The sequence below is a fragment of the Penicillium brevicompactum genome, assembly GCF_028827555.1.
Source record: "Penicillium brevicompactum strain IBT 35665 chromosome Unknown utg000001l_segment0_segment0, whole genome shotgun sequence".
In the NCBI taxonomy this organism is placed as follows: Eukaryota; Fungi; Ascomycota; class Eurotiomycetes; order Eurotiales; family Aspergillaceae; genus Penicillium; species Penicillium brevicompactum.
In genome coordinates this window covers 1,399,925-2,239,330 of record NW_026623203.1, presented here as the reverse complement: position 1 = coordinate 2,239,330, position 839,406 = coordinate 1,399,925, and the positions used below count along the sequence as shown (strand labels likewise).

Below are 839,406 nucleotides of genomic sequence, written 5' to 3'. Positions count from 1 at the left end.
TACCATGCATCGTCCTGCATGCCATTCGGAAGATCTCGGCTCGATCTGGGGCTTCGGGCAGGCGCAGCTCGCTAGATCTCGGCAACATGCGATGAACGCGAATTATTGAAATCTTGTCAATTATTTTATGTGAATGTACATCTACAGAGTAGTAGATTTTGTGTGGGTTGGACTATATTCAATTTCAAATTTTTGTTCGATGCTATACAGGTGCAAGCTACGGAGTAACTCCGTACCGACACAAAGGATACTTTGAGCACTAAATTACTCCGTACTCCGTACTACCCACTCTAATATGCGCGGGAGAAAAGAAAAGAAAATACAACGTGGGAGCCTGAGACGAAAATGGAATAGCAAAATCAATAGCGTCCCAACAAGACGGTAATTTGAGACCCCACACAATTGGCCCACTCAGCTCAGATAGACTTTGCACCAGAAAAAGCATCGAAGATCGAATTTCGATTCGAGAGGACTCAAAGTGGAAAGACCCTCAGCCGCCGCTAAATTCTCGTCGGGCCGACCGAATTGTTGGAAACCTTGGAGGGAATCAGAGTAAGGTATAAGCGATTCATCTACCCCACGCACCCAATGATCGTGCGTGCGGGTAGACGATCTGTGGTTCGATCGTCTTTCCCAGCCAATAGTTTGGTTTACTCCGTCCAGTGAAGAAAATCATCACGGCCGGTTCGTAAACTAGTCACGTTATACAACCTTCGAAAATACCGAGTGCAGTGGACTTGGGATGTTTCGGATAGATCCGCTGTAGTTGGCCATGCAATGCTAGAGATATTAAAAAGGAATGCAATATGTACTGCAAGTACGTTTCTGTTTCACTAACCTCCGCTAGGTTCGCGCATATACTACCCAAGCAATAGTATATGCTACCTTATACTACAAACGGTTACATACCAAACTCAAAAATTTCCAGAACCAAAACTCTACGCTCCACTTCGGCCAGTGTCATTTACACCGATTCGGTTAGCGACCTTCCTGCCGAGAGAGAAGAGAGAGAGAGAGAGAGAGAGAAATATTGTTCTCCGCCAATGGAAACAAGTGTGATCTTGCGTGGACCAGTGATATTCCAGTGTACGGGGGTACTCCGTACATAGTCCATACGTGTATGGAGTACTGGCAGAAGCACGTTAGCCACAACGGACGAACCGCAGTTTGATCGCGCTATTGAATGCAATCTACTGTATGGAGTATCTCAAACCCTGTCTCGAAGATAGAGTTTGGGTCGCGCATCAGTTCAAGGTTTGTGTGCCGCACGGTACAAATGGGCGATCGCGACAATGACATAGCGTCTATTGCTTGATAGATGCGAGTGGAAGATCGCGGCACGTCCGCACAAACTCTTCGCTTTGTGGAGTTGCCCCGTACGCACGGAGTACGGGGGAACTGAGAGGTGATATAGATACATACCTTGGAAGTATTGAACCATTATTACACACGCAAGTGCTCCGTACTTACATCGAAAGTGACACATTTCAAGTATTTGCCCAGGTGCTTTTCTCTTTTTGCCGAAATATCGACTCGGCAACCTTGGAAGGTCCAAGCCACTTGCGAGTTTCTTGCCACAAAATCATGGCTTGATCATATGTATGTACATAGCATACCATCCATGGACGCTTAACAAAGAGTCCAAGTTTGCCACCAAGACGGAGTAACTAGATATTCATCTGCCTAGCTGATCTCCGCGGGCGGAGGCCGCCTGCATACGGAACAGAATATACCCTTCCTTACTGCACATGCCGCATTTTCCGGGGGGGCACTCGGATCTCGGAACGAACCATGGTGACCATTGGAAAAGAACTCCTTCGTTGAACTATCATTCTCATTGGAAATCTGCGGTAACATTGGAATTAGCAGCGGTGAACCTTGGGAGAAGGCCCAGTGACGTAATTCGCTGTGTTGTCTACTCCGTAAACGAGTAAATACATCCCAGCGTCAGAAGAGCGAGAGCGAAAAGATCAGAGCCCACAGGTGCTATGATAAGCACATCCTATTTGCATGCAATTATTGACGCATTGCTCGTAAGCGCATGATCATCTAAAGGAGACCAGTTAAAAGGTAAAAGACGGGACAAAGATCTCCACAGGGATGAGGGAACGTGGGATCAGATCTTGATCGATTGAATTCCACTATCCCTGCTAGCCCAGCCCCTCTGAGGAATGTCCAAGTACGGAGTACATGGGTCATCAATTTCGAATGTCACAGTCCAATAACGTCGCCCAAGTACGGAGTAGACAAATAGAGGATGACTGAAGCAAAAGAAAAGCAAATATCCCAATCGTGTCGGTGTCAGGGCACTATACAAACTCTCCAGTCCATCAGATTGGCGTCGGACCAAACACCACTTGCAGTCCGATAGATCGATCCCTCCGAACAGGGGTTCCCTGTGAGTGGACCTCAAACTGCCAATGCTTCAATGACAAATCTTGATACGCGGACTTTATCCGCCCATCGCCGTGGAATGTGGCGGTCTGTAACGGTCACTGGGCGTTTGGGCCATTCTGAATACGGTCATATTTCGGTCATATCATATTCTACTAACTCCGTGTTCCATACGGAGTACCGAGTACTCCGCTAACTATGTACAATGTAAGCTCAACCAAGTTTTCTAGCGAACTCGATCTTACGTTCCCCGATCCCAGATCCGATCTGATGAACACAAATACTGGCAGCGAATGATCGTGCTACATTCTCACTAGTTAGGTTAGACCCGCTGATCTCGACGATCTCGATGATCTCTCCTCTTTCTTCGCGTTTAGCGGTTAAGAGGAGGGGATTTTCTTTGCCGATCTAATATTGAGGGGTACTGAATCAGTCGCCTAAGTAGAAGTATACGGAGTACGGAGTAATGACCTCGTACCTAGGTTTGAGTGTTCAACAAAAAGTTAACATGTACGAATACCAAATCGGGCCGCCCGCCTTAGGGCGAAAAAAGATCATGCCACTCTTATCGCCGAAGTTGGCGAATTGAAAATTCAGACTCTTGGCATATCAAATGCGATTGCTAACGTTCAAATATACATGACTTGACATGTGCTCTGTACAGAACGGAGAACATGGTTGAATATTGTGGAACTCCCGCTGGTCCAGATGAAATGCTCGGGTCCGATACCAAGATGCTCACGGCCGACACTACGCCTTGTAGCCACACACTTTGATAACACTTTCATACCTAGGTAACTGAGGAAAATTCGTCGCATTTCGACATTGCTGCCAAGATGGAGTACATTTACAATTAATCATATCAGGATGCTCAGGTTCCACCCGGGGAATGTCTCCCCAGCAATCATATATTCACACAAAGAAAAGAACAGTGAAATGTCATAAAGCCTTGAATATCGACTAGAACATAATGTAAGAGACGCTGAATAAGACACGATCGTACACACATCATATCAGGGACATACTCGAACAGAGACGCATGACCGGCCTCGAAATGGCTCGAACAAAACCAAAATGCAGGGTATAAACCAATAACAACAGTCTTGACAGATGAGCGAAGCAAGCACTTGTGTGAGCTTAACAAAGAAACCAGATTTCAAAAGCCAATGGCTAAATCAGAAGGGGGGAATCTATGCCGTTTTCTCCCAGACCTCGGGGGAGGGTATTATGTAAGGGCCGAGTAGGGAAGAAAAAGGAAACAGAAAAAAACCAAAAAAGAGATGATCGAAAAGAAAAAAAAAAAAAGATGAAAGGGGGATTCAATCCCAGCCGAACTCCGAATCTATGTCCCACCATTTTCAACGCCGAAAAGAAGCTTAATGACTGGTTGGAGAGGCGGAGTCGAGGGCCGACTTTGGCTTCAGATTGGAACCCAAACCTGCGGCCTTGTTCGCGCCCATTTTCCGAGTCAGCTTGGCGTAGTGTAGACCGCAGGCGTTACACAGCGTTCGGGCACCATCTGGACCCCGACGCCATTCTGGCGTTTCGGCTCGGTTACAACTGTGGCAACGACCAGGAGGGGCGGCCTTCTGGGAATGGTTAGCCACACAAATCTTGTGGGGTGGATACGTCAGGGGGATAAACGGTGAAGGAAACGTCCAGAACTTACTCCACGCCTTTTCTTTGGATCAGCACCTGCGAAACCGCCCGTGCCCTTGTAATCTTCGGGGTACATTGCCATGTGGTCATCCTCGGTTTTGAACGCCTTCCGCTGGGCCATTTGCTCGGCGAGCGCCTGTTCCTGGTTCACGACGGCTGTGCGTATCCGAACCAAGGCATCTTGGTTCCGCCGTTGCATATGGAGCATGTCCTCCACTTCATTTAGCGAAGGGAGGGACCCTATTATGGTTCCAGACCGTTGGGTTTGGTGCGCACGAGCAGCGTAGTGTCGCGAAAAATCTAGAGTCCGTGTGCTCATTTCGGCAATCTGAAAATAGATGAGATTAGCTCTTTAATCTCGGGGACCATAGATTTTCAGCCGCCAAAGTGGCGGTTCCGTCGTTCTCGAACAGATCTGCGTAGGGGGGGAGAAAAATCATACCTCGTTCAAAGACTGCTCCACATCATAGACGTCTAGATGCCGCTTGACGGTGTCGCTGTGAGGAGGAATTGGGCGGCCCACATACCCGCTCTTGGGTTCCTCCACGCGCGCGCCCATGTAAGGGCGGTTGTCATAGGGTGCTGGTTGGTATGAATGGCCATGACCGGGGATCGACTGGAAGGAGTAGTTTGGTGGGAAGTGATTGTAGCCATTAGGGGGAAGCGACGCTACCGGCGGAAGTTGGCGCGCTGTATTCGTAGGTGGAGTGTTGCGACCCGACGGAGGTGATTCCTGTTTTGGCGCTCTGTGTTGGAGACTTGCCAGTGCTAAGGGAGTGGAGGGAGGCGCGGGAGTCTTGGGTGTTGACGGAGGTGAGGCTGGAGTGCGAGTCTTGCAATGGGTGCGGATGGTAGCCAGGTTCCCGCATCACCGGATTGAAGGGGTTTGGCGGACCGGACGGCCCTTCGGTGCTTGGTCGACCGGCGATGTGTGATGGCGCAGGGTGTGATTGTGGGGGAGGAGCTGAGGTGGGCGCAGGGTAGGGAAGAGAGTCGTTGCCGAGGGCTTCGTGGATGGAGGGGAGAGATTGTCTCGGTGTGTGCTTGTCCTTTTCATCTTCAATGTCGCGACGCGCTTCGGACGGCGAGATGTAACCTGGCTGTGGGTTGGGCGCGTAGGCGTAGGATAACGGCTGACCGGCGTACATGACGTTGGGGCTCATGAGAGGGGTGGGGGATCCGGTCGCGCTCGAGGAGCACTTGGAAACGAAAGGCGAGTCCTTCAAGAAACCTATAGCAGGCAAAGGGTCTCTGGTTGGGGGGGTTAGTGTGAAGTTTGTGGAAGTAGATACAATACCAACCTGTGCCTAGGTGCGGCTTCCAAAGACCCCATCACGTTTCTGGAAAGGATCTGGGGAGAATAATCATCCAAGAAGGATCGAGCAAGATCAATATATAAGAGAGATCCGGCCGAGTCAATTTCGAGTTGAAAGGCGAGAAGTCGTACGACCAAAAAATCAAATCGACTCCCAAGGGTCCCAGGTCCAGGGTGGCGTAAGAGAGGAAGTTCACAAGTGGCGTTGAAATTGAGTAATGCAAATCATGTCCTTCGAGCCAAAATCGAAACCCCTCCTAGAAAAAAAAAAGAACCAGAGTGATAGTATATCAAATCCCCAAAAAGCGATATAATAAAAAAGGTGTGAGATCGATCGGGGGAGACTGGGGGGGCCGAGCGGTATATACGCAAGGGATATAAGCGTGGAGGAATGTCAATCCAAAAATGAAGGGAAAGAGAAGAAGAGACCTTATTAGGGGATCGAGGCTACTTTAGATTGGAAACGGGATAGCAGAAGACAGAGGTTTATTGGATTTATTTAGAAATATTAATAAGGTATTTAGTTATTTAGTATTTAGTATTTAAGTATTTACTATTTTTCTATTTACCTCTTTTCAATTAAAAAAGATCGCGATCGTAGCCAAAATTACCAGGAAATTGCTAGATCGTCATGACCTGGTTTTACGCAAATTTACACGAACTGCGGATCATCGTACCTATCACTAGTGACCGTCTCGGTGGAGTTCTGCCTTTCTTTTCTTTTTTCCTTTTCCTTTTCCTTTTTTTTTTTTTTGTTTTCTTTGCCTTTTTTGATTTCTTTTTGATTTTGTTTTTTTCCCCCTCTCCTTTGGTCTTTCATCGACATTGTAAGTTGTACGGTGCAACTCTCGACCTGAGCATCTTATGAAGTAACCGTCTACCATACTGTACGGGGTATCACTCTCAAATTGACGAAACAGCATTACCTCTCTATGTCCTCTACTCACCCCTACACTCTAAATGTGTTCACCCATCTACTCCGTAAGATCTAAATATAAATATAAATTAAACAATAAAAAAGCACTCTAAACTAGTTCCATCATACATCGATGCTCGATCTAGAGAAACGGCCGCTTCTCAACGTGCTAACGGACGGTCTACTACCCGAGACGCCGGGTCAACAAGCCCAAGACTATACAATTACTCCGTAGTCTGTACTCCGTCACAATATTGCCTTATAGCTCCCGGTGATATACCTCGAAAGTCTTCTGGAATTAATCTATTCCGATATTACTCGTTCAATCCGGGACAATGCAATGGGACCATTCCCAACCTACATAAATTAATTCGGCCTTGACTCAATCGAGGTTACTCCCCATATGTAGGAAGCCCTATGCATCTGTGTCACATGAGAGAGATCTCCGATTCAGGGTGGATCAAACGTCGACCAAAGACGTTCAGACCGCGAGGGCTGATTAATAACTTAATACGGAGTAGCCACGGACATGATGTCAGGATACGATCCGAGATCTCAGAGCGCTAAGGATCGAGTCCAAGGACGTGCAACCCCTGGGGCGACACAAAAGCACGAGGGGGTTGGACGAGAGATCTTCGAAGGTTACACGGTCAGATCTGAAAGTGCCTGACGTGGCCCGTTCCATGGTTCGGTCTTGAAGTTTGGATGCCTGGAATCGGTGATTTTGTCACTATTTTCAAGTCTCAAGCTAAAATGTGTTTATATGTGTCCATGGATATTCACCTGGGCAGGTCCACGGGTGTGTGTTATTTTTTTTTTAGCTAGGAAGGATCCGGACCTCCGCTCTGTTAGACGATCTGTTCCAACAGGCTACGTCACGACGCCGTTTCAAGCCAAGATCGGGCGTAAGTCAAGAAAATAAAAACATGCCAAAAGCGAGACACCGAAACGTAAAAAAAAAAGACCGTTAAACCCTACCCCCAAAAAGCAAAATAACGAAACTCCCGAATCCTTCGAGATCCAGAAAAAACAAATAAAATCATCAGTTTCGGAGCACGCTACCCCCTTAGTACCTGCCGAGGATCGGGTCGCAAGGGTGTTGTCACACACGTTGCTTAAGCTTTGGATCGAGATCGGACGCGGGACGTTTATTGGCAAGATCGCATGTGTGCTCTCCATCTCTGCCTTGTATTCTGCAGACCCTCTGAATTACGGAGCACAGGAAATCCACGTTAACCATTGTGTTTATTGGGGTGACGCAAAAGAGGGATACGGCGTATAACGTCGTACTCGCAGAAAACCAAAATCACCTTGCCCAAACAGGCATCCTGCACAAGTTGCCGGATTAAAGAGTCAGATTATTCCGTGTTTCCTCGTGCTCTTGGCTTTTGTACCTCTTCGCACTAGCCTCTCGAGCAAATCCCTTGTATCTCATTTCATCTTAATGCTCAGAGTGATCGACCCCAGCCGTACCAGATTGGAGAGCTGTTGAATCCATTTTCTGGATCTTTGAGTTCGCTGGTCTCGGACCCACGCTTTTTGGATCTCATTTTTGTTTTTGTTTTTGTTTTTGTTTTTGTTTTTTGTTTTTTTACGCTCCAGTTTTCTTTCTTACCTCGAGGTGCTATATGGTACAGATGTTTGTCAATTCCAGTTTCGACGAGATTCCACGCCTCTTGAGCCTTATCTCGTGGGGGATGTTGACCTTTTGACGGAGCGCACAGACACCAGGACCCATAAATGATGTACTCCGTATATGGTTCAACGGTCGGCTTAAACTGTCGGTGATCACGAAACGGCCGACCCTACTCCGTACAATCGCCTCAAGATTTATCTCTCCCTGTACTCTGTACTGATCATTGCTTGCCGGTATGGCCGACTGCTGGAATTTCCCTGACCGTTTGTGACAGCACTGCAGTTGATATGCAAAGGGGCATCCAGGCACCAAGTCCGCTTACAGGTTTCATACACTTTGAACCACAATGCATGCATGCACGGAGCTCAAATCCAAGTCCATCCGGAGAAAAACCCCGGGCTATTTCGCACAATGGATTTGTCGATGGGTCTGAAAATCCTACGCTGGTATCGATCTACATGAAAGTCGCTGCATCACGCAGCCGAGCATGCACCAGACGGATCGTAGCATTTCAGCCACTCTACGATGCGTTCCGTGCGCACTTGAGATTTAGTGCATGCATGGGAGGTCACCTACCTGCCGGGCATGAATGCAGTAAGGATCTTTGCGATTGATTTTTCTTCCCCACTTGTGAAGGACAGTACATAACTAGGTCATTGTGAGCCCCGAAGCCATTCCATCATATTTTCCCGATCGAGGCATCGAGGCTGAAAAACAGTCATCCAGGTTTTGACAGCGCCAATAATGCCTGGGGCACCAGGGGAACAAAATTGGCTTTCCCCGCGACATTTCGATCTGAACTATCAGAATCGTAACTGGTCACACTGGCCCGGTCGCAGTCCACTGTGATCGATCAGAGGAGATCGGGGTATGATTGGCCAGCTGACCCAGTTGTATTGAATACGGAAAGGGCCCAAAAAAATGGTCTGTTATGGAGTCTATTCTGGTTGCCTTGTTGCGGCAACTAGGAGTGCATCGATTACTCCGTACGGAGTACTCCGTACAGCCGGCTTGAGAACGGGGGATTACGGACCATGTCTGAGAGCATGCATAGTACAGTATGAATGAGGGCCAGTAATCAAACATTTAGCGATTTGACAAGAGACCGGTGGGGAGTAAGGCAAACCCTGAAAAATGGCTAAGGTGGCTTTCGGCAATGAAGACATTCACGTGCCCCTTGGCATGGGAACAGCTGAGTGGTGAGGTCTTTTGACCCTCAGCGACCAATGGCACAATTTTGCTAGGGGATTTATATTTGCTCTCAAGCTCCCCGAGTCAAGCAGCTGATGGAGACGACGATCTCTCCATCTATTTCCCATGAACCGTTAGCAACTTCTCGTACTACTCGTACACATACTCAATTACTCGATATTCCGTACAAAATAATTACGATCCTCAGCTAAAGGCGAAGGTGAATATCATTACCTAACGAGAGGAAAAGAAAAGAAAATCGGTGCAGAATAACTGGAGACAACTGGAGACATGATCTCAACATGAGCAATTTGATCGACAAACCGTTAAAAACCGTTTTGTCCCCTGATGACATGATTCTGACCAAGCCAGGAAAGCAGTTTTTATTTACACGAGTAATTTCCTTTTTTTAGAGACTAAGAGCTGCTCGGTGGAGAACATACGATCGCTAGACAGACGATCAGAGCATTCTAACCACAAAGGAAAATGAGCGACAACGCTTTTCTCAAGCGGGCAAGAGAGGAAAATCTGATCCCAATTTCAATACGCATCGGCCGTTGGCTATCCTTTTTCAATATGCTGTTGACATGCAGATGAAGCTAAAAGAAATTCCTGTACGGAGTAAGGTCGATGAGTTCCGCATATAGAATAAAGGGACATATACAAAAACCCACGCGTACCACAAGTCGACTCTGCCGCAAATTTTTTTTTAAAAAAACACATCACTGCGATGCGGTGCAAAAAGCATTCGGCCGACTATCTCACAAAACAATAGCACCGGGGCAAAAAAAGCCCCAAGCCCCACCGATATAATAACTCAACACAGCACGGTTCACACCTCTATAAAGTAAAATCTCCGGCAATCTATTCAGCCAAACCATAATAAACAAGCAGACAATCGTGCCCCGAAACTTCGAAATGTGGCGCGGCTCAGGGGGTGTTAAAATTCATCCGACACTGTGGAGACTCCCGGAAATCTCTCCGATCTTCTGAAAGGAGTAATCTGACAGCTTGAAGAGAAAGAAGCGAGTGGATAATCCTTTCCTCCAAAATAAAGGACCTGCAGGATCGTATCAGTGACAGGCCGGTTCTTGTGACTAGGCAAGGATTTGAATGTACGGCGCCAAATTAGGAATGGGAGGTACCAATATTCAGATTCGAATCATGCAAGAATCTGTTTGACCAACGCCCCGAACTCCTCATCGGGTCCAAGTATGTGTCAGATCTACGATAGATTTTCTGTTGATACCGGGACAGATGGAACTATTGTCAACGGCTCCGCCCTATCTCATCAATGTGCCGTGATATTGATTAAGCATGGATACCAATACCACATGAAGCCCTATTAGTACTCCCCAGCAGTGTCGTACTAAGACATGGGGGTTTGTATGGACGGAATGAAAAACCTTGTCTTTAATTTCTTTCATTATGCTTACTCCGTACACTGTGTTCTCTCCTTTTTTTTGCTTTTTGATTTTTTTTAAAAAAAAAGAATTCTCCCTTGAAATTGCCACAGTTAAACACTGCACGTTCCAACAGTCCAAGCACACGGGAAAACTCTCTTGAGCATCGTCCATTTTCCCGGTTAGGTACGGAGTATTGTCACGGCAAGTACAGGTTGATTCTCGTCCACCTCCAAGTTGTCGTATTCCCATCGAATCAGGTGGATTCGACACTTGTTACAGACTAGGGATCAGTGGAATATCTTGACCAAGCTAAGTAGATACATATCCACGACAGAAGACGACAGGGGGAAAAAACGAAGGGAAAAAAACGGGAAACAGCCGGACCGTTCCCAGCCCCACAGTGCTGTTAGACCGCCTCAATCGGCGGGGAACAATTTTGTCTCTGTTGGGGGATTTTCTCATCTGGCTTCATTTAGCAAAGTGACTCCATACTCAAAAGGAGGGGCTAGCTTAGGTTGAGGGCAGTTCCCCTGAGATAATGTGAGATTAGCGAAGCCGAGATTTCCCTGAAGTGGGTTGGCCGTTTTTTTTAACTCCACGCCATCTTAGGCAATGGACCGAAAGGGCGTCCTTCCCTCGACCCACTGGCGTTGCAGGAGGTTCATTTCCTACGCAAATCCCGAATTGACCGGAGAATCACCGTGTGGCTCCGTGATCGCCTTTGGGGAAAACTCTCCGATTATGGAGCGCCGGATAATAAATAGAGTATGAAGTATATGATATTGATATTGATATTGATATCGATGTGGACATTGCGGTGTCTAGGGGAAGCCTCGGTCCAGATCCCAGAAGAGCATCAATTCATGATCTGCTTGACGCTAAGCTGACAGCGAAGCTCTCCATCTCCTTGACCAAACTATTAAAATGAAGCATGAACACTTGGACACTTTTGCCACTGGGCGCTGGGATGTACCATTTCCCATCTCAGTGCCCTTCGAGTCGATCTGCGGAGATAAGAAGCGGAAGCCGAGGGAAATGTGGCAGCCGAGATTGCCTTCATGGCCACGCGACGAAAACCACAAAATGACTTGACGGTTGAGATCCGCCCGGTGGAGACGGTGGAGGCGACTATCGCTCCAGGTTTCCATGGCTCCATTTCCAGAATATCAACGATATTATTCAGGTTGATAATAAGCTGCTGGACACAGTGAGGCGGTTTTTACCGCCGATTGGGAATAGTTACAAGTATTTCCCGTTTGGCCTGTGCTGTTGCTCACCACATATCCCTGTAGGCTGTACAGCTGTGGTAATGATCCATTGCGGGTCGAGACGGCTGGGCAAACGGGCGCTGAGCTCGTCTCGAGCTCGTCTTTTGTCAATGCTGGACCCGACGTTGTGGTTGAATGATTCATACACAATGACCTCCTAGGACTCGATATTTAGTATGCCCATATCGAGAGATCGCTGATTCAATGCCCTATCGAGCAATGTCTTACAAGTGCAGGTCCCGGTTCATCCGGCGTCTGTAAGTCCTTGCTTACAATTGAGGCGTAACTCATCATATGGCGAATGCACTACGCTTTTCAAGGTAACGGCGATCCTTCAGAAACGCGCTTGCTGACTCGGTCGAGAGACGTGCATATGTAGTGCCTATACGGAGTAGAAAGTATGGAGACAAGTCATACTGAGATTGTCTCGCTTTCCTACTTTTTTCTACATCGAGGGGATACAAATCACTACATGTTCCCACAACGCCGCTCGAAAGGTGTTATGACATTCTCAAGGATCTAACCAGGGAATAACATGGCCAATGAAGAAACGTTGGTTCAGACGATCAGACAAGAACGCGAATGTATGTATAACATAACCTTGTTTTCGAAAGAGGAACAGCTAACGCAGTCATGAAGTGATCTGCGTTGAGCGTTTGGCCTGGTAGAGTCCAGACCACGACAACGTCAGGGCTCATTCCTTCTTCCCGCATTCAGCATGTACGCAGCGGAAATCTCATGCAACGGAATCTGTCCGATCTCGATTTTAGAGCCGGCCGTTCGGCGACATCTCGGTCGAGCTGGGACGAAGCTCCATTGGATTAGTTGGCAGACGATCATTTCGGTGTGTCACTCAACGTTTCGATAAAAGACTAGGGCCTCTCATGATGTTCGAGGTGGCTGAGTAGATATCCTAGCGTGGTAATGCATGTTTAAGATTCAAGCTGTTTGGCAGCGGACATATACCCCAAAGTCTAGGGGAAACAAGCCGTTGCCAAGAGCAGGCGTTCACTTAAGCCGGTAGAGTGAGAGTGGACAAGTGGAGTTGACCTGTCGCGCTCGCCAGACCAGGGTTGATTCCAAATCATAACGGGGATCTAGCATGAGCATGAGCATAATCTTACAAGTATAATCGAACAGGGGACCTTGCTATTCCGTAGTCCGTACACAAGACTAAGCCTGCGCGCTTGGTCAAAGGCTAAGTGGCTAAATGACATTGATCAAGGGTCTTGCGGAGAGTGTGTACAAGCCGCAGGTGCAAGGTCCGTTTCAGTATTTGACATCCTTGGATGTACTTATGCACCCAAGACTTTTGACGTATGCATCAACAACGAGTCTAGCCTATATTGATATTTGCAGCATGCATCGACCGAATCAGAGTAGACTTTCTTTCGTTTTTTCTTTTCTTTTTTTTTTCCCTTCTCTGAACATCTGGCCAGGGCGACTCACGTGGATGGCTGGTTGACTTGGATATGACAGCTGCAAAGTTCCATTGAAGACAGAGCTACATAGTAAACACTGCGTGTTCTTGATATCCCAGATATCAAATCTGCCAGTCGGAAGCTCTGCAGGTCGTGGATCCAGCTTTTTTGGGCAATAGTGTGACTTTTGCTTTATTTGACTTTGCCTTCAGAAGGCCAGAAAATGACAGCTAGCTGGACAAAAGTACGACCTCCGCTCTTCTCTTTCCTACTGATCCAATGATCATGCTTGCTGTGTCCACTCCATTTCTGCCCCTAAATTACAACGTACAGCGTACTCAAACAGTTGGACATCTGAGAGAACAGGTTCGGTCTAACTGTCCTAGTGATCCCAGTCACCTGGGAATTGCCGGAGTGGAGCCATCCAGAAATTTTCGTTTCAGTGCTGGTCTTTTTTTCCACCAAAACCAGCCAATGGGGTAATTACAAGCTATTTTTGTCACTTCAAGGGGAAGGTGACTGGGTGGGTAGGGGGGATATCTTGGGAGGAGACAGATCCGTGCGATTGGCAAGACGGCGCTACACCTGAAGGATCGGCATTTGTCAATCAAAGTAACCACGACTATCGATACACGGACTAGGTCCCCACAGATCCGTTTCTTAACGGTCAGGAGACTGACGTGAAAACGGTTGTGATTCTGACAGATTCTGACACTGGGGTGTGGGCCAATGAACCCACTGTGGCTCACGAATGGTCGATGATCCCCGTAATTTGATCCCCGACACTGTGTCGAGAAATGTTTTATGTCGAAGTCCACACTTCGGACTCCTGCCCAGGATAGAAGGTTGGTATCTTGAGAAAGCAAGAAAGATGAGGATCTCGACCCCTCAACCTCCCCCGGTGGCCAAGGTACCTCCCTAATCCCAACGGAGTCAGGGCGCCGGAGATCTGGATGAGCGGGCAGTCTAGCCGCAAATGAGTGCTACTAACTCCAGGTCTCTCTTAGGGCAATCAGGATTTGGATCGCATCGTACGATATCGGTTTTGGCGTGCATCTTACAGGTACACGCTGTATTTGAGTTCTGATCCTGACTCGAGTACTCCGTACTCCGTACGGAGTACCATTGCTCCTGAACGCACAACCCCCAAGAACGGTGACATGACCCTAAGGCCCACGAGAGGAGATCCCGATGCCAATCATATGTCACCGAGGTCCTTTGATCCATGCTTTTCCTGCGCTGATTCATGCATCCGCTGGTAACCCTATCCACTCCCATCTCAAATCCCGGGCTTGGCTCTCATCCTGTATGTACAAGCACGCTAGTGAGCTGCACCCTATCCTCGCCGGGTTCTCCGGGGCCAATGGAAAAGTTTCGATGACCTCGAACACTAGGATTGAGCGGCAGAGAAGGCGGTTTTTTTGTCTGCGCGCAGGCGGCTATGCAATGCAGCTTGCCGTATGGAGTACGTTGGAACCGGATCGAGAACATTGTCCATCTGTTTCCGGTATGTCAGTAAAACCCTAATTGAAGAGGCTGGAGAAGTTGATGAGTATCGTGCATCTGGACTCGTGTCATGTCAGTCCAGGCTCTTGGTGTCCATCGGACTTGATACTTGTCACACTGAGGTAACCCCGGACAATTTTATTTCAAAGTAGAAGAGAGACATGGAGAATTATACTCAAACTTGATCAATGTTCTTTCAGCGAGGTCTTACATACATAATTTCCACTGTTTTATTTTGAGGTTTGAGACATATCTCGGATGGTCCCAGCAACTTTTTGAACATACAGCTGCATATTTCTTTCTTGATAGCAATATTTTGTTGCTTTCCAAGACATAGAAGCTGCATCGTACATAGCAATGTATTATCCTAGAAAATTTATGCCACTCAAGTATCCGGTATTCAAGACCGAGGTGTGTGCGTGCGCGTGTGTTGGGAGGGTGATTCCGCTCGGAGTCCAGCCCCGTCATTTGTGCTTAGAAAGATAGATCTCAATAGCCTTTTCTCTTCCCCTCACGCACCATTTTACTTACTTCCCCTCTCTTTTGCATTCAAATCGACATCGCCCGCGCATCTCGTTTGGTCGAGCAAGAGCAATCACGTGACTTCCATGAAGATACGGTCCGTGCACAAAGCTTGAGATTCCCCACTTGAGCTCTGAGGCCATTGTTCTGTTGTCGCGACTTAACTTTTCTGCGCTGCATCATGGCTTCGTATCTGTCTCTTGCAGAGATACCCACAGTGGGACGCCTGTATCAAACGAAGAAACTTACTCCCGGAGTCTCACAGCTTGCGCCATCAAAGACCCTCAACAGCACCATTTCCATCATTCGCAATGATATCACCAAGCTCCGAGTTGACTGCATCGTGAATGCTGCAAACAAGTCTCTCCTCGGCGGCGGGGGCGTGGATGGGGCAATTCATCGCGCTGCAGGACCGAAATTGGTCGAAGAATGCCGTGGACTTGGCAGATGCGACACCGGCGATGCCAGAATCACTCGGGGATACGATCTGCCTTGCATTAAGGTCATACACACCGTTGGGCCGATCTATGACATCGAGATGAGCGACGAAGATCCCCTTCGCCCAGAGCGGCTACTTCGCTCCTGCTATCGACGCAGCTTGAAGCTGGCTGTCGAGAACGATATGAAGAGCATCGCATTTGCCGCCATCAGTACTGGTGTCTACGGCTTTCCGAGTGATGAGGCCGCGGAAGCTGTTCTAGATGAGACGCGAAAATTTCTCGAGAAGCCCGCCAACATCGGAAAGCTGGAACGTGTGATTTTCTGCAACTTCGAGCGGAAGGATGTGGTATCATACAGAGATTCCATCCCGTGAGTTAATCCTTCAGCGAGACTGAGTTGGTCAGGACTGACGAAGTTAGTAAATACTTTCCTCCCACAGCAGAAGATTCGGCGGAGCTAGAGAACAGCGACGTTTGAATATCCCCATAAACCTGCAAATCCCCCATGGGTTCCCAGGCGCGATGATTACAATGCCCGAAATGAAATTCATGAACCAACGAAACCCGACTCAATTGCCTCGCCTTCCATATGACCATACCTACCATGCGATATCAAAGTCAAATCCACGTGCCAAATTTTTCGTTCCGTGTCATCGATGAGAGACGGCGAAATGATTCCTTTGGACATGTTGCTGCGGGCTTTGAGTGATTTGAAAGAGCACGCAGGGAAAGGAGTACCGACTGAACATCGACCATGGCGTCAGGAGTCAACAGAGTGAATCTCCTAGATTAGTACGAAGAATAATTTAAGAAAGTCTTGTTCTCAAAAGATATAGCTAGTATGGTCAATAGATTCCGTGGTCGCTTGTGACAGGCATTGTTGATTGTTCCTTTCAATTTCACCTGTGGATATTGTCATGCAAACAGTGCAAACTTCCTATCAGATTGCATTTGACATGATTCTTGCCAAGGACCACCCCAGCGTCGATTCTAAAAGAAAACCCTCGAGAACCAATTTTGTGAATAATTTTTGCCATGCTATATTGAGAAAATCGATCTCGACTCAATTGTGTCCACTCTCCCTCCTTCATACCACTGATCTCCTCAAAATGTCGAAGCCGCGTGCGTCACCGACACCCAATGCGCGATATCGAGTGAAAGCGCCGGAGGTACCGATTCCGAAACGCCAGGTCCCCCTTTCACAGCAACAAGCACAGGCACCATCAGGGCCATCCCTCTCCCGACAAAGGCGTCTTCCGTTCTCACACCTCTTGACGAGCCTCCGCCAACGCTTCAGCGCACTCCCCACACCCATCCGACGCGCCGGCCGCACTCTTCGCTGGCTGACCCCACTGGTCCCAATTGCCCTCTATTTTCCCGAACATGTCATGCAAGTGATGTGGGTGCGCGGCCCATCAATGACACCTTGCTTAAATGAAGACTACGAACAATCCCAAACGAAGAGCGACATAGTACTGGTCAGCATGTGGCCATGGGGATCTATAATCCCATTCCTTAAAGAGCCGAGGCTTGAGCGTGGAATGATCGTTACTTTCCGGTAAGTGGACTTTGATTCGGAGAACCAAATGTCGGGGTACTAAGATATCACAGCTCCCCTGCGAACCCCTCTCATATTGCGATCAAGCGCATTGTCGGACTACCCGGTGATCGTGTTACGACGCGAGAGCCATGCATGCGTCCGACGCAGATTGTCCCTTGGAATCATGTCTGGTTGGAGGGTGATGCTGAGAACCCGCGCAAGACGATGGATAGCAATACATATGGGCCTGTCAGTCTAAGTCTTGTGACTGGGCGGGTATGGGCAGTTTTGGGGCCGCGTATGCGTTGGCTGGATTGGAAGGATTGGGAAAGCGAAACGGGGGACGCTATCGATATACACCGAAGGAGCGTAAGAGACCGTGTGGTTAAAGATGCTGTTCAGCTGGAGCAGCCTTTTTTGAATTGATATTTGGGATGGGTGTGCTGCATAAACCTTGAAAATTCCTGACATTTTCTTTGTTGATAGATTCGAGTCCAGCGTCTTATTTGAGCTCAGCATGTACATATATTGAGCATAGCTATTTGGATATCATTGTATTACTATTATGAGTAACAATGTCGTGGTGCGATATGTGCATGTAGGGAACAACGCTCCTAAAGAGCATTGGAAAACAAGATGGAAAACGAGCGGTATATCTCAAGTTGCACAAGCAACTCAATAATGGTCGTAAATGCAAATAACGCCAACCAGAACAAAAGAGGAATATATGACCAATTAGAGAGAAACAAGCCGTATATCTTCATGTTTCTCTTCCTGAAGACGATCAATCTCCGAAGAAATGCTCATCACCCAACGATCCTTCTCGACACGACTACGCGCCTTGAAAACGATAGTGCGGCCATGCTTGCCCAGCGTGGACACATGGCGCAGAGAGCGTTTGGCTTTGCCTTGCGCTCCCACTTCTTGGGCTCGGAAGTAACTCTTGCTCAAGGGCTGCCACACTACAAAGGTAATGGCAGTATCCTCATCGCGACTGGTAAAATTATCCGAATCAAGATACACTCGAGGAAGAGCATGGAGACCGGGATTGTTGCTGTCAAAGGTTTGGTTTGCATACAGCAGGTCGTTCTCGGTAAGTAAACCGGAATATATGTAGCAGTCCTCCAGCTCGATGGTTGTCTCAAGTTCTTGATGGATGTGTGGGATTTCGACGCCGCTGCGCTTGCGCAGTGTGCTACGGAAGATGAGCAGCTTTCCCGCGGTAAGTATCACATGGCTCTGCTTGAATGTGGCGTGTCGACGAGGTTTGCGGAATAGTTGGCCAGACATCTACCGAGTGTTATTAGTAACAGTGTTCTAGCATTCATGAAGGGGCACCTTACCTTGATCGTTCGGCAGCCCGCTAGCGAGCACATGTTGTGCAAGTGCGGCGAAGCCTCAGCCTTGGTTACTTCCCACTTCTTTGCAAATTGCCCGACAACCGACTCCATTGCTTCGTCAATGTCTAAAAGCTTCAGATTGCGCTGTCGCAGGAGCCGGTGTTCTTTCGCATCATCCGCACAGCGTGTGTGCCAGTACTTCACCAAAACATCGAGTCGTTTGACCCACTCATCTCTCGTAGCAGTGTCATAGGCCTGAAGACGGATAACGAGGCCATTGTCTAGAGCCAGTTCGAAAGTGCGATCATCATCCATATCCTGTGTAGCACCATCATCCTGACGAGAGTCCCTAGGTTCACGGCCGAAGTCCACAGAAGGGCCTTCTTGAATGTTGGGATCTGCAGGGGAGCTGCCACGATGGATGTTGCGAACTTCCTGCACCCTACACAGATCAACGTACCCGTCGGAATTACTGATGTTGTGCACGTTCCTCTGCACATGAGCGTATGCATCCTCATCGTGTCGCTTCACATAGTCCTTGTTTCCATTTGAGAGCCATGCGATCTCACCATCTTGCAAGGGGTATGGATCAACTTCCCAAGATAGTGGCATGGCATCCAAGATCTCACGGGCAGATGGCACACTTTCGTCTGGTCTCGGTGCACATTTCGGTGGTGCCGGTGGCAAAGCCTTGGCTGGTCGGCAGAAGAACAAGTAATGATCGTGACTATAGAAATAAAGCCTTTTGAAAAACATCCTGTTCATCCGTTGATGCGCACCCCTTTGAGATGTCAAGCGGACCAGGAACCCCTCAACCGGGGCAGGTTCCTCTTCTTTACCACCGCAGTGGCGAATTGCAGTTGAATAGTGATGCCTTGGTCGCAGCTCAAGCTCATGGGATGATTGCATTGCGATGGTGCCGTACATCTTTTCTTCGTTGACCCCAAAGACCCATTCCAGTCGGTCATACCTTTTCCAAGCCAGTCCCATCTTCTCGGTCTTAGACCATGCCTTGAGCACCTCAGCCCACTCGGCACGACCTTCAAGCATTTCCATGCACCCTCGAATGATGTTTGCAGCGGCGAATCTGACATCGACTTCGGGACGATCCAAAGCTGCTGTGGCTTGGTCACTATCAGAGTTGTCTGTCTTAAGTCCTGTGTTGAATTGGCTAAAGGGGTTCTTGAAGACGAGCGAAACACCAAGGTCAGGAACATGAATTGGAAGCGAGGTGGGACGGCGCCATCCTAGGACCTGTCGAATGAAGGTATACCATTCTGCTGAGTGGGCTGCAGACTTGGGCCGGAGAATGAATATCTTCGTCCCACGTCTCCGGGGATACCAAATCACAATGGTCTTGTCGAGAGGAGAATATAGGTTGACGTGCGTAGTTTTGTGATTCAGTCGTACCTCATAATAAGGCGGGGTTTTGCTGTTCGGGCGCTGCACATCAGGAATCACGCGGGTACGATACATCTGAATCGCAAATGGAGTATGCTCTGCGGAGCTTTTCCGACATACGACAAGAAACTCTCTCCATTTATCCACGCTTCGTGTTTCCATGCGGAGACTGTCGTTTTCGTTATAGTCAGCGGGAAGTGTATTCTGCATAGTTTCTTCGACGCAGACCAGCATCTTCTCTGCTTTGACGATCTCCCCATCTTGCACCTTGCGCCGGCGCGGCCGATTAGCAGAGATAGTGCCCTGAGTCTTGGCAATTCGAGTGCGGAGCCGTTGCTGCTTGTGTTTGATATTATCGTCGATGTTAAGCTTCGCCATTTTCCTGGTGAGTCTTCGTTGTATTTGCGGATCGCCAGTTCCTTCATCGTCTTCATCTTGTGGCTCATGGTGCTGTAGAGTCGCCCGGGAAACGCCAGATGCCTTGCTCCTCTGTTTTCCCTTATCCTTGAACTGGGTCCGTAGCAGCTGTGTAGTTGAATCTGCCTCGCTTGGGACCATGGAAGGGTTGGGAGTCAGCGGCGTGTGAGAAGTCTCCCCAGCCACAGTCGTCTCGTACGAGCCTTGCGACTTTGGACGCACATCAGGTGGCTCCAATCTTTGAGCTCGCAGGGTAGCCATCGATTCGCCGGTGTCTGCAGAGCTGGAAACATCTTCTCTGGCCGTGACAAAGGAAGATGAGGCAAGATCATTGTCATACACATCGTCTTGTGTCCTTGATCTCGCCTTGACGGTACTGTCTGTGTCCTCTCCACTATCTTCTTCGTTTCCTTCATCCTCCCAAGCGCCCTCTGCAGTCTCCGTGTGCTCTTCTGGTGATTGATCTTCGCCACTGGTCTCTGCCTCGGGATGGGTGAGGGTCCTGAGTTCACCCACAGGCTCAGATTCAGATTCTTCCTGTTCCTGCTCTTCCTGGACTTCAATCTCGCCCTCCTCGGTGCTCGGGTTATTTGTGTCAGTGAGCGTCAGGGCGACTTCTTCATCCAAATCTGGCACTGAAGGTCCGGGCTGGTTGTCTTGCTCACTGTAATGAGTCGCGACAGGGCCCGCCGAAAAGGAAATGGCTTGGGATGTGTAATTCCTTAGCCTCAATCGAGATCTATACCAGGACTTTCGGTGACCTTGCAACCAACCCTCTGGGATTGGTCCGACGAAGAATCGCCGGTTTGTCATATGCAGATGGTTGGCAGAAGCATGGCGCTAACAAAACGGACGGTATTAGTTCCAATCGAGTTTCCAGTCAGGCTGCATACATACCAGCTGGTGATCAGTATATGAGCCAGTCTGCAAGCCAAGATAATGCTCATGGTACGAGCGTGGGTCGAGCTCTGGGGACGACCCGGCAGGCTGGTCTGGTGGAGTGCTCATGGCAGATTGTTACCCGCGTGGGCCAAGATGGGCGCCAGGCATGTGCAAGAGCATCGAGAGCATAGAGACAAGCAACAATGCGGGCGCAGGTAGATCATTCAGGCACGAAGGGGGCCCCTCAAGCTAAGTTTCGTAGTGCGATCGCCAAATCTCGATGCAACCTGAACCGATGACGTCGCCGAGTATATTTCGCAAACAGTGCAAACAGTGTTTACACTTCACCGTATTGGCACTGTTTGCATTGTTTGCACCATATGCATCCCTGTCCTTTGCCCCGCCATTGGCTTGCGTGGCACCAGCGGTGAAGCTGTCATTTCCCTCAACGGTGCTCTTAGTCCCCTGTTTAAGCTATTCGTTTCTGCAATTGCTCATTCTAAATCCTTTGAAATCGCAAATATGGCCACTACCACTGATAAACCCACTTTCCCCCTTGTGAGCTCCTTCGCCGATATCCCCATCATTGCTGAGGATGGCGTCGACACCACCAAGTTTCTCGAGGCCGTCGAGGCCCTATTGGCTATGTTCGGTACGTGATCTTTGATTCCAGTGTAAGAAACTGGGCTAATTCCGGAATTCCATAGCCACCTTCAAATTCAAAGCTTTCGACAAGGTCAATGATGACATGAAAGGAAACGTCGATGTCTGTACTGTCCGCTCTCGCATAGTTGTCACCACATCCTAATGACATCACAGAAAATCCGCAATCGCCAGCTCGCAGCACCCTCTGAGTCTGAGACTCTTCAGTCCCTTGTGCTGAACGAGTTGAAGACCAAGAAGCACGTTGCCACTGAAGGTTTGGTCTGGCTGGTCCGGTAAGTAATCACTCCTCAATCGCGCCTGCAAAATATAAATGGAAGGATAATGGCTGAATTTCTTGTGTCCCAATAGGAGCCTTGACTTCATTTTGAACGCGCTCGGTCACACCAACAAGAACCCAGACCAAGAACTCGCTGACTCCTTCCGCGACGCCTATGGCAAGACCCTGAGTAAACACCACAGCTGGGTGGTCAAGCCTGTCTTCTCCGCGGCTATGACCTTCACCCCATACCGAAAAGACTTCTACTCGAAGCTCGGTTCGGACGAGGTCGAGGTCTCCGCCGAATTGGAGAAGGAACTCGCTGCGCTGGAGAGGGTAGTCAATATCCTCAAGACGTTCCAGGACACCAAGGAGGCAAAATGGTAGTGGATCCCTTCCCAAGGCCTTTTCGCTTGTCTAGGCATGCCGCAGCATACAACTTGATCTGTACATATTCGATCTATTTTCGTTCGAGTCTGTGACTTGGATGCAGCAGATTTTAATTGCATAAATTGCTGGATACCCAGAGATATCAGCACTTCGCTTTGGACACCAAAGGGATGGAAATAGAATATGGCAAAGGTCGTAATCTGGCTTTCTTGGGTATAAAGACCCATTGTTAATGAAAGCTCCCTCTAGTGTGACTAGACCACGGAGTCAAGGCGCAGGCCGTTCTACTATCTTTGTTGGCACTGGTACTTTTTTACTGGTGCTGTTATCATGCGAGTCCTTTCCTAGTATGTTTGTATGTTTCACAAAAGCGAGGGACAGTCCATGGGTGTAATTTCTTGGCCAGCTCCTTCGCAATGTGCATGTCTGTTCGTCGTAGGAGTTTTTGGTCACCAAACCCAAACTGTCCCATCTTCGATGTTCCATGGCCTGGGTTCAGCCTCAATTTTAGACGACCCATCAGACTACAGAGTAAGAAATGGGATAGCCGACCTTATATTGCAATTAATTTCAATCGACCCGTTGCCGTCCCGGGGGTCCGGGGGTCTGTTAATTACGTTTTGCAAGGAACATATTTGTACTCCGTACCAGTCCGCCACCTGCGGACACGGGAAAAAAAGGAGTACTCTGTATAAAGTTAAGAGAGCCAAATACTCAATTTTCAGTGAAGGTAAAGACTAATCAATGGACTATCAAACATATCATGCAATATGTATGCAGCCAAAGCATAGTCTCCTGCCAGAAGCACAAGACCAACACGTTGCCGAGTCTATTGCGCACCTAGCCGGTAGTGTGGGTACACAAGCCTGCTAATTTCCGACAACACCCACTGCACATTGCAGATCTAATGTCCCGCTGATCGCTTTTCACACCTCCTCCAGGGCTCTAGAGTGCGATTGCCCAGATCTTGATATCGATCGGATTTGGATTCCACTTGTGATCAGTGCATTCGATTCTATTCTTATATCCCCTTGGCTACAATGGCTTCGTTAACTCGTGGAAATTCTACTTTCGTGGATGGCAAAAGGTGACCGGAGATCGCCTGCAAGAGTGAAACTAAGCATGTCGGGCCAAGCGGCTTGAAACCCCTGAAAGCCCAAAGGCGCTGTCACTATTGTACTGCGTTGGTCCATGGAATAATCCAGGCAAACATCCTGGTGATTGACAGCAACGGTCTCCCAATCCGCCTTAGTCCACAACGCTAGTACCACGGAGTTTGATTCTGTTCAAGACACCGACTCCACCGCATCGGAGATGATTCGCGGCAATCGCTTGGCAGGTGGAGCGGGATCATTTAGCACAACCTGTAGTCAGTCAAATCTGCTCCCGGTGCTCTTGCGGCTGGTTCGAACATGTTCTAGCGAGAGGGACTGAGCGGCGGCACATGCAACTCCAGGAACGCATGGGACCTCGTATTCCAACTCGTGGTATTCCACATGGCAATTCCATGGTTCTGGTTGGACTTGTATAGTTCTGGTTGGTCACTGTCTATACCCAGGGTTCGTGAGCGGGTAGTACTTTCGATATATGGCTGGACTAGGAGCTTGCAGGCTTTTTAGCTTTCTTCCCCACAGTGGATGAAGCGAAGATGAAACCCAAGACATGCCCGGACTTCCCACTCCACCGTCACGGACTGGTCTCGATACCACATTGGTAGACCCCACAAGGCTCGACGAAAAGCCTGGCGGTACGGAGTAGACTATGCCATTGTTACAATAGGTGCGACCACTAGCCTTATTCTTGCAAGGGTGTGTATCACCTGCGGACCCGTAGGAAAGGTTCTCGTCGCCCAAACGGACACCACGGAGATCAAGGCCGCGATGGTCTTAGCCCGCTCTCTCTCTTGGCAGGCCCCTGCTCGCCACTGACAACTTTCCTGGTAATGCTTGGTCTTCGGCAGTGGGTTTTTCATTTTTTTAACCTTTTCCCTCCCCTGATCCTGGCTCCTTCTTCTCTTTGACATCCTAGGTGTGGGGGAATCGCTATATCACTATATGCAGGTCATGCATTGGTGACACTCACATTCGGACTGACAACATGTTGCCCCTCGAAGGCCGCTCCGAGTCGATCTTCATCATCACCACTGTTTTCCTTGGTATCTCATTCATTGCTGTTTGTTTGCGATGCTTCGTGCGACTACGCATTGTGAAGGCCTTTGGGTGGGACGATGCATTCATGGTGTGCGCAATGGTATGTATCATGTTAATCCCAAACGGAATTGATCACTGATAGTCTCAAAAGGTGCTTAACACTTTGTTCGCGTTATGCGGCATCACTGGAGCCTTGTATGGCATTGGACAAAAGTCTCAAGTGCTTCTTGTAAGGGGCACCATGGAGACTGCGATGTTTGTATGTTGGATACCAAATTACGAAACTGTAATCACATGCTAACAATATCAAAGTGGTGGTGGCTCGGTCAAACGAGCTATGTCTGGACATGCGCGCTGGCCAAGATCTCAATCGCATTGGCCCTTCTCCGCCTGACGGTCGCCAAGATTCATAGACTCATTCTCTACTCAGTCATCGGCGTGACATGTGTCATTGGCCTTGTGTTCTGGTTTATGTTGACTCTTCAATGCCAACCGGTCTCGTTCTTCTGGCAACGAGTTCGCCTTGAGTTGGATCCGAAAGCTGGCATTTCTGGAACCTGCATGAATCTCGACAGTATCATTGCCATTGCATACGTCTACAGTGTCACTGCTACATGTTGTGATTTGACTCTGGGTCTTCTGCCCGTCTTCCTGGTGTGGAACTTGCAGATGAACACAAGAACCAAGGCTGCCTTGGCCGCAATTTTGGGAATGGGATGCGTGTATGTTTCCTGTTCATTTCCCGATATAGCCCACAATTCTAACATGGTTACAGTGCAAGTGCAGCGGTCATTATCCGTATACCCTTCCTTCATGATTACAAGGATAAAGACTTCCTATGTGAGTCTCCGGTTTCCGATTTACTACAACCATCCAGACTATAGACCTATTGCTAACATCCCTCTCAATAGACGCAACCTCCAACATCTCAATCTGGTCCAACGTCGAAGCAAGTCTAGGAATTGCAGCAGGTAGTCTGGTCACGCTCCGGCCTCTTTTCCGCTGGTTCCGTGACCCCAGCTCAGGCGGCGATAGCAAAAGCAGAAGTAAAAGCAAGCGCACTGGAGGGAGCGTTCCTCTGTCCAGTGTCAACGCAGTGAGATCTAATACATCCGGTACACAGTACTGGCGACCTGACTTGGAGGATGAATCGCATACGCATATCACGACGGTCCATACCTCCAACCATGCTAGTCGGACAAGTAGCCAGGAAGAGCTGCACCCCAAGCACAGTGGCACCTTCTTTCAGGGTGTGAACGTGCAAAAGACATTTTATGTCTCGGCAGATCAAGCATCCTAGGCAACTAACTCCTACCTATGCTGGCTAGATAGTGTCAAATATCACAAAACAGTATCCTAATGTTTATTCCATCCTTGCATCATCCACCTCTCTTTGACAGTCCCTACCCGTGGGCATCCTTCCATGTTGCTTCTCATAAAACCTTGCAACACACCAGGAAGTCTGAATCCTATCTCACTTTCAATATCTCGCAAATTTCCAGATTTTCACAGAGCCTGCAAACCCCCGAGGCCCCACCTGGGCAAGCTTTAACATAGGTAGAGCTAGCTGCTATAATTAGACTGCATGCCGTAATAACGGGCAGACACGACAGTCGGCAGGCACCTGGGCAATGATTGACATGCGTTTTGAGAACGATACCTAGGTATTGAAATCAAGGCCTCTCTTCCAAGCTTCCAAGGTTCTCCCGAGGCCGGTTAAGTTAGAGGTAAGGTCTGTGAGAAACCGTTTGGAATTATTGTTGTGGAATTTGAATGATATCCTGAGTAAACAACGCCCGATGCTATGCACATATCATCGTAAGGTAAGATCCATGCCAGGTGCCCAGCCTTTCAGGGCTTGAGGTGGATGCCAAAACACGAGGACAAAGGTGTAAACCACAGTCTGGACGTCTCGGTTCAGTACAAGGAAGGTCTAGCTAGAGCCATTTGGAATCAAGTGCTTTGCAAATTACCGGTATACACACCCTCAAAATCCAGACCCGCAAGCATGCCACTAACACGGTCGATTTCACGGCTCAGGTCCTCCACATTCATCGCTAGGCTGCTGACTTCATCAAACTTACGTCGTCGGTTGGCATCGGCAATCATCTCGGAAACAAAAAATTTCTGCTCCTCCAACACTATTAATCGATCTCGCAGAGATTTCTCTTCTGCTTCCAGGGCCGAGACGGCGCTGCTGGTATCGCTGGCTAGACTGGTGTTGCTGCCACTAGCAGCGATGCTGTTGTATTTTATCGACGAGAGAGCAGGCTCGGGAGATCGGAGAGTTGAAGTTGAGCCATTGGTTGAGGTATTCGGGGTATTCGCACGGCTTGGAATTCTCTCTGAGGCAGGGGTGGAATGCTTGAGAACCTTGGGTAGAGTTTTCAGCGGCAGCATGTGGAGATGGAGAAAGTTGCTAGCTTGCTGATATATAGCTTTCTGTAGCCGCTGTTGGGTGGGAGATTCGGTAGGCATGTCACGAATCCTTCTAGCAGCAACATCATACTGTGCGAAGGAATCAATCAGTCGCTTGCGGACCTTAGAAGCGTCCGCAATTTGGTTGGATGATGGAGGCCGCCTGGGGTCTCTTAAATTATTGTTAGTACTTGGCCTTGACTAAAGACATTGGGAATATGGGCATACTGTAGAGCTGTCAACAGCTTTTGGAATCGAGGTAGATGTAGGCGGATTCCCCTTTCGAACTGGATGAGGTTCTCATAGGCTCTGAGCTCCAGTGGTTTTCGGGTAATATCCATTTTGAAGTCTCGACGATCGAAGAGTGTCGATTTGCACTCCTTGCATAATCTTATGTCCACGTTGACGAGGTTCTCTGTGTTGGTTTTTTCCGTATTGGCTGGCGCAACTGTCAAGGATTAGCCCAAGTCATGACCAAGATGTATTTCCAAACCCACAAGGAGCAATGCTTAGCCCGACCTCGCCGGAGCATTCTGTATCAGGATCACCACAAACGACTCGCCCACAGGTCCTGCAGTGGTGTCGGCGGAATGTATAGCCTGAGAAATCCTGCTGGCAAAAGGGACACCGTGAAACGCTAGCATCATCTTGCCAGCTAACGATTGTTTGTTCTAGCTCTTTGCGTTGATCACTCTGCCATGCAAGAGACCATAGTTTGGTTGCACTGGGGTGTATTTGATCGGGAGGCAGACTGGCCAACAGTTGGGTTAGACGGGTCAGACGTTTCTCGAGTCGGGATATTTCCAAAAAGTCCTTATCAACAGTCTGTTTCCTGATTGACTTAAATGTATCCGTCTGGTTGCGAATGGTTCCTGCTGCTTGTTAATCTTGTCAACGACCGAAAGTCTGGGAGCCTCACCAGTATGATCATTGTATCCCTCTCTTGACTTGTAGCAAGTTTCACACACCCGGGCCCATATCCCTCGTACCGGTTCGTGATGTGCCGCTCGCGAGAGCTTCATCTGGTACATAGTGTGCTCCTCACAGAATAACTTTCCACAGCTCCGACAATTCACGCAACCATTGGTGGCATTCAATCGCTTTCCGCATGAAGGCTCCAAACATTCATCGTAAAGATAGCTTGTTTGCCAGTGTTCTTTTGTAATCAGATCCTCAGGGTCAAGGGGTCTTGGAGGTTCGGGGGTCTCTGCGTGGGTTGCGAGCGGCCGACTGAGGACAGGCGCACCCTGATTCTCATTTGATTCGAACACATCCAGGCCCTTCAACTTCTGGTTCAAAACTGCGAGGGGTTGGAATTTTCGGGCCTTTTCCATCTGTGATTTGAACCAATCTTTGACTTCATCCTGTCGGTCGTCTTCGAGATTCTGGTGGATATCGTCGAGATGTCTGGGTTAGATTGTTAACACGAGATTGTGTTGAAAGGGGAGATGGAGATCGGTACCGGTTCAACTGGAGTAAAGTCATCTATAAAGAGTCAATACAAGGTCCTTCAAAGAAACAAACGGGCTAGGGTGTGTGCATACCATCTCCTCACTGCAGATCGGACAGGAGAGCTGGGCCCCCGGAGCAGCCGGAGCGGCAGATATAGAAGTACCGCCATTCTCTAGAGATATTCTTGAGGTGAGATCCTGGGTCTCTGAGGATATTTGTGATGCGGACGTCTGCGAGTTGATGGAAACGCTGCTAGCAGCTGGCGAGAGCACCCTCTTCGGCTGCGGGGACGGAGCTGCTGCGAGAGCGCTCGGGTTTCCCAGAACACGACCTCCGCCCAGCGTCCTCCGCGACATTATCAGGGCATGGGAAGCTGGAAGAAAAGCTGTTTCAGCACAACATTCGTTGGCTGTACAGAATAAAGTTAGGGGACAGATAAAGGGAAGTGCCAGTTATGATGCGGTGGAGTCAGCCTTGTTTGGGCCTGAGGCATCACGCCAAGAAAAGTGGATTGGCCGATCCCATCTATAGACCAACAAACAAGTACGAAGTATCGTCGTAAATTGAAAGAAAACGCCGAATTATTCATGAGCCTTGACTCACAATAGACTAATATTCCAAGATTTTTTTTTCTTCTTTCTTTCTCCTTACGCCGTAATGCTCGACAAGCTGTCTTTGATGCTTGCGCATCAAAGACAGGAAGCATTTGTACCGAGGCTTCAAATAGATGTGCGGAGTACTCTGTACTAGTTCATATATCAGGCTTGATTTGAAATTTCGTAACTAATACTGTGCTAGCAATAGAAATAAGCGAGCACTCAAAGAACTGTCACTGCTATGTTCCAAACCAGCCCAATGCAGCATGTTTTCGTTTTTTTCTTCCCCGATGTTATTGAACTTTGTCTTTCCCTTGTTTTCAAGCTTCTCGGGACTGCCAGAACTGCATGAATACAAGGTAAGCTCTAATGATGTTTGGCTTTTTACCTGTTTTTTGCGTTTCGTGTCCATCATGGCATCGTCTCTTATATACAAGCTTGGGTCAATGCCCAGCGCACCTCCTCCCACCGGCCCCTATCGCTCATAGTCGCGATGGTAGCTAGTACCGGTGTTTGGATTGTCGTATTCTCTGTGGACCCGAGTGGATCCATCGTCATACCGGTCAACGTCGCGATGGCGATAGGTGCCACTCTGATCAACTCGCTCGCGGTGGTGTCGGCGGCCGGTTGGAGTGCGGTAGTCGAGATGTTGGTCGTAGGCACCGCTGCGGGGATCATATGTTGTGGTACCGTAGCCGGTGTCGTATGTGGTGTCGTATGTTGTGCCAGTCGGGTCTGTGCCGTAGCCCACCGCGCCGTAGTCGGTTGCGCCGTAGGTGCCGTAGCCCGACGGGTCGTAGGTTGAGCCCAGTGAATCATAGGTCGCACCTGCGGGATCTCTTGTTGATCCTTGTGTATCGTATGTGTCGTAAGTGGTCGACCACTCGTCTCCAGGATAGTCAGTCATTTTTCAGATGATGATAGCAGCGGTACCATAGAGTGTTCAGAGCCGATTGTGTGCTTTTATAACGAATCTTGCATGGCAGGTGGCGGTGGCAGGTACGCCACCCCATTTTTTAGTCGTGGGCATAGCCTCCGAGTTAGATCATCATTACTCGCGAATGATATTAGCATTACGTTCCTTGTCTCTATGTCGGTAGAGGCTCGCACCGCAGTTTACCATACCATGTCTTCTTCTTTGCCATAAGCCAGACTCTGTTGGGATTGGAAATCCAGAGTATGGACCTCGGGAGTGCCCACATACCATTCGGACCTTGCCAATGGGGTATAATTTCAAAACAACGAAGCTGTCCAGGTCATAAGGTTGGGTGTGAGATAGTCCCACGACTCACGAGTATACACTTCATACATTTCAGGATACTGACAGCTACTTGCTCTTATATACTGCGCTGCCGTCCTAACGCTGGAATTGATGTAGTGCGGTGAGCATCGGACGGGGTCGCCTTGAAAGATCTTTTCAATTTCGCATTGTATCAATCACTCGGCCTTGAGATATACGGGGTACTCAAAACAACGGGGAAAACTTTTCATGTGTGGTGTTCTTCATTCTGTTATGCTGCATGCAGCCTTCGCGGGGTACATTTCCTTCATTTAAGCAACCCGATGAGCATAGTGAAAAGACGATACCGTCATTCCGTGGAAACTCGCTAAGAACCTTGGAAGACAGTCAGTCAGTCCCTTTCTTGAAATTCGCCCCACAACCTTAAAATTTCCCCCACAGGACCCAAGTCTTGAAGAGGATGGATTCATATTTGTTTAGAATCACCAAATTACATCATCATCGCCCGGATGGGCTAGTGGTATGATTCGCACTTTTCTCACATTTGTTTTTTGTGCGAGTTTTTATGAACAATGTTGAAATCCTTGGCTATAAAATATTCCCTAAGTTTACGCTATGGTCAGATAGATACTCAAAAGGAGGGCTTCATGGATTTTCTTGAGATGTGGAGCGAGGGAGCTCTGTAGATTCTGAAAAGAAAGACGCAAGCTTCATATTCAAGTGAATCAAATTCTCTACCTGTCACCTGGGCATGTTTGCGAGCATCACATGATATCCATGGATATATATACACCTAGGTATAACTCTCTCCCTCTCGTCATACGCATACGCTGCTTGCCTGCTTCCAAGGTTCCTTTGCTATCTATCAATGCCTGCTTGGCCCATGACTTCTTGCTTCTTCTCCTTATCCCCTTCATATTAGTTTCTTCATTAGATTGGACCTTCTCATATTCATGAAGCTTTGCCAGCCTCGCACTACCCAGGTACTACAGTGGTATTTGAAATCAGTTATACCTCTGCACTCTTGCAATTTGGCTCCCGGATAATGAATTTGGTGGCTGTGAGTCCTGACAGGACAAGCCTGGAAGCTTCGCGTCTCAGCCCGTTTCTATATTGGTAGGTATGTCTTGCAATATAGTAGTAAGACACCAGAGGACCTATTTTATGCGAAAGTGCTATTCGCATGCTACCGTGTGTCTCTCCTCAATCCATGGCAGGTGCCAGATTTTCGATTTTGAACCATCCAAGCGCCCCCAGCCCAAATCGGCCGGAAATGAACCGTGCCACCGCTGATGATAAAAGCTCTATTGGTCAAGTCTTTACCCGGCTGATGCCAAGACCTGCAGCTCGCGCCGAAAACCAGCTCATGTTATGCAACAGCACCCAATTCGAGTCTAGCCACTGTGGCAACCCCAAGAAGCATCACTGTCACCATCTCAATCAGATAGTAAGCAGCCTCTCCCCCGTTTATATCTCTACTTCCCGTCAACCACTGTTCGCTTTTCCGAGGCCCTACCTTTAAACCCCATATTCACAATCTCCAGCGAACATCATACAATGGTCCATTTCTCCACCTGGCATCAGCTTCTATTTTGATTCTATAGGCTAATAAACCTCTCAGAGTCATGTTTCCAATGCTGGATCCTGCCACGTCCATAACAGAATGCGACTGAGGAAGCCTCACCTTAAAGACACCCTCCCAACCCAGCTATGTCTTCTATGCAATCGGGCTTTCTGCATCGACCACAAGGGAAAGGAGGATGGCGTCTGTGAGATCAATCATGAGACATACTACCGTAACCACCCGGCGGCCCAGGGGTACTTGTATCGGACGTATAAGGACTGGAAGAAAGATCATGAGCAGATAATAATTGATGAGATGTCAGGGAATGAGGGGGACGTGGTTGTGGGGAGAAACGAAAGCGATTCACTACAGTAGGCAGACACCCCACATGTGGGTCTTCCAACAAGATATGAATGCGACAGCATTCCATGTCTCTCTGCTTTTCCCCAGCCATTAGAAAGCCGCCGGCATTACGGAAAACCATATGCCTTGATCGGAATGTAAAAATGTAAATGGACTTCTGCGGTGATGGATGTATGTACGTACCGTACATACGTACATCTGATCTTGATAGCTTAGCAAGCAGTCCTATCAATGACCGGGAAACAGGAACTTGCGTAGAAGAAAACGAGATGCCCCATACAGAGAAAGTACTATGATTTCAAGCGTGGGAGAAACTCGAATACCTAATGCAGGAGACCAGGGATTCAGACGAATCTCAGGAGTCAGGAAACACATCACACTATTAGGTAGTAACTCGATTGAAAAGCAAGTCAGATGCAGAATTATGGACTAGATAGTCTTCTAATACCATTGCCCCTTTTCTTCTCTTCCTCTTCTTCTTCATCTTTCTCTCGTCAGTCTAGAATTCCGTACAATATACTCGATTTCCATCTGTCGTAGAGGCTGGTAGGTGGAGGTCACATACTCCTTTGTCTTTGGGCTTGCCCCTTCTCTTCAGTCCATACTTCTTCAAATCTCCCCCTTCTCTCTTTTCCTTTCCTCGCGCACGCACTTCCATAGTCATCAATGCATCTGTTAATCTCCCTTCCTCTGCCCCCTGACAGGCCACGGGCCCTGTGCTCTACCTGCCATCTGAAACTGTTAGCCTGTCCAAGTACAATTAATATAGGGGTATATATAGTAGGATTCATGATAAATTTGCCCCTAAAGCTATAGGGGGAGGAAAAGAGTGGGCCTAAACAGGGACATCGAAAAGACCAAAAGAGAATTTACACCTGCAGTTCAAACTTCAGAGAAGTAATCATTGAATGTAATCCATGGATAGCAAGCCGACGACCATGAAACTTTAGAAGTTATACACTGTAGTAGTTGCAGCAGTTGTAGAGCTAATTACTGTTCCTCAGTACATTAGGTAGTTACCATGTCTCAGAGGACCACGCCCTGGCAAAACAGGGATTAATATACACAGAACAAGAAAATATACAACATGTATAATATGTGGAGTTTTAGATTAATTTGTACTCCGCGGTCATCCATGGGTGTATGCTATGATTTCTTCGATTTGTACTCCGTATACAACTCGATCACATTGTGTTCATTGAATCACAATCCAGAACAACATACGGAGTACCGTAAATTACAGTTGTTATTACTAGCCTCATACAAGCAAGCTTTTCTCTGTAACCTTATTCTAGCCCTAACAATCTGAACTTCGCTACTTTACAAAGATCATATCCGCTTTGAAGAGTGTAGAAAAAACACAAAAAAGAAGTAGGCCCGAGCCCGGGATTGACGGGGACCTCGCGCATTTATGCTTTGGGTGAACCCCTACAGATTTGGTTAGGATCGGAAATTTCGGGCAGTCGAGAAAGTGGAACGTACTAAGCGCGAATCATACTGAGAAATTGTTAGATGATGTTTTATTATAGTGGAGATGTCAGAATCTCTTACCCACTAGACCACCCGGGCGGTGATAAAGGAGTATAACGCCAAATAATAATAAGACCAAAATAAGAGCAAACACGTTTTGGACCGCTATCTTGTATATGTAGCTTGTTCTCATTTGCACTGGGCAAGTGAGGCATCCTGTTCAATAAGCAGTATTTGTTATTATTGAGGGCCAATTCTGTTATCTCAGAATTTGCGGCTTGGGGTTACTGCAAGCTACTGAGGTTGGGGTTCGAATGAGAAAGAAGAGTTCGTGGAGATAATTCTCATCGTGTACCTAGTATCTACAAAAAAAAAAAAAAAACATAGAAACCCCCACTGGGCTTAGATGCTCCGCCGAGAAACCCCAAAGAAACTGATAGAGAGTTCAACCTAAGTGGATCAACATCAGTAGACTCTATTAGCCATATCTATGGTGACAGAGCACGTGTCTTGTCTGGTTTGTAGATTCCGAGACTGCTCTCATTTCTTCTGGAGGCGTTGACCCACCTAAGGAACAAATGTAAGTGTCTGACCATGATCTAATTCCACCGTGCTAGGACGTCACTTACTAAGAAAGCTACTCCACCATCCTCGGTTTCGAATGTGACTATTTGATCATAGATTAGCTCTATACGATGACCTATAAGGCCGGACGGAACTTACTGGTGGCCCCCTTGGGGAAATACAAGACGTCCCCTTCCACAGCTCTGACCTTTTGGCCTGTTGTATCGGAGTCAATTAGCACCCTTTCAACAACCACCTTGACTTCAAAGTATGTGTATGGTGCTGTAGCTTTTCCCCCTTTATCGACGCGGAAAACCCCACTCGCTATCGGCTTTTCGTTATCATCCTGGGTTATTGTTTCCAATGTTCTGTTTCAGCCTTTGTATGGTCTCGAGTGGCGATGCTGTTACAGGGTTTGGCTTGACTCGACACAATCTCACCAATGAAGATGTCCTGATACGATCCATAATGAGGGAGTGGTACGGATTGTGCTCCGACAAAGCGTTGTAGCTTGTGATCAGACATGGTAGTATATCAGAAGTGGTCTCCCAAGAAAATAACAAACAGCGGAGAAAGGAGGGCCCAAAGATGGATGTCATTAAAATCAATGGGAATGATACTGCCTTTTATGATTTATCACAATTAGACTGTTGCAAAAATTCCACCAGGATGGGGGCCATTGACTTGAATTGCGCTTGGACTAACGAAAGTGTAATCGCTGAGGCCCGCCTTTTCTCCCCTTTTAGTTGTTGAATGGATTATATGTTCATGGGTGAAGTAAGAAAGTCCGAAAAAAGAATTCTCGAATGCGACCAAGTCGGATAGCCTTGACTATGATACCCCTATAGATACTGGCTGATTTGATGTTTTGGATTGGCTAGTTTCACCGAGTTAATTGGCACTCTCTGGTAAAATGCTCATATAACCTTCCTTAAACGGTGTAACCTGCGGATGACTTTGTGTATATCCGTGAAATGCATGATGACGATTTCCAGGGCTCACAGTACCCCGCATGAACTAGTCTATAGGTGCTCATTTATCATGTCTGTTTAGTATATCCCCAGTCCCCAAAACATTTGTGTCAGCATAGATAATCCCAAAAATATTGCCCAGCTGATTTGACCGAGTGATGTACTCCGTAGACATTTATTTCATGCTAGGATTTGTTCTACTAACAAGAAGCTACTTGATATCCATCTTAGATACCCAAGGAGCCTCCAAGGTTACTAGGCTCCCCGCAGGTAGATAGCATAAATCAAGAGAGAGAGAGAGAGAGCGAGAGAGAGACTCGCTCTCGCTCTCTCTTTCTCCTTCCTCTCCTCGTCTCATAATGCGCTACATTATCAGACTTGCCTTATTTCCTCGATACAAGGGCTTCCAGGGTTTGATCCATGATAACTTTTAGATGCAGGCTTCCCTCGATGAACGATCAAACACCCAATGTGAAGACCGGGTATCTGTCTGTACACAGGACATATAACCCCAACATCATAGAGTGAGACAGCAAAAGCTATACCGCCTGGACACAGTGTACGATCATGTTTGTTGGCGATGATCGACCTTTAGTCGCACGAACAGAACTTGAGACTTCTCCATCTGCGATATTAAAGATAGGCATTTGCGCGTTCTAGCACACAGCCATTGATGTTTTGCTGATATGTACATAGTGATATGCGAGAATCTTCCTTGGGTTGCAATAGTTGTTCATGTGCGAGTCGTAGTCTTGGCTATTGCCCCAAGTTAAGAGCCCTAGGGTTCAAACTGATTTCAGACTCTAAAATAAGAAAATGGCCTCAAAACAACTCGGGCTTTGGCGGGGAATTTTCGGGATCGGCAACTGCCCCTGGGGCTGACTCATTTTGCCTCCTGACCGGGACGCCGATTCATCCCGAGGTCACCTGCCAGCCTCGCATACACAGGCTTTTGTATACTGAGATAATGGGAAGCCGAGTGGTTCTAATTTTTGTTCAGGGAGACTGCCATTGAGAGAGCGTCGGCGCATAGGTCATGCAATGGTCAATCGATGGAGCCGCCGATCGTGGGGGAACAAGGATGTATAGGTTGGGCCAATGAATCGGATACGGAATGTCATCATTTTGTGCTCAAACCGGGCTTTGTTTGTATACGGAGTAGAATTTTCTCCTTACTCTCCCGCGTACCTGAGCTTTAGGTTTTCAAGTAGATATTTAAAGGAACAGCCTGGTTTGTCTAAGACCCAAAATCATAAACGACCGCATTCCACTTCTTCACTCCTCGCCACCTTCATATCTTCATATGATGACTTCTCTATCAGCAACTGTCCGGCGGACTGCAATAAGACCACAATACTTGCATCTGGCTTTACGGGCATCCTCGGGCGTTGCATGCATAGTATGCAGCCCAGGATACCAAGCCAACAAATCTTATACCCTCACATCAAAGCGTCCCATCTCATCAACACATCAAAACCAAACCAAGGAGTATTTCCCACCACCAAAGACACCGAATGTCAAGGAGGTACAAACAGCATGGGCACACCCAGTGTATGTGTTCCCTCGCTCTCAATGTGACTCTCAATCTGGCTGGATAAAGAGGCTGACACAGTTCTAGCTACACCGAATCTCAGATGCGAGACATCAATATTGCACACCGAAGAGCTTCAAATTGGTCTGACTGGGTTGCTCTGGGGACTGTGCGCGTCTTCCGCTGGGGCATGGACTTGGCGACCGGCTACAAGCACCCCAAACCAGGACAAGACCTTCCAGCCATGTTCAAAATGACAGAGAAAAAATGGCTAGCTCGATTTGTCTTCTTGGAGAGTGTCGCTGGTGTACCTGGTATGGTTGGCGGTATGCTGCGTCATTTGCGAAGCCTTCGGAAAATGAAGCGGGATAATGGATGGTGCGTGAGCGAGAGATCTAAATCCAATGTGGCTTTGACGCTAACTCTCAGTCACTAGGATCGAAACCCTCCTGGAAGAAGCGTTCAACGAACGTATGCACCTCCTCACATTCCTAAAGCTTGCTGAACCCGGATGGTTCATGCGTGTCATGGTCCTTGGAGCACAGGGTGTGTTTTTCAACGGCTTTTTCCTTGCCTACCTTGTGTCTCCACGCATCTGCCACCGATTCGTCGGATACCTCGAGGAGGAGGCTGTCATTACCTACACCCGTGCTATCGAGGAAATGGAGGCCGGCAAATTACCTCAGTGGAACACCCTCGACGCGCCCGAGATTGCAGTCCAATATTGGAAGATGCCAGAGGGACAGCGTAAGATGAAAGATCTGCTGATGTACGTTCGCGCCGACGAAGCCAAGCACCGTGAGGTCAATCACACACTCGGAAACCTCAACCAGACCCTGGACCCAAACCCTTATCAAACGGAATACACTGATCCCACGGGTGAGCATCCAACCAAGGGTATTGACACCCTTAGGGCAACTGGGTGGGAGCGGAAGGACATCTTTCCGGCGCAATCCAAGAATTGAGGCAATATTGGGGCGTTAAGAGTGTTGAACTTAGCGAAATAACGTTATGCATAGATCTCCTCTCAAGACAATAATTAATCTTATCTATCGAATATCCCGAGGTCAAAAGATGCGTTGCCTATTTTCAAAGCCCTAGAGGTTGTGCTGAATTCAAGCAATATCTCAGGTGCCATGGATGTACGTGTATCACCCAGTGAATATGTATAGGTACAAGTCTCTCGATATTTTCTCTGCGGCAAGGAAGCAAACACTTCAGCTCCATCTCAAAAAAAAAAAAAAAAAAAAAAAAAATATTAAATGGAAAAAAAAATCAACATCGACGAGGTAAGTTCTGATGCACTGAATGAACTCTTCTTACATTCACATCATCCGTGGATGTCCTTGTTGTATACACCCAATGTAATGAATGGTTCCAAATTTGATGAAACAGACAAAAAAAAGACAAAGGCCCGAGCCCGGGATTGAACCGGAGACCTCGCGCACCCGAAGCGCGAATTATACTGATAATCAGTCAGATTGTGTTGTTTTGGGTGGTGGAAATGTCAGAAACTCTTACCCGCTAGACCACCCGGGCGGTTTCAAAAAATATCTACGTTCACGTGATATGTTAAACAGCCACAAACACAGCCACATACTCCGTACCTACACAATTTGCACTCTCAACCACGGGACGCGGGACACAAGCTAAACCCAACCAGGCAATCTGTTGGGAGTCCTCAGCAGTGGAAAATTAGGAGAACTGCGGTATCTTGAGACCTTCTTTTTCAGACATCTAACTTGTTCTTTCATCTCCATGTCACGGCGCGGTAGTTGACCCGCTCCCCCCCTATTAGCCCCGGTTGGCCAAAGGACCCCCTTTTGACCCAATGCAGTTTCTCGTCCGTCGATCCTGCAGGTCTCATTAAACCTCCGTCCTTTCATTTACGCGATTATATAAAACCATTACTTGCCGAGGATCGGCCTAGCCTCCACTGCCAACGTCGCAAACCTCCCCGCAGGAATCTTCTGTGAGCATTCCAGTGATCGATCTTCGCGCGACCCAGGTCCACTTTGACCAGGTGTCGAATTAGCCCCTCACGTAACATTACTGCACAATGGATGAGCCCCGGCAGTCAATGGAATCCAAGACTGGAATGGTGCCAATGCGAGCTTCCTCGCCGTCACCATCTATACCAGCAACACCAGCTATTTCCGCATACTCCTCCCCGGACCGCACGTTCTCCTCCGAGTCATCCCGCTCCACATCCTCCGCCACCTCCGCAGATGCCAGATCATCTGTCTCGACTTCGTCGCGCCGTCATGGATACACGCGGGCATTGGGCGCCGAGTTCGCGGAATCCGCCCGCCATCGCGATAGTGTCATGAGCCTTGGCAGCATTGCCCACCTTCAATACTACTTTGCTCGGACGGGTCTACTGGACGGGAAGAGTGGGCGTGGTAAGGAGTGGGACAAGGACAAGAAAAATAAGGACAATGTGCCTCGAGTTCTGATCACTCCCAACCAGCGGCACATGGATGACGACCTGGTCGCGAGCCCCTCGGACATGACGGATCCAGTGGAAGGCGAGTTCGAGGGCGAGGAGGGAGAGGTGATGCTGCCGCCCACAGTTAGCACGTACAGCATCAAAACGCACCATATCCCCCCTCCGCCAGACATGATCTCCTTGCGCCGGAAACTCATGCTGGCGCTAGACAAGGCGGAAACTAACATCGAAGCAATTGAAAATGGCGCGGAGCCTCCTCCTCGCGAACCTATCCGGTCGAGCCTCGCTCCTGGTGACATCCCCGAGTCACAAGAGGATGATCAATCTGGACAGGTTCCGACCCCAATGAACAAGGAAGAAGCACAAGGGATGTGCATTTTGGACGATGTGACAAACGCAATTCGAGCAGCCAAGATTTATTACACAACCCACGAGAACTCAGAGCGCCTGGCCTCAATAAAGAGCGAACGCGAGATTCGCAAAGAGCTTTTTGACGTCCTCGAAGTCCTGAAGAGGTGGGCTGCCCGGCATTTTGCCAGTGGTTTGCGCGATGAAGAGCGCGAGCGGATTAAGGGATGGATTTGTGGCGTGCGTACCATGATAATCCGCGAGAAAGCACTTGAAGACCTCGAGGCCCAGGAGAGACAAAATTGGGACTGGGCCGCCGGGGATTGGAGGGGTCGGGAGCGTTCACGCGAGGAGTCCTTTTTGCGCAGCCTCATGCCTGGCGGTGACTCCTTGCCGTCCTGGGCCCCCATTGGAGAGGCTGGGGACGACTCTCTACCAACCGCATTTCTTGAACGTTTCCGAGACGGCCGCGTTTTGATTCAGTTACACAACCTTGCCATCAAGAAGTCGAAACGCCAATTCGGCGAGATTAAGGCATACCATTTGGACATTGCCAAGCCGTACCGGCAGGCTGAAAATCTTCGGTTCTGGGTGAAAGCTGCAGAGCTCCGTTGGGAGCTTCGCTTGGAGGTTGATGTAATGGGTGTTGTACAGAATACCGGCACTGCTACTTGGGAGCAGTTTGATGCTGCTCTGTTGTCTTGGTGCAAGACGGTCCGTGAAGAGTTGGTGCGAGACTGGCAAGAAGCCAATCCTGGACGACCACCAAGTGCTGGGCTGATTTGAAGGGCATGCTTGAATTGAGCCTCGTCATTGCATTTCGGATTTTTCTCGTTCCTCGCTTCCCCTTTTTCCTGTTTGATCCCTTTATGGGAATTTGATACGATACCCCTGAATTGTCGCCGACTGTTCTGCCCGTCTCCGTGTATTTTAGTTTCCCCCGACTTGTGGTTTCTTTTGCAATTATCTCAACTGAACATTCAATGATAATGGTTTCATGTTGTGGATGTTAATATGTGCCGATTCTCTCCTATCTGATTGTACAGCCTTTGCCCGAACTCCAAGCCGAGGAGTACACAGCAGCTGGGTAGTTAACATTGGGTCTAGGCGAGGCACATGTATGCTGATCAACATTTGTTCCAAATAAAGCTAACTGTTCTAGGTAGGTGTCAGAATCATATGTTCAATGAAGGCCAACAGAGTTCAAATGAATTAGACGGCAAGGTCTAGACTGAGATGTAGAGCTCATGAGTATACACCTAGAACCGAGACACCATAAAGACAAGAAACAAAAGAAATAAAAAACAAAGGGCTCATTTGATCGCCGCTAATCCCTTGACTTACATACCGAGGAGGTACATCAGGTCCCATAGTTAGTAGTACGGGGCTGAAGGTACCCCATTCTGCGGAGCCAACGGCCATACTGGCTGGCCACTTTCATCCCTCTTTTTTGTCTCAACAGTTGCTGCCCGATCTTTCGTTCAACTTCACCATACAGCTTTGATCACATTGTTGTCATGTAGTATTCTTCTTTCGACCCTCCGAAAAAGCCACCCGTTTCAACTAGACGGGGCTCTTGACTTTACCGAACGCCCGAATCAAACGAAACATTCCTTGTCTATCCCTGCAACCGCATCCTTAGGTCCTTTTGCTTGCTCATTCCCCCCAGGGTCTGTCTCCATGCATGCCACAACTAACGGCCCAGCTATTGCGACCGACACCGTGCCGCATCCCTCCAGCGCCTCCGCAACGACCACATCACCCTCATCGCTCACCCCCACACTCTCAGTGTCTCCGAATGACACCGGCACCTCCACGCTCCATCGTCTGAAATCCAAATCGTCTTTGTGGTCCCTCGGGAGCAGTAATAACGACGAAGAGCCCCCTACGCCCGAACCCCCCAGCGCCGGCCGGGCATCCATTCTCCGCCGGCTGTCTCCCGCTCTTGCAGCTCGGGTAAAGCTGTTGGATGGAAGCAACAAAACCGCATCGCAAGGTCGGAACTTCAATGCTGTCGGTCGAATTCCCGAAGAGCACCTGAAGGAGCTCGACAGTCTTCACCAAGATCTGTCAATCAAGGTAGAGAGGAGGGGTCAGGCGTGGAATGGAAGAGACGAATCGCCTGGGCAGATCCAGAAAGTCAGACGCAGCGCGTCAAATCATCTCGAGCTACCCCACCAAGATATCTTCCAGGAAATTACCGACGCGCAAAAACTGGACCCGGGATCAGCAGAAGCCATCGCCGAGGGCCCCGAGCTGCGCATCCCAAGTGCGACTACCGGACCATTCACTGTTCAAACTCCAGAACGCAGCGCCAGTCCACACACATCCACGCCAATGTCTGTCGCAGAGCCGGTCCTCGCGCAGCCGGGTGTGAATCCCATGCAAAGCTCTATACCTAGAAAGGCGGTTCCGGACACTCGGACAGACTTCGAGAAGTATGTCGACGACACTGCGCGGAAAGAAGAGCGATCCACAGAAGAGGAGTCCGCTGCTCCTCCTCCACCACCACCGAAAGACTCTCCTCCCGCAAATGCCGGCCACTCGCGCTCCTCTTCCACGAATTCGCAATCATACTTCAACCCCATGGGTCTCCAGCGGGCAGACTCAATATACTCTTTCTCTCGCGCATCATTTAGCAATCAGCTCTCTCAGTTGACCTCCATACCCCTTCCGCAACCAGCGTCACTTGAAGCAAGCATCGAGAATATCTCCACAGCTCTCACGGCAGTCCGAGCCCTCAACGGTGCCGCAGAACAGATTCAAATCTGGATCAAGAAGGCCTCAGATGTGCTGAGTGGCTTGGACTCTGAAGATGACGTGGAATGGGCCGCAGCCGGTGGCCGGGAGGGGCTAGATGAGGTCGACAAGGCCATCACGCGGTTCGAGTCCTTGGTTGATATATATGTAAGAGCCATTGAAAAGGTGCAACTACGAGGTGACATTGCCAGCGTCGACGCAGAGAACCTGAAGACCATCGTCAGTCAGATGGAGAGCATTTTACAAAATTGGAGTCAAATAAAGAAAAAGCTGAAGGGCGTCAAAGAGCAGGTCGAGTTGGCTATGGAGTGGGAAGAGCTCTGGTCCAATGTCCTGGGTGATGTTGGAATGGAGGTTGACAATCTCAGCGGTCTAATTTTTGAAATGGAAGAGAAACGGCACCAAGCATTGATGAGCACAGGCGAGACCACTGGTGGTCTTGACATCAATGAGTTGGAGACTATCGTGGAAGAATCTCCCTCCAAGGGTCGTTCACATGCCCATAATCGTTTGAGTATTGGACCCATGCTGGCCACTGCGTCCGGTACTCCTGTCATCAAGACCCCACAAGACGATACGAGCCACTCTAATCTGATGGCCATCTTTGCCCGAATGCAACCATTGCGCGCGTCCTTGGACTTTTTGCCTATGCGACTCTCAATGTTCCAATCACGAGCTGAGAACATATTTCCAAGTGCGTGCGAAGAGATTGAAGAACGTCGCAATCGGCTGGAAAGCAGCTACAAGGTTCTTGAGACAGACGCTGAGGCACTTCGGAAAGAACTCGGAGAAGACAAGTGGATTCTGGTTTTCCGCAACGCCGGTGCTCAGGCCCACAAGATGTTTGAATCCGTCGAACGGAGCATTGGTAAACTACAAGAAGGTCTGGAAAGCGGTATGCAGGTGCATAACACTTCAACGATCACTAAGCGTGTCGAGAATTATGAAGCGAAAAAGATGCACTATATTCCCGCCATAGAGCGCGTTGTGTCTATCATTCAAAAAGGTGTGAATGATCGGCTGACCGTCAATGGAGAAATCCTGCGGCTGCTGTCTGATATGACGACCCGAACGGATGCTTTGAAAGCTAGTACCAAGGTGATGGATGCATCCCTTGAAGATGTTCAATTCCTGAAGGGCCAGCAGCTCCGAGATTCAATATCCAGTATACTTACCATGGATAGCCCTGCTCCAGGCAGTGCTGCAGAGACCCCAGGAAGCTCCCCTGCGTCGTCGGTCATCATGAATGGGAGCGGCTACAAGGGTGCCTTGACTCCAATGGGTGGCTCGAGCCGTCGTGAAAGCTCAGTCAGCATTACTGCTGCCCGTTCTGCGCTGGCCCCCAATCGCCGTTATTCCAGCCTGCCACAGCCCACCGGGACTTACACAGGCAGAAAGTCTGCGATTCCTCACCCGTCCGGCTTCATATCTCCCACGCCCTCATACAAATCTTCCAACCTCTACACTCCAACCCCAGCTGCTCGCTCTCGTACGCCCGCACCAACGTCCACAATCCCTAATCGCCCTCGTTGGAACGGGAGCGCGAACCTGAACGACATGAACAAAAATTGGACAGACCAACAGCGACGAATGTCATCAGCGCCAACAGCCCGCACGCCCCGACCTGCATCGGCAATTCCATTCCCGAACCCAAGCCGACGAGACCTATCTGCATCCCCAAATCCAAGTGGCCACAGGGCAAACAGCCGCGTTTCCAGCCGCCTCGGGTCTCGAAGTCCTAACCGAAATGCATCCTCCCCTACGCCAATACGGTCCTCGCTCCTCGACCCGCCTCCCTACAGTCGGCTGCGTCGACAGTCAGGGTTTCCCAACACTCCTCGAAATCGTCAAAGTTACGCCGGAACCAATCCCATATTCGCGCGCAGTGTGTCAGGCACCACGGATGTTTCCGAGTCTCCGAGCAAATCGTCACGGCCGGGCACAGCACTCGGTCATTCTACAAACAGAAGGATCAGTCTCCTCCCCTTACCCACGCGAACGGACGCTCCTAGTCCACAGAAGAATGTGGACAATCGCCCCCGGTGGCGTTAGTCACCACACGGATCACGTTTCAATTCGAGCAATATGCTACTGTGCATGTTCAGTACTATTATTTAAGATCCATTCGCTCCTCACTACTGCATGATTACCTTACTTGTGCAGTTCCGTCATTTCCTCTTATTCATGTTCCCTGCATGTACATCAGGTCTCTCCTCTGTGCCATTTCATTATTCCACAAGCATTCAATATAGCGCGAGAGATCTCATTATCCCGACTGTCGAGTTTTGCGTGATATCCCTATTTTTTGCATTGTCTGGTCTGAGCGTTGGGTATCATTGATGTTTACCTGTTTGCCGGTTTGATTGAACTGCCGTTGATTATCACTCCATTTTCCTTCCCCAATGTAAATATCACGTTTTGTAGTTTTATACGGCCTTGGTTTGGGCCCTGGTAACAGCGTTGGATTGTCTGCTTTCGAACAGCATTGAAACTATGCATGTCTTGTTTCAGGTATTCCCAGGCTCCTTATTCATAAATACGAATCTATTCGTTATCTGAGTGCCTGTTCACGCACCACGTGAAACAGATAGAATCCACACCTATACTATATTTTCATTTTCCAAGCTCCCGGCCGATAATCAATGCGTCAACCAGTTCCTCACTATTGGCCAATCGGGCAGCTTTGGGGACCCGCCCAATAACGCTGAAGCCGAGCTTCTCCCAAATACGGATGGAGGCTGGGTTGTTGGCGAACACCAAATTGAAGACAGAGTATGTGTATCCCTGCAAGTTGATGGTTAAACATATACGTTGATTATGTGCAAAGCTCCAGCAGCTAGGTCTTACCAGTCTTGGGGCAAATTCCAGGTAGGCTTCGCCCATAGCTTGCCCGACACCGCGGCCACGAGCGGCGGTTGTAGTCACGAAGCCTGCGTTGCAGATATGAGAGCAGCGGCCTATGGGAAGTTAGTACATTTTCTCACGTAGGTATTTTCGAGCTGAACTGGGTGTCAAGTAAATCCATGGATCTAGGCAAAAGACAGATCCATGTGATCTAGTGATAAATGCACACCTACCGGGATAATTGGGCTTGATATAGAAGGTCCCCAAGCAAACGTTCTCCCAGTCCCTACCCTCCCGCAGGCCATCGCCTTCATCGTCCAATATAGCTAGAACGGTAAAGGTTCCAAACCAGTAGTCGGCAAATTGATCAAATTCCATTGGCTGTTCCATAGGATATGTGCCGCCGCGGAGAATCTCCGCGCTGAATTCCTCATGAAGGAACTTGACTAGGTCCTTGGGGACACTTTGCGGTCCTCCGGTAATGGGGTACAAAGTCATTGGGGCATTAGCAGACTTGGCTAACGTTGTCCGCCGCGCCGATAGGCTCGGTGCGGCATCAACATGTGCTTGTGGTGGGGGGATGCGGGTAGAAGGGTCTTCCAGCAGAGCAGGCATTGTGACGATTTGTGGGTCAATGCTTGAGATCTGAGGGGTAGGAAATGAGCTCGAAGAAGACAGCAGGTGTTTTGCTCGATTGAACAGATGTTTGAAAGGAAATTGGGGATGCTGGTACCGAGTACACTTCGGATCGGCGCCTGAGCCGACCTTATATGAGTCAGCTTGTCATCTATAGGGCGGTCTCCACTTGGATTGGGGTTCGCTTTCTCCAGCGATCAGTGACACTCATCTTCTTCGTGGATCAACTATCACAGGTCAGAGTAAGCCAGCGCCCACAAGAACGTCAATGACTCCAAGGTTCGTAATTGGATATGTGAACAATTACGGATGAGCAAACTCGATACGCAAACCTTGGAAGATAAGACCACCTGGGCAGAGACCCTGTCTCTCTAGTACCTAGGTAGGAAAGTAATCGAGAATTTGAGCGGAAAAAGAATACTTACCCCGGTACGAACTTGAAAACCTCCTTGCTCCTGGCTGTGGCCAATCTCTTTATTCTTACACCTAGAAAGTACATGCAGACTCACGAGGGAGCGAGATGCCCGCATCTCTAAGACCCCTACCAGACATATATACACAGCCCTATCGCTAGGAGGTCTGACTTAATGCAACGAGCTCACAATGATTGATTTCTCATCGCGGGTCTTTGCCCCGAAAAGCCAGCGTTGTCCCCAACCCAATGCGAGTGATGAAGGTTTATTTCTCCTCTTCCTTGTTCTTCAGGGCTTCCATGAGTTCAAGCAGTTGACCGAGTTGTTGATCTGAAGCAGAATTTACATAATTAGCGTTCTGGCAAGCTGTCCAGGCCAGAATGACATACCACTCATTTTATCCAACTTGGACTTGTCCAACTTTTCTCCTTTCCACTGAGAGCCCTCAAGCTTCTGTGCATAAAGCTGCCATTCGGTCAAAAATCCGATCTGTGAGTCTCAAAGTTAGCCAGAGCTCTGCATATCTCATTGCCTTCCCCTCCGATGTGCCTCGCTCGACTTGTATCCCCGCTCCCGCACAACCACCCCAGCCATAGTAGAGGACATACAATGTGTAAAGGGTTTTCGACACTTCGGTGGGCGCGGAATTCATTTTTGACATACGAGTCGCCCAAAACGCGCATCTCTGGGTCGAGCTTGCGGTGGACGCGTAGAATCCGTCGGTACAGCTGCAAAGGCGGGAGAAGGGCGAGTGCCTCACTGAGACTTGACTTGGAGCCGATTGAGGCCGGCGTGGCCATGAGCAAACGTTGAGCAACCCGCATGTTGTATCTGAAGAACTTCAAGGTCGGAGAGATGCAAATGACATAATTTCCTGGGGATTGAGCCGAAAGGCGGCGAACGGAACGCACGAATCAGCGCGTCGGGACGTTTCGGGATTTGAGATTTAGCCTCAATTGGCCTTGGTTAAGCATCATTTACTGACATCGGCTGGAAATTTTCATTCCCAGTGACTCAATTCAATAGCTCGGGATCTTGCCGATCCGAAGGCTCTCTACGACGTTGTAGGGTGCGCAACACCAAATATTGTCATAACCCCACCACAACGACTTGATATCCAAAATCCCACGATATACGATTTATCCACCATTCACCATGCTTCCCACGCCAGACACCTCACACGTGTCTTTTGACACTATTTATGAGCCATCGGAAGATTCATATCTCTTCTTAGATACACTGGCATCAGAATCAGAATCCAAATGGCTCTCTGAAAGATTTCCCTCAAACCAGAGCACATCGCCTTTAGTTGTTGAAGTAGGAACAGGCTCTGGCGTGGTCCTTGCCTTCACAGCTGCACAGTCTCAGCAAATTTTCGGCCGGCGCGATATCTTGACGCTAGGCACAGATGTGAATCGAAATGCCTGCATCGCCACGCGGCAGACTGCAACGACGGCCATTAAAGCAGAGCAGCAGCCATCTCCTCAATCGATTCACATATCCTCATTGACAGCTGATCTATGTGCACCTCTACGACCTGGCAGCGTCGATGTTCTTCTTTTCAACCCACCTTATGTTCCTACTGAGGATCTTCCGCGCCTGCCCTCTGCAGTGGAAAATGATCCCGCTACCGTGGAGGCCATGACTCGCTCTGATAGATTTGATAATGACTCTTACTTTCTGTCATTGACCTATGCGGGTGGTACAGATGGTATGGAGACCACAGACCGATTGCTCGACGCCATCCCTGGCGTACTTTCGGTGCGTGGTGTCGCATATGTTCTGCTGTGCAAGCAAAATAAACCCGATGAGGTCAAGGATCGCGTTCGTGCCTGGGATGGCTGGCAGGCTGAGACTGTTGGATCCAGTGGAATGCAAGCTGGGTGGGAGAAATTGGTCATCGTGAGAATCTGGAAGGAAGAGCGCTCATGAAGAATGCATGTACAAAAAATACGGTCGTGTTGATTGATAAAGCAGCGATCATACCCCAAAAAAGTTTTATTCAAAAAGATCACTCTTATGCTAGCGAGTTGACTTCTGAGGCTGACCACCATTGGACAAATGCTTGGCCAGGGTTCTGGATCTCAGCCTTATGTCTGGTTTAAAGCGCCCACGCGACGGCAGGAATGTTCCCATAAAACTGTGCCTCTGCCAGGAGCTTCCCAGGGCGTCCCGTAGCTTTGTTCCACTGCGCAACAGCCACTCTTTGGCTCTTCTCCAGAGCAAGAGCAACCAACCCCAGATGACCACTAATATCAAAGCCCCGAACAGAAGATCCGTATGCTGGGTATAATCCGAGGAAACGAGGCTCACTAGCGAACCTGCCGCTGGCATCGGCACATGAGAACACGGCTAGGGAGTCATTATTCGGGCCGAAGGTATTGTCAAGTCGATTGCTAACAAGAATGTGATTATTCTCAGGCTGTGATTCGTGTCAGTATGGAATAATCAAGATAGGGACAAGACTGCAGAAGATGACCTACCGAGATTGCAATTTCGGCAACCTTAGAACCGTTTGGAGCAGTTCTATTTCCAAACGAGCTCTCCTCGAAGAATTTGGAGAAATGGATTCCCCGCTCCGAATAAGAAACACGGAAGCCATTCAAGAGGTTGCTCAGCTCGTGCACCAGATAGAAATAGACATTTTGATCTGCGCCACGGGATCCCTTGGGAGTCCAAAAAGTCCCATGTCTAGGTCCCGACCCAGGAGCTGCAACATATGGATCTATTGGCTCGAGATAACCAGTGACTTGGTTAATGTGGAAGATACGCACTAGATCGGCTCCCAGGTCAGGCACCAGGACGAATCGTCCAGTGGGGTCCACCGTCACTCCATGGGGATGTGGCGAATCTTGGCGAGAAGCGTTTGGGCCAGGAGCTGACATGTCGTATGTGAAGGTTTGTAGGAGTTGGAAGTGACCTCGGGTTGGGTCTACGGAGTATGTTGTGACAGTCGATGTCTCGCTGGAGGCGAAGTAAAACGTTAACAACCGACAGGCCAAAAAGAGTCGATGAGATCTCACTAGTGGGCAACCGCAAAAAATTCATGGCCATGAACCCCAGGTACAGAGTACATGGCAGACATCACGGGGCCAGCGGGGACAGTCAAGGTATTGACGACATCAAGCGACCCATTACCATGAGTGTTGAAAGATGTGATGCTACCGTTAGATGCCCCAATAGCTTCGTTGAGACAGTACAGGATGTTGTTGGTACCATCCAACATGAGCCAAGAAGGACTTGTTCCACATTCCTTGGACTGGGAACTTGTAGACAGTTCAAGTGTTCCGTTTGATCTGCCAAGGGAAAGCGAGTAGACCGAACCTGCATAGGATGCCGCATATAGGGCTTGGGCGGCACCCCGGGCAACAAGAAGAGTTGCAACTCCGAGTGAGGTAATCTTCATAGCGATGATGATTTCGGGTACTTTCTCTGGATACAGAGATCCCACAATGTCTTTATAGTGTTCTACTCCGTACATGTACATGTCTTGCAAGGCACGGGTGTGGAACAACTGAGCCAATCGGACCAGAAACTCAATTCAAGAATACAATGGCGTCAATACGAACAGTGGCCTCCAATGAGAATGATATTCATATCGGAAATGATGTCGGGTCCATCTCTTCGTGAACGGAACCCATGCACAAGGTACCATGAAGGCACAAGTGTGGGTCGACTTTAACCAAAAAAGGATACAAAGGGCGAGACCATCTCGGAAGCAGTGGGGGTAGAGACCAATACAAGCAAAATGAGAATGTATGGACTAGTTGGAGTGAAAGAGGACATAGAAAAGAAGAAGAAAAAAAAGAAATTGTAAGTGGCGATACCCGGATTCGAACCGGGGCCAACACAGCATTGTAGGCCGAGTTGATCAGGAATCAACTGCGACTAGCCACAATGTGGTATCCTACCCCTAGACCATATCACCTATTGAATGGAAAATTTTGTCTTATTTGGGATTCTGATTCTATCTGCTCTGTACTTCACTTTCGCTGTGTGAGTATTTGCCGTGAACTTGTCAACTTGAACTTGATTAGACTTCGCTGAAGACATTTTGAAAGTTTACCTATTTTTATGTTCACCGGTATCTATATTCAATTAAATACACATTACAAGTCCACCCGACGTCAGAGTTTCTTTTCTCTCGGCATCCGAAGATGACGAGTAGGTCGCTTGGCGCCAACGTGCCTAGGTGGACTGACGCTCGTCCCACCAATCCCGTCTTATCTTCTCGGCATGCCGAAGACAGCAGATCGGGTTGCCTTGGTCTTCATGCCCCTTTGCCCGAGACCCACCCATTCGATTATGAAGAACTTGTGGCCGAGACCTTGGAAGCTAGATTTAACATCAACGCTCACATCAATCACCCACCCACCGTTCACACCCTGAGTCTAGCCCCGCCCGCTTATAGATCACTCACCCGATGAACTGCAAATGACAAGCTCAAAGCTTACTGCATGCCCGCCAAGAACTTCTGGCAGATTTGACTCTAGCCAAGATGATACCGGTCTACGCATTGGGTGGCGGAGCCCTATGGCCAGATGGGGTCAGTTATGTGCGTTTACTGTCATCCAGAATGGAGGAAAGACGATTGAGACTATGATTTTCAATCTACGGAGGTACCTTGGAGGCCCTCACCCAGGTGGATATACAGCATGTATTATGTCAAGGAACAAATGGGCGGTGTATTGTGCTCTCTCCATACTCTACCTCGTGCTATCATGATTCTGAGTAAAGTCTGCCATGGCTCAGTATTGAATTATACTTTTCTTGGTCTTGATTGTGATCTTTTTCCTGTTCAAGAATCTACAATCGATGATCACGAACCAAAGACTACCTATCCTAGGTAGGCCCAGATTGACCGGACTTAGGTACCCACTGTGCATTCACTTGACATTGAGGGCTGTGCTACACAGCAATCGTCCAACTTGATCATCCATGTACGATACATCGGTAGCGGAAAGTTGTAGTCCCGACAAACGGAATGGTCACACTTCGGCGCTGCTCGTCGAACGCCCCATTCACATCCGCTTGACAACTCACCCTATACTACTAGTTTTGATAGTGATCTTCAAATCCCAGACCATATACGGCGAAGCGACATCGCTATCAGAGCACTAGAGAGAGATAGGCCGGCTCTCAAGGTCTCCAGGGCTGCATGATCCTTCAGCTAACGTCTTTTCTCGGCGAAATTTGCTTTAGCTGATTCTCAATGGCTATACATCATAGATGACCATCTTGCCCACGAATGTCTTTCGGTGTAGCCCCGGAAGCTGGGATCCTAGGTCACTCTCCTCTATCTCATGAAATTTGATCGTATCATGGAACCCACCAACCTATCATCCCATGGCATCAATGAAGAACACAGGGGTATTAGATTTGGGTCAAGTCTTAGGTTAACCTGTGCGTTGTTAACCAGGTGAAGAGGACCCATTTACTACCTGCGCCCCACGTGCCTGGCGCAATATAACCTTTTTCCTTCGTTATTATTGGTTCTGATGAATGCCTTTGCCTAGAATACGAGAATCAAGATATTCCTTGTGCTAGCAAGATAGTCTGAGACAACCTTGGAACACTAGCGTATCATGTATTCAACTGGGTGTGTATCTTCTTGACGAGCAGTATAGCTCCACGTGGGTGGGTACATGTCTTCAGGTCAGCCTTGCCATGTTGATATTGGTAAACAGGTCCATCTAGCTCTGCGAGGTTGTCTTCCCTAGCCAAGACTCACCGGCTGAGTGTCGGACTTTCAGACTATAAATCCGGCTTGAAGACCGCCTGTGAGAGTAGGTTCATGCTACCGTCCCAGCTTCTTCTCTCTCCTTGTCTTTCTATTTCCAATATGAAGTCCGATATGTGGAAGCTCACGATCTTTTTCTCGTTGGCAGCCCATGCCTTTGTGCCAGGAAACCCAATTGATGTCCAATCCCACCTTTTATCAGACCCCCTTCAGGTTTCCGGCAAGCAGTACGACTACATCATTGCTGGTGGTGGATTGACTGGTCTTACGGTTGCCGAGCAACTCAGCTCCAATCCAAACATCAGTGTCCTTGTTATCGAGAAAGGCTTTTACGAGTCCAACAATGGCCCTATCATCGAGGATCCCAACACCTATGGTCAAATCTTTGAGACCACTGTTGATCAGCAGTTCTCCACCTCAGAGCTTGCTATCAACAACAAGACTATGTCCATCAAGTCTGGCAAGGGACTAGGTGGCTCAACTTTGATCAACGGGGGTTCCTGGACTCGTCCGGATAAAGTACAAATTGACTCGTGGGAGAAGGTGTTCGGCATGGAAGGATGGAACTGGGACACTGTGTTTGAAGCTATGAACAAGATCGAGCGTGCTCGCCCTCCCACCGCAGACCAGATCCTTGCAGGGCATTCCTTCGACCCCTCCTGTCATGGGTTTAACGGAACCGTCCACGTCGGTCCTCGTGATGATGGCCAGCCATTCTCACCCATTATGCGAGCCCTGATCAACACTACGTCCGAATCTGGCATCCCTACTCAGGGTGACTTCCTCTGTGGCCATCCTCGTGGAGTCTCTATGATCTACAACAATCTCGATGAGGACCAAGTCCGCGCTGATGCTGCCCGCGCTTGGCTTCTTCCCAACTACAAGCGGGAGAACCTTCATATCTTGACCGGCCAGATGGTTGGGAAAGTTCTATTTGATGACTCTGGTCTCAAGGCTACTGGTGTCAACTTCGGCGTGAATAAGGCAGTCAATTTCAACGTGTACGCGAAGCATGAGGTCTTGTTGGCTGCGGGCTCCGCTATCTCCCCTCTCATTCTTGAGTACTCTGGCATTGGCCTCAATTCCGTCCTTACCAAAGCTGGTATTGAACAACGTTTGGAATTGCCCGTTGGTCTCAACATGCAAGACCAGACGACCACAACTGTTCACTCCCGTGCCAACGCACAAGGCCAAGGCCAGGCAGTGTACTTCGCCAATTTTACGGAGGTCTTTGGCGACCGCAGCTCGTATGCTATTGATCTTCTAAACAACAGCCTTGACCAATGGGCTGAAGAGACTGTTGCCCGCGGTGGTTTCCACAATGTGACTGCTCTGAAGATCCAGTACTCGACTTATCGTGACTGGCTTCTTGAGGATGACGTTGCTTTTGCGGAGCTCTTCCTGGACACCCTGGGTAATATCAACTTCGATGTCTGGGATCTCATCCCTTTCACCCGTGGATCAACCCATGTGCTAAGCAGCGATCCCTATCTACTTCAATATGCCAACGATCCCATGTACTTCTTGAATGAGCTTGATCTTCTTGGGCAAGCTGCTGCCACTAAGCTTGCTCGCGAAATTTCATCGAAAGGCGCAATGAAAGGGTACTTCGATGGTGAAACCCTTCCTGGGAACCACCTGGATCAAGATGCCAACCTGGACCAGTGGGTGACGTACGTACAGCAAAACTTCAGACCCAACTACCACGCTATTGGAACATGTTCAATGATGTCACAGGAACTTGGAGGTGTTGTCGATGCCAGCGCCAAGGTGTACGGCACTCAGGGCCTTCGAGTCATTGATGGATCCATTCCGCCCACCCAGGTCTCTGCTCATGTTATGTCAGTTTTCTATGGTATGGCAATGAAGATAGCCGAGTCTATACTGGCTGATCACGCGCGGTCCTAAACATCAGGGCCGGGGTGTAGGTGGTGACTCACTTGGCGCGTCGCTCAGGAAAGGCCTAGGTAGTAACTTTAGTTGCCATACATCCATACAACCTTGGAATGATAGATTGACTCGGATGACTCCGGTCAACATAGTATCATTTGCCTGAGTTTCTTGCTATCACGGATATCTAGAAAATGTCAGTCAATAATGGAGCACTGGAGGTACCTACATCCAGTTACTAAGTTGCACTCCTGATATCAGAAAAGCATAGCATGGCAACTCTCCACTTTATATGCACCAATTGCCATCCCATGATTCCCATATTCACTCTCCTAGAAATCCACAGCCCTTGGGTTTGAGGCCATTTGCATCGTACATCATTAGCCAACTGTGTGATGGACTAGGCCTCATAGCGAACGCAGTTCCAAAGAGCGACTTCAATCCTAGTATTTCCAATTTTTGTTCCTGTGATCAGGTTCCCGGTGCACTCCGACACTGAGGCCAGACGATGGATGTATGGTCTTAGATTGATGGCAATTGGTCAAAAAAATCATAAAAAGATAGGCCCGAGCCCGGGATTGACGGGGACCTCGCGCATTTATGCTTTGGGTGAACCCTAAGCGCGAATCATACTGTTAACTCGTTAGATTGTGATTTTTGATAATAGGCATTTCAGAATCTCTTACCCACTAGACCACCCGGGCGGTGATGGAAAGTTGGCCAAAACTTTGGCTAAGTAAAAGAAAGCAACCTGGGATCAAACACATTGACATATCAAGTAGCCCTTCTTGAGGTCGTTCCAACAATGTACTAATATGTATATAGTGGGGAAGTTACTATTCAAACAAATAGACTCAAAGCTAAAACTACCTAATGGCTTCGCTAATCTCGGAAACCTCACGCCGTGAAATGGAGCAAAAAGTCCCGGTCACTATGTAGGCTCCTCTGAGTCCTCTCCCATGAGATCCAAGCCTATGCCCCGGCAATAGGAGGCACTTATGTGGTGAACCTGTTCTAGATCCCTAGAGCATGGATCATTTTGTTGATATGGTCCGGTGATGACTTGTTCCAGAGGCTCTTGGGATCGAGCGTGGACTTTGGCAGCTGTAGCGAGCTTTAAAATACCTACAGCTTATCAATGCCCATGACCTCGAGAGCCCTGCCGTAGCTAGCTACTGCTACGCATTGGATGTCTGGATGTAAATTGTTGGTTGAGCTTCGAGAGCATGTAAACTATGATTCACGCGCGATGGTACTCTCGTAGGCTGATGAATTTCAGTGTCCAGATTCAAATGTGGACGCTGCCGTCCGCATCACCGAAAAATGGTCCTCGCCATCTCGAGGCTCGAGGTCCTGCTTCTCAAGCTTCACGACGTGCGCCATTCGTGGGCCTTTGCTAACCTGCTGGAAGAATTTCTGCATAATGTCATCGGGACCTTGAGCCTCGCCCTCGACCTGGGGGAAATATTTTCAGTAGGCTATAGTGACAGGTGGGTAGTATACCTACTCTGCCACATGTAGTATTTCTCACCCAGCCTCTCAGATCATAGCTGGTAGCACACTTTTGGGTGAAGTCTCTGTGGTGGTGGTTAAGTGGAATCGCACGATGTGATGTCATCGGTTTTTTGGAAGGTCTCTCTTACCGGAAACCAACACCTGAGAGGATTGTGAAAATTAGACCAATGATAGGCTCGGCTTCAGGTAAATGTGACTACCAACCTTGAACGGTGCCATGAACCTTGAACGAAACCTGGAGTATGGTGTTAGCTTTGCGCATCGATTCGGGTTTCAGCTGTGGCCGGTGGTCAGGCGGGGCAGCAACCTTGGAACCTTCCAGGGTTGCCAGTCATTTTGTTGGACGTGGACTCACTCGAATAATTGACATGGGGACGTGTGGGGGTGGTATGAACTGAGTAGCGTGGGAAATGGTTGGTGGTTGGGTTGAGTTCAAAACCAAGTACGGAGTATGGCACTGAGATATACATTATCGTCTCAGCAACGGCCAGGCATGGAAGTTGAGATCAAGCGATGTTCACACATTAAACACACCTCTCACATCAGAAAAAGGCTTACAAAGGAGTCCACCAATATTACAGGGAGCCCTGGAGCTCCTGCTTTTCTTGATTCATCTGGAACGTGATCTTCACCTAAATTGCACTCGTACTACAGCGATATTGGCGGATCTGCAGATTCCCAAGTTTCCAGGGATCGTCTTCCACACAAGTTTCTGTGGTCAAAATAATATGATAGAGGAACAACCGGAGGAATTAAAGATATGAAGCTATTATCATCTTATAGACCGGTATAGAATCCCCTAGCTATGTTTTGTTCGGGGCGAAGTATATAGGAAATCAAAGGCCACCTATTGGCGGTGCCCAGGTGCCTCGGTCCCCTGAGTAAACATTGGAACCTCAGACAAACCCAACCCTTACCACCTCACACCCGTGACAGTCATGCCACTGCGATAAAATGCCCTCCATATTCGCCTGGCTCCGGCGGGTTTACTCACTTGATACCCTCGACACCCGCTTTACCTCCACCGCAATCACCCCTAACGCTGACACGCGACGTCCCGCAAAAGATGCCCGCGCCAATGCAATCGCCCAGGGCGCCTCGCCTTCGCTCTGGCGCACACCGGAGTTTTTCATCTACTATGTCTTCTTCATTGTTCTTGTTCCATTGATGTTCAAGACCGTCGTTGATGCGTCCAAGGGTGAGTTCAGAGAGACGAGGCGATGATCACATTATTGACCGAAGGCCCTCAATGCCCAGAAACCCACCCCATCTACTCGAAATATTCAAACCTTCTATCCCCCGGTTGGATTCCCGGCCGCCTGGTTGTAAGTGGAAAATCCATGTGCACTGCCCACAACCATGAAGTCGGATTCGACTGACCGTGGCCATGCTTGCAGGACAACTCCGACACACAATATGCGAGTTTTCGCGATAATATACCGCCCCTTCTTCTACTCCTCATCGCACACCCTCTAGTTCGCCGCGCCTACCAATGGTACACGAACCGATCGAAAACCGAAACAAGGCCATCGACCCATGCCGTAGTTGGTGCGGGCGAAGCACAACTCGAACAGCGGATGCGCTTTGATGTATGGTTTGGACTGGTGTTCATCACTGTCTTGCACGGAGTGTCAGCCCTGAAGGTGCTGTTTATTATCTATATCAACTTCCGAATTGGCAAAGATGTTCCTCGCCCCTACGTCCCCGCTGCCACCTGGGGTTTCAACCTTTGCATTTTGTTTGCCAATGAACTATGCGGCGGCTACCCACTTGAAAAGGCAGTCAAAATTCTTGTGCCAGGCTCTGGCTCTACAGTCGAGGAGGCCAGCGGACTTGTTCAATGGGCTCAGACCGTGGATGACCTCGGAGGCCTCATGCCGCGATGGGAAGTCCTCTTCAAAGTTACTGTGCTGCGTCTTATCAGTTTCAACATGGATAACTACTGGAGTGTAGACTACCCCGCGGCGAGCCCGATTGAAGTGAGTGACATTCAAGGAACCCTGTATCTCGATAGGACAGCGCAACTGACCGTTTTCCACAAGAAGAAGCAACTTGACCCTGCATCCCTTTCTGATCGTGACCGAGTCAAGATCCCCGCAGGACCAGCTGCTTTCACTTTGCGCAATTACATTGCATACGTGCTCTACTCCCCATTATATCTAGCTGGTCCGATCCTGACATTCAATGACTATGTATCGCAGCAGCGATATACAGCCGCATCAGTCAGCCGTGCCCGCACTGTGATGTACGGCATTCGTTTCGGACTCACTCTCCTCTGCATGGAGTTGATACTTCACTACATTTATGCCGTGGCAATCTCCAAAGCGGACCCCGACTGGTCGGTTTTCACACCAGGTCAACTCAGCATGCTGGCCTTCTTCAATCTGCACATCATCTGGTTGAAGCTTCTCATTCCATGGCGTTTCTTCCGTCTCTGGGCTCTAGTTGATGGTATTGATCCGCCCGAGAACATGGTACGCTGCATGTCAAACAATTATTCTGCCTTCGCCTTCTGGCGAGGTTGGCACCGCTCCTACAACCGATGGATCGTGCGCTATATCTACGTCCCACTGGGCGGAGGCGGAGGTGGCCAGCGGTCAACCGGAGCGCCCAAGCCAGCATCACCACCGAAGTCGAACTTTATGAACAAATTCATGCAAATTCGCAACTTCCTTATGGTGTTCACATTCGTCGCCCTGTGGCACGACATCAACCTCCGGCTTCTCATGTGGGGTTGGCTAGTGACACTCTTCGTTCTACCTGAAGTGCTGGGGGGTATGTTCTTCCCCGCTCACCGATGGCGCTCGCGTCCAACCACGTATCGTGTTCTCTGTGGCATCGGCTCTGTTGGAAATGTCCTCATGATGATGGTCGCAAACTTGGTTGGCTTTGCATTGGGCCTGGACGGACTGAAGGATCTCCTTACTAGTTTAACTGGCTCCTACTCAGGTCTGGCATATATGGTTTCCTGTTGCGTGGTGCTTTTCGTCGGCGTTCAGGTTATGTTTGAAGTTCGCGAGGATGAGCTCCGCGCGGGCATCAATCTGAAGTGCTGACCAGCGTATTCCTATTTGCATTTCCGGAGCTTTGGATTTGGTGGTATTATAGTAACCATGAATGATTATACAAGTCTCGCTATACCCGCCACATCATTATAAATTAACTGTTATACATTTTTTGGTATCAAATCATTAAGTCGTAAATGGAGGGTCCATCCCCCTCCCCAGATAGTAAGACAAGCGCACCAAAGTCACCTAGAAGAAAGCACCACACCTCGAGTCCTCATGAACCTTGTAGCAATCTAGGCTACAAGTTCTCAAATGACAACTCTTGCAGCGAATCTTCCCCCAATATCCGCACATGCAGCAGAAATGGCGTCCAGGCCGCGAAGAAGAAGGCGGCTTCACACGTGAAGCATTATAAGAAAGCGGTGGCTCAGCCAAAAGCCGCTGCATAAGACCCTCCGACGGCATAAGAGGCGCATACGAGCGCAGAAGAGGATCATTATCGTGTTCAGATTTGATGAGTTTCGGCTTCCGCTCCATCTCCTCGTCCGCATCTGTCTCGGCATCCGTCGTTTCAGCCGGTGTAGAGGCCCCAGTGTTCGTAGCGGTCACCGCAGCAGAAGGGCGCTTCCGTCCTGCCACGCTGGCTGGCGTTGAGCTGCGGCGCGCGGCTGCCGAAGCAGCGGCTCTGGGTCCCTTGGCGGCAAGATTCGCACCTGGGTTCTGCGTACCACCTCCGCCGCCGGTACCCAGGGCAATGGCTGCTTCTTCATCGTCGAGGTGGTTCCGAAAGGTTTTCTGGGACTGGAGAATGCGGCGTACGGCGGAGGTAGTTTTTGCGCGGGTGCCGCGTGCACCGGCTTCTTTCGCTTGTCTCACGGGTACTGAGATTGCGACATCGCGCTGGTTTTCACGGTCGAGTTCAGCAATGTGGCGAGCGATCGCGTTCGCTTGTCGTGAGGAGATGTCCCCGCCCTTGCCGGCGTCGCGGATGTTGCGTTTGCGGCCGAGGGTTGGTGCCATCGCCTGCGTGGGGTCAAAGCCCCGCGTTGGGGCATAGGACCAACCTGGTGTGGCCACAGATTTGTCCTGGAGTAGTTCGACGCGGAACATTTTGAGGGGTTGTTGTTGGTTGGAGATGCGCAAGTGTCGGGAGACGGAGATGGGAGATGCAAGCGTTTGCTTTGTTTGCACCACAGCTGTGGAATCTTAGCATCGAGATATGCCAATTTAAAATTATACAAGACAAGTGATTAGTATTCAGAAGCTAACTAGATTCATGCAAAACAACAGAGAAAGACCTTCCAACGGTTCGCGTAGACCAGTGGCTTCAGTTTGAGATTGGCAAACTTCAATGCATAGGAACAAGCACACCCAACACCTTCCAACAATAATAGATACAAATTCAAGAAAAGCGACCAAAGACTTATTTCTTTTTGTGCAGCTGGTCAACCTTTGACTCCAGTTCTGTAATGTATGACTGGAGCTTGATTGTGGCCATTTGCAGTGCCTGGATTAGAAATCATATGATCAGTCCCGAGGGTGAAGAAGAAAAGGGGGGCTCTTTGTGAGAAAAGAAGCGCATTTGGAGCTGTAGACATACCGAAATGTCATCAGAGAGCATCTCATTGGCGATCTTGTATTCTCCTAGGACGTAATAGTACACCGACGCGCCGGCGGCGACAGACCCAGCCAGGAACCCGAAAATACTGACGTAGTTAGCACCAGAACAAGCAGAGGATGAACAGCTTCTGAAATTGACCGGCTCGACCGGCTCGACCGGCCAAAGGAAGGAATTAGGATGTCAAGTGGACTAGGAAGAAAGCAAAGCAAAAACAACAACAAAGAGATATCCGAACATACCCTCCTCGGAAAGCTCCAACGGGCTTGCTTGACGGTAGTGGCGCAGCGGCCTGCGAGCGCGAGCAGGATGACGAGAAAGACCGGACACCGACGCGTGCGCGCATAGGGAGCAGAATTTTAGTAGAGATAGGCATATTGACAGGATTGTTCCAAAAATGTTTTTTATGGAGGGAGTATGTAGGAGGGTTGGAAGTGACGTTGATGAATTGCGGAGGTCCGGGCGGTTCGGAAGTTGGGGTAACCTTTTTGTATACGGGAAGAGACTATAGCCGCGAACTTGATATATTGATTATTCACTACTTTATTTCCTCTGTTCTTCTCTGCTGTTCTTTTCTCTCGGCTTTAATTGGCCATCGTGCTCTCATTGAACAGATCAGCCAAAAGATCTTCTCTGCACACTGTGAAGTCTATGCTCCCCATGCCATACGTACTCTCAAATACGTAGATACTCAGCCGATCGAAGAATGGTCGCAAGACGCGCTCGACAATTTCATCCTTGGCAGTCTCCCGGATCCAGTCAGAGAGAAGCCACGGTCGCTTCAGGCCACTGCGGGCCTGGGGCTCGTTAGTCTCTGGCACAGTGGGTGATGCTGCAATACGGGGACCGAAGCTCTGAGAAACCTCATCTGCTAGTGCAATCGGTTCCCATCGATCCGGCGGGTATACGGCATCAATAGTGTCGGTGACGAAAAGCCATTCGAGAAGTTGGAAATCGTCGGGGCCAAGGACCAGCAGAACGTCGAGGAGCTTACATGCCTGGAGCAATGAGTAGGAGTTGTAGCGTTCTGCCTGAGATCCTCGAGGAACGGCAGAGATCGCTTCTTGTAGCTCCGTGTTGATCAAAGGCCAAAATGGTGCCATTGCTGAGGCAGAGGTCTTGAGTGCGACAGCACGTAGGACCATGAACACTTCTGCCCGGGTAGCGGCGGATGGTGAGGAAGAGCTAGTTGCACCAAGAAGATCTTCCAGTTTTTGGAGCAAGGCTGGCAGCTCTCCGACAAAGTAATCTTCACTAGCAGACAGGAGGAGAAGTGCAATGCGCCGGAGGTTGAGTTGCGCTTTACGATCGGCTTCCAAGCGGGCGGCAGAAGCTCCCACGCCAAACATAATACCGGCTGTGCTTGGTGGCGGGAGACGTACAAGCAGCTCAGAGAGCCTCTCCTTGTCGGCAAGAACCCATTGTCGTAAGAGGTCCATCCAGCTGTTCTTCACCAAATCCAATTGTAAACCGAAGAATCGAGGGTCATTGAATGCGTCGGATATGTCTTTCTTCCACAATTTTGCTGCGGCCGGAACTTTGGCCATCTGTTGCAACAAGACCATGACATTGCGGTTGAGGTTGTTGGGGAATAAACGGGATCGGATAAGCGGGCCGATCACGTTGGTCGAGACACCGGTAATGGCAGTGTTGATACGATCCGAATCGCCTAGGGTGGTGATGAATGATGGCATAGAGACCGCGAGAATACTCAGCATATCATCGGGACCAGTGTGTGAGACAGAAGTCCGGTCATAATCCACAGAAGATCTCGCCAAAGGCCCATTGTCTTGGCTGAGGCCCAGAGGCTTGCTAGTAAAGACAGCTGTGAGCAGCCGCAGGAGTACATCCTAAACCAGTCAGTTAGCAAGAAGAAGTATAATGACGAACAGTGCATGTACGTACCCCGAGTTCCTTTCGCATACGGCGGTCCTCGCCAAAGGTTGTATTTTCCAGTTTCACACCTAATATAGCAGCGAATTCAATCAAACGTGGAAGGATTTGCCGATGTGGGAACGGATTACTCAGTACATCACGCAAGAATGTGGTACAGTCTGTCCAAATCTCATCTAGGACATCGTCATCCAATGACCGAGCATAGGTTACCAAGAAACTGGCAAGCTCAGACTCCGAAAGGCTAGATGTTAAAGACGACTTGCGGCTCGGTTCCAGCGCACTTGGATTAGTGCGCGTGTAAATCGCATTGAAGATGGCCGGAATCGTTATCTTCGGACTCGACCCATCGAGTGTATGGAGAAGGTTAAAGATCAGTGACGCCGTCTCCGAGTCGGATTTGGACCACATCTCCACCAATGTCTCCAAGCATTCAAGCGCCTCGGCGGTGAAGAAGTGCTCTAAAATCCGCCGTGATCGGTTTCTCATTCGCAGCGAAGTATACTGGAACGAAGCCAAGGAAACAGAGTCGATGGCAGTGCCACTGTGATCCCCTGCGCCCCATGACCAAATGGAGAAACATAAGCGAACGGCATCTTGGAAACAAAGAAGAACGGTCAATCGATCATTAGCGGTGTTGGGACGACCTTGCCCGCCTTCTGAGTGGAAAACCCCGGAAACCATGTTACCGAAGAACCCTTGGGCTTGATCAGGGCTCTTGACAGATGGAACATTAGCCTCCTCGACAATGAGACGCTCGTGTGCATTTGCGATACAGGTCTCAAGCCCAGAAAGAAGCGCGATTGTAACATGCTCAGAACGGTCTTGCGGCCAATCCTCTGTTTGATGGAATGATAGCTGGAGTCTGCCGTAAGAAGCTCGAATTTCTCGGCAGAAACATTCCGACAGCATGAGAAGGATCTGGAATATGGAACCCGAATACAGCGGAAGAACCTCGCAGAGTAGGAATATCCACTTCTCAACAATTTCCCGAGACTTGGGCGAGCTAATACCCTTGAGCAGACAGTCCAGCAGTCGGTCTGGTGGTTGTGGAATTGGAGGCATGGACAGCCTTCTGTCGCCTTTGTCACTGGTGAATGACAGAAGTGAAGGACTGGTCAAGCGATCCCTGGAGCTTGCCCGCAAATGTTTCTGTCGAGGTGGGGGTGGGGGAAGATAGGCCTGTGCAAATCGCACCTTCAATGCAGCTAGGAGAGCATCAATCAGTGCGCCCTGGACCACAATGCTACCGCCCTCAGAGGATACAAGCAGGCGTTCGACCAAGAAATCGTCGATACCGGACTCAACCAATTCTTCCGCCCCTGGACCAAGAAGAAGTTGCCGCATAAGTTGGAGAGCGTCCTTTTGTAGGCGTTCTCCTTCCAGGCAGACTTCTGTAGGGGTCGACTTTTGCGAGCTCACGACACGCAAAGAAGCCTCGAATATGGCCGCATGAAGACTTTTTGAATCGGAAATTTCTATTCAAAAGCAACCGTTAGCATATGTCATTCATCCTCGCTTTTTCACGTACCTTCGGAGTTGGATGCCTCGGGGCGCTTCTCATTGCCGAGAACGTGAGTGAGGAGGGTGATCCATCCGTTCTGTGATAGCGCGGCAATGATATTTGAAGCCGTTTGTAAAAGATAGTCACACTCCTTGTAGTCGTCAGGAGAGATCAACTGACTATCGACGTTTTTCTCAGCGGGGTCATCGTGCTCTGAGAGCTCGTCAAGCTTGGAGATGATGACATGGAACACCCTAGACTATCGTTAAAACCATATATCTTTCTGATGGGGGAAACGGAAAAGAAAACGAAAAAAAAAACCACTGTACTCACTTGTGGATAGTTGGTAGGTCCTGAAGCCAGAGCTGAACACTCTGAAAGCTATCGCTAGACTCCTGAGAGAGAAGATCGAGAGCGATAAAAAGCGGGCGCTCAAGCATCGAGCACTGGTAAGAGAACAAAGTTCCCCCAACATCGAGAACTTGTTTCGGGGGTTGCTCATGTGTGTTGTGGTGACTGTGATTCCAAAGAACATAGAATCGCTCAGCCTGCTGCTCGGATGAAAGATGACGGGAGCCCGTTGCTGAAGAGTCAATCATCAATGATGTTAAAGACGCCTCGACAAGATGGTCAACCCAAGAAATGGAGTGCAAAAGCCAGAGACAGCGAACCGCCTCCACGTGGAACTTTGGGCTGAGTGGTGAGAGATACCACCAGAGTTGATTAACGAGTGGAGTTATCAAATCACAAGCATCTTCATAGCTGACATAGAAGCCTGGAGTGTGGATGAAAAATATACTGGTTACCGTGGAGGCAATGGTGGAAATGACCGAAAAGGAGGCCGTAGTAGGCTTGTCTTTCCCAACATCCAGTCTTTGGGAGAGTGCTTCGTAAAGCTTGCGATCTCGCAGAACGCGCGATTTTGGAAGTTTCTTGAGCAAAGCCACAAGGACTTCCAAGCTCTCGTGGACGCATACGGTATCGTCACGAGCTCCCAGCGCTGCGATAGCCAACTCATAAGCCTCGCGGATGATCATCTCGCATAGAGTCTTTGGGGCATAAGGGAGAGGTGGAAGCTCCAAGCTGTTTTTACTTTGTTCATAGAAGCCGTGAACAGTTCTCAACACATCTGTGCCCCGGCTCTTCGTGTCCGTGCTGATGTATTTATCTGAGCCGGTCTTCTTTGAGAAGCCTCGTTCTGTAAGCAAGCCAATCAATGACTTGAGAACTTTGTTCAGGGCCGCGGAAATGACCTTTTTGTTGACTGTGCTTTGAATCGAAGAAAGGTTCCTTAGCTTCACGAGAACCGACAATGCCAACAAAGGAACGTGGATCTGAACCATGTCCTCCTCGCGGACATTGAAATTCTCAATGATAAATTGCGCAAGGCTCAGATCACTCAAGACCTGATTGGCATTCCTGTCCACATCGGCAGGTCGGTAATCAACCAACCCCAATAGCTCGGAGAATATGACACCGCTTTCAACCCCATCAAAGAAGGCGCTTGCACTGCGGAACACCTCTTCGAAATGGCTTTTGGAAGCTTCGATTTCAAAGGCCTTAACACTGCGTACAGTGGGTAAGAATACTGCGGGGACAATATACCCGCCAATCTCCCAGCGATCCATTAGTGACAAAGCTATCCGGAAAGGCTTGGTTCTTTCGGATGGAAGACTGGGTGCCTGGCTAATCATTTCCAAGAGGCCGGTAACTAACGGCTGCAGGCCCACACGGCTAAAGTACTGTGATTGCGTAAGTTCCTTGCCATCGACAGACGCTGACCGGACGGTTTCCGATGAGATCTTCCGGTCGTCAATTGAGGTGTTATCATTCGGGGAGTCTGGTCCCAAGAACCAAGCCCAAAGTCGGCGGTTTAAGCCCATTTCTCGCCGAGTGACCACCCCGACTGCTGCAATCACCAATGTCCGTAGATCGCTTGCGGCAATCCTCTTCTGCAAGATCGGGGAGCTCAGGGGCAGATGTGTCACAAGAAGATCGAGGAAATTGCGCTGCACAAGAAGCTGATCGTCAGACAAACCCGATGCAATGCAACGAATCAAAAGACCCGGCTCTGGAAGAATGACTGAGTCTGCTGCAGCGAGCATCTCAGGTGGGGTATCAAGAATGTCATTGCCACCAGCGATGCTTGGCCGGCGATCTGATATGCCTAGCTTTGGTAGGTAACGATTGAGATATGCGAGAACACCAAGGCGCCGACTAGGATTGGTTATAGACGCCAGAAACAGGCACTGCCAGAAGTACTGCCCAGATGCCCCTGCTTCGGATGTTCTTTGTGTCTCAAGGCGCCCAGCCGCGTCACGCAGTTTGTTGATAGTACGCAATGTCGGCTCAAAGTCATCACTGGTTTCCTCTTCAAGGCCCGGGAGTAGTGCAAGAATAATGGCCTTCAGGGCGGGTCGAATGGCCCACGGCTCCAGATCAACAATGTAGCCCTCGACCAGAGATAGGAATAGTGGTCGAACCGTCAAGGAAGCAAATGTCAAGGTTGGCGAAAGACCGGGGAAATACAGAGGTAGGTCGTGCGACAGTCCCTCGAGCTAAGAATGACCCCATGCATCAGTAAGCCCTAGCAACCTTTCGTGTCATGATACACACCTTGATCAGTCCAAATATGTACGTGTAGACTTCGAGAGCCTTCTGGTGAACACCTGAAGGCAGTGATGGATTCAGACACTGCGCAAGACGTTTGGAGACCTGCACTTTATGGGGGACGATTGGTTGATCCGGTGGGTGTGTTTGGAGCGCCTAGCGGTCTAATGTCAATGAAAGTGCACAGCCGTCGCTAAGTGAAAGCCTCACCTTTAGCAGGCGACTGAGAAAAGAGATGTAGTCTGCCCATTCTTGGAGAGCATTGTCGAATAGGGAGAGTGCTCGTTCGACGCTGGATGCGTATCGGCGGTAGTTTTTGTCTTTCTTGAGGGTTCCTGTCGAGCGCAGAGGCGTGTCAGATATGGATATTGCACAATTGAAGATCTTCAGTCATGCGCATACCTTCCTTGCCTTGTAGCCTGGAGCGCGTCAAGGAGCTCTCGGAGCTTGCGGGGGAGTCCGCCCTCGGGAAAGCACTCGGATCAAGGCTCATGATGCCAATGACGGACGTGGAATTCGTGTGAAAGATGTGAAATACCCTCCGTCATGTTTAGGACATCGAGGATAGCCCTTGAGGTAAGGGTGGTGGTGGTTAAATGAAGCCTAGAAGCCACGCAGGCGGCCACGTTCGATTGTTTTGTTCCGCCCTGGAGCTCCGACTTGGGCGACGTCAGCGTTCAACCTCTCTCGAAACAGCAGCTTAGAGACTCTGAATATCCAAAATCAACGATGCAAATTTGATAACCCAAATTACCCGCGACGAGCGACCGCGTTCAAAAGCGCATGCCCGCAGCGGGCATGAATACACATATTAGCAGTGAAGGCCACCAGGAGCCTCATGATGTCTCCGAGCAACCCGATTTCTCCAACCCACCAAACCCCGACGGTGATGCGCAAAGTGTGACCTCGGAAGAGGAGCGACCACCTTTACCCCCACGCCCAAATACGCTGAGTCTGTTAAATGATGAAACGGGCTCTCGTGCGACCTTGCAGGCGGAGGCGACGACTGCGATTTCACGAGCCGAAATTGGGACACAATCGCCAGCAAAAGGGGGAGCGCCTACTCGACGTTGGCTTCTCGTGGTTCTTCCAATGGTCCCAAGGCCAAGGCGAGCCTAAGTCAGCTAGCGAGTCCCCGGGACAGTGAAGCTGGTGATTCAGCTAGCATTCGAAGTTCGATCCCAAATGCTGATGCTGGGGACGTGGAAGCGCTATTCTTGGACTTCGCTGCTATAGCCCCCGAAGGCCAAGAACAGCATGCCACTGGCTTACTTGAGTTCCCCGAATTTGCAGCCGACAATATAGACGATGATGGCATTTTAAGTGAATTTGAGGCGGTCGGGGAGTTGAACGAAGAAGGCGACAATGAAGGTACAGTAAACATATTTGAACGATCGCATCCCCTTATTCAAACTTCTAACGCGTATTAGAGCTGTTACTTGAGAGGTGGAAGGCGAAGCGAAAGCACTATGTCATTCTTTCTGCGGCCGGTAAGCCGATTTGGACGAGACATGGTGACAGTGGATTGATATCTGGCTATGTTGGAGTCATTCAAACTATCATATCATTCTACGAAGATGCAGACGACCATCTGCGAAGCTTCACGGCTGGTGATACCAGGTTCGTGGTCTTAACTCGAGGTTCATTGCACCTGGTAGCTATCAGCCGCATGATGGAAAGCGAAACCCAGCTTCGGCTTCAGCTGGAAGCGTTATACATGCAGATCTTGTCTACCCTTACACTCCCTTCTATCACTCATCTGTTCTCTGTACGACCTTCCACCGATTTATCACGGCCTCTTCAAGGCTCGGAGTCCCTCCTATCATCTTTAGCGGACAGCTTTACCCGAGGATCTCCATCAACATTGCTGTCGGCTTTGGAATGCTTGAAGATCCGCAAACAGCACCGCCAAAGTATCAGCAACGCCCTCTTGAAGACCAAAGCTAGCAGTTTGCTGTATGGGCTGGTCGTGGCTGGTGGACGGCTTGTCAGTGTCATTCGACCCAAGAAGCATTCTCTCCATCCCGGTGATCTACAACTGCTCTTCAACATGGTATTTGAAGCAGATGGAGTTAAGGCCGGCGGCGGAGAGAACTGGATTCCTGTCTGTTTGCCCGGATTCAACAGCAGCGGTTATCTTTACATGTATGTCAGCTTCCTGGATATTCGCGACGATATCGAGAATAGCGCAGAAATTACGAAAGACGAGTCTGTCGCCATAGTACTCATCAGTCCGGACAAAGAAGCTTTCTATGATATGCAAGGAATGCGTGACGCTCTTGTGGAGGTAAGATCGAGAATTTTTCCGCATTCGAGCGTGAGCTATGAATCTGACGATACAATAGCAAATGGAGAAGAACGGCAGCCTGAAAGAAATTAAGATTGCAATCGATAATGGCCGACCCGCAACTACTGATATAGTTCCTGGCACGGTTCTCCACCATTTCCTATATAAATCGCGTGCGAATGTGCAATTTACCATGTCATCGTATGCACCCGAGTTCTCTTCTTTGACTAGACGACGAAGGTAAGTTGATATATTCCGCTCTTCGTGTCTTAAGCCGCCCTAAATTGTGAGCTCTTACAATAGGTTGATGTCGATGTACAACAATCTGCACGCCAGCATCCATAGCAAAAACACCCACGTGAAGGTTCATCACTGTGTTTCACGTTCAGCAAGCTCCTTTGGGTGGGTCACTCCGATATTCGAGCTTTATTGTATCGCAGAGCCGAACACAAATCGAAACGCGCTCGCACAAAGTGCAAGTAAGATCGCTCAGTGGGTGCAGCGCGAGGAAGAGAGACTCTTCATCATCGGAGGTGCTGTATGTATTTGGCCTATCATGTCAGCGCCAAAAACAAGCATACTAACTTCAACAGGTTTTCTGATCAACCTATACATGACCTTCGAGTGAGCGCGATGTCTGTACATATATTGACATTTGTTATACCCAATATGACGCAGTGCCATAAGCAAAACTCCCTAGGTAGGCTGTTTTCAGTGCCGAGGTCTCAATCCACTTTACGACATCACCGCTTCTCTTACACGTGAATGCTTCCAAGGTTTTGCAAAAGATTGACCCTGCATCTCAGAGCCTTGGTGCCTTCCAAGCTTTGAGCCATCTGGGCATGTGTTTGATTACTATATAATCATGGTGACATGAGATTAAAAGTAGATCTAGTCAACCGAGTCCTCCCGAAGGTTGAAGAGTTGACGCATTATTTCGCTAGACTTGCTGCGCAGCCCATCATGGTAGATGGTGTTGGTGATGAACTGCTTACTGTTCTTGATCTTGGAAGCAGTGGCAGTAGCCAGATCGAAGTGGACATACATATCCTCGATATAGGTTGCAGCATACACCGGAACCGTGTTGCTGGCTAGCTGGGCCTCATCATAGAGCGCAGGCCATTCGTCAGTGGTAGCCAGTATTTGGGCCACATCTTTGAGCTCCTCGAGTTCCGAGTAGGATTCAAACATATCCTTGAAGACCTGACGAAGGTGTATTAATTTAAACTCATTTGCTCGAGCTATTATTGTGAACAGGAATAGACTTCTTACCATCTCGCCAGTGAAGTAAATCGCAGGAACCGAGTCGGAAATTGTGAACTGTGGGTCGCTGGAGCGCAGCCGGTCTGCCGACCAGAGCGAGGATTTTCTATCGATGTGAGAAACGTGCGTAGCATCCACAGACCTGAAGCCTGTGAGGGGTCTTTTCTCACCCTTGACAATAGATTGACTCATGGAGGATAGCATAGATGACATTTTTGTCCATGCCTCCGTTGCCATCAATGGCAGAGAGAGTAGGCAGGGTGAGGAAACCGAAGATATCTAAATCGTTACAGACCCTCACAACGATGTCTAAGCAAAGGTCAGCACTTCACCCCGGGTTTTCTGGTGTAGATGGTTTACCATGCAAAGTATCCAAGCCACCTAGACCACATTAGCTCTTTCAATCATCGTTTCACAGGCAAACCTACCGTGGAAACCAAACAAAATGCCTAATTGCTGGAAGCGGGCTGGAGTAAGCTTGCCAGAGGGAAGCTTGATGTTGTTCTGCTGGAGATACAGCATGACCCTTTTGACACGCTCTACGTCCTCAGGGTACTTCTCGTAGTAAGCTTCATTTCTCAGCTTTACCTTTTCTGTGTGCTCGTTAGTATTTAGAGAATAATTCTAGAGATGATTTAAACGGAACTGGGAAGGTAAACATACCATAGGTCTTCGCATACACAGGATCCGGTCCATTGGTTAGAGGAGGAAGACCGCCAGTGAGAAAAGCCTCTCTCAAACCCTCTGGGCTGTCATCATAAAAGCATTAGCACGATATTCAACAAAGTCATGGTGTCTTTTAAGTGCCTCGCAACATACAACTTCGAGAGATACGTCACTGCACAAAAGCCACCAAAGCTCTGCCCAAGAATACTCCACTTGCGCTGATCTTCTGGGTAGTCTTTTGTCAGGATATTACGAATTGCCTCACAATCCCGGACAATGTTGTCCGCGCGAAAGTTTTTCAGATACTCTGCTTGCTTGATAGCATCACCCTGGCGCGCCAGCGTCCCAGCGGTGATGGTCGAGCTAAGACCAGTGCCTCGTTGATCGAGGAACAACACCTGTTGAAGGGATCAGAATCCAAACATAGTGAGCTCAGTCGCAAGGCCATACCTGATAACCTTTGCTGAGGATAAAGTCCACCCAGGGGTAAGATTGCGGGGTACCGCATCCAAACCCAGGGCCACCTTGCAAATAAACCAACCAAGGAAGCTTTCCTGCTTTGCTGTCTTCCTGAGCGGGCTCAATGGGTGTGTTTTTACGGGCAATGCTGCGCGCAAAGAGTCTCAGGGTGTCCCCGGCGGGCTTGCTGTAATCCACCGGGACATCAAAGAAAAGCTCGGATATCCGAAGCTTGCCTAGGCAGTAATTAGCTTAATAGCTTTGCAGATGTGACGAATAATGACCTGGGACATTGTGGAATCTGCGGTCAATCAGTTTTGCAGTCATGATCGCGGTGTTGACAAAACTCGGAGGCGCTCGGTGGACAAGCCGCCGTATCACTGTTTTGGCCATGGACTCCGGGTTCTCGACCCCGACTTCTTCTTGGTTTGGCTTTCTCGGGGAAAGAGAGACTTCTGGGCAAATTATTGACACACGCGTTATATACGACCATAAAAACCGTGAGAACTTCTTTTTACCAACCTTGGAAGGCTTTGGACTGAAAATCAACAACGCCCCATCAGAGTATTATCGGAAGATGGGGCACACACAGGCAGCGAACATTCCCCGACACTAGCAGGTATAGAACAAAACAAAATCATTTATACTACGTTTTTAATCGACTGTTCACTGAATTATTTAGGCCACAATAGATATCTAGCTACCGGGGCTCAGAGCCTAGTCCCATGTGGTGTACGATGATACCAATGTTGTAGCTTGTACGGAGTACAGGAAGCTCATGCCACTCACTCCGAAGGATATGACCTCAGGACTAATCTCAGCCTCCAACTGATATTTATTTATTGTTGAAATAGCACTCATTGAGATTTCCAGTTTTTACATGATTGAGTCCGCTGCCCTAGGTACCCCAGCCCTCGAGAAAACCTCGCCATGTTCGATGCCGATTCCGATCTAGAAACCTTGCAACTTAAGTGAGGACATCAACAATACAACGCAGCTAAGATTTGAACTAGTCCATGCATAAAAAATGGAAATGGAAATTGGAACAAACAAATAATTTAAAACAAGATCGAAATTAGAACAATTTGTGTACATCTTTCATTAGAAGCCTTGGATTATTCTCCTTCTTCGCTTGGATGCTTCTTAGCTGTAAGCTGCCGACCAGATTTTAGGAGAAGTAGGGTTGCAGGTAACTGGGCAGCTGCAAACCCAATCATAACTCTCAGCTGAGTAGTATAACTACTAGCAAACACATCCTTGATGCGCTCTTGCAATTGCGGGGAAAGGTCTTGTGTCAACTTCACATTCTCAAGAAAGAAGTGCAACCTATGCGAAGTGAGAACCCCATGCAAAGAGCTTGCGAGTTGGCCATTTTGGATGTTGGATGCAATAGCCAGACCGATCGCCCCGCCGAGGAACCGGAACTGGACGACAGCACCAGTGCCAATTGCTGCCAGAAAGGTGATAAGTTAGCCAACGCCTTCGAAGATTGAGCGCAATGAAGTATTCGGGAGTATACATACCCAGATCTCTGTCTTCGACTATATATGGGGTAGATAACACCAAGATTCCAAGTGTTAGACCCATGCCTGCACCAGCGATGACCTCATATACGATGTCTGTTGCATGGAATCCCTTCGAAGAGGCGATGGTCGAGAGAAGGCCGACACCCACAGTATGGATGACACAACCAACAAGTAGTGTATAGATAAAGGGTATACGCCCTCTAGAGCTTGCGATGTTGATGAGACCAGCAGCGACCATGGCAATGGCAGAATATCCAATCAGATAGATACCGGCATCAAACGGCGATTTTCCGAGCAGCAACTCAGCTTGCTGTGGAACATAAACCAAAACAACGTTGAACGGGGCACCGATGACAAAAGAAGAACTAATAAACCGTCAGAAAATACAGGTGCAATTAAAGTCTTCGGATGACTCACATGAGAATGCCCATCCAAGGTCGATCAAACAGCCATCGCTTGGGGAAAATTGGATCTTTGCCTGGTATTCCTGATATGTACCACTCCCAGGCAAAGAATGCGATCCACGAGACTCCTGTAAGCACGAGCAGCGCAATTGCGTCTCGAGACGACCAGGAAAATGCGAGATTGGTTTCGTTCAGGACAGCGACGATCAAAAAAGAGCTTGCCATCATCAATACCGAGCCAACAATGTCAAGATTAGCAAATGAGCGATATGAAGCTCGTGTCCTAAACGATGGGGTGTGTTGATCAAGACCAAAGTTGACGGGCATTGCGACAAGAATGATCACTATCGCAAGAGCACATAGGGGAGCGCTAGTAGAAGAGTCAGTGAGTGTTCAATGGAGCTGTCACTCAATCACCTACTTTATAAAAAAGGTCCACCGCCATGCAGAGTTCTGAGCAAAGGCACCTCCGATGATTGGGCCTATCAAGGATGCGAGAACTAGACAAATGGACATGAGAGCACTGTAAGTGGGAAGCTTGGCCTTGGGAGTTATTTCATAGACGCAGAGTATTGTCAGTGCGTATGCACCGGCGCCACCTATTCCTTGAAAGGCTCGAAAGATGATCCTGTGCCAGCAAAGTTAGGTTTCAAGCTAAGAACGCATGTAGAGTTTAATGGGACCTCACAGTTGGTTCACTGTCTGAGCGCACCCGCACCCAATCGAGAAAGCAAGCAGTATGACCAATGCAGCGATTGTTGTAGATTTCCTTCCCACTATATCGCTCACCTTGGTCCATATTGCCATGGAACCTGGAGATATCGTCCATTAGACAAATGTTACGACGGGAAGATATGGCGTAGATGGGTCTGAAACTCAATTGAAGACAATGGCCTCAACTCAAGAAATGGAACTGAATGAATGGAGCTGTTTACCTGTGTATGTAGCCAGATATCCCGTGACGATCCAGCTTCTCTTCTCGAACCCGTTCAAGCTGTCGGTGATACTTGTGAGAGCCGAGCTAACTATGGTCACATCCAGATTTGAGAGGAAAAAGGAGAGCAAAAGCCTGTTGATAATCAGCCATCTCGATACAGCAGTCCCAAGAGACCCAGTTGAATGTGTCCGTACCCTATGGTGGTCAGTACGAGTCTCCATCCTGTCGGGTACACGATTTCAGTTCCGGGGGAGGGTGCTCGTTGTGCAGACCCCTTTTCCTGAGTATCGGACCTGGAGCGCCCGATGTTTGATTTCTTCGAGATCGGCTCAGCAAACTTGATATGGCCAGACATGGCTGTCGAACCTCTCAAGTGCGGAGGTGATGAGGACATCCATTGCAAGAAAGTTTTGAAAGGAACCGCGTAGGACCAAGCCCCGCGTATCTTCACAGGGGCTTCATGTGGAACGTAGGAGACGCACAATGACAGAATGTGGAATATTTACCTGTATGAAGGTGATCATCGCCGATCATTGAACCTAGATAGTGGGACTGAACATATGGCTTGGCTAGTATTTGCTTTTTGGGCACGATGCGTGACTCAATTTGTCATTTATGTCTGTAACTCCTCAGTGAAGCGTCTCCTGACTGGCTATTTCTCTTAATTCTGCGGTGTCTGCAGCCTGATAAGGACTCATTCTTTTGAGGGGCCTAAGCCGCTTTGGATTCACGCGTCTGATTTTCGTGTCAGTGTCTCCTTGCCTAGGGATGCCCCTAGCCTCGCCAAACATGGCTTCAGCTTGTTTCTCAAACGCAGTACGGAGTAAATTGTCTCATGTCATTCAGTAAGGATGTTGCTTATCTACCATAAGCTGCAAGTCACATTTTGGGATAGATGTTGATCGTTGTCCTAGCAAAAGGTGGTGAGACAGCTTGGAAACATGCTGCGCCTGCAGAAGGCATAGGTCGCGTTGTATTCTGACCGACACACCAAGCGAACGTGTTAAATCAAGAAAACTCAGACGTGTACAACAACAACGGCAGGATATGCTCGGGTGGCAGTTGAGGTGGAAAAGGAGGGTTAACAGATCGCATCGCACCTTCCCGAGAACCTCACGATCGCACCTTGCAACTTCAACCATTGGGCATCCGACTGCAATGGTCAAGTGGCAGCGTGTAAAGTCATCTCGTTACCGCCACAGTTCAGCTTTTGATTTTATTCATGGATGTTACTCAAATTGACCATTTAGGCCGCGTTACTAGTCTGATTAGGGAGACTCCGCCAAAAGATATGGAGTCAAACACACCACAGCAGAACATAATCCATGACCAGGTGTCAGAATTGACGTGCCCAATCACCATTCAAGGTCTAGATTATCCGTGAAGGAGTCGTCGAGGTACGATCTGGAGATACCCACAACTGCTACTTTAGGGAGGTACAGCCGAAGCTTATTGCGAGCCTTGCCACGTTCCAAACCCCGAGGATCCCGCCATCCTCATAAAGCAACACCGTTGGCCATCTCGTTCGATACAAACAATGCAGAGTCAACTTCAAAATTTGTGGAGGGTCGCCCAAGGGCCGTGGGAATCCGGAGTTCTCCCTACCGCTGAAGACTTGGCGCGAGCGAGAGCCTCCCTCCCCGCGACATTGCCGGATACCGGCTCCAGTCTTGAGTTGATACAGCGCCACATTTTGGATGACATTGCGCCGGCATTCAACGGTGGCAGCATCAGTCCAAACTATTACGGGTTCATCACGGGCGGGACTACGCCTGCTGCGCTCTTCGCGGACAACGTCGTCTCTGCCTACGACCAAAATGTCCAAGTTCATCTTCCAAACCACTCCATCGTCACCGATGTGGAGTACAATGCGATTGGCTTGCTTCTAGATCTCTTCCGATTGGACCGCTCGGCTTGGTATAACGGAACTTTCACCACTGGCGCCACTGCTAGCAACGTCCTTGGTCTGGCGTGTGGACGCGAGTATGTCCTGCAAAAGGCTGCACAGAAAAAGGGCAGTCAACTGCAGAGTGTCGGTGAAGAGGGACTGTTTGAAGTGATGAGTGCTCTAGGCCTGTCGGGCATACAAGTGCTGTCAACACTGCCTCATTCATCTGTTGTGAAGGCTGCGGGCATTTTGGGCATCGGTCGGTCCAACGTGCATAACATTTGTCGCGCTGACGATCCGCTCCACTTTGACCTGGAACGGCTTGAAAAAGAGCTCGCACGAACTGACAAAGTCAGCATTGTCGCCATATCCTGTGGCGAGGTAAATACCGGCCGTTTTGCGACAAACGGTACGGATTTGAGAGACATCCGCCACCTGTGCGACAAGTACGGAGCATGGTTGCATGCCGATGGAGCCTTCGGAATATTCGGCCGGATTCTCGATGAGAGTGCCGAGTTTGCAACTGTCAGGAAAGGCTCGGACGGAATAGAATTGGCTGACTCGATCACCGGTGACGGCCACAAGCTTCTCAACGTTCCCTACGACTGTGGCTTCTTCTTCACTCGACACCCACATGTGGCGTCCCAGGTATTCCAAAATGCCAATGCGGCTTATTTGACGGCAGGAAACTCAGATGGACCTTCCATTCCTTCACCTCTGAATATTGGAATTGAGAATTCTCGTCGCTTCAGGGCACTCCCCGTGTATGCCTCCCTGTTGTCATATGGAAAGTCTGGGTACCAGGAAATGCTTGGTCGTCAGATCAAACTTGCCCGCAAACTATATGACTGGATATTCGACCATCCTGAGTACACAGCTTTGCCGCAATCCTCATCCAAGGCAGAGCTGCTTGATCAAACGTTTATGGGCGTCCTTTTCCGGGCAAACGACCCGGAATTGAACCAAAATCTGGGGATCAGAATCAATGATAGCTCTCGCATGTTCGTCTCTGGTACTAGCTGGGATGGTAACCCTGCTTGTCGCATTGCAATCTCCAATTGGCGGGTTGACGTGGAGCGAGATTCAGCGCTCGTTATCGACGTACTGGCCAAGATTGCCGAGAAAAAATGAGCTACCAAATGAACTCTCATTGTAAAATCTCGAGTTCATCTTGTATATGATAGTAATACGCACATATGGAAATTGATAATCTTAATTAGCATTGAGAAACATCACATTTTGAATTTTTGTTGGTATTAACGACGGCGACCAGCTCCTCCCATGTTCTCGGTTCGGTCAGCCATGCTGACGACCTCACCAATACCAGCAGCCTCCTGTTCATCCTCCAGAGCCATGATCTCCTCACGGCTGTCCCACCATCTTTCTTCAGCAACAGAGAATGCGGCCTTGCGAAGTTCCTTGACTGTCTTTTCGCTGGCGTTCTCTCTCTCCCTGGCGATATCCATCATGATGTTCTGCCATTCTTCAGATGTGCGACTGAAGAACTCTCTCAGACTCTCGAAAGGTCTAGGAAGGGGTCTGCTGTCATTCACATTCTGCTCCTCGGGCTCCTCAACCTCAAGCTGCTCCATGTCCTTGGTCACAGATGGCACGTTGGGGTCTGTGGGAGCAGGCGAAGCGGCATCAACGGACATGGCCTCTGCATCAGCCTCATCCTCATCTTCATCCATTTCATCTTCCTCGTCATCTTCCATATCTTCGTCACTGTCGTCGGCCTCGTTGAGCAGGTTCCAATTCTCGGGCTCGCGGTAGAAGATCTCTTTGACGCCGTCCATCTTGACCAGATCGATAGAGTACATGTCGTCAAAGGTGAACTCTCGGTCACCCTTTTCAAATGTACCGCCAAAGATAAAAAGTGTATCATCTTGTACTGCAAGTTGAGCGTTGAAACGTCGGTGGGGCATCTCGAACCGAACAACCGAGGGCTTCTCAGGCTCAGCCGGCTCTTCAGGTTGAGGTGTGCTCTGCATTTCCTCGTCATCATCCTCACCCCGAATGCCGACCTTAGCCTCCAAAGCCTTGAGATTGGCCAGAAGCTCTTCCTCGTCTGCTTTGCCTCTGTTCTTCGCCTTGACGTTCTGGTTTGCCTGCTGTTTCTTGCCCGGGGCGCGAGGGCGTCGCAGTGTCAACGGGAAGAATCTGTTCCTGTCGGTGTTCCAAGCAAACAGCGTATCAAAGAACTCGCTGTCGATTCCTTCTTCCGTCAACTCCACGTCATGGACACCACCAAACATGATACCACGACCCTTGTGGTATGCCATGGTAGTGCCGACACGCGGCGGGTTGGGTGTGTTAGCGGGCTTCTTTCGACGCTCCCATCGAATGACGGGACCCGCTGAAGATGGCGCTTCGGTTGCTGGAGGTGTGATTCTCAGGAACCATGTATCTTGGTGAACCATAGGCCGGAGAGCCATCTTTTGCGGGCCACTTTTGCCTTGCTTGCCGCCACCACCACCGCCGGTGGAGGCTTTCACTCGAGAGTACCCACCGTAGATCACGGCACCGGTCTCATGTGGGAGGAATGAGAATGAAGAACGGGGATCGGGCTTCTGAGAAGAAAGAGCTGGCATGGGGTTTGTCCATGTATACTGATTGCAATCGTAGATCCACAGATCTTGCAGGTACTTGGTCTGCTGGGAAGTATCTTGGAAGCCACCAAATAGGATGATGTAGTTCTGTTCTCGGTCATTATGGATTCGCCAAATGCTGAATCAAAAGCATAGGGTCACTTACTTTGAAATAGGTCATGCGGTGGCCACTTCGAGCAGGAGGGCCTTTGCCCTTGGACTCGAGTCGGGTCCACTCTCTCGTGGTTGTGTCCAGGTGCCAGAAATCGTTGTAGTGGTAGAATGTACCTTGCTTTGGCGAAGAGAACTCTCCTGTTTACGATCAACATCTGCACAAAAGAATTTTACTATGAAATTCCGTGAAATATCTTACCTCCAAACATGTAAATACCTCCGGTGTTTCCACCACGGCACCATGCATGTCCACTTCGAGGAAGAGGACTATTCGGACTGGTCACCTCTCTCCATTCGCCGCGATCAATCAAATAGACGAAAAGGTTGTTGAAGAAAGTGGCGTGTGTCCCATCGAAGTATTCACCACCGTAAAGCAACAGTTCATTGCGGTTCGACGGAGAGGCCAGCACAGTCGCAGATGATCGTGGGACCGGTGGCTCAGAGGTGACTTCAGTGACCTTCAAGAACTTGGCCTGTTCTTCGGCATATTGGGCTAGGATGGCATCCAGATCGGCATCTTCTGCGTCGCTGTCTGCATCTTTACCCTTGGCTTTTGATCTTTTCTCCTTCTGGGCAGTCTTCTTCGTCTGCTTGGCTGCAACACGCGCCTTGTGTTCGTCTGTTTTCTTGCCCTTTTTACCCATTTTGGCTCAATTGTCCAGAATGAGAGTTTTGTCTTCTTTTCGTGGGGCAAATTTTATGCCTTCCCCACACTGACGCCCCTCCAGATCTACACAGATTGGACTGCTTGTTGAGTTGTGAATATGGAATAGAATCTACAGACTATGTAAGCTGACGATAATTATAAGTTAACGATCTATTTCAATATTATCATAGCCATGCTTTCTTCTTAGTAGATAATCATCCCACTTGGAAGTCGCGAATGTCAATCGTGCCTGACCGCTCACGTGCAGACGCGTTCGATATTGGCGCGATTGCGTCGATTATTTCCAAACACCAACGGCCATGAGAGCAGCACGCCCCCATGACGAAGAATAACTTGGCTGTTCATCTCAAATGGCTGGAAACCCAAGGGAAGCCTTCATACCCTCAAATAGCGCAGTCTAGCTCGCCGCGACGCGAAAATCACGAACCGCAGCAACCGACTCCCCCAATTGACGAGAGTGCGATACTTGATGATATTCCCGAAGACGTGGAGAATGAGACGGACGAAGAAATGGCAAGACTGCTATATGCGCCCCAATCGGCGAGAAAGCCTCGACTCTTGAGCAGACCCGACACGCTCCCCGCCAATACACCCTCAACTTCAAAGAAACGCAGCGAGCACAAGCAGTCAAGCGTGGTACGAGGTATGGAATCAAATACACCAACATTTGATAGTATGGCCAACCCGACTGACTTGAAGCGCTTGCTGAGCAGATTCTTTCCACGAACCACCGGCTTCATCCCACAAGGCCGCTCGAGTAAAGTCTACCCCGTCACGACCGGATAATCCGAGAGCCTCCGATTACGATGACATTGAATCCATTGATCTGACTGGAGAATTCGATCCGTCCTTACTGTCCTCTGGTGCCACCCAAGCAGCCAAGTCACGCGGTCTACGGCCAGATCAGACCACACCTTGCGAAACGATTAAAGAGAAACGCGGAAAGAAGCGAAAGAGCGATGAGTATACTTCAGATCTTCATTCGCCCTCGAAACACTCGACCAAAGTGCGCACCCTGTCGGGTACGCCCCGGGCTATGGGTGCGAGGGGCAAGATAACAAGCGAATCCACAATTCCTCGCCAGACAGCCCCGATGAATCCTCCAAGCGTGGTGAAGCGACCCGTGAAAACATTGCCCTCATTCGAGAATCCTCGGAAACAAGTGATTGCTGATTCCGACGATGAGGAGGAAGACGAGGGTCTTTTCGATGACTGGCCAGACAATGATGACCATGGCAATATGATGTTGGATACAGAGGAGAGCCTCTACCCCATTCTTCCTGAAATGAGTCCAGCCGGCGATGAAACATCCGAGACAAAATCCGGCATCAAACAGTCGCACGATAAAGAAAAATCCACGCCCAAGGTGTCTTTCCCACCTGCGCAACTATCCACTCAGACTGCACGAAAAACAGAACCAAAAGATACCATTCTATCAACCCCGTCGTCAAAGCCATCAGGGACGCAGGAGAAGGACCCGGCGGTTGTGGATTTTCTGGCACTGGGGAGAAATGCCTTTGGACATGCAATCGCCAAACTGAAGGCTATCTTGCAAAAGAATTCCGAGATTGTATACCAGCAGGCAATGGAAGGCCAGCCAGTCCCAGAGTTGATCGCCGAAAACAAGAGTCTTGTCGCCCAGATTGATACAATCGAGTTGTTGAAAGAACAGCAAAACACCCACAAAGACTGTCTGGCTCGTAAACAGAAGTTCAAGCAGAATCTGATGCGCGTGATTTCTCAAGGCCTTGATCCAACGAGTATGCCAGATGAGCTTGCAAAAAGCCGAGCTGTCGAGATAGAGTTGGAACAACTCGAAGGACACATATCACAGCTTCTTTGTCGAGTGAACCTCTTGGAGCTCGCGCAGGACAGCCCGTTGGACACGCTCCCTGCGGAACGTACAGAGCCAACAACTGCAATAAACCTACTCGCACGTGAATCAGATCCATTTACATCATCACGAACTGAGTTCAAACCCAAGGTCAACAACCAAGAGCGCCCAACTTTCACAATTCCCCCAAACCGAAAAATGCGAACGAGTGGAGCGGTGGTGGAAATCATATTGCCCGGAACATGGGCTCACCGCAGCTCGATTCGATGGACCTTGATGAGTTTGATTGGAATGCGAGTGACGACGAAATACTCGAGGCAGCTGGAGGCTTCAACGGTGGTGATCAATTACCTATTCGCGACTCTGGCAGCCAAAATCGCAAGGTCTTTGCAGAGACCTCTGGAAACACCCAAAAGGCTGCTGCTCCGAAGAAGTCGCCCGGCCATAGCGCTTTTTGGTCTAATCATCCTTGGTCCCAAGAAGTCCGAAAGGTCCTAAAGGATCGATTTCATCTCCGTGGGTTTCGACCAAATCAGCTCGAGGCCATTGATGCAACCCTTGCCGGCAAAGACACCTTCATACTCATGCCCACCGGAGGAGGGAAGTCTCTCTGCTACCAATTACCCTCCATTGTGACAACTGGACGCACCAGGGGAGTGACAATAGTGATATCTCCATTGCTCAGTTTGATGGAGGACCAAGTATCGCATCTGCGAAAATTGAACGTGAAGGCGTATCTCATCAATGGTGAGACCGAAAAAGAGGAAAAATCATGGATTACGAACCAACTCTCAAGTGCGGAAGGACAGGCCCTAGAGGTTCTGTACATTACCCCCGAAATGATCAACAAGAACCAATCATTGGTCCGAGCCCTAGAAAGGCTTAATGGGAGGAACAGGTTGGCCCGTCTGGTCATTGACGAAGCACACTGCGTCAGCCAATGGGGACACGATTTCCGACCAGACTACAAAGAGCTCGGAGAAGTTCGCTCCAAATTTCCTGGTGTACCAGTGATGGCTCTAACGGCTACTGCCACTGAAAATGTCAAAGTCGATGTCATGCACAACTTGAAGATGGATGGATGTGAGGTGTTCCTGCAGAGCTTTAACCGTCCTAATCTCACATACGAGGTGCGGCCTAAGGGAAAGAATGACGAAGTCTTGAACAGCATGGCGGAGATCATCACAAGCCATTATCGTAACCAATGCGGAATTATCTACTGCCTCTCGCGCAGAACATGTGAGACTGTTGCAGAAGACCTGGAAAAGAAATTCCGCCTCAAGGCGAAACATTACCATGCAGCTATGCCCACCCATGAAAAATCAGCAGTGCAGAGTGCGTGGCAGGCGGGCAAAGTGCACATCATTGTTGCCACTATTGCTTTCGGGATGGGAATCGACAAGCCCGATGTTCGATTCGTCATGCATCACAGTATCCCAAAGAGTCTTGAGGGTTACTACCAGGAAACGGGTCGTGCTGGGCGAGATGGCAGACGCTCCGGATGCTATCTTTACTATGGTTACAAAGACACCGCAACTTTGAAGCGCATGATTGACTCTGGAGATGGGAGTGGTCAACAGAAAGCCCGCCAAAAGCAAATGTTGCGCAATGTTGTTCAATATTGCGAGAACCGCAGTGACTGCAGACGTGTGCAAGTTCTCGCCTATTTCGCTGAGAATTTCCGCCGGGAGGATTGCAGCAACACATGCGATAACTGCAAGTCTGATTTGGTGTTTGAGGTTCATGATTTCACCGAACAGGCGTCCTGGGCTATCAAGATCGTGCGGCAATTCCAGATGTCAAAGGAGAAAGTGACTGTGATCTATTGCGCTGATCTCCTTCGTGGAGATAGCAAGCGACCTAAAGACCCATCACACCGCAAAATGGCAGGTTATGGAAAGGGCGCTGACCTCGACCGTGGAGCAGCAGAGCGACTGTTTTACAGACTGCTGGGTGAAGATGCTCTCGCCGAAGACAACGTGATCAACAAGAGTAACTTCGCCGTTCAGTACATCGTCCTTGGTCGCCGTGCAGCGGAGTACGAGAGTGGTAAGCGCCAGATGAAGCTGGAGGTACGCGCCTCACCAAATAGCAAGGGCAAGGTCCAAGCCAAACCCAAGCCCTCCGCAGCTGGAAAGAAAGGCAAATCCGGTTCTTCGGGCTATCCTCAGTCGACCATGGTCTCCTCTCCCGTTCAATCAGCACAAGATCGCCGCCTCGAACGCTTCCAACACGCCGAACCCTCGGAACAACAGTTCTCGGGTGGCGATGACAGTGACGGGTTTGAGCCGGTTCGGGTTACTGGGAAGTCTAGCCGTGCGAAACCGCGTGAGATGGGCCCTCCCATAACCAGTGATCGAAAATTGGATCAACTCGATCACATGCATCGGGTGGTCGTGGAAGATTTCCAAGAACATGCCAAAATCATGCTTCAAGATGTAAGCTCACCGTTTGGAGTGCCATATTCTTGAGATGCTAACTGTTTACATAGCTTGTTGTTAAAAAGGGCCTCCGCTGTCAGCCTTTCTCGGACCAGTCCCTCCGCGAGATGGCCATATACTTCCCCAAAAGTGATTATTGCTCCTCCTATTGAAGTGAAGTCTAGACTAATGACCAGCCAGACCTCTCTGAACTGTCTCAAATTCCCGAAATCGATCAGGACAAAGTGAAACGATATGGCCGGCAGATCCTGGAACTGGTTGGCAACGCAAAGAGGCGCTACGAAGAGATGACGCAAGAAGCCGAGACAAACGGTGTTGTCGCGGACCCCAATCACCACAATGTGATCAATCTCAGCAGCAGCGACGAGTACAGTGACGACGATCTGTTCATGGACGAGGGGACCTTCAATCTGGATAACCCTGTAGATCCACCAAACAACACGGCCGAAGATATCACAAGTCGCTACTTCCCCCACCACTTTCTCCGGGTTATGACTCCGGTGACGACTTTGAATCTGGCCCAGCAGCTTCTAGCTCCAAGGGTCGCAAACGCGCACCCGGAAAACGCGCACCACGACGGAAGTATGGCTCTACTGGCAGCTGGAAGGGCAAAGGCTCGCGATCAAAACCCAAGTCAGATCGACCGGCAAGCCAGTCCGCGCCCCGAAGGGGTGCTAAAAGCAAGACCCCAAAGTCCACGATTGGAATGATGCCCCTTTGAGATGCTATTTCTTTCCCCCTTCCCTCTTTTCTTGTTAAGATGTCATGATCAATATTGCACATGCAGCATTCATAGGCGTTGTTGATTTTAATGTTGTCCACTCACTATTCATAGCGTGGGTTTCAGGCTAGGCCTCATATTTGACATGATCACATAAGATTAGGATATACAAGATACCACCAATAATACCACTTTGTCACTGCATCGCGTTTTGAGTCCCTCTGGGTTCAATTCCCTAGCGAGCGACCAAAATCAATCAGCCGGAGTCGGCGTGCATCCCGAGGATGGAACTGGGCGACCTTTGCTCTCACAAGGAACCTGGATGACGCCGAATCCCGCTCAAGGTCAATGTAAGATCCAGTCTCCAACATGGCCTCGAGCAAAGTATGCATCTCTTTCGCCGCGGTCTCTCTTTTGTTTGCAGGGGCTTCATCTGCATTGCGCTGCAAAAATTGATCAATCCGTTGCTGTGACCCACCTTCCGCATCAACTGGGTCCTTTTGTTTCTTGGGCTTGCCGCTTGCCGTATAGCCCGCCTTCAGCGTGGAATCCGACACCTCGAGAGCATCACCAACGGTCGGGCCACCCATATCCTCAGCAGCGAGCATAGGTGCAAGGGTGTCATCTATAAAAGTATCTAGAGACACCTTGAGGCTAGCAGAAGAACGGTCCAGATCTTTGTTTTGCTTCTTTTGCTGAGCGAGGTGTTCGCGCGCTATTTGTGAGGGCGTCTGCTCTTCTTTCCTTGCGCTTTCATTGCGAATTTTCTCAATGCGCTCTCGGAGTCCATTTGCGATTGATTGCGAGTCACGCAGATTAGCGTCTTCGACTCGAAGGCGCTCTCGGTTGACAGACAGCTGCTCAGCGGCCAATCTCACAGATACCTTTGTCTCTTGGACAAGGTGTGATGTTTCCTCAAGAGCTAGTAGCGATGGTAGCACGGAGTCTGTTGATGGAAGCTCATCATCGGACTTCATAAGCGAGTCGTATGCTTTCTTGGCCCTTCTTGCTTGAGATATGCGGACCCAAGGGTCATTGCTCGCCTCTGAGAGATCGATTGAATTGATCTCACGCAGCTTGATAACAAAGTCAGTCCAAGTTCAATCATCAAGGCATTTCGCGAACCTTGTTCAATTCATCCTGTTGGCGTTTGATTTGCTCTTGAAATCCTTGCAAGGTTGCATCTAACCGTCGCGTATATGCATGCAGGGCAGTACCGCTGAGAGGCTCCTTTGCATATTCATGCTCCGCTTCTTGGCGTTGTTCTGCGAAGCTTTGGATCCTCTGCACGGTCTGGTCGGAGATATCCATGTTTAGTTGATGTGACATAAAATCCACGCGAGCTCTTTCCAGAGGCGACAGAGCCCTTGTTATTTTCTTTCTTTTTCTTCAAGGCGAGTTCAATTGGAATTCGGACTTGCAGTAGAATGTTTGCTCAGGTAAAGACAATCAGAAGTAGCGCGACACGAAAGGAGATACATCACACTGCACATTCGCGCCGACGTCATGTGACCGAACTTCCTCGACCTCTCTCATCTTCTTCATCATCACCTTCCTCCCCTTAATCACCGTGGTCTACATTTCATCACTGTCACCCAGTTTCTTGATTTCTTTTTGAATTTACAATCACTTCAGAACTTTGTATCTGAAGTCCCTCAATTCGTCGATTGCGAATTTTATCCACCCTCTCGACCTCAGATTGGACGTTATCGGAGGCTACAGCGTGGTACAGCAGGCAACGGTTTCTAGCGCTTGATATCTTTCTTGCCTGATCTTCTACTTCCCATCGTCTCTACCCAAGGACCCCATCCTCACATTTCCCGATTCGTCTTTTTCGAGCGTCTCGGCACCCCCCGTGAAGCTCCCCCGGTCGTGCCTCCCTCTCACACCACCTCAAACTCCACTTCCTCCCATCTTGCGGAACTTCCTCACCACCTTTCCTCCACAACCTTTACCATTCTCTCAAAAGCACCAGTCTCCCCTTTCGATCGTCAGCACCAGCACCTTCCGTGGGAATCCCTGGTGTACATAGCCGATCTTAAAAGAAGAAAGCAGACTTCATCCTTGACACCTTTCGATATTTCACTCGTAAGTGAAAAGAGACAGCAGCACACATAATTCACAATGTCTGCTTCACCTTCCAACCTTCAGTCCGCCAAGCGTCCTCTCGAGGACCCCTCCTCCCCCTTCCGGTCCCAATGACCAACCCGAGGCCAAGCGCCCAGCGCTGGACAAAGTAGTCAAGAGCGACGATGCCGAAGCCGAGGCAGATATCTCCAGCGAACAAGTCCAGAGTGCTGATGTCACCAAGGACACCCAGGGAGATACTGTGGTTCCGGACGCTCCCAATGGCAAGGGTCTCCCTGCTGACACCCACCCCATCCAATCAACAGCTTCCCAGGCCGACCGAACGGCTTCTGACCAGCCTCCCGTCGATGAGTCGAGCTGGGTTCACATCCGTGCAGTGATCTCTAGCCCCGAGGCAGCTACCGTTATTGGAAAGGGAGGTGAGAACGTGTCTCAGATCCGTCAGTTGTCCGGCGCCAAGTGCACTGTCAGTGACTATGCTCGGGGCGCCATTGAGCGTATCCTGACCGTTAGCGGACCCCAGGATGCTGCTGCTAAGGTGAGTTGTCTTAACCCTGCGCAGTGTTTGCCTGTACTGTGCACTTACTAATGTCAAACAACAGGCTTTCGGCCTCATCATTCGTACCCTTAACAATGAACCTCTTGAGGCTGCGTCAACTGCCCAGTCAAAGACATACCCTCTCCGTTTGCTAATTCCTCATATTCTGATCGGCTCCATCATTGGAAAGGGTGGAAGTCGCATTCGTGAGATCCAGGAAGCCTCCGGCGCTCGTCTGAATGCCTCCGATGCCTGTCTGCCCCTCTCTACCGAACGTTCCCTTGTCATTCTCGGTGTTGCGGATGCCGTGCACATTGCTACCTACTACGTTGCTTCAACCTTGGTTGAACAGTTGACCGAGCGCTACGGTGGTCCCGCCGCCTCAGCCTATGCCACTCGAAGTGGCGGTCCCGCCGGCGCTGTCCCTGGCGGCATGCAAGTCGTACCTTACGTTCCCCAGCCAGCTGGTGGCCAGTACGGTCACCCTGATACCTTCAAACGTCATCCCCACCCCAACCGTGCCGGCGGTGGTGCTTACGGAGTTCCCTATCTCCATGGCCAACCTGCACCCGCTCCAGTTCCCCAAACACCCATGCACTTTGCACCCGCCCCTCAGGCCCCCTATGGCGGTGTCGGACCCCACCAGCCTGCTCCCTACGCCGGCGGACCCCACCAGCCTACCCCTGGCCGAGGTCCCCCAACTGCCCCTGCCCCTGTGGGTGGCGCCGCACAGAGCCAGCAGCCACTGACCCAGCAGATTTTCATCCCCAACGACATGGTCGGTGCCATCATCGGAAAGGGCGGTGCTAAGATTAACGAAATACGCCACCTGAGCGGTAGCGTCATCAAGATTAACGAGCCCCAAGAGAGCAGCAACGAGCGTCTTGTCACCATCACCGGTGCCGCTGAGTGCAATCAAATGGCTCTCTACATGCTCTATTCCCGACTCGGTTTGTCCCTCCTTAATCACCTTTTGTGTCTCTTCTCTAACATGTTCACACAGAAAGCGAAAAGCACCGGATTTAAACCTAACAGATCCCAAACTTGCGGGATCACGGTATATGGCCGATCTCATAACATTTATGTTGTTCTGCTCAAAAGTCCACGGTGGTTTATGACGTTTCTTTTTCATTTGCTCTCAATTTCTTCCTAGGAGTTTCTTTCTTTTTTCCATTCCTTTCTTACATTCTCGTTGTATCTTATTCGACGGCGTGTGATTTGATTTTCTGCCTTCCTAATAACAATTCCCACGATTTTCCCTTGATTCAAGTAGCCCCTATCCCTTCCCGCATCCGCCCTTAATTATCACCGGCATTTCACGCTCGCAACACCGACAGAACTACATCCACAGCCCAAGCATTAATTCATTGAAGCCCTTTACGTCTTTTTCTTCTCCTTATCATGGCATATTGACCGCCTAGACTTTTTGGAAACTGACATGATTCATCTCTAACCCTGGAATAGGTGCCAACATCTTCTCCATGAGAGGCGCAACACCCTCAGAAAACTTGGCGGTCTCCTTTGCGCTCAGATGCGCATCCACGCTGTCCCAGCCAACCGCCAAGAAATGCACGGTGGCTTTTCCACTTGGACTGTGTGCATGGTCCAGTTTGCAGGGTCGGTCAAGCTGCCCCATCGCCCATGACCGCGGGCTCGCCACCTGCGGCATTTGCTCCATCAACGCAGTGCGGAAACTAATCAGATCTGCATTTAACTGCTTCGCCTCTAGCACAGAAAGAGTGCTTGCATATGGCAGCGTGCATAGCTCCGTCACTGGATTTTGGGTGAGGGTTGCCGTTGCAGAGATGGGCGGGCTGAGTGTGACGTAGACTGAGGTCGGCGGTTGCGCGTTGTCTACGGCGAGGAATTGATCCAGAAGATTCAAATCTGTCGAGCTGCGTGGGTCGTTCCAGTCTATTCGGTTTGTTAGCTCTTGTCTACGGGACTGGTGCTTGTGGGTTGGACGAGCAAAAGCAATGGTGAGATCAGCTATCAGACAAGAGACAACAGCACTCACCCAAAACCCAAACAATGATGTCTTGATCTTCGGATGTGCGACCCCAGGCTGAGCTCTGATGGCCACTCTGATGTTTCGTCATGCGAAAGACGTCCAGTAGAGCCTGGCCTTCTTCGCTTGACACATCCTCGGGTTTGACGGAAGACTTGACGCGGAAATAGATGAACTGACAGCTTGATTGAGACATGCTGGATGATGGTAGATGCTCGGCTCCCAAAGCGCATTCGATGTTATCAAGATGGAAAGGTGATGTCACTGTCATGTCAGTGATCCCAATTGGGAACTATGAGCCCTTTGCTTCGGATAGATACTGCCTGCCCCTAACGTACGATATAGTACTCCATGCATGAACTCTCGACTTCTTGCGTATTTTTTCTTGGTTGTAACAATGTCTACTAAACCTGGCTTAGATGAAACAAAGTGTCTTTCAGCTGAGCGCGACAATGCCCCTTCAAAGAGAAGTGTCCACCAAGATACCTTGAGAACGAGGCCGGTGACAAAACCCTATTGGCCCCCCACTGTACAAAGACAGTGCAGTAAACAAAGGACCATTGTCTCCCAGTTCTCACAAACTCATTATAAAGTTGCACCGATGTCCTCGAGATTGCCCTCACAATCCATACACTGTCGGCTCAAACAGTCGATACTCCAAGCAACTTGGAACTTACACAATGGCAGATGGCAAACCCAGCGTATTCATGATCAATTCCCGTACCTTACCAGAGCCCCTTGACTCCGAGCCAGCCTGTTGGGTAACTGTATATTTCCACGAAAAGATGGCCGAAACCCATTGGGATGAAGATCTTGCTCAGTATGTTTTCATGGAAATTCAAAGTGGACGTGCGGAAATTGGCCACAAGTCGAGACATGGCCTTTCTTGCAAGTGCATCTCGCTTCCGGTGACTGGAGTTTCGCTTCGTCGGAAGGCCGAAGTTTACAAACGTGCTGCGTACATTGCACAAGGATGGCATCAGCGCATCCTTGCCAAGCAGGTTCAGTTGGACCGGCAGCGTATCTTCTTCAAGTCCGGTGTTTCAGTGGTTGCTCCGCCTAAAATATTGGAAGAGGGGGCACCTTTCTAGAGAGTAGCATATCAAGCAGAGTAAAGCATCACTTTAGAAACTTGGAATTACATGCGAGGTCTAGTGTGTAGCTATCAAAACACTAGTTATCGTTGAGAGAGAATCAAGAAATTCAACGTTCATCTAGCTAAAGATACTGTAGCAAAGGCATGGCTGTGATAGCTGACTTCATCGCGCTGAAAGAACCCGCTACATTATGTGCATACCGTAAGACTCCCCCGGTCAAATAACGACCATCCAGATACCAGTACACGCCAAGAACATCCCCCCAATCTGGGTCAAAATGTTCACAATTAAAGCAAATATCAGATATCAGTTACCAATCATCCACACTGCGCACCTTTGCCTGCTTGTCTTCAAATGCCTGCTTCAGGTTGGAGTTCAACTGCTGACGACGGGACTTTTTCGTCTTGTAAGCAATTGTATCTTCCTGTGGGAACTCGAGCTCTTCTGCGCCCTCCACGCTGCGGAGGCGACTCTTTCGCACAGAGCCATTGACACTAGCGCGGAAGTTGATACCACGGGAGCCAGACTCAGGGGTATGATAAGAGCTACTGTCAACTGACCCAGGGGTCATGGGAATGCGACCAGCAGCACCCTTGCGGGGGAGTGTTGAAGGGTGAGCCCTCGCGGCTGGAGGAGCCGGCGACTGAAACATCCACACCCAGCCTGCGCATCTGGGCTTCAAGGACATCAATGTCGGTGCGCTTTCCTTCGACCATGCTCATCATGGTTGCGATAGTCTTCGTGACAGCCTCAACGGTTGGCCGGTTACGGTTTGTACCCTTGACCTGGGAAACATCGGCGAGTTTGGCACGGAGCAAGGAGACTGCTTGCTCAAGATCAACTGTCTGAGCTTGGAGGTTGGTGAAAGTTGTGCGGAGGTCGTGCTGGAGTGCGCCCTGCTCAGCAGAGAGGGGAGCTTGAAGAATAGCAACGCGATCGGTGTGCGCGTCCAGAATTTTGCGGATGCTGGCAAATTGAGAGAGCAGTGTGACAATTTGCTTGGTGAGCAGGTCACGACAGGCACTCAGTTTCTCATCTACACCTTGCACGCGTTGGTCATTCAGTGTTTTTTCAACAGATGCGATGATCTCTTCAAATCTCTCAATATCCTTGAAAGTCATTTTGGTATCAAGGATATCGGCTGGTTGGTCACCGTTCAGGACCATGACCCATTCATCGACATTGGATTCTTCCTTCGGTTGCTGGTGCATAAGGAACCCAGCCAGTGATCTAGCATTGATTCCCAAAGTGTCGACCATTGAGTTGATATCACGATAGAGTCGTTCAACCTGACCTGCGATTCCTGGCTTCGTGGTCTCGCTCATATAATTTTGGTGAGGCAAGAATGGATCCAGTGTATCAACCGGCTCAATAGGCTGGGTTAAGTCATCACGCAGTCTGTCGTCCTCGTCATCGTCTGACAAAGACAGCACATCGTCTTCCTGTGCCTGGGCCGCAGCATGAGCCCGCTCTTGTGCTTCTTGTTGCTCCCGAGCGATATCGCTGGCCTTCTTCAAACGCCCATCACGCTCTGCAAGGTGAGTCAGAGATTCTTTACGAGAGTGCAAGGCACTTGTGGATCCTTTGCGACTGTGAGGCTCTGGAGAAAACAAGACGTTCTTCTTCAATCCACCTTGACGAACAGGGCTCGGTGAGCGGTAAGGTTCGCGATTGTTTTGTGCGACAGGGCCAGGGGGAGGGAGCAGTGGTTGCTTGGGAACCTCTCCGAACAGCTGTCGCGGAAGACGACCTTTATCCTCAGCAGGCTTAGAAGGGCCGCTGAAGAACCCTCCCGTGGAGCTTTTATCGGAAAGTCCACCAAATGAACTGTTTGCCGATGGTTTAGGCTTAGCAGTCTTTGCTTCGTCGTGGGTGATTTCTTCTCCGCTGTCGTTGAAGTCTGACTCATCCCCAACGTCTGATTCTGCCCCGGAGCCTTCAGAGCCTTCAGAGCCTTCCGAGTCATCGGGAATTGGAACCGCCTCCTCTGACAACTTGGATTTGGGCTTCGCGGTGAAGTCAGGGGGCAGCGGTGCATCTTCGGGAACAGCCGGCGCATCTGACTTCTTGGGCTTGGTCATGAAGTCTGGAGGGAGAGGAGCGTCGTCTGTCGGTGGAGCAGGCTTCTTTTTGGTGATGAAGTCAGGGGGCAGAGGAGCATCGTCTGTCTTGGGTGCGGACTTGGGTCGTGAAAGGAAATCAGGGGGTAGAGGGGCGTCGTTTGCAGGCTGAGCCGAAGGCTTGCTCGGTTTGATGAAATCCGGAGGAAGTGGAGCATCGTCAGTAGAGCTCTTTGAGACATTGGAAGAAGCAGATGTATCTCCAGCCGCATAGCTATCCCGGCTCGTGGAATCCGGTGGCAAAGGCGTTTCCGCATCGGTACCAGAGGCAGAGAAATTCTTCTTGGGTGTCTCCGTCTTGTCTGATTGCGCTGACAAAGGACTAGTCAGTCGTTCTTGTCCAGCGTTGCCAAACATGGAGAAAGATGTCTTTTTCTCGGCTGAAGTTGTAGTCTTCGAGCTAAACATTGAGGTAGGAGTTTGTGAGTCTGGTTTCTTCACTCCGCCAAAAATTGAGAATGTACTCTTGTCGACGGGAGCCACGTCGTCGGTGTCATCCATCGACTCACTAGGCGACACGCTCCCCTTGCGTGGAGTCGATACCATGTCATCAAAGGAGCTTCCAAATGAAAATGCTCCTCCCGAGGACTTTTCTGCCTTCGTGTCGATATTAGAAGCCGATCCATCACCCTTGAAGCTGGACTTGAGCTGAAAGTCGCCTGAGCCAAAGGGATTCTGCGGCGCTTTGCCCGCAGGAGCAGAGAAGAGGGTTTCAGGCTTCTTCGACCCAGCTCCAAAGGGCGTGTTCGAGCCTTGGCCGAAAGTGCTACCACCGGTGGGTTTTGAGAACGGCGACTCGGCTGCTGGTTGTTTCGCGCCGAATGGTGACTCAACTGCCGGCTTCGCGGTGGCTGATGCATCGTCGCGTGTTGGCTTTGTGGAAAATGATGACTCGCTAGGCTTGGCTGACGCAAAACTTCCGAAACCGCCTCCACCCGAGAAGGAGCTAAAGCCTCCTCCGGAAGCCGGGGTACCGTTAGCACCAAATGGATTCGCCGGAGTACTGGACTTTCCAAATGCGGGCCCAGGTGTCCCGAAGCCGGACTTTCCGAACTGGGCCCCTGGAGTGCTTGGGGTACCAAATGAAGGGGCACCCGGCTGAGATGGGGTTCCAAATGCAGCGCCTGGGGGGGGTTGGTTTTCCAAATGCCGGTGAAGAGTTTCCACCGAGGGGAGATGGGCTGCCGAATCCTGGGGCACTTTGTTTTCCGAAGGCAGTCGCACCCATGGTTGAGGCACCCATGGCAGGCGAGCCACCAAAGCCAGACTGCCCAAATGAAGGGGCCCCGAAAGACGACTGCCCAAATGCAGGTTGTTGTGTAGGGGCCGTGGTCGGGACTGGGGCTGGCACAGGGGCTGGGGTGATAGCTGCAACTGGAGCCTGGGGTGCCTGACCGGACGAAACAAGCCCAGAGTATGGGACATTCTGGCGGATAGATTCGGCATAAATGAGCCACCAGGATGTGAGGATGCCCTCATTGTTCAAAAGGAATATGCCAGGCAGGGGCGTTGAGCTCTCCATAATATCAGAACCAGGCATCGGCGCAATGACGTTCGTTGTGGATGACAGGTTGGGTACCAGACCAATCACTGATGTTTCATCGCCGGATTCCTTGAGTGGGACACTAGCTCGTTTTGTATCATCATTCACTTCAGTGGTCATGAACTGGCCAACGTGAAGCTTCGTTCTTTCGTCATTAGCTAGGGCTTGGTCAGATCGTGTGATGAGCCCGAGATCAGTGGACGCAGTGGACGAAACAATCAATACATCTTTCAAGTGTGGCTTGTAGTCTCTGAGTCGGGTAATGAATTGGAAGGCAGGAGCGCGCTTCAGCATAAATCCCATGGTTGAACAAACTTCAGGCAATTTTTGGATCAGGAATGGCTGCTGCTTGCGACGGGTGATGATGTAGTAAGAAGAAGGAGGGTTCATTCCCATATCATCCTCCAAAGCGTTGGGAGTGTATGCCATGAGAAAGATGTCATTTTCGAGCCATGCGACGGAAGAGACTATATCTTATCAGCAAAGGGCATTTGAGATCTAGAATTAGTTTGACTGACCGTGGCAATCTCCCTCCAAATCCGAAGGTTTGGGGATTTCAGCTTTCTTTGCTCCATCTGGAGACATCTGGTATCCAGTACCATCGGCCAATCCAGCCACTAGCTGCTTTCCTTTGTTGCTCCATGACACACAGCTCACGCCATTCTTGAGGACGGGGCCGTTGGGGCCAGGAAGAAGGTTGCCAGCTTTGAGGTCGGCAATCAAAAGGTCACCATTTACGGTGACAAGCGCAACAAGTGTCGAGGTTGGGTCGGGATTAGGCGCAAGAGCACGAAGGGAAACCCCGTTTGTTGGGATTGAGATTGCCGGTTGCGCGTTTCCTTGCGCCAGAGTATTTGTGTCGAATACGGAAAGAGAGGCGCCATTTTCCGTTGCCAGAATCAATCCGTCGTCAGCCGGAGTAAATGCCACATGAGTAGGACGAGAAGGAAGTGGTATTGTGGCCAGAGGTTGGAATGCCTTGGTCTTTTCCATTTCCTCTCCAGCCGGTGCCTCAATCGAAGTGCGGATGGTTTCGGTATTGCCCACTACTAGCGCATCGGGCCCGGCACCAACAACGAGGCCTTTGGTATGCGCGACAGCTAGAAGAGACGAAGTAGGAGCCGGAAGCGCGTCGTCCGGCCAGGCGGTAGGGAGGAATCGAATATTGGCATCACCAGATACGCCTTTGAAGCCGATTTCCTAAAACCATGTTAATATGAGTGACCACGGCAGGTCCAGTTGTTGAGGGAGTGGGACATACATCTGTAAAAACATCGGGGAGCTCTGGACCAAGCTCCGCAGAGGCAGTTGCCCCGGCGGGGTTGGACGCGCCGAAGCTGAAAGCCATCCTGAATTTATCTGAATGGATGGTGCCAGAAAAAGACCGTGTGCTTTCGCTTAGTGGTGAGCTTGTTCTCAAAGCATTGGGCGAAGGCGAGGTTGGGGGAGTTGAAAGTGAGCGACGGTGGAGTGACTGAGGACTCCGGGAGAAGAGGTTGAGAGTATGCGCGAAAATCTTGGAATCGCGCTGCTTCCCATATATGAGAAGACTAGTGGAGGGTGTAGATAGACGCAACGACAACCACCGATGCGCAAAGATTGGAGAGGATACGGAAGAGTCCAAAGATCATTGAAGGCCCGAAAATAATGTCCGGCAAAAACACCTTGTTGGTGCCTGGGAATTAAGGCCACAACAACCAGGCTGCGGGAGCTTCGTCACTCCAAACAGCTCACTTCACTCTTCACATCCATCTTCAGCTACCCCATCTGTCCACCACCTTTCTCAGTCTCGATACCCAAACCATACATCCTCTTCGCTCATACTGCTATTATCAGCTTTGATAAATTGTCTATCTGGTCGCGAATACCAGCGTGATCACAATGCCGGGCTTTGACTTCTCCAACTACAACCGCAACGCGGCACTTCACGCCAGGGGCGTTCCCCTCCCCAAAGCCACCAGCACCGGTACAACAATTGTGGGATGTGTCTATGATAAGGGTGTTGTGGTACGTTCGATGATGATATGAGAAGTTTCCAAGAAACTAGGTTGCAAGTGCTGACTTATATTGCCATTACAGATTGCAGCAGATACTCGTGCCACCAGCGGTCCTATAGTAGCAGACAAGGTAAGAGGAAGAGATCATTGCGGTACACATTTCTGGAGTCTGACCTTTCTTTTGTTGTGATAGAACTGTGAGAAGCTACACTACATCGCGCCGAAGATCTGGTGTGCTGGAGCCGGTACCGCCGCCGACACCGAGTTCACAACAGCACTCATCAGTTCCAATGTCGAATTGCACTCTCTATCAACGGGCCGCGACCCTCGTGTCATCACCTGCATGACCATGCTCAAGCAGCACCTCTTCCGCTACCAAGGTCACATTGGAGCCTACCTTGTGGTTGCAGGTGTTGACCCGACCGGCACAGGACTGTACACTGTGCACGCACACGGTTCTACAGACAAGCTCCCCTACGTGACTATGGGATCTGGATCTCTGGCAGCTATGTCTGTATTCGAGTCGACCTGGCAACCAAACCTTGACCGCCAGGGTGCCATCGACATCTGCGCCGAAGCTATCAAGGCCGGTATCTTCAACGATCTGGGTTCCGGAAGCAATGTCGATGTGTGCGTTATCGAGAAGGACCAGCCTACACAGTTGCTCCGCAACTACATGAAGCCCAACGACCGCCCACAGAAGGAGCGCAACTACCGCTTCCAGCGCGGTACGACTGCTTACCTCGACCAGCGGGTCATCAGCAAGGAGGACATGAAGAAATATGTTACGATTGAAACTCTGTCGGGCGATGACAACCTCGCTGCTGGCGACAACATGGAGGTTGATTCTTAGATATTTGAGGAACTCAGGCCAATGGTCTCCTTGGATTAACTTAATGCACGCACGGGTTTTATCTGTCTCAAAATCATATCTGGTCATATTACCATGTAATGCTTTAGACTTCAAGAATGACTGCAAGCTTATTTACAGACTACAAACAAGTAAGCTCGAAATACTGCAGTTCTCGCAACTTGGTCCATTCAAATATGCAACTCAGCGCCCTGTGGGCAAACTAACTATGGGTATCACGCTATATTACAAAGTGCCTTATGCACAAATGTAGACCTCCTTCCTTGATCAAGTTGCCAAAAGATCCACACAGATGTGATCACTGGCTGTTGATGTTCGATTCACCAACTTCAGGGGGAGCTGTGAGCTGTTGAACAACTGCACGTCCCTCGAATTTTTCAACAATCCAAAGAATGTATTGATATTGGGTTGCCGGTATGCTGAGACCATCACGGCGTCTGCGTACAATGCCGGCATGATACATAGCTCGTACAAAGTCTGGATCGACGGGTCCACCGTGTCTGCGCAAAAACCCGTAGAGCCAGTGGACCATATGGAAGGACTGAGACGGAGTCAGGTTTCTGCAGCAGGAGATTGCGATTGCCAGCTGGTTGATCAGACCAATGGCAGCATGCGGGTCGGGACACCGGCTGGTGCGTGGACCAGCATGGTAACGCACGAGTGCCATTTCATCGGGGTGTGGAATATCCTGATAAGCCTTGTGAAGGCTGATCTTGAACGGAGTGTTGTTATTAAGAAGTCTGAGGATAGATCGAGTGCTGTTTGAATCTCCTGATCGCGCAATGTGCACTAACTCCTCTGCTGTCGCGCGGTTGGTGAGATCCATGCGATGGTACATTTCTTCGAATGAAGCGTGGAAAATGTTCCGGATGCCCTTGTGCAGAGACGGGGTCTTCCACACATCTGTGAGCGAAAGACAGGAGGTTTCCAACTGCTCGAGGGTTTGGCGGACTGTTTTTGTGATAGACTTCTGGGATTTTCTGTCGAGAGCAAGAATGAGGAGCCTGTTGTAAGGAAGATCGAGTTCTTGAATCTCGCGCAAAAGGCCGGGGAAAAAATGACCATCGGTTTCCTTGACTACGAGGTCGTAGAGATTGAGGAGAAGGTGGATCGGCCGGTCTGTCGGTTTCGAGTTCTGGTTATACATGTACCCAGTGGTCCGACAAAGGGTGCGCAAAAGCCATAGTCGCAGCACGATTTGGCTTTGGGTCGAATGCTTTCCAGAAGCAGTCTCTTGGTTTTCAATGCAGGGAAGGGGGAAGTCACACCAAACGTGTGATTTTGCGACGGTGGAGATTATATCGGCATTTGCCAGGCAATCCCGCCATCGGTGGAGCAGCTGGTTTCTGAGGTCTTTGTCGTTTGAGACAGATATTAATTCTGTCACCCGAATGACGCAATCCGCGGCAGAGTCCACGTCCAGTTGGCTGAAGATCTTGTTTGGAAATGGGGCCTTGGTCTCCAAATCGGTCTCTGTAGCTTGAAGCCAGTTTTGAACCAAGATGGAAGGCCACTGATTGCGATTGCTTGCATCGTGCGTTTCGATGATGATTTCCTCCGCGAAACGAAAGCTGTGAATCTTCAGAAGCTCCCCGAGCCAAGCATCCACAATTTTCTTGTCCAGATCATGGTATCCCAAGATATTGCAGCGACCAATGGCTCGCCACATAGCCCGATAATGTTTCAACAGCGCGTAGTGATCCCATGAGCCCAGAGTCTTCTTGTTCTCAACGAGGATATTGGGCAGAGTGCGGATGATCAAACAAATATCCTCCGTAGGAATCAAGCCCAGTTCTAGTCCGCGTTTTATTGAATCCAAGACAGCTGTTCGTCTAGCGCGTTTCGCTTTCGTCCGGACAAAGAGTTCAATGGCTGCGATGTAGTTCCCTGAGCCTCGGGTGTTGAGAAATGGGTCGTCCAGAAAGGTGATGGCTTCCTCGAAGTTTTGTCCCGATCGAGCAAGTAGTTGGTCAAAAATCTGCCGGCTGTAACGGGGGTCTCGGTGGAGATCAATTCTCATCTGGCGAGTGAATTCCCTGGCATCTTCGATGCCCCAGTCAGAGCCACTAAGAAACTCTTCCAATATTTGCTCAGGTATTTGCGGATCGATTGTGACGGCGTCAGGCGCGTGATCTGGAAATTGGATGTGTTCTGACCCGGGGCTTAAATCTGAGGAAGTGACAGGATCTTCGGAATAACCTAGGGCATGGTCTGCGGAGCCTGGGAAAGACGGTCAGAATAAAGACTCAAGCGATTAACTCGCCTCCGGCCAACACGTACCTTGACTTTCAAATGGCATACCCTGCCATGAATGGTCACCCCATTTCATATGTTCCCTCCCATTGCGGCCAAACAGACACGAGATGTCCTCCAGCGGCCCCCCGCCAATACTGGCTAGTGCTGTGTTTCTTCGCTTTGCAAGACGTCGCCGTGCTTCGAGGGGCCCAGGGACACAGCTCCCATGGCGTCGTTGGCCATTGGCAAATCGACGGAACGTGGCTGCCAGTAAGTCGTCGCTGACCCACAGGTAATCGAGTGTCGGAGTCGCAGGGGGTTTGAGAGCATGCCTATAGGCATGTCTACCGAAAGACATGGGTTTAGCTATGTCATGTGTGAGCCAATTGGGAGGAAGGCTCGCGAGCACCGCGGATCAACTTTCGCATGGCAGCTTTCCAATGACTTCTTGGCATGCTGACTAACCATCTCGCGGCACCCAATTCGGACCAATCAGTGGATTTTCTTTACCAGCTTTCCCTCCCATCGAACTTGATGGCCTACAACCTTGCAATGAACACATCCCTATGCCTTTTAGATAATGTAATAAATCACACAATTCTATCGTGACTTATCATTTCTCATCCAGCCAATACCTATCGAAGCTACATTGGAACCGAAGGCTGGACCTCGGGACGCTTTGGGAATAGTTATCTGTTGCATGCTTTGTACATAGTAAGAGCATTTTTGTGTCCTGCTCGTGCACTTAATTGGCAGGGGAGGATTCCAAGACCGAGTTCACTGTAGCTCTGTTTGATTGAATGGATATGTATAGAATAGCTGGAGAACCTTCCAAGGTTGTAGGTAGGTAAAAAAACAAAGCAAAAGGGGAAGACACAACGCCAATATAATGCAAAAAAAATGCAAAAAAATGCCCACCAATGGTATCACATGCTGATCATCTCGGAGAAGACATAACGGAACAAGTTGGTAAAACGTAAGATGGTCATGACAAAAGCGGAGGATAGAGTAGATATTCAGGGGGTTCCACCTTCATTGGGAAAGGGTTTCCTCCCTGTCACCACATAAAAGTCCGTATATGAATGGACATTTCGATCTTGGATACTTTTCCTCACGTCGACAAGAAAAACTTCGATCTCGGCCTTAGACCAACCGAGGGCAAGGAATGGCTTATAAGACCACCCGGATAAAGCTTCGAGCCAATTGCTTTCGCTCCAAGCGCCGATGGTTTTTAGCCTTTCTTCTTGTGGCCAGGTATTTGTAGGGATCTTTGACACTCGTTGTTCAACATCAACAAACCCTACATCTTTCATCCACTGTTCGATCCGATGTGCGATTCGAAACTGCCTTGGTGGATCGGCATCGCGACTTGATCGCATATTCAGATCGAACCAATCATGCATAGCGAAAGCGCTATATCCTCCATCTGGATTTTCGGGAGGCATGGTTTTGTCATCACATCGGGGTTTTGGGTCTAACTCATGGCATTCCAGGTAGGCTCCTGGCTTAAGGTGTTTGAATGCTTGTCGTAAAATGCGTTTGAATGAAGGCATAGCTCCTGTCATGTGGCCGATGTGAATGAGATCAAAATGGTTCGCATCCCACAACCACTCATCTTCGGTGGCGTCATCAACTAGAAAATGAACATTCGGTGGGACTTCTGTCGGCTGCACTGGGGACAGGTCGGTCCCTGTAATCTCGGTGTTTGGAAACAAGGCCGCTATAGGGAGACAATTCGACATGGTGAGACAAGACTTTGCACAGCTGGACCGGGTATACATACCCATCTCTATTGGCCAAATCCCTGACCCGGTTCCGATATCGAGGATCTTTTTGGGGCTCATGAGAGGCACATGGAACAGTTTGTCCCCCATGACCATTTTGAATAAATGGTGCTGCATGTCTAGACGATCCAGTTCCTGTTCGTCATTGGGATATACATAGGCTGTACATCCGGGAATCGGGTGAGCATACGTCGTGTGAGGTGTGACTGAGCCGGGAGTGCAAACATACCTCCTTCATGGTACCTATGATACCGTCTTCCATTCTCGAAGGGATAATCGGTTACACTGGCAGTCAGTGACTGCGTGTCACTTTTTCTCGAGTTAGTCAAGAGCCCAACTAGCATGATGAAAACAACCGTGGTTGAGAGAAGGGAAGAATTGGTAGGTTTGGGGCATTACCATTCAACGCGAGGTACCTGTGTGAACAATTAGTATGAAGACATTGAAAATCCGCTGCCCGGGATATCGATATAATTAGGAATAAAAAAAGTGATACGTCAAATATCAAATTGGCGAGCTTCAGATTGACAAGCTTACCGGTGGTCTTGCACCCATGATCGATGCTCTTGTGCGGTCAAAAAACAGCAGCGGAAGTACTGTATATCAACCCTTATGGGGGGAGACAGACACACTTGACCAGTACCGAATCGGAATAAATTTCGGACTTGGACACGACAATGTCGAGAAATGTCAGACAGTCTTCTTATGAGAGGGCCGTAGAGCAACGGCGGGGGGCGTGCTCTGCAGGATTGGATGGCGGGGGGGTTATGGGGTGGGAAAGAATAATTTCACTATACTCCATCTCATATCCCACTGTGAACCGAGAAGGTACCCCTTAGACTGATGTAATACCAGACATGACGAAAAACAAAAAAGTAGCCCGACAGCTTGGGTTAAGTTATAATCTGGCAGGGCGGGAGGACGATCCGGGCAACTATAAACCAGCGTGCGGGATCGACATTTGAAATACTTGATAATTCAAGAGTAAAACGAAGTGGAGCAGTTCGTGTACTAAAGGTGTTGTAAAGCAAAGTGTAAAGAAAGAAAGACATGGGCGCTTCGGGCGTGGAGGTACATATGTAATGTCCCTAATTTTCACTGGGGAAGATCAAGTTTTCTCGGGGAAATGATTGGATGAGACCTATGTCACCTTTTTTTTTCTGTCGATTTCCTGACGAGTTGTTCTTTTCTTTCTTTTCTTTTCCCCCCATAATGGAATTGCCAGGTTTTCATTCCTTACTCCGTACATTAGCGGAATTAGAATACGTTCCCAAGCGGGAGTCGGGGTCTCCGGAATTTCAAATTAATGGACTCTTTCTCCGGTCCCTTTGCTGGATTGGGTTTTATTCGAATATCCATTCCCTCGGAATTTCTGCCAGACACCTGGGCAGCATCCCGATTCTCACGATCGCAGCCCTTTGACTGCATGGGCTCGATCAGCCAATAGTGAACGGTCCCATCTGGCTGGGAATTTGCAACCGGCCCAGCCACGGGCCGTCTTTACCCTTTCTCCTGGGATTCTTGAGCTTCGGATCAAAATTCACCTACAATCTATTTATGAGATCGGCGCTGTCAATATTTCCGATTTGATTTCACATTGCTTTTGCTTCGATCTGGTACTTCATTTTGGCAAAAGCTGGAAGAAAAAGGTAGAATAAACACAGGAGTTCGGTTAAGTGATGGATTATCGAACTCTCGGCCCCGCAGAGGCGTGGAGCTGACATTGATGTCCTAGCCTGGAATTGATAACTACGTACGGAGTAGTAATCATTCAACGCGAATAACCCACAGCTAGCTTTAGAGCTACTGTTGCCAAGACACGGTTTGTGACTGTCAGCAATTCCTGGAGCTTCGGCGCGGAGGTCGAATTTTGAATCTCAAAACGTGGACATGCTTCCGAAAGCTTTGCAAAACTGCGCCGTGCAGAGAGATTATTTAAGTTTGCGGTGATCTTAGTCTTGTGGTTTTCCCTGTGATGCCATTCCCCTAGTCCGTATGGAGTAGACACCTACCATATTAAGGCTTAGTGGTGGAAAAGAGATGATCTGTCAGAAGTAGTGTCATTAGGGGAAACTCAGGCTCGCTCCCTTAAATGTGTCCAGGCCCAATATCATCCAAATCAATAGCTCTCATTGGTCAGAAATCCCTGCCCCAGTTCCTCCAATTCTCCAATTCCCCAATTCCACCTCTTTGGGAATAGTGTCAAACACTCCTGTAGGTTACGTCCACAAGGGGATCTCCGAAAGGAGGGGCACATGATGTCTAGAATTTCGGAACATGCACAGTAGTTTCCGGCTTTCTGGGTCATCTTACGGAGTTCTTGGACTGCCATGTCTTTCAAGAGTGTCCATTAAGAACTCTCGATGATTCTATGGCGCATATGTACGTGTGTGGAGGATGGTAGCTACAGATGCGGCTACGGTATTTCGCCGGTAAGGGGATGATGGGCTTAGGCATATCCAACTGTCACCTGCCGTCATCTCACTCACCCACTTTCCGATGTTCCTACTCCGTATGGACCTTAAAGCATGTCAATCATTTGTAAAATGTACCTGTCCTTTTTATTCCCTGTCTCGCCATACCACGGCAAATTTGGCTTGGGCTCTTACCACCTAAATATTGGGATTTACTCCGCACATCTGATGGGTTGGCACAATATGATATATGCTGTATAATCAGGCTTGATAAGATATTTGGTTATGGTCAGGTTGACAAAAGTACAAGAACCAGACTGGCGGGAACATGTGGGACCCACCCTGAAAGGCTGGGTGAGACGAGCACTCGGGGCCGGGGTGTACTCCGTACCGTACGGGGTACGTTCACAGATCTTGATCGTACACGCGACTTTTCTTAAGCCCTTGGAATTTACGAAGTATAAGTACTCTGTACTCCGTACAGAGAAAATACTCTGAGGCGGGTGATCTATTGCACAGAGTACTCGATTCCGTTATCAATGAAAACACTGTAGTTCTGGCATTCGGTGTTTTGTGTTCTTCATCATTCCTAGGGAACTAAGCTCCACCATTCATATGGTGTATTTTACTTTAGGGAATTCACCCGTGTCCTCGGGGTAAACCGAGTTCAAGAAAGGGGAAACGAAATACGGAGTACGTGTCTTCTGGCTATTTCCATGCGACCAAGCGGGGAGAAGAAATTGAAAAAAAAAAAAAAAAAGAGACAACAACATGTCAGAAGGACCGCCTTGCGCATTGAAACCCAGGCGCAGCACCCCTGCAGCGGTACCAAGCCAAACGCCGTTGCTGCCATGGAGCCGGGTTCCATCCATAGAAAGTCCTCGGGGCTTTATTGGAAATCCGACGAGTCATAGCAATCCATCCGGACCCAGCAAATGGGAAACTTATTTTGGATCCAGCCTTTCGGTAACCCTGGAGCTAAATATCCAACCATTTCGAGGCTCTCCGGCTCAGACGTCTCTTTCTTTTTTATTTTCGCCTCACGGGTCGCTTGCTTCGGTATGTCGACGGGTGATGTGGCACTGATACCACCTACGTAGTGAATCGACAAACGTCATGCCATACTTTCACCAAATCATCGCGTGGCTGTTTCTCTGCGTCGGAGATTCTCGGTGTGGAGAGTTCCTTGTACAAGGTATTTTTGTTGGGCGCCAGCTTCCTGTAAACTACCGTCTATGCACGGAGTACCCTGTAGCTAAATTTGTTGTACGGAGCACCTCCTACGCAATATTTCATACAAGAAGCCAACTGGGGTGGCTGATAAGTCATAGATGTGACCTCGGAACCCTCTGCTTTCACTTTGGGAGTTGAGCTCGCCGCCAAATGCTTGCAGGCACCAAGCCGATTCGAGGCACATCACACGAAAAAGCAACAAGGTTCTGACGATCAGATCTTTTTCTTTCCGGGTTCGAACCCAACAGTCGGGTTGGTATGGATTGACAACGTGCTATCTTTATATTGACCGCTACAAAGAGAGAAACTACGAGTTACTCGTACTGGCATGAGGAGTGGGGCCATTCCCAGAGATTTCGCCTATCCGTCTTAACTCCGTATTCGGATCATACTCTGCGACCAAGGGTTCAGTGATGACAGGTGGGCTAGGCTAGCCCGTGCAGCGATACCTTGTTCCCCGAGCCGCACTTTGCTGTCGCCCCGACAGCTCAGTACACACACAGGTTACACCCGTGGAAGTGCTTTTAGGTACGTTAACCAGTACATAATCCACTTCATTATCACCTCACCGACGTTTGCTCAGTTGGAGTTCTCGAATGTCTCATGCTGTAGTCTGTACAAAAAGTCTCCGCACATGGACAGTAGTCAAAATCTTCATCTAGCTCAACCTTTCTACTTCTTCATCACATGCAGAACTTATCGATATTGACAAATTAAGACATGAACTCTTGATGTCAGCGACTATATGAATTTTAGCCAATGTCCAACTTGGGATTGTGTATCAAGTGGTGGGTGCCTCGCATGGATTTTCAAAAAATATATCAACACCCCCTTGATAAAACTCCATGGGTGATAACCTAGGTGAACAATTGATTTGACTAATAGGAACTACCTATGAAGTGCAGATGCCAATGATGCCTATTCGCTGCGGATGTGAAGAGCCCGTCTATCCAAATCATTGATCACTCTAAACCCCCAGAAGCTTGGGATTGCGCTAAAGCAGGACAAACATGGACTGGAATTAACTGGAAGCGACTGCATACCACCTGTGCATACTCCGTACTAAACTTCCCGACTGCCATTTCCAAGATGCTCATTAATATTTCATGCTACGTGGAAGTGCGGGGTGAGGTACACACAGAAATGATCGACTGGCCCACGCGGTTCGGTTCACAAAAAAATTGGGACTTTCTAACCTTTCGAGCGGGACAAAAAAAAAAAACTTGGTAGTGCCCATTGATCGCTTAACAAAGGTGAAAAGATTTGGAATTGTGCATCGCTTGCCAGGATCTGGATTTTACTGGCTGGGTGGACGCGCCAGCTGTGGTCAATGAGGGCCACACAACGCCTGACAGAAGCAGGCAAATCATGCATGTCTAGTATTAGTCTGAGGCGAAAGATCACCAATACTACATCCCTGCCCAATGAGATTCGTACGCTACTTTCCACGGGTCAGCCAGCCCGAGAAGGTCGAGAAGGTCGCCTGAAAATTACCCTCGCGGGCCAATCACAAGAGTTCGAGGGACCTTTATAGCGGAATCATGTGCTTAGGGTAAGGAAATTGAAGTATTTAGGGTGAAAATCTTGGATAGTATTTGTCATTGCAAGTATTAACCGTGGTTTCGTAGAGTTCGTCTAATCCCCAACCCCCTTCGTACTACGAGTGTACCCACTGAGTCATGACAAGACCATGCACAAACACATATACAGTACTCCGTTTTTGTATTTCTGTTTTTGCCTGGACACGCTAAATGACATTGTAGTAAGGAAACATCTCGGCTGAGGTAGCGGCAAGCTCCATTGGTCGGAATCTGTCCGTCCTCTAGAACCCTGTAGTTGCAACAAACCACTGCCCAGCGATGTTGTGATAAAGTCACCGACATCAGCAGATACACTTCTTAGTCTTTGACCGAATTCCAGATGCGTCTTACTACAGTACATCCTTAGATGCACCACAAACAATGATACTCCAAAGGCCCTTGATAACTTAAAAAGATAGGAAAGAAAATTATGGCCAAACCAAAGGGTGAATGTGCTCCAATACTTCTGGGTGATTGGGCGAGTGGGAAGCACAGAAGTTTTGGATGTATAGATAGCAACAGCTATATGATCTTTCTGTGGTAGGATATAGTAGTTTTTATGTGCTTGGCAGCCCTTGCTTATCAACAAAGTCGAAATAATCATTTTTAAAACCCCCGGGCATACAGATCGGGGTCTCCTTGGTTATAGTACTATGAATTTCCATGACAGCTGCTCGGGTGATTTCCGATGTCAAAAGCCATGAACCTCCAGCTCTGGAGGGCTTGGGGCGTACTATCACTAGTGCCCTGCCCAGGTGGTGCATCCATGGATCAAGGCTCTCTGGAATGTTCTGTCGTGGAAGATATAAATACACGTCAAAGCCGCGAGTCTAATCGGAGCCTATTATTTCAACTCGAGGAGGCTTATTGAATCAAATGCACTTGTAATTTACGATTGATATAAATTAAACCTTAACTAGTGTATAGTTAGCACATAGATAACTTATTTCATTCCAAGGGTTTTTTTGAATGACTGGTATATCTAATCTGGTCCACGGGTGCTGCCTAGGTGTGACTGTGAAGTTCTGAATTCCCAACGAAAATTGGTCATTGTGTTCAGTGCAGCTTGCTTTTATCTTGGTTTCAAGGTTGAATTCTTATCCATGGACATTTGTATTATCAGCTTGATAATTACCTGGGCATGGTTGGTTCTTTATTATCTCTTGCCTCTATCTGTCTCTATCTGTATCTGTATTTACCTAGGTATTCCCGACAACTTTCAAGATTTGGAATCAACGGCTCATATATTATGACCGAGAAAGTTAACCGGAACTCATGAATAATCACAGTCCAAAACTCCAAGGTATGTAAGCAGCAGACTTCCGAATCGGGTTATATGGTGTATCACGGAGAAACCATTTCCCGAGAATGACGCAGCCAAGGTTTCCAGAGCACGGCCTGGGAGATTAACAGAACATCACGGGGAGCTAAGTCTACAGCTTGGAAGAGCAAGTCGAAACCTTGTCAGTTGAAAGGTGCACCATTGCGCTCCATGGGCCTTTCTGGCACCCATCAACTAGAGGCGGGGTACTGAACCTCAAGACTAGCGCTGACGCGCGACGCGTAGAACCTCACCAGCCAACAACCCCGAATAGCCAGCTCACGATCCTCTAATCCGCAGACTCCATCCTGCATGGCGCGCCAAAATCCATCTCGCCCCACGAGGGCTCGAGCTTCCCGTGATAACCAAAATAAGAGAGGCCATCAGACAGATGCTCGTATCCCAAACGTCTATCAAGAAATGTTAGAGGAGGCCGAAGCTCGCGATCCTGGACAATTTGCTTCAGACCGGCCAACTAAGAGGCGCAAGGTTGGTGATCTGAAGGCCATTCCTGTGGATTCGCAGCCGCCGAGCCAGCCACACCGAGACACAGAAGCGAGCAATGATGAATCCCCGCAAATCCAAACTGTTTATGATTCATCTGCGTCTGAAGAAGAATCAGATATTGAATGGGAAGATGTCGATATAGCGCAAGCCCAACCCTTCTTCCCTCAAGATTCTTCTGCGCCCAAAGACGATGATGATATGCTCCAGATCACGCTCGAACAAGAACCCGAGAAGCGACGAAAAGTCATTCAAAAGAGAAAACCTTTGACTGGCGCAGAGAGGAAACTTCGATTAGATGTGCATAAATCTCACCTTCTTTGTCTCCTTGGGCATGTTCATTTGCGCAACTTGTGGTGTAATGACAATGAACTTCAGGTCAGTATCAATGTACCAGATAATTTGGCCGGGGCTTTCAACTAAAGTTCCTTTAGGAATTTGTGAAAAAGATACTACCCAAGAAAGTCATCACTCTTTTGCACCCAGATGAACACAAACCGCACTATACCAGGTCTACCACATTTGTGGACGGTCTGAACCAGGCTGGTGACGCCTTTGCGCGTAGATTCCGGGTCACAAAGCCGGGAATGAAAAGAGCTCACTGGGCCGAAGATGAGACTCGTTTGAAGGAGAGCCTGGTATCAATGACAAGTTGCCTCGCCGACTAGAATCCTTGCTGACAACTATCCAGGAATCGGTCATGTTGGGCGCAGAGGTGTTGGTATCCAGAAAAGACTTTCGAGCACAGGCAAAAACAATGCAGGGCTCTCGAGATTTTGGGGCACAACTTTTCTGTGCCTTACTGCGTGCTGTGGCTGTAGAAGCAAGACTCGTATGCTCATTGCAACCGCTTCCATTTTCTGGCACCGTCAAAAACAGAACGCCATCTAAACCAAAGCCCCAATACATAGTAATATCTTCAGACGACCCTGGATCCTCAACAGATGAGCACCAGAAGTCCGAAACGTCGCCCACAGCCCCAAGGACTCGGCGGATCGGGCAACCAAAGTTCGCTCCTTCGCGTCCTCCAAAGCCTCAATCACACTCCGGTAAGCAGAAGTGGTCAACAATCAATTTTCTGAGCTGACTAGCAATCTCACAGTCCCCTACCAAGCAGTCAAAGAATCGCCTTTCCCAGTGTTTTGGGTGGAAGCGTTCAACGAAGCTACCAAAAAATGGATAACGATTGATCCCGTCGTGACCAAATCCCTGGCGAAGCCCTCCAAATTCGAGCCGCCTGCGAGTGACCCTCACAACCTGATGAACTATGTGGTTGGGTTCGAAGACGATGCTTCCGTCCGAGATGTCACCCGTCGTTATGTGAAAGCATACAACGCGAAGACTCGAAAGCTCCGAGTCGAAAACACACCACACGGGGAAGAGTGGTGGGACAAAGTTTTGAAGACATATGAAAAGCCTTTCTTCGAGGACCGCGACGAGGCAGAGATCAGTGAACTGACCTCCAAAGCTGCGGCAGAGCCGATGCCCCGCAGTATACAAGACTTCAAAGATCATCCGGTCTATGCACTTGAGCGACACGTCCGTCGTAACGAAGTCATTCATCCGAAAAGAGTTATTGGGCATGTTAGTTTGGGAAACTCCACTACAAGGAGTGAGAAATCAGAGCCCGTCTACCGCCGTGCTGATCTTCACGTTGTGCGAAGTTCTGATAGGTGGTATCGTATGGGTCGAGATGTGAAAGTCGGCGAGCAGCCTCTCAAGCGTGTCCCGGCGGTTCGGACTCAAGGCGGGGGAATAAGCGAAGATGAAGACGATGAGCCTGCTGAAACCACCCTGTATGCGGAATCTCAGACCCAGGTATATGTGCCGCCTCCCGTGATCAACGGCAGGATTCCAAAGAATGCATACGGAAACCTGGATATCTATGTTCCCAGCATGGTTCCACCTGGTGGAGTTCACATCAGGCGACCTGAGGCGGTAAAAGCTGCTCGAATACTCGGGATTGACTATGCTGATGCAGTCACTGGGTTTGACTTCAAGGGCCGTCGCGGCACAGCTGTACTTGGGGGCATCGTTATTGCACTTGAGTATCAGGAAGCACTGGAGGATGTGATCGAGGGACTTGAAGATGAGAGACGACTTGCTGCCCTTGAGGCTCGATCTGCAGAGGCTCTCCAGTTGTGGCGATTGTTCTTGGTGAAGCTCAGGATTGCAGAAAGGGTCAAAGAATATGCTGGCGACGACGAGGAAAAGGAAATTGAGGAGATCGAAGAAGAAATGGAGGTTGAAGACTCTGGTGGTGGTTTCTTTCCCGAAGCAGGCGAACAAACGAACAGCCCACCTCCAAGCTTCGTCGGCAATGATAGATTGGCACAAAGTCAACAATATTTAGAAGACCACACACACAGTGAGCAGGTATCATCTGATCATGGCGATGATGCCGGGGGAGGATTTTTCCCTGACGACGATGACGGGGATGACAAATTGGCACATGAACCAGTCAAAGCCCCCACGGAGCCACCGAGGCCTACACACTCTGTCATATCCCCAGCGAGATATCGTCAGAACTTCTCCAACCCAAGGACAACCAACAGTCAGCAGTACTCCCTCGTCGTTGTTCCGAACAACCCTACAAGCTCAGAGTCCCGAGACCGCCAGCTACCCTCGGAAACACAAGAAGAGATACCAGGATCATCTCACAATGATCCGATTGCATTAGACTCATCCACAAATGCTGGGTCAAAGTCTGCTAGTGTAGTCACCATTTCGGGGCCCCCGACCCCATCAAAAGATCAAACGCATCCATCAGCCCCGAACTATGACTCCGACAGTGAAATTGAGAAGGGATCATTACTTTCTGAAGATCCAGATGATGAGGATGCGATTCCGGAATGGCTCGTGTCCGATGAAGAATGATTTATGTACCAATACACCTTTGGTGGCTATTCTGCATCGGAAGTCATGGATATTATTTGGAGATCATTGTACTATATTCAAAGTCAACAAGAAACCCAGGTTTCAACAATTTAGCCTCACCGTGTGATAATTCAAAGTGCACTACTCACTACGCATAATGAGACAAAGCATTCACTTTGTTCAAGTACCCCAAGTACCCCAGTTGTTTCTTTGGGCGCCTCCCATTACGAGCAATGCAACGAATGTTGTCGGAGGGAAGAGTGAATTCCCCCACAACCCGCCGTTCATTTCGGTTCTGGTCAATGAGCCCCTGCCATGAAAAACCTTGGAACCCTACATGCAAATACTCTGGGAGGCTAGATTGAGTTCGACATAAGCACGGAGTATTCCAAACTCGATATGGAGTAGTTTAAAGATATGTAATGACTCGACGCAACGAAGATCCCACACCGCATCCCTACCTGCTTAAAGGGTTAGACTTGATCAAACCTTGGAAACCACCACATAGGTATTGGATAGCGAATGTGTCAAAAGCCTGAGTGCATCCGTGGATTAATCCTTGTATTCTCACACTAAGCACGTGTACTCCGCACTGGCTTGCCCTAATGCCTCAACCCGATGGTTGATGATCTGGATAGTGCAGGAAAACGGTTGGCGACCACTTTATGGCACTATGAGACGCCACAATACGATATATTGGCTCTAATAAACCCAGAATTGTGTGTTACAAGAGGAGTATTTGTTTGAAAAGAGGTCCTGGTTTATATAGCACAAACTTTTCGAAGTTTTCAACCAACAGCCTTTCGCCGGGCTAGCTCAATCGGTAGAGCGTAAGACTCTTAATCTTAAGGCTGCGGGTTCGACCCCCGCGTTCGGCTCTTCCTAAAATACCAACATGGTCTTTAAGATTATCTTTTTTGTTTCGTCTTTTTCTTTTGCAGCACTGGGATGCATTGTATTTTGTTTTCTCAAAAGGATATATACACGTAGACAAGTTCCAAGTGATGCCCACGTACGCATTAAGAGTACGGAGTAATCATCGTGGTATCGGCACCTGTTGCCTTCAGAACTCGAATCCACGCACGGACCAACCCGATATTGGAGACGCGTCGACGCGCGAAGTTGCCTAACGTCATGAGCTTTGCTTCTTCAATATTTTTAACCTTTGTGCGATGAAAGAACCGCAGGGAGCTAGAAACACAGAACACCGTCAAGATCAATTCCACACCCCACGAAGGCCAAACCAACAGCTTCCAGCAACTGCAAGGGTCACCGAGAACAACCGGTCACCAGAGCCAACATTAGCAAGCAACCGCAAAAGGGCCTCGGTGCCACGCGCCCAATCAACGCTCACACAGATCGACTTCGTCACTCAACCTACCGCGTCGAATGATGAGCAACTGGAGTATATTCACGAACAGGGTCGCGGGAACACCCACACCACCGAAACATCCAGAGCCAACGATGGCACCGACAGAGACTCAAATTATCTTCCACCCCCTCCAACACGTCCAACTCGCATGGCAAAGATGAAGGCGAAAGACCAGGAGTACGGCTCGAGTGAACGACCACCGAAACGGAGGAACTCAGCGTTTAGTGATACAGACCGAGGCCACCGGCCGCGCAAGAGTGAGACCCCGAGGCCGACTGGCCGTTCTAAGGGTATTCGAAAATCTTTGGAGAAGTCAACAACGAAACGCGACAAGACGTTGACCCAGATGGACTTTGTACGACGTTACATTACCATCGCCGATGATGACGACGACGTGAACATGGGATATATCCAGCCAACACCACACAAGAACAACGTCAAAAGTGAACAAAAAACACCCCTTCCAAGCTTGAGCAATTTACGACACGCCAAGAGTACCACCCCCACGAAAAGGAACCGCAGAGCATTCGAAGAAGAGCTGGACCTGTCGACGGGAGACCCAATTCCACAGCCAATGAATAGCCATGGAACCGAGAGCCAGGCACAACGAGCACCCAAAGCACCAGTGACGCCACAGAAACCTCGAATGCGCGAGATACCTTCATCCCAGACACCTGAAAGTCCCGGCATCGCTATCATAACATCATCACAGTTCAGGAGTGCTACTCGCTCCCCTTCGAAGACAAAGCCGTCAAAACCAACTGAAACTTCCGTGCAGTCTATCAAACAAGAATCTCAACAGAATCGAAGAGCGGAGGAGGATTCACAAGACTTTGAAAATATACCCTTGGTGTGGGGAACAACAACACACTTACCAGACATGCCTGACTATCTGAATATGCCCCCACCGAATAATACCGAGCATTTCTCTTCATCAGCACCTCAACCAGATGTGGATTCCCAAGAACTCCCCGGAGTGACCAATCAAATATCTAGGAATAAGAGGGAGAGAACAGTAGTCTATGAGACGGATGCAGACTCTGACTATGACGAACCCGAAGAAAGCCACAGCAGAAGCTCCGTGACACCATCTCCAAAAAAGCCACATCAAGTGATTCATGAGCAGGCAGGCTCACATGCAACTCAAACTGAGAACGCGTCTCCTAAGGATGATTCACCAGATCTTCCTCTGCCGGCGGCTCCATCAAGCCCCAACTGGGGCGATGCTCCCCCATCCGAACCTCCAATGTCCGATGCCTCCGTCTGCTATCAAAGGATGCATGCAGCTACACAATTTCCCCATGAACCGATCCCAGCTTTGAATACACAGAGAATGGCGGAGCTTTTCCCATCTGAAGGCAACACCCAGATCCCGAGACCAGGTCCATCGAAGCCCGTTCAAAACCAGACCGGGCCGTTCTCGCAATCACAATCGCAGAGCCAAGGAGCGAAAGATCCCACAGAGATGGTTCCCGAATCCTCACCAATTCGAGAGAATGAGAACGAAGCCGATGATACGACGTTCCAAAGACCCAAGGCTCCTCAATCAGTGGTACAGGTCGAGTCTTCACAGGCGGTGGACCGAGATGGTCAATGGCGGGGACAAGTTCTCTCTCGAAGCCAAGTGTTAACATCAAGCGTCATGGAGAGCATTCCAATGCCCAACTTCTGGATGGGGAGTCAGGATAGTGTAGGTGAACCCTACAGTTTACCTGAAGGATAGCATTGTTCAGTCAGTGGCTCATGATTTATGAATTTGTATCTCAAATACCAATATTAGACGCATTTTTCTGTACAAATAAATATCAAAACATCAGAAACAAAGTACAAAATAAAATCAAGCAACGCTAAGAGATGCATAAACAGCATAGAGTAGAAATTAGCAAAGGTTTGTTTGGTGATCGTCACAAGCGGGGCGGTCGGGCCGTGGACGAACGCGGAGATACTGCAACCCTGTGCTTGGCCTTTAACCTCTTTTCTCCCCCTCGCAACTCCCCACTCAACCATGGATATTGCATATGATCATATCCAGGAGGAAGCTTTCTCTAACAAAGAAGAAGCTCCTTCTGAAGCCAAAGCTCAAGAATCCAACAGCCTCAATGACGAGCTACAAGAAACCTTCCGTGCCTTCTCCGCCAGCCCGTGGGGTTCCCGAATCGGAGGATTATGGGACAACGTGCGCAAGCAGGGAGAAACCTACTATGAAGGCGCTCGCCAGGAGTACGCAGCTGCGAGCGAAGAAGCCGTGAAGGGGTTCTCAGACCTGAAGGACACACTTGCCGATCGAACAAAGGGGCTTTCTCTCAGCACCGTTGCTCTAGCGAGCAGTGGCGAAGGACAAAGTGACGAGACCACCACACCTAAGGCATCTGCAGATGGAGAGTCCCTGGAGAAGGGAGAAGGCGCTGGCGCCGACGGAGAGAGCTTTATTTCTCGGTTGAAGGCGGAAGCTGCCCGGCGGCTAAAGGAAATCGAGAAGGCCGAGGAGGCCGCAGACGAAGCGATCATGAGATTCGGAATGAATATCAGCCAGAAGCTGCGCGAAGCTGTCAGCATTGTACCTCCGGAGACCGACGAATCTGGCAAGCTTCTTTTCGAGAGCAAGGACGCCGAAGGCAAGCGGGTCATTCACGCCACACGATTTGAGGCTCAGCTCCACGTTATCCACTCGAACCTCGAAAGCTTCACCAAGGATCCCATCAGTGACGAGTGGGCCGCATTCAAGAAGGAATTCAATGTTGAGAGCAAGACAGATGAAATTGCTGCCGACCTGGAGAAGTACCCCGAGCTTCGGTCGGCCATGGAGAAGCTCGTGCCGGAGCAGGTGGAATACACCCAATTTTGGACTCGCTACTACTTCCTGCGTCTTGTCGTGGAGACTGAGGAGAAGAAGCGTAAGGAACTACTGAAGGGTATGCCAAGTCTTAATTTTGAATATGAATTTCCTGTTACATTTCATACTAACTACACTTCGCCACACAGGCGCCAACGCCGAAGACGAAGAAGAGGTGGGATGGGATGACGACTCTGACTCCGAGTCCCAATCCCCATCCACTCCTCAGGTTCGCTCTGGCAACCAGACTCTTGCTCCCACCACAGAGACCCCGAAAGCCGAGCCCCGTCGGTCAAATGACCAGCAGTCCCAAGCCGACAGCGAGTCCAGCTACGATGTTGTGAGCGGTGCCGCTAGCAAGACACCCGGAAGCCCCAAGGAGAAGGAGTCTGCCTCCAAGGCCGATGACAGTGACGAGGACTGGGAGTAGATAGCTCTGCTCACTTCTGGCACCTATCAGCAAGGGAACCAATGACCGTGTTATTTTCGGGGCATCTGTCTATACCCATGACTTCCCGTGTCGAGTGTTACTTGCTACAGTGCCGGTTGAGCCATTCGACCGCTCACTAGAGAATTGTTTTGCCTGGAGTTTCGGAATGTCGGTTTGTTATTTGGCGTTTCGGACCCATCTTGTCCTTTTCTATTCCCAGCCCCGTTTTGTCACAGCCTTACCTTCAGCGATCGATGTTCCATAGGTTTGATAACGGATCCGCACGTCATTCCTTCTGTCTACATATCGGGACCACGGAGCTTTGGCTGCTGGCCTGCCCAATTTAGCTCCACCCACCCTACCTACCCAACATATTGTTGCTTTTCAATGATATACTTGAAGCCTATTCGGACCCTGTGTAGCCAACTTCGAAAGAATGAAGCATTTGTTCTCGTGTTTGCATCTACTTCGTACATACTCACGAGTATGGCCACCTGTACGTGCACCACACTCATTCACATCATTCCGCAGTTCTGGTCTCTTCATCTCTGAGGTTTGAATACCCCTTTTTGGAAAGAGGAGAGTCGCCATACGCCGGAGTCATACCACGTAGACCGCTGGGACGGACATTGGGTGAACCCTTGCGCACCGGAGTTTCGGGTGTGTTCTCCCTAGAACGAAGATGGAAGCCCTGCGCGCGTCCGCTGGGGGAGTAGGGATCTCCGCTGTGTTGATAAGGGCTGCTACCAGGCTCCCAGCCGTATTGATAGTCCTCACCACGATGTTTGACGGGGCTTTCATTGTAAGGGTCCCAGCCAACACGGCGACGGGCATCGGAACGGAGCCGTTGGCGGTGTTGTTCGTCGCCGCCAGCACCGGTGGTAGAGGATTCTTCTAAGAAGAAGTTCAGGAGTTCGTCACTGATAGACAGATGGGATTGTTGTTGGAATTGTTGCAGGGACGTCAAGCGGAGGAGTGTCTCAAGTTGGGAGAGTGAGGTACGGACGTTGTTGAAGAGGGGGTTCGAGACAGTTGTTGTGGCAGCTGATTGAGTCGATTTTTTGCCACGAGGTGATGAGGGTGATGAAAGCGAAGAATGGCCTTTTTCTTCTATGGATAGGTTGGCGATTAGTGTTGGGTCAATTGAAGTTTCGGCTGTTGAAGAATCGCCAGCTTCGGTGTCGGAGTCTGTATCAGACGTTTCGTCTTCGTTAAAAACTTCAAATGCAATCCATTCGGGATCCAGTCCAGATGGCAGGCGCCATTCTTCTGGTATGGAGTCTTGGTGGAGCGAGCTGAAACTTTCATTCGTTGAATGCTCGTTTCCATTCAGCTGTGCGTCGAGCTGGGCTTGCTCTTCGTCTTCTGGTTCATCTTCCGACTCCTCCGGGGAAAAGTTGTCTACCTCATCGCTTTCCATCATCCGCCGAGGAGGAAGAGCATTCACATCTCGCTTCAAGAGAAGTATCGGATTGTTCGTTTCTCCTTCTGTACTTATGTTGAGAATCTTCCCCGTATCGGCATAAAAGATCTTGGAAATCTGGTGAATGGGTAGGATTTCCCGTATGCCTGCACTGGGTACACCCTCGTAGCTTGAGGGCTGTGGTTCATTCTCGTCAAAAGTATGAACGCGCCCATCGTCCAGGTCTTCAATCAGCAAAACTTGGTATGCATATTCATCAGCTCCAGCTGGCCCTGGAAGCCCGCCTTTTGGATGCTGATCTGGAGACTGCAGCGAGCGTATTGGAACACGTCGTAGCTTCAAACGCGCCTTGTGCATGACTTCCTTCCATGTCGCTTCCCGCACAGATTCCTCATCATGGGGTCGCAAATGGCTAGCGAACAGCATGTACATTGATAGCGTGAATGTGGGCCCCACTTGAGCGGCCTGGGACGGGGACATGGAGTACAGCGAGTCACCTGCGTTAAGGAATGCACTAGCCTGGAGAAGCCGTGACGGCGAAACTGTTGCTGGTAGATTCGTGGAAAGTTTGGCACCAGAAGTAGTGATAGCCAAATTCATAAGTGGCACGGCATCTTCGATTCGTACTAACAGCTTTTTGATGTCTTTGATGATGAGCTTGAGCTCTGCTGCGGCATGCGGCAGGTCTTTGGATGATTTAGCCCCTTTTCGCCTCAACTCTTCAGAGGAGGCAGCCTTGGCTAACCGCTGCCCTAAGGCTTGGATATCCCACCTCAGAGACTTGGTGAGACTGACAGCGGATTCCAATGACGTATTGCCCCGCGCAGCACTGGAATAGAGAGTGAGTTTGCTGATCATCTGTTGTTGTCAATGTAATATGACTCACATTAATTCGATCATATCAATCGAGGGAGCAATAACTTGGATCTTGCTTTCCAGTCGTTGCTGCAATGCAAGTAGCTCATCGCGATCTTCGCTTTCAACATTCTATATGCACGATAGATGTCAGCACTGGTGTGTTGAGTCGGAGATTGCGACATTACTTTGAGAAGGCGAGATGACTGGCGCATAGCATAGCTCGCAGTGATTGTGATTCCCGAGCTGCATAAGATTTAGCAGTTGTGTCTCAAAGGTTGGCTAACGCGGACACATACCGTATAGCATAGTTCATCGCCTGGCGGGTAAGCTGTTGCATGCATTAGCTCGGTTCCTGACAGGTCGCATGTGAGACATACCCCGGTCAGGAAGGTATCCATCTCGATTTATTCTAAAGACCAATGGTCTTTGAAGGTTGTGTAGATCGGGATATAAAAGAATGACGAAGGGGGCTTATCGATAAGAGTTGGAAGCCCAACTCAGGTAGGTATGAAACAATGAAGAGCCCAACGATGGGGGTCTGTCCCGTTCAACGGGTCATGGTGGCAATATTGGGCAGTGAGGGCACCACGAGATGAATTGAAAAGAACAATTGCAGGACTTTCAAGAGCCTTCCTGTGTTTTTCTCATTACACTCAGGGTCACGTGTTGTTATCGCGGGGTCTTAGTCATCCGTGCAAAATCAAAAGGCGGACCCCTCGTTCTTATTGACACAACCGGTGTCCAAATCTATTTTTGTTTAGATTCGATATTGAAGGTTTCAAAGCACCATGTCGAACCAAGTTCCCGAATCTTGGGAAGATGAGCTTTCCCAACAGGCCCAGGGCGTCAACCTGAACGCACAGTCTCGCCCTCAAGCCCAGGCGCCCACATTCACACCTGGAGCCGCCTCTTTCACCCCCGGAGCCTCCTCCTTCGTTCCAGGACAGCAATACCAGCAGTACTCTGGATACCCCCAGCAGGGCTACCCCCAGTACGGCCAGCAACAGGCTTACGGCGGATACCAACAGCAGGCTTACGGCCAGTACAACGCATACGCCCAGCAGCCCGGTGGCTTCAACCAGTACAACAATGGACAGCAGCAATACGGCGCTTACCAACAGCAGCAACCCCAGAATGCGCCTGTAGCCGCGCAGCAACCCGCCGCATCTGCCCCCAAGCCCGCATCGAGCGCCGCCCCGCCCAAGGCCAAGGTTCTGTCCATCGGTGCTACCTCATCCACCGCCGCCCCCAAGACCAAGGTTCTCTCGATTGGCACCCCTACCCCCGCTGCGAAGCCTGCTGAAGCCAAGGAGTCCAAGGGTGACACCAAGGGCCCTGCTGCTGCCGAGGCTGGTGCCAAGGCCGTGGCCACCAAGGGTCTTGATAAGTCAGAGAAGGCTGCTGCCAGCGGCAAGTCTTCTCCCACACCATCCTCTGGCCGCTCCAGCCCCGGGCGGTCTAGCCCTGCTCGCGGTGAATCTGCCAAGCAAGCTCGCGAGGCCAATGCTGTCGCGAAGTCTCAACAGGCCGATGTCGATGACGCAACCTTGAAGGAAATCTACGGTGAGAGGAGAGAACACGTCAACGTTGTGTTCATCGGTCACGTCGATGCTGGAAAGTCTACCCTTGGTGGCTCTCTCTTGCATGCCACTGGTATGGTTGATGAGCGCACTCTCGATAAATACAAGAAGGAGGCTAAGGAGGCCGGTCGTGAAACTTGGTACCTCTCGTGGGCCCTGGATCTGACCCAAGAGGAGCGTTCCAAGGGTAAGACTGTCGAGGTTGGCCGTGCTTTCTTCAAGGTTACCGTTCCCCACCCTGACGGTCCCATTGAGCGTCAATTCTCCATTCTGGACGCCCCTGGTCACAAGTCCTATGTTCCCCACATGATCGGCGGTGCTTCTCAAGCAGACCTCGGTTGTCTGGTCATCTCCGCCCGTAAGGGTGAGTACGAGACCGGATTCGAGAAGGGTGGTCAGACTCGTGAGCACGCACTTCTTGCCCGTAACACTGGTGTCTCCAAGCTGGTGCTTGTTGTCAACAAGATGGACGACCCCACAGTTGAATGGAGCAAGGAGCGTTTCGACGAATGTACCATCAAGGTCATGAAGTTCCTGGAAGCACTTGGCTACAAGAAGGCAGACATCTTCTGCATGCCCATCTCCGCTCAGCGCACCATTGGTATCAAGGACCGTGTTCCCAAGGACATGTGCCCCTGGTACGATGGTCCCTCGCTGCTCGAATTCTTGACTGATTTCGAGCTTCCCGAGCGCAAGGTTAACGCACCTTTCATGATGCCCATCAGCGCCAAGTACAAGGACATGGGTACCATGGCCGAGGGTCGTATTGAGTCTGGTGTTATTAAGAAGAACGGAAACTACCTCATGATGCCCAACCGCGAGGAAGTCTCCATCTCTGCCCTCTACGGTGAGACTGAGGAGGAAATTGCAATGGCCAAGGTTGGTGACCAGGTTCGCCTGCGCCTCCGTGGTATCGAGGAAGAAGACTTCTTCCCTGGATTTGTGCTCTGCTCTCCTAAGCGCCCCGTCCACTGTGTCTCTGCTTTCGAGGCCAAGATTCGTATCTTGGACCTGAAGAGCATTCTTACTGCTGGTTTCAACTGTGTGCTCCACGTTCACTCCGCAGTCGAGGAGGTTACATTCGCCTCCCTTCTGCACAAGCTCGAGCCCGGCACTGGTCGCAAGAGCAAGCGTCCCCCTCAGTTTGCCAACAAGGGCCAGACCATCATTGCCCGTCTCGAGATTACCAGCACAGCCGGTGCCGTCTGTGTCGAGAAATTCTCAGACTACGAGCAGCTTGGTCGTTTCACTTTGCGTGACCAGGTAAGTTATTTAATGTTTATTATGATCGTTGTGACTGGAGCTATTGCTAACAAAACGTTCAGGGTCAAACCATTGCTATTGGTATGATCACCAAGCTCATCACCCCTGAGACTGAGGCTGAGTAAAGGGTTTCCTCTGCCGAGGACATCTCGATGTCTATATCTTCAAAAGTGCAATGAACAAACAAAAGAAAAAAGAAAAGCCATGTCAGCGCTGTGCTTGCAAGAACTCCGAAGGGAGGTCTGGATGGGCAGAGGTTGCTTAATGATACCACAGACAGTCCACCTTAACTGACGATGATGAATATTTCCTTTCCATATTTTACATAGACTTTGCTCTCAGCATGAATCTAAGCGGTTGAACCGCGCTCGGTTCTTGGATTTGTATCTCTAGTAATGCTTATATGTAGTCGTAACTCGTGGCCACAGTGCTTATCACCAGCCATGGATGGATGTACAAGAAAAGAAAAAGCAAAATTGAATCATAAGTACAGGGCTCGTTCGGTCGCCAGCACAAGCATAGTCACGAACATGCTCGGCACCACTCCGATTGCATCTAGCGCTTCTTTCCAACGACCTTGGTGAATCCATCGTCATCAATCTCGGGCTCGGCGCGCTCACGCGGCGCACGAACCAAAGTAGGCGCATCGCCCATCTCTTCATCATCCACCTCGTCATCGGTCTCCTGATCATCATCCGCAGCCTCGACCCTCTGGAATTGTCCGGCAGCAGAGCGGTTCTGGCTCTTCTTCTGGTATGTCTCCCACATCTCTTGGACAATGCCAAACTCGCCGCGATCTGTCTGGACCTTGAGCTCCATGATCATGTCCGCGGCGTCCGCGGCGCTCTCATCATCCACCGCCACGTCAAACTCGTCGTTCATCACTTGGATCAAGACTTCCTCCAAATCTTCGGCATCGGTCTCGGGTCTCTCGCGAATCATATCGGAAATTGCACCGCATAGCCAGTCGCGCTTGTCGCTGGAGGTTGGACCACCCCAGTTTGATTGCACGGCTAGTGAGAGCGCCGGCCAGTTGTTGAGTGTGAGGGTGATAGCAAGGTCGAGGTATGAGGCGGCATCGGTGGCCGGGGCGGATGTGGTTGCCATTGTGGGAATGACTTTGTAATGTCTGATAAAGCGTGGGCCTTGTTGCTTGTTTGCTTGCTTCTTGTTTTTTTTTCTTGGCTGAGCTTTTGCAGTACCCCGCGCTAGGTAGGATAAGAGGGACCCGGGGGAGATAGCAGAAGTGTTCGCTCAACTTCAGTCAAACAATGGAGAAATTGTAGAATTGTCTGCCTCCAGGAGGTGGTTCTGTGCGAAAAGGGAAAATGTGTACAATTGATCTTTCACTCTTGGAATTCTAGTGCCCAGATCTGAAGGGGGATTTTTTTAAAAAAAAAATCCCGATTAGATACGATAAGGTCATGTGATACGGAGTATCGGTATCAAAATGAGCCCCGGAGACCTTCGAAGGTTCGCCGGCAAAAACTACTATATTTCAAGTACTTGGTGTGATTCCTCAAAGCTAGGAGAAAATAGACGAAACTGGCCATGTTCACAATACCCAAAATTGCAATTGACCTGCAACTAGAGCGAGAACCAAGTTGACTTGACAGAACGGCCCGCAACAAAAATTGAACTCCGATAGGGGGAATCGAACCCCCGGCTGTCGTGTGAGAGACGACGATGTTAGCCACTACACCATATCGGATAAGCTATGTGGAAATGGAACAGATTGTGCATTATAAAGGCTTAGCGCTACCGTCGCTGTTTGTGCCGCGTGGTTCTATAAAGACCCCTCCATCGCCCCAGTTGACTTCTATTTAGTTTTCACCCGCCCGCTTCTCAGCTCGCCCGTCTTCGTCCGTGCTCTGCTGATGAGGCATTTCTGCCATTGATCCGGATCGCCAACTCCGTAACCCCTGGTGTCCTTTGTTCGACCCCTCAACTGCAAACTGCGCTGCTTTCGCTCATCTGGCCCCATTCTCTCAGCTCCCACCATTACAATCGACATGAGGCAATTTCGCCCTTGGTCTGCTGTGCCGACCTGTGGATCTGTTACCTCACATGCCCATTGGCTAGCCAATCGTTGACCTTCCGTGCATCTACGAACACGCCCGACGCCCGTTTTAGATAATCGCCTTTGCGGAGCGGGACTCCAAATCTGCCTCGCGGATGCGAAGGCCGCGCGGGACACTTGTCAGCCTGGTCTGATAGCGTTCGCATCATTTCGGGATTCAGGGAAGGACTAATCAGGCTGATTCGGCGGCCATTCGCGAAGTCTGGTAGTTGCCGAGTTCGTGGCAGTCTACAGGGCGAAAAAGCAGCATCCCGTATATACGTTGCGTTTACAAGATCTTACGGCCGCAATCACCTGGCCGGAGGCGGACACTCCATTGCCGCCAGACGGTGCCCGGGATACGCGGATGGTTGTGTTTCGTTCCACGCTGGTTCACTCTTGCGCGTTTCGTTTTCTGTCTCGAACCAGGGAACGACTGGCGAGCAGAGCTTAATCAATCCAGTGATCATGACATTGGGCGATGATGCGCAGACTTGCAGTTCTCCAGGAATAGCAGCATCATTGCGGTATGATCTCGGGAACGTGGCTGTCCAAATTCCGGGGATCTACACAGTCCCGACCCCTGTCACCAAACGCGCTCTGTGACCGAAATCCTCGTTAGCTTCACGATTGATTGGTATAGAGGACGAGATGGACGGATGAGGAAACGGCTGCTTGGTGGCCGGAGGGATAGTCGAGAAGGCATAAAGCTGGCTTCCGTAGGAGGTTAGATTAGAGGGTGGAGGGTTCGAACGAGACACTAGAAATCGTCAAACAAACAGTACACATAGCTGAAAGATAAAAGGTTGATATAGGAGAGAAATTCTGCCGCAGAACCGGTGAAATTAAACTTTCTTGGTCAACATGCGATCACTATCAAGTTACCCTTCTACCCTCACATTTCTTTTACCCTTTGTCCCCATCTCCAAGCTACCTGCCATGGATTCATCAATGGAATATCTCACCGATCTTGAAGGAACACAGGTCACGTTTGATGCCGTTGCGGAACCACCGTTCAACTTCCCCGCCCAGAAATGGATAATACTTGAGAAGCTCGGGGAAGAGTCGAATCGCCTGACAAAGGAAGACATTGCCGCGGAGCTCGGACCGTCAGACACCACCGGGAAGTTCCTATGCCGACCTGCTAGTGAGGTAGACGATAACAGGCGCGCATTTTTACGCATTTACCAACAAGTTCCTATAGCTGGAACTGAAACCAAGAAAGCCACCGTACGGGCTAGCCAGGCTGTCGACACCCCTCCTGACCATCCAGAACTGATCGCTTTCCGGACATTCATGAAGCTAGACTGTGACGTTGTCCCTCGACTACTAGGCTATCAACAGCGCCAGCAAGACCACGACGAGGGTGTTCCCGGGGGATATATCACATACATTCTATGGGAAAAAGTCGCCGGCGAGTCTCTTAATTTGACTGAATTCTGGAGGCTCCCCTTTGCCGATCGCCAGGCCATCCGTGATCAGTTTCGCCAAGTCTATACGTAGGATTATCCAGTGACCACAGCAAAACAGTGGGCTAACAGAAAGCAGAAGGTTTTTACCATGCGGTTACATGCCATGCATGACTGGTCCATCGAAGATCATTTATGACAAGTCTAGTGGCCAAATGTGTGTCTATGCGAGATTATCCATGTGGAATATTATAATCTAACTATCTCTAGGCACATATGCGGTTTCAAAATCGCATCTCCGTTTGACGAACCTCAACAGTGGGATGATATTAACTACTTCCAATACGGACTCATCCAAGCCTCCCGTAGCCGATACTACTGGGAAGGAACACCACCTGAAACGGCGGATTGGATCAAAGATGTCAACGGCTGGACGTGGTGAATATGGAAACAACCACAGCGGGATACAGTGTGAAGTATGATCCGCCATCTTGTTCCTTCCTGGCTGGCTTAGTAGAAAAATATGAACCAAGGGATTGCTGCAGGTGCAATAAAGGCGTACTATGTCAGATGTTACTTGCAGTTTATTGAAGTCTATCTTCATTGTCTCAGGTTCTTGCTTGCATGACTGTATTTGCTATACACGAAAGTATTTGGGCAGCATACTATGATTAACGCCGTCTGATCCATTGACCACGAGGAGTGGGATTGGAAATCGGCCCCTGGGCTTCAGCAATGGTAGCAAGATACAGAAAACATTGATTGAAGGACAACACAGGCCCGGTAGACTGATTTGCGGGGTCTAGAGGCGCATATCTGACGGATGATTCGATCACGGGGGAATGCTCAATTCTCCAAGTTGATCCGACCTGAATTTGTCGTAAGAATATGGTCTGGTCGTAATTGGTCAATTAATTTTGGCCCATGACAAAGCCGCCCTGATTAGATCTATGAATTATCGCCCACAATACCACTCCCCTAACGATGTAACGAGGTGCGAGTATCTCTGAAGACAAAACTCATTATGCGAGTGGATCCCTTTCTTTTGTCGAATGTGTGATCAAGTGCCTAGATACCTTGACTTAGCGCTTCATCTAGTCTCCAATGAAACCTGTCGGCCTACATCCTGTACTATTTTGGGAAAATCGCCGTTGTGCACCGAGTAGCGGGGCTGCGGGGGGGCCCGCGGGGACCCACCATGGGCTATGTGCCGGGATCGCTATAGGCAGTAGGGCCCATCACCCGTTGATGGCTGGGCTTTGGGCTTGAAATTCGGGCCCAATCTGGCCTATTAAAGAGGTATAAACTCCGTAGATGAAATTGTCTTCTCGAACTACATCTATCACATTGTGACTGGAAGAGACGAAAGTGGGAAGACGGTGAAGGGTGTCTTCTTTCAAAGGGGGAAAGCTTCAGGAGATACGGAAGTCCGTACTTCAAACACCACGACCATATTAGCCAAGCACTATCGAGAGTTACAAACTTGTTGATCGGAGTTTCGCTTGGATGGAACAGTAAACTGTTATAATGACTTGTCATAGGCCCACCCTGCCACTCCTCCGGGGCAACACAACTTTAGAGTCAGCGCTAGAGCAAGAAGACGACATCATCCTTGAATTGGGATTTTCAGAACAGCGGATCGAGTTATTTTTGTCACTATACAGCAATAGGGACGATATTGAGAACATTGCTGCATACCATCTCGGTCTCGTCCACTCTACATCTGTGAACGAGATTAACAGCCGGAGAAGCGAGCTATCATTAGATTCCATCTACCCTACAAAGTTGGAGAAGCCAGAAATCCTGGCAATGTCGACGAAAAACTTCGTTGCGAAGCTGCAACGTTTATCTGGATACATGAAAATTGTCCGGAGATCCCTATTCCAAATTTATGGGGCTTTGGACTTGTTGATGGCCAAAGTGTAAGAAATCTCAATCGTCTTTGATCATGATGTCTAATCTGTGGTTTCTGTAGTTCACGAAACCACAAAATTGCCCTGCAGGATCCAGATTCTTTTGGATGATCCAAAGATCTTTCATGTGGCTCTTGGGATATAGCCTTCCTTGTCCCTATATTTGCCATCAACTTTCGACTATTCTAGAAAGTGGATACCTGGTCATGGAATACGTTGGCAACTCAGATACACAAATGCTCTCAGAGACTTGGGATAGGCACCGTCGTCACCAAGACAAGAGAAAGAACCTTTACAAGGGACTTTCTCCCATAATGCTTTCTCTCAGTCGAGTGCCACTACCTTATGTAGGCTCTTGGACTTTAGATCCGAATGGTGTTTTGCAACTTTCTAATCGCCCTCTCACTCTTCGACTCCATCAATTAGAGAATGGAGGGATTCCGACCAACATAGCCGGAATTCGACTTTTTCCACAGCGCAAGCATATTATCTTGATCTTCTGTCTTGTCATGATAGTCGCATACTAAACCAGCCAAACTCCATCAGCGATGCTGATGATGGGCGGGCCCAGATGGCAAGATTGACTATGATGAAAGCCCTCCTACTGCATTTCTCTGATAGAGAACACCGAGAGGGGCCTTTTCTTTACAGGCTCACAGATCTCCATCCTAGCAATATTTTCGTTGACAGCGAATGGAACGTCAAGTTTGTGATTGATCTAGAGTGGGCCTGTTCCCTACCGGCGGAAACCTTCCGTCCTCCATACTGGTTGACAGGTCGTACAGTTGACGACCTAACAGGAGAGCATCTCGAACCCTTCAGAGAGGCGTACGAAGAATTTGTGAAGATTTTCGAGGAGGAAGAAAAAAGGTTTCCTGTTATCAGCACTTTGAATTGTTACAGGACAACACTTATGAGAAATGGTTGGAAGACTGGAAGCTTTTGGTATTTTCATGCCTTGGAAAGCCCGAAAGGCTTATTCAACCTCTTTCGCCAACATGTCTATCCCGCTTTTGTACCTTCGCGTCAGGTTGCTTCTGACTTTTCCGAGGTTGTTTCAGACTTTTGGGCTCCTAATGTTGAAGAAGTCATACTTGCCAAGCTCCGAGATAAGGCGGAGTATGATAACTCGGTTTGTCAATCATTTGATGATGCTTCAGGCGATGCTCGGGACGGAGCTTTGAAGGAATGAAGTCATGGAACATTCTGAGAATACATAAAGATGAAGCGATGTGCATAATACATAGTCTGCATGATATGTAAAGAGAAGCAGAAGCAGAAGCAGAAGCAGAAGTAGAAGTAGGAGGGAGAGCGTTTCTCGGATTCCGGAGCAGAGTCACAGCACAATGGAGATGATAAGAAGGTGTGGTTCCGGTCAGCTTTACAGCACGTGAGTTCAATAGAGCAAGTGATCGAGTTGATTCAGAGTGCGTTCATGGAGAAACTATCACAGCTGGAACTAATCCCGTTAGAAGATGTGAGAGCGACTTCCCCATTGACAGACTATGGGGTAGATTCTATCGGTGGCATCGATCTTCGAAACTATATCACGAGCGAAATGGCGGCAACATTGGGGTTGCAGGACTTGTTAACCAGTCCAAGTATTGCCGAACTATCAGAGCACATCGCCAACTTGTAAAGTATCGTCCCGTTGAGCTGCAAGCGGGCTGAGATCTGAACTTCTCACACAGCTCTGTTGCGCGCGCGCAGATTTTTGTGTGTGCGGGCTTTATAATCGAGTATTCTGAAATGGAGAAACAGTTGTCTCTACTAAGATTTGATCAAACACAAAGAAAGATATTGTCAGCCACATTTAAATCCACCATAGATAGAGATTAGACCTCAGTAAACATGTTCTTTCAGCCATTCAAAGGAGAGCCTCACTGCCACTGTGATCCTTTCGTCGAACCTCAAACATTGCAAAGGGGTCAGCCAATGTGGCAGTTCCCATAACGATAGTCTGGACGGGTTTGGTATCGGCATGTCGGAAGTCATAGCGTAGCAGAATATGACAGAGGACGATCTTTAGCTCGTGTATAGCCAGAAATCGTCCAGGACACGCGTGCTTGCCCAGCCCCCAGCCAATGTGTTCAGCGGAAGGAGAAACTGCCAGCGCTGTTGTTTCATTTGCGGGGCTTTCATCTCGCATCTTGACAAACCGATAGGGATCGAAGAAATTGGGAGAGGTATATACTTCGGCGTCCCACATTCGCTCGGCTGACAAGATGATCGGGGTGTTTTTGGAAATACGCGTCCCGTCAGACAAGTCAAAGTCCTTTATCGCGATACGTTGTAATGCAACGCCTTGGACTGGCTTGAGCCTCTGACTCTCTTTAAGACAGCTATCCATTAGCCGCATCTTGTTGAGTGCAGACAGCGTCAAGCCATCCTGCTTGACCACCCTCACTATCTCGTCTCGAAGGGAATCGGCCAGCCCCTCCTTTTCAACGATATCATATAAGAATTGAGTAAGCATGTCGGTAGTTGTGTGGATGCCTGTCACAGCAAGTGCCAGCTGCACCATGACGGGATCGCACGGCACGTTCATTTCCGAATAGTGCTCGGCCACCCACTCAAACGCATCCATGTATCTCTGTGGCACCTTGCCATTCTGTAGCGCAGTCTCCTTCTCGACATGTCGTTGTTGCAGAACGGCGTCAATGAGACTCGTTGCTTCATCCAACTCGGCCTTCAACTTGCGACAAACCGGAAGAATGTGGATCATGATAGGGCGTAGGGCAGCAGGCCACCTGCGAAGGGCCTCTGAGGCCTGGATGGAGTCGACCGTATACTCGACCGTAATCTGTAGCCAGCGAGCATTGTGACACAGTGGTTCTCCGACGAAGGCCTTGGCGAGAAGCTGAGCGATAACCGTGGAAAGACTCGACTTAAGCCCTAGCTTGTGCCATGCTGAGAGGTCGAAAGTTAGCCTTTTTGACTAACACATCGCTCCGGTTATACCCACTGGGGTTGTCAGTCCATTCCCCACGAAGAGCGCTGGTGGCCGTTTCAGACAACGGATTCACGAGATCAGCTAAAAAGGAGGCGTCAGTAAAGCTTGTCCGAATTCATGCCTCTGTTTCGCTGCTCGCTCGCCGACTTACCAAGGGGAGCCACTAGCTTCTTGCGGATGAATTTAACAAACGCCTCATCTTTCTCAGCAAATGCGAGGTACGGGCGGAAGGGGTATAAGTTAGCATGAAAGCGCTGGTGCATGAATTCTCCAAAGCTCAAGGAGTTATGATTGCGGATCTCCTTGGTATACTCGTGGGACAAGAACACCTGGATTCCATCATTTGTGAGGAACTGGAACACCTTCCACTTAGCCAGACCTTGCTTGATCAACGTGGGAGCGCATAGCATAAACTCCCCAGGGGTTTTGTTTGCCAAGGGAAAGCGCGGTGAGCAATCGGTGAGCTTCCACAGGAAGAAAGCTGCTGGAAATATTAGACATAGAAGGACGACAAGGGAGTCATTTGGGAGAAGCATGGTTTGTGGTAGGCCAGTCAGCGCCGGGAAATATTTACCAGTGGGTGTAGTCCACTAAACCCTTTAAATAAGTGCTCCATACTCCGTAGGGAAGAAGGGATCTGCAGTGCCCAGGTGGGCTGAAAGAGAGCTCGTTTCTGAGGCGAGCTTGGGTACGGCGCAGTGGGTCTAGGAAGGACGTTCAGGGCCAGTGCTCGGCTGGGGAACCTGACCTGATAACGGTAATTTACGAAGATATTACGAACGTAAAACAGAGCTCTAAGCGAATGCAGAAGGTCTCCAGTATGTCATGTAATAATACCATACACGCCCCGTACAAGTATAGTAGATCGCGCCCAGACCCTTGCCGATCCAGAGACTAGCGGGCACTCACATCCGATATATCAACTTGGCGTGCTCCCTACCATACGGAGTAGTTGAATTAGTTAATCACCTGCTAGCTGAATTAAATACAAAAAGCCCTACGCAGTACAGACTACTCCGTACATCAGTTGCCCAGGGGGAAGCCTCCAGCTGGAGGGACTAATTTGTGACATTTGTGAAAGCTGTGGGCTGTACGGAGTATCACTGGGAGTGGCGCATGTTCATTCCTTTCGAGCAAATAAAGCCAAGATCCCCGTCTTTTCTTGAGTGGCGGCAATGTCCAAAGAGGTTTGACCGTCATTGTTTTCTTGCCAAGGATCGATACCTAAATCGACAAGTGCCTTGAACAACAAGCTTTCGTGGTCATCTGAATCGCAGTGAGCCTTCTCACGACGGGCGATAGTATGCAAAAGCGTATCCCCGACCAGGTTGGTTCTGCCAATCTCATGCGTTGCAAACATATGAGCGTAATCCTTTGGATTGGAGTTCCGTTCACAGGGATCCTCCGAAATCCCGTTCACGTTCCATGATTTCGGTGCCCTCACATAATGGAAAATAGGAGTGTCGCCATTGTGATCAGCCAAATTGAGGTCACAGCCTGCAGCCAAGAATCGTTGGTATAGTAAAGTTGCGTCTGTGAAACGATCTTCATCTTCATCAAGTTCGATCTGGCTCTGACGAGACAAGTCGCTGGAGTCCATCAGGGCTGTTGCGATGCAGTGCATGGCTGTTCTGCCATCGGGTAAGATGCTCAGGGGATCTGCACCCCCTTCTAAAAGGGCATTTATCGTTATTGCGTCAGCCGAAGTGCATTCATCGGCATACGCTGCAAGAGCCCGAGTCAAGGGAGTGAACCCATCATTGCTACGCGAGTTCACTGCAACTGATCGCTTCAAGAGCTCGGTAACAATCTCTCCACTCGCTATTTGAGCTGCCCAGTGCAGTGGGGTTTTGCCGCTCAAATCGGCAGCGTGAATGTCTGCGCCAGCATCCATCAGCTCGAGAGTCATGGCAAGATTTCCTCTCTCGCAGCTGTTCATAAGTGGAGTGCTACCCATATCGTCCCTGACATCAATATCGAAGCCCATCGCAATGATCGGCCCAATGGGATGATCAATATAAGCTGAACATAGCTTGTGAAGAACAGTGGATCCGTTTTTGATAATTCTCAGTGGATTGGCACCATGCCGAAGAAGAAGCGACATCGCAGCCTCACGCGTGCTTCGGGGTTCTCCTCCCAGTTTTGAACAATAAATCCTTTGCAAGAGAGGAATGTTTCGATCATCATCTGCGCCATTTACATCCGCACCGGCCTTCAACAAAAGCTCGACCATTGCTAGGTTGCGAGACTGAATTGCAGAATTGAGTAGGCCTGAATCTCTCGCGTCAACTGAAGCCCCGTACTTGAGAAGAAGATCAACTGTCTCCAGACTAGCACCATCCCTGACAGCGATGTACAGAGATGGCCAGCCAGGCTCACTTCGCACGGCGTTGGGATCTGCGCCATGGTTGAGTAGGATTCGTAGAGTTTCCCCATTCCATTTGCAACGACAGGATGGAGATGAACTGAATAAAGCGCTCTGGATAGCATCGTGAGAGGCCACAGCCGACTGGACGTCGACGATGCCCGCTTCAAGAAACAAAGCAAGGGCTTTAGGGTGCCACCAACGTCGACCCGCGGAAAGTGTTATGAGCGAGGTCACCAAGACGGATTTCTCTGCTGGCAGCAACTGCTGCACTGGGGGCAACTTTCGGATGAGCAGTTTGAACATTGTCAAGTTACAAAGAGACCGATGAGTAGCACGTTCCAGTAAGAAAGGAATTATACTGGGAGTCGCCTCTCCAATATATGGCAGTAGGCGTTCCAACATTGAGGTTAAGCCGAAACGGGGAAGGAGAAAAATTCCAGACTGAAGGGAATTGTCGTTGTCCTTGTCCATCAATTTCAGCTCCTTGGCGCGGACAAACTCTTCGACTAATCTCTCATTTCCCGTTGCAAAAAGCTGTGCCAGGAACCGAGCGTGGTCTTCAGGGACCTCCGTTGAGTCCACAATCTGCTTTATTTGATTATTACTCATTGTCAAAGGTGACACGCGGATATAATCAAATGATTGCACCCGAGGTTCCGCCATGTGATCCCTCAGTATTTCAACAACAGAGGCACAGCCAAGCAAAATAGCCACGTCCAATGGACGAAGACCATTCTTATCAGGCCAATTTGGATCTGCTCCCGCAGCCAAAAGCAACCGTACCACCTCTCCGATGCATCTGGCATCGTCACCCGAAGAACAAATTTCACGGGACACCAATGATATAAAGTCATTTTTCCTCTTCCGTCCCTGGAGGGTAGACCGCGAGTCTGCTGATGATGCAGGCTGTGAGTGATAAACAGGTTCCATCTTTTGCGCCTCGGAAATTTTCTTGAATCCGGCAGCAGCATGTAGAGCGGTTCGGCCTCGCTCGTCGGTCAGGGACAGGTCTGCACCTCCGTTGAGTAGAAGACTCACGCATTCCGGGCTGCCAGAGCGGGATGCCTCATGTAGAGCAGATCGTCTGTTGGAACATTGGTGATTGATGAACATGAGATTGGGCTCATGCGTCTCCAAAAGAAGGCCAACAACATTGCTCTGCCCTCCTATCGCAGCAAAATGAAGAGGAGTGCGCCCCAATCTGTCTCTGAGATAAAGGTCGGCACCATTCTGAATCAAAGTCAACGTGTTGATGTCAGAGACAGCTGACGCCAGATGTAAAGCAGTGACTCCATCTTTGTCCTTGGAATTGATATCGAACTGCATGGATGGCTGAAGAAGAAACTCCAACCAGGTTCTTTGATCACTACCGGCGCGAAATTCGTCCTCAATAGTAGCAGCAGCATGTAGAGCTGTTCTTCCCTCATGATTAGCTTGATGGTAGGGTGCGCCGAGTTCGATGATCATCTCAGCCCGAGGCTCACGGTCGGACCAACTCGCAGGCTCTTCTTTCACGAAGTGATGAAAAATGTTATTTCCTTTGAAATCGATAGCTTCAATGTCTGCACCGGCAGTTATTAGACACTGAGCTACCTCTCGCATGAAACGTTCACTTTCACTGCCTCGGCGGTATTCCCTGAAAGCCCCAAAAGCGTAGTGGAAAGCCATCGAACGTCGGCAAAGAGTTTATGTATACGTAATATAGCGATGAAAACCCACCAGATTTGCCCTCAAAGTCCTTTGCTTTTGTAATGGCCCCCATTCGAAGTAGTTCCCGTACAAACTCGAAAGAATCGTTCTTGTCGGCCGTTAATGCGATAAGCAGGGCCGATCTCCCGAGTCCATCTTGGGTTTCCAGTGATGCACCATGATTTAGCATTTTTTGGAAGGCTTCAAAACGTTCAATTTGACACTTTTCCTCATCGTATGGATCCCGAGTAAATTTCAGCTCTCGGTAAAAAAGCTCGTGAAGGGGCGTTCTGCCGAGATAATTTTGTGTGTGCAAGGCTTTTGGACTGGATAACAGCCAATCATCAATATCTTCCATGTGACCTACCGGATAGGTTTTGCAGTAGTGATGGAGAGCTGTATTCCCCTGCCAATCCTGTAGGTCAAAATCTGCCTCTAGCTTGTGAAACTCTGCGGGGCTGGGGGAATTTTGCTCGCTTGCATTGCACATCAGAACTGTCATGCCATCGGTGTTTCTTTGCACGTTGATCCCACAACCGGCCTCTGTCAAGATCTTCGCAACGTCCGGATAGACCCGTCTCAAAGAATTGTGAAGAGGAGTTTGCCCGTCAAAGTCAAGGAGGATGGCGGCAGCACCCCGAGAAAGAAGAGCGAAGAGGAAATTCTTAATTGACATGCTCGCCCAGTGAAGGCTTGGCCATTCAAAGAGTGCTGTACGGCCTCTGTGGTCTCTCGCATTGATATCGCAACCTGCGTTGAGCAAAAGATCTAGGCAAGCTTCCATGCCATCACTGTCTTGTGTTGAAGAATCTCCCAGTGGGATACCGAGCCCCCACGCATGAAGAGGGGTGTAGCTCGGAGGTGGCAGAGGATGAGCTGTGCTTTCGTCTTGAGTGGGCGGCTCAGGTGGAAAGTTTCTGTTCATCGAAAGAATGCTGACATCGGCTCCATGATCGAGCAGAATCCGTACCGTGGCTGCGTTGCGATTTCGAGCCGCTAGATACAGTGGAGTATCGCCATACTCGTCATGTTTGTCAATTGAGCGCTTGCAAGTATCGTTCTCGAGTAATTCTGAGAGAATCTCATCATCCCCTCTCTCCGCAGCAAGATGCACAAGGTTGTCTGGGCAGAGACTTTCAAGATCCACAAGGCGTATAAGCTCGAGAACAGCTTCTACAGAACCAACTTCAATGGCGGATGCGAGAGCGGTGGATTCCTTCGTGGACTTCCAATAATGTGGCTCTCCCTGGGGATCCAAGAGGCCAGGGGTCAATCTTCTAGCAGTTCCAATACCAATAGACACTTTCGTCATTGGATCCACACCTGCTTGTACGAGTGAGCGAACAACCTCCACCTTGTTCAACTTGCACGCATATGGGATGATGTGTGACCTTGAGGTGTAGTCGTGTTTAAATTTGGTACCATGAGAAGCACCGTGCTTCAATAGCAAGCTAACAATTTCATGCTGGCCACTCACGATCGCATAAACCAAGGGTGTATGCTTGTCCGCGTCTGTGATGTCAGGGGTCGAGCCCCGAGAAAGGAGGTGGGCAGCAAGCGGAACCAGTCCAGAGTAGGCGGCAACATGCAAGACTGAGCAGCAACTGGGTAAACCGTCCTGATAGGCTATCCAAATTTGATTCCAAGCCTGGTAATCATGACTGGAATCCTGACAGAAGGCATCCAAGTGTCTGATGAGGTCATTTCCGAGATTCCCTGATTGGAGGACGTGAAATTGCCATTCCTGGATGGCATATCGGAGGAAGTAAAACTTCAAAAAGAGCGACTTTCTATCGCTTGATGGATTTTCACGTTCCTTGGTGATATCCCATTCCCGCAATGGGCCATTCATGAGATACCGAAGACATGTTTGCGCCATCATTGTATGAACAGCCTTTGAATCGACTGTATGATATTCACGGGCTCCAGATGTCGTTCGAGTGTGCTCAACTTCTCGACTGAGAAGATATTCCGTCAGCGAGTGATGGATGACCTGAACAACACCATCCTCACAAATCTCAAGGAGAGGCCCGCAAGCCGTCCGAACAGCATCCTTTACATTGGAAGCTATTTGAAGCCCCGCGCGGTCAGGTAGTGACTCAACCATAGCCGTCAGCTCCAGAATGCGCATCGGACGGGCTGAATGCGTCACCCATTCAAGAATGAGCCTCTGCAGACGCGTGGAAGTTCCCGATCGCGTTACAGATTCACGCAGTAGATCAGTGTATAGATCTCCAAGGCCATCGGGGAGATTGTGAACGCGGGTTCTTATGTTTTGAGGGCTGAGCAGTAACTCGTCAATCATCAGTCTCGCGTATAAGAATAAGCCTTTTCCCTTCTCACAAAACGCATCCTTCATTTCCTTAATTTCTGTCACTGTCAATTCCAGATTAGAGTTTTCAAGGTGCCGTGTCACGAATATGGATATATCCTGATCCACATGTAGACGGTCGAGGCGTAAGTCGACGACGCACGAGCGGTGCAAGTGTTTCTCCACTTCCGGGACCTGACGACTTGTGGTGATGATTTTCACCGTGCGCGAAAATTCGTGGCCCAGGCGAAGGAAGTCCTCGAGCCATTTGTCGTGTCCAACCTCCATTTCATCCAAAGCGTCAACGACACAGTAGACCCTTTTCATCAATTTTAGGGCTGTTGCCAGACACCCCCAAAGCTGGTCGAAAGGAACAGACTCGACTGCTGGGAAGTCATTTCGTAGCTTCTTCAATGCTGCTTGGAGATGAGGCGAGCTGGGAATCAGCTTATGACAAAAGTCTCGTAGTAATGACTGCGGTGATCGATTGTTCTAGATGATCTCTCTGAAGAAAAATTACAAGACAGGGCCATCCTCGAGCTTGTGAAGTCTAGCAATGGTATGTGCTGCAACGACCGACTTTCCTGATCCGGGGATGCCCCTGATCCAGAGATTCTTCACTGAATTTGACTCAGCTGTACCCCAGTCGCGATATTGATCGGTCTCAAATATCCATTCACAGGTCCCTTTGACATGTGAGTTCAGATGTTTCCTGTATTCGCTTGCAGGGGAAGTTGAATCTGTCGGCTTCAACCACTCATTGAGCCTTCGTATGTTCTTGAGTATTTCCCTCTGATTGTTCTCTGCTATGCTGGTCAGTTACGCTTTTTGGCATCAAAAGAGAACTCACCGACGCCGACTTCAGCGTCTTCCGCCTCTTTGGTAATGATTTCCATGACTTGAGAAGATTGCTCGAGTTGTATCCGTTCAGGTTGGTTCAAAGCAACCCTCACTCAGCTGAAATGTTTCCTGTCGGGGGCCACGATGGGAATGGCGTCGGTGCCATATTTCTCAGGCAAAATTTGAGCTTTGATGCTGAATCACAACGGGCTGCCAAAAAGCACAACGAGAAAGACCATCTAAAATACCCCAAGAAAGTGAGAGCGGAGGATGTACAAACGACGTGATCAAAACTGCATACAACCGCAGAGACTTGGCGGAAACTCTCGCCCTTCCAAGCAAGTTCTTTGGCTCCCCCTCCCACCTCCCTTGATCGTACTTGATCTTGGCGTGTTGACACGACGGTCCCTTTGGTTCAGAATTCATGAAATACAGTGCAATACACCAAAGAAACAATGGCATGAAACAAGCATTGCTGAAATCACAACGTCCTGGCTGGGCTGCGACCGCATCGTGAGATCAATGACTCAAAGTCCCAGCTGCAGGCTTGCTCACTATCTTGCCACTTCAATTAAGGCACCCATCCTCTACTATCATATCCGCAGCTTTCTCGGCTACAGCATATACACTGCTCAAGATATTCCCACTTACGTTGTTCGGGAAAACAGAGGCATCCGCTACCCTCAGGCCATCCACACCCTTGACCCGCAGACGCGAATCCAAGGCATCGCCCATCGCTACCGAGCCACAAATATGGTACTCTCCCATGATCAAATCATGAACTGCTTCTTTGGCTGTTTCTAAATCCTGCAAATCTTTGGTAGGTTCCGGAAAATAGCGATGTATGATTGATGGCTGAAGGTGCTCTGAGCTGGCGACTTTGTCAGTCCAACGAAGCGCGGCTGCGAGCAACGCGATGTCAGCCTCATGGCCTCCATAATTCGGCTGGATCATCGGTTGTACGGTAGGATCTAGTTAGGTAACTTAGTACATCGATTGTTTTATGAACCTACCTTTCGGCAGACTGATTGAGTGACTCACCTGAGCTTTGGATGTGAACGTATCCACGCGCGACAGGGTATTGTGCACAAAGCAGCAATGTAAACCCAGCCGGGTCCTCTGCTGATGGTGGCTGAATGAGTTCACTCTGATGCTCAACTCCCCTTGCACTGGCAGTTGCAGATATGAGCACAACTTGGATATTGGCCGAATTCTCACTCTGCAGGTGAGATATAATCAAGGAGAGCTGTTTCTCGTGAAACTCGCTATTCGGTTGAATTTCTCGGATACCTTGCACAATTTGCTCCAATTCTGCCCCGGAACTAATACTCTTCGCTGGGAAAAAGCCCTGTACACTGAGAATACAGCTGAGCGGACCGGATCCAGATTCTCGATATTGGTCGATAACGGCCTGAAGCTTTTCCGGTCCACCGTTCAAGCTTTCATTGACTGCGACTTCTGGTTTCACCACGAACGTCACGAAAGTCATGGAATGATCTTGCAAGTTCGCGCCAATACTGCGATTGGGAATTTTGCATTCGACTCCCGCAGCGCACAGGATGTCAGGGTCGCCAATTCCGGATAACTCTAGGATTTGCGGAGAGTTAATCGCGCCACCACTGACAATGATTTCCCGTCTAGCAAGAATCGTGAACTCCCTGTCCCCATGTGTGATACTGACTCCCGTGGCTCTGTTGCCTTCTAAGATGATTTTATTGACAAGTGATTCGCACAAAATTTTGAGGTTTGGTCGTTGTCGGTTCTCCTCATAATAACCCCGCGCGGCATAGCTGCGTTTGCCCTTATCTGGCCCTGTCCGGATCACAGAGCCGAGTGTATGGTAGAAGCCGATGTGGTCGCCACTCCAAGGATCAGTGGGCTTGCTGACTATGTTCGTGGCCTCGTCGCATGCATCAATGATATTTTTCTCGATCGGCGTGATTGTGTCATTAAAGCTGGTGCGGATCGGCCCGTCGGTACCGTGGAACCCATCCACAAATGGCATCGTTTCCGAAACAACCGAACTAGTGGGCTCGAGTGTCTGCCAAATTTTTGTGATCAGTAAATCGCGACCAAGACGAAGGAAAAGCAATACAGATCGTACCTGATGCTTTTTCATGTAATGTTGCATGTTCTTGGCGGACCAGCCCTCATCGCCTGTCAAGACCGCCCAATCATCGTAGTCCTGCGAGGAGCCCCGAACATACATCATTGCGTTCATGCCACTGGAGCCACCGAGGAGCTTCCCGCGTGGAATGTGGTGAGACTTCCCACGATTCCCATACTAAAAAGAGAATGAATTTCAAAACTCAAATGTCTTGTCTCTGCGAGGGGGATAGCGGGTACCTGTGGCTCGGTGTACATGCACCAGTCATACTCAGGATCCTCAAGCATTTGCGTAAATAATGCTGGGGTATCAACGGTTGGATCTCCAATTCGGTCCTTTCCTGCCTCGATCACGCCGACCAAGACATTTGGGTTTTCGCTGAGACGAGCAGCGATCGTGCATCCTGCTGTACCCCCTCCGCAAATCAAATAGTCGAATTCAGTCTGGACAAATTCGTCAACCGGTGTTGGAATTTTGGGGTGTAGGGAACTCATCGTGTCTTTGGGTATTGTGTGTTCTAGCAAACTTGAAATGAAAGCAATCGGAAACACCAGAAGCGCGACCACAGAGCTCTACAAGTTTGCCTGCAAGTTGGACTAGCAAGGTGATCCAGTGGTCGAGCGGGGAAAATGTTTGGTTTACTTGGCTTTTTTCCCCTTTTTCTGATCAGTCCACACCCGCATGCAGGTGGAGAGACTAGATAACCTCCAAATCTCTCTGGATTTTTGTGAAAGAGAACTCAGCTATCAGAAATGTGCTAAAAATCGATTCTGGAGAAAGGAATACACGCGACATTAAGTACAATACCTAGGCGTGTGCTTTCCGTGGGTTGACGCGGCATACACAGTGTTATCGGCATACTCGGTGCTATCGTCAGACGCGGTAACTTCGGCAGAAACGCTAGCGTCGGCGGACTTTCACCCACTCTCAACTCGTGAAATCTGTCGCTGCTCTCCAGGACGTTGACCTTCCAAGGTTAGGGGTGAGTATTCTGATTGAATTTCCAGCCCCCTATTGGGATTTGTTTTTTTGAATGGAATTAGTAACCTTGGAAGTCCATAGGGCTGCCTACTGTAACGGGGAAACCGCGCTACGTCCTTATTTGCGCCACTCTGTCCGAAATGGTAGGTTTAGCTCTCGATCGCATAGCATAGAAATCCAGCATCCTACACACCTCTGAAATCCCTATTGGCTCAGGGGGCATGTTTCCATCCCCGTAGCCCCCGTCGAGCGCACCCCCGTAGTCTTGTCTGCGGTGTCAGACCGCCAGCTCGCTCTTCCCACCTCACCACCTACTTTACTCAGATGTTACTTCAACTGTAAAATACGATCAGGCAGGTAAGCCCTAGAACCAAATGATATAATATTTGGGTATGGGTAATTGAACATATGTTCCAAGTTTCCTGCCATGCCCCAGAGAAATGGCTCAAAGTTCTCCCGCACGATTGAAGGACAACTCAAGCTTCATCCATTTTTTGAATATGATCAAGGGTATACTGATCAGGATCCCACGCTAAAGCCCTTGTCTCCGTTTGACTCAGCTTTAACTCGACGTATTCCTCCATTGTTTGTAACTCGGCATTTAGAAGATGAAGTCTTTCTTTCCAGGTGGCACAGATGTCCTTTGTACAGACAGGCCCGAAAAAGCGCTCGTCAATCCTTGACCAGTATATAGCATCAAAGGCAAAGCTATGCGTTGCTGCATATACGATCCAGAAATCCCCAGTTTTCCAGCTCTGCTCCATTTGATCTGACAGACGCTGGTTTTCTGAGAGTCGCCCCTTCTGGATTGCCTCATTTTCGCAGTCCGTCATCGCTTTCAAAAAGATTGGAAGCTGCCTCTCAAATTCTTGAGACCATCCCGTAATATTTGTTGAAGCATACTCAGGCTTTGCCAAAATGAGCCACCAAGGGGGTGCGTGAGTAAATTCGACAGGCGCTGCATATGCAAACTCCCAGTCCACCACGCCTGCAATACCGAGGTCGTCATGAAGAAGGACATTCCCTGGGCGGAAATCGTCACACCATACAGGAAAAGGTCCATTCTCATGTTTAATCCATCGGAATCTTAGGTCCGGATCACGAGTGAGTTTCCGGAACAAGAATCTGGCGACGAATTTGCTCCGGCAGTCATCTGCTGAGTTTATGGCATCGTTTCTCTGGCTCATCAGGTGTGAAATTTGCAGTTATGCGAGGGACTCGAAATACGAAGAGGCGGTATCAAATGTTGTAGTTGGTATTTGCGATCGGGGCAGCGTCCCTACTCGGACGAGTTCATTCATCTGGATGGTGACAGGTCTGGCCCCGACTACCCACGTGAAACCATCAACTTGAACGAGAGATCCGATCTTGTTTTGGCCAGTTCTCGATAACGAGAGGCATACACCGGCTAGTTCTTTGTAAAGGGCCTCAAATTTGGTTGGTGGGATGCTGGGATCGAGTGCTAGTGGCGCATTTGGTGGGCGATCTGGGTCGAGGAGGACTTCCAGCATATTTGAAGTATGGTTGATTTTCTCCACGATTATGAAGGGGCCTAGTTCCATCGGACTCTCCTTCTTGGTCCCAGACTGAATAACCAGAGGGACGGGTATCGACGTTTGGTCTCCAATGAATCGCATGGCAGCGACTTCAGTGCGAACCTTTTCTTCTGGAAACATAACAGCCCCAGGAAGTGGAAACCTTATAATGGCGTGGGGGAGCGTGCAAACTCCATTTGCCATACAGTGTTGAAACCTCCGGTTTTCAAAAGTGTGAAAAAGATTCCGCCTTTTTCCGTAAACTCAAGAATAAATTGTCCAATTGTGCGGCAAACAACTGGGTCAAGAAGTTGGAGGGGCCAGGAATCGATCTACTTGTCGGAAGCGACCCGGGCGCAATCATCAAAATTCATACGGACTTCCATGATGAAAAAGAATATAGGCTCATCTGGGGATCAAGCCACAAGGGAGCCAGATGAAACTCAAGGGCCGTGATGGAGATGCTCAAAGGAGATATGCGGGAGAGAGAGGGGGAGGAAAGATGTGTATATCAAAAGTCAGGGGAATTGTGAGCCACCTCTCGACTGTTGATACACGCAGGAATAACAGGTGGACCGTGCGGTACCAGGCCTAACGCCACAGCTGAGCTTCACCTGGGCACTGACCCGAGGACTGGGGGATCTCAGAGAGTCTCCGCCGTCGGGTGACCCGACTGGGGTATCTAGGGCAGGGGGCTGGCAAGTTACTCTGTACATAGTACGGAGTATCCAAGTTCGTCGTCTCGGTACGGAGTCCCGGATCCACGGTGGGCCTGGTGGGTCATTGATCGTTCTTTTGTTTCGCAAGAAATGGTTCTTTGCTTAAGGGGTACCCAAACATGACCTGGACATGCGATATGCTGCTTCCACCTCAAAACAAGCACAGCTCATTCGGACCCTTGGGATTTTCATGACTTCAGACAATGGTAGACCCCTGATCACACAAGAGATACACAAAATCTGTAAAAGATCAACGAAGCCCTGAGTGATTGACTTGCAGACCTCGTGAAATCAGACCCACCACCAGTACTCCGTATCAAAATCCCTTCTTTTTTTGCAGTGAATTTTGTTACTACTGTATTCCACATTTCTTTCTCAAATGGACGTTACATGGCTTCATGGGGCCACCTGTCTTTTCAACATTAGAGAACAAGGATGCATGATACATCATTAAATTTGTGGTGGAAAGAGGTATTTTTCTCTGAGCTGCCTTGACAAGCTTGCTCTCTGGAGTTGGTCACTCCCAGTTTCTAGCCGAAATTTTTGGCGGGCCCGGCCCGGGTACGGTCCACCCGGGCATGATGGTCCCCGAAGTACAAGGGGTCACCTGATCTAACAACACAAACAAAGGTCACAAACGGCCTTGACCGCTGTTTATGGACCTGAATAGGGGCGGTGCAAGTCTAATACCAAATTCGGCATCGGAAATGTTTTTTCACATATTGATCAGAGGGAAATTACACGATAGGCAGGACCCATGTCCTTATTGACGATGTGCGAGTGGTATTGGTTTCTTTTGTCCGTGCAAATCTTCTTTTTGTGTTTCTTTGGAATCCATGGGCCATCATTAAATCCGCCCGTGGAGCTTCATCGGTGATTCATGAACTATGCCCCGGTGTGAGCCACAGGCCAATGGATCCAACACCTGTTGTATATGATGGGGGAACATGAACATGGTGTACTTCAGCTGAATTGGAGTTATTTCCCCAAGAATGTTAGCGCCGCGAGGCATAGAGCGTCCACACCGGACCTCATAGTTGGCTTGATCTGAGGTGCAAAAAGTGCTGAATGATTCCCGGGTATTTCAACACTGCTGTCCCTTTGTGCTTCGTCCCAAAGCTCGGTATCAATCCCTCCAATAAACCAGAAGCAGGAAGGAATGTCCTCAGCTAGCCTGCAAAAGTCTTCGCTGACATTGACTGTTGGAGTGTCTCCATCGAAATCTTGGAAATGCCCTCCAAAGGAGGTGACCAACTCGGAAGCAACTTGATCGTCATTTACAATTGGCCAGAACCTCCTTGTGGGTGTGAATATAGGAGGCTTGGGCGAGCCACTAGCCATGCATTCAGCCTCGACAATCCGCTTAATAGCGCTGATGATTTTATCACGCGTCTCCAACTTCAATGTGCGATAGTCCAGACCAATGTGCGCTCTGTCTGAAATGATGTTTTCAACTGTACCTGCTTGTAGACTGCCAACAGTTACAACTGCAAGGTCACTGGGGTCGATCTCACGGCTGACGATGGTCTGCAACCTGATAACAATATGTGCAGCTAGAACAGCAGGATCCACAGTCTGATGCGGCAACGACCCATGCCCACCTCGTCCAAACACGGTTATCTTGAGACTATCAGCAGCAGCCATTATGGTACCAGGTCTCATGCCGACACTCCCAGCACGCAAACGCATGACATGCTGGCCGAATGCGTAGTCTGGCTTCGGGACCTTGGAGTATAGACCATCATCCACCATTGCTTGAGCGCCTCCGCCGCGCTCTTCGTCGGGCTGGAATAACACAATCAAGGTACCGCTCCACGCGTCCCGTATCTTGACAAGCATTTGCGCCGCAGCAAGCAGACAGGTGATGTGCATATCGTGGCCACAAGCATGCATGACTGGTCGTTCAATGTCATTGGCATCTCGCATAGTCTTGGAACTGGCATACGGCAAGGAGGTCAGCTCCTGGACCGGTAGGGCGTCGATATCGGCGCGCAGGAGTATCTTTTTGCCCGGGCCATTTCGCAACACTCCTACAACTCCATAGCCACCGATATGGGTGTGTAGCTCAAATGCATTCAGTTGAGAAAGATGTTCTGCAATTTTCTCCGATGTCTCCTTTTCTCGGAGAGAGAGTTCTGGATTGGCATGGAAGTGTCTATACAGAGCCTCATAGGGCGCCAGATCGAGGGAGTTATCTCTCAAAATTGCGGAAAGGATGTTGGACATTTTTGAGCAGGGGGTGTGAGGGAAAGCAAGAAGTGCCGAAGCTCTTGGGGTAAAAGACGTCCAAAGGATCGGTTCTCCGAGCTCTCGGAGTGCTCGTACCTGGGGCCCCGCCGTCCGGTCCCGGCGTGTGAGTCATCGGGGCCCACCTACCCGCGCGGGCCACGAGCTTGAGAGGGGCGCGGAGAGCTTCCGACGCGAATTGGTGACAAAGCGTAGAATGCTTAATCGCCTAACTTGGACGTTGATCTAAGCTCTAACCATCAAGGTCTATCTCACAAAGACACAATCTATATCAGCCACCAAAGCAATTTGATCTAATTTGTCGGCGGTGGAACACGCACACACAGCGCAATTGCACCATCGACCTCGCGTTTGGAATTGCCTGGTAGTAAGTTTACTCTTGCTTTGGTCGTTCATCAAATCGCATGGCTTTTCTAATTATCCCAAATATCCATGTTTGGCAGGTTTATCCGAATATTATCGCTACATCCTCTGGGTCATGAGCCTCGAAATTGCCTTATACTCTGCTTGGACACCTGAGCAAGGCCCGAAGAGTCTCTGATCTCATAAGATCTGGCCACTGCGTAAATAGATGAGAGACTCTTTATGCTTCCAACTTTGCTCCCACGGGTCTCCGATTTTTAAAATTGTAGGTCCAACTCACATCGGCGCTAAGAGTCCTCCAATGCTCTCGATATGGTAAGGGCTCTTCTTGTCGTCAATTTGATTCGAGCCCTAGCCATAGTTATAGCTTTCCAAGTCTGTGAGTGGAGACAAAATCCAAATTATTGTTATTTGAAAAGGATTTGGTCTTAGGGCTGTGCTGCGGTGGAATTCCAAACCGGTTACACTCCGCCATCGTTGGAGAGCACGAACTGCCTACAGTAGGTTGTTCTAGACTCCTCAGTATCACCCTTGTTTTATTATTCCAAGACAGAGAAAATAACCTTGGAATATAACGATCGTGTACTCTAACAGATCTTCCAAGGTTTCCACTGAGGCAGACGATAGTCCAAATAATCTCAATACTTTTTGTTTTACTTCTTCCAAGGTTGGATTCCAGGTTCTACCCGCTGGGAGAACCAGATATGTTTCCATGACCTCATGACGATTGGAAAGAATATCTTTCAAGATTGCAACCCTCTACTTTCATACACAATTTTATTAAATCTCAAGCTCAAGAAAGGCCTGCACCCTCTACACACTCAGGCAAAATATTTGCATCTGAACCCTTGTACTTGTGTGTCCTTCCAGGGCTTCCGGATACTGAGATTTTATGACGTCATTGATATAGCGACGGCAAACCTTTTGTTTTTCGGACCTTTGATTTTCACCAACCTTGGAAGGTGATACGGTGATGTTGCATGTGATATAGACCTTTGAGTTCTATTTATGCAGCGAGCGTCAGCACTCACTGCATTCTCAGTCATCGCGAGGGTCTATCCACGTCCGCGGGTGTAGAGTGCACAACGTAAACACGGTATCCCCATTCCCAAATTTAAGGAATGATTCGATCGCTCTACATATTTTCAATCTGATTTGAGAGATTCAAGCGAAATGTCCCACGACAGCGCCTCTTCCGCCAACTCTCTGCCGGGCAGTCACAAGTCACAACAATCCTTTGCTCCAATCCGCAGTGGATCCACACCCTCGGATCATCATCCCTCGGAGGATGGATTGAGCGATGCAGCAACGGCTCGAATCACTTCCAGCCGAAAGAGTTATGCTTCTGGCCATGAGGGACAGGACTGGGCTCAAATCCAGAAGCTCATATCAAGAATGTTTGGAGAGGAGCGCAAGGCAAACTCAGAAGAAGAAAAGACAAGACACGCTGGAGTCATTTGGAAAGGTCTCACCGTCAAAGGCGCGGGCCTCGGGGCTGCTCTACAGCCTACCAACGGGGACATCTTTCTTGGGCTACCACGCCTCATCAAGCGACTTCTGACACGAGGAAGGAACGGAACCAGTGTCGCAAAGCCACCAATTCGAACAATCTTGAATGATTTCACGGTGAGAATTAACATACCTCGTAAGAATGCCACTGGCTAACAAGTTTAAAAGGGCTGCGTCCGCCCAGGGGAGATGCTGCTCGTTCTCGGGCGCCCTGGATCTGGTTGCTCTACTTTCTTGAAAGTTCTCGGAAATCAGAGAGCTGGCTATGAAGCTATTGATGGTATTGTTGAATATGGTGGGACAGACTCAGAGACCATGGCAAAGCAGTATAGGTCGGAAGGTAAGTGTTCTCTGCCCATACAGTGACTAGTCACTGAGAATGTTAGTTTCCTACAACCCCGAGGATGACCTCCACTATGCAACTTTGACCGTGCGAGATACTTTACTGTTTGCCCTTAAATCTCGCACCCCCGATAAAGCCTCACGGATTCCGGGTGAAAGTCGAACAGATTATCAGCAGACATTTCTCTCCGCCATCGCAAAGTTGTTCTGGATTGAACACGCTCTTGACACTAGAGTCGGCAATGAACTAATCCGAGGAATCTCTGGGGGCGAGAAGAAGCGAACATCAATAGCTGAAGCCATGATCACAAAGGCTAGCACTCAGTGCTGGGACAACTCAACCAAGGGCTTGGATGCCAGTACTGCACTCGAATATGCCCAAAGTCTACGCAGCTTGACGAACACTGCCAATGTCGCCACCGTGGTAGCCCTCTACCAGGCATCAGAAAACCTGTTCAATCTTTTCGACAAAGTGATAATGATTGAAGATGGAAAATGCTGCTTCTTTGGTCCTGGCGACAAAGCAAAAGCCTACTTCGAAACCCTGGGCTTTGAATGCCCTCCGCGTTGGACGACTCCCGATTTTTTAACTTCTGTCTGCGATCCACACGCAAGACGCGCCCGACCAGGTTCAGAGAATCAGATTCCCCGCACAGCAGAAGAATTTGAAGTCGCATACCGCAAAAGTGAGATATACAAAGCCAATCTTGCAGATATCGAAAGCTTTGAGAGGGAGGTTGAAACTCAAAAGCATGAGAAGGAGAAAGTCAGGGGCCAGATGAAGAATAAAAACTTCACAATCCCCTTTTATAAGCAGGTTGCACTTCTCACGCATCGTCAACTTTTGATAATGGTTGGCGATCGAGCAACCGTGATTGGTAAATGGAGTATCATCACCTTCCAAGCCTTGATTGTCGGATCACTTTTTTATGCACTACCTGATACGAGGTCAGTCTTTACTTCTAAACCATTTTGTGATAGCATTGCTGACTCGAAGATGAAGCGGTGGCGTGTTCACGAGGGGAGGTGTCATGTTCTTTATTCTCCTGTTCAACGCATTACTTGCAATGGCTGAGTTGACGGCCGCGTTCGAAAGTCGACCGATATTGATGAAGCACAAGAGCTTGTGAGTCCTCAATGACGTTTGCGCAATGCCAGTCTAACGAGATCGCTAGCTCTTTCTATCGCCCTGCAGCCTATGCGCTCGCGCAGGTTGTAGTGGACGTCCCACTTGTGTTTGTCCAAGTTGTTCTTTTTGACATCGTTGTGTATTTGTGAGTTTCACTAGCTGTCCAGACTAGGTACGAGCTAAAGTCATCTAGCATGGCAAACCTTTCCCGAACACCGTCGCAATTCTTCATCAATCTTCTGTTCATCTTCACACTTACAATGACCATGTACTCATTTTTCCGATCCCTCGGAGCTCTTTGTGCATCATTGGATGTTGGTATGTTAACAAGGAGAAGGCATTTGGAAAATTTACTAACATTGTACAAGCTACACGTATCACGGGTGTTGCCATCCAGGCTTTGATTGTGTATACAGGTAAAACCAGACATATCACTGTCATTGATATGACGCCGTGTACTAAACATAAGCAGGATATCTGATTCCACCGTGGAAGATGCACCCATGGCTCAAATGGCTCATATGGATTAACCCAGTCCAGTATGCATTCGAAGGACTCATGGCAAACGAATTTGCTGGCCTCGCGATCAAGTGTGAGCCTCCATATGTTTTTCCTGATGGCCCAAATGCATCTCCTGGGCATCAAAGTTGTGCAATCCAAGGCTCCTCCCCCGACTCATTGGTTGTTGACGGTTCCAACTATATCTTCACGGCTTTTACCTACACAAGGGCCCATCTGTGGCGTAACTTCGGGATCATCATTGGATGGTTCATATTTTTCGTTGTTTTGACGATGCTGGGTATGGAAATGCAAAGGCCTAACAAAGGAGGAAGCTCGGTGACGGTTTTCAAAAGAAACGAAGCTCCTCAGGGGGTTCGAGATGCAATTATAAACCCGGGGAAATCCGAAGACGAGGAGTCTAAAGTCAATAACAGCGACCAAGACCACACCCAGGAAAAAGACTCTGACGAATCTCCGAACATGAGTTCATCCATCTCCAACACAGCAATCTTCACTTGGCAAGATGTGAATTATATCATCCCATATAGGGGCGGACAGAAAAAGTTGTTGCAAAATGTTCAAGGATACGTCAAACCGGGCCGACTTACCGCGCTGATGGGTGCTTCTGGTGCAGGGTGAGAGGACATGTTCCAATCTGTTGAATATCGCTAAGGCTGAAGCAGGAAAACGACTCTTCTGAATGCGCTCGCCCAGCGAATCAATTTTGGAGTTGTTACTGGTAGCTTTTTGGTTGATGGGAGGTAAGATTGCAAGATTACACGCCCTACCACATGATCGCTTAGAGGATGGCTGCTGATGGTTAAAGACCTCTCCCGAAGAGCTTCCAAAGGGCGACTGGTTTTGCCGAGCAGATGGATATTCATGAGCCAACTGCTACTGTGCGCGAGTCCCTCCGTTTTTCTGCTCTACTGCGCCAGCCCAAAGAGGTTCCATTGCAGGAAAAGTACGACTATTGTGAGAAGATAATTGATCTTCTGGAGATGCGATCCATTGCAGGCGCCACAGTTGGATCTGCGGGATCGGGACTTAATCAAGAGCAACGAAAACGCCTGACCATTGCAGTGGAACTTGCAAGCAAACCCGAACTACTCTTGTTTCTTGATGAGCCAACATCGGGCCTAGATTCGCTTGCCGCGTTCAACATTGTGCGTTTCCTGAGGCGGCTAACTGATGCCGGACAGGCAGTCCTTTGTACCATTCATCAGCCATCGGCTGTTTTGTTTGAGCATTTTGACGACTTGGTGCTGCTTCAGAGCGGTGGGCAAGCTGTTTACAATGGACCCCTTGGGAACGATTCGAAAACGCTGATCGAATTCTTCGAACGAAATGGCGGGAGAAGATGCTCTCCACACGAAAATCCAGCAGAGGTATTTTTTGGTTTGGTGCTCGTTTCAAGTGAGATGCTAATGTCATACAGTATATGCTGGAAGTCATTGGCGCTGGCGATCCCGACTATGATGGACAGGATTGGGCCGAAGTGTGGGCCAATTCCCCAGAGTCAAAGCAGCTCCAGGAAAATATCGAAAATGTTGTCAGCTCACGCCGGAACACTCAAAATGAGAAGATCAATGATGACCGGGAGTACGCCATGCCGCTATGGACCCAAATCACCAGAGTTACAGAGCGGAGCTTTGTTTCATATTGGAGATCAAGGGACTATATCATTGTGAGTGACTTGGATTGCTCAAAGTCTATCTCTACTAAACGTCAATTCAATTGTAGGGCAAGATGATGCTTCATATCTTCACCGGTTTGTTCAATACATTCACGTTCTGGCATCTTGGAAACAGCTACATCGACATGCAGTCAAGGCTGTTCTCTGTATTCATGACTCTGACAATTTGCCCACCTTTGATTCAACAATTACAGCCGAGATTTCTACATCTGAGGAATCTCTATCAATCCCGGGAGTCCAAGTCAAAGATTTACTCTTGGCCTGCTTTTGTCACGAGCGCGATACTTCCGGAGCTTCCATATTCAATCGTGGCTGGTTCAATCTATTTCAACTGCTGGTGAGTCAATTTCAAATCAGACAGCTTTGTCAATCATCTGACATGCAAAAGGTACTGGGGAGTATGGTTCCCAAGAGACTCTTTCCGCAGTGCGTATGTTTGGATGCTTCTCATGCAATTTGAAGTGTACTACATTGGGTTCGGCCAATTCATAGCAGCACTTGCGCCCAATGAGCTGTTTGCCAGTTTACTTGTTCCGACCTTTTTCACGTTCATCGTTGCATTCTGCGGCGTTGTCGTGCCTTACGCCGCCCTCCCACACTTCTGGCAGTCTTGGATGTACTGGCTGACGCCGTTCCATTATTTGCTGGAAGGGTTTGTCAGTGCAGTGACGCACGACGTTGCAGTAGATTGTCTCGACAAAGAGCAATCTTACTTCAGCGCTCCAGCCGGCATGACATGCGAAGAATATGCAGGACCATATACTCGGCAGGCTGGAGGTTATGTCCAAGATGCTGGTGATGGATTGTGCTCTTACTGCCAATATTCCACTGGAGATCAATTTGTGAGTTTCGTGTTTCGCTCCCACTTTACAGAGATGACAACATTCAACTTACTGACTGGGGTGGTTACACTGATAGTCCCGAGGAATCAATATCTTCTATGCCCATAAATGGCGAAACTACGTGAGTGCCTGGGTCCCTTCCAAGTTTGCTGCCCAATTTGGACTAACCATCTCAGGGCATCTTCTGGGGATACATCATCTTCAACTTCGCTCTGGTGTTTTTCATCTCATGGTTACATTTGCACGGCATCGCTGGAATGAAGCGTTGGTTGAGTAGGCGGAAGACAAGGAACAAAGAAACAACGCAGTAGTTAGTTAGTAGGTTTAGGTACTTCGCTTCTTAGAGACACGGTCAGGGCGACAGACTTCCACCTTAATCATTCCTAATGTTCTGATGTTCCTGCATTTTTTTCCAGGTTTCAGTTGAGAAAGAAGGTAAAAGTCAATATGCATGTTTCAAAGTTCTGCTTCACTTTCAAATCGAGTTCACGGCACCAGGGCTTGACTAGCTTGACTAGACAGATCCTTGACAGGCGAGCGAAAGTCTTTCGACGTCCATTTTGAGGCTGGTGTGATATGTGCAAATAATGTTGAAGCCCTGACTTGATTCACAATAACTGATTGTCGCCATATGTTTATCTCAAAACCGCCCCGATCATTAACCCCAGGGGGCACGAGGTGACTAGTGGAGGTAGTGGAGGTACGGAGTACGGAGTAGTGCAGGCAGTGCTTACAAGTGGCGGTAGAATTGGCGGTCAGACGTCTAGTATGGGCAGAACTTGATTCGTGGGTCGATCACTACCAACTGCCACTGGATCCTGGATCTTGACATTTTGGGCGCGCATCTTTTTTTGCTATGCTCTAGTCCCAATCTTTCAAGTCTTGCCAATCTAGCTGCTACTGTGAGCGCCATGAAGGAGGAACCCGCTCGGGAAGGCTCGATTGCCGACGACTCGAAGGCCAACCTTGCAGCGAAAGACCGCAAATGTCAATACTGCTCTCAAGCTTTTACCTCCTCCTCCCTGGGCCGACACCTCGACCAATTTTTATTTAAGAAGAAACCGGACGGCGTACACGACGTGGAGGAAATTCGGCGACTTCGAAGTGGCATTACTAGGCGGCAGGCCAGGACGTCTGCGGGGAAGACAGAAGGGAGTCCGGAACGAAGCCAGAAAAGGGATTCTGTGGACCCCTCTGCAGCTGCAGACTCGGCCTCGAAGTCGCGCGATGCTCCAGTGCGCATGATGTTCAACACGCCCACCTGGCACGCCACGGGGGTGATCAATGATATCCCGAACCCAAATCGCGTGCCAGATGGGCCTCGCATCACGCCTTCACAGTCTCGCAATGTTTCGCTGCAACTTCCTGATTATGCGAGTCGAGGGGCCAGCGCAAACAACCCGGATACCATGCGTGCATTGGAACTGGCCTTGCGCGAAGTGCTTGACAACATCAAGGCAGCAACGTGCGTCCACCACTCGCCATCGCTTATCTTCAGAAACCGGCTGACTCAATTTTAGTGTACGATCAAGACCTCGGCTATCTCCCTTTGACTTCGATATACAATCCCAGACCTTCCCCTCTCTGTGCTTGCAGTTGCTGCCTCCCCCGCCGAGCCTGTTCGCGACAAGCCCCTTTCCTTCGTCCTCTTCGTTCCCTTTACAGCCGCCGGGTGTCGAATACGTCGACATAGTCCGACAGAAACTGCGATCCCAGGTCGCACAGTGGCAAGAGGACCAGATAAGAGCTGACCAGACTTCAGCGCCTCACACGAGGCACGGAAATAATGGGGTAGACGCTAGCTTGATTTATCGCAGTGCGCAGCAGCATGAAGACATCAGTCTTCGGCATCTGGATCTTGCCTTTAACCACTGGAACTCCCTCCCACGAGATACTCGTAGCGAGGCGTGGCAGCTAGAAATCATGCGCGCGTTTGCACGCGAGGCTGAGAAGCGCAAGTCCTCGGACGAGCAACTTGCCAGGGTACAACAAGAAGCCAACCAACTCCGGGCGCAAGTCGAGCGCCTCGGGTCGTGCCAATGGCCCCGCGAGTTCGCCCTCTTTCCGCCAGATACATTACCCCTGCCCCGGCAGGTGGCGCGCGAACTTGATGCGCAGGACAGCCATATAAACCCCACCTCATCACGATGGGACTATGATAATGTGGTCGCCAAATGGAAGCGCGTCGTGATGCACGATAAGGGCATGGGTCGGATCGGAGTTGGCTATGGAGGAAATCCCAGCCCATTGGGGGATTCAGATCATGGTCTTCCCCAGCAGAGCCCTGATATCCGTCCGCCGCGGCCGGGTGAAGACACAACCTCTCACCCGAACCGTCTGCGGCCTCTACAATCTGCGGCCACTAGAAGTCCAGATGTAGGTGCTGCATCTACTCCTGCGTCCTCCACCCACTATGCTTCGCCCCACTCTTATGCAGATCCACGCAGCCCGCCTGGCGCCCTGCCCTCAGTAAGTGGGTTGCCACCAGCCAAACGCCCTAGGCTCATGAATGGTTCAGAGGATGTCCCTGAGTCCGGACCCCCTCATGCAGTCACCAAGCCATGGGGTTCCTCCACTCCACACCTATCCAACCTTGCTGCTCCTTCGGGACAGACGCCTCCATCTCGGGGCTAGGGGCATGGAATGTAATTTTAGATCGCGCGTGTTTGTCAAGGCGTCTGTGTGCTATGATATCCCGTTTTTTATTTGTTCTGTCGATTATTGATTTTCTTGTCTCACACTATATCATTGTCCTCGTTACAAAACTTGGAAGATATCCATCCTTCATTCATTCAGTGTTACCGTCCAGGAACAGCTGACTATATATATATATTTTTTATTCTCTCTTTTGAATGGGCTTTCAAGTTGAGGTTCATCATTGAATCGCTGTCATATGCTGTGTGTACAAGTTACCGGCTCAATTCCCATATCGAGCAATCTCTCCACCCAGATACTCGGCCAATGTCAATATCTTCTCCTCTGAGAACCGTCTTCCTACTAACTGAATTCCCACCGGGGCACCATCGTACGTCTCAGCGTCATCTACTCAATCATCAGTACCGAATCAACACAGCGGTGGCAAATTCAACTTACAATCCCACTGGATGTTTCCAGTATCGTCACTCTGACAATCAGCAGGACGCACATCAATCTTCTTGTCCGCGAAAGTGACCGGCAGCGAGATACTGGTGTAGTCCAGCAAATTGACAAAAGCACTGTACCCAACGTACTTGTACTGAGTCGGGATCACTGCCGCGTGTGGTGCTGCTGGGCAGAGGAATGCATCGACAGGACGGCTAGTGCCTGTCAGCTCGGCGGTGCTGCTCCAGTAATCGATATACTCTTTCTGATATTCGCGCTTGGCGACGTTGAGTGCGGCAATTTCCGATGCTTTAAGCTCGGTGCCATTTTCGGGTACAATCACTTGCGCAGCTTGACTTTCACCGGAAAGACCAAATTGATATTTGAAGTCAAGTCCGCCATCCATCTCATATATCACACGCTGTTGCTTGTCAGTATGTTTACTCTGCGGAGTCATGCGATCACTTACGGCCAGTTCCACTGCCTTTGAGTGCGCCGGCGGCTTCCATTCAATCACCCGACAGCCCAGTCGCTGGAGGGTTTTCTCTACGATGTCCAAACCGCGAGCAATCGGGGGATGGATAGGGCAAACGCCGTCATACTTCATAAGACCGAAGGATAATGTTGACGGATCGGTCTGAGACTTGGCAATCAACGCCTTGGTATTCTCAACGATCTCATCCCGCCAGGGAAGCTCAAATGCAAGGGGATCATGGAGCCAAGGCTGCTGCTGAAGAACCGCCTTGAATAACAGCGTCAATGACCTCGCCGTTGGGGCAAGTGGTCCAATGACTGACAGGATGGTTCCCTGGCCATCCATTGAATTGGCCGCTCCTTGATATGGGATCCGACCCGCCGAGGGCCGGAGCCCATATAAACCATTGAAAGCGGCAGGGATACGCACACTGCCTCCAATGTCGGTCCCAAAGCCGCCGGGGGAGCCACGCAGTGCAATCAAAGCACCCTCACCGCCTGAGCTGCCGCCAGAGGACAGGAGCCGGTTCTTGGGGTTCCATGTGTAGCCAATTATATTGTTAACGGTCTCGCCAGACATGAGGGTGCTGGGCACACTGGTCTTGCAGTAGAGAACTGCGCCTAGAGACCGCAGCTCACGCACCAGCTCACTCTCCTCGGTCTTGCTGCGGGGATCGTTCGGTCTGCCTTCAAAGGTATTGACCCAACCAACATAGCCCATGGTGGTCTCAACGCCTTTGATGTGGAATTGGTCTTTAAGGCTGACTGGCAGGCCATGCAGTGGACCGATCGGGGCTTTGTGCTTTGCGAAGTGTTCGTCTTGCCGTTTGGCATCTTCAATGGCTGCGTCAAAGAAGATCTCGTGAAGACAGCTGACCTGGAATATAAAGGTCAGATCGGGTTTCCTGATGTGGGGCATTTTGTTTAGAGTGCGGGCTGTTGGATCGTACGAGTTGATGAGCAAGAGCGGCTCTGTGGCAGAAGGCCTCTGTGACCTCAAGAGATGTCCAGGTACCGGTGGTAGTGCGACTGCTTATATCCACTGCGTCTGTCTCTGTGATCTCGATCTCACGCGCGGTGAGGAACCGTCGAATATAATCTCCAGTCACATCGCGCAGCTCTGTAGCTGGAGGGATGGGATCTTCCAATCGCCATTTGGAGGGGATCAATTTCAAGGTTGACTGGCGCTTAGCTTCACCTTGCTCTCGCCAGGTTCCAGTCATTGTGAATTGATTTACTTTGAAAAAAGGGTGGCACAAAACGTATACTTCCGAGGTAGTTATATTCCCGAAGTGCTTATCAAGGTGTGCGGGGTCGCATGGGTGGTCGTTGGGGTCGTTGGGGGTCAATTGGAGACAGGCTTATCGACGGCTTCTTACACGAAGGAATTCACGTTTGATTTGGGATGCAATCTTCCTTTCGGCTCTGGGTTGTTTATCTGCTGGCCGGGTGTTTACTCCGGTGGGGTTTACAGTGCGGAACCCCAATCCGCGGACGGTATGTATAGGATATGCCGCAGGACTGACCCGCCCATTTCGAGGGTATGCGTGCGCCAGGCTTGAGGGCTCCATCGAGAGCTATACACGAGTGGACTGGGTTTAATGTTACTAATTTTATTATGCCATCTGGAGCGCTACGTTCAGACGGGTTCTGTTTCAGCTGCAGGTTCCTCAGGGTTCGACATCTGTCGAACATTTAGGTTTATCCGTTTGCTAGACATCCACCCCTTCCACATCTCGTAGGGACCTGGCGGCATGCCGGGGCCTGAATCCCCCGAGGATGGCCAGTCGGCCAGCCAGGCAGGGCAGGTCGAAGGCAAGATCTTGGGTACCCCGTGCCAGGCGAAACGCGAGGCACCGCTCATGTAGACCGTATCGCCGGACCGCAGCCGAATGATCTCGCAGCCATTCCCATCATCATGGCTAGCCAAGAACAGCCCGTCGCAGCCAAAGCTCACACTGATAAGTCCTACGTCACAGTCCTCGCTCACGTCACGATGCACGCTGAGCGTATCGCCAGCTGAGTACAGATTCAAGATGGCAGCCTGTGCTGTGGTGTTAGGGAACGCGGCATGGAGGAGCTTGGCAATGTCCGGGGGAAATTCAGGCGGAGGTCCGGATGGGTAGACCTTGGCTGTCCAGTCATACTGCCCTCCCAGTGTCACCCAGCGCAGTTTCTTCTCCAACAGACTCTGAACTGACACGGGCTTGTGTACCTCTGGATCTTTGGGTTCGAATGTTCGAGTAGGATCATCTCCAAAGAAAGACTTGGGCATCTGTGTTTCTTCCGCATTCTCGGGGTACGTCACATCGTAGTGGAGGTGGAGGTTTGTCTGATGCTCAGGGCGGGGCAGGTCTCGGTGGAAGAGGCGTGAGAGCAATTCAATCTGAACGGTGGGAGGAAACAAAGCAGGGATCATCAAGAGACCTGGCAGTAAGTCAGGAACGGGCTTGTCCTGTGGGGGTCAGTTCTAACCCAGGCAAATAATGCTAACCGGATATTGAATTGTGAGCATAGACCGGGATGTTCTCAGCAAGGGGAGCATGCTCATCTGCCGTCTGATGACCTCCACGGATGAAATCATCGAATGCGAGCCGCAGATCCTGGCTTGACATCGACTGCGCAACCGTCACTCCATGCGGTAGTCGGTCACGATCTAGTCGTTGGAGGTCGAGGATTTCCGGATCATCGTCAACGTCAGACACGGCAATCTTGGAATACTTCTTATAACAAAGCCTCACGGGATCAGGAGGGCGATCATACGCACTCAATCCTTTGATTTGAGCCATTGTGAATAGATGGAGCTGTGGAAGAGGGCCGTACCAAAGAGTGAACGCGTTCACCTCACCGCCCGGTGATAGACGCGGGGTCTTTTGTCAACAAACAGAGCAATTTTGTCTCCCCACCGTCCAATTTTTGCGTCATCCTCTCAACAGGTCTCGTTCTTTGATCCTTGGGTGGAAATTGAAGAGCCTGTTGCTCTAGTTGTTTTCAGAGACCTGAATTGGAGTTGTAAGTCTACCGACTCCTCCTCGCTTCCCCTACAAAATCTTCTTGGCGGACATTTTTCGATCTGCATTTCGACACCCGTTTTCTTTTTCGTGGTTTCTAATTATCAGAAGGGTCCGGATATTAGCAATTATGGATAATTACCAGAAGATTGAGAAGATTGGTGAAGGTATGTGCTGTCGTCGCGGGTTGTTTACTTGTGCGCTTCCACAGGCCAACTAACGCGTTGGTACTTCCTAGGCACCTACGGCGTGGTGTACAAAGCCAAGGAGCTTACCCATCCCAATCGGATTGTCGCCTTAAAGAAGATCCGCCTCGAAGCAGAAGATGAAGGTGTTCCCAGCACCGCTATTCGCGAGATCTCCCTCCTTAAAGAAATGCACGATCCCAACATTGTGCAATTGCTGAACATCGTTCACGCCGACGGTCACAAACTTTACCTCGTCTTCGAATTCCTCGATCTCGATCTTAAGAAATACATGGAAGCGCTGCCAGTCAGTGATGGTGGACGTGGAAAGCCTTTGCCCGATGGCTTCAAGGCCGGTGCCACGCTCGGCCTCGGAGATGCTATGGTCAAGAAGTTCATGGCTCAGTTGGTGGAGGGAATCCGTTACTGCCACAGTCACCGTATCCTTCACCGTGATCTGAAGCCTCAGAACCTGTTGATCGACCGTGAGGGCAACCTCAAATTGGCCGATTTCGGACTGGCAAGAGCATTCGGCGTTCCCCTTCGCACATATACTCATGAGGTAGGCATCGAGGATCAATCTTTTCTGTTGCGTTGCTAATTTGTGATCAGGTCGTCACATTGTGGTACCGCTCCCCCGAGATTCTCTTGGGTGGACGCCAGTACTCTACCGGTGTTGATATGTGGTCTGTGGGTGCTATTTTCGCCGAAATGTGCACGCGCAAGCCTCTATTCCCCGGTGACTCTGAAATTGATGAGATTTTCAAGATTTTCCGGTAAGTGGAATGGAACCATTCCGTGGAAAGATTGAATTTAACAAGATGACAGCATCCTGGGTACCCCCGGCGAAGACATCTGGCCCGGCGTGACCTCCTTCCCTGACTACAAAGCCACGTTCCCCAAGTGGAAGCGCCCCAACGTCGAGATTGTTCCTGGGCTGGAAGAGGCCGGTTGTCAGCTCTTGGAGTCTCTGCTCGAGTATGACCCTGCACACAGACTCTCAGCCAAGCAGGCCTGTTCCCACCCGTATTTCCGCAACGGCAGCGCGTACTACTCTGGCCGTACCCCAAACAGCGGCTACAACTAAAGTGATGGTTTCATCCTTTTTTCTCTGTAATCTTGTTGATTGGGAATTTCTTCGAAGCTATTTTCTTATGTACGGCGTTCAATGGGGATAGGGCGGGTTTACTCCAGGGCCGGATACGAAGTGCTTTAGTCATGAATTTCAGGCGTACATACCCATTTCTAGCATATGCTAGCTCTGTATGGATACTTCAAAGTGGTACGACTGTGTCATTCAGCCTCAGCCCAGAAATGATAATGAAAGTTATGAATCGCCGATGAAACCCAAGACCGATGTCAGAGCTGAGCTGCGCCTCACGGAGTCTAAGCTAATAAATGTTTCGACGCCTTTTCCCTGATTCCGCCCTTCGGCATTTGCATGCTTATTCTATTCTCAGACTAGGAATACGGCACAGCTGCAGAATGCACGTCCGTGGGGGCCGTTGAGGGGGCTGACAACCTTGGAAGTATTGGGGGCCGAAGCGCTCTTTGCGCTGAGCGTCCTCATTCGCCCATTTCGAGGCTAGTCCACTGCACTATGCAGCCTTATAATGAACCCCCCTATGGGGATCAATACGAGGCCAATCAGTGCACGAATCTGACAGCTGAGGCTATGTTTCGGCTCGGCCACGCCGTGTAGAAAGAGGGGGATTTGGCGAATGTCCTCAGGCTTCTTATAACCATCGCATTCCCATTTCCTGTTCTATTTTCAAACGCGATCGTCAAACTTGTCCTGGCTAGTGTGATTTCAAGCAGAATAGCCGCCGACACCCCCCACCTCCGCGCTTACAGAAAAATATAAAGATCACGGAGGCACTGAGCTCAGAGCCACAAAACCTATCAACCATGGAGTTTGACGATGAGATGCGCTACGCTGTAGCCCCTGGCTCATCGCGGTCCAACAGCCGGCCGCCACGCAATCAACCACCCCAGGAATCTGTCCAACAGTTCTGGAAGCAGTTCAATTCAAAGTATCCTGGAAAGATCAACACGATCCTTCCAGACAACCTATATGCAAAGACAAGGGCCAAGCGTGTTCCAAGTGGCCCGATCCACGGACACGAGGCTGCCAAATCATATGAGCAAGCGCGGCGCGAGTGCATCAAATCCGTTGATCGGATTGTGAAGGAGTGCGAGCGCGTGAATCAGAAATACACCGATCCACACTTTGACATTGAATTCGACTTGAAGTCAGGTCGGAGACATTATCTCGATGGATTGGACAACCCAAATGAGGAGATGAGGCCTCGGGGTGTCAAACGTGTTACGGTTAGTGCATCATGCTAGAGTAAGGAAGTAGGTATACAATGGACAAGAGCTCACATTTCTTCAGGAGATCTTTGATAACCCACAATTCTTTGTCAATGGACCGACAGCATCGGATGTGCGTCAAGGATACGACGGTGATTGCTGGCTCATGGCTGCATTGTGTACTATGGGCAACAAAGAAGAGTTAATCGAGAAGATCTGCGTTGCGCGCAATGAAGACGTGGGAATTTATGGATTTGTCTTCCATCGAGGTAAGCAGCTACTTCTGCCTTGCAAAAAATATGATATTGACCTTATCAGACGGCGAGTGGCAACAGTGCATGGTTGATGACAAGCTCTACCTTCGCGCTGCAGACTACGATGAATCAGTGGACGAGCGACCACTCTGGGACGATATCAATCATACGGAAGAGGAGTATCAACGCGTTCTGCAAACGGGCTCCAGGGCCTTGTATTTCGCGCAATGCGTCGACGAGAATGAAACATGGCTGCCACTACTAGAGAAGGCGTTTGCCAAAGCCCATGGCGACTATTCCGCCATCGAAGGTGGCTTTGTTGGCGAGGCGATCGAGGATCTCACTGGCGGAGTTACCTCTGAGATCCTGTCCAGCAACATTCTGAACAAAAATCGATTCTGGACTGAGGAGCTTATGAAAGTGAACAAGGAGTTCCTGTTTGGCTGTGGTACCGGTTTGTTCTCCAACTGGCTAGACCCTCATTACAGAGGACCCCCGAGAGATCGCAAGGGCATCTCAGAACAACATTCATATTCAATCATGGAAGCTCGGGAAATTGATGGACATCGTCTATTGAGACTCAGGTAAGCCCTCTCCTCTGTGATTTATTTAATCATACTAACAGAAACTAGAAACCCATGGGGTCGGAAAGAGTGGCATGGTGCCTGGGGTGATGGATCCAAGGAATGGACACCAGAGTGGATGGAGCGTCTAGGTCACAAGTTTGGTAACGATGGCGTGAGTATCTCTCTTCATCCACTGGGAACGGGTTACTGACACCCAACAGTTCTTTTGGATCAACTATCAAGACCTTCTGCGAAAATACCAGCACCTGGACCGTACTCGCCTCTTTGGACCTGAGTGGATCATCGCCCAGCAATGGACGACATTAAATGTTCCCTGGTCTGCGGACTACCACAGCACGAAGTTCATGATGGATGTCACCCGAAGCGGTCCAGTTGTGATTGTCTTGTCGCAGGTTCGTCTTGTCCACCTTCCTTGGTACAAATCCTAGCTAACAAGTTTAGCTTGACACGCGGTACTTCAAGGGACTGGCAGGTGAATACAGCTTCGTGCTGAAGTTCCGCCTGCAAAAGGAAGGCGAAGAAGATTATTTAGTGCGCAGCCACAGCAGCCACTTCATGGGCCGATCCGTGAATGCGGAGATCAATCTTGACCCGGGTCACTACCACGTCCTCATGAAAATCACAGCTTTCCGTCACGAAAGTGTGGAGTCAACCGAAGACACCGTCCGCCGAGTCGCCTCTACCCGAAGAGAGAAGCTCGTGCAAGTCGGGCTTTCATACGATCTCGCACATGCCAAGGGGCTGGTTGGGGAGACTGAGCAAGAAAAATGCGAAAATGAGATGTTCAAGAGAGCGCAGCGTAAGAAGCTGCGTGAAGAGACCAAGAAAGATATGCAGAAAGAGTGGATTCGTCAACGAAAGCTGTCTGCCCGACGAGAGCGCATGGACGCTGCTCGCCCGGGCGATTCCCCGTACACCCCAAGCAGCAGTACCTTTGGACGAGGCTCTGAGCGCGACAGCGTGCCTAGCCAGATCCTTGCAGACGGACTTGTCCAGGAATCACCAATCGATCTCACCAGTGTTCCGAGTGACAACAGTGATAACCGAGTGCAGAATGCAAGCGGTTCCGTGCCGACGATCCACGTCAATGGCGGCGAGGGACTCCACGCAGAGCACGCGAGCAACGGATGGAAACGGGGTGTCGAGTCTCCGCGGCCTAGCTTGGACGCTCGTATTGCCACTGATGGGTTGAACGCCAGTGATTTGGAATTGTTGGAAGGATTTGAGTTTGACAGCGACGTTGATATGCCTCCAGAGGAGTCGGAGGTCAAGGTCCAGCCCTCGATGGAAGAAGAGGACTTGGCTGTTGACCCTTGGAATGCTGTCTGTGTCGTTGGTCTGCGAGTCTACTCCAAGGATCCAACATTGAGCTTGCAGGTCATCAGACCAGTGCTAGAGAAAACTCCTGAAGCTGCTCTTGATCGGGATGACCCTGCAGCGTCAGCTACTGCTCATCAAAAGGATTCGTACTCGTCGAAAAACTGAAGTAGTACCTAGTCAGTGCCGAGGTTGTCGTTCTCATTGTATTTATCTGGGAGGTTTTGTGAATTCACGTTTGTCCTATATATATTGAACTTTAGATTCTCCCGATTTCAAAATGCTTACCAAGAGAGTAGAAAGATAGGCGACAAGTCCAACCTTGGAATGAGTAGATCAGTGTCTGCTGAATTGCAGTTTTCCCTCCAGGTCTTGAATCCAAATTCTAGGGATTAATCGACCCATGGAACTTGAAAGAAGTCGTGTTTCCAGGAAAGTCTTCCAAACCGTTTTCCCCCGACCTCGGGGGTTCTAGCACCTGGGCACGGTGATAAACTTATGATATTCCAAGATTATCAGAACTCTCGATACGACACGCGATGCTATATTTACAGTATACTCTCATCTGATGCAAGTATAGTAAAATAGAAGAACTTTCGACGGAAATGTGGTTGACGGTACATATACAACCTGATTTCTAAGGCGCTGATCAGTCACGGATAACCTCACGCATAACAACGCGAACTCCTAACGACCTTGAGAAAGTTCTGTTTTACCTCACGTATATCCTACCAAAGCCCGAATGGTGCTATGCGAGTTGCGCTCTATCCCACACGCGGCATAGCCCTCTTTTCAAATCGCTGCAGAGCAAGTCGGCTTGTCGTCGCGTGTTTTCAACGCGCGAGCCATTCCACATTCTCATCCAACTGCACTGATGAGACTGTTTCCCTCCCTATTGGGAACAACGGATCTATATCACTCCGGTAATTAACAAATTCCGAAGATTTGTTTTGGAGTTAAAGTCTACACATACTTACTGATCCAGAATTACGCGGCCGAGCGCGCTGAGCAAGCCGGACCATGGACTGTCCGAGAAACCTAATGTAATTCTTTATCTTCCGCCGGGACCTTTGTTTCGTGGATCTGATCTCAGGATCACCCAACACGATGTATCTCTGATGCCGTATGCTGATGGTCGGGCAATTGGAGAATTGGGCTCCTTGACCAGCACAGGCGAATCGCCCCAGCATCTACTGGCATCTACGGCCTCCGCCATAGTGGTTACAGTCAATTATCGGCTTGGAGAGATGAGAAAACGCTCCCAGTCACATCGAAAGATAGACCCGGGGTCACAAGAGTCAGACGACGTCTCGGATCAAGTTACGAACTCATCCAGCTCCGAACCACATTCATACAAGTACCCAACACCTGTGCACGACACGCTAGCTGGATTTGACTGGATCCAGACAAACCTCCAACCAGCCCAGCTAGCAGTCTTCGGTACTCACATTGGCGGCTCTCTAGCTTTGATGCTAGCTCTAACAGAAGCCCGATGTATCAAATCTGTCGGCGCTCTAGACCCTGTCTGTGACTGGCCCAGTCTGGACGAATACTGCGTTCGCGAAAATGCGAATATCAATACAAATGCAGACACGGCCGAAAGCACAGAGACAATACCCAAACCCAAGCGACAGCGAAGAAAGGCTGCGCCCCGTGACCTGGTCCCACTGCTTGAAGCTCGTTCCCGCTTCTTCGCGACGCCAGAGCGCTGTTTTGACTCGTTCGCTTCCCCGATTCTATTCCTTCGCTCTGCCGGTCGGGACGTGCCGCGCGCTTTCCCTCAGTACCTGACAGGACCGGAGTATCCGGTTCCGGTGCTGCAGTATACACCGACGACGACGGAAACTGCATCCGATGGTCTGATATGGGACCAAGATGAGTACCCCGATGCGGATGGCGAGGAGGTAGATGAGCTTGCTGCGACTGCTACTCGTCGCCGGAAGGCGCTTTCTCGGTGGCCGCCTTACGGACTCGATTATGGACTTAGTGGGGATACATGGTCTGGCCCTGACGAGGGTATTGGGCGATTAGAGTTGACGTTGCCCTGGGTTAGGGTTTTTGCAAGCGGCTATGGAAACGTGTCTGCTGTGGAGAGGGAGCCGTCGGTAAAGCCGGTGACGAGAGCGAAGGAGTCGGGTACAGGGTCTACTGTTCTTGCTAGACAGGCTGATGAGATGGTATCTGCAATGCGAAGAGCTTGTTTCTGGGGTCGAGAGAAAGGATTTGCCGAGCGCAAGGTCAACTTGTCGAAGGTTGATGGGTTTGACAATGTCGAAGCGGGCAAATGGTTTGATGATGTCTTCAAAGGAACCATGGAAGAAGTGGATTAAAAATTGATGGAACATAATAAGGAAAACCTTGAAATACAATCAAGAAGTGAACTGTAGGCCGAAATACCCAAATCTAGTTTATCCAGACTCCATCGCTCCCACTTTTACAATGATCCACCCATACCCGGGGCATCATTAGGTGAGTCCCACCATGCATCAATATCGCCCAGTTCAGCGAGCATCTTCGAGTCCTCCTGGAACTGTGGCGAAGGTATCTGACCCATTCCATTGACAGGATCGGCGTTTTGAGCCTCGGACAGGAGGCTAATATCCGAATTCCGTATCCAATCCAAATCACCTAGCTGAGAGTTTGAAACAGGGAACGGCTGTTGCTGATAAGATGGCTGCTGCTGGTACTGAGGCAATGGATTGTGTCCCAGAGGTGGTTGCGTCGGCTGCACCCCAGAAGGCATGTGAGACGGGATCTCAGAGACAGACAAGCGGGACTTCTTCCTAGAAACATCCACGCCTTGTGCAGTAACAGCACGACCGTGTTGCACGGGAGGTTGCTGCGACATGGAGATCGAGCTTGTGCCGTTGATCTGGCGTTTTGAAGAGCCTGAGCGGCGCATGTGCGCCTGCCAGCGTCGCTGGAGTGTAACGAGGTAGTCACGGGTTCGCTTGGCGTTCTCGAAAGATTGCCCTAGCTCGTCGAGCGCACGGAAACACAGATTGAGATATGCAACCATCTCGGTGCTGCGTGGGTAGGTTGAGCTGTCGCCCTGTTTTCCTGGACTCATTGGGGAGCCTGATACTGTGACAAAGAGAAGCATGAGAGCAGCACTGAAGATGATTGCGACAACTTGGTTGTTCATTCGTCGGAAGGTGTAATGCTTTTCGTAGAGGTGGAGAAGGCGGGCGACGGCGGTGGCAGACTCAACGCACATACGCCGCGCATGGTGATATCCTGGGCCTTGGCGAGGGCTTCGGGGTTGGATGTAGCTCTTTGAGAGCCATGGGCGGTGGAAGAAAATGATGATTTGGTGGTATTGCATACTGTTGGAGGTCAGGGTATGCTTTGCATGCTGATTGGCAGTGCGGACTTACTGTAGCATCATCAGGTGTGGTAATATTGGGATCGTGTCATCGTCCAAGTCAATTTGGAGACTAGAAGGCAGATTTGCTTTCCAAGCAAATAGATCTTCAGTCACTTGGTACGTTATTCGTTGCAGGTCGTGTCGAGAAATATCAGAGCACCCGTATCTAGGGCAAGTCAGTTTAGTGCATAAAATTTGGACTGGAACACCCACAGAATATGTCCAACTGGAGAGATCATTTCCCACAAGACAACAAATTGTCTACAGATCAACTCAGTGGGATTCTTCAGCCCGTTCTGAAGAATTTCGTGGGAAGCTTGCTGGCCATATGGACGCCAATTGTCTTCCTTTTCAGGACCCAAAGATGAGGCAGGCTTGGGAACGCTAACGTCCCCAGCATTCATTCGGAATGGACGTCCCAAGTAAAAGCCCCAGAAGCTGAGTTTGTTAGTGGTACTCCGGTACGCAGGCTTCGAGACTCACTGATCGGCCACATAGCTTCCCCAAAATGCTGCACGGCGCACGTCAGCTTCAGCTTGAGTGATCTCGCCCCTATTGACATAATTTGTCATATCCAAATGTAAACCAAGATCAAAGGCAAGTCGCATCGACATTCCTGGATTCCGTTAGAAAATGAGAGTTGGTGCTTTCTTGTGACATTAACCTACCGCTGTATAGCCAACCGCGTGCATCACGGTTTGACGCGCCCTCGTGGCAACTCATGATAACCAGGGCCTGCACTGTGGCCACGCAAGGTGAGTCGAGTTCAATTTCCAATAGAGCCTTGGCTCGGTCTGCAAAGAACTCAGACAGAGACTTTGGGAATGTGATGAAAGTGGGATGGTATCGTGCCTCAAAGGCACTGCCGATCGCGCACCTGTAACAGATTAGCTAGCTGAACCGTGACTCGTGGTAGGAAGGGCTCACATTGCATTAGTGAGAACCTCTGAGTAAAAAGCAGTGTCATCAAATTCGTTGCGCCATTTCGTTCGTGCAGTCATAAACATGTCTTTGTCAACAATATATGTACTAGGGTTTTGCCAGGTGAAATATAGCTCCACGAGATGATCCTCGAGAGCTTGATCAACTGGCTGGCCTACCCGGAGGTGATTGAGGATATCTTGGCCATCGTGGCGCACCGTGCGTGCATCCGGTCGTTGCCTTTGCTGCGTGGCGGATACATCCACTAGATTGAGATTAGAGGTTGCACCGTAGAACCGCAGATGACCATCGCCCGCGATCTTCAAGGTGCCGATTCGGTTAGACAATTGCTCGATGACATCGTTCTCAGCCTCATCTTCTTCTCCACTGTCTGAATCATGGTCCCCTATGTGCGGAACCCCGCCCATCGAAACACCCAATTGCTGCGACATGTCCATCCCAAGCTGGTAGCTGTCAGGGCTTAGGTCTGTGTTTACAGGCATACCAGCCATGACAGGTGCACCAGGCCCTCCTGGCCCGCCATTGAGATTGGCGTAGATGGTGTCCAAGCTCTCAGCTGTGGGCAGTGTGAAACCCCAGTGGACAAAGTTCTGGTTGTCGGACGCTCCCCGGACCATGCCAAACGGGTTCCAGCCCTCTGGCGAAGGAAACTGTCCGCTAGAAGCAGTATCCTGGGCCGGGGAGGGGCCCGATGCAACCATGTCGGTCGGATTTGGTCCCTTGGGGCTAATGGCAGGTGGGCTTTGGGATGGAGATTGGCCAGAGGCCACAGGGCCTTTAGGCTCGGCGGAAGACTGCTTCTCGCCATTTTCTGTGGGCTGGGCGAACCCGCGCGGGATCTGAAGAGTGTCCAGAACCCTGTTCATGCCAGCTTCATCTTCTGGCTTCATGGACGGAGGCTCTAGCCCCTGGTCCTTAATGAAGTGACATAGCTGGTCGATCCTGGCCGAGAACAACTCTGTTGCTGCTCGGAGTGACACCCTGATTGACCGATTAGCTCTCGGAACATTATCACGATGCCGCATTGCCATTTTCGCCACTTGAATTGACACCTCAACAGGAAGTACTTACTTCCGCTTGTCATCGCCATGTTGGTACTTGCACTCTTTGCCCTTGCGCTGGCAATTTTGACAATTTGGAGTGGCGCCGTCACACTGGCTGAGTTAGATCTCTCATTGTCTTCCCCGCGTTCGGGTAATCGCATACCCTGATCTTGCTCTCGCGACATGGCACACAGGCGGTGGTGACATGCTTTCGCGGCGCTTTTTTCATTTTCTCGTCAGGTGACATCACGAATTACAAGTTGCGATGGAAACCCCGCAATTGCGCCAGGAACTAATTCATCGTCAAAATTGACATTGTCCAGGAAGAAAGCAAAGATGAGAATGTCCTGAGAATGACCCGGGGGCGGGGAGAGGGTCCACAGGAACCTTTGAATTCCCCCGGGGCTCATCACTTGACCATTTTGCTTATCCCCCACCTTTTCATAGGTCGCTGGCTGTGGAGAAAATGGCAAAAAGGAATAATGGCCTCTATACATGTCGTTCTCGATCATGCGAATGAAAGGGATGAAATTATTGGAAAGCAGGTGTAAATGAAAATATGTATTTTCTACAAATTTAGAGAAAGACCATCAATAAAGCCTCGAGTCACACACTCTCCGGTACACTACACCCAAGAGAGTATCGCGACGTCCAAGATAATTTTGAAGTCTCGCCCGGGAGACCGGCAGAAAAGGCTATTCGCGAGCGGTGAGACTCATATTGTGGGTAACTGTGATCACCTGACCAGTTCATTTTGTATAACAGATCCATCCATGGATCTTCTTCCAGCCTGCTGCCTATGTGATAATGACTTAAAGGTTCAACGTCGGCTTGATACGCTCGTTCTGAACGACCTCGATCCAGTAGTTGTCGGGGTCCAGAATGAACGCGAGATATTTCATCCGCCCGTCAGTCAGGCGCTTCTTAAAGTTCACATTAAGAGTCTCGAAACGGTCGCACGCGGCCTGGAGATCGTCGGTAGAGATGCAGATGTGCCCAAATCCTTGCGGCTCGGTGTTACCATTGTGGTAAACCTGTCCCTCCTGCTTCTCGGTGCCATAGTTCCAGGTCAATTCGAGAAGACCTTCCCACTCCGCCACGCTGTTCTTGGACCCCTCTTTGATCTCCGGGTTGGAGGCAGGGTATCCCAGGAAGTACAGATTGAACTGGTTCTCCGGGTTCTCAATGGTGCGGACAAGCGTCATGCCCATGGACTCCTGGTAGAACTTCAAACTGGCCTCGGCATCTTTGACGCGCAGCATGGTGTGGTTCAGGCGATAGCTGCTGGGGTCGGTGGTGGTGCTCAAATTCTCATCACCGCGGCGAATAATCTCAACCCAGTATCCATCGGGATCCTTGGCGAAGGCAATGTGGCGCATGCGACCCTCAGTGAGCTTCTTCTGGAAGGTATAACCGGCGTTCTCAATGCGCTCGCACGCAGCTTCGATGTTGTCGACACTGATCGCGATGTGTCCGAATCCGCGATGAGGCTCCGTGTTGCCGTTGACAACGCTGTAGTTGGGGTCATTCTCGGTGCCGTAGTTATGGGTGAGCTCCAGGACGGCGTTGCGATCGGTCCAGTGACGATCACCCTGGAGGGAGTTGGGGCCGTCGTAGGCTAGGAAGTAGTTGCAGAACTTCCATTCGGGCATGTCAATGGTGTTTACCAAACTCATGCCAAGGAACTTATAGAATTCCACCGATCGCTTTGGGTCTTTGACCCGCATCATCGTGTCTGTGTTCCATGTTAGTATTGGTTGAGGGTGTGCATTCGGAACAACGAACGGTTGAGCTTATAGGCGGAGGTATCGGTAGCCATGGTTGCGAGAGACCCTGCGACATAGTTAGTGATTGGCCGGTGCAGAAAGACGCGGAACATACTGATTGGCAGAAATGATCTTTGCTTGGGGACCCTTGTAAACAGGCGAGAGAACATGTCCAAGAAGTGGTGGAGGGGAAGCTTTTGTCAGCGGAGGCGAGTGCCCGCCCAAAGTGTGGGGCCTATGACGGTGGGAAGCTGATCGTTTGGCATCGCAAATCTTGATGCGATCTTGACTAGATACAAATATCACATTGATTATATCTCACCTATCACTACGGAGTAACAATCTGCTCATTGCGCTGGGCTGGAGAGAAGTTGGAGACCACCTGGGAAAACACATCGTTCGCCTTTCGTGGCTCGCATTATGCGAGCAGTAACATACAATGTAGACATGAAATTGACTTGACAACTCGATCTCAAGTGCATAAATATGTCGAACTTGCCTGACGCGGGCAGTTTCATCTGCGTTGATGTACATGCGGGCGTTTAAGCGGACGTCATCAAATCAACGGGCAGATTGCTTTATCGTCGGGCATTCACACTTCACCTCAACAACACCTCAATCCCACACCTCCTCGAAGGCAATCCGATCTTCAATCCCTCAAAGGTTTGTGGCTCTCTTCTGCATTCTCCTCCACACTCTTGTCCCCGCCTTCGGTTGATCCCTTCCCTGCGATTGGCTTCCATCCTTCCCCGGCGTCGTGTCGCATGCTCGGAACGGTCTTTGGCCTCTTTTCTCTGATTTGGAACTTTGTTATGCTGCCGCGCTTAGCCCTCACCTGCCAATCACTGCCCCCTCTTCAAATGACATGTCTGCCCATAGACACGTTTCCCCGGCCATTGCGGAGCCTCCCACATCTCATGATCCATGCCCGGGGGTTTCATAAAAGCCCTCTGCGACTGCCCCATTCCTCCTGGTACCACCGGCCGTGATTAAAATCGTTGCAACTTGCTATTTGGACCAAGAATTCCATATGCGCATTGAGTCAACGGTTCCGGACCGCTTCGTGCTTCCCCCTCCCCTGTCATCTGCCTAAATCTCCGATATGAGAACGCTGCCTGCTGCCCTCGTGTTCTCCGTACATTGATCTCCGGTTCATAGAGGAGTCCCTCTATCCTCTCTTTGCTTGGGGCTTCAATCTATGGGTTTGAAGATGGCTGAATACGAACCTCTTCCAGTCCTAGACTACTGCTCTTCGGTATCCGAAACCTCCTCGACAACTCTCTCCTCCTCCCACACCTCACAAGACTCCCTCGAACCCACCTTCCTACCCTACTGGGCCCGATACGAGACAAAGTGCGCCCAGAACCTATTGGACTGCTCCGACGAGCCGATCGAGTACGACCACGACGACGAGGACTATCGCGACAACTGCTTCTTCTTCCCAGAAGACTGCTCGTGGACACCACCGAAAGCCTGGGAGGAATATCCTATCCCAGAACGCCCCGAAACTCAGACTCAGGTGGACTGTACACCCTTGGCACAAACAACCGACACCATGATCCCCGGCCTTCCAGATATCAAGATGCTAGACGCCGAGGCGCTCAGCGACCTCCTAGAAGACAATCTCTCTCCACCAGAGATAACAACCATAATGTACGTCCCGCGCCCATCCCCCCAAAGGACCAGCTGACCAAACCAGCGTCTTCGCAACCAACGGCGCCGTCTTCGCCCACGGCTCCACCCTCTCCTCCCGCCAACTCCGCAACCTCAGCGCCACATACGGCGCCGCATACACCTGCTACGCGAAAAACGCCTCTAGCGGCAATCTCACCGGCGTCAACCCTGCCAGCCACCCCTCATCCTACGTAACCGCCAAGTCCATGTCACTGGGCGACGTAGGCTCCATCGTCTTCGAGCTAAACGACTCCGTAGCCGTCGTAACCCGCATCGCAGACAAAGTGCTCGTCGCAGCAGTCGGCCCCTCCAAACTCGACGACCCAGAGACTCCAAACGACTACCTGACCGCCGGCACAGAAGGCGGTGCCCCAGTCACACCAGAAGGATCACAAGGGGAAGGACAGCGAGCGTCGGCGCCTGCAGCGCCCTCGCCGCACTCGACTCCGAACGGCCATGATGGAAATGAGATCGATCGCAGCGCGGACTTAGCGCGTCTCGCGAGTCTGAATCTCTCTGCTTCACCGGCTGTGCTCCTAGCGCTGGAATCGAAATGCGCGGCGCTGGGTCGGTTCCTGGGTCAGAAGTTGGATGATCTGGAGAGTCCGGAGGATTTCTGATTCTGCGTTGGGGGGTTGGGTCGGGCTCGCTGCAAAGCCCAGCCCTGGAGGTGCTGGACTGGAGGCGGTTATAAACATCAGTTATAGCCCTATTACACAGATATGATTCGATGACACAGGCAATTCTTGCACATTTGATCTTTTTAACTTCTGATGTTTTTTATATTCAATGAGCGTTTCGCGGTACCGCGATATCTTGCATTGCTATTTCTTATTTTTGATATTCCAATGGCATGGTGAATTTGAATTGAGAAAGTGAAAGGAAATTCATTAAGTGGTATATATCAGGACCTGTGGACACACGAGCCGTAGGGCGACATGCACACACGGTATAAAATGTTATGTGAGTAATGCAGGAGGTACCAAAAAGCATTAAGAAAAGGGGGTGTGCGAGAACGAAACGCAGCTATATGGGTGGGACACCAGTCTATTCCTAAGACTTTTCGTTCTTCTCCAAGGCTGCGCCGGTGGGACCGCCGTGGAAGCTGGTAGCGGAGCTAGCGGTGCGACTGATTCCAGGTGCGGGAGTGGCGGCGACGGGGCTGGTAGCAGCGGGACTGGCAGCAGCAGCATCCTTGGTGTCAGTACCCGCAGGCTGCGAAGTCGGTTGGGCCTTCTCCATCTCCTTCTCAGCGTAGGTGGGAGGTTGACTCTGGCCGGAGACGTTGCGAGAAGGACTAGTCGAGGCAACGGGTGAAGTGGCCGCGGGAGAAGCGACAGTCGGCGAAGCAGCTGCGGGCGAAGCGAGAGTCGAGGCTGCTGCAGGGACAGGGCTGCGCGTGGCGTCCTTGATGACGGTCCACCACTTCTCGGCGTCGGCGGATGTGTGAGCCTTGAAGCTAAGCTCGGTATTGGTGTGGAAGGCGTTGCCGATCTTGCCGGAGGAGACGTCCTTGCCCTTGACATTGAACTTGACACCGTCGATGGCACCGACGATACAGTCGGGCAGGTAGAGGGAGAGCTCGGGGGGTGGGGTCCTTGCGGAAGTCGTCGTTGTCCTTGAACTCGTGCAGGTAGCGAGCTGCGCTGACGACGTAGTAGCCGGTGGAGTAGCCCTTGACGATAGCACGAGAGCGACGCTCGAGGGAGCCCTCGATCAAAGGCTGCGTGGAACGGTGGTCCATGTTCGGGAAAGTGATGCTGGAGAAAGAGCGCGGGGGAGAGTCTGGGTTGACGAGGGTTGCGTCGTTGCGGACGCAGAAGTTCACCCATTCGAAGTCGGGGGGGATGCGCTGCGCGGTGCCGAGGATATCGGCGTACATAGCGCGCTGGCGCTCAATCTGGCCGCCCATCTGCTGGTGGAATTGCTCGAGGGCTCCCTGTACGGTTTGCAGGAGGTGGGCCTCGAATTGCTGGAAGGAGTTCTGGACGGCGAGGATGTCCTGTCGGTGGTTGTTCTCCTCATTGACCTGGTTGTTCAGGCGGTGGTTGATACCGCGCTTGATGATGTACGGGTCATGCTGCTGGTCGAGCTTGTTGGAGGCGGCCGCGTCGAACGACGCGGAGTTCTGGCCCAAGAGCTCGATGTGCTTCTGCGTGAGGGCGCGGGCCTTCTCGACGGACTTGGCGCCCTTGGATGCGCCGGAGCTCAGCTCCTTGGACTTGTTCTTGATTTCCTTGTGCAGGCGCTCAAGGGTCGGGAGCACGCCGTTCTTGATGTTCTTTTCGCCGTCGAGGTACATGTTGACAATGCCCTGGGTGTTGTTGCGCACGTTCTCAAACAGCCCGGTGATTCCGCCAGCGCTGGAGCTGAAGTGGTGGCCTTCTTTGAGAGGCTCGTTCACGGTCTATATCCAATTCTCGGCGTCAGTCGGGCACATTGCGTTGTTCCATGACAATATCTCACCTTCAAGATCTTCTCATAATCTTTGGATTGGGACTTCTGCACCTTGGCGGTCACAGAGAAGTAGTCCTCAAGATATCCGCACATGTGCTTCCATGCACGAAGACGCTCGAGCAGGAGCTTAGTAGTCTGCAATGCAATCAGTACAAGCTGGTCATCGATTCCCTTGAGAACCCATTGACACCCATGGACCTACCTCACTGCTATCGGTATCGGGAATGGCTTCGTCATCACTCATAGAGGTGCGACGAGTGAAGCCGCTGCTCACAGTACCCGAGCGCTGCGGCAGCTTTACATCCGCGGGGCTGGTGGGGGTAGACATTGTCGAGATGGCTTCAAAAGCGATATGGAGAGAGGGGTTGAACTATGAACAATACTCCAGCTCCCAGGAATAAAAGTAAAGGGAGGTTGCAAGACGGATGGGGGAAACGCTAGTCCGTCTGCGGACTAGTTAGTATAAGACTAGATCCATTAATGGAGACAACAAGTAGCACTTACACGTAAGAGAAATGAGGTGGGATGGAAAAAAGTGAGGCACAGAGTGCATTTTTGACCTTCTTAAACGATCGTCAACGCCAATGAGGTCACCGTGCCCCTCAACAGCCACTGTAACCCAATTTTGAGCTGTGGCTTTGCGCAGATCGGGCTTCGTTTGTTGTGGCCAATGGGGTGTCGAAATGGGCTCCTTTTGGGCTTGGACCATCGGCTTGGACTAGATTTGTCTGATTTGCTTACAGATTGTCGGCCCAAGGACTTGGTAACTACGGAGTATACACTTGGGTGTTCAACTCTAACCTGACCTATACTCCGTTGCCTTGACCTAAATCGGACTTCTGTATTTGTTGTCACATCCAGCCATGTGTTTCCTGGTTATATTTGTACCGGAAAGTGAACAAAGCCATTGACGCAAGCAGTCAACCTTGGAAGGTCAGTCCGGGTCAGTCCGCGGGTGCCAGGCCCTGATTACCAAGGATGATCTACAGCAGAGTTACTAAATCGAGAAATGATGTCATTAGAAGCACGACCTTGGGTGAAATCGTGCTGGTGTCACATTCGTCAATACCCGTCTATGGAAAATAATCCAGTCTATAAACGCCAAAAAAATAACATCTGCGCTGAAACAATGCGTGGGGTGTCAAAGTATACCATGGCTCGTAGGGGATCGTAGGGGATAAGAATAAACCTGAAAGAAAGAAAAAAAGAAAAAAACAAAAACAAAAACAGACAATGGGGAATAGGGCGAAGAGAGGCGATCTGGGAGTTCCAGTGTCCAGCACTGGTAGAGAAAGTGGGGAACTTTTGTCGTAAAAAGGCGAGGTGTGGGGTGAAATGAAACATCGGATGAAAGAGAACATCGGACGAAACATATTCACATATCACGCTCTAGCGCGAGCTTGCACAAGTCTAAGTCTGCGATCCTCGTCGTCAGCTTGGGTGCCGGAGTTGAAGTAACCGGGGCGATTCTGCACCTCTAAAGGAGTCGCAACCCCGCTTGTCCGGCCACTGCGGATGTAGGCTTGTTGGGGGGACTGGGGAACCGAAATGGTAGGTAGACTGCTGGCGATCACCGCGTTGTAGTCCGGAAGCCCAGAGTCGCGGGGTCGAACGGCGCACCGCACTGCGGTCGAGTAACTGGGCACCCGGCTCAGAGTTTCCACCTCGGCGTACTGGGGGTGGAATGGGGTGGCCATGCCTGAGGGCAGGGCTTCGTGATCCACTTCATCGGAGGGCCGGCGGGATAATTCGGGGCTACCGTGGCTGTGCGAGTTGGATCCGGACGAGGGACCGAAGTAGTCATTCGGGACACCCAACTGGCGATGGATGGTGTGACCGTCGGTCGGGGATTGGGACCCAATGAATCCATCGCTCGGGGTCATCATACCCCCGGGGGTCGCTGCACCGGGGGTTGCGGGGTGGTGTCGGGAGGCAGCGTTGAGATTTGTGAGACGGTGGTGCAGCGCTGAAGCTGAGATATCGGTGTTGGTCAGGGCGTTCATGGAGGCCAGGTTCTCAGAAGACATGTTGCGACTAAGGGGAGTGAAAGGAGTGCCTGGACCACTGCCTGGACCTGGTGTGCGGTAGCCATTGGGGTCCAACTCGCCATATAGCTGGTCAAACGTGTGCTCGCCGTAAAGAGGAGGGGCTTGGTGGGCGAACTCATCCACTGCAATCCGGGTCGATTGGGGGGTTTGTCCGCGGAGATGATTGTTTTCATCAATCGCGAGATGCGGGGAGATAAATATCGAGACCGGGAGTGTAGCTCGGAGCTGTATCATGGTTAGCCTGGTCGGATGCCGCAGCGCGGGTCTGGCAAAACTCACCTCACTGACATGCCCATCCGGGTTGTGCAGCTGGATTCGGAACTTGAGCTTGTGGCGAACTTTGATGCCCTTAGTGTCGGTGTCTTGCAGACAGCGGGTCAAGGTTTGCGGCATGTCCAGCACACGCGAGCAATGGTAGCCCTCTGCGGCTTCGTCGATAATTTCGATATTGTCCTCATCCAACTCGTGTTCGTCAGTCAGAATGGTTCTCGTTATTTTATAGGTGTTGCGAATGGAGTCTGGATCCTCTGGGTTGAGCGTGAGATCATGACTTTCGATCAATTGTGACGTAATTTGACCGATTCGTAGGCCCTTCAATAGAGGGATCAATTTGAAGTCGACGTGAATGGCGGTTCCGAAGACGATCGCTTTAGTTGGGGTGCTGATGGAATATTCGATCTTGTTTGGCCAAATGTTGTCCACCGACTGCGGGGCGTTAGTAAAAATGAGTCAACCCGAATCGCCTCCCCACGTACCATTGCATGTGAAAGCTCGAGGGCACTGGGGTCGAGAGTGCGAATAATGCGCAGAGGCTTGCGAGCGACAATGTCTTTGGCGTACTTGCGACCAATTTCGGCCTTGAAGCGGTACATCACCCAAGTCTCCGACAGACCCTCCACGCTCTCAGGCATGGAGCCCTCCAATACCACATCGAACGGGTATTCATAGTTGCCCGCCGGAAGAATCTCGGTCTTTCCCTTACCCGGGTCCCGGAATCGCCATGTCTTATCGTAGAAGACCCGCTCTCGCCACGATTTGCGGCCACCAGAGGCTGAAGTGGATGGTAGTTGCCAACTGTAGGATGTTAAGATATTGTGGAAGGCAAAAAGCGCCAGGGGAGCATGCGACACATACCACACGCGGGACATGCCCGTCAGCTGGAGTCGGAGGTGTTTGATGGTCAGCGGCTCGGACAGGCAGAGAATCAAAGTGCCCCGAAGGTGGGCGCTGGCGGCTTCATGTTCACCACCGCGAAACACGATATATTCGTCGTTCAATCTGTAGAGCGTCAGATGCGTCCACATGCAGGGTGCAGGGTTGACCCACCTAATGTCGAAATACTTGGCGCTACTTGAGCTCCCGCCGCTACTGAAGAAGCTGAGGGCCATGGCTGTGAAGCGCAGAAGATGCAAGTGAGAAGTAACGATATGGGAGGAAGAAAGAGAAGAAGAAGAGAACGAGAAAGTAATTTTCCCGTTTTTTCTCTATCGCAGATCTACCGGAACTTGACCAGATACGCAAACCTGGTCCGACCAACGGGTCCCGCTGGAGTGGAGTGTGCCGTTTCCGGTCTCTCTCGCTTTTTTTCTTCTTTTTTCTTTTCTGTTTTTCCCTCTCTTTTGCCTTTCTTTTTGGGAAAATTGTCTCTTCCTCTTTGGGCTCTTTTAAGTGGCAAGGACGTACGGAGTACTTCGTACTTGTGAGGGTTTTAGTGTTGTCATCGTCTATACGCGCATACTTACTCGTACTCCGTACTACCCAATGTCACTATTTCACTCAAAACTCAAGTACATCCAAAATTGGTCTTTTACGTCAGCGTTACCATAGCTCTGAGGACTCTTATTTATCCTATTAGCCATGGATGTGACCAACTTGCTGCGCCTTATGGGGATGTGCATTTGATCTTCTTTTGGCTCCATCACGCCATCACTTCGATCGACACCTCCCGCTTTAGTTGGATGCACAACATCCTGTTGTTACACTGCTGATTATGCGTACAATCCCCTCTTTACACGGAGTACACCTACAGTATACTCCGTAGCTAGTCCGACTCATATTGAATTCTTTCCCTCCCATATTGAAATCTACCATGTGTTCCAAGGTTAGTTATCAGATCAGGCAATACCAAGGATTGACCTTATCTATACACGATGGCGCCACAATGTGATGTTGGTTGCCTTTTGCTTACAGAGTACTTCCCCTGTGATAAGTGATGGGAGTTTCCGAAACCTAGGCGCGATGTACCATGCCAGGAGGGCCGTGTGTTCCTGCAGGTCGCCCTGAATATCTAAACCAAATTACCCGCTGATCCAGATCCATACTTGCACAGCAACTTGCACGGCAGACCTCGTGGAACAGACTCGACTTAACTACGCGGAGACTTCGGAAATATCCGCCCCTAAACTGATCACAGCAACTCTACGCTGACACGTCCCTGAGCAGTGCGGTAAGAGCGGGTGAGATCATGGGTCCACCCCAGCTGTCACTCGGCGTGCCACCGTGATAGGGCAACAAGGCCCCATGTGCCCACGGAAGATAAGGTCCCTTGCGATACACAACTGTGGCGCCTGCGAACATGTTTCGAGAACCGGCACTCGGCCTGGCCCCGATCAAGCCGACTTACGGACCCAGTCGGGATCCCTTCGGGCATTTCCGCTTCACCGGTTCGGAATCCCGACCGGCTTTGCCTGCCCGAGTGTCTGTGCTGGCCCGCGTTGCTGAGTGTAGGCGTCCGGTGTGCCAGAACTCGTGTCTTGATACTTTGGCTCGACAAGCGTGCAGCATATCGTATATAAATATACATTCCATGGCGCCACTAAGCTTCCTTTCCGTTTAGGTCCACAAGCTTTAAGAACCAGTCTAGAACGTTAGGTCTTACTGTTTTGGGGAACAGGTGGACGTATTGTACGAGTCAGAAGTAATATACGTCGACCTGATAATTGAGTGAAAGGAAGGGATTTCATCACACCAATCAGCCCTCTAACAGATAGTGTAATATCAACACTAAAACAAATGTACCGTGAAGTGAAGGACCTTTGAAGATTTGCGTAGATCAATGGAAATTTTTACAATCGGGGCTCCACTCTCAGGACTTCTGAGCTCCATCTAGCATTCCGGTGTGAGTTCCAGAACATCGAATCTTATCCACATTGCATCATTGCGATTGAAGTCAATACTGTGGGACTTTCCCATTGCGCGTATAGCCGTCAATATCACTCAGAAAAGCCTTGATTGTTTGGCATGTCGTCACGATTATTGACATATCTCAAGTCATGACCTACTTGCACATGCAAGCTGCATGTCAAGATAACTGACTTTTCCAAGGTTCGAGACGTCAACAGGTGGACCCAATCACATTGTGTGTCACACTAGATGCCTGACACCAGTGGGCCATGTTTTTTGGTGCCCCAAACCACATCTCAAGCGGTTAAATGATTAGGAAAAACATCTAATATGAGAACCGGAGAAATCGCGAAAATTGCGCTGTCAAAGCGCAGGTAAAATTCTTTCTCCCGGTGGTTTTAGTGCCGAGTATAGGACAATCGTAACCTCCGATGATCGCCAGGGGCGAGGTTACAATGTCTGCGGGAACTAAAAAGAGATCGCGTGGATCGACGGCTTGCCAAGAGCCGTGGAAAAGAATTCTCGCGCTCTGAGCTACTATCATCTGATCCAATCACGGTGAACTATTGCGAAACATGGGCTTGCGTCGTCAGGGTCTTTGCTTGGGGGGTTTCCCGGTCTAGATATGGGTGGTTTGACATGTACATGTGCAGATCGGGAACACAAGCTCGCCTCCAACCACTTGGCTTTCTCACGCACAATCAATATTCTTCCTCAATGGCCCTAATGCGAATTCAAGTCACCATTATACATGTGCCGCGATCAATGTCTTCAGCCATGAAGTCTGCCCCAGTGCGATCGTGTCGAAAGGACCTCTGCGTTGGACATGGGTCATGATAGCAGTTACCCTAGCCAACCCGGTTCTGATAAGGCACTGTGCTAATACCAACTGCCGGTCCTCATTAAGCATAAAGAGACTAACTTGCATGTGGCAGCGCCACGTCGCGCCAGCATACTGATCACGCTCAATGGGCCCAGCCCAATGTCTCCTGGATAATCAAAGAACAGATCGCTGCAGAAAGCCTCGCCACGGACTTTTGATCAGCTAGGTCTAGACATGCATGAATCATGTGTTGGTCCTTCTCCCTCGGTTTCATAAAGCTCATATGATGGGTGTTGGCGTTGGCGATTGAATCGTCCGCGCTGATTATTGGTCGAGATCCTGAGCCCTTGAGTACTCTGTATTCACAATGAATGTTTTTCCCAACATACGCGACAAGTCCGATTCACGTTGTAGGCTCTGTAGAGGTGGGAACTTGAGGCTCGAGACTCGGGTCTTCCGATTCGGGCTGGTGGCTTGCTGGGGGCGTGTCGGGAAGGTCATACTGAGGCGCCGACGGTAGGTTTCCACGAAAGACAGATATTCCACGATCGGCGCGCCAACTCTGCGGTATGTCACAGAATTGCTTGACGAGGATCCATGTTCCCAAGAGAATCACTGTTGCCACGGCGAGGGCATGACAGGCCCTGTATGCAGTCACGGTCATGGAGATGATGGCGCTTGATGCACTCCGCTGAGCAATAGAAACTTCAAGAGCCTGCTTTGCTAACCTCGGGATTGATGTTGCTCTCGCTTCAGGACTGTTGTTGGGTTTTCAAAGTGCCGGAGATGGAAAGAACGGCACGGATGTGCCAGAAAAAGTAAAATACTCTTCACCAACCCAAACACTCCTTCAACCTCAAAAATGAGCACCCAAAACAAACGAAGAAAGAAAACTGCCAATTTTGAATTGCAATTCTGGAGGGACGGTAGCTTTTGGGTGGATTGACATTCCAGAGCATGGTGGCCGAAAACAGAATCGTGGTATCGGCAGTCAACAAATGGCACACGACACCAATGGAAAGACTGGGGTAACCCACGTTTCCGGCCACTGCACGTGGCTGGGAAACCATGTTAACCCAACGAGGAAATTATGTGGCTTTGTGAGTAACCATCGCATGCTACTTGACATTGATCCAGAAGTATATGCCGCATCTATGAATGAGACTGAGCTAAAATCTGGCGACGGGCTTGCGGAGTACTCCGTAACCACAAATAAATTACCCGCTGGAACTCTACATAGAATCAGGTGCGAAATAGAATAAGAGTGGGCAGTATGTCGACTGTAAACAAACTAAGTAGGCAGCGTGCCGGTCTTTTGTGTCTTCGACAACATCTTCTCCCGATCTAAAAAACAAGAACTAAAGATTTGAGGATTCCAAGGTTCGCTATAGACAAAGAAATTAAACAAGCCTCAGGCTGAGCAAAGTATCCACTGAAGGCCGCTGTAGTAGTAACACAAATTGAGCGACAAGAGGAATATCTCAGGTCGCAATGCAAGGTAGAGCTCCGGGTGAGCAGCTCGCTGAGCCGAGTTGCCCCAATCAAAAGAACGTCAATGATGATTAGAGCACATGGGCAGATATCAATTAATTGCATTGCCGAGGGTCATCGGTTCCAAAGATTAGACCAGATGTCGCACATGGAATCAACAGGATAATGGAGGCGCCGACCGGTCCCTATACGGGATTCTGGGGCGAATATTACTATCCAACACCATGAATTCTTGTGACAGTCGTAAAATCGAAAAAAATCAAATCAACTCTTGGTCCAGCAAGAGTGTCGTGTCGGGGGAGAGGGTGGCGGGTAGGGTACAGGCGCATCGAAGCAAACATCTTAACATTATTCTTCAGAAGATCCACCCGAGAATGATATAGAGCAGGAAGCCTGCAGCGATGCAAATTCCCGCGATCTTCAACACCGCAACCGTGTCGCCTTGCTTCGCCATGCGCGTGAGTCGAGATGCGCTGCCTTTCAGGTTCGTGGAGAATGAAGAGAACACGTCGCTCTAATACATCGGAGATCAGCGGTCTATCCGTTGGAGTCCAAAATAAAGAAAGCATCTCGACGAAATGTTTCATTCGAGATGCGGGACCAAGCAAGACATACCGTGTGGTCAAGAGTATCCTGGTCGCGCGCATTGTCATGAATATCGATCGTCACGGAGCGGAGGGCGGAAACTTTGGAGGATAGAGAGTTGAGAAGAGCATTGTTCTGCCTATTTTGAATGAATGTCAGCGACCAAATCAAAGATACATAAGCCATCAGAGCAACATGGTTCGATAAGGTGGATCGGAGATAGGGGACGTACTGCTCGCGCTCGTATGCGTCACTCATTTTGCAGACTTTTGAATTTCTCACGAGCCTGACACTTGAAGTAGATCACAAGACTCGGAGAGCTGAGACGTTTGTACAGAAGTGAAGTGGCGGTCGGTGGCTAGAACTTGGGGAAATCGGAGGCGACGTCAGTCTAGTGATGGACCACGTGATCTGTATCCACTTTCAAGTAGCTAAATTGTTGTTTCCATGAAATGATTCTCATGAATGAAAAATCATAATCAATTGCCGAAGAGCGTATTATCATGAACAAAGCCTCATCACCAGATCAGAAACATGGCAAGTATTCTGCTGGCTCTCGGGAAGTCCACAGTAGAAAGCAACCTGTGTCTATTTAATTTTATTATTAATTTTTTTTTTTTTTTTTTTTTTGAGCACATTATACAAACTTGCAGCGTCAAAAACTTGAGCCAAGTTTCCATTCTCAAAACAATATGATTGATAAATGTTTCTCCATGGCTATACGGCGTACGACGTAGAGCACAAAACACCTGTGGACGGGGAACTCGGGCTTTTTCTTCCCGCCTTCCCGGGCCGCCTCCGATTTCTACTCCGGACCTCAGATCAACTATCACTCTAATACAGGGGATCAAGTAACACGTGATGGGATCAACAGAAGACGAGAGGCCTTCAAAGCGGGCTCGTCAAGCCTGTGAACCATGTCGGCAAGTTTGTGCGTTCGTGGTAGCCGGCATATGATTCTGATATTTTCGCAGCCGGAAAAAGTCCCGTTGCCCTGGAGAAAAGCCCAGCTGCTCTTATTGTGAGCGGTTGGGTCAAACTTGTGTATATGCAGGTGCTGAAGTTTTGGAAGAAGGATCTGGGAGTTCAAAGAAAGCCTTGGTAAGTGCATTTCAAGCTCACAGGTGTTGCACAAAAGCACGATCCAACACATAGTGGCTGTAGGAACAACGGATATCTGGAATCGAGGGCAAGATCGAACAAATGATGGACTATATCACGTATGCTATCTCATATGCTCCTTTTTTCAAATTTCAAGATGCTGACTACCACTCCAGGCGGTCTTCCTCGGCAACACCTCTTTCCCCGACTGCTCCAAGAAATATCCCTACTGTTCCGGAGAGTGTTTTGCACGAAGGGGTCTCCCTGTATGTATCTTTGAAAATGTGGATGGGATGTTTGGACTAACTCTTCTTCAGGAGTGAATCATCCACAGCCCAAGACTCTGAGCTTTACTTAAAGTATTGTAACTCACAGCCTTTGCTTTTATTCCCTTGCCGATCTTCTTTGGTTTCTTTAGGAACAAGGGAGCCTGAAGTTTTGCTGGCCATGGAAGCTATGGGCGCCCGTTTCCGAGGCCAAGGGGTTCAAGACAGGGAAATTCAAACCGAGATCAAAAGAAAAACCGAAAGAGCTTGTCAAATGGTGATGATGAGACTAGCATCGGGTACAGTGGAACTCTCAACCATACAGACCTTGTGCATTCTCAGCATGCTCGAATTCACAGGTGAGATGATTGCCGGTCAGGTCTCCCTGCTTTCTGCTGACAATGGGCCTTCGTCAAAATAGCTGGTCATATCATTCGTGCTGGATCTTATACAGGACTTGTCACACATTTTATGCGAAACCTGAAGATAGGTGGCATTGAGTCTCTGAGTAATCTTGAAACTGAACGCGACGAGCGCAAGCTGTGTTACCTGAGTCTGATCATGCTGCAAAATCTTCAGGGGTCCTTACATCCACCAGAAGGAGGTGGTTGTTTAGACTCGCTTGCAATCTCAGGTGGGTCAGATTCTCTGTTGAGATCGAGATTGACCAACAAGGGAATCTCATGGGGTAGTAACGGTGACAACAAGCTTGACATCGGGATCAGTGGCACCAACATCCACACAAGCGAGCTTTGGGCCATGGCATGCAATTATGCGAGCAGCCATGTGGGTGTGGACGCTCATTCACCCTGGTCCCCAAGGTCAGACTACGCCATCATAAACTTTCACCACTGCGAGCATGAGAGCTTGATGCCGCTGCGATTCCGACTCCATGCGAGCCGTTTTCAAGACCACCCACCGGCTGAACTCCAGGCTCACCGTGACTACTGGGGTCCTTGGTTCTTCTTTCAAGTCCTGTGGCATGCAGTCCCTTGTCTCATCAACCATCCATTTCTTCTCTCCATGCGACTGCGGAAGTTTCGCAGGACAATGCCCCAATACTTTCTTCGTAACTCATTTGAGCAGCTGACCTTCCACTCGGGCTGGGTGATTCATTTTATTGAACTAGCAAACTCGAAAAATTTCGAGGTTTCGGACCCCACCATCGGACATTGTGTTGCTATTGTGGCCACCATCTATCTTCAACACAGCTTTGTTGAAGATGAAGCCTTTAACAAAAAAGCTCAAGCAGGATTTGAAAAATGTCTCGCATTTCTACGAAACATGGGTCGCCGATGGCCACACATTGACCGACAGGTGAGCCATATTTCTCACCCTAACGGGATGTTAAGCTGAACAATTCACAGGTTAAACAACTGGAGCAGCTTCGGGACAGTGTTGCTCCTGGGGGGTTGATGACAGACAGCGGCGCATTCACAGGCTCCCATTCTCGTCAAAAATGGTCTGTCAACTTGCAAGTCTTGTGGAAGATCTTAGTTTATGCGCACGCAAGCAACACTTCGGACCCCAGCGCAGACATATTCGGCCCGGAACTTGCTAAGGACAGCATTGGTCACTCAGGGGACCCATCGGCTGGTGCTATCAAAGAACGAGATTTCTCGCTCATTGGGTCTGCAGGGATCTCTGGTCACAAGACGGTAGCATCTGAGTGTGTGACTTATCCGCCGGAGCAGATGGAAGATCCGACACAGGCGGCAAGCCAAATTCCGCCGCCTATCGATCTTTCTGGGCTTCCGGGTGATCATAATGTGGAGTTAGCAGGCAGTGATACATTATTTCTACAGCTTCAGGATTATGGGAGAGCATTTGAAGATTGGCTGAGTATCAATCCCTCATGAAGCTATCGATCACGCCATATCTTTCTTTGTGTCGCCCGGAGTGGACGGGCCGGACCCGCCTTTTCCCACTGCCAAGAGCCGGGATGGAGCCGGATTTTGCCTCTATATCCCCCACATTTTTAAACCTCGACTTCCTCTGCCATTTCCGAGAATCCCGACAGATATTTTTGAATGATCAATATTTCTATCATTCAATATGACTGATGCTAAAACCGACTCGATTCTCATCGTTGGCGCTGGCGTCTTCGGTCTTTCTACCGCTCTCGAACTGAACAAGCGCGGATATACTGATATTACCGTTGTCGATCGCTTTGTACCCCCTTCAGCAGATGGAAGCAGCGTCGACATCTCACGCATCATTCGTTCTGACTATGCGGATCCAATTTACTCGCAGATGGCCCGTGAAGCCTATAACGGATGGACCACCGAGTATAAAGACCAATTTTTCGAATCTGGATTCGCGCTGTTCTCTGAAACACCCAAGAACACTTATATGGAAGGATCCAAGGCAGTCATCCGTGCGGCGGGTGGAAAGCTAGACGACCTCCATGATGCCATGGATATCCGCAAACTTTACCCGAGTGTCCAAGCCGAATTGTCTGGCATGAGCGGCTACCACAACCCCAAAGGTGGCTGGGCCGATGCTGCGGGCAGCATCCAAAAGCTGGCTTCAAAGTGTACTGTGGCTGGTGTCTCGATAATTGCAGGTCCCCGGGGAACCGTGGTGTCCTTGCGCCGGGCAGACTCCCAAGTCGTCGGTGTCAACCTTGTTGGAGGTCAAGTCCTGCTTGCTTCAAAGGTCATTCTCAGCACAGGCGCATGGACCAATCGTTTGCTAAACATTGGCCACGCCGCATCTTCTTCCGGTCAGCCTGTTGGATTCATCCAATTAACCGAAGAGGAAGCCATTGAGATGAGAAAAATCCCAGTGATGATTAACATGAGCTCCGGTGTCTTCTCGTTCCCACCCACGCCAGACACCCACGTGCTCAAGTTGGCGCGTCACGGATACGGGTACGCTACCGATATTCAGGTTGAAGTAGACGGCGTCAAGAAATCTGTCTCATCTCCAAAGTTCGACACCAGCAATGCGGCTACCGGATACCTGCCTGACGACGCAGATGAGTCGCTTCGCAAAGGTCTGCGTCAATTCTTCCCGAAGTTGGGTGATCGCCCGTGGATGAACCGCCGTCTGTGCTGGTACACGGATACTCCCAAGGGCGACTTTATCATCGATCACCACCCTACTATCAAGGGTCTGTTCATGGCGACTGGAGGTGCAGGACAGTAAGCATATACTTTGATTGTGGGACTTTGATGATGATCATACTGACTCACTCACAGTGGTTTCAAATTCCTTCCCATCCTTGGCAAATACATTGCGGACTGCTTTGAAAACAAGGCCCCAGAGAATTTGCGACAAAAATGGCGGATGAACCCCCCGCCCGAGAGCGATGCAAAGGGAGGCATGTTGGGCGATGGCAAAGGCGACGGAAGCAGAGGTGGCCCGCCGCTGAGAAGACTGAGTCCATTTGAACAAGCAAAGCTGTAAATATGCATTTACGAGGATGAATTCAAATGTCTTATTACCTATGAACGAAGATTCAATCAACATCCTACGCTGTTACAAGACTGCAATAACCTTGGGAGAGTCTCAAAGAAATTTCAATGTTCACAATCACAACATGAGATCTCTATGTACAAACTTGAAACATGATGAGCATAAAAGGCATCAAACATCAATTGATGAAATTAGCTTTTCAACCTGCGCATTATTAGACCTAGTGTTGGTTGCCGTTCCAATAGCAAAGCTACCATCCCTGCAGACAGGCCACTGTGCCTCTCGCAACCAATATTCTTCATGAGAGGGGGTTCCCTTGATAACACCCTTCAGATCCAGAGGATCGGCGAATGTCTCCCATTGAGACCGTCGATCAGTCCAACCAGGACCCATGCGCTCAGTGCGACCATCAGGACACAAATAGCGCAACTTCTGTCGAGGCAGGAGTCTGCCAGGATGCATCAAGTTCATCAACCACGTAAAGATGAGCATGGGACCCAATTCAAAGGCATAAAGGTACCACTCGTTACTGAGAATCGGTCCACAATTCACCCGGCAGCCGAGCTTGCTGAACATGTCGAAGGACTCCACAGCTCGGAAGATGCATCGCAACAGGACAAAGGTAGATGTGCCGTATAACGTGAAGCAAATCAGACGCACATTCGGTGATAGCATTCGAGCCCGAGAGCAGCGTCTGTGAACTGTTGCGACGATTGCGACGACCACTAGCTCAACGACGGCTTGGAGAATCAGACCTGCGGCTACGAGAGTACCACCGGACTTGTACTTCTCCAAGTTTGAGCCTGCTGAGGCATTCTTGGCTGCGCCTGCCACCGTGATTCCTTCAACGGCAGCGCCCACATAAACGAAGAAGATGAGGACGCGGTTAGGATTGAGGACTGCATGCATAGGCAGATAGTTCATGAGACGACCGACAAGGTTGTATGCCGAGGCTGAATATACGGGTGGACCGATATATATGAATACCTGGGAGGCAATATAGATGTCCACATTCGTCGGGTGATAGCTTGAGACGCATCGTAGAATCCAGCCGATGGTGAATAGGGTTCCACCCCAACAGAGGAAGAAAGTAACGCGCCAGAATCGGTAACGACTGTCTAGGTTAGCAACTTCTATGACATAGTATTGTGGACAAACTCACTAATTTTGGTAAATATGCAACAATAATGACAAGCCAACAATTCCTGCAAACACTGCAGGTAAAACGTGACTTGGTTTGTACAAGTAGAGACTTTCTCCTTTTTCTGTGGTATGAGGGATCATTGTGAAAGATTATCGAAAGAGCCTTGATTGAATCTACAATGTTGGATGGGAACCACGATTCTATAAGTATACAAAGGGTTCGTATGAAGCGCTACATGCGTCCAAATGAGGCCTAGCTGTAGTTGGGCGTTAGTGGCGCAATGATCACGGATAAGCTTGAAATCTTTTGGGGCTTTTTAGCACTGCCACTTGCAGTATGTAAAAGAAAGTCAAAAGCCCCTTCCAGGGTTTGAGAAAAGAAAGCGAATCGAAGAACGCTGGAGATCGTCTAAATAATCGGCCAATGAGGTAAGGCGCACTCAGCCTTGCACAGCGGCACATGAAACCCAAAACGGTTAGACTCCACGGGGCATCAGCCGCGAATTGACCTCAGATCACTTTCCTTTGCTACCTTGAGGAAATACGGAGCATCTGCCGTTAAAATATACTACTGTGCAGAGCAGAGCTTGGCCCCCTGCAGTCGACCTCTTTCAGATCTAAGCTCCGCTCCCCCCCCACATCTGACTCCACAATGCCCGGGGTGCCCAAAGGACGGGCCTGTGATGGGTGTCGCAAACAAAAGAAGAAGGTAGGTACCAGTTGGATTTTGAAAGGCTTGAGACTCATCACATGATAAGTGCGACGAGAAACAACCTACCTGCGGCCGATGCCTTCGCCTCAAGTTGACCTGTGTGGGGTCTGGTCAGCAACGATATAAATTCAAGCAGGACCACCGATTCATGCCAGATTCCAACCAAAGTCAGATCATCTCTTTCGACTCGTCAAGTTCAAGTTCAAGTGGAAGTGAAACTCCACCATTTAATATCCCTCCGATTTGCCCCGGTAATAATATTACATTCCTAACGGGTTTGTTTGTCGGAGCCATCAAACGGACCAATGATCTGCGATACAACTTATGGTGGTCGTTTGGTTTCTTTCTGGAGGAAATTCCCCGGCGCATCGGCACCAATGAAGCACTTGACCGCGCAGTAAGTGCTTTGACCACTGCGCATGCTAGCTTTTGTGCCGGTCAAGCAATTTCGGTAGACGCCCTATTCAAGTACTCTTCTGCTCTGCGAACTCTGAGGGTTTATTTGGACGACCCTACCCAAGCAACCTCTTCCAGCACACTATGCGCAGTCATGATTCTGTTACTTTGCCAGTCATTTCATGGACCCAGCGGACGGACGGTGACAGGCCACGCTCAGGGCGCGTCCAATATTTTGCGAGCTCGAAAGCATTTTGGGCCACGCGATGAATTTGAGAAGAAACTGTTTCTCTCCCTTAGAGGGAGTGTTGTATGTCATGCACATTGAAATCTACGCGACAAGTTCTAACCACAGCCGCAGCTATTCGAGGGATTATACAACGATGCCATCGACCTAAGTCCAGAAGAGTGGGAATCCTTGGTCACGAATGACTTTGACCAAGACTACCCCGAAGGACGTATCCTAAAATGTCTAGCCAAAGCCCCGTTTCTCATCAAACGTGGGAAGCAGGCTAAGCTCAACATGGAAGATTTGGGGCCCCTAGCAGAGGAAGTCCGATCAATATATGGTAACTGCAAGCTGATTTTGGAGGAGCTGAAAGCAAGAAAAGGGGACTGTGAATCATCAGACCTCGGTGATGCACGCACATTCCTACCCCGATTACTGCAAGCTCATTATCTGCGTACATATGGCATTGGTCTTGCTATCACTATCTTCTTCAACTGCATGCTCCAGGCACTGGGATCCAAGGACCCCATATACAGCGAAGAGTCAACATATCTGGTCGAGGAGACTCTTTTACATGCCAAAGAGGGTAACATGTTCAGGCCTGTTGGAGCAGGCTACATCATTATGTGTTTGGCATCGGCATGGGCTGCTACCACGGATCCCCAACTAAGACTAAAGGTCGAGGCCTGTCTGCTTGACTACTACGGAGACTTCTCGATGCTCCGTGAGCCTCAACTTTACCAGCACTTGGAATGGTCAAGAGACAATCTTTGGCTTGATACTTCCGGAAAGAATGTAGATTAAATTTAGGTATAAGGTTATCTATACCAGAAAGTATCACGATACCCATGCACTCAAGTAACGTGACAGGCGGCTCAATACATTTGTGATACTGCAAACACTACCTACTGGTTAAATCCCTACACCCTTTCAAAGTTCAGAGTTTTCATTGTGTCGATGAACGTTTTTTATTCTTCTCTCGAAGTCATACATAAGATCAAAAGTTGATGACCAGAGCCCTGAAAAGATTTCACATCGCCATCAACGTCACATCAGAATTTAACAGATATGTCATCTCAAGCGTCATATACTCTGTTTACGAGCGGCAACCAAGTATTTTGTTGATCTTTGCTTTGTATTGACGTTGAGTTCTTGGATGTTTGCTTGCTTTATGAATATTGGAAGGGCTAAACGCACTGAAATATGAAGCCAGCCTCAACTACTCACACCTCTCTCCCTCCCTCTCCTTCCCTCTTCCTTTCTACCTTTCCACATTTTTACTCCTCTGCTTCTCTACCTTTCTCCCTCTCTACCCCCGTCTCTCTCTCTTTCTCGACCTTTGGCGAGTTTCAAAGATTTTCCTATTCATGACTGTATCCCACCTTGTGCCAACAACGATAGTCCAAATTTCTCAACGGCAAGATGAGTTTCAATGGAGTGCTACGCCTGGGCACACCAGAGGCTCAAGATCATTTGAAGCTGGCTAAGGGAGATGTCGATGTCTCTTCAACCTCACGGGAGAAAGCAAAAGCCTTGAGAGAGGAGTTGATTACAGCGCCACTTTTTACTTTAGGGGCCTGCGAAAGTCTTGAAAGCACAGCTGAAGATGACGGCGAGAATCAACAGTCCGTTCAATATGGACTCCTTGGGTTGCGGCTTCATGGTGTCAACAACCTCTCGGAGCAAGATGATCTTGTTTACGCCAATGTGTCAGCACCATGGTCTGCCTTCATTTGCGGTAGCCAGGGATCCGGAAAAAGCCATACTCTGTCCTGCCTCCTCGAGAATGCGCTCATCACTCCCCCGCCGGCTGGAAATTTGGCTTCTCCTCTTGCTGGCATGGTCATGCATTACGACAAGTTTACCGCATTTTCCAGCACGCAGCTGTGCGAAGCGGCGCATCTTTGCTCTTCGGGTATCCCAGTCAGGGTTCTCGTCTCGCCAACAAATTATCTCACCATGAAGGCCGCATATGAAGGGCTTGCAGGCCAGTCGGATATGTTGACGGTTGAGCCGTTGTATCTTCCGCAAAAGGATCTTAACATCGGGATGATGAAATCTTTGATGGGGGTAAACAACTTGGCAGCACAGCCACTCTATCTCGAGGTTCGTGTTGTTCAACCCCAGGCCATATGCGATAGAAGACAAAAAGGCTAATAGATACTATGCAGGTGGTGATGAAAATCCTTCGTGGGATGGCCATTGCAAACCAAGGACGTTCGGGCTTCGACTACCCTCAATTCAAATTCTTGCTTCAGTCAGAGCCATTTATCCAAGGCCAGATGGTTCCACTTAACATGCGCTTGCAAGTTCTGGAATCTTTCTTCGAGCCAGGTTCGGTTCCAGGTGCTGCAACCACAAGCATACTGAAGGAGAATGCCAAGGGATTGGGGAGTTTTCCTCCTGGAACCCTAACAATTATTGATCTCAGCTGTCCATTCGTTGGTTCTGAGGACGCTTGTGCTCTCTTCAACATAGCGCTGTCACTATTCTTGAAAAAGCGTCACGAAGCTGGTCGAGTGATCGCCATGGATGAGGCCCACAAGGTAAGTGGCCACTCTCCAATATTGTGGTCTGGTTTCATTGCAAGACTGACTTGCATATTCTTTTAGTTCATGGAGTCCACCTCTCCAGAAGCTCTAGAGCTGACCGAAACCCTGCTGTCCGTCGTTCGCCAACAGCGCCACCTTGGCAGCCGAGTCCTGATTGCAACACAGGAACCAACACTTGCCCCGTCCCTACTCGAGCTCTGCAACGTCACCATAATCCATCGTTTCTCCTCCCCTGCATGGTATAAGACCATCAAGTCCCATATCGCAGGTGCTGCTGAGAATGCCCATCATGAACTCGGCTGCGGCCCTCGCGACGATGTCTTTCACAAGATTATTCGACTGGCAACCGGTGAAGCTTTGGTTTTCTGTCCGACCGCTCTGTTGGGTGTTGATAAGATTGAAGACGATGTGAATGACAAGTCATCCAATGACTCTTTTCAGGAGCTTACCCTGAAGGCTCGTTTGAATAAATCAGACACGCCAAGCAATGCTGGCTCTCTGGGCAGCACCGGAAAAAGCACTAGCCCGATTATTCCCTCTCGACGGGCTATTCAACTTGGTCCTGCTCATGCTCACATTCGGGTACGCCAGAGAATTACGGTTGACGGTGGCCGCAGTGTGCTTCAATTCTGAGCGGATTATTTCATAAAGTTGGATAAGACAGATTTGGATCTCATACAAAGCTTGTCAATATGTCTGGTACAAATACTTAAGCTTCAAACCTTGCTTGTCCTGGAAGAAATTTATCGTGGTTTTGATAAGATCTGTGAATAAGGATATGTAGTTCGATTAATCCAAAGGGTAGGTCACCGTTTACTCGCCATAAGTCTTCATTTAAGCTCATAGAAATGAAGATAACACTGATCTTGAGAAACCTGGGAGCTACCCATCATTCCCGGGGTCTCTCATCGACCCGTGGACCCGTGGACTAACCTTTGGAACTTTAGCATCCATTGATGGGATCCATGACTAGATGGGGTTCCAAGGTTTCCAGCGACTTGTAACTATTACCTTCTAATGTGTCATAGTTGAATTCCAGACATCAGCCCCCTCCAGTGCTGCCTGATATTCTTCCTTCTGTAATCAATCAACTGCTTTTCTTGAGCTCTTTCACTTTCAATGACCTCAAACAATATTTGTACACACCTCCAACTCAGCCACTTACCTCGGTGTGTAATCTTCGCAGTCCCCCCTCACAAGCAAGCTGCATATGCCAAGCATCATGGGCATGCTGCACCTCTTCTTTCACTCCTCTTTCTTGTTATCCCGATTTCTGGGCCCTAAACGCAATTCATTACCCGGACTTCCGGTCCAGGTCTTATTCCGAATAACGGAGTTTCTCTCTCGTGACGATATAACATGCACCTCACTCTGCAATCATCGACTATTTGCTCTTTTAAAAACCAGGGAACCTCCTTCGTTGCGAACAAGACGAGACCAGCTAGCCCTTTTGACTCGCCTGGGGCGAGATCTCCCAAAGTTCTTCGCTTGTCATGCCTGTCATGTTCTCCATAGGCACGATACTTCATTCGACTTTCTTCCTGGGCCTCGAAGCATGATTTTCTTGCGCTGTCCTAGAGAATTAGCACAACTTTACCTTCCTCCGCATCAGCTATGGTATTCCGGTCACCATTGCGCTTATTATTTTCACTTCACACACCTGCAACTTCTTATGATGAGGCTCTATCTTGGCCCAGAATATGGGATCGGCACCGAGGGGACATTTTCTACACAGAAGTCCAACTTCACAGTCTCCAGCCTGGCACTCAGGTGTCCCTTATCTCTTCCGTTGACGCAGACATATGTTCAACGAATCCTAATCTCATTCTGAGAGTCCAACAGATCATTTCAGTTGATCGTCACAAGCGATACCTATTATATCGATGTCCACGGCCATCAGCCGAAAGATCTATGATTCCTCCGCACAGCATCATCATCTGCAGTCATGAGAGCAACCGAGACATTGATGCCTGGGTTAATCAGGTTGTGAGCGCCCATCGTGCTGGAGCAAAATCCCCGTCCGTCTCTTTTGCTTGTCGCCATTGTGGCACCGAGGCCCTCCTCGAAATGATTGAATTCGAACATCAATTGGCTCTGGTCATTACAAAGTGGATATGCCTAGGCGCTGGATTAACCCCGGAAGATCCTCAATGGCGGAGCCATCAAAAACCGGGGTTCTCACCCATGAGGTCCACAGAAGGGGAATACACTAAAAATTCTGCGAAAGCAAGCGCTCGAGCCTGTTTCGAACGTGCGTCGACGGAAAGCTTACGGTCTCGCAACATGGCGTACCTCAAAGACCAGCGGTTCAAAAAATGCATGATCTACAAACCCTTGTCATCGTTTGGGGGTTATGATCCTGATACATGGTATCTATGGGGCAACCATTTTAAAGCTGCAAGACCAGCCACCCACTGACCACCTGGGCAGCTCTCTGCTCTTTCTGCACCTACCATGATAGGTGATTATTTCTTTGCTATCTACTTTAATCGAGCTATATTGAGTACAATGGACTTGTGAGGCTTGAGCCGAAACTCATTCGACTTCAGCTCCATTCTAAGCATTCATATTTTGCTCCTTAGTTATACCCGATGGAAGATTTCAAATTCGTATCTTCAACTGCATCGATAACTACAGGACCGAGTAGACGCTGGTGCGAGGAAAGACATGCCAGCGCATCGGCTTTGCCCTCTAACTTCAATACTTAATGTCTCGCGGGCGGAAGAACTGGGCTGCTTCATGTTCGATGCCCACTTACATATGCGGGTGGCCTAGCGAGATTCCAGGGTTTTCAACATTCGGACTATGGTAATGAGGGATTTCTGTTCTTTCTTTTCAGCAAAGCATGCATAATTTTACGCGAGTTCTTAATGGAACAAACCTCCAGGGCTTGGAAGCAGAGTTCCAGCGAGATATTTGAGCTCGGGAGAATAATCTAGGTGGTATGTACCAAGATTGCACCCAGCGAGGTGTCAATCTAACTTCCAAGGTTGCAACATTGGAATGCACGCCTGCGCACTATCTTGCATGGATACTTGTATATATCCTCACCATCTCCCCATTCACCATGTATTCTCGCAGCTTCCAAGGTTCCTATGTGTTATCCGAAGCCTCACTTCCAGGGCTAGATGGAGGTAAATTCAACACCATTCATAGTCATGTCTCAATTGTGCACAATCCGCACAATATGAGCACCAACCTTGCAAGGCTCCTAACTTGGTCGATGATCTCGCCTTCGAAATCGACGTCATGTCTGAGGATTGATAGAATGCTTACGACGACTATCAACTAATTTTGAATCAAAGGGTGGCCATGGAGATATATAGGTCAGACAAGTGATAAGTTCGAGCCAAAGGAAGCTTGAAGCAAGAATGGAAATGTCGGAAGACACCCACACGCGGTCACGGCCGAATGTAGACTTTCTGCTACGACAGTTGAGACAAGGGTAACTCCTAGCACACAACCCGGTGATGGATTAGGTAGAACATTTGAGTTTCCTCCAGAGACTGGCGAATGATTACTGTTCCGAGGCTGTGTTCATGCTTTGTGATACTCACTGTTTTCATAGATAGCGCCCAGGCAGCTGATTTGTAATTTCCCAGAGAGCCTTAGCGAGAGGCGATTGCATTTTGCTAGGACATCAAAATAGCGGATGTATGTCCACGTCGGCTATTTGGTCTCGTTTGTGGTGATTGCAAACGTGGGATATGTTTTTCTTGGCCTTTTGTCCTACCTTTGGGTGGCCAAGAATCCCCAAGGAGCCCAATGTTTCCGGTGCGCTAAGACCTCTCGGAGACGCTGTCCCACATCATTCAACTGGTGTCTGAACTGATTAAGGCCATATTTGAAGTAATGATGATCTGAAGTATGTCCACGGGTTCAGGGCTTTGAAATAGTTTAGGGACACGGGAACCGTAACAGAGATGCATGATCTAAGGTCAGTTTTCAGGGTCTTTCCGAACTTTAATTTGCTTTGATAGGTAGCTTCAATCTGAACTGTCCGATCCTCCAGTCTCAACTTTATCCCTGGTAACTGGCATTGAAGCTAAATAGGCTGCAGCGGTGATCCTAGAGAACCCGTACCCTGAACAATGGACTCAAGTTTGCTATGATAGATCTCATATTGCGATACAGACAGCAGCTATGACGCGCGGCCAGTCGACTTTATAGATGCTGTACGTCATGAATTCGCCGATTAGGAATTTCAGTCTGAGCCGAAAATGAAGTTGCAGTACAAGTTGGGTTGGCATTCCTTTCGGACCTTTTGGGCGCCTCAATGTGACAGATTGACATCACGGGGACTGGAAAATGCAGTCTTCGTCTGGTTGCTTTGTACCCCAATAGACCTGGAAGCACGGCGTACGATGGATCAAGGCACCACGGATAATCAGTCCAAAAATAAAGATCGAGATAGCATTCAGCCAGACCCTGTGAGATGCACAGCTGGAATTATGAGATATAAAGAATGGCATGCCCATCGTTTGTTTCAAATTTTGCTTCCTCTAAGCTCTTCGATACCTACTTCGCCTTGTTGTGACCCATCTTCTTGTAAATTGACTAATTCCAAACGAAGCTTCGGTTAAGTTCACTTCTGCTATTCTGTCAATATGCAAATCAACATCATAACTCTGGTGGCTCTAGCTGCTACGGCAGCAGGTAAGAGCTTTTTTTGGACGTCGCAGCATATCCTCATACTAATCCGAACAGGTCTTACCGTCACGTCGCCACGCATGGGCGAGAAGATTGACCCGGATCAGCCATTGACCATTAAATGGCAGTCTGTGGAGTAAGTGGCTGGCTTTTGCAAAGGCTCAGGGGTTCAATGAGCACTTGCTGACTGAAAGTGAACACTAGGACCGATCCCGAGACCTTCGATATCCAGTTGGTCAACCAGAATGTCTATCCCCCCACTACTGAGGTCGTGGCCTCCGAGGTCGATTCTTCTGCGGGCTCCTACACAGTGAAGTCCAAGACCTTCAACGGTGTTGACACAGGGTAGGCAGAAAAAGCCATGTCCTCGACTGCTGTGCTAATAATTACTGACACAAACATACAGAAAGGGATATCAAATCAACTTTCTCTCCCCCGCCAACGGCATTTTGGCTCAGTCACAGCAGTTCCGAGTGACTGAGCCTGGTGCGCTGTCTAGCTTGAGCTCTGGTAAGGAAACCAGTACTGCCAGTGAAACTTCGTCCGTTGCGTCGTCCACGTTGCTTTCTACGGCGTCGACAAGTGAAGTCACTTCTTCAAGTGTCTCCTCTTCTCCGTCGTCGACTGCTACTTACTCCTCCACCAGTGCGTCTACCCCTACCTTGTCCTCTTCGTCTGCTGCTTCCTCTTCTGTTTCTACACCTACATCGTCTTCTTTGATGACTAGCTCTTCTCAAAGTGCGTCTACGTCTTTCATTGTGACTTCTTCGTCCTCTTCCCTTTCTACCTATACGCCCACCCCTACAAGCTCGGGAACTTCATCAGCGACAGATTCTTCTACATCCAAGCTTACCACTTCCACCTATTCCTCAGTCTCTTCAACTTTAACACCCTCAACCTCTTTGATCACGTCAACATCTGCCAGTTCCTCTGTCTCCACAACCCCGGCTACATCTTCTACCCCGACTACTTCCAGTTCTATCACCACTTCAACTCCCCAGACTACTTCTTCATCTACCTCATTCACTACATCCACTTCTACTTCCAAAAGCACTTCTTCTACTACCTCTTCTTCCTCCACCCTTGGTTAGTAAAGGCGGAAAGCATGGCTTCCAAGATCACAACTTACACACATCACTGATATATGAGAGACTCGTACTGACATTGTAATTTATAGTCACGACTGAGACATCAACTACGACTTCCACTTCCTTGTCTACTTCCACCCATTCAACCACGACTTCGACCACGACTCGCCGCACTACCTCCACTTCCACCTCGACTGCCACTGAGTCGGCAACTACAACTGCCAATGCTGGAGCTGTGCTGATGCCTCCGGCTGGCAGCCTTCTATTGGGTCTGTTTGCATTGGCCCTCTAGATAATGAGCTAGGTGATTTGCCGTCAATAATGAGCACGGCCTTTTGGTCACGAGTTGGGAACTAAATTTCTGTCTGCTTGTTTGTGGTTTGTGGTTTTGGTAGAGCCTGTCTCTCTCTGACTTGAGTGAAAGTTGGTGAGGGCAGTGCTTTGGTCCTATATGAATTCTTGGATGTTGATGTTGATTATTTGGTTTATGAACCCATGATATGCCCTTACATTAATGAGATACGTGATCGTTACGCACATTTCATTAGACTAGCGCTACAAAGTAATCGCTAGTCTCTCTCTAGTCTCCAAATGAATCACATTGAACTGGTCACAGGCTAGTTTTAGTTGGCGCGAGAAGAGGCAAATCGAGAGAGATATGATAAAAAATATGTACGAGGGAACGATGATATGTACAAATGTATGAACATGGAAGTGATGGGGTATCTGGCAATAAGAGCATTCAGCAACGCTTGAAAGCCGCGCAGGCGTATCACTATTTGCCGATGCTTTCGTTGGGTCGGTCCCAAGTTCGAATGTGGCCTAATGAATAGGTTAGCGTAAAACATCAACATTGACTAGCTTTATCACATACCTTCAAGAGAGGAGGTCATGATACAGTCCTTCTGGAAGCCAAGCCAGCAGATAGGGTCCTCGCCGACGATTTTGGACTGATGTTACATTAGTTTCAAGTTCAGCCGTAGAAGGCAACAAGTCATTGGCGGCTTACCATGATCGGAGGCAGCATGGCTGTACGCGACCGAGGTTCCACAGGGTGACTGGTGGTCTGGTCAATGTCCTCGTTGTAATTCTCTGTTCCGTTAGAGTCCGAGCGCACACGGCCGTCGCCACTGTCTGAGCGATGGCGAGTGGCGGTCTGTGGACTTGGTGCTATGATGCTCGTTCGATTGCGGGTTGAGGCGTGGTGTGCCCTGGGACGGTGGAGCATGCCGACACTGAAATCCCACAAGAGCAGGCGGCAGTCATCGCCCACACTGCCCAGCCGGTAGGTTTTCTGGTCACAGCGCCATGGGTCGAATGCCACTGACGACACCCAGGAGTTGTGGCCTTGGCACCGTGCGACGATTTTACGCTCGGGGAACGACCAAATAGTCAAGAGATCATCTTGACCGCCTGTCACGATGTACTTGCCGTCTGGAGACCAACAAACACAAATCAGACCACCATAGTAGCTTCGGAAGATGTCCAAGACCCTGAATCATGTTAGCATGTCACTATTTTGTGCCAGTAGACCGGGACAAAGCTCACTCTTCCTTAAGATAATCCATCAGTCGCAGTGATCCATCCTCGAGGACCACAGCTAGATGTCTTTGGTCAGGAGAGAAGGAAAAGCTGGAGACCTTCTGGTTTGCCAGCTTCCAAAATGCTACTGGGTTTGTCTTTTGGTTCTTTGAATTCACGGATTTGAGGATTTCCAAAGGCAGCCTCCCAGGTTCTTTCTCGTAATGCACATTGGGCTCGGGCGTGAACAACGCGTCCTCTTTCTCTTTATCATAAACAACCAATACGCCATTCGCATGAGATGCCAAGAAGAGATTTTCGGAACCAGGGAGCCACTTGAGATGGGTAACTGGCGAGTTGTTGATCACACCGTTTTTGTTGATCCGAGCATACTTTTGCGACATGGGCTCATACCAGATAATATCACCCGCGGAGGAGCCCATCACAATATCCAGATGAGAAGATGTCTTGGTGAGCTCATTGATATCGTGGCAGAGCATGTGCGCCTTGGTGAAAAGCACCTTCGTCAGATGCTCTTCCTTCGTCGGCGAACTCAGGTCCAGCCATTGGAAGGCTCGGTTGATATTTGCAAACGCGAAGACACCGTTCGAGTCGCGGTCACTCAGCCTTTTCGCAGACGTCTCGTGCGTGATGACTCTTGACACAAATGAAGAGCTGCTCTTGATGATGTTGTTCTTGGGCTTCCTTCTCTTCAAAGCGTCCTTCGATGCGACAGGTGGCGCAGAAAGTGCCGAGTTTCCATCACCAAATTGAGGCGCTGTCACAGCGGATTTCAAGAATGTAGGAGGCTTCTTCCGCGGGTCGAGGCTGACCAGCGATAATTTCACGCCGCAGGTCGGTGGTGCTGGCACCGTTGTCAGAGGGTTCGGATTGACGATGGGTGCTTCGGAGGGATGAGGAGGTGGTGTCGCAAGTAAAAGATCATCTTGGAGGACGTATGTGCCTATCGCGCAAGTATATAAGCGTTGTCCTTCAAAGGGAACGGGATGCCATGACCCGCGAGTGTCATTTGTAACACTTACCCTCGCCTACTTGCAGCGGACACCCACGCTCTGGGTGGGTGATAGTGTTATTCGTTTCGACAACAGGAACTGCCATGCCATTTGCCGCCCCCGCCGCATACGCGACAGGGATGGTATAGCGTGGAGGTGGAGGCGGAAGAACACTGCTGGTGTGTGAGCGGAAGTGGCAATGCGAAATCGCGTTTTGTCTACTAGTATGTCGCAAAGCATAGAGAGACAGGAGAGTGAAATTCGATATATGAGGCGCAAAAAATGATAGAGAGAGGGAGAGCGAGAGGGAGATGGGAGAGAGGGCAAGCCTTACAACATGATCCAACGTCACTCGTACAGGCTCGAATTGAGCTTAGGATGTGATGCTGTGCGACCACAATATCCAAACCAATAAGCTACACGGACTTTGTACCGCACCAATTATATAGCTTTATCTTTCAGAACGTTTATGAACGATATCAAGACGGTGTCTCATGGGCCGGAGGGTTCGGTGGCTGACGGGCTGCAGATAAGGTGAGAATTTGAGGGGATAATCGCGCAATGATTCGATGGTAGGGTTTGTATAGATGATGGGTGTAGAATGACAAGGTCGTATATATAAAGAAAATAGTTAATATGAACACACTGTCGGAGATGAGGAGGGAGAGAGGGGGTCGAACAGGGATCAGCGACAGAAGTGATGTCCGGGGTAAAGTTGGAGCGGAGAAGAAACCGCGTGCCTGGCGGGGCCCTAACCCCGGCCGGGCCGGACATGCCTTTTGTACGAACATCCAAAGTTACGATCAGCAGGACTACGTAGAATTTACACTCATTGAACATTAAAGGGGGTATGAAATTGATTGATGAACTAATTTCCAGTGCCAACTCGTCGCCAGATCATCACCGCTGCAGCGCCTGCGCAAACCACCGCTCCGAGGGCAATTCCCCATGACATCCATTTGCCCTCCACGTCTTCTTCACTACGCGGGAAAGCGGTGCTTGGTTCCATGGCGGCTTCTGCAATGTGGACAAATACTTCCTGGATGGAATTCCAGGTCACACTAACGTGGAGAGGTGGGCTTGGCATGTTCAACATAGCCGTGTATTCATGGGGCTGGTGCTCCGCTCGTTGAGTGGTCCGGTCCAAGTCCGCTTTGAGGGCAACGAAAACACTCGGAAGTTCTTCCAAGTGGGGGTACTTTGCCCACAAGGCAGGAATGTAAGCAAATGAGTCAGGGTCCGAGGAGTCGTATGTGTATGCAATCACGTCGCATTGATCCAGTAGTTTTGCCTGATTCTCAAGAAGAGCAGGCTCAAGCTCACCAAGTTCATCTAGAATCAGATAGCATTGCTTGCCGCCAGGAAGTTCGACAGTGTTGACGGCAGTGCGGGGCTGAATGGTGGGATGATAGGTTGTATTAAAACCGCGCGAGAGTAGCGCATCAAGCAAGGCCGATTTTCCAGAACCGGGAGCCCCCACAACGTGACATTGAACGACGTTACGTCCTACACGACCAGGGCGCCGGCGCCTTTTGCGTGGCCGTGTGACTTTAAGTGCCACCGTGATAGATTGATCACTTTGGTCGGATGGCTCAAAGCCTAGGTATGCCAGATATTCAAGGGTGGTCTTCGGGGATAGGAAGGTCGTCATACTCCATTGAGCAAGCCAACCCTGTAGTGTCACATGCCCTGCTTCATTGCGGACAGTAGATGATGGGAACGAACCGTCGGCCCATGATACAGGCAATCCGGGGGTGGGAGCGAATAGTGATTCAAGCTCTGCTTCGTTCAATCCGCCGTCATTGTCCTTGTCGGATAACAGGAAAAGATTCACAAAGAAGCGATATCCTTCTGGTGAGAGCTCGGCGGAGGCGAACGGTGGAACTTCAAATTTGGGGTGCAAAAACTTCTCTTGTAAGGAAAGGTTGTCGGTGTACTGGAAGGCTCGTAAGATGATCCAGACTGTTTCATGGCGTCCTTTCTCTGCATATAGCTTGTTGAGATGAATGAAGCCTTGGCAGTCAATTCCAGACTCTGTCACTGATTCCATGAAGGTCTTTTGAATGGTGTCCTTGATATGAACAAGGTCCTCCTCATTCAGGGGCTTTCCAAAGCAGCGTGTTTGGAAGTCCTTAATTTCCTTATCCGAGAGATATCCGTCTCGATCTTTATCACAGAGATAAAAGATACGTTGAAGGGCCGCCACTGCAGCGGGTTTCAGGGCTGATTCCTTCGAGTCAAACAGCGGTGCGATTGGATGTGTCACAGCTTTCTGGCAGACGAAGAAAGCTTCGTTCACATTGCGATGTTCACGCGCGCTGGTTCGGATACAAGAATCGATCTCTTTGAACTCCGCTATGAGCGGCAACATCTCTTCTTCGACCACTTGTGTATGACTCGTTCCAAGATCGGACTTGTTTGCGCACAATATCACCGGGACATTGACGCCCAATGACCGGAAGTACGGGAGCCAGAACAAAGCCACCCGCTCATAGCTGTAGTGGTCGGAGTACACCAGAAGAATCACGTTCGATTTCCGTATCTCTCGCGCGAGGTTGTTGCGCTCCTGTGGCAGAGCAGACGTATCGACAACGGTCGTGGTGGTGACATTTTCAGGGGTTCCGAGGGTAGGAGGGATTGTGATCTGAGGAAGCACTGGTTGGATCTTATTCGTGACAAAAACACCCTTGACGAGGGAGGTGATGAGGCTGGATTTGCCAGTCCCTTCGTCTCCGCAGACGCAAATCCGAACTGGCTATGTCAGCGGTGATCTTGTAGAGATGGGATATATGAAGTACCTGTAGCCATTCTCGCGTTTAGCGAATCAGCAATGGATCAAACAACAATCATAGCTCCACGGTCAAGGGAAGCATGCGTGGATTCGGAGGTGCCCAGGTGGATTCGGAGACAATCGCGATATGATAACAGATGGTCTTGGCGCCTGATCTCCATCTGGCACGTGCCGGCGACTCTATAGAATGGTCTTTTACTATTTTATAGCTCTAGGTGTGCAGAAGACATACAGATATCCTCACTTCTAGCTATCATACACACCAGTGATTGATTCCCTTTTTTTCTCCAAGAAAAAACAGAGAAGATAAAACTTCCTAAAGTGCCAAGCTGTCTTTATTGCCCAGGTGTGCTCCGCCACTGACAAATGTGAGTAGAAGTGGAACAACCATTTCAACTTCAATTAAATTCCGACTCGAAACTAAATACTTCAAATTACAAGGTAAATATATCATCAAGACATACCCATTGAGTGTGAATTTGAGCTGCAACTCTACGAACTCCTCTCGCGCCTCCCACGAACCGGCGTCGTCCCGTGCCAGCCGTCATACGGCCCACACCCCACTGACTAACCGCTACCTTAGGGAACCCGATCAACAGCCTCCTCATTCCTCAACGTAACTCTCTTGCTGTCCCTCGAGTTCTCGTTCATTCTACCAAACCTCCGCCATGCCTCTGGGGATCAACAATCCGCTCCCGTCTTCGATGGGCAGTAAGTGCCTACCAATTCCAGTAGCCCGCTTCCCCGCAGTCGTGTGCGGCATCTCCGGCTGATACTGACCGCACTCTGAACAGGCGAATGCAAGAAGGCCGCAAAGATTCTCACCTCATTCGTCGATCCTAAGCAATCTTTCGGTCCTGATAAAGTCATCCCCCCAGAGATTCTGGCTGGCGCAAAGGTATGAACCTCGTTTTCTTGAGTTAGAGAGTGAGTCGTTGATCTGTTCGCTCGCATAGGGTCTTGCAATTCTCACCGTCCTGAAGGCCGGCTTCCTGGGATCTGGTCGATTCGGCTCTGGTATTGTCGTTGCTCGCCTGGCTGATGGCACTTGGTCGGCTCCTTCGGCCATTGCGACTGCAGGTGCTGGAATTGGAGGACAGATTGGATTCGAGTTGACCGATTTTGTTTTCATTCTCAACGACGCTGCTGCTGTCCGCACATTCTCACAATTTGGAACTCTGACTTTGGGTGGTAATGTCTCACTTGCTGCTGGTCCCGTCGGCCGAAATGCCGAGGCCGCCGGCGCAGCCAGCACCAAGGGCGTTGCCGCTGTCTTCTCTTACTCGAAGACCAAGGGTCTTTTCGCCGGTGTCAGTTTGGAAGGCAGTATGCTGGTGGAGCGCAAGGATGCCAACGAGAAATTGTACCGCAGTCGCGTCTCTGCCAACCAGTTGCTCACTGGAAGCGTCCGCCCACCCCCCCGCATCTGAGGCGCTCATGCGCGTCCTAAACTCCCGCGCTTTCCAGGGAAACTCGAGAGCTTACGGAGACGCCATGTATAACGACATTCCTGTCTACGACGAAAGCCATGACGATGTGGTCTGGGAAGGTCGGAAGGGCGATGCCTACGGCCAAGGAAGCCGACGAGAACGATCCAACACCCAGGACGATCCCTACGAATACCGCGACAAGCCACGCCGTGCGAACACTTGGGCCGACGATGTTTACGATCGATCTCCTGGAGGCCTTAGTCGCTCCTCGACCGGCCGGGCTCCTGCTGGTGACTCCTACGACAATGTGGGGCGCAACCGAAGCAATACTGCGCCATTTGATGAGGACTACGTCTACTCGGACCGTCGACCTACCCGCCCGACAGCTCCCAAGCCTGTTTTCGGGCAGAAGACCGGTGCGGCTCAGCTGCGCTCCGACCAAGTCGTCGCTCTCTACACATTCGACGCCGACCAGGACGGAGATCTTGGGTTCAAGAAGGGTGAGATTATCACGATTATCAAGCGGACAGATAAGGCAGAAGACTGGTGGACCGGTCGCGTTGGAGACCGTGTGGGTATCTTCCCAAGGTGTGTAATTTCTCTCAACATGCTTCTCATGGCAATGGCTAATCTCGGTGTAGCAACTACGTTGATACCTCTTAAGACTGTGTCTGTCTGCTGGTCCATGCAGCACAATCTGTGAAAACTCAATGCACATTTCTCTGGGTTTTGGTGGAGACACACACCTCCAATACTCCAAATATATCCTGGCGTCTGCGGATTTGCCGTTTTGTTTTTCGTACCAAGTCCTGCCATTCACATTCTTCAGCGCGGAGTTTCTCGTTCTCATGCTTGGGGGTAACTTTTCTTTTTTCATGATCTTTCTGGGTTTCATGGCAATACATTCCCCAATCTGGTCACGATCATGCTCCTATAGTTTGTTATATCCGTGCTTTTTAAGCTTTTCAGGCTGAATACACCTTCCGAGATGCCTGTTATGCAGCCATAACCTGATTCCTTTTTCCGGTTCTCTGAATGTAGTCACAGGTGCTCACATGCATATCTTGGTCATCTGTAGCCCGACCCAGGTGGCAGGGCGCTTGAGGTTCTAGCCCCCGTATTTAAACCTATCACCTGAATCCATTTGAACCAGCCAAATCGGTCAAACCCATGTATGATCTTGAGGCGCAATAGATGCCCAACTGTCTTCACTGCACGCGAAAACCAGGCGAGGTCACACGACTCTTTAGGTAGAGTGTGGTACCAAGACTTCCAGGAGTACAAAGACGCGTCAAAATACCCTGATCCCATTCTGATGCCCCCATGTCCTTGAGTTACCCAACAGTACCGGTTTTGAGTGAATGGCAAGTCTCTGGTGTCGTTGGTGGGGTTTGAAATTTCCCCAAAGGTATTGGGCTTGACAGACTGAGAGCCCAAGAGTCCGGAGGGGAGTCCGGAGGGGAGTGTTCAGTGCCACTCATAGGTGTAGTCCGTTAGACCCGAACCAAAGATATACTCCAGTAGGAAGTATACAAAGAAAAAAGTCGGTAACCCCATACCGAAATACTAAGCCAGAGTGTAGATCATCGTTCTAAGTGGACCCGAAAATGAATAAAAGGCCGAAAATCGAAGCAGACAAGGAACTAAATCGGAGAACTAAAGCGAAACCAAGAACTAAAGAACAAAATAAGTTCAGGAAGGTTGTCAGAAGTTAAGACAACCCAACGACTGCGACGAAACGAAGGCATATTAATTTGTGTGTCAGGTGCCGGGGTCAGCTCTCCGCCTTACACCCTTCTTTCCTCTTTGGAAACCCACTCGAGACGAATGTGTCTTTCCGCTTCAATGACTGTTCGTCCCTATCTTCAGACTGTCTTCTCTTGAGTTCTCGCCCTTTGGGCTCTAGGGTCTTTGGTACCTGTACGATTGGCTCCCATGCAGGTGTGTTGCTTGTCCTTGCTTCTGATAAAGCCCCCTCATCTTTGGGGCCCCTCCCTCTCCCCCTTGGCTTGAGATTAGCCTTTTCGATGTGACTTGTCAGCCACTAACATCCTCGGCTTTAGACCTCAACGGGTGCCCATGAGGCCGGACACGCGACGCGGCGAGGGCATGCCACCCACTTGTCGATTAGCGATCCGAACCATCATGTGACGGAAGTGATTGGGCGTATGTACGACGACGACTACTACGATGATAATGATCCGAGACGCCTGAGCTATATATCCTCCCCAGTCGGCGGCGAGTCAATAACCACCATCCCGCGGACGGCCGCAGGCGCCGAGTCTCTTTCCCCATCCTCACCACTGCAGAGCTCGTTCTCGAACAGGCAACCGCCAACTGGAAATGGACAACAGCGACCACCGCTTGTCGGAAACCACTCGTTCGAGAAGGGTGCTGATTCCGGAACCCCCGATGGCACGCGGCCGCCCTCCGAGACCGCAACCTCCTCCTTCCCTCTAAACGATATCGACTATGAGTCGAATCCCGCGGCTGTTGCTCAGGAATTGAACAATCTCGCTGCAATTCGACGCATGTCTATGGATGTGGCCGCCGCCGGTGACCCCGACCTCCCAGGTTTTTCCCCGCCCCCCAAGTCCCTCGGCTGACGAGGACGATGCTTCCCGTTTATTCTGGGTGCCCGCGCGATTACACCCCGAGCTTGCCCCCAAAGAATTCAAATCGTTCCTCGATACCAAAGCGGATCACATAAAGCGCAGGTCCGGTGACTATTCTGCGGAGCGCAAAGGGTCGGCAGGGGGTCTCCAGCGCAAGAAGTCTATGTTATCGAGGCAAATCGACAATTCCTCGGGTTACACGGATGGCGCGGATCGGCTTGAACGCCAGCGCTCGCAATCAAGCAAACGGGATGGCATGCTTAGTCCTAACCTACAACAATTGGAAACCTTGGTGGACGACTCGAATCCGGTGGACAAGGACGCGCTTCTGCGGGGCATGCAGAACGCCAGCATCAAGGATGAGGACAGACCGATTTTACCGCCAGCGCCCCCGGGAAACAGCCTTCGCCGGTCCACTCGAACACAATACATCAAAGCCGGCAGTGTGAAAAAAGGAGAAAAATTACCCTACTCAAAACGTGTTGGGCGGGGGGCCTCTGAATCCGCAGGGAGTGACACAGGTTCCAAGACTCTTCCACAACATGAAGATCAGACCATTCCGGGATCGACGCGTGTGTCAACTGATCATGCAACCAAAGCTGCGGCGCGAACCTCGTCTGCATCATCTCGCAGTGGGGCTTATTCCCCCGCACTTTCTGCAAGTTCGACATTTGAATCGATTGCCGATCAACCCGAGGCGGAGCAAGAAGAGTCTTCTACGACCGGGGGACATGGAGATGATACCGCGGACCGACCAGAGTCTACAGACTCAGACACATCACGGCAATGGCAATCTCGCATCAGTTCACATGGACGCTCCACCGTCAACACTGCGCCCGCGGAACAGAAGATTCCCGCAATCATCGAAACACCACCCGCTCCTGAATCAAACCGCACACCCAGCGCGCCTTCGCAGAGTAGCCGTTCCTCGGATCGCGCAGTTACATCGGCACCAGTCCACAAGGCTACACATGAAACATCACAAAAACGGACGAAGAACTCTCGGCAGGCTCATGAACCTGCGTCCTCGCTCGAAGACTTGTCCAATAACCCTCAGATGGTACCCGGCAATAGTACTCGCACTGACAGTCTTTCATTCATACCCACTCTTCCCGAGACAAAAACCGAAGAACGAAAACCAGAAACCAAGAAATCAAAGGACAAGAAAGACTCGGAAGGCAGCCGCAAGTCCAGTTGGCATTGGTTGCTAGGCAGTGAAGAAAAGGACAAAAAGAAGGAAAAAGACAGTGACTCCAAAAAGAGCAAATCCAAGGCTACCGACAAGTCCCACGACAGCACGCGATTGGATGTGCTCCAGTCTTCTATTGAGAGCACCCCTCGCGCGCGCGAAAGTCTAGTTTTGGACCGTCTTGATCCGAAGTTGGAGGAAGAACGCCGCAAGGACAGTGTGCGGCGGACATCAGGAGACTCGAAGAAAGAGAAAGATGGCATCTTCTCTTCCATCTTTGGCGGTGGCCGGAAAAAGCACAGTAGTGAGGGCCACCACCGCAAACATTCATCCCGGAACCTGTCTCCCGAACCCCCAGTGCGGATCCTTCGCGCTGACCTCGATTACCCTTGGACTCGCTTCTCTATCTTGGAGGAGAGGGCTATTTATCGCATGGCACATATCAAACTTGCAAATCCCAAACGAGCCCTGTACTCCCAGGTATTGCTGAGTAACTTTATGTACTCATACCTGGCCAAGGTCCAACAAATGCACCCGCAAATGTCGGTCGCCTCATCTGGATCTTCCCAGAGATCATCTTCGAAGTCCAGAGACCAGCCAGATGAGTATACGCAATACCAGCGATACCAAGAGGTAAGAAAGAAGATTGCCCCATCTCTCTGAACCAGAAGCAATCGGTTTACTAACAAGCAACGCACAACAGACTCAGGACCAACATTATGGGGAAAGCGGATATGATGACTCCTCTGCGTACGACTATGACGACGACCCACACGATCGCTATGGTGCCCAGTCAAGAGGCAGCAAGCAGGGTTATGAAAATGGCAACGCTTACGGTCCAGGGCACTACCAGTACGGACACTCGTCCTTTGGCGATGACGTCCAACTAGATGACGACGACGACGATGATATGTGGTGAACTTAGATCCAGCGTCCGCACTCGTTTTCTTTCTGTATCTTTCTTCCGAAATCCTGCTCCCCCGTCTTTAGCAGTTCACAGAAATACCCATGCTTATTGTCGGCTCTAGATGTTCCCAGAACATGTACATTCAAGCCGCGTTCTCGCATTTTCATACTCCACTGTGTATCAATCCTCCGCTCGGGCTCGTATCTTTGTTTACGAACGTCAGACTCTTTATCGGGGTTGTTTCCTCGATAAAGTGGTTTCGCCTTGGCCGCAGAGTGGGGTTGAAGCTCTGTCCTTTTTGTTCTCCATGTCCCGGTGTCGTGGCCCTCTCCAGCCTCGTGCTTTGCAATATATCCTGTCTGTGCACCTGCTCTGATTTCTCTGTTCGCATAGCGCCTGGGGTCTCATTCTCGTTCACGTTTTTCTTTTAGTGTTCACCTGATCCTGGTGTTTACCTTGAGCTTCTTCATTCTTCGGCGTACAGTCGATCTTGAGCCAATTGCACATTCATCGCACCATCTCAGTGCATTTTATTCGTTGATTGAAACAACAATAGGGCCTTGTAGTTTGAAACCCACCGCTGGTCATCCACATGAGATTGGGAGATATATCTCGCAGGCGATGGAGCCACACTCGATCGGCAATTATGCATGTCAAACGCAGTTCCGAGGTTGAACATGGTCCTTCTAAGGTTTTGGTGCATCATTTGGCATCTGGACCGACGAATTGAATTTGCACCAAGTCAATATTGGATTCATCGCAGCCTCCAAATTTCGGCAGTTCCCAAGGTCCGAGTTTCGTGTGCATTTCAAGTTAGGGCTCAGCTGCTCCGCGTTACCCGCAGTACCCGTATACCCTTCCGCAGAGGCAAAGTTGGCCAACAATCTTCGAGCTACTTGGGCAGAGATATAAAAAGGGGTTGCCATACAAAAGGAAAAATATGAAGGCTCAACCCTGGAAGCTTTTGAACATCAATCCTTGTCTTTCCCCAAATTCAACTCCACCATGGCCTTGCAAAAGATTGCTCTGGTGACCTGCAGCACTCGGGAGCCACGACTCAATCCATTCATCACACAATATGTCAAGAAAATCCTCTCAAATGAAAAATGGGAGGGAAAGCTTGAAATAATCGACTTGGAGGCACACTCACTGCCTCTCTACAACGAGCCCGCCATCCCATCGCATCTGCCCTCAACCAACCCTACACCACACTACGTCCATGAGCACACACGTGCATGGTCCAAGACCGTCCGACAATACGACGGCTTTATATTCGTGACACCACAGTATAACTGGAGTATTCCAGCAAGTCTGAAAAACGCACTGGACTATCTATATTGGGAGTGGAACGGCAAACCCGCCGGGATTGTCACATATGGAGGCAAAGGAGGAGGCAAAGCAGGAGATCACCTACAACAAATCCTCACCGGGTTGCGAATGAAAACCGTGTCGATTATTCCAGGTTTTCCCGTTGGAAGTCACACAATGGATTCTTGTCTGAAGGAGAATGGTATCAACAAGGATGATCATGAGGTCTGGCAAAGCCGCGGAGTTGAAGAGAAGGTTCGTTTGATGTTCCAGGGGCTGATTGAGAACTCGAGTTTCCAGTAGAATAGGTGATTGGCTTTGGCTTTATCCATGGATGTTACTTGCTAAGAATCTAATCCCTGTTATCTTCTTATGTTGTGATTAGATGAGATCGAGCTTTGCTCACAGCCAACCTTGGAAGCGACCAAAATCAGCCGCAGCTCCAGAAATGTACCTAGAGCAGACAAGCCTGAAAACCTCAAAATAATTTCAAAATCATCAAGAACATTCAGACCACTTTTTTAGACTGCAAGATTTCCAACGACGTGTGATTACATAACCCAGATGCTCGACCTCGTGCCCTGTGGCTGGATTGATGTTACATCCATCCAAGAAGGGGGAGCCTGACTTTTGTGATGTCTGGGGTGATCAAGAATGCCCAAACGAAGGGTTCGAGACATCGAAGAGGATAACACTTATCTAAGAGTACGATCAATTCGTGCGTGTGGCGAGTGTCGTCGACGAAAACGAAAATGTGATGGCAATGCGCCTTGCTCATCATGTGCAGGCTACGGATATAGCTGTTCATACGAACCAACATCTGCCTCAAACAATACAACCAACGTGACCGAGGAAAATGATTCCCGTGGTTACTCTCTGCACAAGGGCAAATTGACATCCGCTGAAACCAATCCACCAAAGCATCTGGGAAGTGACGTTCTACCAACACGCAAGCCACTTGAGGGCAGCCAGTATGACCGAATGCTCACTGTAGGCAGTGCTTTTGCTCTGCCGCGCAATTTGGGAACTGAATTGAATGATCCTACCCCGCCACGTTTGCATTCCTTCGGATATAGCTTAGGACTTCGCCCAGAGCGGCGAAACAAGTTCGTTTCCAAGATTGCGTCTTTCCTATCTGAGAAGAAGTGTCATGACTTGGTTTCAGTCTACTTTGTTGAAGTCCATCCGACCTTTGCGTTTTTACACCAAGATACTTTCTTTCGCCAAGTACAGTCACTATGGAGAGATTCGACAGAAAATCCTGGCTTGGAGGCACTGACATGCGCAGTATGTGTACTGGGCTCTTTCTTTTCAAATCCACCGAATGAATACGAGGAAGAGATTTTCAGCCACTGTCTGTCAATATTGGATATGGCAAATGCAGAGCCTGTCGCCCGACCTGATGAGAAGATGTTGGGAGCTTGGATTCTTCGTACCATCTATTCTCGACTGACTACTCGACCACGCATTGCTTGCATGGCCAGTCATACTGCGATGCAAATTGCAGAGGTCCTTGGACTACATCGAAGCCCAGAGCCCAGAGCCGAGGATAGTTCAGATCAGCCATACTTGGATATGTTCCTAGGTGACTGTCGCCGTCGACTTTTCTGGCTTACTTGGTCGCTGAATTATCTCCTGTCTACGGAGTATGGCTTGACGCCGGTAATATTGGCGTCGGTGACATGTGGTCTGTTTGATGATGGCCATGAGACGCATAGCGCGAGATTGGTGTCCTTGATTCATATACTGAAGGACGGGTTCGAAGGATCCCTGAGCGCAGTCAAACCGGGAGAGGTTGAGCGGCAAATTCATCAAATCCAAGATCTGGGAACCGGGCCAGCAATCTTCACTCTGTTTCAAGCTGAAGTATGCCTTTCTCTGATGCGAAGGATTCTGTCAGTGACTCGGGTCATCAGTAACCCTTGCCAAACAATCGCCGTCTCTATCATCAAGGCAGCTTTGAGCGAGATGCCAAACATCCTGACCAAGCATCAACCCTGGTGGAATGTTCTCAGCGTGCCGTTCCAAACAGTATGTGTGTCATTAGCACTCGATAACATTCTGATCCTCCCTCTGCTTCCAGATGCAATGGAGCGTCTCCAATCTATCACACTTGCATACGATTCGAAACTGGCCAAAGAAGCATTGTCAACGGCACATCACCTGATCATTGCATCGCGACAATACGAAGAGTCAAAAACAAAATTCAAGGACTTGGCTGTGGCATCTACAGATTTGGACTTTGCGCAATCTGGGATAGATTTTGACTTGTTGTGTCAAAATCCAGCTTTAGAATCACTTGAAGAGTGGTTCCAGTTTACAATGTAAAAAATACCAGGGTTGCAAACGATTCTTCTATATTTCAATCGAGCTAATCAAGAACCATGGTAAAATTTATCCCCTACCAGTGCTGCACTTCACCGACATTCAATGTTCGAGTTTGGAAGTCCACGGGTGCCCAAGGTTTATAGAGTGAACCAATCGCAAATGATCATGCAATATTATTCTACGAGAAAGTATAGTTAGCACCACTAGTACAAGAAACAGACAGCCTCTGACCATAGTTTAATTTGTGTAGTCACTGCTGATATGCTTGTCAAAAAGGACATGGCATAGCAATAAAATTTATGCCGACCAACCAACCCCAAAACAATGGTAGGCTGCAAACTGGGTACTTCCGCTGCGCATGTGGTGACCTTGAGCCACAGATCCATGACATCATTGAGTCTGTAATGCAGGGTCATGTGATAATACCACGTGACAGTACCCCAAAGTTGGCTTATCTTATCGCGGGTTATCAGATCCCTCAATGAAAAAGCCACTTTCCCACCCCTCCCGACGCCAGATCAGAGGGTCCAAAATAATTTCTTACCAGCCTAAGGGCATGAGTCACGTGGGGCGACTCAGATTTATCCAGATTTGTTACATGAAAAATGGGGGACTCGGGTGACAGGCTTGCGCAGGTACGTCACACTGCTTCCACACCCTAGGCCCAGCTATCACTGGGCCTACCGCATGTTGCAATTTGGACTGACTGTTGTTATTTTCTGTACTCACAGGAGCTCGCAAGTACTTACTGCCCACAGATTGACCCGGCACTTTTCCAGGCGATCGCCTTAGACTATGATCTAGCAATTCCAGACCAGGTCGAGCAGTTACGTCAAACTTTGGACGTGCTGAAATTATCGGCAGCTGAACAAGAAGACCTGCCATTCGACCCGACAGGAACAACAAATCTTAGGAACTGTGAAAGCTTAGGTTCACCATACGCGGAAACGTCCGGCAGCGCAACAAACTCAGATCCCACCACTTGGACATCGCTTGAGCATCTTGGTTCGGAAAATGGCGACATCAACAGTGAAAGCTTTGCAGCCAATTTCAGCAAGGACTCTCAGCGTTCGCAAAGGTTTGCGAGCACAATCAGTGCCGAGAATGCCCAGACCTTGATTGGCATGTTCCCCAGTATCACTCGTCTGGAGGCAGAGGGCATCCTCGAAGACTGTAACGATGACCTGAGTCGCGCAATGGATGTTCTGCTGAATCTCGCTTTCATTGAAGAGACTCAAATTGCTGGGGATGTATCCCTGCAAACCGAGATCGCTCAAGGATTCGGTCAGTCTGGCGCTTTGAAATCGATCGACGGCTTCCAAGCCGCCGAGAATCAGACGAGCAACAAGAAGTCCCGCCGAAAGAAGAACAAGCAACAGAAGCAGAAGGTTGTGGACTTGTCTGCCAGGCCTACCGTAGCCCCCACCACCAACAAATGGGAAACAGGCAAGAACGATATCGATTTCATGGCAACGCGAGCTAGCGCGTTGCAAAGGGAAAAGATTGCTTCAGCGTATCATCTGAACTCCATGTCGCTCTGTGCGACGCTCAGAGACTTGGCGCATGCTCAGGCGCCCGCGGACACCAACGAGATAGAAGAAGATCCTGTCCTTGTTACACAAGTAGGGGACCTCGTCCACAAATACCCCGGTGTCCATCCCACCACTATAGCTGGCCTGATCAAAATTGCCAATGATGACATCTCTGCGGCGGACGAGTTGGCTGAAACTCTGTCTCGCCGGCCTGCCTTGAGCTCAGTCTCTAACATAATCACCTTCGTTTCAGCGCCCCCTGTAATAGAAGAGGACGACGAGAACGCTGTACCTACCAGAGAAGAGGACAGCCATGTGGACTCCATGGACTTCAGCCAGGCTTCCGCGGCTGCTTCATCCCACTTCGCAGCTCGTTCCGCTGCCTTGGCTCAAGCATCACAATCAGCGCGTCGTGCGCGGTCGAATCCTCTGTATGGCGGTGCATCTGCCTATTACCGAGATGTTGGAAACGAACAACGCCTGCTAGCCATGCGCCATCTGGCAACTGCTTCTGATAGGCTCGTGGCCCAGCAATCGACCAATTGTGACTTGGATCTGCATGGTGTAAATGTTGCCAATGCCGTCAGAATCTCTCGTCGCAGTGTTTCAAATTGGTGGGCGGGATTGGGCGACCAGAAACACGTTCGCGGTGGAGGTAGAGACGTGCATGGCGGGTTCAAGATTATTTGTGGCGTTGGCAATCACTCCCAGGACCGCAAGTCCCACCTGGGGCCTGCTGTCTGGAACATGTTGCGCAGTGAGGGATGGCGTGTAGAGCTTGATCGCGGCTCCATGTTGGTCATTGGGAGGGAGCGTCGTTAGGTAGCAGTGTTTGTTCATGTCTTGCTTTCTTCAGCGGTATAGCTTCAAGATACCCCAGCATAAGTGGAGTTTTTTTCAGGGGCATATAGCTTTTTACAATTGATTTTGGACAACTTGGACAAATTTATTGCCCCAGGAATGACCAGATGTATTTGTGGGATAATTACCGTGCCGGAAGATAGCAGCCTTTGGGTGCATACTTGTCAGTCTAGGCCTTAAGCAGTCCCCGACGGGCGCCCCCGCATGATGACGCAAAGACCAATCCGGGATTAGCTTCACTCCACTCAACTTTTTGTCTTGCATCTGCATCATATTCGAACTTAACAACCAACTTCACGTGTCGATACACTCCATGCGATCTCAAGCTTGTCGCATTCTGATCTCTCCTCTCAGACCTCAAATCATATCTCTCCGCGCTACGCCGGCCACTCGGCTTCTGTCCAGTTCGTCACGCAAGTCTCCCACAGCCGGTCTCAAGGCCCTCAGAGCGGCGCCAACTATCCCGTTCATCGGCGCCTTCTTCAGCTCCAATCGAAATACCGAATCATCAGAGGCCATGTCATACCCCGACCAGCGAAGCGAAGACCAGTGGAGGGCGGTCCTCAACCCAGGTTCGTCCAGGACACTACAATGCTCGAATCTAAAACACTACATCACAATGGAAGCTAATCGCCGTTGAAAATAGAGCAGTTCCGTATTCTCCGCGAAAAGGGAACCGAGCGCGCCGGTACTGGTGAATACGATTCCCACCACCCGTCGAAGGGTGTTTACAACTGCGCAGGCTGCGATGCGCCGCTCTATACCGCTGATCACAAATTCAAGTCTGGTTGTGGCTGGCCCGCATACTTTGACTCAATTCCCGGCGCTGTGACCAGACATGTCGACAGCACCTTCGGCATGAAGCGGACGGAGATTGTTTGTTCCAACTGCGGGGGTCATCTCGGACATGTGTTCGAGGGCGAAGGATACAAAACCCCCACAGATGAGCGTCACTGTGTCAACAGTGTCAGTCTGCGCTTCACCGAAGATGCTGGTTCCAAAGAGCCCAAGGCGAAGGCTTGAGTAGGTGATTGCTTTCAAATCTAGGTGTTGCGGGGGGCACGGCTGCATAATGGCCGGCATGCATGAGAGGAGGCGTCGTTGGGAGTAGATTCAACCGTAGTATTTTAAAATTTCAACTACATAGTAGTCATTCTTTCAATCAAATTCAAGTATTCTAACATTCTTTCCATCTTGTATCTTTGGCCCATGACTTCATATCAAACTGCGGGAGTGGCATTTTCGCCCATCCGTATGAACCCTGACGCCTAAGGCCGCCACGGTGCCGACCGCCACCTAAGATTAATTAGGTAGCGTTTCATTGTTTCTCCCTTTCACCATTCCTAAGTCGCTGCATAGAATTATGTCTCGACGTCCGACTCCCGGGCAAGCTGCCCAAAATTCGCAGACCATCAAAAGTTTGTTGAAACTTGAGCACAACAAGATATGTGCCGATTGCAAACGGAACAAGCGTGAGTCCCGATCCCGTCAAGTTGCGCCCACGTTGGCCTCATTCTCGTGCTCTGGTCTTGGCGCTAACAAACTGAACTATCATACAGATCCGCGATGGGCTTCCTGGAACCTAGGTGTCTTTGTCTGTATCCGCTGCTCGGGAATCCATAGGGGTATGGGCACGCATATCAGCCGAGTCAAGTCCGTGGATCTCGATGCGTGGACCGATGAACAACTCCAAAGTGTGATCAAATGGGGAAATTCAAGAGCAAACAAGTTCGTCGCAACCAATTGACCCCGTGAGCGACCCAGGCACTAACCGGACATAGGTATTGGGAGGCGAAACTGGCCCCCGGCCATGCCCCCTCGGAAGCGTGAGTACATTTGAGATCAATCGTTGCACGACAATGTGCTGACAGTGAGCGCCAACAGAAAAATCGAGAACTTCATCCGGACCAAGTACGAGAGCAAGCGATGGGTAATGGATGGCGAGATCCCCGATCCATCCACCTTGGACGACGGCGACGACGACGTTGTGAGTGATCGCGTGATGGACCCCGTACCGGGCAGCATTTACTGACTAAATAGCCTCTCGCCGTTGTACAAGAGAAAGCCAAGATCGAACGTTCTGCTTCCCAGCGAATCGCCGCTCCCAGCCAACCCCCGGTACACCGGCAACAAGCCTCGATTGATCTGTTCGGCGATGATATCTCCCCTCCAGCGCGCCCCAGCACAACCGATCCTACTCTGCGTGCGCCGCCTAGACAAGCACAGCCCGCACCTGTCAAGACTCACAAGCCAAATGATTCCCTTTTGGGTCTCGACTTCTTCGGCAGCACTCAACCAGCCGCTGCCAGTCGCCCGGCTAGCACCGCATCCACGCCAGCGGCACCAACAGGAATGTCTCGCCCAGACCTCAAACAATCCATTTTGTCTTTGTACTCGAAGCCGCAGCCCGCACCGCCCGCGCAGCACCAGCGGGGTAACTCGTTCGGCGACATGGCCTCTCCCGCGCCTCCGTCGGCTTCATCGAACATGGGTGGTCTGACGGATGCCTTTAGTGGACTGAGTTTCCCTTCCACGACTTCTCCTCCGCCGGCCAAGCCCGTCGAGAAGCCCTCTGCATTCTCCAACCTCGCATCTTTCGGCGCTGCCAAATCCACACCTGCCGCCCCGCGAGTCACATCGCCGTCGGGGTCTGCCAGCGGTGACCTGTTTGAAAGTTTCGCCTCTCCTACCATGTCTGCACCTAAGCCTCAGTCCCGTACCACTTCTGTGTCCTCGGGCGGGCAAGACTTTGGATTCGGAGGATTTACTTCACCCACTGCTAAGCCTAACCCTCCTTCGTCGTCTCTTTCCAATGACCTGTTCGGACTTTCCTCGCCTCCTGCCGCATCAACATCAACGGTCTCGCCACCCAAGTCTACTGCCACTTCACCCCAGCAAGAGATGAAATCCGCATTCAACATTTCTGCTCCGCCAATTCAGCCCCCCGCCCCCAAGGTTCCAGCTCCCAGCGCTGCGACTGCCGCGGCAGCCAACATGATGTCTGGCAGCCTTGACCCGTGGGGAGGTAACGCCTGGAGTACGCCCGACCGCGCCCCTTCACCTGCCGCCCCTGCTCCCTCCACTGCATCCATGATGAAGGTCCCTGATACCCTGACTCCAAACGACATGGGTAATGGCTGGGGTGCCCCTAGCCCTGCTTCCAAGGCCCCAACCACAGTAGCAGCTGACGAGGACTTTGGTGGCTGGGCCAGTGCCGCCCCAGTGTCCAACCCTACTCCCTCGGTTAACACCAGCAAGCCATCCGGTGGGTTTGGTGGCTCCGACGATCTCTTTTCCAACGTCTGGGAGTAGAGTCATCTAACTGAGCCATGACGGGCCAGTAGAGCCTTTGAGATTTGCACGAATGGTAATATTCAAACATCGAGTATCTCGAGCTTGTTTATAACGAAGTCCATCTCTTGGGATCTCCGTGCATTGGATGAACAGCTGCTCATTCTAATATTCCTACATGTTTCTGTAACGAGTCTTATTTCTTCACGTGGGCAGCTTCCGGATTTACGATGGGCAGGTCTCATGCATATTGGAAGATTAGCTTGTTCTCTTCGCTTTGGCATATTTGTACGTTTTTACAATGCATTCATAATACCCTAGACTTTCTTTACAGTGTACTTTTTGTGGATGGGATTTCAGTATCTCTGAATAACGGGTTCCGCGCAGTCATGACCACGCGTTATTCTGACAAGCCTCAGTGCCGTGCGTGAGGCCAAAAAGGCGATGATAGTTTCTTATAAACAGGACTTCGGGAGTAGTCGTGTATTGGCTTAATCTCATATTTCGATTGGAAAAGGAGGAGAGCTGTTCATCAATTCGGGACCTCTTTTTAACAGTCTTTTTGGCTGTCCCTCCAAGGTTCCAAATAATTGTCGAGTCATCATGATTGATCAAGAAAAGGAATTCTTGGCTAAGCCGTGAACAGAGAATTAGGGATTGAGGACTTGAAGGTCCCATCCTCGGGTTTTGTTTCAGATATGATTCGAACTTTAGCCTATTGTGATTCTGTTCGCCTTGGCCATGTTCATGAGGCATAGCTGAGTTTATATTAGAAAGTAATGGCCCTGGCGGTTATGCCAGCCTCGTCTGTGTAGTTGGGTATAAGTACATCATCACCATGGAAAAGAAAAGACAAAGGACGTGAGCATAGGACAACCGGACGTGGCAGCGGGGATGGTAAATATAGCGAGAGAAAAAGAAGACCACCGGAAAAGGAAACAGTAAAACATAAAGGATGAGTCCGTGAAAGTTGATTCTTGTATGATCTTCATACCAACTCTTTCGTGCTCTCCTTGTCGTCTGTAACAGAAATCTTCGGATGAGACATGGTCTGTTGTGTCACATCGGTAGTGACCTTGATACCACTGAAATCCTCTTTATAGCCCTTCGAATAACTGTTCATGGACGAACCAGATGGTGATAGGGCTTCTAGATCGTTGTCGTAACCCGGATCACGGCCACCGACAACAGAGGCAAGGACTTGCGTATTTCCATGGCTAGTGAGAACGCTGCGGCCAGTACGTGTTGGCCGTGTAGTTCTGCTGCGGTAGCCATTGCTACGGGTCGAGAAGATGTGAGGCAGAAGTTGAGAGAGGAATGCCCGGGTCCCTGGTAGACAGGCACAGATGATCGCCACATTGCATTCGACGGCAGACCAGGCTGCTGCGCCGACATTGTCATCTGTAAGGAATAATTAGATATCTGTTTCATGTCCATCTGAGGGGAAATTCTTGAAACATACAAGTCGCGTCACTGGAATTGGAAATGACCAACAAGGATTGAAGACGAAGAATTGTTGTGACCAAGACGCTATAAATCGTTAGTATGAGCATTAGGAAATCATCTCGATATCCACAATGATAAACTCACATCGCGCCCAGTGCGAATACAGCCATGAGAGCAATCTTCTGCTTCTTGGGCAGCTGCAACGACTTGAGTACCGGCATGGGGTAGATTAGAATAATAACATCAGTCAAAATGTGAATACCCGAGTTGGAAAACCATAGAGCCTTCTTGTCTAGGCAGAAGCCTGGAACGGTTGGATCCCAAAATTTGGCCAGAGGAACACAATTAGCCCACGCACTGACAATAGTCCACGTTCCGTAGAGACCAAGGAAGCCGATCAATATCCAGCAGGCTAGACGCATTCGTGGTGTGGAGAAGACTCGTTTGTATTGGAGAAGGATTGACATCTTTGTGCTGATGAGACTCGTTTGGTAAATGGGAACGGAAGCCCAGAAGCACTGCAGCATATTGATGTCAGCGAGGGGCGTCCTGAAGTCTTAGAAGTTGTGTGTGATGTAGACATACAATCATTTGAGTTTTATAGATCGCTGCGGGAATCATGGCGTAATGTTCTCCCATGCCGTGGTATACCTCTGAAGGACTGTTAGACGCTTCTGGTTCCATAAGAGCCCAGATTGAGACTCACCACCGACCAGCAGGCCAAAGAAAATCCACGAGAAGGCTAAAGAGACAAGGATCACATAGTCATCGGCTCCCATCTGTTTCACAAGAAATGCGCGCGTATATATTCGAGCAGCTGTAATGAATGTGGCAAGCGTGGTAAAGACAATGCTAACGGCAAGGGCCTGGCGGCCGCGGGGTGTCGAAAGGGTAGTCATTGTGTCATAAATTGCGTATTTAAAAGAGTGACAGGCGAGATGAGGAAAATGACAGTCGGTAGGATATGCAATGCGTCGAAAGAGTGAAATCGCAATGCCTCCTGGCACACGGAGTAGAGTGTATGAGCCAGGGCCACTTGATCAGTGCTCTGGTGAAAAGATCCCGAAAATCCGGTGCTCGTGGGGTGGCCCGCTTCTTAATACAAACGAGAGACAAGAGGGCACAGAGAAGAAAACATTAGACGGATAGACAGGAACAAGGCTAGGGGCTCTGCGCTAATATACGCCAGCCTGATTTGACAGTCTTCCAGCCACCAGAGGGTCTTTGAGTTAAGTTCCTAATTGGACAATTGAACTATTACATTGTTTGGGAGGGATGTGTTTGTCCCGCGAAGCTGGTTGACGAAGCCACGAAACGTTAGCGGGCCCCATATCGAGCCCACCCACAACCACATGGGTTCTGATGCGAGGACAGATTTGACACAAGGCAGTAAGTATTTGTCTGTCATGACGCGGATACTTACGGATATGGCCCGCTATCTGTTGATCATTGGCCACAATGTGACATCAGCCTATAGGAAAATCACCATCGTTCGCCAGTCTTGGGGGAAACCGGAAAGGACTTTACATCTGCTGTTTGTATTTCTGCCATCAAGTCTTTGAAAGAGATGCGATCAAGAACTGTGGCACTCCATACGTTGTCGTCTACAGAGTCTAGTGCGATGTACGAAGTAACTAGACATTGAAGATTTTGTCAACAACTAGCCTCTTTCTGTATTGGAAACCGGGCTTAAAGGCTGAACTCTAATTCGTTTATGCTCTTCTCGTTCCATGGTACGGATCTCTTGGTTACACTGTATTAGGAAGCTTCCCCTTTGGTGCTTACAACTACACACAGTTGTCCACGGGTCTGTGATGATGCAAAAAATCTGATCGTAGAGTGCTAGACAAACGAGAGAGATATGTATTTTGCTGTAAAATATTCCAACTCTCGATTTGTCAAAGGACCATTGGAACCCAAAGACAAGGCCTGCATGAACACCGGGTAAAGTGGAAAGCCTGGTGCACTAGTCCCCAAAACCCACTTTTGCCCCCCCTTTTGCCCCCCTTTTGCCTGTCAATTGTCATTCTTCTGTAATCCATGGCTCGATCGCAATGTGGCTGACCATTGAATCAATAGTCGCAATGATTCGATCGACAAAACAGTTGCAATCGAAACTGTCAAATGATCGATAATCCTATTGGCCCTGTTGCAGCGATCCCTGCACCTACAGTAAGATCTGCTGCAGCATTGAATTTGCAAAACGTGCATGCATGCAAAATTCGGAACTCGATACGGAGTCCTCCGTATCGTTTACTCCGTACGGAGTATTTGCGCACCCTAATAAAAACAAGGCAATGCCCCCGAAGGCGTTATGTCCGAAGAAAGCAAGCGTGAAGATCAAACGCCGATCCAAATCACAAATGTTCATTAGTGAACGGTTGTGCAATCGCTAGCCGAGGAAGATAAACCCGCGCACGGTGCCTACAGAATTCCGCTAAATCGGACGATGAAAAGCATTGACATTCATGGCGTGCTTAGAGGTACGGAGTATAAACATGACTATCGAGGAGTGCTAGTATTTTACAAGATATCAATTTACCCCCTGACCCCATAGGCGTCCCACTGATGAGCCCCGGAACTCTCCCCCCAAGGTTTTGCACGAACGATTCCTATCTCGGGGTTATCTCGGCAGGAGATCTTCAGGAAATGGGTCTCCAAAGCAGTTCTTATTGCCCGCCTCGGCGGCCCTTAGCGCGAAATTCTAATTGTACCATCTACGGATTTGGAAAGGTCCTGGCGATCCCTCTGCCGTCGCGGAGAAAGACGCCCGCACATTGTACGTGTTCGCTTGGATATTTGCTGTGACTGGCCATCGGTGATGACCCGCCTGGTCTTCATGAATGCAAAATTGAGCTGCCATGTCAGTCCCTGTCACCTTGGAACCTTGGAACCAGATGAACGTTGACTCCAGGGACCTTCGAAGTCTGTTTCAGGTGTGTTCTCGCGAGTCAGATCAATCCTCTTAGCACTGCTCATTGTTCTGGATTTTGAATCCTCTTCGATCGATACGCTTTGTCGTATCCCCACTCATCAGGATAATCAGGGCATGTTCTGCTGAGTGGGTCCTCGCAACACATGTTTCTGCGCGTATGGAATACGAACCCTGGAATTACTGCAGCGTAGTTGACTTCGATGCAGACGTACAGTCGCGGTATACAAATGCCATGTGTGTTCTGACATCCGATCTTCTTTCTGTATATAGCTTTTGGAAGCATAGAGTCTGGCCCCAGGTATGCTGTATGTAATCAAAACTTCAGTCTCGCTGCTCCCTTGGACCTTCGCAATTACATAGAAAGAGCTATGTAGCAATTGGACTTGGCAACTGCAGTCCTATGTCATGCCGGGGGATTAACAGGCACCCGTCGGTAAAGGTCCGCCTGCAGCACATACGGAGTATGTCCACATACTTTATCTTTCCATGGGTACTCCATATCATCAGTGGGGATGAGGAACAAGCGCACGGGTACAACATTCTGAGATGATTACGTCTTCGACTAAAATCTTACAATGAGAGTTGTATGAATCCAACGGCGATAACTCGGTGTACATTGACACGTTATGGAGAGGAGTCCATGAATACAACGAAAGTGTCTTTTGCCTGTGTATTGTGCAGATCGCATTTTTGGACCCTGATAAGCGTACGGGGATACTCCGTACTTCGATCGCTGTATGTAGAATGCACATCTTTTGTGCATCGTGCTAATAATTCCACTCCAGAAGTATGAATACGAGAATATTTTCCGAATCTGATAAAGGCGATGTCCCAAAGATGAGACGGTTACACTTTCGGCTATTTGATTGGCTCAAGTCAAAGTGGGTCAAACGATCGCGGGGTCCAGAACAGAACCTCGTCTTTTCCATGCTCGGGCTTACAACCGCAAATCACCATTGAATCGCGTTTGAGCTCCCCGTAGTTTTATTTGGCATGGCTGATCCAGCCGGTCAAGCCGCTCGGTCATCTGCACCACGAGTCCGGCTCACCTGCGAGGCATGTCGTCAGCGCAAGGTAAAATGTGATAAGCTCAGTCCATGCACCAGTTGTCAGCGACTTGGCCTTGTTTGCGTTCCTGTGGAGCGTGCCCGCTTGCCCAGAGGGCGCACACGAAAGCCCACGGAGCGAATTGTGGGCTCTGACAAGGAGCTATCCGAGCGGGTAGCCAAGCTCGAGAAGCTCCTCAAAAAAGTCGCGAATGAGCGTGGCACCGAAGAGCAAAGAACTCCAACACCAGCTCCGCCTACAGTGAATATCGATACGCCTCCTGTTTCAGCGAAGCACGAACCGGCCGGGGAAGCCGTTAATGTGGAAGCCGAGAGTTGGCAGGAGCAGAATGACTTAGTCCCCACAAATGTTCCTCGTCCCGGAAATGCTTACATGGGTGTCTCCTTCTGGGAGGACATCATGCAGCAGGTAAGACCATCAAGCTCCGACGCTTGCGTTCATGTGTGATTAACGTATGATGCACGGCTAGACCCAAGAACTGCGGAACGTATTAGATGGTCGTCTAGAAAGCGAACAACCTGAATCAAAAGACCCAGCTGTTGTTTTTGGAACATCGATTGTCAGCTCGGAGAGTCCAGAAAGCTCAACGGCTTCAATACAATCAAGGAGAGGGATCGCCCTTCAACCTCATATCCGACACAAATTATGTGATATCTTCTTCCATAATGTCGATCCTCTCTTCAAAATTCTGCACCGGCCATCAATGCAAGCATTCCTCAAGGAGGGAAAGCCTTATCTCAATTATGAGCGGGACCACCAAGCACCAGCTACTCTCGCATCTGCCGTATATCTTGCGGCTGTTTGTACTCTTGACACCAAAGATTGTCAAGCATTGTTCAATACGGACAAAAAGTCCATTGTTGCGGAGTTCCAAAAGGAGAGCGAAATTGCACTCGCCAAAGCTGACTTTGTCACAACCAATGATGTCACTGTTCTGCAGGCGTACATTATCTCTCTTGTGAGCATCACCATAATCTCGTGGCCCTACTGTGTTTTGATGAAAACTAATTGTCTTTCAGCTCGCTGCGCGATCCCAGGACCAAAGCCGGAGAGTATGGACGATGTTGGCCATGGCCTTGCGAGTAGGTCAAGCATTATCCCTCCACATGCCTGAGCCACCCTTCAGTGTACGACCCTTCGAGCACGAAATGCGTAGGCGTGCATGGCTAGGAATTGGTCTTCTTGACGTGGCAGCCTCCCTGGACAGAGCGTCTGAGCCTATGATGCAAGCAGCCTGGCTCGACTACAACCCACCATCAAATATCAATGACGAAGACATCTGGTTTGAGATGACAGGGCCCATCCCCACGCACCCAGAGGGAACATTTACAGACATGACACACACATTGGTAATAGCCGCATCCTCCTCTGTGACCCGCTCCCTTGCGTTTGCGGACTTCATTGAGCCTACTGTCAAGATCATGAGCTTGCGGCAGCAGATCGTGCACGACTTCCAACAAAAGGCTTCCGATTTACTTAGTGGATGCAGACCCGATTTGTCAGATTTCCAATGGTATGCGCAGAAGAATGCTGGTGTCATGGGCAGTTGGCTTCAACTGGCCTGTCTCCGACCATTGCAACGAAACAAAAACTTCACGCCTCCAAAGGTTCACGGCGACGCCCTTCTCAAAATCGCAGCTGACAATCTCCAATGGACACAAGAGGCTTATGATTACCCTGGCGCCGGAAAATGGCGTTGGTATGCATCCATGTGGGTTCCGTGGCATGCGCTGGCTGTCGCCATAGCTGAGCTGTGCGTGTGCAAAAGTCTCACTATCATGTCAAAGTATTGGAGTGTCGTGGACAATGTTTATCAAAGATCGCGACTCGTCATTGCGGACTCGCAACAGGGGATGCTTTGGAAGCCTATGGATAGGCTTATGACGCAAGCTTTAGCTCGGAGAAAGGAGCTCGTTGAATCCGATGCCGCTCAAGGTGTGGCCCAGCAACCTCAGTATGCCTACACCAATATGAACACCGGTTACGACCTGCAACAACCACAACCGCCATTCGCTGGATTTTCACTCGAGCTGGGAGATGCTATCAACCAACCACGCAACACGCATATTGCGGAGGTCCCGACGTCTTTTGCGCCAGTGCCATGGCCTAATGTGTGGGATGCGATGGATCTCAGCGACCCTACTCTGCAGGGAAGCTCCGATGATACTGCCTGGCTGAGCTACGAGAACTTCATTGAGAATGTTTACGACAGTGTGGACTCTATATTCTTGCCTCGGTAAACGACTATCGGTTCAAAATTCCAGAAGATCACCGGAGAAACGCCTCCAAGATCTAGCTGTGAACAAGACAGCACTGGCGGACGTGCTGTCAAAAATGTCTTACTTTTTTATATTTTTATCTCTACTCATCTCCTTCTGAACGACCCGTTCAATATACCCGTGAAATGAAATCAATTGACACATATCCATGGATCGCGCTACCGCCCGTACGTGGCCACACCTGGGAAGGCGGTGAAAGAAAACTAGATATGGCCCCTAGCACTCCAGGGCTGGGTATCGAGATCTTACCCGTAGGCAATATTGGAGTAGCCCTGCCCAGGTGGAGGATACATATCATCCCCGTCGAGTAAGAGAAATGCCCTCCTGGAAATGTTTCAAAAATCTACCTGAAATCACCCTGCCCTCCAATTCACCAATCGCAATAGGCCACAAAACCCTCGCAGCACCATCCTCAAACCCAATCGGACAGCCCTCAGCCCGTTGGCACTCTGGTGCAGCACTCATATAGCCTGGATCAACTGAATTCATAGCAACGCGACGTTCCTTCCACGCGTCCTGTGCCTCCGTCTCGGTAATCATATTGATAGCTGCCTTTGACATGTTCGTGTGGACATGATGACCGGCTTTACTCCGGGAGCCGGGTATGTCCTCGAGGATGCCTTCACGAGACGAGACATTCACTATGTATCCGCTTGGTGACAGGGTTCGATGTGGTCGGTCTGAGCCCATGCTTTTAAGAAGTTCACGACATAGAATCAAAGGGACGAATGCGTTGACGGAATGTGCGCTTATCAAGTCTTCGTATGGGATTTCGTAGAGAGACTGGACCCAGGAGGACTTCGAAGAGTCTGTATCGTCGATTGTTCGGAGACCTTTTTGTGTGGTTCCGTTCTCGTTGTCGTCATGCGGTTCCACGTTTTCAATGTAAAGCTGTGACTTGTTGCTTTCGATGCTGGGGACCCAGGAGGCTTGAGCACCTCCTCGAACTCTCGGTCGGTACTCTTCGCTTGTGGTTGCAAGTAAATACCGTGTTTCGGGACGGTCTCGGAGCTGCTCCTCTTTTGCGATCGCTTTGATCTCTGCTTTGATCGGATCTGTCAAAGTTTGGGCGGCATTGTTGATCAGAATATCCAGGTATTGAGGAGTCTTGGTCTCTTTTTCACATTCCCAGTCACGAAGTAATTGCTTTACTATGTGGACAAGACGAAAAGCATCCTTTGCAGCTCTGAAATCGGCCCCAACAACCTTCAACCTCGAGTTCCATTTGGCATAATCGACCTCGTTTGCGTACCGCGCGGCTGCATCGGCAGGATACCGAGACGAAACAATAACATTGGCACCACAACGGAGTAATCTCAACGCAGTGGCGTAACCAAGATGAATTCTTCCACCGGTAACAAGAGCGAATTTCCCTGTGAGGCTCAACTTATCAGGCAATGAAAGCTCTGAGCATCCGACATTGAACATGCCGCACTGACGACACAGTGAGGGATATAATTCGTGGGCATCTCTGGTAGAGAATTTATAACGACAGATATAGCAACGTGATTTTTCATTAGCCTTCCGACTCTGTTCCTCCCCTCGGAGTTTTCTGTGTTGTGCAGTTCGAATGATGTCATCCATAGAGCGTTGCGCCTTCACAGTAAGAATCACATCCGATAATGGATCTGTCGCAGAGCTCTGCGACACCAACTTGTGTTTTTGAAGATAGTCAAGCACCTTCAGCGTTGTTTCCAACTCGCTGTCTGTGGGGATGTGAAAAGTATCCTTGATTGCATCCTCTTCCCCTGATTTGCTCTCCAGTTGATTCAGGTATGATTTGATGCCTTTGATGATTCCGTTGCACCTGGTCATCCGCAAAGCTTTTGATACCTGGTCGTGTGGCGTGATATGCCATGCTACCAGGTCAAGTAGCGTGCTTGGGGCGAAGCATAGCTGTATAGCAAGGTTGCTGGGAAGTCTGTTGTTTTTGCAAAGCTCTTGGTCTGTTCTCAGGCGTTGTGCAATCGCCTCAGCATCTTGCCGATCTATCAGTTCTTGGTAGCCGTTCATCTTTGGTCGGCTTGGGCAACAAACACAACAGGGAAGTAATTATGCAAATTTGACATGTTGTCTCCGAGTGACTCAGTGCAAAGTTTGGCCCCCGGGCCAAAAAGAATATTCTAGAGTGGCGGGGTGGTCTAACTAGTGTCTCACCATGTGAGTCAACCATCAACTGTCAACTACAATAGTTTGGAAGAAATAACCAGAATTCCTTCCTCCGTGAGCCAAGACAATGAATTTTGAACTGAAAACATTCAACTCGACTGCGAGATGCCTTTCGACCCTGCCGACCGAACTTGCGCATCAGATCATCGATGATCTGCGAGTCAAAGATGTTTTGAAACTGCTTATCTATGACCACGATCGTGTCAGTGCGCTCGTCGTATCACATCCAGTCTGTCGTGCTATGTTCAATTTGACTAGCGATCAAAACATTGCGAAGGTCCAATTTGCCTCTCAGTTATATCACGACATATTCCGTGAAGTGCACCCGGCGCTCAGCGCCGATGGTTGGTTAAGACATGCGTGGCTTCCGCTGAATATCCACTGTGTGAATCTGAGAGACCGAGATTTGATCATGACTGAAATGAGAGACCACATCCACTGCGAGCTTTACCTACAATGGCGAAAAGCAGATCTGACTCGACACGGCGCCCCTGAATATCGCGACTTGGATGAGCAGCGCGCTCCTCCTCCTTACAACAAGTTGGACTTCGAGGCCATGAGGGAGCGATGGGAGGCGATTAAGACGGCAAAGGCCAGTCTGTTCGGGAAAATGTCCGCTGAACTTGATTGGGCTGCAGATATCTTGAAATCGAATCCAGATATTCTCAAACGCACGCTTGATCCGCACCAACTACGACGGTCTAACACCAATCATATCACATCCAGAATGCAAAACGATGCAGGGAAGATCTTACGGGCCTCGGGTCAAAAATTCATAGTGTGCGAGCACTTCAAATACGCATTCTTTGAAGTTATTCCCTTTGACTTCGCGCTGGTTGAATTGTTGGGTTTGATGAAGAAGCACGGTCTGGTCACTGATGATCAGTTGAGGATCGATGGTACGCCTAGCTCAGATATCGATGTGTCACATCCATCTTCGATCCGTGAGTCAGCGCAAGCCCTTGTCAATGGAATGGCTCATTTCGATGTATCACCCGAGTTAAATACCGAAATGAGGAAGACTTTGCGAGAGATGGCAAACAACTTCGGAACCGAAAATTCCGAAGGAATCCTGGTCCCCCGGACGGGCAATACCCCTTGGTCGGGAGAGGAAGCTTTGGTGGACGGTGTCGATATGGAGGGACCTTTTTTCACACCAGGCAAAACCATGCCCACCAACAAATTCATACGACCTGGTCGTAGCCGCTGGGACCCTCACGGCGAGGGAGAAAGGAAATGGCTGGAGGCGTTTGTGAACTTGTATCGGTACTTGAAAGGGCTGTGATCGGTTTATCGTAAAGTCTCGCTCTCGAATAGCCTTCCATAATATCAGTGGCTCACCCCTGGCTGATCGATGAAATTAGTGTCATTCCACCTTCAATGTGTCTCTCGCAGTTTGTAGGCCCCAATAGCGATTTTTGGATTGATTGCATAGCTGGCCAGATCAAACCAAAGTGTTTGGGATGCTTTGGTGAGATCAAGCGTGAAACAATGACGCGCCGGCGCTGTGCCATTCCGAGCTCACCAATCCAGGATACATGCGCATATATGTCACGCAATGTAGAGAAGCTCCCTCCAGCCTTGGAGAATGATCTCTTTCACCTTCCTGTGGCCTTCATAGAGGGATATAGTGTTGAGATTCCAAGATCCCAGGTGGGCTCGGAGTCCAGGGTTGAACATTCGGCATTAGCGCTCTCGATTGGCACTCGTGCTGATGATGCTACATCCCCAACGAGGCGTTGGTAACTGCACTCCTTATCGCGTTGAATGCATGTGGAGCATGGTAGTTGGCCTGTGCAAGCTTTTCTAAGAACAGCGCAGTTATCGCAAGCGCGTTTGTGTTTCCCTCCACGCTCCGGCGCGGGTATATCATGACCGCTATCTACACGGGCCTTGCATGACTTCCAATGCCGTCGCAATACGTCGCTTGATGGCTTCGTTAGCCTGCCGAGGACGATTTGTCGATAACAAAAATTATTGACATACCGTCTACCAAATGCAGACCCACAAAACAAACAGACATGATGTTGTGCGGTATCATCTGCGGGATTCTGTCAGCATGCCTCTTATTGGCAACCAGCTGCAGCGTACGTGTAGATTCATGGCGTTGGAAATGATCTAATCTTTGGAATGTCGACGAGCATCGGTCACACTTCCAAGGCTTTGGTGCTTGGCGCAGCTCGGGGTTACGTTGTGAGCGTTCGTCCATCCCCGTCAACCTTGAAGCTTTCGGGTTGATAGTGTGCTCCGACGGACCACCAGGCTGAATTCTGTGGGTTCGATAAACGAAGACGATTTGGCTAGAATGGAGGGGCCAGGCATTCACACGCGTCAAGGATCAGTGCTGCCAAGACTAAATTGCCCCGTGCCGAGTCGGGTGAAACTGCAAGGCCGAGATCTTTCGCTTCCAGAAAGTCAGTCTCAGCACTTAGCAGTGGATGAGAGGGAGAATGGAGCAGATCTCGGTAATTTGCGAGTGGCGATTGGTGCGGCGAGAAAAGAACGGGGCCGGAACTCAGCGCGATTCCCCCACACGGGTGGACCTCAGGGATATGCCACTTTAGGAAACTTGATTGGATTCAGAGTACCAGTAGAAACAGTACGGAGGGTTTTTTTTTGTTGGATCTGTTGGTTTATTTAATAAGACGGAATTAGAGCCTCTTGGGTCCTGGTTCCAAAGTGTTTGCAACAAACGAAACCCACCAACTTCCGATTTCTTTCTCCTAATTACTCTCATCTCTATCTCAAATGGATACCATGGAGTTACCAACGCATTACAATGACTGGCCGACCGACAAGGGCGTAAGTAAAGAAGCGTGCCACTTATGTTAGCCACATTCTGACCCCTGCTAGTACGATCCCGAATACGAGCAGCGCGAGCCCGTTGAATTGCCAGTGACAGGGAAGATACCTGCCTACGCTGCCGGTATCGTATACCGCACAGGTCCAGGGAAGAGCCAGGTCAAGGCTGACAATGGAGAAATCCTTCGACTCTCACACTGGTTTGACGGCTTCAGTCAGACGCATCGATTCGAGATCCTCGCTCCGGATGACACCCATCCATCCCCACGAGTGTTTTACAACTCGCGATTTTCGACCGATGATTTGATTCAAAGTGCCATCAAAACAGGGACCTTGGATGGCGTCGGTTTTGGGCAAAAGCGAGATCCCTGCAAGAGCATCTTGGGCAAGACCCAGAGCGAATATGTCCCCAAACCCACTCCCTCGAGCAAGAATATCGGCGTCACACTGTCGATCAACTTTCCAGGTTTGGACAAGGGTCAAAAGGACTCTGTTGAATCCACCTCCCGCTGGAATAACTCACAGGGTGTGCGAACTCTCTATGCGAAGACCGACTACAATGCCCTCAAGAAGATCGACCCGGTGACACTAGAGCCTATCGGTCTTGCCTCGCAGGCAGATCTACACCCAGAATTGTCAGGCCAATTGTCTGCATCTCACTCGCGATCTGATCCCATCACGGGTGATATGTTCAACTTCAACCTCACGCTAGGACCAACCTGTACATATCGCGTTTTCCGAGTCTCAGCGGCAACTGGAGAGACGACAATCTTAGCGGCATTTTCGGCCACACCTGCCTATCTCCATTCGTTGCTTATTACACAGGATCATGTCATCCTCTGCGTCTGGAATGCTCATGTGAATCCACTGGGCATGACTGGATCTTTCTTGGACGCAATTTTACCCACAGACCCCAGCCAACCGGCTGTCTGGTATGTGATTGACCGCAAAGGTGACCAGGGCCTGATCGCAACATATGAAAGTCCCGCGTTTTTCTGCTTCCATACCATCAATGCCTGGCTCGAGCCTTCCGAGAACGGTTCTCAGATGGACATTGTTGCAGACGTTGTGAGGTCTGACAACTGCGATCTGATCAAAACCCTCTACTATGAGAATTTGATATCCTCGCTAGATACAGCCAAGGAGTTTCAAAAGAACAGAGACGACTCTCTTCGTACGTCGATCACCCGCTTCCGTCTGCCTTGTGTGCCACAGACCCCATGTGGAAATGTGAAGAAAGCAACCGTCGAATGGTCTGCGTGCAACTCGCTGTCGCCGGAGCTGCCGACCCTGAATCCAAACAAGGGCACTAGCAAACATCGATATGTTTATGCTGTAACTTTCCGCGGCGAGTCAACTCTCACAGACGGCATAATGAAGTTCGATTGTGATACTCAGGAAGTTCGTCTCTGGGCTTTCCATGGTCACTCGCCCGGTGAAGCCATTTTCGTCGCTGATCCCGAGGGCTCTAACGAGGACGACGGTGTCCTTTTGAGTGTAGTGCTCGATGGGATTTGTGGAAAGAGTTATCTCCTTTGTCTCGATGCCCGAGATTTGTCTGAGCTTGGCCGGGCAAACGTTGACGGCGTCGTTGGGTTCGGATTCCATGGCCAGCATGTTCCAGCTGATGGAGGCATCCCAACTGGCGACTATTAGGGGCCCTGTGAAGATAACCTGCATTAAATAAATTGCAGCTGGAACCGCCATTTCGAATTAGTTTTTATTGCAATCTCATCTCAATCCCTTCGTGGCCTTCCAAAACAATACATCCAATGTTAGCGTTCTCAGCATGACTGATGCTCGTCGTGATAATTTTTCAAGAGGATGTGACGAAAATAAGTGCTTCCGTGAATCCCGCATGTGTAAACTCAGTGATCAGTCTGAAATTAATTCAAAATTGTGTCTAGTTTCCGCTATTTCATCAGAGCATGCTTGATAATTCCACTCAAGTTTCCTGCCAACTCCCCCTTCATCATAGAAAAATGATTGGCGCCACTCACTCGCGCAAAGCGCATGTTTGCCTCCGGAAGCAGTTTCTCCCACCCACAGGGCCCGTAATCTTGTCGAGCCAGGGTCAGGAACTTGAGTCCCTCTGGATCGTTGTCGCGGTGTTCGAACTTGTTTTCCACATGAGCGTCAATGGAGTTACAAGCCCAGATGATGTGTGTCGTGGGGGCCCAATCCTTTGGTTCGAACGGAGAAGCGTGGTAATCGTGGAGACTGTTGATACACGCTTCGAAGTGTGGAATCAACCATGGAGGTGGAGTCTTGCGCTCACCGGTTCCAGAATGAACAACTCCGAGAAGCCCGATCTCTTCGCAATACTCGAAGTATCGCTTGGGGAGGTGATCCAAGCCACGAGGGACAGGACAGTCGAGTAAGACGAGACCAGAGACGGTATCACCCTCCGCGACTAGTAGCTGGGCGCAGTGGTAGGCGAAAATCCCACCGACCGACCAGCCACCCAAGGCATAGGGACCGCGAGGTTGACGGCGCTTGATCTCCGTGATGTAGAGACTCGCGACATGGTCGATGCCTCTTGGATACAGCGATGGATCTTTCATGTATGGACAGTTTAGAGCAACCACTGCAAGAGATGGATCAATGATGGGAAGGGATCCATATGAAGACGCTGACCCCGAGCCATCGGGGAGAAGGAAAAGCGTCTTGCTGGTTCTGGCTGAAGCGGGGTTTCCCTGCAGCAAGAGAGAGCTGGATTTAGCATTAGACTTGCTAGTGGATGTCAAAAGTTCAGTCAATGAGGCATGAACATTTTCCACATCGACTGAAATTCCTGAATCAGATGGACTCCTAGGCAAAGATGGATCTTCCTGGACAGTATCATGGTGGAACATGGAGTTCAGAATAGCATCTTTGCCAGTCACATTGGAAAGGTCCCCCTTGGAGGTAGTTCCTTGCTCCCAGAACACGCGAAGCTCACCCACCGTGGGATAGTCTTCAAAGATAGTGGACTCATGAGCGAGGCCGAGCTCCTCTCTGAATCGACTCGCACAAAGGAGCGATAGGAGCGAGTCCACACCCAGGTCAGCAAAAGCCTTGTCATCTGTCAAATCCGCCACTGGAACAACACTCTCCTCGGAGATTATCTGGAGCGCAGCAGGCCAGGACGAGATATTGGTCTCTTCGACAGGCAGATCTTTTGGATCTACTGCTTCGGGGGCCCCATTTTGAGTGCTGTGCGCCGGTCGTAGCGCGTTAGTAGGCCCGGGCAAGCCGACTTGAGTATTGTCCCTCATACGGACTATGTAGTCCATGAGCCTGCGTGGAACGCCCTGAGCCTTGATCCCGCGGAAGCAGGCAACCACTTGATTCCCTTCAAACACAGTCATATCACCACTGTACATTCCGTCCTCTTTTGGGCCGTGCATCTTGACGTACGAGTGGTAGACCTTGCCGACCGACACTTCCTTGTAAAAGTGAAGCGATGTCCATCCATGGTTGACAAACACCTCTTTATTGAGATCGGCTTGGTCATTTGCATTCATGATAAAGAGTGCAGGCTGGCCAAAGTTATCAACCAGATACGGATTGACCTGGTATGTCCCAGCAGATTTAGCACAAATGGCATCTGGACTGCCACACTGCACCTTCGCGATTGCTTCGAGGTTCTCGCTGTCCATGATCACCTCTGTGACTCCCTTGTAGTCAGCATCATAGGAGGCCAAAGAGGAGACGAGCTGATAGCCCGTGCTACCAGCCATCTTTTGAACCCGATCGTTGTTCTCAATGCCCCGGCGAAGCTTAATCACGTGTTCGCATATTTCCTCAGCAGCAGCCTGGGTTTCGGCTTCGGCTTCGGCAGCAGGGGGGAACATGATTGAACATTCTGCGTGCTTGACCAAGAGTTTTCCCTCAGGGGTAACGCTGTAAAACTGCACTGCTGCATTCTCGGTGGTGACGTTCATAGTCACTCGGCATCGAAGCAGCTGAGGGCCCTTTCCTTTACTCTTGACTGCGAGTGGCCTTTGCACGTCCATGTGTTGAACATCAACCAAACATTCAGCCCATCTGGGACTTGATTTTCGAATGTAGTCACCAATAACCAGTGCCATTTCAGCATAGACCGAAGGCGTGCACAGTGCGACACCATTGACGCGATGTCCTCGCACAAAGGGATCGAGGTCATCTCGTAGGAGGTCGGATTCACCAACGACGGTGATCTCAGAGTCGTCATGCTTTTCCTCAATCAAGCGGTGCACACAGGTCGTGGACAAGGGGGGTGGTCTCGCTCCCGACAAGAAAGCGGCATCACCTTTGTACAGCGACCAGTCGTTCTCATATTGCATCCAGTAATTTTTGAGATCCCAACGATAGTTCGGTAAGCGGAGCACTTTCAATGACTTGCTAAAGTCTCGATGATACTCACCCCAATGTATGACATGGCCGAGTTCATAGAGTGTAGTAATTGTGCTGGTCAAGGTCTTCCATGCATCTCTCTTGCGCTGAAGTGAGGGCAGAACTGTCACAGGCCCCAGGTTGGCCTTGACCAAGCCGACGACGACGGGATGGGGTCCAATCTCTATCCAAACTGATTTATTGGTGACCAGATTGTTGAGTTTGGCGTTTTGCAGGGCATCTGCGAAGTTCACAGGCTCACGAGCGTGACGCGCCAAGTACCGCGCGTTGATGATGTCATCGGTTGTGATAGCATCGCCAAGCAAGGGACTAAGGAGAGGAATCTGAGGCTTGTGGAATTGCACATTGGCAGCCACCGCTCCGAATTCATCCAGAATCGCGTCAACCTGTGTTGAATGGAACGCGTATGGGACACGGAGTCGGGTCATTTTCTTGATACCCGCATGGCTAAGTGTTTTCTCTGCTTGATCAATCCACACGCTTGTTCCACTCAGGACTGTTTCAGTGGGTGCATTTTTGCAGGCAATCTCAACATCCAGCTCTGCGAGCAGAGTTTTAGCATCGTCGGTAGATATGCTAACTGCAAGCATGCTATGGGTATCACGAGAACACTTCTCCTGAAGGAGTTGCGCCCTTTTGCCTGTCAAATAGATGGTGTCCACATCTGACAGTACACCGGCAACGTTCAAAGCTGCGTATTCGCCCAGACTGTGGCCAACGACTGCAGCCGGCTCGATTCCCCACGAGCGCCATAGCTCAGCCATTGCCATCTGGGAACAAGTCGTGGCTAATTGCACGGCCAAAGGCTCGAAGTCGGTAATCTCACCTGTGGTAGCGGTGATAAGAGGCATGATTGATGGGAACCCTTGCTTTTGTGCAATGCGATCGAGCTGTTCCATATTGGCACGGAATTCCCGGACCACAAGTAGCTCTCGAGCCATGCCAGGATACTGGGCTCCTTGCCCTGTGAATGCAAACACCACTGCCGAGGCTACCCTTGGCTTGAGTTGGTCCTCAGATAATACGAGGTGCTTCCCAAGCTGATCGCTGATTTCCTTCAGGCTATCGCCACTCGCCATCGCTCGGTAGCGGTGATGTGTTCTTCTGGCCGTTGTGGTGTAGCTCAAGCTCGGGAGAGAGGGGCTCTCGCGGTCAATGTAGGAGATGAGATCTTTGATCCCAGCAAGAAGAGCTGTCTGGGTCTTTGCTGACACAGCCACCAAGTGGAATGGACGAGGATCATGTTCAATACGCTTCGTCTGATACCAGCTGGGCGCATCTTCCACCAACACTGAGCTGTTTCCCCCTGCAGCTGAAAAGTTGTTCACCATGGCACGTCGAGGTTGCTCCTCAGTGCGTGTCCAAGGAGTGAGTTTATCTGCGATGAATACATTTCGCTCCGCCAAATCCGTAGGGAACTTGTGGTTAATCTTCGTCTTGATGCCACTGTGTGGAGGAATGAAATTCCTTTCCATCATCATCAACACCTTTGTCAAGGCGATGATACCAGAGACGGATTCACCATGACCAACATTAGCCTTGACTGATCCGAGATGTATGGGATTCTCGCGGGGCTGTTTCGCGAACGTTGAAAGCACAGAGTCCATTTCACGAGCGTCTCCAGCCTGAGTGCCAGTTCCATGCATCTCAATGTAACTGACCGTCGCTGGATCAACTGATGCTGTAGTCAATACGCGGTGGAAGATTGCTTTCTGGGCCCCGACATGTGGGCGGGTGATGCTCTCAGCCTCTGCAGAGTGGTTGGTGTATGCACCTAGTATGACGGCATGGATGGGATCATTATCTGCAATCGCATCTTCCAGACGTTTGATTATCATGCTCACAACGCCTTCGCCCCGACAGTATCCGTCGGCATTGTCATCAAAGGTCTTGCAGTTGCCAGTTCGCGAAAGGAAATACCCGCGATCAAGTCCGGCGGTGATATCTGGTATTCAGAAACAACTTATTAGTGAAAAGTAACAAAAAGTATAACCCGAAGAGACTTACCAGGGTTTGTCATAACGTTTGTCCCGCCACTAATTGCAGTGTCAATATCCCCACGCCACAAGGCATTGCATGCGAGGTGCATGGCTGCCAAACTAGACGAGCACGCCGTATCGACACTGTAGCTAGGGCCACTGAACTTGAAAAAATAGTTTTGGCGACCTGGGATGAACGCACGGCATGATCCCGGAATGTAATATGTATCGACATCTTGGGAACTGTTGGTCTCGCCCCAATCGTTACTGGTTGAGCCGACAAACACACCCACTCTGTCCCGCTGGGTCGAAGGTGTTGCGTCAGGTACCATTCCTGCATTTTCCATTGCCTCATACGCAGTCATCAAACTTAGACGCTGGGCTGGATCAACCTGCGGTGCTTCACGAGGGCTCATCCCAAAGAATTTGGCATCAAACATGCCAGGATCGGTCAGCCAACAACCATAGGGAGTACCACTAGTGTTCTTCTTCTTGAGGGTGGGATCGACATGCGTTGTGACGTCCCATCGCTGCTGAGGCGTGATACTGGCCACATCGCGCGCTTCCTCAAGCAGCTGCCAGAAGGCTTCATTGCTGTTGGCATCAGGGTATCGACCGGAGTAGCCGACAATGGCAAGCTTGGAGTTCCCCAGTTGCCCACTATCCGAGACAATGGAGACCTCGGGGACGCTCAGTCGGTTTATGGAACTATCAATCACGGAATCCTGGATGCCAGACTTTTGCACGGCAGTCAGAAATGCTTGACCAGTTGGAGTCGCGACTGGAATGATACTGCATTGTGCAGCTCCTGAGCGAGTAATCTCCTCTGTCAGCCCTTCCAGGATTGTGTCCAAGCGGAGGGGTTGTAGCAGAATCTCCCTGAGAGCAACACGGAGCAAGGAGGCCAAAGTTGTTTGGGTCCCTATACCCGGGGATATCAGGCCACCACTAGCCTGGACTGCAATTTGGCTGAACTGGGTCTTGTTGCGATCTGCAGAGACTTTCTGCAAGATGTCCTCAATGTCGGACTCGTTGTAAAGATGAGGAGCATGGAATGGTGTGTAGATCCGCGTTTTGAGCCCCGAAGCACGTGTCATGTATCCAGACGCTAGGATCTCATCAAGCACGCGAGAGGGTCCGGAGAGGGTAACTCCACTGCGGGCATGCGCGCTGATGTACGGATTGGACGCTAGTGATGTGCCCTGCAAGCCCCGTCAGCCACAAATCTAACCTTTCTTTCTGTCGTCCGCAACGGATGATGCTTGACAATACCTTGTCCGTGATATATCTTTGCAAAGCCTCAGTGGCTGCGTCCTCTTTCAACCCGGGAATGACCACAGACCAACTCCCTCCTAGGCTGGCTGCTGGCTCAATTCTCAACCGGACGTCCTCGGAAAGTAGACCGATTCGAAACCCCACCACCACAGAGTCAACTCCAGAAGGTATCAATTCCGGCAACGAAGAGCAACAACTGATTGTCACCGCGGTCAGGAGGCCAGTGCATAACCCTGTCAAGAGAGTGTCGGCATTGGTGGGGTAAACGTGCCCTGGTTCTGTGAATCGTCTGACAGAAGAGCCAATGTTCAGCTTGGGATTAAGCATTCGGGGGAAATGATAGGTGTGTTACATACCGGATAAAAAGTCCAAATTGCATCACCAATACAAGCGCCTTCTGAAGTGCCGGATGCACCACGTCGGCAACTCGTACTTTGGCATGAAGCTCACTCAAAGTGGTGAATTTGGGAAACAAAGCTCGCTTTGCTGGGGAAAGACTGCCAATTTGAGCACGCAAGGCAAACGCAGTGCGCTCAAAAAAAGATTTGAGTAACGGATTGTCGTGCAATCCGCAGAGGATTCGCAAATTGGTATCAACATCGTGATTCAAGTCACCGAAGACGAGGACTTGGTAAGGAGACATGATTAAGGTAGCTGGTAAGAATAAGAATGGTGAGCGAGGAAGTTTTGCAAGGTGAGCCCAAAGCTGTTTTTATGCTGAATTACTGAGCCCACATCTTGATTTAGGGGCCCAGCTTCAATGTCTGGCATCTAGTCTACCTCTTCACTTCACGGTCATTTGAGGTGTAGCTCGGACCACGAAAAAGATCCAGATTCAGCCATAGATTGCTTTTACTCGTGATCCAATATAAACACTTCTTAACTTAGACTTGTATTCTCCTGCTAATGGCCTCTCATAGCACTCGCCCAGGCTTTTTACATCTCGGTGCTTACCCGGCAAAAGCTCGATGGCCTCGAGTACACTAGCCTCGTATGCATTGATGCTTACAAAGATGTGATACGACCTCATTATATTACCTATGGTAATACTGATTATGCCTCGTTGATGACCTTGTGAACTATTGACTGCGTTCCAGATCTCCGACGTTGTGGGAGGCCGTTTGAAATGCAACTGGAACCAGGCTCAGAGCAAATCTCACGAGATGCAAGGGCTTCCCAAGTCTGAGGTAATTTCCAGTCGGCATGCAGCTTATTCCTAGACAATAAATTAGGGTGGTTACTGATGGCCTTGTTGGCCTGATTCGGGGATTGAAGGACCTTGGGGTAGCACAATCTGATCCGAGACTCGAGATGTTGAAGATTGCCATAGGGCAATACCTCTGTCAATATGCTATACTTGGAAACAAAGCAATTTTCAACAATGCTCTTCAACGTGCTAAGATTTGGAAACAAAGTGATATCTTTTACGCCACGATTTCAACTTTTAAGGCTGATGTTCAATCTTTGGATGTCAATTGCATTTATCTATCTTTTTTTTAGTTATCAGTCAATGGAATCCATTATTGACTGACTTGGATATGTTTATCTATCAAACTATACGTAGTACCTTATGAATCGGGTACTATACATTTCTTTTTCTTCGATGCTACGGCAGGCGATCAGCTTCTAGTTGTTGGCTTGGGCGTAAGTGAGTCACGTAGGCTAGCTGGTCATCATTGACTCCAAGGTAAATTCATGCGGTTAGCCAAGGCTCAAATAGAGAGGTCGCCTTATCAGAAGATGACTCGTATCTCTTGGAAACGTATACAAAGCACGAATCCCGCCGTCAGCACGATGCACGAATTTCAGGTGGCCAGGTGATACATTGTAATTTACCATTTGACACAGTTGTAGTGATAATGATGCTCAGGTGAGGAAGTAGGACCACAAGCAGCGCGGGATTTTGGGATCGATTAGGCCTTAATCCTCCTTACCAGCGCATCGCGATGGGTTAGGTCGACCATCTGACCCGCAAGCTATGTTTGCATGGGGCTTGAGCAGCTAGTTAGTTCTAAGGTTTGATTCAGCGCCCCAGGCGTGCCTGGACCGAGAGCAAATCTCAATCTCGGGTTGAAAAAGGGTCTGGGACCAAGTCCATACTCTGCAGAAAGTTACGCCTAGAACCATGGACATGGATAGGTATACCCTGGGCCTAGGAGTTTCCCGTGAAGCTCCACAATTGAGACACTGTTTCTGCGGCTGATTGAATCATGCAAAGTAATCAATTACCTGAGAGATCTATTGTAGCGATGTATTTGTGCTTGTGGCGAATAGGTCGGTTGCTGCCTATGTCTCTTGACATAGTTGCAACATGTGAAGCAGTAATATAAGGAGAGAACCCGACATGTCACTGTCATACATGGTTCATCCTGGTTGACCTGCAGGTTCTCCGGGTTCAAGTTCTTGCTCTCTTGCTGCTATCACTTGCGCTTTCCCAATCTAAATGTGTGCGCTCTGGAACAGCACCCAAACTCGGAAGGGAACCGAAGTACCCGGTATCAGCAATGAAATTTGGGCACATCGGTTTAGCTCGCGGCATATAGTCCGAGTCTGTTGATATTTCTGTAAAGCTGCTTTTCTCTAGTCATCATTAGTGGGCAGGCAACTGGCTTGGTACCCATTATCCTGTCGTCGCGGTACCTTGATGTAAATAGTTACCTTCCAAGGTTGATGTTGAACCCGATAGCTAGCAATTCAGAACACGTTAACCGTTATCAGCCGCAGTTGAATTCTGAGTCAAGTTGGCGTGGTTGTATAAATTAACAGGCACAAACAGCACCGAGGACTGTTACGCTAGGGGGAGGGAAGCAGGCGAGACTCTTGGTGGTCTTGGTGATTGGAAGTCCGAGTGAGGGAATATGGGTTCTCGTCCTGATTGGCCATACACATACTTCAAGCCATTTGGAACACAGCGTAACCATCCCTGATGTCAAGTTGTGCTGCGTACTTTGGGCGCTGCGCATGGATCACACGAGGTTCGAGGCTTGAGGCATCACTGGGGTCTGGACGTTTCAATATGGGTACTTAGATTGGAATGAACCTGCATGTAGTCACAAAGTGAAAAAAAAGGAAAAGATGACTGAGTTTTTGAGAAATTAATAGTAGCATATACTTGGAAGTAGGAAGAAAATAGAGAAAAGAGACTTAACATCTCGCCCTTGTCGCCAAATCCTAGTTGAGGTCAAGAGAAGGAAGGTACATTTTAGAACCTTCTCTATATAAGCAAGGATGCTTTCCATTCTCTTTTGTTTGTAGCTCGTTTGCGTTAGCTAGCAATCCAGTTACAATGCACCCAATCGTAAGGTAAATTTTAATCGATCCGGCAAACCCGCCATGGCGATCCATGGATGAAATAAGCCCTGGACTTCACTGGTACCATGAAGATCACTACTCTCAAGAGAGACTTTTCTTCCTTCGCCCTCCCCTGAGGCCTCTTCTCTAGTAGATTTCACTCCCTCTCAGCGGGTATATCTGGTTCGTAAACAGTGCCCCCACTTGAGTACCTAGACCTGGGCACCATCTTTGGTGAAAAAAATGGTGAAATCGGTGGAAATAGAAATGAGTAAAAGTCAACAATTCAAAGGGGTAGACCTTGTTAAATACAGCCGCACACTTTCGCAATGCTGGAAATCGTCTTTCTACCGACTCGGGGATTAAGCGGGGCCGGGACCTTGCGTGGCCGGGCTTCGGATTCCGGGGGCGGCTCAACTGGCTCAACTGGCTCCCCGCCAGATCTACCCGCCAGACCCAGAGATCTACCCGTCCCGGAACTACAGGCATGCGAGTATAAGGACATGGCGCTTCTGTCGGGCTTCCCCGCTGCTCTATAGACTTCTGTGTTATTCGTCTAGTGATCGACGGAACAATGAAGATTTTCGTGAAAATGAATGAACAGTCCACTACTCGTGGACGTACCTCAATTCTTTGCATCCATGGATGTAATTTTACTACAATGGCGTAGAGAAAAGCACTGACATTACGGCATGGGTATGGGGCACCTGGGCAGGTTCAAAGAAGACATGCGATGGTCAATCAACTAGAGGAAACGAGTGTCGGACAACAGCCTCGATGCACTCAACACGATTCTGCAGGTTCTATCTTGATTCTCAGCCAACGACGCCAATTAAAAACATCTACCCCCATAGATAAAAAAGCCGTTTAACTCCACTTGCTCGGCATTTTCACGCACCGGTGTAGCCTCAATCAGAAGACTGGGCATTAAACAGAAACATAAAACATAACACACCGCCGATACAGGCCCGGCTCGTCTATATTGTACATTGAAACAAGAGACCGCAACTAGGAGCCAAGGGCAATAGAAACATGAATAATCAGGGTATTAGTCGTACAGAGATGTGGCTTCATGGCGAAAGGAGGGACGAGACATTTGGGGCAAGACTCAGTAGTCGACTTCTTTCTCAATAACCATGATCAACTCAGTCAACTCCTTGCGCAGAGCGCGGTTGCGGTCCCAAAGCTCAACCACCTTGGGACGTTGGCTGGTGAAACAAGCCTTCTTCCAGGGAAGTCCACCGTATTTGGATGTAGTCCGATTCGGAAGGCCACGAGCGATGTTGCGCAGAACTAATGCGGCTTTATAGGCCACGCCAAACGGCTCACCTTTCTCGTTGGTTGGAGTGTCCATGTAATACCACTTGCGGACGATTCGTTCCTGGAGAATTGCCCGCTTGGCGGTTGTGGGTTGTGCGTCCGCATGGCGGTCTTCGGGTAGATGTGAAGAGACATGCCCAGCAACCATCGATGTATTGGCACTGGGGCCTGAGGCGCGGAACCGTGCGCAATGATCCCACTGACAAGTGTGAATGGGTGTCTCGGCCGTGTCGAGGTTGTATTGACCAGGGGAGTCAGGGGAGTCTGTAGGCTCCAAACTCATATGTTCACCGAAGACGTGGTTGCGAAGGTCAGTGGGCGATGTGAATGCACGTTGACACATTTTAGAAGGCTTTGAGTGATCTGCCCACCGACAGTAAGAGTAAGGGAAACCTTCAAAGGTATGAGCAGTCTCCAGAGGCCGGATACCCTTAATAATGAACTTGGTGGCAGCACCCGGCCCATTGATGACTTGGGCTTGTGCGTTGGTGAATGTGTTGCTGACGTTTTTGATGAACTCCGCAGCGGGGAGGACACCTCCACCGGCAATGCGAGAGTCTGCAAACCGACTTTGGTAGGCTTGCCAGAGCGCGATTTGCGTGATCTCGCATTCTGAATCTTCTATGAAGCAGCATCGCAGCCATTGGGAACTCCGCTCCGGTTCCGACAACTCCATGAGCTTTGCCAAGAGTTCGGCAGGCACACGCGGGATCTCGGTGGGCGGAGGAGCAACCTTCTCTTCCTGAAGAACAGTTTCATGCTTGGTGGGTCGTGCCTCATAGGTCAGGAGAGCAACCATGCGTGGAACGAAAACTATTGGGAAGTTGACAACGTCCATCAAAGTCTCGATATTGTCATGGCTAAGAGTGTACTGGTACCAGAAGTCCAGTGCACCGCTCAAGATGTCCTTGTCGAGGTCAAGCAGTGTGTGATAGTACATTTGCTGTAGAGTAGGTTTGGTAAGAGTTTCCAAAGCCCGATTAGCATCTGCATCATCTAGCTCAGTGCCGAAGTGTGTCAAGGCCCACAGAGCCCGCACAACATGCGCACGGTCTGAGGAGTCCAGACACTTAACCAGGGAAATCCACAGTGGGTCGTTGGGGTCAGTTCGCAGGAATTTGGTCACTTCTTCGGCAATATCCAGAGCATCATTTCTGATTTCGTTGAGTCGGGGCTGGTTTGGCGCGTTGATGAGGATGACCAAGAAATCCCGTAATAGACCGTTTGCGTATCGAGACACGTAGAAAGCATTCTCTTTGAGAAGTACCATGTTTCTTAACACGAGTGTTGCCTCCTTGATGTTTCGAAGTTGGTGATTGAATTCGTGGGTTTCCAGGCTGTCGTCTGGGAGGTTGACGGGGATTTTATTGATTTTGTCAAGAATGTCCCTAGTGCCGTGAAGCGAGTTTAAGACGTTGACACGGTCAGTTGGTTGGCGGGGATCATATTGGAACTCCCATTTGACACCTGTGCAAAGCTCCGTGATATCAAGTGCTTTCTGCATGAGAGTTTCCGCGAGTAACGGGAACCCTTCGAATTTGAACTTGTCCCAACGTTGGTTGGAGATTTGAACGAGGTGATAGAGCGCGAAGTCAACCTCGTCCGGGATACCTGACTGCAAGCCATAGTGGGCACGTTTGTAGATGTGATCCGCTGCAGGGGAGAGGGATGTTAGCCTTTTTCCTGGGGTTCTGGGACCATATGGGTGAAACTGACTCCTTGGGACCTCGAGATATCGGAGAGGAAAGTGGGGATCGAAGTAATCCAGCTGCCGGGGCGCTTTTGATGGGTCCCGCAAATGGGCGAAGATTAGGGGACGGTTTCCAGGTGTCGGGACTTCCCTCGTTGACATGGGAAGCTGTCTGTGGTCCTTTCCTTGCCAGCTCTCGACGGCAAACTGTGAGCTGCTGGGGTTTGCGGCGGGATCAAGGGGCACATGGTGGGTGCTTTGGGGCTGTGGTGAAGTTGAAGCGAGGCCTGGGTGAATGTGAGAGCGACGAGCGGGTGTTGTGTCGGGGATGAAGGGTTGGTTGACTTTTGGGGCATGGCGCAGGCCCTCTGTAGATTTCGTTAGTATCGACGCCATGGTCGGATTTTGGGGCATCGGAATCTTACGTCGCAGCGACGTGCGAGGGGTGGACGCAGACATGATGCTGCTGGGAAGAGACAGCACAGCTTTGCGCCGTTCACAGTTTGGGACGCAAGAGTGAGCGCCTGGGATTCTCCAATACCAAGGACAGCAAGATCTTCTCGCTAGACCCTCACGCAAGAACAGGTATGCGTATTTCCGGCGCAAGCTCGAGGGTTTCTGAAACGCAACGAGACGGATACCCTTGATAGACTTTGAACCGACCGTACAGGAAGGGGTGCAGGTTTGTGGGGTTTGTCAATTCGTCGACCCTCGTGGGGTTTGAGGTGAATGGAGGGTATGCGTTTTTGTCGAATTGGGACAATGATTGGCAGCGCGAGAGACTGACCTAGACGGGCAAAAGATTCGCGCGTTTGATCGAGATGCGATGAAAGGAAGTATTCAACTGCGAATCGTGGGGTGCAGCAAGTTTGCGCGGATACAATCGTATTGAGCGACGAGTGTCAAAAGTGGAATATTAATCAATGCCTTGCGGCCCTGTTGGGCTAGAGCTGGGCTTGCGATCAAGGGCGCTGCAGCCAAAAGTTCGCGCCGTGGAGATGGCCGGGCGCGCTTTCGGATTATTTGTTATTCCGTGATGACTGTTGACTCCAAATCTGGAAGCTAATGACACCTCAGGTGTCATTATCCTCGAGCCTCAGCTTTCCTCAACATCTATGTACTCTTCAGCTCGACTGTGTTGAGATTGATGTCTTTTTCATGCATGTCTGTCTTTCTATCAATATAACAAACCTCGTCTACTTGAATTTGGAAAGGCTCCAAATTACGTGCAGCAAATCTGCTATCTGATCAGCCTCGATCACATCGTTGACCCTCAACCCGTAGAGTACCCTGGTAGGGAATTATTATACACCAAGAGTCTATCTGGATGTCATTTACCGACACACATCTTCTAGACCTCTCTAGAAATCTGACCAAATAATGTCAGAAGTTTCTATGACAATGAAGTTCTGAGAAGGCCCTGGACTCTGGAGTAGTCCTAATCTCTCCTCTGTCACCAGGCACTCTTCCTCAACACTCCACACCTGGACATGCACTTGTCCATCCCTGCAACCGTAAAGACTTCGTCACTCTCGGGGGAAAACCTCGATGTCTGAATAAGATGCAGCGTCCCCAGCCTTCATTTCCAGCCCAGGTCCACCACTTCACCATCGCTAAGTTCTCCCATACCACGACTCTCATTGATCATGTTGGTCCCCTCACCTGGAACCATGTCACTGGAAATGGCGAGCTGCACTGTATCTTTGAGAAGATTGCAGATCCCAGTCTGGTATCCTCGAGTCTAATTCAGAAAGTTCTTCGAGGTAATGACATGCTGGTACGTTCACTACCCACAGAGCTTGTCACGATACTGATCGGGTTTCGCTGGTGTAGGAGCAAGTCGACCTTGTTTATCAAACTCGGCTTGCAGCAATGTCTGCTCAGCTAGTCCCCATACCCAAGTCACATTTTGCCGTCGTCGTGAAGTCGCCCTGCATTGCAGTCAAGTATCCTGAGCGTGAAACACATGTAAGCATCTCACCAGTCATCCTACATTTTAGTCACGGTCTCTGATCATCTTCGAACAATCTCAGATTCGTCGTTTCCAAATCAAGTTTAGTACTGAGCATGATTATTTCATGGCTTTAGCTCTTCTGGGTGAGATCAACTGCCCATTGATTGAGGGAAATTCGCCTGTTCCCGCCATCCAACGCTTTCCATCAGTGTCATCATGGACATCAGGTTCTCTGTCCTCGATTGTACCGAGGGGGTTTAATCAAGCAACGATGGCCCATGGAAGTAATGGGATGCAGTTCAATACCGGCATGATTGGATCTGGGGGGACAAGTATATACCTGACTCTTTGACTGCCGCTTCACTAGAAAGCTGACATTCTGACCTCGTAGCTCCCATCCGAGCATCATCTCCAGCAAGCACCGTATCATACTCGCTCCCGGGATTCAGCCACCATCCACCCGCTGTCGTCCAGCCTACACTGGCCAAGGGACCGGAAGTTGTGGACCAGCCACCACATGGGCCTACAACCATCCTAGACGCACCAAGCAGTAGTCTGGAGGCTCCAAATTCCCAACTCTCCTCTGTCTCTGCAATACATGATATGGACCAGTTGAACCAGATGCTGCCGCCCAAAAGGGACCTCCCCTTTTCAAAGCCGGCGGCAAAAAGGGCTAGGACTGCCAATGCAGCTCGAACCACACAGGCAAAGCAAAAAAAGAGTCCATTCAACGAGCCTCACCCACCAAATCCCAGTGATACTCCAAAGCATAAGCCGGTGGATACAACCAAAGGCCTTTATATCGGCCCTGGTGCTTCAGAAACTCAATCTCAAAATCCATCCCAATCGGATTCTTGTCATCCAATGAGTCAACCGCAGATGGTCAATGACGAACCTCCTATGTCATCCCAAATGCCTCCCACCGAAGGAATAGTTGACCACATGCCCCAGGTATCCACAGGTCACCAACTTCTGCCTATGCAGCGTCACACCAGTATTCCAAACACGCCCAGCCAGCCGAATAAGCAAGAACAAGAGCCGGGACCACGTGCAGTTCCAGCTGTGATGGCTGACCAGCTCACAGAGTATCTGGCTCATCCAACCCCTGAGCGAATTGCTTTCCTTGAAAATTGGATGTGTGAGTTGATTGAAGACGACGGTTTTATGACTCTGTGTCAAGATGTGGAAGGAACGTGGAGGCGTTTCGCCTTCGGGCGGAACCAATAAATCTTACTATGCAAGCCATAAGGGCACGGTCGTACCTCCCTATTCGGCGCCAGTTCAGCGGGTTACTTTATATTTTATTGCCGGCCCTATCCTGTCAGAGATTATTGATACCTATATTCTTACTTTGAACGATATCAAATATGCATCCAAAGATATATGGACAGCTAAACTCCATGGATGAGATTCGACAAGTGCGCTGAAAACTCCCCATCAAACATTGGAAGCCCTGGTTGTGCTTTACAATCGAGAGGGGACAGGAACCAGCCGATATAATACATGATACAATTTTTATACTATACTATCTGAGCATCGGAAATCGGAAAGCATGATATGGGGATGAAAAGCTCTAAAGACACCGGATAAGAAGAAGAAAAAAATAGCAAAAGAGTTGAAAAGCCGAGCAGAGAAAGAAGATCCGATTCAACGGGCCCGTCGATAGATCAAACCCGAGAACACGTTCAAGTAGCCCTCCTTGGTGAGCATAGTAAAGTCTACAACAACACGACCAGACCCGTTCTGCGAGTGAGCTAGTTGTGGATTAAGGTTTGGCGACGCTTCGCCGTGCTCATGGGAAAGTCCCGGCGGAGGTGTAGACGCATTCTGACCAACAGATCCCTCGGCACCGACAGCAAGATCGGCGAGATGCTGGAGCGAGCGCTGTTCATTGGGACCCATGACAGGTTGTTGGGACTTGGCGAGGACGCCGATATCTGCTTCCTGGAGCTGGCTTTCCTGGGACTTGATTCGGCGCCACTCGATGAAGATGCGAATTTTCGCATCCCATTCTGGTGTGCTGAAAATATTGTCAAATTCGGCGCCTTCGGTGGCGCGCTTGGAGCGGACATCGAGAATTTTCTCGACCTTTTCTAGGGCAGCCCAGCATTCGTTTGCGTACTCGGGGAGAACAGTAGCCTCAAGAAGGGTCATAGAGGCGAGTGCTAGACTGTGAAGATCGAAGGGCGAGGGAAGCCGGTTTTGGAGAGTGGACTTGTGCATCTCGTTGATAACTTCTTGTGCGCAGAAGATGATCTCGTATGGGCTGTAGACAAAGACATGTCGTTTGATCAGAAGCCGGACAGTCCAGTAGAGCTGGGATTGGAGGCTCTCGTAGAGTGGACGGGTTGAAGTGTTCTCTGGTAGCTCATGGATCTGGAAGATGTCTTCCATTTCTGCTAAACGCTCAAGTGAAGATACCAGATTAGCTCCAATTATGCGCCCAAGCCCTGTGTTAGTTTGGCAAACATTGTGGTCAACATTGGCCAACGTTACCATCTCCGAGAGGAATGTCGAGTATGCTATTGAAACAGTCAGCAGAGTATAAAACCGAGAAATCGGAGGTATGACATACAAGCGATTCCGGTTGTGATTTGACCGACGACTCGTTCGTCTTCGCGGCCACCGATCTCATGACCTCCCAGAACAGTGGCATCCGCTACACTAATAGCGTACCACCGAGCCAAGATGATCAAAGAAACCCAGTTGCGACGAGTAAGGTTTGCGTCCGAGTCCACGTCAGGATCAGCGGTGCGTTTGTTCTTGAGCTGTCCTTGGTTCTTGGCCAAGTCGTATCCCAGCTTGTTGGCTGCTTGAACCAAGCTTTCCTTAGGAACACCGTCCTTGAGGACGAAGTTGTCTGGTCCGCGAGTGTCACAGTCAACAATCATAAGCAGCAGAGACTGAAGCCAGATCAAGTTGACGGCAGTCGAGGTCACGATCAATGGTTGGCGAGTGTGGAAGAGCAAGAGGTCTTGAGCATTGTCGAAGCTGCTGATCTTCTCGAAATTGCCAGCAACACGAGTGAGGTCGGTGCGAGTGACGCTGTACAAGGCGTAACAGAAAATCTCTTGGGCTTCACGGTTACATTGATGCAAAAGCTCCAGTGTTCGCTCCTTGGTATGAGGCAAGATGGGCAGCAAGGTGTGGATTTTGTGATAGTATCTGGGACAAAAATGTTAGATCGGTATGCGACGGCCACTGAGTTCACATTGCACTTACGCATCAAGAGCACCCTCATCCAGGGTCACTGGTGTCATGTCATCGTCGCCATCATGCTTCGGCAAATCGGTCATCTCAAGACCACTTGGCAGATCGTTCTCGTTGCCTGTGAGATTCCAGAACAAGTTCCCAGGCTTCGCTGCAGTGCCGCTAGCCACAGAGGGATTGTACGGGTCCGCCGCTGTCTCGTTCGTGTCAAATGCATTCTGAGAAACTCGAGCGTTGAAGGATGGCTGGGCAAACGAAGAGCTGGGGAGTCCCTCGAAAGCCGAGAATGTCCTCTTGCGATTTCCAGGGTTTGACTCGACCGGCGACGCGAAATCCTGGTATCCTCTCGGGAGTGATACTTCGTTCATCGACTGGTACGGCACGTCGGGTTGAGCAATTCCGGGCTGCATCTGGTTCTCCAAGGTGTGGAGTCGCTCGGCAAGCTCTTTGATATATCTTTGTACTGGTTAGCAGGCGCGATTATCAAACAGGCGCATCGGTCGGGCTTACCCTTTGCTGGGTCCTCGTTTCATTGGAACGCGACTGAATTGACACACGGCACCCAGACGCTGACAATTGGAACATGTCTCGAGGCCAGTCTCAGAGCTAGCATCGCATCGAACCTGTCAAAACAAAACGCGTGTCAGATCTGGCGGCTTTTGGTCGCGTTGTTGGGAGGACATACCTTCTTTCGCCGACACTCGTCGCACGCCCTTGAAATCTTGGATCGCTTGCGCGCGCTTTGTTCGCCATAGCTCAAGTCATGGTTCGGGTCCACGCCTACTTGTTGACTCGGGGGGAACTGCAACATATGCTGGTGTTGGTGTTGATCGTCCGAGGACGTACGGCCCATGTCACCAGCATTGTTCGAGCCCAGGACCATGGGCTGGCCATGATGAACACCATTGTTTGATTCACCTAGGCCGGGGTTGGAAGCTTCGCGCGACAGCTCGGCGGACAGCAATTCGTCGGTGGTCATTTGACGGTTGCTGTAGTACGGCATGGCGCCTTGGGCCATCTGCGCGCCGTTTGGGGAGGGATAAGAAGGCGCCGGAGGCATGTCAGATTGCTCGCGGGAGTTCATCGCGCGATTTAAAGGCGAAAAACACACGAAAAATGATAGGTTGGGAGGGAAGCGGGCTTCCGGGAGATGGGGGAAGAAAGTGTAGGACGCGAGGTGACAGAAGTGAAGTTTTAGGAAAACTGCGCGGGGGCAATTTTCAAGGGGTCTAGCGCGGAGAGCGCCGCATTGAGCAACAACATGTTGACAGGAAATTCATTCATTAGGGATCCTATCTTTTGAAGCTATACACTGTTGTTTACTATCAGTCTTTTTTTGGATGATCCCACGGAGGACGGCCTTTCGTTTCTGCGCGTCGAACGGATTAATACTATTTCCTCCTCGGACCGGATGAACTACAGATCCAACGGTCTGTACTTGGTTGGCCTTTTCGTCCATTCTCGACAGTTCGATGCGACTTTTTTCCCCCTTCTGGTCTTTGTTTGGTGAAATCTGGTGGTGATTATTGAGGTAGAATGAGTAGAATGAGTGGCAAACTGCGATCGCCCCAATCACTACGATGTGCCTCCATTTGGAAGTACAGAACAACACAAACTTGGTGCCAGAGACCCATATCTCTTCTCACGCACTAATTGAGACTCATTCTTTCGCGGGATTATTAGCAAACGCTCGAGAATTACTTAAACGCCTTGGTGTTTCTCAACCCAGAGCCCCAAACGCTGTAATCACCGAATCAAAGGAAAGACTTCAATGTAGAACCGAGCCACTCGAGCAACATTCCATTCGTTAAATCGAGACCTGGATGCCATGTTCATTTGGAACGTTCGTTCGCGTCCAGTTGGTATCGAAAAGCACAAGCAAATTTCTTGAGGTGCTCCTAGTCTTACCCCGCTCACTTGAGGATTTAGAATGATCCCCTACGTTGCTAGAGCTTCTTGGTCAACCGAGATTGTCCCTGCCTATAGAGCTCAAATATTGCAGCTATATAATTTTAACAGCACTGCGCGAATCCTCGAAGTAATTTGTCTAGAGGCACGCTAGAGCATTGGGCAGTTCACATGATCTGAGCAAGTGCACCTAAGGTTGATAGCTGCTGAATGGGCAGTGTCTTTGATCGTCGTCCACTCGGACTCAAATATGCACACTCACACGTCACTCTAGGTGGGCAGTTGAATACTAATGAGCTCACCGAGTTGGTGGACTACACTTTAGATTAATTCTACCGAAAACCTTCGGTCATCTTCCAAGGCATTATAGAAATCGGCATAGCTCCGGCGTCATTTGAAACCCGGCGTTGCCGTCAACGCTCGGAGGCAGTAAAGGTCAGCATACTGACATGATTGGTTGGGTACCGGGAATATCAACTTAGTCGCGTCCTACAAGACCCGAGGAATGATCAGGTGAATCTTACGCATGCGCCACGTGTGTATAGCCTGGAATCGATCGGCAACTGGCAGGTATTGGGGCAAATTCTATCTGAACAACAGATGACGGAGCACAGGTTGACGTAGAGACATGCTTAGAGTCAACCGCGAGATAGGCAAGTGACAGATGATGGGCGAAATGATGAGCGGACGAAGCTTTCGACTCTCTAAGGTTAGGACTAATTTGTGAGGAACCATGGTTCAAGGATGTGTCTAACATGAGCCTCCCCGGACGTCTAGGACCGCGTGCGACCAAGAATACTGAAAGGGAGAATGAAGAAGAAAATTGAAAAGATATTCCTGGCATATGACAACGTGTCGAAGGGGTCCAATCGTACTTCGAAAGTGATGAGCCCTCTGTCCGGTGCGCACTGGACCACTGCTCGTGGCAACCAATTAGTACACTACCACATATTATGCCGGTTGTTTAGTCCTATGGGAAGGGAATTGCTTCCAAAATTTCTCCGATCAGAGGCTCAAGTCATGTTGTCGAGATGTCGAGCAGATTTTTTAGATTTCGAAGGCTCCTAGGCTAGGAAATCGAGTCTGTACCAGGGAGAATAATTTGCATGCTAATAATAGGGGTGGTTCACATCAACACATCAAACACACTGACGACACTGACGACACTGACGCACGATGTCCAACAAGAGGCTGGGGCCCGCATTGAATGAGAGTTGAAACACCAGAATCGACGTTGTGAGGGTGAAGCCCGAGGCTTGACGTAAGATCGGAAGGTGCGCTAAGTGCGGGAAACATGCCACCGATCGCAAGAAAGATGTTTACACCCGATGTGATATGAAGCGCGCTTACGACCTATCGGGAGAAGATTTCCTGACAATCATCAATAGAGAGTCCAAGGCAGAACGGGGCTCTGTTTAATGGATTCTTCGCAAACCGGATTTCACGATATCTGAGCACACTCTCGAATTTGTAGCAATTACGGAGAGACAGCGAGCGAGCCTTCGGAATAAAGTCCTATATTTGTAGATTATCATGCTAGCATAACTGCGCTCGACTCCATAAAAGGCACCTTTACTCCGTACTCTGGTCGGGTTTACATACCCAAAACTCCAATACGGTTCTGTAACCGGAGGGCATACCCACATCGGCCACTATTGGCGGAAATTGGGTCGATCAGGGCCCGCCAGCCGGCCCCAAAAGCCTCTGCAGGCCGCCTGAAGCAGGAACACTGACGACATCGGTCCGCTTTGGCCGCGCTGGCTATGACTTGCATGTATTGTACTGCATTGTAACCTCGACTTGCTCCGTACGTGGGATCTTTCTACTGGTTTCGCCGGGCTCTGAATTTTGAGGCCCATCTTATCAAGTCCCAGTCGCAAATGGCCCGCTTTCGCCAACTGTCAATGAAAGCAGAAAAAACCTTCCAAGGTTTGACAGGGATTATGGAAAGTTCGATCTATGTACCTGGATCGAACTTGAACCCCTGGAAGAAAGAAAAATTTGCAAAATTACATCTTTTTCAGCCCCAGTGACAAGGATGTTGCACGTACAAAGGGTTACAATTATTTACTCCCTACCCACGAATCGTGAATTAGAATGTCGAGGTTGGGGTGTGCGGCCCCAGATTTCGCTAGCGAGATCCATCAGTAGTGGGGAGTTCGTGTGGTTAGGCGCTAAAACTCGTACCAGTAATGGCCGACATTCTATCTTCCCAAACCAATTCTTCCAAGGTTCTGGATGTGTCTGTGTTTGTTTCTATGAGATAATGAGTGTAGGAGAATGGCTTGGAAAGGTCCACGGGTATTCTCATTGCCACCACCATTACGATATACGTATTGGTATGGTTGGGGTTGTCAGGGCATTAAAAAAAAAGTCAAAGTTAAAATTGGAAAACTACCAGAAGTGGTTTCAACCAACATAAGGGCGATTTATGTTATCTAATTATCTTCGGTCTCTAACGATGGTGCGAAAGCAAAACCCTAAGTATAGTTTCTGTGGGACCTGTGGAGTCCAAATACTAGATCAAGGGGGGCCAAGATGGAGAGTTGCACACATACTGAATGTGAAGACAGTAGAGGTGGTAGTGACTGGTTACGGAGTGGCCTGAATAGAGAGAGACATAAGCCGGAATAGAAGGTAGCTAGGGATTCAAAGACAATGCGAATTGGAGTTGGGGTATAGGTAAGGATGAATCAGTGTGTAATCTACGTATAATTGGTGTAATATGACAATACAAGGCAGCGGTACCTGTACCCAGGTACCGGTACGGAGGACTAGAAGGACCACAGACGCAGCGAAAATCCTCGTTCGGATACCCCGTTATTAACGGCCGATGCCCGCCTTCCTTCCTCTCCTCTTTTTCCCTCCCCATATGGTGTCCCAACGGCTCCTCTCCTAGAACGCTTTTCTCTTGGCCGCCACTACCGGTACTTGGTGTCCTGTCTAACGGCCGGCGCCAAACGGTGCGTAGGCTTGGTCCCCCTCTTTCTGTTACTCTCCGAACCCTGACCCTCCGACCTCGCGCCTGATACCCTTTGGATTTTTTATTTTTCGTTAATTCGAGAGCTACTCAGCATTGTCAATTGCTGAGTGCTCAACTGGATCTCCCTGTCGCATTGGGACCTTCGACTATACAATTATACCCTTTTTGTTTTCTATACGGACCTCTTTGAGGCCAAATCGCCTTGACGGCTTGATATCCCTTCGGTCTCTCCGACCGATCTGTTTTCTATACTTCGAATACCCAGTTATTGCCCGCGAATCGTCGCATGTGTACTCTTCAGTAACACCGCAGTGATGCTCGTCGATGGTGAAAAGTGGGCTTGTGAAGCTTGCGTCCGGGGTCATCGGGTTAGCAGCTGTCACCATAGTGGTTTGTCGATCGTGGAGAGGTGCACCAACGTCAATGCTAATTCCTTCCAGACCGCCCCTTGACTCATATTAACAAAAAAGGCCGTCCAGTCTCTCAATGTACACACTGCCGCGGCCTGCGCAAGTCTCGGACAACCCACACAAAGTGTGATTGCGGCGACAAGAAGAAGAAGGATGACTGCCATATCACCGACATCCACAACCGCTGTGGCTGTTGTCATGGCCAGCGCTGCACCTGTGCGCTCAAAAAGGAACACCATCTCGATACTGTACCTGAAACCGGTCTTCCCTTCCCTCCACCGCTTCCAACTGAAACCGCGCGGAAACCTCCTCTTACGTCTACCAAGTCGGAATCGACCCTGACGATCTTCCGCGACGGTCACCATAAACCCGCCCATAAACATAATGATATGGCCCACAAATGTGGATTACCTTACACGATCCCACGGTCACATACTATCCACCACCCTCATGACATACCCCGTCGATCCGTGGACCACTTGCCGCTCGGCCAGTCGGCCTTTATAAAGGAACCTCTTGCTCTGTCAGAACACCCGAGCTCTCAACAGCTGTCGCAGAAGGGTTCTCCCAACAGTGCCCCTGCGTCGGGCACAGAGGACGATGTCAATGCCGCTCCTCTGGATCAGTCATATATCGACCAATTCGCCACACCTACTCGCCGACACTCCTCATTAGACCGGTCCCAGGATGGGACAGTCAATCCAACTTCTGCCCCCTCCACTATGGACAAATACCCACTGGAGCATATCGTCACTAGTGTTCCCCCTCTTGACGTTTCCTCCTTCTCCTCCTTCCCCACCACCAGCACCAATTCCCCGGCTACCTGCATGGCATTCCAAGATCCCTACCAAGAATGCTATTTCACGTCTCCAGATTCCGATTTGCCTCTGGGATCCGCGGGCATTGGTGCACCCTCGGTCGACTGGTCGAGTTTCCCTCTATACTCCGACGTGCCCGCTGCCACCAGCACACAAGCCCCCTCATACGCTAGCTTCGATTACAACGGGTACCCCTCTGGCCTCCCACCGCCATCTTCCTCCGGCGAAATCTCCGAGGCCGACGAGTTCGGACCGCTCCCGGGATTGGGTCATCATGGCAATGACATGCACGATCTGCACAGCGTGAGCGAAGCGTCGGACATGGACCACCTCCGCGCCAGCTCCGCCTCATCATTGGTCGGCCTTCCCCAGACGCGACTCCTCTCATCCAATGACCTGGACTCGATCAACATTGACGACTTCTTGAAGTCTGCCAACGAGTCCACTGCTGCGCTCGAGCACCAGCTGCAGGCCAGTATTGGCATGGAGACCAAACCGGTTCCCGCGCATGATATTTTCTCCATGCCGCAGGCGCCCGAGTACAAACCAATGACGTCTGGTCCGATGACCAGCATCCCCTCGCCGCCGGACTCGGTTCCCATCTGGACGGGAGGTATCTTCGATGCTGGATCCACCCCGCCCATGGATGACCAGTTCTTCCAACAGTCCTGGGCTCAGTAAAAGTTGGTGGTGCCGTTGCTTTTCTTTCCTCTTTCCTTGAATTCTCTTCCTATCCTTCCTTTACCTCCGGGGCTTGCTGTCTTGCGGCAATTCACCACCACCTCCACACCGTCTTCATGACCCTGATGAGAGATGATGATAAATGCCTGATTTGTCCTGTTTCATTAGCCAATCTAGATTCCTTCCTTGATAGTCATTCAATCTAGAGGGGTTTGCAATTTGGACTTCTTTTTTACACCTGTACATTCTTTCTTCCTCTTCCGTACAACCCTGTTTGCTTTGTTCCATCGTTGTCGCACAGAATGCTTATAGAGGTCTCTGTTGATTTTCTGTCCCCCTTGTACAAAGAACCCGGGCGATACCTCCCAATTCCATCGCATCCCCCACCAGGACAGGGCAAAGCACCTCAACCTGCAACCTGCTCCGAACTCGAGATTTGCCTCTATGAAGGGGTGCTTATGAAGATCCCGAAACATCAATATGCACATACAGAACACAACCATTTGCATTATACATACCCAACCTTGGAATTTCAAGGTCAATGAGATCACACCATTTGCCTATGAAAGGAGTCCGTAACCTTCATACAAGTATTCCGTACCAGCTATGGATTCTGTCCACTCCACAGCGCTAGTAATAATAGTGGACCAATTACCGAACGCGATTGTGGATGAGGTTGACGACAAACCGAATGTAGCGGTGAGAAGACCGAGCTATGCCTCCGACAAAGTCAACGCGGCAATCAGCTCCGCTGGGCAGACCGACTTTGCTTGCTTTATGTTATGCATATTCTAAGGCTTTCAGCCCTGGAGTTTCAGATGGATATTCTATCTGCATGTCTGATGTTAAAAACCTTGGAAGGTTGGAAACCTACCCCCATGCGCTTGCGAGACATACGGGACTGGTCGATATAAACTCAAAAGGTCATTACTGACCAGGATCAATAAACGCACTATGTAGAACGGAGGAACGAGCAGTTTGAATACGTTGTCTCAAATGTCAAAGATAATTAGCAACTCTGAGATCCACTTCAGCTGTTCATGTAGCTCCATTTGTATGTACCACACCAACCAAGCTACCCAAGTAGGTATCCCGACGTAGCTTATATGCGAGGTAACCCCTGCAGCTGATCTTCAATACTCCATGCACAGCTAAGCATTAGCCAAGAGGCGCAAGTCAAGGCTTGTATTGCAAAGCAGACGCAGTATTCGTCCAATGTTGCGGTCTGCGGCGCTACCACTGTACGCTGTACGATTAGTTTTTTTGGTGTGGGCGATCAGAGCGCTCATAAGCACCGACTGTTGGGAATGCCGTGAGTGGCTGGGTCTTTTCATGCGCCTTGCATATACTACATGCGTGGTCATGTGGTCGATAGTCAGGGTTTGAGTACGTCATATACAGTATTCCTCCTTCGGTCTGGAGTCCGGGGTTTGCTGGGAAGATCCGAAGTATTATTGGTTGTATTAGGGTTGTGGCATCTCTTGGGTCATCCTTTGTTCTACTTTCAGATCCTTGTCTATGACCTCGCTGACTCTGCGGCGACTCGATCTTGGAAATACTCACCGCTTCTTCAAATATACTGTGTCACCGGACATGTCAGATTGGAGAACAGTGCGAGATGTGTGGTCATATGTCGAGGGGCCTTCATAAGCAACACATCTTACTCTGTAAAGAGAGTGAAGCTAACAGCTGACCTTGTATCAGGCCGTATGGGCATGTAGACACGGTTTTCTTTTGCTTTTTTTGTGTCAAGCATTGCTCCTGCAAGATTTCCTTGTTTGTACGACTCTCGCCTCCAGGGATGTTAATGGAATTGAAATATTTACTATTTCTCTCCTGATCGTTTGTCTTGCTACAACTCGTTGGACATACCCTTCCAGGGTTTAATATGTAATGATGTAATGAAGCATTGAAATTTTTCATTGAGCATGAGTTAAGCCTCGTAATGTTCCAGATCACAAGGTCACCATCCAAGGATACATTGTATGTATGTTACATGCAGAGCGCTCATATTGAAATCCCAAACCAGTTGCGATTCTGATATAGACCTCAGATTCAGGGACCGGCACTGATACAAGAGTATACAAAGATCATCAGTGGCCCTCTAAGTCTTTTTGTTATAACCACTCGACCAGCGAGTGCCTAAGTAACATATATCCCAAGATCAAGCCCTGCGATAAAGCAACGAGCCAAATCCAAGGCCGTCAAATCCACCTGAATTAGGACCGTAGTTTCCACCCCCGCCTTCAACACCGTTTGTGGAGTTCCCATTAACCCAGTCGCGGTAAGAATCCGTCCAGTAAGAGTCGAGACCCTTCACCTGGCCATAATGCGCAGAGAGTAGCTCGAATCCAGGTCGAACAACCCCACGCGAGTTGTTCGAGATGACAGATTGGGGACCCTGATAACTTTCATATAGAGTGTATGGCACATCGTAGCCGACGTTGTATTTAGCAGCATATTCAGCTCTGGTACACGTTGTAAGTATGAACAGAAAACTAAGTACGGGGGATGAACTTACGCGTTGAGAATCTCATTGCCGTACTCAGCAAATAGGTCATCACCTTGATTATACGCCTGCTGCGCCACGATACCGAAAAGCACCATATCCAACGTGGAATGGCCCTGATCCCGACCGGCTTCCTGACCCTGCGTCAAGACCTTATTGGATCCAGACTCCGTGTGATTGGCAATAGCAAAGACGGGAAGAGCACCGTTCGACGGACCCGTGCGAACCCAGCTCAACGCATAGTCGTACATCGTCTGGTTATCAGTGAAGATACCAATAGCGAGAAGCGAAGCAAGATTACACAAGTCCCAATTGGCGTAGTAATGGTAGTAATCTTGACCATTGTGTTCTTCCATGAAACGCGTGTTCATCGCCCCGAAGACATCTGTCAACATTTTTCCCGTGGCGGTCTTTTTGCTACTATCCCAACCGGTGTAGTCTGACATGAGCTCGGCGGCATTGGCCATTTGGTAGCCGTATAGACCAGATGCCAGGTACTTGTCACTGGTTCCTTCGATGGCGACTAGAGATGCAGCCCATGCGTTTAGGATGTTGATTGCGGCATCGGCGTAGCTTGTGTCGTTTGTGATGCGCCAGCGTATGGCGAGCTGGTAGGCTGCTGCAGTGTCTCTGTACAAGGATGGGTAGTTTTCACTGTCTACACCATTGTATCCTCTGTAAACAGTCTCTTTCGGGGTAGGCTGATAGGATGATTGGGCGTAGGTGCTGGCAGATAGAAGTGTCCATGTCGTGTTGTGTGGTTCGACCTGGTTCGCGAGATAGGTGTTGATGCGCGTGAAATCCCGCGCCGTGTGAAGTGCCCCTGGGTGAACGAAGGCTGCCGAAGACACCGAGAAAGCGAGAAGGGACAGTATGTTGCGCATGATAGTCAAGATATATGGGTGACCGGCACCTGGTCAATGGAGATAATCAATTATGGCTTAAAGGCGGCGCCTAGGGAGCACATCGCACATTCCTTAAATGAACATGCTTTGGTTAGCTTGAAACACGCATATTGCAGCCAAGCTTTTCAACACCAGCCTACCGAGTATAGGTAACTACCGAAATCCGCAAGTGATCGGCATGTCATATTGCTGTGGAGTAGTAGCACGTTTCACGTTGAAAAAGGGGCGGGCCGGGGTCCATTGTCTACTCGGTTAGAAGAGCCAAGTCAGCGAGGCCGGGTAAATGCCTCTGTGATATTGAAGTGGTCCATTTTTATTTGCCATAAACGGCTTTGACGTTGGTGGAGTTACCCTCAAGGCAAAATTGTGGATTTGGCTCTATATAAAGGACACCCGAAAGATGAAGCTCCTATGCAAAACACAAAGAAATCATGCAGGTTTTTTGAAGTATGTGAAGCAGATCCAGGACAGAAATGAAATGTCAAAATGCAGTAGATGGGATGAACAAAAGTATAATTGTCAAGGACGAGTCCAAAAATAGAGTCAGTAGTCTATAAGGTATCGAGAACGAGCCGAAATCCACTTCAAGATCAAACAGAGTAAATGTTATCTAGCCCACAAATCTTCGCTTTCAACAATGGCGATGGCTGTGCGGTTCATTTATTCGTATAATTGTTGTTTTCATGTTTGTACAAGTTTAGCGGTACTTGTTCATGAACTCGGAGTGGAACTTGACGATGCGCTCGACCCAGTCGGTACCAGGGGCGAGGAAAGTAGTGCGGAAGTGGAGAGTGCCTTCCTTCTGACCGAATCCTGAGCCAGGAACAACACACACACCAGTGGCGTCAAGGAGAGCCAGGGAGTAGAACTCGTCCGCGGCGCGGCCCTCTGCCTTGGCAGCTTCGATGGCCTTGGCGGGGAGGTTGATGGTGGGGAAAAGGTACATGGCACCCTGGACACAGTTAGTACGAGATCATAAGTTCCGAAATTCAGGGGTTCCATACCTGGGGCTCCTGGACTTCAACGCCTTCCATGCGCTGGAAAGCGTTGAAGAGGGCGAGAGCACGCTTGTGCAGACCCTCGGAGATACCGTTGTACTCCTGGTTGTACAGCTCGAAGCTAGGCTCGCCCTTGAGGGGAGGGTTGACCATGCACTCGAGCAGGCACTGTGCGACGACCGGCGGGCACAGACCAATGCTGACCAGCTTGTAGATCTGCTCCTGAACAAGGGGATCGAAGCCAACAAGCTCGAAGTATCCACCACGGTGGCCACACTCGCCGACCATACCCTTGGAGATACTGTGCAGCGAGACCAGCTCGACATCATCGTACTTGCCGGGCTGCTCCTTCTGGAGCTGGCGCAGGCGCTTCTTGAAAGAGACGAACTCGCCCTTGAAGACGTTGGTCTGGTAGACCTCGTCGGCAATGACAATCAAGCTCTCCTCGGCAGCGACATCAAGAACCTTCTTGATGTCGTCCGCGCTCAGAGAGGCTCCAGTGGGGTTACCGGGGTTGATCACGACAACGGCGCGCACATCGGTACCGGCGGTCTTGGCATCCTCAATAGACTTGAGGATAGCGTTGACGTCGGTACCCCAGGCCTTCTCCTCCTCGAGGAGATAAGGCACGCAGCGAGCGTTCAGCAGCGCCAGAGTCGCGGTGTACAGAGGGTATTGGGGGATGGGGACCAGAACGCCAGCATTCGGGTTGTTGCAGATGACGTTGAGGAGGGTGCTGACACCGGAGGAGGCACCGGCAGTCAGGAAGAGGTCCTGGGGGTTGGCAGAGAAGCCATCACGGTTCTCGATGAACTTCGCAACGCTGTTGCGGATACCCGGGGCACCCTGACTGTGACTGTAGGCACCAACGCTCTGCACATTGGCCAGGAGGGTCTGAGCGCGGTCGATAACGTCCTGCTTGTATCCGAACGAGGTCTTGAGGACCTCGGGGTTCTCCAGCAGCAGGGGGTTCTCAACTAGACTGAGGACCTGGCGGAAGAAGGTGATGGGCTTCTGGTCGAGTTGTTGCGGGTTACCGATGTTGGCGAAGATGACACTCTCGAAGGGCAGGGACTTATCGCCATCAGCCAAGCGCTGGCGGTAGTCCTCGGCCTTGACGGCAATTTCTCCGCGCACGGCGTACTTGGCCTCCCGGACATTCTGGTTGATGTTATCGAGGTTCAGGCACTTGTGAGTCTGGTACGCCGACAGGGTGCGCTTGGCGGTGTAGGAAACAGTGGTCTGAGACATGATGGGCTCTGAATTAACCCGAGGGACGTTAGTGAGGTTCAGAATAAAAGTACTAAAGTATTGGGTTCCCCAGAAATTGGGTGGATCAAATATTTGTGGCGGTTGAGATAACAACCAAAAATGGGGAGATTTGAGAGAGGCACACAATCAATCAGACCACACAATGACGTGAGATCCCAAACGCTGAGCGAGTGCGGAGTACTCAATCTATATAAAGCCGGGGTGATAGTACGTACCTGACCAAGCGGAGAGACTCCCCGCAGCGCCGCGGGCGGCCGGGCGATATAGGAGACCATTCGGCCGGGTCAGTGCCCGTAGCGGAGACGCCCGCGCGCTGGAAGCGAGCTTGAATTGCCAGGACATTTTTGGTGAATGGTCAATCGAAGATCAGATTGATCAATAAAAGTCCCTCAGACTCGAACCCCTGTGTGATTGTCCGTTTCGCAACCGGAAGAAGAAAGAAAAAAACCCTAGGCCTTGGCCATTGGGGCGGTGAGGGCAGTGAGTCAGCATTCTTCCCCACACCGAGGGCCGATTACGATAAGGATGTTCACTTATTTACTTATCAGGGGCTACAGCGCATATTGCGTCTCTCTACTTCAGGGCTTCGGTGAGTTCGGCTTTTCTCCCGATGATAGGAGTCATCTACATCTATATGTAAGATGCTGTACAATCTGACTGTGCATGATAACCGGCATCAGTGGCCGATCAATTTCCCTCGGAAAGGTTGTCGGTTGCCCGATTCGTCACTGTCCGGCGGTACCCGATGCGGGGGCCTGAGGATCGACTTTTAGTCAAGGGTCTAGGCATTAGTCAAGTGATGGATAGTCTCAGGTGATACTGTCCTATTGCGCGAGTTCTGATAGGTAATAGAAACACGCGGCACGTAATATTCTCCATTCAGACATACATAGTTGGTCATGGTTTGTAGTTCTAAGGCTCAGAGTTGTCCCCGTGTCCATACTCGTTGATGTACCATCTCTAACTGCGCTCACTTCCACGAAGACGCACAGCTTGTCCATACTTCTGGATCTTGGTGATCAGAGAATCACCGTGCTTAACCACATCGGCATACTGCTTGTTCTTGTCATCGGGACGATTCGTCTCAATGATACCGTTGACGCGGTCGATAGTGCAGGCAATACGGTTGTTGGAAATGAATTTGGCAAGGTCACTGTGAAAATGTTAGCATCCATATGAGATTCTAAGGGTGAAAAAAAAAGCACATACCGGTCCAAGTAGTCTACCGTCACACCGAAGTCATTGGCCATGCCAGTGAGTCCAACAACGCGGTAACTCTGCAGAAGTTGCTGATAAGCGCGAAGGCGCATCTCGCGAACAAACCATGCCCGGTGTTCGTAAAGGTATCGGTCTTGTGTGAGGAATTGGTCTTCAACAGCGGCAAGTGCCACAAAGAATGATCGGTAATTGCCATTGTAAAGACTGTTAACCAAGTTTGCCAGTGGTGAGAAGTCGACTGGGACCTCGGCATCTACTGGCGCACTAGATCCGGTGGAGAACGAAGTCAAGTTAACAGCGGTAGTAGCACCACCAGCGGGGGTGGACTGAGACGCTGTCGCATCCTTCATCTCCTCGTCCCGAGCACCGGCGCCAGCCGAGATCTCTCCACTCAGGGCAGCCAGTTGTTCTTCTCCAGATCCAAGAATGGCCTTGATCTCTGGTGCATCAACCACCTTAGCCTTGAAGTCCACACGCTTCAGGGACAATGATCCCGCAAGAACCGAGTAGATCACCAACGAAGAGTAACTGCACAGTTCGTAGCTTGTGAATGTAGACAGACTGTCAAGGAGGAGAGGAGCAGCGAGGCTGTAAGCGCGGATGGTGAGGAGGTGCAGTCCCTTGTATGCCTTGAGACGGTTTCTGCGGTCCCAGTCTCCACCGCTCTCGACCAAAGTCTCTGCCCGTTCGATAGTCTTCTTCACAAACAAAAGGTCGCCGAAGAAAAGACCGATTCGAAGCATCGCCATGACCAGATCAATCTTGGTTCCCAGGAAACCGGTCTTTTCCAGGAGAGCTTCGTGCGATTCAATGGCTTTGTCCTATTGAGGCAATATGATTAGACTTGGATATATGGGCCAAAAGAGGTCAATCATTCTCACCTTGTCTCCCACACGAGCCCAGAACTCGGCGCGCTTCCCGCGCGCAGCTTGTACCTCGGTCTCACCAGCAGCCTCCTCTGCCTCATCCTCCTCTTTCTGGAAGGTCTCCAGCTCCTTCTTGTTATCTTCGACTAGAGACTGGTAAAGCTTCTCATCCCATGGGAAATCAAACTTTTGCGGTGTTTTGCGAGAGGCGAGGATGTTGGAGGTGATGAGAGGCTTCGTTGAAGTTCCGCTGTTTTGCGGGTGCTGTGTGACGCCTTCGCCGGCGTTGTTCAGGATACCCTCGGTAGGGTGGGCCAGGTGCCGGTAGAGAGGCGCCATCTTGTGCTCGGAGATAACATCTTGGAGCTTCTTCAATGATGTCTGCTGGACGGATGACGCGCACGCCGGGTTGGAGAGGTTGAAGACATGTTGGGCGAGGGAGAGGTTAGGGAACTTGATGTACTGCGGATCAGACCCCATGATGACAGCTGAATACCAGATATGCTGAATGGACTGCCAGACAAAAGCAAGATTCGATAGAACAGGGAGATGATGGTAGCTGGTGTTTGGGGATGATCAATCAAGCCAGGTGCATCACCGTAGCCGTCTCTTTCACCGCCCAGCGAGGAAGCTCAGCTGGCATAATGTTTCTCCGGCCCGAAGTGAGCTAGCTATATTGCCATTTCTCGGCAACTGGTGTACATACTCCAGAGTACACAGTTTCTTGACAGATGACTTCCAAAGAAAGACTGCAGTTACCAGTCCGAAAACGGGTCTTCTCCAATGCTTTGCCAAAAGCTCGAACTCTTCAGCAAATTAATCTTCTATAACAGCCGATGCCTTGACTTACCTAGCCCTAGGTGCACGAAGACACCTGGGCAGAATCAATTGTGGATTTGATACGGTTGGCCTGTAGGGTCTTTTGCTACCAATTTACAGAACAAGATGGGTTTCAATATATCCCGAAGGTCACTATGGACCGGAGACAGCACTGTAACCTTGGAACGAGACTCGTTGAGAAAATATTTCGAACCTTTTGCTCTTCCCATGGGTTCAAGCTCAAATTCTCGAACCTTTTGAGCGGTCGCGTTTATCACTGGAGGATTCGACTGCCTAACAAACTTGAATACTTATCAATGATGCCTGTCAAGCTCACTACGCAGTGGGTTTACATGGTGCTTTGCCCAGGTGTACGGAGTAGCTTAGTAAAAACAAGATGGATCCATCACCGTGCGTCGCGAGAAGATTTCGCTGGTTACACATGTCATCGATGTATGTCGCGTACTTTCAGCCTTAGAAGCCATTCATATTGGCCCCTCGTTGACCCCGGGGGCTAAAGCGTTGTGTTGAGTTTGTCATTACTCCGAACACTGAGGCTGACCAAGGCCAAGGCCAAGAATACCTGGCCTGAGCGTAGGGCTTATATTCGTAGGGCTGATGAGCTCACATCTTGGAACCTTGGAAGGTACGCGTGTATATGCTCTTTTTAGGAAAATGGGCGCAAGGTTCCATGTTCCAGGTTCCACGAGAAGGTTCGATCCTTCGCGGAAGTGCGCACGTGGCAGCGGGATTAGGATGTCAATCCTCCTTTCTTTTGACTCCGTAGATTAACCACGGGCATCAACATCGCTCTGGAATTAGACTCCGATACCCGTTTTCCACCACTGCTGCCCTTTAATCGGGATGCCGCTGGTCTGTCATACTCCGCACTCGTGGACGCATTGGGAGCTCGGGGTGGCCGAGTTTGAATGCAACGTAGTTTCTGCAACACCATTGGCCGGCAAGTGACCTGCGATATTTCAAGGGTTTTTTATTGGTTCACGCAAGTTAAGAGGCCGGTCATGAAGCTAAACTGATAGCTCGGGGGCCGGGTCCCACCAGGTTCCGTTACCTGGCTAGCCACGGGCCTTTGTACTATATGATAGGTACCTGATACCCCGTTCTACGAGATGCTATCCCCCGAGAGGAAACCGGCTTTAGCGTCACAAGCTTTTTTTTTTTTTTCTCCTTCATTTTTTCTTTCGCTCTCGTTCTGTTCTTTTTCTCTCTAGGCTCCTCTGCTGTTCACTTAATTTCCTTGTCATCTCCTCCGCCTCAAATTCTAGTGCAGTGAACTGCATGTGCGTCTCGTCATTGTGATCGGGTGATACATTAAGTCCCCTCGCGCATTGGCCTCGTCCACATCTCCGATAATCAATTCAATCTGCGGCTCAAAAGTGAGCACACGACCTTGAAAAAGTTCAAGTCTTGCTGATTCCCATCGCCATGGCCGAACCCCAGTATTCCAAGGAAATGTCTGAGAAGGACCAACGCCCCCTCGAGGCTGCCCAGACCGTTGAAATCCACGATCTTGAAAATCCGACCAAGGGTCGCTGGGAGCGCAGCTGGCCCACAATTGCCTGCGGCGCGGGTCTCTTTTCCGATGGCTATCTGAATCAGGTATGTATCTTTAGGTCTCCAGGAAGTCGAGTCCAAAATGCACAAGTACCGAAGTAAATATCACTTTACTGACAAAGCTGAACGCAGATCATTGGCCCTGTCGGCACCATGCTGCAGAAGATCTATGGAGATGCTTACACCAACTCCTCTGCTCAGCAGAACGTCTCTTCCATTGTCTTCGCTGGTACTGTGGTCGGAATGTTGATGTTCGGCTATACCAGTGATCACTGGTCGCGCAAATGGTCTCTGATGATCTCTACTGTGATTCTTTTCGTATTCGCAGCTCTTGGTGCCGGTTCCTATGGTGCCGGTGGAAGCATTGGTGGCATGCTCGCTGCTTTGACTGCTTATCGCTTCTTCCTCGGTATCGGAATTGGTGGTGAGTATCCTGCTGGCTCAGTGGGCGCTGCAGAGAACACCGGAGAACTCAAGGCTGGACACCGCAACCGCTGGTTCATCATGTTCACGAACTTCCAGATCGACTTCGGATTCGTCGTCGCTGCGTTGGTGTCCATGATTCTGGTCCTGATTTTCACCGAGGATCATTTGCGCGCTTGCTGGCGTGTTGCCTTGGGTCTGGGTGTGATCCCTCCGTTGAGTTTGATGTATCTTCGTTTGAAGATGAACGAGCCCGAGGAGTTCAACCGTGAGCGCATGCACAAGTTCCCGATCTGGCTCATCATTAAGTAAGTCCACGCTCTTCTTTTTGTAAAGAGATTGTTTTAACAGCGTTGGCAGGTTCTACTGGAGGCGCTTGGTAAGGTCAATTCTAATTCTGGGTTGTAAGAAGAAACGCTTGGAAATGTCGATCTAACAATCTGTTTAGGCTGTGGTTTCCATCATCTGGTTCCTATACGACTTCTCGGCCTATAGCTTTTCGATCTACTCTTCGGCCTGGTTGAGTATCATCCTAGGCGACAATGCCCCACTGTGGAAAAGCTTTGGCTGGTCCACGGTCGTCAACCTTTTCTACATCCCAGGATCTGCCCTCGGTGCCTTCATGAGTGATTGGATTGGCCCCCGCTATACCCTCGCGCTTGGTGTCGGCCTCCAGGGAATTATTGGCTTTATCATGGCTGGGTGCTACAAGTGGTTGGCGACTCCCGAGAACGTTGCGGGCTTCGTTGTCGTGTTCGGGTAAGATGCCAAAGACAAGATTGTCTGCAAAACTTGATATTAATACACTTTCAGGATCTTCTCTGCTCTTGGTGAGATGGGCCCCGGCGACAACATCGGTCTGTGTGCGGCTAAGACCAGCGCGACTGCCATCCGTGGCCAATACTACTCATACGCTGCCGCGTTCGGCAAAATCGGGGCTTTCGTCGGCACATACGTGATCCCAATTATCCAGAAGAACGCACCCAATGCAGTTCGCAAGGGCCAAGATCCCTTCTGGGTGTCCAGCTCCTTGTGCATTCTCGCAGCCTTCATGGCTATATTTATGCTGCCACAAATCAACCAGGTATGATCCCCTGAAGAGAAGCATTTCGTTGTCAAGCTCAACATTTGTTAGGACACCATCACCCACGAGGACGCCCGGTTCCGCGACTACCTCGAGGCTAATGGCTACGACACCGCAACAATGGGCAACCAAGCCCGCCAGAGCGACACCCGCAACCAAGAGTAACCGCATTACCCGTGATCAGCCCTCTCGCGACACACACTTGCTCACCCATTGGGGCTTTGTGGACCCAAAGGAGAAATTTCCCCCAGCGACCTTAATACCCCATGCGACATTGCGACATCGGTATTCCCAAATCTGCACGAAATGAATAATAAGAAAGCGACCATCAGCCCTGGCGACAACAATTTCCCGAATTGAACCAACCCCTTGCGACATTGTATCTGAAAGTATGAAATCGCGGGCATAAATCATCCGATCTGCTGGTGGTCAGGCTGATTGATGCACCTCCGTGGGAGAAAATGAAGCTCAGTGATCAATTCGCTATTATTGGCACCTAGGTATCTCCGGAGATCTCTAATTCATCTAATGGGACAAATGATACGGTGCAAACTTAGGAGATTCAAGTCTTCATCTTGTAACTTAATAAACCGATAGTGCTCTCCAGGATATGTCGAGCAGACCATCTTGAGTTTAACCGTGACCAAACGAGAGGTATATGACCATAATCTCAAAGAGGTCTTAGTCGCTCGAAGATCCCCAGACCTTGTTTCTCTCCAGGGCTGTTCCATATCATACGTGGAGAAGCAGGCCCACACCCGAGCGGGTCAGCAGCATCAATATAAAGACCCAATTACAAATCAAACACTCGGGAGATTCAAGGCAGATTTGTTTCTTTCCTTCTTTCATACCATTTCCTTCATTCTCTGTAGAATGCCCGCTTCCTCAGCCACCATCATCTTCTCTCCATATCATGTGGGATCACGCGATCACCGCGTCGGGAACGGCCCGCACCGGATTCGCTCGCTGGGCATTATCGAAGCTCTCGAGAAGTTGGGGGTGAGCATCAAACTTGACGAAATCCCCCACGTCGACAATTTCGAAGGCGAGATTGGTCGCAGCTTCGAGCTTCTCCGACGCATCTCCATCGCGGTTTCCGAAGCGGTGGCATCAGATAGCTTCCCCCTCATTCTGTCCGGGAACTGCATGGCTAGCGCTGCAGCTGCCTGTGGTCTACCAGTCAAGGATCTCGGCTTTGTTTACTTCGATGCCCATGATGACTTGGACTCGCCGGACGTCAACGAGAACGGGTATTTCGACGCAATGGGTCTCTCCATGCTCCGCGGAGAGAGCTGGAAGACCCTCATGAAAACCGTCCCGGGCTACTCACCTCGGACATATCGTCGCTTCCTCTACTGTGGTCTGCGCGACCAGTCCTCCTTGCAGCGACAACGTGTCATCGATGCCGGCATGACTGCTGTCTGGGGACGCTCTGATATCAAGGTGGACTTCGTCGCCCAAATGAAGCAAGAGCTATCTGCCCGCTCTTACGGCCCGGCCCTCGTTCACCTTGATCTGGATGTTTTGGATGAGTCTTACGGCAAGGTCAATGACTACCCTTCGCCTGGTGGTATGATGGAGGAAGACCTGATCTCATGTATGGATATGGTTCCCCGTATGGATACGAGCCCGCAGTCGCTCACCGTCTGCTCCTTTGATCCCGATGCCGGGGATGGTGATAAGATTGCTGCCATTGCTATACGCGCTGTCACTGCCTTTTTTCAAGCTCTTTTGGATACCGATGCTTTAACCACAGCTTCAACTTGATGACATTTCTTGAAACAGTGTTTTTCTTGAGAGGAATGTTGCATTCTCAGAAATGGTGGCTGGGCAGGGAAGCTTAGATGGAAACTTTGGGGAAACATTCATTCTCCAATTACCACCACATTTTGATGATTATCAAGCCAGTATGTGAATTGGAGATTGTTCTTCAAGACCCAGGGGCCCAGGAAAGCTATACAGGCCAGGAAGGCCCACTGGTATACTCCACCTTCTTTTCAGCGCCTAGCTGAACTCGCTATACTCGGAAATTCAATGCCAGTGAAGCAAAAGGCATTTAAAAGCTCCACCAATATCCTCATGCTGTGGAAACCTTTGGAGCAAGTAAGTGGCAGAGTTCAAGAGTAAAGTATGGGGCAGCAAATTCCCGAGCTGTTCACTCGCCGATGAAACTAAGACAATTGGCTTTGATGTCTCTGGACTTTGAGGAGTACATGCAATAGCCTACCTAATTAAGTGATAGTGTCCCCTGCATACAATATAGTAGGTGGAATATGCTTGCTCCGTCCTGAGCATGACGAGGACTTGGGTGGTGTTCATCACAAGTATAATTCACCTGGTCGCAGGCATTTTCTTCTATTGACTGTTTGTTTTAAGGCTGAGAACCACGTTCGACTACAGAAAATTGCTACTGGAATGTGTTTAACGGAATAACACTTACTCACATGCCAGCCATCACAGTGCGTGATTAATCAGTGGCCCGGTGGCTAAGACAGTGATGTCTCTTATGGTTATGTCTTAGTAAACATTAAAATCTGTTCTACGGAGTACATCTAACATGAATCTTTTCGAGCAAATGCCGATCGTGTCTGATGAGTACTAAAAAATGTCTACGGTTGATGCATCCGATTACTTAGTGCGGATATTCAATCCCGTACCGAAGTCGGCCGAGAGGACACAGTCTGAAAACACAAGTTGGGAGAAAGCAAAGCAAGCAACAATAGAAAGAGAAAAGAAGTGAGTATAATACACGAAATAGCCGAAAGCGATCTCACGTGTAAAAGAGTGCAAGAGTCGAGTGATGTCAAGCATCTGAGCTGGAGCTAGTACTGTGACGGGTATTGAATACCTCCGGAATCGCCCCCACAGGCCGACACTTCAGCCGAGGTTGGACTTTCCTATTCCTTTGCCGTCCCTCTTGTACTCCAGACTCCCTTTTCGATTCTCTCTCCCTAATACTCCATCCCTCTTCAAAAAACAGAATCATGGTTGCCGACGCCCTCGTTTACCACCCTGCGCTGGCGCACTGGCTGCGCTTCGTCGCGACAACTGGTACGTGATCACACCCCAACATTTTATGCCCGGTCCAGCCCAGACACACCATCCATCTCCATCAATGATATCAAATGCCTCGCCCTACAATTTACCGGCGCCAGCTATATCCCTCCACACACTACGGACACCCTCGGAGCCCTGCTAACGCCAGACAGTCGGCCGCGATAAGATCCTCCGCACCGTGCAATACTTCTCCCGCTTCTACGCGTGGTACCTCTATCGAACCAACAAGCCGCAGGCCTCGATCGACCCCTACAATGCCGTGAAGAAGCAATTCGGCACGACGCGCAAGATCATGCGTATCGGCAAATTCCTCGAGCACCTCAAGGCTGCCGCCGTCGCCTTCGACAACAAGAACCCCGTTGACCCGGTCCTCAAGTACCTGGCCATCGGTCGCCAGCTCGGCTATGCTGGATACCTGACTCTTGACGCAGTCACCATCATCGATGTGATCGGCATTCGGAAGCTGGCTTCCGCAAAGAGACTCCAGGAGTCTGCTTACCGCTCTTGGGCAGCGGGTCTGATCTTCAGTGCCGTGGCTGGTGTCTATACCCTTGTGCGTCTGCAGGAGAAGGAGAAGACCATCGACCGCAAGGAGGGTGAGGGCGTTGTGGAGGCGAAGAAAATTGAAAAGTACGGTTTTGTCCCTGCGGTGAATGGGCGTGATGCTAATTTTTTTAGGGAGCGCTCTGCCGCTCGCGTGCAACTTATCTCCGATGTCTGCGATCTTGCCGCACCCTTGTCCGCTGTCGGTATCCTGAACCTCGACGATGGTATCGTCGGTATTTCTGGTACCGTCAGCAGTTTGATTGGTGTCTGGTCCCAGTGGCGCAAGACCGCTTGAATGCGGTCAGGCTGGGAGTAGATGTTGATTATCTTTGGAGTCGGGGGATCGGGACTTCCTGATCCGGTGTACGCTGGAGACCCGGTGCTGGCTCGGGGATGGGAGACCGGAGGTATTATTTTGACCACGCACTTTATATCCTGTTGATTGCGTTACTTGCCTATGAACAGACTCGTATCTTTTTTTATTTATTCCAGGGAGTGTCTACCTACCATTTCCTATTTTCTGGTACATAACAATCACATTTCTGTTTTTACGCTTCATGTCTTGAACTGGGGGGTTTATTGCCGTGTCATCGTAGCTTGCTATGAAAAAGATCTGAACTAGGCATCCTGGCGTCTTGCTCTTGACAACTCGGCCTTCTCTCGACGTTGACGTTGACTGCGAGGTCTGTCCTATCACCTTGGAATACCCAAATGGTTGTGCACCCCGGCGGTGACTTAGACGGGGCAGGTCTAAAGTCGGTCAGACTTGCTTTGAAGATTTGGAACCAGTCAACGATAACTTACAGCACCGCAGGAGCCACAGCTCTTGCCGGAGCCAGCGGCGGCACCGCACTTGGGGCATGAAGCATGTCCGTTCATTGTGGATGTAGATCGAGTCTGACAGGTCAGCAACCACCCGGGTCCTCATTTCGCAAAGGATATATACTCACAGTATGAACTTGCAGATTGATTTGAAAGTGGGATGAAATGTGAAGTCAACGTTGGGCGCGAAAATTGCTGACTTTTCTACCCCGCCTGACTGGTGCCCCGCTCTGCTCGTGATAGGCCTGGAGCCCTGTGAGATATACTCCGCCAGGCCAATAGTTTTCTTCATATTTGTGGTATATAAGAGCGACTTTAATTGCTGACGTATTTTCTGTCTGCGTGACCTCTACTTCTTGATCACAATCATGACCTCTTCATCACAACGAGAACACCCCAAGCGAGAGATCATCTGGGCCAAATTCCACCGAGTATGGGAAGGCTCTTTGGCCAAATGATCTACAAGATACCCCAAATTCTCTACAGAGAAACCATCGCCCTCTAGGCTACGTAAAGCTGCATCGGGCGAGCGTCAACGAGCAAACAGAATTCGGTTCGCAGAGTGATTAGGTACACAAGCTTGGAAGCTCAGTCGGTCTTCCACATAGCCCCTAATTGCTTGAGAGCATCATCATACACCTTTGCCCTAGCTGGAGCCTTTTTCCAAAACGACGGCATCTTGTCGAACCCATGGACAACGTCTTCGACCACGAACCCACCCACGCTCGTCATCTTGCCATCATTTACAAAACCAGCCAACCTTTCACGAAAGGTATTACCTTCCACAAGCAGCTGGTCCCATGCACAAGTATAAACCGCAACAGCAGGTGCATAAGCCGGAAGCAGAGTCGACTCGGGCGCTATACCGGGCGAAAGATAAGGATGAGACATATCCACCCGGTCTGTACCCGAGAACTTTGGAAGCGCAGCATGAGGAAGGTAAGAATTATCGAAGAACTCAAACAAAGATGGTGAAATCATGGATTTTTCTGAGGAGATGGGATTCGTAGCATCTCGCTCTGCGCGTGTTCGCGTCCAGTCTACGCTTGGATAAAACGCAATCTGTCCAGCCAGTGATATCTTTTTGCTTGATTCCTGGCTTCTTTGGTGCAATATGTCCTGTAGTCGCAATGGTACGCTCAGTGCTAGGTTACCACCTGCACTGAACCCGCTCAAGCAAAAGCGATCTATGTCAAGATTGTATTGGTCGGCTCGCTCCCAGAGCCAGAGGATGGCGTCGGCGCCATCGTCTAATGCTGTTGGGAACGGGTGCTCTGGAGCCAGGCGGTAGTTGACGCTTACCACCACGGCATCTGGATAGGCGTTCAACACGGCTCCTGCCCATCGAGAATCGTCAAGTGCGGTTCCAATGGAAAATCCGCCACCATGGAAATTTATCAGTACTGGACGAGGTGAAGTTGTGTATTGGACTCTCGAAGAAATGCTCTTCGATGGCGCAGTGTAGATTTGTAGATCGATTGAGCCAGGACACTTGCTGACTGTAGAAGGTATTGCTATCTCGATTTTTGGCTTTGGCGGTAGTGGCCACGAGAGGTATCTATCGAGCACAGAGAGAAGGCTTGATAGCATGCGGTAGCGTCCTGCCTTCTTGATGAGAGTGGAACGACATAGGGGCCGTGGAGCTGCCATCCCGAGATCTAGATACGATGGAGATAGAAGTTGGATAAGATCAGAAGAGTAGTAGTGGCGATGATACAGCTGACTGGGTGACGATTGTGTCAAGCATTAAAGTGATGGTCCGGGTCAATGTCATCCCGATTCGGACGAAGTTGACGGAAGGCATGGGCCGGCGCGATCACATCACTAGCCACCCAAATTGTTTATTTTTACAGAAAACATGAGATATACACTTGGTGGAAGACCATCTTAATCTGCTTCACACAAAACACATGGAGCCTTCTCACCGATATGGCTCGCAAAGAAATGCATGAAGACAACTAGATGGTACTGATGACGACATGGGGTAGAAGTGCCCGAACCTTAATATTGGAAGTATACATGGAATCAAAGCTCTGTTCTTATTGTTCCTTGTAGTATCTAAGTACACTGAACACAGATCTGGTACGAAATAAAGCGTATGATTGCAACAGTGGAACTACTCCTGTGGGACCTTCCGACACTAGACCCAAAATCAGCTAGTAACTAGCGGGTGCCACGAGCCGCATCGAGTAGGCCGGACTCCGAGCTTCTAGATAAAAACAGATCGACTGGAACCCATTTTTCAGCACTCCGTCTTCTTCAAACGATCCAATCCAAATTCAAAGGTTACCTTGTCATCTATATCTATTCACAATGTCTCTTCCCCTTCCAATTGTGGTCTGCGCTCTGGATGACCAAATCGGCAAGCCGGTCTCCGAGCTTCTTTTACCCGAGTTCGAAGGTCAGCCAAGCATTCCCATCCCATCCAGCCAATAAGACACTTTGTTATTTTCTACATAGTAGTGTCCCTTGAAATTCTCGATGTGCTAATTTCCTACCAGTCATCCACTTTATTCAAAGCCTTGAAGCCGCCCAATCTGAGATTCCTCATATTCTCGCCGGCCAGGACCCTCAAACTGCGCATCCCAACAATGTCGGCACAAAAGACTACAGTCGCCCGGTGCGGGCAATCATATTTGGTCGGGCATTTGAATTAGAAGATATCGAGGCCTTGAGGGAGAAAGTCGCTGGAACTTCGTCCGACCCTATCGTTTGGATTGTTGGTGACCCGGCTCGCAAACCGCCTGCTGGTGCAGTTCCTCCTCCTAACTACCCCCAGCTGGTCGCTGGTGTTGCGCGGAAACTCCTAGGTGGTTGGCTCGAGGCTGGAGCTGCGAATGACGAGATCATTTTGTATTAAGCTGTCTACTTTCTCGTCTTTTTGCCTCAATATATATCTTGCTCATTTGGAGAATTGATCATAAATCCAAGTCAAAGCAAACCCTGTGGGCCTCTATTAGATCTATGTTGCTGATATGATGATGAAGTTTAATGAGTTCAAAAAGTCAACATTGGAAATACTAGCCCTGAGTGATACCTATTCCCTAACAGTCCACTCCAGGGCTTGATTATAGTCTGTGACACCTGGGCAGGTCACAACTTGGTTACCCAAGACCACCTGGCCGCGAGATATCCTGTATTCATGGATCGAACTTCAAATTTGATAAAATCTTGGAAGTACATCCGGGGTTCTAAGGTTCGAACCTTGAAAATTGCTCCAAGCCTACGTATTTTTGAGTTCTGTCCAGGTGACTGAGGGGTTGTTAGGTAAATTTCTGGGCAATCTGGAAATTGATACCATCTGCATATTTGATTCAGTACATCAAACACGCCAATCGGTTCAAGAAAAACATGAAGTCAACGTAGCTGGCAAACGGAATATGACTCTTCAAAAAGGAGGCTTGGAGCTTCCACCTGGGCATTTCATTAGCGTTAGTCAGTGCCAGACCACAAAATTTCAAAATGGCCCACTAAATAAATAAATGAAGTTTTATTTAGATAATTCAATGCCCAGAAAACTGATCTGAGGCGAGGCTCAGCCCTAAAGAACTGTATACCCCGCATCCGATCAAGCTGGGGAGGCCACGCGACATCTTCCCCAGAAAAAAGCCAAGATGCCAAGAGGCGCAGGTCGACCGAAATGTGCAAGGGCCGGAATAATCTTTCGCATCGATACGAGTCATGGGATCGGCCGGGGTTCCGTAGCGAGATGGGGAAAATGTCAACAATGACGTGCATTCGCGCCTGGAGTCGGCTTCGGGGAAAATAGGAGAGTTGATCTTTGTCCTACCCTTCAAATACATCGGCCCAGGCCGTTTCCAAACCGCAAGTGCTGGTTGGGCAGAAATTTAGATGATAGGTACTCGGATGAGATCCCAGATGGTACATATCACAACGGGTAAAATAGGAAGCTAAGTTTCTCAAATTGATTGGCTGTTATCAGGGGCCGAGATGTACATCTTGAATCTTGACCCGGGTAAGATAGCGGGAAAAAGAAGATAATGCGACGGGTGAAGACGAAAAGGGGCAAAGCGAAGATCCAGACCCATGGAATCTGGAAAAAGTCTGGGAGTATACTTGACGGCTTCAAGATCACGGGGTATGCTTAGCCACATCTATAGATATCCCTCTTTTGCGGAGGAGACCAGGGGCACTTCCCCACTAGCCCTTACTCCTTAGGGAGGAAAAAAGCCTCAACTGTGTATATCCCGTACATACTTCCGGACTGGCATGTCACGCGCAAGGATGGGGGCAAACGAAAATGATCAGCAGGTTACTTGGAAATAGAAGCTACTACGTAATGAGACAAAATCGCGCAAAAATGATGATTTGTTTCACGATACCCTATTACTTGCCTGGACAGAGAAGAACAACAGGTTGGGCTCCCGAGGCCGTAGCCGGCTCGGGATCCGCCGCTAACGGGGAGCAGGATCTGGGGTTGGACTGTGATCGTGCAAGGCAGCGCAATCCCGTGCGATCGCGACCGACCCGACACGAAAACCCAGTCAGAGACAGTAGAATAATCACGGCAGACCGCTCCACGACATGGACTCGGTCGAGGCCGGTTATTCCAACACGTAATTTGGGCCATAGTGCATGGTTCCTCTGGAGCATGCATTTGGAGAGCATGGGACCCAGGTACCACCGCTCGGAGGCTGGCGTTGATCTCATTGCACGAAGACGACGAGCATTATCGTCAACCAGCAAAACAGGGGGCCTTGGACCCAGCGGCAATATCTTCTGCCCACCCGACTAAGCTGGAAGTGGAAATGGCTGACTTCTGATTGGTCCCCGCCGCCGCGATCGATGGAGACGGGTGCATCATCCTCGGCTGGGTTAAACGCCGTTATTTGCTGCTGCGTCCTGCTCTCTCACACCCGACTTTTCAGCCGATTCTTTCGTCATTCGGGCTAGGAAGGGATTGTTGTTTTCCACGGACAACTCTGTGAAGTCGGGTTGATTGAAGCCGAAAATTGAAACACACATGAAAAAAACACAGTCGAAAAAAGAAAAAGAAAAAGAAAATTGATAGCTCGGTTGATCGACGATTATGTCAGCCCCCCGCGATTTGCCCATTTTGTCGTAGTGACATCCTCCCTAGTCTACATGAAGTCATGGTGCGTCATTCCTCTCGTCCGTAGAGGCTATTGTTCTATGATTTCTAGATTTCTAGCTATCTGGTTTTTGAATACTTTGGATACTATGTAGGAAAAAAAGACTATTTGCTTCCAGACCTGTTTGTGAACAAAAAATGTAGTTTGCCGCAAGCGTCATAGATGTCCATAAAAGAGGTCTTCCACAATCCCTAGCTTCTTCACTTCTGAAACTCCCACTACAAGTACGACACTTGAGTTATTTTTGACAATCCACTTCCATTTGCTCCCGCTTTTTGTCTTTCCGAAAAACGAAAGCCCATTCGTTCCGAATCCCTTTCGTGTCCACTAGAACCATTTCGGGTCAAGTCGGACTGCGCCTCGAGGCATTTTGCAACCCACGGCAACGCTCATCCATCACCAACCGCGTGTCCGCTTCAGCTCGGCCTTGACTCTCCGACATCACCCGTGAAACTGTGGAGAAACCAGCGCGGAAACTGCACGAGAACCTCCTTGATACTAGGACCGATCTCGACCATGGCCACTGCCGGAAAGGATTATATACCCCTCGACCGCACCAGCTCTCCAGGTCCTTTGGCTACAGATTTCTCTTCACAACAGATCGCGAAACAACGCAACAATAATTATCATTCTACTTCACTCAGAAACATGGTTGCCACATCAGTAAATCGCACTGCGCTGCACCCCGGTGGTGTTCAGTATGTTGCCGTCTCTCTCTTCCCATCTGATACCTTGTCGCTAACCCTCATATTCTAGGCCTGGCAAGGGTCACACCGAGCTTGAGGAGGAGCTTCACGAGACTGCTCACATTGACTACGACCGTGTTGCTATTGTAAGGACCTACCCCACACTGTTCAGACCTTTCATGGTCTTTACTTTCTTCTACTTCCTGGACTAACATGACCCTAGATTGCCAACCCCTCTGTCCCTGCCCTCTATGAAGATGCTCTCGTTTACGAGACTGGTACCGCTGTCACTTCAAGCGGTGCTCTGAGCGCCTACTCTGGTGCTAAGACTGGTCGTTCCCCCTCCGACAAGCGTATTGTCCAGGAAGCCTCCTCAGAAGGTGATATCTGGTGGGGACCCGTCAACAAGCCCATGACCCTCGATGTGAGTGATTTTTGATTCTTTGAGTGCGCGATTTTACTGCATATCTGCCTTTGTCACTGTTCGAAGTACATGTCCTTGCATATGGGACCGATCCACCTGTATCCCTTGCATATGCATCGGATGGTCAAGCTTTTCTGGCAGTTCGTGCAACCCCTTGAGGGTGCCGTTTCTACCGAAGCATTCTCCATGCCCTTGTGTCTGGATATTTCGTTGCCCCCCTAATTTGCCCCCCAATTTGCCTTCCTAGGCCAAATTTGGTTCTCCCTTCCCCCGCCCTTGGTACCGAGGCTGTCACGTTCATGACGTCATCGATAAGATTGGCTGCTAACATGTTCCGATTAGGTCTGGCGTATCAACCGTGAGCGTGCTGTTGACTACCTTAACACCCGCAACCGCATCTATGTTATCGACGGTTACGCCGGTTGGGATGAGCGCTACCGCATCAGTGTTCGCGTTGTTTGCGCTCGTGCCTACCACGCTCTCTTCATGCGCAACATGCTGATCCGCCCCAAGCAGGAGGAGCTTGACCACTTCCACCCCGACTATGTCATCTACAACGCTGGTTCTTTCCCTGCCAACCGCTTCACTGAGGGCATGACCTCCGCCACCTCCGTTGCCATCAACTTCGCCGACAAGGAGATGGTCATCCTCGGTACTGAGTACGCTGGTGAGATGAAGAAGGGTGTCTTCACCGTTCTGTTCTACGAGATGCCCGTCAAGCACAACGTCCTCACTCTCCACTCCTCTGCCAACGAGGGCGAGAACGGTGATGTCACTGTCTTCTTCGGTCTGTCCGGTACTGGAAAGACCACCCTGTCTGCCGACCCCAAGCGTAAGCTTATTGGTGACGATGAGCACTGCTGGACCGACACCGGTGTCTTCAACATTGAGGGTGGCTGCTACGCCAAGTGCATTGGTCTCTCCGCCGAGAAGGAGCCCGATATTTTCAACGCCATCAAGTTCGGCTCCGTCCTCGAGAACACCGTCTTCGACCCCATCTCCCGTGTTGTCAACTACGACGATGTCACACTCACCGAGAACACCCGTTGCGCCTACCCCATCGAGTACATTGAGAACGCCAAGCTCCCCTGCATCAGCGACAACCACCCCACCAACATCATTCTCCTCACCTGTGATGCCCGCGGTGTCCTGCCCCCCATCTCCAAGCTCACCCCCGAGCAGACCATGTTCCACTTCATCTCCGGTTACACCTCCAAGATGGCCGGTACCGAGGACGGTGTCACCGAGCCCCAGGCTACTTTCTCTTCTTGCTTCGCTCAGCCCTTCCTGGCTCTGCACCCCATGCGCTACGCTCACATGCTCGCCGAGAAGATGAAGCAGCACAAGGTCAACGCCTGGCTCCTCAACACCGGATGGGTCGGCGCTGGCGCTACCACCGGTGGCAAGCGTTGCCCTCTCAAGTACACCCGTGCCATCCTGGACTCCATCCACAACGGCGAGCTCGCCAAGGCCGAGTACGAGACTTACGCTACCTTCAACCTGCCCGTCCCCACCTCTTGTGCCGGTGTCCCCAGCGAGCTCCTCAACCCCGAGAAGAGCTGGACCGCCTCCACCTCCTTCAAGGAAGAGGTCACCAAGCTTGCTGGTCTCTTCAACGAGAACTTCAAGAAGTACTCTGACGAGGCCACCCCTGATGTCCTTGCCGCTGCTCCCCAGGTTTAGAGGGTCTGAGTGGTGTTTCAAAATTTCTTCTTCTCCTTGTTTCTCGTTCTCCTGAACAGGATGAATGAGTCATTTGCATGGCGTGCTGCTTTTACTTGGTAATGGTCTTTTGGATCGCTGCCGACGTCTGCCGCTTGTATCGGGACGAGCGTTGGATATGTCTTGATTTCCCCCGATCTTGGATTGTGCTTTTTAAAACATTAGCCACCGGTCCCGACTGGCTGATTGGAGTTTGTGTCCTTTACGATGAAATTTCTTACATGATAGTCAATGAATGTTATATGTTCAATAAATTTGTCTGCGCCTTGTAGGTACACCTAAGAGTATGGATAGACTTGATAATTCGAAGATCATGCACACCATCATACTACCTAGTAGGTATTCAAGGTTGATCCTCACTCAATTCTGATCACTTTTGGCCCTTGTCGGGCCTTACTCTACCGACAAGTCAAACTGGGTACGCACCTGGATACGCCTCAAGACGCGGACTTAGAAAAAATCCCGATGCATTGTTTTGGACTGCTGCAGGTGTCAATACGATGCCTCTAGGTCATGTATTCCCCGCGTTTTGGTGAATGATATCCGAAGACCGAGGCAGACGCTACTGTCACAAGTCTACTGGAGACCCCCACAACACGGGGCATGAACGCCCCCAACATTTTCTAGACGATTTCTGTCGTCGGGAATCTCATCGTTCATTCGTTGATTCTCTTAAGGTTCTCGCAATGCATGCCACTTAGGTGTTAAGGGCGGCGATCATGACTTCACATGTTATGAAAGCATCAATTGCATCGGAATCATTCTATCCATATAAGAATGCTGAAAGATTTCAGGAATGATTGCTTTTTGAAGTGAATCTCTAGCGACCTTGAAGATGTCTACTGAGACAGTGACTATCAAACGAAATCCAGCGGATTCTATGGTGTCGACCTGGCGCCAGGATCGATCCCAATGGAACTTCTGGCACTGGATGATCGAACTGCTTGGTCTACACCTCGTTGACCTTGACGGAGAGGTGCCGGTATTCTCCAAGAAAGATAAAATCCCCGCCACACGGGAATGGTCCCTTCACCTGTGGATCCTACTCCACGCCGCGATCCCGCTGGTCCTCCACCATGCCTACACGACATATACCGGAAAGAACCTGGGTATTCTGGCGGCGTTTGGACTATACTCCAGTGCTTTCAAGCTGAATGGGATTCATGAAATGCACATCATGCGTAGGCTCGGTCAGCGATACGGCTTCTTGGACGGCGACAAACACCCTCGTGACGAGATTCCAGATGTTGGAGTGGGCAAGGTCATTCGAGAACTTATTTCAACATCATCGGTTCGTATGGTTATGGCCATATATCTGACCTACCGAACGAATGAGACACCCAGTTCGCTTGAATGGAAATGGCTGCCTTTGGAGATCGGTCTCTACAGCATTACTGTTGACTTCTGGTTCTACTGGTATCATCGCATGATGCACTCGACCGGTTCTCTATGGAAGTACCACCGCAGACACCACTTGACCAAGCACCCCAATCCATTGCTGTCGGCCTATGCGGACCACGAGCAAGAGTTCATGGATATCACTGGTATCCCGCTTCTTGCGTACGGAACGTTGAAGGTTCTGGGACTACCCATGGGGTTCTACGGCTGGTGGATTTGTTTCCAGTATATTGCATTCTCTGAGTTCATTGGTCATAGTGGACTTCGACTGCATGGCGGTGCACCCTCGACCGTCAACTGGTTGTTGGAACTATTTGATGCGGAGCTGGTGATTGAAGATCATGATCTCCACCACCGGTATGGATGGAGAAAGAGCCATAATTACGGAAAGCAGACACGTCTCTGGGATAGAATTTTTGGGACTTGTCATGATCGCATTGAAAGTGTCAAAGAGAATGTTGATTACGAGAACCGTGTCACCATGCCTTTGCTTTGAGACTTGGGTGGTGAATGGAACGTTACAATGACCTATGATGATACTACGAAAAACATATCTTAGCAGTGGACTCCTTTCTAGCGTTCTGTGTTGATGATTGATTGAATAATGACATTGATTGCTCCGGTGGGGGAACAACTTGCAATTCTCATCTTCGATATAATTTTGTCATCTGACTTTGTCCAAATTGTCAACGAGATGCCGGTGGAGGTCAGGAGTCCTACCCGGCAAACAATGACGTGTGGAGAAAGGGGAGTTGGATCACTTTACTTGTGAATTGTCAAACTGAAGTGAGAATTGTTTGTGCTAGACGATCATTGCACACGAGAATGGTGGGGCATGTTTGCTACGACGTAATGGGTGTATCTTATATTAACCTCTCAACCTCTCTCCTTCAACAGTCTCCTTGCATACAACTCGCTTTCTATCATCGAATCATCTAACCATGGCTACAAACGTTATCACTCCTCATCAGAAAAATCCTGTTGCCTCGCCCACCACTGTCTCGGATGAAGCTCCGACAGTGTCCTTCTTGAGCAACAGCTCCACAACTGCCTCTGTCAACATCGAAGCCAAGGCACCCATTGAAGCCATCCGAGCTCTTTTTGACCATCTTCACGCTAGCACTGACGATGTTAGCAAGCTCAACGCAACCTACGCCCACCGGGGCGTCATGAAGACCGCTGCTCTGCACAAGACAGAGTCTGACCAGAAGTTTACCATCGACCTCTCGCCTTTGCGCAACAACCGGATCCCACAGGAGCTCCGTGATTCCCTGGATCCCCACGGCCTTGGAGAAGTCCTCAACTTCTTTAACCAGCTTAGTGCTGATTATGTACCCACCATCCTGGATTCTCTCAGCCTTCTCGCTGGCACCGATCTGTCTGCAGCCCACAAGTCATACAACATGAACTACCGCCTGTGTGACTACAATCCCCACACAGCTGACCCGGAATCGTCGAATGGATGCGGAGCCCACACGGACTACGGAACCTTTTCCATCATCTTCCAGGATGGAACTTCCGGACTTGAACTTGAGGAAACTCCCGGGACTTGGATTCCTGTCCCTGGTGATGCTACTGTTGTCTTGACGGGCTGGTGTGCCGTTATCCTGAGTGGTGGACGGGTGTCTGCTGCCAAACACCGGGTTCGCCGTACCCCTGGCGTGCGTCGAATCAGCGCTGTCTTGTTCGTTGCTCCCGACCTTGACGTTAAGCTTCAGCCTTTGGGTGCCGCTCAGCCTGTCAAGTCCTTCTCCGACAGCATCATGCGTGGTGATCTCGACGTCGAGACCTTTAAGGAGGTCATGGGTAAGAGATGGCGATACCGCGAGGGAAACGAAGAGATGGAGAATGGTGATTCGATCTCCCAGGACAATGAGATTGAGAAGATGGTTTGGGGTTAAGCATGGATAATGCCAGTTGGGGATCTTTGGGGATCAGGCCTGTTCGTACTTCTTACGAACATTCCGGGTCATTCCTTGCCCCCAGGCTTCCTGTAGCCCTAATCACTGCTGTTCACAGTCATGCCCCACTTTGCTTATTTTATCATTTTGCTTTGCTTTTTCAGTTGGCGCTCAAAGACAGCAGACCTTTTGCTTGGATAGTCAGGTTCTGTTCAATGGAACTACATTTTATCATATGCACAGATAATATCGATCTCTGGCAGAGAAAGTTTTCAATGTAGCCCGTATCAATTTAGCAGTCATGAAGACTGGTTGGGGCTTCGAATCAGAATTCATGGATTGTATGCCAGTAATATCGGGATAGAAGTAGGAGTAGCACTAGTAGATATTCAAGGTCATGAAAAGTAAGCTTAGAAGATTATCCCCTCCCTCATAGGGCACAGGTGCTCGACTTTGGAGGAAAAAATAAGTATAGTGTCTCATGACTTAGCTTCCAAAGTTGTATGAAGTTTTACAGATAGCGTGGACAACTTAGATGTACAGGGGTCGCTGCAATCGCTGTCCAGCACCCCTCCAGGGCTTGGACAATGGGTTAGTTAACCCCCAGGAACAAAACATAAGCTCCCGGAAGATTAACGTGCACGACATACAGCTTTGGAACCCAACAAGAACCTCTGATGTGAATTTTTGTGTGTTTCTTTTTTTTTTCTAGAGCAGAGCACGACTGTAGTGTTCTGAGAAAAGCGCAATGTCATATTGGAAGCCTCATGTTGGAAGCCTCATGATCACTACCGCTGCTCGTTCCCGCATCCCGGCAATCCACGATTAGCCCCTTTATCCACGGAGCCAAGTCAGTGACTATCCCGAAGACTCATGCCGAGCGGGCAGTGGGTCCGATATGAGGCTTTAGGCCCGTGGGGCCCGACTTGCCGAGAACCCTTTCCGCGGAGCGGAGTGGGGGTGACGATCGTGGCCCTGACTAAATTGACAGATTGGCGTGAAAATCTTGGTCAGCTTTGTTGTCGAAAGCGGGATCATTGGGGTCTAGAGTGGATTGGGCTTGTTTGTCTTGGAAATATCGATCATTTTGCTAACACTTTCACGCTGAGATAGGCGAACGCGGACATGGGCTGCTTTGGCGGCGGCGGCCGATATCAAAATTTTCAAGGGTTATCTGAATATCCTCCAAAATGACCAATATACTGATGGACATCGGAGACGCCCGTACTTCTTCGTACCTAGCTTGACGGGGATGAGGTCCTCTCCGTACTTGAAAGCCTGGGACTCGGTTTACACTGCACGTCTCGGACTTCGATGACACAAAAGCTCAATAGGCGGATTGGTACACCGTTCAATGTATACTGGCTGCGGCCGGTCGAGTCCGATGTGCCTTTCTCATTTGCTTCCTTTGAGTTAGATCGAGCCCGCTTAAACGCGGTTCATGTTTTCCTAGCATAAGCCCACAGACACCGCTTCAACACGCAACATCACTTCCCGCGTCAGAGTCAGCTTCAATGCGCAACGAATCTCGCTCTGGGCGAATCAATGATCACATTTCCCGGAGAACAGTCGTCCGTTCACCTTTACCGAAATGCCCGATCCCCAGTAGATGTTGCAAGTTGATATTTAGATCCGAAATCGTCACGGTCGACCAATACCATGTCTTCAATAAGGCACCAGAAAGAGTGGACTCGCAGAGACCAAAGCTTACTCGACAGCGTTAACGCCGGTTATCGGCGAAAAGAACCAGATCGGAGGAATCCACAGGCTACACAATATAGTGCGAACTAGCATCAAGTATCCACCAATAAAAGGCAGCGCAAGTGTTCAATTTCCATCAGAGTGGCCCATAATCAGGGGTAAGGTCAACGTCAACGTCAGCGCGACCAAGGCCGAATGGACTGCCGTTGATATACCCTCGGGTGAAGACCCGAACGCGGAAGCGGGAGAGGAGTATGGAATAGCCGAATGGAATTATATCCGTATGCATTTTTTTGACGTAGGGCGGGGCCCTCTGGGGCTCGGTATAGATTCTGGCTCATCATTATGGCAGGATAGATCACGTTGGGAGCTGCAGCTTTGTTGAGACGGCCCCATGCAGCGACAGTTGATAAGATTTCCCTCGGGTATCATCGGACATCTGGATTTCAGTTCTCCGCGCAATGACTGTCTAGTATTCCGTTGATGTCTGAGTATTTTGTAGGTATCTTCAGCGACTCACAGGTAGTATCTTCGGACGCCCGGAGGTAACAAGTCAAGCATGTGTCCCCGCATTTCCGACAAGCTCAGAGTGCAGACGTGTCCACGCTCGTGCATAAAGACCGGGTTTATATGCAGCCGATGTGATTGGCCCAACGCAAATATAGTCTGGAGTATCGTCTCTCCACTTTTTATTTTTGTATAGGCAGTTCTCGCGGGAAATCCCCACGGCGCCAACAACTCCCGTAGACTCCACAAGCGGAGAACGTGTGTCGGGCGAGGCATCGGTTGAAGGGGAGGGATCTCCCGGAATGAACATTCGGGCACGGTTTGCATCTCGTATATAGACAGGCTTAGACCCCTCGAGTACTTGACTACATACACCCCGCACCTGACAATTTGTCCTGTGACATCCCCCAGCTTCTGTTCATATTCTTATTTATCTCCGGTTATTTGATTCTTTCAACATTCAGTTGTCAGCCGAGAATCGTGAGTCGTGAGTCGTGAATCGTGGTGAACTCGTGTCGAGTGAACAATTTACGTCATCGGTAAGTATCCATGGGCAAGCACCTTCCTCGTCCCAAATCCACCAAAGAAAACAACGGACCTTTTCTAACTGCCGAAGCTTCTGCCGTATAGCTCTACTCGTCAGTCTGCAAGCTCGCTGTGCTTCTACACGTCTGACCGTGTGATATCTAGATATCCCCAATCTATGGCATCCGCTCCCAAAGACGCCAAAACCACGAGTGCCATCGTGCAAAGCGCAACAATGAGCTCCAATGAAGGTTCCTCGGAGCTCCTGCACCACCCCTGGACCCGTGCCGCCCTCCCCTTCGTCAATGGTGGCCTCGCCGGCATGACCGCCACCGCCGTGATCCAGCCCGTTGACATGGTCAAAGTGCGACTCCAGCTCGCCGGCGAAGGCGCACGTACAGGACCCAAGCCCTCGGCTCTCGGCGTCACTCGCAACATCATCGCCTCGGGAAAAGTCCTCGACCTCTATACTGGACTATCGGCCGGTCTCCTACGTCAGGTCTTCTACACCACCGCCCGTCTGGGCTTCTTCGAGACATTCATGAAGAATCTCAATGCCAAAGCTAAGGCCAAGGACCAGCAGGTGACATTCGCACAGCGCGCCGCCGCAGGGCTGACAGCCGGTGGCATCGCAGCGATGATTGGAAACCCGGCCGACTTGGCGCTCATCCGCATGCAGTCGGACGGTCTCAAGGCCCCCGAGGCTCGCGCGAACTACCGTGGCGCCTTCGATGCGCTGGGCAGGATTGCTCGCGCAGAAGGCGTGGCTGGTCTGTGGGCTGGAGCGACACCGACGGTTGTGCGCGCCATGGCTCTAAATATGGGACAGCTGACTTTCTTCTCTGAGGCGAAGTCGCAGCTTCGGCAGCACACTACTCTGTCTACTACGAGCCAGACTTTTGCTGCTTCCGCGATTGCGGGTTTCTTTGCTAGTTTCCTTTCGCTGCCTTTCGATTTCATCAAGACTCGTCTTCAGAAGCAGCAGAAGGATGCCTCTGGCAAACTGCCTTATAAGGGTTTGTTTGATTGTGCGCGCAAGGTTGCCAAGGAGGAGGGTTGGTTGCGCTTCTACCGGGGCTTCGGCACTTACTACGTGCGGATCGCTCCTCATGCGTTAGTTGCCCCCACTTTCCCCCCGATTTTCCCCACTGACTTTGTGACAGCATGGTGACTCTCATTGTGGCCGACTATTTGAATCTTGTCACCAAGTAATATGGTCCCGATTTTTCCTGTTGGTTCTGAGATTCGACTATTTGCTACATTTGCCCGATCTTGACAACTCCTGTCGCTCAGTCCGTGATTTAATTTTCTAAGCATACCAAGTCTCATGGATAGACCGTTTGCTATAGTTTCACTGATGGTAATTGCGGAAGACAGCCTATCTGAAACACATGTCCAAGTCTCGGCCTGGAATGTGTAAAACACGAGTCTCACTCCCATCATAATTTATGGTACGTGAAGACGCAATCTCACTGCGAAACAACATGACAATCATCTCCCTTGTTCGATCACCCCGTTGCGAATGAAAAAGAGGCGAGAGTTTACCGGAGAGAATAGGAGGCGATGGTTTCCGCGGAAAGCGTCTTCCTACTCACAACCAAAGTGCTTGCTGGATTCCCTTTGCTTTATCGAGTTTTGTTGGTCTGAACATTTTGCTTCCCTCTTTCCGACAAGCGAATACCCTCTTGTCCTGCTTCTAGTCATTGCTAAATCTGGTATCAAGGCGTCCTCTGCAGGGGGCCATATTGTTCCATTGTTACACATTGCTTACATGGACATCATATCATCTTTCCCTTCGTGATAGTCAATCATAATTACCCAAGTGCCCAGGTGTGATTCCTGGATTTTCCTGTGTAGCGTCGCCAGAAGCATGTAGTCTGTTGTATGCTGTTGCAGATAATTAATGGCTGTTAATTTTGCCCATGCCATAGGCCAACGCACATTTGCACCACAGCTCGGATATACAGCGTCCTAGGGACCGAGAAACAAAAGACATATCTTCGTAAATTGATATCATCGCTATTAAAAATGGGTAAGTAGACATGGATTCGCACCAGGGCAGGTTGGGAGCAACTGTGAAGGTCACACAGTCACCCAAACACAACCCCTGATCGAACCAGAATTGAGAGTTGCAGATCCAAAAACAAACCCAGAACAAAACGAGCGCTAGTTGTTCCAAGTGTACAATGGTGAAACCGACACCAAGAAAAAAACCATGCAGGTTAAGTTACAGGTTAGATTAGATCTTCTCATCGCCGGTGCGCCTGGATTCAACAGCACCGGGTGGAAGAACGTCTTCAAGAGTCTCGCCGGTACCAGCGAGCTCTTCTTCGACAGGGACAGAGTCCTTGATCTTGTAGAAGACGACGGGGACAGCGACGAGAATGGAGCCACATAGGAGACCGAAGTTTGAGGCGTATTCGTTCATGTAGGGCAGCTTGTGATCGTCGAGAGACCACATCACGGCTGCGCCGGCTGACTGCAGACCCTTGTAGAAGCCTGCAAGATTAGCCAGCTTGCGGCCTGAGTTACCGAGAGCGCCCATGATCCTAGACACCGTTAGCATGTTTGACAAGCCGATATTGATGAATCGGACTTACCAGTAGACAACACCTTGCCAGATAGCGTCGTACATCCCGTAGAAAAAGTACAAGAACATAGGCCCAACGTATCCCTTAGTCTCCCAATCCCAGCCCTTGAACTCAGGGTGAATCTTAGGATTCACGTCATCACGAGTATACTTCTTCTGCCAAGCATACCCAGAGCCCCAGATGACAACGGTTAAAATGAAGAGAATGACCAGCGCAGCCTTGGCCCTCACAGACCGCCTCACCTTCTCCAAATCAAGAAGCGGACCAATGATGACAGCCGCGACGATCTGCGCGAACCAATACAAGAAACCGTTGAGTGCCTTAGTGCGTGTGTTGAAGTAAGCGCCATTAATGGCGTTTTGCTGATATGTATAGAACCAATTGGAAGACCAGAACATGGGGAAAAGAAGAATAATCCAGGGCTCGGAGCGAATGGTTTCCCAAAGTCCTACAATCTCAGTCTTCCAGCTCGGGTGCTTTCGCAGAATGACACGCGATCCATCAGGGCGCACGATCTTATCCGCATCGCAAAGGAAGAGCGCCAGACAAGCGCCGGAGAACATAAGGACAATAAAGGCGATGTAAGTTCCATCGCCGACGGTCTTGTTCTCTTTGACATTAATGTTTTGGCCGAGCGGGATCTAGATGTAGAAGTAAGATTAATTACCAAGCCAAAAGGAAGGGTAGCAGGTGGGGCGGGGGAAGTGAGAAAGAAAAAAAAAACATACCAAACTGCCGATGCAAGCACCAATGTTGAAAATGGCCCAGAACCAAGCGAAGTAGCGGCCCTTTTGGTGTTCGGAAGGATAGGACATCATAATGGTGCCCTGGGCGGCCCAGAGGAGACCGGCGCAAACACCCAGGAAGGCGCCGGCGAAGATGTTGAAACCGGGGACATACTTATGCTCCGAAACCAAGAGACTAATGGACTAAATGGTGTAGCCGATTCCACCGAAGGAGAGGGCCAGACGGACGCCGAGACGGTTGACGATGGTGCCGGCGAAGAAACCCACGACTGCGAAGGTACTGTACAGTGCGATGTTCTGGAGTTATTGTTAGCGATGCCATCTGAGAGGAGCCGAGGCTAGACGATCCAAAAACTTAAAAAAAGAAAAATAAGAAAATTGGCCCCCACAATATTTCGAGTCTATTTCCCCGGGGACAAAGAGAAATAGGCATAGTGGATGAAAGAAGCAAGAAAGAAAAGAAAGAAAAAAGAAAACATGGCTCATACCATTTTGTCCGCCAAGCTGGGGTCAGATTTACCTCCGCCACCTAGACCACTCAGGGCATTAAACATGCCTGGGCAGAGGAAGCAAACGAAGGCGACCATGCCGAGTTGGATGCGCGGAGAGGCATACCAGCTGGTAGAGAACTTGCCGATGGAGCCCGCCTTGTACATCCATCCTGCGGGTCGAGGGACGGGCTCAGCCGATGCGACTGGTGATTTGTGGTCCATTACAGGTTGTGCGAGTGATGAGTGAGAGAAGTGTGTGAGAGAGAGAGGGAGAGAGATAGAGCTGAGGAGAGATCTTTAAAATAAAGACACTAAAAGATGAGAGGTATCAACGGGAGCTTGCAGGGTAGCATCCAGAGAGATAATGGTCGGAGGTAAATGGCAAATAATAGCAAATAACGGTAGTACGCAGATAATAGGGGAGTTTTATCGCGGCTTATGGGCCTTGTACTAGCCCTGGAGATTAGCGTCCTACCGCTTTGATAGCAGAGTTACATGGTACGATGATACTGTCTCTTGTCGCGTGCCCAAAGCTGGGGTGTAGTATTTTATGGGGTTATTTCAAACGTGTGGCTTACAGAACCTGGAGAGATCAGGTTACATCCCGGACACGAGACAAACGATGGAACAAACGGGGGAAAGAAGACAAGCCGCAAGCGATGCAAAAGGAGATTCGGAAGCCCCAGTGATTGGCCCGAGACCCACGAGCCAATCCTGACACGCGGGGGTGACACCTCGACACCTCGACACCTGGATGCCTTGGTGCCTGGTTAGATATAAGGTTCTCCACAGTTGCTACTATGCCTCGAACTGCCCTCTACAGTCTACACATACTCGTAAACAGCGCCCAGGTAACACTCGCTAAATGGCATTGGCATAAATGGTCTTGGAATTATCACATCAATCCCGATCAATCTCACTGTCACTGCTCTCACTCTTGACAACTGACTCGGTCTCCTCTGAGCCATCGGAGTCGTTTGAACCCTCCTGGTCTGCATCTTGATCGTTCTCACTGGCCACACTGGGTTCTGGCTGAGTCTCTTCGGTGTACTCTTGATCCGGCTGCTCTTCACTTCCATCATCGCTCTGTGCTGCTGATGGGGGATTTGTAGGCGCTGCCTCCTCTTCATCTTCATCTGCCTCCTTGGAGTATTCTTCGTCAGCTTGGCCATTCTCTTCGTCAATTGAGTCGGTGGGCTCTTCGGCGACTTGAGTCTCACTTTGTCCGTCTTCTTCCTCGGCCTCGATGCCTGTTTCGTCTGCATCTTGGTATTCTGCCTCTTCATCTTCCTCCTCCTCTTCATCCCCCTCTCCTTCTTGTTCCTCATTCTCATTCTCATTCTCGTCTTCAGCATCCGCCATCGTAGTGTCAGCGGTTTCTTCTTCTTCTGCTTCATCCTCCTCTTCTTCGTCCTCACCTGCTTGTTTCTCATTATCATTGACAATTTCGTCTTCAGCGTCCGCCATTGTCTCATCGGCGGCTTCTTCCTCCTCCTCCTCCTCCTCCTCCTCCTCCTCCTCCTCCACCTCCTCCTCCTCCTCCTCCTCTTCCACTTCCTCTTCTCCCTCTCCTTCTTCAAGCTCATCCTCATTGTCACCTTTTTGGGGACGAGGAACCTGGCTAAGCGGCTCGGCTTTGATAATCCGCTGCGTGGCAGGCTGAGCATCGACATCCATGGCATCATCACTGCCGTCATCACTATCAAGCTCAATACCATTGCGATCCTTGGTCTTTCGATTCTCCTCAAGGTGATCATCTTCCGCCTCCCGCTTCTCAAGCTCTTCAGCACGACGAACCTTCCGCAGTAGAACAGGATCAGGCCGTAGATCACCCGCCGTCAACGGAGTAGAACAGACAGGACATTTCACAAAGCGAACGCGACTCTGGCCCCCTGCGTGCACCCGGCGGCGCAATAGTCGTCCGGCTACTATGGATCATATTCGTAATAGCCTCACGCTCGAAACTGTGCGGGCATTTGGTGCTTGTCACTGGATCGACAAAGGACATAAGAGTAAGTGGGCATTTGAGGGAGACACGTTCGCGCTGGATGGCGATTTCGTCGTCGTCGTCTGGTGCGCGACCTTGGTTGCGAGAGCGGGTTGATGTCCCGTTTCTTGACTCGTTCGGGTCTTCCATGTGCTGGAACCACGTTGAGGAGTGGGGCAGAGGGGGTACATCATCGCTAGGGAATTTGGAGTCGTGGACCATCTTGTAGAAGCCAATGTAATTGTTGTCTCCGGCGTATCTGGTAATTGTTAGCGGTGGGTCTTATGAAGGCACAGGATAGGATTCATACCTCTCAGTTAGAGAAAGACCATTCCATTTGTTGGTTTCTTCTGCCACCTTCGCCAGAATTCGGCTACTGGGCGGGTTCTGCGCATTGCGCTCCCGGGCTTCCTTCTCTCGGGTATCTTCATAATCATCATCCTGGGGATCTTCGCCTTCGTTCTCATCATCCTCGTTATCCCTCCGCCTTAAGCGCCGAGAACGAGTCTGTCTCTCCCCCATTGCAGTTTCAATATTTTGTCCTTCCTCCTTTTCAACATCCGCGACTGCATCTGTCAGGCCTTGCAATCGGGCTGTAGAATCGATGATGAATCGTGTTTTCTCTTCCAGGCGCGCGGTGATGGCTTCAACTCTGGTCTCCTCTTCGCCAAGACGTTGGTACTCAGCGCTTTCTTCATCTGGAATCTCCTCTTCTCCTCGGCGACGTCTGACTTCTTTGTCTTTCTCGTAGCGACCACGGGCGTCCGCGAGTCGCTCGTTCACCTCGCCGCCGGAGGATGTGAGCTTTTCGATCGCATGGTCAAGATGCTTGCGCAGATCACGCAAGTGGCTCGTAGAGAGAAGAGAGGCGAATTGGCGCTGGTCTTCCAGGGTCAGCGGTGCTTCAGGAGGTTGGTAAGTGTATGAGCGGGCTGGTCGTGGTGCGTGGGAGGGCGCTCCACGTCGGCGGCCTGGAGTCGTGGCCATGGTTGTTGAAGCCAGGTTTGGATGGGAAGAAAAAGGCTTTTAAGTTCGAGTTGGAGGTAAAAGGCACCAATTTTCTTTGAACGGTTTCGCGGCTCGAGACAAAGCGCATCTCGAAATCCCGACGCGAGACGCGATGACGCTAGTCCTGTTTAGGTTATAGCGGGCGATAAGGCTTATCGGCAAACAGAAGTATTAAAATGGGCGGAGCCTCTACGGAGTACTGTTTACATGAGGTTTACCTCGCTGGTCCATGAGTCTCAATGATTTGTTGTGAATTGAGACCTTTGAAATCGAGGGTCTTATTCTTTTGCCTGCTTAATGCCATTTTATACATGTGCACTTTTTCTATGATTCAATTTCCCAATGCTCTACGATAGCCTGTCTAGTATACAAAACTAAGCTACAAAGTGAGAATTGCATTGCTATAGACTCTGGAAAGTCACAAACTATTCTTATATTTCAAGCTGCGTGTTTCACTTCCTGCTGGGCTGCCCCGGTGGCGCCTGATAGCATGCCGAAGATGGGACGCCTGATGTCCCAAACCACCTTCTGCCAAGTTTTCTTTGTCCCCCCATCCAAAGACTGATCCCAGACAAGATTCAATACAGGGATCAAGCCAGCCCAATCACCCCGTACCTCGAAGGTGAAAGGCTTAAAATCTGACGAGGCTTGATCTGCGCCGGAACAGGCCCGAATTGGGCGAATGCACCGCTCTCCAGCATCCGTAGCGGCTGAAGAGCTAGCGCTGCGATAGTGACTGCTCATATGCAGACAGTAGCTTTAAGACACGCGGTGATGCGTGACACTTAAGTGGACAGAATATCCAAGCCAGTGTCTATGTTTTTGACTTGGCATGTCGCCAGGTCCCGGAGGAAGTTAGCTTTGCGAGCTACCCCCACTATGCCGGTAGATCGTTGTCAGATTTGAAATCTATACGAGAATCTCGACCATGAACCTGCGTCCACGGGTATATCCTAAGATTCGGAGATGCAGTTAGGAATATGACATCCTGATTCCTGAGCACTTAGGGCGTAGGATGAGAAAATAGCACCGCCTCGGGGATGGATATAAAAGGTCTCAATCCGCCTCTCAGTCGAGCCTCATTCAGCTGCATCTACATCCATTGAAAATCTGCTCGCAATACACTCTTAACATCGGACCTCGCAAAATGCACCTCCTCAACCCGCTATATTTTGCCGTCTTCATCGTCCAAGCAACAAACGCTTGCAACCCTACTCGCCGCGACATTGAAGGCTCAGATACATTCGTCATAGGCAATGACGGCCCAGCCCCAGCTGCAACCCTTGGGTTCGCGATCAACCACATCGGCCTCGTAACAACCCGCCTCGACGAAATGAAAACCTTCTACAGGGAAGTGCTGGGCATGCGTCTCCTCTTCGACGCCCACATCACCCCCGAATACACAGTAACATATCTCGGATACTCGCAAGGCGGGCGAAACGGAACTGGGTTTCAAAGCGGCGCGGAGCTGGCAGCGGCAAAGAACAATCTTTGGGGACTGCTGGAGTTGCAGCAGTTCAATGTCTCGGATGATAGACTGATTGCGTCGACTGAGAGGACTAATACGTTTGGTCATGTTGGGCTTGTTGTTCCTGATACCCTCAAGGCTGAGGAGTGGTTTAGGTCCAAGGATGTGAATATCTTGAAGAGTGTTACTGAGCCTCTGAAGGATTATACGGGGCCGGTGCCTAATGCTTTTGGACTTGGGGAGTTTGCGGGCTTGCATCTTGCGGCTAAGAAGGCGCTTATTGATGCACAGGGTCTCATTGGGTTGGATCGTTTCTTGATGATTGCTGATCCGGATGGTAATCTGATCGAGATTCAACAGCAAGATGCTTAGAGGTTTCTGAAATGAAGATATGTTGCCGAGTGTGCTTGTGGTTAGTAATGAATGGTATCTAGATATATGTGCAGAATTCCATGCAGCCTGAGAGGCTGGCTTTGTGACGTATTAGGGCTTCATATCAACAAGGTCTGTGAGATACTACACATGCAAAGTCCGGGGGTGGTTCAGGGTACATCCTTGGCTTAGAGCAATACATACAAACGGAAGTACTGAGCAGAAGTGTCAGTCAAATGACCAAATAAGGGCTCCCAGGCATAACAAATACCAGCTGGGTGAGGTGTCGCATGTCCTGATTCCGCGCCAGCTTAATCCCAAAGGGCCCAATCCTCTCCATCTGTTGGGTCAGTTTCCTTCCCGAAGTACTGGGTTCGAATCCTAGTCCCGATGTCCAGCTGAATTTGTTATCACTTTTTTTGGTTCATTTTCTTTCGATTTGCTGCTATTCTGAACCATCTAACTATGGCCTAAACCTTGTAGAAGCAGAATGCATGGTAGAAACCTAGTTGGTTAGTTTTATGACAGTGCACTTGGGCTGATCACAGAGACTACTCACTGACGGCATCCTTCTCTTGCTCGGTCATGTTCAAAGCACCAGTCATGCGGTCTCGCACGCCCATTCGCTCGCTAAGTGGACCCAGCTCTGGGTGGTTCTTCTCATCTTCCCAGATATCCAAGAAAGGCTTGCGGTATTGGAGCTCCAAGTTGTAATCTTCGGTCAATCTGGAGGATATATTAGTTACGAAACAGGCCAAGCCAGAAGACAAAAGACACTCACGCTCGGAAAGCTTCCCAAGGAACCACGTATTCAGGGACTTCCTCAACAGCCTCCTTCATGAAGTAGCTGTATTTCCATCCGAAGGGAGGACGGAAGACTCCATCCTCAGGTGTTGCAGCGGGGAATTTGACGCGGTAGATATCATTGCCCCATTCAGCGCGTGCAACCTCCTCGACCTCTCCATCCTCGGGTGCCTCGGGCTCAGCCGGCTTGACAGCCTCTGTTGCCTTGCGCTGCTTGTGGTATGCGACCACGTGGCTGCTAATCACATCTGAGTTAGGACAAACACCAATGAAACGGCCACCCTTCTTCAGGCAGCCCGCAACATTGCGAAGCATTTGCCGGGTCTTCTCCTCGGTCTCAAAAGCGTAGTGGATGGCGAACATAGATGTAACAACATCAAAGCCTCCACCGCCATAGCGAGAGGCCATAATGTTCCCACCAGGCCCAACATTGGGATCAATACCGACCTGCTGAACGATATCGATATCACCCAAATATTCACCAAAGCAATCCTTCGGCCAGAATTCACCGTGGAAGATAGGAGGGGGTCGACGACCTCGCGGATTGCGACGACCCGAGCGCATTTCATCGTATCGGCCTCGCGCCTGCTCAATCGAGATGTTGGCAGGGTCGAGACCAACGTATAGGTCAACCGCCTGAGGCGCCAGCTGCCACTTGCCCAGATCGCCACCCTTTCCACATCCCAAGTCAAGCACCAAAAGCTTGTTTTCAGGAACAGGTGGTGGACCTTGACCATCATCCGCCCAATCCTTGCTATCATCAAATCCCGTGGCAAAAGATTCATCAGGCGAGAACTTCTGAATCAATGTACTCTTCACCCAGTTGTTGAACGTGCGTAGACCCTTGATCTTACTCTCAGTCTTGCGCCATTCGCGGCCTCGCTCCGGGACCGCGTTGTAATGTTGCCTGACAACGTCATGGACTCCGCGCTGCTGGGAATTGCGCATAGCTTCATCCTGCTCTGCGCGCTCACGCTCCTCCTGTCTGCGTCGTAGTGTTTCACGGTCTGCAATACCCTGTCGTGCACCGCCGCCGGGCCGCTTGCGCGGACGCGGTGCTTCGGGCGAGGGTGAACGTGGCTGTATGGGGGATCGAGATCGACGATCTTCTCGTGGAGCGGCGCCATTGGGGCTGCGAGAACGGTTTCGTCGAGGGAAAACAGAGGGAGGTGTTCGGCCGCGCTTTCGGGCTTGGGCACGCTCTTGCAGTCTTTTGCGCTTGGATGCGGCATGGGATAGGGTCTCTGTTTGGTTGTCTCCTTCGGCGCCCTTTTGTCTCTCACTTTCTGCTGGGGGTTGCGTGTTGTTCGTGCGGCCGGGGGAACGGGGTGTGGATCGACCACCAGCTCCATCCTGGTTTGGGTACTCCATGTTGATGATGGACTGGTCGGTTCAAGATGAAAGGGTCAGGGTTCAAAGGAATTGATGACGGGAGGCGGAGATCCCGGGGGGTCAAGAAAAGCGCACACAGTCAAGTGAGAATCAAAATGATATGTTCTTCCAGTCGAACATGGAAAGTTGAAATCAAGAGGAATGGTCGCTCTGCCGGCTGAGATCCGCGGGATAATTGAGCTCCAAGCCTTGGCCAATCAGAACGTCCCGAGCAGCCCTAACAGTCTAAGGTTGTCAAGAACAACCGTGAGGCCCTTGATCTCACCCAAATAGCAATTTCTTGATGAAGTTTGCCAGTTATGAGCAGCAACGGAGATTCTTGGAAGTAACAGTCATCTATCACCTATCCGAAAGTTCATGCACCCGAATCCAGTGGTTTACATGTCAAGCATTCTAAAATCCATATACCAATTGTGCTAAAACGCTGGTCATACTCTGTCCTGTAATTTTGCAAGTCCAAGAGCTCGAGGTTGAGCCTTTAAAGACCTCCAAGGCTGGTTGTTCATGTATAGCGAAGCCAATGGTTTCAGTAAATCCTCAATATTATTAGAGATAGAGATAAAAGGAGATCCAAAGCCGCTAAATCAAGATGCATGTAAAACAGTATTCATAATCCACACGCCATCGACCAATGCAACATCAACCAAACAATCACGTAGCGGCAGGATTACTGAGGCGCATTCGGCAGAGCTGACTTTCGCTTGGGGGACTTTGTCGTGAGCACTTGTCGCACTCGACGGATCTTCGCCCACCACTCGCGCTCTGCCTTCTTCTTCGCCTCCGGGTTATCTTCTTCCCCCGCAGCCGCACTAGGAGTAGCCGTCTCGGCATTCAAAGTATCCGTAGAGGCCATAGTTCGCAGTGTTCGGCGATGTTTGACCTTCACAGCCTCAGCTACCAACTGCCACCCGGCGCGCAGCTCGGAAATCTTCTCATTCGCTCGACCAGTTCCACTTTGCGCGGACTTGTCAATCCAGGGACAATAGTCCATGTGCTCATCAGCCACGTTCAGGGAAGTGTACACGGTCACGTCTCCGTTGTCTTTGGGTTTGTACATCCATAAGCCCAGGCGGCGGAAGCATGCACTACACCCGACTAAGCCGGCAGCTCCATCAGATGTAGCGTCCCAGCCGAGGAGCGCAAGTGCCAAGGCAGTGCGATTAGCAGACTGCAATTTCGATTGTGTTGAGTGCGTAGAATGTGAGGATCCCTGAATGTCTCCATTTGCCACGGGCTCCTCGTTAGATGAAGAAACATCATCGGCCTTGAACCATTCTTGGGGTAGTTCATTGATGACCGAATTAATATCAAGTCCCTCGGGGGTCTCAATAATATCATTTGCTGGCAATTTGTCGCCCATTTTCGAGATGTTTGTATAGCGAGTATGAAGCCCCGACAGAGCATTCTCATAATTGGTCAAAGGGAGATGTTGAATGGTCGCTGATCCGATGTTAACATTGAGATGACAAGAGCCATAGATAGACGGCAGACTTACCATCGCAGCTTTTGTTTCTCCATGGGCAGCCCTCGCTATGAGAACCGCCTAGCATCTTGGCGTACTCATCCACGAGCCTCGCGCCTGTTCATTGCATATTTGATCAGTTCCGAGTCGCCTCCAGGTAAGAATAGCATTGGCTACTCACGAACTTGGCTTCTCTCCTCAACCTTCTCAATATCAAACCCATCCAGCTCATCAATCTCCTCGGGCAGCTTCACAACGACTGCACCACCACATTCACTAACGCATGTGACCCGCATGGCATCTGTACATACCCATCCGTGTTTTGCCCATTGTACTTCGTTGATCGGTGCCGGCTTAGAAGTCCATCGGTCGACGCGACGGAATGTTTCCAAACGCTCTAGAAAACGTTCACGGTCCCAAGGGACAAAGGTTGGGCGCTTATTCGAGTTTGCGGAGGCTATTCGATGCGCCGGGCGAGAGATTTTGTTTATTGAGTTTTGCACTGCTGGGAGGACTGAGTGGTCGGTGTTGCCCAAGCGGACTTTCTTGATGGAGAGGTTGGCGGAGAGACGGTCTTGCGTCGTTGCGGGCGCTGCTGATGTCTGCTTCGGCGCATTATCGGGAGTGTGAGGTTTGGATAATGATTCTAAAACGCGATGAAACTTCCGTTTCTTTGACTCGACGGCGTAGGACATGTTGGTGCTGCGTTGTGATGCAGACCAGTTGAGGTGGATCAATTCAATGCGGATGGTTCGAGCTGCGGCGATCACCACGCGTCTGCGCCTGAGGCACCAACAATTACATTGGGCTTCAATCGTGATCGATTCGCATGCTACGATAGATCAAGATGGCACATTTCGTTTTCTCCGAATGATCAGAGTCTCATCTCTACTTTTCGTAGTGTTGGCCGTGCTACACGGAGCGACAAATGCTCCGCCGCTGATTGGCCGATCAGCATTCCGCGATATCGTACGATCTCCGAAATCACGACACAATTTCTCTCTCTACTCCTGTCGTCTTCTCAACCATGGCTTCTTTAGGGGGGCTCTCTGCCTCTATGGAGGAGTGTTGCGCCTCGCTTGGCGAAGGACCTCTTCACTTGTCGCCAATGTTTGCGGAATCAAGGATACGCAGCCAAATCTATCCGCCAATTGAGCTCATCCCCGTCTCGCCAACCGAGCAAGATTCAATCGAGCATCTTCACCGATAAAACCCGCCAATTCTTCACCTCCAGTCTCAAGCGTTCGAGCGCCGCGCCGACCGTTACCGAAGCAATCGCAGAGGGTGCCGCGAAGAGCAAGTCTAGCTTCCCTAAGATCAGCGATAAGGCAGTAGCCTACTGGTTGCTTGGTAGCGCGGTTAGTGTTTTTGGAATTGTTGTCTTTGGTGGTTTGACACGTTTGACGGAATCTGGGTAAGTGCTTGGCTCGTTGGTATCTCATGATTGAGCTCCGGATGCTGACGGGATAAATTCTGGTATAGATTGAGTATCACAGAATGGCGACCTGTTACCGGATCTCTGCCTCCGATGAACGCGGAACATTGGGAATCTGAGTTTGCGAAATACCGTGCTTCCCCCGAGTTCCAATTGCTCAACCCGAACATGACCCTGTCCGAATTCAAGTCGATCTACTACATGGAATGGATCCACCGTCTTTGGGGTCGGTTCGTCGGAATGTCATTTGTCCTTCCCGCTGTTTACTTCGTCGCTCGGAAGAAGGTTTCTACGCCCATGGCGTGGCGTCTCTTTGGAATCGCTGGTCTTATCGGTTTCCAGGGTTTCCTGGGATGGTGGATGGTCAAGTCTGGCTTGAAGGATGATCTCTTCGCTCCTGGCAGTCACCCCCGAGTTAGCCAGTACCGCCTGACTGCCCACTTAGCCGCTGCCTTCACTTGCTACGTTGCAATGCTGTGGAATGGTCTGGCTATCCTGCGGTCTCACAGACTGATGGCCGATCCCGTTGCCGGTATGGAACAGCTGAACGCGCTCCGCAACCCGAAGTTGGCTCTCTTCCGCCGCTCCGTTGCTGGTATTGCTCTTCTGGTCTTCACCACCGTCGTTTCTGGTGGTCTTGTCGCTGGTCTTGATGCTGGTCTTATCTACAATGAGTTCCCCTTCATGGGCAACGGGCTTACGCCTCCCAGCTCAGAACTCTTCGATGCCCATTACTCTCGTCACGAGGATCGCTCTGATCTGTGGTGGCGCAACATGCTCGAGAACCCTTCTCTTGTCCAGCTTGATCACCGAATCCTCGCTACAACCACCTTCACCGTGATTTGTGCTTTGATGGCTTACACTCGCGGCTCACCTACCATGAAGCGCTTCCTTCCTGCACCCGCCAGAAAGGGCGTGCACGGCGTCTTCGCTTTTGCTTGCTGCCAGGTCGCCCTTGGTATTTCTACCCTCCTTTATCTTGTCCCCACCCCTCTTGCTTCCGCCCACCAGGCTGGTAGCTTGTTCCTTCTCACCTGGGTCATGATCCTGGGCAGCCGTGTATGGCACCCAACCCGTACAGCCAAGCTTCTGCAGATGGCCATCAAGGCTCGCTCCCAGTACCCTGCCAACACGGCGGCTTCGGCTGTGAAGAGAATCTGAACCAGTCGTAGGTTCAATGTACGATTATGTTGATCGGGGTAAAATTACCCTGGATCGGTGATACCATCTCCATTCACCTGTGCCTCGATCGTTTCTCGGGTCATGTTGTATAAATACTATTGCTACTTGTGTAAAAAAAGACCAAAATGAAAGAAAGGTCCCATGTTTAAAGAAACTTCCATTACTAACACTCATTAGATTGAGATCAGGTTCCAAGGTCGCTCGATAGACATATGTCTAGAAATGGTCAAACTCAGCAGCAAGGACGAGAAATTCCTATCCACACTGTCTCAATGCCCAGGTGCAATCCAACCATCAACAAGCCCATTAAATTTCCCTTTCCTCTTGTTCTTCGCTCACCTCCCGAGTGCAAGAAACTCCGTTCCTAGTCGCTGCTCCAATCTCTCGCCTAATCCCAAGGTGGTTCAATATTTCAGTCAGTCATCTTCGACGAAGGTCTGGCAGCACGGGTAGGGTTACGCCGAGCAATGAAGTACCCAAGCACCAAGCCCTGCTCGTCAACCGCAACCTCAGGAATCCTAGCATCAGGGTCATCATCCATCCTCTCCTCATCTTCGGCAATCGAAATAGTCATCTCGGAATCAGTCAAAGTATCCTCAACCTGCGACTGGGGCTCATGGTCACGCAAAAGGCCCAAGCTCCCATTCAATCGATTCCCGCCTCCAACCCCGTATCTGTTCTGCACCCGAGTAGCTTCAGCTGCAATATCCATTAGGGTCTGTGCAGCCTGCCAGTCAGAATTTTCATACAGGTATCGATCCTGCGATCCATCCAAGGGAACATCGCCTCCAACGTCAGGAACATGAACGGCTCCAAATGAAGCGTGAGACTGATCTCCGGCCCGGTCATTCTTGCACTGGTTGCAGATCTGCCAGCCACAATGCTTGCAGCGCGACATACCACTCTGGTTCCTTTTGTTGCACTCGTCGCATTTGGCCGTGTGGGCTGCTACCTCGGCGAACTGTACGCCTATCTTGCGCAGACGGGTTCGGTCCTTGTGGCCAGACTCCCAGGTGCGGCTGGGTCCCTCGGCCTTGCGCTGGGGGACGTAGTTGTCTCTTGGGGGATTTGGAACACGGCGAGGCGGGACGTGCAGTGCCTCTGTGATCGATGAGGATGGTAACACCGAAGGCTTCACTGTAAGCTTGGGGGTCGACTTCTGCGCCGCTGGGGCTAGTCGTGGGTGAAGGGTCCATTTTGCAGGGCTGATGGGTGGCTGCATGGCAACTTGGGCATCATAATGGCCTTTGGACCGCAAGGGAAGATGGAGAAGAGAATCATCTGTGGGATCTCACAGTCAGCTCCGGTATTCGTTTGGTATGTATATTCTGCCCGGGTGTTACCTTTGAGAGCAGCTTTGTTCACTTTGTTCCAAACTCGCTCGGTATCTTCAACGGCAAAAGTCTTCTCATAGTACTGCGCGTCAGTCAAGTGTACGAACATCGAACTCCGTTGTGTTGCATCATATACATACGTCCTTGGATCTGAATCCGGTATCGCCATATGCCTAGTAATGTTAGGATACTTTCTCATATACGGGGACGACTGATACAAACGTTGTGGCTTGGGTCAGAAGGGACATGGGATCCTTGAATAGGATAAGGTGGAAAAGACGATTCGATGGAGTACAAGTCACCTGGGGTTGGATCTTCTCCACGATTCTGGCGTGCGTCCATTTCCTCGAGAATATTTGCCTCGATCTTAGCTTCAAGCTCACTGAAAGAAGGAATGGTCTGGTCTGGGTCTTTAGGAAAAGGCATGCTAGGCCGAAACATGACAGGCAAATCCTTCCGCGTGAAGGGAAAGAAAAGGAAAGAAAAGGTTGATGTTTGATCTCGAGTTGTGACCTGGATGGTGGAGTCGTAAATGGAGATGAAGATGGAGATGTAGTCCAAAAGGAAGTTGATGAAGGTGGTCAGATGCAAGTTGCAGCTATGGCATTTGTTTTATAACACTGTAGAAAGATCGGACAGCTCCTAGTAAGTTGAAGGCACATGCCATTCCCAGAGCAAACATTCTGTATGTCATGATCTTGTCGAGATTGAAGACAGATCCATGACGGCAAACATCCAAATATCTTGATCCCATACTGCACAATATTCAGTGATCCAAGGAGCTGGCCGAAGTCTACACTAGCTTCGAAGACGTCTTCTTGTTGGGCTGAGGTTGATAGAAACCTACCTTCTCTAGGCTCATGCTCTTTTACCAGGTGGCTGTGTTTCTCTTGCTCTCTGGCTCTTGGTTCTTTTTATCGTCCATTTGTTTTGATCAATTTGCTAATGACGAGTTGAAATTTGACCCATCAAAAGCAAGAGCGAAGAATACTCGATGGCCATGCATTGATGTTGAATTATCTCGAATTGTTCTCAGATCAACGCCCTACTAGGCAGGGCAACGAAGCCTGCGATATTCCCTCATTTTCGCCTATCACTACATCCATCGCCTTGCTCGACGACCTCGGGATACTTGCTCGATGTTTGAAGCACAAAAAGCACACCTGAACTTGTGGTTTTATGTGTTGGTTTTTAAAGTCTCAACCTTGGAAGGTTATGGATTTAGCAGTGTGTTCATCAAGATCTATATCTGCTTCCAACCACATGAAACCAGATTGAACGAAGAAGAATTGGCTGGATATTTTGAAACTATTTTATGTGATGCATTTATCATTGACAGGAAATCCTCATGCCAAAACCTAGGCACATATCAAGCTCGAAATCTTCATGATCGAGGCAAGTCAACATCATGTTATTCATTTGTGGGCTGTAAATTCATAGTCAGTGATATCGGCTCATGAAAATTACAGGATACTAATAACATACGAATTCCTTCCTCGGGCTGAGGCTCGACTCCAGCAACCTCAGCGGCAGGCTTGGAGTCAGCGGCGGTCTTGTCATCCTTCATCATGGGGAAAGCAAGGACCTCCTTGATACTGTAGTTGTTGGTGAGCATCATGACCAGACGGTCGATACCCATACCCCAACCACCAGTGGGAGGGAGACCGTACTCCAGAGATTGACAGAAAGTCTCGTCAATCATCTGGGCCTCGTCGTCTCCCTGGTCCTTCTGGTTGGCCTGCTCTTCGAAACGCATGCGCTGGTCGAAGGGATCGTTCAACTCTGTGTAACTGTTGGCAATCTCGAAGCTGTTTGTCGGCGTTAGCATTGAAATTGCTTGATATGGTATGCATGGATAGGATACTTACCGGGCAGTGAAGACCTCGAAACGCTCGCAAAGACCGGGGTGGTCACGGTGGTACTTGGCAAGAGGGGACATCATCTGGGGGTGGCCACTGATGAAAGTGGGGTTGATGCAGGTCTCCTCAAGGAACTCTCCGACCAGCTTGTCGAGCATACGAGCGTTGGTCTGAGGAGCGGAGCACTCGACATTCATCTTCTTCAGCATGCGCTTGAGGAACTCGTTGGTCTCAGCGGTGTGGAGCTGGTCACCAGGAGGGAACTTCTCGCCACAGGCTTCCTCGAGCGCGGGCATCATTTCGATGCGGCGCCATGGGGCCTTCCAGTTAATGTTGTGGGTCTCTCCGGTCACTGTGGTGAAAGTGGTCTCGTATCCACCAGTGACGTGCTTGACAAGGTTGGAAACGAGGTCCTCAGTCAAGTCCATCAGATCGTAAACATCGGCGTAAGCCTGGTAGAACTCGCAAGTGGTGAACTCGGGGTTGTGAGTCAGATCAATTCCCTCGTTTCTCATCTGCTTGCCAATTTCGTAGACTAGAGAGATTTGCCGTTAGTTTATACCTGTGATTGTTCTAGGGCACTTGGCAATGTATTCGCGCAGAGAACCATATGCCAAGTCCAGTGTGTTTTCAACGTACCACGCTCCATGCCTCCAACAATCAGCTGCTTAAGGTAAAGCTCGGGGGCAATACGCATGAACATATCCATGTTCAGGTCATTGTGGTGAGTGACGAAAGGTCTGGCGGTAGCACCACCAGCAATAGCGTTCATAAGAGGGGTTTCGACCTCGGTGAAGTCACGGCTGTCGAAGTATTGACGAATGAAGCTGATAATCTTAGCACGAGCGCGGAGAGTCTCGCGAGACTTGTCGTTCATAATAAGATCAAGGTAACGCTGGCGGAAGCGCTGCTCCTTGTCCTGGAAACCGTAGTGCTCGGAGGGAATAGCGTGCAGACAGGGGGTCAGGAGAACGACCTCGGAGGCGAAGATGGAAAGTTCACCATCATCACGGTTCTTGGGGTTGGTCTTGCCAATGAAACCGGTCACACCGACGATATCACCACGGCGGAGGAGCTCGTGCTGCTCCTCGAAGGACTTTCCAGTCGCATTCTGGGCGGCGCACATAACCTGGATCTTGACACCCTCAGCGCGGATATCGTAGAAGACCAGCTTGCTACCAGCGGCACGCTTGGTGTAAATACGACCACCGAGGTTGACAATGGCATCGGTCTTCTGCTCGCCCTTCTGGAGACCCTCGTAGTCCTTCAGGATGTTGCGCAGGTCGGTGTCAACCTTGAACTTGTGGGGGTAAGGGTTAGGCTGCTTGGTCTCGCGGAGCTTGTTGATTCTCTTGCTGCGGATCTCGAAGTATTGCTTTAAACACGATGCATTAGCCTCGATCTATTACCCTATTACCCCGCGATGCGCACGGGTAGTCGCGTATGCTGGAAGTGCTCCATTCACTTACGTTGGGGCTCAGGTTAGCCTCATCATCTTCAGCGGAAGTTTGCTTCTCGGCCGTGGGCTTGGGAGGCGCGGCGGCGGCCTTCTCCTTCTTTCCGGCTTCCTTCTCACGCTTCTTCTGGCGTCTCTTCAATTCGGTCTTGGACACCTTCTCGCCGGTGACTTCGTCGAGCAGCAGGTTGGCCATTGAGGCCTCAGCCTCTTGAACATTAGGGTCCGCCATGATGTTGTTATGCTTGGAGCAAAGAACAAAGTGGGATGGTGGGATGAGTGACTTTAAATTTTGGGCGGGATCGGCATGCCACCTGATTGGGCCGTGCTTTATACTCGGCGCCTTAGCGCTATCTGATGTTATGACTCACTTGATGCTATGACTTTGTGTCCGAAGTACGATGACACTGAAAACAGGGATGGTGTCTTGTTATTCTAATTGCAAGGCTTACAACTTGTAAATTAATTGCATAAATCTGGTGTTTTAATAGAGTCTCAATTTGGAAAGTAGGGTTTAGGGCTACCCCGCTCCTGCCATTTTCGGCCGGTGGGTCCGATCTACACTACATCTTGGTGGTCTGCAAGTGTATACCTACTCTACACTTACACTCCGTGTGTTAAGACCTCATTGCACTTTTCAACATATGAAGATTCTGAAATCTCACAAGAGCTACTTGGGAAATCACCTACAGTCTATCGCAACCAATTGTTCAATATGTCATTATGCTTCAATACTTCTGAATCAAACATTTAGCTACCCAGTAGCTCTCTGCTGTTTCTTTCTCATGTCTTCTGTACTTTTTCCACTCACGAATCAAGCTTCCTTTGCTCAGACTTCAATGTTCGGAACATATCGCAGTAACCATCAGTGACCATTGCTTCCTTGGACTCGTTGCCGACAGCCACATTCTACCCACTCAACGGACAGTCAACGAGGAGTCGTCAGACTCAGCCATCACCGTATCTATGCTGTGAAGGGAATTCAATTCATTTTGAGCAATCACAAGCTTCTCGCGTTCCTTTTGCAAGAACGCCCGGCGCTGCTGGCGCTTCGGGTCCTCAGCCATAAGCTCCAGGCAACGAGCCCGGCCTAAAATCTGTCAGTGGTGGCTCACGCAGTACTAATTCACCAGAGTTGTGTCACTCACCGTTCTCTCCGAAGATGCGTAATTCATCTTGGATGGCCTCAATAAGACCGATGCGGCAAGTCTTGAACAATTTCATGGTCGTCGACTGGCACAGTGTGTCCAGGAATCGGGAGGAGGCAATCTCATAGTATGCCCGCGCATTCTATCCACGGGTATGATCATTAGCGGGGTAGTAGTAGTGTTTGCTATCAGACTTACCGCCATCATTTCAATCTCATCCGAGTACTTGTCCTCGCCAAGCGCAGTGTTGGTGCCGGCTTGAATGTTGCCGGCAATCTTTCGGATCTTTTCTTTTGTCCTTTCGTCACTCATATCGTGTCCACGCACGCGAAGATAAGCACTGGCCCGTGAAAAGGCCCGGAGGGCTCGAAGTTCGCTTAGCGATTGCCCCATGATAGTACGGTGGTACTCTTGAGCCATGGTGAAGGGAACTTCGCATTCAGAATGACACTGATCTCTGGCAACTGCAAGATGATTTATGCGAACACTTTGCATGTAAGTGCTAAGGATTTTGTTTAGCTCTTGATAGAGCCGAGTCTGGTGATATTGTGAAAGTTCATTCTCGAATGCCAAAGTCAAAGCATCCTGCACAGTACCATGCGCTGCTTGAATAAAGGCCTCGATTAGAATTTTCCAATGCTCAACCATTTTTTTGTAAAGGGTCTCAATCGCTCGTGGGTCAAGTTGGTTGGGGACGCCAACAGTGTGGGACTTGTTCTTCAATTTTTCGAGCACGTCCAGGTTGCAATGGGCAGGCTTATTGAAATTCTCAAAGTAGCTTGTCTTGTAGGGGCTTTGCTTCGGGCTTGCGGCACGCGGCTCGACAGTTACTTGCTGGGGATCTGCATTTGCCTTGCGCTTTTTTGGTGGCGAGGATTTGTTTTCGATGATCAGCATCTCACAGTCCGCGTCGATGCGTTCGCTTGGATCATCTCTATCCTTCAGTCCAGAAAGGTCCAGAATCGGGCGTGTCTTTTGCAGCACAATCTTGAAGTCTTGTACAAGACTGTTCCACTGTTCCTGGAGTGATTGGTTCCCTGGATCGCGAGCCTGAAAGGAAGGAGGCGTCGTTTCATCGAATACTTCATGAATCCGCCGCTCCAGATCAGTCACTTTCCCCCAAATAGTCCTTTGGACATCCTCGGTGGGTAAGTCAGGCAATTCATTCAACTCTTCGTCGATCTTCTTCAACTTTCCATCGATTTTGTTGGCAATCTCAGGCAGAGAGCCGATAATCTGACGCTTGAGGAGATCCGAGAGGGCTGTCACGAGGTTTTTGACCCCAAAGCGTCCTTCAAGGGCGTTGAGATTCTTCTGCCACGGACCACTTGCAAAGAACTCGGCTTCTTCGCTCCGTGCTTGGTCGTGACTAACACCGGGATCCGAGTTATTGCGGACAACATAATACCCATGGCCAAGGCGAAACTTTTCCCCCTTCAAAATCTGCTCCCATTCGCCGAGAGAGTGTTGCACCGGCCAGCGATCAGGCTTGGTCAAAACACCAAGTGTCCGCTCTTTCGCACCGACAATACCACGGACAAGCCGGGCAGCGCTAGAGTTGGTGGCGTCATCCGTCATAGGCAATGTTAAAAGGACAATTGAGTTCTCTTGCTCAACATAGCTCTTCACGAGGTTCTCAACCAGATCGACCAAGAAGCTTTCATCATCCTGTTCGGCCTGACTGATCACTCCGGGCAAGTCGTAAAAGGAAAGGTTGGGGTAGCTAGGGCCAGAGATATCCAGGCGGACTGCGTTCGGCGAAAACTTGACCTGTAATCCACGAGAGAGATCAGGGTTCTGATAATTGAAGTCGGCGCAGTTAGAGTTGGGGTTCAAGATAGCTAGCTGGGCACACCAGATTGCTTTGGTGACCTCGGCTCGGTCTGTAAGCTCTGCGAATCTGACATTGTCTAGTCCATCCATTGCAATCCACTCGCCCATTGGATTCTTCTTCTTCGGACCCCTTTTTGGGCCCTTCAGGCTCGGGGGATCGTGTGCATATCGGTAGCACAGATAGACGACACACCTCCATGACCCGTCGCTCTGGGACAAGTTGATCTCCAAGGGACATCTTGTACAAGTGCCTTCATTTCTAGGAACCTGGATTTCGGAGATAGCCTCGATGAGAGAGCTTTTTCCGGTGCTTTGATCGCCAACGACGCAGATTTTTGGCAGATGGATCTTTTTATCCTCGATGCCAAGGTGGCTCAGATCTTGAATCTTTTTCATCAAGCTCTTCATATCCGCGGTGAGGGCGTCAAGGGAGCGGTCATTTTGGGCTGATGAACTTGAGACGGGCATCTCAAGCGAGATGGGTACCTTGATGCGTGACCCATCTATGAGGGAAGAAAGGATTAGCAACTTCTTGACGATGGGGGCTTCTGACTTTTTACCAGGAGATGGTGACATTTCCCACTTGGGCACTGGCGAGGAAGCTTTGGGGGTACGCATCTTCGGATCCTGGTATGAAATATCAGCTTCAGAAACACCAGGGCACAGTCTGGGAGTGAGGTGGAGATCTGGTCATCTGAAGCGATGTGGAACAATTCACATACTCAAATCTTGCAGATGATGGTATTGTCAACGTAAAAGATGAGGTATGACTTGGCAATGATGTTGCTACCGTACCTGCTGGGAAGACCGGTGACAAGAGAGGCAAAGAGGCCAGAATCGGAGGTGAATATGATTTCGAGGGAGAGGGAGAGGCACAAATGACAAACAATACGGTCAGACGAAGCTATGGGAGAACCGAATCGAGAAGGTTGCTCTGAATGCCTGTAATGAGCAAAGATATTGAGGGAGGTAGGGAAAGGTTGGAGAAGCCACAAGGTAGAAGAGATGGTGAGAAAGAGGAGAGCGATGAAGGGAAACCGCAAGAAGGTCCTACGGAAGCATCTTTCACTTTTTACTTAGAGACTTGATTCCCCACCGTACCTGGATCATGTGGTTGATACTCGTTGTGAGGCCCAAAATAGCTGGAGATAAATCAATTGCAAGTAGCTAGTGGCCATTCGTTGAATATTCCCATTAGAGATTATCAGTTCCACAGCTTCTACTCCGTACCTAAGCACAAAGTCTCTATTATACCCAACGAAGCCGATTGTCCAATAGGGCAAGCACAGAACGATTATCAGCCAGCTGTTACATATTACATGCCGGTTAGCTGCAGGATTAGGATGAACTTTTGTCTGGGCCCCCGGTTGATCGACAACAAACAAAGAAAACGCCCAGCCTACTCCGTGCTAGCGGATGCACATTTCAAAAAATTCAGATCTTCATTGGACTCATCGCCTGTCAGGACCTGCGTTGCTGCCTGGTAAGGCGCTTCCCCTGGAGAAAAGGAATGTATGTCCCCGCGATCAAGTTGATTCTTGAAACGATTCAAGTCTCTTTGAGACTCGACCATCCATCCCCGAGGTCTTAAATAGTTCATTTCCATGCTTTTGGCCCTTGATACCTGAGGTCCCGTTGAATCATCACTCAGCTTCGTCAGCTTCTAGAATGCACGAACTTCGTGATTCTCTTCTAGGTGCTTATCCTAGGGGCACTCCTTCTGTCACAACAAGCGACCATGGTCGCAGAGACCGGGAAAGTGCTCGTCAATCTATCGCTCGGGGTGAATTCCAAGATATTCGAGATACGGCCTTCAGCAACCGGACCTGGTTTGTCACCAATCGATACTGCTACGTCGGAGATGGAATACAGACCCTCGAGGAATACATCCATAGCTCGTGGCATATGTACTACGAGCTTGGCCGAACCATCCCCTCTGAATCACCTGAGCATGAGGGTGTGGTTCTCGATATCCTCCGCATCCAAGGGATGGGCCCGTTGACTCGACCCGCCCCGGGCCTGTACGGTGTTGATTTTGCAAGGTTTGCCGATGATACACTCTGGAACGACCTTCCTTTTTTTGTTGACGACCTGACCGATCTCTGGGTCAACAACGGTGGTGTGATGTCAGGAAAACACCGTCTGAATTTCTCAACATTCCTGGCAAAGCTTGCATCCACCCGCGTCGACAAGGATAGGCTGTGCCAAATTGCGCTTCTTGTTTTTCGTTATCTCTTTGAAAGCCCTCAAGCACTTCGCAGTGAGAACGAAGAAGACGAGGAAGACCTCGATCGAGGTATGAAACAGCTTGAGATCATTAACCTCTTGCCATCTGCCGTCGCTTGGTTGAAGATAGCAGGTCATAATCTCCTTTTTCTCTCAGAGGTATATTGGAACCAATGCCCCAGCGACGTCAGCAAGGGTGGCGAGACTTTCCTTGAATCAGAGTTCGGACAAAGATCGCCTTCTGGATTCTCGCCATGGAGATACTTATTTTGGCTGAAGCGACTCAATGAGATTCGGGAAGAAGCTAATAATGCCAATGAAAACGCCCTGGAGGAGCTTGCCAGCGATGGTGTCGATTACATGGTCAACACTATGAAGGAAAGAAACTCCGAGGTCATTGAAGCTTTCAGAAATGGCGGAGATCTTCTGCATCAGGACAAGCATCTTGCATGTCTGAAGCACCTCATATGCGACGACATCTATTTTTAGTCAGAATTCGAGTCGAGGAGTCCAGTCTCTCCAGAGCTTTGATGGAAACATTATCTTCATCTTTATCCAAAGATAGAAACATTCTGGAGGAAACCAAGTTTCTTCACAGTTTTCTCAGCAACATCATGCCTTTGTTTTGATCCTTGACAGTTCACTGAAGGATATGTATTAGCCCCTTTGGTGGTTTTTGTTCGGTAGAAATTTGCTTGTGTAAAAGCGATTGTGAGAACAATGCGATTCTTGTGTTTATTATCCTCTACCACCTTTCTTACCGATGGCTTTGTTGTGAACAATGCTCGATATGAGTCTTTCAACCACATCGGCGTGGAGATATCGAGTACCAGAAGTATAAATTGCTCTTGCTTTCCTCGAGATCAACTCCATCATCAACTCCATCAATCATCTGATAAACAAAAACCAGCTATATCCACTCATCTACTCATATATAACACAGAAACTACCATCTTAACCATTGACCAACATGTCAAACAGACCTCGAAATTGTCGCTGTACCGGGCGTGTGTGCACATGCGGCGCAAGTAGCAGGGCCGGAGCAACAGGACCGGCAGCATCGGCGGCACGAACGGCATCAGCAGCACAACCCCAGACACGAGCTCCGGCACGAAACACACCAGCAACAGCGCTAGCAGGATCGGCAGCACGAGCAGCATCAGCAGCACACCCCCAGGCACGAGCTCCGGCACGAAGCACACCAGCAACAGGGCTAGCAGGATCGGCAGCACGAGCGGCAGCGGCAGCACAAGCCCCAGCACGAGGCACGGCAACAAGACCAACAGGATCGACCTCACGAGCGCCAGCACAGAACCCGCTAACAACAGGGATCGCAGGATTAGCAGTATCAGCAGCATCAGCACCACGAACCCCGGCACGAGGCACAACAACGAGAGCACCAGAAACACGAGCCCCGGTATCAAGCGTGCCAACAAGACCAACAGGATCCGCATCACGAGCGCCAGCACAGGACCCGCTAACAACAGGTATAGCAGGGCTAGCGATATCAGCAGCATCAGCAACACGACCTGATTCACGGAGGCCTTCAGCAGCATCAGCAACACGAACCCCAGCACGAGACACGTCAAGAACAGCATCAGGCTCAACACAACCTCAATCACGGAGGACTTCAGCAGGATCAGCAACACGGGCTCCGGTAAATGGCACGCTAACAAATGGGTCGTCAGGGCCAGCACACCCAGCAGCATCAGCAACCCGGACCCCGGCACCATCCACCCCGAATTTGACTACGCGTTTCACTGAACAACGTCAGAATCTTCAATCCCAGCTACGGAGACTTGCGCAAAACATGACCCGAGCTGATCCAGAGACCATCTTCAATCAAGTAGTGGCTATAAACTCTACATTGGAAGGCCTTTCAGATACCGGGGCACAAATGGTCCGTACCTCCATGAGAGAGGAAGTCTCCAGAGCTGGTCCTGTGTGGTTCTTCTACGACGCATTACCGCGTGCTGGCATCCGTGAACCAATGACTGAATTTAACTGGGCTCGTGGCTACACGGTTAATGCGGTGCAATTGCTGGTCAGGCAACTCATGACCGGTCTTCCAGGTACTGGTGCCGCTCGAACCCTTGAAGAGCTAGCTAATCTCTGGAATATACAGCGAGCATTCCCCACCACTCTTGCCGACAGTACCACTTCGCTTGAGTTCCATGTCAGAGGGTTACATCGGGAACCAAGCTATCGGCCTAGGTAGAGAAGAAACCATCAGGTCATGAGGTAAGTTTTATTCTGTCAGCTTGATACTAATTGGAAACAGAAAAGGGGTTCTTTGGAAGCCCCACTAAAAAAAGGATTAAAACAAAGAAAGACCAAAAAAAGGGAGGTTTGTTGCAATTCCAAGTTCAGATGATACTAATTGAAAACAGAAAAGGAGCTTTATGAAAGCACCACCAAAAAAAAGAGATGAAAAAAAAGAAAGACTACAAAAATATGAGATTGTTGCGTTACCGATTTCAAATGCCATAGACCTATAGAGTACAGAGTAGAGTAGTATGCTGTGCTAAACTTTGATGCAAGTGGGTTATCCCGTTGAGTTAGTAGTTGACCAATAACGAATCCTCCCTGTTGTATTTGTCCTTGACCTAATTCCTCGGTCCAAGGACATTCATTTCCCGCGAGATGGATTTTTGCGGAGTTCTCTGATATCTTGCCCCCAATTCAAACCCCCGCCGTAGCAGTGAACCTTTGATACTTGGGCGGCATGGGGGTTCGGGGCTGTAGTTATGAAGTAAAAGAGTGACTGAATCCCACGTATTAACTAGTCTACTTTCTCTATAGTCCCTTACACGAATTGGATGTGGACTGCAGGGCTCTCCTGGCAATTGCACCATTGTAAGGCTGATATGATTCGTAGTTCCCTCGCATAATCGCATAAGCCACCTGATGTTTATCTTTCCCCGCTCGTGATATGGGAACCTTGGGGGCAGTTCACTTCCCATTCAAGCATCTCTTTTACAGATTAATATCTTTGAGGGCTTCGGGATCTTATTCACTTCTTTTCTACAACCCTGATATAAATCCCTTGTTACCGAGTCTCTACACTCAGAATGGGAGCCGCCGCTTCTCAACCCTTGCCGCTCAGCGAGAAACCTTCCCCGATCAAGAGAGAGGCAAGCGAGCCGGACACGAGTGAGAAGTGCTCCAGCGACTCTCGTATGTCAAGATATCGAAACTCATCGTTTCTTTCTCGGAATCAAAGTTGACAATATCACAGCCCTGCCGCTCTACCCAGTTCAAGAACGAGCCATACCTGTGACGACTGATCGCGTCCAAGAATGGAGCGATACTTTGCTAAGCGATCCAAAGGTTTGAGCCACTTGTAGTATCATCGACTCAACTAGCGACATCTACTAATGAGAGCCCTCTCCTGGCGCGCGAGATAGAACCGCCTGGCGATTGCAAGTTTCGCTGGCCACTCTTTTGCAGATATACTCATCAACAATAATGCCCTCAACCGGGACCAACACATCTTTAATCTCACTGTACCAGTGGAAGGCACTCCAATCACGAACCAGAGGTCTTCCGGACGTTGCTGGCTCTTCGCAGCGACAAATATTTTCCGTGTCCCGTTGATCAAAGCCTATCAGCTGAAGGACTTCGAGCTCAGTCAGGCGTATCTGTTTTATTGGGACAAGATCGAGAAAGCAAATTGGTTCTTCGAGCAGATCATCAGTACTGCCCATGAAGATCTTTCCAGCCGGTTGGTACAGAAACTATGCGAAGACCCGGTCACTGATGGTGGTCAATGGGATATGGCAGCCAACCTGGTGCAAAAATACGGATTGGTTCCCCACACAATTTATCCAGATGCATATCATGCGCAGAATAGCGCGAAGATGAACTGGCTTCTCACTGCAAAGCTGCGAGAGCAAGCTTTGGTCCTTCGCCAACAGGCAAATAAAGGCTCGCACTCTCTAGCTGCTACCAAAGAGAAATTTTTGGAAGAGATACATTCTCTAGTGACTCTCCTGTTGGGACCTCCACCAAGCCCTCACAAGAAGTTTGTTTGGCAATTCTCAGACGCCAATGGAACAGCCCGTGAGGTGCAGGTGACCCCTATTGAATTTGCCCAGCAGGCCTTCAAGCCTCGGTCGATCTCTCGGAGTCATCCAAGTGTCAGTACCAGCCGATTGTTCAGTCTGGTGAATGATCCACGGCACGAGTTCAACCGGCTGTTGACGATTGATAGACTGGGGAACGTGGTGGAGGGAAGACCCATCACCTACGTCAACGTAGATACCTATACCCTCAAGGCTGCCATCATTGCAATGCTCAAGGCTGGACATCCAGTCTTTTTCGGCTGTGACGTGGGCAAATCCTACGATCGTGACCGCGGAGTCTTGGATGCCGATCTCACTGATATCGCGCTTGGATTCAATGTCCCGCTGAAAATGAACAAGGCCCAGCGGGTCGCCAGTGGGGAGTCCTCAATGACCCATGCCATGGTCATCACTGGGGTGCATTTGGAGGGCGAGAGGCCGGTCCGGTGGCGCGTGGAGAATTCGTGGGGCGAAGATGTTGGACAGAAGGGATGGTTCGTGATGACCGACCGATGGATGGACGAGTATACTTTCCAGGCTGTCGTTGACTTCAACTTTGTTCCGGCCAATGTGCAGGCTGTCCTTGAGCAAAGCCCGAAGATTTTACCCCGGTGGGATCCCATGGGAGTGCTTGCTTAAGAGCAAGAGGAGCGTTCAAGTGTCTTGGATCCAGACTCCAGATTGGAACAGCATGTCCGAGACTGTCATTTCAGTGTTGTGATGCCAGCGAACTCGCGCTAAATTACCTCCCAGAAGTATTGGAACATACTGGTAGTACAACTTGCGTATCTTTTCACGCCTTTCACGAATCAACTGAGGGGTTTTCAAATATAGTTTTCCATGACCATTTCCAACATGCATTGGCACATTCTAAATCACCCAGGGGAGCGAATAAAGTAGATATTGATCCGCTCATGCTAGTGATTTTGTCCCAAATTTGGGGTGCCCCCATGTAATCTCGCCGTCTCAAAGTCTTGGGATCTAACTGCTTGTCAATAACATCTCGAGGACGAGACTGGAGCAAGTAGTATCGAGTGTTGCGTATAGCTTTAATCAGTTCTTTAATCGGTTGCACGAGAAGTAGAGTTGGGGCGAAGGCAAAAGATCGAAAGGAGTAAGACGTTGTCAGGTGCCCACCGAAAGCGTCGGCTTGGCGCTTGGAGCTCCAATTCTCCCTGCCCTGAAAGATATTCTAAACTCCGCATCCCCTTGCATATTACTCGTCATGCTCCAAGTACCAGTGCGGGAACAATCCCAAGCCTCGACTAAGGCCGTGATCTTGGTAAGTGCGCCAAGTGCGTAGGGTTGACCCCCGCCGTAACAAACTGACACCTTGTCAACAGGTCGGAGGCCCCTCCAGAGGTACTCGGTTCCGCCCATTGTCGCTCGATGTGCCAAAGGTATTCCTCCTTACTTGCATTCAATCGCCCGCGAGCGCAAATTGACACTCACGCAGCCCCTATTCGAAGTCGCCGGCCACCCCATCATCCACCACTGCCTAAAGGCGGTGACCAAGGTCCCCGATGTTCGCGAAGTGATCTTGGTTGGATACTACGATGAGACTGTCTTCAGGGACTTCATCAAGGATGCCTCGAAGGAATACCCCCAGCTCCGCATCGTGTATCTGCGGGAGTACACGGCCCTGGGCACCGCAGGTGGACTGTACCACTTCCGCGATGCGATCCTCAAGGGCAAGCCGGAGCGCCTGCTGGTGCTCAACGCCGATGTTTGCTGCTCTTTCCCCCTGGGTGAGATGATGAAGTTGTTCGAGGAGAAGGACGCCGAGGCTGTGATTCTGGGTACACGGGTTTCCAACGAGACCGCCACGAACTTCGGATGCATTGTTTCGGACTCCCACACCAAGCGTGTTCTGCACTACGTCGAGAAGCCCGAGTCGCACATCTCCAACCTGATCAACTGCGGTGTCTACCTCTTCGCAACCGAGTGCATTTTCCCCGCCATCCGCAGCGCCATCAAGCGCCGTACTACCCGACCCCGCCTCCTTTCCTACCCCTCCTCCGATAATCTGGAGTCTTCCTTCATTGCCGGAGAAGATGAGGATGCCGAGAAGAGCGAGGTGCTTCGTCTCGAGCAGGATATTCTGTCCGATCTCGCTGACAGCAACCGCTTCTTCGTCCACGAAACCAAGGACTTCTGGCGCCAGATCAAGACCGCTGGTTCTGCTGTCCCCGCCAACGCCCTCTACCTCCAGAAGGCGTTCCAGGCCGAGTCCTCTGAACTCACTGCCCCCTCTGCCACCATTGTTCCTCCCGTCTACATCCACCCCACTGCCTCCGTCGACCCCACCGCCAAGCTGGGCCCTAACGTCTCCATTGGACCTCGTGTCGTGATTGGCGCCGGTGCCCGTGTCAAGGACTCCATTGTCCTTGAGGATGCCGAGATCCGTCACGATGCCTGTGTCATGCACTCTATCATCGGCTGGAGCAGCCGTGTCGGTGCCTGGGCTCGTGTCGAGGGTACCCCTATTCCCGTCAGCAGCCACTCTACCAGCATTGTCAAGCAAGGCATCAAGGTGCAGAGCATCACCATTCTGGGCAAGGAGTGCGGTGTCGGTGACGAGGTCCGCGTGCAGAACTGCGTGTGTTTGCCCTACAAGGAGCTCAAGCGGGTATGTCTCAATCCTCTAGTCTGATTTGCTTCCAAAAACTAACATTTTCTCTAGGATGTCGCCAACGAAGTCATCATGTGAACTGATTATTCAATTTTTGGTCTTTGATGTTTAAAAATTACACCCTTGATCTTCTTGTCGATACAGCTCCATTCTCTGGTCGATCTCATCTTATCTACCAGTTGGATGATTGTTTGCTTTATGAGCGCAGCCGATTTACAAGATCCTTTGTTCTAATCTTTGGCCCAATTTAAGAGTCGTTAGAATTCTTCATTGCTATTTTTAAAAAATTCCCCATAAGTTTATCACACAAATTTGAGCCATGGAGCGATGGAATCCCTTTCCAGAACGCCATTATGCAAATCCCGATCGTCAATATAAAGGCACATAGCTCTCTATATGCAACATAGTATGAAACATCAAAAGAATCCCGCTTGCTGTCATCGAGGTATATCAAGAAAATTAAACGATTCCTTAGACTTAACGATACATGGCAGGATCATACCCTGTCTGTGCCGCCGGTCTCTGATATGCTGTCTGGTCATGCGATCCGAATCGCACTCTAGGCCTCTGCTGCGAATCTGCCCCAGGGGCATGATCGTAATATTCCTGCGCATCGCCCGCATAAGCATACTCATTACGACCATAGGCACCGTGCTGCTCATATGGTCCAGAGGGCTCGTATGCGCCATGAGGTGCTTGCGCACCATGCGTCGAAGGCAGATCGTGGAAATCATGCATGGCGGGAGTGGCCTCGCTGCGATCGTCCATCTTGACGTCGAAAGCGCCCGAATCATCCAGGCCGGGCTGGGAGCCCATGGCGCCGTAGTTGCCGAAGCGGGTTTCGCGGCGGCGAACGATGACATCCAGCCAAATGGCTGCGATTTGGGCGATGAGGCCGGTTACGGTGAATGTGAACATGGCCTTGTAGCTTCGGCAGACGGTTATGCCAGCGGAGTTACCCCAGGTGGCTGCTGTGCAGGTTGTTGTTATTGAGCCGGCCATGCTCCAGGCCATTAGACCGAGACTGAGGGCCCAGAGGATTGTGAGGATGATGTTAAGGGCGATGGCGAGTTTGGTGGAGAGGCCGCAGCTGCAGTGGATTATGGAGGTGAGAATGATATTTGCGATGGAGAGAGCTGCTGTGACAAGGAGCTAAATGGTGTTAGTTTTAAGATGTTGTAGTGCGGTGGTGTTTTACTTACCACGATGAACGAGTATGGTAGTTTGAAGCCATCGGCATGGAGGTGGTAGATGAATACGGCGAGGATCACGCCTACCACGATCGAGGATAGGAAGACGAAGAAGCGGATTAGATGGAAGGGCAGAGGCGGATACGCCGATGGCTTGACTGAAGGGGACCGCATGGCTGTGGGGGATGAGGAGGAATGAAATTGTTCAGGCCGCGCCCCTACAATAAAGGGTAAACAGCCCATGATCGTCGGCTCCACTTAACACGTTTGGAGCGTACGTCACCCCTATTTTTATCACTGGGCTGTGCGGACTTGTCGCGGTTTCTTAAGAGTCGTGTTTCACTTTACGGTTGATGTAAAAAGGTAAATGAATTGCCACTATTTAAGAGAGCCTCGGGGATGACTTTCGACCCGTGTACTATATTGATCAAGTATGTTTAGGGGTATGTTCATGAAGAATCCTTGCACTTTCCCTTGAAGTCACCTGACTGCTATGGTCGATAAAGTTCGCCCCACAAAAGATGCCCCAGCAACCTGACAACAACTTACTTTCTAGACCCTTTCGAAGCCGCCTCTCCATATTGATAGTACAAAAAGGTAGTATGGCCAAGTTGAGCTGCCACATACAATGTCTGCCTGTTCAACTTGATTGAAATTTCATTTTGTTCGAATACTAAGCTTGTACCACACTCAGAGTCTGAAGGTCCTGTTCTAGGGCTCTGTTCGTGCTTCCAAGGTTGTTGCTGATGTTATTGATATGAGCTTCTTTACATCGACTTATGCACCTGTGGACTCCACAAGCACACAGCACTCAAGACTTATGCCTTTGAAACAGACGTTAAGCTCAAAGTCCACGCATTCCAAGGTTTCGAAGCATTGATGATTTTAAAGCGGCCCAAAAGCTACCTCGGCCGGACACGGACAGAGTTGCAAAGCTTCATCTGACAGACCTCGTAGACCCGGATTAATGTTGAACCACTAATTTGCGATCGATAATTCCATGCAAGTTCAGAGAAAAAGAGACAATGCAATTCTGCTGGAAAGGGACAATCAGTAATTGAAATCCTCATAGATCACGGTCTTCCCAGCAAGCCAATTCAGCACCATCCGCTTCAGAGCAACACCTGCGCAAAGGTACCAACGATCTGCTAGTGTCAGGTCCAGGTCCTCGGCCTGCATTCGTCGCCGCACTAATTGTGTTTCAGATGGCAACCCGTCCCACACCCGCCGATCGGCCCCGTCAAGCCCCGCACCGGTTATAAACAGAGTCGTTGACATGGGCAACTGAGGCCACCGTTGGAAGGTATCACGCACCAACCCTATGTCTTGAACTGGGACTGACCAGAATAGTCGCAGTCGGGACAAATCCAGATCTGGAAGTTGGGCAAGAAGCGGCGTGATACCGATACCTCCTGCTATGAAGGGGGTGATTCCCTCTGCTGTTGAGATTTGGAAGCTGCCCCCGAATCCCTTGAGTGGAACTTCCAGACCTGCCCGCTCATTTACTTGGAACAAGTATTCGGTCACAGGACCGTTCCGTCGGATCATCATCTCGAATTGGTCTTTGGGGATGTCTTGACCGGGGTAAGAAGATACAGTGAATGTTCGAACGAAATCATCGTTCAGGCTGGTTGGGTCACTGTCCCTCATGTGGCTGTATCCCATGTCCAATTCTTCTTCGAATGAGAGTGTGGCATACTGCCCTGCAGTCCACGACGCCGGCACACGGCTGGATATCCGAAATCTAAATCGTTTGATGGACGGTGTTATGCTCTCTTTCTTTATCATCGTTGCTGTCGCATCTGAGACAGAACCCTCTTGGGCGCTAGGAATCTGCCTTTCGCCGATAAAGTATCGCACACTTGGATTATACGGAGATAATTCTCCAGGTATGCCACGGAACGCGAGCCCATTTTGGACGAAGAGTGCGGCGGCGATGGTGACCCGTATAGCGAGATTGGACCTTGGAAGCACAGCGGAAGCTGCTTTGCCAACCAGCAACTCTGTGCGACCTGTCAGGTAGAGCACATTCCCGTTCTCGAAATCTGGCACAACATAGCCAGCCAGTGGTGTGATTTGGAGATTGCCCAGTGTTTGATACAGTCTGTTTCCCGAATACTCAGGGTATACGAGCACAGCGCCACTGGACTCGTTGGACTGCACACGCACGAATCCAGGTGGACCACCTCGGATATTAGTGTCCATATTGATGGTTCCACGAGACGAGGACACAAACATGGTGTCCGCACGAGCTAGGAGCTCAACTGCGGCGGGAATTAGTTGCGGCAGATCGGATATCAGGACGGGGTCAGGCTTTGCAGGCACAATATGCTTCTTGTTCAGATACTTGGGACAATTCCCCATGCTCTCCTCGATGTGGACGACCAACTGCGCCTGCCCGGGATCTGTGTGAGATATTGAGCCCGATTCCATTCTGCCGTACAGCTTTACTCTCTTGCGGTGCTCCAAGTCAATTGCAAGCCCCGAGACCATCTTCCCCAAATAGTTGTCATGCTGGTCATCCCAGTTACCCAGGAGTGATTGGGCCACCGGATCATATTTGGTGTCTATTTGCGTCCGAAGCCCAATGGAGGACTCCGCGACCGGTGCTGCAAAGCCTTCCGTGCCTCCCCATATGGTTGACCACGGTCGGCCTTCAGAGTCGAGTGTCCCCAAGGCGAGGAGTGGGGCTTGTTGGACTAGAAATCCGGCTCCCGGGCTGAGGTACGGGGTGGTGGGGTTGTCTCGCTCGGGGACTTGGAGCAGTCGCTGGACTTTCTCCTCACCCTCGTGCCAAGGCACAGTTTTCGTTAGTAGTGAAGCCATCATTTTGAAGATCAAGAAGACGAGGGATGAGTGAGATAGTAAATAATAAGTATCGCGTCATCAATGACACATCCCACTGCGGGACATCTTCTGAATTTTCGATTTCTAATCAAAGTCAGCTGTCCCTCGACTTCGGTGGCAGTCAAGCCCTGGAGGTCTGGACCTGTAGAGAGTGGTGAATCCCATATGGGCGTACATGAGACCAATCGAATGGGTGCAATGATCGTATTCGCTGCAACCATTTGTAGCATAACATGTACGGAGTAGATTAAAACACATAGGATCAAACACCCTATCTCGAGGAGGGTCCATGATATTTTCGTCAAAGGGTTCGAGTGAGCAACTCGTGCAAGTTGGCAGCTAACGTGGTGAGATCGACAACCCCATCGCGAGCTGTGAATAGTTACCGCCCACCTAATTGCCGGGCCGCGTCGACTTGGTTGCCTCCAAAGTAATTATTTCCTATTTCAATTCCATTTCGCGTTCGTCTCTGCGTTTCTGCATCTATACATCTCTGCCATTCCCTTACAGGTGCAGACAATTGAGGGTGTCACAAATCGGGCCCCGCCTCAAAAACCACCGAAAGCGTAACACCTTATCCACCATCCACCATGTCGACCTACGAAAGTGAGGACCCTGATGATCCCAGAGCTTACCATCGGCCAAGCTAACCTGCCTTCAGTTGAGCACAACACGTCTGACCCATCAACGGCTCAGACCCCGCGCCGCCGCCGCCCTGACCTCTCCACCTTCTTCTCAGCCCTCTCCGAGATCACCCCAGCTCCCGACCACCGACCCCATGCAGTTCCCGTCCCAGGTGATGTGAGCGCAGCCTTCTACTCCCTTGCCGAGGCATTGGAGATGATGCGCCGTGATACCGACTCCACAACAGAAGCGCCAGAGGCCTCTGACGCGGGCACCGATAATGGACGCGATCTGCTGAGCACAATGATCCAGTCGCTGCTTGCGCAGGCGGATACACCACCGCGTGAGGTGGAGGGTGTTTCGGAGGAATTTTGCGATGGTAAGGAGCTCCCCTGGCCTATCGATATGGTCTTGTGGAAACGACCATCTATATCCAGCTCAGTTCGCTGACCAGTACAGTGCTCGACCGCGTCCCCAAAGCGTCACTTAAGGCCTCTGACACATGTCCTATTTGCAATAATCCATTTTTGGATGATCAATACCCGCTCGTTGTACAGTTGCCCTGCCACCCTACCCACCGCTTTGATATGGAATGCATCCGGCCTTGGCTGCGACTGCGGGGGACGTGCCCGCTTGATCGCGTGGACTTTGCGAAGCAGCAGAGAGAGAAAGCGGAGGCTAAGAAGAAGCTTGTCGAGGAAGATGATGAAGAGGAGTGGGATGGTATGTATGGCTGAATCTGTTTAAGAGAAATATGCATACATGTGGACCAAAAGGCGTCCGCTATGTGACTCATAATGAAGTGAAACATGAAGATAGAACAATCGCTTTCTTTTGACTACCTTGGGACGTAGGAGCGTCGACGTAGCCATATTGGAGAATGGGTTTGTGTCAGAAGTAGCATCCAAGGCTATCGCTGACCCTAGATGAGCCCGCAACCTAGAAAGCTTGATACATCTCTATGTCGATCAGTGGTCTCGGTACTACGATGCCTCTTGGCCCTAAATCTTTACTTTACCCACCTGGGCACCATTGACCTTTGAATCGTTTCGTTATTGTGGGGGCGTAACCTACGATGCAATATCTACGCGCGAAGGATATGGACTACGAAGCGCGAATATACACCTATCACTACGGTTTAGCAAGGTACAACACTGGGAATTCTATATGGAATCGCGACTGGATTCGTTCTTTATGGGTACCTAAGTAGTCGACTACTTGACTATGCTTTAGGTACTCCCGGAGCTAGAGTCTATGTAGCAATGTCTACATTTACCCAGTAGCTCTCAAGACCGTCTTCTTTCCACCGCTGGCTACGCCGGGCATCCAGTTCATTGTGAGTAAAGTGAATACCTAGGTATCTACCTATGACCAAGCCTTGTGGTAGCATTCAAGTCTTTCATAGGCAACTGTGAAGCGATAACCTCACCGTCCCTCTATCCCCCTTGTAAGGGTACCCAACGATCAAGGTGAGCCGCCTCGAAAGATATGGGAAGAAATAGAGAGCCAGAGTGGCTCGCTCCAACCATGACCCATGCACTATCCCTACGCGTAGGAGGCATCCAGTCATGGCTTTTGTGTCTTACATCTATCGTCAGCGCGGTGACATTATGATAAGACGGAGGTTGAGCAAGTTGGTGTTGAGGAGGAAATTAATGTTGAGCCCCTTGGAGTCTCATCATGATACTCGACAAGGTGATCCTTCATATTGAAAGATGCCTCCAACAGCCTCAGACGGTCTGTCAGATCCTCGATTGCGAAGGCGGTTCCCTGGCCCGCCTCGACGTCCATGGTACCGTAAGCTCTTTCAGCACCAGGCAGTTTCGGCCAAAACTGCCTAGCTATGTGCTGGGTCCACTCTTTAACAAGAATGATGAGTATCATGATTGCCAGTCCTAGAATTAGTCCTGTGAGGGCAAGTGCAAACGTCTCTGTAGTCGATGCCATGAGATATTTGGTTCGGTGGTGGCACTTACTACCTCCAAGGAAGTAAGTAACAGGTTTCTGTGGGAGATAGTTTTCCCTTGGGGGCAATTTTGAAGAATGCCCAAGTGGTTTTGACGTTCGGCGTCTATGTTTGGACTGTTGATCCAGTGGATAGATCTAGAAGTGAGTCCAAATCAAAGGACTGAGTGATGAGAAATTGTTGCTCAATATGGACTTGTACTTTGTATTTATATGTGCCGATGGAACGATTTCCTCGAGAGACATAGAAATACAGGTAATAATCCCTTTCTGGTGACCAGTACAATGAGCCATTCAAGCAGCACAACGGATTTCAAGACAGTAGCCGAGTAAAGTGTCCAAGACCCAACAAAGGTCTTTGAGAATATACTGAATGGTATAGTTCTCGATACAAAGAACACGACACACGATATTTAACATGCCTATAATTTTGCAATCTGGTGACTTTGAGGCAGTGACTGGAGAGTTCCAATGGAGTTCGTCTTCTGTGTATTGACATATTTCAACACTTTCAAGATAAGTACAAAGAAATACATCAGCTGGTTCCAAGACCTTACGACGATGTTGTGATCAGACATCACTCCAGGGCTTACAACAAGAAATTGCAATCAGATCATGGGCACGGGCATCACTTTTAGAGCAGCGTGCTGCCCAGGTGTGTGTAAAATCTCTCCACAACACCGAGTTTTAGACGGGATCTAGTAAGAGAGCTGTCTAGAAATAAGCTCTTAGTAGTATATAAATGGGCGGTTTCTCAAGTTGACTCTGTATGAAGAAATCATGAGGGCTTGAATTATCTTTTCTTTTTCTACGACGTTTTCAACGGCCTTTTTGTTTTGTATCTCTAGTTTGTCTGTGGTAATGAAGAGAATGCCCATTCCACCTGCCTCGTTGTATGAGAAACCGCATACATGTGGATCAGCAAGTGATTCAAGACTCAATTTCGCACGAGAGACGTGTGCAAAGGGGAACTAAAAGTATTTTTTAAAAAAAAAAGGACTACAGCAAACAAGCAAAGTGCATAGATCAGAGCGGACGAATGAGCGGCCTCTTACTGCGGGCGGAAAATTTACCTCTCCACCTCCAAATCTTTGATCCTTCCCCCTCTCCCCTCTTTCCCCCGCGCCACTTTTTTTTTCGAGAACGCGTTGGTTAATTTGAACACTGCGCTATGGCGGAGAAGCCTCTCTGCACTCCGGCAGAGCTTATGCTCAAGGTCGTCCTTGCAGGAACCCTGAGCCACTATGAAGTTCGAGGCATGATCGACGAGAAACGCTTGGAGCACATGCTTTCCTGCGGAAAGCAGATCTTGTACAAGACACACCAGGAAAGCGATGTTCGGTGCGGAAATGCCCCATGATCTGCTGTATCTTCCCAAGACTGACGTTTTACTTCTAGTCACAATCTCGGCATGTCGTCAGATATCTGGCAAGGCCTTACAAATGTCCTTACGAAAGCGATCCCCGTCCTCGAGTCCCAATCTTTCGCATGGAAAAGCCCCGCCGCCAGCTACGAGCACTCTTCCTCCAACCTTATCGCCTACAATTACCTCTCTCTTGTCAAGGATATCGAGCGCCTCAATGATCTGTGTACTATTGCCCGCAACCTCCTCGCCACAACCAAGAAGGCGCAAAATCTGGCAGCGGAGACCGGATTTGACCAACGGATCCTTGCGCTCATCGATACTTGTGTTCGGGTCACGGCGCGGGGATTTGATGGCGAAACAAATGCGCGAAATGAGGAGCGATGGCAGAAAGTGGTCAACCTTTACAAGCGGCTCTTGATTACATGCCTTCAGTACCTTCACAACTTCATTATGCACAATGAGCACCGCAAGATGGTTCTCTGGCTGGACCTCTTTGGCTATCATTCAACCGCTGATACAAACATCATCAAGCCAAAGGAGCCCTTGGACGATGCTAGCTCCCGGGAAGGGGTTGCGCCTATTGTTCAGGTTGGAGAGCGTGTCATCAACCCGCCCATTCGTGCGCTTTACGATCAGACTGCGGAAGATCTCTTGCTAGAAACCATTGCCAAGTTCCCCCGGGAACCCGCCACCATCAAAGAGGAAGCCGCGATGCTGCTCTTGGCAAACATTAAGGATCACATGGAGCGAATCTTGGGTCGGGATCTCAGTGCTATTCAAGAAATGGGAAGAGATCCTGATCAGGTAAAGGATATCCGAGCCGCCTTGACCGCGATACTAGGAGCGAAGGTTGATGGGTGGTCTGATCTCCAGGAACGTGCCCGTGAGCTTCCACCTGCGCTTCACGAAGATGAGCACGATGAACCAGAGGAACAAGAAGAGGAGGGACATGTGGACCACAGTGGCCACCAGGAAGAGGAAGAGGAAGAAGACCACGAAGTGACCAAGAAGAAAACCATCTTGACCATCGATCGCAGTCTCACAGCTGGCTTCCCTCGTTTATGCTGGGCCGATCTTCCGGAGATCAACGAATTTGGCGCCGTGGAAGGACCAGTCACCGATGAAGATACCAGCATGCCTCGATCCTCCCAATCTGCAGCGGAAACTTTACAAGAGGCCAAGGATGAGCTTATGGCTCGGCTTCAAGAACCATCACACATTGACGGAGACGAGGAGCATGATTATGACCATGGAGATGCACACACTGTGGGCGACGATGACTCGCGCAGCCTAGAGGCTATGGCCGATGGCAGCGTCGACGGGGACGGCGAGGACGATGTGGATGATGACGGCGAGGGGGATCCAGATGACGACGAAGAGGAGGAAGACGATGAATACCGTGGCCGTCCCGGTGATCAACAGCGGGGACTTTTGACTGATATCCCACTGGTACTCGGACCCGCTGAAATCGAAGCTTTGCCTATGATCGTTCAGGCCGGTATCGTTGACAGCTTTGGCCTTAAGGGCGGAGAACGCACGGGGTCTAGAAACATGCAAGCTCTCCGATGCCATATCTTGCTCACCCAGGAGACAGGGCGCAATCTGCTTCGTGAACTCTTGATCTTCATTGCGGCGTGGGATTTGCCTGACGATGAACTTTATTTCAAGATGATGGTTCAAATTATGGAAGCAGTTCTCAAGAACGGACTCATGTCTCACGCCTACTCCGACTTTGGCCAACCCAAGGACATCATCTCTCCCGCACAGGCTGTGGTTATCAAGATCCTCACTCACATCTTCCGATCCAAGTATTCTCCTGCTTCGGTTACAGGTTCCGCCCAGCCAAACATTCCTCGCAGTCCCAGCTCTCTCAATCGGGTTGATATTCTTACCGTTCGGTACATCTTTACGATCTTCCGTGGCAACATCATTCCCGAAACCTGTGCTCTGATCTACCTCCAAGGCCAGATTCGTGCTGAGCGAGCCTTGTCAGAGGACTTCCCTCTGAATTTGTGGGATATGGAGCGTGTCTATGAGGGTGTTTATCAATTCTTGGAGTTCTTCGCTGTTCTCACTGAAAACAATGACTGGAAGAACCTGCTGGTCAAATGGGAAATTGTCTATGACTTGGTGACCTTGATCAAAGAGCTGGAAGCAAGCATCCCCAAGGGTCAATTGAGCCAGTTGTCCTTCGGCGCTGTGCCACCGCCGCCCCCACCACGCAGCGATACCGCCAATGACGCCTCCAGCTCGTCCCCTGCACCCGTTGCCGTCGAGCGCCCCTACGATCCGAGCGACCCAGATCCTGTCGACAACGGAGCTGGCAGCGTTGACTCACGGCCTGAATCGCCCCCGATCACCGAAGATCCTTCAGAATTCGAATGGCGCAACCTCAAGAAACTGGTCGTGCTTGTACTGTCCTCGCTGGTGTGGAAGTGCCCGGATGTTCAAGAGCAGATCCGCCGCTACGGTGGTGTTGAAGCAATTCTTTGCTGCACTGCATTCGACGCTCACAACCCATACATCAAAGAACATGCCGTCATGTGTCTTAAGTTCTTGCTAGAGGGCAACCGTGAGAACCAGCGTCTGGTGGAAGAACTGGAGGCCCGTGAGGTTGTGAACAAGGATGGTGGCGTGCTGGAGAAGGCTGGTTATGAAGCAATGATCAACCAAGCCGGCAAGTTGGCCATTCGGCCCAAGCCTCGCGCCGAGGAAATCCCATGAAATTACGTGTGAACGCTGTACCGATAACTGTACAGATAACGACCTTTTACCATAGCGAAATCAAATGAATACAAGACTTCTTCTCACGTACCTTGGTTTGCTATTTACCACACAGTAACAAAGGCATTATTTGAACCCTAGCGAAGAGACATGGAGTGAAAGACAATCACCTCTGTGGGTGGAATAGTGACATTCCAGATTTATCCATTATAAGACTGCAGTGGGTTTTGGAATCAAAATCAATTAGATACAGGCCGCCGGACTGAAAGCCCTACTACATCCCGAAGGTTATCCCAAAAGCCGAGGTCATAGATGTTGTCCACATCCTTCATGCTATGGAGACGCTTCCACCGTGGATCGGGTGGCACGTCTGATCCCGGGCGATGCGCGATGCAGTTTGAGTTGGACATCAGCAAGCAACCCTCGGTCGGAGGATCCTCATCGGTGACAAGTATCTGATCTGTGTGCACCGGCCACGTCTGGTCATGAGGATCCGTGGGAAGCGGATTTTCAAAGATCAGACTTCGCTTTGTCTTGAATACCAAGCCATCTTCCACGTCCTCTTTCCAATCAGTCCACTTAGAGCTCTCATTGGTAGTTGTACCAGCCCAGATGAGATATGTATGATACGCCAAAAAGGAGATCGCCAGGGGGCAGTCATCACCATCAGTAGGAACACCGTTCCAATCCTTGGATAAGTGGCGACCAAAACACTCCATGTGTTAATCCACACTGTCCAGCCTTGCATGGCGATTTTGACCTCTGGTGGAGCTAGCTGGTCTAGCGATTCGGATAGCAAGGATTTCCCAAGGTAGGACCCGTAGATCAGCATGACAGAGAGGGAAACCAGCAATGAAATGAAGTACACGCAGTTGTTGGCTCCAACACAGTTCATTAACCAGACACAGTGGTGATCATGTCGAGACACACATGCCTGACAGAAGCTGCAATGTTTGCTGCGCGCTGGTTTCAGAAAGTCACAAGTACTGCAACGATGGCCTGGATGGAAGAGGACTCGATCGTAGGGATAACGCCTCATCTCTTCTTCATGATTCTCATCTGTGATGAAGGATTTGGTCACCACGCATTTGTACAGTAGTACATATGGGAAAGTGATGGCGACAGGCACCCAGAATCGATGAAGGCTCGACAGTCGAGGCCACGCAGCCGGGACGAACACAATTTCTCCAATCACCATTAGAGATGTAAAGAAAATCTGATAATAGTCAGCGTTGGGATAAGGAAATTAGGGGGCTTGTGGTTCGCACCAGGACGAGCGGGTGGTTCTCCTTCAGGATGTAACTGCCAGATCGGTTCCAGCATCGCATCACCCTTCCCCCACACAACCGATCGTCAACAACGGCAATACCATTGGGCAGATATACCCAAAGTACGCGGTGAAGGAAAGCAACCGGTGTTTTCCTTGGTCGGTCAGCAGAAACGTATTGAGAGATTCGCGGTACTCCTTACCTGAAAGCCGGCAACCTGCCAAATAGTGCGATGAACGTGAACAACGAGATCGCCAGGATCACCAACGCCACAGTTCTTAAAGCCCCCATTTCTCAAGAAATTTCCTCGCGAGCCGCAGATGGTCGCTTATTCACTCATTCGGACCTGTGATGCAAGCTTACTTTGAGGGGTTAAGCATTCAACGCGTCCTCACGAGTCGTCGGTTTTGTGTACACCACGTGACCGCGTCTTTCGTTCCGGTGCTGTTCTCTTCGAAGATTCTTCAAAGAGCAAGACTGAATGAGCCCTTTCTGAGGGTTGAAACTTTGATACCACGTCTGGCTACAGCCATTCTACATCAGTGCACGCGAACTTCTTCACGACACGTCAACACGTGATATCGCGTCCAACAGGGGTCTATACTGCGCAACTTTCAGTGTCAAATTTGAATCTTTTCCGTTGAATTGGTGCTTGACCTGCCGAGATGTCTTCAACTGCCAATCAATCTCTATCTGTGAATCCCCCAACGCTCTTTCGGGGGCGCGGTTTTGGCTAGCTCAATCAACTCCACAGAGGCAGAAGTTCATCAATGACATACAGGTACTTCCTAAGTCTCCTTTTGAGCCTCATTGAAATCATACTCTAATGACTATTTAGAAACATGGCGGCGTTGTTGTATTAATGTCAGATGACGCGGACGTCAAGCTTGTGGATCACAAGAAGAAGAACCTCCCTCATGACACGTACAGTCCCTTAATGGTTCAAACTCAGTTTTACATACTGACTGAAGACCAGATTCTCCTATCAATATGTGGAACGATCTATCGCGAAAGGGCGACTTGAAGACCTCGAAGCCCACAGGGCAGGTCCATCTGCACACCGTCCTATGGGTGCATCAAATATCCCGATCAAAGGCAAACGATCATCTTTCACCCAAAGAGATGACCAAATCCTGTATGATTGGATTTACCATTTTGGAAAGAGCCCAGGGGCACCAATTCAAGGAAATAAGTTCTATCAGGACTTGGCTGAATATGTGAGTAAACCCTAATGTCGATGTGTGGCCGCATGTTAACACGCTGGTGATAGTTTCCCAATCACCCATGGCAGTCCTGGCGAAGTAGGTATACAAAGCACCTGGCTCTGAATGCAAACAAACGTCCAGGTGGTGGTGTACCTCAATCCCTTGAAGAGATCATACAGTGTGCGCCGGCCAAAGACAAACACCCCAAGATCTTACCAACCCGTACTTCCGAACCCGTTCCTGTGGTCAAAACCGGAGCAAATGATCTGGAATCCGCACCTGCCTCAGATAAAAACACCATGGGTACCCCAAAACGCAAGCGTGATTCAATTCCAGAGCCGCCCAAACAAATTCGGGTTGAGGTCTCACCTTTCAAGCGACGAGCTATCGAAGCATCCGTGGCCGCAGACTCTCCTTCACTTCCACCTCACCGTGAAACCCAGCGCCGCCATCCACATCCACAACCATCAACGATGACTACACCACCCACCCGCCGCGCTGGTTCACCAAAGGACTCGCCCAGCACCTCCAATTCAAGGTCAAAGCCAATCGAAGGTCTAGGGATTCCAGAACTCTTTCCTCCACAGATCCGGCAAGAACAAGCATCTCCCCCTACCCGCGAACCACATCCGCCCCCAAAGCATGTGACGAAAATCTCAGAACCACTTCCCCGTCCACCGGGGGACAATGCATTTGCAAGGTTTGCGAGGTTCAAAAAGCAAGAAGCACCCCCGAGACCGCCACCAAGCGATCCTTATAAGGATAATTTCGACCCTGGTTTCTTAGAGCTGCCATTCCCCCCGTCCAGCTCGCCACCCGAGCCTACCGAAGACGATGTATCAGAGACGCCCGATATAGACAGCTGGATCGACGCACGACTGGCTCGAGGCGCGGATGAATCACACATCTTCGACGCTCTGCGCTGCACAAGCATGGAAATGGAAATGGCTGACAGAGTACTCAAGCACCTCAGTGCTGGGAAAGGCATCCCGAATAACATGCCTGGTGTCTGGACGACCGAAGACGACGAGTGCTTCCAAGCAGAAGAGCACTCGAAAGTGCAGCGTGCCTTATCAAAGCATGGTGCTGGGGCGTTCAAGGCAAGATGGGAGTATTTCCGCTTAGCTCGGGAAGGGGGGATTAATGAATGACAACCTGACGAATTTGGGGGTCAATGTGGCGTGCACAGGGAGAACGATTGAAACAACATGTGATTGTGATTGTAAAATACACCAGAGTTAGCTTATTGCTAGGCATGAAATACTCCCCGAAAACTCCTGAATTCCAGAACGCAGAGATAATGACACTTCAGCAAGGAACACGAAGATTGGGTATTCATCCCCGAAACATTGATAAAATCACCAGGTCAGCATAAGAACGGTCCACTGACGGGTTTTGGATCCCAGATTGGGTGAGATGTAGAGCCTGGTAGAAGAAATGGCAAGAAGATTTCACAAGAAAGCGGCATCTCGAAGTGAGCTTGAGGCTCCTCCAGATGCTATGCGATATTATCCTTCGGTTTACTCGTCGCCCTCGCCTTTGAACACACTATGAAAATGTTAGAAATGCGTTTCCAACTTAATATGGACAATTAACTCACAGGTGTGATTCGTAGAATTCGAGCATCTTGGTTGAAAGTCAGTTCAGGTCATGTAATGCGCTGTGAAGAAGAACATACCTTCTTGGGACACTTTTCATAGCATGCTCGAACGCTCACGCGGGCAGTCTTTCCGTTGTTGAATAATAGGTATGCGAAGAGGCCCTCGTCCTTCTCCCCTCGCATGATGGTGGAGACCTCTTTGAGTTCCTTGTCCCACTTGCCCTTGGGCAGCCAGTTGCCATCGTCGTCTACAACCTGAACGGAGTTCTCCTTCGCTTTATCGGCCACTTTCTCGAGCTCTTTTGTCGCCGCCGATTTGCGGCCTCTCTTGGCGGCGGGGACTGGAGTCTCATTTAGTGTGGCGGGCTTAGAGCTCGATTCCCCCATGGACTTGCGCTTCCTACCCGGCTTGGGCTTCTCTGTTGTAGGCCGCTCGGGGCGGCCCCCGATCTTGGCGTAGTACTGAGTAAGGATCTCGGATGCGCCTTCCCTGATTGGGTCGGTGAATGTACATGACAATGTTACAGACGGAGAGACCTACATCAGGTTCTCTTCTTCTTCCCACGTATGGTCCTTGATAGCATCATAGCCTTGCCATTTGACGAAGAGCTTAAGGGTACCCTGCGACTCGGTTAATTCACTGAGAATGCGCAACGAGAGTGAGCGTGCGACATACATCATCTAGCCAGTCGTGTCTGACGATCTTTTCAACCACATAGCTGTGACCTGTTAGAGAAAATGTGAGGAATTGGTTGCGTGCGCGGCTCACTTCTCCTCGTCGTCATCGTCATCCTCTTCGTCGCTGTCTTTGTTGTCACCGTCCTTTTGCTTGTCATCAAGATCTTCCGGCGCGTCCCTGAAAGGAATATCACCAGACTCTTCCTCGGACACGTCCTCAACGGGGGCTGGATTGGGAACGAGTCAGCTAAGATGCGATGATCACCGCGCGCGCGCGGAACGTCAACATTCGGGGAAGGCACTCACGAGGCATCGTGTTTTTCGAAGGAGTGATATAGGAAGTTAGTTTGGAAAACAGCTTGGCGAGTGAAAGCAAAGACCCCAATTGCAATAGAGTCGAATCAACCGCTGTCGCATTGGAAGCGCTGGGCAAGAAGCAGAAACGCGTGAAGGCGGACAGAACACGCTATACTCCTTTGGGTAGTCAGAATTTCATTTGTCAAAAGTGCATTTCGGGAAGCTCTCAACCCCTCATACAAACTTGCTGTGTGCTTTTTGTTGTCGCTCACTCTTTCTTTTTATCTTTTGGCTTCCTACTCGGAGCTCTCTTTTAATTCTATCTATTCTCTGCCAGGTGGCAGCCCACCGTCAACATGGCAATGCGTAAGACTCCGTACCCCTCATTCTTGCAATCTACTGTGGCTAACTATGTGGACTGATTAAACAGAGCTTGACATGTCTCAAGGTGATTACCTCCGGAAGAAACGCTTATTTTCGAATCGAGTCTCGGTTGCTGACACTCAGGGGTAGCTTCGGTCCTGAAGGACGAACAGGGACGGCCGTTTATCGTCGTGCGCGAGTATGTTCACCGCTATCTTTACGGCCATTCGCAAATGTGGCTCCCGAATTCGAAATATGAGGCTGACGGGGCTTTTGTGATAATCTAGTCAGGGCAAGAAGAAGAGACAGCACGGCACCGAGGCTGTCAAATCACACATCGTTGCTGCTAAGACAGTTGCCAGCATTGTCAAGTCTTCTCTGGTATGGAACACAACAGGCGTGGGGGGAAACAACTTCTAATCAGTTTGTCTAGGGTCCCCGTGGTCTCGACAAGATTCTGATCTCCGCCGACGGCGATATCACCGTCACCAACGATGGCGCTACCATTCTCGGACAGGTTCGACCCCGATCCCCTATTCCCCCGGAGTGCACAATTGCGGTCTCAGAGACTGACGCTATGGATTTATTCAGATGGATATCACAAACAACGTCGCCAAGCTACTGGTCGAGCTTTCCAGGTCTCAGGATGAGGAGATTGGTGATGGTACAACCGGTGTTGTAGTGCTGGCAGCTGCCATGTTGGAACAAGCCTCGGACCTTATCGACAAGGGTATTCACCCTATTCGGATAGCCGACGGATACGACCAGGCCTGTGAAATTGCTGTTGCGGAGCTCGATAAGATCAGCGACGAGATCAAGTTCAGCCGCGAAGATACCTCCAACCTCCTCAAGGTCGCCAAGACCAGTTTGGGCAGCAAGATGTATGTGGTAACGGCTCATCTGGCTAGCAATTTATTGACAATTATTGCAGTGTCTCCAAGTCCCACGACCAGTTCGCCCAGATCGCCATTGATGCCGTCCTGTCGGTTGCCGACTTCGAGCGCAAGGATGTCGATTTCGAGTTGATCAAGGTCGATGGCAAGGTCGGTGGATCCCTTGAGGATTCTCTGCTTGTTCACGGTGTCATTGTGGACAAGGACTTCTCCCACCCACAGATGCCCGACGAGGTGCGGGATGCCAAGCTGGCTATCCTGACCTGTCCCTTCGAGCCCCCCAAGCCCAAGACCAAGCACAAACTCGATATCACATCGGTTGAGGAATTCAGGAAGCTGCAGGACTACGAGAAGAAGACCTTCACAGAGATGATCCAGAAGCTGAAGGACTCAGGTGCCAACCTGGTCATCTGTCAATGGGGCTTCGACGATGAGGCCAACCACCTTCTCCTCCAGAACGACCTGCCCGCCGTTCGCTGGGTTGGTGGGCCCGAGATTGAGCTGATCGCTATTGCCACAAACGGCCGCATTGTACCACGATTTGAGGATCTGAGTGCCGAGAAGCTCGGTACGGCTGGTAAGGTCCGTGAGATGAGCTTCGGAACCACAAGAGAGAAGATGCTGGTGATTGAGGAGTGCGCCAACAGCCGTGCTGTGACTGTTTTCGTTCGTGGAAGTAACAAGATGGTAAGCGAGTCTCGTGTAAACAAACAGTCATTCAAATTCATTGCTAACACGCTATAGATCATTGATGAGGCCAAGCGATCACTACACGATGCTCTTTGCGTCGTCCGCAACCTTGTCCGTGATAACCGTGTTGTCTACGGTGGCGGTGCTGCTGAAATTGCTTGCTCTCTCGCCGTCGAGGATGCCGCCGCCAAGAGCCCCGGCATTGAGCAATATGCCATGCGCGCCTTCGCTGATGCGCTGGATGCTGTTCCCCTGGCCCTCGCCGAGAACTCTGGTCTGAGCCCCATTGAGACTCTTGCCTCTATCAAGTCTCGCCAGCTCAAGGAGAAGAACACCCGTCTCGGTGTTGACTGCATGATGACCGGCACCAACGGTAAGCCTTCTGAAACCTGCCATGTACCAGTCCCATTCAACTGCTAACTTTCTCTCAGACATGCGTGAGCACTTTGCCATCGACCCCCTGATTGGCAAGCGCCAGCAGCTTCTGCTTGCTACTCAGCTTTGCCGCATGGTTCTTAAGGTAAGAACTTCCTCCCGATCCGCCTCCGTGCTCTCCGCTAACAACATTCAAGATCAACAATGTTATCATCTCTGGTGATGATGAGTCTGAGTTCTAAACTACTCAGGTTAATTCAAATCACGATGATAAAAGAAAAAAATGATGATTCTGGTTTGCTCGCTATGTAAAAACATGGTCCCTTACATAGAACCTTTTTAGTTGCAATGAAAGCAAAAAGGATTGATAATGTCTCATTTTTCACGGCCAACATGTACTACTTGACAATACATCTCGATGATCAATATTGCATTTTCATGAAGCTTGTCCGTGGAACATTCAGTAGGTGTGGATCAACTCGGTGAATCTGCACGCTCGCATCAACCAACACAGCAAATCGATTCGCAGCTTCGACACCATATTCTCAACTCATCAATACATGTAACATCTGCGCGTTTGCAGGTTATGACCCTTTTTGGACGGCACGAGATCGGCTCCCCTCTACATCTCGTTCATCTCACCCATTCCCCGCGGCACCACAAGATAATTCGATCGATTATAACCAAGCAAGCTGAAAGCCGAGACCGAATAATACAATGTGAAAGAGGCCTGGGTATTGGAATGAGCCTATCAACGAAGTTCATATCACCAGGCAGACCATTTTCCGCGGAGATCCGTGCCTCCATTCGGGTTCATCTGGGTTCGTCTGTGTTCACGAGGGTCACCCGATATGCCGAGGAACACTAACTTGCCCAACGTTTTCGTCTTATGAATCCCCATGAAACATATCTAACTTGAACCTCGGTGCGCGCTTGTGGGGTATCTATCATCTTGTTCGTTTCTCAATAACGTTATTCACGCTTATGGGCGAACGCAGGTAGGTAGCCGGTGACCTGTTTACATCATGGGGATCTACACTGCCATGTTACCCAGATACGAGAATCGGCTTTTCACCTTTTCAAGAGGTGTGGATTGGGCGATCGCTGCATATTATGAACACCTGAATCCGCGCATTTGGATTAAGTCATGATGATATATCAAATGGTTGATGTGTTGGCAGTTTGTTTCCGATCACAATATATCCAAATCGGTGCTTGAGATTGTCACATTATCAATTTATACATCGACACCATACCTAGGTAGTGGTTTCAAATAAATCATGCCATCGTGCTTGTATATGTCGAAGTAGACGATACCCGATCGCGATAGTACGGGAGATGGTGGTCATCTGCAACAACCCCTTCTGCAAAGGCGTTTGGCTACAGGTCATACAATACAGAGCGAGAAGCAAGCCTCTACCTAGGTAGGTTATTCAGGTAAGTCTCAATGAGAGTAAGGGAACAGGCTCGTTGTTATCATGTAGTTTACATTTCGACGCATCGAAGTGACCTCGGGACGTGTCGACCTATGGGACACACTGGAGACGAGGCATACGTACCATCACTACAAACACTCAAGAATTATAACAGTTTGTTTTAGTCAACGGCCTGATCAAAATTATGCCGTGGATGGCAGCCGCGTAGCCAGTTTTGATCCGGTCAACTATGTGTACACCTGGTTCCCGTCTAACAATTCGATCGCTGAAAACTCCTAAAATTTGAAGGGTTGTGTTTGACAGCTTTTTTTCCCACCCGGCTACTATCTTGTATAACAATGCCGTTTGATCTTTAGCAAGTCTCTAACTCAAGGATTAAGAGTTTGATTCCCTGGTTTCACAATGCATGGAAGTACCACCCTGGTTCCCCGCGACTCGTGGATCACGAAATTCAGAAAATTCCTATAGCTGGGGCTCGACTGGGGCCGAGAAAGGCCTAGGCTGGCTCTGTTTTGTTCCCGTTTGGCTTTTATTCTTTATTCTGTATTCTTTATTCAAAGCAATAAATTACAACCAGAGTTTCCGGCTTTCTTTTCACGTGCAAATGCCGGGACATTTAGGCATATATCTCAACTCGGACGAACAACTCTTCTCTTGTCTTTGGGATATCATGAATAAGTTTAGTGAATGTCCGTAGGGTTTTCGGTATAGTGTTGGCCAGACCCAGCACATCCAAGGATATGCCACCACTTGTGCGTCGTGGCTTGAGACACTGGCTGCACTACGAAATATCTGACATTGCAGCTTGTAATAACCTGCCGATATTACAAAAGATTATCCGAGTCGCGTCTAGACAGATATGATAGCTCTCTCTCGTGGCATATTGATTCTTCACCTGCATTGACAATCCCTCGTTTTACATAATATCTTGTGTCAAGGTACATGGATTACACCCCGTAGCATAACAATTTCAAGTATTCCGTGGGCTGCAGCAAGTGGATGTAACAGATGTTACTTGTTGGAATATCTGGGGGAAAGGACAGAACCGCGGACACCTTGATAGAATTCAACTTTGACATCACCGTCTGTAGGTACGTCAACAGCCTCCAGGACTATTTACTTTGCTTATCAATGTACCTGGGTGTGTACTTGTGTACAAAAATATGTAGCGCTCTTGTTTGAACTCGTGCGGCGGGCCGAATGCAAACCCGTCGCTGCGGTGTGAGCCGGCTGACAGGTACCATAGAGCTTCAATCTGGCGCCCATTTTCGTCACCGGGGCGATATTGCAATCCGTGAGACCTAGATCTCGACTTGGGTTGTTTCTCTTTCCTTTGTTGGTAAGCTTCGGGTCGAGATATCGAGATTAGCATATCGTTGTTCAGCCGTAGCGGGTTCTATTTGGTGCCATGCCGACTTTTGTCATTTCAAATAGGACTGGAATATATTGCATGGTACAATGCGGAAGAGGCTATGTTTTACTTGGTGCATCTCTTGTGGTAGCTGAGTTAGCCGCGCTATCCTGAGATAAATCTATGCCACACTAGATAGTTTATGTCCGCCGTTCAGATGACCTGAAGTTCGTTCCCGTGTGGGATGGAAATTGAATGCGAGAAGGGGCAGACTCCGGCCAGAATCAACATGCTGGTATTTTTGGCCGTTTTTTTTTTGAGGACCATAAGTCATTAGATTTAGTCTTACTGATCCAAACATCAAGATCGTCGTGTTGTCCCCGTATGCTGTAGTCAATATCATTGACGTGGCCTACATTACCAGAGCAAATTAGGCTTAGAATTTAGAATGAGCCTATTTTTCCTTTCTCTCTCTCTTATTTTCTGGTACTATAGAATAACACATAGTTTGACCACACATAAAAAGGTCGTTGAAACGCTGCTAACGCCTCAGGACTTGGAGTAATCATCATACTTCTGCTATGCATACTGCGCATCTGTTAGCGACCGACACATTTGAGAGCTAATTTGATTCGATAGTCGCAATATTCCTGTCGCTTTGGGTGTCATTGAATCTTCCTCGTCGCCTTTTCCTGATACAACATGCTTCCCGCTTCCAGATGCAAAAAGTATACCTTCGATATGCACCATGTGTTCTCTCAAAACGGCACTGGAGAACCAGGTGCTCCAATTAAGCTGAATAGTGATTGGCGAATTTGTGTAATCTATTTGCGTCGAGTCAAAAAAAAAATGTTCAATTCTCAATACTCTAGTTTCGGTTAAACTTTGATGTTGTGTTGAATCCCTGGCCGGAAGCGGCCGTAGGGGTCTTACTCCCCCGGATTTCGACTGCTTTGATGCGACTTTGAGAACTGATTATGTGATTCCGTATCAATTTTGGTACTCTTGGGATGTATTAGAAAATAACCAGTTTGTAAATGTTTCAATCCAGAATTTTTTCCAACTGCCAAGGTTACTCCGTACGTATATTAACGTCAGGCTGCACAATGACCACCTCGGGAACTTTGGAAGTTTTCAAGAGCTATTTATTCCGATGTGACAAATGGAATGAGTTTTGACACATAAACTGAGCTGATGCTGGGGATTCTTTACTCCGTATGTATACCTTGGAAGACACATCTTCTCATCGAATTTGAGACATCATGGGCCCAGGATCTCGAGAAAAGCCACGGCTGATGAAGAAACAGGAACCTCCATCGAATAGTTTATGACCATGACCACACCATTCGATGCATAGACAAACATATCCTCAGATAGAGATAGTTTCAGGTACTTCCCCGTTTGGCGCCTGGTGCCTTAATCGGCAACAGGGTAACCCTGAAAGACATGCGCGTGGCGCCCCTTCAAAGACCTCGGAAGCTGCGGTGACCATCTGGACACGAAACACCTGGGCATGACGGTAGGATTTGTATTCAACACGAGGGTCTACCTCTTACAGGAAGAGGTCACATGGCTCTTATGGTGCCAGGGATAAGCAGTCAACGACAACATCTAAGACTATCGCGCGCCACAATCACACCGAGAGACACCGAGGTACGATGATTGAATATTGCTTTGTTCACAGCCGCCACAACCGTTCTTGGCAGGAAGAAGGAAAAAGCAAAGCGAGCTGTCAGGAGATAGCCGCCCTAGAGCCACCGGGCGGTGCCTATGGCCAGACGCAGTCATCTTCTGAGCAGGACTCTATTGGCTAGCTCTAGAATCATGCGAACATTCGGCGTCAACTATTTTGAGGGCCGGCAGATAAAAAAAAAAAGTTTAGATCCCGACCTCTTTTATAGGTGGTAAGCTAAAGGATTTGCAGTTGATCTGTAACTACTCCGTATGGCCGTGGGAGTTGGGCTAGTCTTGGATTGTTCGGGTTGGGGTTGTTTTTGAACAAGTTCGTAAGCTATGAACTGTCCCGTGATACTCCGTACGCAGTTCAACAAACAACAAAAAGCAAATTCTTAGTCTTTGAAGCCCTGGACTACATATTTAGCCTTGTGCACCATGGCAAGCGTTAATATCAGCATTACGAGTCATGTCAAGGATGATTGGAGGCACTGGATCAGGGGTCTGGGGAACTGACAAATAGCTAATTCTTTACTTCGTACGGAGTACAAACACATGTAACAAGCCAACTTACTCCATGCTCCGTACGGAGTACGGAGTACGATAACAATAATCAAAAGAGACTGAGTCATAGCTCACATTCAATGTTCAATATGCATCTCTTCTGGGTGATTTGATTTAGTCACCCCGTACCCCCAGAAACCATATATAATGACGAGGTGGCGGATGAAGCCTTTGGGCCAAAATACTTCGTGCTGTACGAAATAGAGAAAAGACCCTTGCACCAGGGCTAAGGTCTAGGAAAGTGGGTCCGCAACGTCGGAATATGGGAAGAAGCATGCCAGGGCTACCAAATACCTGGGAACATGATCTGCAGAAAGCACAGGGCGGACACACTGGGTCACATATCCCAAACAAGGGAGATATTGACGGTCTTGGACCAAGGTCTACGCAGTGAGTCCTAAGGGCTAGACCTGATGCTGGAATGCATAATTGTTTTACAGCTTGAATATATGGTGAAGGTGTGACTTGAAACTACGACTACTCTGGAATTGAGCCTGAAATATTGTGAAATATCCTGTGCGCAACTACGAAACATGACGAGGGATTTAGTGTTTGATGGAAAACAAAGACTTTCAGCAAAGACACAAGTCTAGAACGATCTTCGCCTAGGGCAGGGGTACCTTGGATGTCACCTGTTCCAGCAGAGCTGAATGTTTAGAAGATGACCATGCACTTGCATTAAGAGAAGCATCGAAAATCTAAAGGCATTTGAAGGAAAGTGATCGTCGCGGATATGCAGGTCCTGCTTCCGGCTGGATTGCTCCAGGAACCCACATCCCCCTCATCTTCGTTTAGCCTGGGACTTACCAGCCTCATGGATACAGCAAGTTTGGTTTCGATCTGGAAGATTCCCCGGAGAGATATCCCTTGTTCAAGGTCACATGCATCATTCAGTGGAGATGATCGTTGCGGAGTCGGGAGATAGTACGGAGTCCACGAAACCAGACCTGTGAATAAGACAATCATTACGTGTTCGCTTACCGATTAGACACATATCTCGGTCGCACTTCATTGCGACAGATTTGGGTTTGGTGTTTCAAATTAGGATTCGATCTCGATCCCGGTGTTCACCTGATTTCATGAAAAAAGCGACGTGCGGCGTCAACTTTCGCAGCTCGCGGGCATCCCTTACTCGCAAAAATCAACAATCGCCGCCCATGACCCCAGTCGCGACCTCCTGTAGAGCTTTGCTACCAGGCTCCAAGCTGTTTATGGTCTCTAATATTCGATGCCCCTTTCCCACCCATGTAAGCAATAGATCAGTATCGACAGAAACACTTGATCTGAGCACAGACATTCATGGGGCCGGGGAAGCGGAACACAAACAAAGTAGAAAATCGGAGGAATGTGATTTGCTGCATGATCTTTAGGACACAAAGAGAAATCCCCTTAGGGTGCCTTAGAGTCGCTATGTATCTATCATCACCCAAATTTGGCAATCTAGATCGATCATGATTCATAACTATGATACGGTATTGGTAATTTATGAAAGCCTGGACGGTTGGAACTCAGTAGGTCTAAATTTGTTTACAGGCGGTAATGACTACCCTCTCGGACAATGAAACTATGCCTTGCGTTTGGTTATATCTATACGGATACTGAGTACGGAGAATAGAGTACGGAATACTAAGAGAGGTGGTGGACAATCGCCGGCGTTACCTCATATCCATCACATCGGAAGGGTAACGGTGATGGCTATTGGTTTGTTGACACAACATAGACGAAGTGATAATCTAGGGATAGTCCTACTTTGAAGCACTAGATGTAAATCCCCATTTATACACTCTGTTCTTTGTCATCTGATGTCGAGACACCAAACGAGCCCTTTGTTACCACTGTAGCCTCATTACATTATATGCGGGCCTGGGCAAATTGAAACACTCATCACGAATCTGATCGACATATGTACAGTATGTGTGGTGTTGTAGTATCTGTGTGGGGTCGTAGAATCTTACATGAGCTACAGTGCGGAGTATATGGTGGGAAATGAACGAATATGCTGTATGACGGTGATCACTTGTGAATGGAGTTGCATACCCTGGAGTTTGGAGTTCTCATTGGATAGGGAGATGTAAAGCTGGATCTATCTTCGTGCTACTCCGTACTCCGTACTGGCCTATGTCATTTGGTCTGACGGACCGCTGTCAATTGTCCCGGTTGAATGGTCTTAGTCAAATCGAGGACTTGAGAGATATCAGAAATCTCGCTGTATCACATGGACTCAGGTGATAAGGGTGTCCGTACTTTGTAGTCTGGACTGGGTACGGAGTACTCCGTACTTATTGGGTAGAGCAGAAAGAGAAGAAATGGCCCCTGAAACTTGGAGTCACAAGCCCCTGCCGAGGTGGCGCGCGTTCCTGGTAGAGGACATCATGTGACGAACTGCGCGTGACCATTCGCCACTTTATGAGTTGTCCACTTCTCCCCGTCTCCATCTATGCTAGCTGAAAAATAATACGTGACTGTACAACCCGTTTATCCAGTTCTGGTGTATTATGGGGCCTGAATTTGTCCGATCGGCACTAGGAAATCTATAGTCCGAAGCGCGCTCATCAGCTGTCATCTGAGGCCTTGCTATTTGCCGCCTCGGTCTTCCCGTGGTCATTTGGTGGCAGTTGATTGTACAGCACATAGAACAATGGCCGATTCGAGTCGAAATGCCCAGGTTTTGGTTCATACTTGCACATTCAAGTGCCGTAGATTCTTCAGGTGTTTCCCCAGGCGGAAATCCTTTCTTCCGGGAAAAGGCCTTGGTTACCCCAGCTTTTGCCACCCCATTCGCGCCCCCACAGTCGGGCTGACTATGGGTATGTATCATCTTACCAGGGATTTGCAGCTGCCCCATCCCGATTTGAATGCAGCACGCCTACTCTAATGGAAATATGGTAGCTTATCTGGGGTACATCGCCACCTGTTATCACCTGGGTCTGGGTGAGACCGAAGCTGGTTCTGTAGATGAGTCAATAGAAACGAGCATCATCTTGAATCTCGATCTGGGTCGGAACGCCATATGTCGCGATTACAGTGGTGGCTTCTTCAATAGCAGGTACGGTGTCGTTGGTAACTCTCAAAGCGAGGATGCACAACGGCCAGTATGCTGCACATCCTGTGGGTGTGTGTAGTGTCATACATTCGCAGGAATGCCCTTGTTACCGACGAACTCTTTCGAACGAATCATATTTTTAATCCTTCGGGTCTAAATCCTTTCGTCACGGAATACACACGATGGTTGATTGGTCCTTGCCACTGAGTAGAGTCCGTTTAAGGGAACAGTACACTAAAAGACCCCAGAAACCAGCGCGCCGGATGTCCTGCGTGGAACGGCGTCATGATTTGCAGGCTTGTCTTGTTTAACTGCCTGCCTTCCGGATCCCCGCAAGTTGTGTTTAACTTTCCACGATCACAATTTGTAGACTTTTGACGTCGTTGACAAGGAACAGAACAAGAAACAGAACAAGGGCCTATGTCAGTCTGATTTAAGTTGTCTACACGTTAGTATCTATGACCCAATGTATCCAGGAATCTTATGGTGGAAAATCACACGATAGATGAAACGTGCACCTTGTGTGACTTCTCCCCAGTGGAGGTCATGCCCTGAAGGGCCCTCCCAAGTCCCCGGGTAGAGGTTTGGAATGCTTCGGGTAGGGGAGACAGACCTTTTCCGTCAGTCCGGCTTTGGACTCCACTGCTCTCGGCGCGATTCCCCGTGACGGCGGAAAACCAAACCCCATCTCCAGGGCGGCGACTTCCGGGTAATGGTTGGCCATTCTGTTAGCCGTCATCCGTCGATGTCGCTTCCATTTAGGGGAAATAAGGCAAAAAGGATGAGCACTACCCAAGCAGGTACCTCGATGACAGCTGGCCGACTCGTGACTATGTAGGGTTTGTGACACTTTCGACTGCTGTGTCTTGTCAGGATAGTCAAAGATGGAAAAGCTGGCCAGGATATGCCCGTTCGGAAGATAAGAGCACAGAAATGGCGGTAAGGCTGGTTCAATCCATGCCTTCAGATGAAGCTGCGGTGGCTGACTTTTTTTCTCCATCCACATGATTGAGGCCTAAAGTAAAAATTGTTCCTCAGATCTATGCCTATCCAGGTTGTAATGTAAATAGCCAGAATGAGATCTAAGGGTTGACTCCTTTATTGTTTTGAAACAAGGCCCTGCACCGAAAAGAGAACACGATCTGCTATGGAAGAAGTACGCTGGTTCCCCGGTATGCAGTCGGCCTTGGAATGATCCCTTCACCCGGGCATGAGCTGCTTGCGGGGAAGAGCTGGGGGAGACATTTCAGAATTCAGCCGACAAAAAGAAAAACATAGTCATGGACAAGCCCAAGAGATGAGGCGGCAGGGAAGTTTGCAATAATCTCCACCGGATGATTTTGTGTTTCGACATCTAGAGTCTCATTTGGGCCTCGTATGACAATATCTCCGGGGGCAAGTAAAGCCGAAAGGTGAGGGAGCCCCAAGCTCCCCTATCTGTGATCATATCGTGGCTTGAGATCTCAGACTGATCCCTTCATCTTTTGAATGCGGTGTACCCCCATGGTCCGAGTATAGAGTGTCCGTGACGAAAATAGTTTGTATGCGATGGCAAGTCAGGCGGATTTCTAGGTCTGATAGGACCAATCGCTGGCAGTTCAACAGTTCATCGGTCAGTAGGCCTCTTACATTGTACACATTATACTACTAAGGGAAAGAGGCGGTTGTCCTTATGTCCAAACGACCATTGCGATACATTATGTGCCCAGGTGGCGTGGATCGGAACCCTGGTCTGGACTTTCTGCCGGTAAGTCACTGCAACTACCGCGCCTGGATATTGTCTTTTGATCAGTACACGTTGTCATTGTTTGGCAAACCAATGTGATAATGGCTAATTTTGCTACACTGTATTTCAATTAAATCAGACACACTCATTTCAACATAGATACAATCACAAACACGCAGAAATGTGTTCAGTATGGAGGACAGACATATAGGACAATGTAGAAATGCGATGTGTATTCACGAAGCACGGAAACAGACCGGTAACATTACGTTATTTTCGGGGGAACTTCGGAAGAGGAAAGGAAAGTCTAAAGTACTGGGGAAATACCGTGGGAACCATGGTAGGCGGAATACCGATGGATAACGGTATTGTCACCAGGGCCCCGTGATGCGATTGAATTTTCGCCCTTCACCGACACCCTCGGTCATTATTGTCATTATTCTCAATTATTCGCTTTGGGGGTCTCTTATTGTTTCCCCTTGTATTGTCACGCTCGTACCAAAATCCCACATTTTCTTTTCTGAAAAATGAAAATAAAAAATAAAATAAAAAAAGTCGTAATTCTTTTTCCTTTTTTTCCCTTTTTTAATAATTTATATTACCGTCCCCCTCTCCTTCCACCTCTCCACTCCACCGAAGTGCCGCCCCCGTCATTCTTATTATCGTTCCGACTCCCTTTCCCATTTTTTCCTTCTACTCCAGATATTTCCTAACACCCACCTTCCACCTCCCACCTCCATCTACAACCTCGATCAAAGGATATTCTCAATCCGCCCTTCTCAGCTCCTAGCCGACTCTCCGCACCATTGAACTCTCCGCACTGTGGCGCTGTGAAAACCCGGACCTTTGAATCTCGCCTCAATATCATTTCAAAGCTTCCCGGATCTTCGAATCTGCTTCTCTTTTTCACCTGAGCATTCGATCGAAGCTGAGCCGCCAAGTATCCATTGATCGACCCTCTGCAGCATCGCAAGGCCTAGACTCGAATTTTAAACCGTTCTCCAACACTCAGTTGATTATCACGAACCCTAACCACCGCTTCCCAAGCGCCGTACGACCACTCTCGGGGGAGACGGCGACCCCGGAACACCAATCAACAATCCATAATTATCACAATCGTTACGCTCCGGACTGTGGCGTTGCTACTATGCCTTTAACGACACCGGTGCTCACCGTGGACGCGGACAATATTCACAAGGTGGATACCGCCAACGCTCAAAGTCTCCATGGCATGTGGATGGGTAAGTGGCAATTGTATCTTGAGAGGTCCCTCCTGTGCTAACTCAACTGCAGTTTTCTCCAAATGTGCCGATTACATGGACCAGGGCCGTCGCCTAGAAAACCTTAGCTGGCGTCTGTGGACCCGTGAGACTTTCTGTGTTGAGCCAAAGAAATCCAGCAATACCCCCGCATTGCCCATCCAACGATCCGAGAACGGTGATCTGCCCGAACTCTCTGCCAGCGTCGAATCGGCCGCCTCCGACCAAGCTGAGCGGATCGAAGCTCACATCAAGCGCCCCAAGTTCTCTGATTACCGACCTGCCGTTGTCCGGGAGGATTCCATGGCCAGCCTTGGCCGTGGCAAGGAGAAGCACATCACATCTCTTGACCTGGAACGCATGGTTCTCAACATCAAGGAAAAGAAGCACCTGGAGCCCATGAGCCCTCCCGTCGAGCCTGCTGCGCCCGTCGTCGACATCACTCCCCGTCCTTCAACTCCCACTCCCACTCCTCCCACCGCTCGCCGGGTCCCTCATTTCACTCGACCCACTCCCTACACCCACGAGTCTACCGAGTCTTGCTCCACCACCGCCCCCGAGGGCAATGACAGTGATACCCCCCCAGATGAACCACGCCTCCGACACTAGCGTCTCATCCTCAGGGGTGCTGCCCAGTCGACCCGAGATGATTAAGTCGCCCAGCATCGTCCGCGGATTCTCACCGTCCCACATTTCCTCTTCGTTCCGATCGCAGCCCCGACTATCCATTGACCCGAGTCCTTCCCGCTCTGCAACTCAAATGAAGCCTTCTCCCTTGAAAAAGAAGGGCGGTATGTTCACATTGGGCGGTTCCTCCGGCGATGATGACGAGAGCTCCTTTGAAGAGCGCATGGCGCCTCAGGTGGCTCAGGAGAGCGCGACCGGTGGATTAAAGCCCAAGAACAGCAACCCGAGCTCTACGAAAAAGACCGCTTCATTCAGCAACCAGGTCTCGTCCCACATCATCCCCAACTCCAAGGACATCAGCCGCTCCGACGAGGACGCCATTGAGACCGACGACGAGGTCTCCGAGAGTGCCATCGAGGATGATGAGGACTCCGATTGGGAGGACTCGGTGACTGAGGGCGGCGAATCCAGTGTCGACGAACGTGGCGAGATGTTCCAGCGAGTCGACTCCCGGCCAAATCTTGTTTCCCGCCGGTCCATGCTCACCATGATGATGCACCAGCCAACTCGGATGCAGAGCAATGCCTTCAGGTCGAGTCCCGCGCTCCAGCGATCTCGATTGACCTCACCGAATGGCCCTTCCATTCCTCAATCTTCACCACCCAAGGAAGAGGGAGGATTGACCATGCGTGGACCCGATGTCCCTCGATCAAAGCCCATTGGTATGAAGCCAGCTCCAGGGCAGTCAATGGCCCACTCTCCTCGAACCACCCGCCGCAACATGCTTGCCACTGAATTGACTGAGTCTCTCCGCCGACACCTTCTCTGGGAGCGCCAACAAAAGAGCGCAACTGCCAATGCTTTCCTCAAGCGCCGCCATACCGCCCATGACATGAAGAACCTCCAGGAGTACCCCGGCCCCAAGGGACCCCACAAGGGTGTCGTGTCAAATCAGTCAAGTGCTGAGGCAGATCCAAATGCCACCAACTTTGACGTGGGCAAGAATGGTTCCTGGACCAACTACACTACCGACTACGGTCCTTGGGAATACCACGTGAAGGGGTGGTAGTCGATCCACATGAACGACTCCCTGCTTTCTCGCCTTTCAACCTTCAACGGATTTTGCTTTGAATCACAGTTTAGCCTTTTCTTCTCGACACGTACGATCACGATAATGCATTGCATTTACGGCGCACATTTGGATTTTTCTTTCTTTTCTCTTTCTCGACTTCCAACGGCTCCTGGGATTGGGGTGTTTCATCAGCATCAATCGGGCATTCATCTGGCGTCTGGCTTCTGAAACACCACATTGAGGGCTAATCACCATACGACCATAATATACCTGTACAGTTCATATCCCTCAAACCAATCTCAGGCTGCAAACGGTAGATGAACCGTGGGGTTTATTCTTTTCTCATCTCGCTCTCCAAGATACATCCAGGGGCTATTTTTTATGACCGGAAATGTTCACCAAAAAAAGGGGGTTTGCTTTATCATTTCAGCGCTGCGTCTCTTTACTGCATGGTCACCTGTGACAGCAAAAACGCTCAGCATTTGTCTCACTACTCTCGATTATTATCAGAGAGATTGCTTTGTTTTCTTTCCGTCTCTGTGATACCTGATACCACACGTTTACGTCTTGCGATTCATCCAGCTCAGATCCATGCGATCGGGCCAACCAACTGTACGCTATCTGATGACAGTCAACTAAAAAAAAAACCAGTCAAAATCAAATCCATGAACTCAAGAGAATACCTGTTTCCATGTGCATATCGTATCTGTAGACATAAGTATCAGAAGATGAGGCTTGACGCCATGCATAGGCCTGAACTGGCGGTCTGGGTCAGCATTCTTGGTAGCTACAAAGTACTTCGTACTTGGGTATAGATAGCTCTTGAGAGCTGCAGAGCACGGAGGATCGGAGGTCCGTAGAAGGTTTTCCCGGGCGGCCATCCCTGCGACAACGGCGCCAGAGAAATCATGTGGAAATCCAAGGGTTGACTTTGTGGCGCTGACACGTATCAAAGTGAGGAGTCTATGGCTGATGATACTCCGTACGGAGTACTTGCAGTGTGGATGCAGGTGGTCATGATTCATTATCGAGTTAGCTAGGCACCGGTCTACCCGTCTGGGAAAGAGATGCACCAAAGTATTTCGGGACTTGAGATTCTTAGAACATATGCTTATATCTTAAGTACATCTACCTTGAACTCTATCTGTGCCCAGTCGTAGGGCACTTCCAAGGATGTCGCGATGTAAGTTTATTCTTAAGCATAATCAAAGGAGGAAGCTGTACTCCGAGGCTACTTAGATGTAACCACCTGCCTAGAATGGTATCAAAAGATCTGGCTATGTGGTTATCAGTCCAGGCGATGGACGTTTCAGCGACCTCGCGCAGATCCTTTCCAGGATCTAAAAAAATAAAAAATGGTCATGTGGGATGAAAAAAAAAAAAGATGATACAGGGGGGTCACAAAAAGCCGCCCCAGCTAACACCCCAGTGCCCGTTCGACCCCCAAAGCCTGGGAATTAGTTTAAGTGTCAAAAGTACCAATCTCCCTCGAGAACCCTCGCGTAGATCTAGAACGCAATTAAAATACTCGGTACTTCTAATTATGCAATTGGGCCTAATGCATGTTTCAAACAAGAACTCATATGATTTCGAGGTCACTAAACAACCAAGTCTTCACGACGCGTTGCTCCTCTGTACGAATCCTGCAAAGTAAATGAGGTATATTGAAAGACCGGTCAAATCCTTCAGTGATAATCCCTCGGCGATATTTTCCTTCGTCGTCATCGCATTGGTCGCTTGCACATGCTGGGCAAGCCATGACATCTCTCTACATTAGTTCCTGCGGCCAGAGCTCCCGGGGAACTCGGGAGGAGGAGGTGGGCTTGAAAACGACTTGACTAGATAAGCGCTCAGTCACTGGTGGCTTTTTGCTCTGCATGATTTGCCGGCCAGCTCATCGATCGGGGATCTGGGGTGGATGGGTGAGAATAGATGGAGGGGAACGAGGGGATTGGGCTCGGGCTCTGCTTCGCGCCTTGTGGCTGGCGAGAATTAGATCTAGGCCTGGACTTTGCTTTGTGTGAATTCAAACTTTGTTCATTCGTGATTTTGCGTTCAGCTGATACTTTTTAAATGTCTGTCTATGCTGTCTACGGGACCTTGGAGGTTGGCTTTGTTATGTGTTAGCCGTTTTTGGAGCAGTGGTACGGAGTATAGCAGGGCCTGGTTCCGTTGAATCGCCCATGATGACATTATGGGTCATCCAGTAAATTCATTTTCATCATTCTTCCGTCGCCTTTCGCCTTTCGCCGCTTTGTGCTTAGTATTCAATAATGAATACTTGCCTTGAGTCAGAGCGTGTTGGATTCTTGGTTCATGCGTGTAGATCTGGAAACTATAGGTCTGGGATTCAGGAGATCAAGAACTGATGTCATAAATTGGCATAATTGCGTTTATGCTACCTCGGGTCCCTCGTTTAGGGAAGATATGCTTATTTCCAAGTCTTAAGATGGTTTGTGCCGTAGTTATTGATTGAAGCGTACCTGGTTATTGAAAGCATATCATCCCAATGTATTGATTAACGTGTTATACTTGACAGTCCCACTCATGTGGCAACTGCACATGACCGGCGCACATGATTCCGGGGGTGGAGTCTATGGGTCGCTTTTGAGGGGATTTGCATTTGGGTTACTATTTACATTGCTCGACATCTTTCGTTTTCTTCGTCCTTCTACCATTTCATGATATTATGCCACAAGTTATTGAATGTGTTGTTTGAAGCGACCCCCAGATGTCCCAGCTAGTCATACATCAAAATGGCTCTATTCCACCTCAAACGGGTGTGGGGGTTGATGAAATTTTCTCCTAAAACGCCCGACACCTTTACCTTTCTAGGAACTACTCCAACAACTCCGGTCATTTCCGAAAGGCCGTGGGGCTCCAACCAGAAAATCCTCGAAATATGGAAAGCACGGACAAAAAGATCAAACAAAGACCAATAACATGGTTGTAGCGAACCTGGTGCCAGAAAGAGATTCACCGAGAGGCAGAACATCGCCAGATCCGACCATTAAACCTCTAGCTTCTGCCGAATGAATCGAAATCCTGCGAATTGATCAAGGCGATATGAAGCTTCTATTGGCTAGATTCATCACTGATTTCCATATGCACTTACTCCGGACGGTGCGCGCACATTCAAGCCGCTTCCATCTCCACAATCCACCTGCCCGGTTAGGGCTCAATCTTCCCCTTGCCGGCCAGAAGAGTCTTCTTGATCTCAGCTCAAGCAGTCTCAAAGGTGGGTTTTTTAGTGGGTCAACCACAGATCAGGGACTGGTATCATTCGCAGCCTTCGATTCCGCACGTCCCGTTGGCTCGTCTCACCGGTAACAGAATCTCTCCATTCAGTTTTGTATTGCAGTGACAGCTTGTGTCTCCGCATTGCCTCTTTGAGACTCAATACAGATTCATTACGGGCAACAGAACACGAACTTGCTGAGTGACCCCCACGGACCTCTCCACGATCAACAAAGGAGCTGAATCCTCGATGAAAACCGCGTACAAAACGGTAAAGTGGATATCACCTTCTTCATTCTGCAGGATTGACGCCTAACTGGCTTTTCGGGTTGGTGATGCGCGCCCGACGTGCAATTTCGGCATGCCGATGCAGCTTGCAGAATGTCTGACATGTCTTGGATATGCGAAGTTATCGCATCTACAAGCCTAAAAGGAAGGTTTGCCTTTATATAAACATTGTGGCTGATTACGTGCAGCTTTGGCTTTATTCTATCCCCTCTCTTTGGGGTTTCAAACACATCTCGACGCGCAAGAGTCAACGAGGATTCTTTCGATCGCCATCCACTTTGAAAAGATCGGCTGGCCCTAGGCCATGCAACCCCTGCCTAGGCCTCTTGAGCTCTAGAACAACCTGATCTTCGTACGGAGGACTCCGTACTGATACTAAAGATATCCATTTAGAGTTGAACCATGCAATGCAATATGCTTTCGAGGGCTTCGTTCGCATTGCTGAGAAAGAAAACGCTAAGATACATCATGCGGCGACATGTCCACGGGTGACCCTATGTTCTATAGATAGTAGTAGTGCCCATGGCCGACCGGTCCTTCATGCTACATTTCGCCAGAGTCACGGGGCCGCGGGTTTTGGAATTGACACTGAGGCAAAATCATCACAGTATAACGTACGAGGACGGAGTACAACCTTGGATGTAATAAATATTCGGTGAAGTCCCGAATGAGGCGTCCGGAACTGGCCCTTGCGCGATTGACATACCTGTTCTTGCTGGACATGAAAAAAATAACACAATTGTGCCACCCATGATTGGCGAAACCATTATTCTAGGCCTTGTGCAGTGGAGAGAATCACGTGGGTCCACTGTCTACGGGGAGCTCTGTACTCCGAGACCCCGCAAGATACAGCGATTCATCAAATGTTATACAATTAACTATATCGACTGTGACTTGTTTGTGATTATACACAGCGAGACTTGCTCAGGTAGATCGATATATTCCAAACTGCCGATATTTTGTTGGAAACACAGAACTACAAGCCCAAACCACGGTCAAACGTCTCTAATCCCACGGAAGACCGCTAAATTCTGGAAGCCTTCTGGAAGGATGATCCGGTTGGTCGGTGAGTTCGAGGCTCGATTCACGCCTTTCCTCTTTCGGTGTAAAACGCTTGTAACACACGCTATACCCCATTTGATTATTACCGCGGTACTTTGATACCGGAGCAGAACTCCATACCTTTCTAGTAATTGCCGTATTATAATACAATTGACCGAGCCTTAAACGCGACATACATACATGAAAGCCTTGAGACCCCGGTGCGGAGTGCGTTAAGCTGCATGATCATAGCGGAAGACTTTCAAGAATGTTCTGGGGTCTCGAAGATCAGCAATTCGCATACATTACCTACTGCCAGATTGTGCGAACCAGGCACCCATGTGGATTGTTATATCTAAAACGCAAGTATATCTTGTGACACAAGCCTCACTCCCCGATGGCTTGGGTTGGATACCGCCCAAGTCACTAGCGAAAGCCACAGGCAGGGTTTATGTACATAGTACTCGGTACATGCAAGTGACCCTCAGACAGCCTCGCAAATACTCCGTACTATTTCCTTCAATCACACTCCTGTCCCTTCGAGCAATATACAGCGGTGATGGGAAGTGGCAACATGAGAGCAGCATCGCTATCAAATTGGTTGACCACACATGTTTACTATATGCCTTGTACGTTGTAATCTACCAAGTGCTTTGCTGTAGGTAGTACATACATGTATCTCGTCGCACTGTTCAGGTTTTTTTTTTCCAATTCGCTCCACATGTGTTCGTACTTTTCATACGATGGACCTGTTTACATGCTTTACGACAATCCTAAACATCGGAGTTTGCACGGAGAAACTAATTGTGGGCTTTCATGAAGATTCTGTAATGAAGATTCTGTATACGGAGTAGTTCTGCTCGATATACAAGTTGTGCTAGCATATTATGACTTCATACCAAAAGAGTGTGAAGTCATAGTTGATAATTACTTCAAAATTATTGTGAACAGTGCACGATGAAAGAAAATATATACACGTAGTGAAATTCAGTATATGGCGAATACCAGATGTTGCATCCCAGTTAGACGCGCACCCTAGCGAAGGCGTTCTTGTCGCGCAGGGATGCAGAATTCTCGAAAGCGAACCCCTCACCCTCTCCGCGCATCGCGGACCGACCGGTCCCCGTGACTGGTGGCCGTTGAAGGAGATTGCGGGAACTTGTCTGTCGGGTCGTATTACTCTCGGGGGATGTCCATTTCAATTCTATGTTATCACCACTTTTCTGATCGGAGCGATGTTCCTTTGTTGATAAGGGGTATCCCCCCGTGGAGGTTGGGAGATTCGGTGTGTATGCCGCTAATCCTGCGTAGTATCTGCCAGCGAGGCAGTCAGGATTCCGGAATCCTGTTTCCTTCTGCTTATTGCCTCTTTGGTCCCTCGAGTGAAATGGGTTGTGGTGGCAATGAATCCCTTGTATGCTGTTTCATTTTGGAATACTCGGGGTGCATTTAGTATTCGCAATTCTTATTCTGGATCGGGGCAAACGCCCTGCTTTGGGATATACGGAGTACTAGGGGTTGCAGTTGATGAGCGCGAAAAATTCGCTCATCAGATTCCTTTTAGATCCCTTTTCCATTACTCCGTATACTCCGTAGAGAGCACGAAGATGTGCAGCTGAAGCTGGCCTCGGTTAAATTGTACATAGTAGTCACACTCGTATGTTGTGTCATCGAGCTCGATGAAATGCTGAGGGGCAGTGATTTGTGGACTCCCACTTCAGTATTACCCCAGAAATATCGAATACATTCGCCTCTACTCCGTACCGCAAATCCACATTGTTCAGAATGACTCAGGAAGATAATTTGATGAGTCAAATGAGATCATCGGTTCCGCTAAAGTCTTGGCATCAACAGTTTGTATAACTTCACCCCCACTGTGTGCTGCGGTACTTAGCTGAGAGCTTCAGTCTCTTCTTGTCACGTGGGAATTACTGTACAGAGCTTCCCTTGTCTTATTCCATTTTGCTAAACCCTGTGATTTTTGAAGATCTCTGACGGTCGCACATCTCGGCTTACCTACTGCGCAGATCTGGTCCTGTCGATCTTTTCAAGGTCACCCGATCTCTGCGCTGGCACTCACGTCACCTACAGACCCCAGCAGGTGCCCCCGGTCTGGATCTTCCTTTGCGAAACAGCTCGAGGCTCCGAATCAGCATGGCAGATGGGTCATTTGACGACCATGCGGGTCCAGCACCCCAGGTTCCAGGTGAGTTGAGCACTGTTCTATTATTGGCTTTTCTGTGAAAGCCCAGTCGGAGCCTTTTGTCCCAATCAACTCCAAGAGATCTACTCGAGTTATTCTTCTGGGTCGACCTCCACACAAATGCTTTCGTATTTCAGCCCCTGTTGCATGTCCATGCACCACATGTTGCATCTGCCACCCAGCCCGTCATCCCCGTGCTCTCGGGCGTGTAGCCCCTCGCCAATACGCCTAGATCAAACTCCGCGGCCCGCAACCTTTTTGATCACACGCTCATGCTTTTCATTGAACAGGTACAGAGTTGCCATCTTCATTGACCAACGATGAGTTGTCAGAGGCCCGGTCTCATGGCGTCGCATCCACAAATGAGTCGAGTGCTGCCCGCCAGTCATCGACTAGGCCACAGGGCAAGTGTCGTTTCTTCAAAACGAAAAAGGGTAAGCCTTCACTTTTGAGTTCATGATCTGTAAGGAGTCTTGGCCCCATCTTGTCCCTGCAATGGTGGAATTATCATTGAATACGCGCCGTTGTATCTCGGGTACTACAAGTAAGCCCTTTTGGGAATCTTTTTATACAGTATCTTTCATGTTCGACAAAGAATGATACCGAGGTCATGTCTATCATTGCATGATATAGCTGACCTCTATGTTTGCCTCGCTCCTATTTGACACTCCGATCACCTGCCATCACGACATGTGCCATTCAGATCAAATGCTAACATTGCTCAAGGATGTCGCATGGGTGTAGCTTGCCCATACCTGCACGATGCCTCGGCTCTCGAGCCCAAAGAGGTACAATCGAAACAGCAAGGTCCCACTAAAGCTTCTGATGATACTACTTCGATATCAACCCAAAATCTTGTCGCCGAGACCCGGAACATGTCCCTCAGTGGGTCTCAGTCAGCTAAAAAATCAACTGACACTACTTCTGTCCAACCTCAGAGACCTGTTTCTTCGATGGAACAGTCGAACCCACGAGAGTTCCAAGTCAATCAATTGAGGCGGCGTTATCGCCCGCACGAGACCAATGATGATCAAGGCACTACGCTGACCTTCGGATTGGTCCCCTCGGATCCCGACTTCCCATTCGAGTTGGAAAGGCTTCAATGCATACTCCATGTTCCCAAGTCGTACCCGCAAGCGCGTCCCACGCTTACAGTCAGTAATTCTGAGATGGAATCTGCATACCAAGCAAACGTCGCCCGTGGCTTTGATGATATTGTCGATTTCACTTATCGAACTAATGGCCGAGGAACGCTACTGGGGTGGCTGAACAGTCTAGACAAGAAGCTCGAGCCTCTGCTCACGACCTTGGAGCGAGGGCCGACGCTCAAATTCTTTGCTAATCATGGGGACCCAGCAACGGCCAAAGAGCCCATCAAAGCTCCAGAGAAAGTCACAGGCCAGCCAAGCGTTGCTCAAGCTAAATTGCCAGCCTCGAGTGCTGCTCAGCCCCAACGGAATTTGCAGCCACAGAGAGTGGTACCTAAGCATACCGCTGAGGCCAAAGCTGCAGCTGAAAAACGCCGCGCACTCGAGACAAAGCAATTGGAAGCGCGACTTGGTAGACTTCCTATGTTTCAAAAAGCGCCAGACGGCAAGACATACGTTATACCGATTCAGCCCACCAAGAAGGATCGCTTACCAAGAGCGATTCAGGCATTGAAGACTGTGAAGCTGATTGTGCCCCCCTTGTACCCACTCGAACAAAGTTCAATCAAGCTTCAGGGTGTTGAAGGCAATGAGACCAAGGCTACAGAACTCGGATTTACTCAATGGGTTCAACAGACTTCCCAACTAAGTCTGGTGTCTCAGATCAACTACCTCGCGAGCAATATCCATAAATTTGCCGAGACATCTCTGCCAGATCATGAAGAGTCTACCGACCTTATTCCGCTAGAGGTAGAAGAGGAAGAGACCGAAGACGTTGATCTTTCCACAGCCCCTCCTGAACTGCCAGCGCATGACGACGAAGACCGGCCGCATCTTCACGTCATTCCCCGCCCGCCCGAGTGGTCAGTTCCAGACACCCATAGCGGCGGTGAAGGAATATCAGATGAATCAAGCTACGACGAGGATGAATTTTCAGACGAAGAAGACGAAGAAGGCGGTGCGCCTGTTCCTGTGGCAGTGGACAACAATGCGCCTGGGCGGGGCGTTGCACTGTCTTTCCCGTATCTGGAGCTATATGGAATCGAGCTGCTGGAACTCACTTGCCTCAACATCACTGTGAAATGTGATAGGTGCAAGGTTGCAGTGGATATCAAGAATGTGCCGCAGATCACAGACGAGAAAGGCCAAATGGCGAAGCAGGAGTCTTGCAAAAAGTGTGCTAACAACATGAGTGTTGGTAAGTGGACAAATGAGCTAGTACATTGATTCTAGTGGCATGCTGACACTCGATTTCATAGCCTTCCGCAGGCAGTTGATGCATTCTCATGCTAATCGCGCTGGATATATCGACTTGGATGGCTGTACGATTGGAGATATGCTGCTTAGGTTGGTCTTGGTCTCTATTTTTCATTTTTTTGATTGCTTTGTGCTAACGTCCCTGGCTGTAGCGACTTCATTCCTACCTGTTCAGAGTGTTCGACTGCTCATCCTGCACCTGGTGTCCCTGCTGTTCGTGGTGAAAGCGCAATGGCTATCTGCCGCCAGTGTCATCGTAAAATGGGTAGGTTCTGAGGTGTTCTGGCACCAGCCACAGCTGCTAATATATAAATTTTAGTTTTCAAGGTTCCCGAAGTGAAGTTCTTGTTGGTGGGCAGTGCAGCAAGTGAGTGTTAAACATCAGGAACCCTGGCTGTATGCCCTTGCTTACTGTGATCTCTAGTCTCTGCTCGTGGGGCTCTTCCTCTTAAGAGAAAGGTTTGTCTCGCTTGCCAAATTATTTGAGCAATATGCTAAACTCACATTTAGCCTCAGGAGGTTCTCGGAATTGTGGCAGGACAGGAGCTTCCCCGACGTGGTCGCTGTCAGCATTATGCCAAAAGTCAACGCTGGTTTAGGTATGTTTCCCTCTTGGGCCCAGTATGGCTACGGTCACTAATTTTCCACAGATTCAGCTGCTGTTCTAAAGTCTTCCCGTGTGATAAGTATGTTTTTCTGACACAAGCTCCCTCTTGTTTTTCACGCATGCTGACTTCTTATTTAGATGTCACGATGCGGAGACCGACCACCCAAACGAGCATGCCAACCGTATGATTTGTGGTTATTGTTCACGCGAACAAATCTACAGACCCGAAAATTGTGGTATTTGTAAAGCTGTTCTTATTGGCAAAGCAGGAAGTGGATTCTGGGAAGGCGGAAAGGGAACAAGAAACCGTGCCCTGATGAGCCGAAAAGGTAAGTGCTTTCCTTTGGGTTTAGCTGTGATGGCTATCTAACATGCTGGTAGATCCGAGAAAGTTCAAGAGAGTTGGAGGGAATGCTCCCACGTCGAAGACATCGAAACGCAAATAGACGGACCGATATTAGGAACAGAATCATAACAGTGCCCAATTCTTCATACATTTAGACTCAATGCAGGTGGCCGCAGCGGCTTGGTCCACGGATCCTTCCAAGGTTCAAATTCAGTTGTGGACTGTTTCCAAGGCTGGTCTCTGTACTATATATCTATTGGAAATGATCCCAGCCTCAAAAGCGAACTTGGTTTGATTTACAAGTGAACCTTGAAAAAGTAGAAAAAATATTCATAGAGATATGTTCTTGGAATCGCTAAATACAGAATGCAAGTACTTGAAGACCTGTCTTACCCCCGAGCACATCATTTTTGGCGTTAGATCAAATTGCCACGAAGCTCTTGCTCCCGTTCAATTGCTTCGAACAATGATTTGAAGTTGCCCGCTCCGAAGCCTTCAAAATTGTGCCGCTGAATGATCTCGATGAAGACGGTAGGTCGGTCAAGAATGTGCTATTGCAGAGATTAGTGTCTATAAATAAAGAGCAAATAAAGTATTACATACCTTGGTGAAGAGCTGCAAGAGGTAGCCACCCTCATCGAAGTCGATCAGGATATCCAGACTGCGGATTGTCTCGAAATCCTCCTGTAGCTTCAGGCCAGACTGTTTAAGTCTGACTTGGATATCCGTGTAGTATGTGTCGGGAACCTTGATAAACTCAACACCTCTTGCCTTGAGGTTGGTGATATCACGAATAATATCATCGGTGTGTAGTGCAATGTGCTGCACGCCCGCCCCGTTGTAGAAGTCCACGTATTCCTCGATCTGGGACTGCTTCTTTCCCTTTGCTGGCTCGTTGATGGGCATCTTTACAATCTCGTTTGGCGAAGCCATGACAATACTCTTTAATGCAGAGAATTCACTTATCAGGTCAGCAGACTGCCAAAGGTCACTACCAAAAGCAGAAAGACTCACGTGCAAACTTGGCTATCGTCAACAGACCAGAAGCGGTGGAATCCAAGGGCTTTCTCATAGCTGAATTCAGAGGTCAGTGGTCTGTCATGATTTCCAGCCGCGTTGCTGTCACTTACTACTCGCAGATCTCGTCCATCTCATCCCAGTCTTGGTTTCCAACGCAGTGGTCAATCTTCCCGAGACGAACCTCAGGTAGGAACTTCAAGATTGGGTCCGCATCTCCAGCCTCAGCACGATATCCGGGCATGAACGCGCCACGGTAGTGGTTACGCTCGATGAGAGTATGCGTCGTCTCGCCGTAAGTCTTGATAGTCGCAGTCTTCACATGGCCATCTTTGTCCTCGAGAATTCTGGGCTGCGAAACAGCCTTGGCACCATTCTTCACAGCAGCGAAGAAGACAGCATCAACGTCATCAACCTCGAAAGCAACATCCTTGACTGCGTCACCATGCTTCTCGTAGTGTTCGTGGATCTCCCGTAGCTCTGCTTGTTCCTCGGGCCCGAAACGGTCGATTTGGTCAAGTGACCGCAGAGGAGAACTTAGGATGAAAGTAATGTCGCCGTTTTTGATGACATGAGAGCAAATATTGCGACTGTTGGTCTCCAGGCCCTTGTAGGCAACCCGCTTGAAGCCCATGCGGGTGATGTAGTAGCTGGCGGCTTGCTTTGCATTGCCCACATACCAGTGGACATGGTCATATCCGCGGTAGCTAGACACAGAAGAAGTGTCACCAGCAGTGGAAGGAGGCGGCGTATTGGAAATAGCTGATGGTGCCATTTTGATTTATGTGTTTGAAGGGTCTAAAAGGCTTTGAGGGAGTAAGGAAGAGGTTGAATGATATCTAGCAAATTAAAGCCACGCTTTGCTTTTAAGTGTAAATGGGAACTCTGGAGTACCTCCAGTATCCGTTCTTTCTTTCGGGTATCTTTTAGATCGGCGCCTTGCAACTTTGGAGGCATCTACCTCCCGGCTATTGCAGGACCCTGTAATAGCCGGAAATATCCGCACTGAGATCATTGTCAACATCCGCGCATCAATCATATCTTCTTTTTGTCCAAATTTCTCCTTTCTTTTTTTCACTACGCCCTTCTACTGATTCAATCACCCTGACCATCTCGAAGCACTCTGCTATTTTTTCATCAACATATCCGCGGATCATTGAGCAGAATTCAACATGACTTCCATCACCCCAGCGCGGCCATCATTAACCTCAAATGATTCAGCCGTCCTTCAAGCCCTCTTTGACGCTGAATCCTCCCCCTCGTCAGGGATCACCGTCGACTCTTCTCTTCCAATTTGGCCTTCATCACTAAACATTTCCGAGCCAACCCTGGCTATGCTCAAGGAGCGCGAATCAGACATAATCCGCAAGGTGCAAGGAGAAGAATCACCAAGCCAAGAAGATGTCAAATTTGCATTAAATAAATTCGACGATCTTATTTTGCAGAACCAAACATATCCATCCGCATACATAAACCGAGCCCAAACACTACGGCTGCTGGCCGACTTGATTTACAACAAAGAAACCGGCGGCGGCGGAGACCCCAGTACTGAACTGAGAGATGGTGCTTTGTTTTCTCCACAGACTTCTCAACTATGCTCCCGCATCTTTTCAGATCTAGGTCAAGCCATCAAACTCGCTACGCCCGCCTCTCCTGCCGATCCTGTCTCAGGCGCACAAGCACGTCTTTTGGCTGATGCACACACACATCGAGGCTACCTCCTTTTGAAAGCAGCTCGAGTTAAGAAAAGTTATCCTGAAGACAGTCAGACGGGGCCGGAACGCCTGCGCGACCTTACTTCTGATCAACTGGAGGAAATGGCGAGCCAGGATTTCTTTTTCGGTGGTCGATATGGAAATAAAGTTGCACAGCAGCTTGCTGTTCAGACAAATCCCTATGCAAAGATGTGCGGTGCCATTGTGAAGGAAGCCTTGAAGAAGGAGCTTGAGGGGTGAATAGTGTCTATAAATCTCTCTTCTAATAGAATTTGATACAAAAAACTTCTTCATTAGGTACGTCTCAGCATCTTTAGTGGCCGGCAATTTCACGAGTGAAGTTGGTTTCAAGTATTTCCAAGGCTAGAATAAGATAAATACAAACCGAGATCTACTGAGTATCAAACATTTTACTCGTTGAATTTCAACCGCTCAAGTCTTCTTGAGAGGGTTGACAAAGTGGCGCTTCAAAGGCTTCCAGCTGTGCTCGTTATACTCTGGCTGTACCTTCTGGCACTGCTTCAATCCCCACTCTGAAACACCAACCATGAGAGAACTAAACCCATTGTCAGAAGCTATTTTAGGCGGATGAATGTATAGAACTCACCTTTCAAACATGAAAGCCATGCTTCCATCTCCCACCTTGGTCGGCTTCAATTCTGCATTGCTGGCACCCTCGAAAGCACCCGAGTCTGGACCATGTGCACTCATTACATTATGCAGACTGGCACCCGCCGGTCGGAAGCCACCACCAACCTTCGCGTCATAATCACCAGCGACCAGACCCATGAACTCCGACATGGTGTTGCGGTGGTACCATGGTGGCCGGAAGGTTCCCTCGGCCACCAGCCAACGTGGTGGGAAGATGACGAAATCAGCGATAGCCGTGCCAACATGGTCCGAAGGACCTGTCAACACGGTGAAGATGGAGGGATCGGGATGATCGAACGAGATAGATCCAATGGTGTTGAATCGACCCAGATCATACTTGTAAGGATAGTAGTTTCCATGCCAAGCGACAACATCGAACGGGGTGTGATTCTGCTTGGCGGAGAACAGGGTGTTGTTGAACTTGCTGTAAAGCTTGTATTCGGTTTCGTCTTCGTCGTCGAAATCCGCCACGGGCGCTTGGAAATCACGCGAATTGGCCAAGCAGTTGGAGCCAATGGGGCCTAGCTCGGGAAGCTCATAGTGACCCTGGTATAGTTCACAGATGTAGCCCCGCACAGGGCCATCCGGGAGGGTTACTCGGTATCTGAAAGACCAATGTCAATAAGAAGATAGTTCTGGGGGACGAAGCTTGCACGTACCTCACACCACGCGGAATGACACATATCTCATTCGGTCGGAGAATGATGCGACCGAGCTCGGTTTGAATATCCAGCACACCGTGCTGAGGGACAATCAAGAAATCACCGTCCGCAGAATAAAAGGCCTCTTTGCCCATATCCTTACCAGCCGCATAAAGTAAGATTCCTAGACCTTGCTTCAATGTTGGGTCACCCGATCCTGCGATCAAATGTAATCCATGCACCCAGTCTACCTTTTCGTCAAGGTCGAACGGATTCCACCGCAGCTGGTTCGGAATGTGATGAAGCTTCTGCGTCTCAGTCGTCATGCTGGTGTGATATGAGTCGACATCTTCAGCAATGAAATTCTCGTGAGCTGCAGCTGGTAAGATGCGGTAGACCCATGTTTGTTTGTTCTCGCGGCGGGGTGCGGTGAAGGCAGTGCCCGAGAGCTTCTCGGTATACAGCCCATATGGAGCTTTCTGGGGAGAGTTCTGACCGATTGGAAGGGCCCCTTCGATTGCTTCACTTCTGGTAACTTGTTAAATTTAACTTTTGGAATTGAAGAACAAACACATACTCGTGGTGCGAGTCGAAGCCTGTCTGGTATTTGTAGGGATCGGGGTGTTTGAAGTTTGTGACTGGCATTTTGAGTGATGCTTAATGTGTTATGTGCTTAGTCCTATGTGGAGAGTATTAAATGCGAGCTTTTGGGCTTAAAGACAAGGCCGAGGACGAAGCAAAGCAACAAACGTCACAACCGCGGATGGAAATTCCCGCGATTACCCTCCCCTTCCGCGCCGCTTGGATGCGGGGGAGCGGGACATTTCCGCACTGTTGGCCTGTAAATATTAGACTGTTAGGATCATTCTGGGCTTCTTTCTCACTTTTTCAAATTACTTTCATCATGGCATCCTGGCTCCAAATTCCCAGGAACTCTCCCTTTTCGCTGGCCAACATCCCGTTCGGCATCATCTCGGCGCAGTCTGCATCAAAAGTTGCCGCAATCGCTATCGGTGATCATGCGCTGAACCTGAGCGATTTTGCTTCCTCCGGAGGCTTTTCACAGCTTCCAGCGATCCAACAGCATCTGGCAGTTTTCAGCCAGCCAACACTGAACGACTTCGCTGCGCTCGGTCGTCCTGTGCATCGACAGGTGCGCGAGTACCTACAGAACGTATTCCGCGCGGACACCCAATTCCCTCAGATCCTCAAGGACAATGCGTCTTTGCAGAAGTCGGCGCTTCTGCCATTGTCCCAGGTCACCAACCACGTTCCCATGCAGATCGGCGACTACACTGATTTCTACGCCGGTCTGAACCACGCCTATAACATTGGAGTCCTCTTCCGCGGTCCGGATAATGCTCTCCAGCCTAATTACAAGCATCTGCCTGTAGCATACCACGGCCGTGCCTCTTCGGTGGTTCCTTCAGGCACGTCTTTGCACCGTCCTCAGGGTCAAATCCTCGCCAACCCAGCCGCCGATCCCAAAGTCCCTACCTTCTCCCCCTGCAAGAAGCTTGATATTGAGTTGGAGCTTGCATGCTTTATCAGCAAGCCCAATGATCTCGGCAAGCCTGTCCCAATTGATGAGGCTGAGGACCACATTTTCGGTCTGGTGCTCATGAACGACTGGTCCGCCCGTGATATCCAGGCTTGGGAATACATCCCCCTGGGTCCCTTCAATGCCAAGAACTTCGGTACTACTATCACTCCTTGGGTTGTCTTGATTGATGCCCTTGAGCCCTTCCGCGCGGCTGGTCTCGAGCCTGGCAACCGCGAGTCGCTTCTGCCTTACCTGCGCGAGAAGCGTGCTGAAAGTGCTTACGAAATCCCCCTCGACGTCGAGGTCACGAACCAAGGCGGCCAACCAACCTTGATTTCCAAGAGCAATGCCCGTAACCTACTCTATTCTTTCCCCCAGATGGTCGCTCACCACACAATCACGGGTTGCAATCTGCGCACCGGTGACTTACTCGGATCCGGCACCATCTCTGGCACCGAGGCCAAGTCTCAGGGTAGCTTCCTGGAGCAGACCAACGGAAAGACACCCTTGAAGTTGGCTGATGGTTCCGAGCGCATGTTCTTGGAGGATGGTGATACAGTTACCCTCCGCGGAATGGCGGGCACTGAGGGTAACTATGTCGGCTTTGGCGACTGTGTTGGCACCATCCTGCCTGCTGTCCCTCTGCAGTAATTTTCAAAAATTAGTTATTTATCTAGAATGCTATCATCTTATGTTCAGCCTTATTGAGCAGTCTGTAGAAAGTTTACCATGTCATATAAGTCAAAGCAATCATTGAGATAAGGGCAACCAATTCCCAATCCACAAGAATGGAATTTTGACTAACTAACCCACAACCCGCAATTCCTCTGGTGTATCATCTTGAGTCGTCCAATGACCCAACTTGACAGCCTCCTCTTCTTCCAAGTTCTTCACAATTGAACTTGTCACCGGAAATGTCCTCAAATCAACACCAACTCTCTCAGCGCCCCAAGCAGCAGGAATCAAACACAAATCAGCGATAGTAATCTGATCCCCGACACTGAACTTGCCCGCGGATTTGGCAACAATAGCCTCATAAGCCCTTAATCCATCTTCGATCAAATCCTTGGACCAACCTGCTCGGTCAGCACCCAGGGGCGCAACTCGCTTGAGGATCCTCAAATTTGTGACTGGCTGAATATCACATCCGATGATCTGTGATAGTGTGCGCACAAGTGCGCGACGCTCCGGATCCGAAGTCGGAGGCAACAGAGCTGGGCCCTTGTCTGGGAATGCATCCTCCAGGTATTCCAGGGCCGCAAGTGACTGAGTTATTACGACCGGGTCTTTGGAGTCACGCTGGACGACGAGTGTGGGAACGGTGCCTGATGGGTTGATGGATAGATGGGCTGGGGATGACTGCTCGCCCTTCAACAAGTTCACGTAAACTGGCTTGAAAGGGATCTTCTTGAGATGCAGGGCAATACGCAGCCGTGCGGAGCAGGAGGATCGGAAGTAGGTATGGAGAGTCACTGTCTCTGTCATTTTGTACGATGCGTGGTATACTAAGAGCTGGTCTTCGATACGCTTCAAGCTTTATAAAAGGACAAGGGGTTCTCGGAAGGAAGAAAAACTTTACTATGAAGCTCGCATAATATACACTGTTACATGGATTCAACCCGTGGACAGCGGATCATGTGTCCCGTCAACCTCGCCAGATATAGGAAGACATGCTGTTTGACGGGTATAGTCCAGCGCGGAATGAATTCCGGGGGTTGGACACCCGAGCCCAAGCGCTGCACATTTCCGCTCTGATCCTCAGACACTAGTCTTTTGTCCTTTCGTCGGTGGCTCGGCAGGTTATATGCTCGGATGTTCTGGAATTCGTCATAATATGCACTGTGCCCAGCTGCCAATAGTCAATTAGTCAGTTACTTTGTCTCTGGGTACTCCGTAGTGATGCCATAATCTTCAGGAATCAATTTCACTACTGGCCCGAGGCTCAACCCGAGACTCAATTGACCGGATTGCATTTCAGGGTGGTGTTTAAATCTCTTCTTGCATACTATTCTCAATTGAGATGTGTTGACTAGGTGCAACACATCTCTGAATTGTACTCTTCGTCACCCCACGCAGGGGCACCTAGTGACATGCATGAATTGACCCTAACTTGACGGCGAATAATATAAACTCAATAGCCTAGCCTTGAAGTCGTGCAGAAATCGAACCTTCTCTCCTGTTTATATTAGCAAATTTCCCATTTGTTGAAGGTCCGTTCCTCTCATGGCTGCCGTGAAGGAGCTGACGCGGGGCGGGGCGGCTACCGCCGGCTAATTATCCTTGTCGTCGCATCTCACCTCCATGCCCTGGCAATGTCCATGGTATCATCGCAGAATACCCACAAAGTCCACTTGAAGCCCCTGAGCCCGCTCAGGAACGGTTGACGATGGATGGTGTCAGGCCATCCCGCCCGGACAAGCCGTACCAGCGCACCTACAAGGCATGCATCCCTTGCCGGCAGCGCAAGGCCAAATGCGACCTAGGAACCGATTCAGACGGTCTTCCGATCGGCCCACCATGCGCGCGTTGCCGTAGAGAGCTGAGAGAGTGTGTATTTCCCGAGAAACGGGCCTGGGAGAGGTCCCGCAAACGAGGTAGGTTGGAATACAATGCTGACCATGTCGAAAATTTGTTGATATCTGACTGGTCGGCTCTAGCTCGATCACCTGGGAGCTATGAGCCCGATGAATCACCCCGGCATGTCCGACAGCTGACGGCAACTTCGCCGGAAGACTCGATTCGTTCTCAGGGTCGCACTGACTACTCTCGTCGTGCGAGCGACTTGAGCAACCCTACGCCCGAGGCAAACAACTTCCAGCAATCGCCCAATCTACAATCTGGGTGGTCATATCCAAATGGAATATCGCCCCCAAAAAATGGCGCTTTCACTCACAATGGCGCTGTTGAACCTCTTCAGTCTAATCAAAATTTGTCTCATCCACACGAAACCACCAAGCATCGATCAAACTCTTCGCTGTCCAGCTCTATGATGCGAACTGTTGTTGCTAGTGGGAATGACGCATTGAACATTCTTTTCGAGGCAGCAACTGCCCAAGAGGAGAGTCACACTGATGCCAGTCCTGAGTCAGGCAGCGGTGGTCAATCGACAGGCCCGAGCCAACACCAAACTCCAGGAAATTACGATACTGCATTCGAGCCAGTCACTCGAGTAATTCGTCCAGTTCAGCTATCTAGTGCTGCCCAGGATACCCTCAATGTATGGGAGGCATGTCGGTTCGTCAAAATGGGCTGGTTCACTGCTAGCGAGGCTGTGACCCTTATCGACCTGTCAGTACTCACCGTTCACGATGTTTTTGATTGAAGGCTAACTTAATGACAGGTTCTACAAAAACATGTCTTGTTTATCACCTATTCTCACCGACTTTTACGCTAATCATCGCTATCATTATTGGCTGATCACCCGGGAGCCAGTCCTTTGCTGTACAATTCTAATGATATCGTCTCGCTATCATGTTCTTCCTGGCGCTGGGGGAGAGTCAAGGAATTTCTTCATCCACCACCGCCTCTGGCAACATTGCCAACAACTCACAATGAGGTTGATCTTTGGGCAAGAGAAGTCCACCAAGTCGAAAGTGCGAAGTCTTGGTACCGTGGAAGCACTGCTTCTGATCTCAGAGTGGCATCCTCGCTCACTGCATTTCCCGCCCGAAACCGATGGCTGGGATGACGATCTAATACCATCAGCACCCAAGTATCATGAGAGCAGCGAGTCGAACTCAGCGCCAGCCGGCCGTTGGGTTGAAGACATGATCGAGCCAGCTCGACGATCGGACCAAATGTCTTGGATGCTGCTGGGATGTGCACTATCTCTCGCCCACGAGTTGGGAATATTCGAAACAGAGGAGAGCAGCTCGCCAGCGGAAGAGCCAGAATGGAGAGATCAGATGACTCTCCGTTGGCAGCGTGTACAGCGTCTTCTATACGTGTACATCAACCAACTAGCCTGGCGAATTGGATGCATGTCGCCTATTCCCCAGTCATTGAACCATGCTATTCTTGGTGGGCGAAAGCCACAAGGGCTCAGCCCGCCTGGGAGCACGTGGCTCACATTCATGGACTCGTGGATTGAGCTAACCAAGCTCGCCAAGTCCGTGACTGACATGTTCTTCCCTTCTGCCGCATTCGCACGCCAGCAACTGCACAGTGGTCGCTATGTGGGCCTACTGGAACATTTCCGACCGCTACTCGATCAATGGAAAGACAAGTACCTTCAACCCCAGGTACTTGATAAGGCATTTTTCAATGATCTTTTTATTGAATACCACTTTGTTCGCGTGTACACCCACTCAGTGGGGATGCAGGCCGTTGTAGAACGTGCAGTGGCAGAGAATGATACCAACAACTTCGAGGAGGTACGACCGATGACCATCAACCCAACAGACTATGAATACATTCAAGAAGTGATCGACGGATGTTGTCAAATATTGCAAAAGGTGACCCACCTGGCGGACGCAGACGCGTTGCGATTTTCACCAGTTCGCATCGTGCTTCGCATCACGAGTGCATCGATCTTCTTGATGAAGGCCCTCAGTCTAGGTACCCGGCAAGCAAAACTCCATGACTCACTTGAGATCCTAGAAAAAAGCATCAAGGCACTCAAATCCAATGCACTGGATGATGTCCACCTCAGCACCCGCTATGCCACCTTGCTGGATATGCATGTCTCGCGACTGCGCCGGAACCTGCTTGCTTCTTCCAGAACTGTCAAGAATAGCCGGGGCGCTACGCGCACATCTTCAATGGGACCGCCGCACTGGCCGGACTCTGGGAATCGCTCGCATGCCATGAACACCCCGGTATCACAGGACCTCACGCCAGACCTGGGGCTCATTCCATCCCTAAACGAGATCAGTTCAGATGACTGGCTTTCTCTGCCTTTTGATCCATCCATGGCCCCCTTTGGGATGAGCAACAGTGGCCAGTTCCCCATGTATGAGGGTGGCGCTTTAGATTTCATCTGGAACCTGCCATCATGACGACCACTTATGTTTTGCTCTTGCATGGCCCAACGGCCCAATTGTATTATTTTAAAGCATGATACCCGATGGTCAATCCAAACCTGATGAGTGTAACGAATGATATCGAATCCAGTGAAGATGAAGTAAATTGCGTATTATGACGGTATCTATGCGTTAATGTACAGAATTCTATATGTGCCATATGCTTCTGGCAGGATGAGTAGGAGATTTACTTTTGAAGGGCGAAAGCCCCCAACAGTCGCTCAAAAATGCCCAGAACTGCATGCAGGACAAGCCCGCCATCCAAGCATTATAGTTCCAAGGGCACAATCGGCGGAAGGGCGATGCGAAAGCGCGACAAGAGGGGGAGAGTAAAAGCCGAGAACCTCCGTGCCGTAAAATAATGATCCGGGCCAAACACCTAAACATATGCTCATGTATGATATAAAACGAGGAATCGCGAAATGTGCAGTTATAGGCGACCGTGTAATGAGAACGATCGCATGGTAGTGTGGATGCGAGAGTGAGAGAGGGCGAATTCGGCATCGTTTAAGCGAGTGCCTTTTGCTCGGAGGGAGGAAGAGGAGGAAGCTCGAGCTTTGTGTTGTCGGCCATCATGCGCTGGAAACCGATGCCGACACCTTCAATGACAGCCAGGAAAACAGCACACATGATAGCGGAGTTGCGGGCGGCCTTGACACCACCACGGATAGCGAGAGAGCCACCAGTCAGGAAACCGGCACTGATCGCGTTCCAGGGATCTTCTGTTTTGCGAATGCCCTTGATGGCGCAATCGTACTTGTGGATGTCAGCGATGTCTGCTGACTGCTGAAACAGGTTCAGGAACGACGAGGGTTTGAACGTACTGTGCTGAAGAGACCACCCCAAACACCAAAGTTACCACCCAGAACAGGAGCGCGAGCCTTGATGGCTGTGAGAGCACCTATCCGTCGCTCGCCGTAGGGACTGTTGCGGAACCCCTTGATACCGTGCCAGACTGCACCTCCGATAGCCTGTAGAAAAACGAGGTCAATTCAACTGTTTTTGAGATGGGCATGTGAGAACGATCAGAACATACACCCATACAAAAGGCACCACCGAAATCGCTCAGGGCGACATATGGGCAGGGATCCCGAGAGTGGTCCATAGTAAAGATATTTGGTCGACCGAGGGGGCGGGAGTATAAAAACCGGGTTTAATTGAAGACCGCGGTAGTCGATGGTAGAGGCGAGGATATATGCGACTGGATCGAACAACAACACCCGTGGACGATAAGGGCGAGCGGACTTTTCTTATCTTGAACGGATATGGTCACGTGTCGATATGTTCCCGTTCGCCACCGACATCTCGGGCGCTTCAGGAGATCAACATCCAATTGTATCTGGGGAACGAGCCTGGGTTCTATTTCAAGATTCGGATTAGGAGTGCCGGACAGACTTTTACTGTGCTCAAGCCTCTCCCCAGATATCTATCTGCTCTCCTCACCCGGTCTCAAGATTCTTTGTTCTGGCCATTCATGGATGCATACCTCGGGAATGCGGATCAACACTCCGCGGACCCAGGTACAGCTCTTTTGTTGTAGGAAACCGGACTGCCTGCCCAAGGAATTTCTATACTTGCCTTCCTCGCATACCTAGTTGTTTGTGAAGATAATACATGTTCGCCGTCAAATATTCTATTGCATGTATGCACAAATGTATTTAATAAGTATTGAACCTCCAATACTTTAGAATACACTTTTCAGTCTGCCTGACCTTCATCCAATAATCTTGGGACCTTGAAAACTTTACTGTCTTTTTTACTGTCTTTCGCAATGTTTTTTGAAATATTCCAAGGCTATACCGTACCTGATATCGTAATATATCGAGATAGAGAGTGGCATATCGTTCATCATATCAGAATTCATCACAGAGCTTTCTAACAGTCTGCTTGGAAACCTGAGTCCGAGGCTTATAATGGCTGCGATCGTTATCATAGAGGCCGCAAAATTGACCAGTTGCTCACCTGGGCACATGCAAACCTATGGATGCCGGGATGAAAGATATTCCGATACTTCCAGTGTTGATAGATCACATCTTCGGGCTGGTGTTGCAGTAATCATGAAGAATTGATCTTGATATACTCGATAAATGCAAGTTGCGAAGACTTTGAACGCTTCTGAAAACAAAGTACCCGCTTCAATCACGATCGCCACCTGAACACGGGGCTGAGATCTATGTATGTTGACAGATCTCGAGAATCCACTGTTGACTCCGCTTTGAGTTTCCCCGCACTCTCCACCCAAACCATGGCATTTGCTATTGCCCAGGGATCATCATGTCTGCAACTTTCGAGCCAACTCTGATCATTCACGGTGGTGCAGGCACCTTCTATCGCTCAAAGCTACCACCTGATCTTTATGCCGCCCACCATGCCTCGCTCCAATCCTACCTCCGCTCAACCAACAACCTCCTCAAAAATGGCGCCACAGCCCTAGACGCAGCCGTCCATGCAGTCTCTTTACTAGAAGATGACCCCCTGTTCAACTGCGGTCGAGGTAGCGTCTTTACCACCGAAGGCACGATCGAGATGGAAGCCTCGGTCATGGTTACATCCGTGCAGCCGTACGATGCAGCACAACCAGGTGCAATAAAACGTGGTGTGGGTGTCATGGGTGTTCGCAACGTCCGCCACCCCATCCGCCTTGCCCGTGAATCACTACTGAGATCAGGCATCAACCCAGACGGGACGCCTTCCAATGATGGAGGCAATATGCACTCCCAGCTAGCGGGTCCTCATGTTGAAACTCTTGCCAGGGATTGGGGACTCGAATTCAAACCAGATGAGTGGTTCTGGACGCAAAAAAGGTGGGATGAGCACATACGAGGTCTGAAGGGTGAGGAAGAGCCTGTTTCCTTGAGCCAAGGTACTGTGGGATGTGTTTGTCTGGACCAATGGGGCAATCTTGCCGTTGCGACAAGCACTGGTGGTCTGACCAATAAACTACCCGGGCGCACTGGTGATACACCAACTCTTGGTGCAGGATTCTGGGCTGAGGCGTGGGATGAACTGGTATCAAGTGCTGGTCAAACGGCGACATCAAACCTATCTTCAGTAGGCGACCTCCTACGCGATGCAAGAACATATCTGGGGGATTGCATGTCACAGCTTTTATGGAGTCCAAGCTCCCCTGGTTACTCTTCTCTTCACAGTGCCCAATACTCCGACCGACCGGACTCGGGTTCTGAAAAGACTCCAAATTTCGAATCATCTGCCCAACAGCCCATCAGGAGGCGTGCAATAGCAATCTCTGGAACCGGGAATGGCGATTCGTTCCTTCGCGTCGCGGCTGCACGTACCACTGCCTCAATGCTGAGGTTTTCTCCAAGCAAATTTCAATTGGGCCTAGCGGACGCGGTGAGTGCCGTAGCCGGGCCCGGGGGCGAGCTCCAACGGTCGGCTGGGTCAAGATGGGAATTGACAGGCGAGGGCTCAGGAGGCATGATCGGCATAGAGGCGGAACTTGCAGGACCTGGATCGGCGAACACTAAGCTGCATCATGGGCGGGTCGTTTTTGACTTCAATTGCAGTGGCATGTGGCGGGCCTGGGTTGAGACCAACAATGCTGGCAAGGAAGTTGAAAAAATTATGGTCTTTCGGGAGGACTACTGATTTTGAGAGTAAGTCGCATTGGTCCTTATCGGATCCAAAAACATCAAAAAGTTGACTCCGATAGGGGGAATCGAACCCCCGGCTGTCGTGTGAGAGACGACGATGTTAGCCACTACACCATATCGGATGTTAGATGTAAACGGTGCAAATTAAATGCTTCATTAAATTTGCTGTACGTTGTGGTAAAATTATTCAGGAAGCTACCCCCGATATGGTAACCCAATCAAAGGGAAGGAAGAATTCCCAGATCGGAGCCTAGCGTACCTTCCAGGAATAGACAAACCACCTAGGCAACTTGGAAACTGACGAGGAACATTGTTTCTTCCCACCTTTTCATTTTTTGAGCACACACTTGACTACACAATGCCTTGGTTCAGTGCGAAACCCATAGGAGAGGCGAACTACAACCCATACTTGGTGAATGGGTCAAGTGTGTCGGCCGCAGATTCCTTCTAACGGCGCCTACTGATGCTGGTACATCCAAAGCGAACCCAGAGTGAATCGCCAACCTATTGAAACCACCAAGAGGTCAAATGAAGCGAGCGAACAAGTTCGGAACATTATTGCAGACGCAGTTGCAGAAGCAATGAGCCCAACGAATGACAACTTGCAAGTCAGCATCGATATTACAAATGCAGAAGTGACAACCACACTATTCACAATCGATCGAGACAAAGGAGATGTCGGCTGAGATGAAGGAACAACTTCAGAAGATCATGCCAGGTGCAGTGACAGACAGTGACAAAAGCAACAAGTCCAATCGTCAACAATTTGGAGGCCAGTATCAATGGGATGAAGACAGAAATGGCAGACGTGCATTCACCTGTTGGATCAAGGACAAATCAATGGAGCATGCATTCTATTGAAATGCCTTGTGAACACGAAAGTTCCAATCCCGCTCAAGTCTCTGATCAACATTCACGAAAGCATTGCTCCCATGGAAACATCAATTCTCGAAATCGAAGAGTACACTGCGGGATCGGACGCTACGCAGCCCCCAGTATGGGAGTATTTGGTAATGACAAGGACATGACCCCGGGGATACATGAGGTGCTTGGTACACTGCTGTGATTACTTTCAGAGTTGTTTCAGTCGCTACCGATTTACATGGTACAAGCTCGCAGGTTTCAGATGGAGCCGTGGTCAGGAAAATTATTCCGAAATTGTACTTGGTCAATTCAAATATCTCCGCATATCCGCCTTCAGGGCTGAGTGTTCCGTCTCTCGATGACTATGTACCCTCCAACATTTGAATAAGACGCAATACGAGTGGATTGGTGATTCCGTGAAGGTTAAACATCCTTGGTCTCCGTGAACTTCGATCGAGCACGTAGCTTACCACCGTAGAAGTAGAGTACGACCATTCCGAGCTGTGCATATGTTAGTTTTAACCAGTCCAATCGAAAAGATAAAAGTATGATCAATCGACGAAAGCTGGTGGAGGCTAGCGATCAATGGGCAAACATCGAAACTCACAATCCCAAGGACACTCAAGCCGGCGAGCACTGTAACGCCCTTTCCAATCCCCAAATCGACGAAAATAAACCTGGAGAATAATATGAAGGCAAAGGCAAAGGCAGAGCGTGAGAAGTCATTCCCGGCGAAAAGAGAAGCAGCGTAACGTGGGTACACGAGAGGAATGTAGACAAATATGCACTGGAAGATGATGAACACCGCAGCTGCATATAATAAAATCCCAATAATGCCCACGATCCAATGAATCGATTCTCTAGAAGTCCATGCTGGGTTTAATGCCCATTAGCACATCTCGTCTCAATAAATCATGAGTAGCTTGATTCTTACCGAAGAGAGAGAGTCCAACCGGAGGGAAAAGAGACGCGATCACAGCTGGTATCAAGCGGTGTTCTTGGCTCCGATGACCGTGTTTCTTGAGATCCGGTATCATGTATGTGTACAGGTAGGTAATGTAAGCCACGATTCCAATTCCACATGCAACAGCCAGAGAAACAAAAACTAAACCGGACTGGCCAGGACTGAAGCCATAAATCACTGGATAAACCAGTGGAAAAGACTCAAAAAATGAGTAATATATTCCATACACCAGTGAAGTATAGATGTTGGTGAAAAGTATGGCAGGGTCTTTGAACATGATCTCCATAGGCTTAACAAGTGAGAAACCCATCAGTCCCCAAAAGGTCGAGTGTTCCTGGGAAATTTCGCCGTGAGATCGGATGTTTGGATTATTGGTTGCCCTTCGAATTCGCTGGGCACGACGTAATAAAATGGTATCGGCAGATGTCTCTGGAAGAAAGACTAGCATAATGATAAGGACAGGCCCACTCATCCAAAGGATTTCCCACATGGCCCATCGCCATCTAGTATGGTCAGAAGGTATCACCTATAATGGCGTCGATCAGATATGACAAAACCTACCCTTTTACTGGAACTGAATAAGCGGACAGAAGAGGACCAAGTGCTGGGCCACCGTAGGCCGCAGCCACCCAACCAGTCAAACCCATCGGTATATCAATGTCAGCATACTAACAATTATCAACCAATTAGCTATGGCTCAAAGAGGTATGAAGTGGTGTCATATGCATCGGGCTTACCATATCTGCCATTGAAGCGCCGCCGCTGGCCAAACATGGGCTGCCAAAGAAGCCTTGGAGAAACCTCAAAATCATAAGACCGGGGTAATTTTCCACTAAAGCGGTGGGTACAGATATGATCACAAATACGACAAAAGAACTCAGATAAGGGACATTGCGCCCCAGTGCTGGAATTTCACTCAATGGCGAAAAGAGGAGTGGACCGATTCCATCTATATATTGATCGAGTTAGACTCTGTTGTGTTGTCATATTTGGATACATCACAGTACTTACAGCCCAGAACATATAAGGCCAGTCCCAACGAGGCCTTGGTTTGACTCACGTGGAACTGCTCCATTATTTGACTGAAGTACATGTGAGCCTTTCACGGAAGACTGGAGTCTCACTTAGAGGTGGCTGACTTACGGTTCAGCTGGAACGTAAATTGATGAACCGCAGTACACGACAAATGTATAGAGGCTGGAACAAATAGCTGAGCTCGGAGATTTCTTGATTCGGAATGGAAAGGTGTATTTGAACTCATACCATATTTGCAATGCGACAAGTCTTTTCTTCCATGTGGACCAATTTCTTGGGTAAGATGAGTCGTTGTCCCCATACCAGCCAACCACATGCTTTGATTCTTCCCCTTTCCGAGCGAAGGAATTATGAAGCCCTTCAGAAGACGGACATGGGGAGTTGAGTTGCGAGTTTGATTTTTCGGTGGGAGTTCCTTCTCTGGTTTCTCTCTCCAAGGCAAAGCTCGGATCTTCCTCTGGATAAAGTAAAACTCGATTTCCCGTCACCCATCGCAGCAGCTGCCCAAGGGGCGCATCGCGTATCAGACTCATTTTGATATCTCAGCGGAAAGGGTGGAGGATGGAGAGGGAAGGCTTCTTACCATTTATTAAAAAAAGAAGATACTTCCTTTCCTTAAATATATTTCAAGTGCCCTCCACGCCTCGTTTATCAGAACCCGAATTGAGCACATGCCCAGGTGTGACGAAAGGCAGTTCTTGTTTGGAAAGATGCATCATGCAGTCAAATCTGTGTAACATGTTCTGGGGGTATCTTTCCCGAAAGTCGGATGAGATCGACACGCATGAGCAAATCCCGGACAAACTGTGTTGAGTCCGGGAGTCGGTCAGCGCCAGGGGCAAGGAGTAGAAAGTTGATTCCACAAGTCAATTTGTCAGATCACAAGCCTGACATTCCAAGGTTCAAGACATGGCAGTGGTCTATGCAATGTCCTTCTTTGGGCAACGTGTGAGGAGCTATGCTCCAGGGCTGGGCCTTTTAAATCTCTTTTCTTTCTCTTAAATACCAACTAGATGCCAGGGTTGCACGACACATTCATGATTCCACATCGATGTGGGTTTGTAATCCAAATGCGTTCGATTTAGGGAAGTTCGTTGTTGGTTTCTCCGCAATCCTCATGATTTACCGACGGAGAAATAGGAGGATACGATAAAGTAGTCATTTTTGGGATGAGGAGGGGAAGAAGAAGATAAAGAGAGAAAACATCCCTAGATATGCGACTAATTGCCGACCCCCTTCTATACGGACTCTTTTCAGGAACCCTGCTCGTCCCTGTAGCTCTGCTGTCCAGGTGTTTTCTAGAAAGCAAACTTTGGAACGCTTTGTTTTGACGTTATTCGGATCCCCAATGCGTGTATATGTAGCTACAACATAACGAGCAGTACTCTCCATATCTGTACATTTGATTGCACAGTTTACAGGCGTGAGGCGGGAAGGGAGAGGAGAACAGCCTCCAGTAAGCATGTTCCGCCGTTTCCAGACATCGATTGTTTCTACCAAAGAGCAGCCTTGAAATCTTGGAACATCAATAGAAGGGTCAGGGAAAAAAATGTCTCAATTTTCGAGACTTTTTAGCAAGCGGTTGGGTTGGAGCAGAGTCCACAAAAAAAACTAACCCCAAAAAAATGACTCCGATAGGGGGAATCGAACCCCCGGCTGTCGTGTGAGAGACGACGATGTTAGCCACTACACCATATCGGATGGATGTGGAATTAACTTTTCACAGTGCCACTATGTTCCCATCGGGTTTAGCGCTCTTCATGTACTTGTGCATACCGCCTCGAGTCACCAAGGTTAGTTAGCCCAAGGATGTGATCTTGATAAGTATCCTTATTCGCACCACTAAATACCGTGTGATAGGACAAACAATAACCAAGGGTGGTATACTGTCTCATCATCAACTTTGTCCAGAATAGTAGGCAGGTATTTCGTTCTCCATTCTTCACCCAAATCCTCATCGAAATATTGCGGACGCAACCCGACGCGACGCGCCTTGCAATATTCCCAATAAGCAGGATACCACCCTGACTGACCAAAATCAATGACGGCAGCTACTACTGGATTTGGCCCCGACGATAACATGATATTGGGAGGCACAAGGTCGTCATGCGTAAAAACCACAGGCACGTTCCCGTCGATCTCGATGCCACAGCCATCTTGAAATTTTTGGACAGCGTCTGCACCGTAGAATGGGCCAGCCAAGTCCGGATGACTGGAAAGAAATATATCATTCAGCGGTTGGTTTCCTAGACCACCTAAGAACCACGTGAGTGTAGCTCTGCCCATGGACTGTATCACGGTATCAGTTTACTTACCAACGTAAAGGATGTGGTCGTGGTTGGGGTAATCTAGGGTTTTCCAGATTTTGGCCATGCCGTTGAGCTCCCGACAAACAGCCTCCCTCTCCTCCTCGTTCAAAGCACCCCATCTTTGCTCTAGAGTTTCGCCCTCGATCAAAGACATGTAGATGAATACTTGTCCACTGTCTTCGGTCCACCCAAAAACCTCAGGGACTGGCACTTTGCCCTTCAACTTATTGTGTACCATATGTTGAGTTTCCGCCTCTACGATGGTTGCGTCGGCTCCATATTTGACAATCAGGCCCAGTGATGGAAATTTAACCGGTGGGGGTCGGTTAAAATATATGCCGCGGATGTTTCCTGACTCTTTGTTGATGGCTCTCAGCTCGGTCGGAGTGGGGAGAGTAGTCGCCCGATGCTCTTTGAAAAAGCTAGAGTCGTAAAGAATCCTGGTTTTGTTGTGGCTTGGACTATGGAGGCCGGCTTCGACTCCAACCCCTTCAGACACCGTCATGTAGCAAGCTGACGAAGTGGTGATTGTTCCCAAGGAAAACAAAGGTGATCTTGTATTTGGGGCTAGAGCTATGGCTTAAAGCTAATGGCATCACATGACCGACATCAGATGATGATTCCTTCCAAAAGTTTCTGACAGCACAAGAATTCCCATTTTTGGGACCGCACGACCAAAAGATGACCACGTACTGGCTGTGCCCATAGTAGGTGTATTGTTGCGTATTTCTGGTTTTGACATTTTTTGACATCCAAGATTGCAAAAGTTTCTGATATCCAGGATTCCAAAGGTTTTTTGACCAAATGTATAGCGTGAGGGCCCGAAAATTACTTTGAAAGTTGTCAGAATGCTTCTCTTCCATAGTACTAGTAGCCCTAGAGCTAGATCGGGAAAACATTGTCTTTGGTCGTGCACTGCTTACCTAGACCGGCATTCCCACCTCGCTTCGCGTCGATAGACACGGAGCCATTTTTTCAACTCCTCGAGATCGCTAGAAGATCTTTCTAACCTAAAGTTCTGTTGGTTAAATTGACCATGGCAGCTAGTGGATAATTGAGGAAAGTAATTATACCTTCGCCAATTGTAATCCCACTTTATATCATTAAACGCTCTACCAGCTATCGGTATGCCATGATGGGGACCGTAACACCTGGTGAACTGGATTTTGTAGGTTGTTAAGTCATCGGACAGGGTTGTCTTGGGGGACATAATGCATTGCTTGCACTCCATCGATTCAGAATTGGCACATGATCGACCTTTCGATTGAATTCGCTCAAATACATCTATGTGAGGACAGAGCATTATTCTGTGCTTGACTCCGTGACATTTCAAAGGATCGACGTTTATTGCATAGTGGAAATTGAAGACAACCCAGCCACAAGAATCGAGGGACAAAGATATTTTCAGCTCATATGACAATGTGCCGTCGCGACTGAGGAATTCACAATGATGCCATGTGTCAGGACGCTCGTCAAAAGTTTGAGAGATCTGGATGGCAAGGCCGCCCAAGCTCTTTGATCTGAACTTCAAGCAGGGACAAAGAACAATCATCCCTGGCCATTGGCAGGTACGAAGGGTTGGATCATTGTACCCAGGAGAATCTTGATTGAAGTCACTCAAGGGATGCAGCTTCAAACAAGCAGCACAACATTTCCACTGCTGGGATTCGAGAATCATGAGAAGCTGTATACGACTTGAAGGATCAAGGCCATCGTCGGGCCCGTCAGAATAAGGCCACTTAAGACGGCGATCTGATAACACAAAATTGAATAACCGATAAGATCTCTTGCAACTGAAGACTAGGCAAGCCTGTGAAAATATTAGAAGGTGAATGAGAATTTCATCTATCATCTCTGGTGGGAGTGCAAAGATGAACGGGGGCCTCCTGCTAGGTGGCTGTGTGCCGAGGGGCTGCGGGGCCGGGGGATTCGTGTGGGCTGACTGCATGGTTGATTGCTTCGCGCGAGCTCGTAAAACGATAAATTGATGAAAGTAGTGATCAAAATGAGGAATTTTATAATTCGTAGTTCTCGGTACGTCACAGTGACCACTAGAATGCGACGTTGTTAAAGATCCCCGAGGATCCAAGCCGACTCGCCGAGTCCACAAGAAGTAATTTAGTGCTTGTCTTAGATAGATTCAACCTGTACTTCTAATCGCTGTGGTGGCAGCTTTTTTAATAGTTATACACACTAAGAGCCTCAATCAGTGAACATATTAAAATAATGTAACAAATGTGCCTCGTCGGTTGTGCGAAAAACAAACCAGCATGGCCTTATTTTACAGGCCTATAAACAACCAGAAGAGCGAGAATGTATCGTCCAATGGCCGGGCGCGCGGGTGTGATCATCCATTCTAGCCCCCAGCTAACATGGGATACATACCAGAGGCTTAATGTACCCAGATTAATGGCGTGGCTTGACACGAATACCTCTACATTCGAATAACTTCGTGGCCTTTCACCCTTATTAGGGATGATTTAGCATTGCCAAATTTCTGTATAATAGAAGAGACTCCCAGAATGATGCGCAAGTAACTCACTGAGTATAGTACACTTTATTATCTGAGATGATAATAGTCCTCTACTGTGGAGTATGGGATATGTAAGCTTATGTTTTGAAGGCGCTAAGCTTGGAGTTTGTCTGGTGTTACCTCTCGATTGAATGTCAACAAGTGGTCGCATCAAGAAACGGCGGCTTCTCAAGTGGGGCTCCCTTTCCTTGATCTTAAGCTTGCTGAGTTTGCCAGCAAGGGTATGTCTTGGTCACCACTCGCGACGAGTGAGAAGACTTTCATTATTGTCAAAGTCCTTAATACAGATATGAAGTATTTGCGAGACACCTGGAGCCCGAGTCTGTAGAAGTGAGATTTGAAAAACTGGTGAGTTATGCGCTGGGTTGTACCGGAGTACCGGAGTACCTTATTGATAGAGCGGCAAGCCTTTTCTCCATTGGAGGAGACACGGGATCCGTCCGGGGCCCATGGCGCGGGGTACTAGGCCCGTCCGGGGTAAAACCCGCCGAACCCATTAGCCTGCGGATGAGATGACACCGAGATGTGTCTGATCCTGGAATTCATGCTTTTGAGAAATTTGTAGGATTTATGTCAGATCTTCCACCCAAAATCACCCCTGAGCACAGTATTGTATATAGAGATGTCAAAAACCTTCGAGGATCTGGTTTCACGTTGGAGAGCAATCTTTAAAGAAATTCTGAGTGGGTCAAGTTCGCTGAACATTTGCGCATGGTACCACTCAATCCCGGGGTCAACCACGCGCTAACTATTGATTAGCGCTTATCCTCCACCCCCCGGATTTTCGGTTAAATGTACTCGCTCATTATGATAGGTCGACAGAATAAAACAAAGAACCAGAAGGGTCGATTCTCGGAGTGCATAAAAAGAAAAAAAAAACACTAAAATGGAGTACCGGCATTGTTGTGGGGTTGATTGATGCACCCGAACTATAGATGGTCTCAGTTCTTTCTATCTCTCTCGCTTCCTTTTCTATCTTCTTCTTCTCTGCGCCATCGAATCTTTCCTCCATTTTTCGGAGTTGGATGAGTTCTCTTGTCACGTACATCTCGTGTTGACTGAATAAGGGAGGACTCAGGACTCTTCCATAAGATCCAAAGTAGGAAATTCTCCGGCGAATCGAACGCCACCACCACACGCACACCACCACATCCATACATCAAATTACCGCTTCAGCATACCCCGCAAATCAACCATCACCATTCATTTTCACTAGTACCTATCGGGGCTAGTCCCTATCAGATGACTTGGCTCGACAAGATTCTACCTTAATCAAGTGACGGTGCTACCGTAGTGCCCGGAAAATGGCCCATTTGGAAAGGAGGTGTTCGATTAAGGGGGCCAAAGTCCGGAGAAAGCTTCATTTGACTGAGCTCAGACCAGGATTATTATCTTGTGCGTGTCGTCGCGGGTATAAAGACCTAAACCCCCCAGGCATGCCTGCCTCCCTTTTGTTCACCTGTTTCTCTCAAAATTTTCAACATGAGCAGTGAACTGTCAGAGAAGCAGACCTCAGCCTTGGAGGTTGAGGCGCAGGCCACCACGGGTGGACCTGTATACGATGTCGACGAGAAGGTCGACTACGATAGACAGGGCGCCATCGATGCCGAGGTGCTGGAACACCAAATGACTGTTATCGAGGCTGTGAAGGCCTATCCGGCTGCCAGTTGGTGGGCATTCGTCATGTCATGCACTATTGTAAGCTCTTACCTATGACAGGAAGATGATTCATCTAACGTTGCGATAGATTATGGAGTCATACTGTGTTTTCTTGATGGGACAGTTCATAGCGACGGCACAATTCGCCAAAGACTTCGGCGTAAAGAGTGCACATGCAGATGAGTGGATTATCGAAGCGTCATGGCAGTCGGCATTCCAGTGCAGCGGGCCAATCGGCGCCTTCATCGGCGTGTTTATCGCTGGTCCTATCACCAGTTGGATCGGATACCGATGGGCAACCATTGGTGGTCTTATGTTCCTGAACGGCTTTATCTTCATTTTCTACTTTGGCAACAGCCAGGGTATGTTTTTCGCGTCACAAATCCTGGAAGGCATTCCATGGGGCATCTTTATCGCCAATGCACCCGCTTATTGCGCCGAAATTGTGCCAATGAGATTGAGAGCTCCAGCAACACAGATGTTGCAGATGTTCTGGGCGATCGGGTCAATCATTGTCGGTGGTATCACTTACCATTATCAGTCCAAGAGAGACTCGTCAGCGTACAGGTTCGTTTGCCCCCATGTGTGAGATTAGGTGGCATTTGACTAATTATCGGCACAGAGTTCCCATTGCACTCCAGTGGATCTTCCCCACTCCTCTCGCTATCCTGCTTTTCATCGCTCCTGAATCGCCCTGGTGGCTCGTACGAAAGGGTCGTCTAGCTGAGGCAGAGAAAGCTGTCAAGCGCCTTGGACGCGCCAGTTCAAATGATAATCCCGCTGCTGCAGTGGCAATGATGCGTCGCACCATTGATCTTGAGAAGACCGAGAAGAAGCCCAGTCTCATTGAACTGTGGAAAGGCACTGATCGCTACCGCACATTGATTGTGTGCGGTGTGTACGCATCTCAGAATCTGACGGGTAACCTGATCGCTAACCAAGCTGTTTACTTTTTCAAACGTGAGTCCAAACACCCTCTACTGCCGAATATTAGACTAACGCCAGTTCAGAGGCGGGTATGGTGGATGACACGGCATTTGCACTTGGTCTCATTACTTCGGCCCTACAGTGGCTCATGGTCATGCTCTCTTGGGTCCTCACCACATACCTCGGCCGACGCACCATCTATGTGTACGGTCAATTGATCAACTGTGCATTCTTAGTCGCCCTCGGTATTGCGGCTTCAGTTGGTGACAGTGATGCGGCTAGCAATGCGCAAGCATCACTTGGCTTGATTGTCTCCGTCCTGTTTTGCCTTGGACCTGCCCCTGCCTCATGGGTTATCATTGGTGAGACGTCTTCTGTGCGTCTCAGGCCACTTACAACTGGTATCGGACGAGGTGCCTACTACTTGGTCAATATTCCTTGCATCTTCCTTTCCAGCTACATGCTCAACACTGATAAGTGGGACTTGGGTGGTAAGAGCGGCTATATTTGGGCTGGTACCGCCTTTACCTGCACTGTCATGTCTTGGATCTGGATTCCAGAGATGAAGCACAGGTCTTTCCGTGAGATTGACATTCTGTTCAAGCGTCGCGTTCAGGCCCGGAAATGGGAGAAAACTGTTGTCGATATCCGCGACGATGAGTAGGCAGAAACCGCTGTTTAGGGAAGCTAGAGCTCCCGGGATCCCAACTCTCTTTGTCTCATAATACAATACCATCATAGTAGCTCAGCGTTCATATAACTGCTCACCGAACTTTTACGTATTGGATCGTAAACGAGATTCTCATATGATTTTGGTATAATAACTTAACTCCTCGAGGCAGATATCAAGATATCGAATCATGTATAGGACCCACCCCAATACCTGGAGATCAGCCCTCCAATCTCATTTGATCGTAAACTTTTCACTGTACCCAATCGGTCCTGTGCCATGGCTTGTCCAGGCAACTAGCCAAACATCACTGTATAATAATAGTCAGTATTGATTACATTGAAATTGAGATGACAAGCTCAGGTCCTTATTCTCACCCTGGCTGAAGATTGACATCTTTCGGCAATCGTACAGTAGCTTTCTCCGGATCGGCGTCCACGAGATCAATCCAGTCAAAATTTTTGAAGTCTCGAGTAAGAGTGAGGCCAATTTTTGGCGTGTCTAGTCGCCACGACACGTCCCAAGTCCGACGTGATTTTATAGTGGGCGTATCGACGACAACGGCGATGACTGCCGGCACAAGAGCGAGGATCGAAAAGATTGGAAAATGCATCTTCTTGAAGTAGGAAGTTGTTATATCAAATGAAAATTGATTTCAAACCGAGCTTGGGAGCGGGAGTCAGGGGGAGTCTTATAGTAGTGGCCTTCCGATGACCTCGGGAGCTGCAACTTGCAGATTCGTGACTGGTGTGGAGTGAGTGCATATCATAGGTCAACGCGGGGTGAAGTTATCCAAAGTTCCGGCATGACCTGGTCATCAAATTGCAGCGCACAACCTTGGAAAACGATGAAGAGCAGAGAATCTGTATGTCTGGTGTGATACTGTTTGCATTCCATCTGCATTGACGCCCCCGGTAAGCTAATTTGACCGAAAAATGGCTAGGTGCAGTGCTGCAGGGTCTTGGCCTATCCTGACCAGTGACGTTAAAAATGACTCTAGCTCTAGGTTCTAAATTTACATAGCATCTAAACTGCTTCATAATCTATAATATGAATCGACCAGGACCTCGGGATACTCGCCAAGCGTAGAAATATCCAGAGCTTAGAAGGGATATTCTCTACGGGATAGAAAACTTGAACCCTATCTACAAACAGAGTGTAAAAGTTTCTCCGCACTGCAAAGATCAGATAGACCACCTGGGCTCTCGTGACGTTATGCAGGTGCGATGTGACGACAATGCCTCTTACTGCGTCTTGCTGAAGTCGGTGGAAAAAGAACCGAGAGGATTTGTAGTGCGTCTTGGGTCTCACATATACGAAGCCAAGATCGTATGGCGTTGCTGACCTCGGGAAGAGTCAATCAAACCCCGAACTCCCAGGTCCTGGCCAGTTCGCCAGACGCGAGTGCTCATTTTTTGGAGATTTGATACCATTGTTGTACACACACAAGTCGCCTGTGCTTCTTATTTCTCGAAATGCACTAATTTACTTGTCAACTTCCCACCTGGTCTACTTCAACTCACACCAGTCAAACTGACATCACTCCTCGGTCTGTGGAATTTCCTTGGCTCCATTTAAGTTCAGAAGTTCCCTAGTTGGATGATAGACTGTTTGACTCGATCGGCTTTTCAACAACCCCAGAACCATCCTCTGGAAGCTTAGTCCCAGGTCTTCCCAGAGGAATCCCGGGTTTAAAGTCTTGATGAAGGCGCGCATCGCAGCTTCTGGAATAGCGATAGAGTGGCAGACGTCCACAGGCAAAATGTCCTTCTGCATCGTGGCGATAAAACTGGGCCGCATTAATGATTCGAATTGAGCAAATTCATCTTTGCATTTCGCTTCAACCATAGTTGTCATCCCGCGCTCCGGTCCAATTGAAACAATACCGCTAGATGATTCAGGCCCAGAGCCAGTCAAAAGATATTCGATAAATGTCTCATCGAGGGGCTCCAGCTTTTGAATGTTCTGGATCTTTTTACCGACTTGCCATGGGACACGATGTATCTCAGCATTGCCAAAGACTTTTCGGCTCAATCTCAAATTGGCGCCTTTGACATTCTCATCGGAGCCTTCAAAATCTGCGTTCAAGAGCTTCTTGTACAGAGTCATGTTTTGGAAATCGATTGATTCAGGCTCGATCTGCCAGATGGCAGCAGTTTCAGCGTGCTTCTTCATCTTCTCCTGACAAAGATCCTTCATCTTTGCCCATTCAATGGCCTTGCATGCCTCTGCACTCTCCCTTTGAGTTCAGAGTAGCAGGCTGAATAAGAATGGTAGATTCTCACGGCAGCAAGGTCGTCGCTGTAACGTCGCTGACCCCCCTGAGCCAAATGATCCAGATATTTGATCATAAGGATGTATCCATGGCTGTATGGCTGAGGCTCTTGCGGGAGATGGCCTAACAAACGGTTGGCAGCAGCAGAAACATCGATGTCCGTGTTTGCGAAAATTCGCCCCATCACAGTGATGATTGTGCGATAATGCTTGAGATGAATGTTGCGAAGTTTGCAACCCTTGATCAGATCGTCCCTGCGTGTTGATTTCAAAGCAGCTGCGTCTTCGTTCTTGAGAACAAATTGCATGATGGCGTTGTCAAGAAGCCGTTCCAAGTTCTGGTGGAACTGCTCCAGGGGCCATCCTGTGTAAGGATGCAGATCAGTCATATTTTCGTACCAGACCCAGTCGATCTTGGTGGTTGGAAGCTCATACTTGACATCGAGAACGAACAGCTGCCATACCCTACTGAGAGAACGCAGGCCAGATGCTGCTGTCGTCAACAAATTACCAAACAGGCCTCGCATCAATTTCGTGACGGTGTCACCAGCCTCCGCTGACACAACTGGCGCGGTAGTCCTTCTTGCTGCGAGCTTTGACATCGCGGCCATCAACAGGGCACCCATGAGGTAGCCGATCTCCAGGCTGCTAGGGTCCAGACGCTGCTTTCCAGTAGTCACTGATTGGCTGAGAGTGGATCTCATAATAATCCTCAGTGCCGCAATATGCTTTTCGTTGCACTTTTCTAGCCATTTTACTGCACAGGGATTTTCAAGATTCACGAATTCATCCCAACAGACCCAGGCTAACATCGATCCAGAGTCTGAACTTTGGCCCAAGTATGGTAATGCCAGAATTGGGTGAGCGGGTCCAAGTTGGCTTTTGAGCGGACCATCGTGATGAGCTTGCGACTGCTCTATGATAACCCCGGCGTCAAATCCTTCGAGGTGTAACACTCTCGAATCTAGGTCACAGCAAAAGCTACAAATATTACGTTAGCGCTCCAAATCACAAGCCCTCACAATATATGTTCAAAGATGCATAGGTAGAACGAAGCCTCCGCTTCTGACGAGCTTGGCACATACCTGGGATCGATGGTGCTGTTTTTGAGATCACCCAGAAGTCGATGATATGCCTCTGTATTGATATTCAACAGCGTGACACCCATATTCTCAGCGTACGTTTCAAGATACTCCGCAAGAGTACCAAAAGTCATGGCCTTTGCAGCTTCGACATTGGATTGAATTTGACATTGTCGAAACAGTCTCTGGAGATCGTGTGTTCGCTTTGAAGTTTTTTGGAGTGACAACATCTCAGCCAAGACTGGTATCACTGGCTTGAGAGCGATATGCATCTCTTGGGTAGCTTCTGTCAATTCATGAAGCATCCAATGGTGAGGACGTATCTGCCGAATGAAAACTGGGCGAGCATCGATCTCACGTCGCTCCAAAGATCTGCGCACTGTGGCACCCCTTCAGCGGATTCTCACAAATCAGGGTCAACCAGTGGGGTAGATATAGGCTGGTTCTATAGGACTATGCAACTGGTCAACTTCGGATTCGAATTTGTGCATTGTTTCCTCCGTACTGGCTGATTGAAATCAGGTCGTTTTCAACGAGTGCGCAGTTTGATTCCAAATGAGAAGTTGTCATATGATGCCGTATTTCAGCTGATTACATAACAATTGGTGATATGGTCTAGGGGTAGGATACCACATTGTGGTGAGCCGTGATTCATTCACGACTTCAAACTGTGTTGGCCCCGGTTCGAATCCGGGTATCGCCACTGATAGCAAACTTTTCTTTTTTATGTTCTGCTTGTTTAGTTTGCTAAGTTCTTTTGTTTATGAACCCTTATATTGTCTTCTTTTTTTCTTATGTATCTTGTCGGTTTTAACAGGAGCAAGTTGTTACTCTGTACAGAGTAGGGAGCACTGCCAGGGAACCTACTCTTGCTCATTGATTTGGAGATGGCTTGTACACTGTTCCGGGCTCTTGAGGTGAGGTCTGGATTTCACTACCATGTAGATCAGTGTTCAGAAGTGTCGATTTGGGGGCATACACTTGGAAAGGCAAGATTCGATGAGCTTGGTGATGATGCGACGAAGCTGATAATGGGCCGGCGAGCTTGTTGACGAATTACTGCAATCTTAATCACACTTGCCGTAAATTAAATTTATTCAACCCATCTAGTCTATTAGCTTGCCCAAGATCAATTTTGGAAGGATTGAAGCCATGTCTGCGCTTATTTTTACAGCATAGAACCTATAACTGCCATGATTCGTGGATCATGACCGATGGCTTCTTTCAATGAAACACCTCGAGTATTTTGGCGACGTGGAGCCTCAGTTTGGTGACTAGAGAAGGTCCTGATGCTGAGAAACGGACCAGCAAGGTTATAACAGCGCAATTTCAAGGCTGTTACTTCTAATGCCAGAATGGTCATTGTGTCTGTTTAAACCCCAATTTAAACTGAATGATGACTATTTCGCCAAATAAACCTTGGAATATATTTGCACTCCAAACTATTCTCAAGATTCTAATCTTGTTATCGATGGTACAACAAAGAGTTTTCCAAGCTTGGAAGGAAATGTAGTATGCTCCACCTGGGCAGTGATCCCAAGGTCTTCTACACGGAGCCAGAACCATTACAAGGTCCCAACTAGGCAAGGATGAAGACCTCGGAGAGCCTTGGAAGCCTCCTGAGTAGTATTGCCTGGTACTGAAGATATAAATTTTCAATACTAGGAAAGCCTTTTCATGGCCCAGGGACTATATGGTTACCTAGGTATCACTCCACCCAACAGGCACATACATCGGCTACCTAAAAATGAAAACAATATTGGAAGAGTATAGGAAACAGGTCCACACTCTTAGACGGCAGCACCCCAGCAAGAAAAAGTCACATTCCCCAACTTGCATACAATGTCAGGAGCAGGCTTAGGGCAAAAGATCAGGATTCCAAGACTGGTAACTCGGAACTACGCTCCCTTACATAGGACCAGGTTCGTCACACACAACTATCCAAAGAGTCCAAAAAGTAGAGAAACCTCATATAATAATAGAGGATGAAAGAAACATCACAGCCAAAAAAATAATTCTTAGTGGCGATACCCGGATTCGAACCGGGGCCAACACAGTTTGAAGTCGTGAATGAATCACGGCTCACCACAATGTGGTATCCTACCCCTAGACCATATCACCAATTTATTGAAACGCCGCCGACAACTTCGTTATACAACAGAAGTCTTCCCACCAGAAAGCATTGTGGCCTCCAATAACTATATCTTCTACGCGATGATGCTGTCCTACAAAGGAGCGTCAATCATGCTCGCATGCCTAGGTACCACCTTTGGAAAAACTACCCCACAGTACAATTGACTCTGGCTCTTGTATCACCTTCACCAGTCACCTTTGATGCAAACGCTGTTCATGTTGCATGCACGCCCTACCCCTCCCTAAGAACGTGGGTATTGAGCTGAGATCCGGAGAGAGAAGCGAAGCAGGCCGATAAGCTCGTGTGCTGATGGAAGCCAAAGGTCAATCAATCATCAAAGTTGCGCACACAGATACTCAACAAGTTACCCGCCTCTTCGCCGACCAGACCGATCCCTACAGTGTTTTGAAGATACAGCGGGAGCTTCCCGAAGCCACCCCTTGGGTTTGGCCTGTCGCACGTCGCGGGCTGGGCGCGGGCGCCCAAGTGGGGGCTTGACATTACTGACTCAGCGACGTCCGCGGCCCCGGGGCGGGCGGCTGGGGCCCCGACCTTGGAAGCGGCCAAACGAGCCCCACAAGCAGCTGCAATGAAGAATTTTCAAGGCGGTTTGGACAGCGAGGCTGAACGCTATCACTGTACTCGATGATTCCAAATCGCCCCTTACCCATCTCCGGGGCATGGGAGACACCCGATGCCTACACCGAGGCACTGCTCTCCTTCGCTACCACCTCGGTCCTCTTCATGAATTTGTGTGGAGGCGTGCATATGGTCGATTTTCTCACACGCGAGCCCGATGTCTACACAACAACTCTTCCAGAGGAATGGAGGGAATTTTTCCAACACCATGATGTTCAAGACATCATCCACCTACTTCTACGGGAAGAAATTGGCCCACTACGAGCCGCGACCCAGCCTGTAGAAGGAAGCAGCCGTACTTGGAGAGGAGGGGCATTTCCTCCACAAAGCCTTTTAGACTACATTTTCAATGTGCGCCAACTGGCGCTCCTACGAGATTTGGATACATCATCAGCCAGCCAGACCGAATTGCCATCGCAGGTTGTCATGCGTATGAATCGCAAGAAAGTACATGAAGTTCGCCACTTCTCCCAATATGTCGCATCCCTGTCACAAACTGTTTATGAGCGCCGAGGTGAACCGGTATCTCATATCGTGGACTTCGGCTCTGGACAGAACTATCTTGGACGGACGCTGGTCAGCCCTCCTTACCACAAGCATATCATCGCGATTGAGCGGAAGCATGAGTATATCAGCGGCGCTAGAACGATGGACGTTCGAGCGAAGTTGGCAAAGGACCCCAAAGCTTATGACCGACAAAAGCAGAAAGACTCATGCGATTGCCAAAACGATACACCAGAGCTGATTGCCACCGCAGCGACGAACGTGTCTCCGCCAATTTTGCAGGACTTGCAGATCACAGAAGATGTGTCTAATCTTGAGGTTCTCGGCGATATCAGTCTCAGCCCCGGTGAATTACTTGGACCAACTGTCCAAAGAGGACAGTTGCCGGAGAAAAAGTCCAGTGCACGCGGCACTTTAAGCTATGTTGAACACGAGGTTCAAGATGGCTACCTGGAGCCCGTCATTGAGCATATCATTCATCCAGAATCCAATGACGGTGAAACGAAGAAAGAACGCGATGCTAGATTAATGGTCGTTTCTCTACACTCCTGTGGAAACCTTGTCCATCATGGGATACGCTCATTGATTCTGAACTCTTCCATTGTAGCTGTTGCTATGATTGGCTGTTGTTACAATTTATTGACGGAACGATTGGGTCCCAGCGAGCATGAGCTACCCGTCCTTCAATCCCTCCACCCTCGACTCAAAGAAGCGGGATCTTCATACGACCCACATGGGTTCCCCATGTCTCAATACTATGAGAATTATCGAAGTCCTGGAGCGACAACAGGCATGAAGCTTAACATTACAGCACGTGCGCTTGCCGTACAAGCACCATACAATTGGAGCCAGGAAGATAGTGAAACCTCTTTCACTCGCCATTTCTTCCGCGCTCTTCTTCAGCGCATTCTCGTTGATCGAAACGTCATTCCCAAGCCCTCGGCAGAGAATGATGCCTTATACGAGGCAGCACACCCCAAACATAAGGGCGACTCCATTATCATTGGAGGGGTGTCTAAAGGCGCTTACAAAACTTTCAATGCATATGTTCGTGCAGCCACGATAAAGATGAGCTGTGATCCGAATTATGGCTCGAAGGTGCAGCAGCACATTGCGACCTTGACAGACGAAGAGATCGATGGATATGAAACCAACTACCTCTACGCGAGGAAACATATGAGTATCATGTGGAGTCTGATGGGATTCAGTGCACAGCTTGTTGAGTCCATCATTGTTGTGGATCGGTGGCAATTTCTACGTGAACAAGATTCGGTCAAAGACTGCTGGGTTGAACCAGTGTTCGAATATGGCCAGAGCCCACGAAATCTGGCAGTCATTGGACTCAAGAAATGAGCAAACATAGAATATTAAATCATAAGGGGCTTCCGAGGTTGGAGTTCGAGATCTCGAAGGACTCGATTTTCTTTTTGAAAACCCACAAGCATGAAGAGATAGCCTTTTAACATCCCTCTATCAACCATGATGATCTCCTCAAGGAGCTTGGCTGCTCACAAGATTGCGAGTCTGTACAGTTATGTAAAGCAGACATGGCCACTATAATCCGGGTCCCGAAAGGCTGTTTATCGGTATAACTGAAGGCGACCATTTCAGATATGCAAACGCTATTCTAGGCAAAAGATGACAGTGTCTGTATAACATGGAAACACGCAAAACAAAATCATTGCTCGTGACCTTCATTTCTCTTCGAAAGCGTGCTCGACCTTGCCCTCGTCCGCGATGTGGTTGTAAGGCCGATCATAGCGGTTCATCATGTCTTCGTTGTGTTTTCTCACATCTTCCGGCAAGTCTTCGTGTTTCTTCCCTTCCATGTCGGCCAAATTTGATTGTCTGCCATCTCGAAGGGTCGGGTGGGCGTTATTGGAGGGAAGCGGGTGGTTAGGAGTGCTCTTCAGGTCGCACCCGTGCTGCGAGTCATGCTCATTGGCCTGAGAAAACTTCTGACTGGAATCGTGGACGTTGAAACGTTGGATAGTGGTACCTGCCACGGTGCGACCGGCGTAAATGGAGAAAATGGACTTTCGCAGAAGTGGTGAGACATGCAACATAGAGCTCATTGTGAACGGGGGCGTCGGCGACGGGGAGTAGGATTGTGGGATGGATCTGTACTGAGCCGAGATTGCAATCCTGGAGGTTCTTCAAGCTAATTGCTCATGAAAATATTGTTTGTTTGGAGTTTTTTGTAACAAATCAGGGTTCGGGGTTGGGTATAGTTGGCGGCGATGACGTACCCATGCTAGTATCCATCTGACTCCTGAGTTTGAAGTAGAGGTCTGTAAAATATGGACGGTGCCTACTGCAAAGTCTACCCCTCCGGGAAGACTTTCTACTCCCTACTTGGGCGTGATAGTAATCAAATATAAGAGATACGAAGACCTAAAGAACCTGGACACAATATGTAGGTAATCAAGGCTAACCATAGAAAGACCGAGGAAGTGTTGAAAAGCATTTCAAAATCGAATGCTTTTACTGGTATTCTTGCCGTCTTTTATGCTGTCTTTTTGAACAAAAAGAGTGAATACAAAGGGTGACCGAGGCTTGTGCGGCATTCACAGTCACAGTCATGTATATAACGTATAGACATGGATGACCATTAATAGAAAGCAATGATCTGTGACTTTAAGAATACAAACGTTGCGATTCTCGCCGAAGAAAACCCGGTGTCACAGCATGGAATAACTTTGTGAGGCCACTTCGGTGTGTTGTCCTCAACATCAGCAGGCAGCACAGCCATTTGAATTAAAGGGTATCCGTGACTGAATGGCCCTTTTCTGGCCAGAAGAGAAAAAGGGAAGCGGAGAAGGCAAAGAAAGCAGAGTATTCGGCGGACGCGGCGGAATCGGCAGGGGCGGTGAAAGCGTGAGGGTCAGGATCGGCAGACGCGGAAGAAGATTGGTAGAAATCAGGAAGGCAAAACAGCAGTGATAGATGACGGGGAACACGAAAGTGAAGTAAGAGGTTGAATCGAAGAAGTCCTGAGGATCAGATGGTTAAAATGGTGGGACAGTTGCCATGTGCGGATTGATGTAGAAAGAATTGGCGGCAGACCAGAGGTCATGCCCACTGCGCGCAATATCAACTGGCGTATCAAGTGAAGCGATCAGATCGCGGGAAGCATTCCCCGAGGGTATCACGAGAGACGGGAACCAAGAGGTTGACCGTGACGGGAAAGACACCTGATGTGAGACCACATTACAGGAGCGTTGCCTGCGTCCTCGTATACTTGAGAGCAAATTAGAAGGGAAAGATGGCCTCTGTGGGCGTTGCGCGGTGTGCATTTGAGTTTGGATGGACGGCAGGGTAAGTTTGGTGATCATACCAGGCTTCCGTGTACGAATTGAGGCCATCAGCTTCGCTTACAAGCACCGAGAAGGGGATCTGCAAGCAGAACACAGTAGGGTCTGTGGAATCGATGGGATTATGGCAATTGCTTCTTTGGACAGGTGCGCAGGCTTCGTTGCAGCAGTAGAGACAAGTGCTTTCAACGAGCAAATGTATCCATGGATGTCAGCGCGTATGGCGGGTTGGGCGGCGAATCACGAACAGGCAATCCATCGTGGCAAGATCTCTCATTCGGAGCGTATCTGGCCCAACGGTCTGGCTTCTCGTTAGGAGATGCGGAAAGTTGGTTCGAGGATCAGCAAGGCGTCTGAACCATACGTCCGAGAGTCGTTCCTTTCTGAACCCCATTGTGCCTCCACTTTCATACCAACATCCCCCTGTTCCCACCTCCTTATCGCCGCAGAGGTTTGAATTTGGAAATATTGAGTCGGCGGAGGGCATGACAGTGGAACGGAGGTCTTCGACAGAGAGGCCTGAGCTTTCAGACTTGGTGCAAGTTGCCAAATCCTCGTGGATAGTCAAGATTGGCAAGATTCAACGAAGCAGGGCGCATTGTTGTTGACCTCCATGGAGATTTGGTCACGAATGAGGATCTGCGGAAACAGTCCAGGTGAGTCTGTTGATGACCCTGTGGGTGATTGGGAAGATGAAATAAACCAATGGATACTATGACTGTTGATCAGCATGATGAACCTATTGTAAAGTGCCCCATACTCGATCCGAGAAGAGAGCTGGTATCCTGTAGAAAAGATATCATCTGACTTCTGTTACCCTTCTTGAATGTGATACTCTTTACTTTGAAGTGCTTGGTCGATGTTTGGGTGGTGGACGATAGCCAGCGTTGCTTCCATCTCACCCTCCCTTTCACTTCTCTCTTTCTTTCCTTTCATCTCTTCTTCCTTTCACAACCGCACTGGTACTCAATTGTTCATCAAACACTCCTCATACAATTGATTTAAAATTAATTTTTCAAGATGCAGACCCTTCCCCGTGGTGCCCCTGCGTTTCTCTCGAACTGTGCCGCCTACAGGCGGTACATCCAGGATGTGGCCAACGGCTCCCTGGCCCTCCCTCCATTCCAGCAGGTTTGTCCACGTTCATATTATGAACATCCCGTTCCTATATTCAGTGCAAGAAAGGGAAGCCAACAATTGATCAATATGTAGAATGCTGATGGAGCTACTATCATCGCCTTTGGCGAAGTCTACTGCCGCCTCCCCGACTGCGAGCACCGCAAGGTTAGTCAATATATATGAACCATCTCCCCATGGATCCTCAGAATTAATTTAAAATTGATTTAACAGCGGGCGTTCTCTGCCATCAACAACCTCCGCGCGCACGTCGAGCGCCACGGCGTTGCCGTTGCACCAACCGCCTCTGGGCGCATCACCCAGGCGCAGATGGATGCGGTAATGGAGTTCTACAAGAAGCTGTTTGAGGACAGCGACAGTAGTGAGGAGGTTGAGGATGAGGCCGAGGATGATGAGGAAGAGGAGGAGATCAAGGATGAGGATGAGGACCAGTAACTGTAGCGGATGATAAGCAGCGCAATGAAGCCCATTGGCCATCTATTGCAAAAGACTGGAAGAAAGACAGTAAAAAGGACAGGAAACGATGGTATTAAAAGAGTATGAGAGCGACATGACAACATGATAGATTGTATACTCTGAATTATCTTTAGATAAATAAATTTTTGGTTTTTGAAGCTTGACCATGACTCGAGAATTCCACGCCGAGGTGGATTCCGAGGAAAGTGGTTATGGACCCTTTACATGGCCTGCTTGCCCTGTGTCTCAATTGGTAGGAAACACATAGCCACAAAGGAAGCCAGAATCAGCGCACCCGCAGCGTAGATAGGGGCAATAGGATCAGTACTAGCGTAGATACCAATGATGGGCGCCATGAGACCCGCAATACGGTTCAAGCAGCTAGCAATTCCAGATCCCGTTCCTCTGTTTGGTGCGGGGAAGACCTCAGGTGTGTAGGCGTAGAGCACACCGTACATGATCATCTGGAAGAAGGATTCCAAAGAAGAGCACAGAAGCTGAATGTTTGGGTCCTTGGTGGCAGTGAAGCAGAAGAGCAGGACGCCTGTGATGAGAGTTGACGCAGCCATGGTACCCTTACGGCCAATGTACTTGATGTCAACCATAACCCAACCCAGAAGTGGACCTGGGATACCACAGACTGCTGTGATGGCGTAGTTGCGATAGGTGATGTAGGTGGTAGAGTTGGCACTCAGGTATTGAGGAAGGAAAGCGTTAAACAGGGTGTAACCCATTCCGATGCATGTCCAGCAGAACCAAATCAGGATGGCTTGAATGCTTGTTAGCAAAGTCAATCAAATTGAGAAAGATGGGAACATACTCGAGATGGCAAGGCGTCTGGTTGCGAACAACGGCTTGATCTGTTGAACGGAGAATCTTTCGAGGGATCGTCCGATGATTTCACCGGTTGACAAGGCTTGCTTGTCCTTGATCTCCTCTGGGTATCCACCAATCTCGTTCAAAATGTCCTCGGTGAGCCAAGTGGTAGTCTTGTTCTTGTGAGCGATTCCGTGAACAGCAGCCACAGCCTCGTTTTGGCGACCACGAGATACCAGGAACTTGGGAGACTCATAGAGTGTGAACAGGAAGAATCGACAAAGGAACATAGCAAAGGTGATGGCACCAAGGGTGAGAACCAAGTACCTCCAGCCCCAGTTGTTCGCTTTGGTGCATGTGGCATAGGATTCACAAGAGAATGTAGGGATAAAGGCCCAGGCGAGCATACTGAGTTTAAGGTCAGCGTAAATTCAAGTGAGACACGAAGTGTAGACCAACCTAGCAATCAAGGTACCGACAGACCACCACGTAGCAAGTCCACTCAGAATCTGAGTTGAGTTGGGCGGCAAACATTCGAGGAAGACAGCCGCATCGACGGGCAGGTTTCCACCAACACCCAGACCCAAGCAGGCGTACAAGGCACATGTGCTGTTCTCATCGTTAATAATCGAATGGCCTCCTATGTGTGTTGGGTAGCTCACCCAATCCAATTAGGTCCACCTCCGGCGGCAAGACCAAAGGTACCGCAAATGCAAAGAGTCATGTTGAAAGCCGGACGACGTCCAATGGCGTCGGAGGCAATTCCCCAGAAAGAAGCACCAACAATGAGACCGACAAACAGGGCACATGTAGCAAAGCGAGACTCATTTTCAGAGATTCCAAATTCCATGGCAATGGGGGTAAGCGTGAGGGCAACTCCCTGAATCTGGTTAGCCCTTCGGACTATAATTGAAAAATTCGGCACACAATACCTGTAACCAAAGGCTGCAGAAAATGGAAATTAGTACTCTGATCAGGGCAAAGATGACTCGGAATGTTCTTACTTGTCTGCAACCCAACCCATTCCACAAAGGACAAAGAGACCCCATTGATAGCGTCCCATACCAATGTCCTGGACTGCTCGATTAATCACTTTCGCCTTGCCTGTAAGTTAATGTTAGAATAAATCCCCAAAGCAATATCAGGCGTGAGTGAAATCTCAATCCTCATTTGACAAGGCGTGACCTGCTGGCCATAGGAACGTACGATCGTAAGCAGTGTCATGACCGGAAGCAGAGATATCCGCTTCCACCTCTGCTCGGAGAGCTTCCAGGGTCAGTGTAGTGGTTGTGTGAGAACCAGCGCCCTTCTCCTGGGCAGAAGATGATTTCTCAAGGCCGCTGCTTGAGTCATTGTCCTGGCTGTCATCTGTTTTCGGTGCTGAGCCACGGGCCAAAGGGATCACAACCTCGGGGAACTGGCCCCGCTCACGGTTGGAGAAAAATTCTTTGAAGTTAAACATATTGACGCTAGTTCGGTAGTCGCAACAGGGCAGCTGTTAAATTGAGTCGCTTGGCAAGATGATCGGTTGACGCAACGGATAAGCTTGGTAGATGAATGTCGTTCTTTTGCGGGAGTTAGATTTATCGTTTCGCTTGGGGTATATCGTTCCACGGAATCTAATGGTGAAAATTGGCGCAATGGAATATATATAGTCGAAGTTGCAAGGGCTGATTGAATGTGAATCGCAAGGCAGTTCCGAAATGATGCGCGCTGGACTGAAGGAACTTGGTGAAATCGAAGTTGGCGCAACGGGGTAGAATGCAACTATTGCTGCTACTTCAAAACCTTGAAATGTGCGAAACGAGACTGTTGATATCGAGTTTCTTTGGAGAATCAACTATGTAGTCGCGTGTTGTGGTCAGTCTTTCAGGGCGGTTCGGACAAATTGTCGAGCCGGTTCGAGTAAATGATGTCGCTTGATGCTGAGGTGTGAGAGAAGTGAGAGACGCAATGACGGAAGTTGGACTGTGTCCCAAGGTCGCCCGAAGAGAATCGGAGTGATCGTGGGGTTGCAATAGCTCAGTGACAGGGGAACCCGCAATTTATAAAATGCCGAAAATCTCGCGTTAGATAATATGAAGCCGGCGAGAATGGACTGATGAGTGGAGCGCATACGCATTGAGCCAACCACGTTGTCTCCATGTGGCCCTATGGGTCCCGATCCAGCCTCTGATGTATGTGTGTCAGGAAATTCTTACCCACAAGATCCACCCACACTTTTCCAGATCAGGTAGGACGATTGAGATCCGTCTTCGGAAATGCCAAGACCGGTAAGCGAGAACAGGTTGAAATTCACCGAACGTTTGGGGTCCATAAGATCCGGTTTTCAGTTGCAGCTTCCTCTTGCGTTCCATGATGTCGGACCTTTCGATATGGGACCCTTTGATCTCTCCGTGATTTCGTTCAGGCATCCCGGTGAATATGTGAACTTAAAGGGAGTTAAGAAACGCCTTCCGGCGCCGCAAAATTCCGTGACTAAGCCCAACGCGGCCCATGCATGGGTCCGTGCGCGCGACAGGTCGAGAGTCGGGAGCTTTCCCGGACGTCGGCCGTAGGAAAACCACTGCTTTTTTTCCATATTCTGGATGCTTCGGTTCCTTTGTGCGTTTGGCTACTAAAGATGTGTTTCCAAAGTTGGGACACAACAACAGGATGAATATCGTTGCGTTCCAATGCTGCAGTATATAGTCCGTAGTCGTCAATGACCTCTGCAGGGACTCGGAACCCTTGATGAGATTCAAAGATCATCACGCGACCGGTGAGATTGATTGCCTAATGCAACCCATGCCCTACCCCGGGGCCTGAGTCTGTGGAGGAGGCATTTACGCGGGCGCTGAGTCCATTCATGCTGTCATTTCAAAGTTTCCTTTCTACCTCTTATGGACAAAATCCCTCTTCATAGTATTAAATGCACATATATTCTTGTTTTGGAATTCGGGTTTGAATACCTAAGTAGGCATTGTTTTGCACACATGTGCAGTATTATGACACTGCGATCAGACAATTTTCAGACAATTTTCACAATGATGCATTATATTTTTGTTTTTGTGAAACCTTGGAATCCCAGACTGATCAGATCATTTGATGTCGAAACGACGACCCAGGGAGCTTCCTGTCTCCAAGGTTGCCCATGGAGAAGGCCAAAGCAAAGCTCGGGAGGATACTCCGTACACACATGGCTGATTATATTTGATTTGCGAATGAAATCACATTCATGCACCTTCAATGATCACATCAGTGTGTTCCACTGTAACCAAATCCACTGAGGTGCATGTAGAGACGCTCGTGCGGTCAATCCGTTCCAAAAGCTTCGCTGGATGTGCCTTTGGTAATTTGTACTGTTGTTCATGGCACACCTGGGTAGATCCTTCCGTAAACCTTAAACGACCGACCGCCGCTCAAAAAAAGACTTGCGAGCCAGTCTCCTGTTTGGGAACTTTGATATTTCGCATCATGAGTACCCACACAATGGATAGGCACATGATCCCTGTGGCAGCAATCAGCATGATACGCTGGGTGTACGCGTATGCGTTTTGAATGGCAATCCGGGTGGGCGATCCCAAGGGATAACTCAATTGAGTATCCAGTGACTCGTAGATCTCAGACCAGATCTCCTTGGTTTCTGACGGCAAATACTCTTGGAGTTTGTGAGGGAGTATATTGGTCCAGATAGCACCCGAGACACTGTTCCCCACAGCACCACCCAGATTACCGAATGTGCTCAGCAAAGCAAGCATAGCTGCATATTCCTCATGTGTTGAAGCGGCAAGAACGGAAACTTGCTCGATGAGAATCAGTGTACCTCCACCGACAGCCAGGAAGATCTGACACATGCACATGTATCCGACGCTATGCCCTGGTGAGCGGAAGTATATCATGAGTCCAGACGCCAAGATATACAACGGAACCGCACACATCAATAACCACTTGAAGCGACCGGTCACGCGAATCAGGAAGCCACACCCAATGAGCCAAACCGGGTCCATGAAGTCGAAGATTGCGCTGATGTAGCCGGCTTGAGTGAGACTGGTACCATACACGACTTGCAGAAACGAGGTGAAGTAGGTTGCCCAACAGTAATAAGAGACCTGGTATGTGATATCAAGAAGGCAGGCGCCAATGACAGTGCGGTTGATGAGAAGGTGGGAAGGAATGAAAGGCTTTTTCGCAAACCAGCGCTCGTAGGCTACGAAGGCAAGAATGACGACAAAGCCGACAACCATCATAGTTATGATCTTTGCTGATTTCCATTGATTTTCCGTATTTCCGGCGATGTTGAAGGAGATGAGAAAGAGGATCAAACCGCCGATCATGAGAAAGATCCCAATAACTAGAGGCCAAAATGAACCACGTTAGCCTGAGGAAACATAGAAAAAGGAAGGGACCAGGGTCCGGTTGACCCACCATCAAACTCAATGAAATAGAAGGTGAAACTCTCCCAGAATGTACGAGCAATCTTTGGCTTGTAATGCAGACGACCCTCCTTGTCCGCTTTCCTCTTCGCCAACTCCCAGGTGATGATCAAAGGAAGAGCGATGATCGGGAGAATGATGCAGATTGTTCCATAAGCCCATCGCCAGTTCGTCTCGTGGAACTGATTGGACAACGGGGATCCAGCGAATGCTGTAATCATAGACGGCGAGGATGTGAATGCAAAGGCAATGCCACGGTTGCGTAACGAGGAGGTATCGGAGGTGAGCACGTCGACGCAGAAAATAACACCAGTGAGACCGACTGTGTAGAATGCCTGGAGGCGGGAGCGGTTAGCCGGTGGCTTTGTTGGGGCAGTTTGGAGGAACTTACCTGCGCAGCACAGTAAGTTGCAATGTTTTTGCAACTAGCCATCATGATCAAGCCCGCAATGGCTATCAACACCATGATACCTATGCCAACGCTGCGATCCCAGATATTCAATACTTTGGCAATGGGCATCACGCATGCCGCGCCCATCACACTGGTAACAACACTGATTACCGTAATAAGCGAATGTTCTGAAAATTCACTTGTGATGTACGCCGAAAGATTGGATGTCAAGCTCGATTGGAGGGCATTGACAAAGTAAAGAAGCCACATACTATTAGCGCCAAAAGGCTTGTTAGAGCGATGGGACAAAGCTTCAAGGATATTCTTACCAAGCATAGACAGTGATGAGGGAGCTTCTCGACCATGAGGCGGTAATTGCTTCTGCAACTCGAACACCGTCCTGTTTGTCTGAATTGTCCTCGGATACAGGATCTGATAACTTCGGGACCTCAGAGACCGGGACCTCAGTGGTCTTGGAAGAAGTTGCGTTGAGCATCATGTTCTCAACAAGCAGTGTAGTAGAGATACTTCTTTACCATCCCATAGGATATCTGGGAGAAACGGCTAGCTTAAATACCCACATCGTTGGTCTTGGTGTGGATTTGACTTCGTGGTTGTAGACGCGCGAATGATTAGCCGACCAGGTCAATCAAAAATCCCTGTATTCCACCGACCAGAAACCGATTAGTGGATTCCACATATTGTACCACCCCCGAGGATAGTGGTATTGTCAATATATTTCAAAGGGGAGAAAGAATTGCTTGTTACACCCATAGCTCGGATGAAACACAGCAAATAGCAAAACGGTGACCACTACCTGGGCAGACTACGAGTGAGTACTCACTAGCCCAGTCTCCCGTTTTCACTACTGAGAACCAAACTTATTTCAATGATCCAAAGGGAGATCATGAGCGATGCACGACCGCTTCGAGTTCCAAGGGCCCTACTGGTAACTATGCAACTACGTACAAATTCCCAGATCTTTCAGGGTCTAACCTTGGAAGTAGGATAAAGTTAGCGAGACAAGCTTCCAAAGAAATCTTATCTGATTTGGTAAATACATTACCGAAGCATCCAGCCCCGAGACACTATCAATCTGACCGAATATGGAGCCGAAAGTCGCAAAGATTTTCGTCGTTGCCTAAGCTATGTGGTGAGCTTCATAGACCCTGGATGTACCTTTGACCCATGATTTGTGCTTCAAAAGGTACTGTGGGTCAGACTAGCGAGCTAATGTAGTCGGAGAATAGGAAGAGCGTGGAGGGAAATGAGAATAGGTTGCTGCCTAAGCTCAACCGAAGGTAAATTCCGACATCGATGTACCCGATCAAGAGTTGTCGCCGAAGTCGCGGAGCCCGCGGACGCCGCGAGACCCGTGTAGCCCCTGTAGAATATTTAAGATATTTCCACCATTCTAATAACTTGATGTGAAAGAATAATTTGGGACTCTAATATTGTAATCAGCAAAATATGTACACAATAGGGTTTACACCCCACAAACTGGACAAAATACAATGCGCTCGCATATTGCAAGATAGAATGTCAATAGAAAAAAGCCATGAAATAAATCCATGTCAACATCACCATCCCTCCAACTTCGTCATCAAAGTGATCACGCCGTCCCTAGGACAGACGGTGGCCCCCTCCCGAACTTCCAACTTTGCATTGGGGAACTTCAACTCGATATGATATCTCCCAACCATAGTAGCAACCATACAAGCAAGCTCCGCCTTAGCAAATCCTTGACCAATACAGCTGCGAGGACCATGCAGGAAAGTCAAGAAAGCATAATTGCTTGTTGCTCCACCGGTATTCGCCTTCCCAGGACCCATGAACCGCTCAGGATTGAATTTATCAGCATCCTCACCCCAGAATTCTTCCATTCGATTCAGGATCCGGGGAGCAATGATGAACAACGTGTCTTTGGGAATATGTTTCCCGGCGAGTGATGTGTCTCGGACGGCCTTTCGGATTGTGGCTGGGACAGATGGGTAGTATCGGAGGACTTCGTTGCACACTGCATTCAAATAAGGGAGGTTGTCGATTTGGGCTGCAGTTATGGGAGTGCTGTCATCTGGGGACGGAAGATTCGCGCGAATCTCATCCCTTAGTTTGCTTTGCACATTCGGGTTTTTGCATAGCGCGTAGATAGCCCATTGTAGGGCGGTTGCTGTTGTCTCATGACCTGCACCGAGGAAGGTCATGGATTGGTCAACCAGGTTTTCTTCATCAAAAGTACCGCTCTTCAAAGCGACGGAGATGATGTCAATGCCCGCTTCCGCTGTTGGATCTTCCATTTTCGCTTTCTTCTGTCGAATCATTTGACGAGCGACATTGCGGATTACCTCACCGCTGTCTATAATCTCCTTGTTACGCGCCGTTGGTAATCTGTTGGTCCATGTTGGCTTGCCGAAGAGCATGCCAATGACAAACAGGGTCTTCATGAATGCTGACGGCGGGGACATAATTTGGCGATAAGATTGGTTGAGTTTGTTGTCAGGGTTTCGAAGAGAATCGAAGTCGTTGTCCATACCGGCGACACCAATTATATCCAGGGTTGTGCGACTGGCCCAGGTGTCAATACGGATCGTGTTATCAGACTTGCTCGCTGTTTTTCTGCTGGGATTATTCAGGTCTTCTTGAATCAAGTTGACCATTTCCACACTCTTGGCCCAAAATACTGGGTACAAGTCCTTGATGTGGCGGTAGGCGAAAGCCGGCATCAGATTCTTTCGTTGAATCTAGGTCACGAGTATCAGTAATGGAAGAAGGAAAAGAACAGACTAATGGAACGAGGCTTATATCGAAAGGTGGTGACTGGTATCGTACCTTGTGCTCTTCGCCTTCGGCGAGGAGAATCCCATCTCCCGTAACGCGACGTAAGCTCTCACGGATAATCTCAGGCTTCTCAAAGTCGTAAACTTTGGTGACGAGTAGTTCGCTCAAAGCCTTTGGACTTGTGCACATCACACGCTCCAAATTACCAACAACATAATAGCGCAGGAGATCGTCATTGCGCATTGTCTTGGTCCACTTCTCGAGACCTATATAAGGAGTTTCCAAAAAAAAGCTTTCGGTGTTTCCTCGCAGCCAAGTACGCTCCTAGTTGCCGTCAGACTATGTAGCTGGGGCATGGGAATGAATGATTTGACCTACCGGGGGCGTTTGAATGTGTTTCAATGGGGTGAAATACTCTGGATATAGAGAAAATTGGTAGAGGACTTTGAAAGCGGCAACAATGGCAAGAAGGACCAAGCCAGTCACAATCCTAGAATTGAGTATCGCATACTCTGGGTTGTAATATAGTCCGGTAGCGACAGCGAGATAGAGAACGGGAAGGCCATCGTTGATTCGCCCCATGTCTGAGAGTTCTCAAAGTTGCACGAAGGACGAAAGAAAAACAAATCTTCCTATGCAGATTCTAAGCTCCCGGGTTTAATGGAAACGGTCTGATGTGAGATTACTCTTTAACTGGTGGTGGGCGGAGCCGCGATGACCAATGCTTGGCGCTGGTTGGATGTTGGCTGATCTTCGATCCTCCACGATCTCAAAGTACTTTCACTCGCGTGGAGTGGGACATGAATTCTGGACTCCTTTATGAATGTTGGTATGGAAGAGCCTCGGATATCTGGAAATGAGGAGATATTGTGAAAGTCACAGTACCCGAACCCCGAAACCGCGTAAAGGAATGTGATTTTTAACGAGCGGCACGGGATTGGAGTTGGACCGCTCGCAACTGATGCCACATCGAGCAATGTTGGATAAGCGAACAGACCCCTGAATCCACCACCAACGACAAAAAAGCCTAAGTTTGATATTCAGGCGACAAGTACTGTACCTTTCATGAATATGTACCCATTCGGTCTGGCGTATGCATTGAAATGTCATACGCCATGCAGCTTCCTACGTCACCGTACTACGAATACAGTGCAGTTTCATAAGTATTGGACCTCCATTACTCTAGAATCCACTTTGGAGCCTGACCGATCTGTAGGCAGTGACCATGGATTGTTTGCTGTCTTTTTTGCTATCTTTTTTGCTATCTTTTCTGTCATGGTTTGAAATATTATTCAAGCATTATGGAAAATTGTGTATAACGTACAAATGCCTGAGGTCAAATACCTCAGCTGAACCCTCTGCTCTCTTCCAAAGCGGAAGGCAGCAACATAGGTTTCCTTGAGCATAATCTGCCTTGAAAAACTTTGAATCAAATTGATGTGCAGAAAAAAATGGCCAGAAACCCTTTCGTCTCCAAGTGAGCACAGTGACATTTCCCCCATCCTTCCAGCCGACCAAGTCACATTTGAAACGGAAACAATCTCATACAACGGCGCGAAAGGGCGCTTCACGCCACCTCCGAGCCAGTAATTCGCTTGAACTCACCAACAGTGTGTTCCCAAATCTTCTGAGCCATTCCCTGCCCCCGAAGCCCAGCCAACGTTGCAACACTCTTCGGGCCAGCATGCTCTCCATTCCAATGAATACTGTAGACGCCACTGCCAACCTTACCATCCGTGCCTTGCGCAACATCAACGCCATTCACTAGCGGAACAGCAGCAGCTGTGTCAGCGGCTGCACGAGGGGGATACTTCGCACTGGTCGCGAAGAACAGGTGTCTCTCCCCGGACTCCACGTTGGGAATGAAAAGCAAAGGCCCGATGATCATGAGCACGAAATTCATGATTCGCGCAAAAAGAGTAGTTGGATCACGACCAATCCCCGTCTTCACTGCACCTGGATAGTCGTGGACAAAGCTCACTTCCGGCGCTTGCTCGGCCAGTTTTTCCAACGCCAGATCGGTCAGTGATACACCATGCCCGCGCAGCTTGAGCATCGACATATTCCTTCCTTGGAAATCGGTAGCGTCGACGGGGCCTTCGTGTCCACCGGCTAACACGGTGACGACTCGCCGGAGGCTGGTTGATTGCTTCAGCAAGGGCAAAAGATTCAGAATGAACCTGACGCGAGCATAGTACATGGTCGCGGTCATGAGGTAGATGCCCTCCGATGTATCTGTGATCATCTCATTAGTATGTATGTCTCGGTGATGCTGCTCTGAGGTTGGCAACCACGGCCCCGGGGAGCGAGTGACATACCTTCTCCCGGACGAAGAGTTCCACATGATAAGAACAGCAAATCGATCGCTTTCTCTTTGTTCTTAAGTTCTCGACAAACGTCATCAACATTTCGAATGAGACTGACATCCGCCTTGATGAAGATGAATTCTCCTTCGGGATTCAACTGTCGACATTCTGCTGTGATGCGCGCTGCAGCTTCTTGAGAGCGTCCGATGAAGTATGCACGTGGAGACCGTGCGGACCGGGCGAATTCAATCAATGAAGCTTCACCGATGCCGCTGGTTGCGCCTACGAAGACGGCGACTAGGCCAGACGGGAGAGCGTTTGCGATGTTTGCATTGGAGCGTTGCACGTCTGTCAAGGATACCATTTTCGATGACTTGGTATCACAACGGATGGAAATATTGATTTATGAGATTAAGTATTTATTGCAGCACAGGGATGCACGGCTTTGTATTAAACCGAATCCGCCTTGGTTTGCTTGGGTGAGGGCGCATCTAGAAGGCGTTTGACCGCCGCTCGTATTTCTTCGGACGAAACGGACGGAGTTAAGAGGATCAGACACGAAGGAAACCTAAAGAGGATTCGAAGCAGATCAATTCCAAATTAATTCAATTCCATCGTTTGTATCATGTATAGATCTAGACTAGAAATGTGTCATAGAGTGTCTAGATTTGTCTAGATTTTGTTAGGGCGATTGTGCAGGTAAGGGCCACCACCGGTTCCGCGAGTAGCGAAGCCCCAGCGAATCTGGTTAGCCATGGAAATGTCAACGCCGAGATCTTCCGCCCAAGTCCACACAAGCCCAGGGTTCTTTTGGAAGCCACGCCCGACAAGAACGAAGTCCAAGCCCTCCTTCTCGAGCAACGAGTTGGCCACTTCAGCGGAGCCGATCATGCCGACTGATCCAACCTTGAGCTTATCTCCCACAGCCTTCTTGACGGCAACGGCAAAGGGTGCTTGGAATGCAGACTTCGCGTGGATGTGTTGCTTCTCGTGATTTCCACCACTGCTGATATCCAAGAGATCAACGTCACCGCTATCCGCCAGTGCCTGCGCAAACTTGACGGTGTCCTCGAGTCGCCAGCTTGGCTGGTCGGCCAATGATTCCTCCAACCAGTCGGTCGCGGAGACACGCAGGAAAATGGGCATGTTGTCGGGCACGTTCTCGCGTGTCAGCTTGGCAATTTCCAATGACAGTCTAATGCGGTTCTCGAAGCTGCCTCCGTACTCGTCGGTGCGGTCATTCGTGGCCGGCGACAGGAAGCTCATGAGTAGGTAGCCGTGGGCATTGTGAATTTCGATAAAGTCAACGCCAGCCTTGACAGCACGCTTGACCGCCGCCACCCAGTCCTTCTTGAAGGTCTCAATCTCATCCTTCGTCAATGCCTGGGGTGTGGGGAAGTTGGCATGGAAGGGGACGTTGCTCGGTCCCTTAACATTATCAGGCCATCCACCGAACTCAGCGACCGCAGTATCGGCCTTGCTGAGCCAAGGCGCGACTGTGCTAGCCTTGCGACCGGCATGAGCGAGCTGAATGCCGATGATCTGGCTCTGCGAGTGGACGAACTCGACGACGCGGCGGAGGGGCTCGATCTGCGAATCTTTCCAGAGACCGTGGTCCTCAGGGGTGATACGACCATTGGCTTGCACGGCAGTGGCCTCGACCATGAGAAGACCGGGTCCACGTTGCGCAATTCCTCCCAGGTGTGCCATGTGCCAGTCTGTCATGTGGCCATCTTGGGCGCTGTACTGGCAGAGTGGCGAGAGGCCAATGCGGTTGTGGAATGTGAGGCCTCGTGCGGTGAAGGGCTGGAAAAGCTTGGGTGGTTGTGTGCCGTCGGATTGAGGGATCGCTGCGGATCCGGCGGGGGGAACTTGGGCTGGGGTAAAGTAGGAGATGCCGGCGGCGGGCTTGTTCTCGATGTTCGGCATGCTGGGCAGATGCGGTATGTCTGTAGAATGCGTGAGAGTGAGGCAATTGTGGAAGCTGAAATCTAGTCTTTCGTTCCAGGCTTATATACAGGTAACGGTCGAATGGCAAACTTGACCCGATTATAAATTCAAGTCGAAGTCTCCGAGTTGCAATGCACCGACGACGTCAGCGTTGGAGTAGCATCATATAACCGACCAATGAGAAGTCCCCGGTCGATAAGCCCGTCCAAGCTCAGAAGCAATTCTTTGAGACTGTTTCACCTCCACATTGCCATCTTTCGCGAGACACGGCTATATGAGCCGGTTATGCGCCAAACATGCCATATCTAACTCCACGGGGCGTCTTTGCGAGCGCCTCTTGACTGCAAGAGCCATCAGCATACGAAACCGATTGGTGGTGGCAACGCCCCGTTGAATCTTGGTGGCTCCATTGCTCGAAACAGAATATGGTGTCAGAGGAAAAGCAGTGTCGATTGAGAGAAGAAAAAAAAAAACACGGGTTCGAACCCTGCGGGAATTGAGTCCTGAAGATTGGACTCGAAGAATCACCTTTACCCAAAGTCCTCGCTGTACATCTCGTAAGCTGCAGGTTGTGCAATGTGCAACAGAATTTAGCGCCAGATTATCGGGATTAGCATTGGTCTTTGCTATGTCAGTCTGGCATGCTTGTGGGAATGTTGGAATGTGACAGCTCTTCAAATGTGGTGGTGGATAACAGGCGCTTAAAGCACAGAAACCCCCCGGGCGCGTGCTTGCGAGTTAAATCGCGGGATTTGTGGGGTCCCTTCAGTTTGAATGTCGGTTCATATTGCGATGGGGGAATATGATGGCACTTCCAACAGAGAAATCATCATGTAGCATGCAGTATGCTCCGTATATTGAATAGACTTAAAGTGACCAGTATGAATAGACAATTGACAATAAAAAGAATCGAAACACAACAATAGAGGCTAAGCTTCAATTCAGCCCTAAAACCAAAATGGATCAAAAAGGTACAAAGGGCGTCCCGCGTCTCCACTCCCCCAATGAACTCGTGTTTCAGCTTCTTTTTCCCCTTTCCCTTGTCAAACCTGTCACTCTTTGTCTTTGGCAAGGCTCTCAGGTCTGCATCCCTTGCCTAGTCCAGTCATTTCCACTCATTTCATTGAACCCAACCACACTCCCTCACATTCTTTCCCCACAATCCGTGGATCGCGCTCCTGGCTTGGCGAGATCGGCACGTTCTGCTTGGCCGGCGACTATTCTCGAAGCAACAACGAATGCCAATGCGCCTCTGAAACACCAGCGCTCCATTCTCCGTCCATACATGTGGCTTGCAGCCCTCGATACCTGTCAGCCTCCCCTGGCCTCCGCCAGTTATGCGTAATTCGCGCGCTTAAGACCGTTCCTTCTACTCCTTCAGCCGTCGCTCGTTACGGCCAACCTTCGTTTTACCCTATCTTAAAGGAACCATACACCTGTTCCTACCTTGACATCACGACTTTGCCCGGCTGGCCCGCGGAAGTCGACATTTGAACCGCACGCGATCGCAAACTCGCTCGATACCCTACAATCGCATCTGGCAGGACCAGCTCACCCGACACCATGCTGTGCTCTGGAGATCGGGAGAAGGGCGATGTGGCCATGGAAGAGAAATGGGACTACGTGGTATGTTTGCGCAATTGCGCGCAATCTTCACGAAGGGCGAGACCGTCATTAACACCGCTTAGAACCTAGATGACTTCAAGTCCGAGTCTTGCTGGACTCCCTTCTCATACTTCTTCCTTTGGGTCTTTCTTATTGTCTCCCTCGCAGTCTACGGTGTCGACACATTCACTGCTGTCAACCTTTTGGCGTTCTCTCGTTGGTCCGGTAGAGTTGAACCGGCCATTCCCTTCAACATCTCCCGGTGGATTTTCGCCGCTTGTATCATCGCATCCTTCGTTATTCTCGCATACCGGTGGTTCCATGCAATCCGTGCCATTCGCTCGGGTAGTATTACACGCAGCTTTCTGGACCCTCTCGCTGTGCGCATTCAAAGTATTCGTTTCGGCAAGCAGGGTCGCGGTTACCGGAGGTTCCTGCTTTTTGCCGAATTGACAAAGGACCGCAAGGCTGCTGAATATGTTGCTTTGTACGCCCACTTTTCTTTCCAATGTGAGTACACGATCGCACGCTTGGATAATAGGGCGCGGCTAATAACATCTTAGTTTGGATGAACACAATCTTTGCAGATGGTCCCCGTCAGGTGATTAACGCAATCACCCTTTACTCGGTGATGCAGATGGATTTGATCCCCGGTGGAAAAAATGCGGCTCACGATGATGGCTCTTCTTCGTTCAGCCAGTTCTTCAACAATGTGAAAATCCTTGCCGAGGACAACAACCTCCAAGCCGTGGTGTTGTTTGGTATGCTCTTCACTCTGATCATCTGGGTCTTGTCAGTCCTCAAGTTGATCTCCGCAATCGTCCTCTACTTGATCTTCCTATTCCACCATATTCCAGCTGAGGATGGTACTCTATCGAGGTACTGTCGTCGCAAGGTGGGCCAGCGCTTGAAGCGCATTGTGCACCGCAAGAATAACAAAGCATTGGCGAAGGGGCTGAAGTTGCAGAACCGAGCGCCCACTCAACCCAGCCTGGCAGCCTTCGATACAAAGCCGACACTGCCGACTTTCTCCAGTGATAAAGAACCCGCAGTGACAACCATATCGCGAAGCACCACCCAAACAACACTCCCTACTTACTCACGCTCAAACTCATCCGCCGCACGAGGAAACAATCCAACGCTACCGAATTTGGACTTCGATAGCAAGCCTCCCTTGGCTCGAACTGCGACGTCTTCTTCGGCCATGTCCGAGTCAGCTTCTCTGACTGGGAACGCGGCCGGGATGGGCTACAGCCCGATTGACAGCCAGCACCCGACTCTGCCACCGGTTCCTCCTTTGCCGGCGAATGTTCCCCACCGAATGGCAACACCGCACTCCCGAGCGACTCCTGCGCCACATGGCAACGGACCGAATCACCACGGCGCAGGCGCTGGGTATCGGAGCTTGACTGAAGGCAGCTCAGACTCACAGCCGTACCAGAGCTACACACCGGCCCCTGGGTATGGCTCGTCTGACAGACCGGGCTCTGACGAGTACGATTACTCCGATCGGGCTCACGAGCCAGCGCATTATGACCCATACGCTTCAAGGGCTGCGCCTCACTCCAACCCCCAGCCGGATTACTACCAACACGATCCCTACTCGGCGCGATCTTACACGCCGGCTAGCGCAGGTGCTACACCTGCCCCTTATCGCTCATATACCCCTGCGAGCTACCGGCCCACTCCTCCACCAGCTGCGGTCCAGCAGCCCCAAAGGAGCTTCACGCCCATGACCTCTGCGACGCCTGCACCGCAAACGGGTGGATATGCTGCTTTCAACCCACCGATGCCGTCTCAAGGGACTCAATCTCGTTCTCAAAGACCGCCACCCGCGGAGAGCTACAATCGTGCGAATACCGTATCGCCGTCGGCCATGCACCGCGCCCCACCAGGCCACTCTTTCAATCGTGCCAACACCCATCAATATTGAAATCCTTCTTATGACCTCAGAGAGCAGGCTCTTTGCGTTTGATGCCCGGATTACATGTTTATATTATCACGACTAGCGACCAAGTCTCGCTACACATACCCTATTTGCTTTACTTTGATATCCTTCCTCGAACCTTTTGAATGACATGAATCCATACTCCACATTTGTTCCATTTCGTATGAAAATTGTAGGCGAGCAATAGATTTCGAAGGCTGTAACAAAGCTGTTTTGGTGTTTTTTTTTTTTTTTTTTTTGGTGTTTCTCTTAATATCTTTCCCAATATCTTTCCAGGAGTATCAAAAGATTTGTCTGAAGTCTGACCCCGTACCAAAGGTCGAATACTTATGAAACCTCATTTTATCACGTACCACCGACTGACCCTCCGCGCCTGCCGAACCTACCGCATGGGCCGAGATTATTGCGATTGCCGCGTTCGGAACGCGGTATCTACCCGTCCGCTTGTCGACGCGTCTGCGCATTGCTCTTTGCGAAGTTTCCCGTACTCTGCCGTGCACTCCGCAATATGTTGCTCAATGTGTTGCATAATGAAACGAGAAATATTGCATCTAGCCCGCTCTATATTCTCTAAAATGACGTGTATCATTCGCGTATTTCACGCGCCGTTTGAGCTCACTACCAATCTGCTTCTCCCCGCGATCTTGGCTGCCAAGTCCGAAAGCGATTCAGCAGCCATCAACTCAAAGATTGGAATAACACTCTCCATCTCTTTCGAGATCCAGTTCTTCAACTCCACAGCAGCCAGTGAGTCGATGCCATAGTCCTGCAAGCTCTTCGACGTGCTGACGTTCTCAACAGGAACACCAGTGTGGGACACAATTTGATTGACCAATGCGACAACAATCAAATCAATCGCAGAATTGACATCTTTTGATTGTTTAAGAGCCTGGTGGAGGCTCGCTTCAGCTTTTCCCACCTCCGCAGAGGTCGCAGTCTTCATGCGGAAATGGGAGAACAATGGCGCGTCCAGCGCTGGCAGGGAAGTCTCCGGGTTCCAAGCCCCCAAGCCGGTGATTATATGAGCGCGATCGACATCGCGAGCGGAGTTCCTGATAGAGAACTCGAGAAGTCGCATCAACCCTGCTTCATCTGTGAAGTCGAACCCTTGCCGCTGCATGGCCAATTTCAGCTCTTCGTTCTGCGCCAAATATCCCACCCCGGACACAGCGCCGATGTCGATTGTTGTTGCGGGCAGCCCGTTGGATCTCCTATACCGTGCGAATGCGTCAAGGAAGGTGTTCGCTGCTGCATAAGCAGCTTGCGCTGTGTTGCCTACTATTCCGCTGACCGACGATTCCATGATGAAGAAATCCAAGTTCGTTGATAGCTGGTCGTGCAGGTTCCGTGTGCCGTGGAATTTGGGACGCAGGACAGCCAGGTAATCCTCCAGCGTCATATTGGCCAACATGGAATCACGCAAGACCATGGCACCTTGGATGACACCGCGAATGGGCGGCAGTTGATGGCGCGCCACCTCTAGGGTAGAAGCAAGTTGAGCGGGATCAGCAACATCGCAGGCGAAAACGGTGGCCGTGCACCCCGCAGCCTCGACTGCCCTTACTGTTTCTTGGGCTTGGTGATTACTGAGGCCTGATCGATTGAGGCAAATGATGTGCTTGGCTCCACGCGACGCCATCCATACTGCCGTTGCTCGCCCAATACCCCCGAGACCGCCAATTAACAGGTATGACGCGTCAGAACGGAATAGTGGGCCTTCGGTGGTGGTTGCTATATGCTTGACGAGGTCATCCGGCTTTGCGACTGCCACGAGCTTACCCATGTGGCGGCCAGTTTGCATTTTACGGAACGCCTGCTGGAGCTCAGAGAAAGCATATGTCTCAAGCGGATCAGGGCCGCGCAAGGCTCCGCTCGCGAAGAGGTCCAAAACCTTCATGAGGACGTCCCGTGCCGCTTGGGGATCATTGCGCATGGTGAAAGCCAGGTTGAATGCGGTGAACGAAGCGTTACGTGCGAATGGCGCCATTTCCAACCGCGTGTTGAGAGTAATGTCTCGCTGGCCGAGCTCGACAAACCGTCCGTTTGGCGCAATACATGTCCACGAGTTCCGCAGTGCCTCTCCCGCTAGGGAATTGACGATCACATCAACGCCGCGGCCACCTGTCGAACACATCACGTCATGCGTAAAGCTCATGTCTCGACTGTACAAGATGCGCTCTTCCGCAACCCCAAACCGGTCCATAACCAAAGCCTTCTTCTCTGCGCTACCCACAGTCACAAATACTTCAGCTCCAATCAGTTCGCTCATTTCGACCAAAGCTTGGCCCAAGCCACCCGTGGCAGCGTGTATCAAAATTGTCTCGCCCTTGCGTAGGCGCGCGATGTTGTGCAGAGAGTGGTACGCGGTGACGTGAGTTATGGGAATGGCAGCTGCGGTTTCGAAAGACATTGTGTCCGGAATTCTCTCGGCCAGCTTTGCGTCGAGTCGCAGCTTGGTACAGAAAGAGCCTGAACTCAAACACATTACTCGGTCCCCAACTCGGAGGCCGTGCAGGTCACTCGCGATCTCTTCTCCTATGGCGGAAACCACGCCACTGCACTCGCAACCTAGGTCCTCAACTGGTATCTGGCCCATGGCCATCATGACATCCTTGAAGTTGATGCCTGCTGCTTTCACATCCACTTCCACTTGCTGTTGTGCCAACATACTATTGGTCCGCTCATCAGGCGCGAAGTGCAGGCTGTCCAGCAGTCCGGGTGTTTCCACTAGAAGGCGCGAAGCACCCACTTCACCAAGGGGTCGCAGTGATGGTTTTACCTGAGCAATCTGCCCACTTTCTTCCTGTATCTTTTCGCTAGCTTCGATGTCCTGGACTAGCCGAGGCACGAGCAGAATACCGCCCCGCTCAATAAGCTCATGTTCCATAACTCCCCCGCCGCTCACGAGTATGCGCTGGAAGACATTCGCTATACATTCTGCGGTGTCCTGAGCTGCGAGCGGATGAGTACCGTCCAGATCCAAAGTCACGATCGGGCGGTCTCCTGTTTCTGAGCGGATGGTGCGCGTGAATCCATGCGTGAGCGAAGCTTCCGGGTTTGCACAGATGTCCCCTCCAGAGCCACGAGTAACCCACAAAGCGCCAGCGCCCCCATGAGCAATCCTCTTAAGTGCGCTCCACTCGGCCTCTGTGGGCGCTGTTAACACAGGCTTGGAAAGCTCGGTGAGCATGATGCACGCCTGTGTTGGTGTGGGGTCTGCGTTTTCGAGCAGCACCACATCCGCTGTGACGTTCAGCTTTTGCAACAAACTCTGCAAGTGAGGCAAGTCGGCTTGGGGTGGCATTCCGTCTGCGACCACGATGAGTAGTTCCGATATTGGGTCCTTCTTCGTTGGTCCTTGAGTCGAGTGGAAAGCGACTACGCCCTCCGACCATTTTTGGTAGCCCTTGAACCCTTTGGCTTCAGTATGATTCCCGTTTGTCAGTGGGCTTTCTGTCTCGAATGGTCGATTTCGACTGATGGCCAACCTCGCGAAATATGACTCCATACTTTGATCTACTAGCAGCAATCTTCCTTCGGGTGCTAGCAGTAGTGAAGATGAGGACAGGGCGTCTGAAGAATCTTGATCCGATTTAGAGAGGTTGAAAACCACCACAAGATCATACATGTCTTCAGAACCTATTATTCCGCCCTGAGAGTCGCCGGCACCTGCTGTGATCTCCTTTTGGGAAAGGGAGCTGGACCAGCTGGGCAATCTTGTCTCCCAGTCTTGACGTATAGTGGGATCAGTATCAGTGCAGTGGAATAAAGCAAACGGTGCAACACCATCACAGAGTGCAAAGAGCATAGAAAGAACAGCTGTTGCCCCCGACCCGGTGCAACATCCCATAGCCAGAACCCTTTGACCAGGGCTTTTGTGAGCTAGGAGGTGAATATACTCCGCGGCGAATTGAAAGGCTTTCGACAACTCGTCACTTGTGTCATCATTCTCCACGCCCAGATTGTTGGTTGCTCTCGCGTACATTCGCTGGCGAACAAGGGTTTGGATCTGCGACTCGCTCAATAAATCCACATCGGGTGCCCATTTCATATTGAAGGCACGGGAAAGAGAAAAACCGCTGTTTTCCTCCCTATAATTCCGATCGAGAGCTGCCATTGTCATTTCCTTCACCTGAATCACAGGACGCTTGCCAGTGACATAGGCACCATCGAAGATATCAATCTCCGCCGAGAAGAATCGATTATCCTTGCGAGTGGTCGAGGTGTATGCAGCGAGCACCTCGCCTCCTTTGCTGCAGATATCCTGGGCGATGAACATATCTTCTATCCCAACCGGGACCACTGGACTGTTCAATTGACCCATTTGCTCTGCGAGTGCCGGAAGATATGTCTGGAAGATGCTGTCCAAAGTAGTCGGATGCACAATTGAAGCATGCTCAAACTGCATCGGCATCACTGCTCTCGTATCTGGGATCTGGATTTGGCTCATGCATCGACCTGACGCACAACGGATTCCATGGATGTTTGCGAATGTCGGGCCGTATTGCATTCCGACCTGTGAGAGGTGCCTATACAGGTCTGCAGTATCTACAGGGTTTGTGCAGACAGCGTTGAAATCCGCTACCATGCCTTCAGTAGTGGCCATGACAGATTCCCCATTGGCCAATCCATTGACTGGATTTGTCGCATTGGACACAGCTGATACAGCAATCAATCCACGACAGTGCTCGGTCCATCTGTTTTCAGCTGAAACAGATGAGACGGAAAACTCATCCCATAAGTTTGAAGATGATCGGACACTTTCGGAAAACGCCTTTAGTGTGATGACGATCTCAACCTCACCCGGAGTTTCAGGAATCAACAGTGCGGAGCTGACTGCGACATCGCGGAATTGATAGCCAAAGACACGGGCCCCTGGCGCCACCCAGGATTTTCGTTGTCTAGCAGCCTCGATGGCCATAGTGATGTAGCCCGCGGCTGGATAAACGATAGCAGATTGGATACTATGATCTCTAAGCCATGGCAACTCCGATAGACGAAGGATCTGTCGCCATCGCGGCTCGAGTGGGCTGGAGTGGACATCGAACACTCCAAGAATATCAGTTCTGGGGTTCTCGCGCCGCAGGTGTGCCTTGCTGATTCGCGATTCAGCAGTGTATGACTTGGTGTGGTTCCAGGCATAAGGAGGTAGATCGATGAGTGGTGGAATTACCGAGTTCCAGTTTCTGTTCACCGCTGACAATCGAATCGCATGTCCAGATACAAACAGGCTTGATGCCATCCCCAATGCTGTCACAACAGCATCCTTCTTTCGAGTGAGAACGGAAAGTGTTTCTATCGATGATTTTACCAAACTCTCGTCAGCTTGAAGAATTTGTCTGATCGGTCCTGCGAGTGCTCCATGAGGACCGATCTCAACCAAAGTTTGCACTCGCGACGCGCCGTCGAGGTCATCGTGATTTGCCAGTTGACGCACAGATTGTGAGAACCTCACTTCGTTGACAAGATTGTTGACCCAGTAATCGACTCCTAAGTTCGACGTTCTCACTTGCTTGCCTGTGACAGAGGAGAAGAATCTGGCGCCACATTGCTCTTTTGCTTCGATATTGGAGATGGCGGCCCTGTAGCTGTCTGCGACAAGGTTCATGTGGTGCGAATGATATGCCACTCCAACCACAAGTCTCCTATTATAGACTCCCTGAGCTCGAAGTATTTGCTGTAGCTCGTCTACAGCACTCCTGTCTCCAGAAACCGTGAAACTTGACGGACTGTTTGAGCAGGCTATCACGGCTTTTCCATTGCGCAAGTTCGAAAGGATGGGGCTCAACTCCTCTCGCGTCATGCTGACCGCGGCCATGGCCCCTTCGACTCCTTTATCGGCGAGCTCAACGGTTGCACACCCCCTCTCATATGCGATAAGCATAGCATCTTCCAGGCTGATTGCACCGGCGCAGTATGCCGCCGCAATTTCTCCACTTGAGTGACCAGTAACAGAAACAGGATGAATGTTCCAAGAATCAAGCAGGTTCACTAACGCAATTTGCAGTGCTGTGCATAAAGGCTGGCTATACTGTGCTTTATTGACCTGGGACTCTTCGAAATCTGCTTGGAGTTCACCTGGAAACCGACGGGTTAGTATTCGCGTGTGGTGACTTCGGGAAACTTACCCAGCACATTGAAAGAAGCTCCAAAGCGCAACAATGCGGCTTCACAGTCCTCAAGGCTCTGCCGGAACCGCGGAAAGGCATCAATGAGCTCCTTCCCCATTCCACACCACTGCGCTCCCTGACCTGTGAAGACAAAGCCGAGATTCTTTTTCGGTGGAAAATTGACAAACTGGCAGTCCCTCAATTGTGAGATTAGACTTTTCCGGGAGTCCGCAACTATGGCAGCCTTCCATGAGTGGATCGTTCTTCTGTCGCTCAAAGTAAATGCAAGACCATCCAGTAAATCTGCCTCGTTTACCTCCTGTCTGTCTTGAATATAGTCGGCCAGCTTGTCAGCCCACATTTTTCCAGCCCTTGGATCAAAAGCAGAAAGCGCAAAGAGCTGTTTCTTGGCCTTGATCTGACCATTCACCCGCTCTGTGTGCCCATTGATCTTCCATATGTGGTCACCGTTCCCTTGCTGATCTTGAGCGCTGGTTTCATGATGATTTGAATCGTTGACGACAGATCTAGAGTTGCCAAAACCATTCAAATGCCCATTCGACAGGCCATTCGGGCTTTTGGTGGTGGTGGTGGCTGAGTGTCCATTTGTATGCACCTGACTGAGGGCGTTTTGTATTGCTCCAATAGCAAGTGCAGAGCTTCTGGTGAAAGCATTCGCCTTATAGCCACGAGCTTGCAGATAGTCCTCGGCGCTCTCAATGATTGCATGAACATTTGTTCCGCCGTACCCAAAGCTATTCACGGACGCACGACGAGCCGATGAGCAGCTCCAAGCTTCGACTGTCACCGGAACCTAGATCCCATGCATAAGCATCATGTATCTACGTTCTTGAGGCTTAATTTACTTACGCGAAGTGCCCACTCTTTCAATGGAATTCGTGAATTGGCCGTTACGAAGTTTCGGTGTGGGAGAACGATGCCGTTTTCCAACATCAGAATGGTCTTGATCACTCCGGCAAGGCCACTTGCTCCCTCGAGATGGCCGATATTGGTTTTCACGGACCCTATCATTAGCGGATTTCTCAGCTGACGACCGGAACCAAAGACTGCTTTCAAAGCCCCCGTTTCGGTCGTGTCGCCAGCCTGGGTTCCTGTTCCGTGGCATTCCACAAATGATGTCTCCAGTGGATCAAGGCCAGTTTTAGTATATACTGATCTTATCAAGTCTTCTTGAGACACTCCGTTGGGCATCGTAATACCTGGCGTCTTTCCATCCTGGTTGCAACCTGTGCCCCGAATGATTGCTCGAACAGTGTCACCATCGGCAAGAGCGTCATCGAGTCGCTTTAGAAGCAAAACAGCAACGCCTTCTCCTCGTGCATAGCCGTTTGCCCGTTCGTCGAAAGCATAACATTTTCCATCAGGCGACAAAAAACTTACGACATCAATTAGTACGAGCTAACTTCGAGAAAGGGGATCGGTTGTTCGCTCACTTCATCATGCTCATCGTGAACATGGATTCAGGACCTAGTATTAAACTAGATCCAGCCGCCAAGGCCTGTCTGGAGTCCCCGGATATCAAACTCTGGCACGCAAGATGGAGAGCGGTCAAGCCACCAGAGCACGCAGTGTCGACTGTGACACTTGGTCCTTTAAGATCAAATGAGAATGATATTCGATTTGCCATGTTGGACCGAGAAAATCCGGAGTTTGTGCACTGGTATGCAGGTACAGTCTCAGGGTCTCTCCAGAGCATATCTGTATAGTCCGTCGCAAAGCAAGCCGCGAAGACGGAGGTATCTGTCCCCAGCACCATCGAAATCGGCGTGCCTGAATTTTCGAAAGCTTCGTACGAGCATTCTAATAGCATGCGCTGTTGGGGGTCCAGAGCAATTGCTTCTGATGCCGATATGTTGAAGAACGGCGCATCAAACTCATAGACATCTTGCTGAAACCAATGGCCATACTCGACATTGTGCTTCGATGAATCAGAACTCGCACTTGTTCAAGTTCAAGAATTTTAGTTACTCACAGTACCATGCCGGCTTGCATCGGGATGATAGAATGCGTCGTGGTGCCATTTCTGCTTTGGGACTGGAGACCGACTCTCGCGGCCTTCTGCCACCATTCGCAACAGACCTTCTGAGTCTGTGGCATCTCCCGGACCTCGAAAGCTCAACCCAACCACCGCTATCGGTGTAGTAGCGTCTTTGTGAGTGAATTCTGGCGGCATACTGGCTAAATCTCCGTCGCGAGAATCTGAGCAGGAATGTTCCATCTAGTGTTGATCTATATGGTTGTAACAGCTTTCTTTTGTTTCACCGTGCGATGGATATGTAGATTCAGAGTTACCCGGATCTCGCAAACATGGGAAATGAACGAAATTGCGCTGCGCTCCGGTTCATTCCTCGTGTGATCTTGGCGAAATGAGGAAGGGAAGCTTTTGACTTCAATAGTCACAACTGCGACTCTTCTTTACCTCCCCTTGTTATCGTTAAATTGAAGATATAAGCAACATCATCTCTAAGAACAGGACCCTATTTTGGATTATGAAAAGTACGAAATGTTGAGATGATAATATTCCACCCAAGTGCTCAAAACACCAGCTCTCAAGAGCACATTGTCCCCCATGTAATTTCCTGCTGATATTTGCTTCAACGCAGAAATGTCCATGGATCTCTAGGACGAAGAGTTTTATAAACCGACTTAGGGTGCTTGCGTTCGCTGAGAAAGATGATACGCCTGCAACCTTGGAATCCATGTCTTGCTCTATTTGTTTCGTGCAGTCGATGACGGGGTTGGCTAGATGCCTGACAGATCAGGTGTAATTTGTGCCTGAGGCAGAGACCCCACATTGTCTCTCCTCTCACATCCCCACAAATCCATGTCCCCACGTCCCCACATCTTCTCACAACCTTGGACCTTGGAACCTCGGAAGGTTCTCTCTCCTCGTTCCCTTTCTCCTCTTTGGGGATTTTTGCTAGCTGGACAACCAATTCCTTCCTCCTTGCTTACTCTTTTACCCCGCATGACATTTCCTGAAAACTGCCGAGATGCTCCAATTGCTTCATCATATGTAGGTCTGTCCACGGGTAGCGGCCAGAGCCGTTTTGGGTATTTCAAGTGCCATTCCGGCCTGAGGCATACTGTATTTCCTGGATTTTGGCCAGCAAAAATAAGATACCCGGAACACTACTGAGGGATTACACTTCCTTTGCTCAGTTCCCATATGTGGCTGTCTTGAGTTTTCAGGCTCCAGCGCAGCTAGATAGTCTCAACTAGACTGAGGGCTTCTTCCCCCTCCTGCTCTCGTCTCCCACTTGAGCAATCCACTGGTTTGCCAGTGGCATTAAAAAAATCGGTTCTTGCTCATAAATGTGTGGTCTAAGTGAACGATGGTAGCCTAAAAGATTTGACCACCTGCCCAGGCCAAAGAGTCTGGAATGCCTCAATCTTCTAAAGACCCTGCGGCGTGAGTTTTCGGTTTAATTACGGAATGGTGACAGCTTCACTCCGAATGACTCACTCACTGCTCAGGTTTGCAGCCCCTAACTTAAGTAAATAACTTTCCAAAGTCTTCAAAATAATTCTCACGGTTGCATTACTGGCCAAGGCCTCACGTCGTAACAAATCAAGCCACGATGATGAAATGGGTACAATATCACATTCTGAGGGCAAACATGATCCTATAGCATCGCAAAAACCTTGCATTCAGCCTGAGCTGAGCATCACAGTGTTTCATCACTGGCCAAGACCTCAGGTCGTAACCAGGAAAGATCGCTTGCCTCTATGATGATTTATCAAGGATATACTGAGAGGCGTGGTGGTTCTATCAGTTGAATTGCTCAGCCAAGACTGAGGTTGATTAAGGCCCGTTCTATTTCTTTATTGATCGCGCGAACGCAGCCTATATTGCCCGACGTGACCATTGATCGTCAGGTCAAAGACCTATCCGGGGGTTGAACAGTTGTCGGTGTTATCCTGCCACACCATAGAGGCATAGGTAGGAATTAGATCGAAACTTGTGAAGTTCATCGGAAGATAAAGTCGGGTATCGTTGGCCGTGTAGTTCAATGATTGACTTGTAGAGAGATTCTTAGAATTCAATGCATCAACAATCTCGGGTTGGAGAAAATCAGGGAAGATCACATCCACAGTTTCTGGAACGCCGTCCGATGGAAATCCGGCGGTGACTTGGATTTCGACTGGCACGGAGTACTCTGGAATTTGAGAATGAGGTGTGTCGTCGCCATCACCCCCAAGGTCATCGCATGTTGTGTATCCTGAACTTGGAGTTTCGCCTCCAATCATACGACGGAAGAGAGTTTTTGGCCTGGAAAGCTCGGTCTCATTATGATATGAAGGATTTCCGCACTCATCGTACCCCAGCAACCCACTCGACCAGGTATCTACAGACGTAGAGCGCTTGGTGGATTTTGGCGTGTTTAGGGTCTCGAGAAGTGTCTTTGCCAGTGAATATGGGACATCGGGAACAAATCTGACGGTATTATGGTACGGACAGACGGTATATGAATCATCAACGGTAAGGGGACCTTGGACCACGTCGTAGCGAAACAGTCCCGTGTTAATGATGATCATTCGCGGGTTGGTGGAGCGATCTGGGTTCACCCAAATGGCAGCAGCGGCCGTTTGAACAAGTGCATATACATTGCCGGGGTCATCAATTGGCTTGCAAGTCTGACAGTAAGTTTGTGGCGCACAGCCGTAGACATGTGTCAAATTCAGAAATTTGCGATTTTCTGCAATGCCTTTTGAGATGTCAAGCCCTTCAGATGTATCTATATCTTGTGATCCAGTTGCATGGTACGCAAAGGTAAGTCTGTTCCAGTCCAGATACCGCCGGGTCAATTGCATATCAAAATCATTGGTCTTGCTGCATTGCGCATCGGCCTGTGTGCTCTCGTTCTCCCGGGCACGCTTTTTCTCGGGGATATCACTCCTTTGAGTTTGTCGAGATTTGATGCCACTCAAAGATATCCATCCCACCGTCTCGCAATATTTGCCAGATTCTATGGCCGAAGACATGGAGTCATAAACGCGAAAATCGCGAGTATGTGTATGACCCCCAAAGCCCTGAACGGGAACATCAGGTCGCATTTCCCGGAGCGTCTGCATGATGAATGGAAAGGAACTGACACTCCTGGGGTCTCCGGCTCTCACCGGGTTATGTCCAATGAGTACAAACAAGTCAATATCCTGACGAGCGACTGCGTCCTTGAACCAGTCTTCTTGTATCATTTCTGTGGCTCGCTGAATTCTCGTCATGTCCTTGTTGTTGTTAGTCCCATCCAGTATTACACCAAATGCCATGATTCGGATGCCATTTTCCGTCTCGAAATATCGAGACCTGCTTCCCATCGAAACCCATTCTTTTTCATCAGGTTCACCATCTTGACAGTTCTTGCAGATATCAATGTTGCTTGTCAGGTACTTGTTGCCATATACACCGACAAACTCAGTGAATGTATTGTATGCAACATTAATGGCACCTAGCTCGTGGTTCCCTGGGGTGAGAAGATCGTAGTCGATATTTTCGAAAATAGGATTTGTGATCTTGCCGTTCGGGTCGGTCGCATCGCTGAGCCCATTTCCATCATGCAAATCACCTGCAGTCGAATACAGTGTCAATATTGCCAAAGACCCACAGCATAGAATAGACGAACCTGTATCGATGAGAAGGAGATCCACATTCTTGTTCGCGGCTTGGTCTTTCATGTGTTTTGTGAAAGACACGAAATCACCCCAATCGGCACCGTAATTGCGTTCTTTGATATGCCCTTCCAACCATCCGTGACTGTCAGTCGTGTGGATGAAATTTATCTCTCCCCAATTCAAAGGTCTTTTTGGCTGCGTAAATGCATCTTGAGCCTCAGGCTGCATTCGACGTGTGAGTCTGGGGTACACCGTTGTCTCCTGTTCGCAAGATGAACACGCAGTCACGACTGATATAATGAATGATATCACGAAATAAGAAGCCATAACTGCCACAACCCATCAAAAAAGCAGATCGAAATGGGAGATTAGGTGTGAGTATTAAAATTAAACCTGGAACATCCTTCCAACAATGTTGTTATGTGACTCCAGGGCTTTTGTGTTTGCTTATTTCGATGGTATTGCTTTTTGAACTCCATATTATCTCCCAGCCGCTTGGTTCCTCATGAGGTACGGAGTACTTGTATGTATGACCGAATGATAAGTAAGGGGGTCGAGCATGATCGTCATTTATTTACTTTTTTTTCGCACATCACCCCTGAATATGTGGCACGGGAGCACTAGCATATTCCGGCTCGGATTTCGTGTCTTTCCACACCTTGGCAATATCCATCCTGAACAATCATTTTTTTATTACTCCGTATGCTTCCAAGGTTGTTGCTAATATCTTCGAGCTGGGGGCTAACTTCGGTATAATTCTAGGTCATAATTAAGCGAACCGATGGAAGACTTATCCGCTCATGTACATTTGTCGTGGTTCCGTTCTGGTGATTTTTATACGGCACGGCTCCCGAGTCGCGTCTTTTGATATTTTTCTGATTTTCTGATTTGTTTAACGCGCCCAAAACATAGGCTGAAAGTTCTGGAAGCCCCGTGAAGTAATTACTCTCATGCTTTCGCACCCAGCCCCAGGAGTTAGGATATTTGGACACGAGGATGGAAATGAATCCTGGAAATCGAGCGAATAGCTCTTGGGCTGATACTCGGTTCTACACATTTTAATATACTTCCAAGATTTATCGATGAGAGAGCACCGCAAACAGACATGTATGATAATGTATTGTTGTCTGAGAGGAGAAGGAAGAAGAGGGAGAGAAGAAAGCTCTCGCCATCTGCGCTATCTAGACCTGGAAGGAACCCGACAAATAGGACCAACACCGCCAAACAACCTTGGAAGATTGGATGTCACTGGTGTTGCAACAGAACTGAGAATATACGTGCATGACACTCACTCACTGTCTTCTAAGGTGGGGGGCTCGCACCCGTGGGCTGTGATCCACCCCCGGAGCCATGACTACATATTTTTGCACCGACACCTGGGCAATTCACACAACTGAGAAGCTCTATTTGTCTTTCTACGACCTTACAAGTACAGCGAGATTGGGAAATTCTCCAAGGTTCGAGCCATGGATGACACAAGTCATCTTCCTCGCATTCTTTGTCTTCATGGTAGGCTTCCTCATCTCTCTTCTAGCACCAAACCCACGAACCTTGCAATACGTATGCTTACCTCTTTGTCCCGGTAGGTGTTGGCTCAAATGCGGATATATTGCTCCTTCAGACAAGATCACTTCGTGAGAAGCTGCGCAGCTCATTTCGCTTCGTCTTTGCGAATGGACCTTTCTTCTCCGAAGCTGGGCCAGGAGTACTCCCTACATACGCGGATGCCGATCCCTACCGAAGATGGCTGCGTTGGACTGAATCACACCGGGTACTGAAGCCGAAGTTTCACGTAGAAGCTATTCGAAGGTGTCTTGAAGATGCGATGGTCCAAGACGATGAAGCTGGCGGCTGTGGACCGTGGGTTGGCCTGTTGGGTTTCAGCCAAGGGGCAAGGTTGAGTGCCTCTATCTTGTTTGAATCACAAAGACGCCAGGCAGCCCAAGAAAGAGGAGAGGTTCTCACAGGATACGAGGGGGATTCTGTTTCCACTCTTTGGAGTCAGGATTGGAAGTTTGCAGTGTTGTTTGCAGCTCCTGCGCCGCTGGTGGCACTTTCGCCCGAGATTGGAGACTTACCCTTGCAAAATCCAACGGAACTGGGAATCTCACTTGAGGATTTAGAAAGGATAAGTCCTATTGGCGAGTTGTCAATCGAGAGGCCAACACTACACGTGGTAGGCATTCATGACGAATGGGCTGCTTCGCAGAAGAAGCTTTATGATACATATTGTTCCCCCAAAACAAAGAGCTTGGTGCAGTGGGACGGTGATCACCGAATACCTATCCAAGCTTCAGATGTAGAAATGATTTGCGCGAAGATTCTCGAAATGGCTGGCAAGAATAGTTAATCAATATCATGAAATGGGTGATTGACCAAGTGCTGATAGATGTTATTCCAACATGTTTTCTCTTGTATTCTTTGACAGAGGTCATTTGGCCTGCGGAAGAAATCATAACATGAGCAGACCACCAGTGGCGCTGATAGATTGCCCTGTGATCCACTGGCTTTGCGGGCTAACAAGAAGTGAAACGACACTTGCGATCTCTTCCGCGGAAGCAACTCGACCTTCCATAGGTGTCATCGATGCAACATCACGATGGAATTTGGCTGACTCGTCATCTTCCGTAAGACTCTTCAGCATGTCTGTATCTGTCAGACCCGGCAGAACAGAATTTACGCTGTGGCCGAAAGGGCCAACAGCTGCAGCCAAAGATCGCGTAAATGCCTCCAATCCAGCCTTGGATGCGGTGTAAACTCCGTAAAGGGGGCCTCCGCTGCGTGATACGATGGAGCTGATATTAATGATGCGACCCGGGCGACGAAGATGGGGAACAACGGCCTGCGAGAGGAAAAAGGGACCTCGCAAGTTAACGTTGATACTTTGATCAAAGTCATCCATGGTGGTCTCAAGGAATGGCTTTCTGACGCTTTTGCCGGCATTGTTGATGAGAATGTCAATATTTGGGCCGAATGCCGCTAGTGTTTGTTCAATAATGATGCGCGGCGCGTCGACATGCGCAATGTCCACTTGGATCTTGATTGCGCGTGCCCCATTACTGAAATTATTGATCTGAGACAGAACATCCTCGGCAGCTGGCTCACTTGAAGTCGATACAAATGTGATTGCTATCTGCATTGACTGTTAGCCGGGTGCTTTCAGAAGGTAGGGGTCGGCGTGCCTTAGCGCCCTGCTTAGCGAGATCGAGCGCGATCGCTGCCCCAATACCGCGCGACGCACCGGTGACAATTGCGACCTTCCCTTCAAGGCCGTTCATTGTAAGATAATGCATACACCGACATTGATCAACTGTGGTGCAGCCATGGTGTTTACATACAATAAAAGAGGAAGAAAATTGGAGAAAATGCGTTGGGGTAATTCCACCTCCTGGCACCTGGGGGAGGATCAGCTCCTGGGAGCTGTTCCTCAGGTAGATTTGGTTAGTTGTGGATGGGTGGGCCTGTCCGATTTACAATCTTGGAACCACCTGCGCATGGGGCCAATATAATTCGAGCTGTTGCGCAATATACATGAGTTTAGGGGTTTTGGATAGACAGAACCATGACGTCTTGTGAATAAATAAAGAAAAATGTGAATCAAGTAGAAGCGTTCATAGCCTCCGTTTTTGATATGACACTCTCCACGATCTTCTCCAGTGTGTCGAGTTTGGCGTACTCTTGTACCTTGAACTTGACACGGAATATCCTTCCGATCCACGAGTAAACTTCCATAGCTGTTAAGCTGTCAAGGGCAAGGTCTACAATAGTTTGGTTGTCCAAAATGTCCGATACCGGTATAAGCTGCAATTCAGCAACTTTGTTTCGCACGGCGTTCAAAATTGTGGGGAATGCATCGGGATTGCTATCACTCTGGTCAAGGACAGTCGACAAAGAGTGATCGCTGGAAAGAGGGATCGATCTCAGGTTCACCTCTCTGTCTTTGGCATGAAGTGAAACCAGGGAGGAGAAGCGTGGGTCTTTGGCGTAGCTTGGTAGTTTGCGAGCAGCACCAAAGCCTGCACCAGTGATGCAAAAGCCATCACAAGACGTAGCAGTAGTGCCGGAGACAGAGGCAGAGAGAAGGGCAAGCACATCATGGGTGGTAAGTATCTCTCCTTCATAGTCGTCAATATACTTCAGTTTCTGAAGCTTCTCGGCATTCTCGGCCATGTAGCCAGCGTCCACCACGGCAGTGAGAGCAAGTGAGGTGGCTGGCAATCCTTGTTGGATGCGATATTTTGCGAAAGAGTCCAAAAATGTGTTAGCAGCTGCATATGCTGAATGTCCCGGTGTGCCGACCAAGCCCGCGACCGACGAAATAAGCACGAAAAAGTCTAGAGGTGCATTGCTAAGGGCGTGATGAAGGTTCCATGTTCCATGGACCTTGGGACGAACAACGGCCTGGAAGTCGGCGTGTGACACCGAGCTAAATACGCCGCCCTTTAGGAAACGTCAGGACCAGTACACACCAATAACAAGTCAAGAGGTTAGTCGAACATACCTTGAAGACCATTGCAGCGTTAATGACTCCTCTGATGGTGCCCCTTTCAGTAGCGCACTGATCAACAACTTGCTGCAACTGCAGTTTGTCGGTAACGTCGCACGGCAGCAAGAAGATCTCGGCTCCCAATGCGGCCATATCTTCAGTAAGCACATGAACCTCAGAGGTCATTGAATTGCTACGCGAAAGGAGTCCGATCTTCCTTGCTCCATTGTCCACCATCCATCTGGCAATGACACGCCCCAGACCACCGCCTCCTCCGACAAGTAAGTAAATGGCTTCTGAATCGAGGGCGAGCGAGGGAGGCCGTGCAGGCGTTGTCTAGACAATGATCAGCAATTTTGACTTCAAGATCTAAGAAAAGCATTTTTTTACCTGCAAGACTTCACCCTTGACGGGCACTAGCACTTTTCTCAATTGGTCACTGGGAGCGACAGTAGGAAGTACTGCAGACAAATGATCTAGTCTGACTGTCTGAATCGATGAAAACCCGCTGACAATATCGCCAGCAAAATAGCTTGCAACTGTGTCAAGGACTGCGGCAACACGCGAAGGGGCAGAGTCAGCAACAGAGGACAAAAGAGCGCCAGCGACACTGCAACCGATATCTAAACGTGGTGTTGAGCCTGCGATCAGCTCTCCAATTTGCACGAAGCGCCCAAGTGGTGCCAGTACCCGAGAGACAGATGTATTACACCTGGACCAATGAGTGGGGTTGAGTACGACTTCTGCGGACAGCACCGCGTCGAGGCTGTCAACTATGTGATCAGCCGGTGGGCGAACTGTGAGCAGAACTTCGTGACCAGAGGTGGAATCAATCACAGCGTGAACATTAGCACCAATTGCCTTTGCGATCTGCACCGCTGCCTGGCCCACGGCTGATTCGGCTGCAAGAACAACAACCGTTTCACCTTCACGTACTCTAGCGACTTCAGCGAGGGCGAGTTGTGCTGCTCCGAACGTGGATGGGAGGGCTGCTGCTATCTCTAGTGTCATGCAGGTGGGAACGACAGCAAAGTTCGATTGATGCGTCCGAACGAATGTCCCAAATGCACCCTTGGTATCCGCCAGCCCAAACACTCTGTCACCGACCTGCATGCGCGTGGTCTTCTCGCCACATCGTACCACCGTACCACTGCATTCACGGCCTTGAAGAGATTGAACATCCTCGATTCCAAGTCCAATCGCGGCGACTTGGATTTCCACTTCTTCTTCGGCCAAGTGCGGGACTGTGTCTGCCCGCTGGAGGAAAAGTGTGTCGGCATCTCCGGGGCGTTGCAGCCCATATATGAGTCGTGATTCGGGATCAAATGCCTCATCTTGGGGAGAAGCGATTCCCGTAGCAGCATGTGTAATGCTATCCAGAGCCTCGTCGCGTACGATACGCGAAACAAAGAGTTGAGAATTAATCTCTGTGAACTCCATCTCTGCGTTGGCATCAACCTTCCTGGCTGCGTTGGCAATACTGCCAGCCACACGCTCCACTAGCGCTGCTTGTGTGACCGCATCACTAGTCGTGGATGGGTCAAGGTCCAGGGTCGCAACGGCAACCTGCATCTCGCTGCGGATCGTTCTGAGCAACCCAACAGCCATTCCCGCAGTGGGATTTGTGGCATGGTGGAAAGCACCACGCGTGACCCATATCACAGCTTCGCAACTTGTCAGAGCATGTTTAACGTGGTCGAATGAGGCTTGGTCCACACTTCCCAGCAGACCTTCGCCGATGTCTAAAACAATGCAGAATTTGGCCTCGGCGGGTAGTCCTTGAGAAAGGGGCGACACGGCTATGTCGAACTTTCGGCTAAGAATTCCCCCCAAGTCGCTTTCATCACCAAGGGCTTGCAATAAGTGCCATCTGGTGGCGTCTTTCACTGGAGGTCCAGCGCTTTGCCATTCCACCTTGTAGCATCCGTAATGTGGAGCAGGCCAGCGCGGTATAATGCCTCTCTCGACATCAAAACCTAAGCCCCTGATCCGTATTTTTGAATCAGAGCAGCTTTTCAGAGCAGCATCAATGGCATATGTCCCGCCAAGCTTTTGTGGAGGCTGCTCTGAACGGGCCACAGCATGCAGCACAACGCCCGGCTCAATGGGAATTCCAGGTCCAATGACGACCTCTTCAACAGCATTAGGGACCCAGATATTGCTTGTAGCGCCGATCGGTGCGAAGGAGGGGTCTAGGAAGGGGATGTAGCTCCCACACTGCAGAAGGCCGTCCAGTGTGGTTGGGTGGATCGTGTAGGCAGTTTCGTAGTGGTGCGGCATACCAGCCTCAGTGTCCGAAACTACCACTTCCGCCGCGGTCTTGCCACTGCCATATCGTAAATTGTACACATTGCGGAATGCGCCCGTACGCCGTGGGCCTGTCTTTGCGGAGCCTTGGTAAAGCAGCGGGCTGCCGACGTGGCCGGGACATTGCTCGCGCGCCTCGCCCCATCGCGTTAGCCCCCCTCGGGCGCGTCGTCCAAGTGGAACCGAACAAGGGCGCTGCAGTGAAGAACCCACGCTCGCTGCTCCTCATCCCAGGTCAAAAGTTTGAACTCATCAAATTCGCTTCCATCAATCGGGCGGAGCTTGATGGAAAGTTCGGCGCGCACTCCTTCTTGAAACACCAAGTGATGTTTGACGCGCACGTCGCGCACAGTGAATCCCGCGACCGCGCTCTCCACATCAGTGCTGATCATGGCGCGTTGTTTACTGGCCTCCACTGCAGCACACACATATCCAGCCAGTGGGAAGGTGATCAATGATCCCACTTGGTGATCGCGAAGCCAAGGCATATCCTCGATCTCGAATTTGTTCGACCAGGCCATCTCAGCACCCCTGGAGTGCGCGGTCGCATGCCCCAGAAGATCATGCCGCGGGAATGGCCTAAGAAGTTTATCGTCTCGAACTTTGGAGTCAATCCAATAGCGACTTCGAGACCATGGGTATGGCTTCAGGCCATCTATCGGGCGTGGGCGGGATCCATGGTCCTTGATGTGTCCGAAGTTGACCTGGTCCATGTCGAGCCCTTGACCCAAGCAGAAAAGAGATCCACCTAACTTAAGCATCGCAGCTCGTGCGTTTTTGCCATGATGCAGAGATGGAATGGTGTCAACCGAGGCCGGCGCCTGCTTTCCAAGTGCTTTGAGGATACTTTTCATAGCCCATGCCAGTGTGGGATTTGGCCCGATCTCAACCACGACTTCTGGTGGTGTCTTGTTTTTAAGCAGAGCGTTCACGGCGGATGTGAAGCGAACTCGGAACTTCGCACTGCTAGCCCAATATGAGGGCTTCTTGACGGCAATTGGATCGACCTTCCGTCCAGCCATAGCCGAGAAGAACTCGACGTTATTCGTTTCGGTCCTCACAAAAGTGTCATCCGTGCAGATGTCCTCTTCATACTGATCAATGAATGGCTCGAGGAAGGGGGAGTGGTACGGGAAGTCAACTGCGAGTCGTCTATGGGGTATTCCATCCTCTTCAAGCAATGTCTCCAATTCATCCAATGCTGCGTCATCCCCTGATACTGTGAGCGACTTTGGCGAATTCTCGCATGCGACTACCACAGTCCCGGATATAACGATGTCCAAGAGAGGAGCGACATCCTCCATACCGCCACTCACAGCCATCATACCACCCTTGAAATCCGGTTGGACAGTCTTGATTCTGATGGCCATCTGACCACGGGCATAAGCAATCCGCATAGCACCTCGAAGGGACAGAATGCCTCCGGCATAGGCGGCGGCGACCTCGCCACTGGAGTGTCCGACAACCGCAGCGGGCTCCACTCCCCACGATCGAAGAAGATCCACGAGGGCGATCTGAATGGCTGTTGACGCGGCTTGGCTTACGTCGGCGTCGTTTATCCGTGATGTTGCCTCAGACGCGAACAACTCTTCTTGCAGCGAAAATGTGGCCCCGAACGACTGCACACAAGACGATGACTTCTCGAGGGATTCGGCGAAGACCGGATACTGCAACAATTCACGGCCCATCCCAAAGCCTTGTGCACCCTGTCCAGTGAAAGCGAATGCTATTCTAGGCGGGCGAACAGCACGCCGCTGTGCGACTCGAGGCGCGGCAGTGCTGAGAGCCAAATCATCCAATTCTGTCGCAACAAGAGCAGATCGCCAAGCAAGCTGCGATCGGCGCTGACCCAGTGTGTAGGCCAAATCGCTCATATCAACATTTGCCGACTCGTCTGCTTCAAGGAATCCAACCAGTCGTTCTCTGGTTCGCGCAAGAGCCTGCTCGTCATGTGCAGAGAGAACAAAGAGATATGGCTCTTCTGCTGAAGTACTCTGTTGGCGGGGTATGTCGGTTCCCGGTGCCATTTTAACAATGCAATGGGCATTGGACCCGCCAAACCCGTAGTTGTTGATAGCGACATACGACTTCCCCTTCGGCCAAGTTTGTGTGTTGGTCGGTACCTGATTGCAGTTAGCACTCCAGATCCGTCGCTATCATATAGCCATATCTCTTACTGACCGCCATATTTAATTTCCGCAGCTCGGAGTTCATTCCTTCATCTTTGAAATTAGGGTTGGGAACGACTTGACCCTTCTTCAACATCAAAGCCGCCTTTATCAATGATGGGAAGCCACTCGCCGATTCCAGGTGTCCCACATTCGCCTTGACTGAGCCGAGTAACAGTGGCTCTTCAGGGGTGCGAGCATCGCTGGAGAAAACCTTTTGAATCGCTGAGATCTCGATAGGATCACCCACTCGAGTCCCAGGCGCGTGTGCCTCGACAAATCCAAATTCATCTGGCCGCACATCCAAAGCCTGTTGCAATTCCGTCATCAATCTAGCCTGCATAACAGCATCTGGCATAGTATATCCGTTTGTGTTGCCATTGTGATTGACCCCAATGTGCGACAGGACGCAATGAACTCGATCATTGTCGCGCAGCGCCAAATCAAGTGACTTCAATATTATACAAGCTGCACCCTCTCCGCGCGCATACCCCGACTCTGTTTCTGGATCCAAGGCTCGTGTCTTTCCGTCTGAGTTGAGCATGGTCAAATTGGACAGCATGTTCCATCGCCACGGCGAGAGGTTGAGAGCGCATCCTGATACAATGCACATGTCCGTTTCTCCAGAGCGTATGCTCTGTGCTGCCATTTGCAGAGCATAGAATGCTGATGAACATGCCGTGTCCACACTAACACTCGGACCACTAAGGTCAAATACGTTGGACACTACATTTGAGAGCATGCAACTGTGACCAAGCACTCCGACCTGTGCTGGCACATCGCTAACACTTTCTTTCAGTTCGAGCGTATAGTCAGATGCATTAGATGATGAGAAAACTCCCACTTTTTTCCCAGCGATGCTTTCTTTCGGGATTCCGGCATCCTCCAAAGCTTCATACACGCATTCGAGTAGGATTCGCCCTTGGGGGTCCTGGATGTTGTGTCAATTCGGAAACCATAGGAGCAACAATAGGTCATCATACAAATGAGGTTGCATCTGTTGCATTCATCTTGAAAAACGACGCGTCGAAATTGGCCACATCGTCGTTGAGAAAATAACCATGGCTGACATGAATTGAATCTTTCCGTGATTCATTTGGATGATAAAATGCCTCCCAATTGAATCGCTCGTTTGGAAACTTTCTGTATCCGTCCTTTGCGTTCGTAAGGAGCTCCCAGAAATCATCTAACGAGGCAACATCTCCTGGAAAGCGGCATGACATGCCCACGATGGCTAATGGCCTCGGCCCGGGGGCTAGGTCAGAGACAGTCATTCTATTTGACGGTCTCGGATCTAATGAAGGTGTGTGTTTGGTATGTAAGTTCGCAAATGGTTGCTGAAGGTTTCTTATACCACGAATGTTGCTTCGCAAGGCAAGGAAGACACCTAGCCGTTAATAAAACCTGGGGTGGATTGTGTCCAAGGAAAGATGGAAATCAAAATGATCAAACTGATCAATGGAAATACCGACTAGAATTTTGGGGAGAAATAAGAGGCAACATTACTTGACCGAAGACAAAAAACCTTCCAAAGTCTCCAGCCCAGGAGATGCTCTCGCCCGGTGGTATATTAAAAGAATATTCATTTTCCCAAGCAAGGCCTTTGCTAAATCGAATCTATATTTTACCTAGGTATTTGACAGTTCAATCCATTTCATTCGCATTTCCGCCGCTTCCATGTCCCCTTCTTTCTTCGAAGCAAACATCGGCTCTTCAGAGCTGATCGTAACCTAATTTACACTATCGTGTCCACGCCGCCCAAAGAAAGGGTTCTTGTAATGGGATACAAATATAGTGATAAAAGAAAAGCTATACTTACATGGCGTGTGCTTTTGCTCAAGGCACTTCAGGATTTGGTCAAGCTGGGGTAGTCCTCCAGCACCAGACACTGGGGTGAACCCATTCCCGGAGCTCAAGCGCCAATCATTATGCGCTTGACGAAAGACCATGAAAAAACAAAAATCATAGATCAACCTTGATATTAAATGCTTAGATTTGTACATAGAAATTCACACTAGCCTTGAATTTGTTTTGCTTCTGACTAACTGGCTGCAATTTCCAAGGTTGCGACGCATCATCCTACCATTCAAACTGTATCCCCCAACCGACGATTTTTTTTACTTGATTTGCGCCCTAGTCGGTGATTCTCTCTGCATTGACTCGGCACGTCTTGAAAACAAATCATTGGAATCTAGAATAATCTTGCATGTCGAGTTGATGTTTCCATCATCTTCCTTTTTTTACACTACCCACCTTCCATCTGCTCTGACTATGGAGCAACATCAATCATGGCATGCGCCATCGGATTATAAAGCCCGTCAGATAGCTGTCATTGGAGCTGGTGTACTCGGACGTCGCATAGGTAAGAACTTGCCTTTGTCTTGGGGATTCTGCTCACCATATCAGCAACATGCTGGGCATGCGCCGGATACAACGTCCATATCTGGGATCCTAGCCCCACACAATGCCATGAGGCATTGAAATACTTTCTAGACAACATCAACATCTATCAACAATACGTTTCTGTCAAGCCAGGTGAAGTTACTCTGGCCATAGACCTAAAGCATGCTGTTTCGAATGCCTGGCTCGCGGTTGAATGTGCACCCGAAAATCTTGAAATCAAACAGAATGTGTTCTCGGATCTTGAAGGAGTCTGTGATCCAGACTGTATACTGTCGACGAATTCATCATCGTATAAATCTTCTGCAATCTCTCGGAAGATGAGTGAAGGGATCAAAAATCGAATCTTGAACACACATTATTTTATGCCACCTCATGTGCGAATTGTTGAGCTCATGACTAGTGGCTGTACCGCGTCAGACATATTTCCGTTTCTGAGATCACGGATGCAGGAAGCGGGACTGAGTGTATACGTTGCGAAACAAGAGTCGACAGGATTTATCCACAACAGGGTGTGGGCTGCGATAAAGCGAGAGCTGCTTATGGTTGTTTCGGAGGGGGTAGCGGATCCAAAGACCGCAGATGACATTTTCTTTGAGGCAATCGTAAAGCCAGGAACGAGGCCTTTTGTTGCAATGGACCGTACGAGATTCCCTTGTTCATCCATCAAATCTGGAAGATTTTCAACATGCTAACGGTAGGATAGTTGTCGGACTTGAGACAGTTGCCAATATTGAGCGCAATTTCGCGCAGGAACGAAATCTTCCAACAAAGCACACAGTTGACTATCTAGAAAAAGAATATATGAGCAAAGGTAAACTCGGGCTCCACTGCGAAAATGGCGGGTTCTATCCCAAGGCATCGAGGACTACCGGACCGAGGATTTTCGTGCTGGACAATGGCCTGTCTGGTGAAGTGGAAACCTTGCAAATGGGAAAGGTCCTGGAATATACGTCTGGTGGTCAACAAGTTCGAACCCTATTTGAGAAGCAGTTTCTCCCTGACGGGATTGTCATTCACAAAGAAAAGGAGCGGATTTTCTGGACATGCATGGGTAACCCAGGCCAAAACGACGGTATGATTTGTTCGGCGAGGCTCGACGGAAGTGAATTCAAATCCCTTATCGAAAAGGGAAGCATCAATACTCCAAAGCAGATCACACTCGACCCGGCAACTGGGAAATTGTACTTTGCAGATCGTGAGGGTCTTTGCATCTGGAGTTGCAACCATGACGGCAGCAGCCTGCAACGGGTTGTTACAACTGGTAGCACGTCCGATGACAAAGGTCTGAAAGATGCGCAAAATTGGTGCGTTGGTGTTGCTATATCGCAGACTCTGGGTAAAATCTTTTGGACACAGAAAGGTGGACCGAAGGGATGGCAGGGACGAATTTTCAGTGCAAACCTCGAGATTCCAAAGGGCGAGACTGCCGAAAACAGATCAGACAAAATATGTCTTCTTGAGAATCTTGCTGAACCAATCGATCTTGAGTTCCATGAAGACTTGAAAGCCTTGTACTGGACGGACAGAGGCGAAATGCCGTTTGGAAACACCCTGAACCGTCTTCTTTTTGGGGATGATGGTAAGGCTTTGGAGATCGACAACACACCATTCCTAAAATACCAGATCTTAGCGCGAAAGTTTCACGAAGCAATCGGGTTGAAGATTGATGAAAAAAACAAACATGTCTATGTGGCAGATCTTGGCGGGTCGATTTGCAGATGCAATCTCGACGGCAGCAACAAAACAAGACTGTTGTTTGAAGAGCGACGAGCCTTCACAGGAATTGCGCTAATATAGTTCCCTTAATTTCTGCCCTGTTTTAGTTATTGTGCGCTCCGATGGTCTTCCCCGGACGGGTCATGTCTGAATCTCATCATTTGTCTTTCTTGGGTGTATATTCCTCTATTGTTCACAGCGCTCTTAGAAAATCATCACACCACCCTGCAAAACTGACCATATCTGCACCTGCTAGTTGGTCAAGATGCAACAAGTCCTGTGTGATCAACCTCGTTTAAAATACTCAACCCACCATCCATGCTGAACGGGAAATCAAATTCTAGGTCGTCTATCGTGCTAGGAAAATCAAGCGAAAGAGTGTCATCGCAGGGCGTAACATCATCCAGTGTAGCTGAAAAATCTATTTCATCATCTGCAATTGTCATCGGGGAGTCGAAAATATCGAAAATATTGTGGGATGTTGTCAAGGGGCGCTTTCGCGATTCGCTAGGTCTGGTTTTCTGAACGCACGGAAGTTGGACGTCTGAGAGCCTGTTAATATTTTGGATTCTCGGAAAGTTGAAAAGATTTGAGCCGGACTGACCTGACGTTGTCTTGATTTCTCTGCTTATCTGGCGTGTTTGAGTAATGGGCTGGTATCCGATAGCTTTGCTAATAGCGTCGGTGCTGCGATAGGTGAGAACAAGCACGCGAAAAACATGGGTATAGATAGAACTTGGCCACGACTCACGACAGATTAGGAAGATACTGCTGAATTATACTCTGCACACAAGTGGTTGAAGTCGGATATGATGGAATTGATCCATTTCGAGCAGTTTTGCACATGTGCTCCAATATATTTGATTTCTTTTCATTCCCCAACCTGTTGATCGTCCGAATGAGTTGGTAGTTTGACGGTTCTGTTATGAACCAGCTATTAGTTTTTGTTGCGCCCAATCATTTCACTTCAATGCTTGATCCGCCTACCGAATACGACGTGATATAGAGTTGCGGCTTGTTTAGGACCGCAGCTTTCTTGTATGGACGCGACCATTCTGTTGATGAGAGTTGTCTCGTCGCGCATTGTCTTGAGGCCTCTGGAGTGACCGGTGAAGCCAGCTTCTCGCATTTTGGCGTTTACCTGCAATTTATCAGCATGGATTCACGATTTTACCGAATATCTCGAGCCGGCACAACTATCTCAACACAGATTGGGAATTGTCGAAGCATACCTCACGAGCCGCACTCTTCCCTTGCTTATCGGAGTATCTCTCCCAAATCAAGAAGAAGCAAAGGGACAGGAAACGCAGAAACCGGCCATATTTGAGCTTCTGGCTCGAGCGGCGAGCGAAGCTAATACACATCTCCCATGCGCGGGACACATTCTCGCCCCGCGGAGATAGTGGTTGGCTTTTGACTTTTGTCAGAGCATTGTAGGACGAGATTTCTTCGTCCGGTATACTAGTGGAGCTAAGTCGTTCCAAGAATGCATCTGCCGTCGCAGTCACAGCCTCAACGGAGGTCCCAGACTCGTCATTCCGCTTTCTCTTCAACGATCTTGGGGTATCCGAGGTTGTCTGCTCCGATGAATCGTCCCGAGAACTAGCAGATGTGTCCCAACTCGAGCTTGGTATTTCCTGGATGTCGTTGTTCATCTCCTCCGTGAGTAGAGGTGTCGAGGCGCCAGACTGAAAGCCTCGCGTCTGTTCCATCATATCTGCCAAATGTGTCCTTGAATTCTCTAGGCATGTCTCGGTTTGGGGGCAGATGGGGGGTTCCTTGATGAGCTCGCTCCTGTATCACAGTCTTGGTCAGTATTCTGGGTTGGCATGAGGGGTAGCTCCATTGCAAAACTTTACCAGAAGCCTGGCGCTTGTAAATTCCATTTGTGCCAGGGAACAGATGCTTTATAAATAGCCTCAGTAGACTCGCTAATCAATGGAATAATGTCACTCCCTTGGATCTTGTCGCAACAGGGTGCAAATACTCCTTGTGAGTAGTAAAAGGTCTGGCCTTGAAATCCAGGTAAGGAAAAGGGAATGATAGAGACTTGGACAGTAGCGCGGTGGCAAGATCTAAAAGGCTGCAAAAAGTGCAGGTAGACTGCATGCACAGATGGGGGAATGCGCGTATCAATGCAGTTATCGTGCACATCGTCGAGATTGATGAGAAGTGTTGAGACACCAACACACTGTGTTTCCTGAGGAAGCATTTTCTTTCCAAAAGATTGTGCAAGTAAGGTTGTCTGTATAATTGACTTGGATTATGTATAGTTGCTTGTGAAGAATGATGACCTGGTCCATTAGCCTTGGCCTGTCGCACCAAGAGACCAAATCGAGACGAACTTTTGCAATTATCCACTCAAGCGGTACTTTTTGGCGCATTGAAAATGGCGAATTATTGAAGAAACCGACCAATGGGGCTTTCGAAAGAGATCTTAGCCACTCATTATTCCAGGCATCTCGCTCTCAAATCATCCTGCCAATCCCTTAGAACCTTGGAAATGAGCAAATCCTATTGATTTAATTTATCTTGTCAGAGCATGACGAATGCCCAGATGTAAGCAAGCAACACAACCTCGTATTTAGACCCCCGCAATAGCTAATTATACCGCAATAGGCACGTGGGGAACCGGTGGTGAAGATCCACATCGCATGAGGAACCACTATCGGACACACATACCCCTCCGACAGGCGAGGGCTTGCATTAGCCTGCAAGTCACGTTTCACCCCAAGGCCGGGGCTCATGAATCATGATGGACCCTAAGGTTCGCCCTAACTGTCCCTACAAACTAACGGGGTAAATGGTCCCATATTTCCCCCAGAGCAAAAGCAGTATGCACAGACAACCTCTCTATCCTTCATGTCATATCCTATCGAATACTGCCTCTTCCATCTACCATGAACTAATGCGAGGACGGTGTGATATTTGCATTCAAGCCCAGGAGCACAACAGGGCTTACGGAACGGCCCGCGTTCCGGCCCCCACCTTATGCCTGCATCATGTTTTACAGCATCCATTGCATTCTGCAGTATGCGAAGTCCTTGCCTACAGGAGGAACACAATGATATCAGCGCTAAAGACAGATTGAGACTTATACAGTGGTAGCTTATTCAATGTCTAGAGCCTCGCTCAACGCCTTCACCTCAGCCATTATCCTGGGCCATACGCCACCCGTGAACGCCCGACGCCCCATGCGTGTGTGGCCTTCGTAGGCTTGCTTGTTATCAGATGATGCACTTGATTCAACTAATCAACAAGTGACTGATTGAACGCATTCCAGTTCTAAATCGAGAGTCTGGAAGCTTCTTGCTCGTTTAGGGATAGAACCAACACATCCATGTGTGAAAATCGCGATCTTGATAGGAATCCATGGATTTGTTTGGCTCAATGCTCAAAGATGTGAGGTCCAAATCAAATCTGCGGGCTTTTGTCAAGAAGTCCTGGCGCTAGGCCAGATTGTCAAGTTCTCAGATTGAACGCCAAGTGAAACAATGCTCCACAGGCGTTCTCGATACGAGATGATCGTCAAGCCCGCGGACGGAGGGCGTCAAAGTTCCTTGGTGCAGATGTCCCAACCCTTCGATTGGCCAATTGAATGCTCTCAGATTCTTCTCGGAGAGTTTGAGTGACGATCAAATTCAACCTCGACCAAATCTTTAGGTCATTACTAGAATACTATATTCCCCGCGAATCAACCCACTCTTTTGTCTTTGGGTGAGAATGGCTTGTGCTGCGCGGGGTGAAACACATGAAAGCCGACGGCTCTTGGGATAGAAAGGCGATTCCAGCGGAGTGCCCAGGTGGTATAAATCTTTGTGTTCATTTCATATTACTGGTCATATGATACAAAAGCGATAAATATAGACAAATGTATTCAGCAGGCATGGTTAACTGGCTGAATTGCAGACAAACGCACCGGGGCAATGTGAATGCGCCCAGGAGCAAGTCAGCGTGCCCAACCCTCACCAAATCTTCTTCGCAATCATTTCATACCGCTGTACATGATCAACATTCAACTCCTTGTCCTTGTTTTTATCCTTTTCTTCCTTCTCCTTCACTCTACGTAATCCATCTGGGTCGTCCGCATAGATCAATTTCCTCTTCTCCTCACCAACCTCCACACAGCCCCACCCACCAACACGCTGACTGCCCTCGACATCGAAATCGCGGGCTCGAGGAGCACCACTGTCACCAGAATGGCGGGAGTGAGAATCCCTCTTCTCGGTTTCCAGGCCTTTCATTTTTCTATAGCGCGAGCGAGCAAACGCGAGTAGAACCATTCCAAGCAGGAGTTTGAAAATAAGCAGCACGACGAATCCGGTCAGAAGGAGAATAACGGTGAAGATGTGAACGGACTGTGCAGGAGATGGAATCGCGTTCTCCAACAGGGTGCGGAAAAATGCACTGACACGCGCCGCAGAGGCGGGTATCAGAGTGGCAAGTGTCAAGGGTGGAGCAGATGGCATAGGAGCTGGTGCGTAGTGGTTGTAGATTGATGATAGGGAGGTTGCTTCCATTGCCGTTGAGGATGGATGCTGGGGAACCAGAGCCGCGAGGAACATTTGATATGTTTGAACGGAAACTCTGAAAAACAGACAGGAAAGTGGTATCACAGGGAGACCGATCCGGCGGGTAAGATTTTGTTCACCGAAAGCATTAGTGTAATAGTCCTTTGCTAGAACGTCGAGGAACCGGCCATAAATTGCTGGTCGATTGTTGTTAAACTTGTTGATGTATGCGTGTTTCAACCAGTCAACTAGCATCTCTGAGCCTAGTACAACCAGGAAGGGACCCAAGACTTGGGCAAGTGTTGGAATGAAGGAGTTAACGCTGTTGAAGGAGGACATGATCGACGATGGGAAGAATGTGAACGCTTGGGGCAAAATCGAGGATGCAGTTCGCGGAGGTGTAGAAAGTGGTGTGCTATTCGTACTGGTAGATGATTGACCCGGGATATTCGAGCCCAACCCGAAATTTCCAACAAAGTTGAAGGCGCCTGTCTCGACGATGTTGCGCGAAGCGATGATAGTGAGCATCAGCCATAGTTGGAATCGTTCAACAACGTCAGCGCAGGTAAGCTGGAAGAGGTTCTCCTTTTCAAATTTGCGGAACACCGTGGACTTGATTTCCACAAATTGATTGGAGAGCAGCAGGGTGATCAAAGCATTTGAGTAAGAGTTCACAGCAACGTTTAGAGTCATCACCTGATAGAAAAGGGATGTCGCATGGGATACTGTGTAGGCCAGTGCCAACAAGAACAACCAAAATGGACGGATAATCTTGCTTCGTCCATCAGGACGACGCTCAAGAGCCTCTCGTGAGAAGAGACACTCAAGCACGTCTTGTCCAATGGCAGCCAAAAGCCTGTCGCTGACCTCCAGAACATTGTAGATCACGTATAGCTTAATAGCAGCCTGCCCACGGATCCAGTGATACATCCGACTAGCATCGAAATACATCAAGACACAACAGGTGGCTATCATGAGCAGCCCTGTCAAAATATCGGCTTTGTCATCGGGCAACAGTGCCGAGGGCATTGACTTCTTCCGGCGATGATGATGTCTTCTAGATTCAGAGGACCGATGCTTGGGCCTGGGGGCTTCCGGCTGTGCTTGTCGAAGATCTCTTTCGGTCGTCACAGTTTCTATCCCAGAAAAGGAACCGGACGGAAATCGTGGAGTGGCATCCGATTCGTTCTCGCACTTCTCCCTCTGATCCTCCTTCACACTATGATTCCGTCGACGCCAGACTCGGCCGATTCCAGTCATGACAAATTTCCAGATGAACCGGATTTCCGCGCCCATATTCATGATCCACGACTCAAATAGAATGTACACAGCTTTGATAAATCGCAGGGGCATGATGGTAAATGAATATAGCCATGCATCGAGGCAAGCTAAGCTTCCAAAGCAGAGTACCTGCTCTAGCATTGGTGGAAGCATGAGGAAATTCATCAGTCTTTCTATTTTCACGCGTGATGATTCATACGGAAAGTCGTTCGATGCATCTCGATGGATGTACAGCGGCGAAGGTCTCCCAGACGCAAGTTCAAGCTGTAGATATGTTGGTAGAGATACAGGGGGTAATGGAATGGCCAACGGTAAAGGTGAGGTCAACGGAGCTTCAATGACTTGAGGGGATGCCATGAGATGACTTTTCAGATCACGATCTGGATTCAAACGGTCCTGCTTCCCACGGGACGCCCATGTATGTGCCAACCGGTCATTCAGTGGCGTGGAAGGCAGTTGACGCCGAGTGGAACCAGGGGTAGACACGGTGCGAGAAGGGTGTGGCCGATTACGCAGAGGTGGTTTTTCAGTAGTGCGAGGCAAAGCTGGGCTCGCTGGTGCTGATGCATCACCCAAAGATACCCCTTTGGTAGATCTCAGTTTGGGAAGACTGTCGGCAGCTGATGGTGTCTCACTCAATGGCTGAAGAACAAAATCTGGTATCTCTGGTCGAACGGTGGGAATGTTCTCGTGGGCATTATCCGAGACCGATCGCCTGCCTGTGATCAATTCTGGTTCAGCAGGACGGTAGGGGATTGATTCCGGTGACGATGTGAGTTCTTGGATCTTTTCGGGAGACAGCTTCATGACCTTGTCGTTCTCCTTTTGTGGTAATTGGGAGAGCTCGTCGGACATTTCAGCAAGCGCAGCTTTAGCTCTTCGGCCATCATAGACATCCACCACCGACAGCTGGCCAGTTCTGTTTTCATTGTCCGGCGAGTGCTCCACCAGTATGCCCAGTCCCTGCTCTGGTGATCCGAAGCTTCTTTTGTATCCGCCCGCGGAAGTATGATGTTCTGATGCCACGTCGTTCGTTCGTTGCGGCTGGGGGCCATCATCGGAAGGCATCGAGCGCTGAGTTTGCTCACTGGTGGAAGAAATTCCATAGTTTCTTTCGTTGGTAGGTCCGTCCAGACTCGGAAATGCGGATTGACGCTCGGTATTGGTTGTTCCGTTTGTCGCGTTGGTTTTCCGGTCCTCGGCCAGGACGGGCTGGGACGAAGCCTCGCTGCTGGACGTTGCAGGAGGCATTGTGTTGGCTCAGGTGCCCCACAAGCGGAGTCGGGTATTCAAACTTCTGACAAGTCCAAGCTGTCAGTGATCATGCCAGCCGATAGCGTGAATCTCCGCCAAGCATTGTATAGATGAGCTATGGGGAGAGAGTAATTTGGTTGCGAGTATTTTATTGCAATCAGGACATAGAATCTTGCGTCATGAACCGGCCGCGCGACGGGTGGGAGAAAGTTGAGTCGTGTTCGGAGACGGTGTGTTCTCCGTGTTGGGTGGAGCTCGGGGTAGAGTTGTAGATACGGCAGATCACTTATCGGTGAAGATGACACCTCAGGCATCAGCTCAACAAGATCACGTGCGGAGCGAAGAAAGGGGCGCTCCCGGGAGGGCTTGGCAGTGCACTATTAACGGGTATTGTAGACACCATTGACCACTAAGAGTCAGGATAGAGCAGCCACCTTGAGAGGGAAATAGTTCATCCAGTTGATTGTGTTCACGGGTAGCTCTTTGGTTATCTTACAGTTCGATTCATTGTGCAAACACGTGATCGATAGGAAGGGTTAAAAAGGCATCAGAAATAGACAAATATTCATGTCTAGGACATCTACGAAATCAGCTACCAAAAGCGGAGAGACGAAACCAGCGACGAGGAAAAAATAGAAACCTGGGAAGAAGAAGAAGAGACAAAGGTTTTTTTGAAGCTATCAAACTCTCATTTGCATAACCCAGTTCACATCTCGAGCGTCCAACGGGAGATATTCAATACTTTGGCAACCGAGTTCCAAGGTTGAGTGACGGTTCAAAATTCTGGGAGTGCCATGGCGCTTGAATTTGACCCGATACCACTGACTGGGATTCGCCATTGGTATCCTAGCTGTTGCTATTTTCATACCAAGCTCGGTATTAAATACCCGAGAAACCCGCAGAAGTAAACAATAATAAACAGCAAACGCGCTTTGAAGCCGAGACAGGAGGGATGAGTAACCCCAGACAGGAACCTTGGAACCTTGGAACCTAGCTGGGCCATTCTCAAGGCTGAGTAACCGCCAAGGCGTGTCGGTAACATTGCCTAGACTTGGGAGGTATCCTAAAAAAGGTTGTCAGTTGAATGAGATGAGCGTTGGAAATATGGACAGGGCGATCACTTTCTCATACTGAATATGAGCTCTTTTAGAGGATATGACAGTCAAGGTAGACTGATTTGATCAGTCAGTTCATCCTTTGATCTACCTCATCTCTAGAATTTAAACTGATCGTAAGGGTTGTATGTCAACTTGTTACCTCTGCTACCCAAGTGTCAAATGATGTTAATCCTTGCAGACTTGAAGATTTTTGTAGAAGTGAATTTTAACCAGGTTCATCATCTAATCATGCATATCCCGTAAGTACAATGCAAATATATGTGCCATCTGACGCTCAAATCGCATCATGTCCCGGATCTACCAGTATCCAGGGAAGAGCCAGTCCAGCTTCTGCTTAGCCTCAGCTGACCAGCTAGTCTGGGGAGTAGTGACGCCGAACTTAATGCCACCAGCGAGGTGCTTGGCCTGGACAAGCTCAGTGTGCTCGTCACCAGCCAGAGCATCGAGCACGGCAGTGATGAAGCGACGGGCGTTGTCGGCGTTGGCCTTCATGTGACCCATGACCATCTCGACGGAGACGTCGGCGGTAGACTCGTGCCAGCAGTCATAGTCCGTAGACATGCAAATCATTTGGTATGCGATCTCGGCCTCGCGGGCGAGCTTGGCCTCGGGAAGAACGGACATGTTGATCACGCTACCGCCCCAGGAGCGGTACATCTTGCTCTCGGCGCGGGTGGAGAATTGGGGACCCTCTGTTCAGCAATTTGTCAGTCTACGCTCTGTGTGTATGAGTTAGTGCGGTTATACATACCCATACAGATGATGGTTCCACGGTCGTGGAGGGTGACACCCTCACCCTCGAGACTGTGTCCACACTCGCGCACCACCTTGGCAATACCCTCATCGAAGGGGTCACCGAAGGGAACATGAGCGACAACACCGCTCTCGAAGAAAGTCCATGGGCGCACACCCTTGGTGCGGTCAATGACCTGGTCGGGGATCACGAAGTCGCGGGGCTTGATCTCCTCCTGCAAACTTCCGACGGCAGAGAAAGCGATGATAGAGCGAACACCGATGGAGCGGAGGGCTGCGATGTTGGCGCGAGCAGGAACCTCATGGGGGGCAATCTGGTGGTGGGGGCCGTGACGGCTGAGGAAAGCGATCGCGACAGTCTTGCCGTTGTGCTTGCACTCGTGGTGCAAGATAGTGATGGGGGAGGAAGGAGCGCCCCAGGGGGTTTCGATAGTCAGTGAAGCGACCTGGCTGAAGCCGGGCAGCTCACGCAGACCGGTGCCTCCAATAACAGCAATTGGGACGGACCCTGTCAGATTCACTATCGTCAGTTTTCAAGGTGGGGGCAGTGAGGGGTAGTTGACTTGTAAAGAAAAGGCGTACCGTCATAGGTGGTGGGAAGAGAAGCCATCCTGCGAGCAAGTTGTTTCGGGGATTCGATTCGACGAAACGGTTTGGATATTGAAGAGAAGGATCGACTCAAGATCCAGCGCATGTTGCGCCTTATCAAAAGTCTGATGCTGCGCTGCGGTGCATTCGCCGTCTCCGATTGGTCGTGATTCGACCCACGTGCTTTTTCTTCCTAAGGCCGCCACTTGCCTTTTTGGGAATCTACTTAGATCTAATTTGAGGCCCTACAGCAGAGCAATGGTCTGCCGAACATCACTACTGGTGTCTTTTGAATCAAGTTCCAAGGTTGAAGATTTGGCAATTTCTGATAGTAAACTTGGGAAAAAAACTAGTGCTCAATATAATTAGGCCGGCAGCCACTCGTAATGATGAGGGCCCTTGTGGACAGGACCAGGATCCTCGCCAGGAATACCAGGTTTGTTATAATTGTGAGCACCAAAGTAATCCATCTGCGCCTCCATGAATTTAGTTGGCAATCCTAGCCCGCCTTCATACTTCAGATATTCCAGGGTCGCCGAGAGCGCAGGAATGTATTGATCAGACATTGTGCCCTCCATGACGATCTCCTTGAGACCCTGGAAGCTTTTGTGAAGCTCATGTGCGACCGAGTCAACGAACTTGGCATTGGTAAGCTCGTTGTTAGCAGCGAGTGGTGGCTGCAGGAGATCAGCGATGTGATCCGACTGGATAATGCACCCAGCACGCCAGATCTGCAGACAATCACCCAAGTTGACATTCCAACCTTCGTCTATCGAAGCGCGGGAAATTAGCTCCAATCCCTGACAGAATGATGCAAGGAAAGAGCAGTAGACAGCTTGGCGTAGGCTCTCGATGATTTCCTTGTAATCCCGAGTACCCTCGATGGGTTTTGGCATGGGCATTTCAAGTTTCTTGGCAGCACGCACACGTTCTTGACGGTTTCCGCTCGAAATACGCATGTAATGGGCCGCTGCTAGAGTCGGGCATGAGACATGGCGAGAGGCAGACTCCATGAGGCACCAGAGTGGAGTTCCCTCGGTGTTATCATCATCTTGGACAACCTTGTCAAGCACATCGTCCAGCACATATCCACCGTCTCGGCTGGCTCCCTCGCCCTTATGATCACCCTCTGGTGTTCTCCGCGTGTGAAGGATCTTCTCGCCAATATGGATGAGGAAGTTACTACGTAACTCGCCAGCCTCGTTCCATTTTTGGAAAACGTCGCCGATTTTGGAATGCTCCATGCCCAGGCCATCGTGCATGTATTGCCAGGCTTCGGCAAGAACTGATAGCATTCCACCCTCGATACCATTGTGGACCATTTTGATGAAATGGCCCGAGCCACCTGGTCCCATGCGTTTCACACACGGGGTTCCGCTCTTCGGGTCCTTCGCAGCATATGATTCTAGGAAAGGCATGACAAGCTGCAGGGCTTTGGCGTCACCACCAGGCGACAGACTTGGACCTCGTCGTGCGGATTGATATCCCCCGGAAACACCCATGCCAATCCAACTAACGCCAATGGCAGCGCATTCTTTCTGTCTGCGCTCGGTGTTCCGATAGTTCTCGTTTCCGCCATCAAGAATAATGTCTCCCTTCTTGAGATCGGGTTTGATCATCCGCAGGACTTCGTCCGCGGGCTCGCCGTGTGTGATGGAGAACATGAATAACTTTCGATCAGACTTTCCTTCAAGACTCTTGGCGAAGTCATTGATGTTGTAGAATCCTTGAACTCGGCCTTTGATTCCTTTGTCGTTTGTGGCATGGTCAACAACTTGATCGACATTCTTCTTTTCAATGTCCCAGACAGAGACGGCAAGACCCAGCTCGGCAAAGCGGAGGGTCATCATGGAACCCATGTTGCCGGCTCCGACGACGCCGATGCTTTTGATTGACGACGGCATTGTAGCGAGTTGCGATTGCCTCGGTAAACTATCTCATTCGGATTTCAGGAATATGTCACTAGAAAAACCCGCGAGGAGAAATTGTGCAAGAATTTCAGTGACGATGTCCGCTCTTCTTCAACCAGCTGGTGGCAACCAGACTGGTGGTCTGGGCCATTGTCTACAATCAAGATGCCACATACCCGCAGTTTGATGGCAACTTGCTTTTGTCTGGTGGCACAGCCCAAATGTAGGTGGAGGCAAACTGATTATGCTCATCAGAACTGCGTTGAGTTGAGGTTGCGACTCCTCTTTCAATATGATGTATTTGTGACGAAACTAGCTCGAGGAGGCAAGTCGTCATAATGGACAAAGCAAATGAGGCAAAGACGACACGAATGCGGCTAGACATCTTATTCTATTGATATTGGCAATGTTCTCATGGTAATCCCCCTTTTACAGTCTCTTTTGACTCCTCCAAGTCCTCTTCATTGGAACCGCCCACTTCTGCACGATCTTGATTCCCAAAATGGCAATCTCCCGCGCATTTCTCCAAAACATTCCACTCTCCTACGCCTCATGTTCAATTGGATGTGGCCCCCAGGACACACTTCCTCGCCGTCTTGATGCTATCAGCGCGGCAGGCTTCACCGCAATCGAGCTTTCATTCCCAGATATCTTAGACTATGGCCTTCAGATAACAGGCGAAAACATTGGCCCAATCGACTACCCCAAAATAATTCCTGTCGCAGAGGAAATTCGCAAGTTGTGCGACTCACGTGGACTAAACATCATGATGTTACAGCCGTTCTCTAATTTCGAAGGCTGGGTGAAAGGTTCCATGGATCGAGAAGAAGCATTTGCAAGAGCTCTTGGCTGGATGGAGATAATGAACGTTGTTGGCACAGACTTGTTGCAGGTATGAAACCCTTCGATGAGGAACCACTTGCACAAGAACAATCGTTTAGCTGACAGTATACCTCAGGTAGGAGCTACAGACACGCCCGAGCCGGTCATCTCCTGTGAGCGTGAGAAAATCATTACGGATCTACGCGCCCTATCTGAACTGCTCGCCAAACGCAACTACCGACTCGCCTATGAGAACTGGTGCTGGTCTACGCATGCACCAAGTTGGAAGGCAGTCTGGGACATTGTGAAAGCGGTTGACCGTCCCAACTGTGGGCTGTGCTTAGATACGTTCCAGACTGCAGGGAGTGAATGGGGTGATCCAACCACAAAGTCTGGACTGATCGAGGATGTCTCGCAGAGCGAGTTGCAAAAGCGATTCGATGCTAGTATGACCGAGCTTGCGACAACGGTGCCAGCGGACAAAATTTATCTGCTTCAGATCTCGGATGCGTATAAGGTGTCACCTCCACTGGAAGATAAGGTCATCAATGAGCTGCGGCCTCGGGGCAGGTGGAGCCACGATTATCGGCCCATGCCGTATGACGGGGGATACCTGCCTATCGAGGATGTCGCAAGGGCGGTTCTGAGAACTGGTTTCCGGGGTTGGTTCTCCATGGAGATATTCGATGGTGGGCCCAATGGAGATGGAAAGAAGTATGAGATGGGACGTTTTGCGAAAAAGGCCATGGAAAGTATGCAGAAGTTTTTGACGAGCTGTGCTACTGAGTGAGATAGTCATTACGATGGTTTGAACAGATGATGAAATGGCATATTTGACTTCTTTTTAAAACTCGACTAAATATACATTTGAAGATTCCTTAGAATCGATAGAACAATTTGAACAGAACGCCGGGGTGGGATGCAAGATTGACGCCAACAATATCATAAAGCATAGAATATCATGCGAAAGGATTCATGGATCATTGTCCACACCTTTAGTTGGCGTTGCTGGGGTAGGCAACGGTGTAGGTAGGAACGAACTCCTCCTTGATGGAGCGGAGAGAGACGAAGCGAGTCATCAGGTTAGCGCTACCAGCCTTGTCGTTGGTACCACTGGCACGGGCACCACCGAAGGGCTGCTGGCCGACAACTGCACCAGTGCTCTTGCAGTTGATGTAGAAGTTACCGGCGGCGTTGCGCAGAGCCTCATCCGCAACCTGGACGGCTGCACGGTCCTGAGCAAACACGGAACCAGTCAGTCCGTAAGTGCTGGTGCTGTCGATCTTGTCACAGATCTTGGCGAAGTCGGCCTCGGTGGCGTCGCTGTAGGCGTGGATCACCAGAACGGGACCAAAGAGCTCACGGGAAAGAAGAGGGTGGTCGGGGTTGGTGGTACGGTAAACGGTGGGCTGGATGTACCATCCCTTGGAGGAATCGTAGGATCCACCGGCAAGGAGCTCAAGCTCTGGGTCGTTCTTAGCCTCGTCAATGACACCGGCAAGCTTGTTGAAAGAGCCCTCGTGGATGACGGGACCACAGAAGTTGGTGAACTCAGTGGGCTCACCAACGTTGATCTTCTGGACCTCGGCGACAACCTGCTGGGTGAAGTCTTCGACGATGGAAGAGGCGATGTATGCGCGAGAAGTGGCGCTGCACTTCTGGCCCTGGAACTCGAAAGCACCGCGAACGGTCTGGACCGCGGCGTTGCGGACGTCCGCAGACTTGTGAACCAAGTGGAAGTTTTTGCCACCGGTCTCGCCAACAATGCGAGGGTAGCTACGGTACTTGCCATCCGCCACACCTTGGGAGATCTTGCCGTACAACATGCGGAACACGTCAGTACTTCCGGTGAAGTGAAGAGCAGCGAACTCGCGGCTCTCGAGAACGGTGCTGGTGACCTCCTCGGCATCACCGGGAACGAACTGAATGACATCCTTAGGCAGACCAGCCTCAAGGAGGATCTGGTGCACAAGCCAGTTAGAGGCGATGGCAGCGGGAGAGGGCTTCCAGATGACGACGTTGCCCATCAGGGCAGGAGCACCAGCCAAGTTGCCACCAATGGCAGTGAAGTTAAAGGGACTGATGGCGTACACAAAACCCTCCAGAGGGCGGTACTCAGTGCGGTTCCACACACCAGGGGAGTTGTGGGAAGGCTGCTGGGCGTAAACTTCCTCGGCGTATTTCACGCCGAATCGGAAGAAGTCAACGAGCTCAGCGGCGGAGTCGATCTCAGCCTGCCAGGCGTTCTTGCCCTGGCCGTGCATGGTCAGGGCCATGATGTCGTAGCGGTACTTGGTGGCGATCAAATCAGCGGCCTTGAGGAAGATACTGGCGCGCTCAGCGAAGGGAGTGTCAGCCCAAGACTTGCGAGCCGCAAGAGCTGAGTCGATGGCAGCCTGAACATCGGCCTTGGTGGCATTGGAGTAAGTGGCCACGGGAGCGTGTGATGCGGGGTTGCTCTGAGTGAAGGTTTCATAGCCCTTAAGCTGTAGGAGAGAAAATTAGCAAATGGACCTCCAATACTCTGAAGGATATATTCCTACCTCCTTGCCGGCGACGACCAGAGGCACGTTCAGCGGGGCGCTCTTGTTGTAGCTAGCCAACGCATCCTCCAGTCCTTTGCGGTCTGCGGAACCAGGAATGTAGTGTTTCTGGATAGTTCACAATCAGCATAATGTTTCAAGCATTCAATTTGGACTGACAACTCACGTTGGGTTCGTTGTTGATCTGGGGGACCTTGAAGGTGGCATATGTTCCCATAGCACGGATGTTAGAGCTAGGAATGCGGTATGCAAGGCGCGAGACAGGCGCGCGAACGCGCAGAATAGATGACTGCATGATTCAAGATGTATTCGAATCTTCCAAGTCCAAAGAATTGAAAGAAAGAAGAGAACAAAAAAAGTTGGAGAAGAAAAAGTGTACGCGGGGAAGCATGATGAAATGGCCGGCTACTACCGGTCAGAAGCTCAATCTGTAGCCCGTGAGCAGCCAATCCCCAGCCCGGTTGATCTGGGGCCTCTCAGCCAATAAGCAGTGGCCGGCAAGAATCCCGGGTGGGTCTTACCGGGCCGGGTGGATATCCAGTCAAGATCCGGCTAGCTTGGGTTAGGTTTGCATATCAGATATCGTTAGTCAAGGGCTGAATACTCCAGGGCTGTCCCCGGCTAGTAAAGAGCAATGATAGAACTATCTTCCCCGCAATTCCAGGGAACTCCGGAGGAATAGATATTACTAGTTGTGGAGTTGGTAATGAATCATGTACACACGAAAGGTGAACCAACTGGCATTTGACAGCAGCCATCAGAATCGACAGCGATGTGTGCCTTGGGAGTTGAGGCTTTGTACATGTCGAGGCCAGAGGTTTACATGAGGAATTAAATTAGAGTTTTAAAGATCGGCTTTGGAAGTAGCTACTGCCGATGTCTACACCTGGACAAGTTCAATGAGAATGGGCATCTCTTCCTCATTGTGTGTACAAGTCATACCTACCTAGTATCTATCTTATTTCCATGTCATAGCTGCTTAAATTTGTTGAATGCTTTATAGGTGGTCTTTTTCTTCTTGGCTGTATCTAGAGCGCACTGCTTTAGTCAATTGGTGTTCAACTACAATAGGGAAAACTCATGCTATCCACCACCATACTCGTTCTAACCAGTTCCTTGGATGAGGCTCAATGTCCTCTTCTTCCAGCCTATCGATCTCTTCCTTGCCACTGAAGATATCAATCTCAGACACCTTGACCATCCATGGGGTCTTGTAATAGAACTTGTGGCCAAAGTATAGCAAAAAGAAGATCACAAACACGATGTAGGAGACAAGAAAGTCTGAGGCAGTAAATGAGCCAGGGAAGAATACTGTATAGCCATTGGTGATTGCAAGTAGCGAGATGAAACCCATGGCATAATATGTACCGTAGGGTTGGAAAGGCGTCTTGAAAGGCCTTGATTCGAGTAGCCCGTGAAATTGCAAAGCACCACGGAATCGCTGGTTGTATATGTTAGCACAGAATAAGATGAGGTGGGAGTCACTAAAACAAACCAAATAAGCGACGCCAACAAGTACCCAGGAGATAAATCCTCCGATTGTAGTGATGTTGGTGAACCAGTAAAAGACCGTTGAACCGGACGCAGATAGGTTGAGGAAGGAAAGAAGGCCAATTGACCACGTTATCAGAACTGCATTGTAAGGTACTCCGTTCTTATTGCACCGGGTAAAGAATTTAGGTGCTTGACCCTCACATGCCATGGAGTAGAGAGTACGGGAGCCAGCGTAAACCCAAGAGTTGCCCGACGAGAAAGCAGATATCAATATGGCAGCATTGATAACGTGGTTCAGTCCAGCTATTCCGGCGTTTTGGATTCCAATCACGAAGGGACTGGCACCAGCACCAGAGCTACCACTCGCAACGCCTTGTAGGAGGCTCTTGTCGTTATAAGCAACTGTGACTCCGATAACCAAGCTGCCCAAAACGTAGAACGCGAAGAGGCGGTAGATAAAGCGGTTTGTGGCTTTGGGAATGTTGCGGCGAGGAGCAACAGCTTCACCAGCGGCAGTGGTGATCAATTCTGGAGAGAAAATGAAAGAGAAGCCGGACTTTATGAGGGCCGTCCAAAATGCAAGGAAACGACCAGTGTTGACATTCGGTACCAAATAGGGTTCCACGAATGCGCCTGGATGCTGCCAGTATCGGAAACCAAGACGATCATGGCTGGGGCCTCCGCCGAAAAATAGCACGATGCCCAGGATGATGAGGCCGACGATAGCGATGATCTTGAGCGATGCAAACCAAAACTCTGCCTCGCCGTACCATGAGACTGCAACGATATTGAGGAATAGAATCACTGCGACAATCTAGTAAGAAAAGGTAACCAAAGTATTGGGACTTTGATAATAGCTCTCACCAACAAGAATAATTGCAATCCAAACTCCAACGCTAATTGAAGAGGGCCAATACTCAATCACAAGACCAGCTGCGGTAACTTCAGAAGCAAGTAACATCGAGAAAGAGTACCAGTAATTGTATCCTAGAAAAGCCGTGAGTAAGTACAAGTCTTTACCAACGATTTCATATGAAGTAAACTTACCTACGGCAAATCCAAGGCTAGGCTCCGTGAACCGATTGATGAAATAGGGCACTGAGACGCCGCGGACAGGAAGGTATGTAGTCATTTCTCCCAGCATGTTCATAATGAAATAAACAACAGTGGACATGGCGATGTAGCCCATAAGCAAAGGAGCTGCACCTTGAGTCAACTTATGTGAATTCGTGCGTTATGAGCTCAAATTTACCTGGACCAACAGTCGATAGTGCTGCTCCACTACCAACAAATAAGCCTGTGCCAATACAACCACCAAGCGCAAGAAACTGAATATGACGGGAGCTTAAGCCTCGCTGAGTGTTGGTGTTGTGAGTTCCCAATATCTCTCCCTGTATGGCTTTGGGATCATCGTAGTGAGGCTCGGGATGGAGGCCTTCCTCCATACCCTTGGCAGAGTCTTTCATAGCGGACTGTACACAAGAAGGGGGAAATCTCCAATACACAATATGACTTGAAAAATGATGGCTTGTCTGAAAGGAAGTAAGACGGACTGGTCTAGGGCCTTTTCAATTGATATACTAGAGAATGATAAGTTTATCCCGCAATGTCAAAGGATTCCCGCGCGTTATCTTTACTGTCATCGGAAGGAATTTCCGACGTTGATGGTGTGCTCCGAATGGGAAATAAGGCTATCTGGAGCGAGAAAGTATAATAAATCCATGGAGTATCTTGTTTTATCTATTTATTTTGTGTGGAAATGCGGGGATTCGCCGTATACCAAAGTCGGAGCTCACTGTCTCTTATGGGCTGAAAAAAGGCATGAATGAACTTACAACTTTTTAACGGCTACATGGCCATATTGGACTCGTTCGACAGGCACATAAGAGACCCCTCGATCAGGGACAACGGGAAATGATTGCTGGACGACAGGCTCTATCGGCCCGTTGTGCGCTTTGAGTTTAGTTCCGGCAGGCTTCCTATCGGCACTTGATATGCTATCTCAGGATTCTAATACCATGTTGTAATGCTTATCTGTCTTACTATAGTCGACATGCTCTTTTCAGCCTCTGTTCCAATCAGGGCTTAGCCTGAACTTTAAAATCTAATTGATGTTATGCTTTTTGTTTGACCTGTTTGTTTGATCACGTGGAGTCTGGGGAGAATCCGGGGTAGACCAGCACGGTCTTGCCGATAAACACAAGAAAACTCTCGACAAATCAATGAGTGCTTGCGTGGATTCCATTAGCATCGCAAAATCCATAATGAAATGCTACTAGGCCGGAAGTAACCGGGTTTGGTCACGCGATGTGCAAGATCTGAGGTGCACCGGCCCGGTCATGATCCTTATCAGCTTATCATTGGTTGAATCTATAAACCGGCCCGTGACAATATCCCTGACGAACTGCTGCAATGCTGAACTGTATCTCTGATTGTGCAGGCAAAGGACGAATACGAGTCTCGGGTTACTCGCTCGATCCCATGATCACCAAGATCCTCGTCTAGTAACTTAGGTACTTGTACAGGGTGATCGTGGTGGCAAATACTCTGGTGGACGGCGAAAGAAAGATGATCTCCACAGGTTCCAAGGAAGTACATACGCTTCAATTAGCTTAGCAATTGTAATTCCACAAAACATCAAAATTGGAGGTGGCTCTGCCGGCCCGTCATTTTTTTGACCTGCTGACCGTACCGGTGCCTGGCGGTTGCCACCGGCACTCAAAGAGGTTCCTCTATCTACATAATCCTATCTAAAGCTCGACCGTGGCTCTCCTCCGACGTACAAAGGGCTTTCTGTGACATTCCCAACACTCACTTCTCGCAAACCCTCGACTCCCTCGTACCTACCTCACAAGATCTACACAATGAAGGCTGCACCTTCTGTGCGGATGCCCATCAAGGCGTCTGCCCGCAACGCCCGATTCGTGAGCGGCACCAGCAACTCTCGGTCTTCTGTCGCCTCCCCCACCGCAGCCAACGCATGGCAACAACTCTCGCGGGCACCAGCTGCTCAACCACGAAAGGCCCTGACTGCGCCTTTGGCTAAACTGCCTCTCTCATCTGTTCTGCGTTCGTTGCTTGTGCTTTCCGTCTCATCTTCAACCCTTCTCCTTAAGCCATGCATCTACACACTATCGCTTCTTGCGCACCCGCGCAATGCATTCTGGGACGTCGCCAAGAACCCACTGCTGAACACACTCATTAAGCACACCATCTACAAGCAATTCAACGCCGGTGAAAACAAGCTTGAGGTCCAGGAATCGATCAATAAAATCAAGGATCTCGGATGCCGTGGTGTCCTCCTGGGATACGCGCGTGAGGTCCTGATCGGCGAGAACGACGAGGCTTCGTACGATGCCAAGGCCGCGCTGGCTGATATCCAAATGTGGATCGATGGAACACTCCAGACCGTCGACATGGCTCAACCGGGTGACTTCGTTGCGCTGAAGTTCACTGGAATGGGTATCGATGCCCTCCGTCTTCTGCAATCCCAGACCCTGCCTACCGAATTCATGGACACCTCGATCCAGAAGATTTGCGACCTCGCCATCTCCCGCGGTGTGCGCCTGCTCGTCGATGCCGAGGAGCAAGCCGTGCAGCCCGGCATTGAAGCCTGGATCATGAAGTACCAGAAGTACTGCAACTCTCAAACCCCTGGACGCGCCGTTTTCTACGGTACTTACCAAGCCTACCTGCGCTCTACTCCCGCCACTCTCGCTCGCCACCTTGAGACTGCTCGTGCTGAGGGATACACCCTCGGCGTGAAGATGGTCCGTGGCGCCTACATGAAGACCGATCCTCGTGAGATCTTCTGGGCTCAGAAGGAAGACACCGACAAGTGCTATGACGAAGTCGTTGCCGCTCTCCTCACCCGCAAGTACAACTCTATGCTCCAGGCTCCCACCAAGGAGACCACTGATCTCCCATCCGTCAATGTCATCATCGCCACTCACAACCGCGAGTCTGTCCGCAAGGCTCACGCCATTCGCATGCAACAGGCTACCCGCAACGAGAACTTGGGCGTGGATGTCAGCTACGCTCAGCTCCAGGGTATGGCCGATGAGGTCAGCTGCGAACTTCTGCAAGGTTTCGAGACTGCTGAGAACAGCGTCGGTGCTTCTCCCATTGAGGCTCCCAACGTGTTCAAGCTCTTGACTTGGGGCTCCGTTAAGGAGTGCATGGGCTTCCTGCTCCGTCGTGCCGTCGAGAACACCGAAGCCGTTGGCCGGACCAAGGACTCCCAGATCGCCATGTTCGCCGAGCTGAAGCGTCGCTGTGGCAGTGCTTTCACCAGCAGCAAATAGACTCCTGCTGGAGTCAATTATGCCCGAAAATAGTTTCTTTCATTGTTGTTTTGCTGCACCAGCCTACGGGCTGATTGCTTTTGCATTTGTGTCTAGCTTGGGTGCATAGATGGAGTTTTTTTTTTTTTTTTGGGAGCTTAATGATCAACGAATTTCAAATATAAAATCAGACATTTTTAAAAATCACTTTTCCGTCCCTCAATTAAGCAGGCAACAAACACGGCTGCAAGGCCTCTGTCAACCGGCACACGAGTCCCCGTGTGACCCCCGCCGGCTGGGGTTACCCCTCTGTACCCGTGGACTCCGTATGTGCGGAAGGTCTATCCGACACATTCCCGATTGTTTTTATCTCACGATATCTCCGAGTACTTGAACTCCTCTTTGAGATTAATTTCACTTCGCTTGATTCAACTTTTGAACGACCTGTCCCAGCACCAAACTACAAGTTCAAGATGCATGTACTCTCTGAGCCAGATGTCTCCAGTGTCTTCCGCGGTTTGACTAAGGAGAAATGCCACACCTTTATTGAGGCTCTCGGAGACGCTTTGATTAGTATCTCACGGGAGTCAAAGCCGAGTTTCCCAGCGTCGGACAAGCAAATCCATCAACCTCTCCGCACAGTCTTCACAACCAGCAAAAACAACAGCTGCATCTTCATGCCAATCTCCGATACCGTGTCAACTGGTATCAAAGTTGTGACTGTCGCCGCTGGTGGTATTCAAGGCGTCATCAATGTGTTTAATCCGGAGGGACGCCTCCAAGGCCTCCTCGCCGCCGCCGAGATAACAGCCTTCCGCACCGCCCTGGCAACTATGACACTCCTAGTCCGTGTGACGACCATCCGCAAAGACCATGTTCTTGTTCTCGGCTCTGGTCGTCAGGCAGAGTGGCATGCCCGACTCGCACTACTCCTTTATCCCGAACAAGTGCGTAGGGTTAGCTTTGTGAACCGTGGAGCGAAGAGACTCGCAGATATAGAGCGCGATGTCATCTCCGAGCTGCGGGGCAGTTACCCCAATGTTGTTTTCTCGACACTTGCCAAGGAGGGCACAGATGACTATCAACAGCGACTTGGAGAGGAGCTTGCGCTTGCGGATGTCATTTTCAGTTGCACTCCTTCAATCGAGCCAAACTTCTCATTTGCAGAGTTGCAAAAGGTACCTAAGCAAAGATTTATTTCCCTTATCGGCTCATATAAGCCACCTATGCATGAGATTGACACGGATACACTGCTCTCTGGTGGCAAGGTCTATGTTGATTCTAAGTCTGCTTGCCTTGAGGAATCTGGGGAGTTGATTACAGCTGGGCTTGGGGAGGATGATCTGATTGAGATGGGCGATCTCTTGGGGGATGGGACTATTGTGAATGATACACTTGATGTTCCGAATGGGCACAATGTGGTATATAAATGTGTTGGAATGGGTTTGATGGATCTTGTCATTGGAAAGAAGGTGCTTGATGTCGGGGCTGAAATGGGGCTTGGCACACATGTAGAGGGCTTCTAGGGATCGTCCACGGGCACTCATTCATCTTCCAAGGTTGTGAATTGAATCAATTGTACTTCGGGTCTCTGGGTAGATAGCAGTCACAACCTTCGAACCTTGAAGAGTATTAATGGTTTTATTTGTACTCCGCACTAAGAGGGAGTAGAGATCGAGATGCCCGGGGACGTATTTAGCTCGTTGGACTGGGCCCAAGGGGCAATTGGAGCATAATTAGACAAAAAACTGGATAAAAGATGCTGTCATTGCATGTTGTTAATTCTATTCGAACACCATTCTCACACTAGGATTTCCCCTTAGCTTGTATATATATCCTGTTCATCGAGGACCTCGGGAGGGACTTTCGGACAGGCCTTCCGGGGCATTTGCTTCAGGTCGTGGACCCTCTATCACCGCAGATCCGATACCCTGGATTAAATCAAGATGGTCGACACGAATTTTGCAACCTTTTCTTTCGCAAAAAAGGTTGCCGCCTGAAACAGAGAGGCGAAACAGGTGAAGCACTGACCACAAGGCCGATGAGCGGAGGCTCAGAGTTGTGCGAGCCGGGATGCGGGGATCTTCCGCTTTATCGATAGCAACTTGGAACTTCCTTTTCTCCTCACACCTGTTCGTTCCCCTGACCGCCGCGTGAAACCGCTCTCATTTGTTTCGCTGCAGACTATGCCCTGACCTGCTCTACGTGCCTGCCATGGACGACTCGACCTCGACGCCCTCCCAGCAGCAGAAACGCCCTCGTGTGGCTGAAGAAAATCGAAAGCGAGCTGTCCGAGCGTGAGAAATTCCGTGCGCACCTGTCGCGACACAGTCCCGCTAATACAATTATGTCAATAGATGCGATGGCTGCCGCCGAGTGAAGGAGAAATGTGAAGGTGGCGTGCCCTGTCGGAGATGTTCGCGATATCGCCGCCAATGCAATTTTACCCACATTGACCCTCACGAAAAGGCGCGGTCAACTTCGGTTTCGTGAGTAGAAGCATATACCTCCATGCTGAGCTGAAATTTGTTTTCGGGTCACTAATTGTGCGTCCCCAAACTAGACTCCTGGACCGAGCAGCCGCCCAGAATCGCAATGAAATCGCCGAAGCCGAACGAGTGCGTTTGATGGAACGACTACTCTCCCACTATATGCCCAATACTACTTTTGACATCCAGTCACTGCGCCAGGCTGCGGAAGAGCTAAAAAGCAAACACCGCGATTCTGAATCCGATGCAATCTCCGCCAGGGAGGACCCCAATGAAATGGAGGATCTTGCAATTGACGATGAGCATTTCACTATCAAGGCCATGCCTGATAACACAACCCGTATGTTAAGCTGGACATATGATACCTCAGATTGAACGACTGATCTGACATTTTACAGAATATTCTGGTGAATTTTCATATCTAAATTTTACTATGAAGATTCGCAAAAAGATTGATGAGTGGATGAAGACAGCGGCACCAGATGTGGGTTTCCCGAATTGTCGGTGAAAAACCACCCCCATGCTAATACCCTTCCCGCAGGCAACTTCCGAAGTTGAGCCCTTTGAGGAACGATGGCGAAGTACACAACTTCAGTCTGCGTCCCCTGCTGTATCAGCTTCAATTACATGTCTCCCACCAAGATATGTGGCCGACTTCCTGGTCCAGATTTTCTTTAAATACGCCCAGACCAACAATTTCTATATCGAAGAAGATTGGCTAGTTGAGAAATTGAGCGTATGCTATACGGACCCTGATAGTCTATCATTTGATGATGCAGGGGCGGTCTGCTGTATCCTCATGGTACTCGCTGTGGGTACGCAATTTGCACACATGGAGTCATCAACTCCCATGAATCGCTTGCCTTCTGGTACTACGGCGAACCAGGACCATCATTTCTCGGAGGATGAGGTTGGTCTTACCTTCTACCAATTCGCCTCAAAGCTCTTGCCAGACATCATTGCCACTGCGTCCGTTCGCAGTGTGCAGGCTTGTCTGCTTATTGGAACATATTTGCTCCCATTGGATACATCTGGCTTGTGCTACACGTACTTCGGTCTAGCACTAAAACTAGCCATCCAAAACGGAATGCATCGCAGATACCACGGTGAAGGCCTCTCTCCGCGCATGATTGAGGTGCGGAACCGGGTTTTCTGGACATCTTTTACCATTGAGAAGCGGATCAGCATTCTGCATGGCAGACCTTCGTCCTTGTCGGATCCCGACGTTGATGGGCCTCTGCCTGTCGACTTCCCTGGACTCATGCCCGCATCTCAAATCTCAAATCACACTAATATGGTAGCTTTGATTACATTGACTTTGAAGCTTGGACAGGTTTCTCAGGAGATTACATCTTTGCGAACATATCGTAAAGAAGAACAACAGGACTGTCTTGAACGACTTCTCAATCTGCGGAAACATCTGGTCGATTGGTGGTCCACTCTACCAGAGGAAATCACATGTCGTGATCTGAACCCCAGCGGACCTCTATTCAGGTCCAACGTACATCTCAAGTTGGATTACTGTCTTACAAGGGTGTTTATCGGACGGCCATTCCTTTTCAGCAACATCAAAGGCCTGTCTCAAACTCCTTCTCAGGCTACACCTTTCAAGGGGGCGTCTGGATTGGCGAAGAACCGCGCAACTCTCGTAACAGATTGCGTGGAGGCGGCTTTGGAAATCATTGATTTGTGCCGCTTATTGCGTGATGAGACAGGTCTCGCGAGAGCCTCTTTCACGGAGTTCAGCTCGTGCCGAGCAGCCTTGCTAGTGATCCTGGCACAAGGTCTCACCAAACGGACTGAACGTCTCGGTGCGGCCCTTGAACAGGGTATCTCTTTGATTAAGATCATGTCCATGGGTGTGGGGTCGGCCCGTTCGGCCGTGAGTGTGATTGAAGCACTTGAGCGTGCCATTCGGCGCTTGGAGGCTTGGTCCGAAACACAGCCGGAAATGAGCAACGGGGTAACATTGAATCTGCGTATGACAGATTCAAGAACTGGGAGATGCTATGGAAGGCCGGTCCCATATCTCCCTCCACGCTCGCCTGGCAACAACAGGAAGCCTATTCCAACGAGCAAAAAATGGCATCCGGCATCCCCCTCAACCTCCTGTGGTGCCAGGCCATGCCAATCTCATGCCCGGTACACCTATGACACCCGCCTCAGCAGCAATGCTTCACGCAAGCGGAGCTATGCCGACCCCCGGTGCGCCCGATCATGAGTTGGCCGAAGGGGATGTTCCAGGTAGCGCGCTCTCGGACCCCTTCTCCATGTCTCAGCAATCTCTCTCGCACATGCCACATTTCGGATTCGATCATTTCGTTTCGAACTTCCCTCAAGAGCTTGGCGAATTCACTGCCATTCCTATTTTCGAGCCAGACGCTCAGGGCCAGCCCAATGGAATGGGCGGCCCCGAAATGAGGACACCTGGAAGTGCCTCTGATCCTCATTGGCTGCAATTCATGAGAGAGTGATGAGCTCCTTGAGTTATTTATTTCCTTTCTATCCTCGTGGCACTCTGGCGGCCTGTCTTGTGTGGATTTTTTTTTTTTCCAATGAGGTTCTTCGATTTTCTTGGTATACCACCCTGCGTTGGTTTATGTTTTTGTCATTTGGTGTGAATGGGACAGAAAAATGAAGATTTTTCTCTACAGCTTTTGATTTAATGCCCATTTTTACAGTGCAACGACGTTGGGAACCTGATTATCCCAGCCAGGACGCGTGAGATCAGCAAACAAATATATCATAATCCATGGATATCTTGACAAGGACTTGAAGATTGTAATAGGTATTGATAACGCTGAATGAATCTTATTTTGAATCAAAGACAGCCATCTCCGGACGCTAGTCGAAGGTAACCTTCTTTCCGGAAAATGCAGCTGGAGCCTGCTCCTTGGCCTTCCGCTTTGCCTCCCAAGAGGGATGCAGAGGACCTTCATCCTTGGGCGGTCCGCTGGGTTTGCTAGGCTTCTTGCCGGCAGACTGAGGACCAGAGTTATCATCTCTGTTCGAACGTCCAAAGCCACCGCCGAATCCACCACGCTTGCCGCCTCTCCCTCTGCCACCGTCGGTAGCACCGCGCTTTGAGTCCCATCCATTGTCTCGGCCGCCGTATCCGAACTTGGCAGCCATCTGCTCATTCTTTTGCTCCTGCTTAACGTGGTTTGCGCCAGTACCGAACTTCTTCTCCCAAAGAGCCCGACGGGCCTGTTGACCCATACGGTTCTTGCGCTTGGGCTGGGCCTCGGCTTCCTCGTCAGTGGCTTCTTCAGAGCCAGACCAATAACCGCCAGCCATAAGCGAAGGCAGGAAAGTGGTATTCGTTGCAGGCGCAGTAGACCCCTTGGTGGCCTTTGCCTTCTTTGGTGGTGGAGAGTCCGCGCCCGAAAAGGCGGGTGAGGGAGAGCGGGATATGGAGTCGGAAATTTCATTTGCGTCTTCTTCGTCTTCGTCGCCGGATTCCGAGTCGGCATCGGAGTCTGATCCTGGCGCGAGGCGTGCGTCGAACTGCGATAGTCCCTCGTCTCCGGATTCGTCTGAGCCAGATATTTCCATGTCGTCGGAGCGGGAGACCTGCTCGCCGCGCCGGGTTTTTGTTGTTGTGTTTGCCTCTGACTCGGAGTCATCCGCGTCGTTGGCTGACTTTTTCTTCGATGCCGCCGCCTTCGTGTCGCTTTCCTTCTGTTTTCCAGATGGCGCTTCGTCGATCTTGAGTAGCTTCCGGATTCCGGCCATTATGCCTGGAATTTCCTTTTGTACGGGTGTAGATTTGAACAGTCGCGCAAGGATATTAGCTTCTGCGGTGCTTTTTGGGCCTTCCTGTGACACTTTCTTGACTGCTGAGAATTCACCAAACGTCCGTGTCTCGGCAATCCGTTTCGTCTTGACGAGTTGTTTGAATAAATATCGTTCGGAGACAACTTGATAATCGAGGCCCTGTTGATACCAAATATTAGCCCCAGTAGCTTGAGAGAGCGAGCTCAAACTAGAGCATCTCACCTTTAAAATTTCAATCTCTTCTTTCAGACGTGCCAGAGCCTTATCGTCCTTTTGAGTCTTTGCTGTCTTCTCTCGACGGCTGAGCTTCTGTCGCTCAAAGCCGCGAGAAATTTTGAGACCACGGGAGATCATCTGCACACCATTCTCGTACATTTGTGTGAGTCGAGTACCGTGAATCGACATTTTGCGCGTGTCGCTGGCGCGTGGCCGCGGCGGGGGAGCGCTGAGCTCGTCGAGCTTGCGTTTGGGCATATCGTCGGTGGTTCTAATAGGTTCAGGCGAATATAGGTTTGCGAAGGGAGTTTCAGATTAGGGCTGAATAGAAGAGGACTAAATGTCGGATGTCGCAAATGGTGTTGATTGGCAAAGATCGGAGAAGCTGTAATTTTTTTTTTTTTTTTGGGCGAATCCCGACGCCAAGACATGCGCTTCCGTTTAAGGCAGGCACCAGTTACGGTGGACTCTACGAAGTAGATCCGAACCTGCTCTTTCGATTTTTGCTACATTGCCCGCAAATTACACGGTGCTCGTCATTATTGTCCCTGAAATAAATCCCCATATCTTGTACTTTACGTGTAGCTCTCCAACGCGTGGTACGTAATACGTTCACGGGAATACATCGTAACACCGTGAACCGGAAAGTAAAGCTTCCTCGCAGTACGGAATGCATTTTGAGATATCAGAATCAAGCTCGAGAACTACGGTCGACTTTGCTACCTGAGGCATACATCAAACATGGGAATAGAATCTCATCTTTCTTATCTTCTTCATCCTTTCTGAGTTTCTTCCCATTCTCTCGATCTTCTAACTTGTCTTTTTCCTGACAACTCGAAATATCTTCACGGTTGTGTTTGAAAACAATGTGTCCAAAGTCGATGGGGCTGAGCGAAGCCATACACACACTCTGCTTTGCCAGGGACAAGATTTCGGATTCGCAGTTCTGGCAACTGATGGACCCGGACAACGATGACGAGAAAATCCCATGCGTTCGTCTACCATCATTGAGTGTCTCTGAAGTTGAAAATTTACTAGGCCTCAGGTCTGCCTACCAAAATCGGGGCCTGGGGTCTTTCCCTGACGTACCTCTGCCTGAGTTATTGAGTGAGTACAAGGAACTAGGTATAACCTTGGGAAGATCTGGCTAATTTTATGAAGTCTCAGGCCTCTCTATGATCGACAGTTTCTTGATGACAGAAGCAAGCACCAAAGCGACAATACGCTGGAGGATGTGTAAATTTATTCGACTCGCGTTTGACGAAGCAATGAACTCATCTTCTGAACAGAGAGGACGGTTGGAGATCCACCTTGAACGCAGGTGGTCATTCGGACCCATCAGATACAATGATCAAGTCGTCAAGTTATTAGGATACCCATCTTATGTCCTGTGATACGGGGACGAAGACGATATGGCTTTGAATGTTATGGTGGCTCAGGATGAGAGGTTCGGTGAATCCGACAAGGGAATTGCAGAAGTACTTGGGTATTTGGGTAAGTCTATTGTGCTATACACAATACTATGTGTCCACCAGCTAATTTGGTCAAAGCTTTCGTGTACCATCATCGCAAGAATGCAAAGAAAGAAAATTGTCCATTGTACGGCATTGCAACGGACTCTACAACTTTCCACTTTGTCAGACTGGATAATGACTCCACGGTATACTCACCCAACATATCCTTGCGAGAGAGCTAGCTATATTCTGATGCCTTTTAGTATGTCACCACAACGCTAGATTCTCGAGTGGACCTAGAAAAGACATTCGGTTTATTGGTCCATGTCCTGAAAGAAGCATCAGCCGTTTCATCGACACAACCGACAGCGTCATTTACGCAACCTGATCAAGGTGAAGGATCTACCGAGCCTCTCGTTCCCACTGAGTCTTCCTTGAGACGAAAGGTTGACAAGAGAATGCAATACGAAAGGCTCAAATACGAAACGTCTGAGGATGAGTACTCCGAAGATGGATAGGATTTTGACACTCTTCTTCAAAGTTGTTTCCAAGCCTTCTTTGGACTTTTTGCTATTTACCGAACGAGGCTGACATACAGTTCCGGCACCCACCTTTTCTTCAATCATTCATATCCATTGATGCTTGAATTATTGGCCCGAGGGCCTGATTATGCCATCAGCCTCTGTTTTTGAGAGATTAGTATGCGCAACGCGTGAGTTTTTAGAAACTAATCATCCTTTTCCCTTCAATTCTAATCGAACTGCGCTTCCTGGCTCCCTTCATTTATCATATGCTCCAACAAGGGCATCTCTTTTACCATTTGCAGTAGCTAAATCGACCCGTGGATCTCAGCGTGCACATAAAAGTTCACCTCTTTGCTAGGTTAGGGAGAGCATGCTTCCCACTTACACTAGGTAACTAGAGTTCGCGAATGCGTTTGGACAAAAAAGACCATCGATTAACACTGACGGATATGTACATAGAGACATGGCAAACCTTGGAATAAAATGATACGCATACAGACTCCTTCTATTTCTTTTCCTCTGGCTTCTCTTCCGGCTTGGGAGTAGGAAGCTTGAACTGTGCGCGCTGGTTAGAATTGGCACTAAAGCGAGAGAAACGATTCAACTTACGGATTCGGGAGTACGGTCTTGACCAGCACCCACGGGTTCCCAGGAGGTGGAACCGCTCTCGAAGTTACGGAACGCCTGGGTGAGCTCCAAGGGCTCGATGACAATGCGCTTCTTCTCCTCGTCGTAGCGCAGCTCGGTGTAACCAGTCAAGGGGAAATCCTTGCGCAGAGGGTGGCCATCGAAGCCGTAGTCGGTCATGATGCGGCGCAGATCAGGGTGTCCGGAGAAGAAGACACCGAACATGTCGTAGACCTCACGCTCATACCACAGGGCACCCTCAAAGAGTCCGGTGACACTGGGGACGGGGGTAGCCTCATCCGCATAGGTCTTAACACGGATGCGAGAGTTGTAGCGGACACTGAGAAGGTTGTAAACGACCTCGAAGCGCTGGTCGCGGGTGGGGAAGTCGACACCAGTGATATCGGAGATCTGGGTAAACTCGGCGGCAGTGTGGTTCTTCAAGAAGCTCATCACAGGGACGACACCGGCTGGGGCGGTGTACACGGTGAGTTCGTCCTTCCACACGGTGAACTGCTGGATGTACTTGGGCAGGCAGGACATGATGTATTGCCCGTAGGTGTGGAGGTTATCAGCCATGGGCTGGTACTTGTCAGTAGGGTTGACAACGGGGGCACGCAGGGGTCCCGAGGCTAATTGAGCACAAATCGGTTAGTTCATTCATGGCATCAATGACATTTGGTCTGCGAGACATACGCGGACGCTGCGCTTGGCGCATGTTCTCAGGTTCCGGGCCCGGTGATGTCGAGGCCTTCGGGGCGTACTGAAGGGAGGCCGAAGAAAAGGTGCGGGGGGGCCATGGACCTCGTGGCAGATGCCACAGAGCGGCCAGATGCCAGGCGCATCAGAGAGCGGGCGGAGGCCATTGTGTAGAGGGAGCAATGGCTGTTGCAACTGGTGGAGGGGACGGGAGCACGTCGAAGGAAAACCCGCCTAGCAAATGGTCAGCACTTCGTCACATGACTGGCAGGCTATGCGCTAAACTAAATCGGGTAATGCCAGCAAAATGAAGCGCCAGCAAAATGAAGCCGCGTCTCAATTTCCTCCTCCCCCAGACCCTCGTCCTATCAACCATCTTTCTTTATTTCGCCTTTCCTCCCTTCTTCTTCTAATCAACGTTTCCTTCTTGTCCACTACCGGGCGTGATTCTTTTTCTGTTTTTTTTTGGGTTCCTCATCCAATACCATCGACTGTCGGCATTTGAGATCTTGTGTCCCTCCCCGGTTATCAACGTTTGCTTGGCGACCATGTCCAGCCTTTCGCTGATTGACTCCGTCATTGACGACGACGATGAGTTCTGGTGCGTCAACACTCAGCTAACCCCGCGCGATCTTTGTACTGATCACCCCACAGCCCCCTGTGCATTGAAGAGTTCGACCTTTCCGATAAGAACTTCAAACCCTGCCCATGTGGCTACCAGGTATGAACCAGACGAAATGAAAGCAGTTACCTCTGACCTCGTGCTTGCCCCACAAGATTGAAATCGAGCTAGCTGTTCTACCATGCGGGAGCACCCACTAACGCTTGATCTCTTTATAGATATGTCAATTTTGCTACAACAACATCAAAACCCAAAACGAAGAGGGCAGATGTCCTAACTGTCGACGTGGATATGATGAAAGTACAATTCAGTACAAGATTCCAGACGCCGAAGAGTGAGTTTCCTCGCACGCAGTGCGCATCCTCCACAACTCGCTAATGTTATATACCCCCCCAGGTTCAAGGCAGATTTGGCATTGAAGCACCGCAAAGCAGCTGCAGCGAAGAAAAAGGAAGCCGAACGCCGGGAAATCGAGGCCTCCAGTCGGAAAAACTTAGCTGGTGTGCGTGTGGTCCAAAAGAACTTGGTATACGTTATCGGCTTGAATCCTACGATCCGGGACGAAAATCAACTTCTCCAGACGCTTCGTGGACGGGAATACTTTGGTCAATATGGCGAGATCGAGAAGATTGTGGTCAGCAAGGCTAAGCCCGGTGGCAACCCCAACCAGGGAATTGGTGTTTACGTGACCTTCTCCCGCAAACTCGATGCAGCGACGTGCATCGGGGCCGTGGATGGCTCTGGGAACGGTGATCGTGTCCTTCGAGCGCAATACGGAACCACCAAATATTGCTCGTCCTTCCTGCGCAACGAGCCGTGCAACAATCGCAATTGCACGTTCCTTCACGAGACTGGAGAAGACAGTGATAGCTACAGTCGCCAGGACCTTTCTTCTATGAACACGATATCGACCCCCCCGCCAAAGCCTTCCACCCACTCCTTCCCACGTGCGGACTGTGCAGCCGATATCCCATCCCATGCGCCGGCAACCGAGTAAAGACGAGTCAATCAGCAGCCGCTCCGGTGTACCAGACGGCCCAGCTCTTCCATCATCTGCCAGCTGGGCTAACAAGGATGCTGCGATCCAGCGAACCAGAAGGGCTAGTCTCACTGGAAGCCAAGCGTCTAACAGCCCTCGTCCTGCCAGCGTCAACGTCTCGACACCAGTTGAGGAACCAAAACGTGCGGACAAACCTTCCCCAACCCCATATGAAGCCCACCAGTCGCCCGCCCCAATCGAATCTCGATCTCAATCGCCAGCACCTGCCCCTGCCCCTACCCCTGCTCCGCAGTCACGAACTCGCCGTACACCTCCACGACCGAACCGACCAACCCCCTTCGATGAGCTTTTGAGAGACATAACATCTCCAGAATTCAGGTTCACTTTCAGCACAGCTGAACTTACCCCCGAAGAGGTCAAATTGATCAAAGATTACCCGTCTTTCATCGATCCATTCGGCGGTGTTAAGCGCCGAGCGATGCGCGAGAAGGTGGAGCAAGAGCGTTTCAGCCGTGAGCATGAGTTGTTACGGAATGTCGCAGCTGAGGAGGATAGCCGAGAAGCTGGTAGCCTTCAATTAGGTGGTGAGCCGGAGGATGCGAATATCCCACGCAGTCGGCAGTCGCGCGAATCTCATGGTGCCATCCAGCCCCCTTCACAGCACGATACTGCCGAGAACTCAACTGTTGGTTCCCCTGTATCTGCAACGAGCCATCAGTTCCAAGGATTGAATCTTGCTGGTCGAAGCTTGACCCCTTTGCAGCAACAGCAACTGATGCTACTCAAGTCCGCCGGCAATCAACAAGCTGGGCTAGCTGACCCACTCAGCTCTGCCGCCTTGGACCAGGCAGCCCAAGTACGCCAGGGACTGATTCAAAACCAGATGGCACAATTCAATGCTGCGCAAGCAGCACAAAATCGACAGTCCTCGCGCTTCTCTTTCAACGAGGGTGGATCGAAGAACATGCCCAATGCTCGAATTTTGGGCCAGATGCAGTCAGCATCTCCCAATCCACTTTCGGCACCCAGCCCTCAGCACAGCCTTGCAAGTGGTTTCTATTCTAGTGGTGTCCAGGGCCCCCCACCGGGCTTGAAGACTGCCGGCACTCCCCCAATCAGCGGCGGTGGAATGTTTGCCCAGGGTCACGGGTTCACATCAGGCATCAGCGGCGGTGGAGGGAAGCAGGATGCAACCCCGGAGTTGATGCGAGAGCTACTGCGTGGACGAACTGGTACGAATGTTGGTAATGGAGTTGGCGGTCTACAGGGCCAGGAGGCGGCTAAGCGTGAGTTCATGTTCCCTTTTCTTCAACAGCACAATACCCCACCCCCCATGACTCCTGCCAACGGCCTTCTCGGCTCTTTCTACGGGTCCCAGACAGGCGTAATGCCTGATTCTGGTGGTCAGCAGAAACAGAAGAAGAAGGGAAGGAAGCAGAGACACGCTAACACTTCCTCCGGTGGAGGTGGTGTAGTAGATCTTGCGGACCCGAGCATTTTGCAAGCGAGAATGCACCAGGTCGGTGCCAATGCTAGTGCTGGGCAATCGTTGTACGGGAGTCAGGGTCAAGGTGGGTACAATCCCTCGATGGTTTATGGCGGAGGCATGAGAGGCTGGTGAAACACCATGGTTACTCCTCCACATCTTTGCCCCATTCCATTCCCTTCATCTCCCTCCTTTTTTTTTTACCTGACTCGTTGGTCCCTTGATGGGCCTGGCGTTTGATTTTTGACGACATGACCTCGATCCCCATCCTTGTTTTACGGAATTCTGCATCTTGATGTTTATCTGTTTGCGGTCAGACTTGCGGCTCTGATTTACGCGATGGCCAGGCGTACAAATGGCGCACAGAGGCTTCTTATTTTCCTTCATTGCTATCTGCGATTTTGCATCATGTACCCGGTTATCCCCGTGGTTCATAGGTCTCTGCATTTATCTCATGGACATACCGGCATGTCTCTGGGGCTGTCTTTGTATCCGGCGGCTGTTTATTCCCTTTTGTTATTCCATGTCTTCATGTCTGTTTCTTCTCTTCTTTTCTGCTCCATTTGGACTTCGTTATACCATCTGCTGCGTCTTGAAGACCGTGGTGTCTATCGTCAATTAATGTACGTTAAGATCTCCCTACCCTGATATCACAAGCCGAAACAGGGTCTTATTCGAAATCAGTTTCCTCGCAGCCGCCGATTACATAGACGCCCTTTTGCAATGTTCCTGGCCTCGAGATTCCCACCATGTAATTAGCTGCGCACCCGCCGGTTTTGTATCGTCGATAATTCGTCGATTAGTCGTTGATTGATGTCATGTGTTGGTGTTGAACAGTCGTGCGCCATGCGGGAGATCTTCGTCTCTGCCTCTTTGCCTCTGCCTTTCTCCATCTCCCAGTTTGACTTTTCACACTTCTGTCTGAACTCTGCTAACTGCAATTTCACAGTCGGTGTGGACTTTCCTCCACTCGGGGACCATGACCTTCGCACCGTTGATAGTTTCGGATTCTTGAAATCACAGCTGCCAACCGAATCAGCGGCTCGCGCAGACACTCCGAGCCTGCCACCTGGACTGCCATTACCCCTCGTTCATCCATCTTCGTCCTTCCAGGACCAACTTAACTCCTCTCAACCGTCATCACCCGCTCCACTCCTGCCTCCGGGACTGACCCCCAAATATCTCCCGTCTCAACAGTCCTACCAAGCTCGGGGAAGATGTCCAGTCTCGTCCACTCACACCTGAGTTGACAGTCGGTGGCCCATTGACATCAAGCCGTGTTAAAGATGCCTCTCAGGTCTCGTTAGGGTCTCCCGTGCAAAAAACTGCAAACAAAGCCCGTAATCAGCGCAAGAGTGACTTTACCATCACCACCGATTTGAAGGGACCTGCCCCTCAGGCTATGATCCAGCCGCAGCCAAGTCCTCACGCTGCTAAGGGTGGTGCATTGGCTTTCAGTGCAGCTTTGACTAATTCTCCCAAGTTTGCGCAAGCTCCTGTCTCTGCCCCAACTCCTGCAAGTGCATCTCGGCCAGACACCCCACAGACCATTGCATCTCGGTTGTCCGACTCTCCTGCTCGTCAGCATCGTATCCTTCGAGTCGTTGAAACCCCAAAGGTTGAATCTCCTGTCATCCCAACCGCGCCATCTGTACCTGCGTCTGTCGTTGGAAGCAACAAGCCACGCCACAGGCGACAGAGCATATCTTCCAACAGCATACCTGACACTCCTGCTGACGCCGGCTCTGAAGCTGATTTCTGGCCTTCGACATCCGTTTCGCGTGCCAATTCTCCTCCTGCATCTTCTCGTATTGGCTCCGCTCCTGTCCGTTCAATGACAAAAAGCCAAGTGAAGAAAGAGCGAAAGCAAAAGGCCAAGGAAGCCGAGGCCAAAAAGGCCGAAACTGCCCTTACGAGCGAAGAACCCGTCCAAGCACCCATCATGGGCCGGAAGCGCAAGACTAAGAAAGCTCCAACCCCGACTCCTGTCACGAACACGCCAAAGACCATTCCAGACACCCCTGCACCTGCCTCCAAAGTTGTGGCAGAGCCAGCGAGTCCGGTGAAACCTGTGCCTGCTCCTACCGTCGAAGATGAGCCGAAAGCGGATACATCCAAGAGAGCTGATGTCAATGATGTCAAAGATGTCAAGCCCGTCGAACAACCCTCACCTGCTCCCGTTGACGACCCAGCAATTCCAAATGAGGTACCCGAGGAGGCATGGCGTACCCACAACACCATCGGCCAGTGCATCGCAGACGCAGAAGCCACTGGAAAGAGCATCCAGGATCTTGTGATGGAACGGACCAGGCCTCTGCATGAAATCCTTGCTGATATGCACAGGGATGGGGAAATTGACCTGAACACTTGTGCTCTCTTCAACCCACCAAATCCCTATGAACGCATTGATATGAAGTGCTCTTCGGAAGATTACGATATCAACAGACGGCCTGTCGAGCTGACTGAAGAACATCGTCAAATGCTCCTTCGTGGAGAGCACATTATCATCGGAGACCAGATCAAGAACCAGGTCCTCATCACCCCCAATGGCACATTACTTCGTCATCTTTACCCCGCGGAAATGGAATCGGTCCTCGAAAGAGAGCGCACAGGTGTTTGCCGCGATTACCCACTACTCATCGAGGACTCGGCGCAGAACATTGGCCTAGAAGCGCTCTTTGCAAACTCTGAGAGACTTCGAATTCGCTGGGTTGACGACCTGCCCACTAATCCGAGCGCGACATCCCCTACATCCTCTCCAGAAGTCGATGAATCCGCTCTTCCACCCAACGTGTTCTCTGCCATGGAAGCAGACATAACTCGCAACCATGACTGGGCCGTGACCAACTCTGCCGAGCTACTCAATACCACCCCTGATGCCGTCCGCTCCTTCGCTGCCGCCACTGCTCAGCAAATGCTTGGCAACCACAGCATGCTCGGTACCGACCTCACTCTCGACGACCTCGCAGGCTTGACAAATGAAGAACTAAAGGAGCACGCAGCCCGTTCCAAGAAAGAATTGGAGCTGGCGCGTAAGGACTCCGAGTCACTGGACAAGAAGTTCAATGCCTTGGTTCGACGAAACAGGAAGCTCCAGCACCTGGCCTTGGACTCTCTCGCCAAGCCGCAGGTGTAAACCCCGTCTCTTCCTCCGTCGGAGTTTGGTTTCGGTCCGCATTTTACAGATCGCGCTGGGTTGAGAGTTTGTACCAACGGGAAACAATACCCGGTTCTCTGTACTTCAGTCAAGCGTGTAATATTACTTATGAATGTATGATTAAAACGAGCCGTGTTTTCAACTACATTATTACCCCCCAGTACGGAGTAACTTCCAATAACTTCCAAGGCTTTGAAAACGATTGAGCCCGGATTCCAGTCGTCCACTTGGGCATTTTCTCAATCCTTGGCAATTCGCTCTAATAGAGTCAGGCGTTTCCGGTGCAAGCCAAATGATCCAGATTGCAGACCATTCCATTCCACTTGCGAAACTTCACTTAGCAACTCTATCCAATTGCATCCCAGACATATTGTGGGGATTGCAGAAACCAGTTCCCCCAGATTTGAGGTGTCAGCGGAGATGAGTGCCAGGGGCAGACAGACTCCTTGTGGCGTTCAATCCGACGAGTCCAACTAACTGCGCTTGGCAAATGCGAGTTCAAACTCCAAGCCCAAGTCTCATTTCTGTTTCCCTGTCTGACTTATAAAAAATGTGTCTCACGAACCGCCAATGCATTCCTATAGGCGCTTCGCGTCTCAAGATCACACTCCTTACATTTTCATTTGGACCAGCCATCTGAGTCCTTCCCTCCGACCAGTCCGCCATTGGCTCATGACACACGGCCTAAAATTACGCTTGATTCTTACCGGGTGAGATGTTTGTGGCCTCGGACGTGTGGCTGATTCGATTTGGAGTTCTTCGACCCGGCCTGGACACAGAACGTGAGTGTCCTCGGAGATTCATTCCGTGGGGGTCATGCTCGCAACTATAAAATACTGACATTCTCCTACAATCTTTCGATTCCCGAGGTCAGTGGAACTTGACTTTTGTCGATAATACTTGTTACTTTCCCACCTACTCCTACAACCATGTCTTATATACTATCCATCCTGTGGACCGTGCTGGCACTAGTATCCACGGTCCGATCAACAGGCGTCATCGTGCCACTGTACGCTTGGCCGGGAACAGATGCCTGGGCTGCAGTCTACGAATCAGTCGCCGCGAATCCGTCTGTTCCATTCTACCTAATAGTCAACCCAGACACTGGCCCAGGTACCACTGAGTACCCAGAAGAAGTCTACATCACTGGTATCGCCAAACTGAACAGCTATTCCAACGTTCATGTCCTGGGCTATACGCATACAAACCATGGCACACGTGCTAAATCAGAAGTCGAAAAGGATATCGCCGCATACGCGAAATGGTCCAGCTTTGCGGGAAGAGATATCAGCCTCGCGGGAATCTTCTTTGACCTGACACCCAATGGGCAAGATCAAAGTAAACTTGGCTATTTCCAGGAGCTATCTTCGACGAGCAAGCGGAGTGGTCTAGACATGGTCATTTTCAATCCTGGCGCGAAGATCCTCGCCGACGTTTCAGACTGGTTTGCTGCGGCGGACTTGATCGTCGAATACGAGAATACTTATGCTAATTGGATGGCATTGGCACCGACTGAGCATCTTTCGGCACACGGAAACGACGCCAAGAAAGCTATTATCTTGAATCAAACGCCAGTCGATGCCAGTATTGATACAGTTGTCAGGTTGGCGAGGAATATGCGACTGGGTGCTATCTATCTGGCCTATGATGACAACTACATGGGCCTCAGCTCAGTACCCAAAATTGTGGTTGCTATTTCGGAGAAGCGAAAAGCGAGACGCAATAGCCATAGTGCCCATTGAAAGTTTTGTCATTATTCTAGGCTTGTCTGATTTCAATTTGGTGGTGATTTGGTATTGATTTCATGTTAGGGTTGTCTTGGAATACTCGGCGCGCTGTAGGCACTGAATAGAGAACGCCGGGAGCTTACAGTGTAATATGAGTGATATAAATCTTGAAAAATTTTCTCGTTATATGATAGAACTGATAACCTTGGTATCAGTTCAATGGTAGTCTAAAGTTTCATGACTAGGTTTTGTTCACAAATCTCCTTACTCAAGCCCCTTGGCCCCATCTTGATAATGTCGCAGGTCATACTCATCTGGGTAAGTTTCCAGAATGCGCTTGAGCTCATTCATCTGCTCGCGTTGCTCCTCCGTGATCTCCTCATAGACATCTTTGAAAGCCTCCCGAAGAGGAGGCTTCTTCTCCCTTTCAGCCTCGCCAAACTCCTTCAACACATCTTTCCTCATCTCATCTCTGGTCTGTTTCTCTTGATCTTCACTCCAAAGCCCTTGGTTCTCAAGCCATTTGCGTAATCGTATAATGGGATTGTCTCTGCGTTTCCAGTCCTCAACCTCGACCCGCGCGCGGTATGCAAAGCTGTCGTCGCTTGTACTGTGGTGGGAAACACGGTAGCTCATAGCTTCAATCAGGACAGGTCGCCCTCCTTCGCTGAGAGCGAGACGTCGTGCTTCTTTCATTGCTTCGTTCACAGCAAAAACATCGTTACCATCGACCCGAATTGTGTCAATACCGTAACCGACGCCGCGACTGGCGATGCCGTCGCCGCGGTATTGTTCAAGAGTCGGTGTCGAGATTGCATATCCATTATTGCGACAAAGGAAAACGACTGGACAGGAGCGGGTTGCAGCCATATTGAGTGCGGCGTGGAAGTCTCCTTCACTAGCGGCGCCTTCACCAAAGTAACAGGCCACAATGCGTGGATCGCGACTGGGGTTTTGTTGATCTTGTATCTTCAGTGCATAAGCTGCACCAGCCGCTTGTGGAATCTGCGTGGCTAACGGGGACGATATAGTGTGCTGTTATGGGAATGGATCAGCACCGGGTATCGCAACAATGGTTGGGGGCATACCATGCGAGGGTAATTTTGTCCATAGTGAACTGGCATATTGCGACCTCGACCCGCATCATTCGCATTGGCAAAGAGCTGGCTCATGAAATTCTTCAATGTAAATCCTCGTTGTTGAAAGACGCCTGCTTCGCGATATTGGGCGAATACCACATCATCTGGCGTCAGTGCTGCGGCTGATCCTACAGTAATCCCTTCTTCCCCGGCAGAAACCTGAGTGTATTCAATCAGCTTAACCTCCTCTGAGGATAGATACTTTGTGACGCAGTTCACATACCATGTAGAAGCTGAGACGGCCCTGCCGTTGGGCCTCAAACATCACGACGTCCATAACGCTCACTGGACAACAATTAGCGATGACATACCCTGCGCGATATCTCCAAACTGACCAGACAACATGTTTTTATACCAAGTCAATACCTCCTCGTCTGTAACATCGGGAGCCGGTCGCGTTTTATCGACCAATTCACCGTCGGAGTCGATCACTCGGTAGGTAGGGATGGCGGGTAGGTCAGAGGCTTTGAGAAAGGACATGTCGGTAGTAAACTTGCTATTGACAGCACCTGGAAACCGAACACTATAATAAAAGCCATCTCATTAGCTCTCAAATCTTGATTGTCTGTGAGGGTATTCACCTGTCCGCTCCTGGTCGTTGTGATATTGTGCTACTCCACTGCCGTGCGGGGAAGCTGCGCACTGCCCCAACAAGAGGCCGGCTGTGAAGCCTACTTCTCAGAAAGTTCATTGGCATATTGCAATTTGCCATCGACATTTGCAGAGTAGTTGTAGTAACAAAAAGTCATGGAATTGCGGGATGTCATAAACCTGGGGGAGTGCGGAGAACGGCTGGCCTCGGACCGACCTCCCCGATGCTAGCCGAAGTAGAAGAGTCCGCAACTCAACCCCTTGGACGTTGGAGGTTAAATTCAATTAAAAACGAAAGCTGCTTCGATCTTATTCTCGATTAGATCGTCTCATTTACAGCTACTCCTCTCGCATCCGACTCAAGGTGTCTAGCTAATCAGCAAGCTTGGCAAATGCCTCGAACACTGCATGGCTAGTTATGTGCCTGAGCCTGATGCAGGATCCTTGATCTCGAAAGTCAACGATCAAACACAACAACCGAAGCAACAACAAGCGTTTCTTTTGATTGGTATAATGACAAAACACCTACTAAATTTCTTTGAAGCAATATATAGATTTTTCGACCGTCCACTTCGTGCCCACTATTTGTCACTGTCTCCAATTATCTCGTTATCCAAAACAAACGTCCAGCGCACACCATTAGAAATACCGAATCATAAGATTAAGACTGATTGCATAGGCTAGATGTGCCTTTCGGCTGTCTCTTTTCAATTTGATGAGAATAGGTGTCCTGCTCTCAACTAGTCGTCAAGCTCAAGTAATGAAGGCGATTTTTGTTATCAAAACCACTCACAAGTTCTTTTTTCTCTAAACTCTCCGAAATGTGTTTCACCTCGGATTTGCTCGCTTCGTAGTTGCTGGAAGGCAGGATTTCGTTCTCGGAATCGGATGGCAAAAATCCATCTTTCTCTGTAAGAGACACATATGGCTCCTTCGTCCACTCGAACAAAGGACCTTGCGAAATCTGAATATTCCCGCAAAGCAATGGAGCGATGAAATTCATGATGTTGAGGAGAGTAAGCAGTTTGGTGATCACCTTTACCTAGTCTCGTTCTTGCTGGGTCTGTTCCGGCCTTGGGGGGAATTACCCGGGCTTTTATAGAGCAATCCGTTGTCCAAATTACAATCAAAGCTCTACTAGCTCTTGTACACCATAACTTACTAAACACAAGAATCATTAAACAGCAGACAAGGCTACTCGGGGAGCAGACAAGGTTAGTTTTGGACTACAGTAGGTTATCGGCAATCTGCCAATCATGTCACGCCAAGCCTCAAGCTACAATAGCGCGGAGTTGGGCGACCTGCCTATTTGGGCGCTGCATCCATCAAAACCACCTCCCCCTTGCCATCCGGGGATTTCGGACCCCTACAAACTTTCGAGCTCGTTGTTCTACAAGAAATTTGTTGATTGCCCAGGAGGCCATTACCAGTAGCCACAACATAAGACAGATTCCTTATCCGTAAAGAGCAATAGAGAGCGCAACCTTGATTTGAGCCTTGGAAGTGAACACAAAATCTGACACCCCTGGATTCACTTTTTAATTGTTGGTCAAATGGAGACCAAAAACCCAATCAAAGACACATATTGTCCCCGCATTTCCTTCCAGAAACGATGAAGTGAATTCACAAGCGTAGTTTACTTTTCCGTTGCCCCGGGATGACGCACTTCTCATCCCCAGTCATGCATCCCTGATACCCCGGCTAATTTTGAGCTGGAGGTTTGTCGAGCTTCCCTTTTCAACCAAGATACCTCAATGACTTCCCTCACCATACCCCCATTCGCGTTTGGCCCCCGGAGTGCCTAGTCGCAGCCCCCAAAAGATGTCTCAGCAAGGTACGCGGAGTTTTTATCAAAGCTCTGATCACATGGATTGGCAACCCAAATTGGCTAGAAACTGATGATCTGCAGGGCCAGCATGCGTGACATGTCGAGAGAAGTGCCGGAAATGCGACCGCACCAGGCCTAGCTGTAAAAGATGCTCTTCGAAAGGTCTTGTATGCAAAGGGTATCCAGAAAAGTTTCGGTTTTGTGGTTTAGCTACAAGAGGAAAATGGAAAAACCAAACAGCCCCAACATCGACGAGCGCCGCGCCGCAGAACTTCCCACAAGTGTCCACACAGGTGCCTATCCAGCATGGCCCCTTAGTGGATGATCAAGGGTCCTTTTCCGTTATCACCCCATCGGATCATGCCATGAGCCAAGTTTCATCACCAAGCCCTTCAGCGGCATGGCAGCCGCCGGATCATAAATCTGTAGAGCTCGATGATGTGTTGATGCTCGATCGAACAGAGGTGCTTCTCAGGCATTGTACGTACAGGAAGAAAAACCAATGACCCGTTCCCTGAGACCCACTCACTCACAAACGCTGAGAATCTAGACGACCGTGAGATATGTCCACATCAAATTGCACTGACAGTAGATGGTGCGAGTAATCCGTACCGAAAATTCATTCTGCCATTGGCGTATGAGCAGATCGGTCTGCTATATGCAGTTCTAGCGATTACATCGTTTCATCTGGGGACTGTCAATCAAGATAAGTATCTGCGAGACACACTCGCCGTTGTTTACCGACTTAGGGCTATCCGCTCCCTTGCTGACACCATTCAAGCCGGCATCTCGGGAAACATACATGAAAATGAGCGGGATGCACTATTTGCGACTATCCAACTGCTTCTTCTCCAGGATGTGAGTACAAATCGTAAACCTACACGCTTTTGCTGAGGCACGAGGTGCTGACTGTCGATCTAGATTCATGAATCCGGGGTATCAAGCCATGGTGTCCATATCACCGGAGCGGTGTCGATTTGCAACCAATTGCGATTGTTCGATACTTTGACTCAAAGTGATGAAAGGGCGGTCTTCTTCTTGGGAAATTTGGCATGGTGTGTATACATTTTATGACAAGTCGAACTATGAAACTGATCAAAGTGCTCAGGTTGGATATCATTCGATCATTTGCAAGCCCACGTCGCCTTTGCTTCTCTCAAGACCTGCGGGAAACCATATCATCGCTTAGTGGCATCGAATTCGAGCAAGTCAACGGATGCCCACGTAAATTGTTCCTGCTCATGGGTAGAATTTTGGAGCATGGAAAGGCCCACTCAGAAGGGGGGCTGAATGATTCCCAACTCAGGTGTCTCTTAGAGAGTGCGCGATTTGAGCTTTATACATGGAATGCGAACGATGGAAAATATCCAGATAACGACAAGCGGTGGATGGCCATTGCCGAGGCCTTTCGACATGCCTGTATACTCTACACTTCCCGCCTGATAGACATGGGCCAGCCAGCTGAATCGGCAATCATCCAGATATCAGTCACGGCTATATTGGACCACGTGGCTGAGATTCCAGCAGACTGCTATCTTCTAGAGCTGCTGGTCATGCCTCTTTTCATAGCTGGTGCCGATGCCCTATCTCCTTACACTCGGCATTACGTTATCATGCGACTGGACAACATCAAGGCTATGGCAGGAGTTGGCAATGAGTTGATACGGGTTCTCCTAAAGTCTGTCTGGGATGCTCGGGGGAATCAAAAAAAGCATGATAAGAGCAACATTCCGTGGATGTGGTTTGTATGTTTTTATCGATATTTTCACATCAGAGCCTGTGCTGACTGATTCAGACGCGTGATAATTCATCGGACCGTGAGAATGACTACCTTATTATTTGAGCGAAAGATATTCCTAAAGATACATTGGGGAAGCGGGATTGTAAAACCAAGAGCAAATGAAAACACAATGAAAGAGGGACCAAGTCCCCCCATCAAATCAGCGAAGGGAAGGGAGGGCCAAAGACAGCCCAGAACATAAAACAACGTGTTACACACTAGATTCTGCTTGAAAAACCCTCCAACTTTCTCTCTTCTTCTTCGCCTCGCAGCTACTTCTTTCACCTTTATATTCCAAGGTCCTCATTTCCCTTCCTCAACAACGGTCACAATCTTCCACGTTGCATCGGATCAAATCAGTTATCCACGCCCCAAAAAGCCAATTCTCTTCACGCTGTCTACCTTGACTATCCAATATGCCGTCAATCATCTACAAAAACATGCCAGGCCCCGTGGGGGATAGCCTCAAGTCATTGTCGCTAGCGACCACAGCAACGGTACCCATATCATCAACAACGTCACTTGTCTATACAACCAGCCATCTTGGATTGGACTTGGTCACCGGGAAAGCGATCAACAGTACCATTGAAGCAGAATTTGAAGCAGCTTTTGATTGCTTGGATGCAGCATTAAAGGATGCAGGCATCTCGAGTGGACTCTTTCAAGCATTCAAAATGGTGAGCTATCTCGTGGACCCAGCCCATGAGTCAGTGATGCAGGAAATATTCAAAAGACGATTTCCGGGTCATACCCCGACCTGGACAATGGTGATTGTGAAAGAGATCAATGTGCCAGGAATGAGAGTTGAATTGTCTGCGGAAGCCGCTCTATTCCATGTTTAAATAAAGAGAGATTCTATCTACGCCTTCTTTTTACAGTTTCCAGGGAATCAAATTCATCAAGTTGCTACATAAAAAGGTCGGAGCATGGTTCGATAAGCATGATGTTCTTCTGAGTATACAGGAAAGGTAAACACAAGAGCCCACAAGTGCTTTTTGCAGGACTAACTGCCCTAACCGCTTGTCATAATCTTTTCCCTGTACGGCAATTCAGTTTCTCGATTGATAAAGCCCAGAAAATAGGACAGTAAATATAAATACAAGTTACCTTGGCATGTGGACAATTTCGGTGTGGGCTGGAACGCTGTGGCCCGAGGTTCTGCTAGAAATGCCACTATCAGTTTCGAGCGGAACAAGAAGTCGTTGATAATATTACTAGCAATGGAAGTCGACCCAGCAGAGCCAGAAAAGCTTCATCAAATTCCCCAAGCCTGGAATTCTAACCCCAATTGGGGGGAGTCATATGTTCCCATATTTCTTACATATGCCAAGGGTCGATCCGTGCATAAATTCCTATTGGGGTATGTCAACCAGCTTGTGTGAGGGTGATCTCTTATTTGCAACTCCAACCTCCAAACATGCGCTAGCTCATCCAGCTCTAGAGATTCTTGCAAGCTATATTTGTACCCGGCTGTCTGTTTAATCCCGAGGTCCGCTCCTGTTTCCTGTTTCTCATCATCATTGCTCTTTTTACCTTCCCGGGAATCAAAATGACGTACCAAGCCAAATTATCCAACGAAGGTTACATCTACAATAAAAAAGATGGCTTAGTTGGTGGTCTGCAAACCTACGGTGTTATTGAACCTGAGATCAAGATTCATCAACCAGAACTTGGATATGTCTGGGATGCCATTGTTATCGGCGCTGGGTATGCCGGCTTGATTGCTGCCCGTGACCTTGTCAAGGCTGGTGAGTGAAACAAACATTCGTAGTTATTGATTACTCACATATTTTAGGCAAGAAGACGCTCCTTCTTGAGGCACGCGACCGTGTTGGTGGCCGGACATGGAGTGCTGAGGTTGATGGGACGACTTATGATATGGGAGGAACCTGGGTCTCGCACGTCCATGGCCGCCTTTTTGCAGAGATGCAGCGGTATGGCCTTCAGGACCAAGTGACAATGACGCGCACTGAGAACGGTGGTTGCTCTTACTTCACTCTCGATACTGGATCAGGATCGCGAAAGTTTTCCCTCCAGGAAGCCGGAGAGATGAGCGCCCGAGCCTGGAAGATCTTCATCAACATTGACGGCAATGATTGCCGCGATATCTGCCCTCTTCCATATTCGTCCCTTGGAAATTCTCGTGTCTCTTTTGAGCAGGTCCAGGCCGTTGACCAACTCTCCTGCCGTGACCGCATCGAACAGATCAGACACCTACTTACCCCCGACGAGCTTGCCCTTATTGAGTCGTTGGTCCCCCACTGCGGCGGAGGATCAGTTGAGGATATGGGATTTTTGGAAATGGTTCGCGCTCAGGCTCTTCAAGGATACAATCCGGAAACATTCGAAGAGATATGGACCCTCTACAAAATTCGCGGAGGACAGTCTACCCTTGCACGTCGTATTTTCGATGACGCAGTGCGTCTTGGCCTTCAGTATTCATTCAAGACCCCCATCAAAGCTATCACCGACAGAGGTGGCATTGTCCTCCTTACTCCAGCCACTAGCAATACTCACAATAGGGTCTATCGCACGCGGCGCGTCATCAACACTATCCCTGTGGCCGTCCTCCCTACCATAGAATTTGACCCTCCCCTTTCTCCTCTTCGCCAGGAGGCCCTCAGAATCAACCAGCTCGATTACCTCACCAAAATTCACGCCGAGGTTGAAGGTGATCTACGCGGCCTTAGGGGATGTACATGGCCTGGCGACTTCCTCTATGTATACGGCGACGGGTTCTGTGCTGGTGGCAAATCTACCCGCATTACCTCCTTTGCCGGCGATAACAGAGGCATCCTGGACCCATTGAAAGAGCCGGAAAGACTGGGAGCCGCCTTGAAACGTTTCCATCCTATGGAGATCAGAAAAGTCGTATTCCATGACTGGGTCTCCGATCCTTACGCCAAGGCCGGCGCCGCTTGGTATCCCGCAGGCTTCCTCACTAAGTATCTCGCCGAACTTCAATCCCGCCATGGAAATGTGTTGATGGCAAACTCTGACTGGGCATCGGGGTGGAGAGGATTTATCGAAGGCGCCATGGAGCAAGGGGCTTCGGCAGCGGACACCGTGCTCAACGAGATTGGTGTTCTCGGGGCGAACCCTGGTCTCAAGTCGGCGCCTAGAATCTAGGCGAGTCCGCCATTCACGGGCCCCGGGGGTTAATTTTGGAGCTTCCAGGTAGTCACCAATATATAGTTGCTTAGCCTGCAAGCTCTATTAGCTTGATACAGACCAAGATTGAGAACCTTGAAATATATCTCGTCTATCAATTGTTCGTCACGATGACGCTTTTTTATCTGTTAGTCGGTGCTTTTCCCTTCCAGGTGTGTATAAAGTATAGACAGATAAAGCGTGGACCCTGGCTATGTATACGCTCGCTTGCTGGAGGTCGGACCCGTGAAAGTGGAAAGTGGGTTTGCGGACTCTGAATCTCAACAAACTAGATTTTTGACGACAGGGCTGATCTACTGGGAGCAGCAAAATCGAGGGAAAAGAAGGGAAGAGGGGGCCAAGGGAAAGGGAGAGAGGGAGAGAGAGCTATCTAGCCTGCGTGGTCATCAGGCCTCGCAACATGTTTCACTGGCAAAAGGGAAGCTGGAGCCCCAAATCGTTATCTCTACTTTGCTCGCATATCTCCATTACATTCCACATATTCGGTCTCCTCTTCATTCCAAGGTCACGGTTTGCACTTGGTCGCGATCATTGGTTTGCGCTCTCATCATCTCTTTCGTAAAGCTATGATATGTTATGAGCGACGTTTGTTTTCCGATCACTTCAATGTGCCAAATCAGCATTTATTTAGTGGTCATCCCTCAGCCATTGGACCAGTTCTCCCCAGTGCCTCTATCGGCCTCGCAGCTCATCATCGACATGTTCAACCTCACGCGCGTTAAGCAAAACGTAAAATATCATATCATCCTCCCATTAGCTTTTGTCTACTAACGCGCTTGGACTAAAACATCACTGATCAGAACAACCCGTGTCTTTTCAGCCGAAATGGTACACTCAGAATTAGACCTCCGAAAAAACCCATAAATGGGCCCCCATTGGAACCCAGAGCCCAAAAAACCCAGCCCAAATGCAGTGGGTTTTGGGGGCCCACATGGGCCCCCGTGAGAGCCCATTATTTGGATGAATATGGTCTTGGCATTCATAAATCTCTCGATTAATTTATGTTCTATAGTTACCACTTTCCTGTAAGCCAGATTTTAGTAATATAGTAGATTGACTACTTAGAAATACTAGGAAAATTTACAAGAATTGTGCAACTGCCAAGAGCAAGTTCGTTTGTACTGTTTGGGGCCCAATGGGTTCTATTCTGGGTCCGAAAACCCGTCTCTGGGCCCGCTCTCGGGCCCAAAACCCAGCCCATTAGTGGGTTGGGCTGGGCTGGGTTTTGGGGCTAACGGATTCTGCGGAGGTCTGCTGGCGCAGGTGTTTGCCTTGTTTGCCAGGCTCCCCCCGCAGGTTAGTTAACTAGACGGAGATGAAAAAGCTTCCCTCTCTACCTCCTTCTTCTCTCCTCGTCCCCGAAAATACTTACATTGATGTTACATACTGCTCCTTTGATTCGCTCGATAATGATGTACATCCAATTTTTGGCTACTGAGAGATTGCACTTATGGATTGATCAAGCGCGCTACATGACCAGAAAAAAGCAGTGGCAAGAGTGGTAAAAATCACAGGCACCCAGCTTGACGACCTTGCGCTGAAATCTGAAATTCTGTAATGTGGACCCCGGTGAGCCTAATCTTCAACGGTGAGCATGACATCCCAATCGATGTGCGGTCCTTCGAATCTCTTCCTGCCAGAAATAATCCAAATGAGGTTGATGATGGTAAAAATGCCAACAAGTATGACCGGTGTATAGTTCATCGAGCCAACGAACACAGGGAGATTTGGTGGCATGCAGATCAAGACACCTAAAAGAATTATCCACAAAACAGAGAAGATGTTACAGAAGTACCCCAGCCAGCCAAGCTTTAAATATCTGTCGGGGAGGCGTTCCCGACCGTGGGCAAGCAGTATACCTTGAGGTATAGTGTAGGAGATGTTCAAGAACAAGACCGCAGAAGTGACAATCGAATTGAACGCTGTTGTCGATGCAAGGTAAAGAAGTCCATATAGCCAGGTGAATAGAAAGGCGGCAATAGTTGCGTTGACTGGGAATTTAAGCTTTGGGTGGATTTTGGAGAAGAATTCACCAAAAGGTACACCGCGCTGCTCGTTGAGATATCAGCTTGAGTGAGTCAGTATTGGGGCTCATGTATTGGTAACCCACATCTCTTGCTAACGCCCATGCAATTCGTCCAGATGTCACCCATTGTGCTGGCAATCCCGCTAATTATAATCAGAAGAGTGGGGAGTGAGCTTTCGACCATTTTGGCTTACCGCAGTAAATAAGAAGTATCAAAACGAAAAGACCTAGGGTCACATCACGATTCCCAGTCCTGTCAACAGAAAAATCAGCAATTGATACCTCTTGGATCTTGAACTGAACACCTACACTTGATAGATCAATTCGAGACTCGGCAAAGGTGACATCCGTACAGCATCTATATCCACAACAAAAAGCATCAAAACGATGAATAGCGATAGTGCAGTAAGAAGACCTATAACCATAGTCAAAGCCATGACTTGTGGTATTCGTCTCCGAGGCTTTGGCATTTCTTCCGAGATATGAACGACTATCGACATATATCAGACTATTTTCACAAGATCGTTGGGGGAGACTTACCACCAGCGACACCCCCATATGCATACATAGCATTGCTAATACTCAGCAACCAGCCAGTACCATCGGACCATCCACTGTTTCCGAGGCCCGACTGTATCAGAAATCTAGCAGGCTGACGATGCTGATGCATCACTAGCGCAACAACAAACACGATCAAATATACTGCCAGACTAAGGTATAGAGATGCTTGCGATACGGCGAATACTTTTGAGGAGTAAAATATGGGTAAAACTAAAAAGTTAGGAGAAATGTCAGCAAGTAGATCAAACTAGTCTATTCATAGAGTTCGTTTGCCACAAACTCACTGGTCACAACAGTCACTGCAAGGTAGATCAAGTATGTTTCCCACTGGGTACCAGTATATTGTGGATGGCAGAAGTTCACGATTCCATTCAGGACAACGGCAGCGAGTGAAATTCCCGAGCAGCTGTTCTGGTGTGAGCATGTTGCTTCTAGTCAAATGAGATCCACAGTATGTATACGTACGTGACTATCCACCAAGCAATCATCGTGATCCAGCCAACGATGTATGCAGCGTATCGCCTGGATCCAGGCGGACTCAGTATAAAACAGAAATGATACTGACCACCGCTTGACTAGAAGACTATCAGCAAAGAATGCTTCTGTTAGTTGTATGTGGGGCTGTACAGGATATGCCGATGCCAACTCTGCCAGCCCAAGTGTGACAATTCCTTGTGTCAGAAAGGCAGCCACCAAGCTGAATATACACGTTTGAGCACCTCCGTATTTCAGATTCTGCCCAAAGCAGCTCTATTGATTCAACATTGTGAGTTCAGAATATGAAAATGGACTGTGATCAAGCTTACCAGATATCCAATCCAGGAGTTGACAATTGAAAAGGCAAGTCCAAGTGCAGATATCCAAGTAAATTGGCGAGGCATCGCAGCCTCATGGCCATTTGCACGGAGAATTTCATCGTCCTCATCGCCCTTTGATAATGGGTCGCAACCACCAGTTTCGATACTTGGTTGATAAGAAGTGCCTTTCTTTTTATCTGAAATTACACATTGGTCCGACAACTGTATTGAAGTCATACTCGAGGTACGCGAACGTCGAGATTTGGTAGGGTTGTTGTTGCCCCGGGAAAGGAATATTGAGATGGATTCTAAATTTGACAGTGGCTCGGTGGACTTATTTATACTTAGTTCTATCCCTTCGTGGCACGAATATGGGATGAATCTGGTCAACTTCCCGACTGTTATACACCTATCAACGACCAATGATAAGGATGATACAAAGAATACCGACAATTCGTACAAGTACCGTACACTCGAATCACCCCGCATTTACATCGTGAAGGCGCTGAGTATGCGAGCTCGGACATGCTTAATAGTGGATCGTTTCACTGGGGATTCTTGGTCGCCACGCTTCCAGTGAATGATACTCAGTGTTCTTCATTCGGGAAAGTAGATTCAACTGGTTTTATCTCGAAGCTAGAGGTTTTGGAACACACATTTCTCGAAAGGTCGGCGAGCGAAGAGCATACCTTGATAGTTATGCATTGCTACATTGCCATGCGTCGGCAGTTCCAAATTCGAAGATTTTCACCATGATATTGATACCGGCTGTTCCCCAAACATTTGAAGTTCCCTCCACTCCATGCCTTCGCTCAGGCCCATTCGTCTATATGGATGCTATCTGCGGATATGCAGGTGGTCATACTTCAGCACCATGCCCTGGCTTCTTATCATATCTTCGTTGTGTGCTTGATATATTGATATTTTCTAAGTCATTGGGCGCATTAGATACGTTGCTCGCACTTCAATCTTTACATGTTCACCACTAACTTACAGAAAATTTGCAGACTACGTAACCTTGTACCGTCCATATCAGGACTAAATAGACCAGAATCTCGGGTTCTCCAATGGCAACTTGCGAGTTTAACTATATCAACATTCTAACCTTGGAAGCTTTGAGTTTGACTCTTGTCCTTGAATGCGCCGATCTCGCTAGTCGCGGCCCAAGAAGGCTTTGGACAGTGTAGATCTGCTTTTCTGGCTAGATTTGGTCTTCCAAGACCTTGGGGTGTCGTTTCGGTTACGATAAATCCCCAGATTTGCAATCTGCAATCTCCATGCCAGTAAGCGAAGTACCCCGCAAGGGGGTTTGTAGTTTCTCTCAGCCCTTAATAACGCCACAGAACACTAATGGTTGCTCAGATGTACCCATGGAGCAGTTGGGTGATATACCGATTGCGGAAACACCGCAAGCTCCAAAATTCAAGTTGTTTGAGCCAGCCAGTGGCAATCCTGGAATCAAGCGATTGAGCAGAAGCCACCTTACGTTGTTGGGCAAAGTCTCCCGACAATGTTGCATGTGGATCACGTTCCTGGGCGTGAATGGTTTATCTTGTGGTCGGAAGCAAAGGCCTTGTTGATCACAATAATTGATCCTTTACACTATTTTGTCATTTCGCACTTCTACAGTTCAACATACCAGCAGCATTTCTCTCTTTAAGGTATCGGTATACATGGATATTGATGCCCAGATAATTCCACTGCTGACGAAAAGCTCGGTAACCAAAGATCAGCAAATAACATGGATACGGCAGGGTCAAAGGACTCGACAGAAGGGTCTGATATTGATGAAACACAAGCTTCCTCCTTCAATCAAAGTATCTTTCCACAGCAAGAGCTGACAGGAAGGCATACAATCAGGACTATCCTTCAACGCTTACGGAGGCAAGTTTTGACCTTCAAAAAACCCTCACTTATGTCGATCCGGCCTTGATCTGATCATCACCACAGACTTCTCGAGACCTCTGCAGGGCAGGATTGCGCGTTGGCGAGTCTTGAATATCTGCTCCATGCCCTTCACCATCTCCTTCTATTCCGGCATTGGATAAGAAGATTCATAATCACAAAATTCAATTTTGGAAACCGATTTCGGTCACAAACCTCACACATTCAACCTGCTGATGAGTCCAATTCCTCCATTTTGCTGTCGCTGTCTTCCATGTTTAGTGAGGCACGCTGTACCACACGTCTTTTTGGCCTATTTGCGATTTGGGATCAAAGTATCCATGCATTCCAAAATAATCGAGGAAAGTCGTCACCAAAAGCGATAAGGATCGCTCAAATTCTCACGATCACCTCATATCAACTGCTCGAAAATTATGCATTTCTTGCTTCGAAACGGGTACTACCCAAAACGTTGACACCCAGCACACAAAGGATAGAGAATTGCTTTGCGTGGGGCGCCCGGGCCTTGTTCCTTCATCTTTCGATGGAGCTTGCTAGTATAGGGCAGGAGGCTTTCACTTCCGCGAACCCGCTGACCGCGGAAACATTGATCAATGGCAAAAGAGCACAAGAGAAATCGACGAAGAAGAGCCGGGTCTGGAGAAACAAATTGTTCTCAACATCGATATGGGCAATTCTCTGCTTCCATTGGAGTTGCCCACTCGGTGCCTGGCCCTTAAATGTATCGTCGGGCGCGCTCAGCTTCCTGGCTGATTTCTCCTCATCCAAGTCTTTATGGGAAGCAACAATGCAGAAGTGAGGTTTTTGCGCAAATTTCAGTATTCCTAATACGTTAATTTTGTGTTTTCTCTGGAGTCTTTATCACCGTAAATGGTGGATTGTAGTATAAGGCCCCTGAATGATCGAAGTTTTTCGCGACGGGTGGTACCCCTAGGTGTCGTCTTCCCGGGCTACTGCGCATGCCGACCTCCGGGCTTTCTCGGGGGGCCACACCCCTAGGTTTTAGGCATCTCTAAATGTTTTTTCGGGTATCTTTTGAATTGTCTTTCCAGGTGTCTTTTTAAACATCTTCTTTACTAAGTAAAATGACTGCAATAGTTATCCGGGTATCTTAGTTTTCTACGAGCTAACTCTCGAACAACAATAATTAAATACCTCAGGCCGGAGTGGTGCCTGAGATACTGAGATTAACCCTAGCCGCCACAGACCTGCTTTCCAGCCAAACCGCTGTTTACCCCGCGTCAATTGATTTCGTCATCCCAGAGTCTGGATGTGACTGGAATGTATTATGTTCATTGAGACTTTTAGTGGCAATGCTAGTGGGAAATTTGGGGTGATTCACTGTGGATGAACTATTCAAACAATGCCGGAAAGTGGCTTGGGTTTCCTCATTCGGCAGGTGGGCCAGCAGGAGGGAACTGCATGAAGAGTACCCCTCACAGTCGATATAATTAGCATGCCAGTCACTAGAGAACGGTCATTTCTACAAAATTAATTTCCAATTTGAATCCGCATTTCTTTCTGCTACCGAAACCATGAGTCCGAACCATCCGACAAACCGTCCCCTTGCAGGCAAAACTGCTATCGTTACCGGTGCGTCCAGGTAAGACTCAGTTGTTATAGACAAAAAGGAACTCAATGGATGCTAACCTATTCCGTGTTTTGCATTTCTAGGGGAATTGGTGCCGGCATCGCCCTGGAGCTAGCACAGAAAGGGGCCAACGTGGTAGTCAACTATGTGTCGGATCGCAGCCGTGAAGCAGCCGTCAATGTTGTCGCTCGGATTGAAGAATACGGTTCAAAAGCTCTTCTTTGCCAGGCAAGCATGAGTGTCTTGGATGACTTGCCCAAGCTTGTCAAAGCTGCGGTAGAGTTCAGCACCACCGGAAAAATTGACATTCTAGTTCATAAGTTGGTGCTCCGTTGTTGTCTTTATTACCGTCACTGACATATGCTCAGCGCTGCCCTCGGAGAGGATGCGTTTTTGAAAGATGTCTCGCTTGACTTTTACAACAGACATGTTGATTGCAACTTGCGAGGACCATTCTTCCTGACCCAGCAAGTTCTTCCCTATCTACCAAAGGGTGGTCGGATCGTGCTGGTTTCATCCGTTGCTGCTCGTCTTGGCGTTCCAATGCAGAGTATATACTCAGCAACAAAGGCTAGTAACGAGGCCTTGGCTCGTGTGTGGGCTAAAGAGCTAGGTCAGGACTATGGCGTCACAGTCAATTGTGTCAACCCTGGGCCCGTGGCAACAGGTAGGTGGTCCTAAAAGGCATATGAAAAGGAAAAATTAACAACTTTGGTAATCTAGATCAATGGAGGCAAAGCAACGAAGAGTTCCTGAAGGAAATGCAACCGATTATTGAATCAACTCCCGCTGCGGCCAGAGTGGGGGAGGTTGAAGACATTGCCCCTTTGGTTGCTTTCCTTTGCTCAGAGGAGGCTCGCTGGGTGACTGGATCTGTTCTTTCTGCCAATGGAGGATTGTATAACTAGGTGTGAGAGTAGCTTCAACGGGCTCCCGTCGTGCATTGGAGACCGCAAAGTATTTATGTCTTTCTGATATTTGAAACAATGAAAATGAATTATATCATTATCAATAGCAGCGGAGCATGAACTGCTTTGGGGTGGAAAGTCAAAAGTAGGAGTTAGGGTTGAAGTGATAACACAGGGTTATGTACGGAGTACTGCAGCTGACTCTCTTCCAAACTTCTCCCCCGAGCTGCCGCTACAACCTTTCAATGTCCACTAGTTGCTACCTTTGTCTATTTGTTTTTGTTGTTTTTGTTGTTGTTTTGGGCTTTTGCTTTTGCGTTTTCCATACTCACATGCCATTTCTCAATGTCCAAGCAATCTGCAGGACATCTCATGCCCCGCCATCATGGTTATACGATGCGGGTGGTAACACCGGAAGGGAAATGTTTACGCTGACCGTGCCTAGCCCACCAGAGATGAGTCGGTGAAGAGGCCAGTCAGCACATTAGAGAGCAAAAAAAGCAATTGGGACGGCTCCGCACTTGGAGAACTACAGCCAAAAAGGGTAAACAACTCAACCAGAATCGCCTCTGGGCTCAGAAAGGCTGATGTTGCCGTGACCACCTCGAGAGACGACCACAACTCGAGACGAAGCCCCACATCTACTCTATACACTTGTACGTGTCAATTTTTCTTGTACTGATCACTGCATGAGCTTTATTCTATTAGAGCAGACGCTTTCCCAACTTTTCCCCATTGTCCGCCGGGTTTCTAATGCCCATATCAGCTATGGGGACAGCTACAGTGGTCCAGGCATCCTTGCCATTACCACCTTACGACGCTGAAATTATCACTTTCGAAGATACGCAGCATCGGCCCTTACCATCAAGCTTTGAAGACCTACTTGCTTTGCGGTCTGAAGAGCCGCCTACAGACGAAACCATCGTGCAAGATCCCGCTCTTAAAGTTGAGAACCTTCAGATTCCCACCCCCGACGGGATCATTGATGCTATCGTTCTCTACAAACGTTTTCCAGCCAGCCTCCGAATATCTCGACCGGGTATACTTTTTGTTCACGGAGGTGGGCGCGTGATGGGAAACGTTTACGTTGGCCTCAAAAGCTTGGTGGACACTGTCAAAGACCTCAATGCTGTGGTGATTAGCATCAGCTATCGCCTTTCGCCTGATTATCCAGGTATATGCGCGGTCGAAGACTGTTACAACTCGCTACTTTGGATGTCTACCAATTTCGAGCGATTCAATGTTGACCCCGATCGCTTCATGATTGCGGGAGTATCGGCCGGCGCCGGTTTGGCGGCAGGAACAGCTCTGCTTTCGAGAGATAGATGCGGCCCCAAGCTTTGTGCGCAGCTGCTCATATGTCCCATGCTTGATGATCGTTGCAGCACCATGTCATGTCGTCAATTTGAGAATGGGTATGGATTCTACACAGCGTGGGATCGGTACGCATGGTCTTGCGTACTTGGTGTGCAAGCGGGTACAGATTATGTTAGCTCATATGTAGCACCTGCGCGTGCTACAGACTTGTCGCGTCTTCCATTGGCCTACATTGATGCTGGTTCTGGTGAACCATTCCGGGATGAAGTCATTGCGTATGCAACCACATTATGGAAGAGCGGGGTACAGGCACATTTGCATGTTTGGGGAGGTGGCCCTCACGGCTTTGATCTGTTCTACGAGACCAGTCTCGCATTCCAGGCGACTGCAACCAGAAACAAATGGCTGAAGGATTTCTTGCAAACAAAGTTAGACCCCGCAGGTTGCTAGTGTGGGCCCTTAAGTGAGAGCTACAAACCTGCAAATAATGGCAGATGAGAGAGATCTACCCGGACTGCGTACCTTGTTGATTCAAAGAATAAAATAACTTGTTGCCTTCGTGGTTGAAATCCAATGTGTCGACGCGGGTGTTTGCCTGGTTTGCAGGGTCCCCGCTGATGTAGATGTAGATCTCTCTCTCTCTCTCTCTCTCTCTCTCTCTCTCTCTCCTTCTTTCCTCAGGTCTCACAATACATACGATTTCTGCTCTTTTTCTCGTCACAATGACTCGATTATTCCATCTCTGGTGGATCACGAAAGATGTCCGAGCGTTGACAGATGGATGAGGATTTGGTTGCGGATCGAACATTCGCATAACTAAATCAAGTTAGAGAGTAAAGTTTCGTGGGAGAATACCTCTTCGTATCTCATTTCCTATGGTTAATCTGGGCAATCAGAATGTCAATCCCGATGGGGCTGGTTTTAAGTCACAGACCGAATAGGATTAGTGGCTCCGCAGTTGGTTGTATTACCCCTTTGGGCAATTTGCGGGTCTCAAATGTCCTCCCCCGCAGACCCCGGGGAGTATTCCGTACGGGGTAAACCACCTGGGCAACTCTTTTTGTTGGAACCCGGCTTCACTATCTTTATCCAATGAGAGCTCAGACTTGAACTCTGCCTCGTTGATTCTGCTCCAGGGCTATATCAAAGCCCCTCAATCGAGCTTTGTTGGATACAATCTTGGCAGACCCTGTGATAATCCTAGCGATGATGTGTCGGTTCCTTCCAGCGTTGCTTGCTCCGGGCCCCTTTAGGCTTTGTGTGTATGATATGGGCAAGCTCCATGTGAGTCTGCAGGAAGTCAGAGTGACTGTATGGGACTAATAGATTCCAACGTCGGTAGCACGTGAGAACCATCGGGAAGTCACATGAGGAAGTTGAATGCAAAGCACCAAGAGTTGTGCAGAAATCAAGACGTAGACTTCGAAGGTGGATTCCGTAAGCAAGTCAAAGTCACCTGTTCCAGACCAACCTCCATGTCAACAACTTGCAGCCTCATTCTCGTCATGAAATATTTTAAGGATATTTTAAGGTTGCAAGTACTTCGCAAGTACTTTACCGCACTTCGATACTCAACAGAGTAAAGGTTGCGCCATAAGCAGAATTTGGTCTTGTCTGTCTTCATGTACACGGAGTTTTGGACAATGCGGGCGGTGCTGCCTATTTGAGTAAGAAGCCCAGACATCTTTTATTGGGAAGCCAGATTTCTGATCACTCTATACAGAATCGAAGCATATAAATCTTCATTGGAACCAGATCTTGAGAACCAGAAACGCTCGCGGTATAGTCTTAGGAGCTATTGTTCTGCGCACTATCAGCACATAACAGTCAAGATGTCACTCCATGCCCCCGCCTCAGCCTCCCACCCCCTTGACCCATTGCACGCGGGGAGATCAAGGCTGCCTCGCAACTTTTGCTCCGGCGCTTGGGTTGCAAGTCAAATGAGGTTCGCTTCAAGGTTGTTGATCTTGCTGAACCTCCCAAAGCCTTGACTCTTCCCTACCTTCATCACGGTGGCCTGGCGCCTGACCGCAAATGCAGAGTCTACTATCATCGCCTGAAAAGTCCAGTCCTCTCAATTGCAATCGTCAACATAACCAAAGGAATCGTGGAGCGGACCGATGACGCACCTGACTCTCAAGGGCCAGTAGACTGGGTTGAATATGATTTAGTTCACAAGGCCTGCCTCTCCAACCCCCAAGTCCTTGCTGAAGTGGCAAAGTTGAAGCTCCCTCCAAAGTAAGTTGAGCTATCTTGCTATCGGTTCTTCTGAGCTAATCCTCTCCACAGTGCTAGAATCGAGAACGACCCCTGGAGCTTTGGTACCGATAACCTTCACGAGCGGCGTCGACTCTTCCAGTGCTACATGTATCTGGCCCTCAATGATGACCCAGAGTCAAACCATTACTCGATACCCCTTCCCCTCGCTCCTATATTTGACGGCAACACACTGGAGTTGGTTGACCTACAACGTTTGCCAACTGGCGCAACCGATGAGCTCGACTCTGAGACTCAACCCTGGGACCCAGTCAGTGCGGTCGAGTACAGCGCCGACTTGCTTGGACCTAATGCTTTCCGGAAGGACCTAAAGCCACTCCAAGTCGTTCAGCCCCAAGGACCTTCATTCGCTGTTCAAGGACGTCACATTGAATGGCAAAAGTGGTCCTTTCAGCTTGGATGGAACATGCGCGAGGGACCTGTGCTTCACGATGTTCGATATGATGGACGTTCACTCTTCTACCGAGTCTCAATGAGTGAGATGACGGTTCCCTACGGCGATCCTCGTTCGCCGTACCACCGAAAGCAGGCCTTTGACCTTGGTGATTCCGGATTTGGTCTTACCTCCAACTCTTTGAACCTGGGATGCGACTGTCTCGGTCACATCGCGTACTTCAATGGAATCAGGGTGACAAGTGGTGGTGAGCCTGTCGTCATGCCGAACGTTGTCTGCATGCACGAAGTGGACGATGGCATTGGATGGAAGCACACGAACTTCAGAAATGGCAAGTCGTCTGTTGTGAGAGACCGCCAACTCGTGATCCAGTGCACTGCAACAGTAGCCAATTACGAGTACATCCTCGCATTTGTTCTTGACCAGGCAGCCAATCTCCACATTGACGTCCGTGCAACCGGTATTGTCTCCACAATGCCGATTCGCAAAGGCGTCCAGGTTCCATGGGGTACTGTTGTGGCCCCTGGTGTGCTCGCCGTTAACCATCAACATTTATTCTGTCTACGGGTAGATCCATCTTTGGACGGGCCCAAGAATACCGTTGTCTACGAGGACTGCGTTCCTGTGGAGCATGAACCCAAGCTTAATCCATCGGGATGTGCCTTCAAGGTCCATACGACTCCGATCAACAAGCCCGGCAGCTATGACCTCGACCTTTCTAAGGGTCGAGTATTCAAAATTTTGAACGAGTCTAAGATTAACGCCATCGCAGGGAAGCCTGTTGGCTACAAACTGCATCCTGTGCCCAGCCAAATGCTGATGATGGGACCGGAAACCTTCAACTACCAACGTGGTGTGTTTGGCTCTAAGCCCATTTGGATCACCAAGTACCGCGACGATGAGTTGTGGGCATCGGGTGAGTTCACCAACCAAAGTCGGGAGGATACCGGCTTGGCTAAATGGGCTGTGCGGGACGAAAATGTCCAGGATGAGGATGTCGTTCTCTGGCATAGCTTTGGTACAACCCATGTTACGCGAACTGAAGGTATGTTTTCCTATCATTCTCTGCACTCAGGCATATGGATGGACCAATGAAATTAAGTCTGGCGATCTGACCTATATCTAGATTTCCCCGTCATGCCCAAAGAAAGAATGATGGTTTCGCTGAAGCCCGTCAACTTCTTCAATCTAAACCCCTCCAATGATGTTCCCAGATCTTCCCAGAGCGATAACAAATCTACCCTTTATCAGAACGACTCGATCTGTTGTTCCGCCAAGCCCTCACGGATGTAACAAGCTGCATGGGGATTTTTGTTCGCTCAAATGATGTCTCATGATATCAGAAGTCACTTGAATTTCGATTGTCACTGCTGGATCAGAAAATAATTATCAAGTTCGCACACTCTATAACAAACGTGTCTCTGTGTGGAATTTCAAGGCTCCTCGGTATCATTTTCTCCACATGGACTATGAGGTCATAATCTAACAGTTTTGATGTCCACTGCCCAGATTCGATTTGCGTTTCTCCCTCCAGGGCGAGCTGGGGAAAGCTAGACATTTAACAATGAGATTTTTCTCTGTTTGAGATATTGTGAGCGAGAAGTTCAAGATCAGCCGGGTGGAAAAAATCGTCATATATGATGACATGGTGCCTGCAAGCTCCGGCTCTCGGCCCCCACTATTTTGATGGATACGATGACATAGTTGGAACTGCCAATATCACATTGCTGTTTTCCAGTCTCTCTTCTCTTACCATACCTTTTTGTTCAAGATGCTGGAATCCCAAGAGTACCGTGATGTGTTGCATACCGACATTAGAAGCCCAATCCCCGAGGCTCTAGTGTCCAAAATTACGTCTCTGCCGCCATTCATTCCTATACAAGGCGTATCCAACTTTCGCGACTTGAGCCATGATGACAATAAATTGCGACCGGGCTATGTCTACCGTTCGGGAAATCTGTCTGACGTTATGGAATCCGGAAAAGCGATCATTGCAACCGAATTAGGGATAACTACTATCTTTGACCTCCGGAATGAGGGTGAAAGACAGAAGGCGCCTCCAGCTTCGATTCCAGGAGTTGACACTATATGGATGCCATATGGCTCCTCGCCCGCGACTTTAAATTTGCGAGATTTTGCAGGAGAAGACAAAGGAGCTGCAGGGTTTGTGAAGATGTATTCGGGGATCCTCAGGGCCGCGAAACCGTGCTTTGCTGAGGTATTTACCCACATCAGAGATAGCCCAGATGATCCATTCATCTTCCATTGCTCTGGTGAGTTCATTTGACTCTTCTTCCCTGCGCATCGGACCGCAATTTCATGTTTCGGCGAGGGTGGACTTTCTATACCATTGAAGTCAGTAGACATCGAATGCTGACTATCGATTCACATCTAGCCGGTAAAGATCGCACAGGTGTTCTGGCGGCTCTGATACTTCTCTTGATTGGCCGACCTGGCGATGAGATCATCAATGATTATATCCTCACTCGTGTTGGCCTTGAGAGCGCCAGAGAGAACCTTATGGAGGCGTTTGCTATGAACATGGATTCCGACGAAGTCGATATCAACCAGTTGAGTCCTGAGGCTCTAGGCATGCTCGAGCTATGCGGCGTTCGTGCGACCGCGATGGCAGAGTTTTTGAAATATTTTGCAGGTGCCTATGAAAATGGCATCGAGGGCTATCTGACCAATAATCTTGGGTTTTCGCATAGTCATGTTGACACAATGCGCAAGAACCTCATCTCCTAGGTCATTAGCCGACGAAATATTGTGCACAAGACATATGTATATACTAGATCTGATATGTGGCGTTTCCAAGGTCACAACCTTCAAGGGTTGCAGTGCATATAAATGAGGCTACGAGGTGATGTTCAAATACACTATTTCCAAGATTTGGTTTTCGTCCCAAGGTCGCTCAAAACATTTATTCAGTGGAATCCAGGGCCAATTCTACAGAATTTAGCCTGTTAAATGCGAAGTCCAGACAATTTGAAACAACCTTGGAACCCTTGCATGCAATCATCATTTCCCACCAACGAAGCAAGCATTGTGGCTGCCGTGGCTCGAGCAAAACCCCTCACATCCTCCGCATAGCTCCACTCCCAACACCGCAGATCGTCGCCTTGTTCCGCTCCAGAGTCCCGAATTGAAGGCTCGCAACTTTACTCCCCGGGATCAACACAAGTCCGCTACTCGACGCTGCTACCGTTGCTTTTCCCCGCACAGTGATGGTGCTGGCTCCAGATTTTGACCCCCTGTCATCGACAACCCATGCCGTGTGGTGCCATGATTAATGTATTTAGCCGGTGAAGCAGCTCAATTTGGTACACCTTTTAGTGGGTCTGCCATCTCGATTCGACAAACTACCTAAGCGGGGGTGGATCGAAGGTATTTATTTCGCTGTGTCCTCAGCCAAAGAGACACACCTAAGTTATAACTTTTGCGACACTATGCGTCTCTGGAAGCAGCTTTTTCTGACTGTGCTTTCATCCGCGCTACCAGCAACCCTTGCGCAAAATGTCATCGATCTGAGTGGGGATGGCTGGACAGTCAGTAGTAGCGCGTTGAATATCAGCGTTCCTGGTCGTGTTCCCTCGCAGGCGCATTTGGACCTTCTCGCTGCAGGAATTATTGGTAAGTCAGGGCGCATTCTCGGTGACGTGTTTTGCACATTTATTAACAGAAATAGATGATCCGTCAGTCGCTAACGCCCTTTGCCTCTTGTCCCATGGAGTACTAACTTGATGCTGGTTAGATACCATGGTTTAAATGACTTCAACTTGCGTTGGATTGCCAACAACAATTGGACATACACAAGTAAACCAATCGAGGGCTTGTGCGATCCTCTCATCTCTTTCCTGTGTCATTTTACTCACCCCTTCCAGATCAAGTGATTCGAAAACATCCTGGCTTGTCTTCAACGGACTTGACACGTTCACAACAATCGAATTTTGCGGTCAACACATCGCCTCCACGGAAAACCAGTTCCGACAACACGTCTTCGACATCTCAGATGCGTTGAAAGGTTGCAATGGATTACCAACCGTATCACTCAACTTCGGAAGTTGTCCCAAGATTGCAAATGCAATTGCCGCCGATCCCAAATCACAGAGTTAGTTGGAACCCCCCTCTTAAAAGATATTAATCTAACACTCTCAAGAATGGCCGGCTGGCATTCAAGGAACCTTTGAGTTTCCGAACCGTTGGTATATTCGCAAAGAACAATCCGATTTTGGATGGGACTGGGGTCCAGCCTTCTCCCCCGTTGGTCCTTGGCAGAATGTCTACTTGGTACAGTCTGAGGCTAAGACGAGTGCGTACATTTCAAACACCGGTTTTGACATATACCGGAAAGGCCAAATCAATCATATTGCTCCTGACCAGAACCAACCTTGGGTTTTCAATGCGAGTATCGACTTTGTTGGTTCACTGCCCGAGAAGTCGTCGATGCAAATTGAGATCAAAGATATTGAGTCAGGCAGCATTCTCAAATCTGGAACTCTGGACAATGCTGTTGTGACTGGTCAAACCATCACAGGTCAAACAGTCATTGATGCGGATGCGCCGAGACTTTGGTGGCCCACAGGGATGGGCAAACAAATCTTGTACAACGTCACAGTGACCATTCGGGTTAATGAAGAGGACATCACGAGCGTGACCAAGCGCACCGGCTTCCGTACCATTTATCTCAATCAGTCCAACATCACTGAGGAGCAAAGGTCCCAAGGCATTGCGCCGGGAGCCAACTGGCATTTTGAGGTGAATGGTCAAGAGTTCTATGCCAAGGGTTCAAACATCATTCCACCCGATGCCTTTTGGCCCCGAGTCACAGAAGCCAAGATGAAGCGACTGTTTGATGCCGTTGTCGCCGGAAACCAAAATATGCTCCGAGTCTGGTCCTCTAGCATTTACCTTCCGGACTTCATGTACGATCTTGCTGACGAGCGTGGAGTGTTGCTTTGGAGCGAGTTTCAATTCAGTGATGCATTATACCCCACAGACCAACCGTTCCTCGATAATGTTGCGGCAGAAGTTGTTTATAACGTGAGACGGGTCAACCACCATCCATCACTGGCCCTGTGGGCGGGTGGAAATGAGATTGAAAGTTTAGAACTACCCACGGCAAAAGAAAAGGCACCTGAAGCTTACGATTTCTTGGTTGGGGACTATGAGCACTTGTTCATTACTCTCATTCTGCCCCTGGTTTACGAAAACTCGCGGTCAATCTCGTACATGCCAAGCAGCACAAACAACGGATTTTTAAAAGTTGACCTTTCCGCCCCAGTCCCAATGGTTGAGCGCTATGATAACGGCACGGATCAAGAAGGCTATTACTATGGCGATACTGACTACTACAACTATGATAGTAGGGTGGCATTCAATTTCGAAGGCTACCCAGTCGGTCGTTTTGCGAATGAGTTTGGCTACCACAGCATGCCAAGTCTTCAAACCTGGCAGCAGGCAGTGGATGAGGAAGATCTTCATTTCAACAGTAGCACAATCGTGCTCCGAAATCATCACTATCCTTCGAACGGTCCGGACACCCACAACTACAAGAATGCATCTATGGGAATGGCCGAGATGACCTTGGCAGTCGAAAGGTACTATCCAATTCCAAACAAGGACGACTCTTTAGCGAATTTTAGCACATGGTGCCATGCGACGCAGCTTTTCCAAGCCGACATGTACAAGTACGAAATTCAATTCTACCGCCGTGGCAGCGGAATGCCAGAGCGCCAACTCGGATCTCTATATTGGCAGCTGGAAGATATCTGGCAGGCGCCAACATGGGCTGGTATTGAGTACGATGGCCGCTGGAAGGTGCTTCATTACACAGCACGCGACATTTACCAACCTATTATCGTCTCACCATTCTGGAACTCGTCAACTGGTGACCTGTCAGTCTATGTCACCTCAGACCTTTGGAAAACCGCACAGGGTAATGTGAGCTTTACTTGGTCAGACCTCTCAGGAAAGCCTATTCTAGACAACGCAGGAACCCCAAAGAGCAGAAGCTTCTCGGTCGGTGCTCTGAACACTACCAGAATTTACGACACAAACATCTCAAAGATCTCTCTTCCAAGCATTCGAGACGCAGTTTTGATCATTGATCTGACAGCCCAGGGTTACCTCCCCAATCAAGAGCAAGATTCTGCGACTATATTCACCCATCGGAACCACTTTACGCCAGTTTACCCAAAGGATCTAGAGCTGAAAGATCCCCAGCTACACCTATCACACGATTCAAAAGATAACATATTCACTGTCGAAGCTAGGAGCGCCATTTCATTGTATACTTGGATTGACTACCCTGCCGGGGTGGTGGGCTACTTTGAAGACAACTCTTTCACACTGGCTCCAGGCGAGAAACGCAGTCTCAAGTTTGTTGTGCAAAAAGATGAGACTGGCGGCAAGTGGGTTGACGGTGTCACTGTGCGAAGCTTATGGGATCAGACTACGAAATCTTAAGTCGGTTGCCCGGTTATTTCGTGAAGTCCATGTCGTCGGGAAAACGGCTGACTGGCTTGGTTACCATTCAGGCGTCATTAACCAGAAACCGACTGTATGTCGCTGAACAGAATGAACACCGTTTGGAAATCTTGATTTATTATAATCTTTCTTCTCTAATCTCTAACTTATCTGCTCTCACTACTTTTGATTACATTAGTCTATATCATACGGAGTACTTTTAATACTTCACTCCAACCTTGAACCTTGGAAGGGTTTGACCGACCCCAACCTCTTTTGGCTTTTAAGAGACTCCGAGCCCCCATAGTAGCAGCCCTTGCGGGGGTCTCCACTTTACTCCCGGCTATACTTGGCCCGCAACTTGGCGCCAAACATCCAAAACACATATGGGATCAATACCATGGCGAGACCAATGAAAGCCAGCAACCAAGAGGCCCATTGCAAACCAAGACGGTCATACATCTGTGTAGTAAACAAGGGGAATGCAGCACCACCGCCGGATCGCAGAAAGACCTTGGCCGCCAGCGCAGAAGCCGCGTACTTCTGGTAAGAGTCGATGATGTAATTGTTCACAGCATAATAGCACAGGACCATGCCGAAACCAAACGCAATTCCAGACGAAGCAGGTCCTACCCAGATGATGTGCTTATAAGAAGTAGCACCAAGGATGAAAAATGCGATCGTAATGAAAGGCGCTCCGACGAGTGCCGCAAGAAGTCGATCTTCAGGGGTCGGAGACCTGGCGCTGCAAATTTTTCGGAACTGTTTCTCAAAGACCGGAGTCGCGACAAGGGCGAAAGCAGCGCCAATGAGAATAGGTATGAACATCAGTCCAATCTGACCATCATTGTATCCGTAGAGATCTCCGAAGATGACCGGGTATGCGAAGAAGAAGGCATAAAGCATCGCATAGATGAGCACAATATACATGCACATAAGGTCAAGAACTGGTTCCGTCATGATCATCGTGATGGGCCGAATCAAACTTGTGCGTGCGATATCACGGAAAGTAGGCTTTGTCCTTTCCATCTCGGTGATGATGTTAGGGTTTCCAGTTTCTTTGCGCAAGCGAGCAGCACGACGCTTCAGAATGACAGGTGCATAGGTCTCCGGTACCAGGCCGACGAGAACCATGATTAGGCCGGCGAAAGCAAGGTTCACCCAGAAAAATAGATCCAGACGACCAGATCCGACATTGATCCAGCCAGAAACAATTGGGCCGAGAACTGGGCCACAGTAAGGCGCCGCGGCAAAGTAAGCGATCGCCATACCTCGCTCTTCAATGCTCCAGATATCGGCTATTGTGCCACCTGCTAGGGAAAGTCCCGAGCTCGAGAAAACACCGCACAGAAATCGGCAAACGAGAAGACCACCGATGTTGGGTGAGAGGGCGCAAGGGATGTTGAAGACGGTGTATAGGAACAATGAGATTATGTAGACGGGTCTGCGTCCGATGATTTCAGACAACGGGGACCATAGCAGCGGGCCGACGGCGAAGCCACAGACCATGATCGAACATGTCAGGATCGCGACTTCCAAGGAAACTTTGTATTGGTCCTCAATCAGACCTAGTCCTCCGGTGACGACTGATGAGCCGAATGCGACGCAGACGACTAGAGTAGAAGCGACCATCGTGATGTACCATCGGTACGCGCGAGACCAGTTGTAAGGATGCTCTGGGTCATTGACTGTGAATGTGACAAACTCTATCGGTCCATTTCCTCCCTTTTCAATATCTGCGTCCAGTTCGTTGGCGGGTGTGCCGAGCTGGGTGGATGAAGCCGAGCCATGAGATCGGACCCGGTCAAGGGTTTTTTGAGGGACAAGTCCGGTGTTGGTTTCGATGGTATATTCTTCGGGAAAAACTGGATTTGAATCATGCCCGACGGTTGGGTAGTTATAGTCGAGCGTGTGGCTCTCTGAAATGCCTAGGTTGCGCAGGCTTTCCTCCGTTTCAACACTTGGATGTTGGGGATGGGTAGGCTCGGGCCTTTCTAGGGGGTTTTTTGATATTGGTGGGGACATTGTGGGTATTTGGTAGTATATTCCAAGTTTGAAGACTTTTGAATGTGGGATGATAATGATGTTTGTGTAAACATGGCCTTGTATTTATACTTAAAGAGAGATGGGAGTACTCTTGCTCTACGGTCATGGCCGATCCATCTCCGAGATAGACCAAGCCATCACCGGGAACTCGGCATAGGGAAAATGACGCACTGTTTCACAAAGCACTAGGTGCATGTTTATTTTCACTGCAATCGGTCAAATAATGTACGGGCCCAACCCGTCTGATATCAGCTCGTATCATCTCGGCGATTGTTCGGACCGAGTTAAGGCCGCCAGTTGTATGTTGTACTATCTAGATCTGGACTTTTCTCAGGAAGCACGACATACGAGTACATCCCAATGGGTTTAAGTCTTCCTGCCTAGTCCCAGGACCCCTGGAATTGATCGTGGTTCTTATCGGATACTAGGGGATACTAGTTTGATCGTCGGGTTCTGAGCTTCGCGAGTGACCTGACACCATCCCAGGTTATTCCCGGTCTCAGCCCTTTCTGAAGGTTGTCGGGCCAGTTACGAAATATGTTTGCTCAAGGCTGGAACTCAGATATCTATACCTGAATTCACATACCACAACCTTGGAACCGGTCAAATTGTAAACATGTGTTATACTACCTTGATCACCCTCGGCCGTCGCAAGAAGGGTTTGCCACTCTTCTAGACATCAGCAAGTGACACAAGGATCAAGATTTTTGATGAGTTTTCGCGCACAGTTGGACGAAATAGGAAATCATGTCCTCATATCGCGCCTTCAGCCCTAGCGCCATGCATGGCTTACTTCTAGGTACTTATAATTGGTCTCGACTAGACTGTGGGGGCTTGTCATACAGACTGTTCACAACCTAAGATTTTCACATATCACCCGAAGCCTTGGAATTGGTGCGGTGTCTCCAACTTCTTAGGCGTTTTCATTCATTATTTGTTGATCGTTTTGATCGGCGAAATTAGATCTTGCCTTACATGGGATTTTTGTACCACATCTAACTATATCTTGGAATCAAATCCGCGAATCGTATACTCTTCCTATGGCTGTTTTCAGCATTCCCCGAAAGAGGTAAGTTTCGAGCATCTCCCACCAGACACAGCCTCGGTGGCTAACTAGCGAAAACTTTTACAACTGCATTGCCAGATCAAAATGAGAAGCCTGGAGATCTCGACTTGACTGGAAATTGGTAGCAGTTATTGTTGGCATAATGGGCATAGTAGATGCGGTTTCTCGGGACGCGACAAGTATTCTCCAACCAACGCAATTGATCAATAGCCCACTAGACGTGACAGCATTTGGCGTCCATATTCATTACTGTCGAGAGAACAAATGGGAGCAAAATGGACCTCGGGAGCTCGTTTGCTCACAGTATGAAATCACCAGAGAGAGAAAAAAGAACCCTGAATGCGAATATTGCAGGTGAGGCGCCCGAATCAGGCTACACCGATATCATGTGAGGGAAGGAGAGCTTTGAGGAAATTACATGATCTTGGGCATCAATTGGGATCACATCCATATTGCCTATTGCCCTCCAGGGCTACATGCGTTTGCTGCAATTACTGAGGTCTGTGCTCAGATAGCTTGCATTCGAAGGTTATTGCGGATGTAATTTGAGAGATAATACACAGGCATTCATCATTTCATATATGTATATAGAGCATGTACATGTTTGTTGTAAGCCACGCCAAAGAAACACCGAAATATGCATCCAAAAATCCGTTACGCAGGGGAGTCCAGAAACAGAAGAAGATACTTCACCACTTGTTGTTGAAGACCTTTCCATCAATGTAGTTGACCAATTCCTTGACAGGTGCAAGGTGATCACGACCAGCACCGAAGTTCATGCCCTGGCGCAGGACATTGCGATAGTTCTTGCCAGGCGAGACCTTGCCCAGGACGTACTCTTGGCGAGTCTCAACGCGAGTGGGGACTGGGATAGATCGACCAACCACAGCCTCCATACCCTGCCAAGCAAATGTAATCGCCTCCTTGGCGCCACCAGGGATACCAGCCTCGTCGAGCATCATGATTCGGGTGTTGGGGTAGTTCTTCTGAATGAAAGCCGTGATGTTGGGGTTGTAGGCACCACCGCCGCACATGAAGATCTCCTCGATCTCGAGGCCCTTAGGCGCATAGCGGCGATAGTGGTCGACAATAGCCTGAGCGGTTACGCGGGTAATGGTGGCGACAACATCGTCGGGCTTGAGGCCCTTTGCCTCGGCCTTGACGATGAGATCGTGGGCAAGAGTGTCGCGGAAGACTTCGCGGCCGGTCGTCTTGGGTGGCTCAAGGGCGAAGTAGGAGTGAGTGAGGAATTCGTCGACAAGCTCCTGGTTGACAGTACCGCGGGCTCCCATCACTCCATCCTCGTCATATTCGCGCTCACCCTTGGTGTAGTGGCGGACAACGGCATCGATGAAAACGTTTCCAGGACCGGTGTCGAAATCGTAGCACTCGTCAACACCGCCGTGGCTATCCGGCAGGACGAAGCAGACGTTGGCGATACCACCAATGTTCTGGCATGCGCGGAGCTTGGTGGGGTGGTGCAGCACCAGTGCGTCGAAGAAGGCAATGAGGGGCGCACCCTGGCGACCAGCAGCCTGGTCACTAACGCGGAAATCTGTAACCGAGGTGATGCCTGTGCGCGAGGCTAAGAATGTGCCCTCGGCCATCGTCAGAGCGCTGCGGGTCTCGCCGGCCTCTGGCATGGAGAGGAGCCAAATTGTTTGGCCATGGGATCCGAGTACGTCGATCGAGTTAATGTCTACCTTGTAGTCCTCGCAGAACTTGTGCACGGCGGAGGCGAAGGTCTCGCCCAGGATCACATTGACTTCGGACAGCTCAGACGGAGAGGTCTTATTATGCAGGATCATGTTCATCACCCGCTTCTTGATCACGGGCTCAAGCGGAATTTCGCCATACTGCATTATTGGTCAATACACATTTCTCTGTGGGGCGTCAACGTGTTGATCGGGAACACTTACCTTGAGGAGTTCGAAGTGCATTGGGGACTCTGGGGTCTCCTGGCGGAAGCGGCAAAGGGCGCAGTCAATACCGTCCTATTCACAAATGAGTTTGATGTTCCAGTTTCGTCTTTGTTGCTTCTAGCCGGGGGGGGCACCTACCATAGACGTTCCGCTGTTCAACCCCAGGACAGTGATATCCAGGGCATTGCCAGTGCTATCGTTCCCTGCGTAAGAACCCATATTGAATAATGATAGTTGGACTCTGAGGAAAAATTGAAAACAAAAGAGAAGGCAGAGAGAAGGGAAAAAAACCTTGACACGGACTCTGGACTATATTTAACAGACACTCGGTCCAGAGCGCAGCCGGCAGACTCGAACCAGTGGATACCAATAGCACGCTTTGGCATTCTGATTTCTGATATCTTTAGCCTGAAGCATGGACGCCAGAAGGGATGATCGGTAAAACGCCTATTTGGCGCCTAAATAAAAATCTGAATGCTAAATGGCTACACGGTTGACCCTTGTGGCTGAGCCCCCCCGCGTGAACTGCAGCTCCATTTCACCCCAGCACTGGCCCATACAGAGTCTTCACAACTGCCGGGGGCGGGACCCATAACAAGGATTGCTTCTTTTTTGCTTCAAGATCGGGATCTGGGGATCTAGACATGGGTTACACCACATTTTGGAAGCGGCTTTCGCCACGTCAGCTCAATGTCGCCATTCAGATTTTTTCGCTGGTCTCGATCTTCTTCGAGGGATATGATCAGGGTGTGATGGGAGGTGTCAACAGTGCCCCAACCTATGTCACCGAGGTCGGCATTGGTAAGGCTGATGGCACAGTGACAGACACCACTCACCAGGGAGGAATTGTCAGCATTTACTACCTGGGTGCGATCTTCGGTTGCTTTGCCGGCGGATGGCTTGCAGATCGCGTTGGGCGGATCAACGGTTTGCTGGCAGGATCACTGTTCGCGCTGGTCGGAGGCGCGCTGCAGGCGGCAGCTCAAAATTCGAATTTCATGCTGTGTGCTCGTGTGCTCACTGGTATTGGAACCGGCGGTGAGACCCCAGCTAGCTTTGCTTTAGGTCGATCAAAAGGACATTTCTGACTCGTCTCATCTGACAGCTTTGACTGGAATTACCCCAGTACTGGTCTCGGAGACATCCTCGGCGAAACACCGGGGCGGGTTTTTGGGTTATGTCTTCATTGCAAATTGTGAGCAATCCATTCGTGTTCCCACTGTGGACTGTGCTGTGAGACTGTGGGGGCTAGTGCTGACAATCGTCATTGTGAAGATCTAGGAATCTCCGTCGCGTATTGGATCTCCTTCGGCCTCGCTTTCGTGAATAATGGATACTCGGACGTGCGATGGCGGTTTTTGTTGGCGTTCCAGTGCTTCCCTGCCCTCATTTTGGTGGCTTTCATTAAGATGTTACCGGACAGCCCCCGCTATTTGGCGTCGGTGGGGCGCAATGAGGAGGCGCGCGATCTCTTGAACCGGATTCGCAAAGACCGAGCTTCTCAGGATGAGATCGACCGGGAATATTTGGAGATTGTCACCACTGCAAAGGGTAGCAAGCCTAGCTCGCCTATGGAGTTTGTGAAGATCTTGGTTGGAAAGGGTGGCAAACCAGGCCTCAACCTTGGCCGACGCGCCTGGCTTTGTGTTTGGCTGCAGATCATGGCGTCGTGGACGGGCATTACGGTGAGTGAGTGACCTTCTCGGTGACTTCGGGATTTGCTTCCAACGTTTTTAAGGTTTTCCCGCTCACATCTTACCGCACAGGCCGTCACTGCCTACTCTCCCACCCTCCTCGCTCAGGCGGGCTACAGCGACATCAAACAAAATGGCCTTGCTGGAGGAATCAATACAATTGGAATCATCGGTACTATCATCAGTGCTCAGATCATTGACCGCCTGGGTCGACGTGTTTGCCTAATGGGTGGAGCTGCCGTGTTATTTGCGGTCAACTTGATTGTAAGCCACCCTACCACGCTTCAATTGAATTGAGATTGCTGACTACTGTTCTAGGCTGGAGCCGTTTATGAAGGCTCTCTGAAACATCCCGAAAACGCAGCTCAGTATGCGCCTGGTGCAGTGCTGATGCTGTTTTTGTTTAACTTGGGGTAGGTGGTCTAGCCCCTGGAAGCCGTTTAAGCCGTTTTAAACTAACCAACCACAGATATGCTGCCACCTGGGGCACTGTCGCCTTCCTGGTCCCCACGGAGATCTTCCCGAGTGATCTCCGAGCCCAGGGTAATGGGTTCGGAATCACTGGGTGGGCCATTGGTGTGGGTATGACCACTCTAGTGAACCCTATCATGTTCAATGTCATGACCGTGCGTGGCCCCTTTTCAGCCTCTTACCCCGTGCACTACTTAACCTATTCTCTAGAGCCGTACATATTTCTTATTTGCTGGACTGAACCTGATTTGGATCCCCATTGTCTATCTCTGTAAGGCTCTCTCACCTCACTCTTCACCACACAAGCTAATCCAAGGCTCAATAGTTTACCCCGAGACCCGCAACCGTTCCCTCGAGTCCATCGATGCCCTCTTCTCCGTTTCCAGTCCCTTCTTCTGGAAGATGGAACAAGCCTACAAGGAACACGGTGATGTTCTCGCCGAACACGGTGTTGACGCGGACCAGGCTCTCCGTGAGGTCAAGAGCAGCGCCTCTGCCGAGGTCACCACCGTTTAGAATATACTGTATCCGTTACAAGGATGCAGAGTGTAATGCTTTTGGTTATAATTCCGGATATATCGCACATGTATAAGATCATGTTAGGAAGGGGGTTAGCCCCGCACATAATGTTATATAGAGCTCTAATAGGGAGAGTGGCAGAGAGCCGCATTCTAGAACCACAATTTATCAAGCCTTGTTTCAAGGCGATCTACGTTAGAGCTCTTCATCCTCCCTGTTTTAGTATATTCGAGAATCAAATTGATCGACCGATTCCCCACTGCATTGGATCACCTCCCCCCGGGGCCCAATTGATAGATTAGTCAGCGCTTCCAAATGCAACCTTAATGTCGACTTTTAGCTTCACCCACCAAGTTCCAGCTGTTCAATGGATTGCGCATCGTCATCAGAGAGCTTTATTGGTTGACTTTGTCTGGTTTAAGTTATCGGTAGCTTTTTTTTTGGCACCCTCTCTCGCAGGATCCCCAGCCCACGCGACCCCGTGTCTCCGTGCAGACCCCGAACCCCGTTTTCGACCGGCCCGCTGAACCTCCTCCCGCAGTGGGCTATATCTCTGCCCTTCAGATCAAGCTACTTTGGAATGGTTCAATGAATTGAATGTCGCAAAAACCCCGAAAGCTCCAACGCGTCTCCAAAGCCTGTAAGTCCTCTCTCAATTTTCTATACTCCACTCGCGCTTGGCGGCAGCTGCCCCGGATTGCGACAGCTCAGAGCTCGCGGCTCACGCGGATCTAGGCGACTTCTGCAACAGACGCAGCATCAAATGCGGCAGAAGTGAAGATACGCTAGGCAGGTGTCAGAATTGCGCGGATTTTGACGTCCCGTGTACCTTCGATCGCCCGGCAAAACGACGGGGCGTCAAGGCTGGCACCAGAGCACCGACCCGCGAGACGCCGTTGGTCAGGACCCCTGTCTCGGAAAACGTCCTCCCTGTTCCGCCCACTGCGCCGGCTACAGGGAGGACGTCTAACTCCTCTACTTCGAGGAGCTCATTTTACCCTGACTGGGTTCACCGGCCGTCGTTGACGAACGATCCCTGGTCGACCTTCAACGCCGGCGGTGTCGCAACCGAGGGGTACGATGATGATGGTGCGCTGCGCAACTCATGGAACGCATTCGCCATTGCTAGTGATCGCCAAATACGCAATCTAGTGCAAGTATACTTTGAAATTGTCTATCCCATGTAAGGACACCCCGCCTCATCTCCCCGTCCATTTCGGCTGACCGAACTCTAGCTTCCCCCTCTTCCACAAACAATCATTCATCGAGAGAGTACATAATCAAGAACATCTTCGCAACCCCGGACTTTTTGCATCCACAATGGCCGTCTGTGCGCTGGTCTCAGGCCGGGCGCGGGACGGCGCATTGTTCACCAATCGGTGGCATCGCGACGAGCTTGCAGAACCCCCAATGGAAGCATTTTACGCAGCGGCGAAAGACTCTATTCCTCGAGACCTCGCGGCGGCGAAGGGCACGAATTATATGCGCGCCTGCGCTATCCTCGCCATCGCCAGCATCCAGAACGGCCAGATCAAGAACATGCAAAAATACTTGGGAATGTACCATACACTTACTAGCATGGAGGGGCTACATGATGAGAAGCTTTGGCCGAAGCATCTCAGCCCAATTGAAATCGAGGAGCGACGAAGGCTGGTATGTTGAACATTCTTCCCCGCGTGGTTCCCTCGCCCACCCTCTCTTCCCAGATACTAACATGTTTCCAGTTTTGGTCCATTTATACATTAGACATATACTCCACGATTGTGTGGGGAGGTGTGATTCGGTATCGCGAAGCACACTCTCTCGTGCGATACCCCAGCGAAGTCGACGACGAGTTTATCACGCCGCACGGGTACGGGCTCCCACCCGTATCTCCGGCGTCGAGCGTTCTGAGCCCAGGCGATGTGACTGTTGTATCGAGAGAACCTGTTGCATGGCTTCGGGGGTGGAATTTTACAACAGATCTATATCGGATACTAGAGCACGTCGTTGATGGCAATCGACGTCGCTTCTCATCTGCCAATGGTACTTCACAAGTTTGGTCTCTCTTCAACCCGTCATCAATGTCAGAACCAGCGGTCATGGAAAGGGTTCTGTCGATGTATGCCGCTCTACCAGCACAGTTCAAAGAAACCCCGCCCACGACTGGCGACATGGCCAAGGATCTGTTTGGATTCCAATCAGCCAATATTCAAGCGACGTTACAGCTTCTTCGCATGGTTCTCTTGTCGGCAGAGGAACTCGGAGTAGACCGCAAATGTGACGTGGCTTGGGAATTGCTGAGTGTCTTCAGCAACGTTCCAGTGGAGTATTTGAAGGCTATTAGCTCCCCTCTGGTATGCGCCTTTTCCCCTTTACTTTAGAGTCTCACTTATCTCTTCTAGCTACATCATCTTGGTGGTATCGGTTACATTCTTGGATCTGTCATGGAAGGAAGCTTGTCGGAAGCATCTTATCAACGTGTTCGCACATTACTGTGAGTATAAAACTTCTGAAAACCAAATAAAGAAAGCCAAGAAACAACCCTAACGTTTTTCCAGTCTCGAAATGGCAGATCTCCTCGGCCGTCTCGAAACAGGCCTTCAGCGAGCAGCAGGCGCCAGTGAACGCCTTCGGTCTCAAGTGGACCGAATAGACGGGTACATACGAACATCCCGGCTCTTGAATCTCAGCGCCGGCCATCCCCCTCCGCACCCCAATTCCGTACCCATTGATACAAACCCCGATATGCGAATTCCGCCAGCGACCACCTATATCCCTCCCAGTGGTCCTGCAACTGGGATACACAGTGGACCGAGTCCGGTCGTTGGACCTCCGGTGGATAACCAAATGATGCAGTTCCAATTGCCGCCGGAGCTGTTGTCGGATTGGCCATGGCCGTTGGACGGCGGTGCTCATCCAGAGGGTTTCATGCCTCTGGCGTTTGAATAGATTTCGTGTGGGAGTTGAAGGCGGCGTCCTTTGTTTTTGGAATAGAGTAGAAAAGCCTTGTGTTTTATCATTTGTTTATACTCATTCATGTCAATACGTTAGTTAATTTGATATCACTGGGTGGACGGTTGTGATTTGTGGTTATTGGTCTATTCGCATATCTGGGTCGGCTGGAATGGAACGTGATATTTGAACCTTGTCCACACACTACCCTGATGTCAAATTTTTGCACACTGGGTTGATACCCAGCAATGGGGACATCGAAAATCCAAGTCTGCTTTCGACAAAGCTGGCATTCAATTGCAGACTCAACTTGCTGTAGTTATACCTACCAACGCGGGTGAAGCTGTTAAAACCACACACCGCAGGGTTCGTCATACGCCACCCACATCAACGCAGGAGACCTCCGAGCGTACGACCCCATTGGACCCCATGTCTCCAATGTATCATTGAGATTCAGACGAATTGTTCCGAGGCAATCGATTTAGTCCGCCCCTTTACTTGGAAAACGCGGGGTAGACCTTTCCTGTTTGGGTTAAGCTTTGCATTTGCGCTTTTTGATTTGATTCGAGATACGAGTATCGTGGGACGGCTTGGGCTAAGTGGTGTAGATGTGGAAGGTATACTCCGTGCAGAGTGCCCAGGTGTGTTCTCTGTAGTTGTCAACGATAACCAGATAGTACGAGGGCTTTTGATATCCGGTCAACTTCCGGCATATTTAGCCAATGATAGGCCAAATGACCAGGATTCTCTTATCAGAAGAGCCCTATTTACTTAATCCTCGAAAGAGTTTCTCTCCAAGTCAAAGTCAAGCACTCGATAAGCTTATCACTTGGCAACCTTAGCATCGCCATCTCTTCCCCCTTTAAGACCGACTCCTATGATCCCCTGTCCGGTGTCTCTGCTATGACATTTTTGAGTTATCTGTCATGCACCACCGGCCCGTATCTCTGGCATGTCACTCGCATGCCTCTATCAGGGCCTGCTTGGCGGCCTCTCCGCACCTTCAAAGTCTATACGCTTGACCCCAACATCAGCGCGCATATAAAGAATAATGTTCCCCGCTTCTTTGGATAGAGTAGTATCAGGCTCGCCTAGCGTTTCACAATGGAGAAGAAAGAATCAACAGTGTTAAGTCCTAAGGATGACACCAGTCAAGGCGAGGTGCTGCCTTTCAGACAGACTCAGCGTGGTCTGGCTTCCAGACATGTACAATTGATGGCCATCGGAGGTTCGATTGGTACTGGACTTTTTGTTGGTATTGGATCATATTTGCGTGATGCCGGTCCCCTGTCTCTGTTTCTGGGATATCTTGTTTGGGGATGTCTCTTCATCCTGCCTGTCAATCTGTGTGTCGGAGAAATGGCTGCGTATCTTCCTATCCGTGGATCGATCTTCGAACTTGCTGCACGTTTCATTGACCCGGCATTTGGGTTTGCGATGTGAGTTTTGTGACTTTGGCTGCTGGTATGGCTCCCCTCGTTGCTAACATACCTAGGGGCTGGGTATACTTCTACGGTGGTGTGATGCTAGTATGTACGGAATACTCCGCCGTTGCCACCGTCATGGGCTACTGGAACACGGGCGTCAATCCAGCGGTGTGGGTAGCCATGGCGCTCATTGTGTGCACCATTCTGAATCTCGTTGCCGTGAAGTGGTATGGGGAGAGTGAATTCATCATGGCCTCAACCAAGATCCTCCTGCTCATCGGACTCGTCTTCCTGACATTCATCACAATGGTTGGTGGAAACCCCCGACACGATGTCTACGGCTTCCGGAACTGGACCGACGGCGTGATGTTCGAGTACTATACAGATGGCAACACTGGTCGTTTCCTGGGATTCTTTTCTGTTATGGTGTATGCTGCTTTCTCAGTGGCTGGACCGGATCTGCCTGCCCTGGCTGCCGGAGAGATCCAGAACCCGCGAGTCACCATTCCTCGCGTCGTCAAGATGACCTTCTGGCGCATTGTTGGCTTTTACGTTGTCGGTGTCTTGGCCGTCAGCATCATCTGCAACCCTCGCGATCCTCGTCTCATGTCAGCCATTAGTGATGGCGCATCCGGATCTGCTGCCTCGCCTTGGGTTATTGGCATCCAGAACCTGGGCATCAGCGGTCTTCCAGATCTTATCAACCTGCTCATCCTGCTGTCTGGCTGGTCGTGTGGAAACGCCTATCTCTACAGCTCTAGCCGAACGCTTTACTCCCTTGCCCGCGATGGCCAAGCACCCAAGTTCCTCTTGAAGTGTACTGCCTCTGGTATTCCTATCAATTGTGTGATTGTGGTATCGGTCTTGTCATGCATCACCTTCCTCGTGGCGAGCAATTCTTCCGTTGAAGTGTTCTACTGGTTCGTGGATCTGACCACTATCGCCTTTGTTCTCACATACACTGGTATGCTTTGTGTTTTCATTGCCTGGTATCGTGCTATGAAAGCCCAAGGAATTGACAGAAAGACCTTTGTGCCCTGGGCTGCACCCTTCCAGCCCTACGGCGCCATTCTCGCTATTATCATTGGTTGCCTGACAGCTATCTTCAACGGCTTCTCTGTCTTCAAGCCTTTCAGTGTCCAAGGATTTATCACGTCGTACTTCGGCCTCGCATTCTGGGTCGTCATGTTTGTTTTTTGGAAATTCTATCATCGCTCCTCATTCGTGTCTGTGATCAATGCAGACTTGTACAGTGGGAAGGCGGAAGTTGACGAAGAATGCAAAATTTGGGAGGAGGGTGATTACGAAGAACGCCGAAAGGCTGAGCTGGCGAATATGAATTGGGTACATCGGGCATGGGAGAAGATGTGGTGATAACACTTGTGTATATAATTTGTAATCCTCATGTCTACACTGTCCCTTGGTGCTTGACAATGAATGAATCCCGAATGTTTGAGGACGATTTTCCACGGGTGTGTTGTTTGGGGCCCGTTGGGCTCCCGCTAAAGCCCACAACCCGTTGGTGGGCCTAAGGATCAGGCCCAAATCCCAGCCCATTCGGCTTGAGATGAGATGGGCTTTGGGGCAACGTGGGGCGCGCGGAGGTCACCCTGGATCCTACTGGACTTCAACAATGACCAAAATTCGCTTCTCGGCTATTGTACAAATGCAAACAAGATTTCAGATCAAAGATGCCTCCGCAGTTACTCAATTCCGTTCTACGACCACGAAAGGAAGATCGACGCTCAAGATCATAAACAAGCTATGAAGCCAAAAGCGGCAAGCGACGGAAGTGCAGATCCTCATAACCCTTGGAAGTCAAATTTCAATTCACTTCGGGTGGTCAATATAGAATTTGAAGGACGATGTGCTCGAGGGCATAGGTTCAGATTGGAAATCTGATATAGTTTCTATCTGTATTCATGGATGTATATCGCTGTATATCTATCGGACAAGATAAACTTCATTTTAGGGTATCGAGGAACATTTTGAACCAACTAATAGCCTGGCTGAATGCCTGCTCCTTAGCAAACCTCTGAAGGGGCTCGTCAAGATTGCAACGCACTGCAAAGCCATGTTCAACTTCCGAGAACAAATTAATCTGATAAGGCACATCAAGCTGATCCAAAATTTGCTCGCTCTCGTGCCGTTTAGCAGTTGTAAACACAAAGTCCCGGACTACATCCAGTCTTATAAGCGATAGTCCCACCGTAAGGTTTCAAGGTTATCACAACATACCTGCAGCGGCAATACTCAGTGGGCCCTCAATTCCTCCCAATTCATCTGGCTCAACCATGGTTGGGTGGGCCATGAACCCAACATCTAGTTTCTCTGGCTTCAGATACCGGCAGACATACTTTCCACCAAAGCAATAGCCCACTCCGCCAATGCGCTCGCAGCCGAGATTTTCACGCATCTCTTTCAGCACAGAATTGATGATAGGCTCGGTCTGAGCGGGCAAGTGGTTTTTAACCCAGTCCATGATGTTGAATCCCTCTGGTCTGTTCATTGGAACTACATCGCCATTGAACAGATCTGGCATGACAACGAAGTATCCGTTGGAAGCAAATTGATCGGCCAAAAGCTGGGAATTGAGGAATTTGTGTCCCAGTACATCCGTCAATAACAGAATAGCATGCTTGGTTGAGTTGTCTGCCGGGTAGGCGAAGTAGGTGGAAGCTATGAGATGTTAGTGACTGAAGTGCAGTTGGAAGGGTTGGTTTACTATTCCCAATGCTTTTGATTTCGCCTTTGGCCTGTCCTTCATGTAAAGTGCCTTTGATGCAGCATTCCGAAAGCTGATTTGAAGTCATTTTCAGCTGCAGTGACTCTAGGACTGGTCTGGTTGCACTGTGTGTAGAGCTGAGAGGTATGGCATATCATACGTTGATTTATATGTAGCCACTCAAGCTTGAGCTCGGAGATTATATTTAACTCCATCACTTTGGAATACTATTCCCGTAAAATCCGTAGACGTTTTGATAGAGGATAACTCGAAAATCAAGCAGATATGCAGCTTTCGGAAACTACGCGATGTGATTGGTACATTTGCGGCTAATGGTTATGGGCACGCACCAGTGGGACTCGGCGGAGATTGCTGAAAAGTTGCCCTTTCAAGCTTTCCAACAACACAGCATCATGTCTATGTCCAACTCCGCCTGGCGCGCTTTGCACTACAGTGCAAAGCGTCGTGCTTTCCAGCCTGTTACCCCGTACCGCTGTTTCTCCTGCGCCAGCCGCATCCAGCAGAACAAGTCCGAGAATGACCGCATGACACACTTCGGCTTCACCAATGTCCCAGAGTCAGAGAAGGAGACGCGAGGTAAATAATGCCGCAATCGATCGCGAGTCGATCAATTGGCCCCATTAAAGTTCAGACTGACATCTCCTAGTTGGCGCTGTCTTCAGCTCCGTCGCAGCCTCCTACGACCGCATGAACGATCTCATGTCCCTGGGCATCCACCGCCTCTGGAAAGACCACTTCGTGCGATCCCTAAACCCAGGCTCGTGCCTCCCCGCCCTGACCGCCGACAAACCCGGCTGGAACATCCTTGACATCGCCGGCGGGACCGGCGACATCGCGTTTCGGATGCTTGACCACGCCACGAATATCAACCACGACATGGAGACTCGCGTCACGATCAGTGATATCAACGCTGATATGCTGGCTGAGGGTCGCAAGCGCTCCCTCGATACCCCCTACTACAACACCAAGCGATTGGACTTCATCGAAGCGAACGCCGAACACATGCCGCATATCCCGGACGCCTCGGTGGATCTCTACACTGTTGTTTTCGGTATCCGAAACTTCACGGACAAGCAGGCTGCGTTGAATGAGGCGTACCGTGTTCTCAAGCCCGGTGGTGTCTTTGCCTGCATGGAGTTCAGCAAGGTCGATAACCCTGTGCTGGATGGAATCTACAAGCGCTGGAACTTCAGTGCTATTCCTCTTATTGGACAGGTTGTTGCGGGTGATCGAGACAGCTACCAGTATCTGGTTGAGAGCATTGAGCGCTTCCCCAGCCAGGAGGAGTTCAGGGGCATGATCCAAAAGGCTGGATTCATGATTCCTGGCCAGGGCTTCGAGAACCTTACTGGTGGAATCGCTGCCATTCACAAGGGTATCAAGCCAATTTCCAAGGCTTAAATTGGTGTAGGATTTGTGGAAGATAAGATGGAGTTGTGTACTATAGTGGGTTGCATATGTACTGATTATATCACCATGAGAAATATTATTGGCGTTAGTTTATACAGTGTACTAGAGCCGAAGTCGTGAGCGTGGGCTTGTTCAACGCGAGAAGCCATCTCAGTAGGAGAGACGGGTAAATCACTGTTTGTATATGTGCGGGCATAACATCGTCAATCGATTGTATCGTAACACAAGAGCATAAAAGCCAACAAGATTATGTGAAAAGAATGGAGCTTAGTCGCTGTGCATTCATATCATTCGCCCAAAAGCTCCTCAGCATCTACAACCCCGAAGCAGCTGTTAGGATTGGCCAAGTCCTTCACAAGGCCGATCACCGCAACTGGATTTGACCCTCGTTGATACTCAGACAGGATACCTTGAATCTCAACAAGTGGTGTCGAGTCTGAGACTAACAACCAGTTGCTCCGGGGGACACTGAAAGGAACACCGAGATCGTCGACTGCGACATCAGAAATGCGCATGTCCATGTCTCCGCCCGGTGAAAGAAGAGAGCGAACACGTCGAGGGGGATAATTTCAGTCGGTGACAGAAACACCCAAGATTTCGCATTGGGGCTCTGGATAGCCGTGAGGAGAATGTCCAGGAGTCTGACGTCGCTCACTAAGCCGGACGAAGACGTGGCCGTGGGAATCACTTGGAGGGGTACGATCTTATCTTCGGGGATCAGTTGCTGTGCCGGCGGCGGTTGTAGGGTGAAAGGAGGTATCAACGAGGTGTTGTTATTTTCCTCCCACACAAGAGAGAGGGACATCGGCGAGTCAGAAGTTCTTGCCGACATCCCACTAGACGGCGTCGCCAGCGGAGCTGCCGATGCAGCCCCGATAGCACCACCGGGATGAAAGCCTCGAAAGACTTCCGCAGGGCTTTTGCCCGTGGCCGTGTGTAGTTTGCGAGCAGTCGCGATGGCCAATGCATCACCCAGAGACAAAGCTACTGTGGTTGACGACGTGGGCGCACTCACGCCGAACGAGCACTCTTCATCTTCATGAATCGGCGCTGGCAGAAGAATACCCATGCCAAGAGGAGCATGCAGCGCGAGCAGCGGACATGACGCCGGGTGTGTGTGAGAAGTCAGAGCAATGAGTGGAACAGTGGACGGCAAATGCGGCAGCAAAGAAAGAAGCTCTGGCGAACGGCCAGAGAAGGAAATTAAAAGCACGGTATCATTCTGCGCATCGATTAGCACGAAGTCCCAGTCTCAATTGCGGCACAGCTCAAAGTCAAAGGACAAGACAAAAGCACTCTGCAGGTGGCTTACCGGTCGAACCAATCCAAGGTCTCCATGCAGCGCCTCAGTCGGATGCAGGAACGCACTGTACACACCCAAACTGTTCATCGTGGCCTCGATCTTTCGTCCCACCTTCCCACTCTTGCCCACCCCGCAGACAACCAGCTTTCCGCCCTCGCGCACGCTACGCGTGATGCGATCCACCGCCCGGGCGAGATCCTGCTGCGCTCGCGCATCTGTCTGGTAGATGTGTTCAAGGTGGGCGAGGGCAGCGCGCTCCGTGGCTATGACATGGATTGCCGTGACGACGGACGAGACATCTTTGGTTTGAGGATCGGAAGAACCGGGAGGGGTGAGGGGCCACGAGTCGGCTTCGGACATGGTCATGGTGTGTCAATTGGCTAGAGATCGGGCATACTGGTTTAGAGAGGGAGCTGGGGGAAGATGCCAATTCTCGGTCCCTCGGCCTCAAGACCTCGCCGTTTGTGGAGAGAGTTGGTCAGTCGATAACGGATGATAACAGGGCGGAATGCGGGCGATCGGATCGAGGGTGGTCTTCTAGCGCCTTCGGCCAATTAATCTAGGCATCCCCTAAGCCAACCGATGTCTGCGAGACGCAGCTCCAGGTCGGTTAGATGGTGTCATTTGCCGTGCTGATGGTGCATGTGGGGATTTTCGTGGACATTACTAACTGTAAAGTACGTCGTATTGCGTGCCGCTCCCAAGGATTCTACCTTGGAAGTATCAAATAGGCAATGTACGGATGTACATTTCCATCGAAGTCTATGACATCTTTATATTTACACATAAAAGCAAGGAAAATGAAAGAGAAAAACTGTAACAGAACCGACTTATACGGGATTGCAGCGATAGCACACTGTCCCACTTCGAATGATTTGCTTTCTGCAAATTGAACTCCAAACTCCCCAAAAAAGAAAAAGAAAAATCAACATCTGTCATACACAGCCGGGGGTATCGTATCGGGATCTTGCGTCGCTAGGGTCATTATGGCGCCCGAAGGCAGTATTGGGATCATCCCCGCTCCTTGCCCTTCTCCGTCGTGCCGTCATCCTCATACAAATGGTGTTGCTCAATGTAATGGATGACGGGGACTGGAATGAGATAGCGAACACTCATCTCACGGCGCAAGAAGAGCCGAATCTTGGTGCTGCTGACATCATTTTGAATGAGTTGCTGGATAACATGGATGTTGTCCTTCCAGGGCTGCAAGCTGGCCAGGGCTTCATCGATATCAGTACCACTGCGCTCAACGATGAAAGACTGGGAAGAAGTTAGCCAGACGATCCTGATCCTTTAGATAACCAGAACTTACGCCGTATTTTCCCAGGATATGATCCAGATCTTTCTCACTCCACACACCCGGTGTAGACATTGTGTGGATCAGATCTGCGCCCGCAAGCAAAGCAATGCGAACGGGCTTCCGAGTTCCATCCGCAGCCTCAACGCCGTTCCGGACCACGTTAATTTCATGATCGAAGTGGTCCAGCACCACAGCGGTCGGCTGGTAGGCTTTTTGAGTAGGTTCCCAGGTATCCACCATCAACCAATCGGAGGTTTGGTCAACGGCGAGTTGGCACATCGCGACCCTAACATATTCCCATTAGCCTCGGGGTCACCGGAGCGATGAAAAGCAAATCAATAGATCCTTACCGGTGGTCTGCACTAGCCAAACCGGCCTTGCGATAGGCATCTGACACGGGGGACAGGTAACCTCCGATGAGTTCGTAGTCGGAGCTGAATCTGACGTGATCGGCGGCCATTTCAAACATGCGCAGGTGTAGATAGGTGATTGGGGAAAAGGAGCCACACGCGACCAGCAGGAGGGGGTCTTCTCCGGGTCGTTCATGGTGCGCTTGAGGCGCAACTCCGGGAAGGTGTAGTCGTCCATTGAGGCGGGGGTGATGTTGGCGGGGGCCTGGTGAACGTCGTCGCTCTGGCCTCCAACCATTTCAGCGGCCATGAGGAATAGAGAGTTTTTAAATAGTGTAGGTTGCCAATAGCCGAGATATATCGGGGGATATGTTCAGAAGCGGGGGAAAAGACAAAATCGGAGGGGGCAAACCCGAAGGCGGCAAGGGAATGCGCCGGAGGCGAACAGGGCAAAGATGAGTTTATATCGACTGACGACCAACAAGAGGCAACAGATGATAGATCGCAGAAAAGCAGACAGTAGACAACAGCAGACAGCGCTATAATGTAGGCGAAGAGTCGGTTAATTGAAAGTTGATTATTAAGATCTCGGTGAGTCGAATTAGGTCGGCGTGATCTCCGCGAGTTCATCGTTAGATCTAACAATGCCGGTCGGTGATAGGCCAGGGGATATAGCCGGTAGAATGTAGCATGTATAATCTTGGAAGACAACGGGGTATACTGTGTAGGGGTATGGTACAAAAGTATACAAGAGTCTGTAGTATAGAACACTACTCCGTACTCTGTACTCCGCTCAGGTATAGTATTAATGGAGTAATGGAGTAATAGGGCAAACATTAGGTGCCACCTGCACAGCTCTCGGGCCTTGTGTGCCCAAAGAGAAAGGTCAATTTGAACTATTTATTGGATTTGCTAGAATGTTTCAGTTGAACAAAATGATAGCGAGTTCAGAGAATATTAACAGAGAGAAGATCACGAAATTGAGAAAGTAGCCCCAAGGTACGTACAAGGACGGAGTCCACCTCGGGAAGTAGTAACATCATCGAATGTTGCACTTCCGCCGCCTGACGCTCCCCGAATCTCCATCACAACCAACCCCCTTTCCCCTCTATCTCCCTATCTCACTCTCTTTCTATCTCCATCTCTTGGACTCCTTGCTCCTTACCTTTGAGCTTAATTTATATCCTGCCAGCTCGCGGCTAGCCTGATAGGCGAATGGCGGGACATATCGAGTGAACACTCAATCGAGCTTTCCATACATAACTTATGGCCAGGCAAAGGCCCTCATCCAACCGCCAGGACCCTCTTGAGGAATCTCCTCTTTCCCCAGGCACTTCCACCGCCTCGTCTTCCCTGAGGTAGTTCCCCATCTTCTCTCTCTCTCTCTCTCCCTCCATCCCCCCCGCCTTGCTCGCACCCTGCAACGAGCCCCCCGCGTGAATGCTCACTGAGAGCTGTGTGGACCGGATCGTGCAGCCCTCACAATCTGGCTCGTCAGTGGTGGGTGGCCCGCCATCGGGATTCATCGCTACATTTCTCGATTCGTCATCTTTCTACCCAACTCTTTGCATATCGCTTTGACCGTCTCTGGTCATCGTTTGCTTTCTTTCTTTCTCTCTTCATCCCTCACCTGTCACACATCACAAAAAAAGAAGATCCATTCTCATGTCATCCAGAATTACTCGCTCCTCCGCGAGACTTGCTACAGAACATCCTCCGGCGGAGTCTGATACACCGCTTCCCGCCGGATCGACCTCCTCCCGGAAACGCAAAGCGTCATCTCGTCACGACCGCCCAGCAGACGCTCCGCCCCAACCAGCGGTGTCGTCACCATCAAGGAAAACAAAGCGACCGCGGACTGCAGCGCAGACAGCTCCATCAACCGGTCCTGGTGCAGCTGCACCCCGTCGAGGCGCCCGTAGCCGCCCAGCCATGTCACAACCTGGGTATGTCAGAATTGCTGTTCTTGAAAATCGAAGGAGCTGACTAGTTCATGTTCTTAGGCCTTCGTCACGACCTTCTGAGGAATCGTCCAAATCAACAGTGACTCCGCAGCCGACCCGCCGAAAGTCCAGCCGCAATGGTGAGTTTGGTGCTGGCTGTTGAGATGAGGCGTGAATTGACGTGATCTTTGCTAACGTGGTTCTGCCTTCCCACAGAACGCCCTGGCACGACGGCTCAATCCCCGCCCCCTCGCCGTCAGAAAAAGCGATCCGCAAAACCAAATGCCGATGTCATAATGCGAGACGCGGAGGAGGAAGTTGAGGAAGAAGATCTTGAGGAGGAGGATGACTCTCAAACAGGACAGAGCCATGATGATGCCAACCCGTCGGCATATGACGAAGAAGATGACATGGACCCATTCAGCAGTAGTCTCTTTGGTGGCCGAGCCCCGATGGGACTGCAAAGCACACTCCGGGCGCTCAGTGGGATGATGGCAGGCCCCTCTACTCGGTTCCGGGACATACTCTGCAACCTCAGGGCAAAAGATGACCCATCCCTTCAGCTGTGTGCGCTTCAAGAGCTGTCAGATACCTTGCTTATCTCGAATGAGGATAACCTGGCTGGTCAGTTCTCGCCTGACCCGTACGTGAAGGAGCTTGTGACTCTCATGCAACCAAATCAATTTGGTGAGGAGAACCCCGAGATCATGCTCCTCGCATGTCGGTCTCTTGCAAACTTAATGGAAGCCCTGCGGGGCTCCGTTGCGAATGTTGTTTATGGCGGCGCTGTACCGATCCTGTGCCAAAAACTTCTTGATATCCAGTTCATTGATCTGGCTGAACAGGCCTTGAGTACCCTGGCCAAAATTTCCGTTGACTTCCCTGCCTCTATTGTGCGTGAAGGTGGCTTGACGGCCTGTCTTACCTATCTTGACTTCTTCCCTACCAGCACCCAGCGAACAGCGGTAACGACGGCTGCAAACTGCTGCCGGAACCTGCCCAATGGCTCGTTCCCCGTGGTGCGGGACGTAATGCCCACTCTTTTGAATGTTCTTTCTAGCAATGATCCTAAGGTCGTGGAGCAGGGGTGCCTCTGTGTATCGCGGATCGTTGAAAGTTTCAAGAACCGACCTCAGAACCTCGAGGAACTCATTGAGCCCGCGATGCTCAAAGCCGTTCTCCGGCTCTTGCTGCCGGGGACAACCAACTTGATTGGACCTCATATTCACACTCAATTCCTTAGGGTATTGGCTATCACCTCTAAAACAAGCCCACGGCTGTCCAACGAGCTTCTCAAAATGGACGTGGTCGACACTCTCTATCAGATCTTGACTGGCGTATCTCCCCCACAGGACGTGGACAATACAGCCGTTAAGATGGACAGTGTTCTGGTCATGCAGGCACTGATCCACCGTCCACGGGAGCAGGTTTATGAAACTTTAAATGTTATCTGCGAGCTTCTTCCGGGCGTCCCTAGCCGCGATGCTTCGAAAACGGACAACCTCCTGAGCACTTACTTTGACAGCCATATGTCAATTGGCCTGAGATCACCCAAATCAAAAGAAAATGTGGAAGACAGACGATCATTGCTTGAAGATTGCAAGAACGAATTGAAGCGTTTTGCGATGATCCTGTTTCCCACACTCACTGATGCTTACTCGAGCACGGTCAACTTGCATGTCCGCCAAAAGGTCCTCATTGCACAGTTGAAGATGTTACACATTCTGGAGCCCTCGTTGATTGAGGATGCTCTTCGTACTGTTCCCTATCCATCTTTCTTGGCTTCTATCCTCTCCCAGCAAGATCATCCCTCCCTTGTATCTTTGGCGCTGCGTTGCTCCGAGCTCTTATTCCAGCGACTTGAAAATGTTTACCAGCATCAATTCCATCGTGAAGGTGTCATTTCTGAGATTATAAAATTGTCTGAAGGAACTCTTTCCGAGGGCAGAGAAGCCGATTCATCTGACCCGACAGTCATGGATACCACTGCGGACTCGTCTCACGTAGTTCACAGGGAGTCAGGAACCGAGCGAGACGATGACGACAATGAAGATGAGGATCCCGATGACTTTGATGATGAAGGCGAGGATGACGATGGTGAAGACATGTCGGATTCCGAGGATGATGCGCCGACCCCACGCAATCTGCAAAAACTAGAGACTGCTCTCAATGATGTTGTCATTCGAGATGCTCAAGCTTTCCTTGAGGTCTACGAGGCTAGTCATGGCGAAACCGTTCGCGCAGAAGCCCTACGTATCCTGACTGCGCTCAAGTCCCTTGCCTCTGAAATCCGATCTCGGTACGAGCACGGGGCCGACGGCGGCCTTGCTTTGTTCAAACAACTTGCCTCTTACTTTGACGGAGAGGCTTTGGAGAGTATCACGAGTTCTGAGTTGTTGAACTCTGGCATCATACAGGTTCTTCTTGACGTTCTTGGAAACCACCAAGCTCCCTCCATTCGCGATGCCCGAGCTGCCTTCTTGCAAGCATTCATGGGAGTTTCGATTTCGGATAAAGCCCAGAGCCAAAGCACAGCCACGACTCCCTTCAGTGTTCTTATTCGGAAACTTCAGGATTTACTCAGCAGGACGGAACATTTCGAAGTTCTTACCATCAGCCACAACTCATTGGAAAACACCCGTAACAATGCAGCATACATGCTCTCTAAACAGTTGCGCCTGAAGTTGATTGCCGAAGATGACTCACAGATTCCTCGCCCCTATCGAAACATCATGGTGTCGATCCATGCCATTGCTCCTTTCCATGCTTTGGATGATTTCCTTCACCCACGGATCGCCCTCGCCGAAAAGCCCCGCTCATCTCGCTCCAACCGTGACACCATTCTCTCCCAACTTGCGACGGCTGCCCGACTCCGTGATCAGTTGGCCTCTGGGTCTGGAGCTGTGCCTGGTCGCACAGGCCTACTTGGATCCAATGCCGATCAATCCGGAGACGCACTTCACTCTCCCAGCACACGCCACCGACACCGTCGACAAGCACACACACAGGAAGACGAGGACGAGGACCACGATGATGAGCCGCTTGAATGTGCCGACGAAAGACAATTGACCGACGAAGATGAGGATGGCGGTGAAGATGAAGATGAAGAACTCAACGCCATTGATGACCTTGATGAGGACTTGGAAGTGGACAACGTCTCTGACCCCTCCGCCGTCAACATGGAGGTTGGAACCGAGGGCAAAGTCACTGCTCGCAAGGAGGACGGCACTCGAATTGGAACACCATCTCATACAACAGGTGGACCAAAGCCTTCTTCGTCCGCGCCGACCCCTCATTCTCACAGCCGCAGCAACAGCTCGTTGGCAAATGCTGGGCGTCCCTTCTCATCCTACGCTGCAGCTACGGCCTCGGTTCCCCAGGATTGGCATTTGGAATTCTTTGTGGACGGCAAGAACGTGGATCTCGAGACGACTATCTATAGGGGTGTTCACCACGACCGTGAAGATCTGGACGAGGCTAGCGCTAAGAACGTTTGGTCTTCTGTCCACACCATCACATACAAGCGTGTCCCGGGGCCCCCACCTCCCGAGCCATCCACCCTGCCTTCAACATCCCAAGCCGCCTCTTCTCAAGGAGATTCTCTTGACATCCCGAGCTCCCTAAGCAAAGATGCCACTACCGCATCTATCATTCGTCTTCTTCGCGGGTTGCATGAAATGAATGCCACTATCGATGATATCTTAACGGATGTCAAAGACGTAGCTCCCATCACCTCGGAACCGTTGGCCCAATTTATCAACACCAAGCTCACCGCAAAAATCAACCGACAATTAGAAGAGCCATTGATTGTGGCAAGCGATTGCCTTCCAACTTGGAGTGAGGACCTTGCAAGACTCTTCTCTTTCCTATTCCCATTCGAGACCAGGCATTTGTTCTTGCAGTCCACTGCCTTTGGTTATTCGCGCGCAATGCTCAGGTGGCAAGCCTCTGTGAGTGGTCAGGACAGCCAGCGGGATCTGCGCCGTGACGATCGCCCATTCATGGGCAAATTGCAACGCCAAAAAGTTCGAATCTCTCGTACACGCATCTTGGATTCCGCGCTGAAGGTCATGGAGCTTTACGGGTCTTCACCAAGCATTCTCGAAATTGAATATTTCGAAGAAGTTGGAACTGGATTGGGACCAACTCTTGAGTTTTACTCCACAGTCTCCAAGGAGTTCTCAAGAAAGAAACTCAAAATCTGGCGAGACACTGATGGTAGCTCTGAGGCAGAGTATGCTTTCGGTAAACGCGGCTTATTCCCGGCACCAATGAGTGATCAGCAGGCAAACGAGGACAACGGCAAGAAGCAGTTGAATATCTTCAAGGTCCTTGGAAAATTCGTTGCCCGTTCCATGCTTGATTCCCGAATCATTGATATCTCCTTCAACCCGGCTTTCTTCCGCATCGCAGACACAATGTCCTCTGTCGCCCCCTCTTTGGGAACTGTCAAAGCAGTTGATCAAGACCTTGCAAAGTCTTTGATCATGTTGAAGCAATTTGTCAATGAAAAGAACGCGGTTGAAAATGATGACCGACTCTCGCCTAACCAAAAAGCTGAGGCTCTGCAAGATATCACAGTCCACGGTGTCAAGGTTGATGACCTGAGTTTGGATTTCACACTACCAGGATACCCATCTATTGAGTTGATCCCCGGCGGTACCGATGTTCCACTGTCAATTGAAAACGTGGACACCTACATCGACCGGGTGATCGATATGACCTTGGGCAGTGGTGTGCGTCGCCAGGTCGAGGCTTTCCGCACAGGATTCTCCCAAGTCTTCCCTTACTCTTCTCTCTCGGCATTCACTCCAAGCGAACTTGTCATGTTGTTTGGACAAGCCAAGGAGGACTGGTCTATCGAGACACTCATGGACTCTATCAAGGCCGATCACGGCTTCAATATGGACAGTCGCAGCGTGCGAAACCTGCTCCAGACCATGAGCGAGTTGGATAATCAGGAACGCCGTGACTTCTTGCAATTTGTCACTGGTAGTCCCAAACTTCCCATTGGAGGTAAGTTCCCTCTCCTTATTGTTCTTCGCAAATGGACGAGTATTAACCATATTGCAAACAGGATTCAAGAGTCTCACTCCCATCTTCACCGTTGTGTGTCGCCCAAGCGAACACCCATATACACCCGATGACTATCTCCCCAGTGTGATGACGTGCGTCAACTACCTCAAACTCCCGGACTATAGCGACCTGGAGACCCTCAAGAGACGACTCTCCGTCGCCATCAAGGAGGGCCAAGGCGCCTTCCATCTTTCTTAGTCCCGTCGACCGTCGCCGCTCCCTGATCTCCCTCTCTCTTCTTTATCTCCCCCAGTTACCATCTGTCTTTCTCAGCAAGGATGAGACCCTATTTACGATGCAACGATGTGCGATCCTTGTTCTTTTTGATTTTATCGCCCCTCATTCCCCCCCATTCTTCAGGTTTTCGGACGGACAATCTTGCTTTTCTAGGGTCTGTTTCCCTTCACTTTTCTTGCCCTTTGTCCTTTTTCATATGCCGTCTGGGCTGAAGGGCGTCAAGGTGGGATTCCAACAATAGTGGTATTAGATAGCAATGGTCACCTTTTTTTTCTTCAAACGTACATATCCCTTGCTGGAGCTTTGGTCGGAGGAACCTTGGAGTTCTCTGCCTAGGCAATGCTCTCTGATATCTACTAGATATTGCCGACCTCTAGGGCTTGAAATGTTCAAGGCATGCGGTCATTCTTGTCGATCTCTACGCAATCGTTCTCAGTACAAGGTTCTCCGTCCTGCAGCTTTGTTCTTCCCAGATTTTCTGCAGGTGGGGACGATCTGTGTCACACGAAAACGAATGGGCTATACTGGAAGCAAGACCCCTGCATCTTGGCTCTTTTTGCAGTTCCCAAGGGCGCTCCACTTTACACCGCACGTATGACAAGCCGTCTCCCGCAGCGTATCTCAGAGTTCTTGTGCAAGGGCGTAGAAACTATTTGCCCCGTAACACAGCGCGGCCCTTTTTTGCTTTTTCCGCCGAGCATGACGGCAATCGACGAATCCAAAACTTTCAGGTCATATATTTGCAGAGGGTGATGTCGAATTGACTTGAAGCAACATTTAGCTCCAATCCCAAATTCATTACTCCGTACTCCGTACTGACCACACGATATCTCGACATATCGACATATCAACGCCATGGCTGCATCCCCGGACACCAATATTGAGCGACTCAATGGCAATTGGATCTTGGTAATTGATAATGCCTTCTACTATGAGCTCGACGCCATCGGCGAGATCTATTCTGAGTGACTACTAATTCAGCTGTGTGGAAATCCAGAATAAGGAACTATCAAGCAATTCGTTTGATGCCGCCCTGAAGCTGGTGCGAGATTGATGGCCCAACGCCTTGGCAATGACTGGGCTAACCAATGCATAGCAAAAAATCTCTTGGCTTTTACGGAAGGCTCTTTCGTTCGCGACTATCTATCTCCAGGTTCTACAATACCCAATCAAAGACGGCCAATCCAGCGAACCTTCAATCAAGATCGATTTCATACAAACAGCCACCGGTGGACTGTCTGGAACAAAGGAGGAGCGTTTGCTGGATTGGAAGGAATATGATCACACTGATTATTTCTTTGGGGCAGTCAGGGCTTCTAGTCAATTCGTTTCTGGGGCTCCTGTTAAGGATGGATCCATAAGGCCAGAGTTCGACCTTAAGACAAATACGACGAGTGCGGAGATTAAACAATTTCTGACCGGAGAGATCAATGAGGACTGGACCAAGTCAGCTGGTTTCTTGGTCGAGTCAAAGGACGATGAGGCTGGGGATAAAATCCTGGGCTATTGGGTACACACCTTCGAGCGTAGCGAAAAACTGGACTGGACAGCAGAGCAGGTTTGTTTCCTTCGTTATTATCATTCTTCCAATCCCTGGTATCTTGCAAGTCTGACGTGACTATGAACTGACATTCTCACTGTAGATTTGGGGATTCGAAATGATCGGTGAACTGCGCTACTTCACCCGACGGGTCGTGATTATGACAAGCAAAGGCCAGCACATTTGTCAAAAGCTCGTTTATGATTTTGCCGGCTACTAATAATGAGCTTTGGAAGATGTGCGCTTATAGTTACGTCAATTCCTAGTGTGTGATTTAACTCATCTCGACATCGGGAGTTTGCAAATTTGTCCACAGTGTATCAAACACAAGTAATCAGTGCCACATCTTGACATTAAAAACTATCTATTGATATTAAAAAATGAATATACCGACCATCTGAACAGACTTCACAACCATCGTTTTCGCATAGCACCTCATAAAAAAGTTATAGCCTAGCATATTGGCTGGTCTGGCTGGTCTTCCCAAAACTGAAATAGAAGAGCATCACAAGCAGCCATGCTAACCAACTTTTGCGAGCAAAGTAATCCATCACGTAGCGAATATCTTGGTCTCGGGCAGAGACATGATTCTCGACATCGATGTTCTTGAATAATTGCATACGCATCTTTTCTTTTTCAGACAGCTTCTCATACATCGAAACCGTTTTATCCTCCGCGAAATCAAAGGATGTCCCCATGATTGCGTAAAGTCGACACAATTTGTCTTGCTTCCGTGATTTCCAAGTCTCCTTGACCCAATAAGGCTTCACATCCCAAGGAAGTCTTCGAAGCTTCATCACTGATTGCATATATGTGCTGCCCTTGCATCGAGCCCGAGCTCCACTCACAGCATGAATGCAACCGGTAGTACCGACAGCAAGATGGCACAGGAGACGATCCACGACGACGTCAACGGGAACCTCGTCAAAAGTGACACTCACGTCCGCGTCATCCATCCGTGAAGCAACTCTCATATTGTGGTATGGGAAAAGGAGCAGCGCTGCGGTGAACATTGTTGTTGGAGAAGACATCGGCATATTATATCCTGGGAATGGCAATGATTGAGCAGCACCAATGATGGCGGGACGCACAATGAGAAGCTTCTCGGGCGAACTTTTGAAATGCCGCACCAGAAGTCTTTCGGTGAGGTGTTTAGCGTAGGCATAGGACCAAGGGAAATCCTCTGCTTCGTATGCCGTGCTCGTGCCGTAGTTCCTCACTTCGTCCAGTTCATGTACGGCATCACATCCACTCGGGAGTCTGTACAGCTCCTCCTCAATCCTCAAATCTGTCTCTTCGCTGTGGGGATAAAGGTATGTGTTCGAGTATGCGGTCGAAACGTAAACGAATCGATCTAACATCTTGCACGACTGGGCGATTTTGACCATCATCTCGGTAGCCTCAATGACAGGGCCGTGAAGGCGTTTTAATGGCGTTGCTAGGTTGTTCGAGGAGGCGGCGTGGATAATAATATTGGTGGTATTGCGAACAGCTTCGAGCTCGGGCTCTGAGAGACCCAAGTTGGGACGAAGAATATCGCCATCGAGTACAATCAGACGACTAGGGTCACACATTGCATCGGCGGTGCCTTGAGGCAGCCATTCTCGCCACCTCATGCGAAGCTTTCTTGGGAGAAATAGTTAGTATGCTGCTTCAGGTAAACATCCTGGCTTCGAAGACTCACTCCACACCTCCCCTGCAAATCAAGTAAATTCGAGGAACCGACGTTGTCGTGAGTAGGCGATGAACAACCGCAGTGCCTAGGAACCCTGATCCACCGGTCACAAGGATTGATTTTCCTTCGTAGTAATTCCACATCTTGTGTAGGTGGATTTTGGTGCAGAATGTTTCAATCAATTAGGGGAACGACAGGGTTAACGCACAGATTAAAGCCCAGCAGAAGAAACAATTAAATACTCTTTACCCATCAATACGATCTATCATATATTGTATTCTCTCCTTGCAATAGGGTTGTGATCAGGCGTATCCGATCGGATACTCCGTACTAGCTAGCCTCATTCGGTTTAGTCCGACCTAGTGTCAACTTATAGTACGGAGTACTTCTGTAGATCCCCCTTGTGTTATACTACGATTGCGTTCAAGATCTTCGGCAATTTCAAGGTCAAGACCAATCATGATTGGGTTCTTTACGGAGTAATTTGCGGCTTGATCTTCCGCTAAGTCTCGGAATTGAGAAGTAGACTTAGTATGCAGGGAGTACTCCGTACTCCCTGCTTTAATGGCCGAGTGAAGCCGTGCTTGGATGAATTGGTTCACCAGGTGGATTCACCTTCGGAAGTGCAGCCCCGGAGTATGGCGTACTCTGCACTAATTCCAAGGCTGCAGAGTAATCCCGAAATCAATGCCTCGAGGTTTACTCCGTACGGAGTACCTATGCAACATGATCAGTAACACGTTCCTCTCGGAGTACAAAGTAAGTGGTTCAATGGATGAATACATGGATGTTTTATTAAAATAGTCTATCAGTCATAAGCTCTATAAATCTAACGAACGCACCACAATAAGCCCCTCCAGGGCTCTTCTAAGATTCTAAACACATAATCTAGTTTCGGTAAACAGACACCATAGACTGTAGAGGGGAGTTAGCTTTTATCCTAACGAGAAATGGTTGAATAGGGAATTTTGGACTCACGTCAGCAAATTTAGGCTCCACAAACAATGCCTTCGCTTCAGCAACCATGACCGCCCCCTCATGGTCCTCCTGAAGTAGACTGAGATCAGACATGGCAGATTTGGCATCCGTGGATTGAGCCACCGCTAAGGGAAGATAGGTCATGCGACCCTCAACCCAAGCCTTTCTCCCGTCGACCTTGGTTGTCTTGGTGCGCAACACATATATACGATCCGGCAGAGCGGGTTTGCGGAAATCCACATTGAGATTGGCAGTCATACCCAGACCACTGGGGAACGCAGCAGACACACAGCGCGCGAAGACCTCGTCGAACATCACGGAAAGTAGACCGCCATGAACGAAGCCGGGGTGACCACAAAGGTCTTGGCCGATGTGGAATACTGATACAACACTGCTGGCTCTATCTTTCCTTGCTTGTGATCCGGGCTTGCCAGTGGAAAGCCACATGTAAGGCTGGAATGCAAGTTTTCCAGAGCCAGTCAAGCTGCCGCCAACGAAGTGGTGTTGCCGGATAGCAGGTGGAATGGCAAGATGAGGCCTTGACTCCTTGTATGAACTATGAGCATCACGAAGGGTCTGAACAAGAGGTATATGGGAGACGAGGCTATCGAGGCTGGTAGCTCCACTTTCGGACAATTGTGACGTAGGTGCTTGTGATTTTGATGGAGAGAGAAACGGGGCCCCTTCGCCAGCTGACACATGGTGCTGGTCGTGAGGAATTGCTTGGTCGTGAACAACGGCTGAGCGCGATGGGCCTTGCTGATGCAGACGAGCGATCGACGGCGGGATTGTCCTGGAAGCTAATGCGCTTTGTGGACGCAATAGGCGGCGCGCCATGTGTGAAATGTTGGACATTTTGGGAAGTATGTTTGAAGCCCGATATCGGCCTGCAATGGAACTTTCTTCGCTCGAGTTAGCGCGAGGTATGCAGCTGCAGGTTGGGATGCCTACCTGTTATATAATAAAAGCTTCTTGAAATTCCCAAACAAACTCTTAGCTGGACGCGAGGATCGCCAGAGCTAGCAGGGGTGGGAGGCCGGAGTAGGGTTTGTTTGGATGTAGTATATTCCACACGATGTAGCCACACCACGAAGCCGGATGGTTTGCAGTGAGGATCAAGGTATTTAAAAGTCAGGCCCGGTGCTTTGGAACGCTGCAGCACGTTTTTTGAGCCGCCGATTTTTCATCAGTCGGGTCCAGCAGTGGGGCCCAAAGAGCCGACTATCGGCGGCTCGGTATGCCGAACTTTATCTCGGCATGCCGATGCCCTAAGCATCCCGAGGTTTGAGATAGGCACTTCCATCCCGCCTTCCAGGGTCGGTTTGATGTATTCCACATTTTGAGGAATCTCGAATATACCTCTGCGGGTATTTTGTGAGTCTGAGATTTATCGGGCGCCACAGAAAATCACAACCCAAAGTCAAGTGTGAGTGTCAAAACGGCCAGTCATATTCAAACCCCGACAGAGGCCTGGGGGGAGGGGGCTCTATGGTTTCCATCGGACCAAGACCATCTATCACTTAGATAAAGGCAAAGAAGCAATAAGAATACTAAGGTTGAACCTTTTTCAAACAACAGAAATGCTACCTATGCCAAACCAGGCGTTGGTTCATCTCCTTCCATGGAATGGCGCATGATATAGGTAGGCTATATGGCTATACTAGTATACTAGAACAAAGTTCCATCACCAAAGTTCAAGATGGGACTACACTTAGTATCTGGTCGGTTGGCCGCGGCAAGCTCACGTCCTGCTTTCCATGATCCCGCCTCCAAGACCTGCGGCAAAGACAGCTCAACACCATCCAGGCGCGCGAGGATCTTAGTATGCATCTCATCAAGAAGGGCCACAGTCATTGCTCGCCATTCTACGATCTCATCCGCCCCAGCGGCGAAAGAAGGCAAAGCACCACCGGAGAGACTGAGACCCCGCTGAAGGGCCTCGGGCTTTAGCTCAAGTACCCCCATGTCAACAAGCATTCCTCCGTTCCGGTACTCCGGAAGACCAGTACCCAGGTGGGTATTGGTCCATGAAACTGACAGAAGGCGGGAGAATGGCACTTGCAATGAGTATGCTAGCCACTGGGTCAGTTTGTGGAAGGGTTGGATATTGGAATAAGGCTTGAGCTCAGCTCCAGGCTGCTGTTCAAGGGCGCGCAGGGGCCACGCATCTCCGATGGGATGTCCTTCCAAATGAGTCCGGTCTGATGGCCAAATTGGGAGAAGCAATCGTTGGAGAACGTTCCAAAGATCTTTATAGTCAAGCTTTCCACTCTCACTAGATTGCGCAATGAGATAGTCTTCAACTTGTTAGCAGGGCTCCTGCGAAACTTAGGGTTCCATGAAAGGCTCGTTTGACTTACCCACGAGGTTTCCTGGACGGCCAGTGGAACCGAATATCTCCTTTAGATTTACCAAGGACTCGCCGAGCTTGCGAAGAATATCTGCACGGGCACCAACTCCGACCATGGGGTTTCCTTCGGTAACCTGTAGTCCATGGGATAAGATATCGATGTTGAGATTGCGCAGTGCCTCACCTAGTCTCGGTAAGCAAACAATGTATAAAGATGATCGAAAGAGATATACTCACCATTCGCAGTATGCTTTGATGCCGAGCCTGGGCCTGCAAAGTCGCCATTGAGGAACATGTGTAACGCCGCCACCGCAATGCCCTCACTTCGGTTGAGGGTGTGACCAGTCCCTGGTTCCTGGAAGCGCCAGAAGTCACCAGCACCGGCATCAAGAAGGACTGAGACAAAGAAAAGATCTACCAGACGTCGGGTCTTTTCGAGCGAGTCACATTTCTGCTGGTCCCATTCGGCCAGAAGTTTATCTATGCGGGGAACCCCGCCGACCTCGAAATGTTGCCAACGACCGTGAGGAGGGATGGTATGGTATTTGTCTGGGCCAAAGTCGCGCTATGAGAGATATTAGTCTGCTGTACAGCTAATATCACGGTTGGCAAGTGTATCAGGTCCTACCTGGATGAGTTTCAGGACATAGTCGGTGGCATTTTCCATTCGATCCGCATGGTAGTTAAAGTGATTGAGACGGCCTTGCCTAGCTATTTCGAGAACGGCATGCGCCCTGGAGCGGACAGCCTCTAGGCCAAGCAGTTCTTCAATCTGGGGGTTCATGTTGTTGGAATGTAGGAAGGAGTATGGAGCGGGGAGTTGGAGCAAAGAGTCGCCTTTTAGTGGCAAGGCGGGGAAGCTGTGCAATTAGGTAAATAGCTGCAAGCTGCATGTACCTAATGTAGCTTAGGCAGGGATGCATCCAATGGTCTTTGGGTGTTGTTTGTTATCGTCTGATACGTCTTATCAGTATCGGCCAGGTCCGACGCTCCCGAGGTTGGTTCTGTACAGAGTAACAATGTGTAGAATGTCCAAAGGCTTCATTGTTTTGGTATAAACTATATCACATGCTTTTTACAAACCCCATGCTCCAAAGAAATTTGCGTCACAATTAGAAAGTTAGAGGATCAAGGTGGCCGAGGAAGGCCTTGTTGCCCTCTCCACGAAGGAGAGCATCAATGTCAATGCGACCGGCGGTGAGATATTTCTCACTGACACCAATGTTGATGCGCTGAGAGAGCTGTTGCTTCAACTCCGCACGCAGGCCGGCCATTTCGGACTTGGTCATCTCGCTGGCTTGCTTGTCACGACGCTCGCGACCACCACCACGACCACGGCCCTTGCCCTTGGACTGGTCGAATTCATCGCTATCATACTCAACACCAAGATCATCAGCCGCGGCACGAAGCCAGTTGTCCTCGGTGTTCACCTTCTCCTTAGCAAGGGTGGAGTCGGTGATACGCTTGGCGAGGGTCATGCGGGGGCGGAGACGAGCCACAACCCGACGATCAATATCGAGAGACTCGAGAGGAAGCTTCTTGCTGGGTGCATCATCGGCTTCACCCTTAGTCCTCTTGGCGTGAATCTTTGCAGCGAGGCGGGCAACACCGACAACTTCCTCAGGAGCACAGATCAGAATACTCTTGCCGGACTCACCGGCACGAGCAGTACGACCAGATCGGTGAACGTATGCATCTGCTGCACGCGGAACGTGGTAGTGAATTACACAGTTGATACCCTTGATATCCAAACCACGAGCAGCAACGTCAGTGGCAACGAGAATTGAGCTTGGGTCGGCGGTAGGTGAGGAGAACCGCTCGATGGAGCGTAGTCGGGCCTTTTGGGCCATGTTAGAGTGGAGAGCGAACACTGGGAGCTGAAGTGCTTGCAAGAGCTGAGTGATACGACGGACAGCGGAGATGGAGTTCGTGAACACAATTGTCCGGTGCTTGGGGTAGTAGAGAAGGACAGAATAGAGGTAAAGGTCCTGAGAGTTCAAATTAGCATAGGCCTGGGCGTTACCAGGGTGAATGATGCCTTACCTTTTCCATAGCTGGGCACTCCACAATCCCTTCCTTTAGGCCGGAGGCCATCTGAGACTCAGGGTTCACATCAATGAACCTAGGCTTCTCTTCGCGGAAGTTCAGCTTCTTCAAAAGATACTCCATGGATTCCTTGTTGTCCAACATGTCATTGCCAGTCCAGCGACTCTTGCCTGCAAGCTTTTGTTGAAGGTCCTTGTGGAATGTGGCGGAGAAGACAAGAGTCTGCCTTTGGTTGGGCTCTTCCTCTTTCTCTTCATCCATCTCCTCGATATCACCGGCTTGCTCCTTGTCAAGTGCGCCGAGGATATCTTCCACTTCCTTGAAATTGCCCTGGCTCAGAAGCCTGTCGGCCTCGTCGACCACCAAGAACCGAATCTTCTGCATTTTGCGGATCAATCCTGTTCCTGTACTGAGGATTTCCCACACACGACCAGGTGTTCCAATGACAATGTCAGCAGTGGCAAGCTGTCTTTGTTGCTTTTGAATCGAAAGACCACCAGTCAGAAGAGCAATGCGGGCGTTCGTATCGGGTGAGTTGGCAATAAGTTCCCCAATGTGCTTGGCCAGTTGGTGTGCCAGTTCACGTGTGGGAGATAGTAACAATGCGATGGGAGTTTTGTTCTTCTCCTGTTTATCTTCTTCCTGCTTTCCCCTCATGTCCAGGTAGTGCTCGATGATGGGAATACCGAACGCCAGCGTTTTACCGGATCCTGTAGAAGCCTTACCGACGACATCATGGCCATCGAGAATGGCTGGGATAGCGGCTTTCTGAATGGCTGACGGGGAGCTGAATTTCATTTTGGAAAGAGCAGTGTAAATTTCAGAGGACAGGTTGAGGCTATCCCAAGCTGAAACATCAACCCCATCATCATCTTCAGCCTCCTCGAGAGCCGCGAATGAGAGTCCGCTCTTGATGTTTCGATCCTGGGTAGATTTGGGGTCTTTAGGCTTTTGGTCCTTGGGTTTTTGGTCCTTGGGCTTCGAGTCTTCTTTCTTCGCCTTCTTTTGATCCTTGGCCTTTTCCTTCTTTGATTTCTTGTCCTCCTTGGCTTGGTTCGCTTCCGGCGCAGGTGCAGTCTTTTCGGCGGAGGCCTTCTCAGAAGAGGGAGACTTCTCGGTTGAGTCTTCGTCGCTGAAGCCACCCCACTCCTCGCCGTCATCGTCTTCAGAAGGAGGCTTCACAATCGATTTTCTTGGTTTCCCAGTCTTGGCCTAGCAACAGCGAATATGTTAGCTTCCGCTCGGATATCTCATGTGTGATAGCGTCCTACCTTGAATTGAACCTCTCCGCCGCTCTTGATGATATCAACGCCATCAATTTCTTCGAGTCCAAAGAATCCCTCGGCATCCTCCATCCGGTCTGGCATCGCGACCTCTTTCCAGTTAAGGTCCTCGACTCCGACGGAGCGCTCATCGTCACTGGCGCTGTCAGCTTTGACGGCCTTCTTGCGCTTATTTGCCTGAGCCGCGGGGGGCTTTGGTATCGCGTGCTCTCTTTTGACCCATAATGTAGCAAGATATCTCTGAGTATCACAGAGTGTATAGGTTGGCAAGAGTTACCAGCACCGGAAGATTCGCAAAGAAAAAAAGCGGCAGAAAATTTGGTCCGCCTTGGAATCTTATCTTTTTGTTCCCCACGTCCAATCGCAAATTTAACCCACTTCGACAGACAATTGAGATCCCGCCACGAAAGGCCTGTTTTTGAAATGGGTAAATCCTCGAAAGACAAGCGAGATGCTTACTACCGCCTCGCCAAGGAACAAAATTGGCGCGCCCGCTCCGCCTTTAAGCTTATCCAGATCGACGAGCGATTCGACCTATTCGAGCACGAGAACCCGGACAATGTCACAAGAGTCGTGGACCTGTGCGCTGCACCCGGAAGTTGGAGTCAAGTCCTCAGCCGGGTGTTGATTAAGGGCGAGAGCTTCGGGCGGAGAGCATGGCTCGAGAAAAAGAGCAAAGAACAAGAAGGCTTGGAAAAGATGCAGACAGCCAATGACGATAAAATGGACTGCGATGAGCCTACATCAAGTGCTGAATTGAAACCCCGGAAGAACGTCAAAATTGTCTCGATCGATCTGCAACCTATGGCTCCCCTCGAAGGCATCACAACCCTCAAAGCCGACATCACACACCCTTCTACGATCCCTCTCCTCCTGCGCGCTCTAGACCCCGAAGCATACGAGCAACCCGCTGTTCCCTCCGATTCTCCTTCTCCTGCCCCAGAGGCTATCCGGGAGCCTCACCCTGTTGACTTGGTAATCTCCGACGGTGCCCCGGATGTGACAGGCCTCCACGACCTAGACATCTACATTCAATCACAACTTCTGTACGCCGCGCTCAACTTGGCAATGGGTGTATTGCGCCCGGGTGGCAAGTTTGTCGCTAAGATTTTCCGCGGTCGCGACGTGGATCTCCTATATGCTCAGCTGCGCACTGTCTTCGAGCGCGTCAGCGTCGCAAAGCCACGAAGCAGTCGCGCCAGTAGTCTGGAGGCATTCATTGTCTGCGAGGGCTTCATCCCACCCGTCAGTGACAGTGGGGTCGTTGGCATGGCCGCTTTGAAAAACCCGCTCTTTGGCGGTGCCGCGGCCCCAGTGCCAGTGTCAGAAGATGGCAATGTTGGTGTTGAGGTTCGTGAGGAAATTGATCAGACTTCGGAAGTTCGCACCACCACGACCATTTCAACGGAGAAAACCACGCCCAATCATTCCACTGAAGTTCGTCATCTCCAGACGACGACTTCAACCCAAGACCAGCCGCAAAAATTGACTAACAAATTCGCTGTTGAGAACCGATGGATTCCGTCGTTCATTGCCTGTGGTGATCTTTCGGCTTGGGACTCTGATGCCACGTACACTCTGCCCCCTGACTACGTCAATCTGGATCCCATCCAACCACCCACTGCGCCGCCATATCGGCAAGCATTGGAGCTGAGGAAGCTGAAGGGTGGCGCATACGGAAAGACCAAGTTTGGCCCTCGGCCGTGATTCTTATATTGCATGAATTTTTAAAAGCTGTATGTATATACGACCTAGATACGACATAGCATCTGCACAAACTGTGCAGAGATAGCGATGGTTCTCGAAGCAAATACCCAAATACATATGCTTCAAGACTACTACAATATGCCTACCTTAGCTTATTGTTTCCAGAATTTGCAAAGAGATTTGATCGAATGAGATGAAATGCATTTTGTCTATCGAGTGCGCTGAACTATATTCAAATCAAGGGGTAATAAGTCTTGAAAAGGACGCTCGTGAATATCATGAGATGCAAAGCAAACAGTCTAATAGACCTCAAGAACGTAACGCTCCTCATCCTTGAGCTTCTCGATCTCCTTGCGAGTCTCAACCTTCTTTCCATTGTTGCGGGCCTCGGTGGCAATAGCCTCCTCAAGCACAGCAGTGACATCGGGCACGGGCCAAGTGGGACCACACAGGTAGAATGCACCCTCTTCACGGATGTAAGCCTGGATGATTTCAGGCAAGGTCTGGCGCATACGGTCCTGGATGTAAATCTTCTCAGGCTGGTCACGGGAGAAGGCGGCGCCAAGAAGGGTGATGACACCGGCTTCCTGGTAAGCCTCCCATTCCTCACCGTAGCAGTACTCCTCGCGCTGGTGACGGGAACCCATGTACAGCAGAACAGCACCGATCTCCTTGCCCTGGGCCTTCTCGAGAGCGCGGTGCTGGACGAAGGCACGGAAAGGTGCCAGACCTGTACCCAGACCGGCCATGATGAGGGGCTGGGTGGACTTGGGGGCAGCTTCATCACACTGGACTTGACGCTGACGGTGATGGGAGAACCGACGCGCAGACGGCTGAGGTAGCGGGTGGCCAGACCGAAGCGGTCGCGGCCGTTGGGGGCAGTCCAGTTGACGGCGACGATCATCAGAGCGACCGTGGTGGGGGTAACCTTCTGGCACGAGGCGATGGAGTACTCACGGCGCTTGAGGGGACCAACAATGCGCACAATCTCGTGGAATTCGGGGTGGGCAGAGGGGTACTCAAGCAGGATGTCGGCGAAGGTGACGGTGTCAACCTCGGCGCGGCGCTTGAATTCAGTGGCACCGTCGGGACCACCCAGAGTCTGGAGGTCCTTCTTCTCCTTCTCGTCGGTGGCGAACTCGGCAAGGGCCTCGTAGAAGCGCTTGGGGGGACGACCGTAGATGTCAACATTCTGGATGAGGGCCTGGTACACAGTGCGGTTCTCCAGAACAGCAGGGTCCTCGCGGCTAGGGACCTCGACGATGGCATCAGGGTCCAAGCCGTAGAAGGCGATGAAGGCGTTGATATCCTCGGGGTCGTTCTCAGCGTGAATGCCAAGGGCCTCGCCAATGTCGTACTTGAGGCCAGTGTTACCGAGATCAAACTCGATGTGGAAGATGTTACGGTCGTAAGTGGTAGGGGTGAGGCGGCGGTTTTCCTTGACGTGGACAGTGAAAGTCTTGTGGGCAAGGTCGGGACGAAGGGCATCCTTGGTTCCGTAGGCCTCCTTGAAGGCCAATCCGCGAGCAGCAGTCTCCCAATCCTTGAGAAGAGTAGGGGGCTCAGACTCGTTCTTGTCGAAGGGAACAAAGCTGTTGGTGGTGATGTCCTTGGGAAGCTGCTCAATCTCAGTGACTCCCTCCGGCTCCTTCCAAGACTCAGGAACCTCGATCTGGCGGAGAGCCTTCTCGAGATCCTTGGTCACGGCTTCGAGAGCTTCGGGGTTGCCAGTGATGGCAGACAATTTCTTGGTGGCAACACCCTCCTGCGCAGGGAGAGCGACGCGCACGAACGAAGCCTGCAGAACCAGAGCATCCACGGATGAGCCCTCGATAGCGGATGAGTCGACAATGAAGACAGGGATGCTGCGCTGGGCAACAGCCTGCTTGAAGCTGGCGGGGAGCTTCTTCTCCAAGTCCTCATCCTTGATGCCGGGGGCGTTGATGATGATCTTTCCGGTGTCCTTGACAGAGGCGAGAACATCGATGTCCTTCAGCAGGGCAAGGTTACCGACGTAAGAAACGTCAGCAGCGGTGACGGCGTAGGGGGGGCATCGACAATCTTGGAGCTCTTTCGGATGTCGATGCGAACGGCACCGCCCTGGACCAAGTTGTCATGGGCCTTGCTGGTGGTGACGTTGCTAGCGGAGTCGGCACCAAGGGCCTGGCCCAAGGTCTGGGCAGCCTCCACGGTGACGGAGCTGTCGACGTCCCAGAAAGTGTACTCCTGCACGGAAGCAGGGTCAAGCAACTGCAGGGAAGCGTTGGTCTCGCCATCAATGGTGAGAATGGGCTGGTCGTAGACACGCTGGAATGCAGCAGCGGTCGAGATCAGATCCCAGCGCTGAGAGCGGGGGTACTTGATCTCAACAGCAGCAGGAGTCTGCTCACGGTCTGTAGCGAAAGTCAAAGCGGCGAGAACGTCCTCGTAAAGAGCGGAGTGAACACCCTCTTCTTGGACGGCTTGTGGGGTGGAAACCTGTCCAAGGATACCAACGGTCTGAGTGGACTTGGGAAGAACGCGCAGGAACTCCTCCTCGATGAAGGGGCGGTAGACACGGACATTCACAACACCGACACGGACGCCGTCCTTGGCGAGGGAGCGAGCGATCTGAGCAGTGAGGGCAGCCTCAACAGTGCCAAAGGCGACCAAGACGGAGGTGGGCTCCGAGTGACCGTGGTACTCGAAAGCACCGTACTCGGTACCAAGCTCACCGTTCAGGGACTTCAAGATATCCAAAACCTTGCCTTGGGCGTCAAGGTGACGGTTGCGGGACTCGTCGAGAGTCTTGCGGACGGTCTCATAGGTGCGGGTAAGACCCTCCTTGTCGAGCACATCAATGACACGGGTGGTATCGCGGCCAACGCGGACGCCATCGTAGATGTGAAGAGAAGGAAGAACGGAAGACAGCAGGGTGGTGAAGAGGGCCATGTGCTGGGACTCATGGGCGGATCCGCTGGAAACCAGACCCAGACCGAGATCTTCGGCCAGAGACAAAGCAGAGGCGTAGTCAGAGACCAGACCGTCCTCGCCGGCATAGTCAACGGCAGCAACGTGCGCGGCAACGGGGCTGGCAACGGAGTAAAGCAGAGAGAGCTGCTCCAGGGCGGCGCGCATGTAGGGAAGAGTTGCGGACGAAGCAACGATGCCCTGTGGAATGTGACGCTTCTTCAGGTCAAAGTCCTGGGAGAAGAGGTAACCAAGGGCCAGGTTACCGGCACCCTGACGGGTTTCAAGGGTCTTGACGGCGGGAGACTCGCCGTTGGCGTTGGTCTCGTTCTGGGCAGTCCATTCCTTGAGAGCGGCGTCAAGATCGAAAGTCTCTGGTGAGTAAGAGAAGATCTTGTCAGACAACAAGTAAGCGACTTGCTGAATCAATGTTTGGGCTGTGACATATGTCGGGCCATTCAAGGCCGACAGAGCTGGGACTGATGAACCCATATCCGGATGATATCAGGTATGTGCTGATACCGGAACGACTGGAAGAAGATATCAATTGGAAAAGGAAGATTACAACTCTCCCTTGATACCAGTTTGATATCTTTTAAAAGAAAAGTGAGAAAGATATTGGGGAAACCGAGGACGGCGCCGCGGGGATCAAATATTTAGATCGCCGCAACTGCGATTGGCCACCAGATCGATTGCGTGCTCATCCGTGCGTGTTCAAACAGGGTTTTACGACGTGGCATTAACCGCGGTGAGGGCAGAAGTTTACTAGCCGTGGCAATAAGCCCCCGGAGTTCCCCCGAATGGGCATGGCCGCTTTCGGAGCATCCGTGCCTCGCACGTGACTCGGTCTCTGCTGCGATCCCGAGCTCGGTGGGTCCCACATTGGCCAATGGCGTGAAGGATTATCCTGCATACTTTGAAGTACAACGCAGGTACTCCGTACTTTGTGAAATTTGTACTCCGTACATGCACACAAGAATTTGAACCTTACCATAGAGCAACTGACTATCTGTGTATACAACAGCCACCACAATCAAGAGACATACATAAGTGTGCCTGATACATGGGTTTGTCTGTGTCAACACGACTTTAGTCAACCTAAAATCACACAACACACAAGTCATCTTCCCCACTTCAGACCTCCCCCGGGGCCGGTTATCCAACATCCGTGGTTCCTTTCTTATCTCTGTTAGATCAAACTCCGTTGCCCGATAATCCTGGCTTGGTATATGGACATTGACATTCAGCGGGCACAGCGCACACCCACGGTACAGGCAAACATGCGGCAAAAGTCGTGCACGGCCAATCTTCAGTCGGACTACAAAGTCTGAAAAGATCCAGAGAGACTACAACAATCACTGTGCACAGAATAATAACAGGACCAAATCCGCAAGGTGCGTTGTTTACACCCACAAGAGGATGCACTCAGGATTGTGGGAGTTCAAAGCGCAAAGATGCCTTGCAGGTTTGTATCCATGAAAGCTTTATTCTCTATGGTCAGTGAATACTTCATTCAGGGCATCATGGGAGAATATCGTTTCGGTTTCAAACATAGGGTTTCGACGGTCTCACCAAAAGTGACCTCGGAATTTCGTGGCTTTATACAAAGCCCCTCGATCAAAGGTTGAGCCGAATAGTGCTATGCCTACTCATTCTACTCCGTATTTGCTCTCAAGATGCATAAATCATAACCGACATAGAGCTAGTTATGAAGCTTGTGTAGGTTGACGTCATCGGTCAGAATTGGCAACCAAGTGCGGAGTGATATCTGCTGGGACGCCAGAGGACTAGACACTCTTTTGTTCAATAAATGTAGGCAAGCTTAAACAGCATAAGCCATGTGATTTGTGGATCGGCTCTGCAGTGTGAAAGACACCGAGCCTCGGTCGCGGGGACCCCAGACTGCGGAGAACCTCCCCATTTAATTGCCAGCTGCAAAACAACACCCTTCCCAAACACCACACCAATTTTGCTGTCTACTACAATGGTCGACACATCACCAAATCTGATCCCATTCGCGGAGCCACCATATGTTCGTGGTCTTCCTTCTCCCTATATAACGCCCGCACACCGCCGCTTCCAACAAGCATGTCGGAAATTCGCGACCGAGAACCTGATTCAACATGCCCTTGAGTGGGAGCGCGAGGGAACTGTCCCCGAGCATGTCTTCCACACATTCTGCAAGCATAATATGTTGTTGCCCAATATGCCCGCTCCCTTGCCGGTGGATTGGCTGAAACGTCTGGGCATTAATGACATCCTGGGTGTCAAGGTCGAGGATTGGGACTATATTTACACGGGAATTTATTGCGATGAGGTATGCCACAGAATCCTACGTTTCATAGTTCAATGATTGACCAAAGCATAAATAGATGGGTCGGTCCGGCCTTAGCGGCCCAGGGGGCTCCCTGAATGCCGGGTTCGCATTTGGAATCCCGCCGATTGTTAAATTTGGCAGTCCCCAGCTCCAGGAGCGATTCTTACCCGATCTACTCACGGGTAAGAAACGTGGCTGTATCGCTATCACGGAACCTGAGGCCGGTAGCGATGTCGCCAACATCACTACGACTGCAGTCAAAAGTGCCGATGGCCAACACTACATCCTCAACGGATCCAAGAAATGGTAAATTAAGTCCGAAGTATCGATTTGGATTTGACGCTTATATCGCCCAGGATCACAAATGGTATCTGGTCAGACTATGCTACCATGGCGGTGCGAACAGGTGGTCCCGGAGCCGCAGGCCTCTCGGTGCTAGTGGTTCCCTTGAAGAATCACCCGGGTGTGACCATGCGCCGTCTCAAAGTTTCGGGTCAAAAGGCCGGAGGAACCACTTACATTGAGCTGGACGATGTGAAGGTTCCTGTTTCCAACATCGTGGGTCGCGAAGGTGATGGCATGCGTATAATCATGACCAACTTCAACCATGAACGACTGGTCATCGCTGTTGGAGTCACCCGCCAGGCTCGGGTGGCTCTCTCAGCTGCATTCTCATACTGTCTGAAGCGCGAGGCATTTGGAAAGACTTTGATGGATCAACCCGTGGTTCGCCATCGTCTGGCCAAAGCGGGTGCAGAACTGGAGTCAATGTGGGCGTGGGTTGAGCAGATCTTGTACCAATTGGTTCATCTCAGTAAAGAGGAGGGCGATCGACAGCTGGGTGGCTTGACGGCCTTGGCTAAAGCCAAGTCGGCCATGGTCCTCAATGAGTGTGCCCAAACAGCAGTCTTGCTATTTGGTGGCAACGGTTTCACACAAACTGGACAAGGTGAATTGGTCGAAGGTATGTCCACAAATCTCCTTTCTCAGGCCCTGGTAAAGATCTTATAGGGCTAACAAATTTGTAGCCATTCTTCGCGACGTTCCGGGTGCTCGAATCCCAGGTGGCTCGGAGGATGTCCTTCTCGATCTCTCAGTGCGTCAATTGGTGAAGATCTACAAAGCTGAAGAGAAGAAGCTCTCACAGAGCTCAAAGATCTGATCTTTTCATCTCATCATGAATTCTGGCGGGGCTTGTCATCATTTTATGTTGTGGTTAATTGAAAGGATCAATGTATATCTATAGTTCGTGCAATTCCAAGGTTGCAGAATCTAGTCATAGCTTACACTGAGCGGCTCAGGCAGCTGTCACTAGATAAAACACATCTAATGTTAGTACATATGCAAAGATGCCCGAAGAAAATAGGACAAAGAATCAAAAGAATAGTTTTTTGGCTTCTTCTCTTGAAAATAGGCAAATGTGTTGCTGACGCAGTTCCTCGGTACACCTGGGCAAAATAGAGAGTGGGTCCATGCGCCGTGACTAGCTCCCGCCTCAATGACGAAAGATGTCCTGCACCTATTGGCATCACCAACTACTTATCATCCCTCAGCATGGCGAACGTCGCATTAATCGGTGCCACTGGCATGGTGGTAAGCTTCCATGATCCCACTCAGCATACCAAAAATCACACATAGATCCAATCTAATCTACCACAGGGCTCCCATATCCTCAACAGCCTGATTGCCAACCCTTCTGTAACCCGCGTGGACACCATCTCCCGTCGCACCCCACCCGTCGCCGGCGGTGCACCACCAGCCAAACTCACCAACTTCGTCTCAACAGACACTGAAACCTGGGCGAGCCAGCTTTCCTCCCTAAGCCCGACCCCAAGCATCTTCATATCCGCCTTCGGAACCACAAAAGCAGCAGCCGGCGGCTTCGAAAATCAGCATAAGATCGAGCACGGACTAAACGTTGAGCTTGCTAAGGCCGCGCGCGATGCTGGTACCAAGGTCTACGTGCTCATCTCGTCTAGCGGCGCGAACAAGGACTCCAATATCGCGTACACGCGTATGAAGGGCGAGATCGAGGAGGATATCAAGGCCCTCGGCTTCGAGCGGATGGTCATCCTGCGCCCTGGTTTGATCTCTGGAACCCGCGAAGAGAGCAGACCTCTTGAGGCTGGTATTCGATTCGTCGCTCACTGGGCTGGCAAGGTTCATTCTAGTCTAAAGGATGGATGGGCGCAGGAAGCCAGTGCCATTGGAAGTGCCGCTGTTGTTGCCGGACTTAAGGCCCTAGAGGGCGATGTCCCGGCTGGCAGTGAAAAGGTCTGGACTTTGTTTGGCAGTGACATCATGCAGCTCAGTAAGGAGGGCTCATCTTGATTGCGCGACGCGATTACGCTTGTATTTTTTCCATTGATGACTTTATATTACATTGTTTTAGGACAAACAACATCTGAATATTACTACCAGCTCTATATGCAATTTCCCATTGCGATTTCAGGCCAGTATGCCAGAGCCCCATAACTACACATAGTATCTCGAAACCTTGGAGCAATATTCCAGCCGGCCTTGTCACAGATGCAGTGGATGAGTACACAGAGTCCATGTTGATTAGCTCACTAGTTATATACATTTATCGCCCGATCAAAAAACAAATGAAAGATGTACTCAATCCCGATACGACACATGAGTCCCATCCTCTTTCACATGAATACCACGGTTCTTCTTTGTCGTACCAGGGCGACTAGACGAGTCGCGATCCTCGTTGCGAACAGGGCCCCCTTCCGTCGGCCCTCTCCAGGCGCTGACATCCTTGTTTGCGGGGCTCATGTTTAAAGGATCATCTTTTCCTTGCTGTCTGCTCTCTTCTGCGGTAGCCTCGTGCTCACTTTCCGGTGATGTTTTTGAGGGATCGAAAGCGGCGGGGTGCTCGGCCACTTCGCCATCCGTGCCAGATTTGGCAGTCTCTGATCGCTCTGGGTTGAGTGCCTCGCGGTCCATCAAGGGATCCTTGCCCTTCTTAAAGCTTGGGGTTGTGCTGAAAGGTGCTGCGGTGGCGGATGGAGTAGCCTTTGTGAACTGCAAGCGAGTTGCGCGGGTTGCTTGTTGGCCGGTGGAAATGAGTGATTTCCACATCTTGTAACAGTGGTTTGTATGTGGCTCTTCGTAGGGTTCTCGAGACGCAATTGAGTCGTGTTGGATGTCCACGGGTGATAGTATAGTTCAATGTACTCGGCAATTGGGTTTGTGCAATGACACAAGCCGAAACAGCAACCGAAGAAATTATTCAAAGAAGAAAAAGGTGTGATGAGGTGGATTTTGACTGCGGAGAAGCTTTTAAATATCCTAGACGTCGTTCTGCCTTGTTCGGCCATAGATCGAATCATGTTGACGTCATCTTCGACCTGATGAATGCTTACTAAACATGAGCCCTAAAATAAATAACCAGACTGTCCACTGAAGACAGCTTGGCGATGGTAGTGAATTGCCTTGGTGCTGTCCTAGACATATCCCGAGCTAAGGTCGCATGTAAGGTTCTTACCTAGGTACCTGTAATGATTTAGCCGATATGCTATCCACGAGCGCCGGCTGCATCGAGCCCAAAGACTATTGCGGCGTTTCTCAATGTTTTTAATCGACCAGCGACTACTGTGCCTTAATGGCATATATGACGTGAGCCCCCTCCGTGCGCTAGGAAAAGCATCGAAGGGAATACTGCATCAAAATATTGGCTCTCTGCTATGACCAGCTGTCAATGCATCATGTCAATAAGTGGCAAGGCCTGGAGCAATCCAGAGTTGATCTTGGCACCTTGGTTAATAACTGCATGGGATGTGATGGGAGATTTCATGCAAAATGAGAATTTCTCTCTGCATGCGAGACATGCCACATGATTATGGGGGAACAGACTGCCGACCCAGATGAAAACAGGATGCAAAGATTAGCACCTGGCAGCGTGCGGATGAGCGGCAAAAGGCCCTGGTTAAGGGAGCCACGATCTACCAATAAGAAACGAGGCTCGGTCTTACTCAACGCAAGTGCTGGTGAGATGCACAGGTCTCCGTAGTGCAGGATGGGTGGGGAATTTGTCGCTAGGTGCATATGACTAGGACCCCGGCAAACGACTACGATTGGACACTTCGTCAGACTGCAGATGAGGATAAGTCCCCGGCTAGGTCAATCTCCGTGCGTCGAAGCAAGTGCTAGGCGGTGGCATTTTGGGTTTTCAACGCCGAAGGTAGGGTTACCATCAACGATTTGTTGCAGGCTTAAGGCAGGCGCGTGGAGGGTGCGGGAGCCTCCGTTTACTTTAAGATCACGGGATCACAAGAGCCCGACGCTGTGGGAGGCTGTATGCGGGTCCTGAAATTCAATTTCAACGTTGAAGTACGGCCGTTCCAGGTACAAGACACGCAAAAGTTGCCTGCCGCCCCTTTGACCGAACCAAAATGGCTCCGATATTTCACCCGGCAACTTCGCTTGTTGGGTATCAATCACAGCTACGCTTTTCAGCGCCCTCGGTCTGATCCTTGCCTGGAGAAACTCTGGTACACTAAAGACAAGTGAGGGAATTTCGGTGGTCAGACGAAGCGAGAGGCAAAAAGGCAGGGGGGGGTTCAGATGGTGATTCGAGAGATTTTTGGGTCTGGATGCAACAAGATTGCCGCAGGAATGGAAAGATCCACTGGGTGTGACGGCAATTGAGGCTGTGAGCTATTCCCTTCAGGGATGCCGGTTGCCAACTCAACATCTTGCCATGGATCACTTTTCTGGGTGATGGCTGTAAGCGTGGTAGAGAGGGGTCCCTCGACGATCTCGTGTCCCAATGATGGGTTGACCAAAAGCAGACCACACGAAGCAGCCTGCAGAAAAGCCTGCAGGAAATTCGAGTCCGAATCGGGAATCAGTCATCTTTCGTCAACGTCAATGGCACCTGGAACCCCGGTGGAGCATGCATAGAGTCCCCAAACGGTGACCCACGGCCTTCGATCCAGCCTTCGTTGCCAGGAATCCACGCAGTGAGCCAGAAACAACGTGCCACGTCAGAGTCTCCGAGCTTTGGTGCATCTGCATGTGGTTCAACAGTATGTAGAAGGTGTCACGGTTCGTGTCCGCAGCGAGGACCGTACGGCAATCCGGTCCTATCGTTTCCGCCAAAGGAAGCAAGTGGGTGATGATGAGCACACACATGAGCGGGGCCGACTGCAGGATCCCTCTTTTGCAGGAGTGAAAGATCAGCTGAACGAAAATGGATCTATCTCGCCTGCACCCTAATTTTTGGGGTCAATGACAAGAAAATTCAATTCCGCGGTCCGTGTGCTCGAGCCCAGGTGCCAATGATAGAGCCTCAGTGACCCGAATATTGCCACTCGAAGAGAATCATTGGCTGATAGCCATTGACCGGGAAGTTGCGGCAGGCGTGGAACGAAGACAAGACCAGAATATCGATATGTCTGCGTATACGGCTCGGCGGGAACCACACCAGACGGCAGGGGTTAATGGTTGCAACCACATGTTGAGACCTAAAACCAATGTCTAGGATTTTCCAAATGCAGGAGGCGTAAGAGACATGGGGTATGAAGGCAATAGCTCGGAAAGTGCATGCGTATGCAATCACACAGACAGTAATATCGGATACACACTCCCTTAGAAAGAGTAGGTCGTTGCGTCGGTTTCTTGTGTCAAGGATGATTGGGGGTGAGATATCGAGCCAATCAACAATTGCAGATGCCGACAATTTGCTTCAACATCGAACATCTCACTGCGGTGGATCACAGAGGGGCGTCCACAGTCTCATCACATTCGCGAAGGCAGTAGCTTTTCTCTTGCATGGAGGCATGGTATCCCTGAACACGAAAGCCTGATTATTGCATCAATACGACAGCTGGCGAATGCCGAGACCGACTCGGCCGTGCAGGATCAACCATGCAAATGCAACAGCATCACAAGAGTACGAGCCCATGCGAACAGCATCCACATGAAAGCGGGGGGAGAAAGCCGGCGACGGCATGATTGCAGTAGTCGAATCTGGAAACTGGAGGATTAGAGCCATTGATTGAGGGATTTTCCACCGATAGTACATCATAATGGGGAGAAAGTCGCCACGGCTGAAGGTTGCATGCATCTATGAAGCAACCGGCTGTTCATAGTGGCTCTATTCGAGATACCATGGCCATCATACCGTCTCCACCATTCGGAGAGCTGCTGGCAGCCAACCGGGTGAACCGTCAGGCAGGTGTGATGGGAAATGTGCGGACTGGAGCCCACGGACGATAAGCCATCGGGCACTGACAAACGTCGATCGACAGTGGGACGACACAAACATAGGAGAGTAGAGGCGTAGGAGAGAACCTTCGTCCGAAACATAAATAAGCCTGTCAACGCCCTCAGAAGAGCCCAAAGCTCTCAATCATCCCCCGGTTTCAGCATTCAAGCTAGCAAGATTGAAGCCAGTCCAATAGATATTCTTCACGGAAAAGAACTTCCTTCAAAATCCGTTTCAACTTTTGTGTCGTTTCCCGAACTCCTTGAAAGCTCGAGCAAAGGCCAACCTATCGATTTGTCAAGAGTGGGTGGACTGTCAGGTGCAACCAATAGCAAGCCTGCATTCAAGCTGAAACAAGAACGGAGAATCGTGGACAAGTAAGTTATGTCGTACTTGCATATTATGCAGCACTAACGAGTTTGATAGGCATGTGTTTTTACAACCAGAAGAGATTTGCGTGTGGGGACTGGAGCTGGGGCAGCTTTGCTCACCGATGCAACTATGAATATCGCACCGGCGAAACATGCGGAATGAGACTCGTCAATATGACTGAGGACGAGAAGAGCAATTGCCGGCTCTGTGAGAAAATCGAGACCAAGTTCCGTCGACGAAGCGCTGAAGTCGACCGTTTGGACCGATGGAAACGAGAAGGGGCCACCCTGGTGGCCTCGATGGACCGGTCATACAAACTCATTATGGACCTGGAGAAGGAGATTTGCTCTCTGAAACGGGAACGGGATGACCGAAGAAGCACTCTCCTGAGATAGGATTGGCTTCGATTTTCAAAACGAGTGTTTTCTTTCTTTCTTGTTTTTGGCAGGCGTACAGCGATTGTATTGGCTTGTTTCGGACTATTCTTCTGCCCTTGAGGTTTCGCTGCCTATCGTTTTTTTCGAGTGGGTTCTGCAGCGAGTTTCATGTTTCATTATTTGTTCGTGACATTAGGTCTGAATCGAATTTCTGCAAGGTAATGGGAGAACCACATCTCCTTTGGACAGATTGACGAAAGAATTGATTGGTTTATACCCCGTGACACTCTTTTCATAGGCTCACAGGCTCCCAAAAAATGTCGATGGGGACCAGAAATACCATAAGCGCCGTGTTTTGCTAGGTGAGCGTTTCGCTGAGACAGATCGAGTCTCAAAGGATAAGAGGGGGTTTCTGCTGCGATTGAACATCGTGTCTCGTAGACCACAAGCTGTAGAATCCGAGACATTGGCCACGGGACCATCCCATAGTCACAACATCTGGCATGTTGAAGGCATTGACTTTGGGGAGAGGACGCATACTTAGTGCGAAACACCCCTCACTCCACACGTGATGGTGCTTATATAACCCCAAATAGGATGAGACATGTCAACAAGACCATTCAGAGAAAAGAACTTCTTTGTTGAAATTATGTGCAACCTTGGAAAGGGTCAAATGGTTTCCATGAAGACGAATGCTGGGTGGCTGGTCAGTTTGCGGTGCTTCCGAGGTCCACCCTTTCCAAGGTTGTTCCGTTGCCCGTAGACCTACCTCTCCATGTCTCAAGATACTCTGTTCCAACCTTAGAAGGTATAGACCAAGTCTCAGAGGCTTTTGTCCTAAGTTGAGCAGCTCGATGCAGTGACTCTTTGAAGTGCCCATGTTGTGAATGTTGAGGTGTGTTTGCAAGAGCAAATAACATGGCAGCCCTGGAGGGACACTGAAATCATGGCGGTAACGCCGGGGCATTCCAAGATATATATCGAGGCATGAGCTCGGGCAAATTGCCTGCAGGCTTTCATGGTTTACAACACATCCACGTCTCTCCAGGCTACGTGGAATCATCTATTGGCGCTTCCCCGGGGCAAATATCGTCAAATTGGGATGCAGACCTCACAAATCAGTGGGCACCGTTGAGACTGGGCCGATGTGCATGACACGTCACAAGTAAACAACAGATGGAGCCATAAGCAATCGCACGCTTGAAATATGGCCTAGGCGAACGTTTTGGGGATAAGTATAATAGTAAAGACCTAGGAGCCTTGGAATGGACGATTGGAGTCGAAGTGTTGGATTCAAGTATCTGAAACGGGAAAAAGAGCATGGAAAATTAATCTATTTTATGTCGCCAGCCTCGGGCTCATCATCGACCTTGGCTAGCCCTTGTTCCCGCAGAAGAGCATCAATCTCATCCGCAGTCCATAGGTGGTGATAGATCTTGCCATCCTTGGTCTTGCCCACTGTTGCAAACTCAACTGCGCATAATTGTCAGCATAGAAATGATGAGCACGGACACGGATGAGGGAACTTACTCTTCTCACTGCTCAGCTTCGTTGAGTCCATAGTCTTGCTCAGAACCTTGACAGCCATGGCACAAGCCTCCTTCAGATCACAATCCTCCTTGTAGTCTTGCTTGAGGAGACTCTGTGCACTTGCGTTGTTCGCACCAACACTTGTGGCCTTCCAACCACCGTAGTTACCACTGGGGTTGCTCTGGTACAGCTGGAATTGACGCAAATGATCGTATCCAGCATAGATGAAGGAGACACCGAACGGACGAAGACCACCGTGCTGAGTATATCCTTGCTTGAGATCACACAGTCGACGAACAAGCTGTTCACAGGGGATGTCTTCGTTGTACGTAAGGAGGTAGCGTTGGGCGTTTTGACGGGCATAGTTGATGAGAATGTTGGCATCGGCGTTCATACCCGCAACGGCGCAAATCATGTTACTATCATGCATTAGCTATCGACATGCTCAACAGCATAGCCAAACCTCCATAATAGGTGGTGGCGAGTATGGAGGGGTCGTACTCGTTGATTGTGTAGAGCTTCTCAGCGGAGGTGTCCTGCTCAAGCAGCTTGCTGGTCACCTTTCTCTCAGCAGCAAGAACAATTCCATCCTTGGCTAAGATTCCGAGGGCAGTGCCAGCATGAGAAATAGCCTCAAGCGCATATTCAACCTGATAGAGACGACCTTCGGGGGAGAAGATGGTAGTCTTTGGGACAGCGTCATAGGTTAGTTGGAGCTGCACAAATGGACTGACGGTCTGCACTCACTCGCGAGTCGTATCTCCGAGACATCGTGTATAAATGACAGAAAGCAACTTAAAGTGAAAAAGGGCAAAAGATACGGGGGAATGTGGTAATCGAGGTGGTTCGGGATGGCAAAGGTCGGTGATGAAGACGTAGAAGCTCCAGGCAACTCGCCCTGGCGCGTCCTCTGTCATCCGCCGAGCTCGGACCACCTGACCACACCAAAGCTTCAGTCGCATTCCCATCTACCGTTCCCCCCATTGATTGCAGAGCCAATTCTGCTTTAGATTTGCACTTTGATCTAGCAAATCAAATAGCTGTGATGAGCTCGACACATACTCCTCTTCCCCCGTTGCCTGAGGGGTGGACACAGCATCATGCTCCCACAGGTTGGACTTGCGCTATGATACTGAAAAGTCCGCTATGCTAACATTTTCACAGGCCATCTTTACTACTATAACTCTTCCACCAAACAATCAACATATACTCGCCCGCAAATTCCTGCTCCTGAGCCCGTCCCAACCGCTCCGCCAATCTCGCAACCCACCTACAATCCTGAATTCTTACCACCATTTTCTTCAACACCCTATGGACCGACAGGCTTTGGCCCTGGACCTGCGCAATCTGGTCCGCCATTTAGTTCGCGAGGCAGAGGAGGGTTTCGTGGTGGGAGAGGCTATCATGATAAAGGACGAAGAGGACCCGAAGATCGACCTAAAGCAAAGCATGCCATACCAGATTGCGCTCCGTGGTTATTAGTTCGGACCAAATTGGGAAGGAGATTCGTCCACAATCCGGACACAAATGAGAGTTTTTGGAAATTTCCGGAGGCGGTTTTGAAGGGCGTGGTTGAGTTTGATCGCCTTGAGCGCGAGAAGAAGGCGAGAAAAGAACGAGGCGAGCCCGAAGAGCCACCCAAACGGCAATCACCCAAACCCGAAACTGCACCCGTGGACTCGAATGCCGCAACAGAGCAAACCGAAGAACCCAGGAACCCAGGCTACGACGACGATGAATATGAAGAGGTCGAAGTCACAGACAGCGAGGGAGAAGAAGGTCAACCGTCTAAGCGTACACGCACTGAAAGTGTCGGCGATGAGGACCAACCGCTGGAATTCACCGAAGAAGACATGGAGTACCAACTAGCAGCCATGGGTGAAGACTACGGGTTGGACCCTGGTGAATACGGCGAGGTTGGAGAAGAAGATTGGGAGGAAGGCGCAGCAGGTCTCCCATTGACTGAGGCTGATGCCGAAGCCCTGTTCCGTGACTTACTGGATGATTTCCAAATCAACCCGTTCACGCCATGGGAAAACATCATTGAGGAGGGTCATATCATTAATGACACGCGATATACCGCACCATCAAACATGAAAGCCCGACGAGAAATATTTGCCAATTGGACCAGGGACCGCATTCAACTGGTGAGAGACCAAAAAGCAAAGCAACAAAAGGCCGATCCCCGGATTAAATACTTGGAGTTCCTGCAAGAACACGCCACACCTAAGCTTTACTGGCCGGAGTTCAAACGCAAATACCGGAAGGAGCCTGAAATGAAAGACTCTCAACTTGGAGATAAAGACCGGGAGAAATTTTACCGTGACCACATCTCGCGCTTGAAGCAGCCCGAGAGCACTCGCAAGTCAGACCTCTCAGCCTTACTGAAATCGGTTCCATTGGATTTGTTGCATAAATCTTCGGACCTGGAAACCTTACCCCCAGCTATCATTACCGACATTCGTTACATCGGGCTTGCTCCTAAAGTGCGCAATCCATTGATTGAGGCATATATATCCACTTTGCCTCCACCACCGGAGGTACAAAGATCGGCCGAGGAACTGGCAGAGCTCGACCGAAAGCGCACAGAACGCGAAAAACGCGAGAAGGCGTTGGCAGACAGGGAGAAGCGTGTCGAAGAGGAAAAGCGCAAACAGCGAGGGGATCTGCTGCGTGGCAAGCATCTTCTTCGCGAAGGCGAGGCTGAAGTCGAAGAGGCCATGAGAGTCAACAAGGACGGGCTTAGGAGCTACATGGAGATCGACCAGGCAGGGGGAGAGGAACAGAAGCCAAGTCAGTAGTTGGTCATAGTCACTAAACACTGTAACTTTTGTCATAACATAACCAGCCAAAATCATATCGTACAAAGAACACGCCAACAAGCATTCACCAATGCATATCGGTCATTCGATTCCTGAGGGTATCATTGTAGACGAGGGTAGTATATGCCCTCTGCGTACACGGGTCGTCAATCCACCACCGAAACAATCACTTAAATCTCCAATCATCCCATTCCTCATCGTCACCATCTTCACTCTCGCTCTCGGCATCTTGTTGCTCTGCGTCTGATGTGGCCTCAGTGGCTGTCTGATCCTCTGCGCGAGTCTTCCGCAGTGCCTCGCGTTGTTGTTTGAGTTTTCGTACTCGCTCCTCCAACTGCTCCATCTCATCAAGTTCATCTTCCATCAACCGTGCCGCATCCTCCCGTTCCCCTTCTAGCTCCGCTTCACGGGTATGGGCCGCTGACTGCTTCGCCTTCTTCTGCTGCTCGGCGATTTCCTCGGCTGTGATCGGTGCAGCTGAGATTGTGGCTTCCGCTGCGACGGCAGCCGGTGCATTGGGTACACGTGAGGGCTCGGCAACCTCGCGTTCGAATGCGGCCCATTCATCCTCATCCACCGATGTAGACTGGGGCTGTGGCGAAACTATGGTTGTCTGTTGCTCGGCAAGGTTTGCGACAAAATCAGAGCTCTGCTGATTTGGCTCAGCAGCAGGTGCTGGGCCAGCGGCATCCTCCTCAAGTTGCTCTGAACCTTCATCCGCCGTGGTGTGGTCGGTGCTCGGTGCGTCAGATACAGATTGGAAGGCATCCAATTCAGTTGCGCGTAGCTTCTTCCGAACCACGCCATCTGAGCTGTCAACCTTGCGCTTTTTTGTCACTCGATTCCCTGTTGTGTTTGGTTGGGATGTACCCTTGCGCGAAGCTAATTCATTGCGAAGTAGTGATCTGACGTCGGCCATGATGTATGTTCTGAGTGATGTGGAAAGGTGTGTCGGAGCGTGAATAGCAGTGTCCAGTTTATGCAGGAATATTCAGGGAAGGATGCAAGTAGGACTGGCCTCGGCTTTAAATCAGAGCCTGTGATGACGAGTGGGGAACCTGGAGAAGCTCAATAATTCATACCTTGCGGCGCGAACCTGTGGCTGACGATCGAATCACGTGCTGAGATGACAAATATTGGAACGGGAGCCAAGCCACTTCATCTCGTCTCACACCCCAAGCTCATTCATCTTCCCTTCACCTTTCTTCTCTCGCGCTACGCTCCTTCACCATCTGATACCAGCAAGCGCAGATACTACTTAATTGACATTGCACAACTCAGTTCATCAACTCGCTGTCAAGAGATCGCGACTTGCAGTTGATACATTCACGCGACCCCGCTCACCACCAACTTCTGATTTGACGCGCAGCAAGGGATTGCACAGTCCACTACAACACCACCTTTCGCGCGCCCTTGCCACTGCGTGGTGCTACAAGGAATATTGCGCAAAGTCTGGATCAATTATCATTGCTCAAGTAATACTGTGGGCCAGACCATCGCTATCATTCAGCGTCTTCTTGTGTATTACTTTAGCGCCTTGTGCCTGTAGACTGTCATCCCTGGGTGTTACCCAATTTCACAAGACAGTGAAAGACATATTATCCCACCACGCGCTGTAGTACGCGCCGAACATCTATTATCATGGCTGGTAAGCTTTTGTACATTGTGGTTTCAGTCATTGCGGCCTGATCAATCAGTGGAGGGGTGGCAAGGCCGCCCACCACCTTGATGATGTCGCGCGTCCCAGACAAGAAGCTAACCCCAACATCAGATGAACCCCGACGCTCCGGCCGAGCAACCAAAGGCCAGCACAAGAACCTCGAATTACCTGAAGGCGTCGGCAAGAAAGGCAAGGGAAAAAGCCCGAAGGACAAGAACGCGAAATCCTCCGCCGAACCTACCCCCGGTCCCAGCGAAGGAGGAGAGGAAGATGAAGAAGAGCTCATCCGGTGCATTTGCGGCAAATACGAAGAAGAAGAGGATGTGGAACGCGATATGATCTGTTGCGATAATTGCTCAGCGTGGCAACACAACGACTGCATGGGCCTCACGTTCACCAAAGGCCATGAACCGGATCTTTACTATTGTGAAAAATGTCGACCCGAGAACCACAAAATCTTACTGGCAAAAATCGAAGCTGGGGAGAAACCATGGGAAGAACTTGCCAACAAGCGCCGTCAAGAGGCAGAGGAGAAGAAGTCCAAGCGCAAGAAGGGCAAGAAAGGTGGCCGCAAAGCCAGACCAAGTGAGAGCAGAACAGATGCCAGTACGCCCGTTCACACTGCACCTTCCGCTACCCCAGGTCCCATTGGCTCGCCCGCGCCCGGTGTGTCCGTGTCTGCGTCCGCGGAGCCAGAGAAGAATGACCAGGCTAGTGATTCTCGGCGGTCCAGCACTAATAAGCGCAAGCTTGAAGAATCAGTCGAGGTAGAGAACGTATGCGATACCTTCCTGTCACAACGTTGGTCGAATTATACTAATAGGCTATTCCAACAGGGACCACAAATCAAACAGCAACGGATATCCCCATCCTCAATCCCTGCAGCTATCCCGCAGGCAGCTGATGCTGGCGAGGCACCTGCGATCCCGAGCCTGGATGAGCTGATGCCCTCCCGCAAGAGTGTGGCTACACATCTCATCAAGTTCTTTGTAGACCAGGTCACCGTCGCCCTAAAAGCAGGCTCCCTGACACTGCGCGCAAACCAGTCATCTGAGGACCTGGCACACCAGCTTGGCCTTTCCATTGAAGATGCCATGTATGAGAATATCTGTCAAAGGACAGGTGAGCCCAGTGAACCATATAAGTCACAACTTCGCTCGATTATGTTCAACGTAAAGAAGAACATTTCCTTGCGAGACCGCTTGCTTGTCGGCAGTCTCTCCCCGAAGGTGTTGTCTCAAATGACTTCCGGTGAAATGGCGAGCGAGGAACTGCAGCAGAAGGATGCAGAGATCAAGCGAGAAGCCGAACGTCAACACATGATTATTCAAGAACAAGGCCCCCGCATTCGCCGCACACACAAGGGAGAAGAGTTGATTGAGGATGAGAATCATGGCGCGAACGAGTCCGTATTTTCCAGTGGACCCCGTCGTGCTCCCGGAGAGGCCGAGGGTAGTCCTACAGATGGCGCTCCAACAAGCCCAAAAGGACCTCAACATGCCAACCCCGACGGTTTCGCTCGGGCTCCTTCGCCGGGGGGCAATCACCACGAAGATGTTTTCCCCGAGGTTGCTCCCAATATTCGCGAGCCTGTGCCGCACGGCAAGGTCCAGGCCGATGCCGAGATCGACCAACTCCTGCGAGACGATGAACCCGAATCCCCGCCTTACTCACCCAAGGACTTCAACGACGATGGAATCATCTGGCGTGGCAAGGTCACCATGCCTCCCATCGGAGAATTTTCCTCGGCAGCTAAACATGTCGGAGGCGCCGACTTGAGTGGTCGCATTCCATGGAGTCAACTGGCCCCGTCTACCTTGTTCGTTGATGGTCGCATTGATATCAAACGAGCCACTGAGTACCTCTGTGGCCTTCAGTTCAGCAAATCAACCGATGTCTCGGTGATTGCAGTCACCAGCCCTGACCAGGCTGAGCAGAAAGCTGGTTTCGATAAGATGTTCGACTACTTCCACAGTCGTGGTCGATACGGTGTGATTGGCAAGCACCCCTTGTCCGCCGTCAAGGACACATACCTTGTTCCTATGGAGGTTGGAACCACCGCGATGCCCGAATTTATTGAGCTCCTTGAGAACATTTCCTTGGAGGGACCAATCACCGAGCGCATGCTTCTCACCATCTTCGTAGTTAAGACGGGAGAGTCCAACCCCCCATCTGTGCAACCGCCATCACACCAAGCTAGCCAAGAGCCTGCCGTCTCCGCGAGCCCTCTGACAGCCGTTGCGTCAACACCTCAGCAGCCCCAATTCAGCTCCGCAATGGCTCCTACCCCACCTCACCAATTCGCTGGATACAACCAGAACACCACACAACAGCCCCAAACCTCTAGCTCCCTGACTGGGCTTCCCGCCGCACTTCAAGTGCTGGGCCCACAAAGCGACGCCCCGGCCATTCAGCAGTTGTTGAAGACTGCGCCTAATGTGGATACAACGCAACTCAAAGTTGTCCGTGATATCTTGAACCGACAGCCTAGTGCTGCAGACCACTATGACACGTTGATGCATGCTCTCTTCCAGACTCAGGCAAATGGTGGCCAGGTCCCCCAGTAGAGTCAGTAGAGTCACGTCCAAGATAGCCATATCATGTCCCTGTACAGTTAACGTCATGTTTGTATTGTCTTTTACAAGACTGCCTGCTGGTAGTCTGGTGTTTGGGACTGAAGTTTGGGAAAAATGGGTTGTTTTACGTGGGAATACCCACCATGGAGTGTTTTTGAATGTTATGTCCACCGGTTCTCAGCATCTAAAATGAAGTCCACCGTGTGCAGATTGTCGATTTCTCAGAGTTTTGCTTGCGCTGCCTAGGCTTGGCCGTCATTTATCTTAGTGATGTATCCATTAGTCGATTCAAATATGAACCGTTATCGCCATCCTTTTGCGAGTAGGATAGATAGTAGAACATAATTTGTAAGTGAAGCCCACTTCAGTACATTAGACAACATAGAAACATTAGCCTACGAGGGAGAGATGGAAAGAGACGTAAAGAACATGGATATTGAGCGCAATGACCTGACTTTCCTGACCGTCAACCAAGCATCATATACGGGAAAAAACACAAACGCCTGCGCTATGCAGAGGGACCAGAGCCCCAGACATCGGGAACAAATAGACAAGTGGATCACCATCTTCCACCACCGCGGCGTCTGTATCCTCCACCTCCGCCTCCGCCACCACCGTAGCGAGGACCCCGACCACCGCCGGTACGACCGTTAGATGTGTAAGGGTTATCATCTTCTTCGTTGTGACGCACTGGCGGAGCGCGACCCTTCAGTTCACTGGTGAGCTTCTTACAGTTCTTGCGCATTTCCGAGTATCCCATGTGCATTTTGCCGAAGAAGTGATCCGCCAGTCGGCGATCATTATCCAGACGGGACAAGTAGGCACCGCAAACATCACAAACCTGCAGCTTCTGGTGGCCGGATGGACCAGAGGTATCTTGCAGGTTCTTGAGCTCGCGCTCCACGGTTTCCTTCTGGTGCTTGGCCGTGCGGACCTTGTGCATTTCACTCATAGCCAAAGAAACAGACCCCGTCTCGCCCAGAACGGAGACTTCAAGAAGACCAGAGTTGATCGTGTTCGCGAGATCGGCGATTTGTTTGAGCTATTAAGTGAATTAGTATTGAGATCCAAGATAAACGCTAGAGCCAGATACTAGCAAGTGATATACTTACAAGGTCATTGGTCTGCCGAATCTCATCAGGCGTCTTTTCCAAACGGTGGTGGGCAGTGTTGATACGGCGGTCACAGTCATCGATGTGCTTCTGCATTTCGCGGTGGTAGTCGAACTCGAATCCCCATTTCGCCTTATCCGCAGAGGCTGCAGTATCGTACTCGGTCTTCAGGCCCTCACTATGGACCTTAGGACAGGGTCCGAGGTCTTGCTTGGTGTTGGTGAACAGGTCATGCGGGCAACTGCCAACGAGGTAGGAGCGGCAGACTTTAGGATCCGTGATGGAGAGCTGGGAATTGCGACCCTGTGCGCCAGCCCCAATGAGTTGATCAGCTACAAGAAGACCAATGTTAGCTTGCTTCGGAGACTTGCCCGAGTGGGCTGGAGCTTGGAGATTTGAGGGGTTTCAAGGCGGATACATACCTCCCATAAGCTGCTCGAGCAGCTTTCTTTGTTCTGCCGCCATGCTGATAGCTCTTGCGCCAGTGTAAATAGCAAAGGAGAGGGCAAAATGGTGGGGAGCGAACTGATTGGAGACGAGAAACGAAGTCTTTCGTTTTTGATGCTTTTGGCGCTAAGCCGATCTCACCGCCTCCGCGTCAATCAACGGGACAGATGAGCTGCGCGGCGGACGTGGAGGTTCGGTTCTCGACTTTTATTCAATGTGAAGTTATTTCGTTGACTTGCTGACTTACAAGGTCTCATATTGGGGCTGAATCACATACCGGAGACCCATTGTTTCCCCACTAAACTTCTTGTCCTGTCAATTGAGATCACCCCCAGTACGCAGGCCGAACTGCGGCAAGCATGAAGTCATGAACGTCCTTTCGCTATCCTCGTTACCCTTTGTCGCGCTATTCCTGTCATTGTGGAGCTCCACGGTACTTGCCTCGTCGGACTATCATGAAAACCTCCTACTACACCCTCTACCGCAGTCCTCCCTGCTAGCGTCATTCAACTTCCGTGGCAATACATCGCAAGAATCCTTCGATCAACAGCACTTCAGATACCTGCCTCGCGCACTTGGTCAGATATTACAGCATGCCAGTACCAAAGAGCTGCACCTCCGCTTTACAACTGGAAGGTGGGATGCCGAAAGCTGGGGCCCCCGGCCGTGGAATGGTAGCAAAGAAGGAGGCACAGGCGTGGAGCTTTGGGCATGGATCGATGCGCCAAATGATGATGAGTATGCTTGACCCAGAGTAATTGGACGATATCCCGTACTGACTTTGCAGGGCGTTTGCCAAATGGATTACCCTGACGCAGTCCCTCTCTGGCTTGTTTTGCGCCTCATTGAATTTCGTGGATTCGACCCGGACTACTCGACCCGTCGTCTCGTTTGAGCCATTCGGAGACCATTCGAAAGCTGATCAGCTACACCTTCTACACGGAACGCTTCCCGGAGAGGTGGTCTGTACGGAGAACCTCACGCCTTTCTTGAAATTGCTTCCGTGCAAGGGGAAGGCGGGAATTTCTAGCCTTTTCGATGGACATAAATTGTTTGATGCCGCATGGCAAAGCATGTCAGTCGATATTCAGCCGGTCTGCGCTCCAGAAGGAGAGTGTGTAGTCCAAATCGAGCAAACTGTAGATATGGTTCTGGACATCGACCGGTCTAAGCGCTCTAGATGTACGTTTCAGTTGCTTCCATGCCATTGCCCTGGATCAAACGCTGACATGTTTATAGCAAACCCCATTCCTCGGCCTGTCCCCAATGATCAGCTGGTCTGTGACACATCGAAGCCCTATCACTCTGATGATACCTGCTACCCACTGGAAAAGACCAATGACAAGGCATGGAGTTTGACCGAAATATTTGGCCGAAGCCTCAATGGCATCTGCCCGTTAGGAGAAACCGAAGGGCCAAGCGACCGAAGTGTTTGCCTTCGTGTTCCCCACGAAAGAGGTGTCTTCTCGTCGGGAGGTGCTGAGGAGATCAAAAAGGATGACGGGTTCACCCGTTGTTTCAAGCTAGACCCATCGGCTTCGTTTGATCTTACCATCCCACAACAGCCAGTGAACCTTGTAGTTCCCCTGGATGAGCCTGTCCTTCACGCCGAGCGAACTATTGTTGGAAACGGCCAGGAACGCGGCGGAATGCGCATCATCTTCGGCAACCCCTCTAATGCGAGCGCAGTCGACTTCATCTACTTTGAAACTCTCCCGTGGTTCCTGCGCCCGTACATCCATACTTTGCATGCGACAATTACAGGTCGTGACGGAATTTCGCGCAAGCTTCCGGCATCTGATATCGTGAAAGAGACATATTACCGCCCTGCCATCGACCGTGAGCGTGGAACCCAATTGGAGCTATCTTTGTCCGTGCCTGCTGCATCCACCGTCACCTTGACATATGATTTCGAGAAGGCCATTCTCCGCTACACCGAATATCCGCCAGATGCCAATCGTGGGTTCAATGTTGCACCTGCGGTGATTCGTATTGTGGACAAGGCCCATAATGCGCCGATCTACATACGTTCCACTAGCCTTCTTCTTCAACTCCCGACCCCGGATTTCAGTATGCCATACAATGTGATCATCCTCACTAGTACTGTGATCGCTCTTGCATTTGGCACGATTTTCAACATCCTAGTTCGACGGGTGGTCTCTTTGGAAGAAGCATCCGCCCTCGGGGCTACAACATTAAAGGGTCGGATACTGAGCAAAGTGGTGGCCATTCGAGATCGAGTCCAAGGCAAAGCAACCAAGGTCGAATAATATCATAACAGCACATAATTATAGCAATCAAGCATTCCGAGCCGTTGGCAATCATGGAATTTGTCAGGATCCAACCTAACCCCAGCTCTTGCGAATATGAGAAAACCGTACTTGTTTGACTCTTCCGAGGAATAACCTCGGTTCATGGTATCCCTCGGCCTGTTGCGCAAAGGTGTAACGATCCCCGAGATATAACAGAGCTTGACGCTCTACATAGCCCACTCGTTGAAGATACCTACTTGCGGAATGGAGATTGGCCGAATTCTCGAACAATTCACAGACCCGGATACGGGGTCTCTACATGGCGCGGTCTTCATTGCTGTCGACGATTCAGGTAATGATCACCCTCCCACGGGTTGACAGTATGAGCTCTTCTTCAAGCTGAGACTGACTATGAATGCCAGGAAGGGAGATTTATCATAATGCTGTTGGGAGGGCAACATTTGGCTCAAACACAGAATCGGTAACCGCCGACTCTCTGTGTTGGATCGCATCCATGACAAAACTTGTCACTGCTGTTGCCGTTATGCAGTTGGTCGAGCGGGGCCTCATCTCGCTGGACGATGATGTTCGCGAAGTCATCCCAGAGCTAAAAGATATGAAGGTCTTCGAGAATGGAAGCAAGGGCATGATATTCTCCTACTTCTTGTCTACTCCGTTAATAGTCCTAAGGCTGACAATGATCTAGATACAAACGCATTGAACGCTCCTAGGCTGCAAGATATGAGCGATAGAATCACCGTACGGTGAGTTCTGCGCAAGATCCCACGACATGGTAATGAGGTCGGTCGGACTGACATGGCCACAGTCATTTGATGACCCATAGCTCTGGCTTCGTCTATGATAGTTCGTCGGCGTTGCTTAAAGAATGGTCAAAATCTCAAAGTCGATTAGCCCACACATTCTGTGGAAGCCTGGTAAGTTCCGGCCTCGTAGTCTCATCATAGACGCTCATGATTGCAATTATAGGATGGCTACAATCATCCTCTTCTATTTCGGCCTGGCAATTCGTGGGGGTATGGCGGTGGAATAGATTGGGCTGGTCGAATGGTCAGCTTGGCATAACATAGTTTCAAACTAACATACAGTATGCTGACTACCAAAAGGTTGAGATCAAATCAGGGATGAGCTTGGATCAATTTATGAAGAGCAACATATGGTCAAAGCTCGGCGCGGAATCAACAACATTTCACCCGGATGCTCATCTCGATGCCCTCCCTGCGCCTCTAGAGATGGGAAACCGGCAGAGTGTTGGCGAGGGGAGAAAATCAGTCACACGAGGGAAGATCACTCTGCAGCAACCATCGAGGGATGATTTGGGTGGAATTGGGCTTTTCAGTACGCCCAGCAACTATATGAAGCTGTTGAGCGCACTTCTATGTGGTGGGTATCCATTATTGAATGAGACCAGTGTCGATACATTGTTTCGGCCGCAGCTGAGCGATGCATCCCGTTTGGCCATGCCCAAAGGCCTAGGAACTCAGATGAGGCGCGTCCTTGGGATTCAGTCTTCGGACACCAGTTCCCAGGCAGATCACTGCCTTGCTGGAACCATAGCAATGGAAGATATCCAAGGGCGCAGAAAAGCGGGCACTGTCAATTGGAGTGGATTGCCAAATTTGCATTGGGTAAGACCTCGAGTCACTTGAACTATTTCTCCCTTTCGGCACGACTACCGGCAAGCATCGTGTCGTTCTTTGATCTGTTATGCTAACTACTGAAAGTGGATTGATCGCAAAACAGGCATTGCAGCCGGCCTGTTTACCCAGCTACTGCCACCTGGAGATTCTGCCGTAACCAGTCTGCTGATTGATTTAGAGGTGGCTCTCTATAAATACATTACCAATGGCGAGGCTTCCAAGTTATAGGCAGCAGAGGCCGGCTCACTCAGCTGCCCTTGAAAGCTCAATATGAAGAGAAATACGAAAAGGCTGTCACCCAGCTAGACTTTATGACTTAGTCAAATGGTAGCTTACTTCTCACTAGCCCTTTCTATCTGTACCATCCGAACTACACTCTACTTATGAAGCTGGAATAGAATATTGGAAGAACTTGAAGACTTTGGTTCCTTAACCAATGTCTTGAGAAAACAAGATTGGCATCGCTTCGTTAGATACTATATTTCGAGGGTTTTACTAGTAAGATGTCCCAGCTTTGCGTCGTCCGTACCGTATTTGGAATGGGAACATCAAGCGCCTCCTCTCAGGGGGAAGTTAATGGGATCTGCCATCGGTCAGAAACTGCCACTTTGTGTTCGCGTATATGAAACTCACCCTCCGGCAAACTCTTTGATCTTGTTCCATCCAGGCAAAGTTTCGGAGCCACCCGGCTTTTGACCCATAAAGCTATGGTCTTCACTGGCACATGTCGGATCTCCCGCGGTATTCATGGGATCGTTGCCTTCAGCCATTTCCGCACGCTGGAAATACTTGTTCTCGGCTCGCGACTTCTGGTCTTTCAAGCCAAGGAACTCGCCCATTGTTGATCGGCCTGTAGGTGCCTTTAGATGAAGTAATGGTGGTCAGCGTGTTTTGTCTCCCATGATATTCGAAGTTTGAGTGACGAACATCTACATGACCCAGTCCCTGCTCTTTACCTCCCATCCAGAGTCTATCGCCCCATCCTGTTCCACCACCAACGTTGTTGGCTGGAGTCGGCGTGGCACTGGTGCCTCCGGCGACAGAGGTGGTCTGGTGGTTATGGCTGTTGTCTCCACTCATGTTGGCTTTCGTTTGAGAATGGTCTGGAGCTTATTATTGTCAGCAGAATGTCTAAGTGATATGGTTGAAAGTAGAGCGTGAAGCTATGGCCGCACGCTGTGTGATTTGATGAGGCAGTATGGATGTACTCACAATAGTGTGTTCAATAAGTTAGTTCATGTAAAGTTTTTGTTTTGGGAGTTTCTCAATTCAAATGATATGAGGATTGTTTTAATATTTAAAGTTGTTGTTCGCTAGATCGCTCTTGTAGCATCGAGATGCGGATGTAATCTTCGCCACAAGCTCCGGATGAAGTCATGATGAGACGATAGGTCTACCCTGTATTTGCACTTGACCAAACAACTTGAAAAGTACGTACATCATTGACAAAGTAAATCAGCCTGATTTCTCGCAAATATTCGCTATCTATCCTTGCTTTCTAATCCAAGGTCGTCATGCACCTGGTCCCAACAAGGTAATATGCTTAACATGCTGGAAGCAGAATGTGTTTACTCCGTACACATGGCAGGTTTGATATGTTTGCTGACTCCAACACTCTATATCATTCCATTAAAGCAGTATTGTGGATGATTCATGAAATTTCACTTGAAGTGAGCGTACTGTATTGTGTTTACTTTTTGCGAGGATGTTCTCGATCATACCGCACAACTTTAACAGTTGGCCAAACCTGTAACAAAACAGCCCCAACCATCATGCACCCTGCGAATATTTGCGCTCGCAAGAACTCTGCTGTTTGGAGATTTACCAAGGCGCCTGCAATTGGAGTTCCAGCCAATGCGCCAAATGAAGAGATACCCCACATCATGCCCAGGCGAGTTCCCAAAAAGGTGGAATCAGGACAGAACACTGGATGTGCCACAATGGAAGTAGGCGCAGTGACCAGAACTCCGCTGAGAGCTCCCCAGTAGCATGCCCAAACAATGAACCCAGCACTGTTAGTGGCGGCGATCCAAGTAAACATCGCGATTGCCGAGGCGGCCACGGCAAATATTAGAATTCCAATTGGCTTGATGTAAGCGACGAGTAGGTATGGAACGATGCGCCCGATTACAGATGACCCATTCACAATTGCAACCATGTAGAATCCGAGACTGGTAGTCGTATGCACAACGGTGCGGGCGTATGAAGCAACGTAGAAAATCGGGACGTAATAGGCGAGCATAACACACGTCAAAGAAAGAGAGAACATCATAAATGAAGGCTCACGGAAGGCCTTCCAATCAATGAGACTTCTGGCCCGGGCCTTTTCTCCTGGTTGTCGACACAATATTGTACATGCCACAATAGCAAGGAACAAGCTGATGAAGCCGATAGAGCGGACAGCCCATCCAAATCCTACCTTTGGCTGCAGTTGGCGAAACATCACTGGGAATATAACAGCCCCGACACTTGATCCTATCGACGCACAGCCGATTGCGATTGGGCGCTTCGTGGTAAATCTAGTGGAAATCACGACGAGCGCGGGGATATATGAGATGCCACCTCCCATTCCAACACAAAATCCTTGCGCGAGCAGTATCTACAGAGGTTAGCTGAGATATTGTTTTGCTTGTGATCTCAACTTACCTGATAGTAAGAAGTCGCAAGACTGGTCATCATCATCCCGAATACAGTCAAGAAACTTCCGGCTATGATTAGAGGGCGCAAGTAGCCAACATCGACTAGTGGCCCTGTTGCAAGACCGACCATGGGAATCAAAGTTGCTTGAATACTCCCCACCCAGGAGATGGCCGATGGTGTCTGGTCTGGGAGGAGAACTGTTTGGTAGTACTCTTGGAATGCACCATAAGTAGTCAGAATGCCCCTACCAAATAGATTAGCTCTATGAGAGTAGTGAAAAGATCAGTTTGACACACCAAGAGTTGACAAAAATACAAAATCCCGCGAGAACGCTTAGCCAAGCCTGTAGTCCGCCATTGATTCTCTTCTCAGGGAGCTCATATTCGCTCTCAAGCCCTTGCAACACATTGTCGCCCAGAGTGGCCGCTGGTTGCGTTTGGTCAGGGGAAGTAGCTGTTTTTTCCGCCTCCGGGCTCATCTCGACAGTGGCTTCTCATCTTTGTGCAAAGTACAGGAGACGGTGATTATAAGTAGGGTCCTTTTACCCCGAAGATCCACAGTGGGGAAGCTCTTTGCCCATGGGGTTTCCATTAGTCACGAGCTTTGTCGGTTCGACCGGCACTGCGTAGCCGAGCTCTACCGGCTGGGGTTATGGCTCCTCTGACTTGAATATCTGCCCAACTAAACGTCAGGATTTTACCCCAAACCAGTGGCACGGGCACCTCCGACGGGATCGTGGTTCCGCTAAGATTGATGGACATTGGCGTATTCTGTACATTTTGAAACGAAGGTTCATATCCTGCTCATATTTCATCAGCACAACTAGAAATGATTCGATCATCTCTTTGGGTGTCAGAAATAACCGTTTTCCGGAGAATATTGTTACCCGATTGCATGCATTCTCTCGTTTAGTGCCGATTGACGCAACTCTGCGCCAATCATATACACCGCGAACAGCCCACCCTTTGGCAGCATCAGCTCTGTCCACAGGTAAACTCCGATTATCTATTTTTGATTCTGATGAGCAACCTTGGAATTTGCCTGAATAAAGAGTTGTCTTCAATCTTGGAAGCAAATTGCAAGCCATAGACTCAATGTTGGCCTGGGCAAAGCCTGTGGAACCGCAAGCTTCCAAGGTTTTACCCCGGAATATTTGAGTCGATCAAGCTAAAATCTTCCTCCCTTGTTTTCTCTCTCGCTTTCGATTTCTCTCGTTCTCTCTCTATCTCCCTTTATTTTAATGAATTAATTTTTTTCCCGGCTTTCTTGCTCACAGCCTCTTGGAAACCTATCTCACCATGCAGGCACTGAGTCCAATCCCAGCTTTAGTCCCAGTTCTAATCAATCAAAGCTTGGTCGAGTACTAGGAATTTCCAGGCAAAACCGTTGCATCAGTGAGGTTGAAGGAAACGAGGAAAGAAGAAAGCAAGAAGAGAGAGAGAGAGAAAAGGCAGGCGGCGACGGAGAGAAGGGGGCGAACAGGCGAGCTGCAGCCCAAGAGCCCCGGCGCAGCACCACGTGCTCCCAGTATGACACTGGCCCGAGTCCAAAAGTGACACGACTCAATAGATTGGACCACATTCAAGATGTCCAGGGCCATGGTCATGAAATTGACCACTTCGTTTTATCTCACAGGGTTGGTGAAGCATTCAAGACGATAATCATTTTCGAAACACATTTTGGGGTTGAACTTGATATTATGAGCTAAGTCTTTGTTTCAAGTAGTTAAGAAAATACATGAATAGCCAAAGAACCCCCAACAGAGCTTTTTTTGATGATATTCTCAACCCTAGAGGCCGGAACACTGGAAGCTTCCCGCATAGAAGTCCTTGCTGAACTTCTGCTGCTTTCCTGCCGAACCTGCGGCAGCTTTGATGCTGTAACTATCTCCCTTGCATTCCGCCTCACTGATTGTGTTAGGTATGCTTCGATGTTTGAGAACCGGGCAACGTACGTGTAGATCTGACAGTTGATGTCCGAGAATTGGATAGGATAGAGCTCGATCTCGGTGACCTTGACAGTACTACCGTACTAGTCAGCAAAATTTACGTCCACCATAGGCACTTAACGACTTACGGAGCTTCGGCCTTCACACACTCAAGGTTGCTAGGGTAGTAGCGGTCGGATCTGAGTTCACTCTTGATGTACACCTGTGGTTTTTGTTAGTGGTAATGTCACCTCAAAGGGAAGCTATACATACTTCAGCGATTGCTGAGGCAGCCAAAGCCGGAGTGACTGTGGCGAGCAGAGCAAGAGAAGCGGAGATTGAAAATTTCATATTGAGTAAGTAGATGGATAATGAACGATTATTTTGAGAATCGTCCCCTGCTTTATACCCTAAGCTCTGTTAAAGGGGAGGTACGATACATTTAATTGGAGTTCTAGGCTGATCTCACCGCCACTCTAGGACGAGACCACCAGGAATGAAGTAAAATCGAGCCCACATCCCAGGCACAGAAGACTAGCAGATGAGAACATGCAGGTGGATTTGTAGATCGAGGCATTGGCCAATGGGAATGTCGATATGATGGACATGCGCGCCAATCTCTACCTTATCAGTACAATGCTGTACTACTCCACGTCCCGACCAGCCTTAGCCGCAGTAAAATCAATAGTTGCATGCAATGTACTCCATATATCTTGCATGCTCAGCTACACCGAAAACCTTGGAAGAGTTCATTTGAGGTCGTCATCTTTGTGAAGATGTCGGTGGCCCTGAGGAGCTGATGTTTTGCAGCAGCCCCCTTCCTATCAATACCCAGCTGGCTGTGGGGCTGCTAGTAACTATGGACAGTGATCTCCCCTTTCAAACCAAAGGAAGTCGGCAATCATTACCTCATAGGTTTCATGGGCCAGGCCATTGACCGAAGATTAGATCTACCCCATGTATATGTGTGCATTCTCGTATGTGTCTGCTTTTAGTACTTCGTACCCTGTAAAACATAGAATAGCACCCACGATCCTACATAGCCTGTGTAGTGCTCGTGGGCCAGGTGGGGATAGACAGTACGGAATACGGATTACTTGAACTAAGGTCTCTCGCATACGTGAAAGTTAATCCTTGCTGCAGCAGATGCCACCTTAAAAAATGACTGGGGCAAACATACCCACTCGAATTACTTCAGAAACATGTGAATCTAAAACATTGGTGCAACCAGTGCCACTGAGTCTGCACGCGTTACGGAGTACAAAGATCAATTGAAGTGGAAGTTCCATTGTTCTAGCCGGGCTTTTCAGCTGCTCTTAATAAACAAACCTATTTTGATTCCCGGGTGTTTTGCTGCTCATGTTGCTATCTTACTCCGTTCAAACATAATTTGGAACTCGAAAGTCGTTGAAGATTTTTCCACCTCACTCTCGATTCGGTATCTTTGATCAGCAAGATGCCTTTTTGTTCCGGAGTATCTTTACCTCTAATTCTGGACTATTTTGTACCACAACATTCACTCGCTTTTCGCCAGCTCGTTTCCTTTAGATTCGGATAACACACAACAACATTCATCCGCTGATGGCTAGACATAATCTCATCCAACCGTTCAAAATGAGGCCTGATCACTGAATTGATGTATACAATTCATTGTAAATGATAGAGAAATCAAGAGCGAGCCTCTTGATTGAGGGCACATGACTCGCTTATAGAAACTCCGGGCTTCAAGGTTTGTCCAACGGACTAGGGCGAGGACTTGCAACCCTACGGAGTACAAAGTACACATAGGAAACAGCTTTCTAGGGTCGAAAGAAGATTTGTTATATGAAAGATCATGTACTTGTATGCTACAGCAAATCTCAACATAATTTACTTCGATCAATCACTCGACCTATACTACCATGTTGAACCGCCTTGATAACAGCGGTATCATCAAATTACTTTGCATTCTGCTTTTGATACTACATCCCCTCTGCATTACTTGCTATCCCACGGAAAGCATCAGATGGGATACTTCACGTACTACTTCCTTCCTATATCTCAAAGCTCAACGATTAGCTCACAATTTGCTTCATCTAGCTGCGCCACCCTTTCCGACCCATTCTCCAAAACAATTCTGCGGCAGATTCAATGGCAGAGGACCTGGTCTAGTCGGTGGTGCCAAAGCCTGTATTGCATTTCTGAGGGACAGGGGGTCCCGAAATTGCCATGTTACAAGAGACACCACTCAGATGTGCGGGATCGAGGGAAGCATTAAGATTATTGGGATGGCAAATCCTGCTAAAGGGGAAACTATCTCTCGATGCTCTGATGTAGCTGATGCGGTCCAGTACGTTGTGGATCATTGTTCTACATGTGCTCAGGATAATTGCTCAGTCGAAGGTACGTCGAATCAAAGTCGTCCCTGAGTGATGCTTACTTTGCCTCTTTTAGGTGCAGCAGTTGCGAATGGTAATGGGGATTTCTTGGTGATGGTAACTGGCTAGTCTCATATATCTTGCATCTCGTTCTATCCCCCGGTTAAGTGCAAGTCCCCAAAAAGCTTGACACATACGTTTGCTTCCATTAGTCGAAAAGAATGTGGTGTGGCTTCCAGCCATTCAACTTGACGGATAAACAACCTACAAACCCCTTACTGTTGTAGCATCTTTTTGAAGGACGGGGTTTTGATTCCCCACCAAGCTACCTCTTACTGAGATTGAATACCTGATTGGATGGGCAGTTTTCAATACCATTGCATCTGCTTGTTGTGATTCGGCATCTAGTTCGTCTGTCAAGGTTAAAAATGAGTATATACAAAGTTCAACGTTCACATCGTTCACAGACGAGACAACTCAGTCCGGTTGCCATTTTCATCAAAGAAGATCTTCTGTTGGGTAATCAAAGACTCCTGCAGCGCAGCGCCAATCCTGACAGCCTTGACAGAGCTGTCAAGTTCAATAGGCAATGCAGTATCATCAAGGCAAGCCGCAGAGAACTCATTCGCCTCAGTAACAAAGGCATATTCAAAGCGATCGTAATATGTCTGAGGGATCTCACGACGAATACCAGTCTCATCGTAGATATTAACATGGTTCATCGCAGGCTGTGTGTTAACCGCCAGCTTGCCCTTCGTACCAATGATCTCGGTAACATCTTCCTGACCAGCGGCCATCATACGAGAAGCATAGAAGAAAGCCATGCGGCCATCGTAGAACTCTACCAGGCCAACGGCGTTATCGCGATCATTGTGCTTGCGCAGATCGGGCTCGACAGCTGTGATGCCGACGGCTGAAACGGACTTGACTTTGGTGTCACCGCCGAAGAACCATAGGGTAAGATCGATGTCGTGGATGGAGCAGTCGACGAAGATTCCGCCGGAGAATTCGGCGTAGGCGACGAAGAAACCAGATGGATCTAGCTTGTCGCAGGTTTGGCTGCGAAGCACTGAGGCTGTGCCAATTGAGCCGGATTGCATTTTATTGAAGGCATCTCTGTAGGACTTGTCAAAGCGGCGGGAGAAGCCACACATGACCTTCAGGTGAGGCTTCTTGGCTGCTGCATCGACGACAGATTGGGACTTGGAAGTAAAAAGTGATGTTAGTTCAGATGTTTAGCTCAAGGGTACCGGGGACCCCGCAAACTAGTCTGCAATCGCGATTGGGGTATGACTTACCACCTCGACACTGGTAGAAATAGGCTTTTCGCACAAGACATGCTTGTCTGCTGCGATCGCCTTGATAGTTTGCTCGGCGTGGACAGCGGTCGCAGATGCAACTACCACAGCCACCAATCCTTCTTGCTTGAGCATATCGTCATAGTTCTGGTACAGACGCACACCGAAGGGCTCAAGGTGTGTCTTGGCCCATTCGAGCTCGACGGGGTCTGGGGAGCTGGCGGCCACGAGCTCAGCTCGGGGTGTACGCTCCAAGAAGTTCAGGGCATGACGCTTGCCCATGCGCCCAAGGCCGGCGCAACCAATCTTCAATCTTTGTGCAGACATTGTAAAGAGTATATTTAAGATGAACAGCGACCGAAAAATGTAATTGAAAAGGCCCAACGAAGGGGCCTTTTTAAAGTCGGAACTACAAAATGCGGAGGCCAGTCTCCGAGGATCTACTCCGCAAAACTGTGGGGTCGGAATTCAAATCCCATCGCCAATTTCCAACATTATTCTTAAGACACTTATTCATTACCGGGCTTCTTTTCCCGTCGAGGTTTGCGCTTTACCTCCAGTGGGTCCGCAAACCCATCTCCTCTCAGCCAGGACAGACCCTTGCGCAGACCTCCGCCCTGCACGGCGTTAGGGTTGGCCTCGAGAATCGAGCCCATCATCGCCCACGAAATGACAAACAGCAGCAGCTCACCGCCTCTTCGGCCCTTCCATAGTCCACGCTTGATTCCAGTTTTGTACGCGGAAACAATCGCGGATCGGAAGAAATAAAGGAAGGTGGTGCGGCTGTGGCCCAGGAACATGAATGGGAGACCGCCCAATGCTCCACTGATGAAGAATCGCTTGGTGGGCAAGGTGGATCGTGGAAGATTCTTGTCCAAAAGGCAGACGCTACCCCAGGCAGATCCAATAGCAAGCGACAGGACTGCTGTCATCTTGATGATGCGTTTTGACAGGTCATTGATCGATGACATAGGTTCAAGCATGATGCTCTTGAGTTTGGGCAATGAGAGAGCCAGAGTAATGGTGGTGATGAAACGCGCAAGCATCGGTACGGAGAGCAGGATGTGATGCAGGAATGCCGTACTGCAGTTTGGCAGGTTGGGGTGCAAAAGAGCGCATGATAAGCTCGTTATAGCGGGATGTGCTGGGCCAGTGATTGGCGAAATGGACGACACAGACGCCGGCAAGGTGTTGGGATCGTTTGGGTGGAGGATTGGGGAAACGAATGCCCTGTATGGTGTTAACGGGTGTGCACTTCGAGGCCAAGTTGTCAACTTACGGCCAGCGGAGGCCCGCGATAGAGGCGAGAGAGTCCACGATCTCCTGCTTCTCGGGCCAGGCGACATTATCTGGCAGCGACTCCGGTCGGCTCTGGATATAACTGGGCGAGAGTCTAAGGATCACATTTCCAAACCACTGTATGACATTGATTAGCGACCGCGACAATTAAACATTGCGAAGCACAAACCGTAGGGGTTGTTTCCCGATCGAACACGAATGCGTGGAAAAGCTGCGCAAAGGCAAATGGCATCAGCATCCAGCTGCCGAACCATTCCGGGCGTTTGCCCAGCCATCCTTTGTAATCGATGTAATTAAACAGAAACTCCAAGCTTCGCATGCCCGAGTAAATTGCTGCGGTCAGACGAAGCTGATCCTGCGGAGCAATACCCAGGGCGAATCCGGCTAGACTTGCACCGATGGCTGGGGCACAGCGCGAAGTCAGCGCGCGTGAAATACGCGGATTGCGCTCTCTGAAGGGCTGCGCATCTTCGGTGCGCAGATTCGCTCGCAATCGGACCAGGAAGCGATACAGGAGACGATGGATGAAAAGAAGGAGGGACAAGGAAATTGAGAGGCGGAACTTGGGAGAGCGGAGGAAGGAAGTGCGTGCTTTCTTTCTGCAGTGAGATCGGGCATTAGCATACTAGCTTATTGGAAGGGTCGGTGTGGATCATACTCTGTAGCGCCTTGGACGCGAGCGAGCAGAAGGTCAGCCAACTTCAAAGCGATTCCTGATCCTAGAAATACACGTATCGAGGCGCGAGCTGCAGCTTCGCTATGGCGGTTCTTGGGGCGGACGATGGCATCGAAGCGCGACGGAGATGGGAGCTTGCTTCGGGCTGCAGGGGCGCGTTTCAGGGCTGTCTCGTGGAGGAATCGATATTCTTTGGCGCTTAGACATACGCGAAGAACATCGCGCACTGCTGGAGGCGGAAGTGTCGGATCCACCGAATTGTCAGGCATGATGGCTGTTGATGCCAACTGGGAGGGAGCACCGAAGTCTGGGGATCAGAAGGGGTCTCCGCTCTACGGAGGCGCCCGACCTCGGCAATTCTCAACACATCATATGTCAGTACTTTCTCAGCCTTATGCGCTTCTGTCTCTCGTTTCTCGTTTCTCGGCTCTTTTCTTCCTGTCCCATCTGCATTTCCATCGGTTTGCATTGCACTCTTTTTGCATCATTTGCATCATTTGCATCGATAAGAGTGGATCCTGGGTCCTTCCCACACGTGCACCGCGAAAAGTACCGAAATGGCATGTTTTCGGTCTAGAACGAAGACTCATGAAATTACACTCGACAGCTCGGTGAGACATCATCTTTGCATTCCGGTACTTCCGTATGGGGCACTTGGGGACCTTTCTCGCTGCCTATTCAAATTGAATCCCCCTTAATATACTGGATTGATATCACTTTCTCCCCTGTGAAGATATCCCTGGGGTTACCCGTAAGTCATTATGCACAGTTCTACCCAAGTAACTAAAGCTGAGCATAACTGGAAGTATACAAGTACCAAGCGTACACATTAACTCCAAACTTGATTCATAAGGCCTCATAAGGTATTCTGCAACAATTAATCTATTACGGTGGAGCTGGTAAGGCAGGCTCTGATATTGACCCGAGCCCTAAATCGAACATCGTGAAACACAAGCCTCGAAACGGATCCACTTAGACTTCAACGGGGTGGATTTTAGCGTGCAGACTTCATCAATCGCGATCTCCCATTGGATCATCAGGAGTTCATACGCTGAAACGAGAAGACCCCCGAAAGCCCCGTAGAAGCTTTACCCGACGATATCCCGGGCTTGCCTGGTGGGGACGAATATAGCTTGGTTTCGGAGGATTTCCACTTCCAGCCGAAGTCATTAAAGATTAATCAATTGAACCATCTAGAAGGTCCCTGCATACCGACATACTGGATTAATCCGCCAATCGTCTGGCCCCGTGAAGAACAGGGGTCAACATCCATGGACGGTGGCAGACAGCCACGGCCCCGTTTCATAGTGGTGCTAGCGCAGGGGCAGAGCCCTCGAAGGCAGAGAAGCAGCATTTAAATATCAAGGCCAAGCACCGTGGCATAGCTTATTCCAACCAATTCATTCCTTCTTTACTTTTCCTATCACATTCTATACTTGGGCTAGCCCCGAATCCTTCACTCTTTTACTTGTCTGTTGATCGGACATTTACTTCAAAATGCGTACCTCTATTCTGTCTATGCTGGCTCTCGGCGCCGTTGCCGTCTCTGCCGCCCCTGCTCCTTCGACTGTGTCGGAGCTTGTTGAGCGTTCTTCCTCTACTTGCACCTTCACCTCCGCTGCTAGCGCCAAGGCCAGCAAGAAGTCCTGCTCCAACATTGTCTTGGACAACATCAAGGTCCCCGCCGGTGAGACCCTCGATCTGTCCAACCTGAAGGACGGCACAAAGGTATGCTTCGTTTGCAATAACGGCCATTGTGGAACTAGACAACTAACACCGCTTTTCAGGTCACCTTCAAGGGTGAGACCACCTTCGGTTACAAGGAGTGGAAGGGTCCCCTCATCCGCTTCTCCGGTAAGAACATCGAGGTCAACGGTGCTTCCGGCCATGTCATCAACGGTGGCGGTGCCAGCTGGTGGGACGGCAAGGGAACCAACGGCGGCAAGACCAAGCCCAAGTTCTTCTACGCCCACTCCCTGGATGACTCGACCATCACCGGTCTGAACGTCAAGAACACCCCCGTCCAGGCCTTCAGTGTCCAGGCCGACAACCTTGTTCTCGACCACATCACCATCGACAACTCCGCCGGTGACAGCAACGGCGGCCACAACACCGATGCCTTCGATGTCGGCGAGTCCACCTACATCACCATCAGCAACGCCAACATCAAGAACCAGGATGACTGCCTGGCCATCAACTCTGGCGAGGTAAGCTTCCCCTCGCACTTCAATACAGAACAATATCTAATACACGCTAGAACATCATCTTCACTGGCGGTACCTGCTCCGGCGGCCACGGTCTCTCCATCGGCTCCGTCGGTGGACGTGACAACAACAACGTCAAGAACGTGACTATCTCTGACTCCACTGTGACCAACTCCGACAACGGTATCCGCATCAAGACCATCTACAAGGCCACCGGTGAGGTCGCCGACGTCACCTTCTCCAACATCGAGCTGTCCAACATCGCCAAGTACGGTATCGTCATTGAGCAGGACTACGAGAACGGCAGCCCCACTGGCACTCCTACCACCGGCGTTCCCATCACCGGTCTCACTGTCGAGAAGGTCACTGGTACCGTCAAGAGCAGCGCTACTGATGTCTACATTCTGTGCGGTGACGGCTCTTGCTCTGACTGGACCTGGTCTGGCAACAAGGTCTCCGGCGGTAAGACCAGCAGCAAGTGCAAGAACGTGCCCTCCGGTGCCTCTTGCTAAATGCCTGTTGATCTTGTCTGGGGCTGTGTGATTTGTAGATTGTCAAATTTGCTGCAGATCAGAATGGTTTCAACATTTCTGAGGTTGTAATTTTAAATATAGAGATTGGCCCCAAGGTTCAAGGGCCATCTCAAATAATATATTTTTCCATATCCGCAAAGAAGTTCCTTGTGTAAACAGTAAACCTCCCGAATTCCAGGAGAGTGAATATTGGAACCGTGGGATATCTACGGATGGTGATGTCTATGTAGAAGAGCGCCGTAGCCAGGAGCGGGCCGCAGCATCAACAAGCCGCAGCCATCCGCAAGCCAATCACAGGCCGTTTCATAAGTCAAGAAGTGGGTCAGGACCCAAGCTTGAAGTAAGCATTTGTTGGTCGCTATCGAGTGACGCAATAGTGTCCCCGCACATAAATTCAGCCCTGGAGGCCCCTCGCCTCGAGCATCAAATTTCGTTCATTTGCACATATAACCACATTTCAAAATGCAAGTCCTTCTCCTCGGCGGTCACGGCAAAGTCGCCCTGCACCTTACACCTCTTCTCCTCAAACGCGCTTGGAACGTGACCAGCGTAGTTCGCAACCCCGCCCATGAAAGCGAGATTCTAGCTCTAGGCCAGGGACTCAAGGGAAAACTCAATGTCCTTGTCTCGAGTCTAGAAGATGTAAAGAGCGCCTCGGATGCCCAGAAGATCATTGATACAGTCTCACCTGACTATGTGGTCTGGTCGGCCGGTACGGATTCACCCCCACTTTACCAAAACATGCACACGGGACAGCTTTCGAATCCTAAACTTGAAACGCTAAAGCCTAGATTGCCAATCAAATCCAGACTAACACTTTTTCACAGGCGCCGGAGGCAAGGGTGGACCCTCAAGTACCATTGCCATCGACCAAGAAGCCGCCAAGCACTTCTTGACAGCTTCTTTCGCCTCAACTGGCGTCAGTAAATTCCTCATGGTCTCCTACCTCGGAAGTCGAAAGACCCAGCCGTCATGGATGCCGGATAGTGAGTGGGCGGGTGTTGTAAAGACCAACACCGAAGTTCTCCCCACATACGCCAAAGCCAAACAAGAAGCCGACGAATATATGACTGCGCTGGCGGCGCAGCGAAAGCGGGATCCCGTAGCTTCGAAACGCCCATTCCAGGCTATCAATTTGCGTCCGGGTATTCTGAAGGATGACCCTGCGACGCGGAAGGTTGAGCTGGGCATCACGCCTAAGGGACGCGGTAGCGTTACTAGGGAAGATGTTGCCATTGTTGCGGATCAGTTGCTTGCGCGGGAAGATACGGAAGGCTGGATTGATCTTGTGAATGGGGATGAGCCTGTTGAAGAGGCCGTTGAAAGAGTTGCAAAGGAGAAGGTCGATGCTGTGCAGGGAGAGGATGTTGAGGGCATGGTCAAGAGGTTTTTTCCTTAATGCATTAGATTCGAAATTCTGAGCTCTGCATATTCTATGAAGGTCTGTGGCCTACGGCTGAATACCTTCGATTACTTATTTCGGGATTATAACACATCTATATGAACATATGATCATTATTGACTCTGCGAATATTGCTTTATGTCCAAGCAAAGAGATTTTTACAGCTTGGCCTTGGGTGCCTTGGCCGTCTCCTTGAACTTCTGCTTGAGCAGACGACGTAGGATCTTCCCACTGGGATTCTTAGGAATCTCATCCACAAACTGTACACCGCCACGCAGGCGCTTGTGATGGGCGACCTTGCTATCCAGCCACTTGACAATTTTGTCTGCTTCTTCTTTCTCATTTCTCCCTGAAGACTTGCTCTTAGCACTGCGAACAACACAAGCTAAGGGAACTTCTGAGCCATGCGCATCGCTCTCAATTCCGATCACTGCCACATCATCAATGGCATCGTTGTCAACTAGGAGTCCCTCCAGCTCAGCAGGAGGAACCTGGAAGCCCTTGTACTTGATGAGCTCCTTGACACGATCGGTGATGTAGAAGTGGCCCTTGGCATCCTGGAAACCAACATCGCCAGTCTGGAACCAGCCATCCTCGGAAAGACAACCCTTGGTCGCCTCTGGGTTCTCATGGTAGCCGAGGAAGACATTAGGCCCACTGAGGTAGAGCTCACCGACCTCGCCCACGGCAACCTCCTTTGGCTCGGAGCCGTCCTCGGGCATTGTCATGTACTTGGCTTGCATGTTGGGCATCAAGCGACCAACCGAGCCAATTGCTTCACGCCAATCCTCCCATTGTTGTGAGTGTGTCGTTGGGCTGGTCTCGCTGAGGCCATATCCTTGCTTGATTCCAACCTTGATGCGCGAGTAGACTGCCTCCACTAGCTCTTGTGTGAGAGGAGCGGCGCCGGAGTTCATCATCCGCAAACTCGATAGGTCATACTTGTCCACTACCGGGTGCTTGCCCAATAACAGCACCACGGGAGGGACGATGTAACTGAATGTGCATCGGTAGTTCTGCACATGTGCGCACCACTTTTCAATGTCAAATTTAGACATCACAATTAGGTGGTAGCCCTTGTATAGGGCTTGAGTGATTAAACAAGTCAATCCTGAAAGCATTTTTTGTCAGCATTGTATCGCCTCTGGTGGTAGGGAGAGCATACCATAGATATGATAGAATGGCAAAAATGCCAGAACTCGGTCACCCTTGCCATCGTGACCACCATCCCAACTCAATTTACCACCTTCACCAATGACCTGCTGCATGATATTGGCGACGATATTCCGGTGCGACAGCATAACGCCCTTAGGCACACCAGTGGTTCCAGAAGAGTAAACCAAGAACGCAACGTCCTTCTCCGGGTTCACCTTCTGCTTCCTGTACCGGGTAGCGCCAGAGAGGTTGCGCACGGAGGTAAAATGCTTGACCCGCGCTTCCGGATCGCGCTGGTCACCAATCAAGATGATTCGATCTTCGCTCATGCCGACCTTCTTGGCGGCCTGTTTTGCAACAGACAACACCGAGGCTTGCGTAGCCAACCCCTTTGCGCCTGAGTTCTTAAGCTGGAATGCGAGTTCATCAACCGTATACGCCGGATTGGCTGGCGAGACCACGCCTCCAGCCCATAGAGTCCCCCACATCAGAACGGGGGTGTCGATGCTATTCGGGGTAAACAGAGCGAGAACATCGCCCTTCTTCCAATCGTAGACAGCGCGCAGCCCTTTACCAAAGTCTAGTGAGGCCTCGCGGAGAGCCTTGTATGTGTAGTGGCGCTGGGTTTCGGCATCTTGGTAGAGGACTGTGACAGGGTCAGTATGAGGAACAAAGAACTTGTTGTTGGGAATTGCAAGGAGTCACACGCACTCTTATCATCTGGGTATGCTCTGTCTTTGCGTTCAAAGAGAAATGTCCACAGGTCTTCCGCTGGGATGTGGACGGGGGGATAATTGGAGGGGACGGGCATAATGCGGGGAAAGTAAGACAGGCCGATCCGGGGAAGGTGAGGCTCAAAGGTGAACAAGTAGGCAAAAGGTGATCTTAAATGAAAGAAGAAACAGAATTTGGACTCCAAGGATTTAAATGGACCTTCTCCGCAGTGTCAAATCGCGGCTTGCCTCGGTCCATTGTTGCATCGGTCAGAACCCCAATACCCGAAGGCTTCTACTCCACATCCGGGACTTCGGTGGTGTCTTATCTCCCTCAAGCCTCTTAGGGGACGAACATCTTGTACGCAAGATATCATTGAATCTTTGAGGAAATTAATATCACTGCTATTGGATGTCGCTGTTTTCATATCTACCACTTGTCCTTACGTCTATGGATGGTGTTTCTACGTAGACTTTTCCGGCTCGGCCATCTCGGCGATTTTTTTTCAAAGACCTCGGAGATGATGTAACCCACCCTCGATGCCTAATATTCATGACTTTATGGACTAGGTATTCTTCTGTTCAGTCCCTCCAGGGAATAGGAAATATGTATTGTCAGTCCCGACGTGATTGGAATTGGGTTGTGATCAAGCCTTTGCATATCTGCTTAAATCTCGGGAGGATCTTGTGCCCCAGATATATTTACCTCCAATGTATGACCAATGGATCACTACATATTTCACATCCACCTGAACATGCCTGCACTAATCACTCCTTCATTTCTAAAATATACATACCTAAGAGCATATGATTGAAAAGAGGTAATTCGATCAATGGATGTCCGGACTGGGGACGGGGTAGGCAGAGACCGATTGACTCGCCGTGCATGAAGAACTATCCGTGCCCTCGGGGTATGACGAGTGCTGATCAATGTCCGTGTTGTGATTGTGGGGTATCTCCAACGTTTGAGAACTGTTGGAGGCTAGAAGCAGTATGCAGCACAGGTATGGCTGAGTGGCTAGAGAACTTCGAGGATTGCAAAGTAAGACCTCGGGAGTGTTTACTTGGTGATCGAGAGTCTACGTCCACTCGAAAGTTTGCGACAATGTTCAATGCAGGGATTTACACGTTCACGGGTGGAACGACATGATTCTCGGCGCAGGCAGACATGCAGGTGCAACTGTACACTCTAAAATACTTCTAGTCGGTTGAGTACGAGATGTTCACATCGATGAAGTTGTAGTGTCGTTAGATTATACGCCTTCTCCAGCACCAAAGCAAGGCCGGGGAAAGGGCATGTTTTTTACCTCGTCGCTCTCGACGAGTCGTCTCAAGATCATTGAATGATTTCATGCCGACAAGATCTTAAATTGAGCAGGACACAGCTGACCCGAACTGGAAATACATGCTGAAAAAAAGAGCCCAGTTGCGAATATTGCTGAATTCCATTTTTTGCTTTCCCAGCACCATTTCCTCCACACGCCACTCCAAGGGGAATCGTTTGAAATCGTTTACTTGAGGGGAATGAAACGGGAAGAGTGGGTAGCACCGATACCGGGACGACCGTGCTTGACGGGCTTGCTGGGAGGTTGTTAGAGATATCCAAAGATGCAAACTGGGTATCAGGGAGCACATACTAAGAGATAGAGAACTCAGCCAGGTAGTGGCCAACCATCTCGGGCTTGATCTCAACCTGGTTGAACTCCTTACCGGAGTAGATACCGACGACGGAGCCGATCATCTCGGGGACGACGATCATGTCACGGAGGTGGGTCTTGACGAGGTCGGGCTTCTCGTTGGGCTTGGCCTCCTGCTTGGCCTTGCGGAGCTTCTTGATGAGACCCATGGGCTTGCGCTTCAGACCGCGGTTGAAGCGTCTGCGGGCACGGGCGTGAACGACATCACGGAGCTGCTCGGAGGAGAGGTCGAGGAGCCTGTAAATTTCAGTCAGACTGGGTCCTTGAAAACAAAGATAGCGAAATTTCGATCGAGGCGCGGCACCAGGTGAGCAGAAAACCGGGGTATGATTGGTGATGTACCAACAGGGCTGTTGGAATGGCGAATGTAGACCCTGGATTCATGTCTCACGAGGTGCCGACTGCGAACGACTTTCGATGGGATGGGTGGTTGGTGGTGGAACGTACTGGTCGAGGTCGATACCGCGGTAAGAAAACTTGCGGAACTGTCTTCTCTTCTTGATCTCTGTTTGGCGAAAGTTCAGTCAGCGTCTGCGATCTCGGTGTCGTTTCCATCAATCCTGCGTCTGCCCCGCCAACAAATCGATTCCATTGTTATCCCAAAAGTCGATCAAAAACAAAGTCCCCCTCTTGCTTGGCTGTATCATTCTGTTGACGGGCGATGGGCGTGAATGTGGGTGTGCTTTCATAACGTACCGGCAGCCTCCTCGGCGTTCTAGATGAAAAGTCATGTTAGTATGTCGCAGGCGCTCGCGGGTCGAAGAAAAAAACTCACGTATTCGTGGTCAGCCATTTTTGCAGAAGTTCCTGTTAGCTCGCTTCTCGAACGTACGAAAAGCGAAGGAAGATGGGTTGTCGGAAATTGTCGTGTCGCTAAGCGGTCGGGCTGCTAGCACGCTGGGTTTGGGAGTGGGCGCCGCTCGTTAAGCGACGGGTAGGTTCAAGCCCTATGCACTATACCGCTTTGGGAAACATGTAATTTATGCCGAAACATCTGTATCAAATTGTAATAACTTCGTGTAATTTATATTTCACAAGCATTTTCTTGGCTCATTTCGATTTGTCAATACCCTATCTCCGTAACAGGGTGGTATTATAATTTCTGTATCGCCTTGATATCGAAGAGGCCCTAGGCCCTTCGGAGATGGACATGTCTATGATTCTAGTGGTGGATATGGCTACGCGCTATCCTTTTGGGGTTAATTATGCCCCAGCGATCGTCCGCGAATATTACTTTACAGTTTGAATGTAATGGAAGCCAGATGGAATGTATTGGCTAGGAGCATATTTCAGCTCACGTGAAAATGTTGCAACTGTAATTAAACAGTCTCAACCGTATGAGATTCGGAAGCAAGCCGGCGCAAGACATTGCGGGATTGACGACCCAACCAAACATCTGTTTCCCAGAACCGTATTTTTTGAGACCTTTAAAAGGAATGCGCTTAGTCGAAGAGACCGAAGCCCATGTCCTCATCGGACTCCTCCTTCTCTTCTTCCTTCTCCTCCTTCTTCTCCTCAGCGGGAGCAGCACCGCCGGCGGGAGCGGCGGCAGCGGCAGCACCACCGGAGGGAACGGAGGCGAGCTTGGTGGAACCCTCAGCAATCAGCTGTAATGAAGTATTAGCACATTGTTCAGTCTGTAGGCCAAGATTCTGGAGTATCACTAACCTCGTTGAGGTCCTTGCCCTGGAGCTCGGAGACGACCTTCTCGAGGCGGTCACCCTCAGCGTCGATGCCGACGGAGGAGAGGACGGCCTTGATGTCGGCGGAGGAGGGGGGACTCGTTGCCAGCAAGGGCGAGGAGGAGGTAGGCAGCGAGGTACTTCATTTTGAATTGACTGTTCCAGATTTTTGTCAGTATCGCACACCAAATTGTAGATCAGATGCGACCGCACTTTTGAAAGCGCAATAGTCTGCAGGCAGTGACAGGAAGGATAGAAACATACCGTTGTTGATTAAGTTCTGAACAAGAGAAACAATCGATTTAACCGCAAGTTGGGCGGAGACTGCAACGTCGAGTTCTGGTGGAAGAGGGTTGGTTGACGAAGGATTAACCGAAGCGCCAAAATCTTGAAAAAAGGTGGTGCGAGTGGGTGTGGCTGGTGCCGGCGGGACTTCTAAGCGAGAAACTGTGGCGCAGGGGATTGAAGATCACGTGGTAGCTTTTGCCATACTGGGTCCAGCTTTGATAATTGAATGTTGGCCTATCTAGCACCTCTAACCTTTCCACCATCTTCCTTCCGTGATCGACTGCCAACTACGAAGCTCTGGCCCAAGACGGGAAGTACGTTCTCTTCTGTCGTTATATCCGCAATATAGCAGGAACTCCAGAGTGAACTGGGCCTGAGATCTATTCTCGGTATCAGGCTCGGAGTCATGAAGTTACTTAGTCGTACCAAATATCGACGGTGAGCGTGACTTCTTCTCTGTATCACTTCTCAAAATCATCCCCATCGGGTCATTCTTCTCACATCGATAAAATGAGTGTATGGATATCTTTCTCATCTTTCAGGTCGGTCTTGAGCTAACTTTGACAGTTCCTTGACTCCATCCTCTCGTCTATTCAGACGGGCAAGCCATCTCAACCCCCACTATCCCAGGCGCCTTCCTCACCTGTCCCCTCTGCGGCACCTAAGAAAGAAGAGCGCAAACCGTCCGCTGTACGCCAAGCGCCTCCGACCAGTGGAAATGTTGGGGGAACAAAGAGAAAGGCCGATGAACCGCTCCCTCGCCCACCCAGACCTCAAGCCACCAACATGCCAAATCGGCCTGTGGCATCCAAGCCTACAGTTGGAGTGAAATCGGCTGTTTCCCCTGCGACATCAAGAGTTGTGCCAAAGCCTTCCTCGTCTGCCAACTCCAAGCCTTTACCGCCTAAACCAGCTGCGCCAAACCCCGCAGTCAAAGGCAACTCATCTGCTGCGACAAGAGCAGGTTCAACCCCCAAAGTAGCCGCCAAGCCTACACCCGCAGCTGCCGCTGCGCAGTCGAAACCACCGCCCAAAGGATCTTTTGCAGCGATCATGGCGCAGGCTAAGGCCGCCCAGGACAAAGCGCCCGTCCAGGTAGGCATGTTGAAACACCAGGCTGGACCCAAAGAAAGACTCAGCAAAATCGAGCGCAAAAAAAGGCAAGAGGAGGAACAGGCGAAGGAAAAACAAGCGCGCTCGGGCAAGAAAGCTGTGCCTGGTGTTTCTAGCAAAGACAAGCCTGCCCGGCAGCGCGGTACCGAGGAGCTATCTTACAAGGGTACCGCGAAACCAACGCAGACCCCTGAGCCGCCCACATATCGCGGCACGGCGGGCTTGCCGTCGAAACGCGGTGCTTATGACCGGCGCCATCAATCTAGGAACTCGCGACAGAACGAGTACCTCGCCACCGACGAAGAAGACGAAGGTGATTATGGTGGCTACGGTGGCTATGACGATTACTACTCAGACGCATCATCCGACATGGAAGCTGGAATGGATGACGTGGACCGCGAGGAAGCGGCTGCGCTGAAATTCGCGAAGCGAGAGGATGAGGAAGAACTGCGGCAAGAAATGGCTGCAAAGAAAGAGAAACTTGCACGAATGGCAGAGCTGGCGTCTCGGAGGCGTTGAGTCGTCCACTCGCCTTGGTTGCGTGCACGTTATATTTATTTTTGGTACTGTCATTTCTCTCGATCTCTTTTGTTTTGGTCGGGCTTTTCCTTTTTTGTTTTGTGCCAAACTCCGCATCATGAGCGTTCGGGGGTGTCCATAGAAGGGGTGCCCTAGTTTTTGTTTTGAAGAACCATAGCGGGCGTCATTCCAATACCAACTTGCTTTTCCTATGCAAAGCATCCTGTAACCTTGGAAGTGCTTACAGCGTAGCTTGTATTGAAGTCATTGGAGTATCAGGTTCTCGAGACCCCACTTGGCGGTGACATCACTGTACCTTGTAGCCCTCTTCTTTGCGATCACCCTTCACTCTCCTTCAATTCCGCATATTCATTATGGAGTCCGTTCACCATGTATCGGTATCGTCAAAGATGCTTTTCAGTAAAGTGCGCAAGATCGTACCCCCAATGCTCGAGAAGTTCCATAAAGGTATGTTGATCTTTGGATGATCACCCGTCGGCGACCGCACCTGGGGCCACTACAGAGCGATTTAAACTGACTGCCCAACAGGCCAACTTGGTCGGGTGGCCGTTATTGGAGGCTGCGCAGAGTAGGTGTCTTGTTCGAACAATGCTGCCCGGAAACTCCATCGCTAATCCGCCTAAGCTATACCGGAGCTCCATACTTTTCTGCTATGGCCTCCGCAAGACTCGGTACGTGCTCTACCCCTGTACGCAGTGATTAACCGGTGCTAACTTTAGACTTATAGGATGTGACATGGTGTGTTGAAATGTTCTCAAAATATAGCGCAAGTGACTGACCGCAATAAGAGCCACGTTGTCTGTGAACGATCCGCAGCACCGGTAAGTTTGCTCACGGTCTGGATGATCCACCTGGGCAGGGCTAAATATCGCACGCGTACAGGTCGTTAAGGGATATTCACCTAACTTGATGGTACACCCACTGCTGCCCAGCAGCGAGACCGTTCATGATTTCAATTCAAGTGATGCGCCATCACTGGCAAAACCGATCATCGGGATGCTGTCTCGTCTCCACGCACTCGTGATTGGACCGGGTCTTGGTCGCGACAGTGTGACCCTCCAAGTGGTCACAGAAGTGATCAAAGAAGCGCGGTCCCAATCAATTCCATTTGTGCTCGATGCAGATGGACTCCTTATTGTCACGGAAGACCCGGATTTGGTCAAGGGGTATAAGAACTGTATTCTGACGCCCAACGTCGTCGAATTCGGTCGACTAGCCAAAGCTTTGGGTGTTAAAGTGTCCAGTCCCGCTGAAATTGCACAAGATGGGGGCAGCAACGCTATCAGCAAAGAATCCGAAGCCTGCGAGCAGCTTTCTCAAGCCCTGGGTGGTGTGACCATCGTCCAAAAGGGCCCCCATGATGTGATTTCTAATGGTATCACCAGTATAATTTCTGATGTCAAGGGAGGATTGAAGCGCAGTGGTGGTCAAGGAGACACTCTGACAGGTTCACTGGGAACCTTCCTCGCCTGGCGAGCGGCATATCACGACAAGTTGTGGGACTCGGACGAGATTGACAACCAGAAGGAGGCGCAGAGCAAAGAAGAAGTACAGGCAGAGCTCACTTCTGAGAACAAGCGCATGTCTCCCGCAACAAGTTTGCTGCTGGCCGCTTGGGCAGGCAGTGGAATCACTAGGGAGTGCTCGAGGCGAGCATTTGAAGCAAAAGGACGAAGCATGCAAGCCAGCGATTTAACCGATGAAGTACATGGTGCCTTTTTGCGACTGATTGGCGAGCCAGAGGAGCCCAAGACACACCTTTAGGCAACTATGCCATGATAAATTGAAAGCAATTTGAACTATTGAGCGCAATAGAGCTTGTAGTATTGGGGTCATGGACGGAAGGTTTGGAGTGTCATTTGAAAGCCTGAACAGAAGAAGAGCGAGTTGATTGCGCTGTCTGATTCATGAGTGTCCGGGCATTTACCCCCTCTGCAGCCCATGTTTCACCTCCGAAATCGACTGGAAAGGATCTCGACACCTTCGTCTACTGTTGCCCAATTCCGAGGTCCCCGTTGGATGTGTGATCGTTGGATGTGTGATCCCAATTACACGGTCCAGCCCAGCTTCAGAGTATGGCGTTGGTACTTCGGGCACGATGATTGCAGAGGAATTGATACACCTATGGACCCGGTTTTTATAGAGTGATTGTGCTCATCTTAGAATGAAAACAGTTAATGAACAGTTCAAATACCATGCTGCCAGACTCCCATGATACTCAGCCTTGGAAGCTGTATGCATTCATGAGGTACAGCGGACGGTACAGGTACTTTAGACTAAGACCCCGAAACAGACCACAGAGAGTCACAATCCTACCTGATGCAGGTAATGAGCGCTTCATTTCAGCTTCGTTTTTTCTTCCTACCTTGCGCTATATTCAAAAACCTGCATATTGAAGAACAACCTTTTAAGTCGCCCACAGAAGACCATCCAAATTACTCAGTGGTCAAATCAAAATTCTTGAAGCAATCCATGGATGTGAAACATCTATAAAGATAGGTCACATCTGTCCCCGTATTCTCTTCGGGTATCCGACCAGAACCTTGGAAATCGGTTGTGTGCCAATCAATGGCGTCCAGACGTGGATGAGGTCAGGTAGAGAAAAGCGTAGTCTGAGACATTCAAATTGTTCCAGGCCTTCTAATCCCAAGGTTTTCGTGTGGCCTGGAAGCCATTTGGAGCTCATAAGCCATGAACGTTGTTTTGACCATGAGCATTGGTGGTGTCTCAAGGCATTTCGTTGATCTCGTATTCACAGCTCACTAGACCCCGTGGATTTGATTTCCCCGCCATACCGATGATGAAGACCTAACCTGATTGAACAGATATCGTTGAAACCATAGCACTACCCAAGGTCCACTGTGCTCTGGGGAGCCCAGGCTGAAGATGACCGCGCGATGTGACGCTGGTGGACTTAGCAGGGAGCATGGCGGACATTATCGTGACGGAGCCAGAAAGGAGATACGAGATCAAGGCACTGCCTCGGAAAAGACGATATAAAATGGCAATATCCCCAGGAAATAACGCCATCACAATCCAATCCACGAAAGCAAGCCTGAGCATCTACTTCAAGATCTAAACCCAATATCAACCTTTCAATATGCGATTCTCCGTTCTCACCTTGATCGTTGCCACCACCACTCTGGCGGCTGCGAGCCCCAAACCTAAGCCACCATGCGGCACTTGCAATCCGGTGTCGGGGAAGAACCGGTGCGATGTCAGTACCTCGTGTATTAACACTGGAACATCCTTCCACTGTGCCTGCCGTGCCGGCTACAAGGCATCGCCGAACAACAACAATGTAAACAAGCAGTTCCGCTTGCCGATGCCGAATTATGAGTTCCTCGTCTTCGTTCCGGAGAACACCCCTTGCAACACATTGTGCAGCAACCCCATGGCTCCCCCTTCGGGGCTTTGCAATGAGGTCCCGCTCTACAACCAGTGCCCGGCGTAAAGTAGCGTCGAGCTTCCTAGGTCTTGGGCAAGTGAGTCGTAACGTCCACGGGTATGGCTCGGCGCAAGAGGGGAGGGAGAACCTTGGAAGGCAGCTGGAGCAAATTGTGTCGAATGGGAGATTATGACACCCTTGGAGGGCGGTGATGCACCCCAGCATTGTATCTGCCGATAATTCAATTTTACATGTTTTAATCGTGATTAAGAGACCAGAATCTTGAAAGCGTAAACGAGGATTAAAAAAGTAGATTGGGAAGATCTTTTGATTGACCATGCGAAATCATAACCGGCCCCATATTGCCAGGAATACACCAAAACACCGATCGCCTTAATTCCAGCTTGTTTCACATGCATCTTCAACACGAAAAAGCTCACGCAACATCGCAGAATAGATAAAGCAGATTGAAGAACCTTGAAAGAATTACATATCCATGTCACTGTCAACCTCTGTGAAGAGTAGACGGGTTCCATTGCCAGTAACTTGCCAGAGCTATAAGTATAAATGTCAGTAAACGAACAAAAGTATTAAAAGGTATGGTGAAAACTTACGTTCATGTCAGCATATTCGTCGATAGTCATGGTGAGATTATCCTCAGTGAAGCCTCGGGCCAGGACACGTTCCCGAATACGTCTCATGCTCAGCTCTCCCTGTTCGCCATCTCCGATGGCAGCGGCGCCACTCTCCTTCATGCTGCGAATCAAGTTGTAGATCTTGCTCGAGGGAGTGTTATCCGCTCCTTGCTCGCCATCGTTGTACAGAGAAGCCTTGCTGACTTCAATGAGACGCAGGGCCTCATCAACGTCCTCTCGAACAACCTGGTCACTGAAGCGAAGACGAGCCAGGGCCTGGGACAGACGAACGATACCAAGCAGGGTACGGGGAGTAACGTGGGAGAACTGGCGCTTCTTGGACTCGTCGACCTTCTGTCTCTTACGCATGGCCACGTAGGCACCGACCATGTAGTCAGAGACATTGCTGGGAACGATGGGACGGAATGTGCGGGCCTTGGCAATGTATTGACGGACCTCGTGGGGAGTGAACATCACACCGGCATCTTCGCTCTCCGGGTGCTTGTTGTGCATGTGGACATATGTAACGTGGTTTGCCAGCTCTTCATCGCCCTCGCGAGAAGGAGTATCCAAAAGCAGGAACATAACATCGAAACGGGACAGTAGGGCAGCTGGCAAGTTGATGTTCTCCACTGGGGATACGCGAGGGTTGTAACGGCCATACAACGGATTAGCTGCTGCCAGGATAGAAGTACGTGCGTTGAGGGTAGTAGTGATTCCAGCCTTGGAAATAGAGATGGTCTGCTGTTCCATCACTTCGTGAATGGCAGTGCGGTCTGCATCTTCCATCTTGTCGAATTCATCGATACAGCAGATACCGTTATCAGCCAAGACCAGGGCACCTCCTTCCAGCACCATCTCGTCGGTGACTGGGTCTCTCATGACAGCAGCAGTTAGACCAACACCACTGCTTCCTCGTCCAGTGGTGTAGACACCACGAGGGGCAACCTTCGTGATGTATCGGAGAAGCTGAGATTTGGCCACACCAGGGTCACCCATCAAGCAGATGTTGATGTCACCACGAATGTGCATACCATCACCCATCTCCTTGGTGACACCACCAATCAGAAGGAGAAGCAGTGCTTTCTTCACATCGAGATGTCCATAGATCTCAGGGGCAATCAACCGTGAAAGGTACTCGTACATATTACCAGAGCGCTGGTGCTGCTCGATCTTATGGAGCGTAATGCGATCCATGCCCATGTCATTGTAGGATTTCTTGTGCTGGGTGATGTGGTGAGCTTCGAGGTATGTGTCGGTAAGAAGACCGGCACGAATGGCACGGAAACCAGTGTATGGGGTTGGCAAAAAGATGCCTCCAATGTCAACCACATCACCAGGATTCATTTGACGAGTAAGAGCACCGTGGCAGTTAATGGTGAGGGTCCGTGGGATATGGCCCACGGGGACCTGGTCGGCCATTTCCTGGATCTTGACCTCCTGGAAAGGAGTGAACTTGGATGCGCGAGTGGACAAAAAGAGCTGCCCCTTTGAGTTGTTTTTCTTGCATTCTTCAGAGATACACTCTGTGAAAGGCATGAATTGCTTGGTAGTGACGGGTTGGAAAACTTCGCATCCGCAGCGGTCGCAAGTGTAGGCGTTGATCTGAATGGCGGGCTTGACATCGGAGACACGGGTAGTGATACCACGGACGGTAATGAGGTTACCAAGGTGCTCGCCACGAACGTTGCGAACGGCGAGGGCTTTGGAATCGCGATCGCTGCTGGACCCTGAGGGTGTGACGGGCTTAAAGTTGAGTGTATATCTGCGAGTGAGCTCGGCGGGGAACATAGGGAGACCACCGGCATCAGTCTCCATGTCAGCCTCAAATGCAGCTTCCGTTGCTTCGTTGCGTCTTTCGCGCTGGGACATGATTATATCAAGGACATCATCCTTGTATCTACAAAGTGATTAGCCAAGGCGCATCCCAACAGACAACATCTATGACTTACGTGATATCCTTGGTTGGCCGGGGCATGAGCTCGTCAATTGCTTGCGAAAATAGGTCAACATAGTGGTGTGCGTTCTTTTCGATGGATTGAACGAGCTTGAGGTCATCTCCCTCAGGCCGGGACTGTTCAAACTAGAAACCTGTGAGCAGTGGTCAGAGGGGATCATGCGCCCAGGACTTACAATTTCCAGATCGTCGAGGTCAATTTGAAGATGAGACTTCTCGCGGTTTGCGACATCTTGCAGAATCTGCATGTACTTGAGTTTCGGGATCTGACGTCTGCTTGCTCCTCGGGTATTGGCTCCATCCATCTCATCGGCATCATCCATGAAATCATATTCATCGCTGGTCCGTCCTTCGTCTATGTTCAAGTCCTGCAGAGCTTCGGTCGCTGCTGCTTCCGAGCTTGACTGAATGGTCTTGAAGGTGTTCAAGAAATCCTTGACGGCAATGGTTTGCGCGGCATAATCCACCGGTGGGGAGTATTGAAGGAGGGACATGGTGTGTGGGAAAGAGCGCTCAATTGGAAAGCGGCGCAAAACAAGAGTGGGATCGGAAGGGATAATAAAGAAGAGGGTCTAGTGGCTATCCGCACGCCGCTCTCAAAATCACCGGCAAAACGCGAACGCGACGCAAAGACGCGCAGAGAATGCATCTAACCCGATTAGGAAAAGTGTCAATCAACTCGGAATATAATTTATTCCGCTATCTATGGTTCTATCGAGTCACGTGCCTCATCATCGGGCCGAGGCAGGTATTGTGGAGTCCGGGGTCGTGACTTCTCCGAGTTCACGTTCCCCTCTCCTCGTACTTTCACAGTTCGCAATACTCAGTGCGCAATTATGGCACCCAAGAAGCCCGCTGCGACAGCTGAAGTTGCCCTTGTGCCACTGAAGAACTGCCTTGTGAACCTACCACCATCGCTTGTCTCTCTGCTAGTCAATGCAAACACGGTTAGTATACATTAGCTGTGATGAGCCAACATATGTCTTCTCGGCTAACATACACACATCTATCAGACTGCACAGAATGTGATCATTGAATTGCAGTACAAGTCAACTTCTCCCAATGCCAATGGAGCTTCTCCGCAGCAGTCATGCTTCCTCGGTTGGACGGGTATGCCGAGCAAGCGCAGGCTCGCGCCAGTCGTTGGAAGGGACGGGATTAGCACCGGGTCGTCCAGAGAGCAGGAAATATCTACCGTCGAGCTTGATACCACCTTTGGGCGACTCCTTGGTCTCGCCGATGGCCAGAAGGTATATACCCTCCCCGCGCATCATTATCCACGTGGGGTGCTGACACTTGCAGGTTGGACTTTTCATCCATCTCGACCCGCCAATTGCACATACAATTAACATTGAGCCGTTGACACCGGAAGACTGGGAGAGTAGGTGAAGGCAAACTTGTGGTAGTCTTCACCGCGCTAACTCAATCTTACTACAGTCATCGAACTACACGCCACATTCCTCGAGCTCAATCTCCTATCCCAAATCCGCGCTCTCCCTAATCCGACATATACTGCGGCGCAAACAAGTCACATGCACCCGCTCGCATTACATCTCTCCCCCACATCCACCGCCAATATTGTGGTCACTTCCCTTACCCCCTGCCTTCAAACACGTCCCCATTTGCGAAGATTGCACCGGATGCCGAAGTCATAGTGGCCCCGAAAGTGAGATCAAAGACAGGCAAAAGCTCACGGGGTGATACTCGGAGTGCCTCTGGAAACAGCCGGAAAAGCGCCGGGGGAAGAAGCGGGTCAAGTACAGTTCGCCCCAAAAGTGGCCGATCGGATTCGAGCACACGCGGTTCCGTTTATCTCAGAGGTGTAGACCGCTCGGCAACTACCCAACATTTCGATGCTGAAGTAGAGGACGATGCAAACGAGGGTCTTCGCGTGTGGGTTGATCCTGACTTGCTAGCAAGTCACGAGCTTCGCGGAGCAACTTGGGCCTGTGTCTCAGTTGTTCAACCATCGGGTCTCAAGCCCCCACCAGATCCTCAGCAGCAGCTGGCTCAGGCCGAACAGCAAAAGGCCAATGATGCGGGATCTCCTTCCACCAAGCTCGTTGCAAAATTGCTTCCGTGGGAGGAAGCCCCAGACAACCGGCATGCGGCGATGTCCACCTTGTTGTGCACGGCCCTTGGAGCGGAAAATATGGTTGGTGGAATCATCCGAGTTGAGGCGGCACCCCCACAGCTGCATCGATCGGCAGTCAAGACTCTTAAGGTTTATCCCTTCATTGGGGATGCCTCGAAGAAGAAGGATGGGCTCAAGTTTGGCGCCGATACTGCAGCGTCTCGGGATGCCTTGGCAGAGCGCCTCAAGGTCATCTACGGCAGCACAGGTTCCGATATTGGCTTGTTCTCTGGACCTTTAACTGATGGTATGATCTTACCAAAGGCCGAGTATCATCCTTCGGTTTCTGCATTCGACGGCGCTATCATTCGATTTGATCCCCCCACTGAAAGGGGGCTCAGAAGATACAAAAGCTATCTTTGGCTGGCTACTAGGCTCAGAAGCCAAATTGAACCTTGAAGTGCAAGCTGAAATTCCCAAACCCTTGGACGCTACTTCATCTATTCTACCTTTGGAGGATCCTCTTCCAGAGACAGCCCCCCAAATGGTTGGCATCGATTCCATAATTGAGCAGTCGATGAACAATCTGACCAAGTCCTCCTCTATATTACTCACTGGTGGGCTCGGTGCTGGAAAAACAGCTCTTTCTCAGCTCCTGGCTCATCGCATGAGGCGCGATCATCTTTCTAATGTCAAATATTTCTCGTGTCGCAAGCTTGTTACAGATGAGACCCGGATCTCCAACATCAAAGAAACATTGAGCCGCCTTTTCATGTCCGCAGCATGGTGCGCGCGCCTTGGTGGCCAGTCAGTCGTAATTCTCGACGATCTGGACAAACTTTGCCCCATGGAGACTGAACTGCAAGTAGGTGGAGACAATGGTCGCAGTCGTCAAAACAGTGAGGTCATTTGCTCCATGGTTCGAGAGTTCTGTGCGTTGAATTCGTCTGTGGTTCTACTGGCCACCGCTCAGGCGAAGGAATCACTCAATAACGTCATCATTGGTGGTCATGTCGTTCGTGAGATTATCAACATGAGAGCTCCCGACAAGGAGGGGCGCCGCAAAGTATTGGAGAAGCTTACGAGTCAAGACAAGCCCACAGGGAATGCGAACGGACATGTCCGAGCCGAGAGCTCTTCTACACAGGACTCCTGGCTAGATCCTTCAAACCCCGGTAGCCGCCCAAGCTCTTCAGGGGGCGATGGATTTGTTATCGGAAGGGACGTGGAGTACCTGGAGCTGGCTGGCAAGACTGATGGATACATGCCCGGTGATCTTGTTCTGCTCGTTGCTCGTGCACGCAATGAAGCCCTCATCCGCTCTGTCTCTGATTTGACGTCAACATCAAAGATGATAACCCTTGGGTTAGAGGATTTTGAAAGTGCCCTAAAAGACTTCACTCCGGCGTCTCTTCGCAACGTCACATTGACATCCTCCACCACCACCTTCTCATCTGTTGGTGGTCTATTCGAAACTCGCAAGATGCTCCTGGAAACATTGCAGTATCCCACTAAGTATGCCCCAATCTTCGCCCAGTGTCCATTGCGACTGCGATCTGGCTTGCTTCTCTATGGTTTCCCAGGTTGTGGTAAGACGATGCTCGCCAGTGCAGTCGCTGGTGAGTGTGGCTTGAACTTCATCAGCGTCAAGGGTCCCGAGATTCTGAACAAGTACATCGGAGCTAGTGAAAAGAGCGTTCGCGATCTGTTCGAGCGAGCCCAGGCCGCCCGTCCCTGCGTTCTGTTCTTCGATGAATTTGACAGTATTGCGCCCAAGCGTGGTCATGACTCAACTGGTGTCACGGATCGTGTCGTCAATCAATTGCTGACACAAATGGACGGTGCAGAAGGCTTGTCAGGTGTTTATGTGCTGGCAGCAACATCGCGCCCTGATTTGATTGATCCTGCCCTCCTACGTCCTGGTCGCCTGGACAAGTCGCTACTTTGTGACATGCCAAACCATGAAGACCGTGCTGATATTATTCGCTCGGTGAGCGAGAAGTTGAAGATGAGCGACGAAGTAGCATCGCGTCTAGATGATATCGCTGCCCAGACCGAAGGATTCTCTGGTGCGGACTTGCAGGCAGTTGTCTACAACGCCCACCTAGAGGCAGTCCACGACGCACTGGGCGACCGCACCGCCGACACAGCCAAACCCGGTACCAAATCCTCCGCCAACTCCGCCAATGCTTCCTCCAAATCTTTCATCCAGTTCCTGTACTCTTCATCCGAGGAAGCATCTGGATCAGTATCCATGCCACCTCCTGCAGTAGTCTCTGCTAAATTAGAAGCCATCAAGAACTCACGGCGCCGTCAGCGCCAACTTGAGCAAGGATCTGCAGGCTCGACTGGGCCTGCTCCCGTGGCCAATGGTCCCGAGCCAGCCGCAGATGAGCTGCGTGAAGATATCATTGTTCGATGGGAGCATGTTGAGCGCTCCTTGAACACCACACGCTCATCTCTCAGTGCACCAGAGCGAAGACGTCTGCAGGGGATTTACAGGGAGTTTATCGCCGGCCGAAATGGCGAGATGCCCAATGGAGAGGCTGCTAATGAGATTGGTGGCCGAACTAGTCTGATGTGATTTATTCAGTCCCATGGGCCTAGGGACTTTGTATAACCTTGAAATGTACATATGAAAGCATTCTCAAACGTTCGATCGGTTGATCCCTCGACCTATATCTACCTACTACCTAGTACTATACTCACTAAGACACTTTCTGGCATACCCAATAATTACATTGCTCGCCTTACAAGGTTTATAGCCAGTGAAGAGAGAAGAGCATGCCCAGGTGATGGCGGTCTTAGCGCAGACAGGCCTAAGAAGATGCCATTTTATGATTCATTGACGATCATTCAGTTGCCCAATGGCATCGAAATGAAGTAACGCAGAGCACCCCTCGCGAACTTTGCCTAAAAGAACCATCTTTAGATTTTCTGCCAACTTCGAAGGCTGGTTGGCCTCGAGGTGACCGCAGAATGAATAGCCGGGCGCCATTTCCGGGCGGATACCAATGAAACACGCTAGTTGATCGTGCCTGGGGAGTAGGCGCCCGCTCATTATGGGTCACCTGGGCACCGGTACAACGTACCTTGGATATCAAAGGTTCTGGGATAAATCACAATTATCGACATCAGCGGGAAAGGGCCACTCACTGTACTCAGTATCCCTTCGATCCGAGGCCCCAATACAGTTAGGAGTGGTTTACTATAAAGTGCTCCGTCTAGCACGAGACTCATCTGGTCGGTCCACTTGCATTGTGATGGCAAGCCACATTTGACGTCCGTCAATCGGCGGGCTCCATCAACCTCGGAAACAGTTTGAATTAGCGCCAGGGACTTACTAGCGATAAAGAGATTACGAGTCACAGAAGAGCCTCAGAGGAGTCGATCTACAAAGTGGCGAGTACATGCTTTTAGGTGGTAAGCGCGTGCCATGAGTCGCTAGTCTCGTATCATACTTAACGTCCATGCATGCCGCTCTATGCAGCCATGGCGCCAAAATTGGCCCCATTTTAGGCTGAGGCATCTCAAAATATCTCAGATCAGCGGCTGAAGTCCTCATGCGCGTTGAAAAAAGCTGGACCATTGTTTGATTGAAGGTTGGAGTGCTGCCCAGCAGCCCAGGTGTCGCCGGTTGTTATTGCAGGGGTATTCAGCTGATGGGGGCGTTGATCTGATTGCAGGCTCATACTTACTAGACGGCCACTTTCACCTTCAAGGCTCTGCTATGTTTGACTAACTAAATCAGAATATCACTTTGTACATCATGCATTGCCTTGTCTTGACAGCCTGTATGAACACCATTTACTTTTGTTGATATGAACATCGAGTCGAGAGTAGGCAGAACATGGGTTGTTTGGAAGCTGCATACTTCTTGCTTCGTGGCATGCTTTGAATGACCTAGACCTTCTCAAAAAGAAAGGAAACCACATTGATGGCGGCAGGGTGTGCGAAGAGGGCTTTTCGAGCATTAGATGAAACAACCTCCAGCGCTTAGGGCTTGAATTAGTCGCCTTACCCCGACGATCTGAAGGCCGCGACTGGTCTTCTACTAGCTTGCCAAATGGTTTCATTGAGTCGAGTTTGCCGACGCAAATTCTATCTTGTGGTTCATGATAGTATAAGCTAGGTATAAATAGTGTGTTAAGGTCTTCAACTCACAGGGACACAAATTCAATTCCCGAGGTCGTCTTGAAATATCTCTACCTACAATCACATTTTTCCAATTCACTATGCATGCAACCTTAGACAATGGTGAGCAGAGTCCAGTCAACCAGGCGGGACTTTGCCTGTTATCCCTAGACGGCGGCGGCGTCCGTGGACTATCGACGCTTTTCATACTCAAGAGCATCATGGATGGATTGAACAAGATACGTACACCTGGCTCTCCACGCGTGAAGCCTTGTGATGTCTTTGATCTTATCGGTGGAACAAGTACTGGCGGGTTCGTTTTCCCACACATTTCAAGTTTGCCGACTTGGCTAACACAAGTAGTATCATTGCCATCATGTTGGGCCGACTCGAGATGGACGTCGACGAATGCATCAAGGCATATGTGAAACTCACGGAGCGGGTCTTTAAAGAGAAGAAGCACTGGATCCCCTTGGGATACAACTTTGATATCAAGTCACGATTCAAACAGAGCGAGTTGAAGGCAGCAATTTTGGAGGTTCTTGCCGAACATGGTGCCGATGAGCATACTTTGCTCAATGACGGACGCGATCGCAAATGCAAAGTATAAGGGTTCAATAGTTGAACGATTGTCCAGAACCGTTGTTTACTAACATCAAATAAGCTTTGTCTGTGCCACGGTCCAAGCAACTGCCGGAATAACCCAACTGCGGAGTTATGAGCTCCGCGACAGATCTAACATCTCTGCAACCATCTGCGAGGCTGCACTTGCCACATCTGCTGCCACAAGCTTTTTCGATCCAGTTTCGATTGGACCTTACACATTCGTGGATGGGGCGTTCGGTGCGAACAACCCAGTTGAATATGTGGAAGAAGAGGCTTCGAGCATCTGGTGTCCGGAGACAGAGCTGAAGCCGCTTGTGAAGACATTCATTTCAATCGGCACCGGCGTTCCCAGTACACAGGGTATTGATGGTAATGCACTCAAAATCCATGCGACGCTTGCCAGCATTGTCACCGAGACAGAAAGAACAGAGCAAAAGTTTATCAGGAGATGGGCTGGGCACTTCAATCAACACCGCTACTTCCGCTTCAATGTGCAGCAGGGGCTACAGACGGTTGGTTTGGAGGAGTATGAGCAGCAAGAATTGATTAGGTCGGTAACGGAAGGCTACATTGCGCACTCGGACTGCACATCTCGCAGGAAGAAATGCGTTGAGAATCTTGTTCAGAAGCAAGGTTTGTGTGTCTTTTCTATTGAGTTAGAATTGAAATGCAGTACCTGGTCTGACACTTTTATACAGAGAAGACCCCTCTTAATTTTGCTAAAATACAGGCTGTAAGTTGAAGATTGTGTGATTCACTTAAATCCAAGCTCACGCGTTTTTTAGGATTATGTGGAAGAACTTTATAAAAGAATCCGTAAGAAGTCTGTCTTGCTCGCACCAATATTCCACTAACACAGCGATAGCCTTCAACCACAACATCCCTTTCCAAGCCAATGAAAGATTCGTCGATCGTGAGAACGAGATCAGCCAACTAGAGGAACTCCTGTTTTCAGAATCCCCATGTTACAGGGTCGCAATTACCGGTCTCGGCGGCATTGGGAAAACGCAGATTGCACTTCAACTAGCCCACAGAACGTACAGAGAACGAGAAGGATACGCAGTCTTCTGGATACAAGCGACCAGCATCGAAAGCGTTCAGAAATCATACGCCGAGATAGCCAGAAAGCTAAAACTTCCGGGATGGGACGACGAAAATTCTGATGTCAAAACACTGCTGAAAGACTATTTGAACACAAGGGCCGGAAAGTGGCTACTCATTTTTGACAATGCCGATGATTATCCGATGTGGGATACAAATTCCACAGGTAAAGCCGAGTCAGACCGGTTAAGTGATTTTCTTCCACAGAGCGAACATGGAAGAATACTTTTCACTACACGTTTCAAGCAGGTCGCGAAATGTCTTGCAAAAAGGGTTATCGAGGTTCACGAGCTAGACGAAAAAAGCGCCAAAGACCTGCTTTGCCAACATCTGAATCCATCACTTCTGAAAAATGAGAACGAGATTGTATTTCTTCTCAGACAGCTTGCCTTCCTTCCTCTGGCAATCGTGCAGGCTGCGTCTTTCATCGAAGCAAATGAGTTGAGTTGTATTTCGGAATACAGAAAACTTCTAGATCGACCAGAGCAAGAAGTCATCGATCTTCTGAGCACGGATTTCGAAGCCGATGGTCGGTACAATGGCCTGAAAAACCCCGTGGTGACAACATGGCTGGTCTCATTCGAGCATATCTGCAAAAAGCCATCATCTCTAGCAGCTCAATATCTGTCCTTTGCCGCTTGCGTTGAGCCAAAAGATATTCCTATATCTCTCCTGCCGCCAGCGAAAACTCCAATGGACAAGACTTCAGCCATTGGGACATTGAAATCGTTTTCATTTGTGACTCAGGATATAACGAACAACTCCCTGACTATCCATCGACTTGTTCATCTTGCTACACGAAATTGGCTGCGACAGCACAAATCTCCATCTAAAATGTCCCTCACAAGTTCTTACAAGTCGGCACTGGAAACAATGCACATTGATTTTCCATGTGACGAGCCCGAGAATCGGCAGAAATGGCGGGCATATATGCCCCATGCTCTGCACCTTCTGCAAGCCGATGAAACGCAAGGCATGACCGATCGATACCGAATGCTTGCCCGTGTCGGAGGCTGTCTCCATAAGGATGGTCGGATCAAAGAAGCAGTTAGCTGTCTTGAGGAATTGGTTGAATGGCGGAAACATAATTATGATCAAACCCACCCAATGCGACTAAGCGCTGAGCACCAACTCGCGGGCCTCTATAAAGTGGATGGACAGAATGAAAAAGCGTTAAAACTATTTCAACATGTTGTCGGAGTTGAAAAGAGAATACTTACCAAGGACGATCACGACTTTCTCGTGGCTCAACAAGGACTCGCAAGTGCCTACAAGGCAAATGGGCAGCTTGAATCGGCCTTGCGACTACAGCAACATGTTGTCAAAGTCAGGGAGGAAATATTAGCCGAAGATCATTGGGCTCGGCTAGCCTCGCAGCATGCACTCGCGAACATCTATCATGCGAACAAACAGATCCCGCGAGCCCTGCAGCTATTGGTGCATGTCGTTATGGTCAAAAGTAAATCACTTGCCGAAAACCATCCCTCTCGGCTAGCATCTGAGCACCAACTCGCGCTCTTATATCATGCGGATGAGCAAAGCGATCGGGCCTTCAAGCTACTGCAGCATGTTGTGAGTGAACGGAAGAAATTGTTTTCACAAGAACACCCTTCTCTACTAGCCTCTCAGCACTCACTCGCGATTGTATATTTCAATCAGGAGCAGACCGACCAGGCCTTGAAACTGATGCAACATGTTGTCGCAGTCAGACAGAGAGTACTTTCCGAGAGTCATCCCTCTCGGAAAAAGTCAGAGGGTATATTGGAAAGCTTTAATGACCTCATCAAGGATGGACATACCTGTGGGACCAGATTGCAGCCACTATCAGACATGGATATTGGGGACGAATCATCATGAAGATTAGCGAAAGAAGCAAGCTCCTATAACAGTTTTTAAAATCCTGGATCTTTCTATCATATTCTGTAAAGCAGTCGTAACTGATGCACAAAAAATTGCATAGTTATTTCAGAACTGACTCTCTCGTGCGAAATGGCCGAAGAGGAGAAGATCCATGGGCTTGGAAGATAGCGAGAGTGAGAGTGACGAAGAGCGAAGGGAAGGACTGTGCATACATCACCTGACTTGGTCTCGGGGGATCTTACCGTTGGCAATAGTTTTGTTGGGAGGCAAGATGACCCCCTAGGCTGCATCGCTCTCTCTCCCTCTCTCTCTCTCCCTCTCTCTCTCTCTCGTTTCTTCTTCCTTTTCCCGGGTCAATTTTTTCTGGCTCTGACGGTCTGAGTTTACTGTTCTCTCAGTGATTCCTTGCTTCGCTGAGTAGATCAGCGCTGTTGTCAAGCTTAATGGAATGTATTCTTAGGTTTGCTTTCGGAGAGCCTAGTTTCTTGTAAATGATATTGCTCGTCTCGCTTTGGTATTCGGGCTTGCTTCACGATTCTTCTGTGCAGATATCCATGCACAAACAACTCGCTTTTGGTGTGTACAATCAAAGATCTGAAGAATAGGGATAAAGGCTCTTGTTTAACTGTCCCTGTGCATAGTGCCAGAACTCCTGCAAATCAAGTTCGATTCTATCTGATACGACAAACCCCTTTTGTCGTATCTTGCAGAGAATACTCAACACTCTCTCTTGTGCGTGATTGTCAAAGACATGAACTCCAGCCATTCGGAGAGGGAAAAGCAACAGCACTGCAGGGATATCTGTATCTGAGAGGATACTCTGAGACAGTTTCAAAATTGTGGAAACGTGTTTGTCAACTTCAATCCGGTTTAGCTGGGGGACTGCCCGGGTCATCCAGCATGAATAAAAAGTAAAATTTCGACAATGATATAGAAGAATGGCGCAGTGGACGACAGATGCCAATTGAGCGAAGCAGTCTGCGGGCAGTCTTTCCCAGTTGCTTTCTTCTTGACAATTGCGAAGTCTTTCTTTGATCTTAAGCCCTTCTTGGGCTAGAGCGTCTAACCCGGAATCGAGTGATCTCAGTTCTAGAGGGACGGACTCAATGGTTTCAAAGAGCCTAAGATGGTAAGCATAATTCGCAAATCTGATCATAGAAGCGGACTTGCCTTTTGGCAAATTCGGAGACTTCCACCATGAGCATGAGGATTTTGTTCATAGGTTCCGGCCAACTTTCTCGTGTCAAACCACACTGCCATATGCGTGGAAGAACGGTATTGTTGCCATAAAGTATGGCTCTATTGGCTTCGAGGACACAAAATGCATTGATCAAGCTCTTCGTGGGGACGGAAAGCCGACTCGTAGGCTCCAACAGGAGAAGCATTTTCGATGCACCAAAAACCATGTGGTTTGCGAATGAATTGCCAGAATATTCAGCCAGCAGCTGTTAGAAAAATTAGTGAGACTCGCTATCTTTTGAATATGATCATACCTCAAAAAGGCCATGAAGAAATGTGCTCCAAAACACGTCTTCCTTGAAAACGGATCCTGTCGTCGACAGTGCTGAATAGAGATCTTGTATAGATTTTCCGCAAGCCCGGAAAGCAATTTTCTGAGGAGCCTCAAGCTTGCCAAATGACCTGATAGAGCCCTTTCTACCGGCATCCAAAGCTCCGATCGCGATAGCAATGTTCAAAAGCAGAGGATTTCTGCCAATGACAGTGACTATATCTGCATTCGTGGCAGCAAAGTCTTTGCTGAAGTGGCATCGCTGAATGAAAGATGCAAAATGGTCCAGATATATGGCATTGTCATGTCTCCGCACTGGCACAGGAATCGAAGAAGACAACACATGTCCCGATACATGGACGAACTTCACTTGTGTCTGCTCTGACAGCTGCGGGACACATGGTTTCTTGGTCCGGACGCACCTTTCACAGGGGCGGCCTCCCTCACACTTCGTATCTGTCAGTTTGACTTCTGTCGTTAAAACAAGATGCTTGCTCAAACCTTAATTCGTCGGGTCGCACAAGGCTGACAGCGAGTTGTATTCTTGCGCTTGTCGAGTGGCCCGATGTTACGCTTCATGAGATCGTTGGGCATAGTTCCATTGTATAATTGAATTCATCTTGAATGTTTGACTGTTCAAAAAGATCGGAAAACTCTGGGGTGGCCCTGTCATGTGACGCCCTCCTTTGATGGTACAATACGTTAGACAGCTACTCCGTACCATTGGCTCGTCTAGTTACCACAAATCTATGAATAGTCCCAAAACATCATTAAAAAAATCCGAGTTCCCCGTCGCAATTTATGCCTAACTTAGGAAGGCCCCATTTCAAGCCCATTGGGGCCCACTAGCCCACAGCCGTTCGGCAGTGGGGCAATCATGGACGTGCCCAACAAAAATCTTATTCAATTTCTCGACATCCATAGATAGAGTGGTTTAAAACGACATTTGCGGTGCATTCTGTGATACAGATCTTGAGTTTGAGTAAATCGAACGTGGGACTTGTTACTTGAGCATAGTAAAGTCCAACTATTTTGGCGCAATTGATTCATCCACGGCTCCATGGCGCAGCAGCAGCCTAGGTTTGAATATTGAAGTATTCAGTGATAACTCTGGTACGCAGTCCAGTGGAGAAGTAGTCGTACCCAACCATGACATTGCAATTGCTCACATAGACTGTGACAGGAATCACTCCCTGATACATGATGTTCCACTGTGGTGTGTAAGTTTAGCTTCAGCTCTCTCTTGATATAAACTGGGTTTGGGAGAAATTACTCACAGCTGCAACGAGGTTATCATTGAATTGTCGTCGAACCAGTCCGCCAAAGACAGCACTGTTGTTGACTAGGATATCTTTGGGAAACAAAGGGAAGTTTGAGTTGACAAATCCCCTCCATATAGTCGAGTTGTTTGAATCGTGGTCAAAGGTGGTCAAAGTGTTGTCGACCAAACCTTCCTCGGTAGCATTGGCGTAGTTGAAGAGAGACGATGCCATGCTACCATCATAGGCTTCATCAACACGTACAAATTGCTGAGACGGCGAGTTATAGATGTAGCCAGTGGTGATGTGCGACAGGTTTTGATTCCTGTTAGTCCGTTAGTTTGATATGAGACAAACAGACGAGCATTGTTATCTTTTGCCTACCACTTATGCTGGATGAAGTTAGTCTGGTACTCAGCCTGTATCACAGGAGGGCTTGGTTGTTCGAATCCAGAGGAGAATTCAATCATTGAGGAAGGGAATGGACGGCAGCCAGAACCTCTCACTGGCAGCACGCCGGCGGCAATTGTCACGAAAAGTAATCGAAGGAAATGCATGCTGCGAAAGAGATTCGGGAGAATGTGGGCTCTGATAAGGAGAAAAGGCGTGTTTGTGAAATGCTCTCCCTGGGAATGCCGGTCATCTTATACTTTGATCATGGACATTCATTTGATAGTCATTCTTCTGGAACCAAGCTCGTGTCTGATCTGAGACACGCTCAATAGATACTGCTTTTGGACATCGAATCTCAGGCAGCAACCATTGAGGTGGTATTGTGGTATGCTCAAATTCAGGAGCATCTTTTTTTTTAATCATGGCCAGAACAATGGTAATCGTACCTAGGATGTGAGCGCGTTCGATTATTGCCTAATGTAGTTAGCCCAGTGGAGCCGCAGCTGAAGTGTAGGACCCGAGGTCCACAGCGTCGATGACAAAAAAAGAAATCAAACCACACAAGATCCAAAAGACTTCCAAGGTAATATGAGATTTACCTAATCATAACCCCACTCGTTCCGAAATCCTCAACCTTGCAATAGCTGTTGGAGTAGTGGTAGGGGCTCAGTGAAATCCATGCTACTCCGTACAACCACGGCTGTTGCCGAAGTGGAGTTTGTGGCAAATCAAGTGCTTCCTCGCCTTACTTTATATGCTCTTGGGTTATCTTTCGGAAAGACCTCGTCATTCATCGTTCCAAACAAATGAGCTTTCATATTAAACACAAGGTCTGCTCAAAGTCCAGTGATGGGAGACTGATATAGGAGGAGGAGGAGGAGGAGGAGGAAGAAGAAGAAGAAGCGGAAATCGCTATGAAACAGTACATTCAGGATGTAAAAGCAAAAACAGACGGGGAAGAGAAAAGAAGAGGGAGTAAGAGAGCGAGGGAGTGAGAGCTTGATATTAGCCCTGCCAAACCAGGTCACCTGGCACACCCCCACCCCAAACATACATACACGTTGACCTCTGCGCGGTGGAAACCGGTTTTTTCTCAACAATGTTCGATCAATATGTCGTGGTGCTTGTCAGCACAAATTGACTCTGCAAGAATTTGTCCAATTTGCCGAACATATCGGTCTTCGGAAGCACCCTCCAAAGACTCAGGATACTCGTATAGCGCTGTGGTAAGCTGCGACTTGGTAAAGTCTGCACCTCGGCGAAGGTTGACGCCCTGGCTGCGGTGTCAAAGATGAGGTCGGTGGTGGGAAAGTGCTCGAAGGGAATGATGGGCACGTGGCCTGGGAAACCAGGTGAAGTGAAGAAAGAGGCCGACAGGAGAGGATCCTTGGCGGTAGCGAAGGCCGCTAGACTTTCGTTGGCGAACATTCCTCCCAACGATGTCCGAGCTGTGGTTTTCCAAGCTGCTGGAATTCGCTGCACAGCACCAATTCCCCGCAGTGTCTGGTCACCAGTGTTTATGTCGGGGTTGATGTTTTATTGTTGACGAGGAAGCTTTAGCATCTGGAGAAGGCATCGAGTTGCGGAGAAAGTGTGATTCGGATTCTCTCTCGAGGATTTGATATATGTGGAGCAAAAAGGGTGATCGACAACATGGAGAGCAATGAAAATCTCTGTCACTTTGGAATACGGTCCCGACGCGTGTTTCCCGTGACATCAACCCAGAAGGCAAATTCTGTGCTTCCGCTGGTTACTGCTCCATTCGTTTATGAAAGGTTGAGGGCCGTGTGAGAGAGGTGTCTCTGGCACACCGTTTATGGGCTTTTTAGGAACTCTCCAGTGATCTGGGATCTGGTGTGCATCGTGCTCTGTTGGAAGCTCTTCAACTGCTATCTCCAGGAAGCCTGGTCGGTAGAGTCGTCCGTCTTGCTTCAAATACAGCGCAAGTAGATGAAACATCGTTGTTTCATCTTCGTAGTCAGTGCTGCAATAAAATGACAGCCTTGTCGCTGAAATTTTTGGTCGTCTTGACTGTGAAAGCATCGGTCCGAATCCGGGGTCGTGATGTCTTTGATTTGCATGAAGCGGTCATGCTGGGAATTGCGAGCCAGGGTGGTGAGACTGCCCGCACAACATTTGAGAGGCTGTATAGCTTGAGCACACGCCGGCGTCTTCTTCGGATTCTGTGCGTCCTCCGACCCTTTGGGCTCATGGCTGTGGCCGATAGTCTGCTGGTTCATGTAGACTTGCCACAGGCGATCTGTACTCGGTTAGTGATCGAGAAAATGTACATCGAGGCACTAAGGCTGGCATACTCAAGCCGGTAGCCCTGGAGATAGCTGTCTTTCCCAGGCTGAAGACTCCCACAAGCTTTTCGTTAATGATGTTTTCAACTTTTTTTTTTTTTTTTTTTTTTTTTTTTAATCTCCCTTGCCCGCCTGTTGGTCATGTTAGAATATTTTCTGAAAATGAGGCCTGGAAATGAGGTCATAGACAACTTACGACACTGCTCAGCCGGTTCACGATCCCAACAATCACACTACAGAAACCCCTCGCACCATCATTGCCGAACAAAAGCAGGGGGCTCCCCCAGACGGATCAGAAGTCATCACCGCCAGGTTCGCCAATTGACGGGCTGCTTAGGTTTAGCTCAGGTAAAGGCACTAGCACATACGGCACCGAGGGACCCTGTAAGGAGGAAGTCAGTTGAGATCATGCCAATAGGCCAGTCTACAGTATGAGCCCAGTGTCTCTCAATAACGTCTCAGTAATACAGAATCCAGTGACAACAAAGTGATATGATATCAATTTAAACAAAGTAAGCAAAGTGACTAAAGTGGAAACAAGCCGTAAATAAAAGCCAATTGACACGAAAGCAAGAGGTATGAGACGCAATCGACTTACCATCGCAGACCAACGCTCTTTGCATCACCACCAGTCCAAATTGGGGCGGGGAGAGGCAAGCCCCGGCGCACCGCAATCGGACCGGCGAGTGCTCGAGCCTGTTGTATCAGACGATAGGCTTCGTACCCTGGGATCGGCCGGTAGCCTGGGGGAATCACGGGAGTCCTGTGGTCGGCAAACCCGGAGGATGCAGCTCGACAGCTGACCTCGTAGTGGACGTTATGGTCGTCCGAGCTGATGGCGTCGTAGGTACGCGAACTAAGGGTTTCGAATCCGAAGTCAAAGGCTTCGAAAGTTGCAGTGTCCATTCTCGCGGCTGGTGAATGTTTTTCTAAAAAAGAAACAGAAGAAAAAAAAAACGAAAAACGAACGCGTTGAGAAAGAGAAGTAAACAAGAAGTGAAGCTGGCACCGAAGTGAGAGATATACGGGCTCAAGGCAAGCCGATTTGGAAGGGACGCGCCCCGGGGCGTCGCACCCTCTCTCGGGGGTCGTTCCTTCTCACTTCGTCATGTCTGAAATTTGGTCATATTTGGATCTCGTGGCTGATACATCGAGGAATTCCTCAATTGCTGCTCATAATCTAATAAGCACCTAGAGGTCTAGGGCTAGGTAGCAGTTCGATATCCGAATAATATCACTCACTCTTTTGCCAACGCTTTAGTCACCAGACGTTCCAACTTCTGCCACTCAGAAGCGAGAATGCCCTTAGACTTGCTTGGGTCCAGGTCATTGGCCTTGAACTCATTGTGAACCTGCACGAATTGGTTTCCAACTAGCTTCTTAAAGCTGGGAACAGTGCAGCTCTCTGATTGAGTGCTCGCAAGCTCAGCCAGGATGTACCAAATCAGGTAATGGAAGTTGAGCTTGAAATCATTGATTTGCACAGGATCCTGAGGGTCAGGTGGGAATCCCTCCTGTGAAAGGAAGACTGTCAATCTGACAAGGCTCCATGCGTGAATATGGCGGATGGGATGAGCCTTGTCGTAGACCACAGGGTCAATCCGTACATATCTGATCGCAGCGTGGATGAATGCTCGGGTAAACTTCCCGGCAGATAGTAGCGAAATGATCAATTTGTCACGGAGAGAAGCATAGGGCTGCCGAGTGAGAGGCCAAGCACCGGTTTCATGAAGCTTGTGCATGGCAGCTTCGAGCTTTTCAATGGCCTCTGTGTGCTCCGTGCTAGATCCGGTGGCCGTCTGCAGCAATCCCAGAGCTTCTCTCTCTGCAGTCTCCAAAGGTGCCATGTCTTCCGGGGTTGTGATGAACTGATCCTCAATCGTATCTGTTCCTTTTTGACATTTGGTGCAAAGGCAGTCGAAGAAGTACCTCTCCTTCAACTCGTTGCGCCGAATGTCGTATGGGGTCGTGGTATCAATGTATGAAATGAAGACCTGCTCGTCTTGCTTGATGGGACGTAAAGCTTTGACGTAAAGCTCTGGCCCGTCAAAGCCAACAGTGGCATTGTAGTCGCAGCTATGGTTGATCAAGCCGGCATATGGGTGAAGGTACAGGCCAATACGATCGTACATAGACGTAGTCAGGTTGAATGAGTTGAGATCCAGCTAGGTAAAGATCAGTTCTGGAAAGGCGTTGTCGAAACATCTGATGAAACTAACCTTGGCGGCATATGATGAAACAGTGCCTTCATCTATATCGGTTCCTGAGTAGTTCTTCACGGCCCTAGCAGTTAATGTGATCCTGTCAAGCTGACCCTGGCTCTCTGAGATCTCATTGATGTGGGTCTCAAGGCCTTCAAAGACCTTGAATTCTTCAGCGTCATACTTGTTGCGAGCAGACCGCAACACCATGCGCAGAAGAGCACGCGCATTGTTGGGAAGCACCATCGGCTTGAGATTTTTGAAGATTGGGCATTCAAGAGAATGAGCAAATTTCCAATCTTTAGATTGACATGTCTATGATTCTAGTTAGAATTAAGACAAAATGACAATCAGGAGGAGGGGTGACAAGCAGTGTCAACGTTATTAACGTCGACATTAATTTTGACAATTCGATCGCCCAGACGACTTACCCGATCACAATACTTCACGACACGACACCCTGTACAAGCCTTCAGCTCGCTACCGGTTTCCACCTGTCTTTTCCCGAAACATCCAGCGCAAGTATCCTCCAAACGCGGCGAATCAAGGATTGCCACAAACGGTGCTTCAATATGTAGGACAGTATCACCAGGGTTCATGTCCGTGGTTGCAAATAACCCATTTCCCATGCCATTAGGGGCAGGTCGGGGTACTGTTTTCGTCGTCACCGACGGGAGAGCGGTTCTAGAGGCCATTTTATACAATTTAAATAAATTATAACAAGGACCTTGGGGAATCTGGATATCTTCCATTTCAAGGTAGTTGTTCAATTTGATGTGGATAAATATTAGTCATCGTGGAATCTCTTGGCATTGACAGCCCTAGAGTCAAAGCAGGGCTACTTCGGTCAAGAGGTTCCCATGAATAACCTTAGAAGTGAGCTCTTGTCTAGCATGCAGAATGTAGAGTTGCGACGTAAGCCGTGTAGGTACCTTGCAGAGCCCTGAAGGTATTGTGGACGTAGTATCTATGGATAAGTAAGAGATAGCCTGGATAAACAAACAAACAAACCCCAAAAGTCCCCACCTAAGCCATTGGGCTGCTTCCAAAGTTCCAGTATTAGATCCTACAGCACTCAGGTGAAACTCTTAGATGCAAATGAAAAATTACAAGCAACCTAGTCACAGATCAAATCCAAATTCATATTGTGGCCAAAAGGCATATAAGCGCTACAATACAGTAGCGAGAAAGACAACATTCAATCCAAGAGTACAACAATTAGGAAAACCGGAATCTATCAACAAAATTGCCCTATCCACTATATCAAAGAGGATACAGGCCCTGATAGCGGATCATGGCGGGGGAGGCCTGATGTCATAGGGGATATCGGGGGAAAGAGGTCGGCGCCTCTCTTTACGACATGGGCGTTTTACTTTTTTCTGTCATTTGATGCAGGAAAGCATTTACAGAGCCTTGCCGCCGACGAAGTTGGACCAGGTGCGGACCTCGGAGGGGATCTCGTCACCACGGGGCAACTTCTGGTTCATGCACTGAGCGAAGAGCTGGGCAGTCTGTGGGGCGATTGTTAGCAAGGGGATCTTTGTGGGGGTTTGTAGGGTTGGAAAGGAACTTACCTTGGGCTCCATGAAGAGAGGAACGCTGAAGTCGACAGCGTTGCGGCGCATGACGTAGTCCTCGTCGAGCTGGGTCTTGCCACGGGTCTTGGCAAGGTTGAAGCAGCCACGGATGTCGTACTTCTGGAAAACCTCACGGAGAGCACGCTTGTCCTTCTTGGGGAACTCAATCAGCTGCACATTGACGGAGTCCTTGGCGGTGGACTCGATGTGGGCCTTGACTTCGGGGTTGACGGCAAAGAACTTGTAGCCGAGAGGGTTCAGGTACTCGACGATCTTGGCCAGGTAGGGCTGGGTAATGTCACCGCCGAGGAGGATACCCTCACCGGGCTCGGGCATGCGGAAGTTCATGGTGGACTGGAGGGAAGCCCAGTAGGCCTCGATCAGATCCTTACCGAAGCAGGCGATCTCACCAGTGGAGGACATCTCAACACCGAGGAAGGGGTCGGCACCGGCCAGACGGGTCCAGGAGAACTGGGGAACCTTGGTGGCGAGGTAGTCGCGCTTCTCCTTCATGAGGTCAACGGGCTCGGGGACATCACGACCGACGAGAGCCTTGGTGGCGACGTCGATGAAGTTGGTGCCCAGGACCTTGCTGACGAAGGGGAAAGAGCGAGAAGCACGCAGGTTGCACTCAATGACCTTGAGAGCGGGCTCAGCACCCTCCTGGTCGGCCTTGATGATCTGCATGTTGAAGGGACCGGTGATGTTCCAGGCCTTGGCGACCTTCTCGGCAATCTCCTTCACGCGGGCCATGATAGGCTCGGGGATGTTGGCAGGGGGCAGGACGAGGGTGGCATCACCGGAGTGGACACCAGCGGGCTCGACGTGCTCGGAAACGGCGTGGACCAGAAGCTTACCGTTGGAGGCAACGGCATCGACATCAATCTCCTCGGCACCCTCGATGAACTTGGTGATGACGACGGGGTGGTCGGGGGAAACGGCGGCGGCGTTAAGGAGCTTCTCCTTGAGCTCGTCGACGCTGTAGATGACGTTCATGGCAGCACCAGACAGGACGTAGGAGGGGCGAACCAGGACGGGGTAACCGACAGCCTCGGCGAAGGTCTCGGCCTCACCGACGGAGGTAAGTTCCTTCCAGGCGGGCTGGTCGACACCAATGCTATCGAGGATCTGGGAGAACTTGTGACGGTCCTCGGCCTTGTCGATGTCCTGGGGGTTGGTTCCAAGAATGGTAGCACCACCGCTCTCCTGGAGACGGAGGGCAATGTTCTGGGGAAGCTGACCACCGACGGAGACAACGACACCGCTAGCAGCCTCGAGCTCGTAGATATCCATGACACGCTCGTAGCTGAGCTCCTCGAAGTACAGCTTGTCGGCAGTATCGAAGTCAGTGGAGTAGGTCTCGGGGTTGTAGTTGATCATAACGGTCTTCTTGCCCATCTCACGGAGGGAAAGAGTGGCGTTGACAGCGCACCAATCGAACTCGACGGAGCTACCAATACGGTACACACCGCTACCCAGGATGATGGTTCCGTGGTCATCGAAGGTGACATCGTGGGAGGAGGCGTTGTAAGTGGTGTAGAGGTAGTTGGTGTCGGCAGGGAACTCGGCAGCCAGAGTATCAATCTTCTTCACCCAGGGGGTGATGCCGAAAGACTTACGGCGGGCACGGACGTCGTCTTCGGAGGAACCAACAAGCAGAGAGATCTGCTTGTCAGAGAAGCCAAGCTTCTTGGCCTTCAGGAGGATCTCCTGCTTAAGGCCGAAGAGGCTGCCAATCTCCTTGAGCTCGTTGTTGCAGTCAACAATGTTCTGGATCTTGTACAAGAACCACTTGTCGATCTTGGTCAGCTCGTGGACCTTCTCGACGGAGTAGTTCTCGTGGAGCATAGCCTGGCCAACAGCCAACCAGCGGCGGTCAGTAGGGTTGCGGAGAGTCTCGTCGAGATCCTCGAAGTGATCACCCTGGAGACCAATGTACTTGGGGTCAACCTGGCGGATGGCCTTCTGGAGGGACTCCTCCCAAGTACGGCCAATAGCCATGACCTCACCAACAGACTTCATAGCGGAGCCAATGTCGCGGTTCACGTGCTGGAACTTGCTCAAATCCCAACGGGGAATCTTGGTGACGACGTAGTCCAAGCTAGGCTCGAAGTTGGCAGTGGTGGTCTTGGTAACGGCGTTGGGGAGCTCGGGAAGGGTGTGTCCCAGTCCAATCTTAGCCGCGGTGTAGGCAAGAGGGTAACCAGTGGCCTTGGAAGCCAGAGCGGAAGAACGGGACAGACGAGCGTTCACCTCGATGACACGGTAGTCGAGTCCATCGGGCTGCAGAGCGTACTGAACGTTGCACTCACCAACGACACCCAAGTGGCGGACAATCTTGATGGCAGCAGTGCGGAGCATGTGGTACTCCTCATCAGACAGAGTCTGACTAGGAGCAACGACGATACTGTCACCGGTGTGAATTCCGAGAGGGTCGAAGTTCTCCATGTTGCAAACAGTGATACAGTTGTTGGCAGCATCGCGAACAACCTCGTACTCAACCTCCTTCCAGCCCTTGAGAGACTTCTCCACAAGAATCTGGGGGAGAGGGACAGAGAGCGCGAAGACAGGTCACGGAGCTCGTCAGGGTTGGCAGCGAAGCCAGATCCCAGACCACCGAGAGCGTAGGCGGAACGAACGATGATGGGGTAACCGACCTGCTCGGCGGCCTTGAGAGCATCCTCGACGGTCTCGACAGCAGTCGATTCCGCGATGGGGATGTCAATCTCGTTCAGGGCCTGGGCGAAGAGGTCACGGTCCTCACTGGTCTCCAGGGTCTTGATGCTGGTACCGAGGACCTTGACGCCGTAGCGGTCGAAGATACCCATACGGTTCATCTGGACACCCAGGTTCAGACCGGTCTGACCACCGAAGGTAAGAAGAATACCATCGGGGCGCTCACGCTCAATGACGTGGGTGACATATTCGGGGGTAACGGGAAGGTAGTAAACTTCGTCCGCAAGCTTGTGGTCGGTCTGGATAGTCGCGATGTTGGGGTTGATCAGGACGGAGTGGACACCGGCCTCCTTGAGAGCCTTGAGGGCCTGGGAGCCTATTCAGCGAAACAAATAAAGATTAGTCTCTAGTGTCATCAAAGGGTAGGGATCGAAGGCGTCTTTTCAGCTCTCCACTCCCCGCAGAAAAGTATCGCGTGCACGACCCCCCATGGGGGATCATGGGGACAGCCCACAGCGAGCTCATAACGAGGCAATTGCATCTTGAAATAGTGTATGAACTTACCAGAGTAATCGAACTCTCCAGCCTGGCCAATGCTCAGACCACCGGAGCCAATGACAAGAACCTTCTTGACATCGACGAGACCGCTGCCGGGCTTGACAGCACCGCTGGCGAGGTAAGACTCAGCAGCAGGGGGCTTCTCAGCGGCAAGACGGTTCAGGGTGCTGGAGAAGGAACGGAGCTGCTGGGAGCGAGCCGTGGGGATCTTCTGACGCAAAGCGGAAACCGAACGAACGGGCTGGGAGGAGAAGGCGCGCACGAATGCCGGGCGAGTCTCAGCAAGGCAACGCTGGCGCAGCACGGCGGCGGCCTGCCCACATCGAGCAGCAAGAACCATTGCGCACTACCGCTTGAGCGGGAAATGAGGGTTCAATTGCTTGTTGAGAGGTGTGTGGAGGATGAGTCTACACTTTTCCCGGGAATCTTTCTTTTTTTCCCCCACGGATTCGCTAATTGGTCCGTTGCCCTCACCGTATGCTCCACTCAAGAGGAACTGGCCTGGCAATTCAAAGGGCTTGGGGGTCGAATTGTGCTCTTCGGGGGAAAACCCAGCAGACCAAAAATGCAATTGATCTCAAAAGACCTCGAAGTCAAATTCAAGTCTATTCCAGTATTTAAAGTGATGGTTAGGGCTGGTGGTTTTCTTTCTTTTTTGCAGAATGAGTCAATCTAAAGTGGAGACCGCTCCGGACCACAGCACTTTTTGATATTTGGGGATCTATACGGAGTAGGATCTGTTGGATCTATAATGGTTGAAAATACTTCTTGTTCCTGAAAAATACACAAATTTCCTCACGAGAGTGGCAGATACAATGCATGCCTGCACCTGGAGCGGTAGCCCTACAATTGGGCTGTGTGTGCTATGATCTGCGCCGATGCCGGAATAGGTGTGGATCTCTCTTATCTTTGCTTGGTGAACTTGACGTACAGAAATCTTCTCGACGATATGCATGGGTGCGGACTCGCATTACTCTTGTACAGCTTCCAAGGCGAATTGCTAACCTATCAGGAGATGTTTGGGGTACGAGCTGACCTCGGGATACACGTATGACTCAAACCCTTGGAAGAGACGTTGAAATCTCAAAGTGGAGGACGGATAGATAGTACCTCTATAGTGCAGGTAGATCAATGCGAGAACAATTATATCGCCTTCCAAGGTCGTTGCTATGTCGATAAACTAACAAGCTTTTAGCCGCACATCAGAAAACAGATATCTCCTACGTAAGAGTGCATAAGAGTATTCGTATGTTAAAGTTGCTAGTTGTGATCTTCGTTTCTGCCGGATATCGGGGAAATCTTCAACCATGTACTATACAATATGGCCAGGCACATATAGTGTTGCTTATAGGAACCCGAACCACAACCTTGGAAACCTTGGCCATACAGTGGTATCGTTTGGCCTACTCAACTCCCACCTTCCCATTTAATCTGGACCAGGGACCATTCGGTCGCTTCTCAACCCGGGACCCACCTCTTAACCGAGTGGAGATTGACACATCCCGCTTCTGGCCGTCCATGACCTCATCGAGGTCCTGATTGAGAGTCCCGTAAACATCAATCAGCGTCTGTCGAGCGTCCTGCGCAACTTCGGTGCCTAGCGCCAGTTTTTGCTGTACATACTCACGTCCATTGGCACCAGCAGCGTCAGCAGCAAAGGCCCATGCTTCGGCAAGGTTGACAACTTCATCCGCGCTCTGCTCGGGTTGGACCTGGGATCGGAAATTGTTATTATGTTTGAGACGCGTTTGTTGAGATGAAATGGGGTATTCGGGGAGGAGGTGGGATTCATCGCTGAGGCGATTGAGTGCGCGGAGGGTGGTCGACTTTTCTTTCGAGAGCAGCCCGGATAGATAGGATCGTTGGAGGGATAGCGATTTCTGGCCCTTGGAAAGCGGTACCAGGTTCTCGGTTGCGTATGACAGAACATCCATTGCATTCGGCGGCGGTACCTGCACAGGAACAAGTTCAGCTTTGTTGGGTCGTGTTGATGGCTTCGGTGCCACGTTGACTGGCTGGCAAGCTCTAGAGGCAGCCTCCAGGAGCTCACGCCGGGCTTGGATATACGCAGCGTACTGTTCTGCAATTTGTGCCTTGCAATCCGCTAGCTCTTGTTGAGCTGCTTCAATCTCCTCCGGGGGAAGCTCTTGAAGCAGGCTCTCGTCTGGATCTCCTTGGCCAACCAGCCGTTCTTCCACCCATTGAACCAACTCGTCCCGAGTCTTGTGTAGCGCTTGAGCTTTGGCTTCTGGAGAGGCCTGAACCGGGGAGGTCTCCGAACGAGAGTCATGCTGGGCTTTTGCCTTTTCAAACAATTGCTTCTGGCGATCCAATTGGCTTTTGGCACGGACAACTGCCCTCTCAAGGCTATGCACCAGCTCATCCAAGCTTGTACCATTCCCATCCTGCCCCACCTCTACCTCCGGCAACGAGATTTGCTCTCCTTCATGACCATTCTCCCCCAGTATACTTGTATCCCGCGCTCTGGTTTCCCCCAGATATTGCTGAAACACCTGGAGCTTATTGTGGCGGCGTCGATCACGCAGGAGGGCAAGGTAATCACGGAGGTCGGCGCCGGGTTCTTGAAGATCATCGTCGCAGGGGAGGTTCGGAGAGGTTCTTTGACGCCTCAATGACGCGACATTGTCCGTAGCCGCGGCGAACTCTTTGCGAGCCGTGACGTTGGCCGCCAGCGCCTTCAAGTAGTCCTTTCGCAGCCCAGGAAGATCGGGAGGGATACGGCTGACGTCCGCGACGGCACCGGTCGGGGCACACAAGGAGAGGTGGGATTGAGGATTGTCATTTGACTCGTCGAAGACGATAAAGGAGCGCAGATAAGACGTCAATGCCTGACGGATCTGGAGAACCTCCTGGCGGGACCTGACGTAAGGAGCGAGTTGTTTCACAACTGGAGGAATGTGGGTATTGGAGTCTGCGCGGGCCATCATTGGGGGATGTCAAGAGACAAGCTGAGACCCTGATAAGTGCCCAGGTGAGAGCCGAAGGTGTATTGTTTTGAAGACCCAGTCGCGATCGCGACGAATATAGCTTATGTAACCTGACCGGGTCGTCCAATTGAGGACTGTACTTCGTTGTCCTGCTATGAATACGTCTCCTGTGTGGAAACAGGTGTACACACTCCGCAGGGTAAGCCGATGTACTCCGTATGGTGCACAATGAGAGTGAAGCGATCTTGGGAGTGCCCAACTGACAGCTCTGATTGAGACATCCAATATGTAGCTCACAGGGGCCCAAGCGGAGCACAGTAGATCACCGTAGCTACCTGCTTACAGCGGCCTAAGCGTAATTGCATTTGGAATGTCTACTCCATGGGAGAGCGTGGGTTAAATGTACAAGGGTACCTGTGGCCCCCTAGTATTAAAGCAGTAGGAATACAGTATGACCACGGCCCAATCAAAGAAATAAGTCGAGCCCATACATGTTTCAACTTCAAAAGCTCCCTGTCCTTTCGACTTAATCCCAGTGGCATCTAGGTATGTTTCAAGTCTCCCTGGAATTCCTATCAAGGGATGAGGTGTTTGGGTTGCCCCATCTGACGTCGGCTTGTTTACTCAGAAACGGTTATAGTTCAGCCTCTCAATCCCAGGGAAGCTGTGAACCATTCTACATCTCCGACCCAATGACTGTTCCTGAATTAAACACTTCCACAATGCGGCCCCGTGCTGCGACTGCGACTTTGCCTGCGACATCACAGTCGTCGACCCCCCGCCAGCCGGGTCTCGGTCATACCTCGGTTCTTGCACCGGGGAGTCCACCATTGGGTGCGGGGGAATATGGCATGACAAGCACCGCCCAGGGTAAGTTAATATAGTGGCAGTCGTCGCTTGGAGTATTCCAACTAACAGAGTAAGGACCTTTGCGTCACCCACAACCGCTGACGCCTTCGGACCTTCATCTAGTGCTTGAGAAGGAACAGGAAGCGATGGTAAGTGGGATACTTCATCGTTATAACGCAGGCACATATTGATGCAAGTAATCCCCTGCAGGTGAATCGGTTGACCCGAGAACTTTCCCTCCTCCGCCAGCAAACAGCGTCCGTGGCTTCTACGGCATCTTCTACATCCAACTTCAATGAGCCAGACGGCGCACGAGCATCCCCTACTCTCAGCAACTCAGCCCGCTCTCAGTCCGCGCGACGAAACCGATCAAACTCCAGTCTCAGTTCACACGCCTCAGCATCCCAGGGCCCGCAGGCAGGAAGTGTTACGGGCATCGCACCTTCACGGGAGACAAGCCACCCATCTCGGGCAGATCACTCACGCACCGTGCGCAGCCGCGAGCCATCGCTCACCTCTCGCCGACCTTCAATTGGATCGTTATCAACATTCTCCCATAGCAGCAGCAGTGTGTATCCACACCGCAATTCAGTTTCACAGAGCCATCTGGGCTATTCACCGGGAGCTTCGTTTTCGCGATTTGAGGAGGCAACACATCACCGGTTGGAGCTCGAGCAGACCAAGCGAGAGAACGAACAGCTCAGGAAGCGTGTGCGTGAGCTGGAACAGACCTTGAAGAAGCAAACGGAGGCAGTGCCTTCTCCATCGACCGAGGCTCCTGGCATCGATGTCTGATTCAGCTCCCCATTTCTTTCGCATTGCCACTACGGGCAGTGCTCAACATTCTCGGGTTTGCAGGCAAACATATTTTAGAATGAGACGTTCGCTGGCGCGATCTTTTCCCAGGCAACTTCATTTAAAAAAGAAAAGAAAAGAAAATCGAAACAAGAAATTAGCTTGAGGCGCAGTGCCCCGCTCTACGTCACCTGTGGCGTGGCAGATAAATAGTCGCATCCTCGCCGAATGGTGTGACTTCTACTTCTTTTTGCTCAACCCCTCCCCTATATTCCTCAGAACTCATTCAATACATCACTGTACAATGTCTCACTCTACTGTTCACGTTTCCGGCATCTCGCCCGCAACCTCCGAGAAGGAGGTTCGCGACTTCTTCAGCTTCTGGTATGCACAGGCCGCATCAACCGATTTGACACATGCTAATGCAAAACAGCGGCAAGATTGTCACTCTCTCCATCACACCCGTCTCCGGCGAGGCAGACGCCAACAAGTCCGCAACTGTGACTTTCGAAAAGGAAGCGTAAGCTACCCCGCAGTGCCATCAGCCCATTGGACCAAAGCTCACAGCCATCTAGCGCCGCTAAGACCGCCCTCCTCCTCGACCAGACCCAACTCGGCACTTCTGCCGTGCACGTCGAAGCCGCCTCCAACATCGACGACCTAGCTGGTCCCTCAGCTACAGAAGTCGAAACTAAGGGCGAGGAGCACGAAATCGCCCAGGAAGACAAGCCCCGCTCGCGCATCGTCGCCGAGTACCTTGCTCACGGCTACGTTCTCAGCGATAACGCCATCACCCGCGCGATTGACCTGGACCAGAAGCACGGATTCTCCTCTCGATTCACCACCGCTCTGGGCGACTTCGACAAGAAGTTCAACGCTACCGAGCGTGCAAAGGGTCTCGATAACAACTACCAGATCTCCGAGAAGGCCGCTTCAGGCTGGCGCGGACTGAGCCACTACTTTGAGAAGGCTCTCGAGCACCCCCATGGCCAGAAGCTGCGTGGATTCTACACTCAGACCGATAAGCAGATTCGCGATATCCATAACGAGGCTCGCCGTCTCGCGGACTTGAAGCAGGGTAAGACTGATGCCTCTGCCACTGAGCCTGTCGCTGTTCCGTCCCAGCCTGAGGCTGCTGCTGCCCCTGTTGATCCCAAGGCTTAAAGTTGTGGGTTTTTGATGAATTGCGCTGGACGTAACTCGTGCTTTTTTCTTAAGTTCTCATGATGCCATGAAGTGTCCATAGTTGGTCCCTTTTTCAATGATAACCCTTTTTGACTTTGGCTTTGGATTCAAACTGCCATCAAATGAAGTAAAATCGTATGGTATATACCTTACACAAGCTTGAGGCTAGATCTGTATACCGAGAATCTTTGTTAATTTAGAATAACCTGAGCTATGCGGGGAATAGTGGCCCTCGTGGGCATTTTCCCAAGGTGATTCGAAAATACGCAGTCAATTGGTGCAAAGAACATTGTGGCACGCACTTCCAAGGTTCCTGCAATGCCTACTGAGATGCATGATTGAACAACTCGTCTTCAAGCACACAACCTTGGAAATACTTACTTTCTTCTCCGGTTATTTTCCACGTGGTCCCTCCCCAGTAGCTATACAAACACAATTGGCTTTCCGTCAATACTCTCAAGCTATACCATTTCTAAGGCTACAAAGATGTCAAAATGTACTGTTTCATAGAAACTTTTTTCTATCGAGACTGGTCGACTGGACCCAGGTAGGTATAAACACATGATATCATTATCCCAATCAAATCAAACAATTAAACATCAGAAATACAGAGCTCAATGCTGTTTCCCCTTGGCAAACTTCTCCGCCTCAATCTTCTCTAATGGGTGTTCGGGATTGCTCGGCATGTGCTTCTGCTTGAATTCTTCAGATGCGTGGGATGCGTGCTCGGGCGAAGGGTGGCTTCCGACAGAGGTTCGACCTGTGCCAGGTGTTTCTTGCTGCTGAGAGCCGGATTGGCGCTCAGGTGGGGGAGATTGGCGACCGGCGTTGGGGGCAGACATGATGAAGTTGTGGTTGGTGGTGATTGGATGTACTAGAGGTGTGTTAGTACATGAAGCATAGGAGGAGATGACGGCGAGTAGTACCTTTTGATAAGATCTGGATAGTTTATGATAGAGAAACGTTGAGAGGTGAATTGAGAGTCTTATATTCCACTTGGAGATAGGAACTGACGTTACCAGCTGGAGCTTAAACCGGTCGAGGTTCATCATGATGACGTGTGGGCCCGGTGAGGCGACAAAAGTATACAAGCCTTCTTTGGTCAATTCCAAGGCTTTGTACCTCCACTGATTCCAAGCTAGCTGTATTGAATGCCTGTATCGCATTCAAGTATGGGCCATGGGCCTCACGGTTCTTGCGGTCCCCGTAGATCTTATCAACATCTTGATATCCTTCTTAGTGCTATCCAGGTTCAAGACCCACCTGTCAACAACACCATTGTCAGAGCATAACTCAACTTGATATTCAATACCCCCAAAATCACTGATGTACTAACAATACGTAGTCCGTTTGAAGTTGGACCATCAGGTCAGCAGCCTGTTGGCAATGACCGTTGCTGAAGCTCAAATGAGGTTCGGATTTCACAAAATACCGAAAGCCATGCGTTAGTGGAAGATCATTATGCCTTTCCGTTATTGGTTTTGGTTTTTTTCTTCAAATTCGAGTAAGAGAAGATACTAGTGGTGCTTGTATTTTGATAGGAAGTTCTTAGGTTTTGACCCGGAGCCTCATCTACTCTCTCCCAGTGGACGAACGTAGATACTGCTCATCATCACCACAACCCAACATTGAAACAGATTCACACCATGCGAAATAACTTTGGAATAAGTACACACTCTTCTCTAATAAGCAGTCATACCTATATGTATGTGCAAATAGGCAAATCACCTCAATTTGACCTCAGGATGTTGTGTGCTATTTAGTGACGTCATTTAGCGCGCTAAAAGTGCCGGCTTTACTTTGGACATGACAGGACAATACCATAACTCGGCAAATCCCAGAGCGTCCAGTGAGTCTAAATAAGCATTTACATCCCAGCGAGACATGGCGGATTCAACATTCGGAGCACGGTTGATGTACTATGTCATGAGAGAAAAATGTCGGGGGAATCTGTGCATGGAAGATTATAGGAAAAAGGGGTGTCTCGAGAGAAATGTCCGAACAGGAGGACTTTTAGAGTACATCAGCGAGTGCATGACAGGGAAAATGGAATGGTGACATGAAGGAGACGAAAGGCAGACGGGGCATGATCTAAGGCGGGAAAGACATGAAATGGGCATATGGTCTCGTGAGGATAAGGTGGACAGAGAAACAGAAACCAGATATTGAGACTTTTCAAGAGTTGTTTCACTCCATCTCATCTCTTAGTTGCCGTTAGCCTGCATGCCTGCGGCGGCGGCGGCGGCTTCTGCGTTGGCAGCGGCGACCATGGCCTTGGCGTCAGCCTCGTGGAAGACGCCCTGGATGACCTGTTGCTCATCGGGGCCGAGGACCTTGGTCAAGCTCTCGTACAGCTGGGGCTGTTCTTGTTGAAGGCCTGGAGGTGCTGTTAGCGGGTGATCTTTCGAAAGAGTGAGGGTTTACGTACTCAGCAGAACGTGCTTGAACATGCCGTAGGGCTCCAACTTATCAAGGGGAGTCTCCAGGAGGCTCTCCTCATCCAATTCGTCGTCGTCGTCATCAGCAAATGAACCAAACTTGGAAGCCTCCTGGTTGAGGAAGTCAAGGTAAGCGGCGCTCTCATCAGTGACGTCGTCTTCTTCTCCGAGAGCAGCCTCAACCTCCTTCTCATCCCACTCCACATCTCCATCCCAGTCATTGTCCTCGTCATCCTCATCATCCTCGTCATCGAGAGTGAAGTCAGATTCCTTAGTAGCATCCTCACGTTCTATTTCGCTGGTTAGTACATGGAAACGTTGGATGGTTGTTCGAGTAAACATACGTTTCAAAGCAGCAGGCAGAGTCTGGAAAAGTCTCGTCACACCTTGCAACAGTCTCGGCCATCCTTGCTGGACGCTGACGGGAACATCAGTGGCGTTCAAGGTAAGAAGGGAGCTGATTGCCGCAATAGACAGCTTCTTGTCATGCACGCGACGGAAGTTGTCGATGTTAGCGAACCAAGTGCTGAAGAATTTGTTGGTCCAGCCCTTGGCCTCCATGACCTGCAAGCTGAGGGAAGCATTGTAGTAAATGGCGTTGATGACCATCTCCATCAGGTGGATACGGTAGGACTTGGTAGGCACATTACCAGCGTCAATAACGCGCATGGCCATCTCAATGAACATGGGGATATATTGATCGATGTGGCCCCGAAGGTTGAGCATCAGAGTCTCAGCGAGCTTGCAGCCACAGATGCGGTCAACGCCACCGACCTTATCGTCGGCGAAGATGTCCTGCACCATACCGACCATAGCGTTGAGGTAAGCTGGGTTTTGAACCAGCATATCAGAGCCATATGCAACATAGTTGTCAAGGGCGGGAAGCATGTCCTCAAGGTACAGCTCAGCACCGGCCTTGAAGGTCTTGTGAATGAGCTCGAAAGCTTGCCACATAGAGGGAGAGATGGTCTTGGATGCAAAGGTGCAGCTGTCGATGATTTCGAAAACTTCATTGTAGAGATCGTAAAGCTTGTTCTCCAGAGTAATGCTGATGACAGGCATCAAGATGGTCTCAAGGTGCAAGAGGACATCGGGGGTGCTCTCGAGAGTAAGGATAAGAGTTCCGATGGTCTGCAACACACCAAGGGCGGTGATGCTCTTGTCATCGAGGAAATCACCGTAAGCATCCTCATCACCACCCTTGGCGGCGTTGCGCTCAAGGAGCTCACCAACGATACGCATGTAGGTATCGCGAAGTTGCTCGCTCAGAGCGACAGCGAAGGGAGTAAGCTCGGCAGAGAAGACCTCAACGAAGTCCTCCATGACGTTGGCAAGGGCATCCACGTCAACCTCGTTGGCCAACTTGAGAAGCTGCTGCATGATCTGGGGAATGTTCTGTTGCATCGATGTGCGGATAACATCGTGGCGAATAAGGGGCTGCAGAGCAAGAGCGGCCTCAACACGCACAGGCAGCTCAGAGTCGGTCATAGACTCGAGAATGTTGCGGTAGATGACCATAAGGTTGTTGGGGTCCTTGAAGTCGAGCTGCTCAAATTTCTCCAGGGTATCGCAGGCACGAGCGCGGAGGAATCCATGGGGACTGCGGAATTCAGGGAAAACGTGACGAACGAAGAAGTACTCGACCTGGTCGGCGATAGGGCTCTTCTTGCCCAAAATGACTGATGCAAGCGAGCCAATCATTCTCAAAGCACCCTCCTTCTCCCTGGGCTGCTTCTGGTCGTCCGCTTCAGCTTCGTACTTGCTGACAACGCTGTTGACGAAAGTAAGGATTGAGAAAGTCTGCTTCTTGCGGTTCTTGGTAAGAGAAACCAGGAAGTTTGTAGCAGCAACGTCGGGAGCCGACACTTCCTCGTAGAAGTTGAGCTTACGGTGGAGGTATTCGGAGGGGTCATCTTCAAAGAGCTCGATGTCTTCGTCAGACTGGCACAGGATCGGGAAGACGAAATGGGCGATCAAGTTCTCCATGTGTGGCTTCAGGTGGTCCCACATCGCCTTGGGCTTGACGCACTCCTCCATGAAGACCAGGGTATATGAAAGCGCAGAGTTGCTGAGCCATTGTGTCTTGGAAACCCACTTCTCGATCTCGGCGAGGTATCCCTTAAGAATTTCGGGGGCAAATGTGGTGATGAAGGTCTTGGCGTAAGGCTTATAATCGGGGGTAGAGGAGTTCGTGATAGTAGTGGGGTTGCCGTATCTAATGAAGAGGCGGTTAAGGTTGGCGTATGACCATTTCTTGCACTTCCACCAGTGGTTCATCTCTCTTTCCTCCTTCGAATCTCCCATGGCATTCGCAGGGGGTGTCTTGGAGACAATGCGCAGGAACAGTGTGCACCAGTCCACAGTCGCCTGGTGGGTCTGGAGAGCCGGAGATAGCTCAAACTATATATCGCAACGGGTCAGTATTTGTGGTGCTCCCACTAAAGAGGTCCAGGGTAACCAACGTAAATTGCATGCTTGAAAGCCTTCACCACAATTCGGAGCATCTCCGCGGCTTCCAAACTTTCCTCATCAACGAGGTTTGAGCCGATTCTGAGCAGTTGGGGGAAAGAAACCTCCACGATCTTGTCAAATTCTTCTCTCTTTTCACCAGCCTTGAACCTGTACACCCGACAGATAGCCAAAAGGCACTGCAGACCGGCGTAAACTGTGCTGGCATCGGTGCCACCGAGAAGGCGGAGAGTGAGGTCCATGAACTCGGGCCACTTCTCGGGGAAATCATTTTGAAGGATCTTCTGGAGGAGGGGAACCAGTTGATTGCGGACATTGGGTGGGGTCGAAGCCAGAGCAGGAATAAGTCTCTCTCTGAAGCCGGGCTTCTCAGCTTCGGGAATCGGGGTACGTTGCGGGCTATCTTCAACGGGGGCCCATCCGCGAGTGATGCGGTTCTTCAAGTATACACCAGCTGCAATCAAGAAAGAGTGGGGGTCAACGGACGAGGCTTCGATCGCAAGAATAGACCAAAGGTCAAAGGCCTACCTGAAAGCTGGACGGCATTGTTTTGTTCGCCCTGCAGAATATCCAAAAGTCCATTGATAAATCCGGGCTGAGTCTCGGCCTAGAGGTGGGAACCACATGTGAGTATAACGTTCTGCCCCGCCATTCACCCTGGCACATACATATTTCAGATCAAGCTCTGCTTGCCGGCGAATATCCGCATTCGCGTCCAAGGTAGACTGAATGCGGTCTCGAAGGGCAGTGACGTCCATTGCGCAACAATCCCCCACCACGATAAACAAGAAATCTCAAGCAAAGGAACCCCGGGGGCGCGGACCGGCTAGGAAGGACGAATGAGGCCGGTGGTAAAGAATTCAAATGAGGACGAGACTGTCCAAGTAGATCGGGTGGATCTTGTACAGGGGAGAGAGGGTGGAAGAGGGGAGATGGAGATTCTTTTTTTCGATTTTCTCGGGGCGGTAAATGGAACCCCTCAGCTAATCAGAGAGCACACAAACCCCGATTTTCATATGAACAGTACTCTACTTCAACTGGACTGATATTTATTTTGACATTACCAACGTTGGGTATTCATATTCATTTCTTCGTCTACCTCATACATAACTATCGGTGTTGAGATCTTTGACCTCGGAACGCACGATGCAGGGATTTGAACCCTTAGGTAAAATGATCAGCCTCACATGTACAGAGAAGCTGCAAAGATGACATCGCGCTTGATCAAATCCTGAGCCTGTTGCATCTTGAGGTGGAGTGTAGGGTCGCCGACCAGTTTAGCCGCATTCTTCACTTCGCGGCAAGTCTCGTCCAAGCGGTTGATCACCCGAACAATAGTACCCTCCATAACATCGGTGAGATCTGTGATGCGGTTGAAAGACATGCCCTTTGCCCACTCGTAGACAACTTCGGCAAGGCCAAAGCGTGGCTTACTGGCGAAGTCGTTGGAATCTTCACTGGACTGAATAACCTGGTGCTGGATCTGGAAATTGTTCACCTTCTCGGCGATGGCGATGATCTCCTTCGTACCCTTCTCGAGGCGAGGAGTAAGAGTGGGGACACTCTCAGTCTTTTCTTGGAAGACAAATGCCGAAAGAAGTGCAACGATCTCCTCTGGTTCGTATTCCGCAAGGACATTTTCAAGAACCAGTTCGGTCAGGACCAATTCGTCGGCGGAATGGATCTCGCATGCCACCTTGCCCTTCAATTGAACACGGGATTGATCATCGACGAATCCAAGCTCTTTCAACACCTGGATTCGTTGCTCGTAATCAGGAAGGAGTTGAAGATTTTGGTCGGACATCAATTGTTTCAACTGAGTGATGTTCTCCTTGATTTGCCATTGGTCGTGTTGCATTTCAAACTGTCAGATGTCAGCGTTATATTCGTACACAGAACCGTGTAGACTTACGTGTTTCGCAAAGTTAGGGCACTGCAAGCAGTGAGCCGACTGGACGATGTCTGCCTGGACCTGTCTTTTCTCCATGATTTCACGGACTTGCAGTTCTTTCAGACGCTGCCAGTCCACCTCCTCCCAGATAGGATCAACCCACGACTTGGTGTATTGAGGCAATTCTTTCTCGGCCCACTTGATAGATTCTGTAATAGATTAGATTTTATCGGGCAAAGTTGGAAAAAAAGCCTGGTGATCTTACCTTTCCTGATGTTCAGGTACCAGATAGGTCCGTTGAATCTGACTTGTGTGCCTGTAACGCACTCGATATCGGCCAGCGGGATTTTAACCGAGCGAAGACTCATATCTGTGGCGGTGGTGGGGAGCTGTTGGAACAAAGGTCGCATGTGGGGTAGGAAGGGGAGGATATCAGTTGGGTGACGCTTGTCACTCAATGTACCAATCTCTAGAATGTGAACGGAAGGGGGGAGTCCACCCATGCCGCCAGAGATTCCATCGCGAACAATGATACCTGCCGTGCGAAGGCCATTCTCCTATATCTCATGTTAGACCACGAACACACCAAACTGGCACTAGTTGCATTGACTTACCTGTCGGAAAACAACCAGCCTCTTCATCGTGAACAGGCGCTTGCCAATGGGGGATGACAGAAGCTGAGTATGGAACTCGGTGGTGAGTTTGCGGTACTCCATCGCAGCTTCGAGGCAAGCCTGCAAATCCACATCGCAGATTTCACATGGCTCACGTTTGATTTTGTCCAGACTGGCTTCGGACAACTGAACCTTCATCTCATGCTCTGGCAAGAGAGCTTGTGTAGCGTTCTCGCTGAAACTCCGCTTAATCATTTCTTCGATCTTGAGGGCTTCTACACGCAGCAAGTTCAGGATCATGTTGTACGTGAGTCGGAACTGAGACCTCAACTTGGTTGGGTCACCCAGGATCATCTGTTTCAACGCCCCAGCAGGCGGTGCCTCGTCTTTTCCACTGTTTGATACGATCACATATCCGACCGAGTCGAGACCTCTGCGGCCTGCACGACCAGCCATTTGCGTGTACTCTCCGGGAAGAAGGTCACGGAAGCCCTTTCCGTCGTGCTTCCGGAATCCAGAAAACACAACTGTTCGAGTGGGAAGATTCAGACCCATGGCGAAGGTCTCCGTGGCGAAAAGAACTTTGACCAGGGACCTAGCAAACAAGATTTCCACGACCTCCTTCATAATGGGCAAAAGACCACCATGGTGCACGGCAATACCTCTGCTCAGAAGCTCACGGAGGCGCAAGATCTGCGGAAGAGTGCGGTCTTCAGGCTTCAGTCGAGTGAGGGATTTCTCAATGAACATGTGTGTCAAGCTCTTCTCGGTGGCATTGTTGAAGTCCTGGTTAGATAAGGAATCTGCGTTTTCTTCACATCGCTTCTTGGAGAAGACGAACACACATCCGGGCAACAAGTCTTCTTGGCGAAGATGCGAGACAAGATGCACCCAAGTGTTTTTGTCCTGGGCAGCACTTGTTCTACCACCACCACGACCCGTGCGAGCGATGTTACCGGTTCCCCGATTGGCGTACTGCCCTCCGCGATTGGGTCCTCCGCGATTGGGTCCACCTCCTCGACCTCGCTGAGGGGGTCCTCCACGCTGTGGGCCTCCGCGACCACCCCCACGGCCACGACCTTGAGCTTGAGGGCCTCCTCCTCTAGCCTGTGAAGATTGTGCCTGGGCCTCAGCCTCCTTCTTAGCCATTGCTTTATCTTTGCCGGACAAAATATCGTTTGCCTCCTTCCAACCGCTTTCGAGGAATCGTTTATTGGAGTCGACGATCTTGTGCTTGCTCTTTCCAGCCCAAAGATAGTGTTCTAGAGGCACAGGTCGCTTATGAGTGGAAATCACATATATGTCCTTCTTCTTTGTGCGGCCGACCCACGAGGCAAATTCTTGGGTGTTGGGGACCGTTGCCGAGAGCAGAATCAGTGTCACATGTTCAGGAAGCATGATGATGACTTCCTCCCAAACGACTCCTCTTTCGAGATCGTTGACATAATGGACTTCGTCGAAAATGACGAACTCAACATCTCGGATGAGATCGGCGCCTCGGTACAGCATACTCCGCAGAATCTCAGTGGTCATAATAAGGCAGCTGGCTTCCGGATTGATCTGGACATCACCAGTCAAGATACCAACATCGTCGAATTCGGTTCTGAAATCACGGTATTTCTGGTTGCTCAGCGCCTTGATAGGAGACGTGTAAATTGCCTTTGTCATGTGCTTGGAAGCCAAGGCAATAGCATACTCGGCCACCACAGTTTTACCTGCTGATGTGTGAGCGGCAACAAAGACTGAATCACCACTTTCAAGATGGTACACGGCCTCCTTCTGGAAGGTATCCAGCTCGAAGGGCCATTCTCGGGCCATGTCCGGTACCAACTCATGGAAATTGGTAACTTCCTTATTGACATCAACGACATGGGCCCATTCTCTGCCTTTGTGCTTCTGAACGCCTGCGAGCAACTGGCTGCGTGGTTCAAGCGCTGGGAATTCAACGGGGAGTAAGGCGTCAATATCCTCAATATCTTTTTCATCCTCATCGTCGCTGTCACCAACTTCCACGGCAGCCTTTGCAGCTGACTCTTGATCCGGCTTTTCCTCTGATTGGGCTGCCTTCAGGTCACTTTCCTCCTGGAGGGCTGTCTCGACTTCCTGGTCACCCTGGGTGTCCTTTTGCTTGATCTGGTCGAAATTGAGGCCGCGATCGAAGCCAGGAGGTATCGTCAAGAGGCCTCCTTCAGTTCCAAAGTTGATGATACGGTCGAGTCCTGGTTGCTTGTCATTGCGTGCTTGCTCTGTGTCCTGTTCTTCTGATTCCAGAGCTGCGATGGCATCAACGCCTTCCAGACCTCCTGGCGCAAATGGGAAGAATCCTGCCGCTCCTCTGACAAAGTCGGCGCGGCCAGCAGGACGTCGCAGCAGAGAAGTCGAATTCTTAGCGGTTGCGCTTGCAGCTGGGACCGTGACTTCATGGTAGCCCGTGACACGTCCTTCTAATCCTTCTCGTGTGAATCGAGTGACAGTTCGTGAGCCGGTCGGCGCAATTTCAAAGAGGTCTGTATGGTCTGTGGAAACTTCCCATCGCCTGCAAGAACTGTCAGTTTACCCCACCGTGATAAAGAAATTCTGAATACTCACTTTTGCAATGCATTTAGCCATCTAGTACCGAATTGCTCTGATGGTTCAAGGAATTCCTTTTCCAGCTCGTCGAGGAGCTCCTGTTCGTTTTGTCGAGCTCTTTTGCGAGGTTGGCTGGCGATAGAGCCATTGGCCTCGCCTTCCAACCGGGCTTTATAAGCCGCAGGGTCAATATCGCGAGAGCTCAGGCTTAGCTTTTCCATCGTCGATCCTAGGGAATCCGCCATTTTGATAATGGCAAGGTGCGAACGAGCTAATGGTAAGAGAAGAGGTCTGCCCAGCACAACACACAAATGGAACGGGCGGTATCTTACGGCAAGATTTATGACGTCGAGCTCCCGCAGCTCAATTCACCGCCTCCTATTTGGGCAGTATGCAACGCATTTTACTTCTCGTTCCTAGATTTGTGTTTGTTCTGTATCTATTCGCTCGAAATACTGAATCCCTGGCTAAAAAGTCTTCAGGTTGGCAACATCTACCATTTGATGGTTTAAAATTTAGGCCCAGGGTTCATACACTGTCTATAAGAGGAAATCCATACAAAATCACATTAGTAAAGTAAAGTAGGTTATTCGAACACACTTTTGTACTTCAAATCAGTCATACAAGAAATAAAGTTCGCGGAATGGATGTGACAAGTATGAGATATCAAACACCAAAAGACGTACTCCGTACGCCGCTTTGCGCCAAAAATAGAGATGCGACGCAGAAAAGACTTCCATATTGGGCAGAACGTCGTGAAGGTGTTAGTTAGCATGGGATTCAAGGGTACGGAAGTTAATAATAAAGGCCACTTTTCGTCTCCCCAATTGGAACTCATACTATTCAAGAATGAGGCTGCAAGTTGCAATGTGGGTCCAAAATGGGTTCAGATAAGATTTCAAGGTTGTAGCAACTGCTGGATTCCCAGGGAGGATGGAGACATAAGAAGATCAGTCGAAGGTTATGCCTGAAAAAGAAAATAATAAGAAACTAGGAGGCCAGAAATATCGCGACTTATCGACAAGAGAAAACGGGGAAAGTCTTCCGGTCGTGAATATTAAGCTGGAACTCAAAGATTCCCTCCAGAGTGGCAATGTACCTGTACATAGTTGTAAGCCTAGACCCGCGGAATTTATGCAATCGTACTCACAATGTTCGGCCATCAGCGCCCCAGCCCACTCCAGCAGTAGAGTCTGGTTCTTCGGCACCGGAGCCATGCATGGAACCTCGATCGGGGAGATCATTGATTATATTCCTGATCCAACGAGGAGAGTGTGTCTGTTCAAAACCAAGTAATTGTTGGCGATGCCGTTGTTCCCTCTCAAAGGAGCGATTGTGTACCTCGTTGGCAATCTGACGCTGGCGCCGGAGCCGCTCAGCGGCCACATTTGCGCGTATCTCATACGTAGTCAGACGTGAAGTATCATATCCTCTCTCTGCTCCTGACGACAGGCGCTCAACTCTGCGAGAAAGCTCTGCTGCTCGCAGGGAGCGCCGGTGTGCGCCGTTGACACCAAGACTTGTGTTATTTGGGTCCGTTGCATGTCGACTGTCATCGTCGGGCGCATCGAGACCAGCACCGGCCCGAGCTATAATTTCTGATGTAAGATTGAGATGCTCCGAGGGTGAAGTCGAAAAGCTGAGAGTGATACTCGATGGGTGATCATGGTGAGAAGATGTTCCTTCAGATGAATTTCCTTGAGACAAGATCGCCGAGCCCTGGCGTCTTGGATTGGATACAGCACGGCCCGGATGAAGATCCCGGGAAACATCTGAAGAATCGTAGTGATGCAGGGGTGAAGTAGGACGGTGAGTACGAGTGGCACCATTTGTGGAACCGTGATTTCGGGGACGGCCCACTGGGTCAGTGTGAATATTTGCCCTAATTGATCGTTCTGGCCGCTCAGTAGTTCCCTCCTCCAACCTCGGTGTCCAACGTGCCGTGTTCAAGAATTCCATGATCAGCCGTTCTCTCTCGCTGAGCTCGTGAATCAAAGATTCTCGCATCGAAGAACGGTCTGTATCCTCCCCGTTTCGTCTGGGCGAAGAACCATCGTCAACTCTCGCTTGCACTGCGCCCGCTGGAAGGCCTTCGTCCTGTCGTTGTCGTTCGGGACTTTCTGTCGCAAAGTCTGTGTATACCTCCTCCATTGGCTGGTCGTTGGAATCCAGCCGAATGATCTGTCGACGCAGGAAATTCTGGCGAACATCGGCAATTCCAGCTCTTCCACGGCCCTCCAACCATACCAGGAGGTCCCATGGTTCGGGTGAAAAGGCCATACAGCGCACGGCTCCGCCTTCGGCATAGGATCTTGATGCCGGAAACTGACAGAGAATCGAGGTGTCTGTTTCGTTATTGGTTTTGTAAACGGATGCAACATTAATGATCGTGATGATTCCAGACTGTGAGCCTATGGCGCATAATCGAGTGGAAGGTGAAAAGGCGACGGTGAAACAGCACGCATCATCAGCGCGCAAACCAATGTCCATCTCCACACAATTGATCAGCTCCCACTCCCATCCTGTGAGTTTCTCCCCAGCTTCAGTCGTACCGATAGATTCAAAATCTCGGGTGATCTCATAGAAATAGGCTCGGTTCTCGTCTCCTACCGCTGTGAGCAGTTTGGCGTCTGGAGAAATTGTCGCATAATTCATGCAGTTCGGGTGATGAAGTGCCTTGAGGACTTTCGCCCTTGTGAGTGAGTATACAGTGACTGTCCGGTCATTGTTACTATTTCCAGTGGTTAGTTCGATCGGTGTACATACATCAGGCGAATAACACCAACCTCAGCACCGCGACATCTTCATCCGCCAAGCCTTCGCCGCCACCATAGAGTCGATGGATAGTCACAGAATTGACGATACTCCCCCAAATCTATGCAACTCGACTTCGGGAAGTAGCCTACTGGTCCGGTAGCGAGTCGGTAAGGAGTCACCATTCGAGTCGGGTGATGTCACTCTTGACAGTGGGTCGAGGTCCAGCGGTAGCGCACTGTCCACATCGGTCTGGAATGAGGGCGCATCTCCATGTGTCTGCATACCTCGGTCCCCGATTCGAATGAAAGCGCATTCCCCATTCTCCGGGCCCCCAACCGCGATCCACCCATGTCCAGCAGCAAGACAGCGCGGCTCGAACGGGATCAACGCTATACTGGCACGTGTTTGCGCGGACAGGTGGATAGCGTATACGATCCTCTCGACGACGACATAGATGCGATCGGGATCAGCAGTGCTGATGTAGTTACGAAGCTGGACGTGGCTAAAACATAGCTCTCATAGGTTAGGTTGCGCGCGAGAGATAAGAGGGATCAACGGACAAATTGGGGATCTTGAACGGAAAGAAACGTCGCTTGGTGGGGAGGATGAGAGCTTCGGTCGGGCGATATCTGAGACAGCGTTAGAACTCATCGGACAGTTGGATGCACATAACTGACTGCAGAGTCGAATCCGAGGTCATGATGGAGAACTAAGCCAGAGGTGACATTGTTCGAGCGGGGAAGTTCAAAGGACGAGAGAAACCACCCCCCCGTTGATTGGCGTCCACAGTGCCAGGCAGCGATGCACAGTTCTTTTTCTCGATAATAATTTCTTTTGAAGGATAAGTCTGTGCTCTGCAGTTCAAAGTTGAACAGCGCTTCACTTTGAAAAACGGATGACGTAAGACTTGAAAAAGCCGGGGTGAGTTCCAACGAATGCGGTTGAGTTCCGGAACCGGCGTGATTATTTGGTAGCGATATTGATATTGTTCTTAATTTGGGGGGAATGATCGACTACAGGCTTGTATACATGCAATCTGCATCCTTATAGCGGGGTATTGTTTGGCTGGTACTGAATCATACGGTTCTCGACCTGAAAGTGAGGCTAGGAGGGTGGTGTGCATCATACTATGTGGCCACGGCGTTATTTTGGGGTAGACAGTACGGAACAAACATCCATGAATACATATTTCATATAAACCTTGGAGTTAACCTTTTCTTCCTCATTCAGATGGAAATGATTGTGACACTCGTAGCAGCCAGGGGTGTTTTCCGGGAGGTAGATAGAATTATCTATGCGTGTACGGCATACTCCACGTTAGATAGGACATTTCAAAGTTGGTATCAATCTCGGTGCCGTGGTATTTTGGATTGGATGCTTTATGATGGCCCTGGAGATGTTGGAAACCCTTGCAAAATGCAATACGGCGTAGTATCACTTGGTTTATTGCTCCCGACATCAATATATCGGCACAATATATCGACATGTTGCCACCACAGTTCATCCAAAAACCAAACAAGATATTGATCCCCTCTTCCTTCTTTTACCCCCTCATCCAACCTGAGAATTTTCATCAAGATATAAACCAAAGTCGGTTTCGTTACCAATCGTCTCCCGAGGTCTCAGCTTAGGGGAAATCCATGGATGGCCTCCTAGGGGAGTTTGCCGACCAGTCACACAACATATTATGTAGAAGTATGCCCAGGTGATTGGATCACCCAATGTGTATCACCACTACGGAGTACGGAGAACATAATCAATATGCTCTGCAGTAGGCAATACTTCTGCATGACGGATCTACAATGTACAAGTTCAGTTTTTACTTCCAAGGTTAGGTGCTGTTCATCGGAGTATGCCCCAGCAACGGTCGGGAGCTTCTTCCGGGGTTAATAGTCCGTTGAAGTTTCCCAGCGATGCAGTCAAGACCACAGCTGCTGGCTGGTATATCCATGAATCTAATCTAATACACCTGAACCCCATTGAGAATCCATTGAGAGTGTCTACAAGCTTGTAGAAGCTACCATGGAGAGAGTCCATGTATACCGGCACTGCACCCGAGGCGGTCAGCTCGGTTACCAGGGAAGCGCCCCATCGAAGTTGGTAGAATCACGTAATCTAGCCAATCACCGTCGGGCCGAAGCTCGCCGGTGCAATTTCTATCCCCCTTCTTCTTCATTCTGTTCCCTTTCTCCATCTCCAACTCTTCATCCTTCTTGCCTTTTTCTTATCACTCTGCGATTGAGTCGTTGGAGTATCCGTTTTTCTCTTTATTGTATTAATTAATTCCCTCACAATGCTTCCTCGCACCATCACACGCGCTGTATGTATCCCCCCGAACAGAACTACGTGTCGCATGACTGACCACCGAATAGCTCCCGCGCGCTGCTTTCGCTCGCACTCCTGCCTCCAGACTTCCTTCCACATTCCGCCGATGGAACTCCACGGAAGGTGGTGAGGAGAAGGTGAAGGGCCAGGTCATTGGTATTGATCTTGGTGAGTACCCATCGTCATCGATTTTTCCATCAACGTGCCTCTAACATGCTTTCATCGCAGGTACCACCAACTCTGCTGTCGCTGTTATGGAGGGCAAGACCCCTAAGATCATTGAGAACGCCGAAGGTAGGTGACGAAAAATTTTCAACCCGACATGTGGCCAGAGCTTCGGAGCTTCGATTCAGGAGATTTCTGCCCATGGAATGGTTTTATCCGAATGAACAGGTAAACTAACGAGTTTTTCCCATCCAGGTGCTCGCACTACTCCCTCCGTTGTCGGTTTCGCCCAGGATGGCGAGCGTCTCGTCGGTATTGCCGCTAAGCGTCAGGCCGTTGTCAACCCCGAGAACACTCTCTTCGCTACCAAGCGTCTGATTGGTCGCAAGTACACCGACGCTGAGGTTCAGCGTGATATCAAGGAGGTCCCCTACAAGATCGTCCAGCACAGCAACGGTGACGCTTGGGTTGAGGCCCGTGGCCAGAAGTACTCTCCTTCCCAGGTCGGTGGTTTCGTCCTGAACAAGATGAAGGAGACCGCCGAGGCCTACCTCAGCAAGCCCATTAAGAACGCTGTTGTCACCGTTCCTGCCTACTTCAACGACTCTCAGCGTCAGGCCACCAAGGATGCTGGTCAGATTGCCGGCCTGAACGTCCTCCGTGTCGTCAACGAGCCCACTGCCGCCGCTCTTGCCTACGGTATGGAGAAGGAGGCTGACCGTGTTGTCGCCGTCTACGATCTCGGTGGTGGTACTTTCGATATCTCCGTTCTCGAGATCCAGAAGGGTGTCTTCGAGGTCAAGTCCACCAACGGTGACACTCACCTTGGTGGTGAGGACTTCGATATCCACCTTGTTCGCCACATCGTCAACGAGTTCAAGAAGGAGTCCGGTGTTGATCTGACCGGTGACCGCATGGCCATCCAGCGTGTCCGTGAGGCCGCTGAGAAGGCCAAGATTGAGCTGTCCTCTTCCCTCCAGACCGAGATCAGCTTGCCTTTCATCTCTGCTGGTCCCCAGGGTGCTATGCACGTTGCCAGCAAGCTGACCCGTGCTCAGCTCGAGGCTCTCGTCGACCCCCTTATCTCCCGCACCACTGAGCCCGTCCGCAAGGCCCTGAAGGATGCCAACCTCCAGTCTGGTGACATCCAGGACATCATCCTTGTCGGTGGTATGACCCGTATGCCCAAGGTCACCGAGTCCGTCAAGTCTATCTTCGGCCGTGAGCCCTCCAAGTCCGTCAACCCCGACGAGGCTGTCGCCATTGGTGCCGCCATCCAGGGTGCCGTCCTCGCTGGTGAGGTCACTGACGTCCTTCTGCTCGATGTTACCCCCCTCTCTCTCGGTATCGAGACCCTCGGCGGTGTCTTCACCCGTCTGATCAACCGTAACACCACCATCCCCACCAAGAAGTCCCAGACCTTCTCCACCGCTGCCGACATGCAGACCGCTGTCGAGATCAAGGTCTACCAGGGTGAGCGTGAGCTTGTCCGTGACAACAAGATGCTCGGCAACTTCCAGCTCGTCGGCATTCCCCCTGCCCACCGTGGTGTTCCCCAGATCGAGGTCACCTTCGACATTGACGCTGACTCCATTGTCCACGTCAACGCCAAGGACAAGTCCACCAACAAGGACCAGTCCATCACCATTGCTTCCGGTTCCGGTCTCTCCGATGCCGAGATCCAGTCCATGGTTGAGGACTCCGAGAAGTACGCCGAGGCTGACAAGGAGCGCAAGGCCGCCATTGAGGCCGCCAACCGCGCCGACAGCGTCCTGAACGATACCGAGAAGGCACTCAAGGACTTCGAGGACCGTCTCGACAAGGCCGAGGCTGAGACCATCAAGGAGAAGATCGCTACTCTCCGTGAGTTCGTCGTCAAGAGCCAGTCTGGCGAGACCACCACCACTGCTGAGGAGCTCAAGGAGAAGACCGACGAGCTCCAGACCGCCAGCTTGTCTCTCTTCGACAAGATGCACAAGGCCAACAACGAGCAGCAGCAACAGCAGCAGCAGGGTGGTGAGCAGCAGGGTGAGAACAAGCAGTAAGCTGCTTTCTTCTCTTCCTAGCTCCCCCGCTTGAACCATACGTGGTTCCTGTATTTTCTACAATTTCCTTATGATGCTTCCACCCTTGTGTTAGAACCTCCCTCTTCGCATCTTCTTTTTTTTTTATTCGCATACCTGTACACATACTTTTTAAGGCCCGTTTTTTTACCCCATCTCGTTTTCTGGTGTATCGGTGTTTCACTACCACTCTGTATGATCTATTCTCTTCTTTTTTTGCCCTCGGGCCTTGGATTGGAATTGCCAGTCTAGGGTCCTGTCGGGATTGTCTGCAATTGTATTTAATGACATTACGGCAAGGGCCACAAAAAAAAGGTTGTGGTGGGCTTTGGCTTATGGGGCATGTGACAATAGAAATCGGACAATTCTCCTCTCGCTTGACAATTTGGCAATCATTTTCTTTCCATTGTAGTTGTAAACCTTGCAAGATCTGGATCTCGATCTGTAGCGTTGTTTAATTAATGTGAAAAGCATGTGGACATGTACGCTACTGTATGCTGGTGGCACGGGGAGTTGGTGCGTCTGCCTCCACGGATGCAACTGGAGTGACTTCCGACCTATCAGCTCTCAACTCTACTTGATACAGACCACTCCAGACCACTCAGCCCACAGGCGAATATAGTGAATTGGTCGAATCTGACTGCAATATGATATGCTTTCGTACTCTGCACTCTGTACGGAGTAAGCCGTTTCCGTCCATGGGGCGCTGCAGCTACAGTACAATATCAAGGGATGGGAATAATAAGCAACGCGAAGCAATAGTCTTACCGTCAATCTTGGAAAACTATGCGATACTCCGCATATTGAGCGGCACCACCTGGGCATCATTGGCCGTGGGTTATTTACCGTCCATCTAAATGACGAAGTCTATTCTTGGACTGACCAGGGATCCAAAAAGCGCCAAACCCAATATCTAGAGATTCGACAATGATGATAGGCCAGAAGCTCAGCTGGCGCACGGGTTCTTGAGTCCTTAGTTCCGCCAGAGCACACGTTGAGCCAACCACCTGAAACTGTCAAGAAGGCGTTGGATCGCACCAATCCATTAATCTAATTCTGGCGTCTGCGCCTCCACTCTGCGGCCCTCGTACAGGGATTGAATTGTACTTCGTTGAGTTGGACCAATCGTCTCTATAGTCTCCATATCCTTGCATTACCCGCGACAGGACAGATAATCCCCCCGGTCTGATTAACTCCACTAGCGGGATATACGTCCAGGAGACATCAAGGATAATGGGAGTGTGGATTGAGGGGGATATACGGAGTCAGCCATGACGACTAGTTGGTAGCAGGGTCGGCTATTGTTTGACCCTTGTTTTGAAGGTCTGATAATTCTGGTGGAACGAGGGTTGCGTTCCTAGGCAGGAAACACGATATACATAGCCCTGCAATTTCAAAGGTTTACACGTAGTTCTTTGAGAGCGCTCGTTATCAGGACAATCTGGGCCTCGAAGACAATGCCAAAGGGAAGAGTCGTGCAGACTTCCCTGTGGCGGCGCGCTCAAGGAGCGAATCATCGTTGTACACACCAGTCGGGCTCTAGAAAGGGTGGGTCTTCTGCAATGACGTGAGTAATACGGAGTACGGAGTACGGAGTAGCTACATTGTCAGTCTAGTACGAGTCCGGACTACGGAGTAAAGTACGGAGTACAAGTACAAGTACGAGTCAGAGCGCGTCAGTGGATGTGTTTGTGCCTTGTTCGCTGTGCTTGGAGTTCACCCCCGGCTTGCCGAATGTAGATCGATATCCGACAAGAAATGTTCAAGACGGCACTTGGCAAGATATCAAGGGAAGCTTCAATCCATGGCCGCGGATATGAAAAGAATAAATTTTTTTCCAACGCCCACATTGGTAGCCCCCCTCGCCCATTCGTCGATCACTCGCTGTGTGAGACCATCTGCTTTAGCGCGCCCCTAGTGCGTATGATTGTTTTCTATTTCCCCACTGTCGCTCTTTTTCCCTTTTTGCCCTGTCGAGTTCCGGGTCAGCCCTGGCGTTGGATATTATAGTCAAGCTGGAAAAAAAAAAAAAAATCGGACCCGTAGTTTTCGCGACAGTTCGCACTAAATATGTCAATCCTGTTCTCATTGTTCAGATTCCAAGGTTATTGCCGATTAGGTAATTTGGAGTTTCAGCTCAAGTCTTGGATATTTCGTATTCCGTACGAAGTATGAATTTTGTAGTGAATAATGAGAGGACGGAGCACGAAGTACTCCGTATAGTATTGTGCATAATGTACGGTATACAGAGTACAATATAGAAGAGCAATTGTGAGGCGTCGAACATAAAGTGGATAGTCCAGTACATCATAGAAGTTAAGTGTTAAGATTCTTCCCGCTTCTACGCTCGTACCATGGAACCTCCCAGGAACAAGTTCTATACCAGTTACCTAACGTTGAAGACTTGGCGTGTAATGGGTAGATCTGTTGCTTGTTATTGGCCACCGAGCCCCGGAATTGATTAGCTTCTCACCAGATTCCATCGAGGCTCTGAGTTGCGACTATCCCTTTTAGCTTACTTTGGGGAGTTTTTATTTTCTTCTTTAGACTTCATGGAATTGGATTGACCATGACAACCTTGGAATGTTATATTCGGAGTACATAATATACAATACAGAATACAGAGTATAGGGAGAAAGTATGGAGTCCTCTGGAACATAAAAATCAACAGAAATTTTAGACTTGTCATGCCCCTGAAGGATGTCAAGTGACTTTTTTAGGGATGACGATCATTGGCTCCGTAGATTAAGCCCCGTTTTGAAGGGAAATGAAATCAAACGGGAGCGACTGTTCTGATTTGATTACTTGCTAGCGTCGAGACAATTCCATGGATGCGTTGTTGTTGTCACAAACTGGTTTTGGATCAGGAAATTAAAAAACATTAGTCTCCGACTATTTTTCTTTATACTTGGAAATTGTACTTATTTAGTTGGCTTTTTTTTATTAGGACTAAGTAGATTATTCTCTACGTACGTACTCCGTACATTCTCGACTGTAAAGTTCCTCATAGATTAAATCTGCACTTGTAACACGATCCATCACATTTTGTCTCCCCTGATCCCCTTACGCCGTTACGGGAAATTCTCATAACGGGGGTGCAGGGTCGCGCTAGTGGCATTTATTCTCTTTGGGATTATTCCCAATATTTCTATTTTTCTATTGTAAGGGTAAATCCTGTACGGAGTAGCTGGACACACATCCAGTAGAATCCTTAAATTAATTATTAAAAAAAGTACTGTCTACTCTAAAATTGATGTCTACACTCCAACACAGTTAGCCTGCCTATCGTCGACCCATAGATCGCAGATGGGTCCCTTTCGATCCTTGTCTCATCCTATTTTTCTTTTCTTATTTCTTACTTCTTCTGATTCTTCTTCTCTTCACACCCTTTTCTGCATCCTATCTATCTCAACATGACCACTGCGCCGCCGGTGCATGCTGTCCCAGATAGTGGGATACCCGGCCATCTCGTCAACCTTCCTCGCTACCATCCCATTGCCATGAACCCAAATCCGCCGCCGCATATGCCGCCGCCAGAGATGATGCAGAATCACCACTATCGTCATTTTGCGCCAATGCATGAGCATCATCCCCCAGTCCCCCCGTGCACAGTCCAGCTACCCTCGAACACATCGAAGCTCGTCTCCGGCATTTAGAGCATGAGGAAATGGCCCGAAATGCAACCCGGAGCCGCATTTTGGCAATGCGCAAGCATGAGGACGAGGAATTCCGAGCTATGACCGAGCGGGCCGAGGCCGAGGAAGAGGTAAGACCGGGATTATACATCTCTATAGAAAGAAACCACCCCAAATGCTAATAAACTACCCAGGATCTTCGGAGGCAACGGAAGAAGCTGAAACGCGAGTCTATGGGTCTGGGGCTCAACGCCGCGGCGGATTCGCCGCCTCTACGCCCAACTCCTCCACGCCGACTATCAGAGACCAGTGCTGCCACAACACTGGCATTCTTCAAACAGCAAAGCCCCCCAGAACCCCGCCAGGCACCTCTTCCACCTTCATCTCAGGCACCTCCCATGCCACCACCACACATGCACGCTCAACCTCATCACCAAGCTCCCCCACCACCCCCGCCATCTCACCAAATCGTCTCTCATGACTCATTACATAACGGCTCCATCCGCCGGAAGCAAAAATACACCATCAAAAACGTAGAAGCATGGGGCGAGCGCCACGGCCGCCCCGCAGCACACGATCCCTCCGGACGGGCATTATGGAAAAGACCCTCCGACGGAAGTTTGGTATATCTAACATGTCCCATCCAAGGATGCGGCAAATCCGACTTCGTTACCCTCCACGGCTTCATGTGCCACCTCACCAAGAAACACAAGGACCGCACTCTGGGCAGCCAATCCCGCGCCCTAGAAGTCTGCGGCGTAGTCTTCGACCCCAACGCCCCTCTCCCCCAGTCATGAACCACCGCGGCTCAACAGAAGGAAGCCCCATGGGCTCCAATCCCCTGGACCTCGACGCAGACCAACACGACGATGAAATGGACTCCGACTCAGAGCCCGAGCCCGAATACAACGTCAAGACTGAAGCCATGGACCGTTTCATGCCTGACGCTGAGGGAACACCTACCGAATCCACACCTCCCAAACTCATCAACGGCCCCGGTCCAACACTGGGCTCAACTAAACAATCTATCATGTCGATCATTGATCGAACCCCGGATACTGAGCGCGAGGCACTCTCCGCGCTACCTCCTACAGATGTGCAGAGTGCTTCGCCGGAGTCTTCGGTGCCCTCTAAGCGCAAGTACGAGTACTCGCCCGCTGCAGCGGAAAAAGAAAACGCTGAGCCTAATGAGCGTGCGGAGTAATGTTTATTGCCATCTCCGCTTCGCTATTTACATATATAATTCTGTCTTGGGCGCGGCAGCGTCCAAGATATGATAATCAATTGCATCATGTTACTATTTTATTTTCTGTTCTAGCATGCTGCGTGTGCTTGATTTATCTTCTTAATACCCTGTTGTATCTGGGTGGTCTTGGTGTCGTTTCTATGCGGCTCGATGTCGTGTTTTGGTTCTCACATATTCAAGCATTGTTTATAGCTTATTGCATAGTGGTCGAGTCTATATCAAAATTTGCCACACCAGTTCCAGGGTGTCTAGGTGGTTTCGACTTTATTTATGATATCTTATTCTGCATCTTCGTAACCTTGGAACATCTTGCAGCAGATGACACACCTGGGCAATGCCCCGGGGCCTTTCGTATAGAACTTTTCTCAATATACACCTTCAACCAGTATTCATTTGACCAAAAGGAAATGTACCAAATACCCCGACCCACTCCTCAATCCATCCCCAAGCACCTCATCACTGAGCCTCCAAACTCGGAAGTCTCGCATTGTCTCCCTCAGCCACGTCTCAAACACATCCGGCGATCTTTGCTGCTGCGCAATGATACAAACCGTCGGTTTACGCGAGTCCGTACCCTCAGGATACGTCGGTCTGAGTCGACAAATCTCCGCGCAGGTGCGCACGAACGGCGCAACCAGCGCCTCGTTATAAATACAATCACACGAGAGAATGAGATCAAAGCCCTTGTCTTCATCGATTGAATCCATGCACTCTTCTTTCAACAAGCCAGCTTGATCAGTCTCCCAATCGAGCGTTGTGAAAGAGATGTTAGTCACGGGGGCGGGCTTGGGCTTGGCTTTTGAGCCTTTACTTTTAGATTTCTTAGAGTTAGAGGTTGCGGGGGAAGTAGAAGTGGAGCTGTTGGCGTCGAGATTCGTGCGGAAGAGTTTTTGCACGTATTCTTGGTCAGTTGCGATGTAGTGGTGTACCGCCGGGGCGAGGGTGAGAGCGACCAGCGCTGAGATACCGGTGCCTAGCTCGGTGACAGTTGAGGAGCGGTTGAGGATATCGTGTGTCCAGAGGGGATTTTTGGGACTGGTGATCCATTCTGCGAAGAGGGGGGTGATTTTCCATAGGACTGGGGGTTGGTTAGTGATTTAATCAATATACAATATAGACTCGAGGCTGTGGATTGTGGATTGTGGATGAGGACGGGTCGAGCACCGGGAATCCGGAGTAGCCAAGAGAAAGTGAGACAGGTGTGGACAAAGGACAAAGGCGAAGTCCAGACACAAATGAAAGGGCAGACATTAGCCGAGGCAGAGCTATAGCACGTTGCAGTTCGGAAGTACAGTTTGCGGGGCGGAAGTCCGTGCTTGGGGGAGATGCGAGATGCGAGAGAGCAAATCACGCAGATCTTCATATACGCACCGGCACCTGTGGTTCCTCCCGCTCGATGCGAGGAGAGCAATGAGGGTGATTGATGGATGGTGTATTCCTTGTCATTGATAGAGATCTCCACAGACGGGGCACGAGGATCGATCATGCCCAGATTATTACTTGGGACATCCTGGGCGAAGAGAAGGAATGCTTCTATAGGTGTGTGAGTTCGTATTTAGATCCTTGGTATTGTTGGCGTACCCTCTTCGACATCCAACACCTCCTCGCCAATGTTGGCGAGCAAGTCGGGAAAATGGTTCATACTAATTGCGTTAGTTACGAAATTTCAGATCTACGGGGATCACGGGGACTAAACTCGTAAACGCAGGAGAAAGTTTGTGTAGTTTCTACCAGTTAAAAGCAAAGAAAGATTGGATTACGTTGGGTTTCCCAACAGGAGAGAAAGATGGAGAAACAGGAACTGATCGGATAAACGCAAAGACCGTAAAGGTGTACTCCGTAACAGCCACTCTACACTACAGAGACACTAGATAAATTATGCACAGGCCTGGAAATTAAGCCGCGGTTATGCAAAGTAAAATATGAGAAAAGTAGAAAGAAAAAAAAAACCCAAAAAGACAGGGATACTCGAGCAAAGTGAAGACAGAAAAGCGATCGTGTTCAGTTTCCAAGGTTCCCTGCGTCATCTGCCGGCCCAGCCACATATCTCCGACCTCGAAGCTCAGGCACCGTTTCCCTCTTTCTCTTTCCTCCGTGCTGAGTTCTGAATTGACTGGTAAGCTTCAAAATCTTTACCCCTTGCCTCGTGCAGCTTTAGCGCTTTGGCCGTTGGCACTAACTAGCCGTCTCTTAAAAAGCAGAGCAACTTTTCTTCGACCTTTCCTGTCGATCCACCTCCCGTCTACTCCGTACTGAGAGACCGATCCCATCATGTCGAAGCGCGAACTCCACATGCAACCGCGCATGGTCAAGAAGGGGCCTTTCTCTGTCGAGGCCCCCGGCTATGAACCCGTCGAGGGAGAGACCATCCCCCGTCGGCACCCCGCGGCCAAGGACGGTCTTATCCTGCGCCCCTCAGAGGATGTCACAACCACCTACGAGAACTTCCGCCGCTCCGCCCGTGTCTTCGGGAACTCCAAAGCGGTCGGTAGCCGTCGCTTGATCAAGACCCATGTCGAGAACAAGAAGGTGAAGAAGATCGTGGATGGCGTGGAGAAGGAGGTTGACAAGCAGTGGACCTACTTTGAGATGAGCGGCTATACATACAAGAGCTTCCTCGAGTATGAGAAGCTCTGTCTGGAGCTTGGCTGCGGTCTCCGCAAGCTTGGTTTGGAAAAGGACAGCCGAATTCACTTGTACGGCGCAACAAGGTAAGAAACACACGCGCGCCCTAGATGACTCGGAAAACAAAGAGCTGACTCAACTGTATCTGATAGCGCACACTGGCTGGCGATGTCACACGGTTCGTTCATTCCAATTCCTCGCTCGATGCGCCTCCCGAAACCCGATTTACTGACCGGCCCTAGGTGCTGCCTCCCAGTCCGTGACCATCGTGACCGCGTACGATACCCTCGGAGAAGAGGGTCTGAAGCACTCTCTCGTTCAAACCGGTAGCACTGCTATCTTCCTCGACCCTAGCCTGCTCAAGTCGCTCATCAACATCCTCCGGAGCGTGCCCTCAATCAAGCACATTATTTACAACACCGACAACGAGGTGGACCAGAAGCTGCTTGATCAGCTGCACAGCGAATTCATCCACCTCAATGTGTTGAGCATTGAGGATCTTCGCAAACAGGGCGAAGAGAACAATGTGGAGCCTGTTCCTCCCAAGCCAGAGGACCTCTGCTGCATCATGTACACCTCGGGATCTACAGGCCCACCTAAGGGTGTTCCCCTGACTCACGCCAACGTGATTGCTGCCAGTAAGCTTAAAATGCGCATCCAGGGCCGGAGTAAAAGTATGCTAATCTTCCGCAATAGCCGCGGGTGTCAACGAGATCGTCGGCCCCTACATCAACCACAAGGACTCATTGCTGACCTACCTCCCCCAATCTCACATTTTGGAGTTCATGTTCGAGAACCTTTGCCTCTTCTGGGGTGGTACCATGGGTTACGGTAACCCTCGCACCCTATCCGATGCTTCGATGCGCAACTGCCAGGGTGATATCAAGGAGTTCAAGCCCACCATTCTGGTCGGTGTCCCAGCCGTGTGGGAGTCAGTCAAGAAGGGTGTTTTGAACAACCTGAACAAGGCCAACTTCATCGTCAAGGGCATGTTCTGGGGCGCCATGTCGGCCAAGAACTTCCTGATGACCACTGGTATCCCTGGCTCAGGCATTGGTGCCTCCATTTTGGACGCCGTTGTCTTCAAGAAGCTCAAGGAGGCAACTGGTGGTAACCTCCGTATCGTGATGAACGGTGGTGGCCCAGTCTCCAAGGAGACCCAGAAGTTCCTCTCAATGGCTGTCGCCCCCATGATTAGCGGCTACGGTCTGACCGAGACTTCTGCCATGGGTGCTCTGAATGACCCCATGGCCTGGAACCCCAATGCCCTGGGTGACATCCCCGCTTCCGTGGAGATCAAGCTCGTCGACTTCCCCGATGCCGGGTATCTGACCAAGAACACGCCCCCTCAGGGTGAGATCTTCATCCGCGGTGGCTCTGTGACCTCGGGCTACTACGACAACGAGGAGGAGACCAAGGCTTCTCTCACCGAGGACGGCTGGTTCATGACCGGTGACATTGGTGAGTTCGACAGCAACGGTCATCTCAACATCATCGACCGCAAGAAGAACCTGGTCAAGACCCTGAACGGTGAATACATCGCTCTGGAGAAGCTGGAGTCGGTCTACCGCTCCTCTCCTGTGGTTGGTAACATCTGCGTTTACGCAGCTGAGGACCAGGACAAGCCCATCGCCGTTATCGTTCCTGTTGAGGCGGCATTGAAGAAGGCTGCCAGCGAGAACGGTATTGAGGGTGACTCCCTCGAGACCCTTGTCCACAACGAGAAGCTCAACAAGATCATCCTCCAGCAGCTGCAGGCCGCTGGCCGCGCTGGTGGTCTGAAGGGCATTGAGATCATTAACGGTGTTGTGCTGTCTGACGAGGAGTGGACCCCTCAAAACGTAAGTTGCTCTTCGCCGCTGGACTATGGATTTGGCTAACAATATGATAGGGTTTCATGACTGCTGCCCAGAAGCTTCAGCGCAAGAAGATCCTCAACCACTACCAGGCTGAGATCAACAAGGCTTACGGCAAGAAATAAAAGGAGCGCTCGAAGCTTCATTCGGATGTTTTACCTCTTTCTTATTCCTGCGTTCTTTTTTATTGTACCTTGAGACCCTCTCTGTTATGCTAGTTTTGCTCAATTTATGTTGCGATTCTGACACTTGTTGATATCCGTTTCGCATTTATTCTTGCCCAGGTGCCTCTCTTAGCACAAAATAGGGTGGACAGTGATGAATGCTGCGCAGCAGACTGACATTAGTCGGGGATTTTCATTATATCCAAACTTTTTCCCTCTATACTGCACTTGCTCCCCTTCCCACAAACCTGTAGTATACACAAAAGTACCTGGACAGTGCCTACGCCTAAAGTACCGCAGTACCTCACTGATCAGCCACAGTTACACCACACCCCCATCAAACCACATGTATTCAAGTTGTACATGTACCTGGCAGGGCCTGGCATTAAACAGTAAAGATACACGCTCGAACCCGTCGCACTCGTACAATCGCGGTATAGAGTTTGTTAGCCAGGGACACTTCCCTTGATCGGCGTAATGGGCCACGTGACCTTGACACTAGTTCGAAGTTAGTTACTCCATACGAACTACATTACCCGCAGGTCATCTCCAGCACAATACGTCAACTGTACAATGTCTCTCTGGAGGTAGGTGATACAGCCCTTTACCCAACCCCAATCGCAACCCCGAGTCCACACTACCATCAATTGAAGAAAACCCCAACTGACACACCCATCCTCGCAGCTCCTACCGCGGCCTCACCCCAAAAACCCGGGCCCTGTTCGGCATCGGCGTCATGGCCTGGGCAGGCATTGGACTTTGGACCTCGCCCCAGGTTGAAAATGCATTGGGCATGCAGCCCTCCAAAGAGGAGCAAGAAGCGTTGGATCGGAAGCTGGCGGTGCGGGTGTCGCGCATTGGAGAGGAAGACACCCAGGCGAAATGAATATTGAGTTGTTGACGAAGGGACAAGGCGCAAAGACAATCCATGTGATCCCTCCATTGATCCCCCCAGTGCACAGTCACCACGGAACCGCGGGCGAGAACATGACTGGCCGGGAACTCGAAAAAAAAAAAAAAAGATTTGAGTCAAAGCATATCAGTTCTTTGCGAGGAAAACAAAAATCGTGCTCAGAATAAGGGATACTACCATCGCAGCATCAAAATATGCGTCTTAATTCCGCGCATGCATATGCGTCATGCCCATGACCCTTGCCCCCATGCCCCATGCCAATATCTCAGACTCATATCTGCCCATGCTCATACTCCTACCTATACGCCTTCGGATCCGGGACCGGATTTCGGCATTCAGAAAAAGACCCGGTTTGTCGGGCACGCAAAAGCGGTCATAGCACCCGCATGTGTGGCCAAGCAAACCAGAATCCAAACAAGCAATGGCCAGTTATTGACGCTGACTATGAGAGTCTGGCTGTTGTGTCCCGCCATCGGAACGTTCACGGAGAGTGGCCTGATGCATGCTCTTTTTTTTTTTTTTTTTTTTTTTTTGCTCTGCTCTTGGCTGTCGGTGCGGCGTTTTCGTATTGACCCCGGCCTCAACTGCTGTTCGCAGGGTAAAGGACAGGGGCCAGCGGGCGCCTCCCCCGCCTCTCCGGACGTTATTATCTCATATTTCTTTTAAATTGTATGCGGACTTTTGTTAGGCATTCATGTGGCTCGGAAGAATTGCTGCGGCTGGAGGGTGGAGGTCTTTGCTTAGCCTGGTCTGGTTTGTGAGGTGGTTCTTAGCGGAAGAAGCCAATCAAGCGAGTGATTTAATCTTCCGGCCTTGGTGGGTTTCTTTTGTCCGATTGAGCAAAGGATGCGAGGGGTGCGTGGTTGGGGGCATCCTGTTTGAGTATTTGGAATAGATGTCTTGGTCAGCCCTAATCATCTCCAAGGTTGCTGCCTTCTAAACCACTGGTCTCAGAATTAAGCAACAGCCCCTTCTGGCTAAGAATTAATAACGTTCACATATGTTTTCCAAGTCCATCCTGAGAGGACATCGTCCAGTGGAATTATTGAGGTCATCGAGATCCTAAGATTGGCATGTATCAAGCTGATCTGACCGGCTCACTTACATCGCTGATTGATTGGAGGACCTTTATCTGTTTTTATAATCCATGTTGTAGTACACGGAAGCCTAGGATCTCGAAGAAAGATCATTGTGTGCCCTCGGGATCGGAACATACCATGTGGATTGTTGTAACATTATCCCATGGGCGAACATCTCCTATGGGCAGATAGATGTGGCCCATGATTAAAACACTCTTGGGCTGTGAACATCTACACTATAGAATTGGGGTACCTAGGATGACCTATGAACCATGTCATCAAGATCTACAAGCTGATCATGTGGCATTTCAAGTACGACAAAACTAGCACAGCGCGTAAAAGCCGTTAAGGTGGAATGCAGAGATCCCCCTACTCTCCCAACGTGGCGAATGATCGTCCCCGGGCTGACATTCAAATAGAATACACTCAGATTCATTTGTTGCATGTCCGGTCCACCACGAGTCTGATATCGTCATAAAGATGATTAACGTGCGTAGAGATCGATTTCTCACTCGCACTGCATGAATTGTCATTGTCTGACTCCGATTTTGGTTGCTCTCAAGGCGCACAGCAGAGAGGGGCTGTGATCGAGTAGTTAGGAAAGCGCATTTTGACGAGTGAGAGCTACAGGCTTTGTCGGGTGATCGAGTTTGTCTAGCGTACTCCAAGGTTGGTTCGTCGCTTGGGCCATCTGGAAGACCCTGAAGGCTGACAGACTCTGATATTGGGATACGTATTAAAGGCAGGGCTTGCTCGTGCGCTGTTGAGTTTCCCAATTCGGCTGGCAGACCTGATTAATCAATATCTAAAGATCTTTATTCAAACTCAATGGGTCGCATCTACATATTGGTGGGCAGAAGCTGGAAGGCAAGTATATAAGAACAACAAAAAGCTCAATATTTGGGAAAAGGTAGGTCTCTCAAGACCATGAGCTTTGGGATGCCCGTGGACGTTGAAAAGTACATATGACAGCGATGACGTTTTATAGACGAGACAAAATCCATCGAATTAGGTACGTCCAAGTTCAGACCGACATGAGGCATGATATCATTCGAACTAAAGTAGAACAGAATAGTGACTTTTCATGAACCATCCACGCTTCCACACCATGATTCAAGATTATACCACGAGGGAAAATCATACGGGTGCTGTAGACCTTGTAAACATTGAAAGCAAACTAATCGGAATGGCCAGAGAGACCGAAAAGTCTAATCAAAACAAGTTGAGAATCAATATTAGCCACAATTTTGAAGATTCATGGATGTTGGATAGTCAAGGCCAGGATTGCTCTTTTGCCCAGCATCCCTTGTACGACGTGCAGAAGTACATATCCAACCGGTCATGAAAATTGAAAACCAATCAGTTTTAAGATATCAAAAACGTATTTGAGCAGTTTCAACGTTAGAATACCATGTACTCATTCGCTGAATTTACTTCGGATGTGCCCCGGTGGCAAACGTGCCATACCGTATTGAACCTGAAATGAGTTAAACCGAAGTGTTTCAGGCAAAAGTCAAAACTAGTCTGATCCTATCCCTAGTTCTCTGGCACTTCGACTCTCTTGCCGCATGCAGCACCCCGGTGCTTAGTGTGGACGTTATTAACAAGGACCCAAGTGTTTAAAACACCGGAATATGCCGAGGTGCATGAAGGCTTTGGACAATACGAAGATCGTTGCATAAACTCAGCCAGCTCGGTGGCAAGATTGGATAAACAAATATTGGCCATACTTGTCAAAGCCAAAAGTGTCACACGACCCGTGGTCCCCTCCAAGGTTCTTGCCCAGGTGCTCTACCTAATACTCGCTCCCGAGGTCTACTTCGAGATTGGCCCTTCAAGTCAAAACTGGTAATATAGCCAAGCAGGGCTGAGCTCACATGAAATGGAGCATCACCTGCACATGCAATGTAGATCATGATCTGCGGGTTCAAATTCACCCATAGAGCAATTCCTTAAGTAGAAGCTGACCACCCTTATTATCAGATTATGATTTGACTTGAAAGAGAAAATCCATCCCTGCTGCCTGACAAGGCCTGGAGTTAAACACCAGCCCCCTCATAACTCTACCCAAATAGGCTGCCGCTGGACTCTCTGATTGGCCCTGATCTAACGATCCAGTCTGCATCGTGCCATCTCCCTCTCTACGGAGTACTGCACCCATGTCCCGTTTGGTTTCAAGACCGCGGAGCCTCCGCAAGAACGTATGGAATTTCCTTAGGGGAAAAATAAATATAGATTACACCAATCCTTTAATCCTTACACTAGTTGGTAATGAATTTCGCCCAATCAGCAGATAAGCACCCTGCTTACTTAGAAAGCATGATCCTGTAGTCATCAGATACGATAAAGAGGTAGGCATCACTGAGAGATTTCATGTGTATTGATGTTGGTTGGATAAAACAAGAACAACCAAACATGGACTTTCAGCAAAATAACAAGAGCAGGAACCATAAAACAAAACAAAAGGCAAAAAGGCTGTGAGAAGGCAAGACCGCATAAGCCCATGTCCGTTGCAAACGAAACTGGGGGCCCTGCAAATGAAGACTGGGGCCAGGCGTGCAGCAAATAACGGTTCCTGGCCATAGCCCAGAGCAAATCGGGGAATTAAAATTGACTGGGGGATAGCGAGGGTTAATTTTAGCAGATTTTGAAAGCGCTGCAAGTTTAGCTTTTCATGCCTTGCATTGTTCACAAAACGACTAGGTATCTACTTCCTGTCTCATCTTGATGATCTAGTTATATGGTCTAGTGAATGAAGACCGTTCTGATACTCCGTACAGAACGCGGAGGTGATAGAATTACTTTTCTGCAGGAGCATACAGTGGATCCCTACCACCGTCTAGATACCGTCTAGATTACTATAATCTGGCCAAGTCCAGATCTCAATTCCTCGATCGATTCGACAGACAGGAAATTAGGTCATTCTGTGAGCGCAGTCTTCAATGGCATTCTGTATGCATCTTTTCAAAGACAGAGAACGTAGAGAGACGGTAAGAAATGAGGAAAGGTCCTGAATAATCTGATTTGAAGCAAAGGGCCAGCAATAATAATAGAGTAACAAAGAAGTGAGAAGCAAGAAGAAAGTGTGAAAACGAACTTCGAAGTTAAGTAGCCAAACCACGAATAAAGACGAGACCACGAATAAAAATTGACTAGATCGCCCACGCCGTCCTGCACCAGTGCATAAAGCCATTTCAGTTTGTCATACCAAGCAAGATAAAGAGATAAAACAAGGAGAGAAGGGAAAAAAAGAGGCAGATAGCTAAGTGGTCATATTCCACGGCCTAGGTGCATAGGCTCTGCGAGTTTTGGATGGGATCGTAACGGCTGTAAGTCGTTGAGTAGACAGGGTCATAGCCCCCAGTGCTAGAATGGCGATGCTGGTGGCTGGGAACCTCTGCATAAGGCGCATCCTGATAAGGATTTGACCTGAGGTAGGGATCCGTCTTGAGGTAGGGATCGGTCTTCATGTAAGGATCAGACTTGATGGTATCCATAGGATCCATAGTGTCCATCATGGAATACTCAAATCCAGAGGAGGAGGAGGAAGAGATGAGAGGACTGTCGCTGAGTGGAGAATGATCGTTCATGGTCGTTTGTCGATGATCGGCCCTACCGTAAGAAAGCCCGCTTCGGTGGGAGGCATCGTACATGAGGAGATGTGATCGGGTGGTCTGGCCTAATCCATGAGAGTGGATGCTCCCATTTCCATCACCCCCCGCTCCATCAGGACCCATGCTGCCAGTACTGCCCCGGCGCCCATCTTTGTAGTGGCCCGGCGAGCGCCCACGAACAACCATGGGGTGGGAGTGGCGACGTGCGATCTGTACCCACTGTGTTTCACCTGAGACCGAGCTAGCAATCTCAGCGTAGAGCTCGACGACCAGATTGTAATACTGTTGCTGGGCACGGCGCTTGCCATTGTTGGCGGTAGCCTTCTGGAACTGGATACGCTCGAACATGTGGGTTGTTGGAGGCTGGCATGATTGAGGCGCCCCCGTGAACGCAGCGTTGTAGTCCATAGATTGTGAGCCGATGGGGAAACCAGAAAGGTTTCCATTGACCGCCGAAGTTGATGTGAATGAAGCTGGAGGAGATGGCTGAAGAATGACACGGCCTGGCTTTCTTTCGGACTGCTTGTCGCGTTTTGGTGTGTGCTGAACGAGCTCCCGGGTTTCGTTGTATTGACCATTAACAATTGCTGAGATAGTCATTGCGAAACTGCGAATTGGCTCCAGACCTTGATCGTGATTGCGGATGTAAAGAGGAGCAGTGGGTGGCCAAGGGTGAAGACCAAAGCCACAAGTCACAGCAAAGTAGTTGCGTCGGTAGCAGGTCCATTTGCCATCTGATGGGAAGAACCCGCGGCCCATCTTGGCCTGGATTTCTGGCTTCACTGTTTGATACTGACCACCGAATTCTGCCACGATTGTCTCAAGATAGGTCGTGTCATCGAATGGCGGAACTTCAACCTGTGGCTGTGATCGTGGGGAAGACTCCACCATTGACTGCTGATAGATAGTGCCTCGAGATCGATCAAGGCTACCATCCAGTGCGCGAGGAGTGCCCGAATATCCATGGTTGCGCGATGTATCACCCATGCCCATGAGTGGCAAACTCATGTTTCCAATCCCACGCTGTAGGGCGTATGATCCATAGGGGTTATTGCGGCTCATTAGGGCTGGTATGGAGTTCAAACCGTGCCCTGAGCTCTGCATACCTGCTGGCATGCCAGTAGGCGGTTGACTATATGATTGAGCCCAAGTCAGTACTCGTCAATGTATACAAACTCTTAGTATGACAAAGCTTACAGAGGCGGAACTCGTTGGTAGTCCGTCATCCTATCGAAGGGATGCTGAAGCCGAGTGTTGTGAGGGAAGATAGAACCAGATGTAGGCGAAAAAGAGTCTTCATACCTCAAGCATCAGTCAAGGCCGGTCTTTAGAGGGGTATAAGTAGGAAGTGGGAGCTTACCAGGACAGGAGTCTGGTGGGGTCATTGCAAGGGCGCTTGAGCCGGTATATCTATAACAGGGAGTCATTCAGTAAAGCGCATATACTAGGCTGCCTGGGTTCAAAGCAAAAAGCATCGCGTTGAGTCCGGGCGCAGCATGATGCGTAGGAAGGCAATTGAAACAGGCGCAACAGAGGCAAGGACCTCAAGTCACAGCACGAGCTCAGGTAAAAAAAGGACAAAATATCGGAAGAAAGACATGCAGGCAGCAGATCGATATGGAAGGTACAGAAACAGGCTGGACTGAAGTCCAAGCTGCCCGGACCCGGAGGAAGCGCAGTGACAAGGGGTCGAGAGGCTGACCAAGAGCGCAAGTGCGGTCCATATTGAAAGAGTAGGAATAACTTACTGTAAATCCTGCATGGCGGGCTGCTGTGCGTGGTACCTCACGCCGTTGGTGTCAGGCATAGAGGCGAGACCTCCGACTCGCTGGCTGTTGTCGTCTTCGTCCGTCGCAAAGCCTGTCACATGGGAGCCGATATAATCACCCTCCGAAGTTACAGGATCATTCAATGAGAATGAATCGAGTAAGGCTGATGGATTCACAGGAGGAGATCAGAGGTGGCCTCAAATAAATCATACGGGGAGTCAAAGTGCGCAGAGAAGAAAAGAGAACTTACAGGGATTCATCCTGAGCGTGCTGATGCCAGGTGCCTCGAAGACCCTGACGCTTGGTTTGACTGACGTGACACTGGCGAGACGCCCAAGCCGTCGGCTGGTCCTTGATGTCTGGGGTGGCAAGAATGCGAATGCGATGTCTAGAACAGCAACAAAGTTAGAGAACAGACCCAAAGCCTCTGCGACTGCGTCAAATTCCCTCACAATACTAGATTGATACCTCGTCTTGTGGCGTGCGGGACCGCTCAAAAGGTAAAGTGTGTACTTGGGCCTATGAGAGAAAACAGACTGGGAAAATTGAAGGATGAAACAGAGAGATCCCCCGGGGTCTTGAATAGACAAGAGAGATAGAAAATAAATAGATGTCGCGAACACGACGTCGCGAATAGGTGAACAATATGAACAATATGAAAGATTGTAGTGGAGCGGGAATAGACTGGTGCGAATAAAGAATGAAGTCAATGGAGGCAGAAGAATAACAGGGTTATAAAGGTGAGGAGGGTAATAGCATCCAGAGAATGATGCCTTTCTAGGCCAGACGTTGACAGAAGAGAAGAAGTAGATGTCCGGGAGCCAGAAGAGTGCGTCACCGGGATAGACATAACTTCCTGAATGGGAACCCTGACAAAGACATAGAGACCTCCGACAGAAAAGGGAAGAGGAGGAATAGATCGGACCAGGCTTTACCAGAGGTAGAGGAGGGTAGAGAGGGAATAGGCACAAAAAAAAAAAAAAACCGAAAACAGGCAAAGGCACAGAGAAGAACAATAATACTGGCAATACTGGCAATACTCAAAATTTTAACAATAATAGCAATCACAGCCAACGGGGCCAAAAAAAAAATAATATTTGCAAAAAGATTAAAGATTAAAGATTTAAAAAAAAATTAAAAAAAAATTGACGGTAATAATAGAGCAAAAAGGCTCCAAAAGGGGAAATTCAAAGACTGATGTAATCGAGTGTGACAGTGTGAACAAATAAAAGACCAAGCTTTCTATGTACTATGTAATCTGAGAGGTATCAAGCACACTGTGCTGCAACAATCTTGGAAGATTCCATGACAAAAAGACCAACCCTGGAGCAAAAATACCTGAGAATCAAAATCAACTACCGAACGCACAGTGCACCTGGGTCTAATTTCTTTTGGCAGACAGGGTGCAGAATCTGGTAACTGTGGCTTACCTGAAAGATGGAGGTGACATGTTTACTATGAGCAATATGTATTCAAAGCAGACGGTGTGTATGTAATTGATATTGGGATGTCTGAAGCAGCTAGTAATTCTTATGCAACCGCCGTGGTCTATCTCATACGCTTACTTACCAAGCCAGTGGTGTTCTGTCTAGGGAATAGCATATCCCGTCCGATAATCTATACTCTGTTAAGGTTACCACCTATAGTCTCACCAGTCAGGTTGTAGCCGAGAGGCGACGGGTCCCACGAGGAAGGCACACTGCAAAATACGTTGTATTCGGTAAGGCTATGAGAAATGACTATTAATTGCATAGGGGTCCAACCAAGTTGCGGACAAAGATTTCCGGATCCTGGGTGATTTTACTTTTGCTTTTATTTTTTCCCTTGCCTTTTTGGGAGGTTGAGGATGGGGAATGCATGAATTCCATTTTGAGTTATTGGTATTTTATTTCTTATTTCTGTTTACTCAAAATTTTCGTCCAGCATTGAGGCATCATGGGTGCGGGTCTCCATCGTAACAGCCGGACCATCGAATCACTGACCTTAGCGTCAGACAGTTTGATTGTTCATGGCGTATGGTATTGGTCGGAAGGCCCCCCATACCCCCCCATGTTGCGTGCCCTGGGACCCGACGCCGGCTGCACGGACCGTGATGTAGGGTAGGTCATGATACAGTACTCCCTACTCCATACGCGTCTCTGGAATTTGAGGGATGTATTTTCCATTACATTTGAATTCCCGAGATCAGACACCTCAGCGCGAACACCCGATAGACGGGTCGCTGCAGCAGAACAAAATAAGATGAAACTAAGAAGAATAGAGGAGGTGATCAGCCTCCGGGATAGCCGTGCAGAGACCCCAGTCCCATGACAAAAGTTGTTGATCTATCAAACTTTGGGGATCCGCGGGCCAATGACGAAAAAAACAAACAAACAGAAGGGGAAGAAAACAAATCCAAAGAGATCTTGGACCACGGAGTTGGATCCATGGATCTATTTTTCTTTTCCTGATTTTTTCCCCTTCCAAATGGCCTGTCGGAATAGTCCCAGCCACGTTCATTTTTCGTTGGTCTAATTTCAGAGGCTCGAGGCACGAGAAGCAGCTCTTGCATGAAGAAGAACATCATGCGATCGGCAGTTTGGTTCATTCAGCCATTTGCATCATCCATGTTGGCAGTTGTTCACCGACAAACCGAGAGCGACGAGGCCCTTGGGCACTCCACTTCCACCCGAAGAGAGCTAGACAACCCGAGGTCTCTGTGGAAATAAGGAAACACCCCAAGCACCGCAAACTGGGACAGCAACCCCACTATGAAGCCTAAAATAAGTGTGATGGAGCAAAATGTTGCGTTTCATGCAATGGTGGTGCGGTCCGTACCCGGCAAGTATTTCCAGAACTTAATGAAATGTAGTGCTTATGGAAGTGTAGGTCCACTTAACCGTAGAAGAAGACGGATAGGGCCGTGGATTCATAGATTCAATCCCAGATCCAGATTTCTAGGCCAAAGTGGATCTCGTCCTGATCATCTCGACAGAACCGCATTAGTGGCTCAAAGATCGGCCATCCTGCATGAGGCTGGACAAGTTGGCAAGAAGAAGGCAGGGAAGGCATTTGTTGTGCAATGATTGGTTAGACATGAAGTCAAGTTGAATTCTTCGGCGCCCAGTGAGTGTTTGAGGGTATGTTGTGCAGGCTCTTTGCCCCCCACGAACCACACACCATGACCGTGCTGGTGCCGGAATCGACGCTAGGTGCAGGGCTGATTAGCCGGATTAGGCCTAGAAAGATATGGATCAGCGATACATCTCTACCAAGTCGGGTCCGAACGACATGTAGCAACGATGTTGGCTTCGCGGATCTGCCCCTTGCGGTGTGCCGGCACGTGCGGGGGCGGTGAAGCTATACAATGTCGTCTTTGTACCCTAACTTCGAAGCTCTCAAACCACAGACCGCAGGGAGTATGTGCTTGTCCATGGCCAAATTGTTCGACTGTACAAACACCAAGAGAATTACAGCTTACAGTTCGAATCCAGTTAGGGCTGTATTATAAAATGCAGCTAAGCAGACTATATCAGATCGGGTCCACTTAGTTACCCGCCTCTCCCGCACAACTTTGCGATCTATCACATTGGTAAGTTTTGTGCTTGGGACTATTGAACGGAATACATAAAGAGAACTAGTGCTCAGAAATTGTCCGATACGTGGATACCTTCTTCACTGCAGGTACCTTGCCTTTTGACTTCCAAGTTTCTGACTGGAGTTGCATAAGCTCTAACCATGGATGTGCTTGAAATGGATCCTAGAACCCTGAAATCCGACAAACTTTGAGACGTTGCAATTGTCTCAACTCCCCAAGACCCCCATCGTTATTGGGGGCACGTGTCATGCCCTAGAGATTGACATCCCGACGCGAGAAATACCCTCGTGCGACAATTCGCTCGATGCAAGTCAACAGCAAAATCTGTGGTTAATGTCATGCCATTCTTACTGGTTGCATTCGGCCGCTTCGACCTTCAGGGGTGAGAAAGTTACAATTCGGCAACGGTCGAGATTGAGGCATATTCTGATCCCGATCCCGGGATGGCAGTTTCGACCTTGTCATTAGTGAGTTTTGATTTTCAGATCGACAGGGAGAGCACCCCTCCACACCATTCATTGGCCAGTGCCAGACCTGCAAATTTCGAAAAACCAAACCCCGGTGCTATTCTAGACTGTCTTGTCTGATCCCCCCCGCCAAATGCGCATTGATCTAGGATATCGAATGCGACACGCCCTATAGGATCCATAGTGATCCCCCTCCAATATCAACACACCCTGGTCGATTGGGTCTAGAACCGAGGAAAATCTCACACCTCGGGGAGATATTTCCCAAATCACGACTATCGAGTATGGAAATAGTCGCATAAACAATCAATTTTGGTTTGGTTTCGTTGTATTGAGACTTGTTAAAGTTTTGCGCGCAACGGCCGAGTTTCCCCAATCCCGAGACATCCACCGGACTTGACCGGGCTAATTGATCTGCCTAACTCCGTCTGGCACGTCGAGTCTACATCGGAACAGCACTCGACATGGATCTAGCAATTGATTGCCATTACCTAACCGTGGGAGCAATTTGCCCTACAAACTTGGTCTCCACATCAAATTACATCCAAAAGTGACACTTCAATGTCGGTTGACTTTCGAGTGGGTTGCCTGAACACAAGGTTCTGTGACGGGTTACCTGTGTATCACTTCTTCTGAGATTGAAGGTTAATTCCGTGGCAGTTGAGCCAAGTGCTGGGCCACTGCGATATGAGGTGTCTGTGAGAGATTTCGAGGCAATGGGCTGAGGAATCGCCATTGGCAGTGTTGTCGTACTGTCATCCAAAACCTTGATCACCCTGAATCTACAGCCCGACATCATCGATCGTACGACGAGAATGAAGCTCCCGGTAAAAAGCTCCCTGTTCCAAGTATCCGAGCCTGTCGGCATGGATGGAAAGGTAAGGTTTCAAGACCTGGGCTCCGACAGAGTGAATAGTGCCCTATTGGATCGCCGCCCTCCAAATACTTCGGATGAAGTCTGTCAGGCGGGCAATATGCTTTGGATGGCGTTGGATGCATACCAGTTGTAGAGTCTACTCTACCAAACAGCTTATCTGGCAGCCGGTTTTGCCCCCCGTGGCAATCTCCACCAGCCTCTGTCAACTATACATGTCAACTCCTAGCCAACCCTAAGTCGTGCCAACGTCGCACGGAAGGATCCAGCCAAGGAAAACTTGCTCAGCGGCACGGAGCCGAAACGTTGGCATTGAAGACTTGCCCTTCTAGTCGAACTCCCGTGGCCAATAGCAGTTGGAGCATGGTGTTTGACGCCGATGTTCCCTGCAAGGTTACTAGGACTTCGTGAACTTATGAACTCCTTTCACATGTGTCTTCCTTGTCATACTGGATGCCGCTGCAGCTGAGTAGAAACCAGAACACGGCGGCCTAGCGGGCGTTTCTGGAGAGCAGCCAGAGTGACAGGGAATAATTTGACTGTTCCGTTCCTCCTTGGTCAGATAGATCGTGTGTCGAACAGGGGGTTGGTGAAATGCCGGACTCGGAGGTAAGCTTTTTACCCCGAGCCAAGTCTCTTTCCTAAACAAAAAACACCGATGCGACGTGATGCAACCCAATCCCGTTACCGGGAAAATTGGAAACGACAACTTTTGCCGGTGAAGCTACGTCTGGGTTTGAATCGTTGAGATTCAACGTCGATCTATTGAAAAGTATTTTGATGATCGGGCTCGGGATCTGTCACCCGCGAGCATAGATAGCATGTAGCATGATGTAGCTAGGGCAGAAAATCCCAAAGCATACTGTTGCCTGACCTCAGTTTTCGTTCCGATGTCATATCCACAGTCATGCGAATGGACAGAACCTTCAGTCTCATTGCAATCCTTGAAGCCATTGGAGAACCGAGCAGTCGAGACCGAGATCGACCATTCTCCACTTGCAGATGATAGCTTCATCTTCCATGCCGGAAGGAATTCTTGTCATCCGGACCCGGCACCAGATCTTTGCTATCGGGGAGCGTCCACGGGTTTGGGGATGTATGACCAATTGCGCTTGTTTACCACCAGTTCCGAGATCGACAGCTAGCTACAATACCTAAAACAAGAGTGATCATAGCGCCTGGAGGCTGCCAAGCCATTGTCTCTAGATTCAGGTGAGCTAATTCGAGCTGTTCAGGAGACGAAGGTTGACCACGCCTGAGACATGATCAATGAATCGTGGACGAGGGCACCTGGGCAGGCATCGAGACCTGTTTCTAGACCCACCTGTCAAAAAGGATATACAGGGACTGAGGCAAAAATAGACCAAACCATGGGTTTTGACAGCGCAGACGTTTGGATAAACAGCCACGTGGCTGAGGTCCCATGGGCGCTTGTGAGGTTCCTTCCAAGGTTGGTTGCCGTGAGATAATTTGGGTAATACCAATATCCTGCTTCTACCAAGGATGAGTGCAAGGCGTGTAGGTTAGAACAATGCAAAAGATCTAACATTTCTCTAACCCAGTGCTTTTGTATAGACTGACGAATGCAAGTAAGTGACACGTTGGATGTCTTTTTGGAAATCATCATTATCAACCAGCTCCTACAGTACAAGGAAAAGAGCTTCGGCCTAAAGGTAGGCCCGCCTGAGAAGAAGGAAAAGTTCCATTCAAAAAGTCGTAAGAGAGAACCGGAAAACACATTTAAGTAGAACGCTTGGCGAACTCGACGCGGAGAATGAGGTGGCGGTAACCGACTGTAAAACAGATATGTTAGCACTCCAGAAATGCGGAGAGAGATTGTTGAGTGGAAGAAAAACATACAGCCATCCACCTTCTGGCAAGCAAGTTCTGCGTCGCCACGATCCGCATAGCTGATGAAAGCAAAGCCCTTGGCCCTCTGGGTTTCCCGGTCCCGGGCAAGGAAGACTCTGGTAACGCGACCGAAACGCTCGAAGAGATCCCGCAGCTCGTTCTCCTCTGCCAACTCGCTGACCTGTTCGCGGAGAAAAAATTGATTAGCATCACCCCAAAATAGATATTCGTAGCCCCGATAGACTGAAAGGCGACAAAACATACGTTTGTAACTCGGAGAGTCGCCAAATCGTCCTTCTCGAAACGTCCACCCATCTTCTCGCCGCCACCAGCACCGCCCTTCCGCATATGGGGAGGCACGTAGCTGGAGTTTCCAGCACCGAGACCACCCTTGTCTTCCTCGGCCTCGACGCCAGGAGCACCGGCAGTGCCCTCTTCGACGGGAGCCATGGTGTCTTTGAAGGGACAGCGAGCAGTGAAATGCTCTCCGCTGCAAATACGACACTTGACCTTCTTGTCCTTGAGCTGGTCCTTCATGCTGCCCTTCTCGCCGCCCTCCTTCTCTTCTTCCTTGGCGTTCGCCTTCCAGTTGACGGTGGGACGGAACACAATGTTCTCACCCACGGAGGTGGTATCGAAGGTAGGTCCAGGGGCGTGGCCCTTCTCGAGACCGAACTTCTCCCATTTGCGGCGTTCGGCGACTTGGGGGTTGACGTGTTCGCGGACGACAGTAGTCTTAATTCGGCGGGTGACCTTCACTTTCTTGTTGTCATCGTTGAAACGGTAGGAGATGACGGTCTTGGTGCCGTCCTTGTTCGCGATCACTTGTTGCGCGGGGAGCGCGGAGGGGTCATCGAATTCTTCGTCGTCAGCCCAGTCGGCGCGGCTGAAGAGAAATTCCTGTTAGGTCGTATATTCCTGGAGGTTGAATTTGAGAATACTCACTTCCCGAGTCGAGACATGTTGTGCGTTGTGGTGTTATTGCGGCAGCAGCTGAATTTCTGGATTTCTTTCAAAGGCGAATCCGTTGTGGATTTAATAATTTACTGTGGCGCAGTTGTGGCTGGTGAGACCAATCACGTGGATTGGGCGGTGATGAACCCAATCTTAACTATGCGGAACGCTTCAACTACATACATGTCTGCTCGTTACATTGCACCTCAATATGGAGAATGCTACAAATGTGAATCCCATTTCTTACTCAATGGCTAAAGTGCATGTTATTTTCCCTAAGTGATTGATAAATATGCTAGTATCTCGTTTCTCAAATATTGTTGCAATCTTCCTGATCTCTCTGGCCCATGGTTCCTTCCTTCTCCTTCCCTTTTGATCTCGAATCTGCCTTCTTCATATGTGATAGAATCTCCCTGTCATATTTTCCCGGAATCTTCCAATGGAACCCTCAGACGCGCGCAGAGTTACAAATCGTGTCGAGCTCAGACATAGTCAACTCTGACGGCTCCATGATTCTTACCCGCGAACCAGAGTGAGTATTCGCAATGTGCGGAATAATATACTGCGTGTACTTCGTAAGCAACATCGTAGTACATCTCGTTGTCTGCACCGTGAACACGTGGGATCTGTTGGCACAAGATGCTGTCAAGCTGCGGATGGAGCACCGTGTGGAGTTTCATTGTTTCTAAAGATTTGTCAGTTTGTTGCCTGATAAGATCAATGTCATTGGCACATACCACCACTGAAATACATGGGGGGATCGACTCCGTCAGGAGTTTCTATCTCATAGATTTCTTGCTTGACGTCGGTGAACGTTCCTTTTCGTTTCAACCTTTGTCGACACCATTTCATGACGATTGGCTGAGACTCAAAGATATCATCGCCCTGCATCTCGTCAGTTTGAATACAGGGCCCTCTAGAATTAGACTGGAGATAAGCACGCACCTTTTTGATGATCCAGTGCATAACATCGATGCGATAATGTCCCTCAAAGGCGGACCAATATCTATTAATGTCAGCATAAAGTTGATACTCGAAGATTCCTTACTCACTTTTGCCCATGGTTGTGTTTGCGAGGGTTGAACTTGACACTCTTCGAGTTCCCATAGCTCTTTCTGGCAACACGTGAGTCGATCGCTATCGGAGACACCAAGGAAGAGATTGTTGAAACAACCTTCGATAGCGCTCCTCTGACCACAGCAGTCCATCCATCAACCGGGGCAAGAATCTGGATACTGGGGGGGCAAATGCTCTCGCAGGTATGAACGAAGAAGCGGGCTCTGTCCAAATCCACCAACAAGAAAAATTGACTTCACAGTCTTTCTTGAGATGTCCATCTGATGCTTGACAAGATCAACTACCTTTTCCAGAACCGGCAGGCAAAGTTTGTTGATTTCCTCCCCCGAGACTTGGAGACAGCCTCGTCGGACCCCCAGGGTTTCATTGTTGGCAATTCCAGGAACGGGGAAAGCAAACATCTCTTTGGGGTCCCCATGAAACTGTCTCTTCACAACTGTTTCAAATCTCTGCATGGCATGATCCATTGTGTCGTAACCCCACCCATCGCATAGCCCCAGTTTTTCTTGAAGAAAGCCCTCAAACTTTCTATTCAAAAAAGTGCCTCCGCAAAGTGCTCCGTTCCCTGGGGCCTCTTCCTTCAACCGAAGACTGGGTTCAAACTCAAGGATTGTGAACGTGATCAGGTCAACCGTTCCCCCGCCCGCGTCACAGACCATGATAGTGTCCCCGACACTCATTCCATGGGGATTCGATGCCTTCAAGGTGTGGATGGCTGCGGCCTCAGGCTCTGAGATGATGTGAGATGCACTCATACCAGCCTTGTCTGCACACTCGAGCGTTGTGCGTTTGGCCCGATCCGACCAAATTGCAGGTACCGTGATCACGTAGGTGAGCTTCATCGATTCAAAGGCTGTTCCAACCTGGTCTTTCATTACCTCGGTGATATGATTCAAAAGCGCTTGCAGGTAGTCGATAATGGCACTTTCAGGTGTGGCATGGTATGGATAATCCATGCGCCGAGAATCCTTGCATTCGAGTGACATATTGTTTCTGTGCAAAGATCTCAGATCAATCTTTTGCTCAGACTCGAGCTCAAGTTTGAGGAATTGCAGCCGTGGCATGCTGTCAGGAATCTGAAATCCCCATACGGGCACGGGGGTGGAACCTTCGTATTTGTACGCCAGTTCGGAGGGTACCTTCTCGCTGGTCATTCCACCAATCCCTCCAGATGTGTCGTAAGACCACTGGTTTATAATGTACTGCGCATCTGGCTTGAAATTTTTAGAGTCATGCTTTCTTAAGGAGTCAGACACTTACATTCGATACCTGTGCCCATGCCACACCAGAGAAAGTTGTACCGAAGTCAACTGCCACAATGACCTCCTTGGTTTGTTGAGACATTATGGGCTTGTGTAATCGGTCTGTAGCTAGTAGTAAGTGGTTGACATCAGCCAGTGCAACTTCAAGGCACCATAGAGCGACTCACAAGAAAAAGTAGGAGGAATGTGGGTGACTGATGAACAAAAGAGTGGTAATAAGACCAGATGATAGGAAGTGAGACGAAATAAGAAAAGAGCGAGATAGTATATCTGGGTGTAAATATATCAAGGCTTTGAGGAATGTGAGGTCTAAGAGGAATTGGCAAGATTGAGAGGAGCTTTGGATCCTAGTTGAGCAAGGTTCCTCGTAGATGCCTCGTAGATGAATGATCAAAGAGTGATGACGAAGAGAATGAGTCTAATAAAGGAAGAGAAGAATGAGAAAGCAAGACCGGAAGAGGAAGCATAGAAAGTGGAACGTAGAAAGACAAAGTCGAGAGAGTCAAAGAGGGGAGGTTGTAGCTAGACTCAATATAAAAATCCCACCACTTATTATTTTTGCTCTTCCTGCCTTTTCAATCCTTGCTGGATCACTTCCATCTCGACTCTTTATAGTCGTCAAACATATTACATTCACTTTCGTCCTTTGATCAATCCACCGGGAAGAACAAGCTCTTCGCGGGCACACTGCAAAAATGCCGTCTCCAACTCCTGATTCCTCACACAATGTTCAGTCCCCAACCATAATCTACCATACTGACAACATGAATATCAAGTGGTCACAGTTTCAGAGCCTTTCGCATGAGCTTCAAGCCGAATGGTCACATATGAAGTTCGAGCTTGAGACGATGAAGAGGGCACTTCGCGAACGGGAAACTGAGCTCCGAAAGTGCAGGGAACAAATGTTGCGAACTATCAGCACTTTTCAAGTCAGCGATAGCTCTATCCTCAGTGAACTTGAGAAGATTCGTCACAGCCTCTGCAACTTGATCTCAGTTCTGCCGGAGATCACTGGTTTTGATCAAACATGGCACGGCATTCACTTAACTATGGTGAAAAAGGGCCTTGCATGCCGGATGAAAATTACTTTGAAACCCGAAGAAAGCCTTGATTTTATTGACACAGAGATCATGGAGCATGATGTCTTCTACATCGTGTGGAATACCTTGCTGAGGCCTACATTGGCTGGACTGCCTGATCACCAACAATTACTCTGGACCAAAACCCTGGAACAGATGGAGAAAATTGAGCCCCTCAAAGGTAAGCGGTCTATAATTCAGTCAAAGATATCTTATTTGTGCTAATAAGTTGAATGGCAGACCCCGGAGCGATTGCCACTTGGCGATCGGATACCTTTCGAGCGCTAACGGCGACTACCGAATATCAAGAACAACTTGACAAACGCTGCATTGAGGTTGGCGCATATGTCGTGGATTATCTTCGAGCATTCTCGTTCTCCAGGGATGTCGACTGGAAACATATGTACCAGAATATCCTGGACCAACTGCTGAAGCCGGCGGCAACCCTTGGTACCACGTTAATGTGCTCCCCGGAGGACTACTCATGGAGCCCCAGCTTCTCTTTGCGTTCTAAAGTCGAGGCAACAGACGTTCAAGAGTTTGATTTCATGAACTGCGGAACGCATTTCCCAGCTTCGAAAGCGGATATGTGCGCCATTCAAGACCTCTCGAAATCTGGCCGCCATATCGCACCCATCTTCCCAGGGCTCTATCGTGAAACAAAGGGAGTCACTGTTACCATTCAGAAGCCGTTGGTACTTGTCTCGTTTAAGGATGAGCCACCAACTCCGAGTTCCCCCTCCGAGGCATCGGTCTTGGAGGCGTCCCCTTACAGACCACCGCCAACCAGACGAAGCTCCAGTGGTAGAAACTCTGTGTTTGGGAGATCATCGTCTTTAAATGCGACACGAGCTGCTTGGTTATTATCTCGTGGTAAGAAGGAATCGAGTTGAAAGAAGGCGCAAGAAGGGGTTGTGATCCGCAGTAGGGCTCATGCAGATGATTTTCTTGAGATGTTAGCAATAGTCAGCGAGTTTCCCAAAATGACTGATGCAATTGCTTCAGCACATTATTCTTATCGAATCAAATCAAACTCGTCCTCGAACACGACGGCCATCTGGGCAGTAGTGGGTTGCCATTGGAAGTTTGACCAGACCTGACAGCCTTGGAAGGTCCTGCGAGGTAGTAGCTAAATCCTGCATGATCACAGGCCCATGAGGACATACATCCCCGACGTGGGACCTTTTGTAGACAAATTGCAAGGTTATGACCCAAATCTAACCTACTACTGTACCTATACAACTTCAGATATGATAAGCACTTTGCTAGTTTCTAAGGTTGATCGAGGGCCGATGAAATTGAATACGATGTTCCCAGGGAATAGTTGCATTGAATAATCATCTTGATTAACAATTATTGACTAAGCCCTGTAAGGTGCCCAGGTGCCTAGTTTGTTTGTATAGACAATGTGAAGTAAAGCATTGCTATATGTTTCCAAACTTCTACTTGATATGAAACTTATAGGAATCTTGGAAGCTTTCTGGGCATGAGAAGCATTGTCTCAAAGAGCGAGAACATCAGCCCTGGAGGTTCAAGGGTATAGTATTCTCCCGCGGTCCCATATCAACATTTCAAGGTTGGAAAGAGTTGTATACTCCCCGAGACTAGAATGGAAAAGGTTACGGCCCGTCGCAGCCGAGACTTATGTAAACACCCAGCCCCGAGAAATACTCGTGTGACCTCACGCGCATTCTATCAAACACCTTGTCTTGCGTTGTCTTCATTGGATAATCATGAGTCTCCGCGTATTGCAGAGAGCTGCATCGGCTGCTCCACTCGTCAATCTCCCGCGGCCCGCGAAGTCCTTCGGACGGTTCGTACCAACCGTGTCGGATCAACTGGCAAGGTAAGGCCTGGAACTTAGCAATTGAATGATCAATTGGCTCAAGCAATATGCTCTGGTGAATCTAACGGCTGAAATTAGGAGATGTTTCTCAAGAGAGTGCCCAGGTTCGAGGCCAAGTACGTTCAGCGCCCCTCGCACGCTTATCGGCGTATCACCCCAAAAAGGGAAATCGTTGTCCCGCATTTTTTTTTTTTTTTTTTTTATCTGACGTCTACATATTGAAATTGAAACTAACTGTTCACAAAGCTGTACATACTTCCAAGTCGGCGAGTCTGGCCAGAAATGCTCTGCCACGCCGCCTGCTAAACATACATTTGACCCCGCCTGTGAGGAATTTCTCCGGGCAGCCCGCTCGGCTCGACAAGATGAACCTGAGGTATAGCAGCCCTGGTGTCCACCGGGCATTTATTGCCCTAGGAAGCAATGTTGGCGACCGCGTTGAAATGATCGAGCAAGCTTGTCTTGAAATGGATCGAATTGGCATCAAGGTCAAAAGAACAAGCTCACTATTCGAGACCACGCCGATGTATGTGCTGGATCAAGACACATTCATCAACGGTGTGTGTGAGGTATGATATGATGTTCCAATGTTTCTGGCATATTTCTCTGACCTTAATTAGGTGGAAACGACTCTTGAGCCCCTAGATCTTCTCGATGCTGTTCAATCCATCGAGATTGCGCTGGGTAGAAAGAAGCTCATCGATAAAGGCCCACGCTCTATTGATCTCGACATTCTGTTGTATGATCAAGAGGTCTTTTCACACGAGCGTCTCAACATTCCGCATAATCTCATGCTGGAACGGGACTTTGTTCTACGTCCTCTCAGCCAGTACGCCCCCGATGATCCCAACGGCCTTGTACATCGAACATCAAAACTAACCTACAACCCAGACTCATCCCAAATGAATACCCACCCCTGTCAGGAAAAGAGTCAAAAACATACAGCGCTCATTTAGCAGCTCTCCCACCTCCAGAGCCAACCCCAATGTCAACAACCCCGATCTCACCATCATTCGCCTCCCTCCACTCAAATGACCCCAAGCGTTCCACGCACGTCATGGCAATCCTGAATCTAACACCAGACTCCTTCTCCGACGGCGGCAAGCACTCTCCAACAGACCTTGCCTACCTCACAGAAACAGTGCGCCAGTTCATCGCCTCAGGCGCCACCATCATCGACGTCGGTGGCGAAAGTACCCGCCCAGGCTCCGAACCCGTAGGACCGGCGGAGGAGATCGCACGCGTAGTGCCCGCAATTAAGCACATTCGCTCCATGCCCGAAGCCGCCAACATCGCCATCAGCATCGACACCTACCGCGCCGCCGTGGCAGAGGCCGCTTGTGCTGCCGGCGCAGACATCGTCAACGATGTCTCGGCCGGTCTTCTGGATCCGGATATGCTGTCTACCGTCGCTCGCATCGGCAAGTCCGTTATCCTCATGCATATGCGCGGCACCCCGCAGACCATGACAAGTCTCCACTCCTATCCGGCTGGAGTAATCCCGGAAGTGGCCTGTGAGCTTAGGTCGCGGATCGCTGCGGCCGAGGAGGCTGGTATTCGGCGGTGGAGAATCATTCTCGACCCTGGACTTGGGTTTGCGAAGGTGCAGGAACAAGATCTGGAGATCTTGCGTGATTTGACGCGTCTGCGAACTGAGTTTGGGCTTGAATACTTTCCCTGGTTGATGGGACCGAGTCGCAAGCGGTTCATTGGAAACATCACTGGCGTGAAGACGCCGGCGGAGAGGGTTTGGGGAACTGCTGCGACGGTTTCTGCTAGTGTGAGTGGCGGAGCGGACATTGTGCGTGTGCATGATGTTCGTGAGATGTCGCATGTTGCGAAGGTTTCCGATGCGATCTATCGGGTGTGAGTTGTTTGTCAAATATACCCCTGGCTAGCTGTTGCTGGTCATTCTTGTATTCAACATTTGGGTTTCGTCTGCATACTGTTGTCTCTTCATTCATCATGGGAGTTTTGAGCGGTATTTGGGTTGAGAAATCGGAGTTTAGCATGTACTTTGAATGAAGTTGTGGAAAAAAAGTTGTCTATAATATCAAATCATGAGTTTCTTGATTATCTTAAAGCATAACAACGGAACGAGGAAAGAAAAAGAAGACCAACAATTCCTCCCACTATCCTATGTTGACGCGGAGGAATTTGAAGCACGAGAAAGAAGCGATCACACGCCAGATTGCAACGATATGAAACCCAAGTTTTTTGACCGCAGATCACAATGGAAATCCAGGCGAAGAATATTTGTCAAATGGAGGAGAAAATATACGAGCATCAGGGGGAATGGATATGACTGAGAACGAGGTGGCTAAGGGACTTTGGGGCGAGAGAGGCGCAATATTCGAAGAAATAGGAAAGAATATCACGCCTAGTTGTTCAGGTAAGTGCGGATAGCACCTGTAGGGACACAATTAGCAGGCGCTCCAAGTAGTGGGGGATGGGATGGATGGGATATTCTGCTCACCTTGCAGCTTGGTAGCACCCTCACCGACAAGATGCGAGAGGTTCTCAAGATCGTCTCCGGCAGTGATGCCGAAGCGGCGGATGAAATCCTTGGCCGCAACTTCCATATCGCCGTAACCATCATCAAGTGCATTGATCTCATCCTCGGGCCGGCCGAAGTAGTTGTTGCTGGAGATGGATGTAGCGCTATCGAATTGACGAAGACGTTCCTTGGCCTCTGACTGCGCAGCGGGGTCAAATCGCTCACGCCCGAAGAACTCGTCGGAAGAAATACCCTTCTGGGTACCGAATCGGGTCCTGGTCTGAGCGAGCTCGGCATCTGTGTCTAGTGTCAGTCTGAATATCCACGCAAAATGTAGGGTTGGGTCAAGTACCATCAGCAGGGTTGGGCTTGGCAGGACCGACGGATCCAAAGGTCGGCTTCTTGGGGGCAGCAGGCTTCGACACCTGACCGAAGCCGAGTCTGTTCATGCCCATGCCTAGCCGTTCGACATCGCTCGACTGTCGCTCATGAGACTTGCCAGCGGGGCTGACAGGAGTAGGAGCCGCAATCGGCACGGCAGCGGCAGCGGTCGCAGCCTTCTTGGCCTCGGCCTCTGCTTGTTCGGCCTCGGGGTCGTAGCCAAGCTTTTCAATGCGCTCGGCCTCTTCCTTAGCCTTACGCTCAGCCTCATCGAAATCAATCAGATCAGCCGCAGCGACCTTCTTGGCTCCCAACTTCGGCGCCTTCTTAGCACCGAGCAGGCTGCCCTTCTTGGCGGTGCTAGATGTAGTGGTCTTTCGAGCAGCAGTGGTGGGGCGAATGGCGGTTGGCGCGGGAGAGGCGCTCTTCTCTTCAGATGCAGACAAAGGGGACTTGGAGCGGGACCCATTGGCGTTGGCACCTGCGTTCAGGAAAGGAGAGCCGGTGCGACTGACGACTGGCGGAGTACCGGTGCGCGATGGAGGGTTGCTGGGACGCTTGATCGAGGGCTTGTCCCAGGAGGAAAAGAAGTCGTCATCCGCATCGCCAGCGGGGGTGCTAGATCCATCTTCAGGGGTGCCGGCGGGGAGATCTGTAATGACAACCTCTCCAGGATACCTAAAAGTGGAAACATTGGTCAATGCCGAACTGGGCGAGTTCCACCAAGAAAACAATGTTCCACTCACTGTTGCGCATCAAGCGCAGCGCGCTTCTTGAGCTCTTCCTTATATTTGACAGCCGCGTTGCATGTGTACTTGACTTTGGAATCCTTGCTGGCGAGCGCAGCGGAACCTCCGTGGGTTTGGAAATACTTGGTCGCAGACTCGTTTCCGCCGACTTTCATCACTCGGAGTTGTTCCCATTGCCACTCTACATGTTAATGTCAGCCTCGAGTCTCCAGATCGGGTGAACAGCAGAAGAATTGTGCCGAGGGCTACATACGGTCGAGGTTTGTTGATCGGACGAAGGAGATGTGCACACCGAGGTTACGGTGGTGGGCAGAGCAATCGAGACAAAGGTAGATTCCGAATGGCACCGAGGACCATGTTGGGTTCTTGCTGTTGCAGTCGAAGCATACCTGCGATATGCCAAAACAATATTAGCATGGAGTGCCACAATCACGCAGCGGCTTCCGGGGGTGGGGGTCGCACCTTGTTTGCGGCCTTAAGCTTGATTTTCTCAAAAATCTTTTGAGACTGCGCCTTGGTGGCACTCATGATAGCGCAGTTGAGGGATCAGTCCGAGCGAGGTTAAAGAGAAGGAAAAGGGGGTGTGATTGAGAAGGGAAAACAAAAAGAGGTCATCGGGAACGGCGAACGTGGACTCTCGAGAGGCCTGGTGCCTGTAATCGTCATACAACGCCTCTCATTTGGGCTGGGGCACTGCTGCCACCGGCTGTATTGTGATACCGTATTGTAACATACGCACGTGATGCTCTGATGAAGATCGCCGATAGCAACGGAGATACGTGAGGCACTCGACCTGACGTTATTTCAGAGGACCATCGAAATCGTTTGCAAGATGAATGCTCTACAGCTACGCGCGATCCCTCGCATCTCGCCCGCACCCCTTGGCCTCCGCCCCTCCGCCCCCACTCAGATCACCCGGCTTTACGCCACGCAGAGCGGCTTAGGCACTGGCCAGAGTCCTTTGTCGCCCAGAAAAAAGAGCGTTACAGTTTTGTCAGATGATGGAAGAGTTCAGTGGGGCGACCTGAGCCGTGGTGAGAAGGTTGCGCGAACAACACAGCAATCCTTCAACTTCGTTCTCGTGCTAGCCGGAGCAGTACTCACGGTATGGACCGTGCTATTATTGGCAATACTGCCCAGCAGTTGCTGACAATATGATACCACTAGGGCGGAGTCTTCACACTTTTCTATCTCGAGGTTCTCTCGCCCAACAGTCGAACATGGCAATTCGAGAGAGCTGTGTCGCGCATTAAAGATGACCCCGAGTGCATTAAGCTACTCGGTGATCGGCGAGAGATTCAAGCATACGGCGAGAACACCCGGAGCAGGTGGGCTCGCAACAGACCCATTGCGTGAGTATACAAATTCACCTCGAACAAGCCGAGTCGAGTATTGACAGGGAACAGATCCCGGACCGAAAAAGATCGATTGGGCCGCGAGCACCTTCACTTGCACTTCCACGTATGATATGCTTTCTCCTGATTGAGAAATCTTTTACTGATCTTCATCTACAGGTCGAGGGTCCTCTCAACTCCGGCGTGGTCGTTGTGCACATGATGAAGCCTCTGGACTCGAGCAATCTTGAGTACCAGCTTCTCGCATTGGATGTCAAGGGTCACTCCCGTGTCATCCTTGAAAAGGCATCAGAGAAGCCTAACGTCACCAGTGCCTTGAAGCTCTTTGGTATCCAATGGCGCTGATTGGACACTTTCGCTAACTCCCATTATACCCTTTTGTCTCTGAATGTAGTAGGATTTACATATTCCGAACTACCATGAGCATTAAAGCACCCATAGGTTGGCGGTGCCATTTCATTATCTGGGTTTGTTGAAGACTGGAATACCAATACGGTCAGACAAGCAGGCTCTTTTTGTACTTTTTAGGATTCGGCCTCTCGGCCATCCATTCAGGCTCTGGTGACCTGACAATGTATCATAGTTTTACGAAGTTTCAACTTCAGTCCGAAGGATTCTGCGCTCTCCAAGCCCTGGGGAGTTTCAAAGTTGAATTTTGCATCTTGCCCGGGAGATTTGTACAGATCATACCAATATTGAACCGCGTATGAGACAGCCCTAGAGTCATCAAGATATGCAGAGAATTTTGTAAGCTATTAACATAAATACACATAAAGACATGATCATCTATTCGAAGCCTCAATCTATACAACTCGAGGACCATCGATAATACTCTTCGCCTCCTCAGATCTCCACCAACTCTTCCCTTCCTGACCAGGGAATTCAAAGGCATCCATACTCTCTGCCTTCATCTCAACACTGTAACCAGGCTCCAAAGGTGTGACATAGTAACCATCCTTGACACTTGAAGGGTGCACGAAGTGCTCGTGCAAGTGATCAACATACTCAAGGACACTCTTCTTTCCAGTAACGACAACGTAGTCGATAGTGCTCAGGTGCTGAGTGTATTCGGGCAAGCCGACACCACCAGAGTGAGGCACGATGGGCACACCGAACTTGCGGGCCAGCAGCAAGATAGCGAGCACCTCGTTCACACCACCGACACGGCAAGCGTCAGGTTGCAGGACTGTCAAAGCACCGGCTTGCAAGAGCTGCTTGAAGATCACACGGTTTTGGCACATCTCTCCAGTGGCGACGCCGACTGGGCCGTGGGGGGTGTTGGACAGGGCCTTGCGGATGGCGGCGTGACCGAGAATGTCGTCGGGGGAGGTGGGCTCTTCAATGAACCAGGGCTTGAACTCGGCGAGCTCTTGCATCCAGGTAATAGCCTCGGGGACGGACCAAACCTAAATGGGAAACAACGTTAGCGAGTGTTGCGCATTGCTTGGCGAAGATGCACATACCTGGTTGGCATCAACCATCAAGATATTACCCTGGTCGTAACCGATAGCTTCACGTGCAATGCGCAAGCGAGTCTTGTCATCCTCCAAGTCACCACCGACCTTCAGCTTGAAGTGTCTGTATCCCTGCTCAACACTTTCCTTCAGCAGAAGCTTCAGCTTCTCCTTGCTGTATCCCAACCAGCCAGCACTGGTAGTATAAGCGGGGACGGCCTTACTCTCCTCGGCCTCCTTAATACGCTCCTCCTTTCCAGACTGGACTTCCCGCAGCATGCTGATGGCCTCCTCGGGGGTAATGGCATCAGTAATGTAACGGAAGTCAATGCAACGCACGAACTCCTCGGGGGTCATATCGGCAACAATGCGCCAGACAGGCTTGCCTAGAGTCTTGGCCCAAAGATCCCAGAGGGCATTGACGACAGCACCGAGAGCAAGGTGGATGACACCCTTCTCGGGACCAATCCATCGCAGCTGGCTGTCCGAGACAAGGTACCGCCAGGTCTTTCCCCAGTCTGCGGTGAGCTCATCAAGGTCTTTGCCCACGACCATAGGGGCAAGCAGGGAGATGGCTGCGCAAACGATCTCATTACCGCGGCCGATTGTGAAGGTCTGCATGTGTTGGTTAGTTGGATGTTGCTACTGGTCAATTGACTTTCACGTACCATGCCATGTCCGGAGTGTTCTGAGTCTGTAGTGATGATGCAGTATGCGGATGAGTAGTCACCGGCGGCGTTCATAGCATCTGAACCGGTCTTGTCGAGCGAGGTCTAAAGCACGACTGTTAGTATATCGCAAGATGCTAGTGATAATAGTTGGGAGGTGATTGACGTACCGGGAATCGCACATCGCGTGTGCTAAAGCCAGTGATCTTGACCATTGTGAAAAGTCTCTGCGACAGTAGCGATGAGATAGGCGACTGTCAATTGCTGGCAGTAATTGCTGGCGTGGGTCAACTGTAGAAATGCGGGGTGTAGATTCGGGGTAATATAGTTGATCCAAAGCTCAACACTTTGGGGACACAACGTCACAAGGAGAAGAGAATGTCAGGAAGAAAAGAATACAAGAATCAAGAAGACACGAGGGCGCATATAGAGCAATTATATTCCCCCGCGTCGTCGCCAGGTTATCCCGCGCCCCTCCCCTCGCCCTCAATCATTTGCCGCAGACGCGTTCCTATTGGCGGAGAAATGCGGACGGCGGAAAATTGCGAGGTTCCACCAATCACAGCAAAGGAAGTATAGTCGGAGCTGCTCCGCGATTTGGGGCAAAGCTACTTGAGGTTGCAGAACACCGGAAAAGCGTTTGAATTATCCGAAATAACTTCGACCGCGTCCTATGCACGTTTGTGCGCTGCCTAGATGCTATTTAGGATACCTAGGTACAAGAATAACGACCTTCGAGGCATTAAGCGGACAGGCCACGCTTTTCGCTCTCGGAGAAGAAAATCACCATGCGCCAAAGCTTGCGGACAAGCACTTCCGCTTCTTCGTCCAATGCCTACACGTTCAAGGTTAGTTATTTGTTGGAAAGAGGATAGGACGAAAACTCACTTCTGCCAATTGCTCCACCAATTCCTGGGGAGGGCCCCGTTTCCGCAGGTGTTCCTCCACAACGTCGACCAGCATCTGTTCCTGCACACCGAGATACTCGACAATCTTCTTCTCCACGAACGGCTTCAGCTGATCGCTGAGAACAGCTTCATCCACAAACTCCCACTTGACAGGCCAGTCCCAAAGACCTTGCTTCTCGGTGGGGATCTCTGCTGCAAGCTGGCGGGCAGCCTGGGCACGCTCTTCGTCGGTCAGACCGGCAGCTTCAGCCGCAGAGTCGAACTTGATGGGAATGAGCTGGCGACGGGTAGTGTGTTCGGGTTCTTCCTCGTCCTCAAGCAGACCTTCCACCTCGGCAACAGTGCGGCGAGTGGTCGCAGCCTGGGCCTTCTGGGCAGCGGCTCCGAGGGAGAGCTTGAAGCGCTGGGGTTCACGGGGTGCTTCGACGGGGCGTGTTTGGAGCTCCTCGGCCTGGCGTGCCAGGAAGTCATCAGCCATACCACGGGCCTGCTCCTGCTGCTTGGCGGTTTGCGCGGTTTCGCGATCCTCGGCAATGCGATCAGACTCGTCAATGTTGGCTTCGCGTGAGCGGTATGCGCCACGAGTGCGAAGCCAGGTACCATGGTCCGCGTAGTAATCTGTAGTCTTTCGGCTAGCCTCGGTATCGTCATCCCAGGCACCAAGGCGTGCTTCCATTTCATCGTGGGCAGCCTGTAGCTTTCCATCCTCTTCTTGTTCGCGCTTTTTCTCACGCTCCAGAGCAGCGGTTCGGCTGCGTTCGCGGTTGAGCCAGCGGCGCTCTTGGTCCAAGAAGTGCTTTTCCTGCTCAGACTCTTGTCTTTCCTGCTGGCGGCGGTAGATTTCCTCGTCGCTGGCATCGGAGTCCTCGTCCTCGCGATCAATGGAAATTCCATTGAGCGAGCCACCATTCACGAAAGAGACACCCTTCTGGTAGTCCCTGGGAATCTGCACGCCAAATGCCTTTGGACCAGAAGGTGCGTTGGGCACGTTGCGGTCCCGAGGGCCAAGTGGAATTCCGTTAGTACCGCCTGCAGGGCCACTCGGAGCCGAGGCTGGAGGCGAACCAAGTCGGTTAATACGAGATCCAGAATTGCGCTCCCGCTCCCTCGCCTCGATCTCTTCCTCACGTTTCAGACGCTCGACATCACGGCGGTTGCTGCGCTCACGGAATGCTGCAATTTCCTTGGAGACATTGGCACGCATCTCAGGCGGAATGTCGGCCAGCTCGTCCTCGGCTGTGATAGGAATTGTAACCACTTCTCCATCCTTTGTAACTTGGACATCTCCCATCTCAGTGTCACCTTCCCGGTCAAGAGTGGAAACATCCTCCTTCTGAGTAGGGGTGGATGGATGGAAGAGGTCCTTCAGAGCATTGTCCAGGTTAGTGCGAGCTGCGCTGAACCGAGCCTGGCGATCTTCAGGGTCTTGTTCGGCTCGGCTGGACTCGAATTGCTCCAGGTAGGTGAGGGTACCCTCGTCAACAACGACCTGTAGGAGTTAGTAATAGCATTGGAAGAATTTCAATGTACTACATACCAAAAGTGTGCTTTTCTCAACTTCCTGCTCCTCGGCACCCTCCGCACGAGGAGATTGTCTCTTGACTGGCACCTCCACGTTCTTCAACGTCTCAACGGCAATCTCGAGACTCTCGGGGTCGTCATACTCGGCAAATCCGAATCGACAGGGCTTCTCATCGGCGTCGGTGGCGCGAATCCAGCGGCGTAGGATACCAGCAGATCGAAGGATGCGCTCAATGCCATCGTCACCACCCACGCCCTCGGTGATATTTCCAACGAAGAGCGTGCGCACAATCTCATCGCGAGTAGGAGGATGTAGTGGCATCATCGTGTCACGGCCAGAGTTGCGCTGAGCGTCCATCCCAGTCGATCCAAGACCGCCGCGTCGACCAGGGCCATCTGGTCCCCGCTCTCGGCCCATATCTGGGGCTGCAGCCTTGGCTGGGCCCGATGTTCCTAGACGAATGACCGGCGCGGAGAAATTGATATTGGGCATGTTCGCCGGAGGTTGGAAGCTGGGTGGGTACCCAGGGCGACCAGGCTGTTGGTTGTTGGCTTGCTGCATGCCGGGAGGAGCTGCGGTTCCTGGAGCAGCCATTCCGGGCGGCGCTTGGGGCTGGTTAGAACTGAAAGTGAGATTGGACCAGGAAGTAATGACTTACCCATGCCTGGAGGGGCACCATAGGCACCGTAATCCGGGGCGCCTCCATAGAGACCTGGGGCTAGATGTTGATCAGCATGATTCTTGAGAATTTCCGCGGCGCAAGACTTCGCGCGCATGAGACCTACCTTGATAAGGATTATACATCGGAGCGGTCTGATGAAGAAAGCAAGGTTGATCAAGGCCCAAGTCAAATTGGGAATCCAAGGTTCACAATCCCGAGCTTGTACAGAAGACACTCAGAAATGAACGTGAAGCTTGGATGGACAGGAAGGCGGTGCAGTATGGCAGAATCCGGCTGTTTTATGTAGTTCTTCCTCTTTTAGCCGTGCAGTGACATCTGCATGTCCCTGGCTATGGCTCCCAATAGCCATGCTTCTTCTCTACACGTTTTTCTTCTTCTTTGCTTCTTACTATATGGGTTATCTTCGTTGGTAGTATCATTTTCGGTTCAAGCTTGAGATTGACCTCAGTGATCATGGATCTTCAGAACTGGGCCACCAGGACCGGGGACTCTATAGCCGTTGCTCGTTCGATTTCCAATGCCCCGCAATCGACCTGGAACCACCGAATTGGTCAGACCGGGCCCGGAAGAGTAATAACAATAGCCTACGGAGAGCAGTGAACACATGACGAGTTGAGACTGACTCTTCACCGGGGCAGCATCTTGATTAGGCGGTTTTAGTCATGTTCCAGAACATCCGGTTTACCCTGTGTTGTGCAATGTTGGCCAAAGATTCACAGAAGTTGTATGAACTTGCTATAAACAATCAATTGCATTCTCCGGAGTATGATGTATGATATTAAGACCTTATTAACTCCAAATGCCTCTAGAATGTAGAATTGCCGTACAAATAACCACTGGACGGATAAGCAAAAGAGTCGGGAAAAAACAAGCCGAATGCGGCAATGATGATGTTGCCCCACGACCCCTCGGACCCCAGCGCGCCGGGAGCAACTGACGCCATTAGCTTTCTTGCTTCTACTTTGATTTTTTTCTTTTGCTTCTACACTTCTTCATATATCCCTCTCAAACCTCCAGGTAGCTCACACTCCTCCCTTGTTCTCAAGTTTACCCCGCGCTGACCCTATAGATCCTCATCCGTCATCATGCCCGGTTTCTCACAAGCCAGCGACCTCTCCGCCTGGAAGGAGCTCCAGGAGCACCACAACACTCTGGGTCGCAACATCGTTCTCAAGGAGTACTTCCAGAAGGACCCTAAGCGGTTCGAGAAGTTCAGCCACAAGTTCGCCAACACTGTCGATAACACCGAGATCCTCTTCGATTTCTCCAAGAACTTCCTGACCCAGGAGACTGTGTCCCTGCTTGTCAAGCTCGCCAAGGAGGCCAATGTGGAGGAGCTCCGTGATGCCATGTTCCGTGGTGAGCACATCAACTTCACTGAGGACCGTGCTGTCTACCACGCTGCTCTCCGCAATGTCTCCAACGAGCCCATGGAGGTTGACGGACAGAGCGTTGTGGAGGGTGTCAACTCCGTGCTTGAGCACATGAAGGAGTTCTCCGAGCAGGTTCGCAGTGGTGAGTGGAAGGGTTACACCGGCAAGAAGATTAACACCATCGTCAACATCGGTATCGGTGGTTCTGATCTGTAAGTGTTCATCTATACACACATGAAAAGATATGAAGCTTACCTGTCTATGTAGCGGTCCCGTTATGGTCACTGAGGCCCTCAAGCCCTACGGCCACCCTGACATGAAGCTCCACTTCGTTTCCAACATTGATGGAACTCACATCGCCGAGGCCCTCAAGAACTCTGACCCCGAGACCACTCTCTTCCTGATCGCCTCCAAGACCTTCACCACCGCCGAGACCACCACCAACGCCAACTCTGCTAAGACTTGGTTCCTCGAGTCCGCCAAGGAAGAGTCTCACATTGCTAAGCACTTTGTTGCCCTCTCCACCAATGAGGCCGAGGTCACCAAGTTCGGAATTGACGCTAAGAACATGTTCGGCTTCGACTCTTGGGTTGGTGGACGTTACTCCGTGTGGAGTGCCATTGGTCTGTCCGTCGCTCTCTACATTGGTTACGACAACTTCCACCAGTTCCTGGCCGGTGCCCAGGCCATGGACAAGCACTTCCGGGAGACTCCTCTCGAGCAGAACATCCCCGCCCTTGGTGGTCTTCTGAGTGTCTGGTACAGCGACTTCTTCGGTGCCCAGACCCACCTTGTTGCTCCCTTCGACCAGTACCTGCACCGTTTCCCCGCTTACCTGCAGCAGCTCTCCATGGAGAGCAACGGTAAGGCCATCACCCGCACCGGTGAATACGTCAAGTACACCACTGGCCCCATCCTGTTCGGTGAACCTGCCACCAACGCCCAGCACAGCTTCTTCCAGCTGCTGCACCAGGGCACCAAGCTCATTCCCTCCGACTTCCTGATGGCCGCCGAGTCCCACAACCCCGTCGAGGGTGGCAAGCACCAGCGCATGCTGGCTGCCAACTTCCTTGCTCAGTCCGAGGCCCTCATGGTCGGCAAGACCCCTGAGCAGGTCAAGGCTGAGGGTGCCCCTGAGGACCTTGTTTCTCACAAGACCTTCCTGGGCAACCGCCCCACCACCTCCATCCTGGCTCAGAAGATCACTCCCTCCACTCTGGGTGCTCTGATCACCTACTACGAGCACGTCACCTTCACCGAGGGTGCTATCTGGAACATCAACTCTTTCGACCAGTGGGGTGTCGAGCTGGGCAAGGCTCTGGCCAAGAACATCCAGAGCGAGCTGGAGACCTCTGGCGCTGGTGCTGACCATGACAGCTCCACCAGTGGTCTGCTGCTTGCTTTCAAGCAGAAGGCTAACCTGGCTTAAGTCCTGCACGTGTAAAGTGCAGTACCTTTGAGCTGTTTTGACGAGCAACGATTGATTCTTTTATCACATATTTGCGTTTGGAAAAGAAATGAACATCCTTGAGCTTCCAACAAATCATTCGTACGGAGTATTCATCCAGTAGCTATGCGTAGTATTCTTTGTTTGGCTTGGAAGGTTTCGTTCATTGTACACCTCGTTCAGCCAAGGTTGAGCGCAGGGTATCTAGGGGGACTAGTGCGCTGGAGAATCCGCTGTTACGCCACAGCTTGGGCGCCACATCCCCGACTCCGCAACACCGCGGCAGAACTCCGTCCTGAACCCCTGCGCAACCTTCGATAGACGCTGACGCGGGGTGGCTATCCTACTTCAGCCATTGGAAAAAACAACAATGCCTTTGACATCTCAATTGAGCCCATGCGCTACGGCAGTAGCATTGCTGTCCTTGACAGGCGCGTTGTGGCCAGCCGGAGCACTTGCGGGGAGTAGCAACGTCAACACCGAGGGATACAAGTTCAGAGAGGCCATCCCAGTTTCATGCTTGAATCGAACAGTGTAAGGATACCCTCCAGTATCTGTTTACAACCGCATCGCTAATCATTTGTTGTGTAATAGGGAAGGAGAGCATGTGAGTGCCACCAACCTGCCACGATCATGACACGCAGACCACAACAGCACAACTAACCGCAATCGCGAACAGATCACTGACAGCCAAGGCAAACTTCAATATGTCCCCTTCTATACCTGCAACGAAACCACCCGTCCTCTCTCCTTCCGCTACGGCGTCTCGGAAACAATAACCTGCACCATCCCCTCCCTCTCCGACGAACTCTACCATCTCCTGGAATTCTATGTCCACTCCGATGTCCCAATGACATGCCGCGTGCCAACAGCGCCGCTGACACCCTCCGCTGGGTCACTCGCAGATAAAGACGAGAAGTCCGAAGAAGCGGACACCCTCTCTGCGCTCGCCGACAACGGTCCACCCTTTACGCCGCTCACTATTGCGCTGCAGGGCACGCTGCAGAAAAGCCACCTGCACATCTGGACAGATATGAACGTCGTTATGCACAACATGGCTTCAGACGCAGCTGCAGAGCAGAAGACCAACAATGGCGCGCAATCCGGCCAGCCTGGGTTCGCGGTCGGTGGAACTGCGTACTCCACCCCCGAGTTCGATAACACTGGAAAGGTCACCAAGCTAGACGACGAGGAGGAGCCAGTTGCTCTTGCTCAGGCCGCGCGTGAACCTTGGACTGCTGGACACGGTACCAAAGTTGTGCGCGGGGAGCCACTGACTTTCTCTTTCCATGTTGCGTGGTTGGAGGGCGGTGATAGCATTGGGTGGCCTGTACGACCGGCGACTGACTCCTGGCTGGCTTTGGCTACTGGCACTGGGAAAAGCTCCGGGTCTTTCTTCTCTAAGCTGGTGTTCTTTGTAATGGCGGGGTCTGTTGGCGCGTTGGTTGCGCTGTATTGGGAGCGCAAGGGTGGGCGATCTCGCTCTCCGTGGCATGGGGATGGTCTTCTGGGCGGGACTCCTGTTCGGGGAGGAAAGGGTCCCGGGGTCACCTTTGGCAATGGAGGAAAGGCCAATGGATATGGGGGATATTCTGGCAACGGCAACGGCATTGGCAACGGGGTCGGCGGTGGTGGTGGATACTCTCTGCCTAGTGGGAAGAGAGACTGATTTGTTGGATTCAAAAGGCGTATATCCTTGGTATAGAGTGCTGTCAAGGGCATGTACAGTGTACCTAACGTGTGGCGTGAACTCAAACACCGGTAGAACGGTTCTCGAACTATGTGCTATTTTCACGGCAGTACTCAGCGGACTGAGTGCGAAATTACCCAAGTCATTAATTCTATGCCCAGGTTAGTTTACAACCGATAGTCCAATACCCACCTATCCCAGGAATTCTGGAGGATTGTGTTATCGGTAGATCATCTGCTGGGCAGGCTTTCGAATAACCAGTGTCTGGAGTCAACCAAATCCAATGCATTCCGTATCTAATGCAAGAGCCAAATTCAACAAACAAATCAAGATACCTAGACAATAATTGTACAAGTAAACAAATGAAAACAATTTTCAGGCCGTCACTCTGTCCACCTCAGCCATCACCTGCACCAGCCTCGGTATATACACAGAAGCCGAGTGGACAAGCCCAAAGTAACAACAAAAAAGGGCAGTCGTATCAAACTACCAGCCCTGCGCCTGCATACGCTGGATCTTCTTCACAGTATCCTGGAATGAGACCTTGAAAAGCTTCTGCCAGCGCTGCATCTTCTTCTGCTTGCGCACCATACCCTTGCGAACATGGAAACGCTGCGCAAGAGAGTCCTGACGAATCCTGTTCTGGCCAATTGTCTGACCAAGCTTGCGGAGCGCACTGCCGAGATCAACGCCACGCTCAGGCTCAACTGGAATCTGTCGACCAAGAGTAGGTCCGAGCTTCATCTCGACCTTGCGGACTGGCGGAGCTGCGCGAGACGCGGACCGTAAATTTGGGTTAATTACCCGGTTGAAGGAGGTCATAAAGGAGCTCTGGAGAGCGGCATTTTCACGCGGTCGTTGGTTGAGGTCGAGCCTGTTGAGAATGGCATCGAAGTCCGAGGCCGGCTTGGGTGCCGGGGGTTGGGGTTTGCTTTCGGCGGCTTTAGGGCTTGGTGGGGTGCTTGGTGAGGAGTCGGAGGAGTTGTAGCGCACGTTAAGAAGGGAGAATCGGGGGAGTGCTTGGGTTTGTTGGAGGAATGGGGTTGGCCTGGCGCGGAGGCCGCGGGCCAGCAGGCGGCAGTCCATCGTGGAGGGACACACTCGTGTGGAATTGACAGGTCTTGAATAGTGGATTGCTCTGCCTGTCGTAATTGAGCTCCAGGAATTAGGTTGGCGTATGTGTGCTGGAAATCGGGATGCTCGAAGTTGCCGCGACGGAAAATCAGCGTCCCCCGATTGGAAAGGAATTGAAGATCACGTGAGCCATGCTTCAATGCGCATTTTCTACAGTTCAAGATCAGTACGTAACTCTTTGATTAATCTTTTCAATTACTTCTTGAACTACTCACAAATAATATTCAATCGCGCCTTTGGCTATCTTGACCAAGACGCTCGATGTCTTCTATCTCCATCGCAACTCTCCCCCCGCATGGGCCGCGATGCTCTTGCGGCCCTACTCTCAACTGGCGAGCCATCCGACCTAGCCATCGTTGATGTTAGAGATTCTGGTGAGCATGGCATATCTATAAACAAAATCTGAAACTGGTCCTAAACTTCTGAACAGATCATGTCGGCGGTCACATTCGCTCATCAACTTGGGTCCCCAGCTCAACGCTCGATGTGCGCATGCCCGAACTGATTCGCACCCTCAAGGACAAGAAGATGGTTGTCTTTCACTGTGCACTGAGCCAGCAACGCGGTCCCTCCGCGGCCCTTCGCTATGCACGTGAACGTGAAAGCGCGCTAGGCCAGGACCAACCCCAGCAAGTCTTTGTGCTGGAGGGTGGATTCGTGGAGTGGCAGCAGAAGTATGGCAATGATGCCAAGCTGACCGAGGCATTTGCTGCTGATATCTGGGAAGAATATTGAGTTGATTCGAAGTCAACGGGACTAGGGTCACTTTTGCATCGTGCAGATTTATGTCGTTTATGAATTGTTCTTAGAGAGATACCAATTAGTCGAGCCGCATCGATGGGGCTCATTTCTTGCTCATTTTGCTTGGATTCAGTCCACACACATTCCAAGGCCATCACAATTAAATCTTGTCCGGCAAATTCTTCGCTTGTTGAGTGCGCTATGCTGGATCATATAATGTACAATGACAGATATCTAATCTAATAGAAATACAGCGAGAGAGCTTTACATAGAAATACCCCCGCCAAACCCGACAGGTCGGCGCTTGCCACCATTTTCAGGAAGAATGGCCATGACCTTGTAGATCTGGCCCATGGAGCCGCCATTCTTCTCCACGAGACGCTTCCAGCCAGTCTCTAGCGTCTTTCTGTGCTCGTCGTCGGGCACTTTACGAAGAAGTTGGCGCATGCGCTCCTCGATGCCCATAGCACCGAGGAAATCACCCTGTTCAACGGGTCCATGGACCTCAACGCCATCACTGCCTTCAATGGCTGCTTCAGCCAGCGAGGTGAAATCCACGTCTGCACTGACATCCACGCGCCCAGGCTCTGAAAGAGGGGCCACCTTCTCGTGACTCTTGATTCCTCGGAGCGAGTTGATTGGAATAGTGGACAGGGTTCCGTAGTCCATAATAAGAGCTGCGCCTGAAGGTGTTTTCTTGTTGAATTGAGCAGCCGTGTTGGAAGCCGGGTTCTTCTTCAAGGCGTTTGCGGCGGAGGCACTGCCACCAATCCGACGCGCAAAGTCTGCGGCATAGATTCGACTCTCCGGGCTGATCTCAATAGTTGAGCCCGCCTGAGACTTGAGTGCTCGGTAGCGCTGAGAAATCTCTGGAATAACCAGGGAAGAGGGAGTGGAGGCTTTGGCCTTTGTTAATTGGAACTCGGGCTCTCCTTCTATGTTCTCTTCCACGGCCTTGGGGTTTAATGTCACCATTAGCTCGCGCCACTGCGGGGTGTTCGCAGCCTTAGGTGGGTTATGTAGTTCTGCTGGACCGGTTGGGGTCATGATTTTCCGAGGCTCATATGTCTGCTGGTTCTCTGGGGCTGGCGGAACAGACTCGAATGCATGGATTGGCAGTGCATCAAAGAATTCGTGTGCAAAGATGAAAGGTGTCTTGCCCTCCTCTTTAGGTTGCCGATGTCTCCGGTCAGTACTCAACAAGAAACTACAGAGCGGGTCAATCACTAACCTTGTGGCAAAAGACGAATATCCTCGACCCAGACAATAGGCACATCGAAATACTTGCATTTACTCCGGTGGCCGATATCAGTCTCCTCCATTGCAGCCTCCTCGCCGCAGAGCAGGCGTTTTTGCACCTCACGGAGGGTTCCACTGGCCTCGACCAGATATATGGCTTCAACGCTGGAGGAGAAGCTTTTGAAGTTTCGGAATGTCTATGCGATCGGTCAGCAATAGATCCCCAGACACACGCGTTTAGCTGTAACAACTCACCCGCAGCATGTCGTCCATCAAAGTTCCCTTTCCAGGACCAACCTCCATGAGCTGGACGCCACTTCTTGTACGGCCCTGAGCCATCCACTCCGCCACCGTCCATATACCAATCAGCTCACCAAAGACCTGGGAGATCTCAGGCGAAGTAACGAAATCGCCATTCTTGCCAAAAACACCCCCACCCTCTCCTCGAGTTGTGTAGTATCCGCCATCCGGGGAGGTCAGGACCTGTCGCATGAAAGCTGCAATGGGGACGGGGCCAGTGACCTTGATGAGAGCAATAGTTAGCGAAATTGGGTTCAAGCAGACATGTTCTAGAGCGCAACTACCTTCATGACACTGGCCAATTGTTTGGCCAATGGTGTTGACCATTCTCTCTGTTCAAATGTTGAGTTCCATCGTCTTGTGCATCTTGGAATAGCTGTGGTACGAGGCCTGCGGAAAACATGCGACGCAACGCGCCTGGCGGTTGGGTTCATGTTGGCTCAATCTTGACTTTGCCCTGGGAGCTGAGCTTGTATGTTGTTTGCCAGGATAAACTGAATGACTCGCAGCTCTGAGTTCAGCAGAGACAACAAATGACCTAGGCTCAAGCAAAATTGCAATTATAACGAGTTCAATGGATGTCTTTCCAAATCTCTCCGCAAAACCTCCGTAACACGTGACCTTATCTTATCGTCCTCACACGCTAGTCCAAAAATAGCCATCCGCATACACTGAAGCCCTAAGTAGGACGTGATACTTCCCCTGTCCCCAAAAAGTCTTGGAAGGCCAGTTGAATAACTCAATTTAACATGTATAAGAAAGATAGATCTAGTAGGTTAAAGTCTTAGTCCCTAGACCATACATGGTACTCTTTATTTCTTTTATTGTTTTGCTTGTTTTTTTTGCACAAGGTCTCGGTGCAAATTTATGGGATCGTGATATTTGGACCTTCTTGACAGGCTTTGATTCCCCAATTCTCACATAGCCTTGAGCTTACCTGACCGTAAACGGCAGGAAATGCTTGTAGGGCCTCATTGATCCATGAACAGCCTACACTGCTGGCAATTTGGACTTTCCGGCTTTTCTGCTCGACTCAAGAGCGGCAGACAAGCCAAACTGAGACGCAATTCCATTGACACGGTGCGTGGAGTTCAAATTCTTGACAACAAGAATTTGGAAACAAGTCGCACTGCCTTGGCGGGAGGCAATGACTGACCAGGCAAGAAAGAGCTCCCAGATCTATGAAAAAGTTAGACCAATCCGGCTGAACATGGAAAAAAGACTTACTCTGAACCATCGATCACCATACTTAGCCTTGATTGTATCGGTGTTTCCAAGCCAGTTACGGTACCATCTCCAGAGTGTTCCAGAATAATGGACTCCCACGGTGTCGACACTAGAATATTTTGTTAGACTTATCCAAAATGGGGGTCTTTCAAACACTTGGACAACTTACCCCTTGATCTCGAAGCCGGCGCGCTCCAATGATCGCACGTAGTTCCAAAGAGGAGTCGAGGCATCCGCACCACGGAAGATATACTTGTTCAGATACAAGCCCCAGATAAAGTCCTCATATTGCCAAGCTTGTCTAAGACCAGACAGCTGCACATACATAGCACCATCGTCCTCCAACATGTCATAACACTGGCGGAAGAATCCAGTGAGTTTCCGGATTCCAACGTGTTCACCCATCTCCAGCTGTGTGATCTTATCGTATTTCGTACGAGGAATGTCGCGGTAGTCCATGCACAGAATGCGGCTTTGGGATTCGGGCACACCGGCCTTCTGAAGGGCATCATTTCCCCATGCCGTTTGGTGTTTCGCGATAGTAAGACCGGTAACATTTGCTCCGTAGTTGAGACTCGCGAACTTGGCCAAAGTTCCCCAACCACAGCCGATATCCAGCATGGTCTCGCCTTTCTTGAGTGCGAGCTTTTCGCACACAACTGCCATCTTGTTGTCTTGCATCTCTTCGAGGGTTTCTTCGCGCTCCGTGTCGGAGATGATACCAGATGTGTAGATCATGCGAGGACCGAGGAACCAGGCATAGTGATCATTGCCACGGTCGTAATTTGGGCGGATCTGCTCTTCGTCCTGCGACTTGGTGTGGAAGAGAACGTCTCTCGCAAAGGTCAAGAAGATGAATTTGAATAGATCCCAGGTGAATCCAAAGTGTGCCCAGTCGTGTCGGTATTCCAGCACGTCAAGACAGTCACCATTGAAATCCACTGCGCCATTGAGATACATTTCACAGAAAGTCTGCATAGGAATGCGGTTTCTGCCATGCCATTTAGCACGGTCCGCCTCGTTTTTGAATGTCACATAGTGCTCTACGGGCCGACCGGGCAATTTGACCTTCTCATTGAGGCGGGGGCTGGATGTCGATTTCCAAGCCCAGAACCCGATCAGCACTGGCAGACCGGTGATGAGGCCGAAAAAGATTCTGGTCTTGAAGCCACCGCCCAGAATATATGTGAGCAGGGTCGGGACTCCAACTAGAGCACCAAGCAACAAGCCATTGGAGAAGCTCTCATTGCCAGCACCCTCTGCCGGCAGAGGGGCATTGTGGATAGCTGGTGACTGGGAATATTTAGCAGTTTATTCGGTTGAGTGGGAAAACATGCAAGACTAACGTCTGTTGTGGGAATCCCGCAGCCTTCCGTTGTTGCAAAGTTGGAAGGCTTAGGTTTGGGGGTTTCTATGAAATTGATATCGCTGCGAAGATTGACATCATTATTTTCCGAAGCCATCGTGGCCGTTTGCAGAATTATAGGCTGCTGTCGGCAAATTGGGGATCGAAAGTAGTGCGAAGAGCTGAGACAAGCTTCTCAGGGGTTATTTCGTCATTGGAATCCTGAAACCCCATCAGGACCCTTACTTTGCAGTGAGCGCGTCGGATCCCGCGGGTCCCGAATCCATCGACCGGTCCAGATGATCGGCGAGCCTGTCAGACTGCGAGAAATGCAAATCCCCACAATATCGCATTGTGTTTACCTCGGAGCCCGCGGACACCGCAGAATTACTTTTCGTTATGCGTGTTGTTTGTTGTCTCACTAAACAAAATCTTTCAATTATGATTCGAAGGTTATCCAATTAGAAAGAAAATATCATAATATCAACAAGAGCTTTGGGAAAAGGGGCTCTTTCTGTACAATGTGAAGTGTGATAGGACATAGACTGCCAAGATCATTCATTCATGAAATGGAGGAACCCAATCTACTCTGTTAACTTGGCGCGAACCAAGTGATTACTGAGTGGTCTGATCCGGATAAGGAGGTGATCTGGATCCCTCACAACCTCTCAAATCCACTGAATTTATAATACTTCTATCTTGGGAGCTGCATCTATATCCCCAGATCTATACACTAACACCAGGGCAAGTGTACAAGATGAATTCGACTATCGTTGCCCACGGGTACTACCCACTTTCTATACAGTTGCCTCACTATGTTGCCAATGAGAGCTCGGTACTTTCGCTGATCTCGCAATTTGGTGTCTTGTGGGCAGTTGTTATTGTGGGATCATTTGGCTTGATCACCCGTCTACGACCGGCCCTGAAGACCACAGATCATGTTGCCTTTGTTTGGATGTGCCTGAGTATGTTATACCCTGCTTTTTCAATGTCAGAGTAGAACATGCCTGCTAATTCGAAACAGCGGGATGCATCCACTTGTTCTTCGAAGCCCATTTCGTGGTTTACAATGCAACAATTGCCGGCCGACAAGGACTGTTCGACCAGCTATGGAAAGAATACTCACTCTCTGACTCCCGCTATCTGACCTCAGATGCCTTCTTGATCAGTATGGAGGCTGTCACAGCGGTATGGAATCCCTTTGATGTGATGCAACCTCGCGAGCCACTCTGACAAAGTCGAACAGTTTTGCTGGGGACCTCTGGCCTTTCTCATTGCCTATTGCATTGTGGTACAGCATCCCATGCGACATGCGCTGCAGATTATCCTTTCATTAGGTCAGGTCTATGGCGACGTGCTATACTACGCTACAAGCTTGCTTGAGATCTCTTATTGTCGGCCCGAAGGATATTATTTCTGGTTCTACTATTTCTTCTTCAACTTCATTTGGATTGTGATTGGCTGTTGTATGTATAAGCCCATTCACAAAAGTGTCGACACTAACATTCTCTAGACTACATGAAGCAAAGCTTTACCGAGATTTGGAGAGCCTTCGAAAAGGTTCAGCACATGAAGGCGGATTGATGCATCACCGCTCGATCAGTATTGGGATGTGAACATCCCGAGGTCTGTGTCGGCCAATTTCTCTTTGATATCCGGCCAAAATGTTCTCAATGGTCGCGTTCTGAGGCGGTCGCGACCCTCCAGTGTACTACAAGATTGGTGTGCTAGACTATTGTTTCATCGGAAGAACCGAGAAAGCGTTTAGGAGGTCAGTCTGTAAGCCGTTAGAAGCACCTTTCGAACGTGACTAGTTTCCAATGTGCAATGCTGCTCGGCCATAATCCCAGATGGCAGCTGTATCAATACGTCTCAAAATTACCTAGTATTCAATTGGATCCTGTTCTTATCAACCAGCCGCCCAGAGGCATTTGACGGCGGTTGACAGTCACTGGAAGAGCAAGAGTGAAATGTATGGCGAGTGCTAGTAGTGCTTTCGCCCCTTCTGTGGTGCAATTTCGAGCTACGGCCAAAATTTTGACCGTTATTCCCAAAAAGGGCAGATGATAATTTTTGCATGCAATGCATACTGGAACGGGATCTGAACATTTCCAGCCAAGACGCAAAATGGAAGAAAGAAGAGGATATCGAGGTCTGGTCGCCAAGAACCGCTTGCCTCCAACGTCCCATTCCATTTCATGGGCTGTGGGAGGTGGTGCGTTCACGCGTAGAGAACAATCATGTCACAATGGCACATGGCGCGCAGTCGCACATTCATCCAAACTCAATCCAATTTGTGGATGATCTCAAAGTGGATAAGAAAATAATATTGGGACTTTGTTGGTCGCTATTTGTTGTAAAAATGTGCCCCGAATGATATGCGTAAGGATGTCCATAACCCACTTGCTCAATATCATACAATTCATCACAATTCAAACGGGGCATGATTCTCCTTGGATCTTAGATGGTGAGATCTCGCCTGGAGCCGGTCGTCTCAAAATGACGTTTCGACAAATGAGGCTTCAACGACGCCATCTGCGTTGGTTGTTCTTCCTCTGTGCATTCTCCGCCGGTGCGTCCACCATCATCTCGTCGCTGTACAGACTAGGTCGGGTGTCTTCTTGCGGTGCCATCAGATCATTTTTTGGGCCCGGACCGCGACGAGCCTGGACTCGATCCCGATCAGCTTGTTCCCGGAGCGCAGTGAAGTGATTATTGTTGTTGCCGTGGCTAGTTGCAGGGGTGTTGGCCTTGGCCGACTTGAAGGTGAAACTAAGCAGTCTTCCATCCGCCTATAGTGTAAATGTCAGCATTTGCCTAAATCAACGCTGGGTATCAATCGAGACTTACGCGCTGGTTGTGGAAATTGGCAATGACCAACTCAGCAGCTGGCTTATCCGAGTATGCAAGTTCCGCAACCACACTTGGGCTACTTGCGATGATTCGACAGCTGAGCATTTGTCCCGTAGAGGGTTCGAGGGCAGCCTGGATATCAGCGGCCGTGGTCCCGGGCGCAAAGTTTCGGGCGATCACCACAAACGGACCCGAAGCGCCCTTGATGGACAGGTTGTTGCGGTTGTTGCGAGGCTGGGGGTTCACATTTCCACCATCTGAATCAAATGCTTTCCAGACCTGCTCTGCACTGACGCGATCTTTTCGTCCATTGTTGCCGCGCGATCGACCGTTTAATGGAGATGGGGTGTTGGCAGGCTTTCCGGTGGCAGAGGATGAGCGCTGTGGGATCAGGAAAGAGCGTGAGATTGAATTCTCGAATCAGATAGGAGAAGATTATCCATACCTTAGCCACTCCGATCCTGCTTGCTAGGCTCCCAGGCTTAGCTGCTGGGGTTCTGGCTCCTTTCTTGTTGGCGCCTGAGCCTGAACCAGGCGTGCTAGATCTGCGATTCTTTCCTAGGAGCTGATTTGCGAGGTCCTCTTGCTTCTTCTTCTGACGATCTGTAGAGGAAGGTATTAGAATCGGGTTCGAAGCGTGGAGCGCGCCGTCGTACCAGCCTTGATTATATCGTCGAAGGAGAGGGCTTTTCCGTTGACCATGATGAATGTGTAATTTCAACAAGCTAGGAGGATCAAAGAAACAGAGCAGTAGGGGCGAAGGTGGGACGATTATGAAAAGTGATGAGAGCTGAAAGCTGAAGGGGGCGAAGAAGCTCGGAATCGGAGATTAGCGCAGAACCCGCCGATCTTCTGGACTAGCGCCAATTCTTCCGGCTGTGCTTCGTTGGATCTATACGCTTCAGCCTTCCTCATTTCATCCGGTATACTATTGTTTGACTCTACATTGTGCTATTCTGGGGCTCCAATATTTACTTCATGAATGGTCAAGTTCATTCTTCAATTATTTATTGTTGTCTAGGTATAACTACCACATTTACAGCTGCCATTTGGGGGGAACTATCTGCCTTTTTGTGTACAGATGAAATAGATTGGATTGTGCACCTGGGCAATATCAATTGATGAAGTAAGCGATGACTACAGAGACAATTGGGCATTTTGTAAGAAAGGCGAGAGAGATTTGAGAAAGACATCGAGAGGTGATTTAGAAGAGTGAGAGGCACTGACCCTGACGCTTAAGAGGAAAGCACGACCATGCACCTTCGACTTCAAAGGTCTCAACCTCGTCTTCATCCAACCTCCTTCATATCACTTACTCAGTATCAATCATGGATTCTCCGCAAACCGAAAGCACTCGCAAGCCCTTCTCATTGTCTCTGTTGTTCCAACAGGCCAAGAAGAGGACTAGGTAGCATGTGAATCCAACAAGATGGAGTTTCTGCTAACCCAAGTGAAGCTGTATTCCAGACTCGGATGAGCCAACTTGCCAAGAGAAGGCACATTACCCGGTGTTTAACCCACGAGATCCTCGCCACAACCCAGAGGTATCAGTCTTCCCATGGCGTCGCCAGGAATCTTCTTCTTCCTCCGCAGACTCTCCCCCACATCGACCCATGAAGTGGGCCCATAGCCTTTCGCGACGCTCTTTCTGCCGAGCGAGGTCGGGACTATTGGCGTTGAGGGCAGGTGTCCGTCGCCATTCTACTATGGAGGATGATTTCGAGATCGGCGGCGAGTCGCGAAGCTTTGTTAGCCCTGTTGCTCTGAGACGGGAGAGACAGAGACACATTGACTCCTCCGGGTTACAAACTTCGAGCACCCAAGACGATCCAGAGTTGGGGATTGAGATGTATCGGATGAGCGATCCACCAGTGTCCCCAACAAGCACGACACTTCCAGGGCCAAGACTCCCCGCAGCAGCAGAAAACTTGGTGCGCAGCGCACTGGAGAGTTCAAGTACACTTTCTCTCATTTCCCACGAGCATGGGCCACCGTTGGTACCAATGCCAAAGGCCTCTGGTGTCAATTCTCAGACCGTCCCTGCTCAAACCCACATCCGCGCATTGCCCAACGATGTTCCCGAGATTAGCAGCGAGATCGACGGAATTTCCGAGACTTCTGCCGAATGTCTCTTCGCGTTCCCCGGTATCTATCAAGAAACGCTAGCTCAGTGGTCCAAAGAAGGCAAAGTAAGCCAGTCTAGTGATCATGATCTGCCTTCCAATCAAGAGTTTGAGGATCATTCACGAATCGAGCAAACCAATGACACAATCCGTCCCAGTTCGTCTGGCCTTTTTGCAACTCCGCAGAGTAGCACCTTGGCCCAAGAGGGAGCACAGCTGTTGAGCGGTGATACGTCTTCCGATCTAGAAATTCCTGATGGACCCCCCGAGGAAGGATCTCCCAGCTCTGAGAGATCAACTACATACGAACCAATTTTAGGCGCTGCTCCAATGACAGGAGACTTCCTGCCTTTGCTATCGGTAAGTTTTGGAGACTTGATCTCTTGCCCTGCTAACATTACGCCGTGTAGCCGCAGAGTCATAGTCATATTGCTGGCTATGGCACCTTTCCCTTCGTCCCACCTGCTTCACTGCCCCATGATCTGGGACCCCAAGGTAATGTGCTTGGAGTTCGTTGCAGTGGGTGTGAGAATCCCCTGTTCACACCCGCCAACTCGACCTCGCCCGACTGGACGTCGACAGAAATTACCTCAAGGATGTCGATATCAAGTAACCCGTGGTCAAACCAGTGGTCCCCAATCAACTCAAACCTCTATACCACAAGCCCAACAGCTGATCAGAATGAATTCTTCCTCGTGGATGGAAAGACCAATAGCCACCACCCTGACCGTGGAGACCAGCCAGTGAAGACAACACATCGTATCGGCAAGGATGACAATATGAAAAGCGCAGCATTGGCTCAAAATCAAGATGTCATCTCAGCCCCTCGGAATCCTGTCGGAAGAGATCTTCATGGCCAGATAGACTTCGAGGACGAGTTCACCGACGACGAATTTTACCCCGGGGGCTGTACTCTGCCCACAAAATATTATTGAGTGGAGGCAGTGGTCTTACTTCTTGTTCGTGCTTCATATTCTGGAAACTTTCTCCAGAAGAAACAAACTTTTTGGTCGCTCTCAGGCTTGTCACGCTGGAGTGACTGTATCATTACCATCAACTCCTTGGGTTTGCGGCGTTTAGGGCTTCTAGGACTTCATAGTTAGTACTCATTGAATACACCGTTATCTAATATTGGTTCCAGAGATTCACATTCTCAAGGTTATTGTATCATTGAAACAGGTTAACTCCTCACGTGTATCCAGAATCAAATTAAACATGCCGGTTGTTACCCGCTGATCTTGGTAGTTTGACGCCTTTTTCCTTTACACCCAGGTGCTACATCTTTTTTTTTTTTTTTCGCACATGAGCGTGTACTCGAGCTTGTATAAATGTGATTCCTTTTCTGGACTTGCCTCAAGCCAATGTACTGGGTATTAAATCTCCAACCAAATCATCACACCACCAACCACCAACACCACGCTACTCTTAATCAACATTCAATTAAGCCATACCATTGACAACTTGCTCCTGACGCTCCTGCCAAACGTTCTTACCCGAACATGAGCAGACCATCTTGTCATTATCCCACACACCCGCACTACGAGCAATGACACCAACCAGAGTGTTTTCATCCTGGCGCTGGAATGGACCCTCAATACTCTTGGAGAGAACCATACTGCGTCCAATCAATTCCCAAATCGCCACTGGTTGATCCAAGAACACACTGCCGCGGCCCTTCTCATCAACATCCACCTTGCCAAAGATACCCCGCGACTTCTCGGCCGGACTGGCGCTAGCGCCAGTGACCTTCTCCTTCAATGCCTCCCAGATACCACCGGTGGACTCGGCACCCCGTGAGATATCACCTGTCTGTCTCACTGTAGCCGAGTACTGTCCCGGCGCGAGGCCGTTGACCGTCAGGTCAACTAGAGTCATGCTAGGGGCGACCTGGACCATGCGTGCCAGGCCACGGACTTTATTTGAAACGGTGTTTGAATGTGTCTCGAGAATGCAAACAGCCGAACCTAGACAGATATCAGTACAACCTTGGAAGGAAAGATCGCATAGTCATGCGGGGTGGAGTATGCGCCGGGGATTCCGTACTGTCTGTAGAACCACTACCGCGGAGGATGGCGTCTCTTCCTGTATCTTCAATGGCAGATACGATTGCGCTAGGGGGTGCGACACCCTTCACCCAAACAGTCTGGGCTTTGAGGTCTCCGCGGATCTGTTCGATTCCTATAGTGGGGTTAGTTCGGCTGGTGCGGGAATATCGACCATATATGTACCGTCAAGGGCCTTGACAGCTGCAGAAACAGATGTATTACAGTCCTCGCAATGCATTGGGACCGAGAAGGTCAGCTAAGTAGGTTTGACTCATCAGTATTGAAGCTTCCGGTGTTGCGCGCCACTCCGGTATGCTAACCTCGAATGGTTCGATCATGGTGGGGGACGGAGCGTCAATCGGACGCAGTATGCGGGGTGTACGGGAGGTGAGTGGATGGTCGACGTGCGATATCAAGGCTGAGAGAGTTGGAAAATATATGTACGGTAGAACAAAGATGTGCTATATAGTGAAGTACGATTCGAGAGCGGGGCCTAATTCGGATTTCAAATCGGCGGCGGAACTTGGCTGGTACGGGAGGTTTTAGGGGCCATCACGACATCTGGAGTGCTCCGCTTCTAGATTGCTTTACTCATCATCTTAGCTTTTGATATTCCTTGAACGTAGAGTTGACGCACAGGTCATTTTTGTCAATATTGAGCTGGGCTTGACTTAAAAAAAATTACATCACAAGCATGAAGACAATTGGAGGCTGCCCAATGTGAAGTGGATAACCGCAGATCGCTATGGAGGTACGGAATACTCTGCATGTCATCTGCAGCAAGAAAATAGTTTCAATTCAGAATCCATTTAGGGTGCCGCATAATTACGAGAGTTGATTCCATAAAAAACTTGATCACTTGGCCTCCTTACATGGGTTATCAAGGGTATGGACAGAACTTCTGACAAGACGGATAACTATTTGGTGTGCAATGTACGGAGTAGGTTTGTTTACATTTTCTTAGCAATGTCGAGGCTAGATAGCAATTCCATCAAGAGATCAGATATAAGCCTGTCAGACTGAACCATCTCCTTTTCTCTGTAGGTGGAGGTAGGTGACCAACCGGGCTTTTGGTTATTCTGTTATAGTTCCAATGGACACTAAAAGCGCCTGTACCGCGATAGTTCGGGCATTCCGCCTTTTGTAGGGTGGCAGTATGACGTTGTCTCGGTGGTCACTAAAGCCGCCTGTAGACTGAGCAGCTTTTTGATCCCACGTCATTCCTCACCTCCTCCCCCAACTAACTCCCGAGGAAAATGGCCTCCAAATCCAGATGGGCGGACGATGACCCGGAGACCGAGGCAATAATCGCGCAACAAAAACGCGAAAAGGAAGAAAAACGACGCGCCAAAGCAGAGAAGCAACGACAGGCTGAGGCTAAGGCTCAGCAAGCCCGGCAGGAAGCAAATCGCACACAGGCTCCCAATGACGAGTCAGGACCCCCGACAAAGCGACGGAGATTTTCGAACGAACCCGCTGCGTCGACGGATGACACGATAGCTAGGGTCGAAGCCGAGGAGAAGAAGCAATCCAGTCTGCTTCGTTTTCCGATCGGGGAATGGGGGCCCTGCAGACACGTTGATAATTTCGAAAGGTTGAACCATATCGAAGAAGGCTCGTACGGATGGGTGTCACGCGCGAAAGATATCTCCACAGGAGAAATTGTCGCACTGAAGAAGCTCAAGCTTGAGAACTCGCCGGACGGGTTCCCAGTCACTGGGTTGCGGGAGATTCAGACGCTCATGGAGGCGCGGCACCAGAATGTGGTCTATCTCCGAGAGGTTGTTATGGGTAACAAGATGGACGAGTGAGTACTTCTCCGAGCTGATTTTGAGACCATCGATCATATGCTAATCAATTGGTTATCGCAGCGTGTTCCTCGTGATGGATTTCCACGAGCATGACCTCAAAGCCTTACTCGACGAAATGCGCGAACCTTTCCTCCCCTCGGAAATCAAGACTGTCCTCCTGCAGGTTGTGGGTGGACTCGATTTCCTGCACTCGCAATGGATCATGCACCGGGATCTGAAAACCTCGAACCTCTTGATGAACAACCGCGGTGAACTCAAGATCGCCGACTTTGGCATGGCGCGGTACTACGGTGATCCACCACCCAAGTTGACCCAGCTGGTGGTGACGCTCTGGTACCGATCCCCCGAGCTGCTCCTCGGCGCAGATAAATACGGCACGGAGATCGACATGTGGAGCATTGGATGTATATTCGGCGAGCTTCTTACCAAAGAGCCTCTCCTCCAGGGCAAGAATGAAGTCGATCAGGTGTCCAAGATCTTCGCTCTGACCGGTCCGCCAAATTCACAAACATGGCCTGGCTTCCGGTCATTGCCTAACGCCAAATCCTTACGGCTACCATCCACATCTGCATCTGCATCTGCAGTAAACCCACCCCTACTGCCTCGCTCCCAGTTCCCATACCTCACCAATGCTGGCTTGGGTCTGTTGTCGGGGCTTCTAGCATTGAACCCTGCATCTCGGCCGACAGCAAAGGAATGCCTCGAGCATCCTTACTTCCGGGAAGACCCACGTCCAAAGCCGCGTGAGATGTTCCCTACTTTCCCCTCCAAGGCTGGTATGGAGAAACGCAGACGTCACCACACCCCCGAAGCTCCCAAGCGGGGCCAAGAAGCACCGGAGCTGGACTTTGCGGGCGTTTTTGGAGGTGCCCCTGGTGGAGATGCTGGGGAGGCAGGAGCTGGATTCACACTTCGACTAGGATAGAGAACATCGGCCTTACACTAAATAATGTACATATATGGATATCTCGAGCTGTGAGCTGACCGAGTCCAGCCAAAATGAGTGTAGACTCCGAGGCATGTTTAGAATTTCACAAATCCGCCTGAATGACTTTCTAACCAACCTTTACCGCTCACTCGTAACATCAGCATAATATAACATCCATGGGTTTCTTGGTATCGATTTTTGATGGAGGCGAACCCTCGCAAAGAAAAGTCTGGAATCAACTTCAAACATTTGCCTGAACCTTGCCTTGAACCACCTGGCCTGGGATATGAAGCGGGACCAGTGACCTTTTATGTTCCGAGGGTGGCCAGTGCAACGAGACCGAGAATTTGCAAGCTCTCACCTGGGCAAACCTTATATGTGGACAGGGGCCCCGGGGGTAGGCGAAGAACTTGAATCAGAATAGTGTTTGCAACAGGTCTGTAGGGATTCAAAGACTGGGTTGCGTCTGCTCTGCTAGCTAATATTAATAGATCACCAAGGAGGTTTCATCCTGAGGAGACGTGGAAAGATAGCTCTCGAGACTTTCACCCAAGACGAATGAAAGTTGTCACCATGTGAATAGTGTTAGTCTATTTTTGCTTTGAGTTGTGCACAGATCGGGTTGAATGAGTGTCGCACGCGATTTAAGTTTTAGACACGTCGACCGTAGTGCACCGAAGATGACAACGAGGCAATATCATAGCAAAAGTCCACGGGTCCAAACACGTTGGAGATGGGACAAACAATGCGGGGGGAAATATACCGGGGGATGTGAAGTACAAAAGGAGTCATCATAGCCTACGTGCAGATCAAATAGGCATGCAAGCACCTGCAAGCACCATTGGCACAATCGCCAAGGGATTTGGCATGCTTTGATCTATGATTGAGCTTCAAGAGATGTAGAGGGAGACTGGATGTATGCGTTGGGCACAAGTTAATCACAGATACAATTTGCAATGTGACACATTGGATCAAGTACCCTTAGTAGGGAACACATTGATAGCAATCCTAGATATCCAAACAGGGCATGGTGGCAGAGAACAGGGCACTCCAAAGACAGAAATCCAAATTCAATTTGGCACCGGCCAGTGATAGGCATTAGGAGCTCCAGGTCTAGGAGCTAGCGAAGCCAGCTGCTATCGGGTCTGTCAATAGATCTGGTCCGCACCCGACGCCGTTGCACCAATGAAATCACGAACGGCGATCTCCGCATTTCCATCTCGAGCTGATCAAAGCTATCTAAGTCTGATTGCGAGTAGATGTGAGAGATATGACACGACGGACATGATCAATGTGTCTAGGTAGACATCGAGGCATTGGCCTTGCATAATGAACAATGAATATGCATCGGTTCAACCTGCTGGAATGAGGCTCGTAGGCTATCTGCTTACATGCACTTCGCAGTCAATTGCCTCATGATGGCCAGCATCATACGTCAGGGAGGTGGTGAGGTCATGTCTCCAGCAAATAAACCTGGGCCGTATAGTTCATCCGGAGTCCGGGGAGCAGAAGGTGCATATTTCCCCGCAGTATCTGCAAGTCCAGACCGAGAACCAAGCTTCACAAGCATAAGCGCGTCGGCGTGCTCCGTCAAAGCTTAATCAAAAACGTGGACCTATGCATAAATCAATGGATGGTACTCCGTAATAACATCACACATGACAAGATAAGGTAGTATCAAAGGTAAAACAAAGGGGAACGTGGGCAGATGTACCTCGTGCATAGATAAACAAGGCAAACGGTACAAACGGACCTCTTATCTACTTCCGACGACCTCCGACAACTCCATTTGTACTCCACTCCTGGACCGTTTCACACAGACAACGGCCAATAGTAGCCGATATCAACCAAGCGAACGCAAAATCCTCGGGCTTCCGATAAGCTAGGCCCCTCATGCAATGCTATGATTGGCTCGGTGCCGCCATGAGGGGGCCGTGAAGGCTTGTCATTTGCTTCTTTTTCTGGAAGGGAATTTTGCACGCGAGCAGGGCTATCTTTGCCACGGGTGGGGCCGACGCGCAAAGAATTCTCGCGACTATATTAGGAGCTCTTTCCTCGCGGTGGAGTAAGAAAGAAAAAAAAAGATGTGCACATTCCATCTTGATAACGGATCTCGCTGAGCTTCGCTCTTCGATTCTTCGATTCTTATATACCTTCCCTTTCTCTCCTTGACTGGTGAGGACTAACACGACAATGCTTCCCAAATTCGCAAAAGCATTCCGTGGGGCGGAAGAAGACGTCGAAAAGGCTCCTCACGTGAACAATGGCCTCGCCTCCGAATCCAGCAGCAACGAGCAGTACGATACCTCGAGCGACAACGCTGTGCCTGGCGAGAGCTTCGAATATGGCAATTCAACCTACGCCAAGATCCAGCGATTCGCCGGCAAGTTCCACATTGAACAGCGAGGTGTCGAGCGCGTCCCAGAATCGGAACGGACCGATGACTCGTACCTGAACATTGGCAGCATGGTGTGTTTCTATACCTGGCGTGATGGCCGTGGTCTAAAGGCCTCACACTGACCAATCCCAGTGGCTGGCCGCAAATATGGTCTCTAGTTCCTTTGCGATTGGTGTTCTCGGCAAATCGGCTTTCAGTCTAGGCTTCGTCGATGCTATCTTGGTGTGCCTTTTCTTCAATCTGCTCGGTGTAATGACCGTCTGCTTCTTCTCGTGTTTCGGTCCGGCATTCGGATTGCGCCAGATGGTGCTTTCGCGATTCTGGTTCGGATGGTGGGCTGTGAGATGCAGTAAGTTGATTTTAACCATTCAATTGGTACACCGTGGATGAAGCTGATCAAAGTCTTCCTCAATAGTCGCCGTCCTCAACGTTATCGCCTGCGTGGGTTGGTCCGCCCCCAACGCCATTGTCGGCGCCCAGCTCTTGAACGCCGTGAATAGTAACGTACCAGGATATGCTGGTATCCTGATCATCACCTTCTGCACACTGTTCATCACCTTCGCCGGATATAAAGTCGTCCACGCTTACGAGTACTGGAGTTGGATTCCGACATGTATCGTTTTCTTCATCGTGCTGGGCACTTTCGCTCACTCAGGCGACTTTGTGAACATCCCGATGGGTGTTGGAATGTCCGAACTTGGCTCTTGTCTCTCCTTCGGATCAACCGTGTACGGCTTCGCAACTGGCTGGACCAGCTACGCCGCCGACTACACCGTGTACCAGCCCAAGACTCAGAGCCGCCGTTTGGTTTTCTTCTCTGCCTGGCTCGGTTTGATTGTCCCTCTGATCTTCACTCAATTCCTCGGTATTGCCGTGATGTCCGCTACTGCCATCGGCGACGGTGTGAACAACAAGTACGCAGAGGGCTACGCGGCCTCTCAGAACGGTGGCTTGATCGGAGCTGTGCTCGAGCCTCTTGGTGGTTTCGGCAAGTTCTGTTTGGTCATTCTCGCTTTGTCTATCATTGCCAACAACTGCCCCAACATTTACTCCGTCTCATTGACTCTGCAGGTGTTGGGCAAGTTCACCCAGCGCGTGCCCCGTTTCATCTGGACCTTCTGCGCCTCATGTGTCTCTCTCGCCATCGCCATTCCTGGCTACTCTCACTTCGAGGTTGTCCTTGAAAACTTCATGAACCTCATCGCATACTGGTTGGCCATCTACTCTGGCATTGCCATCTGCGACCACTTTGTGTTCCGACGCGGATTCGCTGGCTACAACCCGGACGATTACGACAAGCCTCACAAGCTGCCCATGGGCATTGCTGCCTCCGTTGCTTTCTGCTTCGGTGTTGCCGGCGTGGTCGTGGGTATGAGTCAAACATGGTGGACGGGCCCCATCGCTCGCCACGCTGGCGACCCAGCATTTGGTGGTGACGTCGGTTTCGAGCTTGGCTTTGCCTTTGCTTCAACAATGTATTGCATCTTGCGTCCGATCGAGAAGCGTTACACTGGTCGGTAGTTTTGATTTTTGTTTATAGTTAAGGGCGTGTTGTACATATTGTTGGGGTTGGACTTGGCACTTTTGCCATTGCATCTTGTTTTTGGATATACTCAGCATCATTAAATAAATCACATGAATTCAACATACATCGATTGACAGATTTGAAGAGTTTAGAGCTACACGCAAAGAAATCCTTCCAAGCTTCCAACTTCGGAAGGTTACCACCTTAGTCATGATTCAACATTGTATTATTCTCCTAATGGAGATTTTGATTCACGATGTCCTTCGTGAGTGTGAATCTTTCCCCGAGCTCCTTACTCGCAGGTATCGACCATGTCGTCAACAGAGTCATCTTGTCTGTTATCTTGGACAAAGATTGCAAAATGCTTGTCATCGAGAACAGGCTTGCCGAAAGTGGCATTGAGGCGGAAGACGCACACTCCGAGTTAAACATGAAGGGAAATGTGTCGTATATACCCTGCAACATGCACGCGTTTGTGGAAATCAAGTCGTCGCAACTTATTTCAACGTCACCACTTATTGTGTCCAGTCCCGAACAGGACGGGATGTCAAGATTGTCAATAATCATGCGATTGGCGAGTATGCGAGCCAAACGATAGTAGTTCCAAATTTGAGCGAACCAGATATTCTCATAAGAATCATATGCGTTGCCCCTGCGCTTCTCGTAATCCCATGAAGCAGGGAGGGAATTGACCCAATCGTGCAGGGCTTGGGTGCTATGCATGGCAAATGAAACTAGTTGACTTTGAAAAAGTGTGCCGTGTTTTCCCAAGTTATGGAAATTCACCAGCGGGCCCATAATGTCGAATAACTTCATTGCGAGTGTCAATGGTCTTTGGTCATTTTCATGAGGGCCAAGACACGGTTCGAATCGATGGGATAATTGCAGCAGATATTCTGGGACAAGCGTGTTGCTGACAAGACATGCAAGTATCTATTGTTTTAAATCATCAGCAAAGAAAGGAAATCATCAGAGGGATGATGACTGACAGTATTAAAGCAAATATCCACGATTTCGGTCACTGGCGACTGGGGCAGGCCATTTGCAGAACACAGATAGCCCAAGAAAGTAGCGGCTCCGAGAACATGCTTTGGCCATGCATCATAATGTGAGGATTTATCACATGTCATCACCTGTGATATCGTTTAGCATAGGGTCTCATACATTGAATTTGGAATCGAACCTCGAATATCGAGAGAATAAAGCTTGACACAATAGATTGCTCTACCCCAGACTCTGCATGACAAGTGATCGCTGTCGTGAGAGACTTGATAGCAGACTGATACCTTCTTCGTGCAAGATCCATCAACTGGGGATCTTTATGGACTAGAGCAAGTGCAGCCAGACCGACTGATGTTAGACTGATAGTAGTGGAGGAAGGTTGCTCCGCTCTAGATTCCATCCAACTCTTGCATCCATCCCCAAGAACAGGAAAATTATCAGTAAAAACTTTCCGAGCGACACCATCCCAATCGAATGATGGCCTCACAGAGGAACACCCGTGAGTGGGAAATTTGACCGCAGAGATTCGTCTCGGCCGCGCCTTTCGAATTGTTAAATTTGTTTGATCTCGGAAAAGAAGTTCCGAATGAGATCTATAGCCTCCGCACTCGAGACCGGCTCGAGCACATTGACTACATCTCGGTTGAAGGAGATTGCACTATCAGAGGTCAGTGTGGCCAAAATCATACCGTTAAGGGGGATTCACTTTGATTCGTCTAGATCTGCAATTCTGACAAGCTGGGCTAGCTCTACTGAGTGCCATAGGGGGCGAGAAAAGTGTTCAGTTCGATCAAGGAGTGTTGTAAACGAAGCGTTGCCACTAACCTACTTGACCCGGAAATCTTGGCACTGGGCGAACTGCAATGGGGCATGTGGTGTTGTATTGCGGCCACTATGACATATCGATGTGCGGGCCCCAATGATACCTCAAAGAAAAAAAAAAAAAAAAAACTCCTGTTAAGAGTTCTGAGGAAAATGCGCCGTAAAGCCCTGGGAAAGAAAGATGATCGAGCCGAGCAATACATGTGTTTCAAAACTTGAAGACCTCCAAGCAGTGATGCATGTCCGTGGTTGAGATGGTAAAAAGCATTGTGGCCGCAATTGCTGTCTGCATAAGAAGTGGAACCCCTCTGGAGCCTCGCGCTAATTCATGACTGACTTTCCTAACGCGGACTAGCGTGCATTACATCTATTGAGCACCAAAGAACTAATTGATGAGCCACTTGCCTTTCGTGGACCTCCGAAAGCCTCCGGTATAATCTTTGGTCATTGATGCTGATGCAAACTTTATTCAACTATCCCACGACTGAGTTTCCTAATGTGGATTCTGGCAGGCTCCGACAATTATGTCTTGCCACGTTGATCAAGCTATAAAGACAGTGAAGAATCCCAGCAAAGGTGTGAATCATTCTCACTCTGTTCAAGACCTTTTATCTGCATAACTCTGGATATCACATTACTTTGGTTCCCTCTTTGGGTCTTTGCATACCTCTCATCAATCCACCCTTTGTCGACCATCTACCATGGAGCCCATAAAGAATGTTGCGCTGCTGGGAGTAAGTCTCATTATGTCCAAGAGAATATGACCAAAATCTGACTAGCTCGGCGCAAACAGAAAGGATGGCTAGGATCTGCAGTACTGGAAGAGCTCTTAAACACCGACTTCCAGGTCACAGTTCTGAGTCGCACTGCAAGCCCAGAGAAGCCCAGAGCAAACTTCAAGTCCTTGCAAGTGGACTACTCCTCCGTGGATAGCCTTGCTGAAGCCTTACAGAACCAGGATGCCGTGGTATCTACTGTTGGCGCCTCCGCAATCAGCGCCCAGAAGACGGTTATCGACGCAAGCATTCGAGCTGGTGTCAGAAGATTCATCCCCTCTGATTTTGGGGCTCTGACCACCCGACCAGGAGCCGAATCTCTCCCGCTGAATGCTATGTGGGTGGAAATTCAGGACTATCTCAAGGAGAAGGCTCTTGTCGGAGAGATCGAGTACACGCTCTTTGCCGTCGGGCCTTTTCTCGAATTTGTCATGTCCATGCCGTTCTTGGTAGATCTTCAAACCCAGGAGGTCACACTTTATGACGGCGGCCAACACCCATTTAGCTCCACCAGCATTGGAAGTGTGGGGAAGGCTGTCTCGGGTGCTCTCAAAAATGCAGAAGCGACCAAGAATTGTTTGGTCGGTGTTCATGACACCGTATTGACTCAAAGCAAAGTGCTGGATCTGGCGAGAAAATACTCTGGGCCTGATACCAAGTGGATAATAAATCCAGCGAATGCTGAAACTGAGCTTGAGTCGGTCCTTGAAGCCATCAAGACAAGCGGTCTGGATCTCTTCAATACTCTCGCCCTACTCAAATCCGCGCTGTTGAGTGGGAAGTACCAAACCAAATTTGATTCCGTGGACAATGAGCTTTTCGGATTACATGTTCTCTCCGATGATCAGCTCGAAGAGAAGTTCGCCACGGGGTTCAAGTCGATGTCTGCTGCCATGCAGGACTTCCAGGGAAAGCACGATGGAATTCAACAAGAGGCCTGAGTACAAGGAGGAATATACAAAATTGAATTTCATGTGCGTTGGAGCTTGTGGTGATCTTAACAGAACATTGAACGAGCTGTACTCCAGGCTGTGGTTATAGAAATAAATCTTTCAATGAAGAATACTAGGTCAAAAGACGGTAGAAAAGACGGTAGAAAAGACAATTATCTCACTGAATCCAGGGAGAGGGGAAGAAAAGAGAGCGGGTGAGCGAGGGGCTGAGCATGTGTAGCCTGCCTTTCCTTCCTCCTTTCCTTCCTCCCAACCAGCCTCTGACACATGCTCATCCCCCACCTGGACATGCCCCAGGTTGCCATACTGCTCAACCCCCCGATTTCGACCATTTGCCTAAACACCTTCAGTTCCTCAAGCAGCCATCGACCCACTTCTTATAGTTCCGATTTCCACCATCTCCGACCCACTTTCATAGGGGAAATCGATCGGATGGACACAATATCGACAACACCGATCTGCCAGTGAACTGTGACAGGGTGGGTCCTACCTTCAGCTGCCATGCCATGAGACAGTCTCTCCATCTTCTCTTCAACCAATGAACATAACATGAAGGCGAAGGACTTATATTTACCCTTAAATCTCGGTACGCAATTCAAGACATTGACCGTGAAGGGTATAAGGCTGACTGGATATAGTTCATACTCGAGTCCTATACAACGGACACTTGGTCACCCCAAAGCCACCGAAACTAGCGTCCGGTGAATTGTCGACACTGTGATCTTCAATGTCCATACAACGGCCACGTCCGATTTCGAAATGCACAGCCACTCAACGTCCAGAGTGAGAGAAATTACAACTTTGGCCCAATCAAGTTGAGCGGGATGATAGCCATGCTCTCTGGGAGACCGGACTACAGTGTATGGTAAAGCCACAACAAGGCTTCATGCCTCAAAGGATCAAGGGCAATGATCCAATTGCCCAGCTGCTGGGTTAAATGGGTACGTGGATTGTACTATGTGGACTTTGTTTTCACGAAACTAATCTATATGATAGGATATTTCCATCAGGAGCGCAAAAAGTAAAAAGAAGTGAATTCCACTGTATATGGAATGGGATACAGTGGGAGTACTTGGCACTTCCTACAGATTGACCACTCTTCAAAGGTCAATTGAGATTGAATTGACTTAGTACACAATGACAAGATATACCTCTAACAATCAATAGTGGTCAGGGCGAGCAGTGCTAGCCCACGACGGGGCACTTCAGCTTCCATTCGCCATCTTGGTCTGGATGCTTGAAAAAGCTGCTGCAATCCCCCAACCCCAAAGAAACTTCGGCAGAGATCTACAGCGGGGAGGGGTCGGGTGACATGGAGATCGACGTTATCGCTGGGTGGGCTAATGTCAACGAGCGGTGCTGAAGAAGAAATATTGATTAGTTGATTTATGTCGCAATATGTTGACCGTTGATTTTTCTTACCCTTTCCTGTCTTTTAGCTTCTACAGAGAGATCGTTATCACGGATTGCTCAATATCTTCATAATTTGGCCTCAAGCGCGCGTCTATTGGTAATGTATTCTCGTGATAAAAGCAATTTGCACACACATTTAATCCGGACCCGAGGAAAATGGCAGTCGATGACTGCGTAAAATTCAGTGTGGCATCAATATGAATGAGACCTCGGGAGATTACTTGTCAATGACTTCCAGAAGGTCATCTGATTTATACCCAATATCCTCTGCAACATGTATAAAATATTGTTAACCAAGCTCTCACGGTGTGTTTTAACGTCACCGTTGATCATCCCAACCTTGGAAGGTTGCATCTCTTTTGACAGTCCAGTAAAGTGGGAAGGGTTAAGATTGTCAATACCTAATCACCTAGAAGCCAAGACCAGTGGAGCTAGCAAGAACAAACAGAAAAATAACTGTAAGAAATATATCAACCTTCTCGAGAAATACATGAGTGAATCTTGATTTGTCTCCAAGAGCTTCTCGCCAGCTGGCAGCTTGCGTCTAATATTGTCGATTGTCTCAACAATCTCTGAGATATACATCCCAGGGACCTATTCGGCAATCAACAGGGCCAAAGATCGGTTCTCCTTTGAGATCCAGCGACCAGAATCTCTTTTGCCCAGATGGTAAAGTTTGCATTGCCCGGATTTCACAAACTCGGCCGCCTTACAGTGATGGTTATCGGCACATTCTTCGATACAGCGAGCGAATGTCTCCGAATTGTAATCCTGGAATGGCTTGAAGTTTCCTCCTATAAGACGTCAGGAAAATCCACTGCGCATATTGATGAGGGGAATCATGCCTTTTCTGCAATCAATCCTGAATCTCTGGTTGTTTTGGGCCGTGAAGATTGTACCATGGCTCATATCGCCTGGAGGTATTGTCAGTCTCATGAAGTTGATCGATTCTTCCCTGTGACACAAAGAGCCCTTACATTCTGGGACGTCAACTTTGGGACTGAGCTCGGCTGACTGCAAGTCGAATACTTGTTGTGCAAGGGTTTCTTGTTCGATGAGGCATTCCGCGAGTTGCTCTTGGTAAATACTCTTCTCTTCTTCGCAATTTTCGAGTTGAGTCTCGCTCTCCTCAAGCTGTTCCTCGCAAATTTCCTCTTCTTCTTCGTCGTCACAGTAGGGGCTGTCCTCTGGGCACTCATCTTGTAGATCGTCCGGGGTGGTCATTATAAGCAACACACTATTTTTGACTTCCCTCTCGGTGAACTTGGAGCCGCTCAAAAGACACTTTTCTCCTAAACCCCAGGATGAATGTGTACAGGTGGGGTCGTCACTGCACAGCTGGACACAGGCAGCAGGAGTCCGGATATCACCAACCCGCGACTTCCTGCCATCATGGGAGCCAACCCAGCCGCATTTGACAAGTACCCACTGTTCAGGCTGGATCTCATGCTTCGTTTCATGCATGCTTGGACATAACTCCTGGTAGTCTGCCAGAGAAGCCCCTGCAGCTATGGCCCAGAGGCAGAATGTCAATTGTCTGAGCTTCATTGCAAAGTCAAAGGCGGGAGGTCTCAATGGGGCTTCAAAGTTGGGAAAAAGAAGTCACAGTTGCAGAAAGTACACTAGGGCTATCGACGTTTTTATAGCTAGATGTATTTTGCACATTACGCAAGACGCAGACCCGTGGGCATATGAGACCCATTATGTAGAGACATTCGGTCAAAGGAGCAACAAGACATGTGCAACTTTGCGTATGCACGCTTCTCCAGAGACATATGATCGATAAGTCATATGCCAAGGATGATGTTCATTCATGTATCTCGCTGTGCATGAGAGCGGCAAGATATGGTGTGGGTGAGTTATCGGCCCCCGAAATGTCTTGCGGGCGCGAATTGACAATTTACGCATGGCTAGCGATGAGTTGATGCTTTCGAGTCCGGTTATCAAAAACTTGCTCCGAGCTTAACCCACTTCATTTTACAAGACTCGATTTTATATTATCTCTCTGGCGCAAGTAGAGCTTGTTGCAAAGCCCAGGCAGCATGATTCTTGGGTCCACATCTTTACATCAATAAGTGTGATTTAGGTGCATATGACTTGGGATGCTGCATAGGGCTGTAGGGCTGTAGGGCTGCAGGGCCGTAAGACTACGCAAACCCAAGCACTCGTACTTCTCAAATGGCGCATAAGCTTTACTTCCAGTGTTCAACTTGCAATTACAAAGGCGATCAAGAACTGCCAAGGTAACCTCTTTTTTCTACGCCTGGCCGGGAGAGAGGGGTGTCAGTTTAGAGAGATGTGGTAGTAGTGGAAGTCAGGCGAAACCCTGGTTCTCAGCTCTCTTGTTTTTGCTGTTCCTCTCTTCAGACTTCATCGTACACAAAGACAGAGGCTACGTTTCCTTGATCTGCCCCAATGGTATATCTACACACCTGAGATAGCAATCTCTTCTCTCAATTATTTCGGTGCATCTCTTGATCATCTTTGGCGGACTCAAGGCGCTTGATCTTGTTGAGCTTGGAGGATGAAATCGAGATCAGATCTCCCCAAGGTGAGTTGAGCCCGGGCGCCCGCCCGGGCGATCATGTGCGCTGAGTCAGCCATCTCCCGGCGGGCTCACCCGCGGGTCCGCCGCCGCAGTTCCGAGCGGTTCGGTCCGTCTCGCAACGGGAATCGCCTCCTGGCTCTTCGATTTGACTATCACAAGTCACTTGATGGCCACAGGGTTGTTTTGGTAATGCTTAATGAATACTCAGTACGGGATATCCAGGGTTACGATTATCCGTTACTAATAACTGACGTGGTGTCTTTGGACGGCCAGGGTTTTTCTTGGAAAAGCCCGCCGACTAAAATGATACTAAAAAATCGACGCAACGGACATAGCCGCCTGAAGTGATTGCATTCTGATATCATATTGACATATTGACCAATTCAATTAAGGTTGATGATACGGAGACTAATTGGCAGATGGATTCGACATATTGAGCTTGGAGTCATGGGTCAGACTGTCTCAGGCTCTCAGCTATGTCTGGAGCCAGCTCTATTCCACGAGGACAAACTGCGGGACTACGGGTTGCAACTATCTTTACCACGGTAGACATCATCACCACCCGAGGTCTTCCCTTGGGTGCGAATCCCTCCCTCTGGTTGGCAAGTCAATTAAGCTCCGTGAGAATGTTAGGATCTCTTTTGAAAAGGCAGCATTGCTTGGGTCCACCCAAGACACCCCGACGCTCAATCAAGTGAAAGAAGCCTTCATTTCCAGCCCCCACTGTCAATCCACTCTCCTCTTCTTCATATCTCTCACACCAGTCAGACAAACACGTTCTTCAAAATAGGGAACTACTTCGGTTTCACACTTAACTCGATTCGGCTATTGCGGTTAGTCAGTGCAGTATCCTACTCTCTCTTTGGTTAGTTTACGCCAGTTCCGCGCATTCCCGTGACTACCTGCATGAACAGAGTTGACCATTATACTAAATAGTACTCACTAAGAATACTCCCTACATTCAATCTTGGAGCAGCAAGCCACAGACACTGTTGGCAACTCGTGCCAGTGGACCCGAGTGCAACCTTACAAAGTACTTGTTTGATTATTGTCTCAGACTCCAGAGCACCTATCTTATAAATCTATTCTCAGCCCCTAAAACACAGCAATCCACAAAACTCGAAATCTCAGACCTGATCTCGAGAGCTGCAACCAGGATGCTCAGCCTTTCTCTCCCAATCGTCCTTTTTGCCCTGGCGGGTACCGCTGTTTCCCAACAGGTGGATGGGGCTCAATTTAACAACCCAACCGCTGGACCTCCTGCCAGTTATTTTGCTGCGGCAAGCACGATTCCCGTCGCTGCCCTTCAGAGTGCGGCGGCCAGGGCTAGCACAGCTGCCGCAAAATCCACTTACGCCATCAACAACAATGGTGGTGCTGAAAAGGTCACTATTCATAGTGACTGGTCTAAGTTCTCCGAGGTACGATCTATCTCTTGTAAATTAACCTTTTTGCTACATACTGATCTGCTGGATAGGGCGCGGCCTTTGTCTTCGTCGCCGATATGGATGTGGACTGTGATGGCTTGAATTACAACTGCAAGGTAAGCATATGAAAGACGCTTCACCGTTGGCGTAAAGAAAATTGACATTCATATTTAGGGTAATCCCGATGGACAAGACCAGACGAACTTTGGTGCTCTGTCGGCATATGAGGTACCATTTATCGTGATTCCTGACAATTTCGCCACTGTTTACTCCAGTGAATTCCCTGGGAATAACCTCGCTGCTGTCATCTGGTAAGTCCATCAATCATTTATAGCACGGCCCGAACTAACCATGACCAAGCGATGGCAAGATGTTCTATGGTATTTACGGTGATAGCAATGGAGATACTCCAGAGGTCATCGGAGAGGCATCTTGGTTGATGGCGCGGACCTGCTTCCCGAATGACAACTTGAATGGAAACGATGGCCACGGTTCTGCCGATGTGACGTGTAAGTTCCAGGGAAATGAGGAGTTGTTGACTTGTGCTAATCGGAGCAGACATTGTTTTCACGGGATCGGAAGCCGTACTTCCCAGCAGTGCTTTGAACAAGAACTATGTCACCAATTTCAGCACTCTGCGCTCCATGGGCGACAGCCTGGTGAACTCTCTAGCAAAGAACCTAGGCCTGGTTGCCGGGGGATCACCAACTACCTTTACCACCACTGCAGTTGCCTCTTTACCGACTAGTGGCTCTTGCTCATGGTCTGGACATTGCGCCGGTGGGACTACTCTTATGATGGTGGCTTCGATAATATTGGCTAATGCGTTGTGAAGGTGCTTCTTGCTCTAGCGAGGATGATTGCTCCGATGATCTTGTCTGCAAGTCTGGAAAGTGTGCTAGCTCGACTTCTTGCTCTTGGTCTGGACATTGTGCTGGTAAGATATGCCTCTGACATCGACTTTGACATTTGCTGATCTGCTTTAAGGTGCTTCTTGCTCTAGTGGTGACGATTGCTCTGATGATCTTATCTGCAAGTCCGGCAAATGTGCCAATCCTTGAATTGCTCAAGCAAATTGACAGTGTGGGTACCATACTATCGACACCTTTGGCTGATTTTTGTCTGCTCGGATGGTTTCCATAGCAAACCACATTTCTACTATTAGCTAAAGTTTCAGGGAAATGTTCTGATATCCCAAAATCGTTCTTGTTGATTTTATCTCTGGCAGAAAGGTCTAGTCGTCAAGTACCTACTTGTATCTCAATACATTCACAGTCTTGCTTTTCATCTTCTTTTAACATTTAGCTTGAGGTTGAATATTGATCCTCCTCCTCTTCCCTTTGAAATCCCGGATTTGGCTACAGTTCTCCCCCGCTCATATGGCTTGGGTTGTGATCGTTTTCAATGAATGGTGCGGAGACGGATAACAAAGAGCACATTATGTTTCGGCGGATCTTACCCAAAGGCAGGGTTGGCAATGGAATAGCTCAAAGTAATTTCTGGGTAAAGTTGGAGTCTGTGCGGAGTACTGACATACTGAAAGTCCACTCTCGAAGACTTGCTGTCTCCACAAATTCTAGGCCGCAGTGTCAGAGAAATGGCCTCTCCAACTTACACCCGGACAAAGGCCGGGGGTTTGCCGAGGCAGTGAAGGGCTTTGATCCTTCGGTAAAGCCATACCAAGGAACAAATAGGGACACTCACTTATGATGTGATATCCCCTGGCTTGCCACCAAAATTCAACGCCTCCGTGGCTATATCAGGTACGCATTGGTTACGGTTGGCGAATTATGAAGACAGAGTAGACTGCCGAACGCTGGATATACAAATTTGGAGTGGCGTAGCCACGTTCCAGAAAGTTCGGGAGATCGCCTCGGTTGCTAAATGCCAAATAACGGCCACTAATCTTGAAATGCCCATCATTTAGACTTTTCTCTGGCAAATCGCCACTGGAAGCTGACGTAGATTGCGCGTGTTTCTAAGCCCCAAAGAAATGATGTCAGGTTGTGGTGGATTTTTATTTCTTCTTTTCTGTGAGCACAAACATAATTCGAGGACCAAACCAAAGATATGAGTGGAACGAACTCTCGAATCGAACTTCTGGAAGGCTCAGTTCCACACGTAAGAGGATGACGAAGTGTTCGAGACCATAGTGGAAATCTCAGCCGCAAGCCTTGATTGGCCGATGGGGTCGGAAGTCAACCTTAAAATGGGGTCCCACATCTATAATTGTAGTTTATCCATTCTTCGCGCCTTTTGGTTCTCTTAGAAGTTTGTTCCCTCTATCCGTGCTCCCCCGGAGAGCATATAAACCCCGGAATCCGCCATGTCTTTTCTTTTCCTCAAACACATTCATTGATTTTCAAGTCACTCTCTTCTTGAAATCTGTTTCATTCTCTTTGAGGTTGATCCTCCATTACTGTCACTTTAGTATCTCTGTTGACCAGGTGAACTTTTGTCTACCAACTCCATTCTCTTCCCACAAATTTCCATCATGACTTTCAACGTCTTCTTTGCCGGCCTCCTCGCAGCCACTGCTGCCGCCCTTCCCCAGCCCATTGCTCGTTCCGAAGGCTCCGCCCTCGAGACTCGCGGCGATGGCGGCGGTATCCAAATCGTCAACAACATGGACACCGACGTCTACCTGTGGACCACCTCGTCCGGCAGCAGCAGCATGAAGACTCTCAGCTCTGGCGGTGGTGACTACAGTGAGGACTGGGACACCAACTCCAACGGTGGTGGCATCTCCATCAAGATGTCCACCACCCAGGACGAGTCCAGCGTTCTGCAGTTCGAATACACCCAGAACGGAGACACTTTGTTCTGGGACATGTCATCCATTGATCTCGACTCCAGCTCCGATTTCATCAAGTCTGGCTTCACCGCTCAGCCCAGTGACTCGAGCTGCCGATCCTCCACCTGTGCCGCTGGCGACGCAGACTGCTCCGAGGCTTACCAGAAGCCTGATGACGTGAACACCTACTCTTGCTCTCTGAGCTCCGGTTTCACTCTCACTCTGGGTTAAATTTTGGGTAACCCCCACTTCATCTTCTTGAATTCGGCAGGGCCGATGGAATTTTGTTTTGTTTAGATTTTTTTGTTTTCCAGAACGATACTACCTCGGGTCGTGTCGAACTTAGCGTTGGATACACTCTTGGGTTGTATATAATGTTCTGTGAAAAGTGTCAATAGTCGCTTTTTACAAATAAAGCATACGCAGTAAAATTGCGTAATGCATAAAATAATGAGAAATGCCAGAATGTGTTTAAAAAAAATTGACCAGATAAATTGACCAGATAAAAATGTGAAACTTGAAACTGCACATGACACTAGACACCTGAGGTGTCCAACCCCGCTGCCAGGTGACATCGTGACTAAGCTCGGCGAAACGACGTGGACCGAGGCTCAACGCGAGTCTGTGAACCACCGAGGTTGGTCTGCTTTATAGAGTGGTCGCCTCCTCCTTTTCCCCAGGTTTTTTCTTTTCCCATAATCTGCAGGCTTCGCTTGACAAAACACATTCATCATGGCTTCCCCTCGTGAGTCTACCCCGGATTTCCCTTAGTCCTTACCCTCCACCCATAGGCCATGTGATCATTCCGATGCAGCCGGTACATGGGCCCACGCCTTTATGCGCAGATGCTAATGACGGACTGCATAGAACGAATCCGCACTCCCATCACCGATCTCTTGAAGATCAACCACCCCATCCTGCTGGCAGGCATGAATGTGGCTGCCGGTCCCAAGCTGGCTGCCGCTGTCACCAACGCTGGTGGCCTCGGTGTGCTCGGTGGCATTGGTTACACCCCGGATATGCTCCGCGAGCAGATCGCTGAGCTCAAGAGCTTCTTGACCGACAAGAAGGCGCCTTTCGGTGTCGACCTGCTCCTTCCTCAGGTTGGCGGCAGCGCTCGCAAGACCAAGTAAGATGATCTGAAATTTTTTTTTCCTGCCATGAACGCATCGCTGACCGTTTGTCCTTTGTTTCGCATAGCTACGACTACACCAAGGGTAAGCTCGGAGAGCTTGTCGATATCATCATCGCGGAGGGCGCCAGCCTTTTCGTCTCTGCCGTCGGTGTTCCTCCCAAGGCCGTCGTCGAGAAGTTCCACAGCGCCGGTATCCTCACCATGAACATGATCGGTCACCCCAAGCACGTTCAGAAGTGCCTCGATGTTGGTATCGATATTATCTGCGCCCAGGGTGGTGAGGGTGGTGGTCACACTGGTGATGTCCCAACCACCGTTCTCATTCCCACGGTTGCCAAGTTGGTCGAGGGCAAGACGAGCCCCCTGACCGGCCAGCCCGTCCAGGTCATTGCTGCCGGTGGTCTGTTCAACGGTAACTCCGTTGCCGCTGCTCTCATGCTCGGTGCTTCCGCCGTCTGGATCGGTACTCGCTTCATTCTGTCTGATGAGGCTGGTGCCCCCAAGGCCCACCAGGAAGCCGTCCGCACCTCTGGCTTCGAGGACAACATCCGTACTATCATCTTCACTGTAAGTTTGACCTTTTGTTTGGGTGTGAGGTTGTTCAAGCCACTAACCAGCTGTATAGGGTCGTCCCCTCCGCGTTCGCAAGAACAACTACATCCTCAACTGGGAAGAGAACCGCCACGAAGAGATCAAGCAGCTCACTTCCAAGGGTATCATCCCCGTTGAGCACGATATGGAGAACCTGCCCGATGACGTCGACGATGAGACCCTGGACAACGCTCGTCCCTACCTGATGGGTAAGGTCGCTGCCGTTGTCAACGAGAAGAAGTCTGCCAAGGCCATCGTTGACGAGCTCGTCACTGATGCCGCAGCTCTCCTCCAGAAGGGCAACAAGATGGTTGCCAAGCTGTAAATCAAGTTAGCTACATTTCTATACCTACATAGTCCTCTTCAGCGTTGAATAATCAAATCCGATGAAATACCGGTTGAAGCACAGGATTCCTGCACACCGTAGCTCTTCATCTTCCATCAGATTGTACCGTGCCGTGTCTACTAGCGCAATGCAAGTGCAATGGCATCACTGCTGCTATTTCTAGAACCAATTTCTCGGGCCAAGGGGCACCCTAGGGCTTAGGCGCTTTGGTGGGTCATAGCTAGTCAAAACCAACAACAACCTTGGAATCCCCACTTGGCCAGCCCACTCGCACCCTGCCAACATGAGCCGGGACATTTCAAGACTTCAAGGTTTTTGATATAAATAGATTTAATTCCATGGCTCCTTGTTCCCGTGGTTCTTATTAGTTCGGGCTTCACCTCTCGAGTCTAGACGTCGGTATCAGCAAGAATCCTATCACGATCACCATGCAGCTCACTCCGCAGTGGGTGAAGAGCCAAGGCCCGGCGGTTGAGATACCCGGTCCTAGTCATGCCATATAACTCCGTACCTATAACTAAATCAGGACTACTCCGTATACTCCGGAGACTTGGCCTTCAAGGTTGTATACAAGGTGCGTCCAAGTCAAAAAAAAAAAAAAAAAACAATATCCCAAACTGATATAGACTAGAACCTTGGGATACCGTAGACATCTATGGATTATGGCACTCCGTAGTTGTTCTGTCAAATGTTATAGTCTACACCCGTTCAGGCATTGCAAGCGAGATAGATACCCACGGGCCTTGTCCAACTCTAAAATAACGCACTGCAAGCGCCGTGGCGGGGATTAAAAGATAGCCAATCAGAGAGTCCAGTCGAACATTATTTACCCTCACCACGCGATAGACCACATTCGCATTCGCATCTCCCCGCTATGAGGTCCGTGTCGCAGGGCCCACCGTACGAGTAGCATCTCTCCGTGGACAGTCTCCAACGCATACGGAGTACGAAAGGTCCAGTCACAGACGCCGCGGTAGTGGGAAATGGGTTCTGTGATCTGATTGATCACATCGTGCATAAATGCTGCAGGTGCAAAGCAGGTTATTTTTGTCCCATCACCTCGGCCTAACTAGCCTTGTCCAGTACGAGTTGTCCTCTCGGGACACAGCAGCCATTTGTTTCTTTTTCCTCCTTTCTTGCTTTTCTTGCTTTTTTGTCCCCTCTGTTTTTTGTCGATCTTCTTTTCTCCGTTATTCTCTTTCTTTTTTCCGCTTACCCGCCAATATCCTGATGTGATCCCAACTGACCGGGTCACCCCTCACCTCCACATCTTTGTGATCGGAGGGCCGTTTTCGACCTTTTGTCAACATCAATTATTTGCATATCGTTGTATCTAAAAATACTTCATTACCAAGAGCTTGAGGGACTGCTATCGGAAGGCCCACGTTGGTTCGGCTTATTCGACGTCCAAGATCACCCCGCTCGTTCCGCCATCAGATTGCTCCCCCTTATTCTAAAGTTTTTTTCTCGTCACACCGACACCTGGTGCCATTGGTGTCGGTTATAATACTGGCTCTCGCCAGGAGTGCAACTTGCTCCGACTTGTGCGCATCTCCAGACACCCGGGTCCTCTGGATTGAATCGCAGGGAAGCAGTGCTTAATTGCATAGTCTCTTCGTATGTCATCTAGCCACAGGTGAACCGCATAGCTCAGTCATTCCTTCATTCCTCCCAGCCTGCATCATGTCGATCAAACAAGTAAGGAGATATCTATCATCTTGGCTGAGAGCTTGCATGCTGACTTTGAACCACAAAAGGAAATTGAAACATGGGTGAGCGCTCTCGATGCCTATGAGAACCAAGACTTCGACGAGGCATTGCGCTATTTCGATCAAATCGCCGACACGTCAAAGATATTATTCAATTGCGGGGTTATTTATGCGACGCTGGGCGAGCATGGTAAAGCGGTAGGTGAACGTCAAATGCACTCCGTAAAGTACCAACTAACCGCGATAAAGGTAGAATGCTATCAACGCGCTACCGGTCTAGACCGGTATCTGGCAATCGCTTATTTTCAACAAGGAGTGTCCAACTTCCTGCTCGGAGACTTTGAGGAAGCATTAGCCAACTTCAATGATACTCTCCTCTATCTGCGCGGAAACACCTCGATTGATTATGAACAGTTGGGGTTGGTCTTCCGACTCTTCTCCTGTGAAGTTCTATTCAACCGAGGTCTCTGCTATATCTATCTTCGGCAGATGAACCCAGGAATCCAAGATCTTGAATATGCAGCCAAAGAAAAAGTCACGCCTGATCACGATGTGATCGACGATGCTATCCGTGAGAATGCAGATGTGCGTGAGACTATACGTATCTGTGATTCCCGCTAACTTCTATGTAGGGATACACCGTCTTCTCAATTCCAGTTGGGGTCCTCTATCGCCCGAACGCAGCCAAAGTCAAGAATCTCAAGACCAAGGACTACCTAGGCAAAGCGCGTCTAGTTGCCGCGTCTGATCGCACCCAAACTTCCGATCACCAGTGGAGGCCAATGCCGGTTGACAAGGGTGCCCTCCAAGGTCGCGCAGGTGTCTCATTTGCCTCGAGCAACTTAGTACGCGACAATCTCAGTAGCCGCACTCGCCAGCAATCCGAACCTCCCCTCAACCGCAATGTATTCCCACCAACGCCACCGCCAGATGATCGATCAGTCAACGCATCAGGAAGCCAATCAACCACTGGACATCAGCGCTCGTCATCTCTACGCCTGGCCCGCCCACCACGCTTGGACCTGGACCGCACAGGAGCCGCTCTAGACCGACGAGTACCAAACCCAAGTCAAGAAAAACCACGCATAGGAACCACGCGCACAGCATCAGAGCCTCGCGGCCCATCCCGATACAGCAACATGCGAGGATTTGCCGAACCAGACCAAATCGAACGGTCAAGCTTACAAGGTCATCGCCGGAATCTCAGCGATACAAACCCGGTCTTTGAGTCAGAATACGGACAAGACTCTCGTGACCCGTACTCACCCCAACGAACCCCGGGCTCAGGATGGGGTCGAGGTTCCCGTCACCAACCACCCCAATTCATAGAGGAAGAGGAAGAGTACGTCGAAGGGGGCCACCCTGCGTCGAATTTGAACGAAAAGTTCGAGCTCGTGGGTGCGGGTCCGAGCCATCGGCGCACACCATCCCCGGTCCGGAATTCTCGTCACACTACGCGACGGTCGGGGATCCAAAAATTCCGCACGAAGGTCCATGCGCCCGATGACACGCGATACATTATGATCGGGCCGACCATCACATTCGCCGAGTTTGAGAGTCGCATACAAGAGAAGTTTGGGTTCAAGTGTCCTCTCAAAATCAGGGTTCAGGATGATGGGGACATGATCACAATGGTTGATCAGGAAGATTTGGATTTATTGGTTAGCTCGGCGAAGGAGGTGGCGAAGAGGGAAGGGAGTGAGATGGGGAAGATGGAGGTGAGTTTTCGTGCCGTGCTTTTTCATTGACATTTTTACTGACTTCAATTTCTAGATCTGGGTTGAGGAACGAGCAATGATTTGAAGTTTGATTTATTAGCATAGTGATTTTGATTATACCCTGACGCATTTAGCTTGAAGAAATACCAATGCATGGAAGATCCAAGGACGCCACATGAGAAGAGGTTTGTCTGCTTGAATCTTTTCTTCTTCTTCTTTTTTTTTTTGTGTGTAAATTGGGAATACCTAGGCCCTAGTCGTGTACTTAGAGTTAATTAGGGTAAGTCCTGGTGGAATTCGAAGATAAGACATTCGTCATTGAACAAAGGCAATCTCATGAACCATTTACGGGCGGGATGGCTCTATCCGAAACTAGTATTTAGAGTCCTGTAAGGATCTGCGCTTTTGACATATGTGTTTGGGTCCATACGGATCAGATGCCGCCAATAAGGTATCGAAAATGATATAATTCCTAGGACTCTCACCGAGAAGCTTGTAAGATTCCTTGCTTTTACCCTAGACTCCCAGGGTTCGTCGATCGGATAGTGACGAAAGAGTGGACCTTTACTTCCAAGGTTCGACGACAAGCTTTGACAGCTCAATTTTTTTCTCTCATTCTTAAATTCCATGTGTCGCACTGATAGATTCATGTCAGACTTTTTTTGGGCAACAAAATGAGTTTAAATAATAGCGCCAACAGCGCCAATGGCCCTGTAAAAGGTACCAACCCTCCCCATCTATGACCCAAGACATCACTGACAGTATTAGATACTACCCAGATCCCCGAATATGAAGCTCGTCGCGGCACCCAAGAAGAAGGAAGCAAGAAAGATCGCCTGGGCACCAACCCAAGCTTCAGCCTTGCGGGCTCCGGCGCCCAGAACCCGAACAATACCAACCAGGGCCCATATATGGATGAAGAATACCAATCCTACAACCCGCAGTATGGACACAACAACGAAGGACCAACATGGAGTTTAGCGCAACCACTCCCGCACATCGTGCGACCGGGCATGCGTCACGGTGCCTTGCCAGAAGACCGAAAAGAGGACAAAGAAGCCATGCAGAACAGCGAGTATGACGAATCGCCCGAAGCTAAGAAACAGCGCTCAGCAGAGGCTCGCACGAATCGGGTCAACGGTCCAAACGATGACGGCTTCTTCAACACCTGGTCAAAAATCAGACATCATCTCCGCGAACCACTAGCCGAATGGCTCGGCGTAAGTTTCACTTTCTTTTTAGCTTGTGGTTCCCGTCCAGTATATTCGATCTAACCACTCCTAGACAACGATGGCAATGACAATCGGTCTCTGCGCAACATTGTCTAACTTCACCTCGTCAGGTCAAGCAGGCTCGTACCCAGCGCAGAGCGCTGCGTGGGGCTTCGGCTTCATGATCGCTATCTATACCACCGGTGGTATATCCGGAGGTCACATGAATCCAGCCATTTCAATCTCTCTCTCTGTTTTCCGAGGATTCCCTGCTCGTCGCTGTGTTGTTTATATTGCTGCGCAATTGCTCGGTGCCATTACCGCGGGTGGATTTGCTTATGCGCTGTATCATGATGCGATTGTGGAAGTTGCGGCTACCGCCAAGCTTCCTCAGAATGCAAGTGCTGCAGCGCAGGCGCTGATCACAATGCCGAAATCGTTCGTGCATCCTGCAACGGCTTTCTTCACTGAATTTGTGGGCAGTGCGCTTCTGGTCGGTACGATTATGGCTTTGGGTGATGACTCGAATGCCCCGCCTGGTGCTGGCATGCAGGCTTTCATTCTGGGCATTCTTATTTCAGTCATCATTCTTGCTCTTGGATATAACACTGGAGGGTGAGTTTTTTTTTTTTTTTTTTGTCTGTCTTGTTGTAATTATTACTAACATTTGCTACTAGCTGCTTCAACTGTGCCCGAGACTTTGGCCCTCGACTCGTTGCTGTCATGGCGGGTTGGGGTGGTCATCTCTTCCGGGAAATGCATGCCTGGTGGGTGTGGGGACCTTGGTGTGCAGATATCAGTGGTGCATTGTTTGGTGCTCTGGTCTACGATATGGCCATCTTCACTGGTGGCGAGAGTCCAGTCAACTATCCTCCTCGACGACGTAAGCGGGCATACCGTGTGCGAGCTTTGAACCTAAAGAAAAAGCTTCGTTTCGGAAAGAAGAAGGTTGAAGATGTCGAAAGGTCTGTTCGGGAGACTGAGGAATGAGTTGGTTTTGAAGGGCCCATAAAAGCATCAGGCAGTCCATTTTTCGTATATTACATTTTTCACAAAAGCATTGTTCGTTTGGCGGTACATGAACTGAGTGATTCCCTTCGTTGCCTTCTCATATCATGCTCATTCTCCAGCAATATTTCCTGGACACAGCGGCTACCGTTGGGGTTGTGTTTGACACGCTCGTCATTGAGGATGTTGGTGAGGGTTGCTTTGACTTGATAATGGTAGTCGCGAAGCTGTGTGTCCATGGCAGCGGTGGAGTTCTCTGAGTCCGGCTGGATAGCGTTTTCTTCACAAGGCGTGGAGTAGGTGGTGGATCGCTTGAGTGATGGGGCAAGTCGTAGAGTTGGCAGCTTTATAGAGGTAGCTGCAGGGTGTATATTTTGAGACGGTCGCTCCATTTTGATGGGAATAGTCATGCTAAGATTGCGAGTTCCAAGGTTGAAGGGAGACCATGAGGAATGTCAGCCCACTTATATACCTCCTGAGCAAACGTGGACGTGTTACTCAGTGACGTCTGACCGGCAGATCTGAAACCTGGCTGGTTCCTTGTCCCATATAACATGTATAACATGTATAACACACTCTCAGGTTATGAGCATGGATTCTCCTTTTTTTGAGTTTACATCCCTGTTTACTCTCGCTATGACCGTTGAGAACATGTGATGTATCTAACTCTAACTGGTCGCCACTGTGGAAACTACAGGGATCAGCTATATCAGTCGGAAGGATGGCTGAAATTCCCCGTGTCTGTTCGTATTTTTCTGGACATCAGGCCCACATGGAGTTAACTCTGAAGTTGGAATTTCGACTTTTGTATTGAATAGACTCTATCGACTCTTCTTGGCGATCTGTGCTATGTTGTCAGATATCAACCGTCTTTCTTTGTCTGGAACATCCCGAATCCTTCGTATATACAGCCATCAACGTCATCACCCAATATCTCGAGAGCGATGATCTTAGCTGGCTTTCCATTTCCAAGTCTCATCTATGATGCAAGAATCTATTGAACAGATGGTCCAACCTCGAGATGAGGGTGCTGGTTCTAAGGTCGCCGCAATATCTGAGATGGGGTGATTGCACATGTCCAAATCAAGGTTTAGCATGGCATACCCCGTACATTTCTAGTGGTCAATTGCCACCACGAAGGGACATTTACCCGACCAATGTTTGGTGCTCGATTGACATTAGAAGTGATTGGACCGGATTCAGCACCTTCAATGTGCTTTCAAGATCTAGAATATGGAGATCAAGGACCATGAGACAGGTCCTCAGGTGACGATGATTTCATGTTCCATATACTTGCGAGTTCATTGGTATTTTCAGTGCCCCTCTGACATTCAGATCATCAGTTCAGTCTCAGATACTCAGTTTCGATGACTGTCTCCACTTCAGCCTGGGGTGCAGGGCTGACATCCATAAAAATCCAATGCTGCAGATGCGGGGAAGACAGAGTCGCTCTGGCCGTGCTTCGTGGCAAGGTCGCTTCTTGGGACATGGCTCGGAGATGAAGCAAAAAGGCTTGCCACTTGGGAGTATACGACGACCTTTTTGTTCTCGTGTGTAGCTGTAGACAAGTGTGATCGAAAAACAATCATCAAATTGAAACCACATGGTCCGTTGTAAACAAGGTGCGGGATGCGGGACGGACCATCCGCGCAGTGACGTTGATCAAATGTACAGAAAACACATCTCCAAACCGTCCATACTAAGTCCAGCCATGACCGATCTAACGCCTACACTCAATGGCCTGCTTTCCAAGCAAGGCTCATCCATCCCAAAGCCCATCTCAAAAACCGCCGACGAGTTTCTGAAAGAAGCCTACCGAATCGTAAGCCAGCCAAACAACCCTCCATAACCCAATCTAACAACCCCAGAACTCACACATCACCTCCCTCCTCAAATACCTCCAATCAATCCGTCACTCCTACCTCTCAACAACCCAACGCCGCCAAAATGCCCAATCCCAATCCCAGACCCAGACTCTCACCGACCCCGAACGCGACGCAGTCGACACCTCAACCGCCCTCCTCCTCCGCGATCTAGCAACCTCAATCGCAAACCTCTCTTCAGCAGAGTCCCTCCGCCAAGAAACAACCTCAACCCTCCTCCGCAAGAAATACGGCCACTCCGCCGCCGGCGCCGCACTATGGCGCTGGGCAGGCGACAGCGGGACCAAGTCCGCCGAACAACTGCGCGCAGAGGAAACAGCCCGCTCAACAACCACCGTCCGTGAAGCCGTACTATGGTACCTGCGACGCGGACTCGAAGGCGCAGCAGGCGCGCAGCGGAGAATGGTCGAAAAGCGAATCGAGCGAGTACGGGAGAAGGAGAAAAGTGTTCTCTACAAGGTTGCCGGGGAGCCGGGCGGAAGGGATCTATATCTAAATCTACGGGGGCGTCGTCGACGTCTACATCTAGTCCCACATATAAGGGGTCAGGATCGGGCGCGGGTCCAGCGCCAGACGCAGCGGTTCTGAGCGAGGCGGATACGGCGCAGATTGAAGCGCAGCTTTCGCCGGAACAGTTGCAGCTTTTTGCGGAGGAGAATGATACTATGCTTAGGCATTATGAGGATACGCTTGGGAAGGTCCAGTATGGTATTCTGCGGATCCGGTTGCTGGTTTGTGCTAACAGGTATGATTTAGAAATGCCGAGAAATCGCTGCTGGAGATTTCGTCGTTGCAGGAAACTTTGGTGACGCATCTTGCTACGCAGGAGGAATATATCTCGCAGCTTGTTTCGGATGTTGATACGACGCAGACGAATGTCGGGCAGGGAAATCGGGAGCTGAAGAGGGCTACCGAGCGGAGGAGTACGGCTCAAGCTGTCTTCTGGGGTACTGTTGGGCTGTGCACTTGGCTTGTGGTTTGGGATTTGGTCTTTTAGGGCTGCTCTTTGTGGTTCGGCTTCCTTGCACATGTGGATAGGCCGAGGGCCTTTCCCTGCTCTTGTTTATTCAATTGTAGCATAGCATTCTTTTGATTGGTAGCATTTCTGTGGTAGTGATATGGTTCTACTACTATATCGTATCAAGGCCATGCAACTGTCTACATCATTCTTTGTGTGTGAAGTGAACCCAATCGAGGTACAAATTTCGATATAACTGTTTAGAAAAAGCATAAAAAAACGCCCAGACACGTCCAGATCTCCTGGATCGTAAGGTATCAAGTAAATTCCTAAGACGACTCGCGCACAACACTATCGACCGCTTCAGCGAAGTAATCGATGTTATTTGTGTTCAAGCCAGCCATTGAGATACGGCCGTTCTTTGTCTACAGAAAAAGTTAGCATAAATCCAGAACCGGAGTGCCCAAGAAGTTAAACTCACCATATAAACATGCCACTTGGAACGAAGAGTCATAACCTGCTCTTCAGACAGACCAGTGAAACTAAACATTCCAATCTGCGAGGTAATATGCTCCCAAGACCCAGGAGTCCCCTTAGCCTCTAATCGCTGACGCAAACCCGTGCGCATCTCCTGGATACGACCACTCATAGTGCGCAAATCCTCCTCCCACTCCTTGAACAGGACGGGGTCATTAAGGACGCGGCTAGCGATTCTCGCACCGTAAGCAGGTGGGTTCGAGATCTCGGAGCGCTGCAGGATAGCGAGCTGGGAAGCGATGTGGGCGGAGGAAGTAGAGGCGTCAGCGCCGGGGGCGGAGACGAAGTGGAAAGCGCCAGTGCGCTCACCGTAGAGACCGAAGTTCTTAGCGAAGGACTGGGCGACGCAGAGCTCGAAGCCCTGCTCGACGAAGTAGCGGATGGCCCATGAGTCGCGGACGAGATCGCCGGATGCGAAGCCTTGGTAGGCTGTGTCGAAGAAGGGGAAGTGGGAGCGTTCGCGCATGAGTGTTGCGATCTGCTTCCATTGTTCCTCTGTGGGGTCGACGCCTGTGGGGTTGTGGGCGCAGGCGTGCAGGAGGATGACGGAACCGTTGGGGGCTGACTGGAGGGCGGCGATCATGCCTTCAAAGTCGAGGCCTTTGGTCTTGGTGGAGAAGTAGGGGTACTTGGCGAGGGAGAGGCCGACATTGGTGAAGATCTGGTTGTGATTGGCCCATGTTGGGTTGGAGAGGTAGATAGCGGGCTTTTGGGGGTGGAATTTGGAGAGGAAGAGGCCACCCAGGTGGACAGCGCCGGTTCCCGAGATGGTTTGCAGTGTACAGATCTGGGGGGGTGGTTGCGTTAGTGGGGGGTTGTTTTGGGAAGGTGGATGCGCCTGTTCTATTTTCTTGGCCGGATACGTACGCGCTTTTCGCGGATGGCTGGGCTGTCCGCGCCGACAATCAGCTTTTGTGCGGCAGAGGTGAAGTCGGCGAGACCGCCAATGGAGAGGTATTCGTGGTTGAGACTGGGGTCGTTGTGGATGGCATCGTCGGCCTGTTTGCGATTAATATGGGCATTACATCATAGTTGGTTTCACAGCGAGGGGTACCTTTTTAACCACGGGCAGAATCCAGGGCTTTGCGTTGTTGTCGCGGTAGGCACCAATTCCCAGGTCAACCTTCTTATCGGAGGGATCTTCGCGGTATGCCTTCATAAGACCGAAGAGAGGGTCTTCGGGGGCAGCAGCCACGGTGGCCGCAGTGAATACGGAGGGAGTAGAGGAGCCCATGATGTGTGACGAAAGGTTGGATAGACGATCTCTGGCAGACATGGCGGGCCTTATATAGGAGTTTAATAATACACTTCCCCGGAAACTGACACCGAAACGGGATTTACCTGCTTGCGTTCACCGGATTGGAGTGAGGGGGAGTAAATTGAGTAACAAAGTAACAAAGTAACAAAGTAATAGATCTGTTTGTACAACTTCTTTTCTATTTTCTGCCTACGTCTACCTTTATATTATATTTTTATCCTCGGCTGAACATACCGAGGGTGCTGATTGTGAAGGGTTCACATGCCGGTAGTAGAAGGTACATCCTTCACTTGCCTTGAGTCTTGACTTGATCTTGTAACTATCGTACACATTTCCTTTCTCTTCTTATTCCCATACTGTACAACTTCCAAGACTGTAATTAATACCTCCGACAGGCCATCCTCGCCGAAGATGTGTCATACAACGCCGGGTAAAAAGACGCATTGTGGAGACAGGCCTAATCGCATGATACTCGGTTATGTGCCTTACTGAAGGTAGTATTCGTACATTGTACCTGTATTGTGTGTTTCTCCAACTGCCAATCATGCGGGGATACCTTCCTCTCTCTCTGCCTCCAGGGTAATTTCCAACGGACTCCAGGAGAATCTCCGAACGAGGATGACCGGGTGTCTACAAACCCCACACGAGGGGGATCGGAATAACGATTAAGGCGGCTTTTCTCCGACGGCTCCACCGTTTTCCAGCCAGAATGCGCCTATTATTAATGTTTTTCCCCGACTCTGGGGTAGTTACCTAAATCGCCTCTCTTTGGTTTCCTGTTCACCTCCGTGATTAGCCCTGGCGACCGGGCATGGAGTCAGGGTTTTTATACCTCATCGCATGGGTAAAATGATAATCCCTCATCGGTATCACAGACATCGTGAAACCGGGTTGGCGTCAGCCGCTGATGCAATAGGTCGATCAGGCTGGACTGTATGGAGTTCACCCCGACTCGGTGTTCCTGGCGATCTTGACCCTGGGAACCTTAGTCTCACCCTTCTTGTGCTGCCCATGCTCCGTAGACACAGAGAGTACTCCGGATCCGTGGACCCTGGTGCTATCTCTGCGTATTTGCGCAGATCCGCCACGGTTGACTACCCTGCTGACCAGCATAGCCTCAGGCCTATATTCTCCGGCGCCCGCAGGCAAATCATCAGGGGCCAACTCTTACCTTTATCAGGTCTAGACCTACCTGTGGACTTCCAATATGAGCGCATGACGTCTCGACCCTCCACCTTCACCTTCAGTTCATTACGAAAACATCTCGATCACGATCTGCGTAGATAGGTAAATATTGACTGGAATATCCACATGTATGAATCTTAGATAGATACAAGTAACAGAAATCCTTTTCCCAACGCCATGCCAGCTTTAAACAAAATATCCTGTAAAGTAAATAACGCCAAAAAAATATTCATAATCGTGTCAAAAAGTATGTGCAAGCGTAAAGGAGTGAATATGTCACAGGGGAGAAGTGTGATGGTGAGATGAGATCATGCAGTGGAAGGAGGCATGTGAGCAGGCGCAGGAGCGGTGGGAACCTCGGCCTCGGCCTCAGCCTCGCCGTGAGCGCGTGTTCGGATACGGAAGCGCTCGCGCAGTCGGGTCGTCAGACGGGTCCGTCGGCCTTCTTCATTTTCGGATTGGTTGGCTTCGCGAACACGACGGAGGGCGGCGAGGCGCTCTTCCACTGTTGCGTCGCGCATACGACGGGCGTTGAGGGGCCCGTGGAGGTAGTTGGTCAGACGGCGGCTGTGTCGGGTTTGAGTGGCTTCAGGTTGCGCGGCTACCTCTGGAGTGCTCGTATTTTCTGTGTTTCCTGTGCTTTCTGTGTTTCCAGCATTCTCACCATTTTCTGTCTGCTCGGTCTCTGCCTGGGGCGGGTTGAGGTCAATACGACTGGAGGAGAGTTAGTTTCTTCTTTTATGTTTTTGGCTGTCTTGGATTCAAACTTACCAGAGAGGGCAAGTGCCAGAAACATTCATCAGCCAGGGGTCAATGCATTCCATGTGGAATTGGTGGTTGCAGGGCAGAACACGTAGGTCTTGGCCCTTAATGAAATCATCCGTGCAAATCGGACATGAGAGATTACCAGCGTCGGGCACCGTTTCACTCTTGGCCTCTGGAGCGGTCGGGGTGGGTCTCTCCTCTCCGTCCGGGGTTGACACTTCAGATACGGGGGTGGTGGGCTCCGTGATGCCGTTTCCTCTCGGGGAGGCATGAGTAGAATCCTCCGGGTTCAATTCGACGTCGCGCTTAGCGGCTTCCACATCGTCCGGCTTGTCATCATATTTGACAACCGGGATGGTATCCAGCATGGCTCGAGCTATACCTCTCGCTCGACTCTGCCGGACTCGCCCGGCAATTCGGCGAGGTCCGTACCGTTCAGGATGGCGATGCGCCCGAACGGCACCTGTGATGATGATACCCAAGAACAATGCTGTAATGATGCCGGTGATACTGTACAAAATGATCATGGCTAGAAGAGTCGGTTAATCGATGAGCGTGGCCGGTGGAAGCGATGGACAAACCTGTGTTGGGGCTGTCACCGGAGCCTCCGGTGTCTCCTCCACCCCCAGAGTCGGTGGGCACATTGAAGGACGACATGGAGACGATGCTGATGAGCGGATGAGATTCGTTCCAGGTACTCTGCAAAGCGGAAGCGATGTCCCGGCTATAGATGGAAAATATATTACGATATCGATTGGCGGTCTCATCGACTGTCAAATTACAAGAGAGCGCGGATTGGCTGTAAAGCACCAGCGCGGCAGCAGATTGAGCAGAGGTGACGTATTCAATGTTGTCGTCAACGCCGAGATTTCCGGTGTAGAAGTCGGAATCGCAGGAGATGAGAGCGATTTCCGATGGTTTTAAATCCAGGGAATTGCCTGAGGTGACTTGGGTGGCAGTGCCCGAGATGTTAAACTGCGGACCTGTCAGCAGCGGCCTAATGGAATTTCGGTTTCAAGGACCGTACGTTCTGATTGCTGCTTTCGGATCTCAGCTCGCTTGTCAATGGAATGAGCCTGGTCCCATTGAGTGGAGACCCGGAGATGCGAAAGGAAGGGTAGTGAGTGAGGTTAGAGGGTGCGGCAACCACATTGGCCTGTACAGAGAGGAAGAAGAAGAAGAAGACGAGCAGCATCTATGCGAGATTGTGTGGGTACATTAGTCAAGAGAAGAGGTGGAAACGTGGAGGTGCAGGGAAACCGGAAAACAGGAAAATGAGGGGAGGATCGGCACTAACGGAGAGGATCACGGATGACGATAAGAGTCGCTTTTTGACTTTGACTTTTCTGTGGTTCTCTTCTTTTTTGTTCGTATATTCTGTTCTTCCATATTGATACATGATACATGAGGCTGAATCTATTCTCGTGATGTTCTCCGTTATGGGTTCATTCTGTCCAGGCTGGACTCGAACGCTCACTGCGTATTCAATTCTCCGTACTCGGTTACGGCTCTACCCCACGCCCAGCCCCAGTCACACCGAAGTCACTGATCGTCGGGGTTTAGCGACTATCCTCCGTCATATCCGCACGTAAAAATTAATGCCAATGCTGAGCCAATGCTGAGCGTATGGGCCAATCCCTCCGGATATCGCTCTCGTATCCGGGCACTCGCTTTACCTGCTCCCGGCTCTTCCGTCTTATATCACTCGGTACCTTCCCCCGACATCTGAGCTTTCGTCAGGATTCATACGGAGTACTTGGTACTTGTATCCAGGGCTGCTTATTTGCTGTATTATTCATCTTTTCTTTGCTTTTCTCCGTACTCGTCCCTCGTCCCGATCGACAGTCCACGCACCACCAAGCGGTCCGTGGGCAGACTTTCACTCAAAAGGCAACAGACGGAAATGAAAAAAAAAAAAAAGGTGATCTTGAACTGAACCAAAACCTTAAGTCTTTTGCTATTCAGCATTTCACAAGGGCAATGCGAACACCCGGGGACATGGTGGAAATCAAATCCCCGCAGAGTTCCCGGAGTCCGGACTTATAGGGTTAATCAGGCGAGAGTGTCTTCCGGAGTTGAGGTACTTAGTACTTCGTACTTTGGTGCCCAGACGCGTTAGTACATGTAATATGATACGGTCAGACGTTAAGATGCTTAGATGGTGAGATGTCAGGAATGTTCCCCAGACTAACTCCGTAAGAGGCCTCGGCTCTGATCGACTGCAAAGGGGGAAATTAAGACTTTAATTCTTTAGACCATTTTAGACCCTAAAACAACTGGGGCTAGGGGTTGGAAAATTTATTGAAACAAAATTAAGAACAAAAGCAAAGAGACAAGCCCAAAAAAAACAAGACAAAGAGGTCGAGAGAGAGAAAGAAAAAAAAAACCTCCAAGACATCTAGAACGCCCCAAAATAGAAAAATCTCATTCTCTCCTTCTCGACAGCCCCTCAGCGGCAAAACCCGCCCTTCTTTTCTTTCCTCCTTTTTGGCTCTCCACATCTCTCCACTCCTTTCTAGGACATGTCGTGAGAGTCTTGTCTTTGTCCCTATCATCTCTTGCGGCAAGATGCCCGACTCTGCCACCCTCTGGGAACACCGCTTTGACGGGAAGCCCATTTCACCGTGAGCCCTTCTTCCAACCCCCCTTGTCAAACCGCATTTTCTTAACGCTCGACAGAAACCCCGCCATCGCCGACCTCGATATTGAACGCAATGAGTTGGCCCATACCTGGAAGCGTTTCGTCGGTCTGCTCCTGCCGCAGGATCAGGTCGAGTGGGACGAGCGGCCACAGACCGTCGACGACGTGAAGTCCCTGCTCGGAAAAATCAAGACCTTTTGGATGTCGAGGCCGCGACAACGAGTCTTCAGTGACTCCATGGATCTGTGCGATAGACTCCTTCCGACCATGGACACCCATGCGACCTTGTTGTCCGCCCTCCCGGACGCCCTGTCATATACCCCTCTTTTCTACGGCGTCCTCCAGTCAGTCATTAAGGTGGGTGCTTCAATCAACAACTTCAACCTTTGGATCTCAGCTGACAACTCAGGCATCCTCGCACTACCCCCGGGTAATGGAAGGCCTGGCTACCGCACTACTAAATATACACGACGCCCTAGGCCTTCCCGCCGACCGTAGCTTGCTCCCGACCGCCGTGAAACACATCACCAGAACCTACGCCCTAATATTTTTCTTCCTTACCGAGTTCATGGACTGGTATGTCCGGAGGTCCACCTGTCAGCTACTCAACATCCACAGTCAGGATGTGTACTCCGAGTTCCGCCATCTCGTCATATATATACAGCGCCAGGCACACGATCTGCCTTGGGAACATTCGAACATGGATATGGACGAGGACTACCTGGACCCGTATAGCCCACGGGCACTGTGGGAGGAGTCTCGACTCAGCCAGGTTGGACAACAGAAGAAAGACCGTCGGATAGCGGCACAGAACACTATCACTCGACGGCTTATCTGGGAGATTCAACAAGATGCGGAGGAGCGGGCTCGGTATAGAGAAGGCCGGGATCGGTTGCTGGCAGAGACGCTCAGCTCTGTGCGTGAGCAACTGCAACCGGTCAGCGAACAGAGTAGTGGCATCGTGTGCATGACTACACCTCCGATTCCTAATATAGGTAGGACTTTCCTCTTTGGGATAGATCTGACAATTAGGCTAATCCGTGACAGATACCTCCTCGTTCGAATGGTCCAGAGGATCTAAACGCCGCCTCGCACGCCTCGAGATTCAGAGCTCATCCAAGCACCTCCAGGACTTTTTCGACAGCGACGATCAGATCTGTGACTACGAGCCAGAAGTCAAGGTCGTTGCCGATAGCAGTGTCGTTGCGTCTCTTCAGCAATGGGCTACCAGCCCACGCTCCCAGGCCCTCGCGGTGGGCGGCACTCAGCCCACTGTTTCGCCCAGCCCCGTAGCTCTTATTTCCGCCTGCTATGCCTCGTTCGCACGCCAGGCTCGACTGCCCGTCGTCTCTCACTTCTGCGTCCTCCCTACAAAAGGGGTCAAGGGACTGACACTCCACGAGCAAGGCCTGATCGCACTGACCTACAGTGTCATCCGACAACTTGTCGACTGGCTTCCACCGGTAGTGGACAGCGACGCCGTGCTCGATCTGAGCGCAGAGCGATTCCGCCAACTCGACGGAACCCTTACCAGCTGGAAAGCCGCCCTCTCGCTAGTCGACACCCTTCTACAATCCGCCCCGCCGCTTATGGTTTTCCTGGTCGACGGCCTAGATGCCATTCACGACGCTTCAACCGACGGCCCCATCCGCGAACTCGTCCGCGTCCTCCTCACCCACACCCGTCGCCAACCACAGGGCGGACTCAACGGCCATGGCCCAACACTCCTGCTGAAGGTTCTCTTCACGGTCATCGGCCGACCCAGTGCCCTTGTCGAAACCATGGCCGAACACCAGCTCGTTCTCGACAATCAAGCTGACCTCCCGCCCTCCGAGCCCGTTCTCAGCTCGGACCTTGGGGTCATGATGAATGCATGAATTGCGGGTGCGCCTTACGCCCGTTTACGACAACAAGGGGAAAAAAGACGTTTTTGACATTGAAGCATACATTTGCGTGGGTTGGGTTTTACTTTTCAAGGCACTGTCCTGGAATTTGGTTCTATCGTGGGCGATATAACTGTCCCGTGGCGTTGCGATGCTGGCGCTCTCAGTTGTTGTTTTTTTTTTCTCTTTTGGATTTTCTTTTCATATCAGTGGCTAGTGGTAGACCTGTACTATACTGCTTGATAGCTGTGATACCCATCTAGGTCTAGAATAATTTGTTCTCTCTTTCTCTCTATCATACTCTCTCATCTCTCACATATTACCCCCGTGGACTCTTTACACATGCTCTCTTTCTCTACGCGACCTAAAAAGTTCATCAACACTTCGAAGATTCTTAATATTCCAAGGCTAGGAAAAGAGTCCTTTAGATATTCCGGTTGTCTATTTATGCCCGCGATAAGTAACCTTTCAAGGGTTCGAGAACCTATGTGGCCTCGACTTAAGGTTTTGTTTATACTACCAACTTCATCTCCGAGCTGTGGACTGATCAGGAATACATAAATATCGGCAAGGACATCTCAAGCATTTCAAAGCGTTTTGCCTTTGTCTTCGCCTATCCGTATTCTAGCTATAGATTTCCATCGGAAACCAATTACCGACAACCAGGATGACCTCCAAAATGAAACGTCACGTCCCCGCGAGTGGTTCGGCAAAACGCGAAAATGCGGGGACCCGATGGACATTGAAATCCGGCCTCAAGATATTTAAGCAGCGCCCAATAGGTCCTTCACCGGGCAATCAATCGGGAACCATCTGCATATTTACGAAATGAACGGACACACAGACGCACCGCAGGTGTCCTCGCGACTCTATTCCCCCGCAACCCCACATCTCCCAGACTTCCAGGCCATCTGCGCGCAAACAACACAGAAAGCAACCTACCCACTCGCAGCCGATATCGAATTAAATATCCCAATCTACGACCTCTCAGCCCTGGAACCAATACTCTCCGCCTCCCTCCTATCATCCCTCCAAGATGAGTGGCATCACATCCTGCATCAGGGTCCAGGCGTCTACGTCCTGCGCTCAATGTATGCGCCCTCGAAATACGGCTCAACACTAGAAGCCACGAATAAAGCATTCAATGCGATCATCGCCCGCGAGCGCGCTTCAAATTCCACAAAGGGTGACCATTTCGCCACGGGCGGCGCCAACGATCGCATCTGGAATGCCTTCTCAAAACACGCCCTGCAGGACCCGGCCTCCTTCACGGACTACTACTCGAACCCGTGGCTAGCAGCCGTTTCGGAAGCTTGGCTGGGCCCGGACTACCGCATCACAGCTCAGGTGAACGCCGTGCACCCCGGCGGAAAGGCTCAGGAGTCCCACCGCGACTACCACCTGGGATTCCAGGAAGAGAGAGCTTGCCAGCGGTATCCGGCGGCCACGCAGCTTACCTCGCAGTTCCTGACATTGCAGGGGGCTGTGGCGCACAGTGATATGCCGGTGGCTAGTGGGCCGACGCGATTCCTGCCTTACAGTCAGACGTACAAGCCTGGGTACCTTGCATGGCGGAAGGCTGAGTTCCGGGAATTTTTCAACGGGTCGTATGTGGCGTTGCCGTTGGAGTTGGGAGATGGTGTTTTCTTTAACCCGGCGCTGTTCCATGCGGCGGGAGCTAATGAGATGGGGGAGGATGGGTTCCGGCGTGTGGCGAACTTGTTACAGGTTAGTAGTGCGTTTGGTAAACCGATGGAGACGGTGGATTCGGTGCCGATTGTTGAGAAGACGTGGGAGTTGATGAAGGGGAGGTTGGTGGCGGCTGGGAAAGTTGCAGATATACTTGATCCAGAGCTGTATAGCTTGGAACAAAGGGAGCTGCGGGCTCTAGTGCAGGCTGTCGCAGAGGGATATCCATTCCCTACGAATTTGGATCAGAGACCACCTGCGCCCAGTGGAATGGCACCGGAGAGTGAGCAGGATATTGTGCTGCGGGGGTTGGCGGAGGATTGGACCACACCGGATATTGTTGCTGCTTTGGAGCAGATGCATCTTGATTCCAAAGCTTAGCTCCAAAACAATAAACAAGATCTCATGTACTCCATATATTTTGCAGGTTGTACGGAGTAGGGAGTACTCCATGACGAGTAAGATGAAGGCACATCATAGTTATGTCAGGATGTCGTCTTAAAATCCAGGGAAAGTAAGACCCCTTTTGATCTCAAGCCACCCGCTGATGACAGTCGATTATTGGCCGATCAGACACATCGCGATGTGGGGGGTCAGTGGACCTGCATGTGCATTCAAAAATGCATGAACAACGGAGTTCTCGTACTGATGCTAGTCTGGAGATCCGACGATGAGGAGACAGGTGGGAAAAAATTGGGTCAGAGGGCACGTCTAGAGACGATCGGTAATAAAGACGTGAGCTAGGAGGAATTGTGCAGCGAATGATGAAGGAGGAAGTGGAATGGAGGATCCCGCTGTTATTATGGCGGTCTCACATTTTTGCTGTTCCCCCCCAACGCGATCTAGTGAAACACGGGCATTTCGATCTATCGTGTCCAGCTCCCCTTCCTTTCTTGCGCTCCGTTTCAGCCCTGTTCTTTTCAGCTCTCTAATTTTTTCCCTCTTCGAATTTGGCGGGACTCGTATGCTGCATCTCGCTGCATTGTTCACTCGTTTAACCAATCTCAGACACCACTAAACTGGTCGATTCGCCGATCCACATCTCCACAACGCTTCGCGAGCCATTGACGTTTCGCGATCGCCTCCCAAAAGTCCACGTACACTGGTCCGGGTGTCTTAGCCACCCATTATTGTGCACTGCGGACGCGAAGAGACGTAACCAGCGGAACATTTTGGGTTCACCCGACGAGGGGGAGGCGAGAAAAAAAAACGGCACTACGGTCCATTGGCTCTGTTACTATTTTTTTTACGTGTCTCCACTACAGACACCGAGGCCCCCCCAATCGAAACCCACACAGGCCTCTAGGGCGGATCGACACACGCAGATAAAGGTCCGTTCTGCTCTTTCCAATGGGTCGGTCGAGTCTTTCCATCAGACGTCTGCCGGGACATCGTTTCGAGCAGCTCCGCGACATGCCTGACTACATGCATAATCCTAACGATGTCACCATTGACATCCCACTGACGGAGACTGTCAGTCGTGGTCAGACAGGTGCGCGCAAATGGGCTTCCAACACGACTCCTGTGGACTCTACCACAAATACCTCGGAAAAGGGGCCCATCATGGGTCACAAGCACCGGGGTCCTGGTCGCAGGCGTCGTACTGATACCGATATCAATGAGATGTCGGGGAAGCCCAATGAGGCTCCCGAAGACGGTACCATCAATCGCATGGGCCGTGTCTATCAAGCTGTCCTGAACTACTCCATCATCACTCGTTATCTCATTTATGTCATTCCCATTGCGATTTTGATCGCTATTCCCATCATTGTTGGTGCTACGGCTGCGCCGAACGCCAAAATCGGTGGTGTCCACCTCTACTGGTTCTTCACTTGGATTGAGATTGTCTGGTTCAGTCTCTGGACATCCAAGATCTTCGCTCGCTATATTCCTTACTTTTTCCAATTCTTGTGCGGTATCGTCAGCTCCGGTACTCGCAAGTATGCGCTCATTCTGCGCGCTCTCGAAACCCCTCTCGCTCTGCTTTTCTGGGCCATCATCTCCCTCGTTACTTTCTTGCCCGTCATGACCTTGACTCCTGGTAAGAAGGAGACCGGTGATACCGACGTGAAGGCGTGGGAGAAGAGTGTCAAGAACATTCTCTTCGCCCTGCTAGTTTGCTCTATTATCTACCTCGCCGAGAAGACACTGGTGCAGCTGATCTCCATCAGCTACCACCGCAAGCAGTTTGATGCCAAGATTCGCGTTTCCAAGCGGAACGTTCACCTGGTCAGTCTGCTCTTCGAGGCTTCTCGTAACATGTTCCCCGTGTACTGCCCGGAGTTCAAGGAGGAGGATTCTCTCATTTTCGACTCCATCCTTGCACAGGCTGGCGTTAAGGGCGGAAAGCGGTCATCTGCCATGCCTCTTCGCATGCTCCGCCAGGTCGGCAAGAACGTCGGCCGTGTCGGTGACAAGGTCACTGCTGCTTTCGGTAATGTTGCTTCCGAACTTACAGGTAAGCAAGTGTTCAACCCGACCGCCACCCACACCATGGTCATTCAGGCTTTGGAGCGCAAGCGCTGTGCTGCTGCGCTGGCCCGTCGTATCTGGATGTCCTTTGTCGTTGAGGGTCGTGAGTCTCTCTACATGGAGGACATAGTTGAGGTACTTGGTGCCGAGCACGAGGCTGAGGCGGAAGAGTGTTTCCACGCCCTCGACAAGGATGGCAATGGCGATATCAGTCTTGACGAGATGGTTCTTACCATTTCCGAGTTCGGTCGTATGCGCAAGGCTCTCAACCACAGCATGCACGACGTTGACCAGGCCATTCGTGTCTTGGACAACCTTCTCATGTGTGTTGCTGGTCTGGTTGGTGTCTTGGTCTTCATCTCTTTCGTCACTACTGGATTCGGTACTGTCATTGCCGCTGGTGCCACCTCCTTGCTCTCCCTTAGTTTCGTCTTCTCCGTCACCGCTCAGGAGGTCCTGGGTTCCTGCATCTTCCTCTTCGTCAAGCATCCCTTCGATATTGGTGATCGTGTGGAGGTCAGTGACAAGCCTTTCATTGTCGATCGTATCTCGCTGCTATTCACTGTCTTCCGCAATGTTACCGATTCGCGTGTTACCCAGGTGCCCAACAACATCCTGAACAGTCTTTGGGTTGATAACTTCACTCGTGCCAATGCCATGCATGAACAACTCACTGTCCCCGTCGCCTTTGATACTAGCTTTGCCGAGGTTCAGCTGCTGCGTCAAGAAATGGAGAACTTTGTCCGTGACAAGGAAAACTACCGTGACTTCCAGCCCGATGTCGACATCGAGCTTGGCGGCGTTGGTGATATGGATAAACTTCAGCTGCGTGTGGATATCCGCCACAAGTCGAACTGGTCTAACGAGACTGTTCGTGCTGCTCGTCGATCCAAGTTCCTGTGTGCTCTCGTCTTGGCTGTCCGTAAGGTCCAAGTCCGCGCCCCTGGCGTTGCGGCCCCCGAGGAAGCTGCCGAAGGTGACGACAAGGGTGATGACGCTGGTGCTGGCGAGGGCAAGCCTGGTCAAGACAACGACCCTAAGCCTGCCGCCGCTGCAGGTGCAGACATCTTGAACTACGAGAACACCGGTCATTCATCTGGCTTTGACCAACAGCGTGGCGGAACCGTCACCAAGCGCGGATCCACACAGACTACCAACGCCGAGCGTGAAGCCGCAATTGTCGACATGCTCAACTCCCGCTCTCCTGCTGTGGATATCGGCCGCGATGACGACAATGCCCTGCATCGCACTGCAACCAACGCCTCCACTCACGGCAACCAGCTGAGCGTGCACAACGGTGTCACGGGCGGTAACATCGCCCGCGGTCTCTCCACTGGTCACCGCAAGGCCGGTGAGCGCGCCTCTTTCAATGACCAAGGCGCGCCTCCAGTTCCCCCCGCCCGCCGCTCTCTCCCCTGTCGCAGCAGGCATGACCCCGTCATCCAGCCAAGTCCCCATCCTGGAAACTCCCAAGCCTGGCTCTCGCGGCAGCGCTCGCTACGAGCCCCGCCCTCACTCCAGCCATGGAAGCCAGGACCAAACGGCCACCGTGCAAGCTGTCGGATCTCCTGACCCGAACGCTTACCAGGGCAGTTACAACCAAAACGCCGGGTACAACCAGGTCTATGGTGCTGACAACCGCGACATCTCCGGTATGACAGCTCACAGCAACTACGAGATCTCAGATCGCTATGATCCGGTCTCTCCTCCTTCTGCCAGCATCTATTCCCCGCCTCAGACCATGCCGCCTTCTGCCACAAACCCTTTCAATCCCAACACTCCGGCACAGGAGCCAGAGACAAGTTCCCGTCGACCTTCATTCTTGTCGAAGACTTTGAAGAAGAACAAGTCTCCTTACGATGATCAATAGACCTGATCGCTCTATACCACTTTCCTTGACTCTCGATAGATCTATTCCGATCTTTGAATCTTTTCTTGGGCTGTTTATATTATGTGCGGCATGTTGATACCTTTCCAATCTCGCGTTCACCAAGCTTTGCATCAAAATTTCCTTCTTCTCTTGTCGTGTACGACTATGATCTACTTATGCCATGTTCCCATTGGATATCTTCCAAATTTGATCACCTTTCTTTCTCTTCATGCTGCTCTATGCACTGAAGCTGAACACAGAGTACCTAATACAATATCAAAAATATCTTCTCATATTCCTTGAACGTTGCTTTGCACTATAGAGACACATCATAGTAGCTCTGTTGATGAATCCTAGGCCGTGAACCCACCAAGTAATAACCCTGGAAAACAAATACTCTGAGAAGAGATAAAAGCTCCATTCATACAATCAACCACACCGAATTAAAGCTATAATACAGGTCCAACGGAGCATCACTGGACTAAGACGATCGAGTCTGTATCTATTTACTCTCCTTCCAAGGGTATCCAACGGGATCATCCTTGCGGGTCCAGATCTTCGACTTCCGCTTGTTAACCACATGTTCAACAAAGACCTCCCGCGTGTACTTGGTTTTATAATTGCGGATCCAGCGCGGATCCCACAACTCACTCGCGATTCCTAGATCCTTGCAGCAGCGCACCAGCGCATTCGACCGACACCCCTCAGTAGCAGTGGGAATACCATCGGGAGAGAAATAATCCTGTTCACCACGGGCAACGGAAACGAGACTGCGGCGCGTTAGCGAGATCAACAATATAAGAGAGAATCAAATCTTACCGTCCATTGCAAACAAGAGCGTATTCTCTCGTCACTGTCTTGGGCGTAACGATACTCTCGCTACGAGGCACAAGACCCCAGCCACCAGGACCGAACGCGCGGTTCAGAATGCGTCGGTATTTGATCTCGGGCAGGTAAAGGATGCCATCAGGCTTGATCTCGACTTCGTTGGGATCGGTCTCGGCGAGGAGGATATCGGCCGCTTCTTTGGGGAAGGGTGCGGCTGATAGACCGTGGAAAGAGCGGGTCCAGTCGATCTTCTCTTCGACAGGGTTCTCGAGCTCGAGGGGCTTGTCGGATAGTCCGCTTTTGGAGATGTTCTCGGTGGTTGTACGTTCTGGGGTGGGGGCTGAGACGCGAGATGCCGAGCTGCTCGCTGTGGATGGGGAGGATTTCGGGGTAGAAGACGCTGGTGACGCTGGCGAGGGCTTGGTTGCCGTTTGGTTGCGGTTTTGACTGTAGGTGATTGTTCGCTTGCTCATGGGGTTATAGAGCTGGCTGATTCGGTGGCTGGCTGCTCTTGGGGCGTATGATGATTGTGTGGCATTTTGGAGAACCCCAATTGCCCTCAAAGGGCGCATTTGGAAAGGTGCAGACATTGTCAGTTGTGATGTTGTAGCTGTAGGGAATGAAGTCACTGGATCGGAGCTAATCGCAAACAGTCACGTGACTCTATATATGGTTTCACTGATACAATCGGCGCCCTCGATGCTGCAATTAAATTGAGTAGAGTAGAATATATTACATATGGTACACGGTAATACAGTATGGATTAAGCATCCTTGGTCTCGGTTCGCTGGTCGTTGCCCTGGCGTTTCCAGCACTCGCGGAAAGCTTCCATCTGCAACAGCTAGTCAGCAATCTCCAGATCGAAGCTTTGGGCTGTCTGTAATAGGGCTTAAGGAAAGTTCCATATAGGGAGCTCCAATTGTGAGCACATCCCTTCCATAGATGTCCTTCAGCAGCATAGATCGTCAGAAACTCGAGCTTACCTCTTGCTTGCATTCGCGCCAATCTTTCTTTGCAAAGTAGCAGTCATTCATCTTGTCTTGTTCGGCTAAGATATCTGTTAATACTGCATCTTAACTTGAATCCATATAGGCGGCTGTGGCTCACAGTGGCAGCCAGTGCTGAAGATCCGCTTGTCCCTGTCACCTAGTCAGCATTAGATCAATTGTAAGCAATTCAAAAATGCGCACCAGTCATCTGGCTCATCATCCTCTTCGGGAACTGCTGTGGGCTTTTCCAAGTTGTTCGACATGATTGATATGTGAAGGAGAGTCGGTTGGCCTCGGCGTCCGCGGCTCAACTCAATATCTTATCGCCCGCGCTGATTCCGCCTCAACAACACAACCATGACAACGCCAACGGGCAACAATGCCAATTTCAGTGGTAAAAGGCTCAATGTTTTAGTATATTCAGGTTTGTCTATTGTCTACATTTCTAGATTGGTGTAGTAACTGTTTTCTGACCGACGCGCTCTCAACAGGAAATGGCACCACCGTTGACTCAGTCCGCCATTGCCTCTACACCCTCCGCCGGCTCCTCGCTCCCCACTATGCCGTCATCCCCGTCACGGGTGATATGATCCTCAAAGAGCCATGGATGACTACGTGTGCGATGCTTGTCATGCCCGGCGGCGCAGACATGGGGTACTGTCGCACGCTTAACGGTGCGGGGAACCGGCGCATTGCGCAGTTCGTGCGCAATGGTGGTAAATACCTCGGTCTCTGTGCGGGTGGGTATTACGGGTGCAAGAGCTGTGAGTTTGAGGTGGGCGATAAGACCATGGAGGTCATTGGGGATCGCGAGTTGGCATTCTTCCCAGGGATTTGTCGGGGCGGGGCATTCCCGGGCTTCGTTTACCACAGCGAGGCAGGCGCGCGCGCAGCTAGCATTGACGTTGTCAAAGAAGCCCTTGGGACTGGGATTGTGCCTGCAACATTCCGGTCATACTATAATGGCGGTGGAGTCTTCGTTGACGCGCCACTGCTTGCGGACAAAGGGGTGGAGGTTCTTGCGAACTATAATGAGACATTGAACGTCGATCCGGGGGAAGGAGCTGCTGCTGTGGTATACTGTAAAGTGGGCAGTGGAGCAGCTGTTTTGACCGGTCCCCACCCTGAGTAGGCAGTGATGTCCTGTTTGGTAGTGGCATTTGCTGACTTGAAACTAGATTTGCTGCTGCTAATCTTGATCCGAAATCTGGTGGTCCCGAATATGCCGAGATGGTGGCCGCTCTCGCTGCTGATGACAAGCAGCGTACCGAGTTTTTGAAGTCGTGTCTGATCAAACTTGAACTTGAAGTCACCCAGGACTCGACTGTGCCTTCTCTTTCGTCATGGCATGTATCAGGTGTCGACGCTGATGGCCCCATGGACATTCTCTCTGGCCTGGGCTCCAAGATCACCAAGGAGGGCGAGACTGAATACCTCAAAGATGAGCATGACAGATTCCGCATCGAGCGCCCTGGAACGTGGAATCTCGGCGATCTAGAGGAATCGCTCCCAACAGAGTCCGAAGGAATCATTGATTACCAGTCAATCACCAAACGTCTTGTGTTCCATGATGATATCCCAGACTCGAAGTTGACCCCATACTTCAACCATCATGCTTTCTATTCAAATCTTCGCAAATATCAAGCTGAATCCAAGGGAGATGCCTCGACATTCGGAAACAATATACTGTATGGAGAGGTTGTGACCAGCACAAACACACTCCTTGAAAAGTGAGAATCTCCAACAGTTGATGTCTTTTTGAGCAGCTCTCACGCGAAATAGGAACACTCAATTCCTCCGCCAATTGCCCCAAGGATTCACAGCGACAGCTACAGCACAGATAGCCGGACGAGGACGCGGATCCAACGTGTGGGTATCACCAGCTGGGGCTCTCATCTTCTCGACCGTTGTGAAGCACCCAATGGACAAAATTCAGTCCGCACCGGTGGTCTTCCTCCAGTATCTCTCAGCAATGGCAGTTGTTCGGGGCATCAAAAACTACGCCAGTGGCTATGAGAAAATCCCAGTCAAGCTCAAATGGCCAAACGACATTTGTAAGCTCACAAATGATGACCTGGGAACGTTCAGCTAACATAAAAAAGATGCCTTAGATCCAGATGACCCAGAGCAGAAGCGCTATACCAAAATCTGCGGCATCCTCATCAACTCCCATTTCATGTCTAACGAATACATCTCGGTGGTCGGCATCGGTCTGAACGCCACCAACGCCTCCCCAACTACGGCGTTGACAACTCTCGCCGCCCGCTACGCAACACCAGGCGCTGCGGCTGCTTCGCCAGTAACTCTCGAGAAACTACTGGCGCGCATCTTGACTACATTCGAGGGCTTGTACACACGATTCTTGCGCACTGGCTTTGATCGAGGCTTCGAGGCTATGTATTACCAGGATTGGTTGCATATGCATCAGATCGTCACGCTAGAGGAAGAGGGCGGTGCCCGCGCTCGCATTCAAGGTATCACACGGGACTATGGTCTCCTACTAGCGGAAGAGCTGGGATTCAATGACCGGCCGACTGGACGGGTTTGGCAGTTGCAAAGTGACAGCAACAGCTTTGACTTCTTCCGTGGATTGGTTAAGCGGAAGGTATAGATCAAAGTGACAGCATGTGTAAATTGCCACTCATAGGTAGTTATACAATTGTGTATGTACAAAAAATGTATATATTCCCTTTAAGAATGGTGCGCCAGGCTTGTGAGGGCTGGTCAAAACAATGTGGTCAATACTACCTCACTATTCACACGTGCAAGATTTCGCGAGCCACTCGAGATCCTGGAGAATAAGCTCATAAGCCACGTGAGCAAAGCGACATCCGCATCCATGGATTGGGATGCTCGTCGGAACTTGGTTAATCATCTCATTGGCGGATCGCTCTAGTCTCAACCTTGGAACTTTAGACCTCCACGTTCTATCACTACCCGGCTAAGTTGACGTCGCGCCAGAGTTTATCAAGTCACCAATAGATTCGATCAATAAGTGCTAATATACAGATACTCACAAGCTATGCAATCTCAAATCGATCAGTGTGACTCTGCCCAAGAAATCCACCGCCGAATGCATTCGTCGACACTACGCAACGATTCCTTCGCAGCCTCAACCTCAAACCACTCCCGATGTTCCTTTCCGCACTCGGGGCATTGTCCCAAGTCCCTGACTCGCAAAGCTGCCAACTCAAGATGAATCAATCGCTCGACCCGATGTACATGCGGAACCTTGCGCCCTGGCACCATACCAGCAAGAGACTGACCCTTTCCATGAGACAGAGGCACTCTCGCGGGAGAGGAAGACGTAGAAGCCGCATGCATATAAGGGTAGTATCGGATCAGAGTCAGATCATATGAGCACTGTTGAGTCCATTCGGCCATTCGACGGTGAATATTATTCGTGCGACCGATCTTCAGTCTGAGGGTTCCCGGTTTGGTGGATGTAGGATTTGAGGTAAGCGCATTGAGATCTTGAGCTGCACGGATGGCCTCGCTGATGCTGCGGGACTGGGGTGGTGGTCGGAGACTTCTGCTGGTTTCCGGTGTTTCAGGAAGTAAAGAAGGGGCTATGTCTCTGGTTGCTGGGCCGTCGATTCCTCGAGTTGTGGTGGTAGTGGGAGGCGTTACCCAAAACATGTAAATATAACCTTCTTCATCTGCATCTGAAATTGGCTTGTTCAACTCTGCACCCACGGTCAACGCTGTTTGGGGCGGAAGTGTGGATGGAAGCCACGAGGTCTGGCCTTTGCCGGGTTTAGGTGGATAGACTGCTTGATTTGATGACGCTTGTCCGTTTTGTGGCTTCCCGGTCGAGGTCGGCACTGGTATCTTCCCATTTGGTCTCTGCGAAGACATGCCGGCCTGCGGACGGTGAGACGCGGGCTTCTGGGCCGGTATTGGTTTTTCGTCATCGCTTTCCTCGAGAATAGTAAAACAGCAGAATGTGCTTTTCTTCTTTGGACGGCGTTTCTCATATAATCCATTTTGGTAAGTTCGCCGCCTCTGATTAGGCTTCGGCTTCGAAGCTGGGTCGTCGTTCAACTCGAGTACACCCAGGCGATCCATCAATGTATCAATACTGGTCCTGGGCTTGCTTGAAGTCACATCCGCAGATGGGTCAGCGGGTAGACTCGAGTTTTCTTGGTCCTTGTGCTGCCAGCAGTACAAGGAAGCATTTTCTACAGCTTCTTGTCGAGAATTTTTTCGAGGTGTAAAAGCAGGGAATGGTTGAGGGGATGCTAGAGCACGACGACAAGGTCGGCCTTGTGTCGTGATTCCTCTACATGTTGTTGCTGGGTTTCGAGAATCCGAGCGAGGAATCAAGTTGCCCGAGGTATTTGATATAGCCATGAACACGCGATCAAGATGGTTTGGGAAGAAAATATCGGCAGAACGAGTAAACCGCATGGACCATAAGGCCACAATGCGGTGAGCCCCAGAATGCAGCCTTACACTCCACTTGTGACGCGCGAGAGTGAAGTTCTATTTTTATCTTCGAGTCTTTGTATTTGAAATCTCAGGCATATAAGGCATCTACACTTAGAAAAAACATGTCCAGAATCCTGATAACCAAGCATGTATTCGCTCTTGGCTCTTCACTCCAAATAAATTAAAAATTTCTCGGTTGTCAAAGACATATTAAAGGGCGTCAAACCCAGCCCCTTGGTCCCTTCTCCAGATCTTTAACGGCATCTGCGCAGGCCAAAGATTGAAAGCCTCTTCCCATTCTAACATCCAGTCCTTAGACGGCAAAGCGAAGTCATAGCGATGGACGAGTGTCGCAACAAGAATCTGCTGTTCGATAAATGTAATGTTGCGCCCGATACATGCCCGAGAGCCGGTACTGAAGGGGATGAAAACAGCCCGCATCTGTTTAACCCTTTCATCGTCTTCAAACCACCTCTCTGGTCGAAAAATCTCAGGATCTGCGAAAGTTTCCGGGTCGCGGTGAGCTGCGTATGTGGGAACGCTAACGGTGACGTTTCCAGGAATGTTCTCTCCAAGAATTCGCATGCCTTCAGGAGGTGTCTTGCGCTCCAGCCCTCGCGAGACCGGTGGCGACAACCGCAGCGACTCATCCAGACAGGCTTTCAGATAAGGCAAATTTCTCACTTCAGCATAAGGGGCAACACCGTTCTTGAATTTGATGTTGGCTACCTCCGTCCTGAGCGTTTGCAAAGATTGCGGGCTCTTGATGAGGTAGGTAGTACAAAACGTTTGTCAAGGCGATCGCCGTTGTATCGGAGCCGGCATCCACTACAAAACGGCGTTAGCATATGCAGATAAAGGGCCACGAGAATGTGCCTGACAAAAGATACTAGTCTCGGCGTCAATTTCGCCTCGGTCTAAGTCACGGGCATTACCTTTTTTATCTTCAATCAAACATGCCAGGAGATCGCTGGATATACCGCTGCTCTCTTGAAGCTGCAACCTTCGACTAGCCAACGTGCGGACTATCTCACCAAATCTCTGTGCGTGCTTCCATTGTGATCGTAGATAAGGGGAAACCGCCGTGGACATGTAACGAAGGACATGAAACCAGTCAGTCGCTCCAATGATGCGAGACGAGAACCGATTGCCACGATGCAGACTTGTGATATATTTGATAGGTCGAGAGGATCCATAGGCTAGAACTTCATCTGATGCCGAATCCAACTGGCCAAGCTTGATGCTCAAAGCAATATCGGCTATGGCATCTATAGTGAAAAGGTTGGACCAGAATCTGAAGTCGACCGTTAGGTCCTCACTGTCGATGTGAGAACTTGTGAGCGACGGTGAGGTACACCGTCGGTCAAATTGCATGAGAAGTCTCTCCACTTTGTCAACAATTTTGAACTCCCATTGTTCCAGGTTGCGGGTTGCAAAGGCATTTGACAACATCCGACGCTTGCGTGCATGGTCGTCACGATCAACCACATTGAGCATGTGCGAATGAGATCCTGCCGTGAGTGCGTACACATCGTCCTTGCGGCAGGGGGTTCCGTGGCCGTAGATATCTTTGATGGCTCTGACATCTGCGAAGGAAAGTGCGCGGGGCCCAAGACGAATGACAGCATGCTTTTGGTGAAGATCATACAGTCGTCTTGTTCGGAAGCTTCGCCTATGCTCCCAGACGTAAGACAAGCTCGTGATGCCAGAGAGGAAATTCAAATTGTGGTACTTTCGAAAGCCTTTTGCATCATAGAAGTATATGGCAAGCGGCTTTGCAGCATAGAGAGCTAACACGAGGAGAAGTAGCAAAGTCGTCATGGTATATTGGCCTAATGCAGATTGATCACAGACTTCGTATAATGTGTTTGGGCCATAGCTCTTGCTTAGTACTTATAAGATGCGACGGGATGTAGCCACAGCTTGTTTCAAAAGTGTTGTCATATGCCGGTCGGGATGCTTTCCGGAATTGGAAAGGCGTCAGCCTCTTGATTGACAACATTTGGCATTTTGTCAAATTTATATCGCTAACAGATTAATGGAGACGATGTTGGTTGGAGTGATCATCTAAAAAAATGACTCGGGTTGTGGCCTTTGGCGGGGGTTATTTCCGAATTGGTAAGATCTTCCCGCATGGGAGTAGTGATCGCATCGGGGGTTGTTCCTCGCCTCGCAATTCTTCCCGACTTCTTGATTCTTTCCTTCTCCCACCAGCTCTGCCTGTTAATCTTCCCCGTCCGTTTTTAGAGAAATGCCCAAGGCTAAACGCGCAAACCGCGATCTCCCCGGTTCCGACATCTTGAGTTTGAAGTCTCCCATCCCACGTCGTGCGTGGTACGTCGCAATGTAATGATAAACAGTGCGCGAAATCATGTTGACACATGGGATTCTATTCTTAGCCATAGATGCCGTGCAATTCACAAAAAATGTGAGTCTTTCCATTACGTGACTTCAGCTACTCTGTGGTGCTTGTATCACTCTTCATTCTGACACTCTTCACCAAATGAGAACGATGTAGCCATGTGCCTGAAGTCGGACAAATGTTAACTGAAAGCAGGTAACATCCGATTGAAAGAGAATACATGTTCAAACTGTGCGAGAGCTGGTGTTCTTTGCGAAGGTGAAGGCAACAGTGAACTTCAGATTCGATTTAGCGAGTTCAGTCACCAACCGCCGACAGAAAAGGAAACTAGTCCTTCGTCGTCGCCCTCAAACGGGTCTCAGTACAGACCGACAGATGAAAGATGTCCAGCGGATCCCCGGACAGGTGAGCCGCACCTTGGCCAAGAACGAACCTCACCCGACGCAGGTGCTACGGCCTTAGAGCCAGGCGATGGAGATATCCCGAGTTTGACGCCTTTGGTGGATTCTTATCAAGACCTACATACATCGCAATCATGGATGCAGCTTCCTGGGATAGCCTCTAGAGAAGTGAACTTGCTTCAACCCGACCCCCTTCAGGCAGATCCGTGCCCCAGTCAGCTCACCAACGATCAATGTAAGATCATAAAGCACTTCTTCACTGTTCTGGTACCCTGGGTAGGGAATATCTCCTCGACTTTTCTCCATAGCCAAAGCTAACATATCAGTTTGACTACTGTTGCGCACAAGCGTATTTCCGATCATACTTTCGAGTTGCAATCGCAAAAGATCCTGGTATCTTGTATGCAATACTGGCAGTGTCTGCCAGACACATTGAAGCAGTACACTCAACATACAACGAATCAGATGAGTATGAACAAAGGTGTCTTGGGGTTCTGATCCCAACGCTCAACAAAAACAACGCCACGCAATCACAAGGTGACTCGGTGCTTGTGTCGGCATTGCTCCTACGGTTGCTTGATGAAATGACAGGTTGACCTATCACTTTCCCATAATACCTTTGATTGGAGAGTGCTAACACATAAAACTTAATAGACCCTGTTGACTCCGATTCCACAATCAGACACGCAGTGTCCGCACCGCTGTTCCTACGGATACGACAGCCCGACACACACCCTTCGGAGCTGAGCAATGCAGCCATGGCTATTGTTCTTAGACAAGAGATTCATGTTGCAAATATGACCAAAAGACCCGTTGAGGTAGGTGGACTGGAATGCGGCATTGAAGATTCTTTGTGGCCTGCATCTGATGTTATGTGGACTTGTCGGATGATGTCGCATGCAGCGCGAGTCACCAATTACGCATACAGCAGTGATCCCCGGAGTGAAGCTCATTGGGATCAATTGTGGGGGTACCTTGAGCGATGGACCCTGAACAAACCCACTTCATTCAAAGCCCTAAACCGATGGAATGACTTAAGCTTACTTCAAAGACCCAACAACCGGCATGGGATCTTCCCTGAGATATACTACATACACGATTGTTCAATCGCTGGCCACCAATATTTGGAGATATGCAAAATAGTGTTGATGGCGCATGATCCGAGAATGCCGGCTTTGGGCTTGGGTCACACAAGCTATAAAAGGGCCCAAGAGACGAGGATCAAAGAAGCAGTTCGAACTGTATGTGGGATTTGGCTATCCAACCCTGATTACGTGCCTGCTCGTGTGTTGGCTGGCCTGGGAATCGCACTGGCTGGCGAACTCTTCACGGATCCCTCCGAAACTGAGTGTCTTCTTGACATTATCTCCGAAGCTGAAATGCATGTTGGATGGCCATGTTTGAAAGTGAGCCCCCAGTTGCGGGAGTTCTGGTCGTTGAATGATGCCAATATCCACCCTCTACCGTGATCATTGATGAGCCCTGTTGTTTTTTTCTACAACTATGTGACTAGACTCGACAGCAGCTTGATCATAGTATCATTGATATGAAATTCCATACTTCCCCCTCAGGAAAACATGAAGTATCGGTAGATGGATGCATCCATCCTGCTCACAAGCTCGGGTGTCTCTCGAACCAATCTAATGCTTGGTTCTCCGCCTCATCGGCCTGTTTGGTTGCATCGCCTAGAACAAAATCGGCGCGAACACAAAACCCATGACCAGCCCCCTCATAAACCCTCACTTCCCCCTTCTCGGACTTATTTTCCATTTCGAAGACTTGTTGAATCTGTTTAATCTGCGGAGGCTTGATGACCATGTCCTTATCACCAAGCGCAAAGCTAATAGGTATCTTGATCTTCTCGATCTCGCTTGGGATCTCGAGAAAGCTCGGATGACCGGTGAATCCAGCGTTAATCAGGGGTTTGCCGTTTGATTCGATATCCTCGAAGCCAAGATTAACAATATGTTTCCCTCCCCAACAGAATCCGGCCCCGTAGATAGGCAGCTCGGAGCCTTCATTCTCTCGAACGGACTTGAAGAAGTCGCTCACGATAGGCCATGATGCTTCGAAGGAGTTGTACATTTTGAAAGGAATGATCTGGGTCATCACTGAAGCTAAGTAATATCTATCGTTTATTTCAGCAAGGGAATTCTGCGGATTCACAGGGTCTTTGCTCTAGTTTGTTGCAGAAGGGAAGTGACTTACGGCTTTGTGAGCCAAGTTGTCAGTCCATCCGTTCGGAGCAGCTCTTTCGTATTGGCTAGCATGCTGACGGGCGCTGCGTGTCCTGGAATTGCAATAGAAATTCAGCGAGTCTTTCTTTTTCGGAGAAGCGATTCTTTAGAAACGTAGGCAGTACGCACCATCCATAAAGTCGGGAAGATAGACAAGATATTTCCCCTTTTCAGCATAACTATCGGCAAGAATGCGATTGTTCACAAATTCCCAACCAAAAGCATCAGGCACTATGATGATGATGCCGCGGTGAGGTGCATCGGACGGCGATGCAGTGTAGGCATTCAACCCGTGCAAGGTGGTGACCTCACCACGGGGGGTCCCTTCGTGCACATGGCCGTTGAAGCAATCGGGACACGACATATTTTCAGATCTGAGCGCAAAGTTCTGGCTGGGCGGTTTCTTGATTCTTATACGTGGAAGCTTGATGTTTTTGAAAGTCTACAATCAGAAGCTGGTCAGCTTGGGTATCATGTGCGGGCGCCAAAAAAGACGGAACTTATCCCCTTTGGGACCCCGTATACGAGGAACACATCAATGATGACCCAAGGATTATCCATGGTGTATATTATGAAATATAGCATGACACATCTGACTTTACTACATGGCTTGTAGTCTCTTGGGAGGCAAAATCGGTATTGGGTCCGTCACAAACCTAAGCAGGTTAATGATTTACCCCTCACACCCAAACTTACGAGGCTACTTCAACAGGAATTGAGCCCCTTCCACCAAGTCCGACCGCCAGCTCTTTGAAACCTCTAGATCTGGGCACGTAGTCCAGAATCCATGAGGCAGACCCGGATAGACATATAGTTTGGTTCCAATCTTCTCTTGCTTGAGAAGCTGTTCAAACAGCAAGGCTTCATCCCGCCGAGGGTCCCATCCACAAACGAAGAATGCCGCCCTCTGTGCCAGACCAGCATGTGACTCAAAGAGCAGGGAAGAAAGTCGTTTATCCTCGGGCGGCGCGCCATATTTTCCTGTATACAAGTCAGTTCAACAGTAATACTTTGCATCATTCTGACCTACCTGCGAAGTAATCAATGGACTTCCTTGTCAATCCTGGCGCGTTATTGATTTCATCAACGCTCAGAATGCGATCTTGATATTTTGCCGGACGTGCATCTGGATGACAGAAGCTCCCAGCTAGAAAGAGAAGACCTGTCAGCGGAGGGTATAGCCCTTCACGGACAGCCAAATGTGAGATCCCGGCTGTGAAGTTGGCACCAGCAGAGGTTCCACCTAGCAAAAACCCTTGTTGAAGGTTGATCGGTAGCTGGGCAGATCCATGAGATGCAACCTGTATTATCCTATGAGCTCCCTATCGCTCCTTGGACTGTGTGTTTGTGACATACCCAGCGTACAACATCAAAGCTGTCTTCAAATCCGACAGGAAACTTGTTCTCGGGTGCCAAGCGATATTCGACATTCAAGACCACCAGGGGCACTTGCGCTGCGAGGTTGCGGCATAAGGCATCATCCGTTTCTAGGCCGCCTGTGACAAATCCTCCACCATGCAGGTATGCCAGAAGCGCTAAGTCCGTGCCGCCAGTTTGTTTGTAGGAGCGTATGCAGATCGAATGGCCATCTCGGGCAGGGATGGTGAATTCGTCGATGTCCAGACCAGTTTGAGGAGTAATTGGAAGATGGTCCCTAGTCATGGGAACTCGGCGGGTGTTTGGGGGAAGATTGTTAGGGAACTTCCTGCAGTCAGCGAAGGGGACACACTTCCACGTGGGGATACTCACATCAACCCACTGTGGGTGGGCATTTGCCAGATGTCTATACTCTGCCATTTCCAAGGTCGGATAGAAAGAATCAAAGCTGAAGAAGTGGGGATAAACCCTGTAACAATCAACGACGAGCGTGCTTCTAGGTTTAGATGTTTGCTGATCAGATTATAATCTAATCAGATCGAAATGCGCGGAACAATCTGACCACTTTCCTAATCGGTGCTGGTGCCGAACGCCAAGAAGCCAAGGTATCATCATCCGAGGGCTAGTGGGGGCCATTTGCTCAGGCTTTCTAATTTGTTGGCTTCTTGTGATCAAAGGAGGTCAAAATGCTAAACGGGGCCGGACCTCGATATCTCTCGCGTCACTTGAGTATTCGGTCATGGTAGTAACACAATATTCATTCAAAGCTCTAATATATTCAAATCATTCTCGAATGTTCTATAGTCTAGTCGTAGCCTACCTTTAGGCATTATCAGCAGTACATGAAAAACTAGCGCTGCCAGTACTGTCATGGATAGCTGATCCTGAAGCATAGAGACCGAGAACACACTGGATTTTGTTAGTCAAAGATCTCTCCAAGGTCGGAAGAATCCCAGCGATATCACTCACCAAAGCGACGCCAACACAGATAGCAAAGACATTGAGTATCGTCAACATGATTTTCTTGGGCGACGAGAACCATAGCCCTTTGTTCATGTGCAGCCAGAACATGCCAGTGAATCCGAAGGTAAACCAGCTGCCAAACAGAGCGGTCTGTTTTCAAGTATCATGGGTCAGTCCTCTATTTACAGACAGGTCTTACGCAGGTAGCACTTACGATCAGGCTAAGAAGATTGTTAAACACAGGAATTGCTTCGGCGATGACCCAGGCGATGACCCAAAGCACGAAGGCAATGGCCACCCAGGAGCCAGTGGAGATCCAATCTCTCTTGTGCATCCGGTCTGTGCCAGCAAACATACGGACGTAGAGCGATTTTGCGGCAACATGGCCGTTGATAACGCCAGCAATTACAATCTGATAGGGTAAGCATTTGAGCATAATTCAGTGAGTGATTTGGCCTTACTGTAGGGAGCGCAATTCCGTAGGCAATCTTCGAAATCAGTGGTCCAGCGGAGCCAAGTGCAGGAGAAGCAACATCGGCACCGGTATAGCGATAAATGACAACCGCGGCGACAATGTACAGTGTCATGTCAATGGATTGCAGAAGTGCCAGAGCTTTGGGGAAATCTCTCGCGTCCTTCAACTCGGCCATGAAGGTAAAGAAAGTGTTGTGACTGACTGTGAATTGTTAGGCTGGGATCTGCAGTCTCATCTTAGGCTGTGCTCACCATATGAGAACGCGATGTTACATGCCGACATAAAGCCCGTCACCAAGTTGGCTTCCGCGACTGCACGGACGGGGGCACCATTATCTTGTATTCCGAGGGCGATCATCGTGACCACGACGGCAATGAAAATACTAATAAAAGCTGTTCCAAGTTAGAATCGAGAAGTTGTGAGGAAAGGCTTCCAAGGTCAGGCTTACAAACAAGTGATAGCCAAGACATCTTTTCAAGAGTTCGAGGAAGGGAAAGGATCAAGGAAAGGATCAAGCCAACAACACCAAACACAATCGAACAGGTGCCATATCCGGTGATCGTATTTAGAGCCACGGTAAAAGTCAAGATGTGGCTAGCCATCAGGAAAATCAAGAATAGGAGTTGACCAGTTCCAAATAGTTCTCGACCAAAGGGACCCATTAGAACCTCCCCGGCATCAGCCATACTCGAAATATGAGGATGTCTCAACTTGAACTGTCCAATCACTAGACCTGTGTATGTGGCAAGTAGTCCAAGGCCGATAAGAATGATGAGTCCTGGAACCAGACCGAGTCCAGCTATAGCAGCTGGCAAAGAAAGGATTCCCAACGAAATTGTCTCGGCGACCATCAGAAGGCCTCCTTGCCTGCAACAGCGAATCAATAAACGAAGGAGAGAGATCACAGGCGCTCAACACATACCACCACTTCAAGACTTTGTACTTGATTTCGGCATTTTCTTCATTTCCAAAAGCATCCTGTCGCTCTTCAGTGGGAGCAGGCTTTTCCAATTCCCCGTGTAAACTTTCTGTGTCTTCAACCGCTGACTCAACATCTTCATTGGAAGTGGGTAAATCAACAATTTCAGACCTCATATTGAAAGATCTCATCATGGATTGAGGTGGAGGATAAGGTAAATGTCTTCTTAAGTGATAATAATACTGCAATGATGAAACAGGGTGAATAGAAGCATAAGAGCCATTGAACCATTGGGAAGGGCATTCCCTTGAAACCCGGGGATTGCGGGGAGCCACTTCTACTCTCCTTCCATTTACAGACAAAAAGATAGCCACTGTTGTCTCGCTAGTAGTCGGGTTGTGGAGGGCCTACTGACCGGTATGGGGTAGTTTGCCATACTATTAAGCATTGCGATTTAGAAAACGCCGAATGGCATCTCAATTGATAGCATAGATAGATTCTATCTCAATGAAACATCCAGGTGTTACTACGGAAATTACAGACAAGATGATTAATATGAAAATGCGTAAAAGGTCTTATCTACAAAGACGGAATCGCCTGCTGGCTCAACTTTAGCGGCCTTTTTTTAGGGCAAAGTTGTATTTTCTGGAGACTAGTGGCGTGAAACAACGTGGTTGGATATAATTGCACAAATTAGTAAAGTAGACCAGGGCGAAACTACTCATGGATATATGATCTCCCCAATCCCCATCATTTACCCCGGGTTTATGGCCTGTCTTTTCGTCAAAAATTCTGGGGTTAACATCGACGGGGTCCCGCAGGTTGATCGTCCGGAGTCGCTTTCCTTTTCCATCCATGACCAACTCCCCCATGTCACTATCTGCCTACTTTACTCCAGAGCAAGAATAAATCACGCAGTTGAATCCACCGGACCCACGAGTAGTGTATGAGGCTACACATCAGTTTAGGGACTCTTTGAGGTATGGCAAGTGATTCCGATGAAGATACCCAGGTTACGACTCCGACATTTCTAAGCTGATGTTGTAATATTTTTGTCGTGTTTATTTGAAATCATTTCTAGCGTGAAAATATGTGCATCAGAATGCTTATTCTATCGTGTAATCAATATCGGCCTTCATAGCTTGGTGCCCATGTTCACATGGACCGCCTTAGTCTGGCTGTAAGCCTCTAGACCAGCCTCTCCCAGCTCACGCCCGATACCACTCTGCTTCACGCCTCCGAATGGAATGCGGGGGTCGCAGTCTTGACTGCTGTTGATCCACACCATACCGGACTCGATCTCCGCAGCGACGCGGTGAGCACGCTCCAGATCGCGCGTGAAGACAGATGCACCAAGACCGTAAGTTGTGTCGTTCGCACGGCGAATTGCCTCTTCCTCGTCGTCGAAGGGGAAGATCACTACGACCGGACCGAAGATCTCTTCACGAGCAATGCGCATAGAATCGCTGGCATTGGTAATCACGGTAGGCTGGATAAAGTATCCGTTTGCGTTCTTCGCATCTGTGGGCTTGTATGCAGCACCGCCAGTGATGATATTGGCACCTTCGCTCTTGGCGATCTCGAAGTAGGAGAGAATGCGATCGTATTGGGCGCGGGTGACCTGTGGGCCCTGGAATACAGCCTCGTCCCATTGGTCACCGATCTTCACGCTCTCAACTGCTTTTTTGTAGCTGGCGGTGAATGAGTCGATAATATCGCGGTGGACATAGATTCTTGAGGTGGCGGTGCAGATCTCGCCCTTGTTGGACATGATTCCGGCATGCGACCACTTGACAGCCTGGTCCAAATCCGCGTCTGGGAACACGACCAGAGGGGACTTGCCACCGGTCTCGAGTGTAATGTTCTTAAGGGTGCCTGCGGCCATCTTCATAATCTCCCGAGCAGTACCCGTGGATCCTGTAAATGCGACCTTATCCACCAGAGGGTGTGAGGCGAGCGCGGCGCCTGCGTCGCGTCCGTAGCCATTGACGATGTTGACGACGCCAGGAGGGAAGCCGGCCTGCTTAATCAGAGTTCCGAGAATAAGAGCACTCAAGGGAGTCTGCTCAGCAGGCTTTAGCACAACTGTGTTTCCACAAGCTAATGCGGGACCAAGCTTCCAGGTGGCCATCGACAGGGGGTAGTTCCAAGGAATGATCTGGGCGACGACACCGATAGGTTGGCGAATTGTGTAAGCGAACTTTTGGGGGGTTGTATTGATGGTTTGACCGAAGGTCTTATCGGCCCATCCACTGTAGTAGCGAATTGTGGTAATTGCCTCGGTGAGGTCTTCATCGACGGCGACATGGTAAGGTTTTCCTGAGGAAAGTGAGTGATTGGCCGCAAGTGATATAAAGTCCATACATACCATTATCCCATGCATCGATAGAAGCGAGCAGCTCTCGGTTCTCTTCCATAAGATCGGCAAGTCGGGCCATCAATTGGCCCCGCTCCGTGGCGGGGAGCTGCTTCCATGAGGGATGCACCAGGGCCGCCTTGGCAGCGTTCACAGCACGATCGACATCTTCGGCACTAGCAGCTTGGACGGTGGCAATGGGCTTGTCGGTTCTATTCGGATGGTTAGTCTCATGAAAGTATTGCAGCTGTTTGTTATGACGTACGCGGGGTCGATAGAGGTGATGGTCTGGCCCCCAGTTGCGGGCACAATCTCGTTGTTGATAAAAAGTCCGGTGGGCTGCTTGTAGCTCCGACCGTTGGGAGTGACGATATCGACGAAGAGATCCATTTTGGTTTCGAAAATTGAGCTGGATTCACTTTGGAGGCGCGTGGTGTTTGATATAAGACGTTTTCCATGTCGCATCGTCCAACCACGTTAAGCCCGATCTGGTAAGTCCTTCCGGCGCATCGGTCAATTCAGAAAGCGACTCCATGCACGCCATTATAGTTGCAGGCTGCAAGTCAAATAATCACATTCCAATTGCTTTTCTTATCCGACTCCAACCGTGCCTTTTCCTCACTTGTATTGTGGGGAAGTCGAAGTCAAGTGCCAAATCGACTTAAGAGACCTCCCGGGTACCTCATGACTCGAGATACATATTCCCCAATATTGTGTCATCATGGTCCATTCCTACGGCTAGCTTCTAGAAGTACTGTCATATTGAACTACTGTGATATTCTGTGCAGCATACTTGCAGCCTTAAAGTAAATAATGTTAGGACACATTTTACTTAGGGCTGCTCCTCAGAGATATTGATTTATTCCTAGCACAATTTATCACAGAAGATCATCAAAGCCCCGGAAGTCTGATGTTTGGAACTAGCTATAGCATCTTCTACCTAGTACCATATACACATGCAGTAATTGCGACAGTCCGAAAAAAATGAAGCGGAGTGGACACGGTGATGCTGGTATTCCCTTTTGGGAAGTGCATCCCGAAGGAGCAAGCGGTTCCTGCATTTGCGACTCGAAGTAAATAGAACCACCAACATCTCCAAATCATGTCGAAATGGAAAGAGACTCCACAAGAGAGTCAACTATATCTAGATCATCATCGCTTCACCCAGCACATACTTCCAATTCAAACTTCAACATCTACCTTCTCCTTTATACCTCCGTATACCTTCAAAATGTCTCTTCACGGAATCCTCGTCGCTCTTATCACCCCATTCAACGATGACCAGACTGCCATCGATGAAGGTCGTCTCCAAGCTCACATTGAGCACCTCATTAAGGCCGGCGTGCACGGTCTCGTCCCCGGTGGCAGCACCGGAGAATTTACCACAATGACAGTCGCCGAGCGAAAGCAGCTGACCGAGCTCTGTGTCAAGTTTGCCGCTGGTCGCGTCCCCGTTGTCGCAGGAACGGGCAGTCTCTCCTCCACCGAGGCCGTTGAGCTCTCCGCACACGCAGCCAAGGCCGGTGCCGCTGCCACTATGGTCGTGCCTCCATTCTACGACCCCGTCACCCTTGAGGAGCTCCACGAGCTTCTCGATGAAGTTCACAAGGCCTCCAACCTGCCTATTGTCTACTATAACATCCCCGGTGCATCGGGCCTCAAGCTCACTCCCACTGAGATTGCCGGACTTTCCAAGGTCGGTGTTAAGTATCTTAAGGATACCTCTGGCGATGCACCTGCACTGACGGAGCTTATCTTCAGTCTGTCTGATCAGATTACCTCTTTCAATGGTTGGGATACTTTGACATTCTACGGCCTTACCGCTGGTGCCCCCGGTGGTGTCTGGGGTGCTGCAAACATCATCCCCGAGTTGGCTGTTGAGCTCTATAATGCAGTTGCAGTGAAGGGTGACTTGAAGCTCGGACGTGAGCTCTGGGCCAAGGCTTTCCCTATCTGCAAGTTCCTAGAGTCACACAGCTACTCCGCGGCTGTCAAGACCGGTGTTGAATTGATTGGCCAGCCTACCGGTGGTCTGCGCAAGCCCTTCGCTCTTCTTAAGCCTGAGTTGCGCGCTGAGTTGAAGCAGCTTTTGGAAAAGGCCGGTGTTAAGACTGTCTAAATTTGCTATGTCATATAATTATATAGAATTTTTGATGCTTGAATGTTGATATGACGTCAGTTTATTGAATATGCTCGTGAATTTCCAAAACGGCTGCGTAGGTAGTACAGGTTCATAAGACATGTTAGAAAGTCAATCGTCACAATCGATCGAGTAATAAACAATCTTGCAAAAATCAACAGAATAACGGCCAAGTTTGCCCTTGCTGCACAATGTCCACCCACGAAGGCATCGATTCCCCTCGATTAGCAGTAAGATGCTCATCCTGTTTGCTCCATACTTCGCAGATAATATTTCTCGCGGCCGAAAAAGCGGCAAATCCACATACCGTACTGGCCTTGTCCAGCAAGGCCATAATTGCCTCACGACGAGGGGCAGAGATCGCTTCGCAACCAGCAATGAACAAAGGCCACGCCGTTCCCGGGCCAGTCGGATCTTCTTCCGTCCTTGTCGCGCTGCATGCTTCGAGTGCTGTAATGACACTATCAACGTGACCTTGTAGAGCCGCTGGATGAGTGTGTCGGATTCTTTTGTAGAAGAATATCACTAGCGCGGCATTTAAAGCTTCAACCATGTGACCATGTGACTTGGAATCGGCATGGAGCTCTAGAACACCGGCTCTTGTGCGACCCAGACTGAAGGAGCAGATCATGTTCTCTAAACGCATGCTGCGCCTTTGGAGTGTTTCCCAAGCTCTCAGGTTCACATTCTTCCCTACCTCTCTGGCAACACAGAATGTTTCCAAGACATTGGCTAGTCTTGTTGTCTGAGACACGAGGCTAAGCCATGTCTCTGGAATCCCGTAGATCTGCTTGTACAATGTTTCTGGGTGGCTTCGCGAGTCTTGGAGATGGATGTCGTAAAGGGCAGAGGCTTGATCTTTGGGTTCATCAATATTGAGATCACTATCTGAGTTTTGTGTTTCGAGGCGAAGAAAATCATCAAGGCGAGGGTTTGGCTCGGAAACTTCCGACTCGGCTGAGCTTCTCAATGACCGAGCTCTGAAACGAGATCCGAGTGCTTCGAGAGATGATGAGGAAAGATTATAGTCATGTAAGACAAAAGTGCTCTCTCCAACTATTCTCAGCCAGGTGTAGACATGATGTAACAGGCGCGCTTTTTTGGATATCTTTGTTTTTGAAAGGCCTCGTAGACGTAATAACCGCTCTGCGTCAATCATAAAGCACCGAGCATGCTGTTGCTGGCCCGACATTATCTGTAAACGTCAGAGCTGCTTGCCATAATCCTGGGGGCAAGCACTTACTGTGTACTGTATAAGAATACATGCAGCCATCAACTGGTCTTTGTATTTTGCCTTTTTCAGACCTTGCGTCTCATAATTCAAGGAAGTTTGCATGTGATCCTTCGCTTCCTGGTATGCTTGGTTCGCCACCTGCCACCAATATTCAGGGGTCTTCGACGAGCTCGCAGAGGGGTTGAGAACAAGATGAATAGCAGAGCAGGCAAGCAAACCAAAAAGGTTTGCCATTCTTGCATGTGTTATTTTCTCGGTGCCAAGGAACGTCGTATCACTGTAAGTAACAACTGCCGCAGGGACGTTCAGTATCTTCCAAGGTGACTTTTGTCGACAAGGAATAGCCATTATATGGGGTATGACGATATCTTGGAAGTGTTTCAGGAGACATGGTGCATCTTTCAATGCATCTATATCAGAGGATATTGGCTCTGCCGGAGTCTGTTGTGGAGTGAGTATCCGAAGGAATTCATCGTTGTGGCCTGATTCAGCTGGCAGCAAGCCCATTTCGTGGCTCATATCAAATGATAGATCATTGGGTATAGTCAGAGCGCTATTTGACGTGAACCCTGATTGGTCTGGACTAAAGCTCAACAAATCGGACCAATGAAGAAAGTCGTCAATATGAGATAGAGAGTCAAGTATCGAAGACGGGCTAGGGTTCTGCACGTCCTCGGGGGCCACAGTTTCCGGGGCTTCGATAGCTGTGGCTAGATTCGGATCAATGAGATCCACATCAGGATCTATTTCTGCCACTTCGAGCTCCGGCTTCTGTGGTGCTGAGGAGAAATCAAGGACCGCAAAAGGGCCAATGACAATGTCACCTTCGGCAACCCGATCCGGGTCTCGCAGTCTCAAGTCGACTTCTGCTAGTGATGCATCAATTGAGCCGGATACCAGGTCGGATCCTAAAGCCGCGCTCATGGAAAGTCTAGATTGCTCTAATTTATATGAGTAAATGGAAAAAATCACAAGTCAACTGAGGGCTCGCTCTCACCTGTGTAAAGATGCCTTCTCGTACCACGCCGAGTGCCTTCAACTTCTTCGTTGCTGTCGGAGCGCATCCAAAGCACTTGATCGGAGTATCCCTCGCATGGCACGCCAAGTGCCCGACATGTTCGGCAAACGGGCCGTTTCTGGTCGCATTTGACATGTCGACGTCTGCAGGTGCTGCAACCTCCGAGCACATGGGATCGACGAGGTCGGGGTCGCTTAGAGCTCACCATAGTGAAAGGATCATAAACGTATGATTTCTGATTTATCAGGAACTTCTTGAACTTGTCAATGCTTCCTATGTCCCAAACACGAAATCTGGAGATGGTCACCCCGCAAAAACTCGGAGTCGCCTCCCCGAAGATAGCCCCGCCACCCTTATCTGCTTATCTGCTCGGAATCGCCTGCTCTTTCCGTCCACTCCCCCAACTTCCACTCAACTCCAACGCCAAAAGCAAACACCATGTAAATAGTGCTTTCACTAAGTGACCACCATGCTCACAAGGGATATGCCTTGGGGCCAATCTCATAGATGAGCACGATTATTTTCAATGCACTTGGAACTGTGAGAGCTAGGGTACGTGCCTTAGGTACACCGAAAATTTACTTGCTCATCAGCGGCACCAGAAGTTGAAATTCTGCTTTCGTGCTGTAAGGTTTGAGGATGGGAAATTTGATAGATGCATTCTCATCCTGTCAATATCAATGGAACATCTGATTGTTTTTACTTGAGCTTGCAAGAGCACCCGTGCTTAGAGTCTTCGCAACACACGGCAAGTTATACTATAGTTTACTTGTAGCCAATCCAAGCTATGGGAGGTAATGTAACACACTTTGCTCAATCAGGATCATACCCGCTCACATGAATGCCCCATTCAACCAAATCGTTCCAATATTATCCTGTGACACTGTCCCAAAATCTCGACGTGGCAAGCGACTCCGGGTAATACTTGCGGGGACTGCCATGATAGGAAGCCAACCCCACAAACCAATGTACAGCAAAGGGAAGGTCATGTTGCATAGCTGAATTCGGTAACAAACTTGCCTCGGGATTGTCCTTTGAGAATTGTTCAAAGATCCTCTTATATGAATCGTATCGTCTTCTTTCCTTGTGCAACCCTTTTTCCACCCATCCCTGTTATCACGAACAAAGAGTATCACAATGGCCCACCGCGGAGAGACTCTTCACAAAGATGTGTGCTGCATTGCCGACCTGAAAAGGCTGGGTAGTAGTCGGCTGGCACCAATGGTGAGAGGTAAAGCTTCATTGCGAATCGACAATTCGTCGGCTTGTGCTGAACTCGACAGATTACTACAATGAAGGAGCTATGGATTTGATCACGTATGTCTTGAAGCTCAATTGAGCCATCCGTATCTCTAACTCTGCTCCCTCAGCCTCAACGAAAACGAAACCGCATATGATCGGTATAAGATCCGCCCTCGAATCCTGAAAAATGTTGACAAGATCGACACAACCACCGAGATCCTTGGAAGCAAGGTACGTGCGACAACGCCAATTGTCGAAACAATCTAACCATCACACCGAAGGTCTCGCTTCCTTTTGGCTTCAGTCCCGCCGCATCTATGAAACTCGCGCACTCCGACGGCGAGCTAGCAACTTCTCGTGCAGCCGCAGAATACGGCCTCTGCATGGGTCTCTCCTCCTACTCAAACTACCCACTTGAGGATGTCGCCGCACAGGGTACTGGAAACCCATACGTGATGCAGATGTGTGTTTTGCGGGATCGATCACTCACAATTCAGCTTTTGGAGCGCGCAGAGAGTATGTTGTCATATTACTCCGGAGAAATCCAACATATAGTTTCGACACAGGCTGACCCGGTTATTCATTTTCCAGAGGCGGGATACAAAGCACTATTCCTATCTGTTGATGTGCCTGTCTTAGGAAAGCGACTGAATGAATATCGCCATGAATACACCATCCCAGAAGATATGGCATGGCCGAATATCCTGAGCCACGGCGCTGACCACTCGGATCGCACCGATTATGGTATGTTGCAAACAATATGACGGGGGTAATTTCAAACTGATAAAATATAGACCCTAGCCTTGATTGGGAAGCCACTATTCCTTGGTTGAGAGAGCACACTTCTTTGCCTATCTGGCTCAAGGGTGGTATGTACTAAACATTGAGGTGATGAAACATGGACTCCACCCGCTAATTGTGTGACATATAGTAACCACCCCCGAGGATATCGAACTCGCTCTCAAATACAACGTTAACGGAGTCGTCATCTCCAACCATGGAGGTCGTCAACTGGATGGGATGCCATCGACACTAGACGCTCTCCGTGTCTGTGCGCCTATCGCCAAGGGACGTATCCCGATCGCTGTGGATGGTGGTATCCGACGAGGTTCCGACATTTTCAAGGCTTTGGCTTTGGGAGCGGACTTCTGTTTCATTGGACGAATTCCATTCTGGGGTCTTGCTGTAAGTGGGCAAATTGTGGCTTTTTTGAACCTTCGCTTACAGGTTTAGTATAACGGACAAGACGGAGTAGAATTGGCGATTCGAATCCTTCGCCAAGAATTGCGCATCACTATGGCCCTTGCTGGGTAAGTTCTTCTTGTTTTCTGGAACCCCAAATAAGTGTTCTAACTGCATTCAGTTGTCGCTCCATCAGCGAAATTCAAAGTTCGTATCTCTCCATTCTGCGACCGGATGGGATATTGTCCAAGCTGTGAGAAATGAGTCTGAGCTTTCCATTGTCGAACCCACAACCCCCTGATTGAAGGATCTAATTTTAGCCGGTTCATCTTGGGTATTAGGCCTGCTTATTATGGAGTAGATTTTATAATAACGGGTCGATGTTTATCTGCTTAATTTCTTTTTATTTGTTTGCCTCTGTAACCCATCCCACAATCCTCCAGGGCCACAGAGTAGATAATCCAACTTATTAGGAGATTACACTTAGCAATCGATCAGTAAAATATACTAGATGCCATATTTCTACTACTCAAAATTAATGAACGAACAAGAACATTCGCATCGCTCTCGTACAAGAACGAGGATCATACGGAGTACCTTGTTTCATCTTCGGCAACTCAGGCCCGGCGACTTTCATTCTCCACGGATGTGCCCTTAAGCCGAAATTTCGAGAAGCTAGACTAATCCAAAGCTTTCCTAACTTATGTTCAAGACTATACATACAAATGAGTGCTCCGTAGTTCTCCATTCTCACAGTGCAGGAAATGAGATCATGGTGAATACCGACTTTCAAAGTTACAGCCGTCGTACGGAGCAACACGGCTTGCTGTTCGGAGTACTACTTGTAGCCAACCATAACCCCTGAATCATTAATTGTGACAATACTCCGTACTCCGTGCGGACTACTTGCATACGCGGCCATTTCTAAGAAAGCTTCTGTTTCTCCCCCGCATAGACATCAGCATACATGTTCGATTGTTGTTCTTAGGGCTTCACCGGTGATTGACCGAACACGAGTGAAGAAATTTTAAGTAGGGCCTGCCGATCGGTCTCCACATCCATGAAGAGTGGATTTAGTCTTTCCAGTATACCCACAATAGGGTAATGTCAAAACTCGGATGGATGGATACCTCGATCCAAGACTCGAATTTCTTAGGGGGTGTTGAAAGGGGAAACCTTGGAACAGGGGCTTGTAGAGCTTGGTTGAACAGTTGTCGTGACCAATTGAGTGGAATCCAATGTCATACGTTGCTCCTCCGTACGGAGTACTCCGTACCTAGCCGAACAATGGGTATTGTATCTGATCTCTCAGCGTTGAACGCTAATTAGATGGATGGAGCACATGCGCAATAACTTAAAAAAACCTAAGTATATTAACAAGCTCGTATATTAAAGACCACATTGGCTCGTATATAGTATGTAGGTAGTGATATATACATGACGATTGATTAGGAAATTTTAGTTGTAAGGAAGGTATCTTATACATGCTCTCGCGCGGTCCAATGAGCCACATCCCCAAAGTCACTGTCTGCGACAGTTCTGGTAACCTCAAATGTCTGATGGATACCCACCTCCATTCTTCCTGGAAGTGGAGGTTGTATGGTCAATCGTTCTTCGCTGCTGCTCGGGCTTGATGGCTGAGGCCAAGAACGCTCCAAATCTCTGTCGCTCTCAATGTTTGTGACCATGACAGCCAGCTTATCGGGTCTCAAATCACCTCGCTCGTTTCCATTCATCGAGCTGAGAGGGACAGGACGACTTTGACTCGCACCAGTGCGACGTCCGTATGTATCTTTGGGGAATCCAGCCGAGTAGGATGGATCTGCGCGTGAGCCAAACCAGTGGCGAAGGAGGGGACGGAGGGTTGCGAGACAGCCAGCTGTTATACCGAGGCCAGCCTCGAGATTCGACCAGTAGGCGATTTGGACGGTGGCGTCTACTTGTGGGTCAGTAACTTGACCAAATGCGATGTGAAGACAGAACTTACACAAAAAGTCGTTCAGATCATCGAACGTTTTAACGAATGGAATACGAACAATCACGGCGGAGGATGCACTGGAGGAGGTTAGCTTGACACCGCAAACGGAGCGCAGGAAGTTGCATACATGCAGGCCATGCTCAAAATTCCAATGACGGCCACTTTTGTTTGCTTCTTCATCTGCAAGTTGTGCACAACGAAGATTGGCAAAATTCCCACGGTGAAATCACACATCGCGGCAAAGGCACTGTAAACGTATGTCATGGCAATGATGATTTCCATATCAATACATTTGCCTTCCCCGGGGATATTTCGGACTGGGTGATAAGCCAATCGAGTCCAGAAAAAGGACAATGGCTTGCATTGCAACAGCATGAGGAACATGAACACCAGTCCAGCAAGGACTGTCAGAACCATGACGGAATAAAGGAGCAGAATATGCGTCCGGTTGATACAAATGCGCATCAAGAAGATACAAATTGAGATCTTGCAGAAAATAGATGCGAAACAGAATCCAATTTCGCAGAGCCACCAGTACTAGCAGAGAGTTAGTCGTGCACTTTGAACAATAATCTAGCCTCTGCTCACCTTCATGGCAATGACTCGATCTTCTGCCGACACACTGTACCAATGTCGCCCATTTCCATGGATTCCTGCTCCAATCATAGACCCGCAAAACATTGCATACCAGGCCTAATTCCAAAATTAGTATGTGATATGATCATAGGCAATTGAGCAGAATTTACCATAGCCATCACCATCGCACCATCATCCCATCCAAATGCTTTCACTAAGAATCCACGAACATAGCATCGTAGTGCCACGGCCACGGCAGCTATAGACATGAACAGGCCCGCGACGACCTTAATGGCCATGTTCCTTGAGTCCTCATCGCTGGCCATGGTGACAGTCGAAATGAGATGTGACAAAAAACGGTTGCATGAGAGTTTGACTCAAAACGAAAATAAGTGGACAGCGGGGAGATCAAGTAAAAGTCTGTCTGTCAGGGGCATTTTAGGTGCGCCGAGGCTACTCTTCAACTGTTGCCACCAGCGAATGGTAGGAAAGGATCAACAAAGCCAACGCTACATAACCCCATTACGAGTCAACGGTCAAGCGGGAGCCGCACCAGGAGATCGTCAGAAACAAATTAAGAAAATGCCGACCTGTGGAGAATTCGAGCTGTCCGGAACTCGTGCCCCGCTCCGCGCGCACGGAAAAAAGCAGGTATCTTCGCCTGCCTAGCCCGGCGTCAAAAGGGTGAATTTTTTTCAGGAGCATTAAGCTAACAAACACCCACTGTCCACAGTAGTGTGATTTGGCGAGACCGGCAATCCACCAGACGCGGGATAGGCGGCGCCCTAAGTGGGCTGCTAGCCAACTTTCCGGGATTCGTGTACGGTTTAGGGACCGCCGAGCCTTTTCCCCCTGCATATGTTTCCGGGCAGTTGGCATAGAATGGTGTTCGAGAACAAAGGCATTCTCTGCTGACGATCCGACTTTTGACAGCGTCCCACTGTTTTAACAGCTTAGGTTGATCCATGGGAATGACTAGTTTGGTCTATCCTTAGCCATCTGGAAAGGAGACGATCTTTCCGCTATGGGGCTAGTGCTGTTTTAATTATCCGCTGCTCCCCGGGGGGGAATCTGACGATTCCTAAGCCGTTCGAGTGGCAGCACGGATTGGAGTGTAATCCGTAGGCGAACACTTTGGTGGGTCGACAAACATGTCACTTTTGATGTGTCTGCTATTCATATTTTGAAGGTTCAACACTCTTGAGAAACTGCATACAGATATCCAGGATACTTCATCCTGTAGCATCTTGTCAATTGTAGAGATTTTATTCGCCGTGAGCCGAGGGGATCTACATTTCCGAACGTGCTCATCCTTGCCGTATATCGATTGCTCCCGATGAGACCGCCTATGGGACAGCGAATGGAAGTATACGACCAATGGATATATGTCTCAGAATACTCGTATAGCCCCATCACTAGACATCGAGAGATCACTATCCGACCCGCGATCGAGTGGGATCGAGTAAGTGACACTGTTCAAAAGCTCCCGCGGGAGGATCCAGGTGATCCGTACTGTCTCACTTTTTACCTATCCCGAGGAGTCTACTCGTGTCCCAACGTAGATCCAAAATTCAACCCAATCACGCTATGAAGGATCTAGCGTCTTGTAGATCTACACAGGCTTCGAGGACACACCTATCACTCCCCCGGGTCGATTTAGTAAATTAGAGTAAATACGCCGGGCCAATTACCCGCATGATAGATCCATACTGTCTCACCTTCTATAATAGTTTAGAGCAGATAGCACTAGAAGATTAGATGAATAGTATTAACTAAAATCGATCACCTCCACTCATGGCTTTATTTGGACGTAAATCTATGAGTATCACGGAGACCCATTCAAATCGGGGAGGACTTCGTGTCGGGGAGTAGTTTAGTGTCTGTTACTCCGTAGATCTACACATACAGACTACAGATCTTTCCCTCAATCGATCGACACATCCGAAACCTTTAAACACCCATTCCAAATATTCCAATGTGATTTACAACTGGTCGGTCACCGCAAATGTGGCTATGTGCAAAGGGGTGACTCCTACCCGTTTAGTCCGAATTACGTCAAGGGGGACAGATTCGACAGTGTGATCGGAGACGAGGTGGCGGATGTCGACACGATCGACAAACCTATTATAAAATCGCCAACCCGAGGCTGAACACAGATTTGCACGAGTGTGGATTGTCCCGACGATGCTGATCCACCAAAGTCCACACATTCCACATGTTGAGCTTAGAGACCGCCATCTCATCTTCCATTGTATGCCGTTCACTCTGCTGCCCGTGTGTTGCGGCTTGTTCAGCCGGACTCAAGTCCCCACATTTTATGTTTGGGCCAGAGGTTGCACTTATATAACCTGCTGTTCGCTCGCTCGACGACACCTTAGGTTTGGGGAGAATGACACGTCTAAAATCAATAGCAAAGAGTGAGATCAAACGATAGTGACATGAATAACAGTATGCAGCAGAGATGGATGAAAGAGTAGAGAGAAAAGAAGCCGTGTACACTGCGGGCCGGAGCTGAGGAGCACACACACCTGAGCGACTCCCTTCCTGCTGCCGCCTCGTGCTTTCATCTTCCCAACCAAGTCCACTTTCACTCTGAATCTGGTCCTACTTTCTGCGCAGGCATTTCAAATCTCGCTTCAACCTCTTTGTGTGTTCCAGCGTTTCTCTTTGACCGGGTCTGGCTGTCCTTCTAATTCCTTCGTTCCCCTTCCTAATCGAGAGCAATACACAACATGTCCAAACTTCCTACAAATTTGACCCACTCGAGCGGTCTATCAGGCGGCGATTCGGTAGGAGATTCTCCATGATCATTTCAAAAGACAGACTGTTGATTCACATTGAAGACTGACTTGATGATTGGTCCTGTCTAGATAGTCCCAACCCAGGGGAAAGATGATGGGCTTACTACGTCCTCATCATCATCGCTCCCATTTCCCAAAAGCAAAACACTCTGCTTCCTTCAAAGCGCAGTTTCATCAACGCAGAGCTGAGGCAGAACCCGAATTCTCCCAGTCCCTCCAACCTCACCAATAGAAGGCTCTCGCGCATCACCTAAGAAGCCAAGGCTCACTCCTCCGCGATTTGCAGATGGCACATATTAGAGTCCACCTCTCCTAACTTGAGACATCTACTGCTCAATAGCTCGCCTGTAATAGCCGATAAACGGTCCGAGGACAGGAAAACGTCAAATATTTCGAGAAACAAAGTCAGGTTATCTGGGCGGGCAGCATGGCTCAAGATTCCATCAGGTCAGACGATCACCAGTGCGCCAGCAGCATCTGTGATACTGCTTGCCACATTTGCAGGTCCTGCGATGTCGTATTGAAGTCGACCGAGCTTGGCCATGCGGTGCCACTGATATCCGCGAGTCAACTTTCAGACTACCAGTGTGAAATCGTGGCGTTTCAGGATGCATGGATCTACGTTCAATAAAACTCCCCACGACAAGCATAAGACTTTCATGGTGACTCTGGTTAAATGGCCTACCAGAACGATGACTGATCATTTTGCTCAGTCATGTCTGGACCGTGATACATACCACATCATGCTACTCCGCACATGCACTCATAACAATGTTGGCAACAATCTGTGTCATGATACTTGTTGATTTATTAGCATTTATGATGGCATGCTTTGGGGTAAAGAAAAGTCTATACTCTCCTGGAAATAACCCGCTGAAAGATATCCTCAAATTCCAAGTAGAACGGAGCCATATCTTTTGCAGCGCGCGCCTAAGGGTTTGCATGACGTTGGCCAAACCAAGGCGAGGTCACTCGTCCAGACCTCGGGAAATTTCTGCTTGGTGTCAAAATGATTCAAAATTCTCAGGCGTGATTGGTCTCGCATGCAGGATATCCAAGGGTCTTGGGATTGATTTGTCGGGGTTCTGGTTCCAAGGTTGTCTGAGTTTGCCAGACTCTACTGTACGCAGCTCATTAGAATATGTCTCGAGAGCCCCTCTTCCAAAGTTTCTCTTTCTCTATCTTCTTTCCTTCCCGAGGCCTTTCTTCAGTCTCACAACCTTGGAATACAACCTTGGAATACCGTATGGTTCATTTATGCTCATTCGCCAGATTATGAGCATTTTGCTCGCTCCAGAGCATAAAGCTTTATTGACTCTCATCGAATTGAAGCACTGGACTAGGAGACCCGCCCACAAGGCCCTCAAATCAGACCAACATCTGATTCAACAGCCCTGGAGGTTAATCAAATCGACGCCCAAGACTACCACGGGGCTGTGACTTGCACACGAGGAGTCAAACCAAAGCAGACGATAGAGATGGATTCTGACCACACAATTCGGATTCAAAGTTCGACGTACGAAGCCACCGAGCTATATGCGTCTAACAAAGTCCACATCAAGCCGCTTTTGGGGCGAAACATCAAAACAAAGCCGACAAAAGACCAGAGTCTGACGTCGCAAACGCAGGTCACCAAAGGGTGTGGTACAGCTTAGCGCAGATTTCTTCAGTTCAATCGACAGCACGATTGACCCTACACAGTCTCAGAACGTGATAATTTCAAATAAGCAATGTCTGCTTTCCCCAAACAAGCACCATATGGGCACTTTTGGGCACAAATTTCTACAAACACACCGAGTGACTAGTATATACGCGTCAATTCCAGCTTATTGACTGTGAATATACATATTATGGGATCTGTAGGCATGCTGCTTGGAGTTGCTTCACTACGACAGATGCTTGGCTGGAATTCAGATCCGAGAATGGCCATTGGAGCCTTTGACTGGCTATTATTGGCCTTTTAACACCATATCAGCCATCTGGTAGGACGAAGATGATCAAGAAGATGACCAAGACGAGGGGAAGAAAGTTGAAAATATGAAGTAATGGGTTTTAGCTTTTCATGATGGCCCTTGAAAGTTCTATTCTGAGCCACAATCGATAGTACTTGTTCGAGAAGCTGAGATGATAGGAAACGGAGTAGGAAGTAATCTATACCTATTTCGAACAGAAGAAATTTCGGGAAGGACCAGCAGTTTGAGCAGAGAGAGCGGTAACTTGAACCAAAAAATTGATAGTAGCATACAAAAGTACGACTATCGGCGCGTAGGATCCACCAACAATCGTTCATCAAAGTTTGATCCCACCCGGGCAAGGTCAGCTGGTCCGCTTACTCATAAGCCTTATCTTAGAAGTGCCGTGGACAGTTGTATCCAGAAGGAGGCTCAGGGGCGATCACTGGTTCCAACGTTGAAGGCTATCTAAAAATAGCGACGCATCAGGCCCTGCCTAGGTGGTAGGGCTACACTAAGCTTTGAGCCAAGACTCACATCGAAATCTATTCGAGCAGCGGCTAAAGACAAAAGCGAGAAGAAATAAAAAGAGATAGTTCCATGGACGCGAGCATAATATCCGTGGATGCCGTAATACCCGGGCCGCAGATTACCCGTGCAATACAAGTGTTTTTGCCAAGGTCTTGGCAATCCGCCCTCACAGGGCTGATCGGAATTTAGGGCTGATCCCTTCTTGCGAACGTGGGCGAGATTGCGTCTGGATAAGAGGCGCAGTAGACGAACAGGTAGCCACTTTTCCCAGATGCAAATAGAAATCACACACTGGGAGATAGAGTACTGTGGTTCTCCGCAGAGTGGAAAGGGAACGCGTTGAGGTGCAAAGCCACAGTAGGCGCAGTAGTACGTAGGCAGCATCGTTCTAATTAGTCGGAAAAACTATACTTAGCAACGCGCAGGGCATCTAACGCCGTAAGAAAGTTAGGAATGTACCCCGTCAGTACGGGACAAACTCGGGACGTGTAACGTAAGTCCCTTATTGTTGAGCGCTAGTTGTTTCAGTAATAATTTCAGCCGATCCTCCACATTATTGGCAAAAGGTACATATAGTCTCCTTTCGCTCGTCTTTGTCTTTTTTTTCCCTTTCTCTCACACACTATACTCAGTACTCAACGCAACCTCCTGCTCTACTCCGTACTCGCCTTCTACTCACCTCACCGCCACAATGTTCAACTTCAACTTCTTCAAGTCTACTCCCACTGAGTCCACCGAGGCCACCTGGAACCCCAGCACTGTCACTATGCAGCCCACCAGCCCCGCTGCCCCTTCAAGCAATCAGAACGTCGTCTCTGAGCAGCCCGTATGTGTTTATCGCGCATGGTATCCGATATCCCGGAAATAAATAACTAACACCCTATCAGTCTTCCCAAGAACAAATGCAGCTGCGCGGTGGTGGCGGCGGCGGTATCTGTTGCGGAGTGTACGTTCTTCCTACATCACAATGTCGCGCACAATAAGCATGAAACTAACTTTGACCAGGTGCGCCGGTATCGCTTGCTTCGAGTGCTGTGAGATTTGCTGCTAGACGATAGCGCTTCCGATTAGATGTTACCACTGATATGCGCGATGGATGTCTACCTTCCGGCACTTGGCTTCGAACTATGAACGACAACCCGCGGTTTCGGTGGTCTTTGATGTGATTTTTTGATGGTTTATTTGTGTTATGTCGGACTTTTCTACGCTATACCCCAGAACAATGCCAGTGATGGAGTTATCCTTTTCAATCTGATCTCGGAAAGTCGAATCGGCTCAAATTAATTTGGTGTCGTTTAGTCATTAGCTGGCCAGCGAGTAAGTACTGCTTGCCTATGTGCAATATATGTAATTCAATCTAGGCAAAGGACCGACGAGAGATAGCTCCCCGTAGTGCAGCATCGACATCGCCTACCCGGAAGCCTGGGGCACGACCAAGGATGCGCATATTGGGGAGTAGCACTGTCGATGTTAGTGAAGTGAAAATCGAAGGAAAAAGGAAAAGGGGAGAGAAAACTCACGATCAAAGAAACACTCGACATCAAGAGTATAAACATCCCATGACTCCACTGGATTGGGGGTCACCATCGGCGAACCATAAAGACTAGACACACTCGACAAAGGCGAGACCCCGCTCAAAACGCCAACTAACGTCTCCGGAACCCTCAATCTAAGCGCCCCGTCAAGCGTAACGCCTCTGTACTCCAGATACCCCTGTACATCATGACAATCGAACCACTCACCGTCGAGATCCAACGAGCGAATCCTCTCCTGGTCATCCATCTCGAGCCCAACAGGATCCCAGTCCCCACTCCAATCTTCGTCCCAATCATGAATTCCACCGCGATCTAGAATCCTCTGCATCCGCCTTAAGATCTTCCCGGGCCTCCGCGTATTTTCCGGTAGCACAGGGCTTCCGTTCCGCACTCGTGGGTAGTGCGTCCCCGCTCCGCCGAGAGTGTAGTACGGCATCTTGACGAACTCTAGTGTACTGCCAATTTCAGATTGCAAAGTACGTCGGAAACTCCTTATAATGCCAGGCATGTCGTGGATGCAAGGTACTAGTCCGAAGACTCGGCTGAGTTGCGCTGGTGTGGTGTTTGAGTCTGTGAGCCAGCGATAGGTGTGCTCGAGAGTGAATCTGTGGAGGCGGCGGCACATGTTGGACTCTTGGTAGCTGTATGTGTAGATTGTAGATGTGGGGAGGATGCGGTTGATTAGTGGGGATGGGGATCTCGGGCGGGTGCGTGATAAAGTGCGGCTCTTTGAAGTATTTCTCAATGTCCTTGATGGCGGCGAGACTCGATAGCCCAATACATCAATGTGATCGGCATGCTGTGTCTGGGGGCTATGGTCGGCAGCAGCAGTAGTAGTATTTGCTAGTTCTGCAAGAATGAGTTCTCGCGTGCGTGCCAGATAGTCGACATTGGATGAATTGCCGCCGGTAGTTTCATGTGCGCCGAGCAGATCTGATACACTTGCTAGCGTTTGCTCCAGCGAATTAACGCGAGATCTAAGGGTCTGGATCGTGGCCTCTTTCTTAGATCGGTACGTGCGTTGTGCACGCCGAATTTGGAGGCGTCGTTCCTGTGGAGCTTGTTAGCTACCCTGTGGCAGCCACAGGTGGATCTTGCGGGATCTACCTCAATAGCTGCGGCATCTTTGACAGTTTCCAATTTCGGCCGGCCTCTTTTGCGGGCGGGACGATCCGGAGTCACCGAGCTCTTGCTCTCGGAGACTTGTTCGGAGGTGCCCGGTGCTTTAGAGGGTATGCGCTTGTCTCGGGATTTCACGCGACGGTCTGGCTCATGGGCCTCGGGGTTCACTTCCTCGAGTGGGTTCAATTTGGGTCTTTGCATGTGAGGCTGCTCCTGTGACAGGTCCAAATAGGACCTGGAAGACAGCATATCTGATAAAACTCCTGTGCCTCTGTCCATCTTTGAAAGTTGAATATGGTCAACGATGTAATCAAAGAATTCCAAAGCGTTGGGGGTTGACTGGATGTCGTAATCATCAAATTCATTGATCACTCATCGCCAATTTCAGCCTCGGCACTATTAGCGGCCACTGCGCACCTGGGCACTAATGCGGGCCAGGGGGCACACACTCTGCAGAATTTTGATGCGTCTGGAAGCCTTGATGTTTTCTTTTTTCCTTTTTTTTTTTTTCTTTAACAAAAAAAGTTCCCCGAAACATGTGTCAGGCTATGCTTTTATGTTTTGACATCATGCATCAGCTGCACTCTTAATATCGAGCTCCACGGTGTTTACAGACTCGTCCTCGGATGCTCGAGCCGCTCGTATGGCTCAGCTCGTACTCCGAACTCTGTGTACAGCCACGGGGCAGGTGATGGATTCGGTTTGTGCCGTGATGTGGACTCGAACAATCTGGGAGACCAAATCGCACAAGTACATTGCACAGTACTACATTCGACGGACGCTCCGAGTTTCCGATCGGACACGGTGAAGCAGATCACCGAACTCACCGGATTTCCATGACGCACCAAGTAAGAGGTCCGAGATTAGATCGGACAAGGACTTGGAAAGGGAGCGTGAACTCCGACGTACGATCGTTTATGACCTCCGTATTGCATTTCATTGGTGCGTTGGGTGACGATCAAGCCACATTTGGACATTGGAATCTTGCTCCAAAAGGTTCGTCTCCACTTGAACCAACCGAGGCCAGTGTTTTTCATATAAGCTAGCTGTGTCTGCTGCTGCCACTGCTGTTCATCACCCTCGAAAATGACCTTGACGTTCATTCTCGGTTTCACGGCCGCAGCCATTGTGCTGCAGGTCGTTCGCATGTTCGTGAACTCATGGCAACACTCGCGTAACGCCAAACGTCTAGGTTGTGGCGGCGTGCCACTGTACCCCTGCAAGGATCCCTTCGGTATCAACAACCTCAAGCAGTCCCTCGCGGCTGACAAGGAGAACCTCGTCCCTGAACTGGCTGAGAATCGTATCAAGGTTATCAGCGAGCAGGAGGACCGTTACGTCACCACCTTTTCTATTCGCAACTTGGGCCGCACCCACCTATTCACCATCGACCCCAAGAACATTCAGGCTGTTCTAGCTACCCAGTTCAAGGACTTTGAGCTTGGCTCCGTTCGTCGTGATAGCATGCACCCCCTGCTTGGCACTGGTATCGTAAGTCACATGCAAGTCATGTTTGCTGTCTCCACATCTGACATTCTCTAGTTCACCGCCGATGGGGAAGAATGGACCCGTTCTCGTGGCCTACTGCGACCTCAGTTCACCCGTGAGCAGATCAGTCAGTTGGATCTAGAAGAGGAGCATGTCCAAAAGGCCATGCAGGCGCTGCCTGTCGCGGCCAATGGCTGGACCGCCACAACCGACATCCAATCCATCTTCTTCCGTTTGACCATCGACTCCGCAACTGAGTTCCTCTTCGGTGAAAGTGTCGAGAGTCAACTCGGTGCCCTCCACAACCGCAACAGACCCGAAGACTCCTTCGCCGCATACTTCGACAAGTCGCAATGGGTTTGCGCGCAGCGCTCCCGTTTCGAGAAACTCGCCTTCCTCGCCGAAAACAAGGAAACCAAGCACTCCGACAAGCAAGTCCACGCCTTCGTCGACAAGGTCGTCTCAAACGCCCTCGCCGCCTCCGCCGAAAAGAAGCCCGAAGACACCTCCTACGTCTTCCTCGAGGCTCTCCTCCAGGTCACCCGCGATCCCATCGAACTCCGCTCCCAACTCCTCAACATCCTCCTCGCAGGTCGCGACACCACCGCCTCCCTGCTCAGCTGGACAACCCTCATGCTAGCCCGCAACCCAGAAGTCTTCGCCAAGCTTCGCGAAACAATCATCACAACCTTCGGCACCTACTCCAACCCTCAAAACATCACCTTCGCAGCCCTCAAATCCTGCCAGTACCTGCAGTACGTCATGAACGAGGTTCTGCGCCTCTACCCCGTCGTGCCATTCAACCGTCGCAACGCAACACGCGACACAACCATTCCCCGTGGTGGAGGTCCTGATGGTCTTGACCCCGTTTACGTGCGCAAGGGACAGTCCGTCATCTACACGACGCATGTGATGCAGCGTCGCAAGGACCTGTGGGGCCCCGACGCAGACCAGTTCAAGCCTGATCGCTGGGCGAATCGTAAGGCTGGCTGGGAATATATTCCCTTCAATGGTGGGCCGCGTATCTGTATTGGACAGCAGTTTGCGCTTACTGAGGCTGGGTATGTGCTTGTGAGACTGTTGCAGCGCTTCGATCGTATCGAGGATGTTTATCCTGATCAGAAGATTCGGTATGGTCTTACTTTGACCAGTGCGCCTGCTGATAAGGTTACTGTGCGGATGCACCAGGCTGAGGATGCCTAAGTGCTTTCCCTTTTTGGTTTATGTGTGACCCTGCATGATGTTGTGGGGTCGGTTGTTCTTGGCTGCGTCCCTGGGCTAGCCGTTTGGCTAGATGGGGCGGTTGTTATAGTATTTATGTACCGTTGGTCTGAGAATCGACCATGGTACCTGAGAGCTGTTTGCTCACGATGATGACGAGAATGATATCTCTTATGATTTTGTTTGTACATTGTTTCTCAGAAGTGTTGGGAAACCTACATCTCCATATTCTTGGTCTTAAATTGTTGCCAACCTTGGAATGCCCTTTAGAATATCTTTGCATGTGCTCTCTACCATGGAACGTGTAGAACAAAGTAAACAAAGTAGATGGTTCCAAGGTTGCATCCCGATGCTGCGCTGGGGTATCCCTAGGACTAGTCTTTCCGGGTTGGAATACTGATAGACTCACCAATTTTCTTCTTGGGTCCACGGGTCTATCCATCTGATTTGGCAAACCCCATCCATGGATGTTTATCAGCCATGGAATCGCGATGTCGTAGTTCCATACTTGGATGCACATGGATCCCCAATGCTGGTTTCGGGCCTGACCTATGGTTTACCAACTCCATTTCCATGGCTAGACAACTAGATCAGAGCATATTGACTTTCCTGAACTATCCATCAATGCATAAAAAAAAAGTTTGAAGAAGGAAAGAGACAAGTCTCTTTATGGATTTATATAATATAATCAAAGTATCAAAAAGAAGACAAAATGTGAAAGTATGTGAAAGAAAACATCAGTCCGAAAGAAAGGCTAACCCCAAACCACCACGTCCAAAACTATCCCCTTTTATGTATGCAAGTTCAAGTCCCGCAGGATGTATTTAAACACACTGGGAGTAGTAAGGGTTCTGCTTGGTGCAGGTGGAGCCAGACTCGCAGGTAGTGGCACCGGTGTAGTTGAGGCCACCGCACTGGTAGTACTTCTTGACGGTTCCGCTAGCAGAGGTGCTGGGGGTGGCGCTGCAGGAAGCAGCCTCGGTGGAGGCCTGGGTGGAAGAAGCGGCGCTGGCGAAGCTGGTAGGGGCAACGGTGGCAGTGGGGACGTCAACGGGGATGGAAGTCACGGTAGTAGGGGCAGCGGCGGGAGCGGAGGATTCAGCGACGGGAGCAGAGGTCTGAACAGCAGGAGTAGAGGAGCTGGAAGTCTCGGTGGCGGCGACTTGGACCTGGCTGTTAGGGGTGCTGGTGACCTCGACGGCGGCAGCAGTGGTGGTAGCCTGAGCGGCGGTCTTGGTGGAGGCGGAAGAGGTGGAAGAAGCGGAGGAGGTACCGTCAACGAAGTACTTCTCGAGGATGGGGAGGTAGGTGGAGTAAGCAGGGCCATCGGTAGGCTCCAAGCTGTACATGTAAGATCCCCACCAGGGACCGGCAGCCCACCACTCGGCACCCATCCAAACATCGCTGTTGTCGGACATGTAGGAGAGCATGCCCTCGACGGCCTCCTCACAGACGCTGTTGACACCACCGGCGAACTCGCCGATGAAACCCTTCAGGTTGTTGGTCTGCAACCAGCTGGTGGCAGACTCAAGGCGCTCCTTTCCGATGGTGCTGCTGACACAGGTCTCGGAGGTACCAGAGCTGTCGGAGTCGAGGTACTGGTGCATCTCGAAGACAATCTTGTCAGCCGAGTCAGTAAGACCCTTCAGGTTGTCGTTGTTGTCAGTCCAGGAGTGGGCTCCGCTCCAGGAGTTACCCTCGACGAAGATGTATTGGGAGGTGGCGCCGGCGGCACGGATACCGTTGATCGCGGCCTGGTTCAGGCTCAGAACGAGGCTCTGGTCCATGTCGTGGTACTCGTTGTCTTTGGGTTGTTAGTGGATACTGATTGTAGGATTGGGTGGCATGACTTACTGGTGTCGAAGATAACCTTCTCGTTGGAAGCGAACTCAGTGGCAACGGTCTTCCAGAAGGCCTTGAAGTTGTCGGTGGAGGAGATGACACTTCCAGAGCTATCGGCAAGTTGTCAGTATTCATTATGATTATGGCCAATTCGATTATGCTGTCACTTACTATCTTCCGTAGTTGTGTGGATCAAGGACCGCGTAGGCACCGCTTTCGGTGACAAAGTTGACGACCTAAACTCGTTAGATATCATTTTGGAGTAGGGTCCGCCATAGTGCGTGGGACATACCTTCTTCAGGGCGGCGAGGTAAGTAGCATCCGGAGTGCTGGTCATGCTGGATGGCACCAGGCGCTCCATCAGGAAAGGAATACGGAAGACGTTCATGCCTGCCTCTCTCAAGACCTGGATCTTGGAGGTTTCGGGCCAGGTGTAGTCGGTGCCGAGGGTACCGGGGATGTTGCCCTCGCCGAACTCAGCACCGGACTCGCTCACACCGACCCAGGTGAATCCGTTGGCGCGCTTGTTGACAGCGGCGCTCTGCTTGGTGTGGACGGCATGGGGAAGAGCACAGGCCACGGAAGCGGCGCTGGCAGCCAGAGCGATGTTGGTGAACTTCATCTTGAGATGTAAAAGAGAGTGACTGTCGAGTTTGACGAAAGAATGTGATAAGAACGAAAAGAACGAAAAATCAAGAAACCAGTTCTTGATGCTTGAATGAAAAGAATGTACTGAACAAAATCAACAGGCAAACCCCCGGGGAGACTTCTGTTATATAGCCATGTCCTGCACGGGGGCCCATCAAACGGCGTCAGTGGATATTAACCAGACCATCTGGGACAAAGTGGATACATCCTTCAGGACCTCTTACAGACCCTGTAGTGTTGGCTTGATGACCGGGAAAACCGTCGCCACTAACCCTGAAAGTCGCAGGAGATGGCTGTTCTAGACGATGAGATTTCCCCACCGGAGAAACCAGACGAATGATCCTATTGCCCAGACACCAATGGTTCCAGAACGGAGCGCCAGGAACGGGCAAGCGTTGTATAGAGGTACTATATTCCATAGTGAACCTCAATCTATCGGAAATTTGCCAGCAAGGCTTGGCCCTGTGGCCTGATGATAGGAGCCAGAGTGGATGTGATATCACTGCAGGGCCTGTCGGCCAGTTCCCACACTGGCTGGGATGAGTCTCGCGGTCAAAGAAAAAATAATCAAAAGGAGATTATTCTGATACACTTCCGGGGTCGCCTATCCCGTCTTGGGGTGGTGGCCGAGAAAGAAGCACCGGGTAAATTGATCCATGCTCAAGGTGAAACACGACGGGGCGTTTAGTATGTTAAACGTTGCGATCCCCGGCACAATTCGCCTAAATGATGCCGGAAGTTCTTTTGCAAACCGGTATGGCAGATTAAAGTTGATATGCAGCGGAGGCATAGTATCGGGCCAGGCAGCGATCATCCTGCTGTTTATTCGTACGCGGAAAGAGACCAGTCTCAGGCTGGATCAATCAAGCAGTGTAGGTTGGATTAAAAATCTGTCAGCAGAATCCACTGACAAGGAAATTCCATTTTTGCCTGAGTCTCGAGGTCACAATTTTCACTGACATGTGGAAAAGCGACGTGGAAATTTGGTGTTTTGATCTTTTGATCAGTTTGGTGAGAAGGGGGCTCTTGCCCAAAGATGCGCTGGTCGGTTTCGAACGCGGGCCGCAGGAGCAACAAGCACGTGACTTCCCTTTCTAATACGGAGTACTCCGTAGTCCACTTAAAGTGTGTATAGAGCGAGTAAAAACAGAAGGACCCTCTCCTGGGGTAAGGAAGCTCCGGTAAGGAATAAAAAAAATTGGTAGCTTCTCTTTGATTGAGCGTGTCATCCTTAGTGCAGGGGCCATGCTAATCTTCTCTGTATATTTTCATTTGACCAAATGCCCCGAAGGGCAAAAGAACTTGCCTTAAACGTCGCTATATCCTCTTTATTTGGCAGAATAATACCGCCTACCTTTTTGGACTCCAGCATAGGAAGACATTGTAGAACGAAATCCAGTGTTTCAGTTTCTTTAAATAAAAGGAAAAAAAAAAAAATCTCAAATTCTTGCATTAATCGATTATAGTTTATCTGAGGCTACAGATTGGGTGATGTTGAACTCAAATGAATGGTCACCATGCCCAACCGGGATAGCCTGTGCGTCATTGTCATACAGCGTCCTCTCAAAATAGCGTACTCGCCCGTCTGGCCGTGCCAGAAGGACAGTTTGTCTCTGTGTCCCATAAGAGCCAGATGTGTAGCTCTGGTCCACAGGGCCGTTTGTCGGTGTGTTAGTGGAATCCTCTACCCGAGCTGCAGCCTTCTCTGCAGCTTGAACACGATCGTTTGCCGCACCGATGACGGGGATAAAGATACTCTTGCGCAAGTGTTGAATATATGTGTCGATGGTAGCCGTCTCTTGGGACAGCTCAGGCAGAGTATCCGTACTGAGAACCCCCAGCAGCCGATCAATCAAGAGGTCTTCATCTTCTCCCTCGCGCGCATGCTCTTCGATAGCAGCTTCCATCAGCCTCTCGCCATCAATGATCTTCGGCCAGCTTCGATCATCTACACTGGTGTTGCTCAGTCCGCGCGTCTGGTTCTTCTCCGTGGCCACCCAGGTGATATGGTCCATGTCAGAGGCTCGGTTTGAGACTATGGCTAGTGGCTCGTTGATGTGCCCACACACCAGACTGAATCCTCCCACTTGCTTTGCTTCTGGGCTGGCCACGATGGCCTGCACAAACTCCCGGGTGGCTTCTTCTTTCTTTGGGGGACCGGTCAGCCAGCTATTCACGATAACGCCGCGACTGAAGACCCCGATGGCTTCGCTGGCTTTATCTTCGCGATAGTTGGTCAACACAGCGACTTTGCCATGCTTGGTGACGCCCATCCAAGTGCCGTGTGTAGATCGCGCGAGGTCGCGTGAGCCGAGGACATGCGAGGAGGGCTCTGGCCACCAGTCTGGCACTGATGTTGGCCGATGAAGAAATTCCTGAGTATATTAGCTTTGAATCCTGGTGAACTTGGGTCTCTGTGATTACATCTCGATTGTCGATGACGATCAAAGAGTATGAAGGGTGGGCTGTTGAGATCAATGCGATGCACATGATTGAGCGTCCACGGTACTGAATCTATGAGCAGAAATAATGCAACACACGCCAAATCGAATGGCGCTTTATATGTGTGGAAGCAACCTTGGAAGGGTGCGGAGGAAAGAGGAGGGGAGAGGGAACGGGCCCATATGTACGGAACGGGCATCGGGTGATTGGGCGGTTCTGTACGGAGTAGTTTTGGAGATTCACTTCAGTCGATATGACAATATCTAATCCGCAGTGGCATTGCCATTCGAACCAGTAAATTAAATTTGTAGAAAAAAATGTGTAAAAACCCTCCCTCGGCCCTGAAGACCTACAGATAAATATCCAAACTCGAACGGAAGTAAGAGTTGCCGTGACGTCAAGAAACCGCTCAGCTGATATCGACTTGTTATTGTGATGTCGCCTGTAGGGCTGTCTATGGTTCCTTTCAGGGTCAGCTATTTGTAGTCCTTTTCTCCTTTTATGGCTTTGTTTCTATTTATTACCCCCTTTTATCTTTGTTGCCTGCTCGGCCCCGTTTTTTTGTTCTCTCGGTGTTCTTCAGACAGCGGGGCTGAATTTGGAGATTAAAAATCACTGTGCCCCGAGACTTTTGACCTCTGTAAACACCGCCTCGAGCGTCACCTCACCATGTTCGGAATCTTCGCGGACGTCCTGTCGTAAGTTTATCTCGAGTTCTTCCGGGCTGGAACGGGGAGGTCCCACAATCAGCTAACGCAGATCTATTCCATAGCTCGGTCATCACGATCTTCTTCCCCGTCTTCGCTTCGTTCAAAGCCCTCCGTTCCTCCGACCCCTCCCAGCTAGCACCATGGCTCATGTACTGGGTGGTCCTCTCGATCATCATTTGGGCGGAATCGTGGACCTACTTTATCATCGGCTGGTATGGTTGGACCGCTCACATATTACCTGATCGCATGCTGACCACTCGAACAATGCAGGTTCCCATTCTATAGCTGGATTCGACTCTTCTTCCTTTCTTATCTCGTTCTTCCCCAGACGCAAGGGGCTCGCCTACTGTACCAAGATTACGTCGATCCATTTCTGGCCCACCATGAGAGAGAGATCGAGGAGTTTATCGGCCAGACCCATGAGCGCCTCAAGGCCATGGGTCTGCAATACTTCTGGCAAGCTATCGATTTGATTCGAGAGAAAGTCCTGGGGCTGCCCCCACAGCGTCCCGAAACCCCTCCCCAACAAGGTGCCTCCTCGTATGCGCAATCGCTCCTCTCGCGCTTCAACCTCCCCGCCGCCGGAGCCGCGGCGGCCTCTAACGATTGGTACTCCGTTCTCAGCTCCGCTGTGGGCGCTGCGACGTCTACTGGAAGATCCCGCCAAGCCCAAGACGAGCACCTGTCGGCCAGTGGTACTCTCCTTCAGCGCCAGATGCAGTCTATGTCCGGTGCCGAAAAGGCGCACTTTATTTCCTCTCAGCGTGAGCTCCTGGATCATCTTCGGTCGACCCTGACCAGCGAGGAGCAGAGCACCCCCGGGAGCATGAGAATGACGACCTGGCCTACGGCATACCGCTACGAAAGAACCGAAGCGAGAACTCCTTCGAGGTCGTCGACGACGAAGACCTGGGCCGTCGCCCGGACCGCAAAACTAGCGGCGGATGGTCTACAGGCTGGTTTAGCAATGAGCAGGATTCGTCTGGGTCGTCTGGCACGGACTTCGCGGCCCGCGCCATTGACGAGATTGCCCGGTCGCGCGCCACCGGGTATGATCGATCTGGAGAGTAGCCGGAGGGATTTGCTATGCAGGGTTTAGGTAGAAACTGGAAGAAAATCACCCACTAAAATAGAATCGCAGCACTGTACTCTCGCTGGGTGAGAGACAGGGAACTGAACCTCGGGAGGTTCATGGCTTTATTTTAACGTGCTGAAGCGATCAAATCAGATCTGAATGAATACTTTGCTTACTCTGTCAAATACCTGTTGGCCGAGGATCTCCGTCCGAATCCCTCCGGTCGGAGGAATAATATGCATAGGAAGATTCGGATGCAGTGGTAATGCAAGGACGGGAGATCGCGAGGACAATGTATTTGATATTCCCTATCTCAGGGGCTATGAAGGAAGTATTTCACACCGTATCGGTGCTATCGAGCCAGGGGGAGAAATATCCCTTTGTACTCCGTAAAGCATTCAATAACCGATAGTCGACTATTCCATACTAGGGGGAGGACAATAGTCCGTATGGAACTAGTCGACGAATAGGTTGGAGTCAATGAAAGGCCGAGTTATCCGGACAGAGAGAAAAGAAATCCCCAGGATATCAGATATACCAAGTACACTAGAGGAAAGACATGTAGGTAGAATATACAGGGGAGTGTGTAGTTAGTAGTAAGTATAGAGCAACAGAGTGGCAAATGGGGAAAATGGGGCACTGGAGGGTCTATCAGGTTCCAGATTGACGAGAGAAGAGGAAAGCAATGAGCAAAGAAGAATATCCTAACGACCAAGAGCTCAAAGAGTCATAACTAGGCAACATAACTAATTTATAGGCTGTTTCGTATAATTCTTAGTTCTTTCGTACTTGCGACTCACTTGTAGATAGACGCACATGTCATGGGTGGCGTCAATAGACATCAAGAAGAAAAATCGAAAATCATGATAAAAAAAAAACCTCTTCAACTTCAGATCACTTCTCCAGAGACTGTAGTTACTCTAGAGAAGTACTCTCATCAGAAATCTCCTTTGTATCGTGGTGAGTTGCTCTCCGTTACGCCCTTTCGTTTTCCACAAACCCCAAAAGTTTTTTCCACCGAAACAACTTTTTTTCTTCGATTTCCTCCCACCAACCTTTAACCATCTTCACACACTCGCAACTGTAGACCAAACGCCGCATCTTTTGCTGCGTACCTGGTCTTCATTGCATCTGGAACTAGTTTCCTTTTTTTTCTCCTTTCTCTTTATCCCTTTTAACCTGCGATAGGTTTGGATGTGGCCCTGTCACGCCTCTACCGCGTCTTGACATCACCTCTCTTTCGATCTATTCTCGCCCTCTTCGCGCGTCCAGACGGAAAACAACCTGTCTAATGACCTCGAACCCTCCTCAGTCGGGCCAACAAGGACAAAGCACCGCTACCTCCGCTTCGACCCAGCCCGCATCTCAGCCCACCCAGGCGACCACCTCCTACGCCAACGCGACCAAGAAGTCCGCGACGGACTCGACCGCCGCCTCCGCCACCGTGAGCGGCTCAGCGCATAATGGGCAGCAGAGTTCTGTATCTTCTGTGAACGGAAAACCCATGCAAAACCAACCTGCCGCTTCGGGCGTCACCATCGTCAATGGGGCTCCCTCTGCTCCAGCTGCTGGCGATCACTCTCGCAAGCCCTCTGTGACCATCACCTCCAGTGGTACCTCCGGATACATTCCCAACGGCGGCGCTCCCGCGAGCCGTCCCAACAGCCTTCAGTTCGGTTTCGCAAACCAGCAGAGTTCTCCCAACATGGGTGCGCCCGCGGTTCCTGCCTCCAACCCGGCTCAGACTGGTCTCGGTGCGCCCTCCACCAACCCCCGTGTGACTTCTCCTCAGACTTCGCCCTCGCCTATTCCTCAGCCCGCTTCCAGCGGCGGTCGTCCTCCCCCATCTACTTACCAGACTCAAGGAAACGTTCCCAACTTCGGTAGCTTTGGAGAATCCGGTGATGCCAACGTAAGTTTTGCGATTTCTTTTTTCCCCCTCTCTACGTCTTGAACAGAAGGTCTCGATGTGCAAGCGCTGTGATTTTTGCGGCAAATTTATGCACCTTGCTATCAAATTTCCATTTTTGGAAGATATGCTGTTCATCCCCGTCCCCCGTCCCCCGTCTACCTTTCGTTTTTCCCCCCTCGTTTTTTTTTTTCTCGTTTTACTCGTTCTCTCTCGTTCTCTCTCGTTCTCTTTCTTTTCCCTCTCCTGTTCATTTTCTCTCCTCTCTTTCGGTTTTCTCTCAATTCATGTGCTAACAAGACGTCTTTCGCACAATCAGGCTCCCCACGGTCCTCCCCACATGCGTCGCGAGTCTTCTCAGTCAACCCACAGCGACAACATGAACGGCCCCGGACGCTCGGGCTACCCCCACCAGGGTGGTCGCGGTCGTGGATACTCTCAGTCCGGTTACCAGGGACAACAGATGCCTTACTCTCCCAACCCCGGTTTCCGCCAGACCCCCAACCAACCCCGCGGAGGTCCCAACATGGCTCCTCAGTTCCACGGTCCCAACCAGGGTCGCCCGTTGGCTCCTTACTCGCCTCACCAAGCCCAACGCAGCCCTGCTTTGGCCAATGTTAACCCTACCACTCCCCAGATGGGCCAGGTCCCCATGGCACACCCCAACATGCCCCCCCAGCCCTACGGTTACGGCCAACACATGGGTCCCCAAGCTGTGAGCAATCCCTCTTCTTTCCCCCCTCATGCTCTTCAGAATTCTCCGCGACGTGAATCCCAAAGGAAGTTCAGCAACCCCAGACATAATGGGAAGCAACAGCAACGCTCGGTTTACCAGAACCAGCTTCCCATGGATCTTGCGCCTGAGAGCCGCCAGTTTGAACAACTTCTGACACTTGTGCACACCAAACAGACTTACCCCGGTGGATACGATCCCAACTACGCCGGTTACTACAACCCGGCCGCTGGTGGCTACTACATGACCCCGCCCTCTCCCCAGCCTCGTGCTGCGGGCATGCCCTACAACAACCAGTACATGGGCCAACAATACCCTGCCCCTATCCCTCAGGCGGCTCCCCTTTCACGTACCCCCTCCCAGGTTTCTACTGATCGTCCAGGCTCAAGCCTCGGCCAGGGACCCGCCCCCACTGGTCCAGCTACCCCCGGTCACACCCACACCGCCAGCCGAACCTCCAACTCTCCCGCTCCCAAGCCGCACTTTGTCATTCCCTCGGCTAAGAAGAGCGCTGCGATTGTCATCAAGGACCCTAACAGCGGCTCGATCAAGACCTTTGAAAACGCTTCTCCCGCACGCGCTTCTCCCTCGCGCGCTTCTCCTTCCCCCGTGAAATTCAGCACTCCCCCCACCTCTACTCCTCCTCCCCGCACAGCCAGCGCCAACGAGCACGCTCGTTCCGACAGCAAGGCCAATGCTGCCAAGACCGACGAGGAGAAGAAGCAGGAGTTGAAGGATGCTGTCCGCTTGAAGATTCAGCAAGACGAGGCTGCCCAGAAGCAGCGTCTCGCTGATGAGGCCTCCAGCAAGACTACCGAAGCCGAGTCTGCCCCTGCCAAGAAGGATGACACCGAAGCTGCTCGTGCTGCCATTGAGGACCTTTCCATCAAGGAGAAGGCTGCCCCTGCCGAAGAGGCCAAGCCTGTCGTCGCTGAGGAGCCCAAGAAGGTTGCTGCTGCTGAAGAGCCCAAGAAGGCCCCTGCTCCCGCCCCTGCTGATGACGATGAGATCGACTTTGATGCCATCGAGCGTGAAATGGCCGAGATCGAAGCTAAGGAGCGTGCTGCCGAAGAGGACTACAACCGCGTCAAGGCTGAGAAGAAGGCCAAGGCCGAGCAGGCCGAGCGTGAGGAGCGTGAGAACTACGAGGCCACTATGAAGAAGGCTGAGGCCGAGGCCGAGGCTCGTGAACTTGCTCGTGAGCAGGCTCGCGCCAACGGCGAAAGCGCCCCCAGTGAGAACAAGGATATGTTCGCTTCTCTCAAGAAGGGTGGATTCGGTGCCACTGAAACTGCCAGTGAGGGTGGTCTTGACACTCCCATCTCCGACATGGGTCCTCCCTCTAAGCCCGCGAGCGCTGATTCCAAGAAGCCTGCTGGTCTCAAGCTTGAGACTTCCAAGCCCACCGAGCCTCTGCAGCCCACTGCGGCCATGAAGTCTCTCGAGAACGCCAAGTACATTGTTGAGCTCAGCAAGATCACATACCCCTCCTCAATCACTCCTCCAAATGCTGTATTGAACGATGCCGCACCCGAAGGCCGCAAGTTCCACTATGACCGCGACTTCCTGATGCAGTTCCAGGCCGCTTTCAGGGAGAAGATTTCCGTTGATTGGGACTCCCGCGTCCGTGAGACTGTTGGTGACCCAACTGACTCTGCCCGTCAAGGCGGTCGCACCCCCAGCATGGGTAGCCGCAACCCCTCTCGCGGTGGTATGAGCGGTAACTTCCCTATGGGTACTTTCGCCGCACCCCGCCCTGGTCAGATGCCTCCTATGGGCGGTAACCCCATGGGCAACCGCACTGCTTCTGGATTCGGATTCGGGCGAGGCGGTTCCCCTGGCATGAACCCCCTCAGCAACATGCGCACCGGTTCCGGTGTTGGACCTCGCACTGGCTCTAAGGGTGGTCGCAACGACAGCAAGGCCGGTGGTCGCAGCAAGGCCGGTGGTCGCAAGGATGAGGAGCAGAACAAGTCTATGCCCCTCACCGCTGGTATGGACCTCAAGGCTATCCAAACCACCGCATCTGGCTGGAAGCCCCGCAGTGTCGGCCAACCTGCCTCTGGCCCTGCCCCTGGTGGTGATACAGGCTACATGGCACCTGACGTCGTGCAGCGTAAGGTCAAGGCTGCTCTTAACAAGATGACTCCCGAGAAGTTCGATCGTATCGCTGGACAGATCCTCGAAATTGTCTCCCAGTCCAAGGATGAGACTGACGGCCGCACCCTGCGCCAGGTCATTCAGCTCACCTTCGAGAAGGCTACTGATGAGGCTCACTGGGCCCCCATGTACGCCAAGTTCTGCAAGAGTATGCTTGAGAGCATGAGCGCCGATATCAAGGATGAGAACATCCGCGATCGCAACGGCACAGTCGTTGCCGGTGGCAGCTTGTTCCGCAAGTACCTGCTCAACCGTTGTCAAGAGGAGTTCGAGCGTGGTTGGAAGGTCAACCTTCCCGAGAAGCCTGAGGGCGTCACTGAAGAGGTATGTTATATTTCAAGGTCCAAGCATATGGTTCGTGTGTACTAACTATCAATAGGTTGCTATGATGTCTGATGAATATTACATTGCTGCTGCCGCTAAGCGTCGTGGTCTCGGTCTCGTCAAGTTCATTGGTGAGCTTTACAAGCTTGGCATGCTTACTGAGCGTATCATGCACGAGTGTGTTAAGAAGCTTGTTGACTACGAGGGCATTCCCGATGAGGCTGAGGTTGAGAGTTTGACCTCTCTTCTCCGCACCATTGGTGCCAGTCTCGATGCCTCCGAGAAGGGACCTGCTATGATGGATGCTTACTTCGCCCGCATTCACCTCATGGTCGAGACCCCCAACCTGCCCAGCCGTCTCCGTTTCATGTTGCTCGTAAGTACCCTTTGGTTCCCCTTTTGAATGAGGAGAATCAGGACACTAACCAATTTATCAGGATATCATTGATCTTCGCGCCGCTCGCTGGAACTCCAAGGAGGGTGACAAGGGTCCTCAGACCATCGTTGAGATTCGTGAGGCTGTAAGTTTTCGCTGTACCATCCAATGCACCCTCTCAATACTAACTTGAATCTAGGCTGCCCGCGCCCAACAAGCCGCTGAGGCTGAGCGTCAGCGCCAAACCAGCAACCGCGGTGGCGGTGGCCGTATGCCCATGGGCCGCGGTGACGCCCGTGGATTCGGATACGGAAACCAGGCTCCTCCCCCTGACTACGCCTCCAGCAAGGTAGGCAGTGACGATCTCCGTCGTCTCCGTGCTACCCGCAACACCAACCAGCCCATGTCCTTCGGACCCTCCAGCCTTCTCGGCTCCCGCACCAACAGTGGCCGCAAGAACCTCGGCCCCGGCGGTAACCTGGTCCGTGGCAGTGACGACAGCGCCGCCAGCTCGCGCACCGGTACCCCTCCCGCCGGCAAGAAGGAAGACAAGGACACTTCCTCCATGAACGCTTTCAGGTACGTGATTCGCGCCCGCGTGGACATCAATTCTCTCCCAAGGACCCCCAGATGCTAATAGCCAGCCAGTGCGCTCGCCGCCCTTGAGGACCGGGATAACATGGCAACCTCGCCCCCCTCAAACCCTACCTCTCCGATGCTCACCAAGTCGCAGCCCGCGGCTGAACGTCGACCCTCAAAAACCCCGTCTGTCAAGGATGGTGAATCCACAGCATAGAAAGTCCTTAGGAGTTAATGATCAACGCTTCTCGTTTCTGGTTCATACAAAAGATTTCATTTTCCGTCATTTTGTTTCAACCCACCTCCTCCCGGAGCTGGGCTTTTTTCTGTTGCGGTTTCCCATGCATTTTTCCGACTGGTCGGTCTGAGGTCTCCGTTTTCATCTTTATCGCGGTTACCCTTTTTTCGAACCGAATCAAATTCCTCTTCATAGTGTACAATCTTCACATCTTCACCTTTCTTTTCTCAACTGTTATTTTCCTACGATGGCTTTGGTTCCCTGTGAGCATTGGGCACTGGGCACGGAGCACTGAGCTTTGAGCGGCGACCACGGCAATGATGAACCGGGTTTAATAGTAGGATTTTTGCTCTTTCAGATTCTGTTTTTCTTTCCCTTTTCCGTTGCTGGGTTTTCTCGGGGTTTTGAGAGGTGGTGATCGGGTTGATCCTCAATCCTGTTCATCGTGAAGAAGGGTTTGCTTTTTCTACTTTCTGTTCCTTTCTACATTTTCTCTTGTCCTTCTTCAATACCCAGAGCATTCTCGGTTACGATGCGATTGAATGATGCTTCGCCTCTTGAATACGATAGTTTCAATGAATTTCTTCGTTTACATTGTGCTTGGGTGCGTAGATTATATTGCTGGATACTCGTGTTGTAGTTTCGAGGTGCTATTCATGGCAAGGATCTCGTCTGTGTTCAGGTTGCATGATGCTTTTATGTTGACTTGAGTTAGATTTATCTACCTCTGTACTCGAGGGACGCTGCAACCACAAGCTACAACTATAATGCGACGCGATGTACCTGTCTTGAAGGTTCAATTCATGTTCTTTTGTAAGTGGCAAGCGCCAGTAATCATCCAAGGCTAGGTAAACCAGATGCTTGGACTTGGTAAATGTTAAATGGGTATTCGGGGTATGGGACCAGTTGCAGGATAGTGGGTGGCCAAGACTGCTGCGCAAATCCCAAATGAGAGGTAATAGAGTGATTCGTATGCATCGTGAATATAGGAAATCCTGATCTTCGAGTCCAAGTCATGACTCAATCATGGTTCAAGATCCGTTCTGATCATTGTCCCCAGACACTTCGATAGAGGGGATTGAAACTGATTTAGTATCCGCGCCGTTGTCCGACTTCTCGCCTTCCGTGGAGGACGAGTCAGATGAGGAGTCATTTTCGGCGCCGCCCGTGGGCTGGGTCTCGGCAACGCTCTCCTGGGAGCTATCTGCCGGACTATCGATAGGGCTCTTCATGACGACAGCATCAAGCGAGTTCCGAGCAGGAGTTGTGGAGTCGGAATCATCGTGGCTGATGCTGCTTCGGTCTGAGACTGACAGTGAGCTGCGCGAGTTCGCGTTTGAGTATGAGGCCGGAAGACCCAAGGCTTCAGCGACTGCGGCCTCTTCGTCTGGCAGCTTGGAGGTGCTGCTATCGTTACTTGAGCTGGCGCCGAATATGCGGCTTCCGCGCTGTTCGCTCAGTTCCAAGATATGGTTATAACTGCGTCGCGTGGGGTCCGCGCGGCGCTTGTTTTTCTTCTTTTCGCGCTTTGGGGATGGGCGTACGACGATAACTGGGATGGGAGATTGTTGAAGACAGTATTTAGACACGGAGCCTGGGAGTAAACTGTGCACGCCTTTCATGTTGCGGCCCCGCGTGCCGACCACGAGCATTGCGGGTTCGTATATGCGGATCTTGGTTATGTTAGACTTGATGTGTTTTACAGTGTCAAGGACGTCAGCTTACCATGCGCTGGATGATGCTTTCAACCTTGCCCACTGCAAGTTCCAGAACCAGACTGATGGCCTTTTCATCCTGGCTGTTTTTCCGTATTACCTGCTCAAATAGCTTCTCGGCTTCCTCGCGGTATTTCCGCTCTTCAATCGCAATATCGGTGGCGATACGCGAATCCTTCTCCACCGCTCGGAGACAGACGATCTCGTCGCCGTCATCCACCAGCTCGTCGATGAGCCATTCGAGGGCAAATTCAGAGTAGTCGTTTTGATCCGTGCCACATAGGAACGTTCTGCTTCGGCGTGTGCTCTGATATCCCTTATGCTTGTAGTTCAGGGTGAGGGAGAAATCGGTGGCGTCGAAATTATCGAAGGTGTCAAAAGATACACCTCTTTCATAGGTCCTGTTCTGTATTAGCATTTTTCTCATGAAGAATGTGGATTTGGGGTATAGCATACTTAGGAGGGGGAGGGGACGGCCCTCTGTTCAGTTGTGCAGCCCTATGTTCCCTCTCTTTTTCTTCCAGATCCCTCGTCGGGGTATCTCCGTATGATAGCCGTTTCTCCTTTACGTTTGATTTGATGCTTGACGACCGAGTTGGTAGCTGAGACTGTGCAGCGCCTACGCTGAATTGGATTGATCTTCGCCGTGGACTTTTGTCTCGAGTAGGAACGTCACCGGAAAGGCTGCGGGTATGACCGGACCCCGCAGCTGGAGTCGTATGATCGCTGGATCTAGGTCGTCCTTGGCTCTCGAACGAGGGTTTGGGGGAGCTTGGTGCAGACATTTCAAGGTAGCTCTGGGACGAAAGTCCAATGCAGGGGAATGTTGCCTAGGTGGTCTGCTGATTTCCCTTCCAAGGTTGGGAGTTAACGCAGTTGGCAGTGGCTAGTAGCGTGTATCAGCGTCCATGGGATTGCTGGGTGTTCCACAGGACCAGACGGTAGGTTGATGTCATGTTTCAAAAGAGCATTTGCAAAAGATCGGAGGAATGTTAATGGTCACGAGGCATATTGCACGAAAGGGGAGGAGTGACGGATGCAGCGAGGGGTCAGGGCGGCGATCACTTATCGATAGGGAGCTTAATTGATTATGTCATCGGTTTTTGACCAACTGTTCCACGTGACATTGACGTACATTTCCAGGCTACGCTCAAGAAAATAGCAAGGCAGTGTATAATACCTTGGTATTCTATCATGTGTGAACTTTTTACCCTAGCAGATGTCTCTTTGCTTCATTCTGTACCTAGGTACCTCCTACACAGTTGGAAGTCTATGGGGTACTCCAGGTAGGTAGGAGTGGGATGTATATTTCTGTGAAATCTCAAGATGGATTGTGTATTTTCAACAGTGGATGACAAGAACAACAATTCAGTATTCATGCCTTGCATACTCCATATTAGTAGCTAACGTTGGAACATGATAAAGTACCTAAGCCCAAAACAGAAACACATCAAACGGAGTCTGAGACCACCACATCCTGTGTGAAACAAGCCTTCTAGAAGGATGACAACATAAACATTCGTATTCGTACTCTGTACTCGGCATTGCTATATAGGCCACCAAAATTTCCGACAAACAAGGTTGGGTTCCATATTTTGTATAACAGCCTAACATGGTGAAGTCATGCATAAAGTCAATCTTGGAAGTTGATATCATTCCCTATGGGCCCATAGAACACGGAGGTACGGAGTACGGAGTACGAAAGATACTCGTTGGTATCTCGGCCAGATCCACCGAGCAAGCCACAGCAAACAGCGCAAGCCACCTGAAACCGAGACAGATGTTTATGCTTACCCATGACTAACTCTATATCTCAGGGTCTCAAGCCCCCCAACTGTCAGATAGTGAATGCAGATAGGAAATAGGGGGATCGTCAACCCAACCCAATAATCAGCCCGACAGAGCCACACATACAGATTAGTCCCTAAAGCCACCAGAAATTTCCCCTCCAGCCCAATCTCTACCCGAACAACACCAGCTGAATCACCACACTAGAAGCAAAAAGAAGCGAGAAAGAAAAAAAGAAAGAAAAAATCACCCTTTCCCGCTCCACCATTCTCCACTTTACGGTAACTCCGAAACTCCAGTTCAAATTAATGACACCAGTACTCCGTACCGTAGTCTCCTAACCAGATGGGGGATGAGTAATAGTCTACGGAGTAGACAGGAAATACGGAGTAGAGATTTACGAACTATCTATGGGGACAGGATCACCACTAGTAAAACCCTTCACGACGCTATCAGTTAGTAGTTTGCACTATGCCGACTTAGCCGCGAAGATCAGACTTGGCTTTGATCAGATCTCTGATCTATCAAGCTTGTCCGGCGGTGAAGCAGAGCGCATGGCGTGCTATCGTGCTGCGCTGCCATTTGGTTGTACCCGCGCTCGGGGCTCCGATCGACGGGTCACATGCGCCGTGGGTTGGATTCTTGACGATTGCTGATTCTGCCGGTTTGGCATTCGCAGAGTCTGGATTGTTTTACATGGGGAATCTTAGAATCTTGATATCTTGGAATGGGTTGAAATATTTTAGAATTTTTATGTATTATTTCCTTTTGACGTGTTTCGTCTATATAATTTCGGATTCCAGATGGTTCCAGATGGAATCGTAATGTCTCCGCATGTTTCAAACATGTTCGAATGCAGTCTCGACCTTTGCAAGGAGAGCTGTTGGGCTGCCATTGCAACCAGAGATGAGAGGGGTATGTATAAAATGAGAAAAAATAGTAGGCAATGGAGACACAGTCTCCATGATGATGCCATCCAAAAACGCCAGTAAACAGAACACGAGATGAGAATAGAATCGCTGAACATTGGCCACAATCGTAAGAGTATGAGGGTATCACGGTGAGAATCGCTGAATGGTACACAAGGCAGAATCGTTATAGAGGGAGAGGGGGGCCTAGTAGGCCTCAATGATCTGCTCTCGTGCACCGAAATACCCTTGCTCGAAAAGTTCGGATGGGTCAGAGCCCGCCAATGCAATAGCAGAGGCAGCCTCCTTCCCATCAAAGGCCTCAAGGGTCGGTTGAGGGGGCGACGGGGGCGTCGCCTCGTCCTCAGATTCACCATCCGAATCAGCAAGGAGTTCGGGTGGTGATTGGCGGGATGGCGAGCGAGTTAAGCTCAAGTCATCCAGGTCCTCTGCATCGTCGTATTCAAAGTCCGAATCGGTATCCTCGCCTTCGTCTTCCTCGAGAAGGTCATCGTGGAAAGGAGCCACGGGAGAGGGAGCGCGACGACGGGGTGTGTTGATGACGAATTCAGATTCGTCAAAGTCGGAGTCGGAATCACTGTCGCTGAGATCCGAGTCCAGGTCGGAGGCATCCTCCTCCCACTCTTCAGGCTCTTCGACGACGGTCGAGGCCCATTGGATGTGTTGGCGGGAGGGAGAGGTCTTGGTGGCACCGCTGACGGTTTGGTTGAACCAGCGTTCTTGCTCGCGTTCGGCATCGGCAAGATCGAACATAAGGGAGTCCAGGAGATTGGCGTGGCCGACGAGGAGACGTAGATCGTGATCGGCCCGGGAAGCTTCACGAGTGAGCTTCTTCCGGGCAGTGTGGGCGAGGTAGTATGTTTGGGTGATGCTCATTTTCTTGGTTTGGCGGCGGCGATGAAGCGAGTCAAAATAGGGACTCGCAGTGGATGCAAAGGAAGTTGCAGAAGAGGAGTCCATGGTGGGCCAGGACTGGGTTTTGAATTAATCGGGGTATGACTCTTGTTGGTGACTCAACCAGTCACGGCGGATCGACGCGGGGGCGGTGTGATCGGAAGGGATGGACTAGTGTGGACGGTACTTTGTGTCGCCCTGTATGATAGATCCAAAGATGTTTCAGGTGAAACGAGTTTGGATAGTATAGTTGTGATGAACAGAAGAAATCAACTCCCAGAGCAGCGACCTGGAGGTTTATTTAATATGACAAGGCAGCGTTATTTTTCTTTTCTTTTTTTTTTTTAGTTCGATCGCCCCGAACCGGAGTTTACTGGAGATCCACCGGAATTAAATTTTTATGAATAATGCAGCTATTACGCCGGATTACCGTCTTTTGATTATTGATGATTCACCGCTACCTTTTCATACTCCGTACGGAGTTCGGAGTGCATGGATTTTCATTGCCTAGATAAATAAGTATTGCTACTTTCTATAAACTATTCATACAATTAGCTAGAAGTTCATACTACAAACTCCGTACAAATTACTCGACTCAATAGCCTGTCAAACGTGAGTCACTGGAACGGGACTCGGATGACCAATACGCCGGTGCCGTGGCCCGAGTCGGTCGCACTTGCTCCCGATTACCAACCTCGTATTCTTCTTCCTTCCTGTCCTTATGTCCTTTATGTCCTAAATCCTAAATTCCCAATCCCCATTGCTCATTGGGTTGCTTAGTGAGATTTCTAATCGAATATTTCCAAATCTGATTTCCAATCTTCCCCATACTTTGTAGTTACTTCGGACGCATTTGGTAATTTCCAATCACCTCATATCCTGCCAAAGCCCGAGCTCAAGCTCAAGCCCAAATAGCCTACCTCTGAAAGCCACGGTATTCTCGTATGATTGACCGCAGATTACCGAAAATTACATGCGGCTGCATCACTTTCCTAATCCGGTCGCCTAGCCTTGGCAACATTCCCCAGATATCAGGGCGATGCTGAGACCAGCGCCAACTAGGCTGTGTAATTCTTCCATAGTGGGGAATCCCTAGTATTTAGTGTTGTTGGCATCGCGGCATAGCACCTCAAAAAAATATGATCCTCAAACGGTCCACGTATCTGGTCTATCTGAGAGCGCCCTGCCCCAGGCAGACTATTTGCTCGCGCATTTGAAAGCTGCAGACCTAATCTTACCCTCCTTGCAGCACGCGGTGTGAGAGGCGTTGGATGTGGGGTCCAATAAAGAGCCGCCAATGTTGCTGGAATGTGTATGTACTGGACCTGCGAGTACCTCCAAGGTCGATACCTTGCTGGCAGCATCATGTACTCTTACTTTACGTCACGCTAGGCCCCCAACCATCGTTCACTTGGCAACCCGTTTTTTTGAGGTCATTTATCAGCTTGGCGGGTTATGTAAGACCAGCTTTCTCCGGGCGAAATGGGACGAGTAAGACTCCGAGATCGTAAGCGGATATGACCGAGCCAAGCATCCGAGCCCCCTTCCAAGGTTGGTTTCGCAGGGTTTTCCCCTTTTGAAACAGCTCCACCCTTCACCAGCCTTATGCCAAAATGGGTACTCTGAATGTTGACTAGTCTGCTTTGGGGCACATCTAACGCTTCGTGACGCTCCAACCTGACGTTTCCATGTGTCCAGGCTGAGATCCAATACGGAGTACTCTGTGATGGGCGCCACGAACCTTGAAAGTCAATAAACAAATCAAGAAGAATCATCGCATCTAGCCCGAGAGTCATATTGCTCATCCTGACTCCAGACTGAGATATGGATTAATCATCGGGCACCAAACCCTGGAATGAAAAGGGTCTCCGTATTAAACGCCCCAATCAATAAAGTGTCGGTGCTCGGCGTTTGTTCGAAAAAAATCCGAGGACCCGCGCTTTCTTGACAGATGACATCAAGGACTTTTTTTTGGGCTTCGGCTATTCGTTACCGTTGCCAGAAATGCCAGATGGCCTAGAAGAATTCAATTGTGCGATTAGCCTATCCGGGCTGTCAATAATGTCATTCAAAGCTACTCCGTATTTCAAAGCTATTAGACTATTGCTCAAGATACGGATTAAAAATCAGTAAGCATTGGTCATGGCTCATAGTCAATACGAGACAGGTATGAAATACTCGTACTGATGAGGCTGAGAGCTGAAACTAGACTTAAGGCCCTAAATGTCAGATGCGAATATCTCAGATACGAACAGTCCAATATTCCATGAATTCTCCGACACTCGGCACTAAGGACGTTGGCAAACTCCGTGTCCGAGGTGGGTCGTGCACAATTTTGCAAGCTCCGTTCGCTCCGTTCTCCGTACTCGTATTTTACTCTCTGCTCACGTGGCTTCCCTCTCGGAGTCCCGTCGCCGAATTGATCGCCCTGCTAGCGCGGACGATGGGTATCCGGCACGGATGAAATCGTCCGTCTTGACTCCATCCGTTCCCGTGAGTCATGCTGAAGCTATCGTGATCTACGCCCTACCCTGTGCACTCCGGTCCACGGCTGATACCTCCGATTTTCGCCAAGAGTCGGATCGAGGCAATATCAGATAGGAACAGGTCTTTGCTTACTCCGTATTGTGCTCCATTGGTCTCGACTACACTGCGGGTCCCGAAGCTATCCGCAATCGATGTTATGATCGGATACATCATACCTCGGAGTCACTCTAATGGCTCCAGACCCAGCTATTGGTTATTGCTATGGCAATTAGAGACCACCAAGCGTCTTACGAGTGCATCGAGCTCTTCCAATTGCAGATGGAGAATGTCTTGGCATTCACACTGCATCCACCACGCGACCAGGGCTGAGAAGCGAGAGCTGCTCACACTCAACCCTTCAAAGGAAGAAGCAATGAGCACCAATGAAGCAATTCAAGCCGTGTTGATGGCATGAAAAAGCCTGGCGCAACGCTACTAATGGAGCTATCAACTTGACCAACACAAGACGGAGACTTCTTCTCCTCAAATTCCAGCTCACCGCCAGAGGACACCGCACAAGCGACGTATTCCGTGCCACTCGGTCCAGCTGAGGCAGAATACCCGAGCTTCTTTCGCTCGCAGCAATATTGCTCGTCACGATACGGAGTATGCTCGACAGGCCAAACCCCTCCACAACCTTAGCAGCACTCCCATGAACCAACTCAGATTTCTGAATGACCCAGCAACAAGTGCCTCAACGCCTCGTTACCACCGTGATATATGATTGTTCTTTTGTCTTACAGAAGGCACCTCGATGGTCAACCCAGGCTCACTGGCTGATTTCAAATTCTCACGATCCTTTACCCGACTGACTGCAGAGACCCGGCCGGCATTTCTCATTGAAGCTCCTCAGAATCCCCATGTCCGTCGCCATGCGCTCCACTCATAATTCCTCTGCGGTTATCTTGGGAATCACAGCGATAAGCAGCTAGGTCGCTTCACAAACACAGGTGGCGGAAACATGGTCGTTACAACGAGTGGGACTTCAAGCCGGCTTGCTGCCTCGGAGCCTAGTGATGAGTGTGCACAGCGCTCCAATGATACAAGCAGCGTCGCGGTCCGGTCTTCTATTCGCGACGTGCTGATTCTCACCTTACCGGTTGGCGCCAACGCCTTGAACGCCTTGATCAAAAGAACCGCCCAGGCTATGAGCGACAACAGTCAGCTTCAACTCCCGCTCCGGCAATTGAGACCATTCTAACTATTGGAAACTGTTATGTCTGCCATTGCGTAGAACCGAGATTCCCCGCAACTAACGCGCCCAGATTATCTCAAGGGATGGACTGGATTCTACCGATCACGGTACAGAGTCCCCATGTGGGCGCTAGAGATGTTGGACAGGGTGGGATCTTGGAAGGCTATCACCCCATACAAGACGTCAACTGTCCCCCAGCCATGAAACAGATACTGTTTACGTGGATCCCTCTTATCACTGACGCCTATAGTGCTTCCTCACTTCGAGCGTTCCAGAATTAAGGATAGTTTCATACTAATCAAACAAAACTCCATTGCCAAATATCCTACATCCCAGTGTGCCATGTCACTCAAATATCATAACAAGTCAATCCCCAGAACCCACCATACACTGCAGATCTCACATCTCGTTCCCCATATGATCAAGCTTGAAAGGCGCACTCGCAGGGTCCGCCATGCGCAAATCGGCATAAGCAAGCGCTCTCGCCATCATCATATCAACACTATCAATATTCGCCGCATGCCCAACCGACCAGAGCATATGCAAAGCTGACTTGGTCCAATCCACACAATTCTGAGGCGGCCAGGCACCCCTGATGGGGAGTTGAACGGACTGGAGCAGAGTTCGGATGGTGTTAGGGTGGACGTCGTGGGGGTCTCCGATCGCGATGCGGATTAAGAGAGAGTCACTCGAGGCCGGGTTCACGTTGCTCTTCACTCGGAATGCCCAGTTGTAGTCGGGGTTCATGTTGACTCTTTGGTGGCTGTGGGGTGAGACGCCGTTGGTGGTGTCGAAGGCATAGCAGCGGTGGTGCTCGGCGTTCTCGGGGGCGAGGAGGATCGCCCAGTGATAGGCTGAGAAGCCTAGGCGTTTTCTGTTGTCACCGAGGGAGAGCTCGCCGCGGTGGTGGACGGATAGGAAGAGCTGGTAGAGCTCTTTGGCGGGAGAGGTCTCGCGGACGACGGGAGCATCGCTGATCTATGCGTGAGGCCTTGTTAGTTGAACTCAATGACGTGGATGCAGAAATGGGACAAACCGGAAGATCCATTGGAGGATATAGTGCGATTGAGAGATGCAGTGTGATGCGAAGGTGGGAAGTTGTTTTCTCACTCGAGCAGCGTCGAGTCGCTCTACACATGGTCGTGAACGTCGTTTTTACCACATTTCCAAATTGTGCCCACCTGGGCATGGATTTCTTGCCAAAGTCAGGTCTGCCTTAAGCACATAGTCAAATGTGTCATTAGATCACGTTCTACAATATACTTAGTCACGAAAATACATACATCGTTGATGGGTTTTGTTTGAATGCAAGGTCTATGAAATGAAAGTAGTTCTTTTGTCTCGTCTCTTCCTTGTCGTCTCTTTCTTCCATACATACTATCATCACTCACGCTACTAGGAGCAGCCAGACTGACACTTTCATGATGACCATGAGTAAAGAGAGGTCAGATTCTCACTCCTACGTGCAATCGTTCTTTTAAAACTTCATTCTGTTTCCTGGCCCTAACCTTGGAACTGACGTAACTATAGTCATGAGCTGACTTTTGAATCACCAACTAGTCAGCATAGCAATCATGCTAATACTGCAAATACTGCAAATATCAACATCTGGAGGGTGCTTGGGTTCGACAATCTGGATAATGCTTTGGTTGGACTCGAGGACTCGAGGGCCCGGGCCCGGCACAATACCACATCTCATTGGCCAGCGCATCGGTGCTTGGCAGAAAATCCGGGCCCGAAGCATACTTATGCTTCGCCATTGGTTGTAGCTTGTATACATGGTTGAACGAAGGTGAGTATATAATTCCAGCCATGCCCAGGCCACATCCTTCATACTGAACTACTCCCGAGGTCAAAGCCAAGGCAAATAAGATGAGCAAGATCAGCAACAAACATTCTAGTGCCTCCGAGGGCGAGAAGGAAGCGAGAGACCTCGAAGCCGGCCCAACAGCGATCAGCCCAGAGCCATCCCTCGACGATGCCAATAGAGATCCAAATCTCATTATTTGGAATGGGCACAAGGATCCAGAGAATCCCACAAATTGGCCAAAAGATCTGAAATGGAAGAACACCTGGACTATTTCACTGTTTGTCTTCATCTCGCCCGTGTCATCATCGATGATTGCTCCTGCCATGAACGACCTCGCCAAGTCCCTGAGGGTTCACACGGAAATTGAAACGGGCAATGAGAATCTACATACCGGGGAGAAGGTTGAGACACTCGGTTACAAGCTTCTTCATGCATTTGAGCGGCCGGTGAAGATGTTCACAACACAACCCATTGTCTTCTTTATGGCCATCTCCATGGCGTACCTCTTCGGAATCACATATCTGATGCGGCGACTGATAGATGCAGTGGAGCTTTGCCTTGCTGCAACTGGCGCACTTTGGTACCCCGCGGTTACAATTGACCTTTTCCCGTACACATGATTGGCAGTTGAAGGACATCGCAGTCGTCACCTCGGTATCAAAGGAGCCATTGGCCGCGTCCTGGGACGGAGTCCTTGCAGGCGCGGGAGCGAGCGAGACAAGATGGGAGCCAACCATGGTTTCCTGCCCAGGGGGTATTATCCTCCATTAGGTGATGCTCCTGCTCTCTCTGGCTCTTACTGTGTTCTTTTCTGGTATCTGTCTATATGTGTACACTATAGCAGCAGCTGGGGGCCGACTCCCAAAGATGACTAAGCGGGAATCGAGCCGGGTGATAAAACAAGATCACGCTTAACCCCATCAAGCTGATCATCGTCCCGATTTAGACAAGCTTAGTATACAACTACATGTATGAATGCGTTCAATTTCAAGAGGAGAATGAGACTAGACAATCATATACCTCAAGAACTTGGGTAGTAAGTAGCGAGTGATATTAAAAACTGATCAAAATGAACAAAACAAGCCCTGGAGGTATGTTTGGATGAGCAGTCCAGCAAACCTCTCCCAGCCCAACTCGGTATCAATAAGATCCTTGGAACGCCAGAAAGGAAGAATCACGGTCATGTAGATTGAGGGCCCCGCAGTGCTTCGGAACCGGCTGATCCATCGTATATCAGCTCGTACTCCAAAGAGTCTAGAGCGGTATCTTGATTCATGATTGATTGCCACGGATCTTTCGTACCTACACTGTTTCTAATGCACCTAAGAAAGCTATGAAGATATTGGGAGTATTGGCAGTTCTTTACAGTATATTACAACAAAATACAAATATAGTCGACACGATCGATTGTTGTGACAAAGTCACTCAGTGGTTCGTTTTCCAAAGCGCCACGTGATCATGGATTTTACGCTCAGCCTCTTATTGAATTGTTATAAAAAGGTGGAAAATACACAATTTATGTCAAACGCTCTGTGATCATTGGGCTGGAAAGTCTGACTGGTATCTTGATCAGATAGCAGCATACCAGCAGGACGAATTTTTGACGTGGACCCAACAAAATCCAGCACCAGGATTCAGTCGTACTTTTGCAAAAAAAAAAAAAAAAGTTTCTTAAGGAAGTTTGTCCGACTGGATTTATTACCTACTTCACTAAAGACAAAACATATCCAGTTGTGCGCAGTTATAATCGTTTCTTACCTTGTTTACGAGAAAGCCCACCTGGGCAACACGGGAACGCTGGGCCAATGAGATGGAGAGTCAGAAGTATATGACTTCATTTGCTATACCACTTTTGTAATTAGAAGTCAGCTGAAGCATACTATCTATGATATTGTGGCGCTGGATAAAGCGAATAACTACAGTCTCAATCCGTTCAAGAGCAGTTATAACTTATCAGTCACTGTGGCCCTGGCCTGTGGGAAAATAGGTTTCACTTGCTATTACATTTTCTACGAAGTGAGCTGTGTAATCCAGCACATATCAGAATAATGGGCACTATACTCGAGAAAACCGGCTCAGTGCATATCAACGATGGGATGCTGAAAGAGTTGGAAGAGCAGCTGTCTGACTCTAGGGTTCTGACGCCCGACTCAGAGGGGTATCATGCTGCAACGGAGCGTTGGTCAAACACAGCGGAGAAGGAGGCGGTATGGCATTCCTTCTCTTTACCTCCATCATGGCATTGTTATCGAAGAAGTCCCACTAAGTAATTGTGCTACCAGAGCCTCGTCGTCGTTCCCGGAAATGAGGAGGATATTTCGAAGACTATTAGTTTCGTCCAAAAATACGGGCTTGACCTTGCAATCGTGGGAGGAGGCCATTCAACTTCTGGGGCGGGATCGACGCAGGGTGGGGTATTGATTAGCCTGTCGAGGATGCGTCGCGTCACGGCAGACCCTGCGAAGCGCACTGTGACCGCTCAAGGTGGCGCTCTGTGGGAGGATGTTGATCGGGAGGCAGCAGCGCACGACTTGGCAACTGTAGGAGGCGTTGTGAATCACACGGGTGTCGGCGGCCTGACCCTAGGTGGGGGTTATGGCTGGCTGAGTGGCCAGTATGGACTGGTGATTGACAACTTGCTCCGTGTCAAGCTGGTTTTGGCGGATAGCCGCATACTGACAGCTTCGGCGGAGGAAAACCCAGAGCTCTTCTGGGCGATCAGGGGCGCAGGGCACAATTTTGGAGTGGTCAGCGAGTTCACATTCAAAGCGTTCGAGCAGAAAAGAGAGGTGTATGCTGGACTTCTTGCATTCACGCCTGATAAGCTCGAGCAGGTCATCGAGTTCGCAAATCACCTCGTGGGAGATGATACTGCCGATGGCCGGTCCGCGATCTACTGCTTTTTGGCTGTGCCACCGGGAAGTTCCGAACCAACAATTGTTTGTTGCGTCGTGTCGAATACTTCCGAGGAAGAAGGGCAAACGCGCTTTGCGGATCTCCTGGCCCTCAATCCAGTCATGAATTCGGTGACAATGATCCCCTATCAAAGGTCAATGCACTGCTGAACGATGTAGCAGTGGCTGGGGATCGGAAAAGCATGAAGGGGTTTTCTTTCGTATTACCGATGCGTCCTGAATTTGTGCGAACGATGTTTGACGAGTATGCCCGCATAATCAAGGAAGAACCAGATTGTATCAAGACCTTTGTTGTCTTTGAGTTTCTTCAAATGGGCAAAGTCGTCAGTCATTCACAGCCAGGGATGGCCTTTGCTAACCGTGGAGGGTTTTTAAATGGAGGCGTATGGATGTGGTGGAAGGATCCAACAATCGATTCCACAGCGCGCGCCGCCGGCAGGTACCTCAAAGGCCTGACCGTGCAAGAGTTGGAAAAGGATCTCAAAAACAATCGACCAGCGTCAGACAAAGTTATGATTTACTCAAACTTTGTTGAGAGTACGCAAAGACCCTACAATTCACATCTGATAAATACTAACATGAAATTAGCTGGAGATAAGAGCTTGGAGGAGCTTTTTGGACCCAACCTGGACCGCCTTAAGAAGCTCAAAAGAAAGTATGATCCGAACAATGTTTTCAATAAGATGCACCCTATCCACACAGAATGAAAACCTACTCCAGTCAATCCTTGAGCTACGACGGCAAATGTTATGGTCTGAAAATGCTCCCAAGAGGTTCCCAGAGAGCCTAATATGTCTTGAAAACTTTAAGTTGGCTAGCAGTCGATGAATTGAATGATTTAAGTCATGCATAGAAGTTACATTCTTTCCCAAAGTATTGACAGAGACCGGAGTCCCCTAAGTATCCCCTAAGTATAATTCTCTGTTCACGGCTTAGCCAAGACTTCCATTTCTCGACCAATCATGATAAGTTGACAATTAGTTGGAACCTTGGATACATTGCATCTATGGCTACCGACTCACTGGTGTTTCCAACGTTGCAGGGTTCTGGGACGATCCTAGGTTAGATGTATAGCCTGCTCCAACTTGGAACATTTTTTGCCGAATATTGCACCATGATCTTCCAAATTTTGAATTCCAGATCATTACAGCAAAGATCTTAAAGCGATAACTTGGAACAATTCCATTAAGCTAGTTAGATCAAGATCGAGACCGCATTCCACTCCGGGCTCAGCACCTCATACGGTATCGTGCCCCAATCATCCGTCGCTTGCCCATAACCCCTGAATTCCTCCTCGCTATCAGCCAGCGCCGTGTAAAACTTGCCTGTCGCTTTTGCGATAGCAACATCCGCTTGAGACGTCTTGTTGCGATATACACGAAACTTTGAAGCAGCATAGACAATAAGGCTTTCTTTATTACCCGGTTTGAAGCTGAGGAGATATGGTGTGTGTGATGCTAGAAGCCATTCTCGAGTGTGATTCATAGGCAGTGCGTCGACAAGATCTTTCTCTGCGTAGTGGAGCAGATCCTGTAGTGAGGAAGGGGGCTCGGTGTACAGACAGGGAGGCTTATTCACAACAAATGACTGATAGTAATTTTGCAGATAGTTCACCGCAGTATGTTGGGGAGAGGCGATGTGAATACACATTGTCACGCAGTCCACGAGTTCGGCGAATGTGCTGATTGTCGGGAAAGAGGGCAGATCTGCACCCGTGGGACTTCGCATCTCGGCAGACCAAGCTTGAATGCGGTCATCGTGTAGGACTTTTTGTTCTGCACCGGGTTGGGGATAGTCTAGCCTGAGCATGTCTTCGACGTATGACCGGATCTTGTGCCACATGCTGTAGATACATCTGGCATAAGCGTAGTTGTGGAATTTTGGTTGGTTGAGTTTCTCAGGAGGGAATCCGCGTTGACTGAGATCTGTTGGCACGTAGCGTTTCTTGAAGTCGAATGTCTTATACGCGTGCTTGATATAATTGTAGGCTTCACTTGGTTGGAACCCAACTAACTCGACAATGATGTGGGGGATCAGAGTGTTTCGGGCTGCGGCGTTGATTGCCAGGGTCTTCTGCCAATGTGGATACAGCAGCTTCATCACTGGGTGATTAGGGTCAAGCTGTCTATTAGAAGCGACGATTGTGGCCTCCTCAATGAGATGAGTGTTTGTGAGGTGCACAGTGACTTCATGTCGAAGCCAGTCGCTGCATTGCACACAAGTTTTCGCTATTTGAATAGCAAAGTCAGCTCATTGCCTCAATAGTGTGATATTCGGGACCTTTACCATATCTCCAAGGCCAGTCATGAGCTTCGTCAATCACTTTCTCTTTAGGGTTTTCCTTGTTGGTCCCTGACCGAATATCCGTCCGCTTGAACAATTCCCGGTTGTAGATCGTCACGGATTGCTCGGGACTGCCCCGCCAGTCAATAACAATAGCCAGAGGGTAAATTTGACCCTTTTCGTTGAGATAAAAAAGACAGACAGATGCACAGCCAAACCGAACGCCTTTTCTGCCTTTGTCCTTTTCATCTGGCTCATCATACGCACACTTGATGAGATCAGTTGGATCCACACCAGCAGCCTCGCGAAAGTAGCTGTAGTCCTGCATATACAAAGACTCTCGGGAGTCGCTATTGAGATCGGTGATGACTATTTTAGCCCCTGTATCTTCTAGTGCCTTTGCACTGTCAATAAAGTGCTTTATCCAGCGATCCGAAGCTAGTTCAATCGTCGTGGGATTTGTCCCCGTGAACTGCTGCTGACAGAATCGGTTATCGCTGTACCAATCTAGCAAGTCGCCCACGTTGGGGAGATCAAAGATATCTTCGCGATGTGACTGTCCACGAGCTTTCCTGTTATACCACTCCACGTCTTCGAGTTTGGTACCTGCGTCAGGCGTGCCCATAGAGCCAAACCAAGCCCATGCCACTGTCTTGGCGGCTCCTCTTATGAATTTGTTAGGCACAACGGCGGGTAAGAGCGAGCTCAACTGAAGTAGACGCATTTTGCTAAACAAATCAGCTGGCTGAAGTGTTGATTTCTCCGTTTTGTTTTTCTCCGCTTCTGCAGCTGGCACATTTCCAGCAAGATTGAGATGGGGCGGGTAACCGTCCGACCCATCTGTGAAAGCGAAGAATTTCTCCCTCTCTTCTCTGCTTAAAGGCGATGGCACCAGCGGTTCAAAGTTGGCAACATCCATGAAAGACATGAAACTGAATAATATGTTAGCCATGGTTAAATAACAAATCGGTCAGATATGTTTACCGCTGCTCTATCAGGTCATAAGCCTTCGTAAGTGCCAGCTTGGTCCCCCGATATGTCCCTTCGGCAATTGGAGACGGTCCTTGTTCATGGGCTTTCCAGTGTAGGTTCTCAGGGTTTTGACCAAAAGAAGTTTTGTCCTTGTCAGTAAGGGATTTGAGCCTCTTCGGCAAAAGATCGATGCTCGCCAGTTCATTGATGAATACACCGCTGTCGATGGCATTCACAGCAAGCTCCTCGGGGTCTCTAGGCCATTTTCCCTGAACATGAGGAAGGCCGAGAACGACACTCGGGGCCATTGGAGTCAGCGTGGTAGGGTTGTCGGCCATGATGTTGGAAATGTTGTTGGATAAACGAAAAAAGTAAAGTCGATGTACACTTGGATTTAGCGTCTATCGAACTGCTTTTGACATATTCCATGTACAATATTCAGAGGATTAAGTATGCAGGGAAGCTTCATGATGTCATGATTTCATATCGACAATGGAAAGACAACCCGAGTACTCCGTATTCGGCTGCCAATAGAATACCAACAAAGACCATGGAATAATAAGACATCCTATCCAAGAGTAGAGAGTCGAATTTGGTATCACCCGGGTTCGGAAATGCAAGGTGGAAACGAGGAGCCCAGAACGCTCTTCCGAGCCGACAGTCACTGAGACAAAAACGATGGAACCATTCTACTACTTGTATGGAGAACGCCGGGAAAAGAATTATTTTTGTCTCTGGATGGAAGTGAACCTTGAAACCTGATCCAATCAATCAAGTTGTATGCGTAGCTTACAGTTTATGTGCGTATTTATTTACCACTGCGATCCATGCAAAGAAATCAATATCTTTGTTATCAGACTCGACGTTGCCCGGAAACTTCAACGAGCAGGATATGAGATGCATCCGATATTTCTCTTTTGGGAAGAAAGAAAGCGAGACCTTAACCAAAAATTACAACAGAGCCGCTAAGGCCACAAAGCCTGGCTGCGCAAAGGGTTGAGCCCACTCCGTGCTGGTTCCAAGGTTACCCGATTAGGCAACCTTGATGTCTTAGCGTGAAGCTCACACTTTAGTGCAGGACACTGTTTCGAGATTATGGTCCTGTTGTCGATTTTCACTATGTATTTTGGTCTTGACCTCGCCGCTGAGTTCCAGGCCGTACTACACCGGTCGAATTGAACCAAAACCCAATCTCGGTGAATGCAAAGATTTCGCCAATGCATGACAGCAGTTGATACCATGCCAGTGATACCCTGGTCTTTTCATCGATGGTATTGCCAATCTACCAGGCATACTCCGTGCTTCATGGTCTCGTCGATCAAAATGAGGGTCAGTGCTGAGGAAAACATCTCTCCGGTCGACAACCCACCACTGCAAGTCAAACTGTTCATATTGTTCTCGAAATTTCCTTGTATTTTCCTCAACTCACCAAAAAAACCACAAATCCAGCCGCTATGCCCATGATCATCACATGCAAGTATCTCATTTATCAGCCACCTCGAGCTCATCCATATCATTGAGCAGTTCATTCATGTCAATTTCCGGCACTTCATCTTCACTGTCGTCGTCTTCATTCACAGCGTCACTCTGTGCCTGAACCTTATAAAGGTCCAAAGTCTGTCGCAGCTCCTCATCCTCCTCAACATCACGCAGGAACATCTCGTAGTCCTGTTCGAGACGGTTGGCATCCTGCTGTTCACGGCGGGACTGCTGGCCAGATCCAGCACCACCAGCGGCTGCGGCAGCAGCCTCAGCCTCGTACTCATTGGCCATGCGCTTGAGGCGCCAGGAGCGAGCCTTGGACTTTTTCTTGCGGGCGTAGGACTTTTTGATTAACACAACGTCTGGGATGGTCGAGCTATACTTGCTGCTCGCTTCAATGGCTTCGAAGTTATCGTCATTGAATCTGGTGCCGGTAAGATGGTATCCTAACACCGCGTCGCCTGCATTCAAAATTCCACCGAGATGTGTCCGAGTGAAGTACGTAGTGTCGTTGGATCCAAGGTCAGAGGAGCGGGCGACGGTTGCCTCGGCGAGTCTGTATTTGCCCTTTGATTTATCAGTGGACTCGATATCCATGATAATGAATTCTTTCAGTTCGGTTACGTCTGCCAGGTTTTTAAACGGAGCCCGCCAGTACGTGCCTGTCGGCACTTCGGCGGTTTGAAGGGTGTTAGGATCCATAAGATTCACGGAATTTCCAACACGGTGACAGATAGTGAGGGGTGAGATGTTGCCTAGCTGGCGGGCTAGCTTGATAGGCAATGCGACGAGATCGTCTTTGCAGATAGGGACAATCTCGACGGAGAATGTAAATTTATAGGAGCTGACGCTTGTGTGAATGTCCTTAGAAATCAGCTCTGCGGATCTCTTCATCTTGCAAGGCACGACGGAAGTAAGGAAATCAACCATCTTTTCGGCGTGATTCCGCGCTGCGAAGTAGAAATCAAGACCATCCTTGGCCTCTTTAATGTTGACCGTATCCTTGTGAGCCCCACTCTTCAGGATAACTTGTTCGAGGTATAGAAATGTACGTTTGTGCGGCACCTTCTGTCGGACTTGAACGGCTGCTCGCCATGTGTTGTGAGTAAATGACTTTTTGCAGTCTGCGCACTGTTGTGATGCAACCACATATTCGACCTCGAAGGTTTGTTGAATAGTTGTGCCTTGCGACGCTTCTTGTTGAATGGTAATCTTGACTTTAATGCGGCGAGAGTGCGGTTCTGTCCAGATGAAGTTGGCGTCGATGATGCGGACTTTCGATAAGCCACGGAGACGGCGGAGACAAACAGAGAGGAGTTCCTTCGATTCCGGAGCTGCAACTACCCAGCTGTTGGGTGGTTGAAGCCATCGCTCGCAGTCTCTGCAGCAGTGGAGAGTTCCGTCACGTTGGATACTGGAAATTGAGATCAGTGGTTGTTTCGTACATGATAATTGCTGACCTACCCGGCAGAGGCATCCACATCCAGTCTCAAGCAATCCGAGCACAGTGCTTCAGCAGCAGTGGTTCCGTCAATGGGGGCACCGCAGTTGCAGCACAGGATACTGTGATACATACATTAGCACTGTGGCCGATAACAAATCGATCGCGATAAGAGACTCACGTCGCGGCGCCTGAATTTTGGTAATCCAGCTTCGAGATAGGAATTCCAGCATCCGTATCTCTCTCCATGTTGAAACTGGGGTATGAAATGAGCTTCAGAAGCAAGACAGTCCCAGACTCCCAGATTTGAAATGCGCACGAGGGTTTGTAATATGTTTTGCCCCGCGGACCCGCTCCGTCATTTTTCATGGAGCTCCCTGTTTGCACTGTTTGGTAATAATCGATGCCTTGCACCTCAGGCGAGAATGCCAAGCCTTTTCACTGGAGAACTGAAACTTTGCCCTATTGCGGACTAGCCTCTTACCTGCTCAGAGTTGAGAGTGGAGTACGGAGTACTCCGTACGAAGTACTGTAGTTGACTTTCCCCTTCCGAATCACTCATTCCGAATCGCCAGTCTACCTCGGCTCATTTCCTCGCTACTGCAGCACATCCCCTGCAACTAGAACAATTACTTCACTCGGGACAATGACCTCAACGTCCCAATTTGGTATTGCTTGCAAGACATGTCGTCGAAGAGGGCGAAAGTGTGATCGAAGCCTGCCCAAGTGCATGAGCTGCCATCGGCGTGGTGTAGAATGCGAGGGTTACGCTCTACGTTGGGTCGGACTGGCAGCCAGGGGAAGCATGGCCGGTCGGACATACCAGCCCGCTACTTATGACACGGCCCCGCGGAAGGAGCAAGCTTCAGTCAGCTTAGTGTCGAAAAACGACGACGCCCACGTCGGATATGTGCTGCCACAGCGGCTGAACACCACTGGAGTACCGGAACAAGACTCTTACGCCCACAAGTACAGCAGTTTAGCAAATTCCACTTCACGCAGCGGTGGAATGAATTTACATCTTGCTGCCTCACCGCGCCGACCGAGATGGACAATGCCCGCCGTCTTACTTACCCCAGATAGTGTGCAGGTGTTCGTTCAATATTGTAAGGAGAACTCTTCATCGCAAAACATGGGCTATTACTCATAGTTTGTAGACGCACGCGAATTAAGTACAGCCTTCTACCTGGGCAATGGTCCTGCGCGAACTCCCTATACGCAGTATATACTACCAATGACCAAGAGCGTTCCCTGCATTCGGTACGCCGTAGGGGCGACGGCGTCATGCCATATTGGCAACAGACTTCAAGACAAAAAGTTGAAAATGCAAAGTCTTCAATTGCGGTTGGATGCCACGCAGGCGCTCAGACAGCAACTAAGAAATGACATCGAGGAAACAGACATTTCTAGTATTGCCTGTATGGTGTTACTTGCCCAGCTCGATGTAGGTGCTCAGATAATTCTTCAAGGCTACTCTGACAGATGTGACAGCTCTGCTCTGGGGACTGCCTGGAATTTGGAACACACTTAAAAGCAGCGAGTGAGATCGTGAAGCGGCATGGTTCGGATGGAACTGAGCAAGGCTTTTTCCAACAACGTCTTGCATGGTAACGTCTTTTTTCCGCAGCTGAATTCTCTACAATGCTTACATCTCGTTAGGCTGGATATCATGGGCTCGACCACATCGTCACGAATGATACAAATGAATCCTGAACATATAAAAGCTGCCTTGAACAAATTCAAAAACCCATCCGGTCGCAGATGGGGATTTGACGTTTTCGATTGCCCCATCGATCTATTTGAGTGTATTGCAGACATTACTGTATTGCATAAGGTATACATGTCTCCAAAAATCTCATCCGATGTGGCCTTGAAAGAGGCCATCATCCTTGGCAATGCTGTGAGGACGTGGACAGGATCTGATATCCTGTCCAATCAACGAGGAGACATGGTCGAGATCTGGAGACGTGGGATCTTACTATATCTTGCTCGCATATTCCAGCTACCTGATGAGACATTTGATACTTCACATTTACTAGAAAGTGTCTTTCGGCGGGCTGAAAGGCTATCTTCCAAGACGAATCGGAAGTTTTCAACGTCATGGCCTTTGTTTCAAGCCGGTTTGTGTCTGGATCAGAAGTCCCATGAACGGAAACAGTGGTTGCGAAAAGAATTCGCAACCCATTTTGCGACACTTGGATGCTGCAATCCAAAACTTGCAATCGATGTATTAGAGCAGTTTTGGCAGACCGGTGATGCGCAGATTCTTGATTCTCAAACGTTACTGTTTTAGTCACATGGGATCAAAATATGACATGTCGACAAAAGTTTCGACTTATACAATGTCCAGATCATAGATCATAAACTTATGAAAGAAAAGAATGATAGTCCTTGGTATTGTAACCCGCCTATACTAACTCTAAACTCTGTGAGAAGGGCTTGCTTGAAGCTCAAAGAATTGAGAATGCAAGACTCACAGACGCAGATTGCCAGCTACTTTAGCCTGGATAGAAGCGTTCATAAACAGCATCGATCTCTTGAAGAATGTTCTCCTTGGTCGACTGTGAAGCCCAGGAGACTGTTACCGCGTTTCGGGCTAACATTGCGATTTCCTTGTCGGTAAAGCCAAAGTGTTTCGTAAGCAACAGATTGTGCAGAATCCAAGCATCGTCCATGAAAGCCGGATCATCACTGTTGATGGTTATCTTGATCCCTGCATCGAAAAGAAGGCGCATCTTCGGCCCGAGCTCGACGTAGGTCTGATATCGCATGTATGCCCACGGGCAGATGGTCATGCCTATATCGCGCTTCAGGATCAGATCCACAAGCTCTGGTTTATCGGCAGCATTGAGGCCATGGTCAATTCTATCAGCCCCGTTCCCGCCAATCTCGGAAGCGACTTGTCGGATATGCTCGTGGGTATTGTCCTGTCCCACATCGCAATGCATCGTGATCCGGAAACCATCCCGACGGGCCAGCGAAAACACTTCTTGAAACAGTAGAGGAGGTCGATGGTACTCGTTAGAATCAAGTCCAATGCCGGTAATCATGTCACGATATGGTAGCGCAGCCTTGTAATGATCCATTGCGTCCTCGGGAGAGAGATCGCGTAGTAAACACATGATCCATGAAGAGCGGACCTGATTGTTTTGTCATTCTTTGGAATTTCTTTTGGTTCATGGCTACATTACTTACGTTGAGCTCATTTTGGGCTTTTTCCTGAGCCTCTTTGAAGCCTCCCATCATAACATCCCAGGCGATACCTCGGCTTGTATGCCCCTGAGGATCAAAGAAGATCTCACAGTACCGAACGTTCATGGTTGCAACATGCTCGAAGTAGTTCATGGCCAGGTCGAAGTAGTCCTGTTTGCTCTTCAATGTGTCAAATGCTCCGTAGTATGACTCGAAGAAAAATTCACGCTCCTCATCTTCGGTTTTAGGTTCCGCGCTGTTCATGGCATATCTCAGCTCCTCCATACTGTGTATTTCTGGGCTCTTGCCAAATTTGACTTTGAGGCCATTTCTTTGCGCGAGCTTCCATCTCAGCTCAGGGGTCAGGGTCCCTTCAATATGCACATGAAGCTCGACTTTAGGAATGTCGCGCACAAACTCGTCATGAGCGGCCACAAAATCTTCTCTAAGCTTTCTGCGAAGCTTTCTGGGAAGCGCATCGGCGATACCCATGGTGATTGTATAGATCGGTGTTGGGATTTCTGGGCGGTCGTGCTGGTCTTGAAAGTTTCGAAATTAGAAGCTGTCTGTTCATTCTACATGTGCGAAAGAATCCATTTAAATAGTACGAAAGTCACATAGTCGACTTTCCGAAACAAGCAAAAATCTCAGTCGCAAGGTGAGAAAGATTATTCCCGGTCATCATTCCTAAACGGGTCACAATTTCAGTTCTCCGCAGACTGAGGGGTCATCTGAGTCAAACTATAACTATATTTGGTTAGCTTTATTTTTGAGAATACCAAGCTATCCAAGAAGGGCATGGCGGCTGTTGAGGTTTGTTGATTGGCATCGACATACCCCGTACTCCGTAGTGCACTGACCCATTCGCCCCTACTCTGATTGCCAACAATCACTCGATATATACTACCTCAAAAATGATTTAAGTACATACGACCACAGGGTGTGGAGAACAGGGCTTCCCGTCCGCTCAGCCGTACTTAAGCCACATATTCTGCACAGTCAATAGTCAATGCGCCCTCAGCACCTAAGCGGCATTTCAGAGTGATTGCAGGTTATATGGGTGAGAAGTCGACTCTGGGGTGAGAGGTAAGAACGGGGTGACAATTCTCACCCTTGGGGTGATAGGGGCCAACTCACTCTAAACCTATGCCTATTCTAAGAAAAAGACATAAACACAAGCCTTGAGGCCCTTCTCTTGCTCTGTTATGATTTTCTTTGATCTTCTTTATCGTTCAAAGTATGTTGTCTGAAAAGAATCTCCAGAAAGTAGTCCCAAAGCGTATCGCACGTATCGCATCACATAGTTTCATACGTGAATATCAAAGGGAGAAGGAAAATAAGAATAATATTATTTCTTATTATAAGCTAACGCCTCCTACACTACGTTGTAGGCCACGTAGCAGATTGCTATTAGATCGGCCCTACCAACTTTTAATAATGGAACTTGGCAATGGATCGGTCCGGAGTACGCGGGTAACAAGCAGCTCTGATTGGAGGCTGATCTCCGCAGCCGCAAATCAAGTCACGGGACCATGCCAAGAGAGGGGAAGAGAAAAGGAGTGGAACAGGTCTAAATAAGGCCAGAATGATAGAATCCCTCTCATACACTCCATATAAATCCTTGCCTAAGGTGAATTCATATGGAAAGATTCCAGACCGCACGAACAACGCATTGTCATTCATATTCAGGTAACCTGACTAGCTTATCGATTTTTTGTATAGAGCTCCTTATACGTAAAGAACACTGGACTGTATAGCGGTCGATGAAATCACGCACCTTTGGCTGACTAAAAGCGACTAAGCTCCAAAGTTGTTTCGCTGCGGGGTTGAATGAGCTGCCAACAGGCCCAACACGCCCCTTTCATGATCATAGCTACGGAGCCAACTCTTTTTCTCTTCCTGTTGTTATATTACTATCCCCTCTTCTCATTCATATTCAAATCGCAATGACCCTCGTGTTTCGAGCTCATGCAGGTTCTCTTCAGCAGGTGCAGGTAGGATTGCCAGACATCATGTCCACCTTATCGTTGGCACAGTCTGCTTGGGGATGGGTTGGCGGTCTCCGTGTTGTGAGCAGTATGCTGAACAACATACATGGAGTTTTCGCGGATGAAGCGGCCAAAAAGCTTGCAGTGCCTATCCAGGTCGGACCAGCTGTATTCCGCCTGTTTACAAGTGACGGTAGCAAAGTGTGCTCGGATGACTCCCACCCACCTTTTGGCGAAGACTTTCCGACACAGCTAATAGGTCTATCTATCTGCGCAATTGCGCATATCTTTGGGGGGAAAATTGCTGTCGAGCTATTCATGAAATTCTTGGCACCTACTCTCTTGACGTTGCCAGAAGCACACGAGAGTTTATATTTGCAATTGATTGACAACCATGCAAAGATTCTGAATGAAGGAGCCACACGAGGCCTAACTACAATCTTCTCAAATGCGGTTGATCAGCTGAATCAACGGTGCTGGAACGCGCTTCGGCGCTGGAATGAAGATGAGACAAGCATAGACGGTGTCGCCATCACCGATATGTTGTATGTAAACAGTTTCTTGCGATGGGTTACTGTTCCCAGAAAAGAAACATACTTTACAAGATGCAATCTGGTTATGCAGCTAGCTGCTTGTATGAGAGCGGTTGGATATTGCATTGGTGAAATTGAAGCCTGGGATGGTACTGGGGATCGACCGCGTGCTTCTGGATCCAACTCTGTCATCTTAGTCACAGGAAGTACTTGGGATACGGATATTTTTCTCGAGGACCAGGACAGCTGTGTCATGCCAACTTATATTCATCATTATCATTTCAGCACAGCAGGTGGAATGTTCTCAAACGCAATGGGAAACAAAGCCAACATCCCCCCAGAAGTGTTTCAGACTCTCTTTGAATACACACATTCTCATGTTAAATCTGAGCTGCGCCTACATTGGAAAGCCGCAACACCATCTGAGGGCCAAAGATTCAGGGAGAATAAAAGCGATGCGGCAATCAAAAATTTATTTGTGGAACCCGAATGGACCTGTGGGGAGACCAAATCGACGCCTATTTCCAAGAGATTGGCCTCACTTTTTTTCCCGAAATCTGCGCCACGCCTTGGCCCTTGCTATGAGCAATTATCAAACCTTGACAGCTTGGAATACATTCTCCAACGAAAATGTGGTTATGACAACAAGCAGCAACAAAGAGACTTGGCAACTTTTAGTGTTATTACAGTATCTATTGTTATTGCTGCCGCTTCAGTCTTGGCTGGCGAAAGCTTCATGAATCTCCGACATTGCATTGACCTTAACCTTGAAGATGGCGATCACTGGCAGCGCGCTCTCTGTCCTATGGTTGATGATATCTTTTCAGGGAGACTAGATCTCAGTCGAGCTGTCTTCCTTTTAGCCGCTGTTCATGCTGGTTGCGAAACTCTGCCAAGTCAAACTCTCAATTTTGAGGATAATCTTGTCGGCTGGAGACATGGAATATATACAGTACAACCTGCTGTTATTGCGGATATGGATCCTGCATCAAATGCACCAGTATTGGGATGCTACCAAGGATTTTGCGCAAATATAGCAGTTCGGCCCAGTGGTGCGATTATCAGCAGCAGTGAGAGCCTCTATATTGACAATATCCGGGGATCAAAAATCGATAAATCCGGCACGTCGGTTCATGATTTGTCATTGTCAACACCACACATCGATTTTCCAGAGATGAGATTTACAGATACTCCGTTATACTTGAGTATTGAGCGCTCTCCATTTGCAGATGAGCCCGAAGTTCTCTTTAATGGGCGTATCGGGGGTCGCTCCATAGGGACCGCTGGAATTAAAGATGCAATGATCACCTTAGTTTTGAGCCAAGGTCAAGAAAATTGTTCTGGCCATCAAAGTATGATCAAGGTGGTAAACATCACCCCTTCCAAATGGGTGGCTAAAAGGCACCACAAACCGGTTGGCCAGTGGGGCAATCTTCATTCTTTTATCTCAGTCAGTGAGAATCCGTCCTGGACGCTATTCTTAGCTGGCCAGTCATTTCATTTCGATGGAAGGGTTGTGCATCATTGCTTCAATTGCGCAGCTAAAGGAATACTTCCCGGGTCGGTGCTCATTGGGATTTAATGGAACATACTCGTTCTTTCTCTCACTGTAAAAAAAGAATCTAAGTATAAAGTTTTTAATTGATTCAACGGTCTATAGCTATTTATCCGAGTTCTAGATCTTAAGTATTCCCTGCTTTATAATACCCCGGTACCTATTTTCTATCGAGGTATCCGCCTTAAGTATATAAGAGTTATATTTATTAATAAAGGATCTAATATTAACTGATCTATATATGCTCTTTCCTTATATATTTATATATAGATCTCCTCGGAGTTTTCCTTTAGTTCCCCTTCGCTTAGTATACCCTACTTATTAAAATAGTAAGTTTACCCCTAATTCTTTGAAGATAGTATTTGTGTTAACTAATCAAAAACTCCTTGCGGCGACGGTGCATATAACCTAGGTGATTGCGATCTAGCGTGCTGTCTAGGCTCTCGGTCGATGGTAGTAGGCCGCCCGCGCAGCGTTGAGAGATGCTGCGCTTGCTGATCTCCTTTAGAAGATTAATAAGGAAAACCGGGTAGGGAGGTTGCTAGACTTCCCCCCTGGATCGCCTTCGGGTCAGAGTGCCTGATCTGCAGTTTATTATTGAGATGGGAGCAATAGTTTGAGAATCGGTGAGTGAGCCCTCCCTACTTGCTATGCTAATTGTATATAGGTCCGAGAAGAGTATTTTTGGCGAGGAGCTTTGTTCTGGAGTTTTGGTAAGTTCCCATTCTCCCTATGGTTAGCAAATAATATTTTTAGGTACTGCGACTATATTCGGCGAAGGGGAATTTTTTATTATTATTCAGGTGAGTCATTCCCCTTCCCCAGTTACTGACGTCTCTTAGGTCGAGGCCTCGGATGCTCAGGCTGCTGAGACTGAAGGATTGGGCTCGTACATAGATTAGATAGCTCGTAGTTATAAAACACCGACGAAGAGCTCACCCTTCTACGCAGGGTCGGTGACTAGTAGCCCCCGGGCGAAGCCAAGATGAGCTCATGTGTATCTATTCTCCTTCATAGCAATACTATCAAGTGGTTCATTTTCTTACTTCCTGTTACTGCATGCTTAATACCGTGAGGGCCGTAAGGGAGTTGCCGTCAAGTGCGTCTCCTTTTCGATTTATTACTGCAGCTACAAAACACGCAAGCAGTCTCTTTGCGAGTCTTTCTGATGAGTAGAACGGACTGGCCAGTTCTTCGGGAAATTTCCAAGATCAGAAGCCGCGAGTATAAGGATTGGATTCTTCACGGAGTATCTGCACCAGTAATATACCATGATATATCTCTCATTCTGAAGCACCGTCTATCAGCCACTTAGGTAGATTATGTCGTGGAGTGCACTTGATCAGATGTGCTCTGATGGTCAGCAGTCTCTGGGTTAGATAGCAGATAGTGAGCTGGGGGACGATCTGGTGAGAAGAAGAAGAAGATCTTCTTCTTCCTCTTCTTCTTCTTCTTTCTCCCCGTCTCATTTTTCTTTTCGATAATTGCACACTATATTTCGATATCATCATCTCTTTTCGTGTACACTTATCTCATGGTTATGCTTTGCTTGACGATTGGCCCGGAGATGCGAATTTCAAGAGTCTTGTGAAGCTATCCGTTCCCTTGTCTATCTTCGCAGATACAGCCTACCATCTTATAGAAGACTATCGCTGGGACCCGGGTGCCGAAAATCCTCGCACATGAGAATGGTGGGTCTGAATTCAACGCGACATATCGTCCTGTATTGGACCGACTCCTTTAAGGACAGAAGGAGATCAAGAGATGCCAGCTTATGCAATGAAACTGTTGGTGTGATTGTCAATAGAGAGCCCTCTCTCTATTCTCTCTCTGTCCAGGCTCCTTCATCTGTCTGAGAAGGAAATTACCCTCAGACTTAACTCCTTTCACTCAGTTCTGAGCTTACCCAGCGATTTAACTTAGCCGGTGCGAGCTTTTAACTATCGCTCTGCGACTTTCTTCTTGGTTCTGAAACGCGTAATTAGACGCCCTTCGGGGTAGTTGAAAGATGGACGCACTCTCATTTAGCCAAAAAAGGCCTATTGCTAATGAGTCAAACATTGCTGAAGGATATATGCAGGCCTCAAGATCATGGAACAGCGAGACGCGGAACCCGCACAAAACAACGCAGTATTGTCGTGTCACCTGCTGCAGGTCATGAAAGATTGGCCTGGATTATGCAAAGCTGGTGCCACCGACCCACATATTGTGCCACCAGAACAATATATGGGTCCTGAGTAAAGGTTTATAGAGTGCGACCTCAGCTTCTGATACCATGACTTAGGAAATCTGCGTATACTCGGCGAGGTTGAATTTATGCAATTGGCACAATATTCCTCGCTTAGACCTCAGAATTTCCCTTAGGCGAAAAAAATAGTTTGACTTCATAAGCCGACCATTTATTCTCCACTGGGTGGAAGCAATGAGCCTACATTCAACGCTCATCTCCACGCGAAGTTTGTGGTTCCTGAACAATAAACGCACTGCTTTGGCCCAAGGCGACATTGAAGTCAGCCTCGCTGTTGATTGAGCCAATGCTGAGTTGGGATTCGATGGCAAGTGCAGGTGCCAAGAGATCGCGGTTTCAGACATATCGAGGTAAACCAATAACGCTGTATCTGCGCTAGTGTGGCGGTAACCCACGACCTGGGGTGATTCTCACCCGCTTTCACCCAAATGGATGTCCCTATTTCTATACGTATCATGTAGTACTTTTCTCCACTTTTTGGGCTTTACAGATGGTCGCACACCAATTGTGGCAGTGTCCTGGCTATGCCCCGACCCTTGCCAGTTCCCTGAATTGTCGCATTTAGCCTTGTGTCCAATCTGAAACTTCTGGATGCCACAAATTTTGGTTTTAGCCAATTATAATTTGACAAGCCGCTCCTTGGCAACAAGGCTCAAATCAATTGATTCAGCTTCAATGCAAGCTCACCCGGAACCAGGCTCAGAGTAGTCGCAACAATAAATTTAAACCGTAGATATCCACTCTCTGGTTCGGTTTTTGGTCTTTAGAGCCCCGCATTCTACTAATCTTGTAGCTAAGCTAAAATTGGGTTCCCTCGCCTTTTCTTTCGAAACCTTTATTGCACCAGCCTCCCTGATGACCCTAAGAACGACCAGGATTTCGGATGAAGAGTGGAGGAAACATCAGGAGGAAATTACAACTCTATACAGAAATAATACCTTGGATCGTGTCATTCAACTTATGCATGAGAAGCACAAATTTCTGACGAGGTATACCTGATTGTTTGTCAACTGTTCACCCCAGGAAGACTCATATAATGCAGCAAGCAAGAGTATGGTGAGTCAAGAAAAATGGCACAAATAGTCAATGGGGGTTTATTGACAGCCAGTGCCGGAAAAGAACGTTGCAAGGAAAAGAAAACGAATTGCTTCTCAATGGGAAGCTTTGTTCACCTAAAAAGGTCAGGAGGGAGATCGCATGACATGTCACTTTTACAAGCACCCTCTTCAGATCAACAAGTGAGTCTCTGTTGCACATGATACCCTAGTCATTACTCGTACGCTGAGAGTCTGATATGGGAAAACTTTTTGTAATAGGTTGTGATCCTCCTACACCAGACGGCGTGGTGATCCGCAGTCCTCAATAATCACCGCCACTTTTAGTTTCTATAAGCAGCCTTCGGATTGAAAATATTCCCTGGAACCTGTTTAAGCATGTGGTTCAATCTCGTGGGATATTGCCGCAAGATATGTCGGTAACTCAGGGTGACAGTTCTGAATTACCAGTCATCCCAATTGGCGAAGGACATTTCAGGCTGTTAAGCTCCTCGCCGACCGACTTTTGCAGTGCTGAAATTCCCAACGCAGCAACGAATTCCGCTCATGATGTGCTCTTTGACCAGATGGACCTTTTCAATCCAACTTTGCACGATTGGGCCTTTGAGAATGACATCACTCGAAGCTTGTTACTGGATATCGCAGTTTCTCGGACTTCCCTAGAGGCAAACCAGACCGAGTTGATAACAAACTCGTCAAGCGACATGAACATTATCCATGAATTCGCGGTATCCTTCCTTTCTGAATTATCATTTATGCGGGACATCCCCCAAGTGAGCGCTGTCAGCGCTGTCAGTGATCTTTCCGCATTTCTCAGACGATATACAGTGGACAACAGCGACGTCGAGCTCACTACATTGTCGGGTACCCTTGGAAAGTCTACACAGTGTATATCCTTGTATCGCCTTTTCAGCTTGTTAATATACCTCATCTCCAACAATTTGGTAACTTTACACGACACCAACAAAATTTTGCTTGGGTAGTGACAAGCAACTGCACCTGGATGATCACAAATATTCTCGAACTCTCTTCCATGACGGTAGACGTTTTTGCAACTAGGATCTTTCCCGCTGCCGTGCAAGCTGGCCAGATAGATCTTGTACGCAAACTCATCTGTCGAGGTATAGATGTCAAAGGTTTTGTTTCAAGTCCATTTTTGAGAAATCAACAGACTGTGGTCCCCCTTGCGGTTGAAAGCCGAGACTTGAGGATGGTCGAGCTCCTTTGTACCTCAGGGGCAACTCCTGAAGTGTCGAGAATTTCCTTGATTCCAACCGACCAGAGTCACGGCTCTATTTGGTCTTCCAGCAATACAAAGATTCTCTCTTTGCTCCTCGAAGTCGGCGCAGACGCAGAATCCTTTGTCACTGACGAAGAAAGAGGCTTCCCGCTTATAAGTGCTTCTTCTGATGGAGGGGTGGAAGCTGTTCGACTTCTTTTAGATGGTCAAGCACAACCGGACTGGGCCATTCGGGAATACGGGACTGCACTACAAGCTGCTGCCGCTCGAGGCCATGAAGATGTCGTTAGGATACTCATTGAACATGGTGCATGTGTCAATACCATCTGGATAGCTCCTAACTGCCATCATCGGATGAGGATGTAATCGAATTATTGCTTCGAAACGGTGCTGATCCAAATTCTTCTGCTGCCACTTATGAATGAATGTGCACCAAGTGCTTTTATTCTGGCCCTCTCTGAAGGCCTCTCAAATAAAGCAACCGAGCTCTTTCTGCAAAATAATGCCGATATTACGCGTGGTTGTGGTACGGAGTCAGCACTTGAGGTTGCAGCTTTAGGCGATGCGGCCGATGTTGTTGAAACTATTATCAACTTGATGTCACAGCTTCCTGGGGACCACTACCAGAATTCGATTAAAAGGTCATTAACCTTTGTAACCGTGGAGTCTGACTGGCCGCCTAATTATGAACTTGTGAAAATGCTGGTTCAGGCTGGTGCTGATACCAATGCGACTTGCTCTGACACCCGGAAGACATTACTTCAAAAGTCTATTGAAGCAAGTGACATTGATGTCATCAAATTTCTGCTTGAACACGGGGCTGAAGTGAAGATACCGGCGACAGAGGAGACAGGGACACCGTTGCAGGTCGCAATATTATATAAGCAAGTGGAAATCGCACAACTTCTTGAGCATGGTGCCGATATCAATGCTCCTCCATGCAAAAAGTGGGGTGCTACAGCGTTTCAGGCAGCTACACTCTATCGGTATTATAGCCTTGTCCTAAGGCTGTTGGAAGACGGTGCTGATGTTGCTGCCGCGCCATCAGCTGTCTCCGGCAGAACAGCAATAGATGGAGCTGCTGAACATGGTCGTCTAGATATACTGCAGCTGCTGTTGAATGCATATGGGGACCGGCCAGATTTGGCACTTGTCTGTAGCCATGCTGCATCTGTCGCAGAACGGGAAGGTCACATAGGGATAGAAAATTTCCTTAGGAGCTACAAAGACTCCTAATACCTGATGAGCTTTTGCATATAAAATCTGATTGCATTTTTTTTTTCCTTTTCCTTTTTTCGGGTCATCTTTCGCAATGATTGTCTATTTTGAAATAACAATATCGATATCTCCATAATAAACATTTAAGCGCCCTTGCAAACTAATGGAGATATAATGTGCCTCATCAAAAGCATAATATATTGCTAGGGGCGCTGATTTGATTCTGTAGCATATTCCACGACAATTATAAATCTAAATCATTATGGCATTATAAACTGATCATAGGGATTGTACTCGGATTTAGGCCTATTGATAGATCAAATTCCGCCTACACTACACTCGTGCCGTCTTTTGCAAACCAATCTATCTCATTGTGCGTCTCTATTGACATGAGACATGTATGAGTGAAGTCTTCTTCGGACATAATCCTATATTTTCACTACTGCAAACTGTCATCTCCTTAAGCTTGTTCCATCATTTCCCTCCATGTGGTGGAGATAGGTTATTGATTACCAACCGACCTATACGACACATGGACTCCCGCAATGGCTCTTCGACAGACGAACCTCTCTACAGAATTCATTTGTTTCTGTCAGTTGCCCAACTATTAACTTCAATTTTGGGCCATGAGCACTTACTAGCTGGAATGCGATAGTCGACAAGACCATCTTCGAGATTGCGCTCATTGTATCCAGAATATTCACTTTCTGACATCCACAGAAGAGTGACAGACTGTTCTCGATCTAATCAGTCGAATTAGATATAGGCAACTTCTCTTTCTTCTCTTTCTCTTTTTCTGGCCAAAAATATAACTTACCAGATGGAGCAGACTCCGTGCGTTCTTGAAAATGAATCCAGAGTAGCACAAGTGGTGGCGGGCCGGTAATCAGTAAAGTAATGAGTGCGATAATTGCCTCCGGTGACCATCCCATTCTTCAAATCATTCAGATGCACGGAAATTATTCTTTCTTGGGATAGAGGAAGTCTTCTACCATCTTATAATTGATCTCAAGGAAGTAGTTTGGCGTATATAGATATACAATGTAATACTTACTATCGATTTTGTTGGTGAAGAAGCCTGCATACTCTCAGCAGGGTACAAATTGTGTCAAGGACCAATCATAGGGCGTAGAGACCAGCGTTTAATCACTTTTCATTTGATGATAACATTTCTGATTTCGAAGCATCCAAGCCAAAATTTGGTTTCTACCAATAAGGCAGGGTTGCAAGCAGACCCACCTTCTTGGAACTAACCAATCTGCGTCGGATTGTCGCGGGCCCAGCAAGTCGGCCCTCAGGAACCGGGCCCGACCCGTACCAACCAAAGTGGGGAATTATAGAAGCCTATCCAGCTGCATAGTTCATTTCGCAGTTGCTGCGTGAGTGCCGTGTCTGTTTATGAAATGGGATGGGAGAAGGCTCGCCATTAGAATAGAGAAAATCGGCCAAACCTACGGGGTTCCCAAAATGTATTTTTGTCACGCACCAATCGGATAGATGTATAATCGAAAAAGATACTAAGAGATGGGGCGGAAAGCATTCAATGAGGGGAAGTGTGCGCGCACATGATAACGGGATTTTTCGCGAAAGCTATTCTGTGTTTTGTCCGTCCTTTGTTGGAACTTTGCAAGGCAGTATTTTCACCGCGATCCTGGATCAAGTCTCTATTTCAACATGGTATGAATATTAGACTGCATTGAGCAGGCTTCTTTTGGTTCTCATTCAGCTGACAAATGTAGTCCCTCCGCGAGTTGGCACCAGGCACAGGACGAAATGGTACACTGAAGCCAGAACTTGAGTACAATTACCAATCTATTTTTTGAAGTTGCTTGTTTTGACCAGAATTTAGCATCATCGCTGTCCATGGTCTGAATCCCTTGGGATCTGCTAATCACGCTTTCAACACTTGGCGGAAACCGGAAGATGACAGCGGTAACCTCTGGTTGAAACACGATTTTCCGAAAGCTCAACCTAACGCGAGGATTTTCATCTATGAATACAACTCAAGTCCCGTATTTGGATCAGGACAAGATAGCTTCGTACGCGAGGCAAATCAATTCTTAGATGAGATTCATGGAGCAAGATGGGAACTTGTGAGTTGCACGTTGACACATTTTCCTAGATGAATTCACTGAACGCAAATTTAGGGTGAAAACATCCCCTTAATTCTTGTCGGACACAGTCTGGGGGAATTCTCATCAAGCAGGTAAGATCAGTGAAATTCCCATATACGATGTATTCTAACCAAGATGGTAGGCACTGGTGAACGCGTGGGCAAATCCAAAGTACAGGGGCATCAAAGAGGCAACGTAAGTTCAATTCTGTGCCCCCCTTCCACCATACATTATCAGCTAAACATAGCTGATAAGTAACTCGCTTGTGTTCTTTGGAACCCCTCATAGTGGGCCGTCAAAGAATCTCCAAGTCGGCCTCGGCATGGCATGTGCTAAGATTGCTCGATCTCTGCCATTCGGGGCTCCTTCAACCTTGATAGAAGTTCTAGAACAAGGAACCCTCTTTTCAGACATTTTGAGTGAGACCTTTCGCCATCAGCTCGAAACGTATAACATACTATCCTGCTACGAGGGGATAGGCGATGTATCTGCCCAGCATCCCAATCTTCTCTGACAGAGGCTAATTTTCGTATTCTAGATTGTTCCATTCAATTCAGCTGTTTTGAACCTTCCAGGAAACCGGGAAACACAATTGCGCATAGATGCCGACCATAGCAATATGTGTCGTTTCAACCTGGATGTCCAATCTGATGTGGATAATTATAGAAAAGTGCAGCGAAATTTGCAAATGCTGTGTGCAGATGCGCTTGTAGGTTCACTGAAGCTTAAGCAAGGTCACGGTAAGCATGGATCCGCTGGACAACGAGGGTTGGTGGGCTCTGATATACATTCAACCACCCTCCCATATGAGAATTTCTGTTACCCTCAGAACCATACCTAGTTTTCTAACCTCCTTGGGCTTTTCTGATCATCTTTCCATTTCAGACGGCCAGAATATCGCCAATGGTGGTATCGACATATCAAGTATTCTTCTGAAACCGATACGCTATATACAAGACAGGCCCAGACCGTCCGTAAAGATGTGTATGACAATCAACTTTTCGAAGCCAAGAGCTCACGGACTAATATATCCATTGCCCGCAGATCTTGCTCAGCTTCCCGATCTGGCCTGGACAGTCTATCGCTCATGTCAGCGCACCTCTTTGCCAGCCTTTCTTCAAGTCGCGCAAGATGTTCTTCAGTTGCATGTCGAACTTCGTATATTCAATGAAAAAGTAAAGAGCGACACTTACTCGACAGATCGTCGACAAGAAATTGAAGATCAACTTTTTGATTGCTGTCAGACTTTAGAAGGGCTGGTGACAATGATTGAAGCCCATGGAAGGGTTTCTCAGATAGGAAGGAAACATTTCATGCAACAAATGCCGGAGTCTTCCGGGCTTGAGAGTTGCAAGTCACAAATTAGATGCACCACCTCAAAAATCAATGGGTTGAATCAGCACTTGGCAAGGTATGTGACTGGCTAGGAAGGAATTTTCAACAATGAATGGTTTACTGACTCTGAGCAAAGTCGGTCCATGAACGACTTGGTTGAGAGATTGGACGGACTTATAGAGTTCATCAATGAGGGAGAAGGGGATGATCGCTCTTTGTCAAGCCGACTTTCTAGGTCCACGATCTCAAGCTTCAAGAAAGATGGTGCCGAATGGCACGATTTGGAAAGAGAGCTGGTCAACTCCGGAATCTCGCCTCAAATCCTCGGCGAGCAGCATCACTTCATTGCTCACTGGCTTGAAAATGCATCCTTATCAGGAAGATTGATCCTTCCAGATGAAGTGCAAGACTTGCCTCTTCGCGCGGACAATGTCTCTCTTTACACGTATAGCGCAGACTTGCAGCAAGTCAACGAAGGCTCTCCACACTGCATACCCCCAGCAACATTCGTTCCTAGTGTGGGCCAGGTTCATGATAGCCCAAATACGAATGGCTCGACCATAAAAAGCACAAAGCAAAAGAATTGGCGCTATTCCTTGGTGCACAAACTCCGATATGGCTCTGCGGATCCATTCATTGCTTTACATAAAGCCGTATCTCGAGATGACTATTCGTCAGTGGCTAAATCGGTACAAGACGCCACGGTATCAGATCAAATTCAGAGTAAAGGCTCTACTCTCATCCGCTGTGCTGTTGAAAAAGGCGATTCAGAAATGCTCAGCATATTAGTAGAGCAGACTTCCTCTGTTGACTGGTCCAAAATGCTTGGGGAACAACTACGCCTAACGCTTCATACTGGGTCTGGACGAGACCTTCTTGATACCTTTATCAGAAATGGTGCATCTTTCGGGTCCCTTGAGCTTGCAAAAACTATGAGTTGGGCTTCGGAGTCCACCGCTTTTCAAATGACGCAACTGGGAAATAACTCTATCGAATATGAAGGGTGGGCTCAAACATTTCTCTATATTGCTGCGAAGCTGGGGTACATTGATCAATTTGAAACTTTCGTGAACCAATACGGTGGAATAAACTCTCTTGTGGAAGGCACAACTCCATTTCATATCGCTTGCAGCTCGGGAAATATCGATGTTGTCCAGAGTGCGTTTGAGATGGGTGGAAACTTCATGACATTGGATGCTCAGGGCGAAACACCATTGCATGCTGTTGTATGGGGGGAGGTTCATGACAATTGGAACATTCGTGCAGTTCTGAGATATCTCATCGGGAAAGGAGCGTCTCTCCTAACAAAAACAATATCCGGAAAGTCACTGCTCCACCTAGCAGCGGAAGTGTCAAATCTCCATGCAATAGAGTCGCTTGTTGGTATTGAGATGCATGGCAATATTCTTGACAATTTTGGAAACACGCCATTACATGCTGCTTCTTACACCAAAGATCTGAAGGGCCCATTGGGACACGAACATCGTCTCGATCCTATGCCATTTTATCACCCGACACTTCGGCATCGAGTAACCCAGTTTGACTTGAGGGATTTGGCGAAGATGTCGAAGGTTTTCCTGAAAGGTTATTATACAGAGATTGATGGTCTCAAATTCTTTAACCGTCAACCTAAACCGGATGAACGGGGCAGCCATGAGGCAGTGCGATTGTTATTGCAATATGGAGCTGCAGTAAATGCGAAGAATAACGATGGTGTGACACCATTACACCTAGCGTCTAGAAGTGGGAATTTGCCTCGAATGGCCGCGCTTTTGAGCAAAGGAGCAGATCCTAATATCAAAGACAATGCAGGGTGGACCGCTATCCGATATGCCATCAGCGCTAATTCGGGTCCTGCGGTGAAGCTCTGTCTAGAACATGGTGCGGACACAAGCGAAAGTGTACCGGTTTCCTTGGGCCAAAACGTTGAGGAAGAATTGTCAATTCTGGAACACATCAAGTTCATGCGTGCTACTGAACTGTTGTACATTTTGCGGAAACACGAAAATCCCGATTGTCCGGATGAAACCATTGAAGGGCTTGAGATTTTGAAAAATTCAAGTGAATATAAGTGGTTACCTGGAAGTGATAGGGAAGGGAGGAAGAGGAGAGAAGACATCGTCATGGCGAATGAGAAACGCAACAGATAGCAAATTTTTTACGAGTGGTCAGTCAAGTCCAGCGGGCAATATAGCAATGATAGAGACAGGTAGCCGCCTTGAGGCGGGCAACCTATTATCCAAAATGCTGACCATACAATGTATTAGCTGATTAATATTTACTCTCCAGGTTTTGCAAATCTTTTATTTGAAAAGAGCAACCTCCCGCGATCGGATCAAGAACCAATTGACTGCACTACCTGTACCGCCACATTCTTCTTGGTGTAATCTAGCATATGAAAAGCTTCCACTGGGAAGATTGATGCTACGTCATCATACATGGAAATGCCTGAGCATTAGAAATCTAGGTATGAAGTGTTCTTGATTATGTGATAGGCTGCTAGGTGATTTTGGTGTCGGGTATCCGAAGGAAGGTACGTCCAGAGCTCTTGTCAAGGTCGTGGGTTCCGCAGAATCATGAGCGCTGGGAGTTTCGGGGACTGAAATCCAGTGGAGGTTTTAAGGCAGATTATGCTCTTGATCTCTAAGCATAATCGTAGTTTCTCTTTTCCCGAATACCTGGGGGTGTCTAGGGTATAGGATGTTGCATGTGATCTTAATACCAGATAAGATAGTTGGCCCTCGGTGGCCCATCAGTAAGTTACGGTCTCCGCAACGATTGGTGACGGGTAGGTCCGTAACATTTAGCTCGATCTAGTAATAGCTTTCTTAGTAGCTTCACTGATTATATATATAATTAGTATACCTAACTCGCCTATTACTTAGTTAGTGGTATCCATTTCTAGTTATATGCAGATACCAAGATTCCGAGTATTTCAAAGGAAACAACACAGTCCAATGATATTCTGCTTTTGTTCAGCTAGAGGGGGTCAATTCGGTGGTTGCGTGACTCGGATGATTCTCACCCCAATTCTTACCCTGTCTATAATACACTTACCCTTGTCACCCCTAGTCACACAACCGTAAAGCGGCGCTCACCCATTTCTCACTCAGGCGACACCCACCTGACTATTGACTGCGTATAAGCCACGTATTCTGCACAGTCAATAGTCAACGTGCCTTTAGCACCTTAGCAACACTCTAGGATGAGTGCGGGTGATATGGGTGAGAAGTCTCGAGACTGGGATAAGAGAGGTAAGAACGGAGTGACAATTCTCACCCTTGAGGTAATAGAAGCTAACTCACTCTAAACCTATACTAATCTTAAGAAAAAGATATAAATATAAAGCTCTAAAATCTTTCTCTTACTTTATTATAATTTCTTTTAAATTTCTTTACTATCTAAAATATATTCTCTAAAAACAATTTATAGAGAACTCTCTAGAAGTATATTATATATACTATATTATATAGTTTTATATATGAATATTAGAATAAAAAGAAAGATAAGGATAATACTATCTACTACTATAAGCTAGCGCTTATTATATTAGAAAAATATAACTATATAGTGTAGTGGGGAAACAGCGCCACTCTCCTACCTACACCACTAGCTACGCCTCAGCAGTAAGAATATTTCTAGCACTCAGTATAATAGCATAGTAACTCAGTATCGTATATATTATAAGAAAGTATCATTTTTCTATCCTTTGTATACGTATTCTTACTAATAACCCCTATCAGAGTAAATACTATTTTTACTAATTCACTATTATTAAAATCATCTTCTCTACTAATCTTTAATTTAATACATTTTCCTAAAGACGCTATATAAAATAAGAAAAACGCGCTAGTGGTTTAATATCGTAGATAAGATAGTAAAAGTGTTTAATATTCTAATAAGGATTATTAGTAGAGATATATATATAAAGGATAGAAGAATGATATTTTCTTATGATATATAGGATACTGAGTTGCTATACTATCATACTAAGTGCTAGAAATACCCTTGCTACTGAGGCGTAGCTAGTGGCGCAGGTAGGAGAGTGGCGCTATTTCCCCACTACAATATCTATATAGAAATCTCTATAGTACTAAAGAAATAAGTATCTGAGAAAGTCTACTTATAGGATATTATATGGATAAGATTAGTATGCTTCTGTGATATTAGTAGACTTCGGCACAACCCACTCTAACCCGGACCCAACCCAACCCAACCCAACCCAAAATGGGTTTTGGGTCCATTGCTTCGACCCAACGATGGGTTTTGGGTTATAGCTCATAACCCAAAACCCATTGGGTAACCCATTGGGGCCCCAATATAGTGTAAACCAGACAAACAGACTTCTAGCGTATAACTGCATAATTAATGCATTTTTTGCTTGTAATATTGAGTATTTTACTTACAGCGCTCTTCTAGAAAAAATGGAGAATAAATCAAATAATTGAACCAGGATGTATTTCTCTAATATTGCTCAAAATCATCATCTGCCCTGCTCTTACGCTTCCTCCCTGAGGCCCGTCTCTGAGTTGCAGTCTCTGGTAACTCTGGCTCTGTCACCTCTATATCTATATCTATTAAATGAGGAGATGTCTCTCGCAGTCTATTATCTACTCCTTCTTCCTCTTCATTATCACTAATCAGGTCAAGCTCAGCATCCTCTATATATTCATCGTTCTGCTCCTTCGCTGACTCAATCTCAGCTAGTGTAAAGAACTGCTCAAGCTGCTTTGCCTCAGCATCCTTAATATTGAATCTTGTTGCACATAGAAACAACATAAGCTCCTCGATTGTTTCGGACTTCAGACGACCACGGCGGTAGTGACAAACATCCCGAGCAGTATTGAAGAGCCGTTCGACACCAGCACCAGTTGCTGGAATAGAGAGAATATCGCGAGCAAGTAACGCGATCGCAGGGAAACGAGATTGGTTCTCACGCCAGAATTGAAGAGGTTCAATATCAATTAGATCTAGTAGTATAAATATATTAGTATTATCCTATATAGGGAAGAAATAGATCATAAACATACCACTATCGAGATATTGAGTCATCTCATCACCAGCTGGTTTTGCGGATATCTTGTTACTCTTTAGCATCATGTTCAGTCTAGAACTAGATGATGCTATTGTTGGAGTATTAGTCGATCCTTGATTTATTGTAAGGCGCTCTTGATACGGAATCAATAATTCCTGGAATGATTTCCGGTAGGTATCACGCCAGTGAGGCTCCCAATTATCAGATTGAAAGAACTGAAATCTGCTGTCAGGTGCCAGCATTGTCCCAACTGCATAGATATGTCCTTTGAGATTGTCGGTTTGAGAGTAGTACTCATCAAGTTTCAAGCGACCAGCTATGAGTGCTTTGAGCATGTCTGATTTCCATGGAACACGCTTGCGTTTAAGCAGCGCCTCTGCTTCAAAAAAGTGATCAAAGAGGGCATTGTAAATCTTAAAGACAAGATGTGTGGTGACCTCCTTTGTCTTCGAGAGCTCTGTTGTGTAGTCAAAGAATGGCCGAGTGATTTGTAGAAGATAGTCAATTTGACGCCATTCTTGAGTATCAAGCAACATCTCCTCACAGTCATACTCCTCACAGAAGGGCTGGAAGAAACTACGTAGTCTCTTTGCACGACGAAGCATCAAGAAGGTAGAATTCCACCGAGTCCTTACGTCCTGGATTGGAACAAGCTGGGATCCCTTTTCTTGAAGTCGGAGAAAGGCCGCCTGGCGTTGCGGACTTGCATGGATATACACAGCAAGATAACGGACCTTGTTTAAGGTGTATGAGATCCTCTGTGTCTGGTGCTGAGCATTTGCCTTTGCTGCAGATGACTTCTGGTCAGTCCACTTTGTTTCTGCATTCTCATTTAGAGGGATGGCCTTTAAACGATCAAGGAGCTGGTTCAAACAAAGCTGGATAACATGGGCAAGACAGGGTATTCGGATTACTGTCACATCGCTAGAGAGCGCCTGCTGAATAGCCTCAACCATTGTCTTGTTGTTGGTTGCATTATCAGTTGTGACTCCAAATACCCGATCCTGGATCTTGTGCTCAACTAGAGTTTCAAGGAGTACACCACTTAAATTTAAACCGGTATGGGAGCCATAAAGTGGTTTAAATCCAAGTAGAACCTCTTGGTATACCCAGTTACTGTCAACAAAATAGCCAGTGATAGCCATGAACGCCTGGTTATATGGAGAAGTCCAGCAATCTAATGCGATCGAGATTTTTGCGTCGTTGGGTAGTGTTTGGAGGATAGATTTCTGTCGTTCTATGATCATATCACGTAAACGACGACGTATTGTGGTAGCAGAGGGTATCGGAGGGAGAGATGGTGCAGAGCGGGCTAATCGGAATAGCTTGTGAAATGTTGGATGTTCGATGAGGTGGAATGGAAGTCGATTGAGGGTGAGAAATTGGAGAAGATGCTCTTCCCATGCCGATTGTGAAAAAGGAGCCTCTGGTAAGCCGTGATCCTATGTATCCAGGAGTGTTAGGGAAATCGGATAACTAAATAAAGAGGTAAGGAGATACTACTTTTTGAAGGAACTGGGTAATTTCTCCTTTACCTCCCTGTTGAGCTTTGCGACAGCCTGCTGTCTTTAAATGCTTCAACATTGTTGATGTACCATGATAGCCCTTTCCGCTAGGTGATGGAGAATGGGGATGCTCTAGGATCTTTGAGCAGCGCTTACACATCACCTTTGGCGCACCATCTTTGGTATAGGCAACTTGGTCGAAGTTGCTCCATATGTTTGAATTGCGATTTGAATCCCAGGAAATCTTGCTTTTCTGCCCATAGTCGGTTTGTAGCCACCACTCAACCCATTCTTCATATGCCATATTGTCATAAAGCACATATGCCTTTCTCCGATCGGGGCCAACGCGAGTAAGAGAGTGTGGAATTGGTAGAAGGTTGGAGGGCCGAAGGAAGTCAGTATCAATAGCATCAAAAGGCTCAATTGTGAGCTGGCTACCAGATGGGGTTGGAACTCGAGAAGAGGGTATAAGATAGCTAAGGTTATCTGTATCCGCATCGTAAAGAGTAGGTAAAAAGTCAGAATGCTGGCTTTGGGACATTGCGACCGAAAAGGGGAATACTATAGAGGTAAGGGGGAAAGGCAGAGAGAGTATATACTTACAAGAGAAGGGTATATGAACAGTAAACACCTTAGTCCTATAGTAAAGTAGATAGATCAAAAGGTATAAGCTATAATGTTGTTTGATTGGCTATATAAGCTCTATTTAAATGGGTCTAACCCAAGAGAACCCAACAGGACCCAACAGGACCCATCAAAACCCAAGAGAACCCATTCATAACCCATCGAAACCCAAGAGAACCCATTCATAACCCATTAAAACCCAAGAGGACCCATTCATAACCCACTCCCCCAGAAGATCCCTCAAAAATGTTTCATTTACCCTCCCAGAAGAACTTTTCTAACCGCGGTCAGAGATAATAATATATACACCTACACCCCCCTAGAAGGGCTTTTCTGACCGCGGTCAGAAATAATGACATATACACCTACCTCCCAGAAGTGATTTTCTGACCGCGGTCAGAAAATATAATTCGGAGCACATATAATAAGTTAAATATAAGAGAAGAGAAATATAGCTTTAATATAATATCAATTGTATATAAAATCAAATAAGAATAAGATATTTCTATTTACATTCATAGTTATCCTATAATATATACATACTCCCCTCTACCACAAATATATATTTTCAACAGTCCACAGTCAATAAATGCTTAAATTAATAGAACACCACTATACTACGATTAATGTGAATTTTTATCAGTAATCAATATAATACAAAGCCTATTAGCTTCAAATTCAGGGTAATTACATAAATTTTCCAACTTAATATTGTGATAATGTAGCAATATTTGATGAACAAACCAGAACAGCTGTAAAAAACAGTAATTTATTTGAATGACTTAGCATTGTTATGAACGCCAAGACCTATCTTTTATGCAAAAATGGGTTCAAATGGGTTATTATTGGGTTATTGGGTTTAACCCATTGGGTTTTGGGTTGGGTTGGGTTATAGAGGGCGGAACCCAAAACCCAATGGGTTGGGTTTTGGGTCGGAGACTCCGACCCAAAATGGGTTCTGCCGAAGTCTAATCGCTATAATAGTCGAAAATTAGTTTTTAAAGTATTTTTAGTCGCTTATCTTATAAGGAGTAAACTATACAATTAATTAACTATACTATTCACGAATTAATATAACCTTATATAAAGCTTTTTATAGCTATAAGCTAGATATCTTTTATCTCTAGATATTAGGTTACTAGATTTAGTATTATATTAATAAAGAATAGTATATTAATAAGCTTGATTCCTATATAAATAAGGGCCGTTTAGTTAGTTATAATATTAGAAATTATTATATGATTTATAATATCTATATAAAAAAGACAACTTATTTTTATAATATTGTTTTTAATAAAATCAAAGAAGCTAGTTTGCCTAAACCCTAATACAATATTAAATTAGATAAATAGATATATAAGGATCGATTTATTTTAGTTTTATCTAAACGCTCCTTTATAAAGATTATAAGGTTTATTCCTATTAATTTTCTAATAGATAGTTAGCTATCTACTAATTCTACAATTCCTAGACTTCTTCTAATTCTTATAAAGCCCAAATTACCTCTAATTCCTTCATATCCTTAATCCCTACTGATTCTTATATACCTATTTTCTCCGTTGATTTAAATGGTTTCAAAGCCTTAAATTTACCCTCTTTATCTAATAATTATAAGCAAAGAGATTTTAAAGAAGGTATAAATAGATAATAGTAATAACGCTAGTCTAGTTTTCTAGCTACACTAATTTAAATAGATCGCGAAGATATAATAGAGATAATATTAAGAGAGAGCTATAGTAGCTACTCTACCTATTTTAACTACACTTACAAATACTAAAACTATATTAAATTACTTATCTATAGTATCTCCGTCTAGTCATAATTTTTTGTAAATCATTATTAATATCTCTAATAGAGAATTAACATATAATATATAGTATCTATCTAAAAAGAAAGTAATATCTATTTTATCAAGATATTATTATTTAACTTCTTTTATTTTAATCTCCTTATATAGAATCCATTATATAATAGTTAATCTATTATCTCTTATAATTTTATAATATCTAAAGGAGTATACAAAGATAGATATTAACATTATCTTTATACTAGCAAATAATCCTAATACTACTAAAAAACTCTATATTTTTATAGTTCTTAATAAGGATAAATCCTTTAAACTAGGGTCTAAAGATCCTAGTTATATTCTATATATCTAGAAATAAGCTATGATTTATCTTGAGCATGATAAATAACTTGTCGTTATAAAAAAGGAGTTAAAATATTATAATAAAAATGGCACCTAGTATATCGTTAGTTGTAAAAAGGATCAGAAATGGTCTTTTACCTTTCGCTAGATTTAGATAATTAAATATAATAGTATCTATAAAGCTTATTTAATTTATCGTAGCTTTAATCAGGTTGAAAATATCAACTTTTATAAATTTTATATTATTATTTTAAAGCCTATATTATTTAAAGTCTTTGTAGCTATTATAATTAAAAATAGATAGCCCTTTTATTATATAGATATCATTATTATATTTTTAAATATGGAAATAAAGGAGTCTATCTATATTAAGCTTTTTAAAAAAGAGTATAAATGATTCTTTAAGATAATAGGCCTATTTCTTTAGAATATAAATAGTCTAAAATAGATACCTCATAAATAATATCTGCTTCTTCGTGATATCTTAATCAAAATAGGATTTACTATACTAGAATTAGATCAGTTTATCTTTATTAAATTTATTAAAGATAGTCCTATTTATATTCTAATCTATATTAATAATCTGCTTATTATTTCTTTAGCTAAATAACTTATTTTGTAATTCAAGACTAAACTTGTAAAATATTTCGATCTTATTAATAAGAAAGAAGTTGAGCGGTTTTTAGAAATAGATATTATTTATTGTCTAGAAGGGATTTATCTCTTTTAAAAGGATTATATTGTTAAAATCTTACTAAAATTTAGTCTATATAAGTTAAATAGTATCTATATATTAATAAATAAAAGGATGATCTTTATTTCAAATCTAGCTGAAGTTTTTACGTTTAAAACTAATATGAAATAGTTCTAGGAATAAATTAACTCTTTTATTTAGCTAATAGTATCTACCCGCTCTAATATCTTATTCCCCATCATCAAATTAGCTTGTTTTGTGACCAATCTAGACAAATAATATTAGGCTATCCTTAAATAGATTTTTCACTATCTTTAAGATTTAAAAGACTTATATATTTTCTTTATAAATAAATGATATTATTTGACTAAGAGTCTCACCGTTTACAACATCAAGAATCGAGTACACGATATACTTAATCTTAAATTAGTAGATCTAGATCCTATTTCTAAATATTAAGATTTAAAGCTTATTAGATACTCTAATATTAACTAGTCTAGCTCTTACTCTAAGAGTATCCTCTCTATATCTAGTTTCATCTTTATATTTAATAAAAGACCTATTTCCTAGATCTCTAAGAAACAACCTTACGTTACAACATCAACCACCGAGTCCAAGTATATCATATAAGCCCTTGCAACCTAAGAAGCTATCTAGCTTATCTATTTACTCACTAAACTTCGTATCTAGGTTTTTAAACCTATTAAAATTATAGCAGACAATAATAGAGCTATCGTACTTACTAAAAACCCTGTTTTTTATACAAATACAAAGTATATCTCTATATAATTTTATAAGATTTAGGAAGAAGTTAAAACTAGCAATATCGTCTTTACTAAGATCCCTATAACAGAAATAGCAGTAGATAGTTTTACTAAACCTCTTATCTATATCCTATTTTAACGTTAGATAACTATATTTAATCTAAAGAAGTTTTCTAACGGTATACTTTATATAGATACAGTCTTCGTAACTCTCTATATTATAGATCCCTATACTAGTAGCTTATTAGCGACTTCTCGTAATAATAGCTCGTCGTTATTAGATCTTTATACTAATACTTTGTTAATAAAAAACACTATTATTTGCATCTTTTCGCTAGATTCCTTACCTATATAAAAAGAAATCGCTTCTTTCTTCTCTTTTTAAAAAAAATTTCTTAACGATTAAACACCTCTTTATAAAACTATCTTTATTTTCTAATTAAGATATCACCTGATATTACGTGCTCTATCTATACAGTCTACTTTACCTTGCTTACTAGACCACTCTTTGCTCGTTCTCTGAACCTTAGATACACCTTTTATTTTATCCCTTTACCTTTTTTTATCTGTAAACTTAGTAATATTGTATTACATTTTTTTACATTATTACTAGTTTTATAGGGGGCTCTTTTTTGAAAAGATAGATGAATGATCTTATAGAAGATATTAGAAGGGAGTTCCTGTTATTAATAGATTATGTGATTATGATCTTTTTACCTATTAGTTCTCACTCCTCCATAGCTTCTCTCTTCTTCTTTCTTCTCTTTAGATACACAAATACTATTCTCCAAATAGCCTCCTTTCTTCCTGCCTACGATCTTGTAGACCTTCTAAGACCTAGTTAATATATTTAGATTTTCTAAATTCTATTTAAAGCTACTATTTAACAAATTCCTTATTTATTATATTATTATATAAGACAAAAAAATTGATATAATTAGGATTAAGTGTTATGATAAAGAGAGATAAAAATAGATATTATAAAGGGTTTAGAGAAGTGAATTGAGAATTGTTATATATCGATATTAAGGTTTATTAACTATTTAATGTATAAAGGGTTGTAAATAGAGTATCGTCTAGAATAAGATATTAAAAAGTGTCTAGTAGTATCCTCTTGTAATTTGAGGAAGTATAAATATTAGAAAATTGTGATATACTTAATATAGATATATGAATAAAAAGATAGTAAGAAGTAGACAATTTATAGTTAATTATTTTTTTAAAGTTAAATATAAAAGACATAAATATATAATTTACTAAGTTAATATATCGTATTCTTAAATAAGCTATTATTATTAGTTAATTTATTATAAGTTATTTATAGTAAACCTCAACGAACTTATGGGTCATCTTTAATAAATTTTATAGATCTTTTATAAACCTTATTTTAATCTTTAACGAATTTTATAAACCCTCTATAACCCTTATTCTAACTTTTAATAAATCTTATAGACCCTCTATAAACCTTATTTTAATCTTTAGTAACCTTTATAAACCCTCTATAAACCTTATTCTAATTTTTAATAAATTTTAGATTCCTAATAAACCTTTTAATTAATATAATATATATTATAGATATATATTTCTACTTTATTATAAACTAATAACTTCTATTATTTATTATATCTCTTTTTTATAATCATATAATATAAAAGAAATATAAAAGTAATAGAACTATTATTAAAAAATAATATTATCGAAAAAATTTAAGACATTCCACAACTTTAATAATCATAAGTTGATGTTTATAGTCTAATAGACAAAACACATATAAATAATAGTATTTTATTAAGATAAGTAAGCAGTTTTATCCACCTATATTAGATTTAGCACTAGAAATTTATATATCCGAGGGTCGCTACAGGTGATTAAGGGTCACCTATATGCGATCCTCATAGAACTAGGGTCAGGGTCAGGGTCGCTCATAAGCGACCCTGAACCTTGGAGAGGCGGGTGGAGGGTCTAAGGTCATGGACCACCTGGAGGGTCACTACCAGGTCTAACCATAGGGTGTGGAGAATAAGACTTCCCATCCGCTTAGCTGTAATTAAGTCAAGTATTCTACATAGTCAATAGTTAATACGTTTTTAGCATCTAAATAGCACTTTAAGATGAGTGTGGGTGATATAGGTAAGAAGTCTCGATACTAGGATAAGAGAGATGAGAACAGGTGACAATTCTCATCCCAAGGATAATAGGGGTTAACTTGTTTTAAACTTATATCTGTCCTAATAAAAAGATATAAATATAGATTTTAAGATCTTTCTTTTGCTTTATTATATTTTTTTTAAAACACTTTATTATTTAATATTTTTTTTGAAAAGAATCTTTAAAAAATGTTCTAAGAATATATTATATATATTGTCAGGAAGTGACAGGACTGTGACTCGAACCCATGACCTTGGGACCAGATCCCTGCACAGGAAGAGACGGGAGCCCAATATATGTCTGCCTCAGGCAGCACCCCTATTTACATAGATCCTGCTAGCTCTCTCTCTCTCCCTCTTCTTTCTTCCTCAGTTCTATTATCGTCGTTTCTTGGACTATAAAAGTGATCTTTTTCTTTTGTGTTTTGCCTATCTAATATAATAATAGAACTTACCTCAACTTTCTATACTTGGTAGCAAGCGTCTACGGACATCTATCTTAGCGCCAACTAAATAACCAATTAGAAGACTTTATTAAAATAGACTAGACCAGACCAGACTAGACTAACCAGAAGTATATCAAATTGACGAGATACTTCTATTAATCTAGTCGAGGAAAAAGATATATAAAAAAAAGAAAACATATATGAAAAGACCCTTCCCGTTTTTAGATTATCTATCTTAGATCTAATCTCTAAACACGAATATATTAAAGATTACTTAGATAGGGATATAAGAAATTATTTGAAAAAGCTTTTAAAAAATAAGTATACTATTAAGTTAGCTAAAATATATATATAGATAATAAACGAATATAAAATTAACTAGATTGTACTATAAAAAGAATAGGATAAAGTAGATAGGCTCTATATTATTATAAATTATATAAATAATATAATTAATAAAAAACAAGTTATTTAATTAACTTATAAAATAGAGATTACTTAATTTTAAGTTAAGATCTAATATCTAGTAAAGTAATAAACTAATAATATATTAATTATAAAAGCTACTTTTTGTAAAACTTAGAAGATATTAGATCTTTCTATACTTAATAATAGAAAGATAATTTATTTTAAATACTAGACTATTAGAATCTACTAGAAACTTAAGGTTAATATTAACTACTATCTAATCTTACTTATCTATAAGATCTATATAATTAACTACTATAAAAGTAAAGCTTATTTTTATTTTAAAAGATAATTAGATCTTAAGTTTAAAAAACTATATATAGATTCTAATAATATAATTATTTATTTAAAGACTACTTTCTATAATCTAAATTATTATATTAAAATTATTATTATTTATTATATTTTATAAATAAAATCTAAAAACTCTTTTATTAATTTTATTATTAATTATC

The 839,406-nt window shown here is 49.6% G+C and overlaps 313 protein-coding genes across 313 annotated transcripts; 154 read left to right on the top strand and 159 right to left on the bottom strand.

Moving 5' to 3' along the window:
• Positions 1 to 3,770: 3,770 nt before the first annotated feature.
• nsdD (GATA-type sexual development transcription factor NsdD) lies at positions 3,771 to 5,386 on the bottom strand (the record flags this gene model as incomplete). The annotated part of the gene is made up of 5 exons (XM_056949903.1): positions 3,771 to 3,983; positions 4,064 to 4,381; positions 4,496 to 4,669; positions 4,722 to 5,304; positions 5,355 to 5,386. The coding sequence occupies 5 exons, from the start codon at positions 5,384 to 5,386 to the stop codon at positions 3,771 to 3,773; spliced, it is 1,320 nt and encodes a 439-aa protein (XP_056815818.1).
• Positions 5,387 to 15,415: 10,029 nt separating this feature from the next.
• Positions 15,416 to 16,152, top strand: N7506_000606 (macro domain-containing protein; the record flags this gene model as incomplete). Its single annotated transcript, XM_056949902.1, has 2 exons — positions 15,416 to 16,044; positions 16,095 to 16,152. The coding sequence occupies 2 exons, from the start codon at positions 15,416 to 15,418 to the stop codon at positions 16,150 to 16,152; spliced, it is 687 nt and encodes a 228-aa protein (XP_056815817.1).
• Positions 16,153 to 16,783: 631 nt separating this feature from the next.
• Positions 16,784 to 17,640, top strand: N7506_000605 (putative mitochondrial inner membrane protease subunit Imp2; the record flags this gene model as incomplete). The annotated part of the gene is made up of 2 exons (XM_056949901.1): positions 16,784 to 17,232; positions 17,286 to 17,640. The coding sequence occupies 2 exons, from the start codon at positions 16,784 to 16,786 to the stop codon at positions 17,638 to 17,640; spliced, it is 804 nt and encodes a 267-aa protein (XP_056815816.1).
• A 309-nt stretch (positions 17,641 to 17,949) lies between these two features.
• Positions 17,950 to 21,380, bottom strand: N7506_000604 (sporulation-specific 71 family protein; the record flags this gene model as incomplete). The annotated part of the gene is made up of 3 exons (XM_056949900.1): positions 17,950 to 18,504; positions 18,558 to 21,212; positions 21,270 to 21,380. The coding sequence occupies 3 exons, from the start codon at positions 21,378 to 21,380 to the stop codon at positions 17,950 to 17,952; spliced, it is 3,321 nt and encodes a 1,106-aa protein (XP_056815815.1).
• A 396-nt stretch (positions 21,381 to 21,776) lies between these two features.
• Positions 21,777 to 22,563, top strand: N7506_000603 (GLTP domain-containing protein; the record flags this gene model as incomplete). Its single annotated transcript, XM_056949899.1, has 4 exons — positions 21,777 to 21,906; positions 21,962 to 22,020; positions 22,074 to 22,192; positions 22,269 to 22,563. The coding sequence occupies 4 exons, from the start codon at positions 21,777 to 21,779 to the stop codon at positions 22,561 to 22,563; spliced, it is 603 nt and encodes a 200-aa protein (XP_056815814.1).
• Positions 22,564 to 24,663: 2,100 nt separating this feature from the next.
• Positions 24,664 to 26,016, top strand: N7506_000602 (uncharacterized protein; the record flags this gene model as incomplete). The annotated part of the gene is made up of 5 exons (XM_056949898.1): positions 24,664 to 24,816; positions 24,868 to 24,975; positions 25,029 to 25,438; positions 25,492 to 25,556; positions 25,628 to 26,016. The coding sequence occupies 5 exons, from the start codon at positions 24,664 to 24,666 to the stop codon at positions 26,014 to 26,016; spliced, it is 1,125 nt and encodes a 374-aa protein (XP_056815813.1).
• Positions 26,017 to 26,669: 653 nt separating this feature from the next.
• Positions 26,670 to 28,942, bottom strand: N7506_000601 (uncharacterized protein; the record flags this gene model as incomplete). Its single annotated transcript, XM_056949897.1, has 6 exons — positions 26,670 to 27,306; positions 27,363 to 27,582; positions 27,632 to 28,006; positions 28,054 to 28,541; positions 28,597 to 28,619; positions 28,679 to 28,942. 6 exons carry the CDS (start codon positions 28,940 to 28,942, stop codon positions 26,670 to 26,672), a joined length of 2,007 nt encoding a protein of 668 aa, XP_056815812.1.
• A 715-nt stretch (positions 28,943 to 29,657) lies between these two features.
• Positions 29,658 to 30,089, bottom strand: N7506_000600 (uncharacterized protein; the record flags this gene model as incomplete). Its single annotated transcript, XM_056949896.1, has 1 exon — positions 29,658 to 30,089. One exon carries the CDS (start codon positions 30,087 to 30,089, stop codon positions 29,658 to 29,660), a length of 432 nt encoding a protein of 143 aa, XP_056815811.1.
• A 6,568-nt stretch (positions 30,090 to 36,657) lies between these two features.
• N7506_000599 (alternative oxidase) lies at positions 36,658 to 37,850 on the top strand (the record flags this gene model as incomplete). Its single annotated transcript, XM_056949895.1, has 3 exons — positions 36,658 to 36,905; positions 36,973 to 37,263; positions 37,322 to 37,850. 3 exons carry the CDS (start codon positions 36,658 to 36,660, stop codon positions 37,848 to 37,850), a joined length of 1,068 nt encoding a protein of 355 aa, XP_056815810.1.
• Positions 37,851 to 38,944: 1,094 nt separating this feature from the next.
• On the top strand, positions 38,945 to 40,468 carry N7506_000598 (uncharacterized protein; the record flags this gene model as incomplete). Its single annotated transcript, XM_056949894.1, has 1 exon — positions 38,945 to 40,468. One exon carries the CDS (start codon positions 38,945 to 38,947, stop codon positions 40,466 to 40,468), a length of 1,524 nt encoding a protein of 507 aa, XP_056815809.1.
• Positions 40,469 to 41,362: 894 nt separating this feature from the next.
• On the top strand, positions 41,363 to 44,494 carry N7506_000597 (KAR9 family protein; the record flags this gene model as incomplete). Its single annotated transcript, XM_056949893.1, has 1 exon — positions 41,363 to 44,494. One exon carries the CDS (start codon positions 41,363 to 41,365, stop codon positions 44,492 to 44,494), a length of 3,132 nt encoding a protein of 1,043 aa, XP_056815808.1.
• Positions 44,495 to 45,055: 561 nt separating this feature from the next.
• N7506_000596 (GNAT family N-acetyltransferase) lies at positions 45,056 to 45,901 on the bottom strand (the record flags this gene model as incomplete). Its single annotated transcript, XM_056949892.1, has 3 exons — positions 45,056 to 45,226; positions 45,290 to 45,399; positions 45,520 to 45,901. 3 exons carry the CDS (start codon positions 45,899 to 45,901, stop codon positions 45,056 to 45,058), a joined length of 663 nt encoding a protein of 220 aa, XP_056815807.1.
• A 699-nt stretch (positions 45,902 to 46,600) lies between these two features.
• N7506_000595 (succinate dehydrogenase assembly factor 3) lies at positions 46,601 to 47,159 on the bottom strand (the record flags this gene model as incomplete). The annotated part of the gene is made up of 3 exons (XM_056949891.1): positions 46,601 to 46,665; positions 46,725 to 46,824; positions 46,944 to 47,159. 3 exons carry the CDS (start codon positions 47,157 to 47,159, stop codon positions 46,601 to 46,603), a joined length of 381 nt encoding a protein of 126 aa, XP_056815806.1.
• Positions 47,160 to 47,490: 331 nt separating this feature from the next.
• Positions 47,491 to 48,267, top strand: N7506_000594 (S-adenosylmethionine-dependent methyltransferase; the record flags this gene model as incomplete). Its single annotated transcript, XM_056949890.1, has 1 exon — positions 47,491 to 48,267. The coding sequence occupies one exon, from the start codon at positions 47,491 to 47,493 to the stop codon at positions 48,265 to 48,267; it is 777 nt and encodes a 258-aa protein (XP_056815805.1).
• Positions 48,268 to 48,436: 169 nt separating this feature from the next.
• N7506_000593 (Cytochrome cd1-nitrite reductase-like C-terminal heme d1) lies at positions 48,437 to 49,741 on the bottom strand (the record flags this gene model as incomplete). The annotated part of the gene is made up of 3 exons (XM_056949889.1): positions 48,437 to 48,757; positions 48,819 to 49,299; positions 49,359 to 49,741. The coding sequence occupies 3 exons, from the start codon at positions 49,739 to 49,741 to the stop codon at positions 48,437 to 48,439; spliced, it is 1,185 nt and encodes a 394-aa protein (XP_056815804.1).
• A 2,436-nt stretch (positions 49,742 to 52,177) lies between these two features.
• Positions 52,178 to 53,983, top strand: N7506_000592 (GMC family oxidoreductase; the record flags this gene model as incomplete). Its single annotated transcript, XM_056949888.1, has 1 exon — positions 52,178 to 53,983. The coding sequence occupies one exon, from the start codon at positions 52,178 to 52,180 to the stop codon at positions 53,981 to 53,983; it is 1,806 nt and encodes a 601-aa protein (XP_056815803.1).
• A 1,257-nt stretch (positions 53,984 to 55,240) lies between these two features.
• Positions 55,241 to 55,742, bottom strand: N7506_000591 (acylphosphatase; the record flags this gene model as incomplete). The annotated part of the gene is made up of 4 exons (XM_056949887.1): positions 55,241 to 55,420; positions 55,497 to 55,542; positions 55,609 to 55,621; positions 55,685 to 55,742. 4 exons carry the CDS (start codon positions 55,740 to 55,742, stop codon positions 55,241 to 55,243), a joined length of 297 nt encoding a protein of 98 aa, XP_056815802.1.
• A 692-nt stretch (positions 55,743 to 56,434) lies between these two features.
• N7506_000590 (putative glycerol:H+ symporter (Gup1)) lies at positions 56,435 to 58,536 on the top strand (the record flags this gene model as incomplete). Its single annotated transcript, XM_056949886.1, has 3 exons — positions 56,435 to 56,678; positions 56,738 to 56,805; positions 56,878 to 58,536. 3 exons carry the CDS (start codon positions 56,435 to 56,437, stop codon positions 58,534 to 58,536), a joined length of 1,971 nt encoding a protein of 656 aa, XP_056815801.1.
• A 198-nt stretch (positions 58,537 to 58,734) lies between these two features.
• N7506_000589 (putative HIT finger domain protein) lies at positions 58,735 to 59,598 on the bottom strand (the record flags this gene model as incomplete). The annotated part of the gene is made up of 1 exon (XM_056949885.1): positions 58,735 to 59,598. The coding sequence occupies one exon, from the start codon at positions 59,596 to 59,598 to the stop codon at positions 58,735 to 58,737; it is 864 nt and encodes a 287-aa protein (XP_056815800.1).
• A 313-nt stretch (positions 59,599 to 59,911) lies between these two features.
• On the bottom strand, positions 59,912 to 60,482 carry N7506_000588 (uncharacterized protein; the record flags this gene model as incomplete). The annotated part of the gene is made up of 3 exons (XM_056949884.1): positions 59,912 to 59,995; positions 60,089 to 60,194; positions 60,349 to 60,482. 3 exons carry the CDS (start codon positions 60,480 to 60,482, stop codon positions 59,912 to 59,914), a joined length of 324 nt encoding a protein of 107 aa, XP_056815799.1.
• Positions 60,483 to 60,690: 208 nt separating this feature from the next.
• N7506_000587 (dopey family protein) lies at positions 60,691 to 66,606 on the bottom strand (the record flags this gene model as incomplete). The annotated part of the gene is made up of 7 exons (XM_056949883.1): positions 60,691 to 61,956; positions 62,012 to 63,477; positions 63,531 to 63,757; positions 63,837 to 66,061; positions 66,120 to 66,269; positions 66,324 to 66,448; positions 66,516 to 66,606. The coding sequence occupies 7 exons, from the start codon at positions 66,604 to 66,606 to the stop codon at positions 60,691 to 60,693; spliced, it is 5,550 nt and encodes a 1,849-aa protein (XP_056815798.1).
• Positions 66,607 to 66,896: 290 nt separating this feature from the next.
• On the top strand, positions 66,897 to 69,002 carry N7506_000586 (guanine nucleotide exchange factor MON1; the record flags this gene model as incomplete). Its single annotated transcript, XM_056949882.1, has 6 exons — positions 66,897 to 67,065; positions 67,107 to 67,484; positions 67,544 to 68,400; positions 68,459 to 68,640; positions 68,704 to 68,938; positions 68,994 to 69,002. The coding sequence occupies 6 exons, from the start codon at positions 66,897 to 66,899 to the stop codon at positions 69,000 to 69,002; spliced, it is 1,830 nt and encodes a 609-aa protein (XP_056815797.1).
• Positions 69,003 to 69,291: 289 nt separating this feature from the next.
• N7506_000585 (proline iminopeptidase) lies at positions 69,292 to 71,115 on the bottom strand (the record flags this gene model as incomplete). Its single annotated transcript, XM_056949881.1, has 9 exons — positions 69,292 to 69,603; positions 69,673 to 69,769; positions 69,834 to 69,972; positions 70,024 to 70,044; positions 70,092 to 70,256; positions 70,327 to 70,412; positions 70,483 to 70,727; positions 70,780 to 71,024; positions 71,073 to 71,115. 9 exons carry the CDS (start codon positions 71,113 to 71,115, stop codon positions 69,292 to 69,294), a joined length of 1,353 nt encoding a protein of 450 aa, XP_056815796.1.
• Positions 71,116 to 71,903: 788 nt separating this feature from the next.
• Positions 71,904 to 74,010, bottom strand: N7506_000584 (uncharacterized protein; the record flags this gene model as incomplete). Its single annotated transcript, XM_056949880.1, has 7 exons — positions 71,904 to 72,238; positions 72,312 to 72,679; positions 72,732 to 73,088; positions 73,140 to 73,346; positions 73,407 to 73,530; positions 73,654 to 73,787; positions 73,850 to 74,010. 7 exons carry the CDS (start codon positions 74,008 to 74,010, stop codon positions 71,904 to 71,906), a joined length of 1,686 nt encoding a protein of 561 aa, XP_056815795.1.
• A 1,182-nt stretch (positions 74,011 to 75,192) lies between these two features.
• N7506_000583 (pyridoxal phosphate-dependent decarboxylase family protein) lies at positions 75,193 to 76,674 on the top strand (the record flags this gene model as incomplete). Its single annotated transcript, XM_056949879.1, has 1 exon — positions 75,193 to 76,674. One exon carries the CDS (start codon positions 75,193 to 75,195, stop codon positions 76,672 to 76,674), a length of 1,482 nt encoding a protein of 493 aa, XP_056815794.1.
• Positions 76,675 to 76,799: 125 nt separating this feature from the next.
• N7506_000582 (putative Kelch repeats protein) lies at positions 76,800 to 78,949 on the bottom strand (the record flags this gene model as incomplete). The annotated part of the gene is made up of 3 exons (XM_056949878.1): positions 76,800 to 78,239; positions 78,298 to 78,443; positions 78,505 to 78,949. 3 exons carry the CDS (start codon positions 78,947 to 78,949, stop codon positions 76,800 to 76,802), a joined length of 2,031 nt encoding a protein of 676 aa, XP_056815793.1.
• A 341-nt stretch (positions 78,950 to 79,290) lies between these two features.
• N7506_000581 (uncharacterized protein) lies at positions 79,291 to 83,957 on the top strand (the record flags this gene model as incomplete). Its single annotated transcript, XM_056949877.1, has 5 exons — positions 79,291 to 79,615; positions 79,686 to 80,909; positions 80,957 to 83,244; positions 83,298 to 83,376; positions 83,428 to 83,957. 5 exons carry the CDS (start codon positions 79,291 to 79,293, stop codon positions 83,955 to 83,957), a joined length of 4,446 nt encoding a protein of 1,481 aa, XP_056815792.1.
• Positions 83,958 to 84,195: 238 nt separating this feature from the next.
• On the bottom strand, positions 84,196 to 85,279 carry N7506_000580 (uncharacterized protein; the record flags this gene model as incomplete). The annotated part of the gene is made up of 2 exons (XM_056949876.1): positions 84,196 to 85,044; positions 85,094 to 85,279. The coding sequence occupies 2 exons, from the start codon at positions 85,277 to 85,279 to the stop codon at positions 84,196 to 84,198; spliced, it is 1,035 nt and encodes a 344-aa protein (XP_056815791.1).
• An 813-nt stretch (positions 85,280 to 86,092) lies between these two features.
• N7506_000579 (telomere maintenance protein PBP2) lies at positions 86,093 to 87,620 on the top strand (the record flags this gene model as incomplete). The annotated part of the gene is made up of 4 exons (XM_056949875.1): positions 86,093 to 86,160; positions 86,216 to 86,594; positions 86,659 to 87,544; positions 87,598 to 87,620. The coding sequence occupies 4 exons, from the start codon at positions 86,093 to 86,095 to the stop codon at positions 87,618 to 87,620; spliced, it is 1,356 nt and encodes a 451-aa protein (XP_056815790.1).
• Positions 87,621 to 88,011: 391 nt separating this feature from the next.
• Positions 88,012 to 88,798, bottom strand: N7506_000578 (uncharacterized protein; the record flags this gene model as incomplete). The annotated part of the gene is made up of 2 exons (XM_056949874.1): positions 88,012 to 88,508; positions 88,612 to 88,798. The coding sequence occupies 2 exons, from the start codon at positions 88,796 to 88,798 to the stop codon at positions 88,012 to 88,014; spliced, it is 684 nt and encodes a 227-aa protein (XP_056815789.1).
• Positions 88,799 to 89,282: 484 nt separating this feature from the next.
• On the top strand, positions 89,283 to 89,693 carry N7506_000577 (uncharacterized protein; the record flags this gene model as incomplete). Its single annotated transcript, XM_056949873.1, has 1 exon — positions 89,283 to 89,693. The coding sequence occupies one exon, from the start codon at positions 89,283 to 89,285 to the stop codon at positions 89,691 to 89,693; it is 411 nt and encodes a 136-aa protein (XP_056815788.1).
• A 316-nt stretch (positions 89,694 to 90,009) lies between these two features.
• On the bottom strand, positions 90,010 to 94,710 carry N7506_000576 (FG-nucleoporin NUP159; the record flags this gene model as incomplete). Its single annotated transcript, XM_056949872.1, has 5 exons — positions 90,010 to 90,247; positions 90,291 to 93,000; positions 93,044 to 93,829; positions 93,881 to 94,562; positions 94,624 to 94,710. The coding sequence occupies 5 exons, from the start codon at positions 94,708 to 94,710 to the stop codon at positions 90,010 to 90,012; spliced, it is 4,503 nt and encodes a 1,500-aa protein (XP_056815787.1).
• A 533-nt stretch (positions 94,711 to 95,243) lies between these two features.
• On the top strand, positions 95,244 to 96,212 carry pup1 (proteasome core particle subunit beta 2; the record flags this gene model as incomplete). The annotated part of the gene is made up of 3 exons (XM_056949871.1): positions 95,244 to 95,369; positions 95,442 to 95,489; positions 95,553 to 96,212. 3 exons carry the CDS (start codon positions 95,244 to 95,246, stop codon positions 96,210 to 96,212), a joined length of 834 nt encoding a protein of 277 aa, XP_056815786.1.
• Positions 96,213 to 96,528: 316 nt separating this feature from the next.
• On the bottom strand, positions 96,529 to 100,345 carry N7506_000574 (uncharacterized protein; the record flags this gene model as incomplete). The annotated part of the gene is made up of 4 exons (XM_056949870.1): positions 96,529 to 98,450; positions 98,511 to 98,831; positions 99,571 to 100,185; positions 100,249 to 100,345. The coding sequence occupies 4 exons, from the start codon at positions 100,343 to 100,345 to the stop codon at positions 96,529 to 96,531; spliced, it is 2,955 nt and encodes a 984-aa protein (XP_056815785.1).
• A 6,764-nt stretch (positions 100,346 to 107,109) lies between these two features.
• Positions 107,110 to 110,178, top strand: N7506_000573 (uncharacterized protein; the record flags this gene model as incomplete). Its single annotated transcript, XM_056949869.1, has 4 exons — positions 107,110 to 107,679; positions 107,736 to 107,939; positions 107,993 to 108,350; positions 108,404 to 110,178. 4 exons carry the CDS (start codon positions 107,110 to 107,112, stop codon positions 110,176 to 110,178), a joined length of 2,907 nt encoding a protein of 968 aa, XP_056815784.1.
• A 1,172-nt stretch (positions 110,179 to 111,350) lies between these two features.
• N7506_000572 (uncharacterized protein) lies at positions 111,351 to 113,273 on the top strand (the record flags this gene model as incomplete). The annotated part of the gene is made up of 1 exon (XM_056949868.1): positions 111,351 to 113,273. One exon carries the CDS (start codon positions 111,351 to 111,353, stop codon positions 113,271 to 113,273), a length of 1,923 nt encoding a protein of 640 aa, XP_056815783.1.
• A 282-nt stretch (positions 113,274 to 113,555) lies between these two features.
• Positions 113,556 to 114,813, top strand: N7506_000571 (BSD domain-containing protein; the record flags this gene model as incomplete). Its single annotated transcript, XM_056949867.1, has 2 exons — positions 113,556 to 114,462; positions 114,533 to 114,813. The coding sequence occupies 2 exons, from the start codon at positions 113,556 to 113,558 to the stop codon at positions 114,811 to 114,813; spliced, it is 1,188 nt and encodes a 395-aa protein (XP_056815782.1).
• A 520-nt stretch (positions 114,814 to 115,333) lies between these two features.
• Positions 115,334 to 117,492, bottom strand: N7506_000570 (RanGTP-binding protein; the record flags this gene model as incomplete). Its single annotated transcript, XM_056949866.1, has 5 exons — positions 115,334 to 117,065; positions 117,123 to 117,223; positions 117,280 to 117,337; positions 117,391 to 117,422; positions 117,472 to 117,492. 5 exons carry the CDS (start codon positions 117,490 to 117,492, stop codon positions 115,334 to 115,336), a joined length of 1,944 nt encoding a protein of 647 aa, XP_056815781.1.
• Positions 117,493 to 117,882: 390 nt separating this feature from the next.
• Positions 117,883 to 120,062, top strand: N7506_000569 (translation termination factor GTPase eRF3; the record flags this gene model as incomplete). Its single annotated transcript, XM_056949865.1, has 2 exons — positions 117,883 to 119,937; positions 120,000 to 120,062. 2 exons carry the CDS (start codon positions 117,883 to 117,885, stop codon positions 120,060 to 120,062), a joined length of 2,118 nt encoding a protein of 705 aa, XP_056815780.1.
• A 430-nt stretch (positions 120,063 to 120,492) lies between these two features.
• N7506_000568 (pre-rRNA-processing TSR2 family protein) lies at positions 120,493 to 121,044 on the bottom strand (the record flags this gene model as incomplete). Its single annotated transcript, XM_056949864.1, has 1 exon — positions 120,493 to 121,044. One exon carries the CDS (start codon positions 121,042 to 121,044, stop codon positions 120,493 to 120,495), a length of 552 nt encoding a protein of 183 aa, XP_056815779.1.
• A 1,891-nt stretch (positions 121,045 to 122,935) lies between these two features.
• Positions 122,936 to 123,847, top strand: N7506_000567 (uncharacterized protein; the record flags this gene model as incomplete). The annotated part of the gene is made up of 3 exons (XM_056949863.1): positions 122,936 to 123,495; positions 123,545 to 123,622; positions 123,676 to 123,847. 3 exons carry the CDS (start codon positions 122,936 to 122,938, stop codon positions 123,845 to 123,847), a joined length of 810 nt encoding a protein of 269 aa, XP_056815778.1.
• A 1,085-nt stretch (positions 123,848 to 124,932) lies between these two features.
• Positions 124,933 to 126,510, top strand: N7506_000566 (uncharacterized protein; the record flags this gene model as incomplete). Its single annotated transcript, XM_056949862.1, is given in 3 exon segments — positions 124,933 to 125,327; positions 125,416 to 125,833; positions 125,851 to 126,510. The coding sequence occupies 3 exon segments, from the start codon at positions 124,933 to 124,935 to the stop codon at positions 126,508 to 126,510; spliced, it is 1,473 nt and encodes a 490-aa protein (XP_056815777.1).
• A 675-nt stretch (positions 126,511 to 127,185) lies between these two features.
• N7506_000565 (cytochrome P450) lies at positions 127,186 to 128,807 on the bottom strand (the record flags this gene model as incomplete). The annotated part of the gene is made up of 3 exons (XM_056949861.1): positions 127,186 to 128,228; positions 128,284 to 128,352; positions 128,423 to 128,807. 3 exons carry the CDS (start codon positions 128,805 to 128,807, stop codon positions 127,186 to 127,188), a joined length of 1,497 nt encoding a protein of 498 aa, XP_056815776.1.
• Positions 128,808 to 129,391: 584 nt separating this feature from the next.
• On the bottom strand, positions 129,392 to 135,535 carry N7506_000564 (ankyrin repeat domain-containing protein; the record flags this gene model as incomplete). Its single annotated transcript, XM_056949860.1, has 4 exons — positions 129,392 to 132,201; positions 132,359 to 135,075; positions 135,160 to 135,442; positions 135,490 to 135,535. The coding sequence occupies 4 exons, from the start codon at positions 135,533 to 135,535 to the stop codon at positions 129,392 to 129,394; spliced, it is 5,856 nt and encodes a 1,951-aa protein (XP_056815775.1).
• Positions 135,536 to 136,046: 511 nt separating this feature from the next.
• Positions 136,047 to 138,080, bottom strand: N7506_000563 (GMC family oxidoreductase; the record flags this gene model as incomplete). Its single annotated transcript, XM_056949859.1, has 3 exons — positions 136,047 to 136,450; positions 136,521 to 137,763; positions 137,826 to 138,080. The coding sequence occupies 3 exons, from the start codon at positions 138,078 to 138,080 to the stop codon at positions 136,047 to 136,049; spliced, it is 1,902 nt and encodes a 633-aa protein (XP_056815774.1).
• Positions 138,081 to 139,043: 963 nt separating this feature from the next.
• Positions 139,044 to 140,243, bottom strand: N7506_000562 (uncharacterized protein; the record flags this gene model as incomplete). The annotated part of the gene is made up of 2 exons (XM_056949858.1): positions 139,044 to 139,743; positions 139,795 to 140,243. 2 exons carry the CDS (start codon positions 140,241 to 140,243, stop codon positions 139,044 to 139,046), a joined length of 1,149 nt encoding a protein of 382 aa, XP_056815773.1.
• Positions 140,244 to 141,799: 1,556 nt separating this feature from the next.
• On the bottom strand, positions 141,800 to 143,047 carry N7506_000561 (M20 family metallopeptidase; the record flags this gene model as incomplete). Its single annotated transcript, XM_056949857.1, has 1 exon — positions 141,800 to 143,047. One exon carries the CDS (start codon positions 143,045 to 143,047, stop codon positions 141,800 to 141,802), a length of 1,248 nt encoding a protein of 415 aa, XP_056815772.1.
• A 1,557-nt stretch (positions 143,048 to 144,604) lies between these two features.
• N7506_000560 (putative ABC transporter) lies at positions 144,605 to 149,761 on the top strand (the record flags this gene model as incomplete). Its single annotated transcript, XM_056949856.1, has 15 exons — positions 144,605 to 145,057; positions 145,109 to 145,280; positions 145,327 to 146,230; positions 146,286 to 146,408; positions 146,458 to 146,556; positions 146,605 to 146,729; positions 146,780 to 146,827; positions 146,884 to 147,547; positions 147,596 to 147,673; positions 147,739 to 148,300; positions 148,351 to 148,599; positions 148,656 to 148,945; positions 148,997 to 149,450; positions 149,527 to 149,571; positions 149,627 to 149,761. The coding sequence occupies 15 exons, from the start codon at positions 144,605 to 144,607 to the stop codon at positions 149,759 to 149,761; spliced, it is 4,401 nt and encodes a 1,466-aa protein (XP_056815771.1).
• Positions 149,762 to 150,361: 600 nt separating this feature from the next.
• On the top strand, positions 150,362 to 152,084 carry N7506_000559 (uncharacterized protein; the record flags this gene model as incomplete). Its single annotated transcript, XM_056949855.1, has 2 exons — positions 150,362 to 150,915; positions 150,971 to 152,084. 2 exons carry the CDS (start codon positions 150,362 to 150,364, stop codon positions 152,082 to 152,084), a joined length of 1,668 nt encoding a protein of 555 aa, XP_056815770.1.
• A 283-nt stretch (positions 152,085 to 152,367) lies between these two features.
• gmdA (putative general amidase GmdA) lies at positions 152,368 to 154,228 on the bottom strand (the record flags this gene model as incomplete). Its single annotated transcript, XM_056949854.1, has 4 exons — positions 152,368 to 152,492; positions 152,544 to 152,952; positions 153,001 to 153,882; positions 153,956 to 154,228. The coding sequence occupies 4 exons, from the start codon at positions 154,226 to 154,228 to the stop codon at positions 152,368 to 152,370; spliced, it is 1,689 nt and encodes a 562-aa protein (XP_056815769.1).
• Positions 154,229 to 154,644: 416 nt separating this feature from the next.
• Positions 154,645 to 155,794, bottom strand: alkB (oxidoreductase, 2OG-Fe(II) oxygenase family; the record flags this gene model as incomplete). Its single annotated transcript, XM_056949853.1, has 2 exons — positions 154,645 to 155,432; positions 155,500 to 155,794. The coding sequence occupies 2 exons, from the start codon at positions 155,792 to 155,794 to the stop codon at positions 154,645 to 154,647; spliced, it is 1,083 nt and encodes a 360-aa protein (XP_056815768.1).
• Positions 155,795 to 156,146: 352 nt separating this feature from the next.
• On the top strand, positions 156,147 to 157,288 carry nimX (cyclin-dependent serine/threonine-protein kinase CDC28; the record flags this gene model as incomplete). The annotated part of the gene is made up of 4 exons (XM_056949852.1): positions 156,147 to 156,183; positions 156,255 to 156,763; positions 156,814 to 156,977; positions 157,030 to 157,288. 4 exons carry the CDS (start codon positions 156,147 to 156,149, stop codon positions 157,286 to 157,288), a joined length of 969 nt encoding a protein of 322 aa, XP_056815767.1.
• Positions 157,289 to 158,109: 821 nt separating this feature from the next.
• N7506_000555 (uncharacterized protein) lies at positions 158,110 to 160,840 on the top strand (the record flags this gene model as incomplete). The annotated part of the gene is made up of 6 exons (XM_056949851.1): positions 158,110 to 158,532; positions 158,597 to 158,783; positions 158,833 to 159,352; positions 159,401 to 159,506; positions 159,556 to 159,747; positions 159,797 to 160,840. 6 exons carry the CDS (start codon positions 158,110 to 158,112, stop codon positions 160,838 to 160,840), a joined length of 2,472 nt encoding a protein of 823 aa, XP_056815766.1.
• Positions 160,841 to 161,422: 582 nt separating this feature from the next.
• On the top strand, positions 161,423 to 163,002 carry N7506_000554 (uncharacterized protein; the record flags this gene model as incomplete). Its single annotated transcript, XM_056949850.1, has 2 exons — positions 161,423 to 161,595; positions 161,658 to 163,002. 2 exons carry the CDS (start codon positions 161,423 to 161,425, stop codon positions 163,000 to 163,002), a joined length of 1,518 nt encoding a protein of 505 aa, XP_056815765.1.
• A 104-nt stretch (positions 163,003 to 163,106) lies between these two features.
• N7506_000553 (transcription factor domain-containing protein) lies at positions 163,107 to 166,271 on the bottom strand (the record flags this gene model as incomplete). The annotated part of the gene is made up of 8 exons (XM_056949849.1): positions 163,107 to 163,998; positions 164,050 to 164,205; positions 164,253 to 164,477; positions 164,523 to 164,655; positions 164,708 to 164,916; positions 164,967 to 165,962; positions 166,053 to 166,135; positions 166,188 to 166,271. The coding sequence occupies 8 exons, from the start codon at positions 166,269 to 166,271 to the stop codon at positions 163,107 to 163,109; spliced, it is 2,778 nt and encodes a 925-aa protein (XP_056815764.1).
• A 565-nt stretch (positions 166,272 to 166,836) lies between these two features.
• Positions 166,837 to 167,960, bottom strand: N7506_000552 (lactoylglutathione lyase GLO1; the record flags this gene model as incomplete). Its single annotated transcript, XM_056949848.1, has 3 exons — positions 166,837 to 167,759; positions 167,810 to 167,857; positions 167,906 to 167,960. 3 exons carry the CDS (start codon positions 167,958 to 167,960, stop codon positions 166,837 to 166,839), a joined length of 1,026 nt encoding a protein of 341 aa, XP_056815763.1.
• Positions 167,961 to 168,988: 1,028 nt separating this feature from the next.
• Positions 168,989 to 170,084, top strand: N7506_000551 (uncharacterized protein; the record flags this gene model as incomplete). The annotated part of the gene is made up of 2 exons (XM_056949847.1): positions 168,989 to 169,443; positions 169,490 to 170,084. 2 exons carry the CDS (start codon positions 168,989 to 168,991, stop codon positions 170,082 to 170,084), a joined length of 1,050 nt encoding a protein of 349 aa, XP_056815762.1.
• A 433-nt stretch (positions 170,085 to 170,517) lies between these two features.
• Positions 170,518 to 172,249, bottom strand: N7506_000550 (PH domain protein; the record flags this gene model as incomplete). The annotated part of the gene is made up of 4 exons (XM_056949846.1): positions 170,518 to 171,061; positions 171,090 to 171,871; positions 171,931 to 172,056; positions 172,124 to 172,249. 4 exons carry the CDS (start codon positions 172,247 to 172,249, stop codon positions 170,518 to 170,520), a joined length of 1,578 nt encoding a protein of 525 aa, XP_056815761.1.
• A 1,054-nt stretch (positions 172,250 to 173,303) lies between these two features.
• N7506_000549 (arrestin family protein) lies at positions 173,304 to 175,357 on the bottom strand (the record flags this gene model as incomplete). The annotated part of the gene is made up of 5 exons (XM_056949845.1): positions 173,304 to 174,194; positions 174,249 to 174,674; positions 174,725 to 175,043; positions 175,104 to 175,247; positions 175,296 to 175,357. 5 exons carry the CDS (start codon positions 175,355 to 175,357, stop codon positions 173,304 to 173,306), a joined length of 1,842 nt encoding a protein of 613 aa, XP_056815760.1.
• Positions 175,358 to 176,387: 1,030 nt separating this feature from the next.
• N7506_000548 (uncharacterized protein) lies at positions 176,388 to 176,753 on the bottom strand (the record flags this gene model as incomplete). Its single annotated transcript, XM_056949844.1, has 2 exons — positions 176,388 to 176,568; positions 176,593 to 176,753. 2 exons carry the CDS (start codon positions 176,751 to 176,753, stop codon positions 176,388 to 176,390), a joined length of 342 nt encoding a protein of 113 aa, XP_056815759.1.
• Positions 176,754 to 178,057: 1,304 nt separating this feature from the next.
• On the bottom strand, positions 178,058 to 178,579 carry N7506_000547 (uncharacterized protein; the record flags this gene model as incomplete). Its single annotated transcript, XM_056949843.1, has 2 exons — positions 178,058 to 178,271; positions 178,323 to 178,579. 2 exons carry the CDS (start codon positions 178,577 to 178,579, stop codon positions 178,058 to 178,060), a joined length of 471 nt encoding a protein of 156 aa, XP_056815758.1.
• Positions 178,580 to 179,761: 1,182 nt separating this feature from the next.
• Positions 179,762 to 180,249, bottom strand: N7506_000546 (SNARE domain- containing protein; the record flags this gene model as incomplete). Its single annotated transcript, XM_056949842.1, has 3 exons — positions 179,762 to 179,920; positions 180,022 to 180,130; positions 180,224 to 180,249. 3 exons carry the CDS (start codon positions 180,247 to 180,249, stop codon positions 179,762 to 179,764), a joined length of 294 nt encoding a protein of 97 aa, XP_056815757.1.
• Positions 180,250 to 181,829: 1,580 nt separating this feature from the next.
• On the top strand, positions 181,830 to 183,217 carry N7506_000545 (fungal specific transcription factor domain-containing protein; the record flags this gene model as incomplete). The annotated part of the gene is made up of 2 exons (XM_056949841.1): positions 181,830 to 182,675; positions 182,726 to 183,217. 2 exons carry the CDS (start codon positions 181,830 to 181,832, stop codon positions 183,215 to 183,217), a joined length of 1,338 nt encoding a protein of 445 aa, XP_056815756.1.
• A 196-nt stretch (positions 183,218 to 183,413) lies between these two features.
• Positions 183,414 to 184,769, top strand: N7506_000544 (NAD(P)/FAD-dependent oxidoreductase; the record flags this gene model as incomplete). The annotated part of the gene is made up of 2 exons (XM_056949840.1): positions 183,414 to 184,504; positions 184,562 to 184,769. The coding sequence occupies 2 exons, from the start codon at positions 183,414 to 183,416 to the stop codon at positions 184,767 to 184,769; spliced, it is 1,299 nt and encodes a 432-aa protein (XP_056815755.1).
• Positions 184,770 to 184,949: 180 nt separating this feature from the next.
• On the bottom strand, positions 184,950 to 186,062 carry N7506_000543 (uncharacterized protein; the record flags this gene model as incomplete). The annotated part of the gene is made up of 2 exons (XM_056949839.1): positions 184,950 to 185,892; positions 185,941 to 186,062. The coding sequence occupies 2 exons, from the start codon at positions 186,060 to 186,062 to the stop codon at positions 184,950 to 184,952; spliced, it is 1,065 nt and encodes a 354-aa protein (XP_056815754.1).
• A 511-nt stretch (positions 186,063 to 186,573) lies between these two features.
• Positions 186,574 to 188,062, top strand: N7506_000542 (Zn(II)2Cys6 transcription factor domain-containing protein; the record flags this gene model as incomplete). Its single annotated transcript, XM_056949838.1, has 3 exons — positions 186,574 to 186,630; positions 186,680 to 187,339; positions 187,391 to 188,062. The coding sequence occupies 3 exons, from the start codon at positions 186,574 to 186,576 to the stop codon at positions 188,060 to 188,062; spliced, it is 1,389 nt and encodes a 462-aa protein (XP_056815753.1).
• Positions 188,063 to 188,680: 618 nt separating this feature from the next.
• N7506_000541 (uncharacterized protein) lies at positions 188,681 to 190,443 on the top strand (the record flags this gene model as incomplete). The annotated part of the gene is made up of 3 exons (XM_056949837.1): positions 188,681 to 189,364; positions 189,430 to 189,804; positions 189,871 to 190,443. The coding sequence occupies 3 exons, from the start codon at positions 188,681 to 188,683 to the stop codon at positions 190,441 to 190,443; spliced, it is 1,632 nt and encodes a 543-aa protein (XP_056815752.1).
• A 3,974-nt stretch (positions 190,444 to 194,417) lies between these two features.
• On the top strand, positions 194,418 to 195,840 carry N7506_000540 (GPI anchored serine-threonine rich family protein; the record flags this gene model as incomplete). The annotated part of the gene is made up of 4 exons (XM_056949836.1): positions 194,418 to 194,596; positions 194,665 to 194,805; positions 194,867 to 195,546; positions 195,638 to 195,840. 4 exons carry the CDS (start codon positions 194,418 to 194,420, stop codon positions 195,838 to 195,840), a joined length of 1,203 nt encoding a protein of 400 aa, XP_056815751.1.
• Positions 195,841 to 196,323: 483 nt separating this feature from the next.
• N7506_000539 (WD40 repeat domain-containing protein) lies at positions 196,324 to 198,188 on the bottom strand (the record flags this gene model as incomplete). The annotated part of the gene is made up of 5 exons (XM_056949835.1): positions 196,324 to 196,370; positions 196,423 to 196,498; positions 196,558 to 197,041; positions 197,097 to 198,060; positions 198,113 to 198,188. 5 exons carry the CDS (start codon positions 198,186 to 198,188, stop codon positions 196,324 to 196,326), a joined length of 1,647 nt encoding a protein of 548 aa, XP_056815750.1.
• A 762-nt stretch (positions 198,189 to 198,950) lies between these two features.
• On the bottom strand, positions 198,951 to 200,890 carry gem1 (ERMES complex Ca(2+)-binding regulatory GTPase GEM1; the record flags this gene model as incomplete). The annotated part of the gene is made up of 2 exons (XM_056949834.1): positions 198,951 to 200,833; positions 200,881 to 200,890. The coding sequence occupies 2 exons, from the start codon at positions 200,888 to 200,890 to the stop codon at positions 198,951 to 198,953; spliced, it is 1,893 nt and encodes a 630-aa protein (XP_056815749.1).
• A 651-nt stretch (positions 200,891 to 201,541) lies between these two features.
• N7506_000537 (SYLF and SH3 domain-containing protein) lies at positions 201,542 to 202,966 on the top strand (the record flags this gene model as incomplete). Its single annotated transcript, XM_056949833.1, has 5 exons — positions 201,542 to 201,584; positions 201,668 to 201,771; positions 201,830 to 202,199; positions 202,246 to 202,891; positions 202,945 to 202,966. 5 exons carry the CDS (start codon positions 201,542 to 201,544, stop codon positions 202,964 to 202,966), a joined length of 1,185 nt encoding a protein of 394 aa, XP_056815748.1.
• Positions 202,967 to 204,238: 1,272 nt separating this feature from the next.
• Positions 204,239 to 207,026, top strand: N7506_000536 (putative telomere silencing protein Zds1; the record flags this gene model as incomplete). The annotated part of the gene is made up of 4 exons (XM_056949832.1): positions 204,239 to 204,244; positions 204,367 to 204,846; positions 204,878 to 206,740; positions 206,811 to 207,026. 4 exons carry the CDS (start codon positions 204,239 to 204,241, stop codon positions 207,024 to 207,026), a joined length of 2,565 nt encoding a protein of 854 aa, XP_056815747.1.
• Positions 207,027 to 208,019: 993 nt separating this feature from the next.
• N7506_000535 (NADPH-dependent FMN reductase) lies at positions 208,020 to 208,625 on the top strand (the record flags this gene model as incomplete). Its single annotated transcript, XM_056949831.1, has 1 exon — positions 208,020 to 208,625. The coding sequence occupies one exon, from the start codon at positions 208,020 to 208,022 to the stop codon at positions 208,623 to 208,625; it is 606 nt and encodes a 201-aa protein (XP_056815746.1).
• Positions 208,626 to 208,976: 351 nt separating this feature from the next.
• On the top strand, positions 208,977 to 210,650 carry N7506_000534 (Zn(II)2Cys6 transcription factor; the record flags this gene model as incomplete). Its single annotated transcript, XM_056949830.1, has 1 exon — positions 208,977 to 210,650. One exon carries the CDS (start codon positions 208,977 to 208,979, stop codon positions 210,648 to 210,650), a length of 1,674 nt encoding a protein of 557 aa, XP_056815745.1.
• Positions 210,651 to 211,255: 605 nt separating this feature from the next.
• N7506_000533 (uncharacterized protein) lies at positions 211,256 to 213,004 on the top strand (the record flags this gene model as incomplete). Its single annotated transcript, XM_056949829.1, has 2 exons — positions 211,256 to 211,285; positions 211,382 to 213,004. 2 exons carry the CDS (start codon positions 211,256 to 211,258, stop codon positions 213,002 to 213,004), a joined length of 1,653 nt encoding a protein of 550 aa, XP_056815744.1.
• Positions 213,005 to 213,356: 352 nt separating this feature from the next.
• Positions 213,357 to 214,066, top strand: N7506_000532 (peptide-methionine (R)-S-oxide reductase; the record flags this gene model as incomplete). The annotated part of the gene is made up of 2 exons (XM_056949828.1): positions 213,357 to 213,615; positions 213,690 to 214,066. 2 exons carry the CDS (start codon positions 213,357 to 213,359, stop codon positions 214,064 to 214,066), a joined length of 636 nt encoding a protein of 211 aa, XP_056815743.1.
• Positions 214,067 to 214,406: 340 nt separating this feature from the next.
• On the top strand, positions 214,407 to 216,355 carry N7506_000531 (uncharacterized protein; the record flags this gene model as incomplete). Its single annotated transcript, XM_056949827.1, has 5 exons — positions 214,407 to 214,515; positions 214,603 to 214,771; positions 214,825 to 214,869; positions 214,928 to 215,030; positions 215,084 to 216,355. The coding sequence occupies 5 exons, from the start codon at positions 214,407 to 214,409 to the stop codon at positions 216,353 to 216,355; spliced, it is 1,698 nt and encodes a 565-aa protein (XP_056815742.1).
• Positions 216,356 to 217,322: 967 nt separating this feature from the next.
• On the bottom strand, positions 217,323 to 218,679 carry N7506_000530 (putative integral membrane protein; the record flags this gene model as incomplete). The annotated part of the gene is made up of 5 exons (XM_056949826.1): positions 217,323 to 217,735; positions 217,797 to 217,864; positions 217,925 to 218,298; positions 218,366 to 218,433; positions 218,487 to 218,679. 5 exons carry the CDS (start codon positions 218,677 to 218,679, stop codon positions 217,323 to 217,325), a joined length of 1,116 nt encoding a protein of 371 aa, XP_056815741.1.
• Positions 218,680 to 221,708: 3,029 nt separating this feature from the next.
• On the top strand, positions 221,709 to 224,023 carry N7506_000529 (putative C6 transcription factor; the record flags this gene model as incomplete). The annotated part of the gene is made up of 3 exons (XM_056949825.1): positions 221,709 to 222,191; positions 222,253 to 222,741; positions 222,803 to 224,023. The coding sequence occupies 3 exons, from the start codon at positions 221,709 to 221,711 to the stop codon at positions 224,021 to 224,023; spliced, it is 2,193 nt and encodes a 730-aa protein (XP_056815740.1).
• Positions 224,024 to 224,356: 333 nt separating this feature from the next.
• Positions 224,357 to 226,075, bottom strand: N7506_000528 (uncharacterized protein; the record flags this gene model as incomplete). The annotated part of the gene is made up of 1 exon (XM_056949824.1): positions 224,357 to 226,075. The coding sequence occupies one exon, from the start codon at positions 226,073 to 226,075 to the stop codon at positions 224,357 to 224,359; it is 1,719 nt and encodes a 572-aa protein (XP_056815739.1).
• A 223-nt stretch (positions 226,076 to 226,298) lies between these two features.
• Positions 226,299 to 227,516, top strand: N7506_000527 (uncharacterized protein; the record flags this gene model as incomplete). Its single annotated transcript, XM_056949823.1, has 1 exon — positions 226,299 to 227,516. One exon carries the CDS (start codon positions 226,299 to 226,301, stop codon positions 227,514 to 227,516), a length of 1,218 nt encoding a protein of 405 aa, XP_056815738.1.
• A 1,463-nt stretch (positions 227,517 to 228,979) lies between these two features.
• N7506_000526 (carotenoid oxygenase family protein) lies at positions 228,980 to 230,689 on the top strand (the record flags this gene model as incomplete). Its single annotated transcript, XM_056949822.1, has 2 exons — positions 228,980 to 229,033; positions 229,085 to 230,689. The coding sequence occupies 2 exons, from the start codon at positions 228,980 to 228,982 to the stop codon at positions 230,687 to 230,689; spliced, it is 1,659 nt and encodes a 552-aa protein (XP_056815737.1).
• Positions 230,690 to 230,946: 257 nt separating this feature from the next.
• N7506_000525 (polyketide synthase) lies at positions 230,947 to 237,307 on the bottom strand (the record flags this gene model as incomplete). The annotated part of the gene is made up of 4 exons (XM_056949821.1): positions 230,947 to 235,355; positions 235,418 to 236,591; positions 236,662 to 236,953; positions 237,021 to 237,307. The coding sequence occupies 4 exons, from the start codon at positions 237,305 to 237,307 to the stop codon at positions 230,947 to 230,949; spliced, it is 6,162 nt and encodes a 2,053-aa protein (XP_056815736.1).
• A 3,756-nt stretch (positions 237,308 to 241,063) lies between these two features.
• Positions 241,064 to 243,424, bottom strand: N7506_000524 (putative chromatin remodeling complex subunit (Rsc9); the record flags this gene model as incomplete). Its single annotated transcript, XM_056949820.1, has 1 exon — positions 241,064 to 243,424. The coding sequence occupies one exon, from the start codon at positions 243,422 to 243,424 to the stop codon at positions 241,064 to 241,066; it is 2,361 nt and encodes a 786-aa protein (XP_056815735.1).
• Positions 243,425 to 244,526: 1,102 nt separating this feature from the next.
• N7506_000523 (uncharacterized protein) lies at positions 244,527 to 246,146 on the top strand (the record flags this gene model as incomplete). The annotated part of the gene is made up of 4 exons (XM_056949819.1): positions 244,527 to 244,742; positions 244,799 to 244,933; positions 244,966 to 245,251; positions 245,335 to 246,146. 4 exons carry the CDS (start codon positions 244,527 to 244,529, stop codon positions 246,144 to 246,146), a joined length of 1,449 nt encoding a protein of 482 aa, XP_056815734.1.
• A 420-nt stretch (positions 246,147 to 246,566) lies between these two features.
• Positions 246,567 to 249,213, bottom strand: N7506_000522 (putative C6 finger domain protein; the record flags this gene model as incomplete). Its single annotated transcript, XM_056949818.1, has 5 exons — positions 246,567 to 247,441; positions 247,495 to 248,084; positions 248,142 to 248,585; positions 248,640 to 248,752; positions 248,815 to 249,213. 5 exons carry the CDS (start codon positions 249,211 to 249,213, stop codon positions 246,567 to 246,569), a joined length of 2,421 nt encoding a protein of 806 aa, XP_056815733.1.
• Positions 249,214 to 253,334: 4,121 nt separating this feature from the next.
• N7506_000521 (copper fist DNA-binding domain-containing protein) lies at positions 253,335 to 254,929 on the top strand (the record flags this gene model as incomplete). The annotated part of the gene is made up of 2 exons (XM_056949817.1): positions 253,335 to 253,410; positions 253,461 to 254,929. 2 exons carry the CDS (start codon positions 253,335 to 253,337, stop codon positions 254,927 to 254,929), a joined length of 1,545 nt encoding a protein of 514 aa, XP_056815732.1.
• Positions 254,930 to 257,093: 2,164 nt separating this feature from the next.
• N7506_000520 (uncharacterized protein) lies at positions 257,094 to 258,322 on the bottom strand (the record flags this gene model as incomplete). Its single annotated transcript, XM_056949816.1, has 2 exons — positions 257,094 to 257,397; positions 257,451 to 258,322. The coding sequence occupies 2 exons, from the start codon at positions 258,320 to 258,322 to the stop codon at positions 257,094 to 257,096; spliced, it is 1,176 nt and encodes a 391-aa protein (XP_056815731.1).
• Positions 258,323 to 259,040: 718 nt separating this feature from the next.
• On the bottom strand, positions 259,041 to 260,955 carry N7506_000519 (putative alanine aminotransferase; the record flags this gene model as incomplete). Its single annotated transcript, XM_056949815.1, has 3 exons — positions 259,041 to 259,295; positions 259,348 to 260,600; positions 260,829 to 260,955. 3 exons carry the CDS (start codon positions 260,953 to 260,955, stop codon positions 259,041 to 259,043), a joined length of 1,635 nt encoding a protein of 544 aa, XP_056815730.1.
• A 618-nt stretch (positions 260,956 to 261,573) lies between these two features.
• N7506_000518 (proteasome regulatory particle lid subunit RPN7) lies at positions 261,574 to 263,177 on the bottom strand (the record flags this gene model as incomplete). Its single annotated transcript, XM_056949814.1, has 3 exons — positions 261,574 to 261,766; positions 261,823 to 262,652; positions 262,713 to 263,177. 3 exons carry the CDS (start codon positions 263,175 to 263,177, stop codon positions 261,574 to 261,576), a joined length of 1,488 nt encoding a protein of 495 aa, XP_056815729.1.
• A 1,785-nt stretch (positions 263,178 to 264,962) lies between these two features.
• N7506_000517 (putative MFS phospholipid transporter (Git1)) lies at positions 264,963 to 266,763 on the top strand (the record flags this gene model as incomplete). Its single annotated transcript, XM_056949813.1, has 6 exons — positions 264,963 to 265,136; positions 265,224 to 265,822; positions 265,875 to 265,893; positions 265,963 to 266,273; positions 266,328 to 266,598; positions 266,650 to 266,763. The coding sequence occupies 6 exons, from the start codon at positions 264,963 to 264,965 to the stop codon at positions 266,761 to 266,763; spliced, it is 1,488 nt and encodes a 495-aa protein (XP_056815728.1).
• Positions 266,764 to 267,471: 708 nt separating this feature from the next.
• N7506_000516 (arginase family protein) lies at positions 267,472 to 268,365 on the top strand (the record flags this gene model as incomplete). The annotated part of the gene is made up of 1 exon (XM_056949812.1): positions 267,472 to 268,365. The coding sequence occupies one exon, from the start codon at positions 267,472 to 267,474 to the stop codon at positions 268,363 to 268,365; it is 894 nt and encodes a 297-aa protein (XP_056815727.1).
• Positions 268,366 to 269,582: 1,217 nt separating this feature from the next.
• On the top strand, positions 269,583 to 270,496 carry N7506_000515 (PEX11 family protein; the record flags this gene model as incomplete). Its single annotated transcript, XM_056949811.1, has 3 exons — positions 269,583 to 269,649; positions 269,808 to 270,285; positions 270,334 to 270,496. 3 exons carry the CDS (start codon positions 269,583 to 269,585, stop codon positions 270,494 to 270,496), a joined length of 708 nt encoding a protein of 235 aa, XP_056815726.1.
• A 1,115-nt stretch (positions 270,497 to 271,611) lies between these two features.
• On the bottom strand, positions 271,612 to 272,673 carry N7506_000514 (alpha/beta hydrolase; the record flags this gene model as incomplete). The annotated part of the gene is made up of 1 exon (XM_056949810.1): positions 271,612 to 272,673. One exon carries the CDS (start codon positions 272,671 to 272,673, stop codon positions 271,612 to 271,614), a length of 1,062 nt encoding a protein of 353 aa, XP_056815725.1.
• Positions 272,674 to 273,336: 663 nt separating this feature from the next.
• Positions 273,337 to 273,883, top strand: N7506_000513 (uncharacterized protein; the record flags this gene model as incomplete). The annotated part of the gene is made up of 2 exons (XM_056949809.1): positions 273,337 to 273,424; positions 273,525 to 273,883. 2 exons carry the CDS (start codon positions 273,337 to 273,339, stop codon positions 273,881 to 273,883), a joined length of 447 nt encoding a protein of 148 aa, XP_056815724.1.
• Positions 273,884 to 276,653: 2,770 nt separating this feature from the next.
• On the top strand, positions 276,654 to 278,930 carry acuF (phosphoenolpyruvate carboxykinase PCK1; the record flags this gene model as incomplete). Its single annotated transcript, XM_056949808.1, has 4 exons — positions 276,654 to 276,835; positions 276,894 to 276,969; positions 277,047 to 277,247; positions 277,590 to 278,930. The coding sequence occupies 4 exons, from the start codon at positions 276,654 to 276,656 to the stop codon at positions 278,928 to 278,930; spliced, it is 1,800 nt and encodes a 599-aa protein (XP_056815723.1).
• An 874-nt stretch (positions 278,931 to 279,804) lies between these two features.
• Positions 279,805 to 280,863, top strand: N7506_000511 (sterol desaturase family protein; the record flags this gene model as incomplete). The annotated part of the gene is made up of 1 exon (XM_056949807.1): positions 279,805 to 280,863. One exon carries the CDS (start codon positions 279,805 to 279,807, stop codon positions 280,861 to 280,863), a length of 1,059 nt encoding a protein of 352 aa, XP_056815722.1.
• A 445-nt stretch (positions 280,864 to 281,308) lies between these two features.
• On the top strand, positions 281,309 to 282,268 carry N7506_000510 (uncharacterized protein; the record flags this gene model as incomplete). The annotated part of the gene is made up of 1 exon (XM_056949806.1): positions 281,309 to 282,268. One exon carries the CDS (start codon positions 281,309 to 281,311, stop codon positions 282,266 to 282,268), a length of 960 nt encoding a protein of 319 aa, XP_056815721.1.
• A 2,911-nt stretch (positions 282,269 to 285,179) lies between these two features.
• On the top strand, positions 285,180 to 286,213 carry N7506_000509 (putative mitochondrial dicarboxylate carrier protein; the record flags this gene model as incomplete). The annotated part of the gene is made up of 2 exons (XM_056949805.1): positions 285,180 to 286,114; positions 286,165 to 286,213. 2 exons carry the CDS (start codon positions 285,180 to 285,182, stop codon positions 286,211 to 286,213), a joined length of 984 nt encoding a protein of 327 aa, XP_056815720.1.
• A 1,027-nt stretch (positions 286,214 to 287,240) lies between these two features.
• Positions 287,241 to 289,051, bottom strand: N7506_000508 (DUF895 domain membrane protein; the record flags this gene model as incomplete). The annotated part of the gene is made up of 5 exons (XM_056949804.1): positions 287,241 to 287,550; positions 287,602 to 288,233; positions 288,321 to 288,521; positions 288,567 to 288,635; positions 288,827 to 289,051. The coding sequence occupies 5 exons, from the start codon at positions 289,049 to 289,051 to the stop codon at positions 287,241 to 287,243; spliced, it is 1,437 nt and encodes a 478-aa protein (XP_056815719.1).
• A 678-nt stretch (positions 289,052 to 289,729) lies between these two features.
• N7506_000507 (SUMO ligase MMS21) lies at positions 289,730 to 291,803 on the bottom strand (the record flags this gene model as incomplete). Its single annotated transcript, XM_056949803.1, has 3 exons — positions 289,730 to 290,721; positions 290,786 to 291,075; positions 291,127 to 291,803. 3 exons carry the CDS (start codon positions 291,801 to 291,803, stop codon positions 289,730 to 289,732), a joined length of 1,959 nt encoding a protein of 652 aa, XP_056815718.1.
• A 1,168-nt stretch (positions 291,804 to 292,971) lies between these two features.
• Positions 292,972 to 293,664, top strand: N7506_000506 (VOC family protein; the record flags this gene model as incomplete). The annotated part of the gene is made up of 1 exon (XM_056949802.1): positions 292,972 to 293,664. The coding sequence occupies one exon, from the start codon at positions 292,972 to 292,974 to the stop codon at positions 293,662 to 293,664; it is 693 nt and encodes a 230-aa protein (XP_056815717.1).
• Positions 293,665 to 294,215: 551 nt separating this feature from the next.
• abd1 (mRNA (guanine-N7)-methyltransferase) lies at positions 294,216 to 295,839 on the bottom strand (the record flags this gene model as incomplete). Its single annotated transcript, XM_056949801.1, has 2 exons — positions 294,216 to 294,390; positions 294,446 to 295,839. The coding sequence occupies 2 exons, from the start codon at positions 295,837 to 295,839 to the stop codon at positions 294,216 to 294,218; spliced, it is 1,569 nt and encodes a 522-aa protein (XP_056815716.1).
• Positions 295,840 to 296,527: 688 nt separating this feature from the next.
• On the bottom strand, positions 296,528 to 298,017 carry N7506_000504 (uncharacterized protein; the record flags this gene model as incomplete). The annotated part of the gene is made up of 3 exons (XM_056949800.1): positions 296,528 to 297,300; positions 297,356 to 297,439; positions 297,504 to 298,017. 3 exons carry the CDS (start codon positions 298,015 to 298,017, stop codon positions 296,528 to 296,530), a joined length of 1,371 nt encoding a protein of 456 aa, XP_056815715.1.
• Positions 298,018 to 298,192: 175 nt separating this feature from the next.
• cox15 (cytochrome c oxidase assembly protein cox15) lies at positions 298,193 to 299,918 on the top strand (the record flags this gene model as incomplete). The annotated part of the gene is made up of 3 exons (XM_056949799.1): positions 298,193 to 298,291; positions 298,363 to 298,736; positions 298,805 to 299,918. The coding sequence occupies 3 exons, from the start codon at positions 298,193 to 298,195 to the stop codon at positions 299,916 to 299,918; spliced, it is 1,587 nt and encodes a 528-aa protein (XP_056815714.1).
• A 433-nt stretch (positions 299,919 to 300,351) lies between these two features.
• Positions 300,352 to 301,699, bottom strand: N7506_000502 (uncharacterized protein; the record flags this gene model as incomplete). Its single annotated transcript, XM_056949798.1, has 4 exons — positions 300,352 to 301,184; positions 301,283 to 301,355; positions 301,414 to 301,446; positions 301,496 to 301,699. The coding sequence occupies 4 exons, from the start codon at positions 301,697 to 301,699 to the stop codon at positions 300,352 to 300,354; spliced, it is 1,143 nt and encodes a 380-aa protein (XP_056815713.1).
• Positions 301,700 to 302,688: 989 nt separating this feature from the next.
• On the bottom strand, positions 302,689 to 304,820 carry N7506_000501 (lysine--tRNA ligase KRS1; the record flags this gene model as incomplete). Its single annotated transcript, XM_056949797.1, has 5 exons — positions 302,689 to 302,699; positions 302,759 to 303,081; positions 303,142 to 303,667; positions 303,772 to 304,507; positions 304,602 to 304,820. 5 exons carry the CDS (start codon positions 304,818 to 304,820, stop codon positions 302,689 to 302,691), a joined length of 1,815 nt encoding a protein of 604 aa, XP_056815712.1.
• Positions 304,821 to 305,505: 685 nt separating this feature from the next.
• N7506_000500 (putative dynamin GTPase) lies at positions 305,506 to 308,187 on the bottom strand (the record flags this gene model as incomplete). The annotated part of the gene is made up of 4 exons (XM_056949796.1): positions 305,506 to 305,678; positions 305,737 to 305,878; positions 305,935 to 308,072; positions 308,130 to 308,187. 4 exons carry the CDS (start codon positions 308,185 to 308,187, stop codon positions 305,506 to 305,508), a joined length of 2,511 nt encoding a protein of 836 aa, XP_056815711.1.
• A 1,050-nt stretch (positions 308,188 to 309,237) lies between these two features.
• On the top strand, positions 309,238 to 310,284 carry N7506_000499 (DUF3632 domain-containing protein; the record flags this gene model as incomplete). The annotated part of the gene is made up of 1 exon (XM_056949795.1): positions 309,238 to 310,284. One exon carries the CDS (start codon positions 309,238 to 309,240, stop codon positions 310,282 to 310,284), a length of 1,047 nt encoding a protein of 348 aa, XP_056815710.1.
• A 465-nt stretch (positions 310,285 to 310,749) lies between these two features.
• Positions 310,750 to 311,504, bottom strand: N7506_000498 (uncharacterized protein; the record flags this gene model as incomplete). Its single annotated transcript, XM_056949794.1, has 2 exons — positions 310,750 to 311,293; positions 311,365 to 311,504. 2 exons carry the CDS (start codon positions 311,502 to 311,504, stop codon positions 310,750 to 310,752), a joined length of 684 nt encoding a protein of 227 aa, XP_056815709.1.
• Positions 311,505 to 311,605: 101 nt separating this feature from the next.
• N7506_000497 (uncharacterized protein) lies at positions 311,606 to 312,013 on the top strand (the record flags this gene model as incomplete). Its single annotated transcript, XM_056949793.1, has 1 exon — positions 311,606 to 312,013. The coding sequence occupies one exon, from the start codon at positions 311,606 to 311,608 to the stop codon at positions 312,011 to 312,013; it is 408 nt and encodes a 135-aa protein (XP_056815708.1).
• Positions 312,014 to 312,866: 853 nt separating this feature from the next.
• N7506_000496 (C1 family peptidase) lies at positions 312,867 to 314,498 on the top strand (the record flags this gene model as incomplete). Its single annotated transcript, XM_056949792.1, has 3 exons — positions 312,867 to 312,972; positions 313,019 to 313,125; positions 313,203 to 314,498. 3 exons carry the CDS (start codon positions 312,867 to 312,869, stop codon positions 314,496 to 314,498), a joined length of 1,509 nt encoding a protein of 502 aa, XP_056815707.1.
• Positions 314,499 to 315,084: 586 nt separating this feature from the next.
• On the top strand, positions 315,085 to 316,569 carry N7506_000495 (mannose-1-phosphate guanylyltransferase; the record flags this gene model as incomplete). The annotated part of the gene is made up of 4 exons (XM_056949791.1): positions 315,085 to 315,141; positions 315,203 to 315,259; positions 315,316 to 316,488; positions 316,543 to 316,569. The coding sequence occupies 4 exons, from the start codon at positions 315,085 to 315,087 to the stop codon at positions 316,567 to 316,569; spliced, it is 1,314 nt and encodes a 437-aa protein (XP_056815706.1).
• Positions 316,570 to 316,968: 399 nt separating this feature from the next.
• N7506_000494 (uncharacterized protein) lies at positions 316,969 to 317,855 on the bottom strand (the record flags this gene model as incomplete). Its single annotated transcript, XM_056949790.1, has 2 exons — positions 316,969 to 317,643; positions 317,694 to 317,855. The coding sequence occupies 2 exons, from the start codon at positions 317,853 to 317,855 to the stop codon at positions 316,969 to 316,971; spliced, it is 837 nt and encodes a 278-aa protein (XP_056815705.1).
• An 876-nt stretch (positions 317,856 to 318,731) lies between these two features.
• On the bottom strand, positions 318,732 to 320,510 carry N7506_000493 (putative oxidoreductase, FAD-binding; the record flags this gene model as incomplete). The annotated part of the gene is made up of 1 exon (XM_056949789.1): positions 318,732 to 320,510. One exon carries the CDS (start codon positions 320,508 to 320,510, stop codon positions 318,732 to 318,734), a length of 1,779 nt encoding a protein of 592 aa, XP_056815704.1.
• Positions 320,511 to 321,118: 608 nt separating this feature from the next.
• N7506_000492 (uncharacterized protein) lies at positions 321,119 to 322,006 on the top strand (the record flags this gene model as incomplete). The annotated part of the gene is made up of 4 exons (XM_056949788.1): positions 321,119 to 321,134; positions 321,190 to 321,531; positions 321,612 to 321,875; positions 321,972 to 322,006. 4 exons carry the CDS (start codon positions 321,119 to 321,121, stop codon positions 322,004 to 322,006), a joined length of 657 nt encoding a protein of 218 aa, XP_056815703.1.
• Positions 322,007 to 324,288: 2,282 nt separating this feature from the next.
• On the top strand, positions 324,289 to 327,207 carry N7506_000491 (Ataxin-10 homo-association domain-containing protein; the record flags this gene model as incomplete). The annotated part of the gene is made up of 2 exons (XM_056949787.1): positions 324,289 to 324,458; positions 324,516 to 327,207. 2 exons carry the CDS (start codon positions 324,289 to 324,291, stop codon positions 327,205 to 327,207), a joined length of 2,862 nt encoding a protein of 953 aa, XP_056815702.1.
• A 239-nt stretch (positions 327,208 to 327,446) lies between these two features.
• Positions 327,447 to 328,766, bottom strand: N7506_000490 (DHHC family palmitoyltransferase; the record flags this gene model as incomplete). The annotated part of the gene is made up of 4 exons (XM_056949786.1): positions 327,447 to 327,920; positions 327,941 to 328,423; positions 328,476 to 328,629; positions 328,678 to 328,766. The coding sequence occupies 4 exons, from the start codon at positions 328,764 to 328,766 to the stop codon at positions 327,447 to 327,449; spliced, it is 1,200 nt and encodes a 399-aa protein (XP_056815701.1).
• A 571-nt stretch (positions 328,767 to 329,337) lies between these two features.
• Positions 329,338 to 330,831, top strand: N7506_000489 (putative transcription factor Rap1; the record flags this gene model as incomplete). The annotated part of the gene is made up of 3 exons (XM_056949785.1): positions 329,338 to 329,399; positions 329,452 to 329,692; positions 329,746 to 330,831. The coding sequence occupies 3 exons, from the start codon at positions 329,338 to 329,340 to the stop codon at positions 330,829 to 330,831; spliced, it is 1,389 nt and encodes a 462-aa protein (XP_056815700.1).
• Positions 330,832 to 331,200: 369 nt separating this feature from the next.
• N7506_000488 (chromo domain-containing protein) lies at positions 331,201 to 332,271 on the bottom strand (the record flags this gene model as incomplete). The annotated part of the gene is made up of 7 exons (XM_056949784.1): positions 331,201 to 331,228; positions 331,281 to 331,306; positions 331,359 to 331,770; positions 331,822 to 331,901; positions 331,957 to 331,999; positions 332,050 to 332,185; positions 332,265 to 332,271. The coding sequence occupies 7 exons, from the start codon at positions 332,269 to 332,271 to the stop codon at positions 331,201 to 331,203; spliced, it is 732 nt and encodes a 243-aa protein (XP_056815699.1).
• A 340-nt stretch (positions 332,272 to 332,611) lies between these two features.
• On the top strand, positions 332,612 to 334,818 carry N7506_000487 (chaperonin-containing T-complex subunit CCT5; the record flags this gene model as incomplete). The annotated part of the gene is made up of 10 exons (XM_056949783.1): positions 332,612 to 332,621; positions 332,686 to 332,703; positions 332,769 to 332,817; positions 332,906 to 332,999; positions 333,052 to 333,135; positions 333,210 to 333,499; positions 333,550 to 334,198; positions 334,256 to 334,574; positions 334,633 to 334,721; positions 334,774 to 334,818. The coding sequence occupies 10 exons, from the start codon at positions 332,612 to 332,614 to the stop codon at positions 334,816 to 334,818; spliced, it is 1,647 nt and encodes a 548-aa protein (XP_056815698.1).
• Positions 334,819 to 345,517: 10,699 nt separating this feature from the next.
• Positions 345,518 to 347,325, top strand: N7506_000486 (uncharacterized protein; the record flags this gene model as incomplete). The annotated part of the gene is made up of 3 exons (XM_056949782.1): positions 345,518 to 345,611; positions 345,664 to 346,200; positions 346,253 to 347,325. The coding sequence occupies 3 exons, from the start codon at positions 345,518 to 345,520 to the stop codon at positions 347,323 to 347,325; spliced, it is 1,704 nt and encodes a 567-aa protein (XP_056815697.1).
• A 6,723-nt stretch (positions 347,326 to 354,048) lies between these two features.
• On the top strand, positions 354,049 to 357,555 carry N7506_000485 (CHY zinc finger protein; the record flags this gene model as incomplete). The annotated part of the gene is made up of 11 exons (XM_056949781.1): positions 354,049 to 354,100; positions 354,388 to 354,531; positions 354,824 to 356,443; positions 356,505 to 356,592; positions 356,655 to 356,767; positions 356,822 to 356,869; positions 356,927 to 356,961; positions 357,013 to 357,101; positions 357,153 to 357,188; positions 357,248 to 357,438; positions 357,491 to 357,555. 11 exons carry the CDS (start codon positions 354,049 to 354,051, stop codon positions 357,553 to 357,555), a joined length of 2,481 nt encoding a protein of 826 aa, XP_056815696.1.
• A 316-nt stretch (positions 357,556 to 357,871) lies between these two features.
• On the bottom strand, positions 357,872 to 359,247 carry N7506_000484 (4-hydroxyphenylpyruvate dioxygenase family protein; the record flags this gene model as incomplete). The annotated part of the gene is made up of 4 exons (XM_056949780.1): positions 357,872 to 358,006; positions 358,059 to 358,416; positions 358,470 to 358,529; positions 358,586 to 359,247. 4 exons carry the CDS (start codon positions 359,245 to 359,247, stop codon positions 357,872 to 357,874), a joined length of 1,215 nt encoding a protein of 404 aa, XP_056815695.1.
• A 397-nt stretch (positions 359,248 to 359,644) lies between these two features.
• On the top strand, positions 359,645 to 360,427 carry hmgX (the record flags this gene model as incomplete). Its single annotated transcript, XM_056949779.1, has 1 exon — positions 359,645 to 360,427. The coding sequence occupies one exon, from the start codon at positions 359,645 to 359,647 to the stop codon at positions 360,425 to 360,427; it is 783 nt and encodes a 260-aa protein (XP_056815694.1).
• Positions 360,428 to 360,619: 192 nt separating this feature from the next.
• hmgA (putative homogentisate 1,2-dioxygenase (HmgA)) lies at positions 360,620 to 362,124 on the bottom strand (the record flags this gene model as incomplete). Its single annotated transcript, XM_056949778.1, has 4 exons — positions 360,620 to 360,743; positions 360,795 to 361,442; positions 361,498 to 362,007; positions 362,057 to 362,124. The coding sequence occupies 4 exons, from the start codon at positions 362,122 to 362,124 to the stop codon at positions 360,620 to 360,622; spliced, it is 1,350 nt and encodes a 449-aa protein (XP_056815693.1).
• A 259-nt stretch (positions 362,125 to 362,383) lies between these two features.
• On the top strand, positions 362,384 to 363,673 carry fahA (fumarylacetoacetate hydrolase FahA; the record flags this gene model as incomplete). The annotated part of the gene is made up of 1 exon (XM_056949777.1): positions 362,384 to 363,673. One exon carries the CDS (start codon positions 362,384 to 362,386, stop codon positions 363,671 to 363,673), a length of 1,290 nt encoding a protein of 429 aa, XP_056815692.1.
• Positions 363,674 to 363,826: 153 nt separating this feature from the next.
• Positions 363,827 to 364,507, bottom strand: maiA (maleylacetoacetate isomerase MaiA; the record flags this gene model as incomplete). The annotated part of the gene is made up of 1 exon (XM_056949776.1): positions 363,827 to 364,507. One exon carries the CDS (start codon positions 364,505 to 364,507, stop codon positions 363,827 to 363,829), a length of 681 nt encoding a protein of 226 aa, XP_056815691.1.
• A 901-nt stretch (positions 364,508 to 365,408) lies between these two features.
• N7506_000479 (uncharacterized protein) lies at positions 365,409 to 368,019 on the top strand (the record flags this gene model as incomplete). Its single annotated transcript, XM_056949775.1, has 3 exons — positions 365,409 to 365,616; positions 365,680 to 366,310; positions 366,363 to 368,019. The coding sequence occupies 3 exons, from the start codon at positions 365,409 to 365,411 to the stop codon at positions 368,017 to 368,019; spliced, it is 2,496 nt and encodes an 831-aa protein (XP_056815690.1).
• Positions 368,020 to 368,550: 531 nt separating this feature from the next.
• On the bottom strand, positions 368,551 to 369,148 carry N7506_000478 (protein transporter TIM17; the record flags this gene model as incomplete). The annotated part of the gene is made up of 3 exons (XM_056949774.1): positions 368,551 to 368,799; positions 368,868 to 369,014; positions 369,080 to 369,148. 3 exons carry the CDS (start codon positions 369,146 to 369,148, stop codon positions 368,551 to 368,553), a joined length of 465 nt encoding a protein of 154 aa, XP_056815689.1.
• Positions 369,149 to 370,317: 1,169 nt separating this feature from the next.
• Positions 370,318 to 371,652, top strand: N7506_000477 (isoaspartyl peptidase/L-asparaginase; the record flags this gene model as incomplete). Its single annotated transcript, XM_056949773.1, has 1 exon — positions 370,318 to 371,652. One exon carries the CDS (start codon positions 370,318 to 370,320, stop codon positions 371,650 to 371,652), a length of 1,335 nt encoding a protein of 444 aa, XP_056815688.1.
• Positions 371,653 to 372,332: 680 nt separating this feature from the next.
• Positions 372,333 to 372,518, top strand: N7506_000476 (uncharacterized protein; the record flags this gene model as incomplete). The annotated part of the gene is made up of 1 exon (XM_056949772.1): positions 372,333 to 372,518. One exon carries the CDS (start codon positions 372,333 to 372,335, stop codon positions 372,516 to 372,518), a length of 186 nt encoding a protein of 61 aa, XP_056815687.1.
• Positions 372,519 to 372,944: 426 nt separating this feature from the next.
• On the bottom strand, positions 372,945 to 375,053 carry N7506_000475 (MFS transporter; the record flags this gene model as incomplete). The annotated part of the gene is made up of 7 exons (XM_056949771.1): positions 372,945 to 373,022; positions 373,129 to 373,394; positions 373,456 to 373,988; positions 374,047 to 374,153; positions 374,223 to 374,434; positions 374,497 to 374,567; positions 374,629 to 375,053. The coding sequence occupies 7 exons, from the start codon at positions 375,051 to 375,053 to the stop codon at positions 372,945 to 372,947; spliced, it is 1,692 nt and encodes a 563-aa protein (XP_056815686.1).
• Positions 375,054 to 376,362: 1,309 nt separating this feature from the next.
• On the bottom strand, positions 376,363 to 377,400 carry N7506_000474 (aminoglycoside phosphotransferase family protein; the record flags this gene model as incomplete). The annotated part of the gene is made up of 2 exons (XM_056949770.1): positions 376,363 to 376,775; positions 376,836 to 377,400. Coding segments are annotated over 2 exons (978 nt in total), but the record flags the coding sequence as incomplete, so codon positions are not given.
• Positions 377,401 to 380,844: 3,444 nt separating this feature from the next.
• On the top strand, positions 380,845 to 382,612 carry N7506_000473 (putative MFS maltose transporter; the record flags this gene model as incomplete). The annotated part of the gene is made up of 4 exons (XM_056949769.1): positions 380,845 to 381,060; positions 381,110 to 381,588; positions 381,644 to 381,981; positions 382,032 to 382,612. 4 exons carry the CDS (start codon positions 380,845 to 380,847, stop codon positions 382,610 to 382,612), a joined length of 1,614 nt encoding a protein of 537 aa, XP_056815684.1.
• A 240-nt stretch (positions 382,613 to 382,852) lies between these two features.
• On the bottom strand, positions 382,853 to 383,231 carry N7506_000472 (uncharacterized protein; the record flags this gene model as incomplete). Its single annotated transcript, XM_056949768.1, has 2 exons — positions 382,853 to 382,928; positions 382,996 to 383,231. The coding sequence occupies 2 exons, from the start codon at positions 383,229 to 383,231 to the stop codon at positions 382,853 to 382,855; spliced, it is 312 nt and encodes a 103-aa protein (XP_056815683.1).
• Positions 383,232 to 384,157: 926 nt separating this feature from the next.
• On the bottom strand, positions 384,158 to 386,279 carry N7506_000471 (uncharacterized protein; the record flags this gene model as incomplete). The annotated part of the gene is made up of 3 exons (XM_056949767.1): positions 384,158 to 384,853; positions 384,904 to 385,873; positions 385,978 to 386,279. The coding sequence occupies 3 exons, from the start codon at positions 386,277 to 386,279 to the stop codon at positions 384,158 to 384,160; spliced, it is 1,968 nt and encodes a 655-aa protein (XP_056815682.1).
• A 2,474-nt stretch (positions 386,280 to 388,753) lies between these two features.
• N7506_000470 (uncharacterized protein) lies at positions 388,754 to 390,604 on the top strand (the record flags this gene model as incomplete). Its single annotated transcript, XM_056949766.1, has 1 exon — positions 388,754 to 390,604. The coding sequence occupies one exon, from the start codon at positions 388,754 to 388,756 to the stop codon at positions 390,602 to 390,604; it is 1,851 nt and encodes a 616-aa protein (XP_056815681.1).
• Positions 390,605 to 390,945: 341 nt separating this feature from the next.
• On the bottom strand, positions 390,946 to 391,326 carry N7506_000469 (uncharacterized protein; the record flags this gene model as incomplete). The annotated part of the gene is made up of 1 exon (XM_056949765.1): positions 390,946 to 391,326. The coding sequence occupies one exon, from the start codon at positions 391,324 to 391,326 to the stop codon at positions 390,946 to 390,948; it is 381 nt and encodes a 126-aa protein (XP_056815680.1).
• Positions 391,327 to 393,585: 2,259 nt separating this feature from the next.
• Positions 393,586 to 394,137, top strand: N7506_000468 (uncharacterized protein; the record flags this gene model as incomplete). Its single annotated transcript, XM_056949764.1, has 3 exons — positions 393,586 to 393,696; positions 393,778 to 393,849; positions 393,916 to 394,137. 3 exons carry the CDS (start codon positions 393,586 to 393,588, stop codon positions 394,135 to 394,137), a joined length of 405 nt encoding a protein of 134 aa, XP_056815679.1.
• Positions 394,138 to 394,379: 242 nt separating this feature from the next.
• Positions 394,380 to 396,436, bottom strand: N7506_000467 (uncharacterized protein; the record flags this gene model as incomplete). The annotated part of the gene is made up of 7 exons (XM_056949763.1): positions 394,380 to 394,927; positions 394,979 to 395,382; positions 395,434 to 395,583; positions 395,637 to 395,854; positions 395,907 to 395,919; positions 395,979 to 396,078; positions 396,181 to 396,436. 7 exons carry the CDS (start codon positions 396,434 to 396,436, stop codon positions 394,380 to 394,382), a joined length of 1,689 nt encoding a protein of 562 aa, XP_056815678.1.
• Positions 396,437 to 398,375: 1,939 nt separating this feature from the next.
• mirD (putative MFS siderophore iron transporter) lies at positions 398,376 to 400,279 on the bottom strand (the record flags this gene model as incomplete). The annotated part of the gene is made up of 4 exons (XM_056949762.1): positions 398,376 to 399,307; positions 399,382 to 399,724; positions 399,781 to 400,051; positions 400,110 to 400,279. The coding sequence occupies 4 exons, from the start codon at positions 400,277 to 400,279 to the stop codon at positions 398,376 to 398,378; spliced, it is 1,716 nt and encodes a 571-aa protein (XP_056815677.1).
• Positions 400,280 to 401,360: 1,081 nt separating this feature from the next.
• Positions 401,361 to 403,140, bottom strand: N7506_000465 (cytochrome P450; the record flags this gene model as incomplete). The annotated part of the gene is made up of 3 exons (XM_056949761.1): positions 401,361 to 402,521; positions 402,610 to 402,882; positions 402,937 to 403,140. 3 exons carry the CDS (start codon positions 403,138 to 403,140, stop codon positions 401,361 to 401,363), a joined length of 1,638 nt encoding a protein of 545 aa, XP_056815676.1.
• Positions 403,141 to 404,125: 985 nt separating this feature from the next.
• N7506_000464 (uncharacterized protein) lies at positions 404,126 to 405,228 on the bottom strand (the record flags this gene model as incomplete). Its single annotated transcript, XM_056949760.1, has 2 exons — positions 404,126 to 404,793; positions 404,877 to 405,228. The coding sequence occupies 2 exons, from the start codon at positions 405,226 to 405,228 to the stop codon at positions 404,126 to 404,128; spliced, it is 1,020 nt and encodes a 339-aa protein (XP_056815675.1).
• Positions 405,229 to 405,536: 308 nt separating this feature from the next.
• Positions 405,537 to 406,793, bottom strand: N7506_000463 (NADH:flavin oxidoreductase/NADH oxidase; the record flags this gene model as incomplete). Its single annotated transcript, XM_056949759.1, has 1 exon — positions 405,537 to 406,793. The coding sequence occupies one exon, from the start codon at positions 406,791 to 406,793 to the stop codon at positions 405,537 to 405,539; it is 1,257 nt and encodes a 418-aa protein (XP_056815674.1).
• Positions 406,794 to 408,377: 1,584 nt separating this feature from the next.
• N7506_000462 (uncharacterized protein) lies at positions 408,378 to 410,352 on the top strand (the record flags this gene model as incomplete). The annotated part of the gene is made up of 3 exons (XM_056949758.1): positions 408,378 to 408,440; positions 408,503 to 408,929; positions 408,983 to 410,352. 3 exons carry the CDS (start codon positions 408,378 to 408,380, stop codon positions 410,350 to 410,352), a joined length of 1,860 nt encoding a protein of 619 aa, XP_056815673.1.
• Positions 410,353 to 410,965: 613 nt separating this feature from the next.
• N7506_000461 (type I polyketide synthase) lies at positions 410,966 to 418,671 on the bottom strand (the record flags this gene model as incomplete). The annotated part of the gene is made up of 5 exons (XM_056949757.1): positions 410,966 to 416,445; positions 416,496 to 417,291; positions 417,348 to 417,873; positions 417,932 to 418,416; positions 418,471 to 418,671. The coding sequence occupies 5 exons, from the start codon at positions 418,669 to 418,671 to the stop codon at positions 410,966 to 410,968; spliced, it is 7,488 nt and encodes a 2,495-aa protein (XP_056815672.1).
• A 1,715-nt stretch (positions 418,672 to 420,386) lies between these two features.
• Positions 420,387 to 422,339, bottom strand: N7506_000460 (Ser/Thr protein phosphatase family protein; the record flags this gene model as incomplete). Its single annotated transcript, XM_056949756.1, has 2 exons — positions 420,387 to 422,065; positions 422,123 to 422,339. 2 exons carry the CDS (start codon positions 422,337 to 422,339, stop codon positions 420,387 to 420,389), a joined length of 1,896 nt encoding a protein of 631 aa, XP_056815671.1.
• A 1,278-nt stretch (positions 422,340 to 423,617) lies between these two features.
• On the top strand, positions 423,618 to 424,461 carry N7506_000459 (uncharacterized protein; the record flags this gene model as incomplete). The annotated part of the gene is made up of 2 exons (XM_056949755.1): positions 423,618 to 423,671; positions 423,733 to 424,461. The coding sequence occupies 2 exons, from the start codon at positions 423,618 to 423,620 to the stop codon at positions 424,459 to 424,461; spliced, it is 783 nt and encodes a 260-aa protein (XP_056815670.1).
• A 102-nt stretch (positions 424,462 to 424,563) lies between these two features.
• N7506_000458 (SDR family NAD(P)-dependent oxidoreductase) lies at positions 424,564 to 425,389 on the bottom strand (the record flags this gene model as incomplete). Its single annotated transcript, XM_056949754.1, has 2 exons — positions 424,564 to 425,244; positions 425,294 to 425,389. 2 exons carry the CDS (start codon positions 425,387 to 425,389, stop codon positions 424,564 to 424,566), a joined length of 777 nt encoding a protein of 258 aa, XP_056815669.1.
• A 319-nt stretch (positions 425,390 to 425,708) lies between these two features.
• N7506_000457 (polyketide synthase-like protein) lies at positions 425,709 to 432,346 on the bottom strand (the record flags this gene model as incomplete). The annotated part of the gene is made up of 6 exons (XM_056949753.1): positions 425,709 to 426,551; positions 426,613 to 426,933; positions 426,988 to 428,923; positions 429,118 to 431,027; positions 431,086 to 432,003; positions 432,056 to 432,346. 6 exons carry the CDS (start codon positions 432,344 to 432,346, stop codon positions 425,709 to 425,711), a joined length of 6,219 nt encoding a protein of 2,072 aa, XP_056815668.1.
• Positions 432,347 to 433,343: 997 nt separating this feature from the next.
• Positions 433,344 to 435,272, top strand: N7506_000456 (uncharacterized protein; the record flags this gene model as incomplete). Its single annotated transcript, XM_056949752.1, has 3 exons — positions 433,344 to 433,434; positions 433,479 to 434,114; positions 434,179 to 435,272. 3 exons carry the CDS (start codon positions 433,344 to 433,346, stop codon positions 435,270 to 435,272), a joined length of 1,821 nt encoding a protein of 606 aa, XP_056815667.1.
• Positions 435,273 to 436,158: 886 nt separating this feature from the next.
• On the bottom strand, positions 436,159 to 436,906 carry N7506_000455 (uncharacterized protein; the record flags this gene model as incomplete). Its single annotated transcript, XM_056949751.1, has 2 exons — positions 436,159 to 436,332; positions 436,424 to 436,906. 2 exons carry the CDS (start codon positions 436,904 to 436,906, stop codon positions 436,159 to 436,161), a joined length of 657 nt encoding a protein of 218 aa, XP_056815666.1.
• A 2,250-nt stretch (positions 436,907 to 439,156) lies between these two features.
• On the bottom strand, positions 439,157 to 442,234 carry N7506_000454 (TAPT1 family protein; the record flags this gene model as incomplete). Its single annotated transcript, XM_056949750.1, has 1 exon — positions 439,157 to 442,234. One exon carries the CDS (start codon positions 442,232 to 442,234, stop codon positions 439,157 to 439,159), a length of 3,078 nt encoding a protein of 1,025 aa, XP_056815665.1.
• Positions 442,235 to 443,652: 1,418 nt separating this feature from the next.
• On the bottom strand, positions 443,653 to 444,802 carry N7506_000453 (S-methyl-5-thioadenosine phosphorylase; the record flags this gene model as incomplete). The annotated part of the gene is made up of 3 exons (XM_056949749.1): positions 443,653 to 444,047; positions 444,107 to 444,616; positions 444,691 to 444,802. The coding sequence occupies 3 exons, from the start codon at positions 444,800 to 444,802 to the stop codon at positions 443,653 to 443,655; spliced, it is 1,017 nt and encodes a 338-aa protein (XP_056815664.1).
• A 259-nt stretch (positions 444,803 to 445,061) lies between these two features.
• On the bottom strand, positions 445,062 to 446,600 carry N7506_000452 (6-phosphogluconate dehydrogenase, decarboxylating; the record flags this gene model as incomplete). The annotated part of the gene is made up of 1 exon (XM_056949748.1): positions 445,062 to 446,600. One exon carries the CDS (start codon positions 446,598 to 446,600, stop codon positions 445,062 to 445,064), a length of 1,539 nt encoding a protein of 512 aa, XP_056815663.1.
• A 508-nt stretch (positions 446,601 to 447,108) lies between these two features.
• N7506_000451 (sugar phosphate isomerase/epimerase family protein) lies at positions 447,109 to 448,218 on the top strand (the record flags this gene model as incomplete). The annotated part of the gene is made up of 2 exons (XM_056949747.1): positions 447,109 to 447,498; positions 447,565 to 448,218. 2 exons carry the CDS (start codon positions 447,109 to 447,111, stop codon positions 448,216 to 448,218), a joined length of 1,044 nt encoding a protein of 347 aa, XP_056815662.1.
• Positions 448,219 to 448,423: 205 nt separating this feature from the next.
• On the bottom strand, positions 448,424 to 450,266 carry prnC (delta-1-pyrroline-5-carboxylate dehydrogenase prnC; the record flags this gene model as incomplete). The annotated part of the gene is made up of 3 exons (XM_056949746.1): positions 448,424 to 449,914; positions 449,972 to 450,079; positions 450,138 to 450,266. The coding sequence occupies 3 exons, from the start codon at positions 450,264 to 450,266 to the stop codon at positions 448,424 to 448,426; spliced, it is 1,728 nt and encodes a 575-aa protein (XP_056815661.1).
• Positions 450,267 to 451,049: 783 nt separating this feature from the next.
• N7506_000449 (uncharacterized protein) lies at positions 451,050 to 452,931 on the bottom strand (the record flags this gene model as incomplete). The annotated part of the gene is made up of 5 exons (XM_056949745.1): positions 451,050 to 451,412; positions 451,467 to 452,269; positions 452,330 to 452,452; positions 452,513 to 452,665; positions 452,718 to 452,931. 5 exons carry the CDS (start codon positions 452,929 to 452,931, stop codon positions 451,050 to 451,052), a joined length of 1,656 nt encoding a protein of 551 aa, XP_056815660.1.
• A 1,398-nt stretch (positions 452,932 to 454,329) lies between these two features.
• N7506_000448 (proline dehydrogenase family protein) lies at positions 454,330 to 455,769 on the top strand (the record flags this gene model as incomplete). The annotated part of the gene is made up of 1 exon (XM_056949744.1): positions 454,330 to 455,769. One exon carries the CDS (start codon positions 454,330 to 454,332, stop codon positions 455,767 to 455,769), a length of 1,440 nt encoding a protein of 479 aa, XP_056815659.1.
• A 452-nt stretch (positions 455,770 to 456,221) lies between these two features.
• On the top strand, positions 456,222 to 457,274 carry N7506_000447 (putative proline utilization protein PrnX; the record flags this gene model as incomplete). The annotated part of the gene is made up of 1 exon (XM_056949743.1): positions 456,222 to 457,274. The coding sequence occupies one exon, from the start codon at positions 456,222 to 456,224 to the stop codon at positions 457,272 to 457,274; it is 1,053 nt and encodes a 350-aa protein (XP_056815658.1).
• Positions 457,275 to 457,962: 688 nt separating this feature from the next.
• On the top strand, positions 457,963 to 460,711 carry N7506_000446 (Zn(II)2Cys6 transcription factor; the record flags this gene model as incomplete). The annotated part of the gene is made up of 6 exons (XM_056949742.1): positions 457,963 to 458,045; positions 458,106 to 458,237; positions 458,312 to 458,577; positions 458,636 to 458,721; positions 458,779 to 460,200; positions 460,226 to 460,711. 6 exons carry the CDS (start codon positions 457,963 to 457,965, stop codon positions 460,709 to 460,711), a joined length of 2,475 nt encoding a protein of 824 aa, XP_056815657.1.
• Positions 460,712 to 461,081: 370 nt separating this feature from the next.
• N7506_000445 (BUD22 family protein) lies at positions 461,082 to 462,488 on the bottom strand (the record flags this gene model as incomplete). The annotated part of the gene is made up of 2 exons (XM_056949741.1): positions 461,082 to 462,173; positions 462,237 to 462,488. 2 exons carry the CDS (start codon positions 462,486 to 462,488, stop codon positions 461,082 to 461,084), a joined length of 1,344 nt encoding a protein of 447 aa, XP_056815656.1.
• Positions 462,489 to 463,642: 1,154 nt separating this feature from the next.
• On the top strand, positions 463,643 to 464,202 carry N7506_000444 (uncharacterized protein; the record flags this gene model as incomplete). The annotated part of the gene is made up of 3 exons (XM_056949740.1): positions 463,643 to 463,724; positions 463,766 to 463,890; positions 463,948 to 464,202. The coding sequence occupies 3 exons, from the start codon at positions 463,643 to 463,645 to the stop codon at positions 464,200 to 464,202; spliced, it is 462 nt and encodes a 153-aa protein (XP_056815655.1).
• A 511-nt stretch (positions 464,203 to 464,713) lies between these two features.
• Positions 464,714 to 465,701, bottom strand: N7506_000443 (complex I 30 kDa subunit family protein; the record flags this gene model as incomplete). Its single annotated transcript, XM_056949739.1, has 4 exons — positions 464,714 to 464,764; positions 464,818 to 465,467; positions 465,532 to 465,598; positions 465,657 to 465,701. 4 exons carry the CDS (start codon positions 465,699 to 465,701, stop codon positions 464,714 to 464,716), a joined length of 813 nt encoding a protein of 270 aa, XP_056815654.1.
• A 381-nt stretch (positions 465,702 to 466,082) lies between these two features.
• On the top strand, positions 466,083 to 471,778 carry N7506_000442 (CCR4-NOT core ubiquitin-protein ligase subunit MOT2; the record flags this gene model as incomplete). Its single annotated transcript, XM_056949738.1, has 7 exons — positions 466,083 to 466,135; positions 466,189 to 466,255; positions 466,375 to 466,490; positions 466,553 to 467,149; positions 467,217 to 468,727; positions 469,592 to 469,778; positions 469,840 to 471,778. 7 exons carry the CDS (start codon positions 466,083 to 466,085, stop codon positions 471,776 to 471,778), a joined length of 4,470 nt encoding a protein of 1,489 aa, XP_056815653.1.
• Positions 471,779 to 472,728: 950 nt separating this feature from the next.
• Positions 472,729 to 473,541, top strand: N7506_000441 (spherulation-specific family 4 protein; the record flags this gene model as incomplete). The annotated part of the gene is made up of 1 exon (XM_056949737.1): positions 472,729 to 473,541. One exon carries the CDS (start codon positions 472,729 to 472,731, stop codon positions 473,539 to 473,541), a length of 813 nt encoding a protein of 270 aa, XP_056815652.1.
• A 249-nt stretch (positions 473,542 to 473,790) lies between these two features.
• N7506_000440 (thiamine pyrophosphate-dependent dehydrogenase E1 component subunit alpha) lies at positions 473,791 to 475,362 on the bottom strand (the record flags this gene model as incomplete). The annotated part of the gene is made up of 5 exons (XM_056949736.1): positions 473,791 to 474,561; positions 474,615 to 474,824; positions 474,889 to 474,950; positions 475,001 to 475,188; positions 475,247 to 475,362. 5 exons carry the CDS (start codon positions 475,360 to 475,362, stop codon positions 473,791 to 473,793), a joined length of 1,347 nt encoding a protein of 448 aa, XP_056815651.1.
• A 1,715-nt stretch (positions 475,363 to 477,077) lies between these two features.
• Positions 477,078 to 478,927, top strand: N7506_000439 (Zn(II)2Cys6 transcription factor; the record flags this gene model as incomplete). Its single annotated transcript, XM_056949735.1, is given in 5 exon segments — positions 477,078 to 477,090; positions 477,166 to 477,365; positions 477,378 to 477,564; positions 478,186 to 478,829; positions 478,880 to 478,927. 5 exon segments carry the CDS (start codon positions 477,078 to 477,080, stop codon positions 478,925 to 478,927), a joined length of 1,092 nt encoding a protein of 363 aa, XP_056815650.1.
• Positions 478,928 to 480,413: 1,486 nt separating this feature from the next.
• Positions 480,414 to 481,993, top strand: N7506_000438 (flavin monoamine oxidase family protein; the record flags this gene model as incomplete). The annotated part of the gene is made up of 2 exons (XM_056949734.1): positions 480,414 to 480,612; positions 480,660 to 481,993. The coding sequence occupies 2 exons, from the start codon at positions 480,414 to 480,416 to the stop codon at positions 481,991 to 481,993; spliced, it is 1,533 nt and encodes a 510-aa protein (XP_056815649.1).
• Positions 481,994 to 488,859: 6,866 nt separating this feature from the next.
• On the top strand, positions 488,860 to 489,823 carry N7506_000437 (SDR family NAD(P)-dependent oxidoreductase; the record flags this gene model as incomplete). Its single annotated transcript, XM_056949733.1, has 4 exons — positions 488,860 to 488,927; positions 488,999 to 489,235; positions 489,284 to 489,582; positions 489,639 to 489,823. 4 exons carry the CDS (start codon positions 488,860 to 488,862, stop codon positions 489,821 to 489,823), a joined length of 789 nt encoding a protein of 262 aa, XP_056815648.1.
• A 768-nt stretch (positions 489,824 to 490,591) lies between these two features.
• N7506_000436 (alpha/beta hydrolase) lies at positions 490,592 to 491,590 on the top strand (the record flags this gene model as incomplete). Its single annotated transcript, XM_056949732.1, has 1 exon — positions 490,592 to 491,590. The coding sequence occupies one exon, from the start codon at positions 490,592 to 490,594 to the stop codon at positions 491,588 to 491,590; it is 999 nt and encodes a 332-aa protein (XP_056815647.1).
• Positions 491,591 to 492,972: 1,382 nt separating this feature from the next.
• On the top strand, positions 492,973 to 495,104 carry N7506_000435 (copper amine oxidase; the record flags this gene model as incomplete). The annotated part of the gene is made up of 4 exons (XM_056949731.1): positions 492,973 to 493,075; positions 493,126 to 493,378; positions 493,430 to 494,856; positions 494,938 to 495,104. 4 exons carry the CDS (start codon positions 492,973 to 492,975, stop codon positions 495,102 to 495,104), a joined length of 1,950 nt encoding a protein of 649 aa, XP_056815646.1.
• A 478-nt stretch (positions 495,105 to 495,582) lies between these two features.
• N7506_000434 (tyrosine-protein phosphatase) lies at positions 495,583 to 496,559 on the top strand (the record flags this gene model as incomplete). The annotated part of the gene is made up of 2 exons (XM_056949730.1): positions 495,583 to 496,084; positions 496,207 to 496,559. 2 exons carry the CDS (start codon positions 495,583 to 495,585, stop codon positions 496,557 to 496,559), a joined length of 855 nt encoding a protein of 284 aa, XP_056815645.1.
• A 701-nt stretch (positions 496,560 to 497,260) lies between these two features.
• On the top strand, positions 497,261 to 500,279 carry N7506_000433 (uncharacterized protein; the record flags this gene model as incomplete). The annotated part of the gene is made up of 5 exons (XM_056949729.1): positions 497,261 to 497,444; positions 497,500 to 497,506; positions 497,566 to 497,646; positions 497,696 to 497,922; positions 497,971 to 500,279. The coding sequence occupies 5 exons, from the start codon at positions 497,261 to 497,263 to the stop codon at positions 500,277 to 500,279; spliced, it is 2,808 nt and encodes a 935-aa protein (XP_056815644.1).
• A 333-nt stretch (positions 500,280 to 500,612) lies between these two features.
• On the bottom strand, positions 500,613 to 502,304 carry N7506_000432 (MFS transporter; the record flags this gene model as incomplete). The annotated part of the gene is made up of 1 exon (XM_056949728.1): positions 500,613 to 502,304. One exon carries the CDS (start codon positions 502,302 to 502,304, stop codon positions 500,613 to 500,615), a length of 1,692 nt encoding a protein of 563 aa, XP_056815643.1.
• A 1,776-nt stretch (positions 502,305 to 504,080) lies between these two features.
• On the bottom strand, positions 504,081 to 505,532 carry N7506_000431 (uncharacterized protein; the record flags this gene model as incomplete). The annotated part of the gene is made up of 3 exons (XM_056949727.1): positions 504,081 to 505,247; positions 505,311 to 505,385; positions 505,452 to 505,532. The coding sequence occupies 3 exons, from the start codon at positions 505,530 to 505,532 to the stop codon at positions 504,081 to 504,083; spliced, it is 1,323 nt and encodes a 440-aa protein (XP_056815642.1).
• A 425-nt stretch (positions 505,533 to 505,957) lies between these two features.
• On the top strand, positions 505,958 to 507,994 carry N7506_000430 (putative MFS sugar transporter; the record flags this gene model as incomplete). Its single annotated transcript, XM_056949726.1, has 7 exons — positions 505,958 to 506,351; positions 506,419 to 506,508; positions 506,589 to 506,998; positions 507,080 to 507,271; positions 507,326 to 507,420; positions 507,477 to 507,633; positions 507,689 to 507,994. 7 exons carry the CDS (start codon positions 505,958 to 505,960, stop codon positions 507,992 to 507,994), a joined length of 1,644 nt encoding a protein of 547 aa, XP_056815641.1.
• A 600-nt stretch (positions 507,995 to 508,594) lies between these two features.
• N7506_000429 (putative C6 transcription factor) lies at positions 508,595 to 510,928 on the top strand (the record flags this gene model as incomplete). Its single annotated transcript, XM_056949725.1, has 6 exons — positions 508,595 to 508,637; positions 508,685 to 509,180; positions 509,233 to 509,650; positions 509,722 to 510,333; positions 510,382 to 510,473; positions 510,538 to 510,928. 6 exons carry the CDS (start codon positions 508,595 to 508,597, stop codon positions 510,926 to 510,928), a joined length of 2,052 nt encoding a protein of 683 aa, XP_056815640.1.
• Positions 510,929 to 512,035: 1,107 nt separating this feature from the next.
• N7506_000428 (putative proline permease) lies at positions 512,036 to 513,732 on the top strand (the record flags this gene model as incomplete). Its single annotated transcript, XM_056949724.1, has 2 exons — positions 512,036 to 512,370; positions 512,427 to 513,732. The coding sequence occupies 2 exons, from the start codon at positions 512,036 to 512,038 to the stop codon at positions 513,730 to 513,732; spliced, it is 1,641 nt and encodes a 546-aa protein (XP_056815639.1).
• A 589-nt stretch (positions 513,733 to 514,321) lies between these two features.
• On the bottom strand, positions 514,322 to 515,171 carry N7506_000427 (dienelactone hydrolase family protein; the record flags this gene model as incomplete). The annotated part of the gene is made up of 3 exons (XM_056949723.1): positions 514,322 to 514,536; positions 514,597 to 515,037; positions 515,084 to 515,171. 3 exons carry the CDS (start codon positions 515,169 to 515,171, stop codon positions 514,322 to 514,324), a joined length of 744 nt encoding a protein of 247 aa, XP_056815638.1.
• Positions 515,172 to 515,496: 325 nt separating this feature from the next.
• Positions 515,497 to 516,505, top strand: N7506_000426 (class I SAM-dependent methyltransferase; the record flags this gene model as incomplete). The annotated part of the gene is made up of 2 exons (XM_056949722.1): positions 515,497 to 515,680; positions 515,751 to 516,505. The coding sequence occupies 2 exons, from the start codon at positions 515,497 to 515,499 to the stop codon at positions 516,503 to 516,505; spliced, it is 939 nt and encodes a 312-aa protein (XP_056815637.1).
• Positions 516,506 to 516,956: 451 nt separating this feature from the next.
• N7506_000425 (uncharacterized protein) lies at positions 516,957 to 518,183 on the bottom strand (the record flags this gene model as incomplete). The annotated part of the gene is made up of 2 exons (XM_056949721.1): positions 516,957 to 517,736; positions 517,827 to 518,183. 2 exons carry the CDS (start codon positions 518,181 to 518,183, stop codon positions 516,957 to 516,959), a joined length of 1,137 nt encoding a protein of 378 aa, XP_056815636.1.
• A 645-nt stretch (positions 518,184 to 518,828) lies between these two features.
• Positions 518,829 to 519,765, bottom strand: N7506_000424 (nicotinate-nucleotide adenylyltransferase; the record flags this gene model as incomplete). The annotated part of the gene is made up of 4 exons (XM_056949720.1): positions 518,829 to 519,077; positions 519,130 to 519,403; positions 519,468 to 519,551; positions 519,632 to 519,765. The coding sequence occupies 4 exons, from the start codon at positions 519,763 to 519,765 to the stop codon at positions 518,829 to 518,831; spliced, it is 741 nt and encodes a 246-aa protein (XP_056815635.1).
• Positions 519,766 to 521,132: 1,367 nt separating this feature from the next.
• Positions 521,133 to 526,684, top strand: N7506_000423 (HECT-type E3 ubiquitin transferase UFD4; the record flags this gene model as incomplete). Its single annotated transcript, XM_056949719.1, has 4 exons — positions 521,133 to 521,413; positions 521,471 to 521,550; positions 521,627 to 526,426; positions 526,488 to 526,684. 4 exons carry the CDS (start codon positions 521,133 to 521,135, stop codon positions 526,682 to 526,684), a joined length of 5,358 nt encoding a protein of 1,785 aa, XP_056815634.1.
• Positions 526,685 to 527,578: 894 nt separating this feature from the next.
• On the top strand, positions 527,579 to 528,483 carry N7506_000422 (uncharacterized protein; the record flags this gene model as incomplete). Its single annotated transcript, XM_056949718.1, is given in 4 exon segments — positions 527,579 to 527,688; positions 527,705 to 527,765; positions 527,820 to 528,281; positions 528,367 to 528,483. 4 exon segments carry the CDS (start codon positions 527,579 to 527,581, stop codon positions 528,481 to 528,483), a joined length of 750 nt encoding a protein of 249 aa, XP_056815633.1.
• Positions 528,484 to 528,709: 226 nt separating this feature from the next.
• On the bottom strand, positions 528,710 to 530,081 carry N7506_000421 (uncharacterized protein; the record flags this gene model as incomplete). The annotated part of the gene is made up of 2 exons (XM_056949717.1): positions 528,710 to 529,889; positions 529,948 to 530,081. The coding sequence occupies 2 exons, from the start codon at positions 530,079 to 530,081 to the stop codon at positions 528,710 to 528,712; spliced, it is 1,314 nt and encodes a 437-aa protein (XP_056815632.1).
• A 745-nt stretch (positions 530,082 to 530,826) lies between these two features.
• On the bottom strand, positions 530,827 to 531,771 carry N7506_000420 (PaaI family thioesterase; the record flags this gene model as incomplete). Its single annotated transcript, XM_056949716.1, has 2 exons — positions 530,827 to 530,853; positions 530,917 to 531,771. The coding sequence occupies 2 exons, from the start codon at positions 531,769 to 531,771 to the stop codon at positions 530,827 to 530,829; spliced, it is 882 nt and encodes a 293-aa protein (XP_056815631.1).
• Positions 531,772 to 532,584: 813 nt separating this feature from the next.
• N7506_000419 (URC4/urg3 family protein) lies at positions 532,585 to 534,050 on the bottom strand (the record flags this gene model as incomplete). The annotated part of the gene is made up of 4 exons (XM_056949715.1): positions 532,585 to 533,213; positions 533,277 to 533,450; positions 533,504 to 533,831; positions 533,895 to 534,050. The coding sequence occupies 4 exons, from the start codon at positions 534,048 to 534,050 to the stop codon at positions 532,585 to 532,587; spliced, it is 1,287 nt and encodes a 428-aa protein (XP_056815630.1).
• A 328-nt stretch (positions 534,051 to 534,378) lies between these two features.
• On the bottom strand, positions 534,379 to 536,835 carry mak5 (ATP-dependent RNA helicase MAK5; the record flags this gene model as incomplete). The annotated part of the gene is made up of 3 exons (XM_056949714.1): positions 534,379 to 535,254; positions 535,310 to 536,524; positions 536,584 to 536,835. Coding segments are annotated over 3 exons (2,343 nt in total), but the record flags the coding sequence as incomplete, so codon positions are not given.
• Positions 536,836 to 537,018: 183 nt separating this feature from the next.
• On the top strand, positions 537,019 to 538,302 carry N7506_000417 (tRNA methyltransferase TRM7; the record flags this gene model as incomplete). The annotated part of the gene is made up of 1 exon (XM_056949713.1): positions 537,019 to 538,302. The coding sequence occupies one exon, from the start codon at positions 537,019 to 537,021 to the stop codon at positions 538,300 to 538,302; it is 1,284 nt and encodes a 427-aa protein (XP_056815628.1).
• Positions 538,303 to 538,601: 299 nt separating this feature from the next.
• Positions 538,602 to 541,743, bottom strand: N7506_000416 (sulfite reductase subunit alpha; the record flags this gene model as incomplete). The annotated part of the gene is given in 3 exon segments (XM_056949712.1): positions 538,602 to 539,090; positions 539,108 to 540,292; positions 540,313 to 541,743. 3 exon segments carry the CDS (start codon positions 541,741 to 541,743, stop codon positions 538,602 to 538,604), a joined length of 3,105 nt encoding a protein of 1,034 aa, XP_056815627.1.
• A 1,492-nt stretch (positions 541,744 to 543,235) lies between these two features.
• On the top strand, positions 543,236 to 544,730 carry N7506_000415 (acyl-CoA dehydrogenase family protein; the record flags this gene model as incomplete). Its single annotated transcript, XM_056949711.1, has 4 exons — positions 543,236 to 543,568; positions 543,624 to 543,874; positions 543,925 to 544,532; positions 544,597 to 544,730. 4 exons carry the CDS (start codon positions 543,236 to 543,238, stop codon positions 544,728 to 544,730), a joined length of 1,326 nt encoding a protein of 441 aa, XP_056815626.1.
• Positions 544,731 to 545,122: 392 nt separating this feature from the next.
• Positions 545,123 to 545,899, top strand: N7506_000414 (uncharacterized protein; the record flags this gene model as incomplete). Its single annotated transcript, XM_056949710.1, has 2 exons — positions 545,123 to 545,161; positions 545,228 to 545,899. 2 exons carry the CDS (start codon positions 545,123 to 545,125, stop codon positions 545,897 to 545,899), a joined length of 711 nt encoding a protein of 236 aa, XP_056815625.1.
• A 288-nt stretch (positions 545,900 to 546,187) lies between these two features.
• On the bottom strand, positions 546,188 to 546,655 carry N7506_000413 (uncharacterized protein; the record flags this gene model as incomplete). The annotated part of the gene is made up of 1 exon (XM_056949709.1): positions 546,188 to 546,655. One exon carries the CDS (start codon positions 546,653 to 546,655, stop codon positions 546,188 to 546,190), a length of 468 nt encoding a protein of 155 aa, XP_056815624.1.
• Positions 546,656 to 548,136: 1,481 nt separating this feature from the next.
• On the bottom strand, positions 548,137 to 548,710 carry N7506_000412 (uncharacterized protein; the record flags this gene model as incomplete). Its single annotated transcript, XM_056949708.1, has 2 exons — positions 548,137 to 548,394; positions 548,501 to 548,710. The coding sequence occupies 2 exons, from the start codon at positions 548,708 to 548,710 to the stop codon at positions 548,137 to 548,139; spliced, it is 468 nt and encodes a 155-aa protein (XP_056815623.1).
• Positions 548,711 to 549,392: 682 nt separating this feature from the next.
• On the bottom strand, positions 549,393 to 549,572 carry N7506_000411 (uncharacterized protein; the record flags this gene model as incomplete). The annotated part of the gene is made up of 1 exon (XM_056949707.1): positions 549,393 to 549,572. The coding sequence occupies one exon, from the start codon at positions 549,570 to 549,572 to the stop codon at positions 549,393 to 549,395; it is 180 nt and encodes a 59-aa protein (XP_056815622.1).
• Positions 549,573 to 550,330: 758 nt separating this feature from the next.
• On the top strand, positions 550,331 to 550,552 carry N7506_000410 (uncharacterized protein; the record flags this gene model as incomplete). The annotated part of the gene is made up of 1 exon (XM_056949706.1): positions 550,331 to 550,552. One exon carries the CDS (start codon positions 550,331 to 550,333, stop codon positions 550,550 to 550,552), a length of 222 nt encoding a protein of 73 aa, XP_056815621.1.
• A 1,315-nt stretch (positions 550,553 to 551,867) lies between these two features.
• Positions 551,868 to 552,835, bottom strand: pre9 (proteasome core particle subunit alpha 3; the record flags this gene model as incomplete). The annotated part of the gene is made up of 4 exons (XM_056949705.1): positions 551,868 to 552,007; positions 552,065 to 552,483; positions 552,566 to 552,750; positions 552,812 to 552,835. The coding sequence occupies 4 exons, from the start codon at positions 552,833 to 552,835 to the stop codon at positions 551,868 to 551,870; spliced, it is 768 nt and encodes a 255-aa protein (XP_056815620.1).
• Positions 552,836 to 553,210: 375 nt separating this feature from the next.
• On the top strand, positions 553,211 to 554,865 carry N7506_000408 (uncharacterized protein; the record flags this gene model as incomplete). Its single annotated transcript, XM_056949704.1, has 2 exons — positions 553,211 to 553,545; positions 553,599 to 554,865. The coding sequence occupies 2 exons, from the start codon at positions 553,211 to 553,213 to the stop codon at positions 554,863 to 554,865; spliced, it is 1,602 nt and encodes a 533-aa protein (XP_056815619.1).
• Positions 554,866 to 555,052: 187 nt separating this feature from the next.
• Positions 555,053 to 555,805, bottom strand: N7506_000407 (uncharacterized protein; the record flags this gene model as incomplete). The annotated part of the gene is made up of 1 exon (XM_056949703.1): positions 555,053 to 555,805. One exon carries the CDS (start codon positions 555,803 to 555,805, stop codon positions 555,053 to 555,055), a length of 753 nt encoding a protein of 250 aa, XP_056815618.1.
• An 812-nt stretch (positions 555,806 to 556,617) lies between these two features.
• Positions 556,618 to 559,113, top strand: N7506_000406 (uncharacterized protein; the record flags this gene model as incomplete). The annotated part of the gene is made up of 1 exon (XM_056949702.1): positions 556,618 to 559,113. One exon carries the CDS (start codon positions 556,618 to 556,620, stop codon positions 559,111 to 559,113), a length of 2,496 nt encoding a protein of 831 aa, XP_056815617.1.
• A 568-nt stretch (positions 559,114 to 559,681) lies between these two features.
• Positions 559,682 to 560,699, bottom strand: N7506_000405 (LUC7 domain-containing protein; the record flags this gene model as incomplete). Its single annotated transcript, XM_056949701.1, has 3 exons — positions 559,682 to 560,164; positions 560,235 to 560,614; positions 560,657 to 560,699. 3 exons carry the CDS (start codon positions 560,697 to 560,699, stop codon positions 559,682 to 559,684), a joined length of 906 nt encoding a protein of 301 aa, XP_056815616.1.
• Positions 560,700 to 561,048: 349 nt separating this feature from the next.
• Positions 561,049 to 562,951, top strand: gpi16 (GPI-anchored transamidase subunit GPI16; the record flags this gene model as incomplete). Its single annotated transcript, XM_056949700.1, has 3 exons — positions 561,049 to 561,419; positions 561,469 to 561,863; positions 561,921 to 562,951. The coding sequence occupies 3 exons, from the start codon at positions 561,049 to 561,051 to the stop codon at positions 562,949 to 562,951; spliced, it is 1,797 nt and encodes a 598-aa protein (XP_056815615.1).
• Positions 562,952 to 565,220: 2,269 nt separating this feature from the next.
• On the bottom strand, positions 565,221 to 565,671 carry N7506_000403 (uncharacterized protein; the record flags this gene model as incomplete). Its single annotated transcript, XM_056949699.1, has 2 exons — positions 565,221 to 565,451; positions 565,519 to 565,671. The coding sequence occupies 2 exons, from the start codon at positions 565,669 to 565,671 to the stop codon at positions 565,221 to 565,223; spliced, it is 384 nt and encodes a 127-aa protein (XP_056815614.1).
• A 610-nt stretch (positions 565,672 to 566,281) lies between these two features.
• On the bottom strand, positions 566,282 to 567,709 carry N7506_000402 (uncharacterized protein; the record flags this gene model as incomplete). The annotated part of the gene is made up of 3 exons (XM_056949698.1): positions 566,282 to 567,190; positions 567,238 to 567,475; positions 567,528 to 567,709. 3 exons carry the CDS (start codon positions 567,707 to 567,709, stop codon positions 566,282 to 566,284), a joined length of 1,329 nt encoding a protein of 442 aa, XP_056815613.1.
• A 1,311-nt stretch (positions 567,710 to 569,020) lies between these two features.
• Positions 569,021 to 569,509, bottom strand: N7506_000401 (uncharacterized protein; the record flags this gene model as incomplete). The annotated part of the gene is made up of 4 exons (XM_056949697.1): positions 569,021 to 569,138; positions 569,186 to 569,254; positions 569,308 to 569,381; positions 569,432 to 569,509. 4 exons carry the CDS (start codon positions 569,507 to 569,509, stop codon positions 569,021 to 569,023), a joined length of 339 nt encoding a protein of 112 aa, XP_056815612.1.
• A 2,467-nt stretch (positions 569,510 to 571,976) lies between these two features.
• On the bottom strand, positions 571,977 to 573,140 carry N7506_000400 (putative NAD binding Rossmann fold oxidoreductase; the record flags this gene model as incomplete). Its single annotated transcript, XM_056949696.1, has 2 exons — positions 571,977 to 572,717; positions 572,814 to 573,140. 2 exons carry the CDS (start codon positions 573,138 to 573,140, stop codon positions 571,977 to 571,979), a joined length of 1,068 nt encoding a protein of 355 aa, XP_056815611.1.
• Positions 573,141 to 573,322: 182 nt separating this feature from the next.
• On the bottom strand, positions 573,323 to 575,057 carry N7506_000399 (uncharacterized protein; the record flags this gene model as incomplete). Its single annotated transcript, XM_056949695.1, has 4 exons — positions 573,323 to 574,043; positions 574,093 to 574,229; positions 574,282 to 574,711; positions 574,771 to 575,057. The coding sequence occupies 4 exons, from the start codon at positions 575,055 to 575,057 to the stop codon at positions 573,323 to 573,325; spliced, it is 1,575 nt and encodes a 524-aa protein (XP_056815610.1).
• A 1,228-nt stretch (positions 575,058 to 576,285) lies between these two features.
• Positions 576,286 to 577,504, top strand: N7506_000398 (glycoside hydrolase family 28 protein; the record flags this gene model as incomplete). Its single annotated transcript, XM_056949694.1, has 3 exons — positions 576,286 to 576,516; positions 576,576 to 576,995; positions 577,046 to 577,504. 3 exons carry the CDS (start codon positions 576,286 to 576,288, stop codon positions 577,502 to 577,504), a joined length of 1,110 nt encoding a protein of 369 aa, XP_056815609.1.
• A 483-nt stretch (positions 577,505 to 577,987) lies between these two features.
• On the top strand, positions 577,988 to 578,924 carry N7506_000397 (uncharacterized protein; the record flags this gene model as incomplete). Its single annotated transcript, XM_056949693.1, has 2 exons — positions 577,988 to 578,237; positions 578,353 to 578,924. 2 exons carry the CDS (start codon positions 577,988 to 577,990, stop codon positions 578,922 to 578,924), a joined length of 822 nt encoding a protein of 273 aa, XP_056815608.1.
• A 161-nt stretch (positions 578,925 to 579,085) lies between these two features.
• On the bottom strand, positions 579,086 to 580,893 carry N7506_000396 (acyl--CoA ligase; the record flags this gene model as incomplete). Its single annotated transcript, XM_056949692.1, has 3 exons — positions 579,086 to 580,038; positions 580,093 to 580,728; positions 580,794 to 580,893. 3 exons carry the CDS (start codon positions 580,891 to 580,893, stop codon positions 579,086 to 579,088), a joined length of 1,689 nt encoding a protein of 562 aa, XP_056815607.1.
• Positions 580,894 to 582,218: 1,325 nt separating this feature from the next.
• N7506_000395 (40S ribosomal protein uS19) lies at positions 582,219 to 583,301 on the bottom strand. The gene is made up of 5 exons (XM_056949691.1): positions 583,268 to 583,301; positions 583,189 to 583,207; positions 582,940 to 582,997; positions 582,433 to 582,729; positions 582,219 to 582,376 (listed from the first exon to the last, which is right to left on the bottom strand). Exons 1-5 carry the CDS (start codon positions 583,283 to 583,285, stop codon positions 582,307 to 582,309), a joined length of 462 nt encoding a protein of 153 aa, XP_056815606.1. The 5' UTR covers positions 583,286 to 583,301; the 3' UTR covers positions 582,219 to 582,306.
• A 633-nt stretch (positions 583,302 to 583,934) lies between these two features.
• On the bottom strand, positions 583,935 to 584,320 carry aspf8 (ribosomal protein P2; the record flags this gene model as incomplete). The annotated part of the gene is made up of 3 exons (XM_056949690.1): positions 583,935 to 584,099; positions 584,161 to 584,272; positions 584,316 to 584,320. 3 exons carry the CDS (start codon positions 584,318 to 584,320, stop codon positions 583,935 to 583,937), a joined length of 282 nt encoding a protein of 93 aa, XP_056815605.1.
• Positions 584,321 to 584,972: 652 nt separating this feature from the next.
• N7506_000393 (uncharacterized protein) lies at positions 584,973 to 586,094 on the top strand (the record flags this gene model as incomplete). The annotated part of the gene is made up of 2 exons (XM_056949689.1): positions 584,973 to 584,978; positions 585,030 to 586,094. 2 exons carry the CDS (start codon positions 584,973 to 584,975, stop codon positions 586,092 to 586,094), a joined length of 1,071 nt encoding a protein of 356 aa, XP_056815604.1.
• Positions 586,095 to 586,468: 374 nt separating this feature from the next.
• Positions 586,469 to 587,879, top strand: N7506_000392 (ATP-dependent (S)-NAD(P)H-hydrate dehydratase; the record flags this gene model as incomplete). The annotated part of the gene is made up of 6 exons (XM_056949688.1): positions 586,469 to 586,562; positions 586,644 to 586,683; positions 586,740 to 586,786; positions 586,843 to 586,853; positions 586,904 to 586,936; positions 586,998 to 587,879. The coding sequence occupies 6 exons, from the start codon at positions 586,469 to 586,471 to the stop codon at positions 587,877 to 587,879; spliced, it is 1,107 nt and encodes a 368-aa protein (XP_056815603.1).
• Positions 587,880 to 589,215: 1,336 nt separating this feature from the next.
• On the top strand, positions 589,216 to 589,569 carry N7506_000391 (putative adhesin; the record flags this gene model as incomplete). Its single annotated transcript, XM_056949687.1, has 1 exon — positions 589,216 to 589,569. One exon carries the CDS (start codon positions 589,216 to 589,218, stop codon positions 589,567 to 589,569), a length of 354 nt encoding a protein of 117 aa, XP_056815602.1.
• Positions 589,570 to 589,989: 420 nt separating this feature from the next.
• N7506_000390 (DNA replication licensing factor MCM7) lies at positions 589,990 to 592,589 on the bottom strand (the record flags this gene model as incomplete). Its single annotated transcript, XM_056949686.1, has 4 exons — positions 589,990 to 590,058; positions 590,118 to 592,038; positions 592,091 to 592,221; positions 592,272 to 592,589. 4 exons carry the CDS (start codon positions 592,587 to 592,589, stop codon positions 589,990 to 589,992), a joined length of 2,439 nt encoding a protein of 812 aa, XP_056815601.1.
• A 342-nt stretch (positions 592,590 to 592,931) lies between these two features.
• pex1 (AAA family ATPase peroxin 1) lies at positions 592,932 to 596,753 on the top strand (the record flags this gene model as incomplete). Its single annotated transcript, XM_056949685.1, has 6 exons — positions 592,932 to 593,042; positions 593,109 to 593,345; positions 593,398 to 593,476; positions 593,533 to 593,678; positions 593,726 to 594,476; positions 594,562 to 596,753. 6 exons carry the CDS (start codon positions 592,932 to 592,934, stop codon positions 596,751 to 596,753), a joined length of 3,516 nt encoding a protein of 1,171 aa, XP_056815600.1.
• Positions 596,754 to 598,404: 1,651 nt separating this feature from the next.
• Positions 598,405 to 601,867, top strand: N7506_000388 (uncharacterized protein; the record flags this gene model as incomplete). The annotated part of the gene is made up of 6 exons (XM_056949684.1): positions 598,405 to 598,616; positions 598,667 to 598,907; positions 599,026 to 599,542; positions 599,608 to 599,642; positions 599,695 to 599,725; positions 599,775 to 601,867. 6 exons carry the CDS (start codon positions 598,405 to 598,407, stop codon positions 601,865 to 601,867), a joined length of 3,129 nt encoding a protein of 1,042 aa, XP_056815599.1.
• A 589-nt stretch (positions 601,868 to 602,456) lies between these two features.
• Positions 602,457 to 603,974, bottom strand: N7506_000387 (uncharacterized protein; the record flags this gene model as incomplete). Its single annotated transcript, XM_056949683.1, has 4 exons — positions 602,457 to 603,035; positions 603,067 to 603,315; positions 603,364 to 603,828; positions 603,882 to 603,974. The coding sequence occupies 4 exons, from the start codon at positions 603,972 to 603,974 to the stop codon at positions 602,457 to 602,459; spliced, it is 1,386 nt and encodes a 461-aa protein (XP_056815598.1).
• Positions 603,975 to 604,456: 482 nt separating this feature from the next.
• Positions 604,457 to 605,109, bottom strand: N7506_000386 (uncharacterized protein; the record flags this gene model as incomplete). The annotated part of the gene is made up of 3 exons (XM_056949682.1): positions 604,457 to 604,591; positions 604,658 to 604,964; positions 605,024 to 605,109. 3 exons carry the CDS (start codon positions 605,107 to 605,109, stop codon positions 604,457 to 604,459), a joined length of 528 nt encoding a protein of 175 aa, XP_056815597.1.
• A 1,030-nt stretch (positions 605,110 to 606,139) lies between these two features.
• Positions 606,140 to 606,460, bottom strand: N7506_000385 (Cwf19-like protein C-terminal domain-2; the record flags this gene model as incomplete). The annotated part of the gene is made up of 1 exon (XM_056949681.1): positions 606,140 to 606,460. The coding sequence occupies one exon, from the start codon at positions 606,458 to 606,460 to the stop codon at positions 606,140 to 606,142; it is 321 nt and encodes a 106-aa protein (XP_056815596.1).
• A 1,472-nt stretch (positions 606,461 to 607,932) lies between these two features.
• N7506_000384 (uncharacterized protein) lies at positions 607,933 to 608,244 on the bottom strand (the record flags this gene model as incomplete). The annotated part of the gene is made up of 1 exon (XM_056949680.1): positions 607,933 to 608,244. The coding sequence occupies one exon, from the start codon at positions 608,242 to 608,244 to the stop codon at positions 607,933 to 607,935; it is 312 nt and encodes a 103-aa protein (XP_056815595.1).
• A 332-nt stretch (positions 608,245 to 608,576) lies between these two features.
• On the bottom strand, positions 608,577 to 610,234 carry N7506_000383 (S-adenosylmethionine-dependent methyltransferase; the record flags this gene model as incomplete). The annotated part of the gene is made up of 3 exons (XM_056949679.1): positions 608,577 to 609,503; positions 609,558 to 609,854; positions 609,971 to 610,234. The coding sequence occupies 3 exons, from the start codon at positions 610,232 to 610,234 to the stop codon at positions 608,577 to 608,579; spliced, it is 1,488 nt and encodes a 495-aa protein (XP_056815594.1).
• A 708-nt stretch (positions 610,235 to 610,942) lies between these two features.
• Positions 610,943 to 614,690, bottom strand: N7506_000382 (carbamoyl-phosphate synthase (glutamine-hydrolyzing) CPA2; the record flags this gene model as incomplete). The annotated part of the gene is made up of 4 exons (XM_056949678.1): positions 610,943 to 611,050; positions 611,114 to 613,654; positions 613,756 to 614,168; positions 614,357 to 614,690. The coding sequence occupies 4 exons, from the start codon at positions 614,688 to 614,690 to the stop codon at positions 610,943 to 610,945; spliced, it is 3,396 nt and encodes a 1,131-aa protein (XP_056815593.1).
• A 1,063-nt stretch (positions 614,691 to 615,753) lies between these two features.
• Positions 615,754 to 617,298, bottom strand: N7506_000381 (uncharacterized protein; the record flags this gene model as incomplete). The annotated part of the gene is made up of 1 exon (XM_056949677.1): positions 615,754 to 617,298. The coding sequence occupies one exon, from the start codon at positions 617,296 to 617,298 to the stop codon at positions 615,754 to 615,756; it is 1,545 nt and encodes a 514-aa protein (XP_056815592.1).
• A 692-nt stretch (positions 617,299 to 617,990) lies between these two features.
• N7506_000380 (uncharacterized protein) lies at positions 617,991 to 618,942 on the top strand (the record flags this gene model as incomplete). The annotated part of the gene is made up of 3 exons (XM_056949676.1): positions 617,991 to 618,168; positions 618,223 to 618,296; positions 618,358 to 618,942. The coding sequence occupies 3 exons, from the start codon at positions 617,991 to 617,993 to the stop codon at positions 618,940 to 618,942; spliced, it is 837 nt and encodes a 278-aa protein (XP_056815591.1).
• A 304-nt stretch (positions 618,943 to 619,246) lies between these two features.
• Positions 619,247 to 620,106, top strand: vip1 (putative actin cytoskeleton protein (VIP1); the record flags this gene model as incomplete). The annotated part of the gene is made up of 3 exons (XM_056949675.1): positions 619,247 to 619,326; positions 619,376 to 619,462; positions 619,518 to 620,106. 3 exons carry the CDS (start codon positions 619,247 to 619,249, stop codon positions 620,104 to 620,106), a joined length of 756 nt encoding a protein of 251 aa, XP_056815590.1.
• A 635-nt stretch (positions 620,107 to 620,741) lies between these two features.
• N7506_000378 (uncharacterized protein) lies at positions 620,742 to 620,969 on the bottom strand (the record flags this gene model as incomplete). Its single annotated transcript, XM_056949674.1, has 1 exon — positions 620,742 to 620,969. One exon carries the CDS (start codon positions 620,967 to 620,969, stop codon positions 620,742 to 620,744), a length of 228 nt encoding a protein of 75 aa, XP_056815589.1.
• Positions 620,970 to 622,331: 1,362 nt separating this feature from the next.
• Positions 622,332 to 625,792, bottom strand: N7506_000377 (putative nonsense-mediated mRNA decay protein (Nmd5); the record flags this gene model as incomplete). Its single annotated transcript, XM_056949673.1, has 5 exons — positions 622,332 to 622,504; positions 622,556 to 624,965; positions 625,028 to 625,488; positions 625,563 to 625,641; positions 625,703 to 625,792. The coding sequence occupies 5 exons, from the start codon at positions 625,790 to 625,792 to the stop codon at positions 622,332 to 622,334; spliced, it is 3,213 nt and encodes a 1,070-aa protein (XP_056815588.1).
• A 425-nt stretch (positions 625,793 to 626,217) lies between these two features.
• On the bottom strand, positions 626,218 to 630,355 carry N7506_000376 (SKI complex RNA helicase subunit SKI2; the record flags this gene model as incomplete). Its single annotated transcript, XM_056949672.1, has 5 exons — positions 626,218 to 626,898; positions 626,947 to 627,134; positions 627,191 to 627,482; positions 627,540 to 630,075; positions 630,129 to 630,355. The coding sequence occupies 5 exons, from the start codon at positions 630,353 to 630,355 to the stop codon at positions 626,218 to 626,220; spliced, it is 3,924 nt and encodes a 1,307-aa protein (XP_056815587.1).
• Positions 630,356 to 631,124: 769 nt separating this feature from the next.
• On the bottom strand, positions 631,125 to 633,567 carry N7506_000375 (uncharacterized protein; the record flags this gene model as incomplete). The annotated part of the gene is made up of 6 exons (XM_056949671.1): positions 631,125 to 631,209; positions 631,261 to 632,841; positions 632,897 to 632,927; positions 633,017 to 633,369; positions 633,428 to 633,496; positions 633,545 to 633,567. 6 exons carry the CDS (start codon positions 633,565 to 633,567, stop codon positions 631,125 to 631,127), a joined length of 2,142 nt encoding a protein of 713 aa, XP_056815586.1.
• A 1,593-nt stretch (positions 633,568 to 635,160) lies between these two features.
• N7506_000374 (Hsp70 family protein) lies at positions 635,161 to 637,402 on the top strand (the record flags this gene model as incomplete). Its single annotated transcript, XM_056949670.1, has 4 exons — positions 635,161 to 635,187; positions 635,240 to 635,360; positions 635,421 to 635,486; positions 635,613 to 637,402. 4 exons carry the CDS (start codon positions 635,161 to 635,163, stop codon positions 637,400 to 637,402), a joined length of 2,004 nt encoding a protein of 667 aa, XP_056815585.1.
• Positions 637,403 to 640,833: 3,431 nt separating this feature from the next.
• N7506_000373 (uncharacterized protein) lies at positions 640,834 to 641,852 on the top strand (the record flags this gene model as incomplete). Its single annotated transcript, XM_056949669.1, has 3 exons — positions 640,834 to 640,981; positions 641,038 to 641,186; positions 641,250 to 641,852. 3 exons carry the CDS (start codon positions 640,834 to 640,836, stop codon positions 641,850 to 641,852), a joined length of 900 nt encoding a protein of 299 aa, XP_056815584.1.
• Positions 641,853 to 641,881: 29 nt separating this feature from the next.
• N7506_000372 (uncharacterized protein) lies at positions 641,882 to 642,259 on the top strand (the record flags this gene model as incomplete). Its single annotated transcript, XM_056949668.1, has 1 exon — positions 641,882 to 642,259. One exon carries the CDS (start codon positions 641,882 to 641,884, stop codon positions 642,257 to 642,259), a length of 378 nt encoding a protein of 125 aa, XP_056815583.1.
• A 431-nt stretch (positions 642,260 to 642,690) lies between these two features.
• Positions 642,691 to 643,943, bottom strand: N7506_000371 (S-adenosylmethionine-dependent methyltransferase; the record flags this gene model as incomplete). The annotated part of the gene is made up of 3 exons (XM_056949667.1): positions 642,691 to 643,379; positions 643,673 to 643,834; positions 643,883 to 643,943. The coding sequence occupies 3 exons, from the start codon at positions 643,941 to 643,943 to the stop codon at positions 642,691 to 642,693; spliced, it is 912 nt and encodes a 303-aa protein (XP_056815582.1).
• A 629-nt stretch (positions 643,944 to 644,572) lies between these two features.
• On the top strand, positions 644,573 to 646,907 carry faa4 (long-chain fatty acid-CoA ligase FAA1; the record flags this gene model as incomplete). Its single annotated transcript, XM_056949666.1, has 5 exons — positions 644,573 to 645,012; positions 645,079 to 645,104; positions 645,169 to 645,564; positions 645,623 to 646,767; positions 646,818 to 646,907. The coding sequence occupies 5 exons, from the start codon at positions 644,573 to 644,575 to the stop codon at positions 646,905 to 646,907; spliced, it is 2,097 nt and encodes a 698-aa protein (XP_056815581.1).
• A 612-nt stretch (positions 646,908 to 647,519) lies between these two features.
• Positions 647,520 to 647,832, top strand: N7506_000369 (uncharacterized protein; the record flags this gene model as incomplete). Its single annotated transcript, XM_056949665.1, has 2 exons — positions 647,520 to 647,533; positions 647,631 to 647,832. The coding sequence occupies 2 exons, from the start codon at positions 647,520 to 647,522 to the stop codon at positions 647,830 to 647,832; spliced, it is 216 nt and encodes a 71-aa protein (XP_056815580.1).
• A 4,390-nt stretch (positions 647,833 to 652,222) lies between these two features.
• Positions 652,223 to 654,581, bottom strand: N7506_000368 (uncharacterized protein; the record flags this gene model as incomplete). The annotated part of the gene is made up of 5 exons (XM_056949664.1): positions 652,223 to 653,684; positions 653,750 to 653,846; positions 653,913 to 653,962; positions 654,301 to 654,484; positions 654,572 to 654,581. 5 exons carry the CDS (start codon positions 654,579 to 654,581, stop codon positions 652,223 to 652,225), a joined length of 1,803 nt encoding a protein of 600 aa, XP_056815579.1.
• A 6,398-nt stretch (positions 654,582 to 660,979) lies between these two features.
• Positions 660,980 to 662,052, bottom strand: tif35 (translation initiation factor eIF3 core subunit g; the record flags this gene model as incomplete). Its single annotated transcript, XM_056949663.1, has 4 exons — positions 660,980 to 661,032; positions 661,100 to 661,271; positions 661,355 to 661,976; positions 662,036 to 662,052. The coding sequence occupies 4 exons, from the start codon at positions 662,050 to 662,052 to the stop codon at positions 660,980 to 660,982; spliced, it is 864 nt and encodes a 287-aa protein (XP_056815578.1).
• Positions 662,053 to 662,526: 474 nt separating this feature from the next.
• On the bottom strand, positions 662,527 to 664,465 carry N7506_000366 (Hsp70 family protein; the record flags this gene model as incomplete). Its single annotated transcript, XM_056949662.1, is given in 6 exon segments — positions 662,527 to 662,729; positions 662,782 to 662,929; positions 662,990 to 663,050; positions 663,097 to 663,322; positions 663,339 to 664,335; positions 664,382 to 664,465. The coding sequence occupies 6 exon segments, from the start codon at positions 664,463 to 664,465 to the stop codon at positions 662,527 to 662,529; spliced, it is 1,719 nt and encodes a 572-aa protein (XP_056815577.1).
• Positions 664,466 to 665,078: 613 nt separating this feature from the next.
• N7506_000365 (uncharacterized protein) lies at positions 665,079 to 666,355 on the top strand (the record flags this gene model as incomplete). The annotated part of the gene is made up of 2 exons (XM_056949661.1): positions 665,079 to 665,643; positions 665,703 to 666,355. The coding sequence occupies 2 exons, from the start codon at positions 665,079 to 665,081 to the stop codon at positions 666,353 to 666,355; spliced, it is 1,218 nt and encodes a 405-aa protein (XP_056815576.1).
• A 1,318-nt stretch (positions 666,356 to 667,673) lies between these two features.
• On the top strand, positions 667,674 to 669,178 carry N7506_000364 (folic acid synthesis protein; the record flags this gene model as incomplete). The annotated part of the gene is made up of 3 exons (XM_056949660.1): positions 667,674 to 667,877; positions 667,929 to 668,137; positions 668,200 to 669,178. 3 exons carry the CDS (start codon positions 667,674 to 667,676, stop codon positions 669,176 to 669,178), a joined length of 1,392 nt encoding a protein of 463 aa, XP_056815575.1.
• A 510-nt stretch (positions 669,179 to 669,688) lies between these two features.
• On the bottom strand, positions 669,689 to 671,463 carry N7506_000363 (ADP-ribosylation factor GTPase-activating protein; the record flags this gene model as incomplete). Its single annotated transcript, XM_056949659.1, has 6 exons — positions 669,689 to 669,717; positions 669,785 to 670,102; positions 670,158 to 670,864; positions 670,933 to 671,116; positions 671,189 to 671,304; positions 671,369 to 671,463. The coding sequence occupies 6 exons, from the start codon at positions 671,461 to 671,463 to the stop codon at positions 669,689 to 669,691; spliced, it is 1,449 nt and encodes a 482-aa protein (XP_056815574.1).
• A 304-nt stretch (positions 671,464 to 671,767) lies between these two features.
• tim21 lies at positions 671,768 to 672,635 on the top strand (the record flags this gene model as incomplete). The annotated part of the gene is made up of 4 exons (XM_056949658.1): positions 671,768 to 672,040; positions 672,103 to 672,287; positions 672,342 to 672,396; positions 672,450 to 672,635. 4 exons carry the CDS (start codon positions 671,768 to 671,770, stop codon positions 672,633 to 672,635), a joined length of 699 nt encoding a protein of 232 aa, XP_056815573.1.
• Positions 672,636 to 673,093: 458 nt separating this feature from the next.
• Positions 673,094 to 674,627, bottom strand: N7506_000361 (Mandelate racemase/muconate lactonizing enzyme family protein; the record flags this gene model as incomplete). The annotated part of the gene is made up of 4 exons (XM_056949657.1): positions 673,094 to 673,696; positions 673,754 to 674,359; positions 674,413 to 674,517; positions 674,583 to 674,627. 4 exons carry the CDS (start codon positions 674,625 to 674,627, stop codon positions 673,094 to 673,096), a joined length of 1,359 nt encoding a protein of 452 aa, XP_056815572.1.
• A 527-nt stretch (positions 674,628 to 675,154) lies between these two features.
• Positions 675,155 to 677,646, bottom strand: N7506_000360 (uncharacterized protein; the record flags this gene model as incomplete). Its single annotated transcript, XM_056949656.1, has 5 exons — positions 675,155 to 675,247; positions 675,301 to 676,809; positions 676,858 to 677,447; positions 677,501 to 677,560; positions 677,628 to 677,646. 5 exons carry the CDS (start codon positions 677,644 to 677,646, stop codon positions 675,155 to 675,157), a joined length of 2,271 nt encoding a protein of 756 aa, XP_056815571.1.
• Positions 677,647 to 678,609: 963 nt separating this feature from the next.
• On the top strand, positions 678,610 to 680,326 carry N7506_000359 (glucose-6-phosphate isomerase; the record flags this gene model as incomplete). The annotated part of the gene is made up of 2 exons (XM_056949655.1): positions 678,610 to 679,109; positions 679,165 to 680,326. 2 exons carry the CDS (start codon positions 678,610 to 678,612, stop codon positions 680,324 to 680,326), a joined length of 1,662 nt encoding a protein of 553 aa, XP_056815570.1.
• A 388-nt stretch (positions 680,327 to 680,714) lies between these two features.
• On the top strand, positions 680,715 to 682,013 carry N7506_000358 (uncharacterized protein; the record flags this gene model as incomplete). The annotated part of the gene is made up of 3 exons (XM_056949654.1): positions 680,715 to 680,878; positions 680,939 to 680,951; positions 681,024 to 682,013. The coding sequence occupies 3 exons, from the start codon at positions 680,715 to 680,717 to the stop codon at positions 682,011 to 682,013; spliced, it is 1,167 nt and encodes a 388-aa protein (XP_056815569.1).
• Positions 682,014 to 682,520: 507 nt separating this feature from the next.
• N7506_000357 (mitochondrial 37S ribosomal protein bS21m) lies at positions 682,521 to 683,120 on the bottom strand (the record flags this gene model as incomplete). Its single annotated transcript, XM_056949653.1, has 1 exon — positions 682,521 to 683,120. The coding sequence occupies one exon, from the start codon at positions 683,118 to 683,120 to the stop codon at positions 682,521 to 682,523; it is 600 nt and encodes a 199-aa protein (XP_056815568.1).
• A 343-nt stretch (positions 683,121 to 683,463) lies between these two features.
• N7506_000356 (phosphatase YCH1) lies at positions 683,464 to 683,903 on the top strand (the record flags this gene model as incomplete). Its single annotated transcript, XM_056949652.1, has 2 exons — positions 683,464 to 683,542; positions 683,599 to 683,903. 2 exons carry the CDS (start codon positions 683,464 to 683,466, stop codon positions 683,901 to 683,903), a joined length of 384 nt encoding a protein of 127 aa, XP_056815567.1.
• A 270-nt stretch (positions 683,904 to 684,173) lies between these two features.
• On the bottom strand, positions 684,174 to 685,882 carry N7506_000355 (uncharacterized protein; the record flags this gene model as incomplete). Its single annotated transcript, XM_056949651.1, has 4 exons — positions 684,174 to 685,075; positions 685,141 to 685,345; positions 685,404 to 685,670; positions 685,733 to 685,882. The coding sequence occupies 4 exons, from the start codon at positions 685,880 to 685,882 to the stop codon at positions 684,174 to 684,176; spliced, it is 1,524 nt and encodes a 507-aa protein (XP_056815566.1).
• A 556-nt stretch (positions 685,883 to 686,438) lies between these two features.
• N7506_000354 (uncharacterized protein) lies at positions 686,439 to 688,138 on the bottom strand (the record flags this gene model as incomplete). The annotated part of the gene is made up of 4 exons (XM_056949650.1): positions 686,439 to 686,627; positions 686,676 to 686,784; positions 686,845 to 687,968; positions 688,022 to 688,138. The coding sequence occupies 4 exons, from the start codon at positions 688,136 to 688,138 to the stop codon at positions 686,439 to 686,441; spliced, it is 1,539 nt and encodes a 512-aa protein (XP_056815565.1).
• Positions 688,139 to 688,777: 639 nt separating this feature from the next.
• Positions 688,778 to 689,604, top strand: N7506_000353 (EXPERA domain-containing protein; the record flags this gene model as incomplete). Its single annotated transcript, XM_056949649.1, has 4 exons — positions 688,778 to 688,985; positions 689,045 to 689,208; positions 689,267 to 689,486; positions 689,534 to 689,604. The coding sequence occupies 4 exons, from the start codon at positions 688,778 to 688,780 to the stop codon at positions 689,602 to 689,604; spliced, it is 663 nt and encodes a 220-aa protein (XP_056815564.1).
• A 938-nt stretch (positions 689,605 to 690,542) lies between these two features.
• Positions 690,543 to 691,575, bottom strand: N7506_000352 (uncharacterized protein; the record flags this gene model as incomplete). The annotated part of the gene is made up of 4 exons (XM_056949648.1): positions 690,543 to 690,812; positions 690,871 to 691,254; positions 691,319 to 691,476; positions 691,530 to 691,575. 4 exons carry the CDS (start codon positions 691,573 to 691,575, stop codon positions 690,543 to 690,545), a joined length of 858 nt encoding a protein of 285 aa, XP_056815563.1.
• Positions 691,576 to 692,579: 1,004 nt separating this feature from the next.
• On the top strand, positions 692,580 to 693,931 carry N7506_000351 (uncharacterized protein; the record flags this gene model as incomplete). Its single annotated transcript, XM_056949647.1, has 2 exons — positions 692,580 to 693,356; positions 693,407 to 693,931. 2 exons carry the CDS (start codon positions 692,580 to 692,582, stop codon positions 693,929 to 693,931), a joined length of 1,302 nt encoding a protein of 433 aa, XP_056815562.1.
• Positions 693,932 to 694,436: 505 nt separating this feature from the next.
• N7506_000350 (copper chaperone CCS1) lies at positions 694,437 to 695,379 on the bottom strand (the record flags this gene model as incomplete). Its single annotated transcript, XM_056949646.1, has 4 exons — positions 694,437 to 694,960; positions 695,040 to 695,174; positions 695,225 to 695,297; positions 695,362 to 695,379. The coding sequence occupies 4 exons, from the start codon at positions 695,377 to 695,379 to the stop codon at positions 694,437 to 694,439; spliced, it is 750 nt and encodes a 249-aa protein (XP_056815561.1).
• Positions 695,380 to 696,297: 918 nt separating this feature from the next.
• N7506_000349 (uncharacterized protein) lies at positions 696,298 to 697,777 on the top strand (the record flags this gene model as incomplete). The annotated part of the gene is made up of 2 exons (XM_056949645.1): positions 696,298 to 696,848; positions 696,913 to 697,777. The coding sequence occupies 2 exons, from the start codon at positions 696,298 to 696,300 to the stop codon at positions 697,775 to 697,777; spliced, it is 1,416 nt and encodes a 471-aa protein (XP_056815560.1).
• A 2,196-nt stretch (positions 697,778 to 699,973) lies between these two features.
• On the top strand, positions 699,974 to 701,699 carry N7506_000348 (cytosine permease; the record flags this gene model as incomplete). The annotated part of the gene is made up of 3 exons (XM_056949644.1): positions 699,974 to 700,249; positions 700,311 to 700,527; positions 700,594 to 701,699. 3 exons carry the CDS (start codon positions 699,974 to 699,976, stop codon positions 701,697 to 701,699), a joined length of 1,599 nt encoding a protein of 532 aa, XP_056815559.1.
• A 238-nt stretch (positions 701,700 to 701,937) lies between these two features.
• N7506_000347 (uncharacterized protein) lies at positions 701,938 to 702,833 on the bottom strand (the record flags this gene model as incomplete). The annotated part of the gene is made up of 2 exons (XM_056949643.1): positions 701,938 to 702,636; positions 702,693 to 702,833. The coding sequence occupies 2 exons, from the start codon at positions 702,831 to 702,833 to the stop codon at positions 701,938 to 701,940; spliced, it is 840 nt and encodes a 279-aa protein (XP_056815558.1).
• Positions 702,834 to 704,228: 1,395 nt separating this feature from the next.
• N7506_000346 (aromatic alcohol reductase) lies at positions 704,229 to 705,244 on the top strand (the record flags this gene model as incomplete). Its single annotated transcript, XM_056949642.1, has 2 exons — positions 704,229 to 704,261; positions 704,321 to 705,244. 2 exons carry the CDS (start codon positions 704,229 to 704,231, stop codon positions 705,242 to 705,244), a joined length of 957 nt encoding a protein of 318 aa, XP_056815557.1.
• A 707-nt stretch (positions 705,245 to 705,951) lies between these two features.
• N7506_000345 (uncharacterized protein) lies at positions 705,952 to 706,281 on the top strand (the record flags this gene model as incomplete). The annotated part of the gene is made up of 2 exons (XM_056949641.1): positions 705,952 to 706,116; positions 706,138 to 706,281. Coding segments are annotated over 2 exons (309 nt in total), but the record flags the coding sequence as incomplete, so codon positions are not given.
• A 27-nt stretch (positions 706,282 to 706,308) lies between these two features.
• N7506_000344 (uncharacterized protein) lies at positions 706,309 to 706,567 on the top strand (the record flags this gene model as incomplete). Its single annotated transcript, XM_056949640.1, has 2 exons — positions 706,309 to 706,362; positions 706,424 to 706,567. 2 exons carry the CDS (start codon positions 706,309 to 706,311, stop codon positions 706,565 to 706,567), a joined length of 198 nt encoding a protein of 65 aa, XP_056815555.1.
• Positions 706,568 to 707,263: 696 nt separating this feature from the next.
• Positions 707,264 to 708,217, bottom strand: N7506_000343 (uncharacterized protein; the record flags this gene model as incomplete). Its single annotated transcript, XM_056949639.1, has 3 exons — positions 707,264 to 707,463; positions 707,569 to 707,583; positions 707,647 to 708,217. The coding sequence occupies 3 exons, from the start codon at positions 708,215 to 708,217 to the stop codon at positions 707,264 to 707,266; spliced, it is 786 nt and encodes a 261-aa protein (XP_056815554.1).
• A 2,157-nt stretch (positions 708,218 to 710,374) lies between these two features.
• Positions 710,375 to 711,705, top strand: N7506_000342 (glycoside hydrolase family 75 protein; the record flags this gene model as incomplete). The annotated part of the gene is made up of 7 exons (XM_056949638.1): positions 710,375 to 710,638; positions 710,695 to 710,760; positions 710,819 to 710,955; positions 711,005 to 711,153; positions 711,203 to 711,424; positions 711,480 to 711,581; positions 711,632 to 711,705. 7 exons carry the CDS (start codon positions 710,375 to 710,377, stop codon positions 711,703 to 711,705), a joined length of 1,014 nt encoding a protein of 337 aa, XP_056815553.1.
• A 1,433-nt stretch (positions 711,706 to 713,138) lies between these two features.
• Positions 713,139 to 713,669, top strand: N7506_000341 (uncharacterized protein; the record flags this gene model as incomplete). Its single annotated transcript, XM_056949637.1, has 1 exon — positions 713,139 to 713,669. One exon carries the CDS (start codon positions 713,139 to 713,141, stop codon positions 713,667 to 713,669), a length of 531 nt encoding a protein of 176 aa, XP_056815552.1.
• Positions 713,670 to 714,170: 501 nt separating this feature from the next.
• N7506_000340 (nitronate monooxygenase) lies at positions 714,171 to 715,489 on the top strand (the record flags this gene model as incomplete). The annotated part of the gene is made up of 4 exons (XM_056949636.1): positions 714,171 to 714,183; positions 714,306 to 714,567; positions 714,639 to 715,140; positions 715,199 to 715,489. 4 exons carry the CDS (start codon positions 714,171 to 714,173, stop codon positions 715,487 to 715,489), a joined length of 1,068 nt encoding a protein of 355 aa, XP_056815551.1.
• Positions 715,490 to 717,193: 1,704 nt separating this feature from the next.
• N7506_000339 (putative PB1 domain protein) lies at positions 717,194 to 719,022 on the top strand (the record flags this gene model as incomplete). Its single annotated transcript, XM_056949635.1, has 5 exons — positions 717,194 to 717,208; positions 717,268 to 717,417; positions 717,469 to 717,804; positions 717,852 to 718,937; positions 718,993 to 719,022. 5 exons carry the CDS (start codon positions 717,194 to 717,196, stop codon positions 719,020 to 719,022), a joined length of 1,617 nt encoding a protein of 538 aa, XP_056815550.1.
• Positions 719,023 to 719,611: 589 nt separating this feature from the next.
• N7506_000338 (uncharacterized protein) lies at positions 719,612 to 721,138 on the top strand (the record flags this gene model as incomplete). The annotated part of the gene is made up of 4 exons (XM_056949634.1): positions 719,612 to 719,657; positions 719,706 to 720,157; positions 720,222 to 720,763; positions 720,826 to 721,138. The coding sequence occupies 4 exons, from the start codon at positions 719,612 to 719,614 to the stop codon at positions 721,136 to 721,138; spliced, it is 1,353 nt and encodes a 450-aa protein (XP_056815549.1).
• A 59-nt stretch (positions 721,139 to 721,197) lies between these two features.
• On the bottom strand, positions 721,198 to 721,548 carry N7506_000337 (uncharacterized protein; the record flags this gene model as incomplete). Its single annotated transcript, XM_056949633.1, has 1 exon — positions 721,198 to 721,548. The coding sequence occupies one exon, from the start codon at positions 721,546 to 721,548 to the stop codon at positions 721,198 to 721,200; it is 351 nt and encodes a 116-aa protein (XP_056815548.1).
• A 1,319-nt stretch (positions 721,549 to 722,867) lies between these two features.
• On the top strand, positions 722,868 to 724,036 carry N7506_000336 (uncharacterized protein; the record flags this gene model as incomplete). The annotated part of the gene is made up of 4 exons (XM_056949632.1): positions 722,868 to 722,978; positions 723,025 to 723,498; positions 723,582 to 723,742; positions 723,796 to 724,036. 4 exons carry the CDS (start codon positions 722,868 to 722,870, stop codon positions 724,034 to 724,036), a joined length of 987 nt encoding a protein of 328 aa, XP_056815547.1.
• Positions 724,037 to 724,326: 290 nt separating this feature from the next.
• On the bottom strand, positions 724,327 to 725,852 carry N7506_000335 (aspartate aminotransferase; the record flags this gene model as incomplete). Its single annotated transcript, XM_056949631.1, has 4 exons — positions 724,327 to 724,422; positions 724,479 to 725,321; positions 725,402 to 725,533; positions 725,589 to 725,852. Coding segments are annotated over 4 exons (1,335 nt in total), but the record flags the coding sequence as incomplete, so codon positions are not given.
• A 1,433-nt stretch (positions 725,853 to 727,285) lies between these two features.
• On the bottom strand, positions 727,286 to 728,937 carry N7506_000334 (RING-H2 finger protein; the record flags this gene model as incomplete). Its single annotated transcript, XM_056949630.1, has 4 exons — positions 727,286 to 727,691; positions 727,749 to 728,271; positions 728,324 to 728,717; positions 728,770 to 728,937. The coding sequence occupies 4 exons, from the start codon at positions 728,935 to 728,937 to the stop codon at positions 727,286 to 727,288; spliced, it is 1,491 nt and encodes a 496-aa protein (XP_056815545.1).
• Positions 728,938 to 730,187: 1,250 nt separating this feature from the next.
• Positions 730,188 to 732,260, top strand: N7506_000333 (uncharacterized protein; the record flags this gene model as incomplete). The annotated part of the gene is made up of 5 exons (XM_056949629.1): positions 730,188 to 730,366; positions 730,422 to 730,740; positions 730,793 to 730,959; positions 731,002 to 731,378; positions 731,431 to 732,260. Coding segments are annotated over 5 exons (1,872 nt in total), but the record flags the coding sequence as incomplete, so codon positions are not given.
• An 834-nt stretch (positions 732,261 to 733,094) lies between these two features.
• Positions 733,095 to 734,336, top strand: N7506_000332 (phytanoyl-CoA dioxygenase family protein; the record flags this gene model as incomplete). The annotated part of the gene is made up of 1 exon (XM_056949628.1): positions 733,095 to 734,336. One exon carries the CDS (start codon positions 733,095 to 733,097, stop codon positions 734,334 to 734,336), a length of 1,242 nt encoding a protein of 413 aa, XP_056815543.1.
• Positions 734,337 to 735,305: 969 nt separating this feature from the next.
• Positions 735,306 to 738,297, top strand: N7506_000331 (serine/threonine protein kinase; the record flags this gene model as incomplete). The annotated part of the gene is made up of 2 exons (XM_056949627.1): positions 735,306 to 737,778; positions 737,852 to 738,297. The coding sequence occupies 2 exons, from the start codon at positions 735,306 to 735,308 to the stop codon at positions 738,295 to 738,297; spliced, it is 2,919 nt and encodes a 972-aa protein (XP_056815542.1).
• A 502-nt stretch (positions 738,298 to 738,799) lies between these two features.
• Positions 738,800 to 739,715, bottom strand: N7506_000330 (putative mitochondrial genome maintenance protein Mgm101; the record flags this gene model as incomplete). Its single annotated transcript, XM_056949626.1, has 2 exons — positions 738,800 to 739,067; positions 739,117 to 739,715. 2 exons carry the CDS (start codon positions 739,713 to 739,715, stop codon positions 738,800 to 738,802), a joined length of 867 nt encoding a protein of 288 aa, XP_056815541.1.
• A 173-nt stretch (positions 739,716 to 739,888) lies between these two features.
• On the bottom strand, positions 739,889 to 740,377 carry N7506_000329 (uncharacterized protein; the record flags this gene model as incomplete). Its single annotated transcript, XM_056949625.1, has 4 exons — positions 739,889 to 739,957; positions 740,109 to 740,173; positions 740,233 to 740,264; positions 740,316 to 740,377. The coding sequence occupies 4 exons, from the start codon at positions 740,375 to 740,377 to the stop codon at positions 739,889 to 739,891; spliced, it is 228 nt and encodes a 75-aa protein (XP_056815540.1).
• Positions 740,378 to 740,471: 94 nt separating this feature from the next.
• On the top strand, positions 740,472 to 742,725 carry N7506_000328 (biotin--[acetyl-CoA-carboxylase] ligase BPL1; the record flags this gene model as incomplete). Its single annotated transcript, XM_056949624.1, has 5 exons — positions 740,472 to 740,508; positions 740,564 to 741,242; positions 741,293 to 741,844; positions 741,897 to 742,168; positions 742,217 to 742,725. The coding sequence occupies 5 exons, from the start codon at positions 740,472 to 740,474 to the stop codon at positions 742,723 to 742,725; spliced, it is 2,049 nt and encodes a 682-aa protein (XP_056815539.1).
• A 428-nt stretch (positions 742,726 to 743,153) lies between these two features.
• N7506_000327 (uncharacterized protein) lies at positions 743,154 to 744,467 on the bottom strand (the record flags this gene model as incomplete). The annotated part of the gene is made up of 1 exon (XM_056949623.1): positions 743,154 to 744,467. One exon carries the CDS (start codon positions 744,465 to 744,467, stop codon positions 743,154 to 743,156), a length of 1,314 nt encoding a protein of 437 aa, XP_056815538.1.
• Positions 744,468 to 744,755: 288 nt separating this feature from the next.
• Positions 744,756 to 746,366, bottom strand: N7506_000326 (cytochrome P450; the record flags this gene model as incomplete). The annotated part of the gene is made up of 3 exons (XM_056949622.1): positions 744,756 to 745,281; positions 745,328 to 745,373; positions 745,436 to 746,366. 3 exons carry the CDS (start codon positions 746,364 to 746,366, stop codon positions 744,756 to 744,758), a joined length of 1,503 nt encoding a protein of 500 aa, XP_056815537.1.
• Positions 746,367 to 748,919: 2,553 nt separating this feature from the next.
• Positions 748,920 to 749,909, bottom strand: N7506_000325 (dienelactone hydrolase family protein; the record flags this gene model as incomplete). The annotated part of the gene is made up of 3 exons (XM_056949621.1): positions 748,920 to 749,436; positions 749,517 to 749,598; positions 749,675 to 749,909. The coding sequence occupies 3 exons, from the start codon at positions 749,907 to 749,909 to the stop codon at positions 748,920 to 748,922; spliced, it is 834 nt and encodes a 277-aa protein (XP_056815536.1).
• A 336-nt stretch (positions 749,910 to 750,245) lies between these two features.
• On the bottom strand, positions 750,246 to 751,342 carry N7506_000324 (alpha/beta hydrolase; the record flags this gene model as incomplete). The annotated part of the gene is made up of 4 exons (XM_056949620.1): positions 750,246 to 750,526; positions 750,576 to 750,846; positions 750,902 to 751,246; positions 751,295 to 751,342. 4 exons carry the CDS (start codon positions 751,340 to 751,342, stop codon positions 750,246 to 750,248), a joined length of 945 nt encoding a protein of 314 aa, XP_056815535.1.
• A 402-nt stretch (positions 751,343 to 751,744) lies between these two features.
• On the bottom strand, positions 751,745 to 753,455 carry N7506_000323 (uncharacterized protein; the record flags this gene model as incomplete). The annotated part of the gene is made up of 7 exons (XM_056949619.1): positions 751,745 to 751,831; positions 751,892 to 752,035; positions 752,100 to 752,297; positions 752,347 to 752,561; positions 752,612 to 752,752; positions 752,809 to 753,227; positions 753,283 to 753,455. The coding sequence occupies 7 exons, from the start codon at positions 753,453 to 753,455 to the stop codon at positions 751,745 to 751,747; spliced, it is 1,377 nt and encodes a 458-aa protein (XP_056815534.1).
• Positions 753,456 to 754,414: 959 nt separating this feature from the next.
• Positions 754,415 to 756,025, bottom strand: N7506_000322 (aldehyde dehydrogenase ALDH; the record flags this gene model as incomplete). The annotated part of the gene is made up of 3 exons (XM_056949618.1): positions 754,415 to 755,598; positions 755,648 to 755,847; positions 755,901 to 756,025. The coding sequence occupies 3 exons, from the start codon at positions 756,023 to 756,025 to the stop codon at positions 754,415 to 754,417; spliced, it is 1,509 nt and encodes a 502-aa protein (XP_056815533.1).
• Positions 756,026 to 756,866: 841 nt separating this feature from the next.
• N7506_000321 (dihydrodipicolinate synthase family protein) lies at positions 756,867 to 757,754 on the top strand (the record flags this gene model as incomplete). Its single annotated transcript, XM_056949617.1, has 1 exon — positions 756,867 to 757,754. The coding sequence occupies one exon, from the start codon at positions 756,867 to 756,869 to the stop codon at positions 757,752 to 757,754; it is 888 nt and encodes a 295-aa protein (XP_056815532.1).
• Positions 757,755 to 757,929: 175 nt separating this feature from the next.
• N7506_000320 (Zn(II)2Cys6 transcription factor) lies at positions 757,930 to 760,235 on the bottom strand (the record flags this gene model as incomplete). The annotated part of the gene is made up of 3 exons (XM_056949616.1): positions 757,930 to 758,970; positions 759,019 to 759,950; positions 760,007 to 760,235. 3 exons carry the CDS (start codon positions 760,233 to 760,235, stop codon positions 757,930 to 757,932), a joined length of 2,202 nt encoding a protein of 733 aa, XP_056815531.1.
• Positions 760,236 to 761,164: 929 nt separating this feature from the next.
• Positions 761,165 to 762,708, top strand: N7506_000319 (alpha-hydroxy acid oxidase; the record flags this gene model as incomplete). Its single annotated transcript, XM_056949615.1, has 9 exons — positions 761,165 to 761,258; positions 761,311 to 761,344; positions 761,398 to 761,500; positions 761,551 to 761,785; positions 761,861 to 762,013; positions 762,064 to 762,138; positions 762,201 to 762,454; positions 762,503 to 762,579; positions 762,633 to 762,708. 9 exons carry the CDS (start codon positions 761,165 to 761,167, stop codon positions 762,706 to 762,708), a joined length of 1,101 nt encoding a protein of 366 aa, XP_056815530.1.
• Positions 762,709 to 763,929: 1,221 nt separating this feature from the next.
• On the bottom strand, positions 763,930 to 765,331 carry N7506_000318 (uncharacterized protein; the record flags this gene model as incomplete). Its single annotated transcript, XM_056949614.1, has 5 exons — positions 763,930 to 764,387; positions 764,439 to 764,506; positions 764,557 to 764,966; positions 765,018 to 765,122; positions 765,176 to 765,331. The coding sequence occupies 5 exons, from the start codon at positions 765,329 to 765,331 to the stop codon at positions 763,930 to 763,932; spliced, it is 1,197 nt and encodes a 398-aa protein (XP_056815529.1).
• A 5,649-nt stretch (positions 765,332 to 770,980) lies between these two features.
• Positions 770,981 to 771,340, top strand: N7506_000317 (uncharacterized protein; the record flags this gene model as incomplete). The annotated part of the gene is made up of 3 exons (XM_056949613.1): positions 770,981 to 771,115; positions 771,177 to 771,235; positions 771,295 to 771,340. 3 exons carry the CDS (start codon positions 770,981 to 770,983, stop codon positions 771,338 to 771,340), a joined length of 240 nt encoding a protein of 79 aa, XP_056815528.1.
• A 306-nt stretch (positions 771,341 to 771,646) lies between these two features.
• Positions 771,647 to 773,225, bottom strand: N7506_000316 (bZIP transcription factor; the record flags this gene model as incomplete). Its single annotated transcript, XM_056949612.1, has 3 exons — positions 771,647 to 771,750; positions 771,810 to 772,875; positions 772,932 to 773,225. 3 exons carry the CDS (start codon positions 773,223 to 773,225, stop codon positions 771,647 to 771,649), a joined length of 1,464 nt encoding a protein of 487 aa, XP_056815527.1.
• Positions 773,226 to 774,032: 807 nt separating this feature from the next.
• On the top strand, positions 774,033 to 775,637 carry N7506_000315 (cytochrome P450; the record flags this gene model as incomplete). The annotated part of the gene is made up of 2 exons (XM_056949611.1): positions 774,033 to 774,437; positions 774,489 to 775,637. 2 exons carry the CDS (start codon positions 774,033 to 774,035, stop codon positions 775,635 to 775,637), a joined length of 1,554 nt encoding a protein of 517 aa, XP_056815526.1.
• Positions 775,638 to 776,479: 842 nt separating this feature from the next.
• egl3 (putative extracellular endoglucanase/cellulase) lies at positions 776,480 to 778,119 on the bottom strand (the record flags this gene model as incomplete). Its single annotated transcript, XM_056949610.1, has 4 exons — positions 776,480 to 777,459; positions 777,510 to 777,607; positions 777,669 to 777,733; positions 777,790 to 778,119. 4 exons carry the CDS (start codon positions 778,117 to 778,119, stop codon positions 776,480 to 776,482), a joined length of 1,473 nt encoding a protein of 490 aa, XP_056815525.1.
• Positions 778,120 to 779,605: 1,486 nt separating this feature from the next.
• Positions 779,606 to 780,635, bottom strand: N7506_000313 (NRDE family protein; the record flags this gene model as incomplete). The annotated part of the gene is made up of 2 exons (XM_056949609.1): positions 779,606 to 780,520; positions 780,570 to 780,635. The coding sequence occupies 2 exons, from the start codon at positions 780,633 to 780,635 to the stop codon at positions 779,606 to 779,608; spliced, it is 981 nt and encodes a 326-aa protein (XP_056815524.1).
• A 621-nt stretch (positions 780,636 to 781,256) lies between these two features.
• On the top strand, positions 781,257 to 782,368 carry N7506_000312 (HVA22/TB2/DP1 family protein; the record flags this gene model as incomplete). The annotated part of the gene is made up of 4 exons (XM_056949608.1): positions 781,257 to 781,285; positions 781,360 to 781,509; positions 781,568 to 782,061; positions 782,109 to 782,368. The coding sequence occupies 4 exons, from the start codon at positions 781,257 to 781,259 to the stop codon at positions 782,366 to 782,368; spliced, it is 933 nt and encodes a 310-aa protein (XP_056815523.1).
• A 1,295-nt stretch (positions 782,369 to 783,663) lies between these two features.
• Positions 783,664 to 788,670, top strand: N7506_000311 (putative eukaryotic translation initiation factor subunit eIF-4F; the record flags this gene model as incomplete). Its single annotated transcript, XM_056949607.1, has 6 exons — positions 783,664 to 784,284; positions 784,601 to 787,498; positions 787,554 to 787,874; positions 787,936 to 788,019; positions 788,074 to 788,453; positions 788,523 to 788,670. The coding sequence occupies 6 exons, from the start codon at positions 783,664 to 783,666 to the stop codon at positions 788,668 to 788,670; spliced, it is 4,452 nt and encodes a 1,483-aa protein (XP_056815522.1).
• Positions 788,671 to 789,722: 1,052 nt separating this feature from the next.
• N7506_000310 (universal stress protein) lies at positions 789,723 to 791,191 on the bottom strand (the record flags this gene model as incomplete). The annotated part of the gene is made up of 3 exons (XM_056949606.1): positions 789,723 to 790,364; positions 790,417 to 790,807; positions 790,863 to 791,191. 3 exons carry the CDS (start codon positions 791,189 to 791,191, stop codon positions 789,723 to 789,725), a joined length of 1,362 nt encoding a protein of 453 aa, XP_056815521.1.
• Positions 791,192 to 793,309: 2,118 nt separating this feature from the next.
• N7506_000309 (uncharacterized protein) lies at positions 793,310 to 794,083 on the bottom strand (the record flags this gene model as incomplete). The annotated part of the gene is made up of 1 exon (XM_056949605.1): positions 793,310 to 794,083. One exon carries the CDS (start codon positions 794,081 to 794,083, stop codon positions 793,310 to 793,312), a length of 774 nt encoding a protein of 257 aa, XP_056815520.1.
• Positions 794,084 to 797,504: 3,421 nt separating this feature from the next.
• On the top strand, positions 797,505 to 797,942 carry N7506_000308 (uncharacterized protein; the record flags this gene model as incomplete). Its single annotated transcript, XM_056949604.1, has 2 exons — positions 797,505 to 797,703; positions 797,809 to 797,942. 2 exons carry the CDS (start codon positions 797,505 to 797,507, stop codon positions 797,940 to 797,942), a joined length of 333 nt encoding a protein of 110 aa, XP_056815519.1.
• A 195-nt stretch (positions 797,943 to 798,137) lies between these two features.
• N7506_000307 (uncharacterized protein) lies at positions 798,138 to 798,786 on the bottom strand (the record flags this gene model as incomplete). Its single annotated transcript, XM_056949603.1, has 2 exons — positions 798,138 to 798,716; positions 798,775 to 798,786. The coding sequence occupies 2 exons, from the start codon at positions 798,784 to 798,786 to the stop codon at positions 798,138 to 798,140; spliced, it is 591 nt and encodes a 196-aa protein (XP_056815518.1).
• An 824-nt stretch (positions 798,787 to 799,610) lies between these two features.
• On the top strand, positions 799,611 to 800,168 carry N7506_000306 (MFS general substrate transporter; the record flags this gene model as incomplete). The annotated part of the gene is made up of 1 exon (XM_056949602.1): positions 799,611 to 800,168. The coding sequence occupies one exon, from the start codon at positions 799,611 to 799,613 to the stop codon at positions 800,166 to 800,168; it is 558 nt and encodes a 185-aa protein (XP_056815517.1).
• Positions 800,169 to 801,596: 1,428 nt separating this feature from the next.
• N7506_000305 (FAD-binding oxidoreductase) lies at positions 801,597 to 803,170 on the top strand (the record flags this gene model as incomplete). The annotated part of the gene is made up of 4 exons (XM_056949601.1): positions 801,597 to 801,755; positions 801,831 to 802,574; positions 802,598 to 803,000; positions 803,052 to 803,170. The coding sequence occupies 4 exons, from the start codon at positions 801,597 to 801,599 to the stop codon at positions 803,168 to 803,170; spliced, it is 1,425 nt and encodes a 474-aa protein (XP_056815516.1).
• Positions 803,171 to 803,657: 487 nt separating this feature from the next.
• On the bottom strand, positions 803,658 to 804,563 carry N7506_000304 (uncharacterized protein; the record flags this gene model as incomplete). Its single annotated transcript, XM_056949600.1, has 1 exon — positions 803,658 to 804,563. One exon carries the CDS (start codon positions 804,561 to 804,563, stop codon positions 803,658 to 803,660), a length of 906 nt encoding a protein of 301 aa, XP_056815515.1.
• Positions 804,564 to 804,708: 145 nt separating this feature from the next.
• Positions 804,709 to 805,698, bottom strand: N7506_000303 (uncharacterized protein; the record flags this gene model as incomplete). Its single annotated transcript, XM_056949599.1, has 1 exon — positions 804,709 to 805,698. The coding sequence occupies one exon, from the start codon at positions 805,696 to 805,698 to the stop codon at positions 804,709 to 804,711; it is 990 nt and encodes a 329-aa protein (XP_056815514.1).
• A 28-nt stretch (positions 805,699 to 805,726) lies between these two features.
• Positions 805,727 to 806,056, bottom strand: N7506_000302 (uncharacterized protein; the record flags this gene model as incomplete). Its single annotated transcript, XM_056949598.1, has 1 exon — positions 805,727 to 806,056. The coding sequence occupies one exon, from the start codon at positions 806,054 to 806,056 to the stop codon at positions 805,727 to 805,729; it is 330 nt and encodes a 109-aa protein (XP_056815513.1).
• A 1,144-nt stretch (positions 806,057 to 807,200) lies between these two features.
• On the bottom strand, positions 807,201 to 808,890 carry N7506_000301 (60S ribosomal export protein NMD3; the record flags this gene model as incomplete). The annotated part of the gene is made up of 3 exons (XM_056949597.1): positions 807,201 to 808,614; positions 808,665 to 808,763; positions 808,823 to 808,890. The coding sequence occupies 3 exons, from the start codon at positions 808,888 to 808,890 to the stop codon at positions 807,201 to 807,203; spliced, it is 1,581 nt and encodes a 526-aa protein (XP_056815512.1).
• A 556-nt stretch (positions 808,891 to 809,446) lies between these two features.
• N7506_000300 (uncharacterized protein) lies at positions 809,447 to 810,934 on the top strand (the record flags this gene model as incomplete). The annotated part of the gene is made up of 4 exons (XM_056949596.1): positions 809,447 to 809,747; positions 809,799 to 810,085; positions 810,133 to 810,248; positions 810,301 to 810,934. 4 exons carry the CDS (start codon positions 809,447 to 809,449, stop codon positions 810,932 to 810,934), a joined length of 1,338 nt encoding a protein of 445 aa, XP_056815511.1.
• Positions 810,935 to 811,139: 205 nt separating this feature from the next.
• On the bottom strand, positions 811,140 to 812,325 carry N7506_000299 (adenosine deaminase family protein; the record flags this gene model as incomplete). The annotated part of the gene is made up of 2 exons (XM_056949595.1): positions 811,140 to 811,781; positions 811,837 to 812,325. 2 exons carry the CDS (start codon positions 812,323 to 812,325, stop codon positions 811,140 to 811,142), a joined length of 1,131 nt encoding a protein of 376 aa, XP_056815510.1.
• Positions 812,326 to 813,845: 1,520 nt separating this feature from the next.
• On the top strand, positions 813,846 to 815,391 carry N7506_000298 (uncharacterized protein; the record flags this gene model as incomplete). The annotated part of the gene is made up of 3 exons (XM_056949594.1): positions 813,846 to 814,366; positions 814,427 to 815,306; positions 815,356 to 815,391. The coding sequence occupies 3 exons, from the start codon at positions 813,846 to 813,848 to the stop codon at positions 815,389 to 815,391; spliced, it is 1,437 nt and encodes a 478-aa protein (XP_056815509.1).
• A 5,478-nt stretch (positions 815,392 to 820,869) lies between these two features.
• N7506_000297 (ankyrin repeat domain-containing protein) lies at positions 820,870 to 821,688 on the top strand (the record flags this gene model as incomplete). The annotated part of the gene is made up of 1 exon (XM_056949593.1): positions 820,870 to 821,688. One exon carries the CDS (start codon positions 820,870 to 820,872, stop codon positions 821,686 to 821,688), a length of 819 nt encoding a protein of 272 aa, XP_056815508.1.
• A 1,656-nt stretch (positions 821,689 to 823,344) lies between these two features.
• Positions 823,345 to 823,936, top strand: N7506_000296 (uncharacterized protein; the record flags this gene model as incomplete). Its single annotated transcript, XM_056949592.1, has 5 exons — positions 823,345 to 823,347; positions 823,410 to 823,468; positions 823,520 to 823,763; positions 823,818 to 823,876; positions 823,927 to 823,936. The coding sequence occupies 5 exons, from the start codon at positions 823,345 to 823,347 to the stop codon at positions 823,934 to 823,936; spliced, it is 375 nt and encodes a 124-aa protein (XP_056815507.1).
• Positions 823,937 to 825,262: 1,326 nt separating this feature from the next.
• N7506_000295 (ankyrin repeat domain-containing protein) lies at positions 825,263 to 827,269 on the top strand (the record flags this gene model as incomplete). Its single annotated transcript, XM_056949591.1, has 1 exon — positions 825,263 to 827,269. The coding sequence occupies one exon, from the start codon at positions 825,263 to 825,265 to the stop codon at positions 827,267 to 827,269; it is 2,007 nt and encodes a 668-aa protein (XP_056815506.1).
• Positions 827,270 to 839,406: the final 12,137 nt, after the last annotated feature.

What these genes read in the sequence shown, in the direction of transcription:
- N7506_000395 (XM_056949691.1), bottom strand. An exon ending in CGCGGTATCGACCTCGACCA is followed by an intron (nt 582,730 to 582,939) that starts GTACGTTCCACC and finishes TGAAATTTACAG; the next exon opens with GCTCCTCGACCTCTCCTCCG. An exon ending in GCTGAGTTCTCTATCTCTTA is followed by an intron (nt 582,377 to 582,432) that starts GTATGTGCTCCC and finishes ACAACCTCCCAG; the next exon opens with CAAGCCCGTCAAGCACGGTC.